Genomic DNA, 1,153,433 nt, shown 5'->3' on the forward strand with positions numbered 1-1,153,433 from the left:
TCAATGGTAGCTTGATGGGGAGAGCATTAAATCTATAAATTACTTTAGGAAGTATGGCCATTTTCACAACCTTGAGCAGTGGTTTGTAGTTCTCCCTGAAGAGGTCCTTAACATCCCTTGAAAGTTGTATTCCTAGGTATTTTATTCTCTTTGTAGCAAGTGTGAATGAGAGTTCACTCATGATTTGGCTCTCTGTTTGTCTGTTATTGGTGTATAAGAATGCTTGTGATTTTTGCACATTGATTTTGTATCATGAGACTTTGCTGAAGTTGCTTATGAGCTTAAGGAGATTTTGGGCTGAGATTTTGGGGTTTTCTATATAGACACTCATGTCATCTGCAAACAGAGACAATTTGACTTCCTCTCTTCCTATTAGAATCTTTTATTTCTTTCTCTTGCCTGATTGCCCTGGCCAGAACTTGCAATACTATGTTGAATAGGAGGGATGAGAGAGGTCATCTTTGTCTTGTGCTGGTTTTCAAAGGGAATGCTTCCAGCTGTTGCCCATTCAGTATGATATCGGCTGTGGGTTTGTCATAAATAGCTCTAATTATTTTGAGATATGTTCTATCAATACCTGGTTTATTGAGAGTTTTTAGCAAGAAGGGGTGTTGAATTCTGTTGAAGGCCTTTCCTCCATCTATTGAGATAATCATGTAGTTTTTGTCATTGGCACTGTTTATGTGATGGATTACATTTATTGATTTGCATGTGTTGAATCAGCCTTGCAACCAAGGGATGAAGCCAACTTGAGCGTGGTGGATAAGTTTTGTGATGTGCTGCTGCATTCAGTTTGCTAGTATTTTATTGAGGATTTTCGCACTGATGTTCTTCAGGGATATTGGCCTGAAGTTTTTGGGTTTTGTTGTTATTGTTGTTGTTGTTGTTGTTCTTGTTGTTCTTGTTGTTTCTCTGCCAGGTTTTGGAATCAAGATGATCCTGGCCTAATAAAATGAGTTAGGGAGAATTCCCTCCTTTTCTATTGTTTGGAATAGTTGCAGAAGGAATGGTACCAGCTCTTTTTTGTAACTCTGGTAGAATTTGGCTCTGAATTCATCTGATCCTAGGCTTTTTTAGGTTGGTGGGCTATTAATTACTACCTCAATTTCAGAACTTTTTATTGGTCTATTCAGGGATTCAACTTCTTCCTGGGTTAGTCTTTGGAGGGTGTATGTGTCCAGGAATATATCCATTTCTTCTAGATTTTCTAGTTTATTTGAATAGAGGTGTTTATAGTATTCTCTGATGGTAGTTTGTATTTCTGTCGGGTCAGTGGTGATATCCCCTTTATCGTTTTTTATTGTGTCTATTTTATTCTTCTCTCTTTTCTTCTTTATTAGTCTCACTAGTGGTCTATTTTGTTAATCTTTTCAAAAAACCAGCTCCTGGATTCATTGATTATTTGAAGGGATTTTCGTGTCTCTGTCTTCTTCAGTTCTGCTCTGATGTTAGTTATTTCTTGATTTCTGCTAGCTTTTGAATTTGTTTGTTCTTGCTTCTCTAGTTTTTTAAATTGTGATGTTAGGGTGTTGATTTTAGATCTTTCCCACTTTCTCCTGTGGGCATTTAGTGCTATAAATTTCCCTCTTAACACTGCTTTAGCTGTGTCCCAGAGATTCTGGTACGTTGTGTCTTTGTTCGCATTGGTTTTAAATAATTTATTTATTTCTGCTTAATTTTTTTATGTACCCAGTAGTCATTTAGGAGCAGGCTTTTCAATTTGCATGTAATTGTGAAGTTTTGAGTGAGTTTCTTAATTCTGAGTTCTGACTTGATTGCACTGTGGTCTGAGAGATCGTTTGTTATGATTTCTGTTATTTTGCATTTGCTGAGGAGTGTTTTCCTTCCAATTATGTGGTTAATTTTAGAATCAGTGTGATGTGGTGGTGAGAAAAATGTATATTCTGTTGATTTGGGGTGGAGAGTTCTGTAGATGTCTATTAGCTTCACTTGGTCCAGAGCTGAGTTCAAGTCCTGAATATCCTTGTTAATTTTGTGTCTCGTTGATCTGTCTAATATTGACAGTAAGGCATAAAAATTTCCCACTGTTGTTGTGTGGGAGTCTAAGTCTCTTTTCAGGTGTCAAAGAACTTGGTTTATGAATCTGGGTGCTTTTGTATTGGGTGCATATATATTTAGGAGAGTTAGCTCTTCTTGTTGCATTGATCCCTTTACCATTATGTAACGCCCTTCTTTGTCTTTTTTGATCTTTGTTGGTTTAAAGTTTGTTTTATCAGAGACTAGGATTGCAACCTCTGCTTTTTTTTTCTTTCCATTTGCTTGGTAAATCTTCTTCCCTCCCTTTATTTTGAGCCTATGTATGTCTTTGCACATGAGATGGGTCTCCTGAATACAACACACTGATGGCTCTTGACTCTTTATCCAATTTTCCAGTCTGTGTCTTTTAATTGAGGCATTTAGCCCACTTACATTTAAGGTTAATATTGTTACATGTGAATTTGATCCTGTCATTATGATGCTAGCGGGTTATTTTTCCCCTTAGTTGATGCAGTTTCTTCATAGTGTTGATGGTCTTTACAATTTGGTATATTTTTGCAGTGGCTGGTATCATAGTTTTTTCTTTTTTTCCATGTTTAGTGCTTCCTTCAGGAGCTCTTGGTGACAGAAACCCTCATCATTTGCTTGTCTGTAAAGGATTTTATTTCTCCTTCACTTATGAAGCTTAGTTTGGCTGAATATTAAATTCTGGGTTGAAATTTTTTTTTAAGAATGTTGAATATTGGCCCCACTCTCTTCTGGCTTATAGGGTTTCTGCAGAGAGATCTGCTGTTAGTCTCATGGGCACCCCTTCATGGGTAACCCGACCTTTCTCTCTGGCTAACCTTAACATGTTTTCCTTCATTTCAACCTTGGTGAATCTGACGATTGTGTCTTGGAGTTGCTTTTCTCGAGGAATATCTCTGTGGTGTTCTCTTTATTTCCTGAATGTAAATATTGGCCTGTCTTCTGGGTTGAAGAAGTTCTCATGGATAATATCCTGAAGAGTGATTTCCAGCTTGGCTCCATTCTCCTCATCACTTTCAGATACACCAATCAAACATAGGTTTTGTCTTTCCAAATAGTCCCATATTTCTTGGAGGCTTTCTTCATTCCTTTTTATTCTTTTATCTCTAATGTTGTCTTCAGGCTTCATTTCATTAAGTTTATCTTAAATCTCTGATATCCTTTCTTCCACTTGATCTATTATGCTATTGGTAGAAACTGTTGAATTCTTATAACAAACATGTATTGCCTTTTTAATAAAGTGAAACAATAATAAAATTTGAAAATATTTCTTTGATAAAAATGACAATACTGTTTTTCCACAAATTGTTTTCACTAATTGGAAATAAGCATACTCTTTTCAATAAAGGAAGCTGAAAAACATTTACTAAAAAGCATTTTATTATAAGTTGTTTCTAGATACTTTACTCTTGATGATTGTAATTAAATTTTACTTTATTTTATAATTATAGTTGCTTCTTTATTTAGACTAACATTTCCCCAATTAGTATAGGTAAAGAAGTTTGGGTCATACAATGTGCCTTCTATCATCACCAAGCTATTTCTCTAACATTATCTTATTACACTGACAATTTTTACATATTGAGAAAGCTTAAGCACAAAATAAAGTTTTGATTGAGAACTAATGTAGACCTGAAAACAACTTCCAGAAGATGGGCTGATAACAACTACTACTACTAACATTTATATATTACTCTTTTAGTTTACTAAATAGACAAACAAGCAAACTAAGGCTTGGAGAGATTGAATTACTATTAAAGGGGGGATCAGATACCTAAGGTTTTATTACTATGTAAACTCTTTTCAACTTGACAGAGGAAGGTGGAGAGACTTCTTGGTGGTAGAAAGCAGCACCTGGCATTTTCCTGGCTCCACTCAGTTCTTATTGGTAGAAGATGACTAGCTTCTGCTGTTGCTGCTGTGTCTCTGCCACTCTAGAGAGAGGCACCAGGGCATGAAAAGAGCTTGTAGATCTTTAGAGTCAGCAGGATGGTACTGCTGTTTCCCAGTAGTGTGTTATAGTGATGAGCTATACAGGCTCCTAGGCAAAATCTCAAAAACATTTTATTTGGAACTTGACAGATTCTGAAAATTTATGTGGAAGAATAAAGACCTAAGAATGTCTTAGGCAATTCTGAGAAAAGAACAAGGAGAAGGGATCTTGTCCTAGCTAATATACAAAAACTTATAATGAAGTTCTGGCAATTGAAATATTGTGATATTATCATAGACATACCCAAATAAATCAGTGGAATGAAAAAGAGAGACTAGAAGCAGATCCACACATATATAAGAACATACAATATGGGAGAGGTGTTGTTATATAAATAAGTGTACAAAAATTGTTTCAAGATAATTGACTATTCTTGCAGGCAAAAGATAATTAAATAATATGCACAAACATACATTTCGGATAGATTGAATATTTGAGTCCATTTATTAATTTATTTAACACATACGTATTATGTACCTACATGTGCCATAAACTGTTCTAGGTACTGAGGAATTAGTGAAATAAACAAAGTCACCAGCTTAATAAAGTTTGAAGAAGACAGACAAAAAATACGACAAGTAAATTTAATATATATAAAATGATATGGAAAACAAAGCTATAAAGGGATTAGTGAGTACCAGAGTGAAGGTGGGAGCATATTAAACAGTGTTCCTAGCATCATTGTCAATAACAGTGACAAACTAGGACCAATCTAACTCTTCATCAATAGGGGAATATAGTAGTAGTGATATCGCCAATCAACAGAATACTACACAGCAGGTAAAAGTGAATGAACTCTAACTCTTTGTATCAACGGATGTAAAACATTGAATTAAAAAGCAAGTATTAATAGAACAATGTTTACAGCATAATATCATTCATGTAATTTTAACAACAAAACAATTCTACATGCTACATTTGAATATATAACTATCTATAAATTATAGAAACATTGCGTGAAAGGATACATATTAAATCCAGGATAATGTCCACTTCTATGGAGTGAGTTATTCAAGAACGAGAATGGAGATGGAAAAAAAGACTTTTATAATAATGTCCACTTTTATTTACAAACAAAAAGACAGTCTCTTGAGTCAAACCAAGGTTCAAGTTCAGATTTGTACTTTACAGCTCTCTAATCTTACACAATTTACTAATGTTCCTATGCTTTGTTCCCTCATTTGTAAAATAGGGATATTGATAATACATATCTCTGAACCATATTGAGGTGATTAAAAGAAACACTGATTTTAAAACATCCCGCATGATAAACTGTGTGCATTTTAATTATTTATTATAATTACCTTCGGCAAATTCCTGAGACACAGATTCACAAACTGTAAATGAGGGATGATGACACCACACAGATTGTTATGAGAATTAGATGACATAAAGGATGTAAATTGCCTTATAAACTTTATACATGTTCTAGCAATGTTATTATTATTATTACATGATTGACATAACTTCTGTCTCAAGTATAGCCCTGATTTTATCTTCAAGGTCTAATGCAGACAAATCTGATGCAATTATTAAGACAGAACTACTGACAAATCTCTGAAACAAATGTGACTGTTCTTTGAAGGCAGATGTAATAGGGTGTCTAAACAATAGATTGAGTCTGGTTCATGTAACTTTGGAAATAGCCACTCATCTACTGAACCAGTAAAGTAAATGACTTATGCTAGGAGTAGGAAAAAGCTGATGTCATTCATTTCGCTACCACTATAAAACAAGATGTAATAGAACAACCTCTTGATGGTATTGGTTAAATTTTTATATTTGGGGAAAGTGAAATGGTCCTTCTCAATGTGATTTCATATGGCAAATGTCTCTTTGTATTCTGTTAACTAAAATGTAAGAACACAGAGATCTTCTACTTTAGTATTATGATTATTACCCTTCCTAAAATCAATAAACACTTTGTGACCAACGGATTGATGACCGTGAGTGGGGGATATTATTAATTACACAAGAATCCAATACTTCACTCTCTTCCTCTGTCTTTGTGATCTCACGAAATCTTAAACTTTAATTGTATCCTGTTGAGATCCCAGGCAGAGCATAAAAAGAACAGGTAATATCTAACTGTAGAATGATATCTTCATAAGCTAAAATGAAACAGAAAACACTACAGAATTGCCTAATACTAAGAGTCATTACTTACAGCAACAATGAAACCCCAGTCCCTTTTGGAAATATGACACTCCTCCTGAGATTCTTAGCATTCTGCTTCACTTGCTTATTCAGATCATTTTTTAGAATGAAGAGTCTATGAGAATGAATAAGTGCCTGCCTCTGTAAATGGGGCCAGTATTTTAGCCACTCAGGACACTGGTTTAGCAGAGGCTGGATACTCAACTAAAGCTGGAAGCCTGTAGGAAAGAGGCTATAGATTCAGAGCATTTTATTTTTAGAAGAGTTAAGAGCAGAAGTAGGGGAGAGAATAGAACTTTGGAATAGAAAGGGTGTGTCATCTCAAAGCAATACTAAAGGGATGAATGAGGAATGGCAGAAAAGTGATGAAAGAGGAGGTTAAAACTGAGACTTTGAGATAATGAAAGCCCTTTTTAGAAGGAAAGTAGTAAAGTTTAAAAAAAATCTGGGCCCGGGAGCGTTGGCTCACACCTGTAATCCCAGCACTTTGGGAGGCCGAGATGGGTGCATCACAAGGTCAAGAGATCGAGACCATCCTGGCCAATACGGTGAAACCCCGTTTCTACTAAAAATACAAAAACTAGCTGGGCATGGTGACATGTACCTGTAGTTCCAGCTACTCGGGAGGCTAAGGCAGGAGGATCACTTGAACCCAGGAGGCAGAGGTTGCAGTGAGCAGAGATTGTGCCACTACACTCCAGCCTGGATGACAGAGGAAGACTCTGTCAAAATAAATAAATAAAATCCCCTGGGCCAGGTGCAGTGGCTCACACCTGTAACCCCAGCACTTTGGGAGGCCGAGGTGGGTGGATCACTTGAGGTCAGGAGTTCGAGACCAGCCTGGCCAACATGGTGAAACCCTATTTCTAATAAAAATACAAAAATTAGCTGGGTGTGGTGGCATGCACCTGTAATCCCAGTTACTCGGGAGGCAAAGACAGGAGAACTGCTTGAGCCTGGGAGGCAGAGGTTGCAGTGAGCCAAGATTGAGCCACTGCCCTCAAGCCCAGGCCACAGAGCAAGACTCCATCTCAAAACAAACAAACAAACCAACAAGCAAAAAAACTGGATTCCTTGAAATTTCAGAATGCAATATAATCACTCAATTTTGTTTATATTTTATTAGCTCCAAATTTTCTGATGGTGACTGATATGATTTGGATGTCCCGCCCAAATTTTATGTTAAATTGTAATCCCCAGTGTTGGAGGTGGGGCTTGGTAGGAGGTGTTTGGATCCTGGGAACAGATCCCCTGTGAATGACTTGGGCTGTTCCTTGGTGATAAATCAGCCCTAGCTCTGAATTCTCACAAGATCTGGTCATTTTAAAGTGTGTGGCACCTTCCCTCCACTCTCTCTCCATCTCTCTCTCTCATTCCTGTTCTCACCATGTAATGTGCCTGCCCCACACCCCTTTGCCTTGCATCACGGTTGGAAGCTTCTTGAGGCATTCTCAGAAGCAGATGCCACTATGTTTCCTGTAGATTCTGCAGAACTGTGAGCCAATTAAGCCTCTTTACTTACAAATTAGTCAGTCTTAGGTATTTCTTTATAGCAATGCAAGAACAACCTTATATAATGACCCCGAGTTATTTATAAATTTCAGAAATAAGCAAACTGATTATCTGTATATATACATATACATATTGTTGCCACAAGTGGAAGTTACCAGTAGAGAAATTATGAGTCAATAACAAATTTCCAATAACATGTGAGAGACTCAAATAAAAAGCATACATCTGACAATAATGTGTTACAGAATTTAGAGGGTTTCAAAAAGCCATTCAACAGCCTTGAAGAGTTAGAAGACATGAAGTCCTCGAATTAAGAGCAAAACATCACAGAGAGAGACAGCTAAACTAAGTCCTAGCTCTTCCCCTTTGTAACTTTGTCACCTTGGGCAAATCACTTATTTTTTCTGGGTTTCAGTTTCCTGATTTGTAAAATGAGTGGATTTGATCCTACTGCTCTTCAAGTCTTACATGTACCCTAGAACTTAAAGTATAATTAAAAAAAGAGAAAATAAACATATTCATTCAATGCACAATGAAAAAAAAAGAAGAACAAAAAGAGGCTTTGAGATCAATCAGATACAAGATCACTTTTTGTATTTCTAATCTCATAAGATTTAAAAATGGCCATGGCTTAAATAGACTAATTTATACACTGAATGCATTTGAGCCCCTGCCATAGGGTAAATCCTAACCATCCTGGAAGTGGTGAAAATGAACAAAGAGCTAAGCATATAAAATCCATTCAGCCAATGGAAGCTGCTATTGTTATTACGATTTACTTCTTTCTTTCTATTAACTCCTACATACAGGTTTTAATCAAAATTAAGAAAGTACTTTCTAAAACTTAGAAATTTTCATTTGGGGAGTGAGCTTCTTGTCAACCCGCACAAAGTGTGAGCTTCTTGTCATCAAGACATAGAAGTCAAAGGAGACCCTTACATTGGGTTGAGGTTATAAATTAAAAGACCAATAATGTACTTTTGACTTAATAAGCCGTTAACATTTTGAAAATCAAGTTTAGCTACATCATCGCTCTTTCCCTTTCCAGTAATCAAAATGAATACTTTCTAGCTCTTGTATAGAACTGATTGGGGAACACGGAAGGAAACCACCTTAGATCTGCATATGCTGCAGGACGTGAATACTCAGTTGTGTTCCTCATTGTCTTAAAATTTATTTTGTCAGATTGTAAAATGGCAGTGAGAGCAAGATAATATGTGAGAGATTGAGCAAACTAACTCAAAAGGTAGAATTCAAAAAAATGTTGACATGAAACATCATATCACCTTAATGTTATTCCTTTGAAGTGATCATATTCTTAAACTATTGCTTTTTCAGCTGCCTCTCTCGTTTTTTGTCACCCTTGTTTAATATTAATCTAATATCTACAATGTGCTAAGCTCTGAATAAAAGTATGAAAAAGCTAGAGCTCTGTGTTAAAAAACAAGATGGGCAAAAATAGGCCAGCCATTTGTTAAGTATGGCGTGGGATAAGATTCACATCCATTTTGAATGTCTATTGTCTTATAAAGTGGCACAAATACTATTACCTAACTCACAGGGCTACTATGAGAATGAAGTAAGATAATGAGTATGAAACACTTAGCAGCTTCTGACACATAGGGCTTGGTAAAAGTGAGCCATTAATGTTTTTTTCTTTGTTTGTTTTGTTTTGTTTTTTTTTTCAGTTAGAAGGACCAAAGGTTTTGTTCATTTATTTATTTATTTATCTGTTGTTAATTCTTTTTTTTTAATATACTTTAAGTTCTTGGGTACATGTGCACAACCTGCAGGTTTGTTACATATGTATACATGGGCCATGTTGGTTTGCTGCACCCATCAACTCGTCATTTACATTAGGTATTTCTCCTAATGCTATCCATCCCCCGGCCCCCAGCCCCCAATGGGCCCCGGTGTGTGATGTTCCCCATCCTGTGTCCCAGTGTTCTCATAGTTCAATTCCCAACTGTGAGTGACAACATGCGGTGTTCGGTTTTCTGTCCTTGTTATAGTTTGCTGAGAATGATGGTTTCCAGCTTCATCCATGTCCCTGCAAAGGACAAGAACTTGTCCTTTTCTATGGCTGCATAGTATTCTCTGGTGTATATGTGCCATATTTTCTTAATCCAGTCTATCACTTACAGACATTTGGGTTGGTTCCAAGTCTTTTCTATTGTGAATAGTGCCACAATAAACATACATATGCATGTGTCTTTATAGCAGCACAATTTATAATCCTTTGCATATATACCCAGTAATGGGATCACTGGGTCAAATGGTATTTCTAATTCTAGATCCTTGAGGAATTGCCATACTCTTCCACAATGGTGGAACTAATTTACAGTCCCATCAACTGTGTAAAAGTGTTCCTATTTCTCCACATCCTCACCAGCAACTGTTGTTTCCTGACTTTTTAATGATCACCATTCTAACTGGTGTGAGATGATGTCTCATTGCGGTTTTGATTTTCATTTCTCTGATGACCAGTGATGATGAGCATTTTTTCATGTGTCTGTTGGCTGCATAAATGTCTTCTTTTGTGAAGTGTCTCTTCATATCCTTTGCCCACTTTTTGATGGGGTTGTTTTTTTCTTCTAAATTTGTTTGAGTTTTTTGTAGATTCTGGATATTAGCCCTTCATCAGATGGGTAGATGGCAAAAATTTTCTCCTATTTTGTAGATTTCCTGTACATTCTGATGGTAATTTCTTTTGCCGTGCAGGAGCTCTTTAGTTTAATTAGATCCCATTTGTCAATTTTGGCTTTTGTTCTCATTGCTTTTGGTGGTTTAATCATGAAGTCCTTGCCTATGCCTATGTCCTGAATGGTATTGCCTAGGTATTCTTGTAGAGTTTTTATGGTTTTAGGTCTAACATTTAAGTCTTTAATCCACCTTGAATTAATTTTTGTATAAGGTGTAAGGAAAGGATCCAGTTTCAGCTTTCTACATATGGCTAGCCAGTTTTCCCAGCACCATTTATTAAATAGGCAATCCTTTCCCTGTTTCTTGTTTTTGTCAGGTTTGTCAAAGATCAGATGATTGTAGATGTGTGGTGTTATTTCTGAGCCCTTGTTTTGTTCCAGTGGTCTATATCTCTGTTTTGGTACCAGTACCATGCTGTTTTGGTTACTGTAGCCTTGTAGTATAGTTTGAAGTCAGGTAGCGTGATGCCTCCAGCTTTGCTCTTTTTCCTTGGGATTGTCTTGGCAATGCGGGCTCTTTTTTGGTTCCATATAAAATTTAAAGTAGTTTTTTTCCAATTCTGTGAAGAAAGTCATTGGTAGCTTGATGGGGATGGCATTGAATCTATAAATTACTTTCAGCAGTATGGACATTTTCATGATGTTGATTCTTCCTATCCGTGAGCGTGGAATGTTCTTCTATTTCTTTGTGTCCTATTTTATTTCACTGAGCAGTGGTTTGTAGTCCTCCTTGAAGAGGTCCTTCACATCCCTTGTACGTTGGATTCCTAGGTATTTTATTCTCTTTGTAGCAATTGTGAATGGGAGTTCACTCATGATTTGGCTCTCTGTTTGCCTGTTATTGGTGTGTAGGAATACTTGTGATTTTTGCACATTGATTTTGTATCCTGAGACTTTGCTGAAGTTGCTTATCAGCTTAAGGAGATTTGGGGCTGAGACGATGGGGTTTTCTAAATATACAATCATGTCATCTGCAAACAGAGACAATTTGACTTCCTCTTTTCCTAATTAAATACTCTTTATTTCTTTCTCTTGCCTGATTGCCCTGTCCAGAACATCCAACACTATGTTGAATACGAGTGGTGAGAGAGGGCATCCTTGTCTAGTGTTGGTTTTCAAAGGGAATGCTTCCAGTTTTTGCCCATTCAGCATGATATTGGCTGTGGGTTTGTCATAAATAGCTCTTCTTATTTTGAGATACATTCCATCAAACCTAGTTTATTGAGAGTTTTTAGCATGAAGGGCTGTTGAATTTTGTCGAAGGCCTATTCTGCATCTATTGAGATAATCATGTAGTTTTTGTCATTGGTTCTGTTTATGTGGTGGATTACATTTATTCATTTGCATATGTTGAACCAGCCTTGCATCCCAGGTATGAAGCCAACTCGATCATGGTGTATAAGCTTTTTGATGTGTTGTTGGATTCAGTTTGCCAGAATTTTGTTGAGGATTTTCACATTGATGTTCATCAAGGATGTTGGTCTAAAATTTTCTTTTTTTGTTGTGTCTCTGCCAGGTTTTGGTATCAGGATGATGCTGGCTTCATAAAATGAGTTAGGGAGGATTCCTTCTTTTTCTATTGATCGGAATAATTTCAGAAGGAATGGTACCAGCTCCTCTTTGTACCTCTGGTAGAATTCAGCTGTGAATCCATCTGGTCCTGGGCTTTTTTTGCTTGGTAGGCTATTAATTATTGCCTCAATTTCAGAACCTGTTATTGGTCTATTCAGAGATTCAACTTCTTCCTGGTTTATTCTTGGGAGGGGTTGGGTGTCCAGGAATTTATCCATTTCTTCTAGATTTTCTAGTTTATTTGCATAGAGTTGTTTACAGTATTCTCTGATGGTAGTTTTTATTTCTGTGGGATCAGTGGTGATAGCCCTTTTATCATTTTCATTGCATCTACTTGATTGCTCTCTCTTTTTTATTAGTCTTGTTAGCGGTCTATCAATTTTGTTGACCTTTTCAAAACACCAGCTCCTGGATTCATTTATTTTTGAAGGTTTTCTTGTGTCTTTATCTCCTTCAATTCTGCTCTGATCTTAGTTATTTCTTGCCTTCTGCCTTCTGCTAGTTTTTGAATGTGTTTGCTCTTGCTTCTCTAGTTCTTTTAATTGTGATGTTAGCTTGTCAATTTTACATCTTTCCTTCTGTCTCTTGTGGGCATTTAGTGTTGTAAATTTCCCTCTACACACTGCTTTAAATGTGTCCCATAGATTCTGGTATGTTGTGTCTTTGTTCTCATTGGTTTCAAAGAAAATCTTTATTTCTGCCTTCATTTCGTTATTTACCCATTAGTCATTTAGGAGCAGGTTGTTCAGTTTCCATGTAGTTGTGTGGTTTTGAGTGAGTTTCTTAATCCTGAGTTCTAATTTGATTGCACTGTGTTCTGAGAGACAGTTTGTTGTGATTTCTGTTCTTTCACATTTTCTGAGGAGTGCTTTACTTCCAATTATGTGGTCAATTTTAGATTAAGTGCGAGATGGTGCTGAGAAGAATGAATATTTTGTTGATTTGTGGTAGAGAGTTCTGTAGATGTCTATTATGCCTGCTTGGTCCAGAGCTGAGTTTAAGTCCTGCATGTCTTGTTAACCTTCTGTCTTGTTGATCCGTCTAATATTGACAATGGGGTGTTAAAGTCTCCCATTATTATTGTGTGGGAGTCTAAGTCTCTTTGTAAGTCTTTAAGGACTTGCTTTATGAATCTGGGTGCTCCTGTATTGGGTGCATATGTATTTAGGATAGTTAGCTTTTCTTGCTGCATTGATCCCTTTACCATTATGTAATGACCTTCTTTGTCTCTTCTGAACTTTATTAGTTTAAAGTCAGCTTTGTCAGAGACTAGGATTGCAACCCCTGCTTCTTTTTGCTTTCCATTTGCTTGTTAGATCTTCCTCCATCCCTTTATTTTGAGCCTATGTGTGTCTCTGCATGTGAGATGGGTTTCCTGAATACAGCACACTGATGGGTCTTGACTCTTTATCCAATTTGCCAGTCTATGTCTTTTAATTGGGGCATTTAGCCCATTTACATTTAAGGTTAATATTGTTATGTGTGAATTTGATCCTGTCATTATTATTTTAGCTAGTTATTTTGCCCGTTAATTGATGCAGTTTTTTCATAGCATCTATGGTCTTTACAATTTGGCATGTTTTGGCAGTGGCTGGTACCGGTTGTTCCTTTCCATGTTTAGTGCTTCCTTCAGGAGCTCTTGTAAGGCAGGCCTGGTGGTGACAAAATCTCTCAGCATTTGCTTGTCTGTAAAGGATTTTATTTCTCCTTCACTTATGAAGCTTAGTTTGGCTGGATATGAAATTCTGGTTTGAAAATTATTTTCTTTAATAATGTTGAATATTGGCCTTCACTCTCTTCTGGCTTGTAAGGTTCCTGCTGAGAGATCTGCTGTTAGTCTGATGGGCTTCCCTTTGTGGGTAACCCGACCTTTCTCTCTGGCTTCCCTTAACCTTTTTTGCTTTATTTCAACCTTGGTGGATCTGACAATTATGTGTCTTGGGGTTGCTCTTCTCGAGGAGTATCTTTGTGGTGTTCTCTGCATTTCCTGTATTTGAATGTTGTATATTTTCACATATACCCCATAATTTGTGCAGATAAAAAAAATTAATGGCTTGTGATCCAAGATGGTCAAATAGGAAGAGCTCTGGTCTGCAGCTCCCAGTGTGACTCACACAGAAGACGGATGATTTCTGCATTTGCAACTGAGGTAACTGGTTCATCTCATTGTGAATGGTTAGACAGTGTGTGCAGTCCATGGAGTGCAAGCCGAAGCAGGGCAGGATGTCACCTCACTTGGAAAGTGCAAGGGGTCAGTGGATTTCCCTTTCCTAGCCAAGGAAAGCCATGACACACTGTTCCTGGAAAAAGGGGACACTCCTGTCCAAATACTGTGGTTTTCCCAGTGTCTTAGCAACTGGCATACAAGGAGATTCTCTCCTGTCCCTGGATCTGCAGGTCCCATGCCCTTGGAGCCTTGCTCACTGCTAGAGCAGCAGTCTGAGATCAAACTGTGAGGTAGCAGCCTGGCTGGGGGAGGGGCATCCGCTATTGGTAAGGCTTGAGTTGATAAACAAAGCAGCTGGGAAGCTCAAACTGAGCTCTGAGAATGGACAGACTGCCTCCTCAAGTGGGTCCCTGACCCCCGTGTAGCCTAACTGGGAGGCACCTCCCAGTAGGGGCCAACAGAAACCTCATACCAGCAGGTGCCCCTCTGGGAAGAAGCTTCCAGAGGAAAGATCAGGCAGCAATATTTGCTGTTCTGCAATATTTGCTGTTCTGTAGCCTCCGCTGGTGATACCCAGGAAAACAGGGTCTAAGGTGGAACTCCAGCAAACTCCAACAGATCTGCAGCTAAGGGACCTGACTGTTAGAAGGAAAACTAAAAAACAGAGAGGAATAACATCAACATCAACAAAAAAGACAACCACATCCACACCAAAACCCCATCTATAATTCACCATCATCAAAGACCAAAGTTAGATAAAACCACAAAGATGAGGAGAAACCAGAGCAGAAAAGCTGAAAATTCTAAAAATCAGAGTGACTCTTTCCCTCAAAAGGATTGCAGCTCCTCACCAACAATGGAACAAAGCTGGACAGAGAATCACTTTGACAAGTTGACAGAAGTAAGCTTCAGAAGGTCAGTAATAACAAACTTCTCTGAGCTAAAGGAGCATGTTCTAACCCATCCCAAGGAAGTTAAAAACCTTGAAAAAAGATTAGACGAAAGGCTAACTAGAATAAACAGTGTACAGAAGACCTCAAATGACCTGATGGAGCTGAAAACCATGGCACGAGAACTTCATGATGCATGCACAAGCTTCAATAGCTGACTCGATCAAGTGGAAGAAAGGGTATCAGTGATTGAAGATCAAATTAATAAAATAAAGTGAGAAGAAAAGTTTAGAGAAAAAAGAGTAAAAAGGAATGAACAAAGCCACCAAGAAATATGGGACTATGTGAAAGGAACAAATCTACGTTTCATTGGTGTACCTGAAAGTCATGGGGAGTCAAGTCAGGGTATCTAGGCTGTCCATTACCTGCATACAATGTTATTAACTAGTCACTCTACTCTGCTATCAGACATCAAATTTGTTCCTTCTATATAACTGAAATTCTGGGTTGAAAATTAAACATTTAAAGATGTTCTTTGAAACCAGTGAGAACAAAGACACAACGTACCAGAATCTCTGGAACACATTTAAAGCAGTGTGTAGAGGGAAATTTATAGCACTAAATGACCACAAGAGAAAGCAGGAAAGATCTTTATTTCTGCCTTCATTTCTTCATTTACCCAGTAGTCATTCAGGAGCAGGTTGTTCAGTTTCCATGTAGTTGTGTGGTTTTGAGTGAGTTTCTTAATCCTGGTTTTAATTTGATTGCACTGTGGTCTGAGAGGCAGTTTGTTGTGATTTTTGTTCATTCACGTTTTCTGAGGAGTGCTTTACTTCCAATTATGTGGTCAATTTTAGAATAAGTGCATGATGGTGCTGAGAAGAATGTATATTATGTTGATTTGGGGTGGAGAGTTCTGTAGATGTCTATTAGGTCTGCTTGGTCCAGAGCTGAGTTCAAGTCCTGGATATCCTTGTTAACCTTCTGTCTCGTTGATCTGTCTAATGTTGTCAGTGAGGTGTTAAAGTCTCCCATTTTTATTGTGTGGGAGTCTAAGTCTCTTTGAAGGTCTCTAAGGACTGCTTTATGAATCTGGGTGCTCCTGTATTGGGTGCATATATATTTAGGATACTTAGCTCTTCTTGTTGCATTGATCCCTTTACCATTATGTAATGGCCTTCTTTGTCTCTTTTGATCTTTGTTGGTTTAAAGTCTGTTTTATCAGAGACTAGGATTGCAACCCCTGCTTCTTTTTGCTTTCCATTTGCTTGGTAAATCCTCCTCCATCCCTTTATTTTGAGCTTATGTGTGTCTCTGCACATGAGATGTGTCTCCTGAATACAGCACACTGATGGGTCTTGACTCTTTATCCAATTTGCCAGTCTATGTCTTTTAATTAGGGCATTTAGGCCATTAACATTTAAGGTTAATACTGTTATGTGTGAATTTGATCCTGTCATTATTATGTTAGCTGGTTATTTTGCCCATTGATTGATGCAGTTTTTTTTCATAGCATCTATGGTCTTTAAAATTTGGCATGTTTTTGCAGTGGCTGGTACCGGTTGTTCCTTTCCATGTTTAGTGTCTCCTTCAGGAGCTCTTGTAAGTCAGGCCTGGTGGTGACAGAATCTCTCAGCATTTGCTTGTCTGTAAAGGATTTTATTTCTCCTTCACGTATGAAACTTAGTTTGGCTGGTTATGTTTGTACGCTTTAACCCACTTATCTTTATCCACCCACATCCCCCACACTCACCCTTCCCAGTATCTGTTATCTATCTTTCCATGCTCTACTTTGATAACTTGATGCTATGAAACTTTTTTAGCTCCCATGTATAGCAAGAATATGTGATATTTGTCTTTTTATGCCTGGCTTATTTAATTTAACATAATAACCTCCAGTTCCATCTATTTTGCTGCAAATGATATGATTTCATTTTTTTAGCCAAATAGTATTCCATTGTGTATATATACACCACATTTTCTTTATCTGTTTATTTGTAGATGGACACTTAGTTTGATTTTATATATTTACTATTGTGAATAGTGCTGCAATAAACATGAGGGTTGAGATATCTTTTTGATATACTGGTTTTTCTTTCTCTGGGTAGATACCTAGTAGCGAGATTGCTAGATAGAATAGTAGTTTTATTTTTAGGTTTTGGATGAGCCACGGTAGTATTTTTCATAGGGCTTTACTAGTTTGCATTCCACCAATCAGTGTATGAGAGTTTATCTGCATACTCATCAAGATTTTTTTTTGTTGTCTTTTTTAACAATAGCTATACTGGCTTAGGTAAGGTAGTATCTCATTGTGGTTTGGTTATGCATTTCTCTGATGATTCGTGATGTTGAGCATTTTTATACACATATTGGCCATTTGTGTATCTTCTTTGGAGACATGTCCATTCATATTATTTGCCCACTTTTTAATGGGATTTTTTTTTCCCGTTGAGTTCAGTTGCTTGTATATTTTGGATATTAGTACCTTGTTACATGAATAGCTTGCAAATATTTTCTGCAACTCAATAAAATCTCGTCAATCTATTATTTTGCTGTATAGAAGCTTTTTTTGTTTAAGTCCCATTTGTCTATGTCTGTTTTTGTTGTCTGTGCTTTTGAGGTCTTAGTCATAAATCATTTGCCTAGACCAATGTCCAGGAGAGATTTTCCTATATTTTCTTCTAGTAGCTACATAATCTTGGGGCTCATGTTTAAGTCTCTAATTCATCTTGTGTTGATTCTTGTCTATGGTGAGAGATAAGGATCCACTTTCATTCCTCATCATGTGGCTATCCAATGTTCCAAGTACCATTTATTAGAAAGAGTGCCCTTTCCTCAAAATAACTTTGTTTGGCTGGACAAAGATTGGTTGATTATAAACATGTGGCTTTATTTCTGGGTCTTCTACTCTTTTTAATTGGTCTATGTGTCACTTTTATCTGACATCATGCTGTTTTGGTTACTATAGCCTTGAAATATATATTGAAGTCAGTTAATATGATGCCTTTAGTTTTGCTCTTTTACTCAGGATTGCTTTGGCTATCTGAGCTTTTTTTTGGTATCATATGAGTTTTATAATTGTTTTTTCTAATTCTGTAAAGTAAAATGTTGTATTATCATAGGAATTGCACTGAATCTGTATATAGATTTGGGCAATATGGTCATTTTAATGATATTAATTCTTTTCATCAATGAGTATGGGATGTTTCTCCATTCACTCGTGTCATCTTATGTTTCTTTCATCAGTATTTTATAGTTTTCCTTGCAGAAATCTTTTGTTATATTTATTGCTAGAAATTTTATTTTTTCATCTATTGTAAATAAGACAGCTTTATTATTTATTTCTTAGCTGGATCATTATTGGTGTTTATAAATACTACTGATTCTTGTATGTCAATATTGTATCCTACAACTTTAGTGACTTCATTTATTAATATTAAGAGTTTTAGTAGAGTCTTTAGGCTTTTCTAGACATAAGATTATATCATCAGCAAAGAGGAACAATTTGACTTCTTTTTCAATTCAAATGCATTTTATTTTGTTCTCTTGCCTGAATTCTCTCTCTGGCTACAACTTCCAGTACTAAGTTGAATAAGAGTGGTGAAGTTACGAAACCTTATTTTGTTTAAATTCTTAAAGGAAAGGCTTTTCCCCATTCAGTATGATGTTAGCTGTCTGCCTGTCATAAATAACCTTTATCATGTTGAGGTATGTTTCTTCTATGCCTAGTTTGTTGAGAGTTTTGATAGTGAAGGGATGTTGGATTTTATCAAATGCTTTTTCCATGTCTATTGAGATAAATTTATGGTTTTTGTTCATTCTGTTGATACTACCTATCACTTTTATTGATTTGCATACGTGGAACCATCCTTGCATCTGATATAAATCCAATCTGATTATGGTGTATTATCTTTTCCAAGTGTTGTTGGATTGGTTTACTCGTATTCAGTGGAGAATTTTTGTTATATGTTTATCATGGATACTGGCATGTAGTTTTCTTCTTTTGTTGTATTTTTGTTTTGGTAAAAGTGTTATGATGGTATTGTAGAATAAATTAGGGAGAACTTTCTCCTCTTCAATTTTTTTGGAAGAGTTTCAGGTAGTAGTTCTTCATTTTGTGTTTGCTACTCGGGTTTTCTTTTTTTTTTTTTTTTCTGATTGAGTTTTCATAGCTTGCATGTTTCCAGGAATTTGTCCATTTCCTCTAGCTTTTCCAGGTTGCCAGCATATAATTCTTCATAATAGCCCCTGATGATCTTTTGTGTTTCTGTGGAATGAGTTTCAATGTCTCCTTTTTCATTTCTGATTTTGTTTGAGTCTTCTTTCTTTTTTTTTTTGTTAGTCTAGCTAGTATTTTGTTAGTATTGCTTATCTTTTTGAAGAACCAACTTTTATTTCATTTATCATTTGTTTTTTTTTGGTCTCTATTTTATTTAGTTCTACTCTGATCTTTTCTTTAGTATGCTGATTTGGGGTTTGGTTTATTCTTGCTTGTCTAGTTCCTTGAGGAACATTGTTAGATTGTTAATTATAATCATTCTACTTTTCTGATGTAGGCATTTATTGCTATAAACCTCCTTGTTAGCACTGCTTCTGCTGTATCCCATAGGTTTTGGAATATTGTGTTTCTATTTCTTTTTTTGGAGCAATGTCTGATTTCCATCTTAATATCTACATTGACCCAGTAGTCATTCAGGAACATATTGTTTAATTTCCAATCACTGAAATTGTTTTCAAAGTTTCTCTTGATATTGATTTCAATGTGGCCTGATAAGATATTTGATATAATTTTGGTTTTTTAAACTTATTGAGACTTGTTTTGTTGCCTAAAATATGGCCTTTCCTAGAATTGAAAAGATATATATTCTGTATTTGTTGGATAAAATGTTCTGTAAATGTCTGTTAGGCCTGATTGACCTAAAGTCTAGTTTAAATTCAATGTTCCTGTGTTGGTTTTCTGTCTAGATGATCTTTCTAATGCTGAAAATATGATGTTGAGGTCACCCACTTATTGTATTGCCCTCTATCTCTCTATATAGATCTAGTAATATTTGCCTTATGAATATGGGTGCTCCAGTGTTGGGTGCATATAAATTTAGAATTTTTATATCTTCTTTCCGGATTGGTCTCCTTATATTATGATTTTCTTTGTCTCTCTTTTTTTTAAACTGCTTCCTACTTTAAGCCTGTTTAATCTGATACATATATAGCTAGTCCTGGTCACTTTTGGTTTCTGTTTGCATGAAATATCTTTTCCATCCCTCTACTCTCAGTTTATATCTGTCTTTACTAGTAAGGTGAGTTTCTGGAAAACAGCTTATAGTTGGATTTTTAACTTTATTTAACCATCTTATGTCTTTTAAGTGGATAGCTAAATCCATTTATGTTCAAGATTATTAATATTTGAGGCTTTGTTCATGTCAGGCTGCTTATTATTTTCTAGTTGTTTTATATAATATTTGTTCTTCTTTTTTTTATTTTTCTTTGTCGTGGGTTTTTTTTTTTTCTGTAGTGGTATAATTTGAGTCCCTTTACTTCATCCTTTGAGTGATTGCCTTACCAGTAAGTTTTATAGTTTTGTGTATTTGCATTATGGTATGCCGCGTCCATCCTGCAGACCCTGGCTAAGTGATAGATGAAAGGAGTACTCAGACACAGGTATAAAGTGTAAGAGCCGCTAGTGGGCTGCTGGTACTAGGGTCCAAAGAGAGAGAGCCGTCTTGATGAACTGGAGCTCTTTGCTCTTATTCAATACAGACATAATGCTGAAAACCTGAAGCCAACAATCTGTGTGTAATTAACATTATTTTTCCCCCTTGCAGGGAGCAGTCTCCTGCACAGATGATAAAAGGTCAGTTTCTGTACAACATAAGTAAACAAGCCTATTTAGATAAACTTCCTTACATTTCCTTGTACCTACTCCTCACCCTCTGCCTCAGGGTAAGAGAACAGCTGCCTTCAGCTTATTCTCCCCCGAAGCTTTGCAGAGCCTTCAGACCTTTCAAAAGGCCTGATTCTCTCCCTATAGCTTCTTCCACCACTCTGACCGATCCCGCACAACTTCCCCTTTTCTGTTTTTTTGCATCTGGTCTTGTTGATTGAAGGGTACAGATGGGTGCAGCAACAGGTTTGTCAGGCATAGCAGTTATAGCTCGTTTTCCAGCTTTGCATCCTCAAATTAGTAAATAACATGAGATAAATGTGAGTATAATTAATTATATTCTTTTCCAATCAAGGAGTGACATGTAGTGTTACTTGGCACCTCAGTCCACCGTGTGTCATTATTAAGGAACCCCACTGGGGGTATGTCAAGTGCTCCCAGCCAATCTGTCGCATTGTTAGAGGATGGGGAGGGGGTGTCTGCCCAAGTAAGAGGGCGGAAGAAAGGTGGATCCAGAAGCTTGGCCCAATAGAGAGTAGCAAGTATGGATTGCAGGCAGATTGAGAAAATAAAAAAGGTTAATTAATCTACAAGAGTTGAAATGTACAACAGAAAGCATAGCAATGAACAAATTACCTGGAGTGAATGGTGTCTTTTTCTGGAGCAGGATTCACTCAGGCTCCTGAGTTGTCTTCTTCACCATCCCCCCAGGTAATGTCCAGAGTCTGTGTTGTCCGAGGAAGCTGCATTGTCTGGGGCTGCAGGTCCTGCAGTATCATTTCCTTCATTTCTGGTACCAGGTTGGGTCCTAGCCACACTGTGGTATGGTTTGATGCATCGTGCTGGAATCCGAAGAGGACCTGAGGGGATGTGAACACAAGCATATCCTCTTCCACATGTTAACAAATTATTTGGACCACACCATAGATTACTATTTACATCTTTCTGTAAAACTGAGGTTTTTATGTCTTGAGGGGCTTTTGGAAAATGCTTTTCCGTGGCTGATTAACACTTGTCATCTAAGTTTTAAAAATTAAGGATAAATAAGGCTTGTGCCAATTGTGTTGCAGGGTCCTTACTCATATTCCCCCTTTTTTTGTATTCTGAGCATATTTTTAAAGGTGGAGTGGACACAGACACGTTCTACCATGGCCTGTCCTTGGGGGTTATATGGGATTCCTGTGGAATGTTGGATGTTCCACATGTGACAAAATTGTTGAAATTGTGAGCTGATATAAGCTGGGCTATTATCAGTTTTAATTTGTGTGGGCCACCCTCGAAACAGAAAAGTTAAGAGAAGATGTTTAATGACATATCGGGTGGAATCTCCAAGAACATTAGTGCTAATTAAGTGGGAATTGGTATCAATGGAAACATGTACATATCTTAGTTTTCCAACTGCAGGGATGTGTGTAACATCTGTTTGCCATAACTGATTAGGTTCTAGTCCTCTAGGGTTAATGCCTATTGAAAAAAGGGACGTGCCTGTGAGCTGGCAATCTGAGCATTGTAAAATAATTTGTTTAGCTAGTCTTTGGGTAAGTTGAAATTGTTCAGTTAAATTTCTCCAATTTTGGTGAAAAAATTGATGTGATTGGGTGGCTTGGTCAAGTGGTGACGTCATAACCTGCAGGTCTGCTTGATCATTGCCATAAGCCAGTGGGCCAGGCAGTGAGCTGTGGGCTCAAATGTGTGTAAAAAAAATAGGATGTGTTCGTTGACCTAGCGATTGCTGAAGTCGAACAAAAAGTGCACACAGGGTGGGCTCAAGAGTGGACATGATGAGGGCTGTCTCAAGGTTCTGCAATAAATAAATGGAGTAAGCAGAGTCACTGACAATATTGATAGGCTGAGCAGAAAATGTTTTTAGGGCCAATATTAGGGGTCCAACCTCAGCTCTCTGAGTGTTAGTAAATCCACATTGAGTGAGAGAGCTAGGCAGTTCCCACAAAAAAGCTGCTTTTCCATTTTTACCAGAGCCATCCGTGAAAAGCATTAAAGCATTAGGTATGAGGGAGTGAACTACCTTTGTAGGCATAACTACAGGAGTATGAGATAAGAACTGGAGTAGATTGTCAGCGGGAAGGGCATGTACTATATGGCCCACATAATCAACGAGTGCTATCTGAAGGTCTAGAGATATACTCCTGAGATAAGAACTGGAGTAGACTGTCAGCAGGAAGGGCATGTACTATATGGCCCACATAATCAGTGAGTGCTATCTGAAGGTCTAGAGATAGAGGCAGGACTGTGTTAAACTGTTTTTCACTTAAGGGTATTCTTATGACATTAGGGTCATAACCTAGCAATTGATTGCATCATCTGTGGCCTCTATAGATGACTTTACTAACTAGCTGGACATAAGGAGATAATGTTTTAGTCCCAGTATGTGAGCAAAGCACCCATTCTAGGAAGAACAGCTCTGGGACCATCTGTCCTACTAGTCCTGTTGGGGAATGTTTAGTAGGGAAAACAAACAATTGGACTAAATATCATAGGTCTATGTGATCTAGTTGCCTCTGAAAAATGGCTTCCTCTATTTCCTCAATTTCCCTTTTTGCAGCAGGGTTTAAATACCTAGAGGAGTCTAGGGCTGCATTGCCCTTTAGGATAGAAAACAGGTTCTGTAATTTGACAGTAGTTGTGCCCAAGGTGGGGTGAAGCCAGTTAATATCATCCAGTAATTTTTGATAAACATTTAAGGTAAGTTGTCAGTGTTCAATTTAACCTTTTGAGGTCTCATTGACCGAGAAGTTTGTATGCATCCAAGATATTTCCAAAGAGAGGACATCTGTACTTTTTCAGGTGCTGTGATTAAACCTCTTAACTGTGTATTCTTTTTGACAGAGGCATATAAATTTAAAAGTATCAGCTCTGTTGGGGCTGCCAGTAAGATATCATCCATAAAATGGATGATCTTGCAATTAGGAAATGCTTTCCTACTGGGGAGCAAAGCTTGAGTTACATGATACTGACACATGGTAGGACTATTTAGCATTCCATGAGGAAGTACTTTCCAATGAAATTGGTAAGCTGGCCTTTCATTATTGGTAGCTGGTATTGTAAATGTAAGTTTTTCTCTGTCCTGTTTTGCAAGAGGAATAGCATAAAAACAAGTATTTTAAGTCAATAATGACTATAGGCCAATCTCAAGGAATCGCCACAGGGGAAGGGAGCCCCTGTTGAAGGGGCCCCATAGGTTGCAAATTAGCATTGATAGCACATACGTCATGCAAAATTCTCCATTTACCAGACTTTTTGGGAATAACAAAAATGGGTGAATTCCAAGGGCTGGTTGATGGTTCTATATGGCCAGCTTTTAATTGTTCCTCAACTAATTCATGGGCTCTTTATAATTTCTCTTTCTTTAAAGGCTACTGTTTTACCCAAATAGGATTTCGAGAGAGCCATGTCAGGGGTAGGGGAGGAATTACAACAGTGGTCATAATTAGAAAGGGGTCTGCAGAGTGACCCACCCAATGGGCTAATAAGTCCTGTCCCCAAAGATTACCAGAGATGGGCATGATTAGAGATTGTATCACTGCTCTCCTCCCTTCTGAATAGCTATATGTTAGGGGGCACATGCTCTGCTTAGCTGTGTGTGCTTCCCCAATGCCAACAATGTTTTGTTTCTGTGTGACCCATATGTTTTGCCCTGCCAATTGATTCTGGTTGGCTTGTTTGCACAACTCATCATATTTTGCCTTCCAGAAGAGGTACTGACTGGGCTCTAAAGTTGTTTTAGCTAGCACTGACCAGTCCCATGGGGTCATACGGAAGTTGTCTGCTATGATCTCAATTAATCCTTTCATAAGTGGGCTAGCGACTTTGTTTTCTCTAATGCTTTTTGTTATCACTTCATAAGTGTCTAAAGTAATGGGTTCATATACCCAATTGCCTTGTTGATCTTGCATCATCGGGCAGACCAAGAGCTCCCCTTCTAATGCCACTTGCCTAAGACAGGATCCCATAACTGCAGTGTATCCCTTGTCTTTCTTTTTTTTTTTTTTGGAGACGGAGTCTCGCTCTGTCGCCCAGGCCTGACTGCGGACTGCAGTGGCGCAATCTCGGCTCACTGCAAGCTCCGCTTCCCGGGTTCACACCATTCTCCTGCCTCAGCCTCCCCAGTAGCTGGGACTACAGGCGCCCGCCACCGCGCCCGGCTAATTTTTTGTATTTTTGGTAGAGACAGGGTTTCACCTTGTTAGCCAGGATGGTCTCGATCTCCTGACCTCATGATCCACCCGCCTCGGCCTCCCAAAGTGCTGGGATTACAGGCGTGAGCCACCGCGCCCGGCCCCCCTTGTCTTTCTTCCAATTTATTGGGGGAGGGGGCTCAGGGACAAACTCCATTTCCTCTTTTGTATCTTTACCCGGTAATGGCGGGGCTGAGGGTGGAGGAGGAGGCAGTAAGGTAGGTGACGGTTCCTCCTCCCTTCCCTTTTTATGCTCTTCTGTGTAGAGTGGGGCCAAAGCAGCTCTGACTAAGGCCCATAATGTTAAAGATGTTACTGGGACCTCTTGCCCTTGCGCATGATGTTGTTTAAGATTTCTCCCCACTTGTTCCCAGAACTCTAGTTCTAGCATGCCTTCTTCCAGGAACCATGGGTTAAGGGAAACAACAATTTGTATTAGGTCCCTTAATTGAGTCTCTGAAACTGAGGCTCTGCTAGCTTTAAGTAGCTGTTTCAATACTTTTATATACTGTTGCTGTTGAGCTGTAACTGTTGTCCCATGATGAACCCTAGCTTGAAAATTCCCTCGGTCTTGCAAATCCCAGGTGGGCACCAATGACTTACTGACTGTGGAGTCTCTTCACCTTCATTTTTGAGGGTTCCATCACAATCCGTTGCAGCATTCTTCACACGGGGCACCATGTGCCAGGTCTGTCCCACAGACCCTGGCTGAGTGATGGATGAAAGGAGTACTCAGATACAGGTATACAGTGTAAGAGCTGCTAGGGGACTGCTGGCACTAGGGGCCAAAGAGAGAGAGAGCAGTCTCGATAAGCTGAAGCTCTTTGCTTTTATTCAGTACAGACATAATGCTGAAAGCCTGGAGATAACACAATCTGTGGGTAATTAACACTGTTTTTCCTCCTTGCAGGGAGCAGTCTTTTGCACGGTCGGTTTGTGGACAACATAAGTAAACAAGCCTATTTAGATAAACTTCTTTATGTTCCCTTGTACCTACTCCTTGCTCTCTGCCTCAGGGTAAGAGAACAGCTGCCTTCAGCTTATTCTCCCCCGAAACTTTGCAGAGCCCTCTGACCTTTCAAAAGACCTGCTTCTCTCCTTATAGCTTCTTCCACGACTCTGACTGATCCCCGAAATGGTATATATTCTTTTTTTGCTTCCATGTGTAGGATTCGCCTAATCACTTCCTGTAGGACTGTTCTTGTGGGGAATCCATCGATTCCCTCAATTTTTGCTTGCCTGGGAAATACTTTATTTCTCTTTCATTTATGAAGTATAACCTTTCTGGGTATAGTATTCTTGGGAGACCTTTTTTCCTTTCCTCATCCCATTCGCCTCTGGCCTGTAAGGTTTCTGCTGAGAAATTTGCTGTTAGTCTGATGGGTTTTTTTCATAGGTGACTAGGCACTTTTGCTGTTTTTAGGATTTGGACTTTATTTTTGACTTTAGACAGTTTGCCCATAATGCATCATGGAGAAGAACTCCTCACATTTTATCCTCCTGGGGGGTCCTTGAACCTCCTCTATCTAGTTGACTAAATCTCTTCCTAGATTTGGAAAGTTTTTGTCTATTACTTTATTAAATAGGTTTTGTAACGTTTTAGTACTGTCTTTGCCCTGAGGGATACTGATAATTCAAATATTCACTTGCTTTATGTTGTCCCAAATGTCACAAAAGTTTTGATCATCTTTTTATCCTTTTTTCTTTATTTTTTTCTGACTGAACTATTTCAAAATACCTGTGTTCATGTTTGGAGATTCTCTGCTTGATGTAGTCCATTGTTGAAGCTTTCAAATGTATTTTGTATTTCCTTCAATGAAATCTTCAGTTCCAGAATTTCTATTTGGTTCATTTTTAAAATATATATCTCTTTGGTAAATTTCTCATTTATATCCTGAATTGCTTTTTTTTAAATTTCTTTGCATTATTTTTCAGAATTCTTTCATGTCTCACTGAGAATTTTTAAAATCAATATTCTTAAAGTTCTTGTAACATTTTAATGCAACATAAGTTTTGGAGAGTACATTATGTGTGTGATTTATGTAAGAAAGACAATATCAAACAGTGAGCTAATACCCCCCCAAAATTTTTTTAAATAATAAAGTTTATTTACCTGTAACCAATTAGAAATTTAGATATGTTTGCAATAAAATATTTTAAAAATAAGATAATAATAAGAAATGTATATTGATAGTTTTATTCAAATATTAAACCACATTTAGCGTTTTGGAACATTTGTCTTCATTGTTATAAATATTTATACCATATATAAAATATTATATGGATTTTTACTTAACATTGGCTTACTAAAATCCGTTGATTTTACTGCTATGATTTGCACTACTACCTTGTTAGAAAGGGCAGATTAGCAATTGGTATTGCCATTAGAGAGTTGATGAAACTGAGGCTCTGTGAGGTTAAGCTGAAGGTCACACAATTTGGAAGTGTCAGAGCTCTAATCCTAATAATATTTCCACTTTATCATTTGGCCTTGAATCCCCAGGAACTGGGACTTGTGTTTGTAACCCCAATCATTTAGCTGGATTCTCAGCTGGTCAAATTGCTCAGTGGGTATTCCCTGGCAGGAAAGCAAAAGCCTCTCTTTAGGCCTTCCTCTCATCAGAATATGGGTACCCCTTGAGACTCAATCTTTCAAAGAGATAGAGTCATGAGACCAGATAGAGGCTAGAAGAGAGACAGAGAATGGTCAGTGTGAGCAAGCCCTTTCCAAAGTATTCACTGGAGACCCTGGATTCCCCAAATCTAGCATGAGAACAGAAAAAAGGATAGGGAAACACACACACACACACACACCATCAGAAGCTGCTGAAGCTAAAGATAAGTACCCTGCATGCAGAGTTCACTCCCAACTTACTGCTACTAATTTATTTTCTCCCTTGGAAGTTTCCAGAAACAAAAGTAACAGTGGAGCTTTAGAGAGCCCTCATGCCTAATTTCTGTAGGCGTAGAAATACTATATTCTCTCGGCCCAAAGAAAATATGTACAAATTTAATGGTGCAGAGGTTTGTTAAGTCTTCTTGGAGCCATAGACCTAAGAGACAGCAAACTTTCCCTTGGAAGTGGGCGTTTGGGAATCCACGCAGTGACTATGCCTTTAACCTCCCTGGGCAGGAGTTTCTAGCATATAATCTATGTAGCTCTAGGACCTAACATATGATGGCCATATTGCAGGCACCCAAGGAATGAGGAACACAAAAGAAATCTTCATACCACCTATCTGATCCATTTCCTATATGTCTTCTACATGCATCTTCCCTAACTCTGCTTATATTATGGTTCTTCCCTATTCAAGCATAGTTCATTGCAGCGGAGTGCAGTTATCAATATTTAGGAAACAACAGAATTCCCTGACAGCGTGCTTAGTAAAATTGTAGATTTTAACCCTTGACCTATATGGTTTTCTTTTAATAGGTCTTGGTGGGGGGAGACTCATACATTTTTAGGTGGTTCTAATGCAGGTTCTAATTGCTATCCTTGAAAAAAAATAACAAAATTGGCTTACTAAATAAAATTTAGTCTTCTTAGTTTGGCATTCAAAGTCCTTCCTGACCTCTTTCCAACTACTTAGTATCTCCCAACAATTTTATCATACATTTGAGCTACTCAATTTTCTCCACTTCAGTCTCGACACTTTCTTGTCTCTATGCTATTACGTGTGCTATTGCCTCTAAGTGTAATGTCCTCCACATGTTACCCCTACTTAGCTGCTTACTCAAATCCTACTTATTTTTAAATCACCAGCTCAAATGCCATTTAAAACTTTCTAATGATCACTCCACCTGGAAGTGGATCTTTCCTACATCTGTGCCCCAATAGCACTTTATGCCTATCTGGGAACACAGTTCACTTTCTTCCTTCTATCATGACACATATCATGTCATAGCTAGCTCACTTACTAGTCTGTGGCCTAACCTGATGTTTTCCCTAATGTACCCTGATGCATCCCGAAGACAATAATGAATACTCCTAGGAATGTCATTAGGCCATACAGTACCTTTGGGCAAATTAAAAAATACTTTTTTCCTCTTGGGGGGGCACAGCCTAGTTGTAGGACACACAGTTTGGCTAGTGGAGTGCAGACTGGATTTCAGTCTTCATTTACTCCTTTAACCTGTACACAATGGTATGGAGCAGTCATGAATACCCTTGAAAGTCAGAGTAACTCTAAGTATCTAAGAAAATTGATTAAAAAGCTAAGAAAATGGCTCACAAAGAATGTAGCAGGATTATTAAAAAGTTCAGCAAAGATTTATTGAACTCCAGATCTGTGCCAGGATTCAGGGCTACAGCAGAACACGAGAGATATATAGCCACTACATTTAAGGTCCTCAGTCTCATGCCAGGCTCAGGAGTGCTGGCAATGGTGTTTCTGACAGTTTTACCTTCTGACATTTTAAGGGAAGCATCTTACCAAGCCTCTGGTTTCTATCCATTCTGATATGACTTCTTATGATACCCCAGACCCAGGACCCTTTCCTTCTCAAAGCAACAACACTCATTTTTCTGTAATCCTGAACATGAGTCATTGGCAATTATCTATAGGCATACTTCATTGTATTATGCTTTTCTTTATTGCACTTTGCAGACTTTGCATTTTTTACATATTGAAGATATGTGGCAACCCTGTGTTGAGTAAGTCTATTGCACCATTTTTTTAAACACCGTGCACTCACTTTGTGTCTCTGTGTCACAGTTTGGTCATGTTTGCAATATACCAAACTTTTCCATTCTTATTATATATGTTATGGTGATTTGTGATCAGTGATCTTTAATGTTGCTTTTGTAATTATTTTGAGGTGCCACAAACTGCATCCATATATAACAGCAAGCTTAATCAGTAAATGCGTATGTTCTGACTGCTGCACAAACTGGCCATTTCCTCAATCTTTCTTCCTCTTCTTGGGCCTTCCTATTGCCTGAAACACAACAATATTGAAATTAGGCCAATTAACAATCCTACAATGGCCTCTAAGTGTTCAAGTAAAAAGGAAAGTCACACATTTCTCACTTTAAATCAAAGGCTATGAATGATTAAGCTTAGTGATTAATGCATGTTGAAAATTTAGGTAGGCTGAAAGCTAGGCCTCTTGCACTAAACAGTTAGCCAGGCTGTAAATGCAAAGGAAAAGTTCTTAAAGAAAATTAATTGTGCTACACCAATGAATATGCAAATTATAAAGAAATGTAAAACACCCTTATAGGGATAAAGCTTTAGGGGTCTGGGTAGATAATCAAACCAACCACAACATTCCCTTAAGCCAAAGCCTAGTCCAGAGCAAGGCCCTAACTCTCTTCAATTCTGTGAAAGGTGAGAGAGGTGAAGAAGCTTCAGAAAAACAAAATTGGAAGCTAGCAAACGTTGGTTCATAAAATTTAAGAAAAAAAAGCTATCTTTATAACATAAAAATTACAAGGTGAGGCAGAAAGTGCTGTTGGAGAAGCTGCAGCAAGTTATCCAAAATATCTAGCTAAGATAATTGGTAAGGGTGGCTACACTAAGCAACGAATTTCCAATGTAGACAAAACAGCCTTCTATTGGAAAAGGCTACCACCTATGACTTTTATAGCTAGAGAAGACAACTCAATGTCTGGTTTCAAAGCTTCAAAAGACATACTGATTCACTTATTAGGGGCTAACACAGCTGGTGACTAAGTTGAAGCCAATGTTTGTTTATCACTTCCAAAATCTTATGTACTTTTAAAAATTTTGCTAATTCTACTCTACCTATGCTTTCTAAATGGAAAAACAAAGCCTAGATGATAGCACATTTGTTTACAGCAGGGCTTACTGAATATTTTAAGCCCACTGTTGAGACCTACCACTCAGAAAAAAAAAAATTCTTTCAAAATCTCAATTATCATTGGCAATGCACGTAGTCACTCGAGAGCTCTGGTAGAGACGTACAAGGAGATTATTAGTGTTTCATGCCTGCTAACATAAATCCTTTCTGCAGCTCATGAATCAGACTAATTTCTACATTCAAGTCTTATTATTTAAGAAATACATTTCATAAGGCAATAACTGTCATAGTGATTCCTCTGAGGGATCTGGGAAAAGTACGTTGAAAACCTTCTGGAAAGGAATCACCATTCTAGATGCCATTAAGAACATTGATGCTTCAATGGAGGAGTTCAAAATATCAACATTAACAGAGATTTGGAAGAAGTTGATTCAAACTCTCATAGATAATTTTGAGGGGTTCACAACTTCAGTGAAGGAAGTCACTGCAGATGTGGAAGATGTGACTGAATTACTGCAATTTCATGATAAAATCTTAATAAATTAGTAGTTGCTTCTTCTGGATGAGCAAAGATAGTGGTTTCTTGAGATGAAATCTACTAGTGAAGATTATGTGAATATTATTGAAATGAAAACAAATATTTAGAATATTTATAATATTACACAAACATACATAAATACTAATACATAAACATACATAAATATACATAAATACATAAATATATGTATTTAGAATATTACATAAACTTAGTTGACAAAGCAGTGAAAAGGTATGGGAAAATTGATTCCTATTTTGAAAAAAGTTTTTTCCAACACAGTAAATTAGAGGCTTTTATCATGGCGCAGCCACTTGAAAATAGTAAAAAGTGCATAAAGATCAATTCTGTGAGCTTTAATTTAAGAAGAAAAACAGGAATCTACCAGAATTGTGAATGACACTCCTGATCCTGGAAAGAAGATCATAAGAAAACAGCTCCTTTGATGGCATCCAACTGATAAAATTGCATGAAGCCCCAGTACATGAGAGAGGCAAAAAGCCTCCCTCTGTGATTTACCTTTCCCCTGGAGATCTGAGCAAACCAGGACAAGGGAAGCCCTTTATTTCTTTCAGCCTTGGAACTAATTTCAGGAGAGGCTTGAAAGTGCTCAGAGGGAAAGACACTGAGAAAAGCTGCAGGTATCCTCCCAGACCTGGGACTAAGAGCAGGATGTCACTTTTAATCCAGGCACATACAAAGTCAGTTATTCTTTGGTGACCCAACAGCATGGCTGTGCCAGCATTTTAGTTTCAGGCCAAAGATTGGAGTAGGGTAGGGGCTTTCCCAGACAGAATTGTGGAAAGCACCTAAGCATTAGGTGCCAGAAATGCTCTACCCCATTGCAGAAGGTGAGAATGTGCTCTTCCCCATCCTGTCTCCCTGGGAGCCACTAAAGTCAGGGTTTCTTTTGGGCAAGAATACTTGCAGCAAGGGCCAACTTGGTAACCTGGTAAGGTTGGTGTGTCACTGATAGATGTCCCAGCCTGTTTCCCTGAGATGGTGGTGTAGTGCAACCCCCTCCATTCTATCACCAGGCAGAACTCCAACCATTTGGAACACCCATTTGCCTGAAACAGCAGCTCAAGTTGCCCCATTCTTCCTGGGCATACATTGTGGTGCAGGAGTGCCCTCTTCAGTTCACACCCAGCAGATGTCCAGGTATTTGGAGCACCTACTTGCCTGAATCAGCAGTCTGAGTCACCCCACCCTTATTGTGCAGAGACTGTGGTGAATTGGGGCCCTCTCTGCTTCACATCCAGGTAGATCTACAGGTAGTCAGAGCACCTGTTTGTGTGGATCAGCAGCCTGAGTTACTCATCCTTCCTGCACAGAGGCTGTGGTGGAACAGGGCCCTCTCCACTCCATGCCCAAGCAGATCTCCAGGCATTTGAAGGACCTGCTCACCTGAATTAGTAGCCTGAGTAGCCCTATCCTTTCTGCGAAGAGATCATGGTGAAGTGGGGCTGTCCACACTTCACATCGAGGTATATCTTGCATTCAAAACAGCTGCTTGCCTGGATTAGCAGCCTGAACCATCCAACCCTTCCTAAACAGAGATTCTGGTGCATTTGGGCATTCTATACTACACACCCAGGCAGATCTGAAAGCAGCTGGAACACCCACTCTCCTGGATTAGGACTTTAGGCCACCCCCCATAAAGAGTACTTGGGACCAAGGAGGTTTACTAGCTCCACTTCCACATTTGGGCACACATCTGGGCACTTGGTTATCCACATTAGGCACACATCTGGGCAAACTGGATTATCCCTTGGTGCTGGTGCTTGTGCCTGCCATTGAGAGGCCTGTGAGTAGGCCTGCCTACTCTGGACCCACCCATCTTGGTACTGCTTGGAGCTGAGCAGGGAGCTCAGATCACTGTACACTCCATGGATCAGCCCATTGCCTGAGTCAACATATAACTTCTCCCAGTAAGCAAAAATCATGTATATTCCCAGCCACAATGGCCACAGCTGGCTCTTATCAATAAGTGCTATCTATTGGCTTGTATGGTGAATCATAAAGCCCAATATAAAACTTGCCAAGAGAAGTACATAAGGCTACAGAAGCAAAGCCAAAAGACCCTACCCAGCCTTCTATACAGTCATATCCCTTACAGAGTAACAGAAAGGAAAGGAAAATGCAAAATGACAATATTATTGAGAAGGAAAGAAAAAAGTCTCTAACCAGGAAAATAATTACAAAAATTAAAAGTGTCAGTGTCTCCAGATGAAAAGAAACCAGCACAGAGATTATGTCATCATGAAAAATCTATGTGTAATGACTCCACTAAATGAGAACATTAGTTCTCCACAAATGGTTTCTAACCAAAATGGAAACTCAAAAATGACAAAGAATTCAAAGAATTCAAATGGAGTGTAATGACTCCACTAAATGATAACATTAGTTCTCCACAAATGGTTTCTAACCAAAATGGAAACTCAGAAGTGACAAAGAATTCAAAACATGGAATAAAAGGAAGCTCAATGAGATCCAAAAGAAGATTGAAAATCAACACAAAAAACCTTCTAAATCAATCCAGAAAATGAAGGAAAAGATAAACATTGCAAAAGGAAATAAATTAGAGCTTCTGAAACTGAAAAACTTACTTAAGAAATTTCAAAAACCAATTGAAAGCTTCATCAATAGACTGGACCAAGCAGAAGAAAGAATTTCAGAGTTTGATGACCATTCTTTTGAACTAAACCAGTCAGACAAAAATAAAGAAAATTGAATTAAAAAACAATAAAGAAAATCTTTGAGAAGTATGAGATTGTGTAAAGTTACCAAACTACAAATTATTGGCACTCTTGAGAGAGAAGAGAAAGTAAACAACTTGGAAAACATGTATGAAATAATAATTTTTTTAAAAATCCACTAACCTTGCTAGACAGGTACAAATCCAGATACAAGAGATCTGGAGAACACCTTATGAGATACTATACAAACAAAACATTACCAAGGCATATAGTCACCAGACTGTTCAAGGTCAACACTAAAGAAAAATCTTAAAGACACCTAGAGGAAAAGGTCACATCATGTGCAAAAGGAACCCCATCAGGCTAAGAGCAAATTTCTCAGCAGGAAGATTAAAAGCTGGGGGCTTAGTTTCAGCATTCTTCAGGAAATAAATTCCAACCAAGAATTTTTTGTCCCACTGAACTAAGCTTCAGAAGTGAAGGAGAAATGAAATATTTTCCAAGTAAGCAAGGTGTAAAGGAATTTATTAGCACCAGATCAGGCTTACAAGAGATCCTTAAGGGAGATCTAAACATGGAAATAAAAGAACAATACCTGCTTCCACAAAAACACACTTCAGTACATAGGCCACTCACCCTATAAAGCAATCACACAACAGAAACTACACAGCAACCAGCTAACAACTTCATAGTAGGATAAAAACCGCACATATCAATATTAATGTTGAATGTTAATGATGTTAATGCCCCACCTACAAGCCATGAGTGGCAAGTATGAAAAAACAACAACAATAACAAAAAAAAGAGACCCACCTTACATGTAATGACAGCCTTAGGCTCAAAGTAAAGGGTTGGAGAAAGATCTATCACACAAATAAAAAACAAAAAAACAGGGGCTACTATTCTTATATCAGATAAAACAGTCTTTAAGCCAACAACAGTAAAAAAGAAGAAAGAAGGGCATCACATACTTATAGAGGATTCAATTCAACAAGACTTAACTATACTAACTAGATAGGTATCCAACATTGCAATACCCATATTCATAAAACAAGTACTTCCAGACCTACAATAAAGCATAGGCAGCCACACAATTATAGTGGAGAGCTTCAACACCCTACTGACAGCGTTAGACAGATCATCAAGGCAGACAACTAATAAAGAAGTTCTGGAATTAAATTCAACACTTGACCAAAATTGAACCTAATAGACATCCACAAAATGTTCCACCCATTAACAACAAAATATACATTCTTCTCATCTGCACACAGAATATACTCCAAGATCAATTACATGGTCAGCCATAAAGCAAGTCTCAGTACATTTAAAAAAAATTTAAGTCATACCAAATATACTCTTGGACCATGGTGCAATAAAAGTACAAATCAATACCAATAAAATCTCTCAAAACTACACAATTACATGGAAATTGAAAAACTTGCTTCTGAATGGCTTTTTGGTAAAAAAATGAAATTAATGCAGACATCAAAAATTATTTGAAATTAATGAAAACAGAGACACAACACATCAAAATCTCTGGGATACAGCAAAAGCAGTGCTAACAGAAAAGTTTGTAGCACTATACACCTATCTCAAAAAGTTAGGAGATCTCAAATTAATGATATAATATCATATCTAGAGGAACTAGAAGAATAGAGACAAATTAATACCAAAGCTAGGAGAAAAAAAGAAATAAGTAAAATGGAAGCAGAAGCAAATGAAGTTGAGACTCAAATATTCATGCAAAGAATCAAAAAAAAAAAAACCGAAAGTTGGTTTTTGTAAGGATAAACAAGATCAATAGGCCAGTAGCTAGATTAACAAAGAAAAAAATGGGAGAAGATTCAAATAACCACAATCTGAAACAACAAAGGTGACATCACAACCAATCCCACAATAATGCAAAAGATTTTCAGACACTATTGTGAACGCCTCTGTGCACACAAACTAGAAAATCTAGGGGAAATGGATGAATTCCTGGAAATATACAACCTCACAAGATTGAATCAGGAAAAAATTGGAACTCTGAACAAAACAATATCAAGTTCTGAAATTGAATCAGTAATAACCTACCAACCAAAAAAGGCCACAGACTAGATGAATTGACAGAAAAATTCTACCATATATTCAAAGAAGAGCTGGTACCAACTCTACTAAAACTATTTCAAAAAATCAAAGAGGAACTCCTGTCTAACTCATTTTAACAAGCCAGCATCAATGTCATATGAAAACCTGGCAAAGGCACAACCGAAAAAAAAAAAAAAATTAGAGACCAATACCCCTGATGAACATAGCCACAGAAGTCCTCAATAAAATACAAACTAAAACCAGCAGCACATGAAAAAGGTAATTCACCATAAAGAAGTAGGCTTCATTCTTGAGATTCAAGGTTGGTTCAAAATATGCAAATCAATAAATGTGACTCAAAACATAAACAGAATTAAAAACAAAAACAATAAATTCAACATCCCTTCAAGACAGAAAATCTGCAACAAACTAGGCATTGAAAGTACATATCTAACAAAGAGGAGCTGATATCATTTCTTCTGAAACGATTCCGAACACTTGAAAAGGAGGGACTCCTCTCTAACTCATTTGATGAAGCCAGTATCATCCTGATACCAAAACCGGGCAGAGACACAACAAAAAAGAGAAAACTTCATGCAAATATCCCTGATGAACGTCCATGAGAAAATGCTCAATAAAATACTGGCAAGCCGAATCCAGCAGCATATCAAAAAACTTATCCACCACGATCAAGTCGGCTTCATTCCTGGGATGCAAGGCTGTTCAACATACACAAATTGATAAACATAATCCATCACAAAAACAGAACCAAAGACAAAAAACACATGATTATCTCAATAGATGCAGAAAAGGTCTTTGATAAAATTCAACATCGCTTCATGCTAAAAACTCTCAATAAACTAGTTATTTATGGAACATATCTCAAAATAATAAGATAAATTTATGGCAAACCCACAGCCAATATCATATTGAATGGGCAAAAGCTGGAAGCATTCCCTTTGAAAACAGGTACAAGACAAGGATGCCCTCTCTCACCACTACTGTTCGACATAGTATTGGAAGTTCTGGTTAGGGCAATCAGGCAAGAGAAAGAAAGAAATGGTATGGAAATAGGAAGAGAGGAAGTCAAATTGTTTTTGTTTGCAGACGACATGATTGTATATTTAGAAAAACCCATTATCTCAGTCCAAAAACTCTTTAAGCCTATAACCAATTTTAGTGAAATCTCAGGATGCAAAATCAATGTGCAAAAATTGCAAGCATTCCTTTACACCAACAATAGACAAGCAGACAGCCAAATCATGAATGAACTCCCATTCACAATTGCTATGAAGAAAATAAAATACCTACAAATACAGCTAACAAAGGATGTGAATGATCTCTTCAAGAAGAGCTACAAACCACTGCTCAAGGAAATCAGAAAGCACACACACAAAAAAATGGAAAAACATTTCATCCTCATGACAAAAATGAGCAATGGGTAAAGGATCTTCTATTCAATAAATGGTGCTGGGAAAACCGGCTAGCCATATCCAGAAAACAGAAACTGGACCGCTTTCTTATATCATATACAAAAATCAACCCAAGATGGATTAAACACTTAAACGTAAAATCCAAAACCATAAAAACCCTAGAAGAAACCTAGGCAATACCATTCAGGACATAGGCATGGGAAAAGACTTCATGATGAAAATGCCAAAAACAATTGCAACAAAAGCCAAAATTGACAAATGGGATCTAATTAAATTTTAGACCTAAGTTTTAGGTCTTACGTTTAAGTGTCTAATCCATCTTGAGTTAATTTTTGCATGAAGTGTAAGGAAGAGGTCCAGTTTCTGTTTTCTGCATATGGCTAGCCAGTTTTTCCAGCACCATTTTTTAAATAGGGAATCCTTTCCCCATTGCTTGTTTTTGTCAGGTTTGTCCAAGATCAGATGCTTGTAGATGTGTGGTGTTATATCTGAGGCCTCTGTTATATTCCATTGGTCTATATATCTGTTTTGGTACCAGTAAAAAGGCTGTTTTGAATACTGTAGCTTTGTAGTATAGTTTGAAGTCAGGTACAGTGATGCCTTCAGTTTTGTTCTTTTTGCTTAGAATTGGCTGGGCTATATGGGCTCTTTTTGTTTCCATATAAAATTTAAAGTAGTTTTTTCTAATAATATGAAGAAAGTCAATGGTAGCTTAATGAGAATAGCATTGAATCTGTAAAATACTTTGGGCAAGATGGCCATTTTCACAATATTGGTTCTACCTATCTATGAGCATGGAATTTTTTTCCATTTGTTTGTGTCCTCTCTTATTTTCTTGAGAAGTGGTTTGTAGTTCTTTTTGAAGACCTCCTTCTTGTCCATTGTAAGTTGTATTCCTAGGTATTTTATTCTCTTTGTAGCAATTGTGAATGGGAGTTCACTCATGATTTGGCTCTCTGTTTGTGCATTACTGTTGTATAGGAATGCTTGTGATTTTTGCATGTTGATTTTCTATACTGGGACTTTGCTGAAGTTGCTTATAGGCTTAAGGAGTTTTTGGGCTGAGATGATGGGGTTTTCTAAATATTGAATCATGTCAACTGCAAACAGAGACAATTTGACATCCTCTCTTCCTATTTGAATATATTTTATTTCTTTCTCCTGCCCGATGGCCCTGGTCAGAACTTTTAATACTTTGTTGAATAAAAGTGGGAGAGAGGGCATCCTTGTCTTGTGCTGGTTTTCAAGGGGAATGCTTTCAGATTTTGCCCATTCAGTATGGTATTGACTATAAATAGCTCTCATTATTTTGAGATATGTTTCATCAATACCTAGTTTATTGGCAGTTTTTAGCATGAAGGTTGTTGAATTTTATTGAAGACCATTTCTGCATCTATTGAGATAATCGTGTGATTTTAGCCATTGGTTCTGTTTTTCTGTGATGTATTATGTTTATTGATTTGCGTATGTTGAAACATCCTTGCATCCCAGGGATGAAGCCAACTTGATCATGGTGGATAATCTTTTTGATGTGCTGCTGGATTCAGTTTGCCAGTATTTTATTGAGGATTTTCGCATTGTTGTTCTTCAGAGATGTTGACCTGAAATTTTTGTTGTTGTTGTTGTGTATATGCCAGGTTTTCATATCAGGATGATGCTGGCCTAACAAAATGAGTTAGGGAGGAGTATTTTTTATTCTGAAGGTTGGAATAGTTTCAGAAGGAATGGTACAAGCTCCTCTTTGTGCCTCTGGTAGAATTTGGCTGTGAATCCATCTGATACTGGGCTTTTTTTGGTTAGTAGGCTATTAATTACTGCCTCAATTATACAACTTTTTATTGGTCTTTTCAGGGATTCAAATTCTTCCTGGTTTAGTCTTGGGAAGGTGTATGTGTCCAGGAATTTATCCATTTCTTCTAGATTTTCTAGTTTATTTGCATAGAGGTGTTTATAGTGTTCTCCAATGGTAGTTTTTATTTCTGTGGGATCAGTGGTGATGTGCCCTTTATTATTTTTTATTGTGCTTTTTTTTCTTCTCTCTTTTCTTCTTTATTAGTCTAGCTAGCAGTCTATCAATTTGGTTAGTATTTTCAAAAAAACAACTTCTGGATTCAGTGATTTTTTTTTTTTTTTTTTTTTGAGACAAAGTCTCGCTCTGTCACCCAGGCTGGTACAGTGGTGGGATCTCAGTTCACTGCAAGCTCTGCCTCCTGGGTTCACGCCATTCTCCTGCCTCAGCCTCCCAAGTAGTTGGGACTAGAGGTGCCTGCCACCATGCCTGGTTATTTATTTTTTTTTTTTGGTATTTTTAGTAGAGACAAGGTTTCACCGTGTTCGCCTGGATGTCAGTGATTTTTTTGAAGGGTTTTTCGTTTCTCTATCCCATTCAGTTCTGCCCTAATTTAGTTATTTCTTGTCTTCTGCTATATTTTGAAATTTTTTGCTCTTGCTTCTCTAGTTCTTTCAATTGTGATGTTAGTGCATTGATTTTAGGTCATTCCCACTTTCTGATGTGGGCACTTAGTGCTATAAGTTTCCCTCTTAACACTGTTTTAGCTGTGTCCCAGAGATTCTAGTATGTTCTCTATTAGTTCTCATTGGTTTCAAAGAACTTCTTTATTTCTGCCTTAATTTCGTTATTTACCCAGTATCCACGCAGGAGTAGGTTTTTCAGTTTTCATGTAATTGTGCTATTTTGAGTGAGTTTCTTAATTCAGAGTTCTCATTTGATTGCACTGTGGACTGAGAGACTGCTTGTTATAATTTCCATCCTTTTGCATTTGCTGAGGGGTGTTTTACTTCCAATTATGTGGTTGATTTTAGAATAAGTGCTATGTGTGCTGAGAAGAATGTATATTCTGTTGATTTGGGGTGGAGAGTTCCGTAGATGTCTATTAGGTCTGCTTGGTCCAGAGCTGAGTTCAAGTCCTGAATATCCTGGTTAATTTCCTGTCTCATTGATCTGTCTAATATAGACAATGTAGTGTAAAAGTCTCCCACTGTTATGGTGTGAGAGTCTGGGTCTCTTTGTAGGTCCCTAAGAACTTGTTTTATGAATCTGGATGCTCCTGGATTGGGTGTACATGTATTTAGAATAGTTAGCACTTCTTGTTAAATTAGCCCCTTTACCATTATGTAATGTCCTTCTTTGTCTTTTTTGACCTTTGTTGGCTTCAAGTCTGTTTTATCAGAGACTAGGATTGCAACCTTTGCTTTTTTTTTTTTTTTTTGCTTTCCATTTTCTTGGTATTGCTGAAAGAGGCACTGAAGAGATAGAAAAAAGCCCTGAATCACCAATCCTACCCTTTTCCTACCCCCAGCAGCAGCAGCATGGTGTAGAGAGCATCTCTGGGCACTGGGAGAGGAAGAACACTGCAATTCTGAGGCCTTGAACTCAGTGCTGTCCTGTTAAGACAGAAAGAGAAACTAGACCAAACTCAGCTGAGGCCCGCCCACAGAGGGAGCATTTAAATTAACCCCAGCCAGAGAGGAATCACTGATCCCAGTGATCTGAACCTGAGTAGCTGCAAACCTCATCAACAAGGGCCAAAGTTCTCTTGGTCTCTAAGCAAATGCAAAAGGCAGTCTAGGCCATAAAGGCTTCAATTCGTCAGCAGTTCTAGAGGCTGAACTAGGTCCAGAGAGAGTGGACTGCTGTGGAGGGTGCCATGTGACATACTGAGAAACCAGCTGGGGCAGTCAAAGGAGTACTAGCATACCCCCTCCCATAGCCCCAGTCTGCAAAGTTCAAGGCGCCAAAAGAGACCTCTTCCTTCCACTTGATGAAAGAGTGGAAAATACTTTGTCTTACATCTTAAGTACCAGCTCAGCCACAGCAGAAAAAGGCAACAGTCAATGTTGTGAGGCCCCTGTTCCAGGGCCTAGCTCCAAGACAACATTCCTAGACACCTTCTGGGCCAGAAGGGAAGTCACTGTCTTGAAGGAAAGGACTTAGTACAGACAACATTCATTACCTGCTACCTGAAGAGCCCTTGGGCCCTAAAAAACCAGCAATAATACCCAGCTACTACATCAAGAGACTGGATAAGCCTCTGAGACTTCCTGGCTTCAGGTGAGACTCAGCATATTACCAGCTGTGGTGGCTATGGGGCAAAATTTATTCTGCTTGAGAAAAGCAGAGGAAAAAGTAAAAGGGACTTTGTCTTGCACCTTAGGTACCAACACCACCACAGGGGGATAGAGCACCAAGTGGGCTCCTGAGGTCCCCAATTTCAGGACTTGACTCCTCCTGGATGGCATTTCTGGACCTGCCCTAGGTCAGAAGGGTAAGTCCCAGGCAAGGCAGCATTCACCACAAGCTGACTTAAGAGACCTTGGGCCTTAGGGCGATATCAGTGGTCATCTGACAGTACTCCTCGTGGCCAGAAGTTGTGGTGACTACAAGGTGAGGCTTCTCTGTCTTTGGAAAGGGAAGGAAAGAGTGGGAAGAACCATGTCTTGTGGTTTGAGTGACAGCTCAGCTGCAATACAATACAATGCAAGGTAGACTTCTAAGGTTTTTGACTGACTCCTGGATGGCACTTCTGGACACATGTTTGGTTTAGGGGAATTCACCAACCTGGAGGGAAGAATACAGGCCTAGCTGGCTTTGCCATCTGCTAATTGTAGAGCCCTAAGGCCTTAAGTGAACATAAGCAGTAGCCAGGGAGTTGTTATAGCAGACCTTGCATGAGACACAGTTCTGTGCTGGCTTCAGGTCTGACCCAGTGCAGTCATAGTGGTAATAGCCACCAGGTTGTTTGTGTCACTCTGCCACCAGCTTTAGGTGGCTCAAAACAGAAAAAGAGACTGTATGTTTGGGAGAAAGTAAGGGGAGAGAACAAGAGTTTCTGCCTGACAACCCAGAAAATTCTCTTGGATCTTGTCCGAGACCATCAAGGCAGTACCTCTATGAGTCTGTAAGAACCACAGAATTACTGTGCCTGGGGTGTCCACTATAGCAGAAACACCTAAGAAGACAGCAATCAAGTTCTTTCAAATAGCTGGAAAGCCTTCTCAAGATGTATGGCTACAAATAAATCCAGACAGTGAAGGCTACAATAAATACCCAACTCTTCAATGCCCAGACACCAAAGTGCAACTGCTAGCATCAACATCATCCAGGAAAACATGACCTCAAACAATGAAGTAAATAAGCCACCAGGGACCAATCCTGGCAAAACAGAGATATGTGACTTTTCACACAGAGAATTCAAAATAGCTGTGTTGAAGAAACTAAAAAAAATTCAAGATAACACAAAGAAGAAATTCAAAAGTTTCTTAGATAAATTTAACAAAGAGATTCAAATAAGTATTAAAAATCGAGCAGAAATTCTGGAGCTAAAAAATGCATACTGAAGAATACATTAGAGTTCTTTAATGGAAAAATGGATCAAGCAGAAGACAGAATTAATGAGCTTGAAGATAGGCTATTTGAAAATACACAATCAGAGGAGACAAAATAAAAAAAAAAATGAAGCACACCTACAGGATCCAGAAAACAGCCTCAAAAGGGCAAATCTAAGATTTATTGGACTTAATGTGGAGGTAGAGAAAGAGATGGGGTAGAAAATTTATTCAAAAGGATAATAACAGAGAAATTTCCAAACCTAGAGAAAGATATCAACATTCAATTACAAGATGGTTACAGGAAATGAAGCCGATTTAAGATTTAAGTGATTAAAAGACTACCTCTAGAGATGTAGACCAATGGAACAAAACAGAGCCCTCAGAAATAATGCCGCATATCTACAACTATCTGATCTTTGACAAACCTGACAAAAACAAGCAATAGGGAAAGGATTCCCTATTTAATAAATGGTGCTGGCAAAACTGGCTAGCCATATGTAGAAAGCTGAAACTGGATCCCTTCCTTACACCTTATACAAAAATTAATTCAAGATGGATTAAAGACTTACATGTTAGACCTAAAACCATAAAAACCCTAGAAGAAAACCTAGGCAATACCATTCAGGACATAGGCATGGGCAAGGACTTCATGTCTAAAACACCAAAAACAGTGGCAACAAAAGCCAAAATTGACAAATGGGATCTAATTAAACTAAAGAGCTTCTACACAGCAAAAGAAACTACCATCAGAGTGAACAGGCAACCTACAGAATGGGAGAAAATTTTTGCAACCTACTCATCTGACAAATGGCTAATATCCAGAATCTACAATGAACTCAGACAAATTTATAAGAAAAAAACAAACAACCCCATCAAAAAGTGGGTGAAGGATATGAACAGACACTTCTCAAAAGAAGACATTTATGCAGCCAAAAGACACATGAGAACATGCTCATCATCACTGGCCATCAGAGAAATGCAAATCAAAACCACAATGAGATGCCATCTCACACCAGTTAAAATGGCGATCATTAAAAAGTCAGGAAACAACAGGTGCTGGAGAGGATGTGGAGAAATAGGAACACTTTTACACGGTTGATGGGACTGTAAACTAGTTCAACCATTGTGGAAGTCAGTGTGGCGATTCCTCAGGGATCTAGAACTAGAAATATCATTTGACCCAGCCATCCCATTACTGGGTATATACCCAAAGGACTATAAATCATGCTGCTATAAAGACACATGCACACGTATGTTTATTGCGGCACTATTCACAATAGCAAAGACTTGGAACCAACCCAAATGTCCAACAGTGATAGACTGGATTAAGAAAATGTGGCACATATACACCATGGAATACTATGCAGCCATAAAAAAGGATGAGTTCATGTCCTTTGCAGGGACATGGATGAAGCTGGAAACCATCTTTCTCAGCAAACTATCACAAGGACAAAAAACCGAACACCGCATGTTCTCACTCATAGGTGGGAATTGAACTATGAGTACACATGGACACAGGAAGAGGAACATCACACACTGGGGCCTGTTGTCGGGTGGGGGGAGGGTGGAGGGATAACATTAGTAGATATACCTAATGTAAATGAGGAGTTAATCGGTGCAGCACACCAACATGGCACATGTATACATATGTAACAAACCTGCACGTTGTGCACATGTATCCTAAAACTTAAAGTATAATAATAATTTAAAAAAAAAGAAGGAGTTCTACAGTGGGTAAATTGCTATCAAACAGCACCACATGCTACATAGAAAAATTTTGTGAAAGGAAGAGCCAATTAATGTGGCAAACTTCATTGTTACATTAAGAAATTGCCACAACCATCTCAACCTTCAGCATACACCACCTTGATCAGTCAGCAGCCATCATCATTGAGCAAAGCCTCCACCAGTAAAAAGATTACAACTCCTCGAGGGCTCAGATGATCATATGCATTTTTTGCAATAAACTATTTTTGATAAGATACATACATTTTTTAGACATAATGCTATTGCACACAGTAGATTTCAGTATAGTATAAATAAAACTTTTATATGCACTGAGATACCAATAAATTTTAATGACCCACTTTATTGCTATATTCACTTTATTGCAGTGGTCTGAAACCAAATCTGTAATATTTGTGAGTTATACCTTCAAATCCATCTGCTCTCTGCATCTGTAGCCTTTAAGTTGACCCCTCCTGTCATTAGAGGTAGAGAAGAGTCTCAAAAGTGAGGGTCATATGGTTGAGTTTTGTGGTTCTCAAGAGTGAGAGTCATGAGGTTCAGCTTTGATCATTAAATTACAAGCTGCTACACTAGCTATACCATATCTGGCTTGAGAAGTAAAGTGGTTTGTGATTCATCGTGACTGTACAAAGACTCTTGGCAAGTGTCAGTGGTTTCTTGCTCTTTGCATTATGGAAGACAGGCTGGGCCAGGAAAAATCTGGAGGCTTTTCTCTGGAAGGATGTTCACTCTACTATGGAGTTTTGTCAGCTTCCCTGCCACAAAGTGAAAACATAATGTTCCATATTCTGCAGATATCTTAGGACGCAGACTTATAAGACTTGTTTGACTACAATAGAGAAGGACGAAAAGAAAGGTGCTGGGATGTAGAACTAGATCCCTTCTTTCAAAGAGATAGGTATCTGAAGGAAGTTCAGTCTGGCAGGCAATGAATTGGATTCTAAGGAATACAACCAGAATAGGTGACAGATAAGCCAGATTCATGGCATTTGGGTCTGAGATAAGGTGGTTAGCAGAGCGTAGTGTTAAAAAATTGGGACAGGAAGCTACACACAGAAAATCATTCATTCATTAGGAAAATCATCATTGAGCATCTACTATTTGCTAAGAATTATTCTAGACTGGTATACAGCCTTGAACAGAACAGAAAAAAATTATCTCCTTATGGAACTTACACGCTGGTGGGAGAAAGATATATAGTAAACTTAAACAAATAAGTAAATTATATTATATATCTGATGATGATAAATGTTGTGGAAAAATAAGTCAGAAAAAAGGAGATGAAAAAAGACAGAGAAGGCTTCAATGAGAAGGTCTCACCTAAAAAAGGTGAGAGAGTAAGCCATGAACATATCTAGGAGAGGACTGTTCCAAGGAAGACAGCAAATGCAAAGATATAAACGTGCTTAGAATTTTGAGGAGTAGCAAAAAAAAAAAAAAAAAAAAAAAAAAAAGTCAGTGAATCCGGAATAAAATGGATGAAGAGGAGAGTAGTAGAAGAGGTCAGAGGGGTGACAAGTAGAAAGGGTTTTGCAGATCATATAAGACTTTATAGACCATTTTAAGGACTTTGGCTTTTACTCCAAAATGGAAATTTAAATGGTTTTAAACAGGTAATGACATAATATGTTTTAAGTTTTAATGACATCACTCTTGCTACTATGTGGAGAATACACTTAATGGAGACAAAAGTGGAAGCAAGGAGATCAACTAGGATACTATTGCAGTGGTCTAAGCAAGAGATGATGGTGACCTGGACTAGCATAGCAGCATAGAAGACATGAGAAGTGGTGGGATTGTGAATACATTTTAAAAGTAGAGCTTACAGCTTACATCTTACACTGTTCAGAAAATGGAAAGACAAGCTACAGACTGGGAGAAAATATTGCACAGCACATATATGATAAAGGACTTGTATCCAGAATATATAACTGAATACAACTAAACAATAAAAACCCCAATTTTTAAGTAGGCAAAATATTTAAACAGGCCTTCACTTAAGATTTATGGGGGGCAGGGCCAAGGTGGATAACTAGAAGCAGTGGCAGTTGGAGGCTTCCAACAAAAAGATCCAAAACAGTGTGTGAATACTGCACCAGCAACTGAGGTATCCAGGTTTTGTCATTAGAACTGACTAGGTGGCTGTCATGACCCATGGAGAGGAAAGAAAAGCTGTGTAGTGCAGCAGACCACCTGAGAGCCACACAGGGCAGGAGAGTCCTCACCCCAGCCAAGGGAGGTGGTGAGTGGGCGTGCTACCCAGCCTGGGAAACCATGCTTTTTCCACAGAATTATGCAACCCACAGATTGGAAGATTCCACTCAGGAGCCCATGCCACTGGGACCTTGGGTCTCAACTACAGAGCTGCACAGATTCTCAACACCCACTAGGCTGGAATCAGCCTAAGTCTGTCAAGTTCCTGGGGGAAGTGGTGGCCATCACCACTGCTGTGGCTGCCTGCAGTCTAAGCCATATTAGCTCCGTGGGGGAGGGACAGCAGCCAACTCTGAGGCTGCAGGGCCTCCAGCAGGAATTCCAACTCCAGCCAGGGGCTCAGGGACAGAACTCTAATCTCCCAGGGCATGAACCCTTAGGTGGAGGGGTGGCCATAGTCCCTTTGGACCAGCAGACTTGGTCTTTCCTTCTGCTAGCTCTGAGAAATCCAGGAACTCCAGAGGAGTGGGTTTCCCCCAGCGCAGCAGAGCCCCTCCACCAAGAGACAGCCAAAGTGCCTCGTTAAATGGGTCCTGCTTCCCTGGCTACCCAACTGGGTGAGACCTCCCAACAGGGGTTGTCAGACATCCTTTACAGGAACGTTTCTACCAACATAAGTTCAGTGACCCTTGAGGTCAGAGATCACAGAGGGAGGAGCAGGCACCCACCTTTGCTATTCTCCAGCCTTCTCAAGTGACATCTCCAAGCATGGGAGCAAACCGGATGAATAGGGCCTGAAGTGAATCCCCAGAAATCCAAGGCAGTTCTACAGAAGAGGAACTTGACTATTGGGAAAAAAAAAAAAGAAAAAAGAAAACATAAAACAAACATACAAAAACAGAAAAGCAACAACAACAGAATCAACAACAACAAAAAATCCCCATAAGCAACTCCCTCCAAGATGGCCAAATAGGAACAGCCCCAGTCTACAGCTCCCATCATGAGTGATGCAGAAGATGGGAGATTTCTGCATTTCCAACTGAGGTACAAGGTTCATCTCACTGGGGCTTGTTGGACAGTGGGTGCAATCCACAGACTGTGAGCTGAAGCAGGTCAGGGCATCACCTCACCCAGGAATCACAATGGGTCGGGGAATTCCCTTCCCAGTCAAGGGAAGCCATGACTGATGGTACCTGGAAAATTGGGACACTACCACCCTAATACTGTGCTTTTCCAATCGTCTTAGCAAACGGCACACCAGGAGATTATATCTCACACCTGGCTTGGAGGGTTCCACGCCCACGGAGCCTGGCTCACTGCTAGCACAGAAGTCTGAGATCAAACTGCAAGGTGGCAGCAAGGCTGAGAGAGGGGTGTCTGCCATTGCTGAGGCTTTAGTAGGTAAACAAAGCAGCTGGGAAGCTCGAACTGGGTGGAGCCCACTGCAGCTTAAGGAGGGCTGCCTGCCTCTGTAGACTCCACATCTTGGGGCAGGGCATAGCTGAACAAAGGGCAGCAGAAACTTCTGCAGACTTAAACATCCCTGTCTGACAGCTTTGAAAAGAGTAGTGGTTCTCCCAGCACGGAGTTTGAGATCTGAGAATGGACAGACTGCCTCCTCAAGTGAGTCTCTGACCCCTGAGTAGCCTAACTTGGAGACACCTCCCAGTAGGGGCCAACTGACACCTCATACAGCTAGGTGCCCCTCTGAGACGAAGCTTCCAGAGGAAGGATCAGGCAGCAACATTTACCATTGTGCAATATTTGCTATTCTGCAGCCTCCACTGGTGATACCCAGGCAAACAGCATCTGGAGTGGAACTCCAGCAAAGTCCAACAGACCTGCAGCTGAGGGTCCTGACTGTTAGAAGGAAAACTGACAAACAGAAATTACATCACACGAAAACCCCATCTGTACGTCACCATCATTAAAGACCAAAGGTAGATAAAACCACAAAGATAAGGAGAAACTAGAGCAGAAAAGCTGAAAATTCTAAAAATCAGAGTGCCTCTTCTCCTCCAAAGGAACACAGCTCCTCACCAGCAATGGATCAAAGATGGATGGAGAACGACTTTGATGGGTTGACAGAAGAAGGGTTCAGATGATCAGTAATAACAAACTTCTCTGGGCTAAAGGAGGATGTTCCGACCCATTGCAAAGAAGCTAAAAACGTTGAAAAAAGATTAGACAAATGGCTACCTACAATAAACAGCATAGAGAAGACCTTAAATGACCTAATGGAGCTGAAAACCATGGCATGAGAACTATGTGATGCATGCACAAGCTTGAGTAGCTGATTCAATCAAGTGGAAGAAAGGGTATGAGTGATTGGAGTTCAAATGAATGAAAAGAAGTAAGAAAAGAAGTTTAGAGAAAAAAGAGTAAAAAGAAATGAACAAAGCCTCAAAGAAATATGGGATTATGTGAAAAGACCAAATCTATGTCTGATTGGTGTACCTGAAATGGACAGGGAGAATGGAACCAAGTTGGAAAACACTCTGCAGGATATTATCCAGGAGAACTTCCCCAACCTAGCGACGGAGGCCAACACTCAAATTCAGGAAATTCGGAGAATGCCACAAAGATACTCCTCGAGAAGAGCAACTCCAAGGCACGTAATTGTCAGATTCACCAAAGTTGAAATGAAGAAAAAATGTTAAGGGCAGCCAGAGAAAAAGATCAGGCTACCCACAAAGGGAAGCCCATCAGATTAACAGCAGACCTCTCGGCAGAAACTCTACAAGCCAAAAGAGAGTTGGGGCCAATATTCAACATCCTTAAAGAAAAGAATTTTCAACCCAGAATTTTATATCCACCCAAACTAAGCTTCGTAAGTGAAGGAGAAATAAAATACTTTACAGACAAGCAAAGGCTAAGAGATTTTGTCACCACCAGGCCTGCCTTACAAGAGCTCCTGAAGGAAGCACTAAACATGGAAAGGAACAACCAGTACTAGCCACTGCCAAAAAATGCCAAATTGTAAAGACCGTCGATGCTAGGATGAAACTGCATCAACTAACAAGCAAAATAACCAGCTAACATCATAATGACAGGATTAAATTCATATATAACAATATTAACCTTAAATGTAAATGGGCTAAATGCTCCAATTAAAAGACACAGACTGGCAAATTGGATAAAGAGTCAAGACCCATCAGTGTGCTGTATTCAGCAAACCCATCTCACGTGCAGAGACATGCATAGGCTCAAAATAAACGGACGGAGGAAGATCTACAAAACAAAAAAAAAGCAGGGGTTGCAATCCTACTCTCTCATAAAACAGACTTTAAAACAACAAAGATTAAAAGAGACAAAGAAGGCCATTACATAATGCTAAAGGGATCAATTCAACAAGAAGAGCTAACTATCCTAAATATATATGCAACCAATTCAGGAGCAACCAGATTCATAAAGCAAGCCCTTAGAGACCTAAAAAGAGACTTAGACTCCCACACAATAATAATGGGAGACTTTAACAACCCACTGTCAACATTAGACAGATCAATGAGAAAGAAAGTTAACAAGGAGATCCAGGAATTGAACTCAGCTTTGTACCAAGCAGACCTAATAGACATCTACAGAACTCTCCACCCCAAATCAACAGAACATACATTCTTCTCAGCACCACATTGCACTTATTCCAAAATTGACCACATAGTTGGAAGTAAAGCACTCCTCAGCAAATGTAAAAGAACAGAAATTATAACAAACTGTCTCTCAGACCACAGTGCAATCAAACTAGAGCTCAGGATTAAGAAACTCACTCAAAACTGCTCAACTACATGGAAAATGAAAAACCTGCTCCTGAATGACTACTGGGTACATAACGAAATGAAGGAAGAAATAAAGATGTTCTTTGAAACCAATGAGAAAAAAGACACAACATACCAGAACCTCTGGGACACATTTAAAGCAGTGTGTAGAGGGAAATTTATAGCACTAAATGCCCACAAGAGAAAGCAGGAAAGATCTAAAATTGACACCCTAACATCACAATTAAAAGAACCAGAGAAGTAAGACCAAACACATTCAAAAACTAACAGAAGGCAAGAAGTAACTGAGATCAGAGCAGAACTGAAGGAGATAGAGACACAAAAAACCCTTCAAAAAAATCAATGAATCCAGGAGCTGGTTATTTGAAAAGATCAACAAAATTGATAGACCACTAGCAAGACTAATAAAGAAGAAAAGAGAGAAGAATCAAATAGATGCAATAAAAAATGATAAAGGGGATATTCCCACTGATCCCACAGAAATACAAACTACCATCAGAGAATACTTTAAACACCTCTACACAAATAAACTAGAAAATCTAGAAGAAATGGATAAATTCCTCGACACATACACCCTCCCAAGACTAAATTAGGAAGAAGTTGAATCCCTGAATAGACCAATAACAGGCTCTGAAATTGCGACAATAATTAATAGACTACCAACCAAAAAAAGTCCAGGACCACATGGATTCACAACCAAATTCTACCAGAGGTACAAGGGGGAGCTGGTATCACTCCTTCTGAAATTATTCCAATCAATAGAAAAAGAGGGAATCCTCCCTAACTCATTTTATGAGGCCAGCATCATCCTGATAACAAAGCCTGGCAGAGACACAACAAAAAAAGAGAATTTTAGACCAATATCCCTGATTAACATTGATGCAAAAATCCTCAAAAAAATACTGGCAAACCGAATCCAGCAGCACATCAAAAACTTGTCCACCATGATGAAGTGGGCTTCATCCCTGGGATGCAAGGCTGGTTCAACATATACAAATCAATAAACATAATCCAGCATATAAACAGAACCAAAGACGAAAACCACAGGATTATTTCAATAGAAGCAGAAAAGGCCTTCGAAAAAATTCAACAGACCTTCATTCTAAAAACTCAATAAACTAGGTATTGAAGGGACGTTTCTCAACATAATAAGAGCTATTTATGACAAACCCACAGCCAATATCATACCGAATGGGCAAAAACTGAAAGTATTCCCTTTGAAAACTGGCACAAGACAGGGATGCCCTCCCTCACTACTCCTATTCAACATAGTGTTGGAAGTTCTGGCCAGGGCAATCAGGCAGGAGAAAGAAATAAAGGGTATTTAATTAGGAAAAGAGGAAGTCAAATTGTCCCTGTTTGCAGATGACATGATTGTATATCTAGAAAACCCCATCGTCTCAGCCCAAAATATCTTTAAGCTGATAAGCAACTTCAGCAAATTGTCAGGATATAAAATCAATGTGCAAAAATCACAAGTATTCCTATACACCAATAACAGACAAACAGAGAGCCAAATCATGAGTGAATTCCCATTCACAATTGCTTCAAAGAGAATAAAAAATCTAGGAATCCATCTTACAAGGGATGTGAAGGACCTCTTCAAGGAGAACTACAAAGCACTGCTGAATGAAATAAAAGAGGACAGAAACAGATAGAAATACATTACATGTTCATGGATAGGAAGAATCAATATCAAGAAAATGGCCATACTGCTCAAGGTAATTTATAGATTCAATGCCATCCCCATCAAGTTACCAATGACTTTCTTCACAGAATTGGAAAAAAAACTACTTTAAAGTTCATATGGAACCAAAAAAGAGCCCACATTGCCAAGACAATTCTAAGCCAAAAGAACAAAGCTGGAGGCATCATGCTACCTGACTTCAAACTATACTGCAAGGCTACAGTAACCAAAACAGCATGGTACTGGTACCAAAACAGAGATATAGACCAATGGAACAGAACGGAGCCCTCAGAAATAATACCACACATCTACAACCATCTGATCTTTGACAAACATGACAAAAACAAGCAATGAGGAAAGGATTCCCTATTTAATAAATGGTGGTGGGAAAACAGGCTAGACATATGTAGAAAGCTGAAACTGGATCCCTTTCTTACAACTAATACAAAAATTAATTCAAGATGGATTAAAGACTTAAATCTTAGACCTAAATCCATAAAAACCCTAGAAGAAAACCTAGGCAATACCATTCAGGACATAGGCATGGGCAAGGACTTCATGTCTAAAACACCAAAAGCAATGGCAACAAAGGCCAAAATTGACAAATGGGATCTAATTAAACTCAAGAGCTTCTGCACAGCAAAAGAAACTACCATCAGAGTGAACAGGCAACCTACAGAATGGGAGAAAATTTTTACAATCTGCCCATCTGACAAAGGGCTAATATCCAGAATCTACAAAGAACTTTAAAAAATTTACAAGAAAAAATCAAACAACCCCTTCAAAAAGTGGTCAAAGGATATGAACAGACACTTCTCAAAAGAAGACATTTATGTAGCCAACAGACACATGAAAAAATGCTCATCATCACTGGCCATCAGAGAAATGGAAATCAAAACCACAATGAGATACCATCTCACACCAGTTAGAATGATGATCATTAAAAAGTCAGGAAACAACAGATGCTGGAGAGGATGTGGAGAAATAGGAGCACTTTTACACTGTTGGTGGGACTGTAAACTAGTTCAACCATTTTGGAACACAGTGTGGCAATTCCTCAAGGATCTAAAACTAGAAATACCATTTGACCCAGCCATCCCATTACTGCATATATACCTAAAGGACTATAAATCATGCTGCTATAAAGACACATGCACATGTATGTTTATTGTGGCACTATTCACAATAGTACAGGCTTGGAACCAACCCAAATGTCCATCAATTGTAGACTGGATTTAGAAAATGTGGCATATACACACCATGGAATACCATGCAGCCATATAAAAGGATGAGTTCATGTCCTTTGTAGGGACATGGATGAAGCTGGAAACCATCATTCTCAACAAACTATCACAAGGACAGAAAACCAAACACCATATGTTCTCACTCATAGGTGGGAATTGAACAATGAGAACACTTGGACACAGGGTGGGGAGCATCACACACCAAGGCCTGTCATGGGGTGGGGTGAGGGGGCAGGGATAGCATTAGGAGATATACCTAATGTAAATGATGAGTTAATGGGTGCAGCACACCAACATGGCACATGTATACATATGTAACAAACCTGCACGTTGTGCACATGTACCCTAGAACTTAAAGTATAAAAAAAAGAAAAAAAATACCATATTTTGTTTCCTAATAATAAACATTTATTGAATTCTTTAAAAAATAAAATAAATAAAATAAAATAAATCCCCATAAAAACCTCATCCAAAGATCAAAACTAGACAAACTCATGAAGATGAGAAAGAATCAACAAGAGCAACAACAACAATAAAAACCGCTGAAAACCCTAAGAGATAAGAATGCCTCTTCGTTTCCAAATGATCACAACACCTTTTCAGCAAGGGCACAGAACTGGACATCGGATAAGTTGGACAAATTGACACAATTAGGTTTCAGAAGGTCTGTAATAACAAACTTCATTGAGGAAAAGGAGCATGTTCTACCTAATGCGAAAAAGCTATGAACATTGATCAAATATTAGAGGAGCTGCTCACTGTAAAACCAGTTAATGGGTGCAGGACACCAACATGGCACATGTATACATATGTAACAAACCTGCACGTTGTGCACATGTATCCTAAAACTTAAAGTATAATAATAATAATATAAAAAAAGAAAACCAGTTTAGAGAGGAATATAAATGACCTGATGAAGCTGAAAAATGCAGCATGAGAACTTCGTGAAGCATATGCAAGTATCAGTAGCCAAATCGATCAAGCAGAAGAAAGAATATCAGAGACGGAAGACTACCTTGCTGAAATAAGGCAGACAGACAAGATTAGAGAAAAAATAATTTAAAAGGACAACAAAACCTCTGAGAAATACAGGACTGTGTAGAAAGAGAAAACCCACAACTGATTAGAGTAACTGAAAGAGACAGGGAAAATGGAACCAAGTTGGAAAACACACTTCAGGATATTATCCAGGAGAACTTCCCCTACCTAGGAAGACAGGCCAACATTCAAATTTAGGAAATACAGAGAATCCCACTAAGATACTCCATGAGAAGGTCAATCACAAGACACATAATCATGAGATACTCCAAGGCCGTTATTATGGAAAAAATGTTAAGGGCAGCCAGAGATAAAGGTCAGGTCACCTACAAAGGGAAGCCCATCAGACTAACAGCAAATCTCTCAACAGAAACCCTACAAGTCCAAAGAGAGTGGGAGCCAAGATTTGACATTCTTAAAGAAAATAAGTTTGAACCCAGAATTTTATATCTGGCCAAACTAAGCTTCATAAGCAAAGAAGAAATAAAGTCCTTTCTAGACAAGCAAATGCTGAGGGAATTCATCACCACCAGGCCTACCTTGCAAGAGCTCCTGAAGGAAGCACTAAATATGGAAAGGAAAACTGGTACCAGCCACTCCAAAAACACACCAAAATATAAATACCAATGATACTATGAAGAAAAGGCATCAACTAATGTGCAAAATAGCCAATTAGCATCATGCTGACAGGATCAAATTCACACATAACAATATTAACATTAATGTAAGTTGACTAAATATCCCAATTAAAAGACACAAACTGTCAAACTGGATAAAGAGTCAAGACCCATCAGTGTGCTGTATTAAAGAGACCCATCTCAAATGCAAAGACACACATAGGCTCAAAGTAAAATGATGGAGTAAAATTTACCAAGCAAATGGAAAGCAGAATGTAGCAGGGATTGCAATTCTAGTCTTGGACAAAACAGACTTTAAACTAACAAAGATCAAAGAAGACAAAGAAGGACATTACAAAATTGTAAAGAAATTAATTCAACAAGAAGAGCTAACTATCCTAAATATATATGCACCCAATACAGCACTCAGGTTCATGAAACAAGTCCTTAGAGACCTACGAAGAGACTTAGACTCCCACACTATAATAGTGGGAAAATTTAACACCCCCTGTCAGACAGATCAACAAGACAGTAAATTAACAAGGGTATTCAGGACTTGAACTCAGCTCTGGATCAAGTGAACCTAACAGTTATCTACAGAACTCTCCACCACAAAACAACAGAACATACATTCTTCTCAATGCCATATGACACTTACTCTAAAATCAATCACACAATTGGAAGAAAAATACTCCTCAGCAAATGCAAAAAAAAATGAAATCATAACAGTCTCTCAGACCACAGTGCAATCAAATTAGAACTCAGGATTAAGAAATTCATTCAAAACCACACAACTACACGGAAATTGAATAACCTGTTTCTTAATTGTTTCTGGATAGATAATGAAATTAAGGCAGGAATCAAAAAGTTCTTTTAAATCAATGAGAACAAGAAGACAAAGTACCAGAATCTCTGGGATGCAGCTAAAGCGGTGTTAAAAGGAAATTTTATGACACTAAATGCCCACATCAAAAAGCTAGAATAGTCTCAAACTGGAAGCTTAACATCACAACTAAAAGAACTAGAAAAGCAAGGCAAAAAAATCTAAAGGCCAGCAGATGACAAGAAACAACTAAGAGCAGTGCGGAACTGAAAAAGAGAGAGACATGAAAAACCCTCCAAAAAATCAATTAACCCAGAAACTGTTTTTTTAAAAAAATTAAGAAAATAGATAGACTGCTATCTAGACTAACAAAAAAGAAAAGAGAGAAGAATCAAATAGACACAATATAAATAATAAAGGGAATATCACCACTGACCCTACAGAAATACAAACTACCATCAGAGAATACTATAAACACTTCTAAGCAAATAAACTAGAAAATCTAGAAGAAATGGATAAATTCCTGGACACATACACTCTCCCAAGACTAAACCAGGAAGAAGTTGAATCCCTGAAGAGACCAATAACCAGTTCTGAAATTCAGGCAGTAATAAATAGCCTACCAACCAAAAAAGCTCAGGACAAGATGGATTCACAGCCAAATTCCACTAGAAGCACAAAGAGGAGCTGGTACCATTCCTTCTGAAACTATTCCAAGCAATTGAAAAACATAGAATTCTCCTCCCAAGCTCATTTTATGAGGCCAGCATCATTCTGATAGAAAAACTGGGCAGACACACAAACACACACACACACACACACACACACACACACACACACACACACACAAACTTCAGGACAATATCACTGATGAACATAGATACAGAAATCCTCAATAAAATACTGGGAAACTGAATCCGGCAGCACATCAAAAAACTTCTCCACCATGAACAAGTCAGCTTCATCCCTGGGATGCAAGGCTGGTTTAACAAATACAAATCAATAAACATAATCCATCACATAAACAGAACTGATAACAAAAACCACATGATTATCTCAATAGATGCAGAAAAGGACTGCGATTAAATTCAACATCACTTATGTTAAAAACTCTCAATAAACTAGGTATTGATGGAACATATTTCAAAATAATAAGAGCCATTACTGACAAACTGATAGCCAATATCATACTGAATGGGCAAAAGCTGGAGGCATTCTCTTCGTAAACTGGCACAAGACAAGGATGCTCTCTCTCACCACTCATATTCAACATATTTTTAGGAGTTCTGGCCAGGGCAATCAGGCAAGAGAAAGAAATAAAGGTTATTCAAATAAAAAGAGAGGAAGTCAATGCCTTCTGTTTGAAGATGGCATGATTCTATATTTAGAAAACCCCATCATCTCAGCCCAAAAACTCTTTAAGCTGATAAGCAACTTCAGCAAAGTCTCGGGATCCAAAATCAGTGTGCAAAAATCACAAGAATTCCTATACACAAACAATAGACAAGCAGACAGCCAAATCATGAATGAACTCCCACTCACAGTTGCTACAAAGAGAATAAAACACCTTGGAATACAATTTACAAGGGATATGAAGGACCTCTTCAAGGAGAACTACAAAAGCCTACTCAAGGAAATAAGAGGGGACACAAACAAATGGCAAAACATTTCATCCTCATGGATAGAAAGAATCAATATCATGAAAATGGCCATACTGCCCAAAGTAACTTATAGATTCAATGATATTCCCATCAACCTACCATTGGCATTCTTCACAGAATTAGAAAGAAACTACCTTAAAATTCATATGGAACCAAAAAAGAGCCCACAAAGCCAAGATAATCCTAAGCAAAACGAATAATGCTGGAGGCATCACACTACCAGACTTCAAACTATGCTACAAGGCTACAGTAACCAAAACAACATGGTAATGGTACCAAAACAGATATATAGACCAATGGAACATAAGAGAGACTTCAGAAATAAGACCACACATCTACAACCATCTGATCTTTGACAAAGCTGACAAAGACAAACAATGCAGAAAGGATTTCATATTTAATAAATAATGCTAAAAAAAAACTGGCTAGTCATATGCAGAAAATTGAAAATGGACCTCTTCCTTACACCTTATACAAAAAAATAATTCGAGATGGATTAAAGACTTAAATGTAAAACCCAAAACCATAAAAACCCTAGAAGAAAGCATAGGCGATACCATTCAGGACATAGGCATGGGCAAAGATTTTATGATGAAATAACCAAAAACAATTGCAACAAAAACTAAAATTGACAAATGGGATCTAATTAAACAAAGAGGTTCTACACAGCAAAAGAAACTGCTATCAGAGCAAGCGAAAAGGCAACCTACAGAATAGGAGAAATTTTTGCAATTTACCCATCTGACAAAGGTCTAATATCCAGAATTTACAAGAAATTTAAACAAATTTACAAACAAACAACCCCATCAATAAGTGGGCAAGGAAATAAACAGACACTTCTCAAAAGAAAACATTTATGGGGCAAAGAAACATATGAAAAAAAGCTCAACATCACTAATTATTAGAGAAATGCAAATTAAAACCACAATGAAATACCATCTCACGCTAGTCAGAATGGCGATTATTAAAAAGTCAATAAACAACAGATGCTAGCAAGGCTGTGAATAAATAAGAACACTTTTACATTGTTGGTGGGAATGTAAATTAGTTCAACCATTGTGGGAGACAGTGTGGCGATTCCTCAAGGATCTAGAACCAGAAATATCATTTGAACCAGGAATCTCATTATTGGGTATATACCCAAAGGAATATAAATCATTCTATTATAAAGATACATGCACAAGTATGTTTATTGCAGCACTATTCACAATAGCAAAAACAAGGAACCAACCCAAGTGCCCATCAATGATAGAATGGATTTTAAAAATGTGGTACATATATAACATGGAATACTATACAGTCACAAAAAGGAGTGAGATCATGTCATTTGCAGGGACATGAATGAAGCTGGAAGCCACCATCTTCAGCAAACTAACACAGGAACAGAAAACCAAACACTGCATGTTCTCACTCATAAGTGAGAGTAGAACAATGAGAACACATGGACACAGGTCGTGGAATAACACACACCAGGGCCTATTGGGAAGGGTGAGGCAAGGGAGAGCATCAGGACAAATAGTCCATTGTCAATTCATATGGGGCTTAAAACCTAGGTGACAGGTTGATAGTTACAGTAAACCACCATGGCACATGTTTACCTATGTAACAAACCTGTACATTCTGCACATGTATCCCATAACTTAAAGTAAAAAATATATATTATATATATATTACATATTATATATATTATATATATATTACATATTATATATATTATATATTATATATTAGAAAATATAAATATATATTTATATATACAAATAAAAAATTATGAATAACAAATAATGACATGAAAGGGTCTTCAGCATTATCAGGGAAAAGACAAATTGAAATCACAGTGAGATACAACTTTACACCCATTAGAAAATTCTTTTTAAAAAACTTGGAAATTCCAAGTGCTGATGAGGAAGATAAAACACCTATGCATAGGTGAAAGGAATCCAAAGTGCTACAGCCACAGCATACACCAGCCATATGATCCAACAATCCCACTCTTAGATATTTACCCAAGAGAAATAACAACATATGTCCTCATTAAATCCTGAGGATATTTATCTCATATTCAGTCATAATAACCAATCTGGAAACAATACAAATGTCTATCACTTGGTGAATGAAAAAATTGTGGTACGCCCATACCATGGGATACTACTCTGCAATAAAAAAAGAAAAACTACTGATGCATGTAACAACATTGGTGAATCTCAAAAGCATTGTGCTAAATGAAAGAAACCAGAACTAAATGTATGATTGCATTTATCTGATATTCTGAAAAAGACAAAATTGTACAGACAGAAAACAGGAATAGTGGTTTCCAGGGGCTGGGATTCAGAGAAGTTGATTGCAAAAGGACCCAAGGTTACTTTTTTGAATTTGATACATCTGTTCCATATTTTGATTGGGGTGGTAATTACATGAATCGAAGAATTTGTCAAAATTCATGGAATTGTACATCTAAAAGGGTGAATTTTATTATATGTAAATTATACTTCATTAAGTCTGACTTTTACAAACAGTAAATAGGATTTGCTGATAGATTTGGTATGGGGTATGAGAGAAACAGAGGAATGAAGTGTGAGTACAGGGTTTTTAACCTGGACTTGGAAGGATTAGGCTGCCACTTCTAAGATGTTGGAGACTGGAAGAAAGTAGTTTGAGGGATACAATCAGAAGTTGAATTTGCATGTGTTAAAATTAAGTTACTCTAGGACATTCAGTAGATGTGATGGAAGGGCAGTTGCATATATATGTTTGGCATTTGGGAGAGAGTTTTTGGCTGGGGAGAGAAATTTGAGAGACAGAAGTAAATAGCATTTAAAACCATAATACTGGATACGATCATCAAGAGAACATGGATAGAGAAGAAAAGAGGTGCAAGAATGAGCCCTGGGGGCCTCCAATATTTGGAAGTCAAGGTAATAAGAAAGAACCAGCAAAGGAGACTGAGAAGGAGCAGCCATGACAGGGAGGAGAAAAAGCAGGAGAATATGGTATCTTGGAACCTGAGTCAGGAAAGAATTCTAAGGAGGACGGAGTGATCAGCCATGTCAAATGACATTGAGAGGTTGAGTAAATGAAGCCTGAGAACTGACTCTCAAATATCAGGGTACCAGATAAACCCAGGTAAGTAGGGATACACGTAGTTAACCAATCCTGGTCTCTAAGACGGGAACTGAGGAAAACCTAAAGCCCAGTTACAGGACTGTTGTTGATGACCAGGGGCTTGATTCTTACTTCCCTGGTTGCTTTAATCTCTAAGAATTACTCTCATCACTTAGGCCCTGCCCAAACTCTAGGTTAAAGTCTACTGGCTCCAAGATCATGTAGCAATAGCTGGAAGCAGATCAGAATGGGACCTTTTGTTTAGTGCACCTGCCCTGATGTATTATAAGATTGTGTCTTGTGACATTAGAAATTCTCTAGACCTACGGCTTTGGAAACCCCAAAGTGATAATTATCAAAATTTGGAAAGATGTGGGTATGGCATGCTAAACTTCCCTGAGAACAAGGGTTTCGGGTAGTCGGTTGAATTGTTACATTTTCTCCCAGTGGGTTGATGAAGGCACAAGACTCTGCCTAAAAATTCAGGTATTAGACTGGGCGCGGTGGCTCACGCCTATAATCCCAGCACTTTGGGAGGCCAAGGTGGGTGGATCACGAGGTCAGAAGATAGAGACCATCCTGGCTAACATGGTGAAACCCCGTCTCTACTAAAATACAAAAAAATTAGCTGGGAATTAGCTGGGTGTGGCGGTGTGCACCCATAGTCCCAGCTACTCAGGAGGCTGAGGCAGGAGAATCGCTTGAACCCGGAAGGCGGGGGTTGCAGTGAGCAGAGATAGTGCCACTGCACTCCAGCCTGGTGACAGAGTGAGAAAAAATAATAATAATAAATAAATAATAAAAATAAGTAAATATATAAATAAATAAATAACACGTATTGAAGTCTTAAGTTCCAGTATCTCAGATTGTGACTGTGTTTGAAAATAGGGTCTTTAAAGAGGTAAATAGATTAAAATAAGATAATTAGGGTGGGCCCTAATCTAATTTGACTGATTTCCTTATTCAAAGAGGAAATTTGGACACAGATATGTACAAAAGGAAGAAAATACAAAGACACATGGAAAAAGTGGACATCTACAAATCAAAGAAAGAGGCCTGGAAGAGACCACAGCCCTCAGAAGAAATCATCACTGTGAACACTTCTTTCTCAGACTTCTAGCCTCTACAACTGTGAGAAATTAAATTTCTATTGTTTAAGTCACCCAGTCTGTGGTACTTTTTTATGGCAGCCCTAGCAAACAAACACACTTATGTATCCATCCCCATGTAATACTTGGCTCTGATTCACAGCCTGAACAGTTAGAGTGAAAAGACAATGATGAAATTTCTTTCCCAGAGCACTTGAAGAAAAGCATGCACCTTGGCAAAGATGTCAACACATTGAGTCTGATGAATTAGTCTGCTCTAGCCCATGGGTTCATGGATTCTGAGATACCTTTCTCCTTATAGATGGATTGAGGTTTTCTCAGGACTCTAAACAGCATGCCCTCTAGCTAGTCAGTGCAAGCAAATTTCCCCTGATTATTAGGAACCTCCTGACATCCAGCAAGATCACCTCAGCAGGGCATGATAAGCCAATTGCCTTCTCCAAGTGTTTTAAGCTTTTTGAAGAAAAAAATGTATATCCAATGGGATAATGGATTGATTAAAATTACAGAGGCCTGGAGGAAAAGATGAGCTCCTTCAAAATCCCCCCTTAACACTAGTGAGAAGAACAACAAAGCCAGAGAAACTTGGACTTTACAAGGACTCACAGAAGCCCAGTCTCTTTGTTTTACAGATGAGGAGACTGAGGCCCAGAGAAGGGAAGGGATGAACCAAGGTCCAATAGAGAGTTAATGTCAAAGTTGGGGCTAAAATCATAGTACTTGACTCTCAGTCCACTCAGTGCTTGTTCCACTGTCCTACCCACATCAAGCAAGGCTTCCCTACCTGAACTCAACTTCAACTTTCCTTTCTAAGGGCAACAATAATCATAGTTAACCTATATTAAGTTCTTAATATTTGGTAGGCTCTGTGCTAAGATGGATTTGCATTGTATTGTCTCAGTACCCTATGATAGCAGATAAAATTGACACTGTTTTCCAGATGAGAATAAATGCAGTTTGCACAGGTTAAGAAATTTGACTAGTGTGTTTTGACTAGAAGGTAGCAATACCAGAATTTTAACCTATAAAATCTGCATCCAGTGTCTACACATTGATCACCTATGCTTCACCTGCCTTTCGTCATGTAAGGAGCTTTTGTTTTTATCAGGAGCTACTAAAGGACATCAAAACCCTGCCACAAGCCCTGTTTAAAAGGGCAAATGGAATAGACATACTTTTCCTATACTTTTTGCTAAGTACAACAAAACACTGGATGTAACATTTTTAAAACCATAAGAAGACTCTGATGTGTAGAAAGAAGACAGATGGGCTAGGGGCTTTGGGACCTGAAGAACTACATGGTTGGTAAATTCCCTGAGTTTTCTTTTCATATATCCCAGAACGGATACTGGAGAAGCCAATAACCCAAAAACACCAATGGGCACAGACTAAAAAGAAAAGCCTGCTCTTTGCAGCCAAAGGACCAGGAAAGGGGCAGGCTAATAAGGCAAACAACTTTTAGATAATAATTGTTCTACTCCAAGCAAACATCACAGAAGAAAACTAGGGCCTCACACCACCCTCACGAAGAAAGGCCCAAATGAAGAGCCTAGACTTCCACCCTTACCAGGCTGTAGTGAGGAGTCCAAACCAACCCACTAGAGAGTTGTCAGAGAAGGATTAGTAGGGGTGTCATAATTGTCATCACTGCTCAGCAGTAATGAGCCCATCTGCCATGCTGTCATTGGAGACTACAGGTGGAACATGGACTTCCATTCGTATCTGGTAGTAACAAGAAAACCCTCATTGGGGTCAGAGGAGGCCTAGTGGAGGGTCATATCTAAAATTAGTAGCATTTCTATGCACCAATAATAAACTAGCTAAAAAATTAATTAAGAAGGCAGTCCTATTAACAATAGCTACCAATAAATAAATAAATAAAATACCTAGGAATAAATTTAACCAAAGAGCTGAAAGCCCTCTACAGGAAAAACTACAGAACACTGATGAAAAAAATTGTTGAAGAGGACACAAACAAATAAAAAGAAATCCCATGTTCATGGATTGGTAGAATTAATATAATTAAAATGACCGTACTCCCTAAGGCAATATGCAGATTTAATGAAATCTCTATCAAGATGCCAATTTCAGCCATGCACAGTGGTTCATGCCTGTGAACACTTTGAGAGACTGATGTAAGAGGATTGCTTGAGGACTGGAGTTCAAACCTGAACAATATAAAATACCCCATCTCTAAAAATAAAAATGATACAGTGCAGTGCCAGTGTTGAGAAGACTCTCACATATATAATTATTCTGATTTCTAGTTGCTTCATGCATAAGTCCATAGTTTCAGAGGACCCAGAGGACCATGACTGTTTGCCTTCTGCTAGTCCTTCTCAATTATGGACATTTGTCTCTTCATTTCTAAAATAATGAAGACAGATTTGATTAGTGGCTTTGAGATAATGTTCTGAGGAACCCAAGGAGTTCCAGGGAGGCTCATCAAGGGTCACTCTGGTAAATTCAGGTGAGGATTGGATTTGTAGAGAGATTAAGAACTCTGGAGGCCCACTTTCACTTCCACTTGCACTTCTGCCATAAGAGTTATGACTTGTTCTATTTCTATATTTGGTCTCCGTAAAAAAATTACATTTGAAGGAAGGGAGCTTCTCTTCATTCACCTACAGGAACCAGCACACTGCTGGATATATGGTAGTTGCTTTATACAATTTTTTAGTCTGCTTGAATGATGGAAGTTTGTAAAGAGAGGGAATTTAGTATTGTGAGTGTATCTAAGCATGTGACTGGCATGATGCTCTGTGTCTAGATAAGAGAGAGTTAGGGCCTTTTATTTAGATTTAATCTTAGCTCAAACTTCTCAGTTGCTGGACAGAGAGTGAAAGGATGGGAATTAGCTGTTAAGCACAAAGAACATGATAAAAGCAATCCATCTCAAATCTAATAAGTCCTCATTTATTTTTTTCATCATTAGGCCCCTTCTCATTCCTCCTGGATTCCTTAATCAACCAACTTATTAAAAACCCATTCCCTCTACACAAGCCTTTTGACAACTCATTTATTTTTCTGGGAAAATACAAGCACGCTTAGAATTTGGTTTCAGAAGGAACTGTGGGTTTAGTTTTAACTCAGGTTGCAGTAAAAGACTTCATGACTAAAACACCAAAAGCAATGGCAACAAAACCCAAAATTGACAAATGGGATCTAAATAAACTAAAGAGCTTCTGCTCAGCAAAAGAAACTATCGTCAGAGTGAACAGGCAACCTACAGAATAGGAGAAAAGTTTTGCAATCTATCCATCTGAGAGAAAGCTAATATCCAGAATCTACAAGGAATTTAAACACATTTACAAGAAAAAAAACAATTCTATCAAAAAGTGGGTGAATGATATGAATAGACGCTTCGCAAAAGAAGACATTTATGCAGCAAACAAACATATGAGAAAAAGCTCATTATCACTGGTCATTACAGAAATGCAAATCAAAACCACAATGAGATACCATCTCACGCCAGTTAGAATGGTGATCATTAAAAAGTCTGGAAACAAGAGATGCTGGTGAGGATGTGGAGAAATAGGAAGGCTTTTACACTGTTGGTGGGAGTGTAAATTAGTTCAACCATTGTGGAAGACAGTGTGGTGATTCTTCAAGGATCTAGAACTAGAAATACCATTTGACCCAGCAATCTCATTATTGGGTGTATACCCAAAGGATTACAAGTCATTCTACTATAAAGACACATGCACATGTATGTTTATTGCAGCACTATTCACAATAGCAAATATTTGGAACCAACCCAAAAGCCCATCAATGATAGACTGGATAAAGAAAATGTGGCACATATACACCATGAAATACTATGCAGTCATAAAAAAGGATGAGTTCATGTCCTTTGCAGGGACATGGATGAAGCCAGAAACCATCATTCTCAGCAAACTAACACAGGAAGAGAAAACCAAATACTACATATTGTCACTCATCAGTGGGAGTTGAGCAATGAGAACACATGGAAAAAGGGAGGGGAACATCACACATTGGGGCCTGCCAGGGACTGGGGGAAAGAGGAAGGAGAGCATTAGGACAAATACCTAATGCATGCAGGGCTTAAAACCTAGATGACGGGTTGATAGATGCAGCAAACCACTATGGCACATATTGCAGGATCTGGCCAGCAGCCTGCAATGCAACGGCAATAGTTTCAGGGGGTCTTCCTACAGGCACATGTATACCTATGTAACAAATATGCACGTTTAGCCCATGTATCCCAGAACTTAAAGTAAAAATATAAAAAAGAAGCCATTGCAGGATATTTATTGAGTTGTAATTCACATACCATAGAAACCATCTATTTCAAGTGTAAAATTCAATTATTTTTTAAAAAAGTTTACAGAGTTGTACAACTATCAACATGATACTATTTTAAAACACTTCCATCATCCCCAAATGAGCTCTAATGCTCAGTTTCAGTCAATCTCTGTTCCCACACACGGCTCCAGGAAAACAATCATATACTTTCTGTCTTTACAGATTTGCTTTTGCTGGTCATTGCATATAAATCGAGTTATATAAATGTGATCTTTTGGGTCCAGTTTTTCTGTTGCTTAATATATTGTTTTGGAGATGCATCCACCTTTTAGCATGTATCAGAATTTTGCCCCTTTCGTTAAAACAAATAATATGCCATTGAATGGATATGCCACATTTTGGTTATTTATTCATTAGTTCACAATGATTTCTGTTCTTTCCACATTTTTGGCATTTATGAATAATGCTGCTCTAAACATTTGTATACAGGTCTTTGTGTGGAAATATGTCTTCATTTCTCCTTCTTAGATTCCCAGGAATAAAATTTCTGTTTCATATGATAAATGCATACATAACTTTTTAATATATTTAAAACATGTTTTCCAAAGAGTTTGCCCAATTTTCATCTCCAGAAGCAGTATATGAGGCTTCCAGTTTCTCTACATCCTCAACAATACTTGGTAGTGTCTGTCTCAAAAAGGCATTATAGCCATCCTAGTGGTATTAAGTAGTATCTCATTTCAGTTTTAACTTAGATTTTCTTAATGATTAACCCTGTCAAGCATCTCTTCATGACTTTATTTTTCACCCATATACCTGCTTTGTTGATGTATATATTCAAACTTTGCCTGTTTTACAGTTTGGTTGTTTAGTTACTGCTTGTGAATTTTGAGTGTTCTTTGTATTTTCTAAATACAAGTTCTTCATCAGACACTTTGCAAACACAGTCTCCCGGTCTGGAACTTATATTTTTATTCCTCTAACTGTCTATTGAATTGCAAAAGTTTTTAATATTGATTTTGTAATATCCAATTCATCAGTATTTTCTTTCTTTTTTTATTATACTTTAAGTTTTAGGGTACATGTGCACAACGTGCAGGTTTGTTACATATGTATACATGTGCCATGTTGGTGTGCTGCACCCATTAACTCGTCATTTACATTACGTATATCTCCTAATGCTATCCCTCCGCCCTCCCCCCACCCCACAACAGTCCCCGGTGTGTGATGTTCCCCTTCCTGTGTCCATGTGTTCTCATTGTTCAATTCCCACCTATGAGTGAGAACATGCGGTGTTTGGTTTTTTGTCCTTGCGACGGTTTGCTGAGAATGATGGTTTCCAGCTTCATCCATGTCCTCATCCTTTTTATGGCTGCATAGTATTCCATGGTGTATATGTGCCACATTTTCTTAATCCAGTCTATCATTGTTGGACATTTGGCTTGGTTCCAAGTCTTTGCTATTGTGAATAGTGCTGCAATAAACATACGTGTGCATGTGTCTTTATAGCAGCATGATTTATAATCCTTTGGGTATATACCCAGTAATGGGATTGCTGGGTCATATGATATTTCTAGTTCTAGATCCCTGAGGAATTGCCACACTGACTTCCACAATGGTTGAACTACTTTACAGTCCCACCAACAGTGTGAAAGTGTTCCTATTTCTCCACATCCTCTCCAGCACCTGTTGTTCCCTGACTTTTTAATGATCGCCATTCTAACTCATCAGTATTTTCTTTTATGGATAATGACTTTTTGTACAATATAAAAAATTATTTGCCTAAGCCATAGTCACAAACATTTTCTCCTAAAATTTCTTCCAGAAAGTTATTTTTAAATTTTACATTTAGATCTATGATCCAGTTTTACTTAAATCATGTATGTGGTACCAGATATGAGTTAAAGATTTGTTTTGCATATGGATGTCCAGTTGTTTCAGAACTATTTGTTTGAAAAACTATCCTTTCTCCACAGCATTGCCTTTGCACCTTTATCAAAGATCAGTTGTCTATATATTTGTATGTTTATTTCTGAACTTTCTGCTTCATTAATTTATTTGTCTATCTTTATGCCAATACTTTGCTGCTTTTATTACTGTACCTTTATAATAATTCCTATAACCAGGTAGTATAAGTTTTCCAACTTTGTTATTCTTCTTCAGGTTTAATTTTGGCTATTCTGGGCCCTTTGCATTTCTATATGAATTTTAGATTCCACTTGTCAATTTCCACAAAAAAAAATGTTTGGATTTTGATAGGATTCCATTGGATTTGTAAATTAATTTGTTGGATTTCACCAGTGTGAAAACAAATGTCTTATTTCTGTTCTAGGACCGAATCCAAGATACCACATTGCATTTTTATAATTTAATTTTATCACCTTTTTTGATTTATTAACTATGACTCTCTTTTGTTATTTTAGTGGTTGCTTTAGGTTTTATAATATAGATCTTTAGCTTATCATAATCTAACTTCAATTGAGCTTACTACCGCACATATACTGTAAAAAACTTGCAGCACTATATTTCTCCCTTTCTGTCCTCTATGCTATTACATTATTGTACATTTTGATTTAAAGTGTTGATTACCTTTTTAACTATTTTAAATAATAAGTAGTTTTTAAATGCTACTTAATAAACGTAGTTACCATTTTCGGTGCTTTTTGTTCCTTTGCTTAAATATATTTTTTCCTCTGCTGTCATTTTTCTTCTGCTTGAAGGACTTCCGTTAAAATTTCTTACAATGCAGGTTTTATGATGGTATATTATTTTATCTTTCCTCTGTCTGCAAAAGTAAAAGGGTAACCAAACACTGCTTCTGATATAGGAAAGTGAATTTTGTATTTAAAATGATTGCCAAAGGAACATAAAATTGTAAGAATTCATTATATAGGGAGGCAAAGGGAAAGGGTGTAATTAAGGTACAAGAATCAAAGGACACTGGTGCAAGTTCAGAAAGAAAGGAGCAAACTGTAGAGAGGACTTAAGTCCAGGATTTAGGATAAACACTCGAAGAGCCTGGTCTTTGTCTTCAGGTCTCTAAAGTCTAATCATTCATTCTATGAGAACCCAAGAGTGGAAGACATAGGGAACCAATTTCAGCTTTCTACTCTCAGAGGTATCCATGAATGAAATTAGATTCCTCTGGAGAGATATGAGTTCCCTGTCACTGGAGAAATCTAAAAACTTCACAACTAGTGACAGTATGATGTCATGGAAAACAAAACATGAATACTGGTGCAGAAATGGACTGTGTACCCTTGCACAAATCCCTCCACCTCTCTAAGTTTCAGTTTCCACATTTGCTGAATTGGAGTTTTTTTGAGGTCCATGTGGTATAATGTGTGCAAAGAGCCTAGCCAAGAGTCTGGAACACCGGAAGCACATCATTCATGGCCACTCTTGTTCTTCAGCAGAGATACAGAATAAATTGAGGCATAATCAGTGTCTAAGAGAGAAGTGATTACATCCAGCTGAGAGTGGGGAGGTTGGTGTCTTGGTCCTTTTGGGCTGCTATAACAAAATACAGATGTTTCTTGACTTATGATGGGTTATGTCCTGTTAAATTTGTTGTAAGTTGAAAATATCCTAAGTCAAAAATGCATTTACATATAACATTCTGAACATCATAGGTTAGCCTAGCCTACCTTAAACATGCTTAGAACACTCACATGCTCCCACAGTTGGGCAAAATTTTCTAATACATAGCTGATTTTAGAATAAAATGTTGAATATCTTATGTAATTTATTGAATTCTATACTGAAAGTGTATTACTTTTACACTATCATAAAGTTGAAAAATCTTAAATAAAACCTTCATAAGTCATACATTCAATAGCATGTTAACAACATAAATTTATTTCTTACAGTTTTGGAGCCAGAGAAGTCCAAGATCAAGACACCCACAGATTCAGTGTCTGGTGAGTGCCTATTTCTCACAGACAGCACCTTCTTGCTGTGTTCTCAAATTGTGGAAGAGTTTATGTAGTTCTCTGAGGTCTCTTTTTCAAGGGGGCACCAATTTCATTCATGAGGGTGGAGCTCTCATGACGTAGTCACTTCCTAAAGGCCCCATCTTTCAACACCATCAGAGTGGTAACTATGTTTTTATAAAAAATATATATTTTTAGTGAATTTACTGTCTTCACTTATGACGTAACACTCACTGAGAACATTCAAAGGTGAGGACAGAGATTTTTATTTATTTTTAATTAACAAATAATTCTGTATATTTATGTGTTACAATGTAATGCTTTAATCCATGTACACATTGTACAAAGACTAAATCCAGCTAATTAACATATCCATCACATCACCAACTTATGGTGTTTTTGTGCTGAGAACATTAAAAATCTGTTCTTTTTAGCAGTTCTGAAATATACAACACCTTATTATTAACTGTGGTCCCCACGCAGTGCAATACATCACTAAAACTTATTTCTCCATTCTGACTGAAATTTGGTGCCCTTTGATCATTGTGTCCCATTTGTCTTTTTCTCCCTGTCCCCACTGCTCTGGTAACCTTTCTACTCTCTGTTTCTATGAGATTGACTGTTTTCAGATTCTACATGTAAGTAAAATCGTACAATATTTTGTTTTCCATGCCTGGCTTATTTTGCTTAGAATAATATTCTCCAAGTTCACCCATGTTGTTGCAAATAATAGAATTTCCTTCCATTTTAAAGCTGAATAGTATTCCATTGTTAATATATACCACATTTTCTCTATTCATTCATCTATTCCTAGACACTTACATTACTTCCATATATTGGGTGTAGTGAATAATACTGCAATAAACATGGGAGTTCAGACATCTCTTTGCCATACCAATTTCAATTCCTTTGGATATATACTCAGAAGTGGGATTGCTGGGTCATATGATAGTTCTATTTTTAGTTTATTTAGGAATCTCCAAAGTGTTTTCCATAATGGTTGTACTAATTTTTAGTTTATTTAGGAATCTCCAAAGTGCTTTCCATAGATATTTCTATTTTTAGTTTATTTAGGAATCTCCAAAGTGCTTTCCATAATGGTTGTACTAATTTACATTTTCAACAACAGTGTACCAGGGTCTTTTTTTCTCCATGTTTTTGCCAGCACATACTATCTTTCATCTTTCTCATAGTAGCCATTCTAACAGGTATGAGGTGATATCTCATTGTGGTTTTAATTTGCATTTCCCAGATGATTAGTGGTGTTGAGCATATTTTCATTTATATGTTGGCCATTTGTATGTCTTCTTTTGTAAAATGTCTTTTCACCTCCTTGGCCCATTTCTAAATTGGGTTATGTGCTTTCTTGATATTGAGTTGCTTGAGTTCTGTATACATAGAATTGTAATGCTATATATATTGCACTGTATATAGCATATACAGCATATATTTATATATATATTGCACTATACATAGCATGTACAGCATATAAATATATATATATATATATAGCATACATATCTTTTAAGAAGTACTACATTACTAAAGGTGTTTTTTAAATTTAACTTTTATTTTAATTTTGGGGTATATGCACAGGTTTGTTATATAGGTAAACTTGTGTCATGGGGGTTTGTTGTACAGAATATTTCATACCCAGGTATTAATCCTAGTACCCATTAGTTATTTATCTTCTGATCCTCTCCCTCCTCCAACCCTCCACCCTCTGATAGGCCTCAATGTGTATGTTTCTCCCCTCTATGTGTCCATGCATTCTCATCATTTAGCTCTCAATTATAAGTGAGAACATGCAGTATTTGATTTTCTGTTCTTGCATTAGTTTGCTAACGGTAATGCCCTCAAGTTTCATCCATGTCCCAGCAAAATACATGATCTCATTCATTTTTATGTCTGCATAGTATTCCATGGTGTATATGTGCCACATTTTCTTTCTTCAGTCTACCATTGATGGGCATGTAGGTTGATTCCATGCCTTTGCTGTCATGAATAGTGCTGCAATGATCATATGCATGCATGTCTTTATGAAAGAACTATTTATATTCCTTTGAGTGTATATCCAGTAATGGGACTGCTGTGTTGCATGATATTTCTTTTTTTAGGTATTTGAGGAATCACCACACTGTCTCCCACAATAGCTGAACTAATTTACACTCCCACCAATAGTGTATAAGCATTTGTTTTTCTCTACAACCTCACCAGCATCTGTTATTTTTTGACTTGTAAAAAATAGTCATTCTGACTGGTTTGAGATGGTATCTCATTGTGGTTTTCATTTGTATTTCTCTAATGATCAGTGATGTTTAGCTTTTTTTTCTCAAGTGATTGTTGGCCACATGTATGTCTTCTTTTGAGAACTATCTGGTCATGTCCTTTGCCCACTTTTAAATGGGGTTGTTCAGATTTTTGTGGTAAATATGTTTAAGTTCTGTGTAGATGCTGGATATTAGACCTTTCTCAGTAGCATAGTTTGCAAAAATTTTCTCCCATAATGTAGGCTTTCTGATCAATCTGTTTCTTTGGCTGTGCAGAAGCTGTTTAATTAGTGTCAATTTTTGCTTTTGTTGGAATTTCTTTGGTGTCTTCATCATGAAATCTTAGGTTGTCTTCCAGGGCTTTTATAGTTTTGGGTTTTACATTTAAGTCTATAATCCATCTTGAGTTAATTTTTGTATACGATGTAAGGAAAAAGTCCAGTTTCAATCTTCTACATATGGCTAGCCAGTTCTCCCAGCACCATTTATTGAATAGGGAATTCTTTCCCCGTTACTTGTTTTTTTCAGCTTTTCAAAGTTCAGATAGTTGTAGCTGTGCGGCTTTAATTCTGGGTTCTCTGTTCTGTTCCATTGGTCTATGTGTCTGTTTTTGTACGAGTACCATGCTGTTTTGCTTGCTGTAGCCCTGTAGTTTGAAGTTGTGTAGCATGATGCCTCCAGTGTTGCCCTTTTTGCATAGGAGTTCCTTGATTATTCAGGCTTCTTTTGGTTCCATATGAGATTTAAAATAGTTTTTTACTAGTACTGTAAAGAATGTGATTGGCAGTTTAGTAGAAATAGCATTGAATCTATAAATTTCTTTAGTCAGTATGGCCATATTAATAATATTGATTCTTCCTATCCATGCACATGGAATGTTTTTCTATTTGCCCCATCTCTGATTTATTTGAGCAGGGTTTTCTAGTTCTACTTGTAAAGATCTTTCACCTCCCTGGTTAGCTGTTTTCCTAGGTATTATATTCTTTCTGTGGCAATTTTGAATGAGACTGTTTCCTGATTTGGCTCTTGGCTTGACTGTTGTTGATGTATATAAGTGCTAGTAAAAGTTTTACGTTGATTTTCTATCATGAGATTTTGCTGAAGTCTTTTTTTATCATTATACTTTAAGTTCTGGGGTGCATGTGCAGAACATGCAGGTTTGTTACATTGTTATACATATGCCATGGTGGTTTGCTGCACCCATCAACCCATCATCGACATTAGGTATTTCTCCTAATGCTACCCTTCCCCTAGCCCCCACCCCTTGACAGACCCCAGTATGTGATGTTCCCCTCCTTGTGTACTGTGTTCTCATTGTTCAACTCCCACTTATGAGTGAGAACATGCAGTGCTTGGTTTTCTGTTCTTGTGTCAGTTTGCTGAGAATGATGGTTTTCAGCTTCATCCATGTCCCTGCAAAGGACATGAACTCATCCTTTTTATGGTTGCATAGTATTCCATGGTGTATAAGTACCACATTTTCTTTATCCAGTCTGTAAATTATGGGCATTTGGATTGGTTCCAAGTCTTTGTTATTGTAAACAGTGCTGTAATAAACATACATGTGCGTGTGTCTTTATATTAGAATGATTTATAATCCTTTGGGTATATACCCAGTAATAAGATTGCTGGGTCAAATGGTATTTCTGGTTCTAGATCCATGAGGAATCACCACACTGTATTCCACAATGGTTGAACTAATTTACACTCCCACCAAAAGTGTTCCTATTTCTCCACATCCTCTCCAGCATCAGTTTCCTGACATTTTAATGACTGCCATTCTAACTGGCATCAGATGGTATCTCATATGGTTTTGATTTGTATTTCTCTAATGACCAGTGATGACGAGCTTTTTTTCATATGTTTTTTGCCTACAAAAATATCTTCTTTTGAGAACTGTCTGTTCATATCCTTTGCCCACTTTTTGATGGGGTTGCTTATTTTTTTCTTGTAAATCTGTTTAAGTTCTTTGTAGATTCTGGATATTAAGCCTTTGTCAGATAGATAGACTGTAAAAATATTCTCACATTCCGTAGGTTGCCTGTTCACTCTGATGATAGTTTCTTTTGCTGTGCAGAAGTTCTTTAGTTTAATCAGATGCCATTTGTCAATTTTGGTTTTTGTTGCCATTGCTTTTGGTGTTTCTGTCATGAAGTCTTTGACCAGGCCTATGTCGTGAATGGTATTGCCTAGGTTTTCTTCTATGGTTTTTATGGTTTTAGGTCTTATATTTAAGTCTTTAATCCATCTTGAGTTAATTTTTGTATAAATGGCAAACTGAATCCAGCAGCACATCAAACATCTTATCCACCACAATCAATTAAGCTTTATTCCTAAGATGCATGGTTGGTTCCACATATGCAAATCAATAAATGTATTAATCATATCAGCAGAATTAAAGACAAAAAGCCCATGATTATCTCAAAGATGCAGAAAAGGCTTTTGATAAAATTCAACACACTTTCACGTTAAAAACTCTCAATAAACAAGTTATTGAAGGAACATTCCTTAAAATAATAAGAGCCATCTAAGACAAACCCACAGCCAACATCATACTGAATGGGCAAAATCTGGAAGCATTACTCTTGAAAAGGTTGAGGACTTTTGCATCAGTGTTCATCAAAGATATTGGCCAGAAATTTTTTTTATTGTTTTGTCTCTGCCAGAGTTTGGTATCAGGATATGCTGATATCATGGAATGAGTTACAGGGGAGTCCCTTCTCTTCAATTTTTTGGAATAGTGTCAGAAGAAATGGTACCTGCTCTTCTACATTTGGTAGAATTCAGCTGTGAAACTATCTGGTCTTGGACTCTTTTTGGTCGGTAGGCTATACAATCAAATTTCAAAGCTTGTTACTGGTTTGTTTAGGGATTCAATTTCTTCCTGATTTAGTCTTGAACCTCATATATTTTTTATATAATCCCCTCATCAGATATATGGATTGCAAGTATTTTCTCCCAATCTCTGTGATGTCTCCTGACTCTGTTAATTATTTTATTTTCTTCTCTGAAATATTGGTGTAATCCAATTTGTCAATTTTTGCTTTTCCTGCCTCTGCTTTTGGAGTCCTATTCAAGAAATCATTGCCCAGACCAGACCAATGTTGTGGTGCTTTGATCTTTGCCTTATTCTAGTAGTTTTACAGTTTCAAGATTTTGTTGAAGTCTTTAATCTATTTTGTGTTCATTTCTCTATAAAGTGTAAGACAGGGATTCAACTTTATTCTTCTGCGTGTGGATATTTAAGTTTTTCTAAAATCATTTTTATTTAAGACTGTCCTTTTTCCACTGGATGTTCTTGGCATCTTTGTCAAAAATCAACTGACTGTAAATACTTGGGTTTATTTCTTGGCTTTCTATACTTTTTTATTGGTTGGTGTGTCTGGCTTTATGCCAGTACCATGCTATTTTGAGTACAAAAAGTTTATATTTTGAAATCAGAGAGTGTGATGCTTTCAGCTTTATTTTTTCTCTTCAAGATTGCTTTGGCTATTTAGGCTATTTTGTGATTTCATATGAATTTGAGAATAGTATTTTTTTTATTTCTGTGAGAAATGACGTTGGAATTTTGAAAGGGATTCCATTGAATCTGTATGTAGCTTTCAGTAGTATGGACATTTAAACAATATTTATTCTTCCAATCCATGAGCACAGTTTATCTTTACATTTATTTGGGTCTTCTTCTATTTCTTTCTTTGATGTGTTATAGTTTCTAATGTACAGATCATTCACCTGTTTGCTTAAATTTACTCGAAGTTGTTTTATTTTTTGATGTCATTGTAAATGGAATTGCATTTTTAAAGTTCTTCTCAAATACTTTGCTGTTGGTGTGTACAAATGCTACTGGTTTTTTAATATTTATTTTGTATTCTGTAATTTTATTAAACTTATTTAACAGTTCTTGGTAAAGTCTTTAGGGTTTTCATTATATAAAACTATGTCATTAGCAAGCACAGAACATTTTACATTTTTTTTTTTAATGGAGTGTCACTCTGTTACCCAGGCTGGAGTGCAGTGGTGCAATCTCGGCTCACTGCAACCTTCCCCTCCTGGGCTTAAGTTATTTTCCTGCCACAGCCTCCCAAGTAACTGGGATTACAGGTGCTCGCCACCACGCCTAGCTAATCTTTGTACTTTTAGTAGAGACGGGGTTTCTCCATTTTGGCCAGGATCGTCTTGAACTCCCAAACTGAAGTGATTCGTCTTCCTCGGCCTGCCAAAGTGTTGAGATTACAGGCATGAGCCACAGTGCCTGGCCTTATTTCCCTTTCTATCTGGATACCTTTTTATTTCTTTTTCTTGTCTATTTGCTCTCCATAAAACTTCCAGTAATATGTTGAATATATTTGGCTTCTTGTCTTTTTCCTGATCTTAAAGGGAAAGCTTTCCCTTTTTAATCATTGAGTATGACATTAGCTGTGGGCTTGTTATATATGGCCTTTATTGTGTTGAGGTACATTCCTTCTATACCCATTGAGAGTTTTCTTCATGACAGGATGTTGGATTTTTGTCAAAAGCTATATCTGCATATATTGAGATTATCATGTGGTTTCATCCTTCATTCTGTTAATGTGATGTATCACATTGATTGATTGCATATGTTGAAGCATCCTTGCATCCCTAGAATAATTCCCACTTGATTATGATGAATAATTTTTTAATGTGCTGTTGAATTTAGTTTGCTAATATTTTCTTGAGCATTTTGCATCTAAATTCATCAGAGATATTGGCCTGTAGTTTTCTTTTCTTGTAGTGTCATAGTCTGGCTTGAGTATTAGCATGATGCTGGCCTTGTAGAATGAATTTGAAAGTATTTTTTCTTCATTTTTCTGAAGGAGTTGGAGAAAGATAGATATTAGTTATTCTTTAAATGCTTGTTTCTAGAAATTTTCTTTCTTTCTTCTAGGTTATGTTAAAAAATAAAGTTCATATTTTTCATTTTTATATTTTAATTTTATTTTTCCACACTTTTAAGTCCTCTCATATACTACATTTTCTTTATCCATTCATTCATTGATGGACACTTAGATTGATTTTTTTATCTTGGCAATTGTGAATAGTGCTGAAATAAACATAGGAGTGCAGGTTTCCCCTTGATATACTTATTTACTTTCCTTTGGATAAATAACCAATACTGGGATTTCTGAATTATATGATAATTCTATTTTTACTTTTTTATAGAAATCTCCATACTGCTTTCCATAAAGACTGTACTAATTTATATTTTTCCCAGCGGTGTAGATACAGTTCCCTTTTCTCCACATCCACCAAATCCTGAGGTTTTTTTTTGTCTTTTTGATAATAGCCATTTTTTTAAAAAATTATTTATTGGGGTGCAGGTGGTATTTGGTTACATGAGTAAGTTCTTTAGTGGAGACTTGTGAGAACCTGGTGCACCCATTGCCCAAGCAGTATACTCTGCACCATATTTGTTGTCTTTTATCCCTCGCCCCCTCCCACTCTTCCCCGCAAGTCCCCAAAGTCCATTGTATCATTCTTATGCCTTTGCATCCTCATAGCTTAGCACCCATATATCAGTGAGAATATACGATGTTTGATTTTCCATTCCTGAGTTACTTCACTTAGAATAATAGTCTCTAATCTCATCCAGGTCTTTGCAAATGCTAGTAATTCATTCCTTTTTATGGCTGAGTAGTATTCCATCATATATATATATATATATCTATATCATATATATATATATCTCATATATATATCATATATATATCTCATATATATATCATATATATCATATATATCTCATATATATCATATATATATCATATATATATCATATATATATCTCATATATATGATATACATATATCTCACATATAGATCTCATATATATATCTCATATATATACATGTATATATATAGACATGTATGTATATATACATGTATGTGTACATATATATACATGTATGTGTACATATATATACATGTATGTGTACATATATATATACATGTATGTGTACATATATATATATATACACACATATATATATATATATCTCAGAGATTTTTCTTCTCCACTGGTTGATTGATGGGCATTTGGGTTGGTTCCACCATTTTGCTATTGTAAATTGTGCTGCTATAAACACGCATGTCCAAGTATCTTTTTCGAATAATGACTTCTTTTCCTTTGGGTAGATACTCAGTGGTGGGATTGCTGGATCAAATGGTAGTTCTACTTTTAGCTATTTAAGGAATCTCCATACTCTTTTCCATAGCAGCTGTACTAGTTTACATTCTCACCAGCAGTGTAAAAGTGTTGCCTGATGGCCGCATCCATGCCAACATCTACAGTTTTTTTAATTCTTTGATTGTGGCCATTCTTACAGGAGTACAGTGGTATCGCATTGTGGTTTTGATTTGCATTTCTCTGATTATTAGTGATGTTGAGCATTTTTTCATATGTTTGTTGGCCATTTTTATATCTTCTTTTGTGAATTCTTTATTCATGTCCTTAGCCCACTTTTTGATGAGATTGGTTTTTTTTCTTACTGATTTGTTTGAGTTCATTGTAGACTCTGGATATTAGCTCTTTGTCACATGTATAGATTATGAAGATTTTTGCTCATTCTGTGGGTTGTCTGTTTACTCTGCTGACTGTTGCTTTTGCCATGCAAAAGCTCTTTAGTTTAATTAGGTCCCGGCTATTTATCTTTGTTTTTATTACAATGGCTTTTGGGTTTTTGGTCATGAAATCTTTGCTAAGCCAATGTCAAGGAGGGTTTTTCCAATGTTATCATCTAGAATTTTTATATTTCAGTTCTTAGGTTTAATTCCTTAATCCATCTTGAGTTGGTTTTTGTATAAGGTGAGAGATGAGGATCCAGTTTCATTCTCCTACATGTGGCTAGCCAATTATCCTAGCACCATTTGTTCAAAAGGGTGTCCTTTCCCCACTTTATGTTTTTGTTTACTTTGTTGAATATCTACTGGCTGTAAGTATTTGGATTTATTTCTGTGTTCTCTATTCCATTCCATTGGTTATGTGACTATTTTTATAGCAGTGCCAAGCTGTTTTGGTTACTATGGCCTTATAGTATAGTTTGGAATCAGGTAGTGTGATGCCTCCAGGTTTGTTCTTTTTGCTTAGTCTCACTTTGGCTATGTGGGCTCTTTTTTGGTTCCATGTGAATTTTAGAATTTTTTTTTCTAACTCTGTGAGGAATGATGGTGATATTTTGATGGGGATTGTGTTGAATTTGTAGATTGCTTTTGGCAGTACGGTCATTTTCACAATATTGATTCTACCCATCCATGAGTATGGGATGTGTTTTCATTTGTTTGTGTCATCTATGATTTCTTTTAGAAGTGTTTAGTAGTTTTCCTTGTAGAGGTCTTTCAACTCCTTTGTTAGGTATATTCCTAATTATTTTAATTCTTTTTGCAGCTGTTGTAAAAGGGGTTGAATTCTTGATTTGTTTCTCTGCTTGGTAAGTGTCGGTGTATAGAAGACCCACTGATTTGTGTATACTGATCTCGTATCCAGAAACTTTGCTGAATTCTTTTATCAGTTCTAAGAGCTTTCTGGAGGAGTCCTTAGGGTTTTCAAGGTAAAACTATCATATCGTCAGCAAACAGAAACAGTTTGACTTCCTCTTTACCGATTTGGATGCCCTATATCTCTTTCTCTTGTCTGATTGCTCTGGAAAAGACTTCCAGTACTAAGTTGAAGAGGAGTGGTAAGAGTGGGCATTTTTATCTTGTTCCCATTCTCAGGGGGGAATGCTTTGAATTTTTCCCCATTCAGTATTATGTTGGTTGTGGGTTTGTCATAGATGGCTTTTATTGCATTAAGGTATGTCCCTAGTAAGCCAATTTTGCTGAGGGTTTTGATCATAAAGGATGCTGGATTTTGTCAAATGCTTTTTCTGCATCTATTGGGATGATCATGTGACTTTGGTTTTTATTTCTGTTTATGTGGTGAATCACATTGATTGACTTGTGTATGTTAAACTATGCCTGCATCCCTGGTATGAAACCCACTTGATCATGGTGGATTATCTTTTTGATACGTTGTTGGATTCAGTTAGCTAGTATTTTGTTAAGGATTTTAGAGTCTATGTTCATCAAAGATATCGATCTGTAGTTTTCTTTTTTGGTTGTATCTTTTCCTGGTTTGGGCATTAGGGTGATAGTGCCTTCATAGAATAAATTAGGGAGGATTCCTTCTTTCTCTTTCTTGTGGAATAGTGTCAAAAGTATTTGTACCAATCCTTCTTCTTTAAATGTCTGGTAAAATTTTGCTGGGAATCCTTCTGGTCCTCGAATTTTTTGTTGGTAATTTATAAATTAGCATTTAAATCTCACTGCTTGTTATTGATCTGCTCAGGGTATCTACATTTTCCTGATTTAAGCTAGCAGGGTTGTATCTTTCTAGGAATTTATCCAAATCTTCTAGGTTTTCTAGTTTATGTAAATAAAGGTGTTTATAGTAGCCTTGAATGAGCTCTTGTATTTCACTGGTGTCACTTGTAGTATCTCCTGTTTTGTTTCTCAGTGAGGTTATTTGGATTTTCTCTCTTATTTCCTTGGTTAATTTTGCTAATAGTCTATCAATCTTATTTATCTTCTCAAAGAACCAGCTCTTTCATTTATCTTTTGTAATTTTTGTTTTGTTTTGTTTCAATTTCCTTTAGTTCTTCTCTGATCTTGGTTATTTCCTTTCTTCTGCTGGGTTTCTGTTTGGTTTGTTCTTTTTTCTCTGTTTCCTTGGGATGTGACCTTAGATTGCCTGTTTGTGCTCTTTCAAACTTTTTGATGTAGGCAATTAGGGCTATGAACTTTTGTCTTAGCACTGCCTTAGCTGTATCCCACAGGTTTTGATAGGTTATGCCATTATTGTCATTCAGTTTGAAGAATTTTTTTAAATTTCCATCTTGATTTCATTTTTGACCCAGTGCTCATTCAAGAGCAGGTTATTTAATTTCCATGTATTTGCACGGTTTTGAGGGTTCCTTTCGAAGTTGATTCACACTTTTATTCCACTGTGATCTGAGAGATTACTTGACATAATTTCAATTTTCTTAAATGTATTGAGGTTTATTTTACAGCCTATTTTATGGTCTATCTTGGAGAAAGTTCCATGAGCTGTTGAATAAAATGTGTATTCTGTGCTTGTGGATGAAGTGTTCTGTATGTATCTGTTAAGTGCATTTGTTCCAAGGTATAGTTTAAATCCATTGTTTCTTTGTTGACTTTCTGTCTTGATGACCTATCTAGTGCTTTCGATGTAGTATTAAATCCCCCCATTATAATTGTGTTGCCATGTATCTAATTTCTTAGGTACAATAGTAATTGTTTTATAAATTTAGGAGCTCCAGTGTTAGGTACATATTTGTTTAGGATTGTAATATTGTCCAGTTGGACAAGTCCTCTTACGATTGTATAATGTCCCTCTTTGTCTCTTTTAGCCTCTGTTGCTTTAAAGTTTGTTTTGTCTGATATAAAAATAGCTACCTCTGCTCGCTTTTGGTGTCCATTTGCATAAAATGCCTTTTTCCACCCACTTACTGTTAGAGATCCAAGCTACCCCTCCTCTTCGTCCATGACCTTTGCAATGCAGTCCTTTGTGACCACCTACAAACACCCCTTCCCCTTTTTCTACAGCCACTTTTGCAAGGCTTTCAGTAGAACTGGTAAACAGTTCCAGGATGTGGTTAAGACATCTGCCCACCTTGCCTAGCCAAGCTTGCCTAGCTGAGCAGACAAAAACATTTCCAGGAAATGGATGAAACACCTGCAACCCTACTCAGTTTCCCCCACCCCACCCTAGCCTCTTGCCTTATAAAACCCCACAACAGCCTGTAAGTGGGGCTGCCTCCTCTGTTTACAGTGGAGCAGCCCGACAGGTTAATAAAAACTTGCTTGCCCGACTCTGGGGTCTACTCGTTCCTTCTCTTGGCTAACCCTACATTTTGGTGCCAAAACCCGGGAAGGGGTAGGCTCTGGCCGGGTGTCCCTAGAGCATACTCTCTATCTCCTTTTCCCTCCCCCTTTCACCCCCTCACTCCTCCTGGGCTCACTCATTGGGATGCGCTAGAGCCTTGGTTCCCTTCCTTATTTTCCAGCCACTCTCCCCTTCCTGAACCTGCCAAAGACCTGGAGGATTTATTGGACACTCCCATTGTTGGCAACTTCATTCATCACTAGAGTCTACACAGGGGTGAGTAAGAGAGACTCTTGCCATTTACCTGGGACACTTGACCATCTCTGTCTTCCTGAAAAACCCAGTGCTGGGCCAAGGGCTCCCTCCAGCCTCTAGGCCTATGGCTCCTCCATTTGAGTGACACCTGACTCAGTAGTTGCCTTCTGTATACTAAACAAGGCCTGCAGGACTGGGGACACTCTCTCCCACTGTCCTTGCCACTGGCAGTCTCTTCTTCCTCTGCCCCATCCTCCATTCACTATGGGAGCCTCTCAGTCTACTCTGTCTAAAACTACCCCTCTGGGGTGCCTCTTGCACAACCTTAACACTCTCAGGCTTCATTCAGAGCTTCATCCCAAGAGGCTTATTTTCTACTGTAATGTGGCTTGGCCACAATGTAAATTAGACAATGGCTCCCAGTGGCCTAAAAATAGTACTTTCGTTTTCAATATATTCAGGGACTTAGACAATTTTTGCCATTGCAGTGGGAAATGGTCTGAAATTCCTTATGTTCAGGCTTTCTTCACCTTCCATAACTGCCCTTCCCTTTGCCAATCCTGCTCCACTTTCCAAATCCTACTCACCCATTCTAAACCTGACTTGCTCTCAGCATACCCCCCTTCTGTACCAACTGACGACTCCTTCTTTGACCCTGCAGACTTTTTCATTCCCTGGCCTCATCCTGTTCCTCCTCCAGAACATCGTGACCCTCCACCATACACTCCTGCCCCAGCATTGACCCTCTTACCCCCTCTCTCTAACCACCCCACTTCTGATTCTGAGTCCTGTCTCTACCCCTTATCCACTCTCAGACCCAACATGCCCAACAACCAGATCCCATACTTCCCCTCCAGGAGGTTGCAGGGGCTGAAGAAATTGTCCATGTCCATGTTCCTTTCTCTCTTACCGATCTTTCCCAAATTGATGTGTCTCAAGTCCTTCTCCTCCAATCCCAATACTTATATCAAAGAGTTGAAAAGTCTCACCCATTCCTATGAACTTATTTGGCATGATCTCTATATCATTCTCTCTTCTACCTTCCTTCCAGAAGAAAAGGAGAGTGTGGCTCATGGCCCAAGCACACGCTAATTACCTCTATCAGCAAGATCCTTCTAAGCCAGTAGGGGCCACGGCAGTCCCCTGAGAAGAGCCCCCCTGGGAATACCAACCCACAGACCCTAGCTGGGCATCCTGTAACCATATGATTACTTGCTTCATCGCAGGCCTTAACAAAGCTGCCCATAAAGCTGTAAATTTTGAAAAAGTCAAAGAGATTTCCCAGAGGGCAGATGAAAGTCCTGCTGAATTTCTCTCCCGCCTTACAGAGGCTCTCCAAAAATACACCCGTGTATTCCTACTTCCCGAGAAGAGACTATAGTACTTAATACCCATTATATCTCCCAATCAGCTCCCGACATCTGGCACAAACTCTAAAAGCTAAAGAAGGCCCTCAAACCCCACAACGAGACCTTCTCAACCTGGTTTTCAAAGTCTTCAATAATAGGGATGAGCAGGAAAAAATAAATAAGGCCCAATGAGATTGTGCCAAATACCAGCTACTAGCCATGGCTATTTGCCAACCTGGCAATAGCACCCAAGGGCACAAAGGACCCGATAGCAGTCTTCCTCCTGCTTTAAGAGTGGCAAAGAAGGCCACTGGGCATGGGCATGTCCTAACCCATGAGTACCGAAAAGCTCCTGCCCAGTCTGCCAAGAAACAGGCCACTGGAAATCTGACTGCCCTCTTAACCCGCAAACAGAAAAGCCTGGCCCCCCGAGCCACTGTCCCCTCATCAAGCTGAAGAGTAGATAATCACTCATACTCCTGCAACTCCTTGGCCTGGCCACTGAAGACTGACGGGGCCCATGGCCCCAGCACCCTCTGCCATCACTGCATTGGAGCCCAGGGTAACTCTACTAGAGGCAGGTAAGCGGATCTCTTTTTTAATCAATACTGGGGCCACCTATTCAGATTTACCTGAATTTGTAGGACCAACTCATCCCTCTCAAGTCTCAGTTGTGGGAGTTGATGGACTTGTCTCCAATCCCCATGCCACCAGACCCCTGTACTGCTCCCTGTTTAATACCATTTTCTCACATTCTTTCCTTATCATGCCTCACTGCCCTACCCCCATTCTAGGCTGAAGCCTCTTAGCCAAATTTAAGGCTTTTATCACCTTTTCCTGCCTCCCTCAACCAGAGTCTCTCCTGCTCCTTTCTGCTAGTCCGACACCTGACCTCTCTCCCCAGTACCCACTCCCTGCCTCTCTTGTTAACCCAGTAGTGTGGGACAGCACCACCCATCCCTAGCTGCTCACCATGATCCCATCAAAATCCACTTAAAAGACCTCTCCAAATTTCACAACCTACCCCAATACCCCATCTCTCTCACCCACCAAAAAGGCCTGCAGCCCATTATAAACAAACTCTGCTCATGCGGTCTCCTTAGACCCACTCAGTCTCCATATAAAACCCCCATCCTCCCTGTTAAGGAATCAGATGGCTTGTACTGACTTGTCCAGGATCTCCAAGCCATCAACCAGGCTGTCCTCCCTATTCATCCCATAGTCCCTAATCCCTATACACTTCTCTCTCTCATCCCCTCTAATACCACCCACTACATTGCAATTGACTTAAAGGATGCCTTCTTTACCATTCCCCTACACCCTGATTCCCAAAATCTCTTTGCCTTTGCCTGGACTAATCCTGACACCTTTTAATCACAACTCACATGGACTGTCCTCCCTCAAGGCTTCAGGGACAGCCCTCACTTATTTGGACAAGCTCTAGCCCAAGACCTCACCTCCTTAGACCTTTCCCCCAGCTGTCTCCTTCAATGCGTAGATGATCTTCTTCTCTGCAGCCCCTCCCTAAAAGACTCTCAAACTCACACAATTACCCTTCTAAAGTTTCTTGCTAGAAAAGGATATAGGGTCTCCCCCTCCAAAGCCCAACTGTCCACCCAACAGTAATATACTTAGGAGTCCAACTCTCCCCCAGGGCCCAAGCCATGACCCCAGCACAGGCAGCCTTAATAAACAGCTTGCCTCCGCCTTCCTCAAAAAATGAAATTATCTCTTTCTTAGGACTGGCAGGTTTCTTTAGGAACTTTGCCCTCCTGGCTCTCTCAATGAACCTCTAAGCCCCACACATAACATACTTCCCAGTCTCCAAAAATTCCAAACTGCTCTTGTCACTGAACCTGCCCTGTCCTTACCCAATGTCTCCCAACCCTTCATTCTCTACACTGCTGAAAGCCAAGGGACAGCCCTTGGTGTCTTATGACAACAGAAAGGGGATCCTCCTTCCTTTGCCCCTGTAGCCTACTCTCTAAACAATTAGACAACACTGTCAAAGGGTGTCCAACCTGTCTTAGAGCATTAGCAGCCGTGGCTGTTTTAGCTCTGGAAAGAAAAAACTAACATCAAGCCAAAGCACCACCATCCACAGCCCTCACAATTTACAGGATCTCTTCTCCTGGGCTTTCAGCTCCCTCTCTCCTCCCCAAAATCAGTCACTTCATGCCCTTTTTATTGAAAATCCCAAATTCAGTCTTGCCAAAAATACTACCCTCAACCCAGCATCCTTATTCCCTGTATCTTCTTCCCCTCCTACTCATTCTTGCACTGATATCTTGGACCACCTACAGCCACATTTCCCAAACTTTTCCTCTGAGCCTTTCACCATCCCCAATGACCAACTATTAATAAATGGCTCCTCTTCTGGACCCACCAACTCCCTCAAAATTGCTGGATATGCAGTTGTTTCCTTTGACTGAGTAATTGAAGCCAAGCACCTACACCGAAGAACCTCCTCTCAAAAAACAGAACTCATAGCTCTCACCAGGGCCCTAAACCTTCCAAAGGCAAATGAGTCAACATTTATACAGACTCCAAATATGCCTACCACATTCTTCATTCCCATGCTGCCATCTAGCAAGAAAGACGATTCCTTACTGCCAAAGGAACCCCCATCACTAACAGCCCCCTTATTTATCAACTCCTTCAGGCCACCCACCTCCCAACTAAAGCAAGAGTTATACACTGTAGAGGACATCAAACAGGATCAGATGAATCTCAAGAGGGAACAGAAAAGCTGATGAGGCAGCAAAGGAAGCCTCCCTCTTGTCTGCCCCTGCCCCTCTCCTCCTCATTACTCCAGCAATTCAACCTAAGTACTCTCCCACCAAAAATACTTTGCTACTACAGGAGGGAGACTCCCTTCAAGGGGACTGGGTAATCAAAAATAAAAAGCTCACCCTTCCCAAAGAGCAAACCAAAGAAATTCTAACTTCTCTTCAGCAATCCTTCCATATTGGTGCATGCCCCCTCTACCTACTCCTTCATCCTTATTTCTCCTCCCCCAACTTATTCACCTCACTAAAAAACGTAACCTCCAACTGTCATATATGCTTTGTTACTTCCTCCCAAAAGGCCCTCTGCTCTCCCTCCAACCCCATGCATCAGCTACGAGGAACACTTCCAGGGGAAGATTGGCAAGTGCACTTAACCCACATGCCTCCCATCAAAAAAACAGAATTTCTTCTGACCCTTGTAGACACCTTCTCTGGGTGGGTAGAGGCATTTCCTACGTCTTCAGAAAAAGCTGCAGTAGTCTCCCAAATTCTTATAACAGAAATCATCCCTAGATTTGGCCTCCCCCACTCCATACAATTAGACAATGGCCCTAGCTTCATCTCCCAAATCACCCAACAGACTTCTTAGTCCCTCGGTGTCCAGTGGCACCTCCATATACCCTACCGATCCCAGTCATCAGGGAAAGTTGAAAGGGCAAATGGAATTCTCAAAACATGGTTAACTAAACTCAGTCTTAAAGTCCAAAAACCCTGGACTTCTCTTTTGCCCATAGCTCTAGCCCACATTAGAGCCAGTCCAAGAGCACCCTCCTTCCTCAGCCCATTCGAATTAATGTATGGGCATCCCTTCCTCCTACAAAACAGGCCCCCATCTGATTCTCAGTTAGTAGAATACCTCCCCACACTCTCCCTCATCTGCCATCTCCTCCGTGAACAAGTGGACCAAGCTCTCGCAAAACCCCATGAACGCCCCACCAACCAGACTCTCCTACCAGGAGAACACATTTTCCTAAAGACCCTCAACCCAACTAGTCTCAAGCTCAAGTGGGAAGGTCCATCCCAAGTTACTGTCACAATTCCCACTGCAGTCAAACTCTCAGGACATACCTCTTGGTACCATCTTTCCAGATTATAGAGGGCTCCTGCACCTGACCCACCCACAGCCAATCCACCAATTGTCGTCCACAAATATCTCAGCACCCCCATCGGATGAACCCAGCTTCGCCTTACTCATATTTCAGAAGAACCACTTTCCACCTGAAGCTATAAAAGATAAGTAACACCCAACTTAATCTTCAACATCTCCTCTACCTCTACCCGACCATCCATAATGGAAGTCTTTCACTATGCCACCATCGCAATAAGCAGCATTCTAACCATACTCTTTGCAGTTGGATTATATACTGTAGCACCTTAATAGGCAAAAATCCCAGTCACTCTAACCTCTTGCCTATCCATTATCCTCATAACTGGAGTCACAGTTTATAATAATCACCACTCTTAAATGCCCTGTCCATGCCTACATTGCCACTTCACCCTCTTCCTCACCTCTGTTTGCCAAGATAGTTTTTGGTTTTATCCCCAAGCTCCCACTTTCAACTCTCTTTTACAGTGGATAGATGATCTTCTCTTCCAAGGTGCCTTGTGCGATTTTTCTCCAGATGAAATGCACTTCTTTACTTTCCTACTTCCCTTTGCCTGTCTACCCCTTCTACTCCTCCACACTCTAGCTCTCGTTCCCCCACCAATGCCTAACTAACCTCACAAAACCCTAAATCTTACACTCTTAAACAGGCCATTCCTACCCTAGCCAGTGACTGCTGGTTCTGCTTCTATCTATCAACTACAGCTTACACCGCAATTCCTGCTTCAACCCATGGCTGGGTTTTTACTCAAGTAACTTTCCACCCCCATTATGAACTGGGCAGTCTCTACCAATACCCAGATTTACAGTCCTTAATACATCTCTCCAATTCCTATTCTGAAACAAACCTCTCACCACAATAGGGCAGGCAGTTCTGCTAATGTGCCCCTATTTCAATTATCTAGCCCCTTATACCAACCATACCAAGCCAATCCTCAGAACCATAATCACTAACATTTTCTTAACTTCTCAAGCCCCTCTATGCATCCAGCGCCATCACCCCTCAGGTCACCTCTTAGGGCACCTGCCTTCAAATCACTGGAATTTCACTGTGCAACTCCAAGGCCCAATTGACCATATTAGCCTTCCCATCTTTAGGGTCACCATGTACTTTCCTGCCCCCTCCAAAAAAATTAATATCACTCTACTATAAAACATAAATTCAGGTTACTGCAATGGAAGACACCTACCCTGCCTATCCCTTCAACCCTGGACTCCATCTCCCTGTGAGGTTCACCGCCCCCCACCACAAACAAATGTCTCCTAATTCCTCTATTAAACAATAACCACAGCCTTCTGATAGACAAAAAATGGTTTCTCCTCCACTTGGAAAACATAAATTCAGGTTCAACCCAACTGTCTCCCAATACCCCCTTACAGCCACTCAACACAGCTGCCTTAGCAAGCACCCTAGGAGCATGGATATACAAAGACCACAAGCTTACACATCTTTTTAACATACACAACCAATTTTACTTACCTAGCCAAGGCATATTCTTCCTGTGCGGTACCTCCACCTACCTCTGCTACCCTATCAACTGGACTGGTACCTGTACTCTGGTTTTTCTAAGCCCAAAAATCGACATTGTCCCAGGAAACAAAACCTACCTATCCCTGTAAAAACTCAAGTGTGCCAATGCAGGGCCGTTCAGTTAATACCCATCCTAGTACGACTAGGAATGACTACTGCAGTTGGAACCGGAGTGGTCGGGCTTTCTACTTCCCTCATGTACTATTGCTCCCTCTCACAAGATCTTACAAACAGTTTGGAAGACTTACCTAATACTGTTTCAACCCTCCAATCACAGATAGACTCCTTAGCAGCAGTTGTCCTTCAAAATCGCAGAGGCCTTGGTTTGCTCACTGCTGAAAAAGGAGGGCTCTGCATCTTTTTAGATGAACAGTGCTGCTTTTATCCCAATAAATCAGGCCTAGTTCAAGATGCAGTAAAAAAACTCAAAGATTGAGCCCAAAAAATAAAAGAAAACACATCTGCTACCTGGTCCCTCTGGTCCTCATGGTCCCTCAGCTCCTGGGTTCCCTGGCGACTACCCCTCCTTGGCCCAGCTATAACCATCTTTCTTCTGTTAGCTTTTGGACCCTGCTTCATGTGTCTCCTTATCCAGTTTTTACAGGACCACATCAAAACCTTCACCCATGGAACAGTGCGAGGTATACTGCTGCTTCAAGCATACCAGCGGCTTCAAGAACAACCATCCCAAGCCCCCCAAGCCTTTCCCCTTGCACACCGCCCCTCTACAGCTAGAAGCAGTCAGATGATAAAGTCACTCCTCTTCCTTTATCACCTATTAAAGGCTGGAATGTTAGAGAGCCAAGCTACCCCTCCTCCTCCTCCATGACCTTTGCAATACGGTCCTTTGTGACCACCTACAAACACCTCCCCACTTTTTCTACAGCCACTTCTGCAAGACTTTCAGTAGAACTGGTAAACAGTTCCAGGATGTGGTTAAGACATCTGCCCACCTTGCCTAGCCAAGCTTGCCTAGCCAAGCAGGCAAAAACATTTCCAGGAAATGGTTGAAACACCTGCAACTCTACTCAGTTTCCCCCACCCCAACCTAGCACCTTGCCCTATAAAACCCCACAGCAGCCTGTAAGCGGGGCTACCTCCTCCACAGTGGAGCAGCCCAGCAGGTTAATAAAAACTTGCTTGCCTGACTTTGGGGTCTCCTTGTTCCTTCTCTTGGCTAACCTTACGCTTACTTTAAGTTTACATGAGTCCTTGTGTGTTAAATGAGTCTCCTGAAGGCAGCAGATGGTTGGTGAGTTCTTACCCATTCTGCAGTTCTGTGTCTTTTAAGTGAAGCATTTAGGCCATTTACATTCTATGTTAGTATAGAAATGTGAGGTACTGTTGCATGCTCTTTGTTGCCTGCATACTTTGTTTTTTGTTTTTGCTTTTTAACTTGTATTTTTGTTTTATAGGTGCTGTGTGCTTTATGCTTTAAAGATACAATAATTTTGGAAAACAATGTGTGGGTAGAACATCTGTCTGTTAATTGCACACAAAACCACTTTTAATGGGTACAAAGTTAAATTCGGAGGAATAAGTTCTAGCTGAAGTATTATTGGCTCCAAATGATGCTTTGAGGACCTCCAAAGGTAAAAGTACTAATCCATTTGGCCGTTTATTGAGAGAGAGAGAGTAGGGTGACTATAGTTAATGTATTGAATGTTCTTGCTACAAATAAATGATAAATGTTTGAGCTGATGGGTGTGCTAATTACACTGATTTAATCGATACCCATTGTATGTGAAACAGTATATACACCATATTTACAATTATGTATCAGTTTAACATTTAAAAAAACATTTCTAATATAAGTATCTCTCAAACTGTGGATTAACTTCTTGATTTATATTTAAATATGAATCTTGAGGAAAATAGTGAAAATAACCATCTTGATTTAGTGTATTTCTCCCATATGTGAATTGTATATACTTAGGTGAGGACAATAAAATCAACTGAGCTGTAAGCTTAGAATAGGACTGAGGGGTAATTTTGCACAGCAACTTTACTAATGGTACATTGTTGCCTCAAAACTCTCTCTCTCTCTCTGTCTCTCAATGAATGGCCAAAGGGATTAGTGGTTTACCTTTGGAGGTCCTCAAAGCGTTATTTGGAGTTGATAATACTTCAGCTACAACCAAGCAGAATCTCTTTTTTTTTGGAGGACCTCGAAGCATTATTTGGAGCTGATAATACTTCAACTTCAATTTGGAGTTGATAATACTTCAGCTAGAATCTAGTAGAATCTGTTTTTCCTTTGGAGGTCCTCAAAGCATTATTTGGAGTTCATAATACTGAAGCTAGAACCAAGCAGAATCTGTTTTCTTCTGAGGAGTATCAGTAGCATAAATGTGATTAGGAACAAAGTACACTTGATATATGTATGCAATGACTGCTATTTATACAAAATTTAAATCTGCAAATGGATTCAACATGTTTATGGGTTATTAAAATTGACTAATTTCTTAGGTTCTTCATAGTACACATGTTGAAAATAAATGATTGATTAAGAAAAAAAAAAGATATTCTGTTTTGATGTGTTTCCAGGATTTGTTTCAAGATTTAGAGCTCCTTTTGGTAGTGGTGGTGGCTTGGAAACGGTGAATTCGCTCAGCATTTGTTTGTCTGAAATACAACTGTATCTTTCCTTCATATATGTTGCTTAGTTTTGCTGGGTACAAAATTCTTGGCTGAAGATTGTTTTGTTTGAGGAGGTTGAAGATAGGGACCCAATCCCTTGTAGCTTGTAGGGTTTCTGCTGAAAAGTCTGCTGTTAATCTGATTCGTTTTCCTTTATATATTACCTGGTGATTCTGTCTCGCAGCTCTTAAGATTCTTTCCTTCAACTTAACTTTGGATAACCTGGTGACAATATGCCTAGGTGAAGATCTTTTTGCAATGAATTTCCCAGATGTTCTTTTTGCTTCTTCTATTTGCATGTCTAGGTCTCTAAAAAGCCTGGGGAAATTTTCCTTGATTATTTTCCCAAATATGTCTTCCAAGCTTTTAGAATTGTCTTCTTCCTCAGGAACACCAATTATTCTTAAGTTTGGTCATTTAACATAATCCCAAACTTCTTGGAGGCTTTGTTTATATTTTCTTATTCTTTGTTTTTTGTCTTTCTTAGGTTGGGTTAGTTCAAAGACCTTGTCTTCAATCTCTGAATTTCTTTCTTCTTCATGTTCAAATCTATTGCTGAGACTTTCCACAGCATTTCACATTTCTAAGAGTGTGTCCAAAGTCTCCTGAATTTTTTATTGTTTTTTTCTTTAAGCTATCTGTTTTATTGAATATTTCTCCCTTCACTTCTTGTATCATATTTTGGATTTCCTTGCATTGGGCTTCACCTTTCTCTGGTCCCTCCCTGATTAGCTTAATAACTAACCTCCTGAATTCTTTTTCAGGTAACTCAGGGATTTCTTCTTGGTTTGGATCAATTGCTGGTGAACCAGTGTGATTTTTGGGGGGTGTTGACAAGTCTTGTTTTGTCATATTACCAGGGTTGGTTTTCAGGTTCCTTCCCATTTAGGTAGGCTCTGTCAGAGGGAAGGTCTAGGAATGAAGGTTGTTGTTCATATTTTTTTGTCCCATGGGCTGTTCCCTTGATGTAATATTCATCCCCTTTTCCTGTGGTTGTGGCTTCCTGTGAGCCAAACTGCAGTGATTGTTGTCTCTCTTCTGGGTTTAGTCACTCAGAAAGTCTACCCAGCTCCTGGCTGCTGCTGGGGGTTTCTGCATAGAGTCCTGTGATGTGAACCATCTATGGGTCTCTCAACCATGGATACCATCACCTGTTCTGGTGGAGGTGGCAGAGTGTGCAATGGACTTCATGAGGGTTCTTAGCTTTGGTGGTTTAATGCTTTATTTTTGTGCTGGTTGAACTCCTGCCAGGAGATGGTGTTTTCCAGAAAGCAGCAGCTGTAGCAACTGGCAGTGGGTAGGACCCTAGAACTCCAAAGATTATATGTCCTTTGTCTTCCACTACCAGGGTGGGTAGGGAAGGACCATCAGGTGGGGGCGGGGCTGGGTGTGTCTCAACTCAGGCTCCTTGGGAACGTCTTGCTGCAGCTGCTGTGCAGGATGGGATGAGATTCCCAGGTCACTGGAGTTGTGTACCTAGGAGGATTATGGCTCTCTGCTGAGTCATGCAGGTTGTCAGGGAAGTGGGAAAAGCCAGCAGTCATAGGCCTCACCCAGCTCCCATGCAAACCAAAGGGCTGGTTTCACTCCCACTGTGCCACCTGCAACAGCCCCAAGTCTGTTTCCAGATGGAGGGCAGGCTTGAAAACTTACCTGAGGCTCTCCACCTCCCAGCTGTGAAAGAAAAGGATTTTAGTTCTTTCCCTACCTGTGAAGTCTGCAAGATGGATTCACACCCTCCCCCAAGTTCTGGCCAGGAGGCTTCTGGCCCCACTAAAATTTTTTAAGAGTTCAGCTGGAAAAGTCCTTCTCCCCAGTGGGGTTCTACCCCCTGCTCCTCTGGCCTCCCTCCTGATGGATCCCTGTGGTGCCAGGCAGGAATGGGCTGCTTGGGGATTCAGTGAGTTCCCAGGGCCTCCCTGCCACCTCCTTCACCCCTGTATTTCACTGGGCTCGGGTCTCCAACTTGACTTAGCTCCAGATAAAGCTGGGAATGTCTCCCACAAACAGACATTCAGCTTCTCCAGTGGAGGTGTGTGTTCAGGAAAGCTGAGGATCTCCCTTTTCCACTTCAGCAGTTGGGGCACTCATGGTATTTGGGGTGTCTCCCCGGTCCTGCAGGAGAAGGCTGCTTCCTTCAGAAGGTCTGTAAGTCCTCTCAGATTGCTGGTTTGTTCTTGCAGTCAATCTGGAGCTAAAATTCACAATGCAAGCCTCTGCAATGCTGCTCTATCCAGAGCTACAGTCTAATCCTACCTCCTGTCTGCCATGATCCGCAGCTTTCTGATAATAGTCATTTTAACTGGGCTGGAAATGATATCTCATTGTTATTTTAATTTGTGTTTCACTGATGTTTACTCATGTTGAGCATTTTTTCATATACCTGTTAGCCATCTATATGTCTCCTTTTGAGAAATGTCTATTTGGATATTTTGCCCTTCTTTTAAAGGGATTATTTGTGTGTGTTTGTTTTTTGCTGTTGAGTTGAGTTCTTCACATATTCTGGATCATTAAGTTTGCAAATGTTTTCTCCCATACTGCATGATGTCTGTCTCTTCACTCTGTTCATTGTTTCCTTTGTTATGCAGTGGCTGTTTTATTCTTTATCTGCTATCTAGACTCCCAGACATTGGCTTGTTATAGACTAGAACCACAGGGAGCTGTTTGAAAATTGTGCAGCCAAATCTTTTACAGGGGGAAATTAGAAGTTGGGCTAATCCTGGGGGCTACAGCTGCTGAGAGTGCTCATGTGGTTCAAAACTCCCCTTTGTTCTTTGTGCTTGAGGGGAATGCTCCAATGACCTTTCCCTGCCATTCCTCAAGCAAGCTGATTTTAAGAGCCAATCCCTCCATCAGGGACTATAAATATTGGACACTATATGTGTGGTACAAACCCCTTACCCTTCAAGAAAAAGCTGGGAGCTGAGATTTCCTTCCTGATGGCGAAGTGGTGTGCTTAAGGTGGGGTTAACGCATGAGTGTATCTCCACTTTTCCTGTCTGTTTTGATGTGGATAATTTATCAATTGTCAAATTTGTAGGAGTTTTTCAACTGGATTTTGGCTTTCTCTTGGAGAAAATTGATCCATGTATAGATATCTACTAGGCATGTCTATGGGAGAGGGGACTGTCAGGATCCTCCTATTCCATCATCTTGCTGACATCACTCCTGGTGATTAGGTTTTAAAATATGAAATTCGGGGGCAGGGTTGAGACAGAAACATTCAGACCATAGCATTTAGATTAAGTGACCTTTGGGGTTCTTCTTGCCCAGAGGATCTATGACTCTAGGATCTGAGGCTTCAAGCCTGGGAAATGAGGAAAATGATATCTGATTTGGAGCTGGTAAAGGAAGTGAAAGTCCAATTGCTAACATGTGATCATCATTTCCAATGGTTCTGATCAGGTATTTTACACTGTTAGATGGAAAAATAGATTCTGAGAAACCTTCCTCCTGAGCCTCATGTGCCACCAATATTAAACTTGTTAACTGAACACTTTTTATAGCCCAGCACACTACGCAGACACTGGCCTAGTCACTAGGCTTTTCCCCAGGCTCCAGGAGCATCAGCAGAAACCACTTGTGGTCCCAGGAAATTTGGTTTTGTAACAAGCCCAGAGCACCCAGTTTTCTTTCTTGGAGGCAGCATTGAGCATGGCCATAGGCTGACTTTCTTGTGACTCAATGGGTATTTTTGCCATGCATTACCCTCTATGCCAAGCACTACCTGGCACAGGTATTAAGAGGGATACTTTTAAGTAGGTCTCTCCCTCCTCTCCTCAATTTGACTTATCTATCAGGCAAAGAATACATCTAGTAGACACCCATTGGGTATCCACTCTGTGCCACCCTCCGTACTAGGCACTAGGGTTAGAGAGATTAACTAGCTATTATTTTTATCTCCAACTTACACGTAAGAAAATGAAATTAGAAGGAGTCCCTTCTCTATCTCCACTAACACTTCTGGTACCACTCTCCTCCATCCACCTACTCTTTCTCACCATGATCCAGCCGCAGTGGCCTACTTCTTTTTCCCCTAACAGCTCAACCACCTTCCCATTTCAAGGCCTTTTTAATAGAAGTTCCCTCTTTCTGAAGTACTCTTTCCTTGCCTCTTTGCATACTTGGCTTCCTCTTACCCTTTAGGTCTCAGCTGAGACACTTTTCCTGAATACCCTATGTTAAGTCGCCATCCCCCTTTCAGTTACACTGTACTATGTTATTCCATTTCCCCCCCAGAAAATTACCTAACATAAGTGTTTGTTTATTTATTTATTACTTGTTTCTTGTATGCCCCTCCACCAACTGCCCACTAGAATGTAAGCTCCTTAGGGGGTAGAGCCTTTGTCTGACTTGTTCACTGTTCCATCCTCAGCGCCTCACACAGAGCTTGGCAGAAAAAAGTACTTGCTAATACTTGTTGACTGATGGTCTTTACCGTGGTAAAATTGTGAGGTTATTTATCTAATCACTATTAGCACAGTGCCTGGCACTTAGCTGGTGCTTAGTTAATGTTTGTTGAATGAATGAATGAATAAATTTGAACTTGTGCAGAAATGCTCAGCTACTAAGAGGGAGATCTAGGACTTTCTGGAGTCCCGTAAACTTTGAGGTCTTTCCATTTTACTCCCTCCTATCCAACTCCTCAACCTCTGGTAGCATCTTTGCCCGTTGAGTTGAATAAACAGCCTTTCTGCCAACTGTGGAGGTCGCAACTTACCTCTCATTTTTTCTATCAGCATGTGATTAGTATCACTAATCATCAGTAATAAGTCTGCATTGACCACAAACATATTAAAAACCACCCCTTATCCTATGAGGCAGGTTATAGCTCAGCCCCTCCCTGCCCCCAAATATACACGGTTGAGAAAGCAGCTTATGATCTCAGGGCCAGGGGCTAAGTTGAGAAAGAGGCAAGCCAGAGAACACCTCCTTCATTTCCTGATTTGTTGAGCCTCTGTGTTAGTCAGGGTTCTCTAGAAGGATAGAACTAATGAACAGATGTATATATAAAGGAGAGTCTATTAAGGAATATTGACTCACACGATCACAAGGTGAGGTCCCACAATAGGCTGTCTGCAAGCTGAGGAGCAAGGAAGCCAGTCCAAATTCCAAAGCTGAAGAACTTGGAGTTTGATGTTCAAGGGCAGGAAACATCCAGCACAGGAGAAAGATGTAGCCTGGGAGGTTAAGCCAGTGTAGTCTTTTAATGTTCTTCTGCCTGCTTTTATTCTGGCCATGCTGGCAGCTGATTATATTGTGCCCACCCAGATTGAGGGTGGGTCTGCCTTTCCCAGTCCACTGACTTAAATGTTAATCTCCTTTGGCAACACCCTCACAGATACACCCATGATCAATACTTTGCATCATTCAATCCAATCAAGTTGACACTCAATATTAACCATCATATCCTCTATTTGAATGCCACCAACAGAGGGAGGTTTCACAAAGCCACACTCTCGGCCCCTGTTACCGAACCTTTGGCTGTTCCTTTGGGATGTTGAATAAACAACTGACTGATTTCATTCAGCTCTTTGGTCTTAGGCAGACACAGCTAGTGATTCTCCAGGCTGAAAGCTTGGGCTCACATTGGCCTTTTAAGTCCATCCTCAGCCTCTTTCATGGTCTAGGAACTGTTCAAGCAATGGCACCATTTTATGCCAAGTGCATACCTCTGGCATGTTGTCTCTTTCCCTACACAACTGCAATTTCTGATACAAAAGCAATTAACTTATTTAATGAAGAAATCTTCAGTTATTGCCAATATGTTAACAAAGGACTTGCTGATTTGTATTTTGACAATTCTTTTTTAGTTGTCTAACCCACCTCCTGGCCCAGACATGATATCATGTTGATTGTGGTGTGTACCTTCAGGAAAATGATGTGTTTTCACCTTGCCTCCACCCTACTCTCCAACCTGCAAACAGACATAAATATTTTTCTCACCACAAGGATTTCTAGTCTCTAAGGATTGCCCAGCTATTCAGACAGAAACCAACTTTTATTCCCCCTCAGGTGTTTTTGAAAAGAGTTTTTCCATTCAAAGGCCATCAAGTGGAACCATAAACAATAATTAATAAACAGAAATACTTTTTTGAAATGAGTGACAACCTGGGGCCCTGTCCACTTGGGCCATCACCGTGACCTTGATGGCTGTACTCAAGGATACCCAAAGAAACCATCGGGGGATCTTTAGAGCAGTTTAAAAACCTCTGGCCTGGAGAAAAAAATCCTTAATGTTGGATGCCTAGCTGATAACATGACCAGTCCACTCAGGTCACTGCCACAAAATGTGTAACTTCCAACTGCAACAATTTATTGAACACTTAGTATGTGCCAGGCCCTGTGTTGAGTGTTCTCCATGATTTTCATTCAGTACCCACCACAATCATATGAGGTGTGTACCCCTATTATCTCCACTAAGGAAACATGTTTGCTATGTCTTCCTCAAGCTCTGAGCCACTGTAAAACTGCATTTTTCAAATAGCAGCTTACAATTTAACAGATCATCCAACTATTTTATTTTTTTTCTTAGTATTATTTTATTTTATTTTATTTTTTAAATTAATTTTAATTTTTATTTTAAGTTCTGGGGTACATGTGTAGGATGTGCAGGTTCATTACATAGGTAAACATGTACCATGATGGTTTGCTACATTTATCAACCCATCACCTAGGTTTTAAGCCCAGCATGCATTAGCTATTTCTCCTGCTCTCCCTCCTCCCAGCCTCCACCCTCTGATAGGCCTCAATGTGTGCGTTGCTCTGCTCTATGTGTCCATGTGTTATCATTTAGCTCTCACTTATAAGTGAGAATATGCGGTGTTTGGTTTTCTGTTCCTGGTTATTTTGCTGAGGATAATGGCTTCCAGCTCCATCCATGTCCCTGCAAAGGACATGATCTTATTCCTTTTTATGGCTGCATAGTATTCCATGGTGTATATGCACCACATTTTCTTTATCCAGTCTATCACTCATGGACATTTGGGTTGATTCCATGTCTTTGCTATTGTGAATGGTGCTGCAAGGAACATACACATGTATGTATCTTTGTAATAGAATGATTTATATTCATTTGGGTATGTAAGTGGAATTGCTGAATTGAATGGTATTTCCTGTTCTAGATCTTTGAGGAATCACCACACAGTCTTCCACAATAGTTGAACTAATTTGCATTCCCCCCAACAGTGTAAAAGCATTACTATTTCTTCACAACCTCACCAGCATCTGTTGTTTCTTGACTTTTTAATAATCACCACTCTGACTGGCATGAGATGGTATCTCATTGTGTTTTTGATTTGCATTTCTCTAATAATCAGTAATGTTGAGCTTTCTTTCATATGTTTGTTGCCACATGAATGTCTTTTTTTTTTTTTTGAGAAGTGTACGTTCATGTCCTTTGCCCACTTTTTGATGGAGATCTTTGCTTTTTTTCTCATAAATTTGTTTACACTCTTGTAGATTCTGGTTATTACACCTTGTCAGATGGATAGATTGCAAAACTTATTTCCCACTCTGTAGGTTGCCTCTTCACTCTGATGATCGTTTCTTTTGCTGTGCAGAAGCTCTTTAGTTTAATTTGATCCCATTTGTCAATGTTTGCTTTTGTTGCAATTGTTTTTGGTGATTTCATCATAAAATCTTGGCCTGTGCCCGTGTCCTGAATGGCATTGTCCAGATTTTCTTCTATGGTTTTTATAGTTTTGGGTTTTACATTTAAGTTTTTAATCCAATTTGAGTTAATTTTTGTATAAGGTGTAAGAAAGGGGTCCAGTTTCAATATTCTGCATATGGCTGGCCAGTTCTCCCAACGCTGTTTATTAAATAAGGAATCATTTCCCCATTGCTTTTTTTTGTCAGGTTTGTCGAAGATCAGATGGCTGTAGCTGTGCAGTCTTATTTCTGAGTTCTCCATTCTGTTCCATTGGTCTATGTGTCTGTTTTGACCAGTACCATGCTGTATTGGTTACTGTAGCCTTGTAGTGTAGTTTGAAGCCTGGTAGCATGATGCCTCCAGCTTTGTTCTTTTAGCTTAGGATTGTCTTTGCTATGTTGGCTGTTTTTTTGTTCCATATAAATTTTAAAATAGTTTCCTCTAAATCTGTGAAGAAAGTCAATGTTCGTTTAATGGGAGTATCATTGAATCTATAAATTACTTTGGGCAGTATGACCATTTTCACGATATTGATTCTTCCTATTCATGATCATGGAATTTTTTTCCATTTTTTGTGTCCTCTCTTATTTCTTTGAGCAGTGGTTTGTAGTTCTACTTGAAGAAGTCCTTAACTCCCATTTTCAGCTGTGTTCCTAGGTATTTCATTCTCTTTGTAGCAATTGTGAATGGGAGTTCATTCATGATTTGGCTCTCTGCTTGCCTGTTGTTGGTGTATAGAAAGGCTTGTGACTTTTGCACATTGATTTTGTCTCTGAAGACTTTGCTGAAGTTGCTTATCAGCTAAAGAAGCTTTTGGACAGAGACGATGGTGTTTTCTAGATGTAGGATTATGTCATCTTCAAACAGACAATTTGACTTCGTCTCTTCCTATTTGAATACCTTTATTTCTTTCTCTTGCCTGATTGCCCTGGGAAGAACTTTCAATACTATGTGGAACAGGAGTAGTAAGAGAGAGCCTCCTTGTCTTGTGCTGATATTCAAGGGGAATGCTTCCAGCTTTTGCCCATTAAGCATGATATTAGCTGTTGGTCTGTCATAAATGGCTCTTATTTTGAGTATGTTTCTTCAATACCTAGTTTATTGAGAGTTTTTAACATAAAGAGATGTTGAATTTTATTGAAGGCCTTTTCTGTGTCTATTAAGATAATCATATGGTTTTTGTCTTTAGATCTGTTTGTGTGATGAATTATATTTATTGATGTGCCTATGTTGAACCTGCCTTGTATCCCAGGGATTAAGCCAACTTGATTTTGTTGGATAAGCTTTTTGATATGCTGCTCTATTTGATTTGCCAGTATGTTATTGAGAATTTTTGCATCGATGTTCATCAGGGACATTGGCCTGAAGTTTTCTGTAGTTGTTTTATCTCTGCCAGATTTTGGTATCAGGATGATACTGGCCTCATAGAATGACTTTTGGAGGAGTCTCTCCTTTTCTATTGTTTGAAATAGTTTCAGAAGAAAAGGTGTCAGCTCTTCTTCGTATTTTTGGTAGAATTCAGCTGTAAATCCAACTGGTCCTGAGCTTTTTTTAGTTGGTAGGTTATTTATTACTGACTCAATTTCAGAACTTGTTATTGGTCTATTCAGGAATTCACTTCTTCCTGTTTCAGTCTTGAGAGGGTGAATGTTTCCAGGAATTTATCCATTTCTTCTAAATTTCCTACTTTATTTGCATAGGGGTGTTTGTAGTATTCTCTGATGGTTGTTTGTATTTCTGTGAGGTCAGTGGTAATATTCCCCTTATCATTTTGTATTGTTTCTATTTAATTCTTCTCTCTTTTCTTTTTTTTAATTAATCAGGCTAGCAGTCTATCTATTTTAATTTTTCAAAAAAACAGCTTCTGGATTCATTGATTTCTCAAAGGGTTTTTTGTGCCTCTATCTCCTTCAGTTACTCTCTGATCTTGTTTTTTTTTTTTCTTCTGCTAACTTTGGGGTTTGTTTGCTCTTTGTTCTCCAGTTCTTCTAGTTATGATGTTAGTGTGTCAATTTGAGATCTTTCTAGCTTTTTTATGTAGGCATTTAGTGCTATATATTTTCCTTTTAACAATGCTTTGGCTGTGTCCCCAAGATTCTGGAATGTTGTCTGTTTGTTCTCATTGGTTTAAAAAAAAAATTCTTGAATTCTGCCTTAATTTTATTACACACCCAAGAGTCATTCAGGAGCAAGTTGTTCAATTTCCATGTATTTGTGTGGTTTCTAGTGAGTTTTTTAATGTTGAGTTTTAATTTGATTGTGCTATGTTGGGTACATATATGTTTAGGATAGCTAGCTCTTCTTGTTGAATTGACCCCTTTACCATTATGTAATGTTCTTCTTTGTCTTTTTTATCTTGGTCGGTTTCAAGTCTCTTTTGTCAGAAACTAGTATTGCAATCCCTGGTCTTTTCTGTTTTCCATTTGATTGGTAAGTTTTTCTCTGTCCTTTTGTTTTGAATCTATGTGTGTCTTTGCATGTGAGGTGGGTCTCCTGAATACAGCAAACTGATGGATCTTGACTCTTTATCCAGTTTGCCATTCTGTTTCTTTTAATTGGGGCATTTAGCCCATTTACATTTAAGGTTAATATAGTTATGTGTGAATTTAATCCTGTCATCATGATGCTAGCTGGTTATTTTGCAGATTTGTTTATGTAGTTGCTTCATAGTGTAACTGGTCTGTGTACTTCAATGTGTTTTTGCAGTGGCTTCTAAGCATTTTTCCTTTCCATATTTAGTGCTTCCTTCAGGAGTTCTTGCAAGGCAGGCCTAGTGGTGGCCAATTTCCTCAGCAATTGCTTGTCTGAAAATGATTTTATTTCTTCTTCACTTATGAAGCTTTGTTTGGCCAGATATATTAATGTAATTTAATTTTAAGTTCTGGGATACATGTACAGGATGTGCAGGTTTGTTACATAGGTAAACGTGTGCCATGGCTGCACCTATCAATCCATCACCTAAGCATTAAGCCCAGGATGCATTAGCTATTTTTCCTGGTGCTGTCCCTCTCCCCACCTCCCCCACAGCAGGCCCTAGTGTGTTTTGTTCCCATCCATGTGTCCATGTGTTTTCACTGTTCCCACTTATCAATGAGAACATGTGTTGTTTGGTTTTCTGTTCCTGCATTAGTTTGCTAAGGATAATGGCTTCCAGCTCCATCCATGTTCCTGCAAAGGACATGATCTCATTCCTTTTTATGGCTGCATAGTATTCCATGGTGTACATGTACCACATTTTCTTCATCCAGCCTATCAACTTAAATGATGGCATTTAAGTTGATTCCATGTCTTTGCCATTGTGAATAGCATGCAAACATTTTCATGAATCATAACCACATTTTAGAACAGAATAGAAAATACCAGAGTACATAAAATTAAGTGAGTTTTTTCCCTTTGTTTCAACTATAAATGTGTGTGCAGAGGGGTTTAGGTGCGTATACACATAGTTGCCAGGTAAAATGTTTTTCTTGCTGTGAGTCACTCAGCTCCTGTCTTAGGCTTCTTTCTGGTACACCAGGGACTAGGTAAAGAACTTGTTACACTTAGTGCTGGTTCCAAAGAAAGTCATGGATATTGGTAATTGAGAGATGAGATCAGCCCAGACTCCACTTACCAAGCTATCTCTTCTTACCCAGGCCTATGTCTTCCCTAAAGAGCAATCTTCTAATCTTTACAATTTTTCTGATCTTTCTAATTTCCAAAAGGGCCATGTGGGCTAGTGGCACTCCAGTTGACCCAAGAGAAGGAACATGGGTAAATTGAGGAGGTACTAGATTTCCAGTGGCCCATCCCTCAGTCAGCTCCAGGACCTGGTCCACCGGGAGAAGTCCAGACTAAAAGCACAAGTCTGGGATCCTGCATCCCACCTCAGAAAGGTTGTCAGGTTGTTATAAAAAGGTACTAGAGAATAAGTACTGTTCCTCTCAGCCACCTTCCTTTCCTCCACCCATTCTTCCTCACCTCTCAGTCCTGACACAGGAATTGGCTCTTGTTCTCAGTCTAGCCCCTTCTGCCAATTTCTTCTCTGCTTTGGTGCTGCTGTTTATATTGGTAAATATAAAGTTCACCAATACATTGATTTTGAAGAGAACAGACTTTATACTTGTACATGCAAACTGTAAATTTTAACAGTTAAAACATCTATTTAGTGTTTAGTAAAGATTTCTAATAGAAAAGAAGACAATGGCAATTATTCCTTGTCCTTCCCCATATTCTATGTTTGAGTGTGAGTGTGTGGGGGTTGTTCTAAGAGGTTGTGCAGAGAGAGAGAGATCAATTTATTGTTTTTGCACCTCCATCTGAATTTTATGCATGCTGTAGTAACAATCAAGCTGTGTTGCTCTGGAGAGATTTTACAGTTTTTCTATGAACATAAGGTTTTCTGGCTTGTAATTTAGTTCTTCACATTTTACACTTGTTTTTATAATGCTTTGTAAATGACCTTGCTATAAACATTTGCTTTTGAGACTCCTATTATGACTTCCAAATATTTAAAAAATATTACAAGTGAATATGTGAAAAGAGCTAGCTAAGTTATGGCAATGGAAGAGAATATGAACATGCATCATATTTATTTACCAATCTATCTATGAAAAGAGTACAACATTGTGAAGGTAGGTTTCAGAAGTGACTAAATCAACCCTTAAAACAATCAAAAGGAAAAATATTGTAAGGGCAAAGATTTTATACATTGTTAATCTCTTATTTTTATGTTCTGTAAAGTTAAAAAAAAGTTTTACCAGTGTGTGTGTGTGTGTGTGTGTGTGTGTGTGTGTAATCTTTTCAGCCAAATGAGACCATTAAACCTTTCTATACTTTGCTCTTTTAACAGATATATTCTGTTAGCAATATATCTTGCTGATCACTGCATTATCAAAAGGCACGAAGCTTACTCCTGGCTTTTAATTACTCCATAGATTCCATTGTCCCTGTTTCCCTGTGTGGTCTTCTGATATAGGATCAGTAGGAGCCATTTGATTGTACATCCTCCTGGCAACAAATGAGGTGGGAATCCTGTTTCCCAAGACTATTGGCTTCTGGGACTTATGTCAAACCACCCAGAGTAGAAGTTTACACACACACTGGTCAAAAATTTGTATAAGTGGGGCGCCACCATTTTAATACTTTTCTTCTAGTATCAAGGTAGGAAGAGGTTGTGTGTGTGTGTGTGTGTGTGTGTGTGTGTGTGTGTGTACAGGTGCAAGCACATGCATATATGTCTGTGTGATGGAGAGACTATTTAAAAACCAGAACAGCATAGACACTGACCAGTCAGAACAGATACTTGCCATGAAAAACTCATTTGGCAGTACCAGACAGATAACAGCCCATGTATGTATGTATGTATATATGTGTATATACATACGGTAGATATATATATATATGTAACTTTGTATTTATTTGTGTCTATGCATGTTTATGTATGTGAATTACTGCATACCTCTCTATGCATGTGCTTGTGCCTGAATGTGCAATACTGTTTGTTGGGAATCTGTGTGTGTATACGTGTGGGTCTTGGTGCTTACATTGGTGTATTCCATATCTACATGTACATATGTCTTCTTGAAGTGCCTTTGTATTGGGCTTTGTATGCTTTTATCTATGTCTGACTGTAATTGTATGTGGGATACATCTGTGTTGGAGGATAACATCACTGTCTCTAGGAAGATAGCAAGAAGAAATTATTCCACTAGTTCTAATTCCTTATCTGCAGTTACCTCCCAATGGATTTTTTTTTCTTCTATTGTTGTCCCCTACAGTCCGTTCTTAGAACAGTTAAAGTTATCCTGTTAACTCCACTCATGTTACTCTCTTACTCAAACCTCTCCAATGACTCTCATATCATTCAGAATAGAAATAATGTAAAAGCAAAGTTATTTCAATGTGTGTTTACTGAATATAAAAGGCACACTCCCTTCTTAGAGCTTTTACACTTGCTGTTCTCTCTGCCAGTAATACTTTTCTTCCAGCTTCCAGCTTACTTCATTTACATCTCTGCTCTTCATTTAGGTCTCCCTCTCCTCAGAGGGGCCTTTTCTGACTTTCCTAATATACCACTTCTCAGTCACTTTATCTCTTCGTCCAGCTCTACTTTTCTTCACAGAACAACATGATTATACTGACATTATATATTTAATTGTTAATTCTTTGTCACCCCCTCTATAATGAAGGCATCAAAAAGACAAGGATTTTGTCTGCTTTGTTTACTGCTGCTTTCCCAGTACCTAGAACATGTGTTTGGCATGTGATGAGTACTCAGTCAATATTTCTTGATTGATTTAAATAGAAAAGACACAGAAAGGACCTGATCTGAATAAATAAGTCTGTAAAATAAGGATAATAACACCTCCCATGCTGTTGTGCTTTTTTTAAAATTAAATGAAATGGAGTGCTTAAAAAAACACCACAGTGCCTGGTCCATAGTAGGAGTTTAATAATTTTTTAAGCAAAATCTCAAAGTCCTCAGAAGTCAAACCTTATTGACAGAAGGCAGTGTCTTCTGGAGGGCAGGGAGGGCTCTGGGAGCAGGTGGTGAGGGGGAGTTAAAGCTGCTCCCAATCTATACTTGTGAACATAGAGAGGTGGTCTGGGAACAATTTAGGGTTTCCTGAGTTTCAGCCATGGCACCTCAGGATCAGTATGGCAAGGTAGAACTTGTTCGATTCTTTCCTTCATTCTCTCTTTGCAACCCCACCTCTACTAACCCACCTCCTCCAGCTTGGAACATAGCAGCAGTAAGACCCAATGGGAATAGCAAAGAGGAGCCGCATTTAATTGACTCCTTTTCAGCCTCTGCCTGATTTCCGTTGAGCTCCAGAAGGCTCTCAGGTGAAATGGCGCTCATCTTTCTTTCTCTGATTAATTTAAACAGAAGCCACTGGAAAGCTTTAACTACTGCTGGTCAAACCTCAGGCAGGGTCAGGGCAGGGATTTTCTCCTGGGCCTGTTGCCCCAGTTGTCTCAGCTCCTCAGTGCACATGACTCTTCAGTTCCACCACCCATTTTTTTGCCTTTCCCTTATTTGTGTTTTTTTTTAATTTTCTTAAAATTTTTAGCCAGTAAAATTTAGCAGTAGCAGGTTGTATACAATATACTTTTCATTTATTTAGATATAATTTTCATACCACATACTTAGCCCTTTTTAAGTGTAAAATTACATGTGGTTTAGTATATTCACACAGTTAGTGGTATTCACATTACCACTAAGTGTAGAAACTTCTTATCACTACAAAAAGAAACCATGTACATATGAGTAATCACTTCCAATTCTCCATCCATCCAGCTTCTATCAACCACTAGTCTATTTTTCTGTCTCTATGGATTTGCCTATTCTGAACATTTCATATAAGTGGAATTATACAATATGTGGTCTTTGCTGACTGGCTACTTTCACTTAGCATGATGTTTTCAAGGCTTTCCATGTTGTAGCATGTATTAATATTTCATTTCTTTTATTGCTTAATAATATTTCATTGCATGAATATTATTCCATTATATGGATATGCATTTTATCTATGCATTCATTAGTTGATGGATTTGGGAGTTATTTATACTTTTTAACCTTTATGAACAATTGTGTCAATATATATTTTTATTCCTTTTAGATATATACCTATGAGTAGAATTGCTAGATCACATGGTAACGTTATGTTTAATATTTTGAGAAACAGCCAAACCACTTTCCAAAGTGGCTGAACCATTTTATATCCTTATCAGCAATGTATTTAAGTTTTCATAAGAATTTGTTAATTTCATTCAGGTTATCTAATTTGTTGGCATACAGGTTATCCTAGTGTTCCCCCATAATATTTTTTATTTTTGTAAGGTTGATAGTAACGTTTCCTCTTTAATTCTCAACTTTAGTAATTTGAGTCTTTTCACTTTCTTTCTTGGTAATTCTAGTTAAGGCTTGTGGTTTGTCAATTTTGCTGATCTTGTCAAAGAACCAGCATTTGGTTTTGTTGATTTTCTTATTAATTTTCTATTCTCTATATCATTTGTTTCTGGTTTAATCTACTTTTTCTTTCCTTCTCTTGCTTTTGGTTTAGTTTATTCTTTTTTCAGCTTCTAAGATGGAAGGTTAAATTGTTGGTCTGAACTGTTTGTTCTTCTTTTAAGTAGACACAGCTATAAATTTCCTTCTAAGCACTGCTTCACTTCATCCCATAAGTTTTGGTGTGCTGTGTTTTCATCTTCACTTCAACTCTTCAACTCAAAGCATTTTTTTTTTACTGTCTTTTGTGATTTTTTCTTTGACTTACTGACTAGTCAGAGGTGTGTTGTTTAATTTCAACATATTTGAGATTCTCCTAAATTTCCTTCTCCTATTGATTTTTAACTAAAATTTATTGTGGCCAGAGAATATATTTTGTATGATTTCAATTCATTTAAATTATTGAGGCTTTTGTGGCTTAACATGTGGAACACATGTTCCATGGGCACTTGAGAAGAATGTGTATTTTGGTGATATTAGATAAACAGTACTATATATTTCTGCTAGGTCTAGATGGTTTATAGTGTTGTTCAAGTCTTCTATTTCCTTGTTGACCTTCTACCTAATTGTTCCATTATTGTAAGTGATATACTGCAGTCTTCAACTATTGTTCACTTTTCCTTTCAATTCTGTCCTCATGTACTTTTAGGCTGTTTTCATGTACATGTGTATTTGTCATTGTTATATCTTCTTGATGGATTGATCATTTTATTATCAAACAATGTCCAGTTTTTGTCTCTAAGGTCTATTTTGTTTGCTATTAGTACAGCATTCCTGCTCTCTTTTGGTAACTATCTGCATGGCATATCTCTTTTCTATCCTCTTACTTTCAACTTATTTGTGTCTTTGAATCTAAAGTGTGTTTTTTAGAGACAACATATAGTTGCATTATGTTTCTTATTCATTATCTACCAATCTCTGCCTTTTGTCATAGGTTTCAGTACATTTACATTCATATAAGTAATAATAAGGTAATTTTTATGTCTGCCATTTTGCTATTTTTTTATGTCTTCCATCTTTTGTTGTTCGTCTGTTCTTTCATTACTGTTTTATTGTGTTAAGTATATATTTTCTAGTGTACCATGTTAATACCCTGTTGTTTCTTTTACTCTATTTCTGAGTCATTTTCTTAGTATTTCCTGTGAAGATTACAATTAATATCTTGACTTAATGCAATCAAAATTGAATTAATACCAACCACATTTCAATTGAACATAAAAACGTTGCTCCAATATAGGTCAATTCTCTGCCTTCTCCTTTAAGCTATTATTGTCATATATATTACATTTTTTTAAATTATAGTTTTAATTTTTATCAATATAGTTTTACAATAAGTGCTTTACACAGTTGTCTTCTATGTTATGTTGGACAAAAAAGAGTTACAAAGAAAAGTATATTTTCTTACTGTATTTTATATATACACCTAAGTAGTTACCTTTGTTGGTAATCTTTATAGCTTCTTGTGGATTTAAGTTATTGTCTAGTGTCTTTATATTTCAGCCTAAAGAATGTATTTATTTATTTACTTATTTATTTATTTTGGTAGTGTGGGTCTGAGTGAAAAAATTGTCTCAGTTTTTGTTTATCTAGGAATGTTGTCATTTCACCTTTGTTTGAAAGATTTTTTTCTGGATATAGAATTCTTTATTGATAAATATTGCCTTTCAGCACTATGAATATGTCAATCCACTGTCTTCTAGTCTCAATGGTTTCTGATGAGAAGTCAACAGTTAATTTTATTGAGAATCCTTTTTATGTAATGAGTTGCTTTCCTCTTGCTGTTTTAAAGATGCTCTCTTTATCTTTATCTTTTGACACTTTTAATATGATGTGTCTAAGTCTGAATCCCTTGGTATTTGTGCTACTTGAAGTTTGTTGATTTTAGATTTACAGATATTTTTCATCAAATTTGGAAAGTTTTTGGCTATCATTCTTCAAATATTCTCTCTGTCTTTTTCTCCATTCTCTTCTTCTGGGACTCCTCTAATAAATATATTTGCATACTGTCCCATACGTGTTTAGTGCTTTGTTCATTTTCTTTCATTCTTTTCTCTTTCTGTTTCTCTGCCTGCATAATTTCAATTGATTTATTCTATTGGTTTCCTACAAATGTTGTAAAAAAATTACAACAAACTTGATGGCTTAAATAACAGAAATTTATTTTCTCACTGTACTGGAGGTCACAAGTCTGAAATCATGGTGTTTGCAGAGCCATGTTTCTTCTAGATGCTCTATGGGAGAATCTATTTCTTGAATATTCTAGCTTCTGGTGGCTACTGACATTCTTTAGCTTGAGGCTGCCTCACTTTAATCTCTGCCTCCATCTTCACATCACCTTCTCACGTGTGTGGTTTTGTGTGTGTGTGTGTGTGTGTGTGTGTGTGTGTGTGTGTGTGTGTGTGTTTTGAATCTCTCTCATAATAATCCTTGTGATGGCATTTAGGGCACATCAGAATAATCTTCTCATCTCAAAATCGTGTACTTAATTACATCAGAAAAGACTTATTTTCCAAATAATGTAATATTTACAGCTTCCAGAGATTAGGACATGGGCATATTTTGGAAGCCATTGTCAGTCTTTAATGCCTATATTCAAGTTCACGGATTCTTTTTCTGCCAGATTGTCAGCTACTGAGCCCCTCTATGGAATTTTTTATTTCATTTATTGCACTTTTCAATTCCAGAATATCTATTTGATGCTTTAAAAAATTTCTGTCCCTTTCTTGATATTCTCTCTTTAATGATATATCGTTTTGGTAATTTTCTTTCATTGTTTAGATGAGGTTTTCTGTAATACTATGAACATATTTGTAGCAGGTGATTTAAAGTCTTCATTTACTGCATCCAGTATCTGGGCTTTCTCAAGGGCAGTTTCTAATGATTTCTTTTTCCCTGTGTATGGCTTATACTTTTTCTGTTTCTTTGACTATTTCATATTTTTTGTTAAAAACTGGACATTTTACATTAAATAATGTGGCAACTCTGGAAATCAGAATTTCCCTGCCGCTGCTGCTATATTGTTTTGTTTTTGTTGATGATGATGATAATAATGTTGCTGTTGTTGCTCTTTGCTTCATGAATTTTACTAATTATGTAAAGTCTTCATTCCCTGTCAAGTGCAGCCACTGCAATCTTTCTCATTTAGCTTAATGGTTAGCTTAAACCAATAAGCCTGTCAGCCTTTGCTGAAGAGTTCTGTGTAAGCTTTGGGGCATACCTTCAATATTCTGGCAGGCAGTTGACAATTCAGCCTTAGCTTTCATTTCTTTCTTGTGCAGACCCTCGTGGCCAACCAGAGGTGATACATTAGGGCCTTCTCAGGTCTTTCCTTTGCAGACACACAGCCCTGAATATGTTTATAGTCTTCTAGATTCAGAAGACTGTGTTGGAGTTTTTTAAAGCCTGCCATGACTAATTCATTCTGTAGATTTTCTTAAGTATTTAAACTAGCCTCTCATCTGACCCAAATAGTATTACTGCTTCAGGCAGCTGCAATATTAAACAATTGCCACTGATTGATTTCAGTGAAAACCTTGGGAATAGAGCTTTTCCTCCTGAGACTGAGCTCTAAATAAGGTCAAATAATGACAAGCCCTATGAATGGGGTTTTGCTAGAGAACTTCCTGACAGGTAAACTGGTGACAATTTTTTGGAGACAGGATTTTTGTTTTTAGGAAGTCCAAACCCAGTTGGCTAGACCACTTATTTTCCCAGCTATCATGGTTGCCAAGCTGCTGGTTTTCAAGGCTACCATGGGGAGCATGATGTGGCTTGTATACCCTGGCAAGGGGATAGAGCTGTTCAAAGAAGGGTTTTTTTAAAGGCTTATTTATTAAAGGACCTCAATCCATGAAAGGGTGAACAAAACATCACCAAGGATTATGGAATAGCAAGGCTATAATTGAGTTCTCTTTCTCCAATATGATCAGCTAACTGTACTAGTCCATCAAGAACAAATTGCAATAAATAAACTGCCAGAGCTGCACATGGCATCTATATATACAAGAGGGCTCATGCAACAACCCTCTTTTGTTCAAGAAAGGCCCACAGAAATGGAACTTTCCATTGAAAATACAACCTAATTCTCTCTTTCACCAAGTCCACTCAACACTGTATAAAAACCATGAAATCATGTTTGCTTTGTGTGTGTGTGTGTGTGTGTGTGTGTGTGTGTGTGTGTGTGTGTATGTGTGTGTCAGTGAAATTTTGGGATTAAATAATCTTTGGGTAAATATGTAATTTTGTTTCCTTAAGAAATTCAGCTTATACTTTTTTGTTGCCATTTGACAAAATAAAAGATAATATTCAATTGTTGTATGGCACAAGTGGGTGGTGTAAGTGGTAGCCAAGGGCAGCAAGAGCTGTCTTCAGATATGGAAGGCTGCCACAGAGAATAAATTGCTGATGACTTCTAAATAGATTCAGGGACACCATAAGGAAGACATAACAAACTCAAAGCAAGCTACCAGAGGAAGATTTCAGTTTAGCTTAAAAACGTAGCTTTCTCCCACACTGAACTACCCATTGTTGTAATGTGGTATGGAAGAAAGTGAGGGCCCCTTCTCAGAGCTTCTGCATGGGGGTTGTATGTGGGTTTTGAAAGCAAGAAAGAAGAATTTTCTTCTGAGTCTAAGGTTATGGGTTCCTATGTGCACTGAGCACTTAAAAATACCCAGGAGTATATTTTCCTCTCACATTTAAGTTTTCAATTTGCTTCCTAGAATCTTTTGGAGGGAAGTGGCAGTGAATGTGGAGTAGAGATATAAATAAAAGTTACTCCTTAGAGACTGTTTTCTACTTATGACATGATTTCTTTGGAATCCTTTTGACTGAGTACCCAGTCTAATTGAGGCCTGTCTCTATGACACTGAAAACAGCAACAACCAAAACAACAAAGCTTCATTTTTATTTCCCTCAACTTCTTCACATTCTTGAGATTTTGAATGCATCAACCCCATCTTATTCCAGATATCACAAGATCTTTTTAGACTCTGTCAAAATGAACCCACCCTTTTCAATCCTTTTCAGCCTGGCTTTCCAAGCCATCTGAAATCAGGCCCAGCCCACCTATCCAATTATATTTCTTTTTTTATCTGTCAACATATTTTAATTTACTCACTATCAAAATATGCATGACACAATAGCACAGTAAACTATATGTTTATTATATTATGTAAATTTATAAATCACTTATTATAAGTTGTTTGCTAATGATAATTGTCAGCTGTGTGCAATGGCTTGTGCCTATAATCCTAGCTACTAAGGAAGCTAAGATAAAATACAGACCTTTCATTAGCCTTAGGCCATTCTCTTCACTCTCCTTGACACAACATTTATAGCATGAAAAAAAACAAAGCATTAAGCAAATTAAATTAAGTTCAATGTGTGTGTATAGTAGTGTAGAAAAGGAGAAAGAGTACAGAGCCTGGAATCTGACTGCCTGGGCTCAAATCCCAGTACTGTCATTCACTAGTGGTGTGACGTTATGCAATTACTTAATCTCTGAGGTTTAGTCTTTTGTCAGTAAAGTAGAGATAGTAATGCCTAACTAGAACGGTTTTTGTAACAGAAATCTCATCTGTCTTCGCTCTAGAAGTCAGATAGAACTGAAATGCCAATAGGATGGTCCCTTCAATTCCACAGGAGCAGAAGCCTGTTTGCACGTGAAACCAAGGTGACTTCTGGAAGAACAGTTACCCTAAAGGATGGGAAAATCAAGAATAATGACTCAGTATTTGGAGGAAGGATTCTAATTACAGTATAGGGTCTGCCGCTCATATTTGCCTTGTCCCTGAGGTCTCATTTCTAACACCTAGAAAGAAGAGGCTTAGAGATTTCATCAGCTTGTTTGCCTGTGTTGAGTGAAACTAGTAAACGAAGGTCTACTTTTCCCTTTAAAGTGCAAGTAATCGAAACAGCAAACAAAACAAGAGACAGAGAAAAGTGGGGTTAAATGACTAATGCCATGTGGTAACTAGAAAGAACATATTACAAAAATATCTGTGTGAACCTACTGAGAGCTCCAAGATCTTTTTTTTTTTTTTTTTTTTTTTTTGAGACAGAGTCTCACTCTGTCACCCAGGCTGGAGTGCAATGGCACGATCTCAGCTCACTGCAATCTCTGCCTCCCAGGAGAACTCCAAGATCGTTTTAAGAGGCATTTTAAGGGGCTAGATTTTCCACTTAAGGCATCTGAATACAGCTAGAAAAAAGAGTTTTGTTTTTAATTGTAGTCCAGTTTTCTCCCAAGCTGGTGTGACCAGGGAGAAACATGGAAGATATGAAGATTTAGTGAGACAGCACTTAACAAAGTTTCTACCTAGAACCTATCCCTTGAAAAATGTTCTTTCTTTTCCAAGTATGAGCAATTAGGGGTAGGCTTTGCTTCAATGAGAGCTTGTCTGCTTAAGGAGTACATGAAGATGTATCTTGCTCTTCAAGTCAGCCCAAGGCATGCTGCCCCCAATTATTTTCAATGAAAAGAAACTGGCTTATAAAATTCATTCATGGCTTTGGGTGAGGCCCAGTGTCATGTGGGCTACAGGGCTGACCCAATGCAGTCCAAGTGGTGCTGGCCACATGTCTGCATGCATCACCACACCCCCAGTTCCAGGTGGCTTAGCACAGAGATAAAGAGATCCCATTTGTTTGGAAGACAGTAAGGGAAAAAAAGAGTCTCTGCCTGGTAATACAGAGAATTCTGCTGGATCTTATCCAAGACCAACACAAAGTTACCTCTACAAGTCTGCAAAAACCATAGCATTATTGGGGTTTGGACCCAAGACACTTTATATACCTGGAAAGCTTTCCCAAGAAGAATGGGTACAAACAAGCTCAGACTGTGAGGACTACAATAAACACCTAACTCTTCAATGCCCAGACACCAGTGAAAATCCACAAGTATCAAGACCGTACAGGAATACATGACCTCATGAAGCAAACTAAACAAGACACAAGGGACCAATACTGTGAAGTTTCACATAGATAACTCAAACTAGCTGTTTTGAGGAAACTCAAAGAAATTCAATGTAACACAGAGAAGGAATTCAGAATTCTATCAGATAAATTTAACAAAGACATTGAAATAACTAAAGAGAATCAAGCAGAAATTCTGGAGTTAAAAAATGCAGCTGACATTCTGAAGAATGCACCAGAGTCTCTTTCTTAATAGCAGAATTGATCAACCAGAAGAAAAAGCTAGTGAGCTCGAAGACATGCTATTTGAAAATACACAGTCAGAAGAGACAAAAGAATAAAAAAGAATGAAGCATGCCAACAAAATCTAAAAAGTAGGATCAAAATGGAAAATCTAAGAGTTATTGACCTTAAAGAGGAGGTAGAGAAAGAGACAGGGGTAGAAAGTTTATTCAAAGGGACAATATCAGAAAACATCCCAAATGTAGAGAAAAATTCAACATTCAAACACAAGAAGGTTATAGACTGCTGAGCAGACTTAAGCCAAAGAAAACTACCTCAATGCATTTAGTAATCAAACTCACAAAGGTCAAGGATAAAGAGAGGATTCTAAAATCAGCAAGATAAAAGAAAAAAATAACATACAACGGAGCTCCAATACATCTGGCAACAGACTTTTCAGTAGAAAACTTACAGAGCAAGAGAGAGTGGCATGACATATTTGAAATGCAGAAGAAAAAAATCTTTTATCCTATAATAGTATATCTAAAAACATCCTTCAAGCATGAAGAAGAAATAAATAACTTCTCAGACAAATAAAATTGAGAGATTTCATCAACACCAACCTGTCCTCCAAGAAATGCTGAAGGGGGTTCTTTGATCTGAAAGATAGAGACGTTAATGAGCAAGAAGAAATCATCAAAAGGTACACAACTCACTGGTAATAGTAAGCACACAGAAAAACATAGAATATTATAACACTGTAAATGTGCTGTGTAAACTACTCTTTTCTTAACTAGAAAGAATAAATGATGAACCAATCAAAAATAAAAACTATAAAAAATTTTCATGACATAGTACAATAAGACATAATGAGAAACAATCAAAAGTTTAAAAAATGGAGGAATGAAGTTAAAGCATAGAGATTTTATTAGTTTTATTTTTGTGTGTTTTCTTGTTTATGCAATCTGTGTTAGGTTGTCAGCAGTTTGAAATAATAGATTATAAGATAGTATTTAAAAGTCTCATGATAACCTCAAATTGAAAAGCATACCATTGATATACAAAAAATTAAAAGAAAGAAACTAAAGCATACCACCAGAGAAAACCATCTTCGCTAAAAGGAAGACAGGAAAGCAGGAAAGAAGGAAAAGAAAACCACAAAAGAAGCAGAAAACAAATATCCAATGGAGTGAAATATCTCTACAATGAAAATTATAAAACATTGATGCATGTAAATGAACAGGGCATAAGCAATGGAAAAATATCCCATGTTCATGGATAGGGATAATCAATATTGTGACAAGGAGTATTCTACCCAAAGCAATCTACAGATTCAGTGCAATCTCTGTCAAGATACCAATAACATTCCTCACAGAAATAGAAAAAACAATCCTAAAATTTATATGGGACCATAAAAGACCCAGCATAGCCAAAGCTATACTGAGCAAGATGAACAAAACAGGAGGAATCACATTACTTGACTTCAAATTATACTACAGAGATATAGTAATCAAAACAACGTGGTACTCACATAAAAACAGACATATAGACCATTGAAACAGAATAGAGAACCCAGAAGCAAATCCAAACATCTACAGAGAGCTCATTTTTCACAAAGGTGCCAAGAACATAAATTGGGGAAAAGAGAGTCTCTTCAATAAATGATGCTTGGAAAACTGGATATTCATGTGCAGCAGGATGAAACTAGACCTCTATGTCTTACTACGTACAAAAATAAAACCCAAATAGATGCAAGACTTAAATCTAAGACCTAAAACTATGAAACCACTACAAGGAAACATTGGGGAAATTCTCCAAGACATTGGTCTGGGCAAAACTTTCTTGTGTCGTATTCCACAAGCACAGGAAACCAAAGCAAAAATGGACAAATAGAATCACATGAAGTTAAAAAGCTTCTGCAAGCCATAAAAAATGATGAGTTCATGTCCTTTGTAGGGACGTGGATGAAACTGGAAATCATCATTCTCAGCAAACTATCGCAAGGACAAAAAACCAAACACCACATGTTCTCACTCATAGGTGGGAATTGAACACATAGGTTCTCATTAGAACACATGGACACAGGAAGGGGAACATCACACTCCAGGGACTGTTGTGGGGTGGGGGGAGGGGGAAGGGATAGCATTAGGAGATATACCTAATGCTAAATGACGAGTTAATGGGTGCAGCACACCAACATGGCACATGTATACATATGTAACAAACCTGCACATTGTGCACATGTACCCTAAAACTTAAAGTATAATAATAAAAAAAAGCTTCTGCACAACAAGGGAAACAATAAACAACACTAAGAGACAACCCGCAGAATGTGAGAAAATATTTGCAAACTACCCATCTGACAAGGGATTAATAACCAGAATATATAAGGAGCTCAAACAACTCTATAGGAAAATATCTAATAATCTGATCATAAAATGGGCAAAAAGATAGAATAGACATTTCTCAAAAGAAGATATACAATGGCAAACAGGCACATGAAAGGGTGCTCAACATCACTGATCATCAGAGAAATGCAAATCAGAACTACAATGACAGATCATCTCAGACCAGTTAAAATGGCTTATATCCAATAGAAAGGCAATAACACATGCTGGAGAGGTTGTGGAGAAAAGGGAACCCTTGCACACTGTTGGTAGGAAAGTAAATTACTACAGCCACTATGGAGAGCAGTTTGGAGGTTTCTCAAAAAACTAAAAATTAAACTACCATAAGATCCAGCAATCCTACTGCCATATGTATACTCAAAAGAAAGAAAATCACTATATCAAAGAGATAGCTGCACTCCCATGTTTGTAGCAGCACTATTCACAATAGTGCAGATATGGAATCAACTTCTGTGTCCAGCAACAGATAAATGTATAAAGAAAATGCAGTACCTACACACAATGGAATATTATTCAACCCTAAAAAGAATGAAATTCTGCCATTTGTAACAACATGGATGGAACTGGAGGACATTATGTTAAGTGAAATAAACTAGGCACAGAAAGACAAACATCACATATTCTCACTTATTTGTGGGATCTAAATATCAAAACAATAGAACTCATGGAGATAGAGAGTAGAGGGATGGTGACCAGAGTTTGGAAAGGATAATTGAGTGTGGGGGCAGGTGGGGACGCTACACTAAAAATATAAAGAATGAATAAGACCAAGTATTTGCTAGCACAACAGGGTGACTATAGTCTATAATAATTTAATTCTACATTTGAAAATAATCAAAACAGTATAATTGGATTATTTGTAACACAAAGGATAAATGCTTGAGGAAATAGATACCCAATTTTCCTTGATGTGACTCTTACTCATTGCAATGCCTGTACTAAAACATCTCAGGGTGTGGGGAGCAGTTCCAAGATAGCCGAATAGTAACAGCTCCAGTCTACAGCTCCCAGAATGAGTGAGGAAGAAGACGGGTGATTTCTGCATTTCCAGCTGAGGTACCAGGTTCATCTCACTGGGGCTTGTCAGACAGTGGGTGCAGGACAGTGGGTGCACCCCACTGAGCATGAGCTGAAGCAGAGCGAGGCATCATCTCACCCGGAAGTGCAAGGGGTCCGGGAATTCCCTTTCCTAGCCAAGGGAAGCTGTGACAGACGGCACCTGGAAAATTGGGTCACTCCCACTCCAATACTGAACTTTTCCAATGGTCTTAGCAAACGGCACACCCGGAGATTATATTCCACGCCTGGCTCACAGGGTCCTATGCCCACGGAGCCTCGCTCATTGCTAGCACAGCAGTCGGAGATCAAACTGCAAGGTGGCAGCGAGGCTGGGGGAGGGGCGCCCAACATTGCCAAGGCTTGAGTAGGTAAACAAAGCAGCCAGAAAGCTCGAACTGGGTGGAGCCAAACGCAGCTCAAGAAGGCCTGCCTGCCTCTGTAGACTCAACCTCTGGGGTCAGGGCATAGCTGAACAAAATGCAGCAGAATCCTCTGCATACTTAAATGTCCCTGTCTGACAGCTTTGAAGAGAGTAGTGGTTCTCCCAGCACGGAGTTTGAGATCTGAGAACGGACAGACTGCCTCCTCAAGTGGGTCCCTGACCCCCAAGTAGCCTAACTTGGAGGCACCCCTCAGTCAGGGCAGGCTGACTCCTCACACAGCCGGGTACCCCTCTGAGATGAAGCTTCCAGAGGAACAATCAGGCAGCAACATTTGCAGTTCAGCAATATTCGCTGCTCTGCAGCCTCCACTGCTGATACCCAGGCAGACAGGGTCTGGAGCAAACTCCAGCAAACTCCAACAGACCTGCAGCTGAGGGTCCTGACTGTTAGAAGGAAAACTAACAAACAGAAAGGACATCCACACCAAAACCCCATCTGTATGTCAGCATCATCAAAGACTGAAGGTAGATAAAACCACAAAGATGGGGGAAAAAACAGAGCAGGAAAGCAGAAAATTCTAAAAATCAGAGCGCCTCTCCCCATCCAAAGGAATGCAGCACCTCACCAGCGATAGTGGAACAAAGCTGGATGGAGAATGACTTTGATGAGTGGAGAGAAGAAGACTTCAGACGATCAAACTTCTCTGAGCCAAAGGAGGAATTTCGAACCCATGGCAAAGAAGTTAAAAACCTTGAAAAAAGATTAGCCAAATGGCTAACTAGAATAACCAGTGTAGAGAAGTCCTTAAATGACCTCATGGAGCTGAAAACCATGGCATGAGAACTATGTGACGCATGCACCAGCTTCAGTAGTCAATTCGATCAACTGGAAGAAAGGGTATCAGTGATTGAAGATCAAATGAATGAAATGAAGTGAGAAGAGAAGTTTAGAGAAAAAAAGAGTAAAAAGAAATGAACAAAGCCTCCAAGAAATATGGGACTATGTGAAAAGACCAAATCTATCTCTGATTGGAGTACCTGAAAGTGATGGGGGGAAAGGAACCAAGTTGGAAAACATGCTTCAGGATATTGTCCAGGAGAACTTCCCCAACCTAGCAAGGCAGGCCAACATTCAAATTCAGGAAATACAGAGAACACCACAAAGATATTCCTCGAGAAGAGCAACTCCAAGACACATAATTGTTAGATTCATCAAAGTTAAAATGAAGTAAAAAATCTTAAGGGCAGCCAGAGAGAAAGATGGGGTTACCCCAAAGCAAAGTGCATCAGAATAACAGCAGATCTCTCGACAGAAAATCTACAAGCCAGAAGAGAGTGGGGGCCAATATTCAACATTCTTAAAGAAAAGAATTTTCAACCCAGAATTTCATATCCAGCCAAATTAAGCTTCATAAGTGAAGGAGAAATAAAATTTTTACAGACAAGCAAATGCTGAGAGATTTTGTCACCACCAGGCCTGCCCTAAAAGAGCTCCTGAAGGAAGCACTAAACATGGAAAGGAACAACTGGTGCCAGCCACTGCAAAAACATGCCAAATTGTAAAGACCATTCATGCTAGGAAGAAACTGCATCAACTAATGAGCAAAATAACCAGCTAACATCATAATGATAGGATCAAATTCACACATAACAATATTAACCTTAAATGTAAATGGGCTAAATACTCCAATTAAAAGACACAGACTGGCAAATTGGATAAAGAGACAAGACCCATCAGTGTGCTGTATTCAGGAGACCCTTCTCACATGCACAGACACACATAGGCTCAAAATAAAGGGATGGAGGAAGATCTACCAAGCAAATGGAAAACAAAAAAAGGCAGGGGTTGCAATCCTAGTCTCTGATAAAACAGGTTTTAAACCAACAAAGATTAAAATACACAAAGAAGGCCATTACATAATGGTAAAGAGATCAATTCAACAAGAAGAGCTAACTATCCTAAATAAATATGCACCCAATACTGGAGCACCCAGATTCATAAAGCAAGTCCGTAGAGACCTACAAGGAGACTTAGACTCCCACACAATAATAATGGGAGACTTAACACCCCACTGTCAACATAAGACAGATTAATGAGACAGAAAATTAACAAGGAAATCCAGGAAGTGAACTCAGCTCACTACCAAGCACACCTAATAGACATCTACAGAACTCTCCACCCCAAATCACTCAAAACCACTCAACTACATGGAAACTGAACAAACTGCTCCTGAATGACTACTGGGTACATAACGAAACAAAGTCAGAAATAAAGATATTCTTTGAAACCAATGAGAACAAAGACACAACATACCAGAATCTCTGGGACACATTCAAAGCAGTGAGTAGAGGGAAATTTATAGTACTAAATGGCCAGAAAAGAAAGCAGAAAAGATATAAAATTGACACCTTAATATCACAATTAAAAGAACTAGAGAAGCAAGAGCAAACACATTCAAAAGCTAGCAGAAGGCAAGAAATAACTAAGATCAGAGCAGAACTGAAGGAGATAGAGACACAAAAAAACCCTTCAAAAAATCAATGAATCCAGGAGCTGGTTTTTCGAAAACATCAACAAAATTGATAGACCACTAGCAAGACTAATAAAGAAGAAAAGAGAGAAGAATCAAATAGATGCAATAAAAAATGATAAAGGGGATATTGCCACTGATCCCACAGAAATACACACTGCCATCAGAGAATACTGTAAACACCTCTACGCAAATACACTAGAAAATCTAGAAGAAATAGATAAATTCCTCAACAATACACCCTCCAAAGACTAAACCAGGAAGAAGTTGAATCCGTGAATAGACTAATAACAGGCTCTGAAATTGAGGCAATAATTAATAGCCTACCAACCAAAAAAGTCCAGGACCAGACGGATTCACAGCCGAATTCTACCAGAGGTACAAGGAGGAACTGGTACCACTCCTTCTGAAACTATTCCAATAAATAGAAAAAGAGGGAATCCTCCCTAACTCATTTTATGAGGCCAGCATCATCCTGATACCAAAGCCTGGCAGAGACAAAACAAGAAAAGAGAATTTTAGACCAATATCCCCGATGAACATCGATGGAAAAATCCTCAGTAAAATACTGGCAAACCGAATCCAGCAGCACATCAAAAAGCTTCATCCCTGGGATCCAGTGGGCTTCATCCCTGGGATGCAAATCTCGTTCAACATACACAAATCAATAAATGTAATCCAGCATATAAACAGAACGAAAGACAACAACCACTTGATTATAAATAGATGCAGAAAAGCCTTTGACAAAACTCAACAGCCCTTCATGCTAAAAACTCTCAAACAGTTAGGTATTGATGGGATTTATCTCAAAATAATAAGAGCTATTTATGACAAACCCACAGCCAATATCATACTGAATGGGCAAAAACTGGAAGCATTCCCTTTGAAAACTGGCATAAGACAGGATGCCCTCTCTCACCACTCCTATTCAACATACTGTTGGAAGTTCTAACCAGGGCAATCAGGCAGGAGAAAGAAATAAAGGGTATTCAATTAGGAAAAGAGGAAGTCAAATTGTCCCTGTTTGCAGATGACATGATTGTATATCTAGAAAACCCCATCATCTCAGCCAAAAATCTCCTTAAGCTGATAAGCAACTTCAGCAGAGTCTCAGGATACAAAATTAATGTGCAAAAATCACATGCATTCTTATACACCAATAACAGACAAACAGAGAGCCAAATCATGAGTGAACTCCCATTCACAATTGCTTCAAAGAGAATAAAATACCTAGGAATCCAACTTACAAGGGAAGTGAAGGACCTCTTCAAGGAGAACTACAAACCACTGCTCAATGAAATAAAAGAGGATACAAACAAATGGAAGAACATTCCATGCTCATGGATAGGAAGAATCAATATCGTGAAAATGGCCATACTGCCCATAGTAATTTATAGATTCAATGCCATCCCCATCAAGCTACCAATGACTTTCTTCACAGAATTGGAAAAAACTACTTTAAAGTTCATATGGAACCAAAAAAGAGCCTGCATTGCCAAGTCAATCATAGGCCAAAAGAACAAAGCTGGAGGCATCACACTACCTGACTTCAAACTATACTACAAGTCTACAGTAACCAAAACAGCATGGTACTGGTACCAAAACAGAGATATAGACCAATGGAACAGAACAGAGCCCTCAGAAATGATGCCACACATCTACAACCATCTGATCTTTGACAAACCTGACAAAAACAAACAATGGGGAAAGGATTCCCTATTTAATAAATGGTGCTGGCAAAACTGACTAGCCATATGTAGAAAGCTGAAACTGGATCCCTTCCTTACACCTTATACGAAAATTAATTCAAGATGGATTAAAGACTTAAATGTTAGACCTGAAACCGTAAAAACCCTAGAAGAAAACCTAGGGAATACCATTCAGGACATAGGCATGGGCAAGGACTTCATGTCTAAGAACACCAAAAGCAATGGCAACAAAAGCCAAAATTGACAAATGGGATCTAATTAAACTAAAGAGCTTCTGCACAGCAAAAGAAACCACCATCCGAGTGAACAGGCAACCTACAGAATGGGAGAAAATTTTTGTAATCTACTCATCTGACAAAAGGCTAATATCCAGAATCTACAAAGAACTTAAAAAAATTTACACGAAAAAAAAAAAGAAACAAAAGAAACAACCCCATCAAGTGGGCAAAGGATATGAACAGACACTTCTCAAAAGAAGACATTTATGCAGCCAACAGACACATGAAAAAATGCTCATCATCACTGGCCATCAGGGAAATGCAAATCAAAACCACTATGAGATACCATCTCACACCAGTTAGAATGGTGATCATTAAAAAGTCAGGAAACAACAGGTGCTGGACAGGATGTGGAGAAATAGGAACACTTTTACACTGTTGGTGGGACTGTAAACTAGTTCAACCATTGTGGAAGACAGTGTGGCAATTCCTCAGGGATCTTGAACTAGAAATACTATTTGGCCCAGGCATCCCATTACTGGGTATATACCCAAAGGATTATAAATCATGCTGCTATAAAGACACATGCACACGTATATTTCTTGCAGCTCTATTCAGAATAGCAAAGACTTGGAACCAATCCCAATGTAGATCCATGATAGACTGGATTAAGAAAATGTGGCACATATACACCATGGTATACCATGCAGCCATAAAAATGATGAGTTCATGTCCTTTGTAGGGACATGGATGAAGCTGGAAACCATCATTCTCAGCAAACTATCGCAGGGACAAAAAACCAAACACCACATGTTCTCACTCATAGGTGGGAATTGAACAATGAGAACACTTTGACACAGGACGGGGAACATCACACACCAGGGTCTGTCATGGGGTGGGGGAAGGAGGGAGGGATAGCATTAGGAGATATACTTAATGTAAATGATGAGTTAATGGGTGCAGCACACCAACATGGCACATGTATACATATGTGACAAACCTGTACATTGTGCACATGTTCCCTAGAACTTAAAGTACAATAAAAAATAAAAATAAAATGCTATGTGATTTGGAAAAGAAAACAAAAACAATAGCTGATGAGCTAAAAAAAATTGCAAAAAAAAGCAAACTCATTATGTTTTAAGAAAGTTTACAAATTTGACTTGGGCTGCATTCAAAACCATCTGGGGTCATATATGCCCTGCAGGCCATGGGTTTGACAAGCTTAGTCTAAGGCTGGGGAAAAAGCACATTTTCGAGAAAATAAAAGTCAGAATTTTTTTTATTTTGGGGACAAGGTTTCACTCTGTCACCTGGGCTGGAGTGCAGTGACACAATCACGGCTCACTACAGACTCGACCTCCCTGTACTCAGGTGATCCTCCTGCTTCAGCCTCCTAAGTGGCTGGGACTACAGGCTTGCACCATCAGGCCTGGCTAATTTTTGTATTTTTTGTAGTGATGAAGTCTCACTGTGTTGCCCAGGCTGGTCTTGAACTCCTGACCTCAGGCTATCTGCCCACCTCAGCCTCCCTAGGTGCTGGGATTGCAGGCATGAGCCACTGCACCCTGCTGAAAATCAGAAAATTTTGATCCACACTGGGGATGGGGAGTAACTGGTTAGAAACTGAGTGAACAACAAGGAGGACGGACTAGTCTAGACAGAAACTTAAGAGAGAGAGAGAGAGAGGCCATATGCAGTGGCTCATGACTGTGGTCCCAGCACTTTGGGAGGCTAAGGTGGGCGAATCACCTGAGCCCGGGATTTCGAGACTAGCCTGGGCGGCATAGGGAGACACTGTCTCTACAAAGACAAAAACAAACAAACAAACAAAAAATTAAAAATAGCCAAGTGTGGTGGGGCACCCCTGTGGTCCCAGCTGCTCAGGAGGCTGAGGCAGAAGGACTGCTTGAGCCTAGGAGATCGTGGTTACAGTGAGCTATGATCGTGTCACTGCACTCCAGCCTGGGTGACAGAACGAGACCCTGTTTCAAAGCAAAAGACAAAACAAAACAAAACCCAACCAACAAAACAAAACAAAAACAAAAAGAGGAGAGAGTCTTTATGATGGTGCTACAGAAGAGCCCTGCTATGAGGAAGGTAGGGCACATTTCAGGAGTCCCTTATGGTCTTCTTTAGATTTCTAAATTTTCTATTTTTATCTGGTCTTCCCATCTTCCATTCACTCGTCCTCAACCTGGGTTTAGAGGACTGGCCCTGCCTAGGAGTGTTTGTAAATGCCTAGGGGAGTTGTGGTTGTCACAACTGGGGCTCTACTGCCTTGTAAGGGGCAGGGCCAGGGATGCTAAGAAGCCTGAAGCTCTTGGTCTTGCAGGTGAAAAAATTGCCTGTCCCAAAGACCAAGATACCAGATTGAGGAACACCAGTCCCTGCACTACCTCACCTAGCCTCTAGGGGTGTTCTTCTCCCCTGCAGAGCTGGCCTGAGTTTGGCCTGACTCTGCCATCCCCTATCAGACTCAGCCTGATTTGGAATTTTCAAATGGAAATTTCTAAAGAAACTAAGAATACAGATGGGAAATTATCAAAGAAAGCAACAAACCATAAAAACAGAGGAGCATCAACAGATTTCTGAGGCTAAGGAAGCTCAAGTCTATTTAGCCTAATCATTTTTTTTTAACTCACAATTTTCCTGATTGAAACAATTTACTAGGTGCAGAGGCCTCATTTCTTTCCTTATGCTAAGGACACTACAGCCAGTCATAGCTCAGGCTGGCCCTGATGCTGGCCTGGTAGTATGTTTAAGCTTTCTAGAGGCCAGTCTCTGGATCTTTTTCTGGGTGTGACCCAGAAAGACCATGGGCTCAAGTCACTCCAGTCTCAAGCTGCTTTGGCCTTCTGGCCTCTCCTCAGTTTTTGACCCCTTGCACTGGCCCCACACATCAGGTCTTTCTGAGCAAGGTGTGGCCTTCTCTTTTGCATTTAGAGTAAGGGTCAAGTAATGCTAGAAGCTGTGATGGAGTTCTCATCAACGCTCATGGTTCCAGACAAGAACAGTTGCTTTTTCACTCACTTACAGCCTAAAACCAATGGTACCAATTGGTGGCAGGTCTCCTCCAAGTGGTAATTCTGAACTCTAGGCTCCTTTCATCTGGTGGCTTCTCCATCTTCATCGTGTGGGTTCTCCGCATGGAGCCTGCAGAAGAGGAGAGGGCATGGAGGATTGCCTGCACGTGGTTTTCATGAGCCAAGCCTAGAATTACCACACATGACTTGTGCTCATATTTTACTGGCAGGAATGGAGACACATGCCCCCACCCCTCAGCTGCAGGAGATGCTGGGAAATGTAACCTAGCTGTGTGTTCAGGAAGATGAAGAATTGGGTTTGATGACCAGTCAGCAGTACATACCTCCATCTCCCCAGAAATGGGCTTCTAGAAGTCCTATTTTCCTTTTTCTCTACAATTTTTTGGCAGGTCTAAAGCAATATACTGGTCATGAATAAGTGGCTGGGTCCTCAAAAAGTTAAACATAGGATTATCATATAATCCTACAATGCTACTCCTAGGCTTATACACAAAGGAAATTTAAAGCAGGTACTCAACCAAATACATGAACACACATGTTCATAGTAGCACTATTCACCCTAGCCAAATACTTATTGATGGAATGAATGGATAACCAAACTGTAGTACAGATATACAAAGGAATATTATTCAGCCATAGAAAAGAATTAAGTAGTGATACATACTACAATGTGGATGATTATGCTAAGTGAAAGAAGCCAGACAAAAAGTCACATGTTGCATGGTTCCATTTGTATGAAACGTCCGGAATAGTGAAACCCATACAGATGGAAAAAAGACTGGTGGTTGCCCAGAACTGCGGAGTAACTGCTTAATGGAGACTGTTTGGGGATGATGAAAATGTTTTAGAACTGGCTGAAGATGGTTTTTGCACAACGTTGTGAATGTACTAAATGCCACTGAATTGTTCACTGAAAATGGTTAATTTCATGTTATGTAAATTTTACCTCATTTAAAAAAATGTTTAAATGATTCTAAAAGAAAGAAAAAATGGATGGATTTTTTGCTTTGGTTTTGTTTTTAACGAAGCCTAGTTTTTACGCATTATTTGTTGTTAATTTTTCTGGTCTGCATCACATAAGATGTATCTTAGCAATTGAGCTGCTCCAGCAACTTAACTCCATCCTGTACGCTTTCTAAAGACATTGGAGAAGCAACTAATTTTTCCTTAACTCTACAGACTCTCTCGTTGCGTTTGGTTTCTGATAATATAAAATGCATTTCTGATACCTAGAAAAAAAAAGCATCTCATGTATCCTATAGATATGTACACCTACTATATACCCAAAGAAATTAAAAATTCAAAGAAAACCCAGCCTGGTATAATAACATGGGGTAAGAATTAAAAATGCGAATTGGCATTATTTTCCCTGTAACCTAGAAGGAAGGAAGATTATGGAGAATAAAAATATGGGTATAAAAAGACCAGGACCTGTACTCCCTCCAGTTCTAGAGGAGCGGTAGGACTTGTGCTCAAGATATGATGGTAGGGAAGTTGGGGCCAGCAAACACTGCTCTGTGCCTTTATACTCCAGACACTATCACAGCCTGGCCTAGCTAGTATCATCAGATTTTGAACTTCATAGCAAAAATTATTCTTGGAAATAACTAAGATCAGAGCAGCACATCAAGAAGCTTATCCACCAGGATCAAGTGGGCTTCATCCCTGGGATGCAAGGCTGGTTCAACATATGCAAAACAATAAATGTAATCCAGCATATAAACAGAACCAGCGACAAAAACCATATGATTATCTCAATAGATGCAGAAAAGGCCTTTGACAAAATTCAACAATGCTCCATGCTAAAAACTCTCAATAAGTTAGGTATTGATGGGATGTATCTCAAAATAATAAGAGCTATCTATGACAAATGCACAGCCAATATCATACTGAATGGGCAAAAACTGGAAGCATTAACTTTGAAAACTGGCACAAGACAGGGATGCCCTCTCTCACCACTCCTATTCGATGTAGTGCTGGAAGTTCTGGCCAGGGCAATCAGACAGGAGAAGGAAATAAAGGGTATTCAATTAGGAAAAGAGGAAGTCAAATTGTCCCTGTTTGCAGATGACATGATTGTATATCTAGAAAACCCCATCGTCTCAGCCCAAAATCTCCTTAAGCTGATAGGCAACTTCAGCAAAGTCTCAGGATACAAAACCAATGTGCAAAAATCACATGCATTCTTATACACCAATAAAAGACAAACAGAGAGCCAAATCATGAGTGAACTCCCATTCATAATTGCTTCAAAGAGAATAAAATACCCAGGAATCCAACTTACAAGGGAAGTGAAGGACCTCTTCAAGGAGAACTACAAACCACTGCTCAATGAAATAAAAGAGGATACAAACAAATGGAAGAACATTCCATGCTCATGGGTAGGAAGAATCAATATCATGAAAATGGCCATACTGCCCAAGGTAATTTGTAGGTTCAATGCCATCCCCATCAAACTACCAATGACTTTCTTCACAGAATTGGAAAAAACTACTTTAAAGTTCATATGCAACCAAAAAAGAGCCCACATTGCCAAGTCAATCCTAAGCCAAAAGAACAAAGCTGGACGCATCACACTACCTGATTTCAAACTATACTACAAGTCTACAGTAAACAAAACAGCATGATACTTGTACCAAAACAGAGATACAGACCAATGGAACAGAACAGAGCCCTCAGAAATAATGCTGCATATCTACAACTATCTGATCTTTGACAAACCTGACAAAAACAAACAATGGGGAAAGGATTCCCTGTTTAATAAATGGTGCTGGCAAAACTGACTAGCCATATGTAGAAAGCTGAAACTGGATCCCTTCCTTACACCTTATACAAAAATTAATTCAAGATGGATTAAAGACTTAAATGTCAGACCTAAAACCATAAAAACCCTAGAAGAAAACCTAGGCAATACCATTCAGGACATAGGCATGGGCAAGGACTTCATGTCTAAAACACAAAAGCAATGGCAACAAAAGCCAAAATTGACAAATGGGATCTAATTAAACTAAAGAGCTTCTGCACAGCAAAGGAAACCACCATCAGAGTGAACAGGCAACCTACAGAATGGGAGAAAATTTTTGCAATCTACTCATCTGACAAAGGGCTAATATCCAGAATCTACAATGAACTCAAACAAATTTACAAGAAAAAAACAAACTACCCCATCAAAAAGTGGGCGAAGGATATGAACAGACACTTCTCAAAAGAAGACATTTATGCAGCCAAAAGACACATGAAAAAATGCTCATCATCACTGGCCATCAGAGAAATGCAAATCAAAACCACAATGAGATACCATCTCACACCAGTTAGAATGGTGATCATTAAAATGTCAGGGAACAACATGTGCTGGAGAGGAAGTGGAGAAATAGGAACACTTTTACACTGTTGGTGGGGCTGTAAACTAGTTCAACCATTGTGGAAGTCAGTGTGGCGATTCCTCAGGGATCTTGAACTAGAAATACCATTTGACTCAGCCATCCCATTACTGGGTATATACCCAAAAGATTATAAATCATGCTGTTATAAAGACACATGCACACATATGTTTATTGTGGCACTATTCAGAATAGCAAAGACTTGGAACCAACCCAAATGTCCAACAATGATAGACTGGATTAAGAAAATGTGGCACATATATACTGTGGAATACTATGCAGCCATAAAAAGTGATGAGTTCATGTCCTTTGTAGGGACATGGATGAAGCTGGAAATCATCATTCTCAGCAAACTATCGCAAGGACAAAAAACCAAACACCGCATGTTCTCACTCATAGGTGGGAATTGAACAATGAGAACACATGGACACAGGAAGGGGAACATCACACACCGGGGCCTGTTGTGGGGTGGGGGGAGTGGGGAGGGATAGCATTAGGAGATATACCTAATGCTAAATGACGAGTTAATGGGTGCAGCACACCAACATGGCACATGTATACATATGTAACTAACCTGCACGTTGTGCACATGTACCCTAAAACTTAAAGTATAAAAAAATATTATTATTGGAGACAATCTGCTTTGGAGGTTGCCAAGGTGAGCTAGGCAGCAGAGTCACCTGAAGAGTTTTAAAAATTCAGATTCCTGGGCTTCACCTTGGAGCTATTGAGTCAGGATCTCCTGGAGGCAGAGCCTGAGCATCTATATATTTTTAAAAATCCAGATTAATTTTTAATAAACATTTTCAAGCATAAACACAAGTGGAAAAATAGTATGAAATTTTTTTATCTTCCCGTTACCCAGTTTCAACATTTATCTGCACATGGCCACTGCATTCCCCCTTCACTAATTCATCTTTTCATTAGTTTATTTTATAGCAAATCCCAAACATCATCTCATTTCATCCCCAAATATTTCAGTACATATTTGTAAAAGACAAGGATTCTTTTTTCCCCAACATTACCACAATATTATCACAGATTAAGAAGTTAACAGTAATTTCTTAATATCATCAAATATCCACTTAGTATTCAAATTTCTCTGATTTTCTTATATTTACAGTTGGTTTGTTTGAATTGGGATCCAATCCAAAATCCAGAGATAACATTTAGTTGATTTGTATGTTAACTCTCTTTTAACCTGTAAATTACTAGTGGTGGGCAGAGTAATTACCCTCTCTGCAAAGATTCCCACATTCTAATCTCTGAAAGCTTTGAATATGTCAGGTTACATGACAAAGAGAAATTAAGGTTGTAGACAGAATTAAGTTTCCTAATCAGCTGGTATTAAGGAGATTACCCTGGGTTATCTGAGTAGGCACAATGTCATCAAAAGACTTCTGAAAAGTGGAAAAAGGAAGCAGAAAAGAATGACATCCTGGAATGGTTACCCCAACACTGTCTCCTGCACCCTCTGGTTCAGAGTCCAGGATCATAGCTCTTATGAGAAAAGACACACACACACGGGCGTGCACACATACACACACACCCGTGTGCACACATACACACACACCCATATACACACATATAACTAATATAAATAGAGTTCATTATAGTTTACAAAAGCACTTTACCATCCACTAAGCCATTCAAGCCTCCCTGAAACCCTGGGAAGTGTGATAAATAAAGACTATTATCCTCATTTTACATACGAGCAACAGAGAGGCTCAAAGAGATAAATTCGCTTAACCCAAGTCACAAGGATGTCAGATCTGTCTGACCCCAGACATTTTGCGGTTTGATTTTCCACTCATGTATTTCCTATGCCCCTCATGTGCCCACATACAGGCCCAAGCCCACCCAAGTTCCTGAGCCAATCCCCAATCAGGGCAGTAACTCAGTCAGCAGCTTTTGCCCACCAAGAAATCAGACTTGAAATTAGTATGTATTGCCAATCAGAGTGCTGCCCAGGGCACTATGGAATAACAGCCACCATTTATTGAATGCCTGCCAAACATTTTTTCTAAGAACTTAGATGGATTTCTTACAACACTACCTTTTATAGCTTACAGAAGGAAATGAGGTTTAAAAGATTATTGACTTGCCCATTGTCACACAACCAATATGTGGAAGATCCAAGTTTCAAACTCAGATCAGCATAAATGCAAACTGTTCTTCACCTATACCTCCTATGCTGCCTTACCACATGTGATTCTAAGCACCACATGGCCTCAAAGTGACAACCCTCAGTCCTCTTCACTGAGGGAGCAGGAGAAAAGGTAACTAGCAGCTAACCGGGAAATGCTAGAGGTCCAAATGGGTTTGGGGACCATGAATGCTAAATGGGGCCAGGTAACATGGGGCTGGAAAGTGATTCCAGCAGCATTGACTGTCCAGGACAACAGCAGCAGTGATCTTTGACTTGGATTTCTCTGGGCAGCATAGAGGAAGGATGGGGACAAGGAGAACTGTTGGTATTGCCAAGTGAAATGTTGAAGCAATGGACCGGGGGTCCAAGCTGTGGAAAAATGTCAGGATGGAATGGATGGACCAGGAGAGGGTCCCAGGCCTGAGGCCTCTGTGAGGTCCAGGAGAAGGTGAGAAGGAGGGACTGTGGGAGAAAAGAGTAAGACTAGAAAATGTGACAGGGTTCTGTTGGGCAGAGAGGAGACATGAAATCATAAAATTTCAGTGGTAGAGCCCTTTTGGGTGTGGACAGATCTGGGTATTAGGGGTTGAAATGGAACAGAGATGAAGGTTTAACAGGCTTTTATTTGGAACGGAAGGAACCAATGCCTTCTCTTAAGAGATGGGTTTTGGCCAGTGAAGACCGTCCTGTCCCTGGGAGTGATTCAGTATCAGGCTTCTTAGATGGCATATGGTGCTGAATCTCTCCCAAAACAGGGTTGACCTGTCCTATAGTGCTGAACTCCTTTATGCCAAACTCTCTACCACAGTTAATTGGCATTTGAGTCCCTTACATGGCATGGAATGCAGCAACAATGGCCAGAGGCTTTGTTTGATCATGTTGTGGACAGGGCCATTTCTGGATGCCCCCAGAAAAGTGAGGAGCCAGTAGGTAGACATCTGTCTTTTTAGATGAATCAGGACATAAGTAGCGTCAAAAACTCGGAATAACATGGAATTCAGGAGGAGACCTCAGTTCTAGCCCTGCCTCGGTAATAGACTGATTTGTTACTTTGTGCTAGTTTCTTCTCCTGTCTGGAGATATATATATCATATATATATGATATATATATCATATATATGATATATATATCATATATATCATATATATCATATATATATCATATATATCATATATATCTCATATATATGATATATATATCATATATAGCATATATATCATATATATATCATATATATATCATATATATATCATATATATCATATATATCATATATATCATATATATCATATATAGCATATATATATCATATATATCATATATAGCATATATATATCATATATATGATATATATATCATATATAGTATATATATCATATATATGATATATATATCATATATAGCATATATATAGCATATATATAATATTTAATATATATAATAAGATATATATATGATATATATATATTCGAAATGGAGTCTCACTCTGTCACCCAGGCTGGAGTGCAGTGGTGCCATCTCGGCTCACTGCAACCTCCACCTCCCGGGTTGAAGTGATTCTTCTGCCTCAGCCTCCAGGGTAACTGGGACTACAGGCGTGCACCACCACGCCCAGCTAATTTTTGTATTTTTTTTTTAGTAGAGACAGGGTTTCACCATGTTGGCCAGGCTAGTTTTGAACTCCTAACCTCAGGTGATCCAGTCGCCTTGACCTCCCAAAGTGCTAGGATTACAGACGTGAGCCACCGTGCCTGGCCAAGCCATATTTTTAAAGTGAGTTGACACCCTACCAGAGTAGCATAGGCAGAAGGAAGGAAGACTTTTTTTTTTTTTGAGACAGATTCTTGCTGTGTTGCCTAGGCTAGAGTGCAGTGGCGTGATCTCGGCTCACTGCAAGCTCTGCCTCCCGGGTTCACGCCATTCTCCTGCCTCAGCCTCCCCAGTAGCTGGGACTACAGGCGCCCGCCACCACGCCCGGCTAATTTTTTGGGTTTTTTTTGTTTTGTTTTGTTTTTTGAGACGGAGTCTTGCTCTGTCGCCCATGCTGGAGTGCAGTGGCGCGATCTCGGCTCACTGCAAGCTCCACCTCCCGGGTTCACGCCATTCTCCTGCCTCAGCCTCCCGAGTAGCTGGGACTACAGGCGCCTGCCACCACGCCGGGCTAATTTTTTGTATTTTTAGTAGAGACGGGGTTTCACCGTGTTAGCCAGGATGGTCTCGATCTCCTGACCTCGTGATCCTCCCGCCTCGCCCTCTCACAGTGCTGGGATTACAGGCGTGAGCCACCGCGCTCTGCCGACATTTCTATCTTGGAAACGCATAGCAGCCATTTGTTTTTTTCGGGGAACTCCTGGGCTGGTTCTTCATTTTGCCCAGGTGTTACTAAATATCAACTGCTATTTCTTCCACCTTCTGAATGGAACCGAGATGCCTCCTGGTGGGCAGTGTAGTTACACGTACATGGTCAGGGTGCTGAAGAATGCCTGGAGTCAGAGTTGGGAGTAGGACCCAGAAACCAAGGATGGTGTTTCAGTGGCCTTAGAGATGGTGCGCTATGGAATTGAAGGCAGGACAAAGACCAGGACTACTGTGAGTTGGGGAAGAGAAAAAAGCAGGCATAACTGCTACTGCCCTGTGGGAGAGGTTCTGTAACAGGTGCACTCTATCACCAGCAGGAGGCAGCATCTGCCCAGATGGCAGAATGAGTGTGTCAGGGCCAGACCTCCAACTGTCCACAGCCCCTGAGCATGGATTAGAAATAATAGTTGACAGCTGTTCTTAACAGAAAAATAATAGACTCACAGCACAGCTGGGCACACAGGTGCAGTAAGGTGACCAAGCATCCCAGTTTGCCCAGGACTGAGGGGTTTCCCAAGATGTAGGACTTTACATTTTAAAACCAGGACAGTCCTGGGAAAACTGGGACAATTGGTCACCCTAAGTGGGAGTGCAGAGAGGCACTTTCTATGCCTCTCTCCATTACTCACATGCTCTCCCTGGTGCTCTTCAAATTCCTTGGAAGTAAGTGAGCGCTATGCTGATTATATGAAGTCAAATTATAAAGTGTATTGAACGCTGGAAAGTAAACCAAGGTTTTGGGGCAACGAAGTAACATTGCCAGATAGATATTATCTTTCCCCGATATTTCATCTTGAAGGTACTATGAAATATTATTAAATTACAATGAAATACAGAAAATTTTATAGTTAGCAGCCATATATTCCCACCTAGATCCTACAATTAGCATTTTGCTGGACTTATTTTTACCACATATCTATCCTTCTATTCATCCATCAATCCACCTAAATTTTGATGCATTTCAAAATAGTTGCACACATCATCAGTTCACTCCATCTTTAAATATGCTTATTAGTAAAATTGATATGTATATTAATGTATAGCATTAATATTGCTTACAGATTTTTTCTTTTGAGGTAAAATTTACATACAATTAAATATACAGAACTTAAGTGTATCTCTAAAAGAGCGATACACTTATGTAATCCTAACTCTATGAATATATAGAACTACCACTGTGCCGGAAAGAGTTAACTTAGTCGTCTCGACTGTTATCCTTCAAAAGAACTGTTCACAAGGTAGGCACTTGGCTGGCATCTGGGAAGTTGAATTTTAGGACAGTTCCCACCATTCTATGGTAAGGATGGCTCATTGTTTCTAACTCCATGCAAATAATATGGTTTATGCTTCACATCGGCTTTCCTTTGGGGAGTGTGGAATTTTGACACATGCTAGGCAGAGCCCTCAATTAAAAAAAAATCAGCACACTGAGTCTCCAGTGACCTTCCTGGTAGACAATATTTTACAGTGTTGTCACAGCTAATTGCTGGTGGAATTAAGTGCATCCTGTGTGATTCCACTAAGAAATGACTCTTGGAAGCCTATACCTGGTTTCCTCTGACTTTACCCCATCTCCCTTTTATTTGGCTGCTCTTGCTTTGTATCCTTTAACTGTAATAAATCATGAACATGGACTGGAATAAATCATGATGCTGAAACCTGTGAGTCCTCCTATAAAATCTTCTAACATGGAAGTGGTCTTGAGAACTTCCATCAAAACCACCATCCCAGAAACTTTCCTCATTCCCCTTCTGTAATAATCCTAACCCTCCATCCTTCAGAAACATTGTTCAATTTCTTTCCCTATAAATTCATTTTGCCTCTTCTAGAACTTCTTATAAATGGACTCATACAGGATTTACCCTTGTGTCTGACTTCTTTCAGTCAGCATAATGTTTTTTTTAAGATCCATGTGTTGTCCAATATATCAAGAATTTGCTTCTTTTCTTGCTAAATAGTACTCTATTATATAAATGTGTCATAGTTTGTTTATCTATTTTTTTAATTTCAATAGTTTTTGGGGAACACGATTTTGACTTTTGGTTACATGGATAAGTTCTTTAATGGTGATTTCTGAGATTTTGGTACACCCATCACCTGAGCAGTGTACACTGTACTCAGTGTGTAGTCTTTTATCCCTCACCCCAGTCCTGCCCTTCCACTCGAGTCCCCAAAGTCCATTATATCATTCTTATGCCTTTGCATCCTCATAAGTTAACTCCCACTTATAAGTGAAAACGTAAGATATTTGGTTTTCCATTCCTGAGTTACGTTACTTGGAATAATGGTCTCCAACTGCATCCAGGTTGCTGTGAATGCCATTATTTCATTCCTTCTTATGGCTGAGCAGCAGGCAAAAGAGAGAGTGTGCAGGGGAACACCCCTTTATGAAACCATTAGGTCTTGTTAGACTTACTATCACAAGAACAGCACGGAAAAGACCTACCCCCATGATTCAATTACCTACCACCGGGTCCCCCCAAAACATGTGGGAATTATGGGAGATACAATTCAAAATGAGATTTGGGTGGGGACACAGCCAAACTGTATCATTCTGTCCCCGACTTCAAATCTCACGCTCTCACATTTCAAAACCAATCATGCCTTCCCAACAGTCCCCCAAAGTCTTAACTCATTTCAGCATTAACTCAAACATGCATAGTCTAAAGTCTTATCTGAGACAAGGCAGGTGCCTTCTGCCTATGAGCCTGTAAAATCAAAAGCAAGTTAGTTACTTCCCAGATACAATGGAGACATTGAGTAAATACGCTCATTTCAAATGGGAGAAATTGGCCAAAATGAAGGGGCTACAGACCTCATGCAACTCTGAAATTCAGTGGGGTAGTCAAATCTTAAAGCTCCAAAATGACCTTTGAATCCAGGGCATCCAGGGCATGCTGATGCAAGAGGTGGGCTCCCATGGTCTTGTGCGTCTACACCCCTGTGGCATTGCAGAGTACAACCCCCCATCCTGGCTGCTTTTACGAGCTGGCGTTGCGTGTCTGTGACTTTTCCAGGCACACGGTGCAGGCTGTCGGTGAATCTACCACTCTGGGGTCTGAAGGACAGTGGCCCTCTTCTCACAGCTCCACTTGGTACTGCCCCAGAGGGGACCCTGTGTGGGGGCTCCCACCTCACATTTCCTTTCTGCACTGCCCTAGCAGAGGTTCTCCATGAGGGCCATGCCACTGCATCACACCTCTGCCTAGACATCCAGGCATTTCCACACATCCTCTGACATCTAGGCATAGGTTCCCAAACCTCAATTTTTGACTTTTGTGCACCTGCAGGTCCAACACCACATGTAAGCTGCCAAGGCTTGAGGCTTGCACCCTCTGAGCAATAGCCTGAGCTCTACATTTGTCCCTATTAGCCACAACTAGGACACAGAGCACCGCATCCTGAGACTACATGAAGGAGCAAGGCCCTGGTCCTGGCTCAGTAAACCATTTTTTCCTCTTAGGTCTCCAGGCCTTTGATGGGAGGGGTTGCTTTGAAGGTCTCTGACGTGCCCTGGAGACATTTTTCCCATTGTCCTGGTGATTAACTTTTGGCTCCTCCTTACTTATGCAAATTTCTGCAGCTGGCTTTCATTTCTCCCCAGAAAAATGAAGTTTCCTCTTCTATTGCATTGTCAGGTTGCAAGTTTCCCAAACTTTTATGCTGTGCTTCCTCTTGAATGCTCTGCCACTTAGAAATTTGTTCTGCCAGATATCCTAAATCATCTCTCTATTTCAAAGTTCCACAGATCTCTAGGGCTGGGGCAAAGTGCTGCCAGCCTCCTTGCATAGAAGAGTGACCTTTACTCCTGTTCCCAACAAGTTCCTCATCTCCATCTGAAACCACATCATCCTGGACTTTATTGTACATATCACTATCAGCATTGTGGTCAAAGCCATTCAACAAGTCTCCAGTAAGTTCCAAACTTTCCCACATCTTCCTATCTTCTTCTGAGCCCTTGAAACTGTTTCAATCTCTGCCTGTTACCTAGTTCCAAAGTTGCTTCTACATTTTCTGGTATGTTTACAGCAGCATCCCACTACCCAGTGCCAATTTACTGCATTTTTCTGTTCTCATGCTGCTAAGAAAGACGTACCTGAGACTGGTTAATTTATAAAGGAAAGAGGTTTAATTGACTCACAGTTCCACATGGCTGGGGAGGCCTCAAAATCATGGCAGAAGGTGAATGAGGAACAAAGATATGTCTTACATGGTGGTAGGCATGAGAGAGGGTGTGCAGGGGAACTCCCCTTTATAAAACCATCAGATCTCATGAGACTTATTCGCTATCATGAGAACAGCACAGGAAAGACCCATCCCCATGATTCAATTACCTCCTGCCAAGTCCCTATCGTGACATGTGGGAATCATGAGAGCTACAATTCCAGATGAGATATGGGTGGGGACACAGTCAAACCATATCAAATAGTGATGCTATTTTGATGGAAATTCCATTGACTCTGTAGATCGCTTTTGGCAGTATGGTCATTTTCACAATATTGATTCTACTCATCCATGAGCATGGGATGTGTTTCCATTTGTCTGTGTCATCTATGATTTCTTTTAGCAGTGTTTTGTAGTTTTTCTTGTAGAGATCTTTCACCTCCTTGGTTAGGTATATTTCTAAGTATTTTATTTTTTGCAACTGTTGTAAAAGGGATTGACTTCTTGATTTGTTTATCAGCTTGGTCACTGGGGCTGTACAGTAGTGCTATTGATTTTTGTACATTGGTTTTGTATCCTGAAACTTTACTGAATTCATTTATCAGGTCTAGGAGGTTTTTAGATGAGTCTTTAGGGTTTTTTAGGTATATGATCATATTATCAGTGAACAGTGACAATTTGACTTTCTCTTTGCTGATTTGGATGCCCTTTATTTATTTTCTTTTCTTTTTCTTTCTTTCTTTTCTTCTTTTTTTTTTTTTTTTTTTTTTTTTTGAGACAGAGTCTCACTATGTCACGCAGGCTGGAGTGCAGTGGTGTGATCTTAGCTCACTGCAGCCTCCATCTCCCAGGTTCAAGCGATTCTCCTACCTCAGCCTCCCAATTAGTTGGGATTACAGGCATGTGTCACCACACCCAGCTATTTTTTTTGTATTCTTAGTAAAGATGGAGTTTCTCCATGTTGGCCAGGCTGATCTCGAGCTCCTGACCTCAAATGATCCACCTGTCTTGGCCTCCCAAGGTGCTGGGATTGCAGTCATGAGCAACCATGCATGGCCTGGATGTCCTTTATTTCCTCCTCTTTGATTGCTTTGGCTAGGATCTCCAATACTATGTAAATAGAGGTGGTGAAAGTGGGGATTCTTGTCTTGTTCCAGTTCTCAGAGGGAATAATTTCAACTTTTCACCATTGAGTATAAAGTTGGCTGTGAGTTTGTCATAGACGGCTTTTATTACATTGAGGTATGTCCTTTCTATGCAAATATTGTTGAGGGTTTTCATAATAAAGGGATGCTGGATTTTGTCAAATGCTTTGTCTGCATCTATTGAAATAATCATATAATTTTTGTTGATAATTCTCTTTATGTGATGTATCACATTTATTGACTTGCATATGTTAAACCATCACTGCATCACTGGGATAAAACCCACTTGATCGTGGTATATTATCTTTTTGATATGCTGTTGAATTTGATTAGCTAGTATTTTGTTGAGGATTTTTAAATCTATGTTCATCAGGGATATAGCTGTGTAGTTTTCTTTTTTGGTTTAATTCTTTCCTAGTTTTGATATTAGGTTGATACTGGCTTCATAGAATGATTTACAGAGGATTCCTTCTTTCTCTATCTTTTGGAATACTGAAAGTATTCCAAAAAAAGTCCTGGGCTTTTTGTCATTGTTGTTTTTGGCAATTTTTTTAAACTACTGTTTTAATCTGGCTACTTCTTGTTGGTCTGTTCGGAGTTTCTATTTCTTCCTGATTTAATCTAGGAGGGCTGTATGTTTCCAGAAATATGTCCATCTCTTCTAGATTTTCTAGTTTGTGTATGTAAAGGTGTTCATAATAGACTTGAATGATCTTTTGTATCTCTGTGGTATTGGTTGTAATGTCTTCCATTTAATTTCTAATTGAGCTTACTTGGATCTTTTCTTTTCTTGGTTAATCTCACTGATGGTCTATCACGTTTGTTTATCTTCTCAAAAAACCAGCTTTCTGTTTTATTATCTTTTGTATTTTTTGTTTATTTGTTTCAATTTCATTGACTATGCTCTGATCTTTGTTATTTCTTTTCTTCTGCTGGGGTTTGGTTTGGTTTGTTCTTATTTCTCTGGTTCCTTGAGGTGTGACATTGGGCTGTCCATTAGTAATCTTCCAAACTTTTTGATCTAGGCATTTAATACTATGAACTTTCCTCTAAGCATCATTTTTGCTGAATCCCTGAGGTTTTGATCAATTGTGTCAGTTATTCTGCTCAAATAATTTTTTAATTTCCATTTTGATTTCATTGTACACTCAAAGCTCATTCAAGAGCAGATTATTTAATTTCCCCATGTATTTGTATAGTTTTGTGGGTTCCTTTTGTAGTTAATTTCCCGTTTTATTTCACTGTGATCAAAGAGGATACTTGATACTTGATATAATTTTCTTAAGTTTATTGAGACTTGTTTTGTGACCTATCATATGGTCTACCTTGGAGAATCTCCCATGTGCTGAAGAAAATACTGTATACTCTGCAGTTGTTGGATAAAATGCTCTGTAAATATCTGTTAAGTCCATTTGTTCTAGGGTATAGTTTAAGTCCATTTTTTCTTTGTTGACTTTGTGCATTGATAACCTGTCTAGTGCTGTCAGTGGAGTGAAGTCCCTGCCATTATATTGTTGCCATCTATCTCATTTCTTAGGTCTAATAGTAATTGTTTTATAAATTTGGGATATCCAGTGTTAGGTGCATATATATTTAGGATTGTGATATTTTCCTGTTGGACTAATCCTTTTATCATTTATTGTCCTTTTTTTTTTTTTTTTTTTTTTTTTTTTTTTTTTTTTTTTTTTTTTACTATTGTTGCATCAGAGTCTCCTTTGTCTGATATAAGAATAGCTACTCTTGCTCAGTTTTGGTTTCCATTTGGGTAGAATATCTTTTCCTTTCCCTTTACCTTAAGTTTATGAGTCCTTATGTGTTACGTGAGTCTCTTGAAGACAGCAGATACTTGGTTGGTGGATTTTTTTATCCATTCTGCCATTCTGTATTGTTGCCTTAATACTTTGGTTTATTTTGCATTGTGATATTGTTTTGTAGGTCCTGTGAGATTTATGCTTTAAGGAGGTTCTATTTTGGTGTATATCAAGATTTTGTTTCCACATTTAGGACTCCTTCTAGCATTTCTTGTAGTATTGGCTTAGTAATGGTGACTCTCTCAGCATTTCTTGGTCTGAAAAATACTTTATCTCTTCTTCATGTATGAAGCTTAATTTTGCTGAATACAAAATTTTTGACTGGCAATTATTTTGTTTCAGGAGGCTAAAAATGGGACCCCAATCTCTTCTGGTTTATAAGGTTTCTGCCAAGAAACCTGCTGTTAAACTGATAGGTTTTGCTTTATAGGTTATCTGATGCTTTTGTCTGACAGCTCTTAAGATTCTTACCTTTGTCTTGACTTCAGATAATCTGATGGCTATGCACCTAGGTGATGATCTTTCTGCAATGAATTTCCCAGGAGTTATTTCAGTTTCTTGTATTTGATGTCTAGGTCTCTAGCAAGGCCAAATAAGTTTCCTCAATTATTCCCTCAAATAAGTTTTCAAAACTTTTAGATTTCTCTTCTTCTTCAGGAACATCAATTATTCTTAGGTTTGGCCACTTTACATAATCCCAAATTTCTTGGATACTTTATTCATTTTTTTACTTCTCTTTGTCTGTTTGGGTTCAAATAGCCTTGTCTTTGAGCTCTGTCTTTCTTCTACTTGTTCTACTTGTTCTAGTCTATTGTTGAAACTTTCACTGCATTTTTTATTTCTCTATGTATGTCTTTCATTTCCAGACACTCTGATTGTTTTTTCTTTATGATATATATTTATCTGGAAAATTTTTCATCCAGATCCTGTTTTTTTTTTAAATTTCTTTAACTTTTTTCACCTTTCTCTGGTATCTCCTTGAATAGTTTAATAATCAACCTTCTGAATTCTTTATCTGGCAATTTAGAGACTTATTTTTACTTTGGATCCATTGCTGGGGAGCTTGTGTGATCATTTGGGAGTGTTATAGAACCCTGTTTTGTCATATTAAGAGAATTACTTTTCTGGGTTCCTTCTCATTTGGGTAGACTATTTCAGTGGAGAGGTCTGAAACTCAAGGTCATCTTAGATTCTCTTGTCTATCAGGTGATCCCTTGATGTGGTGCTCTCCCCCTTCCCCTAGAGATGATCCTTCCTGAGAACCAGACTGCAGCGAACATTATTGCTCTTCTGGGTCTACCCACCCAGTGGGGCTGCCAGGCTCCAGGCTGGTGCTGGGGAATGTCTGCAAAGAGTCCTGTGATGTTACCCATCTTCAGGTCTCCCAGCCATGGATATCAGCACCTGCACTAGTAGAGCTGGCAGGGAATTGAAGTTAGACTCTGTAAGAGTCCTTGGTTGTAGATATGTTTATTGTACTGGCTATCTCCAATGCTGGTTATGCCAGCAGTACAGTTGTCCTCTGGACACACTCAGGACCTCTGGTTAGCCAGGACGTTGCAGGAAGTAGAATTAGGTATTATCTTATCCTTCCTGGGATCAGGGTTATTCTGTCATGAGTTGCTGTAATGATCTGAGTTGGTTGGCTTCCAGCCAGGCAATGGCACTTTCAAGAGACCACCAGAGTTTCTATCCGTTGTGTTTGGCTATCAGGGCGGGCCGAGAAATACCATCAAGTGGGGACAGGGTTAGGTGGGTTTGGGTTCAGACTCTCCTTGGGCAGGGCTTGCCATGGCCACTGTGGGGGATATGGGAGGTGGTTCTCGGGCTCAATGGGGTTATGTTCCAGAGGAGATCTTGGCTGCCTCTGCTGTTTCATATAGTGTGCCAGGGAAGTGGGAAATAGACAGTAGCAAGAGGCTTCATCCAGCTCCCATGCAGTTGGCAAGGCTGGTCTCACTCCCTCAGTGCCCTGCTCAGACCTTGCTCCAGGCCGTAAAGTTCCCTGCTGGGAAAGCAAGCCTGGCTTTTGGACCTAGCCCCTCCATATCTCCCCCCTCTGCCAGCACAGGCTCCAGGCCTGGATTTCCCTCCCCTATACTGGCCAATATAACCAACTTCTATGTGGGGTGATTTCTAGGGAGAAAAACTCTAGCTCCTAGCAACTGATTATATTGTGGAAGTCACAGTTCCCAATTAGCAAAGTACCTCTTTATAACTACTCATTTGACCCCAGGGAAAAAAACAGCATCACTCAGGGGCTGGGATTCAGGTCTAGATTCCTGAAGCATTGACAAGCCTGCACCAAACCTCCAAATGCTACAGTCCAGAAATGCTCTAGTCATTAATTTTATCTTCATCCCTTGCTAAACATGAGGAGGAAGACTCTGGGCCTCAGGTTCTGAATTAAACCTTCTCCCTCATTGTGGCAATCATTTTTTGTTCTCTTCATTCCCCCAGGAGCCCTTTTTCTCCCTTCTGAATTTTGGCTAAATCTTTTCCTCTCACACAATCCCTAATGCATTGTCTTAGTTAAGACACTTTTGCCTTTACTATTGCAGTAGCCTCCTAGATGATCTCTCTGCCTTTGTCTCTCCCTCACATCCACCTTCCATGTTGCTATGTAAAACTATTCTGAAGAAAAGGCCAAACTGTTTCGCCCAGCATGAGAACTGTATGTTTCTCTGCATCTCAGCCTTTGGGTTTTGTTTCTCCCTTAGCTTAGAAAACCCTTTCTTCTTTGGTTCCACCTGTCCAAATTTTCCCCAGCTTTCACAGTGCTTTCTGCATGGATTTATCTTTAATTTCCCAGCCTTTCTGCAAAAGCTGAAAACAAGCTCTCCATGTGAAGAGTTCTGTGCCATTCTCTTGGGAAATCATGGGCTTATTTCCTACCTAGTAGTAAAGTGGTTAACAACAAAAACTCTGAGGTTGAACAGACTCAAATTTAAATACTAATTCTACCACTTATTAGCTGTTGTATTAGGCAAATTAATTAAGCAATTGAGCCTCACTTTTCTTAATAATTAAAATGGGGAGGACAACACAAAAAATTTCTGCCTCCATAAAGCTTTTGTGAAGATTCCATGAGAAAATGCAGGTAAAATATTAAGCATTATTTTTGGCGCACAGCAAGTGCTCAATAAATGCCCATTGTCATTATTCTCCTATTTGTCTAGAGCTCAGGTGGGAAATCTGCATACAGATATGCAGGTGATTGTTGTAGAGGGGCTGTTGAAATCAGGAGGTGGATGATATCTCTCAAAGAATTTGTTGTAACACGCAAAAAGAAGAAAGCTGAGGTTGACACCTCAAGGTAGATCAGCTTCCAGAAAGCAGTCAGAGGTACAAGAGTCTACAAAGAAGAACACAAAAGATTGGCCATGGTAGGAGAAAGAACCTATACAGAGCATTACAAGAAGCCAGGGAGTGTCATCAGTGCAAGAAGAGTTAATCATACAGTAGGCAAAGAAAGGTCAAGTAGGATCAACTCAAGTCCATTGACTTTCACAATGTGAAAGTGATTTGAGATTTCTCAGAGCTTCTTCATGGATTGGAAAACAGAGGTAAACTATAGTGATGGAGATGTGTATAAAGAAGTGGAGACAGTTGGCACAGACTATCTAGAAGTCTATGTAGAAGTTTGTATAAAATACAGAAGGAGAGAGGGTGGGATATGAGAAACATAAAGTCTTATGAGGGGTGTCTCTTTTTCTTTCCTTCCGTTATTTATTTCTTTCCTTTTTTTTCTAAAAGATGAGCACTAATTGAGCTTGTTCATAATCCAGGGTAAAGGTTGGGATTGGGGGAAAGAGGATGGATATGTCATGGAATTAGTAGGGCTTGCATGAGCAGTAAAAGGTGGGTCCACAAAAAGATGGAGGGATTGGCTTTGGCTGGTCCAGAGATGAGAGGGAAGAGTATGTATGGATACAGGAAAATGTGTCTCATATGTCTTTGACTCTCCAAAACTTAGCAATGCAGGGAGTGATATGCACTTGACATGCAGTAGTCCTCTAGGAAATGGCAGAGTGACAAAGTACTAAAGAAAGTTGTGGAGAGACAAGCTGCCAGAATAGGAATTCTTATTTATCACAAGAATTTCCCAATGCACAGATGATAAAACCTGATATTGGGGCTGAGGAATGAGGGACATAAGGGGGCAAAAAGCCAGAGGGTGAAGAGAGTTGTGTGTATAGTATGCTTGTATGTACACGTATCAGAATTAGCAATGCATTGGAATGCCATTTACTATAACCTGGAAAACAGTAATTAAGTTGAATTAGGGTTAGTCCTGCTTTCCTTAAAGTCATCTCTTTCTTGTCATTGCTTAGTACCAAGGCGGCTGGAAGTAAGTCTGGGATTGGACAATTAATGGCGCCCCTTCCTACTGCCCTCTGTCTATTGTCTTCTACAATTGCAGTCTAATTTAGGTGAAATCTGCCTGGCAGTGTCCTAGGGGAAGCAGTGGTTGGATGACCTGTGCCAGTTCTCATTTTCCTATCTCCAGCTTCAATTAGAGACCCAAATTGAGAGACAGATGAGAAACTATTTTTTTTAGGAATAAAGGAGCTTCTCTGTAATATGCTCCTGAAAGGCTGTGTTCTCAGTCTCAGAATCTCAGTACCTACTGGTAGAGGAGAGTGGTCTAGGCAGTTGGGGATACAGAATCCGTTCTCTGGGAGCTCAGGTTTAGTGGAGGATGAAGGCAGACAAGCAGGGGAATCACTAATATATGTGCCTGTCAAGAGGGCAAATGCTAGCTTGAACACTGGGTAGGGAGAATTAACCACCAGTGGCTTCTTATTGTAGTGTGTGACTTTGTCTCATCAATTTCCCTCCTATCCTCATTGACTCTGAGCCAAGACAAGATTCCAGCCTTCAAACTCCAAGTCTAGAGGAAGGGAATGAAATGTTTTTGAGGACCTAATTTGTATCAGGTACTCTTCCAGGCACTTTTGGGATACAGTAGGATCAGACACACCCAAATATAAAGACATTTGACCTCTCCTAACCTCAATATTTTTGTGTCTAAGTTGATGACACTGAGTGTTGGTAGGAATATTTGATTTGTTTAGTTATTTATCAAACACTCAAATAATGCTTTTTATGTTCACTTTATAAATATTAACTCATTTATTCTCCATAACAATCCAATAAGGTAGATTCTACTATTATCTCCATTTTACAGATTGGGGTACTGAGATTTCAGGAAGTTAGTGAGTTCACCAAAGGTCACATAGTTAGCAAATGGAATTTGCTGAGATTTGAATCCAGACTATCCGGCTTTAGTATCCATGCTCTTAGCGATTATACTATGCTGCACCCCATATATAATTAAGTATGTGAAAGCACTTAGGACAAAATCCGCCACATTATGGGTATCCATTGAATGATGATTCTCTCCATCACTCTTAAAAATTTCACTGCAACCCCACACAGTAGGTATTATCTAAATTTTACCAATGAGAAAAATGGGAGATCAGAGAAGTTTAATAACCTGCTCAAGAATGCACTGCTACTAAATAGAAGATGTGGGATTTGAACACAGAAACAATTGGCTCCTGAGTCAGTGTCATTTCCCTGTACTGTGCAATATGGAAATCACTGAAGTGCATGAGATCCTAGACTACTGATGGGGAGTACTTGTTTAAGGATGGACTTCCCTTCCCAGCCACAAGCAGAACAGAATGTAGTAAAAAAGGGGAATTTTACTTAGTTTTCAGGAAGGGTCTGCGTCCTTTACAACCATTACACAGGTTAAATGGCTGGTGGCAGGTGAGCCTCAGAGTCTTCTCAATCTTCAGGAAAGTCACCATGACTCCTAGCTGTCTGCTTGCCCATTATGGGAGACCCTATACAAGGACAACCCCTCACTTATTGAACCCTCCGATTTTGCACATTTGGAATTCTGAGTAAGTCATCATCATCATCATCATCATCATCCTTGGCTTCTCAGGAAGCTAATCATCATTACTAACATCTTCCTCACAACTACTACTAATTGAATACTTTTCAGGTACTCTTCTAGGCGCTTAACAAGTATTAGCTCACTGAATCTTCATGACAAAGCTATAAGAAAAGGACTATTTGAGGCCCGGAGAGGTTAAGTAACCAGCCTAACAATATATGGACTTGAATTAATAGCCTTCCCCATGTTCGGCTTGGGAGATGTTGATCATTGTAAAGATACTGATAGTTGCTTTGGGAAAGCTGAGAGCATAATGATAACAGGAAACTGGACAGCAGGACTGTTAAAATCACCTGACCTTTCCCTGTGGAGTGAGGTCCTACCTTTAGTGTAAGAGTCAGCCAGCAAAGCCACTGTAGCCAGACTGCCTCTCTAAATTCCTCCTCTCTGGGCAGGGCATCTCTAGAAAAAAAGCAGCAGCCCCAGTCAGGGGCTTATAGATAAAACCCCCATCTCCCTGGGACAGAGCACCTGGGGGAAGGGGCAGCTGTGGGCGCAGGCTTCAGCAGATTTAAACGTTCCTGCCTGCTGGCTCTGAAGAAAGCAGTGGTTTCCCCGGAACAGTGCTTGAGCTCTGCTAAGGGACAGACTCCCTCCTCAAGTGAGTCCCTGACTCCTGTGCCTCCTGACAGAGAGACACCTCCCAGCAGGGGTCGACAGACACCTCATACAGGAGAGCTCCAGCTGGCATGTGGCAGGTGCGCCTCTGGGACAAAGCTTCCAGAAAAAGGAACAGACAGCAATCCTTCCTGTTCAGCAGTGTATGCTGGTGATACCCAGGCAAACAGGGTCTGGAGTGGACCTCCAGAAAACTCCAACAGACCTGAACAGAAAGGCATGACTCTTTGAAGAAAAACTAACAAACAAACAACAAAAAAAAGAGCATCAACATCAACAAAAAGGAGGTCCACACAGAAACCCCATGCGAAGGTCACCCATATCAAAGTCCAAAGGTAGATAAATCCACGAAGATGGGGAAAACCCAGTGCAAAAAGCTGAAAATTTCAAAAACCAGAACACCTCTTCTCCTCCAAAGGATCACAACTCCTTGCAAGCAAGGGAACAAAACTGGATAAAGAATGAGTTGATGAATTGACAGAAATAGGCTTCAGAAGGCGGGTAATAACAACGTCCTCTGAGATAAAGGAGCATGTTCTAACCAATGCAAGGAAGCTAAGAACCTTGAAAAAAAATTAGAGGATTTGCTAACTAGAATAACCAGTTTAGAGAAGAACATAAATGACCTGATGGAGCTGAAAAACACAGCACAAGAACTTCATGAAGCATACAGAAATATCAATAGATGAATTGATCAAGTGGAAGAAAGGATATCAGAGAGTGAAGATCAGCTTAATGAAATAAAGCATGAAGACAAGATTAGCGAAAAAAGAATGAAGAGGAATGAACAAAGCCTCCAAGAATTACGGGACTATGGAAAAAGACCAAACCTACGTGTGATTGGCCTACCTGAAAATGACGGGAGAATGGAACCAGGTTGGAAAACACTCTTCAGGATATTATCCAGGAGAACTTCCCCATGCTAGCAAGACAGGCCAACATTCAAATTCAGGAAATACAGAGGACAATTCAAAGATATTCCTCAAGAAGAGCAACCCCAAGACATACAATAGTCAGATTCACCAAGGTTGCATGAAGAAAAAATGTTAAGGGCAGCCAGAGAGAAAGGTTGGGTTAACCACAAAGGGAAACCCATCAGACTAACAGTGGACCTCTCTGCAGAAACCCTACAAGCCAGAAGAGAGTGGGAGCCAATATTCAACAACCTTAAAGAAAAGAATTTTCCACCCTGAATTTCATATCCAGCGAAACTAAGCTTCATAAGCAAAGGAAAAATAAAATCCTTTACAGACAAGCAAATGCTGAGAGATTTTGTCACTACCAGGCCTGCCTTAAAAGAGATCCTGAAGGAGCACTAAACATGGAAAGGAACAACTAGTACCAGCCACTGCAAAAAGATACCAAATTGTAAAGACCATCGACACTATGAAGAAAGAGCATCACTAACGGGCAATACCAGCTAGCAACTTAATGACAGAATCAAATTCACACATAACAATATAAACCTTAAATGTAAATGAGCTAAATGCCCCAATTAAAAGACACAGACAGGCAAATTTGATAAAGAGACATGACCCATTGCTGTGCTGTATTCACCAGACCCATCTCACATGCAAAGACACACATAGGCCAAAATAAAGGGATGGACAAATATTTACCAACCAAAGGGAGAGCAAAAAATAAATAAATAAATAAAGCAGGGGTTGAAATCCTAGTCTCTGTTAAAACAGACTTGAAACCAACAAAGACCAAAAGAGACAAAGAAGGGCATTACATAATGGTAAAGGGATCAATGCAACAAGAAGAGCTAACTATTCTAAATATAATATGTGCACCCAATAGAGGAGCACCTAGATTCATAAAGCAAGTTCTTAGAGACCTGCAATAAAACAGACTCCCACACAATAATAGTGGGAGACTTTAACACCCCACTGTCAATGAGACAGATCAAAAAAACAGAGAATTAACAAGGATATTCAGGACTTGTACTCAGCTCTGGACAAAGCGAACCTAATAGACATCTACAGAACTCTCCACCCCAAATCAACAGAATATACATTCTTCTCAACACCTCATCACACTTATTCTAAAATTGACCACATAGTTTGAAGTAGAACACTCCTCAGCAAATGCAAAAGAATGGAAATCATAAGAAACAGTATTTCAGACCACAGTGCAATCAAATTGGAACTCAGAATTAAGCAACTCACTCAAAACCACACAACAACGTGGAAACTGAACAACCTGCTCCTGAATGACTACTGGGTAAATAACTAAATTAAGGCAGAAATAAATAAGTTCTTTGAAACCAATGAGAACAAACACACAAAGTACCAGAATCTCTGGGATACAGCTAAAGCATTGTTTAGAGGGAAATTTATAGCACTAAGTGCTTACAAGACAAAGGAGGAAAGATCTAAAATTGATACCCTAACATCACAAATAAAAGAACTAGAGAAGCAAAAGGAAACAAATTCAAAAGCTAGCAGAAGACACGAGCTAACTAAGATCAGAGCAGAAATGAAGAAGACAGAGACACGAAAAACCCTTCAAAAAATCAAAGAAGACAGGAGTTGGTTTTTTGAAAACATCAACAAAATATATAGATGATGAGCCAGACTAATGAAGAAGAAAAGAGAGAAGAATCAAATAGACACAATAGAAAATGATAAAGGGGATATCACCACTGATACCACAGAAATACAAACCACCATCGGACAATACTATAAACACTTCTACACAAATAAACTAGAAAATCTAGAAGAAATGGATAAATTCCTCAACACATACACCATCCCAGCTCTAAACCAACAAGAAGTAGAATCCCTGAATATACCAAAAATAAGATCTGAAATAGAGGCAGTAATTAATAGTCTAGCAAGCAAAAAAAGTCCAGGACCAGAGGGATTCACAGCTGAATTGTACAAGAGGTACAAAGAGAAGCGGGTACCAATACTTCTGAAACTATTCCAAACAATAGAAAAAGAGGGACTCCTCCCTAACTCATTTTATGAGGCCAGAATCATCCTGATACCAAAACTTGGCAGAGACACACACAAAAAAGAAAATTTCAGCCCAATATCCCTGAGGAACATCGATGCCAAAATCCTCAATAAAATACTGTCAAACCGAATCCAGCAGCACATCAAGAAGCTTATCCAACACCATCAAGTCAGCTTCGTAACTGGGATCCAAGACTGGTTTAACATATCCAAATCAATAAACGTAATCAATCACATAAACAGAACCAATGACAAAAACCACAGGATTATCTCAATAGATGCAGAAAAGGCATTTGATAAAATTCAACACCCCTTCATGCTAAAAACTCTCAGTAAACTAGGTATTGATGGAACGTATCTCAAAATAATAAGAGCAATTTATGACAAACCCACAGCCAATATCGTACTGAATGGGTAAAAACTGAAAGCATTCCTTTTGAAAACTGGCACAAGGCAAGGATGCCCTCTCTCACCAATCTTATTCAACATAATATTGGAAGTCCTGCCCAGGGCATTCAGGCAAGAGAAAGAAATAAAGGGTATTCAAATAGGAAGAGAGGAATTCAAATTGTCTCTGTTTGAAGATGACATGATTGTATATTTAGAAAACTGCATCGCTTCAGCGCAAAATCTCCTTAAGCTGATAAGAAACTTCAGCAAAATCTCAGGATACAAAATCAATGTGCAAAAATCAGAAGCATCCCTATGCATCAAAAATAGACACACAGAGAGCCAAATCATGAATGAACTCCCATTCACAATTGCTACAAAGAGAATAAAGTACCTAGGAATACAACTTACAAGGGATATGAAGAACCTCTTCAAGGAGTACTACAAACCACTGCTAAAGGAAATAAGAGAAGACACAAACAAATGGAAAAACATTCCATGCTCATGGATAGGAAGAATCAATATTGTGAAAATGGCCATACTGTCCAAAGTAATTCATAGATTCAATGCTATCCCCATCAAGCTAACATTAACTTAGTTCACAGAATTAGAAAAAAACTACTTTAAATTTTGTATGGAACCAAAAAAGAGCCTGCATAGCCAAGACAATCCCAAAGAAAAAGAACAAAGCTGGAGGCATCATGCTACCTGACTTCAAACTATACTACAAGGCTACAGTAATCAAAGCAGCATGGTACTGTTACTAAAACAGATATATAGACCAATGCAACAGAACAGAGGCCTCAGAAATAGCACCACACATCTACAACAATCTGATCTTTCAGAAACCTGATAAAAAGAAGTAATGGGGAATTTAATAATTGTTGTTGGAAAAACTGGCTAGCCATATGTAGAAAGCTGAAACTGGATCCCTTCCTTACACCTTATACAAAAATTAACCCAAGATGGATTAAAGACTTAAATGGAAGACCTAAAACCATAAAAACCATAGAAGAAAACCTAGGCATACCATTCAGGACATAAGCATGGACAAAGACTGCATGACTAAAAGACCAAAAGCAATGGCAAAAAAAAAAAAAAAAAAAAAACAAAATAAAATTGACAAATGGGATCTAATTAAACTAAGGAGCTTTGGCACAGCAAAATAAACTATCATCAGAGTAAACAGTCAACCTACAGAATGGGAGAATATTTTTGCAATCTATCCATCTCACAAAGGGCTAATATCCAGAATTTACAAAGAAGTTAAATAAATTTACAAGAAAAAAACAACCCCATTAAAAAGTGGGCAAAGGATATGAACAGACATTTCTCAAAAGAAGACATTTATGCAGTCAACAAACATATGAAGAAGAGCTCATCATCACTGGTCATTAGAGAAATGCAAATCAAAACCACAATGAGATGCTATCTCGTGCCAGTTAGAATGGTGATCATTAACAAAATCAGGAAACAACAGATGCTGGAGAGGATGTGGAGAGACAGGAATGCTTTTACCCTGTTGGTGGGAGTGTAAATTAGTTCAACCACTGTGGAAGACAGTGTAGCGATTCCTCAAGGATCTACAACTAGAAATACCTTTTGACCCAGCAATCCCATGACTGGGTATATACCCAAAGGATTATAAATTATTCTACTATAAAGACACACTCACACATATGTTTATTGCAATACTCTTCACAATAGCAAGACTTTGAACCAACCCAAATGCCCATCAATGATAGACTGGATAAAGAAAATGTGGCATATATACACCATGGAATACTCTGCAGCCATAAAAAAGGATGAGTTCATGTCCTTTGCAGGGACACAGATGAAGCTGGAAACCATCATTCTCAGCAAACTAACGGAAGAACAGAAAACCAAACACCACTTGTTCTCACTCATAAGTGGGAGCTGAACAATGAGAACACATGGACACAGAGAGGAAAACATCACAAACCAGGGCCTGTCAGGGGGTGGGGGGCTAGGGGAGCTATAGCATTAGGAGAAATACCTAATGTAGATCATGGGTTGATGGGTCCAGCAAGCCACCATGGCATGTGTATTCCTATGTAACAAACCTGCATGTTCTGCACATGTGCCCCAGAACTTAAAGTATATATATATAAATAAATAAAGGCAGCCAACTCTGGCACAAAACATGCATACAATTAATCCCTGCTGTGTGCAGCATATAGAGAATGCTACAGCCTAAGTGATTCCCAGATTGGAAGGCCTAGGTTCTAGTTATGGCTTTGCTCATAACTTGCTATGTAATCTTTATTGGGCAAGTTGGTTCCCTTATCCTCATCTGTAAAATGTGTATGTTAATAATACATTCTTTACCAACAGAACAAGGTGAGCATGAAATGGAAATGTTGAAGAAAGTGCTTTCAATGTAAAGCAAATATAAAGGATACCTTGTCTTACTTCTGTTACTCTTCTTACTCACCCTCCTCTTCCTTCTTCTCTCTCTCTCTCCCAAGCCCCTTGTCTTCTTTTTCACTATATTTTTGATCCTTTTCTTCCTTTCTTTATTCTCCATTAACCAGTCTTGGGTTCACCTGCAGCACTGCACTTAGGCAAAGGAAACACAGATTTTCGAGGTTGACAGACTTGAGTCTGACCTGGCTTTGCCCCTTCCTACTTGTTTGTTAAGCAACAACTTTACCTTTTTTGAGCCACAGTTATATCACCTGTAAAAAGGGATGCATATTACATTGGTACCAAAGTAAATGTGGTGTCTACCATTGAAAGTAGTGGCAAAAACCACAACTTTTGCATCAATCTAATAACACCTTCCTTAAAATACTGTTGTCAGAAAATGTGGTAGATTGTCTGTAAATATGGCTGGCAACAATTCCTCCCATCTCTGACATGCATGCAGCTCCTCCCCTCAAGACATGGAGTATATATATTTCCCTTACCCTTTAAACCTGAGCTGGCCCTGTGACTCACTTTGACCAATAGAGTGCAGAGGCAGTATTGCTATGTGACTTCTGGTTTTATGCCACAAAAGGCCTTGCTGTTTATGTGTGTTATATGTGTCCATTTTTACAGATGATAAAACTGAGGCTCAAAAAGGTAAAGTAATTGCCCAGCAAGTAGGAAGGGGCAAAGCCAGCTCAGACTCAAGTCTGTCTACCTCAAAAGTCTGTGTTTCTTTTGCCTAAGTGCAGTGGAGCAGGTGAACCCAAGACTTGCTCAAGGGAGAATAAAGAATTAAGAGAAGGAACAAAAATATAATGAAAAAAATAATACAAGGGGGTTAGGAGAGACACAGAAGAAGGAAGAGAAGGGTAAGTCAGTCTGCTTTGGTTTTCACTCTCTTGGATGCCACTTGCCAGGTAAAAAAGTCTGATTATTGAAGTGAAATGCCAAATGGAGAAAGGCCCTGGAGGATAAAAGACTACAAAGGCTGGAGTTGGTATTAAGACATCCAGCCCACTCCTGTTCCAGCCACCTCAGGTGAGGTGCCAGATGAGAGTGCAGCCATCTTGGATCTTACAGCCTTAGCCAAGCTGTCTGAGGCAAAACCACATAGAACAGAAATTAGCCATTCCCAGCAAGTTCTGCTCAAACTGCAGAGTCATGAGCAAATAAATGATGGTTGTTTTAAGCCATTAAGTGTTTGTGTGGTTTGTTTCACGGCAATAGATAAATGAACCAGAAAGACTACATGAGATAGTAGTGACCCACCAAGTGGCTGGCAGGTGTAGGTGCTCAACACATGATTACTCTCTTCCCCTTCAAAAGCATCCCTAGGAAATGGCTTTCCTGGCTGTTGGTGCTCAGAGTTCAAAACCTGTTACCATCACTACAACATAATTGACAGACCTGACCTCCATTGTGCCAAGGATGCAGAGCTATGGCCATGCCTCCTGTACTTTACAGGGACTCACTAAGGCCTATACAGGTTAAGGTGTACTCCAAGTTGCACAGATGACTGTCCTCCCTTTGCCCAGAGTGAGCCTGAGCCACTTCAAAAGCACGTCTGTAGCTATACAAAACCTGGGGTGATATCAGGGAAGATGAGTAGTATAATTTTTGACTAGTGTTCCAATCTACCTAAACCCAGAGGCACAGTGAATAAAAGGATGTTAATACTTATGAGTGCTTACTATGTGCCTCACATTGTTCACAATCCCATGAAATAAGTGCTAATATTTTCCCCATTTTCCAGATGAGGACACTGAGGCACAGAGAGGTTTTATTTAGCTGTTGAATTCCCTGACAAGCACAGAGACAGATTAGTGTACAGGATATTATTTAGAGAGCCCTTGGCCTTTATATCCCTGAATCAGTCATTTGACACCCAGTTCTTGATTTCAGTTCCAAAGTTATTTCAACCACTCTCATCATCAAGCCATTCTGAAAGGGAGAAAGGTTTTCTTAAAAATGATCATGGAGAAGAAGTAGAAAAAAATGAGCTCTGGAGTTGGACAAAGCTGGCTCCAAATCCTGCAATTTCCTCTTACTAGCTGTTTAACTCTGAAAAAGCTTTTAAGTTTTTGGAGGTTCAGTATCCCTTTTTTTTTAAAATGGTGATAAGAATACTTAGCTTGTAAGGTATTTTGGAAGTCAAATACAATCATTTATATTAAGCAACTTGCATAGGTACCTGGCACAGAGTAGGTGCTAAATAAATGGAAATTATTGTGATAATTAGGTAAATTATTGTCCTTGGTGCCTGGCTTTCTCATTTGTAAGGTGGAATGAATAAGAGCAAACAAGAGCTACCCAGAAAGGTAAATGACATTACATCTTTTGTATTATCCAATACACAGTAGATACTCAGAATTTACTCCAATGAATGCATGTTAAAAGGATTTGTACAGACACAACACTCTTACTTTCAAAGAGCAGAGGAACATTTTATATAGTGAACACATACACACTGTGGCAATGTAAAACTACTTAAGGAAGGAAAAATATCCCCCTCCCCAGCCAGGTACTGAGACCTGGGGCTAAAATTTTTTGTCAGTCAGCCCCCATCCCCATCCCTTATCTTCGAGTGACCTTACCAGGAAACCTGGCTTTGGTGGAAAGGAGAGCTGTGGGGCTTGGGGAGCCTGATGCCTTTTCTTTTGGGAGGAAAGGCCACCTGCACAATCCACAGGACAGGAGTGGCCAGCAGCTATCCTGAGCTGAGGCTCCAGAAGAGTTCAGATCCAAGAGAGCAAGGGATGAATGGAAGGAAAGTCCCACCCACCTTCATGTGTAAAGTGATTGGCATTTACTCAAATCTAAATCTACTCCTCTCCTCCCTGCAATATACCATTGAGCATGTGCCAGAGTAATGGTTCTGAACAAAAGCCAACACAGATGTCAGCCTGGGGGCACTCTCAGCCTAAGGAAGCCCCTACAGCCGAGCCCTCAGCCCTAATGACTTAGGCAGTAGGTTAGGCAGGAGATGTAGAGTTGGTCTGGCTCACTGATTTCACTGTGGAAATCTTCTACTAGAATTTGCAAAGACTAGATATTGGGGAAAGGTTCATTGATCTTAAGATCCCAAGACACACAGCCTAGTACCTAAGAATTTTAGTATATGTGGGAGACAGAAGTGGAGAAAGCTAAAGAATTACAGCCATGCCTCCCAAATGATTATGAAAAGGAGGGCTTGTCCAAGCTACCTCTGGGCCTTAAGGATGAGATGAGGGTAGGAGTAGGGGGATACATGCACCCAGCCTGTTGGAGAATCCAACATGAAGACTATTGTCCCTTGAGAACCTAAGGCAAAAGTACAAGGAGGGGAAATACTGGGTCCTTTACCTGAAACAAGATATGGGCCTCCCCTGCCCCTCAGACCCTACAGCTCCTTAGGCTCCAGGCCTCAGGCACAAGAGATAGAGAATCATATCTGAGCCTTTTGCCCTTCCCTTAGCTCCAAACAAGGGCAGGGGTTGAAATGTGAGTGGGAGAGAAGGGATCATCAGACACACTGTTTAGCACCTGAACCACATCTCTTCCTAAACCAGAAATCCCAAGAGCAGAAAGAAATAGGAGCAAAGTGAGAGAGGGGTTGTGCTTCCATCACATTAAATAGGAGACTTCGTGGGGTTGGGCAAGGGTTGTTTCACATCAGGACATCAATGACTCTGGTCAAGGTGAGGGGTTATAATTAGCAAAGCTTCATGTGCTCTCCCTTTCTTTATTCATCCTGCTTCCGTTTCGGCTTTTTGGGGTTCCGGGACCGACTCTTGGCCTTGCAAAGAGGGCATATAGGTGCATTCCGGTGAATTTGCTGGTGACATGACAAGCAGGCCTGGTGAGGGACACAGGAAAAAGAAAGTTAGTAGTCAGATTCTTCCAGGCAACAACTTAGACTTCTGATTCCCCAGGGGCCCAGAAAGCAAAGTGATTTCCCATCAGAAGAGAGCAATAATCAGTGAGTAGACTCAAGTATTCTTGGATGCCATGGAAGATGGGAAGGAAGGACATAACCCAGTTCAGAGAATGGTGTTGAGAAAAAGTATACAAAACTAGAAAGTAAGGCAAAATGAGAACTACACATCTTTTCGTCATTATAATGAAGCATTGTCTAACAGGCCCACTTAAGGACTATTTAATTTTCTAGAACAGGGGTCAACAAACATTTTCTGTAAAGGCCAGGACAGCAAATACTTTAGACTTTTTACATCATATAAACTTGCTGCAACTACTCAATTCTGTTTTGCATGAAAGAAGTGATAGACAATAGCTTGCATGCATGTTGTTTGCAATAGCTTGCAAACACAGACATGCATGTGGGCCAATAAAACTTTAACGAAAACAGGGAACAGATTAGATTTGACCTGTAGGCTGTAATTTGATGACCCCTGCTCTAGAAGAATGTCTCTTTGTTTGACTATTTACCAATTGATTAGGACCCAGGCTCTGTGATGTTACACTGATAAGCTGCAAATGGCTTTTGCCCAGTAGAGATGCAAATTACTTCTGTTTGGAAGAAAAAGTAACTATAAAGTTACAGTTTTATTGTCCTGTGGGATGTAAACCAGTTTTGCATCTAACTTTGCAAATTTGTTTCAGCCTTCCTCTCCTTTCTTGACTATATAGATATTTGTTCCAAATGCTCCTGGAACCAGCTTTATAATCCTGCTGGTTCCCTCATTTATGATACATGCTCATTACATCTTTGTGTAAGAGTCATTTCTAACTTTTAGAATTGCACTCTAGCAGGGCCTGAAAATCTCCCTGCATTCTAACACCTCTGGGAACATGGGGCAACAAAACCTGTGCTGTGTGTGTCCAACACAGCACACCCATGTCACCCCTTCCACTGTGTCACAAGCAAAGGCCATTAAAAGAAGGCCCAGCATAAATAAAGCCAAAGACCCAGAACTAGCCTTCCACGGCCCTTCCATGGGAGGATACTTTGCTTCCTCCACAACCATTACCCAGCTCACTTACCTTCATAGGTGGGGGCTGCTGCCTGAAGGTGGCCGTCTGCCGAGTATCCTGCTTCCTAGCCACTTGGAGCTGTTGGGCGGCAGCGGCTGCAGCGGCCAGGGACTCAGGGATGGGGGGCTCCTGAGGTTCTGTCTGCCATTCTGCTTTCTGCTTCTCAAAGTAACTTTGGAGATGAGAGACACTGGCTAGATCATTCTGAAAGCAATGAGAACCTTGCTCCTCTTAAAGACTCCATGCCATACAACCAAGGGTTGAGCTGTGGCTCATTCTAGAAGGTCCCCACACCTTCCCAAGCACAAGGCTATTGTCCCTGGGTACTAGGCCCAATGTCTGATGAGAAGGGTAATCCTCTTTGTCCTTAGCTCTGATAGGCCAAGAAGACCAAGAAATCTTAGGGCTAGCAAGATCCTTAAAGGGTATTCAGTCCTATCTGCTATCTCATGCTCTTTTGAGTATTCCTATTAAGTGTCCTAAGGCCTCTGGTGACATATCTCTAAGAGTAGGAAGCTCACAAACTCCACAGACACCTTGCTCTACCTTTAGGAAATGATTTCCTCTACCAGGTCAAATTCTGTCTCTCTGCAAGGCAAGCCTAGTTCTTAACTCTGAGCCAGGAGATGAAGTAAGTCCCAGGCCACTTCCTGAAGACCAGGAAAGCTCAGTCTTTTTTGTTTTTAGAGGTTTCTAGATATCGCCTTCTAGACCCTGACTTGGGAAATGATCTCTTAAGAGTTATAGACATAGTCTTGTATTGTCAATATCACACAAAGAATTTAAAAAGCCACCTAGTAGTTGTTCTAATTCATCTAGTAATTCATCCAGTTTAATAATCCTCCTTCTGTTTTAACAAGCTGGCACAGAGACTTGCCCAAGATCACACAGTGAGTAAGCCACTGAAAGGCCTGGGACTAAAACTAGGCACTCTGACTTTCAGGCTAGGCTTTGTGTATGTATACCTGCCCGTGTGTGTGTAGGTATGTAAGTATGTATGTGGGTCGGAGGGAGGGTATGTTGTAGGGACTGGGGGCAGGTAGCTTACTCCAAGGAAAGCTTCTCCTCTTCTTCACACAAGTCAGGGAGCCTCTGCAGGCCCAGAGTCATGCGCAGGGCATCCACATGTTCTTTCAGTGGCTTATACTCATCATGCAGCCTCCTTGTAGACTCTAGCAGCTTGTTTAGGTCATTCTCAGATTGTTTGATAGTGTTTTCCATCTGGAACATAGAGTGGGATAGGCACAGAGAAAAGATCCTAAGGTTCTCAGAGAGGATCTATAGCTGAGTGAATAATAGCACAAGCTCCAGAACTTGTTCAGTCTATATTCAAGTCCTTGATCTCCCATGCCCTCTCCATGTAACTCTGGTCAAGTCTCAGTTTCTTCATCGGTATAATGGTGATATTCTAGTGCTTAACTCATGCAATCTTGGTGAAGATGTAATGATAGGATTCATATAAAGCACTCAGTAAATGGGCTAAATTAATATTTACTGCTAAATAAATGGTATTGTTCAAATATAGTATCTTAGAGCTGGAATGTCCTTCAGAGCTCATTTAGTCCACCTTACTCCCATTTTATAGAAAACTGAGGCTCAAAGAGAAAAAGGGACTTTCCTGGGGAAATACTTCTTAGTATCAAATCCTGCATAAAGACTTAGGGCTTCCGCCTCCCAGGCCAGCAGTCTTTTCTCCTAGATCAGTGATTCTCAAAATGTGGCCAAGGGATCAGCAGCATCAGCATCACCTGGGAACTCAGAAATGCATATTCTTAGGTTCACCTCAGACATACAAAATCAGAAAATCAGGGGTGGAGTCTAGCAATATGTGTCTTAGGCTCTCAAAGTGGCTTTGATGCATGCTCAAGTTTGAGATCCACTGGCTTATATTCTTAGCCCTTCTGGCAAATATCTTCCTCATTTAACTGGCCCTGTATCATTGGTTAGCTGGCAGCCAAACTGTCAACACTTTATGAGATCTAGAATTCTGCGATCTCTAACACAGAAAATCCCAATTGCTTACTGTCCAAACCTCATTCATATTTCCTTTATGATCCTAGGTCTGACAACATCAGAAAATGAGTATTGCCACAGAAATGAGTTTTCCAGAAATATAAACTTAGTTCCTTTGAAAGTAAATTTTAAAAATATATTCTTCATGGTTATGGGTGATAAGGGTTTGAAAAGACCTTACTGGTCAGCACTGCCAACCTCCTTCCTTGTGAAGGAATCATCAGTACAGTAGCTCATACAAGTGTCCATTAAGATGCTGCTTGAATAATTCCAAAGAGGGGAGCTTACCACCTTAGCAGACAGTTCATATTCTGTGTTCCAAGAGTTTCCAAAGGATATATCAATGAGGAAGCTCCACTTTGGTAGCAGGCAGAAATGATTTGTTTGGTCTGACTGAAAGCTTGGAGTGCTTTAAACTACATTCCAGAGGCAGCTGCCTGCTCTGCTTTTCCCCAAGGCTAGCTCTCAACTCCCAGAATCCCAGAATGAGAGCACATCAAATCAGTACATTTAGAGGGTACTGAGTCCCCCTTATAGTGCAGAGAGGGAAAATGAGGCCCAGAGAGAAGGGACTTGTCCAGTGATATATAGTCAGTTAGTGACAGAGCCAGGGCTGGATCTCAGAACTCCTGAATTCTTCTGCTCTACCACAGCCTGCACTGATGCCTGCTCCCCGAGCTAGGCCTAAGCCACATCTCAAGGAAAGGCCCTATCATTCACCACTACCTCTTTCTCAAAGGCTTTAGAGATAGGCTCCAGGCAGCCACGTACCACATTGATGTCAGCGTGGATCAGTCGGAGTTCCTCCACATGGGCCATCTTCTCCTGTAGCAGAAGGTCCATCTCCTGCTTGTATTCCTTCAGGTGCCTTTCCTCTGACTCAAGTGCCTCAAACTCAGCCTTCAAACGAGCCTTGATCTTCTCCATCTGCAGGGTCTTGTTCCTGCAATTTGCAAAAAGCAGGAAACAGGCCAGCAAAAGAAGGGAGAAAATAGAAATGGAGCCAGGACTTTTTTTCTAAGCCATCTTTACAAGCTTCCCCCTCTCCAGGCAGAGCCAACCTGAGGCCATCTCAAAAAAGAAGGCCAGGTGCAATGGCTCATGCCAGTAATCTCAGCAATTTGGAAGACAGAGGCAGGAGGATCACTTGAGCCCAGGAGTTTGAAACCAGCATGGGCAACATAGTGAGACCTTATATCTACAAAAAAAAAAAAGAAAAAGAAAAAAGAAAAAAAAAAGAAAAAGAAAAAGAAAAAGAAAGAAAGAAAGAAAGAATTAGCCACACATGGTGGTACATGCCAGTAGTCTCAACTACTCAGGAGGATAAGGCAGGAGGATTGCTTAAGCTATGATTGCACTACTGCACTCCAACCTAGGTGACAGAGCAAGACCTTGTCTCAAGAAAAAGTTAGGAGATGTTTCCCTCTAAAAGCTCAGTGGGTCTCGAATGGGGTTAATTTTGTTCCCTTATGGGGCATTTGCAAATATGGAGTGTTTTGGCTGTTAGATTGACTCAAGGAAATGTGTTACTGGCATTTAGTGGACATGGGCCAGAGATGCTAAATAGCCTCTCAATGCCCAGGAAAGTCCTGAACACAAAGAACTCCCACCCAAGAAACCAAAAATGATCTCTTGAGAAACTCTAAGTAAGCACTGTCCAATAAACTTACTACAGTGATGGAAATGTTTTGTATCTGTGCTGTCCAGTATAATAGCCACTATGCACATATGGCTACTGAGCACTTGTGATGTGGCCAGTGCTACTGAGGAACTGAGTTTTGAATTTTATTTAATCAAACTTAAAATTTAAACAGCCACGTGTGGCTACTGGCTGTCATATTAGACAGCACAACTCTAGAGGGTGTGTTTATCAGTTCCAGAAAAGGAAGGGGAAAGGATATTATGGGTAATTTCTTTCTTAGAAAAAGAAAAACCTGGTTTTGGTCATTAAATCCCAATTGTATACCGTGTGGCTCAGGAATCCTATACTTGGGAATATATTTTAAGGAGGTAATTCAAGGAAGCAAAAAGTTAATACACAGAGGTGTACTTTCTGGGCTTTCAGCAAAATTAGGATATTTGACAGCCACTGAAGACTTGTGACATAGAAAATGTTGAAGATAAGATACTCGCTGAAAAAGTGTACACACTAAGATTACAATTTCAAAACATACATGGATGTGACTAAATAAGAAAAAGATTTGGAAGAAACACAGTTTCAAGGGCCTTTAATAACATAATTTGAAGCCTGCCTCTGGGAAAGGGCTACAAAGTTTTGAAAGGGGTACCCTCTAAGGCATGTTGTTGTCTTCCCACTGGCTCCCTACCATGCTTCTCAGGATCTGCCTAGCCATTATCCCCTTACTCAGATTTGTAGTCTCCTTTCTTCTCCCTCAGTAGCTGATCTTCCCCTCTGCCCCAGTCTATCCTATGGGTGATCCAACTCCACACACTGGACTCTGGCTTCTGCCATCAGCCTGCTTGTCTTCAGTCTCTCTTTTCTTGACATTGCCTGTGCCTCTTGCCTCAAGAGGTAGCCTTCAATGGCACAGAACTACAGAAAGAACTGTTAGGTGGGTAGGATGGTGGGAGAAGTTTCTCTTTCTATACTAAGAAAACATCTTTTCATGTTATTGTATTTTTTTTTTTTTTGTAACCTTAGAAATGGGTTAAAAGGTGGGTGTTATCCCATTTGTAGAGAAGGGAATTGAGTGAGGTTCAGGGTGGTAACTTGCCCAGTACCACAGAGCTAGTAAATTGGATGTTGGGATTTGAACCAGGGCTCTCTAACACCAAAGCCTACATACCATCCATACCATCCACTACTCTATATTGCCTTTGAACAGGGTTACCAGGCTGAAGGGCATAAAAACATCAAGGGTTCTTGTTATAGCTCATCAACTGTCTTGCAGAGGGAAGATACTGATTTGTATTGGTTAATTACTTATTTGCTTATATCCCCATCTATCTAGACTTCTATTCTCCTCCTTTTCTAGGTTACGTGAAGATAAACCTGAACTTTGCCTGCTCCTGTAACCATTTTACCGATGGGAAAACTAAGATTCAGAGTAGTATAGTGTCTCACCCTAAGTGTCATACAACCAGTTAGGGCAGTGCTGGGCCAAGAACCTATTTCTGCAGACAAAGTCATATCATAAAAGAAGCATGCGCTTTAGACTCAGACTTCAATTATAAATCCTGGTTCTGCCTCTGATTAACTATTTGCTTTTGGACAATAATAACAACTGTATTTTAACTATATTTATTGAGCACTTACTATGTATTAATTATAGAGGGTTTCAATATATATTCAGTCAATAATTATTTATTGAATACTTATCATGTGCCAGGCATTCATTGTACTAGGTACTAGGGATAGAGCAGAGAACAAGACAGTATATAGACAGCAAGTTTCATCTAATGAAGAAAATCGATCCTGAACACAAGGTTGTATGTAAAATCATATTAGTGGTAGGGAGGAGATGCAGAATGTGATAGAAGGATACAACAAAGGGACCTAACATAGTCTGAGGGACACTATAGGGTAAAGGGGACAGTCAGAGGAGGCTTCCCTGAGAACTGAGGATGTGAAATCTAAGCTGAGACCTGAAGAATCAATAGGAGTTCGCTGGTGAGTGCAGGTGGGCACACAGGAGAACAGTCCAGACAAAAAGAATAGCATGAGTAATGGCCCCACAGAAGAAGAATATGGCACATTAAAGGAACTGAGTGAAGAGCAGTGTGGCTGGAGCACCTACTGCAAGAGGGAGAGGGGCCTAGATAAAACTAGGGAGGTTGACAGGCCCTAAAACATAGCTTGGAGAATGGGACGAGTTGGGACTTTTATCCTCAGTGGAAGGGGAATTTTATAATTTTAAGCACCGGAAGAGTGACGTTATCTGATCATCTCACTTCACTTCCCTCAGCCTTGGCTTCCTCATCAGTAACACAGGAATAATAATAGCATCTACTTTACACATTATGTGGTGAGGATTAAATGAGCTAAGACATGTAAAGTCACCAAGCAGAGTATGTGGCACATGGTGGGCAGTCAACAAATGATAGGGTCCTTCTTTCTCCACTCTGCCCAACTCTTCCACCATGGATATCTCCTTCACCAGAGTGGTTTCCACTACAGCAAATAGGGTTTGTGTGTGTGCACATGCATGAGTGGCCAGGTATATTGCTGGTTACTGAGATTAAAATAATAATCATTAGTGGGAGAATGGGAAGGGAATAAAGGTTGAAAAATTACCTATTGGGTACAATGTTCACTATTTGGGTGATGGGTACACTAGAAGCCCAAACCTCAATATTATGCAACATATTCATATAACAAATGTACACATGTAGTCCCTGAATCTAAAATTAAAACATATATTAGCTAAAGCCACATAAAAATGTCAACATAAATAACAGCATTTTATGAAGCTGACCCAAGCCTTCCCAATTTGTAATTAATTCGATTAAGATGAAAGTAACTACCACTAACTGAAATCAGGGGTAAGAGGGTATCTCCCATTGCCATTTAATAGAAATCAGCATAGTGCAGCTAGCCCTGCTTGGATGAGTCCCTTTTATGTAATCCTCCCTCCTCCCTCCATGCCTACTTCTGTTTACAGAAACCCATGTTATTGGGCAAGAGACATTAATGCCAAAATAAACCAAAGATTTTTCACCTCATGTGTCCAGGGTCACAGTTAAGTGCTGACTTGACATGGAAAATCAAAGGCACAAAGCCTTCCTCAAAGCACCAGTGGCATTTCCTCTCTCTGGGGTGAAGGGCTGCCACCAGCAAGATGGCAGCTTAATCCTTTGGGTACAAGGTACATAGCCACAATGTCTGCCTCCATCCAAGGTCTTTGGGAGCCTTTGTCTATTGCCTGCTGTGGCAAGAAATACCAAGGACCAAGACCCTGACTAAAGGGCAGAAGGGCCAAAACTCCTTGTTAGGAGAGGGAAATATGTTTACGAAGATAGGTTTCAGAAAGAGCCTCTATTTACTATTTGTAAAGTCAGTTTCTCTGAGGGAAGCCTGGTCCTTGCTTTAGTGGAGGGACAACAATGTCACTGCAGGCTTTGATGGTGCCATTAATATCTTTCAATAGTGGTGCATCAAGTGCAGGGCAGTAACAACAGTCTACCCTGGGGTGAAGACAATAAGGGGGTATGCTGTGTGTAGAAAATTAAAATATAAAAATAAAACCAACTAAAGTTGGTCTACTCTTTATTACCACCATGCAATGGCAATCTCAAACAATGTCTATTAAAGGACATCTAGACTCACTCTAATTTTTGGTAATTATGAATAAAGCCACTATGAATATCCATGTACAAGTTTTATGGTAACCATAAGTTTTCATCCAAGAGTACAATTGCTGGGTTATATGATAATTGCACATTTAGCTTTTCAATAAACTGCCCAACTGTTCCAGAGTGTATCATTTCACATGCCCACCAGCAAAATATGAGTGATCCAGTCCCTCCACCTGGCCAACTATTTTATTTTAACTATCATAATAAATATGTAGTGATACTTCAAAGTGATCTTAATTTGCATTTCCCTAATGCCCATTGATGTTGAACACCTTTCCACATACTTATTTGCCATCCATATATCCTTTTCTATGAAATGTCTGCTCATGTCTTTGGTTCATTTTCTAACTGGATTACCATTGACCCTTGAAGAACATGGGTTTGAACTGCATAGATTCACTTGTACATGGATTTTTTTCAACAAAATATGGATCAAAAATACAGTATTCACAGGATGTAATACCTGCATATATGGAGGGCTGACTTTTTGTATGCCCAGGGCTGACTGTAAGATTGAGTATGGATATGTGCAAATTTTGGTACAGGTAGAGGCCTAGGACCAATCCCCTATATACACTGAGGGACAACCATATTTGTTTTCTCACTGTTGAGTTTTAATATTTCTTTATATATTCTAGATTTGAGTATTTCCGCAGACATGTGGCTGAAAATATTTTCTCCCACGCAGTAGCTTGCCTTTTTGTCACCTTGAAAGGGTCTTTGGAAGAGTATTTAAATTTTTTTTAAAAGTCCAATTTATCAAATTTTTCTTTCTTTTTTTTATTATTATACTTTAAGTTCTGGGACACATGTGCAGAACATGCAGGTTTGTTACATAGGTATACATATGCCATGGTGGTTTGCTGCACCGATCAACCCGTTATCTACATTAGGTATTTCTCCTAATGCTATCCCTACCCTAGCCCCCCACCCCGACAGGCCCCAGTGTGTGATGTTCCCCTCCCTGTGTCCATGTGTTCTTTTTGTTCAACTACCACTTATGAGTGAGAACATGTAGTGTTTAGTTTTCTGTTCCTGTGTTAGTTTGCTGACAATGGTGGTTTCCAGCTTCATCCATGTCCCTGCAAAGGACATAAACTCATCCATTTTTATGGCTGCATAGTATTCCAAGGTGTATAAGTGCCACGTTTTCTTTATCCAGTCTATTACTGATGGGCATTTGGGTTGGTTCCAAGTCTTTGCTATTGTGAACTGTGTTGCAATAAACATATGTGTGCATGTGTCTTTATAGTACAATGATTTATAATCCTTTGGGTATATATCCAGTAATGGAATTGCTGGGTCAAATGGTATTTCTGGTTCTAGATCCTTGAGGAATCACCACACTGTCTTCCACAATGGTTGAACTAATTTACACTTCCACCAACAGTGTAAACACATTCCTATTTCTCCACATAATCAGCATCTGTTGTTTACAGACTTTTTAATGATCACCATTCTAACTGGTGTGAGATAGTATCTCATTTTGGTTTCGATTTGGATTTCTCTAATGACCAGTGATGATGAGCTTTTTTCATATGTTTGACGGCCACTTAAGTGTCTTCTTTTGAGAAGTGTCTGTTCATATCCTTCACCCACTTTTTGATGGGGTTCTTTCTTTTATTCTTGTAAATTTGTTTAAGTTCCTTGTAGATTCTGGATATTAGACTTTTGTCAGATGGATAGATTGCAAAAATTTTTTCTGTAGTTTGCCTGTTCACTCTGATGATAGTTTTTTTCGCTATGCAGAAGCTCTTTAGTTTAATTACATCCCATTTGTCAATTTTGGCTTTTGTTGCCATTTCTTTTGGTGTTTTAGTCATGAAGTCTTTGCCCATGCCTATGTCCTGAATGGTATTGCCTAGGTTTTCTTCTAGGAATTTTATGGTTTTAGGTCTTACATTTAAGTCTGTAATCAATCTTGAGTTAATTTTTGTATAAGGTGTAAAGAAGGTGTCCTGTTTAATTTTTCTGCTTATGGCTAGCCAGTTTTCCCAACACCATTTATTAAATAGGGAATCCTTTCCACATCACTTGTTTTTGTCAGGTTTGTCAAAGATCAGATGGTTGTAGATTTGTGGCATTAAATCCAAGGACTCTGTTCTGTTCCATTGGTCTATATATCTGTTTTGGTACTAGTACCATGCTGTTTTGGTTACTGCAGACTTGTAGTATAGTATAGTGATGTTAAGCGGGTTTTTCATATGATTATTAGCCATTTCTATATCTTCTTTTGAGAATTTCCTATTCATGTCCTTTGCCTGCTTTCTCCTTCTTCTTCTTCTTCTTCTTCTTCTTCTTCTTCTTCTTCTTCTTCTTCTTCCTCCTCCTCTTCTTCTTCTCCTCCTCCTCCCCCTCCTCCTCCTCTTCTTCTTCTCCTTCTCCTTCTTCTTCTTTTCTTCTTCTTTTCTTCTTCTCTTCTTCTTCTTTTTCTTCTCCTTCTTCTTCTCCTTCTTCTTCTTCTCTTCCTCCTCCTCCTTCTCCTCCTCCTCCTTCTCCTTCTTCTCCTTCTTTTCTTCTCTTTCTCCTTCTTTTTTTTTTTTTTGAAGCACAGTCTCACTCTGTCACCCAGGCTGAGGTACAGTGACATGATCTCGGCTCACTGCAACCTCCACCTCTCAGGCTCAAGCAATTCTCATGCCTCAGCCTCCCAAATACCTGGGACCACAAGCATAAGCCACCGTGCCAGCTAATTTTTGTGTTTTCTTTTTAGTAGAGGCAGGATTTCGCCATACTGGCCAGGCTAGTCTCAAACTCCTGGCCTCCAGTGATCTGCCTTCCTTGGACTCCCAAAGTTGTGGGACTACAGGCGTGAGTCACTGCACCTGCCCCTTTGCCCACTTTTTGATGGGATTTTTTTTGTTGTTTTTGCTTATTTGTTTGAGTTCCTTGTAGATTCTGGGTATTAGTCCTTTGTCAGATGCATAGTTTGCAAATATTTTCCCCCACTCTATAGGCTGTCTGTTTACTCTGCTGATAATTTCACTGTACAGAAGATTTTTAGTTTAATTAGGTCCCATTTATTTATTTTTGTTTTAGTTGCGTTTGATTTTGGAGTCTTAGTCATGAATTCTTTGCCTAAGCCAATGTCCAGAAAAGTTTCCCAATGCTACCTTCTAGTATTTTTATAGTTTCAGTTCTTAGATTTAAGTATTTGATCCATTTTGAGTTAATTTTTGTATAAGGTGAGAGGTGAGGATCTAGTTTCATTCTTCTACATGTGGCTTGCCAGTTTTCCCAGCACCATTTATTGAATAGGGTGTCCTTTCCCCACTTTATGTTTTTGTATGCTTTGTCAATACTTACAGAAGGCCGTAAGTATTTGGCCTTATTTCTGGGTTTTCTATTGTCTTTCATTGGTCTTCATGCCTATTTTTATACCATTACCATGCTGTTTTGGTAGCTTATAGCTTTGTAGTATAATTTGATGTCGGGAAATGTGATGCTTCCAGATTTGTTCCTTTTTCTTAGTCTTGCTTTAGCCATGTGGGCTCTCTTTTGGTTCCATATGAATTTTAGATTGCTTTTTTCTTGTTCTGTAAAGAATGATGATGGTATTTTGATTAGAATTGCATTGAATCTGTGGATTACTTTGGGCAGTATGGTCATTTTCATACTATTGATTCTACCCCTCCATGAGCATGGAATATGTTGCCATTTGTTTGTGTCATCTATGATCTTTTTTAGGAGTGTTTTGTAGTTTTCCTTGCAGATATCTTTCACCTCCTTGGTTATTTCTAAATATCTTATTATTATTATTTTTGCGGCTGTTGTAAAATGGGTTGACTTCTTGATTTAATTCTCAGCTTAGTCATTGTTGGTATATAGCAGTGCTACTGATTTGTGTACATTGATGTTGTATCCTGAGACTTTACTGAATTCGTTTATCAGGCCAAGGAGCTTTTGGATTATTCTTTAGGGTATTCTAGGCATATGATCATATCATTGGCAAACAGTGACATTTTGACTTCCACTTTTCCAATTTGGATGCTCTTTACTTCTTTCTCTTGTCTGATTACACTGGCTATGACTTCCAGTACTATGTTCAATAGAAGTGGTGACAATAGGCATCCTTGTCTTGTTCCAGTTCTCACGGGGAATGTTTTCAATTTTTCCCCATTCAGTATAATGTTGCCTGTGGGTATGTCATAGATGGCTTTTATTATCTTGAGGTATGTCTCTTCTATGCCAGTTTTTGTGAGTGTTTTTATAAAAAAGGGATAATTTTATCAGATGCTTTTTCTGCATCTATTGAGCTAATCATATGATTTTTTATTTTGATTCTGTTTATGTGATGTATCACATTTATTGACTTGTGTATGTTAAACTATACCTGCATCCCTATGATAAAACTGACTTGATCATGGTGTATTATCTTTTTAATATGCTGTTGGATTTGGGTAGCTAGTATTTTGCTGAGGATTTTTGAATCTATGTTCATCAGGGTATTGGTCTGTAGCGTTTTTGGTTGTGTTCTTTCTTGGTTTGGGTATTGGGGTGACACTGGCTTCATAGAATGATTTAATGAGGATTTCTTCTTTTACTGTCTTTTGGAATGGTTTCAGTAGGATTGGTACCAATTCTTATTTGAATGTCTGATAGAATTCAGCTGTGAATCCACCTGGTTCTGAACTTATTTTGTTGGCAATTTTAAAATTACAGTTTCAATCTTGCTTTTTGTTATTGGTCTGTTCAGGGTTTCTGTTTCTTCCTGATTTAATCTAGGAGGCTTGTATATTTCCAGGAACTTGTCCACATCCTCTACACATTCTAGTTTGTGTGTGAAAAGGTGTTCATAGTACACTTCAATTATCTTTTGTATTTCCATGGTATCAGTTGTAATATCTCCAGTCTCATTTCTGATTGAGTTCATTTGGATCTTTTCTTGGTTAATCTCACTAACAGTCTATCAATTTTGCTTATCTTTTCAGAGAATCAGCTTTTTGTTTCATTTATCTTTTGCATTGTTTTTGTTTGTTCCAGTTTCATTGAGTTTTGCTCTGATCTTGTTATTTCTTTTCTTCTGCTGGGTTTGAGTTTAGTTTGTTCTTGTTTCCCTTGTTCCTTGAGGTGTGACATTGGGTTGTCCATTTGTGCTCTTTCAGACTTTTTGATTGATGCATTTAACACCATGAACTTTTGTCTTAGCACCACTTTTGCTGTATCCCACAGGTTTTTGTAAGCTGTGTAACTATTATCATTCATTTCAAATAATTTTTAAATTTCTATCTTGATTTCATTGTTGACCCAAAGCTCATTCAAGAGCAGATTACTTACTTTCCATGTATTTCTATAGTTTTGAGGGTTCTTTTTGAAGTTGATTTCCAATTTTATTCCCCTGTGGTCTGAGAAAATGCTTGATATAATTTTGATTTTCTTAAATTTATAGAAACTTGTTGTGTGACCTATGATATGGTCTATCTTGGAGAATGTTCCATACACTGAAAAAAAGAATGCATATTCTGTAGTTGTTGGAAATAATGTTTTGTAAATATATGTTAATTCTGTTTGTTCTAGGGTATAGTTTAAGTCCACTGTTTCTTTGTTGACTTTCTGTCTTGATGATCTGTCTAGTGCTGTAAGTATAGTATTGAAGTCCTCCAATATTATTGTGTTGTTGTTTATCTCATTTCTTATGTCTAGTACCAATTGTTTTATAAATTTAGGTGCTCCAGTGTTAGGTGCATATAATTTAGGATGGTGATATTTTCCTGTTGGACTAATCCTTTTATCATTATACAATGTCCTTGCTTGTCTTTTTTTTTTAAACTGTTGTTGCTTTAAAGTCTGTTTTGTCTGATATAAGAATAGCTACTCCTGCTTGCTTTTGGTTTCCATTTGTGTGGAATATTTTTTACCACCCCTTTACCTTAAGCTTACATGAGTCCTTATGCATTAGGTGAGTCTCTTGAAAACAACACATACTTGGTTGGTGGTTTATTTAATTCATTCTGCTATTATGTATCTTTTAAGTGTAGCGTTGAGGCCCATTTACATTCGATGTTAGTATTGAAATGTGAGGTACTGTTGTACTTATCATGTAGTTGTTGCCTATATGTTTTGGATTTTTTTCATTGTGTTACTGTTTTATAGGCCCTGTGAGATTTATGCTTTAAGAAGGTTATATTTTGGTGTATATCAAGGTTTTCTTTCAACATTTAGAACTCCTTTTAGCATTTATTGTAGTGCTTGTTTGGGGGTGGCAAATTCTGTCAGGATTTGTTTTTGAAGAAGACTTTATCTTCCTTTCATTTATGAAGCTTAGTTTTGCTAGATAGAAAATTTTAGGGTGACATTATTTTGTTTCAGGAGGTGAAAGGTAAGACTCCAATCCCTTCTGACTTGTAAAGCTTCTGCTGAGAAATCTGCTGTTAATCTGATAGGTTTTGCTTTATAGGTTATCTTTTATCTCACAGCTCTTAAAATTATGTTTTTTTTAATCTTGACTTTAGATAACCTGGTGACCCTGTGCCTTAATGATGATTGTTTTGGAATGAATTTCCCAGGAGTTCTTTTGACTTCTTCAGTTTGGATGTCTAGACCTCTAGCAAGGCCAGGGAAGTTTTCCTCAATTATTCCCTCAAATAAGTTTTCCAAACTTTTAGATTTCTGTTCTTTCTTAGAATCACCACTTATTCTTAGGTTTGGTCATTTTACATAATCCCATATTCCTTGGAGACTTTGTTCATTTATTTCATTCTTTTTTATTTGTATTTGTCTGTTTGGGTTATTTCGAAAGTCTTGTCTTCAAGCTCTGAAATTCTTTCTTCTACTTGTTCTAGCTTATTGTTAAAATTTTCCACTGTATTTTGTATTTCCCTAAGTGTGTCTTTCATTTCCAGTAGCTCTCATTGTTTTTTCCTTTATGATATCTATTCCTCTGAAAAAATTTTAATTATATCCTGATTTTTTAAAATTTAAGTTGGTTTTCACCTTTCTCTGTTGTCTTCTTGAGTAGCTTACTAATCAACCTTATGAATTCTTTATCTGGCACTTCAGAGATTTCTTCTTGGTTTGGATCCAATGCTGGGGAGCTAGTAGGATCTTTTCAGGATGATTTAGAACCCTGTCTTGTCATATTACCAGAATTACTTTCCTGCTTCCTTCTCATTTGGGTAGACTAATCAAATTGTTCTTGAATTTATTTTTTATTGGACTGTGGTTTTTTTTAACTTCTTTTTTTCTTTCTTAAGGATCATACGCCAATGTTTATTTTAGCCTAGTTTGATTCTTGGTGATTTTAGGATGAAAACTCTGTATGAGTTCCTTATTTATAGAGAATCTTTTCCAACTGGCTTTCCCAGATGATGGTTTTAGTAGTTAAGTTCTTGGTGTGTGGGCAAGTTCACTGTTTCTTATGGGGTCAGAATGGCAGGGATCTCTTAAAGCTTATTTCCTTCTCTCATGGTGTACACTTTATTTGTTTATTTAATTTTCCCCCATTTTTATACTTGCTGAGTTGATGATTCAGGCTTCAGGTCAAGAGGAAACATATTCCTGTATAGGCACCAGTTGTAGCTAAGGCAGGTGAGATGTCATACATAATGGTAGGCTAAGACCCCAGACTTGATAAGGGTGTTGGAGGAGCTCTCAATGAGATGTGCTGAGGTTTTATAAGGGTGAAGAGTGGAAGCTACCTCAATTCCCCTGCCAGGCAAGCAGGAAAGCTATCCAACTCACAGCCTCAACCTTGTCCCAGTGTTCTGGCTATTCAGGTCAGATGGACACCTCTGATCCTATCAGCAGAGAGACCTGGGAGAGAAGACCTGCTATTCAGATTCTTTTGTCCCACAGGGTGTTACCTTGTTGTGGTCCCTTCTGCTAGGACTGTGGCTTCCTGAGAAACAGATTGCAGTGACTGGAAGATTCTCCTTAAACATGTGGAATATTCTCCAAAATTTTTAACATTTTTACTCCATTGTAACATCTGGGCCTGAAGATTCAATTTTTGGAAACTGTTAAATTACAAATTCAATTTCCTAAATAGTGACATAGGGTTATTCAAATTCTCTAATATATTGTGGGTGAACTGTGGTAGTGTTTGGATAAACTGGTCCATTTCATGCAATTTGTCCAATTTACACGTACACAGTTGTTCATAGTTATTATTCTTTTGATGCCTGTGGGGTCTGCAGCAATATCCTCTATTTCATTCCTGATATCAGAAAATTTGTGTCTTGATTGCTGGCAAGATGGCCAAATAGGAACAGCTCTGTCTGCAGCTCACAGTGAGATCAAAACAGAAGGTGGGTGATTTCTGCATTTCCAACTGAGGTACACAGTTCATCTCATTGGGACTGGTTGGACAGTGGGTGCAGACCAAGAAGGACGAGCCAAAGCAAGGTGGGGCATCGCCTCAACTGGGAAGTGCAAGGGGTCGGGGAACTCCATCTCCCAGCCAAGGGAAGCCATTAGGGACTGCATTGTGCACTATAACTCAAATACTGTGCTTTTCCCACAGTCTTCACAACCCGCAGACCAGGAGATCCCCTTCGGTGCCTACACCACCAGGACCCTGGGTTTCCAGCACAAAACTGGGCGGCCCTTTGGGCAGACGCTGAACTAGCTGCAGGGTTTTTTTTTTTTCCCCCATACCTTAAGGGCCAGCGAGAAAAAAATGTTCACTCCCCTGGAAAGCGGCTGAAGCCAGGGAGCCAAGTAGTCTTGCTCAGTGGGTTCCAACCCCATGGATCCCAGCAAACTAAGATCCACTGGCTTGAAATTCTCTCTGCCAGCACAGCAGCAGTCTGATACCGACTGGGACACTCGAGTTTGGTGGGAGGAGGGGCGTCCGCCATTTCTGAGGCTTGAGTAGGCAGTTTTCCCCTCACAGTGTAAAGAAGCCTCAGGGAAGTTCAAAATGGGTAGAGCCCATGGCAGCTCAGCAAGTTTGCTGTGGCCAGACTGCCAGATTTCTCCTCTCTGGGCAGGGCATCTCTGAAAAAAAGGCAGGAGCCCCAGTCAGGGACTTATAGATAAAACCCCTATCTCCCTGGGACAGAGCACCAGTGGGAAGGGGCAGTGGTGGACACAGCTTCGGCAGACTTAAAGGTCACTGTGTGACAGCTCTGAAGAGAGCAGTGGACCTCCCAGCACAGCATTCAAGCTCTGCTAAGGGACAGATTGCCTCCTCAAGTGAGTCCCTGACCCCCATGTTTCCTGAGTGGGAGATACCTCTCAGTAGGGGCCAACAGACTCCTCATACAGGAGAGCTCTGGCTGGCATCTGGCAGGTGCCCCTCTGGGAGAAAACTTCCAGAGGAAAGAACAGGCAGCAATCGTTGCCGTTCTTCAGCCTCCGCTGGTGATACCCAGGCAAACAGGGTCTGGAGTGGACCTCCAGCAAATTCCAGCAGACCTGCAGCAGAGGGGCCCGACTGTTAGAAGGAAAACTAACAAACATAAAGGAATAACACATCCACTCAGAGACCCCATTCTAAGGTCACTAACATAAAAACCAAAGGTAAATAAATCTACAAAGATGAAAACCAGAATGCCTCTTCTCCTCTAAAGGATCACAACTCCTCATCAGCAAGGGAACAAAACCAGATGGAGAATGAGTTTGATGAACAGACAGAATTAGGCTTCGGAAGGTGGGTAATAACAAACTCCTCTGAGCTAAAGGAGCATGTTCTAACACAATGCAAGGAAGCTAAGAACATTGAAAAAGGTTAGAGGAATTGCTAACTAGAATAACCAGTTTAGAGAAGAACATAAATGACCTGATGGGGATAAAAACCATGGCACAAGAACTTCGTGAAGCATACACAAGAATCAATAGTGGAATCGACCAAGCAGAAGAAAGTATATCAGAGATTGAAGATCAAATTAATGAAATAAAGCGTGAAGACAAGATTAGAGAAAAAAGAATAAAGAGGAACAAACAAAGCCTCCAAGAAATATGGGACTATGTGAAAAGACCAAACCTACGTTTCATTGGTGTACCTGAAAGTGATGGGTAGAATGGAACCAACAGGGAAAACACTCTTCAGGATATTATCCAGGAGAACTTCACTAGCCTAGCAACACAGACCAACATTCAAATTCGGGAAATACAGAGAACACCTCAAAGATACTCCTTGAGAAGAGCAACCCCAAGACATATAATCATCAGATTCACCAAGGTTGAAACAAAGGAAAAAATGTTAAGGGAAGCCAGAGAGAAAGGTCGGGTTACCCACAAAGGGAAGCCCATCAGACTAACAGCAGATCTCTCTGCAGAAACCCTAGAAGCCAGAAGAGAGTGGGGGCCAGTATTCAACATTTTTAAAGAAAAGAATTTTAAACCCAGAATTTCATATCCACCCAAACTAAGCTTCATAAGTGAAGGAGAAAAAAAATCCTTTACAGACAAGCAAATGCTGAGAGATTCTGTCACCACCAGGCCTGCCTTACAAGACCTCCTGAAGGAAGCACTAAACATAGAAAGAAACAACAGGTACCAGTCACTGCAAAAACAACAAATTGTAAAGACCATTGACACTATGAAGAAACTGCAACAAATGGGCAAAATAACCAGCTAGCATCAAATTGACAGAATCATATTCACACATAACAATATTAACCTTAAATGTAAACGAGCTAAATGCCCCAGTTAAAAGACACAGACTGGCAAAATGGATAAAGAGTCAAGATCCATCAGTGTGCTGTATTCAGGGGACCCATCTCACATGCAAAGACACACATAGGCTCAAAATAAAGAGACAGAGTAATATTTACCAAGCAAATGGAAAGAAAAAAAAAAAAGCTGGGGTTGCAATCCTAATCTCTGGTAAAGCAGACTTGAAACTAACCTGTTGGTTGTGTTTGTTGGTCAAAAGAGACAAAGAAGGGCATTACATAATGTTAGAGGGATCAATGCAACAAGAGGAGCTAACTATTCTAAATATATATGCACCCAATACAGGAACACCCAGATTCATAAAGCAAGTTCTTAGAGACCTGCAAAGAAACACAGACTCCCACACAATAATAGTGGGAGACTTTAACACCCCACTGTCAATATTAGACAGATCAACGAAAAAGAGAATTAACAAGAATATTCAGGACTTGAACTCAGCTCTAGACCAAGCTGACCTAATAGATATCTACAGAACTCTCCACTCCAAACCAAAAGAATATATATTCTTCTCAGCAACTCATTGCACTTATTCTAAAATTTACCACATAATTAGAAGTAAAACACTCCTCAGCAAATGCAAAACAATGAAAATCATAACAGTCTCTCAGACCACAGTGCAATTAAATTAGAACTCAGAATTAAGAAATTCACTCAAAACCACACAACTACATGCAAACTGAACAATCTGCTCCTGAATGACAACTAGGTAATTAATGAAATGAAGGCAGAAATAAAGATGTTCTTCGAAACCAATGAGAACAGAGATACAACGTACCAGGATCTCTGGGACACAATTAAAGCAGTGTGTAGAGGGGCATTTATACCACTAAATCCCCACAAGAGAAAGCAGAAAAGATCTAAAATTGACACCCTAACATCACAATGAAAAGAACTAGAGAAGCAAGAGCAAACAAATTCAAAAGCTCGCAGAAGACAAGAATTAACTAAGATCAGAACAGAACTGAAGGAGCTAGAGACATGAAAAAACCTTCAAAAAAATCAATGAATTCAAGAGCTGGTTTTTGAAAAAAGTCATCAAAATAGATAGTCTGCTAGCCAGACTAATAAAGAAGAAAAGACAGAAGAATCAAATAGACACAGTAAAAAACGACATAGGGCATATCACTACTGATCCCACAGAAATACAAACTATCATCAGAGAATACTATGAACACCTCTATGCAAATAAACTAGAAAATCTAGAAGAAATGGAGAAATTCCTGGACAAATACACCCCCTCAAGTCTAAACCAGGAAGAAGTCGAATCTCTGAATAGACTAATAACAAGTTCTGAAATTGAGGCAGTAATTAACAGACTACCAACCAAAAAAAGTCCAGGACCAGACGGATTCACAGCCGAATTCTACCAGAGGTACAAAGAGCAGCTTATACCATTCCTTCTGAAACTATTCCAAACAACAGAAAAAGAGGGAATACTCTCTAACTTGTTTTATGAGGCCACCATCATCCGGGTACCAAAACCTGGCAGAGACACAACAAAAAAGGGAAATTTCAGGCCAATATCCCTGATGAACATCGATGTGAAAATCCTCAATAAAATACTGGCAAACTGAATCCAGCAGCACATTAAAAAGCTTATCCACTACGATCAAGTTGGCTCCATACCTGGGATGCAAAGTTAGTTCAACATATGCAAATCAATAAATGCAATCCATCACATAAACATAACCAATGACAAAAAAGTCACATGATTATCTCACTAGATGCAGAAAAGGCCTGTGACATAATTCAACACCCCTTTATGCTAAAAACTCTCAATAAACCAGGTATCAATGAAATGTATCTCAAAATAATAAGAGCTATTTATGACAAACCTACAGCGAATATCATACTTAATGGGCAACAGCTGGAAGCATTTGCTTTGAAAACTGGCACAAGACATGGATGCCCTCTCTCACCACTTCTATTCCACATAGTATTGGAATTTCTGGCCACGACAATCAGGCAAATGAAAGAAATAAAGGGTATTCAAATAGAAAGAGAGGAAGTCAAATTGTCTCTATTTGCAGATGACATGATCATATATTTAGAAAACCTCATTGTCTCATCTCAAAATCTCCTTAAGCTGATAAGCAATTTCAGCAAAGTCTCAGGATACAAAATCAATGTGCAAAAATCACAAGCATTCCTATACACCAATAATAGACACATAGAGAGCCAAATCATGAGTGAACTCCCATTCACCATTGCTACTAAGAGAATAAAATACCTAGGAATACAACTTTCAAGGGATGTGAAGGTTATCTTCAAGGAGAACTTCAAACCACTGCTCAAGGAAATAAGAGAGGACACAAACAAATGGAAAAACATTCCATGCTTATGGATAGGAAGAATCAGTATCGTAAAAATTGCCATACTGCCCAAAGTAATTTATAGATTCAATGCTATCCCCATCAAGATACCATTGACTTTATTCACAGAATTGGAAAAAAACTACTTTTAACTTCATATGGAACCAAAAAAGAGCCCACATAGCCAAGACACTCCTAAGCAAAAAGAACAAAGCTGGAGGTGTTACGATACCTGACTTCAAACTATACTACAAGGTTACAGAAACCGAAACTGCATGCTACTGGTACCAAAACAGATACATAGAACAGAACAGAGGCCTCGGAAATAACACCACACATCTACAACCATCTGATCTTTGACCAACCTGACACAAACAAGCAATGGGGAAAGGATTCCCTATTTAATAAATGGTGTTGGCAAAACTGGCTAGCCAGATGCAGAAAACTGAAACTCGACCCCTTACTTACACCTTATACAAAGATTTACTCAAGATGGATGAAAGACTTAAACATAACACCTAAAATCATAAAAATCCTAGAAGAAAACCTAGGCAATACCATTCAGGACATAGTAATGGGCACAGACTTCATGTCCAAAACACCAAAAATAATGGCACCAAAAGCAAAAATTGACAAAAGGGATCTAACTAAACTAAAGAGCTTCTGCACAGCAAAAGAAACTATTATCAGTGGGAACAGGCAACCTAAAGAATGGGAGAAAATTTTTGCAATTATTATAAAAGCTTCCTTATTTCTCCACATCCTCTCCAGCTTCTGTTGTTTCCTGACGTTTTAATGATCACCATTCTAACTGCCATGAGATACTATCACATTTTGGTTTTGATTTGCATTTCTCTAATGACCAGTGATGACGAGCTTTTCTTCATATGTTTGTTGGCCACATAAATGTCTTCTTCTGAGAATTGTCTGTTCATAACCTTCACCCACTTTTTAATGGGGTTGGTTTTTTCTAGTAAACTTGTTTAAGATCCTTGTAGGATCTGGATATTAGACCTTTGTCAGATGGATAGATTGTAAAAATTTTCTCCCATTCTGTAGGTTGCCTGTTCACTCTGATGATAGTTTCTTTTGCTGTGCAGAAGCTCTTTAGTTTAATGAGATCCCATTTGTCAATTTTGCTTTCATTGCAATTGCTTTTGGTGTTCCAGTCATGAAGTCTTTGCCCATGCCTATGTCCTGAATGGTACTGCCTGGGTTTTCTTTTTTATGATTTTAGGTCTTACATTTAAGTCTTTAATTCATCCTGAGTTAATTTTTGTATAAGGTGTAAGGAAGGGGTCCAGTTTCAGTTTTCTGCATATGGCTAGCCTGTTTTCCCAACACTACATATTAAATGGGGAATCCTTTCCCCATTGCTTGTTTTTGTCAGACTGGTGAAAGATCAGATGGTTGTAGATGTGTGGTGTTATTTCTGAGGCCTCTGTTCTGTTCCGTTGGTCTATATATCTGTTTTGGTACCAGTACCATGGTGTTTTGGTTACCATAGCCTTGTAGTATAATTTGAAGTCAGGTAGCGTGATATCCCCAGCTTTGTTCTTTTTGCTTAGGACTGTCTTTGCTATACGGGCTCTTTTTTGGTTCCACATGAAATTTAAAGTACTTTTTCCTAATTCTGTGAATAAATTCAATGGTAGCTTGATGGGAATAGCATTGAATCTATGAATTACTTTGGGCAGTATGGTCATTTTCACGATATTGATTCTTCCTATCCATGAGCATGGAATGTTTTTCCATTTGTTTGTGTCCTTATTTCCTTGAGCAGTGGTTTGTAGTTCTCCTTGAAGCAGTCCTTCACATCCTTTGTAAGTTGTATTCCTAGGTATTTTATTCTCTTAATAGCAATTGTGAATGGGAGTTCACTCATGATTTGGCTCTCTGTGTGTCTATTATTGGTGTATAGGAATGCTTGTGATTTTTGCACATTGATTTTCTATCCTGAGACTTTGCTAAAGTTGCTTATGAGCTTAAGGAGCTTTGGGCTGAGACAATGGGGTTTTCTGAATATACCATCATGTCATTTGCAAACAGAGACAATTTGACTTCCTCTCTTCCTATTTGAATACCATTATTTCCTTCTCTTGCCTGATTGCCCTGGCCAGAACTTCCAATACTATGTTGACTAGGAGTGGTGAGAGAGGTCATTCTTGTCTTTTGCTGAATTTCAAAGGGAATGCTTCCAGCTTTTGCCCATTCAGTATGATATTGGCTATGGGTTTGTCATAAATAGCTCTTATTATTTTGAGATATGTTCCATCAATACCTAGTTTATGGAATGTTTTTAGCATGAAGAGGTGTTGAATTTTATCGAATGTCTTTTCTGCATCTATTGAAATAATCATGAGGTTTTTGTCATTGTTTCTGTTTATGTGATGGATTACGTTTATTGATTTGCATATGTTGAACTAGCCTTGCATCCCAGGGATGAAACCAACCTGATCATGGTGAATGAGCTTTTTGATGTGCTGCTGGATTCGGTTTGCCAGTATTTCTCATTGATGTTAATCAGCAATATTGGCCTGAAATTTTCTTTGTTATTGTTGTTGCTGTTGTGTCTCTGCCAGGATTTGGTATCAGAATAATGCTGGCCTCATAAAATGAGTTAGGGAGGAGTCCCTCTTTTTCTACTGTTTGGAATAGTTTCAGAAGAAATTGTACCATCTCCTCTTTTTACCTTTGATAGAATTTGGCTGTGAATCCGCCTGGCCCTGGACTTTTTTTTGGTTGGTAGGCTATTAATTATTGCCTCATTTTCAGAAGTTGTTATTGGTGTAATTAGGGATTCAACTTCCCTCTAGTTTAGTCTTGGGAGTGTGTTTGTGTCCAGAAATTTATCCATTTCTTCTAGATTTTTCTAGTTTATTTGCATAAAGGTGTTTTTAGTATTCTCTGATGGTAGTTTTTATTTCCATGGGGTCAGTGTTGATATCCCCTTTATCACTACTTATTGTGTCTATTTGATTCTTCTCTTTTCTTTTTTATTAGTCTGGCTAGCCGTCTATTTTGTTAATCTTTCCCAAAACCAGCTCCTAGATTCATTGATTTTTTTATTATACTTTAATTTCTGGGATACATGTGCAGAATGTGCAGGTTTGTGCCAAGGTGGTTTGCTGCACCCATCAACCTGTCATCTACATTACATATTTCTCCAAATGCTATCTCTCCCCTTGCCCCCCCACCCCCCAACAGGTCCTGGTGTGTGATGTTTCCCTCCTTGTGCCTGTATGTTCTCATTGTTCAACTCCCACTTATGAGTGAGAATATGTGGTGTTTGGTTTTCTGTTCCTGTGTTAGTTTGCTGAGAATGATGGTTTTCAGCTTCATCAATGTCTATGCAAGGGACATGAACTCCTTCTTTTTTCTGGTTGCATAGTATTCCATGGTGTATAATGCCACATTTTCATTATCCAGTCTATCATTGATGGGCATTTGCATTGGTTCCAAGTTTTTGCTCTTGTGAATACTGCTGCAATAAGCAAACATGTGCATGTGTCTTTATAGTACAATGATTTAGAATCCTTTGGGTATATACCCAGTAATGGGATTGCTGGGTCAGATGGTATTTCTAATTAGATCCTTGAATAATCACCACACTGTCTTTCACAAGGGTTGAACTAATTTACACTCCCACCAACAGTGTAAAAGTGTTCCTATTTCTCCACATCCTCTACTGCGTCTTTTGTTTCCTGACTTTTTAATGATCACCATTCTAAGTGGTGTGAGATGGTATCTCATTGTGGTTTTGATATGCATTTCTCTAATGACCAGTGATGATGAGCTTTTTTTCATGTTTGTTGGCTGCATAAATGTCTTCTTTTGAAGTTGTATGGTTTTGAATGAGTTTCTTAATCCTGAGTTCTAATTTGATCACACTGTGGTCAGACAGACTGTTTGTTATTATGTCTGTTCTGTTGTATTTGCTGAGTGTTTTACTTCCTTTATGTGGTTGATTTTAGAAAAAGTGCTATGTGGTGCTGAGAAGAATGTATATTCTGTTGATCTGGAGTGAAGAGTTCTGTAGATGTCTATTAGGTCCGCTTGGGCTAGAGCTGAGTTCAAGTCCTGAATATCCTTGTATTTTTTTCCATCTCATTGATATGTCTAACATTGAGAGTGGGGTGTTAAAATTTCCCATGATTATTGTGTGGAAGTCTTAGTCTCTTTGTAGCTCTCTAAGAACTTGCTTTATGAATCTTGGTGCTCCTGTATTGGGTGCATATATATTTAGGATAGGTAGCTCTTCTTGTTGCATTGATCCCTTTTCCATCATGTAATATCCTTCGTCTTTCTTGATCTTTGTTGTTTAAGGTCTGTTTTATCAGAAACTAGGATTGCAGCCCCTGCTTTTTTTTTGCTTTCCATTTGCTTGGTAAATATTCATCCATCCCTTTATTTTGAGCGCATGTGTATCTTTGCACATGAGATGGGTCTCCTTAATACAGAACAGTGATGGGTCTTGAGTCTTTTTTATCCAATTTGCCAGTCTCTGTCTTTTAATTGGGGAATTTAGCCTGTTTACATTTAAGGTTAATATTGTTATGAGTGAATCTGATCCTGTAATCATGATGCTAGCTGGTTTGTTGCACAATAGTTGATGCAGTTTCTTCCTAGTGTCATTGGTTTTTGTATTTTGGTACGTTTTTGCAGTGGCTGGTACCAGTTTTTCCCTTCCATATTTATTGCTTCCTTCAGGAGCTCTTGAATGGTAGGCCTGGTGGTGACAAAATCCCTCAGCATTTGCTTGTCTGTAAAGGATTTTCTTTCTCCTTTGCTTGTGAAGCTTATTTTAGCTGGATATGAAATTCTGGGTTAAAATTTTTTTCTTTTTTCTTTTTTTTTTTTTTTTTGAGATGGAGTCTCGCTCTGTTGCCCAGGCTGGAGTGCAGTGGCGTGATCTCAGCTCACTGCAAGCGCTGCCTCTCAGGTTCATGCCATTCTCCTGCCTCAGCCTCCCGAGTAGCTGGGACTACAGGTGCCTGCCACCATGCCTGGCTAATTGTTTTGTATTTTTTTAGTAGAGACGGGGTTTCACCATGTTAGCCAGGATGGTCTCAATCTCAAAATTTTTTTTCTTTAAGAATGTTGAATATTGACCCCCACTCTCTTCTTGCTTCTAGGGTTTCTGCAGAGAGATCCACTGTTAGTCTGATGGGCTTCTTTTGTTGGTAACCTGACCTTTTTCTCTGTCTGCCTTTAACATTTTTTCCTTTGTTTCAACCTTGGTGAATCTGACGCTTATGTGTCTTAGGGTTGCTCTTCTTGAGGAGTATCTTAGTGGTGCTCTCTGCACTTTCTGAATTTGAATGTTGGCCTGTCTTGCTAAGTTGGGGAAGTTCTTCTGGATAATATCCTGAAGAGTGTTTTCCAACTTGGTTCCATTCTCCCCATCACTTTTAGGTACACCAGTCAATCATAGATTTAGTCTTTTCACATAGTCCCATATTTCTTGGAGGCTTTGTTCGCTCCTTTTCATTTTTTTTCTCTAATCTTGTCTTCATGCTTTATTTCTTAAAGTTGGTCTTCAATCTCTAATATCTTTTCTTCTGCTTCATTGATTTGGCTATTGATTCTTGCGCATGCTTCATGAAGTTCTCGTGCTGTGTTTTCAGCTCCATCAGGTAATTTATGTTTTCCTCTAAACTGGTTATTCTAGTTAGCAGTTCTTGTCAACTTTTATAAAATTTCTTAGCTTCCTTGCATTGGGTTAGAACATGCTCCTTTAGCTCAGAGAAGTTTGTTATTACCCACCTTCTGAAGCCTACTTCTGTCATTTCGTCAAACTCTTGCTCCATCCAGTTTCGTGCCCTTGCTGGCGAGGAGTTGTGATCCTTTGTAGGAGAGGTGGCATTGTAGCTTTTGGAATTTTCATCTTTTTTGCACTGGTTTTTCCTCATCTTCGTGTATTTATTTAACTTTGATCTTTGACTTTAATGACCTTTAAATGGGGTTTTTGTGTGGGCATCCTTTATGTCGATGTTGATGTTATTGCTTTGTGTTTGTTAGTTTTCCTTCTAACAGTGAGTCCCCTCTTCTGCAGTCTGCTGGAGTTTGCTGGTGGTCCACTCCAGATCCTATTAGCCTGGGTATCACCAGTGGAGGCTGCAGAAGAGCAAAGATTGCCACCTACTCCTTCCTCTGGAAACTTCATCCCAGAGGGGCACCTGCCAGATGCCACCCTGACCTCTCCTGTATGCGGTGTCTGTTGACTCCTGCTGGGAGGTGTCTCCCAGTCAGGAGGCATAGGCGTCAGGGACCCACTTGACAAGGCAGTCCATCCCTTAGCATAGCTCTAGCACTCTGATGGGAGATCCTCTGCTCTCTTCAGAGCTGGCAGGCAGGAACATTTAAGTCTGCTGAAGCTGCCCCCACAGCCACCCCTTCTCCCAGGTGTTCTGTCCCAGGGATGGGAGTTCCATCTATGAGCCCCTAACTGGGACTGCTGCCTTTTTTCCCGAGACGCCCTGCCCAGGGAGGAGGAATCTAGAGAGGCAGTCTGGCCACAGCTGCTTTGCTGTGCTATGATGGTTTCCGCTAAGTCAGAACTTCCTGGTGGCTTTGTTTACACTGTGTGGGGAAAACCACCTACTCAAGTCTCAGTAATGGTGGAAGCCCCTCCCCCCACCAAGCTCGAGCATCCCAGGTCAACTTCAGACTGCTGTGCTGGGAGTGAGAATTTCAAGCTGGTGGATCTTAGCTTGCTGGGCTCTGTGGGGGTGGGACCTGCTAAGCGAGATCACTTGGCTTTCTGGCTTCCACCGCCTTTCCAGAGGAGTGAACAGTTCTCTCTCGCTTGGGTTCCAGGTGCCCCTGGCGTGTGGGAAAAAAAACCAAAACCAAAACAAAACAAAACAAAAAAAACCTCCTCCAGCTAGCTCAGTGTCTACCCAAACAGCCACCCAGTTTTGTGCTTGAATCCCAGGGCCCTGGTGGTACAGGTCCATGAGGGAATCTCCTAGTCTGCAGGTTGCAAAAACCATAAGAAAAGCGTAGTATCTGGGGCAGATAGCACAGCCTCACAGCTTCCCTTGGCTAGAACAGGGAGGTCCCTGGTCCTTTGCACTTCCTGGGTAAGGTGACACCCCACCCTGATTCTGCTCGCCCTCTGTGGGCTGCACCCGCTGTCTAACCAGTCCCAACGAGAGGAACCGGGTACCTCAGTTGGAAATGCAGCAGTCACCCACCTCCTGCTTTGGTCTTGCTGGGAACTGCAGATCAGAGCTGTTCCTATTCAGCCATCTTGGAAAAACCCCTTGGTTGTTTTAAATGCGTGCACACACACACACACACACACACACACACACACGTCTATTTAAATATAAATTTCACTGGGGATAAACCCTGGTTGTTTTATATATATGAAATATATATGTTTGGATAGATAAATAGATAGATAGATTCTTAAAACAACCAGGGATTCATCTCAGGAGTGGGATTTCACAGCACAGGTAATGTGCATGAAATGTGTATATGTTGTTTTAAATATATAAATGTTTCATTCATTTCTTTGTTGTTTTCTAGTCTCAATTTCATTGATTTCTGTTCTTACCTTTATTAGTTTCTGTTTTTTGCTTGCCTTCATCTTATTTTTCTCTTCTTCCTCGAGTTTCTTGAAGTGGGAGCTTAGATTATTGTTTTAAGGCATCTCTTCTGTTATAATGTAAGCATTTAGTGCTGTTAATTTTTTTCATTACTGCTTTTACTGCATCTCACAATTTTTGATATTTTTCAGCTCACTCAGTTTAGTGTATTTTTATTTTTCTTGAGACTCTCTATGAAATACACATCATTCAGATATATGTTGTTTAGTGTCCAAGCGTGTGTAGATTTTTCTGGTAATTTTTTCTGGTTTACTGGTTTTTAGTTTGATTTTATTAATGTCACACAACACATTTCTGTATTTCTGTTCTTTTAAATTTGTTGGGGATTATTTTATATCCCAGGAAATGGTCTATCTATTTTGGTATATGTTCCATGAGCACTTGCAAAGAATGTGTATCCTGCTGCTGGGTGAAGTGTTCTATAAATGTCAATGAGATTCTGCTGGTTGATGGTGATGGTTCTATATCCTTGATGATTTCTGGCTTGTTTTATCAAATGTTGATAGAGGTATGTTGAAGACTCCAGCTATAGTTAGACTGTATACCTAGGCTAAACTAAATTTATCTTTAAAAATGTCTTTCTTCCATAATAAATTAAAATTAGGTTATTGTAATGCTTTTACTTTATAAACTTTAAACTTTTTAAAAACATTTTTACTCTGTTAAGCAAACTAAATATGGCTGAGAAAGACTCTGCACTTCTATATTTGAGTCCTTGTGGATGAACCACAACCTAATTTAATACGTAGACAAGACTGAAAACCTAATTTAGGAGTATGTGTCTGTAACAATAGCTGAGCCTTGGCTAATCCCAGAAACCATACTTCAACCACTGATACGCTGCTGAGTGTTCAAACTGTGAATAATGCAAACACTGAGCTGTGACCAATCCAGTTGTTTCTGTACCTCACTTCCAATTTGTGTATGTCACTTCTCTTTTTTTTTTTTTTGTTTATAAATCTTCTTCCATGAAGTGGCTGTGCTGGCCTCCCTGAATCTGCTGTGATTCTGATGGCTGTCTGATTCATGAATTGTTCATTGCTCAGTTAAACTCCTTTACATTTAATTTGGCTGATTTTTTTCTTTTAACAGATGATGTCAGAAGTGGCATCTGAAGTAGAACTTTTAACGACCCCCAGGAGCACTGAGTGAACAAGCAAGGTAACTGCAAGGACCCAATTGTGTCGTTTGATCTATCAGAGGAGCTAGAGATCTTGGTTAAGTTCTCTTTTGGGTTTTGGAGCTTCATGGATTTGTGTTTTGAGCTCTTTGAGTTTCTTTGGGCGAATTTCTCATCCAAACTTGGTTTATAAGTCACTATAGAAACCGGACTTGGTCCAGGATTGGATTCGTTCCAGTGATTAACTGGCTTGGATCCAGTTAGAGGGCTCTTACACCTGACTGGGTCAGAAAAAAACTGGCAGTAAATGGCAATATTGTAGAAATTGAAAAAAAATTGGCTTCTGGATATTCATGAGGATTTTTACGTTCTACCCCTTTGTTTCACATTTTTTTTTGTGCACACTTAGGTAGGAAAAATCATTGGCTAAGTTCATCAGGGGAATCTGAGAGCAAAGCCAATATTTTAGGTACAAATTTAATTTTTAATTTCTGAAGAACTGAGTTCCTCTGGCTAACACATGCATAAATGTTAACCTGGGAAGCAGTGAAGTCTAACAGAAATGATGAAAGAGTCACACCTTATCTGTACTTCTGTCTGATTTCCTTGGATACAAACCTACTACATAATTAAAATTACTTACTTGCCAGGTTTTCTACCAAAAATTAAAATTCTGGAGAGTTACCATTATAACATGTATTTGAGACTACTGAAAAAAGTTTTATATGCAAGGTGTGTGAAGACAATAAAAAGTATTTTTGGTAAAATATTATAAGAAGGCATGGGAATGTAAATGTTTGCCTAGATTAAAGGGCTAAATGATTGTTTTAAATTACATAAGATAAAGGTAAACGTTTCACCAAGTTGTAAAAGGTTCGTAAAAATTAATATTGTAAAACAAATTTTGTCTGTAAACATATTGACTAAATTTAAAGAGGTATTATTATTTTTTCCATAACTTGAACATTGAAATAAAAGCACAACAGGGTTTTCTTAGAGCACTAATCTGCTCTTCAACAAAAATTTGTAAAGGGTAATAAAAGGTTTATGGGAATCTCACCTTATGGTCCAAATGATTAAGATTGAATCAATTTGTCTATAAGATTTCTTAAGAATTAGGGTTAACATTCATGGTACACTAATGCCAGGGTGAAATTTTGCTTTCTCTCTTGAACAAGATTTTCATGCAATAGTAAAGGACAATAAAAGATTTTTCTTTGCCTTTTGAATAAACTACCAAAAAAGAAGGGAAAGACAAGAGACAGACTGTTTGGAAAGCTAAGGTTTCTGCCTATCAATGACTAACAGTTTTTGCCTTCTTAAATTTTTTGAGTCATCATTTTGGCTAAATGAATGACTTACAGTACCTAGAATTCCATTTCATCATATCAAACTGTTTTAAAACTTTACCATATTTGATGGCCTTCCCAAAATCAAATTGCAGCTTCAAAATTATATTATGCGACCTCTAACTTGGAATGCTCCAGAGGGACCCTTAAGCACCCAGAGGAAAGGTAAACAGAATTATTTGACATAGCAAGTTACACGGGAAGCACTGTCAAAAAAATTAACTTTCCTCAGGTTATATTTTAGTGAATGATATTAATATATGTTCCTAGTATTCTCTGATGGTAGTTTGTATTTCTGTGGGATTGGTGGTGATATCCCCTTTATCATTTTTTATGGCATCCATTTGATTCTACTCTCTTTTCTTCTTTATTAGTCTTGCTATCGGTCCATCAATTTTGTTGTACTTTTCAAAAAACCAGCTCCTGGATTCACTGATTTTTTGAAGGGTTTTTTGTGTCTCTATCTCCTTCAGTTCTGCTCTGATCTTAGTTATTTCTTGCCTTCTGCTAGCTTTTGAATGTGTTTGCTTTTGCTTCTCTAGTTCTTTTAATTGTGATGTTAGGGTGTCAATTTTAGATCTTTCCTACTTTCTCTTGTGGGCATTTAGTGATATAAATTTCCCTCTACACACTGCTTTAAATGTGTCCCAGAGGTTCTGGTATGTTGTATCTTTGTTCACGTTGGTTTCAAAGAACATCTTTATTTCTGCCTTCATTTCGTTATGTACTTAGCAGTCATTCAGGAGCAGGTTGTTCAGTTTCCATGTAGTTGAGCGGTTTTGAGTGAGTTTCTTAATCCTGAGTTCTAGTTTGATTGCACCGTGGTCTGAGAGACAGTTTGTTATAATTTCTGTTCTTTTACATTTGTGTAGGACTGCTTTACTTCCAACTATGTGGTCAATTTTGGAATAAGTGCGGTGTGGTGCTGAGAAGAATGTATATTCTGTTGACTTGGGGTGGAGAATTCTGTAGATGTCTATTAGGTCTGCTCGGTGCAGAGATGAGTTCAATTCCTGGATATCCTTTTTAACTTTCTGTCTCGTTGATCTGTCTCATGTTGACAGTGGGATGTTAAAGTCTCCCATTATTATTGTGTGGGAGTCTAAGTCTCTTTCTAGGTCTCTAAGGACTTGCTTTATGAATCTGGGTGCTCCTGTATTGGGTGCATATATATTTAGGATAGTTAGCTCTTCTTGTTGAATTGATCCCTTTACCATTATGAAATGACCTTCTTTGTCTCTTTTGATCTTGGTTGGTTTAAAGTCTGTTTTATCAGAGACTAGGATTGCAATCCCCACCTTTTTTGTTTTCCATTTGCTTGGTAGATCTTCCTCCATCCCTTTATTTTAAGCCTATGTGTGTCTCCACATGTGAGATGGGTTTCCTGAATACAGCACACTGATGGCTCTGGATTCTTTTTTATTTTTGATTATTATTATTATTATACTTTAAGGTTTAGAGTACATGTCCACAATGTGCAGGTTAGTTACATATGTATACATTTGCCATGCTGGTGTGCTGCACCCATTAACTCGTCATTTAGCATTAGGTATATCTCCTAATGCCATAGCTCCCCACTCTCCCCACCCCACAACAGTCCCCAGAGTGTGATGTTCCCCTTCCTGTGTCCATGTGTTCTCATTGTTCAATTCCCACCTATGAGTGAGAACATGCGGTGTTTGGTTTTTTGTCCTTGCGATAGTTTACTGAGAATGATGATTTCCAATTTCATCCATGTCCCTACAAAGGAAATGAACTCATCATTTTTTATGGCTGCATAGTATTCCACGGTATATATGTGCCACATTTTCTTAATCCAGTCTGTCATTGTTGGACATTTGGCTTGGTTCCAAGTCTGCTATTGTGAATAGTGCCACAACAAACATACGTGTGCATGTGTATAGCAGCATGACTTATACTCCTTTGGGTATATACCCAGTAATGGGATGGCTGGGTCAAATGGTATTTCTAGTTCTAGATCCCTGAGGAATCGCCACACTGACTTCCACAACGGTTGAACTAGTTTACAGTCCCACCAACAGTGTAAAAGTGTTCCTATTTCTCCACATCCTCTCCAGCACCTGTTGTTTCCTGACTTTTTAATGATTGCCATTCTAACTGGTGTGAGATGGTATCTCAATTTGGTTTTGATTTGCATTTCTCTCATGGCCAGTGATGGTGAGCATTTTTTCATGCGTTTTTTGGCTGCATAAATGTCTTCTTTTGAGAAGTGTCTGTTCATGTCCTTCGCCCATTTTTTGATGGGGTTGTTTGTTTTTTCTTGTAAATTTGTTTGAGTTCATTGTAGATTCTGGATATTAGCCCTTTGTCAGATGAGTAGGTTGCAAAAATTTTCTCCCATTTTGTAGGTTGCCTGCTCACTCTGATGGTAGTTTCTTTTGCTGTGCAGAAGCTCTTTAGTTTAATTAGATCCCATTTGTCAATTTTGGCTTTTGTTGCCATTGCTCTTGGTGTTTTAGACATGAAGTCCTTGCCAATTCGTATGTCCTGAATGGTAATGCCTAGGTTTTCTTCTAGGGTTTTTATGGTTTTAGGTCTAACGTTTAAGTCTTTAATCCATCTTGAATTGATTTTCGTATAAGGTATAAGGAAGGGATCCAGTTTCAGCTTTCTACATATGGCTAGCCAGTTTTCCCAGCACCATTTATTAAATAGGGAATCCTTTCCCCATTGCTTGTTTTTCTCAGGTTTGTCAAAGATCAGATAGTTGTAGACATGTGGCGTTATTTCTGAGGGCTCTGTTCTGTTCCATTGATCTATATCTCTGTTTTGGTACCAGTACCATGCTGTTTTGGTTACTGTAGCCTTGAAGTATAGTTTGAAGTCAGGTAGTGTGATGCCTCCAGCTTTGTTCTTTTGGCTTAGGATTGACTTGGCAATGCAGGCTCTTTTTTGGTTCCATATGAACTTTCAAGTAGTTTCTTCCAATTCTGTGAAGAAAGTCATTGGTAGCTTGATGGGGATGGCATTGAATCTATAAATTACCTTGGGCAGTATGGCCATTTTCACAATATTGACCCCATCATGTCAGCCCAAAATCTCCTCAAGCTGATAAGCAACTTCAGCAAAGTCTTAGGATACAAAACCAATGTGCAAAAATCACAAGCATTCTTATACACCAATAACAGACAAACAGAGAGCCAAATCATGAGTGAACTCCCTTTCACAGTTGCTTCAAAGAGAATAAAATACCTAGGAATCCAACTTACAAGAGATGTGAAGGACCTCTTCAAGGAGAACTACAAACCACTGCTCAACGAAATAAAGGAGGATACAAACAAATGGAAGAACATTCCATGCACATGGATAGCAAGAATCAATATCGTGAAAATGGCCATACTGCCCAAGGTAATTTATAGATTCAATGTCATCCCCATCAAGTTACCAATGACTTTCTTCACAGAATTGGAAAAAAAAACTACTGTAAAGTTCATATGGAACCAAAAAAGAGCCCTCATTGCCAAGTCAACCCTAAGCCAAAAGAACAAAGCTGGAGGCATCACGCTACCTGACTTCAAACTATACTACAAGGCTACAGTAACCAAAACAGCATGGTACTGGTACCAAAACAGAGATATAGACCAATGGAACAGAACAGAACCCTCAGAAATAATGCCACATATCTACAACTATCTGATCTTTGAGAAACCTGACAAAAACAAGCAATGGGGAAAGGATTCCCTATTTAATAAATGGTGCTGGGAAAACTGGCTAGCCATATTAGAAAGCTGAAACTGGATCCCTTCCTTACACCTTATACAAAAATTAATTCAAGATGGATTAAAGACCTAAATGTTAGACCTAAAACCATAAAAACCTTAGAAGAAAACCTAGGCAATACCATTCAGGACACAGGCATGGGCAAGGACTTCATGTCTAAAACACCAAAAGCAATGGCAACAAAAGCCGAAATTGACAAATGGGATCTAAGTAAACTAAAGAGCTTCTGGGCGGCAAAGGAAACTACCATCAGATTGAACAGGCAACCTACAGAATGGGAGAAAATTTTTGCAATGTACTCATCTGACAAAGGGCTAATATCCAGAATCTGCAAAGAACTGAAACAAATTTACAAGGAAAAAACAAAGAACCCCTTCAACAAGTGGGTGAAGGATATGAACAGACACTTCTCAAAAGAAGACATTTATGCAGCCATAAGTCACATGAAAAAGTGCTCATCATCACTGGCCATCAGAGAAATGCAAATCAAAACCACAATGAGATAGCATCTCACACCAGAATGGCGATCATTAAAAAGTCAGGGAACAAAGGGTGCTGGAGAGAATGTGGAGAAATAGGAACACTTTCACACTGTTGGTGGGACTGTAAACTAGTTCAACCATTGCAGAAGTCAGTGTGGCGATTCCTCAGGGATCTAGAACTAGAAATACCACTTGACCCAGCCATCCCCTTACTGGGTATATACCCAAAGGACTATAAATCACGCTGCTATAAAGACACATGCACACGTATGTTTATTGTGGCACTGTTCAGAATAGCAAAGACTTGGAACCAAGCCAAATGTCCAACAATGATAGACTGGATTAAGAAAATGTGGCATATATACACCGTGGAATACTATGCAGCCATAAAAAATGATGAGTTCATGTCCTTTGTAGGGACATGGATGAAGCTGGAAACCATCATTCTCAGCAAACTATCGCAAGGACGAAAAACCAAACACTGCATGTTCTCACTCATAGGTGGGAATTGAACAATGAGATCACATGGACGCAGGAAGGGGAACATCATACACCGGGGCCTGTTGTGGGGTTGGGGGAATTGGGGAGATATAGCATTAGGAGATATACCTAATGTAAATGACGAGTTAATGGGTGCAGCACACCTACGTGGCACGTGTATACATATGTAGCAAACCTGCACATTGTACACATGTACCCTAAAACTTAAAGTATAATTATATATATATATATATATAATTATATATATATATAATTATATATATATATATAATTATATATATTTATAATTATATATATATATGCTCAAAAATTGTATTGGATTTCAAAATTTCTAATATGTTTGAGTGCTTGCTATTAATCATTATTATGGTTATTATGTTATTGTAGACAACAGAAAGAATGAAGTTTTCTTTTTAATTGTGTTTTTAACTATAATCCTTTGAAGTCATTTCCACAGTTAGTTGCTTAATGCTGATGCTGTTTCTGAAAAATTTCACAAGCATGCAAAATCCTAGAATATGGTGTCTTTTAGGAGGTTCATGAAAGGATTGAAAGGTCCCTGAAAATCACTCTTCAATACAGGTTTCTATAAAATCATATCATTTGGACCGGATAAGAATTCCTGAAATTTTAATGAAAAGGTGGACTGGTTTATAAAACTACTAACCCAAGTAGAACAGAAAGTTATGGAATAACAAGAAAATACTCTGCCAGATTTGAATGCTGAATCAGCCAATACTGAAATTGTTTAGGTATACAGTTTGAATAAACTCCACGGTCTAAGTCAAATTACCTATGATAACCCACCAGTTATCAGTGCTATGTACCTAATTTGGAGAAATAACTGGTATTCAAGAGGACATAAGTCTAATGTTAATTAAGCATGGACTCATGGAGAAGCAGGACAGCCACTTTGTCCTTCCTGAGTCGTTAAAGCTTTTGTTATTAAAGGTTCTGTATTCTGTGACTCATCATGGAAAAGACAAAATGATCCAAATTAATTATATATTAATGTGGTGTCTTCTAAATTCCTAAAATAGTTTATGAACAATATTTGGTTTGTCACACCCATATTCCTGGGAAAACAATCAAACCTTCAGGTGCATTTGGTTAGCTGATGGGCCATTTAAACATTTTGTATAAGAATTTCATTCAGTTGTCATTTTCAATGCATGTTTTCTGGTTGTATAAAAGTTTTCCCATGTATGAGGGTTGCTGTTATAACAGTAGATTATTATGCTACAGGGTATTTTCACCAGGTAAAGAAAGTTTTTATGGATCACTGACTGAGGACAATCAACCCCTTCACAATCTAGAACCCAAAAATTGGATCTTCTGAGAACATCAGAGAAAGGCTGTATTTGCCATCCACACTACAGCAAAACTTCAGGACCTTGAATTTTAAGTTCATAATCTCACAACTGAGAAGGGTCCCTCCACACTCTTGGAACTGTACACCCAGTGAAGCCCTTAAAGTAAAGCTAACCTGGGAAGTTTCTCCCCAGAAGAAGATGGCATCTCTGATGTGAATAGCTTTTCCCAAGATCAAAGATCAAGACTTCTCTAGCATCATGAGATTCTTGTCTAACTATTTTTTTCCTTGCTTATGCCTCTGAAGAATAGAAGTGAAAAGAGGGTCTGTTGTGTGTACTTATGGGGTATACTTTTATTTGTGAAGGATTTTGCAGCCAGCCTTATACATGGATAACCTTATACTTTGACAGATAAAAGACGAAGGCTCAATGTAGACAAGAAGCTTTAACGGTACACACGTTGCCTCATAATCAGTCAGAAAGGGAACATTGGTTCACTCCTCTTAACCCACATCATGGGTTAAAGTGAACATTATGAGGAGGCCTTTACTCTTCTAGAGGACATCATTTGTTAGATCTTTCTTCCTTGGTTTGGAGTAAAAGAAGCAATGATTAAAAATGTATCCCTCATGATAGGCTCTATAGCAGATTTTACTGTAAAGGCTATGGCTACACAACAGACTTTAAATTCTCTTGTGAAAGTTATACTAAATAATAGCATTGGCTCAATGGAAAAATATCTGTGCAGCTGCTGGCACTTGTCGCCTATGGAGAAATACATAAAATGTAGAATATAAAAATTCAGTTGTAGGGGATTAATGGAAAGACTGCTTAGTTAAGTGAGTAGACTCTTTAGCCCATTCTTTAATCTATTTAATTTTAAGTGGTTTGATTTATGGGAACCCTGGGTAAGGAGCATACTACAAACTGTTGGTGTTATCCTCCCAATAGTCATAATAGTAGTCTCCCTTGTGCGCTGCATTCTCTCAAAAGTTTTAAATGTTTGCATGCAGCCATCTATAGAATATCAAATGGTCTCTCTTCAACTGGGATGACAAGAGCTGAAAAAAATATGCAACCATGAACACATGGTAACTTATGAATTACACGCTGAGACCAGAAACCCAAAATGATGGTAACAGAGTGGCACTAAGGCCCTAAGTTTTGGTCACACCCTCACCTAAGTAAGAACCTGACCCGAAAAGTAGAGTTTTAAAACAAAATTATGGGAGGCCATTGTTTTGGACTGAGCTCTTGCATTAGGCCCTAACAGACCAAACCAAACAAACATGGAGTCACTCATACTAAATATGACATAATCAAACTAAGACTTTAAGGAAACACATAGATCCTAGAACAGACCAGATTTTGTTTTTCTCCTGCAAACAGGATGTTACAGCATAAGGAGGTACCCTCTACTCTGTCCTTGTTCCCACCTTGTAAAACCCACTGTTCTACTGTTTTCCAGTGGGTTTCAAGACCAAATAAGTACATTTACAATGGTGATAGTGACATCAATGACTAAAGTTTTGGTCAACATCTCAAAATTGAGAAAGTAACCAAAAGGGAGGAATTGTTAAAGCCAACTAAATATAGCCTGAGAAGGACTGTACTTCTACATTTGAGTCCATGAGGACAAAGCATAACCTAACTTATTAGGTAGACAAGATTGAAAACGTAACTTAGGAGTATGTGCCTGTAACAATAGCTGAGTCTTGGCCAGTCCTAGCAGCCATAGTTCAACCACTCATACACTGCTGAGGGTTCAAACTGTGTTCAAATAGTGCAAACACTGAGCTGTAACCAATCCAGTTGTTTCTGTACCTCACTTCCGATTTCTGTATGTCACTTCCCTTTTGTCTATAAATCTTCTTCCACTACATGGCTGTGCTGGAGTCTCTCTGCATCTGCTGTAATTCTAAGGGCTGCCCAATTCATGAATCATTCATTGCTCAATTAACCTCCTTTAAATTTAATTTGGCTGAAGCTTTTCTTTTAACAACTCTTTTGCAATAATACTTAGCTTGACACAAAAACATACTGTACAGCTGTACAAAAATATTTTATTTCTTTATATCCTTATTTCATAAGCGTTTTTTCTATGTTTGTATTTATTTATTTATTTTTACTTTTTGGACTTTTTGGTTAAACATAAAGATACAGGCTGGGCACAGTGGCTCAAGTCTGTAACCCCAGCATTTTGGGAGGCCAAGGCAGGAGGATCGCTTGAGGCCAGGAGTTTGAGACCAGCCTAGGCAACATAGGAAGACCCTATCTCTATTAAAAAAATATATAAATTAGCCAGGTGTGGTGGTGCATGCCTGTGGTCCTAGCTACTTGGGAGGCTGAGGTGGAAGGGTTGTTTGAGCCTGGGATGTCAAGGCTTCAATGAGCCATGATCATGCCCCTGCACTCCAGCCCGGGTGAGAGAGTGAGACCAGGTTTCAAAAATAAAAAAAAATAAAAATAAAAATAAAGACAGAAACACACATATTAGCCTAGGCCTACACAGGGTTAGGATTGTCAATATCACTGTCTCCCAACTCTACATCTTGTCCCACTGGAAAGTCTTCAAGGAATATGAAAACAATGCCTTCTTCTGGAATACCTCCTGGAAGTCCAGCCTGAACCTGTTTTACAGTTATTTTTTTTTAATAAGTAAGAGGAGTACACTCTAAAATAATGATAAAAAGTATAGTATAGTAAATGCATACACCAGTAACATAGTCATTTGTTATCATTTTCAAGTATCATGTACTGTAGATAATTTTATATGCTAGACTTTTATATGACTGGCAGTGCAGTATCATCACAAACGTGAGTAATACATTGCACTATGATGTTACAGTGGGTACGTCACTAGGTGATAGGAGTTTTTCAGCTCCATTGTAATCTTCAGGGACCACACTATGGTATATGTGGTGTATTGTTCACTGAAACATCATTATATGGCACATGCCTGTATATGTGTGTGTGTGTGTATTTGTGTGTGTGTATATATGTACATATATGTGTATATAAAAATTGTTATATTGGCCAATTTCCAAAATATGGTTTTCACACAGCAATCTCAAGTTAATATCCAGAATTCCTTGCTTCTATATATGGCTATCAACCACATTTTATCTGTTGACTCTTCCAGGGACAGACTCCCACTTTGCCTCAATCTCCCCACCTCCAAAATAACATTTAAGTGAATAGCCTTGTACCTGTCTCAGTAATTTTTTTTTGGTGGTGGTGGGGGGTGATTTATCCCAGGAGTTGGATTTCAGGGGCCCAGGTAATGTGCATTCTTACTTTGATTAAGCAGTGCCAATTTGCTCAGCAGGATGGCTATAACAGTTCATACTCTTACCAGCAGTGCATAAGGGCTCTTGTATCTGTGTTTGCATTCAGAAAGATGGAGAATTAAGAAGGTACTGGGGGTGGCACCCAATTGGAGACCTGTAGCAGAATATACCCTGAGCTGATCTCATTTCTCTCTTAAACAACACAATACTTCCTGTCTCCCCAAATTCATTCTCCCCTCTTTCTATAGCAATAGACCCTCTGATTTTCAGCTGGGCATGAAGTTGTCTGAAATAAGGACTATATTACCCCATCCCTTTTGCAGCTATTTGTGACCATATGACAACTTTCTGGCCAATTTTATGGAAGCAGAAATGATGTCTACAACTTCTGGATTGTGACTATAAATGGAAGAACCATTCCCATTGCTATTTTCCTATTGGATAAAATGTGTACACAACAGTGGGCTTGAATCATATAGATGAGGGCGAAACCCTGTATACAGTGAAGCAACAATATAAAAATAGCCTAGGTCCCCAATATCAAACACCACCACAAACCACAAATACCTTGTTCCCAGATCAATAATGTGAGGGAGAATTAAAACTGTCTTGTTTTAAACACTGTTATTTTAGGACTTTCTTAGATTAGCATTATTAATATCCTGGCTAATCAGTTATTTTATTTAATTGAATCTAGGATGCCTTTGAATGTAAGGTACACATTATTTTGTACACTACTAAGAAAAAATGCTACCAATTACAGTATAACAAATTGTTTTCTTATAATTCAAAATTTACATTTTATACAAATTGAAAGACCTAATGTAGACTTATTTAAGAGATTATTTTTATCAGACTTTTCTGGTCTGAGTTCTTCTTCATACAAAATAGCTTTCTATTTTGATGGAGAATCATGGTGAAATCTTTTTGAGGACATTTTAAATGACAACCTAAATACATGGTGGCAACTATGGACAGTACATGTTGGCAACCATGGACATAATTCAGTTTAAGAGAAGACAATATGAATAGTCATGGCAAAGTTCACATGTGCTCAGATACTGACGACACCACCACAACTGTATCCTGGCCAACAGCAGTCACATGTTTAAGCATGATTAAAACACCAATGGATTTTAAGACACACCCTGACTTTACATTTTTGAATGTAAAATATGTGTCTTAAATGACAAAATCTGATCTTTTGAAACCATATTTGAGAAATAACCTTGACTTTCACTTCTAGTCAAGATAGAGTAACAGGGACCTGATTTACCCTCCCAGGCATAACTAAAAACAGAAAAAAACTGACAAAATTATATGAAAAAATAGCACTTAAGTCACTGGACTTCAGGCAAGTAAGGTCAGTGATCTCCAAAAGATGGAAAGGCTTAGATGAGCCCTAAGATGGCTATATCTTCATGCCTAGATAAATATTCTAGGCTGCAGGGAAGGGAAACTCAGTCAGAGCCTGCTAGTCTCCTTCAATTGAAAAAAATGGAGCCATGACTCTGGGGAAGCCAAGGTATCAAAATTTTTCAGAAAAGAGTTTTGGAGAGTGTAGACCTATGTAGAAAGAGAACTCTATTGCAATAGCACCGTTTTAATTTTTTTTTAATGAAAAAAAGGGGACTCTCTCAATTTTCAGAGGATCCAACTCCACCAATTATTCAGTTAAATATTGATTAGCACACGTGTATAAGAAAACTACATAAGGCCAGGAAAATAACCACCCAAAGGGGACAGTGATCAGAGCCCACATGGACCTATTTCCAATAGCCAAGGTAGAAGAACTTCACAATTCATAAAGCATTAAAATACAAAGAAGGTTTTGCATTAGTACTGGGGAAATGACTTCTAGACAAAGCACTACTTTGGTTCCACTTAACTATGCTTAACAGCAAGACTTATAGGGATAAAACTGATACTAAGTATAGGAATACAAATACATGCAGCAACCAACAAGATGAAATTCACTATTTCTGGCATCCATTCACACTTTACTATTACCAGATGTACAAATAAGCAGGAAAAATATAACCCTTAAGATGGGTATTTGTGAATTTTCCAGTTTTCCTTCTACTGTTGAATTTCACTGTGGTCAGAAAAGATACTTGGTAGGATTTTGATCTTCTTACATTTGTTAAGATGTGCTAATTGTCTTAATGTGTTCTATCCTGGAGAATGTTCTGTGTACAGTTAGGAAGAGTATCTATTCTGTTGCTCTTGGGTTTAATGTTTTATATGTCTGTAAGGTCCATTTGGTCTGTAGTGTTTCTTAAGCCTGCTGTTTTTTATTGATTTTCTGTCCGACTGTTCCATCCATTATTAAAAGTGGGGTATTGAAGTCTCTTACTATTATTGTCTTTCTGTCTATTTCTACCATCAGTTTGTCAATGTTTCCTTATATAGTTCAGTGTTCTGATATTGGGTGTATATATATTTATAATTGTTGCATATTTCTGGTGAATTGACTGTTTTATCATTACATAATGTTCTTCTTTGTTTTTAAATGACGGTTATCTGTATTTTTAACCAAATGAAGTTGTCCCACAATTTGCTGATACTGTTTATTTTTAAAAATCTTTAACCCTATGTATTTTGTTTGGGATGATTTCTATTACTATTTCTGGAAGTTCACTAATCTTTTCTCCCTCTTTTTCTAAACTAAGAAATTTTTTGATCTTAGACATAATAGTTTTCATCTATAGACTTTTTATTTGAATCTTTTTTATTTCTGCCATGCCTCTACTTGGTCAGTTTTTCCTCAAGCTTTTTGAACATATGAAATGGATTTATAATAACTTTTAATGTCATCAGCTAATAATTCTATTAACCATGTGATTTATTGGTCAGTTTTGAAGGAAATAATGAAGAGAGAGCAGAAATAAGCCAAATAAAGAATCAAATTTTTTTAATGCAACTAAGAGGGTTTTTTTTGAAAAAATAAACAAAATTGACAAATCTTTAGCTAGACTAAGAGAAAATAGAAAAGAATCAACTAATTGAAATCAGAGATGAAAGATGACACACTACAACTGATGCCAAAGAAGTAGAAAGGATCATAAGACTACTATGAAGAATCACATATCAACAAATTGGATAACATAAAAAATGGATAAATTCCTATAAGCATACAATCTGGCAAGACTGAGTCCTGTATAAATAGAAAATCTGAATAGACCTGTAGTTAGTAAGGAGATTGAAACAGTAATTAAAAACTTCCCAACAAAGAAAAGGCCAGGACCAGCTGGCTTCACTGGTGGCTTCTGACAGACACTTAAAGAAGAGTTAATGCCAATCCTTTTCAAGCTTTTCCAAAAAAGTGAAGAGGCGACACTTCCAAACTCATTTTATGAGCCTAGCACTACCCTAATAATAAAGCTAGATGAAGATTCCACAAGAAAAGAAAACTAGAGGACACTATCTCTGATGAATATACAGGTAAAAATCCTCAACAAAAGACTAGCAAACTGATTTAACAGCACATTAAAAGTATCATACAACACGGCCAGTGGAATTTATCCCTGTGATGTGAGGAGAGATCAGCATGCAAAAGTCAATTAATGTGCTATATCACATCAACAGAATGAAAGATAACAGTCACATGATCATCTCAATAAATGCAGAAAAAGCCTTTGACAAAATTCAACACCCTTTCCTGATAGAAACTCTCAACAACTAAAAATAGAAGGAAATTACCTCAACACAATAAAAGCCATATATGAAAAGCCCACAGCTAAGTCATACTTAATGGTAAAACACTGAAAGATCAGCAAAAAGACAAGGATGTCCACTCTTGACATTTCTATTCAACATAGATCCTAGAGACCTAACCAGAGCAATTAGACAAGAAAATGAAATAAAAGTCACCAAAATTGAGAAGGAAATGGTAAGATTATTGCTGTTTTCAGTTGACAAAATCTTATTTGTACAAAACCCAAAAAATTCCAAAAAGATTGTTAGAATTAATAAATGAATTCAGTAAAGTTACAAGATGCAAAATCAACATACAAAGTCAGTTGTGTTTCTGTACACTATCAACAAACTATCTGAAAAGGAAATTCAGACACAATCCCACTTATGATAGCACCAAAAAGAACAAAATACTTAGCAATAAATGAAACTATAACGTATTGATGAAAGAAATTAAGGTAGACACAAACATATGGGAAGACATACATGTTCATGGATTGGAAGACTTAACCATACTACTCAAGGCAATCTACAGATTCAATATAATCCTTATAAAAATCCCAATGGCATTTTTTTTTACATTCATGTAAACTCCAAGTAGCCAGAACAATCTTATCCCCTGATTTTATAATATATTACAAAGCTGCAGTAATTAAAACAGTATGGTACTGCCATAAAAACAGACATAGAGGCCATGGGAAAAAACAGAGAGCCCAGAAATGAATCCACCCACATACAGTCACTTGATCTTTGACAAAGTTTACAAGAATACACAATGCAAGAAATGATAGTCCTTTCAATAAATGCTATGGGAAAAACTATGTCCACATGCAAACGTATAACATTGGACCCTTATCTTATACCATACACAGAAATTAACTACAAATGTATTAAACACTGAACATAACTTCTGAAACTACAAAACTCCTACAAGAAGCCATAAGAGAAAAACTTCAAGACTTTGCTTGTGGCAATGATTTAATGGATATGACACCAAAAGCACAGGCAACAAAAGCAAAAATGACCAAGTAGGATCACATCAAATTAAAATGTTTCTGCACAGCAAAGGAAACAATAAACAGAGTAAAATGGCAAACTGCATAAAGGATGAAATATTTGCAAATCATATATCTGATAATGGATTAATTTGTATAAAATATAAGAAATCCTACAAACCAATAGTACAAAAGCTATTAACCCGATTGAACACTGGGCAAAGGAGTTCCATAAACATTATTCCAAAGAACATAAACATGGCCAACAGGTATAATAAATATATAAAAATATATAAATCCAGCACTCCTACTTCTAGGTATTTGTCCAAAAGAATTGAAATCGGGATCTCAAAGAGATATCTGCACTCCCGTGTTTATCATGGCATTAATTACAATAGCCAAGATATGAAAACAACCTAAATGAATGAATTAACAATGTAGTATATTTATGCAATGGAATATTATTAAGCATTAAAAAAGAAGGAAGTCCTACAATATGAGATAACATGGACATAATCCTAAGTGAAATAAGCTAATCACAGAAGGAGAAATACTGCATGATTCCACTCATATGAGGTATTTAAAATAGTCAAATTCTTAGAAGCAGAGAGTAGAATGGCAGTTGCTAGGAACTGAAGGAGGGGGAAACGTAGAGCTGCTATTCAATATGTATAAAGTTTCAGTTGTGCAGGATGATAACTGCAAGAGATTTGCAGTACAACATTATGCTTCTAGTTAACAATACTGTATTATAAATATAAAATTTGTTGAGGGTAGATCTCAAGTTCTGTGACCTTACCACAGTAAAATTAAATTAAATTAAATTAAATCAAATTAAATTAAATTGAATTAAAAATACAGGTAACTGAAGACCAAGAAGAAAGAGGAAGATAAAAATATTTGAAGAATAAATGGCCAAAAATCTTTCAAATTTGATTAAAGCTACACGCCCACTGATCCAATAGATTCATCAAGCTCCAAGCATAAAATCCATAAAGAACATCACACCAAGCTATATCATAATCAAATTGCTCAAAACCAGTAAAGGAGTCAGAAACAAAGGATATGTTACACAAAGAGTATCAAAGAATGTTGGAAGCAAGATGACAGTGGTGTATCACTTTTAAAGTACGGACGAAATCCATGCCAATATAGAATTATTTACCCAGGGAAAACAACTTTGAAAACAAAGGTAAAATGAGAACTTTTCACACAAGGAAAGGTAAAATGCTATATCATCAGCAAACTTGCACTACCACAAATGTTAAAGGGAGTCCTTCAAGCAAAAGGAAAATGATAGCAGAGGGAAATGTATCAAAACAAAGGAATACAGAGCACTGAAAATGGTAACTACATAGAAAAATATCATGATTATTTTCTTCCTTAATTAAGTTACTTAAAAATATAATCAACAGTTTAAACCAAAAAGTACCAAAATGCAATAGCACAGAGGCCAGAAAGGGAGAAATATAGTGTTGTATGTTTCTTACATTATATGTGCAGTATTATGCGCTCAATTGAAGGTAGGTTGTGATAAGTTAAGGATGTATATTATAAACTCTAAAGCAGCCACTGAAATAATAAAACAGCATTATAGCTAATAAGTCATAAAATAAGTTAAATGGAATCATAAAAATGCAATGTGGTATCTTGGGTTAGATCCTAGAACAGAAATAGGACATTATTTCATTACACACTGGTGAAATCTAACAAACTAATCTACAGATCCAACAAAATCCTATTAAAATCCCAGTATGGTTTTTGGTAGAAACTGACAAGGGGAATCTAAAACTCATAGAAATTCAAAGCGCCTAGAATAGTCAAAATTATTTCTGAGGAAGAATAATGAAGTTGGAGAACCTACATGACCTGGTTTCCGTAATTATTAAAAAGATATAGTAATCAAATCAGCAAACTATTGGCATAAAGATACACAAATAAAGCAATGAAGCAGATAGGTCAGAAATAAACCCACAGATGTAAGGACAAGTCTTTCAAACAAATGATAGTGAAACAGCTGAACATCCAAATGCAAAAGAAAATCCTTAACCCGTACCTTGCAACATACAAAAAAATTAAGTGAAAATGGATCATAGACCTAAACGTGAAACCTAAAAATAAAATTTCTGGAAGAAAATATAGGAGAAAATCTTTGTGAATACGACTTAGGCAAACATTTCTCCTAAATGGCACAAGAATTCACAATCCATAAAAAATACTGATAAATTGGATTTCTTCATCAACATTAAAAGTTTCTGGCTCAGTGCGGTGTCTCACACCTATAATCAGAACACTTTGGGAAGCCATGGCGGGAGGATCGCTTGAGCCCAGGAGTTCAAGACCACCCTGGGTAACATAGTGAGACCCTGTCTCTACAAAATATTTAAGAAAAATTAGCCAGGCATGGTGGCACAAGCCTGTAGTCCAGTTATTGGGGAAGCTGAAGTGGGATAACTTCTGGAGCCCAGGAATTCAAGGCTTCAGTGAGCCACGATGGCACTGCTGAACTCCAGCTTGGGTGGCGGAGTGATATCCTGTTTCAAACAAAGAAGCAAAAAAAAAAAAAAAAAAAAAGACATTGTAATTCAAAAGACACTGTTAAGACAATGAAAAGATAAGTCCCAGACTGGGAGAACATGTTTGCAAATCAAGTGTCTGGTAAAAATGTGTTTCCAGAAAATGTAAATAACACTCAAAACTCACAATCAGTAAACAAACAGCCCAGTTAAAAAATGAACAAAAGGTTTGAATAAACACTTCACAGAAGAGGATATATGGGTGGCAAATAAACTCATGAAGAGATACTCAACAAGATTGGTCATTAGGAATATGCAAGTTAAAACTACTGTGAGCTATCACATCACACCACTAGGATGGCTATAATGCCTTTTTGAGGCAGACACTAACAAGTATTGTTGAGGATGTAGAGAAACTGGGACCCTCATACACTCCCTCTTGGGATGGAAACTAGGACATCCACTTTCAAAAACACTTGTATCTTAAAAAGTTATACATATACTTACAATATGAAACAGAAATCTCACTCCTGAGAATCTAAGCAGTAGAAATGGAAACATTTTTCCACAAAAAGACTTGTACACAAATGTGCAGAGCAGCATTATTCATAAGAGCCAAAACAGTGGAAATAACTGAAATGCTCCTCAACTTGTGAGTGAACACCCAAAATGTGCGATATCCATGCAATGGGATATTATTTGTCAACAAAAAGGAATGAAATACTGTTACATGTTACAATGTGAATGAATCTCAAAAACAATAAGCTAAGTGACTGAAGGCAGACCCAAAAGGCCACATTTGTATAACTATTTATATGCAGCATCAAGAAAAAGCCACTCTATTTAGACAGAAAATATATTACAGGTTTCCTGGGGCTGTGGATAAGAACAAAGATCAACTGAAACTGAACAAAGAGCTAATTTTGGAATGATGGAAATTTTCTAAAATATTATGGTGATGATTGTACAACTCTTTAAATTTATTAAAACATGCTGAATTGTACACTTGAAATGGATGTTTCCTATGGTATATAAAATATAACTCAAATTATCCTGTAATGACCTCTTACTGCACCCAGAATTAAATCTAAACCTACAACTCCCACTAAACATAACTTCTAAGCATGCTCATGTTTTCCCAGAAAAATAAATGACTTGTCAAAAGGCTTACGTAGAGGGAATGGATTTTTTTAAAGTTTGCTGATTAAGGCAGCCAGGAGAAATGAGAAGGAGCTTAATGGCTTAATAATAAATAAATAAATAAATAATTTGTTGCATTTGAGGTAGATTGCCTTTACTATGGTCTTCAGGATTTGCATCTAATTCCCAGCCTTCCATTCTCTGTCCAGCAATTGAGAAGTTTGAGCTAAGATTAAATCTAAATAAAAGGCCCTTCCTCTCTCTAATCTACAAAGAGTGTCATGCCAGTCACTGCTTAGATGTACTCACAATACCAAATTCCCTCTTTACAAACTTCCATCAATCAAGCAGACTTAAAAATTGTATTAAGCAAGCACCATTTATCCAGAAGTGCGCTGGTTCTTGTGGATGAATGATAAGATCCCTTCCTTCAAATAAAATAACTGATTGAGATCCAATATAGAAAATGGAACAAATCATAACTGTTATGGTTAAAGTGGAAGTGGGACCCCCAGAGTCATTAATCTGTCCTCAAATTCAACCACCACCTGACTCTATCACAGTGGCCCTTTAAAACCCTCCTTAGAATTCCCTGGGCTCGTCAGAACATTATTTCAAAGTCACCCATGAAATCTATCCTCTTTATTTCAGAGGTGAATAAATAAAGGTCCAGGATGGGAAAGGGACTAGCACAAGGCACATAGTCATGGTCCTCTGGGTCCTCTAAAAAGTACAGATTTATGCATGAAGCAACTTGAAATCAGAGTAATTATATACACGAGGGCTTTCTAGACAGTGGCACTATGCCATATTTCTCTCTTTAACCTCCACAACACCTATCATTCTGCTTTGGCCATAAGCGGGGCTCAATCATTACATTTGGAATGAGAAACTACTGAATGGTAGGTAGTAAATCCAGGGGAGTGATTATAGCATCAGTAGCCTCAGAGAAGAAAAGACATTACCATGGGTGGCAAGGATTTCATTCATTTGGTTCATATTTATTAAGAATCTATCTAAGTGACAGGAACTGAAAGCAACCGTCTGTTAAGAAAGGCTTTATTTAATAACAATAGCTATTATATTTGTGGTGCCTACTATGTTCCAGCAACTGTATTAGGCACTTTTTATGCTATCAAAATTTAATCTTCATAAGAACCATATCGGCAGGTATGTTTCACTTTATTTTCACACATGAAGAATTTGAGGCTGAGAGAAGTAAAGTGACTTGCCCAAGAAGACAAATTCAGGAAGTGGAAAATCCAGCGTTGTAAATCTGATCACCTTTCCATCACAACAAGGAACTTTCATCATATGATGGATTTAAAGCCATAAAAACCAGGCCAGTAGGGTGAATTCTTGTCCTGGCTCAGTCATCAATTTTCAGGGTGAAATAGTGCACTTCATGGAATCTCTTGGCACCTTGGAAATTCTACCTGGAAAGTAGGACTCAGTGTAGCCTTGCATGGAATTGTTGGATGCTTCAATGAGATGAAATCTGTGGAATGTTTGGCCCTACAAGTGAGGAAGCCATCCAGATCATTAAAGATGCAATTTTATATATAAAATTTCCTAATGAGATTTTTCCAAGAGGCTAAAGCACAGCTAGTATGACTCGTGAACCACAGGGAAACCACAGGGTTTTCAGGGTACTTTAGGGTTTCTACAGTCACCAGGATGACAGTCTTAGGTAACTTTTGGACCAGTATTCCTGAGCTCCTGTCCTAGTCTGTTTGTGCTTCTATAACACAATACCACAGACTGGGTAATTTGTAAAGAACAAAAATTTATTTCTCCCAGGTCCGAAGGCTAGGAAGTTTAAGATCAATGTGCCAACAGATTTGGTGTCTGGTGAGGGGCTTGGTCTCTCCTTCCAAGATGGCACCTTGTTGCTGCATTTTCAAGAGGGAGTGAATGTTGTGTCTTCATATGGTGGAATCACAGAAGTACAAAAAAGGGTCTAAACTCATTCCAAGTCATTTTCTAAGGCACTAATCCATTCATAATGGCAGAGGCTTCATGACTTAATTACTTCCCGAAAGGTCTCTCCTCTTAATACCATCAAAATGGTAGGATTATGTTTCAACACATGAAATTTGGGGTACATTCAAATCATAGCAGACTGCTAGGCCACAGGTTCTCCAGACAGTCTCCTGAGCCAAGACTATAAAACATTCAGCTGGATACCTTCTTTTCAATGATTTCTTTCTGGCAAATATGGAAGAGGACAGGTGCAAAGAAGGAGAAGTTCTAGGGCCATGGATCATCCATTGCTGGGACAAACTTGGCAGGCTCATCTGTCACCCAGTTTCAGAGGTGACTCAGCCCCAATGCACACTCAAAAAGCAGGGTAGGACAGCTGGGACCTGTAGGCCTTGAAGATGGGAAAATTAGGTGAAAAGATACTGTTTACTGGAGATTGATGGAAAAGTGCTGGTATTTGTTAATAAGTTGAGGGGATGATGAGAAGTGGACAATTCCAGATTATATTGTATAGGTATAACTGGCCAGGTCTTACTAATGCAGTTGTTCTCCACATGTAGTCCCTGCACCACCAGCAGCAGCATTGCCTGGGAACTTGTTAGAAATGTAAATTCTCAGGCCCCACTCCATATCTACTGAATCAGAGACCCTGGAAATGGGGCTCAGCAATCAATGATTTAAAAGCCCTTTAGGTGTAACCTCCTGCATGGTCAAGTATAATAACCACTATGCTAATGGTGTGGATGGAGAGGGTCACATAAAAAGAGGAATAAAGAATGGCTTCCAGATTTCAGCATAGTGAGGCATTTACTGAGATGGGGAAGACTGGGAAATAAAAATGTTTAGGGGTGGGGCTGGAGTTGAGGGCCTGTTTGAGATGCCAGTGATACATGCAAGGGTGTAAGTTAAATGGGCAGTTAGATATGTGAGTCTGGAACTCAAGGGAGAGATCAGAGCTATTGACTTTGATTAGAAGATCCTTCTGATGGGTCTTATTTATCCTAAGTGATGGGCCACCAAAGGATAGCCCAGCCCTGATTATGGCCCAGATTTATGCTCAGTAAATGTCACTGAATGAACACAAAGGAGCTAGTTTTTCCTGCTTACTCCAGTCTGGTGAGAATATTGCCTAAGTACTAAGCATTCTTCCATGTAATATTTATTTGCTCAACTGGAAACAAAGCTACTGTCAGCAAAGTAGATTTCTTATAACAGTTCATTCTGATAACTTTCTTACATCTCAATACCAAATGCCAACACCTTTTCAGTCTCTCCTGTGGCCAGCATTGTTTGGCTTAATTTGCCCATCCACAAGTCCCAGAGGTTCCAGTTGTCCTGTGCCTTGGTCTTGAGTAAGCACTGGTTCTGAGTCAATCCCCAAGCCAGGTAACAGAGGAGCTTACCAAGACTGCCACACCAATGGCGGAAGGAAAGGAAGAAGGGAGGAAGAGAGGAAGAGAGGAAGGGAGGGAGGGAGGGAGGGGGGAAGGAAGGAAGGAAGGGAGGAAGGAAGGGAGGATATCAATTCAAAATTCCATCATTAGATGGGATAACTTGAGTGCTATAATAAATCTCCCTGTGGAGTCTGTGGTTGGGGTATTGTAATTCATTTTGACTGGGGAACTCGAGAAGGTTTTGGAGAAGACGAGGCATTTCATATGGGTCTTCCTTGAAAAATGAGTAGGATTTAGATGCTTGGAATGGGAGAGTGGCATTCTAGAACGAGGAATCTGCAGAGGCAAAGGTCTGGTGGAACGGAAATATATAAAACAGTAAGAACTTCTATATGGCTAAAGGATAGGATTAATAAAAAGCAGTAGCAGATAAGGTCAGAATAGTGGGTATGGGACAGATTTCCGGGGAGGCAGCATGAATGCCATGGAAACACCGATAGGTAAATGTGTGTTCAACAGAGACACAGTAAGAAATGACGTAAGTGAGAAATGAATTTCACCTCATGACACAATACACACATACACATATTTAAAACTAAACAAAACCTTCTCCAAAGTATACCTACTACTTCATATGCAATGTATGTTGATAATTTCCTTTTTATTTTAAAAAAGGTTTTTTAAAAATGCTACTAGTGACCAACTAAATTCTTTTTATGAGCTAATAATGGGACGCAGCCTGTATTTTTCAAAAAGATTGTCATACACAATGAAAAGTTAGTGAAGATGTTTGAGAAATAAAATAACAACCATGCTTTAGGAAGGTAGTTCTCAAGGCAATGTGGATGCCATTGCAGACAGAGGAGAGACTGTAGACAGGGAAGTAATTCTTCAGATGGAAATGGATACTGCATTACAAATATCCATGCCAATTCATAATGAAGGCCTGAAATGGAGCAGTGAACTGGGAGGTGGAGAGTGGGGCAGGTATTGGGTAAGATATTCAGGATAGAAATAGAATTAACTAAGTGATTGCAGGTGAGTCATTAAAGAGAAAGGGGAGTCAACATTGACTTTCAGATTGCCATCTGAGGTAACTGTGCAGAGAATGGTGGTATTAAACCAAAGGTTTAAGGGGAGGAGCTTGATTGCTGTAGGAAGAGACGTAGATATAAAGCTGAGATTTATCTGTGAAACTTCCAGGCGGACAAGCCCAGTAGGCTGTCATATGTATGGGCTAAAGCATGAATGTGGGTGGGGTATAGAGGTTGGAGATTTGGAGGATAATATTTGAAGCCATGGAAGTACAGGAATTTACTCAAAAGAGTGTGTAGAAAGAAAAAAAGAAAAGAAGGACCCAGTCGAGAAACATTCATTTAAGAGTACCTACTTAACTCAACATCTCCTTCCAAAATGGTTTTTCTTTTTTTCAAGTGAGGAAAGCTCTTTGTGTATGGATATGTGTACATCGGGGTGTGAGTGTACGCAATACACATGAATGGATGGCATGTGCATTTTAAGGAAATATTGTTTTGTACTTGGGGAGCTGGTGTAGGGCTCTGGTCCATTTAATGGTGCCTGTACTCACTGTCTCTGTTTTATTACTGCTATCCTCCCTTTCCCTCTTTTCTATCTCCCTTCTTTTGTTCCATTCTTGTCTCTCTTCTTCCACTTATCTACATGCTCCTTCATCACCATTTAAAAGTCCAAGGAAAACATGGGCAAAATAGATTAGTGTAGGATTTGGAGGCTGAGGTTGGGAACATAATGTGGGAGTGTGATTGGGATTGGGAGGAAAGACAGGGGTAGGCGTGTGTTCAGAGTTAGAAGCAGAAAATGGTCTGTGGTGGGAGAATCTGCTTCTGATGTTTTTCCCACTGCAAATTCTGCCATTGGTGTGAGTGCTGAGTATGAATGCATATATTTCTGGGCTCGTGTCTTGATGTGTGTAAGGCTCTTAGCTTGACTTCAATAGGTCATTAGATGATGCTGCTGTCATCATTCCTGCTTCTGTCCAGCAAACATTATTTCTTTAACAGAAATATGCTGCTATGCTTATACTTCAGGAGATTTAGGATTATAGCAGTTGAAGAACTGTGAATAATGGTTAATCAGATAATCAGCATTTGTAAGGGCAGTTAATAACATTGAAATGTGCATGCCATGTGAATAGGAGGATATATTATTTTTTCTTTCCTAGCTGTGTAACCATGGGAAAGTTGCCTAATCTGTCTGATCCTCAATGTCCTTATCCGTAAAGTGGGGGTAATAATTCCTATCCCAGATTTCCTTTGGGAAGACTAAAGAGTAAATGAGCCAGGAGCTTTTAAATTAAAAGGTGCTTGACAAATGTTAGTTCCTTTCTTCAGTTTCTTTGACCCTTTGCTCCTTCCTTATTTCTATCTCTCATACATGTTTATCTGTCCATATGTGAACATCAAGTATATATTTATAGTACTTTCTCCATTTTAAATTCTTAAACCAAGTGGCTTAACCTTTGTATATTACTGTAAAATTGTCAAAAGCAGTTTAATTTAAGTCACTTTTGGAACACACACATTTGGAATTGTTATGTCTTCTTGGTAGATTGACTATTTTTCATTATGTAATATCCATCTCTAGGAATTTTCTTTGCTCTGAAGTCTGTTTTATTTGATATTAAGATGGCCATTCCTGCTTTATTTTGATTAATGTTTGCAAGGTATTTAGACTATTTGTTGTGAACATAATTATTGATACATGAAGGCTAAGTCTGCCTTTTTATTTTTTTTTCTGTTCATTCTCCGTAATTTTAGTTTCTCCATTTTCTTTGCCCTGCCTGCCTGTGGGTGACTGGAGCATTTTTTAAAAATTCATATTGATTTATTTATAATGTTTTGAGTACATTTCTTTGTATAGCATTTTCAGTGTTTTCTCTCAGTAATATATTATGTATACATAATTTATTTAATAGTCTTCTGACATTACCACTTTACATGCTTGAATGAAGTGTAGAAGCATGTCCTCCCCTTTACATCTCTTTACATTTACAATCCCCTTTACATTCCCCAGTTTACAATATAAATGTGTTAAATATTTCCTCTACATATGCTGAGACCACACTAGATAACAGTATAAATTTAGCTTCAATTATCAAAATACAAGAAATTTCAAGAGGAAAGAGAAAGTCTACTGCATTAACCATGCTTTTGCTTACTGTTTATTGTTTCTTTTCTGTTTTCAGAGCTTACTATCATCTTTTTTTAGGGTATATCTAAATTCCTTAGTATTTCTTCATTGGAGAATGTCTTGATTACCCATTCAATACTGAAGGATATTATTATTGGACATAGATTTATGGGTTGTCACTTCTTTTCCTTCAGCACTTACAAAATGCTAGGGCATCGTCAGTTTCTGATGATAAATCTGTCATTCTAATTTTTTTTTTCCTTTGTAGCTTTTGTTTCTCTTCAGCTGTTTTGAAGAAGTTTCCTTTTTCTTTCATTTTCAGAAGGTTGATTACAATGTGTTTTGGAGTGTGTTTCTTTGTGTCAATTATGTTGGTGTTTGCTCCTCTTCTTGAATCTAAATGTTTATGTCTTTTGCACAATTTGGGAAGATTTTAGTCATTATTTTTCCCAATACTTTTCCAATCCTGCCCTCTTTCTCCTGGGAATTTGTTGGCATAAATGTTAAAGCTTTTGTTATAGTGCCACAGTGATTTCTATTGTTTTATATTTGTAAGCTATTTTTTCCCTCTCTCTTCTCCACCTTACTGTTGAACCTATCCATTGAGTTTTTTGGGGTTTTTATGTTACTGTATTTTTCAGTTCTAAAAATGTCACTTTGTTCTTCTTTATGTTTTATATTTCTTTGTTGAGACTTTCTATTCATTTTCTGAGATTTTCTACATTATCATTTGTTTCAAGTGTATTGTAACTGCTCACTGAAATGTTTTTAGGACAGGTGCTTTAAGATCCTTATCAGATAATTCTAACATGGGTGTTATCTCAGTATTGGCATCTGTTTATTTTCTCTTCTCATTCAAGTGGATATCTTAGTATGGAAAGTGATTTTTGATTAAAAGTTGGATACTCTGGATCTTATTTAAATCTTTTGTTTTAGCAGTCCTCTACCACTCTCTTGGATGGAAGAGGGACAGTAGAAGTCCAGTTTCTCCACTGTCTCTTGACATCCAGTTTGGAGAAGGGCTGTTTGTTACTGCTGTTTAGAGGTGAAAGTTTGGCCTTCTCTCTGGGCCTATGCTGATTCCATCCTAGCTGGTTGAGGTAGAAACTCCTAGTTACCACTGGTAAGGGTAGAAGTCATGGTTCTCCATATGGTCTTCACTGGGAGAGGTCTATTTTCACTGGGGATTAAAGTCCTTGCTCACAACTGGTCCTTCTCTGGGCATGGGGTGGTGGTTCCTTTGAAGCTTGGTGAGAGTGGAAGTCTAGGCTCTCCATTTGCAAGCCTAAGCTTCTGACTAGCTGCATCGTTATGACAGCTGGCATTCTACTGTACTAAGGTGTCTCACTTTCTAGCTAGCTTCTGATGCTTTTGCCAAAAAAAAAAAAAAAAAAAAAAAAAATTGCAACATATTCCCTTCTCCTTTCCAGACTTTACCTGGGACATAGTGGGAAAAGGAATACCTTTGCAGGCAGACCAACAAAATGTGGCAATTTCAAGCTGCGTGGCTGTGGGAAAATCACTCAAATTCTCTGGGCCTCTATTTCCCCAGCTGTAAAGGAGGAGTAGGAAGCTCACAGGACTCTTGCTGAATGAGCAAAAGTAGGTCAAAGGGCCTGGCACACAGGGGCGGGAAGGGACTCAATAAATGATAGTTCCCTTCCTTTACCTCTCCTGTAGAAAGAGAGATGCAACCCCTCAAGAAGAAGAAGAAACCAAGGTGCTTTACCTACCACCACTAATCACCATGTGTAGGTCTCATCCAGCACTCTAAGGGTTAAATCTCATGATCAAAGTCTTATTTCTTAAAGAAACACACTTGACATCTTCCACCTTGGGTTCTCAGAAAACACTCCAGGGAGAGAGCTTGACCCAGGCCACTCTCAGAGTGAGAGCAAAAGCCAAAGCAGGGGCTCACGCTGAGAAGGCGAGGTGAAGAAAGACCTTGTGCCAGCCCACACAGCCCGCCTGGCGCTATTGTGTTCTGAGCAAGGACAATATCATCGCTTTGCCAAAAGCTGCTCCAGGAGCAACCGTGTAGCGGACTCCACTTCGGCAACTCCCACTTTGCCAGCCCGCCTGTCACCTCCAGCTCCTCAGAGCAGCTGTCGCGATCCCACCATCAGCGCAGCGACCGCGTCCCCAGTCCCCATTGCTCCCATCCCCCTCCCAAGCGCGGGATAGGAAGGAAGAAAGTGGCGAGTGAGTGAAAGGAAAACGAGCGCGCGCCATTCTCCCAGCTCCGCCCGCTGAGATTCCTCTGCAACCCCCAGTTGGCAGCCCCTGGCAGCAGCCACCAGCCCCGATGCGCTAGACTTGGCTCTCAAAAGCCTTTCCCGAACTCCAGGTTCTGAAGTTGAACAAGAGACTGGAAAAAAATCCCGACTCCTAAAGAGCAAGGAGCCAAAGACACCTTGGGGCACACAAGTACTTTTAAAAAACGTGTCCATGAATGCAGAGCCCTGACCTCCACCTCGAGAAGAATAAAACTGTCTTGGTACCAAACCCGTGTTTCTTCATCTTTGCTTTCTCAGCCACATCTGGCAAGAGGTCTCTCTCTCTCTCAACTCTCCTCAGCGCCCCTCCCATCCTCACCTCTCCGGCAAGTCTGTGGTGAATGGGCCCCTTTCCAGCTCCTCTAGACAAACAGCCCAACAATAGATAATTAGCCCTCTCCCGCAACGAAGGGTTGGAGAGGGGCGGGGAGGGGGACAACGTGCCACTTACCTGATCTCTTTAATGCTTTCCAATTTGCACATGATTTCTTGCTCATCTGCCATACTTTTCACTGTCAATTTCACGTCCCGAGAGATGTACAAATACACCAGCCAAGGGATACAATAGACACAATGTAGCCACCTCCTCCGGGCTTGGGGCTATGAGCCTGTGCGGTAGGGGCTTGGAGAGGCCTGGGAGCTGTAGTCCGGAGCTTCAGGGCCAGCCAGGAAGCCCGGGGGCCTGTAGGACTACAACTCCCAGAAGGCCAAGCGAGACATGCCTGTTTCCCTTCCTGCAGCCGCACTTTAAATCAATTTGTTATAGATAATTATGTCAAAGGTTGTGAAGAGTGCAAAGGAATGGGGATATTCGTCTGGCCCGTGTGTGGGAAAATGGAGAAAAAAATATTCCTGAAGGCAATTGGAGAGATGAGAGACATACCCATTCGCTCCCTTCGGGGGCCCTCGCACCTACCCACCCGCAAAAGATTAGCGGTAGTCGCTAATTACGCCTTGGGGATGGAAAGAAACCCTGCAGGGAAAGTAGCTTTGGAGACGTTGAATGTGCTAGCTGCTGCCTGGGGACCAGTAACTTTGGCATTCAATTTAGGGTGGGGCGGGGGTGGGGAAGAGGAGGATGGGAGGAGGGAGATGCTGCAAAAGCTGGGGGAAAGGAGAGTGGGTAAGTACTTCCAGCTACTTACCCATTCAACAAACAATTACTTAAGCTCGGACTTTGCCAGTCAATGGAAGAAGTACTGTAGGAGTCACCGGGCAAGGCAGATAAATAAAAGCAAATCCTTGCCTTTGAGGAACAGAAGAGGCTGAAAATTTACCTATTAATTACAGTACAGTGTGGTGTCAAAATACAGGAATAGATAAGGTGTAACCTGTGCAGAGAAGATGTAAATAGGTCTCAAGAGTGACTAAGAATTTGTCAGACCATAGAGGAGAATGGGCTCTCCAGGTGAGGATACAATAGAGAGAGAAAGGAAAGGATGAGTGGTTCAGAGTGCCTGAAATATAGGTTTCTTATATGAGGTGTAGAGGTGGAAAAAAGAAATGGGAGATGTAGTATTTAGAAAAGGCAGGTAGGAACCAGACTATGAAATACGTTAAATGTCAGACTAAAGGGTTTGGACTTAATCCTGTAGGCAGACATTTATCTAATAAACTTTTAAATTAATTAATTTATTTATTTATGAGACAGTCTCACTCTGTCGCCCAAGCTGGCGTGTAATGGCACAGATCTCGGCCCACTGCAACCTCCTTCTCCTGGGTTCAAGCAATTCTACTGCCTCAGCCTCCCGAGTAACTGGGATTACAGGCGCCCACCCACCATGCCCGGCTAATTTTTGTATTTCTTAGTAGAGATGGAGTTTCATCATGTTGGCCAGACTGGTCTTGAACTCCTGAGCTCAAGCAATCCACCCGCCTCAGCCTCCCAAAAGTGCTGGGATTACAGGCATGAGCCACTGCGCCTGGCCCTAATAAACATTTTTTAAGTGCTTATTCTGCACCAAGTAATGTTTAATTATTTTATGTTTCAAAGCACGGTAGTGATAAGGATGGAGGAATATTTTAGAGAGGGACTCTGGAAGCAAAGTGGAGAATGATTAGAGGACATGAGACCAGGTAAGAGGCAGTTACTCAGCGTGCACAAACAGGCCTAGAGAGCTGGACGTTGGGCAAAAGGAAGATGGTGACTCACTCCCAACTAAAAGTGAGTCAGAACTCTCTCTGAGTTTGTGCTTTCTTTTATTGAGCTTCAGTTTCCTCATCTGAAAAATGTACCTAGTGAGCCCACCTCAGAGGCTTGTTGGGAGGCCTCTATGAGATCATTCCCATGATCATGCTGAATACAGGGCTTGGTATTTTGTAGGAGCTTGAGAAGTTTGTGGAACATGAATCTCATGTCATTCTGGATGTCCACAGTGATTTTAAGCATTCTCCAGGGAAGAAATTAAAGCCCTTCTCTTCTTTGGATCCAAGATGTAATAACTTTCTTAACCATAAAATTCTCCCTGGTGTCTACATTTTCCTATTGTCTTGAAGGTTGCTATCTTGTACAGCCACTAGTTGGTATTTAAAGAACATTGAGTTGGTTAGTCACAAAGCCTGTGGATCCAGAGCCAAGAACTGGCCCCAGCTCTGTCCCGTAAGGGGAGGAGGTAAGCAACAAGCCTGCGTTAAGTGCCTGACATGTACTGGCTACTGTGCTGAGTCTGATATGTACAATCTATCATTTCATCCTCACAACCACTATGAAGGGGGCAAGTAGATTCATCCCCTTTTAGAAGGAAGAAAACTGACTCAGATAGGGAAAGTTGTTTTGCCATGTCCACACAATAAGTTATAAAGCTAGAGCCTGTGCCCAGTTTGGACCAAGTTACTTGCAGATTAATGAAGAGAGTGTGTCTGGAAAAAAAAAATATATATATATAGCAACCAAAACTACAATGGGGTCCCGAGTGTATGTATCTATGTCAAACATAAAGTGGTTTATAATGCATTAATGCTGGCTTGGGGAGAAGCGGAGGGTTTGTATGGGATGTGTGGGAAGCAATTTATGAACAGCCTTTGAGATTTTAAATTTAATGTCTCTCTCTTTTTCCATTGTCCCCTTCACCTTAAGAATCCTTACCACTGACTATGTTCACACATCTGGTAAAAGTCTGGATGTGGGTATGTATCTGTTTCAATTAAATATGTTAATGGGTTTAGAGTCTGATTTGGTAATAATTTGGGAACTATCTTGTCTTTCAAGCCTCACCGAAATCCTAGTTTACAGATGAGGAAACTGAGACCAAGAGAGGCAAAGGACTTGTCTGACATCACCCTACTTGGCTGAAACAGAACCAAGACTCCTGACTCAAGGGCCTGTGCTCTTCCTATGGCCCCATGCGGCCTGTATCAAGCTGCTGCTGCTACCATGGGGCCTGAATGCCTCTGTTACTTTTCAGCCAGAAGGTGCACTCCAATATAGGGTGTCTGCAGAGGGCCAAGCATGTCCCATGCTTCCAACTATGGACATTTAAGGGAGATAGCAGTTAATCTAAGAGAAGAGGCCATGGGAAAACCTGGAGCTTGGAAGAAGGTTTGTGCTATTTGTAACAATTAAAATGTCCAAATACAGAAAGAGTAATGTGCCTCTTAGCTTCTGCTGGTTTGCTTTTGGCTCCTTGACCTCCTTGAGAACAGATGTCTCACCTGTTCCTTGCTGAATTTTAAGAATCCAGGCTAGCAGTGAGAGGAAGGAAAATGTTGTAGAGAAACAGTGGGGAAGAGAAGGAAACTATAGCCTTCTGCCCCTTCTTCTGAAGCAGCACTTAAAACAGTATCTGCAAGCCAAGGTGGTGGCTTTTCCATAGTAAGTGTTCAGTAGCTCTCAATTGATCAGAAGTTTGCAATGGCTGAAACAATATTTAAGATATGGGCTAGCAGTGAGTTCTAATGCATGATTTTATTAGAAGAACTGATTGATTTGAGGGGTTAGAAATAAAAAAAAATCTTAGTTTTATCAGGGCCAACATTATTCTTATTGCTAAGGCAATAAGGCAGGGTATGTTGGGGTTAATACCATTAAAATGCAAGAAATTAGCAAAAGGGAAGCCAGTCAGTCTCGATTATACTTTCAGGGAATAGATCAAGACTTTAAAAATGGAGGCCAGAATATTGAATTCACAGATATTTCTTTGTACTTCAACAGTGAACTAAACTAAAAGGAGGCAGAGATGCAACAACAGTCTTGGTTCCAAATTGCCTTTCAAAAAGTAGTGCAAATTACTTATTAAATTTCTCATTATATTTCTTAATCAGCATTTCTAAGAGAAAAGTGAGCCAAAAGTTTTCAGCCCAAAAATGTTTATTGTGCACCTATGATATGTCAGGAACCATCGAGGTTTCAGTGAAGATTTCATAGCAGATACGACAGACATGGGCCCTGCCCTTACCAAGCTTACCATTTAGTGAGAGAGACCAGCTATTACAAAGATCATGCATACATATATAGTTATACCTAGCAATCAGGGCTTGAAATAAGTCTAGGTTCTGTGAGCAAGACACACACACATAAGGGGAGAACCAATTTAGTCCTGAGAAGTGGGCAAGGAGTCAGGGAAAAGCTTCCTGAACAAAACTAGGCAGGATGAGAGAGGAAGGGAGGGAAACAGCAGGAGGTATCGAGGATTAATTCATGCAAACAGCCAACAAATATTTACTGAACACTTACTACATGCCAGGCACTCTCCTAGGTTCCAGGGATATATAGTGCTTTGCATGTATTAAGTTAGTTTAATCCTTGCAAAAACTTCACAGGAAGTATATATTATTATCATCCTTATTTTACAGAAGAGGAAGTTGAGGCACAGAGAAGTTAAGTAACTTGCCCAGAGTAACACAGCTAGTAAGTGGCAGAACTGAGATTCAAATTTAGAGAGTCTGCCTCCAGAAGCCATGCTCTCACCTACTATGTTCTATTAGTTACCCAAGATCCCAGTTCTTAGGAAGTTTACATTCTAGTAGGAGGAGCCAGACAATAATGACAGAAAAGAAAAAAAAATAAACATAATAATATTTGGGGGAGATAAGCCCATAAGACACTAATTGAGGATAATAGGACAGAATGATGGCAGGAGGGGGAATGTTTTAGTTAGGATGGTCAGGGAAGGCTCCTGTTCAGAGATGACATTGTAGTGGAGACATAAGGAGTTGGGCATACAATGATCTGGAGGAAGAGTGCTCCAGGCAGAACGAATAGCCGGTGCAATGGTCCTGAGTCAGAAAATGCTTAGCCTATGAAAAAAAAAAGTAGGTAGGGCTCTGGCTGATTAAGGGGAGCAGAAGTAGACTGAGGAGACAGTTTATGTCATTGAACTGTTATTCTAAAAACAGGGTCTTGTAAACCATGGTGATGAGTCTGGGTTTTATTCTAATTACAATAGGCAAACATTGAGGGTTTTAAGCAGGGGAGCAACATGATCTAGTTTTTAAACATCACTGACTGCTGTGAGAACAGATTTTATTGGGGCAAAAGTGGAAGTAGGAAAACCAGTGGGAAAACTATTACAGTTGTCCAGGAAAGAAATTATGGTGGCTTGAATTACAGTAGTAATAGTAGATATGAAGAAAAATGGGCTGATTGGGAACATATTATTGGGCACAGAACTGATATGATTAGCTCATGGATAGGATGGAGAGGTACGGAGGGCGAGATAAGGCATCTAAAATGACTCCTGGATTTTTGGCTTCAGTAATAAGGTCAGTGCCATTCACTGAAACAGGAAAGACTGGAAGAGAACCGTACGATGTTAGAGCTAGAAGGCACTCACATGTGATATATGGAAAAACTGAAGAACAGAAATGGTAATTGACCTCCCTAGGTTAGGGAGTTAGGAGCTGAGATAGGTAATCTCATTCTTCACACTCTCTCAGAAAATTTTCATGTTCTCCATCACTTCAGCCCTTCAGCTGGGGTGTTGAGGGGTGTGTTTGAAGCCTTAACTTTGAAGATTCCCCTAGGAGATGGGACTTGTGGGTGATTAGCCAGAATTTGTATCTGCTTACATAGACAGTGCTAGGTATTCTCAGGCAATGTTTCAGCTGAAATTCTTGCTGTTTTTGATGGCTTTATGTCATTGAAATTTCACTCCTCTATTCTTTCTCACCTACCCAATGTCACTGACCTAGATCCCCCAAATGCAAATTTCAGGGAACAAAGATCTGGCAGTGGAAGTAGGGGAGTCCCATTTTTCCCCTCTGCAAGTCCGAAAAACCCTAGTGTAAAAAATCCTATTATAAAAGCAGTCTAGTGTACATCTACTGCATTTTCTTAGTAAACTTTCATCCACACCCTCCCCTCTTCTTCAATTCTCACCTCTTTGAGAGTGACCAAAACTGACTGTCTAGCTCCAATGACCTTCCGTTTCTAACAGCCTCCTTTATATCACCAGAACTAAGTATGGGATTGAGTTTCCAAAAGGGCTGAGTCTTACCAGGTTCCCTGCACATCTTTCCCAGGCTGGGGTACTTTAGAACTACTCATAGGGCCCTTGTCCCCCTCACAGAGCTGTTTAATGATTAAATGAAAAGAGATAAGTTATGAGAAAGCACCTAGCACATTGGTTGAATTATAATAGGCATTGATTACAGGTCAATATCCCTCATCCTTCTCACCACTTGCCCTAATTCTTAGAGTCATTTGGAGAACCCAAATTTGGGGATAATTCAGTGAATAGAAACAGGAGAGAAGCATGAAAAAACTATAAATAAGTTGTCTTGATTTAGGCTTGAGAAGACAATGACAGAGGCTTCATTTAGAAATCTCAAAATGGACAGGGCAGCATTTGATGTGAAGGTTGTAGCCATTATTTCCCCTAAGTTTGGGGCAAAATGGCTTCATTTATAGTAGAAGCGTTAGAGGGATGATAACTTATAAAGCCACAATGACAAATAAGCAACCACAAGGAAAAGATGGACAGATTCAACTGTATAAAAATGTACAATGAAAAATGACACTCATAAAATAAAAATGAAACAGACTGGGAAAGTAAAAATAACACATAAATCTTAGTAGTACCCCACCCAGGGGTTGGTTGCATTGTAAACAATAGACCAAACCTTATGCCTATGAATGAAACATCTGGTATCTGCAAGTAAACAGATTGGGAGAGGAGTGGGAAGGCAGATGTCCTCTCCTGGGCCTTCAAAATCCCCTTGCATATATCACGTATAATTGCCCAGCTTGACTTCCCAGATAGCCCTTCCTTTCCTAGCACAGGTGGCAGTATGCATAGTGGTGAGGCACCCAGACTCTTCAGTCAGGCTGCCTGAGCTCACCTCTGGTCTCTACTATTTTTAGCTATCTGACTCAAGGGCAAATAACTTCCCCTCTATGGGTTTTGGTCTTCTCGTATGGAAAATGGAAATGATAGTAATTGTAACTAACTCTTAGGGTTGTAATTAAATTAATATACGGAACTGGCTAAAACAGCATAATAAATACTGTAGAAGTGTCTGCTATTATTATTAAGATGGATATTCTTCAATAAACTTTCTTGTTACCTCCTTGTTTTCCATCATTGGCAGCCTAGCTCCCCTACCAGACAGGTTCCTATTATCCTCTAAATCACAAGACTTGAAAACGATTGTGCTTATCTACTTGGGAATGAAAATACCAAACAAATGCATCATAGATGTGGCCAATCTGTCATAAAATTGAGGATATAACAAATTTATACATCTGACATTATTTAAAAATATGAAAATCATGTTCCCAGTCCTATAAAATGACTGTAAATTTACTATATACACTGATTACATGATCTACTCTTCCAATTAATAAGATAAATCATATATAGTGTATGTTAGCACATAAAAATGTATCTCAACTTATATCATAAACTAGATCAAAAAATAACCTGTAGCTCTACGGAATAGTATTCAAACATTTAACTTAAAAAAGTTTTGCCTTCTAAAAATTTAGATAAGCTTTTTGGGGAATAATTTGAATGATTTTGGGTTTCTTGAGGGAAAAAGAGTAATTGAAGACACAAAGGAATTCAAGGAATGTCTTCTTGACCCAACATTTCACTTCAACACGTTTATTAGTAACCTCCTTGTTTTCTTTGTTGAAATTTTAGATTTGGGGGTACATGTGCTTGTTTGTTACATGGATATTATATGCATAATGGTGGGGGTTGAGCTTCTAGCATACCCATCACCAAAATATTGGACATTGTACCCAGCAGGCAGTTTTTCAACCTGCACCTCCCTCCCATCCTCCATGGTTTTTGAGTCTCCAGAGTCGATTTTCTCCACCTTTATGTCCATGTATACCCTTTGTTTAGTTTCCACTTATAAGTGAGAACATGTGATATTCTATTTTCTGCTCCTGTGTTAGTTCACTTAGGATAATGTAATCACCCAAGGGGTTCATCTTGCTCACTTCCCAGAAAAGCCAATGCATTGAGAACAGAAGGTTTTCACAATAGAAAAAGAGTTCGATAAATGCAAAGCCAGCTACACAAGAGGACAGGAGTTTATTATTATTCGAATCAGCCTCCGTAAAAATTTAGAGGCTAGGGATTTTTAAGAACAGTTTGATGGGCAGAGGACTAGGGAATGGGGAATGCTGTTTGGTTGCATTACGGATGAATTCATAGGGAGTCAAAGCTTGTTTTCTTGCACTGAGTCAGTTCCTGGGAGTTGGGGCACAAGACCAGATGAGCCAGTTTACTTCTCTGGGTGGCCCAGCTGGTCCATCAGAATGCAGGGTCTGAAAAATACCTCAGACACCAATCTTAGGTTTTATAACAGTGATGTTATCTATAGGAGCAACTGGGGAGGCTAGCAATCTTGTGACCACTGGCTGCATGAATCCTGAGCCATTATTTCTTATCTTGTGGCTACTTTGTTAGTTTTACAAAACAGGCCTGATCCCCAAGCAAGAAGGGGATTTGTTTTGGGAAGGGGCTGTTAGCATCTTTGTTTGTTAAACTACAAACTAAATTCCTCCCATAATTACCTTGGCATATGCACAGGCATGAGCAAGGGCAACTTGGAGGTTAGAAGCAAGATGGAGTTGGCAGTTAGGTCAGATTTCTTTCACTATTAGAGTTTTCATATGTCAGATTTTCCTCACTGTCACAATGTTCACAAAGCTGGTTTCAATAATGGCCTCCAACTCCATCCACGTTGCTGCAAAGAACATGATTTTGTTCTTTTATGGCTACATAGTATTCCATGGTGTATGTATACCACATTTTCTTTATCCAATCAACTGTTGGTAGACACTTCGGTTGGTTCCATGACTTTGCTGTTGTAAATAGTGCTGCAATAAACATATGAGTACAGGGGTCTTTTTTGTTATAATGACTTCTTTTCCTTTGGATAGATACCCAATAGTGGGATTGCTGGGTTGAATGGTAGTTCTGTTTTTAGTTCTTTGAGGTATATCCATACTGTTTTCCATAGAGGTTGAACTAATTTACATTCTCATCAACAGTGTATGACCGTTCCCTTTTTTCCAACATCTGTTGTTTTTTGACTTTTTATTAAAAGCCATCTTGACTGGTATAAGATAGTATCTCAGAGTAGTTTTAATTTGCATTTCTCCGATTATTTCTGATGTTGAAAATTTCTTCATATGCTTGTTTGCTGTTTATATGTCTTCTTTTGAGAAGACATGTCCTTTGCCTGCTGTCCTAGGGGCTGGAGATCCAGAGAAATAAGAATAGTTCCTGCTTTGGGGATGCTCATAGCTTATTTGGAGATGGGCCCGTAAATAAGCAATGACAATACAATGTGCGCTGTGTTATAATGGAGGAGTGAATAGTAAACTCTGGGATAATGTAAGAGGGATTAAGAAACTCTACCAGGGAGAATCTGAAAGGGTTTCCCAGACAGGTGTTTTCAGAACTAGATCTGTTGCAGGCACCGTTAGAAACCTTGAATCAATTTTCCTATGGCAAGCAGAGGCATGCTGGTTGCTAGAGCCCACACTCCTCTAAGCCATCACATTTTGAGTAAAGGCTCACTGAACATTTCTCCTCTTGACCCTCTTACTTCCTCAGCTTATTTAACCCTATAAATGTTAGTGGGCATCAAAGCTGGAAAGGCTTCTCAGAAGACAGCTATATCCATGGTTTTTAAACTGGGTTTGGCAGAACTCTAAGATTTTAGAGTGAAGGGAAGCCACCCCTACTCCTTTTTTAACTAGAACTTAATTGGTATTATTTTCATATTTGGGGATTTTGTGGAAGATATTTTTCAATACAGTGATCTGTTGCTTAAAAAATATTTGAAAAACAGTGATTTATTCCAATTTGTCCTTATTTTAAAGACAGAAAAACAGGATAAAAGTAAGCAAGGCTTGGCCAAAGATCAAAGAAATGCAACAAGAAAAAAAGTGCTATTAAGACAAACATGCTTATCCTTTACTTGTCAAAGACAGCTTTTTGGTCTATTAGTCCTCCAGTCCCAAGCTAGATGCTCTGCCTTCCATGTTTCAAGATGTGGCCTGGTATAGCTTTATTAGCAGTGGCAAGCCAGGTCAAGCTAAAAGGGGCCAGAATCTAAGGCCAGGCATTCCCCCATCTCTCTGCTACTACATGCTGACATTGGAGTTAGTTAGTGAGGAGGGAAGACTCAGGCTCCAGGTATAAAGCTGGACTACGGTATATTAAGTGGCAAGCCATAGTTCAGGAAGCCAGTGGAGTATGACGTAAATTAGTAGGGGCATCCCAAGAGGTAGGAGATGCAGAACAAGGAGAGCTCCAAGGCAGTCCATGTTTTGAAGGTCCCAGTGGGCAGTTGGCTCCAAGATGGTGTGTCCATGGAAATAGGGGTTCCAGCTACCAGACTTCAGGTAGTCTCTAAGGTGGAAGCAATGGAGGAAGGTAGACAGATTGTCCAGTGAGAGAAAAGCCAGTCTTCATTTTAGAGGACCTGGTGACCTGGACAGCAAATTGGGGCATAAAGAACAAGGCAGGAGCCTAATGATAAAGACTGGGACAAAATGTCAATTATCTCCAAATTGACATACAAGTTTAATGGAAACTGATATCAAAATCCAGAAATATTTTCCGTAGACACAGACAAGATAATTCTTTTTTTTTTTTTTTTTTTTTTATGAGACGGAGTCTCACTCTGTCGCCCAGGCTGCAGTGCAGTGGCGCGATCTAGGCAAACTGCAAGCTCTGCCTCCCGGGTTCACGCCATTCTCTTGCCTCAGCCTCCCGAGTAGCTGGGACTACAGGCGCCCGCCACCAAGCCCGGCTAATTTTTTTGTATTTTTAGTAGAGACAGGGTTTCACTGTGTTAGCCAGGATGGTCTCAATCTCCTGACCTTGTGATCCGCCCGTCTCAGCTTCCCAAAGTGCTGGGATTACAGGTGTGAGCCACCGTGCCTGGCCGACACAGACAAGATAGTTCTAAAATTTATATAGAAAGGCAAGGGAACTGAAATAGCTAAAAACAATTTTGAAAGAGAATAAAGTAGAATAAATCATTCTACCTGATGTCAACATTTATTAGATAGCTACAGTAATCAAGGCTGTGTAGTATTGGTGGTGGAAAAGACATGGATCAATGGAATAGAATACAGGACCCAGACATAGACTCACACATATATGCCAAACTGGTTTGCTGGGTTTTTTTTTTTTTTTTCCCACAAAGATGAAAGGATGATCTTTTCAACAAATGATGGTGGAGAAAGTGAGTATCTGTTAGGAAAAAAAAATTTTACTCAAAAGACCTCATATCTTATGCAAAAATTAACTCAGAATGGATGATGGATTTAAATGTAAAATGTAAACCTATAAAACTTTTAGAAAAAAAAAGGAGAAAACCTTTTGGATCTAGGACTAAGCAAAGGATTTTTTTTTTTGGACTCATCTCAAAATTATCACCTCTGAATTCTTTTTTTTATTATTATTATACTTTAAGTTTTAGGGTACATGTGCACAACCTGCAGGTTTGTTACATATGTATACATGTGCCATGTTGGTATGCTGCACCCATTAACTCATCATTTAACATTAGGTATATCTCCTAATGCTATCCCTCCCCCCTCCCCCCACCCCACAACAGGCCCCAGGGTGTGATTTTCCCCTTCCTGTGTCGATGTGTTCTCATTGTTCAACTCCCACCTATGAGTGAGAACATGCAGTGTTTGGTTTTCTGTCCTTGCGGTAGTTTGCTCAGAATGATGGTCTCCAGCTTCATCCATGTCCCTACAAAGGACATGAACTCATCCTTTTTTATGGCTGCATAGTATTCCATGGTGCATATGTGCCACGTTTTCTTAATCCACTCTATCATTGTTGGACATTTGGGTTGGTTCCAAGTCTTTGCTATTGTGAATAGTGCCGCAATAAACATACGTGTGCATGTGTCTTTATAGCAGCATGATTTATAATCCTTTGGGTATATACCCAGTAATGTGATGGCTGGGTCAAATGGTATTTCTAGTTCTAGAACCCTGAGGAATCACCACACTGACTTCCACAATGGTTGAACTAGTTTACAGTCCCACCAACAGTGTAAAAGTGTTCCTATTTCTCCACATCTTTTCCAGCACCTGTTGTTTCCTGACTTTTTAATGATAGCCATTCTAACTGGAGTGAGATGGTATCTCATTGTGGTTTTGATTTGCATTTCTCTGATGGCCAGTGATGATGAGCAATTTTTCATGTGTCTTTTGGCTGCATAAATGTCTTCTTTTGAGAAGTGTCTGTTCATATCCTTCGCCCACTTTTTGATGGGTTTGTTTTTTTTTTCTTATAAATTTGAATTCATTGTAGATTCTGGATATTAGCCCTTGAGTAGATTGCAAAAATTTTCTCCCATTCTGTAGGTTGCCTGTTCACTCTCATGGTAGTTTCTTTTGCTGTGCAGAAGCTCTTTAGTTTAACTAGATCCCATCTGTCAATTTTGGCTTTTGTTGCCATTGCTTTTGGTGTTTTAGACATGAAGTCCTTGCCCATGCCTATGTCCTGAATGGTATTGCCTAGGTTTTCTTCTAGGGTTTTTATGGTTTTAGGTCTAACATTTAAGTCTTCAATCCATCTTGAATTAATTTTTGTATAAGGTGTAAGGAAGGGATCCAGTTTCAGCTTTATATGGCTAGCCAGTTTTCCCAGCACCATTTATTAAATAAGGAATCCTTTCCTCGTTTATTGTTTTTGTCAAGTTTGTCAAAGATCAGATAGTTGTAGATATGCGGCATTATTTCTGAGGGCTCTGTTCTGTTCCATTGATGTATATCTCTGTTTTGGTACCAGTACCATGCTGTTTTGGTTACTGTAGGCTTGTAGTATAGTTTGAAGTCAGGTAGCGTGATGCCTCCAGCTTTGTTCTTTTGGCTTAGGATTGACTTGGCAATGCGGGCTCTTCTTTGGTTCCATATGAACTTTAAAGTAGTTTTTTCCAATTCTGTGAAGAAAGTCATTGGTAGCTTGATGGGGATGGCAATGAATCTATAAATTACCTTGGGCAGTATGGCCATTTTCACGATATTGATTCTTGCTATCCATGAGCATGGAATGTTCTTCCATTTGTTTGTATCCTCTTTTATTTCATTGAGCAGTGGTTTGTAGTTCTCCTTGAAGAGGTTCTTCACATCCCTTGTAAGTTGGATTCCTAGGTATTTTATTCTCTTTGAAGCAGTTGTGAATGGGAGTTAATTTGACACCAAAAGCATAATCCATAAAAGGAAAAGCTGATAAAATGGACTTTATCAAAATTGAAATTTTTTTCTATGTGAAAGAAGATGAAAAGACAAGGTATACACTAGGAGAAAATATTTGAAAACTACATATTCAACAAAAGACTAGCATCTAAAATATATTAATAACCCTCAAAGTTCAACAGTAAAAAGTTAATACAATTTAAACAATTGTCAAAAGATATGAAGAAACATTTCACTGAAGAGGTTATACAGATGGTAACTACATGAAAATTTCTTCAACGTCATTAGCCATTTGGGAAACGCAAATTAAGACCACAATGCAATATCGCTATAACCTATCAGAAAGACTAAAATTAAAAAATGGTGACAATACCAAATGCTGGCAAAGATACAGAGAAACGGAGTCACTAATACATTGCAGGTGAGCATGCACAACGGTACAACCATTATGGACAATGGTTTGTCAGTTTTGTATTTTTAAAAAAGAAACATGCAACTACCACATGACCTAGTAATTGCAATCCTGGACATTTACCCCAGAAAAAAGTGAAAATTTATGTTTACAACAAACCTATACATATTTATAGTAGTTTTATTTATAATAGCCCAAAACTGAAAACAACCTATATGTTCTTCAGCAGGTGAATGTTTAAACAAATTGGTATATCCATACCATGGAATACTCCTCAACAATAAAGAAAACTATTGATACATCTGTGGGTGAATCTCCAGAGAATTATGCTGAGTAAAAAAATGTCAATCCCTAAAGGGATATGATTCTATTCATGTAACATTCTGGGAATGACAAAATCATAGAAATGGGAAACAGATTTGTGGTTACCAGAGGTTACAGAGGGAATGGTAGTGGGAGGGAAGTAGGTGTGGCTATAAAAGGGCAATATGAGGGTTCCTTGTGGTGGTGGAAATGTTCTGTATCTTGATTATATTAATGTCAATATCTTCTCTGTGGTATTGTACTATAGTTCTGCAAGGGGTTACTATTGGGGAAAACAGAGTACAATTTACATGAGATCTATCTGTATCATTTTTCTGCAACTGCATGTGAATCTATAATAAAAATAACAAGTTACCTAAGAAAAAATATTGTTTATCTTGATTACTGAGATTTTCAGCATTCCCTTAAAATTATGCTCAAGTCAACTACCTCCACTCACCTCACTCTAGCTTCAGCCCTGTTCCTTCTCTTTCTGTATCTCCAGGGCCTAGTGTAGACCCAGCCCTCAGTGAATTAATGCTGTACAGATGGGGAGTGAACGGCTTCCCCTCAGATGAATTATTCTCAGTCATACTATGCTCACAGAGAGAAACAATATGCCTTCTCTCCTCCTCCCCAACTTCTTTCTTTCCACTCTTGTGTTAATGATCAACTTTCAACATTTTTGAGGCTGTCTGATTTCAGTTTGGGAGCCCAAATATATCAGCAATCTTCTACCTTTTTCAGAGGCACATAGGGGCAAAGACTACACTGAAAGGATCCTAGACCAGGCATTGAAAATCCTAGTATTCAATGTAGGCTTAACAACTCATTGGATGTGGGACCTTGGACAAGGCACTTTACTTCTTGGAGCCTCGGTTTCCCATCTGCAAAAATGGGAAAATAATAATGCCTTCCTGTGAAGAAAGTATCATTACCTGGAAAATTCAGTGTAGCTGAAAGATCTGAATATTCATTTTAAATCTCCCTATCTCTGTGAAATGAAGATAAAAGAGGGAAGGTATGGGAAGATGTGATGGTGATTGTATAAGAGTTTATTTAGGCATTGTGGTGTTACATTGTCACACTTACCTCCACTAGACCTTGAAGATCATCCCAGTGGTCAATACTGGTTAAGCATAGGACTTATCAGTGGTTGAAAGGCTCAAATTTATTTCTATTTTTTAAGAACCCTGACATATTACAAAGTGGAGGGGTGCAGTGGTGCGAGCCTGTAAATCCAACTACTTGGGAGGCTGAGGCAGGAGGAGTGTTTGAACCTAGAAGTTCAAGACCAGGCTGAGAAACATAGCATCACCCTGTCTCAAAATGAAACAAACAAAACTATTCTCACAGCTTGCCAGGAGTGAAAGAAAAAAAGTAGAAACATTGGCAGTTCCTCAACAAGTTAAACATAGAATTACCCATATGACTCATTAATTCTACTCCTAGGTATATACCCAAGAGAAATAAAAACATATATCCACAGAAAAACTTGTATGTGAATGTTCATAGCAGCATTAACCTTAAGAGCCCAAAAAGTAGAAATGAACCCAAATACCCATCAATTGATGAGTGGATAAATAAGGTGTGGTCCGTCTTTACAATGAAACATTATTCATCCATAAAACAAATGAAGTATTGATCACATGCTAAAGCAAATGAACCTTGAAAATATGATGTTAAGTAAAAGTCAGACACAAAGGACTATATGTTTATGATTCCATTCATGTGAAATATACAGTATAGGCAAGTACATAGAGACAGAGAGTAAATTAATGGTTGCCAGGGGCTGCAGGGAGGAAAAAATGGGGAGTGACTTCTTAATGGGTATGAGGTATGAAAATGTTCAAGAATTAGATAGTCATGATGGTTCCAAAACACTGAAAATGTACTAAATTATACACTTAAAACATAACTGTATATTTTTATTGGTGAAATTTACGGTGAGTTATATCTTCATAAAAATGTCAAACCATGCCTTATTTCAGTGACAATATAAACGCTTCAGTCTCAACTTAAGACCTTTCATAAATGAGACATTCAGAGCAAATGAGCATTCTTGTTCACCTTCCCTGCCTGACTCCAATCTCCGACAGGCTCAGATTGAACATCCCTCAATCTATGTCAGCTACACGTCTGCTAAGATTGTAGCTGAATCCACTAATGCCCACATCCAGGCTCAAATATGCTCCAGTTTATAAGCTCATCAGCAAGAGTTATAATAACCTCTGCCCACTGCCTTGTGGGGTTCAGAATTTATTCACATTCTCAAACTTGGGTTTGGGTGATCCCTCACAATAGCTGAATTCCCCAAGCTTCCTTTATCCCAAGCATACCAAGAATTTAGTTATCCCAGGGACCAAAACTAGTCATGTTGGTACGTCATTCCCTAATTCGGACTTGCCTGCTCTGCCTCATGGTGTGCCCAGTCTTCAGGGCTAGATTTCTGCTTTTGTCCCATCTTCTGTGCTGATGGTTTACTGTGGTTGATACCGCCAAGTTCCATTCCCTCTTTTCCTCCCACACATACCAAGCACTATCAAGGCTCGTCATTCTCCAACCTGCTTTTACCGTCTGCTAACACCCTTACTTAAGACAGATCTAATCCTTGCACCTCCTGGATGCAGACTGTGTCCTGGAGCAGAATCTTCCCAAATCCCAGGTCCTACTTCCTTGGTGATTCCTGAGTATTTCACAGGAATCTGGATCCTTGGCTTCCTGACACACCTACTAGAAAGCTAAACTTAGTGATGTCACATCAGGTATTGGACCCTGGTCCTGGGCCCCTTAACTGTGCTCTCATTAGCCAACTTCTGCAAGCAAGGCTGTTGCATCCTCCACCATAGAGTTGCAAGATTTAGCAACTATACAAGATGCCCAGTTAAATTTGAATTTCAGATAAACAACAAATACTTTTTTTGTACAAGTATGTGTCGTGCAACATTTCAGACATATTAGGTTTTTTTGTTTATATAAAGTTCAAATTTAACAGGCATCTTGTATTTTATTTGACAACATTCCCCCAGTGGAGATGGCATCAGTTTAGCCACCTCTTCCCTTCAAGCTCCCTGTCTTGGTGTTATCACCCTGCCATTCGTGTGTTGTCTGATTTATTGATTTTAGATCTTAATCTCAGGTTTCCTAGTTGCTATGACCTGAGTCTTTGTGTCCTCCTAAAAAAATTATGTTAAAATCCTAACACCCAAGACGATGGTATTAGTAGCTGGGTCCTTTCTGAGGTGATTAGGTCAGTGTTCTTATAAAAGAGGCCAGAGAGAGGTTCATTCCGCCTCTGCCATGTAAAGTTACAGTGAGAAGACAGTCATCCATGAGGAAGCAGGCTCTCACTAGACATGGAATCTGCTAGTGCCTCGATCTTGGATTTCTCAGCCTCCAGAACCACAATAAGCAAATTTCTGTTGTTAATGAGGCACCCAGCTAATGGTACTTTGTTATAACAGTGCAAATGGAATAAGACTCTACTTATTGCTAAGGGTCTTCCTCTACCCTACTCCCCAAGAGCACCCCCTCCTCTTCATTTTAAACCTGCCAACTCTTTATTTCAGAATAATAAGAAGAAATGTTTGAGCACTTATGTGCAAACACTCTGCTTGGTGCTTTACCTGCAGTCTTTCATTTCATCCTCAAGGCAGTTGTTAGTTCAACTCTCGTTTTACAGATGAGGAAACTCAGATGCAAATAGGTGAAGTAAATTTGCCAAAACCACTTACTAAATGGCAGAATCAAGATCCTACTTAGGTGTATTTTCATGTGTCTAAGATAATTATTTCCCATGAAAAAGGTCTATATCAGAATTTTAAAATGTTTGTGTCTCCACTTAAAAAAATGCCTCAAGTATTTTATTTTGCAGTTATGGAAACATAACTTCACTTTTGCATGATGATTCATCATTAAATAATAAGTAACTTTCATTGAGTGATTAGTATAGCCTAGGCACTGTTAAACCTTTACAGGTATTATTAGTATGATTCTCACAACAATGCTATGAATTAGGCTCTATTATTATTCTCATTTTTAAAGCGGCAGAAACAGAGTCACAGAGAGGTAATGTAACTAGTCAAGGTCACCAAGTTCATAAGTGACACAGCAAGGGTCAAAGCCAGGCAATCTGACTACAGAGCTCATGTGTTGACCACTATGCAATGCTTTATATAAACAAGTCAAATAAAACAAGTCAAATAAAACAAGTCAAATAAAAATTATATTTATATTGTTCAAATTAGGATATTCTTAGGGATCCATGAAAAGTTTTGCTTTACATTATTCGTTTCAGGAACCCTGCACTCTTTTTTTACTTCCAATTTGTTCCTGTTGACTTTACCATTTCCAGCCTTTGAACTTCATGGTTGAAAGTCAGGTTCAGGAATTCATTTCACAATCATGAATTATTATTTGTGATGTACTTTTTGTGCTCTGCTTGGCTTTTTTATTTACTGAAGCAACATTGTGGTGTTAAAGCAACAGAATTTCAACAAATACTTATGGTAGATTCTTTAACAGTTTAAAGGTGGCCCAGTAGTAGGTGAAAATATTAGAATCTTAATCCTAGTCCCTTATTTGTCTCTCACCTTCTTCCACAAAAAGAATTTCATGCAGTTTACAGAGATACACACATTGCAAAACAAACAAACAAAAAAACAAAGAAAATGAAAGAGTAAAGAGGGACAAATGGGAAATAAAAGCATAAAGTAAGATACATACAAAAGTAGAACTAGAAAACAAAATCTTACATAACTGCTAGTGGTAGCCATAATTCTATCTCAGAGCTTCTTAACAGCCAAAGTCAGAAGGAAATTACAAAATCAGTCATGCTTTTCTAGGATTCATGGGGAAAAAAGCAAATCAGTTTCACAGAATCCCCTTGTCATTAAAAAAAAAAAAAAAAGGATTTTCTAGGTAATATCAGGAAAATGGCAGAGTAAACAACTCCATTCCCATCCCTCTACAGGAATATTTAAAAAGAAGCAGAAACTGTCAGAATCAACTTCATCAGGCTCTCAAAAAGAGTGGTTTATAGTAGCTGAGAACATGCCAAATCAAGAAAAAGGCAACTTTAAAATGGTAGGATATCTTGTGATGTTTTTACTTGTCTTTGCCCCACTGCCTCTCAAGCTTAGCAGTGGTCTTTTGTTTTGTTTTGTTGAGATGGGGTCTCACTCTGTCACTCAGGCTGGAGTGCAGTCTATGCCTCACTGCATCCTATGCCTCCTGGGCTAAAGTGATCCTCCCACCTCAGCTTCCCCAGTAGCTGGGACCACAGGCATGTGCCACCACACCTGGCTAATTTTTGTATTTTGGGTAGAGACAGGGTTTCGCCATATTGCCCAGGCTGGTCTCGAACTCCTGAGCTCAAGCCATCCACCTGCCTTGGCCTCCCAAAGTGCTGGGATTACAGGCGTGAGCCACCACATCAGGCCTTAGGTACACTTAGCTACATCTTGAAGATAGCAGCTACACTCTCAGTGTGGAACACTGGACTCTGGTTCTGGAAGAAGCATAGCAGACCTCACATGCAAACTATTTTCTAACTGTCTGGGGGCTGCCTGAAGGAATGATGCAAGGTGCTCTTTTCTGCTTTACCTACCTTGGAATCCTCTCAGGGCAGAAAACTTGTGAGCATTGCTTAAAAATATCGTAAAGCAAGGCAAATAAACAACACGAAGATGCTTGAGGCAAAAGATTAGCAATGAAATATGCAACAGGTCTGGGAGAAAAATCTGGGGGAGTTTGCTTGGGAAATCAGGGCATTCAAAGTATCTGTATATGAAATAATTTAGAGAGCCACACTTATGCCCAAGACAAGATGCATACTCAGAAAAAACCTGATAAGAGCACAGATTTCCACTGTGGGCTGATCCCTAGGCTCAGTGTTCAAAGGCTAAGATCAGGCTAAGTGATGAAGGAGCGGCCCAGCATAGAAAATTTGTAAAGACAGAAATAGGTGAATTTTTTGTTTGTTTGTTTTAGCTCTTGGAATTCAAGGAAATATGTCAAAACCATAGGTGAACACAAGCTAAGAAACAGAAACTTCAGTAACCACAGACAAGAAATACAGTATCTGCAAAAATAGGAAAAGTAATGAAACAGGCTATTACAGTGTTAAAAAAAAAACCCACCCAACTCTGAGAAAGAGAAATAATCAGATTTCCAGAGTTACCACATTATAATATCCAAATGTCCAGTTTTCAACAAAAAAGCACAAGTCACAAAAAATAAACAGGAAAAGAAAGCTTATTCAAAAAGAAAATAAACAGAAACTATCTCTGAGGAAGCAACAAAGACTTTAACACAACTGTCATAAATATGCTAAAAGAACTAAAGGAAACCATGAGCAATGAACTAAAGGAAATCAGTAAACAATGTATGAACAAAATTAAAATATTCATATAGGAATATTAACTTTAAAAAGGAACCAAACAGATTTTTAAGCTGAAAAGTACAATAACTGAAATAAAAAAAATTCACTACAGGGGTTCAGTAGAAAATTTGAGCAGGCAGAAGTCAGAATCAGCAAACCTGAAGATAGGACAACTGGAAGTACCCAGTCCTAAGAACCACAAACAGAAGATAATAGAGAAAGGTGAATAGAGCCTAAGGGACCTGTGGTACACCATTAAGTGGACCAACATACAAATTTGGGAATCCTAGAACGAAAAAAGAGAGAGAGAGAAATGGTAGAAACAATATTTCAAGAAATAATGACTGAATACTTCCAAAATTTGATGAAAGGCATGATTCTATACATCCCATAAGCTCAACAAATTCCAAATATGATAAATTCAAAGTGATACAAACTGACACATACTGTAATCAAATTGTTGAAAGCCAAAGACAAAGAGATAATCTTGAAAGCAACAAGAGAAAAGCAACTCATTCTGTATATGGGATCCTCAATAAAATTAACAGCTGATTCTCATCAGAAACCATGGAGGCCAAAAGGCAGTGGGAAAACATTTAAATTGCTAAAAGAAAAAATTGTTAATCAAGAATTTTATATTTGACAAAACTATACTTTAAGGATGATGGCACTATCAAGACACACCCAGATGAACAAAAGGTGAGGGAATTCATTAACACTGGACCACCCCTATGAGAAAACATATAGGAAGTCCTTCAGGTTGAAATAAAAGAAAACTAGGCAGTAACTCAAAACCATATGAAGAAATAAAGATTTCTGGTAAAGGTAACCAAACAGGCAAATCTAACAGCCAGTAATATCATATTTTTGGTTTCTAACACTTCTTTTTATTTTCTACATGATTTAAGAGACAAACTCGTAAAAAGAATTATAAATCTCTTATTGGTCACACAATATACATAGAAGTAATTTGTGACAACAACATAAAGTGTGGGGCAAAGATATATAGTGGCATTTATTTTTTTGAGACAAGGTCTTGACCTATTGCCCAGGATGGAGTGCAGTGGCACAATCACAGGTCATTGCAGCCTCGATCACCTAGGTGCGGGTGTTCTTCCCACCTCGGCCTTCTGAGTAGCTGGGACTACAGGCATGGCAGGACCACACCACCATGGCTGGCTAATATGTTCTTTTTTGGCAGAGATAGGGGTTTCACCATATTGCTCAGGTTAGTCTCAAACTCCAGGGTTCAAGCAATCTGCCTGGCTCAGCCTTCCAAAATACTGAGATTATAGGTGTGAGCAACCACGCCTCGCCAAGTAGCATTTTTTGTAGGCTATTAAAGTTAAATTAGTATCAATTCAAACTAAATTGTTATAAATTTAGGTTGATAAATGTAATCTACATGGTAACCATAAAATATCTAAAAGTATAAACAAGAGGCACTGAGAAGGCAATAGAAACTGTGCATGCAAAAAAGTCAACTAAACACACAGAAAAGGCAGTAATGGAGGAAATGAGGGACAAAAAAGATATAAGACATACAGAAAGCAAATAGCAAAATGGCAGAAGTAAACACAAAATATAAATAAATTAAACTCTCAATGAAAAGGCAGAGATTGGCAGAATGTATTTACAAACACGATTCAATTACATGCTGTCTACAAGAGAATTCCTTTAGATCTAAACATGCAACCATACTGAAAATGAAAAGATGGAAAATATATTCCATCCAAATAATATCCAAAAGAGAGCTGGTGTGGCTATACTAATGTCAGACAAAATAGACAAAAATACTTCTATTATAAGAGAAAAACTAGGATATTATACATTGAGAAAAAGGTCAGAAATATATTCCAATTATAAACATATCCACACCAAACAATAGAACCTCAAAACATATGAAGCAAACACTGACAGAGTGGCTAAATTTGTGGCCTAACATATCATCTATCCTCAAAAATATATGCACTTGAGAAAAATGTGTGTGCTATTGTTGTTGTGTAGTGTTCTGCACATGTTAGATCTAGTTTGTTGTGTTAAGTCCTCTATATCCTTACTTATCTTCTGTCTGGTTGTTCTATCAATTATTGAGAGTGGGATATTAAAGTCTCCAATTATTTTTATAGAATTATCTATTTTCTTCCTTCAATTTTATCAGCTTTTACTTCATATATTTTGATGATCCATCATTAAGTATATAAATTTTATAATTTTATATTGGCTATATTAAATGCTTTATTAATATATACTATTTTTCTTTGTCTCTTATAATCATTTTTTTAAATTGATTTTGTCTGATATTAGCATAACCAATCCTGATCCCTTTGAATTACTATTTTCATTTAATATGAATATTATTCCATCCTTTCATTTTTTTATTTGTGTCTTTGGATTGAAAGTGAATCTCTTGTAGACAGCATACAGTTGGATTATGTGTTTTTTTTTTTTTTTTTTTTTTTTTTTTTAATCTATTCTGCCAATCTTTGTCCTTTGATTAAAAAGTTGAATCTGTTTGCATTTAAAGTAATTACTGGGGTGGCTGGCAAGATGGCCGAGCAGGAACATCTCCGGTCTGCAGATCCCAGTGAGATCAACGCAGAAGGCGGGAGATTTCTGCATTTCCAACTGAGGTACGTGGCTCATCTCACTGGGACAGGTTAGACACTGTGTGCAGCCCACCACAGAGGGTGAGCTGAAGCAGGGTGGGGTATTGCCTCACCCAGGAAGCACAAAGGGTTGGGGAACTCACTCTTAGCCAAGGGAAGCCCTGAGGGGCTGTGCCTTGAAGAATTGTGCATTCCGGCACAGATACTATGCTTTGCCCATGATCTTCGCAACCTGCAGACCAGGAGATTCCCTTGGGTGCCTATGCCACCACGGCCCTGGATTTCAAGCACAAAGCTGGGTGGCTGTTTGGGCAGACACTGAGCTAGCTGCAAGAGCTTTCTTTTCATACCCCAGTGGCTCCTGGAATGCCAGCAAGACAGAACCATTCATTCCCCTGGAAAGGGGGCTGAAGCCAGGAAGCCAAGTGGTCTAGCTCAGCAGATCCCACTCCCATGGAGTCCAGCAAGCTAAGATCCACTGGCTTGAAATTCTCACACCAGCACAGCAGTCTGAAGTCGACCTGGGGCTCTCGAGCTTGGTAGGGGGACGGGCATCCACCATTACTGAGGCTTGAGTAGGCACTTATCCCCTCACAGTGTAAATAAATCCTCCAGCATGTTCAAACTGGGCAGAGCCCACCGCAGCTTGACAAAGCCTCCGTAGCAAGACTGCCCCTCTAGATTCCTCCTCTCTGGGCAGGGCATTTCAGAAAGAAAGGCAGCAGCCCCAGTCAGGGGCTTATAGATAAAACCCCCATCTCCCTGGGACAGAGCACCTGGGGGAAGGGGCGGTTGTGGGCACAGCTTCAGCAGATTTAAACGTTCATGCCTGCCAGCTCTGAAGAGAGCAGCACATCTCCAAGCACAGCATGTGAGCTCTGCTTAAGGGATAGACTGCTTCCTAAAGTGGGTCCCTAACCTGCATGCCTCCTGATTGGGAGAAATCTCCCAGCAGGCGCCAACAGACACCTCATAAAGGAGAGCTCCGGCTGGCATCTGGTGGGTGCCCCTCTAGGAAGAAGCTTCCAGAGGAAGGAACACACAGCAATCTTTGCTCTTCCGCAGCCTCTGCTGGTGACACCCAGGCAAACAGGGTCTGGAGTGGATCTCCAGCAAACTCCAGCAGAGGGGCCTGACTGTTAGAAGGAAAACTAACAAAAAGAAAGGAATAGCATCAACATCAACAAAAAAAGGACGTCCTGGCAGAAATCCCATCAGAAGGTCACCAACATCAAAGACCAAAGGTAGATAAATCCATGAAGATGAGGAAACACCAGCGCAAAAAGTCTGAAAATCCCAAAACCCAGGATGCCTCTTCTCCTCCAAAGAATCACAACTCCTCTTCAGCAAGGGAAACAAACCAAACAAGAATGAGTCTGATGAACTGAGAGAAGTAGGCTTCAGAAGGTGGGTAACAACAAATTCCTCCAAGCTAAAGGAGCATGTTCTAACCTAATACAAGAGAGCTAAAAACCTTGGGAAAAGGTTAGACGAATTGCTAACTAGAATAACCAGTTTAGAGAAGAACATGAATGACCTGATGGAGATGAAAAACACAGCACGAGAACTTCGTGAAACATACACAGGTATCAATAGCTGAATTGATCAGCAGAATAAAGTATATCAGAGACTGAAGATCAACTCAATGAAATAAAGCATGAAGACAAGATTAGAGAAAAAAGAATGAAAAGGAATGAATAAAGCCTCCAAGAAATATGGGGCTATGTGAAAAGACCAAACTTATATTTGATTGGTGTACCTGAAAGTGATGGGGAAAATGGAGCCAAATTGGTAAACACTCTTCAAGATATTATCTAGGAGAACTTCCCCAACCTAGCAAGACAGGCCAACATTCAACTTCCAGAAAAAAAGAGAACACCACCAAGATATTCCTTAAGAAGAGTAACCAGAAGACACATAATCATCAGATTAACCAAGGTTGAAACAAAGGAAAAAATGTTAAGGGCAGCCAGAGAGAAAGGTCAGGTTACCCACAAAGGGAAGCCCATCAGACTAACAGCAGATCTCTCTGCAGGAACCCTAGAAGCCAGAAGATTGTAGGGTTATTGGGGGCCAATATCCAACATTCTTAAAGAAAAGAATTTTCAGCCCAGAATTTCATATCCAGCCAAACTAAGCTTCATAAGCAAAAGGGAAGTAAAATCCTTTACAGACAAGCAGTGCTGAGAGATTTTGTCACTACTAGGCCTGCCTTACAAGAGATCCTGAAGGAAGCACTAAACATGGAAAGGAAAAACTGTACTAATCACTGCAAAAACATACCAAATTGTAAAGACCATCAACACTATGAAGAAACTGCATCAACTAATGGGCAAAATCACCAGCTAGCATCATAATGACAGGATCAAATTCACACATAACAATATTAACCTTAAATGTAAACGGGTTAAATGCCCCAATTAAAAGAAACAGAATGGCAAATTGGATAAAAAGTTAAGCTTATTGATGTGCGATATTCAGGAGACCCATCTTATGTGCAAAGACACACATAGGCTCAAAATAAAGAGATGGAGGAATATTTACCAAGCAAATTGAAAGCAAAAAAAAGCAGGGGTTGCAATCCTAGTCTCTGATAAAACAAATTTTAAAACAACAATTATCAAAAAGACAAAGAAGGGTGTTACATAATGGTAAAGTGATCAATAAAACTAGAAGAGCTAACTATCCTAAATATATATGCACCCAATACAGAAGCACCGAGTTTCATAAAGCAAGTTCTTAGAGACGTAAAAAGAGACTTAGACTCCCACACAATAATAGTGGGAGACTTTAACACCCCACTGTCAATATTAGACAGAGCAAAGAGCCAGATAATTAACAAGAATATTCAGGACTTGAACTCAGCTCTAGACCAAGTGGAACTAATAGACATCTATAGAATTCTCCACCCCAATTCAACAGAATATACATTCTTCTCACCAACACAACACAACACACTTATTCTAAAATTGACCACATAATTGGAAGTAAAACACTCCTGAGCAAATGCAAAAGAATGGAAATCATAACAAACAGTCCCTCAGACTGCAGTGCAATCAAATCAGAACTCAGGATTTAAAAACTCACTCAAAACTGCAAAACTGCCCCCGCCCAGCCAGCCGCCCCGTCCGGGAGGGAGGCAGGGGGTCAGCCCCCGCCCGGCCAGCCGCCCCGTCCGGGAGGGAGGCGGGGGGTCAGCCCCCGCCCGGCCAGCCGCCCCATCCGGGAGGTGGGGGGCGCCTCCGCCCAGCTGCCGCCCCATCCGGGAGGTGGGGGGCACCTCTGCCCGGCCGCCCCTTCTGGGAAGTGAGGAGCCCCTCTGCCCGGCCGCCACCCCGTCTGGGAGGTGTACCCAACAGCTCATTGAGAACGGGCCATGATGACGATGGCGGTTTTGTTGAATAGAAAAGGGGGAAATGTGGGGAAAAGATAGAGAAATCAGATTGTTGCTGTGTCTGTGTAGAAAGAAGTAGACATAGGAGACTCCATTTTGTTCTGTACTAAGAAAAATTCTTCTGCCTTGGGATGCTGTTGATCTATGACCTTACCCCCAACCCGGTGCTCTCTGAAACATGTGCTGTGTCCACTCAGGGTTAAATGGATTAAGGGCGGTGCAAGATGTGCTTTGTTAAACAGATGCTTGAAGGCAGCATGCTCGTTAAGAGTCATCACCACTCCCTAATCTCAAGTACCCAAGGACACAAACACTGCGGAAGGCCCCAGGGTCCTCTGCCTAGGAAAACCAGAGACCTTTGTTCACTTGTTTATCTGCTGACCTTCCCTCCACTATTGTCCTATGACCCTGCCAAATCCCCCTCTGCGAGAAACACCCAAGAATGATCAATAAAAAAAAAAAAGAAAAATAATGCAATATTTGGGATATATTTATAATAAAAAAATTCATTGTCTGAAATTCAAAAAAAAAAAAAACTGCAAAACTACATGGAAAATGAACAATCTGCTCCTGAATGACTACTGGGTAAATAACGAAATTAAGGCAGAAATAAATAAGTACTTTGAAACCAATGAGAACAAAGACAATGTACCAGATTCTCTAGGACAAAGCTAAAGCAATGTTCAGAGGGAAATTTATAGCACTAAATGCCCACATCAGACAGTGGGAAAGATCTAAAATCAAACACTAACAACACAATGAAAACAACTAGAAAAGCAAGAGCAAACAAATTCAAAAGCTAGCATAAGACAAGAGATAACTAAAGTCAGAGCAGAACTGAAAGAGATAGAGACACAAAAAAACCCTGCAAAAAATCAATGAATGAAGAAGCTCGTTTTTTGAAAAATTAACAAAATAGATAGACTGCTAGCGAGACTAATAAAGAAGAAAAAAGAGAAGAATGAAATAGACATGATAAAAATGACAAAGGGGGCCAGGCGTGGTGGCTCATGCCTGTAATCCCAGCACTTTGGGAGGCTGAAATGGGCGAATCCCGAGGTCAGGAGATTGAGAACATCCTAGCTAACATGGCGAAACCCCGTCTCTATTAAAAATACAAGAAATTAGCCAGGCAAGGTGGCGGGTGCCTGTAGTCCCAGCTACTTGGGAGGCTGAGGCAGGAGAATGGCGTGAACCCCGGAGGCAGAGCTTGCAGTAAACCAAGATCGCACCACTGCACTCCAGCCTGGGTGACAGAGTGAAACTATGTCTCAAAAAAAAAAAAAAATTATAAACGGGATATAACCACCAATCCCACAGAAACACAAACTAACACCAGATAATACTATAAACACCTCTATGCAAATAAACTAGAAAATCTAGAAGAAATGAATAAATTCCTGGACACATACACACTTCCAAGACTAAACCAGGAAGAAGTTGAATCCCTGAATAGACCAATAGCAAGTTCTGAAATTGAGGCAGTAATTAATAGCCTACCAACCAAAAAAGCCCAGGATGGATTCACAGCCTAATTCTACCAGAAGTACAAAGAGGAGCTGGTACCATTCTTTCTGAACCTATTCCAAACAGTAGAAATAGAGGGACTCCTCCATAACTCATTTTAAGAGGCCAACATCATCCTGATACCAAAACCTGGCACAGACATAAGAATAAAAGAAAATGTCGGGCCAATATCCCTGATGAACATCAATGCAGAAAACCTCAATAAAATACTGAAAAACCGAATCCAGAAGCACATCAAAAAGCTTATCCACCACAATCAAGTTAACTTCATCCCTGGGATGCAAGGACGGTTCAACATACGCAAATCAATAAACGTAATCCATCACATAAACAGAACCAATGACAACAACCAGATAATTAACTCAATAGATGCAGAAAAGGCCTTTGATAAAATTCAACATGGCTTCATGCTAAAAACTCCCAATAGTGTAGGTATTGATGGAACATATCTCAGAATAATAAGATCTATTTATGACAAACCCACATCCAATATTGTACTATATGGGCAAAAGCTGGAAGTATTCTCTTTGAAACCTGGCATAAGACATGAATATCCTCTCTCACCACTCCTATTCAACATAGTATTGGAAGTTCTGGCCAGGGCAATCAGGCAAGAGAAAGAAATAAAGTGTGTTAAATAGGAAGAGAGGAAGTCAAATTGTCTCTGTTTACAGATGACATGATTGTATATTTAGAAAACCCCATCATCTCAGCCCCAAATCTCCTTAAGCTGATAAGCAACTTCAGCAAAGACTCTGGATACAAAATTAGTGTGCAAAAATCACAAGCATTCCTATACAACAATAATAGACACACAGAGAGCCAAATCATGAGTGAACTCCCATTCACAATTGCTACAAAGAGATTAAAATACCTAGGAATAAAACTTCAAAGGGATGTGAAGGACCTCTTCAAAAAGAACTACAAACCACTTCTCAGGGAAATAAGAGAGGATACAAACAAATGGAAAAACATTCTATGCTCATGGATAGGAAGAATAAATATCATGAAAATGGCCATACTGCCCGAAGTTATTTATAGATTCAATGCTACCCCCATCAAGCTACCATTGACTTTCTTCAAAGAATTGGAAAAAACTACTTTAAATTTCATATGGAACCAAAAAGAGCCCTCATACCCAAGACAATTATAAGCAAAAAGAACAAAGCTGGAGGCATCACGCTACCTGACTTCAAACTATACTACAAGGCTACAGTAACCAAAGCAGCATGATACTGGTACCAAAACAGAGATATAGACCAATAGAACAGAACAGAGGCCTCAGAAATAATGCCACACATCTAGAACCATCTGATTTTTGAAAAACCTGACGCAAGCAAGCAATGGGAAAAGGATTCGAAATCTGGCTAGCCATATGCAGAAAACTGAAATTGGACCCCTTCCTTACACCTTATACAAAAATTAACTCAAGATGGATTAAAGACTTAAGCATTAGACCTAAAACCATAAAAACCCTAGAAGAAAACCTAGGCAATGCCATTCAGGACATAGGCACGGGCAAAGACTTCATGACTAAAACACCAAAAGCAATGGCAACAAAAGCCAAATTTGACAAATGTTATCTAATTACACTAAAGAGCTTCTGCACAGCAAAGGGAACTATCATCAGAGTGAACAGGCAACCTACAGAATGGGAGAGTATTTTTGCAATCTGTCCATCTGACAAAGGGCTAATATACAGAATCTACAAGGAACGTAAACACATTTAGAAAAAAAAAAAGCAACCCTATTAAAAAGTGGGTGAAGGAGATGAACAGAAACTTCTCAAGGGAAGACATTTATGCAGCCAACAAACATATGAAAAAAAGGCTCATCATCACTGGTCTTCAGAGAAATGCAAATCAAAACCACAATGAGATACCATCTCACGCCAGTTAGAATGGTGATCATTAAAAAGTCAGGAAACAACAGATGCTGGAGAGGATGTGGAGAAATAGGAATGCTTTTACAGTGTTGAGGTGAGTGTAAATTAGTTCAACCATTGTGGAAGACAGTGTGGCGATTCCTCAAGGATCTAGAAGCAGAAATACTGTTTCACCCAGCAATTCCATTACTGGGTATATACCCAAAGCATTATAAATCATTCTACTATAAAGACGCATGCACACGTATATTTATTGCAGCACTATTTACAATAGCATAGACTTGGAACCAACCCAAATTCCCATCAATGAAAGACTGGATTAAGAAAATGTGGCACATATACACCATGGAATACTATGCAGCAATAAAAAAGGATGAGTTCATGTCCTTTGTAGGGACATGGATGAAGCTGGAAACCATCATTCTCAGCAAACTATTGCAAGGACAAAAAACCAAGCACTGCATGTTCTCACTCACAGGTGGGAACTGAACAATGAGACCACTTGGAGACAGGAAGGGGAACATCACACATCAGGGTCTGTCATGGGGTGGTGGGAGGGGGGAGGGATAGCATTAGGAGATATACCTAATGTAAATGACAAGTTAATGGGTGCAGCACACCAACATGGCACATGTATACATATGCAATAAACCTGCATGTTGTGCACATGTACCCTAGAACTTAAAGTATAATAACAATAAAAAAGAATTTTTCAACTTCATTATAATCTTATGGGGCGACCTTTGCATGTGCAGTTGACCAAAACATCATTATGCAGCATATAACTGTATTTTAAACTGCTTTTCAATTTTAAACATTAAAAGTAGACACTTTGTGAAAAATTAGTACCTACTAGCTTTGTCTCCTCTCTCCTTAACAATTTTCCAGTTACATGATATTTATTTTATCCAGATTTGAAATATTTGCCTTTTATTCTGTAATCATAATTTCCATAGTTGTTTAGTATTAGTAAAGTTACATATTTAAACCAGCTATACTTTACTAAAATGTAAGTTTCATGCAGGCATGCTGAGTTATTTGCTTTGTTCACTGATGTATCTGAAGTGTCTCGAAGAATGTCTGGCACATAGTAGGCACTAATAAATACTTGTTGTTCAAAAAAAAAAAAAGACAACTATTTTAAAGTCTTTGTCTGATATACCTGCCACCAGATCTTTCTGAGGGATAGTTTCTGTTTATTTATTCGTTTCCTTTAAAAAGGGCCATTCTTTGTATGCCTTGTGATTTATCATTGAAAAGTGGACATTTGAATCTAGTAATGTTGGTAACTCTGAAAAGCAGATTGTCTCCCTTACCTAGGGTTTTCTAGTTTTTGTTACTGTTTTTATTTATTGCTTTGAAGTTTTTATTGTTGTAGACTGTCTCTATGCCAAGTATCAGCCTGAAGTGCAAATCTAAAGTCTTCATGGGTAATTTCTGAGCCTTGCCCTGGGCAGGCACAGTCATTTTTTAATTTTCCTCACATATACAGTTGTTTTTGAATGTCCCAGTCTTTAATATCTGGCTCTGAAGAGGGGAAAAAGAGAAAAGTAACAGGGGAAAATAAAAAGGGTGCCAGCCCTTCAAACTTCTTGGAAGTCACTGCAGCCAGAGGAGAAGGGACTTGTAACAACTGGGGAGGTGCAACAATAATGCCTTCTGGCTTCTTTGTACCTCTGTGATCAGAAGAATCAATCACTCTTCAATAAATGGTGCTGGGAAAATGGGATATCCATATGCAGATGAATGAAACTAGACCCCTATCTCTCACCATATACAAGAATCAAAATCAAATTAAATGGGATTAAATATTCAAATATAAGACCTGAAACTATGAAAGTATTAGAAGAAAACACTGGATAAACACTCCAGAATATTGGTTTGGGCAAGCTTTTCTTGAGTAAGGCCCCAAAAGCTCAGGTGACCAAAACAAAAATGGACAAACTGGATCACATCAAGCTAAAAAGCTTCTGCACAGCAATGGAAACAATCAACAAAGTGAAGAGACAACACATAGAATGGGATAAAATATTTGCAAAGTACCTATCTGATAAGGGATTAATAACCAGAATACGTAAGGAGTTCAAAAAACTTAATAGGAAAACAACAACAACAAATAATCTGATTAAAAAATAGGCAAAATAAGTGAAAAGAAAATTTTCAGAAGACACGAACAGCCAACAGATACAAAAAAAAAGTTCAACATCACTATTTATCAGAGAAATGGAAATCAAAACTACGATGAGATTTTGTCTCACCCCAGTTAATATGGCTTTTGTCTAAAAGATAGGCAATAATGGATGCTGGTGAGGATGTGAAGAAAGGAGAACCCCTGTACACAGTTGGTAGAAATGTAAATTAGTACAGCCACTATGGAGAACAATATGCAAGTTCCTCAAACAACTAAAAATAGAACTACCATATGATCGGGCAATCCCAATGCTGAGTATACATCCAATACAAAGGAAATCCATATATCAAAGAGATAACTGCCCTCCCATGTTTACTGGAGCACTATTCACAATAGCCAAGCTAAGGAATCAAACTAAGTGTCTATCAACAGATGAATGTATAAAGAAAATGTAGTACATACACACAATGAAATATTATTCAACCATAAAAAAGAATGAAGTCATGTTATTTGCAACAACCTGGATGGAACTGGTGGCCATTATGTTAAGTGAGGTAAGTCAGGCATAGAATGATAAATATCACATTTTCTCACTAATATGTGGGAGGTAAAAGAATTGAACTCATGGAGATAGAGTAGAATGATGGTTACCAGAGGCTTGGAAGGGTAGTGTGGAGGTTGGGATAAAGATGGGATTGTTAATGAGTACAAAAATACAGTTAAACAGAAGGAATAAGATCTAGTGTTTGGTAGCACAATAGGGTGACTATTGTTAACAATAATTTATTCTATATCTCAATATAACTAAAAGAGTAGAATTAAAATGTTCCTAAAACAGAGAGGTGATAAATGTTTGAGGTGATGGACACCACAATTGCCCTGACTTGACCATTACACATTTTACGATAGTATTAAAACATCATATGTACTCCATAAATATGTACAACTATTATGTATCCATAATAATTTACAATATTTTATTTTTTTATAAAGTAATTAGCAATACAAGCAAAGTTCTCCAATATTTGGAAGACAAGGTCCTTTTTGTGCCCTGCAGACTCCCACAAGCTCTTTGCAAGCTACTTCAGGAACACAGGGCACAGCTGCCTGCCACACGGATGAGTGCAGGGAGAATGGGTAGCTGCTACTGTGCTAAGACCTGAAATTGACCCAAATTAACTACACCTTACTGTCCAAGCCTTCTCTCAGAAGTTGCAAGCCTTCAATAGACTCCAGAGTTTGAAAATAGTTACTATCAGGCAGACTCTGCCAGTGCAACTGCTGTCTAGGTGGGGAGACAGATTCGTGATGCTTTCCACTCCACCATTGCCCCAGAATCCTCTATCCTGTGCCAACTATCTTTTCAAGGATATTTGTATAGCAAACAATCTTGGAAAACAGAGATAGTGTCTTCATTCAGAGCATAGAAGGTTTGCTTATTCTTCAGTATAATAAAGGTAATGTTTCCCTGCAAAGCAAAAGTCAGGCAGGTTTGTTTGCTGTGTATTATGAAAGATTCAGGTTCCCTAAGTTCAGGGTTCTTCAGCATGGCACAAATCCACTGCATGTGCATCCATACACCTGGGCCCTTTTGAATTACTCCTGTGAGACTTGGGGGGCAAGGGTAACCAACATAAATGTGATGTTTATGGTACTTGCTGTGCTGTAAGTAATAAAGTCCTTTGTCTTTGACCCAGGAGTGTCATATCTTCAGTCAGCACCAATGAAACTGTGTCAGCCTAACTTGTTGTCTTGCACATAGGGTAAAATCTCATACTCTCCAGAGTTCCTGACACTACATAACCTAGGTAGGAATGCCTGGAGCAGTCACATTTAATGCCAGAATTTGTGAAGACAAAGGAACATATTGAGAATTATTGAACTCACATTCTTGAATAAAGACAATGACTTTTTACTATCTATTAGCCTAAACTAATGTATAAAACAACCATAAAAAGGATGCATCAACTTCCAAGTGCCCACCACTCACAAATTAGGATAAACCTTTAGTTTCTCTTTTGGTCTTTTTAAAATTTCTCTTCCCTCTGGTTCTGTTGGTCTCCACAATGGAATTGTCTATTTTCTTAATTGAAGACCCTTATTGTTTGTGTTTCTGCTCACATGTGTAATGGACATCTTATTTTCAATCTGCACACTCAGATGTGCAAACATTGTAACTTTACTTACAATCAAACTTAGTACTACCTCAAGTCCGCTTCCTGTCCAGTGACAGAAAACTTAGCCTAGTAAAGTCCAGATATATTAAGTCACATTAGGGCTTTTCTCAGTTATACTCAAATAATTCAGGACTTTCAAATCTTTTTTTTTCTTTGGGATTGACTTAAATTCCCATAAGGAATATTTCCAATCTTTTTTGGGATTCCACTCCTATTGAAGCTATCCCATAGTAGGGGAAGGGTGGGATTAGGGGATGAGATACTTTGTAAAAGAGCCACAAATTAATTTTTATTCCTCCCCAAATCTCTCCTCTTACTGGAGCTCAGACGAGCTTTATCTTTTAGACTGAGTATGTCAGTAAGATTTTTTCCAAAATATTTCTTAAGCCACATAAAATAATTAGGGAAAAGACCACATGTTCCTTTATTGACATATTTTAGAATATGCATTTCTTTAAATATATTCAGTAAAACATAATTTAAAGCCAATATGATGAACTTTTTGTTGATAGGACATGGAGAGATTATTTAATATAAATACAGAATTTATTTTCATAGTTACTATTTTCAAACTGTTATTTCAATTATTGAAAGTAGTATTTGATTATACCTGCATAAACTCAGAGAAATTTAAAAATTTAGATAACCTCTTTGGTGAATTAGTTTTTTCAGCTTAATGCTGAGGCTTTCAGAATAAATGAGATTTAAGTTGGATCTTGAGTTGGTAGCTGAGAAACAGAATAAACAGTCTTTTTCTTCTAAGGTTTAGATAAAAAATCAAACAAACAAACAAAAAAAAACTTCATCATGCCAAGCATAAGGCAAAGAGCTTTTCTACAAATGTTGATAGTTTTGTTCCTCACTATAATTCTATGATAGGTATTATTATCCTTATATCACTTTTGAGGAAGCCGAGGCTCAAAAAGGTGAGTGACTTGTTTCAGGGTCGCTTAGCTAAGTGACTGAGGCTAGATTTGAGTCTGTCTGACTCTAAAGCCCATATTCTTTCCACTGTGTTACACCATGTTCCCCCTTTGCTCAATCCATTTTCCTGGCTCAATTCTTATGTGATTCTGGTCTGTGAGAGAATTAGCTGGATTTAGCGAGGCCCTGGGTGAGGGAGAGGTCTGGAACCCAATTTCAATATTTGTATAACGTATGGTGGCAGTGAAGTTCTTCTCCCAGGATGCAATTTACAGTCTTTTTTGACAATCAGATTATGGTAGTAAACCAAGAAAATTACAACCCCATAGATCTGGGACACAAATTGAGATGGACATCAACAAATATTTTGTGGAAGTGAACGAGTTCCCTGGTGAGTCAATCTGCAGTGACTGGGGCCAATAATGGTCAGATGCAGGGGATAAAGTATGCCATCTTTTTTTTTTGTATTTTTTTTTGTTGTTGTTGTTAGACTGAGTCTTGCTCTGTTGCCAGGCTGAAGTGCAGTGGTGCAATCTTGGCTCACTGCAACCTCCGCCTCCTGGGTTCAAGCGATTCTCCTGCCTCAGCCTCCTGAGTAGCTGGGACTACAGGCACATGCCACCACACCCAGCTAATTTTTGTATTTTTAGTAGAGACAGGGTTTCACCACGTTGGCCAGGATGGTCTCGATCTCTTGACCTCGTGATCCACCTGCCTCAGCCTCCCAAAGTGCTGGGATTACAGGCATGAAGGCATGCCATCTTTGAGTGGCCTACATTAATGTAGTTGTTTGGCAGACTCCAGTCTAGGTAGCTCTACAGCTATGAAAGCCATAAAGAAACCTAGTACATTAGCCTGTAATCCTAGCGACTTGGGAGGCTGAGGCAGGAGAATCACTTGAACCTGGGAGGCAGAGGTTGCGGTGAACCGAGATTGTGCCACTGCACTCCAGCCTGGGTGACAGAAGACCCCGTCTCAAAAAAAAAAAAAAAAAAAAAAGAAAGAAAGAAAGAAAGAAAGAAAAGAGAAAAGAAAAAAAAGAAAGAAATCTAGTACATTAATTGCAATCTTTAAGTCACATGCTTTAAAAAAATAACTCAAGTATTCATGCAAGGCACGTTTGGTTGCCAGTTACAGAAATTAGCTCAAGTAATTGAGGGTTATTGTAATGATACAGTAGAGACTCTTGTGTAACACACTTAGAAGAACCAAGTTATGTCTCAGAGAACTGGAAAACCTTTCCCTCTCTTGCTCTCATTCACTCTCTCTTGTACTACATAATCTTACTTCTTCCTCTCTCAAAACATCTGCTCAACAATCATATTTTTAAATTTATCCTCTGTTCACTATCCGAGTGTGCTTAGCTAATCATAGTTGCCCAAAAATGTAAGTCCCAGTTCTCTACATGACTACATCAGGTAGGCATGGTTTCAGCAGCAATAAACAATTCCAACTACAGTGGCTTAAACAAGGGTTTTTCTCATTCAATAAGTATAGATGCAGGGGGTTATCAATGTTGATAGATTAGCTCAATGATAGCAGGACTAACATTTCAGTGACCTTCTCCATGTGCTTGCAAGGTGTTTACTTCAATTCCGGCCATCATATCCATATTCGTGGCAGGAAAGATAAAGAAAGAGATAGAAATTCTAGCTGTTTTTGTCTCTTTTTATTGGGAAAGAAAAGCATTTTCAGAAATGCTCGACAAATTTTCCCTTACATTTCATTGGCCAGAACTAGTCTTATGGCCACACCAAGCTGCATGCAAAGGGAGCAGGGGAAGTGAACTAGGCACATGGTGGACCTGAAAAAAATCTCAGGCGTGCTAGCAACGAAGAAAATGGAAATGGATACCGTGTTGGCAGTTATAAGTCTCTGATACAAGGACCTGCCAGCTCAAATCCCTGCAGCAAGTGATATAGTCTCTGTGTGGTCTAATCCAAGTCAGTGTCTAACCTCCAACCCAGGGCAATCAGGAAACAGTGAGGAGGGTTGCCTTGTTGGGGCTTTGCCAGGGATAGCTATTCTAAGGAGTGTGGAAGTATTCATGTAATAGGTAAATTTCTAAAGTGGCTCCAGTGATCCCTGCCTTCTAGTATCCATTTCTCTGTGTAATCCCCTCCTATTAGGGGCAGGCTAGACTTAGTGACTTGCTTCTGATGAACAGAATATAGCAAAACTCACGGGATGTCATTTCCTAGATTAGGTTACAAAAGTTTGCAACTTCCCTCTTGCTAGCAGACTCTCTTTATTGATTTTTTTTAGCTTGCAGGCCTTGATAAAACATGCTGCCATGTTGAAAAAGCTCTTGTGACAAGGAACTAATGGCAGTCTCTCTTCAATAACAAGCAAGGAACTGAGGCCCCTCAGTCCAACAATCCACAAATAACTGAATCCTGCCAACGACCATCTGAACTTGAAAGTAGATTATACCAAAGGTGAGTCTCGAGCTGACTAGAGTCCAGCCAACACCTTGATAGTTACCTGTGAAAGACCCTGAAGCAGAGGACTCAATCAAGGTATGCTTGGATTCTTGACCCACAGAAACAGTGAGATAATAAATGTCAGCTGTTTTAAGCTGCTAGATTTTAGGGGTAATTTGTTATGCAGCAAAACAATTACAGAAAAGAAATGATGGACAACTCCAGAACATCCATTTAAACATTCTGCCATGGGCTAACAACTCATGATTCAGATATTTTCTCTTCTGCTCTCTCTTCTCACAGCTGTCTGCTTGTGTAGAAAAAAAAAGCTTTATAATAATCAGGTTAGAGCAGTCTTAAATTGGAACTAAATATTTCATAGGTGAATGAGTTCCCCATCTTTGAAGGAATTCAAGCAGAATCTGACTATCTGTTAGAGATTTTTGTAGAAAGGATTCAGGCCTCATGAGTGGATGGACTAGATGGGTGCTTTCTAATTCCTTTTACATGACAGAAAATAATACTTGTATGTATAGCACACCGGAGGTAAACAACAGGGCTGCTTGTGGCTTGAGTGACTAGTTTCCCTAGGTCCTACACAACCATTTTGAGGGCAAAAGGGATTCCTCTGCACACTTATAATTCACACTAGTGTGCCTTGGTACACTGATTTGGAAACCCAAGATGAGATGACTTAAGGCTTTTATATACTTAGATTCCCTGGAGCTATGGTTCCCATGGTGTCATTCCAAGAACAGCACAGTCAGCATAACCTGGGCACTTTTAGAATGCAAACTCTCAGCCTTTCCCTAAAACTACTAAGTCAAAAACTGTGAGAGCAATTCATGGGAGGAACTGTGGAAGCTCAGCAATTCATATTTCACCAAGCTCTACAGAAAAAACTGGGTTTAAGTCTTCATATTTGCACTTTTTGGCTGTAATCTGTGGGAAAGTCACTTTGCCTCTCTGGAACTCAGTTATATAATCCATAAAATTGGGTGAATAAACTATCTCCAAAGATTAAATGATATATTTATAAAGTGTGTAGTGTAGTGCTCAACACATAATAGTTATTCAGTAAATGTTAGTTCTAGTCCCATCAACAAAACTGAACTGAATTTATTTTAAAGAACATTTATGAACATATTCAGTAGCATGAAATTGCACAAAATGATACAGAAAGCAAAAATCACCTACAATTTCATATAATTCTCAATATTATGTGTCTATAATTCCAGTCTTGTTTCTGTACCCAGTTATACTTAGAATAAATGAACTGCCTAAACAACTTCTAATTGTGAGTAATGGCTGTACACTGCCAATTCTTGATTGTCCATTTGGCTAATCATTGGTGGCAAATTAAAATCCCAAACTGGTTTCCCTCTGCCACACAGCATGTATCTGTGTGGCCTTCCCCTGCCATCAATTAATATTTGCTTGAGAATAAAAATTCCTTTTCATATCAGCCTAAGGGAAACAAAATGCCAAGAAATCAGAACCAGTATTCCAGAGCATGCTAGAAATAGGACTCAGATTACCTGGAACATTATTTCTCTCCATAAAAGCAGGGCTTTGAAAATTGGCCCTTGAAGCACCTACTATGTTTTAGGCATCTCATTTAATAAAACACTGAATCAGACACACTCTTAATGGACAGTCTAATTTACTAAAGGAGTTAAAATAGGCATATTGAGAAATTCAATATAGGTCAGGTCTATTCAATTTAACTCAACAAGTATTTATAGATTACCTACTATGTTCCATGCAATGATGGGTATGATGGCACCTCACTCCTCAAGGGGATCACCACTTGGTAAGGACAAGAAACACATAAAATCCAAATGTTGGCTGGGTTAGCCTTACTCCTCAAAGATCTTGGAATAATTGGTTTAGGCCTCTCTCATTCCATGATATGTGAACTCCTGACTTTCCTCATGATTCTATGATAATCCCAGGGGCTTATACACTCTTTTCTCAGGTTCTTTTCTCTGCCTCCTGCATCTGCACTTCCTATACATATTTCATTTTAATACAGTATACATATGGACCTCAACCCTTCACTAGTTTATACAAGAAATCTATTCACAATAATACTTTCATGAGTTCTAGACTTTGTTAAAGATTTGGAGGTAAAGAGAAAGCTCAGAGCAGGAACCACGTGTCTTCATCATCTTCTTCCTCCTCTTCCCATCTCTTCTCTTAGTCTTCTCCCTCCAAGATTGCTCCCATAGTTTCAAACACATTCCCCTCTATTATGCAGAACACTTTTATCCTCCCCAATTCCTTCCTACTAGCTTGCTTACCCCAATCCATAAAGATATATAGCCAAAAAAGTTCATTTTTAAAATGAATTACTCTCCTTGCAAGGCAGCTAGGTTTATATTTAGCAAATTTATTTTTGCATTATATCTATAAATAAATATATTAATGTGGCCGACCCTGTTAATTGCCTTCCTAATACCCATTCCCCTTTTCTTTTTTGCCAAAAAGAGACTTAAATTGGTTCTGGGCATCATTGTGGCCAGCTTCAGGTGAGATACTAACTTTCCCAGCTTCCTTCAAGTCAGGGTGGCCATGCACCCAGTTTTGACCAATGATCTTAAGTGGGAATCACCTGGGGAAGCTTATGGAAAAGCTCTTGCTTTTCTGATAAAAGAGACAGATGCAGCTGATGCTGCTTCTTTACCCTAGGGAAAGTATTGATTGGCCCGCCTGAAATAATGTACTTATCCCCTGGTCCAATCAACTATGTTTAGGGAGTATGATCATGTTGTAATAATATAACAACTCTTGTTGCAACCATGTAGGTTGTAGGATGCACAAAAAAGATGAGAGCAGACTTTTTAGAGAGAGTTTTGGAGTAGATAATCCCATAAGTACCTGCTAGAATAAAGTTAGAAGATGAATCGTATTGGGAATGTGAAGAGATTTTGTTGGTTTTGGCTAGAATAACCAAGAATGCTCAGATTCTGCCTTACTCTTAATTCTCAATTGTTCCCTGAGAACAGAACAATTAAAAAACTGGGAACAGAGCATCATGTTATTATTAGTTGGACCAGGGCCCAATATGTCTAATACAGAGTTCTGGGAAACCTGATTTGAAGTACTTGGCTAGAGTTCTAAGAGAGTCTAGTATTTCCCTAACTAAGGATGAATAAAAATATTACCTTTCTATCAGCTGCATATAGCTAAAAAGAAAGAACTTTGATGATCCCAGCAAAATGGAAGGAGGAGCAGCTGAGACCAAGGCTTTGCCCAGCTGCCTGGTCTGTAGTCTAGTGTTCCCATTCTTTGGCCTACAAGTAAATGTGATCCAGGCATGTCTCACATTCTGATCTGTTGGTTTGATGTTCCCTTCCGTTTAGAAAGAGGGAAGAAAATAGTAGGAAAACATGTGGAAACCATCTGCTAGAGTTATTTCTGATGTGAAAAGAGCCATCGGGACTCCTCTCCCCTTAGATTATTCTGCATTTTTTCTCTCACCTCTTTGGGCTTAATAGTCAAGATGATGGTCAGCCATAACCATCCCCCTTGTGAGGGAAGACCCATGAGTTCTACCCCTCCTTTTCTAACACCATCTCCCTGACACTCATCAATTATTTTGTTTATCCTCCTAGGACCAAAGCTGCACAACAGTTCAAACATTTACTTGCTATTTTATTTCACACACGAAATTATGCATAGCTACAATTTTCCAACCTGGTTCAATGAGTACTGCATGGTAGCATAGTCCAAATAATGCAACATCAGAACAGCAATATCAGAATGTCTACATTTGAACAATATGAAACCACTCTAAGTATTAAGTTTCAGGAAAGTTAAAATTTCATGCTGAAATCTATGTACTATGTAGAAATTGAATTCCCAAAGAAATTAAAGCCAAAAATAACTTTCTCCCCAATTTATTATTTTGCTGTATCTCAGCCAGAGGAGGTTTCACCAGATTCCTAGGTGGAGTCTGTTTTCCTTCAGCAGCTGCATGCTTGGCTATATTTCACTAGGGTTGTAACTCCTCCAGCACTTCTGAAGCTGCAGTGATACAAATTCAAGTCTCCCTTGGATACCACTTTTCTCAAGTTTCAGTTCCACACTCATAAAATGTAGGATCAAATGCTTACGACAATCTTAAGCAAAAATAACATTATCATATTGCTGTTACCAAGCCTATTGTTCAGATAACAAGGATAGAGGGTGAAACAGAAAAAAATTGGGGTTTTAACTTCATCTGTATGCCTGTCAATTTGTGCTAACTGTGTAGTGTCTATAACCCATTAAATAAAATTCAACTGAGAATTCTACCACTGAACCACCAATGCCAGTATCTAAAGAGCTTCTGCATAGCAAAAGAAAACACCAATAAACACAACTCACAGAACGGGATAAAATATTCACAAACTATGCATCTGACAAGGGTCTAATATCCAGAATCCATAAGGAAGGAACTTAAATCAACAAGCAAAAACTAAATAACTCCATTAAAAAGTGGGCAAAATACATGAACAGACACTTCTCAAAAGACGACATACAAGCTGCCAACAAACATGAAAAAATGTTCATTGGTTGCCAGCAAGATGGCTAAATAGGAACAGCTCTGGTCTGCAGCTCCCAGCAAGATTGACACAGAAGGTGGGTGATTTCTGCATTTCCAACTGAGGCACCTGGTTCATCTCATTGTGACTGGTTGGACAGTGGGTGCAGCCCATGGAGGGCAGGACGAAGCAGAGTGGGGTGTTGCCTCACCTGGGAAGCACAAAGGGTTGGTGGATTTCCTTCCCCTAGCCAAGAGAAACCGTGAGAGACTGTACCTTGAGGAATGGTGCACTCTTGCCCAGATACTGTGCTTTTCCCACAGTCTTCACAACCAGCAGACCAAGAGATTCCCTCCGGTGCTTACGCCACCAAGGCCCTGGGTTTCAAGCACAAAACTGGGCGGCCATTTGGGCAGACACTGGGCTGGTTGCAGGAGCTTTTTTTTTTCATATCCCAGTGGCACCTGGAATGCCAGCGAGACAGAACCGTTCACTCCCCTGGAAAGGGGGCTGAAGCTAGGGAGCCAAGTAGTCTGGCTCGGGAGGTCCCATCCCCATGAAGCTGAGCAAGCTAAGATCCACTGGCTTGAAATTCTCACTGCCAGTACAGCAGTCTAAGGTCGATCTGGGACACTCAAGCTTGGTGGGGGGAGGGGCGTCTGCCATTGCTGAGGCTTGAGTAGGCAGTTTTCCCCTCAGAGTATAAACAAAGCTGCCAGGAAGTTTGAACTGGATGGAGCCCACCTCAGCTCAGCAAGGCCACTGCGGCCAGAAGGCCTCTCTAGATTCCTCCTCTCTGCGCAGGGCATCTCTGAAAAAAAGGCAGCAGCCCCAGTCAGGGGCTTATAGATAAAACCCCCATCTCACTGGGACAGAGGACCCAGGTGAGGGACAGCTGTGGGCGCAGCTGCAGCAGACTTAAATGCCCCTGCCTGACAGCTCTGAAGAGAGAAGCAGATCACCCAGGACAGCATTCAAGGTCTGATAAGGGACAGACTGCCTCCTCAAGTGGGTCCCTGACCCCCATGTATCCTGACTGGGAGACACCTCCCAGCAGGGGCCGAAAGACACCTCATACAGGAGAGCTCTGGCTGGCGTCTGTCAGGTGCCCCTCTGGGACAAAGCTTCGAGAGGAAGGAACAGGCAGCAATCTTTGCTATTCTGCAGCCTCTGCTGGTGATACCCAGGAAAACAGGGTCTGGAGTGGACCTCCAGCAAACTCCAGCAGACCTGCAGCAGAGGGGCCTGACTGTTAGAAGGAAAACTAACAAACCAAAAGGAATAGCATCAACATCAACAAAAAGGACGTCCACTCAGAGACCCAATCCAAAGGTCAACAACATCAAAGACCAAAGGCAGATAAATCCACGAAGATGGGGAGACCAGTGCAAAAAGGCTAAAAATTCCAAAAATCAGAACGCCTCTTCTCCTCCAAAGGAACACAACTCCTCGCCAGCAAGGGAACAAAATTGGACAGACAATGAATTTGACAAATTGACAGAAGCAGGCTTCAGAGGTTGGGTAATAACAGTCTCCTCTGAGCTAAAGGAGCATGTTCTAACCCAATGCAAGGAAGCTAAGATCCTTGAAAAAAGGTTAGATGAATGGCTAACTAAAATAACCAGTTTAGAGAAGAACATAAATGATCCGATGGAGATGAAAAACACAGCACAAGAACTTCATGAAGCATACACAAGTATCAACAGCTGAATCGATTAAGCAGAAGAAAGGATATCAGAGATTGAGGACCAACTCAATGAAATAAAGCATGAAGACAAGATTAGAGAAAAAAGAGTGAAAAGAAATGAACAAAGCCTCCAAGAAATATGGGACTATGTGAAAAGACCAAATCTACGTCTGATTGGTGTACCTGAAAGTTACAGGGAGAATGGAACAAAGTTGGAAAACACTCTGCAGGATATTATCCAGGAGAACTTCCCCAACCTAGCAAGGCAGGCCAACATTCAAATTCGGAAAATACAGAGAACATCACAAAGATACTCCTTGAGAAGAGCAACCCCAAGACACATAATCATCAGATTCACTAAGGTTGAAATGAAAGAAAAAATGTTAAGGGCAGCCAGAAAGAAAGGTCGGGTTACCTACAAAGGGAAGCCCATCAGACTACAGCAGATCTCTCAGTGGAAACCCTAGAAGCCAGAATAGTGTGGGGGCCAATATTCAGCATTATTAAAGAAAAGAATTTTCAACCCAGAATTTCATATCCAGTCAAACTAAGCTTCATAAGTGAAGGAGAAATAAAATACTTTACAGACAAGCAAATGCTAAGACACTTTGTCACCACTAGGCCTGCCTAACAAGGGCTCCTGAAGAAAGCAATAAACATGGAAAGGAACAACCAAAACCAGCCACTGCAAAAACACACCAAATTGTAAAGACCATTGACACTCTGAAGAAACTGCATCAACTAATGGGAAAAATAAGCAGCTACCATAATGACAGGATCAAATTCAAAGATAACAATATTAACCTTAAAAGTAAACGAGCTAAATGCCCAATTAAAACACACAGACTGGCAAACTGGATAAAGAGTCAAGTCCCATCGAAGTGCTGTACTCAGGAGCCCCATCTTATGTGCAAAGACATAGATAGGCTCAAAATAAAGGAATGGAGGAATATTTACCAAGCAAATGGAAAGCAAAAATAAAGCAGGGGTTGCAGTCCTAGACTCTAAGAGACTTTAAACCAACAAAGCTCAAAAGAGAAAAGAAAGGCATTACATAATGGTAAGGAATCAATGCAACAAGAAGAGCTAACTATCCTAATATATATACACCCCATACAGGAGCACCCAGATTCATAAAGCAAGTTCTTAGAGACCTACAAAGAGACTTAGATTCCCACACAATAATAGTGGGAGATTTTAACACCCCACTGTCAATATTAGACAGATCAATGAGACAGAAAATTAACAAGGATATCCAGGATTGAACTCAGCTCTGGACCAAGTGGACCTAATAGACATCTACAGAACTCTCCACCCAAAATCGACAGAATATACATTTTTCTTAGCACCATATCGCACTTATTCTAAAACTGACCACTTAAATGGAAGTAAAACATTCCTCAGAAAATGCAAAAGAATGGAAATAATAACAGTTTCCCAATCCACAGTACAATCAAATTAGAACTCAGGATTAAGAAACTCACTCAAAACCTCACAACTATATGGAAACTGAACGACCTGCTCCTGAATGACTATTGGGTAAATAACTAAATTAAGGCAGAAATAAAGATGTTCTTTGAAAACAATGAGAACAAAGACACAACATACCAGAATCTCTGGGACACATTTAAAGCAGTGTGTAGAGGGAAATTTATAGCACTAATTAAATGCCCACAAGGGAAAGCAGGAAAGATCTAAAATTGACACCCTAGCATCGCAATGAAAAGAACTTGAGAAGCAAGTGCAAACAAATTCAAAAGCTAGCAGAAGACAAGAAATAACTAAGATCAGAGCAGAACTGAAGGAGACAGAGACATGAAAAACCCTTCAAAAAATCAATGAATCCAGGAGTTGGTTTTTTGAAAAGATTAACAAAATAGATAGACCACAAGCCAGACTAATAAAGAAGAAAAAAGAGAAGAATCAAATAGCTGCAATATAAAATGATAAAGGGGATATCACCACCGATCCCACAGAAATACTAACTACCATCAGAGAATACTATAAACAACTCTATGCAAATAAACTAGAACATCTAGAAGAAATGGAGAAATTCCTGGACACATACACCCTCCCAAGACTAAACCAGGGAGAAGTCGAATCCCTGAATATATCAGTAACAAGTCCTGAAATTGAGGCAGGAAATAATAGCCTAGCAACCAAAAAAAGTCCAGGTCCAGACGGATTCACAGCCGAATTCTACCAGAGGTACAAAAAGCAGCTGATACCATTCCTTCTGAAACTATTCCAAACAATAGAAAAAGAGAGAATCCTCCCTAATTCATTTTGTGAGGCCAGCATCATCCTGATACCAAAACCTGGCAGAGACACACAAAAAAAGAAAATTTCAGGCCAATATCCCTGATGAACATCAATGCGAAAATCCTCAATAAGATACTGGCAAACCAAATCCAGGAGCACATCAAAAAGCTTATCCACCATGATCAAATTGGCTTCATCACTGGGATGCAAGGCTGGTTGACCATATGCAAATCAATAAATGTAACCCATCATATAAACAGAACCAATGACAAAAACCACACGATTATCTCAGTAGATGCAGAAAAGGTCTTTGACAAAATTCAACACCCCTTCATGCTAAGAACTCTCAATAAACTAGGTATTGATGCAATGCATCTCAAAATAATAAGAATTATTTATGACAAACCCACAGCCAATATCATACTGAATGGGTAAAAACTGAAAGCAAAGTCTTAGGATACAAAATCATTGTGCAAAAATCACAAGCCTTCCTATACACCAATAACAGACAAACAGAAAGCCAAATCATGAGTGAACTCCCATTCACAATTGCTACAAAGAATTAAAATACCTAGGAATACAACTTAAAAGGGATGTGAAGGACGTCTTCAAGGAGAACTACAAACCACTGCTCAAGGAAATAAGAGAGGACACAAACAAATGGAAAAACATTCTATGCTCATGGATAGGAAGAATCAATACCATGAAAATGGCCAAACTGCGCAAGGTAATCTATAGATTCAATGCCATCCCCATCAAACTACCAATGACTTTCTTCATTGCTTCTTTTTATCAGGTTTGTCAAAGATCAGATGGTTGTAGATGTGTGGTGCTATTTCTGAGGCTTCTGTTCTGTTCCATTGGTCTATATATCTGTTTTGGTACCAGTACCATCCTGTTTTGGTTACTGTAGCCTTGTAGTATAGTTTGAAGTCAGGTAGCATAATGCCTCCAGTTTTGTTATTTGTGCTTAGGACTGTCTTGGCTATGAGGGCTCTTTTTTGGTTCCATATGAAATTTAAAGTAGTTTTTTCCAATTCTGTGAAGAAAGTCAATGGTAGTCCTGAGACTTTGCTGAAATTGCTTATCACCTTAAGAAGATTTTGGGCTGAGATGATGGAGTTTTCTAAATATACAATCATGGCATCTGCAAAGAGAGACAATTTGACTTCCTCTTTTCCTAACTGAATACACTTTATTTCTTTCTATTGCCTGATTGTCCTGGCCAGAACTTCCAATACTATGTTAAATAGGAGTGGTGAGCAAGGGCATCCTTGTCTTGTGCCAGTTTTCAAAGGGAATGCTTTCAGTTTTTCTCAAAAGAAGACATTTATGCAGCCAACAAACATATAAAAAAAAGCTCATCATCACTGGTCTTCAGAGAAATGCAAATCAAAACCACAATGAGATACCATCTCATGCCAGTTAGAATGGTGATGATTAAAAAGTCAGGAAACAAGAGATGCTGGTGAGGATCTGGAGAAATAGGAATGCTTTACACTGTTGGTGGGAGTGTAAATTGATTCAACTATTGTGGAAGACAGTATGGTGATTCCTCAAGGATCTAGAACTAGAAATACCATTTGACCCAGTAATCCCATTACTGGGTATATACCCAAAGGATTATAAATCATTCTACTATAAAGACACGTGCATACATACATTTATTGTGGCACTGTTCACAATAGCAAAGACCTGGAACCAACCCAAATGCCCATCAATGATAGACTGGATAAAGAAAATGCGGCACATATACACCATGGAATACTATGCAGCCATAAAAAAGGATGAGTTCCTGTCCTTTGCAGGGACACGGATGAATTTGTAAACCATCATTCTCAGCAAACTAACATAAGAACAGGAAACCAAACACCACTTGTTCTTATTCATAAGTGGGAGTTGAACAATGAGAACACATGGACACAGTGAGGGAAACAGTACACACCGGGGCCTATCGGCGGGTGGGGGGGCACTAGGGGAGGGATAGCATTAGGAGAAATACCTAATGTAGATGATGGGTTGATGGGGGCAGCAAACCACCAGGGCATGTGTATACCTATGTAACAAACCTGCATGTTCTGCACATGTACCCCAGAACTTAAAGTATAATAAAAAAAAGTTTACCATCACTAGTCATCAGAGAAATGCAAGTCAAAACCACCATGAGATACCATCTCACACCAGTCAGAATGGCTATTATTAAAGTCAAAAAACAACAGATGCTGTTGAGGCTGCAGAGAAAAGGGAACACTTATACACTGTTGGTTGGAATGTAAATTTGTAAATTATTAATAGTTCAGCCCCTGTGGAAAACAGCTTAAAGATGTCTCAAAGAAGTTAAGGCAGAGCTACCATTTGACACAGCAATCACATTCCTGGGTATATACCTAAAAGAATATAGATCATTATATGAAAAAAACAAACAAACAAACAAACACATGCACTTGTATGTTAATCGCCACACTATTCACAATACCGAAGACATGGAATCAATCCAGGTGCTCATTAATGGTAGATGGGATCAATTAAATGTGGTATATATACACCATGGAATACTACACAGCTATAAAAAATGACACCATGTCTTTTTCGCAACATGAATGGAGCTGGAGGCCATAATCCTAAGTGAATTAATGCAGAAACAGAAAACCAAATACCACATATTCTCACTTGTAAGTTGCCGCTAAACATTGAGTAGACATGAATGTAACCATGAGAATAATATACACGGTGACCTGCTAGAAAGGGGAGAAAACGAGAGGGGCTTGGGTTGAAGAACCACCTATTGAGTATTATGCTCATTACTTGGTCTAATATATCCACATAACAATCCTACACATGTACTCCCCGTATTTAAAATAAAAGCTGAAAACAAAATAAAATAAAATTCAACTGAAAGAAATTGCCTGTGGAGAGAGCAGTTGAGCTGTCATATTTATTTTCTAAAAGCTTCATGAAATTCCAAATCCATGGTTTTTTTGTTGGTTTGTTTTTTGCTTTTTTTTTTTTTTTTTTTTTGAGTCACGGTCTCGCTCTGTCAACCAAGCTGTAGTGCAGTAGCACAATTACAGCTCACAGCAGCCTCCACCTCCTAGGCACAAGCCATCCTCCCACCACAGCCTCCCAAGTAGCTGGGACCACAGGTGATCACCATGTCTGGCTAGTTTTTTTAAATATTTGGTAGAGACTAGGTCTCAGTATGGTGCCCAGGCTGCAAATCTTTACTAGTTCTGTGCTGCTACTATTGGCACTTATCAAACATCCATAATCGTATTGCTTTCCTTCAGATTTTGAATTCTCCAGACTTTGGTTATCTAAATGGTAATATAAACATTTCTCCTACCATTTAAATTCCTGCCACAACAAGATGTGATCTGTCTGGAGAAATATACCACTCCTCAGCTCCGAGTGAGAGAGTGGGATTAGGGAAAGCAAGATGCCATCCCTCCAACCAATGCCCCAAAATATGCAAACCAAAATCATTTTTTATCCATAGAGTCCATAAGGAGAATTTTGCTTTCTCCATGTGGAACTCTGCCTTGTAATCTAGCTTAAGTGCAGCTCTCCTCTTCAGTCTACATCCCCCAGGGATCTCTTACTTCAGGAGAGAATCTCTTCCCCTCTAAATACCAGCTGCAACTCTGATTACTAAACATAGGATGCTGCACAAAATATTTTCTGTGTAAAGCTATGGGAAAATGTGATTAAAAAGTGGCTCACTTGAAGCCTTAATGAGGTTCCCTAATGGCATTCCTGTCCCCAAGCTCAAATCCAAATGTTACGGTCCTCTGACCCAGCCACATAACACATAAATCTGAATTGATGCCAGTCTGCTTAGGTACAGAGAGAGAGAGCATTGCTGAAACTGCCTCAAGGTAGGCCCTGGCCCTCTTACAGTATCCACCCACAGGGACAGAGGAGGAATAGGAATGGAAGGACCACGAATGGGCATGAGACCTATTTGCAAATATCAACCCCACCCTTTATTAAATCTGACCTAATCAGTGTCATGCCATCTGACCTATAATAGAAATATTTCCCTTTGGGGAGGAAGGAATGAAGGGCAGAGTAGAAATATAGGTACCTTCCAGATACAGGAAAAGGGCCATTACAAATATAAATTATTCAGGCAAAATGGTTGTGGAAAGAACTACTGTTTTTCAGGCAAAGGGAAAAGAATAAGCAAAGATGCAGAAGAGCTAAGCAGTTTAATATGGGAGAGCAGAATGTTTGTACAGCTATTCAATTCAAACTAGCTTGAGCAACGAAAGGAATTTAGCGGCCGGGTGCGGTGGCTCACGTATGTAATCCCAGCACTTTGGGAGGCCGAGACAGGTGGATCACGAGGCAGGAGATCGAGACCACCCTGGCTAACACGGTGAAACCCTGTCTCTAATAAAAATACAAAAAATTAGCCAGGCGTGGTGGTGGACGCCTGTAGTCCCAGCTACTCGGGAGGCTGAGGCAGGAGAATGGCGTGAACCCGGGTGGCAAAGCTTGCAGTGAGCCGAGATCGCACCACTGCACTCCAGCCTGGGCAACAGAGCGAGACTCCGTCTCAGGAAAAAAAAAAAAAGGAATTTAGCACAAGGATAGAGAAGTGTCTTATGGAACCCAAAAACAGGAAGGCAGGTGGGCTTCAAGGAATAAGCTGCAGCTAGGAACTCAGCTGCTATCTGGACACTCTCCCTCTTTCACTGCTGCATCTCTCTGTGTTTCTGCCTCATCTTTTATAGCAGACCAGCATTTTCTTTTTCCCCAGACCATATGGTAGAAAAGTTGCTGCTGCCAACAGCTATGAAGTTTATACTGCTCAGCATAAGAAAGCAACCAGACCACGATGAAATATCTTAATCTAGATTCCAGACTCCCAAGGAAGGACTATAATAGTTCCAGATTGGTTAACTGTGGCCAACGGGTCACATAACATTAAAAACTTCTACAGTAACATTAGGATGGAAGTGATGGAAAGAGAAGCTCCAAGAAGGGTGATGCTCAGCACAGAATTGCAAGTAGTATTAGATTCCTGAGCATGAAGTAGAATGTAGAGAATGGTAGGGGATATGGCTGGAAAAGAGACAGATTATGAAAAGTAATGTGGAGCTTGAAGTGTAATCAATAAGGAATGGGGAATAGATCTGAAACGTTTTTAGCAGGGAGAGAATTTGGTAAGGTTTGCATTTTTAGATAACTTATTCAAGAGGCAGTGCAGAAGATGGTTTGGAAGAGAGGTAAGAATGAAGGTAAGGAGCCTGATTAGGAAGTTGCTGAAATACTCCTGAAAAAAATTAGGAGGAAATAAATAAATTAAGGCAAAATTGGTGGTGGTGCAGGTGTAAAAGAATGATGAATGAATATGAGAGATATTTAGGAGATAGAATCAGCAAGGCTTATTAACTTAGTTAGATGTAGGAGGTTAGAAGAGAGAGTCTGAGGTGACCTTTATGTTTTTGGTTTGGGAGACAAGGTAAAATACACCTACCCAGAGAGGGACAATAGGACCGTTGGGGGCCTACCAAACTTAGAAGTGCATCCACTCTTGGGATTAGATCATACTTTGCTTTGTTTGGTCTCAGTGAGACAGAAATTTCAGCACACCAAGAGACAGAGATCAGGCAAAGGGTTTCATGTGTCCTTTATTCGCTATTGAATATAATGCCAAATGAGGTCCAGATCAACCTTCTGTTTGAAGTGGGCATCTTCAGTTGTCTGAATTGTCTTGATTCCAGAAGATGACATTCGTCATGCGGGAATTGAAGGCATACTACAAAGGAGATTTTCCTAAAGCAGAGATCTGAGCACCTGGAAGAGCTGAAGAACTACCAAATGGCTATTCCAAGAGGCAGATAAAGTGGTTTTTATCCCTCTCTGCCTCCTTTTTCTTTACTTTCAATAGGAAGAAATCTGAGTGAAGTGCAGTTATAATTTCCTTTTGTCCTATTTCAGACACAAAAAGATATATACCTCCCTAATCTATGTATATATATTGATATCTATCTATATCTGTCTAGCCAGCTATCTAGCTAGCTAGCTAGCTAGCTGCTATAATCTAGTAGAATTCCCAGAGGGCTTTTAAGAAGAGGATATACAAATTCATCCATTCATTTATTCAACAAAGATTTATTGAGAGCCTACTATGTGGCAGGTACTATTCTAAGCATTAGAGATACAGCAGTGAACAAAGTAGGCAAGAATCCCTGTCTTCATGAAGTTTCAATTCTAGTGATTCAACTTATTCTTCCTTGGTGCATATATGCAGCTTATTTTTCAGGAAAAGTACAGAAGTCTTGGCTTGAGTCACATAAAATGATCATAATGCAGTCATTTCATCTGTTTCTGTGAGAAGGTGAAATCATTATGTGACAATACCAGGGTCTCCCTTTGGGGATTTTTTTTTTTTTGAGACAGAGTCTTGCTCTGTAGCCCGGGCTGGAGTGCAGTAGTGCCATCCTGGGTCACTGCAACCTCTGCCTCCTGGGTTCAAGTGATTCTCAGGCCTCAGCCTCCTGAATAGTTGGGACCACAGACGTGAGCCACTATGCCTGGCTAATTTTTGTATTTTTAGTAGAGACAGGGTTTCACCATGTTGGCCAGGCTGGTCTCAAACTCCTGATCCACCTGCCTTGGCCTCCCAAAGTGCTGAGATTACAGGCATGAGCCACTGTGCCGGGCCTCTCTTTGGGGAAATTTTTTTGGGGAATCTACCCCAACAAAGACAAATAACCCATTAGCATGGGAAAATACATTCAAGCATGGACAGGTTGAATTTGAACTGCTTGGGTGGCATCCAAGTCAGGATGTTGAGTGGACAGTTGGACCTATTTATCTAGATCTCAGGACGGTGGTCTGAGCTAGTAATATATATTTTAAAGTCATCCATGTGCAGGTAATAGAGCATGGAGAGTAGAACAAAAGAAATAGGCCAAGAGTGGAACTATGGGAGGGGGAAAACTAACGTTTTAGGGGTAGGTTGAAGGAGAAGTGTCCATGAAAGTTACATAAATAAAAAATATAAAGAGGAAGGAAAAGAACAGAGAATGTATGTCTGGAATCAAGTGGAGCAGAAACTTTCAAGCAGACCCAAATGATCAATACTATCATATGTAGCAGTGAGGTCCAATAACAAACATACTGAAAAGTGTCCATTGCATAGGGAAATTTGTCAGTAACTGGTGTTCTTAACAAAATAGGTTTTAGTGGAGAGGTAGAGGTTAAATCCCTATTACAGTGGTTGGAGGGTGAATGGGAAGTGAAGAAATAGAGGCAGTGAATGTAAGATAACCACTTTTGAGACCTCTGGGTGAGAAGGAAACATGATAGGGTAACAGGAGACACTTCTAGGAAACTGAAGGAGGCTCCAGGATCACAGGAGAGTATGTCTTTTAAGAATGGAAGAGTCTTGAGTATGTTTACAGGCTGAGGAGAATAATATAGTTGAGACGGACAGTTGTAAGGTACGTGAGATAGAAAGAAAAAGTGGGTAAGACCTCTGAGGTGCTAGATGAGACAAAGATCAGGAGCTCTAATAGGAGATTTAGTCTATGTGAGACTGGAGGAATAAGGGTATAATATGGGAGCAGATGCAGATTGTAGGTGAGAAAAATTCCTGTAACCTGCAATTTTTTTAAGGAACATAAGGTAATAAAGTCACCAGTTGGGTGGCAGATTTGCTGTGTGAAGGATGAGGTCATCTGCCATAGTGGAGAATGGTTAAAGTTTGGAGAAATAGCTGAGGGGAACTGGAGAAGGACTGACCAAAAAAAAAAAGGATTGCCAAGTAGTTCGTAGATGAGAAACTAAATCTGTGGCAACATCAATTTGCGTTAAAAGGTCATAGTGATGTTCTTCAGAGGAGCTTAAATGGAAACAGTGAACAAAAGATGAAGATCTATAGCATACAGACACAAAGGGTTCAAGTGTTTGAAATTCTAGGAATTACTTCAATTCTGGAGACTCTTTATTTTTTTATTTTTCTTTTTTATTTTTTGAGACAGGGTCTGGCTCTCTTGCCCAGGATGGAGTGCAGTGGAGCAATTGCAGTTCACTGCAACCTCTGTCTCCTGGGCTTAAGTCATCCTCCCACCTCAGCCTCCCGAGTAGCTGGGACTACAGCCACATGCCACCACACCCAGCTAATTTTTGTATTTTTTTTTGTACAGACCGGGTTTTGCTACATTGCCCAGGCTGGTCTCGAGCTCAAGCAATCCACCTGCCTTGACCTCCCAAAGTGCTGGGATTACAGGAGTGAACCACTGTGTCTAGCTGACCCTTTATATTATATGTCAAGACAAACTCATTCAAGGAGCTTTCTCAGAAACTTTACTCAAAGTCTATTTCCAATCCTATATCCTCCTCCACAAATACATCTGTCAATTTATGATTTCATTTATGTAAATTATTTATTAACTTGTCTTCTTGCATCATTAGATTATAAGCTCTTTGGGGCTGGAGCACTGTCTAATATTTGTACTAGACTCCTAAACAAGTAATAGTACCTTGCCTTTGACAAAGACTCTCTGCTTGACCAAATTTGAGTCAGGTCCTTGTGAGCCTTCTTCTCAACTAAGCTTGGCTTGCTTAGTTCAGTTTTAGCAAGAATCCTGCTGAGTCAGTTTAGTGGAAGTCCCCTACCCTTGGTATCTGATCATTCTGGATATCTGATTAGATATCTCATCTCCCACCCCTGATATCTTATTACCCTGGTCTGCCTTTAGCAAGATTTCCATCATGTTGGTTTAGCAAGAATTCCCCTAGACTTAATGTTTCCTCTTAGTAATTTTCCAATAATTGATGCCTCCACTGTGCTCCTTGTTTATAAATTCCCACTTATAAATGTTACTCCCTCCCTTGTTGGACTCAGAGTTGAGCCTCATCTCTCTCCCCTACTGTAAAACTCCATAATAATAATCCTCCTTAAATTAAATCTTTCTTACCATCTTTAACAAGTATCATGAAAAATTTTCTTTAACACCGTATTTAGCCATGAGATATAGACCTTTTCCAAACTTTGGCATGGCATACAAGGCATTTCATAATCTTTTGCTCAACCTACTTCTCTATATTCAACTCCATTACAACTTTACACTTCCCAGCCCATAAATACAGATAAAATATGCATAAGTCACACTTTTCTACTTTTGCTGAACACATCATGCACTTTCAAATTTTCTGGGCTTTTGAATATACTTTTTCCTTTGCATGGGATATTTTTATCCCCTTTTGGCAAATTCCCACTCATCTGTTGACATCTTCTTCTATGACTTTATTTATTCAAGGAAGACCTACTCTTGATTTACTAGGTGCATCTACTGTGCCAGCACAGAGTTCTGTTTTTGAAGAACTCACTGATTTGTAATTGTAAAGGTAAATGAAGGTGAATAAGGAAAAAAAAAAGAAATGAAAAGAAGGTGAATAAAGAGAAATATATTATTTTCTCCTCCTTAGCTTCTTAATGTATCTCCTTGGGGGACAGAGTGAACCTTTATCCTTTCTCTAACTTTTGGAATGTAGATAAATCTCTCCAGAGACTACAGAGTCTCAGTCTCCAGTTTTATAATGCACACATATTTCCAAGGTCAAGGTCACATTTCTCTTTGAAATGTAAAGACATGTCTTCAAAGTTAATGTAGGAGCCCATCTCAAGGTGTAACCATTTGTCTTTCAGGAAGACTAGAGGTATCTTTAGGGAGGTAAGAAAAGTTTTATTATTCTGTTGGAAGAATTCAATTAACTAAACAAATAGCTGCCTCAATTCTCAAGTGGACTGTTGCAATATATAAGTTGTATAGAATTTTATTTTGAATTTGCAGTCTCTTGAAGGCTACTTATATGCATGTACTCTGTTGTGCTTACTCAATAATAAATCAGCTTTCTTTTTTTTCCATATTGATATAGAGAGGTCTGTTTGTTGTAGGAGTTTTTACCTTTCTATCGTAGTAAAGGCAGATGCACTGATGTGGGCAAAGGAGCTCAGATTTTATCTTGAAACCCCAGGAAAGATATTGAAGGAGTTTAAGTACAGCAGTGGCACAGTTCTTTATATAGAAAGGAACACAGAAGAATTAAAGATGACTAGCAGCATTTTATATATGTATTTCTCTATACACTGATAAAAAAATGTGTGATAGAATGTGATTAGTTCAATAAGTGAACAGAGAATATAGGTTTTATGTGGTAAAATACAGGTTTTAGAAGATATAAGCAAATTTTGTAAAAAGTCTGTCCCTGTGAGTTACTGATGGTCATTAGAAAAGGCTGAACACTAGGGAATTGTTTTCCTTAGAACCTGAAAGGCATGTCTGTTCCATACGGAAGGAAAGGTATGAGCTGTGTGAGAACTCTATCCAAGCTCATTTCCACATTCATAATTGTAATATATATTCCCTATGTTATGGTCTTCCACATTGGTTCCAGCTTGTTGATGATCTCCAATCTGATACTTCTACTTAATTAGTTCTAGAGTGATTCACTCTTTTTCGCCTTTCCAATTGTTCTTCTCTTTCTTCAGTACTTTTTGGCTGGTCTGTATAAAGTTTCATTTTAGTTTGACAGTCCATTTGAGCTCTCCTCTAATGTTTCTTCTTTCTTTCCTTCCTTCCTTCCTTCCTTCCTTCCTTCCTTCCTTCCTTCCTTCTTTCTTTTTTTTGGGGGACGGAGTCTTGTTGTGTCGCCTAGATGGAGTGCAATGGTGCCATCTCGGCTCACTGCAACCTCCACCTCCTAGGTTCAAGTGATTCTACTGCCCCCGCCTCCCAAGTAGCTGGGATTACAGGCAAGTGCCACCACGCCTGGCTAATTTTTGTATTTTTAGTAGAGGAGGGATTTTGCCATGTTGGCCAGGCTGGTCTTGAACTCCTGACGTCAGGTGATCTGCCCACCTCGGCCTCCCAAAGTGTTGGGATTACAGGGGTGAGCCACCATGCCTGGCCCTCCACTAATGTTTCACTGGCACTTATTATAGGGCTTCTTAAAGTTCTTACACATGGCATAGCTATTTTTACACTTTCTAAAATGTTTAAATATTTTATTAAATAAACATCCAGCAGGGCACATTTTGTAAATATGTTTATACATTGTATTAAGTTTAATACAGAACCTCTAAACCTAATTTCAAAAAGATCAAGTAAATAAGCCCCTAGAATATCACACAAGTTTGTACGTAGCCATTGCCTACATGTCAATTCTCAGTGTCAATATTTTAAAATTAAAAAGTGTAGTTTTAGAAGAATCACTGGATATTTACATGTTAATTAACTGGAGGGTTTATGCAGATTTCTTACCCAGGTGAACCTTTGGGAAATATGTCTAAGCACTTTATAGATCTAGATGTGTCTCAGAAAAGGTAAAAACTGGTCTGTGGCTGGGTGCCTAAGGGGGTGTGGAAGGAGCTAGGGCTAGAAAAATAGAGGCAAGATCTTAGAGGACTTTGAATGTTAAGCTAGGGAATCTGTATTTTCTCCTTTATTATAGATAATGAATCTATTGAAAAATAACTCCAATTTTTACTAAGCGCTTACTCTGAGCCACAGTAAGTTATGTATGTTAAGTGCTTTACATTCACTTTTCCATTTAATCCTCATAACTACTCTATAGGTATTATAATTATCCCCATTTTACTGATAAGGAAACAGATTTAGACAGGTTAAGAATCTTAGCTCAGGCCGGGCACGGTGGCTTACGCCTGTAATCCCAGCTCTTCGGGAGGCGGAGGCGGGCGGATCACTTGAGGTCAGGAGTTCAAGACCAGCCTGGCCAACATGGTGAAACCCCGTCTCTACTAAAAATACAAAAATTAGCCAGGCATGGTGGCTTGCACCTGTAGTCCCAGCTACTTGGGAGGCTGAAGCAGGAGAATTTCTTGAACCCAGAAGTAAGAGATTGCAGTTAGCTGAGATGGCGCCACTGCACTCCAGCCTGGGCGACAGAGTAAGACTTTGTCAAAAAAAAAAAAAAAAAAAAATTCCTAGTTCAAGGAAACAGAGCTACTTGGTGGTGGAGCAGAAATTCAAACTTGGCTGTAATTTCAAAGCCCATTCTCTAAGCCAGAAGGAAGTGAGATTAGATTTTCATTTGATCACTGGTAGAAGTATGAGAACAAATTGCAGAAAGACAAGTCTAAAGGCAAAGAAACCAGAGAGTATGCTGTTGCAGTAGTCAAGAATTGTTAGGCCCTATTAAGGGAGGTGACCCTTAACCACCTGAGTTATGCAGACGAGTGACATAGTCAGAGAAGTTATTTAGAAAATTACCCTGGCAGCCCTTGTGAAGGATGAATTGGAGGAGCCAAGACAAATACGTAGGCAAATAAAATAAAAACAAATAAAAGACAAATAAAAGGCAGTGAGACAAGTAGTGAGGTTGTTGGGACTGTCACTCTTAACCGCAGAGGTGCCTGTCGAGGGGCTGGGAGACGGTCGTATCCCAAGTCCTCGGGCCTATCGAATTGCAGAGCATCCTGGACCTCTCCTCACCCACGCTTACCTTCACGTCGCTCCTTCTAGGCCTTAGGAAGTGGGGTTTTGAGCACTTTCTAGGTCGTAGGCCTGCTGGTCTGAGCTCCGACAGCGGCGCCAGCGGTGGCAGCAGTCGCCGACAGGGGTGGGGCGCATGCGCACAGTTGCTAGGCAACGGCGGCCGGGCGCCGCGGCGATAACCGCGCCGGGGCTGTGTGTGTAGGCAGAGGCGCCAGAGGAGGAGGAGCAGGAGGATGCAGCTGCGACCGCGGCCCCAAGAGGGAGCCGCCGCTGCTCTGTGGCCAGGGGGGCCCAGGGACTGGAATCAGGCCTGGGGGTCGCATCGCTGAGGGGACTGGTAACGGCGGTCCCTCCAGAGGCTCAGGCCTAGTACCCCAGGAGGGTCCGGGCCGCTGGGCGAGCGCCTTCCCCCCATCGCCTCCCCTCGTCCCTCCACGTCGATGGTGGTGAAGTTGGCGGCGCCACGGAGCGCAAGGCACCAAGCTGTCTCCCTTGCACCCAGCTCCTCTCTGGCCCCGGCTGTTGGACACCTGCGCCGCCGCCTTCTCTCGCCCGCCGAGCCCACCCCCTGCGGCGGGCGGGGGAGGGGCTCCCCCCTGCAGGGGCTGCGTCGAGCAGGGCGACGACGGGGACCATAGGAGAGTAGGGGTGAGTAGTGGCACCGCACTCGCTCGGTTCTAGTGCGCCTTTCCGGCCTCCGTGGCCCCAGGAGGCGAGCGAATCGCTGCTTTCTCCTGCAGAAGCTTCTGACGCCTCTCCCACATCTGCTCGCGGCTCTCTATTCCCTTCGAGGTAGTTTTCCTTCTCATAGCCACCACTTTTTGGTCTCAACCCTGGCGTCCAGGAATGCGGGGTGGGTGCTTAAGGCCTGGCTTTGCTTCTTAGATGCCATAGATGCTGATAATTCTACGTACAGTCACGCAGCCTGATTCCTGATTCGTGGACAGACTCTCCCAGTGCCGTGCTCGCCCCTTTCCCCTCGCTCTGGCTCTGGCTCTCGCTCTCTCAGGAGGCTCAGCCTGACCGCGGGCTTCTCAGGAGCCCATTCCCCGGGCTGCTGTCGCTCCATGCCTCAAGGTTTGAACACATAGCTGGAGTGGCCCCTTACTTTTCAGTGTTGTTGCTACTCGTGTGCTAAGACCTCCCGAAAGCCTTGTGCCTGGCTTCTGACTCCTGACATGTACGTTAGGAAGATAGTACTTATATTAAATAATAAAAATAATAAAACAAACACACACTCCATTTGACTTCTAAAGTGCTATCAAACTTGAGAAGTAGGCAGAATGGCTGATTCATAATAGGGGAAACTGGTTTTACAAACTACTTTTCATCCAGAATGGCATACTTCTTTTTTATTATAAATACGATGATGAAACCTAAAATATCCCCAATAAAAGCGAGGATGGGTTGTGATATATCTGTTCTTCCTGAGGTAGCCTGCAGTTGAAGATAGTCGGTTCCAGAAAACATTGGCATGAGGCACCGGAAGTGATATTCTGGACAAGGTGATTAGATGAGGTTCTAAAGTTGTGAGGTGCTTTTTTGAAAATTAGCAACATTATCTTTGATGAATGAGGTTGTTTTCTTAAAAGTAAGTGGTTGAAAAAACTTACAGTCCACAGATGACACCTATCAAAAGCATACTGAATTTAGATTAGTAATTTTGATTGTAAGATAGTTCTGTGAGCAGACAAAAGATGGGTTCTTTTCCCTCCCTATTGGTTTTTAAGCCATTTCAGGTTTCGTTTATCTGATAAGACGTGGCGAGAGAGAAGCGTAATAATGGAAAAGCTAAATTTTCTTTTTTTTGTAAATGCTTTTGAGCTAAAGATTTTTAAAAAGGATATATAGATGCCATTTATGATTAAATTTATTGGGTGAATCTGTCAAGACCGCAAACTTTGTTAGTTTGGGGTAAAATGCTTTGCTTTGGGAGCTTTCATGTTGTTTGAGGTTCTTTGGGGGTATAGTTTAAATTAAAGCACAATATAATTCTAGTACCACTGCAAAATAACCTCAGAGAGTATTGTTTGTTTTGTGCATTAGCAAGCTGACATGCTTCTAGTTGCTAGATTCCAAAGGTAATTTTTTTTTTGTTTTGGAAAAGCTTTTGATGAATTTAAGTCTGAATTATTTGAAATAATAGTGTATCATATGAATACTTGCTCTTCACCTTCACATACTTAGAGAACCCTGCAGTAATTTGAATCCAATCTAGTATTCCATTGAAGTGAGTATGACTATGAAGATGCCGCATACTCTTAAGAGCATTTACCTAGGGTGTCGTAATCACATTATAAAATAAAATTGATGGCTTATTTTGCAAATGCTATCAAAGCACTTGTTCAGTGAACTCTGGAATGAAGTTTTTTTTTTTTTTTAAAGTGACTTTCAACAAGTTTTTATTTTCTAGCTTCTAATGAATGCCTACTACTATACCAGGTATTGTGGAGAATAGAACAGAAACAGCAATTTACCAGTTGGGTAAATTGCTTACCCAATGGTAAATTACCGATGGGTAAATTGCTTAGCCATTGGAAAAAGGAAAATACATATATGAGACACCATGGTCAACAATTGGAACAGAGTCATATTGAATAAGGACTGAAAGAGTTAAGAGTAAAGGGAGAATACTGTAGGCTGGATTTTTCTGAGAAAGCTTTGTAGAGAAAGTCATACTTGATTTGGCTCTTAATAGAAGTATAAGCTTTCTTAGAAGGTGGAAGAGTTCAGCATAGCATGAGCTAAGGCACTTGATTTTCTAATCCTTTTGCATATTTTCTCCTAGGTAAACCTAAAGGAGAAGAGGACTGTCAGTGGCAATTAACTTCTTTGTAGTGGGCATAATTTTCTATGATAAACTACATACTAAATTAACAAATTAAATATAATTTCACAGATATACATGCTATAGAAATCAGGCTTTAAAATAATCATCCTATTTCCTGAGGCAAGTGAGAATGTTTTCTAAGCAGATATAGGTAGAGTGTTAAGTTCACATGTTTTTGTAACCTGTACATTTTTTTTTACTGTCTATTAAGAGACAGTTATATTCTAAGTGTTTCATACAACACTGGTCTGATAGTACATTAGATTATTAATATGCTCCAAAGACTATTTCTTGATAAAATAAATTAGGGAAATTTTATAAGCAACATTCATTTTGATTCATTAGTATATGATAACTTAGTTTTTAGTACTACATTTAGTACTGCTATTGCTACCATTTTCTGAAAACAAAGGGAGGGGTATGTCAGAGTCCCACAAATTCATATCTGTCAAAGTTCTAATATCATGTTATTAATGTATATATTAATAATTGACAACATCAATGTTTAAACTGCAATTACAAACCTCTGCAAAGCTTATTTTGGTACATTTCTAACAACCTTCCGCTATATTGAAAATTAGTCAGATGACTAATTGTCTCCTAGGTTTTAGTCAGCCATTGTAAGTTGACATTTACACAGAAAAATAACGAGGTATGGAGTTATTCCATCCGTAGAGAGGTATGTCTCCTAACAGAAATTCACATATTAGAATTCCAAATATAAAGAATTCACAGATTTACTCTGAGGAACAATATACTCAAACTTGAAATTTTTGAGGCTTTATACACCTTCTGTACCTTTTTTTTGGTATCTTTTGCTGCCAGCAGTAGTCTTCTTTGATTAAAGTTAACTTTAATTCACAGTAGCTAATAGTTTCTAGGCTCAACAAATATAATTGTTATTTTGAACATCCTCTGCTTAGCACATTAGCTATTAAATAAACAAGTTATTAGAGAACAGAATGGCTTATCTGGACACAGTCAGCAAATAGCTATGATTATTGCTGGAAATTAACCAGTTAACAGATAGCAAAATATATGGAGAAGGCATTGGAGTAAATCATTTTTGCTAAGTAACTATTGTACATTTCTGGTCTTATGACAGTATCAAAGGGATGATCTTTGGAAAGAGGAGGGAAACTGCCAAGAAAATTAAAATTACCTCGTATGTCAAATTGTAAGTACTGTGGCGATTTAAGGCAGGTACACATGTTAGTTAAATTGCTAAACCTCAGTGGTGGCAGCATGTAAAATAGGGTAAAGAACTGTCAGTCTCTGTTAAGTAACATAGGGTCATTCTCAATATTTTTACCTAATGACTGAGTCTGGAGGTAGGACAGTATTACATTGAGTACCACTGATGCATCTATAAGTTATAATTTTCCTTAAATACGTAGTTTTAAAAGAATTACCATATGCTAAACTATGATCTTTATTATATCATTGGACTAAAAATTTTCCCAGCTGAGCACAGATCTCTCAATTGTATGATGGAAGTTTATGAGATAAATGTCTTTTTCCCAGCAATTCTTTTTAAGAGCAAGTTTTCCTGGAGCATAGCATTTTTTACTAAGTGAAAGATACCTATAGCCAATTCAATGTAGGAAAAAAAAAAGTGGAGACTACCATTCCTTCTTAAAGTGTGGTATCCACAAAGAAAATAAATCAAACACCTTCATATATAAGTTGTAAACTAATATCCACAGGAGCTGTCTCATACACAGTTATTCTCTCAGTATCATATCTTATGAATTGTTAATCCCTTTTAGACTCTTGGTATCGGAAAGTTCCCTTGTAGTCTGACTCATTCGTATTTTCCTATTGACAAGTGCACCACTGGGATTTGACAGGAAGATTAACTTTGTTACTGATAGTATTCTACTGTAATAAGTTTTTTGTAACAATTTTTAAAATGCAATAAATATTAACTGAAACCTGAAATTGAATTTTGACATGATTAATAATGTGAAAATGGATATATTTCTAAAATACTATTCACTTAAAGCCATTGTACAGTATTATTATCACTATAACCTTTCACAGCCTTGAATTACATAGCTCCTCATTATGCTCACTTTCTGTACCTCACTTCTACTTTTCCTAACTACTGTGTATATTGATTTGTTCTCACTGTCACTCTTCAGCTGCTTCTTTGGCCTTTAAATTAGTTTCACAAAAGATATCTATCTTTTTATAAAGTTATTTAGGAAAGATTTTCTGTGATTGTCTAAAAAGCCAAACCCATATTGGATAAACTGCATTTAAAACTGGGTGATTTGACTGGAAGTGGTATTCAGAGGAAGAATTGTCCAGGTTCTTTTAAAATACTGTGACTAAATCAGGCAATTTTTGAGTCACTAGGTTTTTATTTCAAAAATAATTTATTTTCTTTACCCTAGGAGGTAAAAGGTCAGAAGGGGTTGGGTCCTTCTGGAATAAAAGTAGGGATCCTTTCATTTGGATTGTTTCAGATTTCCTCATTGCGTGTTTACCATCTAAACTTTATGTAGTTATACTTATGAACTTTTTCATTTTAGAATAAAGAGGAATAACTTCTCTGTTCTTCCAGGCTGTCTTATTACTACTGCTTTGTATTTATGTAGCATCTTTCATCAGATGAATTCAAATAGTTATTTTTTATATTATGTGACATTTCTTACCATCTTTTTGGAATTAATTTTTCTTTCAAATTGAATACTAGTTGACATATGGGGGTGTGACATAAGTAATAAGTTTCATTCCACAGGTCATATATAAGCCAGTCTCATTACTTTTAAGTTGCTCCTTGCCCTTTTCAGGGCTGGGTATATATTATATACTAATATATGTAATGATTCTTGCTGAGTTTAATCTTTAAATGTGCACATAGATCCTTATATTCTGTTTCTCTTCCTGCATACTTTTAGGACTATCATTAACTGTTTTTTTTTTTTTTGCTTATTATCAATAGATTTAATCTTGGATTACATAGTTGTTGCTGCCAAATTTGTTCAGATACCTGTGAGTCTGTAGAAACAAGGAAAAAAAATAGGGGTATGAGAAAAATGAGTCTTAGATTTTATATGTTTCAAATTTTTCTTAATTTGCAGTAATTTAGGGAGAAGAAGTCTAAAATGAGTGAAGTTTTGAATTTTAGATTTTTTTTATGAACTGCAGTTTTTACGGTTTTCTTGTACATGTATTAATCAGGATTAGGACAAGATCCCTTAGGGATCTTGATTTAATAAATATATGAGAATGATTTATCATTAGTGAGTCAATGGATTATATGTAAAGAGATATTTCTAAAGTCCTTAAAGTTGCTTGGAAGCATTGTTTAGTTCTTTTGTTTTGTTTTGGGAGGGGGGAGTTGAGACAGTGTGTCACTCTGTTCCCCAGGCTGGAGTGCAGTGCCATGATCTCGGCTCACTGCAACTTCTGCCTCCCTGGCTCAAGCGATCCTCCCACCTCAGCCTCCTGAGCAGCTGGAACTACAGGTGTGCGCCACCACGCCCAGCTCTATTTTCAGTAGAGACCGGGTTTCACCATGTTGCCTAGGCCAGTTTTGAACTCCTGAGCTCAAGTGATCCGCCCACCTCGGCCTCCAAAAGTGCTGGGATTACAGGCGTGAGCCATCGTGCCCAGCCACATTTGTTCTTTTCAGTAGTTTTAATATCCTTTCTACTATCTTGTTTTTAAATTTGTTCAGCAAACTCTTTATTCAAAAATAACCCTAAAGTCACTTTAATTTCAGCTTCTTTCTGAATTATTACAAATTCTGAATCAGTGGGGTCCAAATTACAGTACAACAAAATTTCATTAATTCAGGCCCCACTAACCAAGGACTTGTTATAGGCTAGATATATATAGTAGTCGTGCTAAAAATGAATTACACTCTACAGGAGAAGCAGCCAGAGTCCTACCAGAGGTTAGGCAGCATTGGAGCTTTTTTACTGGGTATCTGCATATGATACTGAATTAAAATAAGTTATAAGAAGGGAGGAACATCTAGGTTTTGTGTATTTAAAAAATCTTCTAAGTGCTCTATTACTAATCAGAGCCATTAACTGTATTGGGCTGTTTACAAGAAAAAGGATTTGAACGTCACTTAGTGTAAGCAAAATTGAGGTAGGTTATGGTAAACTGCTTTCAGATGTTTTAAAAACTGTAGTAGCAATGTTATCTGCATGTAAATTCTGTGCACTTACAAACTCTTCCTATCAATTAATCAGAGTAAGAAAGTAAAGTGTGCATTAAAAGTTACACTTAGTAGTCTTTGTATGTTGATGGTGTTGCTGCAGCTCTAAAAGTAGTAAAACTTCAGGACCTTCTTCTTCCCCAGTTCTGAAATAATAATCATATAATGAGTGCATGCATATTGGTACTGATTTGTTCTATTTTTGTTACGATGCAAGAAGCACTAAAATCCAGCATTTCTGATGTTCTGAGATGAAATTCTTCTGACAATAAACTGGAACTTCCAGTCTGGCTAACTTATTAAAGTTACAAGGTTAACTTGTTAAAGACTTGAACTAGGGTGAAGCTGTCCATAGAGCACAACTACACCTAATACTAGAGTTGCTAGAGGCATGTTATTTACTACTTACACTCTTTTAAGAAGGGAAAAAAAGCTAGTTCTTTGCTTCATGCCTATCACAGTAATGATAATTTGCCTCTATTGTGTAACTCATTGCTCTTTACTTACAGATTTTAGATCTTAAGAGTAAGGGAAGGAATAGTACACAGGTTATTGGATTGACTAGAATAAAAACTTAGCTGTTTGGAAAACTAATTATAATTTTCTCCGTCTCCCACTCCCTTTTCCATTCCTATGACATGTGTGAAAAAACTTGGCACTTTGTGTATTTATGGATGAGAGGAAGAGAGACTGAGTATTCATGTAACAGTTTTCTCACAGCTGAACACTGAATGCAGAATAGGAATTAGTGAAATCTATTTGATTCTTAGTAATCTGTGCTAACAGGGGAGTATAAGCTTAGAAAAAAATAAAAACTTTTGATTTTGAAAGATAATTTTATATTTACATTTGAATACAAATGTTTCTAATCTAGATAGCCCTGAAACTCAGTTAACTAAAGGCTATGGAATACAATAACTTGGCTCCTGAATTTTCTAATTACTAAGGATTAATTTAAGTATGTAATGAAACTGAAGCAGAAATGCTTTGTGTAAGATGTCCAAAATTTTAGGTTGTACTTTACACATAATTTGTTTGTGAACCACTGACCCAGTTGTGTGTGTCTTGATTAAGGATTTTTGGTTGTACATAATAAAGGTGTACTTCAAACTAGCTTAAAGAAAAAAAGAGTTTATTTTAAGTATAAGAGGAAAAAGAAAGTGCAGAAAGTGTAGTCTAGGTGCATGAGAGACTTCAACTAGGTTGACCAGCTGTCCATAGCTAAGGGAATTTTCCTCCCTCTTTCTCTTCTCCTTCAACACCCCTGGGGCTATAGGGTCTTCTGTTTATCTTTGTTTCTTTCAGTGTATCTACTTCATTATTCTCACTTAATCAGCACACAGCCAAACCTGGTTTATTCAAGAGATCCCAAGTTTACATATTCTAAATTCAGGCAATCAGAAGAGACTCAATATCTACGAATTCCAATTCTCAATTCTGATTGACATAGGTTGGGCTATATGTCCAGCCAGGATCTGATTATCCATGGCTAGAGGGGCAAGATCATGTCATATAAATATGGTTATTAGGCCCCAACCCTAAGTGAAGGGACATACAATTCCCAGAGAAGGGAAGATTGTGGGCTAAACAGAATCTCAAGTAGTGTCTACCACGAAGTATAAACTGTGGTGCATGGAATAAACTATATGAAGACACATGTATGTTTCTTAAAAAAAAGCAAAGTAGAGCACATTTGCCATATGTTTATCTTCATTCATAGAACAATAATGAACATTAGAGATCATATTATCTACCCTCCTCATTTTAAGGAGAAGCAAATTGAGACCCAGAGATAATTTATAAAAATATGAAAACATCTAAGGTTTTTATATATAAATTTCTATATATAATTATATAAGTTAATACAAAATATTAATAGAAAAGCTGTGACTATAATCTGAACCTTGTGGTTTCTAGTTTTTCCTAGATACTAGCATCCCATTAACCAGAGTATCTGATAAAATGTTAACACACTTTAAAAGAAGTCTCATAAAATATGCAGCAATGTTTGATAGATATTTTTGTCTAAGCAAGTAAATAAAGAGGTAAAGCAAAACAATTTCCCCATGTCAATACAGTGAAACCGAAATAATATCAGAAGCCCATAGGTAATATCTGATTTTTTCAAAAATAAAATCTTAAAAGACATAAGAAAAGAAAATATTTGAAGAACAAATAATTAATTTGATTATATAATATAAAGTTGCTACACTTAAAGAAGCAATGATATAAATATGATATCTTGGCTACCAGGAAACCTAGATTGTAATCAAATCAGTTTTTTCCTTTTGATCTATACATTCATTCAACATTTATTGAGCGTTGCTACATGCACAGCCCTGTTTTAGGCACTAGGGATACAGTGGTAAACAGAACAAAGACCCTACACTCATGAAGTTTGCAATCTAGAGGATGTTACAGACAGTGAATAAGCAAATAATACGTAATATATACCATCAGATAATGATAAGAGCTATAAGGCTGATAAAACAAGATAAGGGAATAAGGAGCAATAGATGATGCTATTCTAGATACAGTGGTCAAGAAAGGGTATCTGATGGGGTGACATTAAGCAAAGACCTGAATGAAGCAAGGGCGTAGGACATGTGAATATCTGGAGGAAGAACATTTCAGGCAGAAAGAATAGAATATGCAATGGCCCTGAGGTGGGAGCCTGCTTGGTATGTTCAATGAATATCAAGGAGGTTAATGTATCCAGAATGTAGAGAGTGAGTGAGACAGTGGGAGAAAATAAGGCCAGAGATGTATTCAGAGGCCAAAACATATAGACTTTTGTAGGACAAAATAGGAATTTGGGATTTTATTCTATATGATGGGAAGGCATTGAAAAATTGAGAGAGGGTGATTTGATTTGATTTATATGTAAAGAGAGAATATTGACTTGATTTGATTTATATGTAAAGAGAATATTCTGGCTTCCACATGGAAAGAGCAAGAGAATAAGCAGGGAGACCAATTAAAGAGGATGTTACAGTAACCCAGGCGAGAGAAAATGGTTGGATTAGGGTAGTAGTACTGGGGAAAGTGAAAATTAGTCAGATTATGAAGATATAGACACACACACACAGAAATACATATGTACAGTCACACCTCAGATATTGCAGGTTCAGTTTCAGATGACCACAATAAAGTGAGTATCACAATAAAGCAAGTCATACACATTTTCAGTTTCCTAGTACATATAAAAGTTATATTTATGGCCAGGAGTGGTGGCTCACACCTGTAATTCCAGCACTTTGGGAGGCTGAGGTGGGAGGATTGCTTGAGCTCAGGAGTTTGATACCAGGGTGGGCAACATAGCAAGACCTCATCCCTACTTAAAAAAAAAAAAAAGTTATGTTTATACTATACATCAGTCTCTGAAGTGTACAATAGCACTATGTCTAAAAAATCTTAATTCTTTTAATTAAGAAATACTTTATTACTAAATAAAATGCCAAGAATCACTTGAGCTGTCGGTGAGTTGTAATCCTTTTGCTGGTGGAGGATTTTTCCTTGATGTAGATAGCTGCTGACTGATCAGGGTGGTGGTTCTTGAAGGTGGGAGTGGCTACATCATTTTCTTAAAATAAGACAAAAAAGGAAGTTTGTTGCATCAATAGACTTTTTCTTTCACAAGAGGTTTATCTGTAGCATGTGATGCTGCTTGACAACATTTTACCCACTGTAGAACTTCTTTCAAAATTAGAGTCGGTCCTATCAAATCCTGCTGCTACTTTATCAAAAACGTTTATGTAATATTCTTAATTCTTTGTAGTTGCTTCCATAGTGTTCCTAGCATTTTCTCCAGCAGTAGATTCCATCTCAAGGAACCACTTTTTTTGCTCATTCATAAGAAGCAACTCCTCATCCATTATTGTTTTAGCATGAGATTGAAGCAATTCAATTACACCTTCTGTCTCCCCTTCTGATTCTAATTCTTCTGCTATTTCTACCAAATCTAGTTACTTATTCTGGTGTAGTCTTGGACCTGTCAAAATAATCCATGGGGATTGGATCCACTTCTTTCAAATTCCTGTTAATGTTGACATTTTGAACTCCTTCCATGAAGCAAAATGTTCTTAATGGCATTTAGAATGATGTATTGTTTCCAGATTTTCAAGATCCAGCAGAGGAATCATTGTCTCTGGCAGCCGTAGATTCATGAAATGTATTTCTTAAATAGTAAAACTTGAAAATCCAAATTACTCCTTGATTCATGGACCGCAGAAGGGATGTTATGTTATCAAGCGTGAAAACAACATTAATCTCTTTGTACACATCCATCAGAGCTCTTGGGTGACTAGGTGTATTTTCAATGAGCAGTAATATGTTAAGAGGAATATTTTCTTGGGAGCAGTAGGTCTCAACAGTGGGCTTAAAATATTCAGTAAACCATGCTATAAACAGATGTGCTGTCCTCCAGGCTTTATTGTTCCATTTATAAAGCACAGACAGAGTAGATTTAACATAATTATTATGGGCCCTAGGATTTTTGGAATGGCAAATGAGCATTAGCTTCAATTTAAAATCACCATCTACATTAGCCCATAACAGGAGATTCAGCCTGTCCTTTGAAGCTTTGAAGCCAGACATTGACTTCTCTCTAACTGTGAAAGTCCTAGATGGCATCTTCTTCCGATAGAAGGCTGTTTTATCTACATTGTAAGTCTGTTGTTTAATGTAGCTACTTTCATCCATTATCTTAATTAGATCTTCTGGATAACTTGCTGCAGCTTCTTCAGCACCACTTGATGCCTCACCTTGCACTTTTATATTATGGTTGCAGCTTCTTGCCTCAAACCTCATGAATCAATTTCTGCTAGCTTCCAACTTTTTTTCTGCAGCTTCTTCACCTCCCTCAGCCTTCATAGAATTAAAAAGAGTTAGGGCCTTCCTCTGTATTAAGCTTTGGTTCAAGGAAATGTGGATGGTTTGGTTTTTCATCTGGACCGCTAAAACTGTCTTAACAGCCATAGGCTGTTTTGCTGTTTTATTATTCATGTGTCCAGTGAGCAGCATTTTAATTTCCTTTAAGAACTTTTCCTTTACATTCACAGTCTGGCTAGCTGTTTGGCACAAGAGACCTAGTTTTTGGCCTATCTTGGCTTTTGATATGCCTTCTTCACTAAGCATAATGATTTCTGGCCTTTGATTTAAAGTGAGGGATGTGCTACTCTTCCTTTCACTTGAACACTTAAAAGGCCATTGTAGGGTTATTAATTATCATGATTTCAATATTGTTATGTCTCACAGGATAGGGATGCCCGAGGGGAGGGAGAGAGATGTGGGAATGGCCAGTTTAGCAATCAGAACATGTACATATTTATTGATTATGTTTGCCATCTTCTATGGGGACTTGTTTGTGGTGCCCCCAAACAATTACAATAGTAACATCAGAAATCACTGATCACAGATCACCATAACAGATATAATTATAATGAAAAAGTTTGAAATATTATGAGAGTTAACAAAATGTAAGAGAGACATGAAGTGAGCACATGCTTTTGTAAAAATTGTGCCAATAGATTTGCTCAATGCAGGGTTGCCACAAAACTTCAGTTTGGAAACAAAAAACAAAAAACACAGTATCTGCAAATCGTGATAAAATGAGGTACCCCTGCATATTATTTTTGAAATGAAGATTCATAGAAAGTTGCAATAAATGTACAGGGAGATCCTGTTCATAGCTCACCTAGCCCACTTCATTATGTTGCATAACTACAGTATGATACAGAAACCAGGAAACTAATGTTTATCTAATTCAGTTTTCCTTACTTTTGTAAGCACTCTGTGTATGTGTGTGTGTGTGTATAGCTCTACTCATTTTCTCACATGTATAGTTTCTAACAATTGTCACCACTCCAAAGGCTCTTTCAGGCTAACACTTTATAAAGACACACTCACCTCCTTTTCCTTCTCAAACATCTGATCTCTAATTTGTTCTGTCTTTCTCTGTAATTCTGCTATTTCATGAATATTATATAATGTCCCTCTTTCTTCCTAGTAATTTTCTTTGCTCTGAAGTCTCCTTTATCTGATATTAGTATATGTACTGGTATTTTCAAAAAATTCATATTTCAATGATATATATTTTTCCATCCATTTTCTTTCAGCCTACCCATGTAGGTGTATTTAAAGTGAATTTCTTGTAGACTGCATATAGTTGGGCTAAGTTTTTTTTTTAAAAGAAAAACTACTCTGCCAGTCTCTATCTTTTAATTGGTATATTTAGACTAGTTTATATTAAAATAATTATTCATATGTTGGGGCTAAGTCTTTAATTTTTAAAATTGTGGTAAGAAATAACATGGTATCTACCCTCTTAAGAAAATTTTGAGTGTACAGTACAGTATTATAAATTATATGCACATTAATGTCCAGAAGATATCTAAAACTTTGTATCTTGCATGATTAAAACTCTATACTCATTGAACAGCATCTCCACATTTCCCCGTTTCCCTGGGTTCTATCAATTTGATTACTTTTATGTACCTCCTATAACTGAAATAATGTAGTATTTGTCCTTCTGTGACTAGTTTATTTCATTTAGCATAAAGTCCTCAGGATTCTCATGTTGTATGCCTGGATTGTATGACTGGATATGACAGGATTTTCTTCTTTTTAGAAGCTGAATAATATTCTATTATGCACATATGCCACATTTTCTGTATCTATTCATCCATTGATGGACATTTAGGTTGTTTACACGTCCTGGCTATTGTAAATAATGCTACAATGAAGATAGGAGTGCAAATATCTCTTCTAGATACTGTTTTCAATTCTTTTGGATAAATACTTAGCAGTGGGGTTACAAGATCATATGGTAGTTATATTTTTAATTTTCTGAGGAACCTCCATACTGTTTTCCAAAGTGGCTACACCATTATATAGTCCCAACAACAGTGCACAAGAGTTCCAATTTTTCAATAACACTTGTTATTTCCTTTTTAAAGTAAATTTTATTATACATAAGTGAGGTATACATATATAATGATGTTATGAGGTACACATATATAGTAAAAATATTACTATAGTGAAACAAATCAACATATTGGGTCATCTCATATAGTTACCTGTTTTCCCTCCTGTGGCATGAGCAGCTGTAATCTGTTCATTTGGCAAAAATCATGAATACAGTGCACTACTATTACCTATAGATATCATGTTTGTAAGACCTAATGTACGACACTAGTTACTTTCTGGTTTTTGTTTTGTTTTGTTTTAATCATGGCCATTTTAATAGGCATGAGGTGATCACTCATTTTGGTTTTGATTTGTATTTCTCTGATGATTAGTGATGTTGAGCATCTTTTCATATACTTCTTAGCCATTTGCATGTCTTCTTTGGAGAAATATCTATTCAAGTCCTTTTCTCATATTATAATCAGTTCATTTTTTCTATTGAGTTGTACAAGTTCCTTTTATAGTTTGGATATTAACTCCTTATCAGTTGTGTAGGTTTTCAAATATTTTCTCCCATTCCGTGGGTTTCCTTTAACTCTGTTGATGTGTTCCTTTGCTATGCAGAAGGTTTTTAGTTTGATTTGGTCTCACTTGTCTATTTTTCCTTTTGTTGCCTGTGCTTTTGGTGTCTTATCCAAAAAATCATTCCCAAGACTGATGTTATGAAGCTATTTCCTTATGTTTTCTTCTAGGAGTTTTATAGTTTCAGGTATTACAGTTAAGTCTTTAATCCATATTGAGTTGATTTTTGTATATTGTATAAGATAAGGGTCCAATTTCATTCTTTTGCATGTAGATATCCAGTTTTTCCGGCACCATCTGTTAAAGAGATTATCATTTTCCTATTATGTAGTCTTGGCACCATTGTTGAATATCATTTGACTGCATGTGTGTGCGTTTGTTTTTGGGCTCACTATTCTTTTCGAAATTGGTATATGATTGCCTTTATGTCAGTTTCATACTGTTTTGATTACTGTAGCTTTGTAATATGTTTTAAAATCTTGGAGTGTGAGGTCTCCAACTTTGTTGCTCTTTCTCAATATTGTTTTGGCTATTGGGAGTCCTTTGTGGATCTATGTGAATTTTAGGATTGTTTTCTATTTTTGTAAAAAATGCCATTGGGATTTTGATGGGGATCACATTGAATCTGTAGATAGCTTTGGATAACATGGACATTTTAACATTATTAAGTCTTCCAATCCATTAATACAGATGTATTCCAACTTACTTGTGTCTTCTTTAGTTTCTTCCAACAATGTTTTGTAGTTTTGTAGATGTAAACTTAGGTTGTTAATTGAGATCTTTCTTTCTTTTAATGTATGTTTTTATCTCTATAAAATTCCCTATTAGTACTGCTTTTGCTGCATCTCATAAGTTTGGGTATGTTATGTTTTCATTTTTGTTGGTCTGAAGATATTTTGAAATTTTTATTAAGATTTCCTGTTTGACCTATTGGTTATTCAAAAGTGTGTTTTTTAATGTACATATTTTGAATTTTCCAACTTTCTTTAAGCTATTATAAAAGCTCTTTGTCACCTTGGTTAAGTTTATTTCTAAGTATTATATTCTTTTGATGCCATTGAAAATACAATTGTCCTGATTTTTTTGGATTGTTAATACCTAGTCTATGGAAGTGCAACTGCTTTTTATTTGTGATTTTGTGTTCTTCAACTTTATTGAATTTGTTTATTCTAACAGGTATTTTTGTGGAGTCTTTAGGATTTTTTATATATGAGATCACTTCATCTGCTAAAAGAGATAATTTTTCTACTTTCTTTTCTATTGGATGTTTTCATTTTTTTTTCTTAGCTAATTGCTCTGGAGAGGATTTCCAATGCTATGTTGAATAGAAGTGGTGACAACAGGCATCCTTGCCTTGTTCCTGATCTTAAAGGAAAAGCTTTCAGTTTTTTATCATGAAGTATGATGTTAGGTGTGGACTCTTCATATATGATTTTGTTGACCATATATGGTTTTGTTGAAAATTGTTGAGGCAATTTTCTTTTGTTCTTAGTTTGTTGAGAGTTTGTCACAAAAGGGTGTTGAATTTTGTCAAAAAATATTTCTGTGTCTATTGAGATGACCATGGAATTTTTATTCTTCACTTTCTTAATGTGATGTATCATATTAAGTGATTTTTTATATGGTTAGCCATCCTGGATTCACAAGGATAAATCTCACTTGGCCATGATTTATAATCCTTTTTAATATGCTGTTGAATTTGACTTGCTAGTATTTTGTTGAAGATTTTTGCATCTATGCTTATCAAATATATTGGCTTATTGATTTCTTTTCTTCTTGTGTCTTTGTCTGGATTTGTTAAAAGGGTAATGCTGTCTTCATAAAAGGAGTTTAGAAGTATGCCTTCCCCTTCAATTTTTTTGGAAGACTTTAAGAAGGATTATTTGTAGGGGGGTTATTAACTGATTTAATCTTCTTACTAGTTACAAGTATGTTCAGATTTTCTCTTTCTTCATGATTCAGCGTTGGTAGGTTATAGAGTTCCAGGAATTTATCCATTTCTTTCAGGTTATTGAATTTATGGACAAATAGTTGGTTATATTGATTTCTTTTAATCCTGTTAATTTCTGTGGCATCAGTTTTTATGTTTCCTCTTTCATTTCTGATTGTTTTGAGTCTTCTCTTTTCTTATGCTAGCTAAAGATTTGTCAATATTTTTTATCTTTTCAAAAAAGCGCTTTTAATTTTATTGATCTTTTCTATGTTTTTTTCTTCTCTGTGTATTTCTGCTCTGGTTTTTATCATTCCTTTCCTTCTGCTCACTTTAGTCTCAGTTTGCTCTTCTTTTTCTAGTGCCTTCAGATGTAAAGTTAAGTTGTTAATTGAGATCTTTCTTTCTTTTTTAGGTGGAAGAAATATGGATATGCTGTATTCTGTTTGAAAGGATTCATCATGAACCAGAAAAAAATCAATGAAAAGGGGCATTTCACCTAGATTAAATTTTGCAATTTTTAAAAAGCATATGAACAAAGAAACTATCCTCCAAACATCCAAATAAGGAAGAATACTTTACCTAACAATAGGAACAAATTAAAAATAATTGATTCAGCCTAAGACTTTTTTTTCAGCGAAGAAGTAGTTTAATAATTGCAGGGCCAGCCAAATAAGGAGAAAGGGAAAAAACTTCTCAAACCCATCTCTCTGAGAATTTGGAGGCTAGGTTTTTTTAAGGACACTTTGGCAGGCAGGGGATAGGAAACTTTTAAGAAATGATTGACTGGGGATGAAATCACAGGGGTACCTAAAACTGTCTCGGCTTAGCTGAGTCAGTTCCTGGGAGGGGGCTGTCTTGGGACCAGGTGGCATCTCTTGGTCAGCTCTTGGTCTGCTTATAAATCTGAAAAATATCTCAAAGACCAGTTTTTTTAAGTTTCATAATAGTGATGTTATCTATAGGAGTAGTTGGAGAAGTGTAAAACTTGTGACCCCCAGTTACATGACTCGGCAGCTGTAAGCAACTTATAGAAAAACACATAAAGCAATGGCAGGTAATTGTTTAATTATGTCTATTGTTTAGCAAAGTTCATGGCCCCACCATAATTCTTTTTCTAATTATTATTTTTTAAAATGTTTGTGGGTACATAGTAGATATTTATATATTTGGGATACATGATATGTTTTGATACGGACATCCAATGTGAAAAATCACATCATGGAGAATAGGGTATATATCCACTCAAGAATTTATTCTTTGAGTTATAAGCAATACAATTCCACTCTTTAAGCTATTTTAAGATGTACAATTAAGTTATTATTGATTATAGTCACCCTATTGTGCTATCAAATAGTAGGTCTTCTTCGTTCTTTTTATTTTTTTTTGTACCCATTAAACATACCCACCTCCCCCCAGAACCCTACTTCCCAGCCTCCATTGTTTTGATTATCAGATCCCACAAATAAGTGAAAAAATGTTATGTTTGTCTTTCTGTGCCTGGCTTATTTATCTTAACATAATGATCTCCAGTTCCATCTATGTCACTGCAGATGACTGAATTTCATTCTTTTTTGTGGTTGAGTAGTATTCCATTGTGTATATATGCCCCATTTTCTTTATCCATTCATCTGTTGATGGACAAATAGGGTGCTCTCAAATCTTAGCTATTGTTAACAGTGCTGCAACCACCATAGATGTTCAGATATCTCTTTGACATACCGATTTCATTTCTTTTCTGTATATACTCAACAATAGAATTGCTGTTGTATTCACTATCTCAATTTTTAGTTTTTTAAGGAACCTCCACATTATTCTCCATAGTAGTTGTCAATTTACTTTTTTACCATCAGTATATAAGGGTTCACTTTTCTCTACATCCTCACCAGCATTTGTTATTGCCTGTCTTTTGAATATAAGCCATTTTAACTGGAGTAAGATAATATTTCCTTATAGATTTGATTTGCATTTCTCTGATGATCAATGACATTGAGATCCTTTTCACCATTTAGAAGTATTCCCTCCTGCTCTATTGTTCACATGCCTGTTTGCCATTTGTGTGTCTTTTTTTTTAATTATACTTTAAGTTTTAGGGTACATGTGTACAACCTGCAGGTTTGTTACGTATGTATACATGTGCCATGTTGGTGTGCTGCACCCATTAACTCGCTATTTACATTAGGTATATCTCCTAATGCTATCCGTCCCCACTCCCCCCACCCCGCAACAGGCCCCAGGGTGTGATGTTCCCCTTCCCATGTCCATGTGTTCTCATTGTTCAATTCCCACCTATGAGTGAGAACATGCGGTGTTTGGTTTTTTTTCCTTGCGATAGTTTGCTGAGAATGATGGTTTCCAGCTTCATCCATGTCCCTACAAAGGACATGAACTCATCACTTTTTAAGGCTGCATAGTATTCCATGGTGTATATGTGCCACATTTTCTTAATCCAATCTATCATTGTTGGACATTTGGGTTAGTTCCAAGTCTTTGCTATTGTGAATAGTGCCACAATAAACATACATGTGCATGTGTCTTTATAGCAGCATGATTTATACTCCTCTGGGTATATACCCAGTAATGGGATGGCTGGGTCAAATGGTATTTCTAGTTCTAGATCCCTGAGGAATCGCCACACTGACTTCCACAATGGTTGAACTAGTTTACAGTCCCACCAACAGTGTAAAAGTGTTCCTGTTTCTCCACATCCCCTCCAGCACCTGTTGTTTCCTGACTTTTTAATGATCACCATTCTAACTGGTGTGAGATGGCATCTCATTGTGATTTTGATTTGCATTTCTCTGATGGCCAGTGATGATGAGCATTTTTTCATGTGTCTTTTGGCTGCATAAATGTCTTCTTTTGAGAAGTGTCTGTTCATATCCTTCACCCACTTTTTGATGGGGTTGTTTGCTTTTTTCTTGTAAATTTATTTGAGTTCATTGTAGATTCTGAATATTAGCCCTTTGTCAGATGAGTAGATTGCAAAAATTTTCTCCCATTCTGTAGGTTGCCTGTTCACTCTGATGGTAATTTCTTTTGCTGTGCAGAAGCTCTTTAGTTTAATTAGATCCCATTTGTCAATTTTGGCTTTTGTTGCCATTGCTTTTGGTGTTTTAGACATGAAGTCCTTGCCCATGCCTATGTCCTGAATGGTATTGCCTAGGTTTTCTTCTAGAGTTTTTATGGTTTTAGGTCTAACATTCAGGTCTTTAATCCATCTTGAATTAATTTTTGTATAAGGTGTAAGGAAGGGATCCAGTTTCAGCTTTCTACATATGGCTAGCCAGTTTTCCCAGCACCATTTATTAAATAGGGAATCCTTTCCCCATTTCTTGTTTTTGTCAGGTTTGTCAAAGATCAGATAGTTGTAGATATGTGGCATTATTTCTGAGGGCTCTGTTCTGTTCCATTGGTCTATATCTCTGTTTTGGTTACTGTAGCCTTGTAGTGTAGTTTGAAGTCAGGTAGTGTGATGCCTCCAGCTTTGTTCTTTTGGCTTAGGGTTGAATTGGCAATGCGGGCTCTTTTTTGGTTCTATATGAACTTTAAATTAGTTTATTCCAATTCTGTGAAGAAAGTCATTGGTAGCTTGATGGGGGTGGCGTTGAATCTGTAAATTACCTTGGGCAGTATGGCCATTTTTACGATATTGATTCTTGCTATCCATGAGCATGGAATGTTCTTCCATTTTTTTGTATCCTCTTTTATTTCATTGAGCAGTGGTTAGTAGTTCTCCTTGAAGAAGTCCTTCACATCCCTTGTAAGTTGGATTCCTAGGTATTTTATTCTCTTTGAAGCAATTGTGAGTGGGAGTTCACTCATGATTTGGCTCTCTGTTTGTCTGTTATTGATGTATAAGAATGTTTGTGATTTTTGCACATTGATTTTGTATCCTGAGACTGCTGAAGTTGCTTATCAGCTTAAGGAGATTTTGGGCTGAGACGATGGGGTTTTCTAGATAAACAATCATGTCATCTGCAAACAGGGACAATTTAACTTCCTCTTTTCCTAATTGAATACCCTTTATTTCCTTCTCCTGCCTGATTGCGCTGGCCAGAACTTCCAACACTATGTTGAATAGGAGTGGTGAGAGAGGGCATCCCTGTCTTGTGCCAGTTTTCAAAGGGAATGCTTCCAATTTTTGCCCATTCAGTATGATATTGGCTGTGGGTTTGTCATAAATAGCTCTTATTATTTTGAGATATGTCCCATCAATACCAAATTTATTGAGAGTTTTTAGCATAAAGGGCTGTTGAATTTTGTCAAAGGCCTTTTCTGCATCTATCGAGATAATCATGTGGTTTTTGTCATTGGTTCTGTTTATATGCTGGATTACGTTTACTGATTTGCATATGTTGAACCAGCCTTGCATCCCAGGGATGAAGCCCACTTGATCATGGTGGATAAGCTTTTTCATGTGTTGCTGGATTCGGTTTGCCAGTATTTTATTGAAGATTTTTGCATGGATGTTCATCAAGAATATTGGTCTAAAATTCTCTTTGTTTTGTTTTGTCTCTGCCAGGCTTTGGTATCAGGATGATACTGGCCTCATAAAATGAGTTAGGGAAGATTTCCTCTTTTTCTATTGATTGGAATAGTTTCAGAGGGAATGGTACCAGTTCCTCCTTGTACCTCTGGTAGAATTCAGCTTTGAATTCTTCTGGTCCTGGTCTTTTTTTGGTTGGTATGCTATTAATTATTGCCTCACTTTCAGAGCCTGTTATTGGTCTATTCAGAGATTCAAATTCTTCCTGGTTTAGTCTTGGGAGCATGTATGTTTCCAGGAATTCATTCATTTCTTCTAGATTTTCTAGCTTATTTGCATAGAGGTGTTCATAGTATTCTCTGATGGTAGTTTGTATTTCTGTGGGATCAGTGGTGATATCCCCTTTATCATTTTTTATTGCATGTGTTTGATTCTACTCTCTTTTCTTCTTTTTTAGTCTTGCTAGCAGTCTATCAATTTTGTTGATCTTTTCAAAAAACCAGCTCCTGGATTCATTGATTTTTTTGAAGGTTTTTTCTGTGTCTGTATCTCCTACATTTCTACTCTGATCTTAATTCTTTCTTGCCTTCTGCTAGCTTTTGAACGTGTTTGCTCTTGCTTCTCTAGTTCTTTTAATTGTGATGTTAGGGTGTCAATTTTAGATCTTTCCTGCTTTTTCTTGTGGGCATTTAGTGGTATAAGTTTCCCTCTACACACTGTTTTAAATGTGTCCCAGAGATTCTGGTATGTTGTGTCTTTGTTCTCGTTGGTTTCAAAGAACATCTTTATTTCTGCCTTCATTTCCTTATGTACCCAGTAGTCATTCAGGAGCAGGTTGTTCAGTTTCCATGTAGTTGAGCGGTTTTGAGTGAGTTTCTTAATCCTGAGTTCTAGTTTGATTGCACTGTGGTCTCAGAGACAGTTTGTTATAATTTCTGTTTTTTTACATTTGCTGAGGAATGCTTTACTTCCAACTATGTGGTCAATTTTGGAATAAGTGCAGTGTGGTGCTGAGAAGAATGTATATTCTGTTGATTTGGGGTGGAGAGTTCTGTAGATGTCTATTAGGTCCTCTTGGTGCAGAGCTGAGTTCATTTCCCGGATATCGTTGTTAACTTTCTGTCTCATTGATCTGTCTCATGTTGACAGTGGGGTGTTAAAATCTCCCATTATTATTGTGTGGGAGTCTAAATCTCTTTCTAGGTGTCTAAGGACTTGCTTTATGAATCTGGGTGCTCCTGTATTGGGTGCATATATATTTAGGATAGTTAGCTCTTCTGGTTGAATTGATCCCTTTACTATTATGTAATGGCCTTGTCTCTTTTGATCTGTGTTGGTTTAAAGTCTGTTTTATCAGAGACTAGGATTTCAACCCTTGCCTTTTTTTGTTTTCCATTTGCTTAGTAGACCTTCCTCCATCCCTTTATTTTGAGCCTATGTGTGTCTCTGCATGTGAGATGGGTCTCCTGAATACAGCACAGTGATAGGTCTGGACTCTTTATCCAATTTGCCAGTCTGTGTCTTTTAATTGGAGCATTTAGCCCATTTACATTTAAGGTTAATATTGTTATGTGTGAATTTGATCTTGTCACGATATTAGCTGGTTATTTTGTTCATTAGTTGATGCAGTTTCTTCCTAGCCTTGATGGTCTTTACAATTTGGCATGTTTTTGCAGTGGCTGGTACCGGTTGTTCCTTTCTATGTTTAGTGCTTCCTTCAGGAGCTCTTTTAGGGCAGGCCTGGTGGTGACAAAATCTCTCAGCATTTGCTTGTCTGTAAAGGATTTTATTTCTCCTTCACTTATGAAGCTTAGTTTGGCTGGATATGAAATTCTGGGTTGAAAATTCTTTTCTTAAAAATGTTGAATATTGGCCCCCACTCTCTTCTGGCTTGTAGAGTTTCTGCTGAGAGATCTGCTGTTAGTCTGATGGGCTTCCCTTTGTGGGTAACCCGACCTTTCTCTCTGGCTGCCCTTAACATTTTTACCTTCATTTCAACTTTGGTGAATCTGACAATTATCTGTCTTGGAGTTGCTCTTCTCGAGGAGTATCTTCGTGGCATTCTCTGTATTTCCTGAATTTGAATGTTGGCCTGCCTTGCTAGATTGGGGAAGTTCTCCTGGATAATATCCTGCAGAGTGTTTTCCAACTTGGTTCTATTCTCCCCGTCACTTTCAGGTACACCAATCAGATGTAGATTTGGTCTTTTCATATAGTCCCATATTTCTTGGAGGCTTTGTTCATTTGTTTTTATTCTTTTTTCTCTAAACTTCCCTTCTCGCTTCATTTCATTCATTTGATCTTCCATCACTGATACCCTTTCTTCCAGTTGATCGAATTGGCTACTGAAGCTTGTGTGTTCATTTCCTAGCTGTCGTGCCATGGTTTTCAGCTCCTTCTGGTCATTTAACGACATCTCTACACTGATTATTCTGGTTAGCCATTCGTCCAATATTTTTTCAAGGTTTTTAGCTTCTTTGCGATGTGTTCGAACTTCCTCCTTTAGCTCGGAGAAGTTTGATCGTCTAAAGCTTTCTTCTCTCAACTCCTCAGAGGCATTCTCTGTCCAGTTTTTTCCATTGCTAGTGAGGAGCTGCATTCCTTTGGAGGGGGAGAGGTGCTGTGATTTTTAGAATTTTCACCTTTTCTGCTCTGTTTTTTTCCCGTCTTTGTGGTTTTATCTACCTTTGGTCTTTGATGATGGTGACATACAGATGGGGTTTTGGTGTGGATGTCCTTTCTGTTTGTTTTCCTTCTTACAGTCAGGACCCTCAGCTGCAGGTGTGTTAGAGTGCTGGAGATCCACTCCAGACCGTGTTTGCCTGGGTATCAGCAGCAGAGGCTATAAAACAGCGAATATTGCTGAACAGCAAATGTTGCTGCCTGATAGTTCCTCTGGAAGTTTTGTCTCAGAGGGGTAACCAGCCATGTGAGGTGTCAGTCTGCCTGTACTCGGGGGTGCCTCCCAGTTAGGCTACTTGTGAGTTAGGGACCCACTTGAGGAGGCAGTCTGTCTGTTCTCAGATCTGAAACTCCATGCTGGGAGAACCACTACTGTCTTCCAAGCTGTCAGACAGGGACATTTAAGTCTGCAGAGGTTTCTGCTGCCTTTTGTTCGGCTGTGCCCTGCCCACAGAGGTGGAGTCTACAGAGTCAGGCAGACCTCCTTCAGCTGTGGTGGGCTCCACCCAGTTCAAGCTTCCCGGCCACATTGCTTACCTACTCAAGCCTCAGCAGTGGCGGCCGCTCTTCCCCCAGCCTCACTGCCACCTTGCAGTTGGATCTCAGACTGCTGTGCTAGCAATGAGCGAGGCTTCGTGGGCGTGTGACCCTCCGAGCCAGGCGCGGGATATAATCTTCTGGTGTGCCGTTTGCTAAGACCATTGGAAAAGCACAGTATTAGGGTTGGAGTGACCCGATTTTCCAGGTGCCGTCTGTCATTGCTTTGCTTGGCTAGGAAAGGGAATTCCCTGACCCCTTGCATTTCCCGGGTGTGGTGATGCCTTGCCCTGCTTTGGCTCACGCTTGGTGCACTGCACCCACTGTCCTGCACCCACTGTCTGACAAGCCCCAGTGAGATGAACCCAGTACCTCAGTTCACAATGCAGAAATCACCTGTCTTCTGCGTCGCTCACGCTGGGAGCTGTAGACTGGAGCTGTTCCTATTTGGCCATCTTGGAACCACCCCCCCCCCGCCCCAGTTTGTTCATTTTTGCTTTGGCTGCCTGCGCTTGTGCGGTATTGCTCAAAAAATCTTTGCCCAGACCAGTGTCCTGGAGATTTTCCCCAATGTTTTATTGTAGTAGTTTTAAATTTTGAGGTCTTAGATTTAAGTCTTTCATCAATTTCAATTTGATTTTTGTATATGGGAAGAGTAGAGGTCTAGTTTCATTTTTCTGCATATGGATATCCAGTTTTCCCAGCACCGTTTATGGAAGAGACTGTCTTACCCAGTGTAGGTTCTTAGCACCTTTGTTTAAAATGAGTTTAGTATAGGATTGGGGATTTGATTCTGGGTTCTCTATTCTGTTCCATTGGTCTGTGTGTCTGTTTTTATGCCAGTACCATGGTTTTTTGGTTACTATGGCTCTGTAGTATTATATAATTTGAAGTCAGGTAATGTGATTCCTCTAATTTTCTGATTTTTACATAAAATAGCTTTGTGTATTCTGGTTCTTTTTCATTCCATATAAACATTAGGATTGATTTTTCTATTTATGTGAAGAATGTCATTGGTATTTTGATAGGGATTGCATTGAATATGTAGACTACTGTTAGTATGGGCATTTTAACAATATTGATTCTTCTGATCTATAAGTATGGAATATTTTTCCATATTTTGGTGTCCTCTTCAATTTCTTTCATCAGTGTTTTATAGTTTTCATTACAGTGATCTTTCACTTCTTTGGTTAATTCTAGGCATTTAATTTTATGCATGGCTATCGTAAATGGATTACTTTTTCAATTTCTTTTTCAGATTGTTCACTGTTGCCATATACACATGCTACTTAGCATTGTTATGTTGATTTTGTATCCTGCAACTTTGCTGAATTTATCATTTCTAGTAGTTTTCTTGTGGAATTTTAAGGATTTTCAAAATATAAGATCATATCATCTGCAAACAAGGATGATTTAACTTCTTCCATTCTAATTGGGATGCACTGCATATATTTCTCCTGTCTCATTGTTCCAGCTAGGAATTTCAGTATTGTGTTGAATAACAGTGATGGCAGGGTGTATCCCTGTTGTGTTCCAGATCTTAGAGGAAAGGCTTTCAGTGTGAAACTAGCTATAGGTCTGCTGTTTTTGCCTTTAATTATGTTGAGGTTTTATGTTCCTTCTGTCCCCTATTTTTTTAGGGTTTTCAACATGAAACGATGTTGAATTTTATCACATGCTTTTTCCATATCAATTGAAATGGTCATATGATTTTTATGTTTCATTCTGTTGATACGATGTATTGCACTGATTGGTTTGCATATGTTGAACCATCCTTGCGTCACAGGGATAACTCCCACTTGCTCATGATGAATGATCTTTCTAATGTATTGTTGATTTCAGTTTGCTAGTATTTTGTTGAGGATTTTTGCATCAATATTCATCAGATATATTCACCTGTAGTTTTCTTTTTTTGATCTATCTTTGTCTGTCTTTGGCATCAGGGCAATACTGGACTCATAAAGAAGATATTCTCAAAAGAAGACATTTATGCAGCCAACAAACATATGAAGAAAAGCTCATCATCACTGGTTTGGAAGTCTTCGTTTCTCCTCTATTTTTTAGAATAGTTTATGTAGGATTGGTTATTTGTTCTTCTTTCAATGTTTGGTAGAAATCAACAGTGAAGCCATCAGGTCCCAGGAATTTCTTTACTCGTAGACTTGTTACTATAGCTTCATTTTCATTACTTGTTATTGGTCTGTTCAGGTTTTGGATGTCTTCCTGTGTCAATCTTGGTAGGTTGTATATATCTAGGAATTTGTCCATTTACTATAGATTTTCCAATTATTTGGCATATAGTTGCTCTTTGTAGCTACTAATGATCCTTTGAATTTTTGCAATATCAGTTGTAATGTATCCTTTTTCTTTTATGTTTTTTTATTTTTATTCTTATTTTTATTTTTTTATTATACTTTAAGTTCAGGGATACATGTGCAGAACGTGCAGGTTTGTTACGTAGGTATACATGTGCCATGGTGCTTTGCTGCACCCATCAACTCGTCATCTAGGTTTTAAACTCCACATGCATTAGATATTTCTCCTAATGCTATCCCTCCTTTTGTCCAACATCCCCCAACAGGCCCCAGTGTGTGATGTTCCGCTCCCTTTGTTCATGTATTCTCATTGTTCAACTCAAATTTATGAGTGAGAACATGCGGTGTATGGTTTTCTGTTCCTGTGTCAGTTTGCTGAGAATGATGGTTTCCAGTTTCATCCATGTTTCTGCAAAGGACATGAACTCATTCTTTTTTATGACTGCATAGTATTCCATGGTGTGTATGTGCTGCATTTTCTTTATCCAGTCTATCATTGATGGGCATTTGGGTTGATTCCAAGTCTATGCTATTGTAAATGGTGCTGCAATAAACAAACATGTGCATGTGTCTTTATAGTAGAATGACTTGTAATCCTTTCAGTATATACCCAGTAATGGGATTGCTGGATCAAGTGATATTTCTCATTCTAGATCCCTGAGGAATCACCACACTATCTTCCACAATGGTTGAACTAATTTACATTCTCACCAACAGTGTAAAAGCATTCTTATTTCTCCACATCATTTCCAGAATCTGTTGTTTCCTGACTCTTTAATGATCGCCATTCTAACTGGCATGAGATGGTATCTCATTGTGGTTTTGATTTGCATTTCTTTAATGACCAGTGATGATGAGCTTTTCTTCATATGTTTGTTGGCTGCATAAATGTCTTCTTTTGAGAAGTGTCTGTTCATATCCTTTGTCCACTTTTTGATGGGGTTGTTTTTTTCTTGTAAATTTGTTTAAGTTCCTTGTAGATTCTGGATACTAGACTGTTGTCAGATGGATAGATTGCAAAATTTTTCTCCCAATCTGCAGATTGCCTCTTCACTCTGATGATAGTTTCTTTGCTGAGCAGTTCTTTAGTTTAATTAGATCCCATTTGTCAATTTTGGCTTTTGTTGCCATTGCTTTTGGTGTTTTATCCATGAAGCCTTTGCCCATGGCTATGACCTGAATGGTATTGCCTAGGCTTTCTTCTAGGGTTTTTATGGTTTTAGGTCTTACGTTTAAGTCTTTAATCCATCTTGAGGTAATTTTTGTTTAAGGTGTAAGGAAAGGTTCCAGTTTCAGTTTTCTGCATATGGCTAGCCAGTTTTCCCAGCACCATTTATTAAATAGGGAATCTTTTCCCCTTTGCTTGTTTTTGTCAGGTTGGTCAAAGATCAGATGGTTGTAGATGTGTGGTGTTATTTCTGAGACCTCTGTTCTGTAACATTTGTCTATATATATGTTTTGGTACCAGTACCATGCTGTTTTGGTTACTGTAGCCTTGTAGTATAGTTTGAGGTCAAGTAGTATGATACCTCCAGCTTTGTTCTTTTGGCTTAGGATTGTCTTGGCTATACGAGCTCTTTTTTGGATCCATATGAAATTTAAAGTAGTTTTTGTAATTCTGTGAACAAAGTCAATTGTGACTTGATGGGAATAACATTGAATCTATAAATTACTTTGGACTGTGTGGCCATTTTCACGATATTGATTCTTCCTATCCATGAGCATGGAATGTTTTTCCTTTTGTTTGTGTCCGAGGTCTATTTCCTTGAGCAGTAGTTTGTAGTTCTCCTTGAAGAAGTCCTTCATGTCCCTTCTAGGTTGTATTCCTAGGTATTTTATTCTCTTTGTAGCAATTCTGAATGGGAATTCACTTATGGTTTGGCTCTCTGTTTGTCTATTATTGGTGTTTAGAAATGCTTGTGATTTTTGCACTTTGATTTTGTATCCTGAGATTTTGCTGAAGTTGCTTATCAGCTTAAGGTGTTGTTGGACTGAGACCAAGGGGTTTTCTAAATATACAATCATGTCATCTTCAAACAGACACAATCTGACTTTTTTTCTTTGTATTTGAATACCTTTTATTTCTTTCTCTTGCCTGATTGCCCTGGTCAGAACTTCCAATAATATGTTGAATAGGAGTGGTAAGAGAGGGCATCCTTGTCTTGTGCCAGTTTTCAAAGGGAATGCTTCCAGCTTTTGCCCATTCAGTATGATATTGGCTGTGGGTTTGTCATAAATAGCTCTTATTATTTTGAGATACGTTCCATCAGTGCCTAGTTTATTGAGTGTTTTTAGCATGAAGGCCTGTTGAATTTTATTGAAGGCTGTTTGTGCATCTGTTGAGATAATCATGAGGTTTTGTCATTTGTTCTGTTTATGTGATGGATTATGTTTACTGATTTGCATATATTGAACCAGCCTTGCATCCTGGGGATGAAGCCAACTTGATCGTGGTGGATAAGCTTTTTGATGTGCTCCTGGATTCAGTTTGTCAGTATTTTAGTGAGGATTTTCACATCAATGTTCATCAAGGATATTGGCCTGAAATTTTCTTTTTTTGTTTCTCTGCCAGGTTTTGGTATCAGGATGATGTTGGCCTCATACAGTGAGTTAGGGAGGAATCCCTCTTTTTCTATTGTTTTGAGAAGTTTCAGAAGGAATGGCACCAGCTCTTCTTTGTACCTCTGGTAGAAATTGGCTGTGAATCCCTCTGGAGCTTGGCTTTTTTTGGTTGATAAGCTATTAATTACTGCCTCAATTTCAGAACTTGTTATTGTTCTACTCAGGGATTCAACTTCTTCCTGGTTTAGTCTTGGTAGGATGTATGTGTCCAGGAATTTATCCATTTATGCTAGATTTTCTAGTTTATTTGCATAGAGGTGTTTATAGTATTCTCTGATGGTAGATTGTATGTGTGTAGGATCTTTGGTGATATCCCTTTTATCATTTTTATTATGTCTATTTGATTCTTCTTTCTTTTCTTCTTTATTAGTCTGGCTAGCAGTCTATTTTGTTAATCTTTTCAAAAAACCAGCTTCTGGATTTATCGAGTTTTTGAAAGGTTTTTCATGTCTCTATCTCCTTCAGTTCTGCTCTGATCTTAGTTATTTCTTGTCTTCTGCTAGCTTTTGAATTTGTTGCTCTTGCTTCTCTAGTTCTTTTAATTGTGATGTTAGGGTGTTGATTTTAGATCTTTCCCAGTTTCTGATGTGGGTATTTAATGCTATAAGTTTCCCTCTAAACACTTCTTTAGCTGTGTCCCAGAGATTCTGGTATGTTGTGTCTTTGTTCTCATTGTTTTCAAAGTACTTTCTTATTTCTGCCTTAATTTCATTATTTACCCAGTAGTCATTCAGAAGCAGGTTGTTCAGTTTCCATGTAGTTGTGTGGTCTTGCGTGAGTTTCTTAATCTTGAGTTCTAAATTGATTGCACTATGGTCTGAGAGACTTTGTCTTATGTTTTCCATTCTTTTGCATTGCTGAGGAGTGTTTTACTTCCAATCATGTGGTCAGTTTTTGAATAAGTGCTATGAGGAGAATGTATATTCTGTTGAACTGGGGTGGAGAGTCTGTAGATGTCTATTAGGTCCACTTGGTCCAGACCTCAGTTCAAGTCCGAAATCTCCTTGTTAATTTTGTGTCTCGCTGATCTGTCTAATATTGACAGTGCAATGTTAAAGTCTCCCACTATTATTGTTTGGGAGTCTAAGTCTCTTTTTCGTTCTCTTAGAACTTGCTTTATGAATCTCGGTCCTCCTTTATTGGGTGCATATATATTTAGGATAGTTAGCTCTTCTTCTTGTATTGATCCCTTTACCATTACGTGTTGCCTTTCTTTGTCTTTTTTCATCTTTGTTGGTTTAAAGTCTGTTTTACATAGACTAGGATTGCAACTCCTGCTTTTTTTTTCTTTCCGTCTGCTTGGTAAATATTTCTCCATCCCTTTATTTTCAGCCTATGTGTGTCTTTGCACATGAGATGGGTCTCCTGAATACTGCACACTGATGGGTTTTGACTCTTTATCCAGTTTGCCAGTCTGTATCTTTTAATTGGAGCATTTAGCCCATTTACTTTTAAGGTCAATATTGTTTTGTTTGAATTGGATCCTGTCATTATGATGGTAGCTAGTTATTTTACCCATTAATTGATGCAGTTTCTTCATAGTGTTGATAGTCTTTACAATTTGGTATATTTTTGCAGTGACTGGTACCAGTTTTTCCTTTCCATAGTTAGTGCTTCCTTCAGGAGCTCTTGTAAGGCAGGCCTGGTTGTGACAAAATCTCTCAGCATTTGCTTGTCTGGAAATGATTTTATTTCTCTATTGCTTATGAAGCTTTGTTTGGCTGAATATGAAATTCTGGGTTGAAAATTCTTTTCTTCTAGAGTGTTGAATATTGTCTCCCATTCTCTTCTGGCTTGTAGGGTTTCTGCAGAGAGAGCCACTGTTAGTCTGATGGGCTTCCCTTTGTAGGTAACCTGATTTATCTCTCTCTCTGCCCTTAACAATTTTTCCTTTGTTTCAACCTTGGTGAATCTGACGATTATGTGTCTTGTGGTTTCTCTTCTCGAGGAGTGTCTTAGTGGTGTTCTCTGTATTTCCTGAACTGAATGTTCGCCTGTCTTGCCAGGTAGGGGCAGTTCTCCTGGATAATATCTTGAAGTGTATTTTTCAACTTGGTTATATTCTCTTTGTCAGTTTTAGGTACACCAATCAATCATAGATTTGGTCTTTTTACATAGTTCCATATTTCCTGGAGGCTTTGTTTGTTTTTTTTTTATTCTTTTTTCTCTAATCTTGTCTTCACTCTTTATTTCATTAAGTTCATCTTCAATCTCTGATATCCCTTCTTCTGCTTGATCAATTTGGCTATTGATACTTGTGCATGCTTCACAAAGTCCTCGTTCTGTGTTTTTTCAGCTCCATCAGGTCATTTATGTTCTCTAAACTGGTTATTCTAGTTAGCAGCTCCTGTAACCTTTTTTCAAGGTTTTTAGCTTCCTTGCATTGAGTTGAAACATGCTCCTCGCCTTGGAGGAGTTTGTTATTACCCATCTTCTCAATCCTACTTCTGTCAGTTCGTCAAACTAATTCTCCATCCAGTTTTGTTCTCTTGCTGGCAAGGAGTTGTGACCCTTTGGAGGAGAAGAGGCATTCTGGTTTTTGGAATTTTTAGCATTTTTGCACTGGTTTTTCCTTATCTTCATGGATTTATCTACCTTTGATCTTTGATGCTGATGACCTTTGGATGGGTTTTTTGTGGGTGTTCTTTTTATTGATGTTGATGTTATTCCTTTCTATTTGTTAGTTTTCCTTCTAACAGCAGGCTCCTCTTCTGCAGGTCTGTTGAAGTTTGCTGGAGGTCCACTCCAGACCCTGTTTCCCTGGGTATCACCATCGAGGCTGTAGAACAGCAAAGATTGCTTCCTATTCTTTCCTCTGGAAGCTTCCTCCCAGAGGTGCACCCACCAGGTACTAACCTGAGCTCTTCTGTATGAGGCGTCTGTCGACCCCTGCTGGGAGGTATCTCCTAGTCAGGAGGCATGGGGGTCAGTGATCCACTTGAGGTGGCAGTCTGTCCCTTAGCACAGCTCGAGTGCTGTGCTGGGAGATCCACTGCTCTCTTTAGAGCTGGCAGGCAGGAACATTTAAGTCTGCTGAAGCTGCACCCACTTGCTCCTTCCCTCATGTGCTCTGTCCCAGGGTGATGGGAGTTTTATCTATAAGCCCCTGACTGGGGCTGCTGCCTTTCTTTCAGAGATGACTTGCCCCGTGTGTAGGAATCTAGAGAGGCAGTCTGGCTACAGCGGCTTTGCTGCCCTGCGGTGGGCTCTACGCAGTCTGAACTTCCTGGTGGCTCTGTTTACACTGTGAGGGGAAAACCACCTACTCCATCCTCAGTGATGGCAGATGCCCCTCGCCCAACCAAGCTCGATTGTTCCAGGTCGACTTCAGACTGCTATGCTGGCAGCGAGAATTTCAAGCCAGTGGATCATAGCTTGCTTTGCTCTGTGGGGGTGCAACCTGCTCAGCAAGACCACTTGACTCCCTGGCTTCAGCCCCCTTTCCAGAGGAGTGAATTGTTCTGTCTCGCTGGGGTTCCAGGGGCCACTCTGTTAAAAAAAAAAAAACTCGTGCAGCTAACTCAGTGTCTGCCCAAACAGCTGCCCCATTTTGTGCTTGAAACCCAGGTTTCTGGTGGTGTAGGCACCCAAAGGAATCTCCTGGTCTGCAGGTTGCAAAAACCGTGGGAAAAGTGTAGTATCTGGGCTGGATAGCCCCATTCCTCACAGCACAGTCTCGCACAGCTTCCGTTTCCTAGGGGAGGGAGTTCACCGGCACCTTGAGCTTCCTGGGTGATGTGAGTCCCTACTCTACTTCCGCTTGCCCTCTGTGGGCTGCACCCACTGTCTAACCAGTCCCAGTGAGATGAACCGTGTACCTCAGTTGGAAATGAAGAAATCACCCTCCTTCTGTGTTGGTCTCGCTGGGAGCTGCAGACTGCAGCTGTTCCTATTCAGCCATCTTGCCAGATCCCATTTCTGATTTTATTTATTTGTATTTTCACTCTTTCTCTTAGTCTGGCTAAAGGTTTTTAAATTTTGTTTAATTTTTCAAAAAACCAACTTTTTGTTTCATTGATCTTTTTTTTTTATTTCAATTGCATTCATTTCTGCTCTGATCTTCATTATTTCTTTTCTTCTACTAATTTGCATTTGGTTTGCGCTTGCTTTTGTAGTTCTTTATGATGCATCATTGGAATGTTCATTTGAAGTTTATTCTCTTTTTTGATGTAGGCATTGGAACTATGAACTTCCCTCTTGGTATTGCTTTTGCTGTATCCCTTGAGTTTTGGTATGTTATATTCTATTATCATTTGTTTCAAGACATTTTTCAATTTTTTTTCTTAATTTCTTCATTGACCACTGGTCATTCAGTGGCCTTGTTTAATTTCCATCTATTTGTGTAATTTCCAAAATTTCTCTTGTTATTGATTTCTAGTTTTCCATTGTGGTCAGAGAAGATACTTGATGTTACTTTTTTTTTTTTTTTTTTTTAGTGTTTTAAAACTTGTTTTGTGAACAGATCAGTGTGTCTTGCTTTTTTCTTTTTTATTCATTCAGCTAGGTTATTTTCATTGGAGAGTTTTGTCCCTTTACATTCAATGTTATTACTGATAAGTAAGAACTCCTGCCATTTTGTTGTTTTCTGGTCTTCTCTTGCTTCTTTGCTTCCTGTCTTCGTTTAGTGAAGGTTCTTTTCTCTGGTGATATGATTTACTTTGTTGCTTTTTATTTTTTGTGTATCCTTTGTGTGATTTTTGGTTTGAGGTTACAATGAGGCTTGGAAATATTGTCTTATAATTCATTATTTTAACCTTATAACTTAACACTCTGCATAAAAAAACAAACAAGCAAAAAGGAAACTAACAAAAACTCTATGCCTTAACTTTGTCCCTCTGCTTTTTAACTTTATGCTGCTTCTATTGATATCTTATTGTACTGTCCGTGTCTTAAAAGTTGTTGGAGTTATTATTTTCGATTTGTTCATCGTTCATTCTTTCTACTTAATATAAGAGTAGTTTACATATCACTGTGACAGTGTTATAATATTCTGTGTTTTTCTGTGTACTTAATATTACCAGCAAATTTTGTACCTTCAGTTGATTATGTATTGCTAATTAGCATCTTTTTCTTTCTGGTTGAAGTGTGCCGTTTAACATTTCTTGGAGAATGTCTTGTATTGATGAAACCTCTCATCTTTTGTTTTTCTGGGAAAGTCTTTTTTTCTCCTTTATGCTTGAAGGATATTTTGGTCAGATATACTATTCTAGGTTAAAAGTTTTTTTTTTTTTCCTTAAGCATTTTAAATATATCATGCCACTGTCTCCTGGCCCATAAGGTTTCTCCTGAGAAGTCTGCTGTCAGATGTATTGGAGCTCCATAGTATATTGTTTGTTTCTTTTCTCTTGTGATTTTAGGGATTTTTCTTTATCTTTGATCTTTGGGAGTTTGATTATTAAATGCCTTGAGGTAGTCTTCTTTGGGTTCAATCTGCTTGGTGTTGTATAAACTTGTATTTGGATAACAATATCTTTTTTTTAGGTTTGGGAAGTTCTCTGTTATTATCGCTATGAATCAACTTTCTTCTGCTGTCTTTTTTTCTACCTCCTCTTTAAGGCCAATAACTGTTAGATTTACCCCTTTGAGGATATTTTCTAGATCTCGTAGGCGTGCTTCATCATTTTTTATTCTTATTTCTTTTGTATCCTCTCAATGTATATTTTAAAATAACCTGTGTCCAAGCTTACTCATTCTTTCTTCTAATCACTAATCCTTCGGTTCTGCTACTGAAGGACTTTGATACATTCTTCAGTATGCCAATTGCATTTTACAGCTCCAGAATTTCCATTTGATTATCCTTAATTATTTCAATCTCTATTAAATGTATCTGATAGAATTCTGAATTCCTTCTCTGTGTTATCTTTATTTTCTTTGAGTTTCCTCAAGGCCCTGGGGCTCTGAAGTCAACAGGTGGCAAAGCAAGCCAGGCCTGTGTCCTCCTACTTTATTGAGAGTTTTTAACATGAAGCAATGTTGAATTTTATTGAAAGCCTTTTCTTCATCTATTCAGATAATCATGTGATGCTTGTCCTTAGTTCTTTTTATGTGATGAATTGCACTAATTGATTTGCATGTGTTGAACCAACCCTGCATCCCAGGGATGAAGCCTACTTGATCATGATGGATTCGCTTTTTGATATGCTGCTGGATTCAGTTTGCCTGTATTTTGTTGAAGATTTTTGCATCTATGTTCATCAAGGATATTGGCCTGAAGTTTTATTTTTTGTGTTTCTGCCAGGCTTTGGCATCAAGATGATGCTGGCCTCATATAAATAGTTGGGGATGAGTCTTATGTTCTTAATTTTTGGAACAGCTTTTGTGGGAGTGGTACAGATTTTTTTTTTTTTTTGTACATCTCATAGAACTCGGCTGTGAATCAGGGCTTTTTGTTTGTTTGTAGGCTATTTATTACTAATTAAATTTCAGAGCTCGTTATTGGTCTTTCAGAGATTCAATGTCTTTTTTATTTTCAGTCTTGTGAGGTTGTATGTGTTCAGTAATTTATCGATTTCTTCTAGAGTGTCTAGTTTATGTGCATAGAGTTGTTCATAGTAGCTCCTGATGGTTATTTTTATTTCTGTGAGGTCAGTGGTAATGTTCCCTTTGTCATTTCTGATTGTATTTATTTGGATCTTCTTTCTTTTTTTCTTTCTTAATGTAGCTACTGGTCGGTCTAGTTTTTTCAACTTTTGGGATCATTAGTGTTTTGTATGTTTTTTGTTTTTTTGTATCTCAATCTCCTTTATTTCACTTCTGATTTTGGTTATTTCTTGTCTTCTGCTAGCTTTGAGACTGGTTTTCTCTTGCTTCTGTAGTTCTTGTAATTGTGATGTTAGGTTGTTAATTTGAGATCTTTTTAACTTTTTGATGTGGTGTTTAGTGCTATAAATTTCCCTCTTAACAATGCCTTAGCTGTGTCCCAGAGATTCTGGTTTGTTGTGTCTTTGTTCTCATCAGTTTCAAAGAACTTCTTGATGTCTGCTTTAATTTGATTATTTACCCAAGAGTGGTTCAGGAGCCACTTGTCTAAGTTCTATATAATTGTATGATTTTGAGCAATTTCCTTAGCCTTGACTTCTATTTGTATTGCATTGTGGTCCAAGAGTGTGGTTGGTATGATTTCTGTTTTTTTTTTTTTTTTTTTTTTTAGTTTGCTGAGGGTTGTCTTATGTCCAATTGCATGGTCGATTTTAGAGTATGCATCATGTGGCAATGAAAATAATGTATACTCTGTTGTCTTTTGGTAGAGAGTTCTGTAAATGTGTTTTAGGTCCATTTGGTCAAGTGTTGAGTTCAGGTCCTGAATTTTTTTGTTATTTTTTTTAACCTCAATGATTTTTTTTCATATTGGCAGTGGGGTGTTGAAGTGTCGCACTATTATTGTGTGTGAAACAAAGTCTCTTCATAGGTCTCAAGGAACTTATTTTATGAATGCGATTGCACCTGTGTTAGGTGTGTATAGATTTAGGATAGTTAGATCTTCTTGTTAAGTTGTACCCTTTACCATTATATAATGCCTTTCTTTGTTCTTTTTGATCTTTGTTGGTTTGAAATCTGTTTTCTCTGAAATTAGAATTGCAACCTCTGCTTTTTTTCAGTTTTTTTTTTTTTTTTTCTTAGTAGATTTTTCTCCATCCTTCATTTTGAGCCTATTGGTGTCATTGTATGGAAGATGGGTCTCTTGAAAACACCATACCATTGGGCCTTGCTTCTTTATCCAGCCTGCCTGTGCCTTTTAGTTGGGGAATTTAGCCCATTTCCATTCAAGGTTGATATTGGTATGTGTGGATTTTCTCCTGTCATTATGTTAGCTAGTTATTTTACAGACTTGCTTTTGTGGTTGCTTTTTATTGTCACTGGTCTATGTACTTAAATGTGTTCTTGAAGTGGCTTGTAATGATCTTTCTTTTTGATATATAGTGTTTCCTTCAGGAGCTCTTGGAAGGCAGTTCTGGTGGTAACGAATTCCCTAAGCATTTGCTTTTCTGGAAAGGATCTTATTTCTTGTTTGCATATGAAGCTTAGTTTTTCTGGATATGAAAATTTTGATTGGCATTTCTTTTCTTTAAGAATGTGGAATATTGGCTCCCAATTTCTTCTGGCTTGTAGGATTCCTACTGAGGCGTCCACTGTTAGTCTGATGGGCTTCTATTTGTATGTGACCTGACCTTTCTCTCTAGCTGCCTTTAGCATTTTTTCTTTCATTTTGACCTTGGAGAATCTCATGGTTATGTGTCTTGATGATGATCTTCTTGTGAATTATCTTGTGTGAGTTCTCTGCATTTCCTGAATTTGAATATTGACCTCCCTAGCTAAGTTGGGAAAGTTCTCATGGATGATATCTTGAAATATAATTTCTAAGTTTCTTCCATTCTCCTCATCTCAGGGATACCAGTGGGTTATGGATTTGGTCTCTTTACGTAATCTCATATTTCTCAGAGGTTTTGTTCATTCCTTTTCATTCTTTTTTCTGTATTCTTTTCTGACTGTCTTATTTCAGAAAGGCAGTCTTCAAGCTCTCAGATTCTTTCTTCCTCTTGGTCCATTCTGCTATTAATACTTGTGATTGCATTATGAAATTCTTGTAGCATGTGTTTTCAGCTCTATCAGGTTAGTTATATTCTTTTCTTTACTGGCTATTTTGCCTATCAGTTTCTGTAACATTACAGTCCACATTTCTAATGTTGTTTCTGTAATTTCAACCATCTCAGCCTGGTTCAGAACCCTTGCTAGAAGGCTAGTGTGATAATTTGTAGCAAAGAAAGCACTCTGGCTTTTTGAGCTGTCAGGTTTCTTGTGCTGGTTCTTTCTCATCTTTATGGGCTGATGTTCATTTAGTCTTTGAGGTTGCTGTCCTATGGATGAGTTTTTTTTTCTTTTATCCCATTTGATGACCTTGATAGTTTGTGGTATTTGGTGGGTACAGTCAACTTGCTTTGTTTCTGAAGATATTGGGGGGCAGGGCTCACTCTGATGGGTGGTGGCAGCCAGAGAATTTCATAGGGCTGTGGCAGTGAGATCTGTTCTTGTTCACATGTCCTAGCAGCAGTGGCAGCAGCAACATGGTGGGGTGCATGCTTGTTGGCTACCATAGGGCATTAACAGGTGCCAGGGTGCAGGCCTCCATATGGATGTTTGCAGAAGCAGAGGAGGTAGCATGCCTTGGGCACTGGGGAGACCCCTACTTGTTACTGTGCACCTGGTCATGCCAGTGTTGGTGTCAGCACACAGGTGGGGTGTTGGCAGAAGCAGTACTGTGTGTGCCCCCTTTGCACATTCACACAGGTGGAGGTGGCCTCTCAGGGTGGCAGAGTGTCCTCTGTTTTCTGAGCCTAGTTTCACTCCAGTGGCCATGTTAGCCCAGAGGCAAGATGCTGATATGAGTGGTGCTGACAGGCTCTGTGCCTGCAAAGATTCTGACTGCAATGGTATGGTTGGGGGATGGGAGGAAGAATGCAATCACACTGGCAGCAGTGGCAGTGCAAGGTGTACATACACACACACACACGCATGCATGCACACACATACGCTGGTGGGACAGAGAAGGCAAAGTCTGTCCATGCACATGCATAGTGGCAAAGCAATGTTGGGGTGGCCATGCTCTCGTAGGAAGCTGCAGTGGAGTGTGGGAGGGGACAGGTTGTTATGTGTCTGTGGGGGCCACTCTGCTGGAACTCTTTTCTGGCCAGGCATGGTTCACCAGTGCAAGAGCTACAATGTAGGCCCCCAGGGCACCTGAAGCCACACTGCAAGCAAGTGCAGCCAGGCTGGGGCCCTGGGAGAGGCCGGCAGACCAAGGGGTGTTCAGATTGGACTGGTTTTGTGTAATGGGCAAGAAAATTCTGTAGAGTTCAGGTATGACAGTTCCCCTAGAGCTAAAGTTTCCTATGGAAGCAAGTTGAGCCTAGGAAGATGGCCATCCATGGCTGCACTTCGCTATATTCCCACATCAAACCCTCTGGGCTCTACGCCAACTGGAGTGCTCCCTCCTACCACTTCTCTAATGGCTTCCCCTGCCAACTCAAGTGTCCGTGGTGGGAGAGGGGTCTCATCCTACCAGAATTCCAGAAGCCCATTGTAGAGCATGTTGCTTCTTGCCAGTTCAACTCACCCATTCTCCCAGAGTTGTTGGAGGCCAAGAACAAGTCCTGGTGCACTGTAGCCCTGTGCAGGGTTCCCAGCTGCCTCCTCCTTCAGCCAAGCTTCTGGTCTTTCCTCCATCCACTCTTAGTGCCGTACCTCTGAAGATCTGCTAGGAGTGCGCCAGTTGTCCCAGTCCCTCAGTGGCAGCTGGTTCACCTGGATGCATCTAGTCAGCCATCTTGCCCAGCTTCTCCAGTATTCTAATATTTTGTTTTGTCTATATGTTTACTTTTAGCAGTGGAGGTTTTATTTTCATTTATCTTTGGGCTGTTTTCTATTATCTTTTCATATCAACTTCAAAGGACTCACTTTAGCATTTTTTCATAAGGTGCATCTAGTTGTGATGAACTCTCTCTGCTTTTGTTTATATGAGAAATCATTTCTCTTTCTATTTAGAAAGACAGTTTTTCTGGATATAATGTTATTAGTTAACAGGTTTTTTTTTTATTACTTCAAATCTATGATATCATTCCTTTCCGACCTGCAAGGTTTCTGCTGATAAATCTACTGATAGTTTTATGGGACCCTCTTGTATGTCATGAGCCACTTCTTCTTTAAAAATTTTCTCTTTGTTTTTGACATTTGACAATTTAGTCATAATGTAGTCAGTTTGAAGCCCTTTGGTTTCCTATTAGTTGGGTTCTGTTGGGCTTCTTGAGTCTAGATGTTCATATTCTTTCCCAGATTTGGGATATTTAGGCTATTATTTCTTTAAATAAATGTTTGTCCCTTTATGTCTCTTCTTTTTCTTTTAATATCATAATGTGTATATTGATTCACTTGATTGTGTCCCATAAGTCCTTTTAGACTTTCTGCACTTCTTTTTTATTGTTTTTGTTTCTCTGACTAATAATTTCAAATTACCTGTATTCGAGTTTGTGGCTTCTTTCTTCTGGTTGATCAAGTGTGATATTGAAACTGTCTAGTGAATTTTTCAGTTCACTTATTGTATTCTTTAGCTCAAAATTTTCTGTTTGGGTGTTTTTATGTTTTCAGTTGATTTGTTATTTTCATTTTATTTATGTATCCTATTGTTCTGAGCTTGTTGAGCATCCTTATGATGGATATTTGAATTTTTTGTCAGATAATTCATATATCTCCTTTAGGGTCAGTTCCTGGAGACTTATTTTGTTGTTTTGGCTTTGTGCCATGTTTCCTTGTTTCTTTGCTTGCTTTGTACCTTTATGTTGGATCCATGCATTTAAGAAAATGACCACCTCACCAAATCTTTATAGATTGGCTTTGTGCAAGGAAAGACCTTCACAAATCAGCCTAATTAGAGATTTTGAGGTCCTCTGAGACATTTTATGTGTATATTTCTTCTCTGGACTTGTATATGCAAATTTTCAATTAAAGAGATTTATTAGTTCACATCTCTCTTTAGTTCTTAGTTTCCCCCAAGCTTCTAGAGTGTACTGAACCATATCAGTGCTTTTAATCTAGTAAAATAATTGAAGTCTGTTTTAAAGTAAAAGAAGTTTCTTGGTCAGACCCCAAAAAGCTATAATGTTGAACATACACTTTACTCTTCTGTCTCCCCTCCCTGAGGGAGAAGCCTTTGAGCTGTGTTAACATCTGTCTTCTCTACTGCATATCCTGTGGAATAGCAGCAAATCACTTACATCTCTTTTGTTTTCAGCATCCCCCAGACATCTAGACTATGCCAGTCCTGTCTGCCTTCTGAGAGAGATGAGAAAGAAACCCATTTCTCAAGCAGTCCCCCCAAAAAGACAGAATGTGGGACACATGCCACAACTTTTTCCCTTCCTAGAGAGAAGCTGAGAATTGGGAGTTTTCACCCTCTCGTTCTATGCCGAGCTGGGAGGAGGGAGTATGGTGAGTGAGTGCTTTTTGCCTAAACTTTTGCCCTTGTTCTCAGTAGCCTTCAACCTAGCACACTTTTTCACGAGTCTCCAGATACAGGGAAGACAGAAATTACTTCCTCAGCCTTCCCCCTAAAAAGTCTTCATGTTGGACGTATGTTTCAGCCTTCTTCTTTTTCTCTCTAGGAAGAAGCCAAGAATTGGGAGTTTTCTGCTGATGATGCTATGCTAAGCTGGGCAGAGAGACCATGGCGAGTGAGTACCATGAATTTTCCTACCAGCTTCAGTGTGGCTGATTTTAGCTTGCCTGTGATGCAGGAGCCTTTTAACTAGTTTCTGGATTTCTCTTGAAGGGAATCGATCTGTGTATTTTTGCTTGTTGACTTGGTGTCTCCTTTGGAGGAAGGAAGTTTTCTGACTTTATCTATTCTGCCATCTTCCTGACATCACCAGTCTCTATTTTATTATTTGTTTTCTTTTTGTTTCTTCTTCTCTTCTTTCTTTTTTTTTTTTCTTCAAGGTCTTGCTCTATCACCTAGGCTGTTGGAGTGCAGTGGTGTGATCAGAGCTAACTGTAGCCTTGAACTCCTGGGCTCAAGTGACCCTGTAGCTAAGACTACAGGCATGTGCCACCATGCCTAGCTGATTTTTGTTTCACTTTTGTAGAGATCAGGTCTCACTATGTTGCCCAGGCTAGTCTCAAACTCCTGGCCTCAAGCAATTCTTCCACCTCAATCTTCCAAAGCACTGGGATTACAGGAATGAGCCACCATGCCTGGCTTGTTACCCCTGTTTCTTGTTATTATTTAAATACTATTTCAGCCCCACATTCTTTCTCATCTCCTACTGGGATTCTGATGATAACACAGTTGTCCTGTCTTTTGTTATTGTTCCACAGATCCCTGAGGCTTTCTTCTTTTTGTTTCTTTTTCATGCTATTTTCTCTTTGTTTGGATTGAATAAGTTTTGTTGATATATCTTTAACTTCACTGATTCTGTTCCTCACCTCTAATCTAGTATTGAGTCCATCTGGTGAGTTTTAAATTTTATTTTGGCTGTTGTATTTTTTTAATTTTATAATTTACATTTGGTTCTTTTTTAAAAATAAATAATTCCTATATCTTTGTTGAGATACTCTGTCTGCATTTGTTTAAAGATATTTTTAATTACTTGTTGAAGTACTTTTATGAAAGTTAACTTTCTTATCAGTTTTAACTTTCTTATCAGGTGACTCCAACTTCAGAATAATCTTGGTATTAGTATCAGTTAATGATCTTTTCTCAGTCAAATTGTAGTTTTCCTAGTTCTTTGCATAAGGAATGATTTTCCATTTTATCGTGAATATTTTGGTTACTATTTTAGGAATCTCTTGATTCTTGAATCTATTTTAGCAAGTAATGATCCTGTTTAGGTTTAGAATATAGGTTCTGGCCTATTTTTTGTGGGTCTTAGGTCTAATCACAGTTTAGTTTTCAGAGCCATTCTGATGTGTTTTGTCTTTCTGATGGTGCTGCAGCACCCATTTATTCCCTACTAGTGCCATCTGCCATGGCACAAAGCACTCTGCTGGGCTACCGGGTGTCATTGAGCCACCTTATCCTGCAGGGGATGAGACAAAAGCTACTGGCACTGAGTCTTGTGTCAATTAATAGAAGACTAAGAGATGGTGGTGCCCTGGGTTTGGAATGGAAATTGGGTGGACCAGCCCTTCTCTGCTTCCACTGCAGGTAGACCAGCCTGCAAGCACTACAGGTGTTGAGCCAGGGTTGGGTTGGACTGCTGGAGCTTCACTGCTACTCCTGTGAGCTGTCAGTGTCCTAGTTGTGGATCAGGAGTTAAGATGGCCCATCAGGGTTCTGAAGCTACTTATGTGGGCAGATCAGCTCACCTGTTGATGACCTCATTGTGGGTGGAAGCTGGATTTTCCAGGAGCTTTGCAGCTGCCTCTCTGTGCAAATCAGGTTATTCTCGGGTACCTTGGCTGTAGAACAGGAGTTGGGGCTCTCCACTAGGTCTCTGTTGGGCTTTTTACTAGAACATAGGCCAGAGAAGGCAAGGTTAAATTTGTTTTTGTTTTTGTTGTTGTTGTTTATGCCTGTTGGCAGTTCTGGATTGCAGGTCTCCCCAGTGCCTAGTCTGGGATATTTAGGAGGTAAAAAGAAAACTCAGGGAACTCATAGCATTCTTGTTCCTCACATCTTTAGGTTGCTAACTCATATAGTTTCTTACCATATTTCAGAGTCCTTTTATTTTTTCTGTTCAGTAATTTCCAGAGTGTTTAGTTGAATTTAGAGGAAGGTAGCATGGAAAAGTAAGTTCACAACATCTTGTTCCAGAGATTCTGGATATATATTAATGGTGAAACTAACAAGATTTGGTGATGGATTGCATTTTGAATGTGAGAGAAAGAGATTCAAGGGTTGTTCCAAGGATTTTATCCTAAGCAATAAAGTTAGTGGTGGCAGCATCTACCAAGAAGGGAGACAATGGAGGAAGACCAGGTTTGATGGGACTAGGGCTGGGAATTAATGTTAAGTTTGAGATATGTGAGTGATAATGTCTATTACACAGTTGGATTTACAAATATGTATTTCAAGGATGGAGATATAAATTTAGAAGTAATCAGATTATAAATTGTAAATACAGCTGTGAGACTCAGTACAATGACTTTAGTGAATAAGTATAGATAGAGAATGAGTCCAAGGACCAGCTCTGGCACATTCCAACGTTTCAAGTTCAGGAAGTAAAAGAATCGAGTGAAGGAGATGAGAATGAGTAGCTAGTAAGGTAGGAGGAACATAAGAAGAAATAATTGTCATGAAATCCAAGTGAAGTAAGTATTTCCAGAATGAGGGCATAATCAATTGTCACAAATGTTGCTGAGCGATCAAGCTAAATGTGATTTGAGGATTGACTATAGGATTTGACAATATGGAGATTATCATTGACCTTAGTGAGAGAGATCTCAGTGGAGGCTTGAAATCAAAGATTGATTGAAGTGTGACAAGAGAGTGACAATACATGGTATGGAGACAAGGAGAATAGACAACTCTTTGGAGGAATTTTCTTTTAATTTTTAATTTTTGTGGGTACATAGTAGGTGTATATAGTAATGGGGTACATGAGATATTTTGATATAGGCATGTAACACATATAGTCACATCATGGAAAATAGGTCATCCATACCCTCAAGCATTTATCCTTTCTGTTAAAACAATCCAATTATACTTTTTTAGTTAATTAAAAATGTACAATTAAATTATTATTCATTATAGTCACCATTTTTTGCTATCAAATATTAGAGCTCATTCATTCTTTCTAATTTTTGTACCCATTAATCATCCCCAATTTCCCCAAAAACCCCTACTACCCTTCTCAGCCTCTGGTAACCATCCTTCTACTCTCTATCTCTACAAGTTCGATTGTTTTGATTTTTAGATACCACAAATAAGTGAAAACATGTGATGTTTCTCTTTCTGTGCCTGGCTTATTTCACTTTACATAATGACTGTGTCATGTGGTTTGAATGCCAACTCAGTGGCAGTACAAGAGAACACTAGACAGACGTCTAAGGTTTTTTACTTCAGTCCCTGACACCAGGATGGCACCTCTGGACCCACCTGGGACCCGAGGGACCTCACTGCCCTGAAGGGAAGGATGCAGGCCTGGCCTGGCTTGCTTTGCCACCTTCTGATTAAAGAGCTGCAGGGCCTGGAGTGAACAGAGGCAGTAACCAAGGAGTGGTTACATCAGGCCTTGGGTGAGACCTAGTGCTCTACTGGATTCAGGTCTGACCCAGCACAGTCATAGTGGTGGTGGCCACAGGGGTGCTTGTGTCACTCTACCCCCACCTATAAGTGGCTTGGAGTGCAGGAAGAGACTCTGTGTGGGAGAAAGAAAGGGAAAAGAACAAGTATTTGCCTGGTAATCCAAATAATTTTTCTGGATCTTGTCCAAGACCATCAAGGCAGTACCTCTGTAAGTCTGCAAGAACCACTGTGTTACTGGGCTTGGGTTGCCCACAAAAACAGATACAGATTAGAACACAACACATAAGTACTTTCAAATACCTGGAAAGCCTTCCCAAGAAGGAAAAGAACAAACAAGCTCAGACAGTGAAGACTACATTAAATCCTTAACTCTTCAATACCCAGACACCAAAGAACATATACTAGCATCAACACTACCCAGGAAAACATGACCTCACCCAGTGAACTAAATAAACCACCAGGGGCTAATCCCAATAAACAGAGATATATGATCTTCCAGACAGAGAATTCAAAATAGCTGTGTTGAGGAAACTTAGAGAAATTGAAGATAACATGGAGTTGGAATTCAGATTTATCTCAGATATATTTAACAAAGCAATTAAAATAATTTTTAAAAATTAAGCAGAAATTCTGGAACTAAAAAATTCAGTTGACAAACTAAAGAATGCCTCAGAGTCTCGCAACAGCACAATTGACCAAGCAGAAGAAAGAGTAATGAGCTTGAAGACAGGCTATTTGAAAGTACACAGAGAAGACAAAAGAAAAAAAAAAAAACAATGAAGCACACCTATGGGATCTAGAAAATATCCTCAGAGGGGCAAATCTAGTAGCTATTGACCTTAACGAAGAGGTAGAGAAAGAAAGAGATAGGGGTAGAAAGTTTATTCAAAAAGATAATAACAGAGAAGTCTCAAACCTAGAAAAAGATATTAATATCCAAATACAAGAAGTTTATAGAACACCAAGAAGATTTAACTGAAAGAAGACTACCTCAAGGTATTTAATAATCAAACTCCCGAAGGTCAAGGATAAAGAAAAAATCCTAAAAGCAGCAAGAGAAAAGAAACAATTAACATACAATGGAATGTCAAAATATCTGGCAGCAGACATTTCAGTGGAAACCTTACAGGCCAGGAGAGAGGGCATGATATATTAAAAGTGCAGAAGAAAAAAAACTTTCACCCTAGAATAGTATATCTGGTGAAAATATCCTTCAAACCTGGAGAAACAAAGGCTTTGCCAGGCAAATAAAAGCTAAGGGATTTAATCAATAACAGACCTATCCTACAAGAAATGCTAAAGGGAGTAATTCAACTATAAAGAAAAAGATGTTAATAATCAAGTAATCACCTGAAGGTACAAAACTCACTGGTAATAGTAAGTACACAGAAAAACACAGAATATTATAACATGTCACTGTGGTATGTAAACTACTCATATCTTAAGTAGAAAGACTAAATGATGAATCAATCATAAATAATAACTAAAACAACTTTTTAAGGCATAGACAGTATAATAAGATATCAATAAAACAGTAAAAAGTTAAAAAGCAGGGGGACAAAGTTAAGTAATAGAGTTTCTATTAATTTTCTTTCTGCTTTTTTTTAATGCAAAGACCATTAAGTAGTTATCAGGTTAGAATAATGGATTATAAGATAGTTTTGCAATCCTAATGGTAAACCTCAAACTAAAAAACATATGGATACACAAAAAATAAAAATAAAATAAAATAAATTATATCACCAGAGAAAGTCACCTTCAGTAAAGAAAGACAGCAAGAAAAGGAAGAAGAAAGGGAAGATCACAGAACAACCGGAACGCAAATATCAAACTGACATGAGTAAGTTCTTATTTATCAATAATAACATCAAATGTAAATGGACTAAACTCCTGAATCAAAAGATGTAGAGAGGCTGATTGGATGAAAAAAGAAGATCCATTGATCGGTTGCTTACATGAAACACACATTACCTATAAAGACACACATAGTCTGAAAATGAAGGGATGGAAAAAGATATTCAATGCCAATGGAAACCAAAAAAGAGCAAGAATAGCTATACTTACATCAGACAAAATAGATTTCAAGATAAAAACTGTAAGAAGAAACACAGATCACTATAAAATGATAAAGGGGTCAATTCAACAAGATGATGTAACAATTTAAAGTATATATGCACCCAACACTGGAGCATCCAGGTATATAAAGCAAATATTATTAGTGGTAATGAGAGAGATAGACCTCAATACAATAATAGCTAGAGACTTCAACACCCCACTTCCAGCATTGGACAGATTTTCCTGACAGAAAACCAACAAAAATAATCAGACTTAATCTAAACTGTAGACCAAATGGATCTAATAGATATTTATAGAGCATGTCATCCAATAGCTGCAGAATACACATTCTTTTTCTCAGCACATAGATCATTCTCAAGGATAGACCATAAGTTAGGTCACAAAACAAGTCTCAAAAAATTGAAATAATATCAAACATCTTCTGTGACCACAATGGAATAAAACTAGTAATCGATAACAAGAGGAATTTTGGAAACTACACAAATAACATGGAAATTAAACAGTGTGCTCCTGAATGACCAGTGGTCAATGAAGAAATTAAGAAGGAAATTGAAAAATGTCTTAAAACAAATGAAAATGGAAACACAACATACCAAAACCTATGTGATACAGCAAAAGCAGTCCTAATGGGGAGTATATATCTATAAGTGTCTACATCAAAAAGGAGGAAACCTTTGAAATAAATAATCTAGTGATTCATCTTAAAGGACTAGAAAAGCAAGTACAAACCAAATGCAAAATTAGTAGAATAAAATTGATAATAAAGATCAGAGTAGAAATGAATAAAATTGAAATGAAGAAACAATACAAATGACCTAAGAAACAAAAAGTTACTTTTTTGAAAAGTTAAGCAAAATTTATAAACGTTTAGGCAAACTAAGAAAAAGGAGAGAAGATACTAATAAAATTAGAAGTGAAAAAGCATACATTACAACTGATACTGCAGAAATTCAGAGGATCATTAGTGGTTATGATGAGCAACTATGTGTCAGTAAAATGGAAAATTTAGGAGAAATGGACAGTTTCCTAGACACATACAACTTATCCACTTTGAACCAGAAAGAAATCCAAAACCTGAACAGATCAATAACAAGTAATGAGATCGAAGCTGTAATAACAAGTCTACCAATAAAGAAAAGCCTGGGAGCTGATGGCTTCACTGATGAATTCTACCCAACCTTTAAAGAACGAAAAGCAATCCTACTCAAACTATTCCAAAAATTAGAGGAAGTAGGGAGACTTCCACAATCATTCTATGAGGTCAGTATTACCCTACCAAAACCAGACAAAGACATATCAAAAAAATAAAACTAAAGGTCAATATTGTTGATGAATGTTGGTGCAAAAATCCTCAATAAACTCTAGCAAACTGACTTCAACAATATGTTAGAAAGATCATTCATCATGACCAAATCGGATTTATCTCTGGGATTCAAGAATAGTTCAAAATACACATGTCAATCAATGATGTACATCATATCAACAGAATGAAGGAGAAAAAAAAAACATATGGTCATTTCAGTTGATGCAGAAAAAGCATGTGATAAAATTCAACATCACTTCATGATAGGAACCTGCAAAAGAACAGGGGATAGAAGGAACTTACCTCAAGATAATAAAAGCCATATATGACAGACCCACAGCTGGTTTCATACTAAATGGGGAAAAACTGAAAGCTTTTCCTCTAGACTCGGGAATGCAACAAGGATGCCCACTGCCACCCCTGTTATTCAACACATTACTGGAATTCCTAGCTGGAGCAATGAGACAAGAGAAAGATATAAAGGGCATCTACATTGGAATGGGAGAAATCAAATTATCCTTGTTTGCAGATATGATCTTATACTTAGAAAAACCTTAAAATTACACAAGAAATCTACTAGAAATGATGGAAAATTCAGTAAAGTTGCAGGATAGAAAATCGACATAACAACATTCAGTAGCATTTCTATATGCCAGCAGTGAACAATCTGAAAAAGAAATTGAAAGAGTAATCCCATTTACAATAGCCACACATAAAATTAAACACCTCAAATTAACCAAAGAAGTGAAAGATTGCTATAATGAAAACTATAAAACACTGATGAAAGAAATTGAAGAGGACACCAAAATATGGAAAAAATGTTTCATGCTCATGGATTGGAAGAATCAATATTGTTAAAATGTCCATACTACTCCCAGTACTCTACAGATTCAATGCAATCCCTATCAAAATACCAATGACATTCTTTACATAAATAGAAAATACAATCCTAAATTTTATGTGGCATGACAAAAGACCCAGAATATGCAAAGCTATTCTAAGCAAAAAACAGAAAACTAGAGGAATCACATTATTGACTTCAAATTATATTATACTACAGAACCATAGTAACCAAAACACTGTGATACTAGAATAAAAACAGACACACAGACCGATGGAACAGAATAGAGAACCCAGAATTAAATCCACAATCTTACACTGAACTCATTTTCAACAAAGATGCTAAGAACATACACTGGGGAAAAGACAGTCTCTTCCATTAATGGTGCTGGGAAAACCGGATATCCATATGCAGAAGAATGAAACTAGACCCCTACTCTTGCCATATACAAAAATCAAATTGAAATGGATGAAAGACTTAAATCTAAGACCTCAAAATATGAAATTATTACAAGAAAACATTGGAGAAAATCTGCAGGACATTGGTCTGGGCAAAGATTTTTTGAGCAGTACTCCACAAGCACAGGCAGCCAAAGCGAAAACAAACAAATGATCACATCAAATTAAAAAGCTTCTGCACTGCAAAGGATACAACCAACAAAGTGAAGAGACAATCCACAGGATGGGAGAAAATATTTTCAATGTATGAATCTGACAAGGGATTAATAAGCAGAATATATAAGGAGCTCAAACAACTCTACAGAAAAAAATATAATAATCTGATCAAAAAATGGGCAAAATATTTTAATAGGCATTTCTTAAAAGAAGACATACAAATGGCAAAGAGGCATATGATAAGTTGCTCAACGTCATTGATCATCAGAGAAATACAAATAAAAACTACAATGAGATATCATCTCACCCCAGTTAAAATGGCTTATATTTAAATGACAGAGAATAACTAATGGTCGTGAGGGTGTGAAGAAAAGGCAACCCTTGTACACTGTTGGTGGGAACATAAGTTATTACAACCACTATGCAGAATAGTTTGGAGGCTCCTCACAAAACTGAAAATTGAGCTACTATGCGATCCAGCAGCCCCATTGCTGGGTATATACCCAAATAATGGAAGTCTGTATATTTAAGTGATAGTTGCACTCTCGTGTTTCTTGCAGCATTTTGCACAATAACTAAGAGTTGGAAGCAACCTAAGTGTCCATCAATAGATGAAGGGATAAAGAAAACATGGTACTTAGATACAACGGAGTATTATTCAGCCATAAAAAGAATGAGATCTTCTTATTTGCAACAAGGTAGATGGAACTATAGATCATTATGTTAAATGAAATAAGCCAGGCACAGAACGACAAACATCACATGTTCTCACTTGTTTGTGGGATCTAAAAATTGAATCAATTGAACTCATGGACATAGTTGAAGGATGGTTACCAGAAGCTGAGAGGGGTAGTGAGGAGATGGGAGTGGGAAGGTGGAGATGAGTGATGGATACAAAAAATAGTTAGAAAGAATGAATAAGACCTACTATTTGCTAGCACAACAGGATGATTGTAGTGAATAATAACTTAAGTGTACATTTAAAAATAACTAAAAGAGAGTAATTGGACTGTTTGTAACACAAAGAATAAATACTTGAGGAGATGGATGCCCTATTCTCTTTGATGTGATTACTTGACATTGCATGCCTGTTTCAAAACATCTCATTTATCCCATAAACATATATACCTACTATGTACTCACAAAAATTAAAAATAAAAAAAAATTCAAAAATGTGAAACCAAATCACCATGGTTTTGTGGTATTTTGTTTTTATTCTTAAGATTTAGAGGCTGGGTGTAATGGCTCACACCTATATTACCCCAGTTTGTGTGGCCGAGGCTGAAGGATTACTTGAGGCCAGGGGTTGAAGACCAGCCTGGGCAACATGGTAAGACCCCATCTCTACAAAAAATAAAAAATTAGCCAGGCCTGGTTTGAAGCACTGGTAATCCCAGCTACTCGGAAGTATAAGATGGGAGGATCTCTAGAGCCCAGGTGTTCAAAGTTACAGTGAGCTATGATTGTGCCATTTCACTTCAGTATGGGCTATACCCTGTCTCGAAAAAAGAAAAAAAAAAAAGATTTTGAAAGAATCACATATTTAGGGATACGTTGGACATGTAGTACAAAGAACTTTTTAAAACTACCATTTGAGAGTCAGTTGCTGACCTGATTCATTATCACCCTTGAATATTTTAATACATATTTCCCACAAACAAGGACATTCTCCTACATGATCACAGAGCATACAGCAAAGTAACAATGATATCAGATATTAGATATTAGATAACAATCTAATCCTCAGATCTTAATTCACATTCTACCAATTGTGCTAATAATGTCTTTTTTTTTTTTTTTTGGAACACGGATCACTTCAAAATCATGTGTTACATTTATCTGTCATGTCTTTTTGGTATCCTTCAGTTGGTACAGTTTCCTGCTCTTTCTTTGCCTTCTATGACCTTGGCACTTTTGAAGATTACACACACAGTATTTACATCTATATTTATTTTTATCTATAAATATTAAAAACCATGAATTCTAAAGCCAGTCCTATATCACAGGATTTGTTCTTGTTTTCTCTTTTTCTTTGTAACAATAAGAAACCTGACTTCTATTTTCCTTAATATATTTACTTGTTTGAGAAATTTCCTTGTAACCAATCTTCCATTTCCACCAGGATGCAGATAGTCTCTTTATCTTGTTCAGCAATTGACCTCTCATTCCAGCACACCCTCTCCACACAGTTACCATTTTCACTGCTGTGGTCTGAATGTTTGTGCCCCGCCACCGAAATCCATATGTTGAAACCTAATTACTGTTGTGAGGCTGTTAGGAGTTGGGGCCTTTAGGAGGTTATTAGGTTATAAGCACAGAGTTTTCACAAATGTTATTAGTTATTGCCATTATAAAAGATCCGAGATAACTTCTTTGCTCCTTCTGCTATATGAGTTACTGAGAAAAGAAGGTTGTCTGTGAGCCAGGAAGTGGCCATCATCAGGCACTGAATTTGTGGGTGCCTTGATCTTGGACTTTCCTGTCTCCAGAACTGTGAGAAATAAATTTATGTTGTTTATAAGCTACCCAATTTATGGTATTTTGTTATAGCATCCCAAACAGACTAAGATATTCTTCATTCTTTGACAACTCATGCCAGGCTTTGCCTCCACAAGGATAGCATCCTAAGCTTGTTTCAGCTCTGATACCGAATGCTGGGCTGGCCTCCAACATGGATACCCACCTTACTCTGCTTGGGCTCTAATACCCCATGCCAGAGCACCCTGAGCATGGATACCTCCCTTATCCTGCTTGGGTTCTGATGCTCTGGCTGGCCCTCTCTAACACACCCAGGCTCTGAGTCTTCTCTTTAGGTCTGCTCTCTGAGTCTAATGGATGGCCTCATCATTACATTTAGCTCCGATACCCACAATAGGTGCGTTTCCCTCATCATGGATGCCCTTCTCACCTCCCTTGGGCTCTGGCATACCAGGATGCCCTCTAGGTGAATGCCCTCCTCATCCTGTCAGGGCACTGACACCCTATGCTAAGCCAACACAGGCACACCCTCTACCGTGGACATCTTTCTTGCTTTTGCTTTATTCCACCTAATGGCTTTAGTACTGAGTTGTTTCAAAAAGGAGAAAGGTTAATTGAATTTAACTAAAGTTGGCAGTTTCCCAAGGCAATATGGCAAAGCCAGAGACTGGCACGGGAGTTGAAGATATATACAAGGGATAACTAAGGGATATATACAAGGGATAACTAATCCAAGGGTGATGGATTTTAAAATCTAAACTGAATAAAGACATGAGAGGACACAGGGGCGATCGAGAGTCAAAGGTGGCAAGGTGAACGGACTAGATGCACAATCAGAGAATTTTAGGAGTGCTCGTATTTTAGAGAGCCAGTAAAGAGAAGGGTGATAGAAAGTAGTATGCATGAAAATGAGACTTTGGAAGTGATCCATTACAGATAAAGGTCTAGGATCTGACATAGGACAGGGTAGCTAAGCTAAGGTGGAGGAAGATTAGGTGAAGGTCATTAAAGGAACTGAGAGTACAGAAAACTGTTGTTTATGTCAGTAGAAAACTTCAGAAATACTTGGGAAGCAACAGGTAAATACTACTCTTAGCTCAAAATATTTCATACCGTGAGTTGAAACACATTGGTTGGAGTCATGAAATCAATTTCATATGTTATAGTCAGTAATTTTTAAAAGCTGAAATAGGAATAGAAAATATCAGAGTGCATTGGGACATAGTAAGGAGAAGTACTATTTAGGAAACACTTTTGCACTTAGTAATGATGTAAAATGTATTGGCTATTATGGGTAATGTTTAAAAATATTTGGAAACCATTGCCTTAATACAGTCTGTAGCCTCCAGATATATCGTTGGGATGGTGACGGTGATAGTGTTTACATTAGCCTGTGTAAGATTCCCAGCCTGCTGGATAAAATTAACATTCATAAAATCTTTCAAGTTACTGCTGAATCTTATAATCTCTCTTTAAAAATCATCTATGATAGTACTCTCAAAAGGGAGATAAGACTGCCCTTTTGGGTGGTAGTAAAAGAGTTCCTCTGGGGGGGCTTTTGCAAACTACGCAGACCTACTTTCCACCATCGTTGCAATAGTGGGGTTTTCTTTAGTGCTAGCAGTGATTTGTACTCAGAACTCCATCTAGATACTAGAACATTTTCAGCAGTGGATGGATGCCCTTACATTCACTTGCCACTCACTCATTGACCTACCCAGAGCAACTTCTAGTCCTGCAAGCTCCATGGATGGTAAAAAATACTGTATAAAAGGTTAAACATGCTACTTCTCTATAGGATACTTACCATGTGTTCTTTTTCAGCTTCTGCTTAATCTTTTCTATTAATTGGAAAAAACATAACCTCACAAAGCAGATTCAGAATGATGTATTGAACTCCTTCAAATTGGTAATTTTCAACCCTTAGTCTCGGTCTTGCTTTCTATAATGACACAGACTAATTCTAATTCCTCTTCTACCTGATAATCCTTCAGTTATTTAAGGATGGTTTTTTTCGCCTTCTGAAATGTCTCTTCCATTTCCTGTTGTGTTAGTAAAGCAATATAGCTAAGTTGTGGGCTCCAGAGCTGGATTGCCTGGGTTTGAATCTGGCCTTGAAGTTTACTATTGTATGTGATTCTGAGCAAGTTACTTAATTTGTGCCTTGGTTCTTCTGGAAAATGGGGACAATTAACACATAGTATCTACATCATAGAGTTATTGAAATAATTAAATTAGCTAATATAACTAATATATTTAGAACAGTTCCTGGCATATTTACCATAAATATTAGTTATTTTTTATGGAACAAACTTTTTAGTTCTTTCATGATCATAGTTATTTCCCCCTAGAAATGCATCAGTTTTTCATTGTTTATTTTTAAATTGTGGTAACAAGCTACTGTCTTGTGTTACTTAATGTTGGGAATATATTCTGAGAAATGCATTATTAGGCAATTTTGTCATTGTTGTGAGCATCATAGAATGTACTTACGCAAACCTAGATGGTATAGCCTACTACACACCTAGACTATATGGTATAGCCTATTGCTCCTAGGCTACAAACCTGTACAGCATGTTACTGTTCTGAATACTATAGGCAAATGTAACACAATGGTATTTGTGTATCTAAACATAGAAAAGGGACAATAAAAGTATAGTATAAAACATTAAAAATGGTACTTCTGTATAGGATACCTACCATGAATGGAGCTTGCAGAACTAGAAGTGGTTCTAGGTGAGTCAACGAGTGAGTGGTGAATGAATGTGAAGGCCTGCTACATTACTGTACACTACTGTAAGGTTTATAAAACACTGTACACTTAAGCTATACTAAATTTATTAAAAATATTTTTCTTCAATAAGAATTAATCTTAGCTTAGTATAACATTTTTACTTTATAAACTTTTAATTTTCTTAAACTTTTTGACTCTTTTGTAATAACACTTAGCTTGAAATAAAAATAGATGTACAGCTGTACAAAATATTTCCTTTTTATATTCTTATTGTATAAGCTTTTAAAATTATTTATATTTTACTTTTTAAACTTTTTTTTAAAAGCTAAGACACAAACACATACATTAGACTAGGCCTATTCAGGATCAAGATAATCAGTTTCACTGTCTTCCCCCTCAACATCTTTTCCCACTGGAAGGTCTTCAGGGACAACAACACACATGGAGCTGTCATCTCCTATGATAACAATGCCTTCTTCTGGAATGCCTTCTGAAAGACCTCCCTGAGGCTGTTTTACAGTTAACTTTTAAAAATAAGTAGATGGGGTACACTATAAATCAATGATAAAAAGTATAATATAATAAATACATAAACTAGTAACAGTCATTTATTATTATCAAGTATTATGTACTATATGTAATTGTATGTGCTATGTACTTTTATATGCATGGCAGTACCGTAGGTTTGTTTCCACCAGCATCACCACAAACATGTGAGTAATGCCTTGTGCTACATTGTTGCAGTGACTGTGATGTCACCAGGGGATAGGAATTTTTCAGTTCCATTATAATTTTATTGGACCACCTTTGTGTATGTGGTCCATCATTGACTGAAACATTGTTGTGTGGTACATGGCTGTATAATATTCTAAGTGTGATATAGCTAGGCCTCTTGTCTCATATTCTGCACCCTCTACTTCTTTTGATAAATAGATGTAGGATTTTTTTTGTAACTAAGTCACACTGATGATCACATTGATTGCATCTACTAATCTTGTTTTTAAATAATCTGCTGTTTATCTAGGTTTCTTCCCTACTCTGAACATGAAACAGTTGTTCTTTTTTTCTAAACAGTTTATTTTTTAACCTAGATGGTGACTTTACATTTATACCTTGTGGTTGGCTCCAGAAGATACCCAGCCCTACTCCCTGGAACCTGTGAATGTTACCTTATATAGTAGAAGGGACTCTGCAGGTGTCCCTTTTAAGTCAAGGATCTTGAGATGGGGAGATTTTCCTTAGACAATCTGAGTGGGCCCTGTTACAATTTGGATATGTAGTCCTACCTGTATCTCATACTGAATTGTAATCCCCAGTATTGGAGGTGAGGCCTGGTGGAAGTGATTGGATCATGGAAGCAGATTTTTTATGAATGTTTTAGCACTATCCCTTTGTTGCTGTCCTTGCGTTAGTGAGTTTTCATGAGATCTGGTTGTTTAAAAAGTGTATGGCATCCCCCTGCGTCTCTCTCTTGCTCCTGATTTTGCCATGTGATGTGGCTTCTCCCATTTCACACCATGATTATAAGCTTTCTGAGGCTTTCCCAGAATCACATGCCTCTCTGCTTCTTGTACAACCTGCACAACTGTGAGCCGATGAAACCTATTTTCTTTATAAATTATCCACTCTCAGGTATTTCTTTATAGCAATGCAAGAATGGACTAATACAGCTCTATTGGTGTCATACATGTCCTTATAAGAGGGAGACAGAAGGAGATGTGTGATCAAAGACGAAGGCAATGTGGTGACTAAAACAAGATATGATACTGATGGCTTTGAAGATGGAGGAAGGGGCAAAGGAATGCAAGGAATGCAGCTCTAGAAGCCAGAAAAGTCAAGAGTATTTGGAAAGAGTGTGGCCCTATTGACACGTTGATTTTGGCCAAGTGAAACTGATTTTCAATTTCTGACTTCCAGAACAGCAGGAGAATAAGTGTTTGTTGTTTCATGCCACCAAGTTTATGGTAATTTGTTTCAGCAGCCATAGAAAACTAATACATACCTATTATGCTTCATTTTGTTATTTTTAGCCTATTATTCTAGCCTGTCAAGTTTATTTGGTTGTTTTTTAAATAAACCTTTTGTATTTTTAGATGTTGAGTACTAGCTATGGACAAGGTGTGATGTAACATGTTACTTAGAGTATCTCTACTACTCTTGATGATACTTTATGTGAATATTATTAACCTCATTTTGTAGATGAGAAAACTGAGGTTCAGAGTAAGTGGTTTGTCCAAGATCATACAAAAAAAACATCTTAGCAGTGTTCAAATACCGGTTTGTAGTTAGGAAGGTTGTGCATATGTGCATACAAGGGTTATATGGGAATTATCTGTATGTTCTGTTCAATTTTGCTATGAACCTAAAACTGCTCAAGAATTAAAGTTTATTAATTCAAATAAAACAGGGTGATATGGTTTGGATCTGTGTCCCCACCCAAATCTAATGTTCAAATGTAATCCCCAGTGTTGGAAGTGGGGCCTGGTGGGATGTGATTAGATCATGGGGGTGAATCCTTTATAATTGGTTCAGCGCCATCCCTTTGGTGCCATTATCATGATAGAGCTTTCATGAGATCTTGTTTAAAAGTGTGTAGCACCTCCTTTCTCACTTTCTCTTCATCCTGCTCTGGTCTTGTGAGGTGCCAGCTCCCCCTTTGCCTTCCATCATGATTTTAAGTTTCTTGAGATTTCCTGAGAAGCGAGCAGATGCCAGCATTATGCTTCCTGTACAGCCTGTGGAACCATGAGCTAATTAAATATCTTTTCTTTATAAATTACCCAGTGTCAGGCATTTCTTTATATGAATGAGATAATGGACTAATACAGAAAATTGGCACAGAGAAGTGGGGCATTGTTATGGAGATACCAGAAAATGTGGAAGCAATTTTGGAACCTGGTAATGGGCAAAGGTTGGAAGCATATGGAGGGCTCAGAAGAAGATAGGAAGATGAGGGAAAATTTGGAAATCCCTAAAGATTGGTTAAATGGTTGTATTCACAATGCTGACAGTGAAGGCCAGGCTCAGGAGGTCTCACCTGGAAATGAGGAACTTATTGGAAACTGAAGCAAAGGTCACTTTTGTCATGTATTAGCAAAGAGGAAGGCTGCATCATGCACAGATGTAGGGATCTGTGGAAATTTGAGCTTGGGAATGATGATTTAAAGTATCTGGCAGAAGGAATTTCTAAGCAGCAAGACATTTAAGATGTTGACAGGCTGCTTCTAACAGCCTATGCTCATATGTGTGAGCAAACAAATGACATAAAACTGGAACTTATATTTAAAAGGGAAGCAGAGTGTAAAAGTTTGGAAAATGTGCAGCCTGACCATGTGATAAAAAAGGAAAACACATTTTCTGGGGAGGAGTTCATGGCAGCTGCAGAAATTTGCATAAGTGAAAATGAGGCAATTGCTGATAACCAAGACGGTGGGAAAAAGGCCTCCAAGGCTTCAGAGACCTTTGTGGCAGCCCCTTCCTTCATAGGCCCAGAGACCTAGGAGGGAAGAATGGTTTCATGAGCCAGGCCCAGTGCCCTTCTGCCCTGCACAGCTTTGGGACACTGCTCTCTGCATCCCAGAAGCTCTAGCTCCAGCTGTGTCTCAAAAGGGCCCAGGTGCAGCTTGGGTCACTGCTCACTAGCTTGTAAGCTGTAATTGTTGGTGGCTTTCATGTGATGTTAAACCTGTGGGTGCACAGAATCCGAGTTGAGGCTTGGAAGCCCCCACCTAGATTTCAGAAGATGTATGGAAAAGCTTGGATGTCTAGGTGGAAGCCTGATGCAGGAACAAAGCCCTCATGGAGAACCTCTGCTAGGGCAGTGCAGAGGAGAAATGTGAGGTTGGAGCACCTATACAGAGTTCCCACTGGGTCACTGCCTGGTGAAGCTATGAGAAGAGGGCCACTGTCCTCCAGACTCCAGAATGGTAGATCCACCAACGGTTGCACCTTGTGCCTGGAAAAGCTACAGACACTCAACACCAACCCTTGAGAGCCGCTGTGTGGACTGAAGCCTGCAAAGCCACAGGGGCAGGGCTGTGCAAGGCCTTGAGAGCCCACCCCTTACATCAGCATGCCCTGGGTGTAAGACATGGATTCAAAGTAGATTATTTTGGAGCTTTAAAATTTAATGACTGCCCTGCTGGGTTTTGGACTTGCATGTGGCTGTAGCCCCGCCTTTTTTTGGCTGATTTATTTCTTTTGGAATAGGGATATATTTACCTAATGCTTATACCCCCATAGTATCTTTGAAATAACTAATTTGCTTTTGATTTTACAGACTCCTAGGTGGAAGGGACTAGCCTTTTGTCTCAGATGAGACTTTGGATTTTGGACTTTTGAGTTAATGCTTGAATGAGTTAATACTTTGTTGACTGTTGATAAGGGATGATTGTGTTTTGCAATGTGAGCACAGGTGATTTGGGAGGGGCCTGGGGTGGAATGGTATGGTTTGGACCTGTATCCCCACCCAAATATCATGTTGAATTTTAATCCCCAATGTTGGAGGTGGGGCCTGGTGAGAGGTGATTGGATCATGGGAGTGGATTGTTAGCACCATTCCTTTGGTGCTGTTCTCATGACAGAGTTCTCATGAGATCTGGTTGTTTGTTTAAAAATATGTGGCACCTCCCCTCTTACTCTTTCTCCTGCTCCAGCCATGAGAGGTGCCCACTCCCCCTTTGCCTTCCACCATGATTGTAACTTTCCTGAGGCCTCCCAAGAAGCTGAGCAGATGTCAGTATTATGCTTCCTGTGCGGCCTGTGGAACCATGAGCCAATTAAGCCTCTTTTTTTTTTTTTTTAATAAATTACCAAGTGTCAGGCATTTCTTTATAGCAATTCGAGTACTGACTAATACATTGGGGATGAAGATAATGAAAAATGAAACAAGTTTATACAACTGCAAAACCTATAGAGGAAGCAGTGGTTAACTCCAAGTTTGATTACAAAACCCATTATTCTTCTCAGTGTACAAATGGCTCTCAGAGTGTGGTCCAAGGACCCCCAGGAGTTCATGAGACTTCCAGGGTCCCCATGAGATCAAAACTATTTTGAATATAGGGCCTACTAAGTTATGATTTGGATTTTTAAAAAATGTTTTGATATTTCCACTCTTGGGGAAAAAACAACTGTATCTGAGCACAAATTATGGCAGTGGTACTAAACTGTACTAGCAGTTACTGTATTCTTCAATACCACACACTCACAGTAAAATTAAAAAGTCAGTTTCCATTAAAAATGTCCTTGATGAAACAATTAAAATTGTTGTAATTGTATTATATTTTGACCTGGAGTACATAGTCATTTAATATTCTTTGTGAGAAAATGGGAAGTACACATAAAGCATGTCTGCAGCATGAAGACATATGGTGGTTGCCTTGAGGAAAAAACACTTGTGTGTTTGAGTTGCAAGCCAATGTAGCCATTTTACTTATGGAATTGAACCTAAAGGAACAATTAACAGATAAACTAGTTATGCAGACTTAGGCATTTTGCAGGCATTTTTTTCTCAAAAATGAATGAAGTGAGCTTTTCATGTCAAGACAAACTGAGAATATTTATTACCAGTGATAAAATTTGAGCTTTTAAATGAAAATTACAATTTTGGGAAACTTTAATCTATCACTATGAGCTTGACAGCTTCTAAATACTTAAAAGCTGTTCTGATGAAATCAATGGTGATGTTAAGTCAAATGTTTTTATTTTGTTAGATTACAAAATGGATCTGTATTAGGAAAATCTGCATAGCTCAGTGGATCAATACAGATGACCAAACCATGATGTTACAGAATCATGAGTTTAAAAGATGCATTCAAAGTGTAAGACAAACACTTCTGATTTATGGTCTGGCATGTAAAGAGCTTGGAAGTTGTAATTTGATCCTGACAATAGATAAAAAGCTGAACAGACTGAAAAACAACAACTCTTCATAGATCTGTCAGATAATTGAGGTCTTGAGGCAAATTACTGGCCCCAAATTGGAAAGAGAGAGAGGCAAATTCAGAGGATCATGTCTTACCAGTACAGAAACCCACAAGCAGAAACCTCTGTAGGAACCAGTACTGGGTGAGGAAAACCTGAACAAAGAACTCTGCTTGGTTCTTACAATGAAGATCAAAGAGAAATACCTGTGTGCTTCTAGCAGTGGGAGGAGAAAAGTAGGTAGCCCTTTGGAAATATGTCAGAGCATTCTGTTATTCTTAACAAGTGTTCTGAAGAGCAACTGTTTTACCAGAGCCTAACTTATTGGGGTTTTATGAGTTTAACTGGAGGGAAGGACATTACCCAATTCCAGTGCCTTCTAGCCATCCTGTTTCACCTAAGGGGAGGATGAAATTGTGCAGCATTTGCAAAGTTCACAGTGCAGGGGGCCATGCTCATTAAAAGACTGAGCTCTAAATCATAGGACTGTAGAATTCTTCCCCTTCCCCTACAACTTACAACCACATCACTAAAGGCCTATTTACTGCAGTTTCTTTTAAACTGTGCATTATGTCCACCTTTCAACAAAAGATTACAAGGCATATTAAAAGACAAAAAAAATACAGTTTGAAGAGACAAAGCAAGCATCAGCACCATAGTTAGATATGGCAGAAATATTATAATTATCAGACCAGCAATTAAAAATAACTGTGATTGTGAATAGTGTTGCAATAAACATACACGTGCATGTATCTTTGTAATCGAATTATATATATTACTTGGGCACAGGGAGGGAAACAACACACACTGGGGCCTGTCGGGAGATGGGGTGGGGGGAGGGAGAGCATTAGAAAAATAGCTAATGCATGCTGGGCTTAATACTTAGGTGATGGGTTAATGATGCAGCTAACCACTATGGCACACGTTTACCTATGTAACAAACCTGCACGTCCTGCACATGTACCCCAGAACTAAAAATAAAAACAAATTAAAAAACGATGATTAATATGCTAAGGATTCTAATGGAAAAATAGACAACATGTAAGAATAGATTAGTAATGTAAGCAGAGACATGGAAATTCTAAGAATCAAAAAGAAAGGCTGGATAGAAATGAAGAATGCTTTTAATGGGCCTGTTAATAGACTGGGTATTGTTGAGAAAAGACATTCTGAGCTTGAGGATATATCAGTAGAAAACTGCAAAACTGAAAAGCAAAAAGAAGAAACATTGAAGAAAATGGGGCAGAGAATCATTTTTTGGCCTTTTGGCTAAGAAAGATCAAGTTAAAATGGAATAGAGTATCCAAGAATTTTGCCACAACTACACAAGTGAGACATTGAAGAGATTTGTAAAAGTGTAAAACAGTACCACTTTTCTCTCTAAATTTTTTTTGTAAAAAATAATCGTTTTTATATTAACATGTAAAGGGCTTATTGTTATTGAAAATATATTAATAACTAAAAATTGATCCATTATAATATGGTTACTATTGGTAGAATTCACATAAACAAAAGTTCTGTGGAGTCCTATAAACTTTTCAAGAGTGTAAGGGGATCCTGAGACCAAAAAGATTGAGAACTATTATACTATACCATGTTGCCTTATGCATCCTACTAGCCATCCAACCCAGATTTGGCAATCATGCCTCCTTTGTCCATAAGTTGTTAAAATTTTTTAGAAGAAAAGGACAAAAGTGGAGCCTTTACTGGTTTGTTCCTAGATACATTTCTCCAAGTTGACATGAATTCATTAATCCTATCCTTTCTTTGTAACCTACTAATTACAAATTCATCTAACTTTGGGGCATCTTGAAAAATATGTCAAATCTTTAACTGAACAAGATAGAGCGTATCTCTGGTGTGTGTTAGCTCTTTCAGTCTAATCAACCAAAAGAGGTTAATTTGGCATTACTAGTTTTATTGGGTTCATGCTGGCTACTACCAATTTCCTTTCTAGGTTATTCATGAATCATCTATAATAGTAATTTATTCTAGAATTTTTCTGGGCCTTCATGTTACTTTTGACATTCTATAGTTTATATAGTTGTTGGTTTTTCCCTTTCCTCCATTTTAGAAAAGGCAGAAAATGTTATATACAGTGTTCAGGTATCTCTTCTACTTTCAAAGTCCTATCAGCCATTTTATGTGTCCAAGTTTGTAATGTATCTGGTCCTGGAAATTATATTATTTTAGAATAGCTGAATATTCCTTTACTCTCTCCTCATATATCATAATGTACTTCAGTTCTCTCATAACCATATTTGTTCACACTTTCTAGTTTGATAACCATTTTTGTAGAGAAAATGAAACAAATAGAGGTTGAATAGTCCTGCTTTTTCATCTAATAACATGATAGTGTATTTTAAAAAGAGTGAGCCCATTACTTATATGGGACTTTTTGATCTGATTCTACTTTTAATAAGTCATTTTGTATTGTTATTAGCATCTTTGTAACCCTTATGTCACTCTGGGCTTTAGCCTTAATACAATTCTTAGAGTTACTGCACTGTGACTTTTGTGTTCTCATCCTTTGTCAAAAGTCCCTTCTTCCATTTTTATATATCTTTCTTTTAAATATGACTTCATTAAAGAGCTGCTTAAGGGCTGTTTGATGGGTCATATGTCTTGTTAAAACACCATTTTGTTTTTTATCAGGATCCTTTAAAATTATTTTGGGAAAATTTTGCTTTTGAAAAATGCCTTTCTTAAACTAACTCTTAGAATGTGTGTGCATCTCATTTATTAAGTACCTGATATGAATGAGGGAGAAATTTCAAACTTTTAAACTGTGACCCATAGTTATAAATGCATTTTACAGTCATGTCTTAGTACACACACACACACACACACACACACACACACACAACTGGAACAGAAGTTTAGAAAATAATGTTATTGTGTCAAATAACAATCAAGAGATATTAATAGGAACCACAAAGTAATTTGAACACAGAAAGTTATTATAAGGAATTAACAACTATAACAAAAGACTGTAGTAGTGGGAGACTGACTGATAGGGGATAAAGAGAATTCCAAAGAATACAAGAACAGGGGGATCTGGCAAGGTGGTGGAACAGGAACTGTCCAGTCTGCAGCTCCCACGAAACCAATGCAGGAGGCAGGTAATTTCTGCATTTCCAACTGACGTACCCTGTTCATCTCATTGGGACTGGTTAGGCAGTGGCTTCAGCCCACAGAGGGCAAGCAGAAGCAGGGTGGGGTGTCACCTCACCTGGGAAGTGCAAGGGGCCAGGGACCTCCCTTCTTCAGCCAAGGGAAGCCATGAGGGACTGTGCTATCTGGCCCAGATAATACACTTCTCCCACAGTTTTTGCAATCCGCAGACCAGGAGATTTCCTCATGTGCCTACATCACCAGGGCCCTGGGTTTCAAGCACAAAATGGGGCAGCTGTTTGGGCAGACACAGAGCTAGCTGCAGTTTTTTTTTTCCTACCCCAGTGGTGCCTGGAACCCCAGCAAGACAGAATTGTTCACTCCTCCGAAAAGGGGGCTGAAGCCAGGGAGCTACATGGTCTCACTCAGCAGGTCCCACTCCCAAAGAGCCCAGCAAGCTAAGAACCACTGGCTTGAAATTCTCACTGTCGGCAGAGCAGTCTGAAGTCCACCTGGGATGATTGAGCATGGTGGGGGAGGGGTGTCTGCCATTACTGAGACTTGAGTAGGTGGCTTTGCCATGACCTTGCTAAGGACTGGGTGGAACTAAACACAGTGAGGCAAAGCGACTGTGGCCAGACTGCCTCATTAGATTCCTCTTGACTGGGCAGGACATCTCTGAAAGAAAGGCAGCAACCTCAGTCAGGGGCTTATAAATAACACTCTCATCTCACTGGTACAGAGCACCTGGGGGAAGGGGTGGCTGTGGGTGCAGCTTCAGCGGACTTAAATGTTCCTGCCTGCCAGCTCTGAAAAGAGCAGCAGATCCTGACAAGGGGAGTTCTCCAACCACAGTGCTCAAGCTCTGCTAAGGGACAGACTGCATTCTCAAGTGGGTCCCTGACCACCGTACCTCCTGACTGGGAGAAACCTCCCAATGGGTTGACAGACACCTCATACAGGAGAGCTCTGGCTGGCACCAGGCCAGTGCCACTCTGGGACAAAGCTTCCAGAGGAAGGAGTAGGCAGCAGTCTTTGCTGTTCTGTAGCCTCTGCTTGTGATACTCAGGCAAATAGGGTCTGGTGTTGCCCTCCAGCATACTGCAGCAGAACTGCAGAAGAGATTCCTGGCTGTTGAAAGAAAAACTAACCAACAGAAAACAATTTCAACATCAACAAAAAGGACCCCCCACACACACACAGAAACCCCATCCAAAGGTCATCAGCCTCAAAGATAAAAGGTAGATAAATCCATGAAGATGAGGAAAAACCGGCCCAAAAATGCTGAAAATTCCAAAAACAAGAAAGCCTCATCTCCTCCAAATGATTGCAACTCATCTCCAGCAAGGGTGCAAACTGGACAGAGAATGAGTTTGACAAATTGACAGAAGTAGGCTTCAGAAAGTGGGTAATAACAAACTCCTCTGAGCAAAAGGAGGATGTTCTAACCCAATGCAAGGAAGCTAAGAACCTTCACAAAAGGTTACAGAAACTGTTAACTAGAATAACCAGTTTAGAGAAGAACATAAATGAACTGATGATGGAGCTGAAAAACACAGTACGAGAACTTCGTGAAGGATACAGAAGTATCAATAGCCGAATTGATGAAGTGGAAGAAAGGATATCAGAGATTGAAGTCAGCTTAATGAAATAAAGCATGAAGACAAGATTAGAGAAAAAAGAATGAAAAGGAATGAACAAAGCCTCCAAGAAATATGGGACTATGTGAAAAGACCAAACCTATGATTGATTGGGGTCACTGAAAGTGATGGGGAGAATGGAACCAAGTTGTTAAATACACTTCAGGATATTATTTGGGAGAACTTCCACAACCTAGCAAGACAGGCCAACATTCAAATTCAGGAAATACAGAAGACACCACTAAGATACTCCTCAAGAAGAGCTGATTGCCCCAATTAAAAGACACAGAGTGGCAAGTTGGATAAAGAGTCAAGACCCATCAGTGTGCTGTATTCAGGAGACCCATTTCACATGCAGAGACATACATAGGCTCAAAATAAAGGGATGGAGGAATATTTACCAAGCAAAGATAAAGCAAAAAAAAAAAAAAAAAAAAAAAAAAAACAGGGGTTACAATCTTAGTCTCTGATAAAACAGACTAAACCACAAAGATGAAAAAGACAAGGACATTACATGATGGTAAATGGATCAATGCAACAAGAAGAGCTAACTATCCTAAATATATATGCACCCAATACAGGAGCACCCAGATTCATAAAACAAGTTCATAGAGACCTACAAAGAGACTTAGACTCCCACACAATAATAATGGGAGACTATAACACCCCACTGTCAACATTGGATCAACGAGACAAAATTAACAAGGCTATTCAGGACTTGAACTCAGCTCTGGACTAAGCAGACCTAGTAGACATCTACATAACTCTCCACCCCAAATCAGCAGAATATACATTCTTCTCAGAACCACATAGCAGTTACTCTAAAATCGACCTCATAGTTGGAAGTAAAACACTCCTCAGCAAATTCAAAAGAATGGAAATTATAACAAACAGTCTCTCAGACCACAGAGCAACAAAATTAGGACTCAGGATTAAGAAACTCACTCAAAATGGCACATCTACATGGAAACTGAATAACCTGCTTCTGAATGACTACTGGGCACATAATGAAATTAACGCAGAAATAAAGATGTTATTTGAAGCCAATGAGAACAAAGATACAATGTACCAGAATCTCTGGGATACAGCTAAAGCAGTGTTTAGAGGGAAATTTATAGCACTAAATGCCCACATCAGAAAGCGGGAAAAATCTAAACTCAACATCCTAACATCACATTAAAATAACTAGAGAAGCAAGAGCAAACAAATTCAAAAGCTAGCAGAAGACAATAAATAAGATCAGAGCAGAACTGAAGGAGATAGAGACAATAAAAACCATTCAAAAAAATCAATGAATCGAGGAGCTGGTTTTTTGAAAAGATTAACAAAATAAATAAACCACTAGCTAGACTAATAAAGAAGAAAAGAGAGAAGAATCAAATAGACACAATAAAAATGTTAAAGGGGACATCACCACTGATCTCACAGAAATACAAACTACCATCAGAGAATACTATAAACACCTCTACACAAATAAGCTAGAAAATCTAGAAGAAATAGATGAATTCCTGGACACATACACCCTCCCAAGACTAAACCAAAAAGAAGTCAAATCCCTGAATAGACCAATAACAAGTTCTGAAATTGAGGCAGTAATTAACAACCTACCAACCAAAAAAGCCAGGACCACATGGATGCACAGCCTAATTCTTCCAGAAGTACTAATAGGAGCCATTCCTTCTGATACTATTCCAATCAATAGAAAAAGAGGGACTTCTCCCTAACTCATTTTATGAGGCCAGCATCATCCTGATTCCAAAACCTGGCAGAGACACAACAAGAAAAGAAAAGTTTTAGGCCAATATCCCTGATGAACATCGAGGCAAATATCTTCAATAAAATACTGGCAAACCGAACGCAGCAGCACATCAAAAAGCTTATTCACTACGGTCAAGTTGGCTTCATCCCTGGGATGCAAGGCTGGTTCAGCCTATGCAAATCAATAAATGTAATCCATCACATAAACAGAACCAATGAGAAAAACCACATGATTAGCTCAATAGGTGAAAAAAAGGCCTTTGATAAAATTCAACACGCCTTCAAGCTAAAAACTCTCCATAAACTAGGTATTGATGGTATATATCTCAAAATAATAAGAGCTATTTATGACAAACCCATAGCCAATATCATACCAAATGGGCAAAGGCTGGAAGCATTACCTTTGAAAACCGGCACAAGACAAGGATACCCTCTCTCCCCACTCCTATTCATCACAGTATTGGAAGTTCTGGCCAGAGCAATCAGGCAAGAGAAAGAAATAAAAGGTATTCAGATAGAAGGAGAGGAAGTCAAATTGTCTCTGTTTGCAGATGACATGATTGTATATTTAAGAAAGCCTGTCGTCTCAGCCCAAATACTCCTTAAGCAGATAAGCAACGTCAGCAAAGTCTCAGGATACAGAAATCAATGTGCAAAAATTACAAGCATTTCTATACACTAATAATAGACAAACAGAGAGCTAAATCATGAGTGAACTCCCATTCACAATTGCTACAAAGAGAGTAAAATACCTAGGAATACAACTTACAAGGCACGTGAAGGACTTCTTCAAGGAGAACAAAAACCACTTCTCAAGTATCAGGGGAACCCGTCCCCGATAATTCAACGTAAAAATAAAGGGAAAGAGTACAAAAGAGAGAAATTTTAAAGCTGGGTGTCCAGGGGAGACATCACATGTCGGCAGGTTCCGTGATGCCCCCTGAACCGCAAACCCAGCAAGTTTTTATTATGGATTTCAAAAGGGTTGGGGTGTACGAATAGGGTGTGGGTCACAGAGATCACATGCTTCAAGGGCAATAAAATATCACAAGGCAGATGGGGGCAGAGCAAGATCACAGGAGCGGGGTGAAATTAGAATTGCTAATGAAGTTTCAGGCACACATTGTCATTGATAACATCTTATCAGGAGACAGGGTTTGAGAGTAGAAAACTGGTCTGACTGAAATTTACTAGGCAGGAATTTCCTCGTCCTAATAGGCCTGGGAGCACTATGGGAGACCGGGGCTTATTTCGTCCCTTATCTGCAACTGTATAAGACAGACATTCCCAGAGTGGCCATTTCAGAGACCTCCCCCTAGGAAAGCATTCTCTTTCTCAGGGCTGTTCCTTGCTGAGAAAAAGAATTCATCAATATTTCTCCTATTTGCTTTTGTAAGAAGAGAAATATGGCTCTGTTCCGCCCGGCTCTCAGGCAGTCAGACCTGATGGTCAGCTCCCTTGTTTCCTGAACATTACTGTTATCCTGTTCTTTTTTCAAGGTGCCCAGATTTCATATTGTTTAAACACACATGCTTTACAAACAATTTGTGCAGTTAACGCAATCATCACAGGGTGCTGAGGCGACATACATTCTCAGCTTACTAAGATGACAGGATTAAGAGATTAAAGTAAAGACAGGCCTAGGAAATCACAAGAGTATTGATTATGGAAGTGATAATGTCCGTGAAATCTGCACAATTTATGTTCAGAGATTGCAGTAAAGACAGGCGTAAGAAATTATAAAAGTGGGGAACTGATAAATGTCCATGAAATCTTCAAAATTTATGTTCTTCTGCCATGGCTTCAGCCAGTCCCTCTGTTTGGGGTCCCTGACTTCCCGCAACACTCAACGAAATAAGAGAGGACACAAACAAATGGAAAAGCATTCCATTTTCATGGATAGGAAGAATCAGTATTGTGAAAATGGCCATACTGCCCAAAGTATTTGTAGATTCAATACTATTATCATCAAGCTACCATTGACTTTCTTCACAGAATTAGAAAAAACTACTTTAAATTTCATATGGAACCATAAAAGAGCCTGCATAGCCAAGACAATCCTAAGCAAAAAGAACAAAGCTGGAGGTATCATGCTACCTGACTTCAAACTATACTACAAGTCTACAGTAACCAAAACAGCATGATACTGGTACCAAAACAGATATATAGACCAATGGAACAGAACAGAGGCCTCAGAAATAACACCACACGTCTACAACCATCTGATTGTTGACAAACCTCACAAAAACAAGAAATGAGGAACTGATTTCCTATTTAATAAATGGTGCTGGGAAAACTGACTAGCCATATGCTGAAAACAGAAACTGGACCCCTTCCTTACACCTTATGCAAAAATTAATGCAAGATGGATTATAGACTTAAAACCTAAAACCATGAAAACCCTAGAAGAAAATCTAGGCAATACCATTCAGGACATAGGCATGGGCAAAGACTTCATGACTAAAACACCAAAAGCAATGGCAACAAAAGCCAAAATTGACAAATGGGATCTAATTAAATGAAAGAGCTTCTGCTCAGCAAAAGAAACTATCATCAGAGTGACCAGACAACCTACAGAATGGGAGAAAATTTTTGCAATCTAACCGTTTGCAAAGGTTTGATATCCAAAATCTACAAGGAGCTCAAATTTACAAGAAAAAAATCAAACCCATCAAACAGTGGATGAAGGATATGAGCAAACACTTCTCAAAAGAAGACATTTATGTGGCCAACAAACATATGAAAAAAAGCTCATTATCACTGGTCATTAGAGAAATGAAAATCAAACTAAAAGGAGATACCATCTCACACCATTTAGAATGGTGATCATTAAAAGTCTGGAAACAACAGATGCTGGGGAAGATGTAGAGAAATAGGAATGGTTGTACACTATTGGTGGGAGTGTAAATTAGTTCAACCATTGTGGAAAACAGTGTGGTGAGTCCTCAGGGATCTAGAACCGGAAATACCATTTGACCCAGCAATCCCATTACTGTGTATATACCCAAAGGATTATAAATCATTCTACTATAAAGACACATGCACACGTATATTTATTGTAGCACTTTTTACAATAGGAAAGACTTGGAGCCAACCCAAATGCCCATCAATGATAGACTGGATAAAGAAAATGTGGCACATATACACCATGGAATACTATGCAGCCATAAAAAGAATGAGTTCCTGTCCTTTGCAGGGATATGGATGAAGCTGGAAACCATCATCCTCAGCAAACTAACACTGGAACAGAAAACCAAACACCACAAATTTTTACTCATAGGTGGGAGTTGAACAATGAGAACACATGGACACCGCAAGGGGAACATCACACATCAGGGCCTGTCGGGGGGTGGGGGACAAGAAGAGGGAGGGCATTAGGACAAATATCTAGTGCATGTGGGGCTTAAAACCTAAATGACTGTTTGATAGGTGCAGCAAACCACCATGGCACATGTAAATCTATGTAACCAACCTGCACATTCAGCAGATATATCCCAGAACTTAAAGTAAAATTTAAAAAAAGAATACAGGAATAGCGGACATAGGGAGCAGCTACTACTCTTAGTGCTGGGATAGAGTGCCCAGGGAAGGAATAAAACTAGAAGACCATCTTTCCCATGGCCCAGGACTGAGATCTAGACCTTGCTGGAAAGGGCGTGGTCATGGCTCACTGGTTGGTAGAGAAATTAGCTGAGATGCTACACTGAAATGACTCACAGAGAATCTGGGGAAATTTGTTTTCTGGAATCCTATGGGGAATTATTCATGAACAGGTACCCTGCCTTGGAGCCTACTTCAAAGCTGCCTGAGGAGGTAGTAGGGGTAGCCATTCATGTGGTGTCATGTGAGCAGCATTTTTTGGGAAACTGCTTGGGTGGTGATAGGGAAGCATTTTATGGGAAGAAGCCACACTGATGGCACTGTATGCCTAAAGGGTTGCCAGAGAGAATCTTCCCATGGGGTGACACTGCATGCTGCTGTTCACCATTTACTGGATGAGTCTGCTGAGAAGAGCTCTTGGAACTGAAGTGAATAAATTGATAACTGGCATTTTATTCTTATTATGTGCAGTGCTCTCTGATATCCGTTATTCTGTTTTATTTTTTAAAACAATGCTAGTGTGACACACTTAATTCATTTAATTGGTTGTGGCCTGTAGTTTAGAAACTAATGAGGTAAAATATATAGAGAGATGTAAGCAATGGTCCTTGACTTTGGGGAGCATTAAAACCCAATACTTCAAGAGAATATTTTCATAAAGAAATGAACTGTAAGGTAATATAGATTGAGGGTTGCACAAATGCTATGGTCTCATGGGCATCCACTAATCATTAATAGCATTTAAAGGTATAAATTAGATGAGTAGATAAATTGGCAGATATAGTAATGAATTAGATAAGTAGAGAGGAGCGTGGAGGGCATTGTGCTTGGACTTAAGCAAGTGTATGGATTGCTATTACAGAATTGTAAATATGGACATGACTTGGTCAGACTTGCATTTCATGTATTTGTTTTAATTTATCTTTTATGTACATTGCTCTGTGGGTAGTTTAGAGGATGGATTTGAAGAAGACAAGATCAGAGGAAGGGAGATTGTGTAGGAGGTATTATAGTTCTTAAAGGAAATGAATGCCTAAAATCGAGTATAGGTAATAGTGATAGAGAAAAAAGACTAAGAATAATATGGGTAAAACCATTTCGTATTGGTTCTTGATTTAATAAGAAGAAAGGGAAGGAGGTAGTTAAGAGTCCCAAGTTTTTGGTTGCAGAGCCTGGAGAGATAACAAGGAAAAAACACATGGGAAGGACCAAGTAAGACAGGAAGATGATACGTTCAGTTTGGTGAATAATAGTAATTATAATTTAAGCTAACATGAACTGAGCACTTACCACACTACAGTCAGTGTCTTAAGCAATTTACATGTATTAATTTAATTCTCATAACAATCCTATGAGGTAGGTACAATTATTAGTATTCCAATTTTCATATAAGATTATGTAACTTTTCCAGGGTCACACAGCACAAGTTGAAGCCGAGATTCAAACTCAATCTGGTTCCAGAGCCTGTGAAGTACCTATGAAAGATATTCACGTGGAGATGGATACTCACATGAATGTAGGTTGAGATTGGAGATCTAGATATGGAAGCCATTAGTAACTTAGTTGATAGTTTAAAAAAGAAGAGGTGAATGAGATCACCTGGGGAGTATGTTAAAGAGTGCAAAAGTTAGGAGGTGGTCAGATTAGGAAGGACCTTGAATGACAAACTTTGCATGTTTAGCTCTTGAGAGTGGAGTGCTACTAGAACTTTTTAACTCAAAAGGAGATGAGGCAGGGATGTGCAAATATGGCTGTAAATGTAGGCAAAAGCTTTGTGGGGCAGAGAATAAAAGGAAAAAGACCAATTAGTAGATTTTGGTCATCAGTTATGAGACAATAAAGACCTAGGTCAGTGTTAACAAAGAGGCTACCGAAAAAAGGGGTGTCTAGTCATCAGGTGGGCACCATTGGAGTACAGTCATGTATCACTTAACTGTAGGGATTCTTTCTGAGAAATGGATTGTTAGGCAATTTTGTCATTATGTGAGTATCATAGAGTATACTTACACAAACCTAGATGATATACCTCGATATGGTTTAGCTCTGTGTCCCCACCTAAATCTCACCTTGAATTGTAGTTCCCATATCCCCATGTGTCATGGGATGGACCCGGTGGAAGGTAATTTAATCATGGGAGCAGTTACCCTCATGCTATTCTCGTGATATTGAGTGAGTTCTCACGAGATCTGATGGTTTTATAAGGGGCTTTCCCCCTACGGCTCGGCACTTTTCCCTTTTGCTGCCATGTGAAGGACATGTTTGCCTCCTTTTCCACCATGATTGTAAGTTTCCTGAGGTCTCCCAAGCCCTGCGAAACTGTGAGTCAAACCTCTTTCTTAGTCTCGGGCAGTTCTTTATAGCAGCATTAGAATGGACTAATACAAGTCTATTACACAACTAGACTATATGGTATAGCCTCGTGCTCCTAGGCTGCAAACTTCTCCAGCTGTTACTATAGTAAATACTGCAGGCAGTTGTAACCCAAAGACAAGTGTTTGTGTCTCTAAACATAGAAAATGGACAGTAAAAATATGGTATAAAAGATTAAAAATGGTACACCTGTATTTGACACTTATGGTGAATGGAGCTTGCAGAACTGGAAGTTGCTCTGGGTATGTCAGTGAGTGAGTGGCGATTGAATGTGAAAACCTAGGACATTGCTATACATACTGTAGACTTTATAAACACTGTATGCTTAGGCTACAGAAAATTTATTTTTAAATTTTTAATAATAAATTAACCTTTGCTTACTATAACTTTTAACTTCGTGAATTTTAAAAACATTTTAATTTTTTAATTTATTTATAGTAACACTTAGCTTAAAACGCAAACACATTGTATAGCTATACAATATATATTCTTTATATCCTTAGTCTATAAGCTTTTCAATTTTAATTTAATTTAATTTTTTTTAACTTTTAAAACTTTTTGTCAAAATGAAGACACACACACATTAGCGTAGGCCAACGCAGGGCCAGGATCATCAATATCACTCTCTTCTACTTCCACATCTTGTGCCACTAGAAGATCTTCAGGGGCGATAACATGCATGAAGCTGTCACCTACTATGATAACAATGCCTTCTGGAATACCTCCTGGAGGACTTGCCTGAGGCTGTTTTACAGTTAACTTAAAAAAAAAAAAACTAAGTAGAAAGTGTATACTCTAACAATAAAAAGTATAGTGAAGTAAATACAGAAACCAGTAACATAGTTGTTTATTATCATTGTCAAATATTATTTACTGTATATAATTGCATATGCTCTACATTTGTATGACTGGCAGCATAGTATGTTTGTTTACACCAGCATCACCATGAACATATGAGTAATGTCTTATGCTACAATGTTATAATGGTTGCAGAGTCACTAGATGATGGGAATTTTTCAGCTCTATCATAATTTTATGGGACCACCATCGTATATGTGATCCATTGTTGACCAAAACATGATTATGTAATGCTGACTATACATATCTCCAAGGTTTTCTGGGTTTGCCCCAGCTTTTGCCTGAAACGTCCAGTTTTACCATGGTGCCAGTACTTCAGGGTTAATTCAGGTACTAGTACAATTCAACATAAGCAACCTCCTTCAGTATATTCCTAGAGTACATAATGACTAAAATACTCTTATTAGCCACCAGATTATTGTTGCCTTCATCATTTTATTTTACTTTGGGGACACCTTTACTGAGATATAATTTATACATCATACAATGCACCTGCTTAAAGTGTACAATTTGATGGCTTTTAGTATTTTCAAAGTTATGATTCCATTACAATTCATGTTAGAACATTTTCATTACCCCAAAAATAAATCCTGCATCTCTTAGCCATCATCCCCTAATCAACGCATTTCCTCCAGCCCAAGGCAACCACTAATCTACTTTCTGTTTTAACAGCTTTGTCTATTCTGAGCATTTCATCTAAATGTAATCATAACATTTGTGGTCTTTTGTGACTAGTTTCTTCCACTTCGTATGTTTTCTAGGTCTATGCATGTGGTAGCCTGTATCAGTACTTCATTCATTTTAATGCCCAAACAATATTCCATTTATAGATGTACTACATGTAGTTTATCCATTCACTAGTTAATGAACATTTGGGTTGTTTCTATCTTTTGGTTGTTATGAATAATGCTGCTATGAACATTTTTGTACAAGTCTTTTTGGTGACACATTGTTTCAGTTCTCATGAGTGTACACCCAGGGAGTGGAATTGCCGGGTCATGTGCTAACTTTATATTTAATTTACTGAGAAACTGTTAGACTGTTTTGCAAAATAGACGTACCATTTTATATTCCCTCCAGCAAATGTATAAGGGTTCTAATTTCTCCACATCTTCATAAACACTTGTTATTATCATTTTGTTAATAGCCATCCTAGTGGGCATGAAGTGTATCTCATGGTTTTGGTTTGCATTTCCCTAATGAGCAATGATGCTGAGCATCTTTTCCTGTGCTTATTGGACTACTTTGTATTTTAGCCCATCTGACAGGTGTGCAGTGATATCTCATTTGTGTTTTTAATTTGCATTTCCTTAGTGGCTAGTGATGTTGATCATCTTTTTATGTGCGTGTTTGCCATCTGTATATCCTCTTTGCTAAAATGTATTTTCATGCCTTTTACTTACTTTCTAATTTGATTTATTTTTACTCTTGAGTTTTGAGACTACATTCTAGATACTGGTCCTTTATTGGATATGCAGTTAAATATTTTCTCCTAGCCTGTAGTTTGTCTTTCATCTTCTTAACAGGGTATTTTGCAGAACAAAAATTTTATATTTGATAAAATTCAGTCTATCAATTTTTCTTTTATGCATTGTGCTTTTGGTGTTAAGTCTAAAAATTCTGCCTAGCCCTAGATCCTATGTATTTTCTTCTGCTTTTTTTTTTTTTGCTAAAAGTTTTATAGTTTGTTGTATTACATTTAAGTCTCTGATCCATTTTGAGTAACTTTGGTATAAGACATAAGAATCAGATAGAGGTTTATTACCTATGGATGCACAATTGCTCCAGCATTCCATTTTTGAAAAGGCAACTTGAATTTGCACCTCTGTCAAAAATTAGGCATATTTATGTGGGTCTATTTCTGTTCCACTAGCCTGTCTATTCCAGCATTAATTCCACACAATCTTGATTACTGTTCGAATCAGGAAGAATGTTTCTTTCCACTTTCTTCTTTTCAAAATTGTTTTAACTGTTTTAGTTTCTTTATCTTTCCATATACATTTTAGAATAATCTTGTCTATATCTACCAAATATCTTGCTAGGATTTTTGTAGGAATTGTGTTAAGTCTGTATATTTATTTAGGGAAAATTGACATATTTCTATTTTAAGTATTCCAATCCATGAATTCATATCTCTGCATCTATTTAGATCTCCCCTAATACTTTTTCATCAGCATTGTGTAGTTTTCAGCATACAGATCCTCTCTATATTTTGTTATATTTATACCTAAGTATTTCAGCCTTTTGGCCAAATGTAAATTATAAATGGTATTGTATTTTTAATTTTGTTGTTCACATGGTCATTGCTCATATTTAGAGATACATTTGATTTTATGTTGATCTTGTATCCTGAGACCTTGCTGAATTCACTTACTAGTTCTGGGAGTGTTTTGTGGGCGCCTTGGGATTTTCTACATAGACGGTATATCATCTGCTAATAGGGATACTATTATTTCTTCCTTTCCAATTTGTATACTGTTATATCCTTATCTTGCCTTATTGCGGTGTCTGGAATGACTAGAACTATATCGATTAGGAGTAGTAAGAGCATACATCCTTGCCTTGTGCCTAATTGTAGGGAGAAAACATTCAGCTTTTCACAATCAAGTATAATGCTAGCTGTAGGCATTTTGTAGATGTTATCAAGTTGAGGAAGTTCCCATGTATTCCTGGTTTTCAGAGAGTCTTTATCATGTACATGTGTTGAATTTTAGCAAATGCTTTTTCTGCACTGAAGGATATATATATACTTTGTCTTATTGTGCTTCACTTTATTGCAATTTGCAAGTATTGCAATTTTTATTTTTTTATTTTTTTATTATTTTTTTTTTTACAAATTGAAGGGTTTTGGCAACTCTATGTCAAGCAAGTCTATGGGTGCCATTTTTCCAAAAGCATGTGTTGCATTTTGATAATTCTCACAATATTTCAACCTTTTTCATTGTCATTATATCTATTATGGTGATTTGTGATCAGTTATCTTTGATGCTATATTCTAATTGTTTTGAGGTGCCACAAACCATGCCCATATAAGATGACAAACTAAATCAATAAATGTGTGTGTTCTGATTACTCCATGGACTGGCCATTAACCCCCTTCCCCTCCCATTTCCTGTCTCTTTCCCTCTCGTCTTGTCTCCCTATTTTCTGAGACACAATGGCCTCTAAATGTTCAAGTGAAAAGAAGAGTAGCATATTTCTCACTTTAGATCAAAGGCCAGAAATGATTACACTTAGTGAAGAGGGCATTTTGAAAGCCAAGATAGTCTGAAAACAGGTTGCTTGCACCAAACAGCCAAGTTGTGTAAAGTAAAAGTTCTTTAAAGAAATTAAAAGTGCTACTCCAGTAAACACATAAATGACACGAAAGTAAAACTGTCTTATTGGTGGTAGGAAGAAACTTCTAATGGCCTGGATAGAAGATCAAATAAGCCACAAAATTCCCTTAAGCCATAGCCTAATTCAGAGCAAGGCCCTAACTGTCTTCAATTATATGAGGGCTGAGAGAGGTGAAGAAACTGCGGAATAAAAATTGGAAGCTACCAGAAGTTGGTTCATGAGGTTTAAGGAAAGAAGCTGTCTTCATAACATAAAAATACAAGGTGAAGCAGCAAGTGCTGATGGAAAAGCTGCAGCAAGTACTCCACAAGAACTAGCTAAGATAGTTGAGGAAGGTGGTTACAATAGACAGCAGATTTTGAATGTTGTTAAAACCCTTCTATTGGAAGGAGCTGCCATCTAGGAGAAGTCAATGTCTGGCTTCAAAGCACAGGCTGACTCTCTTGTTAGGGGCTAATGCAGATGGTGACTTTAAGTTGAAGCCAATGCTCATTTACCATTCTAAAATCCTAGGACCATTAAAAATTATGCTAAATCTACTAAGTCTAAGCTCTATAGATGGAACTATAAAGCCTGGATGACAGCATACCTGTTTACAGCATGGTGTACTGAATATTTTAAGCCCACTGTTGAGACCTACTGCTCAGAAGGACTCCTCTTAAAATATTACTGCTTATTGACAATGCATCTAGTCACTGAAGAGCTCTGATGGAGATGTACAAACAGATTAATGTTGTTTTCATGCTTGATAACAGAATATCCCTTCTACAGCCTGTGGATCAATGAGTAATTCTGACTTTCAAGTCTTATTTAAGAAATACATTTCATAAGGCTCTAGCTGCCAGAGATAATGATTCTTCTGATGGATCTTGGAAAAATAAATTGAAAACCTTCTGGAAATGATTCAGTGTTATAGATGCCATTAAGGACATTTGTACTTCAGGGGAGGAAGTCAAAATATCAACATTAACAGGAATTTGGAATATGTTGATTCCAACCCTTATGGATGACATTGAGGGGTTAAAGGCTTCCGTGGAGGAAGCCACTGTTGATGTGATGGAGATAGCAAGACAAGTAGAATTAGAAGTGGAGCCTGAAGATGTGACAGAATTGCTGCAATTTCATGATACAACTATAACGGATGAAGAGTTGCTTCTTATGGCTCAGCAAAAAAGTGGTTTCTTGAGAGGAATCTGCTCCTGGTGAAGATGCTATGAACATTGTTGAAATGACAACAAAAGATTTAGAATATTATGTAAACCTAGTTGATTAAGCAGTGGCAGGATTTGAGAGGATTGACTCCAGTTTTGAGAGAAGTTCTAATGTGGGTAAAATGCTATCAGGCAAGGTGTGTGGGCTCATGCCTGTAATCCCAGTGATTTGGGAGACCAAGGTGGGAGGATCACTTGAGGCCAGGAGTTTGAGGTTGCAGTGAGCCATGATTACACCACTGCATTCCAACCTGGGTGAGAGAATGAGACCTTGTTTTATAAAAAAAAAAAATGCTATCTAAAAGCATTGCATGCTAGAGAGAAATCTTGCATGAGAATCCATTGATGTTGCAAACTTCATTGTTGTCTTATTTTAAGAAAACGCCACAGCACTCCAACCTTCAGGAACCACCACGCTGATCAGTCAGCAGCTGTCAACATCGAGGAAAGACCTCCCACTAGCAAAAACATTCCAACTCAATGAAGGCTCAGATAGCATTTTTAACAATGAAGTATTTTTAAATTAAGGTATGTACATTTCTAGACATAATGCTATTGCACACTTAAGAGACTGAAGTATAGTATAAAAATAACTTCTGTATGCACTGGGAAACAGAAAAATTTATGTGACTCACTTTATTGCGATACTTGCTTTAGGCAGTTGTGTGGAACTGAAACCGCAATATCTGAGATATGCTTGTATATATATATATATATATATATATATATATATATATATATTCATCTTTAGCCTGTTAATATGGTGAAGTACATTGATTTTTGTATGTTTGAATATTGAGCAAGTCTTATACCACTGGAATGAAGCCCAGTAGGTCATGATACATATTAAAATTTTCTGCAGAAGTTTATTTGCCAGTAGTCTGCTAAAGATTTTTGTATTTTGTTCATGAGGGATATTGGTCTGCAGTTTTCTTGTACTGTTTTTTTGTTCTAAATTTGATATCAGTGAAATAGTAGCTTCATAAAATGAATTGGAAAGAGTTCTTTACATTCTGGAAAAGATTATAAACAATTGGTTATAATTCTTTTAATACTTGGTAGACTTGGTGAAACCATCTGTGATTGGAGTTTTCTTTTTGGGAGTTTTAAAATTATGAATTCAATTTTCTCTAGAGTTCTAGAGCTATTCTAATAATATATTTCATATTGAATTTCTTGTGAGAGTTTCTATTTTTTAATAAACAGTTTATTTTACCTAAGTTGTCAGATGTCTGTGTGAAGAGCTCATCATAGTATTACCATATTATTCTTTTCATGTGTGCAGGTTTTATAGTCACATCCCGTTTCATTCTTGGTACTAATAAATTGTGTTTTTTACCTTTTTCTTTGTCCATCTTGATTGAGATTTACTAATTTTATTGATATTTTCAGAGAACCAGATATTTGTTTAATTGATTTTTCTCTAATATTAAAATAATTTATTCAAGTTCATTGATTTATCTGATTTTATTTACTATTTCCTTTCTTTCACTTGTTTTGGGATTATGTTCTGTTTCTAGGTTCTTGAGGTGGGAGCTCAGATTATGAACTTGAGACTTTTATTCTTTTTTGACTTATTCAGTTAGTGCTATTAATTTCTCTTTCAGCACTGCGTTAGTTGTGTCTCAGGATTTTTTTTTTTTTTTTTTTTTTTTTTTTACTTTCCACAAATGTTTACAATGTATTTTTTACGTTAAAAAGTTTTAAAATTTTTGTGGGTACATAATAGGTTTATATATTTAGGGGGCACATGAAATTTTTATTTTTTTTTATTTTTCTGTTTCCATAGGTTTTATGGAACAGGTGGTATGTGATTACATGAATAAGTTCTTTAGTAGTGATTTCTGAGATTTTGGTGCACCCATCATCCAAGCCGGGTAAACTGTACCCAATGTGTAGACTTTTATCCCTCGCCACCCCCCACCCTTTTACCCGAGTCCCCAAAGTCCAATGTACTATTCTTATGCCTTTGCATCCTCATAGCTTAGCTCCAACATATGAGTGAAAACATGATGATATTTGGTTTTCCATTCCTGAGTTACTTCACTTAAAATAATAGTCTGCACTTCCATGCAGGTTGCTGTGAATGCCATTATTTCATTCATTTTTTTTTTGCTAAATACTATTCAATGGTATATATTTACCACATTTTCTTTATCTACTCATTGATTGTTGGGCATTTGGACTGGTTCCATATTTTTGCAATTGCAAATTGTGCTGCTATAAACATGCATGTGCAAGTATCTTTTTCGTATAATGCCTTGTTTTCCTCTGGGTAGATACCTAGTAGTGGGATTGCTGAATCAAACAGTAGACCTACTTTTAGTACTTTAGGGAATCTCCCCCACTGTTTTCCGTAGTGGTTCTACCAGTTTACATTCCCACCTACAGTATAAAAGCCTTCCCTTTTCACTACATTGATGCCAGCATGTATTTTTTTAATTTTTTGATAATGACCATTCCTGCAAGAGTTAGATGATATCACATTGTGATTTCGATTTGCATCTCCCTGATCATTAGTGATGCTGAGCATTTTTCCATATGCTTTTTGGCCATTTGTATGTCTTCTTTTGAGAACTGTCTCTTCATGTCCTTTCCTTACTTTTTTGATGGGATTGTTTTTTTCTTGTTCATTTGAGTTCCTTTTAGATTCTTGATATTAGTCCTTTGTCAGATGTATCAACTGTGAAGATTTTCTCCCAGTCTGTGGGTTGTGTGTTAACTCTGCTGATTATTTATTTTACTGTGCAGAAGCTTTTTAGTTTAAGTAGGTCCCATCTATTTATCTTTGTTTCTGTTGCATTTGCTTTTGGGTTCTTGGTCATGAAGTCGTTGCCTAAGCCGATTTCCAGAAGGGTTTTTCTGATGTTATATTCTAGAATATTTACAGTTTCAGGTCTTAGATTTAAGTCTTTGAGCCATCTTGAGTTGATTTTTGTATAAGGTAAGAGATGAGATCCACTTGGATTCTTCAACATATAGCTTGCCAATTATCCCAGCACCATTTGTTGAATAGGATGTCCTTTCTTCACTTTACGTTTCTGTTTGCTTTGTCTAACATCAGTTGGATGTAAGTATTTGGGTTTATTTATGGGTTCTCTATTCTGTTCCATTGGTCTATGTGCCTATTTTTATACCAATACCATGTTGTTTTGGTGACTATGGCCTTATAATATAGTTTGAAGTCAGATAATGTGTTGCTTCCAGATTTGTTCTTTTTGCTAAGACTTGCTTTGGGTATGCACGCTCTTTTCTGGTTCCATTTCAATTTTAGGATTTTTTTTCTTTTTTTTATTATACTTTAAGTTCTAGGGTACATGTGTACAACATGCAGGTTTGTTACATGTGTATACATGTGCCATGTTGGTGTGCTACACCTGTTAACTCGTCATTTACATTAGGTATATCTCCTAATGCTATCCTTCCCCCCTCCCCCCAAACCACAACAGGCCTCAGTGTGTGATGTTCCCCACCCTGTGTCCAAGTGTTCTCATTGTTCAATTCCAACCTATGGGAACATGCAGTGTTTGGTTTTCTGTTCTTGTGATACTTTGCTCAGAATGATGGTATCCAGCTTCATCCATGTCTCTGCAAGGGACATACTCATCCTTTTTTATGACTGCATAGTATTCCATGGTGTATATGTGCCACATTTTCTTAATCCAGTTGATCATTGTTGGACATTTGGGTTGGTTCCAAGTCTTTGCTATTGTGAATAGTGCCACAATAAACATACATGTGCATGTGTCTTTACAGCAGCATGATTTGGAATCCTTTGGGTATATACCCAGGAATGGGATGGCTGGGTCAAATGGTATGTCTAGTTCTAGATCCTTGAGGAATTGCCACACTGTCTTCCACAATGGTTGAACTAGTTTACAGTCCCATGAACAATGTAAAAGTATTCCTATATCTCCACATCTTCTCCCGCACCTGTTGTTTCCTGACTTTTTAATGATCGCCATTCTAACTGGTGTGAGATGGTATCTCATTGTGGTTTGGATTTGCATTTCTCTGATGGCCAGTGATGATGAACATTTTTTCATGTCTCTGTTGGCTGCATAAAGGTCTTCTTTTGAGAATTGTCTGTTCATATCCTTCGCCCACTTTTTGATGGGGTTGTTTGATTTTTTCTCATAAATTTGTTTAAGTTTTTTTGTAGAATATGGATATTAGACCTTTGTCAGATGGGTAGATTGTAAAAATTTTCTCCCATTCTGTAGGTTTCCTGTTCACTCTGATGGTAGTTTGTTTTCCTGAGCAGAAGCTCTTTAGTTTAATTAGATCCCATGTGTCAATTTTGTCTTTTGTTGCCATTGGTTTTGGTGTTTTAGTCATGAAGTCCTTCCCCATGCCTATGTCCTGAATGGTATTGCCTAGGTTTTCTTCTAGGGTTTTTATGCTTTTAGGTCTAACATTTAAGTCTTTAATCCATCTTGAATTAATTTTTGTATAACGTATAAGGAAGGGATCCATTTTCAGCTTTCTACATATGGCTATCCAGTTTTCCCAGCACCATTTATTAAACAGGGAATCCTTTCCCCATTGCTTGTTTTTCTCAGGTTTGTCAAAGATCAGATGGTTCTAGATGTATGGTATTATTTCTGGAGGGTGTGTTCTGTTCCATTGGTTTATATCTTTGTTTTTGTACCAGTACCATGCTGTTTTGGTTACTGTAGCCTTGTAGTATAGTTTGAAGTCAGGTAGCATGATGCCTCCAGCTTTGTTCTTTTAGCTTAGGATTGTCTTGGCAATGTGGGCTCTTTTTTGGTTCCATATGAGCTTTAAAGTAGTTTTTTCCAATTCTGCGAAGAAAGTCATTGGTAGCGTGATGGGGATGGCATTGAATCTATAAATTACCTTGGGCAATATGGCCATTTTCATGATATTGATTCTTCCTAAACAGGAGCATGGAATGTTCTTCCATTTGTTTGTGTCCTCTTTGATTTCCTTGAGCAGTGGTTTGTAGTTCTCCTTGAAGAGGTCCTTGACATCGCACGTAAGTTGGATTCTTAGGTATTTTATTCTCTTTGAAGCAATTGTGAATGGGAGTTCACTCATGATTTGGCTCTCTGTTTGTCTGTTATTGGTGTAGAGGAATGCTTGTGATTTTTGCACATTGATTTTGTATCCTGAGACTTTCCTGAAGTTGCTTATCAGCTTAAGGAGATTTTGGGCTGAGAAGATGGGGTTTTCTAAATATTTAGAAATGTCATCTGCAAACAGGGACAATTTGACTTCCTCTTTTCCTAATTGAATACCCTTTATTTCTTTCTCCTGCCTGATTGCCTCGTCCAGAACTTCCAACACTATGTTGAATAAGAGTGGTGAGAGAGGACATACCTGTCTTGTGACAGTTTTCTTTTTTTTTGTTTTTTATTATACTTTAAGCTTTATGGTACATGTGCACAACCTGCAGGTTTGTTACATATGTATACATTTGCCATGTTGGTGTGCTGCACCCATTAACTTCTCATTTAACATTAGGTATATGTCCTAATGCTATCCCTCCCCACCCCCCACCCCACAACAGGCCCCGGTGTGTGATGTTCCCCTTCCTGTGTCCATGTGTTCTCATTGTTCAATTCTCACCTATGAGTGAGAACATGCGGTGTTTGGTTTTCTGTCCTTGCGATAGTTTCCTCAGAATGATGGTTTCCAGCTTCATCCATGTCCCTACAAAGGACATGAACTCATCCTTTTTTAGGGCTGCATAGTATTCCATGGTGTATATGTGCCACATTTTCTTAATCCAATCTATCATTGTTGGACATTTGGGTTGGTTCCAAGTCTTTGCTATTGTGAATAGTGCTGCAGTAAACATACGTGTGCATGTGTCTTTCTAGCAGCATGATTTATAATCCTTTGGGTGTATACCCAGTAATCGGATGGCTGGGTCAAATGGTATTTCTAGTTCTAGATCCCTGAGGAATCGCCACACTGACTTCCACAAGAGTTGAACTAGTTTACAGTCCCACCAACAGTGTAAAAGTGTTCCTATTTCTCCACATCCTCTCCAGCACCTGTTGTTTCCTGACTTTTTAATGATCACCATTCTAACTGTTGTGAGATGGTATCTCATTGTGGTTTTGATTTGCATTTCTCTGATGGCCAGTGATGATGAGCATTTTTTCATGTCTCTGTTGGCTGCATAAATGTCTTCTTTTGAGAAGTGTCCGTTCATATCCTTCATTCACTTTTTGATGCAGTTGTTTTTTTCTTGTAAATTTGTTTGAGTTCATTGTAGATTCTGGATATTAGCCCTTTGTCAGATGAGTAGGTTGTGAAAATTTTCTCCCATTCTGTAGGTTGCCTGCTCACCCTGATGATAGTTTCTTTTGCAGTGCACAATCTCTTTAGTTTAATTAGATCCCATTTGTCAATTTTGGCTTCTGTTGCCATTGCTTTTGGTGTTTTAGACATGAAGTCCTTGCCCATGCCTATGTCCTGAATGGTATTGCCTAGGTTTTCTTCTAGGATTTTTATGGTTTTAGGTCTAATATTTAAGTCTTTAATCCATCCTGAATTAATTTTTGTATAAGGTGTAAGGAAGGGATCCAGTTTCAGCTTTCTACATATGGCTAGCCAGTTTTCCTAGCACCATTTATTAAATAGGGAACCCTTTCCCCATTTCTGGTTTTTGTCAGGTTTGTCAAAGATCAGATGGTTGTAGATAAGTGGCATTATTTCTGAGGGCTCTGTTCAGTTCCATTGGTCTATATGTCTGTTTTGGTACCAGTACCATGCTGTTTTGGTTACTGTAGCCTTGTAGTATAGTTTGAAGTCAGGTAGCGTGATGCCTCTAGCTTTGTTCTTTTGACTTAGGATTAACTTGGCAGTGCAGGCTCTTTTTTGATTCCATGTGAACTTTAAATTAGTTTTTTCCAATTCTGTGAAGAAAGTCATTGGTAGCTTAATGGGGATTGCATTGAATCTATAAATTACCTTGGGCAGTATGGCCATTTTCACGATATTGATTCTTGCTATCCATGAGCATCGAATGTTCTTCCATTTGTTTGTATCCTCTTTTATTTCATTGAGCAGAGGTTTGTAGTTCTCCTTGAAGAGGTTTTTCACATCACTTGTAAGTTGGATTCCTAGGTATTTTATTCTCTTTGAAGCAATTGTGAATGGGAGTTCACTCATGATTTGGCTCTCTGTTTGTCTGTTATTGGTGTGTAATAATGCTTCTGATTTTTTGCATGTTGATTTTGTATCCTGAGACTTTGCTGAAGTTGCCTATCAGCTTAAGGAGATTTTAGGCTGAGACGATGGGGTTTTCTAGATATACAGTCATGTCATCTGCAAACAGGGACAATTTGACTTCCTTTTTTCCTAATTGAATACCCTTTATTTCCTTCCCCTGCCTGATTGTCCTGGCCAGAACTTCCAACACTATGTTGAATAGGAGTGGTGACAGAGGGCATCCCTGTCTTGTGCCAGTTTTCAAAGGGAATGCTTCCAGTTTTTGCCCTTTCAGTATGATATTCACTGTGGGTTTGTCATAGATACCTCTTATTATTTTGAGATACGTCTCATCAATACCAAATTTATCGAGAGTTTTTTAGCATGAAGAGTTGTTGAATTTTGTGAAAGGCCTTTTCTACATTTATTGAGATAATCATGTGGTTTTTGTCATTGGTTCTATTTATATGCTGGATTATGTTTATTGATTTGCATATGTTGAACCAGTCTTTCATCCCAGGGATGAAGCCCACTTGATCATGGTGGATAAGCTTTTTGATGTACTGCAGGATTCTTTTTGCCAGTATTTTATTGAGGATTTTTGCATCAATGTTCATCAGGGATATTGGTCTAAAATTCTCTTTTTTGGTTGTGTCTCTGCCCGGCTTTGGTATCAGGATGATGCTGGCCTCATAAAATGAGTTAGGGAGGATACCCTCTTTTTCCATTGATTGGAATAATTTCAGAAGGAATGGTACCAGCTCCTCCTTTTACCTCTGGTGGAATTCGGCTGTGAATCCGTCTGGTCCTGGAGTTTTTTTGGTTGGTAAGGTATTAATTATTGCCTCAATTTCAGAGCCTGTTATTGGTCTATTCAGAGAATCAGCTTCTTCCTGGTTTAGTCTTGGGAGGGTGCATGTGTCAAGGAATTTATCCATTTCTTCTCGATTTTCTAGTTTATTTGCCTAGAGGTGTTTATAGTATTCTCTGATGGTAGTTTGTATTTCCATGGGATCGGTGGTGATATCCACTTTATTATTTTTTATTCCGTCTATTTGATTCTTCTCTCTTTTCTTCTTTATTAGTCTTGCTAGCAGTCTATCAATTTTGTTGATCTTTTCAAAAAACCAGCTCCTGGATTCATTGATTTTTTGAAGGGTTTTTGTGTCTCTATTTCCTTCATTTCTGCTGTGATCTTAGTTATTTCTTGCCTTCTGCTAGCTTTTGAATGTGTTTGCTCTTGCTTCTCTAGTTCTTTTAATTGTGATGTTAAGGTGTCAATTTTAGATCTTTTCTGCTTTCTTTTGTGGGCATTTAGTATTTCCCTCTACTCACTGCTTTGAATGTGTCCCAGAGATTCTAGTATGTTGTGTCTTTCTTTGTTCTCGTTGGTTTCGAAGAACATCTTTATTTCTGCCTTCATTTCCTTATGTAGTCAGTAGTCATTCAGGAGCAGGTTGTTCAGTTTCCATGTAGTTGAGCGGTTTTGAATGAGTTTCTTAATCCTGAGTTCTAGTTTTATTGCACTGTGGTCTGAGAGACAGTTTGTTATAATTTCTGTTCTTTTGCATTTGCTGAGGAGTGCTTTACTTCCAACTGTGTGGTCAGTTTTGGAATAAGTGTGGTGTGGTGCTGAGAAGAATGTATATCCTGTTGATTTGGGGTGGAGAGTTTTGTAGATGTCTATTAGGTCTGCTTGGTGCAGAGCTGAGTTCAATTCAAGAAAGTCTACAAGCTAGAAGAGAGTGGGGGCCAATATTCAACATTCTTAAATAAAAGAATTTTCAACCCAGAATTTCATACCCAGCCAAACTAAGCCTCATAAATGAAGGAGAAATAAAATCCTTTACAGACAAGCAAATGCTGAGAGATTTTGTCACCACCAGGCCTGCCCTGAAAGAGCTCCTGAAGGAAGCACTAACATGGAAAGGAACAACCAGTACCAGCCACTGCAAAAACATGCCAAATTGTAAAGACCATCGAGGCTAGGAGGAAACTGCATCAACTGACAAGCAAAATAACCAGCTAACATCTTAATGACAGGATCAAATTCACACATAACATTATTAACCTTAAATGTATATGGACTAAGTTCTCCAATTAAAAGAGACAGACTGGCAAATTGGATAAAGAGTCAAGACCCGTCAGTATGCTGTATTCAGGAAACCCATCTCACGTGCAGAGACACACATAGGCTCAAAATAAAGGGATGGAGGAAGATCTACCAAGCAAATGGACAACAAAAAAAGGCAGGGGTTGCAATCCTAGTCTGTGATAAAACAGACTTTATACCAGCAAAGATCAAAAGAGACAAAGAAGGCCATTACATAATGGTAAAGGGATCAATTCAACAGGAAGAGCTAACTATCCTAAATATATATGCATCCAATACAGGAGCACCCAGATTCATAAAGTGAGTCCTTAGAGACCTACAAAGAGACTTAGACTCCCACACAATAATAATGGGAGACTTTAACACCCAACTGTCAACATTAGACAGATCAACAAGACAGAAAGTTAACAAGTCTTGTGCCAGTTTTCAAAGGGAATGCTTTCAGTTTTTGCCCATTCAGTATGATATTGGCTGTGGGTTTGTCATAAATAGCTCTTTTTATTTTGAGATACATCCCATCAATGCCTAGTTTATTGAGAGTTTTTAGCATGAAATGCTGTTGAATTTTGTCCTAGGCCTTTTCTGGATCTGTTGACAAAATCATGTGGTTTTTGTCTTGGTTCTGTTTATTTGATGGATTACATTTATTGATTTGCGTATGTTGAACCAGCCTTGCATCCCAGGGATGAAGCTGACTTGATCATAGTGGATAAGCTTTTTGATGTGCTGCTGGATTCGGTTTGCCAGTGTTTTATTGAGGATTTTTACATCAATGTTCATCAAGGATATTGTTCTAAAATTCTCTTTTTGTGTGTGTGTGTCTCTGCCAGGCTTTGGTATCAGGATGATGCTGGCCTCATAAAATGAGTTAAGGAGGATTCCCCCTTCTTCTATTCATTTGAATACCATGTTTTTTTTCTAGTTCTGTGATGAATGATGGTGGTATTTTGATTCGAATTGCATTGAATTTGTAGAATGCTTTTGGCAGTATGGTCATTTTCACAATATTGATTCTACCCATCCATGAGCATAGGATGTGTTTCTATTGTTTTGTCATCTATGATTTCTTTCAGCAGTGTAATATAGTTTTCTTGTAGAGTCCTTTCATGTTCTTGGGTAGGTAGATTCCTAAGTTGTTGTTGTTTCTTTTTTTTTTTTTTTTGCAACTCTTGTGAAAGGGGTTGAGTTATAGATTTGATTTTCAGTTTGTTCACTGTTGGTGTATAGCAGAGCTACTGATTTGTGTAAATTAATTTTTTATACTGAATCTTCACTGAGTTCATTCACCAGAGCTAGGAGCTTTTTGGATGAGTCTTTAGGGTTTTCTAAGTGTATGATTATATCATCAGCAAGCAGTGACAGTTTGACTTCCTCGTTACTGATTTGGATACCCTTTATTTCTTTCTCTTGTCTGAGTTCTCTGGCTAGACTTCCAGTACTATGTTGAATAGAAGTGGTTAAAGTGGGAATCATGTCTTGTTCCAGTTCTGAGTGGCTATGCTTTCAAAGTTTTCCCTGTTCATTATAATGTTGGCTGTAGGTTTGTCATAGATGGCTTTTATTACATTAAGTTATGTCCATGCTATGCCAATTTTGCTGGAAGTTTTCTATGTAAAGGGATGCTGGATTTTTTTAATGCCTTCTTTGTGTCTATTGAGATCATTATGTTATTTCTGTTTTTGATTCTGTTTATTGGATGTATCACATTTATTGACTTACATATGTTAAACCATCTCTGCATCCCTGGTATGAAACCCACTTGATTATGGTAGATTATCTTTTTGATATGCTGTTGGACTCAGTTTGCTGGTATTTTTTTGAGGATTCTGCATCTATGTTTTTCAGGGATATTGGTCTGTAGTTTTCTTTTTTTATGTTATTTCCTGATTTTGGCATTAGGGTGATACTGGCTTCCTAGAATGATTTAGGGAGGATTCCCTCTTTCTCTGTGTTTTGGAATAGTGTCAATAAGATTGTTATCAGTTCTCCATTGAATATCTCATAGAATTCAGCTCTGAATTTGTCTGGTCCTGGACTTTTTTTTCTTGGCAATTTTTAAATTACCATTTCAATCTTGCTGCTTGTTATTGGCTTGTTTAGAGATTCTATACCTTCTTAGTTTAATCTAGGAGGGTTGTGTATTTTCAGAAATTTATCCATATCCTCTGGATTTTCTAGTATTTGCATGTAAAGGTGTTAATAGTAGCCTTCAAAAATCTTTTATATTTCTGTTGTATCAGTTTTAATATCTCCCATTTCATATCTTATTGACCTTATTTGGATTTTCTCTCCTCTTTTCTTGGTTAATCTCATTAATGGTCTATCAATTTTTTTATCTTATCAAAGAACCAGCTTTTTGTTTCATTTATCTTTTGTAATTTTTTTGTTTTAATTTCATTTATTTCTGCTCTGATCTTCATTATTTCTTTTCTTCTGCTGGCTTTGGGTTTGGATTTTTCTTGTTTCTCCAATTTTTTGAGGTGTGACCTTAGATTGTTTGTTTGTGCTCTTTCAGACTTTTTGATGTAGGCATTTAATGCTATGAACTTTCCTCATAGCACCACTTTTGCTGTAACCCAGAGGTTTTGGTAAGTTGTGACACTATTATCATTCAGTTCAAAGAATTTTAAAATTTTTGTCTTGATTTCATTGTTAAACCAATGATTGTTCAGAAGCAGGTTATTTAATTTCCATGTATTTGCTTTATTTGCATGGTTTTGGAAGTTCCTTTTGGAGTTGATTTTCAATTTTATTCCACTGTGTTCTAAGAGAGTTCTTGATATTACTTTGATTTTCTTAATGTACTGAGACTTGTTTATGGACTATCTTATATCTTGAAGAATGTTCCATGTGCTGATGAATAGAATGTATATTTGGGTAGAATGTTCTGTAATTATCTGTTAAGTCCATTTGTTGTAGAGTATAGTTTGAATTCATTGTTTTTTGTTAACTTTCTTTCTTGATGACTTGTCTAGTGCTGCCAATTGAATATTAAAGTCCCCCATTATTATTGTGTTGCCATCTATCTCATTTCTTAGGTATAATAGTAATTGTTTTATGAATTTGGGAGCTCCAGTGGTAAGTGCATATATAATTAGAATTTTTCTGTTGGATGAGGCCTTTTTATCATTATATAATTTCCTTCTTTGTCTATTAAACTGCTGTTGCTTTAAAGTTTGTTTTGTCTGATATAAGAATAGATACTCCTGCTCATTTTTGGTGTCCATTTGCGTGGAATATCTTTTTCCACCCCTTTATCTTAAGTTTATGTGAATTCTTACAGGTTAGGGGAGTTTCCTGAAAGTAGCATAAACTTGGTTGGTGAATTGTTATCTGTTCCTCCATTCTATGTATTTTAAATGGAACATTTAGGCCGTTTACTTTCAAAGTTAGTATTGAGATATGAGGTACTATTCTATTAATTGTGCTATTTGTTGCCTGAATACCTTGTGTGTTTGTGTGTGTGTTTTTTTTTTTTTCATTCAGAACCTTTAAGGAGGTTCTGTTTTGGTATATTTTGAGTGTATTTGGTATATTTTGAGTCAATTTATTTCAAGATCTAGAGCTCCTTTTAGCAGTTCTTGTAGTGCTGGCTTGGTAGTGGCATATTCTCTCAGCATTTGTGTATCTGGAAAATACGGTATCTTTCCTTCATTTATGAGGTTTAGTTTTGCTGGATACAGAATTCTTGGCTGATAATTGTTTTGTTCCAGGAGGCTAAAGATAGGATCCAAATCCCTTCTAGTTTGTATGATTTCTGCTGAGAAATCTGCTACTAATCTGATAGGTTCTCTTTAATAGGTTACCTGTTGCTTTTGCCTCACATCTCTTGAGATTCTTTCCTTCATCTTGACTTTAGATAACCTGATGTCTGTGTGCCTAGGCAATTATCTTTTTGTGAGGAATTTCCCAGGTGTTCTTTGAGATTCTTGTATTTGGATGTCTAGATCTCTAGCAAGGATGTGGAAGTTTTCCTTGATTATTCCCTCAAATATTTTTTTCAAAACTTTTTGAGTTCTCTTCTTTCTTGGGTACACCAATTATTTTTAGGTTTGAACGTTTAACATAGTCCAAAGCTTCCGGAGGTTTTGTTCAATTTTTTTTTTTTTTACTTTTTTTTTCTTTGGTTTGATGGATTAGGTTAGTTCAAAAGCCTTGTCTTCAAGCTCTGGAGCTCTTTCTTCTGCTTGTTCAATTCTATTGCTGAGACTTTCCAACATATTTTATATTTAATCAAAGTGTGTCCTTGATTTCCAGAAATCAAGATTGTGATTGTTTTTTTATTTATGATATCTATTTCACTGAAGAATTTTCCTTTTATATTTTGTGTAATGCTTTTATTTAAGTTGGACTTCACCTTTTTCTGGTGTTTTCTTGATTAGCTTAATATTCGACCTGCTGAATTCTTTTTCTGGCAATTCAGAGATTTAATCTTGTTTTGGATCCATTGCTGGTGAGGTGGTATGATCTTTTGGGGATGTTAAAGAAGCTTGCTATGTCATATTAATCAGAATTGATTTTCTGGTCCCTTCTGATTTGGGTAGACTATGTCAGAGGGAAGATCTGGGATTCAAGGGCTGCTGTTCAGATTCTTTTTCCCACAGGGTGCTCCCTTGGTGTGGTGTTCTCCCCCTTCCCCTAGGAAAGGGGCTTCCTTAGAACTGAATTGTAGTGATTGCTTTTGCTCTTCTAGGTCTAGCCATGCAGCAGAGCTGCCAGACTCCAGGCTAGCACTGGGAAATGTCTGCAAAGAAAGCTGTAACATGATTCATCATCAGGTCTTGCAGCTGTGGATACCAGCACCTGCTCTAGTGGAGGTAGCAGGAGAGTGAAATGGACTCTAGGATGGTTCTTGGTTGTGTTTTTGCTTAGTGCATTGGTTTTGTGTTGGTTGACCTCCAGCCAGGAGGTGGCAGTCCTATAGGGAGGATGCAAACTTGCCCTAGGGACACCTGGTTAAGTATTCAGGTTTTTCAGGTGGTGGGTAGGGCCACAGAGCTCCTAAGAGATTATGATCTTTGTCTTTGGCTACCAGGGTAGGTAGAGAAAGACCACCTGGTTGTGGCAGGGATAGGTATGTCTCAGCTCAGCCTCTTCTTGGGCATGGCTTTCTGTGGCTGCTGCGGAGGATGGGGATATGGTTCTCAATCCACTGAAGTTATATTCCCAGGGAGATTATGGCTGCCTCTGCTAAGTCATACAGTTGTCAGGAAGTAGGGGAAAGCTGGCAGTCACAGGCCTCACCCCCCTCCCACACAGTTTACATTCCCAAAGGGCAGTCTCACTTTCATCGTTTTCCCCACCAATAGCACCAGTCTATTTCCAGGCAGCCAGCTACCAAGACTGAGAACTTGTCCCAGACCACGAGCCTCCTCGTTGAAAAAGCAAGCAGACTCACAGTTTTTCTGGCATTTTAGGGAGCCTGTAGCAGTGACCTAGTTCCTTCAAAGGGTCTGTGGTTTCTTGGCTTTCCTGTTATGCTTCTGTGGTAGTTCTTGGATGAAAGTTCACAATGTCAGTCTCCACATGCTGCTTTGTCTATCCAAGTAGGAGCTGCAAGCTAGTTCTGCCACCTATCTGCCATCTTAATCCAAGTCCAGAGATGTTTTGATACAGGCATGCAGTGTGTAATAATCACATCATGGAGAATGGGGTAGTATCTTAGGAATTTTGATGTTATATTTTTGTTTTTCTCAGTTCAATATATTTTATTTCTCCTGAGATTTTCTTCTTGACCTATGGAATATGAAGATTGTTGTTTAACGTCAAAGTGTTTGTAGATTTTCCTATTAACTTTCTGTTATCAATTTCTAGATTGATTTCATTGTGGTTGGAAAACACCCTTGGTATGATTTCAGTTCTTTTAAATATTTTGAATTTTGTTTGTGGTCCAGATATGGTCTATATTGACATGTTTTGTTGGTGCATTGAAAGAATGTGTATTCTGTTTTGGAGTGGATTATTCTAAATAAATATTGATTAATTCCTGTTGGTTTGTAGTGTTCTTGCATTCTTCTATATCCTTATTTTATAATTGTTCTATCACTTGTTAAGAGAGGTTTGTTGAAGTCTCCAACTAAAATTATAAGATTTGTCTATTTTTCTTTTCAATTCTCCTAGTGTTCACTTCACACATTCTAAAGCTCTATTATTTAGTGCATTCACAATTACGGTTGCTGAGACTTACTGGTGAATTGGCCTTTTATAATATAATTTTCTCCTTTGTCTCTCATATTTTCTTTACTCTGATATCTACTTCAGCTAATATCAACAGAGGCACTCCTGCTTTCCATTGGTTAAGGTTTGCTTGTTGTATCTTTTTCTGTCTTTCTATATTCAACTGGTTTATTATATTTGAAGTGATTATCCTGTAGGTGGCATATTGTTAGGTCATGTTTTTTAATCTACTCTATCACTCTCTCTTTTAGCTGGTGTATTTATTTTATTTCCATTTAATGTAATTATTGATGTGTTAGGGCTTATAAGTCTGCCGTTTTATTGTTTGCTTCAGAATATTCTTTGTTTCTTTTTTTTGTTCACCCTTTCTTGCCTTCTTGTGTGGTACTTGAACATTTTTTAGAGTTTCATTTTGATATATCTATAGTGTTTTTTGAGTGTATCTCTTTGTATATCAATTTTAATGGCTCTATTATATATGTATGTGTGTATATATGTATATATATATATATACATATATACACACACTAGAATATATATGTCATATGCATCCGTGTGAAGAGACCACCAAACAGGCTTTGTGTGAGCAACAAGGCTGTTTATTTCACCTGGGTGCAGGTGGGCTGAGCCTGAAAAAAGAGTCAGCAAAGGGAGTTAGGGGTGGGGCAGTTTTATAGGATTTGGGTAGGTAATGGAAAATTACAGTCAAAGGGGTTGTTCTCTGGCGGGCAGGGGCGGGGGTCACAAGGTGCTCAGTGGGGGAGCTTCTGAGCCAGGAGAAGAAATTTCACAAGGTAATGTCGTCAGTTAAGGCAAGAACCAGCCATTTTTACTTCTTTTGTGTTTCTTCACTTGCTTCAGGCCATCTGGATGTATATGCACAGGTCACAGAGTATATGATGGCTTAGCTTGGTCTCAGAGGCCTGACATTCCTGTCTTCTTGTATTAATAAGAAAAATAACATAAAATAGTGTTGAAGTGTTGGGGCAGCAAAAATTTTGGGGGGATGGTATGAGAGATAATGGGCAATGTTTCTCAGGGCTACTTTGAGTGGGATTAGGGGCGGCATGGGAACCTAGAGTGGGAGAGATTAAGCTGAAGGAAGATTTTGTGGTAAGGGGTGATATTGTGGGGTTGTTAGAAGGATCATTTGTCATGTAGAATTATTGGTGATGGTCTGGATATGGTTTTGTATGAATTGAGAAACTAAACAGAAGACACAAGGTCCAAATAAGAGAAGGAGAGAAACAGATATTAAAGGACTAAGAATTGGGAGGACCCAGGACATTTAATTAGAGAGTGCTCAAGGGGGTTTAGTGTGATTATTTGCTTGGTTGGCAAGTTTTTGGGCTCTATCGTTGACAGAGTCCTCTTTTTTAAGTTGGAGGCTGAGCTTGGTGAGGTCTGGTTTTAAAAGACCATTAGTCAGTTTTACCTTTCCTGAAGATTGAAGACAGTAAGGGGTATGAAGGTTTTACTGAATACCAAGAGCCTGAGAAACTGCTTGGGTGATTTGACTATTAAAAGTGGGCCCGTTATTGGACTATATAGAGGTGGGAAGGCCAAACCTAGGAATTACATCTGACAGAAGGGAAGAAATGACTGTGGTGACCTTTTTAGACCCTGTGGGAAAGGCCTCTACCCATCCAGTGAAAGTGTCTACCTGGACCAAGGGGTATTTTAGTTTCCTGACTCGGGGCATGTGAGTAAAGTCAATTTGCCAGTCCTGGGCAGGGGCAAATCCCTGAGCTTGATGTGTAGGGAAGGGAGGGGGCCTGAACAATCCCTGAGGAGTAGTAGAATAGCAGATGGAAGACTGAGAAGTGACTTCCTTGAGGATATATTTCTACAATGGAAAGGAAATGAGAGGTTCTAAGAGGTTGGCTAGTGGCTTGTAACCTACATGGAAGACGTTATGAAATGATGACAGAATAGAATGGGCCTGTGAGGCTGGAAGGAGATATTTTCCTTGGTCCAAGAACCATTTGCCTTGTTTGGAAAGAGATTGATAGGTGGAAGTTTCAGTGGGGGAGTAGGTGGGAGGGACCAATGAGAAGGAGAAAAACTGCCATGAGGGATAGAAGTTGGAATGCTAGCTGCTTTTTTAGCTACCTTATCAGCATAGTTGTTGTCCTGAGCGATGGGATCTGATGCCTTTTGATGGCCCTTGCAGTGAATGACTCCAGCTTCCTTTGGAAGTAAAGTGGTCTTGAGAAGAGCTTTTATTAAAGAGGCATTAATGATGGTGGACCCTTGCATAGTGAGGAAACCTCTTTCAGCCCATATAACAGCACAGTGGTGCAGGATATGGAAGGCATATTTAGAGTCAGTATAAATATTGACCTGTAATCCTTTTGTAAGAGTGTGGACTCGAGTTAAGGCAAAGAGTTTGGCTTGCTGAGAGGTATTGGAGTGGGGCAGAGTGGTAGCCTCAATGATAGATATGGAAGATACTATAGCATAGCCTGCCTTTGCTGGTGAGGGGTGATTAGGTGTGGTGGAACTGCCATCAATAAACTAAATGTGATCAGTGTGAGGAACAGGAAAGAAGGAAATATGGGGAAATGGAGTGAATGCCAGGTGGATCAGAAAGATACAGTCATGGGGGTGGAGGCCAGCCCAAAACAGTAAGGTTAAGTTGTTTGGACAGAAAGGCTACAGGGTGCGGTCCCAGCTCTTGTGTAAGAATTTTGACTGCACTGCCCTGCACTTTGGCTCTGTGTAATGAAAAGGGTTGGGATGAGTTAGGGAGAGTTAGTGTGGGAGCAGCTTCTAGGGCCGTTTTTACAGAACAGAAAGAGGAGTGGCGAAAAGATTTAGGATCTGTGGGGTCAGCTAGGTTTGCTTTTGTGAGTTTATGTAATGGTTTAGTCAGGATGGTAAAACTAGGTGTCCAAAGGCAGAAGTCCCTAACCATGCGTAGGAAGGAAAGGAATTGTTGTTTTGTAGAAGGTGTTGGGGTTTGGGAGATTAGCTGGACATGATCAGCAGGGAGAGCACATGTGCTTTCATGAAGAATTATGTGAAGGTAGGTAACGGATGGAGAAGAAATTTGAGCTTTGGAGGGGGATACCCGATATCCCTTGGAGAATAAATGTTGAAGGAGCAGGAGGGTGTCTTGTTGAGAAGATTCAAAGGAGGGTCTATAAAGTAGAAGGTCATCGATATATTGAATAAGGTGAGAAGCGAAGGGGTGGAAAGAAAGTAAATCATGAGAAAGAGCTTGGCTGAAGTAATGAGGGCTGTCCCTGAAGTCTTGTGGCAGTACAGCCCAGGTAAGCTGCTGGGACTGATGGGTGTCAGGGTCAGTCCAGGTAAAAGCAAAGAGAGGCTGGGATGAGGGGTGTAGGGGAATAGTGAAAAAAGCATCTTTAAGATCAAGAACGGAATAGTGAGTTGTGGAGGAAGGTATTGAGGACAAAAGAGTGTACGGGTTGGGCAACACAGGGTGGATAGGCAAAACAATTTGGTTGATAAGGTGCAGATCCTGAACTAACCTGTAAGACTTGTCCGGTTTTTGAACAGGTAAAATGGGAGAATTGTAAGGAGAGTTTATAGGTTTTAGAAGCCCATGCTGTAGCAGGTGAGTGATAACAGGCTTTAATCCCCTTAAAGCCTGTTGTGGGATGGGATACTGGCATTGAGCGGAGTAAGGGTGATTAGGTTTTAATAGGATGGTAAGGGGTGCATGGTCGGCACTAAGGAGGGAGTAGGGGTGTCCCATACTTGTGGATTGAGGTGGGGAGATACAAGGGGAGGATGTGAAGGAGGCTTTGAACTGGGGAAAAAGGGCAGCAATGAGGTGTGGCTGTAGCCTAGGAATAGTCAGGGAAGCAGATAATTTAGTTAAAATGTCTCTACCTAATAAGGGAGCTGGACAGGTGGGGATAACTAAGAAGGAGTGCATAAAACAATGTTGTCCAAGTTCGCATCAGAGTTGGGGAGGTTTAGAAGCCTGGCTGTCAATACCCACAACAGTTATGGAGGCAAGGGAAACAGGCCCTTGAAAAGAAGGTAATGTGGAGTGGATAGCCTCCGTAGTGATTAAGAAGGGGACGGACTTACCCTCCACTGTAAGAGTTACCCAAAGTGTCTGTGATGGTCTAGGAGGCTTCCGAGGTGATTGGGCAGCGTCAGTCTTCAGCCGTTAAGCTGAGAAGATCTGGGAAGGAGTCAGAGAGCCTTGGGCCAGAGTTCCAGGGGCTCTGGGAGTGGCTGCCGGGTGAGTTGGACAGTCCGATTTCCAGTGGGGTCCTGTACAGATGGGACATGGCTTAGGAAGAATTCCAGGCTGTAGGCATTCCTTGTCCCAGTGCCAGATTTCTGGCACTTGAAGCAAGATCCTCGGGCAGGCAGTCCTGGAGGAATGCGTGGCCACTGTGGTTCAGGCGTTTGGAAGTTCTTGTGTGCTGGAGATGTGGCTGGGGTTTGTCTCACAGTGGAGGCAAGGAATTGCAACTCAGAAATACATTGCTACTTGGCTGCCTCTACTCTATTATTGTACACCTTGAAGGTGAGGCTAATTAAGTCCTGTTGTGGGGTTTGAGGGCCGGAATTTAATTTTTGGAGCTTTTTCTAATGTCGGGAGTGGATTGGGTAATAAAATGCACACCGAGAATAAGATGGCCTTCTGGCCCTTCTGGGTCTAGGGTGGTAAAGCGTCTAAGGGTTGTTGCCAAATGGGCCATGAACTGGGTTGAGTTTTTATATTTGATGAAAAAGAGCCTGAACACTATCTGATTTGGGAGAGGTCGGATAAAGAAAAAGGGACATCGACCTTGGCTATGCCTTCAGCTCCAGCCACATCTTTAAGAAGAAATTGTTGGGCAGGTGGGGGACAGCTAGTTTCGGAAAGAAACTAAGCCGGACTGGGTGTGAAGAGGGGAGGTGATAAAAGGATTATAGGGTGGGAGAGCGGAGGCTGAGGAAGAATTGAGACATGGCTTGGCCTAGGGAGGAGCAGCCTGGGGAAGAGGGGAGTGGTCAGATTGGTCTGTAGAAAAGGAGGATTCAAAGGACTCAGAGGTTGGGGTGGAGACTGAAGGAACAGACAGGAGAGAAAGAAGAAAGATTTGCGATGAGTCACACTGGGAGTAGAGATGAGGGAGGGACCAATGTGTAAAAGAATGCCTGGCAGTCAGGCACCTCAGACCCATTTGCCCATTTTTTCGACAAAAATCATCCAGGTCTTGTAAAATGGAGAAATCAAAAGTGCCATTTTCTGGCTATTTAGAACCATTATCGAGTTTGTATTGGTGCCAAGCAGTGTTGCAGAAGAAAATAAGATGCTTAGGTTTTAGGTCAGGCGAGAGTTGAAGAGATTTTAACTTTTGGAGAACACAGGCTAAGGGAGAAGAAGGGGGAATGGAGGGTGGAAGGTTGCCCATAGTGAAGGAGGCAAGCCCAGAGAAAAGAGAGGGTAGAGACACAGAGAAGAGGGGTGGTGAGCAGCCCTGGGCTGCAATGTGTGTGAGCAGCCAAAGCAAGCATCCCAGCAATTGACTTGCCACCAAGAGAACGTGGGTGAATGACCAAGGCAGCTATCCCCTCAGTGATCAGACACCAATGGAGTGTGGGTGAAGAATCAGGCAGGCGTCCCTGCAGTGATTAAACACCAACAGAACACTGTCTTCCCTAGTCCGTGACCAGCACTGGAGTTTTGGGTCCATGGATAAAATGTGTCTCCTTTGTCTCTACTAGAGAGGAAAAAGAACTGGAATTGGAAGGACAGGGAGATTGAAGGGTAGCAAAAGAGGGAGATTGAAGGATAGCAAGAGAGGCTGGAGAAGAGAGTGAAAAGACCACTTACCCAATTTGAAATTCATGAGATGTTCCTTGGGCTGGTTGGTCTGAGGACCCAAGGTCGTAGGGGGATCTCCTCACAGAGTGAGGGTGAGGACAGAGGACCGGTCTCCTGAAGGAGTCCTCCTGTCCCGAGTCTTCGGCACCAAATGTCACGTGCGTCCGTGTGAAGAGACCACCAAACAGGCTTTGTGTGAGCAACAAGGCTGTTTATTTCACCTGGGTGCTGGCGGGCTGAGTCTGAAAAGAGTCAGCAAAGGGAGTTAGGGGTGGGGCAGTTTTGTAGGATTTGGGTAGGTAAGGGAAAATTACAGTCAAAGGGGTTGTTCTCTGGCAGGCAGGGGCGGGAATCACAAGGTGCTCAGTGGGGGAGCTTCTGAGACAGGAGAAGAAATTTCATAAGGTAATGTCGTCAGTTAAGGCAGGAACCAGCCATTTTTACTTCTTTTGTGATTCTTCACTTGCTTTAGACACCTGATATGCGCAGGTCACAGGGTATATGATGGCTTAGCTTGGGCTCAGAGGCCTGACAATATATATAATGAAGTATATATACACACACATATGCAAAAACTGTCTACCAGTGTTATTTTTTTCCTAGTGAAGTGTATAAAGCCTACCAACTTTTATGTTACTTAACTTTCCCACATTTATACTTTTCTTCCCTCTATGTAAATTTAGAAGCACATCACACAATGTTGTATTTTTGCTTAAACTCTCAAACATAATTTGGAAAACTCAAGAGGAGAAGGGAAACCTATTTACTCATATTTTTTGTTACTAGGTTGTTGTTTTTTTTTTCCTGAAAGTCCAAATTTTATTTTTTTAAATTTCTTTTCTGTTTAGAGACTTCCTTCATTCATTCTTTTGGACTTACCTTAAATAAGGTGTTCTTTTTCTTTGGTTGTTTTCAGGATTTTTTGTCTTAATTTTCACATGTTTAATTATAATATATATTATAATGGATATATTTGAGCTTATTTTTTCTGGGTTTTCCTCACATTCTTGAATCTGTAATTTTGTAACGCAGGCTAAATTTGGGATGTTTACAGCCAGTTATTTCTTGTAGTACTTTTTCAGACCCAGCCTTTTTCTTCTCTCCTTTTGGGACTTCAGTTATACAAGTGTTGGTTAGATATTTTTTTTTTTTAGCCACACATGTCTCTGATGCTCTATTTGTTTGTTTTCTTTTTTTTTTTTTTTTGAGTAATTTTTTCTGCCTTCCAGTTTACTGATTTTTTTTATTTCATCATCCTCTTCATTCTGTTGAGCACATCCATTGGCCTTATTTCAGTTATTTTTCAGTTCTAAAATCTCCATTTGGTTCTTCATTATATCTTCTGTTTCTTTGCTGAAGTTCTCTATTTTCATTTGTTTCAAGTGTTTTCATAGTTGTTTACTGAAGCATTTCTATTATATCAGCTTTCAAACATTTGTCAGATTATTGCAATTTCTCTATTTTCTGAGTGTTGTCATCTATTAATTGTATTTTAAAATTCTGGTTGAGACCTTTCTGGTCTTAATATGATGAATGATTTTCAATTGAAACCTCAGAATTTTTGCTTTATGTGATGAGACTTTGGGCCTTGGTTAAGTGTTCTGTTTTTAAACTGGCCTTCACTGATACTACAACAGCTAATGGGAGAACTACCTCATTACTTCTAGGTGGAGGTAATAGTCCAGGTTTCTCACTGAGCCTCTGTTGACAGAGGACCAATGGGGAGGGCCATTCATGACTCCTGGGTAGGGGTGAGAGTTTTTTATCCCCATATGGCCTTTACTGACACTGTGTGTGTTTGGTGGGAGAGGTTTATTACTGGCTGATGAGATGAAAGTCTTGGCTCCCTACTTGGCCTTCTGAGACACTGTCTTGGTAGGAGTGTTGAGGCTACTTGTTATAGCCTTGCTAGAGTGGCTATCTAGGCCCCCCTTTCAATTTTTGCTTGCATGGTTTGGGGTAATCTCACAGTTTTTTCTGTGGTGTTTTGCTAAAAGATTTTTGTCCTGCTAGACTGCCCCTTCTATGGTCCTTTGGCTAGAGAGAGCAGGCTTTTGTTGAGACTTTTATTGTCTGTCCCAATGGCATTTCTGGAATGCTGGCTTCTTCATTTCCAAGTCTGGGATATAACAGACAAAATGAGAACCCAGGGGAACTCATTGCTGTGTTGTCTCTCAACTCGTGAAGTCCCTAGTTAGGCTGCCTTATTTTCTTTACCTTTCAGTCTTCTTATTTTTGTTTTATATATAATGTTCAAGAGTTTCATTTGTACTTAGCAGGAGAAATAGGGAAAAGAATGTCTATTTCATCTTCCTGAAAGCAGAAAGTGGACCATGTGATTTAAAGATTCATTATCTCTCTAAAGTTCTATATTAGAAAATCTAAAGTGCATGTGATTGTCTTTATAGCCTCACAGCTGATATTTTATAAATTCCTCTGGAAAAAATACTACTTAAAAACTCAGTTTAAGGAAATATAATTTAATAAAACAACTTTACATTATTTACCATTTAGATTATTTCCGCTGAAAGACTATTTCAAATTTAGCAAACCTTTATTTAATTATACCTTCTACTAATATAAATTAAAAGTATTTTAGAAGCCTTTATAATGTAAAAAAAATCAGTTTTTATATAAGATTTTGAAATTTAAAATCTTAGCATATCTGTTTAAGAAAGACACAAATAATTTATTTTGATTTTAAATTTAGAGATGCCAATATTCACTTCTGTGTCAAAGCAATATTTAAGCTTTGTGAAAACAGTTTGGATTATGAGTAAAGGGAAAAATTAATAAAATTTCAGTGTTGCTTGTTTGAGAGACACTTTCTAATGCTTAAATTTGCTATCTCTGACCTTGATACTGTTTTGAATAGTTCGTTATGATGAAATTCTATTTTTGAGGCTGAGAATATAGAAACAAGTAACCTAGAATAAAATATAACTCTCTGTTTAATGCAATTTAAGCCACTCATAAGTAAACTGTAGATAATTTAATTTTATATCACATCAGGAAAAATTATAAAAACAATGGATCAAAATCTGAATTATCTTTTTTGTTTCCAAATGTAAAAATTTGTTTGAACTAGATTTGTGACATTTTTCGGTGTTATATTTATTTTTAAATTAAAAGTGGATTCTCACATTTAAATATTTTGGGGTTAGTTTTTAATTTAAGAAAAAAATATATGAAATAATTTTAAGTATCTGAAACTTCAAAACAGTAAGATTTATTTTTCCTATTTAATATTTATTGACCATAGTCACATAATTTTTTGTTTCTTTTTGAGACGGAGTCTCGCTCTATTGCCCAGGCTGTAGGGCAGTGGCATGATCTCGGCCCACTGCAACCTTCACCTCGTGGGTTCAAGTGATTGTCCTGCCTCAGTCCCCCGAGTAGCTGGGATTGCAGGCGTGCACCACCATGCCCAGCTAGTTTTTGTATTTTTTAGTAGAGACAGAGTTTCACCATGTTGGCCATGCTGGTCTTGAACTCCTGACCTCAGGCAATCCTCCCGCCTCTGCCTCCCAAAGTCCTAGGACTACTGGCATGAGCCACCATTTTTAAGAATACAACACATTGCTGCTAACTATAGTCACCAAGTTGTATAATAGATCTCTTGAACATATTTCTATCTAACTGAAATTTGATATCCTTTGACTACATCTCTTCACTCCCTTTCCCCTCCACCCCTAACCCTTTCCAACCACCATTTTACTCTCTAATTTTATGAGTTCAACTTTTTTAGATTCCACCTGTGAGACTGTGTGGAATTCATCTTTTTTGCCTGGCTTATTTTATTTAACATTGTGTCCTCCAGGTTCATTCGTATTGCCACAAATGACAGGATTTTCTACTTTTAAAAGGCTGAATACAATTTTATTGTGTATATATAGCACATTTTCTTATTCCACCCATCCATTGATGAACACTTGTGTTTATTTCATATTTATACTATTTTGAATAATACTGCATGAACATGGGAGTGTAGAAACTCTTTGAGATACTGATTTTATTTATTTTTATTTTATTCACATATACCCAGCAGTAGGATTGCTAAATTATATGGTCATTTTATTTTTAATTTTTCGAAGAACCTCCATACAGTTTTTCATGATGGCTGCATTAATTTGTTTCTCCCCAACAGTGCACAAAGATTTCCTTTTTTTTCTGCATACTTTCTAACACTTGATATCTGTAATCTTTTTGATAATAGCCATTGTAACAGGTGTGAGATGATATTTCATTATGGTTTTAATTTGCCTTTCCTGACAATTAGTGATGTAGATCACCTCTTCATGTACCTGTTGGCCATCTGAATGCCTTCCTTTGAGAAATGTCTACTGAGATGCTTTGCCCATTTTTAAATTGGATTGTTTGTTTGTTTTACCATTGAGTAGTTTGAGTTTCTTATATATTTTGGATATTATCCTCTCATCAGGTCTATGGTTTACAAATGTTTTATCCCATTTCATAGGTTGTCTCTTCACTGTGTTGATTGTTTACTCAGCTGTGCAGAAGCTTTTTAGTTTGACATAGTTTCATTTGTCTACTTTGTTTTTGTTGGCTGTGCTTTTGGTATTACATTCAAGTAATCATTGCCAACACCAATGTCAAGAAACTAGTCTTCTATGTTATCTTCCATTACTTTTAGAGTCTCCTGTCTTATCTTTAAATCTTTAATCCATTCGAGTTGATTTCTTCATATTGTGTGAAATAAGAGTGTAGTTTTATCCTTCTGTGTATGGATATGCAATTTTGCCCACACCATTTATGGAGGAGATTTTCCTTTTTCCATTTTGCATTCCTGGTACCTTTATGGGAAACTATTTGACTATAAATGTGTGGATTTATTTCTAGTCTATTTTTCTGTATTGGCCTATATGTCTGTTTTAATGCCAGTAGCATGCTGTTTTGTTGCTATAGCTATGTGGTATATTTTGAAGTCAGGTAGTGTGATGTCTCCAGCTTTGTAATTTTTGCTTAACATTCGTTTGGGTGTTGGCACCTTTTGTGGTCCCTTATGGATTTTAGGATTCCTTTTAATATTTCTATGAAAAAAGTCATTGAAATTTTCATAGGGATTACATTGAATATATAGATTGCTTTGAGTAGTATGGACATTTTAACAATATTAATGATTTCAATCTATGAATACAGGATAGCTTTTCATTTATTCATTTGTATCATTCTCAGTTTGTTATCAATGTTTTATAGTTACTAGTATAGAGGTATTTGACCTTCTTGGTTACATTTATTCCTAAGCATTTTACTTTTTGTGTAGCTATTATAAATTGGAATGTTTTCTAGATTTATTTTTCCTGATAGTTTGTTGTTAGTATATAGGAATGCAGTTAACTTTTGAACATTTATTTTGTATCCTGCAAATTTACTGAATCCTTATATTAGTTCTAAAAGTTTTTTTTTTGTTGGAATCTTTAGGTTTCTCTCTCTATAAGACCATGTTGTCTATAAACAGGGACAGTTTAGCTTCTTTCTTTCCAATTTGGATGCTTTTTATTTATTTTTCTTGCTTAATTGCTCTGACAAGGAATGCCAGTACTATGTTGAATAAAAGTGTTGACAGTAGGCATTCTTGTCTTGTTTTTGATCTTAGAAGAAAAGCTTTCATCGTTTTACTGTTGAGTAGAGTATGATGTTAGCTGTAGGTTTTTCATATATGGCCTTTATTGTCTTGTGGTACCTCCCTTCTATACCTAAATTGATGAGAGTTTTTATTACGAAGGGATGTTGAATTTTGTTGAATGCCTTTTCTGATCTATTTAGATGATCAACTGGTTTTTGTCTTTTTGTCTGTCAATGTGGCATATCAAATTTATAAATTTGTATATATTGAACTATCCTTGCAGTTCTGTGATAAATCACACTTGATCTTGATGAATAAACCTTCTAATGGGCTGCTGGATTCATTTTGCTAGTATTTCATGGAGGACTTTTTACATCTATGTTCATCAGAGATTTTGGCCATAATTTTCTTTTCTATTCTTTTCTTCTGTCCACTGTAGTGTCCACTGGCTTTGGTATTACGTCTTCAATTTTTTGGAAAAGTTTGAGAAGGATTAATATTAGTTTCTCTCTAAATATCTGGTAGAATTCAGCAGTAAAGCCATCAGTTCTTGGGCTTTCCTTTGATTGGATAATTTTTATTAGTGATTTAATCTCCTTACTTGTTATTGATCTGTTCAGATTTTATGTTTCTTCCTTATTCAGACTTGTTAGGTTGTATGCATCTAGGAATTTTCCTGTGTTTCCAGGTTGTCTAATTTGTTGGTACATAGTTGTTCTTAGTGGTCACTTATGATCCTTTGCAGTTTTATCATATTGTTTGCAATGTCTTCTCTTCCATTTCTGATTTCGAGGCTTCTCTTTGTTTATTTGTTAGTTTAACTAAAAGTTGTTGATTCTGTTTTATGTTTTCAAAAACCCAAGTCTTACATTGATTTTTTTCTTTTACTGTTTTCTAGTCTCTTTTTCATTTGTTTCTTTTCTAATCTTTATTATTTATCTCCTTCTACAATGGGTTTTTTAAATCTTCTTCTAGCTCCTTGAGGTAAAGTTATGTTGTTTATTTAAGATCTTTCTTCCTTTTAATGTAGGCATTAATTACTAAAAGCTTTTCTCTTAGAACCGTTTTTGCTGAATTTCGTAAGTTTTGGTATGTTGCATGTCAATTTTCATTTGTCTCAAGATTTTAAAAAAATTCCCTTTTAATTTATTCTTTGATGCATTTTTGTTCAGGAGCATGTTGTTTACTTTTTAAATTTAATTTATAATAATTTATTAATATAAATCACAATAGCATTTTGAAGGCATACTACACATACGTGGGCTCTTTAATTTAACCCTCATAATAGTGTTATTATAATAAGGGTTCTATTTATTTCCCTTCAGTAGCTACATATGCCCTCTGTTTCTTTTTTCTATTATTATTATTATTAATTTAATTTTTTATTTCCATAGGTTATTGGGGAACAAGTGGTGTTTGGTTTCATGAGTAAGTTCTTTAGTGATGATTTGTGAGATTTTGGTGCACCCATCACCTGAACAGTATACACTGCACCCTATTTGTAGCCTTTTTCCCCCTTCCCACTCTTTTCCCCTAAGTCCCCAACATCCACTGTGTCATTCTTATGCCTTTACATCCTCATAGCTTAACTCCCACATATGAATGAGAACATACGATGTTTGGTTTTCCATTCCTGAGTTACTTCACTTAGAATAATAGTCCCCAATCTCATCCAGGTCGCTGTGAATGCCATTAATTTATTCATTTTCATGGCCAAGTAGTAGTCCACTGTATATATACACCACAGTTTCTTTATCCACTTGATTGATGGGGATTTGGGTTGGATTCACGTTTTTGCAATTGTGAATTGTGCTGCTATAAACATGCACGTGCAACCAACTTTTATTGCATAATGACTTCTTTTCCTCTGGGCAGATACCCAGTAGTGGGATTGCTGAATCAAGTGGTAGTTCTACTTTTAGTTTTTTAAGGAATCTCTACAATTTTCCATAGTGGTTGTACTAGTTTACATTCCCACCAGCAGTGTAGAAGTATTCCCTGTTCACCACATCCATGCCAAAATCTACTATTTTTTGATTATAGCCATTCTTGCAGGAGTAAGGTGGTATCACATGCTGGTTTTGATTTGCATTTCCATGATCATTAGTGATGTTGAACATTTTTTAAATATACTTGGTGGCTATTTGTACATCTTATTTTGAGAATTGTCTAGACATGTCCTTAGCCCACTTTTTTATGGGATTGTTTGTTTTTCTTGTTAATTTGTTTGAGTTCATGGTAGATTCTGGATATCATTTCTTTGTCAGATGTATGGATTGTTAAAGAATTTTTCCCACTCTACAGGTTGTCTGTTTACTTTGCTGACTGTTCCTTTTTCTGTGCAAAAGTTCTTTAACTAATTCCCAGCAATTTATCTTTGTTTTTATTACATTTGCTTTTGGTTTCTTGGTCATGAAATTCTTGCCTAAACCAATGTCTTGAAGGGTTTTTCCAATGCTATCTTCCAGAATTTTTACAGTTTGAGGTCTTAGATTTAAGTCCTTAATCCATCTTGAGTTGATTTATGTATAAGGTGAGAGATGAGGATCCAGTTTCATTCTCTTACATGTGGTTAGCCAATTATCCCAGCAACATTTGTTGAAAAGGGTGTTCCTTTCCCACTTGGGTGTTTGTTCACTTTGTCAAAGATCTGTTGGCTGTAACTATTTGGCTTTATTTCTGGGTTCTATATTCTGTTTCATTGGTCTGTGTGCCTATTTTTATACCAGTACCATACTGTTTTGGTGACTATGGCCATATAGTATAGTTTGAAATCAGGTAATGTGGTGCCTCCAGATTTTTTCTTTTTTACTTAGTCTTGCTTTGACTACATGGGCTCTTTTTTTGTTCCATAAAAATTTTAGAATTTTTTTTTTTCTAATTCTGTGAAGAATAATGGTGGTATTTTGATGGGAATTGTGTTGAATTTGTAGCTTGCTTTTGGCAGTATGGATATTTTCACAATATTAATTCTACCTATCTATGAGCATGGGATGTGTTTCTATTTGTTTGTGTCATCCGTGATTTCTTTCAGTAGTGTTTTGTAGCTTTCCTTGTAGAGCTCTTTCACGTTCTTGGTTAGGTATATTCTTAAGGTTTTTTTGTTTCTTTGTTTGTTTTTGCAGCTATTGTAAAGGGGGTTGAGTTCTTTTCCCCATTCAGTATGATCTTGGCTGTGGATTTGTCATAGATGGCTTTTATTATATTGAGGTATGTTCCTTGCATGCCGATATTGTTGAGAGTTTTAATCATAAAGGGATGCTGGATTTTGTCAAACCCTTTTTCTGCCTCTATTGAGATGATCAAGTGATTTTTTTTAATATTGTTTATGTGGTGTATCACATTTATTGACTTGTGTATGTTAAACCATCCCTGCATCTCTGGTGTGAAACCCACTTGATCATGGTGAATTATCTTTTTTTTTTTTTTAATGGAGATGGAGTCTCCCTCTGTTGCCCAGGTTGGAGTGCTCTGGTGTGATCATGGCTCACTGCAACTTCCACCTCCCGGGTTCAAGTGATTCTTCTGCCTCACCCTCCTGAATAGCTGGGACTAGAGGTGAGCACCACCATGCCCAGCTAATTTTTTTTTTTTAATTTTTAATAGCGGTGGGGTTTTGCCATGTTGTCCATGCTGGTCTGGAACTCCTGACGTTGGGTAATCTGCATGTCTTGGCCTCCCAAAGTGCTGGGATTACAAGCGTGAGCCACTGGACCTGGCCTTGAGTTACCTGTTTTATATGTTTTTGGATTTGGTTAGCTAGTATTTGTTAAGGATTTTAGCATCTATGTTCATCTGGCATATTGGTCTTTAGTTCTTTTTTGGGTTATGTCCTTTTCTGGTTTTCATATTAGGGTGATACAGGCTTAATGGAATCATTTGGGGAAGGTTCCCTCTTCATTTTGTGGAATTGTGTCAGTAGGATTGGTTCCAATTTTTCTTTGAATGTCTGGTAGAATTCTGCTGTGAATCAATCTAGTCTTGGGATTTTTTTGTTGGTAATGTTTTAATTACAATTTCAATCTCACTGCTTTTTATTGGTCTGTTCAAGGTATCTGATTCTTCCTGGTTTAAGCTAGGATTTATCCATCTCTTCTAGGTTTTCTAGTTTATCTACATAAAGGTGTTCATAGTAGCCTTCTTTTGTATTTCCATGGTGTCACATGTAATATCTCCTGTTTCGTTGCTTATTGAGCTTATTTCAATTTTCTCTCTTCTTTTCATGGTTAATCTTGCTAATGGTCTACCAATGTTATTTATCTTTTCAAAGAACGAGGTTTTTGTTTTATTTATCTTTTGTATTTTTTTGTTTCAATTTTATTTACTCCTGCTCCGATCTTGGTTATTTCCTTTCTTTTGCTGGTTTTGGGTTTGGTGTGTTCTTGTTTCTCTAGTTCCTTGAGGTGTGAACTTAGATTATCTGTTTGTGCTCTTTGAGACTTTTGGATGTAGGTGTTCTGGGCTATGAACTTTTCTCTTAGCACTGCCTTTGCTGTGCCCCAGAAGTTTTGATAGGTTGTGTCACTATGGTCATTCAGTTGAAGAATTTTTTTTTAATTTTCATCTTGATTTCATTTTTGACCCAATGATCATTCAGGAGCAGGTTATTTAATTTCCATGTATTTGTATGGTTTTGGAGGTTCCTTTTGGAGTTTCCAGTTTTATTCCACTGTGGTCTGAGAGAGTGCTTGATATAATTTTGATTTTCTTAAGTGTATTCAGGTTTGTTTTGTGGCCTATCATTTGGTCTATCTTGGAGAAAGTTCCATGCGCTGTTGAATAGAATGTATATTCTGCAGTTGTTGAATACAATGTTCTGTATTTGTCAGTAAAGTCCATTTGTTCCAGAGTATAGTTTAAATCCACTGTTTCTTTGTTGACTTTTTTTCTTGATGACCTCTCTAGTGCTGTCAGTGGAGTATTGATGTCCCTCACTATTATTATGTTGCTGTCTAATTTCTTAGGTCTACTATTAATCGTTTTATAAATGTGGGAGCACCAGTGTTAGGTGCATATATAGTTAGGATTAGGATTGTGGTATTTTCCTGTTGGACAAGGCCTTTTATCATTATATAATGTCCCTCTTCGTTTTCTTTTTTTTTTTTTAACTGCTGTTGCTTTAAAGTTTGTTGTGTCTGATATTCCTGCTCACTTTTGATGTCCTCTTGCATGATGTCTTTTTCCACCCCTTTACCTTAAGTTTGTGTGAGTCCATATGTGTTAGATGAGTCTCTTGAAGGCAGCATATAATTGGTTGGTGAATTGTTATCCATTCTGCAATTCTGTATCTTTTAAGTTGAGCATTTAGGCCATTTACATTGCATGTTAGTATTGAGATGTGAAGTACCATTTTATTCTTCGTGCTATTTGCTGCCTGTATACCTTCTTTTTTGTTGCTTTTTGTTTTTGTTTTTTAAACTGTATTTTTGTTTTATAGGTCCTGTGAGATTTATGCTTTAAAGAAGTTCTGTTTTGATGTGTTTCCAGGATTGACTTCAAGATTTAAAGCAGTTCTTGTAGTGCTGGTTTGGTAGTGCTGAATTCTCTTAGCATTTGTTTGTCTGAAGAAGAATGTATATTTCCTTCATTTATGAAGCTTAGTTTTGCTGGGTACAAAATCCTTGGCTGATAATTGTTTTGCTTGAGGAGGCTGAAGAGAGGGTCCCAATGCCTCTTAGCTTGTAAGGTTTCTGCTGATAAATCTGATGTTAATCACATAGGTTTTCCTTTATAGGTTACCTCGTGCTTTTGTCCCATAGCTCTTAGGATTCTTTCCTTCATCTTAACTTTTGATAACCTGATGACAATGCCTAGGTGATTATCTTCTTGCAATGAATTTCCCAGGTGTTCTTTGTGCTTCTTGTATTTTGATGTCTAGGTCTCTAGCAAGTCCAGGGAAGTTTTCCTCGATTATTCCCCCAAATATGTTTTCCAAACTTTTAGATTTCTCTTTTTCCTCAGGAACATCAATTATTTTTAGGTTTGGTCATTTAACATAATCCCAGGGTTTTGGGGGTCTTTGTTCATATTTTCTTATTCATTTTTCTTTGTCTTTGTTGGATTTGGTTAATTCAAAGACCTTGTCTTCAAGCTCTGAAGTGCTTTATTTTACAGGTATAATTCTATTGCTGAGACTTTCCAGAGCATTTTGCATTTCTATGTGTGTCCATTGTTTCCTGATATTTTGTTTTTTATTTATGCTATTTCCTTGAATATTTCTCCCTTCACTTGGATTTTCTTACATTGGGCTTCACCTTTGTCTGATGCCTCCCTGATTCACTTAATAACTAACCTTCTGAATTCTTTTTCAAGTAAATCTGGGATTTCTTCTTGGTTTGGGTCCATTGCTGATGAGCTAGTGTGATTTTTGGGGGGTGTTAAAGAACCTCCTTTTGTCATATTACCTGAGTTGGTTTTCTGGTTTCTTCTCATTTAGGTAGTCTCTGTCAGAGGGAAGGTCTAGGGCCGAAGGCTGTTATTCAGATTCTTTTGTCTCATGGGGTGTTCCTTTTATGAAGTACTCTCCCCCTTTTTGTATTGATGTGGCTTCCTGGGAGCCAAGCTGTAGTGATTATTATCTCTCCCCTGGATCTAGCTACCCAGCAAGTCTGCCAGGCTCCAGGCTGGTATTGGGGACTTTCTTCACAGAGTCCTATGATGTGAACCATCTGTGAGTCTGTCAACCATAGATACAAGCACAATATTTGGGATGTCTCTCAGGTCCTGCAGGAGCAATTTGCTTCCTTCAGCAGGGGTCTGTGGGTCCTCTCAGGTTTTCTGATTTATTCTTGCAGCTGTTCTGGAGCAAAAGTTCATGATGCAAGCCTCCACATGCCACTCTGTCCATCCGAGTTGAAGCTGAAATCTAGTCCTGTCTCTCATCCACAATGATCCCTCCTTTCACATGTTGTTTACTTTTTATGTATTTGTAAACTTTCCAATATTCCTCCTTTTATGGAATTTGAGTTTTATACTCTCGTGGTTGGAAAAGGTGCTTGATATGATCTGCACTTTTGAAGAAGTGGCGTCTTATTCCAGTTTTTACATACTGACTTTGGGAAAGCCCTTCACCAGTCAGCTCATCGAGAGATTCTGGGCAGGCTGTCTGGTACAGTCTGCTGGAAGGCTTGCTGCTGCAGTCCTCAGGAAGGCTGATCTGGTACCTTGGTCAGAAGTTGGATGGGCCCAGTGCCTGAGTATGTGGAATTGGATCTTGAGCCTGAATCTATTAGGATGTACCTGTTGATTGGGTGTGTGTGGTTGGGCTCAGAGCTTGGGTCTTTGAGGGTGGGCCTGGAGCCTGTGTCCTTAGGAGCCAGCCTGAAGCCTGGGTCTATAGGGGCTGACCTGATTCTTTGATGGTCCTTGAGCATGAGTCTGCAAAAATAAGGTAGGTCTTGGGATTGACCTGGCCCCTAGGTCCACTGGGACAGGCCTGGAGCTTGAATCCATGTTTGTTGGCCTAGTTCTAGGGTAGGTCTAAAGCCTGAGTCCATGGAGGCAATGCTGGGTTTTGTGTCTGTGGGAATTGGCCTAGAGCCTGAGTCATCAGGGATGATCCTGGACCCTGGATCTACTGGAGTATCCCTGAACCCAACGTCTACTGGAGTCTGGGGCCATGGAGTTCATCCTGGAGCCTGGAGCTTGCGTGGTGCTGGGGAAAGCATGGATCCTGGGTCTGTGGGGGCTTATCTGGAGCCTGGGTTCATGGGCTGGCCTTGAGCATGGGGCTATGGGGACTGGCCTGGAGCCTGAGTTTCCTGGGGGGAGCTTGCCAGTTGGGTATGTGAGTACTTCCCTGGAGGCTAGATTTTCAAGGCCTTGGTAATGAAGCCATGTAGGCTGGCCTGGAACCTGGGTCTCTGGAGGCTGGTCAAGCACTGGGGTCTAATGGGATGAGCCTGGACCCTAAGTCTGTTGGAGAATGGGGCTACAGGGGCCAGCCTGGAGGATAGGGCCACAGGGACTGGCCTGGCATTGGGCAGTCCGGGGACTTATATCCACAGGTGCCAGCCTGGTTCCTGAGGCCAGGAGTGCCAATCTGATGCTAAGGTGGGCCTGAAGTGTGAGGCTATGTCGGCTGACCTGGCTCTTTGCTGATCTGAAATCTTGGACGGGCCTGGAGCCTGGGACTGTGAGGGATGGCATAATGCTCCGTGGGCTTGGAGACTGTAATTGCAGAGCTAGCCTGGTGGCTGGGTTCATGGAGGCTGGCCTGAAGCCTGGGGCTGTGGGATCAGCCTAGTACTGCTGGTGGTCCAGAGCCCAAAGCTGCTGGGGCCAGTCTGGTCCTGGGGCATGCCTAGACCCTGAGTCTTTGGAGGCAAGCCTAGTGTTGACATGCGTCTGGAGACCAGGTTGGGCTTGGAGGCTCAGTATATGGGTACCAGTCTGGAGTCTGAGTAGTCTAGCCTGCACAGCACTGGGCTTTGTTAGGACAGACCCAGTTCTGGGGTCCACGGCGAAGTCTAGTGCTCCTTTCCCTCTTCTTCTCCCAAGCAGAGGGCATCTCTCCCTGTGCGCTATGCTGCCTGGGGTTTGGGGAGGGATTACATGGATAATGCATAACTGTCTTTACTGCCCTTTTATTGCATCTTTTCTTATTTCTGTGCTACACCCAGATGTTCTAATGTCTCATCTGGTGTCTTTAGTTCTTGTGAAGATGTTTTCTTGTATGTATAGTTACTCAAATTGATGTTACTCTGTGGGGATAAGCACTGGAAAATTTTATTCCACCATCTCCCTGATGTCTGGACCTGTCAGTGCTCTTTTTCTTCTTCTTCATGTCTCCTCTCTCTCTCTTTTTTTATTTTGTCTCCTTTTATGTTTCCACAAATCCATACTAGTGTTAACTGGTTAATAGAAGTTTTAGTTGTTTGGGTTTAAACTGTGTTTCTCTGTGTTTTTTTGGTTAGGACTTGTGAAGGAGAGACTACCTGGCCACATTGCTCTGATTTCCCACACTATCCAACCTGTCTCAGGCCCCCAGGGTATCTAAAATCTCAGAAGCCTTAAGCTTGGAGGAAAGATGCATCAAGTGTTCCCTATGAGACATCTACCTGTGCTTTACCAAGCCCACATAATCTCCAGTCCTGTGAGAAAGCACCTGCTTTTCTGAGCACCAGCTGGGCTGCATCCTCACCTGGTCTCTGCCTCTAAAGAATGTGTGAACTTGAGTTACTTGATTTTTCTGTGCGCAGATTTCTTTGTCAGTTATATAAAAATGTGAATAACACTTTTCTAGCTCTTGAGGTTGTTATTAGGTTAAAATTACATAGCAGATAGTTATTTAACATTCCTTTAGGATAAAAGCACTTTTAAAAGTAAAGTATTATGTGCCGGGTGCAGTGGCTCATGCCTGTAAACCCAGCACTTTGGGAGGCCAAGATGGGAGGATCCCGAGGTCAGATCAAGACCATCCTGGCTAACACAGTGAAACCTCGTCTCTACTAAAAATACAAAAAAAATTAACTGGGCATGATGGCGGGCACCTGTATTCCCAGCTACTCAGGAGGCTGAGGCAGGAGAATGGCGTGAACCCTGGAGGCGAAGTTTGCAGTGAGCCGAGATCACACCACTGCACTGCAGCCTGGGCCACAGAGTGAGACTTAATCTCAAATAATAATAATAATAATAATAATAATAATAATAATAATAATAATAATAATAAATAAAAGTAAAGTATTATGGGCATCTGCAGTAACTACCCTTGTATAATGCTACTTATAGTAATGTTTAGATCTTACTTATGAAACCACTTAACAATATACCACACATTGTCCAAGTAAAAATCAACAGAAAGCCAGTAAACTGATTGAGTTCCTTAAGTACCTGACTTTATTAAAAACTATTACCATAACAACTTAAATATCCATGAGCATATTCTTTCTTCATTTGAAACCCCAGTGTCGTGTTTTATTTTTATTTTACTCCACTACATCTAATTAGTTGAGAAGTCCTTTGAATTTTAACTTTGTCATATCTCTTTTCCCCTTCCTTTCCTATTGCTACGGTTTTACTATATATTATTATTACTTATTTTTTTGCACTATGGCTACTGAACATAAAGGTGGCAGGAATCTTCAAGGAGATTTCATAATGAAGCAATATGAACATTACTCATTTATTGCTAGAAATAAATATTTTTTCAGCACCTACATCAAATGAACCCACTCCTTCTGGACCTTCATATTTGCTGAGACAAAGACTGAATATTTCAGTTTTTTTTTTAATTCTACTTTAAGTTCTGGGATACATATACAGAACATTCAGGTTTGTTACATATTCGTGTGCCATGGTGATTTGCTGCACCTATTGACCCATCCTCTAAGTTCCTTCCCTGCCCCCGACCCCCCAACAGGCCCTGGTGTGTGTTGTTTCCCTCCTTGTGTCCATGTATTCTGATTGTTCAACTCCCACTTATGAGTGAGAACATGTGGTGTTTGGTTTTCTGTTCTTGTGTTAGTTTGTTGAAGATGATGACTTCCAGCTTCATCCATGTCCCTGCAAAGGACATGATCTCATTCCTTTTCATGGCTGCATAGTCTGAATATTTTAGTTTTGTAAAACCACACAGGCTTTTTTATTTTTTATATCCAGTGCCATTTGTCTTATCTTCCTACTTCCCCTTTCTTCTTTGCAGATGAGATTTTGCTTGCTTGCTTTTACTAATGAAACCTATCACTACTTTTTCTGTCTTTTGGCATTCTAGTCTCCATAAATCTGGCTGCAAAGTGGCTATGTACTCTTCCCTGCCTCCCCTTCCTAGTTGTTTCTAATGATAAGCACACAATCCCATTTTATTATGAGGTTTTATTCTGATCTCTCTGGAGGACAGAGAATTGAAAAATAACATGTATAATAATTCATTTATTCAAGCATTTGTTATTGAATGTTTTTTGACATCAAAATTTAGTCATTTATAATTTTGTTTTTATAACTATGAAGAAATTTAAGTTATGCAGTTAATTTTTGTTCAAGATTTCTATGTCTTCTAAAAACAACATCAGTAAAAAATATAACAGACTTCTTTTTCAGTAGAATATTTCAAAATTAGGGTTACATTTCTTCCTACAAATACAATCACAAACCAAGAAAAAATTTTTCCATTCAAAATCTTAGTGCAATTTAAAAAATGATAAAAGTACAAATAAAGGCTTAAAACATTGTTCAACGGAAAATATCTGTCACTCGAAAATGTGGAGACTTCCTTGTTAATAAGGTATTTGGAATAAACCAAGTTCAGAGAAAAAATTGACATGTAGGATATGTTCATCCTCTCAAAATTATTGTATGTGACATCATCAAATTGTGTTGTACCCACTAATAGCAAGAAATAAGTTTGTTTAATGGAAATGAAGCTTTCCCTGTAAATTTTGAATTTTTAATTACTCAGATTACCAAGGAATCTAGCAATTCCCCTAATCTTTAAAGGTGTGACTTCAGATATAAACTCCTAAAAGGTATAACTTTGTGGTTTTTTTCTTCAATTTTCAACAGTGAATACAAACGAGGGACTTGTACCATTCCTTCTGAAACTATTCCAATCAATACAAAAAGAAGGAATCCTCCCTAACTCATTTATGAGGCCAGCATCATCCTGATACCAAAGCCGGGCACAGACACAACCAAAAAAGAGAATTTTTGACCAATATCCTTGATGAACATTGATGCAAAAATCCTCAATAAAATACTGGCAAACTGAATTCAACAGCACATCAAACAGCTTATCCACCATGATCAAGTGGGCTTCATCCCTGGGAGGCAAGGCTGGTTCAATATACGCAAATCAATAACTGTAATCCAGCATATAAACAGAACCAATGACAAAAAACACATGATTATCTCAATAGATACAGAAAAGGCCTTTGACAAAATTCAACAGCCCTTCATGCTAAAAACTCTCAATAAATTAGGTATTGATGGGATGTATCTGCAAATAATAAGAGCTATCTATGACAAACCCACAGCCAATATCATACTGAATGGGCAAAAACTGGAAGCATTCCCTTTGAAAACTGGCACAAGACAGGGATGCCCTCTCTCACCACTCCTACTCAACATAGTGTTGGAAGTTCTGGCCAGGGCAATTAGGCAGGAGAAGGAAATAAAGGGTATTCAACTAGGAAAAGAGGAAGTCAAATTGTCCCTTTTTGCAGATGACATGATTGTATATCTAGAAAACCCCAATGTCTCAGCCCAAAATCTCCTTAAGCTGATAAGCAACTTCAGCAAAGTCTCAGGATACAAAATCAATGTACAAAAATCACAAGCATTCTTATACACCAATAACAGACAGAGAGCCAAATCATGAGTGAACTCCCATTCACAACTTTATTCTCTTTGAAGAGAATAAAATATCTAGGAATCCAACTTACAAGGGACGTGAAGGACCTCTTCAAGGAGAACTACAAACCACTGCTCAATGAAATAAAAGAGGATACAAACAAATGGAAGAACATTCCATGCTCATGGGTAGGAAGAATCAATATCGTGAAAATGGCCATACCGCTCAAGGTAATTTATAGATTCAATGCCATCCCCATCAAGCTACCAGACTTTCTTCACAGAATTGGAAAAAACTACTTTAAAGTTCATATGGAACCAAAAAAGAGCCCGCATTGCCAAGTCAATCCTAAGCCAAAGGAACAAAGCTGGAGACATCACGCTACCTGACTTCAAACTATACTACAAGGCTATAGTAACCAAAACAGCATGGTACTGGTACCAAAACAGAGATATAGATAAATGGAACAGAACAGAGCCCTCAGAAGTAATGCCACATATCTACAACTATCTGATCTTTGACAAACCTGAGAAACACAAGCAATGGGGAAAGGATTCCCTATTTAATAAATGGTGCTGTGAAAACTGGCTAGCCATATGTAGAAAGCTGAAACTGGATCCCTTCCTTACACCTTATACAAAAATTAATTCAAGATGGATGAAACACTTAAATGATAGGCCTAAAACCATAAAAACCCTAGAAGAAAACTTAGGCATTACCATTCAGGACATAGGCATGGGCAAGGACTTAATGTCTAAAACACCAAAAGCAATGGCAACAAAAGCCAAAATTGACAAATGGGATCTAATTAAACTAAAGAGCTTCTGCATAGCAAAAGAAACTATCATCAGAGTGAACAGGCAACCTACAGAATGGGAGAAAATTTTTGCAACCTACTCATCTGACAAAGGGCTAATATCCAGAATCTACAATGAACTCAAACAAATTTACAAGAAAAAAACAACCCCATCAAAAAGTGGGCGAAAGACATGAACAGACATTTCTCAAAAGAAGACATTTATGCAGCCAAAAAACACATGAAAAAATGCTCACCATCACTGGCCATCAGAGAAATGCAAATCAAAACCACAATGAGATACCATCTCACACCATTTAGAATGGCAATTATTAAAAAGTCAGGAAACAACAGGTGCTGGAGAGGATGTGGAGAAATAGGAACACTTTTACACTGTTGGTGGGACTGTAAACTAGTTCAACCATTGTGGAAGTCAATGTGGTGATTCCTCAGGGATCTACAACTAGAAATACCATTTGACCCATCCATCCCATTACTGGGTATATACCCAAAGGACTATAAATCATGCTGCTATAAAGACACATGCACATGTATGTTTATTGTGGCACTATTCACAATAGCAAAGACTTGGAACCAACCCAAATGTCCAACAATGATAGACTGGATTAAGAAAATGTGGCACATATACACCATGGAATACTATGCAGCCATAAAAAATGATGAGTTCATGTCCTTTGTAGGGACATGGATGAAATTGGAAATCATCATTCTCAGTAAACTATTGCAAGGACAAAAAACCAAACACCGCATATTCTCACTCATAGGTGGGAATTGAACAACGAGAACACATGGACACAGGAAGGGGAATATCACACTCTGGGGACTGTTGTGGGGTGGGAGGAGGGGGCAGGGATAACATTAGGAGATATACCTAATGTTAAATGACGAGTTAATGGGTTCAGCACACCAACATGTCACATGTATACATATGTAACTAACCTGCACATTGTGCACATGCACCCTAAAACTTAAAGTACAATAATAATAAAATTTAAAAAAATAAATTAAAAAAAATTTTCTCATGCCGTACACAAACATCGTATACATCTTTTGTTAAATTTTTTCCTACTACCTTTGCATTTATTACCACATTTGTAAATTATCTTTTAAAAATTATGTTTTCTGTTTTGCACTGAGATTGAGAAGTGTGTTACAGTTTAGGCATTAATTTTCCCCCCTTCCATCTTGTTACAAAATAACTTACTGATTATAATAATTTGTCAATAATTTGGGGGATTTTCTACATGGACATTTATCTCTGTGTCTATAATAACAGTTTTGTTTATTTCTTGCTTTTCTCTGATAGTAATGTGAACACTTTTAAGATTTCACCATTGGCCGTGTGGCGGTTCATTTGGGAGGCAAAGGCTGGAGGATTGCTTGAGCCCAGGAGTAAGAGACCAGCCTGGGCAATGATGTGAGACCCCCATCTCTACAAAAATAAAAGAATTAGCTGGGTGTGTTGCATACCTGTGATTCCAGCTATGAAGGAGGCTGAGGCAGAAGATCATTTCAGCCTAGAAGGTTGAGGCTGCAGTGAGCTGTGTTTACCACTGCACTCCATCCTGGGCAACAGAGCAAGACCCTGTCTAATAAATTAATTAAAAATAGAAATAAAAATATTTCACCATTAAGTAATGATATTGCTTGTAGGGTTTTTAAATGGTTATTATCTATTAGCTCAAGGAAGTTCCCTTCTATTTCTAGTTTGCTAAGGTTTTTTTTTTTTTTGACTGTGTCTTGCTCCCAGGTGGGAGTACAGTGGCACAATCTCAGCTCACTGAAACATCTGCCTCCTAAGCTCAAGCCATCCTCCCACCTCAGCATCCCAAGTAGCTGGGACTACAGACATGCAACCACCAAACCTGGCCACTTTTTTGTATTTTTTATAGAGACAGGGTTTCACCATGTTGCCCAGACTGGTCTTGAACTCTTGAACTCAAGCCATCTGCCCACCTTGGCCTCCCAAAATGCTAGGATTACAGGCATGATCCACTGAGTCTGGCCTGCTACTTTTTTTTTTTAGTCACCATGAAAGAATGTTGAATTTTATTATATGCTTTCTCTGTATCTCTTAGAGCGATCACATAGTTTATCCCCGTGCTTTGATCTGCTAATGTGAAATACATTACCAGATTTTTCAAAGTAACACTATTCCTGCATTCCTGGGCTAAACCCACTTTGATCTTTTCTTTTGTCATATATTGCTGGATTGTTGCATTCGTATTCAAAAGTTAAATGATCCGTGGGTTTTCCTTTGTCATTTAGTTATTGTTCGGTTTTGTACCAAGTTTAAGCTAGTCTCATAAAAACAGCTGGGAGCCAGGCATGATGGCTTATGCCTGTAATCCCAGCACTTTGGGAGGCCCAAGGCAGGAGGATCCATTGAGCCCAGGAGTTTGAGACCAGCCAAGGCAACATGGTGAAACCTCGTCTGTACAGAAAATAAAAATAAAAAAATTAGCCAGGCGTGGTGGCAGGTGCCTGAAGTACCAGCTAGTTGGGAGGTTGATGTGGGAAGATCACTTCAGCTTGGGAGTACTAGGCTACAGAGAGCATGATCACATCACTGCACTCCAGTCTAGGTGACAGAGCGAGGCCTTTTCTAAAAAAAAAAAAGTTGGAAATTATTCCCACTTTTCCTGTATTCTAGAAGAGTATTTATAAGGTTGGAATTATCAGTTTTTCAAATTGCCTTTAAACTATCTCTGCCTAATGTCTATTAAGGATGTTTTTTCCACTACTAGATCATTTTAAAAATTATTGAATAATTAGTCAAGGTTTTAATTTCTCTGTGAATCACTTTTGGCAAGTTGGGTCTTTATAGAAAAAAAAATGTTTATATTGTTTATAGTATCCTCTTAGTATCTTTATAACCTCTGCAGACCTTGTAGGCATGTACCTTTTCTTATTTTTAATATTGTGCTTTCTCTCTCCTGCTCTTTTTATTTTTTCTTTTAAGACAGGGTCTTGCTGTGTCACCCAGGCTGGAGTGGCTGAAGTGCAGTAGTGAGATCATGGCTCACTGCATCCTCAAATTCCCAGGCTAAACTGATCCTCCCATCTCAGCCTCTCGAGCAGCTGGTACTATCAGCACATGCTGCCACAACCTGCTAAATTTTTTAAACTTTTTGTTGTTGTTGTTTTGGAGACAGAGTCTTGCTCCATCGCCCATGCTGGAGTGCAATGGCGCAATCTCGTCTCACTGCAACCTCCACCTCTGGGGCTCAAGTGATTCTACTGCCTCAGCCTCCAGAGTACCTGGGATTACAGGCGTCTGTCACCACGCCTGGCTAATTTTTGTATTTTTAGTAGAGACGGGGTTTCACCATGTTGGCCAGGCTTGACTTGAACTCTCGACCCCAGGTAATCCACCTGCCTCGGCCTCCCAAAGTGCTGGGATTACAGGCATGAGCCACCGCACAAGGCCAATTTTTAAACTTTTTGTAGAGACAGGATCTCTCCATGTTGCCCAGGCTGATCTCTAACTCCTGGGCTCAAGCAATCCTCCCACCTCAAACTCCCAGAATGTTGAGCTCTTAGGCATGCGTCATCCTGCCAAGCCATGTTTTGTTGTCGTTGTTGTTTTGCTTTTTTATTGAGAATACTTGCCAGGGGTTTACTAACATTTTTAGCACATCATCTTTTGGCTCAGTTAATATTCTTTGACATATATTTATTTTCTATTTCACTTGTGATTACTGACATTTTTCTTTCTTTCTTTCTTCCTTTAATTTTTATTAATTTTCAGACAGTGTCTTACTCTTTTGCCCAGGCTGGAGTGCAGTGGCACAATCACAGCTCACTGCAGCTTTGACCTCCTTGGGCTTAGGCAATCCTCCTACCTCAGCCTCCCAAGTAGCTGAGACTAAAGTGGGCTCCAACACACCTGGCTGATTTTTGTATTTTTTGTAGAGACAGAGTTTTGCCATGTTCCCCAGGCTGGTCTCAGACTTCTGTGCTCAAGGTATCTGCCCGCCTATGCCTTCCAATATGCTGAGATTACAGGCATGAGCCACCACTCATTCTTTTTATTATCCTTGCTTTAATGCCATTGGTCTTTTTTGATTTAATAAGATATGCTCAACATCTTAATTTTCAGCCTTCCTTACTTTCTAATATAAATATTTAAAACTGTGTTATTACATACATATAGAATTGTTGTGTCTTCAAAGTAAATTAAATCTATTACAATTATGTAGTGGTGTTATTTCTAGTAATGCTTTTTGCCTTGGTCTATTTGGTTTGCCATTAATATAGCTACACCAGCTTTCTGTCAGCTAGTATTTACCTAGTACATTTTTCCCCACTGTTTTTACTATAGCCATTCTCTCTATATTACTATGTTTAAATATGTCCTTTGTAACAGAATATAGATAGATTTTTCCATTTTGAACAAACTGTCTTTTACCTGGATAATTTAGTACACTTGTTGTTACTAATATATTTGAATTTATTTTTACCATCTTATTTGGGAATTTCTCTTTAACCCACTTTTTCTACCTTTCCCTTTTCTTTTTTTTATTTTATTATTATTATACTTTAAATTTTAGGGGACATGTGCACAATATGCAGGTTAGTTACATATGTATACATGTGCCATGCTGGTGTGCTGCACCCATTAACTCGTCATTTAGCATTAGGTATATCTCCTAATGCTATCCCTCCCCCCTCCCCCCACCCCACAACAGGCCCCAGAGTGTGATGTTCCCCTTCCTGTGGCCATGTGTTCTCATTGTTCAATTCCCACCTATGAGTGAGAACATGCTGTGTTTGGTTTTTTGCCCTTGCGAAAGTTTACTGAGAATGATGATTTCCAATTTCATCCATGTCCCTACAAAGGACATGAACTCATCATTTTTTATGGCTGCATAGTATTCCATGGTGTATATGTGCCACATTTTCTTAATCCAGTCTATCATTGTTGGACATTTCGGTTGGTTCCAAGTCTTTGCTATTGTGAATAGTGCCGCAATAAACATACGTGTGTATGTGTCTTTATAGCAGCATGATTTACAGTTCTTTGGGTATATAGCCAGTAATGGAATGGCTGAGTCAAATGGTATTTCTAGTTGTAGATCCCTGAGGAATCGCCACACTGACTTCCACAATGGTTGAACTAGTTTACAGTCCCACCAACAGTGTAAAAGTGTTCCTATTTCTCCACATCCTCTCCAGCACCTGTTGTTTCCTGACTTTTAATGATTGTCATTCTAACTGGTGTGAGATGGTATGTCATTGTGGTTTTGATTTGCATTTCTCTGATGGCCAGTGATGGTGAGCATTTTTTCATGTGTTTATTGGCTGCATAAATGTCTTCTTTTGAGAAGTGTCTGTTCGTGTCCTTCACCCACTTTTTGATGGGGTTGTTTGTTTTTTTCTTGTAAATTTGTTTGAGTTCATTGTAGATTCTGGATATTAGCCCTTTGTCAGATGAGTAGGTTACGAAAATTTTCTCCCATTTTATGCATTGCCTGTTCACTCTGATGGTAGTTTCTTTTGCTGTGCAGAAGCTCTTTAGTTTAATTAGATCCCATTTGTCAATTTTGGCTTTTGTTGCCATTGCTTTTGGTGTTTTAGACATAAAGTCCTTGCCCATGCCTGTGTCCTGAATGGTAATGCCTAAGTTTTCTTCTAGGGTTTTTATGGTTTTAGGTCTAACATTTAAGTCTTTAATCCATCTTGAATAAATTTTTGTATAAGGTGTAAGGAAGGGATCCAGTTTCACCTTTCTACATATGGCTAGCCAGTTTTCCCAGCACCATTTATTAAATAGGGAATCCTTTCCCCATTGCTTGTTTTTCTCAGGTTTGTCAAAGCTCAAATGGTTGTAGATATGCGGCATTATTTCTGAGGTCTCTGTTCTGTTCCATTGGTCTATGTCTCTGTTTTGGTACCAGTACCATGCTGTTTTGGTTACTGTAGCCTCGTAGTATAATTTGAAGTCAGGTAGCATGATGCCTCCAGCTTTGTTCTTTTGGCTTAGCATTGACTTGGCGATGCGGGCTCTTCTTTGGTTCCATATGAACTTTAGTTTTTTCCAATTCTGTGAAGAAAGTCATTGGTAGCTTGATGGGGATGTCATTGAATCTATAAATTACCTTGGGCAGTATGGCCGTTTTCATGGTATTGATTCTTCCTACCCATGAGCATGGAATGTTCTTCCATTTGTTTGTATCCTCTTATTTCATTGAGCAGTGGTCTGTAGTTCTCCTTCAGGAGGTCCTTCACATCCCTTGTAAGTTGGATTCCTAGGTATTTTATTCTCTTTGAAGCAATTGTGAATGGGAGTTCACTCATGATTTGGCTCTCTGTCTGTTATTGGTGTGTAAGAATGCTTGTGATATATGTACATTGATTTTGTATCATGAGACTTTGCTGAAGTTGCTTATCAGCTTAAGGAGATTTTCGGCTGAGACAATGGAGTTTTCTAGATATACAATCATGTCATCTGCAAAAAGGGACAATTTGACTCCCTCTTTTCCTAATTGAATAACCTTTATTTCCTTCTCTTGCCTGATTGCCCTGGCCAGAACTTCCAACACTATGTGGAAGAGGAGTGGTGAGAGAGGGCATCCCTGTCTTGTGCCAGTTTTCAAAGGGAATGCTTCCAGTTTTTGCCCATTCAGTATGATATTGGCTGTGGGTTTGTCATAGATAGCTCTCATTATTTTGAGATACGTCCCATCAATACCTAATTTATTGAGAAATTTTAGCATGAAGGGCTGTTGAATTTTGTCAAAGGCCTTTTCTGCATCTATTGAGATAATCATGTGGTTTTTGTCTTTGGTTCGGATTATATGTTGGATTACATTTATTGATTTGTGTATATTGAACCAGCCTTGCATCCCAGGGATGAAACCCACTTGATCATGGTGGATAAGGTTTTTGATGTGCTGCTGGATTCGATTTGCCAGTATTTTATTGAGGATTTTTGCATCAATGTTCATCAAGGATATTGGTCCAAAATTCTCCTTTCGGTTGTGTCTCTACCCGGCTTTGGTATCAGGATGATGCTGGCCTCATAAAATGAGTTAGGGAGGATTCCTTCTTTTGTATTGATTGGAATAGTTTCAGAAGGAATGGTACCAGTTCCTCCTTGTACCTCTGGTAGAATTCGGCTGTGAATCCATCTGGTCCTGGACTCTTTTTGGTTGGTAAGCTATTGATTATTGCCACAGCTTCAGAGCCTGTTATTGGTCTATTCAGAGATTCAACTTCTTTGTGGTTTAGTCTTGGGAGGTTGTATGTGTCGAGGAATTTATCCATTTCTTCTAGATTTTCTAGTTTATTTGCGTAGAGGTGTTTGTAGTATTCTCTGATGGTAGTTTGTATTTCTGTGGGATTGGTGGTGATATCCCCTTTATCATTTTTTTTGTGTCTATTTGATTTGTCTCTATTTTCTTCTTTATTAGTCTTGCTAATGGTGTATCAATTTTGTTGATCCTTTCAAAAAACCAGTGCCTGGATTAATTAATTTTTTGAAGGGTTTTTTGTGTCTCTATTTCCTTCAGTTCTGCTCTGATTTTAGTTATTTCTTGCCTTCTGCTAGCTTTTGAATGTGTTTGCTCTTGCTTTTCTAGTTCTTTTAATTGTGATGTTAAAGTGTCAATTTTGGATCGTTCCTGCTTTCTCTTGTGGGCATTTAGTGCTATAAATTTCCCTCTACACAGTGCTTTGAATGTGTCCCAGAGATTCTTGTATGTTGTGTCTTTGTTCTCGTTGGTTTCAAAGAACATCTTTATTTCTGCCTTCATTTTGTTATGTACCCAGTAGTCATTCAGGAGCAGGTTGTTCAGTTTCCATGTAGTTGAGCAGTTTTTAGTGAGTTTCTTAATCCTGAGTTCTAGTTTGATTGCACTGTGGTCTGAGAGACACTTTGTTATAATTTCTGTTCTTTTACATTTGCTGAGGAGAGCTTTACTTCCAACTATGTGGTCAATTTTGGAATAGGTATGGTGTGATGCTGAAAAAAAATGTATATTCTGTTGATTTGGGGTGGAGAGTTCTGTAGATATCTATTAGGTCCGCTTGGTGCAGAGCTGAATTCAATTCCTGGGGATCTTTGTTAACTTTCTGTCTCGTTGATCTGTCTGTTGTTGACAGTGGGGTGTTAAAATCTCCCATTATTATTGTGTGGGATTCTAAGTCTCTTTGTAGGTCACTCAGGACTTGCTTTATGAATCTGGGTGCTCCTGTATTGGGTGCATATATATTAATGATAGTTAGCTCTTCTTGTTGAATTGATCCCTTTACCATTATGTAATGGCCTTCTTTGTCTCTTTTGATCTTTGTTGGTTTAAAGTCTGTTTTATCAGAGACTAGGATTGCAACCCCTGCCTTTTTTTGTTTTCCATTTGCTTGGTAGCTCTTCCTGCATCCTTTTATTTTGAGTCTATGTGTGTCTCTGTAAGTGAGATGCGTTTCCTGAATACAGCACACTGCTGGGTCTTGACTCTTTATCCAATTTGCCAGTCAGTGTCTTTTAATTGGAGCATTTAGTCCATTTACATTTAAGGTTAATATTGTTTTGTGTGAACTTGATCTTGTCATTATGGTGTTAGTTAGCTGGTTATTTTGCTCACTAGTTGATGCAGTTTCTTCCTAGCCTCGATGGTCTTTAGAATTTGTCATGATTTTGCAGTGGCTGGTACTGGTTGTTCCTTTCCATGTTTAGTGCTTCCTTCAGGAGTTCTTTTAGGGCAGGCCTGGTGGTGACAAAATCTCTCAGCATTTACTTGTCTGTAAAGTGTTTTATTTCTCCTTCACTTATGAAGCTTAGTTTGGCTGGATATGAAATTCTGGGTTGAAAATTCTTTTCTTTAAGAATGTTGAGTATTGGCCCCCACTCTCTTCTGGCTTGTAGAGTTTCTGCCACGAGATCAGCTGTTAGTCTGATGGGCTTCCCTTTGTGGGTAACCTGACCTTTCTCTCTGGCTGCCCTTAACATTTTTTCCTTCATTTCATCTTTGGTGAATCTGACAATTATGTGTCTTGGAGTTGCTCTTCTCGAGGAGTATTTTTGTGGTGTTCTCTGTATTTCCTGAATCTGAATGCTGGCCTGCCTTGCTAGATTGGGCAAGTTCTCCTGGATAATATCCTGCGGAGTGTTTTCCAACTTCGTTCCGTTCTCCCCATCACTTTCAGTTACACCAATCAGACGTAGATTTGGTCTTTTCACAAAGTCCCTTATTTCCTGGAGGCTTTGTTCATTGCTTTTTATTCTTTTTTCTCTAAACTTCCCTTCTCACTTCATTTCATTCATTTCATCTTTCATGACTGATACCCTTTCTTCCAGTTGATCACATCGGCTCCTGAGGCTTCTGCATTCTTCACGTAGTTCTCGAGTCTTGGCTTTCAGCTCCATCAGCTCCTTTAAGCACTTCTCTGTATTGGTTATTCTAGTTATACATTCGTCTAAATTTTTTTCAAAGTTTTTAACTTCTTTGCCTTTGGTTTGAATTTCCTCCTGTAGCTCAGAGTAGTTTGATCGTCTGAAGCCTTCTTCTCTCACCTCGTCAAAGTCATTCTCTGTCCAGCTTTGCTCCTTTGCTGGTGAGGAACTGCGTTCCTTTGGAGGAGAAGAGACGCTCTTCTTTTTAGAGTTTCCAGTTTTTCTGCTCTGTTTTTTCCCCATCTGTGTGGTTTTATCTACTTTTGTTCTTTGATGATGGTGATGCACACATGGGTTTTTGGTGTGGATGTCCTTTCTGTTTGTTAGCTTTCCTTGTAACAGACAAGACCTTCAGCTGCAGGTCTGTTGGAGTTTGCTGGAGGTCCACTCCAGACCCTGTTTGCCTGGGAGTCAGCAGTGGTGGCTGCAGAACAGCGGATTTTTGTGAACCGTGAATGCTGCTGTCTGATCGTTCCTCTGGAAGTTTTGTCTCAGAGGAATACCTGGGCGTGTGAGGTGTCAGTCTGCCCCTACTGGGGGGTGCCTCCCAGTTAGGTTGCTCGGGGGTCAGGGGTCAGGGACCCACTTGAGGAGGCAGTCTTCCCATTCTCAGATCTCCAGCTGCGTGATGGGAGAACCACTGCTGTCTTCAACGCTGTCAGACAGGGACATTTAAGTCTGCAGAGGTTACTGCTGTCTTTTTGTTTGTCTGTGCCCTGCCCCCAGAAGTGGAGCCTACAGAAGCAGGCAGGCCTCCTTGAGCTGTGGTGGGCTCCACCCAGTTCGAGCTTCCTGGCTGCTTTGTTTACCTAAGCAAGCCTGAGCAATGACATGCACCCCTCCCCCAGCCTCGCTGCCACCTTGCAGTTTGATCTCATACTGCTGTGCTTGCAATCAGTGAGACTCCGTGGGCGTAGGACCCTCTGAGCTATGTGCGGGATATAATCTCCTGGTGCGCCGTTTTTTAAGCCCGTCAGAAAAGCGCAGTATTAGGGTGGGAGTGACCTGATTTTCCAGGTGCCATCTGTCACCCCTTTCTTTGACTAGGAAAGGGAACTCCCCAACCCCTTGTGCTTCCCGAGTGAGGCAATGCCTCGCCCTGCTTCAGCTCACGCATGTTGCACTGCACTCACTCTCCTGCACCCACTGTCTGGCACTCCCTAGTGAGATGAACCCGGTACCTCAGATGGAAATTCAGAAATCACGCATCTTCTGCGTCACTCACGCTGGGAGATGTAGACCGTCGCTGTTCCTATTCAGCCATCTTGGCTCCCCCCCTCTGCTGGCAGAGTTTTAATGTAAGCAAATATTTTATTTTATTTGATTATTAAATCTATCCTGGCTTCTTAAAAACTACCTGTCGTTATAGCCTGATGATTTCTCTTTGCTCACTGCCCTGAAAAATCAATACACTGAAAACCACAGGTGTTGCAACAAAGAAATAGTTTAATAATTGCAAGGTAGTGAAGTGAGAGGATGGGAGATATTTCTCAAATCCACTTCTCCAAGAAGTTGGAGGCTAGGGTTTTTCAAGGACATTTTGGTGGCCAGGGACTAGGGAATAGAGAATGCTGATTGGTTGGGTTGGGAATGAAATCACAGGGGGTCAAAGATGTCTTTTTGCACTGAGTCAGTTACTGGGTGTGGGTTATAGAACCAGTTGAATCAGTTTTTTGGTGTGGTTAATGGGCTGGGTGGTATCAGCTGATCCATCAGAATGCAAGATCTGAAAAATACCTCAAACACCGCTCAGGTTTTATAATAATGATAATATCTATAGGAGCAATTAGGGAGGATATAACTCTTGTGACCTCTGGCTACATGACTCCTGAAGCATGATTCTAACTTTTTTGCCCATTTTTTCATTTACAAAGGTGGTTTCAGTCCCTGAGAAAGGAAGGAGGTTAGTTTTGGGAAGAGATTAATATCTTTGTTTCAAAGTTGAACAAATTAAATGCCTCTTGTAGTTAGCTTGGTTTTGTCCAGGAATGAGCAAGGACCGCTTATAAGGTTAGAAGCAAGGTGGAGTCAGCTATGTTAGATTTCTTTTACTGTCATAATTTTTGAAAAGACACTTTCATCAACATCTATCATAAAGAGTTTTCAGATTGTTGGTCTGGCTTATGTACTCTGAAAAAAGAGGTACTGGCAATTTCCCCTCAAAAGTAGCCCTGTGTGAATACTGATGTGCCCATAATATGTTTAAAGAATGTTAGAGCACAGGATAAGGAAGCTTTCTTGAAAATATTAACAAGAGTCTTATAGCAAAGTTTCTCACATAAATCAGAAAATAAAATCAATCATACTATTTTTCCTCAGGCATTATACAGTTTAGTTGGGGAGGGAGATGAGAAAACTTAAAAGAAAAACTTAGAGAACATAGAGAAAATGAAGTGCTTTAAACGAAGTTATATTTCGATGTTACAACAGTAGATATTTGTTGTAGAAATTTTCAAACAAATAAAAAGGAGAAAATCAATAAATCATTAGTAACTGCCCCCAAACTCCTGAAATAAATACTGTTATTATTTCAGTGAATTTACTTCCTTCTTTTATATTGCTCCACATTAATTGAGATTATATTGCTAAAAATGTTATTCTCCAGTTTTACTTTTTAAATTTATTTTATTTATTTTACTTTAAGTTCTCAGATACATGTACAGAACGTACAGGTTTGATACATAGGTATACATGTGCCATGGTGGTTGACTGCACCTATCAGCCTGTCATCTAGGTTTTAAGCCCTGCATGCATTAGGTATTTGTCCTAATGCTCACACTTCATTTGCCCCACACTGCCGAAAGGCCCCGGTGTGGGATGTTCCCTTCCCTGTGCCCATGTGTTCTCATTGTTCAGCTCCCAATTTTGAGTGAGAATATGCAGTGCTTGGTTTTCTGTTCCTGTGTTAGTTTGTTTGTTAGTTTGTTAAGAATGATGGTTTCCATCCAGCTTCATCCATCTCCCTACAAATGACATGAACTCATTCATTTTCATGGCTGCATAGTAGTCCATGGGGTATATGTGCCAAATTTTCTTTATCCAGTCTATCATTGATCAACATTTGAGTTGGTTCCAAGTCTTTGTTATTGAAAATAGTGCTGCAATAAACATAAATGTGCATGTGTCTTTATAGTAGAATGATTTATAATCTTTTGGGTGTATACCCAATAATGGGATTGCTTGGTCAAATGGTATTTCTGGTTCTAGATCCTTCAGGAATGGCCACACTGTCCTCCACAAAGGTTGATCTAATTTACACTTTCACCAACATTGTAAGAGTATTTCTATTTCTCCATATTCTTACCAGCATCTGCTATTTCCTGACTTTTTAATAATCGCTATTCTAACTGGCATGAGATGGTATCTTATTATGGTTTTGATTTGTATTTCTTTTTCTTTCTTTCTTTCTTTTTTATTATACTTTAAGTTCTAGGGTACATGTGCACAATGCGCAGGTTTGTTACATAGTTATACATGTGCCATGTTGGTGTGCTACACCCATTAACTCATCATTTACATTAGGTATATCTCCTAATGCTATCCCTCCCCCTCTTCCCACCCCACGACAGGCCCCAGTGTGTGATGTTCCCCACCCTGTGTCCAAGTGTACTCATTGGTTAATTCCAACCTATGAGTGAGAACATGCAGTGTTTGGTTTTCTGTCCTTGCGATAGTTTCCTCAGAATGATGGTTTCCAGCTTCATCCATGTCCCTACAAAGGACATGAACTCATCGTTTTTTATGGCTGCATAGTATTCCATGGTGTATATGTGCCACATTTTCTTAATCCAGTCTATCATTGATGGACATTTGGGTTCGTTCCAAGTCTTTGCTATTGTGAATAGTGCTGCAATAAACATTCGTGTGCATGTGTGTTTATAGCAGCATCATTTATAATCCTTTCAGTATATAAGCAGTAATGGGATGGCTGGGTCAAATGGTATTTCTAGTTCTAGATCCTTGACGAATCACCACACCGTCTTCCACAATGGTTGAACTAGTTTACAGTCCCACCAACAATGTAAAAGTGTTCCTGTTTCTCCACATCCTCTCCTGCACCTGGTGTTTCTTGACTTTTTAATGATCGCCATTCTAACTGGTGTGAGATGGTATCTCATTGTGGTTTTGATTTGCATTTCTCTGATGGCCAGTGGTGAGGCTTTTTTCACATGTCTGTTGGCTGCATAAAGGTCTTCTTTTGAGAAGTGTCTGTTCATGTCTTTCGCCCACTTTTTGATGCAGTTATTTGATTTTTTCTTGTAAATTTGTTTAAGTTCTTTGTAGATTCTTGATATTAGCCCTTTGTCAGATGGGTAGATTGTAAAAATTTTCTCCCATTGTATAGGTTGCCTGTTCACTCTGGTCGTAGTTTATTTTGCTGTACAGAAGCCCTTTATTTTAATTAGATTGCATTTGTCACTTCTGGCTTTTGTTGCCGTTGCCTTTGGTGTTTTAGTCATGAAGTACTTGCCCATGCCTATGTCCTGAATGGTATTGCCTAGGTTTTCTTCTAGGGTTTTTATGGTTTTAGGTCTAACATTTAAGTCTTTAATCCATCTTGAATTAGTTTTTGTATAAGGTGTAAGGAAGGGATCCAGTTTCAGCTTTCTACATATGGCTAGCCAGTTTTCCCAGCACCATTTATTAAATAGGGAATCCTTTCCCCATTTCTGGTTTTTGTCAGGTTTGTCAAAGATCAGATGTTTGTAGATGTGTGGTATTATTTCTGAGGGCTCTGTTCTGTTCTATTGGTCTATATCTCTGTTTTGGCACCGGTACCATGCTGTTTTGGTTACTGTAGCCTTGTAGTGTAGTTTGAAGTCAGGTAGCGTGATGCCTCCAGCTTTGTTCTTTTAGCTTAGGATTGTCTTGGGTATGTGGGCTCTTCTTTGGTTCCATGTTAAATTTAAAGTAGTTTTTGCTAATTCTGTGTAGAAAGTCATTGGTAGCTTTATGGGGATTGCATTGAATCTATAAATTACCTTGGGCAGTACGGCTGTTTTCATGATATTGATTCTTACTATCCATGAGCATGGGATGTTCTTCCATTTGTTTGTGTCCTCTTTTATTTCAGCAGTGGTTTGTAGTTCTCCTTGAAGAGGTCCTTCACATCCCTTGTAAGTTAGATTCCTAGGTATTTTATTCTCTTTGAAGCAATTGTGAATGTGAGTTCACTCATGATTTGGCTCTCTATTTGTTATTGGTGTATAAGAATGCTTGTGATTTTTACACATTAGTTCTGTATCCTGAGACTTTCCTGAAGTTGCTTATCAGCTTAAGGAGATTTTGGGCTCAGATGATGGGGTTTTCGAAATATACAGTCATGTCATCTGCAACAAGGGACAATTTGACTTCCTTTTTTCCTAATTGAATACCCTTTGTTTCTTCCTCCTGCCTGATTTCCCTGGCCAGAACTTCCAACACTATGTTGAATAGGAGTAGTGAGAGAGGACATCCCTGTCTTGTGCCACTTTTCAAAGGGAATGCTTCCAGTTTTTGCCCATTTAGTATGATATTGGCTGTGGGTCTGTCATAAATAGCTCTCATTATTTTGAGATACGTCCCATCCATATCAAATTTATTGAGAGTTCATAGCATGAAGGGCTGTTGAATTTTTTCCATGGCCTTTTCTACAGCTATTGATATAATCATATGGTTTTTATCTTTGGTTCGGTTTATATGCTTGATTACATTTATTGATTTGCATATGTTGAACCAGCCTTGCATCCCAGGGATGAAGCCCACTTGATCATGGTGGATAAGCTTTTTGATATGCTGCTGGACTCAGTTTGCCAGTATTTTATTGAGGAGTTTTGCATCTATGTTCATTAGGGATATTGGTCTAAAATTCTCTTTTTTTTTTTGTTGCGTCTCTGCCAGGCTTTGGTATCAGGATGATGTGGGCCACATAAAATGAGTTAGGGAAGATTCCCTCTTTTTCTATTGTTTGGAACAGTTTCAGAAGGAATGGTACCAGCTCCTCCTTGTATCTCTGGTAGAATTCGGCTGTGAATCCATCTGGTCCTGGACTTTTTTTGATTGGTAGGCTATTAATTATTGCCTCAATTTCAGAGCCTGTTACTGGTCTATTCAGCAATTCAACTTCTTCGTGGTTTAGTCTTTGGAGGGTGTGTGTGTCCAGGAATTTATCCATTTATTCTAGATTTTCTAGTTTGTTTTGTAGAGGTGTTTATACTATTCTCTGATGGTAGTTTGTATTTCTGTGGAATTGATGGTGATATCCCCTTTATCATTTTTTATTGCATCTATTTGATTCTTCTCTCTTTTTTCTTTATTAGTCTTGCTAGTGGTCTATTTTGTTGATCTTTTCAAAAAAACAAATCCTGGAGTCATTGATTTTTAAAGGGTTTTTTGTGTCTCTGTCTCCTTCAGTTCTGCTCTGATCTTAGTTATTTCTTGCCTTCTGCTAGCTTTTGAATGTGTTTGCTCTTGCTTCTCTGGTTCTTTTAATTGTGATGTTAGGGTGTCAATTTTTGATCTTTCCTGCTTTCTCTCGTGGTCATTTAGTGCTATAAATTTTCTTCTACACATTGCTTTAAATGTGTCCCAGAGATTCTGGTATGTTGTGTCTTTGTACTCATTGGTTTCAAAGAACATCTTTATTTCTGCCTTCATTTGATTATGTACCCCGTAGTCATTCAGGAGCAGGTTGTTCAGTTTCCATGTAGTTGAGCAGTTTTTAGTGAGTTTCTTAATCCTGAGTTCTAGTTTGATTGCACTGTGGTCTGAGAGACAGTTTGTTATAATTTCTGTTATTTTACATTTGCTGAGGAGTGCTTTACTTCCAACTATATGGTCAATTTTGGAATAAGTGCAATATGGTGCTGAGAAGAATGTATATTCTGTTGATTTGGGGTGGAGAGTTCTGTAGATGTCTATTAGATCTGCTTAGTGCACAGCTGAGTTCAATTCCTGGATATCCTTTTTAACTTTCTGTCTTATTGATCTGTCTAATGTTGACAGTGGGGTGTTAAAGTCTCCCATTTTTACTGTGTGATAGTCTAAGTCTCTTTGTAAGTCTATATGGACTTACTTTATGAATCTGGGTGTTCCTGTATTGGGTGCATATATATTAAGCATAGTTAGCTCTTCTTGTTGAATTAATTCTTTTACCATTATGTAATGGCCTTCTTTGTCTCTTTTGATCTTTGTTGGTTTAAAGTCTGTTTCATCAGAGACTAGCATTGCAATCTCTGCTTTTTTTGTTTTCCATTTGCTTGGCAGATCTTCCTCCATCCCTTTATTTTGAGCCTATGTGTGTCTCTGCACACGAGACGGGTCTCCTGAATACAGCATACTGATGGGTCTTGACTCTTTATCCAATTTGCCAGTCTGTGTCTTTTAATTGGAGCATTTAGCCGATTTACATGTAAGGTTAATATTGTTATGTGTGAATTTGATCCTGTCATTATGATGTTAGCTGGTTATTTTGCTCGTTAGTTGCTGCAGTTTCTTCCTAGCACCAATGATCTTTACAATTTGGCATGTTTTTGCCGTGGCTGGTACCAATTGTTCCTTTCCATGGTTAGTGCTTTTTTCATGAGCTCTTGTAAGGCAGGCCCGGTGGTGACAAAATCTCTCAGCACTTGTTTGTCTGTAAAGTATTTTATTTCTCCTTCACTTATGAAGCTTAATTTGGCTGGATATGAAATTCTGGGTTGAAAATTATTTTATTTAAGATTGTTGAATATTTGCCCCCACTGTCTTCTGGCTTTTAGAGTTTCTGCCGAGAGATCTGCTGTTAGTCTGATGGGCTTCCCTTTGTAGGTAACCCGACCTTTCTCTCTGGCTGCCCTTAACATTTTTCCCTTCTTTTCAACTTTGGTGAATCTGACAATTATTTGTCTTGGAATTGCTCTTCTCTAGGAGTATCTTTGTGGCATTCTCTGTATTTCCTGAATTTGAATGTTGGCCTGCCTTTCTAGGTTGGGGAAGTTCTCCTGGATAATATCCTGAAGAGTGTTTTCCATCTTGGTTCCATTCTCCCTGTCACTTTCAGGTACACCAATGAGACGTAGGTTTGGTCTTTTCACATAGTCCCATATTTCTTGGAGGCTTTGTTCATTTCTTTTCACTCCTTTTTCTCTAAACTTCTCTTCTCACTTCATTTCATTCATTTGATCTTCAATCACTGATATCCTTGCTTCCTGTTGATCAAATCAGCTACTGAAGCTTGTGCATGCGTCACCTAGTTCTCGTACCATGGTTTTCAGCTCCATCAGGTCATTTAAGTTCTTCTCTATACTGTTTATTCTAGTTAGCCATTCGTCTAATATTTTTTCAAGGTTTTTAGCTTATTTGTGATGGGTTAGAACATCCTCCTTTAGCTCAGAGAAGTTTGTTATTACCGATTGTGTGAAGCCTTCTTCTCTCAACTTGTCAGAGTCATTCTCCATCCAGCTTTGTTCCATTGCTAGAGAGGAGCTGTGTTTTTTTGGAGGAGAAGAGGCACTCTGATTTTTAGAATTTTCAGCTTTTCTGCTTGGTTTCTCCTCATCTTTGTGGTTTTATCCACCTTTTGTCTTTGATGATGGTGAAGTACAGGTCGGGTTTCGGTGTGGATGTCCTTTCTGTTTGTTAGTTTTCCTTCTAACAGTCAGGACCTTCAGCTGCAGGTCTGTTGGAGTTTGCTGCAAGTCCACTCCAGACCCTGTTTTCCTGGGTATCACCAGCAGAGGCTGCAGAATAGCAAATATTGCAGAACGGCAAATAGTGCTGCCTGATCCTTCCTCTGGAAGCTTCATCTCAGAGGTGCACCCAGCTGTATGAGGTGTCAGTCGGCCCGTATTGGGAGGTGTCTATAAGTTAGGCTACTCGGGGGTCCGAGACCCACTTGAGGAGGCAGTCTGACCATTCTCAGATCTCAAATTCCTTGCTGTGAGAAGCACTACTCTCTTCAAAGCTGTCAGGCAGGGACGTTTAAGTCTGCAGAAGTTTCTGCTGCCTTTTGTTCAGCTATGCTGTGCCCCCAGAGGTGGAGTCTACAGAGGTAGGCAGGCCTCCTTGATCTGTGGTTGGCTCCACCGAGTTTGAGTTTCCCAGCTGCTTTGTTTAACTACTCAAGCCTCAGCAATGGTGGACGCCCCTCCCCCAGTCTTGCTTCCACCTTTCAGTTCGATCTCAGACTGCTGTGCTAGCAACGAGTGAGGCTCCATGGGCATGGGACCCTCCGAGACAAGTGTGGGATATAATCTCCTGGTGTGCCGTTTGCTAAGACCATTGGAAATGCACAGTATTAGGGTGGGAATATCCCAATTTTCGAGGTACCATCTGTCACGGCTTCTCTTGGCTAGGAAAGGGAATTCCCCGACCCCTTGCACTTCCTGGGTGAGGCGATATCCCGCCCTGCTCTGTGGGCTTCACCCACTGTCCGACAAGCCCCAGTGAGATGAACCCAGTACCTCAGTTGGAAATGCAGAAATCACTCGTCTTCTGTGTCACTGACACTGGGAGATGTAGACTGGAGCTGTTCCTATTTGGCCATCTTGGAACCTCTTGATTTGCATTTCTATAATGACCAGTGATGACGATCTTTTTTTCATATGTTTATTGGCTACATAAATGTTTTCTTTTAAGAAGTGTCTGTTCATATCCTTTGCCTACTTTTTGATGGAGTTGTTTGTTTTTTCCTTGTAAATTTGTTTAAGTTCCCTGTAGATTCTAGATATTAGACCTTTTTCTGGTGGGTAAAAAATTTTTCCATTCTATATGTTGCCTGTTCACTCTGATGATAGTTTCCTTTGCTGAGGAGAAGTGCTTTAGTTTAATTAGATCCCATTTGTCAATTTTGGCATTTGTTGCAACTGCTTTTGGTGTTTTTGTCATGAAGACTTTGCCCATACCTATGTCCTGTATGGTATTAAGTTTTCTTCTAGGATTTTTATGGTTTTGGGTTTTACACTTAAGTTTTTAATCCATCTTGAGTTAATTTTTCTATAAGGTGTAAGGAAGTGGTCCAGTTTCTGTTTTCTGCATATGGCTTGCCAGTTTTTCCAGCACCATTTATTACATAGGGAATCCTTTCTACATTGTTTGTTTCTGTCAGGTTTGTCAAAGATCAGATTGTTCTAGATGTGTGGCATTATATCTGAGTCCTCTGTTCTGTTCCATTGTTCTATATAATTGTTTTGGTACGAGTAGCATGCTGTTTTTATTACTGTAGCCTTGTAGTATACTTTAAAATCAGGTAGTGTGATGCCTCCAGCTTTGTTCTTTTTGCTTAGGATTGTCTTGGCTATATGGGCTCATTTTTTATTCCATTTAAAATTTAAAGTAGTTTTTTCTAATTCTGCTTACAAAGTCAATGGTAGTTTGATGGTAATAGCATTGAATCTATAAATTACTTTGGGCAGTATGGCCAATTTCACATTATTGATTCTTCCTGTCCATGAGCATAGAATGTTTCTCCATTTGTGTCCTCTCTCATTTCCTTGAGCAGAGATTTGTAGTTCTCTTTGAAGACGTCCTTCCTGTGCCTTGTAAGTTGTATTCCTAGGTATTTGATTCTTTTTGTAGCAATTCTGAATGGGAGTTCACTCATGATTTGTCTGTCTGCTTATCTATTGTTGGTGTATAGGAATGCTTGTGGGTTTTGCACATTGATTTTGTATCCTGACACTTTGCTGAAGTTGCTTATCAGCTTAAGGAGTTTTAGGGCTGAGATGATGGTGTTTTCTAAATATAACATCATGTCTTCTGCAAACAAAGACAGTTTGTCTTTCTCTCTTACTGTTTGAGTATGCTTTATTTTTTTCTCTTGCCTGATTGTGCTAGTCAGAACTTTCAATACTATGTTGAATGGGAGTGGTTAGAGAGGGCGTCCTTGTCTTGTGCCAGTTTTCAAAGTGAATGCTTCCAACTTTTGGCCATTCAGTATGATATTGGCTATGGGTTTGTCATAAACAGCTCTTATTATTTTGAGATATGTTCCATCAATATATAGTTTATTGAGAGTTAATAGCATGAAGGGATGTTGAATTTTATCAAAGGCCTTTTGTGCATCTATTGAGATAATCATGTGATTTTTGTCATTTGTTCTGTTTTTGTGATCAATTACATTTATTGATTTTTGTATGTTGAACCAGCCTTACATCCCAGGGATGAAGCCAGCTTGATTGTGGTGGATAAGCTTTTTGATGTGCTGCTGGTGTTTTATTGAGGATTTTTGCATTGACGTTCATCAGGGATATTGGCCTGAAGTTTTTATTTTTTGTTATGTCTCTGATTTTTGAGACTGATGACCTTTGGATGGGGTTCTTATGTGGGGGTCCTTTTTTTTGATGTTGATGTTATTGCTTTCTGTTTGTTAGTTTTTCTTCTAGCTGTCAGGCCTCTCTTCTGCATGTCTGCTGCAGTTTGCTGGAGGTTCACTCCAGAAACTGTTTGCCTGGGTAACACCAGTGGAGGCTACAGAATAGCAAAGATTGTTGCCTGCTCCATCCTCTGGAATCTTCATCCCAGAGGGGCACCAGCCTAATGCCAACCAGAGCTCTCCTGTATGAGGTGTCTGTTGACCCCTGCTGGGAGGTGTCTCCCAGTCAGGGGGCACAGGATCAGGGATGCACTTGGACATCAGGGATGCAGTCTGTCCCTTAGCAGAGCTCAAGTACTGTGTTGGAAGAATACTCCTTGTTTTTCAAAAGTGACGTTGTGTAAAAATGGACTTTTATCCATCCAAGGATTGAAACTTTTATCTAAATTTCCACTTCCTTTTGGCAGAATAACAGTAGCTGCTCTGAAGATGTGCCAAGATCTGCTTCTCTCTTCAGAGCCAGCAAGCAGGAATGTTTAAGTCCACTGAAGCTGCGCCCACATCCACCCCTTCCCCAGGTGCTCTGTCCCAGGGAGATGGGAGTTTTATCTATAATCCCCTGTCAGGGGCTGCTGCCTTTCTTTCAGAGATGCCCTGCCAGCGAGGAGGAATCTAGAGAGGCACTGTGGTCACAGCCGCTTGCTGCGCTGTGGTGAGTTCTGCCCAATCTGAAGTTCCCGGCCTTCTTAGCACTGTCAGGGGAAAACCGCCTACTCTAACCTTAGTAATGGTGGACACTTCTCTTCCCACCAAGCTCAATTGTTCCAAGTTGACTTCAGACTGCTGTGCTCGCAGTGAGAATTTCAAGCCAGTGGTTCTTAGCTTGCTGGGCTCCATGAAAGTGGGACCTGCTGAATGAGACCACTTGGCTCCCTGCCTTCAGCCTCATTTCCAGGGGAGTTTACAGTTCTGTATTGCGGGGGTTCCAGGTGCCAATGGAGGAAAAAAAAACAAAAAACAAACAAAAAAAAAAAACTCCTGCACCTAGCTTGCTTTCTGCTCCAAAAACCACCCGGGTTTGTGCTTGAAACCCAGGCCCCTTCAGTGTAGGTGCATGAGGGAATCTTCTGGTCTTGGGTTTGCAAAAACTGTGGGAAAAGCACAGTATCTGGGCCAGATAGCACAGTTCCTTGCGGCTTCCCTTGGATGGGGGACAGAGGTCCCTGGCTCCTTGCACTTCCCAGGTGAGGTGACACCCCACCCTGCTTCTGCTTACCCTCCGTGGGCTGCACCCACTGCCTAACCAGTCCCAGTGAGATGAACTGTGTACCTCATTTGGAGATGTAGAAATTACCCCCCTCTGCATTGGTCTTTCTGGTAGCTGCAGAGCAGAGCTGTTCCTTTGGCCTTCTTGCCAGATCTCTCTCCGTTTTGCATGTAACATTTTTTTTTTTACTTAAAAATTTCCCCCATGTCATGAAATTTATTTGTAAACATTTTTGATTGCTACATAGGAACCAATGTAATGACTATCCAGCTCAAGAATTTCTAATTTGAAAATATAAAGATTGAAATGTTCCAAAATCAAAAACTTTTTTGAGCAAGTGAAATATTCCATACCTGAACTCATGTGATGGGTTACAGTCAAAATGCAGTCAAACTGGTAGCTGGCAAGATGGCCGAATAGGAACAGCTCTGGTCTGCAGCTCTCAGTGAGATTAATGCAGAAGGTGGGTGATTTTTCCATTTCGAACTGAGGTACCTGGGTCATCTCATTGGGACTGGTTGCACAGTGAGTGCAGCTCACAAAGGATGAGCCAAAAACTCATGAAGCACGGTGGGGCGTTGCCTCACCTGGGAAGCTCAAGGGGTTGGGAAACTCCCTCTCCTAGCCAAGGGAAGCTGTGAAAAACTGTGCCATGAGAGACGCTGCATTCCAGTGAAGATACTACGCTTTACCCACAGTCTTTGTAACCACAGACCAGGAGATTCCCACAGGTGCCTACACCACTGGGGCCCTGGGTTTCAAGCACAAAAGTGGGTGGCCATTTGGGCAGACACCAAACTAGCTGCAGGCATTTTTTTTCATGCCCCAGTGGCGCCTGGAACACCAGTGAGACAGAACCATTCACTACCCTGGAAAGGAGGCTGAAGCCAGGGAGCCAAGTGGTCTAGCTCAGCAGATCCCACACCCACGGAGCCCAGCAAGCTAAGATCCACTGGCTTGAAATTCTAGCTGCCAGGACAGCAGTCTGAAGTCAACCTGGGATGCTCGGGCTTGGTGGGGGGAGGGGATCCCACCATTACTGAGGCTTGAGTAGGCAGTTTTCTCCTCACAGTGTAAAGAAAGCCACCAGGAAGATCGAACTGGGTGGAGCACACCACAGCTCCAGAAAGCCTCTATAGCCAGACTGCCTCTCTAGATTCCTCCTCTCTGGGTAGGGCATCTCTGAAAGGCAGGAGCCCCAATCAGGGGCTTATAGATAAAACTAACATCTCCCTAGAACAGAGCACCTGGGTGAATGGGCAGTTGTGGGCGCAACTTCTGCAGATTTAAGTGTTCCTGCCTGGCAGCTCTGAAGAGAGCAACAGATCTCCCAGCACAGCACTGGAGCTCTGCTAAGGGACAGACTGCTTTCTTAAGTGGGTCCCTGACATAATAAAAACTGATGGAGGGGATAACACCGCTGATCCCACAGAAATACCAACTACCATCAGAGAATACTATAAACACCTTTATGCACACAAACTAGAAAATCTAAAAGAAATGGATAAATTCCCGGACACATGCGCCCTCCCAAGACTAAACCAGGAAGAGGTCAAATCCCTGAACAGACCAATAACAAGTTCTGAAATTGAGGCAGGAGCTAATAGCCTACCAACCAAAAAAAGCCCAGGATGAGACGGATTCACAGTCAAATTCTACCAGAGGCACAAAGAGGAGCTGGTACCATTTCTTCTGAAACTACTCCAAACAACAGAAAAGGAGGGACTCCTCCATAACTCATTGTATGAGGCCAGTGTCATCCTGATAGCAAAATCTGGCAAAGAAACAACAACAACAAAAATTTCAGGCCAATATCCTTGATCAACATTGTTGTGAAGATCCTCAATAAAATACAGGCAAACCAAATCCAGCAGCACATTGAAAAGCTTATCCACCATGATCAAGTCGGCTTTATTGCTGGGACACAAGGATGGTTCAACATACACAAAGCATTAAACATAATCCATCACATAAACAGAAGCAATGACAAAAACTTCATGAGTATCTCAATAGATGCAGGAAAGGCCTTCAATAATATTGAGCACCTCTTTATGCTAACAGCTCTCCAGAAACTAGTTGTTGATGGTACATATCTCAAAATAATAAGAGCTATTTATGCAAACCCACAGCCAATATCATACTGAACGGGCAAAAGCTGGAAGCATTCCCTTTGAAAACAGGCAAAAGACAAGTGTACCATCTCTCACAACTCCTATTCAACATAGTATTGGAAGTTCTGGCCAGGGCAATCAGGCAAGTGAAAGAAAGAAAAGGGTATTCAAGTAGGAAGAGAAGAAGTCAAATTGTCTCTGTTTGCAGATGACATGAATGTATTTTTAGAAAACCCCATCGTCTCAGTCCAAAAACCCCTTAAGCTGATAAGCAACTACAGCAAAGTCTCAGGATACAAAATCAATGTGCAAAAATCACCAGCATTCCTATACACCAGTAATAGACAAATAGCCAAATCATGAGTGAATGCCAATCACAATTGTGACAAACTGAATAAAATACCTAGGAATACAACTTAAAAGGGATATGAAGGACCTCTTCAAGGAGAACTACAAACCACTGCTCAAGGAAATAAGAGAGGACACAAACAATTGGAAAAACATTCCATGCTCATGGATAGGAAGAATCAATATCGTGAAAATGGCCATAGTGCCAAAAGTAATTTATAGATTCATTGCTGTCCCCATCAAACAACCATTGACTTTCTTCACAGAAAAAACTAAGTTTTATATGGAACCAAAAATAGCCTGTATACCCAAGACTATCCTAAGCAAAAAGAACAAAGCTGGGGACATCATGCTACCTGACTTCAAACTATACTACAGGGCTACAGTAACCAAAACAGCATGGTACTGGTACAAAAGCAGATACATAGACAAATAAAACAGAACAGAGGCCTCAGAAATAATGCCACACATCTACAACCATCTGATCTTTGACAAACCTGAGAAACACAAGCAATGGGGAAAGTATTCCCTATTTAATAAACAGTGTTGGAAAAACTGGCTAGCCATATGCAGCAAACTGAAACTGGATGCCTTCCTTATACCTTATACAAAGATTAACTCAAGATGGATTAAAGACCTAAATGTAAGACGTAAAACCATAAATACCCTAGGGGAAAACCTAGACAATACCATTCAGGACATACGTATGGGCAAAGACTTCATGACGAAAACACCAAAAGCAATGACAACAAAAGCCAAAATTGACAAATGGGATCTAATTAAACTAAAGAGCTTCTGCACAGCAAAACAAACTATCATCAGATTGAACAGGCAACCTGCAGAATGTGAAAATATAATTGCAATCTATCCATCTGACAAAGGGCTAATATCCAGAATCTACAAGGAACTTAAACAAATTTAGAAGAAAAAAACAACCTTATCAAAAAAGTGGGCGAAGGATGTGAACAGACACTTCTCAAAATAAGACATTTATGCTGCCAAGAAACATATGAAGAAAAGCTCACCAACACTAGTCATTAGAGAATGGCAAATCAAAACTGCAATGAGATACAATCTCATGCCAGTTAGAATGGTGATCATTAAAAAGTCAGGAAACAACAGATGCTGGAGAGGATGTGGAGAAATAGGAACACTTTTACACTGTTGGTGGGAGTGTAAATTAGTTCAACCATTGTGGAAGAGAGTGTGCAATTCCTCAAGGATCTAGAACCAGAAGTACCTTTGACCAGCAATCCCATTACTGGGTATATACCCAAAGGATTGTAACTTATTCTGCCATAAAGACACATGCACATGTACGTTTATTGCAGCACTATTTTCAATAGCAAAGACTTGGAACCAATGCAAATGCCCATCAATGATAGACTGGATAAAGAAAATATGGTACATATACACCATGGAATACTATGCAGCCATAAAAATGATGAGTTCCTGCCCTTTGAATGGACATCGATGAAGCTGGAAACCATCATTCTCAGCAGACTAACACAGCAACAAAAAACCAAACACCACACGTTCTCACTCATAAGTGGGAGTTGAACAATGAGAACACATGGACACAGGGAGGGGAACATCACAGAGTGGGGCCTGTCGGGGTGTTGGGGGTAAGGGGAGGGATAGCATTAGAAGAGATACGTAATGTAGATGACGGGTTGATGGTTGCAGCACACCACCATGGCATGTGTATACCTATGTAACAAACCTGCATGTTCTGCACATGTATCTCATAACTTAAAGTTATTTAAAAAAAAAAAAGATCTAAAAAAGGGCTAGAGAAGCAAGGGCAAACAAATTCAAAAGCTAGCAGAAGACATGAAATAACTAAGATCAAAGCTGAACTGAAGGAGATAGAGACACAAAAAACCCTTCAAAAAATGAATGAATCTAGGAGCTGGGTTTTTTAAAAGACTAACAAAATAGATAGACCACCAGCCAGACTAATAAAGAAGAAAAGGGAGAAGAGTGAAATGGACACAATAAAAATGATAGGATGTCACCACTGATCCAACAGAAATACAAACTATCATCAGAGAATACTATAAAAAACCTCTATGCAAATAAACTCTATGCGAATTGCTACAAAGAAAATCTAGGAGAAATGGATAAATATCTGGACATATACTCACTCTCAAGACTAAACTAAGGAAGAAGTCAATTCTCTGAATAGACCAATAACAATTTCTGAAATTGAGAAATTAATTGTCTGTCCACCAAAAAAATCCCAGGACCAGATAACTTCACAGGTGTATTCTTCAAGAGGTATAAAGAGGAGCTGGTACCATTCATTCTGAGACTATTTTAAACAATAGAAAAAGAGGGACTTCTCCCTAACTTATTTTATGAGGCCGGCATCGTCCTGATACCAAAACCTGGCAGAGACACAACAAAAAATGAAAATTTCAGGCCAATATCCCTGCTTAACTTTGATGCCAAAATCCTCAATAAAATACTGGCAAACCAAATCTAGCAGCACATCAAAAAGCTTATCCATCATGATTAAGTTGGCTTCATCTCTGGCATGCAATGCTGGTTCAACATACGCAAATCATTAAACATAATCTGTCTCATAAACAGAACCAATGACAAAAACCACATAATTATCTCAATAGATGTAGAAAAAGCGTTTGATAAATTTCAACATCTCTTTATGCTAAAAACTCTCAATAAACTAGGTATTGATGGAACATATCTCAAAATAATAAGAGGTATTTATGTCAAATCCATAGCCAATATCATACTGAATGGACAAAACCTGGAAGCATTTCTTTTGAAAACTGGCACAAGACAATAGGAAGAGAGGAATTCAAATTGTCTCTGTTTGAAGATGACATGATTGTATATTTAGAAAACCCCATCATCTCAGCCGAAAATCTCCTTAAGCTGATAAGAAACTTCAGCAAAGTCTCAGGATACAGAATCAATGTGCAAAAATCACAAGCATTTCTATACACCAATAATAGACAAACAGAGAGCCAAATCATGAGTAAACTGCCATTCAGAATTGCTACAAACAGCATAAAATACTAGGAATACAACTTAGAAGTTACGTGTAGGACCTCTTCAAGCAGAACTACAAAACACTGCTCAAGGAAATAAGAGAGGACCCAAAGAAGTTGAAAAAAAATTTAGGAAGAATCAAGATCATGAAAATGGACATAGTAATCAAAGTAATTTATAGATTCAATGCTGTTTCCATCAAGCTACCATTGACTTTCTTCACAGAATTACCAGAAACTACTTCAAATTTCATATGGAACCAAAAAACGAGTCCATGGAGCCAAGACAATCTCAAGCTAAAAGAACAAAACTGGAGGCACCACGCTACCTGACTTCAAACTATACTACAAACCTACAGTAACCAAAACAGCATGGTACTGGTACCAAAACAGACACATAGGCCAATGGAACATAACAGAGGCCTCAGAAATAACACCACACATCTACAATGATTTGGTCTTCGAAAAACCTGACAAAAACAAGCAATGGGAAAAGGATTTTCTATTTAATTAATGGTGCTGGGAAAACTGGCTAGCTATATGCAGAAAACTGAAACTGGACCCCCTTTTTATACCTTATGCAAAAAATTAACTCAAGATGATTTAAATAGTTAAATATAAATCCTAAAATTATAAAATCCCTAGAAGAAAACCTAGGCAATACCATTCAGGACATAAGAATGTGCAAAGACTTCATGACTAAAACACCAAAAGCAATTGAAACAAAAGCCAAAATTGACAAATGGGATCTAATTAAACTAAAGAGCTTCTGCACAGCAAAACAAACTATCATCAGAGTGAACAGGTAACCTACAGAATGGGAGAAATTTTTTGCAATCTATCCATCTGAAAAAGGTCTAATATCCAGTATCTACAATAATAGTAAACAAATTTACAAGAAAAAAAATAACCTCATCAGAAAGTGGGCAAAGGATATGAACAGACACTTCTCAAAGGAAGACATTTATGCTGCCAACAAACATATGAAAAAAAGCTCACCATCACTGGTCATTAGAGAAATGCAAATCAAAACCACAATGAGATACCATCTCAGACCAGTTAGAATGGTGATCATTCAAAAGTTAGGAAACAACAGATGCTGGAGAGGATGTGAAGAAATAGTAATGCTTTTACACTGTTAGTGGGAGTGTAAATTACTTCAACCATTGTGGAAGACAGTGTGGCGATTCCTCAAGGATCTAGAACCAGAAATACCATATGACCCAGCAATCTCATTACTGTGTATATACCCAAAGGATTATAAATCGTTCTACTATAATGAAATATGTGCACGTATGTCTATTGCAGCACTGTGTACAATAGCAAAGACTTGGAACCAACCCAAATGCCCATCTATGATAGACTGGATAAAGAAAATGTGGCACATGTAAACCATGGAATACTGTGCAACCATCAAAAAGAATGAGTTCATGTCTTTTGCCTGGACATGGATGAAGCTGGAAGTCATTATTCTCAACAAAGTAAAACAGGAACAGAAAGCCAAACACTGCTCAGTCTCACTCATTAGTGGGAGTTGAACAATGAGAACACATGGACACAGGGAGGGAAACATCACACACTAGTGCCTGTTGGGAGGTGGGGGCAAGGGGAGGGAGAGCATTAGGACAAATACCTAATGCATGCGTGGCTTAAAACCTAGATGATGGGTTGATAGGTGTAGCAAACCACCATAGCACATGTTTACCTATGTAACAAACCTGCACGTTCTGCACATGTATCCCAGAACTTAAAGTGAATTAATTAAAAAATAAATAAATAAATAAAAATAAAATGGCGGTGCTTGTCCAAGGTCATGATGCTCCTGCTCTGTCAGTACCATTCTGTACATAGGCCATGGCAAAGATTTCATGATGAAGACACCAAAAGCAATTGTAACAAAAAAATTAAGAAATATGATCCAATTAAACTAAAGAGCTTCTGCACAGCAAAGAAGCTATCAATAGATAGACAACCTACAGAATTGAAGAAAATATTTGCAATGTGTGCATTCACAAGGGTCTAATATCCAGAATCTTTAAGGAACTTTGTCAGTTTCACAAACAAAAAAAAAAACAAAAAACCCTATTTAAAAGTTTGCAAATGACGTGGACAGACACATTTTAAAAGGAAACATAAATGCAGCCAACAAGCATATGAAAAATTGCTCAATATTACTAATTATTAGAGAAATGCAAATCAAAAGCACAATGAGATATCATCTCATACCAGCCAGAATGGCTATTATTAAGAAGTCAAAATGAACAGTTGCTGGCTAGGTTGTGAAAAAAAAGGCAACACTTATATACTGCTGATGGGAGTTTACATTAGTTGAGCCATTGTGGCATGCAGTTTGGCAATTTCTCAAAGAACTTAAAACAGAATTGCCATTTGCCCCAGAGATTCCATTACTGTGTTTGTACCCAAAGGAATGTAAATCAGTCTACTCTAAAGACACATGCACACATATGTTCATCACAGTACTATTCACAATAGCAAAGACATATAATCAATCTAGATGCCCATCAATGGTAGACTGAATAAAGAAAATAAAGAAAATGGAATTTTATGCGGCCATAAAAAAAGAATGAGATCATGTATTTTTCATCAACATGGATGGAGTTGGGTACTATTATCCTAAGCAAACTAACGCAGGAACAGAAAAGCAAATACCACGTGTTCTAACTTACATGTGAAAACTAAACATTTAGTACATATGGACACAAAGAAGATAACAGACACTGGGGTCTATTTGAGGTTGGAGGGTGGGAGGGGGTGAGGATCGAAAAACTACTTAATTGGGTACTATACTCATCATCTGAGTACACCAAACCCCAGTTGCACGCAATTTACCTACATAACAAACCTACACATGTACCTTTGATCCTGAAATAAAAGTTAAGAAAATTATACATATATGAAGAAAACAGTCTTATGGTTGTGGAATCAACGTTACACTTGGAGAAGTTATTTTTATTGGTGAGATACTTATCTTTTCCTGATGGAAATAAAGGTAGTAAAGATGAATATATTTTTATAGTTACAGGTTTGGTTGTTTGTTATCTGTCTTCCCAAATAGAATATGTAAGGTACTTATCCCTATTGTTCATTGTTGAGTCCTTGGTGTCTGGATCATACCTAATATATAGTAAATGCAGTCAAGTAAATGGTTCAAGGAATATTTATAGATAAGTTGGAAATTAGGAAATAATTTGGGGAAGTTTTTACCTGATGCCCTTTTTTATGTTGGCAAAGTAGAAAAGAGGCATTCTATGGGTAAATGAGGGTGGTGTGTGGGATAATTTTAAATTCAACTCTGAGAAGAATTGAAATAGGAAGTAAATGGACTGCCCAGCATATTTGGAATTCCAGGTGAGGTTGAACTTGTTCAGTTTTGAACTCCTATTGATATTATATATGTAAAGCACACAACACATTAACATATAGTAAGTATCAGATAAATGTTAGTTGCCTTCCTCTTCCTTTTCCTGACACCATGAGGCATTTTAGAATTTAACTTGTTTGAGGTATGTTATCTTGATATTTCTACATTGTTTATATCTTGATAGCAGAGACCATGTCTTATATTTTTTTTGTTTTCTCAACCCCCTTTCCCCTTTTGACAGAATAATGATTACAATAGCAACATTAGCAAACTCATGTATAGTATACCATGTTATATTTTACAGAGTCCTTTTGAAGATCATCTCATTTGATCTTTAGAGCAACATTGCTGTGGGTTTCACAGCAAGCAGATGGATGAGCAGAACTCCCCATCCTGCTAGATAATAGATCTCAATACTTACCAACTGACTGAATCTGTGAGATATTGCAGAAGGTGGATTTTGTGATGGATGGAATTTGTAAACTAGTAAAAAGGGCAGTCAGAGATTGGTGGATACTAGGACCTTTTAAACAGTAACGTGTAAATTGAGAACAGAAACCTTTGGGAAAGGGATTAGAGAGGGGTTATTAAAGGTATGTATAGTTTGGAACTGTTGAAGTGTACTTGAGATGTAAAAAGTGTTGCACTACAAATCACATCTAAAAAGAGATCTTACTAGAGAAACATGGTATACATGTATACAACATGGTACAGAAAACTACTTCATTAGTAATATGTAAAACTGAAAGTCTAAGGAGTATAATCCTGAACTGTAGCCCATCAGCAATAGATTTTGACATAATATTCATTTTTATGTTCTACTTTGTTTTTAATTGACACCTAATAATTATACATATTTATGAGGTACTGAGTGATGTTTTCATACATATATGCATTGTATATATTACTTTCTTCATTTATATAGAAAATGTCTCAATTAAGCTTAATGAAATCTACATAGACTTTTTCTCAGGTTTTGAAGACCTTCAATTTTGTCCAGATCTCCATGCTCTTCACTGTACTAAGATTTTTTTTCTAGTTTCAGCTAGTTTCTCAACAGCTGTAAAGCATAACTAGGACAATCACAATATGTTTTAAACTTCAAAGGTTTTTTAGTGGTTCCATCATGCAACAATGGATATGGACGGTATACAATCTGTTCACCTATTTCTTCACTTGTATAAATAGTGACTAACCGTACAGCTTGTTTGTGTATCTTCAAATCTGCCTTTAAGACAAGATCAAAATAGCCAACAAATAATGACTAGAGGAAAGCAAAAAGAATGGAACTTGTATGTGGTCCTGACAGATAGCTGTGATTTTTGATATTGTTCTTGCAGCTTTCTTCAAAATATTAGTTTTTGCTTTAGTAAGCAGGCTAGGGAAAACTGAAAGTGCATCTACAACCTGATTCTGTTGGTCTGTTCTAGTGACAGTATTTCCTATGTCTCTTTAGACTAGTTGCATAGTTGGTAATTCAGTAGCTCCTAAAACCTTTATGAGCTATGGCAAAACTCTTGTTTTTAAAACAATTTAAGTTGGTTCATTTGCACCATCAGTGAGGTAGGAAATAGTCTCCAAATATCCATAAATACCTCAAGATCAATATGATGCAGAAGATAAACTAAAGTAGAGAGAATTTGCTTAGCAGCATCTAATAGTAGAGTTGGATTTTTTATGACAACAGAAGTTGGAAAGTAAAATTATATAAATAACCACACAACAAAGATGACATATCAGGAACTTCAAGCAGAATTAATAAAGTATCTATTGCACCATTCTTGATAACCAAATCTTGAAAGATTTCCTAAAGCTCATATAGCTTATTTACTGATGTGTGAATGGTAAGATGCCAACAGAGCAATGAATGCGCTTCATCTACCACAGCTTGTCTATTGTGATTTCCCAAAATCTATATTAGCAAGTGCACCTAAACAAATTAAAGTTTAACAGTACTACAATCAGAGAAAGGCACGCATTTTGGAATCAAACCAGTCTGGATTATATTGTTTATGGAGAGTTTTCCATAGAAAATAATTTTCTGACACCTTGGGTAGCTTGGAGTTGGAGTACCAAATTATTACTCTTTGTGTCTTTCACAGTGACATCAACAGAACAATTTACAAAGCCCTAGTTGCTATGGTTTTCCTGTGATAGAAAAGTAGCAGGTGCTGGGTGCAGTGGCTCACACCTGTAATCCAGCACTTTGGGAGGCCGAGGTGGGTGGATCACTTGAGGTTAGGAGTTCAAGACCAGCCTGGCCAACATGGTGAAACCCCATCTCTACAAAAAAACACAAAATTAGTCGGGCATGGTGGAGGGCGCCTGTAATCCCAGCTCCTCAGGAGGTAGAGGCAGAAGAATCCCTTGAACCCAGGAGGCCAGAGTTGCAGTGAGCCAAGATCTCACCACTGTACTCCAGCCTGGGCCACAGAGTAAGACTCTGTGTCAAAAAAAAAAAAAAAAGTGTCAGGAAAATAGCTTATATTTCTTTTTTTTTTTTAATTTCAATACGTTTTTGTGGAACAGGTGGTGTTTGGTTACATGAATAAGTTCTTTATTGTTGATTTCTGAGAATTTGGTGCACCCATCACCCAAACAGTGTACACTGTACCCAATGTGTAGCCTTTTACCCCTCACCACCCTCTACCCTTTTTCCCAAGTCCCTGAAGTCCAGTGTATTATTCTTATGCCTTTGCGTCCTCATAGCTTAGCTCCCACATATGAGTGAGAACATAAAATATTTGGTTTTTCATTCCTGAGTTGCTTCACTTGGAATAATAGTCTCCAATTCAATGCAGGTTGCTGCGAATGCCATTATTTCATTCCTTTATATTGCTGAGTAGTATTCCATGGTATATATATACCACATTTTCTTTATCCACTCATTGATTGGTGGGCATTTGGGCTGGTTCCATATTTTTGCACCTGCAAATTGTGCTGCTATAAACGTGTGTGCAAGTATCTTTTTCGTATAATGCCTTCTTTTTCTCTGGGTAGATACCTAGGAGTGGGATTGCTGGATCAAACGGTCAATCTTCTTTTAGTTCTTTAAGGAATCTCCCCACTGTTTTTCAGTTTTTAGCATCCCACCTATCTTTCTTAGCTTTCCTCAGTTTCATATTAACTTCTATGCACTATTGTATCATTTCTCTTCTTTCTCTTTGTTCTTGCACCTGTTAAGGTGGACAGCTGGTGAATTGCCCTTCACATTGGTGGATGTATTTTTAGACCACTGGGAAAAAGTTAGAAGATAGTGTGGATCTGGCTCAGGTTCTATGGGTAAAAGGGTCAAGGCTCACAGGCCTCAGGTCAGCACTTTCTGGATGGCTGAAAACAATTATGCTTTAAAATTCTAAACTATAAAGGCTTTCAGAGCTAATGTTTTGATTTTCTAATGATGTACAGAAAATGGTAAGAGACTCTACCATGATAGGAAAATACATTTCTAATTCAGAGGAGATTACCAAAGAGAGAAAAATATCTACCAAATGGAAAAAGTGATTTGGACAGTATTTAGTCAAGTCTATGGTAGAATGACTTTATAATTATTAATGGCAAAAACCGCAATTACTTTTGCACCAGCCCAACCTAAATATTTTTATTGATTTTACTTTTTTTTTTTTTTTACTTTTTTCTGGTACGTAGTAGGTATACATATATGGAGCACATGAGATGTTTTGATACAGGTATACAATGCATAATAATCACATTAGAATACATGGGGTATCTGTGATCTCAAGCATTCATTCATTCTTTGTGTTATAAACCATCTAATTATATTTTTAGTTATTTTAAAATATAAACTGTTGTTGACTGTAGCCACCTTGTTGTGCTATCCAATACTAGATGTTACTCATTTTATCTAATTATAATTTTGCATGCATTAATCATCCCTAACCTTACCCTCCAACCACTATCTTTCTCAGCCTTTGGTAACCATCATTCTACTCTTGATCTACATGAGTTCAATTGTTTTAATTTTTAGCACTCAGTAATATGTGAGAACATGCATAGTTTGTCTTTTGGTACCTGGCTTTTTTCACTTAACATAATGACCTCCAATTCCAGCCATATTGTTGCAGATGATAAGATCTCATTCATTTTTATGGCTGAATATTATTCCATTGTGTATATGAAACACATTTTTAAAAATCTATTCATCTGTTGATGGACACTTAGGTTGCTTCCACATTTTGGCTATTGTGAATAGTGTTGCAATAAACACAGGAGTGCAGCTATCTTTTCAATATACTGATTTCCTTTCTTTGGTCTATATACCTAGCAGTGACATTGCTGGATCATGTGGTTGCTCTATTTTTTTTTTTTTTTTTTTTGAGAAGCCTTCAAACTATTATTCATAGCGGTTTTACTAATTTACATTCTCACTAACAGTGTACAACGTTTCCCTTTCCTCCATATTGTTGCTGGTATTTGTTATTGCCTGTCTTTTGAATATAGGCCATTTTAACTGGGGTGAGATTATGTCTTATTACAGTTTGGATTTGCATTTCTTTGATGATCAATGATATTCAGCACCTTTTCATATGCCTGTTTGCCATTTGCATGTCTTCTTGTGAGAAATGTCAGTTACATTTATTCTTAGGTATCTTATTTTATTTGTAGCTATGGTAAATGAAATTATTTCTTGGTTTCTTTTTTAGATTGTTGTTGGCATGTAGAAATACTACTGATTTTTGTATATTGATTTCATATGCTGCAGTGTTGCTGAATTTTTATATTAGTTCTAAAGTCTTTAAGTTTTTTTTTTTTATTTAAGTTTTAGGGTACATGTGCACATTGTGCAGGTTAGATACATATGTATACCTGTGCCATGCTGGTGCACTGCACCCACTAACTCGTCATCTAACATTAGGTATATCTCCCAATGCTATCCCTCCCCCCTCCCCCCACCCCACCACAGTCCCCAGAGTGTGATATTCCCCTTCCTGTGTCCATGTGATCTCATTGTTCAATTCTCACCTATGAGTGAGAATATGCGGTGTTTGGTTTTTTGTTCTTGCGATAGTTTACTGAGAATGATGATTTCCAATTTCATCCATGTCCCTACAAAGGACATGAACTCATCATTTTTTATGACTGCATAGTATTCCATGGTGTATATGTGCCACATTTTCTTAATCCAGTCTATCATTGTTGGACATGTGGGTTGGTTCCAAGTCTTTGCTATTGTGAATAATGCCGCAATAAACATACGTGTGCATGTGTCTTTATAGCAGCATGATTTATAGTCGTTTGGGTATATACCCAGTAATGGAATGGCTGGGTCAAATGGTATTTCTAGTTCTAGATCCCTGAGGAATTGCCACACTGACTTCCACAATGGTTGAACTAGTTTACAGTCCCACCAACAGTGTAAAAGTGTTCCTATTTCTCCACATCCTCTCCAGCACCTGTTGTTTCCTGACTTTTTAATGATTGCCATTCTAAATGGTGTGAGATGGTATCTCATAGTGGTTTTGATTTGCATTTCTCTGATGACCAGTGATGATGAGCATTTTTTCATGTGTTTTTTGGCTGCATAAATGTCTTCTTTTGAGAAGTGTCTGTTCATGTCCTTCGCCCACTTTTTGATGGGGTTGTTTGTTTTTTTCTTGTAAATTTGTTTGAGTTCATTGTAGATTCTGGATATTAGCCCTTTGTCAGATGAGTAGGTTGCGAAAATTTTCTCCCATTTTGTAAGTTGCCTGTTCACTCTGATGGTAGTTGCTTTTGCTATGCAGAAGCTCTTTTGTTTAATTAGATCCCATTTGTCAATTTTGCCTTCTGTTGCCATTGCTTTTGGTGTTTTGGACATGAAGTCCTTGCCCATGCCTATGTCCTGAATGGTAATGCCTAGATTTTCTTCTAGGGTTTTTATGGTTTTAGGTCTAACGTTTAAATCTTTAATCCATCTTGAATTGATTTTTGTATAAGGTGTAAGGAAGGGATCCAGTTTCAGCTTCCTACATATGGCTATCCAGTTTCCCCAGCACCATTTATTAAATAGGGAATCCTTTCCCCATTGCTTGTTTTTCTCAGGTTTGTCAAAGATCAGATAGTTGTGGGTATGCGGCATTATTTCTGAGGGCTGTGTTCTGTTCCATTGATCTATATCTCTGTTTTGGTACCAGTACCATGCTGTTTTGGTTACTGTAGCCTTGTAGTATAGTTTGAAGTCAGGTAGTGTGATGCCTCCAGCTTTGTTCTTTTGGCTTAGGATTGACTTGGCAATGCGGGCTCTTTTTTGGTTCCATATGAACTTTAAAGTATTTTTTTCTAATTCTGTGAAGAAAGTCATTGGTAGCTTGATGGGGATGGCATTGAATCTGTAAATTACCTTGGGCAGTATGGCCATTTTCACGATATTGATTCTTCTTACCCATGAGCATGGAATGTTCTTCCATTTGTTTGTATCCTCTTTTATTTCCTTGAGGAGTGTTTTGTAGTTCTCCTTGAAGAGGTCCTTCACATCCCTTGTAAGTTGGATTCCTAGGTATTTTATTCTCTTTGAAGCAATTGTGAATGGGAGTTCACTCATGATTTGGCTCTCTGTTTGTCTGTTGTTGGTGTATAAGAATGCTTGTGATTTTTGTACATTGATTTTGTATCCTGAGACTTTGCTGAAGTTGCTTATCATCTTCAGGAGATTTTGGGCTGAGACAATGGGGTTTTCTAGATATACAATCATGTCATCTGCAAACAGGGACAATTTGACTTCCTCTTTTCCTAATTGAATACCCTTTATTTCCTTCTCCTGCCTAATTGCCCTGGCCAGAACTTCCAACACTATGTTGAATAGGAGTGGTGAGAGAGGGCACCCCTGTCTTGTGCCAGTTTTCAAAGGGAATGCTTCCAGTTTTTTCCCATTCAGTATGATATTGGCTGTGGGTTTGTCATAGATAGCTCTTATTATTTTGAAATATGTCCCATCAATACCTAATTTATTGAGAGTTTTTAGCATGAAGGGTTGTTGAATTTTGTCAAAGGCTTTTTCTGCATCTATTGAGATAATCATGTGGTTTTTGTCTTTGGCTCTGTTTATATGCTGGACTACATTTATTGATTTGCGTATATTGAACCAGCCTTGCATCCCAGGGATGAAGCCCACTTGATCATGGTGGATAAGCTTTTTGATGTGCTGCTGGATTCGGTTTGCCAGTATTTTATTGAGGATTTTTGCATCAATGTTCATCAAGGATATTGGTCTAAAATTCTCTTTTTTGGTTGTGTCTCTGCCCGGCTTTGGTATCAGAATGATGCTGGCCTCATAAAATGAGTTAGGGAGGATTCCCTCTTTTTCTATTGATTGGAATAGTTTCAGAAGGAATGGTACCAGTTCTTCCTTGTACCTCTGGTAGAATTCGGCTGTGAATCCATCTGGTCCTGGACTCTTTTTGGTTGGTAAACTATTGATTATTGCCAGAATTTCAGCTCCTGTTATTGGTCTATTCAGAGATTCAACTTCTTCCTGGTTTAGTCTTGGGAGAGTGTATGTGTCGAGTAATTTATCCATTTCTTCTAGATTTTCTAGTTTATTTGCATAGAGGTGTTTGTAGTATTCTCTGATGGTAGTTTGTATTTCTGTGGGATCAGTGGTGATATCCCCTTTATAATTTTTTTTTTGTGTCTATTTGATTCTTCTCTCTTTTTTTCTTTATTAGTCTTGCTAGCGGTCTATCAATTTTGTTGATCCTTTCAAAAAACCAGCTCCTGGATTCATTGGTTTTTTGAAGGGTTTTTTATGTCTCTATTTCCTTCAGTTCTGCTCTGATTTTAGTTATTTCTTGCCTTCTGCTAGCTTTTGAATGTGTTTGCTCTTGCTTTTCTAGTTCTTTTAATTGTGATGTTAGGGTGTCAATTTTGGATCTTTCCTGCTTTCTCTTGTGGGCATTTAGTGCTATAAATTTCCCTCTACACACTGCCTTGAATGCGTCCCAGAGATTCTGGTATGTTGTGTCTTTGTTCTCGTTGGTTTCAAAGAACATCTTTATTTCTGCCTTCATTTCATTATGTACCCAGTAGTCATTGAGGAGCAGGTTGTTCAGTTTCCATGTAGTTGAGCGGCTTTGAGTGAGATTCTTAATCCTGAGTTCTAGTTTGATTACACTGTGGTCTGAGAGATAGTTTGTTATAATTTCTGTTCTTTTACATTTGCTGAGGAGAGCTTTACTTCCAACTATGTGGTCAATTTTGGAATAGGTGTGGTGTGGTGCTGAAAAAAATGTATATTTTGTTGATTTGGGGTGGATCAAACAAGGATAATTTGACTTCTTCCATTCCAATTTGGATACCCTTTTTTTCTTTTTGTTGTCTGATTGCTCTAATTGGGACATTCAGTACCATTTTGAATAACAGTGGTGTTAAGTGGGAATCTTTGTCATGTTTTAGATCTTAGATAAAAGGCTTGCAGTTTTTCCTCAGTATGATAGTAGCTGTGGGTCAGTGGTATATGGCTTTTATTTTATTGAGGTATGTTTATTCTGTACCCAGTTTTTTGGTAGGTTTATTTAGGAGGATGTTGAATATTATCAAATGCTTTATCAGCATCAGTTGAATTTATCATATGATTTTTGTCCTTCATTCTTTTGATACGATGGATTACATTGGCTGACTTGCATATGTTGAACTATTCCTCCCTCCCTAGGATAAATCCCACTTGGTCATGATGAATGATATTTTTATGTTGTTTAATTTGTTTTGCTAATATTTTATTGGGGATTTTCCCAGATAGATAGATAGATAGATAGATAGATAGATAGATTGTTTTTGAGATGGAGTCTCGCTCTATTGCTGGGCTGGAGTGCAGTGGCACAATCTCGACTAGTTTCAAGCGATTTTCCTGCCTCAGCCTCCTGAGTAGTTGGGACTACAGGTGCGTGCCACCACCCCCAGCTAATTTTTGTATTTTTAGTAGAGACAAGGTTTCACCATGTTGGCCAGGATGGTGTCGAGCTCTTGACCTCGTGATCCACTCGCCTCAGCCTCCCAATGTGCTGGGATTATAGTTGTGAGCCACCACCCCTAGCCTTTTGCATCAATATTAATCAGTGATATTGGCCTGAAGGTTTTTTTTTTTTTTTCTTTTAATGTGTCTTTATCTGGTTTTGTTATCAGGGTAGTTCTGGCCTCATAGAATGAGTATGGAAGTCTTCCTTCCTCCTCAATTTTTTGGAATAGTTTAAGGAGGGTTGACATTAGTTCTTTAAATGTTTGGTGAGATTCAGCAGTGAAGCCAATTTGCTGGAAGATGTTTTATCTTGTCTTCGATCTCATTACTTGTTAGTCTGTTCAGTTTTGAATTTTTTCATGGTTCAATCTTAGTTGGTTGTATGTGTCTAGGAATTTATCCCTTGCTTCTAAATTTTCCAATTTATTGGCACATAGTTGCTCATTGTAGCCTCTAATAATCCTTTTACTTTCTGAAGTATTGGTTGTAATGTTTCCTTTTTATCTCTAATTTTATTTATTTGGGTTTTCTCTCTTTTTTCTTATTCTAGCTAAAGGTATGTCAATTTTGTCTTTTCAGAAAACCAACTTTTCCTGTCATCGATCTTTTGTGTTGTTGATTTTTTTATCTTAATTTCATTTATTTCTGCTCTGATTTTTATTATTTCTTCTACTAATTTGTGGTTTCAATTGTTCTTGCTTTTCTAGTTTTTTAAGATGAATCATTAAGTGGTTTATTTGAAATTTTTCTACTTTTTGGTGTAGGAATTTTTACCTATAAGTTTTCCTCTTAGTGTTGCTTTCTCTATATCTCATTGTATTAGTCTGTTCTCACATTGCTGTAGATAAATACCTGAGAATGGGAAATTTATAAAGAAAAGAAGTTTAATTGGCTCATGGCTCCACAGGGTGTACAAGAACCATAGTGGCTTCTGCTTCTGAGGCAGCCTCAGGGAGCTTTCAATCATGGCAGAAGGCAAATGGGGAGCCAACACTTCATGTGGCTGGAGCAAGAGGAAGAAGGGTGGAGTTGTCACATACTTTTAAACAACCAGATATCACGAGAGCAGTGGCACGGGGGTAATGCAGCCCCATGATCCTATCAACTCCCACCAGGCCCCAACCTCCAACACTGGGAATTACAATTTGACATGAGATTTGGGCAGAGACAGAGATCCAAATCATATCACCCATGGATTTTGATGTGTCACATTTCCCTTATAATTTGTTTCAAAAAATTTAATTATCTTCTTTGGGGTGGGGGGAGGGGGGAGGGATAGCATTAGGAGATATACCTAATGCTAAGTGATGAGTTAATGGGTGCAGCACTCCAGCATGGCACATGTATACATATGTAACTAACCTGCACATTGTGCACATGTACCCTAAAACTTAAAGTATAATAATAATAAAATAAAAAAATAAAAATTTATTTATTGACTCACTGATCATTCAGGGAAATATTTTGCTTAATTTCTGTGTCTGCATAGTTTCCAAACTCTTCTAGTAATTGATTTCTAGTTTTATTCCTTTGTGGTCACATAAGATAGTTGATGTAATTTTAAATTTTGTGAATGTTTTAAGACTTGGTTTTGACCTAATATATGGTCTATCCTTAAGAATTATCCATGTGCTGAGGACAATCATGTCTATTCTGCAGCCTTTGAATGAAATGTTCTGTAAATATTTGTTAGGTCTTTTTAGTCGATAGTGCAGATTAACTACAATGTTCGTTGATTTTCTGTCTGAATGATCTGTCCAGTGCTGAACTTCGGTTGTTGAAGTCTCCAGTTATTATTGTATTGTTGCCTGTCACTTTAGCCCTAATAATTTATTGCTTTATATATCTGGGTACTCCAGTGTTGGATGCATATATATTTAAAATTGTGATATCTTCTTCCTCAACGAATCCTTCATCATTATATAGTGACCGTCTTTATCTTTTTTGTAGTTTTTGTCTTGAAATTTATTTTATCTTCAATAATTGTAGCTACTCTTGCTCTTTTTTTGTTTCTATTTGTATGGAATATCTTTTTCCTTTATTTTCAGTCTAGTGTGCCTTTAAAGATGCAGTGTATTTGTTGTAGTGAACAGATCATTGGGTCTTTTTTTTTTTAATGCATTCAGCCACTCTGTCTTTTTAATGGAGAGTTTAATCAAGTTCCATTTGATGTTATTATTGATGAGTAAGGGTTTACTTCTGCTATTTTGTTATTTGTTTTCTGGTTGATTTGTGGTCTTCTTTCTTTTCTTTCTTCCTACCTGTCTCCTTTTCAGTGGAGGTGATTTTCTGTGGTGTTATGCTTTAATTTCTTACTTTTTACATTTTGCATATCTTTGTGGGTTTTTTGATTTGAGGTAACCATGAAGCTTGCAAATACCTGTAACCCATTATTTTAAATTGATGACAAATTGGCACTGATTGTATAAACCAACAAACAAGCGAAGAGAACACTAATAAAAACTCTACACTTTAACTTCATACCCTGCTTTTTAACTTTTTGTTGTTTCTATGTATATCTTATTGTACTATCTATGTATATCTTATTGTACTATCTATGTCTTGAAAAGATATTGTATTTTGTTAGGATTCCATCAGGCTGGTGGAAAAAATATTAAAGATAGTTATAGTAATAGTCAAAAGCTCTCTTGGAATGCCTGAGAGTTTGCATAGCTTCAGATTGCTTGGCTGAAAGCAGCCAGGGTCTGTTTGCAGGAGCCAGAAAGATTAGGTTGCAAGTACAAAGGAATGTGGGAAGTCTACCTTACTAACATGTTTACTTATATGGGCTTAAGACTAACACCTTTGTCCTACTGAGTTACTTTACTGCCTCCTACTCAGGGAGTTGGCAGAAGTTTATTGCCCCCAAATGCTGTTTGCTTTAGGCCTGGAACCTGGCCTTTAATCTTTACTCTCTAGTGGTGTTTACTCACAACTTTTGTTAATTAGTCTTACTGAATAAATGCAAGCCTCACTTTTTGATGAGGGCCAAGTCGAACTGTTTACAGAACTCAGCTTGGAGCCTGTAAGTGGCTCAGACCCTCAGCTAGACTGGCAGAGCAGAATATCTGTGTGTCAGCGGACTTTACTCATCCGTCGCTGAATCAAGGGCCTGCAGGAACAGCCCCTTCCCCCCACCCCCCGCAGCTAGTGCCCCCTCGAAAGGTGCGCTGCCTCAGCTGGTGCCCCATGTGAGGACAGCCAGGGGTCTGCAGAAACAGTCCCCCTGCAGTTGGAGCCCCTCGTGAGGCAAGCTGGGAAGGAAGTGTGAGGACCGCCCTCATGAGGAAAGCTATGAAGGAAGCGTGAAGGAAATGCGACTCCCCAAAAAATGAGGGTGAAAAAAGGAACTGCGGGGTCAAGTCAGTGAGTAATCAGTAAGTCATTGGTGCCCACTCGAGGTTACCAAATTCCGGGGGGGATTTTGGGTCAAGCTGAGGTTTTATCATGGGACAACAGTTATTAGCGCAACAGAAACAGTATATAAAAGTGTTGAAGCAGTTGCTTAAGGCTAGCAGAGCATCAGTTTCACAGGCTCAATTATAATGCCAGCTGTTGTAACCCAAAGCCCATGGTTCCCAGAAGAAGGACCACCAGACGTAGAACTCTGGGACCAATGGGGAGAAATCTTAAACAACATCAGGCACAAAGGCAACAGGTCCCAGTAACAGCTTTAATGTTATGGGCTTTAATTGGAGCAGCCCTAGCTCCGTTACACACACAAGAGCCTAAAAAGGGAGATGAGGAGAAAATGTCACCTGCCATATCACCTCCTCTTCCCTCAGCCCTAATATCACCAGGCCAAAATAACAAAGAGGAAACGGAGGTTTTACCGGAGCCTCCTCCTCCAATAGACAGGAAAAAAGACAGAGGATATGCTACAACTATCAGTCCCTGTCTTAAGCAGGCTGAATTAAAAGGATAGCTCTTAGCCTGCCCAGTAATGCAAGAATGGCAAAGCGATCAGGTACCTAAAGGGTTAAGAAAAGGCATTAGAAGCCAAAGCCAAGGCAGAGCAAGCAGTAAGTAAAAAAGAAAGGCTTGGCAGCAGGGAATTTCACAGAAATGGAGCCAGCAAGTGCCCCCAGGAACTCCACCCACAGGGCAGCAGCTGCAACAAAGAGCCTACTGGGGAAAGGCAAAAGGCGCGAGACAAAGTCCACCCCAGCAGAGGCGTGCACTACAGCGTCCGCCCTGGCCGGCAACAGCCACCTGGCGGCTGGGGGAGGGAGCCAGCACAGGCAAAAAATGGCACAGGAAAAAAGCTGCGCCTTTACAAACCTAAAGCAGCCGCCGCCCAGGGACCCGCCTGCTCAGCTCTCTAGCTCTGCAGGCAACCCAAGGCAAAATCTCCTGTGCTCCTTGTTTACAAGCGACATCCCAGATTATAAATATCTGCTAAAATTTAAGTAAAATGTAAGAATTTGAAAGACCTCTTTCTAATAATGGCCACTGTTGTTATCTGTCTCCAAATTCAATTTAAGTAAAACAACCTCTAAAGGGAGAGACATTACAAAAGGCCAATGAGTTAATTAAGGACTAATTAAAAGCAAACTTTGCTCCCCAGTGAGAAAAGTTTCCTAATTACAGGGTTATTCATTTTATGGGTGATATTCTACTAACAGCCCTTGGAATTTACCTATTTATGTCATTCCCCAAAAGTCTAGTAAATGTTTTACCTACAAAAATAGTTTACTCTCCCATACCTAATGTGTTAACACTGTTTACTGATGGGTCTGGTAAACATGGAAAAGCCGCAGTCTGGTGGAGACCACACAATTCAATCACTCGATCTAGGTTTACTAGCACTCAGAGAGCTGAAACTGGGGCTCTGATTCTGGTCTTGGGAACTTTTTCCACTCAGCCCATAAATATGGCTAGTGACTCTGCATATTCTGTTTATTTACTACAAAACCTTGAGACAGCACTGATTTAGTCCAGTCTGGAGCCAGCCCTGTTCACTCTTTTTCTCCAACTTCAGCAATTGCTAGATCAACGTACACATCCGTTTTTATTACACACATTCGATCCCGCAGCTCTCTGCCTGGACATTGGCTTATGGCAATGATTAAGCCGACCTTCAGGTTATGACATCACTGCTAGACCAAGCCACCCAATCGCATCAATTTTTCCACCAAAATTGGAGAAACTTATCTAAATAATTTCAACTTACCAAGAGGCTGGCAAAACAAATTATCCTACGATGCCCAGATTGCCAGCTCACATTATTATTTTTTATTGGATTATCTGACTTCCGACTCAAGACATGAATAGTTTACACATTATATTTACAGTTTTATAGCATTCTGTGTTTTTCTGTGTACTTACTATTATCAACAAGTTTTTGTACCTTCAGATGATATCTTTATTGCTGATTAACATCATTTTCCTTCAGATTGAAGAATTCCCTTTAATATTTCTTGTAGGATAGGTCCAGTGTTGATGAAATTCCTCAACGTTTTTGAGTGTGGGAAAGTCTCCATTTCTTCTTCTTGTTTGAAGAATATTTTTGGTGCATATACTATTCTGAGATAAAAGTTTTTTTCGACAGATTTTTAAATATATCATGCCACTGTCTCCTGGCCTTTAAGGTTTCTACTGAAAAGTCTGTTGCCAGATGTGCTTTTGGGATCCTTTCTTTATGTTTGACCTCCATGAGTTTGAAAATCAAATGTCTTGAGGTTGTCTTCTTTGGATTAAATTTGCTTGCTGTTCTATAACCTTCTGGAACTTGGATATTGATTTCTTTCTCTAGGTTTGGGAAGTTCTCTGTTATTATCCCTTTTAATAAAGTTTCTACACCAATCTCTCTCTCTGCCTCCTCTTCAAGACCAATAACTTTGTTTTTTCTTTTTGAGACAGTTTCACTCTGTTGCCCACACTGGAGTGCGATGGCATGATCTCAGCTCACTACAAGATCAGCCATCCAGGTTCAAACGATTCTTATGCCTCAGCCTCCTGAGTATCTGAGATTACAAGCATGCATCGTCACCTCACCCAGATAATTTTTGTATTTTTAGTAGAGATGCGGTTTGGCCATGTTGACCAGGCTGGTCTCAAACTTTTGGCCTCATGTCATCTGCCCACGTTGGCCCCCCAAAGATAAGACCAATAACTTTTAGATTTGCCCTTAAAAGGCTATTTTCTAGATCTCGTAGGCATACTTAATTGTTTTTTATTATTTTTTTTTCTTGTGTCTCCTCTGACTGTGTATTTTCAAGTAGACTGTCTTCAAGTTCAGTAATTCTTTCTTCTGCTTGATCAGTTCTGCTGTTAAGAGACTATGATGCATTCTTCAGTATTTCAACTGCATTTTTCTTCTACAGAATTTCTCTTTGATTCTTTTAAATATTTCAATCTCTTCATTAAATTTATCTGATAGAATTCTGAATTCCTTTTCTGTGTTATCTTGAATTTCATTGAGTTTCCTCAAGGCAGCTATTTATTTTTCTTCACTTTTATATTAAGTTCAGGGGTACATGAGCAGGATGTGCAGGTTTGTTACATAGGTAGACGTGTGCCATGCTGGTTTGCTGCACAGATCATCCCATCACCTAAGCATTAAGTCCATCATCCATTAGATATTCTTTCTGATGCTCTCCCTAACCCCACCTCCCCCAACAGGTCCCAGTCTGTGTTGTTCTCCACTATGTGTCCATGTGTTCTCATCATTCAGCTCCCACATATAAGTGGGAACATGCAGTGTCTGGTTTTCTGTAACTGCATTTGTTTGCTGATGATAATGGTTTCCAACTCCAACCATGTCTCCGCAAAAACATGATCTCATTTTTTTTTTTTTTTTGTAGCTGCAGTATACCATGGTGTATATGAACCACATTTGCTTTATCCAATCTATCATTGATGGACATTTAGGTTGATTCCATGTCTTTGCTATTGTGAATAGTGCTGCAATGAACATATGTGTGTGTATATCTTTATAATGGAGTGATTTATATTTCTCTGGGTATATACCCAGTAATGGCATTTCTGGGTTAAATTTCAAATGATATTTCTGCCTCTAGGTCTTCGAGGAATCACCACACTGCCTTCTACAATGGTTGAACTAATTTACACTCCCACCAATGGTGTAAAAGCATTACTTTCTCCACAACCTCTCTGGTATCTGTTATTTTTTGACTTTTTAATAGCCATTCTGACTGGTGTGAGATGGTATCTCATTGTGGTTTTGATTTCCATTTCTCTAATGATCAGTGATGTTGAGGTTCTTTTCCATATGTTTATTGGCCGCATGTATGTCTTCTTTTGAGAAGTGTCTGTGCATATCCTTTGCCCACATCTCAATGGGGTTTTTTTCTTCTTGTACATTTGTTTAAGTTCCTTGTAGACTGGATATTACACCTTTGTCAAATATACAGATTGCAAAAATTTTCTCTTATTCTGTAGGTTGTCTGTTCACTCTGATGATAGTTTCCTCTTTTTTTTTTTTTTTTTTTTTTTTGACACAGAGTATCACTGAGTTGCCCAGGCTGGAGTGTAGTGGCATCATCTCAGCTCACTGCAACCTCCACCTCCTAGGTTCAAGCGATTCTCCTACCTCAGCCTCCTGAGTAGCTGGGACTACAGGTGCACACCACCACACCAGGCTAATTTTTTTTGTATATTTAGTAGAGATGAGGATTCACCATATTGGCCAGTCTAGTCTAGAACACCTGGTCTCAGTGTATCTGCCCACCTCAGCCTCCCAAAGTGCTGTGTTTACAGGCATGAGCCACCTTGCCTGGCCTCTTATTATAGTTTCTTCTGCTGTGCAGAAGCTCTTTCATTTAATTAGATCCCATTTTTCAATTTTTGTTTTTGTTGCAATTGCTTTCGGCATTACTGTCATGGAATCTTTGATATGTGTGTATTGAACCAACCTTGCATCAAGAGGATGAAGCGGACTTGATCGTGGTGGCTAAGCATTTTGATGTGATGCTGGATTCGGTTTGCCAGTATTTTATTGAGGATTTTTGCATCGATGTTCATCAAGGATGTTGGACTTAAGTTTCTCTTTTTGTTGTATGTCTGCCAGGTTTTGGTATCAGGATGATCCTGGCTTCATAGAATGAGTAAGGGGGGAGTCCCTTTGTTTCAATTTTTTTGGAATAGTTTCAGAAGAAATAGTGCCAGCTCTTCTTCGTACCTCTGGAAAAGTTCAGCTATGAATCCTTGTGGTCCTGGGCTATTTTATTTTTTTCAGTTGGTAGGCTATTTACTACCACCTCAATTTCTGAACTCAGTATTGGTCTATTTAGGGATTCAATCTGTTCCTTGTTCAGTCTTGAGAAGGTGGGTGTGTCTAGGAATTTATCCATTTCTTCTAGATTTTCTAGTTTATGTGTATAGAGATGTCTATAATATTCTCTGATGGTTGTTTGTTTTTCCGTGTGGTCAGTGGTGCTATCCCCCTTATCATTTTTGTTTGTGTTTATTTGATACTTTTTTCTTTTATTCTTTATTAGTCTAGCTAGTGGTCTATTTTATTAATTTTTTCTTAAAAACAGCTTCTTTATTCATTGATTATTTGAAGGGATTTTTTGTGCCTCTATCTTTTTCAGTTCAGTTCTGATCTTGGTTATTTTTTTGTCTTCTGCTAGCTTTGGGGTTTGTTTAAACAGCTATTTTGAATTCTCTGTCTGAAAGATCACCTCTCTCTCTCTCTCTCTCTCTCTCTCTCTCTCTCTCTCTCCAGGATTGGTCCCTGGTGCCTTAGTTTGTTTGTTAAGGTCCTTGATATGGTTTAGCTCTGTCCCCGCCACAAATCTCATCTTGAATTGTAGTTCCCATAATCTCCACATGTTGTGGGAGGGGTCCAGTGACAGGTAATTGAATCATAGGGTTGGTTTTCTCCATGCTGTTCTCGTGACATCAAGTTCTCAGGAGATCTGATGCTTTCATAAGGGGCTTCTCCCTTCGCTCAGCTCTTATTCTTCTCCTTTTGCTGCCCTGTGAAGAGGTGCCTTCCACCATGATTGCAAGTTTCCTGAGGCCTCCTTAGCCATGCAGAACTCTGAGTCAATTAAACCTCTTTCCTTTATAAATTACTTTATAATATAATATATATTATATGTAATATATATATTACATATAATATATGTAATATATATATTTTATATAATATATATTATATGTAATATATATATTTTATATAATATGAAATATATATTATATATAATATATATTATATGTAATATATATTATATATAATATATAATATTACAGTCTTGGGTATGACTTTATTAACAGTGTGAAAACAGACGAATATAGTCTTTTTATCCCGGATAGTCTTGAAGCTTGTGAATGTTCATCAGTCTCTGGGCTTTGAAGAGTTAGAAATTTATTTTAGTTTTCACTGTCTAGTATTGTTTGTACCTGTCCTTCTTGGGAAGGCTTTTCTAGAATTCAAAGGCACTTGGTTGTTGTGATCTAAGGTTTTGGTCATTGCAGCATAAGTGGGCACTCAAATCCCAGTAATGCTGTGGCTTTGCATACTCAGATTACAGCCTTGGTGGTCTTGGATAACAACCAGAAGATGTGTCTGGGTTACCAGGCAGATACTCTTGTTCTCTTCCCTTTCTTTAAAAACAAACAAACAAACAAAAAATGGAGTCTACGTCTTTGTTCTGAGCTTCCTGGCGCTTGGGCAAGGGTGGCACAAGCACTCCTGTAGTCACTACCACTGAGACTGCGCTGGTTCAGACCTGAAGCCAGCACAGCATTGGATCTTACCTAAGACCTGTGGTAACCACTGCCTGGCTACTGCCTATATTCATGCAAGGCCCTAGGACTCTACAATCAGAAGTTGGTGAAGCCAGCTAGCCTTGTGTCCTTCCTTTCCAGGTGGCAAGTTCCCCCCAACCCTGGGAAGGTCTAGAGCTGTAGTCCAGGAGTTTGGGCCTGGAGTTAAAAACCTTAGGAATCTACCTGGTTCTCTGTTCTACTGTGGCTGAGCAGGCACCCAAGCCACAAAACAAAGTCCTTCCCACTCTCCCCTGTTTTTCAATCAGAAGAGTCTCTGTGGCCACCACTGCCCCAGGACCATGACAAGTTCTGTCTGGCTACTGCCAATGTTCACTCAAGGCCCTAGTGCTCTTCAGTCAGCTTTTGTTGAAAGCTGCCAAGCCTTGAACTTTCTCTTCAGGGCAGTGAGCCCCTCTCTGCCTCAGGGCATGCCAGAAATGCCATACAGGAGCCAAGGCTTAAAACTGAGGACTCCAGGAGCTGCTTACAGCTCTTCCACCTCTGGTACCTAAGGCGTGAGACAAAGTCCCGTTTACTTTTTCCTCTCCTTTTCTAAAGCAGAAGGAGTCTCTTTCCATAGCCACCACAGCTCAAAATGTTCTGTGTTACACCTGAAGCCAACACAACTTAAGTTACAGCCAAGGCCCATGCAAGTACTGCCTGGTTATTACTGCTGATCGTTCAGGGCCCAAGGGCTCTTCAGTCAGCAGGTAATGAATTCTGCCAGGACTGGGTCCTTTTCTTCAAGGTGGCACATTCCTTTCTGGCCCAGAGTGGGTCTAGAAGTGTCATCTAGGATTTGGGGCCTGGAATGGGAGCCTCAAGTCTCTACCTGCTTCCCTATCCTACTGTAGCTGAGCTGGTATCCAAGTTGCAAGACAAAGTCCTCTTTACTGTCCCTTCCCCTCCTCTCAAGCAGAAGGAAGGATTACCTCCTGGAGCTGCATACTGCACTGCCTGGAGCTGCGGGATTGGTGTGGCAAGCACTGTCTTGGTCACCCTGGCTAGTGTTTTACTAGGTCACATGCCCTGCAAGTGCGCTGGCACTAAGCCCAGCACAGCACCAGGACTTGCCCAGGAATTCCAGTCCTTATGGTCTAGGCTGCCTTTCACATATGTTGAGGACCATAGAGCACTGTAGCCTGTCACGGTGGGGCTTTCCTGAACTGAGGTTCCAAATGCTGGGATGAGTGATGCTCCTCTAGCTAGAGATGTTATAAATGGTTCCTCCGTGTGTTCTAGCTTTGTTATGTCTCATGTTGCTTTCCACTGTTACAGGACAACACTGAGTTTGAATGCAGAGTCCCACAATCATTGTGTTCTCTCTCCCTCAAATGCACATTCTCTCTCTATCCCCTGTGGCTGCTGCCAGGATATGGAGGAGGAGCAGTGTTGTCAATTCAAAACTGTATTTTCTACCCTCTTCAGTGCCTTTTTAAGGAATATGAAGCTAAAAACAGGTATTGCATTTATTCATCTGATTTTTGGTTCTCATGAAGTTGCTTTTCTATGTGGATACTTGTTCAATTTTGTGTTCCTGATGGGAAGCTGATCGGTGGATCCTTCTATTCAGCCATCTAGCTCTGCCTCTTTCATCTGAATTATTCTATTCTTAAATGGGTAAATTAGAGGTTTGGGGAGAGCGAGTTTAGATTTAACTAGAATTATGTGCTTTATTTTTTGCTCCTTCCAAAATGCCTGTCATTTTTCAAAAGTATAGTATTATCAATGATTAGTATCTATTATAAAATAATCATAATTATTGACAGAGAAAATCACATTTTCATTCTTCCTAGACTTTAGCTTAAAATACCTACAAATACACAACACAAACTCATATCAGCAAACTGTGGATGTTCTTTTCCCTGGCTTGTAAACAAAGTGAAAATTAAGATGGGTAGACAACATGTAATTAAGATTTATTTACAAAGTGGTAGCCTTACCTTTTGAGAGGTATTTTCCTGGTTATAAAGGTAGCTCGATTTCTAAACTGAACATGCATCATCAATGTTAACAAAATTAGCTCTTAAAAACCTCACATATTTTGGAAATAACTCTTTTCTTTCTTTATTTCTTAATTGTGTTTCAATGGATTTTCTATATATTTGAATTTGAGAAACTGTCAGTAAGCTGTTATCTGCTGCTCATTTCCTACTTCTTTTCTCTGCAGCTTTTATATGAAAGCTTTGGGAAGGAGCAAGATCTTATTTTTAAGACAATTTAGTGTTAGTATTTCACAGTTGTTATTCAAAACTACTATTCTTCCAGCCTTGGAACTGTAGTAATCCATTATCTGCCTAGCTTAATTGTAGAATAACTTGTTACATGTAAATATATGTATTGTAGGAATGGTAGCTTTTCACTTCATGGGAGAAAATATTTTCAGTTTTGATGAGTACTTATAGAATCTTTGATTTCACAATAGAAAATACCAAATGTATTTTGACTTTTTTTTGTTCAACCGGATTATCATTAACATTCTTTAACGCTATTTTCCAGTTTCTCCCTTCTTTCATAGCTGTCACTTGTCATTGTCATTAAACCCAATTCTAGTTTGTTTAACTAAATCTAGCACTTACCAGCAAAAGAAGTAACCAAAATTTTAAAGAGTTGTATGTTAATATAAGTGAATAGACTTGAATGACAGTCAAAGGGCTCCTTGGTACACAACATAAATAGAATTAAAAACAAAAATCTCATGATCATCTCAATAGATGAAGGAAAGGCATTTGACAAAATCCAGTATCCTTTATGATTAAAACCTTCAGCAAAATCAGCATAGAATAGACATACCTTGATGTAATAAAAGCCATATATGACAAATCCACAGCCAACATGCTACTGAATGGGAAAAGTTGAAAGCATTCCCCCTGAAAACTGGAACAAGACAAGGATGCCTACTCTCACCACTCCTCTTCAACATAGTACTGGAAGTTCTAGCCAGAGCAAGTGAAAGTAATGAAGACCATCCAAGTTGGTAAGGAGGAAGTCAAACTGTCACTGTTTGCTGGTAATATAATTATATACCTAGAAAACCCTAAAGACTCATCCAAAAAGCTCCTAGAACTGATAAATGAATTCAGCAAAGTTTCTGCATACAAAATTAATGTACGCACATCAGTAGCTCTGCTCTACACCAACAGCAACCAAGCTGAGAATCAAATCAAGAACTCAACCCCTTTCACAATAGCTGCAAAAAAAGTAAAATACTTAGGAATATACCTAAGGACTTGAAAGACCTTTACAAGGAAAACTACAAAACACTGCTGAAAGAAATCATAGACAACACAAACAAATGGAAACACCATGCTCATGGATGGCTAGAATCAATGTTGAGAAAATAACCATACTGCCAAAAGCAGTCTACAAATTCAATGCAATTTGAAGCAAGATACAACCATTATTCTTCACACAGCTAGAAAATAATCATCCTAAAATTCATGTGGAACCAAAAAAGAACCCGCATAGCCAAAGCAAGACTAAGTAAAAAGAACAAATCTGGAGGTATCACAGTACCTGACTTTAAGCTGTAGTATAAGGTCATAGTCACCAAAACAGCAAGGTACTGGCATAAAAATAGGCACATAAAACAATGGAACAGAATAGAGAACACAGAAATAAAGCCAAACACTTACAGCCAACTGATCTTTGACAAAGCAACAAAAACATAAAGTAGGGAAAGGACACCCTATTCAACAAATGGTGCTTGGATAATTGGCAAGCCACATGTAGAAGAATGAAACGGATCCTCATCTCTCACCTTATACAAAAAATCAATTCAAGATGGATTAAGGATTTAAATGTAAGACCTGAAACTATAAAGATTCTAGAAGGTAACATCAGAAAAATCCTTCTGGACATTGGCTTAGGCAAAGACTTCATGACCAAGAACCCAAAATCAAACACAACAAAAATAAAATAAATAGATAGGACTTAATTAAACTAAAAAGCTTCTGCACAGCAACAGAAACAATCAGCAGAGTTAACAGACAACCCGCAGAGTGGGAAAAAATCTTTGCAATCTGTACATCTGACAAAGGACTAATATCTACAATCTACAAGGAACTCAAAGAAATTAACAAGAAAAACAATCCCATCAAAAAGTGGGCTAAGGACATGAAGAGACAATTTGCAAAAGAAGATATAGCAGTGGCCAACAAATACATGAAGAAATACTCAACAACACTAATTATCAGGGAAATGCAAATCAAAACCACAGTATGATACCACCTTACTCCCGCAAGAATGGCCATAATCAAAAAATCAAAAAAAAAAATAATATTGGTGTGGATGTGGTGAAAAGGGAACACTTTTACACTGCTGGTGGGAATGAGAACTAATACAGCCATTATGGAAATCAGTATGGGGATTCCTTCAAGAACTAAAAGTAGAACTATCATTTGATCCAGCAATCTCACTACTGGGTTTCTACTTAGAAAAAAAGAAGTCATTATACAAAAAAGGTACTTGCACACACATGTTTATAGGAGCACATATATGTGTGTGTGTGTGTATATATACACACACACACACACACACACATACACACACCGTGGTCTACTACTCACCCATAAAAAGGAATAAAATAATGGCATTTGAAGCCACCCGGATGGAATTGGAGACTATTATTCTAAGTGAAGTAACTCTGAAATGGAAAACCAAACATCATATGTTCTCAGTGATATGTGGCAGCTAAGCTATGAGGATGCAAAAGCATAAGAATGATGACAATGCACTTAAAGGGCTGAAGGAAAATGGTGGGAAGGGAGTGAGGGATAAAAGACTATACATTGGGTACAGTGTACACTGCTGGGGTGATGGGTGCACCAAAATCTTAGAAATTAACCACTAAAGAACTTTTGAGAAGTCAGGTAGTGTGATGCCTCCAGCTTTGTTCTTTTGGCTTAGGATTGACTTGGCAATGCGGGCTCTTTTTTGGTTCCATATGAACTTTAAAGTAGTTTTTTCCAATTCTGTGAAGAAAGTCATTGGTAGCTTGATGGGGATGGCATTGAATCTGTAAATTACCTTGGGCAGTATGGCCATTTTCACGATATTGATTCTTCCTACCCATGAGCATGGAATGTTCTTCCATTTGTTTGTGTCCTCTTTTATTTCCTTGAGCAGTGGTTTGTAGTTCTCCTTGAAGAGGTCCTTCACATCCCTTGTAAGTTGGATTCCTAGGTATTTTATTCTCTTTGAAGCAATTGTGAATGGGAGTTCACCCATGATTTGGCTCTCTGTTTGTCTGTTGTTGGTGTATAAGAATGCTTGTGATTTTTGTACATTGATTTTGTATCCTGAGACTTTGCTGAAGTTGCTTATCAGCTTAAGGAGATTTTGGGCTGAGACGATGGGGTTTTCTAGATAAACAATCATGTCGTCTGCAAACAGGGACAATTTGACTTCCTCTTTTCCTAATTGAATACCCTTTATTTCCTTCTCCTGCCTGATTGCCCTGGCCAGAACTTCCAACACTATGTTGAATAGGAGCGGTGAGAGAGGGCATCCCTGTCTTGTGCCAGTTTTCAAAGGGAATGCTTCCAGTTTTTGCCCATTCAGTATGATATTGGCTGTGGGTTTGTCATAGATAGCTCTTATTATTTTGAAATACGTCCCATCAATACCTAATTTATTGAGAGTTTTTAGCATGAAGGGTTGTTGAATTTTGTCAAAGGCTTTTTCTGCATCTATTGAGATAATCATGTGGTTTTTGTCTTTGGCTCTGTTTATATGCTGGATTACATTTATTGATTTGCGTATATTGAACCAGCCTTGCATCCCAGGGATGAAGCCCACTTGATCATGGTGGATAAGCTTTTTGATGTGCTGCTGGATTCGTTTTGCCAGTATTTTATTGAGGATTTTTGCATCAATGTTCATCAAGGATATTGGTCTAAAATTCTCTTTTTTGGTTGTGTCTCTGCCCGGCTTTGGTATCAGAATGATGCTGGCCTCATAAAATGAGTTAGGGAGGATTCCCTCTTTTTCTATTGATTGGAATAGTTTCAGAAGGAATGGTACCAGTTCCTCCTTGTACCTCTGGTAGAATTCGGCTGTGAATCCATCTGGTCCTGGACTCTTTTTGGTTGGTAAACTATTGATTATTGCCACAATTTCAGAGCCTGTTATTGGTCTATTCAGAGATTCAACTTCTTCCTGGTTTAGTCTTGGGAGAGTGTATGTGTCGAGGAATGTATCCATTTCTTCTAGATTTTCTAGTTTATTTGCGTAGAGGTGTTTGTAGTATTCTCTGATGGTAGTTTGTATTTCTGTGGGATCGGTGGTGATATCCCCTTTATCATTTTTTATTGTGTCTATTTGATTCTTCTCTCTTTTTTTCTTTATTAGTCTTGCTAGCGGTCTATCAATTTTGTTGATCCTTTCAAAAAACCAGCTCCTGGATTCATTGATTTTTTGAAGGGTTTTTTGTGTCTCTATTTCCTTCAGTTCTGCTCTGATTTTAGTTATTTCTTGCCTTCTGCTAGCTTTTGAATGTGTTTGCTCTTGCTTTTCTAGTTCTTTTAATTGTGATGTTAGGGTGTCAATTTTGGATCTTTCCTGCTTTCTCTTGTAGGCATTTAGTGCTATAAATTTCCCTCTACACACTGCTTTGAATGCGTCCCACAGATTCTGGTATGTGGTGTCTTTGTTCTCGTTGGTTTCAAAGAACATCTTTATTTCTGCCTTCATTTCGTTATGTACCCAGTAGTCATTCAGGAGCAGGTTGTTCAGTTTCCATGTAGTTGAGCGGCTTTGAGTGAGATTCTTAATCCTGAGTTCTAGTTTGATTGCACTGTGGTCTGAGAGATAGTTTGCTATAATTTCTGTTCTTTTACATTTGCTGAGGAGAGCTTTACTTCCAACTATGTGGTCAATTTTGGAATAGGTGTGGTGTGGTGCTGAAAAAAATGTATATTCTGTTGATTTGGGGTGGAGAGTTCGCTACAGTAACCAAAACAGCATGGTACTGGTACCAAAACAGAGATATAGATCAATGGAACAGAACAGAGCCCTCAGAAATAATGCCACATATCTACAACTATCTGATCTTTGACAAACCTGAGAAAAACAAGCAATGGGGAAAGGATTCCCTATTTAATAAATGGTGCTGGGAAAACTGGCTAGCCATATGTAGGAAGCTGAAACTGGATCCCTTCCTTACACCTTATACAAAAATCAATTCAAGATGGATTAAAGATTTAAACATTAGACCTAAAACCATAAAAACCCTAGAAGAAAACCTAGGCATTACCATTCAAGACATAGGCGTGGGCAAGGACTTCATGTCCAAAACACCAAAAGCAATGGCAACAAAAGCCAAAATTGACAAATGGGATCTAATTAAACTAAAGAGCTTCTGCACAGCAAAAGAAACTACCATCAGAGTGAACAGGCAACCTACAACATGGGAGAAAATTTTCGCAACCTACTCATCTGACAAAGGGCTAATATCCAGAATCTACAATGAACTCAAACAAATTTACAAGAAAAAAACAAACAACCCCATCAAAAAGTGGGCGAAGGACATGAACAGACACTTCTCAAAAGAAGACATTTATGCAGCCAAAAAACACATGAAGAAATGCTCATCATCACTGGCCATCAGAGAAATGCAAATCAAAACCACTATGAGATATCATCTCACACCAGTTAGAATGGCAATCATTAAAAAGTCAGGAAACAACAGGTGCTGGAGAGGATGTGGAGAAATAGGAACACTTTTACACTGTTGGTGGGACTGTAAACTAGTTCAACCATTGTGGAAGTCAGTGTGGCGATTCCTCAGGGATCTAGAACTAGAAATACCATTTGACCCAGCCATCCCATTACTGGGTATATACCCAAAGGACTATAAATCATGCTGCTATAAAGACACATGCACACGTATGTTTATTGCGGCACTATTCACAATAGCAAAGACTTGGAACCAACCCAAATGTCCAACAATGATAGACTGGATTAAGAAAATGTGGCACATATACACCATGGAATACTATGCAGCCATAAAAAATGATGAGTTCATATCCTTTGTAGGGACGTGGATGAAATTGGAAACCATCATTCTCAGTAAACTATCGCAAGAACAAAAAACCAAACACCGCATATTCTCACTCATAGGTGGGAATTGAACAATGAGATCACATGGACACAGGAAGGGGAATATCACACTCTGGGGACTGTGGTGGGGTCGGGGGGAGGGGGGAGGGATAGCATTGGGAGATATACCTAATGCTAGATGACACATTAGTGGGTGCAGTGCACCAGCATGGCACATGTATACATATGTAACTAACCTGCACAATGTGCACATGTACCCTAAAACTTAGAGTATAATAAAAAAAAAAAAAGAAAGAAAAAAAAAAAAAAAAGAACTTTTGAGAAGTGTCTGTTCATATCCTTTGCCCACTTTTTGATGGGGTTGTTTGTTTCTTTTCTTGTAAATTTGTTTCTTTGTAGATTCTGGATATTAGCCCTTTGTCAGATGGATAGATTGCGAAAATTTTCTCCCATTCTGTAGGTTGCCTGTTCACTCAGATGATAGTTTCTTTTGCTGTAAGAATTTATTCTTGTAACCAAAAACCACCTGTTTTCCAAAAATCTGTGGGAATAAAAATTAACAATAATAAAATAACATAAAAAACCAAAGAGTTCCTTGGTAATAATAATAATAGTTGCCATTTACTGAACACTTAGTATGTTCTAGGCACCATGCTAAATTCTTTAATATGCATTATATTGTTTAATCTTCACAACAACCTTATCAGTTAGGTGGTACTATTTCCATCTTAGAAACAGAGAAACTAAACTCCAGCAAGGTTAATTAACTTGCTCAAAGTCATACATCTAGTAATTGATAGAGTTGGATGCCAAACACAGATTGGCCTAACAACTTAAAATTATAATTATGCCTGTAATTATATATACATAATATATATTATATAATTATATATATAATATTATATAATATATAATATATATTATATATTTTTATGTAATAATATATATATTATATAATATATTATATATAATGTATGTTATATAATATATTATAAATATTATGTATACTATATAATATATAATATATATTATGTATACTATATAATATATAATATATGTTATGTATACTATATAATATATAATATATGTTATGTATACTATATAATATATATGTTATGTATACTATATAATATATAATATATGTTATGTATACTATATAATATATAATATATGTTATGTATACTATATAATATATAATATATGTTATGTATACTATATAATATATAATATATATGTTATGTATAATGTATAATATATAATATATATGTTATGTATAATATATAGTATATATTGTATAATATATAGTATATATTGTATAATATATAGTATATAATATACTATATATTATATTAACATTATATTAGTATATAATATATAATATTATATATTATATATTATATAATATAATTATTATATAATATATTATATATTATATTATATAGTATAATTATTATATAATATATAATATATTATATAATATATAATATAATTATAATATATTATATAATATATAATATAATTATTATATTTATATTATATAATATATAATATAAATATAATTATTATATTTATATTACATATTGTATAATATGTAATATAATTATATTTATATTTATATTATATATGTAATATAATTATTATATATTATATTATATATTATATAATATGTAATATAATTATATAAATAATATATATTATATAATATACATATTATATACAATATTTTTATTATATTACATATAATGTATATTTATATATTATATTATATGTTATATATAATTATACAGTATATATTATATATAATATATAATTACATATATGATATATAATATATATAAATATATATGATTATATATCATATATTATATATAAATATATATGATTTATATATCATATATAAATATATATGATTTATATATCATATATATATCATATATAAATATATATATATGTTTCTCTTAACGTTTTTCTGTCTCCCTTAGTTAGACTATTAGCTCTATGAGAACATCGACTATATCTGGTTTGCTCAACATTGTATCTCCAGCATCTAGCACAGTGCCTGGAATGTACTGGATAGTCTGTAAATATTTTATGAACTAATAAATGATAATAAAGTCCAACCAGTTTGTTCACTTAATTATTCTTAGTTCATGGCACTTACCATCATTGGTCTGTGTAATGCCATTATTTGTTTTTGTTTTTCTTGGTTTTTGAATTTTTTTCACTTCTTTATTTTTTATCCATTCCCTACTCTCTTCTCCACCTCCCCATATTATACTATTCTGATATATACTGTATTCTTATGTGTGAATCCTTGTAAATTGTTTATTTTTTCTGTGCATATATTATAAAATTTATATTAATGATATTATATATCTAATTGTTGCTTTTTATTCAGCACTTAAAAAAATCTATCAGTGTGCCCACGAGTATACCAAGTCTATTGTTTGGCTTGCTCCCTAATATTTTTTATACTCTATCTACCACATTTTATTTATTCACTCCTTTAGTGATGGGCACCTAATTTGCTTCTAACACTCCAACACCACAAATATTATTGCAAGTGAAATTATCTTATGTGTCCCAATACTCTGTGAAAATTTCTCATAACGGGATCACTTGGCTCATAGGGTATACAGGTTGAGTATGTCTTATCTAAAATGCTTGGGACAAGAAGTGTTTCAGATTTCAGATTTTGAGGATTTTGAAATATTTGCGCTATACATGGTTGATATAGTTTGAATGTTTGTCCCCTCCAAATCTCATGTTGAAATGTGATCTCAGTGTTGGAGATGGAGTCTGATGGGAGGCTCCACCTTTCTAGTTTTTTCTAGTCAGATAACTATGAAGTGGTTACTTTGTTTTTGTGTATATTTCTCAAATTACTGATGAATTTCAGCATGTTGTCATGTTTTTTGTTTTAATGACTACTTATTTTTTGAAATACCTGTAGCTCTTCATCTTTATTACTGATTTGTAGGCATTCATTAAATATACAGGCATACCTTAGGGATATTGCAGGTTTGGTTTCAGACCACTGTATTAAAGCTAAGGTCACTATAAAGTAAATCATTTGAAGGCAACGTAAAAAAAAAATATATATATACATATATATACACACACACATATATGTACACACACACACACACACATATATAACAAGTCACATGAATATTGTGATTTTCCAATACAAATAAAAGTTATGTTTACACAATATGGTGTTCTCTTAGTGTGAAATAGCATTGTGTCTAAAAAATGTACATATCTTATTTCAAAGGTACTTTATTGCTAAAAATGCTAATGATCATCTCAGTCTTCAGTGAGTTGTAATATTTTTACTGGTGGTGGGTCCATCCTCAGTGTTAATGGCTGCTGACTGATCAGGGTGACTGATAAGGGTGGCGGTTGCTCAACATTAGGGTGGCTGTAGCAATTTCTTTAAATAAAACAACAATTAAATTTGCCACATCAATGGACTTTTCTTTTCATGTAAAATTTATCTGTAGCATGTGATGCTGTTTGATAGCAGTTTATCCACAGTCAAACTTCTTTCAAAATTAGAGTCAATCCTCTAAAATTTTGCTGCTTCTTTATGAACTGAGTTTCTGTTGTATAAATTTCTGTAATATTCTAAATATGTTGTGTCATTTCCACAATGTTCACATCATTTTTACCAGGAGTAGATTCCACTTCAAAAACTTCTTCATTTTCTCAGTTATAGGAAACAAATGTTCATCCGTTTTACCATGAGACTGCAGCAATTCAGTCACATCTTCAGTCTCCACTTCTAATTCCAGTTCTCTTGCTATTTCTACCACATCTTCAGTGACTTCCTCCACTGAAGTCTTGAACACCTCAAAGTCATCCATAAAGTTTGGAATAAACTCACCTAAATCTCTGTTAATGTTGTCATTTTTACCTCTTCTCATGAATCATGAATGTTCTTTATGGCATTTGGGATGGTGATTTTTTTCCAGAGGGTTTCAGTTTAATTTATCAAGGTGCATCAGAGGAATCACTGTCTCTGACAGCTATAGCTGTGCAAAATATATATCTTAAATAATAATACTTGAAAGTTAAAAATACTTCTTGATTCATGAGTTGCAGAATGGATGTTGTGTTAATATCACACACACCATGAAAACAACATTAACCTCCTCATAGCTGTCCATCAGAGTTATTGAGTGTCTAGGTGCATTGTCAATGAGCAGTAATATTTCCAAAAGAATTCTTTTTTCTAATGAGTAGGTCCCAAAAACGGGCTTAATATGTTCAGTAAACAATGCTATAAACAGATGTACTCTCATCCAGGCTTCGTTTGTCCATTTACAAAGCACATGTGGAGTAAATTTGGCATAATTCTTAATGGCTTTAGAGCTTTTGGAATGGTAAATGAGCATTAGCTTCACCTTAAAGTCATCAACTGCATTAGCCCCTAACAAGAGTCATCCTGAAGCTTCAAAGCTTTAAAGTCAGGCATTGACTTCTGTCTAGCTGTGAAAGTCGTCGATGGCAGCTTATTCAAATAGAAGACAGTTTTGTCTACACTTTCAGTGTAGCCACCATCATCTATTATCTTATCTAGATCTGGGAAACTTGCAGCTTCTCCATTAGCATGTGCTGCTTTACCTTGCACTTTAATCTTATGGAGACGGCTGCTTTACTTCAACTTCATGAATCAACTTCTGCTTGCTTTTAACTTTTCTTCCTCACCTCTCTCAGCCTTCATAGAGTTGGAGAGAGTTGCAGCCTTGCCCTGTATTGGGTTTTGGCTTAAGGGAATTTTGTTGCTCGTTTGATCTTCAATCCAGACCACTAAAACTTTCTCACTAACATCAATAAGGCTGTTTCAATTTTTTATCATCTGCATGTTCACTGGAGTAACACTTTAATTTATTTCAATGTCTTTTGTTTTGCATTCACAACTGCTAACTGTTTGGCAGAAGAGGCCTAGCTTTCAGCCTATCTAAGCTTTCGACATGCCTTCTTCACCAAGTGTAATCGTCTCTAGCCTTTGATTTAAAGTGAGAGATGTGCTATTCTGTCCCTTACTTGAACACTTAGAGGCTGTTATAGGGTTATCAATTATGTTAATTACAATATATTTTTGTCTCAGGGAATAGGGAAGCCTGATGAGAGGAAGAGAGATGTGGAAGTGGCAGGTCATTATAACCCAACAATTAATGATTAAGTTTGCCACATATGGGTGTGGTTTGTAGCACCCATATAATTGTTACATCATCAAAGAACACTGATCAAGAAGAAGGCAGAGCAGCATGGTCAAATAAAATCCTCCAGCCGTTGTCTCCCCACAGGAACATTGAATTAAACAACTATATATGCAAAAGAAAGCACCTTCATATGAACCCAAAGCCAGACAAGTGGTCACAGTATCTGGTTTCAACACAACAACAAGGAAAGGGTTATTGGAAAGGGTAGGAAGGACAGTTTTACATTGACTATACCACCTTTTCCCCAATCCTAGGCAGTCAAGCACTGAGAGAGTATATGTGTGCTTGAGGGAGAGAGAGCGTAGTGAGTGTGGGACTTCACACTGGAACTCAGCATAGCCCTGTCACAGAGCTCAACACTGGGCAGAACTTTGCTGGTGTCCATGGAGGGAGCATTTATAACAGCCCTGGGGCAGAGGGGAACCTTCCACCCCAGAGGAAGGAATTTGAGTCCTAATACCACTGGCTGACTAAAGTGTCCTGGGGCTCTAAATAAGTTTGAGTGTCAGTCAGGCTACAGAGAATGTTGTCCTTGGAAAAGCCCTGGTACGGCATTGGTCTCTGAGGCAGTGGGCTTGAGATACAACCCAGTGCAACACCTGCTGCAGTAATCACAGGAGTGTTCACTTCACTCTTTCCCCACCACCAGGCAGTGCAGTGCAGGGAGAGACTCCTTCAGCCTGAGGAAAGGAGAAGGAAGAGATCAGAAGACTTTTTTCTTACAACATGAGTACTAGCTGAGCCATGCTAAAAATATCAGAGGGATTCCTTAATCCCCATATTCCAGGTCTTTTCCTTTGTATGGTATTTCTAGACCCACCCCAGGCCATAAGAGAATATGTTGCCTTGGTGGGATGGATATAGTTCAGGGAGTATTTACCATGTGCCGACTAAAATGGCTTTGGGGCTTGAATTAGTGGCAGTTAGGCAGTAGCAGCCACAGGCCTTAGACTGGTGCCCCTACTGGGCTGGTCCAGGAGGTCATAGGCTTCAGGAGCAACCCAGAGCAGTACCAACTGTTGAGGCCAGAGGAGTGCTTTTATTGCTTCTCCCCCAACTCCAGGCAGCTCAGCACTGAGAGAGACTCCTGCTTGGGGGAAGGGATGGAAAAAAGCAAAACTTTGTCTGGGAACCCAGGGAATTCTTTATCATTTCCAAATCCAGCAAGCGTGCGTATCCAGGAATCTGCATGAGTCGCAGTGTTTCAGGGTTCAGGAGGGTTCTCCTAGTGCTGAAATGGCTGCAGGAACCACAGGCGTAGGTTAACAATACTCATTGTCCTTTGAATTTTTGGAAAGCCCTCTCAAGAAGTACGGCTACAAAGAAGCCCAAACTGTGAAGACTGGAATAAATGCCCAACTCTTCATTGCCCAGACATCTATGTACATCCACAAGAACCAAGAATATACAGGAAAAAGACCTCAACAAACAGACTAATTAAGGCACTAGTGACCAATCCTGTAGTTATGGAGATATGTGACTTCTCGGACATGGAATCTGAAATAGTTTTCTTCAGGAAGCTTGACAAACATCAAGATAACACAGACAAGGAAATCAGAATTCAATCAGATAAATTTAACAAAGATATTAAAATAATTTTAACAAGTAGAAATTCTGAAGCTGTAAAATTCAACTAAACTGAAAAATGCATCATTGTCTTCCAACAGCAAAGTTAATCAAAAGATGAAATAATTACTGAGCTGTAAGATGGGCTGTATGAAAATGCACAGAAAGAAAAGAAAAATGGAAATAGAAAGAATAAAGCATGCCTACAAGATCTAGAAAAAGCCCAAATGGGAAAAATTAAGAGCTATTGGCCTTAAAGAGGATATGGAGAATGGATGGGGGTAGAAACTTTATTCAAATAAATAATAACAGAGAAATTCCCAAAGCTAGAGAAACGTATGAAGACCCAGATACCAGAAAGTCAAGAAACACCAAGAAGATTCAACACAAATAAGACTAACTCAAGACTATATCAAATGTTCAATGTAATAATCAAGCTCTCAAAGATAAAATAACTAATTCTAAAAGCAGCAAAAGAAAAGCAAGTAACATATAAAGGGACTCTGTTACATCTTACTTCTCACCAGAAACCTAATGTGCCAGGAGGGAATGATGTGATGTATTCTAAGTACTGAAGGAAAAGAAGGAAGAAAGTGGCAGATAAGAGGCAGGGCTAACTTGCAGCTCCCTCTTAGATGGACAGAGCAGCATGTGGAGATCTACATCATGAACTTTTGCTCCAAGAATTACCACACAAACATACAAGGAAAGCCAAGAGAATTCACAGACCCTTTGAAGGAAGTGGATTGCCACTGCAGGCTACATGGGACAGCCGAGGAACTGTGAATCAGCTTGCTTTCTCAGCTAGGAGGCTTGTAGCCTGGTGAAAGTTCTCAGCCCTGCTCACTGGCTGCTGGGAAATAAACTTGGTGCTGTTCGTGGGGTAGGGTGGGAGTGAGACAGGACTTTTGGGCTATAGGCTGCATGGGAGCTGGGTGAGGCCTGTGGCTGCTGGCTTTCCCCATTTTCTCTAGGGACCTTTGTGACACAGCAGAGGCAGACATAATCTTCCTGGAAACATAACTTCATTGCCCCAGGAACCACACCCCCATCCCCCACAGCAGCCGCAACAAGCCCTGCCCAAGCAGAGTCTGATCTGAGACTCACCTAACCCTGCTCCCACCTGATGGTCTTTCTCTACCCACCCTGGTAGCAAAAGAAAAAGGACATATCTCTTGGGAGCTCTATGGCCCCACCTGCCACATGATTCTTTCTATACTACTGCAGCTGATGCACTCTTGAAAGTGCCCCCTCCTGGCTGGAAGACAACCAACACAAAAACAGTGCACTTAACAAAAAATGAAACCAAGGACCCTCACAGAGTCCACTTCACTCCATTGCTACCTCCAACAGAGCAGGTGCTGGTATCCATGGCTTTAAGACTTGAAGACAGATCATATTACAAGACTCTTTGCAGATGCTTTCCAGTAGCAGCCTGGAGACTAGTAGCTCCACTGGGTGGCTAGATCCAGAAGAGAAATAGCAGTCGCTGCAGTTTGGCTCTCAAGAAGCTCCATCTCTAGGGGAAAAGGTAAAGCACCATATCAAGGGAGCATGCCATGAGACAAAAGAATCTGAACAGTAGCACTTGAGCCCCAGATCTTCCCTCTGACATAGTCTACCCAAATGAGAAGAAACCAGAAAAACAGTTCTGGTAATATGACAAAACAAGGTTCTTTAACTCCCTCAAAAGATTACACTAGCTCACCAGCAATGTGTCCAAACCGAATTGCCAAAAAAAGAATTCAGAAGGTCAACTATTAAGCTAATCAAAGAGGCACCAAAGAAAAGTGAAGTCCAACTTAAATCAAAAAAATGATACAGGATATGAATGGGGAAAAGTCCAGTGAAATAGATAACATAAATTTAAAAAATCACAACTTCTGGAAATGAAGGACACACATAGAGAATTGTGAAATGCACTGTAAAGTCTCAGAAGTATAATTGAACAAGTAGAAGAAGGAACTTCAGAGCTCAAAGACAAGGCTTTTGAATTAACCCAGTCCAACAAAGACAAAAAGAATTGTAAAAAATGTAAAAAGCCTCCAAGAAGTTGGAGATTTTGTTAAATGACAAAGCTAAGAATAATTGGTGTTCCAGAGGAAGAAAATAAGTGTAAAAGTTTGGAAAATGTATTTGAGGAAATAATAAAGGAAAACTTCTGCAGCATTGCTAGTGATCTAGACATCCAAATACAAGAAGCATACATACACACACATACACACACACACACACACACACACACACACACACACACACACAAAACACCTGGGAAATTTTTTGCAAAAAGATCATCACATAGGCACATAGTCATCAGCTTATCTAAATTCAAGATGAAGGAAAGAATTTTAACAGTTGTGAGGCAAATGTGTCAGATAAACTATACAGAAAAACCTATAAAATTAACCACAGATTTCTCAGCAGAAACCCTACAAGCTGAAAGGGATAGGGGTCCGATCTTTAGCCTCCTCAAACAAAACAATTATTAGCCAAGAATTTTGTATCCAGCAAAACTAAACTTCATAAATGAAGGAAAGATACAGTCCTTTTCAAAAAATGCTGACAGAATTCACCATTATGAAGCCAGCACTGCAGAACCTGCTAAAAGGAGCTCTAAATTTGGAAACAAATCATCAAAATACACCAAAACAGAATTTCCCTAAAGCATAAATTTCACAGTACCTATAAAACAACTACACAATGAAAAAAACCCAAGGTGCTGAGACAGCAAATAGCATAATGAATAGAATAAGACCTCACATCTCAATACTAACATTGAATGTAAATGGCCTAAATGCTTCACTTAAAAGATACAGAATGGCCGAATGGATAAGAACCCACAAACCAAATATCTGCTGTCTTCAAGAGACTCACCTGACACATAAGGACTCACATAAATTTAAAGAGGTGGAAAAGATATTTTATGCAAATGGACACCAAAAGGGAGCAGGAGTAGCTATTCTTATATCAGACAAAACAAAGTTTTAAGCAACAGCAGATAAAAAAGACATAGAGGGACATTATGTATTGATAAAAGGACTAGTTCAGCAGGAAACTATCACAATCCTAAATATATATGCACCTAACGCTGGAACTCCCAAGTTTATAAAACAATTACTACTAGACATAAGAAATGTGATAGACAACAACAAAATAATAGTGTGGGTCTTCAGTATGCCACTGATAGCAGTAGACAGGTTATCAAGACAGAAAGTAAACAAAGGAACAATAGACTTAAATTATACCCTAGAAAAAATGGACTAAACAGATAGTGCAGAACATTCTACCCAACAACTGCAGAATATACATTCTAATCATCAGCACATGGAACATTCTCCAAGACAGACCATATGATAGGCCACAAAACAAGTTTCAGTACATTTAAGGAAAATGAAATTATATCAAGTACTCTTTCAGACCACAGTGGAATAAAATTGAAAATCAATTCCAAAAGGAACCCTCAATACCATGCAAATACATGGAAATTAAATAACCTACCCTTGAATGATCCTTGGGTCAACAATAAAATCAAGATGGAAATTTAAAAAACTATTTGAACTGAATTATAATAGTGACACAACCTATCAAAACCTCTTGGATACAGCAAAAGGTGGTGCTAACAGGAAAGTTCATAGCATTAAATGCCTACATCAAAAAATCTGAAAAAGCAGAAATAGACAATCTCAGGTCACGTTTCAAGGAGCTAGAGAAACAAACCCAAATCTAGCAGAAGAAAATAAATAGTTAAGATTAGAGCCGAACTAAGTGAAATCGAAACAAACAAAAAACTATACCAAAGATAAATAAAACAAAAAGCTGGTTCTTAGAAAAGATAAAATTGACAGACCATTCACAAAATTAACCAAGAAAAGAAGAGAGAAGTTCCAAATAAGCTCAATTAAATACAAAATGGGAGATAATACAACCAATATCACAGAATTATGAAAGATCATTCTAGGCTACTGTGAACACCTTTATGCACACAAACTAGAAAACCTAGAGGAAATGGATAAATTTGTGGAAATATGCAACCCTCCTAAATTTAACCAAGAAGAAATAGAAACTCTGAACAGATCAATAACAAGGAGCAAGATTGAAATTTTAATTAAAAAAAAATTACCAACAAAAAAAAATCCAGGACTAGATGGATTCACAGCTGAATTCTGTCAGGCATTCAAAGAAGAATTGGTGCAAGTCCTGTTGACAATATTCCACAAGATATAAAAAAAAGGAAATCCTTTCTAAATCATTCTATGAAACCAGTATCACCCTGATACCAAAACCAGGAAATGACATAACAAAAGAAAAAAAAAATTACAGACCAATATTCCTGATGAACATAGATAGAAAAATCTTTCAACAAAATACAAGCTAACCAAAGCTACTAGCATACCAAAAAGATAATCCACCATGATCAAGTGGGTTTTATATCAGGGACACAGGAGTAGTTTAATATCTGCAAGTCAATAAATGTAATACACCACATAAACAGAATTAAAAACAAAACTCACATGATCATCTCAATAGATGCAGAAAAAGCATTTTACAAAATCCAGCATCACTTTATGATTAAAACCCTCAGCAGCAGCAGCATAGAAGGGGCATACCTTATTGTAATAAAAGCCATCTATGACAAATCCACAGTTAACATGATTCTGAACAAGGTAAAGTTCAAAGCATTGCCTCTGAGAACCAGAACAAGACAAGGATGTTCACTTTTGCCACTTCTATTCAACACAGTAGTAGAAGTCCTAGACAGAGCAATCAGAAAAGAGAAAGAAATCAATGGCATCCAAATCAGTAAATAGGAAGTCAAACTGTGACTATTTGCTGATGACATGTATTTAAAAATTCTAAAGACTTATCCAAAAAGCTTCTAAAGCTGATAAATGAATTCAGCAAAGTTTTTCGATACAAAATTAATGTACACAAATCAGTAGACATGGTGTACACCAATAGCAACTAAGCTGAGAATAAATTCAAGAATTCAACCCCTTTTACAATAGCTGCAAAATAATAATAATAATAATAATAATAATAATAATAATAATAATAATAATAAAACACTTAGGAAATTACATAACCAAGGCTGTGAAAGACCTCTACATGGAAAAACTAAAAACACTATTGAAAGAAATCATAGATGACACAAAGAAATGGAAACATCCCATGCTCATGGATGGCTAGAATCAATATTGTGAAAATGACCATACTGCCAAAGGCAGTCTACAAATTCAGTGCAATTCACATCAAAATGCCAGCATCATTCTTTACAGAACTAGAAAAAAAAATCATCCTAAAATCCATATGGAACCAAAAAAGAGCCCACATAGCCAAAGCAAGACTAAGCAAAAAGAACAAATCTGGAGGCATCACATTACCTGACTTCAAACTATAGTATAAGGTTATAGTCACCAAAACAGCATGGTACTGGTATAAAAATAGGCACATAGACCAATGGAACAGAATAGAGAACCCAGAAATAAAGCCAAATACTTACAGCCAACTGATCTTTGACAAAGCAAACATAAACATAAAGTAGGGAAAGGACACCCTATTCAACAAATGGTATTGGGTAATTGGCAAGCCACAGGTAGAAGAATGAAACTGAATCCTAATCTCTCAATTTATACAAAAATCAACTTGGCCAGGCATTATGGATCACTGCAGATCACTGCACTCCAGCCTATGTGATAGAGGGAGACGCCGTCTTAAAAAAAAAAAAAATCAACTCAACACGGCTGAAGGAATTAAATCTAAGATCTGAAACTGTAAAAATTCTGGGAGATAACATCAGAAAAACCATTTTAGGCATTGGCTTAGGCAAAGACTTCATGACCAAGAACCCAAAAGTAAATGCAACAAAGACAGATAAATAGATGGGACTTAATTAAATTGAAAAGCTTCAGCACAGCAAAAGAAATAATCAGCAAAGTTAATAGACAACCCACAGAGTGGGAGAAAGTTTTTGTAGTCTATACATCTAACAATCAATGCTCAGACTCTACAAAGAACTCAAACAAATTAGCAAGAAGTAAACAAACAATACTATCAAAAAGTGGGCTAAAGACATGAAGAGACAGTTTTCAAAAGAAGATATAGAAATGGCCAACAAACATATGAAGAAATGCTCAACATCACTAATGATCAGGGAAATGCAAATCAAAACCACAATGTGATACCATCCTATTCCTTCAAGATCGGCCATAATCACAAAATCAAAAAGTACTAGATGTTATTGTGACATGGATATGATGATGAGGGAATGTAAACTCATACAACCACTATGGAAAACAGAGTGGAAATTCCTTAAAGAACTAAAAGTAGATCTACCATTTGATCCAGCAATCCCACTCCTGGGTATCGACCGAGAGGAAAAGAAGTCATTATATGAAAAAGATATTTGCACATGCATATTTATAGCAGCACAATTCACAATTGCAAAAATATGGAACCAGACCAAATGCCCATCAGTCAATGAAGGTGTAAAGAAACTGTGGTATTTATATACAATGGAATATTACTCTGCCATAAAAAGGAATGAAAGAGTGGAATTCACAGCATCCTGGATGGAATTGCAGATTATTATTTTAAGTGAAGTAAATCAAGAATGGAAAACCAAACATCATATGTTCTCATAAGGGAGAGCTAAGCTATGAGGATGCAAAGACATAGGAATGATACAATTGCCTTTGAGTACTCGGGAAAGGGTCTGAAGATAGGGATAAAAAACTATGAGTTGGGTACAGTCTACACTGCTTGGGTGATGGGTTCCCCAAAATCTCTGAAATCGGGGGAGGGAGCCAAGATGGCCGAATAGGAACAGGTCTGGTCTACAGCTCCCAGCATGAGCAACGCAGAAGATGTGTGACTTCTGCATTTCCATCTGAAGTACCGGGTTCATCTCACTAGGGAGTGCCAGACAGTGGGCGCAGGACAGTGGGTGCAGTGCACCGTGCATGAGCCAAAGCAGGGCGAGGCATTGCCTCACTCGGGAAGCACAAGGGGTCGGGGAGTTCCCTTTCCTAGTCAAAGAAAGGGGTGACAGATGGCACCTGGAAAATCGGGTCACTCCCACCCTGATACTGCACTTTTCCGACGGGCTTAAAAAACGGCACACCAGGAGATTATATCCCGCACATGACTCAGAGGGTCCTAGGCCCATGGAGTCTCGCTGATTGCTAGCACAACAGTCTGAGATCAAACTACAAGGTGGCAGCGAGGCTGGGGGAAGGGTGCCCGCCATTGCCAAGGCTTGCTTAGGTAAACAAAGCAGCCGGGAAGCTCAAACTGGGTGGAGCCCACCACAGCTCAAGGAGGCCTGCCTGCCTCTGTAGGCTCCAACTCTGGGGGAGGGCACAGACAAACAAAAAGACAGCAGTAACCTCTGCAGACTTAAATGTCCCTGTCTGACAGAGTTGAAGACAGCAGTGGTTCTCCCATCATGCAGCTGGAGATCTGAGAATGGGTAGACTGCCTCCTCAAGTGGGTCCCTGACCCCTGACCCCCGAGCAGCCTAACTGGGAGGCACCCCCCAGTAGGGGCAGACTGACAACTCACACGACCAGGTACTCCTCTGAGACAAAACTTCCAGAGGAATGATCAGACAGCAGCATTCGCGGTTCACGAAAATCTGCTGTTCTGCAGCCACTGCTGCTGACACCCAGGCAAACAGGGTCTGGAGTGGACCTCCAGCAAACTCCAACAGACCTGCAGCTGAGGGTCCTGTCTGTTAAAAGGAAAACTAACAAACAGAAAAGACATCCACACCAAAAACCATGTGTACATCACCATCATCAAAGACCAACAGTAGATAAAACCACAAAGACGGGGAAAAAACAGAGCAGAAAAACTGGAAACTCTAAAAAGCAGAGCGTCTCTCCTCCTCCAAAGGAACGCAGTTCCTCACCAGCAATGGAGCAAAGCTGGACGGAGAATGACTTTGACGAGTTGAGAGAAGAAGGCTTCAGACGATCAAACTACTCCAAGCTACAGAAGGAAATTCAAACCAAAGGCAAAGAAGTTAAAAACTTTGAAAAAAATTTAGACAAATGTATAACTAGAATAACCAATACAGAGAAGTCCTTAAAGGAGGTGATGGAGCTGAAAGCCAAGGCTCGAGAACTACATGAAGAATGCAGAAGCCTCAGGAGCCGATGTGATCAACTGGAAGAAAGGGTATCAGTCATGGAAGATGAAATGAATGAAATGAAGTGAGAAGGGAAGTTTAGAGAAAAAAGAACAAAAAGAAACGAACAAAGCCTCCAAGAAATATGGGACTTTGTGAAAAGACCAAATCTACGTCTGATTGGTGTAACTGAAAGTGACGGGTAGAATGGAACCAAGTTGGAAAACACTCTGCAGGATATTATCCAGGAGAACTTCCCCAATCTAGCAAGGAAGGCCAACATTCAGATTCAGGAAATACAGAGAACGCCACAAAGATGCTCCTCAAGAAGAGCAACTCCAAGACACATAATTGTCAGATTCACCAAAGATGAAATGAAGGAAAAAATGTTAAGGGCAGCCAGAGAGAAAGGTCGGGTTACCCACAAAGGGAAGCCCATCAGACTAAGAGGAGATCTCTCGGCAGAAAATCTACAAGCCAGAAGAGAGTGGGGGCCAATATTCAACATTCTTAAAAGAATTTTCAACCCAGAATTTCATATCCAGCCAAACTAAGCTTCATAAGTGAAGGAGAAATAAAATCCTTTACAGACAAGCAAATGCTGAGAGATTTTGTCACCACCAGGCCTGCCCTAAAAGAGCGCCTGAAGGAAGCAATAAACATGGAAAGGAACAACCGGTACCAGCCACTGCAAAATCATGCCAAATTGTAAAGACCGTCAAGGCTAGGAAGAAACTGCGTCAACCTGCGTCAACTAATGAGCAAAATAACCAGCTAACATCATAATGACAGTATCAAATTCACACATAACAATATTAACTTTAAATGTAAATGGACTAAATGCTCCAATTAAAAGACACAGACTGGCAAATTGGATAAAGAGTCAAGACCCATCAGTGTGCTGTATTCAGGAAACCCATCTCACGTGCAGAGACACACATAGACTCAAAATAAAAGGATGGAGAAAGAGCTACCAAGCAAATGGAAAACAAAAAAAGGCAGGGGTTGCAATCCTAGTCTCTGATAAAACAGACTTTAAAACAACAAAGATCAAAAGAGACAAAGAAGACCATTACATAATGGTAAAGGGATCAATGCAACCAGAAGAGCTAACTATCCTAAATATATATGCACCCAAAACAGGAGCATCCAGATTCATAAAGCAAGTCCTCAGTGACCTACAAAGAGACTTAGACTCCCACACAATAATAATGGGAGACTTTAACACCCCACTCTCAACATTACACAGATCAACGAGACAGAAAGTTAGCAAGGATACCCAGGAATTGAACTCAACTCTGCACCAAGCGGACCTAATAGACGTCTACAGAACTCTCCACCCCAAATCAACATAATATACATTTTTTTCAGCACCACACCACACCTATTCCAAAATTGACCACATAGTTGGAAGTAAAGCTCTCCTCAGCAAATGTAAAATAACAGAAATTATAACAAAGTGTCTCTCAGACCACAGTGCAATCAAACTAGAACTCAGGATTAAGAAACTCACTCAAAACCGCTCAACTACATGGAAACTGAACAACCTGCTCCTGAATGACTACTGGGTACATAACGAAATGAAGGCAGAAATAAAGATGTTCTTTGAAACCAATGACAACAAAGACACAACATACCAGAATCTCTAGGACACATTCAAAGCAGTGTGTACAGGGAAATTTATAACACTAAATGCCCACAAGAGAAAGCAGGAAAGATCCAAAATTGACACCCTAACATCACAATTAAAAGAACTAGAAAAGCAAGAGCAAACACATTCAAAAGCTAGCAGAAGGCAAGAAATAACTAAAATCAGAGCAGAACTGAAGGAAATGGAGACACAAAAAACCCTTCAAAAAATTAATGAATCCAGTAGCTGGTTTTTTGAAAGGATCAACAAAATTGATACACTGCTAGCAAGACTAATAAAGAAGAAAAGAGAGAAGAATCAAATAAACACAATAAAAAATGATAAAGGGGATATCACCACCGATCCCACAGAAATACAAACTACCATCAGAGAATACTACAAACACCTCTACGCAAATAAACTAGAAAATCTAGAAGAAATGGATAAATTCCTCGACACATACACCCTCCCAAGACTAAACCAGGAAGAAGTTGAATCTCTGAATACACCAATAAGAGGCTCTGAAATTGTGGCAATAATCAATAGCTTACCAACAAAAAAGAGACCAGGACCAGATGGATTCACAGCCGAATTCTACCAGAGGTACAAGGAGGAACTGGTACCATTCCTTCTGAAACTATTCCAATCAAAAGAAAAAGAGGGAATCCTCCCTAACTCATTTTATGAGGCCAGCATCATCTTGATACTAAAGCCTGGCAGAGACACAACCAAAAAAGAGAATTTTTGACCAATATCCTTGATGAACATTGATGCAAAAATCCTCAATAAAATACTGGCAAACCGAATCCAGCAACACATCAAAAAGCTTATCCACCATGATCAAGTAGGCTTCATCCCTGGGATGCAAGGCTGGTTCAATATACACAAATCAATAAATATAATCCAGCATATAAACAGAAACAAAGACAAAAACCACCTGGTTATCTCAATAGATGCAGAAAAGGCCTTTGACAAAATTCAACAACACTTCATACTAAAAACTCTCAATAAATTAGGTATTGATGGGACGTATCTCAAAATAATAAGAGCTATCTATGAAAAACCCACAGCCAATATCATACTGAATGGACAAAAACTGGAAGCATTCCCTTTGAAAACTGGCACAAGACAGGGATGCCCTCTCTCACCACTCCTATTCAACATAGTGTTGGAAGTTCTGGCCAGGGCAATTAGGCAGGAGAAGGAAATAAAGGGTATTCAATTAGGAAAAGAGGAAGTCAAATTGTCCCTGTTTGCAGATGACATGATTGTATATCTAGAAAACCCGATTGTCTCAGCCCAAAATCTGCTTAAGCTGATAACAACTTCAGCAAAGTATCAGGATACAAAATCAATGTACAAAAATCACAAGCATTCTTATACACCAATAACAGACAAACAGAGAGAAAAATCATAAGTGAACTCCCATTCACAATTGCTTCAAAGAGAATAAAATACCTAGGAATCCAACTTACAACAGACGTGAAGGACCTCTTCAAGGAGAACTACAAACCACTGCTCAAGGAAATAAAAGAGCATACAAACAAATGGAAGAACATTCCATGCTCATGGGTGGGAAGAATAAGTATCATGAAAATGGCCATACTGCCTAAGGTAATTTGTAGATTCCATGCCATCCCCATCAAGCTACCAATGACTTTCTTCACAGAATTGGAAAAAACTACTTTAAAGTTCATATGGAACCAAAAAAGAGCCCACATCGCCAAGTCAATCCTAAGCCAAAAGAACAAAGCTGGAGGCATCACACTACCTGACTTCAAACTATACTACAAGGCTACAGTAACCAAAACAGCATGGTACTGGTACCAAAACAGAGATATAGATCAATGGAACACAACAGAGCCCTCAGAAATAACACCTCATATCTACAACTATCTGATCTTTGACAAACCTGAGTAAAACAAGCAATGGGGAAAGGATTCCCGATTTACTAAATGGTGCTGGGAAAACTGGCTAGTCACATGTAGAAAGCTGAAACTGGATCCCTTCCTTACACCTTATACAAAAATCAATTCAAGATGGATTAAAGACTTAAACGTTAGACCTAAAACCATAAAAACCCTAGAAGAAAACCTAGGCATTACCATTCAGGACATAGGCATGGGCAAGGACTTCATGTCTAAAACACCAAAAGCAATGGCAACAAAAGCCAAAATTGACAAGTGGGATCCAATTAAACTAAAGAACTTCTGCACAGCAAAAGAAACTTCCGTCAGAGTGAACAGGCAACCTACAAAATGGGAGAAAATTTTCGCAACCTACTCATCTGACAAAGGGCTAATATCCAGAATCTACAATGAACTCAAAGAAATTTACAAGAAAAAAACAAACAACCCCATCAAAAAGTGGGTGAAGGACATGAACAGACACTTCTCAAAAGAAGACATTTATGCAGCCAAAAAACACATGAAAAAATGCTCATCATCACTGGCCATCAGAGAAATGCAAATCAAAACCACAATGAGATACCATCTCACACCAGTTAGAATGGCAGTCCTTAAAAAGTCAGGAAACAACAGGTGCTGGAGAGGATGTGGAGAAATAGGAACACTTTTACACTGTTGGTGGGACAGTAAACTAGTTCAACCATTGTGGAAGTCAGTGTGGTGATTCCTCTGGGATCTAGAACTAGAAATACCATTTGACCCAGCCATCCCATTACTGGGTATATACCCAAAGGACTATAAATCTTGCTGCTATAAAGACACATGCACACGTATGTTTATTGCGGCACTATTCACAATAGCAAAGACTTGGAACCAACCCAAATGTCCAACAATGATAGACTGGATTAAGAAAATGTGGCTCATATACACCATGGAATACTATGTAGCCATAAAAAATGATGAGTTCATGTCCTTTGTAGGGACATGGATGAAATTGGAAATCATCATTCTCAGTAAACTATTGCAAGAACGAGAAACCAAACATGCATTTTCTCACTCATCGGTGGGAATTGAACAATGAGCTCACATGGACGCAGGAAGGGGAACATCACACTCTGGGGACTGTTGTGGGATGGGGGGAAGGGGGAGGGATAGCATTAGGAGATATACCTAATGCTAAATGACGAGTTAATGGGTGCAGCACACCAGCATGGCACATGTATACATTTGTAACTAACCTGCACATTGTGCACATGTACCCTAAAACTTAAAGTATGATATTAATTAAAAAAAATATACGAAATCACCAGTAAAGGACTTATTCATATAAACAAACATCACCTTTCCCCCAGCGCCAAAAAAAAAAAAAAACGAATTGAAATTTTAAAAAGCATAGAAAAAAATTCTAGCCTAAATATTATATTCAGCGTTTTTCTTCAAACATGAAAGAGAAGTAATGATTTCCCCAGACAAACAAAACCTATGGATTTGTATCAACATCAGACCTTTATTATAGGAAAATGCTTAAGGGAATTCTGGAGTCTGAAAGAAAAGGATGCTAATGAACATCAAAAATTTTTCTGAAGGTATAAACTCATTATCAAAAGTAACTACACAGTCCAAGATAGACTACTTTAACGCTGTAATTTTGGTGTGTCAACCACTTCTATCTTTAGTATGAAGACTTAAGGATAAACCTATTTGAGATAATAACTTTAACAATTTGTTAAAAGGTAAGCAATTATTGGGGGAACCAGCCCCCAGTATTTCACCATAGGTCCTTTCTATTTTCCCTAATTGTTGGCCGGTCTGAGAAATAAAAAGAAAGAGTACAAAGAGAGAAATTTTACAACTGGGCCTCCGGAGGTGCCATCACATATTGGTAGGACCATGATGACAACCCCGAGCCACAAAACCAGCAAGTTTTTATTAGGGATTTCAAAAGGGGAGGGGGTGTACGAATAGGGAGTGGGTCACAGAGATCACATGCTTCAAAGGGCAATAAAAGATCACAAGGCAAAGGGTAGAGCAAGATCACAAGGCAAGGGCAAAATTAGAATTACTGATGAGGGTCCATGTCTCACTGGGCATGCATTATCTTGATAAACATCTTAACAGGAAACAGGGTTCGAGAGCAGACAACCAATATGAGTAGAATTTACCAGGCTGGAATTTCCTAGTCCTAGTAAGCCTGAGGGTACTTCAGGAGACCAGGGCGTATCTCAATCCTTATCTTAACCGCGTATCTCAATCCTTATCTTAACCACATAAAACAGATACTCCCAGAGCGGCTATTCATAGAACTACCCCCAGGAATGCATTCCTTCTCCAGGGTCTCAATTATTAATATTCCTTGCTGGGAAAAGAATTCAGTGATATCTCTCCTACTTGCACATCCATCTATAGGTTTTCTGCAAGAAGAAAAATATGGCTCTATTCTGCCCGACCCCGCAGGCAGTCAGACCTTATGGTTATCTTTCCTTGTTCCCTGAAAATTGCTGTTATTCTGTTCTTTTTCAGAGTTCACTGATTTCATATTGTTCAAACACCCATGTTTTACAATCAGATTTCATATTGTTCGAACACACATGTTTTACAAAAAATTTGTACAGTTAACGCAATCATCACAGGGTCGTAAGGTGACATACATCCTCAGCTTACGAAGTTGATGTGATTAAGAGATTAAAGTAAGACAGGAGGTCGAGTGTGGTAGCTCATGCCTGTAATCCCAGCACTTTGGGAGGCTGAGGCGGGCAGAACACAAGGTCAGGAGATCGAAACCATCCTGGCTAACATGGTGAAACCCCGTCTCTACTAACAATACAAAAAAAAAAAATTAGCCAAGCATGGTGGCAGGTGCCTGTAGTCCCAGCTACTTGGGAGGCTGAGGCAGGAGAATGCTGTGAACCCAGAAGGCAGTGCTTGCAGTGAGCTGAGATCGCACCACTGCACTCCAGCCTGGGTGACAGAGTAAGACTCTGTCTCAAAAAAATAATAAAATAAAATAACGTAGGACAGGTGTGAGAAATTATAAAAGTATTGATTCTGGGAACTAATAAATGGCCATGAAATCTTAACAATTTATGTTCTTCTGCCATGGCTTCAGCTGGTCCCTCCGTTCGGGGTCCCTGACTTCCCGCAACATGCAATATAAAAAGATGAAAAAAGAACAAAAAGTCAGAAGGTGGTACGGATGGAATTAAAGTGAAGGGTTTTTAGTATTTTCATTACTTGTTATTTTGCTTTTCATTGTGATCAAAGTTATCCTCGGTTTAAAATAATTGCTTATAACGTGTTATTTGCAAGCCTCATGGTATTCACAAAGCAAAAATTATAATAAATTCACAGAAAACAAAAAGCAAGAAATTAAAACATACTACCAGAGAAAATCACTTATACATAAAGGAGGACAAGAAGGAAGGAAGAGAGTGCTAACAAAGCTACACTAAAACAAATAACAAAATAGTGGTAGTAAGTCCTTACATATCAATATTAACATTGAATGTAAATGGACTAAATTATCCAACAAAAAGACATAGAGTGGCTGAATGGATGGAAAAAAAAAAGACTCGACTATATGCTGTCTAGAAGAAACTTACTTCACCTGTAAAGATGTATATAGTCTGAAAATTAAGGATGGAAAAACATATTCCCTGCAAATAGAAACCAGAAATGAGGAGGAGCAGCTATACTTACATCAGAAAAAAATAGTTTTTATGCCAAAAATATTAAAAAAGACAAGGATGTGATTTATATAATGATAAGGGGGTCAAGTTAGCAAGAAGATATAACAATTGTAAATATTTATGTGCCCAACACTGGAGCACACAGATGTTTAAAGCAAATATTATCTATGCTAAAGAGAGAGATATATACCACAATACAATTACAGTGGGGGACATTGAATCCCCTCTTTCAGCACTGGATAGATCATGTAGACAAAAAATTAGCAAAGAAACATTGGACTTAATCTGGAGTATAGACCAAATGGGCCAAATAGACATTTACGGAACATTTTATCCAACAGCTACAGAATACACACTTGTCTCTTCAGTATATGAAACATTCTCAAGGATAGGCTATATGTTAGGCCACAAAGCAAGTCTTAAGTAATTCAAAAAAATTGAAATCATATTAAATATCTTTTGTGACTACAATGGAATAAAACTACAAATCAATAATAAGAAGAACTTTGGAAATTATACAGATATTTGGAAATTAAACAAATGTGCTCCTGAATGACCATTGGGCCAATGAAGAAATTAAGAAGAAAATTAAAAAAAAAAAAATCAACAATGAAAATTAAAACAAAACATACCAAAACTTATGGGATATGGAAAAAGCAGTACTAAGACGGACATTTATAACAATAAACATCTACATATTAAAATGTAAACTTCAAATAAACAACCTAGTAGTGCATTTTAAAGAACTAGAAAAAGGAGAGCAAAGCAAACCCAAAGTTAGTAGAAGAAATAATAACATCAAAAAAGAAATAAAGGAAATTGAGACAAAAAATAGGATAAATGGAATGAAAACTTGTTTTCTCAAAAGATAAACAAATTGATAAAATTTTCACCAGACTATGAAAAACAGGGAAGACAAAAATAAAACGAGAGACAAAAAAAGAGACATTACAGCGGATACCACAGAAATTGAAAGCATCATGAGAGAGTATTATCAACCCAATTATTTAAAGAAGAACTAATATCAATCCTTTTCAGACTATTCTGAGAAGGGACTAATTCTAAATTCATTCTTCAAGTACAGTATTACCCTGATGCTAAGACCGGACAAAAACAACACAAACAAACAAACAAAACTGCAGGCCAAGATCTCTGATGAATATGCATACAAAAATACTAGCAAACTCAACTCAAACCACATGAAAAAGATTATCCATCATCATGTAGTGGAATTCATTTCAGGGATTCAAAGATGGTTCAGCATATGCAAATCAATAAGTGTGATGCATCACATCAACAGAATAAGGGACAAAAAACATATGGTCATTCCAATATATGCCAAATAAATACTTGATAAAATTCAACATTTCTTCATGATAAAAACTCTTTAAAGAACTTGGTACAGAAGGAACATACCACCATATGATAAACTCAATATATAACAAACCCACAACTAGTATCATACCGAATGGGGAAAAACTGAAAGCCTTTTCTTTAAGATCTGGAGCAAGACAAGGATCCCCACTTTCACCACTATTATTCAACATAGTATTGAAAGTCCTAGCCACAGCAGTTAGGCAAGAGAAATAAACACAAGGTATTTAATTTGGAAAGCAGGACGTCAAATTATTTTTGTTTTCAGATAGTATGATTTCATATTTAGAAAAATCTAAGGACTCTACCAAAAGAATAATAAAAAAAGAAGTCTATTAGAACTGACAAAACCAGTAAAGTTGCAGTATACAAAATCAGTAGCATTTATTAAGTTCCAGGATACATGTGCAGGATGTGCAGGTGTGTTACATAGGTAAATGTGTGCCATGGTGGTTTGCAGCACAGATCAACCCATCATCTTGGTATTAAGGCCAGTATCCATTAGCTATTTTTTTCTGATGCTCTTTCTCCCCCCACCACTTCTCCAGAAAGGCCCCAGTGTGTCTTGTTTCCTCCCTATGTGTTCTGATCATTCAGCTTCCACGTATAACTGAGAACATACAGTGTTTTGTTTTCTGTTACTGCTGTTAGTTTGCTGAGGATAATGGCTTCCAGCTCCATCCATGTCCCTGCAAAGGACATGGCCTTGTTCATTCTTTTTGGCTACATAGTATTTTTTTGATGTATATGTATTTCATTTTCTTTATCCAGTCTCTTATTGATAGCTATTTGGGTTGATTTCATGTCTTTGTTTTTGTGAATAGTGCTGCAATGAACATATGCATGCATGTATCTTTATACTAGAATAAATTATATTTCTTTGGGTATATACCCAGTAATGGGATTGCTGGGTCAAATGGTATTTCTGCCTCTAGATCTTTAAGGAATTACCATTTTGTCTTCCACAGTGGTTGAATTAATTTACACTCCAACCAACAGTGTAAACACATTCCTTTTTCTCCACAACCTCACCAGCATCTGTTGTTTTTTGACTTTTTAATAATTGCTATTTTTACTGGCATGAGATCCTACCTCATTGTGGTTTTGCTTTGCACTTCTCTAATGATCATGTTACAAGATTCCTTTGGTGCAATTTCACCAGCTGGAAATCTCTCCAGCCACTGCCATCTCTGCCTGGGCCTCCCTCAGGGCCTGCTGGGCTCACTTTGCCCACTCAGCCTGGCAGGCTGAGTTCAGCTTGCATCCCAGCCTGGATTGCTTGCCTGCTGTGGCTCTGCACTCAGCCCACAGCTAGCCTGGTCAGGCTGCAAGCAGATTCCAACTTGGGCGCCTGTATCTATATCAGGGAAACATGGTGGTGCCCCAAAACTCGAAGATGCCAGCAATCACGGTGCTTCAAGGGGTGTTACAGCTCTTGATCAGGGAATCCTGAGGTCTGAGCTTCCAAGACATGTCACAGCTCTTTACTTCCATAGCTCAGCAAGTGGTACCGTGTTACCTCAGTTTTTACTTCCATGTTTTGGCATGTTCTGGGTTCTTGTTTCATGACCAAGTGGAATAAAGTACATGGACACCAGAGACTTAGTAACACAGAGCAGAATTTTATTGAGCAACAGAAGGAAAGCTCTCAGCTCTGAGAGTGGACCTGAAAGCATGCAGTAGTCTTTGAAGGTGAGTCTAGCATTTTTATGGGTTTAGAATGGAGGAATGCCTGCTGATTGGTTTATGGTTGGACTTTGGAAAAAACACCATTTTATTTTGTAAAAGGTATCTATCAGAAGGAAATAAACAAGAGAGAGAGGCTAAGACAGGGATAGAAGTTTTCACTCTGATTGTGGGCTCTATCTGGAACAGGCAGCTCAGATTTCAGGCTTTCAACTCTCTTTGATTTGAAGGTCAAGTTTCACGAGGGACCTGTTCCTGTCTGCCTCAGAATTTCTCTGTTTCCTGTGGCTATCAGTCACTGATGTTTAGCTTTTTTTTCATATGTTTCTTAGCCACATGAATGTTTTATTTTGAGAAGGGTTTGTCCATGTTTTTTACCCACTTTTAAATGGGGTTGTTTTTTTCTTTTATATTTGTTTAAATTCCTTTTAGAATCTAGATATTAGACTGTTGTCAGATGGACAGATAGCAAAAATTTTCTCTTTCTCTGTAGGTTGTCTATTCACTCTGATGATAGTTTCTTTTGCTGTGCAGAAGCTCTTTCACTTAACTAGGTCCCATTTGTCAATTTTTGCTTTTATTGCAATTGCTTTTGGCATTTTTATAATGAAATCTTTGCCCATGCCTATTTCCTGAATGGTATTTCCTAGATTTTCTTCTGGATTTTTATAGTTTTGGGTTTTACATTTAAGTCTTTACTCCATCTTGAGTTAATTTTTGTATAAGATGTTAGGAAGGCTTACAATTTCAATTTTCTGCATATGGCTAGCCAATTCTCCCAACACTATTTATTAAATAGGGGATTGTCTTCCCATTGCTCATTTTCGTCAGGTTTGTCATAGATCAGATGGTTGTAGGTGTGTTGTTTTATTTCTGAGTTCTCTATTATCTTCCATTAGTCTATGTGTCTGTTTTTGTACCAGTACCATGTTGTTTTGCTTACTGTAGCCTTGGAGTATAGTTTGATTTTGGGTAGCATGATGTGTCTGGCTTTGTTCTTTTTGCTTAGAATTGCTGTGGCTGTTTGGGCTCTTTTGTGGTTCAGTATGAATTTTGAAGTAGTTTCTTCTAATTCTGTGAAGAATGTCAATGGTATTTTAGTGGGAATAGCATTGGATGTATAAATTACTTTGTGCAATATGGCCATTTTCATAATATCAATTATTCCTATCCATGAGCATGGAATGTTCTTCCATTTGTTTGTGTCCTCTCTGATTTCCTTCAGCAGTGGTTTGTAGTTTGTTTGTTTGTTTGTTTGTTTGTTTTGAAGAGGTCCTTCACCTCCCCTGTTAGCTGTATTTCTAGGTAATTGATTTTTTTGTAGCATTTATGAATGGGAGTTCATTTGTGGTTTCACTCTCTGCTTGCATGTTGGTATGTAGAAATGCTAGCAATTTTTGCACATTCATTTTGTATTCTGAGACTTTGCTGAAGTTGCTTATTAGCTTAAGATGCTTTGGGGCTGAGATGATGGGATTTATTAGATATAGGATTATGTCATCTGCAAACAGGGATAGTTTGACTTCCTGTTTTTCTAGTTGAATGCCTTTTTTTTTTTCTCTTGCCTGATTTTCCTGTCCAGAACTTGCAATTCTGTATCGAATACGAGTTGTGAGATAGGGCATACTTGTCTTGTGCCAGTTTTTAAGGGGAATGCATTTAGCTTTTGTCCATTCAGTATGATATTGGCTGTGGGTTTCTCATATATGGCTGTTATTATTTTGAGGAATGTTTCTTTAGTACCTAGTTTATTGAGAGTTTTTAACATGAAGTGATGTTGAATTTTATTGAAGGCCTTTTCTGTATCTATTGAGATAATCTTGTGTTTTTTGGTTTTATTTCTGTTTATGTGATGAATTACATTTGTTAATTAATGTATGTTGAACCAACCTTGCATACTGGGGATGAAGCCAACTTGATTGTGGAGGATAAGCATTTTGATGTGCTGCTTGATTCAGTTTGCCAGCATTTTATTGAGGATTTTTGCATTGATGTTTATCAGGAATGTTGGCCTGAAGTTTTCTTTTATCTCTTTCAGGTTTTGATATCAGGATGATGTTAGCCTCATAAAATGAGGAAGAGTCCCTCCTCAATTTTTTGGAATAGATTTAGTAGAAAATATGGAAGAGTCCCTCCTCGATTTTTTGGAATAAATTCAGTAGAAAAGTTGCCAGCTCTTCTTTGTACCTCTGGAACAATTTAGCTGTAAATCTGTCTGATCCTTAGCTTTTTTGTTGGTTGGTAGGCTACTTATTACTTTCTCAATTTCAGAACTTGTTATTGGTTTATTTAGGGATTCAACGTCTTTCTCATTCAGTCTTGGGAGGTGTATGTGTCCAGAAATTTATCCATTTATTCTACATTTTCTATGTTATGTGTATAGAGGTGTTCGTGGTATTCTCTGATGGTTGTTTGTATTTCTGTGGAGTCAGTGGTGATATCTCCTTTATCATTTTTGCTTGTGGCTATTTGATTCTTCTCTCTTTTCTTCTTTATTAGTCTAGATAACATATCAATATTTTTTTCAAAATACAGCACTGGGATTCACTGAGTTTTGTGAAGTTTTGTTTGTGTCTCTATCTCCTTCAATTCCACTCTGATCTTGGTTATGTTTTGTCTTCTGCTACCTTTGGGGTTTGTTTGCTCTTAATTTTCTAGTTCTTTTAGTTGTAATGTTAGGTTATTAATTTGAGATTCTATAGCTTTGTAATGTGGGCATTCAGTGCTATAAATTTCCCTCTTAACACTGCTTTAGCTGCATCTCAGATTCTGGTGCATTGTCTCTTTGTTCTCACTAGTTTCAAAGAACTTCTTGATATCTGCCTTAATTTCATTACTTACCCAGGAGTGATTCAGGAGCAGATTTTTCAATCTTCATGTAGTTGTTTGGTTTTCCATGAATTTCTTGATCTTGAGGTCTAATTTGATTGTGCTGTGGTCTGAAAGACTTTCTTATGATGTCAGGGGTTTTTTTATTTGCTGAGGAGTGTTTTATTTCCGATTATGTTATCAATTTTAGATTAAGTGCCATGTGGCAATGAGAAGAATGTGCATTCTGTTGTTTTTGGGTAGAGAGTTCTGTAGATGGTTCTGCTTGATCCAGAGGTGAGTTCAGATCCTGAATATCTTTGTTAATTTTCTTTTTCAGTGGTCTAATATTGTTAGTGGGGTGTTTAAGTCTCTCATTATTATTGTGTGTGCGTCTAAGTCTCTTTGTAGGTCTCTAAAAACTTGCTTTATGAATCTTGGTCCTCCCATATTGGGTGCATATGTATTTAGGATAGTTAGCTCTTGTTTAATTGACCCCATTTACCATTATGTAATGCCCTTCTCTGTCTTTTTTGTTCTCTCTTGGTTTAAAGTCTGTTTTTTCAGCAACTAGGATTGCAACACCTGCTCTTTTTTTTTTTCCATTTGCTTGATATTTTTTCCTCCATCCCTTTATTTTGAGTTTATTTGCACATGTGTTTATTTGCACATGTGATGGGTCTTTTGAAGACAGCATACTGATGGGTCTTGACTCTTTATCCAGCTTGCCATTCTATGTTATTTAATTAGGGCATTTCTCCCATTTACATTTAAGGTTAATATTTTTATGTGTGAATTTGATCATGTTATGATGGTAGCTGTTTATTTTGCACACTTGTTTATGTGGTTTCTTGATAGTGTCACCAGTCTGTGTACTTCAGTGTGTTTTTGTGGTGGTTGATAGCAATTTTTCTTTTTCTTATTTAGTGTTTTATTTGGCACCCTTGCAGGCTTGCCTGGTAGTGACAAGTTTTCTTTGCATTTGCTTGTCTTCAAGGGATCTTATTTCTCTCTCACTTGTGAAGCTTAGTTTGGGCCAATATAAATTTCTGGGTTGGAATTTTTTTTTCTTTAAGAATGTTGAATATTGGCCCCCCATCTCTTCTTGCTTGCAGGGTTTCCACTGAGAGCTCTGCTGTTATTCTGATGGGTTTCCCTTTGCAGGTGACCTGGCATTTCTCTCACTTCCCTTAACATCCTCTATTTCATTTCAATCTTGAAGAATCTGATGATTATGTGTCTTGGGGTTGATTTTCTTGTGGAGTTTCTGACTGGGGTTCTCTCAATTTCCTAAATTTGAATGTTGGCACCTCTTGTTAGGTTTTGGAAGTTTTCCTGGATGATATCCTGTAGTATGATTTCCAAGTTTGTTCCATTCTTCCCATCTCTTTCATGTACCACAATCAGTGATAGGTTCAGTCTTTTTACATAGTCCCATATTTTTTGGAGGTTTAGTTTGTTTTTTAATTTTTTTTCCCTTTTTGTTTTGTCTGTCCGATTTCAGAAAGATAGTCTTCAAGCTCTGAGATTATTTTCTTTGCTTGGTCTATTCTGCTTTTGATACTTGTGATAGCATTGTCAATTTCTCATATGTTTTAAGGCTCCATCAGGTCTTTTATATGCCTGTGTAAAGTTGCTATTCTGGTTTTCAGCTCCTGTATATTTTTCATGATTCTTAGTGTTTTTGCATTGGGCTAGAACATGCTTCTTTAGCTCAGCAGTTTGTTATTACTTACCTTCTGAATCCTACTTCTGTTAATTCAGCCACCTCAGCCTCAGCCCCAGCTGTGAGCCCTTGCTTGAGAGCTGTTGTGGTCATTTGGAGGAGAAGAGGCACTCTGGATTTTTTCATTTTTCAGCATTTTCACACTGATTCGTTTTCATCCTTGTAGGCTTATTTATCTTCGGTTTTTGGTACTGCTGACCTATGAATGGGATATTTGTAGCGGTTTTTGTTAATAATATTTTTGTTGTTGCTTTCATTTGTTTGTTTTTCTTTTAACAAGCCACTTTCCTATAGGGCTCTTGTGTTTTGTAAGGTGATCATTCCAGACCCTAGTTGCCTAGGTTTTCCCCTTACCTGGAGTTATCACCAGTGAAGGGTGCTTCTTTCTCTAGGAGCTCTGACCCAGGGGAGGTACTGACCTATTGTTGCCCAGACGCTCCTGTAGGAGGTGTCTGGAGACCCCTGTTGGGAGCTCTCACCCAGTCAGGAGAGACAGAATTAGAGGCCCACTTAAGGAAGCAGACTGGCTGGTTTTGGGTAGAGCAGGTGTGCTGCATTGGGTGTAACTCTTCCTTGTCCAGACCTGCTGGACTCTCCAGAGCCAGCAGTCTGGAAAGGCTGAGTTGACTGAACTGCAGAGGTGTCAGCCACCCCTCCTCCTGGGGGCTTTTGTTTAGGAAGAGATCAAAGTTCTGTTTGTATAACCCTGGCTGGAGTTGCTGAAATTCCCACAGGGAGGCCCTGCCCAGTGAGGAGGGATGGATTGGGGTCCTACTTAAAGAAGCAATCTAGTCACAATTTGGAACAGCAGCTGTGCTGCATTGTGGGGGGACTCCTCATGAGGACCACCTGGACTCCCTGGAGCCGGCAGGCTAGAACTGCCTAGTTGACTGAACCACAAAAATGGCAGCTTCCCCTCCTGGGGGCTTCATCCCTGGAAGAGATCAGAGTTCTGTTTGTATAATCCTGGCTGGAGTTGCTGAAATTCCCACAGGGAGGTCGCCCCTGAGTGAGGAGGAATTGATTGGAGTTCCACGTTAAAAAGTAGTCTGGCCATGATCTGGCACAGCAGCTGTGCTGCATTGTGTGGAATTTGTTTTCAGGCAGACTGCCTGGACCCACTGGATTCAGCAGGCTAGAATGGCTGATTCAACCTAACCACAGGAATGGCAGCCGCCCTTCTCACCAGAAATTCATTTGTGTCAGGCAATCTCCAGCCTGTTTTCCAATCTAGTGGTTCTTAACTTGTGAGGTACCATGGAGGTGGGGCCTACAAAACAACACTGCTTGGCTCCCTGGATTCAGCCCTTTTTTCGGTAGAGTGTACTGATGGATCTCCTACCTTGCTGGCATTCCTGAAGCTAGAGTCAGAAAAACTCCTGGGTTTCTGTGAGCCTGAACTACTGTTCTGCCAAGACTCTGCACACTTTTTTGTATTGGACCCAAGGCTTGATGGAATGGGTTCACGAAGGGATCTCCTTATCCGTGGGTTGCAAAAATCTGTGGAAGAAGTGTGGTTTCCCGAGTAAGGTTACACAATCACTCACCACTTTCCTTGGCTAGGGGTGGGGGTTACTTTGGGTCGGTGCCACTCCCGGGTGGGCTATCACCCCACCCTGCTTTTTTTCATTCTCTGTGGGTTTAGCCATTCACCTAGTCACCAGGTCCAAATGCGAGGACCTGGATATTTCAGTCGAAAGTGCTAAATTCACTTGAAGTTTTCATTCTTCTCTGTGAGAGCTGCGGACGGCAATTGCTTCTAATTTGCCATTTTGGCTTGTTTCCCCAAGTCAGTAGCATTTCATAAACCAATAGTGAACAGTCAGAAAAACCAAGAAATTAATTTCATTTACAATAGCCACAAATAAAATAAAGTACCTAGAAATAAACGTAATCAAAGAAATGAGAGATCTCTATAATGAAAAGTATAAAACAATGAACAAAATTAAAGAGGACATAAAAATGGAAATATTCTGTGTTAACAGATTGGAAGTATCAATGTTGTTAATATGTCCATACCATCCAAAGTGATCTACAAATTTAATGCAGTTTCTGTCAAAATACCAATGACATTTTTTGCAAATATTAAAAGATCCTGAAATTTATATGGAATCACAGGGACCCAAAATATCCAGACCAATCCTGAGCAAAAAGAACAAAGCTGGAAGCATCATATTACCTAACTTCAAATTATACTACAAAGGTATAGTACCCAAAACATCATGATGCTGTCATAAAAGCATACACATAGACTAATGGAATAGTTTATACAAACCCAGAAATAAATCCACACATTTGCAGTCAACTCATTTTTGCCAAAGGTTTCAAGAACATATTTGAGAAAGGACCATTTCTTCAATACATGTTTCTGGGAAACTTAGATGTCCACATGCAGAAGAAAGAAAATAGTCTCCCGTCTCTTGCCATATATGAAAATCAAATCACAATGGATAAAAGACTTAAATGTAAAACCAGGAACTATAAAACTAGAAGAAAACACTGGGGCAATTCCCCAGTATGTCAGTCTGGGCAAAGATGTTTTGAGTAAGACCCAAAAAGCACAGGCAATCAAATTATAAATGGACAATTGGTACCACATCAAGGTATTAAGCTTCTGCACAGCAATGGAAACAATCAACGAACTGAAGAGATAAAACAGAATTGGAGAAAATATATGCACACTATAAAACTGACAATGGATTAATAACCAGAATATGTAAGAAACTCAATAGGAAGAACAATAAATGTTCTGTTTTACAAATGGGTGAAAGATCTGAATACACATTTGTCAAAAGAAGACATAGAAATGACCAAGAAGTATATGAAAAATGTTCAACATCACTATTTATCACAGAAATGCAAATGAAACCCACAATGATATATTATCTTACTCCAGTTAGAATGTTTTTTATCAAGAAGACAAAAAAATAACAAGAGATGCTGGCAAGGATGCAGAGAAATGGGGAACTGTGTACATTCTTTGTGGGAATGTAAATTAGTATAGCCACTGTGGAAAAGAGTATAGAAGGTCATCAAAAAACTAAAAATAGAATTATCATATCATTCAGCAATCCTACAATTGGGAATATATTCAAAAGGATGAAAATCAGTATATTCAAGAGATATCTGCACTTCTATGTTTATTGCAGCACTTTTCACAATATCCAAGATACGGAATCAACCTAAGTGTCTATCAATGGATAAATGGATAAAGAAAATGTGTCAAAAATACACAATGGAATATTATTCAGCAATAAATATAATGAAGTTTTTTTTTATTTTCAGCAACATGGATGGAATTAGAGGACATTATATTAAACAAAGTTAGCCAGGAACAGAAAGTCAGATACTACTTATTGTTGCTCATATGTTGGAGCTAATACAAAATTAAACTCATTGAGACAGAGAGCAGAATGATGCCTACCATAGGCTGGAAATAGCAGCAGGAAGGAGTTATAAAGAAAAATTTGTTAATGAGTACAAAAATATAGTTAGAGGGTAAAAGACCTAGTGTCCAATAGCACAATAGCATGACTATAGTTAACAGTAATTTATTACCTATTTCAAAATAACTGGAAGAGTGGAATGGTACTATCCCTAACACAAAGAAATGATATATGTTTAAGATGATAGCTATCCCAGTTACCCTGATTTGGTCATTATACGTTGTATACTTGTATCAAAATATCAAATATACCCCCAAAATATTTATGGCTATTATGTATCCATAACAGTTAAAAAAAATTAAAAATACAAATAATGGTAATCAAAGATCACCATAACAGATGTAATGATAATGAAAAAATATCGTGAGAATTACCGAAACATAACACAGAAACATGAAGTGAGCATATGCTCTTGGAAAAATGGATCCAATAGACTTGCTCATCACAGAGTTGCCACAATACTTAATTCATTAAAAAAAAGTGCTAGGTGTGGTGGCTCACAACTGTAATCCCAGTACCTTGGGAGGCTGAGGCAGAAGGATCGCTTGAGCTCTGGAGTTTGAGACCAGCCCGGGTAACATAGGTTCTGTTTGTACAAGAAAACAAAATAGCCAGGTGTGGTGGTGTGCACCTGTGGTCTCGAGAGGCTGAAGCAGGAGAATTGCTTGAGCCTGGGAAATTGAGGCTGCAGTGGACCATGACTGCACTGCTGCACACCAGACTCTGTGACAGAACAATACCTTGCCAAAAAAAAAAAAAAAAAAAAAAAAGAAAACGCAAATTGTTTGAAGTGCTATAAAGCAAATTATGATAAAACAAGGTATGTCTGTATTGTAGATTATAGTTTGTAATACTTATTATGTATGTTCGATTAAGAAATGACAACAAAGTGCAAACTTTTCAGTGTTTTACCATGATACCTGATACGGTTACAAAGCTCAGTCTTTAGGATAGCTATCTTAGGGTCTTCATTTGAAGTCTTTTATCTCTTTCCTATTGGTTACAGTTGCCTGAAATATGACATATTGATACGTAGAGAAGATTCAGATCATCACAATCGGAAATGACAAGAGGGATGTTAATACTGACCCTCCCTCAAAATACATACAATCATCAGACAATATTATGAACCCCTCTATCTACATAAACTCGACAATCTAGAAGAAATGGATAAATTCCTGAATACATACAACCTCCCAAGACTAAACCAGGGAGAAATTGAGTCCCTGAACAGACCAATAAGAAGTTCTGAAATTGAGGCAGTAAAAAATAGCCTACCAACCAAAAGAAGCCCAGGACCATTCCTACTGAAACTATTCCAAGAAAGTAAGGAGGAGGGATTCCTCCCTAACTCATTCTATGAGGCAAATATCATCCTGATACCAAAATCTGGCAGAGATACAATAACAGAAAAGCTGCAGGCCAATATCCTTGATGAACATAAATGCAAAAATCCTTTAAAAAATAACTGGCAAACAGAATCCAGCAGCATATCAAAAAGCTTATTCACCACAACCAAGTAGGCTTCATTCCTGGAAGGCAAGGTTGGGTCTACATATGCAAATCAGTAAGTTTGGTTCATCATACAAACAAAACTAAAGGCAAAAACCACATGATTATCTCGATAGATGCGGAAAAGGCTTTTGATAAAATTCAACATCCATTCATGTTAAAAAAAATTCTCAATAAATTAAGCATCAAAGGACCATACCTCAAAATAGTAAGACCTATGTATGACCAACCCCTAGTCAACATCATACTGAATGGGCAAAATCTGGAAGCAGTCCCCTTGAAAACGGGCACAAGACAATGATGCCTTCTCTCACCACTCCTATTCAACATACTATTGGAAGTTCTGGCCAGGGCAATCAGGCAAGAGACATGTATACATATGTAACAAACCTGCACGTTGTGCACATGTACCCTAGAACTTAAAATATTTAAAAAAAAAAAAGAAAGGGCATCCAAATAGGAAAAGAGGAAATCAAACTATCCCTGTTTGCAGGAGACATGATTCTATATTTAGAAAACTTCATAGCTTTCTCCCAAAAGGTACTTAAGCTGATAAAAACTTTAGCAAAATCTCAGGATACCAAATCAATGTGCAAAAATCACTAGCATTCCTATACACCAACAATAGTCAACCCAAGATCCAAATCATGAATGAACTTCCATTCATAATTGCCACAAAAAGAATGAAATACCTAGGAATACAGGTAACTAGGGAGGTGAAAGGTCTCTATGGGAGAACCAAAACCATTGCTGAAGGAAATCATACATGGCACAAAAAAATAGAAAAATGTCTAATGCTCATAGATAGGAATAATCAATATTATTAAAATGGCTATGCTTCCCAAAGCAATTCATTGATTCAATGCTATTTTTATTAAACCACCATTGACATTCTTCACAGCACTAGAGAAAAGTAATTTAAAATTCATATGAAACCAAAAGAGAACCTGAATAGCCAAGGCAATTCTAAGCAAAAAGAATAAAGCTGGAGGCATAATGCTACCTGACTTCAATCTATACTACAATGCTACAGCAACCAAAACAGCCTGGTACTGGTACAAAAAAAGACATGCAGACCAATGGAACAGAATAGAGAACCCAGAAATAAGATTGCACACCTGCAACTATTCAGTCTTCAATAAACCTGACAAAAGCAATGGGGAAAAGATTCCTTGTTCAATAAATAGTGCTGGGGAACTGGCTAGCAATATGCAGAAGATTGAAACTGAACCCCTTCCTTACACCATATACAAAAATTAACTTAAGATGGATTGAAGACATAAATGTAAAACCCAAAACTGTAGCAATCCTGAAAGACAATCTAGGCAATATCATTCAGGACATAGACACCGGCAAAGATTTCATGACGAAGACACAAAAAGCAATTGCAACAAAAACAAAAATTGACAAATGGGACCTAGTTAAACTAAAGAGCTTCTGCACAGCAAAATAAACTATCAACAGAGTGAACAGACAACCTACAGAATGGGAGAAAATGTTTGCAAATTATGCATTTGACAAAGATCAGCATCTATAAGGAACTTAAACAAATTTACAAGCAAATAACAAACAACCCCGTTATAAAGTGGGCAAAGAACACCAACAGACACTTCAATACATGCGACCATCAATCATATGAGAAAAAGCTCAACATCACTGATTATTAGAGAAATGCAAATCAAAACCGCAATGAAGGCCATGTAACAATAATCAGAATGACTATTATTAAAAAGTCAAACAATCACAGAGGCTGGTGAGGTTGTGGAGAAAGAGGAATGCTTATACACTGTTGGCGGGAGTGTAAATTAGTTCTGCAATTCTGGAAGACAGTGTGGTGATTTTTCAAAGACATAAAGACAGAAATACCATTTGACTCAGCAATTCCATTACTGGGTATATACCCAAAGGAATATAAATCAGTCTGCTATAAAGACACATGCATACATATGTTCATTGCAGCACTATTTACAATAGCAAAGACATGGGATCAACCTAAATGCCTATCAATGTGATACTGGATTAAGAATACGTGGTTCATATTCACAGTGGAACACTATGAAGCTGTAAAAAAGAATGAGATAATTTCCTTTTCAGGAAAATGGATGGATTTGGAAGCCATTATTTTCAACAAACTAATGAAGGGACAGAAAAGCAAACACTGCATGTTCTCACTTATAAGTGGGGGCAGAATTATGAGAACACATGGTTGGGAACAACACACACTGGGGACTGTTGGTGGGGAGGAGAGAGAGCGAGCGAGCATCAGGAAGAATAGCTGATGAATGCTAGGCTCAGTATCTAGGTGATGGGATGATCCGTGCAGCAAACCTGCATGACACAGGTTTACCTGTGTAACAGATCTGTACTTGTAGCCTTGAAATTATAATAAACGTTTAAAAAGTGTTTAGTGTACTTTTATTTTTGCCTATTTGAAATTGCTAACATGCCTTAAAAACTTATAATAAAAGGCAAGTTTGAAAATATGTTTGAAAATTGACAAAATTGTTTTGAAATTCTGTTTGGAAGATCAAATAGGCAAGATTAGCCACGAAAAAAATTTTTTTTTTGTGGTGGAGTCTCGCTCTGTCACCCAGTCTGGAGTGCAGTGGCGTGATCTCGGCTCACTGCAACCTCTCGATTTCGAGCGATTCTCCTGCCTCAGCCTCCTGAGTAGCTGAGACCACAGGACCGCCACCACGCCCAGCTAATTTTTGTATTTCTTTAAGTAGTGATGGGGTTTGGCCATGTTGTCCTGGCTGGTCTTGAACTCCTGATTTCAGGTGACCTTAGCCTCCCAAAGTGCTGGGATTACAGCTGTGAGCCACCGCACCAAGCCAGAACATTTTTTAGAAAGGAGTATTTGGGAAAGCTTCCTTCATCAGGTATTAAAGTGACGTTTCAGGCTAAAATACTCAAAAAATGTAGTCTTGGAATAAGAACTGATGTATTACTCAATGGATACAATATTTAGCCCGGATAGAAACCCTAGCATATTAAATCAGCAAATATTTATTCAGTGCTTATGATACTGGCACTATTTAAAAGGCACTAGGGACACAGCAGTGAGTATAACAAGATCTCTGCTCTCATGGAGACTACATCTCATGGCATGTCAAACTATCAAATAGTAGTTCTACTTTTAGTTCTTTAAGGAATCTTCACGCTGTTTTCCATAGTGGTTTTACTAGTTTACATTCTCACCAACAGTGTAGAAGTGTTCCCTGTTCACCGCACCCATGCCAACATCTACTATTTTTTTGATTTTTTGATTATGGCCATTCGTGCAGGACTAAGGTGGTATCGCATTGTGGTTTTGATTTACATTTCCCTGATCATTAGTGATGTTAAGCATTCTTTTATGTTTGTTGGTCATTTGTATATATTCTTTTGAAAATTGCCTATTCATATCATTAGCTGACTTTTTGATGGGATTGTTTGTTTTGTTCTTGTTGATTTGTTTGATTTCATTGTAGATTCTGGATATTAGTTTTTCTCAGATGGATAGATCGTGAAGGTTTTTTACTCACTCTGTGGGTTTTCTGTTTACTCTGCTGACTGTTCCTTTTGCAGTGCAAAAGCTCTTTAGATTAATTAAGTCCTAGCAATTCATCTTTGTGTTTATTGCATTTGCTTTTGGATTCCTGATTATAAAATCCTTGCCTAAACCAACATCTAGAAGGGGTTTTTCAATGTTATCTTCTAGAATTTTTATAGTTTCATGTCTTATATTAAAGTCTTTAAGCCATCTTGATTTCTGTGTAAGGTGAGAGATGAGGATCCAGTTTTATTCTACATGCGGCTAGCCAATTATCCCAGCACTATTTGTTGAAAATGGTATCCTATCCCTACTTTATGTTTTTGTTTGCTTTGTCAAAGATCAGTTGGCTTTACTTTTGGGTTCTCCACTTTGTTCCATTGGTCTAATTGGTACTTTTATACCAGTAACATGCTGTTTTGGTGACTATGGCCTTATAGTATACTTTGAAATCAGGTTATGTGATGCCTCCAGTTTTGTTCTTTCTGCTTAGTCTTGCTTTGGCTATGTGGGCTTACTTTTGGTTCCATATTCATTTTATAATTTTTTCTAAGTCTGTGAAGAATGACGGTGATATTTTGATGGGAATTGTGTTGAATTTGTTGATTGCTTTTGGCAGTATGATCATTTTCACAATATTCATTCTAGCCATCCACGAGCATGGGATATGTTTCATTTCTTTGTGTTGTCTATGATTTCTTTCATCAGTGTTTTATAGTTTTCCTTGTAGAGGTCTTTCAAGTTCTTGGTTAGGTATATTCCTAAGTATTTTTTTTTTTTTTTTTTTTTTTGCAGCTATTGTAAACGGGTTTCAGTTCTTGACTTGATTCTCCACTTGGTTGTTGTTGGTGTATAGAAGAGCTACTTTTGTGTACATTAGTCTGATCTTTGTATGAAGAAACTTTGCTGAATTCTTTTTTTTATTATACCTTAAGTTCTAGGGTACATGTGCACAACGTGCAGGTTTGTTACATATGTATACATGTGCCATGCTGGTGTGCTGCATTCATTATCTCATCATTTACATTAGGTATATCTCCTAATGCTATCCCTCCCCCTCCCCCTATCCTACAACAGGCCCCAGTGTGTGATGTTCCCCTTCCTGTGTCCAAATGTTCTCATTGTTCAATTCCCACCTATGAGTGAGAACATGCAGTGTTTGGTTTTTTGTCCTTGCGATAGTTTGCTGAGAATGATGGTTTCCAGCTTCATCCATGTCCCTACAAAGGAAATGAACTCATCCTTTTTTATGGCTGCATAGTATTCCATTGTGTATATGTGCCACATTTGCTTAATCCAGTCAATCATTGATGGATATTTGGGTTGGTTCCAAATCTTTGCTATTGTGAATAGTGCCACAATAAACATACATGTGCATGGGTCTTTATAGCAGCATGATTTATAATCCTTTGGGTATATACTCAATAATGGGATGTCTGGGTCAAATGGCATTTCTATTTCTAGATCCTTGAGGAATTGCCACACTGCCTTCCACAATGGCTGAACTAGTTTACAGTCCTACCAATGGCATAAAAGTGTTCCTATTTCTCCACATCCTCTCCAGCACCTGTTTTTTCCTGACTTTTTAATGATCACCATTCTAACTGGCATGAGATGGTATCTCATTGTGGTTTTGATTTGCATTTCTCTGATGGCCAGTGATGATGAGCATTTTTTCATGTGTCTTTTGGCTGCATAAATGTCTTCTTTTGAGAAGTGTCTGTTGATATCCTTTGCCCACTTGTTGATGGGGTTGTTTGTTTTTTTCTTGTAAATTTGTTTGAGTTCTTTGTGGATTCTGGATATTAGCCCTTTGTCAGATGAGCAGATTGCAAAAATTTTCTCCCATTCTGTAGGTTGCCTGTTCACTCTGATGGTAGTTTCTTTTGCTGTGCAGAAGCTCTTTAGTTTAATTAGATCCCATTTGTCAATTTTGGCTTTTGTTGCCATTGCTTTTGGTGTTTTAGACATTAAGTCCTTGCCTATGCCGATGTCCTGAATGGTATTGCCTAGGTTTTCTTCTAGGGTTTTTATGGTTTTAGGTCTAACATTTAATCCTTTAATATATCTTGAATTAATTTTAGTATAAGGTGTAAGGAAGGGATCCAGTTTCAGCTTTCTACATATGGCTAGCCAGTTTTCCCAGGACCATTTATTAAATAGGGAATCGTTTCCCCATTTCTTGTTTTTGTCAGGTTTGTCAAAGATCAGATGGTTGTAGATGTGTGGCGTTATTTCTGAGGGCTCTGTTCTGTTCCATTGGTCTATATCTCTGTTTTGGTACCAGTACCATGCTGTTTTGGTTACTGTAGCCTTGTAGTATAGTTTGAAATCAGGTAGCGTGATGCCTCCAGCTTTGTTCTTTTGGCTTAGGATTGACTTGGCAATGCGGGCTCTTTCTTGGTTCCATATGAACTTTATAGTAGTTTTTTTCCAATTCTGTGAAGAAAGTCATTGGTAGCTTGATGGGGATGGCATTGAATCTATAAATTACCTTGGACCGTATGGCCATTTTCACGATATTGATTCTTCCTACCCATGATCATGGAATGTTTTTCCATTTGTTTGTGTCCTCTTTTATTTCGTTGAGCAGTGGTTTATAGTTCTCCTTGAAAAGGTCCTTCACATCCCTTGTAAGTTGGATTCCTAGGTATTTTATTCCCTTTGAAGCAATTGTGAATGGGAGTTCACTCATGATTTGGCTGTTTGTCTGTTATTGGTGTATAAGAATGCTTGTGATTTTTGCACATTGATTTTGTATCCTGAGACTTTGCTGAAGTTGCTTATCAGCTTAAGGAAATTTTGGGCTGAGATGATGGGGTTTTCTAGATATACAATCATGTCATCTGCAAACAGGGACAATTTGACTTCCTCTTTTCCTAATTGAATACCCTTTATTACTTTCTCCTTCCTGATTGCCCTGGCCAGAACTTCCAACACTATGTTGAATAGGAGTGGTGAGAGAGGGCATCCCTGTCTTATGCCAGTTTTCAAAGGGAATACTTCCAGTTTTTGCCCATTCAGTATGATATTGGCTGTGGGTTTGTCATAAATAGATCTTATTATTTTGAGATACTTCCCATCAGTTCCTAATTTATTGAGAGTTGTTAGCATGAAGGGCTGTTGAATTTTGTCAAAGGCCTTTTCTGCATCTATTGAGATAATCATGTGGTTTTTGTCTTTGGTTCTGTTTATATGCTGGATTACATTTATTGATTTGTGTATGTTGAACCAGCCTTGCATCCCAGGGATGAAGCCCACTTGATCATGGTGGATAAGCTTTTTGATGTGCTGCTGGATTTGGTTTGCCAGTATTTTATTGAGGATTTTTGCATCAATGTTCATCAGGGATATTGTTCTAAAATTCTCTCTTTTTGTTGTGTCTCTGCCAGGGCCAGGCACTATTCTAAGCATTTTATCTGTATTAAAAAATTAATACACACAAAATCCCTGTGATGTAAATACTATTATTACCCCCTTTTTACAGATGAGGAAACCAAAGCACAGAAAACTTAAGGGAATTTCCAAAGGTCAAACATCAAGCAAGTGGTAGGGCTGCATAGTGAACTCAGACTGTTTCTGGAGTTTGCCCTTGTCTCTATTGTAGCCTTTCACCTCTCCATTTAGCCTCTCAATATAATACCAGTCAATTTTTAAATTGGCCATTTACATTGATCTAATACAGATCTTTTTGGTCGCTGTCTTCTCATTATTATACGTTGTCAGTGATTTAAAGTACCCTGTAGCATTATGTGTTTGTGTTTTAGGAGAAAGTTCAGAAAAGTACTGTGAGTATATGATCATTTACATAAATTCCCATGATAAATTTCCTCAAGAATAAATAAAATTATATTGTGGTTGACATTATTCTTCCATTAGACCTTATTTGCTTTGCCTTTAAATTATACGTTTTTTGGGATTATGTTAGAAGTTAGGTGAACATGTAGAGCAGCAATAAATTAGTAAATTGATTTGGAAATTTTAATTTTTGTAGCAAGAAACTAATGAAGTATTTATTATAGCCAATTTATCCCCTCACATAAAAGTAAAATTCATTCTTGAGGGAAGTAGTCTGACTAAATGCAGCCAGGAGGAACATCTGCCACCGAGGGACCAGGACATCGGGAAGGCTCGTGAACTCAAACCAGATCTTCAGAGAGGAGTCATTGAGAATGGAGAGAGGGAGAACACAGATGCTGGGCTGAAGGAGAAGGAAGCAGGGAACCCTGCATAAGTCTCTCATGCACTGGGATTCATTCCTGGTCCCCAACAACTCCTGGGGAAAAAGGAAGTTGAGCAGACGGGGAGCAACCTTCTCTCACCACAGACCTGTAGAATACTGGCAGCAGGAGAACCCACGACCCCCACAGACAAGTGGCAAGGAAAGCTGCTTAGACAGTTGATAGGGGCAGAACTCCAGCTGGCGCAGAGACCAGAGGGCTTGGTGCAGGAACAACATCCGTGGTGAAGCACAGCCAGGGGCTCCCATAGCCCCAAGGTTTTCCATGCTCCCCTAGGACACTTTAGCATTAGGGGAATTGTCTGACCTGAACAGAACAAGGGAATCTTCCTGATGAGATGTGACCCCTTCTACCTGATAGCCCCCCTGTCTGCTGGCCTCTTATGGGGCCCCAGCTTGGCCACGCCTGCTTGCAGTACAGTCTTTGATGCCCAAATGGGGTGCCTGCCAAGGGCCCGCATCATAGCTTTGTGCTGGAAGACCATGCCTGACCATGAAAGAGCTCCAGCAGAGTGGCCCACACAGATGTGCACCAGCACACTGGCATCTTTCTCCCACTGCAGCCTCCCCGAAGCTGTTTTGCTGGCACACACCCACAGCCAGGCCCCAGATCATTTTGGCAGTGCACCGTGAGCAGAGGCAGACATTGACTCCACTTTCCTGCCAGTTCAGGTCTTCATGTGCACCCCACCATGCCGCTGCTGCTAGTGTGAGTGCACCCTGCCCTACCCCACTCCACCCTGCTGCACCACCACTGCCTGTGGAAATGCTCACAAGGAGACCAGCGGCCCCAGCTCCACCGTGCACTGCCATTGCTGCCAGTGTGGGCACACGAATGGAGACCTCCATCTCAGTGCTTGCCAGCACTCCACCCCCCCACTGCCACTGCTGCCAGCACAAATGTGCACAGACACCAGTGGCCCCATGCCACCATGCCACTGCCACTGCTGGAAACACCTGAATGGACACTAACACCCTTGCACCTGCTAGTATCCCGCCCCAGGTGACAAGGAGCATATTGACTGTCACCAGCCATTGCACTGTTGTGGCCAGTGGTCTGGAAACATGTCAACCCTTCCATCACAGCAGGTTTCTAATCTTAAGGAGCTAGAGAACTAAGTTCGAGGCCAACACTAGCCTTGCAGAATTACAGCATGCAGCACAACAGTGTTGAGCTGAGCCTTGATCTGATAAACACTTCCAGAAACCAAGCCAGTCGACTGAACCCATCTTATAATACAATAAAACCACGAAGGACATCAAAGAAGATAAAAGCAAAAGGAAAAACACATTCAAAAGATAGCAACTTCAAAGATTGAAGGAACATCAGCCTATACAGAGAAAGAAGCAGCACAAGAACCCTAGTAACTCAAAAAGCCAGAGTATCTTCACACTTCCAAAAGAATGCACAAGATGCTGAGCAATGACTCTTAACCAGGCTGAAATGGCTGAAATGACAGAAATCGAATTCAGAATATGGATAGGAATGAAGATCACCAAGATTCTGGAAAAAGTCAAAACCAAATCCAGGAATTCTAAGAAATACAATAAAATGATACAGGAGATAAAAGATGAAATGACCGTTTTAGGAAAAAACCAAGCTGACCTGATAGAGCAGAAAAAAATCACTTCAAGAATTTCAGAATACAATCACAAGTATTAACAGCAGAATCAACCAAGCTGAGGAAAGAATCTCAGCTTGAAGAAAAGTTCTCTGACATAACTCAGACCAAAAAATAAAAATAAAAAATAAATAAAGAAGAATAATAAACACCTCTGAGAAATATGGAATTATATAAATAGACCAAATCTGTGATTCATCAACGTCCCTGAAGAGAGAGAGAGAAATCACACAACTTGGAAGACATATTTCAGGATATCATCTAATAAAATTTTCCCAACTTCACTAAAGAGGCCAACATTGGAAATGGAGAAAACCCCTGTGAGGTACTATACAAGATGACTATTCCCAAGACACATAGTCATTAGCTTCTCCCAGGTCAAATTGAAAGAAAAAACGTTAAGTCAGCTAGAGAGAAGAGGCTGGTCACCAGCAAAGGGGAAAGTATCAGGCTACCAGTGGAACCTTCAATAAAAACCCTACAGGCCAGAAGAAATTGAGGGCCTATAAGCAATATTTGTAAAGAAAAGAATTCATATCCTGCCAGACTAAGCTTCATAAATGCAGAAGAAATAAGGTTCTTTTGAGAAAAGCAAATACTAATGGAATTTGTTACCACCTGGACTGCCTTAAATAAAGTCCTTAAGGGAGTGCTAAATATGGAAATGAAAGACCCTTACCAGCCACCACAAAAATACACTTATTTACATAGACCATTAACACTATAAAGCAACCATACAAAAAGTCTGCATAATAACCAACTAGCAACATGATAGAATCACACCCATACCTGTCAGTACTAACTTTAGAATGTAAACAGGCTAAATGTCACAATTAAAAGGCACAAAGTGGAAAGTTGGATAAAGAAGCAAGACCCAACAGTAAGCTGTCTTAAAGAGACCCATTTCACATGCAATAGCACACACAGGTTGAAAGTAAAAGGATGGAGAAAAATCTATGAAATGAATGGAAAACAGAAAAAATCAGGGGTTGCTATTCTAATTTCAGACAAAACTGACTTTAAACCAACAATAATCAAAAAAGTCAAAGAAGGCCAATTCATAATAGTAAAGGGCACAATTTAACAAGAAGACATAGCTATTTTAAATACATATGTGCCCAACACAGTAGCACACAATTCATGAAACAAGTTCTCAGAATCCTATGAAGATATATACATAACCACACAATAATAGCAGGAGACTTCAACACCTCATTGAAAATATTAGACAGATAATTGAGGCAGAAAACTAACAAAGATATTTGGGACCTGATCTTGACACTTGAACAAATGGGCCTGACAGACATCTACAGAGCTCTCCATCCTAAAACAACAAAATATACATTTTTCTCATCTGCATATGGCACATAGTCTAAAATTAACTACACAGTTGGACATAAAACCATTTCCAGCAAATTAAATACAAAACTGTAATTATACCAAACACATTCCAGGACCACAGCACAATAAAAATAGAAATCAATAATAAGAAAATCAATCAAAGTCATATAATTACATTGACATTAAACAACCTGCTCCTGAATGACTTTCAGATAAATAATTAAATCAAAGCAGAAAATAAGAAATTCTTTGAAACTAATTGGAACAAAGATACAACATACCAGAATCTCTGGGACACAGCTAAAGGGGTGCTAAGAGGAAAGTTTATAGCTGTAAATGCTCACATTAAAATTTAGAAACATCTTGAATTAACAACATAACATTTCACCTAGAGGACCTAGGGAAACAAGAGCCAACCAACCCCCAAGCTAGCAGAAGACAAAAAATAACTAACATCAGAGCTGAAATGAAGGATATTGAGACATGAAAAACCACACAAAAGATTCAAGAATCCAGACGTTGGTTTGTTGAAAGAATTAGTAAGATAGACTGCCAGCAAGGATATGAACAGACACTTCTCAAAAGAAGACATTTATGCAGCCAACAGACACAAGAAAAAAATGCTCATCATCACTGGCCATCAGAGAAATGCAAATCAAAACCACAATGAGATACCATCTCACACCAGTTAGAATGGCGATCATGAAAAAGTCAGGAAACAGCAGGTGCTGGAGAGGATGTGGAGAAATAGGAACACTTTTACACTGTTGGTGGGACTGTAAACTAGTTCAACAATTGTGGAAGACAGTGTGGTGATTCCTCAGGGATCTAGAACTAGAAATACCATTTGATCCAGCCATCCCATTACTGGGTATATACCCAAAGGATTATAAACCATGCTGCCATAAAGACACATGCTCACGTATGTTTATTGCAGCACTATTCACAACAGCAAAGACTTGGAACCAACCCAAATGTCCATCAATGATATACTGGATTAAGAAAATGTGGCACATATACACCATGGAATACTATGCAGCCATAAAAAAGGATGAGTTCATGTCCTTTGCAGGGACATGGATGAAGCTGGAAACCATCATTCTGAGCATACTATCGCAAGGACAGAAAACCAAACACCGCATGTTCTCACTCATAGGTGGGAATTGAACAGTGAGAACACTTGGACACAGGGCAGAGAACATCACACTCCAGGGCCTGTGGGGGGTGGGGACCTGGGGGAGGGATAGCATTAGGAGAAATACCTAATGTGAATGACGAGTTGATGGGTGCAGCACACCAACATGGCACATGTATACCTATGTAACAAACCTGCACATTGTGCACATGTACTCTAGAACTTAAAGTATAATAATAAAAAAAGAGAACCTTTAAAAAAAAATAGACTGCCAGATAGACTAATAAATAAAAAAGAGAGGTTGAAATAATCATAAATGACTAAGGGGATGTTACCCCACAGAACTACAAAAAACAAACAAAAAAACCTCAGAGACTACTAAAACACTCCTATGCACACAAACTAGAAAACCTAGAAGAAATGGGTAAATTTCTGGAAACATACAACCACCGAAGATTGAACCAGGAAGAGATTAAAGCCCTGAACAGACTAATAATGAGTTTCAAAATTGAATCAGTAATAAAAAGACTACCAACTGGAAGAAGCCCAAGAGCAGGCAAATTCACAGCTGAATCCCACCAGATATGTATAGAAAAAAGAGTTGGTACCATTCCTACTTGTAACTATTCCAAAAACTTGAGGAGGAGAAACTCCTCCCTAACTCATTTTGTGAGGCCAGTGTCATCCTGATACCAAAACCTGGCAGACACACACACAAAAAGGAAAACTTCAGGCCAGTTTCCATGATGAACATAGATGCAAAATCCTCAACAAAATACTAGCAAACCAAATCCAACAGCACATCAAAAAGTTAATCCACTACAATCAAGCACATCAAAAAGCTAATCCACCACAATCAAGCAGGCTTTTTGTCCCTGAGATGCAAGCCTGGTTTGATATACTCAACTCAGTAAATGATTCATCACATAAACAGAACTGAAAACATAAATCACATGATTATCTCAATAGATGTAAAAAAGGCTTTTGATAAAATTCAACATTCCTTCATGTTGAAAACCCTCAACAAAGTAGACATTAAAGGAACATACTTCTAAATAATAAGAGCCACCTATGACAAACCCACAGCCAACATCATACTAAATGGCCAAAAGCTATAAGCATTCTCCTTGAAAACTGGAAGAAGACAAGGATGTGCTTTCTCAACACTTCCATTCCACATAGTACTGGAAGCCTTAGCCACAGCAATCAGGCAAGAGAAAGAAATAAAGGCTCTTAAATAGGAAGAGAGGAAGTCAAACTATTTCTGCTTGCAGACTATGTGATTCTATACTAAGAAAAACTCATAGTCTCTTTCTTAAATCTCTTCAATCTTATAAACAACTTCAGCAAAGTTTCAGGATACCAAATTGATGTACAAAAATCAGTAGCATTCCTATACACCAACAATATGCAAGATGAGAATCAAATTAAGAACACAATTCCATTCGCAATAGCCACAAAAAGAATAAAATACCTAGGAATACAGCTAACCAGGGAGGTGAAAGAACTCTACAAGGAAAATTACAAAACATTGCTCAAAGAGATCAGAATTAACACAAATCAATGGAGAAGCATTCCGTGCTCATGGATAGGAAGAATCTATATCATTAAAATGCCCATACTGCTCAAAGCAATTTACAGATTCAATGTTATTCCTATCAAACTACTAGTGACATTCTTTACAGAATTAGAAAAAAATTAAAAATTCATGTGGAACTAAAACGAAGCTTGATAGTCAAGGCAATCCTAAGCAGAAAGAACAAAACTGTGGGCATCACAGTGCCCAATGTCAAACTTTACTACAAGGCAACAATAATCAAAACATCATAGTACTGGTACAAAAACAGACACATAAACTAATGGATCAGAATAGAGAGCACAGAAATAATGCTGCACACCTACAACCATCCAAACTTCTATAAAGCCAATGAAAACAAGCAATGAGGAAAAAATTCTCTATTCAATAATTGTGCTGAGATAACTGTATAGCCATATGCAGAAGATTGAAACTAGATTTCCTCTTTACACCTTATATGAAAATCAACTCAAGATGGATTAAAGACTTAAATGTAAAACCTAAAACTATAAAACCCTGGGAGATAACCTAGGGAATACCACTCTGGATATAGGACCTACCAAAGAATTCATGATGAAGATGCCAAAACCAAGTGCAAGTGAAATAAAATTGACAAATGGGACCTAATTAAACAGAAGGGCTTCTGCACAGCAATGGAAATACTTTTACACTGTTGATGGGAATGTAAAATAGTATAACCATTATGGAAAACAGTGTAGAGATTCCTTTAAAGAACTAAAAGTAGATCTACTGTTTTATCTAGCAATCCCACTAGCAGGTATCTACCCAAAGGAAAAGAAGTCATTATACGAAAAAGATGCTTGCACACACGTGTTTATAGCAGCACAATTTTCAATTGCAAAACCATGGAACCAGCCCAAATGCCCATCAATCAATGAGTAGAAAAAGAAAATGTGGTATATATACACAATGGAGCACTACTCAGCCATAAAAGGAAATGAAATAATGGCATTTGCAGCAACCTGGATGGAATCGGAGACCATTATTCTAAGTGAAATAACTCGGGAATGGAAAACTAAATATCATATGTTCTCACTCATATGTAGGCGTTGAGCTGTGAGGATGCAAAGGCATAAGAATGATACACTGGACTTTGGGAACTCGTGGGAAAGGGTAGGAAGTGGCGAGGGATAAAAAAACTAGACATTGGGTACAGTGTAGATGGCTCAGGTGATGGGTGCACCAAAATCTCAGAAATCACTACTAGAGAACTTATTAATATAATAAAACACCACCTGTTCCCAAAAACCTATTGAAATAAAAAAATTTTTAAGCAGTAGCATTCATTTACACCAAGAATGTGCAAGATGAGAACTAAATTAAGAACACAATAGCCACCAAAAAAAAAATAAAATACCTAGGAATACAGCTAACCAGGAAGGTCAAAAGAACTCTACAATGAAAATTAGAATGGGGTTGTATTCTTATTTAGTAGACACTAGGGACTACTTGAGGGTGTAGGGTGGGAAGAAGGTTAAGGATCAAAAAACTACCTATAGATTACTATGCTTATTACCTGGCTGTCAAAATAACCTGCACATCAAATCTTTGTTAAATGCAATTTACCTATATAGTAAACCTGTAAATGTACCCTGAACCTAAAATAAATGTTTAAAAAGACAAAGAATAACAGATATTGGTGAGGATGTGGAGAAAAGAGAATGCTCATACACTGTTTGTGGAAATGTAAACTAGTACAACATCTATAGATAACTGTGGGGAGATTTTTAAAAATTAAATAAAAGTAAAATTTCTTCTCCTTAAATCCTTTTGTTAATGTTCTACCTTTTTACATGGAGGTTAGTATAATATACTGAAAAGAAATTCACCTTTGCATTCAGAGGCTGGGATAAATTCACAACTGTGTCACTTATTAGCTGTTTGACTTTGGACAAATTAGAAAATTACCTGAATCTCAGACTGCTTATCTATAGAGTTAAGAAAATAGTATGTGCCTTGTAGAATTATTAAGCAATGAATGAGATAACTAATGTAAAGCCATAGCACAGTGCCTGTTATATATTATAAGCATTCAGTAATATTTTCTTTCTCTGCTTTTCATCACCTTTTCTTACAAGAATGATTTTAAGTGCTTAAAATAAAACATATAAAGTAAATTCATTAAATCAAATTATAAAAACCACATTATGCTAACCATAGAGATTAACATAGTTGCTAAGACTGAGCATCAGAGGTGTTGTAGAGCTTCTTAGCAACCAAGGTAAATAAAAAATGTATAGTAACAGAGCTTTCATTATAAAAGAGAACAGAGATAACCAAGTGTTTTCTGACACTAAATTTGAAAGTAAAGTTTTCATTTGGGACCTTGCACAGATATTAAACAAGATAATCAGCAACGTCTTTAACCCTTTCACAACAATTTCAATTTGTATGTCTAGTCATTTTATATGATTGTTTCTAGAAATAGCCTTCCATAATGTTATGGCAGCGTAGCATCAAAGTACACCTTCCACTGATGATTCTGTAAGACATTGACTTAATATGGGCAAAGTATATAGACTTTCAGTGATCTCTCTTAATCTGAGGCAGTGTTTCCCAGAGTGTGGTATACATCCATACCACTGCTGGCACCTGAGATGATTTGAAGTAATACTTAGATGGATTTATTTTATTTTACCTGTAATAGTTATGTGTTTAATATTTATTAGGAAAAATTATCTACCTATCACATCAAACCCATAATTTCATGAATGAAATTAACAAAAGGCTAAGCAAAAGATTTAAGAAAGGTATTTTAAGGAAAGTTTAAGAAAAGTTTAAATAAAAGTGAGTCAACTGAAAAAAAATTATAATACATGTAATACCCAGATATTATAATGCAGGTAGTAAATATCTAGATATGTCAAAACTTGTGAAGGTGGTTTGAAAAAAACTGAAACATAGGAGTCATTTATCTAAAGAGAAAAGTGCCTAAATATGCAGATGCTTAGCACATATCTTAGGTTTCACTCCCTAAATATAATTTAGTATAGCTCATTTTTTTGGTCTGTCAGTCTTTGAAGAGTTCATGTACCCTTAGTAAATTTTATAGTATTCATTTCTACTGGCACCCTCTTTCATTATAGGCTCCTTTTTATAGGGTCTTTAAAGTCTGTGGTTAGAAGTAGACTTATTTGAAAGGAAGTACTTTCACACTATCTCTTTCCCAAATATAACCTACTATATAATCAATTTAGTATTTTAATTGTTTTAAAACGCAAAGTTTTCTGATAACCAGGAAACTAACTGTTTTTCAAGTCATTCATTTGACCTCAATTATATGGAGTTGGTACCTACCTATAGATCTTAATTGGTATTAAGTTAGGTTACTAAGTTGAGTGAAAAACCTTCAGTAGTGACCATCTGGAAGGAAGTCGATATTGTCTTCTGAGGAATCATTCATGTTCCCAAATAAATAAGCAGATTCTGCCAGCAGCAGCCTCTGGAAGACTAGTTATGATTTCAATGGTTCTCTATTTTCTGAGCCTGCAATGTTTGAAATTTAATCATTTTTGTCAATTTGGGTGATGTTGTGTAACTTGTTTGATAGTTTTATCGTGGTAAGGATAAAAACATAATAAGTTCCATCTCCCTACTATAAAAACAAATTGCTGTCAATATCATGATAGAGAATGGAAAAATAAACTATGTAGGTTTTTTTAATTATTTTATCTAATTCTCACAACATTGGAATATAAATAGTAGCTATGTTTTAAGACTTGAAGACACAAACTCCAAGAGGTGACACAATGTGTCCAAGATCACAATGCTAGTAAAGCAAGGTCATTTTCTCCCTCATCAAACAGTCTATTGTATTCATTAATTTTCATGCATTGTTATTTTTATTCAGTCAGTAAATATATTAAATATCTGCTGTTTGCTAGATTCTCTTTCTCTCCCTCTCCACCCCCTCTTACTCACTGTGCCTCACTCCCTCCCCTCCTTATAATATATGTTATAGGGATACAACTAAGACATGGTCTACATAGTTTGTAAAATATTACATAGTGGTTGAGAGTACCATTTTTGAAGTCATATAAACCTGAGTTCACGTCCTAGAGCTTACTAACTGTATGACTTTGGGCAAATTCATTAGTTTCACTAAGCTTTTTTTCTCTCACCTTTAAAATGGGATAATATTCTTTCTCATAAGACTTTTATGTGCCTAAAAATAAATAATATGCATGAGGTTCATTTGTACAATGGTTGGCAGATAATCACTTGATAAATAGTCATGCTATTATCAATAAAAAAATTTTGGAGCAATTCACAGACTAACAGAAGCAACACATATATAATTATAATACATTGTGATAGGGCTTTGATAGGTATCTTTTTAAAACTGCTTTGGGATCATAAAAGAGGGATGGTTAATTGTGCTTAGTAGGGAGAGTAAATGTCTCGTAGAGAAATTACGTATTATCTGGGACTTAATGGATGAGTGTGCAGGCAAAAGAGCATCCTAGGTAGAGCAAACAGCATGAAAAAAGTCTTCAAATTATAAAAATGCATGGGATGAATTAATGGAACCATGGTTACATGAGAAATAGTCCAGGAAACTGGAACATTTACTCTGTAAAGTAAAAGAGTAATTGTAATGAGGGAACTAGAAGGATAGGAGATTATGGCCTAAAAATGGAATATAAGATAGTAATATCAGAATATCAAGATTTTTAATATGCAGGTAATCTGAGTGATAGCAAGATATTACAGGGATATGGCCTTAAAAGTGGATGTTTCCTGCTGTTGGGAATGTAAGTTAGTACAACTTCTATAGAAAACATTGTGCAGATTCCTTAAAGAACTTAAAGTAGATCTATTATTCAATCCAGAAATCTTACTACTAGCTATCTAACAAAGGAAAATAAATCAATATATCAAAAGGACACCTGCACACATATGTTTATCACAGTACAATTCACAATTGCAAAGATATGGAATCAACCTAAGTGCCCATCAACCAATGAGCAGAAAAAGAAAGTGTACTCTGTATAAACCATGGAATACTGCTCAGCCATAAAAAAAGAATGAAATAATGTATTTTGCACAACTTGAAGGGAGCTGGGAGGCCATTATTCTAAGTGAAGTAACTCAGGAAAGAAAAGCCAAATACCTTGTCACTTATAAATGGGAGCTAAGCTATGGATACTCAAAGGCATCCAGAGTGGTATAATGAATATTGGCAACTCAGAAACAGGGAGAGTGGGATGAAAGTGAGGAATAAAAGATGACATATTTGGTACAATGTCCACTACTCAAGTGATGAGTGCACTGAAATTTCAGACTTCACCGCTATACAGTTCATCCATGTGAACAAAAAGCACTTATACCCAAAAGCTATTGAAGCAAAAAAAAATTGAGTGTTTTAAGTGTAATGGAAATGAAGACAAGTGCATACAATTCATTCAGTCAATTTCAAGTTCAAATTTTATTTTGCTTACTGTGAATTTGTCATTGCTTTAAATTTTTACAAAACATTTATGTACTCAGTTTGTTATTTACCTAATTTTTATCTATACAGAATTGACCCATATCTCATTTCCATACCAAGAGGGAAGTGGCAGACATAGATAAAAAAATTATTTTAAATAACCAATAATATTCATTAAACATCTTATAGCTCATTGCCTATGTTTGTATTCATTGTATCATTTGGTCCTGCCAACTACTTGTGAAGAAGACAGAGATTATTATTATTTTCATTTTACAGATGAAAAAACTGAAGTCCAGAAAAGTGACACTTGCTGGAGGTCATACATGATTAAATAGTAAAAGCAAGTCTTGTGCCCACATTTTCTAAGTCAAAATGTCTGTGTACTTTCCACCATAGTACAGGTCTGCTGGTAGAATTAGTTGTGATCAGGTTAGGATCATTGTCGTGTGTATAAATGTTTCTTCTCATTCATATTAGTCAAGGAGACCCCCAAATAAATAGAATCATAGAATGTACAAGTTGAATACAGCATCAGACCATTTAGTGTATGGATAGGAAACTGCGATTTAGGGAGGAGAAATAGTCACACAGCAAAACAGTGGTAGAGCGAAGACTAGAATTCGGGACTGCAGACTTCCTCTCTGCGATTAAGACAGCCTTAGGCAAAACCTTCCGGAGGCATAATAATTACGATCTCTAACATAATCAGTGTCAAGTACTATTTTATGTAGATATGTACATTTTATCTTCTGACGTAAGTAATATTATCTTCTTCCCTGTTCAGAGAAACCTGATGCTCAGAGAAGTTAATTAGCTTGTACAAGAATAAAAGTAGGCAGGTAATCAAGATTTAAACATAGGAGCCTAATTCCAAATTTACAGACTAATGAAATAACGAATATCTGATACAGTGGGTCTAAGAAAATAGGGATTATTGGCAACTGGAGTGTGCATGGTCCACCAAAAGACATTGAAATTCAAGTTTTTAAATTAGTGTACTGGTCAAACAAAATTAATTAGTGAGCCATATCCAGCCTACTGGCAGCCAGGTGGCAGCCTTTATACTACTTCTCAGTAGGAATTTTAGTGAAAATTGAATGTCTGGATTATGGCAACCATTAGAGGTCTCATCTCATGAGAAAGGGAAAGGCTTATAAACATTTCCTAATGTATGAAAATAGGTCTATAGACCATTTACATCATTACCACCATTCCACATACTGTAGCTGTATTTCTTCCAGTTTTTTTAACCTTCTGAAGTCCTAATCAATTTATTTTAATGTCGAAGATATTAAGTGAGCACATCATTTGTTGTGGTTGTTGTTATTGTTTCTGTTGTTTGTAACTTTCTGCTTCTGGCCATGACAAAGTAATTGGAGTTCAACTTGCCTTGTTGACATAAATAATAAGAAAACCAGCAGGGAGAGGGGAATAAATGAAACCTGTTATCAGATATTGGACAACCAGCAGCACAAGACCATAATCCCTGAGAAAAGGGAAACAAATAAGGTGAGCCCAATGTTCACCCTAACTTTCTACATGAAGGCAGTTTCCAGACTGTGGCATAGTGGGTGGTAACACAACTAGAGCACAGTGGTCTCCCTGAGTTGAGAAGCTAGATCAGAATTTGAGGAGGCTGAAATGGCTGGGAATTTTGCAGGAGAGTATTAGAGAGGCCATAACTATAGAGAGAAAAAGCTCCAGAAAATTGGTTAAAAATTCTCTTGAGTGTTTGGTCAAATAAAAAGCTGCATATACATATAATGAAATTCAGCAATGCCTGGTAAAGACAACTACCAGGGACTGTAATCTATTTCTCAGAACTCACACAGAGGTACATGGAACTAAAATTCCAATTAGACAGATTAGAAATATCCTTGTTACATTCTCAGGCATTCAGGAGAGTGAGATCCCCAAAGAATCAAGTCTTAATTGTAGTACCAAACTATCCCTAGAATGAAAGCCACTCCAGATCTGCCCTGGCAAAGCTTTAAAACAAACCTAGAAGGGGCTGACATCACTGGAAATAGCAAATTAGGAAACTCGAGGGCTCTATTACTCCACAAAAGCAACTGATGAGCTGAAGATAACCATCAGAATCAACTTTTGCAAAATTAGGGAATTTAGGAAAAAACTTAAAACAACCAAAAAGAGGCTTGAATAAATAAGCTGTTGTTTTGCAGTAAAGGAGCGCTATGGAATGTTGAATTGCTACCTACCATACCCCACACCTTAGATTAGTAGTGGCCGTGAGGGCAAAAGCTTATGTTCCTGATGCAAGTTGCTACTGCCAGAGGGAGCACAACAAACCCTATTCTCAAAGAATTGTGTTTATGGGTTTTCCACCTCTCTGGCAACTACTTGACCAGTGCAAGGGTTTGCCTTTGTTTCCTCTCAATCAGAATTTTAATGGTTGAGGTGGCTTCATGGGCAGCTTTTGTTGAAAAGATTTAAAGGTACAAATATTGGTCACAGCACACCAGGGCAAGGGACAATAGTCAGGACAAGCAAAAGACTGAAAAGCCTGGAAGGAAGAGTCTGTGAGAGGCAACACATAGAGGAATAAGGACGTTTTAAAGCTCCCTGGGAAATTAAGAAGTCCACATGCATCCTCAGAGCTTGACACATGCTCAGAAAAGGCCTGAGAAGACACTAAGCTTTCACCTCTGGCTGACATTTGGGCTCCACACAAGCAGGATATGATAACTAAAGCAGGGTTGTAAAAAGCCTGCCTAAGTTTTGAAGGAGTACCCCAAAACAGGCCAATCTGCAAAGAGTGAGAGTATTTTTTTTCTTTCTTTCTTTTTTTTTTTTTTTGGCTTTAGTTGTTTAAGAAAACTATGTTTAAAACACTAGCTGGCTGCTAAGCTGACAAAACACAGTATTCACTGGCTACACAAGAAAAAGAATTCAGAATTTACAAACTTAGTTTAGAAAAGTCACTAAACAGGCTAATACCAACCCACAAAAAGCAGCAACAACAAACTCTGTAGAAGGGAGTGAACCTAAGTTCCAGGGTTACCACATTACAATATGCAAAAATTTCAGGTTTCAACAAAAAATGAAGAAGTATGCAAAAAAAAAATATGGTCTATACACAGGGGAAAAAAGGAAAAAAAATGTCTGTAAGGAAGCTCAGATATTGGACTCATTCGAAAAAAAATTAAATCATCTGTGCTAAATATGCCTAAAGATCTGAAAGGAACAGTATACAAAACTCTAAATATAACCACCAGAACAATGTCTCACTAAATATAGAATATCTCTCCTGTACAACCAGTAAGTCAAAGAAGAAATCAAAAGGGGAATTTTTAAGTATCTTGAGAAAAGTGACAGTGGAAACACAACATATCAAAATCTATGTGATTCAAGAAAAGCAGTTCTAAGAAAGAAGTTTATAGCAATAAATGCCTAATTTTTTAAAGGATATTAAAAATAAATAAGCTACCCTTATATCTCAAGGAGATAGGAAAAGAAGAACAAACTAAACCTAAAGTTAGCAGAAGGAAGGAAATAATAAAGATCAGAACAGAGCAAAAAATCATGTAGCAGGAAAACCATAGGAAAAAATGATAATCCTGTGAGTTGGTTCTTTGAAAAACTAAAATCGGAGGCCCTAGCTAGAATAACAAAGAAAAAAAGACATGAGACTCAAATAAATAAAACCAGAGATGAAAATGGAGACATTACAACAGATACCTCAGAAATAAAAAGGAATATAAGGGAGTATTATGAACAGTTATATTTCAACAAATTGGATAACCTAGAGGAAACAAATAAATTTCTAGAAAAATATAACCTACCATGATTGAATCAGGAAGAATTAGAAAGCTCAAACATGTCAATAACGAAGAGACTGAAGAAGTAATTTTAAACCTTTCAAAGAAAAGCCCAGGGACATATTATTTTATGGCTGAATTCTACCAAATGTTCAAAGAAGAATTGTTACCAATAATAGTTTTTAAACTCTTTCAAAAAAGAGAGCTACAGGGAACACTTTCAAGCACATTTTATGAGGCCAACATCACCTTGATACCTAAACCAAAAAAAGACACCAAAAGAAAACAAAACTGCAAGCCAATATATTTAATGAACATTGATGCAAAAATTCTCAATGAAATATTAGCAAATCAAATTCAATATATAAAAAACATTATACATTGTGATTATTTGAGGCTTATGTCTAGCATGCAAGGCTGCATTAACATATGCAAATCAATGTGATACATTACATTCACCAAATATAAAACTCACATTATCATCTCAATTGATACAGAAAAATAATTTGACAAAATTCAGCATCCTTTCTTGATGAAAACTTTTAACAATTTAGGTATAGAAGGAAAATCCTTCAACATAATAAAGGCCATATATGAAAAACCTACTATAATCAATGGGAAACAACTGGAAAGTTTTTCACTAGGATATAATACAAGGCAAAAATGCCCACTCTCACTACTTCTATTTATCATAGTATTAGTAAGAGCAATCAGACAAGAAAATGCAAAAAGGCATTCAAATTAGAAAGAAATGAAAGTATATCTGTTTGCAGATTACATGACTTTAAATTTAGAAAATCATAAAGATAAAAAAGCCTGTTAGAATTAATAAATAAATTCGGTAACATTGCAGATACAAAATCAACATAGAAAAATCAATATTATCTCAGCCAGGCACAGTGGCTCATGCCTGTAATCCCAGCACTTTGGGAGGCTGAGGTGGGTGGATCACAAGGTCAAGAGATCAAGACTATCCTGGCCAACATGGTGAAACCCCATCTCTACTAAAAATACAAAAATTAGCTGCACGTGGTGGTAAACGCCTGTAGTCCCAGTGACTCAAGAGGCTGAGGCAGGAAAATCTCTTGAAACCGGGAGGTGGAGGTTGCAGTGAACGAAGATTGCACCACTGCACTCCAGCCTGGCGACAGAGCAAGACTCTGTCTCAAAAACAAAAACAAAACAAAACAAAAAAAAAAAGGAAAGAAAGAAAAATCACTATTATCTCTATACACAAATAATGGCCTAGCAGAAAAATAAATCAAGAGTGCAATCCTATTTACAATAGCATCAAAAAATTAAAATACTGAGGAATAAATTTTATTTTTATTATTATTTTTTTTGACAGGGTTTTACTCTGTCACTCAGGCTGGAGTGCAGTGATGTGATTATGACTTACTGTAACCTCAACTTTCTGGCCACAAGCAAGCCTCCTGCCTCAGCCTCCTGAGTAGGTGGGACTACAGGAATGCACCATCACACCTGGCTTTTTTTTTCTTCTTTTGTAGAGACAAGGTTTTGCTATGTTGCCCAGGCTGGTCTTGAACTCCTGGCCTCAAGCAGTTCTCCTGTCTCAGCCTCCCAAAGGGCTGGGCTTAAAGGAATAAGCCACCATACCCACCATAGGAATAATTTTTTTAAAAAAAAGGAAGTGAAAGATTTATACACCTAAAACTATAAAACTAATATTGTTGAAATAAAATAAAGAAGGCATGAATAAATGGAAAGATATCTCATGTTCATGGATAGTAAGAATGAATATTATTAAAATGTTCATATTACCCAAATCAATATGTAGATTTAAGGTAGTTTCTATCAAATCTCCATGTTGTTTTTCATAGAAATAGAACAAAATTCTAAAATTTGCATGGTACCATAAAAATCCCTGAATAACCAAGAGAATTCTGAGAAAGAAAATCTAAGTAGGAGGCATCATAATTTCTGATTTAAAATTATATTGCAAAACTATAGTAACTAAAATAGTATGGTACTGGCATAAAAACAGAAATATAGACCAAGTGAATCAGAATAGAGAGCCCAGAAATAAATCCAAACACATATGATCAACTAATTTTTGATAAGAGCACCAAGAGGACACAATGAGGAAAGGAGAGTGTTTTCAATAAATGGTGTTGGGAAAACTAAATTTCAACATGCAAAAGCAAGAAATTGGGCCCTTAACTTACAACATACACAAAAACGATTCAAAATGGATAAAAGACCTAAATGTAAGACCTGAAATTATAAAATTTCTAGAAGAGAACATAAGGAGAATAGTCCTTGACACTGGCATTGGCAATCATATTTTGGATATCATACCAAAAGCTCAGACTTCTGGTGCAAAAATAAATAAATGGGACTACCTCAAACTAAAAAGCTTCTGTGTAGTAAAGAGAATAATCAACACAATAAAAAGCTAACCTACAGCCTGGGAAAATATTATTTGCAAACCACATAACTGATAGAGGGTTAAAACTGTACAACTCAATAGAAAAAAAAAATGCATGAACAAAGTGAGAATTTTAACAAAGAGATAGAAAATATTAAAAAATACAAAACATTCTCCTCTTGGCATTGGCACTGACTTCTGGAAGAGTCATGAAGGCAATAGAATTATACCACTATTTTATGGCTGGCTGGAATCCATGTCCATCTATCCTTTCCAAGCCCATGAAGACCCAGCCAAGTTTGTCAGGCCTCAGACCATGGCATCCTGGAGCGCCATCCCCACCAGGACTGCTGGAGGCTACAGGAAATGTTCCTATAAAGACTGAAAAGTCATTTCAGATCAATTTGGGAAACATCTACATGGCAAAAGAGGTTGCTAATGCTCTTAGAACAAGCTTGCAACCAAAAGGAAAGGATAAAAAAGTAAAAATAGAAAAGGTGATATGACCATTACATATGATGCTGTTACCATTGTGAAACAAATGTAAGGGTTACATCCAGCAGCCAGAATCCTAGCGGTGCTGTCTAAGGCTCCAAGATATAGAAGCCGGAGATGACCACATCAGTGGTCATTATTGCTGGATCTCTCTTATATTCTTATAATAAGCTTCTTCAGAAAAGAATTCATCTAGCCATCATCTCTGAGTCATTCTAGAAGGCTTTGGGAAATGGTATTAAAATTATAACTGACATGTCTTAACATATGGAAGTAAATGACAAAGAAACATTTTAAAATAGTACAACCAATTTATTGAACTCAATGCTTATTATTCAGCATTCCAGTTTAATTTCTCCAATGAGTGTAAATACAGTGATTAAAAAGGGTGGCATTCTTCACATTTTAGAAGAAATTATTGCCCAACCTCTGTTGGTTTCAATTGTTGATCTGACTTTGGCAGCTGAAAGTCTCTCAGGCATTCTGAAACTGGATGATATGGTAAACATTTAACATTCTGGATAACACTGGCTGACTGTTCTGTTGTGGCCACTAACAGTGTGACTTCAGTGGAAGAAGAGTATCTTGGTTATCCTTGATTTTGACTTTACAGATGATATGGATCTAGCCACAGCTACCACTGTGGATCTTAGGGATATTAAAATAGTTAAGTAACTTGGCAGGACAATTGATTGCAGTGAGTTAGTGAAAGGGATTATCACCCAAAAGGTGGAAAATTCTGGGATAGCCAGAGTTGAAAAGGCTAAAATTGGGCTTATTCAGTTTTGCTTCTCTGCTCCCAGAAGAGATGGATAATCAAATAGTTTCAGACTTACCCACGTGGAACAAGTGCTGTGAAAAGAAAGAGCCTAGGCCGGGTGCGGTGGCTCCTGCCTGTAATCCCAGCATTTTGGGAGGCCAAGGCGGGCAGATCACAAGGTCAGGAGATCGAGACCATCCTGGCTAACACGGTGAAATCCCGTCTCTACTAAAAATACAAAAAACTAGCCGGGCATGGTGGCGGGTGCCTGTAGTCCCAGCTACTCAGGAGGCTGAGGCAGGAGAATGGTGCGAACATGGGAGGTGGAGCTTGCCATGAGCCGAGATCCCGCCACTGCACTCCAGCCTGGGCAACAGAGTGAGACTGTCTCAAAAACAAAATAAAAATTAAAAATTAAAAAAAAAGAAAGAGCCTAATACTAAATTTAGTAAAAAAAAAAAAAAACTGGAGATAACATCCTGCTCACACAGAAGTCTCTTCTAATTGGTGCTCTTAGTGATCTTGAATTACACTTTCTAAACAAAATGAAGATTATGGTGATTAAGGATATTGAAAAAGAAGGCATTGAATTTATTTGTAAAACAATTGGAAACAAGCCAGTTGCTTATATTGACTAATTCACTACTAACATGCTGGGAGCTGCTCCTTTAGCCAAAGGGGTCAATTTAAATAGTTCTGGCAAATTGCTTAAGACTGCAGGCTGTGCAGGCCCTGGAAAAGCAGTTATAGTTGTTGTTCATGATTCTAATAAACTGATGATTGGAAAGCTAAATGCTCCATTTATGATGCCCTCTGTTTTATTTCCTATTTAGTGAAGAATAGAGCTCTTATTATAAGATATGGTGCTCCAGAAATCAGAGTAGCTCTAAAATTACCTGAATATTCCTGAATATTGAGAGGTATAGAATCCTACTGCATTTATGACTTTACAGATGATATGGAGGTAACTTCATTTACACTAGCTAAAAACACTGGCCTGAATCACATTTCTTCATTAGCAGAAATAGGAAATCAATATCTACAAGAAGTAAATACTGTAGGCATTACTGTCCAAAAGGGTGACATTCTTAACATTTTAGAAGAAATTATTGCCCAACCTCTGTTGGTTTCAATTGGTGTTCTGACTTTAGCAACTGAAAGTCTCTGAGGCATTCTAAAACTGGATGATATGGCAAACACTTAACATTCTGGATAACACTGGCTGACTGTTCTGTTATGGCCACTAACAGTGTGACTTCAGTGGAAGAAGAGTATCTTGGTTATCCTTGATTTTTGGAATGATATTTTCTCTATGAATTTCCAGGATTGGTCTTCCAGTTAGCACTTACTTGAAATTATATTGACACAATCTAAAGAAAAGATTAAGTGTTTAGTTCCAAAATTTTAAAAGAAATGTAGCAAACAGTTCCAAAGTTTTAAAAAGAAATGTATCAGATAGACATCTGGGAGCTGAAGCATACAATAACTGAACTGAAAAATTCACTAGAGAGTTTCAACAGTGGACTAGATCAAACAGAAGAAATGCCAGTGTAGTAGAAGACAGATCATTGGAAATTATCCTGTCTGAATAGAAAAAAAAAGGAAAAGAGTAAAGAAGCTTAAGGGACTTGTGGCACATGATCAAACAAGCAAATATATGCATAATGGAGTCCCAGAAAGAGAAGAGAAAGAGAAAGGAGTAAAATTTTTATTTAAAGGCATAATGGATAAAAACTTCCCAAGTCTGGAGAAACAAATGGCCAGTCAAGTCCAGGAAACTCACTGTGTCCGATATGAGATGAACCCAAAGACATCCACAGTAAGACACATTATAATCAAATTGTCAAGTTAGAAACAAAGAATTTTGAAAGCAGCAAGACAAAAATGACTTGTGACAAAAAAGAAAACCCATAAGATAATCAGGGAATTTCTAAGCAGAAACATTGCAAAACATAAGGGAGTGGAATGATAGATTCAAAATACTGAAAGGAAAAAAAACTTGCCAAATATGGATACAATGCCTGCCAAAACTAAACTTCAGAAATTAAAAACAGGAGTAACATCTTCAAGATGGCTGACTAGAGATGCCTTGTATTCATCTTCCTTACCCAAGAAGGGAACACAGCAATTAATAAACAGCTAAGATTTTACTGCAGTGTCAAAGGAGATTGTTGGAGTGTAGCAGGAGAGTGGAGATGCAGCTGTGGTTATTGGAAGTATAGGAGGGCAGAATGGCATCACCCAGTCTCTGCAGCTTTGTCTCCCCCACTCAGACTGGATCTTCCTGGAGTCAGGAGGGACTCCCCATTGTGGGGAAAAAGTAAGCAGAAGATCCTCATTACTCCCCATTTCTACTGCAAACACCTACAGTCCTTACAATAGGGGAATTCCACAGTCCTTGCATGTCCTGGGCCAAGTTTGCAGAGTTGCTGAGAATTCATGCAGCTGCATTGCCCCAGATTAGGAGCCCAGGATGTGCACTTCCCATGCTCTGTGAGCTAAGCTGCAGCAGCTCAGCACCATTTTGAGACCAGAGCCTAAGTGTAGCCTGCTCTAGGGGCCAGTAGCTACTGCATATCTCCAGCACTGAGGCTCCATCTTTATTACTCCAAGCCCACATGGGTAACTGAATGTCACAACCCCAGCTGTGTGGAGCCTGAGTCCAAAATAGGCTTTGACTCTGGTTCTACACAGCAAGAAAACCAACCCCCATTGCCACACTTCTATCAAGAGCTGCAGTCCCACACATAATGAACCCACTCTTGAGCCAGACACACAGCTGCCTACCTAACCCCAAGCAGAAGAGACTTCTGAACCTCCAAGAAGCTGATATGCCCGTGGACCAGTGAAGTGGCTATGTGCTCCCACTCAGAACCTGATAAACAGCCCCACAGCCCCACAGCACCCTCCCCACTCAGACACACTCCTATCCTGTCCAATGGCCATGTGCCCCCAATAAGGGCCTGAAAAACAGTCCTACAGGTTACCTCTTGCAGGAAGTCCCCCAGTCTGGCCAAACATCCAATAACCTATGTCCTGGACCTAAGAAACAGCCCCGAGGGACTGTTGGCAGACAAGCTCCAGGCCAATCAAGCAGCCTACCACCTACATCCAAGACCTGAGAAATAGATCCTTGGGCCATCCCTGGTAGACACACCCACAGGCTGGCCAGCAGCAGTGTATCCATATTCCATGACTGAGAAACAATCCTAGAGGCTGCCTGTGGTGGACACATCCTCAGATTACTCAGGCAGCTCTGTGTCCACATCCAAGGACTATAAGATGGCCCTGTGGACTACCTTCTATAGAAATGCCCCACTGGCCAGCTAAGCAGCTGTGCAACTGTGTCATGGGTCTGAGAAAAACAACCCTCTGTTCACTTCAGGCAGACATGCCTTCAGGCTGGCTATGTAGTCTTGAACCCATGTTCCAAGCCAGAGAAACAGCACGATAAGCCACCACTGGCCTATAAGCCCCCAGGCCAGCCAAACAGCCTTCAGTCCAAGTGCCAGAACTGAGAAACAGCCCTGCAGGCTGCTCCTGGCAGTCATGTCTCTAGGTAGGTCAAGCAACTGTGTGCCTATGCACCCAATCAGAGTAATAGCACCATGTCCCAAGTGCAGTGAAACAGGCTAAAGTTGACTGACCCACTATCTTCATGCATGTATTCCTTACCTGAGAAATAGTTTAGCAAGCTTATGCCTAGCAAGCTGCCCAACTTCCACCACAAACTCAGCCTAAGCAACTGAGAAACTCACAGATGCTAGTAGTTTGAATTACAGCTGAAGAAATTACAGAGGCCACACTACTGTGTCCACCTGGAAGAAAGGTGAGTGCACTTCGCAAAACCAACACCTCAAGACCCATTTATACAAATCTCTTTTCCTACAAAATGTACTCCATAAAATTGGAAGAGACAACTTTTACACCAGATGCGTGAAAATCAACATAGGGATACATCAAACATGAAGAAGCCAAATAATATGAAACGTCCAAAGGAAAAGAATAATTCTACAGACTCCAATCATTGGAAAATATACACGATTTCAGAAAAAGTATTCAAAATAATAATCTCAAGGAAACTCAATGAAATACAATAGAATGCAGTGAGACAATTCAATAAAATCAGGAAAACAATCCATGATTTTAATGAAAAATTCAACCAAGAGATAGATGTAGAGAAAACCCAAATAGCAATTCCTCAGTGATTAATTCAATGAATTAAGTAACAAATACAGTTAAGAGCTTCAACAACAGACTAGACCAAGCAGAATAAAGGTTTTCTGAACTTGTAGATAGGTCTTTTGAAATAACACAGGCAGACAAAAAAGCAAGAAAAATGAATAAAAAAGAATTAAGAAAGCCTACAGGATTTATAAATTACCATTAAGTGAACAAATATTTGTATTATGGGTGTTTCAGAAAGAGAAGGGAAAAGCTGAGGAAAACATATTGAATGAAATAATAGGAGAAAACTTTCCAAATCTTAGGACAGATATGAACATCTATGTCCAGGAAGCTCAAACAACCCCAAATAGATTGAACCCAGACAGGTCCTCTGCAAGACACATTAGAGTCAAATTGTCAAACATTAAAGAAAAAGAAAGAATTATAAAACCAGCAAGAGAAAAGCATCAAGTCACATATAAGGGAATCTCCATTAGACTAACAGTGGATTTCTCATCAGAAACTTTACAGGCCAGGATAAAGTGAGATGATATATTTAAAGTGTCTGGCAGAAAAAAAAACTATAAGCCAAGGATTTTATTTCCAGAAAAGCTATCCTTTGGAAATGAAGGAGAAATAAAATATTCCATAGACAAGCAAAAACTAAGGAAAGTCATCACTACTAGACTAGTTTTAAAAGAAATGCTCAAGTGAGTCTTACATCTGGAAACTATAAAACTCACTGGTAGAGCTGAACACAAAGGATAAAGGAAAAGGAATCAAACCTTATCACTACAGAAAGAAACCCAACTTCAAAAATAAATAATAGGAGAGTGAGTAAAGAGCAAAAGGTGAGACCACAATCAATAAAATGACAAGCACAAGTCCTCATCTATCAATAATAACCTTGAATGTACATTTCTCATTGAAAAGATATACATTGGCTGAATGGATGAAAAAACAAGACCCAACTATATTCTGACAAGAAACTCACCTCATCTGTAAAGACACACGTAGACTGAAAGGGAAGAAATGGAAAAAGGTACTACATGCAAACAGAAACAAAAAGCGAGCAGAGTAGCTATAATTATATCAGACAAAATTTATGTCAAGAAGATTTAAAAAGAGACAAAAAATGAGTTATATAATAATAAAGAGATCGATTAAGAAAGAGAAAATAACAGTTGTAAATATATGTGTATCAACACTGGAGCCCTTAAGTATATAAAGCTAATATTACTAAATCTAAAGAGAGAGATAGACTGTAATACGGTAATAGTTGGGGAGTTCAACACCCTAATGTCAGCATTGGACAGACCATTTAGACAGCAAATCAACTAAGATACATCAGATTTAAACTGTAACATACACCAAATGGACCTAAGAGACATTTACAAAATATTTCACCCAATAGCTGTAGAATACACATTATTTTAATCAGCAAATGGAACAATCTACAGGATTGGCCATATGTTAGGACAGAGACAAGTTTCAAAAAAAATTTAAAAAATCAAAATCATGTCAAATATATAATCTAATAACAATAAAATAAAACTAGTTATCAATAACAAGAGGAACATGTGAAATGATACAAGTGAATGGCAGTTAAACAACATGCTTTTCAATAAGCAATGAGTGAAGGAAGACATTAACAAATATAAAAATTTTTTGAAACAAATGAAAATAGAAACACAAGATACTAAAACCTATGAAAAATAGTAAAAGCAATATTAAGAGGCAAGTTTATGGCAATAAATTCTCACATCAAAAAACTGGAAAGATTACAAATGAACCATTTAATAATACACTTCCAGTAAATAGAAAAACAAAAGTAAACAAAATCCAAAATTAGTAGAAGGAAGGAGCTAATACAGATTACAGCAGAAATAAATGAAATTGACAATAAAGAATATAAGAGATCAATGAAAGGAAAGTTGTTATTTGGAAAAGGTAAACAAAATTGACAAACGTTATTTATAGAATAAATAAGAAAAAAAATGAAAGAAGACCTAAATAAAATCACAAGCTAAAAGAAGGCAACCCAACTTCAAAAATAAATAATATCCATCACAATAGATAACATTGTGTTATCAACATTGTGTGTGATCCATCACAATGGATAACATGAAAATACAAAAGAGTATTGAAGACTAATATAAACAAATACATGCCAATAAATTTGAAAAACTAGAGGAAATGGATAAACTCCTGGACACGTACAACACATTCAGTGACCTCTGGTTGTCCTCGTGGCTCATTATATGCTAATTATAATGCATTAGCATGCTAAAAGACACTTCCACCTGTGCCACGACAGTTTACAACTGCCATGGCAACATCAAGAAGTTACCCTATATGGTCTAAAAAGGGGAGTAACCCACAGTTCCGGGAATTGCACACCCCTTTCCCAGAAAACTTATGAATAATCTCCCTGTTTAGCATAGAATCAAGAAATAATAATAAGTATCCTTAGTTGAGCAGCTCAAGCCATTGCTCTGCCTATGGAATAGCCATTTTTTATTCCTTTACTTTTTTGATAATCTTGCTTTCACTTAAAAAATAATTGAACTAAGATGAAATAGAAAACCTAAACAGACAATAAAAATAAAACTGAATCAGTAATACAGTCTTTCAACAAGTAAAGTCCAGGATCATGTGGCTTTTATTTTAATGTTTATTTTAGCTTCAGGGATTCATGTGAAAGTTTGTTACATAGGTACACAGGTGTCACTGGGGTTTGTTCAGATTATTTTATCATCCAGGTATTAAGCCCAGTACTCAATAGTTATCTTTTCTGCTCCTCTCCCTCCCCCTACCCTCCCCCCTCAAGTAGACCCCAGTGTCTATTGTTTCCTTCTTTGTGTTCATAAGCGCTTATTTAGCTCCCACTTATAAGTGAAAACATGCAGTATTTGGTTTTCTATTTCTGCATTAGTTTGCTAAGGATAATAGCCTCCAGCTCCATCCATGTTCCCGCAAAAGACATGATCTTCTTCTTTTTTATGGCTGCATAGTATTCTATGGTGTGTATTACATTTTTTTAATTTAATCTATCATTGATGGGCATTTAGATTGATTCCATTCCTTTGGTATTGTGATTAATGAACATTTGTGTGTGTGAGTCTTTATGGTAGAATGTTTTCTATTCATCTGCATATATACTCAGTAATGGGATTGCTGGGTCGAATGGTACTTCTGCTTTTAGCTCTTGAAGAAAACTTGCCAAACTGCTTTCCAAAGTGGTTGAAAAGTAATTTCCACTCTCACCAATGGTGTGTAAGTGTTCCCTTCTCTCCGCAACCTTACCAGCATTTTTTTTTTTTTTTTTGCTTTTTAACAATAGCCATTCTGAGTGTTGTGAGATGGTATTAATTTTGGTTTGATTTGCATTTCTCTCATAATTGGTGATATTGAGCTTTTTTCATATGATTGTTGGCCACATGTATGTCTTTGACAAAGCTGACAAAAACAAGCAATTGGGAAAAGACTCTCTATTCCATAAATGTTGTTGGGATAACTGGCTAGCCATATGCAGAAGATTTAAGCTGGACCCCATCCTTAACACCATATACAAAGGTCAACTCAAGATGGATTAAAGACTTAAACGTAAAACCCAAAACTATAAAAACTCTGGAAGACAACCTAACCAATACCATCCTGGACATAGGAACAAGCAAAGATTTCATGGCAAAGACACTGAAAGCAATTGCAACAAAAGCAAAAATAGACATGTGGAATCTAATTGAACTTAAGACCTTCTGCACAGCAAAACAAACTATCAACAGACTGAACAGACAACCTACAGAATGGGAGAAAATATTTGCAAACTATGCATCTTACAAAGGTCTACTATCCAGCATCTATAAGGAACTTATACAAATTTACAAGAGAAAAACAAACAACCCCAATAAAAAGTGGGCCAAGGACATGAAAAGACACTTCTAAAAAGAAATCGTATGGCTTAACTGCTGAATTCTACCAAACACTTAACAAAAAATTAATGCCAGTTGTTCTGAAAATATTCCAAAAAACTGAAGCAGAGAGAAATCTTTTTAACTCATTTTATGAAGCCAGCATAACTCTGAAACCAAAAGCAAGCAAGGACACAACAAAAAAGGAAAACCACATGTCAATACCCCTGACAAATATACACACAAAAATCCTCAAAATATTACTATGAAACTGAATTCAACCACACATTGGAGATTACACCATGACCAAATGGGATTTATCCCAGGACTTCAAATATGGTTTAAAACATGCAAATCAATAAACATCATGCATCACAGCAATAGAATTATGAACAAAAATCATATGATCATCTCAATAGATGCATAAAAAGCTTTTGGTAAAATTCATTATCACTTTATGATAAAAACTCTTAATAAATTAGGTACAGAAGGCAAATAACATGATGAAGATTATAAACGACAAACCCACAGCTGACATCTTACTGAATGGGGAAAACCTGAAAGCTTTTTCTCTAAGAACTAGAACAAGACAAAGATACCCACTCTCACCATTTTTATTCAACATAGTACTGAAAGCCCATTAGGCAACAAAAAGAATTAAAGGGTATCCAAATTGTAAAGAAGGTAGTAAAATTGTCCCTGTTTGCAGACAACATGGTCACATATACAGAAAAACCTAAAGACTGACTACCAGAAAATTGTTAGAATTGATAAACAAATTCAGGAGATTTGCAGGTTACAAAGTTAATAGACAAAAATCAGTGGCATTGCTGTACACGAACAACAAACTAGGTGAAAAAGAAATCAAGAAGGCAATCTCATTTACAATAGCTACCAAAAAAATAAAATACCTAGGAATAAATTTAACCAAGGAGGTGAAAGACTACATGGACAACTATAAAACTTGGAAAAAAGAAATCAAAGATTATACAAACAAATGGAAAGACATTTTATGCTCATGGATCTGGAAGAATATTGTTAAAATGGCAATACAACCCAAAGCAATCTACAGATTCAATGCAATTTCCATCAAAATACAATGACATTTCTTACAAAATATAAAAAAGTAATTGCAAAATTTGTATGGAACCACAAATAGCCAAAGTAATTCTGATTAAAAAGAATAAAGCTAAGGTATCACACTACCAGACCTCAAAATATACTAAACAGCTGTAATAACCAAAACAACATGGTACTGGCATTAAAAAAGACATATAAACCAATGAAATAGTATGAAGAACCTAGAAATTAATCCACATACCTATAGCCAAACTTTTTTTTTTTTTTTTTTTGAGTCAGAGTCTTGCTCTTTCACCCCCAGGGTAGAGTGCAGAGGAGCGATTTCGGCTCACTGCAACCTCCGCCTCCCAGGTTCAAGCGATTCTCATGCCTCAGTCTCCTGAGCAGCTGGGATTACAGGTGTGATCTGGCTGATTTTTGTATTTTTAGACAGGGTTACGTCATGTAAGCCAGGCTGGATTGGTTTTGAACTCCTGGCCTCAAGCATTCCACCTGCCTCGGCTTCCCAAAGTGCTAGGACTACAGGCATGAGCCACTGCACCTGGCTGTATAGGCAATTGGTCTTTGACAAATGTTTCACAAACACTCCTTAGGGAAAGGACAGTGTCTTTGGTAAAAGATGCTGGAAAAACTGCATTCATATGCAGCAGAACGAAACTAGACTCCCACCTCTTACGTTATACAAAAATCAACTCAAAATTGACCAAACACCTAAATGTCATAGCTGAAATGTAAAACTGCTAGAAAGAAACACAGGGTAAACACTTCAGGATATTGGTCTGCGAAAATATTTGACAGATAAGACCTTAAAAACACAGGCAACAAAATCAAAGATGAACAAGTAGGATTAATATAAATGGAAAAGTTTCTGCACAGCAAAGGAGACAATCAGCAGAGTGGAAAGACAACCTACAGAATGTTAAGAAAGTTCAACAATCAAATGATATTTATCCCTAGGACGCAAGGACGGTTAAACATAGGGAAACCAATAAATGTGATGCACCACATTAAAGAATGATTTAAAAATATATTGTCTCAAAAGATTCCAAAAAAGCTGTTGAGAAAATTCATCACTCTTTTATGATAAAAAAAGAAAAACTGTTAATGCAGAAGGAAATTAACATAATAAAGGCTATATATGAAAAGCCCACAATTAATATTATACTCAGTACTTAGAAAGCAAAATCTTAGCCAGGCACAGTGGTTCACACTTGTAATCTCAATGCTTTTAGAAGGTGAGGTGGGATGATTGCTTCAGGCCAGTAGTTCAAAGACAGCCTGGGCAACACAGCAAGATCTCATCTCTCAAAAAAAAGAAACCAACAAAAAAAAGAAAACCAAAAACAACAACAACAACAAAAAATTAAGTGAAATCTCTAAAATCATAAAGATGGAAAGGATTTTCCGTTATGTCACTTGAATTTAACGGTACTGGAAGTCCTAGCCAGAGCAATAAGGCAACGTAGAAAAATAAAAGGCATCTAAGTCAAAAAGGAAGAAGTAAAATTATTACTTTTTGAGACTCAAAAAAATCCTTCAAAAAAGCAATGAATCAAGGAGCTGGTTTTTTGAAAACATCAACAGAATTCGTAGACAGCAAGACTAATAAAGAAAAAAAGAGAGAAGAATCAAATAGAGGCAATAAACAATGATAAAGGGGATATCACCACCGATCCCAGAGAAATACAAACTACCATCAGAGAATGCTATAAACACCTCTACAAAAATAAACTAGAAAATGTATAAGAAATGGATAAATTCTGGGACACCTACACCCTCCCAAGACTAAACCAGGAAGAAGTTGATTTGCAGAATAGACCAATATCAGGCTCTGAAATTGAGGCAATAACTAATAGCCTGCCAACAAAAACAAGTCCAGGACCTGACGGATTCACAGCCGAATTCTACCAGAGGTACAAAGAGGAGCTGATACTATTCCTTCTGAAACTATTCCAATCAATAGAAAAAGAGGGAATCCTCCCTAACTCATTTTATGAGGCCAGCATCATCCTGATACCAAAGCCTGACAGAGACACAACAAAAAAAGAGAATTTTAGACCAATATCACTGATGAACATCGATGCAAAAATCCTCAATAAAATTCTCGCAAACCGAATCCAGCATCACATCGAAAAGCTTATCCACCAAGATCAAGCTGGCTTCATCCCTGGGATGCGAGGCTGGTTCAACATATGAAAATCAATAAACGTAATCCATCACATAAACAGAACCAAAGACAAAAACCACGGGATTATCTCAATAGATGCAGAAAAGGCCTTCGACAAAATTCAACAGCCCTTCATGCTGAAAACTCTCAGTAAACTAGGTATTGATGGAACATATCTCAAAATAATAAGAGCTATTTATGACAAACCCACAGCCATTATCATACTGAATGGGCAAAAACTGGAAGCATTCTCTTTGAAAACTGGCACAAGACAGGGATGCCCTCTCTCACCACTCCTATTCAACATAGTGTTGGAAGTTCTGGCCAGGGCAATCAGGCAAGAGAAAGAAATAAAGGGTAATAAATTAGGAAAAGAGGAAGTCAAATTGTTCCTCTTTGCAGATGACATGATTATATATTTAGAAAACCCCATCATCTCAGTCCAAAATCTCCTTAAGCTGATAAGCGACTTCAGCAAAGTCTCAGGAGGCTGCCGGGAAGCCTTGGGACAGAACTGCTCCAGGAAGGGAGCTAGCACTAGATTCCACACCCTTTCTGACACAGAAGCCGCTAAAGAAAGGTGTCATTTTCAAAAGTAGCCAGTGGCAACTGTACACTGTCATGCTACCCAGTGACACTGGGACTGGAGCATTATGGAAATTTGGGCTGTTGCTACTAGGATGGGGAGCAAACTGGGAGCAATTCTACAGCCAGGGTCAGGAAGTGGGTGAAGCCTGGGTGGCAGTTCCCAGTGTCAATAATTGAACACTGTGCTGCTGATATTTGATACAAGGATGTGAGTGGTGTTCGAGTTACTACTTGGACTTGGTTCTCAACTGAGTGTGGGCTCTTTCAGCCAGGATGGGGGATCGATCCCCAGCAGGACTGAGGAGTGAGGGGGATGTGCACTTTTCATCTTATAGCCAAATAAATTATACAGAGAGTATGCTATTATTTGCACCTAGAATCAAAGACAAAGTACCTAACCCAGCCATTACCATAGATTCATTTTCATGATAGTCCTCCTCTATGAAAGTAAATTCAAAAATAGGAAGTAATTATTATACCAGATGTACAGATATCAATGTAAGGACACACACACACACAAAAAAAAAAAAAAACACGAAAAAGCAAGGAAATATGAAACCTTTCCAAGAAATGTAACAATTCTCCAGTAATAGATCTTAATCAGAAGAAATTTTTGGAATCCCAGATAAGGAATTTAAAAGACTGGTTTTAAACAATCTCAGTGAGATAGAGGGAATTTTGAAAAACAATATAAAGAAATCAGAAAAACAATTCAGGATATGAATAAGAAATTTAACCAGAGACAAGGCCGGGCACGGTGGCTCATGCCTGTAATCTCAGCACTTTGGGAGGCTGAGGCAGGCAGATCACCTGAGGTCAGGTGTTCCAGAACAGCCTGGCCAACATGGTGAAACCCTGTCTCTACTAAAAATACAAAATTATCTGGGCGTGGTTGTATGTGCCTGTAATCCCATCTACTTGGGAGGCTGAGGCAGGAGAATCACTTGAACGTGGGAGGAAGAGGTTGCAGTGAGCTGAGATTGTGCCATTGCACTCCAGCCTAAACAAAAAGAGTGAAACTCCATCTCAAAAAAAAAAAGAAATTTACTAGAGACAGATATTTTTAAAAGAACCAAATAGAAATTATGAAACTGCAGAATTCATTGAAAGAAATAAAAACTATATTTGAAAGCTGCAATAATGGATGAAACCATGTAGAAGAAAGAATCTTAGAACTTGAAGGTCTTTTGAAATACTCCAATTAAATAAAAATAAATGAAAATGAATGAGCAAATCTTTCATGACTTTTGGGAAAACATACAGTGACCAAATTTACAAATTATTGCTATCACCTAGGTCAAAGAAACAAAGAAACGATTAGAAAACCTATTTAATAAAATAATAGAAGAAAACTTTCCAAGTCTAGCAAGAGAATAATTATTATTATTATTATTATTATTTCAATAGTTTTTGGGAGACAGGTGGTGTTTGGTTACATGGATAAGTTCTTTAGCAGTGATTTCTGAGATTTTGGTACACCCTTCACTTGAGTAATGTACACAGTACCTAATGTATAGTATTTTATCCCTTACCCTTCTCCCACCCTTTCCCTTGAGTGCCCAAAGTCCATGGTATCATTCTCATGCCTTCTAGCAAGAGATTTAGACATTCAGATACGGGAGCCTCAGGGAACCCCAGGCATAGAACTTCAAGTGCACAAAAGTCTTCCCCACACCATATGATAATCAAGCTGTCTAAAGTAAAAGTTTAAAAAGAAAATTCTAAAAACAGCAAGATAAAAGTATCTAGTCACCAAAAAAGTAAACCCCATCAGACTAACAGTGGATTTCTCAGCAGAGACCTTATAGGCCAGAAGATAATGGGATGATATATTCACAGTGCTGACAAAAAAATACTGCCACCCAACAACAAAATTATTTTTCAGAAACAAAAGAAAAATAAAGCATTTCCAAGTAACAAATGCTGAGCGAATTTGTTACCACTACACTAGTACTACAACAGATGTTCAAGGGAGTCTTAAACCTAGAAGTGATAGGACAGCATTCACCATTATGTAATCACATTAAGTATAAAATTTATTAGGAAAGCAAGCAAGAAAAGGAAGAACAAAAAGGACCCAAATGGCACCGCTATGGAAATTTACCAATCCACAATGGCAATAAGAGAAAAAGAAAGGAACACAGAATATAGAAAACAACCAAAAATATTAAGAATATGACAGAATAAAGCCTCACATATTAATAACAACCTTGAATGTAAATGGGTTCAATTTTCCTTTTAAAAGATAGCCACTATAGAAAGCAGTTTGGAGATTCCTCAAAGAACTTAAAACGGAACTACCATTCAATCCAGAAATCCCATTACTTGATATATACCCAAAGAAAAATACATTATTCTACCAAAAAGACACATGCACTCATATGTTAAACATATGAATATTCACAATAGCAAAGACATGGAATCAACCTAGATGCCCATCAACAATGAACTGGATAAAGCAAGTGTGGTACAAATAAACCATGGAATACTATGTAGCCATAAAAACATAATGAAACTGTGTCCTTTGCAGCAACATGGATGCAGCTGGAAGCCATTCTCCTAAGTAAAGTAACACAGAAACAGAAAACCAAATACCACATGTTCTCACTGATTATTGGGAGCTAAACATTGGGTACACATAAAGATGGGAACAACAGACACTGGAGAATATGAGAGCAGGGAGCTTGGAGGGAAGGAAGGGTTGCAAACTACCTATCAAGTACTATGCCTACTACCTGGGTGATGGGATAATTTACATAGCAAATATCAGTGATGCACAATTTACCCATGTAACAAACCTGCACATGTACCCTTTGAACCTAAAATAAAAGTTGAGAAAAAAATATAGAATATCTGGATGTGTGTGTATATACACACACACACGTATATAATACATACCTATACATATATTCTTCAGAAATGAAGGAAAAATAAAGCATTTCCAAGAATCAAATGCATATACATATATATTTTATACTTATATACATAGGTGTATATATGTATAAAATATATTTATTTTAAGACATGATTCAATAATATGCTGCTCACAAAAAAACTGTCCTTACCAGCACACACACATGTATACACATGTGAAAGTAAAGGGATGGAAAAAGTTATCCCACGCAAATGGAAACCGACAGCAAGTAGTTGTAGCTATATTCATATCAGGAAAAACAAATTTTAAGTCAAAACAGTAAACAAAAAAGACAAAATCATTATATAATGATAAATGAATCAATCAAGCAAGAGGATATAACAATTATAAATATGTAAGTACCCAACACCGGTGCACTCAGATTCATAAAGCAAATGTTACTAGATCTAGAGAGATTAACTGCAATACAGTAACAGTGTGGGACTCCCAACACCCCACTCCCAGAATTAGACAGATTATCTAGACAGAACATCAATAAGAAAAAAATCAGATTTAAACTGCACTTTTGGCCAAGTGAACCTAACAAACATTTACAGATCATTCTATTCAACAACTGCAGAATATACTTTATGTTTATCAGCACATGGAACATTCTTTAGGGTAGATAATATTTGGGGCACAAAACAAGTCTCAACATATTTTAAAAATTTGAAATTACATCAAATATCTTTTCAGACCACAATGGAATAAAACTGGAAATTCATACCAAGAGAAATTGGGAAGCTATACAAGCACAGGGAAATTAAATGTGCTTGAGTATAACTATTGAGAAAGAAATGAAGATAGAAATTAAGAAATTCCTTGAGGCCAGGTGTGGTGGCTCACACCTGTAATCCCAGCACTTTGGGGGGCCGAGGCAGGTCTAGGATGTTGCTTGTGTCTAGGAGTTTGAGATCAGCCTGCTCAACATAGTGAGACCCCATCTTTACAAAAAGAAATTCCTTGAAACAAATGAAAATGGAAATATTTCAAAATCTGTGAGATACATCGAAAGCAGTGGCAAGAGGAAAGTTAATAGAAATAAATGCCTACATTTAAAAACTGCAAAAAAATGCAAATTAACAATGTAACAATGCACCTCAAGGAACTAGACAAAACCTAACCAAGATTAGTAGAAGAAAAGAGATAATAAGTATCAGAGCAGAATTAATGATGGCTAAAAAATACAAAGTAGCAATGAAGCAAAGAGTTGGTTCTTCAAAAAGATAAACAAAATTGACAATCCACTAGCTAGACTAACCAAGATGAGAGAGGACCCTAATAAGCAAAATCAGAAGTGAAAAAGAGACATTACAGCTGATACCACTGAAATTTTATATACATATATATATATATATATATCACCAGAGACTATTATGAACAGCTACATGCTGACAACTTTGCACACCTTGAGGAAATGGATAAATTCCTGGAAACATACAACCTCCCAATATTTAACGAGGAAGATACCGAAAATATGAACAGACCAATAACAAGTAGTGAGATTTACTTAATAATAAAATGTCTTCCAACAAAGAAAAGCCAAGTACCAGGTGGATTCACTTAATTCTACCAAAATGTACAAAGAACTTATACCAATCCTCCTGAAGCTATTTCAAAAAAGTGAAGAGAAGGGAATTCTCCATAACTCATTCAATAAGGCCAGCAATTACCCTGAGGCAAAAACCAGACAAGGACACAAGAAAAAAAGAAAACTGCAGGCCAATATCCCTGATGAATAAAGATGCTAAAATTCTGAGTAAAGTACTAGCAGACCAAATAAAACAGTGCATGAAAAAGTAATACACCAAAATCAGATTGGATTTATGCAAGGGATGCAGTTATGGTTTAACGTGTATAAAAGAATAAATGTGATACGTCACATGACAGAATAAAGGACAAAAACAATATGACTGTCTCAATAGATGCAGAAAAAGCACTTAATAAATTTCAACAAAAAGCCATATATGATAAATCCACAGCTAATGTGATACTGAGTGGGGAAAAGTTGAAAGCCTTTCCTCTTATATCTCGAATAAGACAAGGATGCCCACTTTCACCACTTCTATTCAGCACAGTACTAGAAGTCCTAGCTAGAGCAATCAGGCAAGGGAAAAAAGTAAAAAGTATCCAAATTCGAAAAAAGAAAGTCAAATTGTCTCTCTTGGCTTATGATGTTGTCTTATATTTAGAAAATCTGAAGACTTCACAAAAGAACACTTAGATTTAATAAATAAATTTAGTAATGTTACAAGATACAAAATCAACATACAAATATTAGCATTTTTATACATTAAAAATGTTCTAGCTGAGAAGGAAATGAAGAAGACAATCCCATTTACAATAGCTACAAAAAGAAAAAAATACTTAAGAATAAATTTAATATAGGAGGTAAAATATCTGTGCAAGGAAAACTACAAAATACAGATGAAAGAAACTGAATATGACATAATCAAATGAAAAAATATCCCATGTTTATGGGTCAGAAAAGTTAATGTTATTAAAGTGACCATATTGCCCAAGCTATCTACAAGTTCAATGTAATCCCAATCAAAATAACAGTGGCATTATTCACAACGTTAGAAAAAAGAAAATTTAAAAATTCACATGGAACACAAACAGAGCCTGAATAGCCAAAGCAATCCTGAGAAAAGTGAACAAAAATGCAAACATCATATTATCTAACCTGAAAATATATTACAGGTTGGGAGGAGGGCGAGGGTTGAACAACTACCTATCAGATACTATACCCACTTCCTGGATGATGAGATTATTCATAACCAAGCCTCGGTGACATGCAATTTACCCATGTAACAAACCTGCACATGTTTAAATTATTTCAAATTTCATTTTAGGTTCAGGGAGTACATGTATATATTATTATGTATATATTTTATGTTATATAATTATAAATATTTTATATTCATAATATCTAATTTGATATTATATATAAAAGCTATAGTAACCAAAACAGCATGGTATTGGTAAAAAATAGAGACATTGATCCATGGAACAGAATAGAGAATCAAGAAATAAATTCATACAGCCAACTATTCTTAGACAAAGCTGACAAGAATTTGCATTAGGGAAAAGGACACTCTTCAATAAATGGTGCTGGGAATGTTGGACAGTCATATGCAAAAGAATGAAACTTGACTTCTATCTCACACTATGTGCATAAATCAACCCAAAATGTTTAAGTTTAAACATAACACCCAAAACTATAATACTATTAGAAGAAAACAGATAAAATTGTCCTGGACATTGTCGTAAGCAAGGGATTTATTATCCATCCTCAAGAGTATAGTCAGCAAAAGCAAAAATAGAGAAATGGGGCTTAAACTAAAAAGCTTCTATGTAGTAAAAAATAATAATAATAATAACAGAATGAAGAGATAACCTATTGAATGGCAGAAAATATTTCCAACCTATTTATCTGACAGGGGACCAATATCCAGAATATAAAACAAACTCAAACAAATCAACAGGAAAACACAAATAATTCCATTTAATGTGGGCAAAGAACATGAATAGATATTTCTTAAAAGGTGATATGCAAAATGGTTAACAGATATATGAAAAATGCTGAACATCACTAATCACCAGAAAAATGAATATCAAACCTAATAAGATGTTATCTTATGCCAGGCAGAGTGGCTATTTAAAAAAACACAAAACAAAAACAAAAAACACATTTTGGCAAAGATGTGGGGAAAAAGAATTGCTTATATACTGTTGGAGGGAATGTAAACTGATACAAACACTATGGAAAACAATGTTGAGACTTCCGAAAAAAGTAAATAAATAAAAAAAACCTATATGTAGAATTACCATTCACTTAAGCAATCCTACTACTGGGTATCTACCCAAAGGAAAAGATATCAATATATCAAAGGAATACCTGCACTCATGTTAATTGGAGCATTATTCACAATACCAAAGATATGGATTCAACCCAAGTATTCCTCAATAGATGAATGGGCAAAGAAAATATACATATACACAATGGAATAGTTTTATCCATTAAAAAATAATGAAATCACGTCATTTTCAGCAACATGGATGGAACTAGAGGTCATCATCTTAAGTGAAATAAGCCAGGCACAAAAAGACAAATGCCACATATTCTCACTTACATGTAGGAGTAAAAAAATTTGAACACAAGGAGGTAGAGTGTGGAAAAATATATAATACAGACTGGAAAGGTGAATGGGGGGATATGGAAGGATGAAGAGAAGTGTGTTAAAGGGTACAAACATAAAGTAAGATAAAAGGAATAAATTCAATGTTTGATAGCAGAGTAAGATGACTATAAAAATGTATTTGATTTTGGTGATGGACATGCTAAATACCGTGACTTGATCACTATGCCTTAAATACATGTAAAAAAATTCTTATGTAGTCTCTGAATTTGAACAAATTAAAATATAAATAAGAAAAAACAAAATGAGATATCACTTCACATCTTTTGTGATGGCCATTATAAAGCAAACAAAAATAAGTGTTGGCTAGAATGTGGAGAAATTGAGTCCCTGTACAGTGCTTATTGAACTGTAAAATTGTGCAACCACTATGTAAACAGTATGGAAATTCCCCGACACAGTAAAATAGAAATATTAAGAAATAATATTTAAAAATTTACTTCTTGGTATTTATTCAAAAGAATTAAAATGGTGATTTTAACGAGATATTTTCACTATCATGTGAATTGCAGTACTATTGAAAATACCAAGATGTGGAAACTTTTAAATGTTCATCAGTGGATGTATAGATAAACAAAATGTAGTATGTACACACAATGGAATATTATTCAGTCTTCAAAAAGCAGGAATGCTGCCATATGTGACAACATAAATGAACCTTGAGGAAATTATTCCAAGTGAAATAGTCCAGTCACAGAATGACAATTACTATATGCTTCTACTTATATAAGGCATGTAAAATATTGAGACACATAGAACCAGAGTGTAAAATGGTGGTTGCTAAGGAGTGGGTGCTGGTGAGAATGGGTAGTTGTTATTCTGTGGGTATAATTTTTTAATTAGTGATGATAATTAAATTCTAGATATCTACAATATTATGTCTATAGTTAATACTGTACACTATACTTTAAAATTTGTTAAAGGGTAGATTTCAAGTTAAGTACTTTTACCAAAATAATAGTTTTTAAACAACAGATGGAGAAATATATACAATGCTAACACTAATTAAAAGAACATTACCTGCGTTAATTTCAGACTTAGCAGATTTTACAGTAAGGGAAATTATCAGGGATAAAAGGGAGCATTAAATAATGATGAAGGGATTAATTCTCTAAAGACATAACAATCCTGAATATGTATGAAACTAACAATAAGATGTCAAAATATGTGAGGTGACAACTTATTATGAGAAATACAAGAAGAAACAGATGAATCTGCTATTACATATGAAGACTTTAAAAGTTCTATATTATAAATGGAAAGATGAGGCAGAAATCAGTAAAGACATAATTTAACTGGACTACCAAATCAGTCGGTTTGATGTAATTAACATCTATGGACTACTAGTCACAACAGAACACAATTCTTTATCTCACATGGAAAATTCAAGAAAAATCACATTCTGGGCCATAAAACAAATTAAATAGTTTAAGAGAATAAACAGCATGCAAAAAAGAATGAGATCATGTCCTTTACAGGGACATGGATGGAGCTGGAGGCCATAATCCTTTGCAAACTAACACAGGAAAAGAAAACCAAATACGGCATGTTCTCACTATAAGTGGGAGCCAAATGATGAGAACACATGGATACATAGAGGGAAGCAACATACACTGGGGCTTACTGGAGGGTGGAGGGTTGGAAGAGAGAGAGGATCTAATGGATGCTGGGCTGAATATCTGGGTGATGGGATGATCTGTGCAACAAGCAAACTACTCTGGCACATATTTACCTATGTAACAAACCTGCACATGTACCTCTGAACTTAAAATAGAAGTTTTTTTTTTTTTAAAGCATACAATATATATTCTCAGTTTACTATTGAGAATAACTGGAAATCAGTAATGGAAAGAGGCCAGGCATGGTGGCTTATTCCTGTTATCCCAGAACTTTCAGAGGCCAAGGTAGGAGGATTGCTTGAGCCCAGGAGTTTGAGACCAGCCTGAGCAACATAGCAAGACTTTGTCTCTACAGATAATAAAAAATTAGCTGGGCATAGTGGTACTTGCCTGTGGTCTTAGATACTCAGGAGGCTGAGGTAGGAGGATCACTTAAACCTGAACAGTCAAAACTGTAATGAGCCATGACTGTGCCACTGCACTCAAGCATGGGCAACAGAGCAAGACCCTGTCTCAAAAAATACAATAAAATAACAGAAAGCTGAAACATCATTCAAATACTTTGACATGAAGCAACATTCCTGTAAATAATTCATAGGTCAAAGAAGAATTCTCAAGAGAAATTACATGATCATCTAAATAAACACAGAAAAAGCAGGTGATGGTATCGACAGCTGAGAAACTGGAAGATGGATCACACCACAGGACTCTTTCCAGATATTTCTCAGTACCACCCTGGAGTCTGGTAGCTCTGCTGGGTGCCTAGACCCAAAAGAGAAATAACAATCACTGTGGTTCAGTTCTCAGGAAACTTCAATACTAGGGGAAGGGAAAGAGCACAACATCAAGGGATCACACCTTGGGACAAAAAAAAATCTGAACAACAGCTCTTGAGCCCCAGATCTTCGCTCTGACATAGTGTACCCAAATGAGAAGAAACCAGAGAAGCAATTCTGGCAATGTGACAAAATAAGTGTATTTAACACACCCCGAGAGATCACAGTAGATTACCAGCAATGGATCCAAACCAAGAATAAATTTCTGAATTGCCAGAAAAAGAATTCAGAAGGTCAGTTATTAAGCTACTCATGGAGGGACCAGAGAAAGGTGAATACCAACTTAAAGAAATAAAAAAAAAAGATACAGGGAATGAACAGAAAAATTTCCCGAGAAATACATAGCATAAATAAAAAATCACAAATTCTGGAAATCAAGGATACACTTAGGGAAATGCAAAATCCACTGAAAAGTCTCAGCAATAGAATCAAACAAGTAGAAGAAAGAACATCAGAGTTCGAAGACAAGGCTTTTGAATTAACCCAATCCAAGAAAGACAAAGAACAAAGAATTTAAAAAATGAACAAAGCCTCCAAGAAGTTTGAAATTATGTTGAATGACCAAACCTAAGAATAATTGGTGTTCCCAAGGGAAAAAAGAAAGATAACAGTTTGGAAAACATATTTGAGGGAATAATTGAGGAAAACTTCCCAGGCATAGCTAGAGATCTAGACATCTAAGTACAAGAAGCTCAAAGAACGCCCAGGAAATTTATTGCCAAAAGATCATCAACTAGCCACATAATCATGAGATTCTCTAAAGTCAAGATGAAGGAAAGAATCTTAAGAGCCCTGAGGTGAAAGCATCATGTAACCTATAAAGGAAAACCTATCAGATGAACAGCAGATTTCTCAGCAAAAATTTTGCAAGCTAGAAAACATTGAGGTCCTATCTTTAGCATCTTTAAACAAGAAAATTATCAGCCAAGAATTTTGTATTCGGCAAAACTAAGCTACATAAATAAAGGAAAGATATAGTCCCTTTCAGAAAACAAATGCTGAAAGAATTCACCACTACCAAGCCAGCACTACAAGAAGTGATAAAAGGAGCTCTAAATCTTGAAACAAATCCTTGAAATACATCAAAATAGGACCTCATAAAGGCATAAATCTTACAGGACCTGTAAAACAATAACATAATGACAAAAAAGAACAAGGTATTCAGGCAACAACTAAAACAATGAATAGAATAGTAACTCACTTCTCAATACTAATGTTGAATGCCCTAAATGCTCCACCTAAAGGAAACAGAATGGAGGAATGGAGAAGAATTCACCAACTATCTGCTATCTTCAGAAGACTCACCTAACACATAAGGACTCACATAAAGTTAAGGTAAAGGGGTGGGAAAAGATATTCCATGCAAATGTACACTAAAAGTGAGCAGGAGTAGCTATTTTTATATCAGAGAAAACAGACTGTAAAGCAACAATAGTCAAAAAGAACAAAGAGGGACATTATATGATGATAAAAGGACTTGTCCAACAGGAAAATATCACAATCCTAAATATATATGCAGCTAACACAGGAGCTTTCAAATCTACAAAACTATAAGTACTAGACCTAAGAAATGAGATAGACAGCAACACAGTGATAAAGGGGGACTTCATTACTCAACTGACAGCACTAGACAGGTCATAAAGACAGAAAGTCAACAAAGAAACAATGAACTTAACCTATATCCTAGAAAAAAAAAAGGACTAAACTGATATTTACAGAACATTCTACCCAAAAACTGCAGAATATACATTCTATTCATCAGCACATGAAAATTTATCCAAGATAGATCATAGGTTAGGCCACAAAACAAGTCTCAGTAAATTTAAGAAAATTGAAATGATATTAAGTATTGTCAGACTACAGTGGAATAAAATTTAAGAAAATTGAAATTATATTAAGTATTCTCAGGCTATAGTGGAATAAAATTGGAAATCAACTCCAAAATGAACCTTAAAAACCATGCAAATACATGGAAATTAAATAACCTGCTCCTGAGTGATTATTGGGTCAACAATAAAATCAAGATGGAAATTTAAAAAATTATTTGAACTGAACGCTAATAGTGACACAACTTATCAAAACCTCTGGAATACAGGAAAAGCAGTGCTAAGAGGAACGTTCAGAGCATTGAATGTCCATCTCAAAAAGTCTGAAAGAACACAAATAGACAAAGTAAGGTCACACCTCAAGGGACTAGAGAAATGGGAACAAACCAAATCCAAACCCAACAGAAGAAGAGTCATAACACAGATCAGAGCAGAACTAAATTACGTTGAAACAAACAAAAAAAGGACAAAAGATAAAACAAAAAGCTGGTTCTTTGAAAAGATAAACAAAATTAGGAGAATATTAGTGATATTAACTAAGAAAAGAATAGAGAAGATCCAAATAAGCTAAATTAGAAATGAAATGAGAGAAATTACCACTAAAACCACAGAAATACAAAAGATTATTTAAGGCTACTATGAACACCTTTACACGCACAAACTAGAAACCTTGCAGAGATAGATAAATTCCTGGAAATATACAGCCCTCCTACATTAAACCAGGAAGAAATAGAATCTCTTAACAGACCAATAAGAAGTAGCGGGATTGAAACAGTAATAAAAAAAAATGCCAGCAAAAATATATCCAGAAAGGGTGTGGAGATCCTTTAAAGAACTAAAAGTACATCTATTGTTTAATCCAGCAATCCTACTACTAGGTATCTTCCCAGAGGAAAAAAAGTCATTATACGAAAAAGATACCTGCACATGCATGATTATAGCAGCACAATTTGCAATTACAAAAATAGGGAGCCAACTCTATTGCCCATCAGTCAACGAATGAATAAATAAATGCAGTATATGTATACCATGGAATACTACTCAGGCATAAAAATGAATGAAATAATGGCATTTGCAGCAACCTGTATAGAATTGGAGACTCATTTTAAGTGAAGTAACTCAGGAATGGAAAACCAGATATCTTATGTTCTCACGCAGATGTGGGAACTAAGCTATGAGGAAGCAAAGACATAAGGATACATTGGAATTTGGGGACTCGGGGAAAGGGCAGAGACTGGCGAGGGATAAAAGACTACACATTTGGGTACAGTATACACTGCTCAGGTGATGGGTGCACCAAAATCTCAAAAATTACCACTAAAGAACTATTCGTGTAATGAAACACCATATGTTCCCAAAAAACTTATTGAAATAAATAATAATAATAATCAGACACACACACAGTCCAGGACCAGAGAGATTCACAGCTGAATTCTATCAGACATTCAAATGAAAACTGGTAGCAATTCTATTGACACTATTCCAAAAGATAAAGAAAGAGAGAATCCTCCCTAAATCATTCTATGAAGTCAGTATCACCTTAATACCAAAACCAGGGAAGGACATAACAAAAAAAGGAAAATACAGACCAATATCCCTGATGAAGATAGATGTAGAAAGTCTCAACAAAATACTAGCTAACTGAATCCAACAGCATATCAAAAAGATAATCCACCATGATCAAGTGGGTTTCATACCAGAGATCCAGGAATGATTTAACATATACAGGTCAATAAATGTGATACACTGCATAAACATAATTAAAAAAAATTATGTGATTGTCTCAATAGCTGCAGAAAAAGAAGACAAAATCTAACAACTCTTTATGAGCAAAACCCTCAGCAATGACATCATATAAGGGACATAGTTAAGGTAATAAAAGCCATCTATGACAAACAAAGAGCCAACATTATACAGCATGGGAAAAAGTTGAAAGCATTCCACCTGAGAACTGGAACAAGAGAAGGATGCCCACTTTCACCTCTTTATTCAACATAGTACTGGAAGTCCTAGCCAGAGCAATCAGACAAGAGGTAGAAATCAGGGTAATCTAAATTAGTAAAGAGAAAGTCAAACTGTCACTTTTCGCCAATAATATAATCATATCTTTAGAAGACCCTAAAGACTCATCCAAAAGGCTTGTAGAACTCAAAAATGAATTCAGTAAATTTTCAGGGTACAAAATCAATGTACCTGAATCAGTAGCATTGCTGTACACCAAGAGCGACCAAGAGGAATCAAATCAAGAACTCAACTCCTTTTACAATAGCTGCAAAATAAAATAAAATATTTAGGAATATACCTAACCAAGGAGGTGAAAGACCTCTACAAGGAAAACTACAAAACACTACTGAAAGAAATTATATATGACACAAACAAATAGAAATACATCCCATGCTGATGGATGGCTAGAATCAATATTGTGAAAATGACCATACTGCCAAAAGCAATCTACAAACTTAATGCAATTCTCATCAAAATACCACTATCATTCCTCATAGAACTAGAAAAAAAATCCTAAAATTTACATGGAACCAAAAAAGACCCCACAAATCCAAAGCAAGACTAAACAAAAGGAACAAATCTGGAGGCATCGCATTACCTGACTTCAAACTGTACTATAAGGCTATAGTCACCAAAACAGCATGGTACTGGCATAAAAATAGGCACATAGACCAATGGCACAGAATAGAGAACCTAGAAATAAACCCAAATGCTTGCAGCCAACTGATCTGCAACAAAGCAAACAAAAAGATAAACTGAGGAAAGGACACCCTATTCAGCAAAGGGTGCTGGGATAATTGGCAAGCCACATGTAGAAGAATGAAACTGGATCATCATCTCTCACCTTATATAAAAATCAACCCGAGATGGATCAAAGATTTTAATCTTCTAAGACTGGGAACCATAAAAATTCTAGAAGATAATATGGGAAAATCCCGTCTAGACATTGGCTTAGGCAAAGACTTTATGACCAAAACCCAAAAGCAAATGCAACAAAAACAAAGATAAATAGGTGGGACTTAATTAAACTAAAAAGCTTCTGCACAGCAAAAGAAACAATAAGCGGAGTAAACAGACAACCCACAGAGTGAGAAAATCTTCACAATCTGTGTATCTGACAAAGGACTAATATCCAGAATCTACAAGGAATTCAAACAAATTACCAAGAAAAAAGAATCCCATCAAGAGAATTTAAAAAATAATTTTAACTAGACAAAAATGAAAATACTAATTATTAAAATTTGTGGGATGCAGTAAAAGAAGTGATTAGAGGGAAATTCATAGCATTGAATGCATATGTTATACAACAATAAAGATCTAAAATTGAGGATCTGAGCTTCTTCTACCAGAGGATACTAGGAAAAGACTAGCAAATTAAATTCAAGCCATTATGGAATATCGTATGGAGGTTCCTCAATATGTTAAAAATGGAACTACCATATGACCCAGAAATTCCTCTTCTGGGTATATACCCAAAGGAAATGAAATCAGGACCTCACAGAAAAATCTGCACTCCTATGCTCATTGTTCATTCATAATAGCCAAAATATGGAAACAAACTAAGATTTGTTGACTGGTGTATTAGTCAGTTTTCATACTGCTATAAAGAACTGCCTGAGACTGGGTAATTTATAAAAGAAAGAGGTTTATTTGACTCACAGTTCAACATAGCTGCGGAAACCTCAGAAAAGTTACAATCATGGTGGAAGGCAAAGGGAAAGCAAGGCACCATCTTCACAAGGCAGCAGGAAAGAGATGTGCCAAGCAAAGGGGGAATAGCCCCTTATAAAGCCGTCAGATCTCATGAGAACTCACTCACTGTCACAATAATAGCATGGTGGAAGCTGCACCCATGATTCAATTACCTCTACCTGGTCTCTCCCTTGACACGTGGGGATAATGGGGATTATGGGAATTATAATTCAAGGTGAGATTTGGGTGGGGACACAAAGCCTAACCATATCAACAGGTGACTGTAAATGAATAGTGATATACAGTCGTGAACTACATAATGACATTTCAAAATAGAAAGCATGAAGTTCAGATGGGTTGACTAGTGAATTTTCCCAAATATTTAAGGAAGAAATTGTGTGAATTCTCCACAGTGTTTTTTAGATTTTGCAAGAGAAAGGAATATTTTTTAATTCATTTTGTGAGGCCGTCATTACTATAAGGCCTACACCACAGAAAAACACAATAAAGGAAAACTACTGACCAATGTCTCTCATAAACAGATGTAAAAATTCTCAACAGAATATTAGCAGATGATGTCCAACTATATATAAAAAATAATTATTTAGCACAAGTGGTATTTATTCCAGGCATGCAAGGCTGATTTAACATTCAAAAGTCATTAATGTGAGATTACAAAGGAACTGGAAAGCCTGAATAGACAGAAAGAGGGGAGGTTCCTGAACCGACAAATAATAATATAAGCATCAAAGATGGATTGCCCTAGGTCTAAGAGCTCAAATTCTGCATTTAAATTAAATTAAACATTAGGAGAAAAATGGCAGCTAACAGGCAGGACTAAATTGCAGCTTCCACTCAGACAGACAGAGCAGTGTGTGGAGGCTCCCAGTGTGAAATTTTGCTCCAAGAACTACTTCGGGAAAAGGAAAGCTGAGAGAATCCTCAGACCCTTTGAAGAAAGCAGCTTGCTGCTAGAGGCTCCATGAGATAGCTAAAAAACTGTGAGTGCCCAAAGTGTGAGAGGGGGAACGTCTACTCCCAAACACACATCCTTACTGGGGAACCTGAGGTTCCAGATTATGGGAGAAGGATTTGACCTTACATAGAGCTGGGATGAATTTAGAGAGTCAAGTGAAATATAGGAGTAGAGGGAAGCAGCAGGATGAGCCCTGTGGGCACTCTTGGTCCCCAGAGAAGTCATTCCTGAGTTTGTCTCACAAGGGTGTTTGGGTAGGGCTGCCAATAGAATTGGAGAAAGAGCACAGGGAGAAGGAAACTTCCAGATGAACTTTGTAACAATTTCAACTGAACACGAAGTTTCCTGGACAGAATATGGGGGAAGGGTGAATGGGGCATGCAGATACCAGCACAGAAACCACAGCAGGAGGGCAGTCAAGAAACCTGAAAGCCCTGCTTGCTTTCTCAGCTGGAGGGCTTGTAGCCTGGGGCAAGTTCCCCTGTTCACCAGCTGCCTGGATATAAACTTGGTGCTGTTGAGGGGGCAGGGTGGTAGTAAGACTTGCCTTTTGTGCTGCGTGGGAGCTGGGTGAGGCCTCTCCTGGCTTTCTCCCACTCATCTGACGACCTGTATGACATAACAGAGACAGCCATAATCCTTCTGGGAATGCAATTTCATCAGCCTGAGAAAAAGACCCCCATCCCCCACAGCAGCTAAAGCAAGCCCGGCCCAAGGAGAGTCTGAGCTCAGATAGCCTAACCCTGCCCCCACCTGGTGGTCTTTCTCTACCCACCCTGGTAGCCAAAGATAAATGACATAATCTCTTGGGAAGACTATGGCCCTGCCCATCACAGGAGGAACCTGAGTACTTATCCAGATAATCCTAGGGCAAGCTTGTATCCTCCCTATACCACCGCAGCTGATGCTGTCTTGAAAGCGCCATCTTCTGACTAAACCAACACAAAACCACCAAAGGCCAACCAACACAAAACTACCGAACTAAACAAAATTAGAACCATACCCTCACAGAGTCCACTTCACTCCCCTGCTACTTTTTAAATTAAACTAAAAAGCTTATACACAGTGAAAGAATCAACAGAGTAAACAGACAACCTACAGAATGAGAGAAAAACTTTGCGAACCATGCATCTGACAAAGGACTAATATCCAGAATCTACAAGAAACTCAAACAAATCAGCAAGAAAAAAAAAAAAATACCATCAAAAAGTGGGCTAAGGACATGAACAGACAATTCTCAAAAGAAGATATACAAATGGCCAACAAACATATTTTAAAAAATGCCCAACATCACTATTGATCAGGAAAATACAAATCAAAACCACAATGCAATACCTCGTTACTCCTTCAAGAATGGCCATAATAAAAATTTAAAAAAAAAATACATGTTGGTGTGGATGTGGTGAAAAAGCAACACTTTTACACTGCTGGTGGGAATGTAAACTAGTACAACCACTATGGAAAGTTGTATGGAGATTTAGTAAGGAACAAACAGTAGATCTATTTCATACAGCAATCCCACTACTAGGTATTTACTCAGAGGAAAAGAAGTCATTATACAGAAAAGATACTTGCACATTCATGTTTATAGCAGCACAATTTGCAATTGCAAAAATATGGAACCAGCTCAAATGCCCATCAATCAACAAATGGATAAAGAAAATTATATATATATACACATACACGTATACATACACACTGTGGAATACTATTCAGCCAAAAAAAAAAAGGAATGAAATAATGGCATTTGCAGAAACCTGGAATAGTATTGGAGACAATTATTCTAAGTCAAGTAACTCAGGAATGGAAAATCAAACATCATATGTTCTCACTCATAAGTGGGAGCTAAGCTATGAGGATGCAAAGGCATAAGAATGATACCATGGACTTGAGAAACTTGGGGTAAAAGGTGGGATGGGTGGGGGAAAAAGACTACACACTGGGTACAGTGTACATCGCTCTGGTGATGGGTGCACCAAAATCTCACAAATCACTGCTAAAGAACTTATCCATTTAACCAAACACCACCTGTTTTCCCAAAACCTATTGAAATAACAAATGTTTTAAAAATCATTAATGTAACCTGTTACATTATCAGACTAAAGAAGAAAAATGCCATATTCATATACATAGCTTTAAACGATCCTTTCTCAAAATCCACGTTCCATTTATGATTTAAAAAAAAAAACTTTTTAGCAAACCAGGAATAGAGAACTTCCTCAACTTGCTTTCTGAAAAATGTACAAGAAACCTATACCTAACAATATACTTAATGGGAAGAAACTAGAAGCTTTCTTACTAAGATAAGAAATAAGACAAGAATGTCCTTGGTAACCACTACTCTTCAATGTTATACTGGATGTCCTAGGTTATGCAACATGACATGAAAAGAAAATAGATTATATACATATTGGGAAGAAAAAACTGCTTTTTTTTTTTACAGGTGGCATAATTGTCTATACAGAAAATTTGAGTTGACCAAAAAAACTTTTGAACTAAAAAGCAATTATAGCAAAGTTTCAGGATACAAGATTAATATACAAAAGTCAATTGCTTTCCTACATCTCATGAATAAGTGGAATTTGAAACTAAAAACACAATTCCATTTACATTAGCACCCAATAAATAAAATGCTTGGGTACAGATAAAACAAAATAGGTACATGATATAGGAGTAAAACTATGAAACTCTGATGAAAAAAATTAAAGAAGAACTAAATAAATGGGAAGTCATTTTATGTTTATGGATAGTAAGAAAATATTTTGAAGATGTCACTTCATTGCAAATTATTCTATAGGTTCAGTGCAATCCCAATAAAAATCCCAGGAAGTTGTTTTATGAATATTGACAAACTGATTCTGAAGTTTATATGAGAAGGCAAAAGACCCAGAATAGCCAACTTAGAACTGAAGAACAAGAAAGTCAGAGGCCTGACATTACCTGCATTCAAGTCTTACTATAAAGCTACAGTAATCAAGGCAGTACGATACTGTCTAGAAAATACACAAATAATTTAGTGGAACAGAATGGAAAACCTGTAAATAAACTCACATAAATACAGTAAACTGATCTTTGAAAATGGAGCAAAAGGTAATACAATGATTCAAATAACATTTTAAATAAATGGTACTTGAATAACTGGATCTCTGCATGCAACACAAAAAAATCTAAACACAGACCTCACACTATTGAAAAAAATACATTTAAAATGGATCACAAACCTAAAGGTTAAATGTGAAGGTATAAAACTCCTAAAAATAACACTGAAAAAATCTAAGTTAATTTGAGTATTGTGATGGTTTTAAAAATACCAAAGACACAGTGTATGAAAGAAATAACTGATAAGCTGGACTTCATTTAAATTAAAAACTTTAAGTTTTTTTCAAGAACTTAAAGTCAGGGCTTACTTGAGGGTAAAGGACGGGAGGAAGGAGAGGAGCAAAAAGAACTATTGATTATCAGGCTTAGTACCTGGATGATAAAATAATCTGTACAACAAAACCCTGTGACATGAATTTACCTATATAACAAACCTGCATGTGTACCGCCGAACCTAAAATAAAAGTTTTTAAAATAATATAGTTTAACATTTGAAAAATTAAACAATGTTATTTGCTATATTAACAGGTTAAAGAAAAACCATCTGATCATTCCAGTAGATGCAGAAAATGCATTTGACAAAATCCATCATCCATTTTTAATAAAATATCTCAGTAATCTAGGCATAGAAGGAAACTTTCTTTACCTTCTTTGAAAATTATATAGCTAGTACAAAACTTAATGTTGGAAGACTGAATGCTATCCTGCTTAGGTCTGCAATAAAATAAGAATTCCATTTGAACACTTTTATTTAACATTGTACTGTAACTTCTAGTCAGTACAATCAAACGTGAAAGTTTGAAGGACACTAAGTAAATTTACAAAATTCAAACATATTTCTATATACCAGCAATAAACCTTGAGAATTTTAAAAGTCAATACTGTTTACAATAGCATAAAAATTACCAAATACATAGAGATGATCTGATAAAAAATGTGCAAGACCTGTACACTGAAAATTGTGAAACATTGCTGACAGTAAGTAAAGAAGACCACATAAAATAGAGAGATCTGTAATACTCTTGGATTAGAAGACTCAATTTTGTTAAAGTGTCAGTTTTACCCAAGTAGAGATACAGATTGAATGAAATCTCAAACTTTCAAACAGGTTTTTAAAAAGAAATTCACAAACCAATTTTAAAATTCATTTGAAATTACACAATATCTAGAGGAGCCAAAACGTTATGTGGAAAATAGTGTAAAGTTATAGGACTTACAATGTCATCAAGACTTAGAAATCTAACTTATTTAAGACAGTGTGGTATTGACAATATAGATGAATAAATCAAAGGAAGTGAGTTCAGAAATAGGCTTACATACATACATATCAATTTTCAACCAAACCTGAAATTTCATGGAGAAAGTATAGTTTCTTTAACTAATGGTGGTAGAATAATTGAGTAACCATATGCAAAAAAAAAGAACATTTACCCGACCGGGTGCGGTGGCTCACGCCTGTAATCCTAGCACTTTGGGAGGCCAAGACGAGTGGATCACGAGGTCAGGAGATCGAGACCATTCTGGCTAACACGGTGAAACCTCGTCTCTACTAAAAATACAAAAAAATAGCCGGGCGTGGTGGCGGGTGCCTGTAGTCCCGGCTACTCGGGAGGCTGAGGCAGGAGAATGGCGTGAACCCGGGAGGCGGAGCTTGCAGTGAGCCAAGATCGCTCCACTGCACTCCAGCCTGGGGGACAGAGCGACACTCCGTCTCAAAAAAAAAAAAAACAAAAAACAAAAACATTTACCCATATCTCACAGTGTACAATAATTAAATCCAACCCAGTCATTAACCTAAATGTAAAACCAAAAATAAAAAAGTACACTTTTAGAAGAAAAAAATGGGGAATAATTTTTGTGTTAATTAGGTTAGACAAAAATTTATTAGGTGCGACACCATAGAATGATCAATAAAGAAAAATAATAAATTGGACTTCATCAAAATTAATTTTTCTGCTATTTGAAAGACATTTTAAAAATATTGTAAAGACAAGCTATAGACGTGGAGAAAATATTTACATTGTACAAGTGTAATAAATATTTTAATCTCAATAAGAAGTAATAAAAAAACCAAATAAATAATGGACACAAGCTTTGAACAGGTATTTTATCAATGAAGATATGGAGATGGCAAATAAACACAAGAAACAATGATAAATATTATTTCTCATTAAAGAAATGCAATTAAAGTCACAATGATATATCACCACACATCTATTACACTGTCTTAGCTTTAAAAAGTTGATTATACTTTAAGTTCTGGAATACATAATAACCCTAGGGATTAAGTACTATTTAGTTAAACTTTAAATCTCAGAGAAATGGGGAACTACAATTTAATCACCAAACTTCATACAAATATTAAACAGAGCAGGGCTTGAACTCCAGGTCTGTCTCACTCCACAATCCTTTCCCAATCTGCAACATTTAAAAAAAAAAGAAGATATTACCATTCACTTAATATATTGGAGGTAGCATAGGCAGTTGAAACTAAGCAAATAGTGGTTTTATTTTTATTTAGTGTTGGAATCAGACTCATTAAGAGATAGCGATCTATCAGTCTAAAGTATCCCTTGGGATCGTTAGTTATTTGGTAACACTATCAAGGTTTCCCTCTTATCTAGAAAGCATTTCTCCCCTTCTCTGCCTGATAAACTCCCACTCTTCTTTTTCCTTTCCTCACTCTTTCTTTTAATCCTTTCAGTAATTCATTGCACCTATTGTGTTTTCTTTGCAGTTTGTATCTATAAGAAATTTGTTATGTTATTATTTGTTATTTAAATGTTCATTTTCCCAATTGGATTTTGAGTTCCTGGAGGAACTCCTCAGTGCCCTTCACAATTGTAGCTCATGGTCAGTGGGTTAATAAATGGGTGATATCGCTCATTTATGCAGATTAAAGGGACAGTGTGTTATAATGGCAAGAACACTATAACTACATGAGTCATTTAACCGAACCTGTTTTCTGTTCTGTAAATGGTGGATGTTGGGCTAGATAGCTTCCAATATTATTTCTAAATCTACTGTTGTCTGATTTACCCAAGTGCTGTTTTTACTGCCAGTAAAAAGCATACATAGAAATCACTGAGAAATGACCTTTTGTTATATTTATTTGTTTCTTCTATTTCTACTGTGCCAAGCAATATAAGAACTCATACCTTCTCTATCATGATAAAAATCAAATGTCTACAGATGTAGCATAAGGAAAGAAGTAATTTTCTGCATGCAGTTCTTATTTTCTTTTGCCTGTGATAATTGCAAATCCGTCAATAGAAATGAACTTTTTGTTACAAATATATTTTTTAAAAGTTGATTATAAGAAATGTTGGCTAGGTTATGGAACAACTAGAGCTCTCATACACTGTTAGTGGGATTGTAAATTGTCCAACATTTTGAGGAAAAGTTTGACATTACTAAAATGTTAAATGTACACTGATATAGATTCAGCCATTCCACTCTTAGATTTATTTATGTATTATTTTTTTCTTAGAGATGGATTCTTGCTCTGTCGTCCAGTCTGGAGTGCAGTGGTGTGATCTCGGCTCACTACAACCTCTGCCTCCTGGGTTCTAGCAATTCTCCTGCTTCAGCCTCCCGAGTAGCTGGGACTACAGGCACACGCTGCCACGCCCAGCTAATTTTTTGTGTGTTTTAATAGAGACGGGGTTGCACTGTGTTGCCCAGGCTGCTCTCGAACTCCTGAGCTCAGGCAATCCACCCGCCTCGGCCTCCCAAAGTGCTAGGATTACAGGCATGAGCCACTGCGCCCCGCTCAATCTTAAATATTTAACTAAGAGAAATGAAAGCATAGGTGCATACAGAGATTGTTATACACATATTTATAGCAGCTCCAAAAAGGAAAATAACCCAAAAGTCTATTAACAGGTGAGTGAATAAGAAAGGTGTTGTATATTCCTTCAGTAGAATACCACTCAGCAATAAAAAGGAATTACTATTGATACATGCCACAAATTAGATAAATCTCAAGTAATTATGCTAAGTGAAAGAGCCTGACAAATTAGAATATTTTGTGTGATTTTATTCATATGAAATTATAGAAAATGCAAACTAATCTACCATGACAGAAAGCAGATAAGTGGGTATGGTGAGAGGCTGGAAGAATTAACTATATTGAAGCATGAGAAAATTGTTAAGGATAGTAGATATACTCATCTTCTTGCTTGTGGTGATAGTATTCTAGGCATACACATATGTGAAAACTTATAAAATTGTAGAGTGTAAATATTTAGTTTATTGTTATGTACTTATATCTTAGTAAAGGTGTTTAGAGTTTTGACAGTCTTTAAAGTAATATAGCAATATCCAGATATTCAACAATGTAAATACAGTGTCTAGTATCCAGTCAAAAATTACTATAACTCAAAAAGCAGAGATATGTGTCCATGAATTAGAATAAAAATCAGTCAATAGAAAAGCACCCTCAAATGCCTAAGGTTTAGAATTCTTGAAGACTTTGAAACATTGAATTTAAGTATAATCTAGGATATAAGATAAAATATAAACGTTATGTACAGATAAATGAGCAATGGAAAAGGAACCTAATGGGACTTTTCAAACTAAGAAATACAATGTGAGAAATCAAAAGTCTTGAAGAGTTTTACAGCCTATTAGTGAAAATAAACAACCAGTTAATTGGAAACATAGGAAAACAAATTTTCCACAATAAACTGCAGAATAAAATGATCCTGGGGAAAAAAATGACCAGACCCTTAATTATCTGTGAGACAGTATCAAGTAGTCTAATATATATGTGTAGTCCAAAAAAAGGTACAGATTTTTTTGAATAAATTATTGTTCACAGAATCAAGAAGCTAAACAAACCTATAGTAGAATACACAAAGCCACTCGCTGAAGCATACCATAAGCAAATTGTTGGAATCAGTGATAAACACAAACATTTAAAGTTGTCACCAGAAAGAAAACACATTTCTGTATGGGACAAAGATAAAATTTTACTCTGATTTCTTGTAAGAAGCAGTGAAAGCCAAAAGACAATAGAATGCAACCTTTAATAAAATACTGAAATAAAGCAAAACTGGCATGTTAAGTTTATTATATTCAGCAAAAATATTCTTCAAAAACAAATGTGAAGTAAACACATTTTTAGTCAAACAAACGCTGTGGAAATTCCTCATAAGAAGACCTGTACTACAAGATACATGTTTTTACATCAGTACATGGAACATTCTCGAAGATAGACCATATGATAGGCCACAAAACAAGTCTCAGTAAATTTAAGAAAATCAAAATTATATTAAGTACTCTATCAGAGCACATTGGAATAAAATTAGAAAACAACTCTAAAAGGAACCCTCAAAACCATAAAAATATGTGCAGAGACACACATAGGCTCAAAATAAAGGGATGAAGGAAGATCTACCAAGCAGATGGAAAGCAAAAAAAAGCAGGGGTTGCAAGCCTGGGCTCTGATAAAACAGACTTTAAACCAACAAAGATCAAAAGAGACAAGACCATTACATAATGGTAAAGGGATCAATTAAACAAGAAGAGCTAACTATCCTAAGTATATATGCAACCAATTCAGGAACACCCAGATTCATAAAGCAACTCCTTAGAGACCTACAAAGAGACTTAGACTCCCACACAATAATAATGGGAGACTTTAGCACCCCACTGTCAGTATGAGACAGATCAATGAGAAACAAGGTTAACAAGGATATCCAGGACTTGAACTCAGCTCTGCACCAAGTGGACCTCATAGACGTCTACACAACTCTCCACCCCAAATCAACAGAATATACATTCTTCGCAGCACCACATCACACTTATTCCAAAATTGACCACATCGGTGGAAGTAAAGCACTCCTCAGCAAATGTAAAATAACAGAAATCGCAACAAACTGTCTCTCAGACCACAGAACAATCAAATTAGAACTCAGAATTAAGAAACTCACTCAAAACTGCACAGCTACATGGAAACTGAACAACCTGCTTCTGAATGACTACTGGGTAAATAACAAAATGAAGGCAGAAATAAAGATGTTCTTTGAAACCAATGAGAACAAACATACAACGTACCAGAATCTCTGGGACACATTTAAAGCAGTGTGTAGAGGGAAATTTATAGCACTAAATGCCCACAAGAGAAAGCAGGAAAGATCTAAAATCAACACCCTAACATCACAATTAAAAGAACTAGAGAAGCAAGAGCAAACAAATTCAAAAGCTAGCAGAAGGCAAGAAATAACTAAGATCAGAGCAGAACTGAAGGAGCTAGAAACACAAAAAAAAAAACCCTTCAAAAAAATCAATGAATCCAGGAGCTGTTTTTTTTGAAAAGATCAACAAAATTGATAGACTGCTAGCAAGATTAAAAAAGAAGAAAAGAGAGACAACTCAAATAGACACAGTAAAAACTGATAAAGGGGATATCACCACTGATCCCACAGAAATACAAATTACTATCAGAGAATATTATAAACACATCTACGCAAATAAACTAGAAAATCTAGAAGAAATGGATAAATTCCTGGACACATACACCCTCCCAAGACTAAACCAGGAAGAAGTTGAATCTCTGAATAGACCAATAACAGGCTCTGAAATTCAGGCAATAATTAATAGCCTACCAATCAAAAAAATTCCAGGACCAGATGGATTCACAGCTGAATTCTACCAGAGGTACGAAGAGGAGCTGGTACCATTCCTTCTGAAACTTCCAATCAATAGAAAAAGACAGAATCCTCTCTAACTCATTTTATGATGCCAGCATCATTCTGATACCAAAGCCTAGCAGAGACACAACGAAAAAGAGAATTGTAGATGAATATCCCTGATGAATATTGATGTGAAAGTGAAAATCCTCAGTAAAATACTGGCAAACAGAATCCAGCATCAGGTCAAAAACATTATCCACCACGATCAACTCGACTTCATCCCTGGGATACAAACCTGGTTCAACATAAGCAAATCAATAAACATAATCCATCACATAAACAGAACCAAAGACAAAAACCACATAATTATCTCAATAGATGCAGAAAAGGCCTTTGACAAAATTCAACAGCCCTTCATGCTAAAAACTCTCAATAAACTAGGTAGTGATGGAATATATCTCAAAATAATAAGAGCTATTTATGACAGACTCACAGCCAATATCATACTGAATGGGCAAAACCTGGAAGCATTCTCTTTGAAAACTGGCACAAGACATGGATGCCCTCTCTCACCACTCCTATTCAACATAGTGTTGGAAGTTCGGGCCAGGGCAATCAGGCAAGAGAAAGAAATAAAGTGTATTCATTTAGGAAAAGAGGAAGTCAAATTGTCCCTGTGTGCAGATGATGTGATTGTATAATTTAGAAAACCCCATCGTCTCAGCCCAAAATCTCCTGAAACTGATAAGCAACTTCAGCAAAGTCTCAGGATACAAAATCAATGTGCAAAAATCACAAGCATTCCTATACACCAATAACAGACAAACGGAGAGCCAAATCATGAGTGAACTCCCATTCACAATCGCCATAAAGAGAATAAAATACCTAGGAATCCAACTTACAAGGGACGTGAAGGACCTCTTCAAGGAGAACTACAAACAACTGCTCAACGGAATAAAAGACAAACAAATGGAAGAACATTCTATGCTCATGGATAAGAAGAATCAGTATCGTGAAAATGGCCATACTGCCCAAGGTGATTTATAGATTCAGTGCTATCCCCATCAAGCTACCAATGACTTTCTTCACAGAATTGGAAAAAACTACTTTAAAGTTCATATGGAGCCAAAAGAGAGACCACATAGCCAAGACAATCCTAAGCCAAAAGAACAAAGCTGGAGGCATCATGCTACCTGACTTCAAACTATACTACAAGGCTACAGTAACCAAAACAGCATGGTACTGGTACCAAAACCAATATATAGACCAATGGAACAGAACAGGGGCCTCAGAAATAACACCACATATCTACAACCATCTGATCTTTGACAAACTTGACAAAAACAAGAAATGGGGAAAGATTCCCTATTTAATAAATGATGCTGGGAAAACTGGCTAGCCATATGTAGAAAGCTGAAACTGGATCCCTTCCTTACAATTTATACAAAAATTAATTCAAGATGGATTAAAGACTTAAATGTTAGACCTAAAACCGTAAAAACTCTAGAAGAAAATCTAGGCAATACTATTCAGGACATAGGCATGGGCAAGGACTTCATGTCTAAAACACCAAAAGCAATGGCAACAAAGGCCAAAATAGACAAGTGGGATCTAATTAAACTAAAGAGCTTCTGCATGGCAAAAGAAACTACCATTAGAGTGAACAGGCAACCTACAGAACTGGAGAAAATTTTTGCAATCCACCCCTCTGACAAAGGGCTAATATCCAGAATCTAAAAAGAACTTAAACAAATTTACAAGAAAAAAACAACCCCATCAAAAAGTGGGCAAAGGATATGAACAGACACTTTTCAAAAGAAGACATTGATGCAGCCAACAGACACATGAAAAAAATGCTCGTTATCACTGGTCATCAGAGAAATGCAAATCAAAACCACAATGAGATACCATTTCACACTGGTTAGAATGGCGATCATTAAAATGTCAGGAAACAACAGGTGCTGGAGAGAATCTGGAGAAATAAGAATGCTTTTACACTGTTGGTGGGACTGTAAACTAGTTCAACCATTGTGGAAGACAATGTGGTGATTCCTCAAGGATCTAGAACTAGAAATACCATTTGACCCAGCGATCCCATTACTGTATATATACCCAAAGGATTATAAATCATGCTACTATAAAGACACATGCACACGTATGTTTTTTGTGGCCCTATTCACAATAGCAAAGACTTGGAACCAACCCAAATGTCCATCAATGATAGACTGGATTAAGGAAATGTGGCACATATACACCATGGAATACTATGCAGCCATAAAAAAGGATGAGTTCATGTCCTTTGCAGGGACATGGATGCAGCTGGAAACCATCATTCTCAGCAAACTATCACAAAATTAGAAAACCAAACACCACATGTTCTCACTCATAGGTGGGAATTGAACAATGAGAACACTTGGACACAGGGTGGGGAACATCACACCCCAGGGCCTGTCTGGGAGTAGGGGGCAGGGGGAGGGATAGCATTAGGAAAAATACCTAATGTAAATGACGAGTTAATAGGTGCAGCAAACCAACATGGCATATGTATATCTATTTAACAAACCTGTACATTGTGCACCTGTATCCTAGAACTTAAGGTATAATAAAAAAAGAAAAGTAACTAATAGCTGGCATATTGGAGAGTGAAATAAAACTTGAAGAACAACCAATATAGTAGCAGTATGTTTCTTGGTTTTCTCCCTCTACTATCCCATAAATGTAATCTGAAGACAGGCTGGAATGGTGAGTTGCATAAAGGGAACAGACAATACCTCTGGGAGAAACCCATCTTCCTGGTCAGAGCATTGAGAACAGTGGCCTCTGTGGGTTGGATAGTGTGAAAGGAATCACCGAGGTTCTATTTTTTTTTTTCAGCCCTTCTCCAATGCCTGCCACAGTAATGAATCTGCACCTCTGTGCTGGCAGCACAAGCACCAAAAACTGTGAGGAAAAACCCATCTCTTTGGATAAAGGAGCCAAAAAAAAAAATGGGCCCCTCTTGTGAAAGGTTGGGAAATCACAATTATTATTTGTCTTATCCCTCTCAGGCTGCTATAAGAAAATACCATAAACTAGGTAGTTTATAAGGAACAAAAATTTATGTCACAGTTCTGGAGAATGGGATGTCCAAGGTTAAGGTGCCAGTAGATTGAATATATAGTGAGGTCTCATTTCCCAGTTTAAAATGATGTCTTCATTCTGTGTCCTCACCTGGTGGAAGGGAAAAGCAGCTCTCTGGGACATCTATTTGTAAGGACACTTATCCCTCTCCTGAGAGCTCCACCCTCATGACCTAATCACCTCTTACATTGCTTATTGGTTTTTTGTTTGTTTGTTTTTTGTTTTTTTTGTTTGTTTTTTGAGACAGATTCTCATTCTGTGGCCCAGGCTGGAGTGCAGTGGTGCAATCTCAGCTCACTGCAACCTCCGCCCTCTGGGTTCAAGTGATTCTCCTGCCTCAGTCTCTTGAGTAGCTGGGACTGCAGGCAGATGCAAACACACCTGGCTCATTTTTGTATTTTTGGTAGAGGTGGGGTTTCACCATGCTAGCCAGGCTGGTCTTGAACTTTTGATCCCAAGTGATTCGCTCATCTTGGCGTCCCAAAGGGCGGGATTACAGGCATGAGCCACCATGCCCTGCCTGGTTGTTAAGTTTTTAACATGAATTTTGAGGGGGGCACAAACATTCAACCCATATAATTATTTTTCTGTATTTTCTCTTACTACATTACACTAATGATGGTTTCTATTTTAAGTGTGGAGTGTAAAATTATGGGAGAATTTTATTTTTAAGTCAAATATCAGGAAAATGACTCTTGCTATTCACATAATTTGGGAAAAATTCTGGAGAAGAGAGAGCTGAAGAGTTGATCTCTTAATTTTGTGTGTGACCCTATACAACTTCAGATTCATCTTCTATTTGTGGGTGCACATAATATGTCCAGAGAAGCATAGCAAAGGCTTTAAGAACTGAACTATAATGTAAACTAATGCCTAAGTTGCAGACAAATCTATGATTCGCACTTACAAAGGGCAGGCCCAAACAGCTTACCAAAGGTTTTGAAAACTTAAATGACATTTTAACAAGCACAGAAAGTGAGACAGAATTTGTGATCCAAATATAACCAGGTTAACTGCCTGCTAAAACAAACACAAATTAAGTTTTTTTCCGAATTTTAATACCATACTTAATAGTATAATATTGAAAATTTTAAGAATACAACCCAAAATTACTTTGCATAGAAAGAACCAGTAAAATTTGACAGATTCTCAAGTGAAACAACAATCAACAGATGCCAACTCTGAAATGACTCAGATGATGGAATTAAAAGACAAAGACTTTAAATCAGATATTATAACCATGCTCTGTGAGGCCAAGGTGAATACTCTTGAAATGAATTGAAACAGCAGTCCTAAGCTAAGAAATACAAACTATTTTTGAAAGATGAGAATCTTAGAATTTAAGAAATACAGAATCTGATATTTTAGAAAAACTACTGGATGAAATCAATAGCAGAATTGGGATGATAGAAGGAACTACCTTGGATTTTGAAAATAGAGCAGTAGAACTAATGCATTCAGAAGAACACAGAGAAAAAAAAATTAAATCTAGATACTCAGGGACATGTGGAACAATATCACAAGGTCTAATGTTGGTATTAATTGAGTTCCTGGCAGAGAGAAGAAAGAGAGGAGTACAAAAAAAAATTTGAAGAAATAAAAGCTGAAATTTACCCCAAATTGGTGAAATATGTAAATTTACACATTTAAGAAGCTTAGGAGAAATACAAAGAAAATCACACCCGGACACATTACAATGAAAATGCTGCAAAATCAAAGATAAATGAAACATGTTGAAGGCAGACCGAGAAAAATGACACATTAAGTACAGCGGACAGTGATTTAAATTACTACTGATTTTTCACCAGAAATCATGAAGATCAGAAGATGGAAACAACATTGTTAAAGTGCTGAATAAATGAACTATCCATCCAGAATTTTATATCCAGAGAAAATATTCTTCAGGAATGAAAGTGAAACAGAAAACATTCTCAGAGAAAGGAAATCTAAAAGAATTTGCTTCCAGCACACCTTCCATAAAAGATATGTCAAAAATAATTTTTTTAGGTTGAAGGGAAATGATACCAGAAGAAAACTGATAATTCAGAAATGAAGAGCAACAGAAATGGTACATTTCTGGGAAAACCTTGTAGAGTAATTTCCTTAGTGTATATATATATAACTATCTATTGAAAGTAAAATATAATTTGGGAAAATTTTTGTGTATGTAGACATAAGATATATATCAACTTTAATATAAAAGAGAATAAAGGAAACTGTATGGTAACAAGACTTTTATATTTTTATTTTAGGGGTAAAATATTAACTCTAAATTAACTGTAAGGAGTTAAGTATGTGTATTATAATCTTGAGAACAATCATTAAAATGGTAGAGATATAGCAAAAAATCTAATTAATTGAAATTGAATACTAAAAATTATTTTAAAATCCAAAAGAAGTTCTTAAAACAGGGAATAGAGGAACAAATAACACAAGGAGAAAACATAAATATAATAAATGGCAGCTCTAAATTCAGATACAATTAATTTTTATTTAATTTGTACAATTAAATATCTCAACTATATGTGGTATACAATAAACCCACTTTAAATATTATGATATGGATTGATTAAAAGTAGAAGTATGATAAAATAACTGATTTTTCTAAATAAGTAGAAAAAATAATTTATGGTTTTTAGCATATGTAGAAGTAAAATATATGACAACAGCACAGAAGAATGGGAGAAGAAAAATGGAAGTATACAGTTTTAGGTTTGTTGCATTATATTTGAAATGATAAAGTACCATTTGAAAATACATTTGAGAAGCAAAAGAAGGATACTGTAAATGTTGTGACAATCACTAACCTAACCTCCAGGTGCCAGAGAAAAAAGCCAGGGGCCTAGTAGCAGCCCCCCAGAGCTGGAGCACCCAGATCAGGAGTGCTGAGCTGAGCCTAGGCCCCGTAAAATCATCCAGAAATGAAGCCATTTGAATGAACCCATCTTATGTCACAATCAAACCCCAAAGACATCAGAAAACGTAAAACCAAAAGAAAAAAATCCATCCAAAGGAGAGCATCGTCAAAGATTGAAGGAACATCAGGCCACACAGATGAGAAAGAACCAGCACAAGAACTATGGCAACTTAAACAGCCTGAGTGTCTTCTTACCTCCAAACAACCACACCAGTTCTACAGCAATGGCTCTTAACAAGGTTGAAATGGCTGAAATGACAGAAATGGAATTCTGAATATAGATAGGAGTGAAGATCATCCACATCCAGTAAAAAGTCAAAACCCAATCCAATGAACTTAAGGAGTAAAATAAGATCATACAGGAGCTGAAAAATGGTATGGTCATTTTTAAGAAAGAACCAAACTGATCTGATAGAGCTGAAAAACTGGCTTCAAGAATTTAATAATATAATTGCAAGTAATAACAGCAGAATTGACCAAGCTGAGTAAAGAATCTCAGAGCTTTAAGACCAATACTCTGAAACTACTCAGTCAGACAAAAATAAAAAAAGGAAAAGCAATAAAGAAGAATGGACAAGACCTCCAAAAAAGATGGGATTATGTAAACAGACCAAAGCTACAACATATCAGCATTGAAATAGAGAGAGATAAATCAAGCAACTTGGAAAACATGTTTGAGGATAGTGTACATGAAAACTTTCCCAATCTCACTAAAGAGGCCAGCATTTAAAGTCAGGAAAGGAAGAGAACCTCTGTGAGGTACTATAAAATAGTCATCGGATTCTGCAAAGTTGAAATGAAAGCAAAATTTTAAAGGCACCTAGAGGGTTGAGAAAGGTGACCTAAAAGTTTACAGCATTAGGCTAACAGTGGACCTTTCAACAGAAACCTAATAAGCCAGAAGAGATTGGGGCCTATATTAAGCATTTGTAACAAAAAATTTCAACTAAGAATTTCATATCCAGCCAAACTAAGCTTCATAAGTGAAGGAAAAAAAGGTTATTTTGAGAGAAGTATATACTAATGAAATTCATAACCACCAGGACTGCCTTAAATAAAGTCCTTGAGAGTGCTAAACATGGAAATTAAAGACTGTTACCAACCACCACAAAAATACACTTAATTACATAGACCATTGATGCTATAAAGCAAGTACACAATAAAATCTGCATGACAATCAGGTAACAACACAATGACAGAATCAAATCCACATATATCAATAATAACTTTGAAAGTAAAAGGGCTAAATAACTGAATTAAAAGGCACAGTGTGGAAAGTAGGATAAAGAATCAAGACCCAAGGTTATACTGTCTTCAAGAGATCCATCTCACATGCAATGAAACCCACAGGCTCAAAGTAATGGGATGGAGAAAAATCTACAGAGCAAATGGAAAACAGAAAATTGCAGGGGTTGCTATTCTAAGTTCAGACAAAGCCGACTTTAAACCAACAACAATCAAAAAAGACAAAGAATGGCATTATATAATGGTAAGGGGGTAAATTAAACAAGAAAACCGAACTATCCTAAATATATGTACCCATCACAGGAGCACCCAGATTTATATAGCAAGCTTTTAGAGACATACGAAGAGACTTAGCCACAAAATAGTAGTAGAGCACATGGCATATACTCTAAAATTGACCAAAAAATCAGACATCAAACAATCCTCAACCAATTAAAAAAAAAAAACAAATCATAGCAACCACGGTCTTGGGCAGGAGTGCAATAAAAATTTAAATCAATACTAAGATAATTGCTGAACTGCATACAATTACATGGAAATTACACAACCTACTCTTTTAAATTTTTTTATTTCCATAGGTTTTGGGGAAACAGGTGGTCTTTGGTTACAAGAGTAAGTTCTTTAGCTGTGATTTGTGAGATTTTGGTGCACCCATCATCGAGCTGTATACACTGAATCCAATTTGTAGTATTTTATCCCATACCCCTTTCCCACCCTTTCCTTATGAGTCCTCAAAGTCCATTGTATTATTCTTATGCCGTTGCATCCTCATAGCTTAGCTCCCACTTATGAGTGAGAACATACGATGTTTGGGTTTCCATTCCTGAGTTATTTCATTTAGAATAATAGTCTCCAATTCCATCCAGGTTGCTGCCAATGCTATTATTTCATTCCTTTTTTATAGTTGAGTAGTATCCTATTTTGTGTGTGTGTGTATACACACACACACTATATATATATATATAAATATACACACACACATATACACACACTATATATATATACACACTGTATATATACACGCACACACTATATATATATATATATACATATATATACATATATGTATATATATAACAGTTTATTTATCCACTGATTGATTGATGGTCATTTGGGCTGGTTCCACATTTTTGCAATTGTGAGTTTTGCTGCTATAAACATGCATGTGCAAGTATCTTTTTTGTATAATGACTTCTTTTCCTCTGGGCAGATATCCGGTAGTGGGATTGCTGTATCAAATTGTAGTTCTACTTTTGTTTCTTTAAGGAATCTCCACACTGTTTACATAGTAGTAGTACTAGTTTAAATTCCCACCAGCAGGCTAGAAGTGTTCCCTTTTAACTGTATCCATGCCAACATGTATTTTTTTTTTTTTGATGTTTTGATTATGGCCATTCTTGCAGGAGTAATGTGGTATCGCATTGTGGTTTTGATTTGCATTTCCCTGGTCATTCGTGATGTTGAGCACTTTTTCATATATTTGCTGGCCGTTTGTATTTCTTCTTCCTTTTTTCTTCTTCTTTCTTCCTTCTTCCTTCTTTCTTCCTTCTTCCTTCTTTTTCCTTCTTCTTCCTTCTTCTTCTTCTTTCTTCTTTCTCCTTTTTTTTTTTGAGACAGAGTTTCACTCCTGTTGCCTAGGCTGGAGTGTGGTGGTGTGATCTCAGCTCAGCCCACTGCAACCTCTGTCTCCTGGGTTCAAGTGATTCTCCTGCCTCAGCCTCCCAAGTAGCTAGGATTACAGGCACATGCCACCACACCCGACTAATTTTTGTACTTTTAGTACAGATGGGGTTTCACCATGTTGACCAGGCTCGTCTTGAACTCCTGACCTAAGGTGATCCACCCACCTCAGCCTCCCAACGTGCTGGGATTACAGGCGTGAACCACCGCATCCAGCCCATTTTTATATCTTCTTTTGAGAATTGTCTATTCATGTCCTTAGCCCACTTTTTGTTGGGATTTTTTTTTTCTTGCTAATTTAAATAACCTACTCTTGAGTGACTTCTGGGTGGACAATGAAATTAAGGCAGAAATCAAGAAATTATTTTCAACTAATTAGAACAAAAATACAACATACCAGAATCTCTGGGACACAGCTAAAGTATGGTTAAGATGGAATAGTATAGCACTAAATGCTGGCATCGAAAAGTTAAAAATATATCAAATGAACAACCTAACATTACACCTAGAGGACCTAGAGAAACAAGAGAAAACATACCCCAGAGCTAGCAGAGCAGAGGACAAGAAATAACCAAAATCAGAGTGGAACTCAAGGAAATTGAGTTGTGAAAAACCATACAAAGGTCAAAGAATGCTGGAGTAGGTTCTTTGAAAGAATAAGTTAGACAAACTGCTAGCTAGATTAATAAAGGGAAAAAAGAGGAAGATCCAAATAAACACAATCAGAAATGACAAAGGGGATATTACCACTGAACCCACAAAAATACAAAAAATTATCAGATACTACTATAAACACCCTATGCACACCAACTAGAAAACCTGGAAGAAATAGATAAATTTCTGGAAACATACAACCTCCCAAGATTGAACCAGCAAGAGATTGACTTCTTGAACAGACAAATAACGAGTTCCAAATTGAATTGGTAATAAAAAAGCCTCCTATCCAGAAAAAAACACAGGCCTAGATGGCTTAACAGCCAAATTTTACCAGATGTATAAATAAGAGCTGGTACCATTTCTACTGAAACTATTCCAAAAATTGAGGAGAGACTCCTCCTTAACTCATTCTATGAAGCCAGCATTATCCTGATACCAAAACCTGGCAGAGACACACACAAAAAAAGGAAACATCAGGCCAATATCCTAGATGAATAAAGACACAGAAATCCTCAACAAAATACTAGTAAACCGAATCTAGCAGCACATCAAAAAGCTAATCCACCTTGACCAAGTGTGCCTTATCCCTGGGATACAAATTAGGAACAACATACACAAATCAGTAGAGGTGATTCATTACATAAACAGAACTAAAAAAAACACCACATGATCATATCAGATGCAAAAAGAGCTTTTGATAAAATTTAACATCTCTTCGTGTTAAATAAAAACCCTCAGTAAACTAGGCATTGAAGGAAATACCTCAAAATAATAAGAACCATTTGTGGCAAACCCACATCCAATATCATATTGAATGGACAAAAGCTGGCACAAGACAAGGGTGCCCTCTCTCACCACTCCTATTAAATATAGTATTGGAAATCCTGCCCAGAGCAATCAGGCAAGAGAAAGACATAGCACACAAATAAGAAGAGAGGAAGTAAAACTACCCCTGTTGGCAGACGACATGATCCTATGTCTAGAAAAACCTCAAAGTCTCACCCCAAGAGCTCCTTAAGCTGATAAACAATATCAGAAAAGTCTCAGGATACAAAGATCAGTGTACAAAAATTACTGGGATTCCGTTACACCAACAACAGTCAAGCCAAGAACCAAATCAACACAATTCCATTCACAACTTCCACAAAAAGATTAAAATACCTAGGAATACAGCTAACCAGGAAGGTTAAAAATATATACAATGAGAAATACAAAACACTGTTCAAAGGAATCAGAGATGACACAAATAAATGGAGACACATTCCATGCTCATGGATAGGGAGAATCAATATCATTACAATGGACATACTGCCAAAAGCAATTTGTGGTTTCAGTGCTATTCCAATTAAACTTACAATGATATTCTCCAAAGAAATAGGAAAAAAAACTATTTCAAAATTTGTGTGGAACCAAAAAAAGTCTGAATAGCCAAGGCAATTTTAAGCAAAAGAACAAAGCTGGAAGCATCATGCTACCTGTCTTCAAGCTATACTACAGCATTACAATAACCTAAACAGCATAGTACTGGTAAAAAAGCACACACATAGACCAATGGAACAGAATAGAGAGCCCAGAAATAAGGCTGCACACCTACAACTATCTGGTCTTTGACAAGGCTGACAAAAACAAGTAATGGGGAAGGGAGTTTCTTTTCAATAAATGGTGCTGGGATAACTGGTCAGCCAAATGCAGAAAACTGAAACTGGACCCCTTCCTTACATCATATACAAAAATAAACTCAAGATGAATTAAAGACTTAAATGTAAAACCAAAAACTATGAAAACTCTAGAAGACAACTTAGGCAATACCATTTTGAAAACAGGACCTGGTAAAAATTTTATGACAAAGATGCAAAAGCAGTCACAACAAAAGCAAAAATTGATGAATGGGATCTAAACTAAAGAGCTTCTGCACCACCAAATAAACTATCAACAGAGTAAACAGACAACCTACAGAATGGAAGAAAATTTTTGCATGTTATGCATCTGACAGAGATCTAATAACCAGCATCTATAAAGAACTTAAACGGATGTACAACAAAAAAAACTCAATTAAAAAGTGGACAAAGGACACAACAGTCACTTAAAAAAAAGAAAGAAAGAAAGACACACATTCGGCCAAGAAACAAATGAAAACGAAAAATCTCAGCATCACTGATTATTAGAGAAATGCAAATCAAAACCACAATGAGATACTGTCTCACACCAGTCAGACTGGCTGTTATTTAAAAGTCAAAATTAACAGGTGCTGGCAAGGTTACAGAGGAAAAGGAATGCTTGTACACTGTTGGTGTGAGTGTACGTGAGTTCAGCCATTGCAGTAAACAGTGTGGCGATTTCTCAAAGACCTATAAACAGAACTATCATTTGACCCAGTAATCCCATTACTGTGTATATGCCCCCAAAATATAAATAATTCTGTTATAAAGACACATGCACATGTATGTTCATTGCAGAACTTTTCACAATAGCAGAGACGTGGAATCAACCTAAATGCTCATCAATGGTAGACTGGATAAAAAAAAAAAAACAGTACATATACACCATGCAGCCGTAGAAGAGAGTGAGAACATGTCCTTTGCAGGGACATGGATGGAGCTGTATGCCATTATCCTTAAAAACTAATGCAGAAACAGAAAAACAAATGTCACATGTTCTCACTTTTAAGTGGGAGCTAAATGATGAGAACACATGGACACAAAGAAGGGAGCAATATCACCGGAGGCTACTTAGGGGTGTAGGGAGGGAGGAAGGAGAGAGGTGAAAGATTACCTATCAGGTACCATGTTTAATACCTGGGTGATTAGATAATCTATACAACAAACTTCCATGACATGCTATTTCCCTATATAACAAACCTGCACATGTACCCGTAAACCTAAAATAAAATCAAAAACAGCAACAACAAGCAGCATGTCACCAACATCTTTTTCTTGTGAGTACTTCAGGCTGCTTCCAGTCATGTTCGAACTTGAAGGGGATCTGTCATGCAAGGATCACATGGTGAGAGAGCAAGCAATAGAGATGGGAGGGAAGTGCCAGCTTCTCTTAAACAAACAGCTCTCACAGGAACTAATACAGCAAGAACTCACCCACCATCCCCCACCTTTCAAGAATGGCATTAATCTATTCATTAGGAATCTGCCCCCATGACTGGAACAGCTTCCATTAGGCCTCAACTCCAATATTGGAAATTAAATTTCCACATGAGTTTTTGAGGAGTTAAACAGACAAAACTATAGCAAGTTGATTTTTGTGTGTGGTGTGACACAAGCTACTAATTTCATTCTTCTGCATGTGTGGATGTTCACATTCCTAAACAACATTTATTGAGGGGACTGCTCATTTTTCATTTTGTGTTCTTCACATCTTTGTTGAAAATCAGTTAACCATAAATGTATGGATTTACTTATTGGTTTTATATCCTTTTCCATTTGTCTCCGTGTCTGTTTTTATGCCAGTACCATGTTGTTTCGATTACTGTATTTTCGTCGTAGATTTTGAAATCAGGTAGTATGATTTCACCAGCTTTGTTCTTTCACTCAAGATTGCTTTGGCTATTTAGGGTTCTTCTTGGTTCCACGCAAAGTTTAGAATTTTTTTTTCTGTTTCTGTTTACAAATAATGAAATTTTGATCAGAATAGCATTGAATATGGAGGTGACCTTAAGTTTTATGAACATTTTAATATTAATTCTTCCAATCCATAAACACAGAATAATTTTTCCAATTATTTTTTACTTCTTCAACTTTTTATTAATGTTTTATGGTTTTCAGTGTTAAATTTATTTCTAAGTATTATATTTTTTGTGTTAGTGATTTTAATGGAATTATTATAAAGTTCATTTTTGGTACATAGAAACACTACTGATTTTTGTGTGGTGATTTTGTATTTGGTATTTTGTATTCTTATTTTGGATTATGTTGTCAACAAACAGCAACTATTTAACTTCTTTTTTTCCTATATGGATACATTTTATTTCTCTCTGTTGCTGATAACTCTGGCAAGGACTTCCAATACTGTGTTGAATTTAAGTGGTGAGAGTTGGCATCCCTGTGTTGTTCTGGATCTTAGATAAAAGGGTTTTAATTTCTCAACATTGAGTATAATGTTGTTGCCTTATCATATACAGTTATTATTGTGTTGAGTGATGGGGTGATCAGACCCAACCCAGGACATGGGGGGCCCCCACATCCCCCGACAGGCCCTGGTGTGTGATGTTCCCCTCCCTGTGTCCATGTGTTCTCATTGTTCAACTCCCACTTATGAGTGAGAACATGTGGTGTTTGGTTTTCTGATCCTGTGTTAGTTTGCTGAGAATGATGGTTTCCAGCTTCATCCATGTTCCTGCAAAGGACATTAACTCATTCTTTTTCATGGCTGCATAGTATTCCATGGTATATATGTGCCACATTTTCATTATCCAGTCTACCATTGAGGTGCATTTGGGTTGGTTTCAAGTCTTTGCTATTGTAAATAGTGCTGCAGTAAACACATGTGTGCATGTGTCTTTATAGTAGAATGATTTATTATCCCTTGGGTATATACCCAGTAATGGGATTGCTGGGTCAAATGGTATTTCTAGTTCTAGATCCTGGAGGAATTGCCACACTGTCTTCCACAATGGTTGAACTAATTTACACTCCCACCAACAGTGTAAAAGTGTTCCCATTTCTTCTATTCCTCTCCAGCATCTGTTGTTTCCTGACTTTTTAATGATTGCCATTTTAACTAGCATGAGATGGTATCTCATTGTGGTTTTGATTTGCATTTCTCTAATGACCAGTGATGATGAGCTTTTCTTCATATGTTTCTTGGCCGCATAGATGTTGTCTTTTGAGAAGGGTCTCTTCATATACTTTGCCCACTTTTTGATAAGGTTGTTTGTTTTTTTCTTGTAAATTTGTTTAAGTTCCCTGTAGATTCTGGATATTAGACCTTTGTCAGATGGATAGATTGCAAAAATATTCTCCCATTCTGTAGGTTGCCTGTTCACTCTGATGATAGTTTCTTTTGCTGTGCAGAAGCTCTCTAAGTTAATTAGATTTCATTTGTCAATTTTGGCTTTGGTTGTAATTGCTTTTGGTGTTTTAGTCATGAAGTCTTTGCCCATGCCTATGTCCTAAATGGTACTGCCTAGGTTTTCTTCTAGGGTTTTTATGGTTTCAGGTTTTGCATTTAAGTCTTTAATCCATCTTGAGTTTCTTCTTTTTTTCTATTCCATTGAGGCATAATGTTAGGTTGTTTATTTGAGACCTTTCTTTTTTCATGTGAGCATTTATTATAATACACTTTTCTCTTAGAATTGTTGTTGCTGCATTCCATAAGTTTGGTATAATATGTTTTCATTTTTGTCTCAAGATGTTTTTCAATTTCCTTTTAATTTTTTTTATTGACTCCTTGGTTGCCCATGAACATATTTAATTTCCATGTATTTGTGAATTTTTAAAAATTTCTTCTGTTATTGATTTCTGGTTTTACACCATTGTCATCTGAAAAGTTACTTCGTATGATTTAAGTTTTCTTAAAATTGCTATGACTCCTCTTGTGGCTTAACCTATGGTCTATCCTGGAGAATGTTTCATGGGTACTTGAGAAGAGTGTGTATTCTAGTCCTGCTTGATGGACTATTCTCTGTATGTCTTTTGTTTCCATTTGATCAAAACTGTTGTTTGAGTCTTCTGTTTTGTATTAATTTTCTGTTTGAATATCTGATAATTATAGAAAGTAGGGTATTTAAGTACCCTACTCTTATTGTATTGCAATCTATCTCTTCAGATTCTTTAGTATTAATATTTAGGTGCTCCAGTATTGGGTACATGTAAATTTGCAATTTTGTATATATTCTTTTAACAAATTGATCTTTTTGTTATTATGTAATGTTTCTGTGTCTCTTTTTGCAGTTGTTTATACATAAAGTTTATTTTATCTTATATAAATATTTCTACCCCAAATCTCTTTTGGTTTTCATTGCATGGAATACCTTTTTCTATTCTTTGACTTTCACTCTACATGCATCCTAATATCCAGAATAATAGAAAAATGCCCACTTTTGCCACTTCCACTCAACATAGTATTGAAAGTACTTGTCAGAGAAATAAGGCTAGAGAGGAGATAAAAGGCATCTAAATGAGAAAGAAAGATGTAAAACTATTGCTAACTGCAGATGTCATGATCTTATGTGGAAAAAATTCTAAATATTTCACTAAAAAGCTAAAACTGGTAAACAAATTTAGTAAAGTTTCAGGCTACAAAATCAAGAAACAAAAATCAATAGATTTTCTTTACATTAACCATGAACTATCTGAAAAATAAATCGAGATAAATTCCATTTACAATAACTATTCCAAAAAATAAATTAATGAATTACTTAGGAGTAAATTTAACCAAAGCAAATGATCTATATAATGAAAACTATAAAAACATTTATGAAAGAAATTGAAAAAAATAAGTAAATAAAAAGTTAGCCCATGTTTATGGATTTGAAGAATTATTTTTTCAAATGTTTATACCACTCAAAGTGATCTACAAATTCAGCACTATTCCAATGTCATTTTTCTTAAAAATATAAAAAAATCCTAAAATATCCAATTTTTAAGACAATTATGAGCAAAAGAATCGAACTGATTTCAAACTATCCTACAACATGCTAGTAATTCAAACAGCATGGAACTGGAATAAAAATAGATGCATCAAAAAATTGAACAGACTATACAGCCCAGAAATAAATAAATAAACACACACATATATGGTCTATTGACTTTCAACAAAGGTTTCGAGTATGTACAATGAGAAAAGGACAATCTCTTCAATAAATGGTGTTGGGGAAACCAAATATCCATATACAAAACAATAAAATTTGACCCTTGTCTGACACATTATAAAAAATTAACTCAAAATAAAGACTTAAACATGAGACCTGAAACTACAAAACCCATTAGAAGAAAGCATAGGGGCCTGAGCAATGTTATTTAATACTTGATTCCAAAAGCAAAAATAGACATATGGGATTACATTGAAATAAAAAGTTTCTGTGCAACAAAGGAAACAAATGGTACAGTGAAGAGACAACCTACTCATATGGAGAAAATATTTGAAAGCCATATATTTGATAAGCAGTTAATGACCAAAATCTATAAAGAACCCAATGAACTCCGTAGAAAGAAAACAAACAATTCAATTAAGAAATTGGCCAAAAACATGGATGAGACTGGAGGTCATTACTGTTGAGTGAAATAAGCCAAGCACAGAAAGACAAATCCTGCATGTTCTCACTTATACATGGAAGATAAAAAGGTGGAACTCATGAAGATAGAGAGCAGATAAGGGGTGACCACAGGCCAGGAATAGTATAGGGTAGGGACGATAAAGAGAAGTTGATTAATAGGTACAAATATATGCTTGGATAGAAAAAAAAAAGACCTAGTGTTAGATAGATTGTCAGCATGACCATAGTTTTCAATAATCTAGTGTATTACTCTAAAATAGCTAGAAGAAAGAATTTGAATGGTTCTAACATAAAGAAAACACAACTTTTTTAGAGTGATAGATATACCAAGCACACTGATTACATCTTTACAAATTATATGAATGTATTAAATAATCACATTAACTTCAAATAATAAAATAAAATTTAACTCAATTTTTAAAAAGAAATGGGCTAGAAACCTGACTTTTAATAGAAGACATACAGATGGCCCACAGATATATGAAAAAGCCCTCACAATCACTAATCATTAAGGACATGCAAATTAAAACAACAGTGATATATCACCTCACTTCTCTTACAATGGCTATTATCAAAAAGACAAAGATTAAGTTTTGGCAGGGATGGAGAGAAAAGGGAAACCTTGTACATTGTTGGGAGAAATATAAATTAGTACAGTCATTATGAAAAACAGTGTGGAGACTCCTCAAGAAGCTAAAAATAAAATTACTATATGATCCAGCAATCCCACTTCTAGGAATTTACCCAAAAGATTTAAAATCAGTATTTCAAAGATGTCATTGCAGCACTGTTCACAATAGCCAAGTTATGGAATCAACCTGTGTCCATCAACACATGAATGGATGAAGAAAATGTGATATATATAGATATATACAAATATACATAGATCTATATCTGTATCTACATATCGATATATAGATATACATACAGTGTAATACTGTTTAGCTTTTTGGGAATTTTTTAAAAATTTTATCGAAGATTTTTAAAACAATTCCTAAAAGATTGATTCTTCCAGAAAACTAGGTATACATACATTGTGTCTATTATGTTAAAATTTGCATTAGACACAAATACAAAAACCACGAAACAAGCCACCATTCTCCAACAATCTGAGCAAAGATAAAATCTCTAAAGAAAAACATGGATGACTTGCAAAGGATGAGCTCTTTATGCACCATAAAAAAAGAAGCACAAATGATTGAGTATGTTCAGTTGTTACAATGAATTGAACCTTTGGTATTAGGAATGAGAGCATTTTGTCATATAGGATTACCAGGTATTATAAAAGGGCATAGTGTCAAAGGAATAGAAACAACAGCATTCAAAAACAGCTTCATAAACTGGGCAATAAAACACTCTATATCATGTTTCTCTGTCGTCCATCACTGAATACACCACTAGCAACTTTGAAATTTTAAAAAGGTAAGAAAAGAAAAAACGAGCTATAACCCCTTTTATTTTCTCTGTTTAAAATCAAACAGAAAACAAACATCAATTCTGTTATGCACTAACTTCTTCAAAGTACATCGTTCATACAAGAGAAAGACTAACAACAAAAATATGTTTACATAGATCCAAACATAACTGAGTGATAGTGCCTCTCACACAGCTTTACAGTGGTACTCAGGAGGAGCCACTTGATAATTGCTGGTACTAAACAAAGTTGCAGAATTCTTTGCCAGGTACTTTAGGAAATAAGGAAGATAATTCAGTAATAAAGCAAGGCTTTTCTCATCCAGCGGTGTCTAGGCCAACATTGCTCCAATTTATACAAATAATCTCAGTAGATATGGCACTTTATACACTTGGAACATGGCTGCATCAGGGTGATCTGCAAGAATTTCAGCATACTATGCTCTCAAATTTGTAGGGTAGGTGGGTGCCCAACATTAAGTTGAAGTATTCTTTTATCCCTGGCATAACTTCATTAACGGCATAGTCATTATCTGTGTTTCCATGAGATTTCTTGTAATTTGCATGATCCTTTATAATGAAACCCACATTCTTCTTGGAAGAAAGATAAAAGAGCTGTTTTTGCTGGTAATTAAGTCCCAGTCACCAACTAGCCATAGTTTTAGCTCTTCAGGAATCTTTACTTTATCTTCAACTCTGTTCATAAATGTTTCCTCATTTTCTTTTTTTTTTATATGTATCACATTGTCTTTATTTGTCTTTTTTTTTATTATACTTTAAGTTTTAGGGTACATGTGCACCATGTGCAGGTTTGTTACATATGTATACATGTTTGTGTGCTGCACCCATTAACTCCTCATTTAGCATTAGGTATATATCCTAATGCTATCCCTCCCCCCTCCCCCCACCCCACAACAGTCCCCAGTGTGTGATGTTCCCCTTCCTGTGTCCATGTGTTCTCATTGTACAATTCCCACATATGAGTGAGAAAATGCGGTGTTTGGTTTTTTGTCCTTGCGATAGTTTGCTGAGAATGATGGTTTCCAGCTTCATCCATGTCCCTACAAAGGACAGGATTTCATCATTTTTTATGGCTACATAGTATTCCATGGTGTATATGTGCCACATTTCCTTAATCCAATCTATCATTGTTGGACATTTGGGTTGGTTCCAAGTCTTTGCTATTGTGAATAGTGCTGCAATAAACATACATGTGCATGTGTCTTTATAGCAGCATGATTTATAATCCTTTGAGTATACACCCAGTAATGGGATGGCTGGGTCAAATGGTATTTCTAGTTCTAGATCCCTGAGGAATCGCCACACTGTCTTCCACAATGGGTGAACTAGTTTACAGTCCCACCAACAGTGTAAAAGTGTTCCTATTTCTCCACATCCTCTCCAGCACCTGTTCTTTCCTGACGTTTTAATGATTGCCATTCTAAATGGTGTGAAATGGCATCTCATTGTGGTTTTGATTTGCATTTCTCTGATGGCCAGTGATGATGAGCATTTTTTCATGTGTCTGTTGGCTGCATAAATGTCTTCTTTTGAGAAGTGTCTGTTCATATCCTTCACCCACTTTTTGATGGGGTTGTTTGTTTTTTTCTTGTAAATGTGTTTGAGTTCATTGTAGATTCTGGATATTAGCCCTTTGTCAGATGAGTAGGTTGCGAAAATTTTCTCCCATTTTGTAGGTTGCCTGTTCACTCTGACGGAAGTTTCTTTTGCTGTGCAGAAGCTCTTTAGTTTAATTAGATCTCATTTGTCAATTTTGTCTTTTGTTGCCATTGCTTTTGGTGTTTTAGACATGAAGTCCTTGCCCATGCCTATGTCCTGAATGGTATTGCCTAGGTTTTCTTCTAGGGTTTTTATGGTTTAAGGTCTAACATTTAAGTCTTTAATCCATCTTGAATTAATTTTTTTATAAGGTGTAAGGAAGGGATCCAGTTTCAGCTTTCTACATATGGCTAGCCAGTTTTCCCAGCACCATTTAGTAATAGGGAATCCTTTCCCCATTGCTTGTTTTTGTCAGGTTTGTCAAAGATCAGATAGTTGTAGATATGTGGCATTATTTCTGAGGGCTCTGTTCTGTTCCATTGGTCTATATCTCTGTTTTGGTACCAGTACCATGCTGTTTTGGTTACTGTAGACTTGTAGTATAGTTTGAAGTCAGGTAACATGATGCCTCCAGCTTTGTTCTTTTAGCTTAAGATTGACTTGGCAATGCGGGCTCTTTTTTGGTTCCATATGAACTTTAAAGTAGTTTTTTCCAATTCTGTGAAGAAAGTCATTAGTAACTTGATGGGGATGGCATGGAATCTATAAATTACCTTGGGCAGTATGGCCATTTTCATGATATTGATTCTTCCTACCCAAGTTCACTCATGATTTGGCTTTCTGTTTGTCTGTTATTGGTGTATAAGAATGCTTGTGATTTTTGCACATTAATTTTGTATCCTGAAACTTTGATGAAGTTGCTTATCAGCTTAAGGAGACTTTGGGCTGAGACAGTGGGGTTTTCTAGATATACAATCATGTCATCTGCAAACAGAGACAATTTGACTTCCTCTTTTCCTAATTGAATGCCCTTTATTTCCTTCTCCTGCCTGATTGCCCTGGCCAGAACTTCCAACACTATGTTGAATAGGAGTGGTGAGAGAGTGCGTCCCTGTCTTGTGCCAATTTTCAAAGGGAATGCTTCCAGTTTTTGTCCATTCAGTATGATATGGGCTGTGGGTTTGTCATAGATAGCTCTTATTATTTTGAGATATGTCCCATGAATACCTAATTTATTGAGAGTTTTTGGGATGAAGCATTGTTGAATTTTGTCAAAGGCCTTTTCTGCATCTATTGAGATAATCATGTGGTTTTTGTCTTTGGTTCTGTTTATGTGATGGATTACGTTTATTGATTTTTGTATGTTGAACAAGCCTTGCATCCCAGGGATGAAGCCCACTTGATCATGGTGGATAGCTTTTTGATGTGTTGCTGGATTCGGTTTGCCAGTATTTTATCTACCCAGGCCCTTTTCTTCCAAAAATGCTGCAGAATCTCACTGTTACTGCCACCATCTCCATTTCCAGGTTTTTTCTCTTTCTTCTTTTGTTGTTTTCACTTCAACATGTTTCTGTTACACACAAGATGTCTTCTTTCCTGGGGCAGCCCCTCTCATCTTTCCCTCTGCATATTGTTCCTGAATGACTTTTTGACGTTCTGTTTCTGCATATTGGTGTCCACGTATTTGAGTACTCTGTTCTCTGGAATGATTCAACCCTATTTTTATTCCACCAATTGTAATGTACAAAGTATTTCACTTGTTTGTCCTTTATGGCAACCTCTACACACTTTTCTTCATAAAAAAGGGGTCCAAGAGAGCGCAGCACTCACCCACCCTCCTGGAGTTTAGGCTTTGGCTCCTCCTTTGGCATCATTTATAAGTGATTCACTACCTCCTCCTTCTTTCAGCACCCCTGACTACCACCCCCTACTTGCTCCTATTCAGCTTTTTAAAAGGAATAATTTTTTTTTATTTTCAACAAGGATGAAATTGGAGAGCATTGAGATAAGTGAAATAAGCCAAATGCAGGAAGACAAATGTTGTATATTCTCATTTATACATGGAATCTAAAATGATTTAACTTATAGAAGCAGAGAGTAGAATGCTGGTTACCAGAGGCTAGAGGTAGACAGAATGGAAAGATAGTAGTCTAAGGGTACAAAGCCTGTGAGACAGGAAAAATAAGTTTAATGTTTATTTATTTATTTATTTATTTATTTATTTATTTATTTTTACAGTAAAGTGAAAGCAAGTTTATTAGGAAAGTAAAGGAATAAAAGAATGGCTACTCTATAAGCAGAGCAGTGGCTTGAGCTGTTCAACTGAAGATATTTATTATTACTTCTTGATTATATGCTAAGCAAGGGGTGTATTATTCATGAGTTTTCTGGGAAACGGGTGAGCAATCCCCAAAACTGAGTGTTTCTTCCATTTTTAGAACATATAGGGTAACTTCCTGATGTTGCCACGGCATTTGTAAACTGTTACAGCATTGGTGGAAGTGTCTTTTTGCATGCTAATGCATTATCATTAGTGTATAATGAGCAGTAAGGATGACCAGAGGTCACTCTTGTTGCCGTCTTAATTTTGGTGGGTTTTAGCTGGCTTCTTTGCTGTAGCCTGTTTTATCAGCAAGGTCTTTATGACCTGTATCTTATGCCAACCTTCTATCTCATCCTGTGACTAAGAATGCCTTATCCTGGGAATGCAGCCCAGTAGGTCTCAGCCTTATTTTACCCAGCCCCTATTCAAGATGGAGTTGCTCTGGTTCGAATACCTCTTACATATTTCTCCCCTCCCTTTTATAAGAGAACCCTTAATCTTAAGGGTTGTAGAGGGATGAAAATTTGTCTTCTGTAACTTCTTCAGGCTGAACAGGGGCAATAATATTCCTCCCTAATTATTAAGGTCTCTCATATTTGGGATAGAGAGGAGCTCAGTCAGAAAGCATCGGTATGTCCAGGGGCATGCTTAACTCTGAGTTCCAATAAAAGGTGATATCTGGAAGATTAATAAATGTTCAATTTAAGAAAACATTCAGTAAGCTTATCTTGTGTTCCTACACAAAGAGTGCAACTGCACTATATTCTACAACAATAAAGCAAAATAAGCAAAATCATCCAAAGTAAACTAAATAAGAAGACATTCCATGAACTGTGCAACTGTTGGAACCAAGCTGATATGGGGTTGCTAGATGAGTCCAGTATGTGTTTAGAATTAGAATACTGATACTGATCCGGATTTTTATATTACCTATCCCTCTTGTTTCTTCTGGGATGCAGCCAGAGATGACTGGTTGGTTCACAGAAATAAGCAATCAGTCTAAATTGCAGAAAAAAGAAACTCAAAAACAACTGATGAGATTAGAATCTAATAACAGGTTTTTGAAACCTGTTATTAGATAACAGATAACATAATATCTGTTATTAGATAACATAGTATCTGTTATTAGATAACATAGTTTTTGAAACATAGTTTTTCTCTCTCCAGTCTCCCATTTGTACTAAAGATAAATCATGGTAAGACCAATTTGGCTTATGATACTTGGCCTGTTTATTTGTATAAGTGCAGCAAGAATAATTATTTGTCACATAAGCTCTTTTTAAATTGTCTTTAATGGAACTCTGTTCCATAAGGAATCTCAGATATGACTTTTTTTAAAAAGCTGAACCCAGCCATGGTTTTGTGCCATCAAATGCCTGTGAGTTGGGTAAATTCTTCTCCTCCTGAGGTCCTAATATAAACTTGGGGCTCCTGGGCCTGTCAGAAAGTGACAATCTTTACTTACTACAGGTAAGGAACTATGCACAGGTACTGTGTAGACAAGGTAGGGGGCCAGTTTTACCAAGGGGCTTTTATTGGCTCTATAAGTCAAGTATAATTTCTTAAAGAAAAGCACACCATTCCAGTCAAAGCTTGGTAAAATAACCAGTTTCTCCAACTGTGTCCTGTTGCAAAGGAAAATAGATTCTTATTGTACTTATGCAAATAACTATGTTGCCATAAGTTAAGTATAATCACAACTAGTTTCCAAATTCTGGAGAAATCAGGTAGAGAGAAAAAAATCCTCCAAATTTTGTTCACAGCAGTATAGTTTACTCAATTGTTAAAAGCTGTATATAGCTCTCCAAAAAAAGTTTTCTTGACTGAAAAACAAAACAAAGGATCAGCAATGTTTTAAGCAAAAAGCCAAAAAGATTAATTCAGTCTTCTATTAGTTCAGTCCATGCAGTTATCACCTGTCCTGCTTGATATTCATGAACATTTTGGCTCTCCATCAGAGTCCTGTAAGTTTTTTTCCTCTATTCTAATGTCACAATTTCCAAAGTTATCAGAAACCTGCATTTAAAAACACCTGTTAGAGTTCTATAGTTGATTATGAAACAACCTTCTAAAGAGGACCAAAACAAGTCAATTGTCTGTGTATGACAAAAAGTCTTAGGACAGCCACTATTAAAACCACAATTGATAAGGAAACTTTGGTTCCTTCTGTAGCATACAACAATTTTACACAACAATTATAACTATTAATAACATACAGTAAGTCATATCAGAATTATAGGAGTTTCTCACAAATTAGGAACACATACCAATATCATATTTACACAAATACAGTCCAAAGAAAGCCAAAAACCATTTCATTTTTGACAATGTTTCCTGTATGATTTTTATACCAAAAAAGGCATACTTCACCATTGCATTAGTGTACTATTGATGTCAAACCTAATTCTTAATAAAACCTTATAGACAAATGTATCCGATCTTAATCAGTATGACTGTAGTTAAGATTCTTATAAACTTTTATAACCCTTTACAATTTTTTATTAAAGATCAGGTCATTGCTCTCAGGAAACCCCGTTGTGCTTTTATTCCAATGTTCAATTTATGAAAAAACTGAATAATACTCCTTTAACTTTAGCTAATATGTTCACATGCAGAGTTTCTTTTACAAGATTAATTTTTCACAACCTTTCACTTGCTGAAACCTTCAGCTTTTTCCTCTCTAACTTAAAACAATCCTTTAACCCTTTAATATAGGCAGAAAAATCTACATTCCCATACCTTCTTATAATCTTTTACCAAAAACACATTTCACTTTCCTTGCACATCTTGCATGTAAAATTGTTTTTATTTTTCAAAGATTACTTAAGTCATGTAAACTAAAGAGCATTACATTTTTTGCTTTTCTGAAAAAAATATTTTTAAGCCAATTAATTGGAGCACCTTTATATATAAACATCACACACACAACACATATAAATGCAGAGAGAGACAGAAGAAGATCCAGTAGTTATAAGATTTTTCATTTGCCAATTTTTAATTGGATTACTGGCTTCAGGGTGGGGCTCTTGGAGGAAAAGTGCCAGTTTCTCTGACCTAATAAGCAGGCACAACTGGAAGGCAAAAACAGATCCCCCAAAATTAAGGGTCCCATTTTTATATCAAATCTTAGATCTCCAAAAAGAGAAATGCTATGAAACAAGACAAGGCAATGATTTTACCATGCATTTCATTACAAAGCAACCCAATCAGCCCATTCTGTAATTGCCCCATCCCCCATGGGAGTCTTATCTCTCAGTGGCAGTGTGGGGACACTTCCGTATCTTCCAGGTGGCTAAGAGCATGCTTCTCTGATCCGAACGTGCAGAGAGTGGAGTATTCCCTCATAACTGCCATAAGCTATCCCCAAAAGTATATTTCCTACCTAGTTATTATACATGAAAGCACTCTCATAATATGAAGTAATTTCTGATACCCCCAAAGTATTATACATCAGATAATGCAATGCAAACTAGAACAAAGCCTTAGATTTTGAGAAGGAGCTATCCACTTCTAATTCCCAGGGTTTCATAAGGAAGACAGAGGATTTTTTCAAAATGGGGTCTGTGGCACCTCCTCTTTTTTTCTGAAGGAGTCCCAGGCTGTTAGAGCTCGTATATCCACTTTTAATTAAGCTGACTTTTAACCATAGTGCTTAAAAAAGAAGGTCCTTTTAAATCTATTACCCAACTTTAGCCAGGCCAAACAGCCAATATTTCTGGCTTTTTAGCTTTACCAAAGTTAACCTCTCAAGTGAAACCAATAAGCCTTTACTAAGGTTATAACTTAACCACGAGTGTACAAGGTATTTTCAAAGAGGTGGTAAGAGTTTTTACAAAATCTAGACTCCTCAAAGGTAGCTCAGAGAAGGGAAAATTCAAGACGGTTCTTGGAGGGGAATAGAATCAACAAATTGTAAAGGTCATACAGATATCAAATGAGAAACGACTCATTCCCTAAGCTGAGAAAAGAACCCGGGTACCATTGTAAAATGGCAAAGCCTTAACTGCCAGACTACAGCATTGGGCAGCTTTCATTGCTCTTCCGAGAGAGAGCCTAGAGCAGGCCAATTTTGAGCTTGCAAAGGCTTTTAACTGCTCGAGATAGTTTTTAGGGCTAATTACGACATGAACCCCAAAATTCCTGTTCCCTGGATGGCAGAGACCAAGGGAAAGTACCACGAAATCATTTCAAGGTCAAGCTCCCAAGGACATGAAAAAAGATGAGAAGGAAACTTCATCCAGGTTTTTTGTTTGTTTATTTTTGTTTTTGTTTTTGTTTTCAGGGAAGTGTAGCATAGTTTGTAACTGACCAGTTTGCTAGGCCATCTTGAACAGCAGGCTTACAGGGGTCCTAGGCCCATGTTCTATCCTAAGGGACCCCTCTTTCTGACAGAAAGATACAGAAAGAAAAATTCATACCACAAAGTACAACATATTCACTACAGCTTAAGACTAGCCTCTTGAATCCTTTTTCTTATTAATTAAAACTGTACAGAGGAGATAAACAGTGATTTTTATCATTCCTTTAACCAGTTTGCACAAACAAAGAAGCTGGAAACCTGACTGATAAGAAATTCATACCCTTTTGCTGGCTTGCCAGGCTTCTGGGTTTTCCTTCCCTGAGCGACCCTGGCAACCCAGCCCGCTACACCATTGCCCTGGGGGCCAAGCCACAACACAAAGGAAAATCATGGAACCAAAAGCAAAACTCTCAGTTTTGCAAGTTGTCCCCCAGTGGACTGCCTGGGGAAGCTAGATTAACATTTTCCACTCCAGCCAGAGCAAAATACATGTGGCAAAACAGATATTAGCCACTCTGCTTAGCACCAATTATCGAACTGGCAAGACTTAAATTTGCCCCAGGTTGTGTCCTGTCATCTTTAATTTATTCGAAGTGGATTGAAGGAGTTTCAACATGTGTTCTCTGGGCAAGATGGTCACCCTGAGTAACAGAAAATATACAAAAGAGAAAGGAGAGGAAGGGAGAGAAGCATTGTCTGTGACAGAGTGGGAAAGGCAAGGAGCTCAGGGAGGCCAGAGAAAGGCCCACGTATTGCAGCAACACTGAATCAAAAGTCCAGGTTTGTCAGTAGCAAAGAGACCTCTTCCACCAGTTCCATTAGCTCTCAAGTTTCCCCCTTTGGGAAGAAGCAAAGCTCCCATGTCCCATGACCCTGTACATGCCAAATCCTGTCATCCACAGACATCAGCAAAGACTGCAAGGCAAATTAATCCAAAAAGAATAGGAGTTAACATCTCATACTGCCAAACCCACTCTTAGCCAAAAGGGACTTTACTGAGAAGGGGGGCCTCCACCCCACTAAATATTTGGAAGGACTATAATGTTCCTAAGTTGAGCCCTGAACCCAAGTTCGGTCAAGCATTTTTGCCTTTTATTAAGAGGGGTCTTTAACTCTCTCTCTGTCTTAGAAGAGACTCCAACTCCTCTAAGTTGAACCTCTAACCCAATCCCATTCTTTACCCAGGTACCCCACCACTTACCCAAAGTCAGCCAATTGGTGCTGCAGTCTATTTCCTTTCAGCCAAGGGTCTCCTCAGTATCGTCCCTTTGGGGTTCATCAGAAAGATGTTACCAGAATGGAGTCCCAATCTAGACCCCATGAGAGAGTTCTTGGATTTTGTGCAAGAAAGAATTTTAGGTGAATCCATACAGTAAAGTGAAAGCAAGTTTATTAAGAAAGTAAAGGAATAAAAGAATGGCTACTCCATAGACAGAATAGCCTGACTTTTTTAAGGCCTATTGTACAATGTGGTAGATATAGCTAATAATCGAGTACTACACATTTCAAAATCACTGAAAGTAACTTCAAATGTTTCCATTACTAAAATTGTTAGCGATTTGAGGTGATGGGCATGTTCATTCACTTGACTTAATTATTCCACGTTATATTTAAAAATCACAACATCACTTTCTATTCCACAAGTAGATACAATTATTGTTTTTCAATATATAATTTAAAATTAACTAGAAGGGTATTGATAGCGTGCATAATTCTCCAGTACAAAAGTGATTCTAAAGTTGGAGAAACAGATAAAAGATCTTTTTGAAAATTAATCAGAAACCATTTCTTACATAATTTGAAAATATCTATTAAGTTCCTTCTGGATACATAGTAATGTTCTAGCTTTCTGCCACCAGCTCACATTCTCTGTCTTCACAACAATCCTTAGTACTCACAAGGGGATATTTGGCATTCAAAAATGTTTTGGGTGTCATTACTTGTGAGATGGGTCTTTTAAAGACAGCAGATGAATCAGTCTTGTTTTTTATCTGACTTACCACTTTGTACCTTTTACGTGGGATATTTACACCATTTACACATTCAAGGTTAATATTGATATGTGAGGTTTTGATCCTATCCTGAAGTTGCTAGCTGATTGCTTTATAGTTTCTATTGTATTGTTGCTCTAATAGAGTCTTTGGACTGTGTAGTTAAGTGTTATTTTTTTTCTTGTAGCAGGTATTATTCTTTCATTTTCATGTTTAGAACTCCCATAAGGCTCTCTCATAAGGGTCGGCTAGCAGTAATTATGTACACAAACTGTGTACAAAATCTACAGGAAATGAATAAATTTCTGGAAACTCACAACCTTCCAAGATTGAATCAGGAAGAAATGGAAACTCTGAAGAGACCAATATTAAATTGGACAATTGAATCACTAATTTAAAAACCCACCAACCAAATGAAGTCCTGGAACAGATAGATTCACAGTTGAATTCCATTAGACATACAAAGAAGAGTTGGTACCAATTCTACTGAAACTATTCCAATAAATTGAAAAGGAGGGAACTCCCTTTTAACTCACTCTACAAAGCCAGAATTACACTGATGCCAAAATCGGGCAGAGACACAAGGAGAAAATAAAACTCTATGCCAATATCTCTGAAGAACATAAGGCAAAAGTGCTCAAGAAAATACTAGCAATCTGAATCTGGCAGCACATCAAAAACTTAATTTTCCATGCTCAAGTAGGCTTTATTCCTGGGATACAAGGTTGGTTCCACACATGCAAACCAATAAATACGATTCACCACATAAACAGAACTAATAACAAAAACCATAAAATCATCTCAATATATGCAGGAAAAATCTTTCAATAAAATCCAACATCTCTTTATGACAAAAACCCTCAACAAAATTGGCGTTGAAGGAAAATATCTCAAAATAATAAGAGCCTTCTATGACAAACCTACAGCCAGCATCATACTGAATGGACAAAAGTTGAAAGTATTCTTCATAAGAACTGGAACAAGACAAGAATGCCCGCACTTTTACTCAACATAGTACTGAAAGTCCTAGCCAGAGCAATAAGGCAAGAGAAAGAAATAAACGGCTTCCAAATAGTAAAAGAAGTCAAATCATCTTTCTTTCCTGACAAGGAATCTATACCTAAAGAAACCCCTAAAGACTACATTAAGAAGCAGGGAAAAGATGGCCAACTACACACAAACAGGAGCAACAATTGCCACCAAGAGACTAGGACTAGGATTACTAGCACACTTCTAACAGATCTCCAGAGGGAAGGCATAGAGAATGGACAGAGGGAAGACACTGAAGCTGGGCTGAAGTGGGAGGAAGCTGAGAACACTGCATGGGTCTACAGTGCACCAGGACTCATTTCTGGCCCCCAATGACTTTGGGGAAATGGGTGAATTGAACTGGGAAAAAGCAAGTTGCTCTCACCACAGGCCTCTGGAATTCTGGCAAGAGAAGACCCCTCAAACATCACAGACATTTGAGTTGGCAAAGAGAGCTGCTTAGAGAAGTGGTAAAGGCAGCATGTCAGTTGATATTGGTCCCAGAGTATTTGTTGCAGGAGCATCTGTAGCAGAGCATGGCCAGTGATGCCTATCCTCCTAGGCTCAATTTGCTCCCATAGGAGATTTTAGCCCTAGGGGAAATGTCAGACCTGAACTCTACAGGGTGATCTTGCTCATCAGACAAGGCCAGTCTGACCTGAGCACCCCTTGGTGTGCTGGGGTTTCCTGGGACCCCAGCCTGGATTTGCCTGTTTGCAGTGCTTTGGGGGCTCAGATCATAGCTCTTGCAATGATGAACCATGCCTGACTAGCAGAGAGCTCAAGTGGGGTGGCCCCCATGATCACACACAAGCCCACCCACTTCCTCTCTACACTACAGCTTCCCCCAGGCCCACGGCCACCCCCTGCATTGCTTTTCTGGCATGGTGGGGGGCTGGGTTTTGGCTTTAATGTTCTGATAGAGCATGTATGCACACACACCCTGACCTGTCACTACTGCTGGTGGGAGTGCACTTCACCCCCACAACCAACATACCACCATTGCAGTCAGAGCCTTGATGGGCACAGAGCCCACCAGCACCCCAAACCCCTACCAGTGACCCGTTCCTGCACCAACACTGCTGCCAGAGTGAAACAAGTGAAAGAGAACAGTGAACCTTCCCTCACGTGAGTGACCACCCTTACCTCCATGAATGCACAGAGGGATCTCACAGAATGGCACCTGCCAGCTCCTTGCTTCTGTGCTAACACCACCACCAGAACAACCACTTACACAGTTGCCAGTGGGGGCATCCTGATTACTTGAGCCATGCTGCCTCCACTACTGCTGTGAACACCCACACATACACATGTATCTCAGCACCTGATGGCACCCTGCCACAGCCAACAATCATGCACCACATTGTCCTAACACTGCCACTGCTGCTGACACATGCAAAATGGATCCTGCTGCCACTACCCTATGAAACACTCTGGCTAGGACCACCCATCAGAGTGTAGTTACCAGTGGTCTGGCAGCACCTCCATTCCCCAATGCAGTGGGTTTCTAACCTCAAGGAGCCAAAGAACAAAATTAGGGCCCAATACAGGTCTCCCAGATTTAGAGCAGGCAGTTCAGGAGTTAGGAGCTTAGCCATGGTTCCCTAAAATCTTCCAGAAATGAAACAAATCAACTGAACCTACCTTATATCACAATCACACCCTCAAGGTCACCAATTAGGATAAAAGAAAAAAACTCATCCAAAGGATAGCAACTTCAAGTATTGAAGGAACATCAACCCACAAAGATGAGAAAGAACCAGTGCAAGGACTGTGACAACTCAAAAAGCCAGAGTGCCTTCTTTCCTCAAATGACCAAACTACCTCTCCAGCAAGGGTTCTGAACAAGGCTGAAGTAGCTGAAATGACAGAAATAAAATTCAGAATATGAATAGGAACAAAGATCATTGAGATGCAGAATATGTTGAAACCCAATCTAAGGAAGCTAAAAATCAAAATAAAATGGCCCAGGAGCTTACAGACAAAATAGCCAGAATAGAAAAGAATGTAACCCACCTGATAGAGCTAAAAAAACACACTACAAGAATTTTATAATGCAATCAAAAGTATTAATAGCAGAATAGACCAAGCTGAGGAGAGAATCTCGGAGCTTGAAGACTGGCTTTCTGAAATAAGACAGTCAGACAAGAATAGAGAAAAAAGAATGAAAAGGAACAAATAAAACCTCTGAGAAATATAGAATTATGTAATAAGCCCAATACTATGACTCATTGGTGTCTCTGAATGAGATGGGGAAAATGGAAGAAACATGGAAAACATATTTCAGAATATCATCCATGAGAACTTTCCCAATGTAGATACAGAGGCCAACATTCAAATTAAAGAAATGTAGAAAACCCCAGTAACATACTTCACATGAAGATCATCCCCAAGACATATAACCATCAGATTTTCCAAGGTCAAAATGAAAGAAAAAATGTTAAAGTCAGCTATAGAGAAAGCTCAGGTCACCGACAAAGAGAAGCCTATCAGACTAAGAGTGGACCTCTCAGCTGAAATCATACAAGCCAGAAGAGACTAGGGCCCAATATTAAACATTTTTAAAGGAAAGAAATTTCATCCAAGAATTTCATGTCTGGCCAAACTAAACTTCATAAGCAAAGGTAGAATAAGAGCGTTTTCAAACAATCAAATACTGAGGGAATTAGTTACCACCAGACCTGCCTTACAACAACTCCTGAAAAAAGCACTAAATACGGAAAGGAAAGACTGTTACCAGCCACTACAAAAGCACACTTAAGTACACAGATCAGTGACCCTATAAAGCAACCACAAAAAAAAAAAAATCTGGATAATAACCAATGAACATCATGATGACAGGATCAAATCCACATATATCAGTACTAACTTTGAATGTAAACAAGATAAATTCCCCAATTAAATGGCACAGAGTGGCTACCTGAATGTATACAAGCTAAATTCCCCAATTAAATGTCACAGAGTGGCTACCTGGATAAAGAACCAAGACCCAATAATATGCTGTCTTCAACAGACCAGTCTCACATGGAATGACAAACACAGGCTAAAAATAAAGGTATAGAGAAAGATCTACCAAGCAAATGAAAGGCAGAAAAAAACAGGAGTTGCAGTCCTAATTTCAGAAAATGACAGACTTTAAACCAACAAAGATCAAAAAATGACAAAGAAGGGCATTACATGATGGTAAAGGGTTCAGTTCAACAAGGAGACCTAACCATCTTAAATATGTATGCACCCAACACAGGAGCACCTGGATTTAGAAAGCATATTCAGGACTTGAACTCAGCACTGGATCAAATGGGGCTGATAGACATCTACAGAACTCTTCACCCCAAAACAACAGAATGTAGATACATTATTCTCATCTCCACATGGCACATACTCTAAAATCGACCACGTAATTGGACATAAAACACTCTTTAGCAAATGAAAAAGAACTGAAATCATAACAACCACTCTCTTGGAACACAGCACAATATAATTAGAAGTCAAGACTAAGAAAATAGCTCAAAATCATAAAACTACATGGAAATTGAATAACCTGCCCCTGAATTACTTTTGAGTAAATAACAAAAGGCAGAAATCAACAAGTTCTTTGAAACTAATGAGAACACAGATACAACATAGTGGAATCTCTGGGACAAAGCTAAGGTAGCACTAAGAGGAAAATTTATAGCACTAAATGCCCACATCCAAAAATTAGAAAGATCTCAATTTAACAACCTAACATCACAACTAAAGGAACTAGAGAACAAAGAGCAGAGCAAACCAAACCCAAAGCTAACAGAAGACAAGAAATAATCAAAATCAGAGCTGAATTGCAGGAGACTGAGACAAAAAAAAAAAAAAAATTCAAAAGATCCAGGAATCCAAGAGTTTGTTTTTTAGAAAATTAATAAAATAGGTACATGACTAGCTAGACTAACAAAGAAGAAAAGGAAGACATTCCAAATGAATACAATTAGAAACAACAAAGGAGATACTACCACTTACCCCACAGAAATACAAATAACCATCAGAGAATATTATAAACACCTCTATGGAAACAAACTAGAAAATCTAGAAAAAATGGATAAATTCCTGGACACATACACCCTCCCAAAACTGAACCTGGGAGAAATTGAATCCCTCAAGAGACCAATAATAAGTTCTGAAGTTGGTTCAGTAATAAATGGCCTACAAACAAATTTTAAAAAAAATAAAGCCCAATACCATACTGACTCAGTCAAGCTCTGCCCAGATGTATAAAGAAGAGCTGGTACCATTCCTACCAAAACTATTCAAAATAATTAAGGAGGAGGGACTCTTTCCTAACTCATTCTATGAGGACAGCATCATCCTGATACCAAAACCTGTCAAAGATACAGCAACAACAATAAAAACTTCAGCCAATATCCTTGATGAACATTGATGCAAAAATCCACAACAAAATAGTGGCAAAGTGAATCTAGCAGGACATCAAAAAGCTTATCTGACACCATCAGGAAAGCCTTATCCCTGGAATAAACAGTTGGTTCACTACACACAAATCAAGAAATGTGATTCATCACCAAACAGAACTAAAGACAAAAGCCACATGACTATCTCAAAAGATGCAGAAAACGATTTTGATAACATTTAACACCGCTTCATTTTAAAAACTCATTATAAAGCATTTATTGAAAGAACATACATGAAAATAATGAGCCATTTATAATAAACCTACAGCCAACATCATACTTAAGGGGAAAAAGCTGGAAGCATTCCCCTTGAAAACCAGCACAAGACAAGGATGCCCTCTGTCATCACTCCTATTCAGCATAGTATTGGAGGTTCTCACCAGATCCATAAGGCAAGAGAAAGAAATTAAGGACATCCAAACAGGAAGAAAGAAAGTCAAATGATCCCTGTTTGGAGATGATATGGTTATACATCTACAACATCCCAATCCCATAGTCTTAGCCCAAAAGCTTTTTAAGCTGATGAACAAATTCAGTGAAACCTCAGGATAGAAAATTGATGTAAAAAATAACTAGAATTTTTATACACCAATGACGGTCAAGCCAAGAGCCACATCAGGAACACAGTTTCATTCACAATTGCCACAAAAAGAATAAAATATCTAGGAATACTGCTAACCAGGGAGTTGAAAGATTTCTGCAATGAGAACTGCAAAACAATGCTCAAAGAAATCAGAGATGATGCAAACAAATAGGAAAACATTCCATGCTCATGTTTAGGAAGAATTGATATCGTTAAAATGGCCACAGTGCCCAAAGCAATTTATAGATCCAATGCTATTCCTATCAAACTGCAATGACATTCTTCATAGAACTATAAAAAGCTAGGTTACAGTAACCAAAACAGAATGGTACTGGTACAAAAACAGACACATAGACCAATGGAACAGAATGGAGATCCCAGAAATAAGGCTGCACACCTAAGTCATATGATCTTCAGCAAAACTGATAAAAACAAGCTATGGGAAAAGGACTCCCTATTCACCAAATGGTACTTGGATAACTGGCAATCCATATGCAGAAGATTGAAACTAGAACCATTTCTTACACCATATACAAAATCAACTCAAGATTAATTAAAAACTTTAATGTAAAACCAAAACTATAAAAATTCTCAAAGACAGCCTCAGCATTACCATTCAGGACAAAAGAATGGGAAATGATTTCATGATGAAGACACCAAAAGTGAATGCAATGAAAGCAAAAACTGAAAACTGAGATATAAACTAAAGAGCTTCTGCAAAGCAAAAGAAACTGTCAACAGAGTAAACAGACAACCTACAAATGGGAGAACATTTTTGCAAACTATGCATCTGACAAAGTTCTAATATCCAGAATCTATCAGAAACATAAATTTACAAGGAAAAAACAACCTCATTAAAAGTGGACAAAGGACATGAACAGACACTTTTTAAAAGACATACATGAGGTCAACAAGCATATGAGGAAAAGCTCAACATCACTCATCATTAGAGAATGCAAATCAAAACCACAATGAGATACCATCTCACACCAGTCAAAATGGCTATTAAAAAGGCTAAAAATAACAGATGCTGCTGAGATTGCAGAGGAAAAGGAACAAGTGTACTGTTAGTGATAGAGTAAATTAGTTCAACCATTGTGGAAAGTGGTGTGTCATTTCCACGAAGAGCTAAAAACAGTAATACCATTCAACTTAGCAATCTCATTACTGGGTATATATACAAAGGAATGTAAGTCATTGTATCATAAAGACACATGCATGCATATGTACATTGCAGCACTATTCACAATAACAAAGACGTGGACTCAACCTAAGAGCTTGTCAGTGGTAGACTGGATCAAGCAAATGTGGTACATATACACCATGGAATGCTATGCAGCCATAAAAAAGAATGAGATCATGTCATTTGCAGAAACATGTATGGAGTTGGGGTCCATTATTTTTAGCAAACTTACACAGAAACAGAAAACCAAATATAGCTTGTTCTCACTTATAATTTGAGCTAAATGATAACACACGGGCAAATAGACGGAAACAACAGACAGTAAGGCCTACTGGAGGGTGGAGTGTGGGAGGAGGGAGAAGATCAGGAAAAATAACTAATGGGTACTAGGCTTAATACATGGGTGACAAAATAATCTGTACAACACATCCCCATGACATGAGTTTAGGTACATAAAAAATCTGCACATGTACTCTGACCTTAAAATAAAAAATAAATAAAGTTTAAGCAATAAAAAAGAAAGACTCCACCAAAAATCTCTTAGAACTGATAAATGATTCCATAAAACTTCATGATACAAAATTAATGTACAAAATTTGGTAACATTTCTTTACATCAACAGTGCTCAAGTGAGAGCCAAATCAAGAATGTGTTTCTATTTACAATAGTCACACAAAAATATTCCTAGGAATACATCTAATCAAAGAAGTGAATGATCTCTCCATGAAGAACTACAAAACACTGCTAAAAGAAATTATTGATGACAAAAACAAATGGAAAAACATTCCCTGTTCATGGACTGGAAAAAAAATCAATATTGTTAAAATGCTCATACAACCCAAAGCAATATACAGACTCAAACTATTCCTATCAAACTTTTAATGTCATTTTTCACAGAATAGAAAAAAATATTTTAAAATTCATATGGAACCAAAGAAACACCCAAATGGCCAAAGCAATGCTAAGCAAAAAGAACAAACCCAGAAGCACCTTGTTACCTGACTTCAAACTATACTATAAGGCTACAGTAACCAAAACAGAATGGTACTAGTAAAAAAAAAAAAAAAATACACATAGAATAATGGAACAGAATACATAAACCAGCAGTAAAACCACATTCCTACAACCATCTAATCTTTGACAAACTCAATAAAAGCAAGCAATGGGGAAAGGAATCCTATTCAATAAATTTTGCTGGAATACCTGGTTAGCAATATGCAGAAGAATGAAACTGCACCCCTATCTTTCACTATATACAAAAAGTAACTCAAGATGATTCAAAGATTTAAATGTAGACCTCAAATTATAAAAATCCTAGAAAAAAACCCCAAAATTATCATTTTTTACATTCTGTACAAAAAATTTATGACCAAGTCCTCAAAAGCAATTGTAACAAAACCAAAAATTGACAGGTGGGTCCTAATTAAACTAAAGAGCTTTTAGACAGCAAAATAAACTATCAACAGAGTAAATAGACAACCTACAGAAGTGGAGAAAAATTTCTCCACTGCAGCTCAGCAAGGCTGCTGTGGCCAGACTGCCAGATTTTCCTTCTCTCACCAGGGCATCTCTGAAAAAAAGGCAGCACCTCCAGTCAGGGACTTACAGATAAAAACCCTATATCCCTGGGACAGAGCACCTGGGGAATGGGGCGGCTGTGGGTGCAGCTTCAGCAGACTTAAACGTCCCTGCCTGATGACTCTGAAGAGAGCAGCGGACCTCCCAGCACAGCTTTTGAGCTCTGCTAAGGGTCAGACTGCCTCCTCAAGTGGGTACCTGACACCTGTGTATTCTGACTAGGAGATACCTCCCACTAGGGGCCGACAGACACATCGTACAGGAGAGCTCTGGCTGGCATCTGGCAAGTGCCCCTCTGGGACGTAGCTTCCAGAGGAAAGATCAGGCAGCAACCTTTACTGTTCTGTAGCCTCTGCTACTGATACCCACGCAAACAGGGTCTGGAGTGGACCTCAAGGAAATTCCAGCAGACTTGTGACAGAGGGGCCTGACTTTTAGAAGGAAAACTAACAAACAAACAGAAAGGAAGAGCACATCCACTCAGAGACCCCATCCGAAGGTCACCAACATCAGAGACCAAAGGTAGATAAAACCACAAAGATGGGGAGAAACCAGTGCAAAAAGGCTGAAAATTCCAAAAACCAGAACACCTCAAATTTACAAGAAAAAAACAAACAACCCCATCAAAAAGTGGGCAAAGGATATGAACAGACAGTTCTCAAAAGAAGACATTTATGCAGGCAACAGACACATGAAAAAATGCTCATCATCACTGGCCATCAGAGAAATGCAAATCAAAACCACAATGAGATACCATCTCACACCAGTTAGAATGGTGATCATTAAAAAGTCAGGAAACAGCAGGTGCTGGAGAGGATGTGGAGAAATAGGAACACTTTTACACTGTTGGTGGGACTGTAAACTAGTTCAACCATTGTGGAAGTCAGTGTGGCGATTCCTCAAGGATCTAGAACTAGAAATACCATTTGACCCAGGCATCCCATTACTGGGTGTATACCCAAAAGATTATAAATCATGCTGCTATAAAGACACATGCACACGTATGTTTATTGTGGCACTATTCACAATAGCAAAGACTTGGAACCAAGCCAAATGTCCATCAATGATAGACTGGATTAAGAAAATGTGGCACATGTACACCATGGAATACCATGCAGCCATAAAAAAACGATGAATTCATGTCCTTTGTAGGGACATGGATGAAGCTGGAAACCAACATTCTCAGCAAACTATCGCAAAGACCAAAAACCAAACACTGCGTGTTCTCATAGGTGGGAATTGAACAATGAGAACACTTGGACACAGGAAGGGGAATATCACACACCGGGGCCTGTGGTGGGGTGGGGGGAGTGGGGGGATAGCATTAGGAGATATACCTAATGTAAATGACGAGTCAATGGGTGCAGCACACCAACATGGCACATGTATACATATGTAACAAGCCTGCACGTTGTGCACTTGTACCCTAGAACTTAAAGTATAATTAAAAAATAATCAAAAATAAAATTTCTAGGCATAAAAAAATAAGCTAAGGAGAAATAAAATCTTTTACAGGGAAGCAAATGCTGAGCGATTTTGTCACCACCAGGCCTGCCTTACAAGATATCCTCAAGGTAGCACTAAACATGGAAAGGAACAGCCAGTACCAGCCACTCCAGAAACATACCAAATTGTGAAAACATTGACACTATGAAGAAACTGCATCAACTAATGGGCAAAATAACCAGCTAGCATCATAATGACAGGATAAAATTCAAACATAACAATATTAACCTTAAATGTAAATGAGATAAATGCCCCAATTAAAAGACACAGGCTGCCAAATAGGATAAAGAGTCAAGACCCATCAGTGTCCTGTATTCAGGAGACCCATCGACATGCAAAGACACACATAGGCTCAAAATAAAGGGATGGAGGAATATTTACCAAGCAAATGGCAAGCAAAAAAAAAAAAAAAGCTGGAGTTGAAACCCTAATCTCTGATAAAACAGACTTTAAACCAACAAAGATCAAAAGAGGAAAAAGAAGAGCATTATATAATGGTAAAGGGATCAATGCAGCGAGAAGAGCTAACTACCCTAAATATATATGCACCCAATACAGGAGCATCAAGATTCATAGAGCTAGTTCTTAGAGACCTACAAAGGGACTTAGACTACCACACCATAATAGTGGGAGACTTTAACACCCCACTGTCAATGTTAGACAGATCAACGAGACAGAAAATTGACAAGGATATTCAGGACTTGAACTCAGCTCTGGACCAAGTGGACCTAATATACATCTACAGAACTCTCCACCCCAAATCAACAGAATATACAATCTTCTCAGTACCACATCACACTTATTCTATAATTGACCACGTAATTGAAAGTAAAACGCTCCTCAGCAAATGCAAAAGAATGGAAATCATAACAGTCTCTCAGACCACAGTGCAGTCAAACTAGAACTCAGGATCAAGAAACTCACTCATAACCACACAACTACATGGAAACTGAACAACCTGCTGCTAAATGACTCCTGGGTAAATAACAAAATGAAGGCAGAAATAAAGATGTTCTTTGAAACCAATGAGAACGAAGACACAGTGTACCAGAATCTCAGACACATTTAAAGCACTGTGTAGAGGGAAGTTTATAGCACTAAATGCCCACAAGAGAAAGCAGAGAAGATGTAAATTTGACACGCTAACATCAAAATTTAAAGAACCAAAGAAGCAACAGCGAACAAATTCAAAATGTAGCAGAAGACAAGAAATAACTAAGACCAGAGCAGAACTGAAGGAGATAGAGGCACGAAAAACCCTTCAAAAAATCAATGAATCCAGGAGCTGTTTTTTGAAAAGATCAACAAAATAGATAGCCAGACTAATAAAAAAGAAAAGAGAGAATAATCAAATAGATCCAATAAAAAAATTATAGGGTATATCACCACTGATCCCACAGAAATACAAACTACTATCAAAGAATACTATAAACACCTCTATGCAAATAAACTAGAAAATCTAGAAGAAATGGAAAAATTCCTAGACACACACCCTCCCAAGTCTAAACCAAGAAGAAGTTGAATTCCTGAATAAACCAATAACAAGTTCTAAAATTGAGGCATTAATTCATAGCCTAACAACCAAAAAAAAGTCCAGGAACAACATATGGATTCACAATGAAATTCTACCAGAGTGACAAAGAGGAGCTGGTACCATTCCTTCTGAAACTATTCCAAACAATAGAAAAAGAGGGAATCCTCCCTAACTCATTTTATGAAGCCAGCATCATCCTGATACCAAAACCTGGCAGAGACACAACAAAAAAAGAAAATTTCAGGCCAATATCCCTGATGAACCTCAAGGTGAAAATCCTCAATACAATACTGGCAAACCGAGTCCAGCAGCATATCACAAAGCTTATCCAACGCCATCAAGTCAGCTTCATCCCTGGGATGCAAGGCTGGTTCAACATACACAAATCAATAAATGTAAACCATCACATAAACAGAAGCAATCACAAAAACCTCATGATTATCTCAATAGTCAAAATTCAACACCCCCCATGGTAAAAACTCTCAATAAAGTGGGTATTAATAGAATGTATCTCAAAATAATAAGAACTATTGATGACAAACCCACAGCTAATGGGCAAAAACTGGAAGCATTCTCTTAGAAAATCAGCAAAAGACAAGGATGCTCTCTCTCACACCTCCTATTCAACACAGTATTTGCAGGTCTGGCCAGGGCAATCAGGCAAGAGAAAGAAAAAAATTGTATTGAAATAGGAAGAGAGGAAGTCAAATTGTCTCTGTTTGCAGATGACATAATTTTATATTGAGAAAACTGCATCGTCTCAGCCCCAAATCTCCTTAAGCTGATAAGCAACTTCAGCAAAGTCTCAGGATACAAAATCAATATGCAAAAATTACAAGCATTTCTATACACCAATAACAGACAGCCAAATCGTGAGTGAACTCCCGTTCACATTTGCTACTAAGAATATAAAATACATAGGAATACAACTTACAAGGGATGTGAAGGACCTCTTAAAGGATAACTATAAACCACTGCTCAAGCATATAAGAGGGAACACAAACAAATGGAAAAACATTCCATGCTCAAGGATAGAAAGAATCAATATCATGAAAATGGCCATACTGCCTAAAGTAATTTATAGATTCAATGCTATCCCCATCAAGCTACCACTGACTTTCTTCACAGAATTGGAAAAAAATACTACTTTAAACTTTAAATGGAACCAAAAAAGAGCACGCATAAACAAGACAATCCTGGGCAAGAAGAAAAAAGCTGGAGGCATCATGCTACCTGACTTCAAAATATACTACAAAGCTACTGTAACCAAATAGCATGGTACTGGTACCAAAACAGATATATAGACAAATGGAACAGAACAGAGGCCTCAGAAATAACACCACACATCTACAACAATCTGATCTTTGACAAACCTGACAAAAACAAGCAATAGGGAAATCTTTCCCTATTTAATAAAAGGTGTTGGGAAAACTGGCTAGCCATATGCAGAAAACTGAAACTGGACCCCTTCCTTACACCTTATACAAAGATGAACTCAAGATGGAACAATGACTTAAAAGACCTAGGACTGTAAAATCCTAGAAGAAAGCCTGGGCAATACCATTCAGGACATAGGCATGGGCAAAGACTTCATGTCTAAAACACCAAAAGCAATGGCAACAAAAGCCAGAATTTACAAATGGGATCTAATTAAACTAAAGAGCTTCTGCACAGCAAAAGAAACTATCATCAGAGTGAACAGGCAACCTGCACAACGGGAGAAAAAATTTGCAATCTATCCATCTGACAAAGGGCTAATATCCAGAATCTACAAAGGACTTAAACAAATTTACAAGAAAAAACAAACAACCCCATCAAAAAGTGGGTGAAGGATATGAACAGATACTTCTCAAAAGAAGACATTTATGCAGCTAACAGACGTATGAAAAAATGCTCATCATCACCGGTCGTTAGAGAAATGCAAATCAAAACCACAATGAGATAGCATCTCACATGAGTTGGAATGGCAATCATTAAAAAGTTGGGAAACAACAGATGCTGGAGAGGATGTGGAGAAATAGGAACACTTTTACACAGTCAGTGGGAATTTAAATTAGATCAACCATTGTAGAAGACAGTGTGGTGATTCCTCAAGAATCTAGAACCAGAAATAACATTTGATCCAGCAGTCTCATTACTGGGTATATACCCAAATGATTATAAATTATTCTACTATAAAGACACATGCACAATTATGTTTATTGCAGCACTATTCACAATAGCAAAGACTTGGAACCAACCCAAATGTCCATCAATAATAGACTGGATAAAGAAAATGTGGCACATATACACCATGGAATACTATGCAGCCATAAAAAATGATGAGTTCATGTTTTTGCAGGGACATGGATGATGCTGGAAACCATCATTCTCAGCAAACTATCACAAGATCAGAAAACCAAACACTGCATGTTCTCATTCATAAGTGGGAGTTGAGCAATGAGAGCACATGGACACAGGGATGGGAACATCACACACCAGGGCCTGTCCCGGGGGTGGGAGGCTAGGGGAAGGATAACATTGGAGAAATACCTAATGTAGGTGACGTGTTGATTAGTGCAGCAAACCACCATGGCATGTGTATACCTATGTAACAAAACTGCACATTCTGCACACGTATCCCAGAACTTAAAGTATAATTTAAAAAAAAAAAAAGAAAAAGAAAAAGAAAATAAGGGAAGTGATAGCCCACGGGTATAGGTTTCTTTTCGGGGGTGATAAAATCTTTTTGGAATTAAATAGTGATAATAGTTTTACAATTCTCTATATACTAAAACTCACTAAGCTTTATACATGCATATGTTTTTACTGTGCTTCACTTCCTTATGTTTCCCAGATGCTGCCTTTTTTACAAATTGAAGGTTTGTAACAATCCTGTGTTGAGCAAGTCTATTGGCACCATTTTTCCAACAATGTATGCTCACTTCATGTCTCTGTGTCACATTTTGGTTATTCTCACAGTATTTGAAACTTTTTCACCATCATTGTATCTGTTATGGTGATCTGCGATAAGAGATCTTTGTTTTTATTTTTGTTTTCTGGGATAGGGTCTCGCTCTGTTACACAGGCTGGAATGCAGCGGCATGATCATGGCTCACTGCAGCCTTGACCTCCTAGGCTCAAGTGATCCTCCCACCTCAGCCTGCCAAGTAGCTGGGACTACAGGTGCGCGCCTCCACGCCCAGCTAATTTGTGTGTGTGTGTGTGTGTGTGTGCGTATGGGATTTCACCATGTTGCCCAGGCTGGTCTCAAATTCTTGAGCTCAAGCTATCTGCCCCCCCGGCCTCCTTCTTAGTGCTCAGATTACAGACATGATCCACTGTGTGTGGGCGATAAGTGATCTTTGATATTACAATTGCTATTGTTTTGGGATGCCATGGACTGCACCCATATACGACAGGGTACTTAATAAATGTGTGTGTTCTGAAACACACAACAAAAACAAAAACAGAGATCACTTCCTCTACTAACCAACTGTTCCCTCATATCTCCCCCTCTTTTTGGGCATCCCTATTCTCTGTGGCAAAACAGTGTTGATATTAGCTCAATTAATAATCCTACAATTAGTGTTCAAGTGAAAGGAAGAGTCAGTCGCACGTCTCTAACCTTAGAACAAACACTAGACATCATTAAACTTAATGAGGAAGGCATGTTGACAACCAAGATAGCAAGGCTCTTGCACCAAACATTCAGCCAAGTTGTGAATGCAAAGGAAAGATTTGAATATAATTAAAACTGCTAGTTTTTCTTCATACCCCAGTGACGCCTGGAATGCCAGTGAGACAGAACTGTTCACTCCCCTGGAAAGGGGTCTGAAGCCAGGGAGTCAAGTGGTCTAGATCAGCGGATCCCATCACCATGGAGCCAAGCAAGCTAAGATCCACTGGCTTGAAATTCTCACTGCCAGCACAGCAGTCTGAAGTCGACCTGGGACACTCGAGCTTGGTGTGGGGAGGGGTGTCCACCATTACTGAGGCTTGAGTAGGCAGTTTTCCCCTCACAGTGTAAACAAAGTCACCGGGAAGTTCAAACTGGGCAGAGCCCACCACAGTTTGGCAAAGCCACTGTAGCCAGACTGCCTCTCTAGATTCCTCCTCTCTGGGCAGGGCATCTCAGGAAGAATGGCAGCAGCCCCAGTCAGGGGCTTATAGATAAAACTCCCATCTCCCTGGGACAGAGCACCTAGGGGAAGGGGCGGTTGTGGGCGCAGCTTCAACAAACTTAAACGTTCCTACCTGTCGGCTTTGAAGGGAGAGCACCAGATCTCCCAGCACAGCGCTCGAGCTCTGCTAAGGGACAGGCTGTCTCCTCAAGTGGGTCCCTAACTCCTGTGTATCCTGATGAGGAGACACCTCCCAGCAGGGGTCGACAGACATCTTGTACAGGAGAGCTGGCATCTGGCCGGTGCCCCTTTAGTACAAAGCTTCCAAAGGAAGAAACAGGCAGCAATCTTTGCTGTTCTGCAACATCTGCTGGTGATACCCAGGCAAACAGTCTGGAGTGGACCTCCAGCAAACTCCAGCAGACCTGCAGCAGAGGGGCCTGACTTTTAGAAGGAAAACTAACAAACAGAAAGTAATAGCATCAACATCAACAAAAAGGACGTCCACACAGAAACACCATCCGAAGTTCACCAACATCAAAGACCAAAGGTAGATAAATCCATGAAAATGAGGAAAAACCAGCGCAAAAAGTCTGAAAATTCCAAAAAGCAGAATGCCTCTTCTCCCCCAAAGGATCACAACTCCTCACCAGCAAGGGAACAAAACTGGACGGAGAATGAGTTTGATGAATTGACAGAATTAGGCTTCAGAAGATGGGTAATAACAAACTCCTCTGAGCTAAAGGAGCCTGTTCTAACCCAATTCAAGGAAGCTAAGAACCTTGAAAAAAGGTTAGAGGTATTGCTAACTAGAATAACCAGTTTAGAGAAGAAAATAAATGACCTGATGGAGCTGAAAAACACAGCACAAGAATTTCATAAAGCATTCACATATATAAACAGCCAAATTGATAAAGTGGAAGAAAGGATATCAGAGATTGAAGACCAACTTAATGAAATAAAGCTTGAAGACAAGATTAGAGAAAAAAAATGAGAAGGAATGAACAAAGCCTCCAAGAAATATGGGACTATGGGAAACGACCAAACCTACATTTGATTTTTGTACCTGAAAGTGATGGGGAGAATGGAACCAAGTTGGAAAACACTCTTCAGGATGTTATTCAGGAGAACTTCCCCAACCTAGCAAGACAGGCCAACATTCAAATTCAGGAAATACAGAGGACACCACAAAGATAATCCTTGAGAAGAGCAACCCCAAGACACATGATCGTCAGATTCACCAAGGTTGAAATGAAGAAAAAAATGTTAAGGGCAGCCAGAGACAAAGGTTGGGTTACCTACAAAGGGAAGCCCATCAGACTAATAGTGGATCTCGCTGCAGAAACCCTACAAGCCAGAAGAGAGTGGGGGTCAATATTCAACATTCTTTTTCTAAAATAATTTAAATGAGAAATTTCATTTTTATTGAATAAAAACCTGGTTATACAAACAGGAAAGTATATTTAAATATTTTAATACATTAATTTTTTGTAACTTCATATGCTTCATATAAAAGCATTGAGTTCAAAGCAGTATTATACTTGCTAATAATTACCAAAATTCTGATTTTGCTACACTTTTTTCATCAGGAATTCTGGGACACTTCCCAACTAAACAGATTAAGATTCTAGAAAAATAAAAATGACAACAGTCTTCCAAATAAGAGCAATTTGGGGGTGAGAAATACCAGTTCTCTAGGAATGCACACTAAACCATAGTGTACATTTAAGTCATAAAGTTTTTAAAAATTTAAACAATTTTTGGTCAGGCATGGTGGAACATGCCTGTAATTCTAGCACTTTGGGAGGCTGAGGTCAGGAGCTCAAGACCAGCCTGGCCAACATGGTGAAACCCTGTCTCTACTAAAAATACAAAAAGTAGCCAGATGTAGTGGTAGGTGCCTGTAATCCCAGCTACTTGGGAGACTGAGACAGGAGAATCACTTGAACCCAGGAGGCAGAAGTTGCAGTGAGCTGAGATAGCACCATTGCACTCCACCCTGGGTGACAGAGCAAGATTCTGTCTCAAAAACAAATAAAGAAATAAAATAAAATTCTTATAGTCCCCTTTCAAAAAGCACACTAACCGTATTTTAAATACATATCTTAAATATCTAAAACAAATTTTTTCTCCATAGCTCCCCTAATTCCCAAAAATCCTAGTGAAATGGATAGCAAGTGTGTAGTGAGAAGGTGCTGTGGACACTGGTTATATGTGAGATGTTCAGATTGCCACACTTCCTCTGAGTAAAGCAATTAGGGTGGAAACATGGACTGCAACCTATATAATTTGCACTTTTGAAGGTTGTTTTGTGGGCATAAAATTGTCAGATAATGTTTAAAGAGCTTTTCCTGGCCCCACAATATTAATCATGCTCATTATAGAACAGTTGGGAAATGCAGAAAAGACATGTTAACACAGAGACACCTACTGGCAACATTTTGGTGTTTATTTCCTGTCTTTTTCCTAAGCACACAAAAATGTAAATATATACATATAAAAATGCAGTTATATTGTTGACAGAATTTAATATTTTGCTTTCTTCACTGAATACAATGGTCTTGTGTTGCTCTCCCTTCCCTTTATATATTCTTCATCAGAATTTGTATTAATTGCCAAAAAAATTCCTTCATTGACTGTATATACCATAATGTAAAATAATTTAAATGGTATTTATGATTTTATAATTTTTAAAGTTATATTTTGTATATTCATATATGTTATTTTGTATAAAATTTTAAAAGCTATAAAATGAAAGTAATGAAAGTATATATCACATTTTTGACAACTGATGCTTCTCAGCATGCAGCTCAACTGGTTCAAGGCCTCTTTATGCTTCCCTAAATCCTCAAAGGCTGGGAAGAGACAGCAGGTTAGACACTACACAGGGATATTACACCCCAGCATTGAAGGTCACATTCCAGGAGGTCCAGTCGAAAGTGAGATACCATGTTAACTCACACATGGATAATTGAAGATCTGTTTGTAAAGTTCACATGCTAAACTCCCACAGGCTGTAAAACAGAGTTGATAGGTTTGTGATCCAACATATTCCTCTCATGGTGTATAAAATGGATGTTGTTACCTGGACCTAAAATGAAAGTTCCACCTTGCTGAGCTGGGTCTCCTTGAAAATCAAAGAGAGGGCCAGTCACTGCCCACCACAAGCTCCAAAGGCTTCCTGAGAGTATATTTGACTTCACATGGGGGCTCTGTCCTGAGGAGGCCATTTCTTCACCTCTTTTCATTCCCAATCTTTTATAAATTTCCCTCTCAGGGTGAAATAGATTTCATGAGAATATCCAGGCAGTTTGCAAAAAGACTCAATAGGATGGTAGGATGACTGTTCAATCACTATAAGAGTGACATTTGCTTCTTGTAGGAAACTCTTCGGGATTTTGGGCAGATCCTCTACATATTCCTTGCAAATGTAAAACAGGAAATGTTGCACAAACACTACCATAGTGTGGCGCTCCCAGAGGAGAGCTCCAAATGGCACCCACTGCCCATGAGAGTCCAGCACTGGCAGCTCGGCTATGGCAGCTACCAGGGGCTGCCCATGTTCAGGGCCACTCAGGGCCTGGACAGGGACAACACCACCGCTGAACTTCAACATTCTTAAAGAAAATAATTTTCCACTCAGAATTTCATACCCAGCCAAACTAGCTTCATAAGCAAAGGAGAAATAAAATCCTTTACAGACAAGCAAATGCTGAGAGATTTTGTCACCACCAGGCCTGCCTTGCAAGAGCTCCTAAAGGAAGCACTAAATATGGAAAGGAAAAATTGGTACCAGTCACTGCAAAAACACATCAAATTGTAAAGGCCGTAAACACTATGAAGAAACTGCATCAACTAATGTGCAAAATAACCAGCTAGCATCATAATGACAGGGTCAAATTAACACATAACAATATTAACCTTAAGTGTAAATGAGCTAAATGCCCCAATTAAAAGATACAGTCTGGCAAATTGGATAAAAAGTCAAGACCCATTGGTGTGCAGTATTCAGGAGACCCATCTCATGTGCAAAGACACACATAGGCTCAAAATAAAGGAATGGATGAATATTAACAAAGCAAATGGAAAGTAAAAAAAAAAAAACAGCCCTTGCAATCCTAGTCTCTGATAAAGCAGATATTAAACCAACAAAGATCAAAAAAGACAAAGAAGGGCATTACATAATGGTAAAGGGATCAATGCAGTAAAAAGAGCTAACCATCCTAAATATATATGCACCCAATACAAGAGTACCCAGATTCATGAAGCAAGTTCTTAAGATCTACAAAAAGACTTAGACTCCCACACAATAATAGTGGGAGACTTTAACACTGCACTGTCAATATGAGACAGAAACTCAACAATGATATTCAGGACTTAAACTCGGCTCTGGACCAAGCAGACCTAATAGATATCTACAGAACTCTCCACCCAAAGTCAACAGAATATACATTCTTCTCAGCACCATATCGCACTTATTCTATAATTGACAACATAATTGGAAGTAAAACGCTCCTCAGCAAATGCAAAAGAACGGAAATCATAAAAAACAGTCTCTCGGACCACAGTGCAATCAAATCAGAACTCAGGATTAAGAAACTCACTCAAAACCGCACAACTACATGGAAACTGAACAACCTGCTCCTGAATGACAACTGGGTAAATAACGAAATTAAGGCAGAAATAAAGATGTTCTTTGAAACCAACGAGAACAAGGAAAAAACGTACCAGAATCTCTGGGGCACATTTAAAGCAGTGTGTAGAGGGAAACTTATAGCACTAAATGCCCACAAGAGAAAGCAGGAAATATCTAAAATCGACACCCTAACATCACAATTAAAAGAACTAGAAAAGCATGAGCAAACAAATTCAAAAGCTAGCAGAAGGCAAGCTTTTCAACAGATTTTCAATGTAGACGAAACAGCCCTGTACTGAAAGAAGCTGCCACCTAGGACTTATATACCTAGACAGGAGAAGTCATTTCCTGGCTTTAAAACTTCAAAGGACAGGCTGACTTCTTTGTTAGGAGATAATGCAGCTGGTGACTTTAATTTGAAGCCAGTGCTCATTTTCCATTTTGAAAATTTTAGTGCCCTTAAGAGTTATGCTAAATCTACTCTGCTTATTCTCTATAAATGGAACAACCAAGTCCATATAACAGCATATCTGTTTACAGCACTACAACATGGTTTATTGAACATTTTAGGCCTACTGTTGAGACTGCCTCAGAAAAAAAAAAATCCTTTCAAGATATTACTTCTATTGAAAATGCATCTAGTCACGCAAGAGCTCTGATGGAGATGTATAAGAAGATTGATGCTGCTTTCTTTCCTGCTATATGGCATTCATCCTGCAGCCTAGAGATCAAGGAGTAATATTGATTTTCAAGTCCTATTATTTAAGAAATACATTTCATAAGGCTATGGTTGCTAGAGATAATGATTCATCTGATGAACCTGGGAAAAAGTAAATTAAAAACCTTCTGGAAGTGATTCACCATTCTCGCCATTAAGAACTTGTGCACTTCATGGGAGGAGGACAAAATATCAACATTAACAGGAGTTTGGAATAAGTTGATTCCAACCCCATGGATGACTTTGAGGGGATCAAGACTTCACTGGAAAAAATAACTGCAGATTTGGTGGAAATAGCAAGAAAACTAGAATTAGAAGCTGAGCCAGAAGATGTAACAGAATTGCTGCAGTCTCATGATAAAACTTTTTAATAAATGAGGAATTGCTTTTTATGTATGAGCAAAGAAAGCAGTTTCTTGGAATGAAATCTACTCCTGGTGGAGATGCTGTGAGCATTGTTGAAATTACAACAAACGATTTAGAATATTACATAAACTTATTTGATAAAGTGGCGGTGGGGTTTGAGAACATAGACTTTAATTTTGAAAGAAGTACTGCTGTGGATAAAATGTTATCAACCAGAATCACATGCTGTAGAGAAATGGTATAAAAGAAAGAGCCAATGAATTTTGCAAACTTTATTGTTTTCTAAATTTAAGAAATTGCCACAGCTACCTCATTCTTCAGGCGCCACCACCCTGATCATTCAGCAGCCATAAACATCAAGGCAAGACCCTCCATCAGTAAAAAGATTACAACTCACTGAAGGTTCAGATGATTGTTAGCATTTTCAGGCAAGCAATAAAATATTTTCAAAAAAGTGTGCATTTTTTAGACATAATGCTATTGCACACTTCATACACTACAATAGAGTGTAAACATAACTTTTAAATGAAATAGAAAACTAAAAAATCATGTGAGTCACTTTATTGTGATATTTACGTTGTTACAATATTTGCTTTCTTGTAGTGGTCTGGAACTGAATATGCAATATTTTCAAGGTATTCTTGTACTTTAACTGGATGAATTGTATGTTATATGAATTAAACTTCAATAAACCTGTTTTGTGAAAATTCAACAATAAGAAAACAATTTTAAAAACACAAAATATTTGAATAGACACTTCACCATAAAAGAGATAGCAATAGCAAATAAATGCAGGAAAAGAAGCTCAGTATCATTAGCTATTGGGGGAATGCAAATTAAAACCACAATGAGATACTACCACTTACCTATTACAATGGCTTAAAAATGGACCATATAAAACAATAGCAAGGATATAGAGCAATTAGAACTCCTACAAACGCTGCAGATGGAAATATAAATTGATACAACTACTTTGGAAAACAGTTTGGCAGCTTCTTAAGTTAATCATACAACTACCATATGGATCAGTCATTTCATTCTTAGATATTTAATCAAGGCAAATAAAAGAATATATCTACACAAAGGCTTGTATACAAATAATGATAGCAACTTAATTTGTAAAACTGGAAATAACTCAAAGGTTCATCACAGTTGAATGAGTGAACAAATTGTGGTATATGCATTCTATCAGGCAGAAGAAAAATTGTACTAGAGATCAGAAGACCTGTATTTCAGTTCTGGAGTTTCATGAGTTAGAATAAATACAGTAACATTAAAATTTGTCACTGTTCTTATTTAGACAATGAAGGAAATAATATTTCCCTTTTTTATATGTTGGTTCTAAAACTCAAATGAGGTAAATATATGGAATTATTTGGTAAGCTATAATTTTATGACATTTTATTGGTTTTTAACTTCTTGATTTTTTTCTGATTGCACCTATGAAACTATATTTTCTGAAATTTTAATTTTTCTTTCTTCACATGTGTTATCATATTAAAGAAAGCCATAGCCTTAGAACTTTTTCTTTAAGTCCTTAGCTAATAACTGATACATTTTGACATTCTTGGAAGGTTCATTTGTGTTTGATAATTTACTTCCTGTGAAACACAGAAGGCTAGTATAAGGGGTGACAAGAATATCATCATGACTGATTGTTGATTTTTTTAGCACATTAACAAATATTCATACTCAGTCTTTGAATTATATTTTTTGGGTTCTTGCCCCCAATAAAAGATTTTGGGCACTCAAATATCCAGTCCATTTTTTACTCTTACATGGCCAAACTCGAATAATGCCTTCAAATTGGAACATATCTTTATTGTTAGAAAATATAATTACAAATAACACATGTAAGTAAGGCTCCAAAGTTCTGCAGGTTTCTTCTCTCTGGTTTACTGTTCCTCTTAAAAACATTTTTGTGTAAAAACATAAAACTGCAGTTAGCATTTAGACTCTTTTTCATCAAATATAAAAACCCAGCCCAGCTCATGTCCCATTTGGCAACAACCCTTAGACACTTTACTGTCCTAGACCCCAGAGGAAGGCCATCTTACTCTCAACATGCATTTTATTACCCAGCCCACTCCCAACATTAAAAAAAGCTCCAAAAATTAGATTCCAGCCCTCAAACCCCACAACAGGACTTAATTAACCTCGCCTTCAAGGTGTACAATAATACAGTAGAGGCAGCCAAGTAGCAACATATTTCTAAGTTGCAATTCCTTGCCTCCACTGCGAGACAAACCCCAGCCACATCTCCAGCACACAATAACTTCCAAACATCTGAACCGCAGCAGCCAGGCATTCCTCCAGGACTGCCTACCCTAGGATCTTGCTTCAAGTGCCAGAAATCTGGCCACTGGGCCAACAAATGCCCACAGCCCGGGATTCCTTTTGACCCATGTCCCATCAGTGTGGGAACCCACTGGAAATCGGACTGTCCAACCCAGCAGCCACTCCCAGAGTCCCTGGAACTCTGGCCCAAGGCTCTCTGACTGACTCCTTCCCAGATCTTCTCGGCTTAGTGGCTGAAGACTGACACTGCCCGATCGCCTCAAAAGCCTACAGACACTTTGAGTAACTCTTACAGTGGAGGGTAAGTCCGTCTCCTTTTTAATCAATACCTGGAGGCTACCCACTCCACATTACCTTCTTTTCAAGGGCCTGTTTCCCTTACCTCCCTAACTGTTGTGGGTATTGACGGCCAGGCTTCTAAACCTCTTAAAATTCCCCAACTCTGATGCCAACTTGGACAGTGTTCTTTTATACACTCCTTTTTAGTTATCCCCACTTGCCCAGTTCCCTTATTAGGTCGAGACATTTTGACTAAATTATCTGCTTCCCTGACTATTCCTAGGCTACAGCCACACCTCATTGCTGCCCTTTTCCCCAGTTCAAAGCCTCCTTCACATCTTCCTCTCATATCCCCCCACCTTAACCCACAAGTATAGGACATCTCTACTCCCTCCCTGGCAACCAATCACATTCCCATTACTATCCCATTAAAACATAATCACCCTTACCCTGCTCAACACCAATATCCCATCCCACAGCATGCTTTAAAAGGATTAAAGCCTGTTATCACTCGCCTGTTACAGCATGGCCTTTTAAAGCCTATAAACTCTCCTTACAATTCCCCCACTTTACCTTTCCAAAAACTAGACAAGCCTTAATCTTGGTTAGTTCAGGATCTGCACCTTATCAACCAAATTGTCTTGCCTATCCACCCCGTGGTGCCAAGCCCATATACTCTCCTATCCTCAATACATCCCTTCACAACCCCTCCATAACCCATTATTCCATTCTTGATCTCAAACATGCTTTCTTTACTATTCCTTTGCACCCTTCATCCCAGACTCTCTTCGCTTTCACTTGGACTGACCCTGACACCCATCAGTCCCAGCAACTTACCTGGGCTGTACTGCTGCAAGGCTTCAGGGACAGCCCTCATTACTTCAGCCAAGCTCTTTCTCGTGATTTACTTTCTTTCCACCCCTCTGCTTCTCACCTTATTCAATATATTGATAACCTTCTACTTTGTAGCCCCTCCTTTGAATCTTCTCAACAAGACACCCTCCTGCTCCTTCAACATTTATTCTCCAAAGGATATCGGGTATCCCCCTCCAAAGCTCAAATTTCTTCTCCATCCGTTACCTACCTCGGCATAATTCTTCATAAAAACACACCTGCTCTCCCTGCCGTTTGTGTCCGATTGATCTCTCAAACGCTGACCCCTTCTACAAAACAACAACTCCTTTCCTTCCTGGGCATGGTTGGATACTTTCACCTTTGGATACCTAACAAAACCATTTTTGTTTTTGCCATCCTAACAAAACCATTATATAAACTCACAAAAGGAAATCTAGCTGATCCCATAGATCCTAAATCCTTTCCCCACTCCTGTTTCCGTTCCTTGAAGACAGCTTTAGAGACTGCTCCCACACTAGCTCTCCCTGACTCATCCCAACCCTTTTCATTACACACAGCTGAAGTGCAGGGCTATGCAGTCAGAATTCTTACACAAGGACCGGGACTGCACCCTGTAGCCTTTTTGTCCAAACAACTTGACCTTACTGTTTTAGGCTGGCCATCATGTCTCCATGCAGCGGCCGCTCCCGCCCTAATACTTTTGGAGGCCCTCAAAATCACAAACTATGCTCAACTCACTCTCTACAGTTCTCATAACTTCCAAAATCTATTTTCTTCCTCACACCTGACACATATACTTTGTGCTCCCCAGTTCCTTCAGCTATACTCACTCTTTGTTGAGTCTCCCACAGTTACCATTGTTCCTGGCCCAGACTTCAATTCGGCCTCCCACATTATTCCTGATACCACACCTGACCCCCATGACTGTATCTCTCTGATACACCTGGCATTCACTCCATTTCCCCATATTTCCTTCTTTCCTATTCCTCACCCTGATCACACCTGGTTTATTGATGGCAGTTCCACCAGGCCTAATCGCTACACACCAGCAAAGGCAGGCTATGTTATAGTATATTCGAAATCTATCATTGAGGCTACCGCTCTGCCCCGCTCCACTACCTCTCAGCAAACCAAACTCATTGCCTTAACTCGAGCCCTCACTCTTGCAAAGGAACTACATGTCAATGTTTATACTGACTCTAAATATGCCTTCCATATCCTGTACCACCCTGCTGTTATATGGGCAAAAAGAGGTTTCCTCACTACACAAGGGTCCTCCATCATTAGTATCTCTTTAATAAAAACTCTTCTCAAGGTAGCTTTACTTCCAAAAAAAAAAAAAAAAACTAGAGTCATTCACTGCAAGGGCCATCAAAAGGCATCAGATCCCATCACTCAGGGCAGTGCTTATGCTGATAATGTAGCTAAAAAAGCAGCTAGTGTTCCAACTTCTATCCTTCATGGCAGTTTTTCTCCTTGGCACCGGTCACTTCCACCTATCAGTCTCTTCACACACAAGGCAAATGGTTCTTGGACCAAGGAAAATATCTCCTTCCAGCCTCACAGGCCCATTCTATTCTGTTGTCATTTCATAACGTCTTCCTTGTAGGTTACAAGCCACTAGCCCGCCTCTTAGAACCTCTCATTTCTTTTCCATCATGGAAATCTATCCTCAAGGAAATCACTTCTCAGTATTTCATCTGCTATTCTACTACTCCTCAGGGATTGTTCAGGCCCTGTGACCTCCCTTCCCTACACATCAAGCTCAGGGATTTGCCCCTGCCCAGGACTGGCAAACTGACTTTACTCACAAGCCCCAAGCTAGGAAACTAAAATACCTCTTGGTCTGGGTAGACACTTTCACTTCATGGGTAGAGGCCTTTCCCACAGGGTCTGAGAAGGCCACCACAGTCATTTCTTCCCTTCTGTCAGATATAATTCCTGGGTTTGGCCTTCCTACCTCTATACAGTCCAATAACGGACTGTCCTTTGTTAGTCAAATCACCCAAGCAGTTTCTCAGGCTCTTGGTATTCAGTGGAACCTTCATACCCCTTACCATCCTCAATCTTCAGGAAAGGTAGAACTGACTAATGGTCTTTTAAAAGCACACCTCACCAAGCTCAGCCTCCAACTTAAAAAGGAGGATTCTGTCAAGGATAGAGCCCAAAAACTCACCAACCAAGCAAGTAATTACACTGAACCCTCTTGAGTACTCTAATTGGATGTCCTGGGTCCTCCTAATTCTTAGTCCTTTAATACCTGTTTTTCTCCTTCTCTTATTTGGGCCTTGTGTCTTTCATTTAGTTTCCCAATTCATACAAAACCGCATCCAGGCTATCACCAATGAGTCTATACAACAAATGCTACTTCTAACAACCCCACAATATCACCCCTTACCACGAAATCTTCCTTCAGTTTAATATCTCCCATTGTAGGTTCCCATGCCACCCCTAATCCCGCTCAAAGTAGACCTGAAAAATATCGCCCATTATCTCTCCATACCATCCCCCAAAATTTTTGCCACCCCAACACTTCACCACTATTTTGTTTTGTTTTTCTTATTAATATAAGAAGACAGGAATGTCAGGCCTCTGAGCCCAAGCTAAGCCATCATATCCCCTGTGACTTGCACGTATACATCCAGATGGCCTGTTCCTGCCTTAACTGATGACATTACCTTGTGAAATTCCTTCTCCTGGCTCAGAAGCTCCCATACTGAGCACCTTGTGACCCCCACCCCTGTCCGCCAGAGAACAACCCCCTTTGACTGTAATTTTCCATTGCCTACCCAAATCCTATAAAACGACCCCACTGCGATCTCCCTTCATTGACTCTCTTTTTGGACTCAACCCTCCTGCACCCAGGGGAAATAAACAGCCTAGTTGAAAAACAAAAAACATAAAACTGAATGAAGCTAATTTCACCAAAGAATATATATATTTAAGTAAATCAAGCATTGGACTGTTACACAGCATTAGGCTACTTAATAGTCTCAATTTGGCTTTTATTGGCTTAAACTATATTGATGATTTGCTATACCTGAACTGTCTATCGCAGCAATATATTTCTTGGTAAATATAGAATGAAAGAAAAAAAAAGCCCAAGCAGAAGAAAGGTGGTTTTCCCCATCAGGGGAAAAATGGTTTCTGGTTTGTCAGTTCTACAAAAGAGAATGGTGCTTTTTTCCAAGTGGTGGAAGTAGGCTTATTTGGCTTCTTCTTTTAATAGAAGCTTGTTTCTTCTTCATGATGGTCATCTGTCCTGACAGATAGTCCTTTAACTTGCTTATGAATTTTAGAAAATTCTTTGGATCATGTTGTGTTTGTATATGTATTTGTTCTTTGTCATTGCTATGCCACATTTATTTTAGTTTACCTCCCTCTCTCTTTCTGTCTGTCTAGTCAGACAATCTTGAGGATTAATTTCTGAAAAGCTAGCAAAGGCTAATATTCTTTTTTAATCACTTTCACTACCTCTGTCTTCTATAAAGATTTAACTCCGAGGGGTTTATGTAATTAACAGTCACCAATTCTGCTTGTTTTTACCCCTCTACAAGGAAATAGACTAAATAGCCAAGTTGCAAGATACCACTGCTTCTTTTAAGAGTGATGGGTTTCCCAGGTGATACTTGAAAGAAGAGATAACGACCACCTATCTCCTTCATCCTGGTTACACAGGAAGGTAGGTGAGTAGAAGCTCCTCTAGGATACATATCTACATTTGCACTATTATGTGACTCACTTTATCTGCTTCTTCAAAACATTGCTTCTTATTATGTTTACCTATGTGATGACAGTCAACTCACAAAAATAGCTACTATTCAGTGATGAGTACATAATGAAAAACTTGGAAGATCAGGAAAATGCTTTCTCCCTTGAGGATCTTACAAGATATTTAGCAGATATTTATTGAGCATCTACTACATGTAAGGCTTAGCACAGGGCCTTAGAGATGAATAACACTCACCCTGTCCTCGTGAAGCTCAGTATAGCAGAATGAAAGCTAGTCAGAACTTTCTTCTTAGTGTCCTTCCTGACTGTGGAGGCAACTTGTGACCCTTTTCTTGGCTACCCACAAAGATATTGTTATTGCATCTATAAATCATTAAAACTGTAGAATCAGAAGGGGACTTCTCAGGAGCAGATATAGGTACACAAGACTGACTCTTTCATCATGATAGTTGTGGCAACAAGGAGCTGCAAATAACATGTTTGCTAGTATGGCCAGCTCAAATCTCAGTGCTTCATGGGAACAGATTTTTCCACAGGTTGATAATACAAAGTTGGACAGTAACCCTCAGATCCCTACAATATCAACTCTAGAAAAGCACCTCACTCTTGAACATGTCGCACATCTAATAGAGAGTTATGAGTATATTTACATAAAGCTACATACCATTTTTTTGAAATTTGCTTATGTATAAATGAACTGTGGAATATACTTTCTAATAATTTCAGATTAAATAAGATTTCCAGTTTCTTCTCGATTTTAACTGATTTTTTTTTTACCTATCCAGTAACCTTGATTCAGATGTTTTATTCACACAGTAAACAAATTTTCCAAGGCATTCTTAATTTCAAATATTCCCTTTCATTATCTTTCTAAACCTTCAGAATATCCCAAAACTTCTAATTTTTTTCTTTTGTTTTATCTATTTATTTTCTTGACACACCCTTAGGAGGTCTTAATTTCATGTGTCCTGAAATTCTAATTTTTTGATATCTAAATTACACCTCCTGGATTGCATCCGGCACCAAGAAACAACACAAAACCCTCATGTGTCAGAATTTATGGCCTGATTTGGAGTTTGGAAAACACAGTCACTATACTACTAAAAGTAATCTTTAAGGAATGGAAAAATTCCCAAAGCTGGGTAGTGGGAAGAATAATAAGACCCTCCACAAACCTTTGTTAGGCCATACTTTGCTTCTGGACCATAGTTTAATGATCTGACTTCTAGATAGAAAACATTTTTTGAACCACCTAAAATTATAAAATGTCAAGTGGTTATTAGTGTAACGATTAACATTTTAATTTTAATGTTCTCAAAATGACTTATTTTATTTTGGAGTGAGGTAGAAAGGGATGGCTATTCTTATTCAAGTGTTTTTTTGTTTGTATGTTTCTGTCAAGTTTGTAAACTGCAAATGTCTTTTCATTTAATTGGATCAGAAAATTCTCATGGTGAAAATGTGATGTATTTCAAGTAGTTAGGAATTCATGTTTATTCTAAATTGTGGTCTTTTAAGATTTATGATCTTATTTTGTTTTGCATAAAAGGTCAAAAAGAGGAAGTAGTCATACCTAATCTGTAAATCATAGGATATATATAAAAACATTTTGCTACTTAATAAAATTTAGATAATAGTTATTAAATTCACTGTTCATCCGTGGTTCTCTTTTTGAAAAATGGTATTATTTATAATTTATGTAAATATAGTTCAAAATTATACATGTAACTCAGCTATTATTCTTTTAGACTGAATCTTACAGTCACAAAATAAGTTTTCTTAGGCTTGTGGAATATTCTCAGGCTCAATATGTATAAAAGACTAAAAAAGTGCTACATCTTGGATTAGCACAATTATTGAATAATTAGCACAATTATCTCAGCCTTTGAGATCCAAATATCTTTCTGCCCAAATTATAATACTGAACTTTAAATGGGTAAAAGGTGTTTCAGTGGTCGATTTATCAAGTTCTCATCATAGGTTTGCCTTCTGCTCATTGAATCTATTTTACCCAAGGCTATGGACTCCTTTTGGCATTTCTGCCTCAGCAACAGAGGATAAAAGTCATGTTGTGATGGATAAGTCACAAAAGTAAAAAATACAGACGTGGACTACAGGCCTCCAAAGAAGAATTGAGCATGCTGAGGATCGATGCCAGACATTGGACATTTTTGAGGTGTTAAGAGGTGGGTACTTTAGTGGTTGTTGTTGTTGTTGTGTGTGTGTGTTTGAAAGAGTAAACTATAGTGAGATAATCTGTGTAATATGAAAAGTTAAGGCATTTTATTTATAAGAAAGTGAAGCTTCCTTCCAGAAAGATTGAGGCATCAAAGCGGTGGTGAAAATCTGAACAACTCAGTTAATAAAATTATCTTCTTAGGTTGAAAATATGTAGGCTTTTGGAATTAACAGGAAATCATCATAGGAAGGGGTGAGAGGAAAGGGAATATCACTTGTGGAACTTTACAAATCAAGTACCAAGAGCTTTACATGTGTTATCACATTTAATCCTCATAGCAATCCTATGGTGTAGGTATTATCATCTCCATTTTACAAATTAAAAAACTATCTTAAGCAGGTTATTTGACTTGCCTAAGATCATATAGATATTAAGTTTAGGGTTTTGTTTTATATCCAAATCTCTCTGACTTCTAACTCTGTGCTTAGAAAGATCTAAATATCTAAGAGAAAACTGTGACTATCATTTCATGCTTTTCTTATGAAGAATTCTACCTCTACTTCATTGTGCCCCTACTTTATTTAGTTTTTGGAGGAAAGTTTTTCACGTGGTATATTCAGAAAATACTTTACAACCACAATATATGCAACTTTAAAAAAATTGCACTAGAGAAAGAAGCATCCATTCTCAGGAATAAAGCATCTATGTTTTTTTTTCCTTCTGCATTTTTCCATATATTATTAATACATAAGTGAGAACCAAAATTTCCAGAATAAGTGTATCCTTTGTAAGTGTAGAATCAAGCCTTTCCAACTTTTGAGATCTGTTTGTTTAGCTAAATCAGCAATGCAAGGTTAATTCTGACTGATTCTAGACTTGTGTTGCATACTTTTGGACACTTGATCAGTCTAAGCAATTGAAGCCTCTTCTTATAATTTAGGAGTATTTAGGTACCTGGCCAGGCTTGGTGGCTGTCTGGGCATGGTGGCTTATGCCTGCAATCGCAGCATTTTGGGAGGCCTAAGCGAGAGGATCACTTGAGCTCAGGAGTTCAAGACCAGCCTGAGCAACATAGTGAGACCCTCGTCTATATTGAAAAAGAAAAAGAAGAGGAAGAAAAAAAGTATTCATATAGTTTCGAAGAAAGGTTAAGATATGTCTGTTTTTGTTTAGTTACAATCTTTAGAACTTCTTCCACATGGCATTTATTAATTTGTAGTCGCATCTTTAGTAATATTTTTCAGAATTCATTAAGTATGGCAAAATCATAGGCCATTATGGTATAGTGGAAAGATCCCTTCATTTGAGGTCAGAGAATCTAGGTTGAACTCTTAGTTCTCTTGTTTACTGTGTAAAGTTTGGCTATTAATTTACTCTCTCGGAGTCTCAGTTTTCTCATCTGTAACATGAGAATAATCCTTACCTCATATATTTGTTGTGAAAATAACTTGAAATAAAAAATATGAAAGTACTTTGTAGGCAATAACATTCTATCATAATGTGAGGAGAAATTGAATAAAATGAACACTAAAGGAATATTTACCATATGCTAGTCACTAACTTATTTTCTATTTGTTGCTCCAGCAAGACCAATATCTATATATCCCTAAGGAAAAAATAACATGACCTTCAGCCTTGGGTCACATTTTCTGGTTGTCCTACCTGTTGCCCCAGCAGCCATGCAATAGTTTACAATCTACTGGCAGGAAGGTAAAATGTGTGAAAGAATTGCCTTCTAGGTCATTCTCTTTGTGAAAAGTAATCTACCACCAAGGAGAAGCCTGCTTAACAGTTCATATTAAAATCTTGGCTCAAAGCAGTGAATGAAAAGTTAGAGGTGAACAGTAGTTTCATAACAAAGCCCAACAGGACCATTTAGGTAAGACATTGTAGTAGAGTAGGAAATACATTGAATGGGAAGAAAGGGGACCAGAGTTCCAATCCTGATTTTACCACTGCCTAATTGTATAACCTAAAAAAAGTTTATTTTTCCTCTTGGCCTCACTGTCCCCTTTTATACAGTAATGTGGGATGGACTAGATTATCTCTAAGGTCTATTCCAACATTGATATTCTAATATCCTATTCTTAATTTTAATAGAAAGATTTAAATTATATATTGAATTTTTAGGATGCTATTTTATACCTCAAAAGGAAAAAGAAAAAAATGCACAAATTATTTCTCTGTTGTGAATTATAATACACATTCACTTACATTAATAGCTTTATCGGAGGTAGAATTAGCATAATCCTTTACATTTTCAAAGTATTTTAAATATCCACCATCTCATTTGAGTCTCATAATAATGACAATATTTTATTATTTATCTTTACATACTAAATTAAGTAATTGAGCCTCAAGGATGTTAAAGGTCTGTACAGTCACATAGCCAGTACACGATGGATCCAGAAATCCAACTGTGGTCTATTTCTAAGCCCAGTTTTTTTTTCCACTACCACAAGCTGTACATTATTTTATCCAGGCTTAGAATAAATGGAACTCATCTGGAAAATGAATTAAAAAGGGAAGAGTCACTGTTATTTATGTATGCTAAAAGTATGAACAGGTAAGAATACTTAAGAATAAGGACAATGTTTTATATTCTTTTAAAAAATTCTTCAGACTTGAGACTGAAGCTCTGAACAAGATGCAAGCAAATGTACAAATAAAATATTAATGCATCTTTCAGAGCTCTAGACATTATGAAAGATTAAAGAAATAGTATTTGTAAAGCCCTTTAATATCATTTGAAGAAAGTGGTTATTTAAATATAATATTTGGAGCTGTAACACTCAGGCATACAACAGAAAGAGAAAGAATAAAGAACGGGATATAAGAAGATGTCAATTTTTCTAGGGGATTGTCTATCACAGTCCTTGTGTTAGTGTAGACTTTTTAGAAACTGCCAAAGAAGTGTACCTCACACTTCTTTCACTAACCTCCAACCAAAAGTAATTGCAAACTTTAAGGGATTTAAAGTGAGTTCTCTCTGTCAATGAGTGTACTGACTGCTTGTTATTCGTGTCATAGCAACAATAAAAGCCACCAATAGAGAGTTTGTGTTTAAAATTGGTATTAATAATGATTTCAGAAAATGTGTAGTTTCTGGGGAAGCCTATTCGTTAAAATCAAAGAAACTACATTTCCCTTTTTGACAAATAAATGATTTGTGAAGATGGAAGCCATTAACTTGCTTATTAGCATGTTGAAATTTTAATTAGATCCAGCAAAAGTATTTTAGATTCAAAGGCTCTGAAAGTTGATATTAGATGATGAGACTATATGTAGAAGCCTAGTGCTCCAAAAACATGCATTCCAAGCCTTCCAAGTCCAAGTAAATGTAGGTATCAAATATTATGAATTCAACTGTGTTGGGGAAGCAACAGAGGTTTAAGATAAGTGCACTGACATCATGGGGCTTTCAGCCTGATTGCGGACATATTTTAAGAAAGGAGGGAGGGAAGAAGAGAGGACAGGAGAGAGGAAGGGAGGAAGGGAAGGAAGGAAGGAAAGGAAGGAAGGAAGGAAGGAAGGAAGGAAGGAAGGAAGGAAGGAAAACATGTCAATTTGAATGCGGACATATTTTAAGAAAGGAAGGGAGGGAAGAAGAGTGGACAGGAGAGAGGGAGAGAGGAAGGGAGGAAGGGAGGAAGGAAGGAAGGAAAGGAAGGAAGGAAAACTTTCAATTTTCTTATTTGATAAACCAAACGATATTGAGAGGTAAGGATTGTTATCCACATTTCACAGATGGGGAAACTGAGGTTTGGAGAACTAGATAACCTGTATAAAATCACACAAGTATGCATCAAGGTCAGATAGGAATCAAATTCATTAAATGTAAAATCTATCCTTGTCTTTTTACATTGCTAAATTACAATACACAGGAAAAGACTGAAAAAGAAAAAATAGCATGTCAGTAGTAAAATACATAAAACTGACTTTACAGTAAGAATTCAGAGAAGAGTGAACTGAATTCAAGCTGGACATTAATCAGTCCATGATTTTCTTGTGAAAAATATAGTTCCTATGGTGGGCCTTGTAGATTTTCTAAATAGAGAAAAAGGAAGAAAGAATAATGTATCTGAGTCTGTTTCTTCAGGAATCCCTGTTCAACAGGGATTATGCCATTCACCCCACAGTACGATTGTAAGGATTGAAAGAGATAGCATATGTAAAACCATTTTGTAAACCACAATGAGATACCATCTCAAACCATTTAGAATGGCAATCATTAAAACGTCAGGAAACAGCAGGTGCTGGAGAGGATGTGGAGAAATAGGAATACTTTTATACTGTTGGTGGGACTGTAAACTAGTTCAACCATTGTGGAAGACAGTGTGGTGATTCCTCAGGGACCTAGAACTAGAAATACCATTTGATCCAGCCATCCCATTACTGGGTATATACCCAAAGGATTATAAATCATGCTGCTATAAAGACACATACACACGTATGTTTATTGCAGCACTATTCACAACAGCAAAGACTTGGAACCAAACCAAATGTCCATCAGTGATAGACTGGATTAAGAAAATGTGGCACATATACACCATGGAATACTATGCAGCCATAAAAAAGGATGAGTTCATGTCCTTTGTAGGGACATGGATGAAGCTGGAAACCATCATTCTCAGCAAACTATCGCAAGGACAGAAAACCAAACACTGAATGTTCTCACTCATAGGTGAGAATTGATCAATGAGGACACTTGGACACAGGAAGGGGAACATCACACACCGGGGCCTGTTGTGGGGTGGTGGGAGGGGGGAGGGATAGCATTAGGAGATATACCTAATGTAAATGACGAGTTAATGAGTGCAGCACACCAACAACATGGCACATGCATACATATATAACAAACCTACGCGTTCTGCACATGTACCCTAGAACTTAAAGTATAGTAATATATATATATAGTTATATATATATACTATATATATAGTATATATATATAGTTATATATATATACTGTATATATAGTATATATATATACTATATATATATAGTATATATATATAACTATATATACAGTATATATATAACTATATATACAGTATATATAACTATATATATACAGTATATATAACTATATATAGTATATATATAACTATATATAGGTTATATATAACTATATATAGTGTATATATAACTATATATACAGTGTATATATATAGTTATATATACACTATATATAGTATAGTAATATATATTATATATAGTTATATATGTACTCTATAGTATAGTAATATATATTATATATATAGTATAGTAATATATACTATATATATATATATATATATGAAAAGAAAAACTACCTATTGGTTGGGTGCTATGCTCACTACCTGGGTGACAGGATCAATCATACCGCAAGTCTCAGCATCATGTAACATACCCATGTAACAAACTTGCAAATATACCTCCTGAATCCAAAATAAAAGTTGAAATTTTTAAAGTAAAAAAAAAAATTACTAAGCATTAATTGATTACGGATGGAGTAAGATGGCCAAATAGAAGGCTCCACCAAGCATCCCTCCCACAGGAACACCAAATGTAATAACTATCTAAACAAAAATAGCACATTCATAAGAAGAAAAAATCAGGTGAGCACTCATAGTATTTGGTTTTAACTTTATATCACTGAAATAGGCACTGTATTAGTCCACTCTCGCACTGCTATAAAGAACTGCCCGATACTGGGTAATTTAGAAAGGAAAGAAGTTTAATTGACTTAGGTTCTGCAGGGCTCGGGAGGTCACAGGAAACTTACAATCACGGTGGAACGGGAAGCAATCATGTCCTTCTTCACATGGCAGCAGCAAGGAGACGTGTCCAGCAAAGGGGGAAAAGCCCCTTATAAAACCATCAGATCTTGTGAGAACTCACTCACTATCATGAGAAAAGCATGAGGGTAACTGCCCCCCATGATCCAATTACCTCCCATCAGGTCCTTCCCATGACACATGGGGAGTATGGGAACTACAATTCAAGATGAGATTTGAGAGGAGACACAGCCAAACCATATCAGGCACTGAAGTGGGTAAGAAAGTCTTGAATCTCTAATATCACTCCTTCTCCACTATCCTCTAGCAGTAGATGTGTGGTGTGAGAAAATAATCTGTGTTCTTGGGAAAGGGAGGGTACAGCGGTTGTGAAACCTTGCGTTGAACTCAATTTTCACAGTGAGATTTGAGTTTTGCTGCCCTGTCACAGCATAAAGCAAAACAGGACTGAACTCAGCTGATGCCCGCCAATGGAGGAGGCATTTAGACCAGCCCCAGCCAGAGGGGAATTATCCATCCCAGCAGTTGGAATTTGAGTTCACTGCAAACTAAAGTGTTTTGGGGTTCTAAATAAATTTTAAAGGCAGTGTAGGACACAAGGACCACAACTCCTAGCTGAGTCCTAGTGCTATGCTAAGCAAAGAGCCAGTACACATTGGGGGAATGTGACCTGCTGAGACACCAGCCATAGTGGCTAAGGGAGCACATGCCACATCGCGCCCAACCCTTGACAGCACAGCTCATGGCTGCGAAAGAGACACCTTTCTTCCACTTGTGGAAATGAGAGGGAAGAGTAAAGAGGACTTTGTCTTGCACCTTGAATACCAGCTCAGCCACAGTACGGTGGAGCACTGATCAAAGTTTTGAGTCCCCCATTGTAGGCCTTAGTTCCTGGATGACATTTCTAGATACATCCTGAGCCAGAAGGGAACCCACCACCTTGAAGGAAACGACCCAATCCAGGCAGGACCCATCACCTGCTGCCTAAAGATATATTGGCCCCTGAATAACCCACAGCAATGCCCAGGTAGTACACCATAGGCCTTGGGTGAGACTGGGACATGCTGGCTTCAGGTGAGATCCAGCATATTTTCAGCTGTGATAGCTACAGTGAGAGACTCCTCCTACTTGAGAAAAGCAGAGGAAAAAGTAAAGGGGACTTTGTCTTGCACCTTAGGTACCAGCTTGGCCACAGGAGGGTAGAGTACCAAGTGGGCTCTTGGGGTCTCTGATTCCAGACCATGGCTCTTAGACAGCATTTCTGGACGTGCCTTGGGCCAAAATGGAGCCCACTGCCCTAAAGGGTGAGTCTCAAGCCTGGCAACATTCACCACATGCTAAAGATCCATTGGGCATTAAGTGAACATCAGTGGTAGCTTGAAAATACTTCCAGTGGGCCTGTGGTGGTGGTGGTAATGGGCTGAGGCTCTGCTTCCTGTGGAGAGGATAGGGAAAGCATCTCATTGAGCACCAACTCAGCCATAGTACAATAGCACAGGTAGATTTCTAAGGTTTTTGACTCTAGTCTTTGGTGGCTGGACAGTATTTCTGGACTGCCCTGGTACTGGAGAAACTTGCTGCCCTGAAGGGAGAGATGCAATGCAGGCTGGCTTTATGACCGGCAAATTGTAGTGCCCTCTGGCCTTGAGTGAAAATAGGTGGTAGCCAGAGAGTGGTTACAATGGGCCTTGGGTGAAACCGAGTGTTTTGCTGGCCTCAGGTCTGACCCAGCACATATCCAGTGGTGGTACTCACTGGGCTGCTTAAGTCACACGACACCTAGCTCCAAGCAGCTCAGCAAAGAGAGATATTCTGTTTGTTTGGGAAAAGTAAGGAAAGAAAACAAGCGTTTCTGCCTTAATACATAGAATTCTTCCAGATCTTATCCAAGGCCACCAAAGTGATACCTTTTTGAGTTTACAGAAACCACAGTATTACTGGGCCTGGGTTGCCCTCTAATGCAGATACAGCTAACGTCACAACACTCAAGTCCTTTCAAATACCCAGAAAGCCTTCTCAAGATGGACTGAGTAAAAACAAACCCAGATTGTGAAGACTACAATAAATATGTAACTTTTCAATGCCCAGACACCAAAGAACATCTGAAAGCATCAAGACCATATAGGAAAACATGACTCCACCAAACTAAATAAGGCACCAGGAGCCAGTCCAAGAGAAACAGAGATATGTGACCTTTCAGATAGATAAGATAGCTGTTTCGAGAAAACTGAGAAATTCAAGATATCACAGAGAAGGAATTCAAAGTTCTATCAGATAAATTTAATAAAAAGATTCAAATAATTAAAAAGAATCAAGTAGAAATCCTGGAACTGAAAAATGCAATTGGCATACCGAAGAATGCACCAAAGTCTTTTAATAGAACTAATCAAGCAGAAGAACAAATTAGTGGACTTGAAGGTAGGCTATTTGAAAATATACAGTCCGAGGAGACAAAAAAAAAAGAATAAAAAACAATGAAGCACACTTAGAATATCTAGAAAACGGCCTCGTAAGAGCAAATTTAAGAGTTATTGGCCTTAAAGAGGAGGTAGAGAAAGAGATATGATTAGAGAGATTATTTAAAAGAATAATAACACAGAACTTACCAAACCTGGGGAAAAAAATCGATATCTAAGTACAAGAAGGTTACAGAACCCCAAGTAGATTTAACCCAAAGAAGCCTACCCCAAGGCACTTAATAATCAAACTTCCAAAGGTCAAGAGTAAAGAAAGGATCCTAAAAGCAACAAGACAAAAGAAACAAATAATATACAGTAGCGCCACAATACACCTGGCAGCAGACTTTTCAGTGGACACCTTGCAAGCAACAAAAGAGTGACATGACATACGTAAAGAGCTTTGGGGGAAAAAAAGAAATGGTTAACCAAAAAAAAATTCTTCAAACATAATGAAGAAATAAAGATTTTCCCAGACAAACAAAAGCTGAGGAATTTTACCAACACCACACTTACCCTACATCAAATGCTAAAGGAAGTACTTCAATCAGAAAGAAAGTACGTTAGTGAGCAATAAGAAATCATCTGGAGGTCAGTCACAGCAGCTCAGCCTGTAATCCCAGCACTTTGGGAGGCTGAGGTGGGCAGATCACGAGGTCAGGAGATCAAGACCATCCTGGCAAACACGGTGAAACCCCATCTCTACTAAAAATTCAAAAAAATTAACCGGGCATGGTGGCTGGTGCCAGTAGTCCCAGCTACTCGGGAGACTGAGGCAGGAGAATGGCATGAACCTGGGGGGTGAAGCTTGCAGTGAGTGGAGATTGTGCCACTGCACTCCCGCCTGGGTGACAGAGCGAGACTCCATCTCAAAAAAAAAAAGAAATCATCTGACCTTACAATACTCACTGATAATAATAAGCACAAAGGAAAATTCAAAATATTATAACACAATAAATGTGGCTTGTAAACTTCCCCATCTTAAATAGAAAGACTTAAAGATGAACCAATCAAAAAGAACTACAACTTTTCAAGTCAAAGACACTACAGTGAGATATAAATAGAAATTGAAAGATTAAAAAGACGAGATTAATTTAAGGTGTAGAGTGTTTTTTAGTTTACTTTATTCTTGTTTGTTTAGATAAAGAGTGTTAAGACTTTATCACTCTGAAAATAATGGGTTATAAGATAGTATTTGCAAGCCTCATGGTAACCTCAAATCAAAAAAATAAACAACAGATACAAAAAAAAATTAAGAAATTAAAGCATACCACCAGACAAAATTACCTTCACTAAAAGGAAGACGAGAAGGAAGGAAAGAAAAAAGACTACAAAACAACCAGGAAACACATCACAAAATGGCAGGAGTGGGGGAGGAGCCAAGATGGCCGAATAGGAACAGCTCCAGTCTACAGCTCCCAGTGTGAGTGACTCAGAAGGGTGATTTCTGCATCTCCATCTGAGGTACCAGGTTCATCTCACTAGGGAGTGCCAGACAGTGGGCACAGGTCAGTTGGTGCATGCACCGTGTGCCTGCCAAAGCAGGGTGAGGCATTGCCTCACTCGGGAAGTGCAAGGGGTCAGGGAGTTCCCTTTCCTAGTCAAAGAAAGTGGTGACAGACGGCACCTGGAAAATCGGGTCACTCCCACCCTAATACTGCGCTTTTCCGATGGGCATAAAAAATGGCGCACCAGGAGATTATATCCCCCACATGGTTCAGAGGGTCCTATGCCCACGGAGTCTCATTGATTGCTAGCACAGCAGTCTGCGATCAAACTGCAAGGCAGCAGCGAGGCTAGGGGAGGGGTGCCCGCAATTGCCCAGGCTTGCTTAGGTAAACAAAGCAGCCGGGAAGCTCGAACTGGGTGGAGCCTGCCACAGCTCAAGGAGGCCTGCCTGCCTCTGTAGGCTCCACCTCTGGGGGAGGGCACAGACAAACAAAAAGACAACAGTAACCTCCGCAGACTTAAATGTCCCTGTCTGACAGCTTTGAAGAGAGCAGTGGTTCTCCCAGCACGCAGCTGGAGATCCGAGAAAGGGCAGACTGCCTCCTCAAGTGAGTCCCTGACCTCTGACCCCCATGCAGCCTAACTGGGAGACACCCCCCAGCAAGGGCAGACGGACACCTCACACGGCCGGGTACTCCAACAGACCTGCAGCTGAGGGTCCTCTCTGTTAGAAGGAAAACTAACAAACAGAAAGGACATCCACACCAAAAACCCATCTGTACATCACCATCATCTAAGACCAAAAGTAGATAAAACCACAAAGATAGGGAAAAAACAGAGCAGAAAAACTGGAAACTCTAAAAAGCAGAGCGCCTCTCCTCCTCCAAAGGAACGCAGTTCCTCACCAGCAACGGAACAAAGCTGGACAGAGAATGACTTTGAAGAGCTGAGAGAAGAAGGCTTCAGATGATCAAATTAATCCAAGCTACGGGAGGACATTCAAACCAAACGCAAAGAAGTTGAAAACTTTGAAAAAAATTTAGACGAATGTATAACTAGAATAACCAATACAGCGAAGTGCTTAAAGGAGCTGATGGAGCTGAAAAACAAGGCTCAAGAACTACGTGAAGAATGCAGAAGCCTCAGGAGCCGATGTGATCAACTGGAAGAAAGGGTGTCAACGATGGAAGATGAAATGAATGAAATGAAGTGAGAAGGGAAATTTAGAGAAAAAAGAATAAAAAGAAATGAGCAAAGCCTCCAAGAAATATGGGACTATGTGAAAAGACCAAATCTACGTCTGATTGGTGTACCTGAAAGTCACGGGGAGAATGGAACCAAGTTGGAAAACACTCTGCAGGATATTATCCAAGAGAAATTCCCCAATCTAGCAAGGCAGGCCAACATTCAGATTCAGGAAATACAAAGAACGCCACAAAGATACTCCTTGAGAAGAGCAACACCAACAAACATAATTGTCAGATTCACCAAAGTTGAAGTGAAGGAAAAAATGTTAAGGGCAGCCAGAGAGAAAGGTAGGGTTATCCTCAAAGGGAAGCCCATCAGACTAACAGCAGATCTCTCAGCAGAAACTCTATAAGCCAGAAGAGAGTGGGGGCCAATATTCAACATTCTTAAAGAAAAGAATTTTCAACCGAGAATTTCATATCCAGCCAAACTAAGCTTCATAAGTGAAGGAGAAATAAAATACTTTACAGACAAGCAAATGCTGAGATATGTTCTCACCACCAGGCCCGCCCTAAAAGAGCTCCTGAAGGAAGCGCTAAACATGGAAAGGAACAACCGGTACCAGCCACTGCAAAATCATGCCAAAATGTAAAGACCATCAAGACTAAGAAGAAACTGCATCAACTAAGGAGAAAAATAACCAGGTAACATCATAATGACAGGATCAAATCCACACATAACAATATTAACTTTAAATGTAAATGGACTAAATGCTCCAATTAAAAGACACAGACTGGCAAACTGGATAAAGAGTCAAGACCCATCAGTGTGCTGTATTCAGGAAACCCATCTCACGGGCAGAGACACACATAGGCTCAAAATAAAAGGATGGAGGAAGATCTACCAAACAAATGGAAAACAAAGGCAGGGGTTGCAATCCTAGTCTCTGATAAAACAGACTTTAAACCAACAAAGATCAAAAGAGACTAAGAAGGCCATTACTTAATGGTAAAGGGATCAATTCAACAAGAAGAGCTAACTATCCTAAATATATATGCACCCAAAACAGGAGCACCCAGATTCATAAAGCAAGTCCTGAGTGACCTGCAAAGAGACTTAGACTCCCAAACATTAATAATGGGAGACTTTAACACCCCACTGTCAACATTGACAGATCAACAAGACAGAAAGTCAACAAAGATACCCAGGAATTGAACTCAGCTCTGCACCAAGCGGACCTAATAGACATCTACAGAACTCTCCACCCCAAATCAACAGAATATACATTTTTTTCAGCACCACACCACACCTAATCCAAAATTGACCGCATACGTGGAAGTAAAGCTCTCCTCAGCACACGTAAAAGAACAGAAATTATAACAAACTATCTCTCAGACCACAGTGCAATCAAACTAGAACTCAGGATTAAGAAACTCACTCAAAACCGCTCAACTACATGGAAACTAAACAACCTGCTCCTGAATTACTACTGGGTACATAACGAAATGAAGGCAGAAATAAAGATGTTCTTTGAAACCAACGAGAACAAAGACACAACATACCAGATTCTCTGAGACACATTCAAAGCAGTGTGTAGAGGGAAATTTATAGCACTAAATGTCCACAAGAGAAAGCAGGAAAGATCCAAAATTGACACCCTAACATCACAATTAAAAGAACTAGAAAAGCAAGAGCAAACACATTCAAAAGCTAGCAGAAGGCAAGAAATAACTAAAATCAGAGCAGAACTGAAGGAAATAGAGACACAAAAAAACCTTCAAAAAATCAATGAATCCAGGAGCTGGTTTTTTGAAAAGATCAACAAAATTGATAGACTGCTAGCAAGACTAAAAAAGAAGAAAAGAGAGTAGAATCAAACACATGCAATAAAAAATGATAAAGGGGATATCACCACCGATCCCACAGAAATACAAACCACCATCAGAGAATACTACAAACACCTCTACACAAATAAACTAGAAAATCTAGAAGAAATGGATAAATTCCTCGACACATACACTCTCCCAAGACTAAACCAGGAAGAAGTTGAATCTCTGAATAGACCAATAACAGGAGCTGAAACTGTGGCAATAATCAATACTTACCAACGATAAAGAGTCCAGGACCAGATGGATTCACAGCCGATTCTACCAGAGGTACAAGGAGGAACTGGTACCATTCCTTCTGAAACTATTCCAATCAATAGAAAAAGAGGGAATCCTCCCTAATTCGTTTTATGAGGCCAGCATCATCCTGATACCAAAGCCGGGCAGAGACACAACCAAAAAAGAGAATTTTAGACCAATATGCTTGATGAACATTGATGCAAAAATCCTCAATAAAATACTGGCAAACCGAATCCAGCAGCACATCAAAAAGCTTATCCACCATGATCAAGTGGGCTTCATCCCTGGGATGCAAGGCTGGTTCAATATACGCAAATCAATAAATGTAATCCAGCATATAAACCGAACCAAAGACAAAAACCACATGATTATCTCAATAGATGCAGAAAAGGCCTTTGACAAAATTCAACAACCCTTCATGCTAAAAACTCTCAATAAATTACGTATTGATGGGACGTATCTCAAAATAATAAGAGCTATTTATGACAAACCCACAGCCAATATCATACTGAATGGGCAAAAACTGGAAGCATTCCCTTTGAAAACTGGCACAAGACAGGTATACCCTCTCTCACCACTCCTATTCAGCATAGTATTGGAAGTTCTGGCTAGGGCAATCAGGCAGGAGAAGGAAATAAAGGGTATTCAATTAGGAAAAGAGGAAGTCAAATTGTCCGTGTTTGCAGATGACATGATTGTATATCTAGAAAACCCCATCATCTCAGCCAAAAATCTCCTTAAGCTGATAAGCAACTTCAGCAAAGTCTCAAAATATAAAATCAACGTACAAAAATCACAAGCATTCTTGTACACCAACAACAGACAAACAGAGAGCCAAATCATGAGTGAACTCCCATTCACAATTGCTTCCAAGAGAATAAAATACCTAGGAATCCAACTTACAAGGGATGTGAAGGACCTCTTCAAGGAGAACTACAAACCACTGCTCAAGAAAATAAAAGAGGATACAAACAAATGGAAGAACATTCCATGCTCATGGGTAGGAAGAACCAATATCGTGAAAATGACCATACTGCCCAAGGTAATTTACAGATTCAATGCCATCCCCATCAAGCTACCAATGACTTTCTTCACAGAATTGGAAAAATCTACTTTAAAGTTCATATGGAACCAAAAAAGAGCCTGCATTGCCAAGTCATCCTGAGCCAAAAGAACAGAGTTGGAGGCATCACCCTACCTGACTTCCAACAATACTACAAGGCTACAGTAACCAAAACAGCATGGTACTGGTACCAAAACAGAGATATAGATCAATGGAACAGAACAGAGACATCAGAATTAATGCCGCATATCTACAACTATCTGATCTTTGACAAACCTGGGAAAAACAAGCAATGGGGAAAGGATTCCCTATTTAATAAATGGTGCTGGGAAAACTGGCTAGCCATATGTAGAAAGCTGAAACTGGATCCCTTCCTTACACCTTATACAAAAATCAATTCAAGATGGATTAAAGACTTAAACGTTTGACCTAATACCATAAAAACCCTAGAAGTAAACCTAGGCATTACCATTCAGGACATAGGCTTGGGCAAGGACTTCATGTCTAAAACACCAAAAGCAATGGCAACAAAAGCCAAAATTGACAAATGGGATCTAATTAAACTAAAGAGCTTCTGCACAGCAAAAGAAACTACCATCAGAGTGAACAGGCCACCTACAAAATGGGAGAAAATTTTCACAACCTACTCATCTGACAAAGGGCTAATATCCAGAATCTACAATGAACTCAAACAAATTTACAAGAAAAAAAACAAACAACCCCATCACTGGCCATCAGAGAAATGCAAATCAAAACCACAATGAGACACCATTTCACACCAGTTAGAATGGCAATCATTAAAAAGTCAGGAAACAACAGGTGCTGGAGAGGATGTGGAGAAATAGGAACACTTTTACACTGTTGGTGGGACTGTAAACTAGTTCAACCATTGTGGAAGTCAGTGTGGCGATTCCTCAGGGATCTAGAACTAGAAATACCATTTGACCCAGCCATCCCATTACTGGGTATATACCCAAAGGACTATAAATCATGCTGCTATAAAGACACATGCACACGTATGTTTATTGCGGCATGATTCACAATAGCAAAGACTTGGAACCAACCCAAATGTCCAACAATGATAGACTGGATTAAGAAAATGTGGCACATATACACCATGGAATACTATGCAGCCATAAAAAATGATGAGTTCATGTCCTTTGTAGGGACATGGATGAAATTGGAAATCATCATTCTCAGTAAACTATCACAAGAACAAAAAACCAAACACCGCATATTCTCACTCATAGGTGGGAATTGAACAATAAGAACACATGGACACAGGAAGGAGAACATCACACTCCGGGGACTGTTGTGGGGTGTGGGGAGGGATAGCATTGGGAGATATACCTAATGCTAGATGACGAGTTAGTGGGTGCAGTGCACCAGCATGGCACATGTATACATATGTAACTAATCTGCATATTGTGCACATGTACCCTAAAACATAAAGTATAATAATAATAAATAAATTTTTTTTAAAAAGGAAAAAAAAGTTGGTATTCCTTAAAAGTTAACCTTTTATGGTTAATAAACTATTGCTATAGTTTAAAAAAAATGGCAGGAGTAATTCTTTGCTTATCATTGAATGTTACTAATTATTCAGTATTACCAATAACATCAAATGTAAATGGACTAAATTCTACAATCAAAAGACATAGAGTGGCTGAATTGATTTTAAAAAGACCCAATGATATGTTGTCTATGAGAAACAGACTTCCCTTGTAAAGACACAGACAGACTGAAGATACAGGGATGGAAAAAGATATTCTATGATATTTGAAACAAAGAAAGAACAGGAGTTGGAACATATGGCTAGCCAGTTTTCCCAGCACCATTTGTTAAATAGGGAATCCTTTCCCCATTTCTTGTGTTTGTCAGGTTTGTTAAAGATCAGATGGTTGTAGATGTGTGGTATCATATCTGAGGGCTCTGATCTGTTCCTTTTGTCTACATCTCTGTTTTGGTACCAGTACCATGCTGTTTTGGTTACTGTAGCCTTGTAGTATAGTTTGAAGTCAGGTAGCATGATGTCGCCAGCTTTGTTCTTTTGGATTAGGATTGTCTTGGCAATGCAGGCTCTTTTTCGGTTCTGTGTGAACTTTAAAGTAGTTTTTTCCAATTCTGTGAAGAAAGTCATTGGTAGCACGATGGGGATGGCATTGAATCTATAAATTACCTTGGGCAGTATGGCCATTTTCACGATTTTGATTCTTTCTATCCATGAGCATGGAATGTTCTTCCATTTGTTTGTGTCCTCTTTTATTTCTTTGAGCAGTGGTTTGTAGTTCTCCTTGAAGAGGTCCTTCACATCCCTTGTAACTTGGATTCCTAGGTATTTTATTCTCTTTGAAGCCATTGTGAATGGGAGTTCACTCATGATTTGGCTGTCTGTTTGCCTGTTATTGGTGTATAGGAATACTTGTGATTTTTGCACATTGATTTTGTATTATGAGAGTTTGCTGAAGTTGCATATCAGCTTAAGGAGATTTTGGGCTGAGATGATGGGGTTTTCTAAATATACAATATCATCTGCAAACAGGGACAATTTGACTTCCTCTTTTCCTAATTGAATACCCTTTTTTTTTATCCTGCATGATTGCTCTGGCCAGAAATTCCAACACTGTGTTGAATAGGAATGGTGAGAGAGGGAATCCCTGTCTTGTGCCAGTTTTCAAAGGGAATGCTTCCAGTTTTTGCCTATTCAGTATGACATTGGCTGTCGGTTTGTCATAAATAGCTCTTATTATTTTGAGCTATGTCCCATCAATACCTAATTTATTGAGAGTTTTTAGCATGAAGGGCTGCTGACTTTTGGCAAAGGCCTTTTCTGCATTTATTGAGATAATCATGTGGTTTTTGTCTTTGGTTCTGTTGATATGCTGGATTACATTTATTGATTTGCGTATGTTGAACCAGTCTTGCATCCCAGGGATGAAGCCCACTTGATCATGGTGGATAAGCTTTTTGATGTGCTGCTGAATTCGGTTTACCAGTATTTTATTGAAGATTTGTGCATTGATATTCATCAGGGGTATTGGTCTAAAATTCTCTTTTTTTGTTGTGTCTCTGCCAGACTTTGGTAATCAGGATGTTGCTGGCCTCATAAAATGAATTAGGGAGGATTCCCTCTTTTTCTATTGATTGGAATAGTTTCAGAAGGAATGGTACCAGCTCCTCTTTGTACCTCTGGAAGAATTTGGCTGTGAATCTGTCTGTTCCTGGACTTTTTTTGGTTGGTAGGCTATTAATTATTGCCTCATTTTCAGATCCTGTTATTGGTCTATTCAGGGATTCAACTTCTTCCTGGTTTAGTCTTGGCAGGGTGTATGTGTCCAGTAATTTATTCATTTCTTCTGGATTTTCTAGTTTGTTTGCGTAGAGGTGTTTATAGTATTCTCTGATGGTAGTTTGTATTTCTGTGGTATCAGTGGTGATATCCCCTTTATCATTTTTTATTGCATCTATTTGATTCTTCTCTCTTTTCTTCTTTTTTAGTCTTGCTAGCAGTCTATCAATTTTGTTGATCTTTTCAAAAACCAGCCCCTGGTTTCATTGATTTTTTGAAGGGTTTTTTGTGTCTCTATTTCCTTCAGTTCTGCTCTGACTGTAGTTATTTCTTGCCTTCTGCTACCTTTTGAACGTGTTTGCTCTTGCTTCTCTAGTTCTTTTAATTGTGATATTAGGGTGTCAATTTTGGATCTTTCCCGCTTTCTCTTGTGGGCATTTAGTGCTATAAATTTCCCTCTACACACTGCTTTGAATGTGTCCCAGAGATTCTGGTATGTTGTGTCTTTGTTCTCGTTGGTTTCAAACAACGTCTTTATTTCTGCCTTCATTTTGTTATGTACCCAGTAGTCATTCAGGAGCAGATTGTTCAGTTTCCATGTAGTTGAGCGATTTTGAGTGAGTTTCTTAATCCTGAGTTCTAGTTTGATTGCACTGTGGTCTGAGAGACAGTTTGTCATAATTTCTGTTCTTTTACATGTGCTGAGGAGTGCTTTACTTCCAACTATGTGGTCAATTTTGGAATAAGTGCAGTGTGGTGCTGAGAAGAATGTATATTCTGTTGATTTGGGGTGGAGAGTTCTGTAGATGTCTATTAGGTCCGCTTGGTGCAGAGCTGAGTCCAATTCCTGGATATCCCTGTTAACTTTCTGTCTTGTTGATCTAATGTTGACAGTGGGGTGTTAAAGTCTCCCATTATTATTGTGTGGGAGTCTAAGTCTGTTTCTAGGTATCTAAGGACTGTCTTTATGAATCTGGGTGCTCCTGTGTTGGGTGCATACATATTTAGGATAGTTAGATTTTCTTGTGGAACTGATCCCTTTACCATTATTTAATGGCCTCTTTGTCTCTTTTGATCTTTGTTGGTTGAAGTCTGTTTTATCAGAGACTAGGATTGTAACCCCTGCCTTTTTCTGTTTTCCATTTGCTTGGTAGATCTTCCTCCATCCCTTTATTTTGAGCCTATGTGTGTCTGTGCATGTGAGATGGGTTTCCTGAATACAGCACACTGACTGGTCTTGACTCTTTATCCAATTTGGCAGTCTGTGTCTTTTATTTGGAGCATTTAGTCCATTTACATTTATGGTTAATATTGTTATGTGTGAATTTGATCCTGTCATTATGATGTTAGCTGGTTATTTTGCTCCTTAGTTGATGCAGTTTCTTCCTAGCCTGGATGGTCTTTACAATTTGGCATGTTTTTGCAGTGGCTGGTACTGGTTGTTCCTTTTCATGTTTATTGCTTCCTTCAGGAGCTCCTGTAAGGCAGGCCTGGTGGTGACAAAATCTCTCAGCATTTGCTTGTCTGTAAAGGATTTTATTTCTCCTTCACTTATGAAGCTTAGTTTGGCTGGATATGAAATTCTGGGTTGAAAATTCTTTTCTATAAGGATGTTGAATATTGGCCCCCACTCTCTTCTGGCTTGTAGAGTTTCTGCCGAGATATCTGCTGTTAGTCTGATGGGCTTCCCTTTTTGGGTAACCTGACCTTTCTCTCTGGCTGCCCTTGCCATTTTTTCCTTCATTTCAACTTTGGTGAATCTGACAATTATGTGTCTTGGAGTTGCTCTTCTCGAGGAGTATCTTTGTGGCATTCTCTGTATTTCCTGAATTTGAATGTTGGCCTGCCTTGCTAGATTGGGGAACTTCTCCTGGATAATATCCTGCAGAGTGTTTTCCAACTTGGTTCCATTCTCCCCGTGACTTTCAGGTACACGAATCAGACATAGATTTGGTCTTTTCACATAGTCCCATATTTCTTGGAGGCTTTGTTCTTTTTTGTTTATCCTTTTTTCTCTAAACTTCTCTTCTTGCTTCATTTCATTCATTTGATCTCCCATCACTGATACTTTTTCTTCCAGTTGATCAAATCGGCTACTGAGGCTTGTGCATTCATCACGTAGTTCTCGTGCCTTGGTATTCAGCTCCATCATGTCCTTTAAGGACTTCTCTGCATTGGTTATTCTAGTTCGCCATTTGTCTAATTTTTTTTTCAAAGTTTTTAACTTCTTTGCCATGGGTTTGAACTTCCTCCTTTAGCTCAGAGTAGTTTGATTGTCTTAAGCCTTCTTCTCTCAACTCGTCAAAGTCATTCTCCATCCGGGTTTGTTCCATTGCTGGTGAGGAGCTGCATTCCTTTGGAGGAGGAGAGGTGCTCTGATTTTTAGAGTTTCCAGTTTTTCTGCTCTGTTTTTTCCCCATCTTTGTGGTTTTATCTACCTTTAGTCTTTGATGATGGTGACATACAGATGGGGTTTTGGTGTGGATGTCCTTTCTGTTAGTTTTCCTTCTAACAGACAGGACCCTCAGCTGCAGGTCTGTTGCAGTTTGGCAGAGGTCCACTCCAGATCCTGTTTCCTGGGTATCAGCAGTGGAGGCTGCAGAACAGCGGATATTGGTGAGCAGCAAATATTGCTGCCTGATCGTTCCTCTGGAAGTTTTGTCTCAGAGGAGTAAGCGGCTGGGTGAGGTGTCAGTCTTCCCCTACTGGGGTGTGCCTCCCAGTTAGGCTACTTGGGGTTCAGGGACCAATTTGAGGAGGCAGTCTGTCCGTTCTCGGATCTCCAGCTGTGTACTGGAGAACCACTATTCTCTTCAAAGCTGTCAGACAGGGACATTTAAGTCTGCAGAGGATTCTGCTGCCTTTTGTTTGGCTATGCCCTGCCCCCAGAGGTGGAGTCTACAGAGTCAGGCAGGCCTTCTTGAGCTGTGGTGGGCTCCACCCAGTTCGCGCTTCCCAGCTGCTTTGTTTACCTACTCAAGCCTCGGCAATGGCAGGCACCCGTCCCCCAGCCTCGCTGCCACCTTGCAGTTTAATCTCAGACTGCTGTGCTAGCAGTGAGCGGGGCTCCATGGGCGTAGGACTCTCCAAGCCAGGCACGGGATATAATCTCCTGGTGTACCATTTGCTAAGACCATTGGAAAAGCACAGTATTAGGGTGGGAGTGACCTAATTTTCCAGGTACCATCTGTCACCCATTTCTTTGACTAGGAAAGGGAATTCCCTGACCCGTTGTGCTTCCCAGGTGAGGCGATGCCTCGCCCTTCCGCTCATGCTTGGTGCACTGCACCCACAGTCCTGCACCCACTTTCCAACACTCCCCAGTGATATAAAACCAGTACCTCAATTGGAAATGCAGAAATCACCCGTCTTCTGCGTCGCTCATGCTGGGAGCTGTAGACTGGAGCTGTTCCTATTCGGCCATCTTGGCTCCACGCCCAATAGGAATGCTTTTACACTGTTGGTGGGACTGTAATCTAGTTCAACCATTGTGGAAGACAGTGTGGTGAATCCTCAAGGATCTAGAACTAGAAATAGCATTTGACCCAGCCATCTCATTACTGGGTATATACCCAAAGGATTATAAATCATGCTGCTATAAAGACACATGCACACGTATGTTTATTGTGGCACTATTCACAATAGCAAAGACTTGGAACCAACCCAGTGTCCATTAATGATAGACTGGGTTAAGAAATTGTGGCACATATACACCATGGAATGCTATGCAGCCATAAAAAAGGATGAGTTCATGTCCTTTGTAGGGACATGGATGAAGATGGAAACCATCATTTTGAGCAAACTATTGCCAAGGACAGAAAACCAAACACTGCATGTTCTCACTCATAGGTGGGAATTGAACAATGAGAACACTTGGACTCAGGAAGGGGAACATCACACACTGGGGCTGTCATAGGGTAGGGGGAGGGGGAGGGACAGCATTAGGAGATATACGTAATGTAAATGATGAGTTAATGGGTGTAGCCCACCAACATGGCACAAGTATACATATGTAACAAACCTGCATGTTGTGCACAGGTACCCTAGAACTTAAAGTATAATTTAAAAAAAAAGGATAGGAGTTGCTATACTCGAAATCAGATTGATTTCAAGACAAAACTTATAGGAAGAGGCAATGACCATAATTATATAACTATAAAGTGGTCAATTCAGCAGGAGATATAGCAATTGTAAATTTATAGGCACTTAACACTTGATCACCCAGATATATGAGGCACATATTCTTAGAGAATAAGAAAGAGATACAATAATGCCGGGAGACTTCAACCCCCACCCCCACCTTCAGCATGGGATGTATCTTCTAGACCATTAAAAATATATCAACAAACACCAGACATAATCGGCACTATGGATCAAATATACGTAAGAGATATTTACAGAACATTTCATTCAACAGCTGCAGAATACACATTATTTTCCTCAGCACATGGATCATTCTCAAGGATAGACCATATGTTAGGTCAAGAAGCAAGTCTTAAAGTATTCAACAAAATAGAAATAATATCAAGCATCTTCTCTGGCAAAACAGAATAAAACTAGGAATCAATAATAACAATAATTTTAAAATGTTGCTGTTGTATCATCGATGCAAAGAGACCAACAATAGAACTATAATACAATAAAATTCACAGAATATTATACACTGGGACAGACTGAGACATTTAGTTAATGGCAAGAACACAGTAAACACAAGCACCTGAAGATGTGCAAGTCAAGTAAAATGATATATGGATTATACAGTGAATTTTCTAAGCCCATCTGAGGACTTTGTACCTTTTCAAAAATATCCTATATACCCCTCCAAGTTACAGAACATCTGTCTTATCTGCTTACTTCATGGCTTTTCCAATATAAAAGGTTTACAAAATCTATTTATACCTTATTTCCCTTTTTATTTAATATACTGTGGGAAAAAAGATGGAGACAAATATAATTTTCTGACATAAAAAATTAAGTTATTACAGGCACATTTACTGTTTCATTCTAGAAACATCTCAGTTTCACAGGTTGATTATTCAGCAGCTGTGTGGTTTTTTAAAACATTCTTTGATTTTGAGAAAACTAAGATATCTCTTTTTGGGCAGATTTTGATTCATAACAATGGTGTGATTATGTGAATTATATTGTGATAATTCATGCAATGATGTCAGGTCCCTGGTTGACTGAGGCTATGAGCCAGTGGGGGATATGGGGCCCAACAGGATGGAGGGCAATTGTTTGCTGGTCCCTTGGGCCTGGAGAAACTGGTCTCTAGGTATGGGGCTAGTAGAGAACAAAGTAGTTGCTCCATGGACACTGAGTCCTGCAGTGATGATCCTTTCAATTGATGCTGAAAAAGCATTTGATAAAATTCAACATTCTCCCTCTCCCTCTCCCTCTCCCTCCTCCCGCTTTCCATGGTCTCCCCCTCTCCCTCATCTCCGTCTTCCACTTTCCATGGTCTCCCTCTGTTGCCAAGGCTGGACTGTAATGCCGCGATCTTGGCTCACTGCAACCTCCCTGCCTGATTCTCCTGCCTCAGCCTGCCAAGTGCCTGGGATTGCAGGTGCGCACCACCACGCCTGACTGGTTTTTGTATTTTTTGGTGGAGACGGGGTTTTGCCATGTTGGCCAGGCTGGTCTCCAGCTCCTGACCTCGAGTGATCTGCCTGCCTCAGCCTCCCGAGGTGCCGGGATTGCAGATGGAGTCTCGCTCACTCAGTGCTCAATGTTGCCCAGACTGGAGTGCAGTGGCATGATCTCGGCTCGCTACAACCCCCACCTCCCAGCCGCCTGCCTTGGCCTCCCAAAGTCCTGAGATTTCAGCCTCTGCCTGGCCGCCACCCCGTCTAGGAAGTGAGGAGCGTCTCTGCCTGTCCACCAATCATCTGGGATGTGAGGAGCCCCTCTGCCTGGCTGCCCAGTCTGGGAAATGAGGAGTGCCTCTTCCCGGCCGTCATCCCTTCTGTGAAGTGAGGAGCATCTCTGCCTGGCCGCCCATCTTCTGGGATGTGGGGAGCACCTCTGCCCGGCCGCAACCCCATCTGGGAACTGAGGAGCGCCTCTGTCCAGCTGCCCAGTCTGAGAAGTGAGGAGCCCCTCCGCCCGGCAGCCGTCCCGTCTGGGAAGTGAGGAGTGTCTCCAACCGGGCTGCCCCATCTGGGAGGTGAGGGGCGCCCCCGCCCGGTAGCCACCCCGTCTGGGAGGTGGGGGTCACCCCCGCTTGGCAGCCACCCCATCTGGGAGGTGGGTGGTGCCCCCGCCCAGCAGCCGCCCCGTCTGGGAGGTGGGGGGCGCCTCTGCCCGGCCTCCCCATCTGGGGGGTGGGGGGCCCCTCTGCCTGGCTGCCACGTCTGGGAAGTGAGGAGCCCCTCTGCCTGGCCACCACCCCGTCTGGGAGGTGTACCCAACAGCTCATTGAGAATGGGCCATGATGACGATGGCAGTTTTGTCGAATAGAAAAGGGGGAAATGTGGGGAAAAGAAAGAGAGATCGGATTGTTACTGTGTCTGTGTAGAACGAAGTAGACATAGGAGGCTCCATTTTGCTCTGTACTAAGAAAAATTCTTCTGCTTTGGGATGCTGTTAATGTATAACCTTACCCCAACCCCGTGCTCTCTGAAACATGTGCTATGTCAACTCAGGGTTAAATGGATTAAGGGCGGTGCAAGAAGATGTGCTTTGTTAAACAGATGCTTGAAGGCAGCATGCTCGTTAAGAGTCATCACCACTCCCTAATCTCAAGTACCCAGGGACACAAACACTGCGGAAGGCCACAGGGTCCTCTGCCTAGGAAAACCAGAGACCTTTGTTCACAAGTTTATCTGCTGACCTTCTCTCCACTATTGTCCTATGACCCTGCCAAATCCCCCTCTCTGAGAAACACCCAAGAATGATCAATAAATACTAAAAAAATTAAAAAAAAATTCAACATCCTTTCTTTTTTAATTTAATTTTATTTTAAGTTCTGGGATACATGTGCTTAACGTGCAGGTTTGTTACATAGGTATACATGTGCCATGGTGGTTTGCTGCACCTTTCAACCCGTCATCTAGGTTTTAAGCACCGCATGCATTAGGTATTTGTCCTAATGCTCTCCATCCCCTTGCCCCACAACCCCCGAAAGGCCCTAGTGTGTAATGTTCCCCTCCCTGTGTCCATGTGTTCTCATTGTTCAACTCCCACTTATGAGTGAGAACGTGCAGTGTTTGGTTTTGTTTCCAGCCTCATCCATACCCCTGCAAAGAACATGAACTCATCCTTTTTATGGCTGCATAATATTTCATGGTGTATAAGTACAACATATGCAATAAACACATGTGTACATGTGTCTTGATAGTAGAATGATTTATAATTCTTTGGGTATATACCCAGTAATGGGATTGCTGGGTCACATGGTATTTCTGGTTCTAGATGCTTGAGGAATCGCCACACTGTCTAACACAATGGTTGAACTAATTTACACTACCACCAAAAGTGTAAAAGCATTCCGATTTCTCTGCATCCTCTCCAGCATCTATTGTTTCCAGACTTTTTAATAATCTCTATTCTAACTAGTGTGAGATGGTGTTGCATTGTGGTTTTGATTTGCATTTCTCTAATGACCAGTGATGATGAGCTTTTTTTCATATGCTTGTTGGCTACCTAAATGTCTTCTTTTGAGAAGTGTCTGTTCATATCCTTCACCCAATTTTCAATGAGATTGTTTGGTTTTTTTCTTGTAAATTTGTTTAAGTTCCTTATCAATTCCAGATATTAGACCTTTGTCAGATTGATAGATTGCAAAAATTTTCTCCCATTCTGTAGGTTGCCTGTTCACTCTGAGATAGTTTCTTTTGCTGGGCAGAAGCTCTTTAATTTAATTAGATCCCATTTGACAATTTTGGCTTTTGTTGCCATTGCTTTTGGTGTTTTAGCCATGAAGTCTTTTTCCCTTGCCTATGTCTTGAATGGTATTGCCTAGGCTTTCTTCTAAGGTTTTTATGGTTTTAGGTTTTACATTTAAGTCTTTAATCCATCTTGAGCTAATTTTTGTATTAGGTGTAAGGAACGGCTCCAGTTTCTGTTTTCTGCATATGTCTAGCCAGTTTTCCCAACATCATTTATTAAATAGCGAATCTTTTCCCTATTGCTTGTTTTTGTCAGGTTTGTCAAAGATCAGATGGTTGTAGATGTGTGGTGTTATTTCTGAGGCCTGTGTCCGGTTCCATTGGTCTACATATCTGATTTGGTACCAGTATCATGCTGTTTTGGTTACTGTAGCCTTGTAGTATAGTTTGAAGTCAGGTAGCCTAATGCCTCTAGCTTTGTTCTTTTTACTTAGGATTGTCTTGGCTATACAGGCTCCTTTTTTGGTTCCATATTAAATTTAAAGTAGTTTTTTCTAGTTCTGTGAGGAAAGTCAATGGTAGCTTGATGGAAATAGAATTGAATCTATAAATTACTTTGGAGAGTATGGCCATTTTCAAGATATTGATTCTTCCTATCCATAAGCATGGAATGTTTTTCCATTTGTTTGTGTCCTCTCTTATTTCCTTGGGCAGTGGCTTGTAGTTCTCCTTGAAGAGGTCCTTCAGGTCCCTTCTAAGCTGTTAAGTGGTATTTCTAGGCATTTTATTCTTGTTGTAGTAATTGTGAATGGGAGTTCAATTATGACTTGGTTCTCTGTCTATTATTGGTGTATAGGAATGCTTGTGATTTTTGCACATTGAATTTCCTTCCTGTGACTTTGCTGAAGTTGCTTATCAACTTAAGGAGTTTTTGGGCTGAGATGATGAGGTTTTCTAAATATAAAATCATGTCATCTGTAAACAGAGACAATTTGACTTCCTCTCTTCCTATTTGAATACCCTTTATTTCTTTCTCTTGCCTGATTGCCCTGGCCAGAACTTCCAATACTGTGTCGAATAGGAGTGGTGAGAGAGGGCATCCTTGTTTGTGCCAGTTTTCAAAGGGAATTCTTCCAGGTTTTGCCCATTCAGTGTGATATGGGCTGTGGGTTTGTCACAAATAGCTCTTATTATTTTGAGATATGTTCCATCAGTGCCTAGTTTATTGAGAGTTTTTAGCATGAAGGGCTGTTGAATTTTGTCAAAGGCCTTTTCTGCATCTATTGAGATAATTATGTGGTTTTTGTCGCTGGCTTTGTTTATGTGATGGAGTACATTTATTGATTTGCATATGTTGGACTAGCCTTGCATCTCAGGGATGAAGCCAACTTCATTTGCTGCTGAATTTGGTTTGCCAGAATTTTATTGAGAATTTTCACATCAATGTTCATCAGGGATATTGGCCTGAGTTTTTTTTGTTGTTGTTGTGTCTTTGCCAGGTTTTGGAATCAGGATGATTCTGGCCTCATAAATTGAGTTAGGGAGAAGTCCCATTTTTTCTATCATTTGGAATAGTTTCAGAAGAAATGGTACCAGCTCCTCTTTGTACCTCTGGTAGAATTTGGCTGTGAATCTGTCTGGTCCTGGCCTTTCTTTTGGTTGGTAGGCTGTTAACTATTGCCTCAATTTTAGAACTTGTTATTGGTCTATTCAGGTATGCGACTTCTCTCACGTTTAGTATTGGGAGGGTATATGTGTCCAGGAATTTATTGATTTCTTCTAGGTTTCCTAGTTTATTTGTGTAGAGGTGTTTATAATATTCTCTGATGGTAGGTTGTATTTCTGTGGGATCAATGGTGATATCCCCTTTATCATTTTTATTGGGTCGATTTGATTCTTCTCTCTTTTCTTCTTTATTAATCTGGCTACTGGTCTATTTTGTTAATCTTTTCAAAAAACCATCTCCTGGATTCATGGATTTTTGAAGGGTTTTTCATGTCTCTATCTTCTTCAGTTCCACTCTGATCTTAGTTATTTCTTGTCTTCTGCTAGCTTTTGAATTTGTTTGCTCTTGCTTCTCTAGTTATTTTAACTGTGATGTCAGGGTGTTGATTTTAGATCTTTTCGGCTTTCTGATGTGGGCATTTAGTGCTACAAATTTTCCATTAAACGCTGCTTAACTGTGTTCCAGAGATTCTGGTACGTTGTGTCTTCATTCTCATTGGTTTCGAATAACTTATTTATTTCTGCCTTTATTTCTTTATTTACCCAGTAGTCATTCAGAAGCAGGTTGTTCAGTTTCCATATAGTTGTGTGGTTTTGAGTGAGTTTCTTAATCCTAAGTTCTAATTTGATTGCACTGTGGTCTGAGAGACAGTTTGTTATAATTTCAGGTTTTTTGTTTTTGTCTTTTTTTTTTTCGCATTTGCTGAGAAGTGTTTTACTTCCAATTATATGGTTGATTTTAGAGTAAGTGCTATGTGGTGCTGAGAAGAATGTATATTCTGTTGATTTGGGGTGGAGAGTTCTGTAGATGTCTATTAGGTCCACTTGGTCCAGAGCTGAGTTCAAGTACTGAATATTCTTGTTAATAACCTGTCTCATTGATCTGTCTAATATTTACAGTGGGGTGTTAAAGTCTCCCACTATTATTATGTGGGAGTCTAAGCCCCTTTGTAGGTCACCAAGAACTTGTTTTATGAATCTAGGTGCTTCTGTATTGGGTACATATATATTTAGGATAGTTAGCTCTTCTTGTTGCATTGATCCCTTTACCATTATGTAATGCCTTTCTTTGTCTTTTTTTATCTTTGTTGGTTTAAAGTCTGCTTTATCAGAGACTAGTATTGCAACCTCGGCTTTTTTTGCTTTTCACTTGCTTGGTAAATATTCCTCCATTCCTTTATTTTGAGCCTATATGTGTCTTTGCACGTGAGATGGGTCTCCTCAATACTGCACACCGATGAGTCTTGACTATCCAACTTGCCAGTCTGTGTCTTTTAATTTGGGCATTTAGCCCATTTACATTTAACATTAATATTGTTATATGTGAACTTGATCCTGTCATCATGATGCTAGCTGATTATTTTGCACATTAGTTGATTCAGTTTCTTCATGGTGTCACTGGTCTTTATATTTTGGTGTGTTTTTGCAGTGGTTGGTACCGATTTTTCTTTCCCATATTAGGGCTTCCTTCAGGAGTTCTTGTAAGGCAGGCCTGGTGGTACAGAATCCCTCAGCATTTGCTTGTCTGTAAACAATTTTATTTCTCCTTCATTTATGAAACTTAGTTTGGCTGGATATGAAATTTTGGGTTGAAAATTCTTTCTTTAAAAATATTGAATATTGGGCCCCACTGTCTTCTGGCTTGTAGGGTTTCTGCAGAGAGATCCATTGAATTCAACATCATTTCATAAAGAATAACACCCTCAAAAAGCTAGGTATACAAGAAACATATCTCAATATGATAAAAGGCATATACAATAGACCCATAGCTAGTATTATACTGAATGGGGAAAACCTGAAAGCCTTTCTTCTAAGATCAGGAATACAACAAGAATGCTCACTTTCACCACTGTTATTCAGCATAGTACTAGAAGTCCAAGCTAGACCAATCAGATAAGAGAAAGAAATGAAGAACATCCAAATTAAAATGAAAGAAGTCAAACTATTGTTTTTTGCAGATGATATCATTTTATACTTCACAAAACCCAGAGACTTTACCAAAAATCTATTAGAACTGATAAACAAATTTAATAAATTTGCAGGATACAAATTTAACATTAAAAATCAGTAGCATTTCTATATGCCCACATAGAATATTCTGAAAAAGAAATCATGAAGGTAATCCCATTTACAATAGCTACAAATAAAATAAAATACATAGAATTAACTTAACCAAAGAAGTGAATTTTTTTTTAAATTAAACATGGATGCAAGAAATTAAAAAGTACACCAAAATATGGAAAGGTATTCTCTGTTTGTGGATAGGAAGAATCCATATTTTTAAAATGTCCATTTTACCCAAAGCAATCTATAGATTTAATGCAATCCCTATCCAAATACCATTGATACTTTTTACAGAAATAGAAAAACAATTCTAAATTTTATGGGGAACCATAACAGACCCAGAATATCCAAAGCTATCCTGAGCAAAAAGAACAAAACTGGAGTAATCACATTACCTGATTCCATATTATACTACAGAACTATAGTGATATGGTTTGGCTGTGTCCCCACACAAATCTTGTTTCGAATTGTAATCCCCATGTGTCAGGGAAGGGACCTGGTGGGAGGTAATTAGATCATTGGGGTGGATTTTCCCCATGCAGTTCTCATGATAGTGAGTTCTTATGAGATCTGATGGCTTAAAAGTGTGACACTTACACCCTCACTCTCTCTCCTGTCCTGCCATTGTGAAGATGTGCATGCTTCCAACATTGTGAAGATGTGTGTGCTTTCCAGTCACCTTCCACCATGACTGTAAGTTTTCTGAGGCTGCCCAGTCATGCTTCCTGTTAAGCCTGCAGAACTGTGAGTCAATTTAACCTTTTTTCTTTGTAAATTACCCATTTTTAAGTTAGTTCTCTATAGCAGCATGAAAATGTACTAATACTTATAGTAACCAAAATACATGGTCCTGGCACAAAAACACACAAATAGACCAGTGGAACAGAATAGAGAACTCAGAGATAAGTCTGTTCACCTGCAGTGGACTCATTTTTGACAAAGGTGCCAAGAACACACTTTGGGGAAAGGACTGTCTCTTCAGTAAGTGGTGTTAAGAAAACCAGATATCCATATGCAGAAGAATGAAATTAGATCCCGGTCTCTCACCATATACAAAAGTCAAATCCAAACATATTAAAGACGCAAATATAAGACCTCAAATTGTGAAACTACTAAAAGCAAACACTGGAGAAATTCATCAGGACATTGGACTGGGTGAAGATTTCTTGAGTAATACACTATTAAGTGCTATTTATTGCACTGGCAACCAACACACAAATGGACAAATGTGATCACAAGTTTTGCACAGCAAAGAAAACAATCAACAAAATGCACAGACAACCTACAGAATTAGAGAAAATATTTGCAAACTATTCATATGACAATGGATTAGTAATCAGAATACACAGGAGCTAAAACACCTCTATAGGAAAGGAAAAATATAATAAGCAGATTTTAAAATGGGTGAAAGTCCTGAATAGGCATTTCTCAAAAGAGGACATACACATGGAAAACAGGTGTATGAAAAGGTGCTCAATATCATTGATCATCTGAGAAATGCACATCAAAACTGCAATAAAATATTATCTCACCTCAATTAAAATGACTTTTATTCAAAAGACAGGCAATAACAAATGCTGGCGAGAATGTGGAGAAAAAGGAAACCTCATACAGTGTTGGTGGTAATGTAAATTAGTACAACCACTATGAAAACAGTTTAGAAGTTCCTCAAAAAAAGAAAAATAGAACTACCATATGTTCCAGCAATCCCACTGTTAGATATATACCCAAAAGAAAGTAAATCAGTATATCAAAAATATATCTGCACTCCCATGTTTATTGTAGCCCTATGCACAATAGCCAAGATTTGGAAGCAACCAAAGTGTTGAACAGATGACTGGGTAAAGACAATGTAATACATGTAAACAATGGAGTACTACTCAGTCATAAAAGTAGAATGAGATTCTGTCATTTGCAACAACATGGATGGAACTGGGGGTCATTATGTTAAGTAAAATAAGCCAGGCAGAAAGACAAATATCCCATTTTCTCACTTATTTGTGGGATCTAAAAATAAAAACAAAAGAACCCATGGGAATAGAGAGTAGAAGAGTAGGTACAAGAGGCTGGGAATGGTAGTCGGGGGATAGGGAAAATGGGGATAGTTAGCGGGTACAAAAAAATAGAAAGAATAAATGACACCTAGTATTTGCTAGGACAACAGGGTGACTATAGTAAAAAGTAAACAATATTTTAAAATAAAAAATATTTAAAATAAAAAATACCAAAGCATCAATCGATGTTATCAATGTGGTTATTGTTATTTTGCCAAAATATGAAAGTGGGAATATATGTTATATATGCCCATAGAGCTGGCTATGAGAAACTGGCTTATGCATAGACAACTCAGAGAATTTTAGAAATCAGAGAATTTTAAAATTTCAGAGTAGGAAATAAACTCAAAGGTCATCAGATCTATGCCTCATCTGGTGCTTGTAAAAAGACTCTGGAATCTCTTAAGGGAACTTATCTATATCTTGTTATTGTCATTCTCTTCCCAAATTCTGTTATTTTTAGACAGTAATGCTACAGATTTTTCATCAGTCTAACAAATTGTATTGAATTCACCTTTTTTATGCTTGTAAAGATTTTAATAATGTTGATTGAAATCAAAGTGTTATAATTATTTCAATGCAGAATCTTCAAAAAATTTGCAAGGGGAAGGCGGGAAAGCAGTCTGCTTAGTTCTTCTGCTCATTGTTACTGAATTATACTCCTAAAAGTGAAGTCCACAGTCATTTTATTCCTCAATAAAAACCCTGACTCTTTGGGGAGATGTTCTAACACAAAGCACAGAAAATGAAAAGAAGATTCAACAGCTTCATTTTTCAATTTACCTAATCTGGATAATAATCTCTACCTGGTGATAATTCATCTCAGGGAAGAATTTACCACTATTTTGGATCAGATTGTACTTCATAGTAGGTAATCATTTCAAGGCAGTACTCAGTATAGGTGTTTAATCCAAAGGTAATGTTAGTTATTTTTCTGCAGCTGCAAACATATTTTCCAAGGAAACAATATTACAAAAGGCATTTTCAGAGAGGACCAAGATGGCAGAATAGAAGGCTCCACCAATTGTCACCCTCGCAAGGACATCAATTTAATTACTATCTACAGAGGAAAAAAAAAAAAAACACCTTCATTAGAACCAAAAATCAGATGAGCCCTCATAATACCTGGTTTTAACTCTATACTGCTGAAAGATGCACTGAAGAGATAGAAAAAACATTCCTGAATCTCAAATGCCACCCCTTCCGCACCCTTGGCAGCAGCAGTGTGGTACAGAGAGCTTCTTTGGATGCTGGGGGAAGGTGAGCACAGCAATTGTGAGGCATTAATCTCAGTGCTATCCTTTTAGAGCAGAGAGGAAAACCAGACCAAACTTACCTGATGCATGTCGAGCTAATGGAGGGAGCACTTAAAGAAACCTTAGCCAGAGGGTAGTCACCTAGCCTAGTGGTCTAAACTTGAGTTCCCTCACACATCACTACTGGGGGACAAAGTGCTCTGTATCTCTAAGTAAACCTGAAAAGCATTCTAGGTCATCAGGACTGCAACTGTTAGGCAAGTCATAGGGCTAAACTGAGCCCAGAGACAGTGGACTGGGAGGCCACATGATCTACTGAAACACCAGCCAGCACAGTTAAGGGAGATCTGAAATCACCACATTTCTAACCCCAGGCTGCACAGCTTGAGGCTCCAAAACAGATCCCTTCCTTCTGCTTTAGGAGAGTAATGGGAAAAGTGAGGAGGACTTTGCCTTGCATCTTAGATACCACCTCAGCCACAGCAGAATAGGGCAATGACCAGAGTTGTGAGGCCCCCATTTCAGGCTCTAGTTTCCTGACGACATCTCAAGACATGCCCTGAGCCAGAAAGGAACCCACTGCATTGAAGGGAAGGAGCCAGTCTTGGCAGCATTTATCACCTGATAACTGAAGAGGCCTTGAACCCTGAGCTACATCAAGGGCCTTGAGCAAGCCTCTGAAATTGCTGGCTTCAGATATCAGCATGACTATAGGAGGATATAACACCAAGTGGGCACTCTTGGAATCCTCAGTTTCAGGACTTCACTCTTGGATGGCATCTCTGGATCTGCCCTGGGCCAGAAGGGAACCCTGTTCTCTGAAGGGTAAGTTGCAGGCCAGGCAGCATTCACCAAAAGCTGATGTCAGAGCTCTTGGGCCTTAAGGGAACATTGGTAGTAGTCTGGCAGAACTCCTCATGGCCTAAGGTGGTGGTTGCTACAGAGTGAAGGTTCTCTTCCTTTGGAAAGGAGAAGGAAGAGTTGAAAGAACTGTGTGTCATGGTTTCAGTGCCAGCTCAGCCACAATACAATAGAACACAAGGTAGACTTCTAAGTTTTGTCACTCTATTTCCTGACTCCTAGATGACACCTAGGGACCCACCTGGGACCTGGGAGAACTCACTTCCCTGAAGGGAAGGACACAGGCCTGGCTGGCTTTGCCACCTGGTGATTATAGAGTCCCAGGGCCTTGAGTGAATATAAGCAGTAGCCAGGAAGTGGTTACAACAGGCCTTGAGTGAGACCCAGTGCTGTGCTGGCTTCAAGTCTGACCCAGCACGGTCCTAGTCCTAGTGGTGATGGCCACAGGGATGCTTGTGTACCTCCAACCCCAGGTTTAAGAGGCTTGGAACAGAGAACGAGACTCTATATGTTTAGGAGAAAATAAGGGGAAAGAGCAAGAGTCTCTGCCTGGTAATCCAGAAAATTCTCCCAAATCTCGTTTACGACCATCAAGGTGCAACTTCTATGAGTCTGCAAGAACTGCAGCATTACTGAGATTTGGGTGTTCCCTAAAGCAGATACAGCTTACATCAAAACACCCAAGTCCTTTTTAATTTCTGGAAAGCTTTTCAAATAAGGACGGGTATAAACAAATCCAGATTGTGAAAACTAAAATTCAATATCAATCACTTCAATGTCCAGACACCAAAGAATATTTACTAGCATCAACACCACCCAGGAAAGCATAACCTCACCAAATGAACTAAATAAGGCACCAGGGATCAATCTTGGAGAAACAGAGATATGTGACTTTTCAGACAGGGAATTCAAAATAGCTGTGTTGAGGAAACTCAAAGAAACTCAAGATAACACAGAGAAGAAATTCAGAATTTTATCAGATTAATTTTTCAGAGATTGAAATAATTTTAAAAATCAAGCAGAAATTCTGGATCTAAAAAGTACAACTGGCATGCTGAAGAATGCATCAGAGTCTCTTAATAGCAGAATTGATCAAGAAGAAAGAGTGAGCTTGACGACAGACTATTTGAAAATACACTGCTAGGGGAGACAAAAGAGAAAAGAATATAAAACAGTAAAGCATGCCTACAGGATCTAGAAAACAGCCTCAAAATGTCAAAGTTAAGAGTTATTGGCCTTAAAAATGAGATAGAGGAAGAGATAGGGGTACAAAGTTTATTCAACAGGATAATAAAAGAGATATTTTCAAACCTAGAGAAAGTTATTAACACTCAAATACAAGAAAGTTATATATCTCCAAGCATATTTAACTCAAAGACTACCTCAAGGCATTTAATAATCAAACTTTCAAAGACCAAGGATAAAAAAAGGATGCTTAAAGCAGCAAGAAAAAAGACACAAATACAATGGAGCTGCAATATGTCTGACAGCAGACTTTTCAGTGGAAACCTTACAGGCCAAGAGAGTGTGACATGACATATTTAAAGTGTTGAAGGGAAAAAACTGTTACCCTAGAATAGTATATATGGCAAAAATTCCCTTCAATCATGAAGGAGAAATAAAGACTTCCACAGACTAACAAAAGCTGAGGGATTTCATTCATAAGAGACCTGTCCTATGGGAAATGTTTAAGGGAGTACATCAATCAGAAAGAAAAAGACATTAATGAGAAACAAGAAATCATCTGAAGGTACAAAACTCATGGGTAATAGTAAGTGCACAGAAAAAAACACCGAATACTTCAGTGTTATAATACTGCAACTGTGATATGTAATCAACTAAAATGCTAGCTAGAAAAACTAAATGATGAACCAAACAAAAATAATAACTACAACAACTTCTTAAGACATAGACAGTACAATAAGATCTAAATAGAAACAAAAAAGTTAAAAAACTTGAAAATAAAGTTATGGCATAGAATTTTGTGTTAGTTTTCTTTTTGTTTCTTTATTTGTTTATGAAAACCGGGTTGAGTAGTTACCGGGTTATAAGATAGCAGGTGCAAGCCTCACAGTAACCTCAAACAAACAACAAAAAAAATTACAATGGAAACAGAAAAACAAAAAGCAAGATAAATCATATCACCAGGGAAAATCGCCTTCACTAAAGGAAGAAAATAAAGAAATAACGCCAAAAAACAAATAACAAAATGGCAGGAGTAAGTCTTTATCAATAATAATGTTGACTGTAAATGAACTAAAGTCTACAATCGAAATAAATAGAGTGGCTGAGTGTATTAAAAACAAGATTCTGTTGCCTACTAGAAACACACTTTACCTATAAAGACACAAATAGATTAAAAGAAAAGTGATGGAAAAGACATTCCATGCCAATGGAAACAATAAATGATCAGGAGTAGCTATACTTATATCAAACAAAATAGATTTCAGGACAAAAACTATAAGAAGAGACAAAGAAAGTTACTATATAATGATAAAGGGGTAAATTCAGTAAGAGGATATATCAATTTTAAATATATATGCACCCAACACTAGAGCCCCTAGATAAGTAAAGGAAACATTATTAGAGCTAAAGAGAGAGATAGTTCCCAATACAATAATATCTGGAGACTTCAACACCCCACTCCCAGCATTGGACAGATCGTCAAGACAGAAAATCAACAAAGAAACATCAGACTTGATCTGCAGTATAGATCAAATGAATCTAATAGATACTTACAGAACATTTTATCTGTTGGTGGCAGAATACACATTCTTTTCTTCAGCACATGGATTATTCTTTAAAATAGACCATATGATAGGTCAAAAAAGTCTGAAAACATTCAACAAAATTGAGATAACATCAAGCATCTTCTCTGACCACAATAAAATAAAATTAGAAATTAATGATAAGATAAATTTGGGAAACTATACAAACACATGGAAGTTAAACAATATGTTCCTGAATGACGAGTGGGTCGATGAAACAATTTTTGTAAACTTCTTAAAACAAAAGACAATGGAAACACAACATACCAAAATCTATGGGATACAGCAAAAGCAGTACTAAGAGGGAAGTTTATAGCTGTAAGTCCCTACATCAAAAAAGAGGAATAACTTCAAATAAACAATCTAATGATACATCTTAAAGAAATAGAAAAGCAAAAGCAAACCAAACCTAAAATTAGTAGGAGAAAAGAACTAATAGGCTGGGTGTGGTGGCTCACGCCTGTAGTCCCAGCACTTTGGGAGGCCGAGGCAGGCGGATCAATTCAAGTCAGGAGTTTGAGACCAGCCTGGCCAACGTGGTGAAACCCTGTCTCTACTAAAAATACAAAAATTAGCCAGGCGTGGTGACAGGTGCCTGTAATCCCAGCTACTCTGCAGGCTGAGGCAAGAGAATCACTCAAACCCAGGAGGCGGAGGCTGCCGTGAGCCAAGATAGCAGCACTGCACTCCCGCCTGGGTGACAGAAGGAGACTCCATCTCAGAAATAATAATAATAATAAAATAAAGATTAAAACAAATAAATGAATTTAAAATGAGGAAAATAATACAAAAGATCAATGAAACAAAAAGTTGGTTTTTTGAAAAGTAAAACAAAATTGACAAAACTTTAGCCAAACTTACTAATAAAAGGAGAGAAGATTCAAATAAAAGCATTAGAAATGAAAAAGGAGACATTACAACTGATACTGCAGAAATTCAAAGATCATTTGTGGCTATGATGAGCAAATATATGCCAATGAGTTGGAAAATCTAGAAGAAATGGACAAATTTCTAGGTACATACAACCTATCAAGATTGAACCAGAAAGAAATCCAAAACCTGAACAGACCAATAACAAGTAATAAGATCAAAGCCATATTAAGAAGTCTCTTAGTAAAGAAAAGCTAGGGACCCAGTGGCTTCACTGCTGATTTCCACAAACATTTAAAGAGAACTGGTACCCATCCTACTAAAACTATTGCGAAAAATAGAAGAACAGAAAATACTTCTAAATTCATTATATGAAGTCAGCATTACCCTGAAACCAAAACCAGACAAAGACACAACAAAAAAAGAAAACTACAGTTCAATATCTCTGATGAATATCGATGCAAAAATCCTCAACAAAATACTAGCAAAACCGAATTCAATGTTACATTAAAAAAAAAAAATTCATCATGACCAAGTGGGATTCATCCCTGGGATGCAAGGATGGTCCAACATATGCAAATCAATCAATGCGATACATCATAGCAACAGGAATGAAGCATAAAAACCATATGATTATTTCAACTGATGCCAAAAAGCTTTTGATAAAATTCAACATCCCTTCATGATTAAAAAAAAAAAAAAGCTCTCATAAAACAGGGGATAGAAAGAACATACCTCAACATAATAAAAGCTATATAGGGCTGCGGGCTAGCGTCCCCCGCCCGATCGGGGCTGAACGGGGCTGGGCGGGGCTGGGCGGGGCTGGGCGGGGCTGGGCGGGGCTGGGCGGGACTGGGCGGGGCCGGGCGGGGCCGGCGCTGGTTAGCTCCTGAGTGTGAAACCGCGTGTTAGTGTAACCCACGCCAGAGGCGCGGGCGGCGGCGGCGGCGGTAGGAGCGGCGGCTGCAGGAGCAGCAGCAGCAGAAGCAGCGGCGGGTACTCTGTGCTCTGCGTCCCGGAGGCAGCCGACTGCGCCACCCCACCCTCGCACGGCCGGGCGGGACCCGCGCCACCAGCCCGGACCTCCGTCGTCCCGCGGCGACCAAAATCTCCGCTGGCCGCACCGCTGTGACTACTCCGGACTCGCCGGCAGAGTTTGCCCGCCGGGGAGGGTGGCCGATTGGCGGAGCGCACTCCTGCTGTTTCTCCCACCATCTCGTGGATGTCGTCCCTCGGGTGGTGAGAGAACTTTGCAGTGGGCTGGAGCGCCCTTTGCGGAGAAGCACACGAAGGTGAAGGAAGGAAAGAAAGAAGACCGAGGAAGAAAAGAAAGAAGACCGAGGAAGAAAAGAAAGAAGACCGAGGAAGAAAAGAAAGAAGACTGAGGAAGAAAAGAAAGAAGACCGAGGAAGAAGGGGCTCGGAAGAAGGGTCCGGAGCGGCCGGGCCGGCCGTGCAGGGCGAGTGCGCGCGAGGCGCGGCGCCCTGATGCTCCCCGAGCTCGAGGAGCAGCGGCCATTTGCGGGACTGCTCTCGGTGGAGTAGCCCCGTCGGGCCCGGAGGTTTGTGCAACCGCGGAGAACACCGAGTGCTGGTCGCACGGGGCGTGCCGAGCCGCCTTCCGGCGCGCCCTCCGCACTTTCCCCGCCTAGTCATCCCTCGCTCCCCGGCCAGGAGCCTCCGCCGCGTCCTCAACCTCTCTCCCTTTTGCGTCCCGGGACCCTGCGAGCACCCGGGCCGAGGGCGCAGCCGAGTCTTGCGGGAGTCGCCCCGAAAGCGTCGGGTTTGTGTGGGGTTAGCGGGGGCCGCCGCGCCACCTGCGCCTCGCCCGCCGCCGCCTCGGGGAAAACCCGAAGAGGAGGCGGACCAGGAGAAGAGCAAAGAAAAGCAGCCCGTCTGGATTTGTTTGCCCAGGACTGGCGCCGCGCACGCGGATCCCCGAGGGGAGTGCGGTCGGAGTCACCGCGCCCCCGCCTCCCCGCCCGGGCGACTGAGGCCGGGGGGTTGGAGCACTGCCCCCGCGCACAGTCCCCGAACGCCCGACGTCTCCGCGCAGGTTATTGAAGCAGCTGGGCCTGGGGCGCCCACTAATGTGGCCCTGAGGGCCGGAGCCCGCACCGACGGGAGCGGGAGCCGGAGCAGCTGCGGGCGCCGAGTGGCCGGTACGCCCGGCCTAGCGCGCCTGCGTGCGTGGCCACCTCGCTCCCCGCTTCTGCCTGGCTTTCCGGCTTAATTTTCCTCGGCGGGATTAAAGTTGGAAATTGACCGGAGAATTGAGTTGCCGGGGAACAGAGCCCCGGCCGCCGCCAGCGCGATGTTCCCGCAGAGCCGGCACCCGACGCCGCACCAGGCTGCAGGCCAGCCCTTCAAGTTCAGTATCGCGGAGTCCCTGGACCGGATTAAAGAGGAATTCCAGTTCCTGCAGGCGCAGTATCACAGCCTTAAATTGGAATGTGAGTAACCGGCAAGTGAAAAGACAGAAATGCAGAGGCACTATGTGATGTATTACGAAATGCCATATGGATTAAACATTGAAATGCACAAACAGACTGAAATCGCCAAGAGATTGAATACGATTTGTGCACAAGTCATCCCATTTCTGTCTCAGGAACATCAACAACAGGTGGCCCAGGCTGTCGAACGTGCCAAACAGGTGACCATGGCAGAGTTGAATGCCATCATCGGGCAGCAGCAGTTGCAAGCTCAGCATCTTTCTTATGGCCACGGACCCCCAGTTCCCCTTACGCCTCACCCTTCGGGACTTCAGCCTCCTGGAATCCCGCCCCTCGGGGGCAGTGCCGGTCTTCTTGCACTGTCTAGTGCTCTGAGTGGGCAATCTCACTTGGCAATAAAAGATGACAAGAAGCATCAAGATGCAGAGCACCACAGAGATGAGAGGCCCGGCAAGCCAGATTAGGACTTTGTCCTCATACTCTTACAGTGCTGCAAAGTTGTGTGGATCGCTAAAGAGAGCCCCAACCTATACAGAAAGCAAACAATGAGATAAGAGGAACTGTCTCAAAGCTTTCCACTGAAACACAGGTCACCCTGGAAGTTTGCAGGGTTTGCTGTGGGCATCTGTAGATTTCTCGATCTCGTTAGATTGCAGGCATCTTGACATCTTGGCAACTGCCTAGTTAATGCCAGTGGCCTGTACCATATTATGGAAAACTGTTAACTGCTTAATTGGGTAATTTTCAAAGAAAGTAATGTTGTTAAATGGGGTGAAATAAGAAGTTAAATTTGAAAGTGAATGTGTTCAAATGAAAGGTTTGATAATTGCATCTGTTACTACTTAGTTTCATAGGCTTTAATTCTAGTATGCATTAAATATTGGGCAAAATTGCACTTGACTAATTTTTTGAAGAAAAGTAATTTATTCTGTCAAGAAATAAAAAAATAGGCTTTGTGTATGGTTAAACTAAATCTTATGTTTACAAAATACTGTAATTTTCAGGAAATCACTGTATTAGGAATGTGCAATGACTTATATAAATGAAAGCCATTTTTAAAACTGAAAAAAAAATAAAAAAAATAAAAGCCATATATGACAGCTCCACAGCAAGTATCATACTGAATGGGGAAAACCTGAAAGCCTTTTGTCTAAGATCTGGAACATTACTAGAATGCCCACTTTCACCACTGTTATTCAACATAGTAGCGGAAGTCCTAGCTAGAGCAATCAAACAAGAAAAAGAAATAAATGGCAACCAACTTGGAATGAAAGAAGTAGTATTATTTTTGTTTGCAGACAATATGATCATATATTTGGAAAAACCTAAAGACTCCACACACACACACACACACACACACACACACACACACACACAATTAGAACTGATAAATTCAGTAAGGTAGGAGGTTACAAAATTAACATACAAAAAAAATCAATTGCATTTCTACATCCCAACAGTGAGCAATCCTAAAAAGAAATTTAAAAAGTAATCCCATTTACAATAGCCACAAATAAAATTCAATACCTAGGAATTAAAGAAGCAAAAGATTTCTCAAAAATTATAAAACACTGATGAAAGAAATTGAAGAGGACACCAAAAAATGGAAAGACATTCCATGTTCATCTATTAGAAGAATCAATATTGGTAAAATATTCATACTACACAAAGCAATCTACAGATTCAATGTAATCCCTATCAAAATGCCAACAACATTATTCACAGAAATAGAAAAAAATGCTAAAATTTATATAGGCATACATAAGACCCAGAATAGCCAAAGTTATCCTATGCAATAAGAGCAAAATTGGAGAAATCACATCCAAATTCAAATTATATTACAGAGCTATAGTAATCAAATCAGCATGGTACTGGTATTAAATCAGAAAAAAAAAAAAAAAAAAACAATGGGACATAATAGAGAACCCAGAAACAAATTCACACACTTAAAGTGAACTCATTTTCAACAAAGGTGCCAACATACTTTGGGGAAAAGACAGTCTCTTTAATAAATGGTGCAGGAAAAACTAGATATCCATGTGCAGAAAGATGAAACTAGACCCCTGCGTCTCACCATGTACAAAAGTCAAATCCACATTGATTAAAGACTTAAATATAAGACCTCAAACTATGAAACTACTACGAGAAAACATTGGGGAAATTCTCCAGGACATTGGTCTAGGCAAGAATTTTTTGAACAATATCCCTTAAGCACAGGCAACCAAAGCAAAAATAGACAAATGAGATTACACCAAGCTAAAAAGCTTCTGCACAGCAAAGAAAACAATCAACAAAGTGAAGAGACAACCCACAGAATGGGAGAAGGATATTTGCACACCATGCATCAGACAAGGGATTAATAACCAGAATATATAAGGAGCTCAAAGAACTCTATAGGAAAACATAATAAACTGACAAAAAAAAATAGCAAAAGATTTGAATAATTTCTCAAAGTACACACAACCCAGAAACAGGCATATGAAAAGGTGCTCAACATAATTAATCATTAGAAAAATGCAAATCAAAGTACAATAAGATATCATCTCACCCCAGTGCAAATAGCTTATATCCAAACACAGGCAATAACAAGTGCTGACGAGGATGTAGAGAAAAGGGAATCTTTGTACACTGTTGGTGGAAATGTACAGTAGCACAACCACTATATTGTATAGTTGGAGACTACTACAAATACTAAAAATAGAGCTATTATATGACCCAGCAATCCCACTGCAGAATATGTAACTAAAAGAAAGGAAATCAGTATAACAAAGAGATATCTGCACTCCCATGTTTATGGCAGCACTGTTTACAATAGCTAAGATTTGGAAGCAACCTAAGTATCCATCAACAGATGAACAGATAAAGAAAATGTGGTGCATACACACAATGGAGTACTACTAAGCCATAAAAATGAGATCCTGTCATTTACAATAACATGTATGGAACTGGAGATTATTATGTTAAGTAAAATAAGCCAGGCACAGACTGAGAAATATCACATGTTCTCACTTTTGTGTGATATAAAAATTAAAACAATTAAACTCATGGACATAGAGAGTAGAAGGATGCTTACCAGAGGCTAAGAGGAGATAGGGATGGCTAATGGCTATGAAAATATAGTTAGAAAGAATGAATAAGGCATACTATTTGACCACACGGAAGGGTGACCTTAGTCAATAATAACTTAATCATACATTTTTAAATAAGTAAAATAATGTAATTGTGGCCAGGCATGGTGGCTCATGCCTGTAATCACAGCACTTTGGGAGGCCAAGGTGGGCAGATCATGAGGTCACGAGTTCGAGACCAGACTGACCAACATGGTGAAAACCCGTCTCTACTAAAAATACTAAAATTAGCTGGGCGTGGTGGCACACACCTGTAATCCCAGCTACTCAGGAGGCTGAGGCAGGAGAATCACTTGAACCCAGGAGGCAGAGGTTGCAGTGAGCCGAGTTCATGCCTCTACTCTCCAGCCTGGGCGACAGAGTGAGACTCCATCTCAAAATAAATAAATAAATAAATAAATAAATAAATAATAGTGTAATTGGATTGTTAGTAACACAAAGGATAAATGCTTGAGTGGATGGACGCCACATTTTTTATAATGTGATTATTTCACATTGCCTGCTTATATCAAAATATCTCATGTACCCCACAAATATAGACGCCCACAAAAATTTAAAATAAAATAAAATAAAATAAAATAAATAAAAACAATATTACAAATAATAATACATATATAATTTTTCAAAATTAACTTATTGAGGTGAAATCTAGATAATATAAAGTAACCATTTTAAAGCAAAAAATTCAGTGGCATTTAATGTATTCACAGTGTTGTGCAACCATTTCTATTCCCTTCATAAAACATTTTTATCACTCTAAAGTAAAACCCTTTACCCATTAAGCAGTTTCTTCAATTCCCCAATGCCCTTAGCCCCTGACAACCACCAATCTATGTTCTGTCGCTGTGTATTTATCTATTCTGAATGTTTCATGTATATGGAATTATACAATATGTGACCTTTTGTGCCTTGCTTCTTTCATTTACCATTATTTCAAGATTCTTTTGAAATATAGCATGTATCAGTACTTATAGCATGTGTCAGTACTTCATTCCTTTTTATGTCTGAGTAATATTCATTTGTTTAGCCATTCATCCTTTGATGAATATTTTGCCTATTGTGAATAATGCTGCAATGATCATGTGTACATGTATTTGTTTGAGTACATATTTTCAAGTTTTTTTTGGAACAGGGCACAGGGTTTCACTCGCCCTGTTCCCCAGGCTGGAATACAGTGGCACAATCACAGCTCACTGCAACCTTGACCTCCGGGGCTCAATTGATTCTCCCACTTCAGTCTCCCAAGTAGCTGGGACTGCGGGAATACACCACCACATCCAGCTAATTTTTGTATTTTTTGTAGAGACAGGGTTTCACCATGCTACCCAGGCTGGTCTTGAACTCCTGAGCTCAAGCCATCTGCTCACCTCAGCCTCCCAAAGTGCTGGAATTACAGGAGTAAGCCACTGCACCTGGTCTTACTTTCAGTTCTTTTCTATTATATACCTAGCCCTAGAATTGTGAGATTTTATGTAAATTCTGTTTTGTTTTGTTTTGTTTTGTTTTTTTTGAGGAAATGCAAAGCTGTTTTCTACAGTGTCTGAACCAATTCACATTTCCACCAGCAGTGTTTAAGGATTCCATTTTCTCCACATTCTCGCCAACAATTCTCTTATTATTTTCTCGGTTTTTTTTCCTAGTGAGAGTGAAGTTGTACTCTATTGTGGTTATGATTTGCATTTCCCTAATGACTAATGATGTTGAGCATCTTTTCATGTGCTTGTTTGCCTTTGTATATCTTTGTAGAGAAATATCTATTTCAAATCCTTTCCCCATTTTTTTTAAAAAATCGGGCTGTTTGTCCTTTTGTTGTTGAATTTTAAACATTTTTAAATATATTCTGGATACTAGTCTCTTATCAGACATGATTTGCAAATGGTTTCTCTCATTCTATGGGTTGCCTTTTCACTTTCTTGATCATGTTCGTTAAAGTACAAAAGGTTTTAATTTTTGTAAGGTCTAATTTATTTTTTTGTTGTTGCTTTTCTTTTGGTTTCATATTTAAGAATCCATTGCAAAATCCAAGGTTGTGAAATTTTACCCCTGTTTTCTTCTAAGAGTTTTATGGTTTTCACTCATATATGGGTCATTGAACCATTTAAGTTAATTTTTGTTTATGGTGTGAAGTAGGGGTCAAACTTTTCCATGTTTTTATCTAGTTGTTCTAACAGTATTTGTTAAAACTATTATTTTTTCTCTTCGAATAGTCTTGGCACCTGTGTCAAACATCAATTGACTATAGGTTTATGGACTTATTTCTGTACTCCCAATTCTGTTACATTGGTCTATATGCTTAGTTTTATATGGTACCACGCTGTTATGATTATTGTAGCTTTATAGTAAAGTTTGAAATCAGAAAGTGTGAGTCCTCCAACTTTTTTCTTACTTTTTAAAGATTTTTTTTGTGTGTGGCTATTTGAGGACCCTTGTGATTCCATATGAACTTGAGGTTTAGCTTTTCCACATCTGCAAAAGGCATCATTGTAAATTTGGTAGACATTCCATTGAATCTGTAGATCACTTTAGGTGAGTATTATTACCATCTTAACAATATTAATTCTTCCATTTTATGAACACAGTATGTCATTTCATTTATTTTGGTCTTCTTTAATTACCAGTTTTTAGTGTACAAGTCTTTTACCTCCTTGGTTACATTTATTTCTAGGCATTTCATTCATTTGGGTGCTATTGTAAATTGAATTGTTTTATTCTTTTTCAGATATTAATTGCTGGTGTGTAACCCTTTTATTATGCTATTGGATCTGATTTGCTAGAATTTTGATGAGGAATTTTTCATCTATAGAAATAAGGAATATTGTTGTGTACTTTTCTTATGATGTTGTCAGCAGGATTTGGAATCAGGATAATGCTGGCCTCATAGAATACATTGGGAAGTGTTCCCTCCTCTTCTATTTTTTTTTTGAGGGGGGGAAGGGTTTGAGAAGTATTGATATTAATTCTTCTTTAGATGTTTGTTACATTTCCCCAGAGAAGCCATCTGGTTCTGGGCTTTTCTTTGCTGGAAGTGTTCTATGTTTTTCTACTAGGTTTCTAGTTGGTTTATGGTGGTGTTCAAGTTCTCTATTGCCTTCTTGATTTTTTGTCTAATTTTTCTGTTTGTTATAAAATGTATAGAACTATCTATTTCTATCGATTCTGTCAAGGTGAAGGGGGAAGAAGATATATTGTAAGTTATGGCACACAGGAGCATTAGGGGAGTCCCTGTGGTTTCTTGGTTGGTCATTCCTCTGTAAGTGAGAGAAACTTCTCATGTTAATAAACTTTGGATGCCTGTCTTACAAGAAGCTCTACAAGGAGTATGGCCTTCAGAGACCCAGCAGAGTTGTCTATGTATCCAGATTCTCTACCTTCGCTTCTTTTTTCACTGTAAAGAAAGCAGAATGACATAGAGAGATGGAATCAGATAGATCTAAGTTCAAATCTGGGACCTGCCACTAGTTAGCTAGCTGTGTGATCTTCAGCAACATAGTAGGTGTATATACTTATGGCATACATAATGATTTGTTGACAAAGAGTCAAACTCGTAAAATGTTTGAAGAGATTTATTCTGAGCCAAATATGAGTGAACAATGGACTGTGACACAGCCTCAGGAAAACCTAAGAACATGTGCCCAACATGTGGTTGGGCTACAGCTTGTTTTATACATTTTGGGAAGGCATAAGACATCAATTAATACGTGTAGATATACATTGGTTTGCTCCAGAAAGGTGGGATAACTTGAAGTGGGAGCTTTCTGGTCATGGGTGGATTCAAATATTTTTCTGATTGGCAATTGGTTAAAATAGTTATTATCCAAAGACCTAGAATCAATAAAAAGGAATGTCTAGGTGAAGATAAGGGATTGTGAAGACAAAGGTTTTATCATGCCGATGAAGGCTCCAGGGAGCAGGCTTCAGAGCTCTCAGCAAACCTAAAAATTACCCAACTTTGTTAATTCTCTCCTGGATGGAGGAAAAGACATGGAAAGGAATGGAGATTCTCTACAGAATGTAGATTTTCTCCACAAGAGACAGCTTTGCAGTGCCATTTCAAAATATGACAAAGAAATATATTTTGGGGTAAAACACTTCTATTTATTTCAGGGCCTGCTATCTATTATGTGATACTCTAGTAAAGTTAGGTTGGAATTTTGTGTCTTATTGCTACAAACAGTCTGTTTCATCAGTCTTAAAATATCTGTTTTAATGTTAATGCTGGTCAGCTGTGCCTTAACTCCAAAGGGAGTAGGGTATAATGAGGCATGTCTGACCCTGACTTCCCATCATGGCCTGAACTAGTTTTTCAGGTTAACAATAGAATGCCCTTGGCTGAGAGGAGGGGTCCATTCAGTTGGTTGAGGGGCTTAGAATTTTATTTTTGTTTTACAAATTTAATTAACTTCTCTGAACCTTAGTTTAAATACTTATCCTCTATGAAATTGTGATAATATGTACTTCAATGTATTACTGTGGATATTACATGAAAAAATTAACTTGCTTTTGAATTTTCAGTTATCATTATTACTGTCTTTAGATCGCTTGAGATTCAGTTTCAAGTAATCCTCATTTATCCTGCATCATTTGAAATGGGGGCATGTTTTCCAAAAATAAATTTTTCAGACAATTTAAAAATTAGTGTTTAAAAATTGATCCTTGATGAAAATATTTCTAAAATATATTGTACAATTCTATACCTTCTTAAACAGTAGTCTGAACAGAATTAAACTTCTTCATGATGATTGGGGTTCAATATTAATTAACACCCATGACCACACATTTCTATTATATAAGATACGATCTTAGCCCCCAAGGACTGGAAGACTGGCAGTCATGGGAGAGGGGCAGGATTGAGACACAGAAGATTATTTGCATTTACACTCAATAGCCTCAGAAAAATATTTATTTCTTATGTCTCTTTTATATAGTTTCTGTTTTTCTCCCTCATTCTCAGCCTGTCAGAAGTTGCTTCTTGCTGTTACTGGTATACCTGCCTCTGGCTACTCCCCTTCTAATTCTTTCTGTTACTATAGACATGGAAACCCAGATAACCAAACTTATGAAAATTATGTCTAATTCAGTGATTCTCCTATTGTGATCCCCAGAACAGTAGCATCAACATCACCAAGACACTTATTAGAAATGCAAAATCGGGCCGGGTGCGGTGGCTCACGCCTGTAATCCCAGCACTTTGGGAGGCTGAGGTGGGCGGATGACGAGGTCAGGAGATCGAGACCATCCTAGCTAACACGGTGAAACCCCGTCTCTACTAAAAATACAAAAAAAAAAAAAAATTAGCCAAGTGTGGTGGTGGGCGCCTGTAGTTCCAGCTACTCGGGAGGCTGAGGCAGGAGAATGGTGTGAACCGGAAGGCGGAGCTTGCAGTGAGCCGAGATCCCGCCACTGCACTCCAGCCTGGGCAACAGAGCGAGACTCCGTCAAAAAAAAAAAAAAATGCAAAATCTTAGGCCCACTCCAGACTTACTGAATCAAAGAACTCTGGGGCAGAGCTCCACAATTTGCTAACAAGACCTTCAGTAGATTCTGATTATGATCAAGTTTGATATTTATTGCCTGACTATACTTGTTTATACTGAAAACTCTTAGGTCTCATTCCAAGAGATATGATTTAGTATATCTTGGGTAGAACTTAAGAGCCTTGATTTTTTAACCCATTCCCCAGATTATTCTGATGAAAGTATTCAAAAGGCACACTTGGAGAAATATTTCCCAAGCCTAGACCATTGCTTCTCAAACCTACCTGGGGATTTTTCTAAAATGCATATTCTGTTCGAATAGGTCTGGGGTTCAGCATTTTAATGGGCTCCTAGATAATACCTATGTACAGGGTGGTAAACCACACTCTGAGTAGTAATTTCCTAGAACTTTATATAGTAGGTATTTTGTAAGTGTTTTTATTTTATTTTGTTTTTTAATGTCTTTTATCCAGAATTTTTCCTTTGAGTGAAAACAGTATCAGCCTTTCTTGATTTTATAAAAGATGTCATTTTCTCCTAAATCAAACATGTTTATTTATACTTTTACATATAAAAATTGAATTAAAATTTAATTATATACCATGAGTTAGTTGGCTTTATAAGCAGAATGAAGGAGCTCTCCTATGAGTAAAGGTGTATGAGCTTTATTTCCTATACTCAATCATCTTAGGCTTCTCAGAGGCCTTCTATTTTGTCCTTCTGGATTTTAAGTGTACCTTCAGTAGGGAATGGGTAGGAAAGCTTCTGTACCAAAAGGGTCCACATTCTATGGCAGATTAAATTATTCTCTCTGGAGCTAATTGATTTCTGGCCTTTCTCTAGTCTAAGCACTCCTGTCAGCATTTATCTCCTCCCCTAAAGGATTTGATCAGTAATCCCAGCCTTTTTGCGTGGGCAAAGCCCTTTGTTCCCTCTGAATGAGCATCCTGAGCATTTCATTCTTTCAGGAGAGAATGGGACTCTGAGACAGACCTTGGTAGATAGTACTGTACCTTATTATTACCCAACCAACATTATTTTCTACTAATACAGAAGATACATACTATCCACTCCAAGTGGGTCTTCTCATTGTACAATCTAATGCTTTTTCTTATTGTATTCTCATGCTATTATCCATCTACTTCATGTCTTTCACCTATCCCAGTGAGTTTCAAATTGTGTTCAGATGGCAGAGACCTGAAGTCTTTTAGAATTTTATGAACTAGCTTAACAAAACATAAAGGGCTAAGTATATAATTATGAAGATGCATTACTATTTTATTTTATATTTTAATACAAAGAAGCTATAGCAAGTGTCAAAAGATTAAAAATATATACAGAAGGGGAATTTCAAGTTGAGAGAATGCTACCTTAATTGTTTTACAATTAATTAATTAATTGAGATAAGATTACTATTTTATTTAAATAATGGAATACCCTAGCTCATTGTGTACAATTCCAATGCTCTAATGGAGGAATTTGAGATACACTGGCCTATCATTCCAAAAGTTAGACATCCTGTAATGGATAATTTTAAATACAAAAATCTATTGTACTCCTATGCACTTTAAATGAGTATTCTTGAGCTCTGTCACTACTCTTCTCTGTAGGCCAGACCTTAAGAGTGGGAACTGCAGTAACTGAATGGTAAAACCTAAATGCAATAGGAGTAATTGGACCTGGGATGGCAGGAACCAAGTGATAACAGTCGACTTCCAAAGGCAAAGTGGGTGTGGTTACCTTAATGGACAACCAAGTCAAAGCAACAATCAGAATAGCCTGACTCATACAGACCTATGGCATTGATCATGGTATTAATAGAAGTGAAATAGATAAGAAGACTCCTAAAATCTTACTCGATCTGTATAAGCAGGATAGTTCTAGGTCAAGTGAACATAAGTTTCACCTGAATAGTGAAAACTAAGCGACATGGCCCCTAAGTCCATTTCAAGACTTGAACCAGTATACAGACCCAGAACCCCTAGAATGAAGGGAAGATGAGGGCTCCTTGGTGAAGAACCCTGGTATACTACTGAAAACCTGTACTGTTAATCTTTCTCCATCCTTCCCCAAAGGGACCTATGGCCTTTTACCAGGGTAACTGTGCAACATAGAAAAAATTACCAGACCTTCCAAGGATTACTGGACATTAGATCTGAACTTACTCTAATTCCAGGAGACCCAAAATGTAACTGTGGCCCCTCAGACAGAGTAGGGGCTTATGGAAGTCAGGTGATTAATGAAGTTCTAGCTCAGGTTCATCTCTTGGTGGGCCCGTGGGTCCCCAAAACCATCCTGTGATTATTTCTTCAGTTCCAGATTGTGTAATTGGAATAGACATACTCAGCAGCTGGTAGAATCCCCACATCAGTTCCCTGGCCTGTGGAATGAGGCCTAAATGGAAGCCATTAGAACTGCCTCTATCTAGGAAAATCATAAACCAAAAGCAATATTGCATTTCTGGAGAGATTGTAGAGATTAGTGCCACCATCACGGAATTAAAAGATGCAGGGGTGGTGATTCGCATTACATCCCAATTCAACTGGCCTGAATCTTGGAGAGTGACAGTGGATTCACACTTGTGGTCAGCAAATGGTATAATAGGACACTTCAGTGATTGTTCTTTTGAAGAAACATGGTAAGTCTAGGTAAGGGATTACAGCACCTGGGAGTGCATAGAAATAATAAAAGACAAATTGAATAGGGTAGGAAGGACAGTTTCACATTACACATATGACTGCTCCCCAAAGTCCAGGGAGCACAGCATTGAGAATGAAGTGAACAAGAGGCTTTGTCCCAACTCCAGCCCCAGGCCCACCACAGTGAAACACAGCACCATGGCAGCCCCCATGGCCCTAGAACCCTGGCCCACTCCCATAGACCCTGACCCCAGGCCAGTTTTTATGGCCCTAGGATCAAGATTGGCACCCATGGATCTAGCTTCCAGGATAGCCTCCATAGATCCAAGCACCAGGCCCGCACTCATGGGCCTAGGTTCCAGACTGCCCAATGTAGATCAAGACTCCAGCCCAGCCTCAAGCTTCAGGCCAGTCCCAGTAGTCTCAGGCTTCAGTGGACCCAGGATCCAGGCTCATTCTACCAGATACAAATTTCAGACTTATACCCCTGCATACTATGGTACCAGGCCAGCCCCTAAATACCCAGGGTCCAGGACTGCCCATGTGGACCAAGGCTCCAGGCCAGCCCCTATGGACTCAGGCATCAGGCCTACTCCAGTGCCAGGCCAGCTTTCATAGACTCAGTCTTCAAGCTCATTTGCATGGACCCAGACACAAGGCCTATCCCAGCATTAGGCCAGGCCCCAAAGCCTGCCCTGGCACCACATTTGAGTCTGCCCTGGCAGACCCAAAGCCTGCCCTGGCACCACATTGGCCCCTATGAACCCAGGCTTCATACCACCCCTCACAGACACAGGCTTCAGGCCTACACCCAAGGACCCTGTCAGCAGATCAACCCCAATGGGACCCAAAGCAACGCCAGCTGCCATGGGCCCAGGATCCAGGCTCACCCACCTGTTGATCCATACAATAGGCCAGCCCACCTGAGGACTCTAGCAGCAGGCTGCTTGTAGAACCTACCAGATAGTCCACCCAGAATCTGGATGGGCAGATTGGTGAAGGGATTTCTCTGCTAAAGCCAGTCTTTAAAGACTGGAATAGTCATCTACTTCTTCAAATGCACAAGTACCAACACACGGTTATAAGGATTACGAACAGTAAGGGACACATGACAACACCAAAAGGGACAAAATAAAACACCAGCAATCAACCCTAAAGAAACAGAGACCTACAGACTGCCTGTCAATTGAAGAAGATCAGTGAGCTCCAAAAGCACACAAATAGACAATTAGATGAAATCAGGAAAACAATACATGAACAAAATTAGAAGTTCCATAAATAAATAGAAACCATTAAAAAAAAAGCCAAACAAAAATTTGGAGGAATGACAAAGGATTATCATAAGCTTAACCAGGTGGTAATTTCAATTGCATTTACTGTACCAAATGTGGTTTCATTGCTTGAGCAAATTAACACATTCTCTAGTACCTGATATTCAGCTATTGATCAGGCAAAATTACTTTTTCTCCATTCTTGTCAATGAAGTCTACCAGAAGCAGTTTGCTTTCAGCTGAGAAAGCCAGCAATACACCTTGACTGTCCTATCTTAGGGGTATATCAACTTGCCAGCCCTATGCAATAATTTAATTCACAGGGATATTGATTGTTTTTCCCTCCATAAGATATCAGATTGGTTCATTACATTGATGACACTATGCTGACTGGACCTAGTGAAGAGGAAGTAGCAACAACACTAGACTTATTGGTAAGACATTTGTGTGTCAGACTGAGGGAAATAAATCTTACTAAAAGTCAAATTATCTGTTCTATGGATACCAGTCAGCCTCTTAACCACTTCTGTCACCACCTTATGAGATTATGAACAAAATGGTCATGATGGTAGGAGTAGAGGTTATGCATGGGCTCAGCAACATGGACTTCCATTCACCAAGGCCAACCTATGTACAGCCACCTCTACTCAATCTGCCAGCCATAGAGACCAACCCTGAGTCCTCAGTACAGCATTATTTATCGGCACGATCAGCCAAGCTACCTGATAGCAGGTTGATTACATTGGACTACTTTTACCAGGGAAGGAGCAGAATTTTGTTCTTACTGGAATAATCACAAACAGATTTGCCTTCCCTACACTCAATGCTACTGCCAAAACTACCATCCATGGGCTTACTGAATGCCTTGTCTCCACAATCATGGTATTTCACACAGCATTGCTTCTGATCAAGGAACTCACTTCACAGCAAAAGAAGTGCAGCAACGGGCCAGGTGCGGTGGCTCACGCCTGTAATCCCAGCACTTTGGGAGGCTGAGGCAGGCGGATCACGAGGTCAGGAGATCGAGACCACGGTGAAACCCTGTCTCTACTAAAAATACAAAAAATTAGCTGGGCGTGGTGGCGGGCATCTGTAGTCCCAGCACTCGGGAGGCTGAGGCAGGAGAATGGTGTGAACCGGGCAGGCGGAGCTTGCAGTGAGCCGAGATCGTGCCACTGCACTCCAGCCTGGGCGACAGAGCGAGACTCCATCTCAAAAAAAAAAAAAAAAGAAGTGCAGCAATGAGCTGATGTTCATAAAACTCACAGGTTTTACCATGTTCCACACCATTCTGAAGCAGCTAGTTTGATAGCATGGTGGAATGGCCTTTTGGAGTTGCAGTTACATTGTCAGCTAGGTGGGAATACTTTTCAGGGCTGGGGCAAGGTTCTCCATAGGACTATATATGCTCAGAATCAGCATTCAATATACGGTGCTCTTTCTCCCATAGCCAGGATTCATGGATCCAAGTATCAAAGGGTGGAAATGAGTGTGGCACCACTCACAATACCCCCTAGTGAACAGCTAGCAAAATTTTTGCCTCCTGTACCTGAGACCTTATGCTCTGCTGACAGAAAGGTCTTAATTCCCAAGAGGGGAATATTTCCATCAGGAGACACAATATCGATTAGTTGTTAGGTGAAATTCTGACCATTTGTTGGTCTATATTTGGAGATTAAGTATAGTTTAAAATGTATATGGGTCCCAAATTGACAAAGGTGTGGACCTGTGATGGTAAATTTTGAATCAACTTGACTGGGTCACAGGATGTTGAGATATTTGATTAAACATTTTTTGATGTTTTATTTTTTTTTTTATTATACTTTAAGCTCTGGGATACATGTGCAGAACGTGCAGGTTTGTTACATAGGTATACACGTGCCATGTGGTTTGCTGCATCCATCAACCCATCATCTACATGAGGTATTTCTCCTAATGCTATCCCTCCCTTTGCCCCTCACTCCTGACAGGCCCTGGTGTGTGATGTTCCCCTCCCTGTGTCCATGTGTTCTAATTGATCAACTGCCATTTATGAATGAGAACATGAGATGTTTGGTTTTCTGTTCCTGTGTTAGTTTTCTGAGAATGATGCTTTCCAGCTTCATCCATGTCACTGAAAAAACATAAACTCATCCTTTTTTGTGGCTGCATAGTATTCCATGGTGTATAAGTGCCACATTTTCTTTCTTTGCTTTTTTTTTTTTTTTTTTTTTTTTTGAGATGGATTCTCACTGTGTTGCCTAGGCTGGACTGCAGTGGTGCAATCTCAGCTCACTGCAAGCTCCACCTCCCAGGTTCACGCCATTCTCCTGCCTCAGCCTCCTGAGTAGCTGGGACTACAGGCACCTGCCACCACACCCAGCTAATTTTTGTATTTTTAGTAGAGATGGGGTTTCACCTTGTTAACCAGGATGGTCTTGATCTCCTGACCTTGTGATCCGCATGCCTCGGCCTCCCAAAGTGCTGGGATTACAGGCATGAGCCACCGTGCCTGGCCATGCCACATTTTCTTTATCCAGTCTATCACTGATGGGCATTTGGGTTGGTTCCAAGTCTTTGCTATTGTGAATAGTGCTGCAATAAACATACATGTGCATGTGTCTTTATAGTGGAATGATTTATAATCCTTTGGGTATATACCCAGTAATGGGATTGCTGGATCAAATGGTATTTCTAGTTCTAGATCATTGAGGAATCACCACACTGTCTTCCACAATGATTGAGCTAATTTACACATCCAACAGTGTAAAAGCATTTCTATTTCTCCACATCCTCTCCAGCATCTGTTGTTTCCAGACTTTTTAATGATCACCGTTCTAACTGGCATGAGATGATATCATATTATGGTTTTGATTTGCATTTCTCTAATGACCAGTGATAATGAGCTTTTTTTCATGTTTTATGGCCATATAAATGTCTTCTTTTGAGAAGTATGTGTTCATATCCTTTGCCCACTTTTTGATGGGGTTGTTTTTTTCTTGTAAATTTGTTTAAGTTCCTTGTAGATTCTGGATATTAGCCCTTTGCCAGATGGATAGATTGCAAAAATTTTCTCTCATTCTGTAGGTTGTCTGTTCACTCTGATGATAGTTCCTTTGGTTGTGCAGAAACTCTTTAGTTTAATTAGATCCCATTTGTCGATTCTGGCTTTTGTTGCAATTGCTTTTCGGGTTTTGTCATGAATAGCTCTTATTATTTTGAGATGTGTTCCATTGATACCTAGTTTGTTGAGTATTTTTAGTATGAAGGGTGTTGAATTTTATTGTAGGTCTTTTCTGCATCTATTGAGATAATCATGTGGTTTTTGTCATTGATTCTGTTTATGTGGATTGTATTTATTGATTTGCATCTGTTGAACCAACCCTGCATCCCAGGGATGAAGCCGACTTGATCATGGTGGATCAACTGTTTTAATAACAGCCATTCTGACTAATGTGAGATGGTATCTCATTGTGGTTTTGATTTGCATTTCTCTAATGATCTGTGATATTGAGGTATTTTTTAAATGTTTGTTAGCCGTACATACACCTTCTTTTGAGAAGTGTCTGCTCATGTGCTTTGCCTATTTTTTAATGGGGTTGTTTGTTCCATTCTTGTAAATTTTTTAAGTTCCTTGTATATGCTAGATGTTAGACTTTTGTGAGGTGAATAGGTTGCAAAATTTTTCTCCCACTCTGTAGGTTGTCTGCTCACTTTGGTGATAGCTTCTTTTGCTCTGCAGGAGCTATTTAGTTTAATTAGATCCCATTTGTCAATTTTTGCTTTTGTTGCAATTGCTTTTGGTGTCTTTGTCATGAAATATTTTCCTGTGTCTATATCCTGAATGGTATTGCCCAGATTTTCTTCTAGGGTTTTTATATTTTTGGATTTTACATTTAAGTATTTATTCCATCTTGAGTTGATTTTTGTATATGGTGTAAGGAGAGGGTCCTGTTTCAATTTTCTGCATATGGCTAGCCAGTTCTCCCAGAACAATTTTTTGTATAGGGAATCCTTTCCCCATTGCTTTTTTTGTCAGGTTTGTCAAAGATCAGATGGTTGTACGTGTGTGGTCTTATTTCTGGGTTCTCTATTCTGTTTCATTGATCTATGTGTCATTGTTGTACCAGTACCATGCTGTTTTGGTTACTGTAGCCTTGTAGTATAGTTTGAAGTTGGGTAGTGTGATGACCCCAGCTTTGTTCTTTTTTCTTATGATTGTCTTGTTTTTTTGGGCTCTATTTTGGTTCCATATGAATTTTAACATAGTTGTTTCTAATTCAGTGAAGAATGTCAATGGTAGTTTAATGGGAATAGCATTGACTCTATAAAATGCTTTGGGCAGTATTGCCATTTTCATGATATTGATTCTTTCTATTCATGAGCATAGAATGTTTTTTCCATTTGTTTCTGTCATCTCTGATTTCTTTGAGCAGTGGTTTCTAGCTCTCCTTGAAGAGATCCTTCACTTCCTTTGTTAGCTCTATTCCTAGGTATTTTATTCATTTTGTGGCATTTGTGAATGGGAATTCATTCATGATTTCGCTCTCTGCTTGCCTGTTGTTGATGTATATGAATGCTAGTGATTTTTGCACATTTATTTTGTATCCTGAAACTTTGCTGAAGTTTCTTCTCAGCTTAAGAAGCTTTTGGGCTGTGACTATGGGGTTTTCTAGATATAGGGTTATGTCATCTGCAAACAAAGACAATTTGATACCCTCTATTCCTTTTTGAATACTCTTTATTTTTTTTTCTCTTGCCCTGGCCAGAACTTCCAATACTATATTGAATAGGAATAGTGAAAGAGGACATCCTTGTCTTGTGCAAGTTTTCAAGGAGAATGCTTCCAGCTTTTGCCCATTCCGTATGATATTGGCTGTGGGTTTGTCATATATAGCTCTTATTATTTTGATGTATGTTCCTTCAATACCTAGTTTATTGAGAGTTTTTAACACGAAGGGATGTTGAATTTTATCAAAAGGCTTTTCTGCATCTATTGAGTTAATCATGTAGTTTTTGACTTTAGTTGTGTTTATGCAATGAATCACATTTATTGATTTGTGTATGTTGAAAAAACCTGGCATCCTGGGGATGAAGCCAACTTGATCATGGTGGATAAGCTTTTTGATATGCTACTGGATTTGCTTTGCCAGTGCTTTACTGAGGATTTTTGCATTGATGTTCATCAAGCATATGGCCTTAAGTTTCCTTTTTTTGTTGTATCTCTGCCAAGTTTGGTATCAGGATGATGTTGACCTCATAGAATAAGTTAGGTAGGAGTCCATCCTTTTTAATTTTTTGAAATAGTTTCAGTACAAATGGTACCAGCTCTTCTTTGTACCTCTGGTAGAATTCAGCTGTGAATATGTCTTATCCTGTTTTTTTTTTTTCTTGATAGGATATTTATTATTGCCTCAATTTCAGAACTCATTATTGGTCTGTTCTGGGATTCAGTTTCTTCCTGGTTCAGTCTTGAGAGGCTGTAGTGTCCAAGAATTTATCCATTTCTTCTAGATTTTCCAGTTTATTACCTAGAGGTGTTTATAGCATTCTCTGATGGTTGTTTGCATTTCTGTGGTGTCAGTGGTGATATCCCCCTTATCATTTCTGTTTATTTGATTCTTCTCTTTTCTTCTTTATTATTCTGGTTAGCAGTCTATCTATATTGTTAATTATTTCCAAAAAAAAAAAAAAAAAAAAAAAACACAGCTCCTGGATTTGCTGATTTTTTGAAAGGTTTTCAGTGTCACTATCTCCTTCAATTCAGCTTTGATCTTGGTTATTTCTTGTCTCCTGCTAGCTTTGGGGTTCATTTTCTCTTGGTTCTCTAGTTCTTTTAATTGAGATGTTAGGTTGTTAACGAGATCTTTCTAGATTTTTGATGTGGGCATTTAGTGCTATAAATTTCCCTCTTAACACTGACTTAGCTGCATCCCAGAGATTCTGGTATGTTGTATCTTTGTTCTCATTAATTTCAAAGAACTTCTTAATTTCTGTCTTAGTTTCACTTTTTACCCAAGAGTCATTCAGTAGAAGGTTGATCAATTTTCATGTAGTTGTATGGTTTTAGGTGAATTTCTTAATCTTGATTTTTAATTTGATTGCACTGTGGTCTGAGAGACTGTTATGATTTCAGTTATTTTGCATTTGCTAAGGATTGTTTTACTTCCAATTATGTGATCAAGAGGAAATACCATGTGGCAATGAGAATAATATATATTCTGTTGCTTTTGGGTGGAGAGTTATGTAGATATCTATCAGGTCTACTTGATCCAGAGCTAAGTTCAGGTCCTAAATATCTTTGTTAATTTTCTGTCTCGATGATCTGTCTAATATTGTCAGTGGGGTGTTAAAGTCTTCCACTATTATTGTGTGGGAGTCTAAGTCTCTTTGAAGGTCTCTAAGAACTTGTTTTATGAATGTATGCTCCATATTGGGTGCATATATATTTAGGATAGATAGCTCTTCTTGTTGAATTGAACTCTTTACCATTATGTAATGCCCTTCTTTGTCTTTTTTGATCTTTGTTGGTTTGAAGTCTTCTTTGTCAGAAACTAGGATTGCAAATCCTGTTTTTTTTCTGTTTTCCATTTGCAGAGTAGATTTCTCTCCATCCCTTTATTTTAATTTTTTTGAGAGGGTGTCTTGCTCTCTCACCCAGGCTGGAGAGTAGTGGTATAATCTTGTTTTACTTAAACCTCAGCCTCCTAGGTTCAAGAGATTCTTCCACCTCAGCCTCCCAAGTAGCTGGGACTACAGGTGCATGCCACCATGCCTGGCTAATTTTTCTATTTTTAGTAGAGATGGGGTTTTACCATGTTGACCAGGCTGGCCTCAAACTCCTGAGCTCATCTTATCCACCCACCTTGGCCTCCCAAAGTGCTGAGATTACAGATAAGAGCCACCACACCCAGCCCCATCCCTCTATTTTGAGCCTATGTGTGTCTTTGCATATGAGATTGGTCTCTTGAAGACAGCATACTGATGGGTCTTGGCCCTTTATGTAGCTTGTCATTCTGTGTCTTTTAATTGGGGCATTTAGTCCATTTCTATTTGAGGTTATTATTGTTATATGGGGATTTGATTCTGTCATCATGATTCTAGCTGGTTATTTTGCAGACTTGTTTATGTGGTTTCTTCATAGTGTCACTGGTTTTTGTACTTCAGTGTGTTTTTGTAGTGGCTGGTAATGTTTTTCCTCCCATATTGAGTGCTTCCTTCATGAGCTCTTGTAAGGCACATCTGCTGGTAGTGATTTCCCTCAGCATTCTTTGTCTTAAAGGATCTTATGTCTTCTTTGTTGATGAAGCTTAGTCTGGCTGGATATGAAATGCTAGGTTGAAAACCTTTTTCTTTAAGAATGTTGAATACTGGCCTACAATCTCTCCTGGCTTGTAGGTTTCCACTGAGAGATCCACTGTTAGTCTGATGGGCTTCCCTTTGTAGGTGGCCTGGCCTTTATGTCTGGCTGCTTTTAACAGTTTTCCTTTCATTTCAACCTTGGAAAATCTGACAATTATGTGTATTGGGATTGATCTTTTTGTGGAGTATCTTACTGAGGTTCTCTGCATTTCCTAAATTTGAATGTTTACCTGTATTGCTAGATAGGGGAAGTTTTCCTGGATGATATTTTGAAGTATGTTTTCCAACTTGGTTACATTCTCCCTGTCTCTGGTACCTCTATCAGTCTTAAGTTCAGTCTCTACATAATCCCATATTTCTTGGAGGTTTTGTTCATGTTTTAATTCCTTTTTCTCTATTCTTGTCTGCCTGTTTTATTTCAGAAAGATAGTCTTCAAACTCTGAGATTCTTTCCTCCATTTGGTCTATTCTGCTATTAACATTTATGATTGCATTGTGAAGTTCTTGTAGTTTGTTTCTTAGCACTAACAGGTCTGTTATATTCCTCTCTAACCTGGCTATTTTAGCTGTCAGCTCCTGTATTGTTTATCATGACTCTTAGCTTCCAGCATTGGGTTACAACATGTTCCTTTAGCTCAGTGATGTTTGTTATTACCCACCTTCTGAAGCCTACTTCTGTTATTTCAGCCATCTCAGCCTCAGCCCAGTTCTGAGCTCTTCCTGGAGAGGTCATTTGGAGGAGAAGGGGCACTCTGGCTTTTTAAGTTTTTGGCATTTTTGCATTAATTCTTTTTTATCCTTGTGGGCTTATCTACCTTTAATTTTTAAGGTTGCTGACCTTTGAATGGGGTTTTGGGCAGTCTTTTTGTTAATGCTGTTGTTGTTGTTATTTTCTGTTTGTTTTTGTTTTAGCAGTCAGGCCACTCTTCCGTAGTGCTGCTGCAGTTTGCTGGAGTTCCACTCCAGACCCTAGTTGCCTCGGTTTTTTTCCTACCTGGTGGTATCACCAGTGAAGGTTGTGAAATAGCAAAGATGGCAGCCTGCTCCTTCCTCTGGAAGTTCCATCCCAGGAGGTTACTGCCCTATTGCCAGCCTGAACATGCCTATAGGAGTGGTTGAAAACCTCTGTTGAAAGATCTCATACATTCAGGAGGAACAGGATGAGGGACCACTTAAAGAAGCAATCTGGCTGCTTTTGGGTAGAGCAGGCATGCTGTGTTGGTGATCTCTTCAGCCCCCAATTGATATGGGCTCTCCAGGGCCCACAGGCTAGATTGACAGAGAAGCTGGAACAGCCAAGGTGGCAGCCTGCCCCATCCCCCATGCACTCCATTCCAGAGAGAGATCAGAGCTCTGTCTGTAGAAAACTGGCTGTGATGGCTGAAGCCCTGTCTGGGAGGTTCCAACCGGTAAGGAGGAATAGATTGGGGTCCCACTTAAAGAAGCAGTCTGGCCAAAATCTGGCAAAGCAGCTGTGCTGCAATGAAGGGGGTGGGGGGCTTTCTCACCTGGACCATTTGGATTCTCCAAAGCTGGCAGGCTGGAGTGGCTGAGTCAACCAAACTGAAGAGACTGTTCACCATGAGACCACCCGTCTCTTTGGGGTCTCTGTCCCAGGGAGAGTTCAGAGCTCTGTCCATAGATAAATGGCTAGAGTGGCTGAAGCCCTGGCAGGGAGGTCCCATTCAGTGAAGAGGAATGGATCAGGTCCTGCTTAAAGAAGCAGTCTAGCCATAATCTCGTAAAGCAGCTCTGCTTCATTAGAGGGATCCCTTTCTCATTCAGACTACTTGGACTCTCCAAAGCCAGCAGTCTTGAATGGCTGAGTCAACTAGGCCACAGAGATGGTGGCCACCTCTCCCACCAGGAGCTCCCTCTAATCTCAGGCAGACTCCACCCAGTTGCCATTGGCTGGCTGAAATTCCAAGCCAGGGGTTCTTATCTTGTGAGGTGCCATGGAAAGGGGGCCTGCAGAATTATGCTGCTTGGCTCCCTGGATTCAGCCCCCTTCCTAGGGGTATGTACAAACCTCCCACCTTGCCTGTGTTGCACACACATTTGTTGGAAATCTTGGGGCCAGATTATGTAAAGCTCATGGGTCTCTGTGTGTGCCTGAGCAGCTGCTCTGCCAAGAGTCCACACAGATCTGTGTGTTGGAGCCAAGGCCCTCATAGTGTGGGCTCACAAGGGGATCTCCTGATCCACAGGTTGCAAAGATCCATGGGAGAAGCATGGTTTCCTGGCAGGGTTGCACAATCACTCACCACTTCTTTTTTTTTTTTTTTAAACTTTAAGTTCTAGGGTACATGTGCACAATGTGCAGGCTTGTTACATATGTATACATGTGTCATGTTGGTGTGCTGCACCCGTTAACTCGTCATTTACATTAGTTATATCTCCTAATGCTATCCCTCCCCCCTCCCCCCACCCCACAACAGGCCTCGGTGTGTGATGTTCCCCTTCCTGTGTCCAAGTGTTCTCATTGTTCAATTCCCACCTATGAGTGAGAACATGCGGTGTTTGGTTTTTTGTCCCTGCAATAGTTTGCTGAGAATGATGGTGTCCATCTTCATCCATGTCCCTACAAAGGACATGAACTCATCCTTTTTTATGGCTGCATAGTATTCCATGGTGTATATGTGCCACATTTTCTTAATTCAGTCTATCATTGATGGACATTTGGGTTGGTTCCAAGTCTTTGCTATTGCACTCATCACTTCTTTTGGCTGAGGATGGGGGTTCACTTGGCTCCATGTTACTCCCAGGTGGGCCATCACCCCATCCTGCTTTTCTTCATTCTCCATAGGTTGAGTTGTTTGCCTAATCAGTCCCAATGCAAGAATCAGGATATTTCAGTTGATGGTGCTGTATTCACTCACCCATTTTGTTCCTCTCCATGAGTGCCATGGACTGCAGCTGCTTCTAATTGGCCACTTTGGCCAACTCCCCCCATTCCTCTGTTTTATCAAGCCAGCTACTTCAAGATGGTAGGGAACATGGTAAGACATGCACAGTGAAAAGAAATATCTAAGCATGAGCTTATTACCTACTTCTTTTCTTGTGAAGTGGGTTCTTTGGTCAGAAGCATTGCTGTGTGGAATACCATGATGGTGATTAAGGCATTCTGTAAGTCCATGGATGGTAGTTCTGGCAGAAACATTGACTATATGGAAAGTAAATCCACATCCAGGGTAAGTGTCTATTCCAGTAAGGATGAAATACTGCTCCTTCCATGATAGAAGCAGTCAAGTGTATCAACTTGCCACCAAGTAGATGCCTGATTACTCTGGGAATGTTGTCATATCAGAGGTTTGTATTTGTTTTTGTTGCTGGCAGATTGGGGACTCAGTGGTGGCCTTAGCCAAGTTGGGCTTGGTGAGTTGCAGTTCATGTTGCTCACCTGATGCATAATCTTCATCCTTTTCACCAACACCAACTTTGTTTATGAGCCCAATGGGCAATTATAGGGGTGGCTGGTGAAAGATGCTGATGGATATTTACAAAATGAGTCATTCTATCTACTTGATTATTGAAATTATCCTCTAGTGAGATCACACTTTGATGAGCATTCACATGGGCCACATCTTCACATTCTTTGCCCATTCCGAGAGATTTATCTATGTAATTATTCCCCACATTTCTTTGTCACCAATTTCTCAATCATATGTCTTTCAAGTCCCTGATTATCTCACCAAACCATTGACTATAGCCCATGAATTGTTATGTAATCACACGTCTGGCCATTTCTCCTTTCAAGCAAAATTAACAACAAAGTACAGTGCTGTGTCTAAGTTTCTGCCCACTGGGAAGGTTTGTTTTTTACCACTGTCTTCCAGGAATGTTCCAGAAATGGGCTGTTATGCTGCAGCTGTTCACTTTTGAGTGGTGCATGTGTATCATGAAGAACCATCTGTAATCCATGCCTGAGTCTTCTCTTCTTTTGTCAATTGAACCTAGGTCACTCCCCATGAGGACACAGGTATAAGCTGAGAGAGAGAAGACAGGACAGCAGGAGTAGACACCATGGGTATTAGGGCCACTTTTTTATATAACTTACTTATGCCTTTAGAACCTGTTTGCAGCTGGTCACATATATGCCACTTCCATTTTATGATGGAGTACTGCTGTATATGTTCAACTCTGTGGCTTGGTGGGTAAGATAATACTCCATTCATGATAGGCAGCCCAGGTCGCATGGTAACTTGGTGACTTATGGTTGAGCATTTAGTTTCTCCTCAGACCCAGTAGCAGGCCAAGAGTGATCTCCCAAAAGAGAGTAGTTATTTGTGGATTATGGCAGTGACTTGCTCCAAAATTCTAAAGGCCTGCACAGCAAATCATGTATAACAGCCTGCCACATACTCCAAACAGCATCTCTATCTGCTACTGACACCTCAAGCACCTTTGCATCTGCCATATATTATGGCTCATGTGGAAGAGAAACTTGGAGGGCAACCTGATGATATTGGAGAACCTTCTCCTGTTCTGGGCCCCACTCAGAACTAGCAGGTTTTTGGGCCACCCCATAAATGAACCAGAATAAGACAACCAAATTTGGAATTTGTAACTTCTAAAATCCAGATGAGCCCCCTAGACATTATGCTTCTTTCTCAGTTGTAGAATGGGCCAGATGCAACAATGTATCCTTTACCTTAGAAGGAATATCTTGACATGCCTCACACCACTGGACCCCAAGAAATTTGACTTGGGTAGAAGGACAAATTCATTTACCACCCTCTGCATGCAAATGTCTTACCAATAAGTCTAGAGTCATTGCCACTTTTTGCTCCTATGTCCAATCAGTATAAGGTCATCAGTATAGTAGACCAGTGTGGTATCTAGTGGAAGAAGACAGAAATCAAGATCCCTGCAAACTAAATTAGGACATAGGATTGGAGAGTTGATATACCCCTGAAGTAGAACAGTAGAGTTGTATTACTGGCTTTGCCAGCTGAAAGCAAACTGCTTCTTGTGGGTCTTATGGAGAGATACGGAGAAAAAGGCATTTGCCAAGTTATTAGCTGCATACCAGGTACCAGGATATGTGTTCATTTGCTGTAGCAATAAAACCACATCTGGTACAGCAGCTTGAATTTGAGTTACCACTTGTTTTAAGTTTATAATAATCTTCTGTCATTCTCCTGGATTCGTCTGTCTTCTTCACTGGGCAAATAGGCCAGTTGAATAGTGATGCGATGAGAGTCACCACCCCTGCATCTTTCAAGTCTTTGATGATGGCACTAATCTCTGCAATACCACCTGAAATCCAGTAGTGCTTTTGGTTTACTATTATCATGGGTAGAGGCAGGTCTAATGGCTTCCATTTGGCCTTTCACACCATAATAAGCTTCACTTCACAGGTTAGAGAACTAATGTGGGGATTCTGCTAGATGCTAAGTATGTCTATTCCAGTTATGCATTCTGGAACTGGGGAACTAATCACAGGATGAGTTCAAAGATCCACTGGGCCCATTGTGAGATTAATCTAAGCTAAAACTCGATTGATTTCCTGACCTCTAAAGCTCCTAATCTTATAAACCACAATTTTAGTCTCCTAGAATTAGGATCACTTCAGATTTAATGTCTAGTAGTCGCTGGAAAGTCTGATTATTTTCTTTTACCCAATGTACAGTTTCCCTGGTAAATGGCCATAGGACCCTTTGGGGAAGGCTGGGAGAAAGACTAAAGGTATATATTTTTAGTAATGTATCTTGTGCTCTTCATCATGAGGAGCTGGCCTACCCTTCATTCAAGAGTTTCTGTTTCTGTAAGCTGTCTGAATTCTGAGAATTGATTGAAGGGTCATGATTCTCTGATTTTATGCTTTGAGTGAAACTTTTCTTTAATTGACATGGAAGTTTTCTCCTCGTATTGGTCAAGTAAGACTTTAGTAGGCTTTTTATCTATTTCACTTCCAGTAATACCATGATCGATGCCATAGATCCATGTAAGTCACGCTATCCTGATTCTTTTTCTGACTCTGATATCCATAATAGTAAGTATGCCAATCTTGTCTTTGGCAGTTGAGTGCTGCTACTTGGCTCCTGCCTCCTTGGGATCCTATTACTCCCATTACATTTAAGTTTTTCATTTGAGTGACTAAAGTTCACACTGTAAGGTCTGGCCTGCAGAGAAAAGAAACCACAGAGCTCATCAAGGTTCTGGGGTTCCCCTCACAAATATATTTCTCATAGTATTGGTAAAATATATGTTTTCTGGACCCTCCCAGTATAAATGATTAGGTTTTAAGTGACAAATCCACTGTAGCATTCCAATCTTCCTAAGCCTTTGAATCCCTTCCTCTATGTTAAAACAAGGGAGATTGGGCATCTCCAACTGGTTCATAGTGGACCATTTTTTAATGCACATTCAGTTAAACAAATAAACAAATTGTTAGAGCCCTTTCTAACTCCCTGAACTGCAGTATTAAATGCAAAATCACTGCTAAGTGGGCTTCTTACAGTAAATTTGGTCTGATCTAACTTTATGTTCCTTCCATCATTATCCCATACACTTAATTTCCATGTTATTACATTTTACCCAGATTTTCACTTGTATAAATTAGAAGACTCAAGTAGTTCTTTGCAGTGTGCTGAAACTACTCATGTGTCACACTTTGTACCTTGTCTATAGGGGCCTGCTAGAACTTGAGTCTAGTTATGGGTCTAGAAGAAAAGAAGGGTAGTGGGTGAGTCCTGAGGAGAATCATTGTCTGGCTTGATAACTGCCTCCCTGGAGGCCATTACTGTCTTTTCAGGCAGTGCAGTTAGATCCCTCAGGCAGAGGTGGTAAGGCCAATATCACTAGGAATGTGGAGGCTGCTGCTACTAGGAGTGGAGAAGGCACTTTCTCTGGAAAAAAGAAAAAAAGGGCTTATCAGAATGTAGAAGCTGTGCCCCAGCTTTATCTTCTCACACATCTCCTTCCCAACTTACAGAATCCTACTATTTCTCAATCAAAGCCCTCACTTTAACAGTAGACAGCCTACAAGGTTGGGGGTTCATCTTTCATTGTAATTCAACAATTTGCATGATGAGGAACTGTGTTTGATTTTTAACAGTTTTGCATGATGAGGAACTGTGTTCTGATTTTTAACAATAATAGGAGATAAGATTATCCTTCAGGGCACACCTAGAAGCTGTTAGATTATTTATACAGTGCTTGAGCTAGGAATTTAAATCCCTGAGCTAATCCTTTTATTTTATCACTTCATCCAGCAACATTAGGAGCAAACAACCATCATTATATCTCTTAGTTTTCCACAAATACTTGAAAGTATCATATACAGAGTCACTAAGTTTCTTGCCTCTTATAAGTGGTTGATTAGGAATATCAAAGGCAAATATTTTGTGTATCTTTATATACAGTTCATACAATGGACAATCAGTGCTTTCTGTACTATTGGAAATAGAGTCCTTAGCATTTTTAAGTGTGATGACATTAGAGAGCCAGTTCTAAAAATCTTCCAAAACCAATTTACAAAACTCATTCTTAAAATTTTATTTCTATAGAACCACTCCTGGTGCCAAACTCTATTAGTCAACGTTCTCCAGAGAAACAGAACCAATAGGATAGATAGATAGATAGATAGATAGATAGATAGATAGATAGATAGATAGATAGATAGACAGTCAGATAGATGAGAGGGGATTTATTATGAAAATGGGCTCACACTATTAAGGAGGCTAAGAAGTTCCACAGTATACTGTATGTGAGCTAGAGAACCAGAGAAGACAATAGGTTAGCCCAATTCAAATCTGAAAGTCAGAATCAGAAGAACCAATGGTGTAACTCTTCAATCAAAGGCTAAGTGTCTGAGAATATGGGGAGCCGCTCATGCAGGTCCCAGAGGCCAAAAGCAAGAGAACCTTGTGTTAGTCCATTCTCACATTGCTTCAAATAACTACCTGAGACTGAGTAATTTACAAAGAAACAGGTTAAATTGACTCATGGATACACAGGCTGTACAGGAAGCATGGTTGGGGAGGCCTCAGGAAACTTACAATCATGCCAGAAGCCAGAAGCCAAGGGGAAGCTAGCACGTCTTACGTGGCTGTAGCAGGAGGAAGAGAGAGTAAAGAGGGAAGTACCACACAGTTTTCAAACAACCAGATCTTGTGAGAATTCTGTCACAAGAACAGCAAGGGGGATGTCTGCCCCCATGATTCAATAACCTCCCACTAGGCCCCTCCTCCAACACTGGGAACCACAACTCAACATGGGATTTTGGTGGGGACACAAAGCCAAACCATATCAAACCACAAGGCCCAATGTCCAAAGGTAGGAGAAGATGAATGTCCCACCTCCAGATCAGAGAATAAATTCAACTTTGTTTTCTGTTCTATCTGGACTTTTTACCAATTGCATGGTGTCCACACATATTGGGTGAGGTGGATCTTCCTTCCTCAGCCCACCAATTTAAATGCCGACCTTTTTTGGAAACACCCTTACAGCTACAACCAGAAATAATTCTTTACCAGCTATCTTAGTATGCTTTTACACTGTCAAATTGACACCTGAAATTAACCATCAAATGGGAGCTCATATACGTGATAAGCGATTTTTCTCCTGCTGCTTTCAAGATTCTTGGCCCTTCACTTTTTAAAAAAACTTTTGATTTTTAAACTGTGTGGGTACATAGTAGGTGTATATATTTATGGGGTACCTAAGATATTTTCATACAGGACTACAATGTGTAATAATCACATTGGGGTAAATGGAGTATTCATCATATCAAGCATTTATCATTTCTTTGTGTTACGAACATTCCAATTATACTCTTTCAGTTATTTTAAAACGTACAACAAATGGTTATTGGCTTTAGTCATCCTGTTGTACTATCAAATACTAGATCTTATTCATTTTATTATTATTATTATTGTTATTATTATTATTTGAGATGGAGTCTTGCTCCATCACCCTGGCTGTAGTACAGTGGTGGGATCTTGGCTCACTGCAGCCTCCACCTTCTGGGTTCAAGCAATTCACCTGCCTCAGCCTCCCAAGTAGCTGGGATTACAGGTGTGCACCACCACGCCCAGCTAATTTTTGTATTTTTAGTAGAGACAGGGTTTCACCATGTGGGCCAGGCTGGTCTTGAAACCTGACCTATAGTGATCCACCGGCCTCGGCCTCCCAAAGTGCTGGGATTACAGGTGTGAGCCACCACATCCAACTCATTCTAATGATATTTTTGTACCCATTAACCATCCCCACTCCCCTGCTCTATACCCTTCCCAACCCCTGATAATAATTCTTCTACCCTCCATCTCCATGAATGTAACTGTTTTAAGTTTTAATTCCAACAAATAACTGCAAACATGCAATATTTGTCTTTCTATGCCTGGCTTAGGTGAAGTCATTCTGACTAGGGTGAGATGATATCGCATTGAAGTTTTAATTTACATTTCTCTGATCTTCAATAATGTCAAGCACATTTTCATATGTCTGTTTGGCATTTGTATGTCTTCTTTTAAGAAATGTCTATTCAAATCTTTTGCCTAATTTTTAATTATATTTTTAGATTTTTTTCTATTGAATTGTTTGAGCTCCTTATATATTCTGGTTATTAATCCCTTGTCAGATGAAGTTTTCAAATATTTTCTCTCATTCTATGGGTTGTCTCTTCACTTCGTTGACTCTTTCTTTTTTTTCTGTGTGGAAGCTTTTTAACTTGAAATAACCCCATTCATCCATTTTTGCTTTTATTGCCTATGCTTATGGGGTATTACTCAAGAAATCTTTGCCCAGACCAATGTCTTGGAGAGTTTCCTCAATGTTCTCTTTTAATAGTTTCATAGTTTGAGGTCTTATATTTAAGTCTTTAATCTTCCTTTTTGTATGCAGCAAGAGATAAGAGTCTAGTTTCATTCTTCTGCATATGGACATCCAGTTTTCCCAGTACCTCTTATTGAAGAGATTGTCCTTTCCCCATTATATGTTCTTGACACCTTTGTCAAATGTCTAGTTTTATTTCTGGTTTCTCTATTCTGTGTCATTGGTCTATGTGTCTGATTCTGTGGCAGTATTATGCTGTTTTTTTAAATATAGCTCTGTAGTATATTTTGAAGTCAGGCAATGTGATTCTTTCAGTTTCATTCTGTATGCTTAGGATAGCTTTGGCTATTCTGGGTCCTTTGTGTCTCCATATACATTTTTAAAGTATTTTTTTTTATTTCTGTGAAGAATGTCATTGATACTTTGATAGGGATTGCATTGAATCTGTACCTTACTTGATGTAGTATGGACATTTTCACAATATTCTTCCAATCCATGATATGGAATATCTTTCCTTTTTTTATGTCCTCTTCAATTTCTTGCATCAATGTTTTATAGTTTTCACTAAAAAGGTCCTTCATTTCTTTAACTTTATTCCTAATGCCAAGACCAGCTCAGTCGGGGAGACCCTAACCCAGAGGTGCTAGAGGAATTAAAGACACACACAGAAATATAGAGGTGTGAAGTGGGAAATCAGGGGTCTCATAGCCTTCAGAGCTGAAAGCCCCAAACAGAGATTTACCCACATATTTATTAACAGCAAACCAGTCATTAGCATTGTTTCTATAGATATTAAATTAACTAAAAGTATCCCTTAAGGGAAATGAAAGGATGGGCCAAATTAATTGCAGCAGGAACACGCCCTTAAGACACAGATCGCTCAGGATTTTGTTTGTGGCTTAAGAATGCCTTTAAGCGGTTTTCCGCCCTGGGCGGGCCAGGTGTTCCTTGCCCTCATCCCCATAAACCCACAACCTTCCAGCTTGGACATTATGGCCATTATGGACATGTTACATTGCTGCAGAGATTGTATTTATGGCCAGTTTTGGGGCCAGTTTATGGCCAGACTTTGGGAGGCTTGCTCCCAACATGTCTCCCTTCTTTGATTTGCAAAGAGATAAAAGCAAGGGCAGCTTTGTCATGGTGAGCTACTTTTCTCAGGAGTCGGGATCCACATCTGCAGACTATACAAAGACAAACAACAGAGATTAAAAGCACAGTCATTGAAATCACAGAGCTTCCAAGTGTTTTTATCCATTTTAATAGGTTACTAGCTGCTAATTTGTCTGCAGCTCCTTCAAGCACTCCAGTTCCTGGCATTAAGGTCAGTGTGCCTGGGATGCTTTAAATATTTGTTCTTTTAATTTTACATCCTTATGTTAAGCTCCTAGAGCCAGCCATATCATTTGAGGTTGAGGTGCCACTATACCACCATGGTTCTAGATAATAAGAACTTTTGCCATACTTCTTATTATACCTACCATCTTACCATTTTGTTCAGATCATCTGAACATAGTGTGGCAGTGGCACGCAGACTGAGAGGTGCAATTCAATCTAAACATCCCCTTATGGGACCAATTAATAATGATTCCATAGGAATCGTTTGTGCAGCACCTCTGCCTGTTCTGCAAAGCAATCTTCCTAAACAAGTACGTTCATTTTTTCTAACTGGGTCCAATCCTGTTTCCAAATAGGTTTTTGAGGGCAGTATGCCTCAATTATAGGAGCAGATTTATTATGGTAAATACTGAGATCAGAAAGCATGTGTTACTGTGTCATAGAATGATTGCATCCAGGCATTATTACCAGCCCTTATTGAAGGAATACTCATGGCAGTGGTGATAACTGCTATCATAGCTACCATTAAATTATTCATTGTGACTGGTTGTCCCGCTTTCCTCAGGTTTTCTTCTGCCATCTGTGACAGCTTCTTGATCTGTCCTTAGGTGGGTGGCTGTGTTCGACAGGTGTTCCTCCTGACAGTTGGGGTCCTCCTCAGTGTCAGTCTCAACATGGCTGCAACTGGGGATCCTTCCGGAGTCTCTTCCTTGGCATCTGGCTCATGATAAGGTTTCAGGTGTCTTGGTGGTATCCAAATCGGCTGTTGATTTTGGCCTGGAGAAATACAAGCATAAGCTCTACCCCAAGTTATTATTTTACCTATTTCCCAACTTTTTGTTATTGGATCTTTTCACCAAATAATGCTAGATTCAACTGTGTATGGGCTGTCCTGTAATCCCTATCTTTCCTCCTTTTTTGTTTTTGTCATCAGTTGTTCATCTATATGAAATCGTAACTAAAGCCTCCAGTTTTTCTTGTCTCTAGCATTAGATATTGCATTAGCAACTAGGCGATCAGCCATTTGATTCCCTTCAGTCAAAGGTCCTGGAAGAGGTGTATGAGCCCCAATGTGAGTGATGTAAAAAGGGTGCATTCTACTTCTAACTGCTGTTTGCAATTGGATAAATAAAGTCATCAGTTTTTCATCTGTATGAAATCGTAACTGAGCATTTTCAATTAACTGTGTGGAATGAACCATGTATGAAGAATCAGAAATCACGTTAATAGGCATATCAAAAGCAGTGAATACCTCAATTACAGCTACAAGCTCCACTCTTTGAGCTGAAGTATAGGATGTCTGGAAAACTTTACTTTTTGATCCAGAATAAGAAGCTTTACCATTACTAGACCCATCTATAAAACAATAAAAACGCTTAGCAGGCTGCAGGTTGTTTACTGCAGGAATTGTAAATGCAAACCGTTCACAGTCTTGCTCAGCCAAAGGGATAGTAAAGAAACAGTTTTTTAAATCTATGACTATTAAAGGCCAATTTTTTGGAATTATAGCAGGAGAAGGCAATCCTGGCTGTAATGCTCCCATAGGATGTGTAACTGAATTGATGGCTCTTAAGTCAGTTAACATTCTTCATTTACCTGATTTTTTCTTAATTACGAAAACTGGAGAATTCCAAGGAGAAAATGTTGGAGCTATGTGCCCATTTTCTAATTGTTCAGCAGCTAATTTCTCTAAAGCCTCCAGTTTTTCTTTACTTTGCTGCCATTGTTCTATCCAAATTGGCTTATCTGTTAACCATTTTAAAAGTATAGGTTCTGGAGGCTTAACAATGGCTGCCATCAAAATTTTTTTCCTAACCTTTGGCAGGAACTTTGTTTTTTTGCTTGAAGCAGTTCTTTCAAACCTTGCAAATTTTTTTCTAGTCCCATGCCAGGGACATACCTCAATTTCATGCATTGTATGTTGACTTTGTGGGCTATACAATTGTTCTGGAATTAGAACTTGTGCCTCCCATTGCGGTAATAAATCTCTTCCCTATAAATTTATAGGTACAGAAGTTATAATTGGTTGAATAGTCCCAGGTTGTCCATCAGGCCCCTCCCAATGCAAAATATAACTACTTTGATATGCTTCAGCGGCTTTACCAATTCCAACTATGTTAAATTGAGCGAGATGAATTGGCCATACAGACAGCCAGTGCTGTAGAGAAATGATTGAAATGTCTGCTCTTGTATCTACCAAACCTTTAAATTTCTTTCCTTGAATAGTTATTTCACAGGTAGGATGTTTATCAGTAATTTGATTTACCCAATAAGCTGCTTTGCCTTGTTTATTTGTGCTTCCAAATCCTCCTGTTCATTTAATTTCACTTCTTCCCATTCCCACATATGGCACAATCAGGAGCTGTGCTATGCGCTCTCCTGGCTCTGCTTTCCAGGAAACAGACGTAGATATAACAATTTGAATTTCCCCATTGTAATCTGAATCAATGACTCCTGTATGTATTTGTATGCCTTTTAAACTTGAACTAGACCTTCCTAAAAGTAATCGCATTGTCCCTGCTGGTAAGGGTCCACAGACTCCAGTTGGGACCTTTTGCAGGGGTTCCCCAGGCAGAAGGCTCACAGCTTTTGTGCAGCATAAGTCTACTGCGGCACTACCAGCTGTGGCGGAGGACAGACATTGTACAGGGGTGAGGGAATGGCCTGAGCCAGAAATGCCCCAGTTTAGAACGGGGCCCGGGACGGGCCCCTCATGGCGTTTCCCGAAATCGGATCCCCTTCTTTATCAAATTTAGAGTGACACTGATGAGCCCAGTGTTTTCCTTTTTTACATTTTGGACATATTTCAGGCTCAGCAGTTTTCTTTTTTCCCCTATCTAGTGGCCTGACTCACTGATTTTTTCTACATTCTTTTTTAGTATGACCATGCTTCCCACAGTTAAAACAAGCTCCAGGAAATGGAGTATTTCCTTTATCCACTTTTAGTCCTGCCATTGCCTGTGCCAACAAGGTAGCATTATACAGATTACCTCCGATACCATCACAGGCCTTGATATAATCAACTAAATGTGCTTTCCCTCTGATAGGTCGCAGAGCAGCCTGGCAATCGGGATTAGCATTGTCGAAAGCTAATAACTGCAACACTATATTCTGAGCAGCCGAATCTGAAATCATCTTTTTAAGAGACTCCTGTAACCGAGCTATAAAATCAACATATGGTTCTCTGGGTCCCTGTTTTATAGCACTAAAGGAAAGGTATTGTTCTCCACCTGAAGTGATTTTTTTTCCCAAGCTCTAATGCTCACTCCTCTAAGCCGTTCTATGGCATCATCCTGCATGACCAGTTGTGCATCTAAACCAGCCCAGCCGTCGACCCCCAAAAGCTGGTCTGCAGTTATATTAATCTGAGGTTGGGCCTGGGCATTGTGAGCAGCCTGAATGGAAGCTTCATCTGCCCACCAAGTTTTAAATTGTAAGAACTGAGCAGGAGTTAGACAAGCTCGAGTAAGAGTGTCCCAGTCAGTAGGAATTATCCGACTGGAAACAGTAACATTCTTTAACAGTCCCATTACAAAAGGAGAACCTGGTCCATACTCATTTATTGCTTGTTTTAATTTTTTGAGTAATTTAAAAGGAAAAGGCTCAAATGTAGCTGTAATATTTCCCTCTTGATCTGGGGGGTGTATTCTAACAGGGAACTGCCAAGCCTCTAAATCACCCTCTCGTCTAGCTTGCTGAATTCCTGCCTGGATAGAACTAAGAGCCATCGCTCGAGGCGCTGCTTGAACAGTCACTGGGGCAACTAGTTTTCACCCAGTGTCCTCTGGAAAAGAAAGATTTGGGGGGTCATTTTCCTCAAAATAATAAGGAGGGGGTGCAGAAGGGTAGGGATGAACCTCTCCTTCCTTTGCCACTTTAGCTTTAGCTGGCAAATAAACATGCTCTGTAACCTCTTCTGTTACTTCGCTATAATCGTTCCTCCTCATTATCAGTGTGAAAAAGTTCCAAGGTGAAACGAACCAGACCCCATATCTGTCCCATTGTTACCCTGACACTTCCGAGCTCCCCTTCTTACTCACCATGGGGATTACTTTAAGAGTACTCAGGTGTCCTCCTGCTAGTTTTCCATTCCAACCATCGCTCCGGTGCCCCTTCAACCTGGATTCGAGCCCCCACGAATGGACGCCACTTGCCGAGACCAGCTCGGCTGGGGAGACCCTAACCTAGAGGCCGACCCTAACCCAGAGGCGCTAGAGGAATTAAAGACACACACACAGAAATATAGAGGTGTGAAGTGGGAAATCAGGGGTCTCACAGCCTTCAGAGCTGAGAGCCCCAAACAGAGATTTACCCACATAATTATTAACAGCAAACCAGTCATTAGCATTGTTTCTATAGATATTAAATTAACTAAAAGTATCCCTTAAGGGAAATGAAAGGATGGGCCAAATTAATTGCAGCAGGAACATGCCCTTAAGACACAGATCACTCAGGCTTTTGTTTGTGGTTTAAGAATGCCTTTAAGCGGTTTTCCAGCCTGGGCGGGCCAGGTGTTCCTTGCCCTCATTCCTGTAAACCCACAACCTTCCAGTTTGGGTGTTATGGCCATTATGGACATATTACATTGCTGCAGAGATTGTATTTATGGCCAGTTTTGGGGCCAGTTTATGGCCAGACTTTGGGGGACTTGCTCCCAACACCTAGGTATCTATTTCCATCATTTTATTTTTAATCTATGTGTGTTCTTACAGGTAAAATGTGTTTCTTGCAGGCAGAAGATAGTTGGGACTTGTTTTTTAATCTATTGAGCCACTCTATGTATGTTGATTGAAGAGTTTGCTCTATTTATGTTCAATGTTATTATTGATAATTGAGAATTTACTGCTGTCATTTCGTTATTTGTTTTCTGCTCATTTAGTGGTCTTCTCTTTCTTCCTTCTTTCTTATCTACCTCTCTGTGAGAAAGATTTTCTCTTGTGTTACATTTTAATTTTTGCTTTCTGTTTTTGTGTATTTGTTGTCGGTTTATTTATTTGAGACTGCCATGAGGCTTGCAAATTACATCTTATAACCCATTATTTTAAACTCATAACAACTTCACACTGAGTTTAAAAGCAAAGAAGCAAGCTGATAGGTTTGGCTGTGTCCCCACCCAAATCTCATCTTGAATTCCCTATGTGTTGTGAAATGAACCTGGTGGGAGGTTATCGAATAATGGGGGCAGGTCTGTCCCATGCTGTTCTCATTGTAGTGAATAAGTCTCACAAGACCTGATGGTTTTAAAAACGGGCATTTCCCTGCACAAATTCTCTCTTCTCTTGTCTGCCAACATGTGAGACATGGCTTTCACTTTCCACCATGATTGTGGGAACTCCCTAGCCATGTGGAACTGTAAGTCCATTAAACCTCTTTCTTTTGTAAATTGCCCAGTCTCAGGTATATCTTTATCAGCAGCATGAAAATGGACTAATACAGTAAATTGGTACCGGTAGAGTGGGGTGTTACTGAAAAGACACCTGAAAATGTGAAAGCAACTTTGGAACTAGGTAACAGGCAGAGATTGGAACAGTTTGAAGGGCTCAGAAGAAGACAGGAAAATGTGGAAAAGTTTGGAACTTCCTAGAGACTGAATAAACTTTCTATGCTGATCTCTCTCCCTATCTCCTCTTTAAGGCCAATAACTTAGATTTGCCCTTTTGAGGCTATCTTCTATATCTTTTTGCCATACTTTGTTGTTTTTGTTAGTATTTTTATTTTATCTCCCCTGACTGTGTATACTCAAATAGCTTGTCTTCGAGCTCACTAATTCTTTTTTCCACTTTATCAATTCTGCTATTGAGAAACTGATGTATTCTTCAGTACACCAATTGAATTTTTCAGCTCCAAAATTTCCTCTTAGTTTTTAAAAATTATTTCTATTTCTTTGTTAAATTTATCTGATAGGATTCTGAATTCCTTCTCTGTGTTATTTTTAATTTCACTGAGCTTCCTCAAAATAACTATTTTGAATTCTCTCTTTGAAAGACCACATATCTGTATCTCTCTGAAATTGGTTGCTGGTGCCTTATTTAGCTCATTTGGTGAAGTCATGTTTCCTGGATTGTCTTGATGCTTGAGGATGTTCTTTGATGTCTGGGCATTGAAGACTTAGGCATTTATTGTAATCTTCAGCTTTGGTTTGTTTATTCTCATCTTTCTGGAGAAGGCTTTCAGGTATTCAAAGGGAATTGAGTGTTGTGATCTAAGTCTTTGGTCACTGTAGTCTTGGTTGTCTTGGGTACGATTCAAGAGAAATCCCTGGATTACCAGGCAGAGTCTCTTGTTCACTTCCTTTATTTTCCCCCAAACAAATGGAGTATCTCTTTCCATAATGAGCTCCCTGGAGTTAGAAGTGGATTTACACAAACATCTCTAAGGCCACTACCACTGGGACTGTACTGGGTCAGACCTGAAGTCAGCAAAGTAGTGGGTCTCACCCATGGTCTGTGGCAACTATTGTCTGGCTACCACTGATTTTGATTCAAGGCACAAGGGCTCTTTAGTTGGCAGTTGGTGAATCCAGCCAAGCTTATGTCTTTCCCTTGAGGATGGCATATTCTGTTAATGGCCCAGAATGGGTCTAGAAATGCTGTCTGGGAGCTGGGGCTAGGAGTCGGGAATTTTAGAAATCTACTTGTTGCTTTATTTTATTGTTGCTAAGCTCATACCCAAGTTGCAAGGTAAAGTGCTTTTTACTCTTTCCTCTTCTTTCCTAGAGCAGAAAGAGTGTTTTCCTATTGCCACCACAGCTAAGAATGTGCTGGGTCACACCTGAAGCCATCCCAGTACCAGGTTTCACCCAAGGCCCATGGTGAGTACTGCCTGGCTACTGCTGATGTTTATTCAAGGCCCAAAGGCTCTTTAGTCTGCAGGTGATGAATCCTGCCAGGACTGGGTTCTTTCCTTCAAGGCAGCAGGTTCCCTTCTGCCCAGATTGTGTCTAGCAATGTCATGTGGGAACTGGGGCCTGGAATGGGGGCCTGAGGACACTGCTTGGTGCTTTATTTTACTGGGGCTGAGCTGACATTCAAGTTGCAAGACAAAGTCATCTTTACCTTTTTCTCTCTTTCCTCAAGTGAAAGGAGTTTCTTCCAGAGCTGCAAGCTGAACTGCCTGGGGTTAAGAGAGAGGTGACACAAGCACTATCTTGGCTGTTCCCGCTGGTGTCTTACTGGGTCACATGCATCCAAAATCCACTGTATCTAAGCCCAGCACAGCACCAGGACTTCTCCAGGAATTCCAGTCCTCATGCCCTGAATTGCCTTTCAAATTTATTTAGGATCCCAAAACGCTTTAATGCTTGGTGGTGTGGCTAGCCAGAACTCAGGTTCCAATGGTTGGGTGGGATAGATGATTCCTTTCAGACTAGAGCTAATTTAAATGCTCCCTTCACAGGCACTGGATAAATTCTGTCCTGTGTTGCTTTCCGCTGTGACAGGATAGCACTGAGTTCCAATATACAGTTGCATAATCACTGTATTCACCCTCCCTCAAACTCAAAGTTTCATTCTCTGTGCCTCACAGACACTGCAGAGGAATGCAGAAGGGGTGGTGTCGCAATTCAAGATTTTCTTTCTTATCCTCTTTAGTGCCCCTTTCCTTCATATGATGTTAAAACCAGGTACTGTGACCATTCACCTGATTGGAGGTTCTTATGAAAGTGCTTTCTTGTGTCAATAGTTGTTCAGTTTGGTGTTGCTGTGTTGTGGAGACAATTACTGGGGGTTCTATTCAGCCATTTTACTCTGTCTTCTGCCTCTCACTTTTGACAATTTGATTATAATGCTTTTCAGTATGGACTTCCTTAGGACAACTTTTGTTGGAGTACTTTGGGCTTCTTAATTTAGATGTCTATTTGGTTCTTCAGAACCAATTCTTCAGATTTGGGCTGTTTCAGCAATCATTTCTTCAAATAAGCCCCCTTCCCAATCTAATCTCCCTCTTCTCCTTCTTGCACTTCTATAATATGTATATTAACCCACTTGATGGTGGTTCACAAATTCTGTAGACTGTCTTCACTCTTTTTCTTTTCTTTTTCCTTTTTATCTGACTAGATAATGTCAAATGACCTGTCTTTTAAATTTGCCATTATTTTTCTGTTTGATCAAGTCTGTTGTTTGTCTTTGTGATTTTTTTAATTTAAAAATTCAAGGACATCCCATTTTATAAATAATGCTGGCAAAACTGGATAGAGACATGTAGAAGAATGAAACCAGATCTCTATCTCTGAACATCTACAAAAATCAACTCAAGATAAATCCAAGACTTAAATCTAAGATCTGAAACTATAAAAATTCTAGAAGAAAACCTAGGAAAAACTCTTCTGAATGTTGGTGTAAGCAAAGAAGTTATGACTAAGACCCCAAAAGCAAATCCAACTATAACAAAAATGAATAAATGAAACCTAATTAAACTAAAAAGCTTCTTCACAGCAAAAGAAAGAATCATCAGAGTAAACAAACAACTCACAGAATGGGAGAAAATATTTGCAAACTATGCATCTGATGAAGGACTAATATCCAGAACTACAAGGAACTCACACAAATCAGCAAGAAAAAATAATAATAATTCCATCAAAAAGTGGACAAATGACATGAATAGACATTTCTCAAAAGAAAATGTACAAATGGCCAAAAAACATATGAAAAGTGCTCAACATCACTAATCATGAGGGAAATGCAAATTAAAACCACAATGAGATACCACACAATGAGATACCACCTTATCCCAGCCAGAATAACCATTATTGAAAAGTTAAAAGGGCCGGGCACGGTGGCTCACACCTGTAATCCCAGCACTTTGGGAGTCTGAGGCAGGTGGATCACGAGGTCAGGAGATCGAGACCATCCCGGCTAACACAGTGAAACCCCGTCTCTACTAAAAATACAAAAAAAAATTAGCCGGGTGTGGTGGTGGGCACCTGTAGTCCCAGCTACTCAGAAGACTGAGGCAGGAGAATGGCGTGAACCCAGGAGGCAGAGCTTGCAGTGAGCCAAGACCACACCACTGCACTCCAGCCTGGGTGACAGAGCAAGACTCTGTCTCAAAAAAAAAAGATGTTGGCATGGATGTGGTGAAAAGGCAAAGTTTATGCACTGCTGGTAGAAATGCAAATTATTATAACCTCTATGGAAAATGCTATGGAAATGTCTTAAATAATTAAAGGTAGACTATGATTCAATCCAGCAATCCCACTACAGGGTATCTACCCCTTCTTTAAAGGAAAAGAAGTCATATCAAAAAGAAACCTGCACGTGTATGTTTATCACAGCACAATTAACAATTGCAAAGATATAGAAAGAACCTAAGTGCCCATCAACAAATGTGTGGATAAAGAAGATGTGGGACCGGGCACTGTGGCTCATGCCTGTAATCTCAGCACTTTGTGAGGCCGACGTGGGTGGATCGCCTGAGGTCAGGATTTTAAGCCCAGCCTGGCCAACATGGTGAAACCCCATCTCTACTAAAAATATAAAAATTAGCTGGACGTGGTGGCACATGCCTGTAAGCCCAGCTACTCGGGAGGCTGAGGAAGGAGAATCGCTTGAACCCAGGAGGTGGAGGTTGCAGTGAACCAAGATTCACACCACTGCACTCCAGCCTGGGTGACAGAATGATACTCCAAAAAAAGAAGAAAAAGAAAGAAAGAGAGAAAGAGGAAGGAAAGAAGGGAGGAAGGGAGGGAGGGAAATAAATAAAGAAAGAAAGAGAGAGAGAAAGAGAGAAAGGAAGGAAGGAAAGAGAAGGAAAAGAAAGAAAGAAAGAAAAAGAAAGAAAGAAAGAAAGAAAGAGAAAGAAAGAAAGAGAGGAAAGAAAGAAAGAAAGGAAGGAAAGAAGGAAAGAAAGAAAGAAGGAAGGAAAGAAAGAAAGAAGGAAGGAAAGAAAGAAAGAAAGAGAAACAGAAAGAAAAGAAAATGTGTTATGGACACATGGTGGGGAACAACACACACTAGGACATATCAGAGAGGGTAGGGTGAGGAGAGGGAGAGCATCAGGAAGAATAATGGATGATAAGCTTAATACCTGGTGTGGGATGATTTGTGCAGCAAATCACCATGGCACACGTTTATCTATGTAACAAACCTGCACGTCCTGCACATATACCCCTGAACTTAAAATACATGTTGAAGAAAAAAAAGAAAATGTGGGCCAGGCATGGTGGTTCACGCCTGTAATCCTAGCACATTGGGAGGCCAAGGCGGGCGGATCACCTGAGGTCAGGGATTCAAGACCAGCCTGGACAACATGGCAAAACCCCCTCTGTAGTAATAATACAAAAATTAGCCAGGCATGATAGCACATGCCTGTAGTCCCAGCTACTCAGGAGGGTGAGGCAGGGCAATCTCTTGAACCCAGGAGGTGGAGGTTGCAGTGAACCAAGATCACACCACTCCACTTTAGCCTGGGTGACAGAATGAGACTCCATCTCAAAAGAATTAAAAAAAAAATTGATATGTCTACAACACGGAATACTACTCTGCCATAAATGAGAATGAAAAAATGTCTTTTGCAGCATCTTGGATGCAGCTGGAGGCCATTATTCTAAGAGAAGTAACTCAGGAATGAAAAGCCAAATACTGTATGTTCTCACTTATAAGTGGGAGCTAAGCTATGCATACACAAAGGCATATGGAGTGATATAATGGACTTTGGAGACTCAGAAGCATGAGGGTAAGAGGGGACTAACAGATAAAAAACTATATGTTGGGTTCAATTTACACTACTCAGGTGATCAGTGTGCTAAAATCTCAGATTTCACCACCATACAATTCATTCATGTAACCAAAAGCCACTTGTACCCCAAAAGCTATTGAAATAAAAAATATATATTTTTAGGCTGGGCGTGGTAACTCACGCCTGTAATCCCAACACTTTGGGAGGCTGAGGAGGGTAGATCGTGAGGTCAGGAGTTCAAGACCAGCCTGGCCAAGATGGCGAAACCCTGTCTCTACTAAAAATACAAAAATTAGCCGGGCGTGGTTGCAGACACCTGTAATCCCAGCTACTTGGGAGGCTGAGGCAGGAGAATTACTTGAACCGGGAGTTGGAGGTTGCAGTGAGCTGAAATCATGTCACTGCCTTCCAGCCTGGGCGACAGAGCAAGACTTCATCTCAAAAAAAAAATATATATATATATACATATATATGTATATATATGTGTATATATATGTGTGTATATACATATATATATTTATATGTGTATATATATGTATATATATGTGTGTATATACATATATATATTTATATGTGTATATATATACATATATGTATATATATGTGTATATATGTATATGTATACATATGTGTATATATGTATATGTATACATATGTGTATATATGTATATGTATACATATGTGTATATATGTATATGTATACATATGTGTATATATGTATATGTATACATATGTGTATATATGTATATGTATACATATGTGTATATATGTATATGTATACATATGTGTATATATGTATATGTATACATGTGTATATATGTATATGTATACATATGTGTATATATGTATATGTATACATATGTGTATATATGTATATATATATACATATGTGTATATATGTATATGTATACATATGTGTATATATGTATATATATACATATGTGTATATATGTATATATATACATATGTGTATATATGTATATATATACATATGTGTATATATGTATATATATACATATGTGTATATATGTATATATATACATATATACACACACACACATATATATATATACACATACATATATATGTGAAAAGCAATAGTATTAATTCAATTCTTTTGTTCATCCAGGCTGAAGTGCAGTGGTGCGATCTCACCTCACTGCAAGCTCCACCTCCTGGGTTCAAGCGATTCTTCTGCCTCAGCCTCGCAAACAACTGGAATTACAGGCGCATGCCACCATGCCTGGCTAATTTTTTTGTATTTATAGTAGAGATGGGGTTTCACCGTGTTAGCCAAGCTGGTCTTGAACTTCTGACCTCGAGTGAGCCACACACCTCGGTATCCCAAAGTCCTGGGATTACAGGTGTGAGCCACCAAGCCCAGCCTCATTTTTTTGTTTTTGTTTTTGTTTTTTTATAATTTCTATTTCTTTGTTGATATTCTTGATTTGTTCCTTATCATTTAGTTGTGTGTGTTCTCAAGTAGTGTATGGAACTTCTTTTAAGTGATTGCTTTGAATTCTTTGTCAGATAATGCATAAGTCTTCATTTCTTTAGGATCAGTGTCTAGAGATTTATATTGCTATTTTGATTGGGCTATGTTTCTCTGTTTCTTCATGTTCCTTTTTATTTTTTCTTTATTTTTATTTTTATTTTATGTAGATATGGAGGTATCACTATGTTGCTCAGGCTGCTTTTGAACTCAGCCTTAAGTAATCCTTCTGCCTCAGCCTTCCAAAGTGTTTGTATTACAGGCATCAGCCACTGTGCTCAGCCTTTTGTTGTCATTGTTATATATGAAAAAGCAGCTACCTCTTCTAGTCTTTATGGGATGTCTTTGTAAATGGGAAGATCTTTACTAGCTCAGCCTGGTTAGAGATTCTGAGGGCTTCTCACATTTTTAGAAGAGATACATCTTCTCTGGGTTTGTGCGTTTAATTTCCTTATTAGTGAATCTTGCCAGTTTCTTTTTCAGGAGCTTATAGTGTCTTGCTCCCTCTGGTGTTTCACTGGAGTACTGTAGGTTCTCTGGCAGTACAACAAGCCACTGAGCTGCTGCTGCTTTTTTTCTTTATGGAGAGGCTTTATTGATTTGGACATATAGGTGAAATAATGGTTTCAGCGTTGATGGTCAGAGCTAGGTTGAAATGAGATTTCAAAGTAAATCTTGAAGAGCCAGTTGTGGGTCTTTCATAAGGAAAAAGTGAATACTCCAGTGTCAAACTAATGGGATTTCTATTCCCCCTGAGAACTGGAACATGACAAGGTTGCCCACTCTCACCACTTCTATTCAATATAGTACTGGAAGTCCTAGCCAGGGCAATCAGACCAGAGAAAGAAATAAAAGGCATCCAAATCAGTAAAGAGGAAGTCAAACGATCACTGTTTGCTGATGACATGATTGTATACCTAGAAAACCCTAAAGACACCTCCAAAAAGCTGCTAGAACTGATAAATGAATTCAGCAAAGTTTCAGGATACAAAATTAATGTACACATATCATTAGCTATGCTATACATCATCAGCAACCAAGCTGAGAATCAAATCAAGAACACAACCACTTTTACAATAGCTGAAAAAAAAAAAAACACTTGGGAATATACCTAACCAAAGAGGTGATAGACCTCTACAAGGAAAACTACAAAACACTGCTGATAGAAATCATAGATGACACAAACAAATGAAAACACATACTGGCTGGGCGTGGTGGCTCACGCCTGTAATCCCAACACTTTGGGAGGCCGAGGTGGGTGGATCAACTGAGGTCAGGAATTCAAGACCAGCCTGGCCAACATGGTGAAACCCCATCTCTACTAAAAATACAAAAATTTGCCAGGCGTAGTGGTAGGTGCCTGTAATCCCAGCTGCTCGGGAGGCTGAGGCAGGAGAATTGCTTGAACCTGAGTGGTGGAGGTTACAGCAAGCCAAGATAGTGCCATTGCATTCCAGCCTGGGCAACAGAGTGAGACTCCATCTAAACACACACACACACACACACACACACACACACACACACCATGTTCATGGATGGGTAAAATCAATATTGTAAAAATGAACATACTGCTAAAAGCAATCTACAAATTCAATGCAGTTCCCATCAAAATGCCACCATCATTCACAGAACTAGAAAAAACAATCCTAAGGCACAGATGGAACCGAAAAAGAGCCCACATAGCCAATGCAAGACTAAGCAAAAAGATCAAATCTGCTGGAGGCATCACATTATCTGACTTCAAATTATACCATAAGGCCATCATCACCAAAACAGCATGGTACTGGTATAAAAATAGGCACATAGACCAATGGAACAGAATAGAGAACTCAGAAATAAAGCCAAAATAGAAAGTAGAACTACCATTTGATCCAGCAATCCCACTACTCTATATGTATCCAGAGGAAAAGAAGCCATTATATGAAAAAGACAGTTGCACACACATGTTTATAGGCGCACAATTCTCAATTCTCAATTGCAATAATATGGAACCAGCTCAAATGCATATATATATATATATATATATATATATATATATATATATATATAAAATAGAATAGTAATCAGCCATGCAAAGGAACGAGACCAGGTGCGGTTGCTCATGCCTGTAATTCCAGCACTTTGGGAGGCCAGGGCAGGTGGATCACCTGAGATCAGGAGTTCAAGATCGGCCTAGTCAACATGGTGAAACACTTTCTCTACCAAAAAATACAAAAATCATCTGGGTGTGGTGGTGCACGCCTGTAGTCCCAGCTACTCGGGAGGCTGAGGTGGGATAATTGTTTGAACACAGGAGGCAGAGGTTGCAGTGAACCGAGATCATGCCACCGCACTCGAGCCTCGAGCCTAGGTGACAGAGTGAGACCATGTCACACACACACAAAAAGGAATAAAATAATGGCATTTGCAGCAACCTGGATGGAATTAGAAACCATTATTCTCAGTGAAGTAATTCAGTAATGGAAAACCAAACATCATATGTTCTCACTCATAAGTGGGAGCTAAGCTATAACGATGCAAAGGCATAAGAATTATACAATGGACTTTGGGGACTTGGAGGAAAGGATGGGAGGGGGGTGAGAGACAAAAGACTACACATTGGGTACAGTGTACACTGCTCGGGTGATGAGTGCATGAAAAATCTCAGAAAGGGTGGAGCCAAGATGGCCGAATAGGAACAGCTCCAGTCTACAGCACCCAGCGTGAGTGACGCAGAAGACAAATGATTTCTGCATTTCCAAATGAGGTACCAGGTGCATCTCACTGGGGATTGTCAGACAGTGGGTGCAGGACAGTGGGTGCAGTGCACCAAGCCTGAGCTGAAGCAGGGCGAGGCATCACCTCACCTGGGAAGCACAAGGGGTCAGGGAACTCCCTTTCCTAGGGGTGACAGACAGCACCTGGAAAATTGGGTCACTCCCACCCTAATACTGTGCTTTTCCGACGGTCTTAGCAAAGAGCACACCAGGAGATTATATCCCACGCCTGGCTCGGAGGGTCCTACACCCACAGAGCCTCGCTCATTGCTAGCACAGCAGTCTGAGATCAAACTGCAAGGCGGCAGTGAGGCAGGGGGAGGGGCGCCCACCATTGCCGAGGCTTGAGTAGGTAAACAAAGCAGCTGGGAAGCGTGAACTGGGTGGAGCCCACCACAGCTCAAGGAGGCCTGACTGACTCTGTAGACTCCACCTCTGGGGGCAGGGCATAGCCAAATAAAAGGCAGCAGAAACCTCTGCAGACTTAAGTGTCCCTGTCTGACAGCTTGGAAGAGAGTAGTGGTTCTCCAGCACGCAGCTGGAGATCGGAGGATGGACGGACTGCCTCCTCAAGTTGGTCCCAGACCCCCAAGTAGCCTAACTGGGAGGCACACCCCAGTAGGGGCAGACTGACACCTCACATGGCCGGGTACTCCTCTGAGACAAAACTTCCAGAGGAAAGATCAGGCAGCAACATTTGCTGTTCACCAATATCCGCTGTTCTGCAGCCTCCACTGCTGATACCCAGGCAAACAGGGTCTGGAGTGGATTTCCGGCAAACTGCAACACACCTGCAGCTGAGGGTCCTGACTGTTAGAAGGAAAACTAAAAAACAGAAAGGACATCCACACCAAAACCCCACCTGTACATTACCATCATCAAAGACCAAAGTAGATAAAACCACAAAGATGGGGAAAAAACAGAGCAGAAAAATTGAAAATTCTAAAAATCAGAGCACCTCTCCTCCTCCAAAGGAATGCAGCTCCTCAACAGCAATGCAACAAAGCTGGATGGAGAATTACTTTGACAAGTTGAGAGAAGAAGGCTTCAGAAGATCAAACTACTCTGGGCTAAAGGAGGAAGTTTGAACCCATGGCAAAGAAGTTAAAAACCTTGAAAAAAGATTAGACGAATGGCTAACTAGAATAACCAATGCAGAGAAGTCCTTAAAGGACCTGATGGAGCTGAAAACCACAGCACAAGAACTACGTGACAAATGCATAAGCCTCAGTAGCTGATTCGATCAACTGGAAGAAAGGGTATCAGTGATTGAAGATCAAATGAATGAAATGAAGCGAGAAGAGAAGTTTAGAGAAAAAAGAATAAAAAGAAACGAATAAAGCCTCCAGGAAATATGAGACTATGTGAAAAGACCAAATCTATGTCTGATTGGTGTATTTGAAAGTCACAGGGAGAATAGAACCAAGTTGGAAAACACTCTGCAGGATATTATCCAGGAGAAATTCCCCAATCTAGCAAGGCAGGCCAACATTCAAATTCAGGAAATACAGAGAATGCCACAAAGATACTCCTTGAGAAGAGCAACCCCAAGACACATAATTGTCAGATTCACCAAAGTTGAAATGAAGGAAAAAATATTAAGGGCAGCCAGAGAGAAAAGTCGGGTTACCCACAAAGGGAAGCCCATCAAACTAACAGCTGATCTCTTGGAAGAAACTCTACAAGCCAGAAGAGAGTGGGGGCCAATATTCAACATTCTTAAAGGAAAGAATTTTCAACCCAGAATTTCATATCCAGCCAAACTAAGCTTCATAAGTGAAGGAGAAATAAAATCCTTTACAGACAAGCAAATGCTGAGAGATTTTGTCACCACCAGGCCTTCCCTAAAAGAGCTACTGAAGGAAGCATTAAACATGGGAAGGAACAAATGGTATGAGCCACTGCAAAAACATACCAAATTGTAAAGACCATCGAGGCTAGGAAGAAACTGCATCAACTAACGAGCAAAATAACCAGCTAGCATCATAAGGACAGGATCAAATTCACACATAACAATATTAACCTTAAATGTAAATGGGCTAAATGCTCCAATTAAAAGACACAGACTGGCAAACTGGATAAAGAGTCAAGACGCATCAGTGTGCTGTATTCAAGAAACCCATCTCACGTGCAGAGACACACATAGGCTCAAAATAAAGGGATGGAGGAAGATCTACCAAGCAAATGGAAAACAAAAAAAAGGCAGGGGTTGCAATCCTAGTCTGATAAAACAGACTTTAAACCAACAAAGATCAAAAGAGACAAAGAGCTCTCCCTCTCCCTCTCCCTCTCCCTCTCCCTCTCCCTCTCCCTCTCCCTCTCCCTCTCCCTCTCCCTGTCTCCACAGTCTCCTTCCATGGTCTCCCTCTGATGCCGAGCCAAAGCTGGACGGTACTGCTGCCATCTCGGCTCACTGCAACCTCCCTGCCTGATTCTCCTGCCTCAGCCTGCCGAGTGCCTGCGATTGCAGGCGCGCGCCGCCACGCCTGACTGGTTTTCGTTTTTTTTTTTTGGTGGAGACGGGGTTTTGCTGTGTTGGCCGGGCTGGTCTCCAGCTCCTAACCGCGAGTGATCAGCCAGCCTCGGCCTCCCGAGGCACCGGGATTGCAGACAGAGTCTCGTTCACTCAGTGCTCAATGGTGCCCAGGCTGGAGTGCAGTGGCGTGATCTCGGCTCGCTACAACCTCCACCTCCCAGCCGCCTGCCTTGGCCTCCCAAAGTGCCGAGATTGCAGCCTCTGCCCAGCCGCCACCCCGTCTGGGAAGTGAGGAGCGTCTCTGCCTGGCCGCCCATCGTCTGGGATATGAGGAGCCCCTCTGCCTGGCTGCCCAGTCTGGAAAGTGAGGAGCGTCTCTGCCTGGCCGCCATCCCATCTAGGAAGCGAGGAGCGCCTCTTCCCCGCTGCCATCCCATCTAGGAAGTGAGGAGCGTCTCTGCCCGGCCGCCCATCGTCTGAGATGTGGGGAGCACCTCTGCCCCGCCGCCCTGTCTGGGATGTGAGGAGCGCCTCTGCTGGGCTGCAACCCTGTCTGGGAGGTGAGGAGCGTCTCTGCCCGGCTGCCCCGTCTGAGAAGTGAGGAAACCCTCTGCCTGGCAACCGCCCCGTCTGAGAAGTGAGGAGCCCCTCCGTCCGGCAGCCACCCCGTCTGGGAAGTGAGGAGCGTCTCCGCCCGGCAGCCACCCCGTCCGGGATGGAGGGAGGTGGGGGGGTCAGCCCCCCACCCGGCCAGCCGCCCTATCCAGGAGGTGAGGGGCGCCTCTGCCCGGCCGCCCCTACTGGGAAGTGAGGAGCCCCTCTGCCTGGCCGGCCGCCCCGTCCGGGAGGGTGGTGGGGGGGTCAGCCCCCCGCCCGGCCAGCCGCCCCATCCGGGAGGTGAGGGGCGCTTCTTCCCGGCCGCCCCTACTGGGAAGTGGGGAGCCCCTCTGCCCGGCCACGACCCCGTCTGGGAGGTGTGCCCAGCGGCTCACTGGGGATGGGCCATGATGACAATGGCGGTTTTGTGGAATAGAAAGGCGGGAAGGGTGGGGAAGAAATTGAGAAATCGGATGGTTGCCGGGTCTGTGTGGATAGAAGTAGACATGGGAGACTTTTCATTTTGTTCTGTACTAAGAAAAATTCTTCTGCCTTGGGATCCTGTTGATCTGTGACCTTATCCCCAACCCTGTGCTCTCTGAAACATGTGCTGTGTCCACTCAGGGTTAAATGGATTAAGGGCGGTGCAAGATGTGCTTTGTTAAACAGATGCTTGAAGGCAGCATGCTCGTTAAGAGTCATCACCACTCCCTAATCTTAAGTACCCAGGGACACAAACACTGCGGAAGGCCGCAGGGTCCTCTGCCTAGGAAAACCAGAGACCTTTGTTCACTTGTTTATCTGCTGACCTTCCCTCCACTATTGTCCTATGACCCTGCCAAATCCCCCTCTGCGAGAAACACCCAAGAATGATCAATAAAAAAAAAAAAAAAAAAAAATTAAAAAAAAAAAAAAAAGAGACAAAGAAGGCCATTACATAATGGTAAAGGGATCAATTCAACAAGAAGAGCTAACTATCCTAAATATATATGCACCCAATACTGGAGCACCCAGATTCGTAAAGCAAGTCCTTAGAGACCTACAAAGAGATTTAGACTCCCACACAATAATAATGGGAGACTTGAACACCCCACTGTCAATATTAGACAGATCAATGAGACAGAAAGTTAACAAGGATATCCAGGAATTGAACTCAGCTCTGCACGAAGCAGACCTAATAGACATCTACAGAACTCTCCACCCCAAATCAACAGAATATACATTCTTCTCAGCACCACACCACACTTATTCCAAAATTGACCACATAGTTGGAAGTAAAGCACTCCTCAGCAAATCTAAAAGAACAGGAATCACAACAAACTGTCTCTCAGACCACAGTGCAATCAAACTAGAACTCAGGATTAAGAAACTCACTCAAAACCGCTCAACTATGTGGAAACTGAACAACCTGCTCCTGAATGACTACTGGGTACCTAACGAAATGAAGGCAGAAATAAAGATGTTCTTTGAAACCAATGAGAACAAAGACACAACATACCAGAATCTCTGGGACACATTCAAAACAGTGTGTAGAGGGAAACTTATAGCACTAAATGCCCACAAGAGAAAGCAGGAAGGATCGAAAATTGACACCCTAACATCACAATTGAAAGAACTAGAGAAGCAAGAGGAAACGCATTCAAAAGCTAGCAGAAGACAAGAAATAACTAAGATCAGAGCAGAACTGAAGGAAATAGAGACACAAAAAACCCTTCAAAAAACCAATGAATCCAGGAGCTGGTTTTTTGAAAAGATCAACAAAATTGATAGACTGCTAGCAAGACTAATAAAGAAGAAAAGAGAGAAGAATCAAATAGATGCAATAAAAAATGATAATGGGATATCACCACTGATCCCACAGAAATACAAACTACCATCAGAGAATACTATAAACACCTCTAGGAAAATAAAGCAGAAAATCTAGAAGAAATGGATAAATTCCTCGACACATACACTCTCCCAAGACTAAACCAGGAAGAAGTTGAATCTGAATAGACCAATAACAGGCTCTGAAATTGAGGCAATAATTAATAGCTTACCAACCGAAAAAAGTCCAGGACCAGATGGATTCACAGCCGAATTCTACCAGAGGTAAAAGGAGGAGATGGTACCATTCCTTCTGGAACTACTCCAATCAATAGAAAAAGAGGGAATCCTCCCTAACTCATTTTATGAGGCCAGCATCATCCTGATACCAAAGCCTGGCAGAGACACAACAAAAAAACGGAATTTTAGACCAATATCCCTGATGAACATTGATGCAAAAATCCTCAATAAAATACTGGCAAACCGAATCCAGCAGCACATCAAAAAGCTTATCCACCATGATCAAGTGGGCTTCATCCCTGGGATGCAAGGCTGGTTCAACATATGCAAATCAATAAATGTAATCCAGCATATAAACAGAACCAATGACAAAAACCACATGATTATCTCAATAGATGCAGAAAAGGCCTTTGACAAAATTCAACAGTCCCTCATGCTAAAATCTCTCAATAAATTAGGTATTGATGGGACTTATCTCAAAATAATAAGAGCTATTTATGACAACCCCACAGCCAATATCATACTGAATGGGCAAAAACTGGAAGCATTCCCTCTGAAAACTGGCACAAGACAGGGATGCCCTCTCTCACCACTCCTATTCAACATAGTGTTGGACGTTCTGGCCAGGGCAATTAGGCAGGAGAAGGAAATAAAGGGTATTCAATTAGGAAAAGAGGAAGTCAAATTGTCCCTGTTTCCAGATGACATGATTGTAAATCTAGAAAACTCCATCATCTCAGCCCAAAATCTCCTTAAGCTGATAAGCAACTTCAGCAAAGTCTCAGGATACAAAATCAATGTATGAAAATCACAAGCATTTTTATACACTAATAACAGACAAACAGAGAGCCAAATCATGAGTGAACTCCCATTCATAATTGCTTCAAAGAGAATAAAATACCTAGGAATCCAACTTACATGGGATGTGAAGGACCTCTTCAAGGAGAACTATAAATCACTGCTCAACAAAATAAAGGAGGATACAAACAAATGGAAGAACATTCCATGCTCATGGGTAGGAAGAATCAATATCATGAAAATGGCCATACTGCCCAAGGTAATTTATAGATTCAATGCCATCCCCATCAAGCTACCAATGACTTTCTTCACAGAATTGGAAAAAGCTACTTTAAAGTTCATATGGAACCAAAAAACAGCCTGCATTGCCAAGTGAATCCTAAACCAAAAGAACAGAGCTGGAGGCATCACACTACCTAACTTCAAACTATACTACAAGGCTACAGTAACCAAAACAGCATGGTACTGGTACCAAAACAGAGATATAGACCAATGGCACAGAACAGAGCCCTCAGAAATAGTACCACATATCTACAACAATCTGATCTTTGGCAAACCTGACAAAAACAAGAAATGGGGAAAGGATTCCCTATTGAATAAATGGTGCTGGGAAAACTGGCTAGCCATATGTAGAAAGCTGAAACTGGATCCCTTCCTTACACCTTATACTAAAATTAATTCAAGATGGATTAAAGATTTAAATGTTAGACCTAAAACCATAAAAACCCTAGAAGAAAACCTAGGCAATACCATTCAGGACATAGGCATGGGCAAGGACTTCATGTCTAAAACACCAAAAGCAATGGCAACACAAGCCAAAATTGATAAATGGGATCTAATTAAACTAAAGAGCTTCTGCACAGCAAAAGAAGCTACCACCAGAGTGAACAGGCAACCTACAGAATGGGAGAAAATTTTCACAACCTACTCATCTGACAAAGGGCTAATATCCAGAATCTACAATGAACTCCAACAAATTTACAAGAAAAAAACAACCCCATCAAAAAGTGGGCAAAGGATATGAACAGACAATTTTCAAAAGAAGACATTTATGCAGCCAAAAGACACATGAAAAAATGCTCATCATCACTGGCCAACAGAGAAATGCAAATCAAAACCACAGTGAGATACCATCTCACACCACTTAGAATGGTGATCATTAAAAAGTCAGGAAACAACAGGTGCTGGAGAGGATGTGGAGAAATAGGAACACTTTTACACGTTGGTGGGACTAAACTAGTTCAACCATTGTGGAAGTCAGTGTGGCGATTCTTCAGGGATCTTGAACTAGAAATAGCATTTGATCCAGCCATCCCATTACTGGGTATATAACCAAAGGATTATAAATCATGCTGCTATAAAACCCATGCACACGTATGTTTATTGTGGCACTATTCAGAATAGCAAAGACTTGGAACCAACCCAAATGTCCAACAATGATAGACGGGATTAAGCAAACGTGGCACATATACACCATGGAATACTATGCACCCATAAAAAAGGATGAGTTCTTGTCCTTTGTAGGGACAGGGATGAAGCTGGAAACCATCATTCTCAGCAATCTATCACAAGGACAAAAAACCAAACACCAAATGTTCTCACTCATATGTGGGAATTGAACAATGAGAACACATGGACACAGGAAGGGCAACATCACACACTAGGGCCTGTTGTGGGGTCTAGGTAGGGGGGAGGGATAGCATTAGGAGATATACCTAATGTTAAGTGATGTGTTAATGGGTGTAGCACACAAACATGGCCCATGTATATATATGTAACAAACCTGCACGTTGTGCACATGTACCCTAAAAGCATAATAAAAAAAATAAAATAATAAAAAAAAATTTATACTCAAATAATTCAGGATTTTAAAAAAAGAATAATCTCAGAAATAACCACTAAAAATCTTAGTCATATAACCAAACACCACCTGATCTCCAAAAACCTATAGAAATAAAAAATAAATAAATAAATAAAATATAAAAAGCTCTACCTTAGAAAAATTAAATAAATGATGTGGTTAATTATAACACTGAAGAAAAAAAGATCAAAAGAACTTGGCTATTTTTCCAATCCACCATAATAAATATGATTCAATTGCCTATTAAAAATATAATAAAATGCCACCAAGAGCATATTTAGGTGCCTATTTCTTCACCCTATTATGCACTGGGTATAACCTCATTTTTAAAAACTTCAAGGCCGGGCACGGTGGCTCACACCTGTAATCCCAGCACTTTGGGAGGCCAGGGCGGGTGGATCACATGAGGTCAGGAGTTTGAGACCAGCCTGGCCAACATGGTGAAATCCCATCTCTACTAAAAAATACAAAACTTAGCCGGGCGTAGCGACAGGCGCCTGTGATCCTAGCTACTCGGGAGGCTGAGGCACGAGAATTGCTTAAACGGGGAAGGTGGAATTTGCAGTGAGATCACGCCACTGTGCCTGAGGGACAAAGCAAGACGCCGTCTCAAAAAAATAAATAAAATAAAATAGAATAAAAAACTTCATTAATCAGATACATTAAAAGTAATGTTTTATTTGCTCAGAGAACTTAAAAGACATCCCTGAAGTTGTGTAGCTTGAAGGAAGCATAGCTTGACCTTAGAAGGCAGGTTCTTGCTTACACACTGTTGGTGGGAATGTAAATTAGTTCAGCCACTGTTGAAAGCAGTTTGGAGATTTCTCAAAGAACTTAAAATGGAACTACCATTTGACCCAGTAATCCCATTACTGGGTATATATCCAAAAGAAAACACATCATTCTACCAAAAAGACACGTGCACTCGCATGTTCATTGTAGCACTATTCACAATAGCAAAGACATGGAATCAACCTAGTTGTCCATCAATGGTGGATTGGATATAGAAAATATGGTGTATATACACCATGGAATACTACACAGCCGTAAAAATGAATAAAATCATTTCATTTGCAGCAACATGGATACTTCTGGAGGCCATTATCCTAAGTGAATTAATGCAGGAACAGAAAACCAAAGAGTATGTGTTCTCACACATAAGTGGGAGCTAAACATTGAGTACTCATGGACATAAAGATGGGAACAACAGATACTGGGGACTACTAGAAGAGGGAGGAAGAAATGTGGGGAAGGGTTGAAAAACTAACTCTTGAGTACTATGCTCACTACCTGGGTAATGGGATTAAACATACCCCAAACCTCAGCATAATGTAATATACTCATGTAACAAAGCTGCACAAGTACCCCTTGAATCTAAAATAAATGGAGAAGAATGATGGTGGTATTTTTATGGGAATTGCATTGAATTTGTAGATTGCTTTTGGCAGTATGGTCATTTTCACAATATTGATTCTACCCACCCATGAGCATGGGATGTTTTTCCATTTGTTTATGTCATCTATGATTCCTTTTAAAAAATAAAAAGTGAATCAGTGGGCTTTCAGAAAGTTTCTTATTTTCATTTCCTGAGGTTGCTGTAACAAACTCGGTCAATAGAAATTTATTTTCTCACAATTCTGGAGGCCAGAAGTCTGAAATCTAGGTGCTGGCAGGGCTGCACTCTTTCCGGAGTTTATAAGAGAGAATCCCTTCCTTGCCTCTCCAGCTTTTGGTGACTGTTGGCATTCCTAAGCTTGTAACTGCATCTTTCCCTGTTCTGTCATTACATCACCTTCTCTTTTGTATATGTGTCTCCCACTGCGCATTCTTTTGTTTTCAGTGTCTCCCAGGCATTCAAAATATGCTGGTTTCTTATCACCACTCTAAGTCACGCAAGACAGAAACCAGTCTTTTTAGGCAGCTCCCCGAGAAGCCAGACCATTGAATACACATTTCACTTTTCTCTTCTCCCACTGCTGAAGCCATGAGCTAGTTGCTTTTTCCCAGTTTTGCCAAGCTGTATCAGCTTCTGTCTGTGTTGTTACAAGTTATTTGGTGCTGCCACAGCTGCTGGGCCCTCTTTTTTCTTAGTGGCTCCTAACCATCCAAATTATTCCTGTTTCCCATAAGTTGTTTTAGTCAGGTGAGACAAAAACAGCAGCTTCCCAAAAAGTCAGAATGTTAGATAAATGTTCTACTATTTTCTTACTCTCTCAAAGGAGAAAATGTATGTTGGACTTTTGCTCCCAATGGGAGATGTGTTAACCTGAGAGAGGGCCTGATATGGATAAAATTAAAAGCATTTTCATACCTATTTCAATGCAGCTGTTCTTAGCTTTGAGCTTCCCTGGGATACTTTGACTTCCTAACTGGGTTCTTATGTTTTTTGATTATGAATTCAATCTCTTTACTTATTATAGGTCTGTTTAGATTTCAAGTCATTTCCTGAGTCCGTTTTAGTATTTTGTCTTTCTAGGAATTTGGACATTTTGTCTAAATTATATAATTGGTTGGAATACAAATATTCATACTATAGCATTTCCATATAATAATTTTTATTTCTGTAAGTTCAGCAGTAATATCCCCTTTTATTCCTGATTTTAGTAATTTATGTCTCCTTTTTTTTAATCTCTGTCAATCTAGCCAAGGTTTGTCAATTTTATTGATCTTGTCAAACAAACTACTTTTTATTGATTTATTCTGTTTTATTATATGTATTTATTTATGTTCTAATATTTATTATTTTCTTCATTCTCCTTGAGTTTAGTTTCTTTTGTTGTGATTTTGTTTGTTTGTTTCTTAAGGTGAGTGGCTAGGTTATTGACTTGACATTTTTATTATTTTTAATGTCGGTTTTTATAGGTAGAAAACTTTTCTTTAAGCACTGTTTTGCTGCATTTCCTAAATTTTGGTATAATGTGGTTTGGTTTTGATTAATCTCAAAGTATTTTCTAATCTCCTTTGTGGTTTCTGATTTGAGCCACTGATTATTTAGAATCATCTGATTGATTTCCACATATTTTTCATGTTTTTGAATTTTGCAAACTTCCTTTCATTATTAATTTTATATTTAATTTCATTTTAGAGAGAACATAATTTATATTATTTCAATCTTTTTAAATTTATTGAGGCTTATGTATGCCCTAACATATTACCATATGTATTTGAGGAGTATGAGCATTCTGCAGCTGTCAGATGTAATGTTCTGTAGATTTCTGTTGTGGTTAGTTGGTTTGTAGAAATGTTGAAATCACCTGTTTTATTATTAATCTTCTGCTTAGTTGGTATTTCCATTATTGAAAGAGAGTATTAAAGACCTCAAATATTATTGTTGAATTGTTGGTTTCTCCTTTCAGTTCTGTCTGGTTTTGCTTTATGTATTTTGGGGCTGTGTTACTAGGTACATATATATTTATAATTTCATTGTCTTCTTGACTGGTTGATCCATTTATGATTATAAAGTGCCACTTTTTTTCTCTAGTAACATTTTTTTCTCAAAGTGTATTTTATTTGATACTAGTATAGCCATTCCAGCTCTTTTTTTGCTACTGTTTGCATGGCATATCTTTTTCCATTCTTTTACTTCCACCCTATTTGTGCCTTTTAACCTATAGTATGTCTGTTGCAGACAGCATTTATTTGGATCATGTCTTTTAATTCATTCTTCCAATTTGTGTCTTTTAATTGGAGAGTTTAATTCATTTACATTGAAGGTAATTACTGATTTTGAAGGACTTCTGCTATTTTGCTTTCTATTTCCTATATGTATTATGATTATTTGTGTTACTCTTTTCCTCCAATACTGCCTTATTTTGTGTTGAATAGTGATTTTCTAGTGTACCATTTTAATCTCTTATCTCTTTTATTATATTTTTGAGTTATTTTCATAGAGATTATTCTGCAGGTTATATTAACATCTTTTATTTTTTCCAACTTTATTTAGGTATATTTAACATTTTTAAGTTATATACATTTAAGGCATACAACTTCATGATTATATATATTTTTTTGATATAATATATTCATATATATATGTACACACACATTGTAAAATATTCACCACAAAAGCTAATTAGCATATCCATCACCTCACATAGTTATCATTTTTATATGTGATGAGCACACTTGAAATCTACCCTCTGAGCAAATTTCAAGTATATGATACAATATTGTTAACTATAGTGATATTGTTGTACATTAGATCACCAGAACTTATTTATCTTTCATTATTACTAAAACTTTATACCCCTTGACAGACATCCTCCCACATCTTCCTCTCTCCAGCCCCCAGTAACCACTCTTCTACTCTCTGTTTCCGTGAGTTTGACATTTTTAGATTCTACATATAAGTGAGATCATGGGGTATATATTTTTCTACATCTTGCTTATTTAACTTAGAATAATGCCCTCCAGATTCATCCAAGTTGTCACAAATAGAATGATTTTTTCTTTTATAGGACTAAACAATATTCCATTATATATCTCACATCTCACATCTCTCACATTATCTATATATATCATATTATTATTATTAGATAGATAAATAGACAGATCTCACATTATCATTATCCTGTTATCCATCAGTGGACATTAAGGTTTTCTCTTTATCTCAGCTATTGTGAATAATACTCAAATGAACATTGGATTGCAGATTTCTTTCCAAGATACTGATTTTATTTCTTTAGCCTATGTACTCAAAAGTGAGATTGCTGGATTGTAAGGTAATTCTATTTTTAATTTTGAAATGAATCTCCATACTATTTTCCATAAAGCGTTCCAATTTCCATTTCTCCCAACAGTATACAAAGGTTCTCTTTTCTTCACTTCCTGCCCAAAACTTGTTGTAGTTCATCATACTGATAATAGCCTTTCTAACAGGTGTGAGGTGTTATCTCATTGTGCTTTTGATTTGCATTTTCCTGATTAATAATTTTGAGCACCTTTTCTTATACTTCTTGGGCATTTGTATTTTTTTAATTTTGTTCTATATATATTTATATATATGTAACTATATATATAAAACCAAATATATATATATATATATATATATATATATATATATATATATATATATATTTCAATAGTTTTCTTGGTACAGGTGTTTTTAGGTTACATGGATGAATTGTATAGTGGTGAAGTCTGAAATTTTAGTGCACCCATCACTAGAGTATGGACATTGTACCAGGTAATAGTTTCTCATCACTAACCTCACAATCTACCCCATTCTGAGACTCCAGTGTCCATTATACTACTCTGTATGCCTTTGCATACCCATAGCTTAGCTCCCACTTATAAGTGAGAAGATACGATATTTGGTTTTCCATTCCTGAGTTACTTTTCTTAGAATAATAGCCTCCAGCTGCAACCAAGTTGCTGCAAAAGACATTATTTTATTATTCTTTTTATGGCTGAGTAGTATTCCATGATATACAGGTACCACATTTTCTTTCTCCACTCATTTGTTGGTGGGCACTTATGTTGGTTCTATATCTTTTCAATTGTGAATTGTGCTGTGATAAACATACATGTGCAGGTATATTTTTGATATAATGACTTATTTTCCTTTGGATAGATACCCAGTAGTGGGATTGCTGGATTGAATGGCAGATCTACTTTTAGTTCTTTGAGAAATCACCAAACTATTTTTCAAAGAGATTGTACTATTTACATTATCACCAGCAGCATATAAGCATTCTCTTTCCACTGCATCCAAGCCAACATCTATTTGCTTTTTGACTTTAATAATGGCCATTCTAGCTAGGGTAAGGTGATACCTTATTGTTATTTTAATTTGAATTTCCTTGACAATTAGTGATGTTGAGTATTTTTTCATATGTTTGTTGGCCATTTGTATATCTCCTTTTGAGAAATGTCTACTCATATCACTTGCCCACTTTTTGATGGCATTGTTTATTTTTCTTTTTACTGATTTGTGTGAGTTCCTTGTAGTTCTGAATATTAGTCCTTTGTCTTTGTCAGATGAATAGTTTAAAAATATTTTCTCCCATTCTATGGGTTGTCTGCTTATTCTAATGATTCTTTCATTTGCTGTGCAGAAGCTTTTTAGTTTAATTAGGTCCCATTTATTTTTGTTGTAGTTGCATTTGTTTTAGGGGTCTTAGTTATAACTTCTTTGCCTAGGCCAATGTCCAGAAGTATTTTTCCTGTGTTTTCTTCTAGAATTTTTATGTTGTCAGGTCTTAGATTTATGTCTTTGATCCATCTTGAGTTGATTTTTGTAGATGGTGAGAGATAGAGATCCAGTTTCTTTCTTCTACATGTGTCTGTCTAGTTTTCCCAGCACCAATTATTGAATATGGTGTACTTTCCCCAATTTATGTTTTCATATGGTTTGTTGAAGATCAGTTGGTTGTAAGTATTTGGCTTCATTTCTGGGTTATCTATTCTTTTTCTTTGGTCTATGTATCTACTTTTATACCATTACCATGCTGTTTTGATTACTATAGCCTTGTAGAGTAATTTGAAGTCAGATAATGTGATGCTTCCAGATTTGTTCTTTTTGCTTAGGATTGCCTTGACTATTCGGGTTTGTTTTTGATTCCACATGAATTTTAGGATTGTTTATTCTTTCTTTCTTTTTTTTTTTTTTTTGAGATGGAGTCTCACTCTGTCACGCAGGCTGGAGTGCAGTGGCACCATCTCGGCTCACTGCAAGCTCCGCCTCCCAGGTTCACGCCATTCTCCTGCCTCAGCCTCCTGAGTAGCTGGGACTACAGGTGCCCGCCACCGTGCCCGGCTAATTTTTTTTTTTTTTTTTTTTTGTATTTTTAGTAGAGACGGGGTTTCACTGTGGTCTCGATCTCCTGACCTCATGATCCGCCTGCCTCGGCCTCCACGCCTGGCCTAGGATTGTTTTTTCTAATTCTGTGAAAAACGATGTTGGTATTTTTTGATAGGAATTGCACTGAATCTGTAGATTGCTTTGTGCAGTATGGAAATTTTCTCTCTTTTTTTTTCCTTATTTGTTAGATTCATCTTTTTAACAACATCCTAAAACTCCGAGCACTGGGCCAGTGGGGCTTTGGGCTCAGCAGCTATGAAGGAGGGACCCCCAATACCCCCTAAGCCAGGTCATTGTAAGAAGGCACTCACGAGGGGGATATCAAGCCCCTCTTGTATTTCTTCATACAACCAGCTGTTTGGCAGGCTCTATGACATCGATAAAGACCTCGCTCTTTAAGGAGCTAGAGTAGGACAGCATCCAGGACAACTTTGTCATTGCCTAGGAGTTACTGAACAAGCTCATTGACTTAGGCTTCTAGCAGACCACCAACAGCAAGATCCTGCAGGAGTACACCACACAGCAGAGCAACAAGCTGCAAAGGGGCAAGTCAAAGGTGCCACTCACCATCAACAACGCTGTGTCCTGGTGCTCCGAGCGCATCAAGTACAAGAAGAACGAGGTCTTCATTGATGTTATAGAGTCTGCCAACCTGCTGGTCAATGCCAAAGGCAGCATTTTGCTGAGTGAGATCTTTGGCACCATCAAGCTCAAGGTGTTTCTGTCGGGAATGCCAGAGCTGCGGCTGGGCCTCAATGACTCCATGCTCTTCGAGCTCACTGGCTGCCACAAAAACAAATTGGTAAAGCTGGAGGATGTAAAATTCCAGCATGTTGCTCTCGTGCTTTGGCAATGACCACACCATCTCGCCCATTGATGACTTTGAGCTCAGATACTACTGCCTCAGCACCCAGGTCTAGCCACTGACCTGGATTGACTCTGTCCTTGGGAAGTTCTCCCACAGCCTTGTGGAGATCATTGTCAAGACCAAGGGGCAGGCCAGGCGCGGAGGCTCACTCCTGTAATCCCAGCACTTTGAGAGGCCGAGGCAGGTGGATCACTTGAAGTCAGGAGTTTAAGACCAGCCTAGCCAACATGGTGAAACCCCGTCTCTACTAAAAATACAAAAATTATCTGGGTGTGGACACGTGCCTATAATCCCAGCTACTTGGGAGGCTGAGGCAAGAGAATCACTTGAACCCGGGAGGCAGAGGTTGCAGTGAGCCAAGATCGCGCCACTGCACTCCAGCCTGGGCGACAGAGTGAGACTCCATATCAAAACAACAACAAAAACAAAAAAACAAAAAAGACCAAGAGGCAGTTTAAGAAACAGTCAGTGGCCAATAGTGTGGAGATGTCTGTACCCATACCCAACGATGCCGACTCCCCGCACCTGAAGACCAGCGTGTGCAGCGCCAAGTATGTGCTGGAGAAAAACATCGTTATTTGAAGTATTAAGTCCTTCCGAGGGGGCAAGGAGTACCTGATGTGAGCCTACTTTGGCCTCCCTAGAGTGGAGAAAAAGGAGGTGGAGGGCCGGCCCCTTATTAGGGTCAAGTTTGAGATCCCCTACTCCACGGTCTCTGGGATCCAGGTCTGATATATGAAGATCATCGAGAAAAGAGGTTATCAGGTCTTGCCCTGGCTTCCCTACATCACGCAGAGTGGTCATTAGGAACTTCCTACCAACCAGAAAGGGAGAGGAGATGGGGGCTGGCACACGGGGCCTCTGTATAGTCCCTGCTGCAGATTTTAGAGAGGGAGGAAATGTGGGTGTGTATGTGTGTGTGAGGATGGGTTCTGGACTTAGTTTATTGTTCCCAGCACCCGCCCCCTCCTCAACTCTTCCTTAATCCATAGGCTAGGAAGGAGTCTCCCTGCCGCCCTCACCCTTGGGGCTTTCCCTTGTCCCCCTGATTTTATTCGAAGAAATACAAGAGGGGCTTGAAGTACCCACTCATGAGTGCCTTCTAGCAATGACCTGCCTTAGGGGGTGTTGTGAGTCCCTCCTTCATAGCTGCTGAGCCCAGAGGCCCTGCTGGCCCACTGGTCTGCGTTTTAGGATGTCATTTACATCTTGATTTCGTTTTTAACCCAAAAATCATTCAGGAGCAAATTGTTTAATTTTCACATTTTTGTATAGTTTTGAGGATTCCTTTTGGACTTGACTTCTAGTTTTTTTCTACTGTGGTCTGAGAAGATACTTGATATGATTTTGATTTTTTTAAATGTATTGTGGCTTGTGTTATGGCCTATCATATGGTCTATACTGAAGAATATTCCATGTGCTGATGAGAAGAATGTATATTCTGCAGTTTGGGGGTAGAATGTTCTTTAAATATCTCTTAGGTCCATTTGCTCTAGAGTGCAATTAAAGTCCAGTGTTTTTTTATTTACTTTCTGCTTCAGTGAGCTGTCTAGTGCTGTCAGTGGATTGTTGAAGTTCCCCACTATTATTATGTTGCTTTCTCTTCTCTTAAGTCTATTCATTGATTTATAAATCTGAGGACTCCAGAGCTAAGTACATATATCTTCTTGTTGGATTGATGCTTTTATCATTATATAATAACCTTCTTTGTCTTTTTTTTAACTGTTGTTGCTTTAAAGTCTATTCTATGATATAAGAATAGTTACTCCTGCTTGCTTTTAGTTTCTATTTGCATGTAATATCTTATTCTACCCATTTATCTTGAGTCTATAAGAATCTTTACATGTTAGGTGAGTCACTTGAAACAGTAGATATTTGGTTTGTGATTTTTTTTTTTTTTTTTTTTTTTGAGATAGAGTCTCACTCTGTCACACAGGCTGGAGTGCAGTGGCATAGTCTCAACTCACCACAACCTCTCCCTCCCAGGTTCAAGCAATTCTCCTGCCTCAGCCTCCCGAGTAGCTGGGATTACAGATATGCACCACCATGCCTGGCTAGTTTTTATATTTTTAGTAGAGACGGGGTTTCACCATATTGATCAGGCTGGTCTCAAACTCCTGACCTGAAGTGATCTGCCCACCTTCGCCTCACATAGTGCTGGGATTACAGGGATAAGCCACCGCACCCAGCTGGTTTGTGTTTTTTAATACATTTTGCCAATCTGTATCTTTTAAGTGGAACATTTAGATCATTTTATTCAATGTGAATATCGAAATGTGAGGTACTGTTCGTCATTATGAGGATTGTTACTTAGATGTTTTGTTTTCTTCATTGTGTTATTATTTTATAGGACCTGTGAGTTTTATGCTCTCAGAGGTATCCTGGCGCATATCTATCTTTTGTTTCAAATTTTAGAACTCCTTTAGCATTTCTTGTAGGATTGGTCTGGTAGTGAAAAACTCCCTCAGCATTTGCTTGTCTGAAGTCTTTATTTCTCCTTCATTTATGAAACTTAGTTTTGCTGCATAAAAATATCTTTGGCTGACAGTTATTCTGTTTAAAGAGGCTAAAAATAGGACCCCAGTTCCTTCTGGCTTGTAAGGTTTCTGCTGAGTATATGTGTTATCTGGAGAAGTGTCTATTTAGGTCCTTTATTCATTTTTAAATTGAGTTATTTATTTTCATTGTTATTGAGTTGCAAGTGTTCTCAATATATTTTGGATGTTAATCCTTTATTAGATATATGTTTTCCAAATATTTTTCTCCTTTTCTTTAGGTTGCCTTTTCACTCTGTTGATTGTTCCCTTTACTGTACAGAAGTTGTTTTTTTTGTTTTTTTTGTTTGTTTGTTTGTTTGTTTTTGTTTGTTTGTCGTAATCCCATTTGTCTACTTTTGGTTTTGTTGCCTGTGCCTCTGGGATCATACCCAAAAAATCGTTGCCCAGACCAAGTCAAGATGTTTTTCCTGTTTTCTTCTATAAATTCAGCAGTTTTGTATCTTATGTTTAAGTCTTTAATCCAATTTGAGTTGGTTTTTGTATAGTATGAGATAATAGTCCAACTTCATTATTCTGCATGTGGATATTCAGTTTTCCCATAACTGTTTATTGAAGAGACTGTTTTTCCCCATTGTGCATTCTTGGCATTTTTGTAGAAAATCAATTGACTGTAATGATGTGGATTTATTTCTCTGTTTTCAATTCTGTTATTTTGGCCTATGTTTGTTTTTATGCTTGTACCATACTGTTTTGATTACCATACCTTTGATATATATATATATATATATATATATATATATATGTTTGTGTATATATATGTTTATATATATATGTTTGTGTATATATATGTTTATATATATGTTTGTGTATATATATATGTTTGTACATATATATATGTTTGTGTATGTGTATGTGTGTGTATATATATATATATATATATGTATATATATATATATATATCTGTTTGTTTTTTGAGACAGAGTTTTACTCTTGTTGCCCAGGCTAAAGTGCAATGGCACAATCTTGGCTCACTGCAACCTCTGCCTCCCGGGTTCAAGCAATTCTTCTGCCTCAGCCTCCCAAGTAGCTGGGATTACAGGTACATGCCACCACACCCAGCTAATTTTTTTGTATTTTTAGTAGAGACAGGGTTTCACCATGTTGGCCAGGCTGGTCTTGAACTTCTGACCTCAGGTGATCCACCCACCTCGGCCTCCCAAAGTGCTGGGATCACAGGCATGAGCCACCACACCCAGCATGTAATATATTTTTAAATCAAGATGTGTGATACCTCCATCGTAGTTCCTCTTGCCCAAAATTTCTTTGGCTATTCAGGGTCTTTTATGGTTTCATATGATTTATGGAGTGTATTCCATTTCTGTAAAGAATGTCAATGGATTTTGATAGAGATTACGTTTACTCTATAGCTCACTTTGGGTAGTATGGACATTTTAACATTTAACAATATTAATTCTTTCAATCCAAAAATATGGGATGTCTTTTCATTTGTGTCTTATTTAATTTTCTTCATCAATGTTTTATAATTTACAGTGTATAAGTCTTTCACCTACAGAGATTATTTAACTTCTTCCTTTCTGACTGGGATGCCTCTTCTTTCTTTCTGTTGCCTAATTATTCTGGCTAGGACTTCCAGTACCATGTTGAGTAGAAGTGATGATAATCTTCATCCTTTCCTTGTTATCCTTTTCTTGTTTCCCATAGCATATATATTGCAGTTATTGCTTTCTAGTTTTTTTCATTATAGTCAGAAAATATACCTGGAATGACATTGATCTTATTAAATTTGTTAAGGCTTGTTTTGTGACCTAACATGTGATCTATCTGGAGAATGTTCCCTGTGTACTGGAGAAAAATGTGTATTCTTCTGCTGTTGGGTAGAAAGTTCCATATATGTCTATTAGTTTCATTTGTTTTGTAATGTTTTTCAAGCCAGATGTTTCTTCATTTATTTTCTGTCTGAATGCTGTATCTGATATTGTGAATGGGGTATTGAAGTCCTCTACTATTATTGTATTGTCAATGTCTGTCTTCAGATCTGTTGATATTTGCTTTATATATTTAGGTTCTCAGATGTTGGGTGTGTATATATTTATAATTGTTTTATCTTCTTGCTGAATTGACCCTTTTATCATTACATAGTTGACCTTCTTTGTCTCTAGAGTTTTAAACATAAAATATATTTTGTCTGATATAAGTATGACCACTTCTGCTTTCTTTTGGTGACCATTTGCATGAAATATTTGTTCCACCCCTTCACTTCTCAGCTTATGTGTGCCCTTAAATCTAAAGTGACTCTCATTGACAGCATATTACTAGATCCTGTTTTTTTAAAATCTATTCATTAGCAAGCAATGGATTTCTATAATAAAGAAAAAAATCTATTCAGCCATACTCTGCCTTTGATTGGTGAGTTTAATCCATTTACATTTAAGGTAATTACTGATAAGTGAGTACTTACTATTGCTATTTTTTAATTATTTTCTGTCTATGTTGCAGATGTTTTGTTTCTCTTTTCTATCTCGCTTTCTTCCATATATTTTTTTTTTTTCTGAGACAGAGTCTCGCTGTGTTGCTCAGGCTGGAGTGCAGTGGCACAATCTCAGCTCACTGCAGCCACTGCTTCCTGGGCTTAAGTGATTCTCATGCTTCAGCCTCCCAAGTAGCTGGGATTATAGGCTCATGCCACCATGCCTGGCTAATTTTGTATTAGTAGAGACAAGGTTTCACTATGTTGACCAGTCTGGTCTCGAACTTCTGACCTCAGGTGATCCGCCTGCCTTGGCATCCCAAAATGCTGGGATTACAGGCATAAGCCACCACACCCAGCCTCTTCCTTTGCTGTTTGATGAGTTATTTTGGTAGTGATTTGCTTTGATGCTTTCTCTTTATCTTTTGTGTGTCTATTAAAGGTTTTCTGGCAGTTATTTTGAGGATTGCATAAAATATATTCTAGTTTTATTCTTTGATTTTCAGTGGATAACAATGTAGCTTAAATATCATACAAAAAATACTATACTTTTACATCCCCCCCACACACACACTTTGTGTTCTTGTACTCAGAATCTGCTTTTTTATATTTTGTATCCATTAAAAATTTTTATCTTTTAAGTTTTATATAAAGGCTAAAAGTAAATTATGCACCACCATTACATTGTTGCATTAATCTATATATCTCTATTTTATGCTTTCACATCACTATTTAGCATGTGTTTCTTTCAGTTTGAAGAGTTCCCATAAATATTTCTTTGTAAGGCAGATCTAGTGGCAATGAACTCCCTCAGTTTTTGTTTGTCTGGGAAAAGGTTTCCCTTCTTTATTTTTAAAGGATAATTCTGCAGGATATAGTATTCTTTGATGGCAGTTTTTTTTTTTTCTTTCAGGACTTTGAATATATGTTCCTACTCTTTACTGGATTGCAAGATTTCTGTTGAGAAATCCACTGATAGTCTTACAAGGATCCCTTACATGCAAAGATTCACTTTTTTCTTGTTGCTTTCAAAATTATTTCTTCATCCTTGTTTGTTTTAGTCTATTCTCAGGCTGTTAATAAAGACATACCCAAGACTGGGTAATTTATATAGAGGTTTAATTGACATACAGTTCCACGTGGCTGGGGAGCCTCACAATCATGGCAGAAGGCAAAGGAGGAGCAAAGTCATGTCTTACATGGCGGCAGGCAAGAGGGTATGTGCAGGGGAACTCCCCTTTACAAAACCATCAGATCTCCTGAGACTTATTCACTATCACAAGAACAGCATGGGAAACACCCACCCCCGTGATTGAATTACCTCCCACTGGGTCCCTCCCATGACACATGGGGATTATTACAATTCCAGGTGAGATTTGGGTGGGGACATAGAGCCAAACCAAATCTCCCAGATTGCAAGGTTTCTGTAGAGGAATCCACTGATAGTCTTACAGGAATCCACTACATGTCAAGATTTTACTTTTCTCTTGCTGCTTTCAAAATGATTTCTTCATCTTTGACTTTAGATAATTTGATTATAATTGGTCTCAGTGAAGACCTATTTGGGGTTCTTTTCACATCATGGATCTAGATGTTCATTTTTCTCCCTAGATTTGGAAAGTCTTCTTTCATTTATTTCTTTAAATGAGATTTCTACTCCTTTTTCTCACTGCCCCTTCTGAATTCTATAATGTATACATTATATTTTTATACTATCTTGTAAGTCACGCAGACTTTCTTCAGTCTTTTTCATTCTTTTTACTTTTTGTCTTTCTAACTGGATAATTTCAATTATTTTCAAGTTCACAGATTCTTCTACTTGATCAATTTTGTTGTTGAAGTTCTTTATTGGGTTTTTAATTTCTTTCTCTCTTTTTTTGAAAGTACAGAGATTTATTGCAAAGTGAAAAGTACACACTCAAGAAAGAGGCGTGCAGGCATATTCAAGAGTCAGTCACACAATAGAGTTTTCAGCTTCTACTTTTATGGGTTTATTTAACCAGGGAGTAGAATATTTATGAAGATTCCTGGAAAAAGGTGAAGATTTCTCAGAACTGTGGTGCCACTCATTTTTACACCAAAAATGAGTGTAATCTCAGAACTGTCATGGTGCTGGTGGGTGTGTGATTTAGTATGTTAATGAGTATATAGAGAGGTCCTAGGTGAAACCTAGGTCAAATCCAGCACCATATTGGATTCAGTCAGTCTTAGCCAACTTGTTCCACACCCTGTTTTTCATGGTTTTATCAGCCCATAGCCTCTAGTCATGTGAAACTGCTGACTGGAATTTTTTTTTTTTTTTGTCTCACTCTGTCACACAGGCTGGAGTTCAGTGGTACAATCTCAGCTCACTGCAACCTCTGCCTCCCAGGTTCAAGCGATTCTCCTACCTAAGCCTCCCGAGTAGCTGGGACTACAGACATGCACCATCACTCCTGACTAATTTTTTTTTTTTTTTTTGTATTTTTTGTAGAGATGCAGTTTCACCATGTTGGTCAGGCTGGTCTCAACCTCCAGACCTCAAATGACCTGCCAGCTTCAGACTCCCAAAGTGCTGGGATTACAGACGTGAGCCACCATGAACTGCCTGCCTGGAATTCTTTGTTCATCCTCCTTCCTGATGATTAGGGGTAATGGCACTGCCTAGCAAGGGCATGGAAGTCTCTGGCTGACTGGTCTAGGGGATCCAAGGCAGGGTCATCAGGAGAGTCTAAATCTGAGGCAGGGATTGATTGGAATCCTTGCATGACCATCATTTGGTGTGGTACTGTTGCAGCCTAGAAGACACAAACTTTACAAGGAGGTTAAACAAGCATTATACACACACACGTGCACACACACACACACACACAACAGGAGTTGTGTGAAGAAGAGGAAAAATAAAAAACAGGAAAAATATTTGATGTCTAATGGCTGAAAAGTTCCAAAATTTGATGGAAAACTTTAATCTGCACATTCAAGAAGATCAATAGGCCGGGCACGGTGGCTCACACCTGTAATCCCAGCACTTTGGGAGGCCAAGGTGGGTGGATCACCTGAGGTCAGGTCTCTACTAAAAATACAAAAATTAGCCGGGTATGGTGGCAGGTGCCTGTAATCCCAGCTACTCCAGAGGCTGAGGCAGGAGAATCACTTGAACACGGGAGGCGGAGGTTGCAGTGAGCTGCCAAGATCATGCCATTGCACTCCAGCCTGGGTGACAGAGCAAGACTCTGTCTCAAAAAAAAAAATTTCAATAAACTCAAAGTTGGAAAAACTCAAAAACATTCCTCTGTGTGTGTGTGTGTGTGTGTGTGTGTGTGTGTGTGTGTGTACACTTGGTGATATATCACAGGTCTCTTAGGCTCTGATCATTTTTCTTTATTTTCTCTTTCTGCCCTTCAGACTAGGTAATCTCAGTTAACCTGTCAACATAAAGTTTGATGCTTCTTTCTATAGCCAGCTAAAATCTGCTGTTGATCTCTCCAGTGGATTTTTTATTTCAGTTATTGTCCTTTTCAACTTCAGAATTTCCATTAAAATTCTCTATGTGATAAGACATCTTACATTCCTTTTGTTCTTTGACATACTTTCTTATAATCTTTAAGCATATTTTAAATAGCTGATTTAAAATATTTGTCAGGTAAGCCTGACATCTGGGCCTGCACAGGGACAGTATTTTAAAAATATTTTTTAAAGAAATGGGGTCTCACTTCATTGCCCAGGCTATATTTGAGCTCCTTGGCTCAAGCAATACTTCCACCTCAGCCTCTTGAGTAGCTGGGACTATGGGCTCATGCCACTATGCCCAACTCAGGAGGGATGGTTTCTATTGACTTTTTCTTTCCCTGTATATAGGCCATACTTTTTTGTTTCTTTGCATATCTCATAATTTTTTTGTTGAAGACTGAACATTTTAAATAATATAATTGGCAACCTTGGAAATCAGATTCTCTCCTCTTCCTAAGGTTTGTTTTTGTAATTGTTGTTTAGAGACCTGTGAAGTAATTCTTTAAAGTCTGTATTATTTGTTGTGTGTGGCCACTGACATCTCTTCTTGGAATAGCTTATTTGTCAGCTATTGGTTCAAAAACATTTTTCTTAACTGCCTTGAACCAGTAAGTCTTCCTCCCTTTGCCAAGAGGCTTTGCATGCATACTGTGGCACACTCTCAACACCTAGAAAGCATTTGACAACTTTGCTATAGCCTTCACTTCCTGATTACATAAACCTTTAATGTCAACCAAAGGTGAGGGATAAGGGACTTTTCAGGTCTTCCATGAACACATGCACAACCTTACACAAGTATGTGTCCTTCTAGATCCCCAGGAATATGTGGAAGCTTTTCAAAGCCCCTTATGGACATCTGATTCCCAGCTTTTCCTTTAAAGTTTTTTTTGTCAACTTCTTGTTTGCTCTAGCTGTTATTACCCCATCAGGCAGCTGTGATATTTTTTTAAAGTGTCTCTAATTGTTTTCAACAAACATCCCTGAGGAAAAAGCTGTTCATTATTAGTGAGCTCTAAATCACATCAAATAAACACAAGCCCTTGAAAAAGTCAGGTTTTCCAAGGAACTTTCAGACAGGTCAGATAATAATAATTCTATGGAGATGGGACTTTGGAGAAGCTCTAAATTTGTTGAGTTTCCTCTGTTCACTTCTAGGCTGCTAATTCTCATGGCTACTGTGATTGTGAGGCTGTTGGCTTTCAAGGCCACCATGTTTCCGGGAAGAGGAGATGGGAATAGAGCACATTCAAATGCCACAAATTTTCCTGTTCTTACCGAGGTTCAGCCAGGCCTTTGAATTTTTGTTTTGTTGTTTAAATAAACACTATTTGTATTTTTTTTTTTTTTTTTGAGACAGAGTTTCACCCTTGTTGCCCAGGCTGGAGTGCAATGGCGCAGTCTCAGCTCACTGTAACCTCTGCCTCCCAAGTTCAAGCAATTCTCCTGCCTCAGCATCCCAAGTAGCTGGGATTACAGGTGCCTGCCAGCACACTCAGCTAATTTTTGTATTTTTAGTAGAGAACGGGTTTCACTGCATTGGCCAGGCTGGTCTTGAACTCCTGACCTCAGGTGATCTGCCCGCCTCGGCCTCCCAATATGCTGGGATTACATGTGAGAGCCACCGCACCTGGCTAAATAAACACTATTTGGATTATTGAAAACCTTTCGTTAAGTTCCAGATGTCACCAGTGGAGGGTGTCCAGGTTCTTGGTGTCTTGAACAAAGAATTGAACAAAACTCACAAACAAAGCAAGGACAGAATGAAGGGATTTATTGAAAATTAAAGTACACTCCACAGTGTGGGAGCGGGCCAGAGCATAGGGGCTCAAGGGCTCCATTACAGAATTTTAGCGAGTTTAAATACCCTCTAGAGGATTCCATTGATTACTTGGGGTACACCCTATGTAAATGAAGAGGATGAAGTAAAGTTACAAAGTTATTTACTTGGCCTATGCCCTATGGAGATGATATTTCCTGCCATAGCTGAAGTATGAATTGGCCTTATGTTCCCTACTTCCAGACCCTATTTTCCTGCCTAACAGAATTCTGGAAAAGTTGATATTAACAATTTGCCAGTGTTGTCATTGCTTTTACTGATAATCAGATTTTTTAAGGTCCTTTCACTGTCATTCCCACTGACATCATCATTAGTATATTTAAATTTATGTAACTATCAAAAGATTTCATGGCATAAATATAATTACATGAACTTTTAAACATTTGGAGGTTTGTTACAGTACATTGTTTTCACTATTTTTAATTTCTACTGTGGGAAAAAAAGTGCTTTCTAAACAAGCTGGTATTAATGTTAACTGAAATACAAAGTCACTCATAGACAGATTTTTAATTATATCTTTCCTGGATAATCAATGACTCACAAGAAATCATTTTAACCCAACTTACCACTATTTGAGTAAAAGCCAGGGCTATGTATAACTAGCTAATGTCAAATGGTCTTTATAATTTTGATCAGATGAACTTCACTTCAGGCTTCTATGAGTATGCCAGAGGCTATAAGAGTACAAGAATGGGCCAGACGCAGTGGCTCACGCCAGTAATCCCAGCACTTTGGGAGGCTGAGGGGGGCGGATCACCTGAGGTCAGGAGTTCAAGACCAGCCTGACCAACATGGCGAAACTGCATCTCTACTAAAAATACAAAATTAGCCAGGCATGGTGGCGGATGTCTGTAATCCCAGCAACTCGGGAGGCTGAGACAGGAGAATCGCTTGAACCCGGGAGGCGGAGTTTGCAGTGAGCCGAGATTATGCCATTGCACTCCAGCCTGGGCAACAACAGTGAAACTCTGACTCAAAAAAAAAAAAAAAGAGTACTACAAGGATGAAATATTTAATAAAATATTCATTGAAAACGTATCACATACATAAAGGTATGCTAGGTGTTGGGATTGGGGAAAGCAAAGATACAAACATGAATGTGGACAGTTCTTGCTTTTAGTAGAGTTCACAATCTAGTTGGGGAGAGAAACAAACGTTACAACTAGCAGGAGTTAAGTGGGTGAACTAGAGGGGAGAGAACACTGAGTGTGGAGAGCATTACTCACTAATCTTGACCTCACCATTGTCTTTCACACCTCCATGCCCTTTCATATGCGATACCATCTGCCTAGTATGTCCTCCCCATTTTCACTCCCCCTTTCCTGATAAAACCAGCTCAAATTTCACCTCTCTTACCTCAGACAGAAGAATTACTTACCTCTTACACCTCCTTGGTATTCCCCTAGCATTTATAAACAACCTTACGAGAACATATTCTATGCTCTGTGATTATTTGTTTACATGTTTATCTCACCTACCAGAATGTGAGCACCTCACAGGGACTGCATCTTATTTATTTTAGAACCCTCAGCACCTAGAGCAGTGCTAAGTACCTAGTATCCAGGATGGGAATTAAATTTAGTGGTAGAGGGAATATTTGCACCCAAATACCCTGACTCCAGCTCCAAATGCAGAAGGTTTCTCACTATACTAAGACACCTCTTACCATTCCTGCAGGGAGCCTTCAAGGATTACCAGCATCCTAAACTCATGGGGGGACAGCCAAGAGTGTACCTATGTCATTATATGGTTGACATATTTAATATAACAATAATGCATTATTAAGCATTCCTTGTTCTGAAAGCCTCTGAAATACTTTTAAAACTGTGTTTCTTATGTACTTTGCTGGCCACAGAATTACTCCTGCAGCTGAGATAAAACAGAGCAGCTCTTGAAAAAAGCAATATATAATTGTTTGAGAAAGGAAGTGACAACAAACAGCATGTTAGTTGAAATAATAACAATTAAAACTTGTAACCTCTGTGATCCTTCTATTGCCTCTTTCCCTCCTACTCCTATTTGCCACCCAATATATCTCCAATTTCATCTGGGAGATTTTTGGAACTAACTAGACTTCAGCTGATGATGTCATGGCTGCAATACTGCAGCTACCCCTCAGAATTGCCCCGATCCTTGTGTCCCTTCTCATTCTGGCTAATGATTTAATTATAAAGAGAGAAAATAGGATGTACTCTATTCCATACATTTAACAAAACAGTTAAATTGGAGAGAATCAAGAAAGATCAAGCCCAGTGTTGTTAACTGAATGAGATGCTCAAGATATATTTATCACTATGAAAGTTATAAGAAAGGCAATCTTTTTTTCCAATTTAATATAAGTTATAGAATGACATAGCCATATTTCCCTATAGCTTTTGACTAAGGGTCTCGGGATGGGTATAGGTAGCACAAAAAGAAAAAGAGAGGGAGGAGAGAAAGAAGAGAGAAGAGGAGGAGAGAGAGAGAAAAAAAATGAACTTCACCAATGAATCATAGAAGTGGGCGTGTTTTCTGAAGAAGCCACTTTCATAACAGCTCCTCAGCTGTCACTAATGGCCAGAGAACACACATTCACTGAACCCTTACTCTAGCAGAGACCGTCTCCTGTAGCATATGTAGCTTCTCTGCATGAATTTGAATTCTCCATGTAGCTTCTCTGCATGAATTTGAAATGATCTTTTCCTAGACCTTCTTTATATAGAGAGAAGAAAATAGTAAGTATGTAACCTACAGTTTTCTTGTCCTTCTGGAGTGTCAAGCACTAGAAATGTTTTTGTGTGGGAAGATTGAATCAAGTATAAATTGAGGTTACATTTAACAATGTGGTTTTAATTAGTTTGGACAACAGAGTGTGTGTAGTACTAAATGTTTTAGATATCCTGGAGACATACGTCCTTTCTAATGGAACACGTGACTGTGGAAGGTAGCAGAAAAATGAGCCCCTGTTCAAAACCTGGGAATAATGGGTCTTGAAATCAAAATATTGTGTGTTTACTTTGCTTGAAGTCCTGAAAAAAATGAATGAGTAATGAAAATCAACAGACTCTTACTTTTTTGTAAACATTTTGTCTAAAGCTTCAACATTTGGTGTGGGAGTGGGAGGACAAGAATTGACGTAGTTTAATCATACAAAGCTCTTGGGTCTCCTTTGAAATGAAATCCTAAATTTTGAATAAGCTCAGTTGTTTTTAGCTCTGATTGTGACAGTTTTTACTGTGACATGTATCATTTTGAGAATGCATTGAAGGTAAAATATAAAAAACAGTTTTGTTTGGAGGGTAATGTAAAACCAGATAGGCTGACAAGAGTGCTCTAATTGCTTGAGGGAAATCCCATTTTTACAAACCACAGAAAATATGCTATTTCTTAGACTTGTTTCTTTGCTAAGTGTTACTACCTATAAACTATTCAAGAGCACACAAACAGATGGGTATAGTTGGAGGTTAAGAAACAATCTTTACCTCCTTTATGATATAATTCCTGCATGTGATTTATTTATTATAAATAAAAATGGAAAGATTTGAATTTTTGATTTTCTCAGAGTGCCTTTATGTGAATCTTTTCATTTTGAGAATCAGTAAAGTTTTCAAACTCTTTTGCCTCCAAAGTATCTGAGAAAGCCTTTACTTTATAGTTCTTTCTGGGGCTTGTGTAACTTCTTTAACTGATGTGCTTGACACCGGGGATTGGAGATGGGCTATATAAGTCATAACATCTCAAAACTGGATTGTGTAGGTAATTATGTGGCTCTATTGAGAGCATATATGTGAATGCTCTTAGGCAACTCTAAGATGTAATGCAAATGTAAATGATTGTTCATATGTTATTACTGTTATCGAAGTTTTATAACTTATTTTATTTGCCATTTTTAAAGTAAAATGTGATGATTTGATACAATACAGATTTGAATTTGTTCTCTTAGAAGCTAATTATATGTGTTCTCATCCTTTAGGTCCCACTTATAAGTGAGAACATGCAGTATTTGGTTTTCTGTTCCTATGTTAGTTTGCTAAGGATAATGGCCTCCAGCTCCATTCATATCCCTGCAAAGGACATGATCTCATTCCTTTTTATGGCTACATAGTATTCCATGGTATATATGTACCACATTTTCTTTATCCAGTCTATCACTGATGGGCATTTAAGTTGAATGTCTTTGCTATTGTGAATAGTGCTGCAATGAACATACACGTGCATGTGTCTTTATAATATAATGATTTATATCTTTTAGGTATGTACACAGTAATGGGATTGCTGGGTCAAATGGTATTTCTGTCTTTAGGTCTTTGAGGACACATAGAGGGGAACAACACACTCTGGGGCCTAACAGAGGGTGGAGAATGGGAGGAGGGAGAGGATCAGGAAAAATAACTAATGGGTACTGGGCTTAATACCTGGGTGATGAAATAATCTGTACAACAAATCCCCATGACACAAGTTTACTTATGTAACAAACCTGCACATGTAGCCCTGAACTTAAAATAAAAGTTAACAAAAAAAGTAATTCTACAAACAGTGGTCCAGTTCAGAGGAGAAACCAAGAAAATAAAGCTTAGTATTCTTATGATGATTGAACTATAGTCATTTCTCAATTATCTGGGCCCACCAGAAATCCCACACAGCAGATAATTTTTGATATGTATATTTTCTTTGAGAATGCCTTTTATGAAAAAAAATTGCTATAAGTGGCGGGAAGGGCAGCTGTCTAAGTAGGCATCCCTAAGTCTCTATCAAAACATGCATTTACCAAACACAATAACAAGTGGCTTGGCCACCTGCAGATAATTGAGAACTTACTATTTTGTTCTTGACTTGATTACTGCTGGGTAACTCTGTTCTATGTGGTTAATGGGCTTTCTTGAATATTTCCAAAGGTTTTGGCTCACTAGAAATGGCCAGATATTTCTGCCTCTGTATAAGATGTCATTTGGCAGATTCTGGAAAAGATGAAGTCAAGTTTTTAGTAGAACCTGAAGACTAATCTTGGAAAATTTCCCTATGCAAACGCAAGCTGAATAAGTTGTATTTCCTAATAAAAAGATTAGTGGGAGAGAGAAGAAAGTAGAAGACTTTGATCTTTTTTTCTTGGTGGAAATTCCTCTTCGAGGTCACTTTTAGCAGATTTTGCCTGCATATGTTTCTCTGCTTTTTTTAGATTCAGATGCAAGTTTGCAATCATTTGCTTGATCATATTCTTAAACAAGTTATAGGCAAGCTCTGTATCTTCCACACGTGGCTATCTGGTGACAAAGCTCTCAGCTTCTTAAAACAAATTACATCCAGTTCTATAATTTCATCTGACTAATGTGATTTTCCAAAGTATGCCAGTCTTTAATACATTCATTTGTGGATTTTTTCAATCAGTAACAATAAAAGGTAACAATTCTATGTCTTGTTGTTGAGACAGGGTCTGGCTCTGTCACCCAGGCTGGAGTACAGTGGTGCCCTCTTGGCTCACTGCAACCTCTGCCTCCAGGGCTCAAGCCATTCTCCCACCTCAGCCTCCAGAGTAGCTGGGACTACAGGCCTATGCCACCATGCCTGACTAATTTTAGTATTTTTTTGTAGAGACAAGGTTCCACCATATGTTGCCCAGGCTGGTCTCAAATCCTGGGCTCAAGCGATCCTCCTGCCTTGGCCTCCCAAAGCGCTGGGATTATAGGCTTGAACTACTGTGCCCAGCCAACAACTCTTTTTAACACATGTCATAAGCTAAAACAACATCTTTGAAACTTTTCTCCCCAATCACCTTCCTTTTTTGAGCAAAAGTGACTCTTTTGCTTTAGCCATCTTCAATGCTTTCATTTGTTACTCCTTGCCAATAATATTAGGCATGAGGTGTTGACTAAGGCACTAAATCATATTAATCTTCATATACTTGTAATTTTAAAAACTCTTCCCTGCCCAGCAAATTTTAACTCTTTCCTTTAAGGCTCAACTCATAGCTCCCTGTGCTTTTTAATGCTTAATCACTTAGCCAGTTTATAATTATGAATTATATGATTATTTGATTATTGTCTGTCTCCCCATTCCTCACCACATCACTATAAGCTCCTTGAGATCAGTCCTCATCTTATTTTATATCCTCAGCTTCTAACATGTTGTCTGGTGCATAGTTGGCACTAAATAAATATTTTTGAATGAATTAAGTAATGTCAGCAGATGACTAGATATTATATGCTTCTTGAATTCTTTCCTAATCTCTTCAACCACCACACCTATCTCCCACCCTACTGAGAGTTGAGTATTTCCTCTTCTGTATGTCAATGAAAATTTGCAAGTAACTTAGGTGACCAATCATATACCCAGGTTTACCTGAGACATCCCTAGTTTATGCCTATTGTTCTTGCATAACTATTAGTAAACACTCCCTTCATTCACAAGAGTATCCCAGCTTGAACTGTAATTGAAATATTCATCTTCTATAGAAGTGCATTTCTAGGGTCACTTCTAGCCAACGTTTTACTAGTTGGTTGAGTTCTTGAGGACAGGCTTAGTTCTGGTTTATCTTTCTAACCCTGGGGCTTAGCACAGCCTCTGGCACTCAGGGACTGTTCTTTAGAATAAAAATACATTCTTGCTGTCTTGTCCCAAGGATTTTTGCATTATAAAAGAAACACATACACATAGGCAAACACATGACACCTTCACACTTACACAGGTTTTAGGAAAGATCACCAACATTTTTCTTAAGATACTCTTGCTTAAGGTTTTGAAAGAGAAATCTGAGTTTATTTCTGCTAAGCCACTTATTTCTCTTCTACTTTAGGTTATTGAGTAGGAAACTTCCACAATAATAACAAGTAATTTCAATAAGGGTTTCCTATGTTTGTGATATTTTCCCTGAATTTAAATTTGCTGTTGCATGTCTACATAAGCATGGTGAAATTATTCACACCAATGACAATTTGGACAGAACTAAATATTTGATAGTATGAAATAAACATTCTATGGTCCACTAGCTAAGAGTAGTCGAGCTTATCTTTTACAGGTACCTCCCATTTGCCAAGAAAATATACATTTAATCTTATAAACAGTTGGTTTTAAGTGACTTTGAAGCTTTGAATAAATCCAGGGGAAATATTTCAATGTCCTGTGTACACTAGAAATTATTTCGAAGAAAATAAATTGTAAGTCAGATAGTAAATGTGGAACTTATAAGGAAATTGGTGTCTATGTGTTGACTAATTCACTAAGGGAAATTTTTAAAGTCGCAAGTGGTAATGTAATCATTCCAGGAGTCATTATATGCTGCCTGAATGTCGTTTCTGAGATGTTGATTACGTTTGGCTCTGTTTCCAAATGTGATTCCTAAAGTAAGCATGCAGTTATGCATAGCATTCTTCAAACCATTAGAGGTTTTTCTTGTTTGTAGAAACAGAATTGAGGCAGGGTGTGGTGGCTCACGCCTGTAATCCCAGCACTTTGGGAAGCCGAGGAGGGTGGATCACCTGAGGTAAGGAGTTCGAGACCAGCCTGGCCAACATGGTGAAACCTCATCTCTACTAAAAATACAGAATTAGCCGGGCATGGTGAAACATGCCTGTAATCCCAGCTACTTGGGAGGCTGAGGCAGGAGAATTGCTTGAACCCAGGAGGTGGAGGTTGCAGCGAGCTGAGCTCATGCCACTGCACTCCAGCCTGGGCAACAGAGCAAGACTCTGTCTTAAAAAAACAAACCAAAAAAAAACAAAAAAAATTGTCCCTAATTCTCTTCTGTAATTAATATTCTTTTTATTATGTTCTGGTTTCTCTTGCAAGTTGAGTTGATTTTATCCTTTTCTCCTTTTGTTTATCAATTACAATTTAAAAAGTGGCTTCAGACACATTCAGGAAAGTGCACACACACCCTTTCTTATCTGAAACACACCTCTCTGTTAACCCTTACAGCCTGCTTCAGTTGTCTGAAGCAATTTTAATGGTTTTCTAGTCTCCCTAGTAGATGGGGTTCCTGATATTTTGTAAAGAGTAAGAGTAACGCTGGAGAGCATGTGCTTTTCTTTCTTTCTTTCTTTTTTGAGACGGAGTCTCACTCTGTCACCCAGGCTGGAGTGCAGTGGCGCGATCTTGGCTCACTGCAAGCTCCACCTCCCAGGTTCACGCCATTCTCCTGCCTCAGCCTCCCGAGTAGCTGGGACTATAGGCGTCCGTCACCATGCCCAGCTAAATTTTTGTATTTTTAGTAGAGACGGGGTTTCACCATGTTAGCCAGGATGGTCTCGATCTCCTGACCTTGTGATCCGCCCGCCTCGGCCTCCCAAAGTGCTGGGATTACAGGCATGAGCCACTGTGCCCGGCCCGCATGTGCTTTTCAGGAGTGGATTTTAGCCTTAGCAAGAAGGATATGGTGTGGGATCTGGAAACACTTCCTGGCAGAAAGGAAGAAAGAGAGTCTTTCCATGGAAATATATGTATGTATATATACATATTCTTGCACCTTGTTGAAATGTGATGTTTCTTGTTCTCCAAATTGTTGTGATAAGCAGATAACTTTAGCTGTTATTTTGTGTCCATGTCGCAGGGTGGGGTAGGGGGGCGACAGGAGCGGGTGGGGGGCGGGAATTACAGCATTATTACCACCACTGAAATTTTTATGTCTAGAATTATTATAGAATTAGGGACTCTTTATCTTTAATGTAAGTTGAGTGTAATCATTGTAAGAAGAAAAACCAAATGCCAAAAATCCTGTAGTTTCTTAAGAAGAAACCTCTGTATTCTAAAATGCTTTTCCTAAAGTTTACTAAATATGATGTGGTATGTGTGTTTATTTGTAGGGACTGATAACATCTGAACATACCAAACCACACAGTCAAACTCTTGCACCATCGCTACCACGACATTTTACTACAAAAGAATGCCACTGCATGTGGATTCCAAGCAGGCTAAAAAGAAAAAGAACTGATTAGACCTCAGACGACCCACTAAACGGGATGACGGCCACAGCTGAGGTAGAGACACCAAAAATGGAGAAGAGTGCCTCCAAGGAAGAGAAGCAGCAGCCTAAGCAGGACAGCACAGAGCAGGGCAATGCTGATTCTGAAGAGTGGATGAGCTCTGAGAGTGACCCTGAACAGATAAGCCTTAAGAGTAGCGACAACAGCAAGAGCTGCCAACCTAGGGATGGTCAGTTGAAGAAAAAGGAGATGCACTCCAAGCCACACCGCCAGCTCTGTCGATCACCCTGCCTAGATCGTCCAAGTTTCTCCCAGAGCAGCATTTTACAGGATGGTAAACTTGACTTGGAGAAGGAATACCAAGCTAAGATGGAGTTTGCGCTAAAGCTGGGCTATGCAGAGGAACAGATTCAATCAGTGCTAAACAAGCTGGGCCCAGAATCACTTATTAATGATGTATTGGCAGAGCTTGTCAGACTTGGGAACAAAGGTGATTCAGAAGGGCAGATCAACTTGAGTCTGTTAGTGCCTCGTGGGCCCAGCTCCAGAGAGATTGCAAGCCCTGAATTGTCTCTTGAAGATGAAATAGATAACAGTGACAATTTGAGGCCAGTTGTCATTGATGGAAGTAATGTGGCAATGAGGTAAGCCTGGTATGTTTTTTTCTCCCATTTTAAAAAACTGCCCTGAGCTCATAGAAATTTTCTTCCTTTGCAAATCATTATAAGAGGAGCATGGCTATTGACTGTGGCGTGTGTTTCTGAAGGTGGCCAGAGACTAAAATGATCCTGCCCTTGCCTTTTCTTCTTCCACTGAAGTTGCTGCCAATTTGTTTTCAGGTGTTCTAAAGGCAGCTTCGACATCAGTGATGATGCTTCAGAGGAGACATAGCCATTCAGCTTTGTTCCTTTTGTGGTCTGCTGTCCTATCCCTACTTTACTAGACTAACCATCCTGAAAATGCTGCTTTTATAAAGTCACTTTGGGGTTTACTTAGGAACTTTCAGTAACTCTCAACTGTTATTATACCAAATTTTGATCCTTTTCCCTGGCTTTAAGGCTCTTTGTGATCAGGCCTGTCCCTCCTCCCATTTGATTGCATCTCTCATGCTTACTGCATTTACATCTATCTCTTTAACAGTCTCCATGAAAATTATGCTGATTTCTATCCCCATTACCTGTGTTCATGTCTTTTCCCAAATTAGAAGTGGCCTGCTTTGTATCTTCATAGCCTTCAGAATGCACCACCTCCACAAAGAACTTCCTAATTTTTCTGATTCCAATGATGATCTCTGAACTACAATATCTGTGGTAGGCTGAATGATAGCCCCCTAGAGATGTCCACATTTTAATCCCTGGAATCTCTGAATACATTATCTCATATGGTAAAATGGACTTTGCAAATGTGATTAAGGTTCTTGAGATGGGAGAGATTACCCTGGATTATCAAAGTGGGCCTAATGTAATCACAAGTGCCTTTATTAGAGGGAAGCAGCAAGATCAGAATAAGTAGAAGGAGATGGAATGGCAGAAACAAGAAGATGGAGTGACGTAAGAAAGGGACTATGAGCCAAAGAATGTGGGTGGCCTTTCTCACCCATTGGACTGTTTCAGGAAAAAAAAAAAAAAAAAAAAAAGAATGTGGGTGGCTTCTAGAAAGCTGAAAAGGGCAAGGAAACAGATTCTCTCTTTAAGCTTGCAGAAAGAACACAGCTTTGCCAACACCTTGATTTTATATTTCTGACCTATTGAACTTGTAAGAGAATAAATTGGTGCTATTTTAAGTCACTACATGTGTGATAATTTGTTACAGCAGCAGTGGGAGACTCACATAATACCTATAGTGCCTTCATAATTTATTCCATACTCTCTCATATCATTTTTTAAATTTTGTGCCAGAGAGCCATAGGAATCCCTTCTTCTATTTCTCAAATGAATTGTAATCCAGCCTTGGTTTAAAAAACCCCAGTAATCAGGAGCCTTTTTCCTATTGAGTCTATCATTGCTTGATGGACTCACTAGAATCCCTAGACCATAGGCAATCAGAACAAAGTGAAAAAGCCTTAGTCTAGCAAGTTTTAACTTAGATTATCCCATTGTCTTTGAAAGCAGGGATCTTGCTTTGTTTTCCCATGGTATTGGGTGCTCCCACAGAGACATGAGAGAGTGGGGATGGGAGAAAGTCATGAACCGTACCATTGCTGTATACAGGAAATGCTTAGCAGACTATCTAGAAGTACACTTTAGTATATAGTCCTGTTTAATCCTCACAGCAACTTTATCTTACAGATGAAAAAATAAGGCTCAGCAAAGGTAAGTGACTTCCCTGAGTTTACATAGCTAGTAAGTAGTAAAGTGAGAACTCGAACTTAAGTCCTCTGACTTCAAATGAATGAAATGAAACAAACTAACATTTATGAATACTGATTCTGTGCCAGATTCTTTTACGTATGTGAATTAATCCCCACTGGAGACCCTATAAGAATCAACTAATTTGGTTCATCTTTGCAGGTGAAGAGATTCAGGTTCAGAGAGTTTGAATAACTACCCAAGGTTACCCAAGCTTACAAAGCTTAAATTAAAACACTAATCTGACTCCAATTCTCTTTTCATAATATCACACAGTATTATGTGGCTATTAGTGTTATTAAGAATATTTGGGCCAGGTACGGTGGCTCACACCTATAATCCCGACACATTGGGAAGCCGAGGTGGGAGGATCGCTTGAGCCCAGGACTTCAAGACCAGCTTGGGCAACATGGCAAAACCCTGTCTCTACTGCAAATACAAAAATTATCCAGGCATAGTGGCACATGCCTGTAGTCACAGCTACTCAGGAGGCTGAGGTGGGAGGTTCTCTTGAGCTCGGGAGGTCAAGGCTACAGTGAGCAGTGATCTCGCCACTGCACTCCACCTTGAGTGATGGAGTGAGGCCCTATTTAAAAAAAAAATATATATATATATATATATATGACATATTTGCTAGTATCAGAGAATGCATTTACAGATTTCCTTTTTCAATTTTTTAAAATCATGACATCATCATAATTATAAGGTACGTAAAGCAGGCTAGACAGCTCCTTTGTTTTAATGAGGGGAAACCAAAAGATTAGTAACAAGAAAGTTAAATGGTCTGCACACAATACTACAGCAATCAGAATGATGCAGTGGGCCAGTGAAAAGCAGAGGATAATGTCTGTGTTCAAAAGGCCAAAGGTGTCTCTGCTCCCCTCCTAACAGGCATAAGAAAGAGTGATTCTTGAGGGGAAGGAGTTTGGGATGTGTCCAACTCAATCTGTCACCAAACCAGACCACCCGGAACACCCTAGATCGGACCTGATTCCCAAGGCCTACCATTTTTTTTGTTTTGTTTTGTTTTGGTTTGGTTTGGTTTGGTTTGGTCTGGTTTTGTGTTTCGGAGTTAAGGTTGAGAAGAACCTAAGGCATTATTGGGGACTTTGGCTTCATGGTAATGTAATATCTTCCTTCTCTTTGGACTTCTATTCAAGGATTGCTGATCATGAAGGACACTCTGGTTCTTTCGCTTTTTAAGGAATAATGCAGAGATTAATTACTTGGATAATTAGTTTCAACATATCTGGTCTATGTCAGTAGCAAACTGTTATACTGACAGGAAAATGAACTTTGATCTCCTGTATGAGTTACTTTGCTAAATTAAAGGCATCTCGCATGATTTAAATAGAGCCAAGAAATAGCATGCAACCTTATTGTTAGGAACATACTAAAATAGTGCAGAGTAGACCATGTAATTTTTTTTAAATTGCCAGTTGAGTCCTTGTTAGCATCTTTTTCTTTTGTCTGAGTAGTAAATTACCGTTAAGTCCCATTTATTCTGCAATCACATTTCACATGCTCAAAGTTCAGCGCTATAGTCTACTTATGGATTTGTTATTACTGTTAATCTAAATTTGGTTTGTTTTCCTCATTAGTTAGCTGTAAGTTTATGGTGAGATTGGTATTTCTTAGACAAACTACATGTTAATGTCTGTTGTTTCTCAGCCTGTTGGATTATCCTGCATTAAAATTATGATGCTGGCCAGGCACAGTGGCTCAAGCTTGTAATCCTAGCACTTTGAGAGGCCAAGGCAGGCAGACTGCTTGAGCCCAGGAGTTCGAGACCAGCCTGAGCAGCATGACAAAACCCCATCTCTACTAAAAATACCAAAAAATAACCCAGCGTGGGGGTTCATGCCCGTAGTCCCAGCTACTTGGGGGGCTGAGGTGGGAGAATCGCTTGAGCCCAGGGAGGTTGAGGCTGCAGTGAGCCATGATCATGCCACTGCACTCCAACCTGGGTGACAGAGCAAGACCCTGTCTCCAAAAATAAAATAAAATTATGGGCCGGGCCTGGTGGCTCACACCTGTAATCCCAGAACTTTGGGAGGCTGAGGCAGGAGGATCACTTGAGGTCAGGAGTTCGAGACCAGCCTGGCCAACAAGGCAAAACTTCATCTCTACTAAAAATACAAAAATTAGCCGGGTGTGGTGGTGGCGTGCCTGTACAGGAGAATCGCTTGAACCCAGAACGCAGAGGTTGCAGTGAGCCGAGATTGCGCCACTACACTCCAGCCTGGGTGACAGAGTGAGACTCAGTCTGAAAAAAAGAAAAAAAAAATTTATGATGCTTCGTTTGCCATTAGCAGCATTTGGTTAACATTTGCAGTAGTAGTGCACCTGTGGTCCACATACTGATTGATATATGCTAAGATCCTAAAGGGTACATTCATTCTGAGAGCTGTCTCCTTTGGAAGGAGAAATCCATTTCAGAGGAATTAAGGCTTTGAAATGTAAATGCAACCATATTCTTTGTTAAGTCTAGGAGAAGCCCAAACATTTGAACCCCAGAGAAAACAATTGCAGAGGGTGGGGCTAATGACCTATCTGCTAAGCTGAATTTGGCTTGGGAACCTGGATCATGAGAGGTTCCTAAGCAAGTTTACAAGACAAAGTGAACTGTAGTGTCACCAAGATACTCCGTGACTTGCAGGTCCTAGGGTTTTTGGCATTTTTTAGATTGCAAAAGGACATTGTATGTGTTTAAGCAAAAACAAGCCACTTGAAAAGCTTTATTTTCCTCTTTTTTTTCAAAAAAAATTATTCATTCCTTAAATGTTTAGGGGCAATAAACTTTGCATACTTGGCTGTTGTGTAGGTACTCATTGCCACCTTGATAAATGTTGAAACTGCCTTCTGATTCTTATTGGGCATTTGGTGTGCCTCATGAAATGCTTCAGTGGCATACTTTTAATATATTTTAACGGGATGCTATAGGTATGTTACATTTTTTCTTAACATAATTCTCAGTATGTTAGGAAATTGATATCAGAATATAAATATATCAAAATATTAACAGTGTTTGTCTCTGGATTGTAGTAAAACAGTTGGATTTTGGAGTTTTTTTTCTTTATATTTTATGTATTTTCCACGTTTTATACTATAACCATATATTACATTTTTAATGATTATATGTATATATTTAGAGACAGGGCCTTGTTCTGTCACCCAGGCTGGAGTGCAGTGGCATGATCATAGCTCACTGTGACCTCAAACTCCTGGGCTCAAGTGATTTTCCTGCCTCAGCTTCCCAAGTAGCTAGGACTACAGGTGTGCATCACCATACTCAGCTAATTTTTTGTAGAGGCAGGGTCTCACCATGTTGCCAAGGCTGAAAAAAAAAATTTAAACACAGAATTTGGCAGTATAAAATATAAAGTTGGCTGGGCCTGGTGGCTCACGCCTGTAATCCCGGCACTTTAGGAGGCTGACGCTGGCGGATCACAAGTTCAGGAGTTCAAGACCAGCCTTGGCAACATGGTGAAACCCCGTCTCTACTAAAAATACAAAAATTAGCTGGGCATGTTGGCGTGCGTTTGTAATCCCAGCTACTCGGGAGGCTGAGACAGGAGAATTGCTTGAACCCGGGAGGCAGAGGTTGCAGTGAGCCGAGATGGTGCCATTGCACTCCAGCCTGGATAACAGAGCAAGACTCTGTCCCAAAAAATAAATAAATAAATAAATAAATAAATAAATAAATAAATAAATAAAATATAAAGTTGCAGTATCTAACAGCAAATGTTACTCTCATATTTATTTCTGGACTTAGACTGTTTGGGAGAAGATCATAGCACTGCAGAGCCAAATGAAATTCCATCCCTTCAAATCCTCTCTAATGGCAATTCTGATAATTTTCCCAAGTTCTGTTATTCTTTATACTTACCAGCACTGTAGCAGTGGGAAAATTCACAACTGAACATCTTCTCTTCCAGAGTTCATCCAATATTAACCCTTTAAGCACTGTGGTCTTGCATAATTTCCCCATTGTTCAACTTTTTAGGAGTCAGTGGTAGTTATCTCTAAGGCTACCTTAGAGTGTATTGACAGCTAAATATATTTTCCTTTTGTTTCTTAAGTGCTTTCAACTTTCAGTTGAGTAGTATAATTGTTTTGTGGTACTCACTGGGGAGCTTTAAACATGATTAGCATATGCTTGGAAATGTTAATAAAAGCATTTAATAAATTTTTGCAATTTGCCTCAAGAGTGATAAGACAGTGGGAAGTCTTGCAGTACAAGAATTGATGAGGCCCCGGATATTATATATGAATTCATTGAAAGGGAACAATATGTTGGAGTTCATTTTTGTTGTAGTTAGTGAGCTAGTGCCAGTGAGAAGGTGAGGAATCCAAAGTGAGAAGCCCCATCACATTGTCTTAATTAGCCTTCTAACAAAACAATTATTTTCTTCTGATCAGTCTTAACAGACAATAGCCACTTGATTGTAGTAGAATTGGTACGTGTATGCCCATTTGTTACCATCCAAGCTGTTTAATTAACTATAATTTAGTGTGATTTATGTATATGTCAGAGCACTAGATACCATGCTAAGAGATCGTAATTTTCACAGCCAAACAAGGCACAAATCTAGTGCATCTTTTCCCAATTTATCTGCAAATTTTCCCTCTTCCAATTTCTATTTAAATGAATTCTGTTTGGCTTTTTAAGTTTTCACAATGTTTATTCCTATAAGTAATTCTGATAGAATTTCTTCTCCTTTATTTCATGTTCTGATTATAGAAAGAATACTTGAATTTTTTTTTCTTTTTAATAAACATGGGGTCTCACTATGTTGCCGAGGCTGGTCGCAAATTCCTGGGCTCAAACAATTCTCCCACCTCGGCATCCCAACCTGCTGGGATTACAGGCCTGAGCCATCGCACCCAGCCAGAAATACTTGATTTTTTGAGGATATTTTGGAATTAGAGGAAGAAAATAGATCACTTATAACCCTCTCACACAGAACAACAATATTTATTAATATTTCGATGTACTCATATTTTTTCTAAGCTTATACATAGGTTTTCTTCTACAAAATCGGTGTTACATTATATATAGTCTGTATTTTTTCTTTTCTCTTTCAGAATTATGAGCATTTCCTACATCTTAAAATTTTCATGAATATGATTTTTGTTGGTGCATTGTATTAAATGCATATATGTAATAAGAATTTTCAGTGAGCATTTATGTGCATATCTTTTTTGCTGTCGATGTTATTTTTGAAGCTTAATATATATGTGCTTAAGACTTATCCCCAATTAATACTCTATATAAACTTTAAACCTCTGGTAATACCTTTACTTTTTTAATTTTTTGTGAATATCTCAATCTTTGAAAAGAAAGTGGTAGGAGAAACAGAAAAAGAAGAGAGAAAATGGAACTAGTGATAGGAGATAGCCATCAGGGCTGCAATAAATTGGGAGTTGTTACTAACCATCTGTGGCCTTGAATGAAGTTTGTAATAATAATGGCAAATTTGTAACAATTACATAAAAATATCTTGATTTGCTCTTTAAAAAGCATGTTATTTGGCATTATCAAGAAAGTAAATGTCATGGCTGGCCGCAGTGGCTTATGCTTGTAATTCTAGCACTTTGGGAGGCCGAGGCAGGCAGATCACCTGAGGTCAGGAGTTCGAGACCAGCCTGGCCAACATGGCAAAACCCCGTCTCTACTAAAAATACAAAAATTAGCTGGGCATGGTGGTGTGCATCTGTAGTTCCAGCTACTCAGGAGGTGGAAGCAGGAGAATCACTTGAACCCAGGAGGTGGATGTTGCAGTGAGCCGAGATTGTGCCACTGTACTCCAGCCTGGGAGAAAAAGTGAGACCAAAAAAAAAAAAAAAAGAAAAAAAAGAAAAGAAAAGAAGCAAAAGGAAGAAAGAAAGAGAGAAAGAAAGAAAAGAATGTAAATGTCTATTATTAATACCTTGGTACTAAGAAAAAGCCTGCTTCAGATATTTCTTTGCTATCTATTATCAATCTTCTCTCCTCTTATTCTGTATCTTCCTAAGCCATGGGAATAAAGAAGAATTCTCCTGCAGAGGAATACAACTTGCTGTGGATTGGTTTCTAGATAAAGGCCATAAAGATATTACTGTATTTGTGCCTGCATGGAGAAAGGAGCAATCCCGCCCTGATGCACCAATTACAGGTATTGTGTCAAATAAGACATTTCTTCTCATCTAGAGGCAAATCTGGAAAGATAGTTTGGGGATGGTCCCAATTTAGATATTTATTTTTCAAAGTTGTTAAGTATATTTAAAGTATTTTTATTAAGCATATATTTGAAAAAAGATTCAAAGAAAGTCATCATTATTTTGTAGCATCTGACAGTTAAATAAAGAAAACTTCAATTCGGCAAAAGATAAAGCACATAGTTTCAAAAAAAAGGAGTGCTTTTCTATTTGACCATAGACTTCAGACTAAAGGGTGATGAATCTGGTTATGAGCATGACTAAGTTTTCAAGAGAGTAAAAACACCATGGTGGACAATGGATCTCATTCTGTACCAAAGAAGTGATTGTGGGGTTTGCAAATTAGGGAATAAAATAGAGAGAAAGAAAAGTCCCACAGCAGTCAGAGCCAACTTATCCATGAGACACAGTAGGTCTGGCACCTAGGGCCAATGATATTGCTAAGGTCCCATGGAAATGTCTTAATTTTATTTTCTTCTCACATCAGAAGAAAAAATTGAATATAACAGCAATGCATGTACAATGATGTATCTAGCTGGGTTATCCTTGGCTTTATACTGAAGCAATTGAAAACGAAATTTTTAATATTTAATATTTATCTTTGTTTGAGACAGGGTCTCACTCTGTCACCTAGGCTAGAATGCCATGGTGTGATCATGGCTCACTGCAGCCTCTACCTCCCTGGGCTCAGGTTTTTCTCCCACCTCAGCCTCCTGAGTACCTGGGACTACAGGCATGTACCACTGCGCCTAGCTAATTTTTGTATTTTTAGTAGAGATGGAGTTTTGCCATGTTGCCCAAGCTGGTCTTGAACTCCTGGGCTCAAGCTATCTGCCCGCCTCAGCCTCCCAAAGTGCTAGGATTACAGGCATAAGCCACCACGCCCAGCCAATATTTAACATTTCTTATGGAGGAAGGAGCCTAGGAAAGCAAAAATGCCTAAGGTTTTCAAAAGTCATGATGCAGTCCTAACGGCAGAGGGGTCTCTACATTCATTTACAACAGTCTTCTGAGCATCAGCTGTTGCCTGATGTGCCTAATGAGAAAGTCCCGTGAATGGCTGTCTGAGCTGTGTGTGAAGCTATTTGCCATCTGCTGAACAGGCTCTTGAGCCTCAGTCTGAGAATAGATCCTAGCCCTGCTCAAGCCCAGCCAGCAAGCTTTCTTGCCTCGGCAACTAGGAGACCAAAAGGAAAGGGGGTCAGCACTCAGTTGCTATATCTTGATGTTTCACCCTAGTTTTGGTCTTCCCTCAGGCAGAAGCCAAAAATGTAAGTGCCTAGGAGAGATGCTTTAGTTTCCTCCTGGCAGACACATCCTCAGTATTTCCCTGTTAGAAATCAACAACCAAAAAGCTGGTGCTTTGGCCAAAGGGCAAAACAAGCATCAAGAATGCTAAGATATCAGTGTCACTCTCACTCTTCATGGTAGTTTTTAAAACTCAAATGTCATTGAATCCAGTTCCTTCATTTTATCAAAAAGAAGACTGAAGTCCAAAGGGGAAGATGACTTGCCTAAGGTCATAATCCAGATTGATATCATAGCCAGGAACAGGGCCTACTTTCCCTCTAAGAGCAAATAATATCTTCATCCAGTACCAACTTTTGCATTTTTAATATTGGGGTAATACTGTTAATTTCCAAAGATGATTTCTGCTCTGTGGCATATAATCATATTTTGACAGATCAAGATATTCTACGAAAACTGGAGAAGGAAAAGATTCTTGTCTTCACACCATCCCGAAGAGTCCAAGGCAGGAGGGTTGTCTGCTATGATGACCGGTTCATAGTCAAACTGGCTTTTGATTCTGATGGCATCATTGTGTCCAATGATAACTACCGAGACCTTCAAGTTGAAAAGCCAGAATGGAAGAAGTTTATAGAGGAGCGGTTGCTGATGTATTCTTTTGTGAATGACAAGTGCGTTTCTTTCCAGTAGGCCTATATCCAAGTTATCAGTAAGAATAGATTACATTTTAATAAACATTTACCAAACACTTACTGTGTATCATACATTTTGCTAGTTGCCACACAGATAAAAGGATGAATAAGGAAAAGGACTCACCCTTAAGAGACTCAAAGTGTAGTAGAGGAGCGAAAGAGACAACCACAATGTTTTGTTATAAGAGCTACAGTTAAAATTTGTTTTTTAAAAATTGCTTTGTCTATGTGAAGTAATAGAAAAAGGCATCCCAGAGGAGATGACATTTCAGATCAAGTTTACAGATGGAGGAAAGGGGGCTGCTAGGCATGAGGTGAGGGGGACATCATGAATAAAGTTATGAAGGTGTGAAAGTGGGTAGCATGTTGGGGGAACCAGCAGACATGCCAGTACGGCTCAAACATGTAGTTCATGGAATAATGATGAACAGGGAAAATCATCCTTTCTATGTGATAAAGTGGCAACAAAGGGAAGAACTGCTAGATTAGCAGAGGATAGACTTGAGGCAGGAAGGGCAATTAGAAGGCTGTGACAACAGTACAGGCAAGAGGTAATGAAAATCTGAACTCCTAGTAAGGAGTAGGGGACAGAAAGGAAGACAGTCACCTCTTGCTTACTTGCTTTCAGATTTATGCCTCCAGATGATCCATTAGGACGCCACGGCCCAAGCCTTGAAAATTTCTTAAGAAAGAGACCCATTGTTCCTGAGCATAAGAAGCAACCATGTCCTTATGGTGAGTACCTACATACAAAACTGAGTTCTGTACCACCGGAAACATAAGGATTCTGTGAACACTTTTCTCTTCCAGGTTTCCCTTTCAAATGGGAAATCCTGGCTTGTCCACTGTCTTTGAGTTAAAGTTTGTGTCTTCGTGTACACTGTTAGGTATTTAAAGAAAAATCTTAGAAACTGAATGAGGAAAAGGTAGCTAGAATTGAAGGGAAGACTAGTTGTCACTTGTGACAATAGTACATGTGTTCTACCTGCCTAAGTCCTGAACTATGTTGCTGGAAGCAGGGAAATGAAGAAATCTATATGGCCTGTGGAAGTAGAAAGGGCAATACCAAACTGAGTTTGGCCCCAAGATGAACATGTGTCTCAGGCAGGTGACTGCACCCTCTTTCAATTAATACTAACCTTTCCTTTAGATCTGTCCTTTCCAGTTTTTTTGTTTGTTTGTTTGTTTTTTGAGACAAAGTCTTGCTCTGTCACCTAGGCTGCAGTGCAGTGGTGCAGTCTTGGCTCACTGCAACCTCCGCTTCCCGGGTTTAAGCGATTCTCCTCCCTCAGCCTCCCCAGTAGCTGGGATTACAGGTGCATGATGCCAAGCCCAGCTAATTTTTGTATTTTTAGTAGAGACGGGGGTTTCACCATGTTGGCCAAGCTGGTCTCGAACTCCTGACTTCAAGTGATCCACCCACCTCGGCCTCTGAAAGTGCTGAGATTACAGGCATGAGCCACCGTGCCCGGCCCCTTTCCAGTTTTTGTTTTTTTTTTTTAAATAAATATAGTTTTCTAGAGTGTTTTCATGCTCTTACCCCAGTCCCTCTGATACAACGTTTGTGCGCCTAACATTGCGACATGGGCTGCTTGATCTGAGGCTACTTTGAATGTCTGTTTTTTTGGATGATCATTTGTTTTGTGGGGTGTTTTGGTTTTTGTCCTCAATTAATCTTTAAGTCACACAGTATTTTCATATTCATTATCTCATTTAATCTTTACAATGACCCTATAATATAGGCATGATGATGAACTTTGGTTACAGAAGAGGAAAATGAAGCTCACAAAATAAAGTCACTTACCAAGGTCACACAGCTAGTAAGGGACATAGCTGGAATTGAAATTCAGATCTGACTGGACTCCAAACCTGTGCTCTTTGCATTGCACTATGCTGCTTTCTGTTACTCTATGCTGCTTCAGCATGCAGATTATGCCTAGGCAAAGTTGTACATTATCGAAAAATTAAAACTGCTCAGCTTTAGCTTTTTTTTTTTTTTTTTTTTTTTTGAGACAGGGTCTTGCTCTTGCTCTGTCACCTGGGCTGGAGATCAGTGGCATGATCACGGCTCACTGCAGCCTTGACCTTCCAGGCTCAAGAATTCTCCCACCTCAGGCTCCTGAGTAGCTGGGACTGCAGACGTGCACCACCATGCCCAGCTAATTTTGTTTGTATTTTTCTTTACAGACGGGGTTTCACAATGTTGCCCAAGCTGGTCTCGAACTCCTGGGCTAAAGTGATTCACCCACCTCAGCCTCCCAAACTGCTGGGACTACAGACAGGAGTCACCACATCCAGCCAGCTCTTAGCTTTTATGCTGCAATTTTCTCCATAGCTTTCCACTTTCTCTCTCCCATCACAGTGTATGATGCCTCCTTGGTGTTGTCTGTCTCTCATCTTTGTGGACAGTTAATTTTCTGCCTTTACCCCAAACAGTAAAACCCTAACCTGAGTGACCAGATTGTTACAACAGTTTTTGGCACAGAGGGTTCCATCACTGAGAGAGAGTCTTACCCCAAGGCATTATTTTTCAGGCAAAAAATGCACCTACGGCCACAAGTGCAAATACTACCATCCGGAGCGGGCCAACCAACCCCAGCGTTCGGTGGCTGATGAGCTCCGCATCAGTGCCAAACTGTCCACAGTGAAAACTATGAGTGAAGGCACCCTGGCCAAGTGTGGCACAGGGATGTCTAGTGCCAAAGGTGAGATAACCTCAGAGGTCAAACGTGTGGCCCCCAAGCGCCAATCAGATCCCAGCATCCGGTCTGTGGCTATGGAGCCTGAGGAATGGCTGTCCATTGCCCGTAAGCCTGAGGCTAGTTCTGTCCCCTCGCTTGTGACTGCCCTAAGTGTTCCCACAATCCCACCCCCCAAAAGCCATGCAGTGGGTGCACTCAACACCCGTTCGGCCAGCAGCCCAGTGCCAGGATCCTCCCATTTCCCCCACCAGAAGGCCTCTTTGGAGCATATGGCCAGCATGCAGTATCCTCCCATCTTGGTTACCAACAGCCATGGGACCCCTATTAGCTATGCTGAGCAATACCCAAAGTTTGAATCCATGGGGGACCATGGCTACTATTCAATGTTAGGTGACTTCTCCAAACTGAACATCAACAGCATGCATAACCGAGAGTATTACATGGCTGAAGTAGACCGGGGGGTGTATGCCCGGAATCCTAACCTCTGTTCTGACAGCCGTGTGAGCCATACCAGGAATGACAACTATTCCTCTTACAACAACGTGTATTTGGCTGTAGCTGATACCCATCCTGAAGGCAATTTGAAGCTGCACCGCTCAGCATCCCAGAACCGACTTCAGCCTTTTCCTCATGGTTACCATGAAGCCTTAACACGAGTGCAGAGCTATGGCCCAGAGGATTCTAAGCAAGGCCCCCACAAACAGTCAGTCCCCCACTTAGCTCTGCATGCCCAGCACCCATCAACTGGAACACGTTCCAGCTGTCCTGCAGACTACCCCATGCCTCCCAATATCCATCCTGGGGCAACCCCCCAGCCAGGCCGTGCCCTGGTGATGACTCGGATGGATAGCATTTCCGACTCCCGCCTCTATGAGAGCAACCCCGTGAGGCAAAGACGACCTCCCCTGTGCCGGGAACAGCATGCCAGCTGGGACCCGCTGCCCTGTACAACTGACTCCTATGGCTACCACTCCTATCCCTTGAGTAACAGCCTCATGCAACCATGTTATGAGCCAGTCATGGTACGGAGCGTGCCTGAAAAGATGGAGCAGCTTTGGAGGAATCCTTGGGTTGGAATGTGCAATGATTCCAGGGAGCATATGATCCCAGAACACCAGTATCAGACCTACAAGAACCTCTGCAATATTTTCCCTTCTAACATCGTCCTTGCAGTGATGGAGAAGAATCCCCACACAGCAGATGCCCAGCAACTGGCAGCCTTGATTGTTGCTAAGCTTAGGGCTGCACGTTGATATGACATAGTACTTATTTCTTTATACAAATATGAATATTAATACTAATAATACACTAATACAATAATTATAGTAACTAATAATTTGTGTTGCGCTTTACAAGTTAGAGTGTTTATATCATTTAAGCGCTTAACAACCCTGTGAGGTACGTCTTACTAACATCCTCTTTTATAGAGAAGGAAGGTGAAGGTCAGTGAAATTAAGTGGCTAGCCAGGGTCACACTGCTAGCAAATGACTAAGTCAAGACACACACCCAAGTCCTCTAAATCCAAGTCCCATGCCCCTTTGCACTGCACCATGCAGGTAATGGAGGACAAAACCCAGGGGGAGAGGTCTAGATGTAAGAAATCCCAGAGGATTCCATTACCAGAGTTTTCCTTTTTCTCTTTTCGTTTCTTTCTTTCTTTCTTTATTTTTTTTTTTTGAGACAGAATCTCACTCTGTTACACAGGCTGGAGTGCAGTGGCACTATCTCTGCTCACTGCAACCTCCACCTCCAGGGTTCAAGTGATTCTATGGCCTCAGCCTCCCAGGTAGCTGGGATTACAGGCGTGCACCACCATGCCCAGCTAATTTTTGTATTTTTAGTAGAGACGTGGTTTCACCGTGTTGGCCAGGCTGGTCTCAAACTCCTGGCCTCAAGTGATCCGCCCACCTTGGCCTCCTAAAGTGCTGGGATTACAGGTGTGAGCCACTGCGCCCAGCCTACCAGAGTTTTCGTAGTCACATATTCTATATTACAAAGTATGGATGATATATCCAATTTAGAGAGCAAAAGCATCAGGATCAGATCATATGTTGAATTAACCTTTTAGGTTTTTTCTAATAGAAATATTTAAAGCTATTTAAAAGTAAATGCATACTTTATTGCATGGATATCTGATCACTCAATCTATATTAATGAAACTATAGGGTCACATTGAAGCTTCTAGAACTATATTTTAAAGCTATTATTAGCAATTATATTGCATGTATGAATATATATATTTGGTTTGAGATGTGTGTGTATCTCTGTATAACCTTTTATATAGTGATAATGAGAGGGTAGGCTCTACACAGTCCTTCGTCTATAGCTGTATAGGTCACTAATCTGACTTGATGATTTTAAGTCACATTTCATAGTTTTAACTAGTTATGAGAGAGAAATTATATGGCAATATTTGAACATTGCTTTCTTAGGCACCAGAGCAAAGCAACTCTGTTTCCTTTGCACATTTTACCTGCCAACATTTATTAACAGTTCTTACCTTCCAAGTCTCTTCACCTTAGCAAATTAGGGATCAGGTTGCAGTCTTCTGCAGAGAAACTGATGGTTAAGCTCAAGTTCCAAGCATAGTATGTGTGTGCTACACAAGCTCAGAAGAGTTTGACAAGGACCAGGGGACTTACTACCACAATCCACTTCCCTTATCCCAGGAGAGATGGCCAAACCCATGTGGCATTAAATGGTGAATAAAAAAGCTTCACTCAAGGAGGGACTATTGGATGCTCTTTGGACTTCTGACCTATGCAGTATTCAACATCATTGGATGAAATGTAATGGAGGACAGTGCACAGCCATGTATCCACTTTCTCTTCCTGTCCACCCTTTGGGTAATAAGGTCAATCATTGGTGGAACAGAATTTCTCTAGGAAACAAAACCAGGGGATTTTATTTGTGGAAAAAGGAAGTTTCCAAAAGGGGATACTGCATCTTTACTAATAGCTGGCTCAGTTACTCACTTTAAATCCATGCAAAGAGTGCACTTGCTGTTAAATAATTGTTAAATGAGTTATTAGAAGGCAGGACTTTTGGTTTGGGCGACACCATTTGCGCAACTTGTATCTTGCTCAGGGTGGAAAACTTCATAGCTAAATGCCTCTAGAAGAGGTGTTTATTGTTTTTTTTAAGCTGCACTAAATGAATTCCCTTTTTGAATCCATTGTATATTTCAATATTTCGAACCATGATCAGCTCACTATTTCCTGAGCTGGAACTTGCTAACTTCTATGATCGTTTTTTCATGAAAGTTGAGAAGGCCGGGCCTTGGCCTTTTGTTTCTTCATGAGAAGGTGTGACACTGCCTATAAATGTTTCTTACTGTGAAACACTCTGAATGTGAGGCTGTAGTCAGGGTTGTTTCTGGTGGTTTGACAATGGCTTGCATGCTGCTTTCTGGCTTTCTGTCTCTGTCCAAGTTGATCAATACTGCATCTTAACCAATGTTTCACTTGAGTTAACCACAGCTTTACATTCTATCTCCTATCTTCTGATCTTCGTATACCCCAGCATATTGAAAAAGAGTAAAAGTATTTTCTATCAATCAGGTAGATCCACAGAGTGACAGTTGCCACTGCAGTGCTTGCTATTTCACACAAACACCATTTCATACCTTCAACTTCTTGGACTTTCTAAATCGGACTCGTGTCTAAATCAGGGTATTTGACAATCTCAGATGATGCTACTGCCTATGTGCCAGTTAGTTCATCTTCCTACCAAGATCATGAATGGCACCACACTATCCACTAGCTGTACAATTTACAGAGAAGCACAAGATTCATCTTGTCACCTACAATTCGTCTTGAACATGTTCATATTTAGTACTCAGAAACTGTGTAAGCTCCTCCCAATACAGAAAATATTTTTTAAGGCAGCATATGTATTTCTGATTTACTAAAAACGATTGTCATTCTCCTCTCATTCTTCTTTTTGGTATGAACCAAAAGCGGCTAGGAGCAATGCCTCAAATAACCAGAAATGACCTTTTGTTGATACAAATTGTATCTCTTTTTTTCCTGATTGTATAGAAACAAATGTACAAAACTCATCTGAAGCTAGGTTTGGCACTGAATTTTCACCATGAGGTTTGTGGCACTGTGTGTCACAGGGAAGTAGCTCAGGGGTTGTGAGGGAGCTTTTATTTCTAAAGGGCAGTAGTAATTTATAGACAAAAACAATTTTTCAAGGCCTCTTTATTACCACTGCACAGCTATCATGTGTAAAATTTCAAGCATTATATTGCATAAGTTCTCTTTAGCCTATTAAATTTAATATGTCCTTGCAAAAGGGATTTTGTGTAAAAAGTGTCAGTGTTAGTGACTCATCTGCAAGAATCTACAAATGGAGCTATACAACTATGAATACATAAATACAGCATGGTTCCTAGTTATTAGAGAAACATTTTCTTTATATTGAGGTCTACGCACTTCTTGACTTTCCATTTTGTCTGTAATTATAAAACAGCAAATAACAAAGAAGCATTGGGACCCCCTCGGCTGCCTTGATAATAAAATCAAGCTTCCTTCATGGGACTAAGCATGTGTCCTTCAGGATACTTACCTCTAAGCACTCAGCAGGGGTTACTACAAAGCGTTTTGTGTGGTTTTCAAAAAACAGTGTATTTTGCAAGAGGTGCTTTGTAATTTTAATTATTTCACTGATTTTCTGACCTCATAGGAAGTCTGTGCCTGTTGAGGCCTTCAATTTTGTAGCTTTTCTGATTTTTTTTCTTCTTTTTGTGATTTTGTTGTTGTTTTCATTTTGATCTAAAGGAGAAGTGTGACCCCGGAGTGGCATGGTCAATCCAGGGCACCCTTTCTGTAAGACAACTCAAAGGAAAAGAAGCCTTTTCAAAGGTAATATCGAGCCATTGCACTCTCTCTTAAGGTGCCAGGTATGGGAGAATGACAGATGCCTTATGGAAATGGTCTACAAAACTTTTCTTCTTCTAAGTAATAAAACACATAGCATGATTCTCTCTCCCTCTCTCTCTCTCTCTCTGCCCACCCCCTGCTAGTTTCCAGGAGAATACTTCTCTAAAATTCATTTTTTTCTATTTTGGAATAAATTATCTTTATACAGTAATTCAAACACTGATTTCCATTAACCTTTGGCCCTGAGTTTTCTTCTAACATAGAAGAGTTCATTTTGAGAGGCACTCAGTTACCATTCAATCTGTGCTGTAAGTATGGGACTTTGTACAAATGCCCTTTTTGAGGGCCAAAAATTTCAATACACTTTGTTCTACTTTGTGAACCAGGTCTGGATCTGCACAGAGAAAGTAATGCTGAGCTGTCCAAAGAGTCCGCTCAGGTCTCCCTCCTAACCCTCCTCTGCCTTCCCCTAGTTTGCTTATCCTCACGTCTGACACTGAGGAGTGCATAGTCTTCAACTGAAATGGCACTACAGTTAGTTCTCATTGGAAACAAACAAGTGTATTTCTGGAACCTGCTCGTCTAAAATAGTCAATGCCTTTGTAAAGACTCAGCATATTCAATATCTATTGTATGGTAGCTAGCTATATACATAGATTGACTATTTTTAGTCCTGGTTTGTGTATTGTTGAGCTATAGTAGTTTGCTTTATCCATTTGTGGGATTAAACAATACTGTTTAATGGTTGTAAACTTTTATAAAATCTCTTTGGGTTTTTTGTTTGACCCAAACATAATGTAAGTCTTAATGACAAAATACACAAAGTTAACCAGAGGTGAGTGAAAATATAGCCCTTCCCCAGTTTTGTCTGCCCCTATAATGCACGTGCATTGCTTTGTAATATGCTCTCGCTAGCATGAATGTGCTATGACTACTTCATGAGGTTTTGTTTCACCTATAATTGTGATGGAAAATGCTGTATTGCTGACAACAATGAACTGTAACCACAGTTATTTACTGCATAAACTATTTGTGTACTAACCACTCATGGCTCTGTTTCTTTAAGAATACCAACAACAATGGGCCGGGCATGGTGGCTCATGCCTGTAATCCCAGCACTTTGGGAGGCGAAGCAGGCGGATCACCTGAGGTCAGGAGTTGGAGACCAGCCTGGCCAACTGGCGAAACCCTGTCTCTACTAAAAATACAAAAATTAGCCTGGTGTCATGGCACGCACCTGTAATCCCAGCTCCTCGGGAGGCTGAGGCAGGAGAATTGCTTGAATCCAAGACTTGGAGGTTGCAGTGAGCCGAGATCATGCTACTGCACTCCAGCCTGGACGACAGAGTGAGATTCCATCTCAAAAAACAAAACAAAGAAACAAAAAACAACAACAACAAAAGCCATGCCACACATACATATACATATACTACATATACTCTAGTTTGCTCCTAAAGTATTAGATTTATGTCCTTGCGACTTATATTTTGAGATTAAAAACTATAAAGGCAGGGATTTCCCCAAATGTGTTCATCTGAATTTTACCACAGTAAGTATATGTCCTCAAAATTTTGAAGACTAACAAACAGTTCCAAGTGCTAATCGAACTGGTGCTCCCCGCAGGGCAGGGCTGGGCCTGCTTTTGCCCACCAGTCAGAACCAAGTGGCGGGCCCAGGGCCCAGACTTAATTTTTGTACGCAGCCTGTAGTTTCTCCCCTGAATAGCCTCAGGTCCAAAAATACATCATCTGCTGTCTCAGCCAGAATATCAGAGCCAAAAGGAGCCTACTATCCTACACTTCACACTCAGAGCGCTCAGCTGCATCAACCCCTTCAGGGTATAGTGCGTGAACTGAGGCTCCAAGAGCACTGAAGAGATTTGACCAAGGCCAAACAGAATTAGTGGCAAAGGCAGGTACTGGAAGCCCAGGCCTCATGACTCCCAGGCTGGTAAGCCCTTTATCATAGTGGAGTTGGTTCTTCTTCTCTCTGAAGCCTCCTACCCACCCTCCACCGCACTCCAGGCCAGTCTCATTCTAAAGGTAGAGGTAGCCATGATGGTTGCAGCAGAGCCCAGTCTACGAGCCTTTAGAAGAGGCTATTTGTGAATCTGAGAATCTTTTTTTGTTATCATCCTCCACAGGACTAAGAGTGCTTATCTCTCCCCACCTTTTTCCTGTTCTGTCTCTTACTCTTCCTGTCACATTCCTCGGGCATACATGTATCAAGTTCTTACTGAGTACGGGATAGGGGTCTGGCCTATACTAAGCTAGGCAGGCAGAAGAGGAATAGTCCATCTTGGGGAACTTGCACTCAGGGGGGGAATGAAGCACACTCAGAGAATAAAGTAAGACATTAAGACTTCCTTGGAGGGCAGTGGCAGCATGAGGGTAAAGAGAGTGGTAAGAACAACTAGAATTCCAAGACGGGACAATCAACAAACATCCAGTGCTTCTGCCCTAATCTCAGGTGGAAAATGAACTAGTCTGGTCATATCCCTCTCCACCTCCCCTCAGGCCTCATGTAATACCAAGTCCTTCATATCACCATGTTCCAATTATCCTGTACCCTGCATTGGTGCCCCCAACCATGCTTTCTCAACCTCTCCAGACTTTGACCTTCCTTCTACTCCTTGTTCTGACTAGTAGTCTTGCCTTTGAAGACCCAGTGCCAATTTCACCTCCTCTATCAAGCTGTCCAACCCCCGGTCAAGCTACTGTTAGTCCCTCCCAACAGTGGGCCTTGTAGGAATATTGAGCAATACCTCTTAGCTCTTGTCACTCACTTTGGCACACCGTCTCTACCACAAAACAGGGAGTTCCTTGGGCACGGGAGCCATGTTCTTTGCCACTGATGAATTACCTATCGGGGGGAATCTCTGAATTACTGTTGTTGAACAATAAGATAATCTATGCTCCCTTTCCTTGACCCCTATCCCTGTTTCCCAGTTAAAAGAAGTGTGCATTTCAGGCTGGGGACGGTGGCTCACACCTATAATTCCAGCACTATAGAGGCTGAGACAGGAAAATCACTTGAGGCCAGGAGTTTGAGACCAGCCTGAGCAATACAGGAGGACCCGTCTCTACAAAAAATTCAAAAAGTAGCCAGGTGTGGTGGTGAACACCTGTAGTCCCAGCTACTCAGGAGGCTGAGGTGGGAGGATTGCTTGACCCCAGTAATTGGAGGCTGCAGTGGCCCATGATTGTGCCACTGCATTCAAGCCTGTGCAACAGAGCAAGACCTTGTCTCCAAAAATAAAAACAAAAATGAAAATTGTGTGCAGTTCAGACTTTCTAATCAGTCTCTTATCTCTAATCAGAAAGAAAAGGTCCATGGGCACTAGGCTAAGTAAGGTTGCTTCCTGACAGCTCCACTCCCCACCCACCAATCCTTGCCATCTGAAGCCCTTCAACCTGGCCTCAGAACTCCCAGGTTCCAGGATACCAGCCAACAATGACCCTTGGCTCTTACTCTCTGGACCTGGACTAGAAATGAGCTCATGTAGTCTGCTCCTCATCTTTAGATCAGTCTTTGAGGGCCAGGGGAAAGCATGACAATGGGTCATTTATATAGAGACCGGAGTCCCAATTTCAAGGCTTACCAACCCTCACATGAACCTACACCACTCACACATACAAAGCATGATATGCTTTAGACAACACTTTCCCATCTATTGTCTGTTTCAATCCTTACAAGCATGTGAGGCAAATATTATCTCCCTGCAAGTGAAAAAAACTGTGGCATGATTTGCCCAAGGTTGCTCCTCTTAAGCGGTGGAGCTTGCCTGGAACCCAGGTCTTTGGCAAGCTTTTTCCTGTATACCAGTGCATCTGAAACCTCAGTGTGCATCAGAATCATTTTAAGGGCTTGCTAAGCCAAAGATTGCTGTCCAATCTCACCCTTTCTGATTCAGGTCAGGAATAGGGTCCAATAATTTGCATTTCTAACAAGTGCCCAGGTGATATTGACAGTTGCTAGAAAACACTGATCTATACTGACCTATTAAGTTGCTCTGTGGCCTTAGGCAAATCCCTTCTTTTTTTTTCTGCCCCACTGTCTCAATGCATACAATCGGGGGTGGGGGGGTGTAGACTAGAACTGTGACTTCCAGACCTTATTTATTTGTTTTTTTTTTTTTTTAAGCAGCAAAACCCATCTTTCTGGCCAGGTGCGGTGGCTCATGCCTGTAATCCCAACACTTTGGGAGGCCAAGGCGGGTGGATCACCTGAGGTCAGGGGTTTGAGACCAGCCTGGCCAACATGGCAAAACCCCGTCTCTACTAAAAATACAAAAAAATTCGCCGGCCTTGGTGGCGGGCACCTGTAATCCCAGCTACTTGGGAGGCTGAGGCAGGAGAATCACTTGAACCCAGGAGGCGGAGGTTGCAGTGAGCCGAGATCGTGCCATTGCACTCCAGCCTGGGCGACAGAGGCTGTCTCAAAAAAAAAAAAAAAACAAAAACAAAACAAAACCAAAACATCTTTCCAAAGAAATCTCATATATGATTCCAATACATAAGAATCTGGTGAAGTGCTGGATGGGAACCCAGAGCTTATGGCACCTATCTCCCCACAGAGCAGGCACTGGAGTACCTCCCGGAGTACACATCTGCAAATCCCTTCACTAGATGTGGCCTATATGTTCTTTGAGGACTCTTCCAGCTCTGCCATTCCAAGATGCCAACAGACTTCTAGCATTTTGCCATTGTGAGGGGACAGGGAAGAGCTGGAAGGAAACTGATGTTGCACAAGACTGCTTTGCCCATGCCTAATGCTTGGATCATACACAGGAAAGATCTTAACACTGCTGGGCTGTTGGACTAATGGATCCCTTTGACAACTTGATAAAAGCTAGAAAAATGATTATACGTATACCCACAATGATACTTAGTATATCCTTTCAAGTGTTGTAGACACTCTAGGGGTCCTAATCCAAGTTAAAACTCTTGACTGGGCTCTAGCACGGCACTTTTACCAAATTCCTCTTTGGCATTTTCTTAGCATAAGCTCTCTCCGTCATTTCTTGGTGCGGCCGTTTACAGAAATCCCTTAAGGCACCTAGCAGAGGCATCAGGTTATCATTTGGTCCTTCCTCACCAGGCTGAAGGCTCTAAGGAATGAAAACATGGTTTATTCATCCCTATCTCTTGGTAGCTCAGGGCTGACATGGGGTAGGCACTCTAAGGTGAGGTGAGTTTCTGAGGGGATTTGGTGAGCACAGAGAAGGGGCTCTGGATCAGTCCCTAAGATGTTTCTCTGGCTCTAATGCACACCACAGGGAAGCCCACTCTCATCTTTTCTAGGCCAAAAGAGTGCAGAAGTGACAAAGAAAATATTCTCTCTGGCTTTCAACTGCTGTTTGGTGCATAGTGAGGGCAGGTGTGGAGAACAGCAGGAAGCCTGCTGGGTAGCAGCAAGGTGGCCTGGCTCTTCCCGCTGTCAGGGAGGCTCTAAGCAAACCACCTGGCCACTCGCTAGGCTCTGTAGCCAGCAATGCCTCTGGAGCCTGATGCTTCCAAGTGAGCTGGCCTCATACTACAGCTGAGAACAGAAATGGTTTGAGGAGTCCGGAATAAGATATGGGTGGAGCCTGGTTATAGGAGCAATCAAAGCCAGAGGCCCAAAGGACCTCAGGACCTAGCTCCTGGTCAAAGCCTTGTCTGGAGCCTCCACAGATAAGGGAAAACTATACTGGTCTGCCCCAGCACCCACCCTCTTCATCTCACAAACACCAAAACTACAGTTGCCTGTTTATTATTTTTCAAAACAAAACAAAAACAAAAGACATTCAAAATTCCCCTGTGGTGGACAACTGAGTTGATGTGGCTGATCCAGGCTGTCTCCCAGGTTGTCTCAGGGAGCATCAGTTGTACTAGGGGGTGGGCTGTTGCCCTGGCACGGCTGGATGAACACTTGCACCAGGGATGGCCATCAGAAGAGCTGCAGGCCAGTTTTGAGCCCATGCAGCTGCCCCTGGCTCCAGAGAAGGCCCTCGAAGTTGCTGCTGCTGCTGTTGCTGCAGTTGCCACTGCCGACACCACAGCTCAGGCCCAAGGTGCTGAGGAGAGAGTGGGAGGTCAGTCAGGGAAGGAGGCAGCTTTAGGCTCTGGAGGGGCCAAGAGTGCTTGACATGTGTGTATCTGTGGGATGGGCCCACTCTCCTGCCTGGCTTTACAAAGAGACTGGAGCAAATCCGAGAAACGACTTCGTGTGGGCCCCAGGGTTGACTTGGCCCTCTCCTCAGTTGAGGAAGGGAGGGAAGGAGGCAAGAACTTTTCAAATGAAGTTTTATGCAGAGCCCTAGTAGATAAACCAGATTAAAGCAGAGCTGTTTGGGTTGAGGTAGGGGAGGGGGCCCCACATAACCTGACTCCCAAGACATTGAAAGTAGCTGCCTTAACAGGACATCCTTTCAAGGCCTTAGAGCTTGGGGGCCTGGATCCCTCCCACACCCAACACCTGGTTAAGGGGCCCAAGGCCAGGCTTGGGCTATAAGACTAGGCCCACGATTGCAAGATTGCTTTAGGGAGGGTGGCTCTGCCCTCCTTCTCCCTGGCCCTGCTCATAACACTCTTGCTTCCCCTGCTTCCCGCAAGTCAAGGTCCTTCCAGCTGGGTGAGGGTGACAGCTGAGAGCAAAGCCATCACCCTACCCTCAGGCAGATCCATGGTTACACTACTGCAGCTGAAAGAACCCTTACGGATAATCTAGTTCCACCACCTCCCATCACCCACAATCTTACAGACAAGTTAACTGAGGCCCAGAGATGGGAATGGACTTTCCCAAGGCCACATAGCCAAGTCAGGGGTGGAGCTGAGACAAGAAGCAGGGGTGGGCATGCCCCTCCACAGCAAAGGAAACGTCCCTACTACAGTGGGTGTGGGAGCTGGGCTGAATCAGCTTCCTTCTTGACTGAACAGCTCCAGCTGCCCACACTTCACCCTTGCTATCCATGGTACTCAATAAGCCATCCTTACCCAGGGCCAGGCTGGTTGGGAAGGAGGGGTAAGGGCACCTCTCTCAGACATGTGAATCCCACTCCCAACTACAGATCTCCTGGCTTCCCCAGCTGCCACCTCTCTTCTCCAAGAGGCCTGCTGGCCCATGGCCTTGGACAGAGTCCATGGCATTGCCTTGGGTCTGGCCTGCTTCTGGGGCCCCTGGATTCTATAGCCCTTTCCCAGAATGCCCAGATGAAGAGGGGTTCATCTCCCAGGGAGTGGGCAGGCAGCAAAGGGAAAGACTTAGTTTCAGGGGCCCGCAGGGGTTCCTCTCTAGTACTCACAGGATTATCTGGTCAGAATGGCCCAGCATTCTGGAATGTACAGGCCCTTTGGATGGGCTCCTTTGTGTTACTAGCATAGCCCCTCAGCAAGGGCTGCTTGGTTCCTGGCTCCCTGGTGACCCAAGGGCTCCCACGCCTGTGATCCAGAGGCGAGTTTTGAGGGAGAGCATGAAGCCCCGTGCAGGCCTTGCTACCAAGGTGCCTGGACAGTGTGGGGAGGCCTACTGATTACTCTATGCACCATTAGACAAATCCCTTCCCCTTTCTGGGCCTCAGTTTTCTCCTCAGTAACGTGAAAAAGCTGGATGAGAGCATCTATTTTTGACTTTTTAGGAGTGGTGGACCAGTTAGAGAATCTGCTGAAAGCTATGGACCCTTCTCCTCCCAAAATGTGTGTGTGTGCCTGCACACACACACACACACACACACACACACACACGTCCATCCATAAGCACAAACTGAATGCAATCTGAGAGGGATGCCAAGCCCAGCTGTGTGTGGCTACTTCACTGGCTCCCCACACTAGGGACAGGGAGAGCTGGCAAGGGCCCAGCCAGGGACTGGGGCTTACACTTCACTCATTTAGGCCCTGACTGGGGACAGCTACCTCCCCCACCCACCTCACCTTGTCTTCTCTCCCTCCCACAGGTGGCAGAGAAAGGGGGTGAGAAATCCTGTTGCCATGGGCACTCACTCAGTCTTGCATGTTGAGGGTTCCAGCCGCTGCTCTAGCACAGGCTGGTCCAAAAGATACATGGTGTCATAATTCTCCAGCATGAGCTCTGCTGGGTCCTCGGTCTGACCTGGCATTCGGCCTAGGGGAAATGTGTCCCATCGCACGTCTTCTGTGGAGCAAAGGGAAGTGGCAAGACTGGGCTGATGAGCTGGTTCTCCGACTGGTGCACAGGCCTGCTCACCCTGTCCATCCACCCACCCCACTTAGCACAGGTGGGCTCTCTCAGGATCTCCAGCTTCACTGCTCTCGGTATCACTTCTCATGAGCCCCTCTCCACCAGAGTGCTTCACCACACATTCTTTATGGTCCTTCTCCCCCTCTATGTGCTTACATATACAAGTATACAACTACAGACATTTTTGTCCCTCTTTGCTCTTTTCCTACTTCCCCAGGCATGTTCCACACGGACACAAACAACAACTTCTGACCAGGCTGTATCACTGCTTCAACTTTTCATCTTCACCCCTATTTCCCTGTCTGTAGACACACACACAGGGACACATCATGGAGGGTCTGGATGTCCCAGAATTCCCAAAGCACCTCCCCCTCAAACCCCAAACCCACCAGTACCTCAGAGTAGCTGAATGACCTAGATTTCCTACAAATCTACACACACACTCCCCTGCCTGTTTGAATACCACATATTTTCTTAATGCAGAGATACACACACACCCCCATGCCCAACTCAGGGTGGACTCCCTGAGATAGTATGTTCCCCTGCCCCCTGCAGTTCTTGCCCCAAGATGCACAAGGTACACCCCTTTTCTAGGGAACGGCTGTCTCACCACACATCCCACCCCTCACAGCCACCCAAATATGTATACAGAAGCACACATACACAAGTCCTTCACTCAGTGACTGTCCTGTTCACTCCCTGCCTCCCACACCCCTCATTCACTGGCATACAACCAGCAATCTTCCTGTCCCTACCTCCCCACACATGTGTACACACATAAGGAGCAATGGCAAAGGAGAAAGGGAAAGAGTTAATGTTCTAGACTTTCCACATTCACAACTCACATCCCCCCATATACAGATGCTCCACTTTAGAATGGGGATGCCGGACATCCCCCATCCCTCTCTGTCGTATCACTGAGACGCCTACCACACAGTATTATATTAAATGTCCCTCCCCATCCTTCCACAAGTGCATTCAGTGTTTTCAAATGAAGCCTTCACTGGTGCATTCCATGTAGATTCCATTTCTGGCCTTCTGCATCTCCCTGGTACTCAAAGAATTCTCCCTGTCATAATGCCCCTGGCATTCTATAATGTGTCAACCCTGGACCAGCTTTTTATGTAACCCAGAGCTCCTCAGGAAGGACTGTTCCTCTACTTGTCCATCCCCCTCCCCTGGCTCTCTTACTGGAAGTTGTGCCTGTCTTAATGTCCTGCATTACTCCATGATACAGAGACACCTTCGTGCACAGGGGCCACTACCTACATAGGCTCTGTCACTGACCCGATCATCTCTCTGTCATCACTAATATCGCCAATGCTGTCTACATCACTACCCCTGCCTCTTTAGCCTGATACCCTTGTACATGTCCCCAGTGACGGCGTGAACATACAGGCCATCTCTGGATGGCTATATCTCACTGCCTGTTCCCACTACCCCTCCATAGCCACCAACCTCAATGCTATCACTTCTCTCTCACACAGATTACCTATTAGCCCTCATGGATTTCAGCAACCCTGCCTCCTCTTCACAAAGCTGTACGACAGCCTGCTTGGCCATGACTTAACTGCCCCTACTTTTCCCTTTTTCCTATACACACACACACACACACACACACACACACACACACACACACAAATTCTGCTTATGTCAATGCCCCTCCCTTTCAATATTTACAAAGAACCCCCAACACAGCCCTCCTTGCCCTAAGTTATTTGTCACTGGGCTATGGTTTGACCAGCAGGTACAGGAACATGCCCATACACACACACACAGAGAGACAGACTTTATGTTTTATGTTCCAGCCCTTCCACCCTGTCCATACAAGGACAAACAAAGGCCATAGTATCTTTCTCTATAAACTCATTCACTGCCTCCCCTCTCACTCTCTGCCACTGCACACCCCACATCACGCAGGCCCAGCTGTTCTCCCTCCCTCCCCAGGCTTCAGCACACAGACACCACACTGTTCTGTCATCCCTTCTGTGTGTTCCGGCCTCCGAGGTTCCTGTTCATTAACCTAAGCAAGGGTACTCAAAAGGAAGAGCAGATCCCTATCACTAACCCTCCCTGCAGCCTCTTCCTAGCTTTGGCCTCACTAATTTGTGTGCTCACCTAAAAATCACAGCATTCCTTATTCTGTCTTGTGATCTCACTTCCTGTTTCTCTGACTTAATGCCCTAGGTTCCTTCTTTCTTTCTTTCTTTCTTTTTTTTTTTTTTTGAGACGGAGTCTCGCTCTGTCACCCAGGCTGAAGTGCAGTGGCGCGATCTCGGCTCACTGCAAGCTCCACCTCCCAGGTTCACGCCATTCTCCTGCCTCAGCCTCCCGAGTAGCTGGGACTACAGGCGCCCGCCACCACGCCCAGCTAATTTTTTTTTTGTATTTTTAGTAGAGACACGGTTTCACCATGTTAGCCAGGATGGTCTCGATCTCCTGACCTCGTGATCCGCCCGCCTCGGCCTCCCAAAGTGCTGGGATTACAGGCATGAGCCACCACGCCCGGTCTCCTAGGTTCCTTCTTTCTAATACACACATCAAAATCTTGTCTCACCACCAGCCAGCCTCAAGGCACACACACACATACACAGAAAGCACTGTCTCACTGCAAGTGAAAAACACGTGCAGAACCATATATGTACACACTCCCTACTTCTTGCTATCTTCTGCCTCTATGTTACTGCCCAGGGCTCACACCCATGTCATCCTCTCAGAATGTGCTCTTATGTGAGGTAGCCAGCAGCCTGACAGTGGTCCCTGGCACTCACAGGCTCCATCCTAAGAGGTGGGAGAAGCCAGCTGTCATCTATGCACCAGGCTGCCTTCCAGGCTTGCCTCACATTGGCTACCTCCTGCTACTTTCCATCTCTTCCTAGGGTAGAAGGAAGCCTCAAGAGCCAGCCAAAGAGAAAAGAAGTCCATGTGGGGACAAAGTAGTTCTTACCTGAGCTAACCTGCCATGCAGAGCCCTGCAAAGCTCCTCTTTTCTGGGCCAGAAGCCTAGCATTCTCGGCAGTGGGGGACTCTTGCCCTGTAGAGAAAGGCCCCACCTCCATTCTGTCTTCCTCTTCATCATCTTCATCATCTTCATCCTCCTCTTCCTCCTCTTGGTCATCATTTTCTTCCTCCTCCTCTACCTGGTCTGGCAAGACCTCTTTCTCCTCCTTCTCCTCTTCCTTGACATCATTAACACTGCCCTGCTCCTCCTGTTGCTGGGCCTTTGCTTCAGACCCGAAGCTGGAGCTGGCTGGCTTGACGCTCCAATACAGGCTGTCTAGTGTATATGGAGACTTCCCAATGGGGGAGGCCTCAGAGCCCTCCTGCACCAGGCTGTTTTCTCCACTCTGGGTATAAATGGAACAGATGCGCAGCAGCTTCTCCTGCTCCTCGTCTGGCAGGCCCTGCCCCATGGCTTTGAAGATGCTGAGCAAAGGGAGGGATGGGGTAGGAAAGATTCAAAATCTCAAGCCACTTCATACCCCAACACTCCAGGGTTTGAACTTGGTCTCTGAACTTCCAGACCTGCCTCTGAAAGGCAGTGTAGTAGAGCAGACAGAACATAGAAACAACAGGACCATGGACCCAGAACAAACTCTGTGGTTCATCTCTGTGCCTCACTTCCATTCTCAGGTAAAATGAGGACAATAATGATACCTAATGTATAGGATTGTTGGGAGGAGTAAATAAGAAAGCTCACATAGAATGCCTGGCACAGTGCCTGGCACATAGTGGGCATGCAATAAATGATAGCTATTAGTCTGCACTTAAAAGCTACATAAATGCACAAAACAGCCAACAGGCCTGCAGGGCTGGAAATGAACAGATCCCTCTCTTCTCTGGCCTAGCTGAGCAACCTGTCTTGAGCTCCAAGGATATGCCTGGAAGTGTTCTGTGCTCCTTCTGCGTGGAACACAAACTGTGATCCCTTTATGGGAGCAGCTACAGCCCAGCCTGGAATGGAGGAAAAGAAAAAAAAAGCAGCGGCTGACAAGACAAAGCAGGATGTGGGAGGGAGGCCAGATGAGCACTGCGAACCTACTGCAGGCACTGCGGGGCTGAGGGAGACAGAGAGCACGAGGAGGGCAGGAAAGACCAAGGGAGGGCTTTGTGCAGGAGGTAGGGCCCGGGAAGCCCAGAGACAAGAGCAAGCACACGGTGCTGCTGCGTGCAGTGAGTAGCCCAGCTAGAGGGCACGGCCTGTGCTGAGGAGCCGTGGGAGGAAGAGAGGGCTGGGAAGGTAAGTGTGTGCATTGGTGTGTGTGTGAGGGTTCACCTGCCAATTCTGAGTACACATGAAGGCTATGTTTCTGAAGATCACCAAGTGACCATGTGGAGGCTGGCCTGGACAGGCAGCCTGGAGGCAGGGAGACCAGGGAGGAGCCTGTTCCGACAGTTGAGGCCAGAGTCGGGGAGGGCTGACCTGGGGCACTGGCAGTGGAGATGGGAGGGAGTGAAGCTGTGAAGGACACACAGACAGACAGAGAGCAGGGCTTGGTGACTGATGGCAGGGGTCAGGCAGAGTTAAAGATGATGACACTGTGCACACAAAAGACGGCGCCAACAGCAAAACCACCAACAGATACAGAGCTGCTGGGAAGGGGAGCTCGAGGGGAGAGGAGGGTGAGCACCCCTCACAGAGCCTCTCATAGAGCCTGGCACCTAACAGGCACCCAGTCACAGATGGATGCGGATGGTTCACAGACGGGCCATGAGCTCAGCAGGCTGTTTTCTCTCTGGGCACATGCAGACTGGTCACATATGCAGGGTGACTGGTCAGTGGGGGCAGGGCTGGGGGGCTGATGACTTCACTGGAGATCCTGTCTATGGAGGCAATTTCATATTCCAAGACGATAGTGGCTCAAATTAAATTGATATTGGCTGGCTGGAGAAAGTGCTTGAAAAGCTTCCAGCTCTAATCAGATGAAAAGCCAGAGAGAAACTTTGTCCTCTCATGGTGGTCCATTAGTGTGATTAATAATAAATATTCCCAGACACTTGATACTGGCAAAATGCCTTATCAGCCCTGTTTATGATTACCCACCTGCTATCTCGAACCATTAGTCTGACCACTAAGGTGCGGGGGTGATGCGAATCTTAAAATACACCCCCTTCCTCGAGTATGTCTGGTCATAGCTCAGGACTGAGAAGGTCACAGATTCAGGCTGATGGGATGAAGGTAGACTTTGGGCTCACACCACCTGGGCCAAGATCCCTGTCCCACCATCAACAAATGTGTAGCTATTAGATAAGTCCCATCACTCCTTAGAGCCTCAATGTCTTATCTGTCAAATAGGGTATAATATATAATACTTCCACCTCCCAAGACTGCTGTGTCAAAGTAAATGAAGTTAACCTCTACAAAAAAACACAGCACCATGCCTGACACTTAATTTCCAATAGTATCTTTTATTTTTTCTCTGGGGAAAACAAAAGCCAAGTTCTGTGTTTAACAGATGCTTTCTGCAATAATACAATCTAGTGGAGTATTACAGAAGAGCATGGGACTAAGGACAGGCTATCTGGATTCTGGCCCCAGCTCTGACTTGCAGCATAATACCTGGGCAAACCCCCTCTGTTCTCCACTCTGTGTAACGGGGTGATTAGGACTAGATTCACTGCTTATCTGGGAAAGGCAGGATCTGTGCACAAGAAATCGTACCCAAGTGAGCCGCTGTTACTGCCGGCATGTGTCGCATCCCTCTGGTATGCTTGGGTTGGGAGAAGATCTCTGTGGTCCAGACTTCTCCGAGACCAGCAGCTTCCACTCTGCAGGCACTTAGGATTGGAAAGTACCTTGAAGGCCACCTATCCAAACCTCTCCATGCTGCTCTTGTCACTCCCTCCCTCCCATTATATACACATGCCATGTTCCTTCTGGACTTTGAAACTTGCTTTATTCTTTCTCCTGCTTGAATTGTTCAAATGCCTCCTCTTGAAACTCTGACTCATCCAGGCCCTTTTGGTTCTCCTCCCAATTGCCCACCCATCCACATCACTTCTAGTCTGGAGCACACATCTGGCAATGTGGCTGTTCAGTTCCAACTCCTGGAAGTCTTGCCTTGACTGACTTTGTCTACAAAGCCACTTTTAAAACCTTACAAATACCTCTGTGTCCCAAATGCCATCAGGGTTAAAGAAAGACTTTTGGACTCAATAGGGGGATCAGGGACTAAGAGGGTCTTGGCATCCAGACTCCCACTTCATTCATTCCCCAGGCACTGGGTCAGCTCCCACCAAGGACAGCACTGCTGGGAATGAGAGAGCAGAGCACGGTTCAATTCAACGACATTTACTGAGGCCTGTTTGGTGCCTAGACTTGTGTGGTGTGCTAGGGCACGGACAGCTGATGTAGAGTCCTTGCCCTTGAAAAGCTTAGTCTGATAGAGGGAAGGAGACACTAAGGGAAGTAGACACGGCAACACAAAACCTCAGATTTGGGAAGTATTCGAGAGTCAACAGGACAGGGTAGATGGTGCCGCCACCAAGTGAGATAGGGAACAGAGGAGGAAGATCACTTTAGAGTTGAGATGGGGACTGAGACGACCAATTCTCTTTTGGTCACAGTAAGGTGCCTGTGGGCCATCCAAGGGGAGATGTCTGACATGTAGTCGAGTACAGGAGGCTGAATCTTGGGGGAGGGGCCAGGGCTAGACAGATTTGGGTTTCAGCACTTTATAGGAACTAGTAATAAGCACAGGCATTTTTTGAGGAGGGGGTGGTAAACAGCATCAATGCAGCAGACACAGAGACTGACAAGGGCCCACTGATTTGGTAATTAGGAGGTCAAAGCAACTCTGGGGGTGAATGTCAAATTGCAGCAGGTTGAGGAGTAAGAGGGTAGTGAGGAAATGGAGAGTGTTGAGTGTAGACTACTCTTTTGAGATGTTTTGATGGGAAGGGTGGGAATGATAAGCTGATGATAACCCAACAGAGGGATGCAGGGTCAAAGGAGATTTTGCTTGTGTTGCTGTTATTGTTGTTTTGTTTAAGATGAGAAAAGCTCAGGCACGTTCCTAGGTTGAAGAGCAAGAGCCAGCAGAGCAAGGTAGAGGCTGGGGTGAGGCCCCAGCGATGCTGGCAGAGGTGGCTCCAGAGCACAGGTGGAGGAGCAGGCTTTGAGGTGGGGCAAGGCCACCTCATCCTGAGACTGGCGAGAAGGTTGAGTGCAGCCGCAGATCAGTTCACGAGGGCTGGACCTCAGGTCGAGGGGGCCCTGCCGGATGCCTCCATGTGCTCGAGGAAGCTAGGGTGAAATGGGAGAGGGGGAGGGGCTTGAGGTGAGCGGTAAGGGTTTAGAATAGTGAGGAAATGGGAGAGAAAGTGGTCAGAAAACAAGTAAAAGTTCAGACAAGCAGAACTGAGGCCTCGCCCGAGATTAAAAATCATACCTCTGCAGTGGCAGCAATCCGCAGGGCTATGTGGTTTTCTCCAGCAGAGCTCAGCTACCCGGGCTGAGGAGCAGGGGAAGCAGAATGGGGAGGATCAATTCCAGCTCAGGGGTTTGCAAGTCAGATATGGCCAAAGGATGGGCAAAGCTGAAGGTGCTGATGATGAGTGGCCGAACTGAGCAACCACAGACAGGATAGAGAGGAAGCAAGGTCAAGGGATGCAGGAAATGGAGGGATGGAGATCTGGATGCAGGCAAAGAGCAGATGTCATGGGATGCAAGGGTGAGAACTAGAAGGACGAGAAGTGGTGGTCACCGAGTGGGATGCTGGGATGTGAGCTTTCAGAGGTGGAATAGCTCCGAATGATGGAAATGGGTTGCTGAGTGTAGTGGAGAATGAAAGTCACTGGAGTTGAGGAGCTGTAGAGTGTCAGATGAGTCATCCAAATGAAACAGATATTGCTCAAGAAAGCAAGAAGGGAATCAGGCGCTAAAGGCTTCCATGATTATGAGGGAAGTGGCTCAGGGTCAGGAAATGACAGAGAAAAGGAAAGGGAGACAACCACAGGTATTTACCAGTGCAATATTCAGTTTGACCATAGAACCCAGGGTGGATAGGGTAAAGGAGACTCACAGGAGGTATGGCTACCATGGTAAGTTGGGCCAGAATCAGAAAGATCTTTGAATGTCAGGCTAAGAAGCCTAGACTTAACAGGAAGGCAATAGGGAGCAACTGAAGGTTGCTAAGCAACTATCAGAGGTATACTTTGGAAAGATAATAGAGGAAACAGCACTGGGCTTGGAGTCAGAAGACCTGGGTTCAATAATAAACAGCAGCTACCATTTATTGTGCACTTACTCTGTGCAGGCCACTGTGCTAAGCACTCTAGGGGGATTGTCTTATCCATTCCCACACTGGACTCAGTTCAGTCAGGTCTTAAGCTGTATGATCTTAGGTAAGAAAACCCTACCCCTCCCCTCTCTGGACTCAGTTGTCCCATCTGTCAGTGGGAGTGAGACTGGGCTAGACTGTCCCCAAAGGGCCCTTCTAACTCAGTCATTCTAGGGCAGTGTGGCCCTGAGGCTTGAAGGGCCTCACCCTCTTACCGGATGGAATTCAAGAGACTTACATCCGAAGGAGTTGGGGGCTGGCCCAGCAAGGTGAGCCCAAGCAGGACTCAACCATCCGGGGCCAGTCAAGGGAGGCGGAGCAGTTGAACAGCCTCCAGCCCCTTCTTGCTTCCCACTGGCCTGCAGAAAATCGGCGAGCATTCCGTCCTGAGAGAGAAGAGAGGATCTAAGGAGAAGGAAGCAGTGAGCCCCCCACCCAACATTTCACCTCAGAAAGTTTGGCTCTGTCCCTCCCCATCCCCCCAGACTCCCCACCTATACCTCCCAACTGCTCAAAGAATTCAGGGCACTTTGCCCCAGCCCAGTTTAGTTGGCTCTGAGAAGAAAAGGAAAAGGGAGATTTGTCCACTGCTGCCGTGGGGCCCTCTTGGGCAAACCTAAACCTTTAACACGGGAGGTGTTTGCCTGGTGCTTCTTAGCAGAGAGCTGAGGACAGTGGCAGAGGCTCCTGCCTGGGCTGCCTTAGGCCCTAGGGCTAGGGCTAGTCTCCCTCACCAGTCTTGGTGTTGGCCACGATCAGTTCAACGGTCCATCTGAGGATGTAGGTAGGCCGGATCCCGCTGATCCCCAAGGCTGGCAGTTCAGAGAGCATCCTCTCCAATAGGGCCTGCGTGAAGTTCTGGGAGTGCAGGCCCCTGAGCAGGGGCTGCCAGAACTGAGAGAACGGCTTTGGCACCAGGACGTCATTCAAGTCCACGTTTTCTGGTTTGTAAGGGACACCCATTTGGGGGGGCAATAGGAGAGAGAGAGCAGGAGAGCACGAAAGAGAGAGCAAGAGACAGCAAGAGAAAGGAAGTGAGAGTGAGAGCAAGAGAATGTGTGCGCGCGCATGAGCCAAGCCCCCCACCAACAACAGAGTTGCCACCGCAGAACAAAGGAAAGAGGAGAGCAGAACAGTGGGGAGAGAGAAACCAGTTAGTATCTGGCAACCAACAACTGACTCAAAATAAAGTATAAACAAAACAGAGATCTGGTTCTAGCTTCAGCTTTGTCAATAACTCACTGTGTGACTTTGGGTCAGTACCTTCCCCTCTCTGGACCTCAGTCTGACCATCTGTAACATGAGGATGTTGGACTAGATGACCTCACAAGGCCCCTCCAATTCTGCTGTTCTAGCTCTCTAGCTAGCAGCTAAATCACAACGAACATGGCACAATAATGTCATTAAGACTCCCCGACCCCACCCCATCCCACCCCACCCCATTCCAGAGCACTTAAGGGCAGCCCCACAACTGTCAGTGGGGCTACCTGTTCTGCTCAGCCAGGAAGGCTGAGGGACTTTCAGAGGCCATGGAATGGCAGGAAACAGCCTTCACACCCCAACCCAGGGCCCCCCAGCCCACCCCAGCTGTTTCCACCCAGGAATCAGAACCCTAAGGGTGCAGTGAGCCCCCAGAACCCTACCTTCATATTCTATCTGCAAAGCTGCCAACTGTTCAAATGTGGGGACAAGGAAGCCATCATCCAGAAAAGCATCCAGCACAGCCTCCCTGGAACAAGAGGACACTAGTTTAGCAAAGTGATGCTGGCAGAAGACCCTCTCCTACTCCTCCACCCACCTCCAAAGCAGCTAATGCCTCTGGCTCAAGTGGCTGAAGCAGCATAGGGAGGAGGGGTGGTGGGTGGGTAGGAGTGGGGAGGAAGGGAGTTGACAATTGGATCTTAGGCTTCAGCCTCCTCAGGCAGGGGCTGGTTAGAGGCTGGGATCAGTGGGTTTTGAACAAGTGCTTACCAAGCACTAATGCTGATCTATGGCCCATAACGAGAGCAGTAGTGTCTGAATACACTTCAACACACAGACAGGAAAAAGTTCCACATCCACAGAAGGAAATAAATGCCTGGGATCATGGGGTCAAGGGCTTTTAGACTCAGTTCTTGCAGTCTGTTTATCTTGACCATTCTTCAGTACCCTACCCCTTCTCTTCTCCCTGGCTACCTTCTTTTAGATCCTAGAAGTAGAAACCTTGGGGACCCAACTGCTAGACCAAATATGGTCCATAGGCCTTATTACTAGGGGTTCTAAAAACCCAGAACAAAGTTAGAGGGGTTGCAGGAGTAGGCTATAGGGGTAATCTCTCATCCCTATCTATTAACCCATTTATGCCGAGTGTTCCATTATTGGAACGCTAAGCTTGTGGGAGTTATTTATATCCTACTGCTCAAGGTCTTCACCAAGGTCTGATTTTTCAAAAAAAAAAAAAAAAAAAAGAAAGAAATTGCAACCTCCGGCATAAATGGGTTAATAGCTCAAACCTACACCAGCAACAGCAAGCTGATTCCTCCAGAGTTAGTGGCTTCCCAAGAGGCTTTCTGCTACAGTTTGGATGTTTGTCCCCTCCAAATCTTATGTTGAAATTTGATCCCCAATGTTGACCTTGGTGCCTGTAGAAGGGGTTTGGGTCATTGGGTCGGATCCCTCATGAATGACTTGGTGCTGTTCCCACAGTATTAAGTTCTTGTTCTATTAGTTTCCGCAAGAGCTGGTTGTTAAAAAAGAGCCTGACATCTCCCCCTCCACCTTGCCATTTGATATCTGTACATGTGGACTCCCCTTTGCCTTCTGCCATGAGGGGAAGAAGCAGCCTGAAGCTCTAACCAGAAGCAGATGCTGGCACCATGCTTCTCATACAGGATACAGAAGCATGAGACAAACAAACCTCTTTTCTTCAAAATTACCCAGCCTCAGGTATTCCTTTATAGCAACACTAAACAGATATAGACATTCTCCTAACTGACCAAGCCTAGACGTGGAAAAAAGAGCTCCCAAGTTGTCCTAATGCCTGGAAAATTGACATACTTAGATCCCTCTCTCCAGCATTACCAGGCAGACACTACTGTGTTAGGGGCATAGTTTTCCCAGCTGCTAATGAAGCCACCACCAACCCTTTTGCTGAAGGGTAGAGCCAAGAAACCTAGGCTGGGCAAACACTGATAAAATACTTTTGGAACGAGTATCCTGGACATGAAGAGAAGACTCCAGGGGCAATCCCAGCCTACACTGCAGTTCTCACCCAGGGTTACTCTGCTACCTACACCACCTACCTAAACTCTCCAACTTCTCTCTAGCTGAGGTTTAGCATTGCCTCCACACGTTCTTAGCGGAAAGTCCCCCAAAGCCCTTCCAGCTGAATTTAGGTAGAAAGCCCCCAAGAGCTAGGGAGGAAAGAAGAATGGGTAGACATACTATGCGCCTGCTCTGGACTGAGCTGAGCACTTTGTTTTGGAAACAAAGGCTCACAGCCATACTTGAGAGACAAGGAACTTAGTCTCTAGGAGCCAGACCCTGAGAAGGTCCCGCCTCTATTCCCCTAACCATGACTATCCAAGGGATGCTAATACTCTCCAATGGCAGTTCAAAAGAAAACACCAGGACGGGCGTGGTGGCTCACATCTGTAATCCCAGCACTTTGGGAGGCCAAGGCAGGTGGATCACCTGAGGTCAAGAGTTCCAGACCAGCCTGGCCAACATGGCAAAACCCCGTCTCTACTAAAAATACAAAAATTAGCCAGGTGTGGTGGTACGTGCCTGTAGTCCCAGCTTCTCGGGGAGGCTGAGGCAGGAGAATCCCTTGAACTCGGGAGGCAGAGGTTGCAGTGAGCCAAGATCGTGCCACTGCACTGCAGCGTGGGCAATAGCGAAACTCTGTCTCAAAAAAAAAAAAAAAAAAAAAAAAAAAAAAAAAAAAAAGACCAGGCCGGCTGCAGTGGCTTATACCTGTGATCCCAGCACTTTGGGAGGCCAAGGCAGGACAATCTCTTGAATCCCAAAACTTGAAACCAGCCTGGGCAACATGGTGAGACCCCATCTCTACAAAAAATTATAAAATTAGCCAGACATGGTAGTGCATGCCTGTTGGTCCTAGCTACTTAGGAGGCTGAGGTGGGAGGATTTCTTGAGTGTGCGAGGTTGAGGCTGTAGTTAACTATGTTCGCACCACTGCACTCCAGCCTGGGTGACAGAGCAAGACCCTATCGTAAAAAAAGAGAAAAGGCCAGGCACAGTGGCTCATGCCTATAATCCCAGCACTTTCGGAGGTCCAGAAGGGCAGGTCATTTGAGGCCAGGAGTTTGAGACCAGCCTCGCCAACATGGTGAAACTCTGTCTCCACTGAAAATACAAAAACTAGCCAGGTGTGGTGGCTCACGTCTGTAGTCCCAGCTACTCTGGTGGCTGAGGCATGAGAATCACTTGAACCCGGGAGGTGGAGGTTGCAGTGAGCCGAGACTGCGCCACTGCACTCCAGCCTGGGTAACAGAGCAAGACACTTTCTCAAAAAAAATAAATAAAAAATAAAAAAAAAACAAGACAAGACTAGCAGTGCCCACCATACATATATCTTTTACCTCAAACTTAGACAAGGGCTAGGCAGTGAGTGAGGTGGTAATTATCAAGGGATTTTCCTAGTTGTCAAGAGCTCCACATGCCACCCGACAGACAGGAAAGCAGCTGGCCAGCAGATGGATGATAGTGGGCATTCCTGCCTCTGGCCATTCTAGTATAGGCAACCCCCACCTGGAAGTTGGCAGGGTTGAGGGCAGACAGTTCTGCCAAATGTAGGGTCACTGTGGAGGGGATCAGGATTATCCCTGGGATTTTGTACAGCAGAGGTTGGCAAGCTAGGATAGGGAAACCGATTTCAATGAGGCTGCTACCCTCTATCCTAGAGAATACGCAGCTCCCGGTTACCTAGTTACACACCTGTTCTCGCATGTAACGCCCTTGAGCTCTGCCAGGACACATTCTACACGTGGGGACGGGTTATTCCACGCCTTAATGGCCTTAGGTAAATACCTAAATTTCTCCAGCACCTGCCAGCAAAGAGGGTCCCATCAGAAGGCTGGTTCAGCCAAGCAACCCACCTCCACCCCTCCAGGATCCCTTCCCATAGGACCTCTCAGCACTGCCCTGCAGGGGACAGGGCAGGGCATGCAGGGGGGGGCCCACAACTCCCCTACTGGCCTTGCAACTAAAAATAGCCTGACTCTCAAATGTGAGACTTCCTCCTCCTTCTCCCTCCCTTCCTCCTCCAACTGAATTTCCTGTGGGTAAATACTGAGATGTTCAATGGGGGAATTTGGCTGGAGATAGAGACTCTTAGGCCAAAGGGCCAGAGATGAGGAGAGGCAATGAGTTACAGAAGAAAGATAACTGGGAGATCCAGGTACTAATCCTGGTTCTATCATTAACTGTATATGTGACTTTGGGCCTGTCCCTTCACTCATCCATGGCTTCAATTTCTTAATCTGTGAAAAGGAAGGGCTGAGCTAAATGGTTTCTGAGTGACCTCCCTAAAAACAGCACCCCTCCAGCTCACCTGATTTAGGGAAGCTCTTGGGCCCCATCTACTGGTCAGCTGCGGAATTGCAGGGCTGCGCAACTACCCATTCCCAGTTGTTCCCTACCACCCAGTGGGGCAGATTATCCGCAAACTTCATCATCTGTTCCCTTCCATCGGTGTGGAGGATCAGCCAATTGGACTCTGCTCCTCTTGTCTCCTTCCTAGTTCCCCCCTCTCTCTTTCCGAGAAGTTCCCTCACGCTTTGTCACTTTTCTTTCAAATTCCTTCTCAAGACTTCTCTCAGGTAGCTGGCAAGAGGGAAGAAATGGCTGGGGCAGATGAGAGCACACCAAGTCCAGGGCACTTTCTTACCGTAAACTGCTCCTCTTCGTATGATACCAGCAGTTCTCGGGCTCTTTCTGAAAACAGAATGGGGAGACAGATAGGACTGCCAGCCCAGACCCCTTCTCCTGATGGGATTCTGAGCCTCTCTCACCTCATTTCTTGAGTTGTAATTGAGGAACTAGAATTCCTTCCCCAACTACTTCACAGGGCTCAAGATGGTTTGTGAGGCAAATGTGACAGCCATTATACTATGGAAACTAGCCAGGAGGATGGTTTGTGACAGTAATTTTTTAAGCTAAGATTCACCACAGCCCCAGAGGAAATGCTGAGCCAGGGAAATAAACAGCGTTAACCCTAAGCCTGAGCCTTCTGGGCTCATGGGCCGCTTTCTGCCCTCCAAAACACCTACCATATAGCTCTTTATGACTCAGGGCCTTTTTGCAATGAGAATCCACCTCTTCGCTGCCTTTGCTGTCTCCATCGGCCTTTACATCTGACTCCGTACTTTTCCCATCATCCTGAGGCTCTGGTTTCTGTTCTGTGATGTCATCAACAACAATGTTCTTATCTTCCTCTTGATCCTCTTCCTCTATCCCTTCCCTGAACTCCTCCAACTCCCAGGTCTCTCTCAGGCTGTTCTCCAGTTGGCGGCACCAATAGGTCTTCTGGAGCCAATCCAGGACAAAGTAGCAGCCTAGAGGGGGGAAGGCAGGCAGTGCCACAGGATCAGGCAGGCAGCTAGCAGGCCTCCAGCCTCATCTTGTGGGTATTATAGGAAGGCCCCAGGAAAAGGCTTGGCTCCAAGGTTCAAATCTCAAATATCCAGAAGCAGCCTCTTTCACTCTGGGTTATCCCCCTGTTCTTTGCTTTATCCTGCTTACCAGCACTTTTTCTAGAAAAAAAAACCTATTATTGGACTTAGAGACGAGATGCCAAAAACAGTTAAGGGGCTAGTAAGTGGCAGAAGTAGGAATCAGCCCCATTAGCTAGTTACATGGCCTTGGCCAAGTCTCCCCTTTTCTAGATCTGTTTTCCCATCACAAAGAGTGAGGCTAAATCCAGGATTCTTAATCGGGATGGGGTGGATGTCCAAGGAACCCTTGGGTTCATGACACTGCTGATGGCTCATGCCTGGCAACCTCCCCACCTCAACTATGGAGAGGTATGTGAGACTAATGAGGCACTACCTGAGAAACAACATTTAAGGGGAGTGGCCGGGCACTGTGGTTCACGCCTATAATCCCAGCACTTTGGGAGGCCAAGGTGAGCGGGTCACTTGAGGTCAGGAGTTTGAGACCAGCCTGTGCAACATGATGAAGCCCCAGCTCTACTAAAAAAATACAGCCAGGTGCAGTGGCTCATGCCTGTAATCCTAGCACTTTGGGAGGCTGAGGCGGGCAGATCATGAGGTCAGGAGTTCGAGACTAGCCTGACCAACATGATGAAACCCCATCGCTACTAAAAATACAAAAAAAAAAAATTAGCCAGGCATGGAGGCGCGTGCCTGTAATCCCAGCTACTCAGGAGGTGGAGACAGGAGAATCACTTGAACCCAGGAGGTGGAGGTTGCAGTGAACTGAGATTGCGCCACTGCACTCCAGCCTGGGTGACAGAGTGAGACTCTGTCTCAAAAAAAAAAAAAAAAAAAGTTAATCAGACATAGTAGCATGTGCCTATAGACCCAGCTACTCAAGAGGCTGAGGCAGGAAAATCACTTGAACTCGAGAGGTGGAGGTTGCAGTGAGCCAAGGTCGTGCCACTGCACTCCAGCCTGGGCAACAGGGTGAGACTCGTCTCAAAACAAACAAACAAACAAAAAACAACTTAAGGGCAGGCAAAAAAACCTCTGTAGTCAAGGTATCAAAATATGCCAAGCCATGTTGGAAGCTGAAACAAAAGGAGAAATCAGTAATACTAATCCCGTTTTACTTAAAGTTTTGATATTATGTTTATCATGAATTTTTCCACATTAATATGTTATTTATCTTGATTATGGAACTTTTGACTTCTCCCCACTTTAAATGTTGTGCCCAAGGCGAGGCCTCACTTCTTTCACCCTAGTCCCAGCCTTGACTCCAGGTGGAGACCCTCCTGCCTATCCCTCTACCCTCAGCGCCACCAAGCCCAGGCCCCTGGGCTTAACTGTGATAGGTATAACCTCTGAGGACTCACCTCTGCGGCAGTCATTTATATGGGGCATTTTCTTGTGGGTCAACTCATGGCGAAGGTCAACAATCCAATCCGGAATATTTACCTGATTACAGGGGAGGGTGTGAGTACAGAAATTGGAAAATAATTATTAAAGCTGGAAGGGAGCCAGAGATTAATTATCCTGACCACCTCCTGCCCCATTTTACAACTAGAGAAACTGAGGTCCTGAAAGAAGATTCCAATCACAGTGACAGAGCCAAGAAAAAAAAACAGCTCTTCTTATTCTTTTTTTACTGCTCTATGGAGGAGGTATTGAAAATCAGAAAAGTGGGTCAGGCACAGTGGCTCATGCCTGTAATCCCAGCACTTTGGGAGCCCAGGGCAGGTGGATCACTTGAGGCCAGGAGTTGGAGACCAGCCTGGCCAAGATGGTGAAACCCCATCTCTACCAAAAATACAAATGTAATCCCAGCTACTTGGGTGGCTGAGGCACGAGAATTGCTTGAACCTGGGAGGCGGAGATTGTGGTGAGCCAAGATCACGCCACTGCACTCCAGCTTGGGCAACAGAGCAAAACTCTGTCTCAAAAAAAGAAAAGAAAATCAGAAACATAAAAGGCACACACCTCCCCTAACCACCAACCACCCTTCTACAACAAAGAAATACCTGTGAATGAGCATTAACAATCACGTTCTCCAGCCTCCCTCTAGCCTGTCCTTCTCCCTGAGTATCCTTTACCCCTGCTTCCCTCCTACACCTCCTCCGGGAAGCGCTAATGACTGAGAGCATGCCTGCCCTCTGGGCCTCTACACAGTTCACATACTCCTCAGGGTAGGAATGTCTGAGTTACAGAAGTAGAGACATGGGATGGGAATTCCTGATTTACAAAGTGACTCATAGTGGCTGAGCTGTCTCCTCTCTCAGACTGTCAGCTCCATGAGGGCAGGTGCTGTGACTGTCACCTCTTTCCTGTCCCCACCCAGTGCTACATTTGGGCTCCTCCCAGCAAGCTGGGCAGGCCAAGCCCTCTGAGATACCAGTCATATGAGAGCAAGGGAGCAACTGTGCCTCCTTCAGGCTGGAAGCTGAGGCTCTGGGATTCTTGCTGGGCTTGGCTGGTAGTGATGGGATGAGCTAGTCTGACTGTGTGCCCACAATACCCCATGCCCCATTTGGTGAGCCCTCTTGGAGACAGAATTGAGCAAGTTCACTGAATCATACGCACCTCTTGAGCCAGACACTTGAGGGGGACCTTGGCAAACTTTGTCTTCCTCTCTGAGATAAGATTCACAAACCTGGAGTTGAGGGAGAAATAAGTGGCACAGCCCAAGGAACCATTTTATTCCAAACACTTTGCTGAGTTACTGAAACCCTGCATTTCCACTTTTCCACCGACTGTCCTGTCCTATTCCTACAGCTGGTGTGTCAGCCAGAGCAGGGACAGTTCCATCCATTCCAACATTTAATGAGAGTCTGCCCTATAATGAAGCCATACAGATGAATAAGACACTGCTCTAGCCTTGAACAGTTCGGTCTAGGATAAATAATAATGATACAATGTAACATATTAGGCTAGAACATAATATGTTATAAATGCTGCAAAGGACTACATCAGATAATGGGGAGCACAGCTAACCAATGGAGAAAATAAGAAGAGAAAGGGAGGATCTCAAGGCAGACAAGGGGAAATAGATAAGCAAAGACTTTGACAGATATGAAAACTCAGTAGCAACCTTTTTTTCCGACGTGTATACAGCTAGAACCATTATGAGTCACTTTGTAAGTCAGGAATTCCCAGCCCATGTCTCCACTTCCATAACTCAGCAATCTTTCAGTGTTCATGAGGGAGAGAAGGGGAAAAGGGTAGTGCTAGGAATAGACAGGGACAGGGTTGGAAAGTCCACATTAAATCACAGGCGAGGACCCTGAGCCATTCAGACAAGTTCCTCTGGGTGAGGAATTCAAAGGTAAGAAAAAATATCAGACCACCAAGAGACCCACAGAGATCACCTGGTCTGAATCCCTTCCTCCACATTCCAAGATAGAAAGAAAAATGGAAGAGAAGGCTTTCAGGAAAAAGGAAGAAAAAGAGGAATGCGTTGACGAGGGTACCAAAAGCTGATAAGTCAAGCAATAATCACAGGCTGATCCACAGTGAGGTACACGCAGGGTTTTGCTTCAGGTAACACCTGAAGCCAAGTTTTGCTTATCACATGCCTCCCCTGCCTCCAGTCCCCAAAGCCAACCTCCACCCCTACCCCATGCAGGTCTTACCTGACCAATGCCATGCCATAGAGCAGTCTAAGTTCATCAGTGCCCAAGCCACCAGTTACATCCAAGAGCTTACAGCGTATCAGGTCAGCAGTAGAAGCCACTGCCAGAGGGAGTTCGTTGCCTGACCTAAAGGGTCACAGTCCAGCACCATCATAAAGAGCCCTTACACTGGTCCACCCTCCACCTCAGAACCTAGGTTGTTGCAGGCTACACCCATCATATTCTGGTTCAAGAGAGCATGAACAGACACAAAACAAGAAGGTGGGAGGAGACACGGTAATGTCTGTGGGATCCAACAGTATACAGGGCATGAGGAGCTGACTAGGCCGTATACAGGACACCTAACTGGTAGACTGTCCATCAACAGTTGTGTGGACACACCCCTTTCTTTCACCCCCAAATCAACTCATTGAGCTAGAGGAGCCCCTTATCCCTTGTAAGTCGGCTCCCAACTCAATCTTACCAACTGGACTGAGGCGCCCCACTCAAACACTGTCTTGCAGGCAAGACTTCCTCCCCATTGGAATCGGAAATCTACCCTAGGGTACTAATCTACTCCTTAAGCCCTGGCTCAGGCCTCACTAGTCCCTCCGGCATCCTCTCCAAGTTGGGAGAAAGTCACTTTTTGGAGGTAATGGGTAAACCTCACAGATATAACAAGAGAATTGTTGAGGCACAACCCCTTACTTTCCATTCCGCTAACGGGATTAGCGCAAGAGATGGCTGCCGCGTTCCCCCAGGCATTTGGGAGAGGGACAACTTTAGGCGACTTAGGGGAAGACTGGAGAACAGGGCCTTATAGAAACTCGACAAAGGAAGAGGTGCAGCGCCACCAGCACGCAGGCAAAAGGGCCGAACCCGCCACCTTACCTGCTCCTCCACACCGTGATGCGGTTAAGCGCGTACCGCTGCAACTTATGGTCGTCACAGAACAGATAAACCGTCACCTGGTCCCACTCGGCCCTGCTGAGCCAGGCGACCACGATGCCGTGGGCCGAGAGTGGCAACGACCCTTTCCCTTTAACGCACTTTCCGTACCACGCACTCCACACGAGATCCATCCCCTGGGAACCTAGACCTGGCCCGGCCCCGGATTCCCACGACATACTGAGCTCAACAACAGGCTCTGTGCCGCGCCGCTCCGCACAGCCTTCAGCTCAGCGTGCTACCCTCACTCCGAACCGCCACCGCACCAGCAGCCAATAGGAGAGCGTGACCCCATACGCAAGCCCGCCTTCCAGCGTCAGCATGGCCAATCGGAACGTCAGAATTGGGCGCCGACCTAATGACATGCGGGGTTAAAAACTCACCGGCCGGAAGTGTTCTTTTCACAAAGCAAACCCTCCAGGGGCAAGAGTTCAGCCTCTAGGTTCCGCCAATTTCCTGGTTGCTAACCGGCTTCTGTACCAGACCGGAAGCGGTATGTCTTCACTGCAAGAGGAATTTTATTTTGCTCCCCTCGGCGGGTGGCAGCTTGATTGTAGTCATCCAGTGAACTGAAAATGCGATTTTAAGTATATTTTTATTGCCGTGAATCAGGACCTAACCTAGTAAAACACTGGACACTGAAGCAGGGCTACAGAGGAAATATCTCATATCGAAACAGTTACAGTTGGGTTGAAAAAATCTGCTTTTGTGGCAGGTAACCAGGGGCCCTGCCTTTTAAATTAGTACCAGCCTGGCCAGGCGTGGTGGCTCACGCCTGTAATCCCAGCACATTGGGAGGCCCAGGCGGGCGGATCACTTGAGGTCAGGAGTTCCAGACCAGCCTGGCCAAAATGGTGAAACCCGGTCTCTAGTAAAAATACAAAAATTAGCTAAGCATGGTTGCACATGCCTGTAATCCCAGTTACTCAGGAGGCTGAGGCACAAGAATCGCTTGAATCCGGGAGGCGGAGGCTGCAACAAGCCAAGATCGCACCAGTGCACTCCACCCTGGGTGACAGATCGAGACTCTGTCTCAAAAGTAAATTAAATAAATACATACATAAATAAATAAATAAATACCAGCCTAGAGACCTGAGTTTTACTCTAAATTTTGCCACTAACTATGTGGACTTAGACTAGTCTCAGTTTTCCCATCTGTACAGTGAGAGTTGTAGACTGGTCTCTAGGTTCTCTGTCATAGCAGAAAATTGTAGAATTTTACTCTGCCAACATTCCACTGCTATGTTGGTTTCAACATCCACCAAGGTATACTTAGTTTTTCTGCAAAATTCCTTGGTATTTTGGAGTTCTGGGAGAAAAGCGGTATTATGAAGTTCCTCCGATTTTACGAGTTGACTGAAATATGTTTAGGACTATGTCCCAATCCTTCTTGCAGAAGTTATTTTCCAATGTAACACTTGAGAGAGAGAGAGAGAGAACTGTTGCTAACGATCTTAACAGCATTGCTGTGAGTGGCACTTTTACGCTTCACAGCAACAAATCCCAATTCATCCTCTATATGTGCTTCTTTCTCCAGCCAACTTTTCCTAAGATATAGTCTGCCTATAGTTATTTTATTTTTCTTTTTTTCTTTTTCTTTTTTTTTTTGACATGGCGTCTGGCCCAGTCGCCCAGGCTGGAGTGCAGTGGCACAATTCTCGGCTCACTGCAACCTCTACCTCCAGGGTTCAAGTGATTCTCTTGCCTCAGCCTTCCAAGTAGCTGGGATTACAGGCGCCTGCCACTATGCTTGGCTAATTTTTGTATTGTTAGTAGAGACAGGGTTTCACCATGTTGGCCAGGCTGGTCTGGAACTCCTGACCTCAAGTGATCCACCAGCCCAGGCCTCCCAAAGTGCTAGGATTACAGGCATGAGCCACCGTGCCCGGCCTGCCTATGGTTCTTGACTGACAGTTACTCTGTCCCAAGTAGCCATGCCAACCAGTTGGCCAGGTGTCTGCCTGAAACCAGATACCCTTTTTCCTTCAGGATCATGACAGTGTGCTGGCAAAGAAGTCTGGGGAGTGGTTTCTATGACTCCTCAAGATACAGGCCAGTCAGAGGAGCTGCCAGATCTGCGGCAATCATTCACACACATTTTGGGGTTTATAGGCTAAAAATTTTGCATAGTCCTTTTCAGGCAAAGACCCCTATTTATCCCCATTCCATCCACATAAAGCTGAAGTTCTCTCTATTCCGTGTGTTCTAAGAAAACATGACCAAAGCATGTAACAAGAGCATTATGTCTAATATGTGGCAAATGGGGCCTGAGACCTATTGAGAATTAGGAATTAGTGGACGAAGTGTGTCAAATAGTGGTAATTTTGAAGAAGCACTGCGTTAGTTTCCTGTTGTTGCTATAGCAAATTACCACAAACTTGGTGGTTTAAAACAACAGACATTTATTTTCTCGTAGTTCTGGAGGCCAAAAGTTTGATAACAGTATCACTGAGCTGAAATCAAGGTACTGGTAGGTTCATGATTCCTCCAGCTGCTCTAGGGAAGAATACACTCCTTGTCTTTTCTAGTGGCTGCTAGCATTCCTTGGCTTGGAGCACATTATTCCAAACTTCAAGACCAGCATCTTCAAATCTCTCTCTGCTCCATCTTCCCCTCTGTGTTTGTAAAGTCTCCCCCAGCCTCCATTTTAAAAGGATACATGTGGTGGCAGAGTCCACTCAGATAATGCAGGCTAATTTCCACATCTCAAGATCTTTAATTACAATGAAGTCCAATGTTTTTCTTTCTTTTTTCTTTTTCTTTTAACCACATAAAGTAACATTCATAGGTTGTAGGGATTAGGATGTGAGTATCTTTTGGGGGACAATTGTTTCAGCTTACCACAGGGAATATGGATCTGTCCTGGCACATGCTCAAGAATCCTAAGAATCCCTAGGCTTGTGGTGACGTAGGACACTCCTAGCAGTGCCAGTGGGCACGAATTAAATAAAATCTCCAAGTCCAAGGCATTGTCTGTGAAATCCTGAAGTTAATCAAATGTATCTTCAAGCTACTGCTTCCCCTTCATTATTTCACCATTTCCCTCCCCCTCACTTCACCCCAACGTCCACTTTTGTGTATCTAGTTCACCTAGAGCAGTCCTGTGGCCCCGGCTAAGCAAACACCTATATGTTGATGTTCTTCAAGTCTCTAGCTGAGTTTTCTGTGGGACTCCAGACACATTTAATCAACTGTCTGCTGCACTCATGTGATCCCGCAGGCAACCCAATATCAACCTGTCTAAATCTTAAATACTTTCCCCCAAAATCTGTCCCTCCTCCTATATCATTCAATACATGGCAACAGTATTCACAGAGTCATCTGAACCTCAGTACCTGCACTCAGGTAGCTTGGGCTTGAATTGTGTCTTCACCACTTACTATTTGAAACCTTGAGCAAGTTACTTAACTTTTCTATGCCTCGTTTACTTCATCTGTAAACGGAAATAATAAGAGCACTTATTAATAGTGCTCGCATAATAGTCTCAAAGGACTGGTATGTGGATTAAAAGAGGTGAGCATTGGCCAGGTGTGGTGGCTCTCACCTATAATCCCAGCACTTTGGGAGGCCGAGGAGGGTGGATCACTTGAGGCCAGGAGTTCAAGACCAGTCTGGCCAACATGGCGAAACCCTGTCTCTACTAAAAAAAATCACAAAAATTAGCCAGGTGTGGTGATGCGCCTGTAATCCCAGCTATTCTGAGGCATGAAAATGGCTTGAACCCTGGAGGCAGAGGTTGCAGTGAAGTCCTTCTGATTTTACAGGTTGGCTAAAATGTGTTTAGGACTATGTAGCCAAGATCGTGCCACTGTACTCCAGCTTGGGCGAAAGAGGGATACTCTGTCTCAGAAAGGAAAGAAGAGGGGGTGGGGGAGGGAGGAGGGACTTCTTAGAAGAGTGCATGACACACTGTAAGCACTTACAGCTGTTAAGCTATATATATACATATATATATATATATATATATATATATATATATATATATATATATTTTTTTTTTTTTTTTTCGTTTGGCAGAGTCTCGCTCTGTCGCCCAGGCTGGAGTGCAGTGGCATGATCTCAGCTCACCACAACCTCCACCTCCCAGGTTCAAGCGATTCTCCTGCCTCAGCCTCTCAAGTAGCTGGGACTATAGACATGCCACCACGCCTGGCTAATTTTTGTATTTTTAGTAGAGACAGTGTTTCACCATGTTGGCCAGGCTGGTCTCGAACTCCTGACTCAGGTGATCCAACCACCTCAGCCTCCCAAAGTGTTGGGATTACAGGTGTGAGCCACATGCCCAGCCTAGCCTATATTGTTAATCGTATTGTCAAAGGCATGTGAACCAGAGCAACTCCATCCTGAATAGGGGCTGGGTAAAATAAGGCTGAGACTTACTGGGCCACATTCCCAGATGGTTAAGGCATTCTAAGTCACAGGATGAGATTAGGAGGTCAGCACAGAAGACAGGTCATAAAGAACTTGCTGATAAAACAGGTTGCAGTAAAGAAGCCGGGCTAAAACCCACCAAAACCAAGACGGCCACAAGAGTGACTTCTGGTCTTCCTCACTGCTGCACTCCCACCAGCGCCATGACAGTTTACAAATGCCATGGCAAAGTCAGGAAGTTACCCTATATGGTCTAGAAAGGGGAAGCATGAATAATCCACCCCTTGTTTAGCATATCATCAAGAAATAATCAGGCTGGGTGCAGTGGCTCACACCTGTAATCCTAGCACTTTGGGAGGCCAAGGCGGGTGGATTGCCTGAGCTTAGGAATTCGAGACCAGCCTGTGAAACATGGTGAAACACTGTCTCTACTAAAATACAAAAACAAACAAACAAACAAACAAACAAGAAAAAAACAATTAGCCAGGCGTGGCAGCATGCGCCTGTGGTCCCAGCTACTTGGTAGGCTGAGGCAGCAGAATTACTTGAACCCAGGAGGTGGGGGTTGCAGTGAGCCGAGATCAAGCCACTGCACTCCAGCCTGGGTGACAGAGTGAGACACCGTCTCTAAAAAAAAAAAAAAAAAAGAAAAGAAATACCCATAAAAAAATGGGCAACCAGCAGCCCTCAGGGCTGCTCTGTCTCTGGAGTAGCCATTGTCTTATTCTTTTACTTTCTTCTTTTTTTTCTGTTTCTTTCTTTTTTTTTTTTTTTTTTTTTTTGAAACAGAGTCTCCTGTGTCACCCAGGCTGGAGTGCAGTGGTGTGATCTCTGCTTACTGCAAGCTCCACCTCCTGGATTCCAGCGATTCTCCTGCATCAGCCTCCCGAGTAGCTGGGACTACAGGCGCCCGCCACCATGCCTGGCTAATTCTTGTATTTTTAGTAGAGACAGGGTTTCACCATATTGGCCAGGATGGTCTCGATCTCCTGACCTCATGATCCACCCACCTTGGCCTCCTAAAGTGCTGGGATTACAGGCGTGAGCCACCGCGCCCGGCCTTCCTTTACTTTCTTAATAAACTTGCTTTCACTTTACTCTATGGACTCGCCCTGAATTCTTTCTTGCACGAGATCCAGAAACCCTCCCTTGGGGTCTGGATCTGGACCCCTTTCCTGTAACATCTTTCTGGCAAACCCCAAAGGGACTATGGTGAGGAAACCCCCTACCCAAAAGCTAACTTTGGGTAAGTGGTGGGGTCCTGTAACAGTATTATCATTCTCCACTACTTCACCTCCTCACTCACTTCCACTGTTCCATCTTCTCCCGCACCCTTGGTGCCACCCTCCCCCAAAACTACATAATCTACCCACTATCTTTTTAATCAGTCCTCTTCTTTACATTCTCATGGCCACTGTTCTAATTCAGGCCTTGGTTTTCTCTGGATCACTGTACTGTCTTCCTAACTGGTCTCTCTGTTTCCATCCCTTACATAGAAGAGAAGGGGTCTTATAAACTGGAAACTTATCTTGTTGGAATAATAAATCCCTAGACTCTTTTCCTGAAATAGTAGGCTTTAAATAGCTTTTCAAAGTTTTGTTTTTTGGCCTGGCATGGTGGCTCACGCCTGTAATCCCAGCACTTTGAGTGGCCGAGGCGGGTGGATCACTTGAGGTCAGGAGTTCAAGACCAGCCTGGACAACATGGTGAAACCCTGTCTCTACTAAAAATACAAAAATTAGCCAAGCATGGTGGCGCGAGCCTGTAATCCCAGCTACTTGGGAGGCTGAGGCACAAGGATTGCTTGAACCTGGGAGGCGGAGGTTGCAGTGAACTGAGATCACACCACTGCACTCCACCACAGGCAGCAGAGCAAGACTCTGTCTTAAAAAAAAAAAAAAGTTTTTTTTTTTGTTGTTGTTTTGTATTCTTTTGTTTTTTGAGACAGGATCTCGCTCTGTGACCCAGGCTGGTGTGCAGTAAGGCCACCATAGCTCACTACAACCTCAACTTCCTGGGCTTTAGAGATGTTTCCACTACAGCCTCCCAAACAGCTAGGACTGGACCCCCACCTACCAGCTGGGTATGCATGCCACCACACCCAGCTAATTTTTTATTTAGTTTTTTGTAGAGATAGGGTCTCACCCTGTTGCCCAGGCTGGTCTCAAATTCCTGGCCACAAACCTAGGCCTCCCAAATTACTGGAATTACAGGTGTAAGTTACTGAGCTCAGCCTTTGTTTTTTTGTTTGTTTTGAGACAGGGTCTTACTCTGTCACCCAGGCTACAGTATAGTGGTGCTAAAAGCGCCTTTGCAAAAAAATTATAGCAGTAACAAAATTATGACAGTGAAAGTAAAAGAGGTCTGAACTAACCCACTCCATCTTGCCTTTAACCTACAAACTGTCGGTGGTCATTCCTGGGTGTGGGCCAAGCTAACTATGGGAGAAATTTACTTTATGGTTTAAATTATAATAGCCCTTCTCAAAACTAAACTACCTTTGTAAAACTAATGAAAGACCTCCAAGTTAGGAGGATGAAAGGACCCTGAATTCCGCTAAGATGTAGGTATAATTAAATGATTACCAGCCATTATTCCGGAGGTCACAAGATTTGCAACTTCCCCAATTACTCCTGTAAATAACATCACTATTGTGGAACCTAAGATTGGCCTTTTGAGGTGTCTTTTCAGGCTTTTGCATTTATTTTATTTTATTTTATTTTATTTCATTTTATTTTATTTTATTTTATTTTATTGTTTTTGAGACAGGATCTCATTCTGTCACCCAGGCTGGAGTGCAGTGGTGCCATCTCAGCTCACTGCAACCTCTGCTTCCTGGGCTCAAGTGATCCTCCCCGCTCAGCCTCCAGAGTAGCTAGGACCACAGGCATGCAGCACCACACCAGACTACCTTTTTGTGTTTGGGTAGAGATGGGGTTTCACCATGTTGCCTAGGCTGGTCTCAAACTCCTGAGCTCAAACAATTTCCTGGCTTTGGCCTCACAAAGTGCTGGGATTACAGGCTTGAGCCACCGTGCCCAACTGGCTTTTGCATTTCTGACTGTTGCATGGCCCCAGTCAGACCAGCAATTCCCCTGTGATCCCCCAACCAGAAGTGGACTCCACATGCAAGGACCATTTTCCACACTCCTATGATTGCATCTCCAACCAATCAGCAGGATCCTTACCCTAGCCCTCTGCCTATCAAACTCTCCTTTTGAAAACCTTAGCCTTCTAATTTTGAGGGAGGCTGACTTGAGTGATAATAAAACTCAGGTCTTCCGTTTAGCTAGCTCTACGTGTATTGAATTCTTTCTCTGTTGCAATTCTCCTATCTTGATAAAATGGCTCTATCTGGGCAGCAGGCAAGTAGAACCCATTGGGCACTTACAGTGTGACCATAGCTTGCTGTAGCCTTGAACTCTTGGTCTCAAGTGATCCGCCAACTCGGCCTCCCAAAATGCTGGAATTATAGGCGTGAGCCACCTTGTCCGGCCAAGCCACCTCCCATTCTGTTCAAAGTCATCCCTCTGCTCACTGAGATAAATGCATATCTGATTGCCTCCTTTGGAAAGACTAATTAGAAACTCAAAAGAATGTAACCATTTGTCTCTTACCTACCTATTACCTGGAAGCCCCCTCCCTGCTTCGAGTTGTCCCACCTTTCTGGACCGAACCATTATTCATCTTACATGTATTGATTGATGTCTCATGTCTCCCTAAAATGTATAAAACCAACCTGTGTCCCAATCACCTTAGGCACATGTCGTCAGGACCTTCAGAGGCTGTTTCACTGGTGCACATGTCCTTAACCTTGGCAAAATAAACTTTCTAAATTGACTGGGACCTGTCTCAGCTATTCAGGGTTCACAGGTTTTACAATAGTGATGTTATTGCTTCCCAGGAGCAATTTGAGGAGGGTCAGAATCTTGTAGCCTCTAGCTCCATGACTCCTAAACCATAATTTCTTTTCTTTCTTTTCTTTCTTTCTTTCTTTCTTTCTTTCTTTCTTTCTTTCTTTCTTTCTTTCTTTCTTTCTTTTTTTAGACAGAGACTTGCTGTGTCGCCCAGGCTGGAGAGCAGTGGCAGGATCTCGGCTCTCTGCAACCTCTGCCTCCCGGATTCAAGCGATTCTCATGCCTCAGCCTCCTGAGTAGCTGGATTACAGGCACATGCCACCATGCCCAGCTAATTTTTTGTATTTTTAGTAGAGATGGGGCTTCACCATGTTGGTCAGGCTGTTCTCTAACTCCTGATTCAAGTCATCCACCTGCCTTGGCCTCCCAAAGTACTGGAATTACAGACATGAGCCACCGCACCCGGCCCTAAACCATAATTTCTAATCTTGTGGCTAATTTATTAGTCCTACGAAAACAGTCTAGTCCCCAGGCAGGAAGGGGATTTGTTTTGGGAAAGGGTAGTTATCATCTTTGTTCCAAAGTTAAACTGTAAACCAAGTTCCTCCCAAAGTTAGTTCGGCCTATGCCCAGGAATGAACAAGGACAGTTTGGAGGTTAGAAGCAAGATGGAGTTGGTTAGGTCAGATCTCTTTCACTGTAACAATTTTCTGTTATAATTTTGCAACAGTGGTTTCAATATGGGGTTCACTATGTTGCCCAGGCTAGCCATGAACTCCTGGACTCAAGCGATCCTCCTGCCTTGACCTCCCGAAGTGCTGGGTTTATAGGTATGAGCCAGCATGCCAGGCCAACTCCAGCTCAATTAATGATACAAGAAGCATCATGGTATTGGAAAAGGAGCTATCATTTATTACTTCTCTACTACAGACTGGATGCTTTACATAACACTTTCTTCCTTATTTATATCTTCTTATCTTTCTCGTGTGTGTATGGGTGTGTGTGTTTTGTCTGCTTGTTTGTTTTTTGAGACAGAGTCTCGCTCTGTTACCCAGGCTGGAGTGCAGTGGCACAATCTTGGCTCACTGCAACCTCTGCCTCCTGAGTTCAAGCAACTCTCCTGCCTCAGCCTCCCTAGTAGCTGGGATTACAAGCATGTGCCACCACACCCGGCTAATTTTTCTGTTTGTTTTTGACATGGAGTTTTGCTCTTGTTGCCTAGGGTGGAGTGCAATCGTGCAATCTCGACTCACTGCAACCTCTGCCTCCAAGGTTCAAGTGATGCTCCTGCCTCAGCCTCCTGAGTAGCTGGGATTACAGGCTCCTGCCACCTCACCCAGCTAATATTTTTTTTTTTTTGTATTTTTTAGTAGATACAGGGTTTCACCATGCTGGCCAGGCTGGTCTCGAACTCCCGACCTCAGGTGATCCGCCTGCCTTGGCCTCCCAAAGTGCTGGGATTATAGGGGTGAGCCACCACGCCCAGCCTTGAAGCTCCTTTGTGAAGCCTGTAGACCAAGTTTTATTGTTTCCATTTTCTAGATAAGAAAACAGAGGCTCAAGAAAGTAATGTGATTTTCCCAAGGTCATACTGTAAGTGACAAAGCAGAGACTGAGACCCAGATTTCCAACCCAAGTTCTCTTTTTATTATGCTGTACTAGAAGCAATGGGGTGAATTTATTTATATCCCGTGTGATCCTGTGGACATGTGAATTTGTATCTGTAGGTGCTTTACTGGGAACTCCTGGAAAACAGGGGTTATGAGCTGATTGATTTCCACAATTCTTACAGCAGGATCCTCCATATTAGGAAGCAAATGTACATAGAAAGTAAGGGAGGAAAGAAGACAGAGAAAATAATGGAAGGCTGGCAAGAAGAAAAATAAAGTAGAAGAACAAAATGAAAGGTAAGAAAAAAGAGAAAAAAGTAAAGGGACAGAAAGAAATAATATACATTGCTACATGTGTTGATTAAAGAAAAGAAATAATTCTCTGTGATTTGAAAGGTCTTTCAGAAGCAACAGATATATTGGCAAGAACATGAAGTTAGAACTCAGGGAACCGTGGGTGCAGAATCTACCTCCTACTTAAATGCTCTATTACTTTGGCTGAAATTACGTCCCCTTCTAAGTCTGTTTCCTCAACCTGCAAAATGTGGTTAATACATGCTAACTTTTAGGGTGATTTGTGAGGAAAGCTTGAAAAAAGGAAAGGTGTTTATGGCATCTGACAGGAACTCAATAACAGCATTCCACACCTATGGTTACTCCCACTGAGAGCCTAGAGCCTCAGCCATTCCAGGACTGTTTAATCTTCTTTCCCTTCCAGGTTCTCTATGGGCAGACGGCGAAGGTCTTGGATCAGGTGCTCCAAAGCTTCCTCCCTGAGAACCCTGACTCCAGCGAGGTATAGGTACAGGCCTTCAAGACCCAGAAGGAGTCACAGTCAGCCTCTCAGAGGATGCTGGCTGCCTGGGGAAGGTGGTAGGAGGAGGAAGAGGTGGTGTGTTGAAGTGGTTAAAATCAGGTTTGAATTCAAAACAAATAACAACAAAAAACCTTGTGAATAATCCACTGTTTACTAGCATGTGGATAATTGAGAGTTGACCATGTCCTCTGAGCCTGCCTCAAGCCTTTCATTATTTGGGTTATATGTCCCTTGGGCCTTTGCTAGTTGACCCCTGGCTTCAACTACTGTGGTATACCAGTTAGGGCAGAGGTGATTACATAGGCCTGAGCTGGGAGGCTCTGAGCCTTAATTTTCCTGATTCTCCTTCCCCTCACATTTAGCAACTGATATCCTAGATGAGTTCTGCACTCCCCTATAAGCTCAAGCCAGGGCTGGACTGGTGCCCTTTTTCTCAAGTTTGTCATGGAGCACTTTGGCCATGATGTGAATCTGGCTAATCTTTGGCCTTTTTCTAATCTTCATCCCTCTTACCACATCCTGGCCTCTTTCCCGGCCTCCTGAATAAGTCTATATTTGCACCTCAGGATTATATCTGTCTTTTTGTTTTTCTCAAACTCTTCTCAGCCTTTCTGCTTCTCTTGGAATATCCTCCACTTTCCTTTACTGCCTCCTTCTCTTCAACTTGCTGAGTTTGATTAGGATGGAGGTGCCTTACATGGTCTGGTTCATGATCCTTTGCAAAGTGCCTTCTGCCTTCTGTCTGACAGTTTTCAGGGAAGGTAACTAGTGCCAAATACCAAACTAATCCCAGAAGCAAGTTTGCTTTTCCTCTTTCTTTCCTCTTCTATCCCTCTTCTTTCCATCCTTTCAAACTGAGCCACTTCTACTTGCCAGGTTTTGTGTTGGGAACTAAGAAAACAAAGAAATCAGATGGAATCCCTGCCCTCAATGAGATAAGCACCTCCCCAACCTAGGTCTTTGCCTCTTACTAACAATGAATTCTTTGGCAATTTGTTTAGCATTTCTGGGCTTTGCTCCTTAAATAAGTAGAAATCGGGGCTGAATATGAGTACTGTAAGAGAAGCCAGAGGGAATGCAAAAGAGGGAGTGATCGGTTCCATCTCTGAACAACAGTGAAGGCGCCCTAGTTCATTTCTGCTTCTATAACAAAATACCGCAGGCCAAGATAATTTATAAACAACATACATTTATTTTTCATAGTTCTAGAGGCTAAGAAGTTCAAGATCAAGGCACTGGCAGATTCAGTGTCTGGTGAGGACTGCTGTCTGCATCTGAGATGGCTCCTTCTTGCTTCATCCTCACATGGTAGAAGAGCAAAAGGGATGAACACAGTGTTCTCACATGGCAGATGAGATAAAAGTGCCAGGCAGCTATCTGAAGCCTATTTTATAAGGACATTAATCTCATTCACAAGGGCAGAGCCCTCATGACTTAATCATTTCTCAAAAGTTCCCACCTTTTAATACCATCACCTTGGGGTTTAAGGTCCAACATATAAGTTGTTTGTTTGGTTTTGTTTGAGACTGAGTCTTCCTCTGTCACCCAGGCTGGAGTGCAGTGGCATGATAACAGCTGACTGCAGCCTCGACCACCTGGGGTCAAGTGATCCTCCCACCTCAGCCTCCTGAGTAGCTGGGACCACAGGTGTACACTCTCATGCCTGGCTAATTTTTTAAAAATATTTTTAGAGATGGGGTCTTCCTATGTTGCCCAGGCTGGTCTCTAGCTCCCAGGCTCAAGTGATCCTCCTGTCTTGGCCTCCCAAAGCGCTGGGATTACAGGTGTGAGCCACTGTGCCCAGCTAGATTATTTTCCATGTATGTTCAAATATCCATATGTGTATATGTGAGCATGTAAGTGTATGTAAACAAAGGAAATGCATGTGAAAATATGGGAGCTTGTAGTGGAGTTGTATGTGAGTATATGGAATATATGTGAATGGCGGGAGGTTATGGTGTCTGGGAGAATATATATATGAATAAATGCATTTGTATCAGAGTGTAGGGCATAAGACTATGGTGGAATATATATGAAAGTGTGGGCAAGATGTGTCTATGGGAGCTCATGTAAGGTTTGCAAGTACCTGTATGTGAGTGAAAGTGTATGTCAGAGTTTGAGGTGAGTGTGTATGGTATGGGGAGGGGAGGGCTTGCATTGTTTCATGTGAGTGTGTGGGTATGGAGAATAAATTAGTGGGTTAATTGGGCAACCCTAGTTCTACTCCTTAGTTTACATCATTCAGTGAAGGCTTTCCAGTGAATTGCTTTCAGCAGCAGTTTCTGGGATTTGGGCACTCTAGGGTTAGGAAACTTGTTATTTTTTCCCTTTCAGGCCCTTTGTTGAGGTATACCCTCATTTAGCTCCACACACATTTTGTGAGCACTTACCGTGCACAAGGCGCTACTCTTAGATCTTTCCTGGCAGATAAGAATACTCTCTGAGGAGTCATGTCTCTCAATATTATCCTAAATCCTTTCCCTCACTGGATTCTCATAAGAGCTGGCTCCCTTCATTGTATAAATGGAGAAAGCAAGACCTGCTCAGAGCATGGGCTTGCAGGCAAATAGACCTGGGATGAATTTCTCTCTCTGTTATTACCTAGTTGTGTTAGTTTGTAAAGGCTGCCATAACAAAATGCTACAGAATTGGTGCCTAAAATAACAGAAATTTATTTCCTCACAGTTGTGAAGGTTGGAAGTCCAAGATCAAGGTGTTAGCAGGGTTGGTTTCTTTTGAGGCCTCTTTCCTTAGCTTGCCAAGGGCTACTTTCTTGCTGTGTCTTCTACATGGTCTTTCCTCTGTGTTAATGCATCCCTGGTGTGTCTGTCTGTCTTTTCCAATATTCTCTTTTTTTTTTCTTTTGATGGAGTCTCGCTCTGTCACCAGGCTGGAGTGCAGTGGTGCGATCTCGGCTCACTGCAACCTCCACCTCCCGGGTTCAAGCAATTCTCCCTGCCTCAGCCTCCCAAGTAGCTGGGACTACAGGCATGCACCATCACGCCCAGCTAATTTTTCTATTTTTAGTAGAGACAGGGTTTCACCATGTTGGCCAGGATGGTCTTGATCTCTTGACCTCATGATCCACCCACCTCGGCCTCCCAAAGTGCTGAGATTACAGGCATGAGCCACTGCACCCGGCTTAATATTCTTTTCTTTCTTTCTTTTTCTTTTTTTTTTTTGAGATGGAGTCTTGCTCTGTCGCCCAGGCTGGAGTGCAGTGGCACCATCTTGGCTCACTGCAAGCTTTGACTCCCGGGTTCACGCCATTGTCCTGCCTCAGCCTCCCGAGTAGCTGGGACTACAGGCGCCCGCCACCACACCCGGCTAATTTTTTCTATTTTTTAGTAGAGATGGTGTTTCACCGTGTTAGCCAGGATGGTCTCGATCTCCTGACCTCGTGATCTGCCTGCCTCGGCCTCCCAAAGTGCTGGGATTACAGGTGTGAGCCACGGCACTCAGCCTATATTCTTTTCTTAAAAGGATGTCAGTCAGATTGGATTAGGGCCCACCCTAACAGCTTCAGTTTTTTTTTTTTGTTGTTGTTAGAAACTGACTTTATTAATAAGTCACATGATACAAAAGAATGAGAACATTCAAAGAATGAGTAAAATACTGCTTTGTCCCACAGGACAAGCAGAAAATGTTAAGGCACAATGGATGCTCAGAAAACGTAAGAAGCTGAAGGGAAACACATCATCTGTGTATTCAGACACACACACTCCAACCCATCACACGGACACACCCTCACCCACCCATCAGAGAAGAATTCACCTGGAATCAGCTGGGGGTGGTGGCTCACGACTATAATCCCAGCACTTTGGGAGGTTGAGGCGGGTGGATCATGAGGTCAGGAGTTCAAGACCAGCCTGACCAACATGGTGAAACCCTGTCTCTACTAAAAATACAAAAATTAGTGGGGCGTGGTGGCACGCACCTGTAATCCTAGCTACTCAGGAGGCTGAGGCAGGAGAATCGCTTGAGGCAGAGGTTGCAGTGAGCCGAGATGCGCCACTGCACTCCTGCCTGGGCAACAGAGCAAGACTCTATCTCAAAAAACATAAAAAAATAAAAAAAATAAAATCACCTGGAATCAAAGCAGCAGGGACAACCTGCGCTGGAGCGGCCAGAACAGGCCAGCGGGCAGCTCGGTGAGACAGAGCAACTCCAGGACGGGAGACAAGAACTGGCAGCTGACATGACCCTGTGGCCAGGACATTCCAAAAGAGGCCTCTTCTTTCTGCCTATTATTTTAACAAATAAAGTCCATGCTGCCAGAAGGCAAGCCCACCTCAAAACTCCTGGCACATTCACAAGCTACCAAAGGGAGGAGGGTGAACAGGCTCTGATACTTGGAGTAGAGGCCTGAGCTTCCTCTCCCACGGTTTTCCACTGGGAACGGAAGACAAAACCAAGCCCTGTGCTGCCACAGGAAGTCCCAGGAAGCACCTGTGAGACCTGCACACCCACCTCAGAGGGTCCCAGGGCTGGGAAAGCCCTCCTCTCAGGGGCTCAGCTCATCTGCGACAAGACAGAGCCCCTGCTCCCTGGAGGGCAAGCTGGGACCAGAGAAGCCAAGCACCCACATCAGTCACCTTTCCAAGTGTCCTCGAGAAAAGAGAGACTGTCCCGTGTGGCCCAGGCTTTTCCAGGCACGCACCGGCCCCCAGAGGAAGCCATGGTGCCGCCTGGGAAGGAGCGAGCACCAGAGGTTACCCAGGGCACTTCCTGGCGTTGCCCCGGCACAACTTAGATGAACAAAGACGAAACTAAAACCTGAAGACCCAGACACAGGAGGAGAGGGCAGGTCTGGTCAGTCCCCTAGGGGAGCTGCTTGGGCTTCAGGCAGTGCCCACCAGGGGATTTTCAAGAGTTTTTTCACAGACTGTGAGTGTAGATCTGGAGGCCAGGTGGTCCACAGGACAGCCACCTTCCAGCAGTGACATCACCAAAGGTTATCAGAAAGGCATGCTCTTTCTGGTGTCTCGTGCCTGCAAAGGAGACCAGAACGAGGGGCACAGGACCCCAGGTAGGGCCCTGCCTGGCTCCCTCCATTCCTGATTCAACAGGGAGGTGTGGTGGGGGCCCTCACCATGTTTCTGTCCGGGTTCAATCCAGGGAGGACCTTCCCACCCTCCTCAGAGTGGTGGCCCAGCCTGGCAGTGGGGGGTGGAGCACCAGCAGGAGGAAGGCAGGAAACTGGTCATCCAAGTCCAGGGAGTGGAGCACTACCAGGAGGAAGGCGGGGACTGGTCACTCAAGTCCAGGGAAGAGGCCAAAGGCACACACTGGACCTTCAGGTCCCAAACCTCAATCCTTGATCCTCTGCCACTGGAGCTGCCACCAGGCACTTCAGAACAGGGGAAACTGCCCATCTTGAGGTGGGCACAAAGGCACGTTTCTAGGTGAGGGTGGCAGCTGCAGCTTGATCGGATGGTCCTGAGATAGCAGCAGGGCCCAGCATCCGGGGAAAGGGGGGGAAGGGAGGGCAGGCTGCAGAGGGGCCCTGTGGGAGGCCCTGGCCAGCTTTGCACAGCCCGGGCATGGCCCCGGGCGCAAAAGTCACTTCTCCGTGGTCTGAGAAATCTGCTGAGGCAGCCCTCCCCATGTGGTGACCCATGAGACTGTTAGCCAGCCCCTGCTCCTCAGGAGGACAATGCCGGGCCAGGGCCCCCAGTTGCCCTCCTCCTGCGGGGTGCAGCGTCCTCAGCCCTGCTCCAGGCTGTCGCTGGGCTGCACCACGGTGTAGCTCCCCTGGCCCAAGGACAGCTGCTGGCTGAAGAAGGACGTGGTGCTCTTCGTCTTCACTCGCCTGATCCCCTTGCCGTCCTCCACATAGGCGATGGTGGAGAGATGCTGGATCCGGCTGGACACCACACTGCCCTGCCTCCGCAGCTTGGGGCGCTGAACAGGAGCTGGCGAGGAGCTGAGGTCTGAGGGCGAGCCAGTTGCACTGTCCTGGGGGCCTGCGGGCTCCGCCGCCTGGCTCAGTTAGATGCAGTACTCAATGAGGCTGCTCATCAGTTCGGCCTGCTTGGAGTAGATCTTGAGGAGCTTGTTGACAGGTGTGACCCCGCTGTCCCTGTCGAACTCCAGCCACAGGATGGGCTCCTCCTCCTCAGGGGAGGTGTGGTCCCACGACAGCTCCTGGAAGCACAGGCCCAGCAGGACGTGCTTCTCTCTGCTGTCCACGACGTGCACACCTTCCAGGCTGATGGCCACAGAAACTGATTTGCGCCCACCCCGGTGCAAAAAGCCTTGGGCTGGCTTGTCAACCTCACCGTGGAAGAAGGCACACCCATAGAAGGGCAGCTTGTGGCACTTGAGGAGGTAGGCGCGGTAGTGGGTGCCCAGGGCGGCCTCACACCCGCCGTCGCTGCTGACCTCCTGCACCTTGCGGTAGGCGTTCAGCAGGCTCTGCTCACCCGGCCCGGCCCTGGCCCCACGGCCCCGGAGGGCAGCAAAGAGACCCTGGCCCCGCTTACAGAGGTGGGCAGGGAGGAAGGAGTCCAGCTTCTCCCTCAGGTCGCAGGCTGCCGGCCAGTCGGGCTGGTAGGTCACGAGCTGCACGCGGCACACCAGGGCGCCCAGAGCCTCGCAGTCCTCAACGTCGCACAGGTACCGTGCAGCCAGCACGTTGCCCTTGGCCTCCTCATAGAGCAGCCGCAGGACCTCCTCGTCGGGGATCTGGAGCTCCCGCCCCTTTGGGAAGAACACGTTCCTTCGGAACTGCAGGAAAGGCTCATCCATGGCCACGTCGTCGTCCGGGGCACTGGTGAAGCGCAGCAGCAGCTCCGGCCACTGGCGTCCCAGCTTGTAGGGCTGGTTCTTGGGTTTCAGCTGCACCTCCAGCAGAGGGGAGACCAGCCAGAGCGCGAAGACATCCAGGGCGATGTCCGGAAGCTTCAGGACCTCGCGGACGGCGCAGTGCAGCTCATGGGCACGGAGCGAGGGCAGGTTCTCCACAGCCAGGGGCACCACCGTGTCATCTGCCAGGTATACCAGCACGTCAGCCGCTCGGGCTCCCACGGAGGACACGCTGCTTCGGTGGGACCGCTCAGTGGGGCCGGGCTGCCCGACACTGCCTTCCGTCCCGTCCATCTCACAGGGTCGCAGAGCCCGCCACCTGAGAGGCAAGGCTCCTGCCCGGAATCCTGCCCCTCCACCAAGCCCACGGAATCTTGCTCTGTCACCCAGGCTGGAGTGCAGTGGCGCGATTTCGGCTCACTGCAACCTCTGCCTCTCTGGTTCAAGCGATTCTCCTGCCTCAGCCTCCTGAGTAGCTGGGATTACAGGCATGCGCCACCACACCTGGCTAATTTTTTTTTGTATTTTTAATAGAGACAGGGTTTCACCATGTTGGTCAGGCTGGTCTCGAACTCCTGACCTCGTGATCTGCCCACCTCAGCCTCCCAAATGCTGGGATTACAGGCGTGAGCCACCATGCCTGGTCCAACAGCCTCATTTTAACTTAATTACTTATTTAAAGACTCAGTCTCCAAATACAGTCACATTCTGAGGTGCTGGGGGTCAGAGCTTCAACATACGAATTTTGAAGGGATACAATCAGCCATAGAACTAGCTGTGTGACCTTGGCCTCTCTGCACCTGGTTTCTCCCCAGGGTATGTAGAGATAATTAGGGGTGATATTCTAAATATTTGACACCTGGAAGGGAGTCTGACAACCTACAAACTTTCGTGGCCCTAGTGTTAGAGCAGAGTCCTAGAGGCCCCTGCTATGCCAGGCATTAATCCTTTGGTTGTTGAATTATATGGGGAGGTCCTAGGGGGAGGAGTTCTCATGAAGGAATCAAGGTGGTGGTGGTGCGAGTGAAGAGTGTTACCAATCAGTATAGAAGTTTTTAAATATTTTAACAGCCTGTACAGCTCTATCCCTGCATACTACCCAAATATCAGTCCCAGTAGAATTAATGCCTACCTTATTAGTGTAGTTATACACACACATGTTGACCTCTTCTCCAAACACTCACCTTGGTTTCTCTAAAGTAATCCTATCAGGCCCAATTCTAGGGTCTCAAAAACTCAGCTGCCCCAATGCTGAAGAGCTCTTTTCTCCTCTCTCATACACTGTGGAGTTTACCAAGATAGGGTAGCTGGTGGCTGTTTGGGGCATGGTCTCTATATTACTCTGTTCTCACACTGCTAATAAGGACATACCCGAGACTGGATAATTTATAAAGGAAAGAGGTTTAATTGACTCACAGTTCCACATGGCTGGGGAGACCTTGCAATCATGGCTGAAGACAAATGAGGAGCAAAGTCACATCTTACATGGCAGCAGGCAAGAGGGCTTGGGTAAGGGAACTCCCCTTTATAAAACCATCAGATCTCGTGAGACCTAATCACTATCATGAGAACAGCAAGGGAAAGACCCGCCTCCATGATTCACCAGGTCTCTCCTGCAAAAAGTAAAAGTAGAGGTTCCTCTTCAAAGACTTTCCTCCCCGTCTAATTAGGAATAAATAGTAACTTCTCTTAGAAGCAAAATTTATTCAAAGACCTGTGCTAACATTCTTAAATATCTGCTAGCTGTAATAAAGACATCAATGTACTTTATGTTCTTAGCTCCCACAATTTAGCCTAAATATTTGCCCTGGCATGCTTATACTGGTCCAAGCAAAGCATTAGGCCATACCCTGTTGCTCTTCCTTATTTGAAGGTGTTTTTACCTTTCTCAGCATTCCACAAGTTACTTCCTCCTTCCTTTGTTCTCTTCTGCCTTTGCCTCTTTTAGAAAGTTCTAAGTTGCTAGCCAGTCGGAACAAATACAGAATTTGAGGTCCCATTCCACCCCATGGAAACTGGACACAGCAGTAGGGTGGACGTGTCAGGTTGTAAATGACCCTGTCTCCTTTGTTCAGTGTACTCTCATGGCAAAACTGCTGGCAAGTGTACCCTTTCTGCAGAAAGTATAAAAATGGCCTTGCTGAGGAAAGTAAATTTATGTTCAAGTGCTATTTCTTTATGGCACTGGGGAACAAGCATTTCGAACACTCCCATGACACATAGGAGTTATAGGAGCCACCAGTCAAGATGAGATTTGGGTGGGGACACAGCCAAACCATATCAGTCTCTAGGGACTCCAAGAAAGACACCCATCTCTATGTCCTGGAATGGTGTAGACTGTTTTATGTCTACACCATTACAGTGTAGCAAGACACCCATCTCTATGCCCTGGAATGGTGTAGACTGTTTTATATCTACACCATTACAGTGTAACAAAAGGCTAAGATTACAGTCTGGGCTTAGTTGCCTCCTCACCGTCTCCCTCTCTTGGTGGACTTCACTCTTCCCTTTGTCCTACAAGGGTCTGGACAGTTCAGTGTTCTGTGAAAGCTTTTGCTGGGAAGCAGAAAGGAACTTGAACAGTAGTCAAGTTAGAGCCATCTCTCTCCCTCATAGGAGACTCTTTCTTGACCTTGACATCCATTTTATCCCATTCGCCTTTTTCCCCAGGGGCCAGAAATGAGACATCTTTGGGCAAGGAAGCCAGAGCACTCTGCCTCCTGTCTCTTGACTGAGGGCCACTTCTCCACAGCTCTTTATCTCCTGACTCATCTTTGCTTTTTTCTTTTGTTTTTGTTTTTTTTGAGATGGAGTCTCACTCTTGCCTAGGCTGGAGTGCAGTGGCATGATCTCAGCTCACTACAACCTCCGCCTCTTGGGTTCAAGTGATTCTCCTGCCTCTGCCTCCCAAGTAGCTGGGATTACAGGAGCCCGTCACCACGCCTGGCTAATTTTTGTATTTTTAGTAGAGGCGAGGTTTCAACATGTTGACCAGGCTGGTCTCAAACTCTTGACCTCAGGTGATCTGCCTGCCTCAGCCTCCCAAAGTGCCCACCTCATCTTTGGGAAGTTGATAGAAAGGGGTGGGGGCAGAGCCTTTCCTTAGCGTTGGGGGTTCCTTAATGGGAACCCAGGCCAAGAGGAATAATATGAGATTTCAGGGCAGGCTACTGACCCCAAGCCTCGGATAGTTTAGCAAAACCTAAATGAAGGGTGTAGTCAGCTTCACTACCTCAGCATTCCTGGGGCTGTCCAGCAGGGCTCTTCTGGAAAGCTGAGGCCAAACAGAGAGAGAGAGAAGAAAAAGGTCCAACACGGTGGCAGCCAGTCAGAGGTGACTTTGGAAGTGGAGCAAGAGATCCCAGAACATTTGAGAAAGTTCTTTATAAACAGCTCCTAGATTTTGAAGGGAGTGGTTATGAGGAATGTTTGCTGGGATGAGGGTTTAGGGAGGCCGGGGTGATTCAGTTTCATCTCCTCTCTTTGATGGAACCATGGGATCTCAGCCAGACTCCCTTGCAAGCTAGTGGGGGCATTTTGTTTGTCCACCATTGAGTTGCTAGGGCAGCCTAATATTATGGAAAGAGCACTGAATTTGGAGCCACATAGTCTGAGCTCTAGCTCCAGCTCTGCCACTGAATTGCTGTGTGACTTGGGCAAATTTCTTCTTAGATCTCTGTAACATGAGACAGGGAGGGACTTCTTGGTCTCTGTGGGATCCATTCTGCTCTATCTTCCTGAGTCTCTGAGTCAGTGGAGGTGGTGTAGGGTAGGGGAATGGACCAGCTTCTGCCTTCCAGCTTCCACCTTCAGCCTTGCCTCTTGGGATTGGGGCCAGTAAGCCTGAGAGAAGTCATTCCTCCTTTTACCTCTGCCTCCCTAGGGATGGCTCACTGACCCTCATTTTCTCTAGACCTCGGCTACTTCTAGTTCTTTTAGTTGTGATGTTAGGTTGTTAATTTGAGATCTTTCTAACTGTTTGATGTGGGCGTTTAGTGCTACAAATTTCCCTCTTAACTTTGCCGTAGCTGTGTTCCAGAGATCGTGGTATGTTGTATCTTTGTTCTCATTAGTTTTAAAGAACTTCCTGATTTCTGCCTTAATTTCATTATTGACCCAGAAGTCATTTAGGAGCAGGTTATTCAATTTTCATGTAATTGTATGGTTTTGAGTGAATTTCTTAGTCTTGGTTTCTAATTTGATTGCGCTGTGGCCCGAGAGATTGTGATAATTTCAGTTCTCTTCCATCTGCTGAGGAGTGTTTTACTTCCTATTATGTGATGATTTTTTTTTTTTTTGAGATGGAGTTTCACTCTTGTTGCCCAGGCTGGAGTGCAATGGCACAATCTTGGCTCACAGAAACCTTCGCCTCTCGGGTTCAAGCGATTCTCCTGCCTCAGCCTCCCAAGGAGCTGAGACTACAGGCATGAGCCACCATGCCCGGCTAATTTTTGTATTTTTAGTAGAGATGGGGTTTCACCATGTTGGACAGGCTGGTCTCGAACTCCTGATCTCAGGTAATCTGCCCACCTCGGCCTCCCAAAGTGCTGGGATAACAGGCGTAAGCCACTGCGCCCAGCCTTATGCAATTGATTTTAAAGCATGTGCCATGTGGTGATGAGAAGAATGTATATTCTGTTGTTTTTGGGTGGAGAGTTCTGTAAATATGTAACAGATCCATTTGATCCAGTGCTGAGTTCAGATCCTGAATATCTTTGTTAATTTTCTGTCTCAATGATCTGTCTAATATTGTCAGTGGGATGTTTAAATCTCCCACTATTATTCTGTGGGTGTCTAAGTCTCTTTGAAGGTCTCTAAGAAATTGCTTTATGAATCAGGGTGCTCCTGTGTTGGGTGCATATTATATTTAGGATAGTTAAGTTTGTTGAATTGAACCCTTTACCATTATGTAATGCCATTCTTTGTCTTTTTAAAAATCTTTGTTGGTTTAAAGTCTGTTTTGTCAGAAACTAAGATTGCAACCCCTGCTTTTTTTCTGTTTTCCATTTGCTTGGTATATTTTTCTCCATCTCTTTATTTTGAGCCTGTGTTTGTCATTGCATGTGAGATGGGTCTCTTCAAAACAATGGTCTTGGTTCTCTATCCAGCTTGCCACTCTCTGTCTTTTAATTAGGTCATTTAGCCTGTTTCAATTTGAGCTTAGTATTGTTATGTGTGGATTTGATCCTGTCATCATTTTAGCTGGTTATTTTGTACACTTGTTTATGTGGTTGCTTTATAGTGTCACATCTTTGAGATGTTTGGGGGTCACCAATATCAGATACCCCCTCAGAAACGTCCTCACTATAAAGGATGAATTCATATAGAGCAAGGAGTCTAGCAGCACTCCTGTGCCTTTGTGCCTCCAAGGGTGAGGGTCCAGAGAAATAGGTCTTACTTGCCCTTGAAAATACATCTTTTTTTCTTTTTTTCGGAGTGTCTCTCTGTCACGCAGGATGGAGTGCAATGGCATGATCTCGGCTCACTGCAACCTCCACCTCCCAGGTTCAAGCGATTCTTCTGCCTCCGCCTCCCGAGTAGCTGGAACTACAGGCGCATTCCACCACACCGGGCTAATTTTTGTATTTTTAGTAGAAACGCGATTTCACCATATTGGCCAGGCTGGTCTCGAACTCCTGACCTCATGATCAGCCTGACTCGGCCTCCCAAAGTGCTGGGATTACAGGCCTGAGCCATCGCGCCCAGCCTGAGAATACATCTTTATAGAATACTCAGTATAGTGCTCTGCCTCCACACCCTGCTAAATTAAACTGGTTGTTACTGGGAAAAAAAAATCTCCTGTTTGGGTTTTACCAAGAGACACACACACTTTGACTTTAGTCCTGTCCCCCTCCCAGTGAAAGTGGCAAAAACAATAACTGAAGGATTTAGGCATTACTGTACTCTCTTTTCTTGGGCAGTAGGTAAAAGTTATTTTAAAATTAACTAGTTTTTTTTAATATTAAAAACAATACCTGCACATTGTAAAGCATTTAAACAGTACAAACAGCCAGATTACCAGGTTCATTCCACAAGGGTACCCAATGAAAACAGTTTCTTGTGTGTTCCTTTGAAAAAATGTTAATATTTCTACAGAACAACCTTTTTTTTATTCACACAAATGGACTCAAACCAGTTACACTGTTCTCTGCCTTACTTTGTTCCCTTAACTATTTGGATGACTTTCCATATCAGTACAAACATATTCACCTCACTCTTTTTAATAGAGATACAGATGGAGGTAGAGTTTATACTGTAGTTTAACAGATCAGTCCCTAAATGATGAACATTTAGGGATTCCACCCCCTCCACCCAGTCTTTTGCTACTAGAAACAATGATATAGTGACTATCCTTGTACACATGTCCATGCACAGGTGTGAAATATCTGCAGGCTAAATTCCTAGAAATATAACTGTTGGATCAAAGAGTATGCACACTTAACATTTTTTTTTTTTTTTGAGACAAGAGTCTCACTTTGTCACCTAGGCTGGAGTGCAGTGATGTGATCTCGGCTCACTGCAACCTCTGCATCCCGGGTTCAAGCGAATCTCGTCCCTCCGCCTTCCGAGTAGCTGGGACCACAGACATGCACCACCATGCCCAGCTAATTTTTTTGTATTTTTAGTAGAGACGGGGTTTCATCATGTTGGCCAGGCTGGTCTCATACTCCTGACCTCAAGTGATCTGCCCGCCTTAGCCTCCCAAAGTGCTGGGATTACAGGCATGAGCTTCCACACCTGGCACACACTTAACATTTTTGATTAATACTGACAAATTGCCCTCCAATGAGATTGCCCAATTTATACTCTTAATAGGCTATGTAGAAGATGGACTGTTTTCCCACACTGTCACTCACACTAAGTATTAACAAACTTAATAATCTTATAGGTGAAAAGTTGTATCTCACTTTAATTTTAATTTTTCTTTATGAGCAATGATGAGCATCTTTATCAGTAATTCATCTTTCTTACTGTCTACTTACTGTTCATGCCCTTTCCCCATTTTGTATTGTTATTCATCTTAATCTGACTGATTTATATGATCTTTTTGTTATTGAGAAAAGTAGCCCCTCTCTTACTTGTTTTATGTATTATAAAATCTGATACCACTTTGTTGTTAGTGTTTTGACTTTGTCATATATATTTTTGTGATGCAAAAGTTTTAAATATTATGTGAAATGCATCAATATTTTCTTGTATGGCTTTTGGATTTTGTATGACATTTAGAGTTTCTTCACTTAAAGGTTATACAATCTTCTTATACATTCATTAGTCTCTTTCTTTCTTAGCATTTAAATCTTAGATCCATCTGGAATTTTCCCTATTTTATAGTTAACATTTCAAGCTTAGCACCCCTAAATATGCTTATTTCCCTCAGACTAGTGCTTTTCAAATATTTCCACAAAAGGATATCTCAGAGGAGAGGAGTGTCCTTGAAACCCTGGGGATCTGGAGAGATTTGGTGCCAGCCACAGGATCAACATTTTTTTTTCTTTGAGACAGAGTCTTGCTCTGTTGCCCAGGCTGGAGTGCAGTGGCATGATCTCAGCTCACTGAAACCTCTGCCTCCCTGGTTCGAGCGATTCCCCTGCCTCAGCCTCTCGAGCAGCTGGGATTACAGGCACCCACCACCACACCCAGCTAATTTTTGTATTCTTAGTAGAGAAGGAGTTTCACCATGTTGGCCAGGCTGGTCTCGAACTCCTGACCTCAAGTGTTCCACCTGCCTTAGCTTCCCAAAGTGCTGGGATTACAGGCTTGAGCCACCCCGACCGGCCAAGATAAGGAATCTTTAAAAAAAAAAAAAAAATATATATATATATATATATATATATATATATATATATATATATATATATTTGCTCTTGTTACATATTAAAGAATTCCTTAATATGACTAAAAAATCAGTTTTTAAATTTCCCTGGCATAAAACAATCTATGAAGACCGTTTAATAAATTGATGTTTTAGCCAGATGCAGTGGCTCATGCCTGTCATCCCAGCAACTTAGGAGGCTGAGGCAGGAGGTTTGCTTGAGCCCAGGAGTTCTAGACCAGCCCGGGCAACATATGGAAAACTTGTCTCTACAAAAATAAAATAAAATAAAAAATAGCCAGGTGTGGTGGTGCACACCTGCAGTCCTAGCTATTCAGTAGGCTGAGGTGGGAGGACTGCTTAAGCCCAGGATTTTGAGGCTGCAGTGAGCTATGATTGCTCCACTGCACTCCATCCAGCCTGAGCAATAGAGCAAGACCCTGTCTCAAAAAAAAAAAAAAAAAAGAAAGAAAAGAAAAGAAGTTGATGCTTTTATTAACATCAGTAATTTGTGGGGACTGCATGAGAAATTTTCGTTGAAGGTGCCAAGGCCCAGAAACTTCCTTGCAAATCCGTAACTATCAGCCCCTAAGACTGAATTCTTTCAGCTTCTCTCTGAAACCTATCTTTGAGTCAGACTGCTGCCTTAATTAACTTTTTAACTTCCTTTGCTAGACCTTCTAGAAAATTAATTCTTCCTCCTTAATTCTCTTTAGAACTAGCCACTTTCAAAGAGTTGCTCCTGAAATATACAATACATTGTTGTTAACTATCAATTTTAAAAAGTTGCTTCTGACAATAAGCATAGAATTCCATCAATCTCAGGATACACCTGAAGCTTTTCTAAAATAGTTTATCACCAGGCACGGTGGCTCATGCCTGTAATCCCAGCACTTTGGGAGGCTGAGGCAGGTGGGTCACCTGAGGTCAGGAGTTGGAGACCAGCCTGACCAACATGGTGAAACCCCGTCTCTACTAAAAATACAAAATTAGCCAGGCGTGGTGGAGCATGCCTGTAATCCCAGCTACTCAGGAGGCTGAGGCAGGAATATTGCTTGAACCCAGGAGGGAGAGGTTGCAGTGAGCTGAAATCATGCTATTGTACTCCAGCCTTCAGGCAACAAGAGTGAAACTTCATCTCAAAAAAAAAAAATCTTTAAGTCATTTTGTCTGGGTGCGGTGGCTCACACCTGTAATCCCAGCACTTTGGGAGGCCGAGGGGGCTGGATCACCTGAGGTTAGGAGTTGAAGACCAGCCTGGCCAAGATGGCAAAACCCCGTCTCTACTAAAAACACAAAAATTAGCCAGGTGTGGTGATGGGCACCTGCAATCCCAGCTACTCAGGAGGCTGAGGCTGGAGAATCGCTTGAACCCAGGAGGCAGAGGTCTCAGTGAGCTTACATCACACCACTGCACTCCAGCCTAGGCGACAAGAGCAAAACTCCATCTCAAAAAATAAAATAAAATAAAATAAAATAAAATAAAATAAAATAAAATAAAAAGAATTTCTTTTGTGGGAAACAAACAAACACCTAGCTTTTTCATAGATTTTCCTAATCTAAGCTGAGGTTCATGTCTCCTGGGGGAAAATTAAACAAAACGAGGAACAGAAGGCTGAGTGAAGGATCCTGGCAGAAGTGGCAGTGAAGCTGGCCTCTTTGGGATCCAACTTTAATCACCCAAAGAAAGGCTACATGGTTGATAGGGCACATCTATGTTCCATCGCCTTGGAACACAGATATTCAGGGGGCATGGACTGGGATTAATCACAATCTAATTCCAATTTCAACTAGGCATAGAGAAGAATTTCTCTGGTAAATGTTTGAGAAAATAGAAATGGCACAGTAGCGCATGCCTGTAATCCCAGCAGTTTGGACAAGGCAGGAGGATTGCTTGAGTTCAGGAATTTGAGATCAGCCTGGGCAACACAATTAGACCTTATCTCTATTTTTTAAAAGTAATATTAATATGCCGGGCACGGTGGCTCATGCCTGTAAACCCAGCATTTTGGGAGGCTGAGGCGGGCGGATCACCTGAGGTCGGGAGTTCGAGACCAGCCTGACCAACATGGAGAAACCTCGTCTCTACTAAAAATACAAAATTATCCAGGCATGGTGGTGCATTCCTGTAATCCCAGCTACTTGGGAGGCTGAGGCAGGAGAATCACTTGAATCCGGAAGGCGGCAGTTTCGGTGAGCTGAGATCGTGCCATTGCACTCCAGCCTGGGCAACAAAAGCGAAAGTCCATCTCTAAATAAATAAATAAATAAATAAATAAATAAATAAATAGAGAAAATAGTAAGATTGATATCCATCTTCCTAGTCTTCAGGAGGATATTCCTCCCTTGCCTGTACACGCCTTTCCCCTACACATACACTCTGAGCTGAAGCATCTTATCCATCTGTCAGAGGCTGGTTCAAGTTGTAGGCTTGAAGGCTGGGATTTGAGTCTTGACCTAGGCGAAAACAAGGACCAGGGCCTGGCCAGGAAAGGATCAAAAGGATACTGTTCACAACAACCCTTCCTATGAGTAGTGGGCATTTTATCCAACAAAACCTGTTCATGTTCACATTTGTTTTGTTTTGTTTTGTTTTGTTTTTTTGAGATGGAGTCTTTCTTTGTCGCCCAGGCTGGAGTGCAGTGACGTGATCTCAATTCACTGCGACCTCCGCCTCCCAGCTTCAAGTGATTCTCCTGCCTCAGCCTCCCAGTAGCTAGGATTACAGGTGTGCACCACCATGTCTGGCTAATTTTTTTTTATTTTTAATAGAGATGGGGTTTCACCATGTTGGCCAGGCTGGTCTTGAACTCCTGACCTCAGGTGATCCGCTCGCCTCGGCCTCCCAAAGTGCTGGAATTACAGGCGTGTGTCACCATGGCTGGCCATGTTCATACTCTTTCTTCTTTTTTAATTTTCTTCTTCTTCTTATACTTTAAGTTCTGGAGTATATGTGCAGAACTTGCAGGTTTGTTACATAGGTATACATGTGCCATGGTGGTTTGCTGCACCCATCAACCTGTCATCTACATTAGGTATCTCTCCTAGTGCTATCCCTCCTCTAGCCCCCTACCCCCTGACAGGCCCCAGTGTGTGATGTTCCCCACCCTGTGTCCATGTGTTCTCATTGTTCAACTCCCACTTATGAGTGAGAACGTGAGGTGTTTGGTTTTATGTTCTTGTGTTAGTTTGGTAAGAATGATGGTTTCCAGCTTCATCCATGTCCCTGCAAAGGACTTGAACTCATCCTTTTTTATGGCTGCATAGTATTCCATGGTGTATGTGTGCCACATTTTCTTTATCTAGTCTATCATTGATGGACATTTGGGTTGGTTCCAAGTCTTTGCTATTGTGAACAGTGCCACAATAAACATACATGTGCATGTGTCTTTATAGTAGAATGATTCATAAACCTCTTGGTATATACTCAGTAATGGGATTGCTGGGTCAAATGGTATTTCTGTTTCTAGATCTTTGAGGAATCGCCACACTGTCTTCCACAATGTTTGAACTAACTTGCACTCCCACCAGCAGTGTAAAAGCATTCCTATTTCTCCACATCCTCTCCAGCATCTGTTGTTTCCTGACATTTTAATGATCCCCTTTCTAACTGGCATAAGATGATATCTCATTGTGATTTTGATTTACATTTCTCTAATGACCAGTGATGATGACCCTTTTTTTTCATGTTTGTTGGCTGTATAAATGTCTTCTTTTGCTGGGTGTGGTGGCTCACGCCTGTAATCCCAGCACTTTGGGAGCCTGAGGTGGGTGGATCACGAGGTCAGGAGTTCAAGACCAGCCTGGCCAAGATGCTGAAACCGCGTCTCTACTAAAAATACAAAAATTAGCCAGGCATGGTGGCAGGCACCTCTAATCCCCACTACTTGGGAGGCTGAGGTAGGAGAATCACTTGAACCCTGGGTGGGTGGAGGTTGCAGTGAGCCAAGATTGCACCACTGCATTCCAGCCTGGGTGACAGAGTGACACTCCATCTCAAAAAATAAATAAATAAAATAAAATAAAATAAAAATAAATGTCTTCTTTTGAGAAATGTCTGTTCATATCCTTCGCCCACTTTTTGTTGGGGTTGTTTGTTTTTTTTCTTGTAAATTTGTTTAAGTTCTTTGTAGATTCTGGATATTAGCCTTTGTCAGATGGATAGATTGCAAAAATTTTCTCCCATTCTGTAGGTTGCCTGTTCACTCTGATGATAGTTTCTTTTGCTGTGCAGAAGCTCTTTAGTTTAATTACATCCCATTTGTCAATTTTGGCTTTTGTTGCCATTGCTTTTGATGTTTTAGTCATGAAGTTTTTGTCCATGCCTGTGTCCTGAATGGTATTGCCTTGGATTTCTTCTAGGGTTTTTATGGTTTTAGGTCTTACATTTAAGTCTTTAATCCATCTTGAGTTAATTTTTGTATAAGGTGTAAAGAAGGGGTCCAGTTTCATTTTTCCGTATATGGCTTACCAGTTTTCCCAACACCATTTATTAAATAGGGAATCCTTTTCCTATTGCTTGTTTTTGTCAGGTTTACCAAAGGTCAGATGGTTGTAGATGTGTGGTGTTATTTCTGAGGCCTCTATTCTGTTCCATTGGTCTATATATCTGTTTTGGTACCAGTACCATGTGGTTTTGGTTACTGTAGACTCGTAGTATAGTTTGAAGTCAGGTAGCGTGATGCCTCCAGCTTTGTTCTTCTTGCTTAGGATTGTCTGCTATGTGGGCTCTTTTTTGGTTCCATATGAAATTTAAAGTAGTATTTTTCTAATTGTGTGAAGAAAGTCAATTGTAGCTTGATGGGGATAGCATTGAATCTATAAATTACTTTGGTCATTATGGCCATTTTCACGATATTGATTCCTCCTATCCATGAACATGGAATGTTTTTCCATTTGTTTGTGTCCTTCTTTAATTTGTTGAGCAGTGGTTTGTAGTTCTCCTTGAAGAGGTCCTTCACATCCCTTGTAAGTTGTATTCCTAAGTATTTTATTCTCTTAGTAGCAATTGTGAATGTTGTGAATGGGAGTTCATTCATGATTTGGCTCTCTGTCTATTACTGATGTATAGGTATGTTTGTGATTTTTGCACATTAATTTTGTATCCTGAGACTTTGCTGAATTTGCTTATCAGCTTAAAAATATTTTGGGCTGAGATGATGGGGTTTTCTAAATATACAATCATGTCATCTACAAAACAGAGACAATTTGACTTCCTCTCTTCCTGTTTGAGTACCCTTTATTTCTTTATCTTGCCTGATTGCCCTGGCCAGAACTTCCAATATTAGGTTGAAGAGGAGTGGTGAGAGAGAGCATCCCTGTCTTGTGCCAGTTTTCAAAGGGAATGCTTCCAGTTTTTGCCCATTCAGTATGATGATGGCTGTGGGTTTGTCATAAATAGCTCTTATTATTTTGAGATACATTCCATCAACACCTAGTTTATTGAGAGTTTGTAGCATGAAAAGGTGTTGAATTTTGTCAAAGGCCTTTACTGCATCTTTTGAGATAATCATGTGGTTTTTGTCATTGGTACTGTTTATGTGGTGGATTACAGTTATTGATTTGTGGATGTTGAACCAGCCTTCCATCCTAGGGATGAAGCCGACTTGGTCATGGTGGATAAGCTTTTTGATGTGCTGCTGGATTCGGTTTGCCAGTATTTTATTGAAGATTTTTGCATCGATATTCATCAGGGATATTGGCCTGAAATTTTCTTTTTTTTGTTGTGTCTCTGCCAGGTTTTGGTATAAGCATGATGCTGGCATCATCAAATGAGTTAGGGAGGAGTCCCTCTTTTGCTATTGTTTGGAATAGTTTCAGAAGGAATGATAACAGCTCCTTCTCTCTCTTCTTCTTCATTATTCTGGCTAGCAGTCTATCTATTTTGTTGATCTTTTCACAAAACCAGCTCCTGGATTCATTGATATTTTGAAGGGTTTTTTTTGTGTATCTATATCCTTCAGTTCTGCTCTGATCTTAGTTATTTCTTGTCTTCTGCTAACTTTTGAATTTGTTTGCTCTTGATTCTCTAGTTCTTTTAATTGTGATGTTAGGGTGTCAACTTTAGATCTTTCCTGCTTTCTCTTGTAGGCATTTAGTGCTATAAATTTCCCTCTAAACACTACTTGAGCTGTGTTCCAGAGATTCTGGTACGTTGTATCTTTGGTCTCATTGGTTTCAAAGAATTTATTTATTTCTGCCTTAATTTCATTATTTACCCAGTAGTAATTCAGCAGCAGGTTGTTCAGTTTCCAGTAGTTGTGCGTTTTTGAGTTAGTTTCTTAATCCTGAGTCCTCATTTGATTGCACTGTAATCTGAGAGACAGTTTATTACAATTTCTATTCTTTTGCATTTGCTGAGGAGAGTTTTACTTCCAATTATGTGGTGAATTTTAGAATAAGTGTGACCTGGTGCTGAGAAGAATGTATATTCTGTTGATTTGGAGTGGAGAGTTCTGTAGATGTCTATTAGGTCCACTTGGTCCAGAGTTTAGTTCAAGTCCTGAATATCCTTGTTAATTTTCTGTGTCATTGATCTGTCTAATATTGACAGTGGGGTGTTAAAGCCTCCCACTATTATTGTGTAGGAGTCTGAGTCTCCTTGTAGGTCTCTAAGAACTTGCTTTATGAATCTGGTTTCTCCTGTATTGGGTGCATATATATTTAGGATAATTCGCTCTTCTTGTTGCATTGTTCCCTTTACCATTATGTAATGCCCTTCATTGTCTCTTTTGATCTTTGTTGGTTTAAAGTCTGTTTTATCAGAGACTAGGATTGCAACCCTTGTTTTTTGTTGTTGTTGTTGCTTTTTTTTTGTTTTTTTGTTTTTTGTTTGTTTTTTTTTTGCTTGGTAAATATTCCTCCATCCCTTTATTTTGAGCCTATGTGTGTGTTTGCACGTGAGATGGGTCTCCAGAATACAGCACACTGATGGGTCTTGACTCTTTATCCAATTTGCCAGTCTGTGTATTTTTACTGGGGTATTTGGCCCATTTATATTTAAGGTTAATATTGTTATGTGTGAATTTGATCCTGTCATTATGATGCTAGCTGGTTATTTTCCTGTTAGTTGATGCAGTTTCTTCATAGTATCGATGTTCTTTGTAATTTGGTATGGTGGCTGGTACTGGTTGTTCATTTCCATGTTTAGTGCTTCTTTTAGTCACTCTTGTAAGGCAGGCCTGTTGGTGACAAAATCTCTCAGCATTTGCTTGTCTGTAAAGGATTTTATTTCTTCTTCGCTTATGAATCTTAGTTTGGCTGGATATGAAATTCTGGGTTGAAAATTATTTTCTTTAAGACTGTTGAATGTTGGCCCCCACTCTCTTCTGGCTTGTAGGGTTTGTGCAGAGAGATCTGCTGTTAGTATGATGCGCTTCTTTTTGTGAGCAACCTGACCTTTCTCTCTGGCTGCCCTTAACATTTTTTTCCTTCATTTCAACCTTGGTGAATCTGATGATTATGTGTCTTGTGGTTGCTTTTCTCAAGGTATATCTTTGTGTTGTTCTCTGTATTTCCTGAATTTGAATGTTGGCCTGTGCCAAGACCAACTCGGTCAGGGAGACCCTAACCCAGTGGCGCTAGAGGAATTAAAGACACACACACAGAAATATAAAGGTGTGAAGTGGGAAATCTGGGGTCTCACTGCCTTCAGAGCTGAGAGCCCCAAACAGAGATTTACCCATGTATTTATTAACAGCAAGCTAGTCATTAGCATTGTTTCTATAGATATTAAATTAACTAAAAGTATCCCTTTTGGGAAACGAAAGGATGGGCCAAATTAAAGGAATAGGTTGGGCTAGTTAACTGCAGCAGGAGCATGTCCTTAAGGCACAGATCACTCAGGCTATTGTTTGTGGCTCAAGAATGCCTTTAAGAGATTTTCTGTCCTGGGTGGGCCAGGTGTTCCTTGCCCTCATTCCCGTAAACCCACAACCTTCTGGCATGGGTGTTAGGGCCATTATGAACATGTTACAGTGCTGCAGAGATTTTGTTTATGGCCAGTTTTGCTGCCAGTTTATGTCCAGATTTTGGGGGGCCTGCTCCCAACAGGCCTGTCTCGCTAGGTTGGGGAAGTTCTCCTGGATAATATCCTGAAGAGTGTTTTCCAACTTGGCTCCATTCTCCCGGTCACTTTCAGGTACACCAATCAAATGTAGGTTTGGTCTTGTCACATAGTCCCATATTTCTTGGAGGCTTTGTTTGTGCCTTTTCATTCTTTTTTCTCTAATCTTGTCTTCACACTTTATTTCATTAAGTTGATCTTCAAACTCTGATATCCTTTCTTCTGCTTGATTGATTTGGCTATTGATACTTGTGTATGCTTCACGAAGTTCTTGTGGTGTGTTTTTCAGCTCCATCAGGTCATTTATGTTCTTCTCTAAACTAGTTATTCTAGGTAGCAATTCATCTAGCCTTTTTTCAGGATCTTATCTTCCTTGCCTTGTGTTAGAACATGCTCCTTTAGCTTGGAGGAGTTTGTTATTACCCACCTTCTGAAGCCTACTTCTGTCAATCTGTCAAACTCATTCTCCATCCAGTTTTGTTCCTTTGCTGGCAAGGAGTTGTGATCCTTTAGACGTATTCTGGTTTTTTGAATTTTCAGCCTTTTTACAGTGGTTTCTCCCCATCTTCGTGGATTTATCTACCTTTGGTCTTTGATGTTGGTGACCTTCGGATGGAGTTTCTGAGTGGACATCCTTTTTTGTTGATGTTGATGCTATTACTTTCTGTTTGTTAGTTTTCCCTCTAACAGTCAGGCCCTTCTGCTGCAGGTCTGCTGGAGTTTCCTGGAGGTCCACCCCAGACCTTATTTGCCTGGGTATCACCAGCAGAGTCTGCAGAACAGCAAAGATTGCTGCCCGTTCCTTCCTCTGGAAGCTTTGTCCCAGAGGGGCAACCACCAGATGCCAGCTGGAGCTCTCCTGTATGAGGTGTCTGTCTGCCCCTGCTTGGAGGTGTCTCTCAGTCAGGAGACATGGGCATCAAGGACCCACTTGAGAAGGCAGTCTGACCCTTAGCAGAGCTCCAATGCTGTGCTGGGAGATCTGCTGCTCTCTTCAGAGCCAGCAGGCAGGGACATTCAAGTGAGCTGAAGCTGTGCCCACAGCAGCCCCTTCCCCCAGGTGCTCTGTCCCAGGGAGATGGGGGTTTTATCTATAAGCCCCTGACTGGGGCTGCTGCCTCTTTTTCACAGATGCCCTGCCCAGAGAGGAGGAATCTAGAGAGACTGTCTGACTACAGTGGCTTTGCTGAGCTATGGAGGGCTCTGCCCAGTTGGAACTTCCCCAGGGGCTTTGTTTACACTGTGAGGGGAAAAACGTCTACTCAAGCCTCAGTAATGGTGGACTCCCCTCTCCTCACAAAAGCTCCAGTGTCCCAGGTTGACTTCAGACTGCTGTGCTGGCAGTGAGAATTTCAAGCCAGTGGATCTTAGCTGCTGGGCTCCATGGCTGTGGGATCCACTGAGTTAGACCATTTGGCTCCCTGGCTTCAGCCCCCTTTCCAGGGTAGTGAATGGTTCTGTCTCACTGGTGTTCCAGGCACCACTGGCGTATGAAAAAAAAACTCCTGCAGCTAGCTCAGTGTCTGCCCAAATGGCTGCCCAGTTTTGTGCTCAAAACCCAGGGCCCTGGTGGCATAGGTACCCGAGGGAATCTCCTGGTCTGTGGGTTGTGAAGACCATGGGAAAAGCATAGTATAGGGGCCAGAGTGCACCGTTCCTCATGGCAAAGTCGCTCACAGCTTCCCTTGGCTAGGGGAGAGAGTTCCCCAACCCCTTGCATTTCCCGGGTGAGATGATGCCTCACCCTGCTTTGGCCCGCCCTCCGTGGGCTGCATCCACTGTCTAACCAGTCCCAATGAGATAAACCAGGTACCTCAGTCGGAAATGCAGAAATCTTCTGCCTTCTGTGTTGATCTTGCTGGGAGCTGAGGACTGGAGCTGTTCCTATTTGGCCATCTTGCCTGAGTCTAGCCATGTTCATATTCTTAATGCCCATCAATGAAGTGGGTGCTTTCATCTCTACTTGTTAGATGAGGAAATTAAGTCTCAAGAAGGAAGAGGCCCTCCAAGGCCACAGTGAGTGAGTATCAAAACTGACTACAAATCAGGCCTTGTAAACTCAGGTCTGTGGCTTCCAAACTACTATGATTTTCCCCAAATTTGTCCTCTGTCAGTTGCCCATGGCAGAACTGCTCTCAGAGATAATCCCCACTCACCTTATCTGAGCCCTGGAGATTTGGGGGAGAATGGACATCACTAAAGGAGGGCAGGGGCAGAAGGAGCACTTTGGCTGACACTACCCAGGCGAGGACGTGGCTGCAGCATTTCCACAGAAGTGGTACAGTCTCCTCTGCAAGATAGGCCTCTTGGAGGAATTCATTTTTCTGAAGCTCAAGAAGCCTGGACAAATCTTGTCAGCCCTATAACCTTCAGCCATGGCATTTATCTCATACATAACCTGGTACCAAGAGGGCCTGGGAATATCACCCCCTCCCCTGAGGAAGTAAATAGGGAGTAGCAGCTCGTTCAATAAACAGACGCAGGGAGTCATTGAGCACCGTTCAATGGAGTGGAGAAAGAGAGGAGCAGAAAAAGAGAGGAAACCCTGACGGTCAGCCTCTGTATCCTGGCTGTAACCCCAGGATCCATGAGAAGGATTCAACGGGGCTGGCTGAAGAGTCAGTTCTTTGTTATACTTCTCTATTCATTTCTTCTCTGGATCCTAAAGCCACCCCTGACCCCTATTCATTGAACAAGGGACAACCTGGCTGTTTTCTTACTCCTCTTGGTGCCCATGGGCAAGATAGAGGTAGTATGAGGGCCCGATAATCTTGTATCTTAGATGTGAAAAAACGAAGGGATGTGATGTCCCCAGGGTCTACCCTAGGGGAACAAAAGCATTAGACATTTTACTCCTTGAAATTGCAAGACAGATCTAAATGTTGGGTCACAGGCAGGACCCTGGCCATTAGCAGCTACTCTTGGGCTCTGCTTGGCTCAGAGAGGGAGCCAGCAGGGGCCTCAGTGTAGGAGTTTGGGGTCAGATCTGAGAACCTTCAGCTTCCCTATAGAAAAAAAAAAAAAACAATCTCCCAAGTCCCTCCCCAAAAGCTCCTGCAAGAATTCTTCAGGCTGCCACTGTCCCCAGGCCATATTCAGCTATGGAGACAGTATACCAGCCTTCCTAAATGCTGGTTTTGATACCAGTCTTATGGCTCAAGTTTCTCTGTTCCAGGGCCATGGTGGAGTTCTACTGTCTCCAGATTTCAGGAATTCTCTTGTATTCCATTATCATATACCAGACTGAGGATAAGAGGCACAGAATTGCAGCCATGGTCTTCTTCACCAAGGTAAGAACTACCTCCACCCCACAGAAGCCAGGAGCTGGCCTAGGACAGACATGTATATCTTCCTCTAAATAAAACTTGCTTTTGTGCAGGACATTGCTCATTGTCTGGATTGTTGTATGACTCTAACCAGCCATTGACTCTGGGACTTGGTATAGTCATCTAGAAAATGAGGGGTTCAGACTAGAGAATATGGAAATCCATAGTATTTAAGACAAGAAGTTTCCTGGGGAGATCCCGTGGAATTTTTCTTGCCCTCCTGAAACCTTTTATCTCCTTGAAGAGAACAGATGCCAAGCATTTGTTCCTACTCTGGTAGGGACACACTTGGGATGACCCAGGTTACGGTTAGCAGGTGTAAGTCTTATATAGTTCCTTCAGTTCACCAGCATATGGTTCCAGTGGTCATTTATCCTCTGAGATCAGGGTAGTTGTGGGTTGGTAACAGGGCCACTGAGGGCAGAAGTGCCTCCTGCTTTGGGGAGGACTCTCTCAGCTGGCAGAATATGAGCTGGAAAGCCTTTCAGGGGCCCAAAACCTCAGGGACTGACTCTTCCAGCATTTTGAAACTCTCTGGTGTCCAAGTTGTTGTTTTGAGACTCGTTTCTGAGCTGTCTGTGTAAAGGCATCTGTGCCAGGAGCATGATGGCGAGGCTGGTGAGTCTGCATGGCTTCAACAACATCTTCCACACCCTGGGTATATTGGGTGCACAGGGCCCAAATGTGGGGTGAGATTCTGAGCAGAGGGAGGAAGGGAGGAATGCTCTAGCACCACTACCTCAGACCTTCCCTTAGCAAAGGCCATCCGCTAGGAATGGGGAAGCTGGGGAAGGTGGATTTTCTCATCACCCTCCTCCCCTTGCTGGGAAAGCATTAGTGTGCTCCATGATAGGCAGTGCGGCTTAGTGGAAAGACCCCTGGCCTTTCTGTTAATATCTGGGGGATCTTAGGCCTCCTCTGGGCACTTGAGTTAGATGCTTAACACTTGAAAGAACCTTGGTCTGGGATTCAGTCACCCTGGATTCTCACTACAATTCTGTCCCTAACATACAGTGTGACACTGGGAAAATATCTTCATTTCCCTGGAACTTATTTTTCCCATCTGTAAAAGGTTTGTACTATTAATAGATGCCTAGCACTTTGCTTCAAAAGTCAGGACACCTAAGTTCTAGTCTCAGTTCCAATTTGCTACCAATTTGTTGTGTGACCTTGTTCAAATCACTTTGGGCCTCATGTAAGTTTTCCCACCTGTCAGTGGAGAGGGATGCATTTGGATCCAGGGATCTCTGAGGTGCCTTCCTGATCTAACATTCCATGTGTCTGTGCTTGATGAACCAGAGTAGTTTCCATCAGGCCTAGCTGCCAGCCCTTCTGAATGCATTCTTTGAGACCAATGAGTAGGTGATTTTGGCCAGCATGAGTGTCCTGTCAGACATATTCTACCCATTGGGTAAGTAACGCATGGGAACCTGGGCCTTGACATCACTGTTTCCTCAAAGTCCTTCTTTGATGATGCAAAATGTGCAAAGGGAATGACTGCATGTGTTTTTGGGGGTACCTGGGGCTCTTCAAATGTGTTCTGTGGAGGTTGTAGGTGGGTGAACCAAGTGTACAGAGCATGGGTACAGTGGAGAGATGATGACTCACACTCTGCCTCTGAGACCCAGGTCCACATGCCACCCTGGGAGGCTTTGTCTGACCCTCACCACTACCACCTTCCCTCCAAGGCAGAATCAAATTAGCTCCCAGAGTCTTTTCCCCAGCCCTCTAGTGCAGGGGTCATCAAAATATTTCTGTAAAAGGTCAGAGAGTAAATATTTTCATCTTTGTGGGCTATATGGTCTCTATGACAATGGTTCAACTCTGCCATTGCAACCACAGACAACATGTAATTGAATGGGCATGGCTATGTGCCAATAAAACTTTATTTTCCAAAACAGGCTGGGTGCGGTGGTTCACGCCTGTAATCCCAGCCACTTGGGAGGCCAAAGTTGAACCCGGGAGGTGGAGATTGCAGTGAGCCAAGATTGTGCCGCTGCACTCCACAGCCTGGGTGACAGAGTAAGACTCTGTCTCCCAAAAAAAAAAAAAAAAAAAAAAAAAGAAAATCAAACAAAAGAAAACTTTATTTTCCATCTAGACTTGGTCCCCAGCCTATAATTTTCCAACCCCTGTTCTAGTGTAATACTGAGCCCTATGAATTATGGGCATTTTGTGTTCACGTTTGTTTCCTCTACCACACCAAGGGCAGGGATAGTGACTTAGTCATCATTTCTTTAACCTCAGAGGCCCACCCAGGGACTGGAAATTTTCAACTCAACTAATATTTATTAAATACCTACTATGTCTTCAGCTCCCCTCTGCCACCCCGCTATGTCCCAACATCATACACATGCAGAGAACTGAAACATGGGAAATGTCTGTTGAATTGTTTCACTTAAAACATGCATAAATAATTTTTGAAGCTGGGTGATGGGTTCATGGGCCTTCATTTTACTATTCTTACTACTTCTGCATAGTTTTGAAAACTTTCATATGGAAAAGTTTTAAAAAAGAAAAAGAGTATAAGACAAAGAGCCAGAAGGAAGGATATCACACAGACCTAGGAGAACTTGCAAAGCAACATAAAGCATTAGTACTTGCAAACCAATCTGCTGAGTACATGTAGGAAGTACTGGATGTGTATAGGTAAGCACAGAGGGTGAGAGTCTGTGTGAATGAGTGTGGTTGTGTGTCTCTGTGTCTGTATATCATTATGTGAGTGTGTAAAGAAACATAGTTGTGTGTGTTTGCAAAGGAGGCTTCATTGTGACAGATTGTGGACATGTTTATGTCCAAAGGAGATGAATATGAATGTTCTGAGTGTGGCTAGATGTATATGTACAGGTTTGAGTGTATGCATATGTAGTGTGTGAGAGTCTGTATGTCCAGGTGTGTGCACTTGTGGATATTTTATGATAGTGTATGTGTGCGTCATACACACATACATCTTCGGGGGAGGTAGGTACATATGTTTCTGATCAAGGAGCAAGTTGCATGTGAGTATTTAATGGTAAACTTGTGTGTGTGTGTGCCAAAGGAGTAATGGTGACTTACTCAGGGCTGTGAATCCGAGTGTACTATGTCCTCTACTGCTTGCCTGGGGAGCAGAGGTTGAGTGCTACAGAAATAGGCTCTCATGGCTGGGCTGGGGCCCAGGCACACAAGGCCCTAGACACATAGCCTTAATCTGCACAGGAGGAAGGCTGTGTCCACGCAAGAACTGTCGTCATGTTTAGAAACTTGGTGGGTAGTCTGGAGAACAAAGGGAATGTGACCTTCTTCCATGATCAGATTTGCCACAGGTTTATTCCCCTGCTCTTTCTTCCACCTCATAGATAAGAATAAGGAAGTGGTGAAGGTGAACTCACAGCCCTCAGCTAATTTCTCCTATGTTCCCCTCTCCCTGCCCCCTTCTTCCCCTTGCAGCACCCCCAGTGTCTATGAGCAGCAAGCTCCAAGTTGGCCTCTAAAGTCACTGGATGCTCTGTTCCCTGTGGTTGTCTCAGGCCTGTTACTGTAAGCAGGGATGCCTGGGCAAAGCCCACCTCTATTCCTGGAGCTCAGCTCACTGAAAACCTAAGTTGGTTGATACCCACCCAACTGCCTTTTCGCTTGTCTCCTCCAGGAATCAAAGGTCTCTTGTCCTATCCTATCCCTTTTCCTTTCTCCCCTTTTTATTTCCCCTGGTTAGGACTGGGCTAGAGGCCCACTATCTTAGTCCATTTTGCATTGCTATACCTAAGACTGGGTAATTTATAAAGAAAAGAGGTTCTGCAGAGTGTACAAGAAGCATGGTGCTGGAATCTGCTTCTGGTAAGGACCTCAGGAAACTTTCAATCATGGCAGAAGGCAAAGGGGGAGCAAATGTGTCACATGACGAGAGAGGGAGGAAGAAGGTGAGGGGGTGTCAGGCTCTTTTAAACAACTAGCTTCCACGTGAATTAATAGAGAGAGAACTGAATTATTACCATGAGGATGACGCCAAGCCATTCCTGAGGGATCCACCTCCATGACTCAGACACTTCCCATTGGGTCCTAACTCCAACACTGGGGATCAAATTTCAACATGAGATTTGGAGAGGACAAAAAGCCAAACTGTATCAGCCACCTTACCCCCTCCTCCCAGAAAACAGAAAAAGAGGCCAGTGCATGTCTAGGGGGAGAGGAATTGTTGGAGGATTATCAGAGCCTGGGGCCAGAGCACTTGCCTGACTCCCTCACATCAGCTCCCTTTTCTTGCTCCACAGACTGTCAAACTCACCTTCTTCCACTGTGCCTATTTCCTCCAGTTGTCAGAGCTCTAGAAGTTCTTTTGCCAGATGGCCTGGGATAGAGACCTGTGGGCTCTGCAAATGTCTGAAAGTCCTTTATAAGGGTGGATTTAATGGTTGAGACTGGACAAGGTTTTGGTCAAGGGTCTGGGCTTTGGATTCTCTTTTGCCTCTCTGGGATCCCTGGGGCCCATGCTAAGGACCCATGACATGGCAACCAGGGTGCCTGACTTGGCCCAAAGATAACTGAGCCTTAGTCCTGAGTTCAAGCCTGTCTTTGTCTCCTTTATATAGGCAGAAAATGATGTTCATGTTCTGCAAAGTGGACATTTTCCTCTACCAGGCCATCAACCATATTCATTGCAAGCAAGCTGATTTAGGCAGAGCTGCAGGCAGTCTGTATGTTGATACACAGATTTCCTCTTCCACATCATCTCCACCTTTCAGTTCCTGACACCCACAAAGCTCCTTCCTCTATTTTTTTGGGCTGTTTACAAGTCTTGGAAGGTCTAATTCTCTCCAGCCTCTACCTAGAAGTGAAAATATAGGGATAGAAAAGTGGTTTAGGATTTTGGATAACTTAAGTTTCATCCTTCCCAATTCTGCCACCTGATGCAAATCTCTTTGCTGCTCTGGCCTCAGTTTCCTCCAGCTATAAAATGGATTCATTGTAAGTTGCCCTGCCCACTTCCCAGGGCAGTTGGAGAACAGTCTTTGAAGGTTGGGTATTGACATGTCTGCATGCAAAATAAGCTAGATGACATGTAGACCTGGTTTCCTAGAGAAATTAGATTGTGGGTATCAGAGCACTGAACAATGTATCTGGAAGGTGAACATCCTTGCAGAACAATATGCAAATGATTTCTCTGGTCTTGAGCTTGAGAGCACAGTTAATTTTTGAAATATTCTATATAGCCCTGCTCATAGCACATTGCCTCTTTAGGGAAATTCCTAGTTCTAACCTGAAACTCCTTCTCAATTTGTTACCACATTCTTCTAGGGTTTTGAGCCTGGCTCTGGTTGCTCAAGCAACATTTGGGAACCTCTGACTTGAAGGAAAATGACTAGCAAAGATGTTTCCCTAACCTTTTCATTCTCTGCTTTTTTTTTTTTTTTTTTTTTTTTTTTTTTGAGACAGTCTCACTCTGTCGCCCAGGCTGGAGTGCAGTGGCATGATCTCAGCTCACTGCAAACTCTACCTCCTAGGTTCAAGCAATTCTCCTGCCTCAGCCTCCCAAGTAGCTGGGATTACAGGCACTCACCACCATGCCTGTTTTAGTGGAGATGGGGTTTCACCATGTTGGCCAGGCTGGTCTCCCAGGCTGGTCTCGAACTCCTGACCTTAAGTGATCCACCCGCTTCAGCCTCCCAAAGTGCTGGGATTACAGGCGTGAGTCACCGTGCCTGGCCCATTCATTGCTTTTTGATCCTTTGAGGATATGCAGTCAACTCGCTGTCTTATGCTGTTTCCAGGGTTCTGTTTAAAAAGGGGTGTGGCACTCCTGCTTGAAGGTGAGGCCTGAAAAGTGGGAACAGTGGGTTATCTGGATTGCTGGGATGAGGACAAGAGGACAGAGTGTGTATAGAGTCCTCATTTGCTTTTTCAGGGCCCATAATTTGGGTTCTGCACCCTAAAGCTGACTACTCCAGCATCCTTTAACATGGCTAGAGGAGTATTTAGGGGCTCTTTATCCCCAAATGTGAGATAAACTGTGGCTGACTTGCTGGAGAAACTTCCCTTTAGGCTTCTTCACCTTCAAGTCAGTGGTGGTGGAGAGCAGAGAGGAGCATTGACCTAGACAGGCCCTGAGATTATTTTTCCAGAGATAAGTGTCTATCTCATGAATGCACAGTTTATCAGGACCCATTCATTAGGTTTCTTCTGGGTGGAGTGTTTTCATGGAAGTTGGAAAGGAGCCTTCACACTTTGGTCTCCTGCTCACTGAGGAGGCAGGACCTATGTATCCAGATATTGAGGTGCCATCCTCTAGTTAGACTAGATGGCAGTACCACATGGGGTGAGGGGTTGTGGGGGTGGCCCCAGGCTGAGGGTTCAGCTTCATGCCTTTTTTAAAGCTCCCTCTGTACAACCTTCTCTTTTCCTTTTTTCCCTTAACTTCTTTTGTCTCTTGATTGTTACTCACTCCTCTCATTCCCCAACAGCCCTCTCTACCATTCTTCCATTGTTTTGCTTCCTGCCTATCATTCCCTGGCCATAAGCATCCAAAATGAATACTCGGCTGGGTGTGATGGCTAACGCCTGTAATCCCAGCACTTTGGGAGGCCGAGGTGGGTGGATTGCTTGAGGTCAGGAGTTCGAGACTAGCCTGGCCAACATGGTGAAACCCAGTCTCTACTAAAAAAAAAAAAAAAATTAGCCAGGCATGATGGTGTGTGCCTGTAATACTAGCTGCTTGGGAGACTGAGGCAGGAGAATCACTTGAACCTGGGAGGCAGAGGTTGCAGTGAGCCGAAACGGTGCCACTGCACTCTGGCCTGGGGTGACAGAGCAAGACTCTATTTCGGAAACAACAACAACAACAACAACAAAAACCTAAAATGAATACTCACAAATGCATTCACTTATACCCAGCTGTACAAAAGATGGCTCTCTAATTCCTGGGGGAAAGCCAAGCAAGGTGAAGAGGATACAGATGTTGTAGAGCAATTCATTGCTCCCAAGGTCTTCAAAACTCAGCAGAGGTCCCAGTGAGAATTCAGGGATCAGGCTAGCCAACCTCGGTTGAGAAAGACCCCATGTCCTTCCCTTCCCTTCCTTTCCTTTTTTGTTTTTTCTCTTCCTTATTCTTACTCCTTTGAAAAATTCCTTGCTTTCCTTTTCTTTAAATATGACAAAGGCTCCCTCACCAGGGGTGACTTTCAAGAGCAGGGCCATGCAAGGAATAAGAGGACTGTGTGGAAATGGCTCTCTCCTCCTCACAATGTTTCTTTAACTGAAGAGAGAGCAAGGAAACCATTTCCATTCCTACTGCTTCCTTAGGTCTCCCCAGGAACAGATGGTTACTGTCAAAACCAGTGAGTGGATAAGCTGGTTGAGAGGAAGCCCCTGCTAGCAGAGTATAGAGGGCTGGGCCCTGGATTAGGAGTCCAGAGCCCTTTATATATCCATGGGAGGGAGGTAAACAGGGAGAGAGGGAGAAGGAAGCAGAGGGAGAGAGAGGGAAAAGGAAGTAGTATATTCTAAGCTATTTCCTACAGAATCTTTTTCTTGCTTAGATGTAAGTCCAGGTCTGGCAAGGGCAGGGTGGGCAGAGGGAACAGTGGTGGGCATGGGATGGGCACAAAAGTGCCTCTGTCCTCTGTGCTGAGGATTCAAGGTGAGGTGAGAACCAGACTTAGTGTCTCCATGAATCAAAAATATGGAGTGGAAAAGCAAAAAATTTAGTTGAAGGAACTTTTTATTTGGTAAGCTTCATGCCAAGAAGCTCAGCTAATTGTTTTCCACTAAATCAATCAGGTGAACCAATTTGACCAAAACGGACCAAATGGTCTGCTTAGTTTTGATGTCATGTAAACAATAACTTCTCCCTGGGCCCCAGTTTTCCTACTAATACTAGTCTTATGTATGATGCCTATTACTTATATAATAGCAACACTATAGAATTATTTCTTAGGTTAGTTTCTCTGGTTCGGGATACACTTCTCCCCCACCTTCAATTCCAAAACAGCTGCTCAGAGCTAGAAGAGAGCTGCATTCCTTTTTTTTAACAGCTACTCAGAGGTAGAAGAGAGCTGCATTCCACCCCCCACACACCCTTTTTTTTTTTTTTTTTTTTTTTTTTGAGATGGAGTCTCACTCTGTTGCCTAGGCTGGAGTACAGTGGTGCAATCTCGGCTCACTGCAACTTCCACCTCCTGAGTTCAAGTGATTCTCATGCCTCAGCCTCCCCAGTAGCTAGAATTACAGGGGCCCACCATCACGCCCAACTAATGTCTGTATTTTTAGTAGCAACGGGGTTTCTCCATGTTGGCCAGGCTGGTCTCAAACTCCTGATTTCAGGAGATCCACCCATCTCGGTCTGTCAAAGTGCTGGGATTACAGGAATGAGCCACCGCACCTGGGCATGCATTCCTCCTCTTAAAATTTCATTCTTTGACATTCCAGTGAAGGATGAGGAGTTTATCTGCAACATGGCAGCTGTTAACCTGGAAGGTCTGCACAAAGTGGCCCAATTGTAGTAGCATTCCAGTTGGGATCAGACCCCAGTGCTGCCTCCTCTAACCAGCATCCAAACTTCTAATCCTAGGCTGGCTGGATATCCTTCAAATCTTCTGGGTTCCATGGAGTTGGTTAGACTTTTCCTTTCCTTCCCACCTCCAGTCCTACCCCATCTCTCCCATCCTTTACCTGGCCCAGACACTTTTCTAGGATAAAGGCTTATTTTCAGCACTCTATCGCTTATTATCTCTTTCTTTTTCTCAGGTGATTTTGCCCCCTCCCGCCTTGAGTCTTGATTTGGCTACAACATAAGAGGATGTCTGATGCAAACTAGCTAAAACCATGTAAAAGCTTTCAACTTGGGAAACACTAAGCTCCCCAAAGTCAGGTGCCAGCTCCTTTCTAAAGCCCTGGCTTCCTAGTTCAAGCCCCATACCTAATAGGCTATGGGTTGAGGACAAAGTTTGCCTTAGATCATAGAGATTTCCAAGTTGCTGCAGGTGTTTGAGTACCTAGTCACTGGAAATGGGCATTGAGGGGTAGGAGGAGTTGGGCCTTGATTATCAAAATGTGATTTTGACTAGAATGATCTGAGATCTATCCAGCACGGATATTCTCCGTCTAATCAACTTCATCTCTCTGAGCCTCAGTTTCCTCCTTTGCAAAATAGAGATAACTCCGCTGGGTGTAGTAGCTCACACCTGTAATCCCAGCACTTTGGGAGGCGGGAGGATCACTTGAGCCCAGGAGTTCAAGAGCAACCTGGGCAACACAGAGAGACTCCATCTGTATTAGACAGACAGAGAGAGAGAGAGAGAGAGAGAAAGAGGGAGCTCTCCACATCCTGCCAACTTCACAGAGCTATGGGGGTGCTAATTAGATGGCCATCCAGGTGGTAACCTATTATGGCCAGATTGCCCTGGCATTCTAATTGTTAGATGTTGAAAAGTAGCTGAAGTATATGGAATACTCCATGGATGTAAAGAGGTTAGATAACAAGTATTAGAATCATCCGAGCTCCAGAATCAGCATCCCTTTGGGGTGAGGGGACAACTCCAGGAGACAATGGCATTGTATGCTCCAGGTCTGAAGAGGGGAATGGATGGAAGAGAAACTTGTGGTCTGAGCCCTTCATGTATGGAAAGTTGTCTTGCTTTACTCCTAGGAGTTCCAAGCCAACCAGGAAATTGATTTCTAAGATCACTTCATTTAAACATCATTGGGCTGCATAAATTCCATCTCAGCCCACAAAATATGCTTTGACCCCTGCCTAAGCTCCTATTACCCCCACTGGTCTCCATTTTCCCTTCACTTATTATCCTTTCCTCCCCTCACCCAATTTTCTAAGCACCACAACCAGCCTGCCAGCAGCCAGCTCACTCAGGGCCTCATCCTTTGGACAAATTCCTAGAACTCACGGCCCAGATGGGAGAATAATGAAGATTCATTTACCCCAGGACTCTTGCTTGATTTGTTGTTGAGCCTCTGCCTGATTTTCAGTCATCAGCCCCCAATTTTATTCCCAGAGCCAGCAAGGGCCAAGCCTCATTTTCCTGGGGGCCCAAATCCTCCCCCATTTTCCTTCCATCCAGGCTTCAAGCCAGAGGCCAAACGGGGGTCAAGGATGACGGCTCATTGGCAGGGCCAAGCAGGTGGCCCTGCCCTAGGTTCAGCCCTAGGGAGCTTCTTGTTTTCTCCTGAACTTCCAAGAATCTCCATTCCCAGATGAGGCATGCTGTCAGATCTTGGCATATGACACCAAATATGTCCCCCTTTCCCTCTTCTGCCTGAGTCTAAATGTCCCTTTTCCTTTGACCTACAATGTAGAAGATTCTTGCTAAGAGCTGGATGAGGAAGGCTTCATGGGGTGGGGCGGGGCGGGGGGTGGTGGGTCGCATCAACTAGAGTGCAATTCTATGTGCGAAGAGGGAAAAGCCCAGCTTCCGAACCTCCAAGATAGCTTGTTTAAAATTTCTATTGAAAGAATCTAGGGGTATTTACCTCTCAGCTCTGGACGCTGAGTTTTCAGACCTGCATATTTTGGGTAGAAGGGCCTGTGTCAGGCTGTGAAGCCAGTTCCTGGCAGGCCAAATGTGGCAAAGAACCATTCAGTAAAGCAGCCAGCCCAGCAACACAGGCCCAGGAGGCAGCTTCGGAGCTGGTTCAGCTACAGAAGGTCTGAGACGCCTCTTCCAAGCCCCTTTAGGAAGCCTGACTCTCTGGCTTTCAAGCTGCCTGCTGTCCCCAATCCCTCTCTTTCTGGTGCAGACACTGAAGAAAACGGTTGTCTCTTGTTTCCTGCCTGGAGCAGCTGGGGCTACTTGAATATTCTGCGGGATATTCCTGGAAGGTGACCTCCCTGTATCCTCCTCTTTCGGAGACAAAGGCAAAGCAGGATGTGGTTGGGAATTACACTTTTAAGGAACAGGACCATTAGGTGACGCTAAGCCTCTTAGCCACTATGTGGCGCCATTTACCCATTTTTCTGTGCAAGGTTAGTGGGCGGTGGCTACACGCAAAGCAAACCAAATATCAAAACTCGAAAACTTTTCAGGGATCTAGTTCTGACTAGGCTCCTAATATGTTGAGGGTACTTGGGCAAATCTCTTGACCTCTAGGCGCCTCAGTTCCTCATTTTGTGAAATAGGAGACAGATGGTGGGGGGGTCCCTGAAATCCCTTCCAGCTTCATAATTTTGCAACTATGTGAGTGAATTCCCAATGAACATCCAAGCGATGCAATTTTGGGCCTTTGGGTCACACACAGGGTGGGTAAAAAAAAAAAAATAAAAGCGCACAAGGGCCAAGGCATGGGTTTGGGGGTGAGGGTGAGAAGGGGGTGGTCATGGAAGCAGGGATCCTCTACAACACATGGGCCAGGATTTTTCTTGAGCTTTCCATGGCGCTAGGGAAAAGATAAGGAGCCATTCATTTGCTTAGTAAACATTGATCACAAACTAGATGCCAGGCACTGTGTGATAGAGGCAAGGCTGCGGTGGTGGGTGGGAGAGAAGTGAATGGTGGGTGGGACACCAAGATGAGTAAACCTCAAAGTGTTTACCAGCCAGTGGGGAATAGATGAGTAAACAAATAACCAGTGCACAAGGAAGAATGGAGTCTGTGCTAAATAGAACTATAAACTGCTGGAGGTGACAGGGAGGAAGGAGGGATATATTCTGACCAGATAAGAAAGGTCTCACAGAGGAGGAGCCATTTTAACTGGGCTTTGAAAGATGAACAGATGTCTGTGTGTGGTGGGGGAGGGGTTTGGAGAAAGGGAGAGCAGGAGGGGGAGGGAAAGGCAGGCATTCTGGGCAGAAGGAATGGCTTAAGGAAAAATGAGGGATGGGTACATTATGCTGTTTTGGCGGAATAGGGAGTAGTCTGAGGTGGCAGGAGAGACGGAGTGGGAAAAGAGTTCACAAAAATGGTTTGGGGCCAGATTCTGGATTTACAGAGACTTTTCACCTGGTCAGATAAGGTACAGAGCGTATGGGACAGGCTCCCAAGATATGGACAGAGTTCTAGCCCTCCCGTATGGAGAGGGCAAGACCCAGTACTTCATACGTATACAAGGCCACCAAGGGACAGTTAAGGTGAACAAGGCAGGCAAGCCTGACTGAAAGTATGGTAGATTAAAGGGGAAGGGAGCCTGAGAGGGCATTCTGAAGGAGGGCAGTCTTCCAACAGCGAGTATTCCACTCTCCTCTGTCCTAAAACCTACATAGTAGAAGCTTTTAAAAATTATTTAACTTATTATTATTATTTTTTTTTGAGACAGAGTCTCGCTCTGTCACCCAGGCAGGAGTGCAATGGCATGATCTCAGCTCACTGCAACCTCAGCCTCCTGAGCAGTTGGGATTAAAGGTGCTCACCACTATGCCTGGCTAATTTTTGTATTTTTAGTAGAGACAGAGTTTTACCATATTGGCCAGGCTGGTCTCCAGCTCCTGACCTCAGGTGATCCACCTGCCTCAGCCTCCCAAGGTGCTGGGATTACAGGCGTAAGCCACTGTGGCTGGCTTATTTAACTTTTATTTTAGGTTCAGGTTTGTTATATAGGTAAATTGCATGTCACGGGGGTTTGACTGTAGATTATTTAGTCACCCAGGTAATAAGCACAGTACCCGATAGGTAGTTTCTCAATCCTCTCCCTCCTTCCACCCTTCACCCTCAAGTAGGCCCTGGTTTCTGTTGTTTCCCTCTCTGTGTCCATGTGTTCTCATCATTTAGTTCCCACTTATAAATGAGAGGATGCAGTATTTGGTTTTCTGTTCCTCATTAGTTCACTTAGGATAATAGCCTCCAGTTCCATTCATGTTGTTGCAAGGCACATGTTATCACTCCTTTTAATGACTGTGTAGTATTCCTTTTCTTTTTTTGGAGACAGATTCTTGCTCTATTGACATGGCTGGAGTGCAGTGGCATGATCTTGGCTCACTGCAACCTCCACCTCCTGGGCTCAAGGGATTCTCATGCCTTAGCCTCTTGAATAGCTGGGGTTACCGGTGTGTACCACCATTGCCAGCTACTTTTTGTATTTTTGGTAGAGATGGGGTTTTGCCATGTTGCCCAGGCTGGTCTCGAACCCCTGGCCTCAAGTGATCCACCAGCCTTGGCCTCCCAAAGTGCTGGGATTACAGGCGTGAGCCACTGCATGCAGGCTTTTTATGTCTACATAGTATTCTATGGTTTATATGCACCACATTTTCTTTATTATTATTATTATTATTATTATTGAGACAAGGTCTGACTCTGTCGCCCAGGCTGGAGTGCAGTGGCATGATCTCAGCTCACTGCAACCTCTGCCTCCCGGGCTCAAGTGATTCTTGTGCCTCGGCCTCTCAAGTAGCTGAGACTACAGGCGTGTGCCACCACACCTGGCTACTTTTTGCATTTTTAGTAGAGATAGGGTTTCACGATGTTTCCCATGCTGTCTTGAACTCCTGGGCTCAAACAATCCTCCTGCCTTGACCTCCCAAAGTGCTGGGATTACAGGCATGAGCCACCGCACCTGGCCCCACATTTTCTTTATCCAGTCTATCATTGATGGTCATTTAGGTTTATTCCATGTCTTTGCTATTGTGAATAGTGCTGCAATGAATATAGGCGCGCATGTGTCTCTATAATGGAACAATTTATATTCCTTTGGTTGGGTGTATACCCAGCAATGGGATTGCTGGGTCGAATGGGAATTCTGTTTTGAGTTCTTTGAGAAACTGCCACACTGCTTTCTTTTATTTATTTATTTATTTTGAGACAGGGTCTCTGTTACCCAGGGTGGAGTGTAGTGGCATGATCATAGCTCATTGTAGCCTCAAACTTCTGGGCTCAAGTGATCCTCCCACTTCAGCCTCCCAAATTGCTAGGATTACAGGTGTGTGCCACCATGCCTGGCTAATGTTATTATTTTTTTATTTTGTAGAGACAGGGTTTTGCTATGTTGCCCAGACTGGTCTCAAACTCCTTGTCGCAAGTGATCCTCCCGCCTCAGCCTCCCAAAGTGCTGGGATTACAGGAGTGAGCCACCATGCCTGGTCCTACACTGCTTTCCACAGTGGCTGAACTAATTTACATTCCCACCAGCAGTGTATTCACATTCCCTTTTCTCCACAGCCTTGCCAGCATCTGTTATTTTTTGGCTTTTTAATGCTAGCCATTGTGACTGGTGTGAGATAGTATCTCACTGTGGTTTTGATTTGCATTTCTCTAATGATAAGTGATGTTGAACGTTTTTTCATATGCTTGTTGGCTGCATGCGTGTCTTCTTTTGAACAGTGTCGGTCGGACGCGGTGGCTAATGCCTGTAATCCTAGCACTTTGGGAGGCTGAGGCGGGCGGTTCACGAGGTCAGGAGTTCGAGACCAACAATGTGGCCAACATAGTGAAACCTCGTCTCTACTAAAAATACAAAAAATTAGCCAGGCGTGGTGGCAGGTGCCTGTAGTCCCAGCTACTTCGGAGGCTGAGGCAGGAGAATACCTTGAACCCGGGTGGCAGAGGTTGCGGTGAGCTGAGATCGCACCACTGCACTCCAGCCTGGGCAACAAGAGTGAAACTCCATCTCAAAAACAAAACAAAACAAAACAAACAAACAAACAAACAAAAAAAGAAAACTGTTCATGTCCTTTGCTCACTTTTTAATGGGGTTGTAGTTTTTTGCTTGTTAATTTAAGTTTCTTATAGATTGTGGATATTAGACCTTTGTTGGATGCAGAGTTTGACAGTATTTTCTCCCATTCTGTAGATTGTGTTTACTTTGTTGATAGTTTATTTTTCTGTACAGAAACTCTTTAACTAGGTCTCATTTGCCAATTTTTATTTTTAAATTTTCTATTTTTGTTTTTTTTATTATTATTATTTTATTTATTTTTGGAGACGGAGTCTCGCTCTGTCTAGCAACCTCCGCTTCCCGGGTTCAAGCAATTCTCCTGCCTCAGCCTCCCGAGTAGCTGGGACTAGAGGCACACGCTGCCACACCTGGTTAATTTTTTTGTGTTTTTAGTAGAGACGGGGTTTCACCATGTTGCCCAGGCTGGTTTCGAACTCCTGAGCTCAGGCAATCTGCCCGCCTCAGCCTCCCAAAGTGCTAGGATTACAGGTGTGAGCCACCGCTTCCGGCCTTATTTTATCTTTTGAGACACAGATTCGTTCTGTCACCCGGGCAGGAGTGCAGTGGCACAATCTTGGCTCACTACAACTCTGCCTCCCAAGTTCAAGCGATTCTCTTGCCTCAGCCTCCCTAGTAGCTGGGGTTACAGGCGCCCACCATCATGCCCAGCTAATTTTTGTATTTTTAGTAGAGATGGGGTTTCACCATGTTGGCCAGGCTGGTCTCGAACTCCTGAGCTCAAGCGATCCACCTGCCTTGGCCTCCCACAGTTCTCGGATTACAGGCAATTTTAATTTTTATTTTTGCAATTGCTTTTGGCATCTTGGTAGAAGCTTTAAAGATCTGACCTATGAGGAACAAGAAGAGGTCCTGCTTCAAGGATGGAAGAGTCATTCCAGGAAACCTGGCAAACTGCCTCTGCTGTGGCTGCATTTGCAGGACTAGTCACCAGTTTGTTTCCAGTTAGACCTCACCAGCCCGCGGCAAATAGGAAAAGGCTGAGGCATTATGGGAGCTGGCATCAATCTAGTTAGGATAATAAAGCAGGTGGGATTTAGGTCAGTCTTAAGGAAAGCAGAAGACTGTATTCTGAAGAGTGAGAGATCTGGTAACCGTAAGAGGTTATAACTTGTGTTTGTTCAATAGCCGATGAGTGCCCACTCAATGCCAGGAGCATGGCCGGAGGGAGGAGTATGAAAAGTACTCTAGGAAAAAAAAAAAACAAAGCAGGTTATGAGAATGCAGAGGACAGGACCCTGTCTTGGAGGAAAGGCATCAAGGAAGGCTCCCACAAAGTGGTGAGACATTAGAGATGGATATGGAAGAAGTAGTTGATATACAGTTGGAGGGGATAGAGCAGTGTCCCGAAGAAAAGCACCATGCATGAAAGAGACTGGCAGGTTTAGGGAAGCAAGAAGCAAATGAGCTGGAGTGGTTGAGGAGAAGCACAGGTAAGGGGAAGGGAAAGGGGGCGGGCAGAGAAAGGGAGCTGATGCTTCTACCCTCCCCACTCTGAAAATCTCCAAGTGCCCAAGTTCTTATTTGCCATTTTTTGTTAAGAATCCAGCTCCGTAGAGCTGAACTCAGGGGTCCCTGTATACCTTTGTGTTTGTCACCACTCCCCTCCGCTCTCATTCTAGCCATGAAGTCCACTGAGGAAACCACCCGCTGCACCAGCCTTACAGCAAGTCAGTAATGAAGAGGGAAGAGGAGCCAGGAGCCTGCTCGCATGTCTTGAAACTCTCAATTCAGCTCAGCCCTGGCTCTGAGGGAGGAACGGGCTGAAAAGGAAGAGTTAGGGAGGTTGTTGGATTGTGGTAGGAATTTTTATTCCTCATAGAAATTTCTGGTCTGGTGAAGGGAGAGAGGCATGGAGACTGGGCCAAGGGGTGGGGGCTACCTTGGAATTTAGATTCATCTGGGTGATCCATTAGCAAACTCTCATTAGCAAAATAGGAGACTGGCCCAATCCTCAGGGATGGGTCCTGGAGGCAGGAGTCGGGGAAGGGTGGAAGGAGGGGCTATGGCTTGTCTCAAAGGGGCTGGGGTATCTGCCAGTTCTGGCACAGGCCACAGGCAAGCAGGATTCTCTCTTGTTCCTCTGCCCCTCCCCTTCTCCAATCTCTATCCCCTGCCTTGGCATGAGGGCCTCTAGAGAAAAGAAAATAAAAATGAGTGGGCAGAAACAGCTGGATACAGTCAGGAACACATCTGGCCTCCCGGACTGTCTCCTGGTCCTTGTTTTGCTTCTCCCCCCATGCCCCTTCCTCCTCTGCAGGCTTCTGATAGGAGGACTGTAGCATAGCTGGGGGAAGGGTGGGGAATTAGAGTGGGGCTGGGTGATGGGGGAGAAAGTTGTTCTAAATATTAACTGGTCTTGTGAGATGTCTTCTTGGCTGGAGCCTGACCACCTAACTTACTGTTTTTCCTCCAACTGCTGCCTCCTCCTTTCCCTCTGCTGCAGGCTGGAACTAAGGGCGGCGGGTGGCGGCGGGAGGAGGAAGGAGGAGAAGCAAAGTTGGCCAGGGTCCTGCTGGCTGGGGGCCAGGACTGCCTCCCTAAACAAGCAGGCGGGGGCACATATAGCCCTGGGTTGAGTTGTTGCCCTTACTCATCTGGCCACAGCAGGAAGAAGAGGCGCCCGGAAAACCTTAGCTCTTGGCTATCTCTTCCCTGAGCACACCCTGGCCCTGGGGCCTGAGATCTCTCCATGCAGGGGCAGCCATGAGCTCCGGGGGCAGCAGCAAGGCTGGCCACACCACCCATCAGCCACCTCCAGCCCCGCCGCTCAACCAGCCATCAGTCCCTTAACTGCCAGTGTTCGTGGACCATGCAAAACAACCAAGTGAGTGAACAGGGGCTGGCTGAGGGTTGGGAGAGGTTCCTGGACAGGAAGTGCCAGCCTGTGCCCTCTTTTTTTGCCCTCAGGGACAAACATGGGAGGTTTAGGCAAACTCTTCTCAGGGGGTAGGGGACACTGAAATGTTGATCAGTGTAGGTGTTTTGACCCCCACCCCCCAACCATTTGCTTTTCTGTGTTCCTCTTGCCCTCTCTCCCTCTCTCTCTCTCTCTCCTCTCCCAACTCCCCACTCTGTTCTTATTCCTTTCTATTCCCAGGCAAGGGACTCATTAAGCCCAAAGCAATTTTAGGGTGCCCAGTGGAGAGACTCACAGAGGCTGCTAGTGCCGATGCTGCTGGTGCTGCTGCTGAGGAGTGCCCAGGACCAGGTGCCAGGGGAGTTGGAGTCAATAACCACCACTGTCAGATCTACTGACCCCCAAGCCAGTTTCTCCAGTCAGGTACCTCCTACTCCCTGTGGAGGCCTGGGGATCTCTAAGGCCCTACAGCTTCCCTGTCACTCCCATTTTCACTCCACTCTCTATCCCCTGCACTTAGCCTCCCTTGGTGGCTCTTCCATTTACTTCTTTCCCCACCCCACCCCACCCCAGTCCCAAGTTTTCAAAGTGATGACAGAAGATTAAGAGACACCCCATTCCTATCTTGGCCATTTAGTCTGCAGTTGCCTGTCTGTAACTTTCCCTGCTGTATACCGTGGCACAACTATTCTCTCAGAGCCACCAGGTGCCTCCCAAGAGCCCCTGAAAGACATCTGTTTCTAGGCTAGGCTGGTTTTTCTCCTGGAATCGCTGGGCCCAGGAGAGACTGGCCAGTCACCGTGACCACACTTGAGAGCTCACTGTCCTCCTGATTCCTGAAGACCGAGGAGGAAAAGGCACTCCAGCTCCCTGCCTGGGTGCCTTGGCTGTCACATCACTTCTGTGGATCTCAGCCCCCTTTCTGCCCTGGCCAAACCTGGGAAGGGAGAGGAAGGCAGGAGGGTCATGTCCTAACCCCTGTCATCCCTCCTCTTGCCAGTAGATCCCAGCCAGCCTAGAAGCAGGCTCACAGTTTTCCATGGAGGGCTTGGATAATAAACTGATCCTGGATGTTGGTGGCATACGCCACCTGATCTACATCAGCACCATGAGGGCCTTTCCAGGTACCCGCCTCTACAAGCCGACTGAGCCATCCCCACCTGGCACCCCAGCTGCTCAGGGCCCACTGGTCCAAGAGCTTTTCTTTTCTTTCTTTCTTTCTTTTTTTTTTTTTTCTGAGATGGAATTTCGCTCTTGTTGCCCAGACTGGAGTGCAATGGCACAATCTCGACTCAATGCAACCTCTGCCTCCTGGGTTCAAGCGATTCTCCTGCCTCAGCCTCCCAAGTAGCTGGGATTACAGGTGTACACTGCCCTGCCCAGCTAATTTTTTGTATTTAGAGGTTTCACCATGTTGGTCAGGCTGGTCTGGAACTCCTGACTACAGGTGTGAGCCACCGGGGCCGGCCAAGAGTTTTTCTTTGACTGTAATCCTGAGCTCTTTGGCTACCTGCTGGGCTACTACCATATTCAGCAGCTGCACTGCCCTGCCAACATTTGTTGGGATGTCCTAGAGGAGGAGTTGGCTTATTGGGGCCTGGCAGAAGCACCCCTGGCACCTTGCTGCTGGCTCAAGCTAAGTGGCAAGGAGACCCATACCCAGGACTTTCTGTCCTGGGAGGCCTGTGAGAATGCCTGCATGTGTGAATGCCTTCTGCTGAACCACACAGAAGGCCAGGGACTGCAAAATACTTGGAAACCGTGGCTCTGGGTGCTTCTTGACCAACCTCAGTCTTCCTTAGGGGCCAGGGTAACTCATTAACAGTGTGTGGCACCATGCTAGACACTCCTACCCCCGAAGGACGCTCCCAAAATGCCACAATGGCTACACACTTGGCATGGTGCTTGGGACTCGAATCTATAGACTTCCGGCACAATTTGAGGGCATCCCTCAAAAAGGGAAGCCAAGGATGGAAGTATAGTTAGAGAGGTGGGGATGCTGGCAGATGGGATTTCTGACAAGCATCTTTTTCTCTAGTGCCTTTCCCTGTTCTCCACACTGTTTGCCATGTGTACCCTGGGCATCTTCTTCCAGCAGACGGAAGTCCAGCTGGATTACTTCTCTGGCAACTTCACTACTATGGAACATGGGATGGGGGGTGGGGGAAAACCAGCAGCAGCAGTAGCAGCAGAACAACGGTTTTGTTTACCACTGTGCCCCACATCTGCTATACCTGGAGCTGCTCTGTCCCCTTTGGTTTGGAACTGACCTCTTTGCCTGGACCATTTCCTGCCCGAATAAGGTGTGCTTCCTGTGTAGCCCTCTCAATCTAGCTGATATCTTCTGTTTGTTGCCTGCATTGGTGGAATTGGTAGTAGGTGACAAGGCTGTATGGCAACTCTATCTTAGCCTAATCCTTGGGGCCATTCATTCTCTCTATGTCCTCAAGCTGGTTCGTCTCCTGGGCTTCCTTAAAAAGTCCTTGGCCATGAGAGTCCTTGTTCATACACTCCATTCTTCCTGGAAAGAGGTGTGTGCCTTTCTCCTGATTTGGGTGGCTGATATCTTATCCTTTGGCTTGCTCTTCCTCTATGGGGAGCTCTTAGGCATGTGTATCTCAGGTCAAAGTGAGCCCCACTTGGGAGACATCTTTACATGTCTCTGGTGGACTGTCATAACTCTCACCACTGTCGGCTAGGGAGATGTCTATCCCCTGTCTGCTCTGGGCCAGCTCACTGCTGCTGTCACAGCCACTGCAGGCATGTGCACTGGTATCTTGTTGGTTCCTGTGCTCCTGGTCCACTTCCAGTGCTATTATGCTGTGGCCCTGGCTCGCCAGAAACTAAGGCCCAGTAGGACCCTGTAAATAGGCCTATTGATCCAGAGGGATGGACCCCACTTTCCCTTCTTTCCTTTTGCCAGTTTCTGGTTACAGATAAGAAGGAGCCCCAGATCATGGCAATTCCTGCTAGTCAGGATCAGCTAACCATTACCTGCAGGTCATACTTTTCCCTATTATCAAGGGAACACCCTGAAGGAAGGGGCCTGGGGCAAGGCTAGCTAGGCTTCAGCTTTCCCTTGCCCTACCCCAGGCCTTTTTCTTAACCCCGGAGTGACCAGAAAGGATAGAAAGTAGTTCTTTCTGGATTAGTGTTATATCTCCCTCTCAACTAGTTCTCCCCTTCCATCCCCTCATCCCTGCCCCTGCCATCTAGACTAGGGTCCAGATGAGAGACTTCTGAGTGATGGTAGCCATAGGATTATCAACATCCATTGCCTATGAGTATTAATGGTGATTGTCTGTGGGTATTGATAGTTAATTGTCTGTGAGTACCTGACAGCAACGGGTTATGGCTATTGATGACAATTGGTACCTTCAGTGCCCAAGCATAGCCAGATTGTAGCATTGCTCCCCGTACTGCTCCTGGGACAAATGCTCCTTAGAGCTGTAAGAAGGCCTTTGAAGGTCCTCAGAGACTCCAAGCAGATGCGGGTCAGTCAGGTCTGAACCAAAGTACTCTAACTGCATGATATCCTCTTCATCCCTTTTTTTTTTTTTTTTTTTTTTTTGATGGAGTCTCGCTCTGTTTCCAGGCTGGAGTTCAGTGGCGCCATCTTGGCTCACTGCAACCTCTGCCTCCTATGTTCAAGCAATTCTCTTGCCTCAGCCTCTCGAGTAGCTGGGACTACAGGCACGTGCCACCACACCCAGCTAATTTTTGTGTTTTTAGTAGAGATGTGATTTCACCATGTTGGCCAGGCTGGTCTCGAACTCCTGACCTCGTGATCTGCCCACCTCGGCCTTCCAAAGTGCTGGGATTACAGGTGTGAGCCACTGTGCCTGGTCTCTCTCTTCATCCCATTTTATCCTTGCCCACTCGTCCTCATCTCTGTGACTTTTTCATAATATTTTAGATATAGTATTAGCCATCATTAATCACAATGTATTAGTCAATATTAGTCACAATACCTCAGCCATGATAACAGTATGTAATCACCTATAGATATGAAATGTTATCATTGCACATCACATGGACAGGAATGAAGAAACTGGGATTTTTGGCAACAATCGGCAAGCAATTTCCTCTTCCAGATTAAAAACACAATTTTGAGGCTGGGTGCGGTGGCTCACACCTGTAATCCCAGCACTTTGGGAGGCCAAGGTGGGCGGATCACTTGAGCTCAGGAGTTCGAGACCAGCCTGTCCAATATGGTGAAACCTCGTCTCTACTGAAAATACAAAAATTAGCCAGGTATGATGGTGCACGCCTGTAATCCCAGCTACTCAGGAGGCAGAGGCAGGAGAATCGCTTGAACCCAGGAGAAGGAGGTTGCAATGAGCCTAGATCACGTCACTGCACTCTAGCCTGGGAGACAGAGAGGGACTCCATCTCAAACCAAGACCAATTTTGATTTTGCTTATTTATTAATTCTTTATTATTTTTTCCAAACACTTTTTAGTACCTACAATGGGGCTACCCCAATCCCCGCTGCTACCTTCCCACCTCTTCTACTTTTTTTTTTTTTTAACTACCTGCATGTTTTTTCCTCCCTCCTTTTCCTGTGGTGCTTCCCACCATACACATCTTTTGGAAATGGCTTCCAGGAGGAAGAGAAGGGACCATCTCAGGTATGACTTCAAATCAAGCCACTGGGTTGTCTGAGAAGTACCCCAAGCAACTAGTCTGGACTGGGAGGTTGAATTGAGTCCTTGCTGTTGCTGAAGCTGTGAGAATAATTCTGTTTAAAAAACTTTTAAATAAAATATCCTTCAAAATATCCTTCAAAGTCTCCGTCCCAGGGTCTGTTTGTGGTTTTTCTGGGAGAGGCTTGTGGGAATCAGCAGTTGTGGGGTGGTGCAATAAACTAATGACAAGACCTTATAGACAAATTATTTTATTTTATTATTTTTTTGAGAGGGAGTCTTGCTCTGTCACCCAGGCTGGAGTGCAATGGCATGATCTCAGCTCACTGCAACCTCTGCCTCCCAGGTTCAAGCGACTCTCCTGCCTCAGCCTTCTGAGTAGCTCGGATTACAGGCGCATGCCACCACTCCCGGCTAATTTTTGTATTTTTAGTAGAGACAGGGTTTCACCATGTTGCGCAGGCTGGTCTTGGACTCCTGACCTCAGGTGATCCACCTGCCTCAGCCTCCCAAAGTGCTGGGATTACAGGCATGAGCCACTGCACCCGGCAGGCAAATTATTTGGTAGGGTAAAAAGCAGTTTGTTATCTTCATTGAGTCTGTTCCTCACAATAAACTATTATCACTCACAGACACCTTGATTGGGAGAGAAAAACTTTTTGTTTGTGTTGGGACCAGGTTGAGGAAGGGAAGGAGACAGGTCTAGGAGTTGCTGGTGGAAACTGTGGGTACTTATCAGGTGGGAGGTTGTAGGCAGAGAGGTTTCCGTTTAAGGAACACTGAGAGAGGATCAGAATTATGGCAAAACATCAAAGACAATCTCGACCTTCTCATTGCCTAGAAGTGAAAGGTGTTGGAGCAATTTGCAGCTTTCAGAGACCATTCTAGTCCACCGCCCTTAATTTAGAGTTGGGAAAAAATGAAGTTTAGAGAAGCGGGGGAATTTCCCTAAGGGCACAAAGGCAAGTAGTGGCAGAACTGGGAGTTCTGTCACCTCAGAGCAATACTGTATCAATCTTTGTCAACTCATTAGCATCAGAGGTGGGTTGTTAGAATTTCCAAATAAAAGTAGAGAAGACTGTACCCTGTTCTAGGCAGCAGCAATGGTGGTAGTGGCATGAGGGGATGGTGGTGGGATGAAGTGGTGGGGGTGGGACTAGGATGTAATGGAAAGCCTTGGAAGCTTGAATGAGTAGGCTTGGATATTAGGGTTGAAAGGACCTTTGGGAATTGGTGGCCCCTACTTGGGTAGGGGCAGAGAAGCATAGAATACCACAGAACATTATAAAAATAACCAGATAGAATGTCAGGGCTGGGAGAAACCTGGAACCTCATCAAGTCCAGCTCACTCCTGTTTCAGGTGGGGAAACTGAGATCCAGAGAGAGGCTGAAAACTTGACCTGGTTTCTACAGTGAATCAGGAGAGAAGTAGGGCTGCAACCATCCCTGTCACACAACAAGAAACACTGGCTGCCTTTGTTGTTTCCCTTGCATCTGAGTTGGATGATCAGACTTTTTAACCAAGAAAGAGAGATGAGGGAGGGGAGCCCAGTGTTTCATGGCCTGCCTAGAGCTACTTATATAATTAAACATTATAGAATGACAGCATGAAAGCCTTAGTATGCACCTGTTTCTGTAACATAACCCTATATCTGAACCCACCCTACACCTCCAGCATGTAATGCCCTGCAATACTGAGTCCAAGAAGCCCCTCAAATTTAGTGATACCTCAAGACTGAGACCACAAATCCTGTAGACAGTAGGGCCTTCCCTGAATACCAAGCACTCCCTAGTCTTTCTCATGATTAGGTTCTCACTCTCACACTAAGGTCACTCCTTTTTTCTGCCCAGGCATACATTTTATCTTCTCTGAGGAGGGAAGGGAGTAGATGGGGATGCTGAAAAGCACTTTAATTTGAGCAGTTCTTGCCATATCTTTGCCCCTCATGTGAAAACTTCTCAGCCATGGAACTAACTTGTTCCCATACCCACTCTCATAGCACAGTCACCCTCCACCCCCATTCATCCACACCCCTGACATTTACTCACTTCGCCCATGGCAGAGACCGTACTGGCCATGCTCTCTGCACAGCCCTGGAAAGCCTCTTGTTTCTAGTCACTAGGAGAGAAGGTCCAGTCTCCCAGCACACACTTCTTATCTGGATGTCTCTCATTGTGAGGGACTGGGAGGTCTGTAGGCCTACCTCAGCCTGATTCTGGCCCTATCTAGTGAAGCACTCAGTGATCTCTTGCGCCCCCCTCTGGCCTCAGTTCTTTAGCGGTTGCTACAGCAAGTGGTCTAGTTGGGCCTGCACTTCCAAGTCAGACCCATAGAGGGCAACCACTTGCCAGTTTATGAGAAATCACTCTGGGTGTGGCCTCTCCCTTTGTTCACTTCCTTTTCAGTGCTTGTAAAATTCTAGAACCACAGGCTGTCAGAATCAGAGGGTGTGTTTAGATAACTTATATTTGAATATCCTCATGATAAAGATAGAGAAACAGGCCCAGAGAAGAGATGAGACCAGTCTAAACTCAGACAGTGATTCACTCTGTGGCAGTTAGGGCTAGAATCCACGTTTCCTGAATGCCAGTTCAGAACTTTTGAAACACACGGCCAAGCATCTAACCCAAATGCCTCATTTTATAGTTGTGAAAACTGAGGCCCCGGAAAGAAGTTGACTAAGGTTGTACAGTCGTTGTGATAGAGCTAGGACTCAAACCCAGGTCTTCTGAATCCCAGTCCAGATTCAGAAACATAATGTTAGGCATCTAGTTCATCCTGTTGGTTTTTTTTTTTCTTTATAGATGAAAAGAGTTCAGAGAGGGAATCTAATTTACCTGAAGCCACAGAGTAAATTAGTGAAAATCAGAACCGGAGCCCAAGGCTGGCTGTAGAACTGGGACTGAATGGAAACTGGGGACTCTGACTTCTAGTCTCCAAGAAACCTCAATAACTTAGGGACCCCAGTGTCTTGGAATTAAATAACAGAGGTAGGGATGCAGTCCTTGCTTAAGCTGACTATGAATGAATCCCCAGGAGGCTGGAATCTGGGGCATAGTGTGTACGTGTGTGTGTTTGGGAGGGAGGGAGTCTGCTCTGGTCCCCTCCAAAAAACTCTTAAGAAAAGACTCACCTCATTTCTCCCCTTTCAAGGCCTCTGGCTTTGAGAGTGAGAAGATGACTCACTCATTGCCCACAGTTGCCGCTGAGAACATAATTGCTAGCTGGGACATCACCACAGCATCCAGCCATCACATTTGCAGAGTAGTGTCTTGTTTTGTCAAAGCTCTTTCCTATTTTTCTTTTTCTTTTTTTTTTTTTATTTCAGCTTCCTCAAGCTCCAGGGAGCCAGATGAGGCAGATACCATTACCTCTTCTTTTATAAAGAAGAAACTCATTTATGGAGGGGTGGGGGGAATGAGGGGGGACCTGAACTGGTGTTGGACTGACTGAGACTAAATCCCCAGTCCTCTGATTTCCAGCTTTCTGGAGTGTCTGCATAAATACCCAGAGTCCCAGAGGAGACAGCAGTGTCCCTCAAATGCCTGATGACAGCTCCTCCCTCATTTATTAATCACTGAGCTGGGGCCAGATACTGTACTGGGCTTTCATTGGAGACAAAGGTGACAGAAACCCTGCCTTTAAGTGTTCACAATCTGGATATTGATTAAGTCACCACTCTGCCCATTTCAATCCTCAGCTTTCTCTTCTTCTACTAGAAAAATAACTCCAACAGTGCTTTATTTTATTTTATTTATTTCTTATACATTTATTTGAGACAGAGTCTCATTCTGTTCCCCAGGCTACAGTGCAGAACTTGGTCACAGCTCACTGAAGCCTCAACCTCCTGGGCTCAAGTGATCCTCTCACTTTAGCCTCTTCTGAGTAGCTAGGACCACCATGCTTGGCTTTTCTTTTCTTTCTTTCTTTTTTTTTTTTTGAGACAGCATCCCACTATGTTGCCCAGCCTGGTCTCAAACTCCAGGACTCCAGTGATCCTCCCACCTCGGCCTCCCAAAGCACTGGGATTACAGATGTGAGCCACCTGGCCCAGCCTTGTTTTATTATTTTTGAGACAGGGTCTGGCCCTATAGTCCAAGCTGGAGTCCAGTGGTGTGATCACAGTTCACTGCAGCCTCAACCTCCTGAGCTCTGGTGATTCTCCCACCTCGCCCTCCCTAGTAGCTGGGACCACAGGCATGCAACACCATGCCCAGCTAATTTTTAATTTTTTTTGTAGAGATGGGGTTTTGCTATGTGGCCTAGACTGGTCTTAAACTCCTAGGCTCAAGCGATCTTCCTACCTCGGCCTCCCAAAGTGTTGGGATTACAGGTGTGAGCCACCATGCCCAGTCCAATAGTGCTTTTTGGCTGGAGACATTGAATCAATTTTATAACCTTTTCAGAGATTGATTAGGAGTCAGAACACTAACATTCTAGTTCCAGTTCTGTTACTTCACTGTGTAATAGTGAGCTAGTCCTTTCCTATGCATGGGCTTCAGTTTTCACATCTGCAAAATGATTTTGTGGGATGGGGTCAGAAGACAGTAGGAATATAGTTTCTAAGAACTTCTGGCTCAGATCATTTAGGAGATGAAGACACTTTGTAATCTGTGGGCAGTGTTGTTTCTTTGGGTAAAAGGCTGGAGGGTAGGAGCCCGCTGGGCCTGTTATGAGACCTTTCATCCTGCTGTCTTCCTCCTTAACTTTGTGAGGTACCCTTCCCAAGGAGCAGGGAACTTGGGCTTTCTGAAAACCTCAGAGGGACCCCATTTCTACCTCTCCTTACCAGCAACACTCAGGAAGCACCAGAACTATTTTGGATTGGAAGTTATTTAGCCAGATTCTGAGGTTGAAGTTCATGAAACAGAGACAGAATCAGAGAAGGAGAAGAGAGAGGCATAAAGGAAGAGGCAAAGAGACAGAGAAAAGAAAGAAAGAGGTGGGGTCGGGGGGAAGAGGGAAAGACTAAAGAGGAAAAAATGGAGGAGAGATAAAAATAGAGAGCAGGAATTAGAGACAGACAGAAACAGACAGAGACAGGAAGAAAAAGAAAGAAACACAGAGAGAGAAACAGAAGAGAGAAAGAAACAGAGAAGGGAAGAGGAGAGAGGAGAGAAAAACAGGGGAAAAGAGACAGAAACAAGGAAAGACAGAGAGAGAGAAAAAATATGAATGAATATGATAATATGATAGTGGACATACCTAGTCCCAGGCAGCCGCATGAGAGAAGTTGCATAAAATCCTACGTCTTGAATAGGATCTAGAAGTGAAAGAACCCTTGAAAAAATCGAGGCCAGAGAGCAATTGAGCTTTGTTCATAGTCACACAGCAAGCTGGTGGAAGTGCCAGGACTCAAACCCAAGACTAGGATAGAGTAGTTCAAAACAGACTGGCCTGAGAGTCTAGAGGTCTTGAGGTTTGTCAGTCTGTCTTTGAGGGACTGCGGGCAATGTAATAACACAGGAAGAGTGCCAGCACATTGTCTGCTGCAGAAGAGGCACTGGCATCAGGGAGTTTTGCCCTCTTCCCCCATCAGCTTTCCTCTGAGGACGAAGACATACAACATACATGCATGCCTATTAAGGCTGACTAGGGTAAGTTTGGTTCTATTACACAGCACTTTTGGGAGATTAGAGGCAGACTTCATGGAGGAGGTGACTTGTGGGTCAGGGCTTGAAGGATGAAAACAACAACCAAAATTTTAGTTGCGGCTGGGCATGCTGGCTCACGCCGGTAATCCCGGCACTTTGGGAGGCTGAGGAGGGTGGATTACCTGAGGTCAGGAATTCGAGACCAGCCTAGCCAACATGGTGAAAACTGTGTCTACTAAAAATTAAAAAAAAAAAAAAATTAACTGGGGATGGTAACACGAGCCTGTAGTCCCAGCTACTGGGAAGGCTGAGGCAGAAGAATCACTTGAACCTGGGAGGCAGAGGTTGCAGTGAGCCGGGATTGCACCATTGCATTACAGCCTAGGAAACAAGAGCAAAACTCCGTCTCAAAAAAAAAAATAATAATTTCAAAGATGCACTTATTCTTTAAAAAAATTCAAAGTAAGGCTGGGTGCAGTGGCTCACGCCCATAATCCCAGCACTTTGGGAGGCTGAGGCGGGCAGATCATGAGGTCAAGAGATCGAGACCATCCTGGCCAACATGGTGAAACCTCATCTCTACTAAAAATACAAAAATTAGCTGGGCGTAGTGGCATGTGCCTGTAGTCCCAACTACTCGGTAGGCTGAGGCAGGAGAATCACTTGAACCCGTAAGGCGGAGGTTGCAGTGAGCCGAGATAGCGCCATGACACTCCATTGTGGGTGACAGAGCGAGACTCCATCTTAAAAAATAATATTCAAAGTAGGTAGGATTTTGATAGGTGCAGAACTGGGTGGTTCTAGTTCAAGGGAATAGCACAAGGGGTAGGAGTGCTTGAAGAGGACATGAATAGGCAGCTAAGCAAGGTGTCATCTGCCTTCTGGAGGGCAGAGGGCATGAAAAAGGGGTCCCAGATTTTGGTCACCCCATGAATGACAGGTGTCTGGGTTGGCTTGTGATGACAGTGAGGAGGAAAGGGAGGCTTTTGAGAAGGGATGCAGTAAGAACAGGGTTGAGTTCTATGAAGATTCCCTCTGGCAGGCAGCCCTATGGAGGATGGATTGGAGAAAAGATACTGACATCAGGGAGCCGTGACAGATCTTTGCTGTTGTCCAGGTGACAGATAGGTAATAAGAATCTGATGTGGTGTGGTGGGGGTGGGTATAGATGCAGTGGTTTTGGGGGTGGCTTTCTAAGTTTCCTTTAGAGAAAACATAGGATCTGAATTTGGACCATTGTTGGGGGACTAAGGAGAGAGATGAGCAGAGGGCCAAAAAGCAGCCACCCAAAATTCCAGACAGGTAGCTGTCTTTTCCTAGCTTATGATTGGAGTGTGTGTGTCTTTTTAAAAATTTCTGTTGGCTGCTCTGAGAGTTTGTGTGTCTCCCAATGTTCGTGAGCAACCTCCTGCATATGCATCTGTGTATGGATGTGCGTCTCCAGGCGTCTAAATGCGTCTGTACCTTCCTCTGTGCGTGTTTCACCTAATCCATGCTGTGGTTAAACTGATCGGCTAAAGGAATGACTTCACATTGCTTCATGCATCTTAAAGTGCAGGAATAAGCATCTTTGCTCCCAAACGTGCTTCTAAATTGTGTTTGCTAAGCTAGGCTGTGGTGCATTTGATTGACTAAAAGAGCTATTCCGAATTGCCTGTGCTCTGTGGCATAGCTACAGCTTGAAATCCTATTACTGCTGGCTACAGGAATTACCATAATGTGTTTGGCTTGATTTTCCAGACAATAATTTAGGACCTTGCCACCTCTCTATGCAGATCTACACAGCTAAATGAGAAGCGGAACTGGGAATCTTTTTTGCAAACAAAACTCTGGCCCATTAAGAACTCTCTGCTGCCTTGTGAAGGTAATAGGGAGGGGAATGCAGTCTTAAAGGACCCCACAACCCTGATTATGGTTTGATTTTGCCCAGAGACAGAGATATGGAGTCCACATAGGCTTAAGGTCTCTTACAGAATTTAGACCATTTTTTTTCATTTTATTTCCATTCCAGCCTGTGAAATGGCGAGTGTTCTCATCATGCTTTCTTCTCTTTCTCAAGAGCCGTCAGCTCTACCAAGCACAGTAAGCTCTCAATAAGTATTTATTGCCTTGAAATTGAATTATAGCTGTCTAAGCCAAAACCCAGAGAAAAGGAGAAATTTATTCAAGATCTCACAGAGGAATTTGAACTTGAATCCTGGTTTCTGGATTTCCTGTCAAGAACTCTTGCAAAAATGTCATCCTGCCTTGTGATAGCTCAGGTTCAGACCTCTGGCAGTGGAGGGCTTATACTGCTCTGACCAACGTGTGACTGGGTCTAGTCTCTTTACCCCTCTGGGCCTCAGTGCTCTCATCTGCACTGTGTGAAGATTAGGCTACAAGGTATTCAGAGGGCCTTTCTAGTTCTGCTCCTAGGAATCTGTGACCAACACTGAGAATATAAACCTGTGGGCCCTTGGGTGGGGTGAGGAGGGGAGGAAGCAGTTGGGGCCTGCCTCATAAGCTGTGTGTCACACCTTCCTCCCTCTCCCCTGACTCCAAATCTCCATTAAAAGAAGTAGAATAACTTTTCCGGTTTGGGAAATCATTCTCTGACCCAAAAGCCATTGGGCCTCTGGAAAGTGGGACAGCGTGTCCAGCCCACAGCCTCTAAATGCCTTATAGGGCTAGAAAGGCCACGGTGGCTGGCTGGGCGGGTGGGAAATGGTTGGCTTGGAGAAGCTCCCCATTTCTGGAAGATCTAACCCTGGTGGGGAAGGGAGGTGACTGCCACTTAGCCCTGGCAGGTTGACAGGCTGGGCTGAACCAGTGTGTTCTGGAAAGGCCAGGAATGATGTCATGGGACACTTTGGGCTGCAACAACAGGAAACCACTGAGTGTTTACATTGGCTCTCAGAGCTCAGGCAGCCTGTTTTTTCTTCACTTCCTCAGTCTATCTGTTTCCTCTGATTCAAATACTATGAAGAGGGACTCATTGCCCAGGCCAGGGAAAGTGGAAAGGAGGCCCAAGAAGAAAGAGCCTCCTTCCCAGCCCAGAATGTCAGATGCTTGGGAGGGAAGGCCAGCTTTACCCTAGCTGGGCCCCTGCCAAGAATAGATCTTAGGGTAGGGAAGCAAGACAGTTAGGGCCTACTCTGAGCGTTCTACAGCTCCATGGATAGCAACTTCAAACTTCTTCCAAAGACCCAAGTTCTAAACTTGGAAGCCATCTTGTATTCTCTTCAGATCTAATCAGTTACCAAATCTTGTTAATTAAATCTAATTGATTCCATTTTAACCAACAGTGGATTTGTGTGCAAACTGCTGTGTTGTGCTGTCTGTGTGTGGCAGGGGAGACAACACAGGTAGTGGGTGACATACAAAGATAAAAGAGTTCTTGCCCTCAGGGAATTAATGATAGAGTGACAGAGTAACAGTAGGATGTCCTCCATCTGTTTCCATCTCTTCATCTCCAAGGCTGCTGCTCCAGTTCAGGAACACCCATCATTTCCCAGCTGTATGCAACAGTCTTTTAATGGGCCTCCCTGTTTCCAGTCTTTCCCCTCCCATGCTTCCTTCATAATTATATTGAAGTGACTCCGATATAATTATGGAGGAATGCTCTCCAGCTCCACTCTCCAGCTCCACTCTCCAGCTCCACTCTCCAGCTCCACGCTCTCTCATCAAGCCTCCTAGATGGTGTGGCAGGGTGGCTTTGAGTTTTGTCTCGGTGTCAGGCAGACCTGGGTTTGAGTGGGTACCTTACCATTCACTATTGGCTGTGTGACAGTGGGCAGTGGCTTTGCTTTTCCAAACAGCTATTTGTCTAGCTTTAGCTTCTTTATTGACAAAATGAAGATAAATTCTACCTCACGGGGCTGTTGTGAGAATTAAATGAAATAATGTATGTATGGTGCCCCATACAGAGTTAACACTTGATAAATGGCAGTTCTAATTACCATGCCTCAGATGTGTCATGTTCATTTCTATCTCAGCTCCTTTATGCCATCTGAAACAGGCTCCTTTCTCTTAAAGACTACTGTAACTGGTAGGAACCTTAGAGACCATATAGAGGAGTCTGATTACCCCTACTGAGGCCAGGGAGGGGAAACAACGTGCTCAAGGTTACACAGAAAGTGAATTCCAGATCAGGTGCAGTGGCTCACACCTGTAATCCCAGCACTTTGGGAGGCCAAGGTGGGTGGATCACCTGACATCTGGAGTTCTAGACCAGCCTGGCGAACATGGTGAAACCTCGTCTCTACTAAAAATACAAAAATTATTTGGGCGAGATGGTGGGTGCCTGTAATCCCAGCTACTCAGGAGGCTGAGGCAGGAGAATCACTTGAAGTTGGGAGGTGTAGGTTGCAGCAAGCTGAGATCACGCCACTGCACTTCAGCCTATAGTGTGACAAGAGCAAAACTCCATCTCAAAAAACAAAAGAAAGAAAATGAATTCCAGAACCACAACTAAAACACTTTACAAATGTTAACTCATTTTATCTTAACAGCAGCCCTGTAAGGTCGGTAGTAGGGGTAGTATGTACTATTATTAGATCCATTTAATAGATGAAAGGACAGGCTCAGATAGGTTAGGTAACTTGCCTAAGGTCATGCACCTGGAAATGACAGATCCAGGTTATGAATCTAAGTAGTCTGACCTCAAGCAGCTGAGCACTTGAAATGTGATTACTGTGACTAAGGAATTTAATTTCTAATAATAATTTATTTTAATAAATCTAAAGTTAAAATGTAATAGCCACTTGAAGCTAATGGCTACCATGTTGGACAGGATGGTTCTAGATTATAGGGCTTCTTCAGACTCCGGAAGAATAAGAGCCATATCTAATAAACTTTTATGTCATTACAGTGCCCAGCACTGTGCATGACATATCTACCATTATGTTCAAATTCAGTTATGTTAGCAGGCTCTTGTGATCCAGGCAAAAAGTGAGCCTACAATATAGTAGTCACAGTCAAGAGGGACAGAAGGGAACATATTTGAGAGATCATTATTAACAACGTGGTAGTCACAGTCAAGAGAGACAGAAGGGGACATATTTGAGAGATCATTGTTATCACTATCACCATCATCACCATTATCATAGTAAAATTAATAGGTAATTAAGTACTTATGTGCCAGGCAACTGGTTTAGGTGCTTTACATAGATTAATTCATTTGATTCTTACAACAACTTTATGAAGTAGGCTTAGGTACCATTACCATCATTCCCATTTTGCAGGTAAGGGAATGAGGCACAGAAAGTTGAAGTGACTAGTAAGTTGCAGAGCCAGGATATAAGCCAAGGCAGGCTGGTTTTAGAAACCAATGTCTTAACAACTACTCTATATCATGCACTGGAGCAGAGGACAGATGTCCAGGGAGCAATATGACAGCTTTGGTTTGGTTCATGGTAGGGTTGTGGTGCACGTGGGATGTCCAGAGGGAGATAGCCAGTAGATGGCTGGCCATGTGGGTTTCAAGCTCAGAGAAGAGTGCAGGGTTAGAGATAGAATATTTGAAATCATCAGCATAAAGATGGCAGTTGAAGCCACAGGAAACCATGTCATCCCACAGGGAAAGTGTGCGGTGTTAATAGAGGTTAGGAAACACTATGCATCAACATAAAGGAGGGATTCTCTGATAGTGGATTTCAGGTAGAATGAATAGGCTCCTTCTGAAGGTGGCAGCAGATCAGAAATAAGCATAGGGAACAAGAAGGGCAGAGAAAGGGATTGAACTAAACATCTTTCCCCCAAATCTGCTCTTCTCTAGTGGTCTCTACCTCAGTGAATGGCTCCACCATCAACATAATTGGACAAACCCAGAACCTGGGGATCACCTCTAACTCTTCCATCTCCTTCACCTGTCATATTCAATCTATTATCAAAGTCCATTGGCTCTTTTCAAAATTTATCCTGAACCTAACCTCTTCTGCCCACCTCCACCACCACTACCCTTGTCTAAGCCATCATCACACTTCACCTATATGACTGAAGTGGCCTCCTTCCTGGTCTCCCTGCTTCCATACTTACCTCCCTACAGTCAATGCTCAACCCAGCATTCAGAGTGATCATGTTAAAAACAAAAGTCGGTTTATGTCATTCCTCTGTTCGCACCTAGCCCATGGCTTCTCCAGCACACTCAGGACTTACAATCCTATTAAAGATGCCTCAGCCTCTGTCCTGGGCTCCAGATTAATGTTTGACATCTCCATGTGATAAATTACCATTTGATAATTTGACATCTCCATTTGGTTTGACCTTTCCGTTTGGTAAATTACCATTTGGTAAATTCTCCATTTACCACTGGTAAATCAAAGACAGCCAAAACAGAACATTGCCACTCCAAAGCTTGTTCCTACACAATCTTTCCTGCCAAAGAAACATGGCACCATCATCCACCCAGGTAGCAAGCCAGAAATCTAAGCGTTAGCTTTGCCTCCTCTTTCTTATTACCCCTAACCATTCAGCCTATCGGCAAGTCCTGCTACACTCAGAATATATCCCTAACACATCCACCTCTCTCTTCATTTACTTCCCACCAATCCAGTCCAAGTCCCTATCATCTGTCAACTGGATGACTTGCCCTAGCCTCCTTACAGGTCTCCTGGCTTCTACCCTTGCCCCCTACAACCCATTCTTTACAATAAATCCAGAAGAATCTTTGTAAAACATAGATCATGCTAATCCCCTGCATGAAACTCTCCAGTGTCTTTCCATCACATGAGGACCACAAGCCAAATTTTTTGCTATAGCCCAAAAGAGCCTACATGATCTAGTCCCTGCAAATGTTTCCAACTCCTTCTCCTACTACTCACTCCTTTTCTCACCGTGATTCAGCCACTCTGATCATTTTTCTGGTATTTGAACAGCTCAAACCCATCACCACCTCCTCTCCTTACTAATCACCTGATTCACTCCTTCCTCAGGCATCAGCTCAGATATTCACTGGCTCTGAGAGACTCTTTTCCATATCCCAGACTAAGAAATTCCTTCTGTGTGTCACTCTCACAGCATCCCGTCATTCTCCTTCACAGCGTTAAGCCTAGGTTCAATCGTTAATTTCATTAATTGATTAATCAATCAATTTTTGAGACAGGGTCTTGCTGTGTCCCCCATGCTGGAGTGCAGTGGCATGATCACAGCTCACTGCAGCCTTGACCTCCCAGGCTCAAGCGATCCTTCTACCTCAGCTTCCTGAGTGACTGGGTCTACAAGTATGCACCACCATACCGAGGATTTTTTTTGTTTTTTGTTTGTTTTTATGTTTTTTTTTTTTTGAGACAGAGTCTCGCTCTGTCACCAGGCTGGAGTGCAGTGGCATGATCTTGGCTCACTGCAACCTCCGCCTCCTGGGTTCAAGCAATTCTCTGCCTCAGCCTCCCGAGTAGCTGGGATTACAGGCGCCCACCACCATGCCCGGCTAATTTTTGGATTTTTAGTAGAGATGGGGTTTCACCATCTTGGCCAGGCAGGTCTTGATCTCCTGACCTCGTGATCCACCCGCTTCAGCCTCCCAAAGTACTGGGATTACAGGTGTGAGCCACCACACCCGGCCTGTTTTTATGTTTTGAGACAGAGTCTTGCTCTGTTCCCCAGACCGGAGTACAGTGGTACAATCTCGGCTCACTGCAATCTCCACCTTCCAGGTTCAAGCTATTCTCCTGCCTCAGCTTCCTGGGTAGCTGGGACTACAGGCATGTGCCACCATGCCCAGCTAATTTTTGTATTTTTAGTAGACGAGGTTTTGCCATGTTGGCCAGGCTAGTTTCAAACTCCTGAACTCAAGCAGTTCTCCTGCCTTGGCTTCTCAAAGTGCTAGGATTACAGGTATGAGCCACTGAGCCCAGGCTGATCATCAATTTAATTACTAGATTGTAACCTCCATGAGAACAGGGACTGTCCATCGTAGAATTCTGTCCCATATGCCTAACACAGTAGCTGCAATATAGTATTAATTCATTTGCTTATTCATTCATGCAAAACTATTTATCAAACAGTCACTATTTGCAAGTTACTGTTCTAGGAGCTTGAGGTACAAAACAGACATAAATGACTTGCCTTCATGGAGCTTATATTCCAGTGGGTCACACACTGAGTGGCAGGAATTATATTTGATATTTATTGGATCTGTGATATTAAGCCTGAGTAGAACTGTATTACTTAGTTTATTCATTTATTCAACAAACATCTAATGAGTATTTTCAATGGACCAGGTATTTTATACATCTTTTCATTTAATCCGTGAAATAACCCTGTGAGAGAGATATCACTAGCCCCATTTCTAAGAGAGAGAAATTGAGGCGAGAGAAGTTTAGCAACTTGCCTTAGGTTAAGTAGTAAGCAGTCAAGTGCATGTAGTTTGACCACAAAGCTTGCCAGCTTACTCATCACACTATAACATACTGCTTTTGACAAGTCAGTTCTGGCTCTAAAATGATACAAAGGAACCCCTGCAGGGCCTCTGACCCAGAGGGAGATCTTGAGAAAATGAAGCTATGGAGAAAACTCCCAGCCTACACCAAGCCTGATATAACCCCGATGTACTCTCCATTCCTTGTGGTGATAGAGTAGACCTCATAACTGGGTTTCCTTTGACAGATGGGGAAAATAGAGACACAGGGTCAGGGAAGGAGTCACCCAAAGGCACATTTAGCAGTGAAGAAAGACCCTGGCACCCTTGTATTCATGATATCATAGAATAAGGCACTGAGAGTTAACTTCAGGAAGGAGACCAGTGGTGGTGGCTACAGAACAAGTACCCAATTGTCAATCTTAAGCCTGGGTTCTTGGGTAAGGTCCTGTCTCCATGCCTTTATGTGAACCCAGGAGGTCTTTGCTATTCCAGACCATTCCCTGCCCTCACTTCCAATTCTGCCCTATCCTGAGCCAAATGTTTGAAAGACAGGAGGCAGGGGACATGGTTCTGGGGCTCAACCTCTCCCACCATAAAGGCAAATATAAGGAAAAGTCACTGGGCGTGGTGACACATGCTTGTAATTGTTGCTACTCAGGAGGTTGAGGCAGGAGGATCACTTGAGCCCAAGTGATCTGCCCAAGTGAGCCCAAGACTCTGTCTCAATTAAAATTAAGAAATAAAAAGATACAAGGAAATGTATTCAACACTGAAAGGGAGGCAGGGTGCAAGGGCAGGTGGAAAGGGGCATAGCCCTACCAGACTGCCCTTCCCTGAGGTGCAGGACAAAGCTCTGTCTGTGTAGTCATCTCTGCGAACTGATTCCAAATGCCACGGTGTGGGGCAGACAAACAAGGAAAGGGGGTGGGAAGGATTTACAATCTTTGGATATGGGCTGGGCAGAGCCTGTCAGTCGGTATGAGACTGTGTGTGAGTTAAATGAAGACAGTTTTGCATGGAGACAGGGCAGGCCTGGGAGAGGAGGAGAAAGGGAGGAGCATGAGGCAGGGTGAGTGAAGAACCTCTGTACCCAGTTTTGTTGCTAGAACACAGTTGTGACTGTGTATTTCTAGGAGATGTGTTCATACCTGAGTGGGTAGGTGGAAGGTAGGGCTTATTTATGCAAGGCCCATGCAGGAATATGTGTATGTGAGGTGTGTGTGTGTGTGTGTGTATGCGAAGTGTCAGGGGAGGGAAAGTTGTGGGTGTCAGTGTCCTTGTAAAGTCAGTCTGGATGTGCATTTCAGTTTTTGTGTGGAATGCAAGAAACACAGGATATAGGCAGGCAGTGTGTATCGGGGAGATTTTATATGTGAGACATGTAAGGGGAAAATGGGGCTAAGCATGCAGTGTGTGCTGAGGGTTATGGGGAACATTGAGGTGAGGTGTTGGCAGAGTACATGGCATGCTGTCTGTGTGGAGTAAACAAGAGCTTTGGAATGGTCTAAGTGTACCAGGCATTCTCAGTAACCTCAGCCATGTCTCTCTGAACCTCAGCTTCTCTGCTGAAAAAGGATAAGCCCCACCCACATACAGGGTTGTATAAAAATTCAGTGAGTTAATCAATGAGAATTGTCCTGCTCACAATAGGTGCTCAAGAAATGGTTACTACCATGATTCTGGTTGTGAAGTGAAATTGCCAACACCTGAGACAGAGCTCATTAAATGTCTACCAAACTGAAGAATAAATGACTTCTTGGTTTGGTTTTGCCTGCTTAACACCAAAAAGCCAATTGGTAACTTAACTGGGGCTTGTATTAGCTCATTATTTTTTATTCATTTATATTTTATTTTTTATTATATTTATAGCTCCAGGGCTCTCAATGAGAGCCCTGGAGCTATATATACAAAGTCCCTGAAGGTGTTGGTGGGGAGTAGGGAAGGGAAGAGATTGTTGGAAAGCCAATCAGACAGGCCTGGGCAAAAACCAGGGGAAGAGGCCAAGAACACTCTATGCACCCAAGGAACTGAGTCAAGGAGAAGTAAAAGCCAGTGAAGTGTCCAGAATGCAAGGGGATATAGGGTTTCCATGCCTACCCTGGGCTCCGTTATTCCAAGGCAGCTCTTGAGTTTAAGGCTCAGGCCTGCCCAGAACAAGGCAAAATTGACCTCTTAAAGAGCAGAGGAAAGGGAGGGGCAGAGACTGCTTGTACAGGAAATGCCCATTGCTATGAACTTGATCACATATAAAGCACGTAGCTCTACAACCTAGTCTCTAGGGCTTGACCCAAGCCAGGGCTCAGCAAGTGGTCATGGAGAACAGAAGCCACATAGTCCCAGGGCCATAACAGTATTAAGGATAAAGAGTAGATTTCCTGGCCAGGCGCGGTGGCTCATGTCTGTAATCCCAGCACTTTGGGAGGCCAAGGTGGGCGGATAATGAGGTCAGGAGATCAAGACCATCCTGGCTAACACGGTGAAACCCCATCTCTACTAAAAATACAAAAAATTAGCCGGGCGTGGTGGCATGTGCCTGTAGTCCCAGCTACCTGGGAGGTTGAGGCAGGAGAATCACTCGAACCCGGGAGGCAGAGGTTGCAATGAGCTGAGATCACACCACTGCATTCCAGCCTGGGTGACAGAGCAAGACTCCACCTAAAAAAAAAAAAGTAGATTTCCTGACAACTTATTTGTGTGTATGTTGTCTGTCTCCTCTCACTAGAATATTCTTCACTACTATTTTCCCGGTACCTAGACCTAGCATGGAGTAGGTACTTCATAAATGGTTACAATAGATTATAGCCATAAGAATTATATTTATTGTACCCGTTATTACCATTTTTTCCTTTTTGGTATTTTTTTAACTGTGGCAAAATACATATCACAAAATTTTCCAACTTAACCATTTTCAAGTGTTCAATTCAGTGGCTTTAATTACATTCACAGTGTTGTGCAACCATCACCACTTATCTATTTCTGAAACGTTTTCATCAACCCAAACGGAAACTCTGTAACCATTAAGCAATAACTTCCTACTCCCTGCCTCCCTCCTGTCCCTGGTAACTTCTAATCTACTTTCTGTCTGTATGAATTTGCCCATTTTGAATATTTCATATAAGTGTCTTTATATAATATTTGTCCTTTTGTTTTTGGCTTATTTCATTAACAATGTTTTCAAGGCTCATTCACATTACAGCATATATAAGAACTTCATTCCTTTTAACAAATGAATAATATTCCATTGTATGTATATACCGTATTTTATTTATCCATTGATCTGTTGATGGACATATGAGTTGTTTCCATATTTTGGCTATTGTGAATAATGCTGCAGTGAACATTGGCATACAGGTATCTGTTTGAATACCTGTTTTAAATTCTTTTGGGTGTATACCAAGGAGTGGAATTGCTGGGTCATATGGTAATTCTATGTTTAACTTTTTGAGGAACTGCCAAACTGCTTCCCATAGCATCTGCACCATTTTGCATTATTACTAACAATGTATGAAACTTAGAATTTCCCCACAACTTTTCAACATTTACTTTCTATTCTTTTTTAAAGCTTTTAATACTTGTTTATTTTTAACTGTAGCAAAATACACTTAACATGCCACTGCACTCCAGTGTGGGTGACAGAGTGAGACTCCTCAAAAACAAATACACATAACATAAAATTTACCATTTTAACAATTTGTAGATTTACAATTCTGTAGTGTTAAGCATATTCACATTGTTATATAACCAATCTCCAGAACTCTTTTCATCTTGCAAAATTGAAATTCTATACCCATTAAACAACAACTCCTCATTTTGCCCTTCCACCAGGCCTAGGGAAACCATAATTTTTCTTTCTGTCTCAATGAATTTGACTACTTCAGGTACCTCATACAAGTTAAATTATACAGTTTCTTCCATCCTTCCTTTCTTTCTTTCTTTCTTTCTATTTTTTTTTTTTTTTGGAGTCTTGCTGTCTCATCCAGGCTGGCGTGCAGTGGCACAATCTTGGCTCACTGCAACCTCCGCCTCCCAGGTTCAAGCGATTCTCCTGCCTCAGCCTCCCAAGTAGCTGCGATTACAGGTGTGTGCCACCATGCCCAGCTAATTTTTGTATTTTTAGTAGAGACGGAATTTCACCATGTTGCCCAGGCTGATCTCAAACTTTTGACCTCAGGTGATCCACCCACCTCGGCCTCCCAAAGTGCGGGGATTACAGGTGTGAGCCACTGTGCCTGGCCAGTATCAGTATTTCTGTGACTGGTTTATTTCACTTAGCATAATGTCCTCAAGCTTCATCCATGTTGTAGCTTGTGTCAAAATTTCCTTCCCTTGTAAGGCTGAATAATATTCCATTGTATGTCTATACAACATTTAGTATATTTCATTCATCCTTTGATGGACACTTGGGTTGCTTCTACCTTTCAGCTATTTTGAACAATGCTGCTGTGAACTTGGGTGTATGAGTATCTCTTTGAGACCCTGCTTTCAATTACTTTGAGTATATACCCAGGATTGAAATTTCCAGATCACATGGTAATTTGGTTTTTAATTTTTTGAGGTATTGTCATACTGTTTTCCAAAGTGCCTGTACCATTTAATATTCCCACCAACAGTTCACAGAAGCTCCAATTTCTCTATATCCTCACCAATACTCCACTCTTTTTGGGTTATAGCCATCCTAATGGTTGTGAAGTGGTAGCTCATTGTGGGTTTGTTTTGCATTTTCCTAATGACTAAAAATGTTGAGCATATTTTTATGTGCTTATTTGATATTTTATATCTTCTTTGAAGAAATATCTATGCAAGTACTTTGTCCATTTTTTAAATTGGGTTGTGCTATGGTTTGAATGTGTCCCTCCAAAAGTGTGTTGGAAACTTACTCCCCAATGCAACAATTGGGAGGTGGGAGGTGGGACCTAATGAGAGGTGATTAGGTCATGAAGTGTATTAACACAGGAGTGGGTTTGTTATTGTGGGAAAAGGCTCATTATAAAAGGCAAGTTTGGTCCCCTTTTCTCTCTCTCTCACCCTCTCTTGCCCTCTAGCCTTCCACTATGTGATGACACATCAAGATAGCCCTCACTAGATGCTAGCTCCTTAATCTTGGACTTCGTAGCCTCCACAAGTGTAAGCCAATACTTTTCTGTTCCTCATAAATTACCTACTCTCGGGTATTCTGTTATAGCAGCACAAAATGGACTCAGGTTATTCATCTTTTTGTTGCTGAGCTGTAGCAATTCTCTATATATTTTGGATACTAACTCCTTATCATATATAATTTGCAACTATTTTCTCCCATTTTGTAGCTTGTCTTTTCTGTTTCTTCGTAATGGTTTTTTTTTTTTGTTTATTTTTGTGAAGCAGGGTCTCGCTCTGTCACCCAAGCTGGAGTGCAGTGTTGCGATCTTAGCTCACTGCCACCTCCTCCTCCTGGGTTCAAGCGATCCTCCTGCCTCAGCTTCTCAAGTAGCTAGGACTACAGACACATGCCCCCACACCCAGCTAATTTCTGTATTTTTAGTAGAGATGGGGTTTCACCATGTTAGCCAGACTGGTCTCAAGTGATTCCCCCGCCTCAGCCTCCAAAAGTGCTAGGATTACAGGTTTGAGCCACTGCACCCGAACCATGGTGTTTTTTTTTTTTGGGGGGGGGTACGATACAACTTTTTTTTATATATACTTTAAGTTCTGGGATACATGGGCAGAATGTGCAGGTTTGTTACGTAGATATACATATGCCATGGTGGTTTGCTGCACCCATCAACTCGCCATCTACGTTAGGTATTTCTCCTAATGTTATCCCTCCCCTTGCCCCCAACCCCCAACAGGCCTCAGTGTGTGATGTTCCCTGTGTCCATGTGTTCTCATTGTTCAATTCCCACTTATGAGTGAGAACATGCTGTGTTTGATTTTCTGTTCCTGTGTTAGTTTGCTGAGAATGATGGTTTCCAGCTTCATCTATGCCCCTGCAAAGGACATGAACTCATTCTTTTTTATGGATGCATAGTATTCCATTGTGTATATGTGCCATGTTTTCTTCATCCAGTTTATCATTGATGGGCATTTGGGTTGGTTCCAAGTCTATGCTCTTGCAAATAGTGCTGCAATAAACATATGTGTGCATGTGTCTTTATAGCAGAATGATTTATAATACTTTGGGAATATACCCAGTAATGGATTGCTGGGTCAAATGGTATTTCTGCTTCTAGATCCTTCAGGAATCGCCACATTGTCTTCCACAATGGTTGAACTAATTTTCACTCCCACCAACAGTGTAAAAGCATTTCTATTTCTCCACATCCTCTACAGCATCTGTTTCCTGACGTTTTAATGATTGCCATTCTAACTAGTATGAGAAGGTATCTCATTGTGGTTTTGATTTGCATTTCTCTAATGACCGGTGATGATGATCTTTTTTTCATAAGTTTGTTGACAGCACAAATGTCTTCTTTTGAGAAGTATCTGTTCATGTCCTCTGCTCACTTTTTGATGGGGTTGTTTGATTTTTCTTATAAATCTGTTTAAGTTCTTTGTATAGTCTGGATATTAGCCCTTTGTTGAATGGATAGATTGCAAAAATTTTCTCCCATTCTGTAGGTTGCCTGTTCACTCTGATGATAGTTTCTTTTGCTGTGCAGAAGCTCGTTAGTTTAATTAGATCCCATTTGTCAATTTTGGCTTTTGTTGCAATTGCTTTTGGTGTTTTAGTCATGAAGTCTTTGCCTATGTCTATGTCCTGAATGGTATTGCCTAGGTTTTCTTCTAGGGTTTTTATGGTTTTAGGTCTTACATTTAGGTCCTTATTCATCTTGAGTTAATCTTTGTATAAGGTGTAAGGAAGAGGTCCAGTTTCAGTTTTCTGCATATGGCTAGCCAGTTTTCCCAACACCATTTATTAAATAGGGAATCCTTTCCCCATTGCTTGTTTTTGTCAGGTTTGTCAAAGATCAGATGGTTGTAGATATGTAGTTTTATTTCTGAGACCTCTGTTCTGTTCCATTGGTCTATATATCTGTTTTGGTACCAGTACCATGTTGTTTTGGTTACTGTAGCCTGGTATTATAGTTTGAAGTCAGCAAGTGTGATGCCTCCAGCTTTGTTCTTTTTGCTTAGGATTTTCTTGGTTATACGGGCTCTTTTTTTCTTCCATATAAAATTTAAAGTAGTTTTTTTTCTAATTTTGTGGAGAAAGTCAATGGTAGCTTAATGGGGATAGCATTGAAGCTATAAATTACTTTGGACAGTATGGCCATATTCATGATATTCTTTCTTCCTATCCATGAGCATGGAATGTTTTTCCCTTTGTTGTGTCCTCTTATTTCCTTGAGCAGTGGTTTGTAATTCTCCTTGAAGAGGTCCTTCACATCCCTTGTAAGTTGTATTCCTAGGTATTTTATTCTCTTGTAGCAATTGTGAATCAGAGTTCATTCATGATTTGACTCTCTGTTTTTTTTTTTCTTTTATTTATTTATTTATTTTTTCTTTTTTTTTTTTAATTATACTTTAAGTTTTAGGGTACATGTGCACATTGTGCAGGTTAGTTACAAATGTATACATGTGCCATGCTGGTGCACTGCACCCACTAACTCGTCATCTAGCATTAGGTATATCTCCCGATGCTATCCCTCCCCCCTCCCCCCACCCCACAACAGTCCCCAGAGTGTGATATTCCCCTTCCTGTGTCCATGTGATCTCATTGTTCAATTCCCACCTATGAGTGAGAATATGCGGTGTTTGGTTTTTTGTTCTTGTGATAGTTTACTGAGAATGATGATTTCCAATTTCATCCATGTCCCTACAAAGGACATGAACTCATCATTTTTTATGGCTGCATAGTATTCCATGGTGTATATGTGCCACATTTTCTTAATCCAGTCTATCATTGTTGGACATTTGAGTTGGTTCCAAGTCTTTGCTATTGTGAATAATGCTACAACAAACATACGTGTGCATGTGTCTTTATAGCAGCATGATTTATAGTCCTTTGGGTATATACCCAGTAATGGGATGGCTGGGTCAAATGGTATTTCCAGTTCTAGATCCCTGAGGAATCGCCACACTGACTTCCACAACGGTTGAACTAGTTTACAGTCCCACCAACAGTGTAAAAGTGTTCCTATTTCTCCACATCCTCTCCAACACCTGTTGTTTCCTGACTTTTTAATGATTGCCATTCTAACAGGTGTGAGATGGTATCTCATTGTGGTTTTGATTTGCATTTCTCTGATGGCCAGTGATGGTGAGCATTTTTTCATGTGTTTTTTGGCTGCATAAATGTCCTCTTTTGAGAAGTGTCTGTTCATGTCCTTCGCCCACTTTTTGATGGGGTTGTTTGTTTTTTTCTTGTAAATTTGTTTGAGTTCATTGTAGATTCTGGATATTAGCCCTTTGTCAGATGAGTAGGTTGTGAAAATTTTCTCCCATTTTGTAGGTTGCCTGTTCACTCTGATGGTAGTTTCTTTTGCTGTGCAGAAGCTCTTTAGTTTAATTAGATCCCATTTGTCAATTTTGTCTTTTGTTGCCATTGCTTTTGGTGTTTTAGACATGAAGTCCATGCCCATGCCTATGTCCTGAATGGTAATGCCTAAGTTTTCTTCTAGGGTTTTTGTGGTTTTAGGTCTAACGTTTAAGTCTTTAATCCATCTTGAATTGATTTTTGTATAAGGTGTAAGGAAGGGATCCAGTTTCAGCTTTCTACATATGGCTAGCCAGTTTTCCCAGCACCATTTATTAAATAGGGAACCCTTTCCCCATTGCTTGTTTTTGTCAGGTTTGTCAAAGATCAGATAGTTGTAGATATGCGGCGTTATTTCTGAGGGCTGTGTTCTGTTCCATTGATCTATATCTCTGTTTTGGTACCAGTACCATGCTGTTTTGGTTACTGTAGCCTTGTAGTATAGTTTGAAGTCAGGTAGTGTGATGCCTCTAGCTTTGTTCTTTTGGCTTAGGATTGCTTTGGTGATGTGGGCTCTTTTTTGGTTCCATATGAACTTTAAAGTGGTTTTTTCCAATTCTGTGAAGAAAGTCATTGGTAGCTTGATGGGGATGGCATTGAATCTGTAAATTACCTTGGGCAGTATGGCCATTTTCACGATATTGATTCTTCCTACCCATGAGCATGGAATGTTCTTCCATTTGTTTGCATCCTCTTTTATTTCCTTGAGCAGTGGTTTGTAGTTCTCCTTGAAGAGGTCCTTCACATCCCTTGTAAGTTGGATTCCTAGGTATTTTATTCTCTTTGAAGCAATTGTGAATGGGAGTTCACTCATGATTTGGCTCTCTGTTTGTCTGTTGTTGGTGTATAAGAATGCTTGTGATTTTTGTACATTGATTTTGTATCCTGAGACTTTGCTGAAGTTGCTTATCAGCTTAAGGAGATTTTGGGCTGAGACAATGGGGTTTTCTAGATATACAATCATGTCATCTGCAAACAGGGACAATTTGACTTCCTCTTTTCCTAATTGAATACCCTTTATTTCCTTCTCCTGCCTGATTGCCCTGGCCAGAACTTCCAACACTATGTTGAATAGGAGTGGTGAGAGAGGGCATCCCTGTCTTGTGCCAGTTTTTAAAGGGAATGCTTCCAGTTTTTTCCCATTCAGTATGATATTGGCTGTGGGTTTGTCATAGATAGCTCTTATTATTTTGAAATACGTCCCATCAATACCTAATTTATTGAGAGTTTTTAGCATGAAGAGTTGTTGAATTTTGTCAAAGGCCTTTTCCGCATCTATTGAGATAATCATGTGGTTTTTGTCTTTGGCTCTGTTTATATGCTGGATTACATTTATTGATTTGCATATATTGAACCAGCCTTGCCTCCCAGGGATGAAGCCCACTTGATCATGGTGGATAAGCTTTTTGATGTGCTGCTGGATTCGGTTTGCCAGTATTTTATTGAGGATTTTTGCATCAATGTTCATCAAGGATATTGGTCTAAAATTCTCTTTTTTTGTTGTGTCTGTGCCTGGCTTTGGTATCAGAATGATGCTGGCCTCATAAAATGAGTTAGGGAGGATTCCCTCTTTTTCTATTGATTGGAATAGTTTAGAAGGAATGGTACCAGTTCCTCCTTGTACCTCTGGTAGAATTCGCCTGTGAATCCATCTGGTCCTGGACTTTTTTTGGTTGGTAAGCTATTGATTATTGCCACAATTTCAGCTCCTGTTATTGGTCTATTCAGAGATTCAACTTCTTCCTGGTTTAGTCTTGGGAGAGTGTATGTGTCCAGGAATTTATGCATTTCTTCTAGATTTTCTAGTTTATTTGCGTAGAGGTGTTTGTAGTATTCCCTGATGGTAGTTTGTATTTCTGTGGGATTGGTGGTGATATCCCCTTTATCATTTTTTATTGCGTCTATTTGATTCTTCTCTCTTTTTTTCTTTATTAGTCTTGCTAGCGGTCTATCAATTTTGTTGATCCTTTCAAAAAACCAGCTCCTGGATTCATTAATTTTTTGAAGGGTTTTTTGTGTCTCTATTTCCTTCAGTTCTGCTCTGATTTTAGTTATTTCTTGCCTTCTGCTAGCTTTTGAATGTGTTTGCTCTTGCTTTTCTAGTTCTTTTAATTGTGATGTTAGGGTGTCAATTTTGGATCTTTCCTGCTTTCTCTTGTGGACATTTAGTGCTATAAATTTCCCTCTACAGACTGCTTTGAATGCATCCCAGAGATTCTGGTATGTTGTGTCTTTGTTCTCGTTGGTTTCAAAGAACATCTTTATTTCTGCCTTCATTTCGTTATGTACCCAGTAGTCATTCAGGAGCAGGTTGTTCAGTTTCCATGTAGTTGAGCGGTATTGAGTGAGATTCTTAATCCTGAGTTCTAGTTTGATTGCACTGTGGTCTGAGAGATAGTTTGTTATAATTTCTGTTCTTTTACATTTGCTGAGGATTTCTTCACTTCCAACTAAGTGGTCAGTTTTGGAATAAGTGCCATGTGATGCTGACAAAGATATATATGCTGTTGATTTGGGGTGGAGAGTTCTTTAGATGTCTATTAGGTCCGCTTGGTGCAGAGCTGAGTTCAATTCCTGGGTATCCTTGCTGACTTTCTGTCTTGTTGATCTGTCTAATGTTGACAGTGGGGTGTTAAAGTCTCCCATTATTAATGTGTGGGAGTCTAAGTCTCTTTGTAGGTCACTCAGGACTTGCTTTATGAATCTTGGTGCTCATGTATTGGGTGCATATATATTTAGGATAGTTAGCTCTTCTTGTTGAATTGATCCCTTTACCATTATGTAATGGCCTTCTTTGTCTCTTTTGATCTTTGTTGGTTTAAAGTCTGTTTTATCAGAGACTAGGATTGCAACCCCTTCCTTTTTTGGTTTTCCATTGGCTTGGTAGATCTTCCTCCATCCTTTTATTTTGAGCCTATGTGTGTCTCTGCATGTGAGATGGGTTTCCTGAATACAGCACACTGTTGGGTCTTGACTCTTTATCCAATTTGCCAGTCTGTGTCTTTTAATTGGAGCATTTAGTCCATTTACATTTAAAGTTAATATTGTTATGTGTGAATTTGATCCTGTCATTATGATGTTAGCTGGTGATTTTGCTCGTTAGTTGATGCAGTTTCTTCCTAGTCTTGATGGTCTTTATATTTTGGCATGATTTTGCAGTGGCTGGTACCGGTTGTTCCTTTCCATGTTTAGTGCTTCCTTCAGGAGCTCTTGTAAGGCAGGCCTGGTGGTGACAAAATCTCTCAGCATTTGCTTGTCTATAAAGTATTTTATTTCTCCTTCACTTATGAAGCTTAGTTTGGCTGGATATGAAATTCTGGGTTGAAAATTCTTTTCTTTAAGAATGTTGAATATTGGCCCCCACTCTCTTCTGGCTTGTAGGGTTTCTGCCGAGAGATCTGCTGTTAGTCTGATGGGCTTCCCTTTGAGGGTAACCCGACCTTTCTCTCTGGCTGCCCTTAACATTTTTTCCTTCATTTCAACTTTGGTGAATCTGACAATTATGTGTCTTGGAGTTGCTCTTCTCGAGGAGTATCTTCGTGGCATTCTCTGTATTTCCTGAATCTGAACGTTGGCCTGCCTTGCTAGATTGGGGAAGTTCTCCTGGATAATATCCTGCAGAGTGTTTTCCAACTTGATTCCATTCTCCACATCACTTTCAGGTACACCAATCAGACGTAGATTTGGTCTTTTCACATAGTCCCATATTTCTTGGAGGCTTTGTTCATTTCTTTTTATTCTTTTTTCTCTAAACTTCCCTTCTCGCTTCATTTCATTCATTTCATCTTCCATCGCTGATACCCTTTCTTCCAGTTGATCGCATCGGCTCCTGAGGCTTCTGCATTCTTCTCGTAGTTCTCGAGCCTTGGTTTTCAGCTCCATCAGCTCCTTTAAGCACTTCTCTGTATTGGTTATTCTAGTTATACATTCTTCTAAATTTTTTTCAAAGTTTTCAACTTCTTTGCCTTTGGTTTGAATGTCCTCCCGTAGCTCAGAGCAATTTGATCGTCTGAAGCCTTCTTCTCTCAGCTCGTCAAAGTCATTCTCCATCCAGCTTTGTTCCGTTGCTGGTGAGGAACTGCGTTCCTTTGGAGGAGGAGAGGTGCTCTGCTTTTTAGAGTTTCCAGTTCTTCTGTTCCGTTTTTTCCCCATCTTTGTGGTTTTATCTACTTTTGGTCTTTGATGATGGTGATGTACAGATGGGTTTTTGGTGTGGATGTCCTTTCTGTTTGTTAGTTTTCCTTTTAACAGAGAGGACCCTCAGCTGCAGGTCTGTTGGAGTACCCGGCCGTGTGAGGTGTCAGTGTGCCCCTGCTGGGGGGTGCCTCCCAGTTAGGCTGCTCGGGGATCAGGGGTCAGGGACCCACGTGAGGAGGCAATCTGCCCGTTCTCAGATCTCCAGCTGCGTGCTGGGAGAACCACTGCTCTCTTCAAAGCTGTCAGACAGGGACATTTAAGTCTGCAGAGGTTACTGCTGTCTTTTTGTTTGTCTGTGCCCTGCCCCCAGAGGTGGAGCCTACAGAGGCAGGCTGGCCTCCTTGATCTGTGGTAGTCTCCACCCAGTTGGAGCTTCCCGGCTGCTTTGTTTACCTAAGCAAGCCTGGGCAATGGAGGGCGCCCCTCCCCCAGCCTCGCTGCCGCCCCGCAGCTCCATCTCAGAGTGCTGTGCTAGCAACCAGTGAGACTCCGTGGGCGCAGGAACCTCCGAGCCAGGTGCGGGATACAATCTCGCGGTGCGCCGCTTTCCAAGCCCGTCGGAAAAGCGCAGTATTCGGGTGGGAGTGACCCGATTTTCCAGGTGCCGTCCGTCACCCCTTTCTTTGACTCAGAAAGGGAACTCCCTGACCCCTTGCGCTTCCCAAGTGAGGCAATGCCTCGTCCTGCTTCGGGTCGCGCACGGTGCGCACACCCACTGACCTGCGCCCACTGTCTGGCACTCCCTAGTGAGATGAACCCGGTACCTCAGATGGAAATGCAGAAATCACCCGTCTTCTGCGTCGCTTACTCTGGGAGCTGTAGACCGGAGCTGCTCCTATTCGGCCATCTTGGCTCCTCCTCCTCCATGATGTTTTTTGATACATAAAAGTCTTAAATTTTCATGAAATCCAATTTACCTATTTTTTTTTCTTTTGTTACTTTTGGTTTCCTTTCCAAGGATCCATTGTCAAATACTAGATTATGAAGATTTTCACTTTTTTTTTTTTTTGAGAGTTTTACAGTTTTAGGTCTTATATTTTGGTTGATACTTCTCTGTTGTTGTTGTTTTTGAGGTGGAGTCTCCCTCTGTCGCCCAGGCTGGAGTGTAGTGGTGTGATCTCGGCTCACGGCAACCTCCACCTCCCAGGTTCAAGCCATTATCCTCCTGAGTAGCTGGGAATACAGGTGTGTGCCACCACGCCTGGCTAATTTTTTGTATTTTTAGTAGAGATGGGGTTTCACCGTGTTAGCCAGGATGGTCTCAATCTCCTGATCTTGTGATCCGCCCACCTCGGCCTCCCAAAGCACTGGGATTACAGGCATGAGCCTCCGTGCCCTGCCCAGATTGATACTTTCTAAAATTTTAGTAACGTGTGCAAACAAGGTTGATACATTTTGACTTGATTTTTGTACATGGTGTCAGATAAGGGTCCAACTTTATTCTTTTCATATAGAAGTTCAATTGTCCTGGCACCATATGTTGGAAAGGCTATTCTTTCCCCCAGTGAATGGTTTCAACATCCTTATCAAAAACGATTAGCCACAGATGGCTGCATTCATTTCTGGCCTTTCAATTTTATTTCATTCATCTATATGTCTATACTTATGCCAGTACTGCACTGTTTTGATTTTAGTACCTTCATAGTAATTTTAGAGATTGAGAAAAATGTCCTCCAACTTTCTTCATCTTTTTCAAGATTGTGTTAGCTATTCAGGGCCCCTTGTAGTTTCACATAAATTTTAGGATTAAAAAAAAATTTTGAGGATTAGCCTTCCCATTTCTGTAAGAAAAAAACCTGTTGGAATTTGCTACAGATTGCATTAAATCTGTAGACCATTTGAGATAGTATTGTGTTTTAAAAAAATATTAAGCCTTCATACCAATTAACATGGAATGCTTTTTGTATATTTAGGTTTTCTTAAACTTATTTCATCAAAGTTTCCTAGTTTCAGTGTACAAGTTGTTCAACTCCTTGGTTAAATTTATTTTTAGCTATTTTATTCTTTTAGATGCCATTTTAACAGAATTTCTTTACTAATCACCTTTCTGGATTCTGTTGAATAGAAATACAAGTGATTTTGTGTGTTGACATTGTACCCCACAATTTGGCTGAATTTGATTATTAGCTCTAATAGCTTTTGTTGTGGATTATTTGGGATTTTTAAATATATGGGATCATGTCATCTGTGAATAGAGGTAGTTTTATTTCTTCTTTTCTTTTCTTTTTTTTTTTTTTTTGAGTTGGAGTCTCACTCTGTTGCCCAGGTTGGAGTGCAGTGGCTCCATCTCGACTCACTGCAACCTCTGCCTCCTGGGTTCAAACAATTCTCCTGCCTCAGCCTCCTGAGTAGCTGGGATTACAGGCACCTGCCACCACACCTGGCTAATTTTTGTATTTTTTTTGGGGTAGATGTGGGGTTTCACCATGTTAATCAGGTTGGTCTTCAACTCCTAGCCTCAAGTGATCCACCCTTCTCAGCCTCCCAAACTGCTGGGATTACAGGCATGAGCCACCTCACCTTGCCTTATTTCTTCTTTTTCAATTCTGATGTTTTAATTTCTTTTTCTTGTCTTATTGCTCTAGCCAGAACTTCTAGTACAATTTTGAATAGCAGTGATGAAGCTAGGCATCTTTGTTTTTTTTTTTTTTTTTTTTTTCTGAGACGGAGTTTCACTCTGTCACCCATGCTGGAGTGCAGTGGCATGATTTCCGCTCACTGACACCTCTGCCTCCTGGGTTCAAGTGATTCTCTTGCCTCAGCTTCCTGAGTGGCTGGGATTACAGGTGCACACCCCTACACCCAGCTAGTTTTTGTATTTTTAGTAGAGACAGGGTTTTGCTATGTTGGCCAGGCTGATCTTGAACTCCTGACCTCAAGTCTAGCCTCGGCCTCCCAAAGTGCTGGGATTATAGGTGTGAGCCACTGCTCCCAGTCAGCATCTTTGTCTTGTTCTTGATCTTAAAGGGGAAAAGTTTTCAGTTTTTCATAATTGAGTATGTTAGCTGTGAGTTTTTCCATAAATGTTCTTTTTCATGTTGAGAAAGTTTCCTTTTATTCCTAGTTTTCTGAGTGTTTTTATCATCAAAAGGTATAGATTTTGTGAAATGCTTTTCCAGTCTCAATTGAGAAGACCATGTGGGTTTTTCCTCTTCCTTCTTATTAATGTAATATATTACATTGATTGGCTTTTCTTAGGTTGAATGTTCCTTCAATTCATGTGATAAATCCTACATGATTATGATGTATAATCCTTTTAATATGTGACTAGATTTGCTTTGTTAGTATTTAGTTGAGGACCTTTGCCTCTAAATTCATAAGGGAGTTTAGTCTGTATTTTTTTTTTAACATTGTATGCCTTCATCTGGCTTTGGTATTAGGTTAATTCTGTCCTCAAAGAATGAGTTAGAAAGTATTCCCCCTTCTATTTCTTGAAAGAGTTTCATAAGGGATGTTAGCCTGTAATTTCTTTCTTTCTTTTTTTTCTTTCTTTTCTTTTTTTTTTTTTTTTACATTGTATGTCTTCATCTGGCTTTAGTATCAGGTTAATTCTGGCCTCAAATAATGAGTTATAAAGTATTCCCCCTTCTTCTATTTTTTGAAAGAGTTTGAAAATAATTGGCTTTAATTCTTCTTTAAATATTTGGTAGAATTTGGCCAGGCATAGTGGCTCATGCCTGTAATCCCAGCATTTTGGGAGGCCAAGGTGGGCGGATCACCCGAGGTCAGGAGTTCAAGACCAGCCTGGCCTACATGGTGAAACCCCGTCTCTACTAAAAATACAAAAATTACCTGGGGCATGGTGGCAGGCACCTGTAATCCCAGCTACTTGGGAGGCTGAGGCAGGAGAATAACTGGAACCCGGGAGGCGGAGGTTGCAGTGAGCCAAAATCGTGCCATTGCACTCCAGCCTGGGCGACAAGAGAGAAACTCCGTCTCAAAAAAAAAAAAAAAATTTTGGAATTTATAAGTGAAATCATCTGGCTCTGGTTTTTCCTTTGTTGGGAGGTTTTTCACTGCTATTGCAATCTCTGCTTGTTATAGGTAGGTTAAGATTTTCTATTTCTTCTTGAGTTGCTTTAGGGAATTTTTGTGTTTCTAGGAATTTGTCCACTTAATCTAATTTATTCATGAGCAATTGTTTATAGTATTCTTTTGTAATAATTTTTATTTTTGCAAGGCTGGTAGTAATATCTCCACTTTCATTTATTATTTTACTTACTTTTTTTGTTGCTGTTATTGTTGCCCAGGCTGGAGTGCAATGGCTTAATCTCGGCTCACTGCAACCTCCGCCTCCCGGGCTCAAGTGACTTTCCTGTCTCAGCCTCCCAAGTAGCTGGGATTACAGGCATGCACCACCACACCCGGCTAATTTTGTATTTTTAATAGAGATGGGGGTTCTCCATGTTGGTCAGGCTGGTCTTGAACTCCCGACCTCAGGTGATCCACCTGCCTTGGCCTCCCAAAGTGCTGGGATTACAGACATGAGCCACTGTGCCTGGCCTATTTTACTTACTTATTCCCTCTTTCTTCTATTGTCATTCTGTGCAAAAGTTTGTCAATTTTGTTGATTTTTAAAAATGAACCAACTTTGGGTTTCATTCATTCTTTCTACTGTTTTTCTATTCTCCATTTTGTTTATCTCCACTCTAATGTTTATTATTTCCTCCCTTCTGCTAGTTTTGTGTTTAGTGGGTTTTTTTTTTTTTTCCTCAGTGGGTAAAGCGAAGTTGTTGACTTGAGCTCTCTCTTTTTATTTTTTAATGTAAGCATTTAGAACTATAAATTTCCAGTCCCAGCTACTCAGGAGACTGAGGCACAAGAATTGCTTGAACCTGAGAGGTAGAGGTTGCAGTGAGCCAAGATCGCACCACTGCACTCCAGCCTGGGCGACAGAGGGAGACTCTGTCAAAAAAAAAAAGAAAGAAGAAAGAAAGAAAAGAAAAGAAAGAAGAAAAAAGAAAGAAAGAAAAAGAGAAAGAAAAAAAGAAGGAAGGAAGAAAGGAAGGAAGGAAGGAAGAAAGGAAGGAAGGAAGGAAGCAAGGGACGAACTACAAATTTCCCTCTAATCAGTGTCTTCACTTTATTCCCAAATTTTTGGTATGCTGTGTTTTCATCTTCATTCATCTCTAAGTATACTCTAACCTCCTTTTTAATTTCTTCTTTGACTCATTGGTTGCTTATGTCATTTAACTTCCACATATTTGCAAAATTTCCAGTTTTCCTTTAGTTATTGACTTCACTGCATGTGGTCGAGGAAGATACTTTGTATGGTTTCAATGTTTAAAAAATTTATTGGGACTTGTTTTATGACCTAACATATGGTCTATTCTGGAGAATGTTTCATTTGCACTTCAGAAGAATGTGTGTTTTGAGAAGAATATGTATTCTGCTGTTGTTGAATGGAGTGTTCTATATTTGTTGGTCTAGCTGGTTTATGGTGCTGTTCAAATCCTCTACTTTCTTATTCATCTTCTGTCTATCCATTGTTTAGAATAGGGTATTGTGTCTTCCACTGTTATTTTAGAACAGTGTATTTCTTCCTTCATTTCTGTCAGCTTATTTCATATTTTGAGGTTTTAACTGTTTGTTGCACATATGTTTATAATAATTATACATTATTAATGAATTGACCCTTTTATCAATATATAATTTCATTCTTTGTTTCTTGTAACAGTTTGTTTTGTTTGATACATATATTGCCACCCAGCTATCTTTTGGTTACTATTTGCATGGAATGCTTTTTCTCCATCCTTTTATGTTCAACCTATTTGTGTCTTTGAATATAAAGTGAGACTGTTGTAGACAGACAACATATAGTTGGATCATGTTTTCTAACTATCCTGCCAATTTCTGCCTTTTGATTGGATGATTTAATCAATTTACATTTAAAGTGATTACTGATATGGAAGAACTTACTTCTACCTTTTTGCTATTTGATTTTTGTATTTCTTTTTCCCTTTTAAATAATTTTTATCTCTTTATTGATATTAAAAATTTCAAATATATATCTGTCCTGATTTTCATTAGTACCTTGTCCAAGTTTTCCTTTAGCTGTTTGAACATATTTAATACAGCTTTTTTTTTTTTTTTTTTTTTGAGATTTAGTCTCACTCTGTCGCCCGGGCTGGAGTGCAGTGGTGCAATCTCAGCTCACTGCAAGCTCTGCCTCCCGGGTTCACACCATTCTCCTGCCTCAGCCTCCCCAGTAGCTGGGACTACAGGCATCCACCACCATGCCCGGCTAATTTTTTGTATTTTTAGTAGAGACGGGGTTTCACCATGTTAGCCAGGATGGTCTCGATCTCCTGACATTGTGATCCACCCGCCGTGGCCTCCCAAAGTGCTGGGATTACAGGCGTGAGCCACCGTGCCTGGCCTCTTAAAGTCTTTGTCTCAAGTCCATTGTCTGGACTTCCTTGAGGATGGCTTCTATCCATTTATTTTGCTACTTTCCCATTTTTTTGTATGCTTTGTGATTTGTTTTTGTTGAAAACTGTACGTTTGAATATTATAGTGTGGTAACTGTGGAAATCAGATTCTCCTCTTTCTTCAGGGTTTGCTGTTTCGTTGATTGTTGAAGGCTGTTGTAGTCTGTATGTTTAGTAACTTTTCCAATCTATTTTTGCAAAGGTTGTATCCCTTGTCACGTATGGTCACTGAAGTTTCTGGGTTTTTTTTTAAAAAGCTTATGTTCAGCTGGTGTTTTCATAGAGATTTCCTTGAATTCCAGGAGCTGGAAACAAAAACAAACAATAAACAACAACAACAACAGAAAAGCAAACTCTTCCTCCTGCTGAAAAACCCCCAAATCAAAACCAAACACCTCTCCCAGTCTTTGCAGATTGTCTCTGTGCTGAGACAATCCAACACTTATCCAGGCTTACACTGAGCCTGAAGTGAATGCTTAGTATGGTCTAAGTTCTGAGTTAAAATAAACAAAAACAAGTGCCTGTGTCAGTCTTTCAGGAAGCCCCTAGAGAGACTAGAATGGACTTACACTATGATTTGTGATTAATACCTGCTATGCTATTCCTGGAACCAGGGATCAGGGTCCCACACTGGGAACATGGGATGCCACTGCTTTAAGACTGCCACTACACCCTGGAGGAGATGGGACAAGGACAAGTAAACACACTACACAATTTACTTACCATTTTCAGCTGCCTTTTTTCCCTTTTTTCCTTGATTTACTTGGTTGTTGTAAACATTTTGACTGTTTTCCAGAGTTTTGACAAAGTTGGTTCTGACAGTTTCTGCTTGTTTTTTGATATTTCTGTGGAGGGATGAGAACTTGAAGCTGTCTATACTGCCATTTTGCTGCATGGTCTATAATTTTTAAATAAGAGCTTTATTGAGATTTAACTGACATATGTATTAGTCCATATGTATTAATACATATGTATTAGTCCATATGTATTAATACATATGTATTAGTCCATTTTCATGCTGCTGATAAAGACATACCTGAGACTGTCGAGAAAAAGAGGTTTAATTGGACTTACAATTCCACATGGCTGGGGCAACCTCAGAATCATGGCAGGAGACGAAAGGCACTTCTTACATGGCAGTGGCAAGAGAAAATGAGAGAGAAGCAAAAGTGGAAACCCCTGATAAACCCATCAGATCTCATGAGACTTTTCCACTGTCATGAAAATATCATGGGAATGACCGGCCCCCATGATTCAATTACCTCCCCCTGGGTCCCATTGTGGGAATTCTAGGAGTTACAGTTAAATTGAGATTTGGGTGGGGACACAGCCAAACCATATCATTTTGCCCCAGTCCCCTCCAAATCTCATATCCTCACATTTCAAAACCAATCATACCTTCCCAACAGTCCCCAAAAATCTTAACTCATTTCAGCATTAACCCAAAAGTCCATAGTCCAAAGTCTCACCTGAGACAAGGCAAGTCCCCTCTGCCTATAAGCCTGTACAATCAAAGGCAAGCTAGTTACTTCTTAGATACAATGGTAGTACAGGTATTGGGTAAATGCAACCATTCCATATAGGAGAAATTGGCCAAAACAAGGAGGTTACAGGGCCCATGCAAGTCTGAAATCCAGTGGGGTGGTCAAATTTTAAAGCTCCAAAATGACCTCCTTTGATTCCAGTTCTCACATCCAGTTCACAATGATGCAAGAGATGGGTTCCCATGGTTTTGGGCAGCTCCACCCTTGTGGCTTTGCAGGGTACAGCCTCCCTCCTGGCTGGCATTAATATCTGTGGCTTTTCCAGGTGCACAATGCAAGCTGTTGGTGGAGCTACCATTCTGGGGCCTGGAGGACGGTGGCCCACTTTTCACAGTGCCCCAGTAGGGACTCTGTGTGGGGGCTCCAGCCCCACATTTCCATTCTGCACTTCCCTAGCAGAAGTTCTCTATGAGGGCTCCGCCCCAGCAGCAAACTTTTGCTTGGGCATCCAGGTCCCATACATCTTCTGAAATCTAGGCAGAGGTTCCCAAGCCTCAATTCTTGACTTCTGTGCACCTGCAGGCTCAGCACCACATGGAAGCTGCCAGGGCTTGGGGCTTCCACCCTCTGAAGCCACAGCCTGAGCTCTACGTTGGCCCCTTTCAGCCATGGCTGGAGTGGCTGGGACACAGGGCACCAAGTCCCTAGGCTGCACGCAGCTCAGGGACCCTGGGGCTGGCTCACGAAACCACTTTTTCCTCCTCGGCCTTCGGGCCTGTGATAGGAGGGGCTGCAGTGAAGACCTCTGACATGGCCTGGAGACATTTTCCCCCATGGTCTTGGGGATTAACATTAGGCTCCTTGCTACTTATGCAAATTTCTGCAGCAAGCTTCAATTTGTCCTTAAAAAAAATGTTTTTTTTTTCTACTGCATCATCAGGCTTCAAATTTTCTGAATTTTTATGCTGTTTCCTTTTTAAAACAGAATGTTTTTGGGGAGGTGCAGTGGATCACACCTGTAATCCTAACACTTTGGGAGGCCGAGGTGGGCGGATCACCTGAGGTCAAGAGTTTGAGACCAGCCTGGCCAACATGGTGAAACCCTGTCTCTGCTAAAAATACAAAAAATTAGCCAGGCGTGATGGCGGGTATCTATGATCCTAGCTACTCAGGAGGCTGAGGCAGGAGAATCGCTTAAACCTGGAAAGTGGAGGTTGCAGTCAGTGAGCCAAGATCATGCCACTGCACTCCAGCCTGGGCAATAGAGCGAGACTCCATCTCAAAAAAAAAAAAAAAGGAATGTTTTTAACAGTACCCAAGTCACCTCTTGAATGCTTTGCTGCCTAGAAATTTCTTCCACCAGATACCCTAAATCATCTCTCTCAAGTTCAAAGTTCCACAAATCTCTAGGGCAGGGGCAAAATTCCACCAGTCTCTTTGCTGAAACATAACAAGAGTCACTTTTGCTCCAGTTCCCAACAAGTTCCTCATCGCCATCTGAGACCACCTCAGCCTGGACCTTATTGTTCATATCACTATCAGCATTTTTGTCAAAGCCATTCAACAAGTCTCTGGGAAGTTTCAAACTTTCCCACATTTTCCTGTCTTCTTCTGAGCCCTCCAAACTGTTCCAGCCTCTGCCTGTTACCCAGTTCCAAAGTTGCTTCCACATTTTTGGGTATCTTTTCAGTAGTGCCCCACTCTACTGGTATCAGTTTACTGTATTAGTCTGTTTTCATGCTGCTGATAAAGACATACCCGAGACTGGGAAGAGAAAGAGGTTTAATTGGACTTACAGTTCCACATGGCTGGGGAGGCCTCAGAACCATGGCAGGAGGTGAAAGACACTTCTTACATGGTGGTGGCAAGAGCAAAATGAGGAAGAAGCAAAAGCAGAAACCCCAGATAAATCCAGCAGATCTTGTGAGACTTATTCACTATCATGAGAATAGCGTGGGAAAGACTCGCCCCCATGATTAAATTACACCCCCACCGGTCCCCACCACAACTTGTGGAAATTCTGGGAGATACAATTCAAGTTGAGATTTGGGTGGGGACACAGCCAAACCATATCACCATGGAATTCAGTCTTTTAAAGTGTACAATTCACTCAGGCGAGGTGGCTCACACCTGTAATCCTAGCACTTTGGGAGGCTGAGGTGGGCCGATGACTTGAGGTCAGGAGTTTGAGACCAGCCTGGCCAACGTGGTGAAACTCTGTCTCTACAAAAAATACAAAAATTCGCTGGGTGTGGTGGTGGGTGCTTGTAATCCCAGCTACTCGGGAGGCTGAGGTTCAAGAATCGCTGGAACCTGGGAGGCGGGGGCTGCAGTGAGCCAAGATTGTGCCACTGCACTCCAGCCTGGGTGACAGAGCGAGCCTTTGACTCAAAAAAAAAAAAAGTGTACAATTCATTGGCTTTTAGTGTCCTCACTGAGTTGTGTAATCATCACCACTATCAAAATGTAAAACATTTGTGTCACCCTAAAAAGAAACCCTAAAGGCTGGGTGCAGTAATTCACACTTATAATCCCAGCATTTTGGGAGGCTGAAGCAGGATTACTTGAGCCCAGGGGTTTGAAACCAGCCTAGGCAACATAGTGAGAGTCCATTTGTTAAAAAATAAAATAAAACAAAAAAGAAAATGCTAGCTGGGTATGGTGGTATGTACCTGTAATAATCCCAGCTACTGGGGAGGCTGAGGTGGGAAGATCTTTTGAGCCCAGGGGCTGGAGGATGCAATGAACTATGATCGTGCCGCTGCATTCCAGCCTGGGTGACAGAATGAGACCCTGCCTCAAAAACAAAACAAAACAAGCAAACAAACAAAAACCCTCAAAAACCCTGCACCTTTTACCAGTCACTCCCATTCCTTTCACCCTCCTTACCCCAGCGCTAGGCAACCACTAGTCTACTTTCTATCTCTATGGATTTGCCTTTTCTGAATATTTCATATAAATGAAATCATACATTTTGTGGTCTTTTGTTACTGATTTCTTTCACTTGGTACAATTTTGCATGGTTCATATCATATCATGTGTCAATACTTCCTTTTAAAAATTTTTTGAAATTTTAATTTTGAGATAATAGTAGATTTACATACAGTTGAAATAAATACTATAGTCCCCTGCATTTTTCCTCAGTTACCTGCACTCATAAAATCTTGCATAACTATTGTGTAATATCACAACCAGGATATTGACATCGATATAGTCAAGATGCAGAACATTTTCACTACCACAGAGATCTCTCATGTTGTCCTATTATAGTCACACCTACCTCCCATCTACCTCTATATCCTGCTTCTTTTTTTTTTTTTTGTCTGAGACAGAGTCTCGCTCTGTTGCCCAGGCTGGAATGCAATGGCGCCATGTCTGCTCACTGCAACCTCCACCTCCCGGGCTCAAACAATTCTCCTGCCTCAGCTTCGAGTAGCTGGGATTACAGGCGCCCACCACCATGCCCGGATAATTTTTGTTTTTTTAGTAGAGATGGGATTTCACCATGTTGGCCAGGCTGGTTTTGAACTCCTGACCTCAAATGATCTGCCCACCTCGGCCTCCCAAAGTGATGAGATTACAGATGTGAGCCACCGTGCCCAGCCCCCTACATCCTTCTTAACCGCTGACAACCACTATTCTGTTTTCCATGCATTTAATTTTGTCCTTTCAAAAATGTTATATGAATGGATTCTTACAATGTGTAATCCTTGAGATTGACTTTTTTCACTCAGTATGATTCTTTTAAAGTTAATCCAAATTGTCACCTATATCAATAGTTCATTCCTTTTTACTGCTGAATAGTATTCCATGTTATTGATGCACCGCAGCTTGTTTATCCATTCACCCACTGAAGGACATTTGGGCAGTTTCTAGTTTGGCGCTATTATTATTACTTTATTTTGAGACAGGGTCTCACTCTGTTGCCCATGCTGGAGTGCAGTCGCATGATCATGGCGCACTGCAGCCTCAACCTTCTGGGCTCAAGTGATCCTCTCACCTCAGCCTCTCAAGTAGCTGGGACAAGCATGTGCTACTACACCTGGCTGATTTTTTCATTTTTATATTTTGTAGACATGGAATCAAACTAAAGACCCAGGCTCGTTTCGGATTCCTGGGCTCAAGCAATCTTCTTGCCTCAGCATCCTAAAATGTTGGGATTACAGGCATGACCCACCCCACCCCACCATGCCCAGCCTGGGCTATTATTAATAAAACAGTTATGAGCATTCCTGTACAGGTTTTCTTGTGAACAGAAATGTTTAATACTCTGGGATAAATGCCTAAATATGCAGTTACTGAGCGATGGTTTGAATGTGTCCCCCAAAAATCATGTGTTGGAAACTTAACCCCTAATGCAACAGTGTTGGAATGTGGGGCCTAATAATAGATTGTTAAGCCATGAGGCTGGAGTGAATGGATTAATGCTGTTATCGTGGGAGTGGGCTCATTATAAAAGGGGAAGTTTGGCCCCCTTTTACCGTCTCTTCCTTACCCTTTATTTGCTCTTCTGCCATGGGATGATGCAGCAAGAAGGCCCTTGCCGGATGCTAACCTCTCGATTTTGGACTTTCGAGCCTCCAGAAAACATGAGTCAATAAATTTCTGTTCATTATAAATGATCCAATCTGTGGTATGCTGTTGTAGTAGAATGAAATAGACTAAGACATACTGGGTCACACTGTAGCTGCATTTCTAGTTTTATAAGAAACTACCAAACTATTTTTCAGAATGACTGTATCATTTTACATTCCCAACAACAATGTATGAGTGATTCAGTTTCTTCACATCCTTCACTGATTCAGTTCCTTAAATTTCTTCACATCGTTGGTGTTGTCGCTGTTTTTTTAATTGTAGCCATTCTGATAGCTGTGTAGTGATGTCTCTTTGTATGACTTGGGCATATAGTACCTACCTCAGTGGGACTCGTGAAGGTTCACGTGTATAAAGTGTCTGGCACAGCTAGATAAATGTTAGCTATAATTATTACTACATAGATGGAGATGACATGGTCCCTGCCATCAAAGTAGTTATTATCTCGTGGAAGACAAAGATGTGGAAACAAATAATGTTAATCCAGATTGCTAAATGGAGGAGTCATGATCCAAAAAATATGGGACTCCAGACTGAAGATGAAGGATCATTAGGGAGGATTTCTCAGGAGAAGTAATCCTCAGCTAAGCCTTGAAGGATAAGTTAGCTTAGCTAAGCAAAGGGAGGGCTGGCATGGATTCATTTCAGGCAGAGAGGACAGAAAGGGCATATTATGGTAGCCACAGATTTAATATGGCTGTAGGTTAGGGAGGTAGTAGTGGGAATAAGCCAGAGATGTAGCTGGGGAGGACATTGTGAGGGATCAAGCAAGGACCTACTTGTTACAAAAAAAGAGTTTAGACTTTACCCCCATAGACATTGGAGAGCCACAGAATCCCCAAGGGTGATATCTGACCGAGGTGGAGACTTTTTTTGCACCCCTTTTCTTCAGAAATTTCTGCCCAGATGCCCACTGGAAAGGAGGTGACTTCTTCATGGGACCCTTGGTAGGCTGGCATGCTCCCTTTTCAAGGGCTTCTGTTATAAAAAGCTCTTTATGCATTAGGCATATTTACAATTCTTCTCTAACCTACCACCAAACAAAGCACAAACATGGCCATAAACACTTAATTAATCACATCTCAGTTCTGATTAAGACAATAAACCCAGATCCCAGATTTCCATTCTTTAATTCACTGCCCCAGTGTGACCTGTATTTCCCCAGGCCTCTCACAGGCTTTCCTGCTCTCTCCTTTGTCCCTGCTCTAGTGAAATTCAGAAAACTTTGGCCTGATAAGGAAACTTGCATTCTCGGACTGGTCCGCTGTAAACTGGGCTGTGTTCCCTTGGGCCAGCCTCTTCTTCCTCTGAGCCTTAGTTGCCTCATCTGTATCAGGAAGCATGTCAGCCTTCAATGGTCTAACATTCTCTAAAGGTATTTGTAATAATAGGAAGGAACCTTTCTCACACTTGTATTTTTCGATAGTTCATTCTCACAGAAATGCCATGAGAACCCTAACATGATGGATATTAGTCTCATTTTATTAAGAAAGAGGCTGTGTTTCAGAAGAATGGTCATGTGTCCAATGTCACACATCAGTTCAAGAGCAGAGTATGGCCTTGAACTTACTCGGTCCAGTGTCTTACCACCAGACCACATCCCCTTCTTCACCTTCTTTATCAATTCCTTTCACTCATCTCCTTGTTTCCCCTGACTAGCTCCCATGACCCAACCACCACACCACAAAGGACAGTTTCATGCTAAAAAGAATCTACTGCTGTCCAGGGACCCAAGAATCCTTGGCCTGGCAAAGAGGACTGAGAAGAACAGTCAGAGAGCCATTGAAACAGGCCCAGGAGGGGGGCATGTCCTTCCCTTCACCCTGCACTGCAACCCAGAGCCATGGTGGCAGGGCCAGATTAAGGCTTTAGAGGCCCTAGAAGAGGAACAGAATGTGATGCTCCCGTCTGTATGTAATGCAAAAGAAAAACAACAATAAGCCATTGAAGGCCAGGTGCGGTGGCTCACGCCTGTAATCCCAGCACTTTGGGTGGCCGAGGTGGGTGGATCACCTGAGGTCAGGAGTTCGAGACCAGCCTGGCCAACATGGTGAAACCCTGTCTCTACTAAAAATACAAAAATTAGCTGGGCCCAGTGGCACACACCTGTCATCCCAGCCACTCGGGAGGCTGAGGCAGGAGAATCACTTGAACCCGGGAGGCAGAGGTTGTAGTGAGCCGAGATCGCAACACTGCACTCCAGCCTAGGCAACAGAGCCAGACTCGGTCTCAAAATAAAATAAAAATAAAAAATAAAAAAAAGCCATTGAAATCAGCACAAGGAAGTTTATTAATATTCTGATCACCTTCATGATGACTAATATAAAATGTTTTTAAATATCAGATAGGAAAGTATTCTCATTTTGGGGACTAGCTTTTTTCGCACTTGTTTGAGGGTGACTATCTACACATCTGCAGTACATGGTGGATGTGAGTGCCTGATCCACTTGGGCTCACTGCTGCTTGGGCTCACGTACCTTGGGGCCTTCTGTCTGTTATGGCCCCTGGGAGCCCTGTCAGTACCCCTCGGACACTGGACTCCACAGGGACCACTCCCAGGGCTCAGCCCAACCCTCCAGCCCAGGCTGTTGGCCTGATGCAAGGGTTTAGGGCAGGACAAATAATTGAGGCTCCTTTTTTATTCTGTCTTTATGGCTCCTACTCTCCCTTTTCCTCTCTGCCTGTCTCTGACTCTGTATACTTTTTCCCATATCTCTTTTTTTTCTTGTCCGCTGTATTCTTTCCTATTGCTTAGTATTTCTCCTTCTTTGCCCCAGTCTCTTGGACTGTTTCTCCTTTTGTCTTATCCTTTCTGTTTGTTGCTCTGCCTCTTGTCTTTTCTTCTCTCTCTTACCCATACTCCAGTCTCTCCTTTTGTTTTTTGATGTCTATGGGTGTGTGTCTCAGTCTCAACCTCTCCCTGTCTTTGTCTGTCTCATTTTCTTTCCCATCCCAGAGCCCACAGGGACCTTTACAGAGGGTAAGCTGTTATATCCTGGGCTCTCTCTCCAGAAGAGATAGAAATGGTGACTTAGGGCTAAATTTAAACTTTTCAGGCCTGGGTGGGGGCCCTCCAGCAGACAGTTAAGGAAAAAGGAGGGAAAGCTGGTTTATTCAGTCAGGGGACGGAGACTGGGGTGGGAACTTGGCAAAGACTGTGAGTTCCAATGCAGTCCCAGCCCTACACTCTCTGACTGAGGCCTTGAGGCTATTTTTGGAAGCTTTCAAAATATCCCAGAAGGCGTGTCTATCCCCTCCATTCAGTCTGGGATGCCAGAGGATTCACTGAAGATAGCATAACTGAAGCCTGTCCTGTATTCTTCCTTAGCTTCCACCAGCCACTGACAAAACAACAGTAACGCTGTCCCCAGATTGGGACATCATGGAAGAGAAGAGAGTAGTAGCAGCAGATCATGAGCCATCCAGAAAGTGGGAAGGGATGAATAACATGTGCCTCAATTCCCAAGACCCCAAAGTATCCAAGCTGGAAGGGATCCTAAAGGTCAGCTAGTATCACCCCTTCAATATTTATATGTGAAAGCCAGAGAGGGCGCTATTAATATCACTCCTTAAATATTTATATGTGAAGACCAGAGAGGGCACTATTAATATCTCTCAAGAAGGAAGGGAGAAAAAAGAATCTCTTAAATCCATTTCCTTCATCTCTGCCCTAGTTTACTCTCTCTGGAGTGGATTGTTGCAACAGCTTGGTTTCTCTGCCTCCAGTTTCTCCCTGGGCAATCTAGCTTCTATACTGGACAGATAAACCTATCATATTTTCGGGTGGGGTGCAGGGGAGAGGCAGCCCTGACTGTGTCACTTCTACTTCAAGTTTTCACTAGTTTCCCACTACCTAGTGGATAAAATCCAAAACCCCTTAGCCTGAAACATAAGCCTATTTGTGATTTAGCCCCCACTCACCTTTTCAAACTTCTTTCTTACTTGCTATGTTTCCCTTTAGAACCTTCCAAACTCTCTACCACTCTCCCAAACTGACATTCTTTCCTCTTTGTCTCGTCCTCTCTCACATGCCTGCAGGTAGAAATTCAAACAGCATAGAGAAATGAAAAGCAGGCTGGGTGTGGTGGCTCATGCCTATAATCCCAGCACCTTGGGAGGCCGAGGTGGATGGATCATCTGAGGTCAGGAGTTCAGCAGCTCGAGACCAGCCAGGGCAACATGGTGAAATCCTGTCTCTACTGAAAATACAAAAAAATTAGCTGGGCATGGTGGCGGGCACCTGTAATCCTAGCTACTCAGGAGGCTGAGGCAGGAGAATTGCTTGAACCCAGGAGGCGGAAGCTGTAGTGAGCCGAGATCTCGCTATTGCACTCCGGGCTGGGCAACAAGAGCAAAACTCCATCTCAAAAAAAAAAAAAAAAAAAAAAAAAAACCAGAAAGAAAGAAAAGAAAAGAAGGGCCAGGCGCGGTGGCTCACGCCTGTAATCCCAGCACTTTGGGAGGCCGAGGCAGGCGGATCACGAGGTCAGGAGATCAAGACCATCCTGGCTAACACGGTGAAACCCCGTCTCTACTAAAAATACAAAAAAAAAAAAAAAACTTAGCTGGGCATGGTGGTGGGCACCTGTAGTCCGCTACTCGGGAGGCTGAGGCAGGAGAATGGCGTGAAACCAGGAGGCGGAGCTTGCAGTGAGCCGAGATCATGCCACTGCTCTCCAGCCTGGACGACACAGCAAGATTCGGTCTCAAAAAAAAAAAAAAGAAAGAAAAGAATATTAGGCCGGGCGTGGTGGTTCATGCCTGTAATCCCAGCACTTTGGGAAGCCAAGGCAGGCGGATCACCTGAGGTTGGGAGTTCGAGACCAGCGTGACCAACATAGAGAAACCCCGTCTCTACTAAAAATACAAAATTAGCCCGGTGTGGTGGCACATGCCTGTAATCCCAGCTACTCGGGAGGCCGAGGCAGGAGAATCACTTGAACTCAGGAAGTGGAGGTTGCGGTGAGCCGAGATCATGCCATCGCACTCCAGCCTGGGCAACGAGAGCAAAACTCCATCTTAAGAAAAAAAAAAAAAAAGAAAAGAAAGAAAAGAAAAGTAAAACTCTTTAAGCTTTCCACACCCTACTCCTATCCAAAGATAGACCTTCCCACCTCTCTGACTTAATCTCCTACTATTCTCTGTCCCCAACCCCCACCCCACAGTGATCCAGTCATAAAGAGCCTCCTTGCTGTTCCTAGAACATATGAGCTCCACCTTAGAACCTTTGTCCTTTGTTAATTTCTCTGTCTAGAATTCTCTTTTACCAGATATCTTGCTTCTTCCCTCAGTTCATTCATGTCTCTATTTATTTCTTTTTTTTTTAATAGAGGCGGGGTCTCACTATGTTGCCCAGGCTGGTCTTGGACTCCTGGGCTCAAGCGATCCTCCCACCTTGGCCTCCTTAAAGTTCTAGGATTACAGGTGTGAACCACCATGCCTCTATTGAATCGTTACCTTTCAGTGAGGCATTCGCTGACCTTTCTTGTCTACATTTGCAACGTCCTCCACACCTCCTTCTCTGCTTTATTATTTAGCACTTATTACCATCTAACATACTATACATTAGACTGATTTACTTGTTTATTGCCCGTCTTCCCCCACTAGAATGTAAGTTCCATGATGGTAGTGATTTTTCAGCATGGCTATCTCCCCAGTACATGACAGAGTACCTGCTAGATCATGGATTGTCAATAAAAATATTCATTGCGTAAAATTCAACAGGTGATAACCACAAATTCTGTTACATATTTCAGATTGCTTCTAGATTGTACTCTAATCATTTGATTTGCTTGCCCTTTCTTTGGTAGAACAGTATTTTGTACTTGATGTGTGCTGCCATACTTTTGGCTTCTGTACATGCTGGTCCCTCTGCCTAGAATGAATTCCTCTCACTGTGATCTATGTGGAGAACTCCTGCTCACTCTTTAAGTATTTGCTTAAGCTCCATCTTTTTGTGCTTCCCTTCCACTCTCCCATAGCATTTCTGCTTTCTGCCATTGTATTTATCACTCTGGGCCTTGATAGTATATTTATACATCTGCTTCCCCTACTAAACTGTAAGTACCTTGAAGGACTAGGAATTATTGATGGTGGCATCTGCGGTTCCTAGCATAGTACCTGGCATTTAGCAGGAGCAGCTGTAATCAGAAAGACCTGGATTTTGGTTTTTTTCTTTTTTCTTTTTCTTTTGAGACAAAGTCTCACTCCTTCACCCAGACTGAGTGCAGTGGCACGATCTCAGCTCATGGCAACCTCCACCTCCTGGGTTTAAGTGATCCTCCCACCTCAGCCTCCCAAGTAGCTGGGATTAGAAGTGTGCGCCCATGCTGGGCTAATTTTTTGTATTTTTAGAAGAGACAGCGTTTCACCATATTGGCCAGGCTGATCTCAAACTCCTGACCTCAAGTGATCCACCCGCCTCAGCCTCCCAAAGTGCTGGGATTACAGGTGTGAGCCACCACACCCTGCCAGAAAAACCTGGATATGAATCCACCTTTGCCATTTCCTAGTGTGATCTTCAGCAAGTTACTTCACTTCCTGTGTCTCAGTTACATACCTTGTAATACAGGCATCATGATACTCACTGCAAGGTGTTATGGTAAAAATGCAATGAAATAACTCTGCATGCTAGAACAAATTTGTGGACCTTTAGATATCTCACTTGCTCCTCCTGGCTCCTCCTGAGGGAAATAGGGCAGGTATTATAAGCTTCATTTTTCAGAAGAATCAATAGAGGTCCAGAAAAGAGAAAGTTCATTTTCTTTTTTTTCTTTTCTGAGATGGAGTTTTACTCTTGTTGCCCAGGCTGGAGTGCAATGGCATGATCTTGGCTCACTGCGACCTCCGCTTCCCAGGTTCAAGCAATCCTCCTGCCTCAGCCTTCTGAGTAGCTGGGATTACAGGTACCCGCCACCACACCCAGCTAATTTTTCATATTTTTAGTAGAGACGGGGTTTCACCATGTTGCCCAGGCTGGTCTCGAACTCATGACCTCAGGTAATCCACTCGCCTCAGCCTCCCAAAGTGCTGGGATTACAGGCGTGAGCCACCGTGCCTGGCCTGAAAGCTCATTTTCTAAGGTTGCAGGGTAAATAAGCGAAAGAGCCAGAACCCAAATCGGAATCTCCCAAATTGGAGGTTTGCTGTCTGCCAGGGAAGTGGGAAGGGTGTGGACTCCAGGGTTCCTGGTTTCTAAGCCAGCATGTGGGTATTGTGTGTTGCTCTTAGAGAAGACTGGCACCTCCTGGACAGCATGACCTGCTCCACCAAGGGAAACAGAGTGAAGTCCCCCTTTGCCTCCAGATCCTCCTTAGTACAGGGATTCTTGGCTACCTCAACATCTTAATCAGGAAGCAGAAGGCAGTCCCTTACTATTTGATGTCGGAGGGAGTAGAAATTTAAGAGCTTCCTTTCATGAGAGGTAGCTGAAGGCTAGGCCTGATCTGGGAGGATTCTGAGAGGGAAGGTAAGCACGGGAACCATTATACACAGGACTTACTGTTTGCCAGCTACTTTCTCACGTATCCATTAATTCAGATTATAAACATTTACTGAGCACCTACTATCTGCCAGGTGCTGTGCTAGATGCTAGGGGTGCCCCAGTGAATGAGACCAGAAAGGAAGGACACACATGGCAAACAGGTGACAATCATAAAGAACACATGGTAGTCTTCTTATTTTATGGATAAAGAAAGGGGGTCTTAGGAGGGGACATAAATTGTCAACATCACACAGCTAGTGTGGGGACTCAAAATGCAGATTTGTTCATCTTTAAACTTGATACACTTTCCATTACACCACCCCACCTCCCTGAATCTGCTGCCTCCAAATCATTTCCCTCACGTTCCTGTTTCAGCACTCAAAATGTCACCATTGGCTGGGCGTGGTGGCTCAGGCCTATAATCCCAGCACTTTGGGAGGCCAAGGTGGGTGGATCATGAGGTCAGGAGTTTGAGACCAGCCTGGCTAACATAGTGAAACCCCGTCTCTACTAAAAATAAATAAAAAAAAATTAGCTGGGCATGGTGGCAGGCACATGTAATCCCAGCTACTCGGGAGGCTAATGCAGGAGAACGCTTGAACCTGGGAGGTGGAGGTTGCAGTGAGCCGAGGTAGTGCCATTGCACTCCAGCCTGAGCAACAAGAGTGAGACTCCATCTCAACAAAACAAACAAACAAAATGTCACCGTTAGAGAGATACTTCTGTGGGATAACACTAGCTTCTCCAATAATTCACTATTAAAATATCAGAACAGCATACTCCGTGGCCTGATATTATCATATCTCAGTTTATCAGCTTTAATTTATCAGTCTAGTAGGAAGCAGAGGGGAGTGGGTAGCAGATGGTGAGTTCTGATGGAGGGCAGAGAAAGGAGGAAAGGTATGATAGCCTAAATGTACTAGAAGGAAATATGTATTAATAATTTTATAATCTTAGCACAGAGCCAGGCGCAGTGGCTCACATCTGTAATCTCAGCACTTTGAGAGGCCGAGGTGGGCAGATTGCTTGAGGCCAGGAGTCCCAGATCAGCCTGGGCAACATGGCAAAACTCTGTCTCTACTAAGAATACAAAAATTAGCTGGGCGTGGTGGCTCATGCCTGTAATTCCAGCTTCTTGGAAGGCTAAGGAACGAGAATTGCTTGAACCCGGGAGGCGGAGGTTGCAGTGAGCCAAGGTCGCGCCATTGCACTCCAGCCTGGGGGACAGAGCAAGAATCTGTCTATAAATAAATAAATAAATCTTGGCATAAGACAGAAATAATAAAATAAGTATTATTTTAGTGGTACAGTTGACTACATAAATGTAAAATAAAAATTATTTTGTGTTGCAAAAGTTAAAGCAAATTCAAAAGACAAATGATAGGCTGGGTGTGGTTGCTCACGCCTGTAATCCCAGCACTTTGGGAGGCCAAGGCAGGCAGATCACTTGAGGTCAGGAGTTTGAGACCAGCGTGGCAAACATGGCAAAACCCCGTCTCTACTAAAAATACAAAAATTAGCTGGGCATGGAGGTGTGCGCCTGTAATCCCAGCTACTCGGGAGGCTGAGGCAGGAGAATCACTTGAGCCTGGGAGGCAGAGGTTTCAGTGAGCCGAGATCACGCCACTGCACTCCAGCCTGGGCAACAGAGTGAGACTCGGTCTCAAAAAAAAAAAAAAAGTGAAGTATATATATATATATATATATATATATATATATATATATATATATATATATTTTAGCATATTGACAGAGAGTAAAATGACTGATGATACCAAGTGTTGATGAGCATGTGGGGATAATAGCTCTTGTATCCATTTCTCATGGAAATGGAAGCTAGAAAACTGTCTCTGGAGACTGAAATCATGTATCAAAATTTAAAATTTGTTTACTGAGGAATAAATATAGCTAAGCGTGTAGAAATATATGCCTAAGGTTATTTATCATAAAATTGTTTGATAGTGTAAAATTGAAAACAACTCAGTGTTGGCCGGGCGCGGTGGCTCATGCCTGTAGTCCCAGCACTTTGGGAGGCCAAGGCAGGTGGATCACCTGAGGTTGGGAGTTCGAGACCAGCGTGACCAACATGGAGAAACCCTGTCTCTACCAAAAATACAAAATTAGCTGGGTGTGGTGGTGAATGCCTGTAATCCCAGCTACTCGGGAGGCTGAGGCAGGAGAATCGCTTGAACCTAGAAGGCGGAGGTTGCGGTGAGCCGAGAGTGTGCCATTGCACTCTAGCCTGGGCAACAAGAGCGAAACTCCATCTCAAAAAAAAAAAAAAAAAAAGAAAGAAACGAAAACAACTCAGTGTCCTTTGTTAGCAGAATGGTTAAATAAACTATAATACATCCATGCAATGAAACACTATGAAGCCACATAAAATGGTGAAATAGACCTATATTAATTGGCATGCAAAGATGCCCAAGAATACTGTTGAGTGAAAAAAAGCAGGTTATAAACCAGAATGTAGAGTGTACATTATGGTGTGTGTGTGTGTGTGTGTGTGTGTGTGTGTGTGTGTTATCCTGGATTATACTAATAAATATATTATTTTGGAAGAAAGGAGGTACATTGGGCAGAGTCCGCCAGGGTCCAGGTTTGGGCATGGCATACCACACAAAGCGACACAAGTCATAGACAAGTCACACAAACAAGTGACAAACTGGAGTCTGTCCAGAGGGAAGCAAGTAGGCTGAGAGGGAGTGGAACTCAAGTCAGGGAAACAGTTGAAGGATCTGGGCCAGAGAGAATGTAAATCTCAGGGAAACTGATTTTGACTTATATAAATGCAGCTCTTTGAATCCCTAGCTCTCCTGTGATTGAGTAGGCTGTCTAGCTAGGGACTGGGAGTGAGCTTCTCATCACTGAAGGTGTGTAAGGAGATGGTCAGGGAGTTAGATGACCTCTGAGTCCATTCTTTTCTAGTTTTTGAGAGGCTCAGACTTGACAAATGTGGACGTGCATGGCCTGCCTGAGGCTGATGGGAAAGTCAAGGGCAGGGGCCTCAGGGAAAAAAAACCAATGGGATCTGCTGTGAGTTAGAGCAAAGGCCAGTCAGCTTAGCTTCCCACCCCTATCCCCTCAGAGAGATCTCCCCTCCCTAGCCACCCCATCCCACTCGCTTCTCCCTTATCTCAGAGCATCTGACCTGTGGAAACTGCAGGTCTTCTAGCCCTTAGATTAGAATTCCTCCCTCCTCTTCCCTTCTTCTGAGTCAGAGAGCTTAAATTGGCTCTGTTATTAGGGTGAATAGGTAGGTGGTTACCTAGGTGGTGTGATTCCCAAGGGCACTAGACCTATTCCCTTGTTTCAAGATACCTCCCCAATGTCTGATTTTTCATTAGTGCTTTGTACTTTGAATCTTGAATGCTTTCCAAAATTCCTTTGCAAAAATGCCAATGATTCCGGGAAGAGGATCACCTTAAGCTGCCAGGAAAGGGGAGGGGTAGGGAAGGGCTTCTGTATTCTGCACAGGACTGCTTCTGAGTGTCTAGAGGAAGATTTGTAGGCTGGGAGGCTGGGCAAGGCAAGAGTGGGAGGAGACGTTTGGGGAGGGGTTTTTCTATTCAAGGGCCCAAGTACTCTGTGGTTAAATCTTAGAACCAGCTAGGCTCCATAGTTCCTAGGCCCAGCGCACATTCGAATCACCCAGAGAGCTTTTAAAAATATTGATGCTAGAAAGTTCTAGCAACTGTACTCAAGCTAGAAAGTTCTAATTTAATTGGCCTGGGGTGGTGTCCAGATATAGTTGTTTTTATAAAACTTCCCAAGTGATTCTAATGTGCAGCCAGGGCTATGAATCACTAAACCAAGAGAAGCCTAGTTAGATGTAATCTAGTTTGAGGGAGAAGAAAAAGGGGCTGGATTAGCTTCTTGGTCCCCTGTCAGGTGGGACCCACTGGGAAGGTATGGTATTACTCCATTGCTCCCTGGCTACAACCCATTGTCTCAAGGGTGATTGAGGGCTGGAAAGCTAATTACCTATGTAAGGTGACCTAACTTTCTGGTTTGCCTGGGACTTTCCTGGTTTTGAAACGGAAAGTTCTGCATTCCCAGCAAACTGGAAATGTTGGTCACCCTACACAGGGTGACTGCAAGTATTTAGACCTTAAGTTATTTGAGCACTGATTGGGACAACCACTTTTTTCTCTCCCTCAGTTTTCTCTTCTGTAAAATGGGGCCAGCTTTTAAATCCTTGTTCTGCCTCTCTCACTGGCTGCTGCAAAATGGAATAACATTAGCAAAAGGGCTCAGTGATATGTATAGCACTTCAGGATGGAATGTTATAAATAATAAGCAGTACCTGCCAGGCTGAAAAGGTCACAGGATGCTTGCCAATTAAATCTGTAACATCCTTTGTGGTGGTAGGCTGGCTTTCATATATTCTTTCCTTCTCTCCCATGAGTTCCTTTACCTTTTCCCCTAAATCCTAGGATATCAGAGCTGGAAGGGACCATAGACACTTCTTAGTCCTATCCCACCATCAAACAGATGGAAAGATGGAGGCCTAGAGAGGTAAAATAACTGATTCAAGATCATACAGTTTATTAGTGGCAGAGCTGGGGTTCAAACTTAGCACATCATTATGCCCAGCTCCGTCGTCTCAGAACTGCGTATCACTGACCAACCACCTCTCTGACCCCCATAATCCCATAAAAAGGACATTATGTTTTATTTATCCCACAAATACTATTTGAGTACAAAGAAAAAAGGAAGCTCAAGGGACAGTGGCAGCTCAGGGCAGGGGGAATCAAATTCAGACTGAGGAAGCAGCTATGGTCAGGGACTTCTCAGATGAGGTGAGCTGAGACTAGAATAAAAGTAATAGTTCTCCTGGTAAGTGGGGGAAGCCATTAGGGGAATGACATTCTAGGCAGTGGAAACATGTCCAATGACCCAGAGGAGGCAGACAACATGGCTTTTCAGTCCAATCCAGGGCTTGGGATTACTGGAGAGCAGGGTGATGGGACAAGAGATGAGACTGATCATATATGCCCTGTTAAGGAATTTGGACTTTTCCCTGTAGGTGTCAGAACACCATGAAGGGATTTAAATAGCCACTCATAACTCCAGGGCAAACAGAGGGGGATTTTAAAAACAATGGAAAAGTTAGAGTTACCCCCAATCTCAGAACAGAGCTAACAATCACTCTTCTAGCACAAACTGCCAAGTACTGGAGCTGATGCCAAGCCCTGAGTCATCCCTGGGCTACTGGGCTGGGAGGAGGCCCAGCCCCACCCTCCCCTGTCTGGGCTTGGTTTAGGCTGAGCCATGTAGACTCCAGGCCTAGGCTGGCAGGCCTTCAGGCTATCCTTCCCCAAGTGTGCTTCCCAGGCTGCTCTGAGCCTGGAGCTATCAGGACCCTCCTCGCTTCTGATAGCTGATAGCTGGCCTCTGACAATGCATCCCTCAAGGTCTCTGCTTTGCTTATTGCTCTCATCTGTATCAGTGGAGTTTTTCCTACCTCTCTTCTGGGCTTCATGTAATGAACCCTCCTACTCCCAGGTCTCGATAGCACAGATTTTCCTTTCTTTCTGCTCCCATGGATTTTCCCTAAAGCATGTTTGTCGGGAGTTGAGTGTCCAAAGCATTGCGGGGGCACAGAGAAGAAAGGGAGTTTCTGTAGGCGGGGCGGGGGTGGTGGTGAGGGGGACAGCTTTTCTTTTCTCAGAAAATGACATTTGACTTGTATTGTGAAGAGTGAGTATGAGTTGGTCAAGTGGAAAAAGATTATAAAACTGAGGAGCAGAAGGCTCAAAGACACAGAACTTTGAATCTATGTGGAAATGCTTAGGTGTGGCTCCAACATAGAGGAAACGCTTGGTGAGGTGAAACAGAGCAGGGATGAAGGAGGAAACATTGAGATAAAACTGCCCAGCTGCCTCCACCTTGATGGTTCATGGGTACCTCAAATTCACCATGTCCAAAAACTTCATTCTCTTCCTTCTGCTCCGCAAGTTGGTACTATTATAGGGCTTCTAATCACTAATTCCTATCTGTTCTGTAATACCTCTTTAATCCCTCAAATTTATCCTCTTCTCCCCATTTCTAATATAGGTCTAGTATCCCTAATCCGAAAAGTTGGCACTCAAAAAGTTTCAGATTTTGAAGCATTTTGAATTCTGGATTTTTGGATTAGAGATGCTCAATTTGTATAATGCAAATATTCCAAAATTTGGAAAAATCATAATTTCAAAACACTTCTGGTTTCAAGCATATTGGATAATGAATATTCAACCTCTACTACCATCCAAGTCCATAACTGAAGCATGAGTATATCTTTTCCTTTTGTTCAATAAAAACTGGGTGTCCCTTTTCACAGCTCAGTTGCATGTGACCTGTGGCTTCCATGTCTGTACTCTATTGTTAATAATTTCTCCTCTTTCATTTCTCCCCTCAACAGGGTTCCTCAGTTTTAACTTCCTGATCTTCACTTCTCTCATCCTGATTTTAAAGTTGTGTTTATTTAATTTTACAATTTTATTGCTTTCTTGTGGTGAGTTACTTCAAATCATTTGTGGAATGAGTTGAGAGATGAATGAGTTGAGAGATAGCTGGCCCAGAGGAGATAACGATAACATAGCTCACATCCTCATTATTTTTTGCCTGAGCTGTTACAATGGCTTCCAAACTGAGTTCTATATCCCCCATCTCATCTCATCCCCTCAATTCTGTCTTCCTTTGGCATGTGACATTATCTTTTCTAAAAACAAAAACCTGATCAAGTCACTTCCCTGCTTTAAAACTATAAGCAGTTTCTCATTATCCCGAGGATAACATTCAAGACCCCTAGTATGGCCGGGCGTGGTGGCTCACGCTTGTAATCCCAGCACTTTGGGAGGCCAAGGCGGGCTGATCACCTGAGGTCGGAAGTTCAAGACCAGCCTGTCCAACATGGAGAAACCCCATCTCTACTAAAAATACAATAAATTAGATGGGTGTGGTGGTGCATGCCTGTAATCCCAGCTACTCGAGAGGCTGAGGCAGGAGAATCTCTTGAACCCGGGGAGCGGAGGTTGTGGTGAGCCGAGATCGCACCATTGCACTCCAGCCTGGGCAACAAGAGTGAAGCTCCATCTCAAAACAAAACAAAACAAAACAAAAAAACAAACCCTAGTATGAGGTACAAGGCCCTTTGTGAATTCACCACCTCTCATTCACTCTTATTATAGACACTGGTTTTCAATAGAGATAAAAAGCAAACACTGTTCCTGCCTTAATGAAACTTATGGTTTACTTGGGGAGACAGACATTAATCAACTCAAGACTCAAATAATTGTATATTTGCAAACTGTAGTAAGTTAGTAAGTTCTATGGAGGAAAGGTGGTTAGTTTGCTCTATCTCTTTTTTTTTTTTTTTTTGAGATGGAGTCTTGCACTGTCATCCAGGTTGGAGTGCAATGGCGTGATCTCGGCTCACTGCAACCTCCACCTCCCGGGTTCAAGCAATTCTCCTGCCTCAGCCTCCCAAGCAGCTGGGATTACAGGTGCCTGCCACCACACCCAGCTAATTTTTTGGATTTTTAGTAGAGGTGGGATTTTGCCATGTTGGCCAGGCTGGTCTCGAACTCCTGACCTCGTGATCCGCCCACCTCGGCTTCCCAAAGTGCTGGGATTACAGGCGTAAGCCACTGCACCCAGCCAGGTGGTTAGTTCTCTAAGGACATGTGGTAGGGATCCTGACATATGGTGGGTTTTAGAGAGTTCCACAAGTAGTGATATTTGATCTAAAGGAAGGATTGAATTGGTGTTAACTAGGTAAATGGTGAAGGTGGGGAAACATGTGCTCCCCTGCAGAATGCATAGTATGCAAAGACCTTCATGGGGGATGGATTGGAGGAAGCATAACACATTTTAGAGATGGAAAAATGGCTAGTGTGGCTGGAATGCAAGCAGTGACAGAGAGAGTTGGTAGAGAGAGGCTAGAGAAATAGGTAGGAGCCATACCATAAATGCCTTTTAAAGGCCATGACAACGATTCTTTTCATCATAAAAGCACAGGGGAGAAGCCATTGAAGGTTTTTAAGCTGGAGAATGACATGATTTTGCATATTGAAAATATTTCTCTGGCTTCTTTGTGGACAAATGGATGGAGGAGAGCCAAAAAGGATGTGGGAAAATCAGTTAGGAACCTGATGTAGTTGTCCATTCGACTGGGCTGGGACCAGGGTAGTGGCAGTGGACATAGAGAGAAGCAGACAGATTTGAAAGTTTTTAGAATGGCTCATTGATAGAACTTAGCAGTGGGTTGAAATGGCTGGAGGGGGTGGGGGGGGCGTGAGGAAAAAGAAGATATTAAAGATGACTCTTAGATCTCTGGAAGGGGACAAGTTTGAGGAGAGGAATGATCAGAAGGGTTTTTGAGGCCTGGAGTGGTCACTCATGCATTTAATCCCAACACTTTGGGAGGCGCGGTGGCTCACGCCTGTAATCCCAGCACTTTGGGAGGCCGACGTGGGCAGATCGCCTGAGGTCAGGAGTTCAAGACCAGCCTGGCCAACGTGGTGAAACCCCTTCTCTACTAAAAATACAAAAATTAGCCGGGCGTGGTCGTGGGCGCCTGTGATCTCAGCTACTTGGGAGGCTGAGGCAGGAGAATTGCTTGAATCTGGGAGGCAGAGGTTGCAGTGAGCCAAGATCGTGCCACTGCACTCCAGCCTGGGCAACAGAGAGAGACTCCGTCTCAAAAATAAAAGTAAAAATAAAAAATAAATAAAAGAGAGGACTGGACGTGGTGGCCCACGCCTGTAATCCCAGCACTTTGGGAGGCCGAGATGGGTGGATCACGAGGTCAGAAGATCAAGACCATCCTGGCTAACACGGTGAAACCCCGTCTCTACTAAAAATTAGCCAGGCGTGGTGGCACGCACTTGTAATCCCAGCTACTTGGGAGGCTGAGGCAGGAGAATCGCTTGAACCTGGGAGGCGGAAGTTGCAGTGAGCCGAGATCATGACACTGCACTCCAGCCTGGGTGACAGTGTGAGCCTCCATCTCAAAGATTAAAATAAAATAAAATAAAATAAATAAAATAAATAAAATAAAATAAAATAAAATAAAATAAAAAAGATGTGACTGGAAATGAGAGGTAAGGCCTGGGTATGGATGAGGAGAAAATGCCAAAGATCCCACTGTCCGTAAGTGGCCAAGTGAACACCTGAATCTAGGCTGGGATGCCAAATCCTGTGACCTTTCTACTCAACTTACTACTTCTTTTTACTGGGAGGAAAAATGGTTGCCGAAAGGCAGAGTGTATTACTTCAGCAGGGAGAAGAAGGTAGACTGCTCAAGATATGGCCTAAGGGAAGAGACAACATGGGTCCAATGTGTACAACCTTGTGTGTGAGGGAGAAGTGCTGGTAGGTGGTAGCTTAAAAAAATTTATATATATATGTATATATATATATATATATCTATGGCCAGGAGCCCGTGGCTCACACCTGTAGTCCCAGCACTTTAGGAGGCAGGGGCAGGTGAATCACAAGGTCAGGAGTTTGAGACCAGCCTGTCAATATGATGAAACCCCATCTCTACTAAAAAAAAAAAAAAAAAATACAAAAATTAGCCAGGCGTGGTGGCGGGTGCCTGTAGTCCCAGCTCCTTGGGAGGCTGAGGCAGGAGATTTGCTTGAACCCGGGAGGCGGAGGTTGCAGTGAGCCGAGATCATGCCACTGTGCTCCAGCCTAGGTGACAGAGAGAGACTCTATCTCAAAAAAAAAAAAAATATATATATATATATTTGTGTGTGTGTGTGTGTGTATGCGCGTGTGTATATGTATGTGTGTGTATATGTGTGTGTGTGTATGTGTGTATATATATATAAAATTGGGTACAGTGTCTGTCTGGAGAGCTGGGTTCCAGCTCACTGGCTATGTGGCCTTGAGCTGGGCTCATACTTTGTCTTTGCCTTTTCATAGTAGGACTAGGAATCCCTACCCCACCAAAGCAAGGAACAAATGAGATAACAAAAAAATAACACGTGAAACAGACCACTACCACCACCATCCACAAATAACATACGCACAAGCTCCTGGCACTGCACATGACACACACTAGGTGCTCCAGAAAAGGTTCTGGAATGAGAATCATCATTTCTCTGTATATATAGGTATGAAAAAAAAAACGTGCACATTGTTGTGTGGATAGACAGGTGGTTAATATAGACTCCACAGGCCTCCTTTTTTCTCTTTTTTTTTTTTTTTTTTTTTTTTTGAGGCAGAGTGAGACTCTGTCACCCAGGCTGGAGTGCAGTGGTACTGCAACCTCCCCCTCCTGCAAACTCCCCCTCCTGGATTCACTGCAACCTCCCCCTCCTGGGTTCAAGCGATTCTTGCACCTCAGCCTCTCAAATAGCTGGGACCACAGGTGCATGCCACTATTCCCAGCTAATTTTTGTATTTTTAGTAGAGACAGGGTTTTGCCATGTTGGCCAGGCTGGTCTCGAACACTTGGCTTCAAGTGATCCACCCCCCTTGGCCTCCCAAAGTGCTGGGATTACAGGCATGAGCCACTGCACCCAGCCATCAAGGGTTCCTTTTCTGAGAAATAAAAGATGTATGTGTTCTCAGGCTTCCAGCTTCTCTCCTACCACGTTCTGGCTGGGGAGGTGCCAGCCTCCTTTGGGCTCAGCCCCTTGGATGAAATGGCACCCCACATTAAGGGGCATTATGGAGGCAGGATCCCTAAGGCATGCCCAAGATTCATTCATTTATTTAACCTAATATTAATTGAGGTCCTACTCTGTGCTGGGTGCTACAATGTATGCTGGGGCTATGATGGTGAGCAGAACAGACCTATTTCCTGCCCTCATCAAAATCATGATCTAATGGGGGAGTGTAATAGTTTACCATGTGTCCCGTAACAAATTATGAGTGGTTTAAAACAACAATTAATTTTCTTACAGTTCTGGAGGTCAGAAGTTTAAAATGGTCAGCAGGGCTGAGTTCCTTCTGAAGGCTCTAGAGAAGAATAAATTTCCTTGTCTTTTCCAGCTTATTGAGACTGCCTGCATTCCTTGGCTTATGGTCCCTTCTCTCTTCAAAGCCAGCAATAGCAGGTCAAATCCTCACACTGCATCACTCTGACATCCTCTCATGCCTCCCTCTTCCACTGTTCCACTTATAAAGACCGTTGTGATTACACTGTGCCCACGCGGGTAATCTAGGATAATCTTCCCATCTCAAGGTCAGCTGATTAGTTACCTTAATTCCATCTGCAACCTTAATTCCTCTTTGTAATGTAACATAATATATTAATAGGTTTTGAAAATTAGAGGCCGGGTGCAGTGGCTCATGCCTGTAATTCCAGCACTTTGGGAGGCTGAGGTAGGCAGATCACTTGAGTTCAAGCGTTTGAGACCAGCCTTGCCAACATGGTGAAACCCTGTCTCTACCAAAAATACAAGACCACACCACTGCATTCCAGCCCGGGGGACAGAGTGAGACTCTATCTAAAAAAAAAAAAAAAGAAAGAAAGAAAGAAAATAAAATTAAGATATGGATATGTATGTTCAGGGTGCCATTTTTCTGTCTACTACAGGGAGGTAGATATTAAACAAGTAAATACACAGATAAAATACATTATTTCAAACTATAAGTGCTGTGAAGGAAACAAATCTCTGAGATTGAGAATATGGTGCTCTTTTTGTGGGGGATGTATTCTATTTTAGTAAAAATGGGCAAGGAAAGAAGTAATATTTATTATTATTATTATTATTATTATTATTATTATTATTATTTTGCTATGGACTTTCGCTGTTCTTGTCCAGGCTGGAGTGCAATGGCACGATCTCAGCTCACTGCAACCTCTGCCTCCTGGGTTCAAGCGATTCTCCTGCTTCAGCCTCTTGAGTAGCTGGGATTACAGGCACCTGCCATCCCACTCAGCTAATTTTTTGTATTTTTAGTAGAGATGGGGTTTCATCACATTGGCCACATTGGCCAGGCTGGTCTCGAACTCCTGACCTCAGGTGATCCACCCACCTTGGCCTCCCAAAGCGTTGGGATTACAGGCGTGAGCCACCGCACCCGGCCTTTCAGTTGCTCTTTACTTGCTGTGTTTCCCTTCTATCAGACATCCCTCTAGTCATATTAACACCATCCCAGGCCAGGCATGGTGGCTCACGCCTGTAATCCCAGCACTTTGGGAGGCAAAGGTGGGTGGATCACTTGAGGCCAGAAGTTCAAGACCAGCCTCTACTTTCATCCCCTGTGCAGTCTATGAGGTCAGAGCCCTGAGGATGGGAAGCAACCTCCCTAGGCCAGCAGGCAAGCCCATGACCCTTGGGATGTGCTGTGCTAATCCAGCCCCCTGGAAGATGGGGGCAACTAGAATGTGGAGCACCGGAAGGCTGGTGCACTTGCAGTTCAGTGATGCAGCCAGTCTGAGGGTTAATCAGGACAGAGACCTTTGCCCACAGAGCCAGGATGATTTCATCTCTATGGCAAGCATCATCAATCAATCAGGAGGCCTGGAGCTGGACAAGTTTTTGGGAGATGAGAAGATAATGCAAGCCACAATCCTTGCCTTTAGGAGCTTTTGTTGGAGATCCAGAACCCATGTCACAGGAAGAGTAAGACCTCTCCAGTTTCCAGGTCAGCTTCTAAAGCTTCTAAACAAGAGAAGCTCTCATTTCTCCTGGGTCTCAGATCTGGCCCTGAGCCATGGTAGGTACTTGATCCAGGTCTGCTCTCAGCAGAGAGACCCACCAGCAAGCCCCTGTAATTTTTTCTCCCTCCCTAAGAACTTCTCAGCTTCTATTTTCAGATGTCCCCCAAAGCAACAGGAGCATGGGATCATTAATCTTTTGTATTAACTTGCTTGATTCTTATTGCTCTTGAGTCTGGAGACCCAGTGGAAAGAATCCTAGCCTGGGAGTCAGGAGAACTAGTCTTTTTCCTGACCAACTCCATTCACTTCCCTTGGCCGTAGTTTTCTCACTTGTAAAATTGGGACACGTAGCCTAGATGATGTTAAAGGTGTAATATTTTAAGATTCTGATTTCTGTTTTTACTCTTTCATTGAGGATATGGGAGAGGTGGATTTAGGCGGTGATGAAGGACCATGCTCTAAGATTCAGAGGTTCTATGAGTTAAACATGGGGCTCTCTCTCTTCTCCCAAGCATTCTGATACTCAGAATAAATGGCTGGATGTCTTTGGAACCAGTCATATGGCAGTATATTTAGGACTTTGTTGGCCTGCAGAAAGTAGAACCAGACCTCTTGGCCCCCAGTCCCAAAGTCTTAGAGAAGTGGAGGCTGGGGAGTTGGGAGTGGTGTGTGTGTGACAGAAAACTGGAGAATGGCTTCTCATCTTCCCCTGTGGCATTATTTTGCCAACACCACATTCTCTGGAGCCACTGGAGAGGCTCAGGAACACATGATGTGGCTGGTTTGAAGGGGCACTTCAAACCTGGGGGATGGCCCCGCATTTTCCCCACTGAGACATAGCCACATATGGGCTCACATCTTCATGTAAATACATGGCTAGGCTGAATATAAACCAATGCCTTTGGTGTAGTGTGAAGTAGGGGGAAGTCTCTTAAAAATAGTTAGGAATGTTTGAGGCCTGTATTTCTCAGAAAAAAAATAATGTTAAAATGTGTTCTGGTCTGAGACTAGGGAGTAAAGAATGAGAAAAAGTGTTTTAGGAACGTAAGTGGTGGGAGGAAGGGGCTACTATACATTAGGCTGACTTGGAAATACAGATTAGGCCGAACAACACACACACAAGCAAATGGGCACATAAACAGGCAAGCATGGGAGCCTGTTTGCTCCATGTGTATGTTATCCATGTGTATGGATAACATACACATGGCCAAACAAAGGCACATCTGGGGGCCCAGGAAGACTCCAGAACCTACATTTATATACCACATACACATAGCTATGACCACACTTTTTCTATGTGGAAGTATGTATTTTTTGAGATGGAGTTTTGCTCTTGTTGCCCAGGCTGGAGTGTAGTGGCGCGACCTCGGCTGACTGCAACCTCCACCTCCCGGGTTCAAGTGATTCTTTTGCCTCAGCCTCCCGAGTAGCTGGGATTACAGACGCCTGCCACTACACCCAGCTATTTTTTTGTATTTTTTGGTAGAAACGGGGTTTCACCACATTGACCAGACTGGTCTTGAACTCCTGACCTCAGGTGATCCGCCTGCCTCGGCCTCCCAGTGTGCTGGGATTACATGCGTGAGCCACTGCACCTGGCTCTATGCAATCATTTTATGGAGACCCTTCTTTTTTTTTTTTTTTTTTTTGGGACAGAGTCTTCCTCTGTCGCCCAGGCTGGAGTGCAGTGGCGCGATCTCCACTCACTGCAAGCTCCGCCTCCCGGGCTCACACCATTCTCCTGCCTCAGCCTCCTGAGTAGCTGGGACTACAGGCGCCCACCACCACACTCAGCTAATTTTTTATTTATTTTTTTTTTGTATTTTTTAGTAGAGACAGGGTTTCACCACATTAGCCAGGATGGTCTTGATCTCCTGACCTCGTGATCGGCCCTCCTCGGCCTCCCAAAGTGCTGGGATTACAGGCGAGCCACCACGCCTGGCCTTGCAAAGACCCTTCTTATAGCCAACCTTATATATCCTCCTGGCCAAAAATATTGGGAGGTAGCTATTATTATTACCCCAATTTTTACAGGAAACTGAGGCTTGGGTTAATCAACTGATTTACCTAAAGTTGCTGAACTAGTTATTGGAAAAACAGACTAAAACCAGGTGTTCTGTTTCCAAAATTTACTGCTTTCAAGGTGGCACTTTCTCTCTCTCTCTTTCCCTCATACATATACTAAAGAAAAAAAAATGTGCAGCTATCTTGCTATATATACATAAAGGCATATACGTATGAATAAAGCATATACACCACCAGTGGCCAGTAGGAGTTTTTGGGTTGTGCTCTCATGGAGGTCTTAGTAAGAGGAGAAGGGTCTGCTCAAAGCCCTGACCCATCCTGCTTTCTGTTCCTTGTCCAGTCACCTATGACTGTTTTTTCAGAGCGTTGTAGGTGGGAGCTTTTTATGCCAGGGTAATAGTTTTTATTGGCCCTGCTGAGATGAAGTCTTTTATCCCCATACCTCAACACTTAGGATGTGGGGAGTGGTGAAAAAATATATTATATTCCTTTTTTTTTGTCTGTCTCCCTCACTAGGTTGTGAGCCCTGTAAGGGTAGAAACTTTTGTTTTTTTCATGTCTGTATACACAGAGCCTAGTACAGTGCCTTTTGTGTAGTAAGCATACACACAAAAAATTGTTGAATGAATGAATAATAAAGTCAGATAGTTGAATGAATGAATAATAAAGTCAGATAATAAAGTCAGATAGGCTTGTTTCATTATAGGATGAATAATAAAGTCAGATAGGCTTGTTTCATTATAGGATGAATAATAAAGTCAGATAGGCTTGTTTCAAGACCCTACTTATAATGAGATCATGGCCAAGTGACCTTACTTCCTTGAGCCTCAGTTACCTTATCTGTCATATATGGATTGACACTCTGATTACCTAAGATGTTCTTGGTAGTGAATGACATAATGATTTGAAAATGGCTCTGTTTTTATTTGAGGGCTTCTTACATATTGATTTTATAGACCCTTAGGGCATAGAAATTTTCTCTTCAACCTCCCAGAGTATGGGGTCATGTAACCTTTGTCAACAAACTTTCAATTACGAGGACCTCAGTACTTTTTGAATGACTCTCTCCAGTTTTGGACAGCTGTGACTATACAAACCTTCTCCCTCGTGTCCCACTGTGGCTTTCTCCCACTTGATCCAGCTCTGCCTCTTGGCATTCAGAAGTCTGATTCAGAAGAAGACATAGACATCTCCCTGAATCTTCTAATAGGTCTAATAGATCAGAAACCTCTTTTCATGATAGCTTGTGGTTTTTTTGTTTTATTTTGTTTTGTTTTGTTTTTTGAGACAGAGTCTTGTTCTTGTCGCCCAGGCTGGAGTGCAGTGGCGTGACCTTGGCTCACTATAACCTCTGCTTCCCGGGTTCAAGTTGTTCTCCTGCCTTAGCCTCCCAAGTAGCTGGGACTACAGGTGCCTGCCATCATGCCTGGCTAATTTTTGTATTTTTAGTAGAGACAGGGTGTCACCATATTGTCCAGGCTGGTCTCGAACTCCTGACCTCAGGTGATTCACCCGCCTTGGCCTCCCAAAGTTCAGGGATTACAGGCATGAGCCACCATGCCTGGCTGATAGCTTGTGTTTTCAAAAGGCTGAATTATTGTATGGATATACCATAATGTATTTAATTAGTGCTCTGGTGATGGACATTTATGTTGTTTCCCTTGATTATTATAGTATTGCAGTGAATGTCTTTGTAAATGCCTCTTTGTACACAGTATAGTGTTTACCTAAGGCAGACTGGGAGCAGAGCTGAAAAGATCTATGCCTGTGTGTGTGTGTGTGTGTGTGTGTGTGTGTGTGTGTGTATTGTGTTTGTTGTTGTGAGTTGGGAGAGAGAAAGTGATGACATAGGAGAATCTGTTCCATTAGTCTTGTCTCCTAACAGGATAAGTTGAGGCAATGTGAAGGGGAATGTGTGCCCTTAGAGAAACTGAACATAATACAAGTTGATAGGCCTGCAAGGCTGGAAATGAGCAGATCCCTCTCTTCTCTGGCCTAGCTGAGCAACCTGTCATGAGCTCCAAGGTTATGCCTAGAAGTGTTCTGGACTCCTTCTGCATGGAACAAAAACTGTGATCCCTTTATGGGAGCAACTACAGCCCAGCCTGGAATGGAAAATTAAAATTAAAAAAAGCAGCTGCTGACAAGACAAAGCAGGATGTGGGAGGGAGGCCAAATGAGCACTGTGAACCTACTGCAGGCACTGCGGGGCTGAGGGAGACAGAGAGCACGAGGAGGGCAGGAAAGACCAAGGGAGGGCTTTGTGCAGGAGGTAGGGCCCGGGAAGCCCAGAGACAAGAGCAAGCACACGGTGCTGCTGCGTGCAGTGAGTAGCCCAGCTAGAGGGCACGGCCTGTGCTGAGGAGCCGTGGGAGGAAGAGAGGGCTGGGAAGGTAAGTGTGTGCATTGGTGTGTGTGTGAGGGTTCACCTGCCAATTCTGAGCACACATGAAGGCTATGTTTCTGAAGATCACCATGAAGATCACCAAATGACCATGTGGAGGCTGGCCTGGACAGGCAGCCTGGAGGCAGGGAGACGAGGGAGGAGCCTGTTCCAACAGTTGAGGCCAGAGTCGGGGAGGGCTGACCTGGGGCACTGGCAGTGGAGATGGGATGGAGTGAAGCTGTGAAGGACACACAGACAGACAGAGAGCAGAGCTTGGTGACTGATGGCAGGGGTCAGGCAGAGTTAAAGATGATGAAACTGTGCACACAAAAGACGACGCCAACAGCAAAACCACCAACAGATACAGAGCTGCTGGGAAGGGGAGCTCGAGGGGAGAGGAGGGTGAGCACCCCTCACAGAGCCTCTCATAGAGCCTGGCACCTAACAGGCACCCAGTCACAGATGGATGCGGATGGTTCACAGACGGGCCATGAGCTCAGCAGGCTGTTTTCTCTCTGGGCACATGCAGACTGGTCACATATGCAGGGTGACTGGTCAGTGGGGGCAGGGCTGGGGGGGCTGATGACTTCACTGGGAGATCCTGTCTATGGAGCCAATTTCATATTCCAAGAGGATAGTGACTTAAATTAAATTGATATTGGCTGGCTGGGGAAAGTGCTTGAAAAGCTTCCAGCTCTATCAGGTGAAAAACCAGAGAGAAACTTTGTCCTCTCATGGTGGTCCATTAGTGTGATTAATAATAAATATTCCCAGACACTTGATACTGGCAAAACGCCTTATCAGCCCTGCTTATGATTACTCACCTGCTATCTCGAACCATTAGTCTGACCACCAAGGTGCGGGGGTGATGCGAATCTTAAAATACACCCCCTTCCTCGAGTATGTCTGGTCATAGCTCAGGACTGAGAAAGTCACAGATTCAGGCTGATGGGATGAAGGTGGACTTTGGTCTGACACTACCTGGGCCCAGATCCCTGTGCCACCATCAACAAATCAACAAACATGTGACTTTTGGACAAGTCACATCACTTCTCAGATCCTCAATGTCCTCATTTCTACCAATGTAACTGTCATTTCTTGTGAGGGTTACATTGAGGTTAGATATTGAAATGGCCTCCCTAATGCTCAGCACATAGTAGGTGCCTTGTTTAATATTATCTTCTCTCCTTTTACCCAGATGCTAGCTTTTTTTCCTAAGAAGTAGCTACAAGACTGAGGATGGTTAAAAGCATGATTTTCCTACTACTGCAGTTTGTACTCTCAGCCACATTATGCTGTGAGAGGGTCTTTTTCCTTAGGGGAGACAACAGTATCTAAAGAATAAGCTAAAGAATAGTTTATTCTCTTTTTTGTGTAAGGGGCACAAGTAGTCAAGTGTTTGCACTACTGACCCAGGGGAAGAAAAAGAGAGAGAGAGAAGGCCTCAGAGTGTGGGGCCCCAAGCTGATATTTTTTCTCATCTGTCTCTGACACATTTCTCTTCTATGAATGAAGCTAGAACAGCAATCTCAGGGGCTTAGTTAATTCTTCCTGCAAGAAAAACCCAAGAGCAAATGTGCTGAGTGAAACAGAAGGACTTTCCAACAATGATGAAAATGAAAAGCAGCCCTCAGAAAGTTTTGAGTGATGGGGAACTTTCAATTGCTACCCTTCAGTGAATTGTTGGGGTCAGGGGGATTCTTTTTGCAAAGTATCCCTTGCTGTTCTCCAACCAGTTTGTCCCTGGTATTGCCTCCTCTGCACTGCACTGCATCCCCTGAAGGAGGAATGCCACTTGAAATGCAGAAGCTTCTTTATTGCCGTGAACTTAGATCTAGGATGGGAACAATATATTTGCAGATGATTAAAAGTCCAATTTCATTTCTCTCTTGAGCTTGGACATAGACTTTCATATAAATCAGCTTGATTTTTCTTTTGTTTTTTTCTTTTTCTTTTTCTTTTCTTTCTTTTTTTTTTGAGACGAAGTCTTGCTCTGTCACCCAGGCTGGAGTGCAATGGCGCAACCTTGGCTCACTGCAACCTCCACCTCCCGGGCTCAAGCGATTCTCCTGCCTCAGCCTCCGGAGTAGCTGGGATTACAGGCATGTGCCACCGTGCCTAGCTAATTTTTGTATTTTTAGTAGAGACAGGTTTCACCATGTTGTGCAGGCTGGTCTTGGACTCCTGACCTCAGGTGATCCACCCTCCTCAGCCTCCCAAAGTGCTGGGATTACAGGTGTGAGCCACCGTGCCTGGCTACCTTTTTTCTTTTTTCTTTTTTTTTGAGATGGAGTCTCATTCTGTTGCCCAGGCTGGAGTGCAGTGGTGCAATCTTGGCTTACTGCAACCTCTTTGCCTCCCAGGTTCAAGCAATCCTCCTGCCTCAGCCTCCCAAGTAGCTGGGACCACAGGTACGTACCACCATGTCCAGCTAATTTTTTGTATTTTTAGTAGAGATAGGGTTCACCATTTTGGCCAGGCTGGTCTCAAACTCCTGGCCTCAAGTGATCCACCAGCCTCGGCCTCCCAAAGTGTTGGGATTACAGGCATGTGCCATCACTCCCGGCATCACATAAATCAGCTTCATGCAGTTCTTGCTTGCTGTTCCCTTGACTTTGATGCCCAGACTTGCTGCAGCTCCAGAACATTCCCAGCCCCCAAGGAATCCTGAGCCTTTCAAACTGGACCCCAAGTCTGTCCCTAAAGCCCTGACCAAATATTCCTTTGCATCTCCTGCCCACTGACTCAGATGCCCCCGGCTTCCTTGGACTCCAGCTCCAGAATGTCCCTGTACCACCTCTGCTCATATTGGCCCTCATTAGCTGTACTGCTTGAAAAAGACTTGCCTGTCTCCCTTAGAACTTTCTGAATTTAGCTTGTCTAAAAACCCAAATCTCTTCATACCCCTTATGTTCCTCTCACAGAGTAACCAACCTATATGTGGATGTATGGCTCCTATTTCTATGTCTTCTCTCTAGAAACACTGACATAAACCTCATCAGATCTAAACCTACTCATGGGTATTACTGTGGCCCCAGGATGATTGATCTAACTCTCAGTTCAAATAGGATCACAGTAGGGGGTAAGGTGGGGGGACTATCAGAAGTTTGGGCAATATAGGCATGAAATGGTTTACAAGGAGGTAGGAAACAAAGCTGTTTCACTGCCGTCTTAAAGAACAAGATAGCACCTCGGCTGCCTCTGCTCTGCTCTGGAGACAGGGGCGTAACTGAGATGAGTCCCTGCTAGCCAAAGGGTTTCATGTCTAGCCCCTAAACAATGTCTAGCTATTGACCATAATCACCATAACAAGCTTCTGTTTGGTGAAGTGGGGAGGAAGGCACTACTTCTCTGGCTCTAGCCCTCAAAATTTATTGCTTTATTTATTTGACTCTTAGCCTGAACATTATTGGTGTATAGAAATGCTACTGATTTTTGTACATTGACTTTGTATTCTACAATTTTGCTGAAGCTATTTATCAGATCTAGGAGCCTTTGGGCAGAGATTATGTGGTTTTCTAGGTATAGAATCATATCATCTGCAAAGAGAGATAGTTTGACTTCTTCCTTTCCTATTTGGATACCTTTTATTTCTTTATCTTGCCTGATTGCTCTGGCCAGGACTTCCAGTATTATGTTGAATAGGAGTGGTGAGAATGGGCATCCTTGTCTTGTTCCAGTTCTTTTTTTTTTTTTTTTTGAGATGGAGTCTCGCTCTGTTGCCAGGCTGGAGTGCAGTGGCGCCGTCTCGGCTCACTGCAACCTCCACCTCCTGGGTTCAAGCAATTCTCCTGCCTCAGCCTACCAAGTAGCTGGGATTACAGGCATGTGCCACCACACCCGGCTAATTTTTGTATTTTTAGTAGAGATGAGGTTTCACCATGTTGGTCAGGCTGGTCTTGAACTCCTGACCTCGTGATCCGCCCACCTCGGCCTCCCAAAGTGCTGGGATTGTAGGCGTGGGCCACCGTGCCCAGCCAAGTCTTGTTCCAGTTCTTTAGGGGAAAGGCTTTCAGCTTTTCCCCATTCAGTATGACGTTGGCTGTGGGTTTATGATAGATGGCTCTTTTATTTGTTTGTTTTGTTTTGTTTTTTTGAGATGGAGTCTTCCTCTGTCACCCAGGCTGGAGTGCAGTGGTGTGATCTCAGCTCATTGCAACCTCTGCCTCCCAAGTTCAAGTGATTCTCCTGCCTTAGCCTTCCAAGTAGCTGGGATTACAGGTGTCTGCCATCATGCCTGGCTAATTTTTGTATTTTTAGTAGAGACAAGGTTTCACCATGTTGGCCAGGCTGGTCTCGAACTCCTGACCTCAAGTGATCCAACCGCCTCAGTCTCTCAAACTGCTGGGATTACAGGCATGAGCCACCTATAGATGGCTCTTGTTATTTTGTGGTATGTTCTTTTGATGCCTAGTTTGTTGAGGGTTTTTATCATAAAGGTTGTTGAATTGTATTGAAAACTTTTTCTGTATCTATTGAAATGATCATACGATTTTTGTTTTTAATTGTGTGTATGTGGCAAATCACATTTATTGATTTGTATACATTGAACCAGCCTCGCACTCCAGGAATGAAGCTGATTGATCATGGCATGTTAACTTTTTGACGTGCTGCTGGATTTGTTTGCTAGTATTTTGTTAAGGACTTTTGCATCTATGCTCATTAGGGATATTGGCCTGAAGTTTTCTTTTTTCATTTTGTCTCTGCCAGATTTTGGTATTAGGCTGATGCTGGCTTCACAGAATTAGTTAGCGAGGAGCCCCACCTCCTCAATTTCTTTTTAGAATAGTTTCAGTAGAACTGGTACCAGTTTTTCTCAAGAACACATCCCCATTTACCATAGCCACAAAGAGACTGGGCACTGTGGCTGACACCTGTAATCCCAGCACTTTGGAAAGTTGAGGTAGGCAGATCACCTGAGGTCAGGAGTTCCAGACCTGCCTGGCCAACATGGCCCTGTCTCTACTAAAAATACAAAAATTAGCCAGGCATGGTGGCGTATGCCTGTAGTCCCAGATACTCAGAGGTCAAGGCAGAAGAATTGCTTGAACTCAGTAGGCGGAGGTTGCAATGAGCTGAGATTGTGCCATTGCATTACAGCCTGTGTGATAGAGCAACACTCCATCTCAAAACAAAACCAAACAATAGCCACAAAGAAAATGAAATATCTAGGAGTACAGCAGCTAACCAAGGAGGTGAAAGATCTCTCCAAGGAGAAGTACAAAACACTGCTCAAAGAAATTGGAGATGACACAAATAAATGAAAAAATATCCCATGCTCATGGATTGGAAGAAGCAATATCATTAAAATAGCCATACTGCCCAAAGCAATTTACAGATTCAACGTTATTCCCATCAAACTACCAATGTCATTCTTTACAGAATTAGAAAAAACTGTTCTAAAATTCACATGGAACCAAAAAGGAGCCCAAATAGCCAAAACAATCTTAAGCAAAAAGAACAAAGCTTGAGGCATCACACTACACAACATCAAACTATACTATAAAGCTATCAAGACCAAAACAGCATGGTACTGGTACAAAAACAGACACATAGACCAATGGAACAGAATATATAGAAAACTCAGAAATCAGGCCTCATACTTATAACCATCTGATCTTTGACGAGGTCGACAAAAACAAACAATAGGAAAGAACTCCCTATGTAATAAAAGGTGCTGAGATACTTGGCTAGCCATATGCAGAAGAATGAAACTAGACCCTTACCTTTCACCATTTACAGAAATTAACTCAATATGGATTAAGTATTTAAATTTAAGATCTCAAACTATAAAAATCACAGAATAAAACCTAGGAAACACACTTCTTGACATAGGCCTTGGTGAAAAATTTTTGTCTACGTCTCAAAAAGAATTACAACAAAAGCAAAAATTGGCAAGTGAGACCTAATTAAACTAAAGAGTTTCTGCACAGCAAAAGAAACTATCAACAGAGTAAACAGACAACCTACAGAATGAGGAAGACATTTGTAAACTATTCAACTGACAAGGGCTTAACATCTAGAATCTATAGGGCACTTAAACAAATCAATAATCTAAAAATAAATAACCCTATTAAAAAATGAGCAAAGGGCCAGGCGTGGCGGCTCACGCCTGTAATCCCAGCACTTTGGGAGGCTGAGGCAGGTGGATCACCTGAGGCCAGGAGTTCGAGACCAGCCTGAACAACATGCTGAAACCCTGTCTCTACTAAAAATACAAAAATTAGCAAGGCGTGGTGGCATGCACCTGTAATTCCAGCTACTCGGGAGGCTGAGGCAGGAAAATCACTTGAACCCAGGAGGTGGAGGTTGCAGTGAGCCACGATCACGCCATTGCACTCCAGTCTGGGCAACAAGAGTGAAACTTTGTCTCAAAAAAAAAAAAAATGAGCAAAGGACGTGAACAGACACTTCTCAGAAAAAGACATACAAGTGGCCAACAAATATATGAAAAAAAAATGCCTATCATCACTCACCATCGGAGAAATGCAAATCTAACCCACAATCTAACAGATGTAAGGTGGTAACCTTACATCAGTCAGAATGACTAGTATTAAAATGTCAAAAAAAACAACAAATGCTGGCGAGGCTGTGGAGAAAAGGGAATGCTTATACACTGTTAGTGGGAATGTGAATTACTTCAGCAACTGGGCAAAGCAGTTTGAAGATTTGTCAAAGAACTTAAAACAGAGCTACATTTGTTCCAGCATTCTTATTACTAGGTATATACCTAAAGGAAAATAGATCATTATACCAAAAAGACACATGGACTTGCATGTTCATAGCAGCATTATTCACAGTAACGAAGACATGAAATCAATGTAGGTGCCCATGATCAATGGTTGACTGGATAAAGAAAATGGTTGACTGGATAAAGAAATGGTCAACTAAGGCCAGGAGCGGTGACTCATGCCTATAATCCCAGCACTTTGGGAGGCCGAGGTGGGCTGATCACAAGGTCAGGAGATCGAGACCATCCTGGCTAGCATGGTGAAACCCCGTCTCTACTAAAAATACAAAAAAAATTAGCCGGGCATGGTGGCGGGTGCCTATAGTCCCAGCTACTTGGGAGGCTGAGGCAAGAGAATGGCATGAACCCGGGAGGCGGAGCTTGAAGTGAGCCGAGATCACGCCACTGCACTCCAGCCTGGGTGACAGAGTGAGACTCCATCTCAAAAAAAAAAAAAAAAGAAAGAAATAGTCGACTGGATAAAGAAAATGTGGTACATATACACCGTGGAATACTATGCAGCCATAGAAAAGAATAAAATTATGTCCTTAGTAGCAACATGGATGGAACAGGAGGCCATAATCCTAAGTGAATTAGTGAAGGAACAGAAAGCCAAATACCGCATGTTCTCACTTATAAGTGGGAGCTTAACATTGAGCACCTACAGACATAAACATGGGCACAACAGACACTGAAAACTACTAGAGGTGGGAGGGAAGAGGACATGGGTTGAAAAGCTTCCTAATGAGTACTATGCTCACTACCTGAGTGCAATATATCTATGTAACAAACATGCACATGTACCCCCTGTATCTAAAATAAAACATGAGAAAATAATATTTAAAAAATTTCTTGCTTGTACTATTGCCAGAGCTTCTTAACTGAGCTCTTTGTCTTCTGTACATTAGCTATCTGGCCTTGGGTAAGTCTTTTCCTCTTTCTGATCCCCAGTTCTCCTGACCTGGAGTGAGACTGGACTAACTAGTCTCTGATAGTTTATGCTCTCTCTCTATTTCCCATCCTCTCCTCCCCAGAGGTCCAACCTCATCTTTCTCCCTCAGCCCCTTTCCCCCTATTTCTTAGCTCCCCGAGCCTCTGACACCCCCTGCCCCTGCTTGGACTTCTATGCCCCCTTTCTTTTTTTTTTTTTTTAAGACAGTGTTTTGCTCTGTCACCCTGGCTGGAGTGCAGTGGTATGATCTTTGCTCACTGCAGCCTCTGCCTTCTGGGTTCAAGTAATTCTCCTGCCTCAGCCTCTCGAGTAGCTGGGATTACAGGCACATGCCACCACACCCAGCTAATTTTTGTATTTTTAGTAGAGATGGGGTTTTCCCATGTTGGCCAGGCTGGTCTTGAACTCCTGACCTCGAGTGATCTGCCTGCCTCAGCCTCCCAAAGTGCTGGGATTACAGGTGTGAGCCACCACACCTGGTCCTTGTTTCCCTTTTAGTAGTGTCTTCAGCTACTTGACACTCTCTACCCAACTCTCCCCTGTGTATGTGTGTTGTGGGGAGTGGTTGGCATGGGAGGTGGGGAATGACACAAGGGAGTTTCCACTTTCCAGAAAGTTGGAGTCGCCAAGTAAATTCTTTGTCTTTAGGCATTTAGCTTCATGCCAGGTCCCTGTAGGTTCTAGGTGAACATGAGTGAAGAAATCAGTTGAGTTCCTTGAACATCTGGTGGAAAAGGGCCAATGGCAGTATTAAGGCGTGTGATGAGCTGTCATTGCTACTCCTGCTGCTGAGGCTTTCTGGTGAGTGCTGCTCTTCCTTGGGGACAACTGCTCATGGAGACTGTTTGGGCTTTCCGATGAGTGCTGCTCTTTGAACAAATGCTTAGCTCAAGGAAATGATCTTGGCAGGGAACTTTGTTTACCCTAGCACACATCAATGAATCTTGTTAGCAGTGAGAGAAACCGAGGCACACTGAATCGTGGACACTGTTGGTCTGGGAAGGCAAAGGAAGAGGATGGAATCAGACTACTGGTTCCTGAGTGCAAATGCAAGACCAGCCCATATGCAATCCTGTTAGGCTCATCTATTGTCCTAGGGAGTATACTTCCTTTCTCATCCCTTTATAATGTCAGAGTGGGAAAGGACCTTGGAAGCCCCGGAGTCCAGTCCTTTCTTGCTACAGAAATGGAAACTCAAGCCCAGAGAGGGGGAGGGAATTACCCAAGGCCACATAGTGGTCATAGGATGAGTTAATGGCAGAGCTATACGTAGAAGCCAGGTGTCCTGACCTCTCAAGTATCCTTTCCATTGTCTCAAACTGGCTTACCATCTGTGGTGCCTTACCTCACAAAGGATACTCAGACCATGCCTTCACATGGTTGCCAGTGGAGAGGAGGAAAAAAGGACTATGGCCAGCCACTTTCAAACTAAAACTCGGACTTATTTTATTTTACTTTTTTTGGAGACGGAGTCTTGTGCTATTGCCCAGGCTGGAGTGCAGTGGCCCAATCTGGGCTCAGTGCAGCCTCCGCCTCCCGGAAGCGATTCTCCTGCCTCATCCTCCCGAGTGCCTGGAACTACGTGCCATCACACCCGGCTAATTTTTTTGTTTTTTTTTTTCGCATTTTTAATAGAGATGAGGTTTCGCCATGTTGAGCAGGCTGGTCTCAAACTCTTGACCTCAAGTGATCTGCAGGTCTTGGCCTCCCAAAGTGGTAGGATTACAGGTGTAAGCCACTGCACATGGTCTCACTTACTATTATTATTATTATTTTTGAGACAGAGTTTCACTCTGTTGCCCTGGCTGGAGTGCACTGGCTCAGTCTTGACTCACTGTAACCTCCGCCTCCCGGGTTCAAGCGATTCTCCCTCCTCAGCCTCCCGAGTAGCTCGGATTACAGGCACGTGCCCGGCTAATTTTTGTAATTTTAGTAGAGACGGGGTTTCACCATGTTGGCCAGGCTGGTCTTGAACTCCTGACCTCAGGTGATCAGCCCGCCTCAGCCTCCCAAAGTGCTGGGATTACAGGAGTGAGCCACTATGCCCGGCTCTCACTTATTTTTTTTGTATAGATATGGGAGGGGGTCTTGATATGCTCCCCAGGCTGGTCTCGAATTCCTGGGCTCAAGCAATCCTCCTGCATCAGCCTCTCAAAGTGTTAAGATTACAGTCATGAGCCACCGCACTCAGCCTAAAACTCAGACTTGACCAGACGACTTCAACAGTCTAGAACACTGCCATCCTGGGATTCTGTGACCTTGACAAGAAGGAGAAAGGGAGCTGGCAGACAAACCCCAAGGGTGTGGACTAGGGAGGTCACATCTAACCTGAGGGAATTATAGCCAGCCCCATCAGGACATCAGAAAGTGAATGTACTGGGAGAGGGGCTAAAGGATCAGGTCACTGATTTGAGGAAGGTGAAGACTGGGATTTAGATGAAGGAAAGATAAATGAGGACTGAGCAAGGATGGGTAGGAAATATGATGGGGAGAGTCCTACGGAAGAGAATGGATGAAGTGTTTTAAGAGGTGAGGCAGTTTAGCCAAAAGAAGAGAAGTTTCCTGTGGACCTGAGATCTTCAGGCCTTTGAGGAGCTGTTAGGGACAACAGGGGATCTGTGTGGCCTCAGGGAGCAGAACTGAGATCCATGGATGGAAGCCATAGAGAAAAGGAGTTCAGACACGGCAAGAACTTTCTAAGAGCCAGAGCTGTCTAGAGAAGGAAAAGATAGGTAGTGAGCTCCCCATCAGTGGAAAGTTGCAGTCAGGGGCTGAGTAAGCATCTGTCAGGGCCCAGGGTCTGGGCCCTGAGTGGGGGTGGGGCTGGAAGGCCAGGACGTGGAAGGCTAGGGGCTGTGACCAGGGTGGGAGAGGAGCCGGGTGGGTCTGGGTGGGGAGTGGTAGCTACCCTAGGTCCGCCCGGGCCCAGCCGGGCCCCCCACGTGGCCGCTGTGGCCTGGCTGCGCCGGGCCTGGCCAGGCGGGGCTGGGCGGGGCAAGGCCAGCGGTCGGCGGGGAGGCGGGCGCGAGGGCGGGGAGCGGCGCGGAAGCCGGGCCACATAAAGGAGCGGGCGGCGCGACAGGGGCGGCTCTTTCCTGGGTGGGGTTTGTGAAGTCGTGGCCCGTTAGCAGGAAGCCTAACAGTCGCCCCGACGCTAGTGAGGGACCCAATCTGAGTCCCCGGCCAGCCGAATCCAAGCCGTGTGTACTGCGTGCTCAGCACTGCCCGACAGTCCTAGCTAAACTTCGCCAACTCCGCTGCCTTTGCCGCCACCATGCCCAAAACGGTGAGTGCCGGAGGTGGGCGCTGTCGACCCCAATGGCTCTGGCTGAGCCTCATAGCCCTTTGCTGATGGCTGAGGGCTTGGCCAGCCACCGGCCCGCCTGGGACGCCGCGCCCTCCGCCATAGCCAAGGGTAGGGAGGGGACCGGAGTGGGATCCTGGTCTGGTGCGCCCTCAGGGGTTGAGGGGGTGTCCAGGCTGGAAGTTTGGACGGGGCGAGGCCTGCCTCTTTCTCAGGTTCCAGTTCCCTGTGTCTGAGATGCAACAGTCAGGACGGCTTCGTTGGGGCCTGGGGTTTCCCCTTTTCCCTGATGGGCCATGGGCACAGAGGAGAGGATTCTGGTCCAGAAGACAACACTTTCCCCAACCCAGGAATTGGCACCTTTCTGGGGCAAGGCTGCCAATGTCCAAGAGGGGACATGGGAACAGAGAAGCAGGGAGAAAGGAGGGAGCCGCTCGGGGCGGATCCGGCACCCCCACTCATCTTTCCCACAGCCTCACCGGGTGGCTCCAGCTGTTTTCCACTAGGAGGTGAGGAGAGAGATGTGAGGAAATCGTCATCGAGGCTGCACCCGAGAGCACCAACACTTATTTAGGCACCAGTCTGAGGAGAGGCCTACCCCATCTCCTGGGAGAGAGGACCGGTTTCTCCCTCCTCTCCACCTCCAAATCCCTGCCCCTCCTATTGCTTAATGCCTCTCTATCTCCTCCTATCCCCTCCGGACTATTTTGTGTGGTGTGGGTTTTCTCGTGGGGCCACACCTTTCTAGAGTGGTGGTTGATTTGGGGATGCGTCTCCACCCCACTGGCTGTTACGAGAGGAACAGAAGCCTCCTGGGAGTGGGGATAGGGGGGCCGGATGCCCAGGAGGGAGAGGGGAGGAGGGGTGTGCCTGACTAATGAGCTCTGCTTGCTTTTGTGCAAGTCATGCCAAATGGCTGCTGAGGCCCTTCCCTTGCTCAGAAAGGCCTGGTGACCACCCTGGCTTGAGTCCCTTAGGCCAAACAGCTTGTTGAGCTGGCCTAGGCAATGCAGTGCTCCCAAACATGTCTCCCCAGGACTGCTTGAGCCTTGTAGAGGTGAGATAGTGACTAGTAGCCTTGAAAAGGGCTGAAGGTCCCCTGGGATGAGAGGAGGAGAGTTGGGGGCCCAGCCTTTTGGGTTTGTGATGAGCTTTGGTTGCCACGTTACTGTATACCAGCCTCACTGCCAAGTCGTTCTTGCCTTTCCAGAACCTTGTCCTTCAGAAACACCAAGTTTTCAAAAAGTATGTGCTTTCACTGTCTATCTCCTTTAAATTGCTTGTGGTTTTAGGACATGAGGCTTTTACACACTTTGTTCCCTAGTCCCCGCCCCCAAAGAGAGAGAGTAATGGTTTTGGAGAGAGGGGAAAATATCCCATTGTCTGCCAAAACAAGATTATAAAGATCCTGTCAGGAGCGGCTCTTTGGGTCTCTCTCTGTGGTTGACTCCTGACTCCTCTTAAGGTGCGGCTTTGCCTGAACAGTTGGGTGGATCTCTGGGAATAGACATTGCTCCACGGTCTTTCTTCTGTAGTGGCATATCTCATCCTCAGTTCTGAGATAGCCCACTTTGAAACACAGCTTCATGGGCCTGGAAGTTGCTTCAAACTTGCATTAACCGTCTCATCTGAGTCAAAGTGGCAAAGAAGACAAGACAGCGTGTTTATTGTTTTCCTGGGAATGGAGAGAGAATGGAGTATAAGCTGTTTGTAGTCAGGCCTGGAGTAATGAGGGTACCTAAATACTGAAGGCATTTTTATGCAGATTGACTGAAACCTGAATCAAATTGGAAGGAGAGGGCTGAATTTTGATAGACTGGAAGTATTAGAGAATTTTCTATACTTTGACTCAAGGAATGGTCAACTTTTAGGAAAAGCAACTATATTATGTCTGTTAAGATCATAGAATCTTAACCTGAAAGGGACCTTGGAGACTATTTAGTACAACTCTCTTAAAAAAAAAAACTAAAACTAAAACAAAAATCTAATGAGGCTATTGAGACCTACAGGGAAAGACCTACCTAAGGGCACATGGTGACTGAGCCAAGATTGGGGTCCAGGCTTTCTGATGCTCATCTCATTGACCCTTTATTCTGACCCAATGATTGAGTTCTTGACATTTGAGTTCCCTTTCTTGCTCCAAACAAATTGCCCACTGTTCTCAGACCTTTATGGTCCTCAGATAAAAGGAAATGAGTAATTTGAGCAAAGTGGCCAAGGTTGACATTTGTGTGGTCTCCTGGTAAGGTTCGGTAGTGTCACCAGGTGCCTTCTGTTACTTTTCTTATTCCTCATACCAAGGCCAAGGTGTTCAGGGGCACACCCTAGTTCACTGAATACCAACCAGTAATTTTAATTAAAAGGGGAAAAAATTTCCCTTTCTCTGCTCCATTTTCATTTATGTGCTTTAGGCTATTTCTAGCGTGTGACAGATGGAGAAAGGTAGTGGAAAATCAAACTCGTTCATTCATATTGCAGCATGTCTACAACCTATCTAGGGTCGGTTTCACTTTTATAGCTAATTGTCCCTCCTAGTCAGCCCAACCTCCCCTACATTTGTTAAAACACGCCAGCCGGGCGTGGTGGCTCCAGCCAGTAATCCCAGCACTTTGGGAGGCCGAGGCAGGCAGATCATGAAGTCAGGAGTTCGAGACCAGCCTGACCAACATGGTGAAACCCTGTCTCTACTAAAATTACAAAAATTAGCTGGGCGTGGTGGTGTGCGCCTGTAATCCCAGCTACTCGGGAAGCTGAGGCAGGAGAATCGCTTGAACCTGGGAGGCGGAGGTTGCAGTGAGCCGAGATCACGCCACTGCACTCCAGCCTGGGTGACAGAGTGAGACTCCATCTCAAAAACAAAAAAAGCAAAAAAACAAAAAAACATGCCTCACTACCCACCGCCACCCTTGCCTTCTTGCCATTCCTTGGACTCTGCTTCTGGTTGCCAGTTTCCTGAGTCTGCTTTAGTAGCCAGAATGGAAAAGCTTATTAATTGCCATCTACATTTTTTGGTGATGATGACAGTTATATATATATATATATATATATATATATATATATATATATATATATATATATATATATTTAAAAAGGCCTTTCCCCCTCCCTACCTTCTTTAATTTTTTTCTTTTAGGATCACAAAGGCTTTGAGGCTTTCTTGGATTTCCTAAAAAAAGAGTGTTTTGAATTTTCGAGATGTTCTTGAGTTTCTGGTTTCCTTCCTTGGGATTTATTAGATGTTAGTATTGAAAAGGCTCTCCACAACTATAAAGTCCAATTCCTCTCATTGTATAGATGATGAAACTGAAACTCATGTTAGGGGGAGACTAACCTAGAGTGATGCAGTATGCCAGTTGCAAAACTAGGACTTGAATCTAGGTCTTAGTTAGAGGGTCAGTCTTGGTGAAACACCTCTTTGATCTGCTGGGGTTTTAGCCATAGATCAACAGATCAGGGGAAAGGCAATCGAGTGGTCATTTGATGGGACCATCAATGTGAGCAGACATAGAGCCTAGATCCTTGAAGTATTTGAAGGTGTTTGGGTCGGCATTCAGCTAAACTTTAACAGGGACTATGTGGACTGTTTATTCTCCTGCCATTCCTAGCATTACTTGAGCCACTCGAGTGGCACTAAAGTGGTACTTGGTAAATAGGAGCCAGATTCTTAGTCTTTTAACCCTTGAACCAGCCCTGCCTACAGACTTAAGTGGGGGGAAAAGGATCAGGAAGAGAGGTCATATGAGAGAGGATCCTGCATCTCTCCACTTGGGTTCTTCAGTTCACTTGGCCCTTTGTGAAAGTGTAGATGATAGAGACAGAGCAGGAACCATCTTGGGAATTTCCTTTACGCTTTTCTTTTAACAGCCCTCTGGGTAGGGAGGGGGCTGGTGGGGCAGGAAGGCCTTTGTGGGACCCACACCAACTAATCTATGCTCTCTCGTGTTAGGCTTGGAGAGGGAAAGGTTGCTCTGTGAGTCAGTGATAGAAGTAGTATTGATCACTAATCTTCTAACTTTCCATTCTCTAGCTGCCTGCAACAGTAGCTTGTTTTAGGGTGTTGTTCTTACTTTTCTCTTACCTCCTCCTCCCATGAAACTACTTTACCGAATGATGGAGCTGGAAAGGACATTTGGAAGTCATCTAGTCTATTTCCCCTGCCTCCAAATCTAATTCTCTCTGGATGAGATAATATGACAGCTACAATTATTCTGAACTCTGTTCTAGTGTTGCATGGCAACAGCCTGTCTTAGGTCCCTTTGTATCTTTCTGGGAGTTTCCCCCACTGGAATTTCTAGACTCAGGGTCCCCAGAGGGGAGAATATCTGGCTACCAACACTACCAGAGTTAGGCCTTTCATAACCATAGCTGCTGGAAATTTGGCATTGTTACAGATTGCTAATAGTCTGTCTCTAATCTTTCAAAGATAGAATTGAATTTATCATGTGCCTCTTTCCTAACTCAGAATCTTCTTTCCCTGCCACCTGCTCTATTACTTTGCTTGCAAAAAGGAAAAAACAGGGTACAGATGTGGTCTCCTTTGGGATAGTCTGTTGGTTCAAGTGAAGGGGGTGGTCTTTTCATGACTGACTGGCTTTGCTGTCCATCCCTCCTTCCATTTCATGCTTGAGAGAGCTGAAAAACTTTTCAATTCCAGGTTCTAATCTGTGGTATAGAAGTTGTCACTTTGGAGGATTAGCTCAGGATTCCATGAATTTGGAAGGTGGGTGCTGGGAAATGGAAAGCATCACTGAACTGAGAATTTTTCTTCTCTTTCCATATAAGAAGAACTTCTCTCCTGTCCTCAGTAAAGTGAGCCAAATGAAGTGGGACTTTAGGCAAGTCCTTTCTTCAGGCCCTCTGTCTCTCCAGCTTGTCATGAGGGAGCTGTACCAGTGATGGGTAAACTCTAGGAATCCCTCCAGTACTGATGTTTTTGAGAATCTTGATGGTATAAGAGCATTGAGTCTCTTATATGTATGTTCATTCCTTCAGACATTCTTTCTTCAACATTTGGGTACCTTCTATGTGCCAGGCAGTATTGGAAATACAAAATTGAACAGCGCTTATTAAAATGTATCCTCTTGTCCCATTATACTCCTTGAGTGCTGTTTCTTCTTAAGTGCTGAGTTCAGAATGGACTGTTTCTCACATGGGAGTTGGTTTGTTTCATTAGTAGATCCAAGAAGAATACTGGCTTGAGTACTCTTGGCCATTTCTTCCCGAGTCATGGGAGAGAAAGGGCTGTGTCTTTCCTTACTGTGGAAAGAAATAAACCAAGTGAGAGTATATTATGAAGACTGTGGGTTGACTGAAAAGCTTTGGACAAACACTAAAAGCCTCATAGATTTTCCTGCCATTCTTCCCACATTTTTCAGTGACCGCCTGCCTGATAGTAGAATAGTCCTTTTTATTTCTGCTGAAAGGAAGGCCCGGAAGCTACTAGATTATGTTTCAGATTTTCTTCTAACATGGTGAGTGTGGTAGTTAGATATATTGGTAGATATTGAGGCCTTCCTAAGGGCTCCTAAACAAACCTCATAAAGTATCTACCACCAGTGAGCTGAGGACTGGCTATTGTGGGGTACAGCTTTTTTTTTTTTTTTGATACGGAGTTTTGCTGTTGTTCAGGCTGGAGTGCAATGGCACGATCTCAGCTCACTGCAACCTCCACCTCCCGGGTTCAAGCGATTCTCCTGCCTCAGGCTCCCGAGTAGCTGGGATTACAGGCATGCGCCACCATGCCCAGCTAATTTTGTATGGGGTACAGCATTTTAAAGGCATTTGCATCTAGGGCAACCCAGAGCTTCCCTAGCCTTAAGCTTTCCTTTAGCTGGTTGTTCTGGATGGGCAGGGTTTCTCACAGGAGTGTTTTGAACCATGGAACAACTGAGCTGGCCTTAAATCTTCTGCCTCAGCCTTTATCTTCTTGATGGGGGCACTAAAGTCCAGAAAAGGGAAAGGATTTGAGTGAACTGGTGATAGTGCCAGGACTAAAACCTAACTTGCTTGGCTCCAGTGTAGGGGAGGGATGGTGAATGCCTACCTTCTAAATGGCACTCACTGTGAGGTGCTCAGTGTCTTCTCCCTCTGTGCTGGTGGTGACATGACCGTGGAGTTATGGCCATGGGAAGAGCAAGTTCCTCTGAGTGTGTAGAGCTGATCTCATGGGTTTCTTTATTTGGAAATGGCTCAGGCTCTGACCTTGTCTCAGGAACTCTTTGTAGCACTTCCCAGGAAGGTAAGTGTTTTGCTTTGGCTTGTGACGGGTGGTGGAAGGCATATGTGTAGGCTGAAGGGAGGTAGAGAGAGGACACTAGTCACATTTTCCTGCTTGAGACTAGGCCTTGCTGTCCTAAGAAACTTTAGAGAGTAATTTCTTCATCGTATTCATAGCCAGAGGGGTTAGGCAGCTTGTTCGAGGTCACATATAGTTGGTAACAGTATTGAAAGGAGAACTTGGATTTCCTAATTCCCAAGTTAGTGGTCTCCCACTGGACTTGGCTGTCTTAGAAGGATGACTCCACCCAGAGAGCACAGACTTCCAGAGAACTGGCTCTGTGGTGATTACATTAACAAGATGGGTACAATGGAGTTCCCCTAAAATGGTTTTGCTATAGCAAGTTTTTCTGGGATCTCCGATGACTGTCTTCTCTTCCTGTCTACCCCTCACCCCAGTTCCCTGCTTTCTCTTTGCCCTGTTTAATTTTGAGCTCTGACCTTTTTGAATTCTGAATTCTGACTCAGCGCTCCAGCTTGATCTGTCCCTTGAGTTAGGAGAACAGTATGGCACTTTTTCAATTTAGTGACAGTATTTGCTGCTGTAGCAAATTGTTTGAATGCAGACTAGAATCTCCTGGCCTCAAAGTTCACCACTCACCTCTAGGTGCTTATAGGCCAAGCCTGGGGCAGGAAGCTAAAAAAAGACCTTTCAAGCCTCCGTGGAAAGGAAGCATAGAGTAGTGTTGAAAAACAGACTCTGGAACTAGACTGCCTGGACTCAAATCTAGCTCTGCGACCAACTAGTTATATAGCCTTGGACAAGTTATTTAACTTCTGCACCTCATTTTCCTTAACCATAAATAATAATAGTACTTACAGAGTTGCTGTGAGGATTACATGAGGTAATTTATGTAAAGGGCTTAGAACTGTGCCTAGAATCTAACAAGTGATATACAAATGTTATGATTATTTACTGAATTTTACTATATGCCTAACTTTGTGCTAGATGGGATGGATAAGAAAGAAGACAGGTAGTTGAATTCTTACCATTTAATGAGTGGTTACTATGTACTATTTACCATAAGGGATAGAAATAAATGAAGGGATGATACAACTGCTGCCTTCAAAGATCTCCTATCTCCTATTTAATTGGGGATTTAGGGCTAATTCACTTAAAAACGGCTTGAGAAAAATATATACTTTGCATTGCATTTTCTACAACTTTTTGAGGAGAAAGGGTTTACTGGGACATGAACAGGGCCTTAAAGGGTGTGTACACTTGGGAGCAGTGGCCGTTCTGGGTGGGAAAGTGATGTGTTTTTGGTATGTGGGTGTAAACCAATGGCCCTAGACCAATGCTCTCTTGAAAGTTACTTTATCTGAAGTGAAGGGAGGCTTGAGCTGCTGACTGATTCAAGGGGAGCCACAGATATAAGCATAGATGAAGCTACTCTTTCTAGGGTAATTTGGATCCAACAATCCTTTCTTAATTGGCAAACAAGGGCCTGTGGGGGAGACCATACCTTTGGTTTTCCAGAATTGGGCAAATTAATTTTTTTTTTTTTGAGATGGAGTCTAGCTCTGTTGCCCAGGCTGGAGTGCAATGGTGCAATCTTGGCTCACTGCAACCTCCGCCTCCTGGGTTCAAGCGATTCTCGTTCCTCAGCCTCCCAAATAGCTGGGATTACAGGCATGCGCCACCACGCCCAGCCAATTTTTGTATTTTTAGTAGAGATGGGGTTTCACCATGTTGGCCAGGCTGGTCTTGAACTTCTGACCTCAGGTGATCCACCCGCCTCAGCCTCCCAAAGTGGTGGGATTACAGGTGTGAGCCACCACGCCCAGCCTGGGCAAATTAATTTTTAAAAATGTTGCTTTTGTTGCCTAAGTAGGTATGTGAGAGGGTCTTTTCTTCATGCTTACACATGAACTAAACCAAAGAATAGAGCTTGGCAATAACTTTATGTCAGCAGCCTAGAAACAGCTTTTAATTCTCTCATTGACTTTGCTATAAAATCAGGTATTTGGGAAAGGGTGGAGATGGCAGGGAGGATTTCTCAGTGTGTGGTTGTTAGAGGTGGAGGAGTATGACGTTTTCTGGCCAGGGCACAGCTGCAGCATCTGGGTCTTGAATTTGGAGAAAAGGCCTTTTGGGCGACTTTCAAAGCACAGCCCTTTGTCTGTGCCTAATGACACAGATACCAGATCTGATGCTCCTTTCAATCGGCTTGTTGTGGCATAAGGTAAGTGTTGACATAGCTCTTAGGCCACTAATATGGCAAATGGCTCTGTGCTTGCTTAGTAGAACTGTTTTGCCAGTTATCTTCTGTGATTGGTGACTTCGAATATTGAAGTTTCTTCCCATTCCTGGCAACCCTTCTACCTTGTGGGAATTTGATAGATACTTTGTGCATCCAGGGTAGTGATCAGGGCCTAATGAGAGAAGAGTTGAGATATGACAATTTGGTTGTACAAAACAAGATATAATCCTGAAAATTTTTTTCCTGGGTATATATTTGGGAAGTGACTGGGGCCAAGGCCTAGGAGGGGGAACAAGGCATACCTGTCAGGCTTGATCAGTATTTCTTTCCCTCTCTTTAGCCTTGGCCTCCATTAAATACCTGAGAAGGATCAAGTCTTATTTTTCTCAAGTTGTGTGTTTAGATAAGGTTCCTGATCTTACTTTCGTGATCTAATCTGCCTTCCCTCCAACCCATGATCCATTTCCTTTTTTTTCTTTTCTTTTTTTTTTGAGACGGAGTCTTGCTCTGTTGCCCAGGCTGGAGTGCAGTGGCATGACTTTGGCTCACTGCAACCTCCATCTCCTGGGTTCAAGAGATTCTCCTGCCTCAGCCACCCAAGTAGCTGGGACTACAGGTGTGCGCCGCCACGCCCGGCTAATTTTTATATTTTTTTTAGTAGAGATGAGGTTTCACCATGTTGGCCAGGCTGGTCTTGAACTCCTGACCTCGGGTGATCTGCCTGCTTCAGCCTCCCAAAGTGCTGGGATTACAAGCGTGAGGCACTGCGCCTGGCTGATCCATTTATTTTTTCAGATTCTCAGCCTGGATGTTTGATGAAGCTCACCAAGAGCCTCTTTTATCTGTTGTAATTTTTAACTGAGGTTGACTAATCTATGGTATAGAGTTGGAGGGTGAGGGTCAAGGTAACAGTCAATCTGGGCATCATTAGTTAAGTCGTACAAATCTTTGCTATTTTCAAGGGTTTTAAGTGAGCTAAACTCCTCTCCAAACATCCTTGTAGATACTTGTGGGAGACTGACTAATTCCTTTACAAAGAAGAAAAGTCACATAACTTCTTTGCCTTTTAATTTTCTTTTTCTCCAACATGAAAATATCAGCAATATTAGAAAGAGGCACATGGAGTTTGCGTGTGGTGGCTCATGCCTGTAATCCCAGCACTTTGAGAGGCTGAGGCAGGTGGATCATTTGAGGTCAGGAATTTGAGACCAGCCTGGCCAATATGGTGAAACCTTGTCTCTACTAAAAATAGAAAAAATAGCCGGGCGTGTTGGCGGGAGCCTGTAATCCCAGCTACTTGGGAGGCTGAGGCAGGAGAATCACTTGAACCTGGGAGGTGGAGGTTACAGTGAGCTGAGATCACGCCATTGCACTCCAGCCTGGGTGACAAAGCAAGACTCTGTCTAAAAAAAAAGAAAAAAAAAAAGAAATATGTAAATGGAAAAGAACAAACCCCCCTCCCAGGTTCCTTATTCCCCTTGGTGCCTGGGCCATTGTAGATCTAGCATATGCTTGGTGGGGACATCTGCCATTTGCTTTAGGGTTACACTACATCTTTCTACTTTGAGTGCTTGAAGAGTTGCTCCAGCAGGGCCTGATGTGGGCCTGGTGAAAATCTAGCCTAGTTGCCTTTCTGTCTGCCATAGCCTGGGCATTTTCCTAAGGTTGGGAGTTTTTTTCCTTCTGGTCTTAGGCCAGTTGCCAGAGGAAACCGATGACTAAAGGCTTCCTCCCTGCAACGTCAACTTCTGGAACCTTTCCTGATGATTCCTACCAGTCAAGTCTGCCTTATTTGGCTATTTTCTCCCCCCTCAAGTTACTCCCTCTCCTTGCCACCCCACCTCAACTAGTCCTCTGTTCTCCTTTAGTACAGGGAATGCCTTCTTCAAGTTTATACAATACCACCTGCAAACTTCTTTTCTTCTTGTTTAGAGTCCTAATATGGGGGAGGAGTGGGGAAGGAGAGAGGAAGATGGGAGAGCTCTGGAATGACTGTGATTTCTCCACCCTGCTTTCTTATCTCCCTTTATCCTCTTGGCACTGCCTGGTCACTCCTCTACAGCTTCTTACCTAGATCTCTGACAGCCTAGGAGTGGTCTCGATTGGCCTAAAGAGGTTCAGAGTGTGGGGGTGGGATGGGGCTAGGGCTTTCAGCATTTGAAACTATTTCTTTGGAGCAGGTAAAGCCTTCCAGTTGGTAAGTCTAGTTCTTTAAGTATGCCTGTTGTATGCCTAGCCTTCTCACTTGGCTTTCCTGGGTGGGCTGAGTCTAAGTTCCCTCTACCTCCCCTTCCCAGTCCTGAGCTGTCTAACTTTAGGTTAGAAGAGCTGAGCTTTTGACACTTACAGCTTGGGGCACTTGTCTGGGTGTCTTTAAAAATACCTTTTAGTAAAAAATGGTACAATGGAAAGAAGAGTGAGATATTTGGTTTTTAATCTCTGCCTGTGTGACCTTGGGCAAGTCACTTTTATGAGGCTTAATTTTCTTATCTACAAAATAGAGACATTGGCTTTTTCTGACATTCTGATTATTTGTGCCCAGTCTTTAAGAGGCTAGGAAAGGGGTCTTGGAAAGCGTGTAGCAGAGCAGAGTGGTGACTTTTCGGAGAAGCTTCCTTTTCCCATTTAGAATGGCATTGAGTGTGTCATTTTCTCCTCTGGCTATCAACATGTAAGCAGCCCCCTCTATTTCAGTGAGCTCTGCTCTGGGATATACTGAATCTACCTACCAGAGAGCTCACTGTGGAGATTCTGGCTTGGAGAGACAACTGTTGACTACATGCCTTGGGTGGGGTCTTGGAGTCCAGCCTGCAGACTACAGTTGCTGGCTATTTTTGGTCATCTGTGACTCAGGAAGAATAGAAGACCCTTGGATTGGTCATTGTTCCATCAGGGAAAGGGAAGACAAAGAAACAAGCTAAAACTGAGGACATATGAGATTTCACTTCCTTTACTCCCTCCCCCACAACATCCCTTTTTGTAGGGCTATGAAATTGCTTTTGACTGAGTCTTAAATTGCTAAGCTCCCTTTCCCCTTCCTCTATCTGAATCATTGTTGACTATGTTGCCCTTGGACGGGGAGAGCTAGGTGATATGGGCTTGGGTGGAGCAAAAGGGAGAATTTCTAGTCAGGAAGATTGCCACACACCTAGTGTTGGGCTTTCAACTGATCCTGTATTTTGTAAATATGGTTTCCTTTGGTATTAGTCCTGGAGATCAAAGGAGAGGGACTTCTGAATTTTCTGTGAGGGCCTACAAGGCTGATAGGGAATAAGCAAGTTTATGGGAAAGGTGTACCCTTCACTGGATCTGTTTTTACCCATCCTCTACTTCTTCCTCCTTTTCGTCCTTCTCACTGACACTTTATCCAGTGCTTGCTTGTGAAACAAGGATCCCACATTGGATCTCAGCCACCTAAGAGTTGGCCATGAACATAAACCTTACCTGCTCTGAGCCCCCTGGAGAAAGCACAAGAAGTCTTGGCATCTGTTTTCCTTCCTTTAGAAACAAGTTCCTTGGGCATCCTTGGGCAGTTTAACCAGAGAAGCCTTAGTTGGGTAGTGCTGGGCAGTGCTGTTAGGGGGAAGATTCTTCTCCAGCATTGAGCTGGAATGGCCTGTGGGCTATGCAGGAGCTTGCTGCTGGAAGCAGCTGCCTTGCTGGAAGCTTCTCATTCTTCCTAGGTACCTCACATGGGTTGTTAGCGATGCCAGTTGTAGGTGGTGGATCAAAATGGCTGTTGGTTTGGGAAGGTAGGCAAGCAGGTGGAGGAAGAAGGAATGTAGAGTCAAATGGAAGAAGAGTGGTTCTTTTTTTATATTTCCCCTTTTTTTAAAACTCAGCATGGCATATGACAAAGTTTAGCAAATAGAGAGAGAAATTGTGTATAAATTCATCATTTTAACATGGCAATAATTATTTGTATTTCTTGTCGTATCTCATATATGTACCTTAGTTTTTGGTGGTGCAATCATAGTGTACATAAAAAAGTTCTCCTTCTTTCCCCCTACTTAACACATCACTAAAAACTTAGATAAATGCTATTTAATTTTAAGAAATGAACATTCTAATGGCCATGTAAAATTCTATTCAAAGGCTATGCCATAATTTAAAACCATTCTCCTTTGGGGGAGCATTTAGATTACTCCCAGCATTTGCTAGTATAGATACATTCCCATGAATGTGAAAAGAGAAAATTGAAACCTCTTAGCATAGCATATAGGGAGGTCCCTTTGGTACCTCACCCCATTCTAGCTTCCTCTCCCAACTCAGCTCCCATTTATTCCCACATGTATGCTATGTGGTAGCTTTGTGGGCCCAAGGTTTCCCAAGTCCAAGTAAGCTATACCCGTCCTTTTTCTTTTTTTCATCCAGCTTTTTCAGGTTGAATTTGTTTTGTTTTGTTTTGTTTTTTTGAGACAGAGTCTCACTCTGTTGCCCAGGCTGGAGTGCAGTGGTCCAATCTTGGCTCACTGCAACCTCCACCTCCTGGGTTCAAGCGATTCTTGTGCCTCAGCCTCCCTAGCAGCTGGGATTACAGGGATGTGCCACCAAACCTGGCTAATTTTTGTATTTTTTTAGTAGAGAAAGGGTTTTACCATGTTGGCCAGGCTGGTCTTGAACTCCTGGCCTAAAGTGATCCACCCACCTCAGCCTCCCAAAGTGCTGGGATTACAGGTATGAGCCACTGCACCTGGCCATGATTTTTTTTTTAACTGTGGAAAGCAATGCCATACCTCTTCTTTCTGCTTTAGCCTATGTTCTTTCCTTCAGCTTGAAATTTCAGGTGCCTCTTCTTCATCTCCCCCCCACTCCATGTCACTTCCATTGGAAACTTTCTTTATTACTCCCAGATAGTATTGTACTATCTTCTATGTGCCCACTGTACTTTGTAAGAACTTCTGTTATGTTATTTACCATGCAGAATTGCAGCCATCTGGGCTCCTAGGCTTGCTCTTTCATTAAACGTGTGCATTTGGAAGCTTCTAGCTCTTCCTGTCTCAAGAAGGGGCCATTCTCCAGGTGGAGGTGGTTAGGAATGGACAAACCTTTGAGGAGCATTTGGTCAGTAATATACATGGTGAGGGAGAAGCAGTAGCAATGAATGCAGGGGATCCAACAGTGTTGGATGAGCACCTGGTAGGGCATACTAACCACTAGTAATAGAGAAAATACACCTTGGAGAAGGGACAGGTGTATTAGCACCTATGGGGAAGAGAGGCCTGAGTGTAAGTACAGAGAAAGCCTAGCTGGCCTTGAGTCACCAGTGCAAATTCTGAAACCATTCCAGATTTTAGTTCCCCATCTGTGGAATGGAAAGAGTAATAGCAACCTACTTTTTAGGGTTATGCTGAGGATTCATTCAGTGCACTAATGCATCTGCAAGTGGTCTGTGAGGTGTGAGGCACAAAGGAAGGAAGGTAGGCCCAGGACACTCCAGTATGTTTGTTCCAGTTGGCCTTTTAAAGTTCTGTGCTATATGTGATTCCAATCAAGCCTCTGAACCCAGAATGCCAGATGCTACAGTTTCTCTGAACCCCACATAGGTGCCCCTACAGCCAGTTTTTTATTTTTTTTTTAAGTAGGAAGTATGCAGGGAAGTACCATCTCCTCACTCATTTGAGCAGCCTGACTCCAACTGGCCCTAGCACAGCCCTACTCAAGAATGACCACAAGTGCCTGGGGAGGGAGGGGCCACCATCACCTTAGCTCTTTAGTATAAAATAAGTGGTTTAGAGTAGAGGGTTTCTTAACATCCCTTTAGCTATAGGTAGAAGTGTAGAAGCTGCAGTGAAACTGAGCACCTTTCAGGTCTTCTGGTCTGAAGCCTGCCATGTACTGTGGGAAGGACAGATCTTCATGTCTGTCACTAACTGTATACTCTTTAGAGGCCTGCCCATCTCATCTGTCTTAGGAAAACAGTTCATGAAGAACCATCTAAGCCAAATTCAAGGTCTTTGAGTGGAGAATCTCAATTAATTGCTTTTTGTTTTCACCACATACTACCCATGGCTTCTTTTGTTGTTTTTATTGTTGTTGTTGGGACCCTTGGCTTCTTGCTGCTGCCTTGGCCATTTGCATACCCCCATTCCACCCCAGGACTTTATGTTTTGTAAGGAAGCAAATTACCTGAGCCAGTGGAAGATCTACTGGTCACCTATAAATCAACACGAAGAAGGGACTTGCTCAAGGTCATGTATTGAGGCAGAAGCAGAAACTGGTATTGAAGGCAAGACTCTCAGGAGTGTGTTCTTTCCATTATGTCAGTCTAGCCCACTAGTGTGTAAGCTTCATGAGAACAGAGATGGTTTCTCACCACCCATTATATCCCCGGTACCCAACACAATGATGCCTGGCATAAAGTAGATTCTCAACAAATATTTATTGAATAGATATGTTAATAGCTACTATTTTCATGTTGGAACTGTCTTCTTTAGATTCCTTTAGCTAGATCTACCAGATAGCCAAACAACAATTCCATTGATCCACTGGAAACTACCTAATGTGGACCCAGCTGGGCCCTGGCAGAATGGAACAGGGTAGCACCGGGGAATGGGAAGGCATTGTCTCTCTTGTGCACCTTGGAGAGACTGTTTATCTGTGAGTGGCCAGCATGTTCATAGCCATTTCTGCTCCCTTTTCCCATATCTTCACATAATACAGTAGTGTTCGTGTCAAGTGGGAATATTCAAATCAAAACTTTTTGTGGATTCTAACAGGCAGCCATGCAAACATTTCTGTCCACCTTTGTGAAGTAGCCCAAAGTTTGGCTGTACAGTACATATTTGAGACATTACTCAATTTTTAATTTTTTTGTGTTTGTGCTGCTCATTATGGCATGGCCAGCAGGCAGGGCTGCATTGCATAATTTAATCCTGAGAGGTTTGTGCACCTGAGGTTTAGGGATTTGGTTGGCCCCTGTGCTGAGGCCTAGGAAGAGACAGGCATAGACCAGGGAGGATAGCAAGGAAGTCCTGGCGATCATAATGTTGGGGCATCCAGTGGATATCCACTCTTGCTATTGCTACTGTTGCCGCCGCCGCCACCACCACCACCACCACCACCACCACCACCACCACCACCACCACCACCCAGGCTGCTTTAGGGCCCAGAGCTGCTTATCTTTGCAGACTTGGTATTTTTTGGCCAAGGTAGACTAATTTTGGGGGCAGTAGGAGATATTTTCCTCCCATCCACTCCTGAGAAAAGGGTAGGGCCAGCATTTGAGAGGTGTAGGTTTATGCTTACTAGGTAAGGTTGACTGTCCTAAAATAGAGAGAGCTTCTGAAGTTCACCTAGTCTTTAAAGGACTTTTCCCATCTGTTTTTTTAGTCCTGAGCCATATAAGGAAAGTTAACAGACACAATCTCTGCTGTGTGGTGGAACAGATTTAAATAAATACAGACTTTGTTTTACAATTTTGGATTAATTTTTCATTATGAAACTAAACATGTTTGTTGTAAGAAATGAAACAGCATTGAAAAATATAAAGCCTCCTGTCTTCTGCCCCTGACTGTATTCTCCAGAGACAACCATCATTAACCAGTTAGTTATGTGAACATAAACTCTTTTTTTTCTTTCTTTCTTTTTCTTTTTTTTTTTTTTTTGAGATGGAGTCTTGCTCTGTTGCCCAGGCTGGAGTGCAGTGATGCGATCTTGGCTCACTGCAACCTCCGCCTCCCAGGTTCAAGTGATTCTCATGCCTCAGTCTCCCGAGTAGCTGGGGTTATAGGTGCCTGCCACCATGTCCAGCTAATTTTTTCTATTTTTAGTAGAAATGTGGTCTTGCCATGTTGGCCAGCCTGGTCTTGAACTCCTGACCTCAGGTGATCCACCTGCCTCGGCCTCCCAAAGTGCGGGGATTACAGGCATGAGCCACTGCGCCCAGCCCATAGACTCTTTTTTCATGCATTTGTATATATATGCCTTTAAATGCACAGATAGTACAAATCCGTATTGTTCTGCTTTTTTAACTTAGTATGTGCTGGCCATCTTTTAATGTCAAATCCGATTTTAAAGTCTACAGGGGCTCATTAATAAGCAAATCAGCAAATAGGTAGAACACTTTTTAAACATTAAAATCTTTTTTTTCTTTTTTTTTTTTGAGGCAGAGTTTTGCTCTTTTTGCCCAGGCTGGAGTGCAATGGCGCGATCTCGGCTCACTGCAACCTCTGCCTCCCGGGTTCAAGCTATTCTCCTGCCTCGGCCTCCCGAGTAACTGGGATTACAGGCACATGCCACCACGCCAGACTAATTTTGTATTTTTAGTAGAGATGGGGTTTCATCATGTTGGTCAGGCTGGTCTCGAACTCCTGACCTCCAGTAATCCACCCGCCTCGGCCTCCCAAAGTGCTGGGATTATAAGCGTAAGCCACTGTGCCTGGCCAAAAAAGCTTTTTTATATAGAGACAGCGTCTCACTCTGTTACCCAGGCCGGAGTGCAGTGGTGTGATCATAGCACACTGTAACCTCCAACTCTTGGGCTTAAGCAGTCCTCCTGTCTCAGCCCCCTGAGTGGCTAAGACTACAGGTGCATTCTACCATGCCCAGTTATTTTTCTATTTTTTGTATGGACAGGGTACTAGCTATGTTGCCCAGGCTAGTCTTGAGCTCCTGGGCTCAAGCAATCCTATCACCTCAGCCTCCCAAAGTGTTGGGATTAAAGGCGTGAGCCACCAATGCCTGGATGAATTGGTGGAACACTTAAAATCTACACAAATAAAGGGGCCATACTCTTCATTAAGTGGAAAATAAAGAAGTTGTAATGAGGATTTGTCTGTCTGAGAGGGAAGGTTTTCTGAAGATGTGATATGTGAACCCTTCTGTTGCGATGAAAGATGATGGTAGCTGCTCCCCTTTCTATGCTCAGTAGGCCCCACCTATAGAGATTGCTTTAGATCCTGTGTCTAAATGAGCTCAGTGGAGTGATTAGTGGTAGGATAAACTTATTTTCTATGCTTAGCATGGTCCCCTTCCTGTTTTGTGGTTTTGCCAGCTTGGGGTGGTTTGATTCCAGACAGTACCTGACTGAGAATCCTGCACCTCAGAAGACCTCTGGCTGTTGGAGCTGTCTGAGGTGAAGGAAAGAAACTTTGTGAGTGTACATATGTGTGTGTTTGTGATAGGCACATGCTTTTCCAATGTTCTCCACAGAAGAGCAGTGGAGGCTGGTCCGATGGTAGTGGGTTACCGATGGTACTGGGTTGTCAGAACTTGTTAACATTAGCATCACTGAAGTTTTTGTTTTTGTTTTTGTTTTTTTGAGACAGAGTCTTGCTCTGTCACCCAGGTTGGAGTGCAGTGGTATGATCTTGGCTCACGGTAGCCTCCACCTTCCAGGTTCAAGCAGTTCTCATGCCTCAGCCTCCCAAGTATAGGCGTGCACCACTGTGCCTGGCCAATTTTAATATTTTTAGTAGAGACAGGTTTTTGCCGTGTTGGCCAGGCTGGTCTTGAACTGTTGGCTTCAAGCAATCTTCCTGCCTTGACCTCCCAAAGTGTTGGGATTGCAGGCGTGAGCCACCACGCCTCAGCCACTGAAGTGGGTGTACAACCCCCCACTGCTAAATTTGACTGGCTTAAAAACAAACAAACAAACAAACAAAGAAGAGCTGTGGAAGGGCCTGTCAATTATCAGAGAAGCTAGATTAGAATCCCCTTCCTAACAACATACACATCAGGAATCTTGTCCAGGTGGTAGGAAAGTGGAATTTTGCAGAGCACTCAGCTGTAGGTGAGCCACCAGTTGAATAATTGAGGAAGATAGTGATTTGTGAAATACAAATATTTTGAAAGAAAAATTCTAGCCTAGTGGTCACTGGTCCTGGTCTTAGAAGCTTTCTAACTTGAGAGTATTGATTATGTTGAAGGAACCAGGCCACTAGAGGAGAAGCAGAATTACCAGAAATGCTGGCTCTATTCTGCCCACTCATGGCAGGCCCCACCTTTCTCTTGCCTTTTTATTCCCAGACTTCCACAGTTGGTGGGGCAGAGTTCTGCTTGCCCAGCCTTTAATCCTGGAACCTCTGCTACCAGAGGTTGACCCTGACTGGGCTAGGCCCACAGGCCACTGCAGGCATTATTCCCTTCCCCTTCAGACAAACAGGAAGCTGCCTGCACACTCTTAGTGATTGGCACTTTCAGGAGCTTTGTGAGGCAGGGAGTTTGAGATCAGGTTCCAAAAGGAAAAGGAAATGACATTTTAAATAATTTTTTGGGCTACTTGAGAAGGTGTGGATCCAAAGTATCTCCAGGCATTTATTGTAGGCCAGGCTTGCAGGAATATCTGTGTTTCCATACTTACTTGCTGTTTGACCTTGGAGAAATCCCTTAACCTCCCTGAGCCTCCACTTCTCCCGTTGGTAAAGTGGGAATGATTATGTGTTAACCTCAGAATTGGTGGGAAACTTGGATAAGTTAGCAGTGGAAGGCTCTGAAATGTTAGCTCGTAGAAAATCAAGTGTTCAGGATTCAGGTGCTCAGAGAAGTTTAAATCATGTTTTAATAGTCTCTGTTGACAAAAGCAGTAGAGTATATCAGTAGATGAAAGACTTTCAGCTCACCACTAAGAATAGTTATGATCCTTAAACGGGTGAGCCTCAGTTATCAGAAAATGTTCACTTCTGTGATACAGCTCATTTATAGACCATTTAGGACCAATGAGGCATTGCCATATAATCATCTCTCAACCATCCATAATAAAACTCTCTTCTCGGCCAGGCGTGGTGGCTCATGCCTATAATCCCAGCACTTTGGGAGGCTGAGGCGGGTGGATCACGAGGTCAGGAGTTTGAGACCAGCCTGACCAACATGGTGAAACCCCGTCTCTACTAAAAATACTAAAAAAATTAGCTGGGTGTGGTGGCGAGTGCTTATAATCCCAGCTACTCAGGAGGCTGAGGCAGGAGAATCGCTTGAATCTGGGAGGCAGAGGTTGCAGTGAGCTGAGATTGAGCCACTGCACTCCAGCCTGGGTGACAGAGCGAGACTCTCTCAAAAAACAAACAAACACACAAACAAACAAACAAAAAAATCCCCTCTCTTCTCAGCTACCTGTGGACTGCCTGTTCTAAATAATGTGAGCTCAGGGAATACAGGCTCTTCTGATAATCCAAATAACACATAATTAGTTATGCAAACGTGTCCTAAAAGTTTCCAGGGTGAAGTGGTTAGGTTGCTGTTGCTGAGTAATCCATAGAGTATTACTCTTATGTTGATGTGGGTAACTGACCTTAACTATAAGGAAAATGGTGAACTTTGCACTCTGGAGCAAGGAAAGTGATAGGCTTCTACTTCTCAGGTCATTTGTGCCTTCACTGACCATCCCTCCAGCTGTGAACTCAGGTAGAGGCAGCATATTTATGAGAATCGGATTAGAAAGGAGGCAATCCTTCAAAGATCGGAGGTTGAGAAGACATGTTTGAGTGTGCCCTGCATGGACTTTTATTCCAGGGAGAGTCGAGTAGTTCTCCCTTCATCACACTCTACTGAGATTGTCCTTTGGCAAGAAGAACCAAGCTTAAAGAAAATCTTAAAAGAGCCATTAGGAACCTCTTGGGGCAAGTTCTTCTGGAACCTCTAGCTGCTTAACATCCCAGAAAAAGAAATTCTAGGGTTAGGAAGCTGGAAAGGATTTATAATTTTAGGGGATAGCTGCCCATTTTCCAAATAGTTTTCTGTTTAAAATAGCCAAGTCAGATGCGAATTGAAGGAATCTCTTGACAGGTTGGCTGGCATTGCCCTGTAATTTTTTTCCAGTGTCCAAGTAATGATAATTCTCTATATTTGTAACAAGTTTCATAGTTGTAAAACTCTTTTTTATTGTTATTACTATGTCATTTGATATTCATCAACTCTCTACAGTTGGCAGGTTAGGAATTATTATCTTTTTTAAAATTATTTTTTAAAATAGAGACAGGGTTTCACTGTGTTGGCCAGCCTAGTCGCGAACTCCTGGGCTCAAGAGATCCGCCCACTTCGGCCTCTCAAAGTGCTGGGATTACAGGTGTGAGCCAACACACCCAGCCAGGAATTATTATCTTTACTTTTACATAAGGGAAAACTGGGGCTCATAGACTTTAAGTGGCTGCAAAAATTACTCAGCTAATGAGTAATGGAGACAAGGCTTGATTGGGAGACAGAAGACTTTGGTTTTCGACTATGCACGGGGTGGAGTGTGGGAAGGGAAGGCAGTGTTGTTTCATAAAGGCCTGGACTTAAGCTCTGGTCATGGTTAGGTCAGAGTTCTGAAGCTAGAAAGGAAGTTTCAGCTTTAAACATTTGGCCCTTCCCCCGTTCCAGTGGTTGCCCAACCTCTTTTCAGTCTCTCTTCTAAATATTGTAAGTCAAGACTAATGTTTAGAGAGAGAGCACTTGGGGGCTGTGTGGGGATGGCCACCTGTTATATTTGTGTCCTGCCTACTTGGGGCCTGGCCTGACTCTGGTTTTGCAACTGGCTTCCTGTGTAACCCATTCTTGGTAGTGTCAGACCACTGCCTTCAAGGCTAATTGTGCTTTCCACCTGGTTGAGCCAATAACTTATTTTGTTTTGCCATGCTCCTGGACATATGGGAGTTGCTTATTAGTAGGTGAGAATTGTTTGGGGGCTGCTTAGACCTAGCTAATGTAGAGTCTTGTTTGTACCTTGGTGGGAGCAAGAGCATCAATCCAACTTTTTGTTGAGAGGAAGAGGTATTGGAGAATCATGGAAAAGGCACTCTTTTTTAGTTGAAGAGCTGTTGTTTATGCTGGGCCTTGCTGTTAGCTTTCCAGAGCAATCTTGACCAAGTCCTTGCTCGTTTTTGGGCCATAGCCTGTTCCACAAGAGGTTGGTTTGGCTAACCTCTGAGGGCTATTTCCTGCTCTGAAACTCTGATTTATTCAGAAATGTTATACTCCCCTAACAATGGAGGCTGGTCTGCCCTCCCATGGGTACGGGAATGGTGGCACACATCTCAGAAATGGTTTTGTTCTGTGCGGAACTGAGCCAAATGGACAACTCTACCAGCTCCAAAAAGTTGGAAGTGGTCAGCTGTGTCTGAATTTTGTAAGGGAGCATAACTGGGTGGAGGGGTGAACAGGCATCATTAGAGGCCGGATGTGGATGAGGAGGGAAGAAGTGCCCTGGAGAGGTAGTTCATAGAGAACCCACCAGAAACAGGTGATAAGCTGACATCATGAGGTAGATGGTTTATCCCAGTCTGTGGCCAGGTAGTTCCTGGTCACAAGCAGTTGGTACGCCCTCAGGAATGTGATACCATCACATGGGAATGTGTCACTAGAGCAGCCAAAAGGCTGTGGATGCAGGAAGAGCAGCTCTCTCTTGTCACCATTCCCTCTGTGAAGGGTGGGAGATTCTTAAAATTGGGCCATAGAGACCATATGTGGCAAATGAAAAAAACAATTCACAATGGCAGATAGGACTGGTCCTTTAGAGAAAGGAAAAGTTGTAATGCTTGCCTGATGTCAAAGCATGTGGGGTTGGATTTGCTAGTTCCAATACATTTTAATTTTTTTTCTTGTGGACTTGAAGCAAGGTTTGGAAAAAGGGGGAAATTTGAACTCATGACCTTTGGAAACCAGAATGAAGCTTAATGTTGACTGTTAGAGCTGCCCTTCTTATAGTAGGGGGCTGAGTTTTGCATGGAGCCATCTAGGCTCCCTGCCTTCTGATCTACCTTGGCCAGGGTGTACCTGGGGAAGTCCAGCTTGCCTGTGTAATTGATCTTGACCAGTTTGTAGGAGCACGTGTAGACTCTGATTAATTGGTTTGGGTTAAGGCTTTGGGAATCAATATTTTCTGAGCACTCCCACAGGGAATTCTAACATTGGGCAAAGGTTGATTACTGCATCTCTAATAGAAGCCTCTCCTTGCTACATGTGACAAAACTGAACCAGAGAAAGGGGAGGGAGGCCTGTGCCCATGTCAATATGGCATGGATACAGCTGATCTGAGCACTGAGCTAATGCTTTTTCCAGGGCTCTTTGGACTCTTCTAACAGTTCAATTGGACATCCTCTAAACTTGGTCAGAGGTCCAGAAGGAGATAGTAGTTATGGCCCCCAACCCAAAAGTGCTGGAGGAAGGGGTGGGGTTAACTAATTGCACCCAAGGGAGGTGAGCAGCCCTTTTTAGAGAGTGAGTTCACCGTCTGGGCGTGAGCAGACCAGTGGTTGGGGGAAAGGGGAAGGATAGAACAGGATAGGAGGTGAGTAATGCTGTGGGCATCAAGACATTCAGTTAGTGGGAACATTATAGGGAGCTGGTGAGCTCAAGGACCTGGTGACTTCACTCCTCAGATCCATGTGGACTTGCAGGGCTGGAGCCCTGTCTCAGTGTCCAAGACGTGTGTCTTGTGCCTGGGAACTGAGGACTGCTTGTTCTCTGCTTCCTGCTTCAGCTGGATGGCCTTTACGCTTGATTAGGGAGTGAGCCCAGCCATAGAGCAGCCTCTCCTTGGCCCCAGCCCCTACTGCTACTATCCTTTCAGAGTGGATCAAGCTCTCGCGCATATTGGGGCACACTGTATCACAGTGTGGTCTTTGATTATTTTTCCACTGTTTTACATGTAGTATCCCGAGTAGAGAATAAGCTCCTTCTATGGTAGGAAAGGGGGCTTTGTTCCAAGTCCTTCCTAGGGGCATGGGAAGGTGCTTAATGGAGAGAAGCAAGCAGCATGAGTAGGACACTTTGGGTTTCTTTTCTCTCGCCAGTATCAAAAGGAACTTTTCTTAGGAGAGAAAGGTAACTGGGAGCTTTAGGGTGGATATAGTACACACTTCATTCTCTGGGGTCCAAGAATTATGTCTTTTTCCTACTAGGTGGGGAACCCCTTGAAGTAGTACTTGGCATAGTCTCTGTATTCCCAGTGCAGAGTAAAATACCCCACACTTTGCAGGGGTTCAATAGCTGCTGAATTGGTTTAAGGGCATTTTTTGTCTTATCCTCTCCCTTGAGTCAGATTAGATTCCCCAGAAGCCCCCTATCTCCTGGCTGAAGACTATGGAAGCTAACAGGGGAGGAAAGGAAGGGCTGCATCCACAGTTGGCTGTCTGGCACCTCTTGGATCCAGAAATCCACCTATAATTCTTAGCAGTAGTTAACTTTTCAGGTGTATATACTTTCACATGTAGATGTTTTTTATTTCTTTTTGTTTCTTTTCCTTTTTTTTTGAGATGGAGTTTTGCTCTTGTTGCCCAGGCTGGAGTGCAATGGTGCAATCTCGACTTACTGCAACTTTCGCCTCCTGGGTTCAAGTGATTATGCTGCCTCAGCCTCCCGAGTAGCTGGGATTCCAGGTGCCCGCCTCCACGCCTGGTTAATTTTTTGTATTTTTAGTAGAGATGGGGTTTCACCATGTTGGCCAGGCTGGTCTTGAACACCTGGCCTTAGGTAATCCACCCACCTCAGCCTCCCAAAGTGTTGGGATTACAGGCGTGAGCCACTGTTCCCGGCTCTTTTCTTTTTCTAGAGGAGGAACAATTGTGAAGAGCCAGGGTGGGAGGTTAGAAGGTAGGCACTCCTGAATGGTTGTTTCTTCCCACCACTTTTGAGAGAAGGGCCAAGCAGATCATGAACATCCTAGACTTAGTCCAGAGGAGAAAGGCCTTAGTGTAGTGTTGGCCACTAATGGAGGTCATTAGCCGTGGAGCTCTGTGGTGGCCTTCTTTCATTCTTAGCCTCTCACTCCCATTGAGTTTGGCATCCTTAGCTTGATTTCCTTTTATTCTCCAAACCTTTTCTGAGGGAATAGGGAGAGAAGCAAGGCACACATGTTCCTTTGCTTCTTGAGCCCTTAATTGGCCAGCTGGGAGGGATCCCCTTCTTGCTTCTTTCTTCTTCATGCATGCCTGTTGCTCTCTAAGGTCAGGGATTTGAGCCAGAGGCCTGGGAGTCAGGTACTTTATGGCTCAGCCCCTGGCCTGGGGCCTCCTATTGTGGGGATCAGCTTGGCCCAGGGCCTTCCTAGTATGAGAATGGAATGAGCTTTTGTGGAAGATGGTTAGTGGTCTAAGCTTATTATCTATTTTTTCTGCCAGTGCCTTTGCATAGGAAGGGAGTAGGCTGCTATGTATGATCAATTGGTATGTGGGCCAGTTATCTTTGGCTAACTTTCAGATAAAACCTTTGCTGTCCATCTTTTTTGGAAAGTAGAATGTGAAAAGAGATATTTATCCAGGTTTGAGGCCTTGCAGATAGTCAGTGGAGTTATCAGTATTTGGTTAAGTCTAGGAATTGGTGAACTTGCCTGTTGGACCAGTTTTTGTATGTATCATAAAAATAAGTTTTACCATTTTAAAAACATTTTTTGTTTGTTTGTTGGTTTTTGTTTGTTTTGTTTTGTTTTCAGACGGAGTTTTGCTCTTGTTGCCCAGGCTGGAGTGCAGTGGCATGATCTCGGCTCACTGCAACTTCTGCCTCCCAGGTTCAAGCGATTCTCCTGCCTCAGCCTCCTGAATAGCTGGGATTACAGGCGCCCACCACCACTCCTAGCTAATTTTTGTATTTTTAGTAGATACGAGGTTTCGCCATATTGGCTAGGCTGGTCTCGAACTCCTGGCCTCAGGTGATCCTCCCACCTCGGCCAGCGTTGTTTTTTTAAAAAAGAAAAAAGAATATGTAACCAAGACTATAAGTGGCTTACAGAGACAGTTTGCCAATCTCTGCTAGTCTGTGCTTTAGACTGCCAATTTATTGTATACCTATTTCTTATATACTCATGGCTTCTTTATAGTCACCTCTTTCCTGATCCAGACACACTGCAGGCCTTTGAATCCTGCTTCTTGTAGCCAATCATAAATACCTTCCATGTTGGTTACTAACTAACCAAACCATTGTGTCTCCTTCCATGTATACATGGGGTCTGTGGTCACCTAGGGTTAGAATTAAAATTGTACTTTTCAAAAAATCAGCTCCTGGGTTCATTGATTTTTTGAAGGGTTTTTTGTGTCTCTATCTCCTTCAGTTCTGCACTGATCTTAGTTATTTCTTGCCTTCTGCTAGCTTTTGATGTGTTTGCTCTTGCTTCTCTAGTTCTTTTAATTGTGATGTTAGGGTGTCAATTTTAGATCTTTCCTGCTTTCTCTTGTGGGCATTTAGTGCTATAAATTTCCCTTTAGGGACTAAAGAATATTTATGAGTAGTCAATGAGTGAGGTTGGCTTAAATGGTTTTCAGGTGATAATTAATGGTGAGCATCCTAAGTAGAGTTGCCTCAGGTCTTCCTGCGATTTTTTTGGGGGGCCTAGAGTCTCATCAACATTGCTCAAGTTGATTCAAGAGAAAGGAGGGTGGTAGTTATAAGATAAATGACAGACCAAATATTAGAATCATTTTAACCATTATTTATTGCTGCATGACTTTGGGTAATGTATTTAATGTCTCTCAACCTTAGTTTCCCCATCTTTAAAATGGAGGATAGTGGGCCGGGCGCAGTGGCTCACGCCTGTAATCCCAGCACTTTGGGAGGCCGAGGCGGGCAGATCACGAGGTCAGGAGATCCAGACCATCCTGGCTAACACGGTGAAACCCCGTCTCTACTAAAAATACAAAAAATTAGCCGGGCATGGTGGCATGTGCCTGTATTCCCAGCTATTCGGGAGGCTGAGGCAGGAGAATCGCTTGAACCCAGGAGGCGGAGGTTGCAGTGAGCCAAGATCGCACCACTGCACTACAGCCTGGGTGACAGAGCAAGACTCCATCTCAAACAAACACACAAACAAAAAACAAAAAAAAAAAACAAAACGGAGGATAGTACTGATACCTACTTCACTGAGATTTATGAGAGTTAAAAGAGCTCAAGAGTATGAGTATATCTAGGAGAGTACCTGGCATATTGAAAGTGCTTGATAAATGGCTGAGTTCCCTAAGTCTTTTCCATCATACTTTGCCCTCTTTAAGGATTTGAGATCAAATAATTTTAGAACCCTGAAGTCTGCTTTTAATTTGTGAGTGTGCCTCCTATACTACATTATCTCTTTAAGATTTTTTTTTTTTTTTGAGACGGAGTCTCTGTCTGTCGCCCAGGCTGGAATGCAGTGGCACGATCTCCGCTCACTGCAGCCTTTGCCTCCCAGGTTCCAGCGATTCCCTGTCTCAGCCTCCCGAGGAGCTGGGACTAGAGGCATGCACCACCACGCCCGGCTAATTTTTGTATTTTAGTAGAGATGGGGTTTCACCATGTTGTCCAGGCTAGTTCTGGAACTCCTGGCCTCAAGTAATCCACCCGCCTCAGCCTCCAAAAGTGCTGGGATTACAGGCGTGAGCCACCACGCCCGGCACTCTTTACGGTTTTGTTTTAATAGATGAGGAAACTGATACTTCAAACAGTGATGCCAATGACTGGCCTAGTTTGTGGTGAAACCCATCGTGCCTTCTGCTGCAATCTGTTGGAGGGAACGGTTGTCTGAGAATCCATGTGGGTGTATCTATCACTTTGTAAAGAGGAACTCCAGCTCTGGGAAGCCTTAAAAGTCCCAGGATGAGGGAGTAGTAGAAAAGGAGAAGAGGGACATGAGACCCAGGGTAGAAAGGATGGTTATGGGGTGTGAAGAATGGAGGATGTAGGAAGGAGAAAATGATTAGAGGAATCCTTACTTAAGAAGGCAAAACAGTTTGTGAAATCAATGGATCTCCACCCCTTTGCAGAAGCCAGGCAGCCTTGGCTGGGGCCCACCTCAGGCCCTTGTTATGCTGGTAGCTTTCACTTCTTCTTTGTGTGTGTGTGTGTCTGCGTGTGTGTGTGTGTGTGTGTGTGTGTGTGGTGGTGGTGGTGGTGGAGTATAGATGCAGAGGGATCTTAGTTTGGTTGCCTTTCCAGGTCTATCTGTAGGTAGGCAGGTTATCCATGTGTATTGAAAGTATGTTGTCGGGCCGGGCGTGTTGGCTCACGCCTGTAATCCCAGCACTTTGGGAGGCTGAGGTGGGTGGATAACCTGAGGTCAGGAGTTCGAGACCAGCCTGATCAACATGGTGAAACCCCGTCTCTACTAAAAATACAAAATTAGCCATGCGTGGTGGCACATGCCTGTGATCCCAGCTACTTGGGTTGCTGAGGCATGAGAATAGCTTGAACCTGGGAGGTGGAAGTTGCAGTTAGCCGAGATCATGAGATCGTGCCATTGCACTCCAGGCTGGGCTACAAGACAAAACTCTGTCTCAAAAAAAAAAAAAAAAAAAAAAAAAAACAAAGAAAGAAAGTATGTTGTCATGGGCTCCCTCAAGTCCTGAAGAGTGATTCCTCTGAGGTCTGTGTGAGCTAGGGTGGGGAGTGCTCATTAAGCTAAGCTGGTGCCTCAGTGGGGCTGTGGGAACATAATCAGCTTCTTATCTTTATTTTATACATTAGTCTATCTTGCCTGGCTTTGTCTTCAGGGATTTCTGTCTCTGATTGTGGCCCATCTCCCCCAAATCTATGAGCTGGCACCTAATGCCAAAGTGGTGGGAAGATCTTTAATTCATTTTCTTCTGATAAATTCTGGGAAGAGGGTCAGGAAGCTGGGAAAGGAGACACTGATATTTAACTTCATGCCTTTGAGAGAAAGGCATACTTTGTGTTTCTTACCTCTGTATCCCTGTACATGCTGTCTCTCTACCCAGAATACCATGAGGTTCCTTTTCCCTTTAATCTTTTTCTTGTGACAGTCTCCTTTGTCCTTCAGGAGAGGTCAGCTCTATCTCAAGCAACCTTCTGCCTTCTCACCTCCCCTTGTCTCCTCACCTTCCCCATTATGGCCTGGATGCCTCTTGCTTGTGTTTCCACAGTCCACTTTAATTACCTCTATCTCTGCCCTTGCTGTATAGAATGGTAATTTCTCATCCATTTATCTGCATATTTCCTCCATCTGACAAAAAAATGCCCTCACGTGCTTGCTCATTCACACACACACACACACACACACACACGAATTATTTCAAAGCCTGATCCGATCCATATTGGGTGTCTGATAAAGTGGTGGTATGTAGAACCTGTATGTGTATACATATGTCTGTGTCAATGATGTGGGTTCTTTCTGAAACACCTGAGGTAGGTAAGAGGTAGCCTTACTTGTTTTTCCAGATCTTGCTAGAATAGTAGATTTTTAGGGTTTGCTTTGGATTATGGAACAATGTATGTTGCCTTGACCATTAGGGAGGCTTCTGGGTAATTTCCATAGAGATTCTGGTTGGCCTCTTTACTGTTGTCTGAAAAAACTAGACCAAACATTCGGGGCTGGGGGTAGGATTCTTATTCTCTCCAAAGAACTGATATGAATATGTGTGTGGGGGGCTAGATAGGTTCATGCTCGCTCACCTCAGCATTGAGGGGTGTGAAGGTTATATGTTTGTGGTGGTAGGGGTGCTAAAAACCCTTGTATTATTGCAGGATAGGTTAAATAGTTTTTACTAGTCTCAGTAAATTGTTAGCTGAGCTTGTGGTTTGGAGGGAAAGATGTGGCTTTATCAACTCGAAAAAACAAAGCCAGCTTTTAGAGAAGTTACCTCAAGCTACATAGGGACCAAAACTAATAAGCTGGATGCCATGTGGTCTCTTATCTTATCCTTGCCACCAAGAGACTCTTCCAAAACAATCATAGATCCATACAGCCCAAGAGCATTCTTTGGGCTCTCTGAACCTCTGCTTCCAGGAAGGCGGTCATACAAAAATGAAGGCTGTGAGCTAATGGCTGTAAACAAATACACTTGCAGCAGGTTATGAGGCCACCTTTCAACCTTCAGCACATCCACTGGAGGTAGGTATTTTTGAGACTACTCTCAAAAAATTTTTTCTTAAGGCCTACGTGATAAACCTTGTTCCCTAATGGGGATGAGAATTGGATTAGGCTGTAAGATTAGCCTAGGGGAACAGCAGGCTGGGTGGGGGGTTGGGGACATCCTGCTTAGGGGTAGCCAGCCAAAGTCCCCCATACAAGCCCAACCAAGGATCATGCCACATTGAAGGTCTGCACAGTAGTGAGGCAGTGCTGTGGAATGACATCTGCCTTCCAACTTCTTACGTGAGTAAGGAGGCTCTCCCTGAATATTCAGATGGATGTTCAGCCACATTCTTTGCTATATTTATAGGGTGGGGAGGGAAGACAAGGGGGAGCCAGGGAGTCCGAGCTGTTTAGAGAGGAGAGAAGGAAGTTTCAACAATGGGTAGGTTCAGGCTGTGGTTCCTCCTCACTGCCCCTTCCTCTTTGAGTTTGTCAGGGGACCTTCCTATGGCCTGAGATCATTTTCTTTTTCAAAGTGGCCAAAGCCACTGTAGGCACATTTAAATCAGGGTGCTTTAGCAGAAATACCAATGCTGGCATCTAAAACCCATGTGTAGTGAGACTTGATTGACATTTGGGACCTTTTTAAAACTGTAATTTTATTGTATTTTTGCATTTCCTGGTTTGTTAATCAAGGAAGAACATTGGCATGTCATCTTCCAGTCTCCAAATGTAAGTTAAATTGTCAATTTGTGTTTTTCCAGAAAATTTCTTTTTCCAGAAGTGCTTTGAATCATGATCATCTATCTGTAGGCATGGATCCTCCAATTTAGAAGTTGCTCCTAGTGTTACCTAGTTACCCTTCCTGTTCCATTCTGTGAAACTGGGAGATTTACTGTAGATTATTCAGTCTGGTCAGACAGAAAACTGCAGCTCCCTCCCCAGTCAACCAAAGCCTCCTCTATGGAGGGGAGGTATGGTAATGACATTATCTTTCCTTAGGCAGCCGCGTGTTCTCTGAGAACAGGATGTGGGGAGGGCTGGGCCCCAGTCACAGGGTATGGGGGTGGGCACCGGAAAATGGGCTGGTGGTAAGGCCATGAGGATTAGTGCTTGCCTTCTTGGCTTTGAGAGGCATGAAGAGCTCCTGTATTCTTGATTGTTCACTCATGTGTACACCCCACCCTCGCACATGGCATGTCTGTGTTCTTACCCTAAGAAAGACTGTACCTGAGAAACACCTTGTGTAAGAGCCCCAGCTGTTTGGCTTGCAGAAACTCAGTGAGGTGGAGTGAGTGGGCCCAGGCTGCTCACTGTACCAACCCATGCCTTGTGATTCTTTATGACAGCCTGTGGCTTCAGGCCACTTTTGCTAAGCTTTATTGGGGAGCTGGGCCCCAGTAGATAATGGGCAGCTTTGCTGCTCTTTCTCAGGGCCCCAGTTGTTTCCCTCCCCACAAATGGCTCCTTAGCTGAGGTGATTTGCATGTTCAACTTCCTTTCAGGCCCCATCCTTCTCTTCTCCCTGCCCCCCACTGCTTCTGCTGGGGACCTGTGGTGATGTTCTGCCTGGGGTGGGGAAAAGAGGATGTAGCTAGCTTCCTGTGCAAAAGAGGGTGGGGCGCCGGCCTTCCTGCCTGTCTGCCCACCCACCCAGTGCTTGAGGAATTGCCTGAAGAGTTCAGTTCAGAGTCACCAGAGCCTGAAGGGCTTTCTTCAGAGTAGAGATTGACCTTTGCTCATGCTGGTCTCTCTCCACAGTTTTCTACTGTGGGAATAGCTGGACACTTTTTTCCTGAAATCGCAATGCTGAAAGGACCTTTAGAGGCCAACTAGACCAACCACTTCACATTACAGATGGGGAAACTGAAGCCCAGAAAGTCATATAAGTCCTATAAGGAATCAGTGGCAAAGCTAGGATGAGTAGAATTCTAGAAGGTCAGACCTAGGGCTCTCTCCCTCCCGTCAAGCTGCTAATCCAGTGGGTTACAAACTGTTTGGCTGGGCTACCTGGTGAGCTACAGCCTCCCTTCAACCAGAACAGCTCTACTTTTACGTACTTCATATTTTGAAGTTTTGTGTGATTTTCTGTTTGGGAGATTGAGGAGGCAGGAAGCTGTTAGAAATGTAATAAAGTCAAAACCACTGAGCAAAACCCAGCCATTACAGTTGGGAACACTCAGACCTACAGGGGGAAGTAAATATCCGAAGTTTACTGGGATTGGACTCAGAGACCCAATCTCTGAACCACCATTCATGGCTGGTTGCTCCGAGCTAAAGATGTGGCTCCTTCTACCACAAGGGCTGTTCCCACCCTGTGTTACCAATGCTATTCTCCTTTCCCAAAGACAGCCTCTTTTGTAGCATCCTAAGACAGACCTGAAGTCCAGAGGCTGCTCAATTTCTTGGATGAAACAAATGATAAGCCAGGAGCGGTGGCTCACGCCTGTAATCCCAGCACTTTGGGAGGCCGAGGCGGGTGGATCACGAGGTCGGGAGATCGAGACCATCCTGGCTAACACAGTGAAACACCGTCTCTACTAAAAATAAAAAAAAATAGCTGGGTGTGGTGGTGGGCGCCTGTAGTCCCAGCTACTCGGAAGGCTGAGGCAGGAGAATGGCGTGAACCCAGGAGGCGGAGCTTGCAGTGAGCCGAGATGGTGCCACTGCACTCCAGCCTGGGCAACAGAGCGAGAATCTGTTTCAAAAAAAAAAAAAAAAAAAAAAGACAAATGATAATAGGCAAGCCTTTGGAAGGACCTTTGTGTAGCCTTAAATAAGATAAACTTGGAAAGGTAAAGAACAGAATACTAGTAGTTGGGGAGATCAGGGTTCTAGTTCTATTTCTTTCACACTTGAGCATGTTGCTTTTTACCTTACTGAACCTCCATTTCTCCCTTCTTTAAAATGGTACTTGTCTCGGGCTTGTCTTTTTCTTACAGGGTTTAATTCAGTGAGAGAATGCATATGGGCAAGTATCTTTTAAATTGTAGAGCACTGTGCGCATGGGGCTAGGATTATTGTTGTATACAAGTGAGCCAGAGACCCTGGAAGAATCTGGGTTGGATAATGGCATTGCAGGAGAAAGGAACTAAAATTTATGAAACATCTACTACATGCCAGGTACCAAGCCAGGTGCTTTTCTGTTTGTAAAGGATAAAATGTCAGCCTTGCAACACTCCGGTGAGGTAGGCATTATTACTCCCATTTTACCTGTAGGAAAACTGAGGCTTTAAGAGGTCTAGGGACTTGTAATGTTCCAGAGACTACCTCTAGAGCCCAGGGTTTCTGTCAGGTATTTGTGAAGAGATCTTAAGAATGTCCTATGGTTTCTATTGGGGTTTTCTAGCCCACTCCCTGCCTCACTCCAGCCTCTCTCCTCTGGTGGGGATGAGACTGTCTCTTGTTGGCTTCATGTCTCAGTCCTGAACTCTTTATCCTCAGATTTCCTTGGAGTGCACTGGGCACAATTAGGTGCCCTTGTTTGGCCTTTAGCTGATGGGGAGCCCTTTGGGTCAGCCACCTTTTGGCTGATAGTAAGGATGTCCTGCTACCCTGGGGTGCTGGTAAGGAGAGCCAGGGATTTATAGCTAGCCAGACAGACTTGGCTCTTGGTCAAGGTCATGCAGCTAGAAAATAGCAGTTGGTTCCTTTCTTTGAGACTCAGTTTCCTCATTCATAAAATGGGTTTAATAATGCTTAACTTGCATGTGTCTCTTGTCCAGTGTGCTGGTAAATGTTTAACAATCAACTCTTCGGCAAATCCATGATTTTTACTGTTTGCCAATTCCCATGGTATAAATACTCCCACCATGGCTGATTTCAGGTTACCAATATGCAGTCCTTGATGGAGGAGTTGGGAAGAGATGTGCATGATCAGCTCTAGTGCAAGCTGGTTCTAGTGCACCATTGCTAGTCACACCTATTTTAGACTCCTACCCTCACCCTCCAACATACTCACATCTGTATGCAAATGCAGCATCCTCTCAACCATGCCTCTTCTTTTCCTCAAGTTCCAAGAGCATCAAGGAAAGAGAGAGCTTCATTTAAGGTCTGCTCCTTGCCTGAAAGTTCTTCCAGGAAAGAGTGAATGTGGAGTGTTTAAGACGCAGAGAACTCAAGAGGGCTTTGAGTGGGGCCCTAATTATAGCATTGTGATCATCATGCTTTGGCTGCTGAAGTATCTGAACTGTCTGTTTTCTCCCACTGTTTGATTCTTAGCTAGATGGGAGGATGGTTGAAGATCCTGGACAATGGTCTGAGGGTCTGGTGCACTTAGCGTTCTGATTGTAATTTCAAAGTCTCCTCCTCTTCCTGCCTGCAGACCTTACTTTGCTGGGTGCTAACCTCAAGGTTCCTGTCATGGGGATCTCTGGGCCAGAAAGCATTTTGGATGACCAGAGATCCCTGGTCCTGTTCTCTCATTTCAACAGCATCAAGGCCATGTGTTGTTTCTTTGAACTTTTCAGATGGAAAGAATCACCTGAGGCATTTGTTAAAATGCTAATTCCCCAGCGTCTTCTCTGGAGAGTCCATTTCAGTAAGCTTGGGGTGGTGTCCAGAAGTCTGGACTTTTTGACCAGTGCCAAATTCTTATGGTAAGCTAAGTTTGGGATATACCTCATTAAGCACTGCACAACACTCCTGCCATGGTGGCATCATTATGCCCACGTTACAAGTTGAAATTTAAGAGTTCATGGTTTATTATTGGTAGACCTGGATCTTGAGATCAGGTTTTCAGAATACAAAGCTATGTTCCTCTTACTACAGAGACATTACTTTAGTGCACAGTGGTGTATGTGATGGTGTGTAGTGATGATTTTAGGTAGGGAGGAGCAGGGATAATCCCTGCACTACTTTACAAATAGGGAGGCCAAGGTGCAGAGGGATTTGAGGGCAGTAGCAGAACTGACTGCATCCTTGCATCCTTGATCTTTTGTGGATGTGGACCGTATTCAATTGGCTTTTTTTTTTTTTTTTGAGACGGAGTCTTCCTCTGTCGCCTGTCGCCCATGCTGCAGGACAGTGGTGCAATCTCGGCTCACTGCAACCTCTGCCTCCCGGGTTCAAGCGATTCTCCTTCCTCAGCCTCCCAAGTAGCTGGGACTACAAGAATGCACCGCTACACCTGGCTAATTTTTGTATTTTTAGTAGAGACGGGGTTTCACCATGTTGGCCAGGCTGGTCTTGAACTCCTGGCCTCAAGTGATCTGCCCGCCTTGGCCTCCCAAAGTGTTGGGATTACAGGCGTGAGCCACCGCACCCGGCCTTTCAGTTGCTCTTTACTTGCTGTGTTTCCCTTCTATCAGACATCCCTCTAGTCATATTAACACCATCCCAGGCCAGGCGTGGTGGCTCACGCCTGTAATCGCAGCACTTTGGGAGGCAAAGGCGGTCGAATCACTTAAGGCCAGGAGTTCAAGACCAGCCTGGACAACAGGGTGAAACCCCTTCTCTACTAAAAATACAAAAATTAGCCAGACATAGTGGTGGGTGCCTGTAATTGCAGCTACTTGGGAGGCTGAAGCAGGGGAATTGCTTGAACCCGGGAGACGGGGGTTGCAGTGAGCCAAGATCACGCCATTGCACTCCAGCCTGGGTGACAGAGTGAGACTCTGTCTAAAACAAAACAAAACAAAACAAAACAAAAACAGTTTGTGATCTTCTGGATACCATCTGAGGGAGTTTGGAGGTCCCAGTGGGTTGTGTTGAGGGTTGCAGACTTGTGTGTGTTAATGGGACATAACTGGAGAAAATGGCAAGGCAGAGTCCAGAATAAGGAAGGAAGATCAGGCAGCCTTTGAAAATAATAAGGCAGCATAGGTGCTGTGTTGTGCTCTGCCTTTCCATAGGATTCTGCTTCTTGGGGAGGAAATCCCCATCTCTCTCAAGAGATAAAATATTTAAAATAATGCTGGAATACATGTGTATTTAACTGTTGTGCATGGTTTCACATTGTCTTGCCAACTAGAAATGTAATCACCTTTTAGTTTTCCCTGAAAGTGAGAGTCCTTTATGCTAGAAGGGCTCTTTAGAGGTCTTCTTGGGCAGCCCCTAGCCCTCTGTAGTGAAACAGGTTTTTGTTTTAAATTATTCCTGACAGGTAGGATATTCGTCATAATATGGCTAAAAGGGGAGGGATTAGTAATCATCACATTCTACTTATGATGTGTCAAGTACTTTCATGTCTATTATTATTATTATTTTTATTTTTATTACTGTTCAATTATTTTCTTCCTCCAGTGTCAAACATGTCTGTTATGTTAACTTAAATCTCCCAATAACCCTGTACTGAGGTCGATATTATTAGACCCGTTTTATAGATTAGGAAACTGAATTTTAGAAAGAGGAAGGTCAAAAAGGCTCCAAAGCTCAAAATGCTGAGACCATTATTTCCAGGACAAGGGCTCCTGGGTTTTCTGTGGGTTTCCCAGATACTAGATTTGGTTCTTAGCTTACCAGCAAGGTAGGTAGGAAGCCAACCTTAGCCTACCCCTGGGGTTGAAAACAGAGGTTTTTTGTTTTTTGTTTTTTTTTGACAGGATCTCTCTCTGTTGCACAGGATAGAGTGCAGTGGCAAGATTTTGGCTCACTGCAACCTCTGCCTCCTGTGTTGAAGCAAGCGATTCTCATGCCTCAGCCTCCTAAGTAAGTATTAGTAGCTGGGACTACAGGCGTGCGCCACCATGCCCAGCTAATTTTTGTACTTTTTGTAGAGACAGAATTTCGCCATTTTGCCCAGGCTGGTCTTTAACTGGGCTCAAGCGGTCTGCTTGCCTCACCCTCCCAAAGTGCTGGGATTACAGGCATGAGCCACCACGCTCAGCTGGAAACAGAGCTTTTTGATTAGGGCCAGAAGCGTCCCCCTGCAACTGCATATTTGACTAATCCTGGCTTCAGCAGTTTTAACATTCCCATGAGCAATAGATGGAACCCAAGTTTGGGTTTGGATCAGCTCCAGTGTGCTTCAGAAGTATGATGCTGGAGGTTGCTGGAGTCTGTTCCTAAGCAGAGGGAATAGAGCCCTCTTCTGGCACCCTGGGCAGAGCTGGCATATTCAGGCAGCCAAAAATGGTCAGTTTCCAGTCTACAAATACTTCCTGTAAAACTTGCTGGCAGGAAGCTGGGTCAAGCAGGAAAGTGACGCTAAAGAGTGAAGCCCAGCTAGGTGTGGCCCCGGATAGGGGCTTTGCCCATCTGGAGACTTACTTTATTAATGATGGGTCTGCACTTCTTTTATTTCAGCAGCTTTGAAGTTTTATGGGAGTTGAAGGAATCTGTTGTTCTTGGCTGCCTGGATATGAACCCATTACTCAAATTCCCTTCCTCTTTCTCTGCTCTGTGCCCTCCTCAATCCCCAGCTTGAGTCTTGGCTATGCCTATTACTGGGGGCCTTCCCAACCAGTTGCTATTCAAGTTTTTCCAAAGAAAACAGTTCTGGAAACAGGGCTCTCTGAGTTCTCCTTCCATGGTGTTATAAAATATTTAGTCTCCCTAGAATGGGTGGTGGTGATTGTCTCAGATCCTGAAAGTTAGGCCTGCCCTCTGTTGAAAGCTAAACTTCCAAGCAGTGCCAGCTTGGAGTTTTTCACGGAAACAAATTGATCCAGCCTCCTCCACATAGTTTTTTTTTTAGATCAATAATAGTATGCTTGAAGTATCTACTGTTTTCTAAATGTCAGGCTGGCACTATGGCTTACTAAATAGGCTAGTGGATCAAAAGCCAGGTTTTTTTTTTTTTTTTGAGATGGAGTCTTGCTCCGTCACCCAGGCTGGAGTGCAGTGGCGCAATCTTGGCTCACTGCAATCTCCGCTTCCCGGGTTCAAGCAATTTTCCTGTCTCAGCCGCCCTAGTAGCTGGGACAACAGGCACACAACACCATGCCTGGCTAATTTTTTGTATTTTTAGGAGAAACAGGATGTCACCATATTGGTCAGGCTGGTCTCGAACTCCTGACCTCAGGTGATCCTCCCACCTTGGCCTCCCAAAGTGCTGGGATTACAAGTGTGAGCCACCGCGCCCAGCCTCAAAAGCCAGGTTTTTAGCCCCTCCTCCCACACTGCCTAGCAGCTGTGTGGCTCTGGGCCAGTGCCTACCTTTCTTTGGACCTCAGTTTCCCCAGCTGTATGTTGCAAGGTTCGAATCGAGTGATCTCTGACGTCTTTTTCAGGTCTGACAGTTTGGGATTCTGGACTGTTTATTTTCTTAGAGGACAAGTTGAAGTTCAGAAGGGAGAAGCCATATGAGATTCTAGGATGCATGGGTTGAAATAATGAGAAAATGTAAAAAGAGGAATGGCCATGCTAAGGAGCTGGTGTGTCAGCCCATGTGCCTAAGAAGGAGAGATGAGTTGGGGCTGGAGAGTATTTGCCCTGGGGGTATGGTTTGGCTAAGGTGATTTTGAAAGTAAGAACTGAAGTTAGGTTCAGACACTAAGCAGATGGTTTTCTTCCTGACTTTCACGTGTGGAGAGAAAAACAAGAGGGGTTTACCTGGGCCTGAGGTTGAACAAAAGGCCATGCAATTACGGCTGGATTAACGAAGAAACTAACTTGCTAAAGTGACATCACTGTTTCTGATTTTTTTCTTTCAATTTTCACCTCTGACCTGAACTCTGCTCCCACAGGGACAAGGTGGTTATATTTCCATTGCTAACCCTCACACATATGGTAATTGGAGGAGTAACTCTCAGTTTCCAGTGTGCCCTTGTCTTCCAGTTGAAATGCTTCTTGAGGAGCTTCGGATGACAGGGCTGGGTCAAAACAAATGAAAGGGGACCCTTGTCTCTGACGCCCTCTGGAGCAGTTGGAGTGGTTGAAGAAATACTGCTAACCCATTAAGGTGTGAGTGAGGTTGGGTGTTGTTCTCCTTTCTAGAAGCTACTGGGAAAAGGCACAGGCATAGGAAAGGTTAACCCCAGTCAGGTTTTATGGGCTGTATTGAGAGTCTGGAAGAGGTCCTAGCAGATAACTGTACCAGTTACCACTTCCAAGTCAACAGGGAAGAGGCTGACTTGCTGAGAAGTGAGTTAGTCAGTGAAGGAAGAGGAGGAGGAGCAGAATGGCCCCTAGGCTAAAGATTCAAAGCAAACCTTGTTTTCCCTCTTATGGAAAAAAGCTAGTTGAGACAGTGCTGTCATCCAGAGAGGCAAAACAGACCAGGACCTGCCCTGCCCTGCCTTGGCCCCACTCTTAGTAGCAGGAAATGGTGGGAACTGGAGCCTAAACAATGGAGTTTAGCTTCCGACCTGATGAAGGCAGTGTGAGTGACGCTGTGATGACTATTCTCTGGCCAAGGAAGATACTAGAACTCTGGGATTGCGTTGGTAGGGCACATCCTTCTTCTGGCTCCCCTGCCCCACTTATACTTGCCTTCTTCTCTACACCAGCAGCCCCACTGAAAGCCCAGCAGGGGTGGCCCCCTGGGGAGGTGGCAGGTGGAAATGAGGTCATTGAGCTCAGACCCAACTGGGCTGACTCACAACCTCTGCCCCAGTGAGACAAGGGGACCTTCCCAAGCAGTGCTTCCCAGATGTGCCCAGGCTTCCTATGCCAGAATGTTTGAGTCTTAGCCAAAATAGTTGCCAAGCCAGTGTCTGAAGACAACATGACAGGAGAGGTGGGTGGAGTTGTGGAAGGAGCTCCAGGAATGTCCAGAAGACCCGCCTCCACTACTTGTTGGCTGAGTAAATGTGACCTCAGTGATGTTAAGTGAGACTGTGTGTGATGAGGCCGACACATTGTTGGCATTCAGTAAGTGTTCATTTCCATCCTTCTGTCACCTGCCTCTATGCACTTCAGTTTTCTCATCTATGAAGTGGGGATGGTAATGTTCATCCCCTCAGCTCGGAGGTCCATGCTCCAGGCAAGTTACTTGTAATTATTTGACTTACTCTCTGCTTTTCTCTCTGACTCTTCCAAACTTCTCTCCAGGAAAGAGCCATCTTATAGTTCAGTGACATGGGGTAGGTGAGGGGAAACCATTGCTAATCCCTTTTGCTGTAGCTGGGCTACAGCTCACCTGGGTGCTTCTGATGATAGGCAAAGAGAGGGTTGCTTATTTGAAACTGGCAGGCCCAGACACCAAAGTACCTCTCAGCTGCTGGTGCCAAGACAGAGGTAGCATCTGGCCTGGTTACTTTTGTGTCTCAGCCCAGCTAACTGGAGACATGAGAGAGAACCCAGTTTGTTGAAGGCTTTGGACAGTGTACCACCGAGATGAGTTTGTTTGTGCTTAGTGAAGTGCTTGGTGTGGGAAGCGTCTATGTTGAATTGCTCAGTAAATAACAGTGGGCTTATTGTTCTTGGGCAACAGGTGGGAGGGCCAGTGCATGTGAGAGGATGACACTCCTCCTTCCCCAAACACACATGCAGACATTTTGTTATTGTTCCTTCAAACCTTAATGTTCTTCTGAGACACAGTCTTTAACCTCATGCTGTGCCTAGATCCTCAGGGCCTGGCTTAGGCAGGGATCTAGGCATATAAACAGTTCTCTTCTGGGGACTACATCTTGAAATGCTACCCCATCCGGGTCAGCTCCTGTATTCCTGTCAAACTGAAGGACTGGCTGGGAATTTTCTGCCAACTTTGGAAACTTCATTTTTAGGTTCTTTCCTCCCAAACAAGACCACTGTCTTCTCTTTAGGGAGAGAGCAGCGTCTAGGCCCGAAAAGAAGACCATGGGTGCCTACTAAGGGTGAGCATCCAGTGGGCCCTCTGTGGCAGTGGGTCTGGGCCTGCAGCCCATCTTGCACTCTTGAATCCCTGATTAATCTAAGAGAGAACAAAGGGACCTTCTTTGATCAGGACTTCTATCCTATCTATCACTTTCAGGCCCCAGCTGTTACTACCCTTACTCCCTGCTACCTCTGACACGTACACAGAAAACAGGAGAGCATAGACCAATGGCCTTGTCCTCATGACTTAGTTTTTTTCTAATTTTTAATTTTAAAATTTTTATTATTTTTTAACTTGATTTTTTTTTTTAAATAGAGATGGTCTTGCTATATTGCCCAGGATGATCTCTAGCTTCTGGCTTCAAGCTGTCCTCCCACCTTGGTCTCCCAAAGTGTTGGGATTTACAGGTGTGAGCTGCTGTACCCAGCCTAATTTTGATTTTTTTAACCTGACACATCATAATAAATGCATACATAAATTGTACATATTTATGGGGTACATAGCAGTGTTTTGATATATACAATATATAGTGATCAGATCAGAGTAATTAGCATACTCACCATCTCAAACATTTATCATTTCTTTTTGTGAGACAGGGTCTCACTATGTTGCCCAGGCTGGAGTGCAGTGGCATGATCTTGGCTCACTGCAACCTCTGCCTCCCAGGTTTAAGCGATTCTCCTGCTTCAGCCTCCCGAGTAGCTGGGATTACAGGTGTGTGCCACCATGCCCAGCTAATTTTTGTATTTTTAGTAGAGATGGGGTTTTGCCATGTTGGCCAAGCTGGTCTTGAACTCCTGACCTCAGGTGATCCGCCCACATTGGCCTCTCAAAGTGCGGGGATTACAGGTGTGAGCCACCGTGCTTGGCGGGGTGTTTAACTTTCTGTGCCTGGCTTATTTCACTTAACATAATGTCCTTCAGGCTCATCCATGTTGCTGCAAATGACAGGATTTTTATTTATTTATTTATTTATTTTGAGACGGAGTCTTGCTCTGTTGCCCAGGCTGGAGTGCAGTGGCATGATCTTGGCTCACTGCAACCTCCGCCTCTCGGGTTCAAGAGATTCTCCTGCCTCAGCCTCCTGAGTAGCTGGGATTACAGGCACACGCCATCACACCTGGCTAATTTTTGTAGTTTTAGTAGAGACGGGGTTTTGCTGTGTTGGCCAGGCTGGTCTTGAACTCCTGACTTCAGGTGATCTGCCCATCTCAGCCACCCAAAGTGTTGGGATTACAGGCATGAGCCACTGTGCCTGGCCAGGATTTCATTTTTTATGGCTGAATAATATTCCATTATGTATATATGCCACATTTTCCTTATCCATTCATCTGGTTTTGGACACTTGGGTTGATTCCATATCTTGGCTATTGTGATGTAGTGATGCAGTAAACACGAGGGTGCAGATATCTCTTGGATATACTGATTTTTTTTCCTTTGGATAAATAAATGGCTAGTAGTGGGATTGCTGGATCATATGGTAGTCCTATTTTTAGTTTTCTGAGAAACCTCCATACTGTTGTCCACAGTGGTTGTACTGGTTTACAGTGCTGCTAACAGGACTCACATTTGCTTCTGAGTTAAGTGGAGACAGGAATGGGAATTCTTTTGTGTTTGTTTTTCTTTCCAACTTTTTAAAAACCCAAAATTATTTATCTCCACATTGAAGTTCAGGAAACCTCAGGCTGCTATCCCTGGGGAAGAAGCCATAGTGGAATGGCAGAAACCCTGAGTAGAGATTCAGAAAAAACAGGTTCTGGTTGGGTTTCAGCTCACACCTTCTGATTTTAGTAGAGCCCTTTTACCAGGGTGATCCTCTACGAGGGAGGAAGCATGGCCAACCCTAGCCTCTCTGACATGCTTATTCATCACTCAGGATGGGCCCTTCTTTACCAATTGATTTATTTAATAAATATTTGTTTAACGAATATTTGATTACGTACTTTGGGCCAGCACTGGGCTTCACCCTTGATCAGTGCCCTGAAGACGCTGGATTGGCATGACCTACAATTGACATGATCTGTTCGAGACACTGGCTTGCTTCCTTTGAAAATTATTTCCAATATTGTGAATTAAAGGGAACTCCTAGGCTTTAGGATATGTCCCTGGAATCCCACCCCCCCTTAGTTTCCTTCCTGGGTGTTTTCTTCCAAAAAGCCTGGTTCTGATTGTGCCCCACCCTGCCCAGAACCTCTAGACTGGCTGGCCACTGCCAACAGGATTAAGGCCCAACCTTCTAGCATAGCCTTCAATGCCCTCCACTTATCTTCCTAGACTCTGCCCTCTCTTCACTTTGCAGGCCTCATTCACCCTGGAGTAGGACTGACTTCTAAAGGGACCATCTGCATCCTTGCCTCCTTCTGGGCCATCATACATGTTGTTTTCTCTACCTGGGACATTTGAGTGCTCTTGTGCCTACCCTCACAGTCTTTCTTTTCCACAATCCAGCTTATTCTTTGGAAATCAGTGCAAACACTACTTTGAACTGTGGTTCCTAATTTCCACGAAAGGTTTTCTCTGTTCTTCTATTATGGCACTTTTCAGGGTCTCCCTTGTACATTTTAGTTTTTGTGTTTTTCAGTAAGTGCCTTGAGATCAGGGACCGGTTCTACTGGTCTGTTCCAACCATAGTTCCTTAAACATTGTGTTCCATTAATATTGGGTGAATTGAAATGAATTTATAGGAAGCTCCTTAACCTGGGGTCCTCAGACCTCTATGGGGTCCATGGACAGAATTTGAAGTGGGAAGGATATATGAACTTGGATGGAGGAAAATTACTTATTTGTTTTTTACCAACCTCTCCTTTGTAATTTAGCCATTTGTTCAATTATAATGTAGGCAAATAAAAATAAAAATAAAAATAAAATAAAGGCAGCAATAATAGCAGTACCCATGACCTTGTTACCAACTCTTAGGCTGTGGAGTGTTTTCCTGGATTCTACCCTTTTTTTAAGGTTTCTTAATAATAGAAGTTTATACAGAAACTATCTAATGTACTTTTTTTTTTAGATGAAGTCTTGCTCTGTCACCCAGGCTGGAGTGCAGTGACGTGATCTCGGCTCACTGCAGCCTCTGCCTCCTGGGTTCAAGCGATTCTCCTGCCTCAGCCTCCAGAGTAGCTGGGACTACAGGCGTGCACCACCATGCCTGGCTAATTTTTGTATTATTATTATTTTTTTGAGATGGAGTTTTGCTCTTTTTGCCCAGGCTGGAGTGCAGTGACGTGATCTTGGCTCACTGCAGCCTCTGCCTCCTGGGTTCAAGCGATTCTCCTGCCTCAGCCTCCAGAGTAGCTGGGACTACAGGCGTGCACCACCATGCCCGGCTAATTTTTGTATTATTATTATTTTTTTGAGATGGAGTTTTGCTCTTTTTGCCCAGGCTGGAGTGCAATGACGCGATGTCAACTTGCTGCAACCTCCGCCTCCCAGGTTCAAGGGATTCTCCGACCTCAGCCTCCCAAGTAGCTGGGATTATAGGCATGCTCCACCACGCCCAGCTAATTTTTTTGTATTTTTAGTAGAGGTGGGGTTTCACCATGTTGGTCAGCTGGTCTTGAACTCCAGACATCAGGTGATCCACCTGCCTCGGCCTCCCAAAGTGCTGGGATTACAGGCGTGAGCCACCGCGCCTGGCCTAATTTTTGTATTTTTAGTAGAGATGGGGTTTCACCATGTTGGCCAGGCTGGTCTCGAACTCCTGACCTCAAGTAATTCGCCCGCCTTGGCCTCCCAAAGTGCTGGGATTACAGGCGTGAGACACCATACCCGGCCCCTAACATACATATTTTTATATCACAATTAGTTATTGTATATTTCTCAAAATATTATTTATGCTCAATACACGTTTGAAATTACAGTGGCAATAACTAACTAATAAGACCTAGTGCTCGGTAATTACTTAATATGATAATAAGCACATATTATTAAATTTTGATTTATATTTCAAATATTTCGATATAATTTTGTTATATTGTATCTACTTTATTTCATGCATTTACAAATATTCTAAGAAGGGGTCCATAGGCTTCACTAGACAGGCAAGAATGATTCGTGGCACAAAAAAGTCAAGATGTCAAATTTCCCCATCTTTGTATGTGTATATTATGCTGTATCTATCTCCAATATCCCTTGTTTGGTACCCATTCATTTAGCCAACATCTTGCATGAGTACCCATTGAATCTTGAGTACTGGAAAGGTAATTCTAAGTAAGACGTAAACTTTGAGTTGAGAATGAAGTCTATTATTCTAAAAAGCCCACTGCCCCCTTTCTATTCTCTCCTGTCCCTTCAGTCATTGGTGTTTTGAGGTCACCCTTGACCCAGCTCAAGGGTGATTTGAGGCTGGATATAGTATGGTGCCCCTCAAATTCCAGTCCAATGGCCCCATCCTACTTTATGACGGCCCATTCTGTAGGGGTCACTGACTTGGCAGGAAGCCTAGGGTAGGACCAAATCAAAGTGGCTAACCTTGCCTTACTCCCACTGGGGTACTTGCCTTACTTGTTCCTGCCTTCAGGGCCTTTCCTGTCCCATTGTCAATCCTAAAATAGATTTCCTCCTTGGCTCCCTAGCGAGATTTATTTACAAAGTTGTTTTCTGGGCCTGATCCTCATCGTAATTGTTTATCTGGCAAAATAGCTGCCTGGCCCCCTCTTCCCTGCTCCTGACCCGTGTGTTCAGGAAAGTCCTAGAGGTTCAAAGACTGATAAGGTTTAATGTCTTACTCACTCCATGGAAATTTGCATCTTTGGCAATACTATATCTAGTGCTTTCCCTCAATACTATAAGCAGTATGTGACCAACTTAGAAAATGTAGATTAGATTTTTTTTTTTTTTTTTTAGTTTAAAGAAAGGAGAAAGCACCCATAAGATCACCACCCCAAAACCAAGCCTGACTAATACTTGGACAAGATTCCAATCATCCTTCTATGTATACATTTTACAAAGTTGAGCTCACGGACTCTATGAAATACTGTTTACATTTCCTCAATATTACTAAAGTGTCTTCCGTGAGCATGAAATAGTCTTCATAAAGATTTTGTATGACCATATAAGAAGCCATTTTGTGGCTGTACTATATACATTATTTAAGCAAAATATCTAACAACTAAAAATCAATCTTTTTTTTCTTTTAATGGGAGACTTTTGTACTCTGTAAGAGGAATTTAGCATATTGGTTTACATTGTGAGGTTTGGATTTAGACCTGGATTCAAACCCTGTCTCCCCTGCTTAATAGCAATGTGACTTTAGACAAATACCTATTTCTTTATCTCCAATGTGGAGATAATACTCTACTTCACAGGGTGATTATTGATATTAAATGAGGTAGTACATATGAAGTGCCTGGTGAGTAGCAAGTCTTGATACAGGAAAGCTGCTGCCTGTTACTATTACTACTGCTACCATTACTACTGAGTTTTCAGCCAAAGGACTAAATCTCTAATTATGAAATTTCAGCTATCATTGACCTAGCTTCGAGGATCTATTTGTAAAGGTGGTATTTTTTCTAGTGCCCGTGAAATCATGTGTGTGGCTGTCTCTTATTTTGGTCTGGGCCTGTTTCTGCACCTTTGTCCTCCCACTGAGTTGGCTTTGGTAGCCCCTCTATGCCACCCATACCCACCTCTACTGAGGCCCCCTTCCCCTCTTGAGCCTAAGGAAGCCAATGAGACATAAATATAGGAAGCATTAGCAATGCAAGGCAGTATATAGAACCACCGACATCAGCACTGAAATGGTCTTTGGACCATTTATCTAGTTTAATTGGCTGCCCTCCATCCCATTCCTGCCTTTGCACAGGTAAGGGAAACTAAGGCCCAGGAAAAGGACAGGAGTTATCCAAGGTTGTAGATTTGACCAGCTACATGCTAGGCTTGGAATCCAGTGTTCTTCTTTGTTTTTAATTTTTATTTTAAGTTCAGGGGTACATGTGCAGGTTTGTCATAAGGTAAACTCATGTCATGGGGGTTCATTGTACAGATCATTTTATCACCCAGGTATTAAGCCTAGTACCCATTAGTTATTAAAATATTTTTTCCTGATCATCTCCCTCCTCCCACCCTCCACCTTCTATGTGTCTGTGTGTTCTCATCATTTAATTCCCACTTATAAGTGAGAACATGTGGTATTCTACAACCTCTGCCTCCCGGGTTAAAGCGATTCTCGTGCCTCAGCCACCAAAGTAGCTGGGATTACAGGTGTGCACCACCTTGCCTGGCTAATTTTTGTGTTTTTAGTAGAGATGGGGTTTCGCTATATTGTCCAGGCTGGTCTTGAACTCCTGGCCTCAAGGGATGCGTCCATCTTGGCCTCCCAAAGTGCTGGGATTACAGGTGTGAGCTACCATGCCCAGTCTGGCATTTGATTTTCTGTTCCTGCATTAGTTTGCTAAGGATAATGACCTCCACTCCATTCATGTTCCTGCAAAGGACATGATCTTGTTGTTTTTTATGGCTGCATACTAACATACATTTTCTTTATCCAGTCTACCATTGACTGGCATTTAGGTTGATTCCATGTCATTGCTATTGTGAATAGTGCTTCAATGCACATGCGCGTTTATGTATTTTTATGATAGAATGATTTATATTCCTTTGGATATATACCCCATAATGATATTGCTGGGTTGAATGGTAGTTTTGTTTTCAGGTCTTTGAGAAATTGCCACACTGTTTTCTACCATGGTTGAACTAATTTACACTCCCACCAACAGTGTATAAAGGTTCCCTTTTCTTTGCAATCTCACTAGCATCTGTTATTATTTTTTTTTGATTTTTTAATAATAGCTATTCTGACTTGTGTGAGATGGTATCTCATTGTGGTTTTGATTTGCATTTCTCTAATGATGTAAATTTTTTATATATGCTTCTTGGCCACATGTATGTCTTCTTTTGAAAAGTGTCTCTTCATATCCTTTGCTCACATTTTAATGGGGTTGTTTTTTTTCTTGTAAATTTGTTAAAGTTCCTTATAGATGCTGGATATTAGACCTTTGTAAGTTGCATAGTTTGCAAATATTTTCTCTGGTTCCGTAGGTTGCCTGTTAACTCGATAGTTTCTTTTGCTGTGCAGAAGCTCTTTAGTTTAGTTAGATCTCATTTGTCAATTTTTGCTTTTGTTGCAATTGCTTTTGGCGTCTTTGTTATGAAATCTTTGTCCATTCCTATGTTCAGAATGGTATTACGTAGGTTTTCTTTGAGGGTTTTTATAATTTTGAGTTTTACATTACTTTTACATTTAAGTCTTTAATACATATAGAGTTGATTTTTATATGTGAGATAAGGATGGGGTCCAGTTTCAATCTTCTACATATGGCTAACCAGTTATCCCAGCACTGTTTATTGAATTGGGAGTCCTTTTTCCATTGCTTGTTTTTGTCGACTTTGTCAAAGATCAGATGGTTGTAGGTGTGTGGCCTTATTTCTGGGCTCTCTATTCTGCTCCATTGGTCTCTGTGTCTGTTTTTGTACCAGTACAATGCTGTTTTGGTTACTGGAGCCCTCTAGTATCATTTGAAGTTGGGTAGCATGATGCCTCCAGCTTTGTTCTTTTTGCTTAGGATTGCCATGGTTATTCAGGCTGTTTTTTTGTTTCCATATGAATTTTAAAATAGTTTTTCCTAGTTCTGTGAAGAATGTCATTGGTAGTTTGATAGGAATAGCATTGAGTCTATTCTATGAATTGCTTTGGGCAGTATCACCATTTTAACAATATTGATTCTTCCTATTCATGAGCATGGACTGTTTCTCCATTTGTTTGTGTCATATCTGATTTCTTTGAGCAGTGATTTGTAGTTCTTCTTGTAGAGATCTTTCGCTTCCCTAGTTAACAGTATTCCTAGATATTTATTCTTTTGTGGCAGTTCTGAATGGGATTGCCTTCCTGATTTGGCTCTTGGCTTGACTGTTGTTGGTGTATACGAATGCTAGTGACTTTTGTATGTTGATTTTTGTACACTGAGACTTTGCTGAAGTTATTTATCAGATTAAGGAGCTTTTGGGCCGAGACTATTGGATTTTCTAGATATAGGATCATGTCATCTGCAAACAAGGATAGTTTGACTTCCTCTCCTCTTGCTTGGTTGCCCTCTATTTCTTTCTCTGGTCTGATTGCTCTGGCCAGGACTTCTAATACTATGTTGAATATGAGTGGTGAGAGAGGGCATTCTTGTCTTGTGTCGGTTTTAAAAGGGAATGCTTCCAGCTTTGGCGCATTCAGTATGATGTTGGTTGTGGCTTTATCAGATGGCTCTTATTATTTTGAGGTATGCTCCTTCAATACCTAGTTTATTGAGAACTTTTAACATGAAGGGGTGTTAGATTTTATTGAAAGCTTTTTCTGCCCTTTAGATTATCATGTGGAACCCAGTGCTCTTTGTCCTGATATTAATTTGCCTCTGCAATTGTTTACCAGTGCTATAGATAATCCAGGTAGATCAGAGGTGAGAAGAGAACCCTGTGAGATGAAGCTGTCTAGTATAGATGGAAAGGCCTTCCTGGAAGAAGTACAGTTATCATTTGCCTGCTCTTAGTTGTAGGCTGATCTGCATTCTTTTTTAAAAATTTTTTTGAGACAAAGTCTCGCTCTGTTGCCCAGGTTGGAGTGCAGTGGTGTGATCTCGGCTCACTGCAACCTCTACCTTCTGGGTTCCAGTGATTCTCATACCCCAGCCTCCCAAGTAGCTTGAACTACAGGTGTGCACCACCATGCCCGGATAATTTTTGTATTTTTAGTAGAGATGGGGTTTTGCCATGTTACCCAGGCTGGTCTCGAACTCCTGGCCTCAAGCAATCCACCCACCTCGGCCTCCCAAAGTGCTGGGATTACAGGCATGAGGCATTGCACCCGGCCTTCATGCTTGTCTGTTCTTTGGTAAGTATTGCTCTGTGGCTGTGTTGTTTGTCTTCAATAAGCTGCTTGGGAGCAGGGGTTGTGTTTGGGTCAATATTCTCCCTTCATCCCCATCAGTATCTAAGTTGCCCAGGCTCTTAGCATCCTAACTCCTTCCTCTGTGGTTGAGCAGAGACACTTGTCTCAGGCTCTGTTGAACACAGAGCCAGATGACTAACCTGCTTCCTTTGATCTCATCCTAGATCAGTGTGCGTGTGACCACCATGGATGCAGAGCTGGAGTTTGCCATCCAGCCCAACACCACCGGGAAGCAGCTATTTGACCAGGTAAGGCGGAGACTCCTTAGCCTCCTCTCCTTCTCTGAATAGCTTCCACCACAATGCCAACAATCCATGACTTTTGCCTCTTGTCAAAGAATCTCTCTTCCTGTTCACTCCAAGATAGATCAAAATGAAGGCTGATTCCAGACTTAATATGAAAGGAGGCAAAGTTAAACTTTGGCAGCCTGCACCCTATGGTCCTGATTAATTTTATCTTTGGTCCTGAATAAGGGAGAAAAGAAAATGGTGTATATTCTATGCTAGATGCTTTAAAAATCTTAGCATATGGAGCCTTCCTTTTAACTCTGAAACATGTAAGTGATGTCTTCTCCATTTTAATGATGAGGCTCAGAAGTTAAATAACTTAATTGCACCCAAATGATATTTGGCTGGGATTTGCACTCCACATTGTTGCCACTGCACCACACTGCCTCTGTCCCATGTTTTTGCTTCCTAGTAGAAGGAAACTAACTTACTCTCCCTGAGGTAGTAAGCTCTATGCACATTTCTCTCAAAAGAATGTTGGGACTTAGGACAACATGGGAGTTGATGGATGCAGTAGGAGGCTGCTTCATCTCCTACAGGCATGCCATGAAGATAATTGCTTACTCGCCATAGTGAAGAGGTCATTCCCATCTCCAACCCAAGGGGTGTCCCTTCATTGTGAATCATTATTGTCAGAAAGGATGTACTGTATACTATAATAAACAGATGGCAGCTACAGACATTTTTAGCATTCAAGGGAATGTGCCGTCTGTGGCCAGACTTCTAGGAGCAAAAATGAGGCTCCCATTTCCAGAGGCTGGGACCTCACCAGACAGGCCATTATCCTATTTCTCCACCAGACTCCGATGAAGTGGAGGTCTGAGTTATTGTCCAGGATGTTAGGCTGCATATCACCCTGATGGATTCTCCAGGCCCTCTTGCTTCCCTTTCTTCCTTGCTCTCTGTGTCCTTCTACCATATGAGAACTTCCCCAGGGTTGGAGAGAGGAAGAAAAAAAGAAGGAGGTAGTGTTCAAATAAGCTAATTCTATTCCTGTGAATACTTCTGACTGGTGAGAGAAAAGACAAGAGTAGAATGGAGACAGGGGTAGGAGAGGGCTAGAAATTTGAGGACAGCTTGGGTACACCTTCTGAGTTCTTATTACATAGAGTGGGAAAATTATTGTCTGTGGCTAATACAGATGAGAGTTAACATTTATCCAGGACTCAGTGTATGCTAAGTATTATGATAAGCATTTGACTATCACAAAGCTCTGTGAGTGCATGAATTAGTATGGGCATGTTTTACAGATGAGGACACAAAATCCTCATTTTCCTAGTTAGACCCTGGGAAAATTATTGAACTCTCTGGGTTGGTATCTTCATCCCCTCCCCCCGAGAAATATCTAATACTTACCTCACAGGATTTTTGTGAGTGTGTTATGTTTTGTATCTTACCTGTTACTCAAAAATCTGATTATAGTGGCATATAAGGATGTCCAATCCAAAAAGATAAATTCGAAATAGGTGAGAAAGATAAGAAAACACAAATAGGAAAGAAAGTGTTAGCTGGAAGAAAGCATCCAGCATATGGTAGAGAAGTAATAAATGATAGCTCCCTTTCCAATACCATTGTGCTTCTTGTATTATTAATTGAGCTGGAGTTGACGTGATGTGGTGGCTCATGTCTGTAATCCTAACACTGAGATGGGAGGATTGCTTGAGCCCAGGGGCTCGAGACCAGCCTGGGTAACACAGCGAGACCCTGTCTCTACAAAAAATTTAAAAATTAGCATGGCATGGTGGTGCACACCTATAGTCCCAGCTACTCAGGAGATTGTGCCAGGAGGGTTGCTCAAGCCCAGGAGTTCAAGGTTACAGTGAGCTATGATCACGCCACTGTACTCCAGCCTAGGTGACAGAGCAAGACTCTGTCTCTAAAAAAAAAAAAAAAAAGTAAAGAAAAATAATCTAGAATTGGGAGAATTGGGAGATGGGCTTAATGATCCTCAGAATATCTAACTTCAGATTTAGGTGGAACTTACTTCTCTGGAGTTTGTTTTGTGTTTGTTTTACTTTGAATGGCAAAGTGTAATCATTGATACTTAATTGGTGAAAATACAAATTAGTCTGAGGAATATTTAAATACAAGTTTACTACAATTAAAGTGATGTGCTTACATTCACATAGCTCACAAGTGATTATGGTGCTAGTCTGGAATGACTAAATGCATTCTAATTATAATTGTGCTTTGCATTCTCTCTTCACATGGAGGTTATATTGGAGAACTTTTAAAGGGACAGCCTAGTGAAGTCAAAAGGGCCTGGATAGAAAGTCATGAATCTTGGGCTGTAGGGTTGGCTCTATCACTAATTCGCTGTGATACAAACGTTTCCCTTATTTGGGCCTCAGTTTCTCATCTGTACAATGCCTAACTTGTTTCTCAAATCTGGTTATCTCTCAGAAAATTTATCTCTGGCATTTATTTGTGCATTCCATCTCTCTTTCTCTCCCATTTCTGTTCCTAGTATTGGGATTTCAGACAATCCTTTTCTGTAAAAAGGAGAGAAATGCCTCACCTGAGTATGATCAGCTGCTGGCATATGTGAGGAGGTAGGGCTAGCTGGCAGGGGGATCATCTCTTCCTTGACAGGCTTTTTACTGTCTCTAAGACAAAAGGGAGGAAGTGTCCATAGAACACATAGGCTTTTGGGCCCTTTGCTTTAGACAGCAGTATCATTCTGGGTAGCAGCTATTAGAGAGGGAAGCGGTTAGTCAGTGCAGATTTTACAGACCAGCTGGGAGCCAGAGGCTCCTTTGACATTTACCTATACTCCTTCCAAGAGCCCTGATTCTACTAATTCCCCATCCCAAACCAGATGACGCCATCCTCTACCCTCAACACTGGGGGCTTTGTATATGTGCATTGCAGGGGGATGGCTGTGGAGGATGAGGAAGGCATGATTTGGAGCCTAGTGGGGGCAGAAAAATTCTTGAACAAAGAGGTTTATTAACTTCAAAAAACCTCAATGCCTGGTAGTTTTTTGTTAGTGTTGGTTTGGTTTGTGTGCTGTGGGTGTGGATTTGAGGGAAGTCCAGATAGTAGGGAACCCCAGATAGTAGGGAACCCTGGGCAGATTGGTATGCTAGTTCTGAATGCTACTGCTTCCAAAACAAAGCCTTTGGGAGACTTGGAAACCAAGAAGTCCATGACTTCTCATCATTGTTATCTTGAGAAGTATCATTTATTGAGCACATACTATGGCCTATTCCTGGCTAGGCGCTTTAATCCTCACAATGCTCCTGCCTCTGTGAGGTGAAAGAACATACTCTAGGTCATGTAGTTAGTAAGTTGTGATATGGAATTTTGAATACAACTCTGATCACAAAACTATACTTTTCCTGCACTGCACTACTCTGTTTGGGGTGATTGGGAGTATTCAACTTAGAGAAGACTCAAGGAAGATATGCTTTCTGTCTTCAGACCTCTGAAGGACTATCATAAGAAGGAGGGGGGCAGTCACATTCTGTGAGTCAGAGGGACAGAGGTGGACCCCACAGGTGAGAAAATACAGGGAAAAAGATTTGAACTCAAGGAATTGAGCATTTGGCCCTCTTGAGGCCAAGGCAGGTCAGGTCAGGAATCAGTAGAGTTATGTGTTCATAGGCATTTGGGGGATGTGAGCTCTTCTCTCTCTAACTTGATGAGGCATAAGGGAGGAAGTCCGTTCTGTCTGGCTCTTGGGACCCATCATTCAAGGAGGCCCTCCTGGTAGAGCCTGGGCCTGGGAGGAAGGAGCTAGACTCCTTGGCAGGAATTGGCAAAAGCTTTATGGCCATCCTGGAACGCAGCAGTCATCTGGCCAATGACCAGAGAGGAAGCCAACCAGAGAGGAAGTACTCCTTGGCACCAGCAATAAATAATAGGCAACAATGGGATGCCATAGCTTGAGGAAGTCTAGGGCCTGGTGGGAAAGGGAAGTAGGACTCATAGTTTGTCTCATTTACCTCTCTTCTTGTGAGTGTGCTACAGCTAGAGGGGAGAGAGAACATGTTTTGCTATAGTGATTTTGTCACTTGCTTCAACTTCTAAAGCTTTTGATCTTGGATTACCTAGGTGCCACTAAAGGGCTGTGCTCAAGGACAGAGGTGAAATCTCAAAGCATCGATTCATTCATCTATTTACTGATTCATTTAATATTGACTGAAGGTCTACACTGTCGAACACCATCTCTGTTCTTCAGGAACTTGGAGTTCCTTACCTATAAAAGCATAGAAAGGCACATGCAACTCTCTACCCACAAAGAAAGAAATAAACGCCCTTGAGGTCAGGTTCCATGGGGTGATATATAAAGCATAGGATTTAGAACCAGCCCTGAGTTCAAATTCTGTCCTGTTACTTCGCTGTGTGACCTTGGATGGCTCATTTAGCCTCTCAGTACTTTCCTTTCCTTTGTAAAATGATAATCATGCTAATCTCAGATTTTGTGATTTAATCCTCAAATAAGTAAAATGCCTGGTGCATACCAAGCATTCTAATATTGGTGGTTCTTATTAAGGACTAAAGTAGGTGGCATTGCCCTGAGAGTTCAGATGAGGGAGCTATGAAATCAGGAAGTTCTTCTGGCTCAGTAAAGTACTTAGGACTTGAATACTCTGCAATAAGGACAGTAAACCTTTTTTTTTTTCATTTTATAAAATAACTAACATATATTATAGTAGGAGGATCTCCATCTTACAGATGAGGAACTGAGGCTTACAGAGGTGAAATTATCTGTTTAAGGTCATATAGCTAGGAAGTGGTATAGCTGGGGCTTAAACCAGGGCACATAGCATTTCCAGTTTTTCTAATGCTTTTGATCAACTGTCCTCTGGAACCTTCTTCCACTTTACCTGCTTCCAAAACTTAGAACCCTAGCTAGGTTGGGCATGGTGGCTCATGCCTGTAATCCTAGTGCTTTGGGAGTCCAAGGTGAGAGGATCACTTGAGGCTAGGAGCTTCAGACCAGCCTGGGCAACATAGCGAGACCCCATCTCTACAAAAACTTAAAAATTAGCTGGGCATGGTGGTGCATGCCTGTAGTCCTAGCTACTTGGGTGGCTGGGGCTGGAGAATCACTTGAGTCCAGGAGTTCAAGGTTACAGTGAGCTATGATTGCACCACTGCACTCCAGCTTGGTTAACAGCAAGACCCTATCTCTAAACAAACAAACAAAAAACGATAAAAGAAAGAAACTTAGAACCTCAGCTGAGTATGTTCTCTGTTATAGAGCAGGTGACCACTTGACCACAGGCAATGTGTAATAACAGAAACAGCAATAGTGGTAGCCCATCTTGGTGCTTTCCAGTGGTGCAATAATTTGCTTTCAGGTGGGTGGCTGATGCAGATGCTGCCAAATCTGTAATGGTATCTTGGGGGTCTCAGGTGTTTGGGCATTGATGCAGTTTTGCACATTGTTTCTCACACAGTTCTTCTCTTGTGGCTCCAGCATTACTCCCTCATTCTCCTCTAGGCGTGCACGCTCGTGTGTGTGTGTGTGTGTGTGTGTGTGTGTGTGTGTGTTTGGAGACAAGGTCTCGCTCCGTCACCCAGGCTGGAGTGCAGTGGTGTGATCTCACTGCAACCTTCGCACCCCACAGTCTCAAGTGATCCTCCCACTTCAGCCTTCCAAGTAGCTGGGACCACAGGTGCCCACACCAGCTATCTTTTTGTATTTTTAGTAGAGATGGGGTCTCACCATGTTGCCTGGGCTGGTCTCGAACTCCTGAGCTCAAAAGATCTGCCCCGCCCCAGCCTCCCAAAATGCTGGGATTACAGGATGAGCCACTGCGCCCGGCCATGCTCTGGGCTTTTGAAGTGGCTGATGACATCACTAGTTTGTTTACTCAGATAAATGCATGGGGGATTCAAGAAGAGAATTTCTGGGCTTTTGAAGTGGCTGATGACATCACTAGTTTGTTTACTCAGATAAATGCATGGGGGATTCAAGAAGAGAATCTCTGGGCTCCTAAGCTGACCTGATCTCCGCTCCCCTCTACAGACCTCAGATGTAGGTTGCCTCCACATGTCAAAAGGAGGTAAAGGGTTTTTTTTTCTTGCTTCCAGAAGCTCCTGATAATTAACGAGGATGTACTCCAAGGCAGATCTTTTCTTTTCACTGCACCTCAGTTTTCCATTTTATGTTGCTTGAACCCTGTAACTCTCCACAGTCATGGAGCTGAGTAGAATACACAACCTCCAGTTTCTTAAGCTAGTGTCTTAAAAACTGAAGTCCTACTTTCTTTAGGTGTATGGGGCAGGTTCCAGGAGGGATACAAAGCTGTGAGATGAATGTGGTTTAGTATTCTAGAGCATTAATTTTACTTGCAATAATTTTAAAAATTCATTATTTATGGAGTAGAATATAAAATTTGCACAAATAATTAAACCTGAGGCTTCAAAGAAATTATAGCTGGGTTACAGCCATCTACCTATTATCTCCCCCTACCCCATCCTACCACACCCCCTATGTCCCTTGGGTATATGCATTCATTATTTTCTGCTGCTTAAGGATTTTTTCCATGGGAGCTTTGAGAAATACTGGCTCAGATCCGATAAGCTGGCTGTCGGGTCAAAGGGAGCCAATAAAGAATTTTCTTTTTCCTCAGGGATAGGACCATTTCTCAGAGTGGAATGATAAGGACCCTAGTCACTGGAGCCACAGAGGTTATTCCTGGAACTGGAAGCTAGATGCTAAGCTCTCACTTGAAAATAAGGTTTCTCTTTCCTCTGGAATGGAGGTCTCAACTGGAAGCAAAGCTGGAAGCAAGAAAAACTTGGCTTGGAAAAGGGGTTTAGAGTTGCCTGATAAAATGGTTCACAGCACCCCCATGGGCCTTAGAGATTTCCTTGTAGCCTGGGGTCAGGAGTCATCCATTTTTGTTCTTTGTTCTTTTTCAGTTTCAATTCTGATTTCAGACCATATTTCCTTCCCGCCACGTCCTCAATTTCTCACTTTGAGACTTCAGTGCAGGCTGAGAGATATTACTCATCTCTTTAAGCCCTAGAGCCTAAGGAAGTGGAACATTTATGTTTCTGATTTCTTTATGTTCACAAAGGAAGAGACAGTGCTCAGAGAGATCACCCTCCCTCCCCCCAGCACTGAGCCTGAATTCTCTCTTTTTTTTTTTTTGACATCACTTTAGGTATTACTTTGCCCAACTTCTCCTGAGTTACTCTGGATCTCAGAACTACTTTAGTCACCATGATCCTTCTCTCTCTCTCTCTCTTTTTTTTTTTTTTGAGACAGAGTTTCACTCTTGTTGCCCAGGCTGGAGTGCAATGGCGCGATCTCGGCTCACTGCAACCTCTGCTTCCTGGGTTCAAGCGATTCTCCTGCCTCAGTCTCCCAAGTAGCTGGGATTACAGGCATGTGCCACCACACCCAGCTAATTTTCTATTTTTAGTAGAGACGGGGTTTCACCATGTTGGTCAGGCTGGTCTTGAACTCCTGACCTCAGGTGATCCACCTGTCTTGGCCTCCCAAAGTGCTGGCATTATAGGCATGAGCCACCACACCTGGCTAATCCTCCTTCTCTTATCACACCCCTACTCCCACCCAATAGTGAAACAGACAACGTGGTGCAAAAAGAGGCTAACGGTCTCACTCCTGGGATTTCTGGGACTGGCTGCATAGTCTGTGCCTACCTCACTTCCTTTCAGTCTTGGAGTCTCTTAGCCTCTACAATTAGTCTGTTAGTACAGGCAAAGACCAGTTGCTGCTTGTCTGAGTCCATTTTATGTTTGTTTTGTTTTGTTTTTGTTTGTTTGTTTGTTTGTTTGTTTTTGACAGTGTCTTGTTCTGTCACCCATACTGGAGTGCAGTGGTGCAATCTCAGCTCACTGCATCCTCCACCTCCCAGGTTCAAGCTATTCTTCTGCCTCAGCCTCCCGAGTAGCTGGGACTATAGGCACGCACCACCATGCCCGGCTAATTTTTTTGTATTTTTAGTAGAGACCAGGTTTCACCATGTTAGTCAGGATGGTCTCGATCTCCTGACCTCATGATCTGCCCATCTCAGCCTCCCAAAGTGCTGGGATTATAAGCGTGAGCCAACACGCCCAGCCCATTTTATGTTCTTATAATAAAATACCTGGAGCTAGTTACTTTATACAGAAAAGAGGCTTATTTGTCTCCTAATTGTAGTGGCTGTAAAGTCCAAGAGCATGGCACCAGCACCTGCTCAGCCTCTGGTGAGGGCCTTTGTGCTGTTTCATAATGTGACAAAAGGTCAAGTAATTCACAGGGACAGGGGTCCCCATGACTGAAACACCTCTCATTACATACTACCTCTTAATGATTCTACCTCCCAGCACTGCCACACCGGCAATGAAGCATCAACATGAGTTTTGGTGGGGACAAACCACATCCAAACCATAGCACTGCTCTACTACTTCTGTTCCAAGTCTGTTCTCCCCCCATGACCTAATATCCTGGCCCTCATGGTCCATCTTCTTCTCTTCAGCATCTTCAGTGGGTCTTCTCTCTCTCTCTCTTTTTTTTTCTCTCTCTCTCAGCTGGATTGTTTCTTGGATCTTGCCTTTTCCCACCAATTGCATCTGGACACACTATTCTTCTGCAACCCTGTGGAAAATGATTAGAACTGTTAATTGGGCCTTGGGCCCTGTTTAGATCTAGGATGATATACAAGGTGCTTTAAAAAAATCTTTTCTGTTCACGCCCACCCACTACCTTCATCCTCTGCAAAAAGCCAATATTACATTTCAACATAAGCATTCACATTTCTCCATCTGAAACTTTCTGGCAGTTCCAGCTGCCTATTGACTTAGAGTCAGGGAATCAACTGGCCATTGAATTCTGGAAGCCTTTTGAACTTTCCTCATTACCTCCCACCCCCACTGATCTTTTCTAAACATGTTTCTAATTATCCACATCAGCAAGAGGTAGCTGGGAAATGGGATTGTTTTTATTAACCATTTGCAAAATAACCTTGTAATGTAATTAGTACAATGATAGAACTTAAGAGAAAAAAGAGATCATTGAAGCCATACTCCCCAATTTGGATAGATAAGGAAGGCGAGGCCCAGAGAGGAAATATGCTACCTTGATATCATACAGCTAGTTGGAGACAGACATGAACATTTTGCTCAGGTTTCCTGATACTTGATCCAAGCTATGAAGGGGAAGGGTGACCTGGTGAGCAATGAAGGTCGATGACTTGGGGGACATGGCTTCTCCCCAAAGTGGTTGTCGCTTGGGTCTAGTGGGAATGCCAGGAAGCATATCTCGATGCAGAAGTGATCAAAGTTTATTACCTGGATGGGAAATTTGGGCCAAAGGAGAGACAAGGCAATTAATCACTTGAGAAGCTCAGGAGTCGTAAGCTCATATGAGTACTTGGCATTAGGACATAGCATGCTAGAGAAGAAAAGGTACAAGCTCTATAGTCAGACACATCATGGTTCTATATGGCTCTGTAATTTTAGATGCATTACCTCTCTAAGCCTTAGTTCCTCATCTATAATATGGGTATAATTGCTATCTCACAGGGTTGTTTACTGTTCAGCGCCTGACACATGATTGGTGCTTAATAAATATGAGCTACTTTTTTCTTTGGGGTCTCTGAAGCTCTAGATTGTAAACTCTGGGTGTGACTGTGGGGCCTGACTTTGGATGCATAATAGAAACTTTGTGGATACAGTGTTAGTGTGTGTATGTGTGTCTTTGTGAGTGAGTGTGTGTGTGCATGTGTGTGTGTGTATTTTGAAGGGAGATATTAATTTGTTCATAAGGGAAGGACATCAGCAAAACTGGGTCCTTGTTCCCTGCTTCCATCTCCAGGTATATTTCTATGATTCTTTCTCACCTTACCCTTACCCTCCACTTGCATCCTTCTCCCAAAAAACAAAATAAAAAAGACTGCCTAAGGCCAGCCTGACCTCATTAGGATGTGGCTCAGCTTCACTGCTGCCATCGACAGTGGTGGGTATGCTGGGGTTGAGCTGAGGGCCAGACTATTAACATGCTAATGTCAGGGACTAGAGAACAGAGCTCATCTGTGTTCTCTTGGCAAGCCTCCTTTTCCTGCCCACTGTTCAGCCAGGAGGCTCAGGACAACAGGGGGCACCTCAGCTGCTACACTGAGGTACTTACCCTATTTCTACCCTCATTTCCACCCTAAACCTGTGTAAGAGGAATCATGACTTGGCTCTGATCAGGGTTGGAAAAAATCCTCTCAGAACCCAGGCACAGCATGGCTTCAGAGTCCTTCACAATCCCCGTTTTATCTTCTCAAACATTCTTTATTTGGGGTATTGTAAATGGAACTCAGTCTTAAGGGTGTGGGTATTACCCCCAGTTGCTAAGGATGAAGGACAATATATGGGAGTGGCCCAAGAGAACAAGATACAGGAGTTAATCCAACAATCTCCACCTTCAGCCTTTAATCCATCATGGAAGTGGGAAGTGGTGTGACATTGTAGAGGGAAGGAGGAGGTGGCAGAAATCACTGGATATGCATGGATTTGGAGTCAAACAGACCTGGTTTGAACCCTAATTCTGTCACTCACAACCTGAAACTTGGGCAAGTTATTTCATTTATTTGAACCTCATTTTTGATATCTATAAAATGGGCCTAATTGTAAGTCTAGCATAGGGGTATTATGAAAATTAAAGGAGATGATGGATGTAAGGTTCTTGGTATGTGTCAGTGCTCATAAGTAATAGATCCCTTTCCTGCCTCAGCAGTACTTTGTGCAGAGAGATGCCGACATCAGTTCTTGATTGCTGCTCAAGTATATTTTCTTGCCAGATGCTGAGCACCTTAAACCCTTTAAGGGCAGATATAATATTGACTTCAAACTTTGTGTCCTCTGTGCCTCACACAGAGGAAGTATTCAATCAATGGTTGGTTGTTTTGGTTTTCTCTTCTAGGTGGTGAAAACTATTGGCTTGAGGGAAGTTTGGTTCTTTGGTCTGCAGTACCAGGACACTAAAGGTTTCTCCACCTGGCTGAAACTCAATAAGAAGGTAACTGCTTATTCCTCTGTTGGATTTAGAATTCTTTTCTTTTCCAGAACATTCCTGGGAGGGTACCATGTGCTAGTTGGCAAATCCTGGATACCTAGGGCTGTGTTTGTGACTGGGTGGTCTGTTGACCACTTGGATCAGAATAAGGACCGAGGACACAAGCAAGGCAAAGCTCTTGCTCTGTCTCTACTTTGACTTCTAACAGCGACAATGGCCAGCATTCAAAGAAGAAGAGACTCTTTTCTTTCTAATGGGAACACTAGCTTGAACTTTGACTTGTTTTGGATCAAATCCATTAGTGGCTTTTCAAGAGAGGATTGGTATCCCCTTCATCTCTCCAAACTCAATGGCTTTAGGGGATTTGTGTTTTTTTTGTTTGTTTGTTTTTGTTTTGTTTTGTTTTTGACGGAGTCTCGCACTCTCGCCCAGGCTGGAGTGCAGTGGTGCCATCTCGGCTCACTGCAAGCTCCGCCTCCTGGGTTCACGCCATTCTCCTGCTTCAGCCTCTCGAGTAGCTGGGATTACAGGTGCCTGCCACCACGCCCGGCTAATTTTTTGTATTTTTAGTAGAGACGGGGTTTCACCGTTTTAGCCAGGATGGTCTCGATCTCCTGACCTTGTGATCCGCCCGCCTCGGCCTCCCAAAGTGCTGGGATTACAGGCATGAGCTACTGAGCTTGGCTGGGGATTTGTTAAAAAGAGCCACAGATTCTTGAACTAGAAAAAAAAAAATCTGAAAGATCTTACAGTCTTATGCTGCACCTTCTCCAGCAGTCAACTAATGTCTGAACCCCATATAGATGTTTCCCTCTTTCTTGATCTTTTACCTCAGTTGGACCCCAAATGGGATGGTTTGAGTCCATGCAAGCTCTCCACCCCAAGCAGCATCTTCACGGGAACCTGGCAGCCTTCCATCTTCGTATCCTCAAACTGGCTGGCCTTGTCCTTAGAAGTCTCCATACTGTCCTGCAGTTTGCTTCTCTGATTGTGTCTAGGGAGTAGGTACCCCACCTTCTGCTGGTAGAGTCTTGTTTTCCTAAAGAGTTGAGTCTTTTGCTGGACAAGTGTGGAGCCACTAGTATTCCATTTCAGGCTTTAAAAAATGGTCTAATTTGTGCTCTTGTTTAGCCAGTTCTCAGTCCTCAGACATATATCCTAGTCCTTACTTTGCTAATTTATGAAGTTGGAGGAGACTTATAAGACGAGCTTAAAAGAAGAGCTTATGCCTACTATCAGAATTTGGGGATAGTTGGATATAGTCAGATAAAAGTGGTTTGAAGATTTCTGATCATCAGTCGGTATTAAGGTAATTTCAGGAAGAAATTCCCAACAGAAAGTGATTACAGACATGGGATTCAGTCCCCAGTGAAAGTAATGTATTATTTTTCTTAATTACCAGGGGAGTTGCCACCCAGCTGTCTAAGATTATGCAAATTGATGATCTTTCAGTGTTTTCTCCCCACCCTACAGCCACTCCATTACCCTTAAAACCTATTTTTTGAGAGTCCATAACCCTTACTCTTCCCAGGTGACTGCCCAGGATGTGCGGAAGGAAAGCCCCCTGCTCTTTAAGTTCCGTGCCAAGTTCTACCCTGAGGATGTGTCCGAGGAATTGATTCAGGACATCACTCAGCGCCTGTTCTTTCTGCAAGTGAAAGAGGGCATTCTCAATGATGATATTTACTGCCCGCCTGAGACCGCTGTGCTGCTGGCCTCGTATGCTGTCCAGTCTAAGTATGGCGACTTCAATAAGGAAGTGCATAAGTCTGGCTACCTGGCCGGAGACAAGTTGCTCCCGCAGAGGTGAGGTGGTTCCCTGCCCTCCTTTGCCTTGGCCATAAGGGGCTGCAGCCCACAGCTGACCAATCCCTGCCTCACAGGGATGCCAGATCTGTTCTTCTCCATTGGGGTCTGTCTGAAGACTGTGTTATGCTGCTCAAGAGACATTTGCATATAGTGTCAGACTCTGTTGTTGTTTTTCTGGCTTTCCAAATAAAAAGCCTTTTTGTTTTCCCTCTGTCTACCTGGTTACAGAACTTTATTACCCTGGAGGCAGGTGCTTATATAGAACCAGAGATTGAGTAATTTCTTTCACCCATCCCTGGTTCCATTTTCTCAGTTCTTTTTACTGATTTAGATCTCTTATATCAGAAGTTCACAGGGGAGAGAGAGAAATAAGCAAACCGAGGACATGGGGAGCTCAAATAGTCTTTTAATATTGACAGCTAGTGTACAGAGCTTTCCCCTTTTGTAAACTTCAAAGTCAAAAGCTCTAAAACACTCATTATTTTTGTTTTTGTATCACAATAACACACAAAATGAACAAAGCAGGCAATATCCTTATTTCCTGGCGAAGGAAATAGAGGTGCAGAGGTACTCACACTGACTTTCCCCATCTGGTGCAGCTCATCTGAGGCAGAGCCAGAGCCAGACCTGGAAGCTTAGCACCTTAATATTTTAACACTAAGTTTTTTCCTACTATACCCAATGGCCATTTCCATAGTCTTTTGGATTAGAAGGAAAAGCTTTGCTTCATTCTGGGAGCCTCAGTCCCATTGGAGTTATGGCATATATGTACAACACACCCATAAGATATTAGGGATAGTGCTTGTACCCTGGGGACTCTACCTGAGTCATTGCCATGATATCTGAGATGGCATGTTTAAAGCAAACCTTGTTTATAATCTAGTAGGTCTTGGAGGTTGGGCCTGTTGGTTTTTCTGAAAGCCATTAGGACTCAGTTCATTGCTCTGTAGCCAAAGGCCATCCTTTCATTTCTGAGCAGTATTCTTATAAACATAGAGTGTTGGTCCTAAGAGGATCTAGGAGAGAGTGTACCTGACTCCATGAGGTCCATCCCTACTGTTAGCCCCTAAAGTCAGCACAAACTCCTGACACATTACTGCTATGCTTAGGGACCACAGCACATCATTTGATTTGTGGATGAAGGTACAAAGGAAGGTGTTCCCCTTGTTGTTTTTGATCATCCATTCTTGTAGCTCTCTTACCTTTCAGGCAATTCCTTGTGTCTAGTTTAACACCTTCTTGCTATAATTTCGGTCTGCTTCCAGTGTGACCTCAATTGGCTGACTCTACATCCTCTTTGCATCAGCCCCTTAGAAAGCTAAATGGGCTTCCCTTCTCTCCTGCACAGGGACTTTGTGCTTTAAACTACTCATCACCCATTGTCTTTCCAGAGTCCTGGAACAGCACAAACTCAACAAGGACCAGTGGGAGGAGCGGATCCAGGTGTGGCATGAGGAACACCGTGGCATGCTCAGGTAAGCTTGCCCAAGCAGTGGTGGGCCCCACTTCCCTTACAGGGTGAATGAGAATGCGTTCTAGGGAGAAGAGACTGATGACAAGGGACATTGGTGGATGTTGGAGAAAGAGGGAACAGGGACGATAGAAGGCAAACTAGGACCATTATAAGGCTGTTTTTTGTTTGCTTGTTTGTTTGTTTTGCTGAATGCTGGTAACTGGTAGCCCAAACAGTTTTGACTATCAAGAAATGGAGGGAGCTCTTACACATGGCAAAGCATTTTTGAGGGTTGTGTAGTTGAAGGACAAATATCATCATTTTGCCATCACCACATTCTGAGCCCTGCTAAGAATGTGCCTTTATAAGAGGCTGTCACAATGAATGAGAGAAAGAAAATTGCTTCTATGGCAGCCAACATGCCAGAGGCCAGCAAGGGTCAGCCCATCTTTATTCCCCTTGGGAGCTTAGACCCTAGGTTTTTGTTAGGAGATTTTGCTTTGCAAAAGTCATGCTGTGCTCTGTTCTCCATCATCTGCTTGCCTTTTGTCCCCTTTCCCACTCCTGATAGCAAGATCCTTGTCAGAAGTACAGAGTAAGCAGGCTTTCTATCTCCTTGGGTCTGACTCACAAGCCCCACTTTGTGACCCCCAACTCTGTGTCATTTAGGGAGGATGCTGTCCTGGAATATCTGAAGATTGCTCAAGATCTGGAGATGTATGGTGTGAACTACTTCAGCATCAAGAACAAGAAAGGCTCAGAGCTGTGGCTGGGGGTGGATGCCCTGGGTCTCAACATCTATGAGCAGAATGACAGGTATATCTCAGATCTCTTTTAGTTTATTTAGGTCACGTTAACATCTAGGGCTCACTTTTCACCAAGGAGCAGGGCCATATCTCTTGGGTCCCATCTCAGTTCTTTTTCTACCTAATTTAGTCCAGCCCAGATGATTTCACAACTTCCCTTAGTCAATACTAAATCCTGTATTGACTAGACTCACACTGTCAACTATGGTAGCCACCAGCCACATGGGGCTATTGAACACTTGAAATGTGGCTACTTTGAATTGAGATGTGCTGCTGTAAGTGTAAACTACACACTGGACTTTGAAGACTTAGTGTGAAAAACAGAACGTAAAATGTCTTAATATTTTAAAAAATATTTATTTACATGTTTAAATGATAATATTTTAGATATATTGGGTTAACTAAACTTACTATAATTTTATTACATCCATTTCTTTTTACTTATTTTCATGTGGCTACTAGAAAACTTAAAATTATATATGTGACAGTCATTATGTTTTTATTGGATCGTGCAGGCCTAGACTATCTTATCAGCATTTGTAATTAGTCTCCTGTGATGGTTAAGTGGCTTTTGGCCTATAATCCTCTCACTGTAGCCTTATCCCACTTGCTTATATTTTTCACTTGGTGTGCTCTTGGTGAGGATGGAGAGCAATAAATTATTGTTCCATATAACTCCTGAATCTTGGAGTTCATTATTTACTTTCTCTCAAACTTTTGTAAGCTTGGATAGAAGAGACTCAGTTAAATAGGGCTGGGGATTCCCTTGAGGAACTGTTACAAGTTCCATGCCTCAAACAAATACATAACAAAACAAACTTGAGACAAGGAATCATATGTTAGTTGTACTATCAGGAGATCTTTAGTGAACTCTCAATGCTGGCAGCTGACCTGGTGGCGTGTGATGACACTGGCTGAGCTGTCACTGAGTCTACCTCCTCCAGAGAGAAGTGTTTGTTTGGCCAGGCTCAGTGGCTCACGCCTGTAATCCCAGCACTTTGGGAGGCTGAGGAGGGAAGATTGCTCAAGCCCAAGAGTTCAAGACCAACCTGGGTAACATAGTGAGACCTCGTCTCTATTTATTTTAAAAAAAAAAAAAGAGAGAGAGAGACATAGAAGCTTGGAGGTGACAGTGAGGGCAAGCCCCCAGTTCTCTACACCCTTCTTGTCTTGCCCTTGTCCTGATGTTATTGGTTTCTATTTCTACAGACTAACTCCCAAGATAGGCTTCCCCTGGAGTGAAATCAGGAACATCTCTTTCAATGATAAGAAATTTGTCATCAAGCCCATTGACAAAAAAGCCCCGGTGAGTGATTCCTCCCTCTGACCAAGACAGGTACTTGCCAAGGCCTGCATAATGAGCAATCATGCTATTCTATTTTTCTCTTCCTTTTCTGATGTGTTTGTGTGTACGTGTGTGCGCGCATGTGCACGAACAGGAAGCACAAATAGAGATTGGGAATGGAGGGGGATGTTGATGCCAAGAAATGGCCAGCAGACATCCTGTACCTGGTTCTACTCTGCTACCTGTCTCTCTCACTGTGGATGTGGGAGAGCCACAGGCAGTGTTAAGAACTGCTTCTTAGCCATTGCCTCTGCTGCCCTGAGGTTCTGGGGTGGAAACCGAATGCATCTCATATTTCCAAGCCCCTGGGTCCCAGAAAGTGGACACTGTTCACATATTTGATTCCTTCCTTCCTTCCTCTCTCTCTCTCTCTCTTTCTTTTTTTTGATGGAGTCTCGCTCTGTTGCCCAGGCTGGAGTGCAGTGGTGCAATCTTGGCTCACTACAACCTCAGCCTCCCGAGTAGCTGGGATTACAGGCGCATGCCACCATGCCTGGCTAATTTTTGTAGTTTTAGTAGAGACAGGGCTTCAACATGTTGGCCGGGCTGGTCTTGAACTCCTGACCTCAGGTGATTTGCCTGCCTTGGCCTCCCAAAGTGCTGGGATTATAGGCGTGAGCCACCATGCCCAGCCCTTGACTTCTTTTTTTTTTATTGTGGAGAAAGGGCTGTGGCCAAAGTCCAAATCTGAAGATGATCCTACAGACTTCTTGGTAGAACTTTACTGCTGCCCTCTCAGACTTTTCTCCAGAGCAATCCAAGACCAAAAAAGTGCTTTAAGTTCATTCATTTCTCTAACACACTCGCCATGCTTCTTACCCACTCAGTAGCCTGCAGCTGACAAGACCAGACAGCTGGTGATTGTGGGTAGGTTAGGAAACTGAGCTGAGTGTCCCCTTTTCTGGGATACTGCATGTCCAACAAGGCCCAGTGACAATGCTGAGCCTGACCCTTTTCATGAAGGCTCAGTGATTCTTCTCCAGCCATGAGGTGCCTGAACTTCCCCTGCTAGGGACTTTACACATGTTGTCTCCTTAAACCCTCAGCAACATGGTCAGGTAGGTACTAAGTAGCATACTAATTTTATGGCTGACAAAACTGAGGTTAGAGAGATGGAGTGATTTGCCCAAGATCACACAGCTAAAAATGGTAGAGCTGGGATTTATACCTGCACCCCAAGCTATATGAGACAGTAGCAGTGTGTGGTCAGTGGCAGAGGAGATGGTGGTGCCCATCAGCTGGTGACTTCGGTCCAGTGGTATTTGTAGTAACAAACTCAAACTCACTGGATTTTCTTGTGTGTTTTCTTTTATTGCTGCTGTGCTCAACTATTATCAGAAAAAGTTAAGTAACAAAGCCAGCTGAGATCAAGGGCTCATTTTAAAAACAACAACCAGGACAAGCAGTGATCAGGAGATTTATGTATTCATGTATGTATTTACAGCCTGCCTTGTTCCAAAAAGGATTTAAGGGGCTGGGTCTAGGATTTGCTTTTAGGAGATTGTAGAAACAGTCCAGCCACCCATACTGCACCCACCAGGGTATTATTCAGGGGTCATTTGGCTTCCAAAAGAGGTCACCTGAGACCTAGCATGTTCCCTAATTAGCAGAGAAAGTTTGAATCCTTCAACTTGATTAAGAGTAATTTAGGATGCTTTCACAAGCAAAGATTGAAAGAAATTGTGGTTTCATAAGCAAAGATTGAAAGAAATTATGGGAAGAACATGGGTTTCAGAGTCAAGAAACCTGGGTTTCTAGTCTTGGGTCTGTCTACTGTCTAACCCTGGGCAAGTCACTTTACCACTCTGATAATTAGTCTTCCCATCTGTAGTGCAGGAGGTCAGATTAAATATTCTTTCCAGTGCTTTTGGATTTAGCTTTTCAGAAGGCAGAAGATCACCTTCACCTGTCCCTCCAAATTCTTTCTGATTGCTGATTTCCCACCAGGACTTCGTCTTCTATGCTCCCCGGCTGCGGATTAACAAGCGGATCTTGGCCTTGTGCATGGGGAACCATGAACTATACATGCGCCGTCGCAAGCCTGATACCATTGAGGTGCAGCAGATGAAGGCACAGGCCCGGGAGGAGAAGCACCAGAAGCAGATGGAGCGGTAGGTGCTGCACACTGATGTGGGGGGCCAGGGCTGGGGCAAGGAAGCTTCTCAAAGGTGCCCTGCATGCTAAGTCAGGACATGAGGCCAACCTAGGACTTCATAGATGAGAGGTTAGACACCAATATTCACATTTATTCAGAAAAAATCTACCAAGTTTGAGGGGCAGTTTTTACAGAGCTGGATCTAGCAGGAAACTGCCCTGTAGGACCTCACAGTCTACTCAGTCTAGTAGCAGAGAGAGGGAAAACAATATATACATAACTCAAGGTACAAAGGCCATGTCATTCATTCACTTAATAAATATTTATTGAGCAATGAATAAGAAAAGACCAAAAATCTCTGCTTTTGTGAAGCTAGCATTCTAGTGGGGAGGAGACGAACATAATAAATAAGCAAATTATGTGGTACATAAGATGGTTAAGAAGTGCTATGGAGACAAAAACATAGAAGAGGGATGGGGAGAAGGGTAAGCCAAGTATTCTGAGGGCCCAGATGGAGAATACCTAGCCAAGGGAGATAAGAAGGTTCCTGGAAGAGGTGCTAGGGCAAGAAAAAGCAAAAGCAAATACTTATTCCAGATTTGTAACAGACTCTGGGAAAAAGAAGCCTAGAGCTGGGCTTTAGGGCAGGCAGTGTTAGACCTGAGGACTGATGCACTAGCCGTAGAGATTACTAGACTTGAAGCACTTCATCCCAGCACAGAGCCAAAACTTGTCTCCCTAACAAGGTGGATAGGGCAGGTCTTATTGGACCATTTTCAAGATAGGGGAACAAGAGCAAAGCAGTGACATAGCTAAGGTCACCCAGTGGGTTGGTGGGAGAGCTAGGATTCCTGACTCAGGGGTACATTGACAGGGCCCCGTGTACACTGGCCTATGTGGGGCTATGATATGAGGACAAGGGTATAGAGGTAAGGGAGGGTGGCCCAAACTCACAATCCCTAAGTGTGTTGGGAAGGTTGGGTTGAGAGACCCAGAGGCAGCAAGCCTTGGAATTCCCCAGGCTTTTTTTTTTTTTTTTAGATGGAGTCTTGCTCTTTTGCCCACGCTGGAGTGCAGTGGCGCAATCTCAGCTCACTGCAACCTCCGCCTCCTGTCTTCAAGCAATTCTCCTGCCTCAGCCTCCTGAGTAGCTAGGACTACAGGCGCATGCCACTATGCCCAGCCAATTTTTTTTGTATTTTTAGTAGAGACGGGGTTTCACTGTGTTAGCCAGGATGGTCTCGATCTCCTGACCTCGTGATCTGCCCACCTCGGCCTCCCAAAGTGCTGGGATTACAGGTGTGAGCCACCGCGCCTGGCCTCCCCAGGCTTTTGTGGAGCGTTGTTATCCTGTTCTATCCATTTTATCTCCTTCCCTAGTGCTATGCTGGAAAATGAGAAGAAGAAGCGTGAAATGGCAGAGAAGGAGAAAGAGAAGATTGAACGGGAGAAGGAGGAGCTGATGGAGAGGCTGAAGCAGATCGAGGAACAGACTAAGAAGGCTCAGCAAGGTGAGGCTTGGAGTCACCTTGGAGATTGGATTTTTCCAGGCCTAACTCTGAGCTGGAGAACCTTCTGCCTGAGCTGTAGACTCAGACAATGTAGTTCAGGTGTGGCTACAGACTAGAAGAAGAATGGGCAAGAAGAGAGCTCAGAACTTTCTGCCAGCTTTGTCTTGGGGTGGATCATTTCCAGGAACGAAGCTATTGTGTCGTCTTTATCTCTGTGCTCTTCACTGCCTTCTCCCCTCCTTTTCTGCTCAGAACTGGAAGAACAGACCCGTAGGGCTCTGGAACTTGAGCAGGAACGGAAGCGTGCCCAGAGCGAGGCTGAAAAGCTGGCCAAGGAGCGTCAAGAAGCTGAAGAGGCCAAGGAGGCCTTGCTGCAGGCCTCCCGGGACCAGAAAAAGACTCAGGAACAGCTGGTAAAGCTGTAGGGTGGGCTGGGATTATGGGAACTGAACTTTCTTCCTTGTCTGCCTACTTACTTATAGCTACTTTTGCTTACATGCTGGCTTTTTAGAGCAGGCTACCACTCCATGGGCCTCCAGCAAATAACTAGTTCAGAAGCAAGCTGAGAAGTCACTAGTGTGGCCCAGAAATTTTTGCAGTCTTCCCTAACCCTTAGTTTCTGTTCACTTTCTTAACTCTTGGGTATCTGAGCTGATTGACCTGGCAAAGGAAAGGGAAGGAGAAAAGAACAAAAGGGACTCATATTTGAGCTCCTGCTGTATGTTGCTGTGTTGGGAATATTTCCCTTTTCCTTACTTATTTCTTCTTCCCAGTAACCCTATGGGATTAACCTCATATGAGATAATATCCCAGATAAGGAAATTAGAGCTCAGGGAAGAGATTCACCAAAGATCACACAATTGTAGCTAAATAAGGATTAGAACCCACCCATTTCTGCCTCTGTTTGAAAGCTTTGCTCCCTGAAATCACATGCAAAACTATGTGTCTATGCATTTTTGGGGCATTTGGCATCCATACTTTCATCACAGTTTCCAAGGGTTCTGTGACTCAGAAGTTAAGAACCTGTGGTCCAAACTCCTTGACATATACTCTTCCTTTGTACTGTTGGAGGTGGGAATAGAGGGAACCAAGACCTGTCTCTCATGAGGAAGCTGTCATGGGAGATTTACCCAAGGTGTGCATAAGCTTTTTTCCTTGTTCAGATAGCTTTGTGACACTTGAGTGTCTTTCCTGTACTTGTCCTGGGAAGACTCTTAGTCGAATCCTGAGCATTCTAGGATATCAGGAAAGGATCTGCCACTTCAGGAAGTGACCCAATGATGGCCAAAGCTTTACTGAGGCCCCCAGCTGCATACTTGCCAAGAGGGGCAGGGGGAGAGATAATGAGGAAGGGACAGAGATGGCATATTGTTTGTCTTCAAGAGGCCTACAGTCTAGGTGGGGGAGCTCTGACTTAAAAGGAAGTGGTGGTCAGGGAAGATGGGACTGGAATGAAGTAGTCTGGTAAAAGAGTCTCTGAGGCAGCAAGCAAGTGGAGCAGTAGGTCCCTTACTAGTCCCCCAGGGGACTTGGGTTGAAGACACCTGGGTCCTGAGGACCAGAAGGCCCAGCTCTCACAGGCTTCCAATTTATCCGTAGGCCTTGGAAATGGCAGAGCTGACAGCTCGAATCTCCCAGCTGGAGATGGCCCGACAGAAGAAGGAGAGTGAGGCTGTGGAGTGGCAGCAGAAGGTAAGACACAGGGCCTAAAGCAAAGCATTGAAGGAATGGGTGCCATATGCATAGGTAACAGCTCCTTAGATTCCTTATGTTTTGGCTCCCTCCCTCTTTCATACTTCCCACAGCAGGCAGCATGGGAGAAGGCACTCATGGTTTCGTCAAATACTTACTGGAGTTCTCTAATACCTCTAGGAAGTTGGTACAATTGCTCTTGTTTTATGGATGAAGAAACTAAGGATCAGGCAGATGAAGTGCCTTGTCCTACCTGGTGCCTGCCTCTTGCCAGACCGTTCTAGGCATATACAGGATGCCACAGTTTAACTGGTCTCACTGACAGTCTTTCTCTCCTTCTGTCACTGGACAGGCCCAGATGGTACAGGAAGACTTGGAGAAGACCCGTGCTGAGCTGAAGACTGCCATGAGTACACCTCATGTGGCAGAGCCTGCTGAGAATGAGCAGGATGAGCAGGATGAGAATGGGGCAGAGGCTAGTGCTGACCTACGGGCTGATGCTATGGCCAAGGACCGCAGTGAGGAGGAACGTACCACTGAGGCAGAGAAGAATGAGCGTGTGCAGAAGCACCTGAAGGTATACAAGTAGGGCCAAGGGGCAAGGAAACTATATGCATTGATTTAGTAGCCCATGGCATTCCCTAGACCATCATGGGGGATAGGTATAAGATCCTGTCCCAGTGTTGTATGGGAGCCCAAGCCGTTCTTAAGTGACAGCTTTAAGGATAGGCACCTCTCACTTATTAATCAGACCTTGGGCTATCTCTTCCCTTTTTGAGATTTTCTCTCTGCCCCACCTCCCACTCACTCCATTCACCTCTTACATTAAGAAAATATCTAGCTGACAAAATTCCCACCTGAATCTTTTGTATGTTGTTCTACTCTTAAAGGATACCCATTATCAACTGGTCCCCTAAGTTTATTTATTTTTTTTTAATATTCTTGCCCCACTGCAGTTCTAACAGAGTTGGAAATGACTCTCAATATTTATATATAGAGAGAAAGGGTGAGGAAGAAAGAAGGAAACAGAAGAGAAGGGAAGTCTGGTCAAATAACAGGAGGTAAAATGAGAGAAAGCCATTGACCTCTGTGTTCCCATACATCCTCACAGGCCCTCACTTCGGAGCTGGCCAATGCCAGAGATGAGTCCAAGAAGACTGCCAATGACATGATCCATGCTGAGAACATGCGACTGGGCCGAGACAAATACAAGACCCTGCGCCAGATCCGGCAGGGCAACACCAAGCAGCGCATTGACGAATTTGAGTCTATGTAATGGGCACCCAGCCTCTAGGGACCCCTCCTCCCTTTTTCCTTGTCCCCACACTCCTACACCTAACTCACCTAACTCATACTGTGCTGGAGCCACTAACTAGAGCAGCCCTGGAGTCATGCCAAGCATTTAATGTAGCCATGGGACCAAACCTAGCCCCTTAGCCCCCACCCACTTCCCTGGGCAAATGAATGGCTCACTATGGTGCCAATGGAACCTCCTTTCTCTTCTCTGTTCCATTGAATCTGTATGGCTAGAATATCCTACTTCTCCAGCCTAGAGGTACTTTCCACTTGATTTTGCAAATGCCCTTACACTTACTGTTGTCCTATGGGAGTCAAGTGTGGAGTAGGTTGGAAGCTAGCTCCCCTCCTCTCCCCTACCACTGTCTTCTTCAGGGTCCTGAGATTTACACGGTTGGAGTGTTATGCGGTCTAGGGAATGAGACAGGACCTAGGATATCTTCTCCAGGATGTCAACTGACCTAAAATTTGCCCTCCCATCCCGTTTAGAGTTATTTAGGCTTTGTAACGATTGGGGGATAAAAAGATGTTCAGTCATTTTTGTTTCTACCTCCCAGATCGGATCTGTTGCAAACTCAGCCTCAATAAGCCTTGTCGTTGACTTTAGGGACTCAATTTCTCCCCAGGGTGGATGGGGGAAATGGTGCCTTCAAGACCTTCACCAAACATACTAGAAGGGCATTGGCCATTCTATTGTGGCAAGGCTGAGTAGAAGATCCTACCCCAATTCCTTGTAGGAGTATAGGCCGGTCTAAAGTGAGCTCTATGGGCAGATCTACCCCTTACTTATTATTCCAGATCTGCAGTCACTTCGTGGGATCTGCCCCTCCCTGCTTCAATACCCAAATCCTCTCCAGCTATAACAGTAGGGATGAGTACCCAAAAGCTCAGCCAGCCCCATCAGGACTCTTGTGAAAAGAGAGGATATGTTCACACCTAGCGTCAGTATTTTCCCTGCTAGGGGTTTTAGGTCTCTTCCCCTCTCAGAGCTACTTGGGCCATAGCTCCTGCTCCACAGCCATCCCAGCCTTGGCATCTAGAGCTTGATGCCAGTAGGCTCAACTAGGGAGTGAGTGCAAAAAGCTGAGTATGGTGAGAGAAGCCTGTGCCCTGATCCAAGTTTACTCAACCCTCTCAGGTGACCAAAATCCCCTTCTCATCACTCCCCTCCAAAGAGGTGACTGGGCCCTGCCTCTGTTTGACAAACCTCTAACCCAGGTCTTGACACCAGCTGTTCTGTCCCTTGGAGCTGTAAACCAGAGAGCTGCTGGGGATTCTGGCCTAGTCCCTTCCACACCCCCACCCCTTGCTCTCAACCCAGGAGCATCCACCTCCTTCTCTGTCTCATGTGTGCTCTTCTTCTTTCTACAGTATTATGTACTCTACTGATATCTAAATATTGATTTCTGCCTTCCTTGCTAATGCACCATTAGAAGATATTAGTCTTGGGGCAGGATGATTTTGGCCTCATTACTTTACCACCCCCACACCTGGAAAGCATATACTATATTACAAAATGACATTTTGCCAAAATTATTAATATAAGAAGCTTTCAGTATTAGTGATGTCATCTGTCACTATAGGTCATACAATCCATTCTTAAAGTACTTGTTATTTGTTTTTATTATTACTGTTTGTCTTCTCCCCAGGGTTCAGTCCTCAAGGGGCCATCCTGTCCCACCATGCAGTGCCCCTAGCTTAGAGCCTCCCTCAATTCCCCCTGGCCACCACCCCCCACTCTGTGCCTGACCTTGAGGAGTCTTGTGTGCATTGCTGTGAATTAGCTCACTTGGTGATATGTCCTATATTGGCTAAATTGAAACCTGGAATTGTGGGGCAATCTATTAATAGCTGCCTTAAAGTCAGTAACTTACCCTTAGGGAGGCTGGGGGAAAAGGTTAGATTTTGTATTCAGGGGTTTTTTGTGTACTTTTTGGGTTTTTTAAAAATTGTTTTTGGAGGGGTTTATGCTCAATCCATGTTCTATTTCAGTGCCAATAAAATTTAGGAAGACTTCACAGTGACTCAATCGTTCTTTGTGGTATGAGTGGGTAGCTGTAAGATATTTCACTGCAGTTTCTATTTATATATTACCTTCTTATCTTTGGTCTCATTTCATCTATACCTCAGTTCTATGGAGAGGGGTGATATGACTATCCCCATTTTATATAGGAGAGAATGGGCTCAAAAAAGTATAATAACTTCCCAAGGTCACAGGACTGTCTAACTTAATAGTCTGTGCCCTTTCGGTAGTTCCAGGCCAACTTTTCTACTGTGGGTGTGGATCCTGCATTGACCATGTGATGCTCCTGGACTTGCCTGGCATTGGGACCTAAGAGGTACTTATTTGTATCTCTTGATTTCTCTTGGGATGCTCAGGCCCTGTCCTGCCTCTTTGTCAGGAAGGTCTTCAGGCTTTTCCTGCCTCCTACTACCCTCACATATTGTAGTGCCAATAAAGGTCAGGGAAACTACCTTGGGCCCTGTTGCAGAAGGCAGTGGGGAATGGAGTGTGAAGTGAGGATGGAGAGTGTGTGTATGTACAAAAGCTATTGGGTAGTACTTTATAGTTTATAAAACATGTATAAAACATTTTGTAGCCTAGATATGGTTATCCTCATTTTGCAGATGAGGAAACTGAGGCCAGACAAACCTTCTAAACTGTCCTGGACCTGGCACTCTCACTTACCACTTTCCTTCCTGGTAAGCCAACACTTGCAAGGAAAAGTAAGTTATCATATATTTCCTTCCTTCCTTCCTTCCTTCCTTCCTTCCTTCCTTCCTTCCTTCCTTCCTTCCTTCCTTCCTTCCCTCCTTCCCTCCTTCCCTCCTTCCTCTCCCTTCCTTCCTTCCTTCCTTCCTTCCTTCCTTCCTTCCTTCCTTCCTTCCTTCCTTCCTTCCTTCCTTCCTTTCTTTCTCTCTCTCTCTCTGTCTCTCTCTCTCTCTTACTCTTTTTATGGAGTCTCTGTTGCCCACTCTGGAGTGGAGTGGTGCAATCCTGCCTCATTGCAACCTTTAAGCGATTCTCCTCCTGCCTCAGCCTCCGTAGGAGGTGGGACTACAGACACACACCATCATGCCTGGCTAATTTTTGTATTTTTAGTAGAGATGGGGTTTCACCATGTTGGCCAGGCTGGTCTTGAACTCCTGGCCTCAAGTGATCTGCCTGCCTCGGCCTCCCAAAGTGCTGGGATTACAGGTGGGAGCCCATGAGGCCTGGCCCAGTTATCGTATGTTTTGTGAGCTTTAAATCCTTAACAACAACCCTTTGAGGCAGTGGCTCAAAAACTTGTCTGCACATTAGAATCCTTTAAAGATTCCAAAGCCCAGACCATATCTTCAAATCAAATTATAACCTCTAGTATTGGGATCCAGGCACCAGTGTATGTATTTGATGATTCCAGTATGTCCTCCTGGGGGTGGGCAGACATATACTAGGAAGAGGAGACATTTGCACAGCTTCAATTCTAAGGTAGCAGATATAGTTCGAAGTCCCTAGAACATCAGTGTAGGAGGAGGCCTTAGGAGTCTCTGCTAATGATTATCCCAACTGTTGTTGCCTTGGAAAGTGAAGGAGTTTTAGATCCCCTCCAACCACAACCAGAGGATCTCTGTTTTTGGATATTGGGTTGTATGTGTGTAAATGATTTATTTATTTATTTATTTTAAATGGAAAACAGGTAGACTTCTCCCAGGAAGATGGATGTGGCACGCAAGATAATGGCCCTCTAAAGACATCCATGTTCTAATCCATGGGACCTATAAATATGTTACCTTACGTTGCAAAAGGGACTTGGGATGTCATTGGGTTAAGGGTTTTAAGATAGGGAAAGGGTGCTGTATTATCCAGGTGGGCCCAATATAATCACAAGAGTCATTAAAGATGGAAGAGGGTCAGATTCAGAGAGATTTGAATATGCTATGTTGCCGATATTAAAGATGGAGGAAGGGGCCATGAAACAATGAATGCAGGTGGCTTCTATAAAATGGGAGAGTCAAGGAAATGGATTCTCCCCTAGAGCCTCCAGAAGAAATGCAGCTTTGTGGACACCTTAGTTTTAGCTCAGTTTTAGCCCATTTTGGACTTTCATCTTGTTACTGGAAAGGGGTTCGATCCAGACCCCAGGAGAGGGTTCTTGGACCTCTCACAAAAAAGAATTGAGGTGAGTCCATAGAGTAAAGTGAAAGCAAGTTTATCAAGAAAGTAAAATTATGGTTACTCCATAGGCAGAACAGCAGTATGGGCTGCTTGATTGAGTATACTTGTAGTTATTTCTTGATTATATGCTAAACATTATTCATGAGTTTTCTAGGAAAGGGGAGATATTTCCCCAGAACTGAGGGTCTCTCCCCTTTTTAGACTATATAGAGTGACTTCCAAACGTTGCCATGGCATTTGTAAACTGTCATAGTGCTAGTAGGAGTGTCTTTTAGCATGCTAATGAATTATAATTAGTGTATAATAAGCAGTGAGGACTGCTAGAGGTTACTTTCATTGCCATTTTGGTTTTGGTGGATTTTTGCTGGCTTCTTTACTGCATCCTGTTTTATCAGCAGAGTCTTTGTGACCTGTATCTTCTGCTGACCTCCTATCTCATCCTGTGACTAAAAATGCCTAACCTCCTGGGAATGCAGCCCAGTATGTCTCAGCCTTTTTTTTTACCCAGCCCCTATTCTAGATGAAGTAGCTCTGGCTCAAGCATCTCTGACAATCTGACCTCCAGAATTTGTTCTGTTTTAAGCCACTCTAGCATTATTCTCCATTTCCCTATTTCTTGAAATTCCTTATTCTTGAAATGACAATATTATAGAAATGGAGAAGGGAACAAATTAGTGGTTGCCTGCAGTTAAAGAACAAGGCAGGGGATGGAGAGCATGTGAGAAATGGATATGGCTATGAGAGAGCAACAGGAGGGGTCCTTGTGATACCTAGTGTCTTGACTATATCAATGTTAAAATCTTGGTTGTGATATTGAAGGCTAATTTACAAGATGATACCACTGGGAGAACATGAGTAAATTGTACATGGGATCTCTCTGTATAATTTCTTACAACTGTATGTGAATCTACAAAGACCTCAAAAAAATTAATTTAAAAAATAATGGGTAGAGATGCTGGGTATATATCCAAGAGCAATGAGTGCTTATGTCCACCAAAAGACATAGCAATACTATTTGCAATAGCACCAATCTGGAAGCTAGCCAGACTTTCATCAACAGGAGAATGAACAAAACAATTGTATATTCATAAATGGGGTATTACTCAACAATAAAAATGAATGGACTACTGCGATATTGTGAAATATATATATTTGGTCTTCCTCTTATTTCCTGGCATACCACTCCTAAAATCCTTGGGAGCTCCAAAGTGCTGTCTTTTTGTATGCTAATGATTGACTAATAACTTCAGTGTGGGACTGGTCACCAGAAAGACAAAGCATGAATAGAAGGTTGGGACTTTCCTCTAACCTCCAGGGAGGGGAGAGGGGCTTAAGGTCAAGTTGATTGCCAATGGCTAATAGTTTAATCAACCATGCCTACATAATGAAGTCTCCATAAAAATCTATTACGTTGGTGCAAAAGTTACTGCTGTTTTTGCCATTAAAAGTAATGGCAAAAGGTGTGGTGGCGCATGCCTGTAATCCCAGCTACTCTTCGAAACGCTGAGGCACGAGAATCACTTGAGCACAGGAAGTGAAGATTGCAGTGAGTGGAGATGGCTCCTCTGCACTCCAGCGTGAGTGACAGAGCAAGACTCTGTCTCAAAACAAAACAAAACAAAACAAAACAAAACAAAACAAAAACAACCCTCACTCTGGATCCTCCTTGAAGAAGAAGCCAAAATTCCTTAGCCTAGTGGCTCTTCACTATTTGACTTGTCTTATCTTCCACTATCCATCATCATCTATCTCCCCACAGCACTTTGCATTCCAGGCATACTAGACCTGGCATCCCTCAAAATCCCAGACTTTCTCATAATGACGTTCCATTGCAATAATAATTGTAATTAGCATTTATTAAATACTTACTGTTCAGTGTGCTTTACAGGTATTACCACATATCTTCACAGTATCTCTGAGACAAGGGCAGTTATTACAGATAAGGAAACTAAGGTACAGAAAGGATAAGTAACTTGCCCAAAGTCACATAGCTTGGAGTGACAGAGGCAAGATTTAAATGTTTCCTAGAGCTTCAAATTCAGAATAACAAATATATTATTTTTATTCTTATTCCACTTGGCTCATCTTCTTATGCCTCTCTCTCACTTGGTGGCGCCACTATCCACGCCTTTTTCCAGAATAAGAACTTGGATATTTCTCCTTGACAATTTTCTTTCCCTAGCGCGGTCCCAGTGCCCAATCTCCTGCCTTTCATTCTGCAAATAGCTTTTTAATGCCATATCTGCTTCTCTTCTGCTGCTGGGACCGTTGCCTCTAGTGAGTGGCCTCCTCACTAGATCTCCAGTCAACTTTCTATCCTCTGCTGCCAGTAACTTGTCAGAAACTTCTACTCTTCTTTTCTTTGTTCAGTTTCTCCATTCCTACCTGAGTTGGTCTCACATTCTCTGCAAGGCACAAGTGATTTCACCCAGTTCAGTGACTAATTATGGCCTATGTATTAATGACTCCCATGTTTATCTCTCTAGTCCATAACTCTCTCCAAGTTCAATTTGGACAACTAACTGCTCCCTTGAAACCTCTACCTGCATATCTAATACGATTCTTAAAGTTTACTTAGTCAAAGCAGAACGCTTGATTTTCTTCCCAAATCCTTTCCTCCCTCAATCTTCCTCACCTCAGTAAATGATGCCACCATTTGCCCAGTTGCTCAGGCCCCCAAATCAGGCACCATCATTCCTCTTTTCTCACTCCTAGAACCAGTTCATCGGTAGTAAGGCCTGTCCAGTCTACTTTCTTTCTTTATTTTATTTTATTTTATTTTTTCCATATGGACTCTCACTCTGTTGCCCAGGCTGGAGTGCAGTGGCATGATGTCGGCTCACTGCAACCTATGCCTCCTGTCCTCAAGCGATTCTTCCACCTCAGCCTCCCAAGTAGCTGGGACTACAGGCACGCACCACCACTTCTGGCTAATTTTTGTATTTTTAGTAAAGACAGGGTTTCGCCATGTTGACTAGCCTGGTTTTGAACTCCTGACATCAAGGGATGCGCCCACCTTGTCCTCCCAAAGTGCTGGGATTACAGGTGTGAGCCACTGAGCCCGGCCTATCCAGTCTTCTTTCAAATATGACTCCAAACACAACTACTTTTTACTTCCTCCAATTCATCACCTAATCTGAGCCATTATTACCTCTGGTCAGGACAATTGAAATGACTTCCCAACAGGTCTCTCTGCCTCCACTTTTGCTCTCCTACAGTCCATTCTTCACACAGTAGCCAGAGAGACCTTTTACAAGTGTAAATTAGGTTACATCACTCCCTTACTTTAAACCTCCCATGGGTTTTTTTCTTTAATCACACTCAGAATGAAATTCAAATCTGTACTGTTACCTTCCAGGCTCTATGTAATCTGGCCCTTTCTCACCTCTTTTTTCATTTCACCTCTTAGCACCCTTCCCTGGCTTACTATGCTTCAGCCACATTGTCCTTATTTCTTTTCCATTAATATCCCAAGCTCATCCAAGTATCAGGCCTTTAACTGCCCCATTGTCTGGAATGTTCTTGCCAGAGAATTTCCCATGACCGGCTCCTCATCATTCAGGTCCCAGCTCACAGAAGTACCCCTTTATCACCCTATCTGAATTAGTCCCCACTTCCCAACTCACATACACACCTATAATAGCTAACTTATATGGCTTACAATGTGCCAGATACCGTTCTAAGCCCTTTTGCATAAATTAAATCACCCTTACTATGCTCTTACAAGATAAATGCTGTTATTGCACCATATTATAGATGAGGAAGGACACTAAGACACAAAAAAGTTAAACAGCATTCCTAAAGTTACACAGCTAATAAAAAGGCAAACCATGATTTGAATTCATTCTCTATTTCATTATCCTGCTTTATTTTTTCATAACATTTCTCACTAACTGAAATGATCTAATTTATCTATTTCTTATTGTTTATTACCCATCTGTCCATCTAGAATATAACCTTCACAAAGGCAGGGACTTTTTTTGTTCACAGCTGTATTCTCCAACAACTTACCTGGACACAGTAAGTACTCAATGTTTGTTGAATGAGTTAATGGCTCCTCCCTAGGAATGTGCTGCTTTCTCTAGTTGGGATGATCTTCCTCTTTCTTTCTGAATTCCAACATATAATCTTTTTTAAATTTATTTTGTAATTGTTTTTAACTTCTTATTTCCATAGGTTTTTGGGGAACAGGTGGTGTTTGGTTACATGAGTAAGTTCTTTAGTGGTGATTTGTGAGATTTTGGTGTACCCATCTCCCGAACACAGTATATACTGAACCCAATTTGTGGTCCTTTATCCCTCACCCCCTTCCCATTCTTTCCCCGAGTCCCCAAAGTCCCAACATCTAATCTTTTAGGACCAGCTTCAGTCTTGCTTTCCCTCGGAAACCTCCTGTCCATCCTCCCCTCCTCACTAATGTACCATATTGTCTGGTCCTCCCCTGGCTTCAGCTCATGAATGAAATGACACTGAGTGGCTCTCTTCACGTGTGAATCTCAACCTGATTATACAATCCCTCCCAAAAGGGGCAATGTCTTTTTCATCACAAAATCTTCCACTGCCAGACCAAGCTTAGTACATAGGTTCTACATGAACACTTGCTGTATGAATTAGAAACTCAATTTCACTAAAAGCATTACCTTGCTCTTCAGATTATTTATAACCATGTGAAATTGCAGACCTGTCCTGTGGTAGAATTTGCTGTCAAAAGACATTGTTATTTTAACCTCTTGTTTTCTGTCTCCCAGCCAATTCGCCCACCCATAGCTGAAAGTCTTCCAATCCCAGAATAACTTAATTTTTCTCACAGCCCTTGGTTTGGATCTTGTCAGAGGGGTTTAGGAAGTGTCAATTCCACCCACTATTTTTACATATCCATTGACCTCTCCAAGAAAACTTCTAGTTTAGCCTGAGCCCCTTGTCTTGTCTTTCTCTGTTAGTACAATTTTCTTCCTCATCCTGGTTAGGGGTATCTTTGGTGAGTTTTGGGTCTATGTAAATAGAACAACTTGGCAGCAGGGTGGTTCAGCTGCCACTTTTCTGGATAAGTGAAAAACTGTTCAATGGTCTACATTTCTGAGAAGGTAAGGTAAGGGTCTTATTACCAGTGGCAGAATTTAGTCTCACCCAAATAGAAAAGGGCTTGTGGAAAAATATCCAAAATAAAGATAGCTCCATAAACTGCTCCTTGCAAATGCAATATCTTTGCAAAGTAAAACCCTGCCCAAGTACTGTCTGTTAGGGATTTGCTGAGCTGTGTGTTTTTTTTGCAATCAGTGTAGGCCCAAAGGGTCTTTGCTAAAATCCACTCTTGAAACTTGAAAATCCAGAATTATTTCTTCTTCTGAATTATTCCTTCTGATCTTGGAGCCCATGTTTTGTTCCTCTATTCCTCCTTTATTGCTTTCTTTTGCAGTAAGTATTTCCTAATGTAACACTTTAATTTATTTAGTGTTTTCTGCCTTTTTTTTTTTTTTTTTTTTAGTTATTTTGTTAGTGGTTGCTCTAGGGCTTAACATATACGTCTTAACTTGTGAAAATCACCTTCAACTTATACAAACTTAATTCTGGTGAGATAAAGAAACACTTACATGGCTCTATTATCTCCCCCTTTTGTGCTATTATTGTTATGTATATATATATATATATATATATTACATTTATATATGTCACAAATGCAATAATATATTGTTATTACTTTATACAATTTCAAGTCTATTAAAGAAATGGAGAAAAAGAGGAAAGCAAGTATACATTTATAGATTTTGTTATATTTTCTTTCTTTAATATAAATTTGCTCTCATCTACCTCCTTTGGGCTATTACTGTCAAATATATTACATTTCTATATGGTATAGACCCAACAGTATACATATTGCTTTATACAATTGTCTTTTAAATCAGTTAAGGAGAACAGAGAAGAAATATGAATTTACACTGTCTTTTATTCCATAAATAACTTTACTACTGCTCTTTGTTTCTATGTGTGGATTCAAATTGCTGTCTAGAGTCACTTTCTTTCAGCATGAAGAACTTTTCTTAACCCTAGAATTTCTGTTTGGTTATTTTTAAAAATAATTTACACCTCTATATTAATATTCTCCATTTGATAAATCTCGTGGCATCTTTTTACTTTGTTTTTTAATTGTAATTTTTTAATATTGAGATGAAATTCACATATTACAAATTCCACACTTTCAAAATGTATAATTCAGTGGATGTTAGTCTATTCACAAAGTTATAGGCTGCGCCTGGTGGCTCACACCTGTAATCGCAGCACTTTGGGAGGCCAAGATGGGCGGATCACTTGAGGTCAGGAGTTCGAGACCAGCCTGGCCAACATGGTGAAACTTCATCTGTACTAAAAATACAAAAATTAGCTGGGTGTGGTGGCAGGTGCCTGTAATCCCAGCTACTCAGGAGACTGAGACAGGAGAATCACTTGAACCTGGGAGGCAGCGGTTGCAGTGAGCCAAGATTGCACCATTGCACTCCAGCCTGGGTGACAAGAGTAAAATTATGTCAAAAAACAACAACAACAACAGAAAAAAAACAAAGTTATACAAATACCACCACTATCTAATTTCAGGGCATTTTTATCATCCCTAAAAGAAACTTCATATTCATTATCAGTCACTTTCTACTACCCTCCTCTCCTTACCACAAGTTCCTGGTAACTTTGGGGCCCCAGTAAATCAATAAGTTAACAGGAACCAGGGAGGAGCCAGGCTGGCAGAACAGGGACCTAACCCAGTTTGCAGAGCTCACCTCTTTGTGTGAAAAACCACAGTCAGTATCTTGCAACACCAGAAACGGAAAGCATGTGGGTCGCAAGACAGCTAAAAGCAGCATAGTGTTTCCCCTGGGCACCTGGATAGGAAAGACCTGGCAGTTAAAAATTACCCCAACATATTCTTAGCATACAGCACAAATTCACTTGCACATAGCCCCCTCCAGCATGACCTTATAAAACTTTTGTCCATCCCCTGCTTCTTTGCAGGCAGCCTCTTCCCTGCTGTGCTGCCCATTGCTTTCTTGCAACATGTCTTTGTACTTTCTTTAATAAATTCTTTTTCCTTTACCCACAACTGTCTTAGTAAATTCCTTTACTGCCCACAACATCAGCCCCAGCTAGTTGCACCCACAACATTTTGGTGGCCCATATGGGGAGTGTGTGGGACTGATCAGGGAGTGCTCCAAGACTGCTAGAAGAATGCTCGGGAGCTACTCAGGGAGTGCTCAGGAACTGCTTAAGAACGTGTCTCCTAGTTTCTCCCTTTTCTCTTCCCTAACTCCAACCTCTTGGTGGACAGTGTCCAAGCCTGGAGCCAATTGACGATCCCAGCTGAGGCCACTCCCCAGAAGACCAGAAGGTCCTGATAGCACGTCTGACCACTGCCCAATTGGGTGGGAGTTTAGAGTTTTGTTTTTCTTTCCAGTCTTCCTGTGAAAAAATTCCAGTATCTTTCTGGCAATTGATGGTCACTGGCCAGAGCTACTCTCTGGTGGAGTCTGAAGGTCAGGGGGTGAACAGGTTTGTCTGCCTTGTTCGGAAGAGAGGAAAGCTCTCTCCCCAAAGTCCCCAATCCCTACATGTAGCATGATTGGCAGCTAAAGCTCGACTAAAGCTAACCTACACATGTTTTGGGGAACTCAGACCCCCTCTTCCTCATTCTAAATTCTACTGTAAAGACAGCCAAACCTGCTCTGGATGTTGCCAAATCAGATGATTTCAAGTGGCCTCAGGTGAATCTCCCCATTCCCATTCCTTCTCCTGGGCTAGTTCCAGGCTGTGTTCTCCATTCATCCTCATTCCTCCTACCTGGACTAGCCATCCAGCATAAAACCCCAGGGCCATCAGCCACAATGCTGGGAGATCCTTCCAATAGGTAGGATGCCCCTTTGGAAAGTGCATCTCGAAGTCCCTCAGTGGACGTGAGTGGAACCCTTTTCCTCGGCAGGATGCCCTGAGACAAAGTGCAGTTCATGACCGCAGCGGACATTACCCCCAGCAGCTTGTCATTTTCAGTCCCATCATAGGACAAATCTCATCTGTTCCCTCAGACTCACCTCGGGGTTGCTTCCTAAAACACTGGGATTAATTTAACCCTCAGACTCTCAAAAAGAAATGTCTAATTTTCTTGTGTAATACAGCATGGCCCCTATGCAGGAAATCCTCAAATTAGCCTCCTCATTCTTTTATAACTGAGAGCCGAATAAGGAGAACAAAGCTAAGAAAAAAGAAAAACACAGGAACATTAGGCAGTCTCAACTGTTGGCTGTTTTACAAGCCCCCAACCCCCTCCAGGTAGCCCTAAGGACACTCCTACAGGTAACTGCCATCGTGCAAAAGACCAGGCCACTGAAAGGCAAACTGCCTTAATGGGATAAATGTGAAAAAGCCCTGCGTGGCTTGTCCCCTCTGCCACAAGCTCGGCTACTGAAAATGAAACTGCCCTAAGGGTCAAAATGTTCCCCAGAACAGAATCCCAACCCCTAATGGCCTTGAGCTGCAGGTACTCTCTTCTCTGACTGGCTCCCAAATCAGAGTCATCATCAACAAGACAAAGCCAAAGGCAACTCTGGAGGTGGCAAGTAAAATAAATAAATTTTTTAAGTTCAAGAACTGCCTACTCTGTACTAATCTTCTTCTCTAAGCAACTCTCCTCCAAATCCTGTCAGGTAATGGGGCCAAGTGGCACCCCTTCCTTCAGTAGAAAAATTCACACCACTTTATTCTACTTAAAGGATAAATTACCATTCTCCCAAGAGTTTCTGGTAATATCTAAATACCCCACCCCCCTTTGGGACAAGAATATACTTTCTAAGATGGGTGTCTGCTTTATATTTACCCAAACTCTAAATTCCTCTTTCCCTCTAATAGCCCTATTTCTCCCAGGAAAGCTACCTAGATCTATAACCAATAGCTTCAACCTAAATATTCTTACCTCAGGAGTTTTAAATATAGCCCACACTTATTCACACAAACAAGAAATCTAACCGAGCAATCCCTTGATGGGGGATAACTTCTACATCATGTAGATAACCTCCTTATCTGCTCCCTCTTCTCAGGACTCACACAACAACATGTAATACAAACCATAACTTCCTAACAGAATAAAAGTAGCTCGTCTAATTAAAAGATTACAAAGGTGAAGAGGTATTTATGGTAAGAAATGTTACAAAGAATCTTGTATGGGAAATTCTTGTCCTAAAATAAAATAACTGGTTGCTTAAGAAAAGAGGATGTCTAGGACAAGTTAGAAAGTCCAACAAGTATGTCACTGCCAAAAGCAATCTACATATTCTTTTTCTTTCTTTTCTTTCTTTTTTTTTTTTTGAGATGGAGTCTCATTCCGTCACCGAAGCTGGAATGCAGTGGCACAATCTCGGTTCACTGCAAACTCTGCCTCTTGAGTTCAAGCAATTCTCATGCCTCAGCCTCCTGAGTTGCTGGGATTACAAGAGTGTGCCACCATGTCCAGCTAATTTTTGTATTTTTAGCAGAGACGAGGTTTCATCATGTTGGCCAGGCTGGTTTCGAACTTCTGACCTCAAGTCATCTGCCTGCCTCGGCCTCCCAGAGTGCTGGGATTACAGGCATGAGCCACTGTGCCCAGCTGCAGTCTATATATTTGATGCAATTCTCATCAAAATACCATCATCATTCTTCACAGAACTAGAAAAAACAATCCTAAAATTCATATGGATTTTAAAAAGAGCCCACATAGACAAATCAAGATTAAGCAAAAAGAACAAATCTGGAGGCATAACATTACCTGATTTCAAACTATATCACAAGGCTATAGTTACCAAAACAGCATGGTACTTGTATAAAAATGGGTACATAGACCAATGGAATAGAATAGAGAACCCAGAAATAAAGCCAAATACTTATAGTCAAGTGATCTTTGACAAAGCACACAAAAACATAAAGTGGGGAAATGACATACTATTCAACAAATGGTGTTGGGATAATTGGCAAGCCATATGTAGAAGAATGAAACTTGATCCTCATCTTTTACCTTATACAAAAATAAACTCAAGATGGATCAAAGACTTAAATCTAAGACTTGAAACCATCAAAATACTAGAAGATAACACCGGAAAAACTCTTTTAGACATTGACTTAGGCAAAGACTTCATGACCAAGGACCCAAAAGCAAATGCAACAAAAACAGAGATAAATTGATGGCATTCAATTGAACTAAAAGTCTTCTGCTCAGCAAAAGAAATAGTCAGCAGAGTATACACACAACCCACCAAGTAGGAGAAAATCTTCACAAACTATGGATCCGACAAAGGAGTAATATCCAGAATCTACAAGGAACTCAAACAAATCATCGAAAAAGAAACAAATAATCCCATCAAAAATTGGGCAAAGGATATGAATAGACAGTTCTCAAAAGAAGATATACAAATGGCCAACAAACATATAAAAACATATAAAAAATGTTCAACATCACTATCAGGGAAATGCAAATTAAAACCACAATGCAATACCACCCTACTCCTGCAAGAATGGCCATAATTAAAAGTTAAATAAATAATAGATGTTGGCATGGATGTGAGAAGGGACTACTTTTACACTGCTGGTGGGAATGTAAACTAGTACGACCACTGTGGAAAACAGTATGAAGATTCCTCAGAAAACTAAAAGTCAGACTACCATTTGTTTGAGTTGGAGAATGTATCTTCTTCAATTTTTTGGAAGGGTTTGTGAACAATTGGTTTCAATTGTTTAAATATTTGGTACAATTCACCAGTAAAACCATCTGGTTCTGGGCTTTTCTTTGTGAGCAGCTTTCTGAAGACAAATCCAATCTCTTTACTTCTTATAAGTCTATTCAAATTTCTATTTCTTTTTGAGTCACTTTCAGTAATATGTATTTTTCTAGGAATTTGTCCACTTCATCTAGGTTATCTAATTTGTTGGCATACAAATTTTCATCATATCCTCTTATAATCCTTTTTATTTCTGTAAGCTTCAGATTAACATATTCCCTTTCAGTGCTGATTTTAGTCATCTGAATTTTCCCTTTGATTCTTGATCAGGTTAGCTAAAGCTTTGTCAATTTTGTTGGTCTTTTCAAAGATCCAACTTTGGTTTTGTTGATTTTCTTTATTGTTTGTTGAGTCTCTTTTTAATTTATTTCTGCTTTAATAATTACCCTTTCATTCTTTCTGCTTGCCTTGTGTTTATTTTTCTTTTTTTCTAGTTTCTTAAGGTGGAACACTAGGTTATTAATTTAAGATCATTCTTCTTTTTAATATAGGCATTTACAGCTATAAACTTCCCTCTAAGCAGTGCCTTAGCTGCTTCCCATAAGTTTTTCTAAGTTAGGTTTTTGTTTTCACTCATCTCAAATTATTTTCTAATTTTTCTTGTGATTTCTTCTTTGATCTCCTGTTGTTAAGGAATCTATTGTTTAACTAACACATATTCGTATACATTTTCAAAATTTTATTTTTATTGATTTCTAATTTTATTCCATTGTTTTCAGAGAACATATTTTGTGTGGTTTTAATCCTTTTAACTTCTTTGTTTTTCTTTTAAATTGTAGATAAACAGATATAGATAGACAGTATGCTGGAATGAGGTATTCCTCCTCCCCAGTGTTTGTTCTTGTCTCTATTTGTTTATTTCATAAATTTTCACTACTAATTCTGCAAAATCTTTTTTTTTCCTATGTGTAACCATTGAAGCCTCTGCTTGCTTATCTTAGTGGCCAGCTAAAAATTCAACAAATATTAACTGAAATGCCTAGAACCAATAAGCCTAACAGTCTTCACTGAAGGGCTCTGTGTACATGTTGAAACACGATTTCAACCCTCAGCCAGGCAGTTTACAACTTCATTTTAACCTTTACTTCCTGCTTGTGCAGCACCTTAATGACAGCCAGAGGTGAGAGCTTAGGGCCTCCTCAAGTCTTTTATGAGCATGTGCTCGGCCCTGACCATGGATACAACCCGAAACATGTGAATGGCCCTCTACATTTCCAGGAATATGTAGAAGATTATCAAAGCCCCTATGAGTGTCCCATTTTTTGTTTTTTTGCTTTTATTTTAAACTTTTTGGTTAGTTTAGTGTTTGCACCAACTCTTATCCACACCTCGGATAGTGTGTTGGTAAAACAGTTGCCTCTGTTTCTGATAAACCCCCTGGGAAAGGTCTTTTTGTACTCAGTCAGGTCTTCAGAGGAACAACCAAAGAGGTCATATAATAGCAAATTATCTCTGAATGAGGCTTTGAAGCATCTCAACCCTGTTTTGCCCTATGTAGTTGTTACCACGTTGCTAATTTTCATCATGATAGTGGGCTGTTGGTTTTCAAAAGTACCATGGAACTGGGAAAGAGGAGGTGGGAACACTAAAGATAAAAATGTCGTAAGACTTGTGGCTTGCTGTTCTTATTAAGATTCACCCATTTTTTTTAAATAAATGGTCCCCAGACTGCTGTAAGACTTTAGTTAATGTCTATGTCCAAAAGAGTTGATTCTGACAATTTTAAAACCAGTTTTCTTATTGCATTTATGGAGGATAGAATGTATAGGTGTTCTTACTCCTTCATTTTTACTCCTTCCTTTTTTTCTTTCAGAATGGTTTCCTTTAGTTCTTTGAACATTATTTTTTAATGTACTTTATTTGCACAGCAATTTTATGTTCACAGCAAAATTGAGTGAAAATATAGAGTTTCTATATACTTTGCCCCCACACATGCATACCCTCCTACTTTATCAATATCTCACAACAGAGTGGTTTATCTGTTACAACTGATGAAACTACCTTGGCATCTCATTATCACTAAAAGTCCATAGTTTACATCAGGGTTCACTCTTGGTGTTGTGCATTCTGTGGGCTTTGAAAAATGTATAACATGTATCCACCATCATAGAATTACACAGAGTATTTTCACTGCCCTAAAATCATTTGCACTTCACCTATTCATCCTTCCCTCTCCCTAACCCCTGACACCCACTGATCTTTTTACTGTTTCTGTAGTTTTGTTTTTTCTAGAATGTCATATAGTTGGAATTGTATAGTACGTGACCTTTTTTGGTTGGTTTCTTTCACTTAGTAATATGCATTTAAGGTCCCTCCATGTTTTTTCATTGCTTGATAGCTCATTTCTTTTTGCCTCTGAATAATATTCTATTATGTGGTTGTACCACAGTTTATTTATTCATTTACCTATTGAAGGGATATCTTGGTTGCTTCTAAGTTTTGGCAATTATGAATAAAGCTGCTATAAACATCTGTGTACCTTTTTCTGCACAGACATAAGTTTTTACTCATTTGGCTAAATACCAAGAAGTATGATTCCTGAATTGTATGGTAAGAGTATGTTTAGTTTTGTAAAAAACTGCCAAACTTCTCCATGACTCTCCCATCAATGCCTTCCCCCAAGAGGTAGCAATTGATGACCTCTGTCATCATAGATTTGTTTTGCCTTTTTTGAACTTCATATAAAGGTTATATAAAGTTTATATACAGTAAGTTTGTATATAAACTTTGTATTAAAAGTTTATATACAGTAAGTTTGTATATAAACTTTATATTAAGTTTATATAATGTTTATATACAATATGTTAAACTATAAAGAGGTTATATAAAGTTTATATATAGTATGTTTGTATATAAACTTTGTATAAACTTTATATACAGTATGTCCTCTTTTGTGTTTGGCTTCTTTTCCTCAACATAATATCTGTGAGATTCATCCATGTTACAGTATGCCAAGTTGTATTCCAGTGACCTGGAATAGTCTCCTTTTGATGGACGTTTGGGCTGGCTCCAGTTTTTGCCTATTATGGATAAAGCTACTGGGAATATTCTGATATAGGTATTTTAATGGTCCTGTACACTCATTTTTTTGGGTCTATTTCTAGGAGTGGAATTTCTGAATTATTTAGGTAATTATTTTAGTTTTAACCGATACTGAGGGAGAAGGTTAGTATGGACCGAAGGAGAGAAGGTAGTTGTTACTCACATGCTTTTAAGTTGCTCAGAACTCACCCCAATAACATGTCTAAACTAAGTCACAATCCTACTGTATGAGGTCACTGACCTACCTTAAGGCTAGGTTGGGATTTGTTCAAGAATGGGACATGTACACCAGTGTTCATGGCAGCATTACTCACAATCCTTAAAAGGTGAAAACAACCCATGAGTTCATCAACAATCGAATAGATAAACAAAATGTGATACATACATATAATGGAATATTATTCAACCTTAAGAATGAATGAAGTTCTGAAACATGCTATAACATGGATGAGCCTTAAAAAACAGTAAGCAAGACACAAATGAAAATATTGTATGAGTCCTCTTATATGAAATATCTAGAATAGGTTAATTAATAGAGACAAAAAGTAGAAAAAAGGTTATCAGAGGATGGGGAATGTGGATGGAGAGTTATTGCTTACTGATTAGAATTTCTGTTTGAGATCATGAAAAAGTTCTGGAAATAGAGTGGTGATGATTACACAACATTGTGAATGCACTTAAAGTCACTGAATTGTACATTCAAAATGGTAAATTTTATGCTATGTATAATTTACCACAATAAAAAACATGCTTTGTTAAAAAAAGAATTGTCCATGGTGGTTTAGTGGTTAGGATAATTTCAAAAGAATGAGACAGCAGGTTGGGAAGGTGGATGGGCATCGGTGACTCAAAAAGAAAGGTAGCAGAAGCTGACACCAAGCATACATGAAACAGACCCAAAGGCCTAGAATCCTCAAAGTTATCCAGTCAGTCCCCACCCCCAACAATCTCTAATACTACTTTATTATCTACAGACAATGTCAGAACCCTTATGTGTTCAATGCTTCTGAATTGAAGCTCTTATTTGGGGTGAAAACTACGTGGCCTAAGTGCTTTCTGTTGTCTGGCATAAGATCAGGCAGCATCCAGGTGATTCCACTGTTACCCTGTCCCTGGGGGCACAGTGGCACTTTCGCCTTTTCATTGATGCCCAACAACGCAGATATAAAAATTGGAACAGATGGTGAGGGGGCTTCAAATTTGTTGGCTGGCTCTCAACTCAGGGAAAGCAGCACAGGGAAAGATCTGCTCAACAAAACAAAATGTGATCCCCAGCAGGTCTAAACAAATAAGTGTTCAAAATGTATTTAGTGGCACTGAGCCACCAAAGAAGAGAAGGGACGTCTGACAGCATAGGAGCAGGAAGATACATACTAAATCAAATTATCATTATTATTATGAAGCAAGCCACCAACAAGCTGGAGAATTTGGGGCTCATGCATTTCTTTTATTACTTTTTGTTAGGCAGATTGGCTGGAAAAATGATTTCTCTGGGTAGAATGGGACTACTATGGACTCTTTTTTTATTGTACTTTAAGTTCTAAGATATAGGTGCAGAAGGTGCAGGTTTGTTACATAGGTATGCACTTGCCATGGTGGTTTGCTGCACCCATCAACCTGTCATCTACATTAGGTATTTCTCCTAGTGCTATCCCTCCCCTAGCCCCCCACCTCCTGACAGGCCCCAGTGTGTGATATTCCCATCCCTGTGTCCATGTGTTCTCATTGTTCAACTCCCACTTATAAGTGAGAACATGTGGTGTTTGCTTTTCTGTTCCTGTGTTAGTTTGCTGAGAATGATGGTTTCCAGCTTCATCCATGTCCCTGCAAACAGCAAGAACTCATCCTTTTTTATGGCTGCATAGTATTCCATAGTGTATATGTGCCACATTTTCTTTATCCAGTCTGTCATTGATGGGCATTTGGGTTGGTTCCAAGTCTTTGCTATTGTGAATAGTGCTGCAATAAACATACGTGTGCATATGTCTTTATAGTAAAATGATTTATAATCCTTTGGGTATATGTCCAGTAATGGGATTGCTGGGTCAAATGGTATTTCTGGTTCTAGATCTTTGAGGAATCACCACACTGTCTTCCACAATGGTTGAAATAATTTACACTCCCACCAACAGTGTAAAAGCATTCCTATTTCTCCACATCCTCTCTAGCATCTGTGGTTTCCTGACTTTTTAATAATTGCCATTCTAACTGGTGTGAGATGGTATCTCATTGTGGTTTTGATTTGCATTTCACTAATGACCAGTGATGATGAGCCTTTTTTCATATGTTTCTTGGCTGCACAAATGTCTTCTTTTGAGAAGTGTCTGTTCATATCCTTTGCCCACTTTTTGATGAGGTTGTATGATTTTTTTCTTGTAAGTTTAAGTTCTTTGTTGATTCTGGATATTAGCCCTTTGTCACATGGATAGATTGCAAAAATTTTCTTCCATTCTGTAGGTTGCCAGTTCACTCTGATGGTAGTTTTTTTTTTTTTTTTTTTAATTTTTTTTTTTTTGCTGTGCAGAAGCTCTTTAGTTCAATTAGATCTCATTTGTCAGTTTTGGCTTTTGTTGCCATTGCTTTTTGTGTTTTAGTCATGAAGTCTTTGTCCATTCCTATGTCCTGAAAGGTATTGCCTAGGCTTTTTTCTGGGGTTTTTATGGTTTTAGGTCTTATTTTTACATCTTTAATCCATCTTGAATTAATTTTTATGCAAGGTGTAAGGAAGGGGTCCAGTTTCAGTTTTCTGTATATGGCTAGCCAGTTTTCCCAATACCATTTACTAAATAGAGAACCCTTTCCCATTGCTTGTTTTTGTCAGGTTTGTCAAAGATCAGATGGTTGTAGATGTGTGGCATTATTTCTAAAGCCTCTGTTCTGTTTCATTGGTCTATATATCTGTATTGGTACTAGTACCATGCTGTTTTGGTTACTGTAGGCTTGTAGTATAGTTTGAAGTCAGGTAGCATGGTGCCTCCAGCTTTGTTCTTTTTGCTTAGGATTGTCTTGGCTATGTGGGCACTTTTTTGGTCCATATGAAATTTAAAGTAGTATTTCTAATTCTGTGAAGAAAGTCAGTGGTGGCTTGATGGGGACAGCATTGAATCTATAAATTACTTTGGACAATATGGCCATTTTCACAACTCTTCCTATTCATGAGCCTGGAATATCTTTCCACCTGTTTGTGTCCCCTCTTATTTCCTTGAGCAGTAGTTTGTAATTCTCCTTGAAGAGGTCCTTCACATCACTTGTAAGTTGGATTCCTAGGTATTTTATTCTCTTTGCAGCAATTGTGAATTGGAGTTCACTCATGATTTTGCTCTCTGTCTATAATTGGTGTATAGGAATGCTTGTGATTTTTGCACATTGATTTTCTGTCCTGAGACTTTGCTGAAGTTGCTTATCAGCTTAAGGAGTTTTTGGGCTGAGACGACAAGGTTTTCTAAAAATACAATCCTATCATCTGCAGAGACAATTTGATTTCCTATCTTCCTATTTGAATACGCTTTATTTCTTTTTCTTGCCTGATTGCCCTGGACAGAATTTCCAATACTATTTTGAATAGGAGCAGTGAGAGAGGGCATCCTTATCTTGTGCAGGTTTTCAAAGGGAATGCCTTTAGTTTTTGCCCATTCAGTGTGATATTGGCTGTGGGTTTTTTCAGAAATAGCTCTTATTATTTTGAGATGCATTCCATCAATAGCTAGTTCATTGAGAGTTTTTAGCATGAAGTTGTGTTGAATTTTATCAACAGCCTTTTCTGCATCTATTGAGATAATCATGTGGAATTTGTCATTGGTTTGTTTATGTGATGGACTACATTTATTGATTTGCATATGTTGAACCAGCCTTGCATCCCAGGGATGAAGCCAACTTGATCGTGGTGGATAAGCTTTTTAATGTGTTGCTGGATTCGCTTTTCCAGTATTCTATTGAGGATTTTCACATCGATATTCATCAGGGATCTTGGCCTGAAATTTTCTTTTTTTGTGTGTGCGTCTCTGCCAGGTTTTGGTATCAGTATAATGCTGGCCTCAAAAAATAAGTTAGGGAGCAGTCCCTCTTTTTCTATTGTTTGGAATAGTTTCAGAAGGAATGGTACCAGCTCCTCTTTGTACCTCTGGTAGAATTTGGCTGTGAATCTGTCTGGTCCTGGACTTTTTTTGGTTGGTAGGCTATTAATTACTGCCTCAATTTCAGAAGGTGTTATTGGTTTAGTCAGGGATTCGACTTCTTCCTGGTTTAGTTTTGGGAGGGTGTATGTGTCCAGGAATTTATCCATTTCTTGTAGATTTTCTAGTTCATTTGCATAGATGTGTTTATGGTATTCTCTGATGGTAGTTTGTATTTCTGTGGGATCAATGGTCATATTCCTTTTATCATTTTTTATTGCGTCTATTTGATTCTTCTCTCTTTTCTTCTTTATTATTCTGGCTAGTGGTCTATTTTGTTGATCTTTTCAAAAATCCAGCTCCTGGATTCATTGATTTTTTTGAAGGGTTTTTTGTGTCTCTATCTTCTTCAGTTCTGCTCTGATTTTAGCTATTTCTTGCCTTCTGCTAGCTTTCGAATTTGTTTGCTCTTGCTTCTCTAGTTCTTTTAATTGTGATGTTAGTGTGTCAATTTTAGATCTTTCCTGCTTTCTCTTATGAGCATTTAGTGCTATAAATTTTCCTCTAAACACTGCTTTAATTGTGTCCCAGAGATTCTGGTACATTGTGTCTTTGTTCTCATGTGTTTCAAAGAACTTACTTAGATCTGCCTTAACTTTGTTATTTCCCCTGTAGTCATTCAGGGACAGGTTGTTCAGTTTCTATGTAGTTGTGTGGTTTTGAGTGAGTTTCTTAATCCTGAGTTCTAATTTTATTGCACTGTGATCTGAGATACTGTTATGATTTCCGTTTTTTTCATTTGCTAAGGAGTGCTTTATTTCCAATTATGTGGTCAATTTTAGAATAAGTGTGATGTGACGCTGTGAAGGATGTATAGTCTGTTGGTTGGGGGTGGAGAGTTCTGTAAATGTGTATTAGTTCTGCTTGGTCCAGAGCTGAGTTCAAGTCCTGGATATGCTTGTTAATTTTCTGTCTCGTTGATCTGTCTAATATTGACAGTGGTGTGTTAAAGTCTCCCACTATCATTATGTGGGAGTCTAAGTCTCTTTGTAGGTCTCCAAGAACTTGCTGTATGAATCTGTGTGCTCCTGTATTGGGTGCATATATATTTAGGATAGTTAGCTCTTCTTGTTACATTGATCCCTTTACCATAATATAATGCCCTTCTTTGTCTCTTTTGATCTTTGTTGGTTTCAAGTCTGTTTTATCAGAGACTAGGATTGCAACCCCTGCTATTTTTTGCTTTCCATTTGCTTTGGAAATATTATTCCATCTCTTTATTTTGAGCCTATATGTGTCTTTGCAAGTGAGATGAGTCTCCTGAATCAGCACATTGATGGGTCTCCTCTCTTTAACCAATTTACCAGGCTGTGTCTTTTAATTGGGGTGTTTAGCCTGTTTACATTTAAGGTTAATATTGTTATGTGTGAAGTTGATCCTGTCATTATGATGCTAGCTGGTTATTTTGGCCATTAGTTGATGAAGTTTCTTCATAGTGTCAATGGTCTTTTCAATTTGGTATGTTTTTGTGGTGGCTGGTACTGGTTTTTCCTTTCCATGTTTAGTGCTACCTTCAGGAGTTCTTGTAAGGCAGGCCTGGTGGTGAAAAAGTCTCTCAGCTTTTATTTTTCCTTCGTTTATGAAGCTTAGTTTGGCTGGATATGAAATTCTGGGTTGAAAATTCTTTTCTTTAAGAATGTTGAATATTAACCCCCACTCTCTTCTGGCTTGTAGGGTTTTTTCCAGAGACATCCGCTGTTAGTCTGATTAACTTCCTTTTGTGGGTAACCCGACCTTTCTCTCTGGCTGCCCTTAACATTTTTTCCTTCATTTCGACCTTGGTGAATCTGATGAGATTATGTGTCTTGGGGTTGCTCTCTCGATGAATATCATTGAGGTGCTCTCTGTATTTCCTGAATTTGAATGTTGGCCTGTCTTGCTAGCATGGGGAAGTTCTTCTGGATAATATCCTGAAGAGTGTTTTCCAACTTGTTTTCATTCTCCCCATCATTTTCATGTACACCCATCAAACGTAGGTTTGGTCTTTTCACATAGTCCCATATTTCTTGGAGGCTTTGTTCGTGCCTTTTCATTTTTTTTCTCTAATTTTGTCTTCACGCTTTATTTAATTAAGCTGATTTCAATCTCTGATATCTTTTTTTCTGCTTTATCAATTCGGCTATTGATACTTGTGTATGCTTCACAAAGTTCTTGTGCTGTGTTTTTCAGGTCCATCTGGTTATTTATGTTCTTTAAATTGGTTATTCTAGTTAGCAATTCATCTAACTTTTTTTCAAGGATCTTAGCTTCCTTGCATTGGATTAGACCATGCTCCTTTAGCTTTGAAGAGTTTGTTGTTACCCACCTTCTGAAGCCTACTTCTGTCAATTCATCAAACTCATTCTCCATCCAGTTTTGTTTCCTTGCTGGCAAGGAGTTGTAATTCTTTGGAGGAAAAAGGGCATTTTTGGAATTTTCAGCCTGTTTGCGTGGGTTTCTCCCCATCTTCGTGGATTTATCTACCTTTGGTCTTTGATGTTGGTGACTTTTGGATGGGGTTTCTGTGTGGATGCCCTTTTTGTTGATGTTGATGTTATTCCTTTCTGTTTGTTAGTTTTCCTTCTAATAGTCAGGCCCCTCTGCTGCAGGTCTGCTGGAGTTTGCTGGAGGTCCACTCCAGACCCTGTTTGCCTGGGTGTCACCAGTGGAGGCTGCAGAACAGCAAAGATTGCTGCCTGTTCCTTCTTCTGGAAGCTTTGTCCCAGAGGGGCACCTGCCAGATACCAGCCGGAGCTCTCCTGTATGTGGTGTCTGTCAACCCCTCCCAGTCAGGAGGCACAGAGGTCAGGGATCCACTTGAGGAGCCAGTCTGTCCCTTAGCAGAGCTGGAGCGCTGTGCTGGGAGATTCGCTGCTCTCTTCAGTGCTGGCATGCAGAAGTGTTTGAGTCTGCTGAAGTTGTGCCCACAGCTGCCCCTTTCCCCAGGTGCTCTGTCCTAGGGAGTTGGGAGTTTTATCTATAAGCCCCTGACTGGGGCTGCTGCCTTATTTTTCAGAGATGCCCTGCCCAGAGAAGAGGAATCTAGAGAGGCAGTCTGGCTTCAGAGGATTTTCTGAGCTGTGGAAGGCTGTGCCCAGTTGGAATTTCTCCGTGGCTTTGTTTACACTGTGAGGGGAAAACCACCTACACAAGCCTCAGTAATGGCAGATGTCCCTCCCCTCACCAAGCTTGAGCCTCCCAGGTTGACTTCAGACTGCTGTGCTGGCAGCAAGAATTTCAAGCCAATGAATCTTAGCTTGCTGGGCTCCATGGAGTTAGGATCTGCTGAGCTAGACCACTTGGCTTTCTGGCCTCAGCCTCCTTTCCAGGGGAGTGAATGGTTCTGTCTCGCTGGCATTCCAGACACCACTGGGGTATGAAAAAAAACTCCTGCAGCTAGCTCGATGTCTGCCCAAATGGCCACCCAGTTTTGTACTTGAAAACCAGGGCCCTGGTAGCATAGGCACCAGAGGGAATCTCCTGGTCTGCCAGTTGCGATGACCATGGGAAAAGTGTAGTATCTGGGCTGGAGTGCACCATTCCTCAAGCCACAGTCTTTCAAGGCTTCCCTTGTCTAGGGAGGGAGTTCCCCGACCCCTTGTGCTTCTCGGGTGAGGTGATGCCCCACCCTGCTTCAGCTCGCCCTCCATGGGCTGCATCCACTGTCTAACCATTCCCTATGAGAGGAGCTGGGTACCTTAATGTATATGGCCAAACTGTTGTATTAATTTATATAATAAAAAGTTGTATTAATTTTTATTTCCATGTGGTTAATTCTAACAATCTTCTTTTATGTTATTAGGTGCTGAATTAATAGGTTAAATATTTAAATTTAAAAAAAATTTTAAAAATATAAATGACTTTTTCTCATGTGTACTGATTACTAGTGTTTGTTCTCATTTGAATTGCCTTTCCATGTCCCTTGCCATTTTTTAAATTGAGGAATTGATTTTTTATGATTTAAAAGAATTATTTATATAATTCTTGAAATATATCCTTTGTTATAGATAATTTAAATATACCCTCCATCCCATTTGTCAACTTTGTTTATGGTGTATGTGTATGCACACAGATGCATGAGTTTAAGCATTCAGAATATTTTCTTTTTTTGGGGGGCATATATATGATTTCTTCCTTAATTTGAGTTTAATTTTAGCTTTTGCAACTGCTTGTGCCTCGAAAATAGAAACTAGATTTTTTCTTATCCTCCATGGTGTCTATGGTGGGACTTTGCAAATAACAGGGGCCTAGTAAATGTTTCATTAAAATCAAATCAGTCTTTTGACAGATTTGAAGAATGCAGTGGAATTAGTCAAAGGACATGTTTTTCAGATGACCTTATCCTGAATGTGACTTATTGTATATACTTTCTTTCCATTCCTATTGTATACATTCTTGCTAACATTTATTTTTGTCATTTAAAAATTTTAGCCATCTGCTATGGTTTGGATATGGTTTGTTTGTCCCCAGTAAAGCTCATGCTGAAATTTGATTCCCAGTGTAGTGATGTTGGGAGGTGGGGTCGGTGAGTGGTATTTGGGTAATTGAAGCTGATTCCTCATGGATGGCTTGGTGACATTCTCGTAGCAGTGAATTCTCACTCTTACAAGATTGGATTAGTTCTTGTAGGAATGGATTAGTTACTGTGAGAGTAGATTGTTATAAAGCCAGGATGTCCCTCAGATTTTCCTGTCTTCACAGGTGCCTGTTTCCCCTTTGACCCTCTTTGCCATGTTGTGATGCAGCAAAAAACCCTCATCAGAAGACAGGGCTGTGCTCTTGAACTTCTCAGCCTGTAGAACTGTGAGCAAAATAAATCTCTTTTCTTTGTAAATTACCCAGTCTCAGGTATTCTTTTATAGTAACACAAAATTGACTAAGATACTATTCTAGTGGGTGTAAAGTGGTATCTCACTGTGGTTTTAATTTATAATACCCTAATAAAAAATAATGTTGGGAAACTTTTCATATGTTTATTGGCCATTTAAATATCTTCTTTGGAGAAATGTCTATATAGATCCTTTACCTAATTATGTTGTTTTTTATTGTTGATGTTAAAATTTTCTTTATATATTTTAGATTTAAGTCCCTTATTAGATGTATGTTTTACAAATGTATTTTTCCATTCTATGGGTTGCCTTTCTACTTTCTTGATAGCATCGTTTGAAGCACAAAGATTTTAACTTTGATGATGTCCAGTTTACCTATTTTTTATTTTGTTCTTTTGCCTTTAGTGTCATATCTAAGAAATCATTGTTTCATAGAAGGTTACAAAGATTTACTCCTAATATTTTATTCTATGAGTGTTATAGTTTCAGCTCTTACATTTAGGTCTTTGACCAATTTTGAGTTAATTGTTATATATGGTGTGAAGTAGGGGGTTCAACTCTATTTTTTATGTGTGTTTATCCAATTATCCTAGCACTGTTTTTTAAAGATTATTTTTTCCCCTTGGCATTTTTGTTGAAAATCATTGACTGTAAATATGAAGGTTTATTTCAGAACTAAAAATTTTATATGTCTGTCCTTATGCAGGTAGCACACTGCACTGACTGCAGTACCTGCATAGTAAAATTCGACATTGAGGAGTGCTAGTATTCCATTATTGCTCTTCTTTTTAAAAATTGTTTTGACTATTTTGATCTCTTTGAATTTACATATGAATTTTAGGATCAGCTTGTCAATTTCTACAAATAACTTAGCTGGGGTTCTGTTAGGAATTGTTTTGAATTTCTAGCTCAATTTGAATAGTATTGCCATCTTAAGAATATTTAGTCTTCCAATCCATGGACATAGAATGCTGATATGGTTTGGATTTGTGTCCCCGCCCAAATCTCATGTTGAATTGTAATCCCCAGTGGAGGGCCCAGAGGAGGGGCCTGGTGAGAGGTGATTGGATCATAGGAGTGGATTTCTCCCTTGCTTTTCTCATGATAGTGAGTGAGTTCTCATGAGATCTGGTTGTTTAAAAGTATGTAACATCTCCCACTTCATCCTCTTTTCCTCCTGCTCTGGCCAGGTAAAACATGCTTCCTTTTTATTTGCCTCCGCCATCATTGTAAATTTCCTGAGGCCTCCCCAGCCATGCTTCCTGTACAGCCTGAAGAACCATAAGCCAACTACACGTCCTTTCTTTGCAAATTACCCAGTCTCAGGTATTTCTTTATAACAACGAGAGAATGAACTAATAACAGAAAATTGGTACCTAGGAGTGGGGCATTGCTATAAAGATACCTGAAAATCTGTAAGCAACTTTAGAACTGGGCGATGGGCAGAGGTTGGAACAGTTTGGAGATCTCAATAGAAGACAGCAAGATGAGGGAAAGTTTGGAACTTCCTAGAGACTTGTTGAATGGTTGTGACCAAAATACTGATAGTGATATGGACAATGAAGTCCAGGCTCAGGAGGTTTCAGATGGAGATGAGGAACTTACTGGGGACTAGAGAAAAAGTCATTCTTGCTATGCTTTAGCAAAGAGACTGGAAACATTGTGCCCCTGCTCTAGGGATCTTTGGAACTTTGAACTTGAGAATGATGATTTAGGGTATCTGATGGAAGAAATTTCTAAGCAGCAAAATGTTCAAGATGTAGCCAGACTGCTTCTAACACCATATGGTCATATGCATGGGCAAAGAGATGATCTGAAACTGGAACTTATATTTGAAAGGGAAGCAGAACATAAAAGTTTAGAAAATTTGCAGCCTGACCATGTGGTAGAAAAAAAATTTTGGTTTCCTTGGGAGGAATTCAAGCCAGCTGCAGAAATTTGCATAAATGAAGAGGAGCTGAATGTTAATAGCCAAAACAATGGGGAAAATGTCTTGAAGGCATTTCAGAGACCATTGTGGCAGCCCCTCCCATCACAGGCCTGGCCTAGAAGGGAAGAATAGTTTCATGGTCAGGCCCAGAGCCCGCTGCCCTGCTCAGCCTTGGGACACTGCTCCCTGCATCTTAGTCACTCCAGCTCCAGTTGTGGCTAAAAAGGGCCCCAGACATGTCTCAGGCCACTGCTCCACAGAGTGCAAGCTGTAAGTCTTGACAGCTTCAACATGGTGTTAGGCCTGCAGGTGCACATAGGGCAAGAGTGGAGGCTTGGGAGCCTCTACCTAGATTTTGGAGGATGTATGGAAACACCTGGATGTCCGTTCGGAAGTCTGCTGCAGGAGCAGAGACCTCATGGAGAACCTCTACTAGGGCAGTGAGGAGGGGAAATGTGGGGTGGATCCCCCACACAGAGTCTCCACTGGGGCACTACCTAGTGGAGCTGTGAGAAGACAGCCACCATCCTCCAGACCCCAGAATGGTAGATCCACTGACAGCTTGCACCATGCTCTTGGAAAAGCTGCAGGCACTCAATGCCAGTCCATGAAAGCAGCTGAGGGAGCTGTACCCTGCAGAGCCACAGGGGAACAGGTGCTCTGGGCCTTGGGAACCCACCCCTTGCATCAGGATGGCCTGGATTTGAGACACGGAGTCAAAAGAAGTTATTTTGGAGTTTTAAGATTTAATGACTGCCCTGCTGGGTTATGGACTTGCATGGGGCCTGTAGTCTCTTTGTTTTGCCTGTCTCTCTTTTGGAATAATTGTGTTTACCCAATGCCTGTACCTGATTGTATCTTGGAAATAACTAACTTGTTTTTGATTTTACAGGCTTTCACATAGGTGAAAGGGATTTGCCTTGTCTCAAATGAGACTTTGCACTATGGACTTTTGAGTTAATCTTGAAATGAGTTAAGACTTGGCAGACTGTTGAGAAGGGATTATTATATTTTACAATGTGAGAAGTACATGAGATTTGAGAGGTACCAGGAGCAGAATGAGATGGTTCGGATTTATATCCCCACCCAAATCTCATGTCAAATATAATCCCTAATGTTAGAGAAGGGGCCTGGTAGGGGGTGATTGGATCATGGGGGCAAACTTCCCCCTTGCTGTTCTTGTGATACTGAGCGAGTTTTCACAAGATCTAGTTGTTTAAAACTGTGTAGCACCTCCCCCTTCACCCTTTCTTCATCCTGCTCTGGCCTTGTAAGATGTGCCTCCTTCCTCTTCACCTTTTGCCATGATTGTCAGTTTCCTGAGGCCTCTTCAGCCATGCTTCCTGTACAGCCTGTGGAACCATGAGCCAATTAAAGCTCTTTTTTAAAATAAATTATCCAATCTCAGGTAGTTCCTTATAGCAATGCGAGTATGGACTAATACAAATGCCTTTCTATTTATTCAGGTCTTCATCATTTTCTTTCATTAGCATTGGTAATTTTTAGCCTACAGAACTATACATGTTTTCTTGCATGTATAATTAAATATTTTCTTTGAGTGATTGTACATTATATTGTGTTTTAAATTTTGATTTCCACGTGGTCATTATTACTATATAAAAATGCGAATGATTTTTGTGTGTTGATGTTGGGTCCTGTGACCTTGATGAGTTCCCATATTAGTTCTAATAAGTTTTTTGTATATCTCTTGATATTTCCTATGTAGATCATCATTTCACATGTAAATAGGGACAATTTTACTTCTTCCTTCACAATCTGTTTTCTTTGTTTCCTCTTTTGCCTTATTGTGATGGCTAGAAATAAGAGTGATAAGTGCCAGGTGTGGTGGCTGATGCCTGTAATCCCAGCACTTTGGGAGGCCAAGGCAGGCAGATCACGTGGTGAGGAGATAGAGACCATCCTGGCCAACATGGTGAAACCTTGTCTCTACTAAAAATACAAAAATTGGCTGGGTGTGGTGGTGTGTGCCTGTAATCCCAGCTACTCAGGAGGCTGAGGCAGGAGAATCACTTGAACCCGGGAGACGGAGGTTGCAGTGAGCTGAGATCACACCACTGCACTCCAGCCTGAGTGGCAAAGTAAGACTCTGACTCAACAACAACCAAAAGAGTGATAAGAGTAAGCATTCTTTTTTATTTTATATGTATATATTTATTATATTTATATATAAATATATATTATCTAGATAATATATATAATATATATTATCTAGATAATATATATTATCTATATAATATAGATAATATATATTATCTATATTATCTAGATAATATATATTATCTAGATAATATAGATAATATATATTATCTATATTATCTAGATAATATATAATATATATAATATATTTATATATAATATATATTATATATAAATATATATATTTCTCAAATAAATATATATATATATATACATATTTTTTTTTTGAAACAGAGTCTCGCTCTGTTGCCCAGGCTGGGGTGCAGTGGTGTGATCTCAGCTCACTGCAACCTCCGCCTCCCGGGTTCAAAGATTCTCCTGCCTTAGCCTCCCAAGTAGCTGGGACTACAGGCACCCACCACCACTCCCGGGTAATTTTCGTATTTTTAGTACAGATGGGGTTTCACCATGTTGGTCAGGCTGGTCTCGAACTCCTGACCTTGTGATCTGCCTGCCTCCGCCTCCCAAAGTGCTGGGATTACAGGGAGTGAGCATTCTTGATTTGTTCCCAATTTCATGGGAAAGTATTCAGTCTTTAATTATTAAATATCATGTCAACTGTATGTATAATGTAGACACTCTGTATCAGATTTCTCTGTATTCCTAGTTTGCTGAGAGTTTTTATTATTAATGGTTATTGAGTTTTGTTTAATGTTATTTCTCTATCAATTAATATGATCATACAATTTTTCTTCTTTAGCCCATTGATACTACATGTGTTGCTTTTTAAATATTTTTAAAGGAAAAATGGTTGTTTTATTTATTTGTACTTAAAGCAGCCAAAGTAGTACTGATGTCATTATAATGCAGCAAATGCAAGACCTCTTTCCACAAATATTAGCATAACCAACAAAATAGGGGGCATAGTAAGACAGAGCCATAAAGGGCTGAGGAAATCAATGAAGTATGTTACAGCATAACCCTTCACTCTTCACCTCAATCCTTCACCCTTCACCTCCATAGAGTTTTTATTTTATTTTATTTCATTTTATTTATTTATTTTTTTGAGGCGGAGTCTGGCTCTGTCACCCAGGCTGGATTGCTGTGGCTCTATCTTGGCTCACTGCAGCCTCCACCACCTGGGGTCAAGTGATTCTCCTGCCTCAGCCTCCCGAGTAGCTGGGATTATAGGCACCTGAGACCATGCCAGGCTAATTTTTTTATTTTAGTAGAGATGGGGTTTCATCATGTTGACGAGACTGGTATTGAACTCCTAACCTGAGGTGATCTGCCTGACTTGGCCTTCCAAAGTGCTGGAATTACAGGCATGAGCCACCGCACCTGGCCTCGACAGAGTTTTTTTTTTTTTTTTAATAAGTAAAGCCCAATCCCAAACAGTAGGAATATACCTTCATCACACCAATTTGTACTTTTGTTTCTTATTCTTGAGGTTAGATTCTAAACCCTAAAGATATCCGAACTAGTATTAGATCTACTTATCTATAGCCAGAGACATCTTCTATCATGTTGTCCTTAGCAGCCAAGGTTATTAAAATGTCTTTTCTCCAGGAAGATCTAATAGGAAAAAAGAAAGAAACCTCTCTGAGTAGGCTCCAAGCATACCCCACCCTCCATCAAATTGACTGGATAGGCATAATGGAAACCAGAACACATGGTTTCCAAACAACAAAAATCCTATGAGGGAGGGGAGGGGAGAGGAAGGATTCAGTCAGTGCCCAGACTGAAATTGAGTAATAGCAACTTCACTCATGTTCACACATCTTAAGGTTGCATGTTTGTGGAGTACTTTAGGAATAAATCTATGGCTTGTGGAGTACTAAAATACCTAGTGGTCTGCTGTACTACATTATGGCTTTCCCCAGCAGTTTCCAAGGCAACCTCCAAGTCAGGAGAATTTGGCTGGAACTGCATGCAGGACTGCAGAGATTCCTCTCCACAGTTATAGAAGGAAGTGTTTCAGGCCTGATTGTTCCAGGACTGGGTGCACCAGGTCTGAGTGTTCCAGGACTGGATGTTCCGGGTGTGGTTGCTCCAGGTTGAATTGCTCTAGGTTTGGTTGCTCCACATTGGAAGGTTTCCAGTCGTGTTCACCAGGCATCCGTGGTGGTAGGAAGAGTAGAGACTGGGGTAAGTAGGTGCTGAGGCCTTCCGAGTCACACCATTGCTATTTTTTGGCCAGTCGTTTTTCTGCCACCTCTTAGATTTCATCCTCTGGTTCTGGAACCAGGTCTTCACCTTTGTAGCTGAGGTTCAGGATGTTGGAAAGTTCTTGCATCTGCTGGAGGCTGAAGTATTTCTGTCTCTGCAATCTATCATTGAGTACACACAGCTGGTTGGAAGAGAACAGAGTTCTGGTCTTCTGTTTCTTGACTGGGACCTTGTTTTCCTTTTTTGTGGCACTCTTCTCTGCAGAAGTGGGTTGCTTGCCTTTGGGACTGGTGGAAGAATCAGGGCTGTCCTGAATAAGCAGATCCATGGAGGAAGGAAGAGGAGAGACAGTCTCTGTGTGAGGCATCTCAGCAGAAGACATTTGCAAGGATGGATAGTTTTCTTCAGGCCCACAAATTACAGGTGTAGGTGAAAAGTCTTTACAGTCGGATGCTTCAGAGAAAGGCAGGCTTTGTGAACAAGCTGAATCCACACTCATGTTATTATTGGGGAAGAGGAGAAAAAATTTAAGAGCTGGACTGGAAAAAAGACTAGGGTGGCTTTAAGACTTTTTTTCTGGAAGATCTTAGAGAAATATGACCTCCAGAAGCAAAAGTATCAAGAAGTTGGGATGAAGTGAGTCACCTCCACAATAGCAGGAGGCAACCAGCTCAGTCTAGCAAAACAGCTTTTTAAATATTGAAAGAACTCTGCAGACATAGACTAACTCTTATGCTTTTATGTTGTATTATTCTTTTTTATAGACTGCTGTGGTCTGAAAGTTTGTGTCCCTCCAACATTCATATGTTGAAATCTAGTCACTAAGTTGAGGCCATTAAGAGGTGGGGAATTTTGGAAGGTGATTAGATCATGAAGGCAAAACCCTCATTATTGGGAATAGTGCCCTCATAAAAGACCCCAGGGAGCTAGCTATCTTCTTCAATCATGTGCCATCTTTCAGTCAGAAAATAGGCCATCACTAGACAATGAATCTGCTGGTGACTTGATGTTGGACTTTCCAGTGTCTAGAGCTATGAAAAATAAATTTGTATTATTTATAAACTACCTAGTTTATAGTACTGTGTTATAGCAGCCTGAATGAAACTACGACATAGACTGTTGGATTAGATTTACTTAAATTCAAATGAAGATCTCCACATCTAAGTTTACAAGATGCTGGTCTATACTTTTCTTGGTTTGCACTGTCTTTGACTGATTTTGGTTTTAAAGTAATACTAGCTTTATAAGATGAATTGAGTAGTGTTTTCTATTTTCTGGAAGAGTTTGTGTAAAATAAGTGTTAATTCTACTTTAAACATTTGTAAGAATTCTGTAGTGAAACCATCTGATCCTATAGATTTTTCATTCAGGAACTTTTAAATTAATATTTCAATTTTGTTAATAATTATAGAAACATCCAGATTGCACATTTCATCTTTATTGAATTTTGGAAGTTTGAGATTTTTAAGAAATTGGTCCTTTTTCTTGTCAAATTTTTCAGTGTAACTTTTGAAATAGTATTCCTTATTATCTTTTTAATAGTTGCAGGTTCTATAGAGATACTCTCTACTTTATTCCTAATATTTGGATATATTGTCTCTGTCTTAATCTTTGTCAGTTTTGCTAGAGGTTCGTCAATTTTGTTAATTTTTTTCTCCTAGAGAACCAGCTCTTTGTTTCATCAATTTTTCTTTTTCTTTTCTTCTTTTTTTTTTTTTTTTTCAAGACCTCACTCTGTTGCCTAGGCTGCAGTGCAGGGGTGCTATCATGGTTCATTGCAGCCTCGACCTCCTGGGCTCAAGTGATCCTCAGCCTCCCAGGTAACTGGGACTACAGGCACACATCACCATGCCAGGCTAATTTTTATATTTTTTGTAGAGACAGGTTTTTGTCATGTTGTCTAGGCTGGTCTCAAACTCTTCTGGCTAAAGTGATCTGCCCATCTTAGCTTTCTGAAGTGCTGGGATTATAGTCATGTGCTACTGTGCCCAGCTGTTTTTTTTTTTAAATATTAAATCTCATTAATTAAAAAGGTGTTTGGGCTGGGCAAGGTGGCTCACGCCTGCAATCCCAGCACTTTGGGAGGCCGAGGCGAGCGGATCACGGGGTCAGGAGTTCGAGACCAGCCTGACCAACATGGTGAAACCCAGTGTCTACTAAAAATACAAAAATTAGCCAGGCATGGTGGCATATGCCTGTAATCCCAGCTACTCAGGAGGCTGAGGCAGGAGAATTTCTTGAACTGGGAGGCAGTGAGCCAAGATCGCACCAGTGCATACCAGTCTGGGTAACAGAGCAAGACTCCGTCTCAAAAAAAAAGTCTTTACCAATTACTTCCTTCTGTTCACCTTGGGCTTACTTTGCTCTTCTTTTACAAGTTTTTATTTTTGCAGTAGACATTTTAAAAAAGAGAAGACCTTTTTAAATTAACATTTAATGATGTAGTTTTTCCTCTCGGCACTATTTTAATTCATCCCACATATTTTAATATATTCTATTTTGTTTTCATTACGCTCTATGTATTTTCTAATTGAGGTAAAATTCAGGTAATATAAAATTAACCATTTTAAAGTGTACATTTTAGTGACAGTTAGTATATTGACCATGTTGTATAGCCATAACTTCTGTCTAGTTCCCAAACATTTTTATCCCTACAAAAGTAAATGACATAACCATTAAGTAGCCACTGCCCACTGCCCTTTACCCCCAGCCCTGAGCAACCACTAATCTGCTTTCTGTTTCTCTGCATTTACCTATGCTGGATATTTCACATCAATGAAATCATACATTAGTGACTTTTTGCATCTGGCTGCATTCACTTAACATAATGTTTTTTAAGTTCATTCATATTGTAGCATGTATTAATGCTTCCTTCTTTTGTTTTTTTTTTTTTTTTTCTTGAGAAGGAGTCTTGCTCTATCGCCCGGGCAGGAGTGCAGTGGCACGATCTCTGCTCACTGCAACCTCTGCCTCCCAGGTTCAAGCGATTCTCCTGCCTCAGCCTCCTGAGTACCTGGGACTACAGGCGTGTGCCACCACAACCAGCTAATTTTTTGTATTTTTAGTAGAGACGGGGTTTTACCGTGTTAGCCAGAGTGGTCTCGATCTCCTGATGTCGTGATCCGCCCACCTCGGCCTCCCAAAGTGCTGTGATTACAGGCATGAGCCACCGCACCTGTGCTTCATTCTTTTTAAGACCAAGTAATATTCCACTGTATGGATATACTGCATTTTGTTCATCCATTCCTCAGTTGACATTTGGATTCTTTCCGCTTTTTGGCTATTGTAAATAGTGCCATGGCCATCATGCACATGTTTCTGTTTGAATACTTGTTTCTTGGACATATACTTAAAAGTAGAATTTCCCAACAGAAAAGTACAAGGGCTGCAATCTTTCCATATCATTCCTAATACTTGATTTTTTCTATTTTAAAGAAATTATAGCCACCCTAGTGGGTATAAAGTGGTCTCCTGCTGTCATTTTGATTTGTATTTCCCCAATAGCTAATGATGTTGAAAATATTTTCATATGCTGGCTGATCATTTGCACGTCTTCTTCTTTGGAAAAATGTCTATTCTAATCCTTTTTATGTTTTAATTTGGTCAAATGTCACTTGGTTGTTGAGTTGTAACAGTTCTGGGTACTAGAACCTTATCAGGCATGTGATTTGCAGGTATTTTCTCCCATTCTGTGGATGGTGTTTTTACTTCCTTTGTAGTGACCTTTGATGCACAAAAATTTTTAATTTTGACACTAATTTATCTATTTTTTTGTTTCTTGTGCATTTGGCGCATACCTAAGACTTCCTTGCCAAATCCAAGGTCTTGAAGACTCACTACATATTTTTTCTAAGAGTTTTATACTTTTCCCTCTTACACTTAGGTCTTTCATTTTGAGTTAATTTTTGCATATGGTGTGAGGTAGAATGTCCACTTTTTTTGCATGTAGATATTCAGTTTTTCTAGCATTCTTTGTTGAATATTTTTTCCATACTGAAGGATTTTGACATCCTTATTAAACATCAGTGGACCAGCTGGAAGCAGTGGCTCATGCCTGTAATACCAGCACTTTGGAAGGCCGAGGCAGGTGGATCACGTGAGGTCAGGAGTTCAAGACCAGTCTGACCAACATGGTAAAACCCCATCTCTACTAAAAATATAAAAATTAGCTGGGTGTGGTGGCAGGTGCCTGTAATCTCAGCTGCTCTGGAGGCTGAGGCAGGAGAATAGCTTGAATCTGGGAGGCGGAGGTTGCACTGAGCTGAGATCAGGTCAGTATACTCCAGCCTGGGTGACAGGGCAAGACTCTGTCTCAAAAATAAATAAATAAATAAAAATAAAAAATCAATGAACCACATATGTAAGTATTTATTTCTGGAATCTCTATTCTATCCCATTAATCTATATGTCCATCCATATGCTAGTATGAGAATATTTTAATTATTGTGGCTCTGTAGTAAGTTTTGAAATAGGGAAGTGTGAGTCTTCTAATTTTGTTTTTCTTTCTCTAAATTGTTTTGGCTATACAGGGTCCCTTGCAATTCTACCTGAATTTTAGATCAGCTTTTTCATTTCTGCAACAAGCGCCTTTGAAAATTTGATTGGGATTACTTTGAAATCCTAGGTCACTTTGTGTAGTATTGGCATCTCAGCAATATGAAGTTTTCCAATCCATGAACACAAGATGTCTTCTCATTTATTTAGATCTATAATATTTTCAGCAATATTTTATAGGTTTTCAATGTATATATCTTGCATTGTCTTGGTTAAATTTGTTCCTAAGTATTTTATTCTTTTTGATTCTATTGTAAATGAAATTGTTTTCTTAATTTCTTTTTCAGATTGTTAATTGCTTGTTTATACATATACAACTGATTTTTGTGTATTGATTGTGTATCCTGAAACATAGCTGAATTCATTAAATCAGGAAGTTTGTGGAGTTTAAATGATTTTGTATATGTAAGATCATTTTATCTCCAAACAGACATAGTTTTATGTCTTCCTTTCCAATTTTGATGTATTTTCTTTCTTTTCCTTGCCTAATTGCTCAGGCTAAATCTTCACATACAATGTTTGATGGAAGTTGGGAAAGGGAGCATTTTTGTCTTTTTTCTGATTTTAGGGGGGAAAGTTTTCAGTTTTCATCATTGTGTATAATGTTAGTTGTGGGCACATACCAGAATATCTGGGACATATTTAAAGCAGTGTGTAGAGGGAAATTTATAGCACTAAATGCCCACGAGAGAAAGCAGGAGAGATCTAAAATTGACACCCTAACATCACAATTGAAAGAACTAGAGAAGCAAGAGCAAACAAATTTGAAAGCTAGCAGAAGGCAAGAAATAACTAAGATCAGAGCAGAACTGAAGGAGATATAAACACAAAAAACCCTTCAAAAAATGAATGAATCCAGGACGTGGTTTCTTGAAAAGATCAGCAAAATTGATAGACCGCTAGCAAGACTGATAAAAAAGAAAAGAGAGAAGAATCAAATAGATGCAATAAAAAATGATAAAGGGATACCACCACTGATCTCACAGAAATATAAACTACTATCAGAGAATACTATAAACACCTCTACACAAATAAACTAGAAAATCTAGAAGAAATGAATAAATTCCTGGGCACTTACACCCTCCCAAGACTAAACCAGGAAGAAGTTGAATCTCTGAAGAGACGAATAACAGGTTCTGAAATTGAGGCAGTAATTAATAGCTTACCAACCAAAAAAAAGGCCAGGACCAGATGGATTCACAGCTGAATTCTACCAGAGTTACAAAGGGGAGCTGGTACCATTCCTTCTGAAAGTATTCCAATCAATAGAAAAAGAGGGAATCCTCCCTAAGTCATTTTATGAGGCCAGCATCATCCTGATACCAAATCCTGGCAGAGGCACAACAAAAAAAGAGAATTTTAGACCAATATCACTGATGAACATCGATGCAAAAATCCTCAATAAAATACTGGCAAATTGAATCCAGCAGCACATCAAAAAGCTTATCCACCACGATCAAGTCGACTTCATCCCTGGGGTGCAAGGCTGGTTCAACATATACAAATCAATAAACGTAATCCAACACATAAACAGAACCAACGACAAAAACCACATGAATATCTTAGTAGATGCAGAAAAGACCTTCAACAAAATTCAACAGCGCTTCATGCTGAAAACTCTCAGTAAACTAGGTATTGATGGAATGTATCTCAAAATAATAAGAGCTATTTATGACAAACCCACAGCCAACATCATACTGAATGGGCAAAAACTGGGAGCATTCCCTTTGAAAACCAGCACAAGACACAGATGCCCTCTCTCAGCACTCCTCTTCAACATAGTGTTGGAAGTTCTGGCCAGGGCAATCAGGCAAGAGAAAGAAATAAAGGGTATTCAATTAGGAAATGAGGAAGTCAAATTGCCCGTTTGCAGATGACATGACTGTATATTTAGAAAACCCCATCACCTCAGCCCAAAATCTCCTTAAGCTGATAAGCAACTTTAGCAAAGTCTCAGGATTCAAAATCAATGTGCAAAAATCACAAGCATTCTTATACACCAATAACAGACAAACAGAACCAAATCGTGAGTGAACTCCCATTCACAATTGCTACAAAGAGAATAAAATACCTAGGAACCTAACTTACAAGGGAAGTGAAAGACCTCTTCAAGGAGAACTACAAACCATTGTTCAACCAAATAAAAGAGGACACAAACAAATGGAAGAACATCTCATGCTCCTGGATAGGAAGAATCAATATCGTGAAAATGGCCATACTGCCCAAGGTAATTTATAGATTCAATGCCATCCCCATCAAGCTACCAATGACTTTCTTCACAGAATTGGAAAAAACTAAAGCTCATATGGAACCAAAAAAGAGCCTGCATTTCCAAGACAATCCTAAGCAAAAAGAACAAAGCTGGAGGCATCACGCTACCTGACTTCAAAGTATACTACAAGTCTACAGTAACCAAAACAGCATGGTACTGGTACCAAAACAGATATATAGACCAATGGAACAGAACAGAGGCCTCAGAAATAACACCACACATCAACAACTATCTGATCTTTGACAAACCTGACAAAAACAAGAAAGAAGAAAAGGGGAAAGGATTCCCTATTTAATAAATGGTGCTGGGAAAACTGGCTAGCCACATGTAGAAAGCTGAAACTGGATCCCTTCCTTACACCTTATACAAACATTAATTCAAGATGGATTGAAGACTTAAATGTTATACCTAAAACCATAAAAACCCTAGAAGAAAACCTAGGCAATTCCATTCAGGACATAGGCATGGGCAAGGACTTCATGACTAAAACACAAAAAGCAATGGCAACAAAAGCCAAAATAGACAAATAGGATCTAATTAAACTAAAGAGCTTCTGCATGGCAAAAGAAACTACTATCAGAGTGAACAGGCAATCTACAGAATGGGAGAAAATTTTTACAATCTACCCATCTGACAAAGGGCTAATATCCAGAATCTACAAAAACTTAAGCAAATTTGCAAGAAAAAAAACAACCCCATCAAAAAGTGGGCAAAGGATATGAACAGACACCTCTCAAATAAGACATTTACACAGCCAACAGGCACATGTAAAAATGCTCATCGTCATTGGTCATCAGAGAAATGCAAATCAAAACCACAATGGGATACCATTTCATGCCAGTCAGAATGATAATCATTAAAAAGTCAGGAAACAACAGATGCTGGTGAGGATGTGGAGAAATAGGAATGCTTTTACACTGTTGGTGGGAGTGTAAATTAGTTCAACCATTGTGGAAGACAGTGTGACCATTCCTCAAGGATCTAGAACTAGAAATACCATTTGACCCAGCAATCCCATTACTGGGTATATACCCAAAGGATTATAAATCATGCTACTATAAAGACACATGCACACGTATGTTTATTGCAGCACTATTCACAATAGCAAAGACTTGGAACCAATCCAAATTCCATCAATGATAGACTGGATTAAGAAAATGTGGCACATATACACCATGGAATAATATGCAGCCATAAAAAAGATGAGTTCATGTCCTTTTCAGGGACATGGATGCAGCTGGAAATTATCATTCTCAGTAAACTATCGCAAGGACAGAAAACCAAACACCACATGTTCTCACTCATAGGTGGGAATTGAACAATGAGAACACTTGGACACAGGGCGGGGAACATCACACACCAGGGCCTGTCAGGATGTGGGGGCTGGGGGAGGGATAACTTTAGGAGAAATACCTAATGTAACTGACGAGTTGATGGTTGCAGCAAACCAACATGGCACATGTATACCTATGTAACAGACGTGCACATTGTACCCAGGTACCCTAGAACTTAAAGTATAATAATAATAATAATAATAATAATAATAATAATAATAATAATAAAATGTTAGTTGTGGGTTTTTTGTAAGTATCCTTTTTCATGTTGAGGAAGTTTCCTTATATTTCTAGTTTGTTGAATTTTTAAGGAAGTGGTGTTCAATCTTAGAAAGTGTTTCTTCTGCATCAATTGAGATGATTCTTTAGTTTTTTTTTCATTTTATTAATGTTTGATATTTCACTGGTTGCTTTTCCTAAATCATACTTGCATTCCTAGAATAAATTACATTTGGTCAGTATATATAATCTTAATATGCTGTTGGATTCATTTTGCTATAGTTTTCTTCCTTGTAGAGTCTTTGGTTTTGGTATCAGGGAATGCTAGCCACAAGAAATGCTTTAGAAAGTATTCCCACCTCTTTTATGTTTGGAAGGGTTTGAGAAGGATTGTTGTGAATTCTTTAAATGTTTGGTTGGATTCAACAGTGAAGCCATATGGTCCTAGAATTTTCTTTGTTGGAAGGGTTTTGGTTGCTGACTCAATCTGTTCCCTTGCTATAGATTCGTTCAGATTTTCTGTTTCCTTTTCAGTCAGTTCTGGTAGCTTATATGTTTCCAGGAATTTATACATTTCATTTAGGCTATCTATTTTGTGTGTGTGTATAGTTGTTCATAAGTATTATCTCATTGCTCTTTTTATTTCTGTAAGATCTATAGTAATGTTCTCACTTTAATTTCTGATTTTAGTAATTTGAGCCTTTTTTTCGTAGTCAGTGAAGCTAAAAGTTTATACATTTTGTTGGTATTTTCAGATAATTATTGGTTGTGTTGATTCCCTTTATTGCTTTTCTACTCACCTTTTTGTTATATGTTATCTCCTAATTTTTATAATTTCCTTCCTTCTCCTATCTTTGGTTTTATTTTACTTTTTTTCTTGTTCTTATTGTGCAAAGATGATAGGTTATTGATTTTGGATTTCTTTCTTCTTTTTTAATATAGTCACTTACAGCTATAAATTTACCTCTGAGCCTTCTCATGAGTTTTGATGTGTTGTGTTTTCTTTTTCATTTGACTCAAAGTATTTTCTAATTTTACTTTTAATTTCTTCTTCGTTTAATGTTGTTTAATATTTCTATGTTTGTCGGGTTTCCAGTTTCCCTTTTATTATTGAGTTTTAGTTTCATTACATTGTTGTCAGAGAATGTATACGCTTTTATTTTTTTGTGGCCAATATATGGTATATTTTAGAGAAGGTTTAATGTGCATCTGAGGAAAACGGAACAATAGAATAAGCAAAACAATGGTATCCTGCTATTGCTGGTTGTAGCGTCCCATAGATATTAGGTCTAGTTGGTTTAGTGTGGCTTAAACCCTTTATTTTTCTTCTGTCTAGTTATTATATCCATTAATGAAAGTGGGATATTAAAATTTCCAAATATTATTTTAGAACTGTCTACTTGTTCCCTTTAATTCTGTCAGTTTTTCTTCGTAGGTTTGGGGCTCCTTCTTAGGTGCATTTATGTTTATACTTTTCCTAATTTCTTGATAGATTAACCCTTTTATCAATATATAATGTCCTTTGTCTCTTGTCACAATTTCTGTCTTTGTCTATTTTGTCTGATATTAATACAGCCACCTTAGCACTTCCTTTTTTGATTTGCTATTTGCATGGAATATCTTTTGGTATTGTTTTACTTGCAATTTATATGTAAATTTTGATCTAAAGTGAGTTTTTTTGAATTATTTTTGAGTATTGACTTTTTATTATTAGTCACTGTTCATAATTTGTTTCAACCAAAAGACAATACACACAGCAGAATTCTAATGCATCCCATTTTACATCCATTTTATTCCTCACTGACCTCTAAGACTTATCATTTAATTAAAATTTTTTTACATCTCAAAAATATGTCTGTAATAATTAGAGCTTCATTAGCTGTCTCACTTGGAAACAGGTTTTTAATATTTTTACAGTAAAGAAGATGTGAAGGGACATAATGAAAATGTAACTTACAACACTATGAAAGAAAAGGAACTTTACAGGAACACAGTGGGAGTTCATAAAGGAAAGAGTTCAGAAGCTCTTTCCCTTGGGACCCCCAAATATAAAACAAAAACAAAACACACAAAGCACAACCACAGGTTCTTTGAGGAAAACAAAACAAAACCAACTCCAATGTTCCATCTCGAAGCCAGAATCAGCCCCTTGGAAGTTTGTAAAGCAACTGTGTAAGCTGCTTCACCAATTTCTTCTGTTAGAATGTTCCAGGTCCTGGAACCCTGTCGATGGGACCCACTCACTGATATTGCTTGAAAAAGTTATTCACTTCCAGTTCTACAAGCAGCCCCACTCTCCTGAGCCAAAGCTGGTCAAAAGTGTTTTCAACTTCAAGAATTTCTGTGCAATTCTCTCTTCATTGATCCTCTCCACTCCCAAAGTCATGAATATACAGACGTGTAAAATCACTCCCCCAACCACAAAGTTTGTGAACACCCACTTTTTCCTCTCTAGATTTCTCAGTTTAGGACACTGTGGTTAAAATACATACACTAGAAAGAAAATACACATTCAAACTCATTTCCCCTAGTTCTCATGGCCCAAATATTTTTCAATGCAGAAGATAATGAAGTTGAACCTCAAAAGCAGTACTTCCTAACTTCCAATCTCTTCTAGAAGGACATAAAAAAGATGGAAATCATGTTATATCGACCATTAGTGTTGGATAGTTTTAAAAGTCTATTTTCATATATAAATGCAATGAACAAGGGGTATAAATCACACCTTTAAACTAGCAAGAGGAAAGAATCTCTTCCCAAATGTTACACTGAGGAATGTTTCTTTAAATGAGAAAGGCCTTAAAATTAACAGATGATCACTATACACAGCCTAAAAATTCCATGACTGTCCAAAGCACCTCAAGGTAACAGCATCAAAGCACTGTGGGTGAAGCTTCTAGGGGAGAGCACCCCTCCTACAGTTTTTTGAGATTACTTAGATGAATTAATTCTCCTTTAGGATTCCCTCGGATGGGGCAGGGACTAGAATAAAATTGACTCGTGAGGAGGGAAATAATGAGGTACAAGTGCATGTGGAATTGTTGAAGTAAGCATGTGAGAGATCACTGCTTATCACCCCAGGGTTATCAAAACAGCCTTGGAAATTGCTCCTTCCTCATAATGCCTCTGAAATTGTAAATCCATCCAAATTTGCTCCCGCTTGAGTGGTTATACTCGGGAAATGAATTATTAAAATGTGCAAGTATTCACATAAATTGAAACATTTCTCCTTTTAGCTGCAAGGCCAAGTGAAAGGAAAACTAATTCTGATCCTAGAAACTAAGGTACGCTGAAGCTTTCAAAGATCCAATCATTTGAATTAGTCTTCACAACCATCAGTATCCTAGGCAGTTATTTGACTGCTAGTCCTTCAGTATGGTGCTTGCGTTCAGTTTCCGAAATCAATTCATATTCTACGCAGCACCTTTGTGTTAAGGCCATAATATTTTACTCCTAGACAAAGCTTTGGATAATCATAAACTCTACTTCAAAACTATGGTCATCCAAGGAAATGCTCTGTCAGTAGAGTAGACCCTTTCCAGCTCCATTAGCTGACACTGTCTTATAGCATGGTCTTGAACAGATTTCTTCAGAGATTCAACCCAGTTCAAATTAAAATAAAAAACCTGAGCTGGTTAGCTACAAATATAGGAGAGAAAAATAAAGCCTCTATACAAACAGGCTTTATTTTATCTAACAAAGAAGAATGTTAAGACAAATTCTATTCAAGAAATCCACCAACATTATGTTAATCCTATCATGTTTCACAACATTAAGTATCCATCCAATGAAATCAGTCTGCAAAGAAACCCTTAAAGGCTATTTTTCATTGCACAGGCAGAGCAGTTGTCTGAAATATGCACTAGTCCACACTTACATTACTGAAAACTATGGAGGAGATAATATCCTGTGATTGACTCAGTCAACCATTTACCCAGTGGAGTAAGTTTTAGCAGATCTTGCTCATACATACTAATAAGACCAAAACTTTCCCCTGTGGAGCCTTTAGTTAAACTCTAGTTTGTCAAATGTTAGGAATAGTCTAGTATCTGATACAGAGCTATATTTGACGAGACACTGAAGATTTTAAGTAAAGGCTTGGTGAAATGGAGGGGAAAAAAAGGATATTTGTTTCCAGGTTTAAGATTGAAGCCAAAGTAGTCATTATACTGTATTCAATACAGTAACAATTGCAAACATTATAAGAGCAAAGTGGGCCTCACTTTTTCTTTCTTCTTCAGTATATAAGACGTGGTGCCTGAATACTTGAACGTACATAGTACATTCATCATGTACCACAGAGAGAGTCACATCTACTTCATTCCAGTAACTCAGTTTCGAAGTTTAATAACACATGGGTCCTTTCTAAAAAGCACTTGGCACTCTCACTAGTTTAAAAATCTCAAGTCTTTGATGTGGATATTTCTGAGATTTGTCTTAAAAGAGACCAATTTCTCAGACTCAGGAAAGGCTATTCCTACCCTATGGTATCCATAAGACTTCCTCTGACATGGGGGCAAGGAAGCTACAAGGCTTCACTCCGACACCATAAAGTACAATATAGGGAAGATTTCTTTAACCATGTGGTCTTTATTTCAGTGCCAGTGTTAACAGATACAACACAAATGCTCCAGTCAGAAGGAATTCAAATGGAATGCCAAGGTCCAAGCAAGGCTCAGAAATAAAAAGAGAGGTTTGGAGTAATAGATAAGATGACTCCAATATACTCCAGGATGAGTCTGATACTCACTCTTCCTAAGGGCAAAGGTGCTTTTGATACAGAGTCTGATCTTTAAAACTGGTGAGCTACTCTTTCCACCCATTACCATAGCTAAAACAGGCAAGTTATGGGATTAGGAGTACTTCAAAATTTGTAGTGGGAATAGGGCCATTAATAACTATGAATATATCTTTTAGAAAACTTTTTGATCTAAAGTGAGCACATAGATAGAACCTTAAAAAAAACCCCTCCCTCTGCCATATCTGCTTTTTGATTTGAGAATTAAATCCATTTACATAGAAAGCAATTATTGGTAAGAAAGGGTGTAGTTCTGTTATTTCGCTATTTATTTTCTATATGTATTAATCTTTTGCTCTTCATTTCCTCCATTACTTCCTATAAATATAATATATTGTATTACATATGACAATATATATGTAATTACATATTTGGAAGAAGGCTCTTCCACATGTGCACTGGAAGCTGGAGCCAACTGAAGGTCTCCGCATGGGAAAATGGGGAAAGTGAGGGGGAGCTGGATCTGGACACGAGGAGCATTACTTCCATCAGGAGAGATGCAGATGCCAAGGCTATTTTGCTCAAGAATGATAAACTGAAGCTGAGGAGCCAATGATGGCTGCAGAAAATCGAAGCCAAAATTTGGCTGAGCAGAAGTGCAAAGAGCAGAGGCAGAGGGCCACTGTGGTAAGGAACCTGCACCCACTGAGGCACACTCTGGCGGAGCTGCTGAGGCTGGAGGCCAGCACCTAGCACCAGGTTCATGGCAAGGTGAGCAGCAAGCCCAGGTCAACGGAGCTCAGTCAGATGGGTGCAGCCCAGAGAAAGGACCAGGTTTCAGGAGCTCCAGGCCAACAGAGCTATCCCCCTGCTGGCTATAAGGCAGCAACTGGCCCACCAGGTGCACCTGGAAGGTGATGTGGGACACACGTGTAGGCAGAGATGCCAAGAAGATGGCTGGCATCTTTTTTTTTTTTTTTTTTTTTTTTTTTGAGACGGAGTCTCGCTTTGTCGCCCAGGCTGGAGTGCAGTGGCGCGATCTCGGCTCACTGTAAGCTCCACCTCCCGGGTTCACGCCATTCTCCTGCCTCAGCCTCCCAAGTAGCTGGGACTACAGGCGCCCGCCACCACACCCGGCTAATTTTTTGTATTTTTAGTAGAGACGGGGTTTCACCGTGTTAGCCAGGATGGTCTCGATCTCCTGACCTCGTGATCCGCCCGACTCCGCCTCCCAAAGTGCTGGGATTACAGGCATGAGCCACCGCGCCCGGCCGATGGCCGGCATCTTGAAGACCGTGGCCTGAGCCTGGTGGGCACCCTCCTATCTGGTCTTTTTGCCGTGTTAGGGGATGAGTGAAGAAAGCTGTTTGTGAGAACCAATCAAGTGCTCCATGAACTCCTTCCCCTGCGCCTCCAGGGGCTGAACTTCTCCTGTTTATCAGGGCCGGGCCGACTCTGGGAGAACTGCCCTCTCTCCTCTCAGGATGGCAAGCCGTGTGCCCCAAGCTCGGGGCCTCCAAACTCCCATGCAGAGTGAAGATGGCCAACGTGGTGGGTTTGTGGGGGCTACACTTGCAGGAAACTTGGGGCCTGCCAAGTCCTTGATTCTGTCACTAAACAGGTGCAGACGCACCCCACTCCTAGACTGATGTATGGCTTCCTGGCCATGTTGGATGCAGGAATCTGTGTCACTGTATGCGTTATTAACCATGAGAAAGGCGCCTGGGAGGGGACGGCCTGCTGTGCTGGGTTCTGCCACAAACCGCTGTCATTTGCTTCAGCCTGAGTTTCTGCTGGGGCCCTGGTGGGGCCCAGGAGCTCTCAGGCCTGTGGAGTCTGGAGCAGAGGCTGGCTCCGGGCTCTCCCCGCCTTGGGGTCTGCCCCTCAACCCCTTCTCAGTCACCAAGGGTGAAGTTGGCAGTTGTGAGCACCGCCGTTCCAATTGCTTTCTTACTTGTTGTACCCACTCCCTTTGGCTAGGCCTTGCTCCTGCCAGCTCTGAGCCCAGGTCTCTCATGATCTCACTTTCGTGACATCAGAGCGGAGGGTCTTCCTGCACCGAGGAAACGTGGAGCTGGCCCGGTGGTGAAGCCTTTCAGCTGACTCAGAAGCAAGACGGATTGACGTTTGTTGTTAGAAGCCACTGGAATTTGCAGTTTGGTTGTTGGAGTGCAAGTCACTGACTGGTCAGCCCTTGATTTCAGGATATGGAAAGTGAGGGGACAGTGCCTTCCCAACCCCCTGAGGCCCGGCTGGGGCTCCCTCTGCCCCAGTTCTCTACACAGGTGTCCCCCAGTGCTGTGTGGGACTCACTGGCCCATATCCTGCAGGGGGGCCTGGGCAGGACAACTCTCAGCTTTCAGGGTGGGGCCCAGTACCCTAAGCCTTCACAGACTGCCTGGGGGTGGGGTGGCGCTAGGTACCTCAGGACCTCCTGGCTCCAGGATGTGTGCCCGGACCCGTGATGATGTCCCTGTGTCATGGGCCCTCTATGGTCCTGACCTCCTATGGCACATCCACGTGCTCAGGGTTCAGAACCCCAGCAGTGTCCAGCAAAGCTGCCCAATGAGAAGGTGGCCAAGAGGAATCTGAGCCTGTGTTTCCTCCATTCAGTCCTAGGGTCCTGGGCCCCTACCCCACAAGAACAGACTTGGTGGTGTCCACAGACACAGCGTGGACGCCCTCCAAGGCACTTGACAAATAAGAAGGGACAGCAGTGGCTGGCTTGGCTGCCTGGCAAGAGAGCACCAACCCTGTTGACAGAGTAATTCTCACTTAATTGAGAGAAGTAGTTTACAAAGTAGAATTTATGATAAACCCATTTTTGCAATAAAGTGAGTGATGGTAACAAAGCCTGTCAAATGCACAGACAGCACAGCCTGACTGTCAGGGAGGCAGGGTGGGGGTGGTCTTCACTTTCTTCACACTTTTCTGTATAGTCTGAATTTTTTATAGTGGATATGTATTCTGTGTTATTTTAAGAGGAAAACCTTCTAGTTTCCTAGTCTTCAAATGACTTCAGTGTGACTGTTGGCTGGTGTGGCTTGAAACCTCCCTTCTAGGAATGCTCCTGGGCTCAGGAGCTTCTGGCTCCTGTCCAGAAACAGGTGCCTTCCCTTCGGCGTCCTACCTGAGAGAACAGGCCCCATGCAGCAGTGACTGCAGAGTCACGTTGTGGACAATGCTGAGGAAAGAGGAATGTCTGGGCATTGTCAGGGAAGATATTTAAGCAAAGACTTAGAAAAGACAGGGGGCAGCGGGCATCCTGTCGACTGAGATAGACTCAGAATTGTCCCAAGAAAGTAGCCTAAGAAACCACAAATGTTGGGGGACGTCATTCTGGCATTTTTTTGCAAGTGCAAGAAACCCAAACACTCAGCAATGGGCTTGTGCTCAGACAGGCAGGTTCATCCCTGCATCAGAAGACCATTCTTGAGTTTACTTATCATCACTCATGTTAAACATGGTTATTAGCTGAGCACTGCTGTGTTCCAGCCACCATGTAGAGAGAGGGAATCTCTAGATAGAGGATAGGGTAGTCCCATCTTGCCCCAAAACAAATCATGTGCATTCTCTTTGGACAAACATTGGGAGACTCCCTGGAACCAGTAGATCTGAGTGAAGAAAAGTGTAGAATCTTTTCTATATATATACATATTTTTGGTGTGTATTTTCTTATCTTTGTAGCATGAATATGAATTACTTGGTAATATAAGAAAAAATATAAATATATATTTATTTGTGATTATTTTGTTTTGTTTTTAATTTTAAAATTTGTATAAATTTATGGGATGCAAGTGTAATTTTGTTACATGCATAGACAGTGTAGTGGTGAACTCAGGGCTTTTAGGGTAACCATTGCCCAAATAATGTACATTGTACCCACTAAGTAATTTCTCATCATCCACCCCACCCAAAATGTGCTATATGAATTTACTTATCTTTTTTTCAGTATAGTTTTTAAATTTTTTTCTTACACTGGAGATTACAGTTAACATCTTACAATTAACATCTTTTTGTTGACCAGCCTGGGCAATAAAGTAAGACCCTGTCTCAAAAAGCAAACAAATAACAACAACAACAATGCAAAAACAAAAAACAAAGAAACAAAAAACCCCAAAAATGCAGTAACAGGGACTTTTATATTTATCAATGCAGCTACCTTTACCATTGTTCTTTATTTGTTTGTATGATTTTGGGCTACTGTCCAGTGTTCTTTCATTTCAGGTTGAACAATTCCCTTATAATTTCTTTTAGGGTAGGTCTGTTAGTGACAAATTCCCTCGGTTTTCTGTTCCCTGGGAATGTCTGAATTTTGCCTATATTTTTGAAGGACAAAAGTTTTGCTGAATGTAGAATTATTGGTTCATAGTTTTCTTTTTTTTCCTTTGGCCCTTTAAATATATTATGCCCATCTTCTGAAGTCCATGGTTTCTGAAGAGAAATTGATTTGTTTTTCATTGAAGATCCCTTGTTCATTTGCGGAAAGTCACTTTTCTCTTGCTGCTTTCAAGATTCTCTCTTTGTCTTTCGCTTTTTACACTTTGATCATAATTTTTCTCGGTGTGGATGTGTTTTAGTTTTTCCTGCTCAGAGTAAATTATGCTTCTTGGATGTGTAGATTCCTATCTTTCATGATTATTCAAGAAACTTTTGGACATTATTACTTTAAACATTCTTTCACCCATTTATTTTATGTTCCCTTCTGGAGGTTTCATTATTCAAATGTTGGTATGCCTAATGGTTTCCCTCAGGTCTCTGAGGCTCTATTTATTTTTATTTTTATTTTATTTATTTTATTTTATTTTATGTTATTTTATTTTTGAGACGGAGTCTCACTCTGTCGCCCAGGCTGGAGTTCTGTGGCTTGATCTCAGCTCACTGCAAGCTCTGCCTCCTGGGTTCACGCCATTCTCCTGCCTCAGCCTCCTGAGTAGCTGGGACTACTGGCGCCCGCCACCACGCCCGACTAATTTTTTTGTATTTTTAGTAGAGACGGGGTTTCACCATGTTAGCCAGGATGGTCTCAATCTGCTGACCTCATGATCCGCCGGCCTCTGCCTTCCAAAGTGCTGGGATTACAGGAGTGAGCCACCGCGCCCGGCCTATTTTTATTTTTTTCTTTGTATTTCTGTTCCTCTTACTGCACACTCTTATTTGACCTATCTTCAACTTTACTGATTATTTCTTATGCCAGCCCTAATCTACCACTGAGCTCCTCTAGTGAAGTTTTTATTTCTGTTATTTAACTTTTGATCTCCAGATTTCATGTTTGTTTCTTTTTAAGAAATGACTTCTCTTGATTGATATTCTTTATTTGTTGAGACTTTGTTCTCCTGGTTTCCTTTCATTTTTTTTGTCCGTGATTAAAGATGGTAGATTTTTTTTTTTTTTTTTTTTTGAGGTGGAGTCTCACTCCGTCGCCCAGGCTGGAGTGCAGTGGCACGATCTTGGCTCACTGTAACCAACATCCGCCTCCTGGGTTCAAGCAATTCTCTTGCCTCAGCCTCACGAATAGCTGGGACTACAGGTGCGTGCCACTACATCCAGCTAATTTTTTGTATTTTTAGTAGAGACGGGGTTTCACTTGGTTAGCCAGGGTAGTCTCAATCTCCTGACCTCGTGATCCGCCTGCCTCGGCCTCCCAAAGTGCTGGGATTACAGGCGTGAGCCACTGTGCCTGGCCAAAGATAGTAGGTTTAAAGTCTTTGTCCAATGCCTAGCCTTTCTCAGGGAATGTTTCTATTAATTTCTTTTTTTTTTACTGAGTGTGCCTTTGCATGTCTTATAATTTATTGTTGAAATCTGAAATCTGAACATTTTGTATATTATGATGTGGCAGCACTTGGTGTCAGAGTATCCTTGCTCCCCTAAATTTGTTTTGCTGCTTGTTGTTACTTTTTAGTGACTTTTGTAAACCATTTTTTATAAAGCCTGTATTCTTTACCTGTGGCTACTGAAGTCTGCATTCTGTTAGCTTAGTGGACGCTCATGTTTTGAAAGCATTTTCTTAAATGCCTGAAACCCACCCCCGCAAAATACTCTCCCAGTCTTTGAACATAGACACTGTGTTGAGGCCCTCCTTCAATGCTTTGCTTTGAAGTCTATTTTATCTGATATTAATGTTTACATAATATGCATTTTTCCCTAATTTTTGGCATATCTATGTCTTTGTACTTAAGGCGAATTTCTTGTAAACCGTAGTTTTAAACATAATTCCCTCCCCCAAATCTCTCTCTTTTAATTGGTGTATTTAGATGATTTACACATAAGGTAATTATTAATATATTAATGCTTATGTCTGCCACCTTATTATGTGTGCTCTGCTAGTTTTCTTTATTTCTCAATTCTTTTATTTGCCTTTTAATTTTTAACATCTTGTTGGTTAAGTAAAAAATTTGGATTACATCTTGATTTATTTATACCTTTTTTTCTTTCTCTTTAAAATATTACCTGCAACCAACTCACACCATACACTGTTTTTGAGTATACCACTGTGCATAGTTTTCTGTGTAATTGCTTTAGAGATTACCATATGTATACTAACATCTCACTGTATACTGGTATCAAATTTTTAATGCTTCATATTAAATATAGAAACCTTGTTTCACTTAGGTCATTTTATCCTGTGCATTCAAATAAAATATAATTGTCTTAAATACTTACTGTCCATACATTGAGCACCATATCACATAGTGTTATAATTTTTGCTTCAATCTTCAGATAAGATTTAAAAACTCAGGACAAGTAGGATTATCTCTTGCTATTACACCTCTTTTTTGTATTCCTATGTTCTTCCTTTTCTGAAATTCCAAGCCTTCTTCTGTTATAATTTCCTTTCTAAGAAAGTTTAGAGAACTTCCTATAGCTATTTTTTAAGGATAGATTTGCTAGCAACAAATTCTTTTTATTTTTCTTCATCTGAGAATATCTTGATTTACCCTTCATTCCTGACAGATATTTTTGCTAGATATACAATTTGTGTTTGACAAGTCCTTTCTTTCAGTACTTAAAATACGTTATTACTTATTTCTGGCCTTTATGGTTTTAGATGAGAAATACATTTTCATTTGAATTCATATCATCCTACAGGAAATGTGTTGTTTGTCTCTGGCTGCTTTCAAGATGTTTTCTTTATATTTAGTTTTCAGAAGCTAGATATCATGTGTCTTGACATGTGTTTCTTTGGATTTATCCTATTTGCAATTCACTGAATTTCTTGAATCTGTGGGTTTATGTGTTTCACCAAATTTGGGAAGTTTTCAGCCAGTATTTTTTTGAATATTCTTTCAGCCATACTCTGTTTCTCCTTTACTTCTGGAACTCTGGTAATAAGAATGTTAGATTTTTTTTTATATATATTCTCACAAGTCCCTTAGATCCTCTTCTTTAAAAAAATTCTACTTATTCCTGTTGTTAAGATTGAATAAATTCTATTTATCTATCTGTCTTCAAATTTACTGATCCTATCCTCTGTCATCTCTACTATTAAGTCCATCGAGTAATTAAAAAAAATTTTGCTTATTGCATTTTTATGTTCTATAATTTCCATTTATTATTTTAAAATATAACTTGAATTTCTTTTCTGACATTTTCTATTTTTTTTTCATTTATTTCAAGGAAATTTGTAAGTCCTTGTTAAAGCAATTGTGTGATGGATACCTTAAAATCCTTGTCAGGCAATTCTAACATCTCTATCAACTCAGTGTTGGCATCCCTTGATTGTCTTTTCTTATTCAAATTGTGGTTTTCCTGGTTGTTGGTATGATGAGTGATTTTTTATTGTATCTCAAACATTCTGGAAATTATATTGTGAGATGTTTAATTACACTTAACATTATTTTTAAGCACATAGTCTCTATGTTGAAGTAGCACAAGGGCTGGATATGTTCAGGTTCCTGTTGGCCTCACTGACACCAGGGAGTATGGAAGTGGAGCACTGAATCATACCGTTTTGTTGATGCATGGTAAAAATGGAAGCTCAGCTTCTAGTTGGACCCTGCTGACAATGGGGAATGGTGGGGGAGTTGTCTCAGTTTAGGCTGCTATAACAAAGTACTATACACTGTGTGGTTTAAAGAAACAAATGCTCTGAGTGGCAAAAATGTTAGCAGATGAGTTTGGAACTGCATCTAACATTAAGTCATGAGTAAACTGTCTTTCAGTCCTGGGAGGCATTACATCTGTACAACAAAGGCTCAAACTTTATAACAAAGTACCTTCAAATAGTCTGGTTGTTTGCTGTGGAACAACTGTAGCAAAAGAAGGAAAGGAAAAGAAAGTGAACATTGATTTTGAACCTTTCAAACCAATTAATACTTCACTGTATTTGTGTGACAACAAATTCCATACAGAGGCTCTTATAGCACTACTTTCAGATGATAGCAAATTTGGCTTCATTGTAATAGATGGTAGTGGTGCAGTTTTTGGCACACTCCAAGGAAACGCAAGTCCTGCACAAATTCATTGTGGATCTCCCAAAGAAACACGGTAGAGGAGGTCAGTCATCCCTGTGTTTTGCCTCTTTAAGAATGGAAAAGCGATACAACTACGTTTGGAAAGTAGCAGAGACTGCTGTGTAGCTGTTTATTTCTGGAGACAATGTGAATGTGGCTGGTCTAGTTTTAGCTGGATCTGCTGACTTTAAAACTGAACTAAGTCAATTTGATATATTTGATCAAAGGTTGCAATAAAAAGTTTTAAAGTTAGTTTGTATATCCTATGGTGGTGAAAATGGATTCAACCAACCTATTGAGTTATCTACTGAAGTCCTCTCCAATATGAAATTCATTCGAGAGAAGAAATTAATAGGAAGATAGTTTGATGAAGTCAGCCAGGACATGGGCAAGTACTGTTTTGGTGTTGAAGATTCGCTAAAGGCTTTGGAAATGGGAGCTGTAGAGTCTAATAGTCTATGAAAATCTGGATATAATGAGATATGTTCTTCATTGACAAGGCACAGAAGAGGAGAAAATTCTCTATCTAACTCCAGAGCAAGAAAAGGATACATCGGCAGGGCACGGTGGTTCACGCCTGTAATCCCAGCTCTTTGGGAGGCCGAGGCGGGCCTAGGTGGATCACGAGATCAGGAGATCGAGACCATCCTGGCTAACACGGTGAAAATCTGTCTCTACTAAAAAATACAAAAAATTAGCCGGGCGTGGTGGCACGCGCCTGTAGTCGCAGCTACTCGGGAGGCTGAGGCAGGAGAATGGCGTGAACCTGGGAGGCGGAGCTTGCAGTGAGCAGAGATCGCACCACTGCACCCCAGCCTGGGCAAAAGAGCGAGAATCCGTCTCAAAAAAAAAAAAAAAAAAAAAAAGGAAAAGAAAAAGATACATCTCATTTCATAGACAAAGAGACTGGATGGGAACATGAGCTTATTGAGCGCATACCCCTGTTGGAATTGTTTGCTAACAACTATAAAAAATTTGGAGCTATGTTGGAAATTGTCACAGATAAATCACAAGAAATGTCTCAGTTTGTGAAAGGACTTGGTAGAAGTGGAAGTATCTTGTGGTACCGAGTAGATTTCCAGGGAATAGAATACCAGGAGACGATTATTTTTTTTACCTTGGTGACTAGTAGGTAGTCAGCAAAACGTGCCTCACCCTCCAACATCCAACCCAAGGAGCATACCCATGGTGGAATCCAAACAGATCCCTGCCTCACAGTTGGAACATTTCCAGAATTTAATCCATGAGCATTGGATATTGAAAAGAAAACCGAAACAAAACCAGATCCAGTCCTACACTTTGGTTTGTCATGGTGTCAGCACAGCAGCCTACAATTAAGTTCCTAAATGCGACTTTGGAGTAATGTAAAAAGGAATCCCAGTTTTTACTTTTACTCAATGGTGAAATTGGTTGCCCTTGTATTTTATGAAAAAGAAAAAAAGATTTTTTTAACCTTCATACATAGAATCAAAAATACTTTAATTGTTGTAAACTTTCAAAAGTTAATAAAAGTGAGATCAGACTGGTTTGTTTCTTATTTTGATTGGAGAAAAATTAAATTATTGCATTTTGCAGTAACCCATTTACATGGCATTCTCAGCTTAGACTGCATAAGAAGAAATATATGTGGTGAAATGTTGGAACCATTTCTCTCTTGGTCTCTGTTTAATGTTGAAAGGGTGAGCTACTAGGAGGCAATTTCAACTTTACTCCCTCACTCTACCCACTGCCCCACCAGACTGGAAGTTTCAAGGATGTAAATTGCATTGCAAAATCAAACTGACTCCTGAAGCATTTGGGCCAGTGCACTGTTTGCTTCAATTTGTTTGGCAGATACATTTGTGCCTGGCGTTTGGGAGCTCTTTGAATCAATTGTTTTGACAAGGGTCCTTATAAACTTAGCTAGCCTACTAGAAATCAGTTTGGGATGGATATGTTGGGGCTTCTGTCTATTGCCAGGATTGGGAGAAATAAAACATGCAATCTAAGTGGAAGTGAAGAAATTTAAAGATGATTTTATTTTGTTTGATCAGTTCTTGTTTAAAGGAAGGTGGGTGTGTTTTCCTTGTGTTGGATGGCATGAGATTATGTGAATGTTTTGATTTATTAAAATGAACTGCAAGGTTTTTCACAGGAATGACAGACATGTATAACTGCATGTAATTACAAACTCCTGACCTCCTGGTGGGGTTGGGACATCTGTTTCAAATGTGAGACTTACAATCACCTCTCACATGAGCAATTAGGGGCAGGTGGGAAGGGATGGGACACAGCTTCTGGCACCATGGACTTAAGATTATGTTGGATGCAAAAGTTGGCCTGAAATCTTGAAGCTTATGCCTCACATCTGGGCTATAAGTCAGACTTGAACCCAGCTGACATGCATGTCATGCTTGATGTGGTGACAGTGAACAAAGTGTATAGTATGTGTCCAGTGGTAGCAATGGAAAAAAGTATAACGAATGGACTTTGAAGGACCAAAGTCAATTGATATCACTTCCACACTAACTAGGATAGTGGGGTGCATTTGGTTTTCAAATTGGGTAGTTTTAACACTTTAGTGCTGACTGCTGTTCTTTACTGACTTGACTCAGTCACTCGTAGCTTTATTGATCTGAACCAGCATCTTGTTCCCAGGTTACAGACCTGCCTATCTTTCCAATAATCCTATTTCACTTAAATGAAGGGAGTATGTCTTAAATGTAAAGCTTCTGGTTCTCACACTGTACTCTCAGGTCCAAATGACTGTCTGTTAACCTGATGTCTCAACCCCCAGTGAGAGGAGTTGACCCTTTGGTGTTCACCAACATGGGAGACTTGACTGGAACAGGCTTTTTTTTTTTTCTTTGCTTTGGGCTCTGCTATTTGTTTGCAGAACACCCAAGAATGAGTAAAAATGCTCTCTCCACAGTAGTATCTTAGGGTTTTCCCATTGTAAATGGGATTGATGTGATATGACAAGACCAGAGAAATTGGAAGTAAATTTACATTTTTGAATATGTTTGTTGTTTCACATGATACATTTAGGGTATGCAGCTCCTTTTGTAGTTTTAATTTTTACTATTTAAGTTTGGAAAAGATGCCAAATTTTTGTATTTCTTTAATCAGTTTGTTCTCTTTGGTGATATATATTGCATGATATATTGATGTGTGTATCAATATATACTGACATGTATTACACTTACACATACAAACACATAAGAGGGGGTGAAAATTGTAGCCTTTGCATTCTCTATAGCTTTTGCAGAGAGATCCTAAGCAGCGAAATCTTGGTGTTGTGATGTACAGAAATGGAAAAGAGTATTAAATCATATTTAAGAATTAAAAATGCTTATTTCTCACAGTTCTGGAGGCTGGGAGTCTGAGAATAGGGTATCAGTATGGTCGGGTTCTGGTGAGGTCCCTTTTCCAAGTTGTAGACAGTTGACTTCTGCTTGTATCCTCAAATGGTGGAAAAAAAGTGATCTAGTTCTCTGGCCTTTTATAAGAACACTAATCTCACTTGTGTGGGCTCCACCCTCATGACCTAATTACTTCCAGAAGGTGCCACCTCCAAATATCATCAGATTAGAGATTATATGTCAACATATGAATGGTGGCGGAGGACGCAAACATTCAGTACATAACAAGAAAGAACAAGAATTGTCAGTATCCCTGCTTCACACTGCCTTGTTTAGCCTTTTTGCTGTTGGGTGGTTGTATAGGTTTAGCTCTTCACTAGGTCCCAGTGAAACTAGGCATTTGGTGACAGTAGATTGCTGACTAGCACCAACTCTCACTGCTATTTTCAGTCACATGTTGTTGGATTCAGGTGGACAGTCAGCTCTCCATTAGGCCTTAATGACTTGGGGTTGAGAGGGTTAACTGTAGTGATAACTAGCCTCTATGCCTTGAACCACCTCACCTCCTATGTCTCTTTGCTGCTGGGTAGGGTTGAAGTCTCCTGGTTGTTGGATCCCACTGACTGTACCCTGGTGGGAAAATTGAAGCACTGCCTGCTTTTTCCAGGAGAGTTATAGAAGATCAACTCTTCTCTCAGCCGCAACAATATGATCCTGGCAGGGATTTCCATTGCCTTTTGATCCAGAAAACCTTTACTAGGCATACACCTCCAGCAATATACATGCATACATAATGTTAGTCATCTTAGCTTTGTTTGCAATTGAAAATATTACAATCAGCCTAAGTGCTGATAAATAGAAGAATGGTTGAGTAAACTATAGTACATCCACAAAATGAAGTATTATACATTTGTAAAATAAAAAGAATGAGGACTATCTGGATGATCTCTTATGGAGTAATTCTAGAATATATTGTTAATTAAAAAATCAAATTGCAAAGAAACCTATGGAATGCTACTTTATGTTTAAGAAGAAAAAAAAGAAACGGGAATTGAACTCAGCTCTGCATCAAGCGGACCTAATAGACATCTACAGAACTCTCCACCCCAAATCAACAGCATATATATCTTTGTCAGCATCACATGGCACTTATTCCAAAACTGACCACTTAGTTGGAAGTGAAGAAATCCTCAGCAGATGTAAAAGAATAGAAATTATAACAAACTGTCTCTCAGACCACAGTGCGATCAAACTAGAACTCAGGATTAAAAAACTTACTCAAAACCGCTCAACTACATGGAAACTGAACAACCTGTTCCTGAATGACTACTGGGTACATAAAGAAATGAAGGCAGAAATAAGGAAGTTCTTTGAAACCAACGAGAACAAAGACACAACATACCAGAATCTCTGGGACACATTCAAAGCAGTATGTAGAGGGAAATTTATAGCGCTAAATGCCCACAAGAGAAGGCAGGAAAGATCTAAAATTGACACCCTAACATCACAATTAAAAGAACTAGAGAAACAAGAGCAAACACATTCAAAAGCTAGCAGAAGGCAAGAAATAACTAAGATCAGAGCAGAACTGAAGGAGATAGAGACACAAAAAACCCTTCAAAAAATCAATGAATCCAGGAGCTGGTTTTTTGAAAAGATCAACAAAATTGATAGACCGCTATCAAGACTAATAAAGAAGAAAAGAGAGAAGAATCAAATAGACGCAATAAAAAATGATAAAGGGGATATCACCACCGATCCCACAGAAATACAAACTACCATCAGAGAATACTATAAACACCTCTAGGCAAATAAACTAGAAAATCTAGAAGAAATGGATACATTCCTTGAAACTTATACCCTCCCAAAACTAAACCAGGAAGAAGTTGAATCTCTGAATAGACCAATAACAGGATCTGAAATTGAGGCAATAATTAACAGCTTACCAACCAAAAAAACTCAAGGACCAGATGGATTCACAGTCGAATTCTACCAGAGGTACAAGGAGGAGCTGGTACCATTCCTTCTGAAACTATTCCAATCAATAGAAAAAGAGGGAATCCTCCCTAACTCATTTTATGAGGCCAGCATCAACCTGATACCAAATCCAGGCAGAGACACAGCAAAAAAGGAGAATTTTAGACCAATATCCCTGAGGAATATAGATGCAAAAATCCTCAATAAAATACTGGCAAACCGAATCCAGCAACACATCAAAAAGCTTATCCACCATGATCAAGTGGGCTTCATCCCTGGGATGCAAGACTGGTTCAACATATGCAAATCAATAAACGTAATCCAGCATATAAACAGAACCAAAGACAAAAACCACATGATCATCACAATAGATGCAGAAAAGGCCTTTGACAAAATTCAACAGCCCTTCATGCTAAAAACTTTCAATAAATTAGGTATTCATAGGATGTATCTCAAAATAATAAGAGCTATTTATGACAAACCTACAGCCAATATCATACTGAGTGGGCAAAAACTGGAAGCATTCCCTTTGAAAACTGGCACAAGAGAGGGATGCCCTCTCTCACCACTCCTATTCAACATAGTGTTGGATGTTCTGGCCAGGGCAATCAGGCAGGAGAAAGAAATAAAGGGTATTCAATTAGGAAATGAGGAAGTCAAATTGTCCCTGTTTGCAGATGACATGATTATATATTTAGAAAACCCCATCGTCTCAGCCCAAAATCTCCTTAAGCAGATAAACAACTTCAGTGAAGTCTCAGGATACAAAATCAATGTGCAAAAATCACAATCATTCTTATACAGCAATAACATACAAACAGAGAGCCAAATCATAGTGAGCTGTCATTCACAATTGCTTCAAAGAGAATAAAATACCTAGGAATCCAACTTACAAGGGATGGGAATGACCTCTTCAAGGAGAACTACAAACCACTGCTCAATGAAATAAAACAGGATACAAACGAATGGAAGAACATTCCATGCTCATGGATAGGAAGAATTATTATCGTGAAAAAGGCCATATTGCCCAAGGTAATTTATAGATTCAATGCCATCCCCATCAAGCTACCAATGACTTTCTTCACACAACTGGAAAAAACTACTTTAAAGTTCATATGGAACCAAAAAAGAGCCCACATTGCCAAGTCAATCCTAAGCCAAAAGAACAAAGCTGGAGGCATCACACTACCTGACTTCAAACTAAACTACAAGGCTACAGTAACCAAAACAGCATGGTACTGGTACCAAAACAGAGATACAGACCAATGGAACAGAACAGAACCCTCAGAAATAATACTACACATCAACAACTATCTGATCTTTGACAAACCTGACAAAAGCAAGCAATGGGGAAAGGATTCCCTATTTAACGGATGGTGCTAGGAAAACTGGCTAGCCATATGTAGAAAGCTGAAACTGGATCGTTTCTTTACACCTTATACAAAAATTAATTCAAGATGGATTAAAGACTTTTAGACCTAAAACCATAAAAACCCTAGAAGAAAACCTAGGCGTTACCATTCAGGACATAGGCATGGGCAAGGACTTCATGTCTAAAACACCAAAAGCAATGGCAATGAAAGCCAAAATTGACAAATGGGATCTAATTAAACTAAAGAGCTTCTGCACAGCAAAAGAAACAACCGTCAGAGTGAACAGGCAATCTACAGAATGGGAGAAAATTTTTGCAATCTACTCATCTGACAAAGGGCTAATCCAGAATCTTCAAAGAACTCAAACAAATTTAGAAGAAAAAACCAAACAACCCCATCAAAAAGTGGGCAAAGGATATGAACAGACACTTCTCAAAAGAAGACATTTATGCAGCCAACAGATACATGAAAAAATGCTCATCATCACTGGCAGTCAGAGAAATGCAAATCAAAACCACAATGAGATACCATCTCACACCAGTTAGAATGGCAATCATTAAAAAGTCAGGAAACAACAGGTGCTGGAGAGGATGTGGAGAAATAGGAACACTTTTACACCATTGGTGGGACTGTAAACTAGTTCAACCATTGTGGAAGACAGTGGCGATTCCTCAGGGATCTAGAACTAGAAATACCATTTGACCCAGCCATCCCATTACTGGGTATATACCCAAAGGATTATAAATCATGCTGCTATAAAGACACATGCACATAGCAAAGACTTGGAACCAAGCCAAATGTCCAACAATGATAGACTGGATTAAGAAAATGTGGCACATATACACTATGGAATACTATGCAGCCATAAAAAAGGATGAGTTCCTGTCCTTTGTAGGGACATGGATGAAGCTGGAAACCATCATTCTCAGCAAACTATCGCAAGGACGAAAAAACAAACACCTCATGTTCTCACTCATAGGTGGGAATTGAACAATGAGAACACATGGACACAGGAAGGGGAACATCACACACTGGGACCTGTTGTGGGGTGGGGGGAGGGGGGAGGGATAGCATTAGGAGATATACCTAATGTTAAATGACGAGTTAATGGGTGCAGCACACCAATATGGCACATGTATTCATATGTAACTAACCTGCACGTTGTGCACATCTACCCTAAAACTTAAAGTATAATAAAAAAATGCAAAAAAAAAGAAAATGCAGCACATATACACCAAGGAATACTATGCAGCCATAAAAAATAATGCGTTCATGTCCTTTGTAGGGACATGGATGAAGCTGGAAGCCATCATTCTCAGCAAACTATTGCAAGGACAAAAAACCAAACACCGCATGTTCTCACTCATAACTGAACAATGAGAACACTTGGACACAGGAAGGGGAACATCATACACTGGGGTTTGTTGTGAGTTGGGGGGAGGGGGGAGGGATAGCATTAGGAGATATACCTAATGTAAATGACGAGTTAATGGGTGCAGCACACCAAGATGGCTCATGTGTACATATGTAACAAACCTGCATGTTGTGCGCCTGTAACCTAGAACTTAAAGTATTATATATATATATATATATATAAATTGTTATACTTGCTACATTGGTAGTTTGTGGCACTGGATTTGAACAGGAAAATATAATGCAAAAAAAGAAGGAAAAAAGAAAATATATGTACATCTGTTCATTCATGCAAAATGAAACACAGTAAGGATAAACCAGAAATTAATGAGAATGATTACTTATGAAGGTAGGTGAGAATTGGGTGGAAACGATTAGGAATTGGAACAAGATGCAAAGAATGGGGGGCATTTCTCTGAATATAATTTTTTGTATAGTTCTGACCTTTCAAACCATGTTGATGTTTCACATTCTCAAAAATAAAACAAAATTCACAAAGATGCAGGTTTAAAAATGGAATATAAATGAAAACAAATGAATCTAAAAGTATTTCAGATGAATAAAAACACCAGAGTAAACAGGGGGAAAATAAATTAACCCAAGTAAGTTTTGAACATAGTAATTTGACTATATTCTCTATAAATACAAAAAAAGTGTAAACAAATATTGGATTCCAGTTAATAGGTTTGTTTATCAGTTATGCATTAGCAGTCCCAGATTGCTTTGTGTATGTACAAATCACTTTATGAATATGTTGTGGATAATGTAAAATAGTTTTCTCATTCTCAAAGATGGGAATTAAAAATATAGAAAAAGGAAGGCTAAATGAACCTCATGGTGTTGGAATGGAATTGGATATGTAAGAATAGCTTATGGTTTATTTCATACAGATGGCTTACAAAATATATATGTATATACTTAAACACACGTTTTGTGTGTGTGTGTGTATCTGCATGCATGCATATGATAGGGCTGACCACTGAGAATAACTAGGATTGACATCACAGTAGCAATAAGCACACCTTGCACCCACATCTGGATTTCTACATACAGACAGTCCCTCACTTATGATGGTTCAATTTTCCATTTTTGACTTTATGAGGGGCTTACTGGAGTATTAAATGCATTTTTGACTTATGATATTTTTGACTTACAATGGGTTTATTGGGATGTAACCCCATCATAAGTTGAGGGACGTGTATACCATTCTCCCCTAAATTGAACCAGGGATCCTTGGAGAAATGGCTTATTTCAATCCTGGAACAAAGAAAACACAAGAGCCTAGAACATTTTTTTGTGCTAGAAATTAAGGAGTATCAAAGAATGATAAGGGCATGTCAAAAAGACACATGAGCCAGTTTGAAAGGGGTCCCACTGGCCAAATCAAAGATATTTTAAGCATCAAATATATTTTAGAATCTGTTTTCCAAAAATAGCTTGTTGTCATTTGGATTGCATTGAACGTATACATCAAATGGGAGATTTTGACATCTTAACAGTATTGAATCTTCCAATTCATAATCACGAAATTTCTTTCTGTTTATTCTGAAGATGTAAATCTTTTTTATTTCTTCACAAATGTTTTGTAGTTTTTCATTATACACATTATATACATATTTTGTGAGACTTACACATATTTTATCATTTTTATGCTATTCAAAATAGTATTGCTTTAAGATTTTCAAATTCTAACTGTCCTTTGCTTGTATGTAAGAATGAATTTGACAGTTGTGTATTGACCTTGTATCCTGTGACATTGCTATAATTGCTTATATTCACAGGAGAGTTCTGTTTGTAGATCCTTTAGATTTTTCTATACAGAATTATGTTATCTGCAAATAAAGACAATTTTACTTCTTCCTTTCCAATCTGTATATCTTTTATTTCTTTTTCACGTCTTATTGCACTAGCTAGGGCTTCTGGTATAATATTGACGAATAGTGAGAGAGGACATCTTTGCTTTGCCTTAAGGCAAGAGCATACTTGGCAAGTTCATGGAAGAGCAAGGAGACTCTAAAATTGATTGCACATGTAACAATGCCCTGTTTTAATATTTCTTTTTTTGGATCTGGATCTAGTTGCAAGGCTTGATTTAATCTATTTAAATGTGCTCATTTACAGAAAGGGCCTCACCCAGGAACTAGCACAATATGGTGACAATTCTCTTCAATTGCCATTTTAAAAATTAAGCCCATCTTTCACTTTGGGTCTTTTCTGATGCCTATTTCATGTCCCAGATTGAGATCACCTGCAGATATTTAAGTGCTTCTTCCATATTTATATTCAAGTGCAGTATAAGCATGTTTCTCAAATCCAGCCAAATAAAAAATCTTTCAAGTTACCATCAAACAGTTGCCGTCTTTAGATACTGCATTTAACCAGTTACAATGGCACTTGGCTGGTCTTATTGTAGTTTCATATTTCACAAGATTATCCACAAGACTATCTCGAGTTTGTCAAATATCTGGTTTAATTCCCATACAAGTCTTCTCTTGGCAATCCTGTGGAAGAGACTGTCTTTGTCTGATGGGCTGCTATAACAAAATACTATAAGCTGGGTGGCTGGCTTCAACAACAGATATTTATTTCTCACAATTCCGGAGGCTGGGATGTCTGAAATCAGGGTACTAGTATGGTGGGGTCCTGATGAGGGCTCTCTTCCTGGCTTGCAAACAAATGACTGCCTTCTCATTATGTCCTCACATGGGAGGGAGAAAGCCAGGGGAGGGGGTTGGGGAGACAGAACCAATGAATGAGCTCTGTTCTCTTCCTCTTCTAATAAGGGCATTAATTCTGTCATGAAGATTCTGTCCTTATAATCTCATCTAACCTAATTACCTCCAAAGGTCCCATCTCGAAATGTCACTATATTGGAGGGTAGGGCTTCAATATGTAAATTTTGGAGTGACAGAAGCTAGTCCACAACAGGGGTAAATTAGTCTCATCTGACATGTCTGAGTCTCTGCCACAGGGCTCAGACCATTCAGCATAATCCAGTTTCTAAGCATGTCCTGAAAGCCTATGGTAGGGCTGGAAACTGCAGAGATAAGTAGAGGGACCCATGAGCTGGATTATGTGTTAGAATACCTGGGTTACAGCCTTGACTGCTTCAATCTTGCTGGGTAAATTGAGGGAAGTCATGTTGCTGAGCCTCACTTTCTTTGTAAAGGGAATAAGCCATACTTTCCTCAAAGTTGTGAGAATTAAATAAGCAAAGGCTGACTGGCTGAAATCAGTAAGACAAAGTTTGTCATATATAGGTGTAAACTATCACATTTAGATTAAACAATAAATTCTGAAGATGGCTGACTATAAACAGCTAGTATGCACTGTTCTCATATAGAGAAATAGAAGGAGTGAGTAAATACAGCACTTTTAACTGTACTTCCAGGTACATGCATTGGGATTCATCAAGGAAACAAAGCTGGACCAAAGATGGCTGACTAGAAGCAGTGAGGACTCTTGGCTCTCATGGAGAGAAATGAAAGGGGCAAGTAAATACAGCAACTTCAACTGAAACATTCATGTTCTCACATTGAGACTGATCAGGGAAAGAGCTCAACCCATGCAGAAAGGAGAAAAGCAAAGCAGGGCGACAGCCCACTAGGAAAGGACATGGAGCCAAGGGAACCTCTCCCTGCCCAGGCAAACAGTGAATGAATATGTGACCCCTAGCAACCGCACTTCTTCCATGGACCTTTGCAACTCTTGGGTCAGGAGATCCCCTCATGAATCCACTCCACCAAGACTTGGTCTGACACACAAAGCTGCATGAAGTCTCTGCTAAGCAACTGCCCAGGGGTGCACAGAGTCCCAGGAGCTTTACATACTCTGGCCCCAGGATCCCTGGTCAGGGTGATTGCAACTCAGGCCAAGTGGGAGGTTGAACCTCCATATACACCCCTAGGAGGGGAGCTGAAGCCCAGAGGCCAAGTAGCATTGCCCTGTGATTCCCACTTCCTTGGCACCTCACAGGATAAGACCCACTGGTTTGGATTTCCAGCAAGCCCCCTGTTAATGGTGTTGTGCCTACCTGGGATAGGATAGAGTTCCCAGGGGAAGGAGCAAGCCGCTATCTTTTCTGTTTGGACAACTCAGCCATTCCAGCATGTGGGTGTAGGAGAGTCCAAACCACACCAACTGAGAACTGATGGGACCTCCCAGCACAGCACAGCTGCTCTACCAAAACATGGCCAGACTGCTTCTTTAAGTGGGACCTGATCCATTCCTCATCTTAGGGCAGGGCCTCCCAACCAAGGCCTCCAGCCAACCCCACCCATATTCTCTGGCAGACAGAGTTTTGATTTCTCCTTGGGATGGAGTGCCGAGGGGTAGGGACGAGCCACCATCTTTGCTGTTTGGACAACTCAGTCATTCCAGCCTCTTGGCTTAGGAGAGTTCAAACCATCTGAGGGCAGAAGTGGTACCCCAGCATGACACAACTGCTCTACAAAAGCGTGGCAAGACCGCTTCTTTAAGCAGGTCCCTGATCTGTTCCTCCTCACTTGGGAGAACTTCCCAACCAGGGTCTTCAGCCTCTCCCACTGATGTTCTCTGGTTGACAAGGGTTTGAAAGCATCCTGGGACAGAGTTACTAGAGAGAGGGGCAGGCTGCCATCTTTGCTGTTTCTGCAATTTAGCCGTTCCAGCTTTCAGGTTTTGGAGAACCCAACACCATGAGGGGCAGAAATGGTATCCCAGCACAGCTCAGCTGTTCTACAAAAGTGGGGCTAGACTGCTTCTTCAAGCAGGTCCCTGATCCTGTTTCTACTGGCTGGGTGAGACCTCTCAACCAGGGTCTCCATCCACCTCCTACAGGTGTGTTCAGGCTGGCAACAGATTTGTACACCCCTGGGACAGAGCTCCAAGAAGAAGGGGCAGGCTGCCATCTTTGCTGTTTCACAGCCTTAACTGATGATACCTGTAGGTACTAGAAATTCTGAGGTGACTATGTTCTGGAATGGATGCCCAGCAAACCATAGTATCACTACGGTAAAGTGGTGAGACTGTTAAAAAGGAACCCTCCCTTCAAAAACTCCATCCAGAGGCCAGCAACCCCAAAGATTGAAGGTAGATAAGCCCACAAAGATGAAAAAGAATCAGTGCAAGAATGTGGAAAACTCAAAAAGCCAGAGTGCCCTCTCTCCTCCAAATGACCACATCACCTCTCCAGAAAGGGTTCAGAATGGGGTTAAGGCTGACATGGCTGAAATGACAGAAGTAGACCTCAGAATATGGATAAAAATGAACTTCGCTGAGCTAAAGGAGCAAGTTCTAACTCAATGCAAGGGAGCTAAAAATCACAATAAAACATTGCAGGAGCTGACAAAATAGCCAGGATAGAGAAAAGCATAACCAATCTGATGGAGCTGAAAAACACAATACAAGAAATTCATAATGCATTTATATGTATTAATAGCAGAATAAACCAAGTGGAGGAAAGAATCTCAGAGCTTAAAGACTGTCTTTCTGAAATAAGACAGGCAGACAAGGATAGAGAAAAAAAGAATGAAAAGGAATAAACAAAACCTCTGACAAATATGGTATTATGTAAAGAGACCGATTCTATGACTGTTTGGTCATAGATGTTTTCCAAAATATGTTTTCCAAATTGGTTCTGCTCTCCCCTGAAAGAGCTGGGGAGAATGGAACCAATTTGGAAAACATATTTCAGGATATCATCCATAAGAACTTCCCCAACCATGCTAGACAGGCCAACATTCAAATTCAGGAAATGCAGAGAACCCCAGTAAAATATTTCATGAGAAGATTATCCCCAAGACACATAATTATCAGATTGTCCAAAATTGAAATGAAATAAAAAAATGTTAAGGGCAGCCAGAGAGAAAGGCCAGGTCACTTACAAAGGGAAGCCCATCAGACTAATGCATTGAGAAGCAGACTTCTCAGTGGAAACCCTACAAGCCAGAAGACATTGGGGGTCAATATTTAACATTCTTAAAGAAAATCAATTCCAGCCCACAATTTCATATCTGGCCAAACCAAGCTTCATAAGTGAAGGAGAAATAAAATCCTTTTCAGACAAGCAAATGCTGAGGAAATTCACTGCCATCAGACCTGCATTACAAGAGCTCCTTAAGGAATAATAGAAGTGGCATCAGAATGATCAGAATGTGGATAAATATGGAAAGGAAAAACCACTACCAGCCATCAAGAAAATAACTCAACCCATGGAGGATGGAGAAAAACAAGGCAGGATGACTGCCCACCCAGGATCAACACAGAGCCAGAGAAGCCACCCCCACCCAGGAAAGCAATGAGTGAGTGAGTGACCTCGAGGACCCATGCTTCTCCCATGGGTCTTTGCAACTCTTGGGTCAGGAGATTTCCTCATGAACCCACTCCACCAGGGTCTGCAGTCTGATATGCAGAGCTATGTGGAGTCTTGGCACAGCAGATGCTCAGACACACACAAAGCCCTAGGGAGCCTTAGATATCTGGGCTTCCCAGCAAAAGTGGCTACAACTTCAGCAAAGTGGGAGGTTAGACTGCCATACATATCCCTAGGAAAAGGGCTGAATCCAGAAGGCTGAGCAGTGATGGTTTACAGGCCCTGTTTCCATGTCACCTCGCAGAATAAGACCCACTGACTTGGAACTCTAGCCAGCTGCTGGTAGTGGCATTACATCTCTCTGAGACGGAGCTTCCAGAGAGGGGTGGGGCAGGCCACCATCTTTTCTGTTTTGCAGCCTTTGCTGTTGTTGGAGTCACCCTACAGAAAAAGTGGACAGGCTGCTTTTTAATTCGGGTCCCTGATCCTGCTTCTTCTCACTGGGTGAGACCCCCTGACCGAGGTCATCAGCCACTTTTCCTGGTGGCAGTTCTGGGCCTCCTTGGGATGGAGTTCCCAGGGGGAGGGATGGGCAGCCATCTTTGTTGTTTCACTGCCTTAGCTGTTGTTGCCTTCAGGCTCTATGGAGTCTAAGGTGACTAGGGACTGGAGCAGTCCCCCAGCACAGTGCAGCAGCTCTACAGTGAAGTGGCCAGATTGCTTTTTCACGTGGTCCCAGATCCCTTTTTACTTCATTTGGAGGAATCTCCCAGTCAAAGTCTACAACCACCCCCACCAATGTGTTTGGGCCAGGAACAGACCTATACCTCCTTGAGACAGAGCTCCCAGAGGGAGGAGCAGGCTGCCATCTCTGCTGTTTTGCAGCCTTCACTGTTGATATCTCAGGTGCTATAAAATCTGAGGTGACTAGGGACCGGCGTGGACCCCCAGAATACTGTAGCAGCTTTACAGAAAAGTGGACGGACTGTTACATGGGTACCCATTCCCATATCTCCTCACTGGGTGGGTCCTCCCAGCCTGGGTCTCCAGTCACAGCCCACTGGGAATATCAAGCCAGTAGCAGCTTTGCACCTCCTTGAGAGAGAGAGCCCCAGTGGGAGGAGTGGGTTGCTATATTTGCTGTCTTGCAGTGCTCATCCTTGCTGTCTCCAGGCTTTGGAGAGTCCAGGAGAACCAGGGGCCTGTCCAGACTTCCACCTCATGGAAAAGTGGCCAGACTGTTCTCCATGTAGGTCCTGGTCCTCACTTCTCCTTATTGGGCAGGGTCACCCTACCTGGGACCCCAGTACATCCACCCTGCACTTGCCTGACCATTTCAATCAGAGACAGCCCAGTAGTTAAAGAAACACCACAAGCAGAGATGAGAAAGAACCAATGAAATAACTCTGGCAACTCAGATGGCCAGAGTGTCTTATGTCCTCCAAATGATTACACTAGGTCTCCAACAAGGGTTCTTAACCACAATTAGTTTGCTGAAATAATAGAAATAGGATTCAGAGTATGGATAGGAACAAAGATCATCAAGATTTAGGATAGCAAAACCCAATCCAAGGAAACTAAGAATCACAATAAAATGATGCAGGAGTTGACAGACAAAATAGCTAGTATAAAAAAGAACATAACTGATAAGAGAGAGCTGAAAAACACACTACAAGAATTTCAGAATGCAATCAGAAGGTTTTTTTTTTTTTTTTTTTTCCTGAGATGGAGTTTCCCTCTTGTTGCCCAGGCTGGAGTGCAATGGTGCAATTTTGGCTAGCTGCAACCTCCACCTCCCAGTTTCAAGCAATTCTCCTGCCTCAGCCTCCCGAGTAGCTGGGATTATGGGTGCCTGCCACCATGCTCGGCTAATTTCTTTTTGTATTTTTAGTACAGACAGGGTTTCACCATGCTGGCCAGGCTGGTCTCAAACTCCTGACCTCAGGTGATCTACCCACCTCGGCCCCCCAAAATGCTGGGATTACAGGTGTGAGCCACCGCACCCATATTAAAAGCAGAATAGACCAAGCTGAGGAAAGAATATTGCAACTTGTCGACTGGCTCTCTGAAATAAGACAGTCAGACAAAATTAAAGTGAAATGAATGAATAGGAATGAATAAAATATCTGAGAAATATGGGATTATGTAAAAAGGCCAAATCTATGAATCACTGGCATCCCTGAAAGTGATGAGAGAAAACAAACAACTTGGAAAACTTGGTATATTTAAGGATACTATCCATGAAAACTTTCCCAACCTCATTAGAGAGGCCGACAGTCAGATTCAGGAAACACAGAGAACCTCTGCAAGATTCTACACAAAAAAATTACCCCCAAGACACATCACCATCAGATTTTCTAAGGTCGAAATGAAAGAAAAAAATTAAAGACAGCTAGAGAGAAAGGGTAGGTCACCTACAAAAGCAACTCCACCAGGCTAACAGTGAACCACTCAGCAGAAACCCTATAAGCCAGATGAGATTGAGGGCCTATATTCAACATTCTTAGAGAAAAAAAATCTACAACTGAGTATTTCATATTCTGCCCAACTAAGCTTCCTCAGTGAAGAAGAAACAGGATCCTTTTCAGATAAGCAAATGCTGAGAGAGTTTGTTATCACCAGACCCACCTTACAAGAGAGCTTGAAAGGAGCACTAAATATGGAAAGGAATGATTATTACCAGCTGATATGGTTTGGATCTGTGTCCCCACTCAAATCATAAGTTCAATTATAAACCTCAATGCTGGAGGTGGGGCCTGGTGGGAGGTGATTGGATCACTGGAGTGGATCCTTCAGAAATGGTTTAAAACCATCCCTTTGGTGCTGTTTTCATGATGGTGAGCTCTCATAAGATCTGGTTGTTTAAAAGTGTGTGGCACCTCCCATTCTCTCTCTTCCTCCTTATCTGGCCATGTGAAGTGCTGGTTCTCCTTTGCCTCCCACCATGGTTGTAAATTTCCTGAGTCCTCCCCAGAAGCAAAGCAGATGCTGCCATGCTTCCTGTACAGCCTGAAGAACTGTAAGTCAATTAAACTTTTTTCTTTATAAATTTCCCATCTCAGTTGTTTTTTTATAGCAGTTCAAGAACAAGTTAATACAGAACATTGGTATCAGGAGTTAGATATTGCCATAAAGGTACTTGAAAATGTGGAAGCAGCTTTGGAACTGGGTAATGGGCAGAGGTTGGAGGAGTTTGGAGGGCTCAGAAGAAAACAGGAAGATGAGGGAAAGTTTGGAACTTCATAGAGAGTTGTTAAATTTTTGTGGCCAAAATGCTGATAGTGATATGGACAGTGAAGTCCAGGCTCAGGAGGTTTCAGATGGAGATGAGGAACTTATTGAGAACTAGAGTAATGGTCACTCTTGCTATGATTTAGCAAAGAGACTGGCAGCATTGTTCCCCTGCTCTACGGATCTGTGGAACTTTGAACTTGAAAGTGATGATTTAGGGTATCTAGTGGAAGAAATTTCTAAGAAACAAAGTGTTCAAGATGTTTCTTGGCTGCTTCTAACAGCATATGCTCATATGTGGGAGAGCAAAGAGATGATCTGAAATTGGAACTTATATTTGAAAGGGAAGCAGAGCATAAAAGTTTAGAAAATCTGCAGCCTGACCATGTGGTAGAAAAGAAAAACCCATTTTCTGGGGGTAGGAATTCAAGCTAGCTGTAGAAATTTGCATAACTAAAGAAAAGCTGAATGTTAATAGCCAAGACAATTGGGAAATGCCTTGAATGCATTTAAGAGACCTTTGTGGAAGCACCTCCCATCACAGGCCCACAGGCCTAGGAGGGAAGAATGGTTCTGTGAGCTAAGCCCAGAGTCCTAGTGCCCTGCACAACCTTAGGACACTGATCCCTGTGTTCCTGTCACTCCAGGTCCAGCCATGGCTAAAAGATCCCCAGATACGTCTCAGGGTGCTGCTCCAGAGGGCTCAAGCCACAATCCTTGGTGGCTTCCATGTGGTGCTAAGCCTGTGGGTGTACAGAAGGCAAGAGTTGAGGCTTGGGAGGCTCCAACTAGATTTCAGAGGCTGTATGGCAATGTCTAGATGTCCATGCAGAAGTCTGCTGCAGGACAGCCCTCATAGAGAACCTCTTTCAGGGCAGTGAGGAAGGGAAATGTGGGGTTGGATTCCCCACACTGAGTCCCCACTGGGGCACTGCCTAGTGGAGCTGTGAGAAGAAGGCCACTATTTTCCAGACCCCAGAATTGTAGATCCACTGGAAGCTTGCACTCTGTGCCTGGAAAACCTGCAGGCATTCAATGCCAGACCTTGAGAGCAGTGGTGGTGACAACCCTGCAAGGCCACAGGGGCGGGACTGTCCAAGGCCTTGGGAGTCCACCACTTGCACCAGTATGCCCTGAATGTATGACCTGGAGTCAAAGGAGACTATTTTGGGGTTTTAGAATTTAATGGCTCTCTGCTGGGTTTTGGACTTGCATGGGGCTTGTAGCCTTTTTTTTGTCTGATTTTTCCCTCTTGAAATGTGAGTATTTAACCAATGCTTATTCCTCCATTGTATCTTGGAAGTAGGTAGCTTTTTAAAATTTTATGGGCCCATAAGCAGAATGGACTAGCATTGTCTCAGATGAGAGTTTGGACTTTTGAGTTAATGAAGAATGAGTTGAGACTTTGGGAGACTGTTAGAAAGGCATGATAGCATTTTGCAATGTGAGAAGGACATGAGATTTGGAAGAGGTCAGGGGAAGAATGATATGGTTTGGATCTGTGTCTCCACCCAAATCTCATGTTCAATTATAATCCTCAATGTTGGAGGTAGGGCCTGGTGGGAGGTGATTGGATCATGGGGGTGGATCCTGCATGAATGGTTTAACACCATCTCTTTGGTGCTGTTATCATCATGGTGAAATCTGGTTGTTTAAAAAGTGTGTGGCACCTCCCCCCTCTCTTGATTCCTCCTACTCTAACCATGTGAAGTGCTGGCTTCCCCTTTGTCCTCCACCACAACTGTAAGTTTCCTGAGGCCTCCACAGAAGCTGAGCAGATGCTGCCATGCTTCCTGTACAGCCTGAAGAATGGTGAGCAAATTAAACCTTTTTTCTTTATAAATTACCAAGACTCAGGTATTTCTTTATAGTGGTGTGAGAACAGACTAATTCACCAGCCATTATAAAAACACACTTAAGTACACAGACCAGTGACACTATAAAGCAACCACACAAATAAGCTGGCATAGTAACCAGCTGACAACAAAATGACAAGATCCAATCTACCCATATCCATACTAACGTTGAATGTAATGAGCTAAATGCCACATTTAAAAGACATAGAGTGACAAGCTGGACAAAAAAGCAATACCCAATGGTATGCTGTCTTCAAGAGACCCATCTCATGTACAATGGCACACATAGTCTCAAAAGAAAGGGATAGAGGAATATTTATTAAGCAAATGGAAATCAGAGAAAAAGCAGTGCTTGCAATCCTAAATTCAGATAAAATGGACTTTAAATCAACAAAGATTAAAAAGAAAAACAAAAAATGACATTCCATAATGGTAAAAGATTCAATTCAACAAGAAGACTAACTATCCTAAATATATATGTACCCAACACAGGAGTGCCCAGATTTATAAAGAAACTTCTTAGAGACCTAAAAAGAGATGTAGACTGCTGCACAGTAATAATGGGAGACTTCAACACTACACTGACAGTATTAGACAGATCATCAAGGCAGAAAATTAGCAAAGATATTCAGGACCTGAGCTCAAAATTAGACCAAATGGATCTGATAGACCTCTACAGAACATTCCATGCCCAAACAACAGAATATACATTCTTTTCATTGCCCCATGGCACATACTCTAAAATAGACCACACAATTGGACATAAAACAATCCTTAGCAAATGCAGAAGTATCAAAATCATACCAAACACATTTTCAGACCACAGTGCAATAAAACAGAAATAAAGAATAAAAAATGTTCAAAATCATGCAATAACGTGGAAATTAAACAACCTGCTCCTGTATGACTTTTGGGTAAATAATAACATTAAGACAAATCAAGAAGTTCTTTGAAGCTAATGAGAACAAAGATACAACATACCAGAATCTCTGGGACACAGATAAGAAAGAGTTATGAAGAAAATATATAGCAGTAAATGCCCATATCATAAAGTTAGAAAGACCTCAAAATGCTTGCAAACCAAATCCAGCAGCACATCAAAAAGTTAATCCATCATAATCAAGTAGGCTTTATCCCTGGGATGTAAGGTTGGTTCAACATATGCAAGTCAATAAATGTGATTCATTAGTTAAAAAGTACTAAAGACAAAAACCACATTATTATTTCAATAGATGCAAAAATCCTTTTGATAAAATTCAACATCCCTTCATGTTGAAAACTCTCAATAAGCTATTTATTGAAGGAACATATTTCAAAAGAATAAGAGCCATCTATTACAAACTCACATCCAACATCATACTGAATGGGCAAAAGCTAGAAGCATTCCACTTAAAAACCGGCATAAGACAAGGTTGCCCTCTTTCACCACTCCTATGCAGCATACTATTGGAAGTCCTAGACAGAGAAACCAGGTGAGAGAAAGAAATAAAGGGCATTGTATTTGTCAGGGTTCTCTAGAGGCACAGTACTAATAGGATAGATGTATATATGAGAGAGAGTTTGTTAAAGAGTGTTGACTCACACAATCACAAGGTGAAGTCCCATAGTAGGCTGTCTGCAAGCTGAGGAGCAAGGAAGCCAGTCTGAGTCCCAAAACCTCAAAAGTGGGGAAGCCAACAGTGCAGCCTTCAGTCTGTGATCAAAGGCCTGAGAGTCCCTGGCAAACCACTGCTGTAGGTCCAAGAGTCCAAAAGCAGAAGAACTTGGAGTCTGATGTTCTAAGGCAGGAAACATCCAGCATGGGAGAAAGATGGAGGCCAGAAGATTTAGCCATTCAAGTCCTTCCATGTCTTCTCCCTGCTTTTATCCTAGCCATGCTGGCAGCTGATAGATGGTGCCCACCTAGATTGAGGGTGGGTCTGCCTCTCCTAGTCCACTGACTTAAATGTTAATCTCCTTTGCAACACCCTCACAAACCCACCCAAGAACAATACTTTGCATCCTTCAATCCAATCAAGTTGACACTCAATATTAACCATCACAAGCATCCAAATAGGAAGAGAGAAATTCAAACTATTCCTGTTTGCAGACAACATGATTCTATATCTAGAAAACCCCCATAGTCTCAGCCCAAAAGCTCTTTAAGCTAATAAACAACTTCATAAAGTTTCAGAATACTAAATCAATGTACGAAAATCAGTAGCATTCCTATGCAACAACAGTCAAGCTGAGAGCCAAATCAGGAATGCTATCCCATTCACATTTGCCACAATTATAAAATACCTAGGAATACAACTAACCAGTTAGGAGAAAGTTCTCTGTAATGATAATTACAAAACACTGCTCAAAGAAATCAAAAATGACACAAAGGGAAAAACATTCCATGCTTATGGACAGGAGAAATCAGTATCATTAAAATGGCCATACTGCCCAAAGCAATGTACAGAGTCAATACTATATCAAACTACCAATGACATTTTTCACCAAACTAGAAAAAAATATTTTAAGGCCAGATGTGTTGGCTCACACCTGTAATCCCAGCACTTTGGGAGGCTGAGGAGGGTGGATCACCTGAGATCATGAGTTCAAGGCCAGCCTGAACATGGTGAAACCCCCATCTCTACAAAAATACAAAAATTCGCCGGGCGTGATGATGGGTACCTGTAATCCCAGCTACTTGGGAGGCTGAGTTGGAAGAATCACTTGAATCCGGGAGGTGGAGGTTGCAGTGAGCTGAGATCGTGCCTTTGCACTCCAGCCTGGGCAACAGAGCGAGACTCCCTCTCAAAAAACAAAAAAAGAAAGAAAAAGCAAAAACTATTTTAAGATTCATATGGAACCAAAAAAGATCCCAAATAGCCAAGGCAATTCTAAGCAAAAAGAACAAAGCTGGAGGCATCACATCACCAAACTTCAAACTATACTACAGGGCTACAACAACCAAAATAGCATGGTACTCATAGAAAAACAGACACATAGACCAATTAAACAGATTAGAGAGCCCAGAAATAAGGACACACACCTACAACCATCTGAACTTTGACAAAGCTGACAAAAGCAACAGGAAAAGGACTCCCTATTCAATAAATGGTGCTGAGATAACTGGCTAGCACTATGCAGAAGATTGAAACTGGACCTCATCCTTATACAATATATAAAAATCAACTCTAGATGGATTGAAGACTTAAATGTAAATCCCAGAACTATAAAAACCCTGGAAGACAACGTAGGCAATACCATTCTGGACATAAGAACTAGCAAAGAGTTCATGATGAATCCACCAAAAGCAACTGCAACAAAAGCAAAAATTGACAGATGGGAAATAATTAAACTAAAGAGCTTTTGCACAGCAACAGAAACTATCAACAGAGTAAACAGACAACCTACAGAACAGGAGAAAATATTTGCAAACTATGCAACATACAAAGGTCTAACATCCAGCATCTATAAGAAACTTTAACAAATTTCCAAGAAAAAAACAAACAAACAACCCTATTAAAAAGTGGGCAGAGAACATTAATAGACATTTATCAAAAGAAGACATACATGTGGCCAACATGCATATGAAATAAAGCTCAATATTCCTGATGACTAGAGAAATGCAAATCAAAACTACAATGAGAGACCATCTCACAGCAGTCAGAATGGCTATTATTAAAATATCAAAAAAATAAAAGATACTGGCAAGCTTGTGGAGAAAAGAGAACACTTTTTTGTAAAATTAAAATAGAGTTTATTAGCTTTTCTTTTCTATTTTATTTTATTTTATTTTATTTTTGAGACAGAGTCTCACTTTGTCGCCCAGGCTGGAGTGCAGTGGCACCATCTCTGCTCATTGCAACCTCCGCCTCCCGGGTTCAAGCAATTCTCCTGTCTCAGTCCCCCAAGCAGCTGAGACCACAGGTGCACGCTACCACGCCCGGCCAATTTTTGTATTCTTAGTAGAGACGGGGTTTCCCCATGCTGGCCAGGCTGGTCTCGAATTCATGACCTCAGGTAATCTGCCAGCCTTAGCCTCTCAAAGTGCTAGGATTACAGGTGTGAGCTACCACACCCGGCCAGAAATAGATTTCATCTAGTTTAGAACACTAATCTCTTTTTAATATTTCAAATTTAGGTGACTTTGTTATCAGTCTCCTAAAATTATTTGCTCCTTGCCTTTTAAAGCCTGAAGTAAGACTTCCTAAGGGTTATGTAAGTAGTTTCTTAAATAGCAGGACTTAATGGGACACCTACAGCTTGGTAACGTAGGATGATAAAAGAACTGTTCATATCACCTTCTATCATTAGGGTCCATTTCCTTTTATTACATGCTAATTAACACTGCTCTTCAAAATCTTCCTTTACATTAAAGAAACTTTGGTGATCAAAGCATATAGAGCACAACCCTGCAAGTAGCTACTTTTAAAAAGAGGAGGGCATTTTATGGAGATACAAGGTATTCCAAAAGTTTAGTGTAATTTTAAGCTTTGATATATGTAGAAGTATAAATGCTACAAACCACAAACCTTTACAAAAACTTGTTTGAACGTTTTTCTTTTTCTTTTTTTATTTTAGACAGGGTCTGGAAGTTACCCAGGCTGGAGTGCAGTGGCATGATCATGGCTCACTGCAGCCTTGACCTCCTGGGCTCAAGTGATCCTCCGACCTCAGCCTCCAGGGTAGCTAGGACTACAGACACATGCAACCACATCCAGCTAATTATTTTTATTTATTATTATTTTTTTTACAGACAGGGTATCAATATGTTGCCTAGACTGGTCTTGAACACCTGTGCTCAAGCAATCCTCCCACCTCAGCCATGCAAAGTACTGAGATTGTAGGCATGAATCACTATGTCCAGCCCTTTTCTTTCGCATTTAATTTTGCATTTTTTTAAGAGATGTGGTCTCGCTATGTTGTCCAGTTTGGAGTGCAGTAGCAATTCCTATAGGCACCATCATGGTGCACTGCAGCCTCCAATACTTGACCTCAAGCAGTCCTCCAACCCCAGCCCCCCAAGCAGGTGGGATTATAGGCATGCACCACCACACCCAGCTTCATTTTGCAAATTTTTAATATAAAGCTTTTAATTGTTTGCCTCAGTGAAAGTCTGCTATCTTCAAAAGTGACTGAAACAAAAAATTAAACTATTCAGGAGACAAGTGCCAGGTGTGCCTGTAGTCCCAGCCACTCATGTCACTGATGCTAGAGGATGGCTTGAGGTCAGAAGTTCTAGGCTGCAGTGCACCATGATTGCACCTGTGAACAGCCACTGCACTCCAGCCTGGACAACAGAGCAAGACCTCATCTCTTAAAAAAATTTTTTCAAACGATGTTTTTTAAAAGGTTCATAGCATTTATACTCACGCTGCAGTGCCTTCGAGGGCCTGAGCTATATTAAAGCTTAAAACCGCTTTACTTTTTTTTTTCATTGTCACTAAGCCACCATGTTGGTTGGCATTATGAAAATATGTATTAATACACTTATTTAACAAGGGAAAAATTATCAGAAAATGAGAAGCATCATTCTTAGTTCACAAGAAATGCAACATGGACCCCAATAGAAGAAGGAGAAGTCATGCAGCCAACAAAGATATGAAAAAATGCTCATCATCACTGGTCATTAGAGAAATGCAAATCCATGTCATGCCAGTTAGAATGGTGATCTTTAAAAAGTCAGGAAACAGCAGATGCTGGAGAGGATGTGGAGAAATAGGAATGCTTTTACACTGTTGGTAGGAGTGTAATATTAGTTCAACCATTGTGGAAGACAGTGTGGTGATTCCTCAAGGATATAGAGCTAGAAATACCATTTGACCCAGTGATTCCATTACTGGGTATATACCCAAAGGATTATAAATCATGCTACTATAAAGACACATGCACATGTATGTTTATTGCAGCACTATTCACAATAGCAAGACTTGGAACCAACCCAAATGTACATCAGTGATAGACTGGATTATGAAAATGTGGCACATACACACCATGGAATACTATGCAGCCATAAAAAAGGATGAGTTCATGTCCTTTGCTGGGACATGGATGAAGCTGGAAGCCATCATTCTCAGAAAACTATCACAAGAACAGAAAACTAAACACTGCATGTTCTCATTCATAAGTGGGAGTTGAACAATGAGAACACATGGACACAGGGAGGGAAATATCACACACCGAGGCCTGTTGGGGGGTGGGGGGATAGGGGAGGGATAGCATTAGGAGAAATACCTAATATAGGTGACGGGTTGATGGGTGCAGCAAACCACCATGGCACATGTATACCTGTGTAACAAAACTGCACGTTCTGCACATTACCCCAGAACTTAAAGTATAATAAAAAATAAATAAATAAAAGAAGTAGATATCAATAACGATACTTCCTCTGTTTATGACCCCAAACATGCTAAAATGCTAAAGTAATGTTTGCAAAGAATATGAATGACAAATGTTATCCAGCAGGTTTTTGGCTTAAAATGATTGCCTATGACTAGCAGCTTCAATGGTAGGGAGGAAGAATCCTTCATTACCTAACAATGGTGCAGTCTGCTCCTAAGTGTCTTTAGAGTACCATGTTTTAATGATAATACTGCATTGATTCTAAAGGCATATGCAGCAAAATGTGGGGAGGGAGAAAAATTGGAAAAAGCATAAAAGTTATATGGTTAGTGTCTTTAAAGTTTAAAAATTTAAACTATTGTTTAAAAAAACCTTACATAGTTCACAGCTATCAGCCCATATAGTAAGCAAATATCTGTGTGGGAAAGGAACCTTCACTTTGGAGTGTTTTTTGTAACTCTGTTTACATTAAAAAGGACAGAAGAATGTTTTGTTGCATTGACAAGGTCCCATTCTTTTCTATGGAGTACAATCCTTGTTGTCCATGAATCTCTTGAATTCGAGATCTATCCTTTTAATGAAAACACTAATTTTGCTGGGTTTTGAGCAGGAAAGGTGATATTTCTCCAGTCTTTGTAGATAAAGGTCCTGTGACGTTATAACCCCTCATTTCTCCCTTTAAGAGAGGATGGCTTTAGAGTGCTGAATACCAATGAAGTCATCAGTGCTGAAAGACCTTCTCATAGGGCTCTCCACAAGTCTTTGTCTTCACACAATCTAGAAATAGCCTCTAGGTTCTGTGCTCTTTTTTTGCTAAGAGGAGCAAATAGAAAATTCAGGTTATTGTCATCTGCTAAGGAGCGAAGATCAAAGTAGTATTTGGCATAAACACTGGCAGGAACATTAAGATTAAACTGAAGAAGCATCAAAAAATGCCTTTCCATTTCATTCATGTCCTCACCTGTAATGTCCTTGAAGATCTGGCAGTAGTCCATATTCCATACAGCCTGATGGTTCCAAACCTTGGAGGCAAGAATGGCTCGCAGACCAATCCTTTTCCAGTTAGTGGGACAAATGTTGGTTTCAGCATAAGTTAAAAGCTTTTCTAAGTAAACCAAAGTTACTATTGCACATTCAGCTGTTAGCTGTGCAGCACTAAAAGGAGTATGAACAAATCTGTAAATAAATTTGTGCTCAGGATCATGCTTAAACTATTCTTCTGGAACTTTTTCTCGTGTAAGTGGATGTGATCTCTCATCAAAAATATCCAGGGATCTATTTGCATCTCTGTTCTTTATGTGGTGATATATTGCTAAGGTCACACATTTTACTGTGGTTCTAAGGTTAGGCTGGTTGACTGTGCTGTCATATAGAAATATTGTTGAGCATGAGCTATACTTTTTAGTAAGCTGCCCTGGAGATACATGGTTTAAATGGTTGCTCTTCCTCTTTTCTCTCACATCCGTTTGAGATTTGCGCAGGAAAATTGTGCTTGCCCTTGGATGGTCAGAAGGGTTTGACTCCAATGCTAAATCTTTGGGCATCTCGCGGTCGCTGATGTGCTGCAGGTGGTGGCCCTCGCCTTCTCCGAAATCAAACTCGGGAGGCTCCGCAGCAGCAGGCGCTACCGCCACCTCGTCCCCGGACGCCGCCTCGTAGATGTCGGACGCGGGGATCCGGCGCGCCGGCCCAGCTTGGGGCTGGCATTGAGGGACACGCAACAAGTCAGCGTGTTCCCCATGGGGCGCCTCCGCCCCTCTCCGCCGCCTCTGGCGCCTTCGCTTGCGCCCTACTCTGCCTCGCTCAGCAGCAGCCCCCTCCCCCAACAATGGCGCGGGGACACTGAGCAAGCAGAGGCCACCTCGCCCAGGGCTCACCCGCCCGCCCCGCGGCCCTGCTCCGCCAGGGCTCGGTCCTGCGCCACACCCCAGCCGCCACGCTGCCTCCGCCTCCGGTGAGCTGACTTGTCTGCCAAGAGAACACTTATATACTGTTGGTGGGAGTTCAGCCATTGTGGAAAGCAGTGTGGTGATTCCTCAAAGAGCTAAAAACAGAACTACTATTAAACCCAGTAATCCCATTACTGGGTATATACTCAAAACAATATAAATACTTCTACCATAAAGACACATGCATGTGTATATTCACCCCAGCACTATTCACAATACCAAAGACATGGAATCAACCTAAATGCCCATCAATGACAGACTGCATAAAGAAAATGTACATATAAACCATGGAATAATATGCAGCTATAAACAAGAATGAGATCATGTCCTTTGCAGGAACATAGATGGTGCTGGAGGCCATTATCCTTGGCAAACTAATGCATGAACAGCAAACAAAACACCACATGCCCTCACTTATAAGTGGGAGCTAAAAGATTCAAACACATGGACATAGAGAGGGGAACAACGGACACTGGGGCCTACTTGAGGGTGGAGGGTGGGAGAAGAGAGATGATCAGGAAAAATAATTATTGGGTACTAAGCTTAGTACGTATGTGATGGAATAATCTTTACAAAAAAAGTGACACAAGTTTACCTACATAACAAACTTGCACATGTACCCCTGAACCTAAAATAAAAGTTTTTTTTTTTTTTTAATGAATTTCATGAGAAGTAAAGGAGGAGGCCTAGCCTGGCAACTATTTGGTGTCATGATATCTGGGGACTTTAACTAATCACGGTTCAAAGTAAGACAACAAAATATTGTTGCTATGTTGCTGCTAAAAAGAAATTGGAATGTCAGAAAGACCATTTTAGATTTGATGTTAGGATGCAAGGCAAGTTGCAAAATCAGGGAATGAGAAATAGTGTAGGTGAGGGTGTGTGTGCGTGCAGGTATCTTAAGACCAAGGTAGGATGGTGTAGGTTGGTGTATTAGTCCGTTTTCACGCTGCTGATAAAGACAAACCTGAGACTGGGCAATTTACAAAAGAAAAAGGTTTAATTGGACTTACAGTTCCACGTGGCAGGGGAAACCTCACAATCATGGCAGAAGGCAAGGAGGATCAAGTCAGATCTTACATGGACAGCAGTAAGCAGAGAGAATGAGGAAGACGCAAAAGCAGAAATCCCTGATAGAATCATCAGATTTGTGAGACTTATTCACTACCATGGGAACAGTATGGGGGAAACCACCCCCGTGATTCAATTGTCTCCCACTGGGTCCCTCCCATAACATATGGCAATTATGGGAGTACAACTCAGGATGAGATTTGGGTGGGGACACAGAGCCAAACCATATTATTCCACCCCAGCCCCTGCCAAATCTCATGTCCTCACATTTCAAAACCAATCATGCCTTCCCAACAGTCCCCCAAACTCTTAACTCATTTCAGCATTAACCCAAAATTCCACAATTCAAAGTCTCATCTGAGACAAGGCAAGCTCCTTCCACCTATGAGCCTGTAAAATCTGCAGAGAGGTGAACTAACATTTGTACAGCTACTTTTTCTTTGTGGGTATTTTCTGCTTTCTGGTTTGCAGTAGGCTGAAAACACAGACATGGCCCCAGTCAGAAGGCTGCTGCTGAGAGTTAGAGAAACCAACAGAGCTTTTGGTAGTGCCTTGGTGCTGGAGAAACAAAACAGGAGAATATGGCAGAGCACAGTTACATGAGAAAGGCAGAGAGCTGAGCCTATGAATAGCTGGTTTTTGCCTTAAGATGGTTGCCAAATTCTGGAGCTCAGAAGGCTAAAAAGCTAAAGAGAAATGGCCATATTGCCCAAGGTAATTTATCGATTCAATGCCATCCCCATCAAGCTACCAATGACTTTCTTCACAGAATTAGAAAAAACTACTTTAAAGTTCATATGGAACCAAAAAACAGCCCACATCACCAAGTCAATCCTAAGTCAAAAGAACAAAGCTGGAGGCATCATTCTACCTGACTTCAAACTAAACTACAAGGCTACAGTAACCAAAACAGCATGGTACTGGTACCAAAACAGAGATATAGATCAATGGAACAGAACACAGCCCTCAGAAATAACACCGCATATCTACAACTATCTGATCTTTGACAAACCTGATGAAAACAAGCAATGGGGAAAGGATTCCCTATTGAATAAATGTTGCTGGGAAAACTGGCTAGCCATATGCAGAAAGCTGAAACTGGATCCCTTCCTTACACCTTATACAAAAATTAATTCAAGATGGATTAAAGACTTAAACGTTAGACCTAAAACCATAAAAACCCTAGAAGAAAACCTAGGCATTACCATTCAGGACATAGGCATGGGCAAGGGCTTCATGTCCAAAACACCAAAAGCAATGGCAACAAAAGCCAAAATTGACAAATGGGATCTAATTAAACTAAAGAGCTTCTGCATAGCAAAAGAAACTACCATCAGAGTTAACAGGCAACCTACAAAATGGGAGAAAATTTTCGCAACCTACTCATCTGACAAAGAGCTAATATCCAGAATCTACAATGAACTCAAACAAATTTACAAGAAAAAAACAAACAACCCCATCAAAAAGTGGGTGAAGGACATGAACAGACACTTCTCAAAAGAAGACATTTATGCAGCCAAAAAACACATGAAAAAATGCTCACCATCACTGGCCATCAGAGAAATGCAAATCAAAACCACAATGAGATACCATCTCACACCAGTTAGAATGGCAATCATTAAAAAGTCAGGAAACAACAGGTGCTGGAGAGGATGTGGAGAAATAGGAACACTTTTACACTGTTGGTGGGACTGTAAACTAGTTCAACCCTTGTGGAAGTCAGTTTGGTGATTCCTCAGGGATCTAGAACTAGAAATATCATTTGACCCAGCCATCCCAAAGGACTATAAATCATGCTGCTATAAAGACACATGCACACGTATATTTATTGCGGCACTATTCACAATAGCACAGACTTGGAACCAAGCCAAATGTCCAACAATGATAGACTGGATTAAGCAAATGTGGCACATATACACCATGGAATACTATGCAACCATAAAAAAGGATGAGTTCATGTCCTTTGTAGGGACATGGATTAAATTGGAAATCATCATTCTCAGTAAACTATCGCAAGGACAAAAAACCAAACACCGCATATTCTCACTCATAGGTGGGAATTGAACAATGAGAACACATGGACACAGGAAGGGGAACATCACACTCTGGGGACTGTTGTGGGTGGGGGGAGGGGGAGAGGGATCGCTTTAGGAGATATACCTAATGTTAAATGACGAGTTAATGGGTGCAGCACACCAGCATGACACATGTATACATATGTAACTAACCTGCACATTGTGCACATCTACCCTAAAACTTAAAGTATAATAATAATAAAATGAAAAAGAAAAAAAAAGAAAACTTTTGAAAGTAAAGTGCCATTAAACTGTGTCGAGTCAAGTATTAAAATTCTGGACCCATCAAGGGTAAACATGCCAAATTCTCCATTGGAAACCCTGGAGAGCTAACATTCCAAAAACCAGAGGTATTCTGGTTTACCGTGAAAGAGAAAGAGAAAAAATAGCCAATAGAAACAAAACAGACCCATAGATGTTTCAGATATTATTGTTATCAGACAAGGACTTTTAAATAATTATGATTAATATGTTCACAAAAATAGAAAAGAAAAAGAAAAAAGATAGCTAAAATAAGGAGAACTCCAGAGAGCTAAAATCTATTTAAAAGAACCAGATGGGAATTCTAGAAGGAAAAGAGCACACAAATTGAAATAAAGATCTCAACAGATAGATTTAAGAGCAGCTTAGACCATGTAAAAGAAATGATTAGTAAACCAAAAGACATAAATATACCTCTCTCAATAGCTAGCAAAATAAGTAGACAAAAAGCTGGTAGTTGAGATGAGAAAGTTTGATAGGTGATAGTCTGAGCAGATGATCATTGGAAGTGTAATAAGGTATAGTATATGTGGGGTTGCTGGAGATGGGAGGTTGGGTAGGAGAGCTGGCAAAGAGATAGGCAGGACTTCAGTCTTAGAGGGAGCATAGCAGAGTGGAAGTCATATGTGGGTTCAAATCCCAGCCTTATCACTTCAAGGTTATGAGACCTTGGGCACCTTTCTTAACCTTGATTTCTTCATTTGTAAAATGAGGCTTAGAGTATTACCTACTTTAGAGGGTTGTTGTAAAAATCAAATTTAAATGAGACAATGCTTGTAAAGTGTGTAGATGGTGACAAGGCCCATAGAAGTTGCTTGACAAATAGTAGCTGCTAACATTAGATGGCCTGGTATACTATGTAAGTTAGTAGTGTAAGGATTTAGATATCAAGAGACAGGCAAAACTGTTTTCTGCCTAACTTTCCTATTTAACTCCCCATCTAACCTTCTATTTCAGGAGATATAGGGAAAACTGGGACATAGAGGGAAACCTCATCCTTTTCTTCCATAAATCTGGCTTCTCATCTTTGTGGGCACAGAGTGTAAGAAGCAGTTTATGACCCAATATCATTTTTTGCTGGCTTTCAAAGGAACCAGGATAGAGGATAGGACCATGTGCCAGACCTTCTTTTCCAGGGACCCTTCTCTGCAAGCTGCAGGCTTTCTGGTTGACTCACTTGGTTTCTATGGGGATAGGGGTCTTGCTAAGGAGAAAGCCAGAGCACCCTGTGGCTAGAATCAGCTCCTGTTTCTGATTCTGCAGTACCAGGTGGGGGACTCCACTAAATGCTGCAGTGTGAGGTTGGGTTACAGTAGTTTGTTTCTGCTCTAACTCAATGGATTCCATGTTTTCTGAAGAGAGGTTCTGAGGTTTCATATTTTTGTAGGATTTTTTGACAAAGGCAAAGATAGCAGACGTGAAGTAGGGGCCTCTTTTCTCAGGCCAGGTTAAACATCCTCTCAGCTTCAGGACATGACACCAGACTTGATTTTGTCAATCACTTTGACAAAGAGCCTGGTTTCTACAAGGACAGACTTTCTGAGAAGAGTGTGAATATGTTTACAGGTATTCTGTGATTATGTTTATCATTCACAATTAGCTTAAAAGGCATACTAAATACCTAGAATTATTGGGAGTAAACTTGCAAAATCAAAATATTACTATGCCTTTATGATCCAAACAAAAAAAAATAATAATTCCATTAGTAGTTGCAAATTTTAATAACATTGATTGAGTATACATTTTGCTTCTAAGGATATGAAAACACATGGATGATAAATAAAAATTACACATGTTCTTGGGAAGACTTTGTATTGCTGTGACTAATGCACAAACATTAATTCCATGACTGGTTAAAAATCACATCTATTCTCTCAAAAATAATTTCCTTTGTAGACTTTTAGGAAAATGGTGGATAGGAGGCAAGATGCAGGTTTCATTTGGATGGACAGAAGAGCATGTAGACTTTTGCTCCAAGAACTACTGCAGGAGCATACCTGGAAAACCAAAGAATTCGTAGACCCTTTAAAAGAAGCAGTGTGCTGTTGAAAACTCCGAGAAAGAGCTGAAAAACTGAGTGCCCAAAGTGTGAAAGAGGGAAAGTCTGCCTCTGAACACACATCCTCAATGGGGAGCCTGAAAATCCAGATCACAGGAGAAGGATTTAACCTTACCTAGAACTGAAACAAATTTAGAGAGCCAAGCAAAATATAAAAGTAGAAGAAGCAGTGGAAAGGGCCCTGTAGGCACTCCTGGCCCCCAAGGAAGCCCAGGGAACCCATTTCTGATGTTATCTCACAGGGGTTTTTGGGGAGGGTGCCAGTGAAATTGGGGAAAGATCACAGGGAGAAGGAAACTTCCAGCTGAACTTTGTAATAATTTTGACCAAGCACAAATTTTCCAGGGCAGAATCCGGGAGTGGGGGTGAACAAGAAATGCAGATATGAGCACAGAAGCCACAGTGGGGAGGGGCAAAGCTGAAAGCCCTGTTTGCTTTCTCAGCAAGAAAATCCCTGTTTGCTTTCTCAACAAGGATGCTTGTAGCCTGGCTCAAGTTCCAAGCCCTGCTCACCGGCTGCCTGGATATAAACTTGTGCTGTTGGGGGAGTGTGGCAGAAGTAAGATTGGCCTTTCTGTCTGAGTAGGAGCTGGGTGAGGCCTGTCACTGCTGGCTTTCCCCTACTTCCCTGGTGACCTGTATAACACAACAGAGGCAGCCATAATCCCCTGGGAACATAACATCATCTGCCTGGGAAACACACCCCCATCCCCCATAGTGGCTGCAGCAAGCCCCACTCAAGAAGAGTCTAAGGTTAGATATGCCTAACCCTTTCCCCACCTGATGGTCTTTCTCTACCCACGCTGGTAGCCAAAGACAAGAAACATAATCTCTTGGGAGCCGTATGGCCCCATGCAACACCTAAGAAACCCAAGTACTTATCCAGGCAACCCTAGGGTAAGCTTGTATCCTCTCTATACTACCACAGCTGATGCTCTCTTTTGAAAGTGCCACTTCCTAGCTTGGGAACAACCAACTTAAACCACTACAGCAACTCATAACAGAACAAACCTGCCCCATGAGAAGAGAAATCAACAGCTAATCCCACCGCCTGTAACATCCTGGCTAGCCAGAGGTCCTGAGGCTATCCACATGACAATTTTACAGCCAGCACAACCAGCAGTTGAGAAAAACAGCACACTAAACAAAACTACAGTCAAGGTCCCACACAGAGTCCACTTCACTCCTCTGTTACCTCCGCTGGAGTAGGTGCCTGTCTCCACAACTGAGAAACCTGAAGATGGATCACATCACAGAACTTTTTGCAGACACTCCTCAGTACCAGCCCAGTGCCTGATAGCTCCATTGGTGGATAAACCCAGAAGAGAAATAACAATCATGGCAGTCAGGCTCTCAGGAAGCCCCATCCCTAGAGAAAGGGAGAGAGCATCACAACAAGGGAGCACTCTGTGGGACAAAAAAATATGAACAGTAGCCCTTGAACCCCAAATCCTTCCTCTGATATAGTCTACTTAAATGAGAAGGAACCAGAAAAACAATTCGGGTAATATGTCAAAGCAATGTTCCTTAACACCCCTAAAAGATCACACTAGCTCACCATCAATGGGTCCAAACAAATAATGAAACTTTGAATTGCCAGATGAATAATTCAGAAGGTGAATTATTAAGCTACTCAAGGAGGCACAAGAGAAAGGTGAATACCAACTTAAAATTTTTTTTTAGTGTTAGAGGATATGAATAAAAAATCTCCAGAGAAATAGATAGCACAAATAAAAAACAATCACAACTTCTGGAAATGAAGGACACACTTAGAGAAATGCAAAATGCAAATTAAAGTCTCAATAATAAAATTTAAAAAATAGAAGTAAAAACTTTAGAGCTGGAAGACAAGGTTTTGAATTAACCAAATCTGACAAAGATAAAGAAAAAAGAATTTAAAAAAGTAAACAAATCTTCCAAGAATTTTGAGATTATGTTAAATGACCAAACCTAGGAATAACTGGTGTTCCTGAGGAAGAAGAGAAATCTAAAAGTTTGAAAAAACATATTTGAGGGAATAATTGAGGAAAACTTCCTTGGCCTTGCTAGAGATCTAGACATCCAAATACAAGAAGTTCAAAAACACCAAGAAAATATATTGCAAAAAGATTATTGCCTAGGCACATAGTTATCAGAGTATCTAAAGTCAAGATGAAGGAAAGAATCTTAAGAGCTGTGAGGCAAAAGTATCAGGTAACCTATAAAGTAAAACTAATCAGATTAACAGCTGATTTCTCAGCAGAAATCCTACAGGCTAGAAGGGATTGGGGTCCTATCTTTAGCCTTAAACAAAACAATTGTCAGTCAAGAATTTTGTATTCAGTGAAACTAAGCTTCAAAAATGAAGGAAAGACACAGTCTTTTTCAGACAATGCTGAGAGAATCTGCCGCTACCAAGCCAGAACTACAAGAACTGCTAAAAGGACCTCTAAATCTTGAAACAAAAACTCAAAATACACGAAAATAGAACATTCTTAGTCAAAATACACAAAAATAGAACCTTCTTAGAGCATAAATCTCACAAGACCTATAAAACAATAACACAATAAAAAAAACTGAAAGGTATTCAGGCAACAACTAGCATGATGAATAGAATAGTGCCTCACATCTCAGTACTAATGCTGAATGTAAATGGCCTAAATGCTCCACTTAAAAGATACAGAATAGCATAATGGATAAGAATTCACCAACCAAATATCTGCTTTCTTCAAGAGCCTTACTTAATATATAAGGATTTATATAAACTTAAGGTAAAGGGGTGGAAAAAGATATTCCATGCAAATGGACGCCAAAAGCAGTAGCTATTCTTATATCAGACAAAACAAACTTTAAGGAACAACAGTTAAAAAAGACAAAGAGGGATATTATATAATGATAAAAGGTCTATCACAATCTAAATATATATGCATCTAACACTGCAGCTACCAGATTTATTAAACAATTACTGCAAGACCTAAGAACTGAGATAGATGGCAACACAATAATAGTGGGGGACTTCAATACTCCACTGACAGCAGTAGACAGGTAATCAACACAGAAAGTCAACAAAGAAACAATGAACTTAAACTGAATCCTGGCCTACTTTTGAGAGTTGTGGTTTCAACGTTACAAATTTCAGATCCCTTGTATTTCTATTTGGGTCTGTGTAGTTTGTGTGTCACTCAGAGGCCACTCTGAAAGTCTGGATGGCATTCCATACTTTGGTTCAGTTCTCATACATTTTAGATCTTGATTCTGATCAGTTTCATGTTGGGATCTGTCAGGTGTCTGCCCAGTACTTCCTATGCAGGTTTAAAGAGTGTCCATTTCTTTTCCTAGATTCTCCTCTTACTCTCTAGTTGTAAAAGTGAGGGGCATTGCTATCACCACTGAACAGGGGTGAGAGTCCAAACTCTTCACTATGTTTCCTCTGACAATGAGTTATTACAGCTGGGGGGCACCACCCTGGGTCATCTACTGCTTCCAGTTGGGGGAAAGGAGATGGACGTTCTGTTCCTTCTCTATTGACACTGCTGGCATGGGAGGAAAGCACCTGAGCCTGCCTGCTGCTATTGGGTGGAGTATAGGAGTTAGAACTCCCTGTTTGTGTGTGCTGGCACCCTCCTAGCAGAGGGAGAAAGAGCTCACCTGGGCTTGCCTGCTGACTAGGTGAAGAGTGGGAAATAATACTTTCTATCTGATCTCTGCTGGCACTGAAAAAAAGAGGATTGTCCACTGTGTTACGCTGTTGTAAGGCTGGTATTGTTAAAAAAAAAAAAAAAAGGGGTTTCTATCCTGCTTTGCTGTTCCCTTCCCTTTCCTTTGGCTAGAGAGAACAATCCTTTCTTTAGTCTTAACAAAATCTATTCTTACAAAAAATAGACCACAACATATATCTTACAACAACAACAACAACAACAAAATCTATTACTGTTGGAAGTTCTTGGTTGCAGTGCCCAGCCTGGGATACATAGAAGATACAAAAAAAAAAAAAAAAAATTCAGGGAATTCACTGCATTGTCATTCATCAAGACTGAAATATCTAGTCAGTCTGCCTTCCTCTTTTCAACTTTCTGAGTTCTTTTATAATTGTCTGTTGTGTTACTTCCAGGTTTTTAAGTGTAGTAATAGGGAAAGATCAGAGAAATGTGAGTTTATGTTATTTTGATGAGAACCAAAAGCATAAAATTATTTCATTTAAAATCTTTTCAAATGTTGCTTCAATACAGGCTATATGGTATAGTGGTTAAGAGCATGGATTCTAGAACCAGACTGCCTGGATTTAAGGAAGTCCTGGCTCTGCCACTTACTAGATGTGTAACCTTGTGAAAGTTATTTAACCTTTCTCTTTCTCAGTTTTTACATCTATAAAATGAATAATAATAGTACCTACTCCATAGACTTTCTAGGGGATTGAGTTAATATATGTAAAGTGCTTAGAACAGTGTCATAGAAGCTACAATTCTTGCATCCCATATTCCTGTTGAGAAGTTTGAGTTTAATCTGATTCTTGTTCCTTTGGAGATGAGCTTTTTTTTTCTTTAGCTAGCTTTTACATTTTTTCTCTTTCTTTTTAATGTACTTAAATTTTACTACAATGTGTTCAGATGTTTTTCTTTATGTCCCTATTGAGCACTTTGATCGCTATTCATCTGTGGTCTCTTTTCTAGATTCCAGGAAAATGTTTCCTCGTTATTTATTATAATAATTTCTCCTTTTTGCCTCTTATTTTAATACTCCTATTATCTGAGAAAATCAGTCTGTCTAATACGGAGGATAGAAGTGTGAGAAGCTATATTAGGAAACATTAGTCTAGGTGAGAGTTGATGAGGGCCTGACCTATGCATAATGGTGGGGCATGGATGAGAGTGACAGTGGATGTAAGGGAATTATGAGGAGAGAGAAGGAGAATAAGGAGAGGATCAGTCTATGTGCTGTATGCTTGGACCACTGGGAGTTTGAGAGGACCATTAAAGAACACAAAAGTCTGAAAGCAGTGCCAATGATGGGGATAGAAGAGGACTTGTGAAGCCTTTGAATATACTTTTATTTCCATCCCAGCTTGACAGAACTGTCCGGAGCCAGTTTCAATGACATTATGTGGCTGAGAACTGGGAATCCTGGATTTACTCCTCTGTGCCCAACACTCTTCTATTCTGTGGAAAAGGCAAACATAGTTTGATCACTGCAAGTCTGAATTCTCCTATGCTAAATGTGTTTCCCACTTCCAACCAACCACTCTACCAATTATATAACCATTCTTTACCTCACCCCTGTGCACTTCTTTTTATTCCCCAAAGTACTGTTATACACAACCCCTCATTATCACTTCTTATCAGTAATTATCCTCATTACACAGATGAAGAGCAGAGGCATGAAGAAATAAAGTTTCCTATCCAAGATCACACAACACATTAGTTATTATGTTGAATCTTCAGCCACATCCTAGCTGAGTATGTTTATCTCACATGTCCCTATTTAAAATAAAATATACATCACCAAGTTGGCCAGCAAATACTGGCTAATATGTCATTGAGCCCATACTCTGTGCCAGGGGTCCTGTAGTAGCTCTTAAATGTATTACATCATTTAATCCTTGCAATAGTCCTAGATAGTAGTATTAATATCCTCATTTACAAGATAAGGAAACAGGCTGGGTGTAAGTAGATAGCGCAAAGTCAAACAGCTTCAATGCAACAATAACTGATATTTGAATAGAAGCAAGATGGCTCTGGAGCCTGTGTCTTAAATCACTATGCAATACCCCTTCGCAGACTTTGGTTGAAGAAAAAATATCCAGCTTTCTACATATGGCTAGCCAGTTTTCCCAGCACCATTTATTAAATAGGGAATCCTTTCCCCATTGCTTGTTTTTGTCAGGTTTGTCAAAGATTAGATAGTTGTAGATATGCGGCATTATTTCTGAGGGCTCTGTTCTGTTCCATTGATCTATATCTCTGTTTTGGTACCAGTTCCATGCTGTTTTGGTTACTGTAGCCTTGTAGTATAGTTTGAAGTCAGGTAGTGTGATGCCTCTAGCTTTGTTCTTTTGGCTTAGGATTGCCTTGGCGATGCGGGCTCTTTTTTAGTTCCATATGAACTTTAAAGTAGTTTTTTCCAATTCTGTGAAGAAAGTCATTGGTAGCTTGATGGGGATGGCATTGAATCTGTAAATTACCTTGGGCAGTATGGCCATTTTCACGATATTGATTCTTCTTACCCATGAGCATGGAATGTTCTTCCATTTGTTTGTATCCTCTTTTATTTCCTTGAGCAGTGGTTTGTAGTTCTCCTTGAAGAGGTCCTTCACATCCCTTGTAAGTTGGATTCCTAGGTATTTTATTCTCTTTGAAGCAATTGTGAATGGGAGTTCACTCATGATTTGGCTCTCTGTTTGTCTGTTATTGGTGTATAAGAATGCTTGTGATTTTTGTACATTGATTTTATGTCCTGAGACTTTGCTGAAGTTGCTTATCAGCTTAAGAAGATTTTGGGCTGAGACGATGGGGTTTTCTAGATATACAATCATGTCGTCTGCAAACAGGGACAATTTGACTTCCTCTTTTCCTAATTGAATACCCTTTATTTCCTTCTCCTGCCTAATTGCCCTGGCCAGAACTTCCAACACTATGTTGAATAGGAGTGGTGAGAGAGGGCATCCCTGTCTTGTGCCAGTTTTCAAAGGGAATGCTTCCAGTTTTTGCCCATTCAGTATGATATTGGCTGTGGGTTTGTCATAGATAGCTCTTATTATTTTGAGATACGTCCCATCAATACCTAATTTATTGAGAGTTTTTAGCATGAAGGGTTGTTGAATTTTGTCAAAGGCTTTTTCTGCATCTATTGAGATAATCATGTGGTTTTTCTCTTTGGCTCTGTTTATATGCTGGATTACATTTATTGATTTGCGTATATTGTACCAGCCTTGCATCCCAGGGATGAAGCCCACTTGATCATGGTGGATAAGCTTTTTGATGTGCTGCTGGATTCGTTTTGCCAGTATTTTATTGAGGATTTTTGCATCAATGTTCATCAAGGATATTGGTCTAAAATTCTCTTTTTTGGTTGTGTCTCTGCCCGGCTTTGGTATCAGAACGATGCTGGCCTCATAAAATGAGTTAGGGAGGATTCCCTCTTTTTCTATTGATTGGAATAGTTTCAGAAGGAATGGCACCAGTTCCTCCTTGTACCTCTGATCGAATTCGGCTGTGAATCCATGTGGTCATGGACTCTTTTTGGTTGGTAAACTATTGATTATTGCCACAATTTCAGCTCCTGTTATTGGTCTAATCAGAGATTCAACTTCTTCCTGGTTTAGTCTTGGGAGAGTGTATGTGTCTAGGATTTTATCCATTTCTTCTAGATTTTCTAGTTTATTTGAGTAGAGGTGTTTGTAGTATTCTCTGATGGTAGTTTGTATTTCTGTGGGATCGGTGGTGATATCCCCTTTATCATTTTTTATTGCGTCTATTTGATTCTTCTCTCTTTTTTTCTTTATTAGTCTTGCTAGTGGTCTATCAATTTTGTTGATCCTTTCAAAAAACCAGCTCCTGGATTCATTAATTTTTTGAAGGGTTTTTTGTAGAAAGCTGAAACTGGATCCCTTCCTTACACCTTATACAAAAATCAATTCAAGATGGATTAAAGCCTTAAACGTTAGACCTAAAACCATAAAAACCCTAGAAGAAAACCTAGGCATCACCATTCAGGACATAGGCATGGGCAAGGACTTCATGTCCAAAACAACAACAGCAATGGCAACAAAAGACAAAATTGACAAATGGGATCTAATTAAACTAAAGAGCTTCTGCACAGCAAGAGAAACTACCATCAGAGTGAACAGGCAACCTACAAAATGGGAGAAAATTTTTGCAACCTACTCATCTGACAAAGGGCTAATATCCAGAATCTACAATGAACTCAAACAAATTGACAAGAAAAAAACAAACAACCCCATCAAAAAGTGGGCGAAGGACATGAACAGACACTTCTCAAAAGAAGACATTTATGCAGCCAAAGAACACATGAAAAAATGCTCATCATCATTGGCCATCAGAGAAATGCAAATCAAAACCACAATGAGATACCATCTCACACCAGTTAGAATGGCAATCATTAAAAAGTCAGGAAACAACAGGTGCTGGAGAGGATGTGGAGAAATAGGAACAATTTTACACTGTCGGTGGGACTGTAAACTAGTTCAACCATTGTGGAAGTCAGTGTGGTGATTCCTCAGGGATCTAGAACTGGAAATACCATTTGACCCAGCCATCCCATTACTGGGTATATACCCAAAGGACTATAAATCTTGCTGCTATAAAGACACATGCACACGTATGTTTATTGCAGCACTATTCACAATAGCAAAGACTTGGAACCAACCCAAATGTCCAACAATGATAGACTGGATTAAGAAAATATGGCACATATACACCATGGAATACTATGCAGCCATAAAAAATGATGAGTTCCTGTCCTTTGTAAGGACATGGATGAAATTGGAAATCATCATTCTCAGTAAACTATCGCAAGAACAAAAAACCAAACACCGCATATTCTCACTCATAGGAGGGAATTGAACAATGAGATCACATGGACACAGGAAGGGGAATATCACACTCTGGGGACTGTGGTGGGGTGGGGGGAGGGGGGAGGGATAGCATTGGGAGATATACCTAATGCTAGATGACGAGTTAGTGGGTGCAGCGCACCAGCATGGCACATGTATACATATGTAACTAACCTGCACAATGTGCACATGTACCCTAAAACTTAAAGTATAATTAAAAAAAATTAAAAAAAAAGAAAATATTGATCATTAACAGGTTGCTTTAACCCATTCATAATTTTTCTCATAATTTATGTTTTATCTTCTTTCTGATATTTTGCTATTTTCTTATCTGCTTATTTGCTCTGTAAAGGATGTTTTATTTACTTTTAAAATGTACTTTTATTACTTTATTACGGTAATCTTGAAATATAATCTTATTTAAAATTAAAAAAAAATATCCATAATAAAATTATAGAGTCTGGACTACTGGTTTTCAGACCTGGCTCTGCCACTAGAATTAAAATGTGCTATGTGACCCTGGGCCTTCTTCCTCTTCTGTAAGATGCAGATTTTGAACCAACTGGACACTATGGTCTCTTCTAGCAACTAGCCTGTAGTCAAACTGAACAATGGCCATTTCCTACCTGAAACCAAAGTGCCATTCTTGAAGCTGTGGAAACCATTCTGGAAATACCTGTGGTCTACACACTTTATGGGGTAGGGTGGGTGGGGGACACTGGATGCAGAGCAGCTACTCCAAACTTAGCCCCTTTCTCTCTCTTACCTACTTTCTAGTCATGCATGCTTCCAGTTCCAGTCCGTAGAAGGATGAAATGGGCCGGCCTCACCCCTATAGAAGAAGCCAGGTTCTACTAGGGAGCCAGTAGGCATCTGGCACAACAGAAAGGCAGAAAAAGAAGCAAGCCAGCTCCACCAGTATGCCGTTCCATGGTACCCTAAGCCAGGTTCAGGCCCTGCAGCCCTGTGTGGTCCACTTGCCTACCCAACCACAACTGGTGAGATTCTTTGCTAGCTAGCACCCAACAGTTCCAAAAGGATGCCCAGGATTCAGAGTGAGTTGGATACTCCCTTTGCCCATTTAAAATGGACCCTTAAAGACCCTTACATACTCTAGCAAGAGAATGGGTTTTTAACCTCTCTAAGGGTCCTTATGGTCTGAGGTTTTAAATTGCTGAGAAGGCCACCATCAGATAGCAGAGCGGAGCATGTCAAACCTTGCATTGCAGGCATTGACTTGTGCTCTTTCTTGCTCCATTGCCTGAGCAGATGCCTGTGAGGGTTCCCTGGCTGGTTCCATCTATCAACTCAACTTGGAGGAGAAGGCTTTTTGGTGCCTCAGACCCATCTCTGTGGATGAGCTGGACATGATTGACTTGACCTGCAGAATGACAGAAACGTGAGTGTTTGTGGTTCAGTGCTGGCTGGCTTGATTCCTTGGGGCATGCAATAGGTTCTGATGGTGACAGTGCTGTGGTGACTGGCATAGCCTGTACATTTGTTGGCTCAGGCTGCTTTTCAGGTGGCTTGGGCTGTGGCTTGGTTGGCTCACCCAGTTTATGCTGTTCCTGCTCTACTCCTCAGTTGGTTTGGCCTGAGCGTCAGTCACCTCAGCTGGTATCTTAGATACTTCGGTCTGCAGCTCAGCATGCTCTCTGGTCTGCTCTTCAGCTGACTTAGCCTGTGCCTGGCCCAGCTCAGTCTATACCTCACTGAGTTCACCCTGAATCTTATGGGGGTTCAGCCTGCTTCTTTGCCTGGACTTCAGTCAGCTCCACCTGTGCCTCTGCCTGATTCTTACATGGCTCAACTTCCTTCCTGAGTGGTTGAGCCTGCTTGTTGGCTGGTATGGCCTGTTCCTCATATGGCTCAGCTTGTTCCTTGGCTGGTTCAGCCTGTGCCTCAGCCTGCTTTTTATCAGGCTTGGCCTGCTTTTTGGCTTGTTGAGTCTGTACTTTAGCTGGCTTGACGTGTGTCTCAGCCTGTTCCTTGGATGCCTTGGCCAGTGCCTCAGTTTGCACCTGGGATGGTACAGACCGTACTTACACCCTGGATAACTTGGCTTGTGCCTCAGCCTGTTTATTGGCATTTTGGGATTGCTTCTTGGCTAATTTGACCTGTTCTGCTACCTGGTCTTTAGCTGGTTCCTGGGCTGGTTTGATCTGTTATCCAGCAGATTCTGTTTGCTTCTTTGGCAGTTTCCACCTGTGCCTCAGGCTACCCCTGGGCCTGCTGCTCAGCTGCTTTGGCCTGTGACTTAGGCTGCTTATCAGCTAGCTGGGCTTGTTTCTCAGCTACGTTGGCCTGCTCCTTGGCTACTTCAGTCTGTTCCTCAACCTGCACCTCCCATAGTTTGACCCATAACTCAGTGGGTTCAGCCTGCACCTTGACTGGCTTGGCCTGTGACTCAGCTGGTTCAACAAGTGCCGGGGCTAGTTTGACCTTTGCCTTGGGTGAGTTCACCTGTACCTCAGTCAGTTCAGACAGCACCAGAGCCAGCTTGACTTTTGCCTTAGGTGACTTAGCCTGTACCTCAACTGGTTCGGTTAGTGCCAGGGCCATATTGGCTTTTGCATTGGCCTTTGTCTTAGCTTTGTGGTTAGCTTGGTTAGCTTGAACTGCATCTGGGCCAGCATGGCTTTTGCCTCAACTGGTTCAACCTGTGCTTCCATAGGCTCAGCTTGTGCATTGGCCATCTCCTGGGCAAGTTCAGTCTGCATCTCTGCTGGCTGAGCCTGCTTCTTGATCTCCTGGGCTGGCTTGACCTGTGCCTCTGTCTGGGTGGGCGGGGCCTCCACTTTAGTGTCCTTCTGGGCCTCTGCTTCTTTGTCTTCCTCCTCCCGAAGCTGAAACTCATGAAATCCTTTGATGGTCTTCAGCACTGCAAATGAAGATTTGGGCAGAATGAGTCAGTGGGAAGGCGGAAGCAGCATATGGGAAGCAACAGAGGAGCCACATTGGCTTGGCTGTTCCCTACCAAACAAGCTGGAGACAGACCCTGCCTAAGCCCCCATAGTCTTTGTTACCATTTGTCTCCATGCAGGCAGCAATAAACCCTTCCCTTCAGACTCCTGTTCCTTATTCTGTTAACACCCCCAGGCGTTAACACCCCCAAGCTGGAAAGGGGTCGTAGAAACCAAATCTTCCTCCTTGGGGGATTCCAACCTAGACCCTCTAAGAAAGCAGTGGAGGGTGTGAAATGATTTCTGATATTGTAAGAGGAATAGCAGAAATTGCACATTTGCTCACAATAAAGCTGCATCACAAGCTTCACTCAAATATCAATTCTTTTTTGGCTCAGAAGCACAGCTTGTCTCATGGTGATCAAAGGCTCTGACTGGTCTTTATGTGTCTTTGAATAATGAAAAAGTGGGAAATTGGATTATTAAAAAATGCAACCTATTCAACAGAAAAAAATTTCCCAAATATGAGTCCCAGCGCAGGAAAAATGATGAGACGGTCCTGGTGGTGGAGAGGTTGGGGGCCACAGATGTGAGCCAAGCTCTCCTCTCTGTGAGGAAGAAATGATAGCCACCAAGGCCTGGAATGGTTATAGAACTTGCTTAAATTTTCACAGAGTTAGGCCCACAGCCCAGCAAAGTCAAAAACAAGCATAATCAGAAGACATTCATAGCATGGTGATTTTCAACTTGTGTAGACTCAGCTTTTCTTCCAATGATAACACACATGGATGCCTATGAAAGAAATTCAAGTAGAATTATTAAGAATAAAGACTCCAGTCCAAGAAGCTCCCTGATTAATTCTTTATGATCCCTCGCTCTACCTAACGTGCCCCTGAGGAACTCCAGGGTGCTGAGAGCACAGTTTAAAAATTATGAAACCCTGCACTTCCTGCTGATGACACAGATGGGGACTCCTGAAGCCCACTTTAGGGCCAGAGCTAGGTCTAGTACCTAGGTGTACAGCTCCTCAGTTTCGTGGTATCTCCCTGACACCTCACTGCTTTTTCTCTACAGATCATGCCTCACTGGTCAGTGAGATATAACCAAGGTATGGACAACCTGAACTTCCAGATCCTCAAAGGACTGGCTGAATCTTGGACACCTAAATAGTGGATCTCAAATTCTTACTTGTGTTTAATTGTACCCCTCCCAACTCCCCAGCAGTGGGAGGGCTTTCAGCCAAGGTAACCTGCTATGAAGTTGCCTGGGAGGCAGGAAGTGGATTAAAAAATCTTCCTAGTGTCAACTTCTACTCCTTTCTGTATCTCATCACTGCCTAGAAACTTCTAAAGCTTTCAAAAACCTCACCCACCCAACCTCCACAGTGTCCTGCCTTTTTGACTCTCTTTCACTTAATTATCCAGCTAAGTTATAAGCTTCCTGAGAGCAGGGAAAATGTTTGTTTCATTTCTACTTCCCTGATACCTGACACATCATAGACAGGTTTTAATAAACATTTGTTGGCTTGAACTCAACTCTCCCTACTCACATGTAGTACACAAAATGGAGATTATTAATCTCAGGCTCCAAGTAAGTAAATTTAAATTCAGAGAAGGGGAAGTAACTCCCAAGAGCACACAGAAGGTTAAGGATATTGCTAATACTCTGCTTTCCAGCTAACACTGGCCTTCCCATGGGGTACTGGTGAAGGCTGAGGGATTTCTAGGAACCATGGGGAAGGGCCAAATGCAGTGGGAAGAGGAAATTATAAAAGTAGAGAAGTGAGGGAGCTTCTGGGAGAGAGGGCTAGAACTCACTTTGAGTATAGACATGGGTATGAGGGAAGAGGATGGGTCCAGTGGGAGAGGCCCTGGTATTGCAGCTTGAACCTGTGTTTGTACTGTCTCTTTGTGCTCTTTTGCCAGTCTTCCCATCACAGGGTAGGCATCTTGCTAGTAGTTCCCAGGCATTTTCAGTGGATGCCTGTCCCAGAAAAGATAAATGGTAAGAGCACATTGACAGCAAATGCAGAGCCACCTAGAGCCCAGATGGGTCCTTTTAAATTATTAACTCTTGCGGTAACCCACAGAACAGGGGTGGAGAGTCTTTTGGGCCAGGTTGAGTACTCACTTTGGGGTTGACCAATGCAGGGAGGGAGGTGCAGAAGGCCTTAGGATTTGAGCCTACGCTGCCAGTGATCCTTGGCTGTTCTTCAGGAATATATACAGTGGAATGTATGGCCTTCACTGGCTGGGAGAAACAGGAGGAAGGGCTAACAGTGGTTAGTTTGCTTTTTGTTGGGCCCACAGAGGACCAGGATTCTTTGTGTTTGATAGACCCAGTAAATCTAGTGACTGGAATTCTAGCCTCATCTCTCTACCCATCCACTGTTTTGATGGCTGTAGGAACAATGTATGTCCCCAATTTATTTAGCCCTCTCTTCTCTCTGGCTTTTCTTGCCACTGCTGGCTTCTTACCTCGTATCCCATATCCCAATAACTTGGCCTCCCATGCTCTCAGGAAAGAGCTAGATACCCCAATACCTTTTCTGTGGGCTCTCACACTTGGTTACACCCGGGGCATCCCTTATGGGAGGATTTTAGGTGAAGGAGATTCAAGAAGCTCTATGTCCTTTCTTATACTATTATTTCCCACACTATGAGGATATCTTTTGCCTCATCCCTGTCACCTCCTTTACTTACCGAAATCCCCCAACACTCTGGATTCTGCAAACGCGCTTCTGACCTCTCCCTCTATGGGTAAAACAGAAATTAAGAATCTTTTTCCTACCCTATGCCCCAAGTTCAAATACCCCCGGAGAGATCAACATCCCTTCTGTGAGAAACTTCCAGTTATGGAGGAGGCTGTTTTGCTGGTGCTGTCTGGCTCTAAAACCAGAAGCTATAAGGAGGAAGCAGTGAGATCTCAGTAGATTCTGGAATACCTCAAAGGAGGTCTAGTTCTGGGATGAAGATCCCAACTGAGGTGGCATCCCAACTGAACCATACACCAATGTCATTGCTACTTCTGACTTATTCTCTGTACCACCTCAATCCCTCCTTCCATAGCCCTCCTTCCTCCTTCCTATCAGATGATAATTTCCTTGATAAGAGCCTTGAGCTTCACTGAAGGTTTTGGCCACCTGACATCTTAGGGTTTCACTTGTACTGGACTGGGTTAAGTATCACGTGACTCTCCAAAACAGTGATGGGAGCAGGTAATTACTTAAATAAGAAAAGGCCCACCTGCTGAAGGCACTTTTGACCCCATTTCTGTGGACATCAGCATGATAAATACTGTTGAGGATGGCTTGATCTGCCACTTTTAGCTCAGAAGCTTATGACCATGTTGTATAAGTGGTATCCATAGGCTCCAGAGGTCTATGCTGCCCATAGAACATCACGTCATCTAGGCGTGAGTAGTTCTTCAGGGAGTCTGAGGATTAGTTCTAACCTTCCCTTTCTTGGGGATCAGATAGCATGTGATGTGAATGTGGTTAGGCCCTTCCTTGTTCCGACTCCTATTTCAAACATCTTGCTTTGATTAATTTTTTAGCCATTTCCAGGTAGATTTTTCTGCTGCTTTCTGGGGAGTCCTTCTTGGCTTTGAAGGGTGGCTAGTCAGCTACAGTCAGGTGACTTGATTACAGAAGCCCTTGAAGGGCATTATTTTGCTTCCCCTCTGCTTCTATTTAGTGGATGCTTGGGTGCTCAGCATCCTCTAGAATGCTGTAGGCTCCTCCCTGTCACCATTCCTGCCCTCTTCAATTTCCTCAGGACATAGTTGTAGCTTCATATGTGGGTAGGTACTGGGGGCAGTAGTGATCCCTGACTCCTCTAAGATGGATGACATGCTTGGCAGTGTTGAAGGGATCGGAAATGAGGTAGACATGCTCAACTTGAAGAGCAGGGTTAGCACAGTCAGAGGGATGAAGTAAGATGGCTTAGACCACTAGGAAAAGGCATGCTCCAGAGGGTTAACATAGAAGGCAAAAAGGGGGCTGAAGCAGTGGAGATGCTGGTGGGTAATGCTGCCACCTCTGTGTATGTCCCCAGAGACCTAACATGGGCCACCTTCTGAAGACAGTGGGGCTCCAAGCCCTTGCCTAGGAACTTGGGGTGCTAGAGTGGTAGCCATAGGAGCAACCATATGGAAGGTGTCTGGAGTGCAGGTGAGGGTGGCATCAGAGATAGAGGGGTAGACAATGGGATTTTGCCAGGATTAGGGGTACTGGGCTCAGTGGCATAGTGGGTAATCATCTGCTACTCAAGCATCAGGTCCTGCTCAGATTGCTAAGGAAGCCTCCAAGCACCACAATCTCTGTCTCTGCTGGGATCCTGCATGTCCATTCCTACCATGGCCTCTGCTTTGTGGCCTAGATCTACCTCTCAGAGCTAAGTAAAGCCCATAAGTCTTGACATAGGATATGGCCCATGTCTAGGGGAGGAGGGACTGGGGAAGAGTTCTGGATACCATGAAGAACAGGGTCATGAACTCTCAGAAGGCAATGGAGCACGTATTGGGGGCTTATGAGACAGCATTTTCTGGGCTCTGAAATCTATTCTGCCATCAATTTGCTGTGTAACTTCAGGCATAAAGCTGCCTCTCTTAAGGCCCATCTGTAACTTAGGGAGGGAAAATCAGGAATTATAAGGAACCTCCCAGATTTGAAGTTTTATAGAACAGTAGGTAGATGAGACACAGGGTTTAATTCCTTTCAGGGCTTGCTTTGTTCCAGAGTTATGGATGTCTCTTTTTCAACAAGCCCAAACCTTTATTCAGCATTCCAAGAAGGTCAAAGACATAAAGAAGATAGAAATGGAACAGGGGATGGGGGCTCAAAGTCCCACATGCTGAGGACCCTTTTTCTTCTTCACTCAGAGCAGCCTTTTATAGAGAGGTAGAGTGAAAGCAGGGAAGAAGAGAGAACTGTCATGGCTGGGCTCAGTGGCTCACACCTGTAATCCCAACATTTTGGAAGTCTGAGGGGGGCGGATCACTTGAGGTCAGGAGTTCAAGACCAGCCTGGCCAACATGGCAAAACCCCATCTCTACCAAAAGTACAAAAAATTAGCTGGGCGTGGTGGTGTGAGCCTGTAATCCCAGCTACTCAGGAGGCTGAGGCAGGAGAATCGCTTGAACGTAGGAGGCAGAGGTTGTAGTGAGCCCAAATCATGCCACTACACTCCAGCCTGGGCAACAGAGCAAAACTCTGTCTCAATAAAAAGAGAGGGAGAGAGAGAGAGAGAGAGAGAGAGAGAGAGAGAGAGAGAGAGAACTGTCATTTTACTAAGCCCCTGCTAGCAGCCAGCACTGCAGTAGGCACTTTACACTCATCCAATTTAAAAGGCTCACCCACACTTCAGCAAAGTTCTCATTCTCCCCATTTCTCAGACAAGGACACTGAGACTCACTGAGATGATGCCACTTGCCCAAGGTAACGTAGCTAGGACATTTCAGAGCTGGGATTAAAACCCAGGCCATGTTCTGAATAGTGTACCAGGAAAGAAAGTAGAGAGTAATGACTATCTGTTGGGGAAAAGTATCAAGAGTGGGCATCACATTGTAAGAATGAGACCATTAAGAAGGGAGGTGGTAAGCTGAGAAAGAAAATTTACAAATCCTACTATTAGCCATGGGTCAAATAGGCATAGGACTTAGTGGCTCAGGACATACATATATACCCCGTACTGTAATATCTGTGCTGCCTTCGTGTGTGCCTGCGTGGGCATACATATGCATGAGGATATGAGCTCCCTAACTTTCTCTACTCCGAGGACCAACTTCCCCAGCTGTGGGCCATGTGTGAGGCATTGGGGCTGACCACCAGCTGCTGACACTACTCCTGCTACTCCTTCAACTGCTGCCTATGGTTCCCAGTGGAAACACATAAAACTTCTTCTATTTATGCCTCTCTGTCTGTAGGATCAGGGCGCTTTGCAAAGCTGTGCCTCTGTTTACCTGGGTCACAGTGCTTCTCATCACGTCTTTTGGGAGTGAAGAAGCAAAACTAGTAGCGATGGGACTAGAACATGTTTTCTAGGTCAGGCATTCCCTCCACATATCCAGTCACAATTCGTTCCCATTTTGGGCAGCAATTGTGATTTTCCCAATGGCCCACTTGTGAGAAGCAAAGACTCAGAGAAGGAAAGGATCTTTCCCAAGATCCAGTCCCAGTGACACAGATGGGACTGGAACTCAGTTCTGCCCTCCTGGCTTCTAGTCTAATGCTTTTTCCAGCACACTACACATTGAAAACAAAGTTCCCTGGCCCCTGAGGGCTTGAGGGCTACCCTCTTACATGGCATATCTTCAGCACAGCTGGCATTTACAGCCTGTGTTTTCAGTAACAGCAGAAGGGTATATTCTCCAAAGATTTCAGGAGTATTTTCAATCAGGAACTGAACCAGTTGGGTAACCTGAGAGCAAGGCCTGTGGTCAGTGGATGGGCCTGGAGTGAAGCCCCACTATAAGGGGCTGCTCAAGAATTGATGACTCTCTGCTTCCTATCAGATCAAATTCAACTCCCTTAGCCTGGAGAGCCTTGTATACTAGGCAAAAGAACAAGTATTTTTCAGCATATGCATGGCATTTCAAACACTGATTATTTTCATTTGACTAATGTAGACAGAAAAGTAAAGTGACTTATTCAAGATGATACAGTCAGTCACTGATTGGCCCATTTTGCTATACAACATGTATTTTTTCACTTGTCAAATATCCATTAAGAAGTGCTTGCTCTGTGCTTTGTGCTGGGTGAGGGTTTGGAGATCTAAAGGAATAAAACAAGGTCCCTGGTGTCAGGAAATTCATATTCTGGTAGAAGAGGCAAATAAAATCATTTTCCCTTTTATTTGGCTAGTGCTTTAGGGCTTCAAATCCCTTTTATATATGCCATCTATTCTTCCCTCCATAAGGCCCTAATACAAACCTCATTTTAGTGATGAAGAAATGAAGGCTCAGTGAGGTCACATGACTTGTCAGAATTTACATCGCTAGTGAGGAAGGCATTTCTGGTATTGACCCTTGCCCTTGTGATCTTTTCATAACATGGGGCGAGGAAGCATCTATAGGTAAAAGAGAGGTGGCTTGTAGGGCCCGATGGGGAAGGGGCAGTGAACTCTTTACCTTGCCTATATTCTGGCTCTCATCTTCTGGTCTTTTGCAGTTGGATAACCATAGCAAGTTGGGTGCAACACACAGGGCTAGGTTGAAAGCTATTATCTGGTTTGCCTCAGAGTTGGCCACAATGTGGCTCAGGATACCAAAGAGGTACTTTAGCAGCAGGCATTTGCCTTCTGGAAGCTGCACTACTGGTCTTGCCAGTGGGTGACAGATGAAGTCCAGAGGATGGGGGACAATTCAGGAAAGAGGAAGGTCAGTTTAATGTGTCTTTGTATATCTCTGTGGGGGTTGGGGGATAATAGCCATGTAAGGTCTGGCTAATTTTGTCAGAGCACTAGTGCTGATTAGAACTTTGGAGAATCTCCTCACCCTAGTATATAGCAGTGGGGAAATATTGAAGTGTAGAGAAGAGAAGTTACTTGTTTAAGGGCACACAACTGGTTTAAGGTAGAGCTTGAAATAGAAGTATATATGATGCATGAAGAATCCTGGTTGGAAATGTTTGAAGTATTGAGAAGTGACATTCCCTCCCCTTTTCTTCCTTTCTTCATCTGCATAACCGTTTTCACTTTTCTCTCCAAGTCTCAGGTATGAGTCTGGAATTAGGAATCTTACCTCTGGAGAGACTGGACTCTGCTGGCTGGTATGCCCCTCCATGGCTGTCATCCGTTGTCTGTACATGCCTGAGGACAGAATACTGTCAGGAATGCTGCACAGGAATTTCTGAGTGAAATTCACTCTTATAAAATGCACATGTCCTGGACCTAGACCTACACTCACTAAAGGGATAGCTGATGGATAAATAAATGCCCTTCTGGCCCATGCTGTTCTCCTGCCCTATGACCATTAAGCATCTCCACCTGCCACCTGAAGATGTGAAGGTTGGTTCAGGTAATAATAATATGGCTCTCTGTTCACATGAACAGTTCTGAGAAGTTCAGGGCTGTGTGCCTGAGGTAGGGGAGGGAAGTGTCTTGGTTTCTTCCTGGCATTCCCTCGAACCTTGGAGTGGACCACATGTACACAGGCAGACTTACAGTCAAGACAGATGCAGCCACAAACAATGACTCTCTAACCATGGACACCTGGGCCCCAGAATTCGGTTTCTCCTTTATCTCCTTGCAAGTCTTGGCACTGGCTGAGTGGCGGAAGATGCCAGCAGTGGTTGGGCCCTCCTTGTATGACAGCATCAGCATGTTCTTGGAAGATCCCCAGATGTTGGGCAGGTGCCCTCTAATCCAATTTCCAAGGTTTCCTGGGACATGACAATACACTTGCCACAAATTCCCTAGACCCCCATATATCCCCTCTATCCACAGGGTCCTGTAGACTATTCTTTTACCTGCTGCAGAACTCAACTCCACTCTAACATTCCAGATGGGTTTCTCAGTCTTTGCCTGACCACATGATCTTAATGGTGGCAAGTCAGTCACTGTGACTGTATAAGAGATTATGTGGTAAGCAAGGAGCATTGACAATCGCCATCAAAACACATTCTGAAAGCAGTTACCTTTCACATCTAAGCATTAATTGGAGGCTAGGTCTAGCTGGAGAGCTCTTGCCTGAGAAGATGGGTGTGTTCTACTGGGTTGAGGCCACTGGCTTAGCCTGTAGATTGAGACGTATGGGGATTATGCATACGCTGTTAGGATGAGGTACCCTCACTAGTAAGGCAGAGCATAAATGCATGAGGGGGCTGAGCCCTGATCTACAATGGCTTTGGAATCTTAAGCCTAGGCCCAGCCCTTAGGACACAGCTCTTTTGCCTTCAGCCAGAAGTGATTTATCATGATAAGCCTGGGCAGGTGGCTTGTTTGGTACAGTGTAGACAGATCCAGGCCAAAGAGCTTATGATAATTCTCTTCCTGTGGTGAATATACCATGGAACTTTCTAAGGGTAAGGTAGGGTTTCTCTGCAGGGTCCAGTACAGCAGGGACTTTCTTTTTCTTTAGTCTTTTCTTCACTCTAAGTTTTGTGAGTAGAAGTTGGGCGAGATGAAGTTAGGACACAGAGAGTTGGCAGTCCCCCAAAATACACCGGAAGAGTTAGATGGCAGTGAGAGGGATACTAGGAGTAGGGGAGCACTGTGGGGACAGAGGCAGAGGCTGGGAACACCAAGGTAAGAAGAGCAGGGAGGGTGTGGTATAGTATGAAATATATTTGGTCTTTCTCCCTAGTTACTGTCATAGAGCTCCTAAAACCTCTGGATTTTCTGAATGATAGGAGCATTTTTTATTATGCATAATAAGCCCATTTGATACATCCTGAGTTTATGCTAATGAGGTTACTTAGGGTGGGGCCTCTAGGTAGCCTCAGGATGGCACCAGTCACTGGAAAAACCAAGCAATTAGAGGATTAGAGGGTTGAAACTTTCAGCCCCACCTACAGTTCTCTGGGAATGGGGGTGGTTAGAGACCAAGCTCTATGAAAACTGTTGAACAGTAAGATTTGATGAGTTTCTGGGTAGCTGAACACGTGTGGAGTTGCTGGAAGGGTGGTGTGTCCAGGTAAGGCATGGAAGATCCACCCCCATCCCCACTTGCCTTGTCCATTTCTTCTTCTATATCCTTTATAATAAGCTGGAAATTGTAAGAGTTTTCCTGAATTCTGTGAGCCATCCTAGCAAACTGATCAAACCAAAGGAAGAGGTTGTGGGAACCTCAGTTTGTAGCCAGTCTGTCAGAAGTACAGGTCACAACCTGAGACTTGTAATTGATGTCTGAAGTAGGGGGCAGTCTTGTGGGACTGAGCTCTTAAACTGTGGGATCTGACACTATCTACGTGGAGATAGTAATTGACTTACAGGACACCTAGCTGGTGTCTGCTGGAGAACTGTTTGGTGTAAGAAACCCCCACCCCCCAACATCTGATCACAGAAATGTGCTGTGAGTGTGTTGAGCAGAGTAGAGAGAAAAAAATTGTTTTTCCCTTTCAGAGAGGGGCTGGATCAAAGGGCCCGTATACTGTTTCTGTGTCTCTAGGATCCACACAGAGCCTGGCATCAAGGACTCAGCCCTTACCTCTCTCCAATACACTGGGTAGTTTGCTCTTGTGCTTCAAAATAAATTTAAATTGCTTGTCCTCAGGCACCTGACTCAGAGATGTGGGGTCAAGGTAGCCCTGAGTGGTCCTGGAGGTGATTGGCTGGGGCACATGGCACAGGTTTGTTTGGGCAATGTTGTATGAGCTCTCATGGCCTAGAAAGGAAAAAAAAAAACCACTTACACCTTTGCCCCAGCAGAAGGGTACCCATTCCTTGGCTACCCACTGTCACCTGATGTCTTCCTTACCCCATTCAAACATTAGTGACAGGTTCTCTTTAGGGAAGAAGTGGCTGAGAGATTTTCCTTCATTTTCCAGCCCTGATCAATGAGTAGCATGTACTAGGAGAGCTGTATGGAGAAGGATTCTGAGGATGTGTACAGACTCAGAGATAAACAGTATTATGACTAATTTCAGATGTTTGTCATGGGTATAAGACATGGGAACTCATGCTATATGTCTGTCATTTTGCATCTAAGGGCCTAAAAATGATCTTTACAAAACATAGATGGTAAGGCTATGCTGGCACTGAATTCCTTGTGTATCTGGAGGCATACGAATTAACCTTTCTTGGCCCAAGGTTCCCTTTCAGAACCTTGGAGATATCATCAGTCAGGTAATGTCAATCTCTAAGAAATACCTCAGTGGACTCTAGCTATGGAGATGCAAAACAGAGAGCACTGAGACAAATATTTTCATGGGGTCCCAGAACAAAGGCTAAAGTAGCTGGGATTAGTTAGCTTAGTTTAGAGAACTTTAAGGAAAGAGAGTTTGTTTTGCTGTTCTCTTGCCCTGCCTCAATTTTCCTTCCATGGACACTGAAAAATATAGCTACCCAGTTGTCCAGCATGTAGCTGATTCAAGGGATTTGTTGAATTTTATTAGTAAATTTTATAATTTTGCCTTCTGGATGAGGAGAGAAAAGTCTAATTTCTCTTCATGTCACTGTTTTTTCAGCAATTTAAATGATTATTCCCCAAACTGTGTTCTGATTATTTTTGTTGCATGAGGTGGCAATAGCAGTAGCCCTCAGGATTCTCAGAGTTAAACAAATTGGGAAATACTGCATTCTGGACTGGTCCCTTTGTTACACATATTAATACATTCATAGATTAGAGAAATCCTACAGTAAAGAAACACATTTCACTTTCTTTTCTTTTTTTTAAATTATACTTTAAGTTCTAGAGTACATGTGCACAACGTGCAAGTTTGTTACATATGTATACATCTGTCATGTTGGTTTGCTGCACCCATTAACTCGTCATTTACATTAGGTATTTCTCCTAATGCTATTATCCCTTCCCCATCCCCCCACCCTACGACAGGACTAAGTGTGTGATGTTCCCCACCCCGTGTCCAAGTGTTCTCATTGTTCAATTCCCACCTATGAGTGAGAACATGCAGTGTTTGGTTTTCTGTCCTTGTGATAGTTTGCTCAGAATGATGATTTCCAGCTTCATCCATGTCCCTACAAAGGACATGAACTCATCCTTTTTTATGGCTGCATAGTATTCCATGGTGTATATGTGCCACATTTTCTTAATCCAGTCTATCATTGATGGACATTTGGGTTGGTTCCAAGTCTTCACTATTGTGAATAGTGCTGCAATAAACATACATGTTCATGTGTTTTTATAGCAGCATGATTTATAATCCTTTGGGTATATACCCAGTAATGGGATGGCTGGGTCAAATGTTATTTCTAATTCTAGATCCTTGAGGAATCGCCACACTGCCTTCCACAATGGTTGAACTAGTTTACAGTCCCACCAACAGTGTAAAAGTGTTCCTATTTCTCCACATCCTCTCCAGCACCTGTTGTTTCCTGACTTTTTAATGATTGCCATTCTAACTGGTGTGAGATGGTATCTCATTGTGGTTTTGATTTGCATTTTTCTGATGGCCAGTGATGGTGAGCATTTTTTCATGTGTTTTTTGGCTGCATAAATGTCTTCTTTTGAGAAGTGTCTGTTCATACCCTTTGCCCACTTCTGATGGGGTGTTTTGATTTTTTTCTTTAAATTTGTTTAAGTTCTTTGTAGATTCTGGATGTTAGCCCTTTGTCAGATGGGTAAAAATTTTCTCCCATTCTGTAGGTTGCCTATTCACTCAGATGGAAGTTTCTTTTGCTGTGCCGAAGCTCTTTAGTTTAATTAGATCCCATTTGTCTATTTTGGCTTTTGTTGCCATTGCTTTTGGTGTTTTAGTCATGAAGTCCTTGCCCATGCCTATATCCTGAATGGTATTGCCTAGGTTTTCTTCTAGAGTTTTTATGGTTTTAGGTCTAACATTTAAGTCTTTAATCCATCGTGAATTAATTTTTGTATAAGGTGTAAGGAAGGAATCCAGTTTCAGCTTTCTACATATGGCTAACCAGTTTTCCCAGCACCACTTATTCAATAGGGAATCCTTTCCCCATTTCTTGTTTTCATCAGGTTTGTCAAAGATCAGATGGTTGTAGATGTGTGGTATTATTTCTGAGGGCTGTGTTCTGTTCCATTGGTCTTTATATCTGTTTTGGTACCAGTACCATGCTGCTTTGGTTACAGTAGGCTTGTAGTTTAGTTTGAAGTCAGATAGTGTGATGCCTCCGCTTTGTTCTTTTTGCTTAGGATTGTCTTGTCAATGCAGGCTGTTTTTGGGTTCCATATGAGCTTTAGAGTAGTTTTTTCCAATTCTGTGAAGAAAGTCATTGGTAGCTCGATGGGGATGGCATTGAATTTATAAATTACCTTGGGCAGTATGGCCATTTTCATGATATTGATTCTTCCTATCCATGAGCATGGAATGTTCTTCCATTTATTTGTGTCCTCTTTTATTTTGTTGTGCAGTGGTTTCTAATTCTCCTTGAAGAGGTCCTTCACATCCGTTGTAAGTTGGATTCCTAGGTATTTTATTCTCTTTGTAGCAATCGTGAGTCGTAGTTCACTCATGATTTCACTCTCTGTCTGTTACTGGTGTATAAGAATGCTTTTGATTTTTTGCATATTGATTTTGCATCCTGAGACTTTGCTGAAGTTGCTTATCAGCTTAATGAGATTTTGGGCTGAGACGATAGGGTTTTCTAAATATACAATTATGTCATCTGCAGAGACTATTTGACTTCCTCTTTTCCTAGTTGAATACCCTTTATTTCTTTCTCTTGCCTGATTGCCCTGGCCAGAACTTCCAACACTATGTTGAAGAGGAGTGCTGAGAGAGGGCATCCCTGTCTTGTGCCAGTTTTCAAAGGGAATGCTTCCAGTTTTTGCCCATTCAGTATGATATTGGCTGTGGGTTTGTCATAAATAGCTCTTATTATTTTGAGATACATCCCATCAATACCTAGTTTATTGAGAGTTTTTAGCATGAAGCGTTGTTGAATTTTGTCGAAGGTCTTTTCTGCATCTATTGAGATAATCATGTGGTTTTTGTCTTTGGTTCTGTGTATGTGATGGATTACATTTATTGATTTGTGTATGTTGAACCAGCCTTGCATCCCAGGGATGAAGCCAACTTGATCATGGTGGATAAGCTTTTTGATGTGCTGCTGGATTCGATTTGCCAGTATTTTACTGTTGTGTCTCTGCCAGATTTTGGTATCAGGATTATGCTGGCCTCATAAAATGAGTTAGGGAGGATTCCCTCTTTATCTATTGATTGGAATAGTTTCAGAAGGAATGGTACCAGTTCCTCTTTGTACCTCTGGTAGAATTCAACTGTGAATCCATCTGGTCCTGGAATTCTTTTAGTTGGTAAGCTATTAATTATTGCCTCAATTTCAGAGCCTGTTATTGGTCTATTCAGCAATTCAACTTCTTCCTGGTTTAGTCTTGGGAGGGTGTATGTGTCCAGGAAATTATCCATTTCTTCTAGATTTTCTGGTTTATTTGTATAGAGGTGTTTATAGTATTCTCTGATGGTAGTTTGTATTTCTGTGGGATCGGTGGTGATATGGTGATATCCCCTTTATCAGTTTTTATTGTGTCTGTTTGATTCTTCTCTCTTTTCTTCTTTATTAGTAGTGGTGTATCAAGTTTGTTGATCTTTTCAAAAAACAGCTCCTGGATTCATTGATTTTTTGAAGGGGTTTTGTGTCTCTATCTCCTTCAGTTCTGCTCTGATCTTAGTTATTTCTTGCCTTCTACTAGCTTTTGAATGTGTTTGCTCTTGCTTCTCTAGTTCTTTTAATTGTGATGTTGGGGTGTCAATTTTAGATCTTTCCTGCTTTCTCTTGTGGGCATTTAGTGCTATAAATTTCCCTCTACACACTGCTTTAAAGGTGTCCCAGAAATTCTGGTACATTGTTTCTTTGTTCTCGTTGGTTTCAAAGAACTTCTTTATTTCTGCCTTCATTTCATTAGGTACCCAGTAGTCATTCAGGAGCAAGTTGTTCAGTTTCCATATAGTTGTGCGGTTTTCAGTGAGTTTCTTAATGCTGAGTTCTAATTTGATTGCACTGTGGTCTGAGAGACAGTTTGTTGTGATTTCTGTTCTTTTATATTTGCTGAGGAGTGCTTTACTTCCAACGATGTGGTCAATTTTGCAACAAGTGCAAGGTGATGTTAAGAAGAATGTATATTCTGATGATTTGGCATGGAGGGTTCTGTAAATGTCTATTAGGTCTGCTTGGTGCAGAGCTGAGTTCAAGTCCCGGATATCCTTATTAACCTTCTGTTTCCTTGATCTGTCTAATATTGACATTGGGGTGTTAAAGCTTCACATTATCATTGTGTGGGGAGTCTAGGTCTCTTTTTAGGTCTCTCAGGACTTGTTTTATCAATCTGTTTGCTCCTGTATTGGGTGTGGGTGCATATATATTTAGGATAGTTAGCACTTCCTGTTGAACTGATTCCTTTACCATTATGTAATGGCCTTATTTGTCTCTTTTGATCTTTGTTGGTTTAAAATTTGTTTTATCAGAGACTAGGACTGCAACCCTTGCTTTTTTTTTGCTTTCCATTTCCTTGGTACATCTTCCTCCATCCCTTTATTTTGAGCCTATGTGTGTCTTTGCACGTGATATGGGTCTCCTGAATACAGCACACTGATGGGTCTTGACTCTTTATCCAATTTGCCAGTCTGTGTCTTTTAATTGGAGTATTTAGCCCATTTACATTTAAGGTTAATATTGTTATGTGTGAATTTGATCCTGTCATTATGATGTTAGCTATTTATCTTGCCTGTTAGTTGATGCAGTGTCTTCCTAGCATAGATGGTCTTTACAATTAGGCATGTTTTTGCAGTGGCTGGTACTGGTTGTTCCTTTCCAGGTTTAGTGCTTCCTTCAGGAGTTCTTGTAAGGCAGGCCTGGTGGTAACAAAATCTCTCAGCATTTGCTTGTCTGTAAAGGATTTTATTTCTTCTTCACTTATGAAGTTTAGTTTGGCTGGTTATGAAATTCTGGGTTGAAAATTCTTTTCTTTAAGAATGTTGAATATTGGCCTCCACTCTCTTCTGGCTTGCAGGGTTTCTGCTGAGAGATCAGCTGTTAGTCTGAGGGGCTTCCCTTTGTGGGTAACCGGACCTTTCTCTCTGGCTGCCCTTAGCATTTTTTCCTTCATTTCAACCTTAGTGAATCTGACAATTATGTGTCTTGGGGTTGCTCTTCTCGAGGAGTATCTTTGTGGTGTTCTCTGTCTTCCCTGAATTTGAATGTTGACCTTCCTTGATAAGTTGGGGGAGTTCTCCTGAGAATATCCTGAAGAGTGTTTTCGAGCTTGGTTCCATTCTCCCCGTCACTTTCTGTTATACCAGTCAAGCATAGATTTGGTCTTTTCACATAATCTCATATTTCTTGGAGGTTTTGTTCATTTCTTTTTACTCTTTTTTCTCTAAACTTATCTTCTCACTTTATTTCATTAATTTGATCTTCAATCACTGATACCCTTTCTTCCACTTGATCGAATCAGCTACTGAAGCTTGTGTAAGCATCATGTAGTTCTTGTGCCGTGGTTTTCAGCTCCATCAGGTCATTTGAGGTCTTCTCTACACTGTTTATTCTAGCTAGCCATTCGTCTAATCTTTTTTTCAAGGTTTTTAGCTTCCTTGCAATGGCTTCAAGCATCCTCTTTTAGCTCGGAGAAGTTTGTTTTTACCGAGTTCCTGAAGCCTACTTCTGTCAACTTGTCAAAGTCATTCTCCATCCTGCTTTGTTCCATTGCTGGTGTGGAGCTGCAATCCTTTGGAGGAGAAGGGGCACTCTGGTTTCTAGAATTTTCAGCTTTTCTGCTCTGGTTTCTCCCCATCTTTGTGGTTTTATCTACCTTTGGTCTTTGATGATGGTGACCTACAGATGGGGTTTTGGTGTGGATGTCCTTTTTGTTGATGTTGATGCTGTTCCTTTCTGTTTGTTAGTTTTGCTTCTAACAGTCATGTCCCTCAGCTGCAGGTCTGTTGGAGTTTGCTGGAGGTCCACTCCAGACCCTGTTTGCCTGGGTATCACTAGCAGAGACTGCAGAACAGCAAATATTGCAGTACAGCAATTATAGCTGCCTGATCCTTCCTCTGGAAGCTTCGTCTCAGAGGGGCACCCAGCTGTATGAGGTGTCAGTCGGCCCCTACTGGGAGGTGTCTCCAAGTTAGGCTACATGGCGGTCAGGGACCAACTTGAGGAGGTGGTCTGTCAGTTCTCAGAGCTCAAACACTGTGCTTGGAGAACCACTTCTCTCTTCAGAGCTGTCAGACAGGGACGTTTAAGTCTGCAGAAGTTTCTCATGCCTTTTGTTCAGCTATGCCCTGCCCCAAGAGGTGGAGTCTACAGAGGCAGGCGGGCCTCCTTGAGCTGCAGTGGGCTCCACCCAGTTCAAGCTTCCCGGCACTTTGTTTACTTACTCAAGCCTCAGCAATGGTGGATGCCCCTCACCAAGCCAGGTTTGCCGCTTCACAGTTTGATGTTGGACCAGCAGTGAGCAAGGCTCCATGGGCATGGGACCTGCTGAGCCAGTCATGGGATATAATCTCCTGGTGTGCCATTTGATAAGACCATTAGAAAAGCACAGTGTTTAGGTGACAGTGTCCCGATTTTCCCAGTACAGTCTGTCATGGCTTCTCTTGGCTAGGAAAGGGAAATCCCTCAACCTTTGCTCTTCCTGGGTGAGGCGAGGACCCTCCCTGCTTCAGCTCACCCTCCATGGGCTGCAGCCACTTTCCGACCAGTCCCAATGAGATGAACCAGGTACCTCAGTTGGAAATGCAGAAATCACTCGTCTTCTGCTTCGATCATGCTGGGAGCTGCAGACCAGAGCTGTTCCTATTCGGCCATCTTGGAACAGACCCCCACATTTCACTTTCTTAAACCAACACTTCCCAATTCACTCGGCCACTGAACAACCCCCTTTTCCCTACAAAATGACAATGAACAGAAACCCATTCTTTGAAAGTTGGCTTAGGAAACACTGCTTTTAAGTAACAATACTATTCAATAAGTCCTTTGGATATGTCTTTCCAATCCCTGCTGCTAAGATATAAATCCAGTTCTCTTTGTCTTGAATTTGCCTTCTTAGTCTATCAAATACCCACTGAGTAAATCACAGATCTCTCTGTATTTCCAGAGTCCTCTGTAACTCCTGTGGCCTCCCCTTCCTGATCTCCTCTCCCATGTTTAAACCAGTGATCCTTGCAGCTAGGGGCACACTGAACATAGATCCCAAGATGCTGAGATCCTCAGGCCAAAATGGAGCCTATTTCAAGCCCTCATAGAACTCAGGAACCTTACTAATGAGTGGGTAAGACAGGCCTCTTTTGATGAATTCACCCGTAGCAAAAAATCACAGGATTGGCCCTAAGGAAAGTCAAGGACAAGGTAATGATATGAAGAGGAGGCAGGTGTAAGCACATCAGGGTGGAGCCTGGCAAGACTGCCTTCTCCTCACCTTTCACAACCAGGAGACGCCATGGTGTTTCCTGAAAAAAGCAGCCATGTTTTCCCCACATCCTTCCCCACGAGGCTCTGTAGACTGTGGGGGTCTTCATGGAGTACACCAAGCCATGGTCACCAAAGAGAATCAGAGTTGAGGCCAGGAACCACTAAGGAAACCAAGGCAGGGTAGGGCAGGACTACTAGAGGGGGGGCTGGGGTAGGAGCAGGGCAATGCTGAAGGGAAACGTCAAGAATAATATGGAGAGGGAGGAGGACTGGTCAATGCAAAGTGTGGGCAGGGTTTGGGAAAACTCTGAATAGGGAGAGCCCAGGCAATATTGAAGAAGGTTGTATTAGTTTCCTAATGCTTCTCTAAAATATCACCACCAACTTAGTGGCTTGAAACAATGCAAATGCATTCTTTTACAGTTCTGGAAAACAGAAGTCTAAAATGGTTCAGCAGAGCTGCATTCCTTCTTGAAGCTCTAGGGGAAAATAAATTTCCTTGCCTTTTCCAGCGTCTATCGAATGTCTACATTCCTTGACTGCTGCCCCCTTCCTTCATCTTCAGAGGCAAAAGTGTAGCATCTTCCAATCTCTCTGCTCCCTTCCTCCCTCTCTGTCTTCCTCTCTCTGCTTACATCTTCACATTACTTTTTTTCTAACTTTGACTCTCTCGTCTCCCTCTTATAAGGACCCTTGTGATTGCACTGGGCCCACCCAGATAATCCAGGATATCCCCTCATCTCAAGATTCTTAACTTAATCACATCTACAAATTCTCTTTTGCCATGTAAAGTAACATTTTCTTGGGCTCTGGAGATTAGGATAAAGATATATTAGGGAGGCAATTATTCTGTCTACTTTAGTAGTGTTGTGTTAGTGCTGAGAGGAAGAGAACTGGGCCAGTGCTGATAGTCAGGGATGTGACAATGTTAAGGAGAAGGACAAATCTAAAGAAAGAGAGGGCAAGGGGTAAGGGCCTAGGGCCTGTATACTGGCAGGTTACGGTCACTGGTGAGTGGAAGCCAGCTGCCATTGTCCAAGGGAAAACATGTCAAATGCTGACTGAAGCATTCTGACCAGAGATCAACTCCATATTGGGTTTTCCCTACCTCTACCAGTATTTCCCAGCCTGTTCCCCATTTACACATGGTTAATACAATCAGCAATCAGCAGGCTTTCTCCACTGACTAACTGTACCCAGCCATAGTCTGTTTTTTTCTGCAAACCTAATTTACAGAAAGCCTTAGTTCCCCCTATGGGCTTGGAGGTCCCAGAGCAAACTCTCTCAGACCTCAAGTGGACCCGAGAATGTTTTACTTTTCCTATTCTGTTTTGTGAAAGCAAATATTAAAGAAGATGTACATTCCCTCAGCAGCTTGCAGTGGATATAAGTGGGTCAGGAGGGTGGTGGAGGGTATGGAAAAGACCAGTCTGGGAATGAAAATCCATCCTTTGCAATCCAAAAGGGGATGCTCTGCAATTAAAACTTAATTGTGTGTCAAGATACATACTCACATACATGAGAGTAGATGCACACAAATGCAGACAGCAACATGTACATGCAGACAGATAGTTTTTAGACATATTCATAGAACTACGCACATATATCTTCCTACAGGGACCCTCTCATGTACTTCCATATGGGTACATATATTCACATACACACAAACAAGCAAGTACTTGTACACATACACACCTAGGCATTCTATTTATACATGCCTCCACACTGATACACCAGCATATAGGCCATGCAAGTGCATTCTTATGTACACATACTTAGATATATATTAGCAAGGATTCACACATATCCATACAGAAGTGTGCACATGCAAACTAACATACCCCTCAAACATATACACACCAGGGCCTCCTACCAGGGTCTATAAACTGCTTTGAGGTCATAAGATAGAGGAAATTGCTGTCTCAGAGACAGGGTTTGGACTTAATCTAGTTGCTTCTTACTGTCTTTGGATGCCACCTCCACATATTACAGGCCTTTCCCAAGGTGCAACTCCAATCATGTCACTCTCCTGCTCAAAAAGCAGTGGCTTTTTATTGTCTGGCAGATCAAGTTCAATCTTCAACCTCATATTCAGATGCCTATCTTGGTTGAGTCATAAAACTCTCTGATCTTGTTCCTCACAACTCTGGAGTATGTAGTAACATTTCAAATCTACTTGCTTTTCCTCACTTTTACTTCTCATACTTCTTCAACTCTATCTCACTACATAAGTTTCTCTCTCCAGTCAGAATGTCCTTCCCTCCCTTTCTCCTGAAGAAATTCTCCCTGTCCTTTGAGGTTCTGCTCAAATGTCACCTCCTCAAGTAAGCTCTCCCTGACCTGCCCTCCCTCTTACTGCTCCTGAGTCAAAGCTCGTTCTGTGTGGACTTGATTTATTTACCTCCCGCCCTTTCCAGAAAGGACCTAAGGAGCACACTTTAGGGTCAGAACTGACCCATGATTTCTCTATCCATCATCCGCCCCAGCCTCTGGCATAGTGCCTAGTGCATCAGAGGCACTTGCTGAACATTGGGCCTAATTTACTGAAACCAGTATCTACTTACAGAAAGTCCCAGCTGATGCACTGCCCTCCCAATGATCTTCTCAGAAGTCCCAGTATTGGTCACAGTTATTAGAATAGTCTGGGTAAAGATAACACACTGGGCATGGTAGGATTAAGACATAAATTAGTGAAAGGGAGCAAATGGAGTGCCAGGTCAGCCAGCATTGCTGCCATGATCTCCTCGGGGCTGGATGGTAGCATGAATTGAGATGCCACAGACCAGACGCTAGCCTTCCTCATGTACAGAGGCCAATGGGAAGGACCAAGGAAGGACATAAGTCCAGGAGAATTTCTTAGGTGGAGAAATCACAAGCTGATAAATTACTTACAACAGCAAATGTTCTCCAGGGTAAGGTTTTCTTCTGATGAGACCGGGTTAAGGCAAGAAGCAGAAGTTACCATCTCAGAAAACATACCAATGTCACCTTTATGAAGGTGAGAATTGGGGCCCTATGGGGTCTCATGGGGCTGACAGTGTACATGTAGGACCATTCAGGGCACTTGGGAAGGATGTGGAGTTGTTAGCCAGGCATGCATTCCCTGAAGGCATCCCCAAGGCCTCTAATCCCCTGCCCACTAACCTGCTCTTTCAGGGGCACTCACAGGTAGAGAGTCAGTCAGTGGGACTCACTGAGGTAAGTTCATTGACCTCCATCAGCAGAATCCTGAGTCATGTTCTTTGGACAATGATTCTGCTTCTGCTCTTGGATATTACTGTCTGGAGAAGTAGACAAAGGATGGGTGGGGAGAGGTAGGTAGGAATGCAGAAAGCAGGGACTTAGCCAGCAATGCTGACCAAGGGCCTCATAGGGCTGGTCAAGGAGGAGGGCTTTGTGGGGGGCAAAAAATATTTGTTGCCTCCCTAATCCTACCCACCTCACACCTGAACATCAGTTCTTGGGTTATGCCTTGACCTCTGTGGACTCCTCTTGGAAAACACAAATCCTTGGGGCAAATATTTTGAAGGGGGATATATTGCTCATATTTCAGAGTGAAGGTTTCAAAATCTCTATCACCAAACAGAAGGGATGAATATTGGGTTTGAGAGCTAAAGGAAACTAAGATGTGGGATCAAGGCTGTTCTCTGGCTAAAATGTCTCTTTTCATCTGATCCCATAAATCACCACAAATTTCTCACAAATACTGAAAAATTGTTGTTTCCAATGTTTAACTCAGTGAAGACCAGGCCTAAAGATTAACAGTGTTTTAGTCTATTGTGTTTATATAAAGGAGGGAGGTGGCTAGTTTCTCTCTCCAGACACTGTTAGAAAAGAAATGGACTTTGGCTACAGTATGAGGATTTGAGTCAGACTTCAGAATAAACCTATTGAGAGCGAGGGCTGCTAAACTCTTTAGGGGGTTGTGGAATTATCTTTTCTATTAATAAAAACCCTAAAGAGCCAGCATTTATTTATTTTCTCTTACATAGTATATCAAGGGCTAACTGGAGCAGAGTGAGGGATTGCAAAGACCTTTCTGGCTTTGTAGTGAAGGGTCCTGTGAGAGTGCCTAGATCAGAAAAGTAATGCACCACTCGGAGTATGGCACCTGAAGAAAACTGGCCTGGCCGATCCCACTTTGAGGTGAACTTGAGGTAGAGACTGAGAAGGGGAGAGGGAAAGGAGGAAACAACTTACCAGCACAGAGCAGGAAACCAGCAATTCTTGTTTTTTCAGGAAATAATGACAATATACACACACAAAACTAGAATGGTTATCTAAGAAAGAGCACGGAGAGGAGTGATGAGTAACTTTCCTCTTTTGAGATAATTTCTTCTTAAGGAGCAAGAAAACAAAAGAGAAACCTTGGGCATGAGTCTGTATGTAGAACTAATTATGTGAATGTGCTTGTCCATGGAAATGTGTATGTGTGTGTAATAAATAGAAAAAACTCAGGTGTGAGTGTGTAGATGACCATAGGTATGTGTAGGTGTAGGGAATGTGATCACAGGTGTATGTAAGTACATGAGCACGGGTATGTCTAGGAGTGTGGCCGCGCCTATAAATACAGGTGTATATGTGTAAGTGTGTGTGTGGAAATGTACACATGCATGAAATGTGAGTGTGTGTAAAATGTGAGTTAGTATGTGTTGGATATGGTGTGTATATAAGCAGAAGAATATGTATATGTGATTGCATGTACATGTGGGTGAATGTGCGTGGGCATTGATGGAGAGGCATGTGTGTGGGTCAGCGTAGCAGCATGGTATATGTAGGAATATGAGTTATTGTGGGAATAATGTATGAGAAAAATATAAATGGGCATGTATGGGTATGTAGAAACAGAGATGTGTGCATCTACAAGTGTGTATGTGTAAGCATAAGTATGGATATATGTACAATGCAAGTGTGCGTGAGAAGGCACTGAGGTGGTTGGGCTCACATGGGTTTGTTAAGCAGCAGCGTATAGAGTAGGTCTGTGTATTCACATGTGAGACTGCATTTCTGGGTCTCAGTGTATGGCTGTTTCAGTTTTTAATTTCCTAAAAGTATTTATTAAACATCCACTAAGTAAACAGCCTTGGTGGCCACTCAATAAATTAGGTGTGGGTACATGAAGAAAGTCTGTGTAGCCTTTCAAAACCAGCTATCAGTGCAATTTTTTTCATTTTTTTTTTCCTTTTATCTCTGTGTCTTTTCTGGTGCCTGTAATTCCTAAAATCCAGACATGGCAGGACAGAATGTTCAATAAGTGTTCATACCTTGCAGACATTGAGGGATGACGGTTTATATTTCACAATTTGGTAAAAAATAATTTCACAAGAATTTTAAAAGAAGAGATAAGGTAAGAAGGAATGGATAATACAGAAGAAAAGGTAACTCTCATGACTGCCTTACCAGAAGACGACCACAATGTTGGTTGTATGCCAACTGATCATGAAACAGGTGTCTGCACAGATCTCCTTCACTGTCTCTTCTCCTAGGCAGGAGGCAAACCACACCTCACTCAGACGCACCGCTTCTTAAGTTTCAGGTTGGTGGACCTAGGATTTATGCCCATGGCAGGTCAGTCTGAGTCGGCAGAAAGGAGTCTGCTCCCTACTTCCCATGGACCCTGGGATGGGCCTTGGGGTCTTGGGCTAAAAGGTGGCTTTCTGCTTGTTAACTTCCCTCTCCCATCCTGATGAGTGCCTGGAATTGTGCCTCTTCTTCTGTCTTAGGTGTTAGGTTTCCCTCTGTAACTTCCCTGGCTAAAATGGAGTGGTATCTGTATTCTAGACACAAAAGAGATGGAAAATTTGACCTACTGGACTATCGAAGGGCTCCCATAAGCAGCTTTGCCTTACTGCAAAGGCCTCCTATAGAAGGAACCATTCCATCCTCCCCCATCCCTGCCCAATTCCACCATCCTGGGGACCAGAAGTATCCTACTTAGGCTTGGCAATAATGGTACGATTCTCAACAATGACAAGAGTATCATTATTCTCAACAATGATACTCTTATCATTGTTGAGAATAAGGCGTCTTCACTGGATCTGTGTACCATTGTTCAGTTCAGTCTCATCATCCGTGACGAAGGTGGACTGGGCCCATGGAGAGTTCCCATCAGAGCCGCATTGTCTGGCTAACTGGCCTCCCAGAGTTGGTCCCTGGGAGAGGTGAGATGGGAAATGAAAAATCCATATGTCATGAACTGGTGAGATAAACACTGCAGACAACCTCACCTAGAGACCACGTTGTTGATTGTTTCAGATGCATTTCCATCCTCTTTCTAAACCTCAATTCTGATCATGCCTCTCTCCAGTTCAAAATCCCTCAATAGCTCCTCTTTGTTTACAGGATAAAGCCCAAGCTCCTTTGCTGGGCCCTATTCTGCTTTTCCTGATTTATCTCCTGCCCTTTGCCCCCTTGTATCTTGTATTCCAGCTCCTCACTTTTCTTTGAACATGATGTGCTTGGTTCATGCCTCTTGGCCATTGCTCATAGTAGTTCATCAGCCTGGTATGCCTATCTGCTCCCACCTAGTAAATGCCTAATCATTTGCCACCCAGTTCAATTGTCATGTTAAAGCCCTCCCTGGTACTCCTACATACAAATAGTTTATTCTTCCTCTCCCAACACGGGGTCTTTTTCTTGCTGGGCTTTCTCTTCTTTAGACTCTTGGGGCCCTGATTTTTAAAAATTCATTAAACCTCATAAGCTAGATACTATTATCACCCCCATAACTTGCCCCAAGTCTCACATTGTGTTTAGTGATGGAACCAGGATGCAAACCCCGGCAATCTGTCTCTAGCACTTGTAACTTTCTTTTTTCTTTAGAGAAAGGGTCTTGTTTTGTCACTCGGGCTGGAGTGCAGTGATGTGATCATAGCTCACTGCAACCTGAAACTCCTGGGGTTGAATGATCCTCCTGCCTCAGCATCCTGAGCAGTGGGGATTACAGGTGTGAGCAACTGCACTCAGCTTGCATCCCTGATTTTAAGGTTCCCAAAGCATGGAAAGGGTTGGAACCACTGGTGCCCAGCCCAGGGCTCAGTAAGTTGAGATTATCAGAAAAAGAACCCATGTAGGCATGGATCTGAAATTAGGTAGGTAAGGGTACTGTAATAGATGGAGAATAAAAAGGAGAAAGAGCTAGAGCTCTACTCATGGGCATTGAAAGAGTCCTGAAATATGGAGTGGGGAGAGGCATGGTTTCCACATTCCTATTCATGAACAATGGCTGGCAGCTGGTGCTGATGGAAAGGGGTCCTAAAAACAATTATCTTTCTTCCCAAGTTGGCCTTTCCTTCTACCTAGGTTAGATGGTCCTAGTATGAGTCAAAACAAAGCAAAAATCTCCAGTATCTTCCTCATGTGGGAAGCTGCCAGGGTGCTTAGGGGCAAGCAAAGAAGGAGGATTCTTTCTGCCCTAACTTCTCTGAGGATTTTGGTAAATTTCACTGCATATTATCTGTGAAAATGCTTAATCCCCTGCTTCTTCAAACCCTCCCAAGCTGCCTTTCCTATGATGTTTTTCTACTCACCTGGGCTTTCATTTCTTGGGCTCCTTTGGACAGACCTGTAAGCAGGGAAGTCAGGGTGCAGGAGGTAGGGACAAGCATGGTACTCACCTGGAGATACAGTATGACTGGTTGAGGACCAAAATAGTGGACTGCTGTTTGCCACTCTCACTCCCACTGGAACTCAGACACCCACTGGAACTCAGACTCCCAAATGTGCTCAGGCTCAAGCTCCTGAAGGTGTTCAAGCCTTCATTGACACTCAGCTATGATTGACACTGATGTCTTCATTGAAGATCATAGTATTGGCTGCACTTGCAGTTTTGCTGCCAGTCTCAATTCTGCAGGTGCCCACCCCTTCACTGACGCTCATGTCTGCATTGGTGCTTGCTTCTATGCTGGCATTGTTGATGTTGCTGCTGCTTGTGTTCTCAATGGCTACTATGATTTCACTAGCAATGGAGTTTCCACTAGTATTTATGATCTTAGAGCTGCTTGGGCCACTGACACTCCTGGTATCACTGCAGTTGCTGGTGCTACTGTCACTCTTAGTATGATAACTTCTTATGGCACTACTGCCACTTTGAAAGTGTTTTATGGTCAGCTTAATTTTCTGTGGGAGAATGAGGCCTTTAGGCAGGAACCTGGTAGCTCTCCTGCCACCCCTTTGATGCCTTCCATGTCCTAGCACCCTCCTCTGAGAAGAACATACTTTCCTTTCCACTTTGTTGGAATAACAGTAATAGCTAAGTATTAACGAGCACAAGCTATGTACCAAGTAATTTTCTAATTTATTTCAATCCGTTCGTCAGAGCCTCATTAGAATTGTACAATTGTAATTGTACAATATACAATTATTAGCCTGTTAGGTATGAAATCTAACATACAAAGAAAAGTAACTTTCCCAAGGCCACACAGCTAATAGATAGCAAAAACAGACTTTCAGACCATCTTTTTCAAGGCTTGGGCTTTTAACTACTATAGGCCAAAGGGAGAGAAGAATAAGGAAACACATTGCCTATTTATGGTGTAAAATTATAAAGAATAGCAAAGAAATGATTACTGTAAAAACTAGGATAGTAGTTACCTCTAGTGGGGAAAGATGGAGAGGGAAATAGGGAGGAGCACATGAGGTAATGTTGAGGTGTTGGTATTGTTTTATTTCTTGACCTGGTCGTGGTTATGCAAGTGTTTTGCTTCATAGTTATTTATCAAATGCTACTTGTATGGTTCATGTTCTTTTTCTGTATGTATTCTTTAAATCATATTTTCAAGTTAAGGAAAACCTCAGAATAGTACTGCTCATGTCTGTTTTCTTGCTTTGCTTTTTGTTTCCTGTACTGAAGGTCAATCCAGGGCCTGTTTAGGGCTGTGGTTAACTTCTGAGGTACACCTTAGGCAAGATGATGCCTAAGATGAGAGACACCCAGTCCAAGTCATAAAGCCAGTGAAAGACAAGTTTAGTGGTAGCTTGCCTTACAGTGATCTATGTCTTCAGCCAAGCAGCAGCAGTAGTCATGGTGAGAGAGGGTGCTACAGGGGTGGGGCTTTCCAGAAAAGAATGTTGTTGTGGGTATTTCTGAAGGCTAAAGTCATGCTTTCTGAGCCCATAGAATGGTTCTTAAGGGCCTGAAAACTCTGAGTGTTCAGGGAGGGGGCGGGAAGCAAGTATATTCACTTGATTTTTCTTCACTTGCTTTTCCCCTTTCTTTCCTCCCCAAAAGTATTTGCCCTTTATCCAGTTTATACCCTCTTCATCACACATCTCCTCCTCACACATACTGGCTTAGGAATACAGAACTGCAGACTTAGAAGGAGTCTTAAATTTCAGCTATTCCTCCTATTTTTGAAGAAAAAATTATTTCTTTTAGCAAAATTATATGCACAATATATTAAACAGATAATATATCGATAATATATTGATCATCCCACTCTGGCCTTCATATTCTCAGAAACACATCTTAGGAATAGCAAAACATGTTTAAAAAAAATCACTGTTCTAAGCCACCCTTCACCTCCTAATGGTACATAGGGAAATTTATGCCTAGAGAGTAGAAGGGGGCCTGGCTGAGACCACACAGGATATTAGTGTCAGAACTGAAACTGGAGCCAAAAGTAACTTGAGAACCCCCTTACCAGAAGAGGAACACAGCAGAATTGTCAAAAATATATTTTAAAAACTTATGTACCCTGTGAAAAATGACAAATGATTCCATTGCATACAGCAAAAGTGTAAGAACTACAAAAATTTCAAAATAGTGAAAATGATTAGTATTAAACTTAACCAAAGAGGCTAAAGAGTTATACACTGGCTGGGTGCGGTGGCTCATGCCTGTAATCCCAGCACTTTGGGAGGTCAAGGCAGGTGGATAACTTGAGGTCAGGAGTTTGAGACCAGACTGGCCAACATGGAGAAACCCTGTCTCTTCTAAAAATACAACAACAACAAAATTAACTGGGCATGGTGGTGTGTACCTGTAATTCCAGCGACTCGGGAGGCTGAGCTAGGAGAATTGCTTGAACCCAGGAGGTGGAGGTTGCTGTTGCGGTGAGCCAAGATCTTGCTACTGCACTCCAGCCTGGGTGACAGAGTAAGACTCTGTTTCAAAAAAAAAAAAAAAAAAAAAGAAGACTTATATGCTAAAAACTACAAAACATAGCCTAAAGAAATTAAAGACACACATAAATGGAAAGACATTTTAAGCTCATGGATTGGAAGACTTTAATATTATCGAGACGTCAATACTATAAAATGATCTATAGTATCGATGCAATCATGGTCAATATCTCAATGATGTTTTTTGCAGAAATAGGAAAGTCTATGTGAAAATTTATATGAAATCTCAAGGAATTGCAAATAACCAAAACAATCTTTAAAAAGAACAGCAAAATTGGAGGACTCACACTTCCTGGTTTCAAAACTTACTGCAAAGATACAATAATCAAACAATGTGGTTCTGGTATACGGATAGGCATATATATCAGTGGACTACAACTAAGAATCCAGAAATAAACCCATATATCTTCAATACTGATTTTTGATAAGACTGTCAAAACATGTTAATGGGCAAGCATAGTCTTTTAAACAAATGGTGCCGAGGCAACAACATAGCCACATACAAAAGAATAAATTTGGGGCCCTACCTCAAACCACATACAAAAATTAACTCAAAATAGATCAAAGAACTAAATGTAAAAGCTAAAACTATGAAACTCTTAAAAGAAAATACACGGGTAAATCTTAATGAATTGGGTTTGGCAATAGATTCTTAGATATGACGCAAAAAGCACAAGATTAAAAAGGAAAAAAAGATAAGTTGAATTCAATTAAAATTAAAAACCTTTGTGCCTCAAAGGATACTATCAAGAAAGTGAAAAGACAACCTAAGAGTGGGAGATAATATTTGCAAATAATAAATCTGATAAGGGTCACGTATTTAGAATATATAAAGAACTCTTATAATTCAACACACAACCCAATTAAAAATGGGCAAGTAACTTGAATAGAAATTTCTCCAATGATGACATACAAGTGGTCAATGAACACATGAAAAGATGCTAAACATCACTAATCATTAGGAAATACAAATCAAAACCACAATGACATAACACTTCACACTTACTCTTATTAGGATGGCTATTATAAGAAAATCAGAAAACAACAAGTGTTGTCAGTTATGAGGAGAAATTGGAACTCATGCATTGCTTGTGAGGATTTAAAATTCTACAGCTGCCATGGAAAACAGTATGGTGGTTCCTCAAAAAGCTAAACAGAATTAGTGTATGATCCAGCAATTCCACTTCTAGGTGTAATTCCTAAAGGAATTGAAAGCAGCGACTCAAACTGATATTTGTATACCCATGTTCATAGCAGCATTAATCACAAGAACCAAAAAGTGGAAGCACCCAAATGTCCATCAATAGATAAACAAAATGGGGTATATACTTTCAATTGAATATAATTTAATCTTAAAAACAAAGGAAATTCCAACACATGCTACAACATGGATGAGCCTTCAAGACATTATGCTCAGTGAAATAAGCCAGTCAGGAAAGGACAAATATTATACAATTCCACTTATACGAGATACCTATGGTAGTCAAATTCATAGAGACAGAAAGTAGAATAGTGGTTGCCAGAGGCTGGGGTCAGGAGACAATGGAGAGTTATTGTTTAATGAGTGTGGGTTTTCAGTTTTGGATGATGATAAGTTCTGGAGGTGGATGGTGGTGATGTTTGTACAACAATGTGAATGTACTTAATGCCACTGAACTGTACAATTAAAAATGGTTAAAAGGGCAAATTTTATGTTATTCATATTTTACCAAAGTAACAAAATAAATGACAAACATATTAGAGATAGACAGAAGACACTGGAATCCAGGGTTTGAAGAAAGAACCCTGTTCTGGAATGCAGCAAGGAATCAGAAAATGGAGAAAAGTAGTAAAAGTGGCCTGTCTTAATACTTTAGTTTTGTGAAGCATTGGAACCTACAGTTCTTTCTTGCTCACTGCAGTGATTTTCATGCTGTGCTGCTCAGAAGCTGAGGCTTCTGGTGGCAGGGCAGGGGGGTTGTCTCACAACTGACCTAGCAGCAAAAATGTAAATGGCTGGAGGAATCCATGTAACTCTTTTGGTTGTTTCATCTATTGGTTAAGGGTTTGTTAAAAGATAAAAATTAATCAGCTGCTAAAAATTTTGAAAACCAATGCTCATCACAACAAAATTCATATCATATGTCATTTCAAAACTCAATTTATTAGAGACATAAATGCCCTTGGACACATTCTAATTTTTACAACTCGATTTTAATTAAATGAGATAATGCATGTAAAATACCTCGCACAAGGCTTTGCACATGGGAGATGTTCAGAAAATAAAATAATGATGAATTACTTTATTTTCTTCATTGTGTGCTCTTCCTCAGATCACAAGCTAGCTGAAAGGAGAGAATGGGGCCATTTTTTAATGGGCTATTGCAAAATACATGAAACATAAATGTTCACTTTAAAGTTGAAAATATTTTATCCCAAGTTGCGGTCAATTAATAGGCTCAGAAAAAATATTATGGTTGCTGCATTTATTTATTATTTCAATCAGGAAATATTCATGGAGCACTCGCTATGCATTACGCACTGTGCTATGTCCTGAGCATACAAGTCAGACAGTCCCTGCTGTCAAGTAGATCTTCTCATTTGAAGGAAGCAGACAAGTAAGAAAAAAAATCAGTATAAATGAAAACCTAATATACAATAAAGGTTCCACCAAAAATTAATCGGGACAGAATGGATTATTTAGTAGATAATGTTGGAAAAACTGGCTCACTATATTAAGAAAAATAAAACTGAATCCCTGGCTAACACTACATACAAGGATGGATTCAAAATTGATTAAACATCTAAATATTAAAGATGAAACATGTAAAGTTAGTAAAAATTTGTAAAGTTAATTAAAAAAAATTAGGAAAATGTATTTGTGACCTAGGGACAAAAAAGGATTTCCTTGTTTTTTTTTTTATTTCCAACTTTTATTTTAAGTTCAGGGGTACATGTGCAGGATGTACAGGTTTGTTACATAGGTATATGTGTGCTACAGTAGTTTGCTGTACAGATCAGCCCACACCTAGGTATTAAACCCAGCATCCGTTAGCTATTCTTCCTGATGATCTCCCTCCTCCAACCCCCCACCCTCTGAAATGCCCCAGTGTATGTCATTCCCCACTTGTGTCCATGTGTTCTCATCATTCAGCTCCCACTTATAAGTGAGGACACGCAGTACTTGGTTTTCTGTTTCTGGCGTTAGTTTGCTAAGGATAATGGCTTCCAGCTCTATCCATGTCCCTGCAAAGGGCATGATCTCATTCCTTTTTATGGCTGCATAATATTCCACAGTGTGTTTGTACCACATCTTCTTTATCCAGGCTATCATTGATGAGCATTTATGTTAATTCCGTGTCTTTGCTGTTGTGAATAGTGCTGCAATGAACATACACATGCATGTATCTATTATAATTATTATTATAATTATTCTATTATAATAGAATAATTTATATTCCTTTTGGTATATACCCAGTAATGGGATTGATGGCTCAAGTGGTATTTCTAGTTCTAGGTCTTTGAGGAATCGCCACACTGTCTTCCACAATGGTTGAACTAATTTACATTCCCACCAACAGAGTATTTCTCCGCAGGCTTGCCAGCATCTAATTTTTTTTTGTCTTTTTAATAATCACCAGTCTGACTGGCATGAGATGGTATCTCATTGTGGTTTTGATTTGCATTTCTCTAATGATCAGTTATGTTGAGCTTTTTTTCATATGTTTGTTGGATGCATACATGTCTTCTTTTAAGAAGTATCTGTTCATGTTCTTTACTCACTTTTTAATGGGGTTACTTGTTATTTTCTTGTAAATTTGTATAAGTTCCTTGCAGACTCTGGATATTAGACCTCAGTCATATGGATAGATTGCAAAAATTTTCTCCCATTCTGTAAGTGGTCTGTTCACTGTGGTGATAGTTTCTTTGCTGTGCAGAAGCTCTTTAGTTTAATTAGATACCATTTGTGAATTTTTGCTTTTGGCGTTTTCTTTTTTTAAAAAATTTTATTATTATTATACTTTAAGTTTTAGGGTACATGTGCGCAATGTGCAGGTTTGTTACATATGTATACATGTGCCATTTTGGTGTTTCCCCATGCCTATGTCCTGAATGGTATGGCCTAGATTTTCTTCTAAGGTTTTTATAGTTTTGGGTTTTACATTTAAGTCTTTAATCCATCTTGAGTTAATTTTTTTATAAGGTGTAAGGAAGGGATCCAGTTTCAATTTTCTGCATATGGCTAGCCAGTTCTCCCAGTACATTTTATTAAATACGGAATCCTTTTCCTATTGCCTGTTATTGGTCTGTTCAGAGTTCCTATTTCTTCCTGCTTTAATCTAGGAGGGTTGTTTGTTGGCATCCAGCCAGGAGGTAGTGCTTTCAAGAGTGTATCAGCTGCAGAAGTATAGAGAGAAACTTGCCTTGGGGTCGCCTGGTTTAGTATTCAGGTTTCTCAGGTGGTGGGCAGGACCACAGAGCTCCCAAGAGATTATGTCCTTTGTCTTCGTCAACCAAGGCCGGTAGAGAAACACCACCAGGTGGAGCCAGGGATAGGACTACTCGAGCTCACACTGTCCTTGGGCAGGGCTCACTGCGATTGTGTGGTTCCCAGGACAATGGAGTTATAGTCCCAGGGGAATTATGCCTGCCTCTGCTGAGTCATACTGGTAACCAGGGAAGTAGGGGAAATCAGACAGTCACAGGCCTCACCTTGCTCCCAAGGAGCCTGCAGTTCTAAAGGCCAGTCTCACTCCCACTGTGCACACCCACCCCCAACAGCACCGAGTGACCACCAGCATCCTTGCTGAGAAAGCAAGTAGACTCAGTTTTTTGGTATCTCAGGGAGCCTACAGTGGCTCCAGTTCCTTCAGAGGGTCTGTGAATTCTCTCAGTTTTCCTGGTATGTTCCTGCGGTAGTTCTTGGAGCAAAAGTTCATGATGTGAGTCTTCACATGCTGCTCTGTCTGTCTGAGTGGGAGCTGCAAGCTAGTCCTGCCTCCTATCTGCCATCTGAGACCTGTGGGCTTTTCTCTTTTCCATGTTCCCCTACCTAAATCCCTGGCACAATACCTTTCTAATATTCTTCTGCAGTTTTCTGTTCTCTTAGGAACGCTTCTCTTCTTCCTCATGATTCTATGCCTTTTCTGCAGTCCTGTTTCTTTGAGACCCTTCCCTGTATCACTGGTGCTTCATCCATTTTCTGTAATCTTACCTCTTTCCTAGGTTTCTGGGGTTTCTTGGTCTCTTGGAGTTCCCTATCCCCTATGTCCCTGTGGCATCATCTGTTTTTCTAGTATCCTCTCTAGATCTCTGAGGCTTCACCCATTTTTTTCTGGGGTCTAATTTTTTTTCCTGTAGTTTCCCTGTTCAAATCCCCAGAGCTCCACTTTGTTTTCAGATTCTATGTCCCTGCTGGTGTCTCTTTCCACTTTCTTGGCCTCTTTCTCTTCCTGAATTTCTTCAGTCACCTTGGTTTCTCCTCTCTGGTGTTGTTTTTTGGTTTTTTTTTTTGTTTGTTTGTTTTTTCTGGACCTTGTCTGCCAACCCCCACTTTCCTACTAAGCCTGATGCTGAGGTAGCTAATTCAGCATGATTTGTGCTTAGGTGGTGCAGAATCCAACCCCGCAGGAAATGTGCCAGAATTCTATCATTTAAAGGTTGGAGAGTCAAGAGGAAAGAAGTAAAAGTGAGTGCACACTGTCTGCCAAAATCTGTGTTGTGCTTTTTCACATGCATTACCGACTGCAATCCTCACAGTAGCTCTGTGCATGGATTTTGGTATCCCCATTTGACATATGAATAAACTGTGGCTTAGTGGAGAAAAGCTTCTTGGAGCTGGATGGAGCAGAGGGAAATCCTTGCCCTCTCCGAGTGTTAGGTAGGGTAGGGAGTCATCACCTGCATTCTAGAGAGGGGGCTCAGGCGTCTCTGCCCAGGCTGCACCTCTCAGACTAGGGAGAATTCCAGCTCTACAGAGGCCCATGGCAGCCTACTCTCTCAGGATCTGACTCTGCAGGGCGCTCTCCCGGCGTGGCAGGAAAGAAAAAAGTGGTTTTCGCACCTTGGTGGTGGCTTCAACACCTCCAAGTTTGGGGTGTGAAAGTGGGATGTTGGCAGGGCTTCCAAGCTATGAGGGGTGGAGTTGGTCCTGAGGTGCTCCCTCCCTCAGCCCTATCTCCCACCACACCCTTGCATGCATCTTGGTGGCCATAGAGCGCAATGGCCACCTGTTCCTTTCCTACGGCCCCAACTACTTACCTTGCTCGGATCCTTGTTTCAGGTGTCCACGTGCCTTGGCTAACCAGATCTGGGACATGGCTGGCTAGTGCAGGGCTTGTCCTGTGCCGCCTTCACCCGAAGGATGGGGGAGGTGTGCACCACAGGGTTGCAATTCCAGCAGGTGAGAAATCTGCAGTGCCTGCAGCTGGAGCTTTGGTGGGGATGCCACAGCTGCAAAGCTCTCTTTGGCAACCTACTGCCCAGAGTCCCGGTGGCCCCGACTGGTGGGAGTGCCTGGAAGGCCAGGAAGTGAGTGTGGCCTAGGTATCAGGAGAGAGGGAGAGAGAGAAGAGGGCCTACAGCGTTGGAGCACGGCTGCACAGCCTGCTCCTGGACTGTACAACTTACTCCTGGACTGCACAACTTGCTCCTGGACTGCAACCTGGACTGTCACGAAACAGCTCAGTGACCAGAGATGATGTGGTCGGCCTGCTGGCTCTGTTAAAGGGTTTCAAACTTCCCAGTAGCCTGCCTTCTGGCCATCCAGCTAGGCTTCTCCTTGCCTGCTAAATAAGGGCATGAGTCACCTGGGACCCTGCTGCACCAGACTGGAATGTGTTGGTCCCAGTTGGGCTGGGGAGAGCCTCTGGCCCTGAGACCGCTCTGGGGAAGGGCTGTGGGAGAGCTGTAAAGGGGAGGGGAGAGAGTCTGGTGTAAATCCAACAGCACAGTGACAGGGACAGGGGCTGCAGAGAAGGCTCTAGAGAATAAAGCTGTATTGAATTGGGCTGAGAGGAGGCTGAGAGAGGGGAAGAGGTGAGACTGGGGCCATTGTAGAGAGAGGGGCAGGGGCTAGGGGAACCCAGGGGAGACAGACTGGGGTTGGAGGTCCAGAGGAGAGAAAAAGAGAGTCCATGGCAAGACTCTTGGTGAGTCAAGGCTCTAGGTGAGTGATATTAAAGAGAGCCATGATTGAAGGGAGGGGTCACTGAGAGATCAAGACATGGGCTGGCAAGTTTGGGGACAATTTCTGGCCAAACGTGTAGTGACGAATTACATTCCAAGATCACAGGGAAGGACATGAAGCACTGAGGTTTAGAGATCAGTACCTTCTCAATTACTCAGTAAACGTCACTGGATCCCTTCAATCCACACAGCCCTACTATAGTGCTATAGGGAATCCACAAGTGGCGAAAGCACAGAAAATCCCCATTCCGAAGGAAAGAGTGGAAATATCTCACTTAGGAGTGAGTTCAAGCAGCACTCAGAGTATGAGTCAGCAAGGCTATGAGCTAAGAGGCTTAAGCCAAGGGTGAGCACTTTGCGATGAGAGTGTTACTGACAGTGAATCCATATCCATATGAGTCTGCAGCAACCTCAATTCTTGCCTCATCAGATGAAAGAATTCGACTGAGGGCATAACACAGAAGGAGAAACTAAGGCAAGTTCTACAGCAGGAGCGAAAGTTTATTAAAATGATTTAGAACAGGAAGTAAAGTACCCTTGGGAGAGGGCCAAGTGGGCGACTTGAGAGATCAAGTGCACAGTTTGACCTTTTGGCTTGGAGTTGGCATACTTTGGGGGTCTTGCAGCCCTTCTCCCCAGATTCTTCCCTTGGGGTGGGCTATCTGTATGTGCAGTGGCCTACTAGCACTTGGGAGGAGAGCATGCACAGTGTGTTTCCTGGAGTTAACTGCTCCAGTAAACATGCATGCTCACTTGAAGTGTTCTTCCCTTACTAGCTGAATATTCACAGAAGGTCATATACCAGTTAAACGCCACCTTTTTTCCTCTTAATGCACATGCTTGAGCCCACTTGCCCACCTCCTGAGATCTTATCGGGAAGCTGCTGATCACGTTTCAGGAGTTTTTCTATTGGGAGACTGTCTTTCCCTGGAGCTGGCTGCCACCGATTATTATTTTAGAGACACAGTGTAACAATTGCCTGACCATCACCTTATAGTTGTCTGACATTCCTGGTGGAGGTGGTGTCCTCTCCTGCACTGCTCATGTCTGACTAGCTGCCAACTGTAACAAGGAATTAAAAGCAAATATCTGGGTGCTCCGAATGTTTGTCTGTAGAACGGTGATGAGGTCAGGAGAGTAATGTGTAAGGGCCAGATAAGCTTTTGAAAAAAGTGCTGGGTCAAATGGCATTTCTAGTTCTAGATCCCTGAGGAATCGCCAAACTGACTTCTACAATGGTTGAACTAGTTTACAGTCCCACCAACAGTGTAAAAGTGTTTCTATTTCTCCACATCCTCTCCAGCACCTGTTGTTTCCTGACTTTTTAATGATTGCCATTCTAACTGGTGTGAGATGGTATCTCATTGTGGTTTTGATTTGCATTTCTCTGATGGCCAGTGATGGTGAGCATTTTTTCATGTGTTTTTTGGCTGCATAAATGTCTTCTTTTGAGAAGTGTCTGTTCATATCCTTTGCCCACTTTTTGATGGGGTTGTTTTTTTCTTGTGAATTTGTTTGAGTTCATTGTAGATTCTGGATATTAGCCCTTTGTCAGATGAGTAGGTTGTGAAAATTTTCTCCCATTTTGTAGGTTGCCTATTCACTCTGATGGTAGTTTCTTTTGCTGTGCAGAAGCTCTTTAATTTAATTAGGTCCCATTTGTCAACTTTGGCTTTTGTTGCCATTGCTTTTGGTGTTTTAGACATGAAGTCCTTGCCCATGCCTATGTCCTGAATAGTAATGCCTAGGTTTTCTTTTAGGGTTTTTATGGTTTTAGGTCTAACATTTAAGTCTTTAATCCATCTTGAATTGATTTTTGTATAAGGTGTAAGGAAGGGATCCAGTTTCAGCTTTCTACATATGGCTAGCCAGTTTTCCCAGTACCATTTATTCAATAGGGAATCCTTTCCCCATTGCTTGTTTTTGTCAGGTTTGTCAAAGATCAGATAGTTGTAGATATGTGGTGTTATTTCTGAGGGCTCTGTTCTGTTCCATTGATCTATATCTCTGTTTTGGTACCAGTACCATGCTGTTTTGGTTACTGTAGCCTTGTAGTATAGTTTGAAGTCAGGTAGCGTGATGCCTCCAGCTTTGTTCTTTTGGCTTAGGATTGACTTGGCGATGCGGGCTCTTTTTTGGTTCCATATGAACTTTAAAGTAGTTTTTTCCAATTCTGTGAAGAAAGTCATTGGTAGCTTGATGGGGATGGCATTGAATCTGTAAATTACTTTGGGTAGTATGGCCATTTTCATGATATTGATTCTTCCTACCCATGAGCATGAAATGTTCTTCCATTTGTTTGTATCCTCTTTTATTTCCTTGAGCAGTGGTTTGTAGTTCTCCTTGAAGAGGTCCTTCACATCCCTTGTAAGTTGGATTCCTAGGTATTTTATTCTCTTTGAAGCAATTGTGAATGGGAGTTCACTCATGATTTGGCTCTCTGTTTGTCTGTTATTGGTGTATAAGAATGCTTGTGATTTTTGTACATTGATTTTGTATCCTGAGACTTTGCTGAAGCTGCTTATCAGCTTAAGGAGATTTTGACCCAGCCATCCCATTACTGGGTATATACCCAAAGGACTATAAATCATGCTTCTATAAAGACACATGCACACATATGTTTATTGCGGCATTATTCACAATAGCAAAGACTTGGAACCAACCCAAATGTCCAACAATGATAGACTGGATTAAGAAAATGTGGCACATATACACCATGGAATACTATGCAGCCATAGAAAATGATGAGTTCATGTCCTTTGTAGGGACATGGATGAAATTGGAAATCATCATTCTCAGTAAACTATCGCAAGAACAAAAAACCAAACACCGCATATTCTCACTCATAGGTGGGAATTGAACAATGAGAACACATGGACACAGGAAGGGGAACATCACACTCTGGGGACTGTTGTGGGGTGGGGGGAGGGGGGAGGGATAGCATTGGGAGATATACCTAATGCTAGATGACGAGTTAGTGGGTGTAGCGCACCAACATGGCACATGTATACATATGTAACTAACCTGCACATTGTGCACATGTACCCTAAAACTTAAAGTATAATAATAATAAAAAAATAAAAAGAAAAAAGTGCAGGCAGGTCCTGGGTTAGGATGGGGAGCAGTTCTGGAGCAGCTGCTGGAAAGATAAGTGGGGCTAGCTGACTGTGTTTTGGCAGAAACAGGACTGGGGCCAATGCAGTCACTGGTAAAATGGGGCCAGGAGCTTGCTGCTGGCAGACCCCTTGGACACATTTCTTGGGCTCTCATCCTGTTGCCAAGAAACAAGTCGCCACCTGGACAGTGCCCTGAGCTTGAATTCTGTCTGAGGTTGCTCTGTAGTTCCACCCCTACCCCCACTTTCTCCAAAAGGTTCTGTCGGAAACCTGTATCCTGCCTTACTGACAAGATTCTTGTATTTTGACCATTCAGGCTGTTTTACGGTATGACACCTCATACCATCACACACAGACTTGACTCTGCCTACAATACCTTTCTTCCCCTTTGTCACCAAGCCAACTATTTAACCTTTAATATCCTGTTCAAATGTCATCTCCTCTGTGAAGCCTTTCTATAAAACCCTTTTCCCTCAAAACCACAACAAAATATTGCATTTATTCCCTTTTCTACATTTCTACAGAATTTTAGTTTATGCTTCCAACCTAAAGCTTAATGAGGTTTATTTTTTCATTGTTATTTCACATGTGTTCCATAAGTAGATGGAGAGTTTCTTGAAGGTAAGACCATTGTTACCTCTGTGTCTCCATTGACTAGTCTGTTACACAGATAATCATAAGGGGCCAGTAAGTAGGTAACTGTTTGGTACAGAATATATCAGAGTAGTGAGAGATAGGATTCTGGAAAAACAGTTATTACAATAATCCAGATCAGTGGTAATGAGGCTTTAACTTGAGCAGCGCAGATGAAAAGACCCACACTGATGTCAGTCCTGCTGCAGTGGGAGAACTGACAGGGCCCTGTGATTGATTTGATGTGGGCAGCCAAAGGGAGGGAGAAGTGTGAGGTGATTCTTAAGGCTTGGAGTCAGGGTTGGGAGGATGGAGAGATTGTCTATAGAAACTAGGAAATCAAGGAGGTTGAATGAAGGGCATGCTTTAAGCATGTTTAACTTGAGATTTAGGTAAAAATTTGTGTCTGAAGGAGAGGATGGAGCTGGACACAGAAAGGAGCCTCCTCACTTAAATTATGTAGACTCAGAATCTTGAGGACGATCCTGTTAAACTCCCCCTTTTCTCAGACACACCCATTATATAAGTGAAAGCAGATGACATTTTGAGGGTCTGTGTCACAGGATTTATGGACAGCACATGGAGGGGAGTGAGGCGAATTTTGAGCTACCAATGAAGACCTATGTTTGAAAGAAATTTCATCTTTAAGGAGGACTAGACAGGTGTATGGCAACTAAAGCGTGTATATGCTAGGCTGGAATTCTTCCAGAAACTATGTGGCTTCCCAAATGCTGAATAGCCTTCTTAGATGCTGGATAGCAATCTGGACAGCATCTTTCTTTTTTTTAATTTTTTTTTTTTTTTTTTGAGACGGAGTATCACTCTGTCGCCAGGCTGGAGTGCAGTGGCACAATCTTAGCTCACTGCAACCTCCACCTCCAGGGTTCAAGTGATTCTCCTGCCTCAGCCTCCCGAGTAGCTGGGACTACAGGCACCCGCCGCCATGCCTGGCTAATTTTTGTATTTTTAGTAGAGACGGGGTTTCACCATATTGACCAGGATGGTCTCGATCTCTTGACGTCGTAATCCACCCGCTTCAGCCTCCCAAAGTGCTGGGATTACAGGCATGAGCCACCGTGCCTGGCAGACAGCATCCTTCTTTAAAGCACACATTTACTTGTCTTTCCTTCCATTCAAACTCATGTGTCCTGTGACCTCAAGATCCTGTTGTTTGCTAGCTAATCCAATAAAATCTCTCACTTTTCCTTTCCATTCCCACCAAGTTTCCTAGTATGTGTTTTTATTCCATCTAACAGATGTCAACAGCCTTCTATCTTGTGATGGTCCCTAATCTTTTCTCCAATTCATTCTGCATACACCACCTACCATTTTCTCAATTCAGTTAATAAATGCAAACGGCTTAGCACAGAGCTTGGCAAAAAATAAATGCTTGATAAATTGCAGCTATTATTATTCTTTTACATGTCCAGAGAGAGAATAGTGCGGTAGAAAGAACACTAAAATGGGAACCAAGACGGGTCTGCCACTGGCAGTGCGTGACTTAGGCCTCAGTTTATTCCTTAGGAAAATGGGGGTAATGAGCCATGATCTGAATACCCTATAAGGCTGTTATGAGATGCAGGTTTAATGAGATCTTGAGTCCAAGACCAAGCACAAGCATAATAGGCTGCCCATATGGTTCATTATGATAGGTAATGAGAAAAGTGAGAGGACAGTTGAGGAGAGGGATGTGAACAATAATGAGGTCCAATCCTAGAGAAGGCTGTGGTCAGGGCCAATGAATGTAGAGGTGAAATAGAGGGAGTAGTTTCCCTTATTACTGTGCTGTTGCATCATACATATATTTAACTTATAGAAATTTAGTTGTATGCTGCTTGGCAAAAAGACAAACGGTGCTTTATTTACTATGTCATTGTTTCCCCAATTTAGACTGATCTCCACTGACCCAGAGAGAGAAGAGGGGCCATGACAAAAATATGCAGAGAAACAAACAGAAGTTAAATCTTGATTTTTTAGCTTCTAAATGCCTATCTAGGTCCTGGTGATTTAAAAGATTTTCAAGGGAAATTTTGACCAGTCTCAATTTTTGCTTTTGTGCTGACTCTAGAATTCAAATTCCCTTGATTTCACATGGCATGCAACTCTGCTCTTTCTGCACAAGATTCTGATGAACCACTCACTGAGAGTCACTGATACTATACTCTGTCCCTGCCACTCCCACACTCCAAGACATATGGAAGATTTCATGAGAACCCCTGTCTGGAAGGTCCCTAGGCACCTTTTCAGCCTGCACATTCTAGATCCCAGTGATATATTATTACTTCTGAGAACCTGTCACCTGTAAAGTCTTGTGGCTTGAGGCCCCAGATAGTAGTGACAAGTTGGTGACTGAAGAAGACCAAAAGGAAGAGCCCATAGGAGCCATAATATATTGGAAGGTAAGACTTACTCTTACCTGGTCTCTGGAGCTTTGTGGAGCAAAGGGTGCTCTTCAGATATCACATGAAAGAATGATGACCCCTTAGAAAGTCTGTTACCCAGAATTTCCTTCAAACCCTGAAGTCACGATGGCAGGAGTTCATCCTCAAAAAAACTGCTCTGTATCTCTTGTTTTGGTTCCCATTTCTCTTCCGTCCCCCTAAAAGTTGAAAGGAACTTGGGAGGTGTTCTGTAGCTAGCAAGGTCATTTCCATAGCCTGCTAATTTTCCACTTCTTTGCTCATTTCATGGAAAACTCTTGCTATCTCTTCACAGAATGGCCTCCTCCTCTGCTCCATTCACATCCTTCCAGCCAGAGCTGGGAGTATGATTCTATGCAGAGGATGGTGGAGAAGAATGAGGCCCTCATTCCAGGCATAAGTGAAGAGAGAGCTGGAGCAGAAGATCCTATGTAAGGGGCCAGGGAGTGTACCTGTTCAGATTTCATAGACTTGTGGGATGTCCTGGCCAAAAGCACCCTCACAGATAAGGTAATCCAAAGCCCACGTTACAGATGTGGAAGGCACAGATCAGAGAGTACCAAAGATTTACCCAAGGTCACACAGCCCATCACTGGAAGTGCTGAGCCCTATAATGCCTAAGAGGCTCTCCACTTTGCTCTGGTCTAAGAGATATTGCAGGGCAGCTTGAGTCCATTGCTGCTGGGCAGAGCTTCGGAAGTTCAGCTTGGTAGAGGTTGCAGCTTCTCCTTCTCTTCCTACCTGACAATAACAACAAAAGGACCACAGAAAAAGTTCCCAGCTAGACTCCCCTGGAGCATCCCACTCCTTCTCACAATCCTTTTAACTTTCATTACACTGTTATCTGCCTCCAAGCCTACTGAGTACCCTCATCTGTACTGTTACATGACTCACTTGGAATATCCCAGGTTCCACTTATGCATCTAACTAGCCAGTATCATTCTTACCTTGCTTTATTTTTCTTCATAGCATTTTACCCTACTTGAACAAGATAGACAAAGGCCTGACCACATAGACTTTATGTTTTCATGAGGGAAGCAGACAATGAACAATTAAACAAATAACTAAATAAAATACCTATAGATTGTGATACGTGTTATGGAGAAAATAAGTTGCTGTCGAAGAGAATAACAAGGTGGAATCTAATCAGGGAATCAAGTATGGCTTATCTGAGAAGATAAAAATCCAATCATGGAAAGAACAGGAAGAGCAATATGGGTTGGAAGGAAGAAGAGGATGTGGAAAGAATTTCCAAAGCAAGAAGAAATGTATGTGTCAAGTTTCCAAGAATGGGAAAGAGTTTGGCATATTCAAGGAACTGAAGGAAGGCCAGCAGGGAGGAATTAGGGCAACACAGAGTTGAAGAGTAAGGCAGGGTCCAGACGCTATAGCATCATGGTAATGTAGTACTTATCATGTATTTTACTAAGTGGATACACACACACTTGTAATCCTCACTATAACCTTATAAACTACTATAATTATCTCACTTTTTCAGGCACAGAACAATTAAATAACTGCCCAAGGTCACATAACTAGTAAATGGTAGAGCTAGAATCAGAGCTCAGGCAGTCTGATGCCAAAGTCCTTGTTTCTCCCCTCTATCTGGAATTTGGATTTTATGCCAAGTCCAATGGGGACCCACTGGAGGGTTTTAAGAAAGGTGATAACATGATATGACTTACATATTTAAAATATCAATCTGGCAGCTGTGGGAAGAGTGGTTTGATTGGAGGGGGGCAAAAGTGGAAGCAGGAGGCTCAGTGAGAAGCCTATTGCAATTGCCCAGATGAAATATAATGGTGGTTTGGACCAGGGTAGTGGGAACTGAGGTGAAAAGACATGGACAAATTGAAGAGTGCTTTTGAAATCAGTTTCTCACTTGATTCTAGTCTGCCTAACAGGGTTTATCTATTTGATGTGTGTGTCTTGTCATCATCAATTAGACTGGAATTCCTTAAGAGCAGGGAAGAAAAGAGACTCATTTTCACTGGCACCTTCTCCAAGCCATATATCTCTTGCCTCATTAGTGATTTTCAGGATTTTGTTAGGTAGGTATTATTTTCATATTTTACAGCTGAGGAAACTGAACCTCAGAGAAGGGGAGGGACTTGTCTAAGGTCACCCAGCCAGTATGTGACAAAGCTGAAAATTTAAAGCAAGACCTCTTTCACTTTGAAGTCCAAAGTTTCCCCCCTTGTACTATACTGCTTTCTGGGATATGTCTCTTTTGTCATCTTTTCTACAACATTCAATTCATGTGTGGGAACTCCAGAGGTCCTGCTGCAATAAGTCAATAAAGACAGGTAGACCTGTATATTGCTGACAGGCTGACTGACAGATGCTGCATATGAATAATCTGACCCAAATAACTTTCAATGCAGCACAAGGAGAGAATGCATCCAATATTGCCTCCTAAAGAAAAATCCAAGGAGAGTCTTGGCTAGGGACTGTGTTGGCAGTACATTTTTTGGATAATTTATCTCCACTTGAAATAGCACAGGGTGAACTATGAATGACAACTAGCATCTGCACTATACTTTCCATCTACTAAGTACCTATCACACAATGGTCAAAAAACCATCACCATTTACTGTGCAAGTTTGGACAAGACACTAGTACATTCTCTGAACTTCAGTTTCTTCTAAGACTGGAGCCCCCCACCCATTTCTTCTATACTCATGGCTGATCTCAGTACAACTCTTCCCTAATGTGGTTCGCCATCTCTTCTCTTTCTCCCTCTGTCCCTTTTCCTAACCCTCTCTCCCTCTATCATTCACTCCCTCCATTCCTCACCTCTCACTGCCTAGGGCCACACATTCCCCACTCTCTGCCCAGGAAAAAGAGTTCTGTCACACTTACACAGTACTTTGTGGTTTACAAAGCCCTTTTACATCCTTCTCCCTTGATCTGTCAAGCCTCAAATGTGTGTAGAACTTGACAGTTGAACAAGCCTTTGCACATTCATTTTTAAAATCCAGTTTTCAGGCCAGGTGCAGTGGCTCATGCCTGTAATCCCAGCACTTTGCAAGGCCTAGGCAGGAGGATTGCTTAAGGCTAGGAGCTTGAGACCAGCCCGGACAACATGGTGAGACCCTGTTACTGTTTAAGAGAGAGATTGAGAAATAGAGAGAGTGAGAGAGAGAGAAATCTAGGTTTCAGTGTGGTATAGTGGAGTGGTCCGCAAACCTAGCTACATATCAGAATCACCTGGAAAGCTTGTGTGCATTACAGATTCCAGGGCCTCATCTTACCATATGATTCAGAGTCTCTGTAGGTGGTTTTCTTTTAGCATCTCGGTGAAATTCCTTAAACTTGTTTTTGACTCAGCCAAATTAATCTGCCACCCTTGTGAGTAATAGGAATACTGCTCAAACACAGGGCTCTCTGCAAACGGGCAGAGGGAATAGGATTTTCTCTCATACCTCTCTGGATTGAGGGCTTTTCATTTTTCACTTTGATGTTCTTAATATTAGGGTGATGCTCAGGCAACAGGGAAGGGACCAGGGAGCACTGATACATACATGGTAAGAACAGAGGATGACCCTCAACCTGGAAGAAGGCTTTACGAAGCAAGTGGGGGTATGCAGGATTGGGATACTTCTATTTGCCTGGAATCAACTCGCTGTAGCAAGAATGATAATTGGCTTGGCTATAAGGATGGATAAAGTTTCACATCAACAGGTGTAACTGATATTGAATTGGATTTCCTGTAGAAGGCTTTATCAATGTGGGTCAACTTTGCAAATATTTCCACCTGGAAACAATGGAATAGTTACAATTATTTCAATCCCCTTTCCAGTTTGAGTTGTCAATTCATTCGTTGTATGATTAATTGATTCAATATTTTCTGAGCACTTACTGTATATCAGCGTATGCACTGAATTCTGGGGGTAAAATAGTGAAGAAGAAGATCAAAGAAGGTCAAAGTTTTTTTTTTTTTTGTCCTCACAGGGCTCACGGTTTAGTGGGAGATGTAATCACTAACAAATGTATACTTAGTGAAAAGTGCTTGCTATGGTCTGAATGTTTTTGTCCCACCAAAATTCTTGTTAATATCCTAACCCTCAAAGTGATGGTATTAGGAGGTGGAGGCTTCCAAAAGGAGATTAGGTCACAAGGTTGAAACCTTCATGAATGGAATCAGTGCCCTTATAAAATAGGCCCTTGGGAGCTCATTTGCCCCTTCCACCATCTGAGGATGCAGCAGGAAGATGGATTTTTTAAACCAAGAAGTGGGTCCTCACCAGACACTTAATATGCTGGTGGCTTTTTCTTGACTTCTCAGCCTCTAAAACTGTGAGAAATAAATTTGTGTTTTTTATTAGCTACTCCGTTCATGATACTCTGTTATAGCAGCCTGAGCAGACTAAGTGATGTAAAATAAAATTACAGAATAGTGAAAGAAACAAGATACACTCAGATTTCAAAGATGTTAAAATGTTTTTTAAAAGGCACACCTGAAAATTGATGAACTTTCCTAAAAGACTCGTTGTAAATATTAAATGAGTTAATATATGCAAAGCCTAGAGAATAGATCCTGGAACATAATAAGTATTCAATGAATATTAACTAATATTGCCGCCATTCTCTAGGGTTGTTTGGAGGAGTTAATGCAATAAGGTTGGTCAGTACATCTGGTATAGGATTTAGCACCAGGTAGAAAGCCCATGCATGTGAAATGCATTAGGTTGTGTAGGTGTCATGATAGTGTCAGTGGAGGTGTTCTGGCTTGTGTCAGATGATTTGGACAGAATGAGAGGAGAAAATTGTTGAGGGCCCTGTTTCCATGAGTTTATTTCATTGTGAGAACAAGCAATTTAGCTCTTGCCACCTTACTGTGATGTTCCCACTCCTTTCATTGCTCTTCGTTGTGGGTGTCTCATGAAGCTGAGGGCTGGGGCAGGCTGTGGGGCTCCAGAAGACTGACATCTCTTTTCATTTTTTTTTTTTTTTGAGACGGAGTCTCGCTCTGTCGCCCAGGCTGTAGTGCAGTGGCGCGATCTCGGCTCACTACAAGCTCCGCCTCCCGGGTTCATGCCATTCTCCTGCCTCAGCCTCCCGAGTAGCTGGGACTACAGGCGCCTGCCACCACACCCGGCTAATTTTTTTGTATTTTTAGTAGAGACGGGGTTTCACCATGTTAGTCAGGATGGTCTTGTTCTCCTGTCAGTTTTGAGGCTTTCTTTCTCTGCCAAGAAGCAGGTAAGAGCCAGAGAAGACAAGAACATTTTAATGACACAGAAAGCAGGGTGACTGAAGGAGAGGACTAGAGCCAACTCAGGCTGTACTGATGTCTCAGTGGTCTCACAATGTGGTTTGCTTTAAATGGAAATAAAATTTATTCTGCAGCTCTCTGAGCTATTTTCCTGATTTCAGTACTCCCAGTCTGAAGCATCCACTGAAAATCACAGCTCACAAGTTCGCTGGGTTGTCGATGTAATATTCCTGAGATTTACCCCCTCCTGCTATTTCTAGTACCCAAGGAGAAAGATATCTAAGTGCCCTTATAAGGGGCAGCAGAAAAAGACTGGATATGGAATTCAAAATCTTAGATTCCAGCTCTGACCAATTTCAGCTCTGACACCTGTATATGTGCTACCTTGGGCAAACTATTTCAGTTCTTGAAATGTCAGTTTCCTCATCTGCAAAAGAATAGTCCTTCTCTACGTGGGTAAGTCATCCTCTTCAACCAAAGAAAAGTGATGTAAAGGGGATGATGAGAGATAAAAATGATTCAACCTTGAGAGTCAATGCGGTAACAAGATACCATACCTGGAACCCTTTCATATCAGAATGAGATAATGGATGAGAAAATGTATAATAAGCACAAGGGCTGATATGGTAAGTTCTTAAGAATTACTAGTTTTCTTCTTTCTATGCTTTCTTTTTCAGAGGAAAAATAAGTATTTTGGAACCTCTTCCTGACACCTTCCCATGAGAAGCTTGGATAAGGTCATTAAGCTGCTTTATTAGCAGATAGCAGATTAGCTTGTTTGAGTAAAGCAACTCATTAGTGAGGCCAACAGGCCCAATTCATCTCCCCTTTGGGTGATTTATTTTTGCTGTTCTCATTCACCATGGATAATACAAAGGACATTATGTCAGCTTATTTGAACTGGCGGAGATGCATATCAGAGGTGGAAATATACACACTGTCCATGTGAGGGAGGGGCTGGTTTGGTGTTTTCCTTTCTCATTGCTCTTAGAACATCAAAGCTCACCTTATGATGGAGGGGGAGGGATGAGACAGTATTGACTCAGACAACATCAGAATTCAAAGGGACCTCAAATATCGCCCAGCTTAATTCCTTCTCCCTTCATTTGGCAAATAGGGAGATTGTAGCCTAAAGAGAGTTTGGCCCAAGGGTCTCACAAATTGTCAGTGTCAGAGCTGAGACTGTTGACTCCTGGTTAACTACTCATTTCACAGATGCATTGTGCTTCCGTGAAATTATTTTCAGTTCCCAAAATGACACCTCATCGTGTTCTAAGATTATTTTGAGAGTGGAAGCCAAACTCCATGAATTGTATAGTGAGGTGAATGGTGTCCCTGAAAGGGCAGCAATCATTTAATCAAAGAGTCTGATTAGCCTGGAGGAGATCCTTAGGCTCCACAGTCATGGTGTCTTTCTGGCTTTCTGGAATACATTAGCTGTTTGTCTGTTCCTTTTTTCCCCAAGACTGGAGGAAGTATGGCTGCTCTGGCCTGAACTCCACATTCTCCATGTCCTGGCCTCTTGCAGACTAGCTGTCAACTTTGTGGAAGGCCTTCCCTACCCCCACCCAACTATGATGTTGGTACATGCTAGAAAGTTTATACCAACATGGGTAGACCTGGCCAAGAATTGGAGTTTCTTCTACAAAGGAAAAAGAAGAAGACTGTATTGAGCATGAGGGTGTAGATGAACAGATAGTTAAACTGGTGAATAATGAGAAAGACTAAAGAACAAAATAATCTGCAGAAAGATCCACAAAGCAAAGAAACTTGGGTGCAGATTCAGCCCCCATTTTACTTTTGGACTATTATTGTAAAGCACAAGGGCATTCATCTTCTGAATCTTTAAAAGATCCAAAACTTGGCATTCAACACTCTCCATGGAATCACCAACCTACCATGCTCTCCCATAAAACCTATGCCTCAGACCCATTCTATACTACTTATTTTTCTTTTTTTATTATTATACTTTAAGTTCTAGGGTACATGTGTACAACATGCAGGTTTGTTACATAGGCATACATGTGCCATGTTGGTTTGCTGCACCCATCAACTCGTCATTTACATTAGATATTTATCCTAACGCTATCCCTCCCCCAGGCCCCTACCTCCCAACAGGCCCTGGTGTGTGATGATCCCTTCCCTGTGTCCAAGTGTTCTCATTGTTTTACTCCCACTTATGATTGAGTACATGTGGTGTTTGGTTTTCTGTCCTTGTAATATTTTGCTGGGAATGATGGTTTCCAGCTTCATACATGTCCCTGCAAAAGACATGAACTCATCCTTTTTTATGGCTGCATAGTATTCCATGGTGCATATGTGCCACATTTTCTTTATCCAGTCTATCACTGATGGACATTTGGGTTGGTTCAAAGTCTTTGCTATTGTGAATAGTGCCGCAATAAACATGTGTGAGTGTGTCTTTATAGTAGCATGATTTATAATCCTTTGGGTGTATACCCAGTAATGGGATGGCTGGGTCAAATGGTATTTCTGGTTCTAGATCCTTGAGGAATCACCACACTGTCTTCCACAATGGTTGAACTAATTTACACTGCCACCAACAGTGTAAAAGTGTTCCTATTTCTCCACATCCTCTCTAGCATCTGTTCTTTCCTGACTTTTTAATGATCACCATTCTAACTGGTGTGAGATGGTATCTCATCGTGGCTTTGACTTACATTTTTCTGATGACCAGTGATGATGAGCATTTTTTCATATGTCTGTTGGCTGCATAAATGTCATCTTTTGAGAAGTGTCTGCTAATATCTTTGCCCACTTTTTGATCGGGTTGTTTTTTTCTTGTAAATTTGCTTAAGTTCTTTGTAGATTCTGGATATTAGCCCTTTGTCAGATGGATAGATTGCAAAAATTTTCTCCCATTCTGTAGGTTGCCTCTTCACTCTGATGATAGTTTCTTTTGCTGTGCAGAAGCCCTTTAGTTTAATAAGATCCCATTTGTCAATTTTGACTTTTGTTGCCATTGCTTTTGGTGTTTTAGTCATGAAGTCTTTGCCCGTGCCTATGTCCTGAATGGTGTTGCCTAGGTTTTCTTCTAGGGTTTTTTTTTATGGTTTTAGGTCTTACATTTAAGTCTTCAATCCATCTTGAATTAATTTTTGTATAAGGTGTAAGGAAGGGATCCAGTTTCAGCTTTCTACATATGGCTAGCCAGTTTTCTCAGCACCATTTATTAAATAGGGAATCCTTTCCCCATTTCTTGTTTTTGTCAGGCTTTTCAAAGATCAGATGGTTGTAGATGTGTGGTGTTATTTCTGAGGCCTCTATTCTGTTCCATTGGTCTATATATCTGTCTTGGTACCAGAACCATGCTGTTTTGGTTACTGTTGCCTTGTAGTATTGTTTGAAGTCAGGTAGCATGATGCCTCCAGCTTTGTTCTTTTTGCTTAGGATTGTCTCGGCTATGCAGGCTCTTTTTTGGTTCCATATGAACTTTAAAGTAGCTTTTTCCAGTTCTGTGAAGAAAGTCAGTGATAGCTTGATGGGGATAGCATTGAGTCTATAAATTACCTTGGGCAGTATGGCCATTTTCATGATATTGATTCTTCCTATCCATGAGCATGGAATGTTCTTCCATTTGTTTGTGTTCTCTTTTATTTCGTTGAGCAGTGGTTTGTAGTTCTCCTTGAAGAGGTGCTTCACATTCCTTTTAAGTTGGATTCCTAGGTATTTTATTTTCTTTTTAATAATTGTGAATGGGAGTTCATTCATGATTTGGCTCTCTGTCTGTTCTTGGTATATAGGAATGCTTGTGATTTTTGCACATTGATTTTGCATCCTGAGACTTTGCTGAAGTTGCTTATCAACTTAAAGAGATTTTGGTCTGAGACAATGGGGTTTTCTAAATATACAATCATGTCATCTGCAAGCAGAGACAATTTGACCTCCTCTTTTCATAATTGAATGCCCTTTATTTCTTTCCCTTGCCTGATTGCCCTGGCCAGAATTTCCAATACTATGTTGAATAGGAGTGGTGAGAGAGGGCATCCATGTCTTGTGCTGGTTTTCAAAGGGAATGCTTCCAGTTTTTGCCCATTCAGTATGATACTGGCTGTGGGTTTGTCATAAATAGCTCTTATTATTTTGAGATCCGTTCTATCAATACCAAGTTTATTGAGAGTTTTTAGCATGAAAGACTGTTGACTTTTGTCAAAGGCCTTTTCTGCATCTATTGAGATACTCATGTGGTTTTTGTCGTTGGTTCTGTTTGTGTGTTGGAGTATATTTATTGATTTCCATATGTTGAACCAGCCTTGCATCCCAGGGATGAAGCCAACTTGATTTTGGTGGATAAGCTTTTTGATGTGCTGCTGGATTCAGTTTGCCAATATTTTACTGTGGATTTTCACATCCATGTTCATCAGGGATATTGGCCTAAAATTCTCTTGTTTTTGTGTGTCTCTGCCAGGCTTTGGTATCAGGATGATGCTGGCCTCATAAAATGAGTTAGGGAGGATTCCCTCTTTTTCTATTGATTGGAATAGTTTCAGAAGGAATGGTACCAGCTCCAATTTGTACCTCTGGTAGAATTTGGCTGTGAATCTGTCTAGTCCTGGAATTTTTTTTGGTTGGTAAGCTATTAATTATTGCCTCAATTTCAGAACCTGTTATTGGTCTATTCAGAGATTCAACTTCCTTCTGGTTTAGTCTTGGGAGGGTGTATGTGTCGATGAATTTATCCATTTCTTCTAGATTTTCTTTTTTTATTTTATTTTATTTTATTATTATTATACTTTAAGTTTTAGGGTACATGTGCACAATATGCAGGTTAGTTACATATGTATACATGTGCCATGCTGGTGTGCTGCACCCATTAACTCGTCATTTAGCATTAGGTATATCTCCTAATGCTATCCCTCCCCCCTCCCCCCACCCCACAACAGTCCCCAGAGTGTGATGTTCCCCTTCCTGTGTCCATGTGTTCTCACTGTTCAATTCCCACCTATGAGTGAGAACATGCGGTGTTTGGTTTTTTGTCCTTGTGGTAGTTTACTGAGAATGATTTCCAATTTCATCCATGTCCCTACAAAGGACATGAACTCATCATTTTTTATGGCTGCATGGTATTCCATGGTGTATATATGCCATAATTTCTTAATCCAGTCTATCATTGTTGGACATTTGGGTTGGTTCCAAGTCTTTGCTATTGTGAATAGTGTTGCAATAAACATACGTGTGCACATGTCTTTATAGCAGCATGATTTATAGTCCTTTGGGTATATACCCAGTAATGGGATGGCTGGGTCAAATGGTATTTCTAGTTCTAGATCCCTAAGGAATCGCCACACTGACTTCCACAATGTTGGTGGGACTGTAAACTAGTTCAACCATTTCTTCTAGATTTTCTAGTGTATTTGAGTAGAGGTGTTTATAGTATTCTCTGATGGTAGTTTGTGTTTCTGTGAGATCGTTGGTGATATCCCTTTTATCATTTTTTATTGAGCCTATTTGATTCTTCTCTTTTCTTTTTTATTAGCCTTGCTAGCAGTCTATCAATTTTGTTGATCTTTTCAAAAAAACAGCTCGTGCATTCATTGATTAAAAAAAAAATTTTTAATGTTTCTGTCTCCTTCAGTTCTGCTCTCATCTTAGTTGTTTCTTGTCTTCTGCTAGCTTTTGATTGTGTTTGCTCTTGCTTCTCTATTTCTTTTAATTGTGATGTTAGGGTGTCGATTTTAGATCTTTCCTGCTTTCTCTTGTGGGCATTTAGTTCTGTAAATTTCCCTCTACACACTGCTTTAAATGTGTCCCAGAGATTCTGGCACGTTGTATCTTTGTTCTCATTGGTTTCAAAGAACATCTTTATCTCTGCCTGCATTTCATTATTTACCCCGTAATCATTCAGGAACAGGTTGTTCAGTTTCCATATAGTTGTTCAGTTTTGAGTAAGTTTCTTAATCCTGAGTTCTAATTTGGTTGCACTGTGGTCTGAGAGACAGTTTGTTGTGATTTCTGTTCTTTTACATTTGCTGAGGAGTGTTTTACTTCCTATTATGTGGTCAATTTTAGAATAAGTGTGATGTGGTGCTGAGAAGAATGCATACTCTGTTGATTTGGGGTTGAGAGCTCTGTAGATGTCTATTAGGTCCATTTGGTGCAGAGCTGAGTTCCAGCCCTGGATATCCTTGTTAATTTTCTGTTTTGTTGATCTGTCTAATATTGACATTGGGGTGTTAAAGTCTCCCACTATTATTGTGTGGGAGTCTAGGTCTCTTTGTACATCTTTAAGAACTTGCTTTTGAATCTGGGTGCTCCTGTATTAGGTGCATATATATTTATTATAGCTAGCTTTTCTTGTTGAATTGGTCCCTTTACCATTATGTAATGGCCTTCTTTGTCTCTTTTGATCTTTGTTGGTTTGAAGTTTGTTTTATCAGAGACGAGGACTGCAACCCCTGCTTTTTTTTTGCTTTCCATTTGCTTGGTAGATCTTCCTCCATCCCTTCATTTTGAGCCTATGTGTGTCTTTGCACATGAGATGTGTCTCCTGAATACAGCACACTGATGGGTCTTGACTCTTTATCCAATTTGCCAGTCTGTGTCTTTTAATTGGGGCATTTAGCCTGTTGACATTTAAGGTTAATATTGTTATGTGTGAATTTGATCCTGTCATTATGATGTTAGCTGGTTATTTCGCCCATTTATTGATGCATTTTCTCCATAGCATCTACTGTCTTTACAATTTGGCATGTTTTTACAGTGGCTGATACCGGTTGTTCTTTTCATGTTTAGTGCTTCCTTCAGGAGCTCTTGTAAGGCAGTCCTGGTGGTGACAAAATCTCTCACATTTGCTTGTCTATAAAGGATTTTATTTCTCCTTCACTTATGAAGCTTAGTTTGGCTGGATACGAAATTCTGGGTTGAAAATTTTTTTCTTTAAGAATGTTGATTATTGGCCCCCACTCTCTTCTGGCTTGTAGGGTTTCTGCCGAGAGATCTGCTTTTAGTCTAATGGGCTTCCCTTTGTGGGTAACCTGACCTTTCTCTCTGGCTGCCCTTAACTTTTTTTCCTTCATTTCAACCTTGGTGAATCTGACAATTTTGTCTTGGGGTTGCTTTTCTCGAGGAGTATCTTTGTGGTGTTCTCTGTATTTCCTGAATATGAATGTTGGCCTGCCTTGCTAGGTTGGGGAAGTTCTCCTGAGAATATCCTGAAGGCTGTTTTCCAACTTGGTTCCATTCTCCCCGTCACTTTCAGGTACATCAATCAAACGTAGATTTGGTCTTTTCACACAGTCCCTCATTTCTTGGAGGCTTGTTCATTTCATTTTACTCTTTTCTCTCTAAACTTATCTTCTCACTTTATTTCATTAATTTGGTCTTCAATCACTGATATCCTTTCTTCCACTTGATTGAATAAGCTATTGAAGCTTGTGTATGCTTCACGAAGTTGTCATACTGTAATTTTCAGCTCCGTCAGGTCATTTAAGCTCTTCTCTACAGTGGTTATTCTACTTAGCCATTCGTCTAACCTTTTTTCAAGGTTTTTAGCTTTCTTGTGATGGGTTAGAACATGCTCCTTTAGCTCAGAGAAGTTTGTTATTCCTGACCTTCTGAAACCTACTTCTGTCAACTAGTCAAACTCATTCTCCATCCAGTTTTCTTCCCTTTCTGGCAAGGAGTTGTGTTCCTTTGGAGGAGAAGAGGCCATCTCGTCTTTGGAATTTTCAGCCTTACTGCTCTGGTTTCTCCCTATCTTTTTGGTTTTATCTCCCTTCAGTTTTTGATGTTGGTGACCTATGGATGAGGTTTTGGTGTGGATGTCTTTTTTGTTGATGCTGATGCTATTCCTTTCTGTTTGTTAGTTTTCCTTCTAACAGACAGGCCCCTCAGCTGCAGGTCTGTTGGAGTTTGCTGGAGGTCCTCTCCAGGCACTGTTTGCCTGGGTATCACCAGTGGAGTCTGCAGAGCAGCAAATATTGCTGCCTGATTATTCCTCTGGAAGCTTCGTCCCAGGGGGGCATCCACCTGTATGAGGTGTCTGTCGGCCCCTACTGGGAGGTGTCTCCCAGTCAGGCTACACAGGGGTCAGAGACTCACTTGAGGAGGCAGTCTGTCCATTGTTGGAGCTCAAACGCCATGCTGGGAGAACCACTTCTCTCTTCCGAGCTGTCAGGCAGGGACATCTAAGTCTGCAGAAGCTGTCTGCTGCCTTTTGTACAGATATGCCCTGCCCCCAGAGGTGGAATCTAGAGAGGCAGTAGGCCTTGCTGAGCTGTGGTGGGCTCCACCCAGTTTGAGCTTCCCTGCCACTTTGTTTACACCGTGAGCATAGAACTGCCTACTCAAGCGTGAGTAATAGTGGATGCCCCTCCCCTGCCAAGCTCCAGTGTCACAGGTCAATCTCAGACTGCTGCGCTAGCACCAAGCAAGGCTCCGTGGGTGTGGGACCTGCCGAGCCAGGCATGGGGAGGGAATCTCCAAATCTGCTGGTTGCGAAGACCCCTGGGAAAAGTGCAGTATTTGTGCAGGAGTGTACCATTCCTCCAGGTACAGTCATTCATGGCTTCCCTTGGCTAGGAAAGGGAAATCCCCTGACCCCTTGCACTTCCCGGGTGAGGCGATTCCCTGCCCTGCTTCGGCTCACCCTCCATGGGCTGCACCCACTGTCCAACCAGTTCCAATGAGATGAACCAGTTACCTCAGCTGGAAATGCAGAAATCACCCGTCTTCTCTGTTGATCTTGCTGGGAGCTGTAGACTGGAGCTGTTACTATTTGGTCATCTTGGAAGCAACCTAGTTATTTATCATGAAACACATTTATTCTTCTATTCTCAAGAGTCCTCAATAGTGGTGATAGAGTTAGAACTTGAACTCAGGCTTCCTAACTCCAGAATCAGTGTTCTTTACATTTAATTATGCTTCTTGTGTAATTTATTTCTGCTTTTTAATCATGCATGATTACATTGGCAAATAATAATAGCACACAATTATTAATGTTCATGGAGGAATAGCCATGTTCAAAGATCTTGATATTGCATTATCTCATTTAATCTTAACAACATTTCAAAGATATAGGTGTTATTTTCCAGGTGAGGAAGCTGAGGCTCAGAGATATCATGTAATTTGTGCAAAATTTCACAGATAACAAATTGTGAGAACAGGATTCAAATCTCGATGTCTGACTGACTTCAGTGCCTGTGCTCATAAATACTACTTTATTCTGTTGTTTTAAAGGATACTTTTGACCTACCTTGAGTGGAGCATGTGATTTGGCTTGTGTCCCAAGGAAAAGTGACAGTCTCCATAAACAGCAGTACTTTATGACTGACAGAAAGCATCTATGAAATAGATGAATGAAAAGAAGAAAGGCTGTCTGTGTTTGGACAATTTAAATCTTTTTGTTGGAATCAACCTGCTTCCAAGAAAGATGTAACTCATGCCCTAGCCTCACTACCAGATGACCTGGAGGACTTTTTCCAAGTCTGAGACTTACTCTTTTAGAGGAATATTAACAAACTACTATTGGCTCAGAGGACAAAAAGTCAAATTACAAAAGAGCAGGCCACCATAGCCCATGAAGAATGGCAGAAATGGGGCTGTTTGGTGAGAGGAAGTAACTTCAATGTCCAAATTGACATTCTCAGCCAGGCTAGGTGGCTCACACCTGTAATCCCAGCACTTTGGGAGGCCAAGGTGGGTGGATCACCTGAGGTCAGGAGTTCAAGACCAGACTGGCCAACATGGTGAAACCCTGTCTCTACTAAAAATACAAAAATTAGCCCGGTGTGGTGGTGGGTGCCTGTAATCCTAGCTACTTGGGAGGCTGAGGCAGGAGAATCACTTGAACCTGGGAGGTGGTTGCAGTGAGCCGAGATCATTCTACCACACTCCAGCCTGGGTGACAGTGAGACTTCATCTCAAAAAACAAACAAACAAACAAACAAACAACAACAAAAAATTGATATTCTCATTCTTGACTCTTCCCTCTCTCTAATGCCCATGTTCAGTCACCAATCATGTAGTTGTATCTCTTGAATATCTCTCAACTATCTAATAAATATTTGAAGATGATAAAATAAAATAATTCACAAAAAGAAACCTGAATAGTTCATTAGTAAATAAAAATTTATTCAGTTTATTGGTTAACAGAGAAGTATGTGTTAAAACAATGAAAAGCCACTTTACATGGATACGATTGACAAAAAGTAAGAGAAAAACACTAAGTATTGGTGAGCATACCAGGAAATAGGCACTACTCAGGCACTACTGGTGGGAGGGTAATCTGAAGAACAATCTGACAATACTTTGTGAAATTATGTGTGTGTTATTCCTTCCTTCTACTTTCTTTGGGCTTATTATACTTTTCCTTTTATAACTTTTTAAGTTGGATGTTTATACCTTCAATTTTGAGCCTTTTGTCTTTTCTAATGTAAACACTTATAGCCAAAAATTTCTTAACAGATACTGCTTTAGTCTTGTTATGTACTATTTTATTTTTTCAGCTCTAAATATTCTCAGATTTCCCATTGATATCTTCTTTGATTCATGAGTTGTTTAAAAGTATATTTTTTCTATACCTAAATGTCTCTTTAATTATCTTTTTGCTATTAATTTCTAAATTAATTGCATTCTGTTGAGCTGCAGGATACCAATTATTTGCAATTTTTTGAGGTTAACTTTATGGTATAATTTTCACAAATGCTCGTTCATGCCTTAAAATATGTATTCTTCAATGGCTGGGTGCAAAATTCTATAATATGTGTATTATTTCAAATGTGTTCATCATTTTGTTCAAGTTGCCTATATCTTTACTGACTTTTTGTTTGCTTCATCAACACTGAGAAAAAGGTGTGTTATATTTCGTATTTTAGTAGTGTAATTTGTCAATATCTCCTTGCTCTTCCATTTTTAATATATTTTTTGACCTACACAGTTAGATACATATGATTATCCTTGCTATATTTGTTAAATTTTTCCTTTTATTACTATGTAATGACCATTTTTACCCCTACCAATGCTTTTTGCTTTACAATCTATTTTGGCTGATATTAATATAGCCACAAGGGCCTTTTTTTGTTACTGGTACTATTTGTCTGTTATGTTTTCTTCCATACTTTGACATCCACCTTTTTCTCTGCCCTTATGTTTTAGATATATCTAGTGTGAAATTCTTATAGCAAGATTAAAAAAAAAAAGTACGATGACATTTGTCTTTTAACTGGATAAATTTGTGTATTTACACTTGTAATTAGTGGCAATTTTAATTTATTTTATAAACTTATGTCTTTTTCTGTGTGTCCCATTTATTTTATTTATTTATTTTAGTTTTTGAGAGAGGGTCTCAGTCTGTGGCCTAGGCTGGAGTGCAGTGGCAGAAATATGGCTCACTGCAGCCTTGACCTCCTGGACTCAGGCAATCCTCCTGCCTCAGCCTACAACATAGCTGGGACCACAGGCATGCATCAACATGCCTGACTAATTTTTTTTTTAATTGAGTGACCAGGCTAGTATTGAACTCCTGAGCTCAAGTGATCCTCCTACCTCAGCCTCCCAAAGTGCTGGAATTACAGGCATGAGCCACCATGCCCGACTAGTCCCATTTATTGTTTCCTCCTTTTTCCTGCTTTTTTTTCACCATACGTGATGGTTAATTTTAGGTGTCACCTTGCCTGGATTAAGGGATATCCAGATAATTGGTAAAACACTATTTCTGCATATGTCTGTGAGGGTGTTTCCAGAAGAGATTAGCATTTGAATCAGTGGACCAAGGATCACCTGCCCTCGCCTAGTGTGGGCAGGCACTATCCAATTGGTTGGGGGCCCAGATAGAACAAAAAGGCAGAGTAAACAGAGGAAACGGAAATTCAAGCTCTCTGTTTTGGAGCTGAGACACTCATCTTCTCCTGACCTTGGACACCACAATTTTAGATTCTTAGGCTTTTGAACTCTGGGACTTGCACCAGCAGCTCCCCAAGGTTCTTAGGCCTTTGGCCTCAGATTGAGAGTTACGCCATCAGCTCCCTTGGTTCTCAGGCCTTCAGACTTGGACTGAGGTACACCGTTGGCTTCCCTAGTTCTTCTGCTTGCAGATAGCAAATGGTGGAATTTCTCAGCCTCCTTAATTGTACGAGCCAATTATCATAATAAATCATCTCTTATTTATCTTTATATATCTATGTATCCTATCAGTTCTGTTTCTTGGGAGAACCCTGACTAATATAGATTTTGGTATCAGAAGTGGTCTAGAGGAAAAGAATTTCAAGGTTGAGAGTCTTGAATTGTTTTTGGAGTTTCTGAAACTGGCTCTTTAATCTGATTAGACTTAAAGATGCTTAGGAATCTATTTCCAACAGTAGAGAACACTGAGAAACCATGCCATGAACTGTATAGAGAGATATGCAATATATCTACATTGGATACTCCTAATTAACCACTTATAAGAGACAAGGAACATAATGCCTCTGTATATAATAATTTGTACATTCGTAGAAAAGGAAAAAATATAATAATGTTGATTCGTTGCTCCTAACGTTTCTGGGAAAAGTGGTGAAAAAAAAATGAGCTTAGGGTTTTGAATTCCCAACTCAAACACTGCATAAATGACCTAAAAGCTTCTATGTGTGCCCTGAGGGAGAATCTTATCTTTCATAGCCACAGAGTGAAATAGCTGAAAATAAAAAATAAGTCCTCATAGCGCCATTGACTGAATCATGAAAGTTGAACTCTCAGCCTCATAAAGTGTTGTATTAGTCTGTTTTCACACGTAAAGACGTACTTAAGACTGGGAAGAAAAAGGGGTTTAATTGGACTTCGAGTTTCAAATGGCTGGGGAGGATTCAGAATCATGGCGGGAGGTGAAAGGCACTTCTTACATGGTGATGGCAAGAGAAAGTGAGGAAGAAGCAAAAGCAGAAACCCCTGAAAAACCCACCAGATTTCGTGATGCTTAATCACTATCATAAGAATAGCATGGGAAAGACCAGCCCCCCTGTTTCAATTACCTCCCCCTGGGTCCCTCCCACAATAGGTGGGAATTCTGGGAGATACAATTCAAGTTGAGATATGAGGGGGGACACAGCCAAACCATATCATTCTGCCCTGGCCCCTGCAAATCTTATGTCCTCACATTTCAAAACCCATCATGCCTTCCCAACAGTCCCCCAATGTCTTAACTCATTTCAGTATTAACCCCAAAGTCCAAAGTCTCATCTGAGACAAGGCAAGTCCCTTCCACCTTTGAGCCTGTAAAATCAAAAGCAAGCTAGTTATTTACTAGATTCAATGGGGGTACCAGTATTGGGTAAATACAGCTGTTCCTAATGAGAGAAACTGGTCAAAACAAAGGGGTTAAAGGCTCCATGCAAGTCCAAAATCCAGTGGGGTGGTCAAATTTTAAAGCTCCAGAATGTTCTCCTTTGACTCCAGGTCTCACGTCCAGGTCATGCTGTTATAAATTTTAGGATTGTTTTTACTATGTCCATGAAAAATATCATTGGTATTTTGATAGGTATTGCATTGAATCTGTAGATTGCTTTGGGTAGTATTGACATTTTAACAATATTTATTCTTTCAATCCATGAACATGGAATATTTTTCCATTTTATGTTGTCCACTTTAATTTCTTTCATCAGTGTTTTATAGTTCACATTATAGAGACCTTTCACTTCTTTGGTTAACTTAATTCCTAGGTATTTAATATTACGTGTGGTTATTGAAAATGGGATTATATTTTATTTATTTTTATTTATTTTATTTTATTTTTCGAGACTGGATCTTGCTCTGTCATCAGGCTGGAGTGCAGTGGCACAATCTCAGCTCACAGCAACCTCCACCTCCTGGGTTCAAGTAATTCTCCTGTCTCAGCCTCCCAAGTTGTTAGGACTACAGGTGCTCACCACTGCACCCAGCTAATATTTGTATTTTTAGTAGAGATGGGGTTTCACCATGTTGGCCAGGATGGTCTCGATGTCTTGACCTAGTGATCCACCTGCCTTGGCCTCCCAAAGTGCTGGGATTACAGGAGTGAGCCACCATGCCAGGCTGTGATTACATTTTAAATTTATTTTTCACATTGTTCACTGTTGGCATATAGAAATGCTTCTGATTTTTGGGCCAGGCATGGTGGCTCATGCCTGTAATGCCAGTACTTTGGCAGGCTGAAGCTGGTGGATCACTTGAGTCCAGGAGTTTGAGACCAGCCTGGGCACCATAGTGAGACCTCATCTCTCTCTCTCAAAAAAAAAAAAATGCTACTGATTTTTGCATGTTGATTTTGTAACCTGCAACTTTACTAAATTTGTTAATCAGTTCTAATAATTTTCTTGTGGTCTTTAGATTTTTTCCAAATATAAGACTATATCATCTGCAAACAAGGATAATTTGACTTATTCCTTTCAAATTTGGATGCAATTAATATCTTCCTCTTGTCTGATTGCTCTAACTAGGACTTCCACTAATTATATGGTTTGTCTCTGTGCCTTCACCCAAATCTCATCTCAAATTGTAATCCCCATATGTCAAGAGAGGGACCTGGTGGGAGGTGATTGGATCATGGGGGCAGTTTCCTCCATGCTGTTCCCTTGATGTGAGTGAGCTCTCATGAGATCTGATAGTTTAAAACTGTTTGGCAGTCCCCCCATTTCTCTCTCCCACCATCATGTAAGATGTGCCTTGTTTCCCCCTTTGCCTCCTACCATGGTTGTAAGTTTCCTGAGGCCTCCCCAGCCATGTGGAACTGTGTGTCAATTTAAACCTTTTTTGTTTATAAATTGCCTAGTCTCAGGTAGTTCTTTATAACAGTGTGAAAAGGGATTAATATAGAAATTGGTACCGGGAGTGGGGCAGTAACATAAAGATACTTAAAAATGTGGAAGTGACATTGGAATTGCAAAACAGGTAGAGGTTGGAACTGTTTGGAGGGCTCAGAAGCAGACAGGAAGATGTGGTAAAGTATGGAACTTCATAGAGACTTGTTAAAGATGTTAAAGGGAGATAAAGGACATCTTTTTTACAAGAAAAAAGGCAAAGACTTAACATTCAAGCTTACATCTGTAGGATGAGAATGCATCAGTCATGCAGAGAAAGGGAGAAAGGTTTTCTGGTAACATGTGAATACCTGAGATTCAAAAGTGCTTCTTGTGGTTGAAGAACTGAAGGAGGCCTAGGATGAATGAAAATAGTAGGCAAAATAATCAGTATAGAAGCAGCCACACCATTCAGGGCCTTTTAGATTATAGTGTGAAATTTGGATTTCATTCTAAGTACAATGTAAAACCTTTGGAGGTTTTAAACCTGGGAGTGGCATGACGTAATGTAAATTTTAAGTCCTCTCTGTTCCTTGGGTGATGATTGGATTGGGTAGGAGTTATATGCAGAATGGAAAGATCAGTGAGGGAGTTATGGCATAATCTGGGGGAAGATAATGTTGCTTGAACTAGGCAAGTAGCAGTGGTGATGGGAAGAATTAGGAAGATCTGAAATAAGTTTTGCAGATAGAATTGTCAGGACCTACTACTGTGATGGATGTGGATAATATGGGAGATGGTAGAATCAAGAGTGACTCACAGATATCTGGTTTGAGCAATTGCGTGAGTAGTGGTGTTATTTACTACAAGGAGAAAAAACAGGAAGCAACAGATTTGACTAGTCATTTTAAAATTTTTGGTTATGTGGCTTCTTTGATTGATGGCTTCTCATTGCCTACCAAATTAAGTTGAGACTCCTTGGATCAGTCCTTTAGACTCTCCACCATTGGGTCCTTTCTACCTTCTTAGCCATATCTTTCATTATACCTCTTAACACTACAACCTTTCATTCAAACACATTGAATTACTTGTATTTCCCTAAATAAATCTTCTATTAATGAGTAATGTGTGCCTCTACTCACATTCTACTCCTTTCTGGATTGCCAAATGTGCATATCTTGACCTGTTGAAATCATATATATTGTCAAAGAAAAACAAAAGAAATCATATATATTGTCAAAGTCCCAGTGAATATGCCACACTCCCAGAAACTTTCCAATGGCTCAGTTGGCATGAATTTCTTTCGTCTACATGACCATCACACTTTACCTATAATTGTCAAGAAACTTTATCAATTCGTCCTTGTGACTAGATCTCTTACTACACTGTAAGATCCTTGTGTCTAAATTACCGCTGGATCCCCAGTGCTTGGCCCAATGCCAAATAAAGAATAATACAAACACAGTAAATGCTTAATGAAATGCATTGTGCTATGTGACCTTGGAAAAATCTCTTTTCTTCTCTGGGGATCCAGAAATAATTTAGACACTGTCACTGCTAATGATTTCCTCTGTGACACTGAGTCTCCCCTCACCACCTCACCTTCATCATAACCATGCCCTATTTCTCTTTACCTTATGAGTTGCCAAATAAATAAAGGCTTTAATTCCTGTTTGAAAGCAGCAGACCTTTCCCTGTTCTTCCACACTTGTAGATGCTAATAGCTACTACTGCCTCAGTGTGGATTAATTTTGATTTCTTCTTTAGCTTATGAGAGTTGAAGAGAGGGATAGAACAAGATATTCTTGAGTACTTAGAATTGTGGGTAGACAGCAAATCCTGACACTAAAGTGAGAGAAAGTACAGATTTTGAAGCTGGGACCAAAGTTTTAACCAACTTGGCAGAATGGCCCCAGGTCAGGGATGCGTGTAGAGAATGCTGGGAGCAGAGGATGCTGATTTTGAAGTGACTGCTTGGGATGGAGAGGTAACTTAAACTGGAAGCCTTTCCAGGGTGCTCAGGCATAAGATAGCTATCACCCCTGTCCTAGAGCATGTGGACTGTGGCCTGGCTATCAGTGAGCTCATCAGATTGGCTCAGGGAAGGGGACCTGTCCAGGAGGCAAACATAAAGAGGAAATTTCGAGATGAGCTCATCTTGAGGCCAAAAAATAAAAATGAAAAAAATACCAGAGGCACTAAATGGGCAATGAACTAAAGAAACCCAATCTCATAGAAAATCAGATTGTTGGCTGGGTGCGGTGGCTCATGCCTGTAATCCTAGCACTTTGGGAGGCTTAGGGGTGTGGATCATGAGGTCAGGAGTTCAAGACCAGCTTGGCCAACATGATGAAACGCTGTCTCTACTAAAAAATACAAAACAATTAGCTGGGCACGGTGGCGGGCACCTGTAATCCCAGCTACTCGGGAGGCTGAGGCAGGAGAATCACTTGAACCCGGGAGGCAGAGGTTGCAGTGAGCCGAGATCATGCCACTACACTCTAGCCTGGGCAACAGAGGAAGACTCCGTCTAAAAAAAAAAAAGAATACCAGTTTGTTAAAACTTAAAGGTAATTTAGGCTTCACTGGGTCCACTGCCACAGCCACATTTTGGACTGAGGTTCCTGGCACCAACTGGTGACAGCAAGGCAGGGCTCCAAACTTAAAAGAAGAAGATACTAGGCAAGTGCTTGAATCAAGGGACTCATATTCTTGATAGGAAACAAAGATGGAGCACAGAGAAAGAAATATTTATTTTGCAAGGCACCATGCTGGCTATTATTATGATATACATTGTGCTGGCTATTTTATAAATGCCAATATAAGAAGAAAAAAAAGTTCTCATATTTTAACAACACATGAGGAAACTGAGGCTTAGAGAGGGGAAGCAACTTGTTGGAGGTCAGTCAGGTTGTGGTGTATCACAGCTTAGAGCCTAGCTCCCATCATTCCCAAGTTTCCTCAGGTTTCTTCTGCTTCTATTTCCTTGATCTTATCTTGTTTGTGTATTAGAGGGTGGAAATGCCTTCTGTGATTGCAGGTGCTGCCTTTTCTTACCTTGGTTTTTGTAGTTGCTGGCAGCCCAGCAGAGACTCTAGTTTGGGGGAAGATATATAGGGCAATTACGTGCATGTGAGTATGTTCTGTTCCTCCTAGCTCTCAAGATATTGCTGACTAAGCTGTGTGCCTAGATCTTTGAAAACTTTTTTAGCAGGTGAGAGTCCCCTTCCTGAGGTTGGAGCACTGCTCAAAAGCCTAGTGGGAAAGGGACTCATGTGTTTACAGATTCCCTTTGCTGCAGGGGTCAGAGGGAAAGCCAGAGCACTATGGGGCCAAAGGGAAAGCTGGCTGTTCATGTCCTCTGCTCCATCCTGCACCAGAAGCCACCTACCCATGAGGGTTGAAATTAATGAAAATGTAGCCAATATTTTCAATTAGGTCCAGTGTTATTTAAACTTCATTCATTCAAATTGAGTGCAGAGAATCAAGGTCATAGATCCTGGAAAAATTGTGACATATGCAGTCTTATCTGTTCATCTCTCCTCTACCACTTAGCAATTGTGTGGCTTTGGACAAGTCAGTTCTTATTTTCTTCATGTGTAAAATCCTGAATAGGAAGGGTTGGGGAAGGTTGGAATGAATCATCTCCAGATATATAATAATCTTAAAACCAAAGAGTTTTAGTACTACATAATCAAAAAAATTATAATCCTATAATTCTAAACCTACAAACCTATAACTTATAATTTCAAAATCAAGTGTGTCTTCCTTTCCTCTTGTCCTATATTGATCTTTTGTCCTATTCTCAGGACAAAAGATTCTTAATTGTTTCTCAGTTGAGGTACAAGTTTTCAATTAAATACTGTCATTACAATACTGTCATTATCAGTATTGACCTATAATGAAGGCATCATTTGGATATCTGGAAAGGCAGAAGGAGTTAAGAGCATTAATCTTGCTTTTAGACCCGAGGAAACCTAGCATATTTAGTAGTTGGGATAGAATTTAGGTCTACTGGAATGACCTAAAAGGCTCAGAAAAATTTGATATTGTGTGCTTGGGGCCTTAATGTAGAATTTCTTTGTAGTTTAAAGCCATTCAAACATCAACTCCTTTGGATCACATTCCAGATGCCATTTTAGTAGTGTCACAGTGCTATGTACCAGTCACATTTGTCTGCCTTTGCCTACCCGAACTCTGAAATTCAGAGCAAGAAGTTTTCAAGTTTGTTTTTCTCTACCTAGCTTGAGAAGTGTTCTTCCTGACCTGACAAGAATGACTTACTATCTTCTTCTCTCCAGCCTGTTGCCTGCTGAGGTCTAACACACATGGAGTAGTTGGAATGAATTGCAACCTCTCGTGAAAGTAACTCCTCTTATATGAAGCATAGATTTAACAACTATGCTTCATTTTTTTAAAGCTCCAATGTATAAAAAAAAATGTGGACCAGGCATGGTGGAACACACCTGCAATCCCAGTGCTTTGGGAGGCCAAGGCAAGAGGATCACTTGAGGCCAGGAGTTCAAGATCAGCCTGGGCAACATAGTGAGATCCCTGTCTCTATAAAATTTTTAAAATTAGCTGGGCATGGTGGCAGGCACCTGTATTTCTAGCTACTCAGAAGGCTGAGGTGGAAGAATTGCTTGAGCCCAGGTAGTTGAGGTTGCAGTGAACTATCATTGTGCCACTCTCCTCCGGCCTGGGCAACAGAATGAGATCCTGTCTCTAAAAAATACAAAAAAGAGAGAAAAAGATATGATAAATAAACATGCATATAATATGAACAAATAATTAATACCAGAATAAATGCAAATAATAATCAAACACAAAAAATTGATAATGCATAGGCCTCTCTTAAAAAAATTGACTTTCTTGCTGGCCTTGAGAGCCCATGAGTATAATAAAGTCACATTAACATTTGACCCAGATAATGGGGGCCCTTAGCTTGCAGCTGTTTATGCAAAAATTAAGCTTCTGTCAAAATCTTCGCTAGTATTATCCCTTTTTATCTCAGAGTATTGCCTCAAGTGGGTTTAGAAACATACCAACTGAAGTTTTTCCACATCATCTTCACTGCTGCTTCTGCTACCAGTTCCTTTTTTGAAAACACAAATCTTTGCCAAGTTTGTCTCCTGATGTTTGCCATGCCACCAGTCCCCCAAATGCCAAAGTAGTTCTGTGTTCTTGGCAGAAGTGAGCAAAATTGTTCTCTCTTTAATTCTAAGCCATAGATTATCACTGGGGTCCTGCTGCTCGGAAGACCCAGAATTACTAAAAGTATTTCTATTAAAAAGTGCTTAAAAACTAATCCCAGGGACTAGGGACACACACTGTCATTTCCCTCTATCTTCCTGTTCCTCCCTTCTGTCTCTGGTGCTCCAGCACAGACTTCTTCCTTATTCTTTTAGCAAAGAAGAAAAGCCTTCATGCATATCAATTCATGAAGAAAGAAATACAGGAGGGTTATTAATCCCCCACAACATACAGAACTGAATCCTGAGCTAGGATACCTCGCTAAAATAAATAGTAAAAATGCAACAATAGGGCCGGGCGTGGTGGCTCACGTCTGTAATCCCAGCAGTTTGTGAGGCTGAGATGGGTGGATCACCTGAAGCCAGGAGTTCCAGACCGTCTGGCCAACATGGTGAAACCCTGTTTCTACTAAAAATACAAAAATGGTGGCAGGTGCCTGTAATCCCAGCTAGTCGGGAGGCTGAGGCAGGAGAATCGCTTGAACCCGGTTGGCGGAAGTTGGAGTGAGCCGAGATCATGCCATTGCACTCCAGCCTAGGGAATAAGAGCAAAACTCTGCCTCAAAAAACAAAAGCAACAATAATGTTATTAATAATAGTAATATTAACACAGTATTTATGATGTACAGGGCTCTATTATAGGCACTTTACATATATTAATTCATTTAATTCTTACAAAAACCCCATAAGCTAGATACTATTATCACCCTCATAACTTGCCACAAGTCTCAGATTGTGTATTGTGGTGGAGCCAGGATGCTCTAGAACTTGTAACTTTTTTTCTTTAGAGATGGAGTTTTGCTTTGTCACCCAGGCTGAAGTGCAGTGGTGTGATCATAGTTCACTGCAACCTCAAACTCCTGGGCCCAAGTGATCCTCCCTCTTCAGCCTCCCAAGTTGATGGGATTACAGGCATGAGTGAGTGTTTGTGTCCAGCCTCTAGAACTTGTAATCTGAACAGCTATGACACCATTACATTCCAAATTAGGAAGCCTTAGCAAATGGGACATACTGGAATAGATAAAAGAAAAAAAAAGATTTCAGTTCATAATATTCAGTGCTGGTAATGCCGTAGAGAAACAGGTATAGTGACATACTCTTAAACATCTTGTAAATAATCTGTTGGACCCTTGGAAAAGCAGTATGACAATATTCAGTAAGTCATAAGTAAGCTCATACTGTATGATCCAGTAATTCTAATCAACAGAAATTTGTCACAAGAAATGATGCCAAAAGGCACAGAAAAGTTATGTGTACAGGGATGTTAAAGCCTTACTGATGAAGAAATAACAACAAAATTGTCCACCATTGGCCATTTGCCAATGGATTAATGTTGGTGTGTCAACAGAATGGAACATAAGGCAGCCTTGAGAAAAAGTAATTAGGAAGACTGCACAGGTATGTGACAGAATATTTATGACAGAATGGTAAGTGAAAATATCATCACCAAATTCCCCAGCCATCCTGGTTGCAGACCATTTAAATTATGTGTATATATGAAAAAGAATAAGCAAACATGAAGAGAGTGGTATTTAGGTGGTGGAATTATGAGCCACTTTTCTATTTTTATAAGAGTTAGAGATGACCTTTTTATAATTTTTAGAGATGACCTTTTCATTGTAGAGAGAAAAAAAATTATGATAATTTCCTTGTCCCTGGAAGCCAGCTTTCATTTCACAGAGACCCATGGAATTCATTCCTCCACAGCACTGGACTTTGGTTTTCGAAAGGGATAGGACAGATAGTAGAGGACCTGACTATGGACTCTCTATCCACACAGACAGGAAAATCTCCAGGACTTATACTTTTCTTAAGAGGAAGAGTCAGTAAGGCCCTTTCAGCAAATTCTTCCTATTGTGTCACTTAAATTAAGCAGTGTGTATGGTGGCTCATTCCTGGAAAAGGAGTTGGGTAAAGGGTGTAATTCTCTCTTAGGTCTCTGACTTGCTGCGTGACTTCTGGCATCACTTTTTTCATCTTTGAAACAGGTAGGTATGAAGGGGCTTCATAAACTGCACAGCAAATTACAGATGTGAGCTGCAGACACAGCAAAAAACAATTGTATTTTGGATTCAAATATGAAGACTCTGTCCTTCATCTCTTTGAGGCATACTTGAGAAGTATATTTGCTCATAAAGAAAGCTGTTCTACTTTAGTCATCAGCTGATTTGTTTTCTCTTATTGTCTATTATAAATAATGATATAAATATTCAAGTACAAGTTTTTGTGTGGACATGTTTTTAATTCTCTTGAGTATATACTTAGGAGTGAAATTTCTGGATTGTATAATAATTCTGTTTTTTTTTTTTTTTTTTGAGACGGAATCTCGCTGTCGCCCAGGCTGGAGTGCAGTGGCACGATCTCGGCTCACTGCAGGCTCCGTCCCCCAGGGTTCACACCATTCCCCCGCCTCAGCCTCCCGAGTAGCTGGGACTACAGGCACCCACCACCTCGCCCGGCTAATTTTTTGTATTTTCAGTAGAGACGGGGTTTCACCGTGTTAGCCAAGATGGTCTCGATCTCCTGACCTCGTGATCCGCCCGCCTCTGCCTTCCAAAGTGCTGGGATTACAGGGGTGAGCCACTGCGCCCGGCCAATAATTCTATGTTTAACTTTTTGAGAAACTGCCAGACTGTTTTCTAAATTGGCTGCACCATTTTACATTTCTACCAGCAGTCTATATTTTAAGAGGCATCTTCTTAGAGAACACCCTGGGGATTACAATTAACATCTTAATTTATAAAAATCTAGTTCAGATTAATACCAAATTGACTTCAACAAATACATGCAATGACTTGCTCCTATGTGGCTCATTTCTCTCTGCCCTCCTTTGAACTATTATTGTCCTACAAATTACATTATTATACATTATCAACCCATCAATATTTATACATATTGTTTTATGCAGTTATTTTAAACAGATTACAGAAAGGTGTTTCAAGTAAAAATATGTTTATACTCTCTTTTATTTACCTGTGTAGTTACCTTCTGTGGTACTCTTTATTAATGGGTGTGGATCCGTATGACTGCCTAGTGTCTTCATTTCAGCATGAAGGGACTGCCTTTAGTATTTTTTGTAGGCAGGCAGTCTTCTAGTGATGAACTCTCTCTATCTCTCTCTCTCTCTCTCTCTCTCTCTCTCTCTCTCTCTCTCTCTATATATATATATATATATATATATATATATATACACACACACACACACATATATATAAAATCAGGGAGGTGTCTTATTTCTTTTTTTTGTTTGAAAAATATTTTTTATTTGCTATTGGGCTAATTTCATAACTGACTTTTGCTAGACTGCATAAGCTATACATCTGTACACATTTTTGGTTTGTATAGGGAGACTGGGTTTTAATATCTACCCCACCCTCAATACTACTCAACTTTTGTCCTTTTATTTTTTTCCCTTTTTATGGAGATAAAATTCCCATAATATAAAATTAGCAATTTTAAAGTATACATTAATTGGCATTTAGTATATTCAAAATATTTTGTAGGCCAGCCATAGTGGCTAACACCTGTAATCCCGGTACTTTGCGAAGCTGAGGTGGGTAGATTCCTTGAGCCCAGAAGTTCAAGACTAGCCTTGGCAACATGGCAAAACCCTGTCTCTACAAAAACTACAAAAATTAACCAGATGTGGTGGCACACACCTGTAGTCCCAGCTAATTGGGAGGCTGAGGTGGGAGGGTCTCTTGAACCTGGGAAGTTGAGGCTGCAGTGAGCCGTTATCATGCCACTGCACTCCAGCCTGAGTGACAGAGTGAGACCTGTCTCAAACAAAACAAGACAAAACAAAAAAATTTGTGCAAACACCAACTCTGTCTACTTCCAAAATATTTTTATTACCCTAAAAATAAGCCCTGTACTCATTAAGTAGTCACTCCCATTTCCCCAATCCTCTGGTCCCTACAAACCAGGAACCTGCTTTCTATTTCTATGGTTTACCTATTTTGGATGACAGTCTATATAAATGGAATCATACAATATATAACCATTTGTGTATGATTTCTTTCATTTAGCATAATGATTTCAAGATTAATCCATACTGTAACATTCATTCTTTTGATTGCTAGATAATATTCCATTGTATGGGTATACCACATGTTATTTATCCATTCATTGGTCAATGGACATTTGGGTTGTATCTACATTCTGGCTATTAGGAATAATAATGCTATAATCAATTGTGTAAAACTTTTTGTGTGGATATATGTTTTTAATTCGCTTAAAAATATGACTGAGAGTGAAATGGCTAAGTCATATAGTTAGTGTAGGTTTAACTTCCTGAGGAAGTGCCAAACTCTTTTCTAAAGTGGCTGCCCAATTGTACTCTCCCATCAGCAATATACAAGGGTTGCATTTTGTCCACGTCCTTACCAATACTCATTGTTTTCTGTTTTATTTTTAAATTTATAGTTATCCTTGTGGGTGTAAAGTAGTATCTCATTGTTGTTATAATTTGCATGTCCCTAATGACTAATGACACTGAGCATCTTTTTATATGTTTGTTGGCCATTTGTATGCCTTCTTTGGAGAACTGCTTATTCAATTACTATGCCCATTTTTAATTGGGTTGTTTTCCTTTTTTTTGGAGACTAGTCTCACTCTGTTGTCTAGGAGTGCAGTGATGTGATCTAGGTTCACTGCAACCTCTGTCTCCAGGTTCAAGTGATCCTCCTGCCTCAGCCTCCTGAGTAGCTGGGACTATAGGTGCACACTACCACACCTGGCTAATTTTTTTGGTATTTTCAGTAAAGAAAAAGGTTTTGCCATATTACCCTTAACCTGATCTTAAAGTCCTGGACTCAAGTGATCACCCCACCTTGGCCTCCCAAAGTGCTGGGATTGTAGGCATGAGCCAAAGCACCCGGCTTTTTGTTGTTGTTGTTGTTCTTGAGTTTTAAGAGTTATTTATATATCAGATTACTAATACTAATCTAGATTAATAACACTAGGTTATTTGCAAATACTTTCTTCCATTCTGTAGATTGTTTTATCGCTTTGTTGTTGTTAGAGATGTTGCCTCACTCTGTCATCAAGGCTGTAGTGCAGTGATGCAATCATAGGTCACTGCAGACTTGAACTCTTGTATTTAAATGATGTTCCTGCTTCGGCCTCCTGAGTAACTGTGATTATAGGCACAAGCCACCACACATGGCTCACTTTCTTGATAGTGTCCTTTGAGGCATGAAAGTTTTTAATTTTGATGAATCCAAGTTATTTTTCTTTGATACTTGTGGTTTTGGTGTCACATTTAAGAATCCATTGCCAAACCCAAGATTATGAAAATGCATTCCACTTTTTCTTTTAAGAGTTTAAGACTTTTTTTTTTATAGTTTAAGTCTTTGATCCTAGCTTTTTCTAAATGTCTGCCTGCAAAATTCTCTTACTGTTAACATCTTTCCCATTGAATGGTCTTGGTAGCTTGTCAAAAATCAATGACCAAAAACGTTTGGGTTTATTTCTGGATTCTTGATTGTATTTCACTGATCTAAATGCCTATTTTTATACTAGTACTACACTGTTTTGATTACTGTAGATTTGTAGTAAGTTTTGAAACTGGGAAGAGTGAGCCCTCCAATTTTGTTTTTCTATTCCAAGATTGTTGTGGTTATTTGGAATTCCTTGCAATTTTATATGAATTCATATTAATCAGTTTTAGGATCATCTTTTCCACTTGTGCAAAAAGTTCATTGATATTTTTATAGGAATTGAATTGAATTGGCAGATTGCTTTGGGCAGTACTACCATCTTCAGAATATTATGTCATTTAATCCATGAACATGGAATGCCTTTCTATTTATTCAGGCCTTCTTTAATTTCTTTCAGCAATAGTTTTCAATGTACATGTCTTGAACCTCTTTGGTTAAATTTATTACTAAGTATTTTATTATTCTTTATAGTATTGTAAGTGGAATTGTTTTCTTAATATCACTTCTGGATTATTCGTTGCTAGTGTACAGAAATACAATTAATTTTTGCATATTAATCTTGTTTCTTGAAACTTTACTGAATTTATTTATAAACTCTGATAGATTTTTTGATGTATCCATTAAGATTTTCTAAATATGATATAATATCATGTGTGAACAGAGAGAATTTTACTTCTTCTTTTTCAATTTGAATACATTTTACTCCTTTGTTTTGCCTAATTATTCTGGCTAAAACTTCCATACAATTTTGAATTGAAGTGGTTAAAGTAAACCATGCCATGTCACTTTAAACAAACATCCTTGTCATGTTTCTGACTACAAAGGGAAAACATTCAGTCATTGACCATTGAGTATGATGGCTGTTGGTTTTCTTTTTCCTTTTTTTAATGTTTAAGTTCAGGGATACATGTGCAGCATGTGCAGGTTTGTTACATAGTTAAATGTGTGTTATGGTGGTTTGCTGCACAGATTATCCCATCACTTAAGTATTAAGCCCAGAATCCATCATTGATTCTTCCTGATCCTCTCCCTCTTCCCACCTACCACTCTCTGACAGTCCCCAGTGTGTGTTGTTCCCTGCCTCCTGCAATGTGTCCATGTGTTCTCATCATTAAGCTCCCACTTATAAGTGAGAACATGCAGAGTTTGGTTTTCTTTTCCTGCATTAGTTTCCCAATAATAATGGCCTTCAGCTCCATCCATGTCCCTGCAAAAGACATTATCTCTTTTTTATGGCTGCATAGTATTTCATGGTGTATATGTACCACATTTTCTTTATCCCGTCTATCATTGATGGGCACTTAGGTTGATTCCATGTCTTTCTTTGCTATTGTGAGTAGTACTACAATGAACATATGAGTGCATGTGTCTTTATAATAGAACAAATTATACTCTTTTGGGGATGTACCCAGTAATGGGATTGCTGGGTCAAATGGTATTTATGTCTGTAGGTCTTTGAGAAATTGCCAAACTGTTTTTCACAATGGCTGAACTAATTTACACTCACATCAACCAGTGTGGGAGCATTCCTTTTACTCCACAACCTCACAAGCACCTGTTGTTTTTTGACTTTTTAATAATAGCCATTCTGACTATATGAGATGGTTCCTCATTCTGGATTTGATTTGCATTTCCCTGATGTTGAGCTTTTTTTCATATGTTTGTTGGCCATATGTATGTCTTTTTTTGAAAAGTGTCTGTTCATGTTCTTTACCCACTTCTTAATGAGGTTGTCTGTTTTGTTCTTGCAAAGCTGTTTAAATTCCTTGTAGATGCTGGATATTAGATCTTAGATCGATAGACTGCAAAAGTTTTCTCGCTGACTGTAAGACTGTCTGTAAAACTTTGTTGATAGTTTTTTTTTTCTGTGTAGAAGCTCTTTAGTTTAATTGGATACCATTTGTCAATTTTTAGTTTTGGTGCAATTGCTTTTGTCACGTTTGTCATGAAATCTTTGTCCATGCCTATGTCCTAAATGGTATTGCCTAGGTTTTCTTCCAGGGTTTTTGTAGTTTTGGGTTTTACATTTAAGTCTTTACTTCATCTTGAGTTAATTTTTCTATAGGGTGTAAGGAAGTGGTCCAGTTTCAGTTTTCTGTGAATGGCTAGCCAGTTCTCCCATCACTATTTATTAAATAGGGAATCCTTTCCCCATTGCTTGTTTTTGTCAGGTTTGTCAAAGATCAGATGGTTGTAGGTGTGCAGTCTTATTTCTTGGTTCTCTATTCTGTTCCATTTGTCTATGCGTCTGTTCTTGTACCAGTACCATACTTTTTTTGTTACTGTAGTCCTGTAGTATAGTTTGAAGTCGGGTAGCATGATGCCTTCAGCTTTGTTCTTTTTGCTTAAGATTGTCTTGGCTATTTGGGCTCATTTTTGGTTCCATATAAATTTTAAAATTTTTCCTAATACTGTGAAGAATGTCAGTGGCAGTTTAATGGGAATAGCATTGAATCTGTAAATTCCCTAGGCAGTATGGCCATTTTCACAATATTGATTCTTTCTATCCATGAGTGTGGAAAACTTTTTTAATTGTTTGTGTCCTCTTTTATTTCGTTGATCAGTGGTTTGTA

The 1,153,433-nt window shown here is 40.3% G+C and overlaps 4 protein-coding genes, 2 long non-coding RNA genes and 10 pseudogenes across 57 annotated transcripts, besides 27 other annotated features; 7 read left to right on the top strand and 9 right to left on the bottom strand.

Moving 5' to 3' along the window:
* Positions 1–29,343: 29,343 nt before the first annotated feature.
* On the bottom strand, positions 29,344–47,689 carry LOC124905195 (uncharacterized). Its single transcript, XR_007068257.1, has 2 exons — positions 47,573–47,689; positions 29,344–30,033 (listed from the first exon to the last, which is right to left on the bottom strand). It is a non-coding gene; the product is annotated as an uncharacterized LOC124905195 (long non-coding RNA).
* Positions 47,690–82,154: 34,465 nt separating this feature from the next.
* Positions 82,155–90,444, top strand: LOC105373239 (uncharacterized). 4 transcript variants are annotated; one of them, XR_938417.1, is made up of 4 exons: positions 82,155–82,229; positions 82,449–82,543; positions 83,574–84,452; positions 87,750–90,444. It is a non-coding gene; the product is annotated as an uncharacterized LOC105373239 (long non-coding RNA). The 4 variants fall into 4 exon arrangements; XR_007068259.1 differs by having other exon boundaries at positions 83,577–84,452; XR_007068258.1 differs by having other exon boundaries at positions 84,286–84,452.
* ZC4H2 (zinc finger C4H2-type containing) lies at positions 155,202–274,136 on the bottom strand. 5 transcript variants are annotated; one of them, NR_045044.2, is made up of 5 exons: positions 215,720–215,845; positions 161,212–161,638; positions 159,476–159,648; positions 158,437–158,599; positions 155,202–157,291 (listed from the first exon to the last, which is right to left on the bottom strand). NR_045044.2 is itself a non-coding variant. In NM_001243804.2 (5 exons), exons 2-5 carry the CDS (start codon positions 161,365–161,367, stop codon positions 157,178–157,180), a joined length of 606 nt encoding a protein of 201 aa, NP_001230733.1. In that variant the 5' UTR covers positions 161,368–161,383; positions 274,024–274,136; the 3' UTR covers positions 155,202–157,177. The 5 variants fall into 5 exon arrangements, 4 of the variants coding, with proteins under 4 accessions (NP_001230733.1, NP_001171503.1, NP_061154.1 ...); NM_001243804.2 differs by lacking the exon at positions 215,720–215,845 and adding an exon at positions 274,024–274,136 and having other exon boundaries at positions 161,212–161,383; NM_001178032.3 differs by lacking the exon at positions 215,720–215,845 and adding an exon at positions 274,024–274,136.
* Positions 215,365–215,908: an enhancer, noted in NCBI's record as "H3K27ac hESC enhancer chrX:64195850-64196393 (GRCh37/hg19 assembly coordinates)". NCBI's record gives its function as "activates a minimal SCP1, AML or CMV promoter by ChIP-STARR-seq in primed H9 embryonic stem cells {active_cell/tissue: H9 hESC(primed)}" and the evidence as "EXISTENCE:reporter gene assay evidence [ECO:0000049][PMID:30033119]".
* ZC3H12B (zinc finger CCCH-type containing 12B) lies at positions 274,221–747,282 on the top strand. 15 transcript variants are annotated; one of them, XM_017029479.2, is made up of 13 exons: positions 274,673–278,023; positions 290,857–291,498; positions 314,869–315,065; positions 315,239–315,307; positions 606,033–606,161; positions 608,224–608,393; positions 637,988–638,048; positions 685,301–685,395; positions 728,041–728,804; positions 736,527–736,666; positions 738,394–738,628; positions 739,278–739,384; positions 741,184–747,282. In XM_017029479.2, the coding sequence occupies exons 9-13, from the start codon at positions 728,197–728,199 to the stop codon at positions 742,602–742,604; spliced, it is 2,511 nt and encodes an 836-aa protein (XP_016884968.1). In that variant the 5' UTR covers positions 274,673–278,023; positions 290,857–291,498; positions 314,869–315,065; positions 315,239–315,307; positions 606,033–606,161; positions 608,224–608,393; positions 637,988–638,048; positions 685,301–685,395; positions 728,041–728,196; the 3' UTR covers positions 742,605–747,282. The 15 variants fall into 15 exon arrangements, with proteins under 15 accessions (XP_047298032.1, NP_001010888.3, XP_047298031.1 ...); XM_047442076.1 differs by lacking the exons at positions 274,673–278,023; positions 290,857–291,498; positions 314,869–315,065 and adding an exon at positions 274,221–274,664 and having other exon boundaries at positions 606,033–606,157; XM_017029480.2 differs by lacking the exons at positions 274,673–278,023; positions 637,988–638,048 and having other exon boundaries at positions 287,988–291,498.
* Positions 274,249–274,398: a silencer, noted in NCBI's record as "silent region_20879". NCBI's record gives its function as "represses an Ori minimal core promoter by ATAC-STARR-seq in GM12878 lymphoblastoid cells {active_cell/tissue: GM12878}" and the evidence as "EXISTENCE:reporter gene assay evidence [ECO:0000049][PMID:35858748]".
* Positions 274,459–274,688: a silencer, noted in NCBI's record as "silent region_20880". NCBI's record gives its function as "represses an Ori minimal core promoter by ATAC-STARR-seq in GM12878 lymphoblastoid cells {active_cell/tissue: GM12878}" and the evidence as "EXISTENCE:reporter gene assay evidence [ECO:0000049][PMID:35858748]".
* Positions 274,789–274,848: an enhancer, noted in NCBI's record as "active region_29712". NCBI's record gives its function as "activates an Ori minimal core promoter by ATAC-STARR-seq in GM12878 lymphoblastoid cells {active_cell/tissue: GM12878}" and the evidence as "EXISTENCE:reporter gene assay evidence [ECO:0000049][PMID:35858748]".
* Positions 413,894–414,059: a silencer, noted in NCBI's record as "fragment chrX:64394379-64394544 (GRCh37/hg19 assembly coordinates)". NCBI's record gives its function as "represses an EF-1alpha promoter that drives an FKBP-Casp9 reporter gene in an ReSE screen in phorbol 12-myristate 13-acetate-treated (for megakaryocytic differentiation) K562 erythroleukemia cells {active_cell/tissue: K562(+PMA)}" and the evidence as "EXISTENCE:reporter gene assay evidence [ECO:0000049][PMID:32094911]".
* LOC100533843 (karyopherin subunit alpha 2 pseudogene) lies at positions 424,346–425,611 on the bottom strand (annotated as a pseudogene).
* Positions 435,811–436,311: an enhancer, noted in NCBI's record as "H3K27ac hESC enhancer chrX:64416296-64416796 (GRCh37/hg19 assembly coordinates)". NCBI's record gives its function as "activates a minimal SCP1, AML or CMV promoter by ChIP-STARR-seq in primed H9 embryonic stem cells {active_cell/tissue: H9 hESC(primed)}" and the evidence as "EXISTENCE:reporter gene assay evidence [ECO:0000049][PMID:30033119]".
* Positions 480,384–480,678: an enhancer, noted in NCBI's record as "tiled region #9838; HepG2 Activating DNase matched - State 1:Tss". NCBI's record gives its function as "activates a minimal TATA promoter and a strong SV40 promoter by Sharpr-MPRA in HepG2 cells {active_cell/tissue: HepG2}" and the evidence as "EXISTENCE:reporter gene assay evidence [ECO:0000049][PMID:27701403]".
* Positions 510,307–512,416, top strand: CCT4P2 (chaperonin containing TCP1 subunit 4 pseudogene 2; annotated as a pseudogene).
* Positions 539,472–540,183: an enhancer, noted in NCBI's record as "NANOG hESC enhancer chrX:64519957-64520668 (GRCh37/hg19 assembly coordinates)". NCBI's record gives its function as "activates a minimal SCP1, AML or CMV promoter by ChIP-STARR-seq in naive H9 embryonic stem cells {active_cell/tissue: H9 hESC(naive)}" and the evidence as "EXISTENCE:reporter gene assay evidence [ECO:0000049][PMID:30033119]".
* On the bottom strand, positions 567,187–570,657 carry MORF4L1P5 (mortality factor 4 like 1 pseudogene 5; annotated as a pseudogene).
* PRXL2CP1 (PRXL2C pseudogene 1) lies at positions 596,084–596,932 on the bottom strand (annotated as a pseudogene).
* Positions 632,214–632,715: an enhancer, noted in NCBI's record as "NANOG hESC enhancer chrX:64612699-64613200 (GRCh37/hg19 assembly coordinates)". NCBI's record gives its function as "activates a minimal SCP1, AML or CMV promoter by ChIP-STARR-seq in naive H9 embryonic stem cells {active_cell/tissue: H9 hESC(naive)}" and the evidence as "EXISTENCE:reporter gene assay evidence [ECO:0000049][PMID:30033119]".
* TLE1P1 (TLE family member 1 pseudogene 1) lies at positions 647,272–648,069 on the top strand (annotated as a pseudogene).
* Positions 678,132–678,652: an enhancer, noted in NCBI's record as "NANOG hESC enhancer chrX:64658617-64659137 (GRCh37/hg19 assembly coordinates)". NCBI's record gives its function as "activates a minimal SCP1, AML or CMV promoter by ChIP-STARR-seq in naive H9 embryonic stem cells {active_cell/tissue: H9 hESC(naive)}" and the evidence as "EXISTENCE:reporter gene assay evidence [ECO:0000049][PMID:30033119]".
* Positions 702,821–703,349: an enhancer, noted in NCBI's record as "OCT4-NANOG-H3K27ac hESC enhancer chrX:64683306-64683834 (GRCh37/hg19 assembly coordinates)". NCBI's record gives its function as "activates a minimal SCP1, AML or CMV promoter by ChIP-STARR-seq in naive H9 embryonic stem cells {active_cell/tissue: H9 hESC(naive)}" and the evidence as "EXISTENCE:reporter gene assay evidence [ECO:0000049][PMID:30033119]".
* Positions 702,984–703,278: a silencer, noted in NCBI's record as "tiled region #257; HepG2 Repressive non-DNase unmatched - State 24:Quies". NCBI's record gives its function as "represses a minimal TATA promoter and a strong SV40 promoter by Sharpr-MPRA in HepG2 cells {active_cell/tissue: HepG2}" and the evidence as "EXISTENCE:reporter gene assay evidence [ECO:0000049][PMID:27701403]".
* Positions 708,480–709,974, top strand: AP1M2P1 (AP1M2 pseudogene 1; annotated as a pseudogene).
* Positions 732,725–733,304: an enhancer, noted in NCBI's record as "OCT4-NANOG hESC enhancer chrX:64713210-64713789 (GRCh37/hg19 assembly coordinates)". NCBI's record gives its function as "activates a minimal SCP1, AML or CMV promoter by ChIP-STARR-seq in primed H9 embryonic stem cells {active_cell/tissue: H9 hESC(primed)}" and the evidence as "EXISTENCE:reporter gene assay evidence [ECO:0000049][PMID:30033119]".
* Positions 741,707–742,207: an enhancer, noted in NCBI's record as "H3K4me1 hESC enhancer chrX:64722192-64722692 (GRCh37/hg19 assembly coordinates)". NCBI's record gives its function as "activates a minimal SCP1, AML or CMV promoter by ChIP-STARR-seq in primed H9 embryonic stem cells {active_cell/tissue: H9 hESC(primed)}" and the evidence as "EXISTENCE:reporter gene assay evidence [ECO:0000049][PMID:30033119]".
* Positions 742,208–742,708: an enhancer, noted in NCBI's record as "H3K4me1 hESC enhancer chrX:64722693-64723193 (GRCh37/hg19 assembly coordinates)". NCBI's record gives its function as "activates a minimal SCP1, AML or CMV promoter by ChIP-STARR-seq in primed H9 embryonic stem cells {active_cell/tissue: H9 hESC(primed)}" and the evidence as "EXISTENCE:reporter gene assay evidence [ECO:0000049][PMID:30033119]".
* LAS1L (LAS1 like ribosome biogenesis factor) lies at positions 751,977–774,182 on the bottom strand. Of its 25 annotated transcripts, NR_164681.1 has the most exons (15): positions 773,875–774,182; positions 773,005–773,130; positions 771,956–772,025; positions 770,752–770,833; positions 768,989–769,273; positions 768,607–768,653; positions 767,655–767,764; positions 764,360–764,445; positions 763,959–764,009; positions 763,451–763,657; positions 762,955–763,102; positions 760,097–760,212; positions 757,382–757,860; positions 754,218–754,368; positions 751,977–752,296 (listed from the first exon to the last, which is right to left on the bottom strand). NR_164681.1 is itself a non-coding variant. In NM_001375328.1 (14 exons), the coding sequence occupies exons 1-14, from the start codon at positions 774,108–774,110 to the stop codon at positions 752,170–752,172; spliced, it is 2,202 nt and encodes a 733-aa protein (NP_001362257.1). In that variant the 5' UTR covers positions 774,111–774,182; the 3' UTR covers positions 751,977–752,169. The 25 variants fall into 25 exon arrangements, 20 of the variants coding, with proteins under 20 accessions (NP_001362257.1, NP_112483.1, XP_011529347.1 ...); NR_199823.1 differs by lacking the exon at positions 763,959–764,009; NM_001375328.1 differs by lacking the exon at positions 760,097–760,212 and having other exon boundaries at positions 754,218–754,365.
* Positions 774,277–774,456: an enhancer, noted in NCBI's record as "active region_29713". NCBI's record gives its function as "activates an Ori minimal core promoter by ATAC-STARR-seq in GM12878 lymphoblastoid cells {active_cell/tissue: GM12878}" and the evidence as "EXISTENCE:reporter gene assay evidence [ECO:0000049][PMID:35858748]".
* On the bottom strand, positions 790,017–791,816 carry FRMD8P1 (FERM domain containing 8 pseudogene 1; annotated as a pseudogene). Its single transcript, NR_033742.1, has one exon. The product of NR_033742.1 is annotated as an FERM domain containing 8 pseudogene 1 (transcript).
* On the top strand, positions 827,772–981,326 carry MSN (moesin). Of its 6 annotated transcripts, none has more exons than XM_047442130.1 (14): positions 907,049–907,248; positions 940,908–941,036; positions 956,213–956,296; positions 967,209–967,304; positions 968,833–969,107; positions 970,502–970,585; positions 971,233–971,379; positions 972,579–972,675; positions 974,662–974,825; positions 976,190–976,320; positions 976,573–976,733; positions 977,920–978,012; positions 978,365–978,589; positions 979,124–981,326. In XM_047442130.1, the coding sequence occupies exons 2-14, from the start codon at positions 941,034–941,036 to the stop codon at positions 979,286–979,288; spliced, it is 1,725 nt and encodes a 574-aa protein (XP_047298086.1). In that variant the 5' UTR covers positions 907,049–907,248; positions 940,908–941,033; the 3' UTR covers positions 979,289–981,326. The 6 variants fall into 6 exon arrangements, with proteins under 6 accessions (NP_001427707.1, XP_011529261.1, XP_047298086.1 ...); XM_047442131.1 differs by lacking the exon at positions 907,049–907,248 and adding an exon at positions 936,323–936,474 and having other exon boundaries at positions 937,135–941,036; NM_001440778.1 differs by lacking the exons at positions 907,049–907,248; positions 940,908–941,036 and adding an exon at positions 827,772–828,007.
* Positions 841,312–841,431: an enhancer, noted in NCBI's record as "active region_29714". NCBI's record gives its function as "activates an Ori minimal core promoter by ATAC-STARR-seq in GM12878 lymphoblastoid cells {active_cell/tissue: GM12878}" and the evidence as "EXISTENCE:reporter gene assay evidence [ECO:0000049][PMID:35858748]".
* Positions 906,741–907,070: a silencer, noted in NCBI's record as "silent region_20881". NCBI's record gives its function as "represses an Ori minimal core promoter by ATAC-STARR-seq in GM12878 lymphoblastoid cells {active_cell/tissue: GM12878}" and the evidence as "EXISTENCE:reporter gene assay evidence [ECO:0000049][PMID:35858748]".
* Positions 927,920–927,969: a silencer, noted in NCBI's record as "silent region_20882". NCBI's record gives its function as "represses an Ori minimal core promoter by ATAC-STARR-seq in GM12878 lymphoblastoid cells {active_cell/tissue: GM12878}" and the evidence as "EXISTENCE:reporter gene assay evidence [ECO:0000049][PMID:35858748]".
* Positions 937,794–938,023: an enhancer, noted in NCBI's record as "active region_29715". NCBI's record gives its function as "activates an Ori minimal core promoter by ATAC-STARR-seq in GM12878 lymphoblastoid cells {active_cell/tissue: GM12878}" and the evidence as "EXISTENCE:reporter gene assay evidence [ECO:0000049][PMID:35858748]".
* Positions 943,550–943,722: a silencer, noted in NCBI's record as "fragment chrX:64924017-64924189 (GRCh37/hg19 assembly coordinates)". NCBI's record gives its function as "represses an EF-1alpha promoter that drives an FKBP-Casp9 reporter gene in an ReSE screen in K562 erythroleukemia cells {active_cell/tissue: K562}" and the evidence as "EXISTENCE:reporter gene assay evidence [ECO:0000049][PMID:32094911]".
* Positions 945,981–946,040: an enhancer, noted in NCBI's record as "active region_29716". NCBI's record gives its function as "activates an Ori minimal core promoter by ATAC-STARR-seq in GM12878 lymphoblastoid cells {active_cell/tissue: GM12878}" and the evidence as "EXISTENCE:reporter gene assay evidence [ECO:0000049][PMID:35858748]".
* Positions 962,182–962,476: a silencer, noted in NCBI's record as "tiled region #13592; HepG2 Repressive non-DNase unmatched - State 24:Quies". NCBI's record gives its function as "represses a minimal TATA promoter and a strong SV40 promoter by Sharpr-MPRA in HepG2 cells {active_cell/tissue: HepG2}" and the evidence as "EXISTENCE:reporter gene assay evidence [ECO:0000049][PMID:27701403]".
* Positions 990,466–990,525: an enhancer, noted in NCBI's record as "active region_29717". NCBI's record gives its function as "activates an Ori minimal core promoter by ATAC-STARR-seq in GM12878 lymphoblastoid cells {active_cell/tissue: GM12878}" and the evidence as "EXISTENCE:reporter gene assay evidence [ECO:0000049][PMID:35858748]".
* Positions 991,790–991,988: a silencer, noted in NCBI's record as "fragment chrX:64972237-64972435 (GRCh37/hg19 assembly coordinates)". NCBI's record gives its function as "represses an EF-1alpha promoter that drives an FKBP-Casp9 reporter gene in an ReSE screen in K562 erythroleukemia cells {active_cell/tissue: K562}" and the evidence as "EXISTENCE:reporter gene assay evidence [ECO:0000049][PMID:32094911]".
* Positions 1,011,158–1,013,227, bottom strand: NANOGP9 (Nanog homeobox pseudogene 9; annotated as a pseudogene).
* On the top strand, positions 1,033,740–1,037,424 carry ETF1P3 (eukaryotic translation termination factor 1 pseudogene 3; annotated as a pseudogene).
* CCNYL5 (cyclin Y like 5 (pseudogene)) lies at positions 1,058,544–1,061,875 on the bottom strand (annotated as a pseudogene).
* Positions 1,061,708–1,061,857: a silencer, noted in NCBI's record as "silent region_20883". NCBI's record gives its function as "represses an Ori minimal core promoter by ATAC-STARR-seq in GM12878 lymphoblastoid cells {active_cell/tissue: GM12878}" and the evidence as "EXISTENCE:reporter gene assay evidence [ECO:0000049][PMID:35858748]".
* Positions 1,068,306–1,068,518: a silencer, noted in NCBI's record as "fragment chrX:65048753-65048965 (GRCh37/hg19 assembly coordinates)". NCBI's record gives its function as "represses an EF-1alpha promoter that drives an FKBP-Casp9 reporter gene in an ReSE screen in HepG2 liver carcinoma cells {active_cell/tissue: HepG2}" and the evidence as "EXISTENCE:reporter gene assay evidence [ECO:0000049][PMID:32094911]".

This window comes from Homo sapiens, chromosome X, assembly GCF_000001405.40.
Source record: "Homo sapiens chromosome X, GRCh38.p14 Primary Assembly".
In the NCBI taxonomy this organism is placed as follows: domain Eukaryota; kingdom Metazoa; phylum Chordata; class Mammalia; order Primates; family Hominidae; genus Homo; species Homo sapiens.

Excerpts from the sequence above, each read along its gene's own strand:
- ZC3H12B (NM_001010888.4), top strand. The coding sequence starts at position 728,197 with ATGACGGCCACAGCTGAGGTAGAGACACCAAAAATGGAGAAGAGTGCC. Across the intron at positions 728,805-736,526 it reads GGAAGTAATGTGGCAATGAG|CCATGGGAATAAAGAAGAAT; the intron begins GTAAGCCTGGTA and ends TATCTTCCTAAG. Across the intron at positions 738,629-739,277 it reads TATTCTTTTGTGAATGACAA|ATTTATGCCTCCAGATGATC; the intron begins GTGCGTTTCTTT and ends ACTTGCTTTCAG.
- MSN (XM_011530959.1), top strand. The coding sequence starts at position 828,353 with ATGCTGCTGGTGCTGCTGCTGAGGAGTGCCCAGGACCAGGTGCCAGGG. Across the intron at positions 976,734-977,919 it reads AAAAGACTCAGGAACAGCTG|GCCTTGGAAATGGCAGAGCT; the intron begins GTAAAGCTGTAG and ends ATTTATCCGTAG. Across the intron at positions 978,590-979,123 it reads GTGTGCAGAAGCACCTGAAG|GCCCTCACTTCGGAGCTGGC; the intron begins GTATACAAGTAG and ends ACATCCTCACAG.
- ZC4H2 (NM_018684.4), bottom strand. The coding sequence starts at position 215,772 with ATGGCAGATGAGCAAGAAATCATGTGCAAATTGGAAAGCATTAAAGAG. Across the intron at positions 161,384-215,719 it reads GAAAGCATTAAAGAGATCAG|GAACAAGACCCTGCAGATGG; the intron begins GTAAGTGGCACG and ends TGCAAATTGCAG. Across the intron at positions 159,649-161,211 it reads TCCACGCTGACATCAATGTG|ATGGAAAACACTATCAAACA; the intron begins GTACGTGGCTGC and ends TCTATGTTCCAG.
- LAS1L (NM_031206.7), bottom strand. The coding sequence starts at position 774,110 with ATGTCGTGGGAATCCGGGGCCGGGCCAGGTCTAGGTTCCCAGGGGATG. Across the intron at positions 768,654-768,988 it reads GAGTCATAAAGAGCTATATG|AAAGAGCCCGAGAACTGCTG; the intron begins GTAGGTGTTTTG and ends TTCTGTTTTCAG. Across the intron at positions 763,103-763,450 it reads CGTGGCCAACACCAAGACTG|GACGGAATGCTCGCCGATTT; the intron begins GTGAGGGAGACT and ends CTTCTCTCTCAG.